We start from the raw sequence: 1,143,790 nt of genomic DNA on the forward strand, positions 1-1,143,790 counted from the left end.
AGGTTTAAGTGACTTGCCCAGGGTGAAACAGCCAGTTATAGTTTTTGGAAACAATTTAATTTTACAGGTGAGGAAACTGAGGCTAATTGGCTAGCACAAAGCCACACAGCTAACAACAGCATAAAGAAATCTAAACCCAGGTCCTCAATGAAGCGAGGTGGCACTGTGGATAGAATACTGAGCCTGGAGTCAGAAAAATCTAAATTCAAATCTGACCTCAGACACATACTAGTTATGTGATCTTGGGCAAGTCACAACCTCCCAACCATTGTTGTGAGCATCAAAGAAGACAATATTCATAAAGCACTTGGAACATAGCAGGTGCTATATAAATGTTAGCTATGAGGATGATGCCAGTTCTGTTACTTGCTCTTTAACTTAAGGTGAATCATTTAATCCCTTTAGCTTTCAGTTGCCTTAACTGTAAAATAAGGCAGTCGTCTAAGATGACCTCTAATGCCCCTTCTATCTCTTAAGAGGCAACATGGTATAATATGAAAACAGGACCACAGATTTATAGCTGGAAGGGACCTTAGAGGTCATCATTTATTGCCCTCTCTTTATACAGGTAAGGAAACTGAGCCCAGTGACATTAGGTGATTTGCCCACCATATATCAACAATTGTAACAAAATTGGAATTTGAATTAAGGTCCTTTATCTCAAAATCCAGTGCTCTTTTCATTGTATTGTATTAGAATGAACATTGAATTTTTAGTTGTGCTACATAAAATCCATGTGACTTTGGGCAGGCTACAACCTCTCTGGGCCTGTTTCTTCCTCTGTAAAACGATTTTGGTTACAAGATGATTTCAGTCAAATCAGCTGTAAAAACTTTTTACTAAATAAAAAAATTACCTATTTTAACTTAGTTGTTTTTGAAAGCTGTATTCCTCATCTGTTGCACAGATCAACCTCTCCTTTTAAATCAATACTAAATAGTATTGTTTTATAGTCCAATTTGAGGTCTTGTGCTGTTAAAACCCTTTCCTTCTTACTTTTTATTACTTTTGAGATTCTTGACCTTTTATTCTTCCCTGTGAATTTCATTATAATTTTTCTAACTCTATACACATTCCTTTGGTAGTCTTATTGGTATGACATTGAATAAATAAATAAAATTATGTAGTAGAGTAGCCATTTTGGATCAACTAACCCAAAAGCAATCTATGTTTCTCCAATTACTTAATTCTATTTATATTTCTTTTTAAAACCTTTACCGTACCATTTTAGAATTAGTACTGTATATTGGTTCCAAGGCAGAAGAGCTGTAAGGGTTAGGCAATGCCCAGGGTCACACAGCTAGGAAGTATCTGAGGCCAGATTTGAACCTAGCACCTCCTGTTTCTAGGCCTGGCCCTCAATCCACTGAGCCACCCAGATGCCCTCTCTGTCTATGTTCCTGCTGATTGTATTATAATCATTTTCATAAAGTTCATGAGTAAATCTTGATAGATGCCTTCTCAAACATATTATAGTCTCTGTACTTTTTAATGAATTTATCTTCCTCTTTTTTTCCATCTGTTTTAGAGGTAGTATCCAGGAATGTTGATAATTTATGCAGATTTATTTTATATCCTACACATTTTATAAGTTATTATTTCAGTTTATTTTTGTTGACTTTCTAGAATTCTCTAAATGCATCATCAGAACATCCACGAAGTGCTAGTTTTTTTCTTCTTTGTCTATGTTTATCTGCTCAATTTATTTTTGTCTCAATGCTATAGCGAGTATTTCTAGCATTAAATAGTAGTGATGATAATGGATATCCTTGTTTTAACCCTGATCTTATTGGAAAATACTCTTACTTTTCTTCATTATATATAATGTTTTCTCTTACACTTGGAGGGATATTATTTACTACATTAAAGGAAGGGTCATTTATTCCTATAATTTTGGGAGTTAACCAAAACAGATTAAGCCATGTCTCAATTGATAAATGGTCAAAGGATATGAATGGATAGTTTTTGAATGAAAAAAAATCAAAGCCATCCATATAAAATGCTCTAAATCATTATTGATTTAAGAAATGCAAATTAAAACAACTCTGAAATATCATCTTACACCTATCAGTTTGGCTAGATAGAAGGGGGAAATGACAAAAGTTGGAGAGAATGGGGAAATGGTGACATAATACACTCTCAGTGGAACTGTGATCTGACTTAACCATTTTAGAGAACAATTTGAAATTATGCCCAAAGAGTTAGGAAACTGTACATACCCCTTGACCCAGCAATACTATTCTAAAATATTTATAGCTGCTTTGTTTTTAAACCCTTACTCTCCATCTTAGTACTGGTTCCAAGGCAGAAGAGTGGTAAGGACTGGGCAATGGGGAACAAGGGACTTGTCCAGGGGTCATATAGCAAAGAAATATCTGAGGCCAGATTTGAACACAGGACCTCCCATCTCTAGGCCTAGTTCTCAATCCACTGACTCACCTAACTTCCCCTGCTCGCTTTATGGTGGCAAAGAACTAGAAATTGAGGGATGTCCATCAGTTGGGGAATGACTGGACAAGTTATGGTACATGATAGTTATGGACTACTATTGTGCTCTAAGAAATGATAAGGATGATTTCAGAAAAATCTGGGAAGATTTACATGAACTGAAGCAAAGTGAAGTGAGCAGAACCAGAATATTGTACACAGTAACATCAATATCTTTTGATTATCAACTGTGAATTCTCAGCAATGCAGTAATCCAAGACAGTCTCAGAGACTCATGTTAAAGAATGCCATCTGCTCTCTGAGAAAGAACTGATGGAGTCTAAATGCAGTTTTCAACATAATATATTTCAATTTCTTTCTTTTTTTCTTTCTTTCCTTTTTTCATTCTTCTTCCTTCTCTTCCCCAAAATGACTAATATGGAAAAAATGTTTTATATGATTGCACATTTAAAATATATATCTGATTGCTTACCATCTCAGGAAGGGGGTAGGGGTAGGAGGGAATGAGGGTGAAAAGGAGGGAGAAAACTTGGAATTCAAAACTTTAAAAAATGAATTTTTAAAAACTGTTTTTATATATAATTGGGGAAATAATATTATTTAAGACAATATTTATAGCACACAAAGTGTGGAAGTGTGTGTTGACTTTTCTGATTAGAATAATTTATATTATATTGGAATTAATTGTCTTTGGTGTTTGATAGAATTTATTTGTGAGGGGGCAGCTGGGTAGCTCAGTGGACTGAGAGCCAGGCCTAGAGACAGGAGGTCCTAGGTTCAAATCTGGAGCTAGATACTTCCCAGCTGTGTGGCCCTGGGCAAGTCACTTGACCCCCATTGCCTAGCCCTTACTACTCTTCTGCCTTGGAGCCAACACACAGTATTGACTCCAAGATGGAAGGTAAGGGTTTAAAAAAAAAATAATTTATTTGTGAACCCATTGGCTCCTAGAAAACAAGTAAAAGAGAGATAATTTAAGGATTATAGGACTATATGAAAATTATGAATAAAAAAGTCTGGACACCATATTTTAAGTAGAAGCAACTGTTATATAAGTGATTATGTGTGGAAGAGGACTAGTGGAAAGGAAAGGATTACTGTTAACAAGAAAGTGAAGCCCTTGGAAAGATTATGCCACTTATAATTTTCTCAGACTGTTCTTAGTGGAAGTAAAATATGAAATGGTTAATTAGAAATCCTAGAAAAACATACAAATAACTAAACTATGTTTCAGTGAGGCTTGAATGTTAATTAACCTCTCAACTAATTGTACTAGTAGTGAGTGATAAGTTAGAGGTTTCTGTTCTAATCATTTTTTATTGATTAACACTCCATTTTTTTTTTGGGGGGGGGAATAAAATTACTATTCCATATCTTTAAAAAAGACTGTTTTCTGTCTATATACTGTGAATGTGAAATCCCCTACTCCCTCTATGATTACATCATTAGTAGATGTAATTTTATCTGAAGTATTTTCTCAATCATATATGATTCTATCTGAAGCATTTTAGTAGTTTTGGCCTGTTGGAATTAAATAAGTATTCCATTGCAAGTATTAAATATTTCTAAAAAATAATCACTTAATTCTGAAAAATAATAATTCCTAAGAAAATCACTCAGCAGGCATAAAGTTTTCTGATACTTCTGTCCATTCCCTGCTATATTATATGAAGCTGTTGTTCAACATACCCAGGCATTATCTGATTTTTTTCTTCACTTCCTCTTTATTATATGATTCTGCTGATTTTACTTGATTCTTGGGTAACTATAAATATATCTGGAAAATTATTGTATCTTTAGTATGGGTTTTGGCTATATAAAAGGGCCACTCAAGAGGCTCATGGTCTCTGGCTGATAAGCCATAGTCCAGCTTTATTCTGAGACTGGTCCTTTCTCAATAAACCCATTTCTTTTTGGCTCGGAGGCTTTGTTTTATTTTTTGGTGTCTTGGCTAATAAATTTTCATGACAATACTCTCAACTGATAATTTATTTAATGAGAAATCATATGGCACAAATTTCAACTTCTAAGTCTTCATACATTAAACAAGATGATTTTTCCCCAGTCATTTTAAGTGACCAACTTAGTTTCTTGTATTAGTTTTACATATAGCTCAATATTTATCAAAAATGTTTGTTCTTATCATAAAGAATGTCCATTAATGGGGTCCAAAAGTCCTACTTTCATGCCATAGTGTAAAGAGGGTATGGTCCTTGAGTGCTCAAAGGCTACACCAGCAAAATGAAAACTCTGCTAGGTTCTAAGTAAGTTAGAAAGATTTCCTATATTATCCCAATTACATGGTTACTTTTGTTGCTCTCAGGGACATAGGTTTAGGAAATGAGTAAGTAAAGACTTACAGAAAGGACAGACTACAGTGCAGATTACAATATGAGACTCAACACCAGTTTATTGGCTCTAGTTGACAAATTATTTGATCATGTAAACCCTTTTATTTAATATTGTGTTTTAAAGTCATTTTCAAATTTGTAAAACTCTTCTGAATGTTTGTGTGTGTGTGTGTGTGTGTGTGTGTGTGTGTGTGTGTGTGTGTGTGTGTGTGTGCTAAATACCAGCCTTGTTTCTATTTCTCAGTTTCCGGATTAAGCTTCCTTCTACACCAGTGGTTCTCAACCTCTCAATTTGTAGCAATGAGAATACATAATGCATATCAGGTATTTACATTCAGAATCATAACTGTAGCAAAATTACAGTTTTGAAGTAGCCACCAAAATAATTTTTTGGTTTGGGGTCACTGCAACATGAGGAACTGTATTGCAGGGTCACGGCATTAGAAAGGTTGAGAACCACTGTTCTACACCAATCTGGTTATTTCCTTCTTTATTATCCCAATAGAATTTATGGAATGAAGTACTAATTCATTTAAGGTCTGCAACAATCTGATAGTATCCTGTCTTTCCAATATTATCTTATATTATTCCCCAACATATATCCTATATTTTAGCCAAACAGAATAACTCTGTTTTCCTGTTTCTGTGCTTTGGTTCACACTACTCCTAAAATAATTTTCCTCAACCAGTTCACTTCTGTTCTTCTAAAACTCAACTCAAATAATAATTCTCCACAAACCCTTTCCTATTCATCTTGTTGGTAATTACCTTTTGGCATTTGGAACTTATAGTTTGGGGAACATCATGTAAAATCTCATGTAAAAAGTTCATGGCTCAGAGACACTCTGCCTCAGTTCTCTATTCAGACAGACTAGGTTCATACCTAGGGAAGCCTGGACTCAAAGAAAGGAGTTATGTTATTCTAGAATTCTCTGGCTTTAGTACACCACAATCCAAGAGTACAATCCTGGAGACAATCACGTAAGCAAAAGCTAGGTTTGCTTCATGGCTAGGGTCTTTTCCTAAAGGAATTAACAGAGTCTCTTCTGGAAAGTTATTCAATGTATAAAATATACGAGGCATAGGAGAGCTATTATTTCTTCTACCACTAAAATAACACTTAAAAAATAAAAGACTCATAAATATGCACTGACAATCACTTAAAGCATGATATAAATATTTAAAGCACAGATGGGAATTTCATTTTCCACCTCAAGTCTACTTTCTGAGTAGCTCACTCCAGGTTCATGTTTTGGCCAGTCTGGAAAGGATTGGCTTTCCCTCATTACCTCAACCTCCTGATTTCTCTAGCTCTTGTGGCTCTATGCAAGCAGCTAAGGACTCTTTATGCCTTCTGGGGTTAGGAAATTTCTTCCACCTCCATCCCAACATGGAGTGTCCAAGGGAGGGACTCAAAGACATAACCATTCTATTAAAATCTGATGAGTGGGCTCCTCCTGGTTAGGTGTTAAATTCTCTTTGACTCAGTCTCCACTTGAATTATGTAAAAGAGAATTCTTTTTCTCTGAGTTTTCACCTGTGAAAGAGAATCCTTTATTCCCTTTGTCTATTTTGAGTTAACACTTTGGTTGGTTGGTAGTAGTCTCTCGGTAACCGAGAATGACGATTGTCTTTGTGCATTTTGCACAAAGACACTTGTGCATAAAAGAGATTTAAGTGGAAGAGTCGATGCACAGAGACAGTCCCACTCTCTTGGTGTTGGAAGCCTGGATCCAGAGGTACGAAAGGTCGTTACACCTGGAGACTTCCTCAGCTGCATTGGATGGCCATGTTGTCTTTTGTACTCCAACATGCCCTGAGCACTCCACAGTGCCTTGCTACATCGCCATCTCAGCCGTTGAACCTTCTTGTTGGTTTCTTCCCTCTGTTCAGCCAAAGCAGTCTTCACATGCTGGGTGAGCAAAGCCCTACTTCACCAGGGGTCGATGACCTGATGGCTACCCTCACAAGGTTTAGCTGGCCTGTCGAAGCTGTTGCTCGGGGTGTGGCCGCTGCTGCATGCTAGCAGTTACTAGGAGCCACAAGTGAGAGCTGGGTGTCAGGTGGGGGTCAGCAGCTGGAGAGCTGCTCTAGAAGGGCATGATAAGCCCTCCATATCAGAGATATTACCCTTCTCTGAACACCCCATACACCCCAACACTTTGGTTAATAATAACTTAAGTACTCCTTCTTAGTACCTCACCAGATTGTGAAGACAGGATTAACTCTCCTTTGTCTACTTTTGAATTGAACCAACAAAACTTTGAACACCCTACTTAGTACTAGGTGGAGGAGCTCTCCACTTTTCAACTCAATCATCCAGGAAATGAGAATTCACACCTTAATCAGCCAGGAATCCCTGAACTCTTTTGCTGAATATACCTCTCCAGAAGGTAAGAAGCAGTTCCCACAAACATTGCCAGAAGTGTTGGGCAATTTGGAAGCTGTGATTGGTCCTTGTGAAAAGAGAAAGGGACAAGAAGCCACTATAAAAGACCCTGATCTTCTGGGGTTGGGGGAAGTTAACTCCAAGAAGGAAGTCAGCTTCAAGAAGGTCGGCTCAAGAAAGAAAGTCAGCCTCAGGAATCACCTTCTACTTGAGTCATCATCTTGACCTGCCTCTTGGAGGGAACTTTGGTGAGTGGATAGCTGGCTTTCCCTTTCTGCCTTCTGGAGAGAGTTTAATTCAGGTTGAAGGTCAACAAGTCCAGGCTGAGTCCAGCACCAAAGCAATATTTAGTTAGATAAGCTAATATCTTCTCTATCCTTTTGTATTTCTCTGCTTTCATTCATTCCACCTCTTTTGTAAATAAAAGCTATTAAAGTCATTTAGATTTTGAGCAATAATACTTTGAATTGGCAACTACCATATTATTTATAATTTTCATATATTTTAGTCAAACCATTTAAAATTTAATTCCTACAGTTAGGAGCAAAGAAGGGAGCCAACCAAATGCTTATGGTTGTTTGTCATTTATCAAGGGGTCTACTAGAAAGGGACAGATGGGCCTGAGGTCCAGGGATGGCACATTCACCAGAGGAGATCCAGGGCACACATGGCACAAGGATGCCTAACCCCTGGCATGCTCCCAAGGAGGCAGGACCACTGCTATAAGCAGATTGCCCACTAGAACTATCAGCACCACAAGGATTGGCACTATCTTATCTAAGCTTTTATTACTCCCGACAACTAACAGTATTCTGAACACAAAACTGAAAATATTTCTGCTGTGGGTGTGAGGTAGGTCCTTTAAATGATGAATCAGATAACAAATGAAATCTGAAGTAATATGGGTATCCTTTCCACCTTGTGAATGTTAGGGATATAGCACCCCTGAGATGTAGAAAATCTGAGTAAAATTTTTTGGCTCTCCCTTCATACCAGAGAAGAAGTCTTAATTTTTTCTTTTATGAGGTGTTTACAGTAAAAGAAATTGGGCATATTTATGGTATTAAAAGATAAAATGCTGATATCATATACTATATTATATATGTACATATATATTTTATGCATTTCTGAATTTCTAAAACTTTTTCTGTGTCATCTATGGTTTCTGCAAACTGCCCCCCCCCAAATTCCCATTTAATTTCGTAAGCCAATTCAGTGATATATCAAAACCCTGATGGGAAAGTCATGAAGTAGAAGGGATACCTGTACTTTAGTCTCTTTTCAAGGAACTATATGCCTTATATTTATAACATATTTGCTTAGAAGTCAGAGGTTCATAATATCTGTAAGTGAAATGCATTTTAAAGATATTATAGTTTAACTCCCTAATTTTATAACTATTGGCAGTCAACTAGGGAGTTCCAAGAATGTCTAGACTTATTCATTGAGGTGGATAATACTGAACTACCTGATCACAGGGACTTAACAATACCTACCATATATGGAGGCTCTTGGCACCCGGCTTAGATTCCCAGAGGATAAACTGAAACCAAACCCAGGAATTAGAGATTCCAGATTTTAGTTTAGAAAATGGAACTATAAGCAGTAGGAGTAGAATGTTTCCTGTACTAGTTGGTTTGACATTTTTGTTTTTGCAATGACTATAAAGCTGACATGCCAGCAAAGATCTTCTACATATTTTGTTTTAACTTATTTTTTATTTTTTATTTTATTTTATTCATTATGAACTTAATATTCACCCCCAACGCACATTTCCATATAAAAATTGGAATGGAAAAAGAGAATTCATGTCTCAAATATTTTTATTTGAGTACCTATTATGTGTCAGGTACTTACTAAACACCAAAAATACAAATCCAGTCAGTTCTGCTGTAACAGGACATAAACGTTCTCTGAAAACATTCTGATATACAAAACTGTACAATAAAAATCTAAAGGCTAATGGAGAAGATAATAATAGCTAATATTTATAAAGTGCTTACTATGTGCTGACTTCACAATTGTTTTCTCCTTTGATTCTCACAACTATAGATGCAGAAACTGAGGCAAAAAGAGGTTAAGAGACTTACCCAGTGTCATCCAGATAGAGTGTCAGGCCAGATTTGAACTTGGGTATTCCTGCCTAAAGGCTTGATACATTTAAAAGGTGATAGGAACCTAATAAAAACCAGGAGTATAGTTTTATACTATATATATATGTAGACATACATATATATATATATATATACACATACATACATACATCTTACTCTATCCTTTACATAAGTAGGAAACATAATCAATCTCCACCAAGCAGTAGAGTGAAATTTGAACCAGTAGTTGCTTATATTTCAGTATTTTTAGGCTTTTAATAATTAGGCAATTTATGTGTGGCATATACTGAACTGGGAGTCAGGAAACGTATCCTATGTGACCTTTAGTAATTCCAAGATGATGGAATCAAATATCTAGAGCTGGGGCTTCAAAGAAGAGATTTAAACTTTGGTCTTTTGTCTTCCAAACTCTTGTTCTTTCTCTATTAGAGGCAGTTAGGATGTGTAGTAGGGGAGAGAGGGGCAGGGCTGGTATCAGAACAAACCTAGACTTGGACACTTACTGTTTTGCCCTTGGTCACTCACTTAACTTGTTTAACTCAGTTTCCTCAACTGTAAAACACTGTAGGATTGTTGTGAAGATCAAGAGTGATACCTGGTACTATATAAATGCTATTATTATTTTGGCAGGTAGTGTAGTCTAGTGGACAGAGCCCTGAAGACCTAAATTCAAATCTGCTCTCAGATACTTACTAGCTTTAAGTTAGTTGCTCTGGGCAAATCACTTCCCCTGTCTGACTCAGTCTCTCCAAGTTTACAGTGGAGAAAATAAAAATAGCATCTACTTCCCTTTTCACTGTCAGTTTTCTCATTTGTAAACAATAACTCCCACTTTCATGGTATTATAAAACTTACCGAATTAAGTAGTAAAAATCTCTATTTTGTAGAAAAGGAACCAGAGGTTTAAAAGTAAATAAGTCATTTTGTATTATCATTCACCTAACTGGAATTGATATTTGAACTTCCTAATTAACAAGACCAGGGCTCATACCCTGTTGTCAAATGTGGTTTCTCAGAGTTCTAATATTTTCTGATTCTGCTTTAGATTAAGATTTTTTGTAGAAAAAGGGCACAAATTACATGCAAAAGTTGGTGAGAAAAAACAGCTGAAGAAACCTCACAAGGTCAGGCAGAGCAAGGCCCCTCCCTAATTTGGTCCCAGGCGCGTGCCCTGACCCGGACCCCTGGGAGAGCGCGCGCGTACGCACGCACGCACGCGGCGCTGAGGAGATCTCGGAAAGGCAAGCGGCCACGGCGCTGCGAAGCGGGGACGCGCGTGACCAATGGAGTTGGTGCTTGCCCAAGCGCTACTCTCTCAGAGCCCGGACCCCCGCGCCCTGCTCGGGGCGTTCTGTGTGTGGGAGTCCCCAATCCCTGCAGAGCGCGTGGAGACGCTACGGTTTCTTCTCCAGCGGCTCGAAGAGGAGCAGGAGCTTGGCAGCAACACAAGCACGCGTCCTGCGACGCTGCTGTTGCAGGAGGCTGTGCGCGAGGTCGCGACGGGCCACCTCGTGCCCTTGCTTCGGGGCCTGCGGGCCAACCTGGTCGGGGTGCCGGCCGAGGAGCCCTCGACTCCTCGCGACCGCCGGCGCCGCGTGCTGAGGGCTGCGGGTGGGGCCCTGCGCTCGTGTGCCCGCCTATCCGGGGGTCCCCAGCTGGCGGCCGGACTGGTGCATGAAGCGCTTTGCGACCTGCTCTCCCTGAGGCCTGCTGTAGGCCTGGAGGAGGCAGAGACCCGAGCAGCCTCAGTGGAATGCGGCCGGCTGGGCGCCGAGGAGGCAGTCGAGGTTCTGGTGGCCTTGGGCCCCTGCTTGCGGCCCCACGAGGACCGAGCGCTGCTGGAACGGCTGGCGCGGGCGGCTTTGGCCGTGGCGCTGGGGAACGAGGAGGAAGAGGAATCCGGTGGCGAAGATGGGGCTGCGACGCTGGTGGCGGCACGGCTGCTGCCAGCAATGGGTAGGAGCAGCGCGGCCGCGCTCCAAGCGCTGTGGGACGGGCTCCTGCCAGAGGAGGAGGAGCCGGAGAAGCTGGACTCTGCGCCACCGGCTTTCCGCGTCAACCGGCGGCTGCTGGTGCTGAGCAACCTGGCAGAGAGGCTGCTGCCCACCCCAGGCGTGGGCGGAGCTTGGGATGCCCTGGAGGAGGAGATACCCGATGCGCGGCGGTGCTCGCGCTTCTGGAGAGCTGTGCAGGACGGCTTGGTGCAAGCTGATGGGCTGACCCGCAAGAGAGCCCGCTATCTGCTCCAGAGGGCAGTGGAGGCTTCTGCCGGGTTGGGGGCCGAATGCAGCAGCGGGGCCACTGATGCAAACGGTATATGGTTCTCATCTCAAGGACTCAGACGTCAAACTGACCCAGGTTGGAGGGGTCTTCTTGGATTTAGGCTATTCCCCTCCCATTTCGTTTTGGATTTCCCCGATTTTCTTCTCCCAGTGAAGATCAACATCTAAGGATCTTAAGCAGATGTTGGGGTAGGGTCACTGAGAAGTGACTTGCCCAGGGTAACACAGTTTATGTATAAGAGACCGCCAAGCTGGTCCTTTATAGACTAAGTAGTAACATACTTTAACAAGTTAAAATTAGTTAACTAAAGTTAGTAAGTTAACATACTTTAAGTAGTAACATACTTAAAAGATGTATTAACGTTGCACATCAGTTTTATGATGCATTTCCAGTTGAAATGGCTAGTTTGTGTCAGGTGGCTCTATATGCCAAGCTGCCCTCCAAAACCTGAGCCCTTACTCTCCCTCCCCTACCCCCCTTCTTAAGACCTGAACCCTTAGACCTATTTTCCCTTTCTGTATTTGACCTCACAAATCAATGACTTTACAATGGGAACACCAATGTGTTGCTTACAGATTTTCTGGAAATCAGTAGTTCATAGGATTCTGTTCTGTGCCAAATAAAATAACGGTGCATAAAGGTGTGTATAACAAAATCCGCATAATATAACACAATAGAACCTTTATTGCAATGCTGAAGTTAAAATTTAAGATATTAAATTAGATAGGCCTTTTGGGGCAATTATTTTCTTTGGTCTGTTTAGGACTCCATCACATTAAAGGATTTCTGCCTTTTTAATTTCTTTTGATAATGGAACATTATTATCTATAGATTTAAAGAATGTGAGAGGCTTCTAGACAATACTATCACTTCATAGACATGTTTAAGGTAACAATTTAATAAAAAGAGAATCATTGAGTTAAGAATGATTCTTTTTTTTTCCAGATCTTATGCTTCTATCTTATAATGAAATTGCTATGATAAGAGCATATTAAATATCAAGGTCTCTAATTTTTATTTCCATTATGTTAGACTTTTGTTTTCCAAGTATTGAAGAGAACACTTGACTAGACCCTTTTTTAGAATTCTATCAAAGTTTACAATAACTTTGTATTTGTTCAGTTCTCTTTGAATTAGAATTTCTACCCCTTAGGTGGCATTTGGAAAGTTATTGTGAGCAATGTGCTTCCCCCACTTTTTGAAAGGAATGAATGAAAGTCATAGGAGAAACAGACCAAAGAGGAATAACTTCCTAGATTTTATCATAGATAGTAAAAAAAAATTGCCTGGTCATAAACATACTATAAAGTACAGAGTTTTTGAAAAATAAGAATTGGATATTTGGATGGAGCTTTGCAGCAATTGTGAATGTATTAAATCAGTTCTCTTTTACTGGTAGGATTAAAAACCTCTATTATAAAACTTTTATCAGTCAATTCTTTTTAACAACTGTTCATATATTTAACAAGGACAAGATTATTAATCAACTGATGAAAGTAATCATCAGTTCTTAAGACAACTTATAGTGCTGGAAATCTTTATTCAATTTATTAGTTATTAATTTCTTTTTAGAAAGGCCTGCTGTGTTACTAAACTTTTGCACATGGGCTTGCATTAGATTTTTGTAGACTAGAAAAACATTTTCATAATGCTAATAATAACATTGTTATATGAGGTACCATGATTATTGAATATTTTGAAGTTAGTAATAGGTAAAAATGACTTTTTTTTTTTAAACCTCAGAACCGAGTCTGTTTTGGTGGTCAGAGAAGAAAAAAGAAGAACTCTTGAAATTTTGGGAAAACTATATTTTAATAATGGAAACACTTGAAGGAAATCAGGTAAATCATTTAATGATTTTAACACCATTGCCTTTTCAGGATAAATTCATAATGTAGCAAAATGAAATCTGAAGATTTTCAATATTCAAGATTTGAAAGATAAAAATCTTTTGTTGGCTTTGGTTTAGCAGGATAAAGTACAAGTAGGTGTGTCTCACTTTTTGATAAAATGTGTCCCCAAAAAGTTGAATACAAATCACATTTTTATAGATGAAATTATCTTCTTTTGTATTAATATTATAATTACTTGGATGCACAGTGGGTTTTTTTTTTATTGTTGTTGCAATTAAACATCAATTTCCAGTAATTCCTTAAAATTTAGTTGTTAGATTCCTGGCCTCTCCATAGGAATGATCAGTAAATAAATAAATGTACCAGGAGAGTACTTATGTCAAAGAACCCAATCATGACTTGAAATTTCCACATATGTTTTCCAAAGTTATATGATCCAAATTGTCCCTCTCTTCTTCCCTCCTGGACCTGACAAGCAATTCAATTTGGGTTATACATATATTATCATGCAAAACATATTTCCATCTTATTTATTTTTGTAAGTGAATAATGTCATAAAATCAAAACCCCAAAACATATACGCAAATAAACAAGTAAATCATATGTTTTCATCTGCATTCCTACTCCAACAGTTCTTTCTCTGGAGGTAGAGAGCATTCTTTTTCATAAGACCCTCAGAATTGTTCTGGATCATTATATTGCTTTTAGTAGCAAAGTCTTATCACATTTGATCATTCTACAATATTGCTGTTACAGTTTTCCTGGTTCTGCTTATTTCACTGCATCAGTTCATGTTTGTCTTTCCAGTTCTTTCTGAAATCATCTTGTTCATCATTCCTTCGAGCACAAAAGTATTCTATCGCCATCATATACCACTGTTTGTTCTGCTGTTCCCCAATTGAGGGACATCCCATTAGTTTCCAATTTTTTTGTCACCACAAAAAGTGCAGCTATAAATATTTTTGTACAAACAGGTCCTTTCCCTTTTTTTAAAAATCTCTTTGGGATACAGACCCAGTAATGTTATTACTAGATCAAAGGTTATACATTGTTTTATAGCCTTTTTGGCATAATTCCAAATTGCCCTGCAGAATTATTGAATCAGTTTACAATTCCATCAGCCATGCATTAGTGCTTGACTTGAATTATTTTAATTTATGTTTTGTAAATTTGGATTTTTTAATATTGAAATTTATTAGAAGCAAGGTATGTCAATATTATTGTCTTATAAACATAATTTATAATGCTGTTGAAAGGCTCAGTTCTATAGACCATTTAAAACACCAGAAGTTAGTTTATAGTTGGCTTTGAAATGTATTTTAAAAAATATGTGTACATGTGTGTATGTGTGTGTGAGTATATATATATATATATATATATATATATATATATATATATATATATATATGGAATTAGGAAATACTACTGCAGTGGAAAGAACACTGGACTTAAAATCTGGGTTCCAGCCCTTGTTTTCCACCTTACAACTCATTTACTCTTGGGTATGTGGCTTAACTTCTGGGCCTCAGTTTCCTCAAATGTAAAATGAACTAAGGTTTCTTCTAGTTCTAACATCACATGATTTTTAGAAATGCCCAGCAAAGTCAAATAATGATTCAAGGAGCTTGATCTTCTCATCTTTATGAGGCAGAGGGGTTGTGGAGATACTGAAAATCATGTAGTCAAGAAACTGTACTAAATATCAGGGTGTTAGTTCTGATTTTGCTGCTTGCAGTATTCCTGTGAAAACTCAGAAATTTGTGCCTCAGTTTTCTGTCTTTAAAATAAGGGAATATACTTGCTCTCTCATCAGTTGCCTGTGTAATCTTGAACATATCACTTGATGTTGCTGGGTCTGTTTTCTCATCTCTGAAATGAAGGTCTTTGTCTAGATGACCAACTGTAAGGGCCCTTCCATTTCTAAATTTGTTTCTCTAATGCCTATATATATGTGTGTGTATATATATATATATATATACACACACACACACACATGGCATTACTGGGGATTAAAGATCAAATTAGAACTGAAAGTACTACATGTAAAAGGACATTGAAAAATCACAAAATGGCATATGAAATAGGCATTTTGCACCTATTCTGAGGAACTAATCACCTTTGTTCTTCACAATTCTAGTTCTCTGACTGAACCTATGTACTATTTAAAAGAAGAAATATGTTTAAAATCAATTTTTTAATAATTTGTTCTTAAAATGAATCTAGATCTAAATGTTTTTAGAAGTGTTTGTCATTAATTATAGAAGCTTTTGTTTTTATATTTCAGATACATGTTATAAAACCTGTCTTACCAAAGCTCAACAGTTTATTTGACTGGGCAGTGTCAGAGGAAAAAGGTAATGTTTGCCTTTTCAAAAAGTTGATTTATTCCCAAGCTTTAGAAAAAAATGTCTTTTATGGGAGCTTTACTTTTGCTGCAGCCCTTCATTATTACTTTCAAACATCTGGTTGTTCCTCAGCCATTTCAAGAATTGCCTTTTAGGACCTTTAGAGACAGTTTACTTGAACAAATATCTTAAAGGTATATTGGCATACTAAGTAAGAGTGGTGGTGACTACAAATAAGAATGAATCAGAGTACCCGATTTTATTGAGTATAGATAATAACTTCTAATTGCTACATATCTGGTATTTCTTAGTCAGGAATAGAGAATTCCAGAGTAAATAAAAAATATAGGTCTTGGGGCTTAATCACTACAATATTATGGATGCTTTTCAGTGGAGAATGCATAGAAACTATTTAGGTAATTCTTACTGATGTCTTACAAGACAGTTTTATGAAATTGAAGTACACATCAATGTAATAAGCAAACAAGGTTAACAGTATTTTGTATTCATGTGAATGATTAAGTACTATATTATAATGTTTACATATGAGAATTAACTTGGGTTAGATGGGTTTTAGTACCTGTCTCAGATAATTACAATTTTAATAGGTTGACCCTTTAGGAATTGAGCCTTATTCAGCTTATTGCAGTAATCTTCTGATGCACTGGGATTTTCACAGACCATAAGAATCTTTGGTCCCACCTGGGGCTAGAATTTAATTGAATCCTGGTGTGACTTCACTTAACTATCTAGTATTAAAACGATGCACTTATTATTATGCTTTGCCCATAGCTCTTGGAATATGAAATCAAATGGGAGTGAATGATTTTTAAAAGTTACTGCTGCCAAAGAATTTTAAAACTGTCTTCATGTAGATTTTAGATAATGAACTAATTTACTTATAATATGATGTGAATTGTTCTTGAAAAATCATTTTTATAAAAGAATTAAAGGATAAAAATGTTCATTTCTGAAGAGCCAGAAACATGTACAGTGAATAGAAGAAAGCCAAGACAAGTTTCCATTCCAATTTCCTCATCTAGGAGAATTGGGAGAAATAAATTTTAAACAACGACTTCACAGGGCTATTGTGTGGAATGTAAAACTTAAAATAGTCTGAGTTATTGAATATTGAAAATTTTTATCTCTAATTCTAAATTTATTCCCCTTCAGAATAGAGAATTTCTCTGGTTGAGAGTCTCCAAATGTTGTATGTTGCCTCTATACTATAAGAATGGTTGACACAAATTAATAATGAAATTTGTGAAGTGAATGAAATTTGAGGAGTATTCAATAATTATGCTTCTTTGGATAGAATTCAATACTAACCCACTTCCTACGGAATTCTGCTCTTTAGCGATTAGTAAAATTCATGTACAGTTTTAGATTGTTTGATAACTCAGACCAAAGGCAAATTGGACTTTTGTTTTCACAGCATGTTGGCTCTTCCATCCATCCTGGCATATGTGTATTTATAAAAGAATGTTTGAAAGTGAAAGCAAAACCCTGACCAAAGAAGGCATTATACACTTTTTGGAGCTCTATGAAACAAAGGGTCTTCCAGGTGCACCAGGATTTTCTGAGGTAATGGTAGTGCCTACTCTGTTCCCCATTAGCAGAAGACCAAAAGACATCTGTTGTAGTTTTTTATCCTTAAAGAATTAATAGAACAACCATGGCTATAAGGAAAACAAATTCTATCTCTAAACATAGCTACTATATATATGAAAAACCAATTAATAGCAACATTAACTTATAATATAAATGATAGTCTTGTCTACCCTCATAAGAAGTTTTCATTGTGTTAGTAATATAAAACACATAAATACATCAATGTACGCAAATTATGATTTTAAATAAGGCCTGTTATGTTATGCCTATGATTCAGAACATCTGTATCATGACTATACTTTTTTAAAAATGCAACTCTTTGGGCCATGGTTATCCTAATTATGCTTTTCAGTAATTGCATATAACAAATGCTTATAGAGACTTCCACATAGCATTAAAACTACGTTTGGAAACTATCATTTTATAATAATTTATTGCTTATGGAAAAATACTGATTTTCTGCTTTAAAAAAGGTTTGCTTTACCCTTTTATTATTTTAACACTAACATGATATTTCTAGAAATGCCATATTACTAATTTTATATATATATAATCTTGTTTGTGAGTTTACCATCTTAACCAATGTCCAGCAAAATTCCAGAAATATAATTTAACATTTTTTTTCCTTTAACTTCCAGGTAAGGGGCTTGAATCTTCTCTTGAGCACCTTATTCTCTCTTTCTGTCACTGCCTTTATTCCAGCATGTTACTGCTTCAGGTTCCTTTCCTGCTCCTTGAACCAGCACATGAACCCTCTTCTCAGTATCCCAAACTTTAATATCAGGTGGGCAAATAGCTCTACTGGCTTTATCATTCTGGAAGAATTTATCTGCTTAAAAAATACAACATTGTGTTCCAGCTTCTGTTAACCTTGGAGTCAAGCTTTAGTGTGAGAGAGGTCTGTTTTGTTTATAGCAATCCTTCCTTCTCCCTCTTTAGGATGAATACAAATCAAAGCAGACCTAGTTATTTAACTGTATTTCAGAATTATAATCTCAAGTTAATATAAACCATATGACTTTCTTTTTCAGTTTATTATTGGACCACTAATGGAAGCCCTTTCAGAAAGTTCTTTATATAGCAGGTAAATAATCTAATAATTATAACGCATAACAATAAGTTAAAGAATATGTGTGTCAGATGTTGATATATTGCCAAAATCTTGTGGGATGGATGCCCAACTTTATTTTTTTAAAGCCTTTACCTTCTGTCTTAGAATCAATACTGTGTATTGGTTCCAAGGCAGAAGAGTGGTAAGGTCTAGGCAATGGGGGTTAAGTGACTTACCCGGGGTCACACAGCTAGAAAGGGTCTGAAGCCAGATTTGAACCCAAGGCCTCCCGTCTCTGGCCTGACTCTCAATCCACTGAGCCACCTAGCTTCTCCCTGGGATGCCCAACTTTAAATTAAGAATTTCTCATAATATGGCTGTTAATCTTTTACATTGGTTGTTTTCATATTTCTTACTTTTTTCCCACTTTTTTTCCTTTATCACATTTTTCTTTTCCCTCATTAATAAAAAAAAGACAAATCACCTCTTCTCTCCTTTATTTCTCTTCTTTTTTTCCCCCATTCTTTTCCCACCTCTAGTATGCTTTCCCCTCCAACTTTTGATTTTTCAGAAAGTACATCATCATCAGCATCACACTCCACTCCCCCCAAGTGTCAGTGGCTTTGGAGGCTCTGGCCAGTGTCCTACTATTAGTGAGGACTACCACTGATCTGGAATAAGAGGAGAGAGATTGTGAATAGTTTCTACATTTTTTGTATTCCTGAACTGTATTTTCAAGAAATTTCCACAGCTTTTAAAAGTAATTATCTTTGTAAATATTGATAATATGAAATAGAAGTTAACATTCCTGTGTTCAGCATGCCTTTGTTTGATACTTGTAGAAAGTTCATATTTTCAATATTTTAATAATTCTATTAAATTTATTAGTTATTTGAGGATTTTGTGTTATGTTAATATTTAGCCTAATTTAATCACCGTATAAAGAGCATAGCAATGCTTGATGTGCCAATTATTTTGCAATTTTCAAATAACTCATTACTCTTGAATAGTTTGCTGTAGCAATTAGACAGCTGGAGAGCAGTAAAACCAATGAAGACACTTAATGTTTTCTATAAGGTTTGGAAAACATTTATTATGGCATGCTTTTAGATTCTAGTGGTCTAATGTGTTCAATTAACAGATAATTTTCATGGTATAACCATAAGGAAAAAAGATTGGTAAATGTTAACAACTAAATGCTATAGCAGAAATAATTTATTGCCAATATCTGTCTTAGCCACAAAGATTATTTTTTTATCTAGCAAGACAAAATAAAAATTAATTTTTGGTAATGTCATTTTGGCAACAAAATTTCTCCCTCTCCCTCTCCCTCTCCCTCTCCCTCTCCCTCTCCCTCTCCCTCTCCCTCTCCCTCTCCCTCTCCCTCTCCCTCTCCCTCTCCCTCTCCCTCTCCCTCTCCCTCTCCCTCTCCCTCTCCCTCTCCCTCTCCCTCTCCCTCTCCCTCTCCCTCTCCCTCTCCCTCTCCTCCCTCTCCCTCTCCCCCCCTCCCTCTCCCTCCACAGTACCTGGTACATTTACTTTATTGGATTAGATTGATCTAATTGGTGCAGGTACTTTTCCAAGTATGAAAATACTAATTTATAGTTAATATTAATTCATACTTCCTCATACTCTGTGACTTTTTCCATAGGGAAAAAAGATAGATCTTCCATAAGGGACTACCCAGGATGCCATGGGGCCTTTCTTCTCAGGTCTTTTACCATTCTGTAGGTAGAATATCATAACTGGTTTGTCTATGTGCTGCCTTTTACTTCTACTACATTGCTAATCTACCTTCTTTTCCAAATTTTAACATTTGCAGGATATCTTCTATACATACACATTTTTATGTATTCTGAATTTTAAAAAATAATCAAAATATTATGTAATATCATGTTATGCATAGCCAGTCTCAAAAGGTAAAACATAAGATCCTAAGTTTTAATAATCAGAAAATCCTGATCCATCTTCTAAATGTATTACAGAATAGGATATGGAGTTAAGAAATAAACTTTCAACTTGGTTTAATCATTAAAGACTTCTGGGCCATATAATATTTCATAAAGAGAGCTTATTACTGTTTTTTTTTCTCCTCTGTTATAGGTCCCCAGGTCACAAGATAGGAAGCTGTTCCCCTTTGGGAATGAAATTACAGACATTTTTAGTCACTTATGTTTCCCTCCTTTCAGAAGACATAAAGAGTAGGTTTTAATAGCATATTTTATATTTTTATTCTATATTTTATATGTATATATTTTATTCTATGATTATATCTTTCCTAATTTTTTTCTCAGCATGTGAATCATTTTCATTCTTAAAGTAATTAAACAAGAATTCAACAAACATTTATTAACATCTACTATATATGAGACACTAGCTGTTCGGCATAGTGCTGTTGAATATATGCTGGCTATTGGGCGGTAGAAGGAGACGGGAGTAGTGTGACAACATGTACATAGATAAGTAAATACAAATGAGTTTCAGGATCATTCAGCTAAAAGATCAGAAAAGCACTCATTGATGAGGTAGCACCTTAGCTCAGCGTTGAAGAAGCTAAGGATGCTAAATGTTACAGATGAGTAAAGAGTACATTGTAGGTATGTGGGACAAATTACATGAAAGACATGGAGATGGGAAATAGAACACTGAATTCTGAGAGTTAGCTAGTAGTTCAGTTTGGCTAGAACATGGCTTCTGTGAAGGGAGTAAGTAATATGAAATGAGGCTTAGGCAGACTGGAACCAAATTGTGAAGGTTTTTTAAGTGCTAGGCTAAATTTTATTTTGGGGACAGGTAGTCACCAAAGACTTTTGCCAAAGGAATAACATGGTTAGACTTCTCATTTTAGGAAAATTAGTTTGGCAGTTGGATTAATGGATTGAAGGGGACAAAGTTGGAAGTAGCTCAACTAGTTAGGAGGCTTTTTCAGTAATTGAGGTGAAAAGAGCTTGTATGTAATAGGGTAATAGATATTTTAGTCTAGAAAAGGATATGGGGCAGAGGAATAATTGATTATATGTATACAAATATATCAGTATAGGGAGAGAGAGAGGAAAAAGTAAGGGATAGCCACAAAATTGCAAATCTAGTGACAGGAAAGAAGATAGTTGCCTTAAGTTTTGGAGGATGGGAAATTTTAGTAGGAAAATAATTAGATAATACTATTTCAAGACTGAAAAATTCCTCTCTTGCTTTTTCTGGATGTTCTTTTTCTGTCAGAATTACAGAACTATCTCTTATTATGATTCACTAAGGATGACCACTGTTGTACATGATACATTAGTGTATTAATGCAGGACTCCTAAAGCTAGCTAGTTAGTTTTTTTAGGCCATCTGCTATTTTAATTTTTAGAATGAAAGAGGCTAAAGAAAGAAAATCTGAGCTTAGAAAAGTTTTGAAACTAAAATTCTCAAGTTGACTAACTACAAGAGCCCTTTTTATTTATAGTGTCTTTCTTATTGGCATGTGAGACATACCTTAATTCTTATTTCCAATAAATTTAATCATTGGTGTTGTAGCTCCTTTATGATTTAGATAGACTTGCTTTATATAACAACTTATGAACCAGAAATGTCCAAGATCACTTTCAGTCCAAGAGATTAGGAAGATGAGGTTTACTGATTTGGCATGCAAAGCTGAGATGTCATCCTGTCATACATTATCCTGTTAATAGTAGATGGGACCTAAACATTAGGATACTTTGATTTATTTTCACTTCCCTTTGTAATTAAAATGAATTATTGTGAGGATTAAATGAGATATTTGTAAAGCTATTTGCAAACCTTAAAGCATTGTGTAAATGCTAACAATTTATTAGATTAATATTAATAACAATATTTAAATGGCCTTGGTCATCTATAACCTTTCTATTTCATAATAATTGAATTTACATTGGGATGTTAATATGATCTCTGATAATATATGTTTAGAACTTAGAAAATATTAAAAGGAAGGTGCTTTATGAATATTTTTATTCATTAAGTAATTATACTGTCATTCAAGTTTCTTTTCTTTCCCTTCTTCATTCTCTTTCCTTTATATAAAGATCTTGCCAGGAAAATGGAGCAGAAAGGTCAGTGGGGAGAAATTGAGATATCTGGCATTGAGATGTGGTGTTTGGTAATTGAATCTAGTAGCACTTTGTGGCATGAACTTTTGATCAAAAGATAGAATTTTATCTTGGTTTTCTAAGAGAATCATAATAGAGTATCTTTGGGTTGGGGGGAGTAGGCAAAGATAAAATCAGTGACTAAGCTTTTATTAACTAAAATAAGTACTTAAAAGTGTAACTGGATAATATTGTATTTATTATCTGTCTAGATAGAAGAGAATCACCACAGAAAGAGACTTTCAAACAATTAGTAGCTATTTTCAGTGACATTTTTTGCATAAAGAAAAAAATTCAGGTGTCTTAATGAAATTCTGAATTAAGTAATTATTCAGCAAATATTTATTAAGTGCCTTAAGTATCAGAGCTTTGTGATTGGCACTGGGAATATATAAGATTTAAAGAAGAATCTTTACTCTCATAGAGCTTTATAGCTTAGCAAGAGGATAGAGAACAAAAAATAACCGTAATACAAAACAATGCACAACTACCAAAGAGAAGTGTGAAATATTTAGTATGTGAGGCCAAAGGGGGGAAAACATCATTATCATGCAGGAGGATCAGGTACAAGTTTAAGGTGGGCTTTAAATGATTAGATTGAGAAGAAATATGTTATCTCCACAAGATTAATGAAAAAAGTGAAAAGTAATAAAACTATGAATATTAAATGATGTCATTGTTTAGTAATTATGTAGTAACACACACACACACACACACACACACAGATTTCAGTCCTTGTTCCAGAAATCAAAGAGGAATGTAAATGTAATAATATACAAAAAATTCTAAGTTAACTTGATCAAAAAGAAGTGTTTTTCCCAGTTAATTTTTTTTGTCTCTGCATAAAGGAAGGGTAGATGCTACATTATTTTTTTTCTTAACTCTTTCTACATTTTCATGTCAAACTTCAAAACATGCTATTGAAGTTAATCAGGCCAGTGTAACAACATATTTTCAATATTTTTATTGGGTATATAGTGTACATCAGCATGGTCACTGGGTAATGATGTGTGAGGAATATAATTAAGAGTACTTTAAAAAATTTCTAACTGATATAAATATCTATTTTGATTTTATTATACAGTTTAGTAGAGTGGAATACTTAATTCAGCTAATGAAGGGGAAAAGTAAATTAGAAACATTATTTTCCTATTGACTTTTTTAGGTAGTTTCCTATTGAAATTTATTAAGAAGATGACAAGTAGGCACTGGTGTGCTGTTCCCATTTTATTCCTGTCCCGGGCTCTGGCACATATCCCAAGATGTAAAGTGCTTGGGGTGGAAGGCCTTCTTGCTCTCAGGTAACCAATTATATTCAGTAAGTATGTAGAGCCATGTAATGATAACTGCTAGAACATTGTGAAGGTCTCCTTCCCTGTGTTGCATTTTCTTCACAAATTAAACATTCTGATTTTCTGTTGGGAAGTTGGATCTCCTGGTACCACTGCCATTTGTTTTCATATCTAGACTTTACTTGACCTTGGGGTAAGGGGCAGGGGACTCTAATGTAAAGCTGAGTATTCTGAGTATTCTTTCTTTTATGTATAAATAATATAAAAGGCATAGATTTTTAGGTTTCTGAAACATTTTATATAGCACTTAGTAACATTTGAACATATTAGTGTTTAATTGAGTAAAGATAGAATAATAGCTTGATTTATATGATATAGTATATAATAAAAGGTCTATAGAGTGCCTTACATACATTATCTCATTTTATCCTCATAACAGTCTCCTGAAGTAGATACTACAAATGTTGATCCTGAGACTTTTAAGAGCTGTTAAGTGATTTAGGTTTCTTTTCTCATTCCTTCAATCTTCTGCCCTCAGTGTAACCTGGAGCCTTCCAGATAATGCCATTTCTTTGACTAGACTTTTTTCTCTCATACTGCCCAACTGACTAGTAGCAAAGGAGCTGAGGGGAATTAAAATTCTCCTTGCTCCCTATTGGCACTTCTAGACTTTCCTTCTGTCACTTTCAACAAGTAATCTCTCTACCTTTTGAGTTTCACCCTCATTACATTTTATTCCCTTCTGCAGAACCTGGTGATTGCTAATTGTAATGACCCTCCCAGGAAAGTCTTCTTTTTGTAAATTTAATTGTCTTTCTTTAAAAAAAAGAAAAAGAAAAAAAGAGAGAGAGAATCCTTACCTTTCTGTCTTAAAATTTATATTAAGTATTGATTCTCAGGCAGAAGAGTGGTAAATGGGCTAGGCAATTGTGGTTAAATGACTTGCCCAGGATGACACAGCTAGGGAGTGTCTAAGGTTAGATCTAAATTTAGCACTTCCCATCTCCAGGCCTGACTATCACTTGAACCACTTAGCTTCTTCTAGGCTTTCTGAGAAATGTCCTGCTGTCAATTATACCTCAAATAACCAAATTTCCTAGGCCTCAAACTACTTAGTTTCCATGACCTATTCCATCTTAACTACATGCAGAAAAGAGTTATGTACTTAATCTTTCAATCACCCACAAATGTTCTGCTTCCTTATTCATAAACTCTTAAAATCCCTTTATCTGATCATATCTTTATCATTTTCTCTTTCCTTTTTTTGGATAACCTCTAACCCTTTTTTATGGCTCATCATATCCTCCATTCTCCAGGTAATGACCTCTGCACTAGCTATATTTTCCTCCCTTTCCTGTCTTAAATTTTTGTGAATCAACTGAACTCAAAATTATTTATTCTCAAATTCCTTGCCCCTTGCCCTGTCATTAAAACAAATTTTTTTTAACATTTAAAACATTTTTTTGAGTTTTAAATTCTCTCCCTCTTTTCATTCCATCCTCACCTATTAAGATCAGCAAGTTGTATGATATTATATCTGTGAAATACCCCCTGCCCTGCCATTTTACATTTTGTTAAACCTCAGCATTGGGTTATTCCTACTATCTGCCTTTTCCTACTTAAGTGCCACTGAACAGAGTTGAGGGACATCATGAAACTACTGATTGTTCACAACAAATATATCTAATCTTAACTGGGCTCTCACAGCAGCAAGAAAAGCATTCTATTATTCCCTAATTGATTTACTGTCAATGGATATCTCCAAAGACTCTGTCCTGGACTTCTTTTGGCTCTATATTATCTTGATGATCATATTAGCACCTCTGAGTTCAATGGTCTCTCTGTAGTGTCTTTTCTTGGTCTAGTCTCATATCACAAATTGTTCTTTGGACATTCTGATTTTGATGTTCCTTGGCATCTCAAACTCACCAAGTCAAAAAAAAATTAATTTATTTCCCCCACCCTCTACCCATCATTTCTCTTATTGCCAAAGGGAACCACAGTCCTTCTAGTTATTGGCACATTAATTTGATGTTGGGACTTAGCTCTTTGCTTCGAGGCCAGTATTCCTTTTATAGCATCTTACTGCAACTTTGGATCAAATAATTCTAAAATTTTAAATTAAATATGAAGATAAGGAAGGTAACAGTAATGTTACCAATGAATGCTGCCAGTGGTGGCCAGCAGTAGATCTATGGTCAGAGGATCTGGTTTCAAGTCCTCCCTCTTTTATTTACTAAATATTTGACCTTGGAGAAATCTCTTAACCTCACCAGACCTGAATTTCTTCATCTGTAAAATAAAGAGGTTGGATTAGATCATCTCTAACTAAATAACTATAAAACTTATGGTCTGTGAAATTACTAGATAATTTTGCTTATATAAACATCAGTTTCTAAGTATTAAAGAATACAATTTTTAGGTTGAAATTAAACTTTGGTGGTAGAAGTTTTAATTAAAAATCATAGGAATAGAAAGTCTTACTGATTGCGTTTTCTACCAGAAGAAGTGATAGATACTACATAAATTTTAAATTTATCAGTGCACAGGCATTATTTATGAGACATCATTTAAAGGTCTGTTGTACATTTCTACATTTATGTAATTATATTAAAAGAATGTTTGGTTGTAGGGATGTTCTTCAGTGTACTATGATCACACATCAGATTCTTTTAAGGGGAGCAGCTCAGTGCTATCTTCTTCAAACAGCTATGAATTTGATTGATGTGGTAAGTTCTTTACTTCTCTAGTGTTTCAGTTTATAAGACATTTAGAATCCACTTGTTCATGAATGCATGGATTTAAAAACAAAATGACAAAGGCCCTTTCATTTGAGGGTTTCTTATGGTTCTGAGTTTGAATTTTCCCTTAATTTGTTTTTTACCTCTAAAGCAGGGATATGGTTGCCTATGGTGCAGTAGAAAGATCCAAAGAGAAATCAATTTGGAGGCAGAACTACTTCAGTAATAGTGATATTTTTACCACTTCTCTATCATTTAAAGGAGTAATTGGAATACCTAGAAGAACATTTTCTTTATTATTTAACTTAAGATAAGTTTTTAGAACTTGGAATGGACATAGTTAACAGAAAAGAACAACACTTCTTTGATTAAAAGTGATAGGTTTATAGGATTGGCATCCTTAGTTAAAGTTAAGCTTTGAGTATGATATTTTATATATGATAACTTTTTATTTTTAAGGGAAATAGGTGAGTATAAAGCCTCCTATTGTATTTGTAAATATGTTGACTTTTCCTAATAACATATGAACATGATAGCTTAGATTGAAATGTGAAATTATATAATTTTTTTAAATAGGTTGCCTATTTTAGATTTTACTAGAAATAATGCTATGTTTAATTCTGTGAAATATTTTTTTTTAACTTTTGATTTTTTTTGGCTAAAGACTTTTTTTCATATTTCTTCAGGAAAAGGTGTCATTTTCAGATGTCTCAAATTTCCTCATGTCCTTGAGACAAGAGGAATCCTTAGGCAGAGGTACTGCACTGTGGACAGAGGTGAGATTTGACAATAGTTGATTAGACAATTTAGAATTGTATAAAAATTCCTACCAGCTAGTTTTACAAAAATAATGAGGGAGGGAGATACCTAAGAACTTTGATGTAACAAAGAAAAAAATTTAATAAAATTATTATTTTGTTAATATAAACAGAGGAGAACTCTGTTCCAGTATTCATAATCTTTCCTAAGTAGTTAAAGCTCTGCAGATGATTATGGGGAAACAGAGGAGAATATTTGATAGGTATGTTTACAAGGAGAAGTACCGATGGTGAGTAGATTCCTGATTGGTGTTCGATTATTTGCTTAGGCATAGCCTAGAGATGATTGAAAATGTTAGCCTCAAGGAAAGATGGAAATTAAAGAGAGAAAATTCCCTTTATGAAGACTCAGGGGAATATGTATTTACTTAAGGGAAAAATTCATCCATGATTTTACTATAGTTCAGGACTTTTAAAAGGGTATGGGAAGGGGCAGCTAGGTAGCCCAGTGGATTGAGAGCTAGGCCTAGAGCAGGGAGGTCCTGGGTTCAAATTTGGTCTCAGACATTTCCTAGCTGTGATCCTGTGTAAATCACTTAATCGCTATTACTTAGCCTTTACCATTCTTCTACCTTAGAACCAATACACAGTATTGATTCTAAGATGAAGGTAAAGGTTTAAAAGAAAAGAAATAGGATTATCTTAGGTTTTTTAGCTGTTTTTAAATTCTGTTTTCTCTTTGCTATTTTAATTTAATTGAACAAATATTTATTAAGCATCTCCATAGATGCCACTCTCAAGGAACTTGCTTCCAGTTTAATTAGGAGTTTGTGCCGAATTATATGTCTTAAATACATTTTTGGGATATGTTTTTAATTTGCCTGAATTTAACATGCCAAGTAGTTATTTGGTAGAAAATGAGAGATCCATAAAACTGAAGATAAAAAATGTTGAACAAAATATTCATAGAAAAGTTGACTTTTGAGGAGCTTAAAAGAAAAAGTTTGGTACTTATCCCACCTTTATATTCAGATAACAGTGGAACTTATTTGAGGACCAACTCCCAGGAGAACATGAAGCATGAGACCCTTCTAGTCATCTGTTCCTAAGATATAATATAAATTCCACATTTTTTGTTGAGTTCCTATTCTGTGTTGTGCTTTTTAGTATGTAGGATACAGAAGAAATGTTGAGGATACTATAATTGAGTTGAGGAAACTACCCAAGGTATGAAAGAGTAACAGCGTACTGTAGGATAGTCTTCAAGTGATAAATGATATAACATAAACTGTAAATGTAATAGGAATTAAGAGAAGAGGGGGCCATTGGTTTTAGGTTAATAAGCATTCTGGAGAAAATTGAGATTTTAATAGAATGTGGATATGTAGAAAGGAAGGAGGAAGGTCTTCTTAGCAACCAGAGTAGCATGAACAAAGATGGAGTCAGGTAGAAGTGAACCAAGTATAAAAGGAGCAGTTAAGGGAATAGGTTTCCCTTTAGGACATTTCAACTCCTGCCTCAGATACTTACTAGCCTTGTGACCTTGAGCAAGTCACTTCCAGTTTGTTTCAGTAAAATGGGAATAATGATAGCCCCTACCTCACATCAAATGGAGTAACGTGTAAAGCACATTGCAAACATTAAATAAAGTGCTATGAAAATGCTAGCTAGTGATGGCCTTATCGATGGGAGGAGGCCACAATATTGAAGGCTTAAGAGCCAGGATTAAAAGTTTATATTTGACAAGCAAGCCAGTAGTTAGAACCTGAGTGTGTGACAAAACACTTGACCTAGGGCCTGCATGCTACCCACAACACTCCTGAGTGTGTCCAAACCATATTAAAAGTAATTGGGAAATACCTAACAAAAGAAATAAAAATACAATAAAGCAAAGGCAATATTAATATGTGGTTTTTTAAGTCAATATGTAGCTTGCAGGGATACTTCTCTGCAGTATCATGGCCCATGTTTCTGTTTGAGTGTGACACCACTTGTATACATGGTAGATTAGAAGAATGGAGAGACATGTTTCAGAGAATGTAGCCAGTTCACCTTGAGAGTAAATAATTTCATTCCATTGTAGAATGACCAGAGGCTGCCTGTGGAAGAGACGTAAAGAAGATAATCTAAACACTAATGCAAGAGGTATAGATTAATTTAGTTAAGAGGCTTACTAGTTAGGAAAGCAATGTGACTATTAGAAGACCACCTTCTGGTTGATCTCATCATTTCAGCTGGTGGCCAGAATGTGTTGCTCTAGCTTTATATGTTTTCCTCAGAAGCTTCCCACAGGCAGATTTGAGACATCCTGTTTTTTCACTGCTGCAGGTTTTGCCAATCAGTTCATTCTGGGGTGCTTGAAAGCATTTTATTTTCTATTGACTCATTTACTCATTCATCAGTAGCAGCATCTGAATCATGGATTGTAGCATTTTGCTGTACCAGTTCTGGGTTGCCATCTAGTGATGAAAACACTCAGTTGCAGATGGTGGTTTGACTTCCTAGTGGCCTGAAGGAACAAGAGTCTTTTTTACTGTTGGGCTTTCAAATGTAATTTTTCAGGCACTCAAAATCCCTAAGAATCCACATAAGTGAAATTTCTAAATAATCAAAATTTAGCTCTTAAAGAGCTAAAAATGTATTATATGCTTTCTTATCATAAGACTAGATTGCTGATTCAAGATCATCATTAAGAATTTAGTTATTATACTTTTTTTTTAACCCTTACCTTCTGCCTTAGAATCAATACTGTGTATTGCTTCCAAGGCAGAAGAGTGGTAGAGGCTACCCAGTGTCATATAGCTGGGAAGTCTCTTAGGTCATATTTGAACCCATCACTTCCCCTCTCTAGGCCTTGCTCTCAATACACTGAACTACCCAGTTGTCCCCTATTATATAGTTTTTTAATATTATATTTATATAGTTTTTTAGTAGTGATGACCTTAGGAGTCTAAAAATGTTTACCTTACATTAAGTGGCCCAGATTGCTATTTTGTTTTTTACTTCCTGGTATTTAAAATTTTTTTTTTCTGTTTATTCTTTCAAAGTGAGTTTTCAGTTATTAATTCCTAATGTTGGTATGCCTGCTTATAAAGCATCTTTCCTTCATTTGTTCACTCTGTTCTTTATGATCTGTTGATGATATGCTATATATGACAGCAGATACTAAATTTGTTGAAACTGCATATAAAATATAAATATATTTTTAGGAAGTAAAGAGGAAAAAGGAAGACCTTAGGGAAAGAAAAAGAAAGCCAACAAATAAGGTTGATTCTAAAGAGTAAAATACAGAAGACCTGGGAATGCCAAAGGAAGTGACTGAAGAGACCCTTGAGACTTTGTGAAATTTCTCTTTTTAAAAAAAAAAATTTTTTTTGCTGTAGTTTCCTATAGGGTTTTTGTAGTAAATCCCTTTTAAAGAACATTTGAGGTTTTATAGTACTTCAAAGGAAAAAGAAGAAAGGCAGAAAAAAAAAGGAAATTACATTCTCTCCCCTCAGGAGAACTAGATATTGGGAGGCTAGGAAAAGAAGAGGCAATGGTAGCAATGAAAAAGCAATTGAGGATACCACAGGCCTATAGCCAAGACTTCTTCTGGTTGGGAATGTTATTATGTTATTGATAACATATAGATTATATTGTCAAAAAAAACTGATGTTAGATTAGTATTCATTTCCACAAATTTTCTAAAAGTTATTAAAGAAATAAGTGCTTCCATTTTTAAAAAGTGAATATATATGGAATATATTTGACAAGCAGAGGGAGATGGTAGCCAAAAGAAGGATCAGTTTACAAAATAACAGTACTTCAGATGAGCAATGAGTTGGTTCAAGAAGTGAACCAAAGGAGGGAGAGCAGACTGAATTATTATCTTCTTGAAAATTTAAAGTTTCTTTAAATATCCCAAGCTTTCTTTGAAACAACCTTTTTAATACCAGTGCCCTCTTATTGTCAGTAAGAAACAAAACACATCAGTCTCCATAGAAAATGAATTTCATGCAGAAGGCAGTGGAGAGATTTATAGTGGTTGTATACAGTCTGCTGCTTATAATTAGCAAGAAACTGAAGAAGAATAAAATCTACCAACAAGGAATTACATAAGGTGTCCCAAAAGTTTTTGTGAAGTTTTAAGCTTTAACGGCATAAGATTGCACTAAGACTTTTGGTACCTGTTTTAAGGTCTAGTTGGTGAGGGAGTATTTGTAGTAGTATATGCAAAGCCCCATACCCATAATTCATCACTTATGCAAAGAAGGGAGAAAAGTATATTTTCTCTTCTGTTTTTCCAGGCCAACACTGATCATTATAATTACATAATATTCTATTACATTTTGGTGTTTGTTGTTTCTATTTACATTGTTGCAGTCACCATATGTGTTGTTTTCCTCATGCTGCTTACTTTGTATTAATTCAAATCAGTCTTCTCATATTTATCTGTATTCTTTATGTTCATTGTTTTTTCCCAATGTAATAATATTTGACTATATTCATATTTCACAATTCATTTAACCCTTCCTTAATTAGTGGACATCTACTTTACTTATAGCGTTTTGCTACTACAAAAAAAAGTACCGCTATAAATATTTTGGTGTATATGGGATCTTTCTTTTCTGTTTTTTACCTCATTTGGGTATATGCCCAACAGTGGGATTTCTGTGTCAACAGATTGAAATATTTTAGTTACTCTTTTAGTCTAATTCCAATTTGCTTTCCAGATTGGTTGAATTATTTCATAGCTACATCAAAGTTTCTAGAATTCTTCCAATGGATATTCCTCCAGATGGATATTCCCATCTTTAGCCATCTTTACAAATTTACTGTATGTGAAGTGACACCTTATTGTATTTTGATATGTTTCTCACTAAGTGATTTGGAGCATTATTTTATAACATTTAGCTACTTTGTGTGTGTGTATATATATATATGTATATATATACACACATATATATATTTATTAAATTTATATTTATGCCATGTATATATGCTGTATATTTTTTATATGTACTTGTCTCCTCAATCCAGATATAAGGAAAGGCTTTGGTTATGGATTAGTGATGTGCATTTGTTTGTCATCTGAGTAAGAGCTGAGCTTAGTTCTGAGAAGCTCATCTCATTCCTGAGAAGCCACTTGTAACACTGGATAAATATTTTTGGGTATGGCAACTCAGTAACACCATTTACTAAAGTATTTTGAAGTTCTTGTTCTGCATTAAAGGAAGGAGGTCCCATATTAGTGAACCCCAGATTCATGGAGACCTTAATGGGTCATATCTTTTTAGGTATTTATGACTAGATGAAGTAATTAATATATTTTTTTCATGTCTTAGCTCTGTGACTGGTTGCGGGTTAATGAGAACTACTTTGGAGAAATCCGCAATTGCATTGACTTTTCTGGCAGGAGTTCCTTAAATGTGTATGTACAGAGCCTAGTGCAAGACTATATTAAATCACCTACCTTGGAAAGTAAGTTGGAAATGATTTTTTTGTTGTTGATGAATAAAATAGAAATATTTTCAGGAGGTATTAAATCATCTCTGCAAGTGAAATCTGGTCATAAACAATTGCTAGTTTATTTCAGCAGTAACTTATTTCAATCCATTATGAAAATCATGTCAGTACTGGACTGATCTTTGGGTGACTGCATCATGGTTCCCATCACTGCTAGTGTCTACATTTTCAAAAAGACATTTTCCGAGAACTAGGCAGCACTGTGTTTCTGGTTACCACTGTGGTCATTTTTATGAATAATTAAATGTCCTTAAATGTCTGAAGAAAGAGGTGTCTGTTAAAAGGAGCTCTCCTATGCTTTCCATTGTGTATGTTAAAGGATATTTAAAAGTGACTTGATACATCTGAATACAAAAATGGATTTAAGAAATACAATTTTTGGGGGGTAATACCAACTTTTTTATTTGTGAAGATTATCTCTTGTACATCAAAGTGTTAACAGATTTTTTTCATAGACTTTAAGAGTCAGAATTATTTTTCTTTTCTTTAATCCCTCTTGAGCAAATGTTCACAAAAGAACAATTGGCAAATTCACTATTATTAATTATTGTTAATTATTATGTTTATAATAATTCATTATAATTAATTTAACCTAAAAGAAGAGAAGGAACATTATTAACCATATAATTAGAGGACTATTGTTACATATGATGAAATATTGGGCTTATTGATATGTCTTCAGAGGTCATGACTGGGACCAATCTGATGGGGCGGGACAGATTTTTCTCTTGGGATAAAGAACTTCCTAATAGTCAGAACTGCTCAAAAATGACATGAGCTGCCTCATGAGATAATGCATCTTTCATTACTGAGAGATTGAAACAGCCTGAATTCTTATTTTCTTGAGATGTTGTAGAACAGGGGTCCTTCCTCTTTTTTTTGTGTCATGGCCCCTTTGGAAATCTGGTGAAGTCTATGGATTTCTTCTTAGAAAATACATAGAATAATGGGATTACAAATGAAACCAAATATTAGTAAAAAGAAAGGTAATTTTTTTCCCCCATTCTCAAGTTCATAGACCCTCTGAAATCTATCCACATATCTATGAATCTCAGGTTAAAAGCCGCTGTTATAGAGGTAGTATGCAGAAGATAGGGAGGAGATTGGTTTAGGTGGGCTAGGATTCCTTCTGACTTTCAGGAGTCTTTGGCTCCTGTTTGCTTTTTTGCTTTCATTTGTTTTAAATAAATTTTTCATTAAGGTTCTCTCCATTGGTATCTTAAATAAGTAATCATTTGCATAAAATTTAAGTTTTTATTTTTTACCTCTTGTATTTGCCAACACTGTCATAGACCAAGTTATAGTTTTATTTATAGATATTACCAATCAAAGACATGTTTTTTGGTAACAGATGATTACTTCTTGTGAGGAGAACCATGAATTTTATTTTCTGCTAGAATACTTGTACAGTATTCCATATGTTATACCAGTTCTTTGTATCCATTAATTTAGGAAAATTGTAAGAGTTTAAATGGTTGGAAGATTTAAATTGTAGTAGATATAAGAGTGGATGAGTAAATTGTGACCGCAGAAAATATGTTTTCACTACAGTGTCTTATTTTTAAATTAATATATAAGGTGGTCGCCTGGGAAAAATTCCCAATAATGAATATACCCAAGTCAACTGGGTTTTATAGAGATTTTAATTCATACAAATGAGGAATTAAAGAGAGAAAGAGAGGAAAAGGAAATAATGAGAAAAGGATAGGCCGGCCCAGGGTAGCCCTGGCCAACCCAGGCCTAAGCCCTAAAAGAAAGATCAGTCAGTCCTTAATCAGTCACCACAAGATCTGTTCAAGCAAGGATTCTAGTGACACCAGGCCTGCTTCATCTCAGCTGACTCCACTCTGAATGAATCTGAGCTCCTATTTAAAGGGAATTTTCTCCTATGTCACCTCCCCTAAGTTCTCACATCTACCAATCACAGTAGCAGTTTTTCAAAGGACAGACTATTCTTAGTTCACACCTGAGTAGACTAATCTTTTGAGTAATTCACACAGAGTAGACTAGAATCTCTGAGTAAGTTTTCACCTCTTTGCTCCTTGTAAGTTCACAAGTTGCCTGACCTTTATAGGTACTTAGCACCCCTTTGTATTATATCCCAAAATAGGCATAGCTTAAGAACTTTTTGTCTTACTATAAGTATGTGTTTAAGTACTTTTCATTGTTCAGCAAAGAGTTTACAACTTTATCTTCCCCTAAGGCATGCTTAAGTATGGTGATGTAGAGTTCTCACATTCCTGATCTAAGTAGCTTCACTGCCCAAATGGGGAATGGTCCCAATGGGGAATGGTCCCAATGGGGAATGGTCCCAATGGGGAATGGTCTTAACCCAACCTTATGAAGTGGGGTCTGGGAATTTTTAACATTCACAAGTCTGAGAAATTTCAAGATTCACAAAATGTTTTCTTTGTTTTATAGTAAATGAATTTTAGTATGTATTCTACTTAACATAGCTTAAACAATCTAAATTTATATATAGGGAGACTATTTCATTATCTTGTAATGTGTATCATACATTTTCAAGTCTAATTAAATATGTAGAGTTAGTATATGTGATTTCTGTTAGGCACAAAATTTGTTCCTTAAAAATTCAAGGAGTTAAGATCTTGATGTATGACTAATGAGAAATGGAAATTAATAATTTAAACTCAGTGGCTTGAAGGGGAAAGAAAAGAAATGTCATCAGTGTGTTATGAAAACTGAGAAGCAGTGTTGCATAGGCAATAGAGAGCTAGGCTTGGTACCGGTGAGACCCAGGTTCAAGTCCTACTCCTGATTGTGTGACCTTAGGTAAGACACCTAACCTTGCAGATAACAAACAGTATAAGTTGCCAGAAAAGTGCTGACTTGTGATTGTAGAGGGAGTTTCCTTGTTTGTTAACTTCCTGTACAAATAAAATCACAGGACTAGTCTCTGTCTTCTATGTTGGCAAGTATACCTGGGCCAGAACTTGATTGCTTTTGACTAAAAATGCTTATAAAAACCTGGAAGTACAAAAATTGAATGTAGGTCAAACAGCTCAGAGCAGAGTTAAATTGAGGTGTTGAAAATTAAAACATGTACTATTCCAAGTTGATTTTGACTTGAGAGTATCATCAAACCAAAGTATCACTATGCTAATTGTTTTCTCTGAAATAATTTTTGTTCTGATTTCTCAAAGCTGCCTATTGCAGAAAAAGGTAACTTTTTAAGTTAAGAATTTTTTTTTGTATTGGGCAGTAAGTGATGGACCTTTTTCTATACCAGATGCTTCATCTATCTTTTTTTTTTCTATTCGGAATTTAATGAAAACTAAGAAAGACATTTCTATATACAGAGTAGAACAAAAGTGAATAATTTATGAAACTGATTATTCAAAGCTTGCTTTGAAAAAGGATATAACAAATTCTACATGAGTATACCTTATACCAAAATTGTTCTTGAGGGCAGTTAGTCACAATACCCCTAGAAAACTTATGTTATACTTCTTGCTACATAGATCAAAATGGATGCTGTTTTTGAAGATCCTTTTCTTCCACTTTAGAAATAAAATGAAGAAGGCCTTTGACATCTGCCTTCAATCATAACAGACAGAATACTCTGGAGATGAATAGATAATAAAGGTTTTTATCTGAGCTTGGAAAAGTAGGATTAACTAGGTATAGAGATGTTTTGTAATTACTTTTTTTTATTACTATTAATTTATTTTTTAACTATTTTTCCATGGTTATTACATGATTCATGTTCTCTCCCTCTCCTCTTCCTTCTCCCCACCCAGAGCTGATAGCAATTCCATTGAGTTATACATGTATTATTTTGAGTAGCCTATTTTATTCAAAATACAGTCAACATATCAGACAAAACATTTTGATCAAACACCACATTGTATATACTTGAAAAGGGATTGATAATCCAAAGAAATAGATTAACAGTGCAGTATATTATGGCAGTGATAAACCTAGTTCGTAAGATTCTGTAATTAGGCATAATACATTCTTGAAGTATGACTCATCAGAGTTTAAAATCCTATCGTAGAGTACTCTGGATTTTCCCCCTCCTCCATTCTCTTGACTTCTAGCTCTCCCTCAATCCCCAGGGCACGTTAGGGTTTAAATTATTGGGCTAAAAGCCCAGTTCTTTATTTTTCACTATTTTTTATCTTTGGGAAAAGTAATCAAGTATTTTAAGAATTTATTATTTCTACAGTCTATATTAAAAAAAAAAAACTTCTATTGATTCTAGACTAGTTTCTTAATCTATACAAAATAATTGGAACCCCACTGTTTTTAGAGATGGGACTCCTTATCTCCTTCATGAATTTTTCATTATTTAGATATAGTGTAGAAAAACAGGATTCAAAACTGGGGGCCCTCATTTTATAGATGAGGAAATAGATGGGTATGTTAAGTATTTGTGTAAAGTTACCTAGGTAATATTAGGATCAGAAACAAATTTGAATCTAAATCCAATGTTCTTTCCTTCTGTGAATGATTGAAAAAATGAGAATGATTTTTAAAAAATTTAATAACATGTTCCAAATGCTAGAAATTAATGAAGAAAAATGAGATGACTTGCTTTTTAGGAGTTCATTCTAATAGGGAGAGACATTATACACATAAAGGAAGGTTCTTCAGGACAGATGGATAGAAAGGCCTTATGGTCTTGGCAGGGCAAATGGCAATTCCTTTAATGTCATTTCCATCAATGAAAATATATCTTCTGATGTTGAACCATTTAACAAAGCTAAGAACCTATACTTCTAAGTGTGATTTTATACTTTGCTCCTTTTATAATTTTTATCACTGTCTCTTTTGTACCATAATTTACTTTTGTTATTTCATTTGATATAAATGTGGGGTAAGTAATAAAATGGTTATAATCATTCTAACTGTTGAGGAAACAATTGGAGAGGTTAATTTATTTTCTGGAATGGAGGAGGTATCTTCCCATTTCCTTTTTGGAGCCACAATTATTCTTTATTTTCAAAACAGGTTATTCTCTTCATTTACATTATTATAGTTGTGTATATTATTTTTTTCTAGGTGTGCTTGCTTCATTTTGTGTCAATTCATTTATCTTTGCTTCCTTTATTCATTATATTCATTATTTTTTATAGTCTGTAAGAAATTAAAAAAATATAAACCATCATCCTGAGTTGAAAATCCAACTTTAATTGTAAGAATATAGAGCTGGAGGTCTCACAATGCCCAGCCTGTGGCAAAGACCTCATTTAGCTATACAAAAGTTTGTTTTATATGCTTTTGACAGCTATTTAACATAAGTTATGAACAAGACAAAATATTGAGAGTATATTAAAAACATGTTATAACATTCTTTGGTAACAATTTGGTAACATGATGAGAATTAATAAGTTCTAGTACAAGGTTAAGATAAGATACATTATAAACATCTTCATTAATCTTATAACTACCAGTCCAGAACTACCATACTAACTCTGGGAGATTAATCAGAGGATCCTGTCTTTAGTCATAAGACTCTGTGAAACCTGAAACATGCCAAGGTTGTTTTCCTTTTATCTCATTTGGACAACAACTCTAGCTATGCACTCACCATTCCAATTGAGCACAATTTCCTGCTGCATGAGTTTCAGCTTCTCTAGATAAATACCCAGGACCTGAAGTTTTTATTCCTTCAACAGAATCTCTTAATCTAATTAGTTGTTATAATATTCTAATATACCAAACTATAGCTTTTCTAATATTATGGTTACTATTCTGTTATTATATTTGGTATATACAGTTTAATAACTGGATCTAACTTTCTAAAAATCATAGTTGGAGTTACCTACCTAAAGGATTATATGTGATTTCTTGGTTACCTTTAAAATTAAAAAGTATTTATTATGTGTCTACTATGTGCTGGGCTCTATGCTAAGTTCTGGAGATACAAAGAAAGGTCTCCTTTCCCCTCAAAAAATGACAAATTAATCCCTACCCTCAGGGAGCTCACAGAAGAGACAAAATGCAAAGAATTGCATGTAATTTCAAATTACCTTCCAGGATTATTGTGTTAATTGTAGTGTTTTTGATTAACTCCTTAAAAACAGGGGCTGGCTTACTTTGTACTTGTACTAAGTGCCTTGCATATCTGATATGAAATATTATTTTTAATTAAATTATAGGCTAACCAGTTATATTATCATCTGCATTTGATATATTTAGTAGAACATTTACTTGAACCCATAATTTATTCATATTTCTTTAAATATGAGCTTTTATAATGGAGATTCTGCTATATTCAATTTCAGTTACCTTTAAATTATTTTCTAGTCTAAAATAAGTTTTATAGTTTTACCTAGTACTGTGGTACTTGCAATTTATAAAGAATTGTCACATTTGAGATGTAAGTAAATTAACCAAACAATCAAATGATAATTGATGTGATTCACATATGAACTTGATTCTAGGGCTTTACTAGCTTTAAATATTATTGTTTAAGCAGGAGGAAATTGCTTTATGCCTGATTGGTACGAAGCTAAACTTGTTGCTCTGATGATCCTGCTTGCTGCAGATGTGGAGGAAATGAAAAATAAATATAGGTAAATATGTTGCTTTAAAAAGAAAGCTAATCAGATCTGTGGTTCCATTCAGATGATTGGATGATGGGATACAGGGTTTACTCATTAAGTTTGCTAATGGTATCATGGGTGGGTTACTAGCATCTTGGTCTGCCTATTAAGAAAATGTTAAAAAATAATCAGTGATTTTGAAGAATAGCAAATTAGTCAATTTATGGAAGTAAAAAGGTGCATACTAGAACAGCTGATTTTGTATAGTAAGAGCTAAATTCATACTTTGTTTACCAAGTACAGAATTAATGGCTGCAAATCCCAGAAGTATTATTACAGTTGAATTTTTTTGAAAGTTTCCCCTCCTGAAAATTTTATATTAAAAATTTTTTGACTCTGAAACAAGTAGAGAGATATATCTTATAATTTACATGCATTTTGGAGAACATAAATAGACCAAATTCATTGCTTTGAAATTGCAACATTTTTTCAAGGTGATTTTAAAGGCAGAGGCATGTAAAAATAAGAGTGTTTTTAAAAATGTAAAAATTGGGAGCAGCTGGATGGTTCAGTGGATTAAGAGCCAGGCCTAGAGATGGGAGGTCCTAGGTTCAAATGTGGCCTCAGACACTTCCTACCTGCCTGACCTGGGCAAGTCACTTGACCCCTGTTGCCTAGCCCTTACTGCTCTTCTGGCTTAGAACCTGTACACAGTATTTATTGATTCTAAGATGGAAGGTAAGGATTTTTTTAAAAATGTGAAAATTATTCTCAGCTTATGGGCTATACAGAAATAGGTGGCAGGCCAAAGTTTGTTAGTCCCCTGGTATAAAGTATTTTAGTTAAGCATTTTTTGTTAGAAGAAGTTTAAGTTAGCAAACATTTAATGTATGTGTGACTTCTGATCCATGGTGTTATTTTGACTAAAGTGCTTTTTAACCTTTGATAAAATACAAAGTAAATTCAAATTTTTATGATATTTATATCGACTATAGGTTCTTTTGAGTAATAGTGAAGTAGATATATTTAAGATCCTTTGTTCTGTCTCAGATTTAATTAATATGCCTAATTTATTATTAACATTCTAGCTACAAAAATTTTTCTTTATGGGGAGAAACCATATATAAAATGGAAACTTTATTTTTTAAAATAAAATTAGTTATAGGGTTTCTTACATATTTATTCTTATTTGGAAATGAGTATAGGATGTACTTAACTACATTTTCCTTCTGTAGTGAATATTACTAAACTCAAGGGGAAAGTATGATTTAATTGAGAAATTAGGAAGACCAGAGCTAAAGATTTGCCCAGGTATGAAGTAAACATTCACAAGTTAAACTCTGATGCTAGTTTACAATATAGATTAATATTTAGTAATTTTGGAGAGGCATTTCCTTCAGTTGTAGGTTAAATGGGATTTGTCTTAGCTTGAAATGTTTATTTTGTGATTTTGTTTTTAATGTATAGTGAAAGGAAGAAAACACAAAATGAATTAAAGGTTTTCTTGCATCCTCTTATGGATTCCCTTATGAAGCTTGGTACAAATGCTTATATACCCTTGCTGAAAACAGACAAATGCTTACAGTTGTTGTTGAAATTATTACACACTTCTTCACTGAAAAATCCCCAAACACAAGATGGTAAGTGATGTATTCTGTTACATTTATGTTTGGGCTATTTATTGTTTGGGGTGAAGGGCTGAGAGGAAATTAAAATGACTATCTTTAAATAGTTTTTAGTTTTTGATTTTTTAGTATTTGATTTTATGAGAATACACAATTTGTTATTGTGGGGAAATGCGTGTATAAATAGGTAAGTTTTAGATGTTTAAATAAGAAAAGCAAACAAAAGAAATAAGCATTTTTTTAAGCATTTGCTATGATGTGCCCTATGCTAAGCTTGGGAGATACAAAAACAAGTAGGATACTTTGGCCATCCTGGAGTTTACATTTTGATGAGGAAGACAACACAAAGAAGAGCTGGGGTTGGGAATAGGAATTGTGTGGTGGCCTTGTTTTAGACAAGGTAAAGGAGAGCTTCTTTATCAGAGCCCATGGCCCCAGGGGTAGTGAGTTCAGTGGGAGCAAGAGGAGGCCTAGAGTACAAGTGGCATATTTGGGGAGAAAAAGAATGATATGGATACTATATTTCACCCAGGGTCACATAACTAGCAGGTGTTTTGAGATGTTAGTTGAATCCAGGTTTCTTGTGTTCATTTTATCTACATATCCCTCTTACCTCAGTTTCCCATCCTGTTATCACAATAAACCCCTTACCAGAGAAAGAAAATTAGAGTATTTTATAGTCCACTCAAAAGGGGGTGGGAGGTGGGGGGAGGAAGCCAAAGGCTTCCAGAAGAGGGTGTTTAAGGGAGAGGGTGAGGAGGGAAGGAGGTTAGGAAATAGATTTGTCCATTAGCCATCAGTAGCAGTTCCCCTGTGTACCAGCAACCCTGTACGGCAGCATCCCTCAGCATTTCTCATTCCTACCTCCGTTACAAATGAGCAGTTTCAGGTTCCCTTAGCAGCCCTCTCTAGTCACAAGCCTTCCAGAGCAGTCATTGCAAAAAGAAATAGTTCCCTTCAGTTTACCTTCTCATTTCAATAAGAAATAGTTTCCCTCAATTTACTTATTCTATTTCACTATACTGCAGTTCCTCTTATTTTAGCTAGCAAAACTTTTGTGTATCTTTGATTCCTTTTCCAAATAATTGAAATATCATCATTTACAAAATTGTTAAGCATTACTTACTTTGGTATGAAATAGTGCTAGGTGTTTTTCAAAACAAATTAAAACCACATTAGGTTTTATTTTTGTAATTATTGGCACAAATTTAAATAGTATGTTTCATAGAGGAGGAGGTGATGGTTTTAATTTATTTTTCTAGCAATTATATAATTTAACATGATAAGTCACATATAGATAAAAATCTATAGGTATTATTTAAACTTTAAATACATGCACAAATTAAAGTATTTATACTGTTCATAAACAATGATGAAATTGTTTTTCTTAGAGTAATGAAAAGAGATGGTTATGAGAGTGACTTTTCCAGACAGTATTGTGATTAAGGGAAATTATCATTTAATAATAAAAATAGCTTATTATTAAAGACATAATGAAAATATGAAATAGAAACAGGCAAATTGTGTCTTATTGTAGACCACATCATTGCAGTCATCTAGCTGACTCAAGATCAGAGAATATAAGGTCCTCCTCTGCTCATTGTTTCCTAATTATTAAAAGATACAGGTTTGGTAGAAAAAAAATGTCACTCTTCAGGCTAGTTTCCAACAAAGTTTCTCCCATGCATATATTAAAATTCTAAGATATTCTTTGAAAGATGGGGTAGCAGAGAGAATTTTGTTTGACATGAAGATGTATGGTTACCAAAGGTATTACTTCTGCTGTTATGGATGATGTGCAGTATGGAGTCCAAATGGAAGCAGGATTCCCTATAGCTGGTGAGATCTTAAAGTTCTTTTGTTTGTGGATACCATTGGGCTGATTATATCAGGACTTAGAACATTGAAGAGACACTTGTCACTTAGAAGAGTCTGACCCATCCCCAAAGTAAAACTTCTTTATGAAACAAAATTCCAACTTTTTTGATACCATGACTATTCTAGTGATTCTGTTTAGTTGCAAGTCATAGAATTGCACAGTCTCCAAAGAATCAAAATTGCAGATCATCTGGAGGGCAATAGACAAATGCATAGTGGGTATGAATAGGTTGTAGTATATTGCCAATAAAATTCTATATACAGGAAGTGGCACAAAGATGCTTCATTGATGCACATGACTGGAAAATGACATGGTCTGGCCATGTAGTAAAAGGAAGGGGATAACAGATGGATATCCCATATGCTGTGATGTAGCTATGTGATGTCTGGAGATTTACAGGAGAGCTCCTAGTGTGTTAGGTGGATCTCTGTAGAGAATATGACAAACATTATAAAGACAAGGGCTTCATAGGATAAGAAAGCACAGATGGATTCAGTCTACATTATAGGAGGGAGTTAGATTGATAGGGCACATTGATTGGGTCACAGATCCATTACAGATATAGAATGTTAATAGCTTCTGTTTATATTTTGATTTATATTTTTCTTCTTTAATTCTCACACAACTTTATGATGTTAGTGATCTATATTTGCCAGATGAAGAAAATGACAGGTTAAGTGTTTTTGCCCAGTTCATACAGCTTATAAATGGCAGAGTGGGAACTTTTAATCTACAGGCCTACACTTGAAATGTTTAAATGCACTAATTCACCTTCATGACCTACTTTGTCTCTTGACCTTTCTGGAGTCACTGATGAATAATAAGGGTCATAGAGGAGGGAGGTGAGTGTGGTCTTATAGTTGATTACTTAATCCCAGATCAAACTATTCAAATCACAATAGACCTCTTAAATTAACATTATCCTAATAATTACTATTTTGGGGGATTGATCATTTAATTCATTTTTTAAAAAACCTTTACTTTCTGGCTTAGGAACAATTCTAAGATGAAAAGGCAAGAGCCAGGCATGTGGACTGAAGTGACTTGCCCAGGTTCACACAAGTAGGAAGTGTCAGAGACCAGGTTTAAACCCAGGTCCTCCTGACTCCTGGCTTAGTTCTCTATCCACTGTACCACCTAGCTGCTAATCAAACAATTTTGAATACACTTCATTGTCTACTTAGACCATAAGCTCTTTGTCTTATCTAGATAGTGGTAGCATTAGTGTGCAGAAGAGTGAAATTATAAGAAAATGCAGCAAGACAAGAAGCTGGAGATTGATCAGCTGTCACTCAAATGAAGGTTCCGTTTGGAATGTTACCGGGAAAAGCAGTTTGGAGCCAAGTCAATAGTGACTGATTTTCTGAGACTTGGCTAAGGGCTTTTGGCTGATGGTGGTGACTCTGAAAGAAGAAGCTGGGTTTATCTCTGGGACTTGGGATAATCAAGTTGGAGGTGGCCTGGCTGATTTGAAGGCAGAAGAAAGGCAATAGTCCATATATCTCTCTCTGACTTGCTCTGTTTCATGGTAGTGACTGAATTGCCATTTCTCTCAATATCCTCCAACCTAAGACTCACTGTAGATAATAGGGAAACCTCCAACCCTCTGAAAACATCATAGCTCACTCTGAGTGACTTAGAAGGAGGCTGAAGAAGAAGAGGGAAGGGGAAACTCAAGGGAAGAAGAGGGGAGGAAGGGAGGTATAAAAGGGAGGAGGGTAGGCAAAAGAAGATAACTACCTGATCCATTAGTTATCAGTATCCATCAAATATACCCTCTAATATTATCTATTACAATTAGAGACTGTCAAATGCTTTGCTGACATAGATATATTTATATTATTCCCTTAATTCTTCCTGAACTGTTACATAGCCAAAAGAAACTCAATATAGTATGACCTGTTTTAGCTATTGCTGATTCCAGTTCTAAATGCTTTTAAGACATTCCTTTAATAATGGGCTCTAGAATCTAGGAAAGTTCACTGGCCTATAATTTACAGATTATATTCCCCCTCCCCACCCTTTTTTCAAAGGGATAACACTTGCCTTTCTCTAATGTTACATCAGCTCTCATTATCACCAATGTTACGTCAGCAGCCATATATGCCAGTTCTTCAAATACTCTAGAAGGTAATTTAGCTGGGCCTGGATCTATCAAGGACATAGGTAACATATCATGGATTTAGAGCTGGAAGGTACCTTAAAAGTCATTTAGGCCAATTTCATCATTTTACAAGTGAAGACATTTAGACCAGTAGAGGTTAAGTGACTTGCCTAAGGTCTTATAGGCATTAAAAAACAGACCTACATTGGACCTAGGGGGTTTGACTCCAAACCCAGTAACTCTTTCCATGACTCTGTTGTGTCATCTTATTATATTCCTATTTATTTTGAGTTTCCATTCCATATAAGCTATTTTTGTTCTGTCTTTTCAAGTTCAGACATTGTTCTACTTGGGAAAAGAAACAAACAAAATGAGAGTTTACTTAACTATTGTTGATTAGCATTCTATGTATCCCAAAGCAAAGCATAATCCCTGTCCCTTTTTTGATTCTCCTCTTTAGCCTAATATATTAAAAAAAAAATCCAAACCAAAACAAGAAGTTTTTTCTCTTAGCATTTTTATCAGCATATTCTGACATTTAACTTCTGATAGTCTTTAAAAGATCACACTAGGTTGTATTCTTCTCTCATCTGTTCTTATGTCCATTTTCTATTCATATTTAAATTTTTTTTTATTTAGATAATTTTTCCTTTTCCTCATCACTAGAATTTTTTCTTTCTTGGGCTTTCAAAATTTTATTCTCAAGAGAGAATTCCTCTAGGTGTTAGTTGTTAGTGATTGTAATATCCTAAAATGTTTAATTGTTTTATTCTTCCAGTGGAATATATGTTCCTTGAAGGGAGAAGGAGCACAGGATTTCCTCAGGGATTTGCACATAGTAAATGCTTGCTTAATTAAATGTTTATTGCATTTGGTTGACTTCCGTTCAAATGCTCCTACTTTTGTTCTCCTTTTGAATCCTTGAAAACTCTTCTTCCAAAATCTAGGATACATTTTAAAATTGCTTTGCTTTCTTCCACTTTAGTATAAATTCTCTAAATGGAAGGGGTCACTTCCACTTAAATATCTCTTCTTTCACATTTCAGCATTTTCTCTGACTGTCCCTCATGACTGGGATTTTTACCTTCCTTAACTACTGTCTTGCTTCTTTTCAAGTCCTTTATAAAATCCCACCTATAGGAAGCCTTTCTTTCTTTGTTTTCTCTACTTTTCGAAGGATGGAATTCTCATTGAGGAAAGTTAGGAAACTATTAGTCCTGCTTTTAGCAGAGAAAAGTCCAGCAGATAACTGAATAATTGAAGTGTCTCCATCTCTCCTACATCATGTTTCCTTATAAGAATTGTAATTGTTGCCTGAATTTAGGCATTTCTTTTTTGTCCTGATGAATTGTGATATAATCTTATGACAGTGTTCTTTTATCCCATCCTTTCATTGGTCTTGCTCCAGAATTTATTTTGAGAAATTATTTTAAAGCTCTTTGGAGGGGAATTTGAAAGAGCTCAGGTAAGTCTCTGCCTGTACTTCATCATTTTGAGGAAAATCTATGTATCTTTCTTAATATACTATGCTGTGCACTTTCTACTTCTGACACTTTTACTTGTCTTGTTCCTTTTGAATAAGATTTATAATTGATAGAACTATCTATCTATCATTAGTCTCTTAGTGATACTTGAAGACAAATCTTGTTTCCTTGTGTTAGGATCTCTTAGTTTATTTTACTTATTGCCTATACTTTGTATATTTGAGATCAGGAATTTTATTGGTTATTTGTTTCTTAGATTTGGGACAGGTACAATATACCCCTTTATAATCTAGTACTATTGGGGAAAGGACCTATATCTTTGTTCAATCATACTTTAACCACATGCAATATATTTTAGGATCTGATAATCTGACTTGTATTCAATTCTGGTTAATAAGAACCCTTGTTAAATATTTATAATAGCATTTATAGTAACAAAGAACTAAGGAAAGTAGGTGCTCATTGATTGTGGAATTGTTGAATAAATCATGATATATGATTACAGTGGTTGTACCACCAAAAAAAATTATGAATGTGAATAATTTAGAGACATTTGGGAAGATTTGTGTGAATTGAATCATAGTGAAAGTAGAGCAGGACAGCATTATACATGATAGCCACAGTAATGTAAATGTAAAGAAAAACAGTATCAGAAAGGTTCAGAATTCTGATCAGTGCAGTGACTAGTTGTGACATCAGCATACTAAAGTATCCCTCCTGCCTCAATAGAGGGTTTGGGGAATAGAACTATAGAATGGGTCATATGTTGGTTAATGGCCAATGTTTTGACTTATTTTGCTTAATTAAACATCATAATAAAGTGGTTATATTGTTGTGGGGATGATGTGAATGGGAATTCTAGTGCTATAAGAAGAGTTATCAGTGAGGCAAACCAACAAAAACACTTTTTCAGAAGAGGTATCTTCTATTAGAAAATACCACAATTTTAAGAAAGCATGTGTTGGTACTTTGGAGCATTACAAACCCTCTTAATTCTTTTAATGTTTAAAATAAAAAGTTCTATGGCAGTCTATAGGTTGAAGTAATGGGCCCAATATAGCCCTTTTACTGCTCATAACCTCTTACTACCATTCTATATACCTTGATAGTCTCAGTTTGTTGCTGAATTTGGCAAGATGAAGGTGTGAACTTGTTTCAGGTACTCTTTTCTCTCTTAGGTTGTTCGCCTGAATTCTCAGTTGTAGTCTTTATCTCTTTTGGCATATGATTTTAAGACCTGACCCAAATAAACTTGTCTTATATTTAGTTTGAAAAGGACATTACACACTTTTTTTGTATTTACTAATAACCAACACATTTGACTGCTGCTATTACAGAGAAATTTTTTAGGCATGCAAGTTATGACTATTAAAGAATGAGCATGAGCCTGTGAGCCTATCACAAAATTCAAACTTCTTTATAGTCATTCCCTATAAATGTCTTTATTTAAATGATGTTTCTCTGTATATTTCCATTTCTCTCTCTCCTCTTCTCTTGGGCACTGTGGAGAATACAAAGGCCTTTCTTTACTTTTGTTTGAAAACAATTATTAAGCTGTATATATACAGATACACACACAAGTGAAGGAAAATTGTATTTTGTTCCTCAAACACAAGGCTGTCTTACAAAGGGATTTAGGAGGGTTGCAAAAAATCTTATGTTTTTGCATTCTAAATCTTTCAGTTTTTCTAACTATAAAAAATCTGTATTGTTTTTGCATTTTAAATCTTACAGTTTTTCTAACTAAAGCAGAGTTATTTGCTAAAGAGTTAACTTTTTAAATGCCTATTATAGGAAAGCTACTATTTCTAAGGTTCAGTAGTATAGAGAAAATGTCAGTAAGTAGCTTTTTGTTGAAAAGTGTAAAAATTAGAAGAGCCCAATGCTAACATTTCACCTTATGTAGGAAGCCTTTCCCACTCTTTCTTTTAGTTATTTCCCTCTCTGATGCTATTTCTCATTTATCTTATGTATCCTGTTGATATATAATTATTTGCATATTATTTTTCTTCTGTGTGAGCTTGTTGAGAGTAGGGACTTTTTTTTAGTCTTTCTTTTATATCCCGAGTACAGTGCCTGGCCCACAGTAGGTGTTAAATGTATGCTTTTTGTCTTGGCATGACTACTTCTTAAATGTCTTATGTTTCTGGAATAATGTATTTTTTCTTTTGGTACAGATGGGGTGTTAACTCTTCTTCAGAATTCTGTCATGTGTACTACAGAAAGTATTTTTGAATTTATTGTCAGAAGACTGACAGCCAGTGAACTGAAAACTGTAAGTATTTAATGAAACTTGACAGTTTATGCAGTTGTGTTCTTAAATTGAAATATTTATTATATAACATTTTCCTCCTTGGTTAAATTTACTAAAAGCAAGTCTATTTACATTTAGAAATTTTAATACACAACTTAAAAAAATTAACTGATCCATTTTGGTAGAAATAGGGAAGGTTATTAGAGACTATTTAGGTTTCTAGGCTTTAAAATTTGAGGTTTCTTTTTGGTAAAGCTTCTGTTAGAATGGAATAGTCATAGAATTCTAGAATTGGTAGGGTTGAAATCTGGTGTTTTCGTTTTAAAGATAAGGAAATTTTGGCCCAGAGAGACTGGGTAATTTACCTAAGATCTCATTGGTATTTAATTGATAATAGAATTAATGTCCGAGTCTCCTGATTTATATAGGGCCCTTTTAGTCCTACCATGAATGTTTCTCCATTTACACACTTAAATACATATTTTTTTCATTCATATAAAGGCTTAATTTGAAAAATTCTATATTAGATCAATTGCTATATTATATTAATAAGGGAAAGAAATTTAAAATAGCAACTTTGTATAGTGAATTACTTATATTCAGTCATTTTTAGTTCAGATTTAGTAATCTCTATTATAGCATATCTTAGTGGAATTGAATTGTTATGATTGCCTGCAGGGGAAAAGTGAATTCAAGAGCTTTCTACTTGTTAGGAATGTTAAGTTATGAATGAACTAAATAAAGGGGAAAATATTTGTTGTAGATTTCTTATATGATCCAGAGATAAGTTTTAAAAATGGAATTCATGCATAATAACTTCAAATTTTTTGTTGAAATATCTTTACATACTTTGTAAATATGATTCCTTACTCAGCCATTAGATTTTTGGCTATAGTAATTTTAATTAAACTAATTTACTGTCACCTCTTAAGCTTTTGCAGGTCTTTCTGCATATCATGTCAGACTACCCTGTATTTTATTTTACATTTTGTATTCAGGTAAACTTTTAAAATGTATGAGAAATAAAAAGAAGTGCTGAAGAGCAAGGTAGTATAATAGTAATTGCCAATGAGATTCTATAGGCAGGTGGTAATGAAATCAAATAACTTCTGCTTAATTTTCCATCTCAATGTTCTTTTGAATGGGAAATAATTACCTTAAGTTCTCCATGATAATTTGTGTTTGAAACCAATAGTAAGAGGATCCTAAATAGAAACAGCTAAGAAGCTGATAATTAACTTCAGCATTGTATTTATATACAGAGGCCAAACAAACTTTCTCTATTGAGAGGGGGAAAGAATTACAAAATATTCTTATAAGAGAGGAAAAATAAATGGAAAAAATGCATATTTATGATTAAAGGGTGGGATTTTTAATTGCTTAAGAAATGGATTAAAAATGGTTTGTCTTTTTAAAATCAAAGACAAAATCAGTTTGTTTACAGGAAAGAAGGCTACAGTTTGTAGGTAACACTAACTAATTGGACAAAACAAAGACCTCAGTTTCTTTAACTATATATTGAGGTTGGACTGCATGATCATGAATGTCTGTCTAGCTCTAACATTGTATAAATCTGTAAATTAGTTCCTTTTTTGATTAATTCACAAGCAGGGATTTGGAGAGAGAAGATGAATTTTAATCATAAAGTTAATAGCTGAAGTAAAAACTATTGGAGTGTTTTGAAACCAAGTTATCAAAGTTAATATTTCATGTAGAGGGGGCAGCTGGGTAGCTCAGTGGATTGAGAGCCAGGCCTAGAGACGGGAGGTCCTAGGTTCAAATCTGGCCTCAGACACTTCCCAGCTGTGTGACCCTGGGCAAGTCACTTAACCCCCATTGCCTAGCCCTTACCACTCTTCTGCCTTGGAACCAATACACAGTATTGATTCCAAGATGGAAGGTAAGGGTTTAAAATATATATATATATAAAATATATATATACATATATATATATATGTATATATATATATATATATATTTAATGTAGAAAGATTAAGGATAGTTTTAGTTTTATTAGACCTGTAAGGATTATAGATACTTCATATAAAGTTGTCATGATTAATATCAGTTAAAAATAACTTGTTCATTTATTAAGTTTTTTAAAATTTAGGTGATAAGCCCTCTCTGAATGGAGTCTCATAGGGAGATTAGACTCGACGAATAATAATTATTATGCACAATATTACCACATAAAACAGATGCCAAATGAAGTGATTTTATAAGGTTAGAGAAAATGGATTTCATGGAAGATTTTGGAAAGGAGTTGAGTTTTTAGTTAGTCTTTTTCCCCCTCCAGTTTTTAAAGATGTATATTTAGCAATCACGGCCACCAACAAAAATATTTAAATAAACAGATGCATAAATATGCAAAATCACAAACACCACTGTTTTCAATTTGTTTAAAATATGCAAATTATATTTGTGTGCTAATATAAACGTTCTCTGCTTTTGATGTTCCCTTTGGATTTGTTTTACTTTTATACTTTTTTTCTTTTGACTTTGTGACTATTTTTTTTAATGTAATCATAGTATCTATTCTTTTCTCTTTTAATTTCTAAATGTATTTCCCTTATTTCCTTCATATTTCCAATATTTGACATTTCTAATAACAATATAATCTATGGCATTCAGATATCACAATCTATTCAGCCATTTCTCTCATTCATTGCATTTGTGCTATTTTCAGTCATTTTTTCATTACAACATGCTTCCATGAATATTCTGATATATACACAGCTTTTTATCCTTTCAATAATACCTTTGGTTGGGGGGGCAAATCCTAGTAATGGGATCTCTAGGTCAGTGAGCATAAACAGTTTTACAATTCTTTTTTTTTTTAAACCCTTACCTTCCATTTTGAAATCAATACTGGGTATTGATTTCAAAGCAGAAGAGTGGTAAGGACTAGGCAATGGGGGTTAAGTGACTTGCTCTTCAGCTCACTATTTTACTTCCGCCAGAATGATTTCTAGATTTCTTGATGATGTTCTAAACGTAACATGAGTTTTACTTTGTTTAAAAATATGTTTATTACCAAGGTTGAAAGATTTGCTACATTTGTAAAAACTTGTGACAAATATCCATCAATTCATAGGTTTTTTAAAATGCCATACAGCAACTTATGTGAAATATGATAGTGTGTTTATTTGCTATTGTAATTAATTAGGCTATTAAGAATTTTGGGGATATTGATATCTACATATTTGTACTACTGTTCTTTAAAAATGAAAAATGTTACCTTGTTCAATTCATTTGCTCATACTTACAGTGGATCATGGTCAGATATGAAGAGGAAATGGATCTCATTTTTGGTGAGAAAGCCTTGTATTCTCCATTTCCTCAGCTGACACAGCGTGTCAATGACTATAAGCTACATTTTTGAATTTTTTAAAACTCTTATTATATTTTTCTCACATGTGCAATGCACTTTTTCAGTTTTTTTTTAATTTTTCTCTCCTTTTTATATTTGAAGCACATGTCACTAGTATTAAGATTTTTCTTTAACTTTTTGATTTTGCAGTAATATAAGTTTAAGATACATTTGTTAATGCATGCTCCGAAAGCTTGGGACTATAAAAATGATGCCACTAATTATTTAAAAAATATTATGGGACTTTGCTTAATAATTCTGTCTGATTCCAGGACAAGATACACACAAAAGAGCCATTGCACAGGGCCAAAGAAAACCCAATCCAGGATGGATTGATGCACTTCTAGGCCAATGCAAAGATTTTGAACCTAGTGTGAAGACTCAAGGTTACTGTGTTTAACTTTGTTAGACATAGTCTTTCCTTGTGTCCACACTCACTCTTAAAATACTCACAGACGAGTATCCCCAAACCTTGGCTCCTATAATCTGGTCCCCTTTTCTGTCTTTTCATAGTGTGATACATTTCTGTAGTCTTGGCTATTGACTGGGTAAATGCATCATTGCTTAGATCATTTTAATTGGGCCTTGATTCAAGGACCTGTTATAGATTTATTTTTCTTTTTACTTGGAGTTTTTACACATAAGACTTTGATAGTCTATATTTTCATCCAGAAATTTTCTTTTTTATTTACATTTTTCTGATATCTTTTTAATTTCTCTTGCCAATTGATTCATATACCTCATGCCTTAGCCATGCATCCTTAAGTGATCCTGTATTTTTCAATCACCCTCTTAATGGGGGAATGTAAAAATATCATTATTTTAAATTGCAAAGTTTAAGTTCCTTTTGAGAAGAATTTTAGGTAAAGAAAGATGGTACCTCTCTGAATCCAGAAACTGAACTATTGGAGAAGACACCATGAAGAAGCCTCCAGACCACAAGCTGCACAAAAATGAACTTTGGGTGTAGTTCATTGAACATTTATTTGTATGTATACTTTCATGCCAAAGGGAACTGCCCTCTAACTGGCTTTTTGTCAATGTGTCCAGCAGTTATTGGTTTTGTTCTTTTTTTTCTCTTATCCTCAAATTATTGTAATCTTTAAATTGATTATGTTTTTATGATCCTTTGGGGAAGTCCTTCTTCCCAGAGGATCAAATGGAATATTGTAAAAATGGAGACTTGAATCCAGGACTTCAATCCCCAGAAGTCCTTGCTCCACTTCCCCAGAATGCTTTGTAATATCACTGAATTCTCACCTGGGCCGAGATCAAGATGGGGTATTTAACCTGAGTGGAAAGGCTTCTGGGCCTCTCTTCTCTTCCTGTCTCTGCTGGCAAGCAGACGCATCTCATGATGTGAGTGAATTGGGCCTCTCGGCCCACCTGGCATGTGCCTTTCTTACTTGTATTTTTCTTAAATTCTCAACCTTTAATAAACCTCTAAAACTATCATACTCCTTGCAGAGAGAAACTAATTTCTACCCTGCCTCAGTTTCCCTAAATTTCAGCTGTTACAAGGGTCACACAGGGAGGGAGTGTCTGAGGCCAGATTTGAACTTAGGATCTCCAATCTCTGGGCCTGCCTCTCAATCCACTGAGCCACCCAACTGCCCCCCAGTTTTATAATTTTTTTTTACACCTTTTAAACATTATTTTATTTGGTCATTTTCAAACATTATTAATTGGAAACAAAGATCATTTTCTCCCCCCCCCCCCCCATAGCCGACGTGCTATTCCACTGGGTATTACGTGTGTCCTTGATTCAAACCCATTTCCATGTTATTGGTATTTGCATTAGGGTGTTCATTTACAGTCTCTCCTCAATCATATCCCCTCAACCCCTGTAGTCAAGCAGTTGCTTTTCATTGGTGTTTTTACTCCCACAGTTTGTCCTCTGCTTATGGATAGTGTTTTTTCTCCTAGATCACTGGAGATTGTTCAGGGATATTACATTGACACTAATGGAGAAGTCCATTACCTTCGATTGTACCACAGTGTATCAGTCTTTGTGTACAATGTTTTCCTGGTTCTGCTCCTTTTGCTCTGCATCACTTCCTGGAGGTTGTTCCAGTCTCCATGTGTAAACTTTAAAATTTCTTAGACTTATGAATGTTGGAAATTTCCCCATTTCCAACATTAGGTAGGGAGGGTCCTTCTCCTCCCTACCTAAGACTACTTTAGGACAGAAACCTTTTGCTGAACAATGGAAAGGGCTTTGACCTATGCTTAAGCATAGAACAGGAAGTTCTTTGAGTCATGACTGATTTTAGAATTGATACAATAGAGATACTTGGAATGACAGAACCAGGTCTTGGAACTTACAATCTCCACCCTACTCAGTCCTAACAGGATTTAGGAAGGGCTGTAGCATAGATCAAAATTTAATTATTTGAGAATATGACCTTCAACAGACATGTGCAAAGGGGCAGACCTCTGGGCGGTTCTGGGTTAAGCTAGAGCCACCATTGGCACAGGGAAGACATGGACAGTGATTGGTAGATGTGAGAACTGAGGGGAGGGAACTTAGATGGTTTCCTTAAAGATAGAGGGGGCTGAGGACTGGAAGAGAGTTGGAGAGGTTTTGCTCTGAGAGGTGGTGCTCTGAAGGAGGCTGGAGGTGGAGGCCCCTGAGACTGTTTTTCCATTTTGGTCACGTGAGTGATAGGGACTGATCTCTTTTCTTTGCCTCAGCTATCTAAGGGCTTGGGCCTTTTGGCCCAGCCTAAACAGAGGGGGTATTTAAGCCCTATTCCCTTCTCTCCCCTTTCTCTCTCTCTCTCTCTCTCTCTCTCTCTCTCTAATACCTTTCTTCCTCCTGTTTGTAATTAAACTCCATAAAAGGTTGACTGCTGACTTGAGTTTTCATTTAGGAATTACATAGCTGAATTCCTTTGCGACCTTAAATTAATATATATCAGTTTTTTAAAGTGATTTCCTTGTCACATTGTGGCTGACCACACGGGAGTCTAAAGAATTCTCTCAATAAACTTCTGAAATTCCTTGCCTTTTTACTCTACCGTCTCACCACTTAGTCCCTTTTAACAGCAAACTTGGCTTAAAGACACAGCTGCTAGAACACCTGAGTATAAAAATCTTTTTCTCTCTTCTCTTTTCTCCTTAAGTTAAATTGGAATCAGCAGTTTTTCTTTTTCTTCCCTTTAATCTTAAGGGAGAGCTGGGTAGCTCAGTGGATTGAGAGCCAGACCTAGAGACAGAAGGTCCTGGGTTCAAATCAGACCTCAGATACTTCCTAGCTGTGTGACTCTGATAGATAGAAAACAGCTGTTTTAAATCTCAGCAACAGGACCCTAAAGTCCTGGCTGGAAGAGCTGTTTCTAAATATCCTTTCCCTTAAGGAACAACGTCCTAGATTAGAAAAAAAAACAAACCTGTGGAAAGTTTGTTGCTTTGCCCTGCTCCCCACGTGTTTTATGAAGACTGTTAGAGAAATAATTACAAAATATATATATAAAAATGAGTACTACATTCTTTGACATTTATATGGCAGCTGAAGAATTAGGGGCATTGAGAAATGCAGGATACCTCCAAATTTTTATATTAATAGGTACTGTCATTTTTGTACTCCTCAATACTATATTTAGAGATGCTAAAATAAAAAATATTGAGGAAAAAATAGAAAATATTGAGGATAAAATAGAAAAAATTGAGGATAAAATGCAAGCCCAATTAGAAGATCTAAAATGTTTCTTACAGGATCAATTGGCAAACACTGACTCTAGCAGAAACAGACCTGTTTCTGAACCTTTGAATGAGGAAATTTCCTTCCCTGAAATAGAGATGGAAAACACCTTCCCTAAAGCCCAGTTTACAGACTGCTTCTCTCGTGCAGTGCAAATCTTGACTGAATTTAATCCCCAAAACCCTTCCCCTGCAATCCCAGTTTCTCATGTTCCCTCTCCTACAGAAAACCAAATTCCAATGCAAAGGAGATCTTGTCCTCCTAGAGAAACCTGTCCTTGTCAAACTGACCCACAGGTACAAAATTCAACTAGAGGCCTGTTTCCTCTAAGAGAAGTACCTGAAATAGGACGGAATGGGGATGTGGTGACTTTAAGACACAGGATACCGTTTACTCCCCAAGAAATAAATGAATTTACATGAAATATCCCCACATATGAACAAGATCCTTTTCTAGTAACAAAAAAGATGGGAGACATATTTTTTCAGTATAATCCGTCTTACAAGAACGTTGAGAACTTACTACAGGCTTTTTTAAGTGAACGTGAAAAAAATAAAATAATTGCTCATGTCAACAAAAAACCCTGGGGCGTAATGCAGCACATTGGCCATCTCAGGATCCCGAATGGGACTATAACAATCCTGAGGATTATCTACAACTATATCGTTGTAGAGAAGCCATCCTCACGGCAATGAAGGAATGTGCAGACAGTACAGATAAGTGGATGGACTTGAAAAAATTAAGCAAAAGGAAGAAGAATCATCCTCCAGATTTATGGATAGAATAATCGAGTTTGGGGACAGATACTTAGATTGGGATCTAACTAAAGAGAGTAGCTTAAGACAAGTTAGAAGGATCTTTGTAAATAACTCTTGCAAAGCAATTAAGAATTATTTTAGAACACAATGCCCAAGATGGTCAGATATGGACCTTGAAGAATTGCGAAAAACAGCTATATATGTTTTAAAGGGAAACAAAGAAAAGGAGAAAGAAAATAATGATGACATGGAGGAAATGAAGAAAAAAATGAGATATTTAATAGATAGGATAACTAAATTAGAAAGTGGGCATGATAATGAACCAACGACAATTGCCCCTCTCCAGAAATCCAATTATCAATCCATTACTTGCCACTTCTGTGAGAAGAAGGGCCACAAAATGATGTAATGTAGAACCTTTCTTAAGATGATTGGAAGGAATACACAGTTTAATAATAGCTTTAGAAATAATAACTATAGAAATGATGATAATGGTTATAGAAACCAGACTTCTAGAAATTATAATAATGACTATGGAAATAAGTATAATGAATATAGAAATAAGAACTTTAGAAACCAGAATTATAGAAATAGAAATTGGGAAAATAATGACAATGCTCCAAATGAAGAAAATGATAATACCTAACAACAAAATATAAGAAATGGAGCTCGTCCAAAACATGCTCGAGGTGATAATGAACCTCAGTGAGGTGCCCTTCAGGAGGGTGCCCAAGGAACTTCCCAATATAATGAAGATGATTCTTCTTAGATTGTATTGATTTTGTTGATGTTAATTAACCTTTTTCAGTTTTTTCTCCACTCTAAATAGCAGGAAAGAATGAACAAAGAACTTAAAAACTATGATTGGAAAATTATGCATTGAGACCCATTTAAAATGGCCTGAAATTCTCCCTCTGGCCTCTTTTATCTTAGAAGCAGGCCTAGAGGAGACTTATATATTTCACCATTTGAGATGCTTTTTGGACATCCGCCTATACAGGCTAAGCCTTTCTCCCCGGCTTATACATCGCTATTAGGAGGAGATATTACTATTGCTTCCTATATACAGGAGTTACAGCACAAACTACGTGAACTTCATGAATCCGGAGCTTCTTCCACTTTATTACTCCTTTGAGCACAATAGTATTCCATCACCAACATATACCACAATTTGTTCAGCCATTCCCCAATTGAAGGGCACCCCCTAATTTTCCAATTTTTGACCACCACAAAGAGCACAGCTATGAATATTCTTGTACAAGTCTTTTTCCTTATTATATCTTTGGGGTACAGACCCAGCAGTGCTATGGCTGGATCAAAGGGTAGACAGTTTTTTAGTGCCCTTTGGGAGTAGTTCCAAATTGCCCTCCAGAATGGTTGGATCAGTTCACAACTCCACCAGCAATGAATTAATGTCCCTACTTTGCCACATCCCCTCCAGCATTCATTACTTTCCATAGCTGTCATGTTAGCCAATCTGCTAGGTGTGAGGTGATACCTCAGAGTTGTTTTGATTTGCATCTCTCTGATTATAAGAGATTTAGAACACTTTTTCATGTGCTTATTAAGAGTTTTGATTTCTTTATCTGAAAACTGCCTATTCATGTCCTTTGCCCATTTATCAATTGGAGAATGGCTTGATTTTTTGTACAATTGATTTAGCTCTTTGTAAATTTGAGTAATTAAACCTTTGTCAGAGGTTTTTATGAAGATTGTTTCCCAATTTGTTGCTTCCCTTCTGATTTTAGTTACATTGGTTTTGTTTGTACAAAAACTTTTTAATTTGATGTAGTCAAAATTATTTATTTTACATTTTGTGACTCTTTCTAAGTCTTGCTTGGTTTTAAAATCTTTCCCTTCCCAAAGGTCTGACAGGTATACTATTCTGTGTTCTCCTAATTTACTTATAATTTCCTTCTTTATGTTCAAGTCATTCACCCATTCTGAATTTATCTTGGTGTAGGGTGTGAGGTGTTGATCTAAACCTAATCCCTCCCACACTGTCTTCCAATTTTCCCAGCAGTTTTTATCAAATAGTGGATTTTTGTCCCAAAAGCTGGGGTCTTTGTGTATGTCATAGACTTTCTGAGGTCATTTACCCCAAGTCTATTCCACTGATCCTCCTTTTTGTCTCTTAACCAGTACCAAATTGTGTTGATGACCACTGCTTTATAGTATAGTTTGAGATCTGGACTGCAAGTCCTCCTTCCTTTGCAGTTTTTTTTTCATGATTTCCCTGGATATCCTTAATCTTTTGTTCTTCCAAATGAACTTAGTTATGTTTTTTTCTAATTCAGTAAAGAAGTTTTTTGGTAGTTCAATGGGTATGACACTAAAGAAGTAAATTAATTTGGGTAAGATTGTCATTTTTATTATGTTAGCTCATCCCACCCATGAGCAATCAATGTTTTTCCAATTGTTTAGATCTTGTTTTAACTGTGGAGAGAGTTTTGTAGTTGTGTTTATATCGTTCCTGTGTTTGTCTCGGCAGATAGATTACTAAGTATTTTATATTGTCTAGGGTGATTTTAAATGGTATTTCTCTTTCTAATTCTTGCTGCTGAAATGAGTTAGAGATATATAGAAATGCTGATGACTTATGCGGGTTTATTTTGTATCCTGCAACTTTGCTAAAGTTGTTGATTATTTCGACTAGCTTTTTCGTTGATTCTCTAGGATTCTTTAAGTAGACCATCATATCATCCACAAAGAGTGATAGCTTGGTCTCCTCCTTGCCTATTTTGATGCCTTCAATTTCTTCTTCTTCTCTAATGCTACTGCTAGTGTTTCTAGTACAGTGTTAAATAATAGAGGTGATAATGAGCATCATTATTTTACTCCTGAAGGCTTCTAGTTTATCCCTATTGCAGATGATGTTTGCTGATGGTTTTAGATATATACTGTTTATTATTTTTAGGAAAGGCCCTTCTATTCCTATACTTTCTAGTGTTTTTAATAGGAATGGGTATTGTATTTGATCAAAGGCTTTTTCTGCATATATTGAGATAATCATGTGATTTTGTCAGTTTGATTGTTAATATGGTCAATTATGTGGATGGCTTTTCTAATATTGAACCATCCTTGCATTTCTGGTATGAATCCTGCCTGGTCATAGTGGATAACCCTTGTGATGACTTGATGGAGTCTTTTTGCTAGTATCCTATTTAAGATTTTTGCATCTATATTCATTGGGGAGATTGGTCTTTAGTTTTCTTTCTCAGTTTTTGACCTGCCTGATTTTGGGATCAGTACCATGTTTGTGTCGTAAAAGGAATTTTGTAGAACTCCTTCTTGGCTTACTCTGTCAAATAGTTTGTTTATTATTGGTATTAGTTGTTCTTTGAATGTTTGATAGAATTCATTTCTGAATCCATCGGGACCTGGGGATTTTTTCTTAGGGAGTTCTTTGAGGCTTGTTCAATTTCTATTTCTGATATGGGGTTGTTTAGGTAATTTATTTCTTCCTCTTTTAGTCTAGGCAATTTATATTTTTGTAAGTATTCATCTATATCACCTAGATTGCCATATTTGTTGCCATATAATTGGGCATAGTAGTTTATAATGATTGCCTTAATTTCCTCTTCATTAGAGGTGAGGTCTCCTTTTTCATCTTGAATATTGTCAATTTGGTTTTTTCTTTCCTTTTTTTAATTAGACTGACTAGTACTTTGTCTATTTTATTTGTTTTTTCAAAGTACCAGCTTCTAGTCTTATTAAATCAATAGTTCTTTGACTTTCAATTTTATTAATTTCTCCTTTGAGTTTTAGGATCTCTAATTTAGTCTTCATCTGAAGATTTTTAATTTGTTTGCTTCCTAATTTTTTAATTTGCCTGCCCAATTCATTGATCTCTGCCCTTCTTAATTTGTTAATATAGGAACTCAAGGGTATAAATTTCCCCCTGAATATTGCTTTGGCTGCATCCCATAAGTTTTGAAAGGATGTCTCATCATTGTCATTTTCTTCAATGAAGTTATTAATTGTTTCTACAATTTGTTCTTTAACTGGTTTTGTAGAATCATTGTTTAATTTCCAATTAATTTTTGATTTATCTGTCCATGTTCCCTTACTAATTATTATTTTCATTGCATTGTGATCTGAGAAAGTTGCATTTATTATTTCTGCTCTTTTTCACTTGTTTGCAATGTTTTTATGCCCTAATACATGGTCAATTTTTGTGAATGTACTATATGCTGCTGAAAAGAAGGTATATTCCTTTTTGTCCCTATTCCTTTTTCTCCACATGTCTACTAACTCTAATTTTTCTAAGATTTCATTCACTTCTCTTCCCTCTTATTTATTTTTTGGTTTGATTTATCTAGTTCGGATAGAGGAAGGTTCACGTCTCCCACTAGTATAGTTTTTCTATCTATTTCATCCTTGAGCTCCTCTCGTTTCTCCTTTAGAAATTTGGATGCTATGCCATTTGGTGCATACATGTTGAGTACAGATATTTCCTCATTGTCTATACTGCCTTTTATCAGGATATAATTAACTTCCCTATCTCTTTTAACTAGATTTCTTTTTACTTTGGCTTTGTCTGATATCATGATTGCGACTCTTGTCTTCTTTTTATCAGTTGATGCCCAGTAGATTTGGCTCCACCCTCTTTTACCGTATGCGTATCTACCTTCCTCACTTGTGTTTCTTGTAGATAGCTTATGGTAGGGTTTTAGATTCTAATCCACTCCGCTATTCGCTTGCATTTTATGGGTGAGTTCATTCCATTCACTTTCAGAGTTATGATTACTAGCTGTGTATTACCCAGCATTTTGATTTCTACTCCTATTCCTGCCTTTTCTTCTTTCACTATTTCTTTCTACACCAATGTTTGTTTTTAATCAGTCCCCCTAGTTCCCACCCTTATTTTACTTCCCTTTCTACCCTCCTCCCTTCTTATCTCTCCCCCCTTATTTTCCCTGTAGTCTTTCTAAAATTAACTCCCTGCCCCCTCCCTCCCTTATACTGCTTCCTTCCCCACCAGTCCTTTTGTTACCCTTCTACTCCCCTATAGGGCACAAAGCTATTCTCTGCTCCAATGGTTTAGATTGTTCTTTCCTCTTTGGGTCAATTACAAAGCAGGTAAGAGTTGAGTATTTCCTGTCTCTCAGACCTCTTTATCCTTCCAGTGTATTGATGTTCTCCCCCCCTCCCACCATGAGCTTCTTTGTGACACACAAATTTATCCCCATTTGCTTCTTTTCCCATTTCTTTTAAGATTAACCTATTTTTTTAGCTCTAGTTACATATATATATATATATATATATATACACACAAACATGCATACACAGGTGTATGTATTTATGCATATAGATATGCATATATCTATATACCTATTTATGTCTTGTCCTTTCATCCTATACAGTTTGTCTCTGTTCTTTCTAAGTGTACTTCTTTTTCCTGCCCAGGTAATAATAACAGTTTTTAAGAGTTACTAATGACCTCTTTTCTTATAGGGATACTTATCATTTTAACTTATTGTGTCTCTTAAAAATTTTTTTTGTTTTGTTTTTCTTTTTTCTCTCATTTTTAATTACCTTTTGATGATTCTCTTGAGTTCTGTGCTTAGACATCAAATTTTTTGTTCAGGTCTAGTCTTTTCTTTACGAATTCTTGGAATTCTTCTATTTTGTTGAATGACCATACTTTCCCCTATAAGAATATAGTTAGGTTTGCTGGGTAGTTGATTCTTTGTTGTAGACCTAGTTCTCTTGCTTTCCGGAATATCATGTTTCATACCTTTCGGTTTTTCAGTGTGGATGCAGCCAGATCCTGCATTATCCTCATTGTGGTTCCGTAGTATCTAAATGACTTCTTGGCAGCTTGTAATATCTTTTCTTTGGTCTGATAGTTCTTGAATTTGGCTATAACATTCCTGGGTGTTGTCAGTTGGGGATTAAGTACAGGAGGTGATCTGTGGATTCTATCAATCTCCACTTTTTCCTCTTGTTCTAGGATCTCGGGGCATTTTTCTTTAATAATTTCCTGTAGTATGATGTCGAGGCCTTTACTTTTGTCATGGTCTTCTGGTAGACCAACGATCCTTAAATTGTCTCTCCTTGAACAATTTTCTAAATCCTCTGTTTTGTGAGTGAGATGCTTCATATTTTCCTCAATTTTTTCATTCTTTTGGTTTTGTTTTATAGTGTCTTGCTGCCTTGTGAGGTCACTTAATCCTAGTTGCTGTATTCTGGTTTTTAAAGACTGGATTTCATCCCTGGCTTTTTGGTCATCCTTTTTCTTCTGGTCTGATTTTCTTTGGAGGTCATCTTTCATCTTCTTTACCTCGTCTTTCATCTCCTTTTTTTCATCTTTCATCTTCTTCACCTCATCTTTCATCTCCTCTGCCTAATTTTCCAGCTGGTTGATTTTGGCTTTCAAGACACTTCTGTTTCCAAATGATTTATCTTAGTTTTTAAGTTGTTTTCCCAATTGTCTTCAGCCTCACTTAATTGTGTTTTGAATTGCATTTTGAGTTCTTCCAAAGCCTGTATCCAATTCGCTGGGATTTCTGATTTTTCCTTTGCTCATCCCTCTCCCTCTGTTTTGTTTGCTCTTTGCTCGTTACTTGTACAGAAGCTGTCTATTGTAATTTCTTTCTTCTTTTTCTGTTATTTGTTCGTGTTTACCCCTTCTTTGCTTTCCGCATTTGTCTGTGCTCTTGTTCCTCTCATTTCTTTTGTTTTGTTTTGGGGCTGTCAGTCTCCCCTCTTGGAGCTTTGTCAGATCTCTTTGTACAATCTCTGGGGGAGGAATGTTGGCTTCCTTGTCCTCTGGAGGCTTTTGATCAGATTAATTTCAACTGGGTTGGGCTGTATATTCTCTGATGCCGAAGATTCCTGGAAGGCTGGAGCCAAATGGAAGGTCTCAGCCACCCAGGCTCTCCAATTCTCCAGCTGCTTCTCCGCTGCCTGCATTCCATGCTCTGAGTCTGGCACAGTACTGTCCATAAGGTACACCAGTGCCTTTGCCCGCCTAAAGGTTCCTGTCCTTGAGGGAGGCCCTACACTCTAGGGGGATAGGGGTCCTGGCTTCCCTGAGCTCTGAGGACTCCTGATGGGATTAGGTTCAACTGGGTTTGTCTGGATGTGCCTCGAGGCAAAAAACTCCAGTGAGACTGGAGCCAGATGGAGGGACCCAGCCACGGCACTGCAGGCTCTTTGGTCTCTCTCTGGCTGATTCCCTGCAGCCTGTGTTGGACGCTCTGAGCCTGGCTGAGGTTGCTCTCAAGGTACAGCCTCCAAACCAGCACCTTTGCCTTCCCAGAAGTTCCTGCTGCCACCCTGGGACCTTCTTTCTGCCTTCCCCTAAGATCCGAGTGTTCTTGGATTTTGGCTTTTTGGGGGTGTGTACCTTTTGAATTGAGTCCAGAAGGAGGGTTCCCCGATTCTGCCCTCTTGTTAAGTTTGAATTTCAGTCCCCTAGGAGCATTCAGTTTGTGATCGGTAAGGAAGGGTTTTCAGAGGTCTGAACTTTTGCTGCTTCTAAGTCGTCATCTTGACTCCGCCTCTAAAAAATTCCACTTTTATAATTCTTAGTGGATATTTGCATCTTGTTTTCTAAAAAACAATTCCCAGATGCTCTAGCAATGTAAGTTTAGGCCTTTTTCTCCACATTCTTATCAGCATTTAATTTGACCAACTTAACCAGACTGGTTCTCAGTTAACATGGGCCATATTTAAATAGTTTGGTCCTTAGGCAGCAGACACAATCTGTTGCCAAGACCATACTCTTCAAAAGTCGGTGGAGTGTTTATTCTAAATCTGCAACCCCTTAGGAATATAGGGTTACCTCCATAGTATTATGAATGTTTAACTAAGAATTTTGCAGAATATTTGTTCTCTAAACCATTGTTGTCCCATCAGAAGCTATGTTTATTTTTTGTGTATGCTCAGACTTAGCTCCACTCTAATCTCATACAGGTGTTTGGGTGGGGGCACTCCAGATATATATCATATTTAAGCTTATCTAAGTATATATATATATATATACTTAGCTTATCTAAGGTTCTTTTCATCTCCTTAACTTCTTACTTATTGGTTAAATTCATCCAATTTTGAGAGGAGAAAATTAAAGGCCCCTACTATTATTATTTTGTTATTTTTTCCCATCTAAATTGCCTTTATTTTTTCCTTTAACAATCTGGATGCTATAACTTGGTGCATACAGGTCCAATATGGGTAATGTTTTGTAGGGGATAAAATTGTTTGTTGATTGAATATATTATTTTAGTTGTCGCCAGCGATTAAAATTCAATCCCAATGAAATACTCAAGTCAGTTTGGGATTTTTATGGTGGTTTAATTACAATAATGGGAAGAAATTAAGAAGAAAGAGAGAGGAAAGGGAATTGGATTGCTCTGGCAAGCCAGATAGGAGTTCAGAGGCCTAGGCCAAGGGGCTTTCTCAATCTAGCTTGGCTTCCAGCCATGAGACCTCCTCCAAGATGAGGGACCTCCTAGGAGGATAGCGCTTTAGGAGGTATAGGAAAAGAGGAATCAGCCTAAACCATTTACCAAGCACGCTAAGAACTCTGCCACGAGCTCCCAACGCTGAAAGAGCCCAACATCTCTGCGAGAGAGATGAGAGTGAGAGAGGCGGGAGAGAGGAAGTGACGCGAAATATATAGACTGTTCTTTACATCACTTCCTGCATCTCTCATGTACCAATGGTAGCTTAAGCTTGACTTAGGATGGCCCAGGAGGGTCTGTCAATTGTTTCTTATTTGTCACTTGCTAGCACATGTCGGTCATAAGCCATCCTCCTGAACACTTTATCCTTAAGTTGGGATGTATACATTCCTGGTTGCTAGAATTCTAAGACTAAGCAAAATGGAGAAAATCTAAAATTCACAGCTTCCTTATCCATATTACCCTCCAACATAATATAATTACCCTATTCATCACTTTCAATTCATTTTAGCCCCAACTGTTGCCAAGAGATCATGATTACTACTCTTGTTTCCTCTGGATCATCTGAAGCATAGTATATCCTGCTCCAACCCATAGCAAAGATGAAAGGTTTGAGCACTCCAGAAATGTGTAGAACCTTTTTCTCATGAATGCTTTTGAGGTGAATAGTAGGTAATCCACAAGTATTTGAAGCCCATTTTTCTGCCTCTGTTCTCCATGAACAGGTGCTATTAGCGTCATTGAGCTGAATATATATAAATCTAAGAAAGTTCATTAGGGTTTAACTTAAGTGTAATTGAGTCTAAACAATTTTCCTGAATTTTTTTGGCAAGTAGGAAATCTCTTTGTTGATAAGGAAAAATACTTGTACAAAAATATTCATGGGGGCAGCTGGGTAGCTCAGTGGATTGAGAGCCAGACTTAGAGATGGGAGGTCCTAGGTTCAAATGTGGCCTCAGCCACTTACCAGCTGTGTGACCCTGGGCAAGTCACTTGACCCCCATTGCCTAGCCCTTACCACTCTTCTGCTTTGGAGCCAATACACAGTATTGACTCCAAGACAGAAGGTAAAGGTTTAAAAAATATATATATTCATAGCCGTACTCTTTGTACGGCTTTTTGCCACCACTTTGTGGTGGCAAAAAATTGGAAAATGGGAGGTGGGGTGTCTCTCAACTGGAGAATGGCTGAACAAATTGTGGTGTCTGATGGTGATGGAATATTATTATGCTGAAAGGAATAATGAACTGAAGGAATTCCATGTGAACTGGAAAGATCTCCAGGAATTGATGCAGAGGAAAGGAGCAGAACCAGTAGAACATTGTATGCAGAGACTGATACACTGTGGAATAATCTAATGTAATGGACTTTGCTATTAGTAGCAATGCAACAAGCCAGGACACTCTTGAAGGACTTATGTAAAAGAATGCTATCCACAATGAGAGAAAGAACTATAGGAGTAGAAATGCAAAAGCAAAACATAAGCTTTAAAAAATTGCTCTATAGAAAAAATGAATAATATAGAAATAAGTATCAAGTGATAACATTTGTACAACCCAATGGAATTGCTTGTTGACTCTGAGAAGGGGAAAGGAAAAGGAGAGGGAAAGAAATGAAAACATGGAAAAATATTTTAAAATAAAAATAAACTTAAAATAAATTATAAATTATTTTTTAATAAAAGGAAATCCCTTTGGGTATATGTGTATGTACATGGGCACATTTATGTCATCCCCATTATCATAATCAAACTGGAAAGAACCTCAGAGTCAATCTTGTACAATTTCCATTTTACATATTCGGAAACTAAGACCTAGAAATGCTTAAGGGACTTGTCCAAAGTCACATAGGCATTAAGTTACAGGGATGGAATTTGAATGAGGAGAGTTAAACCAAAATTCTCTGATTCAAAATCCATTATTCCTTCAACTATACCACATTGTCCTCCAGATATGTGGTTAAGTTCACTATTCTTTGGTGCCAACAATGCATTACCATTAACCTGGTTGTTACTTTAAGAATCTTGTTATTGATAATGCAAGAACTTGTATGATGCCTACCATCCAACACCTTTGCCAAATAATTCTTGGTGCTCTTGTGCTTTTCCAGTGATATGTGTGTATTTGTAACAATCAGATGTTTTATCTTTGATTGTGATTTCTAGGTTCCAATATGTACTCCATTTGTGAAAGGGCATTGAATCTTCATTTTTTTTTAACTTGTATTTTTTTCTTTGAGATATCTTATTTTAATACCAATTATGCATATCTTTTTTTATCTTAGGTTTCAGATCTAGAACGTTGTCACTTATACTTAACAATATTAAATGAACTTGTGAATTTACATGGAAAGGTTGGTTGGAAAAACAATAACTCCATTTGGAGATTCATCTCTCTTTTAAAAAATGCATCCATTCTACATCTTCAGGATGTCAATAATGAAAAGGTAATTTTTCTAATTATGTAATTTTTTTGTGAAACTACTGTAGTTTACATGAAATATTACTAAAGCTAACTGCAATAAGCATCAACTATGTGTTAGGCACTGTGCTAAATTTTTAGGACATAGAGAGAAATATCAAATAATCCTTGCCCCCAAAATCTTTCATTTAAGGTAGACATGTACATAAATAAGCAAAATACATAAAAATTAAATACAAGGGAAATTTTCTTTTGTGGAGGAGAAGCACTAGCACTTGTGAAGATCAAGAAAGATGTTGCATAGAAAGCAATACTTGAATTTAATTTTGGAAGAAACAAGGAATTTTTAGAAGTAGCAGTTAGGTGGGAGTTAGTCCATTCTGGAAATGAAATTTCCAGATCAATACAAAGATTATTACAGATAATACAAAGATGGAAAAGGAAGATGTAGGGTTATGTGAGAGGCAGAATAAAAAGATCAGTTTTGATGAACTGTAAAATACAGAAAGGGTGGTAGTGTATAATAAGTTTAGAAAGATAATTTGGAGCCAGGTTGTGAAGGACTTTAAAAGCTAAATTGCAGAGCCTACTTTTGATTCTGGAGGAAATAAGGAGCCATTGGCATTTATTAAGTATAGTAGTGACATGATCTGACATGTATTTTAGGAAAATCACTTTGAGAACTGAGGCATGACTACAAAATGATAAGACCACAGGTACAAATCACCTATGATGACTAATTTTATTATGTGAAACATTAGTTTCCTCAATTGTAAAATAGGATTATACTATATAATTTTATCTCTTCCATCTCTAAATATAGGATCTTTGACCCTACTTTATAGTCACATAAGAATGTAAGTGGCCATATTTTTTTTTTTTAAAAGAGCATGACTGAGTTAGAAGGCGAATGAAGATGTTTCATGACCCCCAATTTTAAATCTAGGTAGGCTGAGTTAAGTGGCATAGTAGATAGAACTCAGACCAACCATGTGATCCTGGGGTCACTTAACCTCTATGTGCCTCACTTACTCCTCTTTAAAATGAGGATATAATACCTCTCTCCCAGAGTTGATATGAAGATCAAATGAGATAACATAAATGCTTTGCAAACCTTGAATTGCTATGTAAATCCTGCTGCTGCTATTATTATTATCATTATTATTTCTTCTAGTAATCAGCTCTATAACTTTAGGATCAATACTTCATTGTGCCTGTTTCTCACATGTCAAACGAGGACAGTGCTTTTAGTCTGACTTCCCAGGTCAATAAGGGTGAAATGACAGCAGATGTGATCTGCTATGAATAGCCCCAAAGACTTGTAAGGCAGAAAAGGGGTTAATTTTAAAAGGGTTGAACTTGATTATTTAAGAGTGTGGTCTCCAGGAATTTAATTTATTCCAAAGATATTTATTTACAATTCATTTACAAAATGTATAAAGACTGAAGAAAGAAAATCAGAGAGGATGAGGTAAGATATCTAAGTCTCTCTCAAGAGGTAAGTCTCTCCTGAGGTTAGTTTTTTTTTTCCTAAAATCCAACAGTTAAGAGGTAGCTTTTCAATCACCATGTGTCAGTTCAAAGGAAGAGATTTTAGAACAGCCTCTCCAGGAACAGGGTCTTGGGTCCAGCCTCCACTCCAAAAGATGAAGAATTGTCTCCAATCTCCACTCCCAAAGAATGAAGAACTGCCTCTCACAGGAAGTGACAGCTCCTTTTAAAGATGCTTCTTTTGTGTCCCTTCCTGTGTCTTCCCCTAATTTTACATCTGCCAATCACAGTTGAAGCTTTGCTTTAAGACTGCCCAGGGGCAGTTAGTTTAATTCTGATTTGTTACCCACTGTTGCACACATGGGTCACAGACCTCCCACTTAATGAGTAAGTGAGATGTTTATACTTTTGGTGATTAGATCTAAAAATGGGCAGGTTTCCATACTCAACTTTTAAGTAGGGTATTTACACTGTTGGTGATTAAATCTAAAAATAGGCAGGGGTTACAATTTTAATCTTCACAATCAGGAGAGAGTTAATTTTCATCTTCACAGCCTATAATGAAAGTGTTGTTCTTATTTAAAGTTGGCCCTTGTCCAGTGTTCTCACTTGGAAATAGTGGCATCAAGAACTTGTGTGTGATGGAGAGTTTTGAAAGTACCTTCTAAGAAATGGAGTTATGCTTCAAGAATCCTTTATGTATTCTCAGTAACTTGTATGGATCCATTATCTATGGACTTCTCTAGATCTGTAAGATAAAAGAATCATAGAAAGAGAGGAAGAGAGGCCTTTGAATGTTACCATGTCCAAACCCTCACATTTTATAGACTATATGACTTGTAGTCATACAAGTAGTAAGTAAAAAAAAAAACCTGGGAATCAAACCTGGGTCTTGTATCACCAAATGTAGCATTCTTTCTAGTTTTTCACTTTTTATTTTGATGATGAGGGAAAATTTTTAAATAATTGCATTCCATGAAAAAATTACATTTTGTTTCCATCTAAGGAGTATAACTATGAAACAAAGTCTTCATAGTTATATAATGGAAATGGCAACTGCATGAAAATTATTATAATTTTATAAATGTAGGCATGCATTTTTTGCAAAATTTAATGTTGAGACTTAATATATATATTCAAAAATATATCAGTTAAGTTTTTGTTCTTACTGGAAAAGGTGGCAATTGTAAATAAAGCTTCCATCTATACCGATAAAAGAGAGCTCATGAGTAATTTTCTAAGTTATTACTAAGAATATGGGTTAAAGAAAATGGTATTTATGGAACAAAATAATTACGTTAAACTATTCTATCTGTCATTAATTATGAAAGCTCTGAAATATTAAGAAAGAAATTTTAGATTATAAGTATACTAAAAAATTTAAGAAATACTACTATAGTAATATTTTAACCAGAAAAATAAGTTAATTTGTTACAAAGTGAAAGTGAAGTTAACAGCCTTAGCAGTGTACTGCTATCTATTAAATATTAATAAAAGAAACAGAGGAAAACTTACAGGGCATTTAATATATTCTCTGAAAAATTTTTGGGAAGATGGACAAAATTGCACAGGACAGGAAAGTGTAGAGTATTTGCAATAGGTGCCAGTGGGTGGGAGTAACCATAATGTTGAGGAGAGCTCTTTCAATCATATAGTTGTAAAGATTAAAATTTAGGGGAGAGAGGGTGACTGAGGCATCTGAGGCAGGTAGAAATTAGTTTCTCTCTGCAAGGAGTATTATATCTTTTTGAGGTTTATTAAAGGCTAAAGATTAAAGAATATACAAGTAAGAAACATGTGCCTAGGCCAGAGGCCTAGACAAAATAACCTTACATCACGGAAGAGACGCCTCTGCTCCAAAACGGAAGTCCCAAAAGAGCTCAAAAGACCTTCAAAAGCCTTTGCTTAAATATCTTCTCGATCTCGGCCCAGGTGAGATTACAAGGCATTCTGGGGAAGTGGAGCAAAGGCTCATGGGGATTGTAGTCCTGGATTCGAGTCTATTTTTTACATAGTTTAGTCTCTAAACTTTAGAGCCTAAGGAATTCCCAAGACATCATCTAATACAGCCTTCTTATTTATATAAATGAAGAAATTGGAACTGAGGGAAATAACACAGGGCTACCCAGGTAGAAGCATCAAAGCTGAGATTTGAATCTAGATTCTTTTGATGCTAGATTGACTGCTCTTTCTTTTCTTAAACCTTCACCTTCCTTCTTAGAATCAATACTGTGTATTGTTTCCAAGGCAGAACAGTGGTAAAGGTTAGGCATTAGAGGTTAAGTGACTTGGCCAGGGACACAACATATAGGAAGTGTCTGAGGCCAGATTTGAATCTAGGATCTCCTGTCTCTGGGTCTGGCTCTTAATCCATTGAGCCACCCAGCTGCCCCTGAGTGTTCTTTCTAATGTACCATAGACACCATTAAAATATTTAATTTTTAAGGATCCTTTTTTATTTTACTTTTTGATATGCTTTGAACTTCTTTAAGGTTATCAAAGGTACATATAAATGTTTTAAATTCTTCACTGCAGAAATGTAATAAATTTAAAACCATCTGCACAGGAATTGATTATTTCTCCTTGCCTCTTTTGGATAGGGAAAAATTAAACAATATTTCCTCTGAGCACTATGACCAATTTGCAGCTTGTGAGATGCTTAGGGTCCTAGGAGTCTTATGCAAAGTTCTGAGAATACCAAGAAAGACAAGAACACTGTCTGTACTTAGGTGCTCATGCTGTAAAGGAAGGGAAACATTTAAATAACTATGCACACAAATAACTTTGTACATTGAATATGCACATGTAGATGACATACATAAGATTAGCTGGAAGGTAATCTAGGAAGAAACAGGAATCACAGTTGACTGAGAATGTGAATGATGGAGTAGGCAGATGTGAAAGAGTTTCTTATTAACACATTGGAAGCTTAGTAGTGTTATACAGGATGTATATACACTTGTATGTAGTATAATGATATCAAATGGGCAGCCAGATGGCATAGAAGGCTGAGCACTGGACTTAAGAGTCAAGATGACTCTATTTCAGATCCTGCTTCAGATGCTTACTAGCCCTGAGCAAGTCATTTAAATTTTAAGCCTTAATTTCCTCATTGGTAAAGTAAGGATGATAATAATAACACTTGAAAAGGATGATATGTGGATCAAATGAGATAGTATTTGTGAAGTGCTTTGTAAACCTTAAGACACTATATGGATATTAGCTAATGTTAAGATTAAATAGCATTATTTAGATTACTCTTGGCATTTTTTATTGTCATGCAAAACACACTTCCATATTGGTCATTGTAAGAGCAAAGTCATACACAGCCACAACCCCAAAATAAGACCAAAGATACACTGATATGAAAGATGACACTGATATGAAAGTTCTTTCTCTGGAAGTGGAGAGCCTTCCTTGTCATAAATCTTTTAAGATTGTCCCAGATCATTGCATTGCTCAGAACTGCCAAGTTTTCACAGGTAATCATCATCCAATATTGCTGTTATTATGTATGTTTTTCCAGTTCTCCTTGTTTTACTCTGCATCTGTTCCTACAGATCTTTCCAGCTTTTTCTGAAATCATCTTGCTTATCTTTTGTTAGGGCATGTAGCACTTGTTAAGTAACTTTGGGTTATATGGGTAAGGCATTATGCATTGGTTTATACAGTACAAGGCATGCTTGTCAGTGAGTCATCTTCTGAAGTCAAGAAGGTTGACCTTTCTTTTACTTTTTTTCTCAGCAAGCAGTAGTAGGAGAAGTGTAATGATTAAAATAGTTGGTTGTCATAAACTGTAGTGATTAAAATAGTGGAAGACATAAATTGTAGTAGATAAAGAGTGGATGAGTAAATTGTGACTGCAGAAAATATGTTTTTCAAGACAGTGTCTTATTTAAATCAGATATAAGGTGGTCGCCAGGGAAGAATTCCCAATTATTAAATATACCCAAGTCAGCTGGGTTTTATAGAGATTTTAATTAATACAAATGTGGAATCAAAGAAAAGGAGAGAAAGAGAGAAAAGGGGAATAATGAGAAAAGGATAGGCCGGGCCAGGGCAGCCCTGGCCAACCCAGGCCTAAGCCCTAAAAGAAAGATCAGTCAGTTCTTAATCACTCACCACAAGATCTGTTCAAGCAAGGATTCTAGTGACACCAGGCCAGCTTCATCTCAGCTGACTCCACCAGCTCAATCCTGAATCTGAATCTGAATCTGCCTCTGAATGAATCTGAGCTCCTATTTAAAGGGAATTTTCTCATATGTCACCTCCCCTAAGTTCTTCCATCTACCAATCACAGTAGACATTTTTCAAAGGACAGACCATTCTTAATTCACACCTAAGTAGTCTAAACTTTTGAGTAATTCACGCCTGAGTAACTTCTCACCTCTTTGCCTTTTGCAAGTTCACAAGTTGCCTGACTTTTATAGGTACTTAGCACCCTTTTGTATTAGTCCTAAAATAGGCATAGCTTAAGAACTTTTTGTCTTACTATAAGTATGGGTTTAAGTACTTTTCATTGTTCAGCAAAGAATTTACAACTTTATCTTCCCCTAAGGCATGTATGGTGAAGTAGAGTTCTCACATTCCTGATCTAAGTAGAGTTCTCACATTCCTGATCTAAGTTCCTTCACTGCCCAAATGGGGAATGGTCCCAATGGGGAATGGTCTTAACCCAACCTTATGAAGTAGGGTCTGGGAATTTTTTAAGGTTTATAATCCTAACCTTATGAAGTAGGGTCTGAGAATTTTTAAGGTTCACAGAAGTTGGTGAAAATTATAGATAGTCAGATTTAGTATTGATTTAAAGACATAATGGACAGTAAGAAGAATTGAGAATTTACTTTATATTAAACAAACATTTTCTTGCTTTTCCTCATCAGGAACCAATACTTGGTAAACAGATTCAGAAAGTAGTTAGTATGGAATGTTTGGCAATGGTCTGTGGGATCCTCACCCAGAAGTCAGGTCTGCATCTTGATTCCCTAGATATTGGAATTCTGGAAAGATTCATTTCTTCTTTTCACCTCAACCAGATAGTAAGAAAGCCACATGCTGAGGAACAAAACAGGTTTGTTCATCCTTTCTAACTTAAGTGTTTTTGAACTGTTTCTTTTATTGCTATTAAATTTTTAAAAAATAAAAAATCCATCCTTGCATTTTATGAACAGAATTAAATACTCATATTACCCAGCCTTGCTTATGTCATATTTGGTTTGACCATGTGTAGTTGTATTTGTCTTTGATTGCAGTAGTGTTAGTAGATTTTCTTCCTGCTAGCCAACTTTATGGTGAATGGACTTCTCTCATTTAGTTGATTCTCTTTTAGGCAGAGGGACTTGATTGTAGTGATGTTTAATTTGCCTCTGTAAGAACATTGTGCCAAATATACAAACTTTGCCACAAATAAGCATAGATAGTAATGATATTATATGTACATATATATATATATATTTTTTTAATTGCAGTTTGTTTGAAGAATCATCTTCTTCCCAGGGATGGGGGAGAATAGTTGCACAATATGTTCATGATCAGTGGCTCTGCCTCTCATTCCTATTAAACAAATATCATACTTTTATACCAAACATGGAGGGAGAGATGCTGGAACCCTTTCTGCATGTTGTTTCAAAGCCAGTAAGCACTTTGCAGTCTGCGTTAGAAGCCCTCACAATTCTTCCTTCTGATCAAGTTTTACCAGTGTTTCATTGCATGAAAATACTGGTTCCTAAAGTAAGTGATAGAGTTGTGAATTTAAGTCTAGTTATACAAATAAGTGTGTCAGTTGTTTTGAAGTTAAGCAATAGTTATATCTTTTTTTTTTTTAGCTTCTTTGCTCCTCTGAATCACTCTGCATTGAGTCTTTTGATATGGCTTGGAAAATTATTTATTCTTTGAGCAACACACAACTGATATTCTGGTCTAATTTAAAAGCTTTTGTCCAGTTTGTCTTTGATATCAGAGTTCTTACTGTGGCTGCCAGAACCAAGGGCCGGGCATATTCAAAAATAAAGGAGGTAATTTTAAAAAAAGCATACCCTTTATGATTATCATTTGTAGGTAAGAAATTTTAATTTGTAGCTAAATTTATTATATTACTCTTTAAACTTCTGAATATAAGAAATATAACTAACCAGCAAAGAGAAATGGACTTTGTATAATTAAAACAGGAGATCCAAACCTAAGTATACCATAAAATTTCCAATTTAAGGGAGAGTGGTGGGGTTATTTTATTCATTTTTTCCTATTATTTGTGGAGAATTTGTTCTTTTGGAGATTTTAGATTATTATCACTACATTAAAAAACTATGAAAATTAGGAAACTAAAGTGATCTTTCTTGTTAGTGTTGTGATTTTTTGGTGGGAACTGTCTCTAGGCATTGAATAGATTTGTTTACAGACCTGATACAGTTTTTACTGTTGGTTATGCTGCAACTTCTGTTAGAGAGCTTTAAAGGTTGTTCACCTGATAATTTATAGAATCATAGATTTCCTTGAAAGTAAACATGCAAGTAAGCAAATTGACTTCTATTTTATTTTCATTTCAGATTATACATAAGATAATTGAAATGTCTACAACAAAGACTGGGGTTTTCAATATACTCATAAATTATTGCTGTCAATCTTGGATAGTTCCTACTTCAGATGATTTGACTCTGTCCCAAGATCACTTCTTCAATGCTAGAGATTATATTGAACTTATTATTGAGGGTTGCATCTTTGGAAACGTGTTTAGGCGAGATCAGAGGTAAAAAACCACTTGGTTTAATATTATTATGTTTACATTAAATACCTGTGTGGGTGGATTATAAGTGCCAACTATTTTACATTGCTTTTCTTAGTTTTGAAACTTTTAATTAAGAAAAATAACTGTTAGATTTGGAATTATTTTGTACTTTAATCTTTTATTATGTTTTTATGTGAAGGCTTATACAGGATGTACAAGCCTTCATAGAAAATCTTGGACATGAATGTGCAGCAAATATTGTCACAGAAAAGTAAGTATGTTTAATGTTTTTTTCATATCCAATATAAATGGGAAATTATTTACTATTAAAAGACATCTTTGTTAAATGGGAGAATATTTGTTAGTTAGAAAGAAATAAAATTTAATTCACTTAACTTTTATTAAGGACTTGTTATGTTCCCTATTGAGTTGCTTGCCAGCTCCTGTAGGGGGGCTGACAGGGAAGAAGGAAGGGAGACAATTCAGATCATATAACTTTGGAAAATTTATGGGGAATTTTGTTATTAAAATAAAGAAAAATTTAATAGTCCTTCAAAGCAAAAAAAAAAGAACTTATGTGCAGAGAACAATGTTATTTAAGCTAGTTTAAAAAAAAAACACAGTTAATTGTGCTATTCTTTGAAAACTATTTTTCTTGGAACTATTGCCAATTATGTAAAATTTCAGGACTAAAACCCTTGCACTTCCCAAAAGAAAGCCAAGTTTGTGAAAAACCAACCAACCAACCACAAAGGGTTTTTGGCTCAGTTAAAATATACTAAAATTATTTAGTTTTTTTATTATTAAGATTTATAGATGCATAGCTAACTGGCTAATTTATCAAACAAACAAAATATAGTTATTCTGAAACATTCCAAAACTTTTTAAATCTTTGATTAGGACTGATTTATCCATCTTATGAAAGTTTCAGGATAGTAATGTTATGACTAATTATTCCCTTACATCTATGACACATCTTTTTTATATATAGTTTTTGAAATTTAATTTATCTCCCAAAGAGAGCAATATTTATTGTATTAATCTCTTTAGTTATTGTTTGTGACAGTTAATTGAGTTATTTTTCCCTTTTCTTTTTAAAACCAAGTTATATCCATTAAAATATGTAAGCTTAAATGGGGGAAAATCCATCTTTATTTTAATAATCTCTAACTGATATTTAGAATTTCCTTCAAATATGAATTTTTAAAAAAAAGTGTTTTTTTTTCCTGAGAAGAGGTTGATAGGCTTCCTTAGCCTGCCAAAAGAGATCCAAGGCTCAAAACAGATTAAGAATCATTGTGGTATAATAACAGCATATGTAAAATTAAAAAAAAATGTACAATTAAAATTGTATCCTGATTCATATTAGAATAGGTTTAAGAATATAGTCTCCTGGGGGGCAGCTGGGTAGCTCAGTGGATTGAGAGCCAGGCATTGAGATGGGAGGTCTTATGTTCAAATCTGGCCTCAGACACTTCCCAGCTGTGTGACCCTGGGCAAGTCACTTGACCCCCATTGCCTAGCCCTTACCACTCTTCTGCCTTGGAACCAATACACAGTATTGACTCCAAGACAGAAGGTAAGGGTTTAAAAAAAAAAAAGAATATAGTCTACTTTTCCCAGAGGTACCCTGTATTTTTTATACAAAAAAGTACTTGTCATTGTGATACTTGATATTTATTCCAGTTGTCAGTTGGGGAAAAAGAAGTATTTGTGATCTTGTATACAATCTGCTTTTATAATAAAGGTTTTATTACTTGGCTGTGATATCAGATGTGCTCTCCTTACTGCATGATGGTGATACTACTCACCCAATATCAATAGAATGTTGAATAAGACCAGAAATTAAGGTGTATTTGTGTTGATCCATTCATTTTCTTTGGAGAGTTGACAGAACTGTGATTCTTTTTATTTTCTATGCTAAGCACTAATAACAAATTACTTTCATTAGTATGGGACTTTAACACAAAATTTTGTTTCAAAAAAAAAGGTTTTTAAACTATTTTTTTAATAAAAGTTTTATTTGTTTATGGAACTTTCAATATACATTGATTATTATTTAATACATGTGTTTTCCAGTACCAACAGAGATGACCATTATGTGAGAATTTGTGCTATCAAATTTCTTTGTTTATTGGATGGATCAAATATTTCACACAAGATGTTTATAGAAGATCTTGCAGTCAAGCTACTAGATAAAGTAAAGACTTTATTTTGCATTTATATTGCTTTAAAATAATCTTTGTTTTTATTAAAAGTAATAATATAGTGGCATATTATTAGCCCATCAGGTTCAGTTTGCAAGTGCAATATTCTTTTTGCATAAGCAGAAAGTACATTTTCATATTTTGAAAGAAAACTCAAAATCCAGAAAAAATGAGCATTAGTGTTTATTTCTGAACATTTAGAATCAATATTTGTATATTTACTGAATTAAGCAAAATTTATTGAACCTAGTTTTTAACACCTAAAATATAGACAGCAGAAAAATAAAGATAACCTTTGCTTGTGGATCTTTAGAAAGCTATATCAGGATTTGCTTCTGCATAAATTCTCCCTGATATAATGCATGATGTTAATTTCCTATGTCTATTAAAACAACCATTGTAGGTAAGAAGACAAATTTCTTAAATCTTTATGCTCAGCTCTGAATACTTTGGTAGTAAGTATAAGATATGAAAGAAGAGGTAGTGAAGAAGCACCAAGTTAGCTTCCATTTTCACCTTTTAAATGTTTTTTTGGACAGAAAAGCATTAATAGTAACCTTTGGGTTCTGTGGTTTTGAATTCCCCATTGCTTAGAGAGGTAAATTTCACTAATGACTTTGGTTCTGGCACTGACTTATTTTATGAAGGGAGAAGAATTCAACTTTAATGTTCTATAATCTTGACATTATAGAAATTTGGAATGACCAAGGATTTGCATAAATTGAATCCTCTTTAGGTAGAATTTCCAAAAGTAATAAAAGATGCACAGTAATGCAGCTCAATAGGATTAAGTTTTTCCCATATATCAGTGATGGTGAACCTATGGGACACATGCCAAAGATGGCACACAAAGTGCTCTCTGTGGGCATGCATGCCACCCTTCCCATCCCCCCCCCCAAGAGTTTATTACTAGTAAGGGTGAGGGACTCAGGCTTGCTGCACCCCTCCCTCCTTCCCCCTCCCCCATACCTGATGACATTTTTTCACATCCCCTGTCCCTCTGCCTAGTCCAATGGGATTGCTTCCTCCCTCTCTTGTGTGGGATGAGGGACTGCACAGCACACAGTCTCTAAAAGGTTTGCCATCACTGCTATATACCAATCACTGGGCTAGATGTTGAGAATGCATGTATAAAAATGAATAGTCTTTAACTTCAATGAGCTTATTTATATATATACCATAGGGAAGCAGGAAATGTCAAATACATGGATAAAGAAAAATAAAATATACAGAAAGTAAATGCAAAGTAATTTCTAGTTTGGGGAATAAGTATACTAATGACTGAAGGTTTTAGGAAAGGCCTCTTATAGGAAATGGGACTTAATCTGAGCCCTAGAAGGAGCAACATGGGAGTCTTAACAGGTGGTGTTTAGAAGGAAGAGCATTCTGGCTATAGAGAAAAATCTGAGGAAAGACAAGAGTTGGAATATTGTCTATGGGGAAAAAGTAGGCAAGTTGTCTAGAACATGGTATAAATGGTAAGAGAAAACTTTATATCATGGATCCATCATTGTTTTTCACTACTCCAATAGTTAACACCATGGTTTAGGTCTTTACTCTTATAGTGGTCTCTTACTTGGTCTTTCTACCTCAAGTAAATTTAGGCTTGATGACAGTTAGAGCTATGCATATATGGAATAAGCTACTTTGAGAATTAACGAAAAGTCTTAAAACAGAGCCTGGATAGTCACTTGTTAGACCTGTTGGGCATTTCTCTTACATACTGGTTGGAGTAACTCTTAAATTCTTTGAAGTATCTCTTTACTCCAATCCATCTTCCACAAAGTTGCCAAAGTTATTTTGCTAAAGTGCAGATCTGATCATGTTACTTCCCTGCCCAGTAAACTACAGTGGCTCCCTTTTAATGCCAAGATAAAATGGGAATTCCTTTGTTTGGCTTTTAAAGCCATTCATAGTTTGGCTCTTAATGGTTTTTCTAGCCTTGTTATATATTATTCTTCCCTACATTTCTAGTACAGCCAGACTGACTCTCTTGTTCATTATTACACTCCCTACTGTCTTCTGTCTCTCTGTTTTTGTATTGGTTGTCCCCAGTATATAGAGTGTACTCCTTCACCTCTGTCTCAGAGAATCCTTTATTTCTTTCAAGACAGGCTAAACATCAGCTTCTGTAAAAAACTTATCCTGATACCCTATTCCTAGTGCCGTTTCTCCATAAACTCTCTTCTACTACCCTAAACCCCCACCCCACTCCCAAAATCATCATAGTAACAGTGTTCAGAGACAGAAAACCCAAAGCTCATCCGTGTGGGTTTCTTTTCCCTCCTTTTGCTCTTTGACTCAGGAAATCACAGACTTTTTGTACCAAACCTGAAGAGCTTTGTAAGCTTTGTAGAGTGTTTCATTTTTGACTTTATATCTCCTTTCAGAGTATCTGGCACTCAGTCTGCACTTAATAAATACTGATTTATTGATTAATATAAAATTTGTCTAAAAAGACTAGAATAATTAATACTATGAAGGACTTTATTTTATTTTTTAGACCTAATATATTGAATAAATTGTATATTTAAAAAATTTTTATTTCTTTTTGTTTAAAAAATAGAAATTTTATCTTTATTTTTATTCCCGTAACAAAAATACATATAAGTTTTCCAAAGTTACATGATTCATTTTGTCTCCCTTCCCTTTTTTTCCCCTGGAATTGACAGGTAATTCCAACTGGGTTATACATGTATTATCACTCAAAACTTATTTCCATGTTATCATTTTTGTAAGAGACTAATCTTATAAAACCAAAACCTCAAATCATATACCCAAATAAATGTGATAAATCATATGTTTTCATCTGCATTTCTACTGCAACAGTTCTTTCTCTAGATGTGGGTTGCATTCTTTTTCATAAGTCCCCCAGACAATTCTGTGGGATCATTGCATAGTTATTAGTAGTGAAGTTGATTCACATTTGATTGTCCCACAATGTTTCAGTTACTGAGTATAATGTTCTCCTGGTTGGGAAGACCTTAGGTGTCAAAGGAATTTCTATTTGATCCTATAAACATTAGTGAACCATTAAAGTTTCTTTATCAAGTGAGTAATGTGGCCAGATCTGTTCTAGGATTATCATTTTGACAGTTATATACAGAATGAATTGGAGAGGGGAAATGTTGGAGGAAAGGTGGCTAATTATATGGCTTTCTTGGTAGCCAAGGTAAGAAGTGTTAAGGGCCTGAACTAGAGCCGTGGCCATGTGAGTCGAGAGGAAAAGATGATATAGAGTTAGAATTAATAGGAGTTTGGCATCTGATTGAATACAGGAGTGAGAGAGAGGGAAGAATCAAGGATGGTTACATAGTTGCTAACCTGAAAGAATGGGAAGATAGTGGCACCTCAGCAAATAGAGAGAAGTTACAGGGTTCAATTTTGTCAGAAATAAAGGATTATACTTTTGGGCTTTTGTTTTCATAAGATTTTTTTTTAAACCCTGAGAGCAACAGAATAAAGAATGTTTTTTATTTGGGGGTTTGGTAGGAATCTACCCATCAGCCATTGTCTGGATAGGTGAATGTGGGTGGAATAGGGAAGTTGAAATTAAACAGTAAGCCATCCCTTCCTTCTTTTATTCCTCCTGTGATTCCCACCTTGCTTATCTTGTCAAATTAGAAGGGCATAGTTCTTTATAATGTGCTTATTTGAAAGATATGGAGAAAGATAGCAAACTTCCAGAATTATTGTGTATATTTCTTTTGAAAACACAAATCTTCAAATACCTCTTATATAGAGCACCTTGTAATGAAGTATAAAATAGAGTTTCTGCCCTCAAAGAATTTTCTGTTAAATTTAATCAATCAACAAATAAGCATTGCAATAATTATTTGGTAGGCATTGTCCTCAACCCTGGAGATACAATGTAAGACAAAATCCTAGACCCTGCCCTCATGGAACTTGCTTTTTTTTTTTTTAACCCTTACCTTCTGTCTTGGAACCAATGCATAGTATTGGCTCCAAGGCAGAAGAGTAGTAAGGGCTAGGCAATGGGGGTCAAGTGACTTGCCCAGGGTCACACAGTTGGGAAGTGTCTGAGGCCAGATTTGAACATAGGACCTCCCATCTCAATGCCTGGCTCTCAATCCACTGAGCCACCCAGCTGCCTCCAAGGAACTTGATTTCTAATAGAAGAGACATGTAAATAAAATAACTGCACCTACAAGATATATAGTGGGTAAAAGGGAGAAAAATCTCAGAGGGATTTTACTAGGAGTGAGGGGAAGGGATGGGAAAGAAAAAGGCCTCCTGTATATGGTGGATTTTAGGTGAAGGAAGATTAGAATTCAATAATAAGATTTGAAAGGGCATTGTAACCTGGTGACAATAAGAATAATTTATATTCTTAAGCAAAAGACTCATATGAAAGAGCCATATGCCATAAAGAGTGTGAAGTTCTAACTATCTAAATCTCTTCCCTTCTCTATACATGTCTTATCCCTTTTTCTTCTGTGTCTCTTCCATGTTTGTTCTTCCTTTGTATCTTATTTTTTTAAAAGTTTTATTTTTTTTTTGGTCTTTTATATCACACTCTGTGTTTTTCCTTCATTTCTCTCTCGAACCCCTTCCCTGTCAGCCTTGTGTGTGTACTTTTTTCCCTCTTCTTTCTCTTCTCCATCTGCATACCTTAGATCATTCCATGTCTTAGACTAGGGTGGTAAAGTTTAAAAAAAAAAATCACTAGACTGAGAGGAGAGTTGGAATTTGCCACAAATTAGCTTTTGTGATCTTTATAAAATTTTGTTGTTTTAAAAAAAAAAAAAACTTTTGGGGGCTCTTGTTTTCACCAATAAAATGAAATTTGATTAAATGGTCCCTAATGGTCTTTTTATTTTGTTCTCTTTAGTTGTTGATAATATGGATTTAAGGCATACTTTAAAGGCATTTATTTCATTTAACAAATGAAGTTTCATTCTTTCTCTGAATTTTAGAAGCAGAGAAGTTGAACTTTGTTGACCTGTTTAAATAATGAAAAAAAGTCTTAAATTTAGTTGCCACTACTTTTTATTCCCCTATCCCCTGTCTTTTGGCTTTCATTTGATTTCTTTCTCCTCCCTTCCCCTTCTGGGGTGGGTACATTTATTTTTCAAAAAATTGGTGGTAGTCAGGATGGGTTTTGAGGTTCCATTGTTAACGACTTAAGCTCTGGCAAATTCTATTAATAACTTGTTGTTGCTTTGGTCACAAGCCATGTAAATACTTTTAAAATGAAGTGTTATAACATGAAAAATCAATTTTTTTTTTCAGGATGTTCTGGTATCCAGGTCTAAAGCGCGTTACTATGTGAATTCTTTGCAACATAGAGTAAAAAATAGAGTATGGCAGGCTCTGCTTGTACTCTTTCCCAAATTTGACCAGGTAAAACTTCTATCTTGTTTATAATTAAGAATAATTTACCATTTTAAGTAAGATAATGTTCTGTTAAAAAAAAAACAACTTCTTGATACTTTTAAATGAGATTAGGCTGAGGAATACATATTTATATCAAGCTCCATGATTAAAATTAAGTAGAAGATGTATTTTTATGAAGACAGTGACTAGCTTAATTTCTTCTTACTAGGATGATTTAATAGAAATAAACTAATACCCTTTTTATATTTTATTAACTCGTAATAGCTTCACCTTTACTAAAGTCTTCCTCTAGTCTAGAGCATTATTATGGAACAGATTTTTCTCCTTGGTTAGTTAGTTCTCCTTCCAGTGTAGGGTAAGCTTTGACAAATCCTATCAGAGTAGAAAGGATTCAAGTACAGGTATATGAGGATCAGGCTGTTTAAATCCAGCTACACTAATAAAGATAAATTTGACCACAAGCTGATTTTTATTTTTCAAGTAAATGATCAACACATTTGTTACTGAATTCTTTTGTACCTTATTTTTGTAATGAAGCAATCTCAGGAAATAATCAGGGAATAACTTCATAGTGAACTCCTGACTCCTCTGCCTGAGGTTTTCTTTATTCTCTTAACAGGAACACATCTACATACTTTAGGAGTGTGTGTCTCTGTCTGTCTGTCTGTCTGAGGCTGTTTCCTTTTCAATGCTATCAGACCTGCTCTTGTCTTTATAGTACTTATGTTGCTCCATCTTTTTGACTCAAGTCTTAAAGGACTTTGGTAACAGTTGTGGGTAAAAGAAAATAATTTAAAAGTATATTTTGGAACTGCTTTATGTATCTATTGAAGTATTATTGATTATAAATTTAGTAACTATAAAAATCCTTTAGATACCAAATAGAAATTTTTTAGTTATACAAAATTTATGTTGTACAAAAAAACATAAACTATTTCTTTTTTTAATTATTTGCTTAGGAAACTATATTTCTCTCTATTAAAAAGATAGCACTAAAGTTGTCTTGTTTGTTTCTATGTTCCCTTATTAACTTTACTCTTTGTATTATTCTGTTTTTTGTGGTGGTTATTGTTAATATTTATATAGCTGCAATCAGTCTGTATATTCTTTTAATTTTGTTTTCTTCACTGTGCTTCAAATAAGTTCATGTCATTTTAAATTCCTTTATTTATCCTTGTCATTTATTGTGGCTTATAATAATTGGTTGATTGTTAATATGAATAAAGCTGCAAGGACTTTTGGAAAGGTAATAGAGTGAGTGGTTGTGAGAGAGTCCATCCCCTTTTCATCACTTTAAAAACAGCAATGAATATACCAAAGTAAAGTAATCAGCAGAAGGAATCCTCATTTTTAAAAAGTAGTTTTGTAAAACAGGAAAATCAGTTAAAGAAATGAACGAACCAAAAAGCCCAATATGAACAATAAATTTTGGAGAGGAAAAATTATGGAGTATAAAAAAATTAAAAGACAGCACCAGAATGAAAAATAGCCAAGTAACATTAACAGTGTCTCCACAAACCAAAAGGAAAAAAACAGGCAATTTGATGTTTCATGAAGTATCTTAGTAAAACTTGATTCTCTAATTGTTCTGATGAAGAACAAAGTTATACAAACAGAACAAATAACTAAATAAAAATCAGAAACCATCACAACTATAAATGGAAATAACATAACCAAGAGATCTTAAGATCTGAGTGAAGACCTGGAAATTATATGTGTCCTGGGGGAAATTTATTATTTGTCCTTTATTTTTTGAAGAGTGATATAGAGTAGATGGGAGTGAATTGCTTCTGAGTTGTAGTCAGAGTTGTACAGAATTGTCAGCCTCACTCTTTTGGAGTCATCAAAATCTAGTGGCAAGCCAAAAATCAGGAAGATTGGTGATGGCTTGGGATGGCAGTGGATGGCCTTGGCTTCTCTAATGAGAGACCAAACTCTCAGGTCTTCACAGCATATGCTTCAGCTGCCTTCATGACTGTTGGAACAAATTGTTCTCATCCACTCATTCGTATGGGGATGTTTCGATATATTTGGAGTAGATTTCCCCCTAATTCCCTGATGGGTTTGAGGCCTTTCAGTTACCATCTCCCTCGTTTAGTTTATCTGCTTGAGAGCTTTACTGGGTTGTAGCCAAAAAACAGTTTAGTCAAACAATAGTAAATTTCAGTACTACACTGATGAAAGAGACTTGAGTAGAATGTTGAATAAACTAGAGTTGATAGACATGTGGAATTAGAAAATTTAGATTTGTAATTGACCTATGCCACTCAGTACCTGAAAGATTTTGGACAAATTATCTAACCCTTCTGAGCCTGAACTTTTAAAAAACTCTTACCTTTTGTCTTAGAAAAGTGGTATGGGCTGGGCCCATGTTGGCAAAAGCATGGCACGTGTGCTATTTGGCATGCTGGAGGGAGCTGTTCCCCTCCCCCTCTCCATAGCGCCTGAGGATGATGTTCACATGCCCTGTCCCTCTGCCCTGTAGGTTTCCGGGGTAATGCAGGAGGCCGACAGGCAGCTTGAAGGTGCAGTTTGGGTACACAGTCTAAAAGGTTCTTTAAAGCTGAGCTAGGCAATTGGGGCTAAGTGACTTGCCCAGGGTCACACAGCTAGGGAAGTATCTCATGCTAGATCTGAGCCCAACTCTTAATATATAAAATGAAGGGATAGACTACATTGTTTCCAGAGTCCTTTTTTGTTCCAAATCTGTGATCCTATGACTGTGATACAACTGTGAGTACATAAGAAAATAAAAAATTACGTTGGAAAATAGGGGTTAGATTTGAAACACCAAAAAAGGAAAAGGCTATATATAGATTACTTGGAAGCCTGTCTCCTGTTTATCATGAATACTTTATTAAGAGTATTGGAAGGCATGGGACATATGGATTTGGCAAGTACTGAATTAAATTACTCTCCACTCCTCCACCAATAATATTTCTTAACAGACAGGAAGTCAGTTATTGATAATGGGAGTCATCTCAGAATTGGTTGTCATTGTCTATTAATTGTTGAAAGAATGAGATGATATAAAAAATTATAATAGGTTTATGCTGAAATTTTCAAAACACTTATCAGTTATGGGTAATAGGGGAAGGAAAATGCAAAAAGGCAGTAATAATGACCCTAATTATTATTCTTCCCTGTAAAAATGTAGCGACAGTGGTCTCCTAACAGAAATCACTTGAGCCAGTATAGCCTTCAACTCTTTGCCAAGCATTTAATCAGTAGTAATGGTAGTTTAGGATACAGATTCATTTGTAAACCTTAGGAAGGAGGATGTAGAATATTATGAATAGTATTTTTGCCTCATAATACTAGAAAGCTGTCAAAGCAAAAACATCTATAGAAAATTTGGCGTGAGATCTAGTTTAGTTTCAGAAATATTCTCTCTGGAGGACACAAATAGAAAGTGTAACACTTTTTGTGTTTCTATAGTTGTAAACATCAGTAATAGGATTCAAATATGATAGTTCATCATAACACTTTTGAGTACTCAATGTGCTATAGATGGTTTTTAAGATGGCACTTAAAAAGAAGTTTGAAAGAGCAGCTGGTTCAAACACACTGAGTCAATCTGTGCTAGAGGCAATGCGATCTTGAAGGCGTTGAGGGATTCTTTCCCAGAATGATTTAGGGAAGGGAAAATTACAGACAAAACAATGGGAAAAATTATAATATATTATCAGTCTTTTTTAGGTATCAATAACTGCTAATCTATATGCCTATTTTCTCATTTTATAAAATCATTTTGAGAGTGATCTAAAAATATGCTGAGGCTATCATAGTTAAAGTATCAGAAGGAAACAACCAGGCTTTCAAAATCAGTTTTCTTTAGCAAACCGTCAGCAAAATTTTCAGTCACAAAATTCACTGAAAAGTACAAATACCACTGTATTTATATAAAAGCTATTCTACATCAAATAACTTGTCATACATATTCTGATATCATACAAACTTTATTAATTAAATGAGCCAGGAAAATTTCTGCATTCAAGGATCTTTTAGCATCAAGTAAGAAATAAAATGGGTAGATATGCTTTCCCAGGACAAATGAAAATCAAGAGCAGGCTTTATTTAATTTGGTAGTCACTGCTTTATAGTACGTTTCAGATCTGGTACTGGTATCCCTCCCTTATTTGATTTGGGAAATTATGTAGTTGTTGCAACAATTCCAAACTCCCTCTAGCACAAAAAGCCAGCTCAAAAAAAAAAAAGCCCCACAAATGATTTTATATAACCCACTAGTGATTTTATAGGATTGTGAACTATTAAATATTACAATTTTGAAGAGCCAAAGTTGCCAGTGACTCAGAGTTCAACTAAACTTTTCCATATTGGGCACAGGTTGATTACGGTATATTTCTCTCTCTCTCTCTCTCTCTCACACACACACACACACACACACACACACACACACACACACACACACACACACACCATTGTGGAAATATATACTCAGAAAAATATGTGAATTGGTAGGGCCAGTTATATCAAAGTGCTGGGGATAAGAGATGGATAACCTAAGCACTATATCATATCCACAAAATGTAGAGAGACTGAGAGTAAGGTTCCTAGTATTTTGATTTAAGTTCTTTGTGGAGAGGCTCTGGGAGGAAATGAAAAAAAGTCCTACATAATAAGAAGTTATAAATGAATTGCTATCTTATGGATAGAGAAAATAGCTACATTGGTAAGACCCCAGAGTCATTTAGCTAAACATTCATGCATTCTTGCAGCAATTTAATAAAAATTCAGTTGAGCAAATTATTTAATGAACTGTGAGATACCATGAAGTAGACTTCCAGGTCATGTAACTAGCAAGATGTAGGACTTAGATACTTTAATAGTCTTTATGACCACTCTAAAATAGGAATTATATTCAAGAGAGAAAGCAATTTCAGATTTTTTCCAGAGGCTAAGACACTAAGAACTCTAATTTGGTGTACTGACCCTTGTCAGTATTCAAGTCAATATTCAAGAGAATAAGGATTTTCTAAGGTTTGTCTTTAAGCTTTAACTTCTGCCTCCACCAGGGACCATAATCTGGTAGGGCTACATAAGCTGATCTTTGGGCTTGCAACAGAGCTAAACTCTATATCCCTCATGCCCGTCCCTTCTTGCCATGGACAATCAAAAAAGCAGAAATTTGCTCAAGTAGGAATGGCAATATGTGCTACAACAAAGCTAGTCGAGAACTGAAGAACAGAGGGGGGAACTGAAGCAAAGCCCTTGTAAGGGAGAAAAGGAGTTAATTTTAAAAGGGTTGGACTTGATTATTTAAGAATGTGGTTGCCAGGAATTTAATTTATTCCAAAGAGATTTATTTACAATTTATTTACAAAATGTAGAAAGAGTGAAGTAAGAAAATCAGAGAGGATAAGGTAAGATATCCAAGTCTCTCCCAATAGGTAAGTCTCTCCTGAGGTTAGTGTTTTTCCTAAAATCCAGCAGTTAAGAGGCAGTTTTTCACTCACCAGGTGTCAGTTCAAAGGAAGAGATTTTAGAACAGCCTCACCAGGAACAGGGTCTCAGGTCCAGCCTCCACTCCAAAGGATGAAGAATTGTCTCCAATCTCCACTCCCAAAGAATGAAGAACTGCCTCTCACAGGAAGTGACAGCTCCTTTTAAAGATGCTTCTTTTGTGTCCCTTCCTGTGTCTTCCCCTAATTTTATGTCTACCAATCACAGTTTAAATTTTGCTTTAAGACTGCCCAGGGGCAGTTAGGTTAATTCTGATTTGTCACCCACTATTGCACACGTGGGTCACAGACCTCCCACTTAATGATTAAATGAGATGTTTATACTTTTGGTGATTAGATCTAAAAATGGGCAGGTTTCCATACTCAACTTTTAAGTAGGGTATTTACACTGTTGGTGATTAAATCTAAAAATAGGCAGGGGTTACAATTTTAATCTTCACAATCAGGGGAGCGTTAATTTTAATTTTAACACCCTACATGTGTGGCATTCCACTTAGCCTGAGGGAAATGATCTAGCATTCAGCTGGGGCCAGCTCAGTCCCTCCAGAAGTCACTTGGGGAAGAAAATGAGGCCAACAAACATAAATTGCCTAGAGAGTATAAGAAGACAATTTGAAGGCATATCCTTTCCAGTAATTGTTATCAAAGAAGAAGAGTCAAAAAATAAGAAATGACAAAATATAGATATTACCAAAGATTTCAAACATGAGCAGATAGAGAGGAATAAAACCTCCAAATCAGATAACTGAGACTAAACTTCTTTGAATAAATATTGCCATTCAAAGGAAAAATAAATTAACACTTAATGAGGAAGAGAACCCTGTGGATTCTGAAGGGAACATGGAATTATAGTGGCATGTTCCCAGTTTTATAAAAGAGAAATAAGAATTGTAAAAGCAGAATTTGTAGCCTGCACAACAGAAATAATTGACAGAATGGAAAAACTTAAATACTCAGCAGAAAACCTTTCTAAAGAATAAGAGAACAACTAGGAATACAAATACAGGTGAAAGACAGTCTTGAGAAGAAGCAATAACTCCAATAACCTCACAAAGTGTGTAAATAGAATCCATTCCCTTTCCTGCAGCTCGTCCCACCTTGCTGCATGGTTGGATGTCACGTGAAGAGCCCTATGAGCATAACCTGGAACTAAAGATTATGGTCTGGGTCAAGAGAAAGAATAAAGGTGTGATGTGAAACATGCCTGCTCTCTCTATTCCCTTGGAGGTGGCAGTGGACACCATGCCTGAGTCAGCCAGCCATGTGGAGAACCATGTGATCAGGGTTAGGTTAGATTAGGCTTAAATCTATATATAGCTGCTTTCTCTATTTCAAGTGATTAATAATAAACTCTATGGAAAATAAGAACCTGAAGTTAACAATTTAAATGTAACAAAAGGAATGAACAAACATGAGACACTCTGTGATATGAGGGATCTGATTAGTGGGTGGTATCATAAATCACTGAACTTGATTACTTTATAAAAGTCAGCTCTTAGTATGTAGTTAATTTAAATTATTTAGTAACTTGTAAAATTATTGACATAGGAGCCAAGGTGCTAAGTCAACTATATGAAAACTTGAGCCAAAACAATAAAAAAAATTTAATTAAAGTACTTATGATGGTGGTTGTTAGGATTGTTGAGTTTATTTTTCCAGGGTTTAGCCTTGTTTGCTGAACACTTCAGAAAAATTCATGATAAGTTTTTTTTTTTTACTTAAATGTTTAATCTGTAAGAAATGCTTTTTCCTCAGCAATAATTCATATTGTGAATTTTTTTTTCTTACTTAGATCTTCTTGGATAAGATTATTGGCAAGATTTTTGAAGCAGGATTTGTCAATAACCAAGCATCCATAAAATATTTAGTAGAATGGATTATTATATTGATTCTTCATAAATTTCCCCAGTTTCTTCCAAAATTCTGGAATTGTTTTTGTTATGTAAGTAAATTACATTTTTCATGTTTTGTTTTTTGTTAGTGGGCCCATGTTTTATATACCAATGTAAAATTTTCTTTGAATTCAATTTCGAATCTGATGTACTATTTCATGAATAAGTGAATGGAAGGTGTAATGAGAGAATAATCAGAGTTTTACTTACTATCGATTAGGAGCTATTTTACTAAAACAACAAAAACCTGAAATTTCTTTTGTGAATATGAACTAGAAATCAAATCAAAATGGATTAGATATTGTATACAAATACTTAGATACACACACATCAGACAAGCCCTTTGTTTCATTATCATATTTAAACTATTGAAGGCATTTATATAAAGACTAGAGAGGTAATGTCCCAGCCATCCTCAGAGTTATGAAACCTGTGTCCCAAGTCCTGCCTCTGAGTTGTGCCAGCTCTAGTGCCTCAATTTCTCATTGCATTTATACTTACTTTCTATGTCTCTTAAGTTGTAAGACTTGCTAATTGGCACTGTTGTAGTTAAATTTCCACATGGCACTGTTGTAGTTAAATTTCCACATTTTGAATGCCCTCTACTGATGAACTCACTTCAGATGAAAAAATCAGTTCTAGAATTTATGACTGAAGAACACTTAGAAAAATAGTGAAAAATATTTCTAAAATATCTTTTTATGACTTTTTAATACTTTTATGAATTTTGTTTAATTCTATTCTGCCTTTTAACTACCTAATTTGTTCACCTGTCTATAGACATCTCCCTCCAATCCATCTTACATACCACCACTACTACTTCATCTTTTTATAAAAGAAATCTTTATATCTTTTTAGTGTCCCCAAACCTTTAATAACTATCCCCTCCACTGTGCTCCATAAAGTTCATATAGCATAAAAGAACAATCAAGTCCCTCTGTAGCTATGCTGTTAAACCTATGATATGAATGCCAGAGGGACTGCTCTTTTCCTCCTCTCTCCATACATGCCTGAGGACATTTCTCTCATCACTCACCCTTCTGCACAGCAGCCCAATGGGAGTGCTTCCTCCCTCCCCTGACTGGGGTAAGGCTCACATGCCACATGAGGGTTGCAGTTTGGGTACTCAGACTCTAAAAGTTTTGCCATCACTGCTCTACAGTCTCACTCAAATAGAACTTTATATCTTTGTTTTCACTGGAATTCTCCTACTGGTTTCTTCTTTTTTGTGGAAACTGTAAAGGGTGAAATTATGGTTGAAACTGAAAAATCTAAATTTAAGTAGTAACCAAGGGAAATCCCAAATAATAAAATATCCAAGTCAGCTGCCAAACAGGAGGAAGAAAATATTAGAGGAAGAGAGAGAGAGAGGGAGAAAAGGAAAGGAGTTTAACTCAAAAACCGCTCTGGCTCAGGCTGAGCCAAAGCGGGAGTTAAAGGCCCTGGAGAGCCAAGGCAGAGAAAGGGGTCAGTCCTTATCACTCATGGGACGGGTCTGAAGGAAAGCTGTCTGTGGGGCTCCTCCAAGCTTGAGCTCCAGGTTCGAACTGAATTCTCACCCTCTCCACAGGAAGTCACAAGAACTCCAGAGGCTGTTCTCTACCTCACTTCCTGCATCTTGCATGTGCCAATGGTGGCTCAAGCTTGACTTAGGACAGCCCAGAGGTCTGTCCTTTTTTTGCACATGTCTGTTGAAGGCCATTTTCTCAGATAATTAAATCTTGAGTTTGATGCAGTGCTTCCTAATCTTGTTAAACTAAGAACAGAGGAGAAATATAGTTTCCAAGACCTGATTCTGTTATTCCAAGTATCTCTATTGTTATTGATTAGGAAATAGCTAAATCAGATCTTCTAAAGAATGGTCTGATTAGGGTGGAATAGTTTTGAAATTCACAATACGGTCCATGCTTTCCCATGTTGGTGTTTAATCTCTTCCAGTCTCTTCTTCTAGAATAGTCAACTCTGCCCTTTGCCTTTAAGCCAAAGTCTACCTTTGTCTCATTGCATGATTCAAGTTACTTTTCTTCTGTGAAGCTTTCTCAGGCCGTTTTAGTTCATAGTGATTTAGTATTTTCTTCTTGACAACTTATTTGGCAGCTTTCATTTGTATATTACTTATATTATAACTCTTGTATTATTATTTTTAACTTCCCATGATTTTATAACCATGTCTCCATAGTTAGAATATAAAACTCCTCAGGGTTAGGGGTCATGTCATATACTGAATTATATGTATTCTTCACAGTGCCTTGGACTGTACTCAATGCTTATTGATTGGTTTCTTTTTCCATAGGGTGAAGAAAAGCTCAAAATGAGTATCTGCACATTTTTATCAGTTTTGTCACATTTGGATATCATTATTCAGAATATACCTGATATGGTAAGTTTAAAATGCTTAAAGTAAAAAAAAAATTTTTTTTTACATGTCCATCAATTTCCAAAATTCTGTAGTAATTTCTTTGAAATGTAGACTACTTGGTATTCTCTTAATTTTACCACTTTCCCTACTGCAAAAAAAAAAAAAACACAAAACAAGAACTATAACTTCCCTCCCTTTTCAAGAAAAAGACAAAAATCTGTATTTATAAATAAAGTTAGATTACTTGTATATTACAAATTAAAAATTTTTTATTTTTATTTTCATTTTCAAATTCTCTTATCCACTCCCCAAACCATTGAGGAGGCATAAAATATGATACTCATTATACATATAAAGTGATACAAAATAGATCTACAAATTAACCATCCCCTTCACCAAAAATACAAGAAACTTAAAGGAGAAAAAAAAATAAAGCACTATTATGCATCTTGAGTTAATAATTTTTCTATCTGTGGGTGGATATTATTTTCATCACGAGTTCTTTAAAGTTGTAGTGGTTCATTTAGTTGATCAGTTACAAAGTCTTTTGTAGTCATTATCTTTTAAATTACTGTTACTATGTAGAGATTTCTCCTAGTTCTGCTCATTTTTCTTTGCATCAGTTGATGTAAGTTCCTGGAATTTCCCTGAAACAATCTCCCTTATCACTTCTTAGAGCACAATGTATTCAATCACATTCATAGATGATGATTTGCTTCGCCATTTTCCAATTGATGGACATCCTCTTAGTTTCCACTTCTTTGTTTCCACAAAAAGAACTGCTATAAATATTTTTGTTCAAATGAGTCTTTTTAAATTTTTCTTTAACCTCCTTGTGATATATAGATATAATAATAGCAGTATTCAGGTATCAAAGGGTACACACACCGTTTTATGGAAATTTTGGACAATTCCAAATTGTTCTCCAAAATGGTTGGACCAGTTCAGAACTCCACCAACAGTTCTTTAGTGTACCTATTTTCTCATATTCCCACTAGCCTTTGTCATTTTCTTTTTCTGTCATTTTAGCCAATCTGATGAATATAAAGTGATACCTCAGAATTGTTCTAATTTGCATTTTTCTAATAGTGATTTAGATAATGTTTAATGACTATTGGTAGCTTTGATTTTTTTATCTGAAAACTGTCTCTTAATTTTTGGTTATCTCCTAGTTTATTAATTTGCCTCTGTTCTCTGTATAATTAAGGAATTACATGAAATGGTGGAGAGAAATGAGCAGAACCAAGAGAGATATACAATAATATTATTCAAAGACTAATTGTGAATCACTAAGTTATTCTGAGTTATATGAATTTTCAAATCAATTACAAGGGATATATGAAGAAAGATGTTCTCTATCTCTAGACAACAAACTGATAGATGGAACTATGTATCTTCTGAATTCACACATATATCTGTGTCAGTGTTGGCTTTTGTTATTGCAGAGTTGGGAGGGAGGGAGAGAAACAACTTGGAATCAAATGTGACAAAGAAAAGATAAAAGGGAAACAAAAAAGAAATGAAACCAAAACAGAGAAACTTTCTATAAAATTCCCCTCCCCCCCAGTTTCCTTATTTTCTTCTTATTTTGGCTGTGTTGGTTTTATTTGTACAAAAATTTTATAATTTGATGTAATCAAAATTAGCCACTTTACCTTTCTATCTCTTGTTTATTTGTGAAATCTTTCCCTATCCATAGATCTGACAGGTAATTTCTTCCATGCTTCCCCACTGTTATTTTGAGATCACATATCCATTTTGAGCTTATCTTGGTGAAAAATAGTGTGAGATATTGGTATGTGCCTAGATTCTGCCAGCCTGTTTTCCAATTTTCCGAACAGTTTTTGTCATAGTGAATTTCTTGTCCCTATAACCTGGACCTTTTTCAAACACTAAACAATTGTGTACAATTATTTCTGTATGTTGTGTGCTTAATCTGTTCCATTGATCTACTACTGTTTCTTATCCAGTATCTCATTCTTTTGATTTTCACTGTGTAATATAGTTTTAGCTCTATTACGACTAAATTCCCTTCTTTCACCTTTTTCTTCATTGATTTCTTTGATAATTCTTGACCTTTTATTCCTCCAGATGAATTTTATTTTTTTCTAGCACTATAAAGCAATCCATATATTGATTATATATAATATTATATACATATAGCACAGAATAAATAAATTATTTTAGGTAATACTGTCATTTTTTATTATATTGACTCAAGTATATTCATGAGTGATCAAAATTTTATCATTTATTTGGATCTATTAGATTGAAAATTGATTCTGAATTTAACACAAGTTTTTACCTAGGATTTCTTTAAACATAACTTTCCATAGCGTTGTTCCATTTAATTTTTCCTTTTCACATAGCTATTTGACAAATAGTTTCAGAGACACTTAAAGGAGAGCATTAGGATCTATTATTCAGTAAGAAACAAAGAAAAAAACTTCATGGAGAATTATTGGAGTCTGAAAATGAGTTCTGTCCTAACTGGGCTAATTAAAGAAAAAAAAATCCCCCTCCCCCCGATTACATGTTGATAGAATTTTTAATATTTGTTTTTTAACATTTTGTAATCCGTGTTCTCTCCTTCCCTCCCACCCTTCCCCCAAAAGCAGGTAATATGAAATAGGTTGAATATATATTATCATATAATATGTATTTTCATGTTCATCACATTGTGGAACAAGACACATTGCTTACACTAGAGAAAACTCACAGAGGGAATAAAGTGAAGAATGGTATGTTTCAGTCAGCCTATGGACTCTATATACTCCTTTCATTGTGGTAGATATCTTTTTTCATCCATCATGAGTCCCTTGGAATTGTCCTGAATTCTTGCTTTGTTGATAATAGTTGTCATTCACTATTGATCATCATACATCATATCTGTTCTGTACAATGTTCTGGTTCCGCTCACTTCCCTTTGTATCATTTCATATAAGTCTTTCCAGTTTTTGTCATCTTCTTGTTTGTCATTTCTTATGATACAATAGTTTTCCATTTCAGGCATATACTACAACTTGTTCAGCCATTCTCAATTGATGGACATCTCTTTAGGTACCAGTTCTTCACCACCATAAAAAGAGCTACTATAAATATTTTTGTACAGCTAGTCTCTTTTATCTTTGTATAGTATATCTCTTTTATCCTAAAGATCTTATGTCCATGAAGCCTTCAGCCACTCATAAATTTTATTTAGAATTGTTTTTGGTAAATGTCTGTGTATGTGTATGGTATGTATTGTATGTATGTAATGTATGTAATGATTCTTGTTATATATTGATGGCTGTATAAGGGGGAAAGAATGAAGAATCCTAATACCATTCAAATGCCTTACAGCTGTGTTGACCAGATGATTTAATTCCTCAATTATCTTGTCAATGCTGATTCCCCTCTCCCCCCAAACTAATTACATACAATTTATGTTTGGCCTTTAAGATGGATCTAGATTGGTAAAGATTTCCACCTGGCAATAGCATCTGAGTAACTGTGAACCTTAAAAATTCTCAGACCCTACTTCATAAGGTTTGGTTAAGACCATTCCCCATTTAAACAATGAAGGGACTTAGATCAGGAATGTGAGACCTCTACTCCACCCCTACTTAAGCCTGCGTTAGGGGAAGAAACTCCTTGCTGAACAATGAAAAATACTTAACCCCATACTTATAGTAAGGCAAAAGTTCTTAAGCTGTGCCTATTTTTAGATCTAATACAAAAGGGTGCTAAGTACCTATAAAGGTCAGGCAACTTGTGAATTTACAAGGAGCAAAGAGGTGAGAAACTTACTCAGAGGTTTTTCAGGTGTGAACTTAATCAAAAGTTCAAGCCTTCTTAGGCGTGAATTAAGAATGGTCTGTCCTTTGGAAACCGTCTACTGTGATTGGTAGATGTGAGAACTTAGGGGAGGTGACATAGGAGAAAATTCCCTTTAAAAGGACAGGAGAAACTGAGAGCAGAGGTCTCTTGCTGGAACTCCCTCTGAGGAGACTCTGAGTCTCAGAGGAGATCTCTCTGGAGATGGCAGCTGGCCAAAGCTGAACTGGTATCTCTCTGAACTCTAGAATCCTTGCTTGGAAAAATCTTGTGGTGAGTGGATAAAAAACTGACTGATCTCTTTCTTAGGTTTTGGGCCTGGCTGGCCTGGGCCGGCCTGTCTTTTTCTCATTATTTCCTTTTCCTCTCTCTCTCCCTTTAATTCCTCATTTGTATTAATTAAAATCTCTATAAAACCCAGCTGACTTGGGTATATTTAATAATTGGGAAATTTTCCCTGGCGACCACCTTATATTTAATTTAAAAACAAGACACTATCTTGAAACCATGTTTTCTGCGGTCACAATTTAAGGCAACCACTCTATTAACTGCCACAATTTATGTCTTCCACTATTTTAATCACTACAGTTTATGACAACCAACTATTTTAATCATTGCATAACTAATTTAATAAGTAACAACAACAGCAAAAAGATATACTTTTATTTAAAAGTTTGGCAATATGCCAGAAAAGGATAGTGGTAAATGTTGAAGGGCATGTGGCAAAATTGGGATACTAATGCATTGTTAGTGGAGTTGTGAAATGATCCAACCATTCTGGAGGCCAATTTGGAATTATACCCCAAGGACTATAAAACTGTGCATACCCTTTAATCTGATAATACCACTACTGGGTCTGTATCCCAAAAAAGGGAAAAGGACCTACTTGTATAAAAATATTTATAGCTGTTCTTTTTGTAGTGGCAAAGAAATGGAAATTGAGGGGATTTCTATCAATTGAAGAATGGCTAAAAAAATTGTGGTACATTTTATTGGTAATAGAATACTCATTTTGCTATAAGAAATGATAAGTAAGATGATTTCAGAAAAAGCTGGAAAAGTAACTGATGCAGAGTGAAATAAGCAAAACTGGGACATCATTTCATGTACTAATAACAATATTGGACAATAATTATCTGTGAAAATTTGGCTACTCTCAACAATGTAATGATGTGGGACAATCCTGAAAGACTTATAATGGGGAATGCTATTCACCTCCAGAGAAAGAACTATTGGAATCATATTTCACATCAGTGTATTTATGGTTTTATTTTGGGGTTTGGGGTACATAGGAGTATTCTTTTACAACAGTGACCAATATGGAAGTGTGCTTTGCATGATAATAACAAAAAAATTAAAAAAAATAGTTTGGCCCTTGTTTCCACATTTACACAAAGCAGCTCTGTTTAAGTAGCTAACTCCTTTAAGGCAAGTTTCTCTGATAAAGGCCTCATTTCTCAAATATATAGAGAAGTGAGTAAAATTTATAAGAATATATGCCATTTCCCAAATTGATTATCAAAGAATATGAACAGGTAATTTTCAGGTAAAGAAATCAAGGCTATCTATAGTCATTTAAAAATGTCCTAAATCACTATAGATTAGAGAAATGTAAATTAAAACAACTCTGAGGCCCAATACCTCTCTGATTTACTAATATGACGGAAAAAGAAAATGATAAATGTTGGAGGAAAAGTGGGAAATTTGAGGCACTAATGCAGTCTCTGGAGTTGTGAACTAACTCAACCATTTTGGGGGTATTTGAATCTGTGCCCAAGGGGCTAAAAACTATGCATTCCCTTTGACCCAGCAATACCATTACTAGGTCTGTATCCCCAAGATATTAAAAAAGGACCTATATTTACAAAAAATATAAGGGTTTTTTTTTTTGTGATGGCAAAGAATTGGAAATTAAAGGATGCCCATTCATTTGGGGAATAGCTAAATAAGTTGTCATATGATTGTGATGTAATACTATTTTGCTATAAGAAATAATGAATAGGATGCTCTCTGAAAAGCCTGGAAAGACCTACATGAACTGTTGAAAAGTGAAGTGAGCAGAACCAGGAAAACATTGTATACACTAAGAGCAGTACTATATGATGATCAACTGCGATTGACTTATCTATTCTCAGCAATGATCCAAGACATTTATGAAGGAATTGGGATTTTTAAAAATGCTATCCATATCCTGAGAAACAACTGATGGAGACTGAGTTCAGGCCAAAGCTTACTTTCAAAAATTTATTTTTCTTGTTTCTATGTGTGTGTGTGTGTGTGTGTGTGTGTGTATGTACATGCACATTTTCTTTCACAACATGACTAATGTGGACTGTTTTGCACAACTATATATGTATAATCAATATATAACAGTGCTTGCTTTCTCAAAAATAGGAAAGAAAGGAGATAATTTGGAATTCAACATTTTTAAGAATGTTTTTTATATGTAATTGGGAAAAAATAAAATAATTTTTAAAAAGAATTGCTCATTCTGCCTAACAATATTCCTCTTACTATTCTAAAAGTAAACCTTGTGATTTTAAAATGAGAAAAAGTCAATTCGTATCTTAATGGGGATTTTTTACTTTATGTAGGAAAGTGAATACAACCTAGTGGATAGGATACCTTATCTAACATGCACATCTCCTCTGCGTTAAAATCTGTGATCCAGATAAATTGGCCTTCTCACTCTTCTTCACATATGGTTCTTCCTATTTCTTGGTCTCTCCATTGCTTTTCCATATTTCTGGGATACTTTCCCTCCTTACTTCTATTTGTATCTCTATATCTTAACTAGTTCTACATTACTTGTCTTCTCCGTTAGAATAACTTCCTTTTGAGTAGGTATTGCTTCATTCTTTGTAGTAGAATTCCTAAAACTTAGTGCTGTGCTTGATTTATTGTAGGCACAAATGCTTATTGGCTGATTTATCAAGATTCTGATATTCCATTATCATTTTCCCCACTGAGTCACCATGTAATCTATAAAAGACAGTTAGCTTTTTACATTTCAGTTCTTTATCCATACTCTACTGACCTCATAGGGATATTAAGATATAAATACAAAAAAAGTTAAGCACTTTATGTGTGAAAAGTACACTGTACCAGATATAAGGAATTTAGACAAAACAGGCCCTACTTTTTGGCAATCTAGTATTTAAATGCTCTTAATTTATCAGGCATATGATGTATATAAAGCCTGTGATTGTAGTATTATTGTAAAAGAAAAATTGCCTGGGTATGAAGTCTCAACTAGGGTTTAGAATACATAGTGTATGTAGGGCTTAGAGATTTATCTTGAAATTTAGTTCATCTAATGGTTATTTTGCTTTTTCTTACAAATTGTCATAATTTTATAAGATTAGTAGGCAGTAGTGTCAGTTTCTGTGAAAGGAAAATAGTCTTTTGAGTTTATAGAAATAGAATATGAGAAAGCTAAATTGCCTTGTTATTTTTCTTTATATAGTTTAGCTTCCTACTATGTTCTTAGTGCTAAGTCCTAGGCCATTCAAGAAGACAAGTAAAAAAAATCAATAATGATGGAATTTCCATAATTTTTTACCCCTCTTGCTTAGGTAGTTATATATAATGGTTTGTGTCTAAACCTAAAGATTCTTTTTTTTGTCCTTTTTTCTAGAAACCAGTTCTAAAACAGGCTCTTACTGTTGTACTGCAGTGGTGTTTCAACCATAATTTTAGTGTTCGACTTTATGCTTTATTAGCTCTTAAGAAAATCTGGGCTTTGTGCAAAACTTTGCATGTAGAGGAGTTTGATGCTTTGACTGCTGTTATAGAATCCAGCCTTCATCAAGTGGAAAACATGCATGGAGCAGGGTATGTAGAATTTAATAATTATTGCTTTCAGTTTATTTCTGCTATGATTAAGATATAAAATCATATTGGTCCCTTAATATTTTTGCCTGATTTTAGATTTTAGATTTTTCTTTATTTTAATCTTGTATCAGACTATGGAGATACCTAAAGGCCCTTAGTAAATTTTAATTTGTCCAGTTAAATTATAATTATATTTACAATGGAATTATAATTATATTTACAATGAGCTTGACCTTTAACTTTTGTTAACTTTATATTTCTAAACCTTTTATTCTTTGTATTTTTTAAAATATATTTTCAGCAAAAAATACCTGTGAGATTCATAAAAAAATAATAATTAATTTCAGGGTTGTTTTTGTTTTTCTTTGCAAAAACTATAGGTCTAAAACAAAGGGTTCTAAAGAAGTTAGGTTTATTTAGATTATATATGTTGGTCTTTCCTTCATTAAATTATAAGCTTACTTGGGGTGCTGCTAAATGCTTATTGATTGGATATAGAAATAAAAATTCTAGGAAATTTTATTATCACATTATGGCATTTAGTGCTAAATATGGAGAGATCATCTAATCTAACCTACTAATTTTACAGAAGAGGAAACTAAGACTAAAATAGATGAAACAGTTTTCCCAGAGTCGATTTAATAAGAAATGGCAGAGTGTGCATTTGGACCTGGGTCTTCTGACTGATACCTCAGTCCTGCTTTCCTTAGGCTTGTTTCTCTCTCTTCCTCAGTGGAGTGATTAGGCTTCCCAAATCTATTTAGAGTTAACTTGAGAATGTGGAAGGGCTTGTTAAATTTCCAGAGGCCTGGAAAACAAATGTAGTCTATTATTTAAAATGTTGATTATTTATAGTTAAATGGCTTGGCATAGTAGATAGAGCTACTCTTGGAGCCCAGTATCTCAAATATCTTTGGTGTGTAAAACCCATAAGTCTTGTAAGCAGCTAAGACTAAGTTATAAAAAAGGTGCTAATCTGTATTTGTGAAGTTCCATATCTAGATTTCCTTATACCAATGAATTCAGATCCAAGGAAAAAGAAATTCACTCATGTGTGTTTAGCATATGTACATATAAATATTTCATAGGGGATATAAAGAAAGCCAAAAGAAAGTCCCTACTCTCAAAGAGCTTACATTATAATGGGAGGGACAGTAAGGAACCATATGTAATGGCCTATATGCAGAATAAATATGAAATAATTAAGAAAGATAAAGCACCAGAATTGAGAGGTGGGGAAAGGCTTCCTGTAGAAGATGAGATTTTACTAGAACTTAATAGAAGCCAGAGAAGACAGTATGTGGAGATGATTGCAAGCATAAGAGACAAGCAGAGAAAATGCTCAGAGCTGAGAAATGGAGTGTCTTTGCAAGGAACAGCAAGTCATTGTGATATTGAAGAGTGCATGGAGGGCAGAGTTCTATAAGGTATGAGAAGGCTGGAAAGACTGGGGAAGAGGTACCAATTGTGAAATGCTTTGAACACCAAACAGGATATATATATTCTTGGAAATGATTGGGAGCCACTGAAATGTTAGTGATGTCAGAACTAAACTTTAGGAAGATAACTTTAATAGCCGAGTGAAGGATGGACTAGAGTAGAGAGAGACTTGTGACAGTCCAGTGAAGCTGAATGCTACTACAGTAGGCCACATATGAGGTGGTTAGGGTTAGGCTCTGCATAAGAAGAGGTGGTAACAGTGTCAGCGTAAAGAAGGGGGCTTATGTAGGACTTGCTAAGAAGACAAATTCAACAGGGCTTGACAACAGTGGGGTAAAGAGAGTAAGGAGTAAAGGATGACATGTAGGTGGTAAGCCTGAGTAATTGAGAGGTGCATGGAACCCTTAGTAGTAATAGGAAAGTTAGAAAGAATGGAGAGTTTGTGAAGGAAATTATAAAGAGTTCTGTTTTGGACAATTCTGAATTTAAGAATTTGAGAAGTCTCTAAGACATCTAATTTGGGATGTCCAATAGACAGAGATGTGAGACTGGAAGTCTGCAGAGAATTTAGAGTTGTGTAAATAGATTTGAGAATCATCTGTATATAAATGATAATAGAATTCATAGGAAATCTGATAACACTAAGTGAAATGGTATAGAGGGAGAAGGGAAGAGATAGAGCCCTGTGTGACACCTATTCCCCAAGATTAGTGGCTATGACTTAGATGAAGTACTAGCAAAAGAAACCGAGGAGAATCAGTCCAGGAAGTCTCAGAAGAAGAACTAGTAGTGCCAATGAAAACTTAGGGTAGAATTAAGATGGCAGAGAAGGTATGTGGACCCATCTGATCTCTTCCAAATTATCCACCTAAAAACACGCTATAATGCTTCAGAACAAATTCTGGAGTAGCATAATCCACAAAAAGAGGGGGTGAAGTAATTTGTTGGCCCCAAACATTCAAGAACGCCAGGAAGAGGGATCTAACAATGCACTGAGGTCAAGATGGAGTGCAAAGAAGACTGCCTGGGCAGGCCCCACCACAGCAACAGGCCCTGGGCACAGCCAAAGCAGCAGCCAAGGCTTCCGGAGCTCTCAGCTGCACACAATAAAGGGAGTCAGTCTGAGCAGGGGTCCCTTTGCTGGCTCTAGGTTCAAGATTCTTGTTATATTACTCATATGCAGGTCCAGGTAGCAGTTCTGGGGCGAAGTTTCAGAGTGAGGACAAACACTAGCAGACACCAGTGCTTGTGGCCACAGGGAAGCAGGGGGCCCTGGTCACAGTTCCAAGAGGTAAAAGAATGCTTGGGGCTACACAAACAGAATTAAATGACTTGCCCAGGGTCACACAGCTAATAAGATGAGTCTTCCTGACTCCAAGCGTAGTGTTCTGTCCACTTCACCATGTAGCTGTTCCACTAGCACATAGTAGGTGCTTAGTGTATTAACTGTGTGTATTAACTAAACAGTATTAACTAACAGTATTAACTGAGCCACTAATAATTTATAGTTTTGGTGATGGTGTGTTTTTTCCCTGTTAGAATTATGGAACTATAAAATATAGAGATGTTAGGAACCTTCAAAATTATATAGTCTTATATTATTTTTAAATAGCGGAGCAAAATGAAACCTTGAAAGGGTATCCATGGTGTCCCAAGACCTTTGGTGGCTAGGTGATACAGTGAATAGAGTGCCCCAGCTTGTAGTCAGGAACATTGTCTTGAGTTTAAATTCGGCCTCAGACAATTACTAGCTATGTGACCCTGGGTAAGCCACTTAACCCTGCTTGCCTCAGTTTCCTTATCTATCAAATGAGCTGGAGAAGGAAACAGTGAAACTCTAGATTGTCTCTGCCAAGAAAACCCAAATGGGTCAAGGAAGAGTCAGACATGACTGAAACAACTGAACAACAGCAGTATAATGTATAAACTTGAAGGTTTGGAAAGCAATTTACATATAAATCATCACTTGAAATGTGATGAGACCCCAGGTCTTCTGACTCAGTCTTCCCACTAGGGCATGTGACCTCTCTGCTTTTGAGGAGGTTTCTTGGATTTGATAGCTCCATCCAAACTGAACTGATTCTATTTTGTCCCACTGGGTTGTAGTTAAAGTTGTCATTGGAATACCCAAAGGTTCTCCTCGTGAATGTCTCATAAATTAAACATTCTGTATATAGAAACAGCAAAAACAATATTTTAGTTGCTGCCCAGCTAAGGAAGTGTAGCCACAGATCATACTCTATAGAGATCTCATGAATGAAACCCAACATCAAGGAGATGTGGGTTCAAATCTTGTTTCATCCATTTACTAGCTTGTGTGACCCTGTACAAATCACTTAATTTCTTTGTGCTTCAGGAAACTCTCTATGATTTATCTACTAAATTACAGATATTATAGTCAGTTATATTCTACTGCCCGGTGTTGAGTGAGTTTCTAGTCACTGGTTGGGAAATATTCCTGTAATGAAGAAAGAAATGGATGAATTTTAAACATTTTTGTTGGAGAACTCTGACCACAAAACTAAGACTTGGTAAGGTAGATTTTTTTTTTCCTCAGCAGCTATGATGGTTTGGTTTTTTTTCCTATAAACTTCCTCTGGTCCTGCTTTAACCATGGCAGCTTTTGGTGAGTGCCACCCATAAATCAGAACCCAGTCTGGGAAAGTATTAAATACAACTTTCCTTACATTATATCGTCTTGGAAGAACTGAAAGCAGATTAATTTCTCCAGTCTGACGGCAACTGCACAAAGGACCTGAAGCTTGCAACACTGTTTCCTTTACCACAGTTATAGAACCTAATTGAAAGTTTTTTAAATTAAAAGAAAAGAAAAGATCTAGAAAATGAACAAACAACAAAAATAGAAGACAGTCATAATAAGCGTTACCAACCTTTAAAGCCATGTGAGGTTCATCACTATGGGGGGGGGGGGTCAGTGAATAGGAATAACAGGTAGTAAGACATCAGGGTCTGGAAAATCAAAGGTTAAATCCTTTGATTCCTGTGTCTCAATCTCCCCCCCCCCCAAATACCCCTTCATAATCTTTGGGTATTTCCTTGGGCTCCCCCCAGGGGCATTGGCACCCTGATTAGTTTGGGGACAAGCTCCACTTAAAATATACTGTTGAGGGGTCATCTGGTTTGAGTTATTAGTTATTTGATTTAAATTTCCAGAAAAGCTATCAGTTTTAAATTTGGGATTTCTAAATTCATTATTGTAATTATAATTTCTATATTATTTCATTGATTATTGTTTCTAATTGCTTGGAAGAAATTTCTACAATTTATCATTACGTGGCCCTTCTTTCCACAGAAGTGGTCGGTAAGCAGGGGCAGCTGGGTAGCTCAGTGGATTGAGAGCCAGGCCTAGAGAACAGGAATCCTAGGTTCAAATGTGGCCTCATTCTCAGCTTTGTGACCTGTTACAAGGGAATCACTTTAAAAGACTGATATATATTAATTTAAGGTCGCCAAGGAATTCAGCTATGTAATTCCTAAATGAAAACTCAAGTCAGCCGTCAGCCTTTTTTAGAGTTTAATTACAATAGGAGGAAGAAAGGAATTAGAGATAGAGAGAGAGAAAAAGGGAGAGAAGGGAGGAGGGGGAAGGGGAAAGGGAAAATAGAAAAAAAATTATTTTATAAAAGAGATTTTTTTAAATAAAAAATCATTATAGATGCATCTGCCAAGATGGGGGACCATATGGGGATAAATATTCTTTTTACCCAATTCAAAGTTGGGACATGGGGTCCCTGAGTCCCCCACCTTCCCATCCAGAACTCCTGAGTTGATCCCCAAAAGGCATCCTGAGCCACAGTGGGAATTGGGGCAGCTCCCTTCTCTAAGAGACTTTTCTTGCCTCAGTTTCCCCCTCCCTTGAATGTGTTGGGGAAAGAAGGGGAAATGTCAAACAGGGTCTCTGAATAAATATGTTAAAAATCTCTGTCTTCCTCAAATCTTGAGAGAGAGAGAGATCCAGGGAAAGACTGAAAAAGCTTTTACAGTACAAGGGAAGATGGTAGATGTGGGGAGGAGAGCATGTGAACCTTACTCACATCAGAATTGGCTCAATGAGGGGGAGAACATAAATAATCAGTTGAGTATAGAAATCTGCCTTACTCTACTGGAAACTAGGAGTGGAAGAGGAGATAAGAGAAATGGGGAGTTATTTTTTAAATTGGGGGAGATGGTGGTCAGAAACTAAATGGGGGAAATAAGATGGAGAGTAATACACATCAATGATAATGGAACAATTTTTTTTACAAGTCTCTAATAAAGGTCTTATTTCTTAAATACTTAGAGAAATGAGTCAAATATATGAGAATACAAATCATTCTCCAGTTGATAGGTGGTCAAAAGATATGAACAGGCAGTTCTCCTATAAACTCTTTATAGTCATGCAAAAAATACTCAAAATCATAGAGAAATGAAAATTAAAATAATTCTAAAGTACAACTCCACACCTATCAGACTGGCTATTATGACAGGAAAAAAATGACAAAATTTTGAGATTATGTGGGAAAATTAAAACAATAATGCTTTGTATTGGGAACTTGGTCATTCTAGAGAGGAACTATGCCTAAAGAATTATAAAACAGTACATTCTCTTTTCCCCAGCAATACCATTGCTAGGCTTATATCCTGAAGAGATAAAAAAAAAAGGGGGGGGGAAGGACATATGTGTACAAAAATATTTTAAGCAGCTCTTTTTGTAGAGGCAAAGAATTACAAAGTATGGGGATACCCACCAATTGGGAATCACTAAGTTATAGTAAGTATAGGGTTGTAATGGAGTACTATTGTACTGTAAGAAATGACAAACAGAAAAACCTGGAAAGACTTAGATTGAACTATAGCAGGGTGGAATAAGCAGAATCAGGAGAATGTTGTACATAGTGACAGGAATACTATACAGTGAATAACTTGGCTATTCTCAGAAATACAATGATCCAAAACTATTCCAAAGGACTCATGATAAAAGATGCCATCAGCTTCTTTTTCTTTGGATCAGATATCAGTTTCTGTTGAATAATTAAGTCAGAGGACAGACTGTAGAGAGTTAAGAAGAGAGTGAGATGAAAGGAACTAGAGACACCCAGTGTAGGCAGTTTTCGCAAGGAGTTAGCTACAAATGGGAGAAGAAATCTAGGGATGAAGGCTAACAAGAATAGATAAATCAAGGGAGGATTTTTTGAGGGTAAAGAAGACATGTGCACCTTTATAAACAGTAAGGAAGCATCTAGTAGATGTAGAGATTTAAAATATTTGCAACAGTGGCAAGTCTGCTGGAGATGCTGATTTGGAATGGGATCACTTGAGCATGCTTAGGGGGTTGGCTTTGGTATGGGGAAGGGCCAGGTCTTTAGATGAGATAGTGGTGAAGAATTAGCAGAAGGCATTTTGGGTGATATGTGAGATGAGGAGACCTTTTTACTTTTTAATAGGAAGATCTTTCTTCTCTCCTCAACAAAAAAGGTGAATGCTTTAGTTTTTCAGTAAAATGTGAAGGAAGTTTCTCAGCCAAAAAAGTTGGGGAGGAGTGAATCTTGAGAGATTTTTTTTATTTTTATTTTTTTAATTTTTATTTTGTGTAGTCAATTTAGAACATTATTCCTGGGTTACAAGAATCATATTCTTTCCCTCCCTCTCTCTCCCCCCCCCCTTTCTGTAGCCAATGCATAATTCCACTGGGTATTATATGTCTCCTTGATCAGAACCTATTTCCATGTTGTTGATGTTTGCACTAGGATGTTCATTTAGAGTCTATATCCCCAATCATATCCCCCTTGACCCATGTAATCAAGCAGTTGTTTTTCTTCTGTGTTTCTACTCCCACAGTGTTTCCTCTGAATGTTGATAGTGTTCTTTCTCGTAGATCCCTCTGGTTTGTTCAGGAACACTGCATTGCCACTAATGGAGAAGTCCATTACATTCAATTGTACCACAGTGTATCAGTCTCTGTGTACAATGTTCTCCTGGTTCTGCTCCTCTCATTCTGCATCAATTCCTGGAGGTCCTTCCAGTTCCCATGGAATTCCTCCAGCTTATTATTCCTTTGAGCACAATAGTATTTCATCACCAACATTTACCACAATTTGTTCAGCCATTCCCCAATTGAAGGGCATCCCCTTATTTTCCAATTTTTTGCCACCACAAAGAGTGCTGCTATGAATATTCTTGTACAAGTCTTTTTCCTTATTATCTCTTTGGGGTACAAACCCAGCAGTGCTGTGGCTGGATCAAAGGGCAGATAGTCTTTTAGTGCCCTTTGAGCATAGTTCCAAATTGCTCCCCAGAATGGTTGGATCAGTTCACAACTCCACCAGTTATGCATTCATGTCCCAACTTTGCCACATCCCCTCCAGCATTCATTACTTTCCTTTGCTGTCATGTTAGCCAATCTGCTAGGTGTGAGGTGATACCTCAGAGTTGTTTTGATTTGCATCTCTGATTATAAGAGATTTAGAACACTTGTTCATGTGCTTATTAATAGTTTTGATTTCTTTGGCTGTGAACTGGCTGTTCATGTCCCTTGCCCATTTATCAATTGGAGAATGGCTTGATTTTTGTACAATTGATTTAGCTCTTTGTAAATTTGAGTAATGAAACCTTTGTCAGAGGTTTTTATGAAGATTGCTTCCCAATTTGTTGCTTTCCTTCTGGTTTTAGTTACATTGGTTTTGTTAAACTTTTTAATTTGATGTATTCCAAATTATTTACTTTGCATTTTGTGACTCTTTCTAACTCTTGCTTTGTTTTAAAATCTTTCCTTTCCCAAAGATCTGACATGTATACTATTCTGTGTTCATCTAATTTACTTATAGTTTCCTTCTTTATATTCAAGTCATTCACCCATTCTGAGTTTATCTTGGTATAGGGTGTGAGATGTTGACCCAAACCTAATCTCTTCCATACTGTCTTCCAATTTTCTCAGCAGTTTTTATCAAATAGTGGACTTTTGATCCCAAAAGCTGGGATCTTTGGACTTATCATAGACTATCTTGCTGAGGTTATTTACCCCAAGTCTATTCCTCTGATCGTTCTTTCTGTCTCTTAGCCAGTACCATGTTGTTTTGATGACCACTGCTTTATAGTATAGTTTGAGATCTGGGACTGCAAGGCCAACTTCCTTTGCATTTTTTTCATTATTTCCTTAGATATCCTTGATCTTTTGTTTTTCCAAATGAACTTTGTTATGGTTTTTTCTAATTCAGTAAAAAAGTTTCTTGGAAGTTCAATGGGTATGACACTAAATAAATAAATTAGTTTAGGTAGGATTGTCATTTTTATTATGTTAGCTTGTCTTACCAATGAGCAATCAATGTTTTTCCAATTGTTTAGATCTAGTTTTAATTGTGTGGAGAGTGTTTGTAGTTGTGTTCATATAGTTCCTGTGCTTGTCTTGGCAGATATATTCCTAAGCATTTTATGTTGTCTAGGGTGATTTTAAATGGTATTTCTCTTTCTAATTCTTGCTGCTGAGATGTGTTGGAAATATATAGAAATGTTAATGACTTATGTGAGTTTATTTTCTATCCTGCAATTTTGCTAAAGTTGTTGATTATTTCTACTAGCTTTTTAGTTGATTCTCTAGGATTCTTTAAATAGACCATCATAGTATCTGCAAAGACTGATAGCTTGTTCTCCTCATTGCCTATTTCAATACCTTCAATTTCTTTTTCTTCTCTAATTGCTACTGCTAGTGTTTCTAGTACAATGTTAAATAATAGAGGTGATAATGGGCATCCTTGTTTCACTCCTGATCTTATTGGGAAGGGTTCTAGTTTATCCCCATTGCAGATGGTGTTTGCTGATGGTTTTAGATATGTACTATTTATTATTTTTAGGAAAGGCCTTTCTATTCCTATACTTCCTATTGTTTTCAATAGGAATGAGTGTTGTCTTTTGTCAAAGGCTTTTTCTGCATCTATTGAGATAATCATGTGATTTTTGTCAGTTTGCTTGTTAATATGGTCAGTTATCTGGATAGTTTTCTTAATATTGAACCATCTTTGCATTCCTTGTCTAAATCCTACCTGGTCATAATGAATAACCCTCATGATCACTTGTTGGAGTATTTTTGCTGATAATTTAAGATTTTTGCATCTATGCTCATTAAGGAGATTGGTCTGTAGTTTTCTTTCTCTGTTTTTGACCTACCTGGATTTAGAATCAATACTGTATTTGTGTTGTAAAAGGAATTTAGTAGAACTCCTTATTTACTTATTCTGTCAAACAGTTTTTATAGTATTGGGATTAGTTGTTCTTTGAATGTTTGATAGAATTCATTTGTGAATCCATCTCATCCTGGGGATTTTTTCTTAGGAAGTTCTTTGATGGCTTTTTCCAGTTTCTTTTTCTGATATGGAGTTGTTTAGGTATTCTATTTCTTCCTCTGTTTGTCTAGGCAATTTATATTTTTGTAAATATTCACCCATATCACCTAGATTGCCATATTTATTGCCATATAATTGGGCAAATTGGTTTTCTTCTTTCCTTTTTTTAAATTAGATTGACCAGTACTTTGTCTATTTTTTTCAAAGTACCAGCTTCTAGTCTTATTTATTAAATCAATAGTTCTTTGACTTCCAATTTTATTAATTTCTCCTTTGATTTTTAGGATTTTTAATTTAATCTTCATCCGAGGATTTTTAATTTGTTCACTTTCTAGCTTTTTAATTTGCATGCCCAACTCATTGACCTCTTCCTTCCCTAATTTGTTTATATAAGAACTCAAGAATATAAATTTCCCCCCCTCAATACTGCTTTGGCTGTATCCCCTAGATTTTTGAAAGGATGTTTCATCATTGTCATTTTCTAAAGTGAAATTATTAATTATTTCTATGATTTGTTCTTTAACCGATTTTGGAGAATTGTATTGTTTAATTTCAAATTAATTTTTTATTTGCCTCTCCTTGTACCCTTACTAATTATTACTTTCATTGCTTTGTAGTCTGAAAAGGTTGCATTTATTATTTCTGCTCTTTTGCACTTGTTTGCAATGTTTTTATGCACTAGGACATGGTCAATCTTTGTGAACATAACATGTGCTGCTGAAAAGAAGGTGTATTCCTTTTTGTCCCTATTTATTTTTCTCCACATATATGTACTAACTCTTAATTTTTTTTCTAAGATTTCATTCACTTCTCTTACCTCTTTGTTATATATTTTTTGGTTTGATTTATCTAGTTTGGATAGAGGAAGGTTCAGGTCTCCCACTAGAATAGTTTCTCTATTTCATCCTTGAGCTCCACTAGTTTCTTCTTTAGAAATTTGGATGCTATGCCATTTGGTGCATATATGTTGAGTACTGATATTTCCTCATTGTCTATACTGCCTTTTATCAGAATCTAATTACCTTCCTTATCTCTTTTGATTAGATCTATTTTTACTTTGGCTTTGTCAGATATCATGATTGGGACTCCGACTTTCTTTTTCTCACTTGATGCCCAATAGATTTGACTCCATCCTCTTACTTTTACCCCATTTGTGTCTACCTTCCTCATGTATGTTTCTTGTAGACAGCATATGGTAGGGTTTTGGTTTCTAATCCACTCTGCTATTTGCATGCATTTTATGGGTGAGTTCATTCCATTCATATTCAGAGTTATGATTACCATCTGTGTATTTCCCAGCATTTTGATTTCCACTCCTGGTCCTGCCCTTTTTTCTTTCCGTTTTTCTTTCACTATTTCCTTGTACTCCAGTGTCTTGTTTTTAATTGGTCCCCCTAATTCCCACCCTTATTTTACTTCCCATTTAACCCCCCCCCTTCTTATTCACGTCTTATTTTATTTATGGTCTTTTTAAATTACCCTCCACCTCTCCCTCCCTTTTATTGTTTTCCTCTCCACCAGTCCATTTGTTACCCTTCTTCTTCCCTATAGGGTGCAAATCAGTTTACTGCCCCCAATGTATTTGATTGTTTTTCCCTCTTTGAGTTAATTTCAATGCACATAAGAATTGAGTATTTCCTATCTCCAAGCTCTTTACCCTTCCAGTACGTTGATGTTCTCCCCCCTCCCACCTTGCGCTTCTTTGTGACATATAAATTTACCTCATTTTGTTTCTTTTCCCATTTCTCTTAATATTAATCTCTTTTTAAAACTCTCATTGTGTGTATGTGTGTGTATCTATACATATATACATATGTATACACACACATATATATTTATGCATACATATATCCATATACATATTCATGTCTTGGCACATTTCGTCCTATTCAGTTTGTCACTGTTCCCTCTAAATATAATTCTTCTAGCTACCCAGGTGATAATAACAATTTTTCAGAGTTACCTATGTCCTCTTTTCTTATAGGGATACATATCATTTTAACTTATTGGGTCCCTTATTAAAAGTTTGTTAGTTTTTTGTTTTGTTTTTTCCCCCCTTTGTTAATTACCTTTTGATGATTCTCTTGAGTTCTGTGTTTGGGCATCAGATTTTCTGTTCAGGTCCGGTCATTTCTTTACAAATGCTTGGAATTCTTCTATTTTGTTAAATGATCATAGTTTCCCTTGTAAGAATATAGTCAGTTTTGCTAGGTAATTGATTCTTGGTTGTAGTCCTAGTTCCCTCGCTTTCTGGAATATCATATTCTATGCCTTTCAGTCAGTGTAAATGCAGCCAGATCCAGTGTTATCCTTCCTTGGTGTCTAAATGACTTCTCCTTAGCAGCTTGTAATATTTTTTTCTTGGTCTGTTAGTTCTCGAATTTGGCTATAACATTCCTGGGTATTGTCATTTGAGTATTAAGTACGGGAGGTGATCTGTGGATTCTTTCAATCTCCACTTTTCCTGCTTGTTCTAGAATGTTGGGGCAGTTTTCTTGGATGATTTCCTGTAGGATGATGTCCAGGATTTTTCTTTTGTCATGGTCTCCTGGTAGACCAATGGTTCTTAAGTTGTCTGTCCTGGAACAACTTTCTAAATATTCTGTTTTGTGAATGCTTCATATTTCCTCAATTTTTTTAATTCTTTTGATTTTGTTTTATAGTTTCCTGCTGCCTTGTGAAGTCGCTTTCTTTTAATTGTTGTATTCTGGTTTTTAAAGACTGGATTTCATCATTGGCTTTTTGGTCATCCTTCTCCTTCGGGTTTGGTTTTCTTTGGAGGTCATCTTTCATCTTTTCTGCCTCATCTTTAATTTTCTTGTCTCATCCTTCATTTTCTTTGCCTCATCTTTCATCTCCTGTGCCTCTTTTTCATGCTGATTAATTTTGGCTTCCAAGACATTATTTTGTTTCCAGATGACTTAACTTGCTTTTTTAGTTCTTTTCCCACTTGTCTTTAGCCACTCTTAATTGTGTTTTGAATTACATTTTGAGTTCTTCCAAAGCCTGTGTCCAATTTTATGTAGTTTCTGTGTTTTTGCTTGGTGTTCCTTCATCCTTCTCTGTTGCATTTGCTCTTTGTTCATTGCCTGGCTAGAGGCTGTTGAATGTAATTTCTTTTTTCTTTTTCTGTTGTTTGCTCATATTTGCCCCTTGTTGTTGCCTGCACTCTTGCTCCTCTCATTGTATGTTGGATCTGTGGTTTTGGACTTTTCTGTCAGCCTTCCCCTTGGAGTTTAGTCTGCAAATCCCTCAGCACAGTCTGGGGGTGGGGGATGGAGAGTTGGAGCTTGAGGTTCCCTGCCCTTTGAAGGGTTTGATGAGATTAAGCCCAGGCCGGTTTGAACTTGCAGAGCTGGATGTGCCCTGAGGCCCTGAAGCTTGGGAGGGGTGGGGGGGCAATATAGAGTGTCTCAGCTGTTGCAACTAGGCTGTCCACTCAGTGCTTCTCCAACTGATTCCCCACCACTGTGAATCTTAAAAATTTCTCAGACTTGTGAATCTTAAAAATTCTCAGACTCTACCTTAGAACATTTGGTTAAGACCATTCCCCATTTTAAATAATGAAGGTACTTGATCAGGAATGTGAGAACTCTAGCATTACTCCATCCATACTTAAGCATAATTTAGGGGAAGATAAAGTTGTAAACTCCTTACTGAACAATGAAAAGTACTTAACCGACACTTAAAGTAAAGCTAAAAAACCTTAAGCTGGGTCTATTTTTAGATCTAATACAAAAAGGTGCTAAGTACCTATGAAGGTCGGCAACTTGCAAACTTGCAAGGGACAGGCTTAACAAAAGAGGTATGAAGTTTTAGTCTACTCAGGTGTGAATTACTCAAGTTTAGTCTACTCAGGTGTGAATTAAGAATGGTCAGTCCTGTGAAAACGTCTACTGTGATTGGTAGATATGAGAACTTAGGGGAGGTGACATATGAGAAAATTCTCTTTAAAAGAAGGTCAGAAAGGCCTCTTAAGGGTCAGCTTGCAAAAGCTGAATTGAAGGGCCCGGTGGCTGAACTTAGTTGAGCTGAGGAGCTAAACTGGTGGGTGTCCCTGAACACTAGAATCTTGCTTGGGACAAATCTTGTGTGAGTGGATTAAAGACTGACTGGTCTCTCTTAAGGCTTAAGCCTAGGCTGGCCTAGGCTCTTTCCTACTGTTCCATCTTACTTTGTCTCTCTCCCTTTCTTTAATTCCTTTATTTGTATTCATTAAAATCTCCATAAAACCCAGCTGACTTGGGTATATTTGGGGATTTTCCTATGGCGACCACTTAATTTTAATTTAACTCAAGACACTGTTTTGAAACCATATTTTCTCGGTCACAGTTTATGCCAACCACTCTTTTGCCTGTAACACCACCTGTGTTTGACACTCTGAGCCGCTTTGCCTGCAAGGTACTCCCTCCAGACCAGCACCCTTGCCCTCCCAGAGGTTTCAGCCACCACTGGAGGCTCAACGCTCTAAGTGGGGTAGGGATCCTGGAACCTTCCTTCTTCCTTCCCCTTAAACCTGAGGAGTCTCAAATTCATGTTTTTTGGGGGGTGTACCTTTTAAGTTGAGTCCAGCAGGAGGGTTCCTTAGCACTGTCCTGTTGTTAGATTTGGTTTTTAGTCCCCTATGAGCATTTGGTTTTTATTTGGTGAGGAAGGGTTTTCAGAGGTCTGAACTTTCGCTGCCTCTATGTGGCCATCTTGACTCCACCCCTGAATCTTGAGAGATTTGTGAAGGGATGAAAAGATTTGGAAGAGCTGTTGTAATGAGTAGAATAGTAATTTAATTAAGCAAGTGTAAAAGAATTTACTTGCTGCAATGAGGGCCTTAATTTATGTAACTTAAATTTGTAGTGGAAGAAGTCTTCCCAGTTTAATCTTTCTCCAGCTTTACTTAGCAGCACATTCATGGGAACAAAGGCAACAGAGGATGAGAGTGATTTTTAAGGAATCATTCATTGCCTCTTACTGAATTCATTGTACTTGGACAGTATTATCTTAGTATCCTATAGAAATGCTTTTGCTGAGTGAGAACTTAATTTTTTGGGGAAAAAATGGCTGAATAATATTTCTGTCTTTTATAAAACCATGGTTGAAGAGGATATCCATTGGTAGCTTTTTTTTTTTTAATCATAAATACCTGATTTATTTTGGTACCATGAAAATTTTGTTCTTTTAGACAAACTTCTTTGCTTACCTTATCATATAGGATTTTATAAATTACTTCCCTTAGCGAACAGGGAAGTTTTTCACTTAAGTGTAGTAATTTATCATTTGTGTTTACTGAAAAAGATTTTTTTTCTTTGCACCTTTCCTTTGCATTTGTTTAATTTTCCTTTTAATTGGCTTATTTTATATTTTGTTAAGTTTTCTTAGATCTTTTTTGGAAGTAAGACTTGTGAATTCTAAATAAGTGATTTGCTTAATCCCTTTAATGAGCAGATTTAAGAACTAGGGCAAGTCTCTTGCAAATATTTTATTTCTTGCAAAAAATTTTCAGCATTTTTTATTACATTGGCCAGCCCATATTTAGAAGTCAAAAGGAATTGATATACATTTACTTCATGTAATTTCAGTATTTCTTAGTAAGACACGTATGGTGGACAATTAAAGTAATCTTAATGTACAGAAGACATAAGTATCTAAGATTCTTGGTTTTCCAAGTATGATGAATTAAAGTCAAGATCTCATTTAAAAAAAGGATTTTTGCTGTTTTTTTGACATTTAAAAAAATATGTAATTAGTTATTTACTTTGAAACTATCTGATGTAGTGCAAAGAAAGGCACTGAATTCAGAACCAGAGGATTTTAGATATAAAATTGTGTTCTGTCCTATAGAGTACTATTGTCTTACATGACTTTGGGAAGTCACTTCACTAAACTTTCCAGAAATATTTGCCTAAGTGTCCCCTAAATCCTTTCTAGTTTGAAAATCTGTGATCCATTTTCTTTTTTTTCCCACTCCCATCTATGTTGTATTTTGTAAAAACTTTTGGTGAGTTTATATTCCACATGTAGATTTAGATAAACTTTATGATATAGTTAAATAGGCATGATAAATAGATTAGGATAGAAGTTGGACTAATAAAAATATTTGTTCCAAAATTTCCACACTTTCTTTCTCTTTAGTGGTCATGATAAAGAAAAGCTAAATTAAGAGTATTTGAGGTAGCTGTACCTTTCCATATTGAATCATAGGGATAAAAAAGTGTTATTGATGTAACAGAATTTGTAATTCTGTATTTTCTAGTTTTCTTTTTTCTTTTTTTAAACCCTTACCTTCCATCTTAAAGTCTATACAATATTGTGTATTGGCTCCAAGGCAGAAGAGTGGTAAGGGCTAGGCAATGGGAGTCAAGTGACTTGCCCAGGGTCACACAGCTGGGAAGTGTCTGAGGCCAGATTTGAACCTAGGACCTCCTGTCTCTAGGCCTGGCTCTCAATCCACTAAGCTAACCAGCTGCCCCCTCTAGTTTTCAATAATATTAGAAATATTCAAATTACTATAGTAAAATATTATTAATATAAAAATTTAATTGGTCATGAAGCTCATAGTAAATTTCTAGCTCTCTATTTTGACTTCACAAAACTAACATTTTTACTTAGATTTTTAATTTTAAGAAACAAGGTATACTTACCCATCTGACAGCTATCTGGAATAAGTGTTCATATATTCTTTTCAAATATGTAATATTGAATTCTCAAAAACAAACATTTTCTGGGGCATCTGGGTGGCTCAGTGGATTGAGAGTCAGGCCCAGAAGCGGAAGGTCCTGGGTTCAAATCTCACCTCAGACACTTCCCAGCTGTGTGACCCTGGGCAAGTCACTTAACCCCCATCGCCTAGCCCTTACCACTCTTTTGCCATGGAGCCAATACACAGTATTGACTCCAAGATGGAAGGTAAGGGTTTAAAAAAAAAACAAAAACAAACATTTTCAATATATTCCTTCTAGATCTGTCAGCTATACATATTTCCTAACTATTCTTTAAAAATGATATTATCTAGTCTTGTTTAATTATTTGTAGCAGTAAAGTTTTTCCACCCTTTTTTGATTCTTACCAGTTTTGGTTGGAAATAGACCTGAGGTTGATTGCCACATGAAAAGTGGGCAACCTAGATTTTTTTTTCTTAACATAATTACTTACTCATCCAAACCTTGAAAATGAAATTCTATTTTCTTTGTCTTATTTCCTTTTTGGAGGTGTTGTAAGGTTGTATAAGATGTATTTAAAGGATTTTTAATTGTCTTAGAGAGAAATATACTATATAACTCTTAAATTAGAATGCCATAGTTTCAGTTTCCTTCTGAAATATGTAGTAGCTCTTTAAGGTTTCTAATTGATTTTTCCCACAAGAGTTATAAAACTCGGTCATCTCTCACAGAATTATATGTATTTTTTTTAAATTCCCAGGAATGCCAAAAAGAATTGGCAAAGAATTCAAGAGCATTTCTTTTTTGCAAAGTTCCATCCACTTAAGGATTATAGCCTAGAGGTAAGCATAGAATATCTTTCTAAAATTTTATTTGCTATGCCCTTAACACTCACATTTTCTTCTTTTCTTGTCATAGTTATTTAAGGGAGATAATTAGGTTAAAATGGTTTTTTCCTGTTTACAAGCATCATTTTAGATTTTAAAAGTTCTGTTAATTTTATTTCTTGTCATTTTGTAGATGACTTGCTTGCACTTCACTCTATAGTAGTGAAAATTGGCTAGTCATTTTCACTTTCTGTTTCTTAGGCAGTGTCTGGCTTGTAAACACTGGAAGGGAATATTTAACTCTAAACAGAAATCTGTTCTGACATTAAAAGGAAATGAGTGAAAACATTTGTGCAGGTGAGACTTTGTTGTGATGAAGCCCATTACGATGAAAGAACATAGAGTTCAGTCTTTTTTTAAAAACTAAACTTCTCTGTTTCTAGTTGGCTGAAATTCTAAAAGCAAATAGTATACTCCTTTATTTGTTGTAGTAGACGACTTTTTCTTGTCATTTTAGATAGGAAACAAACCCTCTGACATTTTTCTTGAAAACCAACTAAAAATTACACCACCATACTAAACACCAGAAAATGATATAAATGATATGTCTCAATATGACTCAAAAGAACTATAATGGTAAATCTCCAGTTTGGGATTTTAAAACTTTGATTTTTGTGTTTTCCTTTATATAGTTTAAAATTACCTATAATTGTTGTGTATATATAATATACTAGTTATTGAATAAGTTTTTAGATTTACATTATCTGTTGTTTGCCCATAGTTTTGAATTCACTGATATATGCTATGGTATGCACTTCAGATTTTAATTACTAGAAATATTGGCCCAGTCAGTTTTTTATTAAAAGTAGAAATGATTTATTAAAAAATACTCTAACATTCTTTGCTCTATGTTCTTTCAAGTCCACAATGCATTGGCATCTTTCTGATGGATTTACTTTATCATTATGTAAGTTGTCTTTTGTCAACATTCTTCTGCCAGGAATAGATTAACTCCCATTTTTTTCTTTGACCTTTTTCTTCTATAGTCCCATGTTTTTTCTCTTTTCATTTCATTCTTCATATGAATTCTGTGAGTTAAATTTCTATATGATGAATGTGATTAGATGTCAAAGTAAAAATTATTTTCTTCACACCTCCCCACTCCCTAAAGAGAAGGAAATAATGTTGGGAAAATGAAACTAGTTTTTACTAAATGTTTTTCTGTATTTGTATATGTGTTAGAATATTCTAAATCTAAGCCCTTTGAAGTCAGGGACTGTGTGTGTGTGTGTGTGTGTGTGTGTGTGTGCCTGGTTAGTACTTTGAGTGCTTTAAATGGTCAATAATAATAATTATACCAACTAGAACTTCTATAAGTTCAGTGCCTGTGAATAATGACATGTTAAAGCATATGAAGGCTTAAATAGTTTGTATATTAGTCATATACTCTTAAGGCAAATGAGAATTGTATTTGCTAAGTCAGTATTTTCATATAATACAAAAGAATGTTATTAAGAAAATTATGATTTTTTACTTTTTTTTTCTTTCTCTGGTAGATACCAAGAGAACTACCATTAATTTTCAATTATTCAAGAACTTATTGTTTAATTTATGTATTATCCAACACCTTTCTCTGCTTCTCATTATGCCATTTCATGACTTACTTCAACTTCCTTCTAAAGGGGAAAAAAGGAGGGAAAACTAACATTTTTAATATTATTTGTTGTGGTAAAAATCTTGAAACTAATAGCTTAACTGAGGTTTTTATATTTATCACATTAGGGACTTTTAGAGATGAAAAAAGAAGTTTGAAGACACAGTCTCTATCCTCAAGTAATTTATGATATTCTTATAGGGCATGGGATACATGCACAGAAAATATCTAGAGAATAAATAAGGCTAAGGCAGTATATTATGTGTGCGTGTGCGTGTATATGTATAAAATATGCTTATAGTCTGGCATACTACATAGTACTAATAATTGAGCTTTCTATACAGAAATTCATAGGGCTGTTAATGCCTTTCATTTGCTTATGGAAGGAAATTAAAATGAGTGAATGATTTTCTTTTCAGACCATATTTTATACCCTTCCACGCCTTTCAGAACTTGTTGAAGATGAGTGGATCACTATTGGTAAATTTATAAAATTCACTGACATTCCGATAGATTCAGCATTTCAGTGGTACCTTTCTCAAACTGAACTTTGTGAACTAAAACCAAGTGACTGGTCTCAGCAAGATATAGGTAAAATATGGTTATTTTTGTCTTCTTTTAACTGTGATTATGGCTTTATCTTAGTGATTTGTTAATTAATAAATGTATTTGGATATTTTTACTTCACTTTGCCAATGAATTTTGATCTTCTTAAGGAAAAGAGGTCTAATGTATTGCTGTGAATTTAAGTCAACAAGATATCTGCAAAGAGATAACTTATAAGTAGAACCCTTCAATGTTAAGTCAAATCCATTGGCTTTTGTTTAAAAATTGGTTGTAAGTTGACATTGAGGACCTATATTGTGATATAGTATAAAAAGTAGATTTTTAGGGATAATTCCTGCCATGCAGTCTAAATTAGAGCAGTAAAGGTGTAAGCCAAAACAGAAAGTCAACAGGAATGTGCTAAGAGAGAATATATTATGACAGACATGGATGTGTATATACATATATAGATATATAACTTTGTAATCATAAAAATACTACATGAATGTAAGTTGTATTCACGAAAGTTCATTTGTCAGCTCCTGTATGAAAGAAGGGACAAACTAAACAAATTACCTCCTGAAGATTTTTTCAATTCTGTTTCTAATTTTGCAAAGGGTAGAATATTATAACAGGACAGATTAAAGACAATAGATATGGCCTGCTTTAATAAAATCCATATGCAAGACAATGGGTGATTTCCATTTCAAAGGATTCTTCAGTGAGCAAAAGGATCTTTTGCAAGTTTCCTTTAAGTGGCGGGTGAACTAAGTACACATAAAATGATTTATGACAACCTTTGTACAACTCTGATAGACTCTTAAGGGAAACATTTGAATGGGTTAGTATCATAAAATCTCTTTCTTTCTAAAGAACTGACTCAATTATTTTTCAGAATATTATATTTTATAATAAGCTTTTCCCAGTGTGTCCCTTCTCTTTTCCCCTTCCCAGATATGTATCTCTTAAAATGAAGAATTTTTTATAAAAAGGGAAAATGTTAAATTTTGACTTAAAAATAAACTCAAAATTTTTTGAATATTTTTTACTTTTTCAATTACATGTAAATTTTTTTTTTAATTTGCGTTCCAAATTGTCCCCCTTCCTTGAAAAGGCAAGCAATTGGATAGATTACACATGTGAAGCCATGCAAAACATATTTCCTTGGTAACTATGTTGCAATAGAAAACACAGACCAAAAGAACAAAAACCTCAAGAAAAATAAAGTGAAAAGGTGTGCTCAAATTTGCAGTTTATCAGTTCTCTTTCTGGATATGAATATTTTTCTCATGAGTCCTTTGGAATTGTCTTGGATTCTTGTCTTGATCAGAGTGGCTAAGTCATTCACAGTTAATCATCCTTAAAATAGTGCCATTAGTGTGTATATTTTTCTGGTTTTGCTTACTTCACTATGTATCAGTTCATATAAGTCTTTCAGGTTTTTCCAAAAGCACCCTACTTTTCATTTCTTATACACAACTGTATTCCATTATAATCATAGAAAAGAGCTTATTCAGCCATTCCTCAGTTGATGGACACCCCCTCAATTTCCAATTCTTTGTTAGCACAAAAAGAGCTGCCCTAATTTTTTTTTTAAATAAGATTGTTTTTCTTTCTTTGTTCTCTTATTCTACACTAGTGTGTAGACCTAGTAGTGGTAGTACTGAGTCGAAGGGTATGCACAGTTTTGTAGCTTTTTAGTTATAATGCAAGTTATTCTCCAGAATTCATATCCATATTCCCTCCATCCTTGTCTGGAAGAGAGGTAGTTGGCTTCTCTTTCATTTTAAAATTTTCATTTAATAATATTAAAGATATTGTTTCAAAAAAGTATTTTGAATCATCTTGGGATTTTTTTTCTCTTCAGGTTCCAATTCAGTTGATGAAGACAATCAGTCAGAGTGGATTGATGTTCAAAAGAAAATGATCCCTTGGAAAAATAATGTTCCTGATTTAGAACTCGAATTGATATTTCCAGATCGTGCTGCCAAACTTGGAAAATCCATTAGTAGATTGATTGTAGTAGCTTCACTCATTGATAAACCAACCAATTTAGGAGGTAATTTCATAGTTTTGTAGACTGGTTTCTTTACTTTCTCATTCTTGGTAATTTTTATTAACTTATGAAATTTTTACTGGCTCTTGTCACATTTACCAGTATTATAAGATGATACATTTGATGTCTTTGTAATATACTGATGATAACTGCCCCTTGGGAGAAAGGAAAAGATCTAGAATCACTCTTTAATTCAATTATTGTAGTAGTATTTTATATTGTTTATATTAAAATATTTATCCTATTTTAGCATTTTTAAAGTCAGATCATAATGTCTTCACATGAAAAATGAGACCACCCCACTGTCCCTTGTTATATGATGCAAAGAACTCCTTGTAAAATATTAAAACGATGCAAATATTAAGTAAATATTTAAACTACACACAGAAAAAAAGGAGTCAAGTCAGCAATTATAAAAACAAGAAGCCTTTATTTGGCATGGTCAAACCGAATATAAGGAAAAGTTTGAGACTTTTAATAGAAACACATATTGATACAGAGTGGTTGCTGGATGTCATGGCAGGAAGGAAGAGGGAATTTTAAGGATAGGTCTGTGAAGAAGCTGTTTCACAGTCTTGATAATCAAAATTTCAGCTAGTTAACTCATTAATGTAGGAAGTGGTTATTGGCATCTCATTTCCTCACTCATGATAGTACTATTACTTCTTGCCCTTTCTTCCCCTTATCATTGAGCTCCCACCGCAAAACAGCTACTTCTATGGTTGCTGCTGCTACTTCAACAAATAGTGCCTCCAAGACTAGAGCAGCACATTGACATGGAAGCTGGAAGCCAGCATCTCAACAGAGGTCATATGCTGACAGCTCACATGCTATGGTGACCTAGTGCAGATGGACTATTGGAGTGGCAGTTTTGTGGTCATTGGCAAGAACAAGGTTTTCTACTAATTGTGTTTCCCACCTCTGATGTGGCAGCTAGGGAGGTACCATTTACCAGGGTTGCATGGGAGAAGGAAGTTTCTATATGCAATTTCTATTACAAGTAGCAGGAGAGGATTAACTGAGGCATACTACCTGTTATACTGTGGTAGCCCAAAACACCCACCTAACCCTCTCTATTTTTCAGCCATAATACATTTAAGTGCCTACTATATATGCACCGGCTACTCTGGTAAATGCTGGAATACACACAGGAAAAGCAAAACAGCTCCTGCCCTCAAGGAGTTCACATTCAATTGGGGAAAACAAGGAGTTGAGTATAGATTATATAGCAAACAACCACTCTGGAATGGAGGGGTTGGGGAGAAACTAACAACTGGGAGATCATAAAAGAACTGACAGAGGTGCATGTGTAGTGTGAGGAAGAGATCTATGGGTTCAATGCGGCAAAGTTAAGGAAAAAAGAGCTTTCTAGGCATGGATCTAGCCCAGGCAAAGGCATTTTAAAGACAAGATATGAGATCTCATGTGTAGGGAATAATCAACAAGATAATGTGGCTCAAGTTTAAAAACGATTTCTTCCCCATTTTAATCCTTATTTACACATGGAGAGTTTTGTCACAGATTTAAAAATATTTGTGAAAATTGCCCTAGGTTCTCAAGTACTATACAGGTCTCACCAAGCTTGAGGGGCTTCAGATAGATCTATGCTAGGCACTAGGGATACAAGTGAAAAGAATAAGACTCCCTATTCACAATGAGCTTACCCTCTAATATGGAAATTAGTTCATATAAAAATAGATAATGGTGCAAACAAAACCAATGCAACTAGAATTAGAAGGAAAGCAACAAATTGGAAACAATATTCATAACAAAAAACTGACAAGGGTCTAATTACTCAAATTTATAAAGAGCTAAATCAATTGTACAAAATAATCAAGCCATTCCCCAATTGATAAATGGGCAAGGGGCATGAATAGGCAATTTTCAGATAAAGAAATCAAAATTATCAATAAACGTATGAAAAGGGGGCAGCTGGGTAGCTCAGAGGATTGAGAGCCAGGCCTAGAGACAGGAGGTCCTTGGTTCAAATCTGGCCTCAAGATGCTTCCCAGCTGTGTGACCCTAAGCAAGTCACTCAAACCCCATTGCCTAACCCTTACCACTCTTCTGCCTTGGAGACAATGCACAGTATTGACTCCAAGATGGAAGTTAAGGGTTTTTTAAAAAATAAAATAAAAATAAACACATGAAAAAAATGTTCTAAATTTCTTGTAATCAGAGAAATGCAAATCAAAACAACTCTGAGGTATCACTACACACCTAGCAGACTGGCTAACATGACAGCAAACGAAAGTAATAAATGTTGGAGGGGATGTGGCAAAACTGGGATATTAATGCAGTGCTGGTGGAGTTGTGAATTGATCTAGCCATAGCACTGCTGGGTTTGTGTCCCAAAGAGATAATATGGAAAAAAGACCTTGTACAAGAATATTTGTAGCCATGTTTTTTTGTGGTGGCAAAAAATTGGAAAATGAGTGGATGCCCTTCGATTGGGGAATGGCTGAACAAATTGTGGTATATGTTGGTGATGGAATACTATTGTGCTCAAAGGAATAATGAACTGGAGGAATTCCATGGGGACTGGGATGACATTCAGGAATTGATGCAGAAGTCAAAGGAGCAGAACCAGGAGAACATTATACTCAGATACTGTGGTACAATCAAATGTAATGGACTTCTCTACTAGCAGCAATGCAATGATCCAAGACATTTTTAAAGAACTTATGGGAAAGAACACTGTCCATATACAGAGGAAAATCTGTAGGAGCAGAAACACAGAAGAAAAACAACTGCTTGATCACATGTGTCAATGGGGTTATGATTGGGGTTATAAACCCTAAATGATCACTCTAATGTAAATATCAATAATATGGAAATAGGTCTTGACCAAAGACACATGTAAAACCCAATGGAATTGTGCATCGAATATGGTAGGGGGAGGGGAAAAGAAAGAACATGATTTTTGTAATCCTAGGGAAAAAATCAACTATAAGGTAGTTTGGGAGGGAGGATCCTAGCAGTTGAAATCAGGAAAAGCTTCATGAAGAAAATGGTATCTGAGCTGTATTTTAAAGAAAACGAAGAGTAACTCTATGAGGTGGCGGTAGAAAAGTATATAGTCCAGGAATGAGGGTATCGGTGCAAAGGCAAGGAAATGAGAGATGGAGTATATCAAATGAAGAACAGAGAGAAGGCCAGTTTGACTAGATTGAAGAGTATCGGGGGAAGAGTAATGTCCATTGAGGCTGGAAAGATAGCTAACAGTTTATACTTTATACTGGATGCAATAAGAAGCCACTGGAGTTGATTGAATAAGAGAATATCACATGGTCACATCTATGCTTAACTAAAATCACTTTTTCAGCAGTGAATAGGATGACCTGGAAAGATTTAAGGCTTGGAGAACAGTTAGAAAGCTTAAGGTGAGAGATGATGAGGGTCTGAAAAAAGTTAATAACTGTGTGAATGGAGAGAAGGGTTTGGATGCAAGTAAAGGTAGAACTGAGACCTGGTAACTAATTGGTTATGAGGGGTGATGGAAGGAGTAGGCCTGATTAATGCTGAGATGAATCTGAGGCTCTAGAAGGATGGTGATTGATGCTTTTGACAGAAATAGCTGTGAAGATTTTAAAGGGGAAACAGCATTCAATTTTTAGCATGTTGATTTGAACGATTTTTGCTGAGGTTTAAGAAGCTCATCACCAGCTTGACTGCTTTCACCACAAAGTCTCAAAAGACAAATTTCTAACAGTTACAGTTGAGTAACTATCTGCATTGTTAAGAGGGAGCACCTATATGGACAAATTACAAATTAAGAAAGCATTAAATAAGCCATTCTGAGTAAGCTTAATATTATAAAAGGAAATACATAATTTTTGACAGTTACATATTTGGTTTTGTAGGTTTGTGCCGGACCTGTGAAATATTTGGGGCCTCAGCTCTAGTAGTAGGTAGTCTTCACTGTATCAATGATAAGCAATTTCAACATCTCAGTGTTTCTGCAGAACAGTGGCTTCCTCTGGTGGAGGTGAGTAAAAAGTAATAAACTATGTAATTATCTTATTTGGAAATGTTTTGTAGAGTTCTTTTCTTTTTAAAATAGCATTCCTATGGAAATTTTATAGTAAGCCAACCTTAAAAGATACCCTATAGCAGGTAGTCACCACTTAGTTCTTCCTCTCTCATTTACTATTGTGTTTTTGTTAATCATATTATAGATTTGCTAAAGGGAATCAATTATTTCATTACCTTATTTTTTTACCTCTTAGTAAATTTAATAAACAAAATATGGCTTATATATCGTATTCTTCTAGTGTATTCTAGTTGACTTTTTATTTTGAGAATTTTTTATGTACTAAAACTTGTTTCTTGAAACTGTTATGGTACTTATTTTTCTCTAAGAAAGATTATAAATGAAATTTTCTAATGTTTGAATTCTTTACTCATTTATTTAGGTAAAACCACTTCAGCTTGTTGATTACTTACAAAAGAAAAAAACAGAAGGCTATACTACCATAGGTGTAGAACAAACTGCCAAAAGTTCAGACTTAACAGAATATTGTTTTCCTGAGAAATCTCTGCTCTTATTGGGGTAATTACCTTTTCTTTAGTACTTTTTTATGTCAGTAACTTGAATAAATTACTATTTACCTAAAGGATAGAGACATCCAAGTTAGCTTTTCTGGGTTTATCAAAGGCCATTTATTTAGATCTGCCTCATGATAAGAAGTCTCATCCATTGGTCAATAGTTAATATTCCTATAAGGGTTTTCCATTATCTTCCTAATTTTTGACTTCACACAGAACAATTATATAAGCATTTTTGTGTCCTTTTGTTACTTGCCTTGCATGCCCATGTTAAAATGTAGGAGTCTATCTAATTTCATTATATAAAAGCTGCCTTTGTTTCCTTTTCTCCTCATCAGAAATGAACGTGAGGGAATTCCAGCAAACCTAATTCAGCATTTGGATGTATGTGTGGAAATTCCTCAGCATGGCATCATACGTTCCCTTAATGTTCATGTGAGTGGAGCTCTGCTGATTTGGGAGTATACAAGGCAACAGATAATCAAGCAAAGAGATATAAAGTGATTACAAGAAGAGAAAGTTTTGTGCCTTATCGAAACTAAATGGTGCTTTTCAGATATATTTTAAATCTCTGTATCACATATGGAATAGGCTAAACTTTTATTGAGAATAATTTTGTATTGAGTTTTTTGACATAATATATTTATTTTAATGCTTTAAAATATTAAATATAAGTTCATAAAAAGCAACCCTGGGTACTGTATGTTCATTCTTTAAATATTAGTTGTTGGCCACAACTATGAATCATAGCTATTTCATCATTCAGATTTCAACAATTATTAAGCTCTTCCGAGCCCAGCATTAGGCAAGTGGGTGTTAACAAACTTTAGATAGGACACAGTTCTTGCCCTAAGCCCAAAGTTTACTACCTGAATAGATTGAAATCATTTATGCCAATAGTTAAATAAATATTATACAAAATATATGATGCCTGTATGAGATTTGAAAAGTGCTGTATAAAGTTGTGAGGGTACTCATCAGTCATTACTAGGTTGGTTTTAGGGAGGAGATACTATTTAAATCACACTTAGAAGAGTAAAGGACACCACGATTTTGAACATGGAGGGTAGAGTTGAATTTCAGTACAATTGACAAGAAGTCTTGTCTTATCTTTTTAACTTGTTTCACATATATCGATTCTGTGAGGTTGGCTAGATTGAGAGTCAAGGGTTCAAATTCTACCTCTGGTCTCCATTTCTTCATCTGCAAAATTAAGAGTTTAGATTAGATTACTTCTAAAGTCCCTTTAGCCTCTAAATATTTGATCATTTGATTTTCATAATAGTTCTGTGAGGTAGGCAGGGTAGAGGATCTCTCAATTTTCTAGATAAAGAAGTTCAGAGAAGAAAATGAACCTCTAAAAGTCATTAAAATCTTAGCCTTTGGGGGGCAGCTGGGTGGCTCAGTGAATTGAGAGTCAGGCTCAGAGGCAGGAGGTCCTGGGTTCAAATATGACTTCAGATACTTCCTAGCTATGTGAGGCTGGACAAGTCACTTAACCCCCATTGCCTAGCCCTTACTCCTCTTCTGCCTTAGACACAATACCCAGTATTTATTCTAAGACAGAAGGTAAGGGTTTATTTAAAAAAAAAAATCTTAGCCTTTTGTTGCCCATGTTTTCTGTCATGCCTTGAAAGGATATTATATTCAAAGGATATAATTTCATTAATTTATTAGTCTCTGTGTCCAGTTAGCCCTTTATCAGCTGCTTCTAAAAACAAAGAGGTAAGAGTTAGAATAGAGGTATATAAATGAATGGAAATTAGTTTGTTATCTTTTTCCCTTTAGTTTATTATTACAGTGATCAAACATCTGTTTTTACAAATGCAGAAACATGGCAATCATGATTATAAATAAAGCAGTATGTCCCCAGGTTATGACCTCTTGATTTCTGTTTTATCAAGAGACAACATTATTTGCAAATTAACTATTTATTAACCATCACACATAGCAGAACCCTCAAGTTTGACTCTAAACTTGGTGCCCTTGAAATTTTACATTATCTTACAGTGTTTAATTTCAAGATTTTTTATTCATTTAAAATTCTGAGGAGATATATAAACACTTAAAAGAATCATTCCCAAACTTCAAATGTAGGTCTTCTAAAAAAGAAAATCACTTCTACATTTACTTTGTGTTATGAAAATTACAACAAAACCCACTTCAACTGTATAAATTTAAGTGTTCCATACCACTTTATTCAAGTTGTTCCCTGAATGAAATATTCTAATTGTTGGCTTCTTTGATCATTTCCAGTACTATTAAGAACAGAAGGGTCGTGCCGACAATGAGGCCAATCTGTCAAATTCCACCAATTCTGGCAATCTGGTATTCAAAGGAATATTTACTGACGTCCACAAAGAATAGTTCCAGTATTTGTAAAAAAAAAAAAATTTCTCTTTTACAAAAAGCTATGATGTTGCTGTTCTTTCTGAAGGCTCAAATTGTCCTGCTTCAAACTTTTCTTTGAACTTTAAATAATCTCTTCTTTTATCAAAATATTTAATCTATTAAAAAGAGAACACAATTAGGGGAGATAAAGAAAAAGAACATCATGTAGCATGGCAAAACAGCAAAGATTTAAAACAGTCAATAAATCATTATATGAACACTTTTCAACAGCATGCACATTCATATAATCTCATGATTTAAAGCTAGAAGTAAGCTTAATAATTATGTTAAATAAGTATGAGTTGATAGAAAAATTTTCCTAAACAAAAATGTTACAATTTCATTATAAAAGACAAATATGGTTTAACTTTTAAAATTTTCATCAGCCTAAATAAAGCAGCTATTAAATACAACTTTAAAAAGTTAAGTAAACATAAAGTTAATAACCAAGATGCAATCACCTACAAGGCATGCAGATACTAATAAAGTACTTATTTCTACCCACTTAGATAGAAGATAGAAAACATGACTAGATACAGATGTATCATAATTAATTCTAAGTTACTAATGTGTCCAAATAAAATCCAATTTTATATACACTATCTTCTGACAAAATGGAGATGCATAGATGTCCTTACAACTTAATACTTGCTGTTGCTATTAAAATTTTAGTTTAAAAATGTGTCAGTTTTTGAGTTGCTTTCTTTTATGCTAAAGTTGACTAAGTTCATCATTAGTATATGAACTTCATTTTGTATAAACTTAATCATGATGTAGGAGTGATTGTGGGCCCTTGAAGTTTATACTAATAGTAAAGATTTGGCAGTGCTTGCCAAACTAGGGGAAATAAAGGCCTCTTATTATGTAAAGGCTTCAAATGTGAGTGGAGGGAAGGGACTTGAGAAGGAAGCATCTCATCTACCATTACCCTCACCCCACTCTCCCTATACTACAGATGGAGAAATTGAGGCCCAATGAGGTTAAGTGCTTGAAAGTTGCAAAGTCAGCAGAACTAGCTTTTGAACCCAAATCCTCTGTTGCTCATTTCAGTGATTTTTTCCTACTACACCAGTGCTGCTCACAGCACTTTCATGGACACTTCACAAAACAGTACCTTGTTTGCAAGATGTTTATACAACCTGCCACTTTAAAAACTTTCTTCAAAAGACTAAATTTATTTGCATCTTAAATATTATATTATCAGAAATATAACAATCCCATTATGCAGGGGCAGCTGGGTGGCTCAGTGGATTGAGAGCCAGACCAAGAGACAGGAGGTCCTAGATTCTAATCTGGCCTCAGACACTTCCTGGCTGTGTGACCCTGGGCAAGTCACTTAACCCCCATTGCCTAGCCCTTACCACTCTTTTGCCTTAGAACCAATACCCAGTATTGATTCTAAGATGGAAGGTAAGGGTTTAATCAAAAAACAAGCCTACTATGCCATTAAGAAATGAGAAATAAATAGGTTTTGAACAATGATACATGTATAACTCAGTGGATTGCTTGTCATCTCTAGGAGGGAGGGAGGGAAGAGGGGGAATCATGAATCATGTAACCATGGAAAAATATTCTAAATAAATATTTTTCAAAAAAGGAAAAAACTTAGAAAAAAATAATTAAAAAATAAAATAATTTTTTTTCAAATGAGAAATAACAATTCAGAGAAATATAACAAACCAAAACAATAAACACAATGATTACAATGACAGAAATAAAACCAAACTGGTGAAACAAATTGATTAACTACAATCACCAATCTTGGTCCTAGAGAACAGAGGATGAAGCCCAGTTTCTACAGACTAAGTGAAATAAAGAGACCATAGAGAACAGAATGCTGCATATGTCATACTTGGGCTGTCAACTGTTTTTTTACTGTTTTTTTTAACTGCTTTCCTTAAATACAAAGGAGGGTTTTTTGGGAAATGACTGGAATAATAAATTTATATAGTATTTTAGGGTTTGCAAAACACTTGGCAAATATTTTATCTTTACAACAGATCTGAAAGGTAGAGGCAGACAGGTGAAATGATTTCTCTAGTCACATACCTAGTAAATTTAAACTTGGGTTTTCTTGTCTCCAGGCCCAGTCAGTGTTTGCTCTATTCACTGGGTCATTTTGCTACCTATATCAGAACTTTTAAAAAATGTACTGCTAACAGCTGTTATTCAATATGATATAGTTGAAAGATCACTGGATTGGGAACTAGGATATATAATATATCCTTATAAGATCACCATGAAGTCAACAAGATTTTGGATTAACTCTTCAGCCCTGTGAACCTGAGCTGCACTATGCTTAAAATAAGGGGGCTGCATTCATGGCTCACTAAAGTCTCTTCTAAAAGTAAAATAACAGTTTTTCTAAGAAATGCTTTTATAAGTCATCGAGACTGAAGTTATTATTTAACTGATATTTTGCCTTAGATTAAGAAGCATTTTAAATTAAAAAACAAAACAAAACAAGAAATGGCAATTTCTATTTTAAAATAGGCTTAAAAAATAACTCATTGATTTTTATCCATCCTGACAAAAATATAGCCAGAGCTGAAGAGGACTCTACTAATAAGTATATAGTTTTTTCAACAGGAAATCTGTAAGAAATTGTACATATATAAGTATGACACTGCTTTGATCATAACCTATAGTTCCAACTCTCCCTATGCCTCATCTTCTCACCTATACTTTGCCTACAATATTATCTCTAATTTCCCACTCACCCCATTTTTTATCTTCCTTCTCAATTTGAACACATAGTTAACTAAGTTCTATTCCATATCGTACTGAGCTTTTAAGGTCCCTCATTCCCAACTCTTGCTAAATGTTTATCCTGAATTACCCCTACCATTTGATTCCTTTCCTCCTGCTTACATGCAGCAGAACAGAATTGGAAGAAGCCTCATAACTAAGCTGACTAGGTATACTACAAATTGATGTCACCTAATTTTAGCTGCATCCTCTCTGAAGCAGGACATTTCCTTACTCCTTTTAATTGATTCCCTTTACAACTCCTTATAGGGTTGTTTCAAACTTTCTCTTCTTTCCTCAAGAATCCGACATCTATGCACACCCTCTCAGCTGAGGACCTGACCTTTTAATTTCCTGAGAAAACTGACCAAGCCCTATCTTTTCTTCATCTCAAAACCCCTTAATGAAATCCCCCTCTTTCGTCCTTCCCCACAATCTCTAATAATAAGGTGAATCTCCATGTTCTCTTTTTATTTATTTATTCTACTCAGAAACCTTTAACATTGTAAGATGCAGAAAAGATCTACATTGGTAGAGGAAGCTCATCACTGGGAGCTCCTTATATACTGAGAAGAGGAGCTCCAGGTGGAGGTTTGTGAGAATAAAGTAGTAATTCATTTCTATCCAAGTTCACAGACACCCCACTCCCCAATATCATCAGACCCTTGTGGGGAGTGGGGGGCAGTCAATAGCCTCAAGGTTAAGAACATTTGTTTTATGTACTTTTCTAGGATTTTATGACTCTTGGTTCTCCTTTACTGTCCAATCACTTCCCTGGCCTCATTTTAAATTTGTTCCTTTCTCATTACACATACAGTCACCAATCTTAATTGAAACACTTAACAGCTTCCCTCTGGGCTCTTGCAATGGCTCCTCATTTTTTTCTCTGCCTCAAGTCTCTCCCTACTATACTCCATCCTCTATACAGTAAGGGTCTTACCATGTTATTCCCCTATTTGTACTCTAATAGCTATCTATTGCCTCTAGGATCACATTGAAACTCCTTTGTTGAACTTCTGAAGCTCTTCATAACCTCCCTCCAACCTACTTTCTAAATCTTAAAATGTATTTCCCCTTCCACAAAGTGAGTGATCCACCTAAACTGACATTATCTCTGTTGCTCACGTGCCATAGACCTCTTTTCTGTATTAGCACTTGTCATTCCTCCATGCCTATAGAAATTACTCTTTCCTCTCTTTCTCTCGTAGCTGCTAGCCTTGATACCTTTTCTGATTACCCTAAGTACTAGTGTACTCCACTCCTCTATCTTGTAGTTACTCAGTATTTACTCTACATATAATTAAATGTGTACACACTGTCTCTCTCAACAAATGTAACCTCCTTGAAAATTGTGTCCCCACCATCACAGTACATGGCACATAGTAGGCATTTAACAAACTTCAGTCAAAAGTCAAATGAAACTGTCACTGGCCTCCAGTTTGCACTAACCTTGAATTCTTCACCTCTGCTATACTAATATCTATCAAAACAGGGGAGGGGGGACACACATAGATCCCCACATACATTTAGTTGGCATTTAATAAATGTTGATTATATGCAGATGAATAGAAAACAAGTAAAAGTTAGTTTAGAGAGGGAAGACACTAAGGTTTGGGTTTTTTTTTGGGGGGGGGGGTGGAAATCAGGAAAGGCTCTGTGCAGAAAATGAATTGATCTAAGGGATTCTAAGAGTGGAGGTAAGAAGGGAGATGCTTGCTACAGGGATGGCAAGTACAGCAGAGGTACAAAAGGGAGACAAAGTATCCTGTGGGAAGGATAGCAATAAGGATTTTTTGGCTAGACTATATGAAAACATATATGTGAAAAGGAAAGCACTGAAGCTAAAGGGCTTCAAAGGTCAAGTAGGGGAGATTCTACGTTATTCTACAGGCAATAAGAGGGCCAGCTATGTTGATTTAAGAAGGGTCATATCTTTAAGGAAAATCACTTGGCAACTAGGAAGTGGGAAGAGGCCAGTATCAGGGGCAATTATCAATTGGTGGTAGCAAGATAAACTGTTAATCAACTCAATTATCAAGAAAGGATAACTTTCAATAACAATAATTAAGATTTAAAATTAGTCAGGCAAATTTCAATGTTGACATTCATTGTTCCACTTTTCCACTTTCAACCTGGAACCTTTAACTTTTTGGCCTCAATTTCTTCATATGCAAAATGAACCTATTTGACTACCTTACTTTAACTTTCTGCTTAGCTTTTAACATGAAGTAAAGCTAGGAAAGCACACTAAAACTTACATGTGCTTATCCTATTTAACATAATTAAACCAAGAATAAATAACATGGCAAAGATGTTAGCCAACAAGCATTTAATAATTTCCTACTACCCAGTGGGAATAAAAAGATAAAAATAAAACTATTACAAGGAAGTTTACTTTCTATTGAGGGAAGACAATGTGTACATGTATTAGTATCTCTAAAATATATAAAATATGTAAATATTAATACAAGATAAAATATATAAACAATGTAAAATATATTCATTTTGTGTCATATATAAATATAAAAAACAAATACAAAGTAATTTTTAGAGGAAGGCACTAAGACCTGTGGAATAGGGAGGATCAGAAATGGCCTTAGGTAGTATTTGAGCTTGGCACTGAAGAAAACTTGAGATATTAAGAGGCAAAAGTAAGCAGGGTAGAACATTCCATGCAAGGAATGGAAGGGGGATGCAGCTTATACAAAGTTAAGTAGTTCAGGAATGCAATATCATTTTTGTGAATGATAAGAATGCCAGATGGACTAGTCTAAAAGATCAGATAAATAATAAGGCCAGAAAAGTTGATTGGAGCCAGGTTGGAAAGGGCTTTAAATGTCAGAGAGACAAGACTTGTATTTGTTTCCAAAGACATGGAGAAACCACTGTGGCAGTGGAGTGACTAGTTCACACCTGAATTTTAGGAGTAATACTTCGATAGCTGTGTGGAGCTTAGCCTGGGAAAGGGAATTATTTGAGGGAGGGGGATCAGTTAATTAGAAGGCTATTGCAATAGTCCAAGCGAAAGATGATAAAGGCCTATAGCCCCGGAGAGTTAGGGACAGATGGGAGGGTTTTACATAAGGCACGATCAAGTACCTCTTGATATCACATTCCCCAATATCATGTGCTTGCTATTTTTTCAACCTCCTGCTTTCTCTTTCTTATCCTTCCTCCTCTTCCCCCACAGCCATCCCTCCCAGTCCAGTGGTAAGGATAATGTTTAGCACCAATAGTGACACTAAAGAATTGATAATTTCCTGTGATACACTATACAACCCTTAAGAAAATTCTGGAGAAAACCATTTATTTTTAAAAGATAAAACACCCGTTTTGTTCATAGCATTTGCTTAAGTGTTGTACCGATTTGAAACTAGAACCAAATAAAAATATTTATAATATGCTCTGTAAGCTTCATAGTACTATAAACCCCAGCTATTAAACCCTTACCTTCTGTCTTAGAAGCAATACTGTGTATTGATTCTGAGGCAGAAGAGTGGTAAAGGCAAAGCAATGGAGGTTAAGTAACTCACCTAGGGTCACACAGCTAGGATGTATCTGAGGCCAGATTTGAACCTGGGTCCTCCCATCTTTAGGCCTAATTCTCAGGCTTCTGAACAACCTAACTGACCCTCCAATGTCAGCTATTGTTAAGTAGGAATCAAGAACTAAGGAGAACATCATCCTGTTAATAGAATCACAAATTTAAAGCTGACAGGAATCTCAGAAGTGATCTAATTCAATTCTCTTATTTTATGGATAAGGCACTAAAATATTGAGAAGTGAAGTGACTGGTCCAGAGTCACAAAGCAGCAGGGTTGGGATATGAATCCAAGTCTTTAGAAACCTAGCCAGCTTCCCCTTCTACCACAAAATGCTTTATTTCAGAAACACAACTATAATATATTTAGTCATTTTCCATAAAGTTAATAAGCATTTAAGGAATACTTACTATGTGAATAAGGTAGCATAGGAAAGTTAGCATAATATCTTGTAACAGTTTAGCGTTAAGGCTTAGTGTAGTGAATTGATAGGTAATTAAGTTTATTAGCTTAAAATTTAAATTATAGTAGCAGAACTGTTTACTTTGAAGAAGTTTTTTGTAACAGCATTAGCTAGAAATTGTGTTAATGGAAGAATTTATAGTTAAGATAGTTTTGCAAGTTGATAAGCATAGAGAATTATTGAATTAGTTTAGAATGGTAAAGACAGAAGTACTAATAGTAAGTTTATTGATTTTTGTTTTGCATAATATTGTGTTGCAACATTTGCGTTTACTTTCTGTATTCATTTTGTAAACCCCAATATTCCTAACCCAAACCTTTCCTGGAAAATGTCTTAGTTCAGGGATAGTTAGTTAGGAACTTAGCATTAGCATAGTATAAGAAAGGTTTTTTTATTAGGGAGTAGATTAGAAAATAGCATAAGTTAACTCAATGGTAAGTATAAATATTTATGACAACAACCTTAGGAAGGTTGTCTCCAGAAAGGGGAGGAATGTAGGAGGAGATTTGAACACAGTGGAAATGGAACACAGCAAGAAGCAAGAGTGACAGGGAAGGGCAGGTGGAATGTGGAGACGAGGGGCTGCTGGGTAATTTACTGCTGGGAGTTCACTCTTGAACCCAGAAGAGAAAGGAGGTCCCTGTCTATCTCTGAATTGATAAAAGAACATATCCTGAAGATTTTCCAATCAAATCCATTACCCATTTAGACTGTATTGGTTCCTGACTTCTTTGCTATCACAAGATCTTGTGAACTGACAGGATTTTCAACTGTCTGAAGGGGTTTTACCCTGGAGGGCAGTTTGAATCAGTACTGAAGAAAGAAACATCTTCCTAGGTGTCATCTATCCCTACAAACAGTGGGGGTTTCCTTAACATTAGATTAAGGAAGCCAGCATAGGGAACTCAAGAAAACTGAGAAAGCTTACAAGACAGCCTAGGCTGGAAGGCCCTTTCATCATCATCATCTATGTTTAGCTTAAGGAAATCCCTTTTACCTCTTCCCTAATCCCATCATAGCTTTCCTATCACAAATAAGAGTTTGTTTATTTGATAGCAGTCAGATCTTTAAACAAGGATAAGAGGGTTGGTGGGTGGAGGTTGGTCTGTGAGGAAGCTCTATAAGAGAATCAGGCATAAAGTCCTGATTCCACTTACATTGGTCTTCCTCCAGCAGGGGTTTTTATCAAAGTGGCATTTCCCAGGAAGATTAGGTCTTGTAAGACTTCCTAATCACCAGATATTCTTTCCTGTGGTGTTCCAAATCTGGTAAAGCCCTCTGCTTACCTGTGTCATCATCATATCTGAAAGGGAACCAAAGGCAGCTATCAGCTCTCTCTTCAGTCAGGGAGGAAAACCCTTAGGGGATTTAGTTCACCAACACAATCATAGTAACCTCAAACCATCATCCCAGGGGTTCTTCTCATTTCCCTTTTAACATGCATTGTGCTAAATTTAATAAATATTAATGTAATTTATTAAAAATGAGGTTAGACTATGTAAAAAGATGGATAAATGCCAGCATTACTTACCCACTGTTGGGGACAGCTTGATTCAAAAATAGTTCTTAACTTTTTACACTTAGAGGCATCATCAATATTTTCATCCAAGCATTTCCAATAGTCATCCCGAGCTCCCCAGCAAACTTGCCTTTCTTTCATGGAAGGTGCTGTCATTTTTACTTCTATCACAGAAAAAAAGGACCATTGCTTGAAGAGACCCCATTCATTTATTAAGGAACTCTTACTATAGAAGAAGAGAATTTCTACTAGAATCTTTACTGCCTACAAATTGTCCCAAGGAGCTAGTGAGCACTAAGTTGGCTTTAAGTTCAACTGATAGCTCCACCAATAGTTTATAAGTCGATTTCTTTCCACAACTTCATAATTGGTTGTTTCCTTCATTATTTTTGAAAATTTGCTTAATGTAAAGTGAAACCTCAAATTTGTTTTGGTTTACGTTTTTACTATTAGTAATTTGGTTCAATCTTTAATGTATTTGCTTATAGTGTACAGTTCTTTTGGGAATTGTTTGTTCATATTTTTTGTCCATTTATCTATTAGGGAATTACTTTATCCTACAAATTAGTACTGAGGACAGTGTATAATTGAACTTGGTTAACCATGTGATCAAAACTGGGCAGTGAAATACATGAAATTATTGAAGTGAAAGGATTAGAGATAAGGCAAACTATAATGAGGCAAAGGGAGCTAAAATGGAAAGTTATCAACAGAAAAAAATCTTATCCCCATCATCAATTCTTTCCAAACCTCAATCAGGGAGGAACAAAGTATTCCTGAGGAAGCTAACTAAACTGAAAGATGCCAGGCCTCTATCTCTAGTCCAGTTTGGAGAAGCTTCTCAAAAGAAGACACCTACTACTCACCTTCCTGCTCACTGAGCCCTAAGCCTGATCCTGAATCCTTACTCCACCAGGCAAGTAGCTCAGGACTAATACTAGTACTAGTACCACCAACAACATGGTCACTTAACATTTATATAGCATTTACTATGTGCCAGGTATTTTGCAATTATTATCTCATTTAATCCTCTCAATAACCTTGGGAGGTGGGTGCCATTATTCCCATTTTACAGATAAGTAAACTCGGGTAAATAGGTTAAGTGATTTGCTAGTGGTCACACAGTCAGTTAAGTATCTAAGGTCGAATTTCAACTCAGGATCTTTTGACTCCAGGTCCTGCACTCTATTCATTGAGTTACCTACCTGCCTCGACAATAAGTCAGCAATTTATATGTATTTATACAGCTCTTATATATATATATATATATAGGTACGTATATGTGATCTCATTTGAGCCTCACAATCCTCCGAGTTAAGACTATTGGTATATCGATTTTATAGATGAGGAAACTGAGTCAAACAAGTTAAATGACCTGTCCAGGGTCGCAGAGCGTGACTCAAGCCCAAGCGCTCTAATAACTGACATTTATACAATGCCTTAAAGTTTGTAAAACTTTTAGACATTTTCCCTGACGCTTTGGATAACCCTGGGGGGCAGGAAGGACCCGGTCGCCTCCCGCCTCCTGCTTCCGCCCGCTAGCCCCGCCCCGGCAGGGATAGCAGAGCAGGGCCCTGGAAAGCGGTCTTAGCAGCCAGAGATACGGCTTCAAGAAGGGGCCCAACTCAGCTGGCCAGGAGATGGCTGCAACCCAGCCGTTTCCCTAGGGGAAGAAAGCTTTATCTTTAGCGACAGATTCTGTGCAGCCCTGGGGAGTACCGCCGCAATCAGGAAATCATCCCAAGGACAGCGGCTTACCTGCTTGGAAGCGAATACCCGGCTCTTATGGTGTGACTCCTCCCAGCCACCGTCTCCGCTACACGTGAGAGGGTGGGATTTCCTATCGGTGCCTCCCTTCTACCCTGCGTTGTGACTGACTTCTGGTAGTAGCCGGAAGTCTCTGGTCTGAATGGGTAGTTCTCTGGCATCTTCGGGGGAAGCCACTGTCTCTGTGATCACCTTGTGCCCGGTAGCGCATACCTTAAGTATGCTTCCCCTCCAAATCCCTGTAGTGATTTACTTTCCCCCCTCACTTCCGCTTTAGGTAGGACATCTCACCTGGCTACCACAACCTAGGTTCCCTCCCAGCTCAACTGCTAGGACATGGGTCTGACCTCCCGGCCAAGGGAGGGGTAATGGATGACTGCTGGAAAAAGTTTTGCGTAAGGTGGGCGTATTTTAGGAAACCCAAGTCATAAAATACTGCCTGGGAAAGGTTTGTGTTTTCCTACATCTGTGGAAAGTCTTATTAGTGATTCTGTTTCTAGCGCTGCTTCTCAGTAACAAGAGTGACCTTGACAAAGGCACTTAACACGTGAACTGTCATTTATTTTATAAAAGGAAGGGGTCCAATTGGATTACTGTGAAGGCCCTTCCAGATTCAAACTTGTCACCTATAAAAGGATAATAATGAGAACGGACCTCTGATTTACTTTATACAGTAAACTCCCTCTACCATTTCAGTTTGGCACCTTCTCTGTAATTTATAATCTTAAACATCTAGAGAACTAAGGTTAAATACCTTACTAAAGTCATACAGCTTGTATATGCCAAAGGCGGACTTAAGCTATGATCCTACTGGCTTTGAGACCATCTTTCTACCTACCCCTTTCCACCTTCCTGTCTCTGAGGACCTATATAAGCCCTTAAGTATTATTTCAAGAAGCCTTCGCTGAATCTCAGGATTACTATGACCTCCCTTAGAACTCTGATATATAACCTTCAGATACAAATAATAGGTAATGTGCGTTTTCTTGATTCCAATTACACTCATCACCTACCAGACTATAATTCCCTAGGGGTCAGGGAATGTCTTTTCTAAATTGTATAGCTCCTCCAGAGCCTATTATAGTACACTGAATATAGAGGCACTTAGTTCAGTAAATGAATTTGTTTAATATATTTATCAGTTTTTGTCCTTTTTCAATCCCTACCCCTCTCTGCCAGTCTGAAAAACACTTCTCCAATTCTTTTGAAAAGATGCAGATAATTTTATGAGAGTAAAATGGCCAGGGTCAGTTTTTGCTATTAAAATTTATGAATTAAAGGTCAATCCTTCACAATCTGCTTCTGAAACAAATTCCATCTGTTGAGAACTCTAGTCCTATAGTGTATTCTGAAGGTTTTTGAAACACAAACATTATTCAGTTTAGTTCTTTAGGCCTCATTTATGGTCCTTTATATTCAACAGAGGCAGGTTTTCGGGTTGTTTATGTGATGCTAACCACCACCACCCTTATGTTCTTTTTTCAGTATGGAAAATGTCATCAATTCTGTTTAATAACACAGATGGATTCTTGACTGTGTGGTGTTATTAGAGCCACTTGCTAATTTTCTTTTATACCATGTCCAAAGGTGGCAGTAAGTGTCAATGTGTTGTAAATTTAATTGCTATTTTGAGTGTTTCTTTTATTTTAGTTGCTAAGAAGATACAATCTAGTTTTAATATGTTGTATGTTTTTATGGACTAAATTCAATAACAAACATTAAGCATGTACTATGTGAGACATTAGATAATGATGATATAAAAACAAAAATAAGATCGTTTGCTTCAAAGAATCTAACATTTTTCTGGCATTGGAGACTTTTTGTTTTGATATCTCATTTATTTCTGAATATGTCCTACCCTTCTCTAATTCATGTTATTTCTTATAACAAAAATTTTAAATTGAGGGGAAGCAGTTGAACAAAAACATCCAACATAGCAATAGAGACTGACATGTAATATTCCATACTTATATTTACATACACACACACACACACACACACACATACACTTCAAAAAACGGCAAGTTCATTTTCTTAAATCTTTTCTGAGGCCAAACTTAGTCATTAATAGGTATACAGAATACAATTTCTTTTGTGTCTTTTCAGTTTACAGTGCTTTGGTAATTGTGTAGATTGTGCTCTTGGTTCTTCTTTACATCAATTCATGTATTCCCATACTTCTCTGAGTTACTTATATTTATCATTTCTTTGGACACAATAATATCTCATTACATCCATATAGAACAGTTTGTTTAACCACTCTTTCAGTCAATAGGTTCATATTTTGCTTCCACTACTTTGGAAGCACACCCATACCCACACATACATACACACACATTTGATCAACATTTTGGTGTCTATTGGACATTTATATCTGATATCTTTAGAGGAAGAACAATGAGTTCTCTGCAACAAAAGTTATGGGCATTTTCTTTTGAGATAATTTTTATTATTAATATCAAAAATTCTCCTGGTATCCCTCCTCTCAGATAGTCATCCTATATAACAAATAATATGTTCTAAAGCAGAAGTGAAAGAACTCAGCAAAATTAAACAAAACAAAAAAGTCTGAAAATATGAGCAATCAATTACACTATCTTCCTCTACAGAACAGTTGGGTGGGGCTATTTTTTCATAACTTTTATTTGTAGACACATTTATATTTTGTCATTTTGAAACATTCCTTTGTGATTGTTTTATGGTTGCCTTTTCTATTTATGTTATTGCAGTCATGTATACAATTTTCTTGGCTCTTGGTTTATTTTGCCTTGTGTCAGGTTGTGTAAATATTTCTTTGCTTCTCTGTATTCATCATATTCAGCTTTTTTTACAGCATACTAAGTTCCATTATATTCATTTGCTACAATTTAGCATTTCCTCAGCTGATGTGCATCTATTTTGATTCCAGTTCTTTGCTATCACCAAAAAAAAAAAAATCCTACTATTTAATGGTTTGATATATATATGAAGACAATTTGTCAATAAATTCCTTGGGTTATAAGCCTAATAGTGGAATTGCTTTGTCAAAGAGCATGTACATTTTAGTAGTTTTCATGTGTTTGAGCATCATTCCATATTGCTTTCAAGAATACGTAGACTAATTATAGTTCTATTGTTACGAACAAAAGAGTGGTTGCCATAAACTGTGACCATAAAAATATGGGTTTCAAGACTGTGAATTGCCCAAACTGTAAAAATAATTTTTGGTGTCTTGATTTAAATCAAAAATAAGTGGTCGCCATGGGGAAAATTCCCAAATATTAAATACCCAAGTCAGCTGGGTTTTATGGAGATTTTAATTAATACAAATTAAGGAATTAAGGAAAGGGAGAGAGAGTAAGAGGAAATAAGGCCTAGGCCAATGGCCTAGGTCTTTCTCCATGAGAGAGAAAACTAAGTCAGTCTTTAATCACTCACCACAAGATTGTCCCAAGCAAAACTCTAGTGTTCAGAGAGACCCTCCAGTTCAGTTCCCAAGCTCAACTAAGTTTAGCTACCGAGAAACCTCCAATTCAGCTTCCTAAGCTGAACTAAGTCCAGAGGCCTCTGACCTCCTTTTAAAGAGAATTTTCTCCTATGTCACCTCCCCTAAATTTTCACATCTACCAATCACAGTAGACGTTTTCCAAAGGACTGACCATTCTTAATTCATATCTTGTTATCACCTTCTTAATTCACATCTTGTTATCACCTTCTCTGGGTAGACTAAAACTTATGAGTATTTCACACCTCTTTGCTAAGGTTGTTCCTTGCAAGTTGCCTGACCTTTTAGTGATTAATTTGACCTTCATGGGTACTTAGCAACCTTTTGTATTAGATCTAAAAATAGACCAAGCTTAAGGGCTTTTGCCTCACTATAAGTATGAGTTTAAGTACTTTTTCATTGTTCAGTAAGCAGTTTACAACTTTATCTTGCCCTAAAGTATGCCTAAGTATGGGTGGAGTAATTTTAAAGTTCCCAATACATTCCTGACCAAGTACCTGCATTGTTTAAATGGGGGATAACCTAACCAAATCTTCTAAGGTTAGAGTCTGAGAAATTTTAAGATTCACACCACCTGTAGTGTATTATAGTGTCTCTTTCTACAACTCCTGTCTTTTGTCATCTCTAACAAGTAAAATCTCAGAGTTGTTTTGATTTGCATTTTTCTTATTTGTATTTTGAAGCAATCTTTCATGGACTTGCTAATAGTTCTTTTGAGAACTGATTGTTCATTTTCTTTGACCACTTATTAATTAGAGAATTGACTCTATATTCTATTTTGCATTGATTCTCTTTTTATTTTAAATATCAGATCCTCATCAGAGATGTTTGGCATCAAAATTTCTCCAAGTTGGTAGGTAGTGTTCCTTATTTTAGTTGCACTGATTTTATTTGTACAAAAGCTTTTTTGTTTTCATGTGATTGAATCATATATTTAATTGTCTGTGTTCTTCTCTGTTCCTTTTTCTTGCTTAAGAATTCTTCTAGCATAGCTATGAAAGGTATGCACTTAATTTTAATTTCTTTTAAAAATATTTTTATTGATATCTTTTGTTTTTATGTCACCTAAATTTTCCCTGTGTCTCCTCTCCACCTTAACTTCATTTATATCCCACCTCTTCCAGAGTCACCCCATAACAAAGACATTTTTAAACAACTTATTAAATGTGTTTAGTAAATTGTAAATCACACATCATAATTAGGCAGAAAAGACACTGTCAATCTTGAAAAACATAGGACCACCAAAGTAGTTAGAAAGAACAAGTCTTTAATCAGGACAAGGAAGACAGTGCTCTAATAGCCACCACAAAGAGTCTTGTGAAAGATACCACACAGCAACAAGCTCTGGGACTCTGGGAATAGTATCTCTGTGAAAATGCTCCTTGAAAGGGGATTTTCCAATGAACTGAAGAACTTGGGGTCCTATATAGCTTTGGGGGAATAAAGGACAGGAAGGACAATTGGTTGGCTTACATGGAGACCAGAGAAAGAATATTCTATTCAGGGACTGGACTACCTGGGAGAGACCTAGATACAATGGGAGAAACTTCTAAGCCAAAAGGATACTTAAGATTTGATTATAGCTACTAATTATATCTAGGCTGAGATCTTTGAGTACTTTAAGGTTTATTGTTCAGTCTAAGACAAAGGTCAGTCTGGGACTTCTCTAAAGGCAAGTTCCCAAGGAACAAAGGTAAATTTGGGGGTTCCATAAAAAAAAGGCCACCATCACACAGAAGTTGATATAAAGAGACCAAGGTTATTGGAAGGGAAAGATACACATACATAGAATGTTGAAAATAAGAGTGGAAACTTGCAGTGAAAATACCTCCAGAAAAATAGGAGAGAGCAATAATGATATATTTTCATTAATAGGAACCTTTTCATAGAGTAGAAGTGGCTTTTGGTAGGCTTGATCTCTACACTTCATAAAAAGAAATAATGAGAGAAAAAATATTGTTTCTAGTTTGTTTGTTTTTTAATTTTCAAACTGAATTCTCAGTTATCAGTTGTCACCATGTATTTTTCCTGTGCTACAAATACATTTCAGTTTGACTGGCACTTGCAAACTTATTGCTTCTTTACATTAAAAAAAAACCCAACAACAACAACAACAACAAAAAACAAACCAAATGATCAATATGAAGCAGAGAGGAACTTTTAAAAAGATGAATTGTTGATGTCTATTTCCTAAACTGACCTAAGTCAACAAACATATATTAATACCCTAGGCACTAGGCTAAGTGCTAAGGATCCAAATTCCCATACACACACATACACATAGACACACGCACAGACACAGCAAAGTGCTGAGGATCCAAACACACAGACACACACAGCATAAAACCAACCTCTATTGCCAAGGACCTCACAGTCTAAAGAGGAAGAGAATATACAAACATTTATGCACAAACAACATTCATAAAGGATAAATTAGAAATAATTAACAAATTGAAGGTGTTAGCATTAAAAGGGACTGGGAAAACTTTTTGCAGAAGTGATGAGACTTGAAGGAAGGCAGGGAAGCCAGGAGGCATAGATGATGAAAGAATAATTTCCAGGCATGAGTGACAAGTAAAAATGCATATAGGAGATGAACCATCTTATGCAAAAAGCAGCAAGGAGGACAGTGCTACTGGATCACAGAGTATGATGTGAAGAGTGAAGTATAAGAAGATTAGAAAAGTGGGAAAGGGTCACATTAGGAAGGGCTCTAAGCCAGAGGATTTTATATTTGATCCTGGTGGGGATTTGGAACCACTGGAGTATTTTGAGTAGGGAGTGATAGGACTGAATACTTATTTGATAATTTCCTTCCAGGTTCTTTCTGCCATTTTATTCTCTTCACCCATTACACATGATGAAATGACTTTATTCCTTACCAAGGTTAACCCCTCTACTTGTTCATGTGATCTTATTCCATTCCATTTCCGCTAATACATTTTCCCTTTATTACCCTCACTCACTTATTTTCAATCTCTCACTCTACTGGTGTCACTTCCTATTGTTAACCCACTACCCTCTCAGGTGTCTGCCCCCACAGACCAGAATCAAACTGAGTGAGAGAGAGACACCAGGAATAAGAGAGAGAGGCATAGGCATTATGTTTATTTATATTCTTCTCAGCAAAATAGCATGCATGTGGGAACTCCTCTTCTAAGCAATAAGAGCCTATTTGATAAAGGATTAGCTGAGAAGGAACCTACCAGATAAGGAACTAGCTAGCTTTTATTGCTCAAAGAAGACCATTATAGCACATGAAGAAGAGTGTTGATGTGGCCAGTGAAATTAGGGCCTTACTCAAAGAATTGACAGCTCAGGCAATCTCCATGGTGAGGGAACAAGCTTTATTTATTGAGAGAGAGGGAAAGGTGGTAGAATTAAGTGGCTTTGGAGATGGAAAGGCCCCAAGAAGTTTTCAGGAATGCTTTTTGTCTTGCTTGGTAGTCAGGGAAGGTATCAGTTGTTTGGGTAGTTATAACCTTGCCATACCCAATGAACTGATGTCACTTTTCTCATAGTTTACCTTGTTTTTAATGGACTTCTCCATGGTTCACCTTGTTTCCCCATCCAGGAGGAGCAAACCAATGCAAATGTCATGCTAAAGATATGCTACCCAGGGGTAACTTCAGATTACTTTTGCTTGATTCTAGGTAGACTCCAAAGAAGGGGAAGTCCCTAGTTTGCTGGGCCTATGCTGATTGGTCACTTCCAGAGCTCTTGTCTACGTCCTTAGAGCATCAACATCTGTACACCAGCCTCTCTCTGCATTGCAACCCACATCAGGGTGACAGTAAATTTTTGGACTGAGCTTAGAGATTCCAGGAGAAACAGACTATTAATAGTTGTTTTATCTGGAAAATCTGAGGTTGCTCTTAGCTGAGATAATTGCTTTATCTGGAAAAGTTACTAAAGTTGTTCTGTGGTCCAAATTCAGTTGGAACAGTCTGGTCAGGATTCAGTTGCTGGTCTGTGTTTCTCAAACTTAGCTTACACTTGCAAAACATTGTTATGTATCAGAAACTCCTGGAAAAAACAGAGGCTTGAACAAATCCAACTAATTATTCTGATCAATATTCCTTTCACTTTCACACAACTGTCTACATACATGTTCAGTTCTCCTTTCTGTTGAAAACAAACAAACAAAAAAAAAACCCTCACTTGATTCTTTCATCTCCACTACCATCCTATATCTCTTCTATCCTTTGTAGATAAACTCCTTGAAAAAGACTATAACACATGCCTTAACCCCATCTAGTCTGACTTTAACCATGTCATTATGCTGAACCTGATCTCTCCAAAGCTGCTAATGATCTCTTAGTTGTCAAATCCAAAGGTGTTTTTTCAGTCCTTGTTCTTTTTGATCTCTCTGCAGCCTTTGCCACTGTTGACTCACTCTCCATTTAATATTCTCTTCTCTCTAGGTCTTTGGGGTACCACTCCTGGTTTTTATCCTGCATTCAATCTGATCTTGGGACTTCCAGTAAACTACGGAATGCAATGTGCTTATGCTTATATAGATTTTGGAGAGGAGGAAGGGTCTATGTCCTGCCACCCTCTTTAGAATAGCATAGCCACAGTCTAAAATGTGACTAAAATGGAGAGACCCAGATGCAATATAGTTAGAGGCTATTTGGGGGCAGCCTAGATACAAAAGGAGAAACTATGAAGGCAAAAAGTATATTTAAGATTTGATTATATCTGTTAATCTTATTTAGAGTGATCTAAGGGTGCTTGAGAATTTATTGTTCAGACTGGAACAAGGGTGAGTCCTTGGTGGGGTTTCTTAAAGGCAGATTATCAAGGACAAGGGTCAATCTGGGGTTTTATAAAAAAAGGTTGTCACAACCTATTTGACCTCCTTTTCTGGCTGTCTCTTTTGTTGAATACTTTTCTATATCATACCCTCTAGATGTCTTTCAGGGTTCATAATAATATCTGGCCTTTATATAGTGCTTCAAGCTTTATAAAGCATATTACAAATATTATTTTATTTTCACAACAATCTTGAGAGGAAGACACTACTATTATCCCTGTTTTGCAGATGACAATAATGAGGCAGATATTAAACAACTTCTCTAGAGTCACACAGACAGGAAGTGTCTGAGGTCAAATTTGAACTCAAGTCTTCCTGCCTCCCTCAGTGCTCTATCCATCACATCACTTAGTTGTTTTATTATGGAAGGTTTTTGTAGAATTTTTTTACTTCTTCATACTCTGCAATGGTTTTGGGTGGTTTCACGCCCCCCCCCCCCCAATACCATGTGTTTCAAATGTCTTAGTGCAGATTAAACTTCACTAAGGCTTTCGGGTATGAGCATTAGAACGCAAGATAACCAAATATTCTATGAAATGATTGTTCTTATTGCCTTTGTATACACAATAAAACCAATTCCATTATGAGCCTATCCAAAGCAATGTGAGCTATCTTTCCATTTCACTACAATATCCTTCTTGTTTTATTTGTAATGAGAATGCCAAGATTTATAAGAATCAGTTGTTACAGTGGTATGTCTATCTGGTCATTGGACAAGGATCTCACATTTAGAGTACCAAGTGCTAAATTAAACTTTATAGGTGGTTCAGCAATATATTGAACCTCTAATATTCTCATCTTTATTTGTATTAGTTTGTTATATATCTTGGATAGCAGACTTTTATCAGAGACATTTTATGTGAAAGTTGTTTCTCAAACTGATCATTTTCCTTTTTGTCCTAATTATATTGCTTGCATTAATACAAATCTTTAGTGCTTTCCACTATACCATCCATGTCTTATACTCAAGAAAGTAGTGATTTTAACAAATGGGTGTTATTTTGAATGTATCATCTACCAGAGAAAGTAGAAAGATTAATAGCTTTACTTTATTGATCTTTTCAATTGTATTGTAATTATTGTAACTATTGTTTCCTAATTTGACTCACTTCATAGTGCCTCAGTTTATATGTCTTCTCATGTTTTTCCGAATTCCTCATATTTATTGATTCTTATGGTACATTAATATTCCATTACATTCTTACACCACAATTTGCTTTGCCAATCTCCTATCTATCCATTTTATTTCTAATTCTTTGCTACTACAAAAATTACCACCATGACTATCATGATGAAATGGGACCTTTTTGTCATTAACCTCCTTTGAATATGTGCCTAGCACTTGAGTCCCTGTATCAAAGGACATGAACATTTTAATCACTTTTTTCTTTACATAATTCCAAATTATTTTCCAGAATGGTTGAACCAATTCATAGTTCTTAAGTTTGTAAAACATATACACTATCTCATTTAACTGCTAACTTGATAGAATAAACAACTTATGGTTTCATATCTAGGGTTTCTAAGTGTACTGTTTTAGGAGTTTTCATCTCTATTTATGTGGTAGTCTAAAAAAAATCTCTTTTTATTTGAGGGGATTCCCAAGGATTATGTGTGACACTAATCTCTTTTGGATACACATACCTATCTTACTATACACTCTTATTTCATTCCTTTTTTGGTAAGCTTCTATGCTGAAAACCCTCAGCCCCACAATTTATTCAATTGGTCTTCTATAGCCAGTTTCTGGTATCTTCCTAAGCGTGGCATTAGAGATAGAGCAAATACTCCTACTAGATACCCTACCCTCTCTCTGTAAAATTTACGGCCCTCAACCACATTACCAAGTGGCCATGGCATAGAGAAGAGAACCATATGTTCCCATATCAAACTGGGAGAATAGATAAGACCTTTGAATAGCCTAGGTGTGCCAGGTCTGAAAGGTGGCCTCTCCTAACTCCATGATCATCTTTCTTCTTTTTATAATCTAAATATTCCTGCAATAATTGAAGCTGTATCCAGTTCCCTGAGGGGACAGAAAGTCAGATATATCCTTTACCCTGAAACTCTCTTTCTTTGCCCCTCTTCCTTGATGCTATTGAGAGTCTTCTTTACTTAGACTTTATGTTCTCTTGTAGGAGTTAAGATATACAGGTAATAAAGACTTATTCTTAGGGTAACCTAGTGTTCAAGCATGGATCATTTGTGTAAAACTCATTTGTGGAGAGAATGCTGACTCAAGCTATATGCCCATGGTAAGCAATAGAATTGGCATGACAGCTTGGGAAAGGAGAGACATTCTTTTTCATCCCCCTTTCTTTCAGAGAGATTCCCAGGAAAGACCCCTGATTCTCTATAGCCATTTTTCTTGACGCTGGAACTGTGACCAAGTCCTTTGCTCTCCTGCAGCCACAAGAACAAGTACTCCTTTTTTCACTGGAACTGAGACCAGAGCCCTTGTAACAAACCACAGAAGCTCCTATTCAACCTGAAATGGGAATCCAGAAATGCATATCTAACTGGCACCAGCTGTACTCAGTGCCATCAGTGTCCCTTGTAATCTTCTTCTGTCAAATTATCTGACCTCCTTACCATTTCTGGGCTGAGAACTTCTGGGTCTGAGACTGCTCCTGCCTCTATGCACATACACTCTGGATAGGCTTCCAACCTAGTGCCAGACCTCTCCTGCTCACCTAAGTTTTCTTAGGCTGGAAAAATGTCTCACCCTGACCTTTTGTTAGCTCTGCTGCTTCAAAATTTCATTTGAAATATTTTTTAAAAGTTTTTTTGGAATGAAATATGGAGAGAGTTCAGCTGTGTTGCTGTCTCTAATCTACCATCTTGTTTCTGTCCCATCCCCCCAACTTATTTGCCTTTGTCTTATGTTAGTCTCATTGGTTGGTCTTCCATTTTTTGTCAAAACAACAAAACAACTGTAATAAACCAGGGTGATTTGTTTCCTAAATGTCTTTCTTTTGTCCTTTATTTAATATTTCCAAGTTGCAACAATTTATTATATTGAAGACATGATCTTTGTCCACATAGGGTTTGAGTTAAAAAAAAAAGAATCAGAACAAATGTATCTTTAACAAAACAGTTCCTTATTGCCTAAATGTTTGAGTATTACAACCCCTGACAACGTACCTTGGCCAAGAGTTAGTGACCTTTCAGAGGTGAGATGAACTTGGTAAAGTTTCAAAAAGAATTTATTTTTCTCAAGCTTGGGCATGACCATTACTGGAAAACTCATTTTCCTTCTCCAGAAGCTGTTTTGGAGTGCATGTGAAGTGGTACTCTTCATAAAGTGAGTCCTGACACCCAGAAGTTCAATTAATGGAACCACTATTATTTATTAGTAATACATACCTACTGGCCAGGGCAACCTTCCTAGTGAAAGCTGCACAGGACTGAAGTTACAATGCAGTTTTTATAGGTCACAAGATACAAAGCAAACAATGTTCATTATGAGACATAACCTTGATGGAGCGAGCAACCTTATTGCCTAGAAGCTAAATTGGTCAGTGGCGTGGGGTGCAAGTCATTCAATACATATCTCATCCCTGGATTCTAACTTCTGAGCTGGCTGACCTTCATAGGAAAGCTCAGTTCTGATTTCTACTTTTCCAGGGGAAAAAGAGATTCTTCTGGTCAATGACTTAGTTTACCTCACTTCAATCCCTCCTTTTCTTTTGTGTGGGATATAGGACATGAACCAATTAATTAATTAAACAGGGGCCATTGAGGAGGCCCAGAATCAGCAACACGATAGGGCCTGTGATGGCTGTAATCAAATTTGTCAGCCAGGGAGACCAGGCGAAAAGAGTGGAGTACCAATTAGTGGCTTGTTGGCTGATATGCTCTTGGTCATGAATTCTACCTTGGAACATAGCTAGGGAGTTTTGTACAACACCGGAGTGATTTGCATAGAAGCAGCATGATTCTCCCAGTGCCACACAAAGTTCTCTCTGCTTGAGGAATAGGAGGTCCAGCCCTCTTCTATTTTGAATCACCATCTCAGCCAGGGAGGACAATAATTTTTCCAAGAAATTAACAGACGTTTCTAACTCACTGAGGTCTAGGTCAATTTGCTGTGAGAGAGACCAAAAACTTTGACTGCCTTGAACCAGGACAGTAGTGCCCAGGGCTGCACTACCTCCTACCCCCAGTCCTATCAGAATTGGGATAAGAATGGGTACCCGACAGCACCAAAACAAACTAAGTGGGCATTTTTTCCAAGTATGCTCTACTCTTTCCACCAGAAGAATAGTAAACCTGGAGAATAATATGGACTAGGATGCATAGTATAGGCATACGAGCAGCATCCAGGATTGCAATTGTCTTAGGGGAAAGGCAAGGTAATGCCTATAGTACAAGCAAACCATGTCCCCGGGAGGGCTTTCCAGTACCAGGCCTCTAGGGGATCTGCGGGAGATCGTGAGCGCAGGGCAAGGGGGAGAAGCTTGGAGCAGTAGCTGCGCTGCCAATGCAGCCCTCTTTGAGGCCAAGCAGTTTTGTCCTGTAAAACAAGGTTCATCAGGGTGCCCTGGTTTCCCGTATGTCATTCCCTGGACCTCATGAGCCACTGAGAGGTCTATGAGGGAAGCCTCCGGCCCCCCTTCTCTGCAGCGTGACCTCGGGGTTTGTCTGGCTCCACAGGGCAGGGGTCTCCCATCCCCAGGCTGTACAGTGAGTTACCAGGCACGTTGCAGGGAGTGGGTCCTGCTGATAGACAAACATATACGTGATCTTTAACCAACATCAGTTCCCCATGTATGCCCCCAACCAGCTCCCATAAGAGCCGAGCGTGCAGGATCCTCCCACCCATTCTAGGAGGCTTCATTGTCTCATTCCCCCTCTACTGGTAATGGGGTCAAACCTTTGACTCGGTGGCAGGTAAGGGTATATAGTGAGAGCAAAAGACTTTTTCTGCCTATGGTCTGCCTGAAAAACTTCTACACTCTGGGGATACAATGTCTCATGCCATCCTCCTCCAAATATCTAAGGGAACAGGGGCGAGGGTTCCAGTCTTCTGTAGGTTCTTGGGAGCTGATAAGCGGCATAGAATCCCTGGGAGGAGGGGGGAGGGGCACAGGGTCTCCAGGGGCGTGTCTGCAGCGAGTGCTCAGGTCCTGAAGGATGCATCCAAGTGACTGATACCCTTGACCGGCAGACAGCTCATGAGGGGGAGAGTCAGTCCCTAAAAGCAGACCTATAGAAACCAGGATCTGGCCCAAACTAGAGCAACAGATATAGACAGAGAGAATTAGTACAATAGAAATTGATATTAAACATTAACATTTGGGTATCGTAGCCAACAGACTTCATCTCTAGAAAACATCCTCTGACAGGAGCTGATTCCCAAGTTTCATTTGCAGAATTGACGTGTGATGTTTCTGTTAAAGAGTATTCCTTTGCAAAACCCACATTTACATAGCAGCGAAAACCACCTGAGTAACAAGATTTCAAAGATGTATTTCTTTCCCCATGTGATAGAGGAATGATCCAGAGACTTTGAAGGACAGAGCCGGGAAGACATGCAGAGGTTTCCATCCACAGCAGGGGATGGTTGAGGAGGCTTGGAAGCTTGAGGGAAGAGGAGATTCCAAGGAAAGGCAGATGATCTCTATCTTGAGACAGCCAAGGTGACTGTCTGATCAAAGATTTCTCTCTTGAGCTATTCAAATCCCTCATTGAACCTAATCACCCCCCCCCCCCCAAGAATTGTGACAAAACCTGAGAAGAATAAGAACAGCATAAGATCTCACACAGCTCCCATGACACCCTGGGTCTGAACATTGGCTCTGCTGTAATAGACCAGGGGTCACAAACTCTGAACCTCTCAGAGACCAAGCTGGCAAGCCTAAGCCTCTCAACTTTGGAGGGAGAGAAAAAGATACTTTAGACAGACAGGGACTTCCTTTACCCTCTTTCCTATAAATTCCAACCTACAGATATCTTGCTCATCTTTACCCCTAATCACAATTTGTTAGAATAAAGTTGTCAGTTATCCTAAATTGACTTCTTTGTCGTATTGGAAGAGGGAAATCGCTGATTTCTCTCTGTCCCCAAGGGAAGAGGTTCACCCATTAAATCAGTTATTAGAGGGGAGTAAAGACAGGGTTAGTGGAGAGACATATTTGAAGAAGACTGAAGGGGGAATCCATCTCACCCTCTTCTATCTTCTGGGCATTTATCATCTACTTTTCCTCCATTATACCCAAAGAAAGCTTTGGGTTATTTCTTTTTCCAAGCACAAAATCCAAACTTTAATTGTGGTAAATAAAGGCCACACATACAAGCCATTTATTAATAACTCTACCTAGTTCTCAAAGTATGTTCCCTAACAATTTGATAATTTTCAATTAAACTAATAGATAGTTTGGGGAAATGGAAACTTTTATTTCTACAATTTGCATTATGTGCTGATTATGAGAACTTGTCACTAAAGAGAAGTCAGACAGGGAAAACATCCTCACATCCCAAGGGACACATAGTGAGGGGCTTCATGTATAGGCCAAAGCTGTCACTGGCTCATGCCATGTTGTGTCACTGAAGGATTAACAGCCTAGATGGTTAGAAAAGGTCATGAGCCTTGAATTGCCTCCCTAACCATCCCAGGGTGTTCTCTGTCCTTTGTGTACTTTTGTCACCATTAGATCCCAGAAGTCTTCTTTCCCTTAAAAGACAAGTCTTACCCATTACAGCTCAGAGAAATTCTGCTTATCAGCAGTCCTGAAACAAATTTCCATACCCTCAAACAAAGGCTGATCACTCAGCTATTTTTACATATTTTGGCAATAAGGAACAGGAGTGCTGAATTGAGTAGCAAAATGATTAATATAAATAGTAAATATACATCAGGGATGGATCATCTCCTGGACCCAGGCCATCTCTTTTTTTTCTTTTTTTTTCTTTTTCTTTTTTTTTTAAATATATTTTATTTGATCATTTCCAAGCATTATTCGTTAAAGACATAGATCATTTTCTTTTCCTCCCCCCCACCCCCCATAGCCGACGCGTAAGTCCACTGGGCATTAGATGTTTTCTTGATTTGAACCCATTGCTTTGTTGATAGTATTTGCATTAGAGTGTTCATTTGAAGTCTATCCTCTGTCATGTCCCCTCAACCTCTGTATTCAGGCAGTTGCTTTTTCTCGGTGTTTCCACTCCCATAGTTTATCCTTTGCTTATGAATGGTGTTTTTTTTCTCCAGGCCATCTCTTAAGTCTAAGACAAGGCCATACAGGAATCTCTTTCCAGAGAAATTCCAGAATCATTTGTGATTTACCAACGCCACATACATTAATTTTAGAAATTATCCCTAGGTCAGGGATCCAATTATAAGAGTAGAACATCTGTTTGCTTTCATGCTTTCACCTTCCACTCTCTCTTTTCTATTCCTTCCTTCTCTATAAATCTGCATTTTCAAGTTTTATGGACTCCAGGGCAAAGCCCCTCTACTTCCATATTCAACATACCTCTGCACCTTCTCTGAGTTGCTTTTTACCATTATAAAAATAGCATTCCATTTGGCATCCCTGCAAGTGCTAATCAAAAACTCTAAAGAATCCTTATATTAAGGATTATATTGTTGAAACACTATATCTTTAGCATAGTGCTCATCAGTTATACATTTTAGGTCATGTTAGCATCAATTCATGGCATAGTCATAAAATTGTGAGCAAGCACATATACCATTTTCAATATCCTGCCTGTCCCTTGGCTATTATACAGGTCAATAATTAATCAAAACATCAACTAACATCTGGGGGTTTCTCAAGTTATTTTAACAAAGTTCGTGTGATATTTGGGAGTGAAATGATTCACAGGGCCATAAAATCAATTGTAGCCACAATGATTCAAGGTGAATAAAAGGAGAGAAGTGAGTGTAATCTCTTGTCAATGTTTGTGAAAAGGATCACACCTTTATCAGTTAACTTGTTAGGGACAAGAATTACAAGTATACAGCATTTGAGAGCCAAAAAGTGCCTTGGAAAAAGTTGAACTACAGGAAGAGACATTAAAATGGAGGATGGGTGAGCAGCAAAAGCTAACTATCACAGGGTTGTCTAATGTTTGCTAAATCAGTAAAGAGTGAAAAATGTTTCTGTGTTGTTCATGTTCACCTTAAGAGATCTTGCAGAAGGTTGATGGGTAAAAGAATGTGGGTCCTCTAGGGTAATTAAAAACATACTGTGTTTTTATGCACTGGAGATGTATTCTCCTTCCCAGACTATGTTTGGAGAAGAGAGGAGGTGAGGAGAAGTCAGTGTGAAGAATAGAAAACATTCTGTACTGGCTGTTGCTACCCAAAGGAGGTATGCTGTGGGGGTGTTCTCTGGACTGAACTATGCAGCTCTAAGAACTGTGGTGGTAGGCTGGGCCAGACACCCATTAGCAATTAAAACTGATGTGTTGTTGTTTTTCTGTTGCTGCCCACAGACTGTGCTATTTATAATATGTGCAATATTACAAGGCAGTTGTCATAGACACCTACATAAGGACTCAAATAGGAAAAAGAATCCTTTGACTTGCATTATACCGCACATTCCTGGCTTTCCCCCTACATCCCTGAGTACTCCTTTTTTGGTCTGTTTCTAGATTACCAAATGATAAAATGGGAAGGGATTTCAGAGGTCATCTTGTGAGACCAATATGTGAAAAGGAATTTACAATATTTCTGACAAGTCATCATCCAGTTGTACTTGTCAGAAATCTTATCAAATATTTCATTATCCCTGCCACTTTGTAGTTGGCATCGGCTATTCTAGGTTCTAACCTCTAGGCCAGTCTGAACAAATCTAATCTCTGCTAAGAGTGTTTTTTTTTTTAATTTTTATTTAATTAGTTAGAATATTTTCCCATGGTTCCAAGAGTCATGTTCTTTTCCAGCCTTTCACTGGCTCTCCCCTTCCCCCCTCCCCCAGCCCCTCCAGTCTAAGAGTATTTTTAAGAGGTACAATGGATACAATGCTAAGTCTAGAGTCAGGAAGATCTGAGTTCCAATACAAACCTGAGGTTTTTAGCAGATTTGTGATCCTTAACAAGCCACTTAACGTGTCTGCTTCAGTTTTCCTGTCCGTGAAATAGAGAATAGCAGCACTGGATCCTTCACAAGGTTGTTGTGAGAACCAAAAAGGTAATATTTGTAAAGTGCTTAGGACATAGCCTGGTTCATAGTAGATGCTATGTAAATTATTTCCCTCTTTTGTTCCCTTCCAATCTTAAGTAATATGGCATGATCATCAAATTTGAAGATGATAAAAACTTGGTAGGGTCAGCTAATAAATTAAAAAATAGATTTGAGATTCAAAAAGATCTCAGCAATCCAAAACACTAGACTGAATCAAGTAATATTAAATATCATAAAGATATATATCTTATATTTGCATTGCCCAAATCAGCTAAACAAGAATAGGAGATGAAGATAAGAGTGGTCTAAAAAGATCTGATATTGAAGGTTAGGAGAGAGATGGGATTAAAATTTGAGGAGGTAGGGTTTTGTTTTGTTATTGTTTTTTAGGATAGGAGAGACCTGAGGATGTTTGTAGGTTGAGGGGAAGGAGCTAGAAAAGAGAGTGGGAGGGAAGAAAAAGGGAAGAGACACAGAGACAAATAGAAATAGGGAAAATATTAGAGGAGTTATGAGAGGAATGCTTTTGAATTTTATGTGACCAGTGCAGAATAGTATATGACCATTATTTCCTCTGATACGGGCACTCATTAATACAGGCTAAGATTTCTTTACCTTTTTTTGTGTGTGTAGTGCCTTCACAGTATTAGCTCAGATTTAGCACCTTTAGGCCTAAAATCTTGTGACTTGCTCTTTAGTTGACTTCCTTAATTTATCCTCCACACAACCACCAAAGTGAATTTTCTAAAGCAGAGGTCTGATCATTCACTTCCCTATTTGATAAACAACAGGAGATCAAATATAAATAACTCTGGTTGGCATTTAGCCCTTCACAACCTGCCCAAATATTACCTTTCCAGTCTCATTTTGCATTTTTCTGTTCCATGAACTCTTCAGTTCAGCCAAACTGGCCTTCTTGCTATTTCTTATATTGCATTGGCTCTCTTCCATGCTGGCATTACACTCCTTTCTCCCATCTCCCTTTTGGAATCCCTGTTTTCCCTAAAGACTTGACCACATGCCATATGATACATGAAGTTTTTCCTGGTTGCCACAGTTGCCAGTGCTCCCCACTCCTCTCCACATTATTTAGTATTTGTTTTGTATATATTGTTTCCTCTGTTGTATGGTAAACTTCTTGATGTAGGCACTATTTCACCACTGATTTTGTTTCTCTCGCATCTAATAGTGCCTGGAACATAATGGCTAATTAATAAAAGCTTTAAAGAAAAATGCTTATATTTTGAAAGCCTTTCTAAAGACTTTCTTATTAAATACAGTGTTGAAAACACACCTGAGACTTTCTTGGTTGATTAGGACCTTGAACTATTTCCAGATTATTCAAGAGACTAGTCATTATAGTAAAATACTATGGATGTAAAAAAACAGAAAAACAAACAAAAAAAAAACCCTCTATATTTACTGCAAGCTATAATTTGGAAATTATCTTTCTTAATAAAATGTTGATATGATAAAAAAAAACCCAAACAAACAAAAACCCAGAACCTGCCTTCATAGTAATGCATTATCAACTTTAAAGTACTATACAATATTATGATAATGATAATTATCTTTATAACCTAAATGCAGAAGTTAAAATTTATTCCTGGTAGATTTTGTATATTTTTGTTTTATTGCCTCTTTTATTTATTATTATTATCTTTTATTTTGCTTTTTTCTAATTTGGTATTTTGATTCTATCATCTAACTGTAAGTCATGCCACAAAAGGCCAATATCATATCAGGGAGATGTTCGATTTAAGTCAAGCTTCATCTAATATTGTATTTTAAAACCAAAAAATCTATTGTTCTCTATGAAAATTAATTAAACTTTTATTTTAGGCTTCTAGGTCTTGATGATTGAATGTTTCTCTTTATTGTATTCAGAGGAATGATTTTCAGAATTTTGGGGAAACTATTTTATCAAACTACTTGACCATAAATGCTCCACGCAAGTATGACAACTTTAATCCTTGGTCATAACACTGAACTGCAAGATTTTTTAATGAAAGAGTTCTATTAGTTAGTTTTTTTTCCATTAAATAAAAGGAATAAAGGGAAAGAGTTCCTCTACCTAGTTAAGTATCATGATGTTTTTTTTCCCTGAGGAGACCTCAAATTGAAAAAAAAATCTAATATTTTGTAACCTAATGGTGCCAGCATGAGCCCTCAGTTGCCTAGGCAATAGGTCTGGTTTCCATAGAAACCCATAGGGATGAAGCACTGAAGAACCTTAGATTTTAATAGTATAAAAGAGAGTCATCTAAGAGATGCTGAAGCTTGATTTAAAGTGAACATTCCCCTGGTGTGATATTTGGCTGTTTCTAGTCATATTTGTATGTCTCTTTACCTCTTCTTTCATCCATGCAAAAAGGCCAGAACACTAAATGCTGTATTAATGCATCAATCTGTCTTCTATTCCTTGTGCTGTGCAGAATTCCAATGTCTTTTAGATTGACTGACCTATTTCCTACTGCACAAAAAGGAAAGCTTATTTTAAAAAATAATTGTGTGGTTCTTTATTCTTTGATAAATCTAATTATATTGAGTTCTTTTGCAATTTCTTACCAAACATGTCAGGATTACAACCTGGTATGAAGATAACTAATATTATCATGATTCTCAGCACTTGGATCAACAATATAATGAGGAATTTGGGTCCCAGTTTCAGCACATTTTCATGGTTTTTTTTGTTGTTGTTTTTTTAATTTTTTTTTTTTTGCTAAGCACTCTCCAAACCTCCCTGGAAGCCTAATAGAGTGCTTATGCTCCCTCTGAGTGCTCAAGAATATATTTGTTGACTACAATATTGGTGAATTGTACCGTGTAATGATAACTATTCCAATTTGATTCAGTTCAATTTACTTCCATTTGATAAGCATTTAGTAAATACTTATATGTACCAGGTGCTTCGCTAGGTAGATATTTGGGTAAGCAAAGATAAAACAAATCATGGAAAAAAAGGGTTCCTGGATTAAGGGGCTTATATTCCATGATTATATTTGACTAGCTAGTGAAAATAAAGATGTATTTATTTCCCTTCCAGTTTCATGGATCTCATTGAAGTCTATCCATGGTTCTTTTGGGTCTGGGCATCTGTATTTTAATCAATAGTAATTGAAAGAAATTTACAGATATTTTCTCAGTTGAGGTTTTCTTTTTTAAGTTTTATTGATATATTTATTTTTATATTACATTTATAGACTATTAACATTCTGTGAGAATAGCAAAGTAAAATAATTAAAAATTATAATATAGTTAACTTATTTGAAAGTATATGCTACATTCCATATCTGTAGCATTCTCCTCACCTATTAAATCTTTTTAAATGAGAAACCTATTTTCTCTCTCTCTCACACGCCATCCTATTAAAAAAAGAGAAAAGAAAACAAATTCCTTGTAACAAATCTACATAGTCAACCAAAACATGTGTTTATATGTGTGTGTGTGTGTGTGTGTGTGTGTGTGTGTGTGTGTGTGTATTCTGCACTCTAAATCTATTTCCTTTGTATAAGCTAATAGAAATCGATCAAGACCTGTAATTTTATTACTTATGGGAGTTCCCAGTATAGAAATTTCTTCTACTTATACAGATCAGCAACTTGTCACTAAAGCAACTTGTCTGTGGTCATATTAACAGCAGAACTTAAACAAAGCTCTGTATTGCCCTACATTTTAAAATATAGCTGAAAGGAGCAATCATCAACAATGAGGAAATTAAAATAGCTTCATTTGCAGATGAAATATAGTTTGTCTACCTAGAAAACCTGTAGGCCAACACTGACAGAATTAAGAGGTAAGACATTATTTTAGTGAAAAAGCAGGATATCGTACTAACCTCCCATCTGCATTTCTATATATTGCTACCAAAAAACAAAAGAAGCCATTAGAAAAATATCACATGACAAAATGATACATTATAATAAATATTTGGGCATTTATTTACTTATTAGACGTATACAAAAAACCAATACAAAGATTGCCTCAAAATAATTTTGATAAAAGTCTTCAAATAAATAGAAGGATATTCCCATCCTCCTGGAAATATTGAGGAAATATTGTAAAAAAGTCAGTATTTTACAAGTTAACTTATGATTTCAATATAATATTAATCAAACCCCCAAAATGCAACTTCATAGAATTTAAGGAAAAAGTTAAAACAAAATTCATATAGAAAAGTAAAAACAAAAATATCAAATTATGAAAAATAAAACTGAGAAAAGATATAGCACTACTATATCTTATGAGTTTAAAATCTGATTTCTAGAAAAAGAGTAGTGAAACTGATCAATGGGAGAAATGTAGTATACATAAATGAAAGTATATAAAAAATTTGTACTTGATAAACCTACTCTTCAAAAACACTGGGATAGAATCACTATTCATAAAAACTTCTAATAAAATTGGACAATTGTATTGCAAAAATGGGTTTGGATCCATGTCTTACAGCACACATCACAATAAACTATAATGTGAACAATGTTGTAACAATTTTTTTAAAATACAAAAACTAAGACAAAGAAATAATGCATTTTTCTCATCTATAAATAGGAGGAACTTTTGAAATTGCTTGAAAACAAAATTTGGTAAACACTACTAATCTCCTTGCCAAAGGAAACATCAGTATAAAATGTAAATTTATATGTAAAATATTACACAGGAAAAATAGTAGAAGATTCTGCTCAACATCATCTGAGCAGGAAGAAACTAAGAGGGAGAAACAAGTTTGAAGAAAACGTGTAAAAGAATGAAACTAAGTGATACCAAAGGCACTTATGGATGAAATATAAAAGAAGGCAATGAAGAGATGAGAAAAGGAAACAATTCGATAATATTTTTATAACAAACTTTTCATCATTAAGGATAATAGCGACCTACCACATTTGAGTTCTAACTCATTTCTTATATGAGGACATGGGAATGTTTCAGAGGAAAACACAGACAGAAGGGACAGTTGGCATATTCAGCAAGGAAGTCTGCAACACAATTTTGATGGCATTAAAAGATTAGTTCTCAAAGTATATAAGATATTTGGAGGAGGATGTGAAAGATTTCAAAAAATGAATCTTTTTACCACGGAAAAAGATGACTTGAAGAGTATTAAAAACTACTAGTTCATTTGCTTTTTTGCCTTTCCCTTTCCTCTCTTTTCTTTACAAAATTTTTATGAAAATAATCTAGGACATGGAGATCATCCTTCATAAAGATTTGAGAAGGCAACACACATGTTTTGGAAAATAATGTTCCAAAATAGATTATGTTTCTACAGTCATACAATTGTCTGAAAGGTGTAGAAATTGCAAGATTCCATATTGTTTACTATTTGTAGACTATATATCCTAAAATGGACATAATTGAGAAAAATAGTGTCTTAAAATGCTTCCCTCCAACAAGGGGTCACTGCTACACATGTCAAAATCATGAATGATTATTTTAAACTTGTAATGAATGAAATAACTTTGATGACCTTCTGATTGTTCATATATTTTAAAAAATTTATTCTAAAAGTTACATACTTAATAATCATCACCACAAACAAGAACCATTTAACTAAACAAGTGTATAAAAATTATGTGCAAAACCACATCTCCAAATTGTTTGCAACCTTCTTTGGATTTGTTTTCCTTGGATACTTTTTCTCTTGTCCTTCAGGACTGCAAGATGACTTCCATTGTATGAGAGTTAAAGCAATACTTTTGCAGAATATTTGTGCTCTCAATCATTGTTCCACCAGAAACTTTGGATTATGTGTATGCTTAGGTTCAGATCTACTATGAGACTCATTCAGGTGTGTGTGGGCTCTTCAGATATCTATCATATTTATCTTATCTAAGGTTCTATTCACCTCCTTAACTTACTTATTTTTTGGTTAGCTTTTTCTTGTTCAGGGAAGGGAAAATTAAAATACCTCTTCTATTATTATTTTGTTATCTATCACCATCTATCTCATTTTGTTTATCCTGAAACAATCTGAATTCTATAACACTTGCTGCATATAGGTCCAATACTGACAATGTGTAGTACATATAACATAGTAACACCCCCTGCCCCAACATAATAGTTACTCCATTCATCTCTTCAAATTATATCCATTTTAGTCTCAAATCTGTCAGTGAACATGAATGCTACCACTGCCTTCTCTGGATCAGCTGAGGCATAATATATTTTGCTCTAAGTGCTTATACTTTCACTCTTAAGTGTGTTTCTTGTAAACAACACATTGTCAAGTCCTGTTTTTTTGTTTTTTTTTTTATCCTTTCTGCTATCCGTTTTCTTCCCATGGGTGAATTTATCCCGTTACACTCAATGCCATAGTTATTTTCTGTACATTTCCATTTATTCCCTTCCTCCTCACTATTTGTCTCCCTCTTCCTTTTTTTCTACTGTATTCCTCCTCAGGTGTCCAATTTCCTTTCATCAGTACCTCTCTAATTCACACTCCTTCCCCAAAATCCTTTCTTATCTTCTCCCTTTTTTCTTCCTAGTTCCAAATTGGTCCATCTTTCCAAAGGCCCTCCCTTGTCCCTTTCCCCTTACCTTTTAATTCTTATTCTATCCACCTTTCCAAAAAATCCTTTCATTATCCCCACAACTGTATCCTCCTACTTCTTACTGAGTTTGATTCTAAAATTCTCCCCTATTTTGTTCTAAAAGCCCATTCCTATTCCCCCACCTTACCTCCTTTACCTCTTGATATGTACTCCCCTTCTCAGTCCCTCTCTTATCCTATCCACCTTCCCTGATGTTTCTCTGTACATTAAGAAAATTTTTACCCTTCTAATTGTGTCTGTTGTTCTCTTTATCCCAGGACTAATGAGAATAGGTTCTAGTACTACCAGCCCTCCACCTTCTCATCCCCTTCTCCATGGCAGTTCCTCTACTCATTTCTCCTCCATATGAGATAAACATTTGAATACAGTACCTGTCTACCCTCTTAATATCTTTATTTGTACCATCATACTTGTCACATTGCAAAGTGGTCCATCAACCTGTACGTGAACTTTGGAGACTTAATTGATTTTGAGGGGTTCTCACAGCCCCACTACCTCTTACTGCTTGCTTTTGATTTGCATATAATAAGATATGTGTCCATTTGGTAACTGAAGCAAAGTGCTGTAGCAATATTTGTATTCCCCACTTCTACTTTTGTAGAAATATGATGGATGAGACATATAGGGTGTCAGTCTCATATCAGCGGAGGAGCAATATCCTAGGGGGTATGATACCCCAGAATGAATCCCAAGAGGGAGCATTCTCATGAAGTCTGCTGGCTTCTGGATGATATTTTGGACCCAAAAGAGTATTTTTTTTCAGCAGTACAGAGTTTTGTGTTTTGGAATTTGTTGAAACCTATCTCCTCCAAGGTTGCAAGATTTGCTAGATATAAAAGAACTTGTAGCATGTATTTGTCACACAGCAAGTCATGTGACTGATTGTACCTCCTGTTGATGATGAATAATTGACTGTATTGATTGTATTTGTCTATTGATCGTAATAAGACTTCCTTATTGCTGTCCAAAAGCCTTAGACTGTGGGAAACTGCCATTGGCTCTAAATTTTATGGGACTTTGCTTTGTGAATAGGTCTGATTAAGGAAATGGGATAAACAAAAAGGAGCACAGACTTCATCTACACAGTGCCACAGAAGCACGGACTTAACCTGAATAGTGCCAAAAGAGCACATAGGTCAAAAAGAAACCAATCCAGGTGGGATTGATTAACTCCTACACCAATACAAAAGGACTTGAACCTAGTGTGAAACTCAATTACGGCGCTTGACATATGTTAAGATGCAGGACTCCTTGTACCACACTCCTTGTGAAATATTTTCTATTAAGTATCTAAAAATTGGCTGTTCTGGGGGCAGCTGGGGGGCTCAGTGGATTGAGAGTCAGGCCTAGAGATGGGAGGTCCTAGGTTCAAATCCGGCCTCAGCCACTTCCCAGCTGGGTGACCCTGGGCAAGTCACTTGACCCCCCATTGCCTAGCCCTTACCACTCTTCTGCCTTGGAGTCAATACACAGTATTGACTCCAAGATGGAAGATAAGGGTTTTTAAAAAAAAAAATTGGCTGTTCTAGCCCCCTTCTTCTTGAGAAATGATTAAAGGTCAGACCAAGGAATAAAAATTTAGTCCATTTTCCATCTTTTATAGTGTGGCAGTTTACTGTGGTCCTGGCTGCTGAGTGGGTAAGTGCATGATTGTTATTATGGACTTATAGAATATAAATTGCTTTAATCAGACCATTATTCAAAGACCTGTTGTTATTTTGTTTTCCCTTGTTTAGATTTTTTATATATCAAATTTGAAATCTAATGTTTGGAGTTATTTGATTTTTTATGCTATTTTTTCTGATGTTTTTAATTGGTAATGATTTATATGCCTCAGACCTCAGCCATATATCCCTGAGTGATTTGCATATTTCTTTATATCCTCCTCATGGGGGAATGTGCTTTTTTTTTTTTTATATGAAAAATTTAAGTTATTTTAGTGTAAGAAATTTGCTACCTACCATAATCCAGAGACTGAACTCCTTGTGGAGGGTACCATGGAGATGTCCACAGAGAGAATATGCTGCTCTAGGAGATTCTGACCAAACCGGATGTACAGAATTGAACTTGGGGGGGGGGGGTTGGTAAATTCATTTGTTCTGTTAAATTTATTTGTTTTGTTTAAATGCATTTGTTTTATATATACTTTGTTGTTAAAAGGGGACTGCACTGTTTTTTGTAGTTGTGTGTGTGTGTGAGAGAGAGAGAGAGAAAGAGAGTAAAAAGCTCCAAGTATTTGGTTTTCTTTTGTTGTTTCTTTTGTCCTAAAAATTATTGCCATTTCCCCCTTGCATTAATGTATATACCCTTTATTTTGATTGTGATTATAATTTATTTATGTTTGTTATGATCCATTAGGGAGACTTGTCTCCCAAAGGATCACAGAGGGGATTTGTGCATCTTGCAATGAATCTAAGCCCTGGGAGACTACATCACCCAGGACTCTCTACTGCAACTTCCTTGGACACATCCCACTTCCTTTGTGGGAGATGTCGGAGAATAAAAGAAGAGAAAAGTGTGGGGTTTGGGCCTTCCCCCCTCCCCAACAGAAGTGGATAGCTTTGGTCCCTGTGTAGCTGCCAGAGATCAAACTTCCCCTTACTGTCCCAAAACTTTCTTTTCCTAGCCCAAATAAACCTATCTAATTATCCCCAGAGTCTGGCTTTGATTTAATTTAATTCCCTAGCCTGCCGACAAGAAGAAGACCTTGGTCAATTTCCCTACCATTCAGGAGGACCCCCCAGCTACCTTCCTACCCTTCTTTTCCTTACCTTTTCCCCCTTTTCCCCCAACTATACATTTCCTTCTGGTGTATTTCTCGACCATTTTGGCTCATTTTACATTCATCTTGACCTCAAATCTTCAATGCACACATGCTCCTTCAAATTACCCAAGCAACAATGCCATTCCCAGGGGCCATAGATGATATTTCCACATATAATAATCAAAACAATTTAATGTTTTGGGTTGCTAATGATTCATCTTTCATTAGCATTATATGTTTCTTATAGATCAAATTTTCTGCTCAATTCTTGATTTCCCCCCAGGAATAGTTGAAAGTCATTTAGTTCATTAAATATCCATTTTTACCTTTTATAATTATATTCAAGGTTGTTAATATCAAACAGCATAAAATAGAGATATTTGTATTTGCTAAAGATGTTGTACAATGTCATGGAAGATAATATATACAACACAGAGTTCAAGATCAAGACAAGATTGTTAATTAATGGTGATATTGCATTTATTGCACTAAGACTAGAACAATGAAAAACCTCTTAAATGAGCCTCATGATCTGACTCAAAGAGTTTGGACTAACTATTAACAGGAGATTTTCAGAGCAACTAGTCTTAGTGCAATAAATGCAATATCACCATTAATTAACAATCTTGTCTTGATCTTGAACTCTGTGTTGTTCAACTATTACCTCTGATTACTGCTTTGGCTGCATCCCAAAAGGTTTGAAAGGATGTCTCGCCATTGTCATTTTCCTCGATGAAATTATTAATTGTTTCTATGATTTCTTCTCTAACTAAATGATTTTGGAGTATCATATTGTTTAATTTCCAATTAGTTTTTTATTTGGTTTTCCATGTACCATTACTGATCATTATTTTTATTGCCTTGTGGTCTGAAAAGGCTGCATTTATTATTTCTGCTTTTCTGCATTTGTGTGCCATGTTTCTGTGACCTAATGTATGGTCAATCTTTGTGAATGTGCCATGCGGTGCTGAGAAGAAGGTGTATTCCTTTTTATCCCTATTTATTTTTCTCCATATGTCTATTAATTCTATTTTTTCTAAGATTTCATTCACTTCTTTTACCTCTTTCTTATTTATTTTTTTATTTGATTTATCTAAATTTAATAATGGTTGGTTTAAGTCTCCCACTAATATGGTTTTACTGTCTATTTCTTCCTTCAATTCTCCTAGTTTCTCCATTAGAAATTTGGTTGCTATATTATTTGGTGCATACATGTTGATTAGTGATATTTCCTCATTATCTAAAGTCCCTTTTAACAAAATATAATTACCTTTCCTATCCCTTTTGATCAGGTCTATTTTTGCTTTGGCTTTATCAAATATCATGATTGCCACTCCTGCCTTCTTTCTGTCAGTTGAGGCCCAGAAGGTCTTACTCCATCCTTTAATTCTGACCTTGTGGGTGTCTACCCGCCTCATGTGTGTTTCTTGAAGACAACATATGGTAGAGTTTTGGATTCTAATCCATTCTGCTATTCGTCTACGTTTTATGGGTGAGTTCATCCCATTCATGTTCAAAGTTATGACTGTCACTTGTGGACTCCCTGGCATTTTGATATCCTTCTCTAATTCTAACCTTTCTTCTTCAGCTCTACGTTTTAGTCCAGTGATTTACTTTAAATCAGTCCCCCTTGTACTTCCCTTTCTACCCCTATTCCTTCTTCCCTTATTTTCCCCTGTAGTCTTTTTAAAATTTCCCCCCCACCCTCTCCCTCCCTTGTACTGCTTCCCTCCCCACCAGTCTGTTTTTTACCCTTCTACTCCCCTATAGGACGCAAATCTATTCTCTTCCCCAATGGATTGGATTGTTCTTCCCTCTTTGGGTCAGTTTCAAAGTATGTAAGAGTTGAGTATTTCTTATTTCCAACCTCTTTACCCTTCCAGTGTATCGATGTTCTCCCCCCTCCCGCCATGAGCTTCTTTGTGACATAAGTTTACCCCCATTTGCTTCTTTTCCCATTTCTTTTAGTCATAACCTCTTTTCTTTTTTAGCTTTAGTCATGTATATATATATATGTATATATATACATACACATGTATATGTATTTATGCATGCATATATCTATATACCTATTTATGTCTTGTCCTTTCATCCTATACAGTTCTGTCACTGTTCCCTCTGAGTGTAGTTCTTCTAGCTGCTCAGGTGATAGCAACAGTTTTTAAGAGTTGCCAATGACCTCTTTTCTTATAGGGATACATATCATTTTAACTTATTGAGTCTCTTAAACATTTTTTTGTTGTTGTTTTGTTTTGTTTTTCTTTTCCCCCTCTTTTTTAATTACCTTTTGATGATTCTCTTGAGTTCTGTGGTTGGACTTCAAATTTTCTGTTCAGGTCTGGTCTTTTATTTATGAATGCTTGGAACTCTTCTGTTGTGTTAAATGACCATACTTTCCCCTGTAAGAATATAGTCAGTTTTGATGGGTATTTTATTCTTGGCTGTAGACCTAGTTCCCTTGCTTTCTAGAATATCGTATTCCATGCCTTTCGGTCCTTCAGTGTGGATGCAGACAGATCCTGTGTTATCCTCACCGTGTTTACATGGTATCTGAATGGCTTCTTCTTGGCAGCTTGTAATATCTGTTCTTTCATCTGATTGTTTTTGAATTTGGCTATAACATTTCTTGGTGTTGTCAGTTGGGGATTAAATATAGGGGGTGATCTGTGGATTCTTTCAATCTCCACTTTTCCCTCTTGTTCTAGGATCTCGGGACAGTTTTCCTGGATAATTTCCTCTAGTATTATGTCCAGGCTTTTTCTTTTGTCGTGGTCTTCTGGTAGTCCAATTGTTCTTAAATTGTCTCTTCTTGAACAATTTTCTAAATCGTCTGTTTTGTGAATGAGATGCTTCACATTTAACTCAATTTTTTCATTCTTTTTGTTTTGTTTTAGAGTGTCCTGCTGCCTTGTGAGGTCACTTGATTCTAGTTGTTTTACTCTGGTTCTTAAAGATTGGATTTTATCTCTGGCTTTTTGGTCGTCTTTTTCTTTCTGGTCTGATTTTCTTTGAAGATCGTCTTTCATCCTCTTTACCTCATCTTTCATCTCCTTTGCCTCATCTTTCATCTCCTTTGCCTCATTTTCCAGCTGGATGATTTTGGCTTTCAGGACACTATTTTCTTGTTTTAGTTCAAGTGCCTCTGTTTCCAGATGACTTATCTTAATTTTTAAGTTCTTTTCCCAATTGTCTTCAGCCTCTCTTAGTTGTGTTTTGAGTTCTTCCACAGCCTGTATCCAATTCGCTGGGATTGCTGGTTTATCATTTGCTGATCTCTCCCCCTCTGTTCCATTTGCAGAGTAGTAGCTGTCTATTGTAGTTTCTTTCTTCTGTTTCTGTTGTTTGTTCAAATTCACCCCTTCTTTCCTCCCTGTATTTGTCTGTGCTCTTGTTCCTCTCATTTTTTTGTTTTTTGGGGACTTCTATCGGTCTCCCCTCTTGGAGCTTTAACAGAAGATCTCTTGGTGTGATCTCTGGGGGAGGGATGTTGGAGGTTTGAGCTTTCCTGTCCTCTGGAGGTTTTTGATTGGCTTAAAGTCCAGCCGTCAGTGAGGATGGATGGGGAGCCTGGGCTTCCCTGCATTCTGGAGACTTTTGATGGGATTGAGTTCAGCATAGTTGGGCTGGGTTTACTCTGAGTTTTAAACTTCCTGGATGGCTGGGGCAAATATGAAGGATCTCCAAAGCTCTGGCCAGGCTGCCAGGTCTATGCTCCTTCTAGGCTGCCATCTTGACTTCATCTCTAGGTTTCTGTTTTTTCAGAAGACCCTGCTCTCTAAGGGGAGAGGGGTCGTGGCTTGCCTGGGCTCTGAGAGCTCCTGATGGGATTAGGTTCACCTGGTTTGGGCCGAATGAGCCCTGAAGCAAAAAACCTCCTCCTCCACAATCTGTGTTGAATGCCTAGAGACTGGCCCGGGTTGTTTTCAAGGTAAGCCCTTCACCAGCACTGAGGTTTTTGTTCTTTCAGAAGCTCCGAGGGCTCCTGATGGGATTAGGTTCAGGTGGTGTGGGCCTAATGATCCCCGAGCCAAAAAAAGGAAGAAAAAAAAAACTCCTCCTCCACAGTCTGTGTTGAATTCCCGGAGACTGGCCTGGGTTACTTTCAAGGTAAGCTCTTAGGAGCAACCCCTTTTCCAGCCCTGAGTTTTCTGTCCTTTCAGTAGCTCTGAGGGCTCCTGATGGGATTGGGTTGAGCTGGTGCCCTAAAGCTGGGACCTCCCTTGAGACTCAGATGGAAGGACCCAGCCAGGGGGCTACAGGCTTCCCCCTTCTCTCTATGTTTCCCTGCCGTCTATGTTGGGTGCCCCGGAGACTGGCTCAGGTTGCTTTCAAGGTGAGTCCTCAGAGCCCTGAGGTTCCTGCTGCTGCCATGGGCTCAGCACTCTGGGTTGGGGGGGATGGGTCCTGGGACCTTCCTTCTGCCTACCCCTTAGATCCAAGTGATCTAGGGTTCTGGCTTTTGGGGTATGGTACCTTTTGATCCTGGTCCAGGAGGAGAGTTCCCCAGATCTATCCTGTTGTTCAGCTTGAATTTCGGTGTCCTAGGAGCACTCTGTTTGCGATCTGTAAGGAAGGGTTTCTGAGGTCTGAACTTTCGCTGCTTCTACGCCACCATCTTGACCGGAAATCTGTTGCAAATGTTGTATAGTGAAAATGCCAACATACAATTGGTCAATAATATATCACAGCTCTTTTTTTTTTTTTTTAAATTTGTCAATTTAGAACATTATTCCTTGGTTATAAGAATCAAATTCTTTTCTTCCCCTCCCCTCACCCCTTTCCCTAGCTGATGCACAAATACATTGGGTTTACTGATCCCTTGATCAGAACCTGCTGATGTGTGCACTAGGATGATCATTTAGAGTCTATATCCCCAATCATATCCCTCTTGACCCATGTAATCAAGCAGTTGTTTTTCTTCTGTGTTTCTATTCCCAGTTTTTCCTTTGAATGTGGATAGTGTTCTTTCCCATAGATCCCTCAAAGTTGTTCAGGATCATTGCATTGCAACTAATGGAAAAGTTCATTACATTTGATCATACCACAGTGTATCAGTCTCTGTATATAATGTTCTCCTGGTTCTGCTCCTTTCACTCTGCATCAATTCCTGGAGGTCATTCCAATTCAAATGGAATTCCCTCAGTTCGTTGTTCCTTTGAGCACAATAGTATTCCATCACCAACAGATACCACAGTTTGTTCAGCCATTCCCCAATCAAAGGGAATCCCCTCATTTTCCAATTATTTGCCACCACCAAGCGCAGCTATGAATATTCTTGTGCAGGTCTTTTTTCTTATTATCTCTGAGGTATAAACCCAGCAGTGCTATTGCTAGAACAAAGGGCAGACAGTCTTTTAGCACCCTTTGGGCATAGTTCTAAATTGCCCTCCAGAATGGTTGGATCAATTCACATCTCCACCAGCAATGCATTAATATCCCAACTTTTCCACATCCCCTCCAGCATTCATTATTCCTTTGCTGTCATGTTAGCCAGTCTGCTAGGTGTGAGATAATACCTCAGAGTTGTTTTGATTTGCATCTCTCTGATTATAAGAGATTTAGAACATTTTTTCATGTGCTTATTAATAGTTTTGATTTCTTTATCTGAAAATTATCTATTCATGTCCTTTGGCCATTTATCAATTGGAGAATGGCTTAATTTTTTGTACAATTGATTTAGCTCTTTATAAACTTGAGTAACTAGACCTTTATCAGAAGTTTTTGTTATGAAGATTGTTTCCCCCAATTTGTTGCTTCCCTTTTAATTTTGGTTGCATTTGGTTTGTTTGTAAAAAAATCTTTTTAATTTAATGTAATCAAAATTATTTATTTTACATTTTGTGATATTTTCTAACTCTTACTTGGTCTAAAAATCTTTCCTTTCCCAAAGTTCTGACATGTATACTATTCTGTGTTCACCTAATTTGCTTGTAGTTTCCTTCTTTATATTCAAGTCATTCACCCATTCTGAGTTTATCTTGGTGTAGAGTGTGAGATGTTGATCCAACCCCAATCTCTCCAGTTTTCCCAGCAGTTTTTATCAAATAGTGGATTTTGGTCCCAAAAGCCTGGATCTTTGGGCTTATCATAGGATGTCTTGCTGAAGTCACTTACCCCAAATCTATTCCACTGATTCTCCTTTCTGTCTCTTAGCCAGTACCATATTGTTTTGATGACCAGTACTTTATATATAGTATAGTTGAGATCTGGGACTGCAAGGCCACCTTCCTTCATATTTTTATTCATGATTTTCCTGGATATATTTGATCTTTTGTTCTTCCAAATGAATTTTGTTATGTTTTTTTCTAATTCAGTCAAAAAAAATTTTTGGTAGTTCAATGGGTATGGCACTAAATAAGTAAATTAGTTTGGGTAGGATTGTCATTTTTATTATGTTAGCTCATCCTACCCATAAGCAATTGATGTTTTTTCCAATTGTTTAGATCTAGTTTTAATTGTGTGGAAAGAGTTTTGTAATTGTGTTCATATAGTTCCTGTGTTTGTCTTGGTAGATAGATTCCTAAGTATTTTATATTGTTTAAGGTGATTTTAAATGGAATTTCTCTTTCTAATTCTTGCTGCAAAGGCGAGTTGGAAATAAATAGAAATGCTGATGACTTATGTGAGTTTATTTTCTATCCTGCAATTTTGCTAAATTTGTTGATTATTTCCACTAGCTTTTTAGTTGATTCTCTAGGATTCTTTAAGTAGACCATCATATCATCTGCAAAGATGATATCTTGGTCTCTTCCTTGCCTATTTTAATATCTTCAATTTCTTTTTCTTCTCTAATTGTTACTGCTAGTGTTTCTAGTACAATGTTAAATAATAGAGGTGATAATGGGCATCCTTGTTTCACTCCTTATCTTATTGGGAAGGCTTTGCAGATGATGTTTGCTGATGGTTTTAGATACATATTCTTTCTTTCTTTTTTTTTTAGGAAAGGCCCTTCTATTCCTATGCTTTCTAGTGTTTTCAGTAGGAATGAGTGTTGTATTTTGTCAAAGGCTTTTTATGCATCTATTCAGATAATCATGTGATTTTTGTTGGTTTGCTTGTTAATATGGTCAATTATGTGGGTGGTTTTCCTAATATTGAGCCATCCTTGCATTTCTGGCATAAATCCCATAATAAATAACCCTCATAGTCACTTGCTGGAGTCTTTTTGCTAGTATTCTATTTAAGATTTTTGCATCTATATTCATTAAGGAGATTGGTCTATAGTTTTCTTTCTCTGTTTTTGACCTGCCTGGTTTTGGCATCAGTACCATATTTGTATCATAAAAGGAATTTGGTAGAACTCCTTCTTTGCTTATTCTGTCAAATAGTTTGTATAATATTGGGATGAGTTGTTCTTTGAATGTTTTCTAGAATTCAATTGTGAATCCATCAGGCCCTGGAGATTTTTTCTTAGGAAGTTCTTTGATGACTTGTTCAATTTCTTTTTCTGATATGGGGTTATTTAGGTATTCTATTTCTTCTTCTGATAACCTAGGCAATTTATATTTTTGTAAATATTCATCCATATCACCTAGATTGCTGTATTTATTGGCATATTATTGGGTATAATAGTTTTTAATGATTGCCTTAATTTTCTCTTCATTAGAGTTGAGGTCTCCCTTTTCATCTTTGATACTGTTGATTTGGTTTTCTTCTTTCCTTTTTTAAATTAGATTGACCAGTACTTTGTCTATTTTATTTGTTTTTTTCAAAGTACAAGCTTCTACTCTCATTTATTAAATCAATATTTCTTTGACTTTCAATTTTATTAATTTATTCTTTGATTTTTAGGATCTCTAATTTAGTTTTCATCTGAGGATTTTTAAATTGTTCCCTTTCATGCTTTTTTGATTTGCATGCCCAGTTCCTTGACCTCTGCCCTCCATGATTAGTTAATATATTAACTCAAGGATATAGATTTCCCCCTAAGTACTACTTTGACTGCATCCCATAGATTTTGAAAGGATGTCTCATCATTGTAATTTTCTTCAGTGAAATTATTAATTGTTCCTATGATTTCTTCTTTAACCGATTTTGAAGAATCATATTATTTAATTTCCAATTAATTTTTGATTTGCCTCTCCATGTACCCTTACTAATTATTACTTTCATTGCATTGTTATCTGAAAAGGTTGCATTTATTATTTCTGCTCTTTTGCACTTGTTTGCAATGTTTTTATGCTTTAGTGCATGGTCAATTTTTGTGAACGTACCATGTGCTGCTGAAAAGAAGGTGTATTCCTTTTTGTCCCTATTTATTATTCTCCACATATCTACTAACTCTAATTTTCCTAAGATTTCATTCACTTCTCTTACCTCTTTCTTATTTATTTTTTGGTTTGATTTATCTAGTTCTGATAGAGGAAGTTTCAGGTCTCCCAGTAGTATAGCTTTTCTATCTATTTCATCCTTGAGCTCCACTTGCTTCTCCTTTAGAAATTTGGATGCTATGCCTTTTGGTGCACAAATGTTAAGTACTGATAATTCTTTATTGTCTATACTGCCTTTTATCAGGACATAATTGCCTTCCCTGTCTCTTTTGACTAGATATGTTTTTACTTTGGCTTTGTCAAATATCATGATTGGACTCCTGCCTTCTTTTTCTCAGTTGATGCCCAATAGATTTGGCTCCATCCTCTTACTTTTACCCTATGTGTGTCTACCTTCCTCATGTGTGTTTCTTGTACATATGGTAGGATTTTGGTTTCTATTTTACTCTGCCATTTGCTTGGGTTTTATGGGTGAGTTCATTCCATTCACATTCAGTTACAATTACCAGCTGTGTATATCCCAACATTTTGATTTCCATTTATAGTCCTACCATTTCTTCTTTAACTGTTTCCTTCTACTCCAGTGTTTTATTTTTAATCAGCACCCTTAATTCCCATCCGTATTTTAATTCCCTTTTTATCCCCCCCCCTTCTTATTCCCCTCTTATTTTCTTTATGGTCTTTTTAAACTACCCTCTCCCCCTCTCCCTCTCTTGTGTTGTTTCCCTTCCCACCAGTCTGTTTGTTACCCTTCTATTTCTCTTTAGGGTGTAATTAATTTTCTGCTCCAATGCATTTGATTGTTCTTCCCTCTTTGAGTCAATTTCAATGCACATAAAAATTGAGTATTTCCTATCTCCAACCTCCCTACCCTTCCAGTGTATTGGTGTTCTCCCTCACTCCCACCATGTGATTCTTTATGACATATAAATTTACCCCATTTTGTTTCTTTTCCCATTTCTCTTAGTATTAACCTCTTCTTTTTTTACATGTATATTTATGTATACATATATCTATATGCATATTTATGTCTTTCCATTTCATCCTATACAATTTGTCACTGTTCCCTCTAAGTATAATTCTTCTAGCTACCCAGGTGATAATAACAATTTATAAGAGTTACCAAAATCCTCTTTTCTTATAGGTATACATATCATTTTAACTTATTGGGCCCCTTAAAAAAGTTGTTTGTTTTTGTCCCTTTGTTAATTACCATTTGATGATTTTCTTGAGCTCTGTGCTTGGACATCAAATTTTCTGTCCAGGTCTGGTCTTTTCTTTACAAATTCTTGAAAGTCTTCTATTTTATTAAATGGCCATACTTTCCCCTGCAAGAATATAGTCAGTTTTGCTGGGGAGTTTATTCTAGGTTCTAGACCTAGTTCCCTTGCTTTCTGGAATATCATATTCCATGCCTTTTGGTCCTTCAGTGTAGATGCAGCCTGATCTTGTGTTATCCTCACTGTAGTCCCATGGTATCTGAATGACTTCTTCTTAGCAGCTTGTAATATTTTTTTCCTTGGTCTGTTAGTTCTTGAATTTGGCTATAACATTCCTAGGTGTTGTCAGTTGGGGATTAAGTACAGGGGTGATCTGTGTATTCTTTTAATCTCCACTTTTCCCTCTTGCTCTAATATTTTGGGGCAGTTTTCTTGGATAACTTTCTGTAGTATGATGTCCAGACTTTTTCTTTTGTCATGATCTTCTGGTAGACCAATGATTCTCAAATTGTCTCTTCTGGACCTTTGTTCTAAATCTTCTGTTTTGTGGATGAGGTGTTTCATATTTTCCTCAATTTTTTCATTCTTTTGATTTTGTTTTATAGTTTCCTGCAGCCTTGTGAAGTCGATTGCTTCTAGTTGTATTCTAGTTTTTAACGTCTCAATTCCATCTCTGGCTTTTTTGGTCATCTTTCTCCTTCTCTTCTGATTTTCTTTGGAGGCCATCTTTCATTTCCTTCACCTCATTTTCAAGCTAATTAATTTTGGCTTTCAAGACACTATTTTCTCATTTTAGTTCAAGTGCCTCTATTTCCATATGATTTATCTTGCTTTTTAAGTTCTTTTCCCACTTGGATTCAGCCTCTCTTAATTGCTTTTTGAATTGTATTTTGTGTTCTTCCAAAGCCTGTGTCCAATTCGCTGGAGTGTCTGTGCTTTTGCTTGGTGTTCCTTGATCTTCTTCTGTTTCATTGGCTTTTTGCTCATTGCCTGGATAGAAGCTGTCAAATGTAATTTTTTTTCTTTTTCTGTTGTTTGTTTCTGTAGTTGACTGTAGTCTTGCCCCCTCTCAGTGGGGGAGGGGTGTTTGAGCTTGAGCTTCCCTGTCCTCTGAATGCTTCTTATCTGCACTATTGATAAGATTAAGCCAGGGTGGTGTTGATCTTTCAGAGCAGGATATGCCCTGAGGCCAAAACCTTGAGAAGGAGGTGGGGGGAATACGGAGTGTCTATGATTGGGCTGCCTTCTCTGAACTTCTCCTCCAGCTGCTTCTCCACAGCTTGTGTTCAAATCCCTGAGCCAGGCACAGCTTTGCCTGCAAGATACTTCCTCTGGGCTAGTGCCCTTGCCAGCCCAGAGATTCCAGCCACCACTGGAGGCTCAGTACTGTAGATGGGTGAGGGGTCCTGGGATCTTCATTTTTCTTCCCCTTAAACCTGAGTATTTTAGAATTCAGGGTTTTGGGGGTGTACCTTTTTAGTTGAGTCCAGCAGGAGGGTTCCTTAGCTCTGTCCTGTTGTTAGATTTGGTTTTCAGTCCCCTAGAAGCATTTTGTTTTTAATTGGTGAGGAAGGGTTTTCAGAGGTCTAAACTTTCACTGCCTCTATGCCTCCATCTTCAAATTATCACAGCTCTTGACCTAGCAATACCTTTGATCGGACTTCATCCCCCATGTAAGATTAAAAAGAATAATAGTCCTTAGCTTTACAAACATATTCATACTTTATTAGTAATAACAAAAATTCAAAATCATTGCTATGGCCAACATGTGGAGAAGGGCTAAATTATAGTATGTTAAAGTAATAGAACAATAGAATGTAAAAATGATAATATCTTTATGAGGTATTAGATAATTAAATCTGAAGAACCAAAACTGTATATATGTTGATTACAGTGTCATATCATATAATAGAACAAAACTCTTAAATGGCAAGGACTATTTGAATTTTATTTTTGAAATCCCAATTGTTGACCCAATGTCTGGAATAGAGCATACATTAAACAATATTTGTTAATTGGCCTTTTCAAGAGAATGAAAAATAAAGGGAAAGGCAGAGGTCAAAGCAATATTTCAGACATGCTTGTAAGGGGATGTAGAAAAAAGTATGCTTTTTGCATATTTTAAAGTTAATATTATTGTTTCTGCCTTGTTAAATGGTAGGGGTTTTGTGTAAGCTTTTACTTTTTATTTTTCTGTTTATTATTTTTTGGGGGTCAGTTATTAATATTGATAACAAAATTGTGAAGTGAGCATTGTTCAAATGTGGCAATTTACTCATTGTTCCTTGTGCTTGACCTATTTAAATAAAGAGCTATTGTTTTGATAAATGTAGTAAAAAAAAAAGTCATGGCTATAGATCTGTGATAGATCTTGAGCAAATAGTTCCATTTAGATTAGATCACATAATCAAAGCACCACCATCTGGTGGCAGCATATTCAAATTGTTATGGTTTTGTAAAGGATCAAACTATAAACCCAAAGTTATAAAATATCAACAAATGCCATTTTCTTGTTCCTTTATTAATAAGACAATTGGGGATCATTATTCTTAGCCATTTAACTTCTTTTAGATAATTTTGTTTTGGCAGCAAATGTTTGCAACATGAAGTCCATAATAACATTTTAAGACTATTGAATAGTTTCAAATTTATTTTCTAATTCTTACTTTCAGTGACTTAATTTTATGCTTCTACCATGGAAAAATTTGCCATGTTTTCAACAAATAATTTCATTATAACAATAACTCTATCTTTTGAAAATATTTCCTGTCTACCAGAGACAGTTGCCATGGTGATAAGGATGCAGAAAGTAACTAGGGCAAATGAATAGACTTTTACTCAGAGGTCACAGAAACTGTGATATTGGAATGTGATGTTGAGAACCCTGGGAGGAGAACAACACAGATGCACAGTCTGCTTGATCAAGCAATTAGAAATGTTGATCAAAATTAAAAATTAAAATCAAGTTGTTGAGAGCAGCTAGGTGTCCAAGTGGATAGAGAGCCAGACCTGGAGATGGGAGGTCCTGGGTTCAAATGTGGCCTCAGACACTTCCTATCTGTGTAACCTTGGGCAAGTAACTTAACCCTGATTGTTTTACCCTTCTTCTTCTGCCTTGGAATTAATACTGAGTATCAGTTCTAAGAGAAGGTAAGTATTTTAAAAATAAGTAATTGGATTCCAGTGCTCTTTCCACTGAAGAATTTATACGAACCAAAATTTTTGAGGACCTTTTACATGCAAAGCATAACTTGGAAGCTATGCCACTGATGGGGATATTTTAATTACTTTAAAAGACATTAAAACAACCTATAATTAATTATCTGCCTGTGGGAGGCTCTTTGTGGTGTTCGATGTTTAGGCTTTTGGGGTCTGTTTCAATTCCTGTAGTTTGAATGCTGCAGTAATTTAGGATGGCATTAATAGTTTCACAACAATAAAGAACAGTTATTTTGAAAGTCTGTTGGCTATTGTTGTTTTTACTGCTTTCCCATATTATTGGTCATGAAAAAGAGTTGTAGTCCATGTATTTGTGCTCTGGGGAATCCCCATTCCATTTCACATTCTTATTATTCATATTTATATTCAATTTACAATTGGATATCTAGAACTTGGCTTCATTTTCCCCTCAGAATTCTAGGAGTACCCATGAAGAGTCAGGGGTGATTCTCTATTGCCTATGGCTCTTGCGTGGATTGTTGTGCTACCCCAAGATTATGATTTGAGAATAATTTGGTCATTCAGCCTTAAGTAACTTTTAAAAAGGGATATTAATTAATTAATTAAAAAGGGATAGATAATTAATTTAAAAAGGGAATTAATTAATATATATTAATATAAATAGCCCAGGTGAAAGTGGAGAGCACATATGACCAAGAGCACATATGTCCAACAATTCCTTTTTTTCCATTTGCAGAATACTCAAGAAGTTCTCCTTATGCATAACTCACAACTACCTATATTTAGAACCTCAAAGGGAAAAAATATCATCCACAAGAATAATTAGAATTATTTGAAGAAATGATATAAGAATTTTTAAAAAACCAAAGAAATGAGACTTGGTAAGGGATCAATATATTAACAGGTCTAAAATCTTATCATAATATCAATGACCTAAAAGTTAGAATGGAGCAAATAGAAATGACTCTGGGAGATAGCAAGAATGAGAAAATAGAGGAAATAGAGAATATAGAGAAATAAAGGAAATAGAGAAATAAAGAGAATAGAGATAATAAAAATGAGAAAATAAAGGAAAATATAAGATATATTTTTAAAAAAACAACCTAGAAAAAAACACAAGTAGAGATAATTTAAGAAACAGGATTATTTGAAATCTACAACTGAAAAAAGAACCTAGATATCACATTTCATTAATCCATCATCTGTATTTTATGCTAGAGGCCATAGAGAGACTCTGGCATATTGACAGTGTGGAAACAGCATATGATACTATATTCATCATCCCATCACTAATCCCATTCTAGGAAGGATTGTGTGTATGCATTTAGTCATCTTTTCCTTAAGGCAAAACTTTGTAGTAACTACTAGAATTCAGTTTCGTTTTATCTCTCTACCCCTTTATGTTGCTGTGAATAATATTTTCCTGGTTCTTTTTCATTTTTTGTTAATTGCTTTTATGACTGATTTTTTTGACCTAGTCATTATTCAGAATGTCATTGTCTACTTTTGGATTTATCAATTATTTTATTATGTTGTGGTTTATACAGGATGTGTTTAATATCTCTGCTTCTTATATTTATCATTTTTTCTGTGCCTTAAGTACAATGTCTATTTTTAAAGGTACCAAGAACTGTCAAGAAATATGTACATTCTTTTATCACTCCATTTTGAAAACACCACAAATCTTTCAAATATAATTTCTTCAGCGATCTGTTCATTTTGCTTCCTTGTTTATCTTTCTGTCTTTAGCTATAAGAGTGTCATATTAAAATTAAATTCTAATTAAGCTAAATTAGAATTTCTTAAAATTATTTTTTTAAAAAGGCATCTTGTAGTCTTTTTTCTGAGCTTCTTGTAGAACAGTGAATTCAGTCTATCATTGGCTCCTGATAAGGTAGACTTTTCCTCCATTTGATCTTAGAAATGCCATTTGGGACACTGATTGAAGTTGGGAAAGTCCACCATTTTTTGGACTTTCAAAAATGAAAGATCCTCTTTTACTAAAAGTGGGAGTGTGTATGGAAGTGGTATAGCTGAACTTGAGTCCTCTAGCCAACATGGTTCCTTTTTGGGTTCGTGGCAGAAATTCACACACTCCCATTTCTGGAAAGCTCCCTTCCTTAACTCAATTGGTAACTTATAGACAATGCATGAGACATGATCAAAGTTCTTTGACATCCAAATATGATTTTTGTGCAACATTAATCTAGTTGTGAATCCTTTCTCCAGAGTTCCAAGACCTTTTGACTGTGTATGATTGAGACTCTTTCTCAGTAAATATTTGTTAAATGCCTACTCTATTCCAAGCAATGTGCTAAGTGATAGAGATGCAAAAAGAGGCTAAAGACAGTAACTTCTTTCAAATAAAGGAATGAGATGAGAACTTGCACTAGAGTAGTAGCCATGTCAGAGAGAGAAAGGGACAGATTCAGGCTATAATGAAAACGTGAAACCAGCAGGCCTTGGCCAATAGCTTGGATGGTGAGAGATTGGGAGGAATCCAGGATGGCTCTCAGGTGGAGTGCCTGAAGGTCTGTGAGTTGACTTTATACTAACTGGGAAGATAGGAATAAGGGAAGGTTTAGGGGAAAGATAATGAGTTCTGTTATGGACATACTAAGTGTAAGAAATATAAGAGTTAAAAAAGGGCTGGCCACGGGTCAGATTATGGCCCTAACCTTATATATATATAGTTACTAAACAAACTGAGTATTAATAGTTATAGGAAATGGTGCGCAGCAAATCAAAGTGAGTAGCCTTTGGGCTAGTCCTTGGCAATGGTCAACAACAACAACAACAAAAAATCGTCAGCATCAAATTTAGAACCAGTTGTACAGATAATAACAAAAAATATGAGAAAAGGGACTGAATTTGTAATTTCATTAGCATATTGAACTCCTAGATAGGGAGACTCCCTCATCAGTGCAGGTTGGCAGATTCTCTGAAACTTAGCTCTTTGGAGCACTAAAAATTTGGGTAACTTGCCCAGAGTCACATAGTTAGTTTGTGCTAGAAGCCTTTAAACCCACATTTTTCTTTTTCCATGGCCATTTCTCCACCTTCTCATATCAATCTCTTATTTTAATGTCTCATGTTATAATGGGGCAGTTAAATGACACAGTGGATAGAGTTAGGAAAACTCATTTTTCTGAGTTTAAATTTGGCTTTAGACATTTATTTAGCTGTGTGACACTGGGCAAGTCACTAAACCCTGTTTGCCTCACTTTCTTCATCTGTAAAATGAGCAGGAGAAGGAATGGCAAACCACTCTAGTATCTTTGCCAAGAAAACTCCAAATAGGGTCACAAAGAGTCAGACACAAATGAACAACAACAAAGTGATTTGCCCATGGTCCCATATTAGTGTCTGTGAACTCGGATGATCTTAATATCTGTGGCCTTTATCTCTCTCCTCTCTCTCTCTCTCTCTCTCTCTCTCTCTCTCTCTCTCTCTCTCTCTCTCTCTCTCTCTCTCTCTCTCTCTCTTTCTCTCTCCTCTCTCTCTCTCTCTCTCTCTCTCTCTCTCTCTCTCTCTCTCTCTCTCTCTTTCTCTCTCCTCTCTCTCTCTCTCTCTCTCTCTCTCTCTCTCTCTCTCTCTCTCTCTCTCTGTGTGTGTGTGTGTGTGTGTGTGTGTGTGTGTGTGTGTGTGTGTGAAATAAGGAGTTAAAGATAACCTCAAAGTGCTCTTCCAGTCTTAAATCCTATGATTCTACCCTCAAGTATGAAATGATCAGGTTAAGTAAAGGTATGTAGATTTATCTGGGATTTTAGCTGGCATTTAAGTCAGTCTTCACTCTTGGTCCAGGCAGCTCACATGGGAAAGAAAGAACATTCAATTTAGCTGAAGTTAAATATTTGTCCTAGGTGGATGTGATCTGAGCTGCAGTTATGATGAACACATTGTCCATCAGGGGGCATACACAGACTAGTAACAAACCCAGAATCCCGAGCTTCAGAGTCACGATGCTGATCTCATGCTGCTTCTTTAGCAGGGAAGTCCTTTTTCACACCTTATTCCTATGATCACAAAACAGGCTAACCTTTTGAACTGTACTACAGTATCTCTGTCACTTGGCTTCTCAATATTGGGCAAATTCAGTTTTGTGTAATCAGGTTGGACCAAACCTTGGTAAATTTGTCAAGTAAGCCTTTCCCCAAGCATTTAGTGCTGCCACACTTATCTGCTCTAGTTCTCCTAGTCTGGTGGCCCATTTGGGCATACCATCTCTGAGAGAACAACATGGCTCCATGAGCTTATTTCCCCTAACTTCTCAGACTGCTTTTCTCTCTTAAGGTCTTCCTAGGTGGCTGGCTGGCCAATTTGATAAGCTAATTCTGGTTAATGTATTAATGTAGTGATAATGGTTTAATATTTTATGCTTTTCAAGAAAAAGTCTTGGTATTTTAAAGCAGTCTAGTGGAAAAATATCCCCGATTACTAACGAGAAAACCTGTACTGTGCCATTATGTGTTTGTTTGTTTGTTTTTAAAACCCTTACCTTCCATCTTGGAGTCAATACTGTGTATTGGCTACAAGGTGTAAGAGTGGTAAGGGCTAGGCAATGGGGGTCAGGTGACTTGCCCAGGATCACACAGCTAGGAAGTGTCCGAGGTCAGATTTGAACCTAGGACCTCCTGTCTATAGGCCTGGCTCTCAATCCACTGAGCTACCCAGCTGCCCCCCACCCCCACCCCCACCCCCATCTTGACCAAGTTATTTCACCTTCTTTCAAGTACAAAAGAAGGAGGCTGGACTAGATCAGGGGTTCTTAATCTTTGTTGTTGTTGTTGTTGTGGACTTGTTGGTGAGTCTGACATTGAAACCTATAGTTCTTGTTTCTGAATAATGAGGAAATGCTAAGTTTCAGTTAGAGGTTAGTGAAAAGGAATATCTAATTTCCTTCCCCTCCAAGTTCATAGATCCCCTAAATTCTCTCCGTAGTCTTTTCAGGTATACTCAGAGCAAAGGTTAAGAATTCCTGCACTAGATTTTCCCTGATGTCTCTTTTAGCTCTGAAACTATTACTCTAGTGGTATTTTGTTTAAACAAATGTGTGTCTCATGTCAGTAATTTCAAGTACCTTCATAGGCTAAAGTTAGACTGTATTGAGGCCCAGAGAAACTTTGGTTCACAGCCCCATGTTGGCTATCCGTTCTCTCAGGCTGCACCTGTGAAGTAAAAGAAAGAGCATGTGCCAAAATTATATCCATCATTGTCATGTTCTTGTTGCTACCTTTAGAATTCTAAGGGCACATATATCTTCCACTGAATCATTTCATTTGGTTAAAGATACTCAGAACTGATTACATCCAACAAGATAAGGAAATAATCAAGTTTACTGAAGTCTGTTTGGAAAAATTCCAAAGACATTCCTAGAATGGGACAGAAAAATACCAAGAAAACTTTCAGGGATAAACCTTTATCCCTATCTACCTCTCTCCCCCGAAATCTTTCTTAATACATATTGGAATCTTTAGAATTAATTTCTTGTCATCCATGAAGTTAAAAAGAACCTGGTTAACAGCCATCACAATCCCTGTATGCTTCTTTTGGAGCATGATTTCAGAATATTCAATATTTCCTGCCAACATCCATTATGAGTTCTCATGTTCATAAAGTCATCAATACAATAAAACATTCCCCTAGTTTCCCTAAAGAAAGATCCTATTTCTGGTTTTGATTTCTCCACCTCCACCCTATCCCTGCCTTTTCAACAGAAATCCACTCTGTTATTACTGCCAGGTGCTGAACTCTGAACAGAGGTGACCTCCTAATTGATCTTTCTGTGTTTGCTCTGTCTTGTAAAAAATAGACTCGAATACAGGACTACAATCCCCACAAGCCTTTGCTCCACTTCCCCAAAATGCTTTGTAATCTCACTCAATTCTGAGGTGGGCTGAGATTGAGGAAGGATTTAAACTGTTGGCAAAGGTTTTTGGCACTCTTGTCGCTTTTTGGACTTCCGTTTTGGAGCAGAGGCGTCTCTTCCATGATGTGAGGTTATTTTGTCTAGGCCTCTGGCCTAGGCACATGTTTCTTATTTGTATATTCTTTAATCCTTAATAAACCTCTAAAAAATATAATACTCCTTGCAGAGAGAAACTAATTTCTACCTGCCTCAGTCTCCCCATCTCCCTAAATTTTAACTGTTACAGTCTGTTCCTTGCTTGATCGATTGGATAACATTTCCAAATTTAAAGTTTCTTGGTTCCAATTCCATTAGCTAATTGTACATCTCTGATGGGATCTATGTACAGTTCTTGAGGGATTATGACTAAAAATGACTTCCTACTTGCTAAAGGATCATAGATTGACTTAGAAAATACCTCGGATGTGAGAGAGTTTAAGCCCTTCATTTTAAAGATGAAGAAACTAAAGCTCAGAAAGGTTACGGGGCTTGAGCTCAGTCATTCATCCAGGGAGGATCAGAAATGGGATCTGAGTCATATCTTCTTTACTTTGGGTCTAGCTCTTAATCCACTGCATCAAACTGCCAAGGCTCCGGGACTCTGCTCTCTGTCCCCCTCCACTAATGTGTCCTCTTTAGTCCAGTACTGTTTGTGTTCTATTACCCTTCTGGGAAGGGTTAAGGGTTCTCTAATTTCCCCATGTTTGATAACGTTGAACATATTTTTTCCCATTGTTGTCTATTATGGGGACTCATTGTTAGAGGAGCCATTTTGTATATATATAAACATATATGTATAGATACACATTATATTGTGGATACATGTATGCATAATATACAAATATAAACACACCTTTCACATATGTGTATATATATTATAGGTGGTATTGTAAAGATAATTTATAGTAAAATGTTATTATTTAAGAAGATACTGAACAAGTGAAAAGATTATGTTAAAGAATAAGCAGTTATAGCTGAAAAGGAACCTTTTGCCCAGATTGCCCAGTATAACTGCCTCAATACACAAATGAAAAAACTAAGACCAAGAAAAGTGAAGTGATTGCCTAAAATAGCTCCTTAGTAACAGATACTAGACCAGAACTATAGAGTTGAACCCGGGTATCTGGGAAGATGGGAGGATGGTAAATAACAACATCAATGAATGAATGGGAGAGAAGAATGCTAATATGGAGATGAAGAGGATCAACGCCTGAAATGTTAGGATTCAGGGACTCGGGGGAAATCAGAGTAGAAGAACATTCTACCTGTGACTAAACACAGTTATCTATCTGCTTCTTCACTTGTCATAAGAGTTAGGTAGAACTCTAGCTTTGGCTGGGTAAAGAAATGCTAAGGAGCTACATTGATTTTAGCTCACATTACTCTAATTCTCTATGGTTCATCAAGCACTTTCTTTTGAATATCCCTGTAAGGGAGGTAGTAGTAAAGGAGTATGCTAGGGTAGGGCATCTGGACCTTTCCCCTAGTGTGTAGAACTTAGAGAACATTTGCATTTCTTTAGCAGAACAGGAAAATTTGAACATAGGCAGTTGCAAGAATAATTAATTAGAATGAGAAGGCATCAGACAGTGATCCGAAGTGTGTTATTCTCCCATAGTGCATTTATCCTTCATCAGCTTTGACCACTGCTTTCTTAGCAATGACTTGATACCAGTCTTCTGCTGTCTGTCTTCCCTGTCATAGTGTTCAGTCCTGTGTCCCAAGTGTTCTCTCAGATGAAGATATTTGTCCAAATTCATAGATACCAGTTTTTCTCCTTCTTGTTTGACTGCTTTTTCTCAGTCACCTTTGCATTTCTAGATTTATAAGCATGGGATTTTTTTCAAAGCTATCTTCTCTTCTTTCTCTATACTTTTTTCTCAGTGATTTTATCCCAAAGATTCTTCATAGAACTGATTATTTTCCTTTAAAAACCGTACTAGAGGGGGCAGCTGGTTAGCTCAGTGGATTGAGAGCCATGCCTAGAGATGGGAGGTCCTAGGTTCAAATTTGGCCTCAGACACTTCCCAGCTGTGTGGCCCTGGGCAAGTCACTTAACACACATTGCCTAGCCCTTACCATTCTTCTTTCTTGGAACCAATAATCACTATTGATTCCAAGATGGAAGGTAAGGGTTTAAAAAAACAAACAAACCAACAACCCACTAGTCATCCAAAGCTCCCTATTTCTGTTGAAGACCCACCACCATCCATTTTAACTAATTTGTCACCTTAAATCATCTTTGAACTTTCACTCTCCCTCACTCACTAAATCCACTCACTTATCAAGTCATGCAATTTCTACCTCCACCCATATATAAGAATATAACTCCTTTTCTCCATGAATTGTTCATCACTTTAGTGCAAGCTCCTAACTGATTTCCCTTCTTCCACTATCTTACCATCTCCACTTCACAGAGCACATAGATACCAAAATAATCTTCTTAGGGCACAAATCTGATCATGTCACTCCCCTGCCACAAAACTACACTAGTTCCCTATTATACCTAGAATAAAATATAAACCAAAGCTCTTGATAATCTGCATCCCATCCAGTTTTCTAGCCATATATCACATTACATCCCTTCATATACTTATGTTTTAGGCAACCTGGACCACCAATTGCACCCATAATAAGTAATATAGTGTTCTATCTCTGCCTTTATGCATTTGTATGCACTGAATATTTTCCTCCCTTCAAGGCTTAACTCAGGAACCAACATCTTTTGTTGCCTTCCTTGACCCCTTTGCTAGTGCACTCTCCTGTCCATAAATACCTTTTATTTACTTATCTTTATATGTGCTATTTCTTCCAAATAAAACATAGGTTCCTAAGGCAGGAAATTGTTTAGTTTTTGTCTTTAGACCTTGAAAATAGTAGATGTTTTGTAAACATTTGAGGAACTGATTTGAAGTGAGAAAATTAGAATGTGAATCAGTACCTTAATTCCAAGTTCCATTATCTTTCCATTTAAACAACTTTATTCCTTAATAGGTGGGCTGGGAAGGACCAAGGCCACACAGTATAAGTTTGGGACACAGGGCAAAGAAATCTTTGAAGACATCTGAATTTGATAGGATTGAACTCTGTAGCTGTGCTGTGCACCCGTATTTTATTTATGTCTGTAGCTTGGACCCTGAAATTTCTCCAACTACTATGGTTTCTTGTACTTTAAATGACTAGCTAGTTTATTGTGGCTGATTGATGTGCTATTTCCTTGCTTTTTCCATTATGTCATTTTGTTGGAGCATTGCGGCACCTGCTGTTTGTAATCCCAACCACATTAACTCTCATCATCCTTCATCTTGGAAAGATTGGAAAACAATCACATTGCCTTTCTTTGTAGCGAACTGTGTGTGTGTGTGTGTGTGTGTGTCTGTGTGTGTGTGTGTGTGTTTGTGTCTGTGTGTGTGGTTGCTATCCCCAAAGGAAAACACAATAAAGCTGGAATAGATACAGAGATGAGCAACTAAAATGATCTAGGGGGTTAAGGGATTGAGGGGTCATCATATGACAATAAACCCAAAAGAGGAGGAGTGTTCTGTCTTCAAAGATATTCAGAAGAGATGTTTTCAGCCTATAGCTTCATGAAAGGGATGGAAAATGTGAAGAAACATCTCTGTGTTGCTGTCTTATCTGTCAAGTATATCCTATGTTAACTTCTTGTTCCTCAGCCCTTAAACATCCACTGATCTCACTGGCCTTTTCTATTCAGACCATGAGCATCAGATTTAGAAGGGAATTCTCTTTTCATCTGAAAAATGGTGATAATAATATTGGGTCTATGTACTACATAGAAGGTGTTGTGAGGAAGTGCAAACTTCAAAGTGCTATAGAAATATGAGTTGTACAAAAATATTTATAGCAGCTCTTTTTGTGGTGGTAAAGAATTGGAAATTGCCTATCAATTGGGGAATGGCTGAACAAAAGGTGGTATATGATGATGATGGAATACTATTGTGCTATAAGGAATGATGAACAGGATAATTTCAGAGAGAACTGGAAAGATGCAAATGAACTGATGCAGAGTGAAATAATCAGATGCAGGAGAACATTATACACAGTAACTGCAATATTGTGGAATGATCAACCATGAAAGACTTAGTTATTCTCAGTCATACAATAAAATGATCCAGGACAATTTTGAGGGACTTATGACAAAGATTTCTATCTACCATCAGAGAAAAAAACTTTTGGAGTCAGAATGCAGATCAAAACATATGATTTTGCACTTTAGCTTATTTGGATTTTTGGTTGTATATGAATATTCTCTTGCAAAAATGAGCAATATGGAAGTATGTTTTGCATGATAATATATGTGTAGCCTGGTTCAAATTGCTTACCAGCTCCAGCAAGGTTGAGGGAAAGGAGGAAGGGGGACAATTTAGATCATATAACTTCAGAAAACTTATGTGGGAAATTGTTGTTACATGTAATTGGTAAAATAAAACATCATTACAAAAATAAGATAAAATACCAAGAAATTAAAAAAATAATAAAATATGGAAATCTAATGGAAAAATCAAAATCATGTGAGAACATAATGAAACATACTCTCTCTCTCCATCTTGTTTCTTATGGGAGTTGTCCTAAAGATTTTTCAGTAATTCTACAAAAACTATCCACATGTGAAATATTCTGCAGAACATTAAATATAAGAGTAAAGACCAAAACTGTTTCTATTTGACCAACAAAAAATATGAGAAGAAAATGATGATGATGATATGACGCAGTCATTTATGTAACATTTTAAGACTTGTAAAGCATTTTCCAAACATTATCTCATTTCAGCCTCATAACTACACTGAGAGGGTGTATTATTATATATAATACAGTATAATACTATAGTGGTAGTCTCTTGGTGATTGAGAATGACTATTGTCTTTGTGCATTATCATCTATGGTGTACCCTCATGTGGCTTTGGAGTCCAAAGGCTGAGGCGCAGAGTTTGTGGCACATGGGGCCTGGGACGCCAGTTGTTATGGGAGGTGCGGCTGTGGCCTGGTGTCAGTGTTCATGCGCAGCGGCAAGACGTCGACGTCGCTCATCTTCAAAGGTGGTGGCGGCATGGTTAATGTGGGTTCGCCAGCTGCTTCTGTCAGAGGCAGCGAGTTCTAGTTGCTTTGGTGTCATGCCAGCCCACTTCAAGTTTGACTTTAGCTGATCCTTGTATCTTTTCTTTGGTTGGCCTTGTTTCCTGAGTCCAGCTGACAGTCCACCATAGAATACCTGTCTTGGTATTGGCTGTAGGTCCATGCAGATGACGTGTCCAGACCATCGTAGCTGGGTTTTGAGGTTTTGCTGAGGCTGATAGTCAGGCCAAACAGTTTTGTTGCGGTAGAGAACCTGTCCACAATGGTTTGGAGATGATTTTCTTGGTGGGCCATGAGAGCACAGTCATCTGCAAAGAGAGCTTCCAGGATGAGTCTCTCTGTTGTCTTTGTTTTTGCAGTCAGGTGGCGAAGGTTGAATAGTGAGCTATCCAGTCGGTATTTGATGTAGATGCCCAGGTCTAGATCTATCACAGCATGTCGTAATACTTGGGTGAAAAATAGGTCGAATAGTACCGGAGCGAGGACACAGCCTTGTTTCATGCCATTGGAGATGTTGAAGTGATCAGAAGTCTCTCCACCAGATAGGACTTCCCCTGTCATTTCGACATGAAAGAGCTGGATCAGTTTGACGAATTTTGCTGGGCAAATGAGCTTGCTGAGGATCACCCACAATGCGTCCCTGTTCACTGTGTCGAATGCCTTTGTCAGGTCTATGAAGACAATGTAGAGACTCAGGTTCTGCTCAAGGCATTTTTCGTGCATTTGCCTCACCGTGAAGACCATGTCGATGGTGCTGCCATCTGGTCGGAAGCCACATTGTGATTCAGGCAGGTTCTGCTCTGAAACAGATGACAGGAATCTGTTGAGTATAACACGGGCGAGGATCTGTCCAGCAGTGGAGAGTAGTGAGATGCCTCTGTAGTTGTCACAGGCTGCTCGTGAGCCTTTGTTCTTGTATAGGGCTACAATGGAGGCATCTCTGAGTTCTGGGGGCATGTCTTCCTCTTCTCATATGCTGGTCAGCACTATGTGGAATGCCTGGAGCGCCTTTCCATTTAAGGCCTTGTACACCTCGGTTGGGATCCCGTCTTTACCGGGTGCCTTGCCTGCACTCATTTGTTTAATGGCTTTTTGGACTTTCTCTATTGAAGGAGGGACATCAAGTTGTTCAATGGAGCGGCTTTGGGGGATCTGGTCAAGGGTGCTTTGGTCGACTGAAGAGGGTCGGTTGAGAAGCTGACTGAAGTGTTCTTTCCACCTGTTGCTGATGCCTTCTTTATCTTTTATGAGAGTGTCACCGTCAGAGGATAGCAAGGGAGTGGTGGTGGGTTTTAATGGCCCATAGACAGTTTTGAGGGCACTGAAAAATTGTTTGTAGTTTTTCATATCAGCAAACCATTGCATTTCTTCTGCCTTTTTTTCCCACCATTGGTCTTGCATCTTCCTGATCTCACACTGCGCCGTGGCTTGGTGAGACTTGAATTTGTCCTTTTTAGGAGCAGAGTTTGGGTTGTTTTGCCACTCCATAAAGGCTTTGTTCTTCTTGCTCAATAGGTCTTCAATAGCAGTGTTGTTCTTGTCAAACCAGTCCTGGTGATTGCGTTGTTTTGGGCCTAGGACTGCCTTTGATGTTTCCTTCACTGCATCTCTGAACTGGTTCCATTTCTCGGTTGAGCTTCCAGTGAGTGGTCCCTTGGCAGACAGCTTGTTGTCCAGGCAGGACAGTATAATACTATATATATATATATATATATATATATATATATATATATAAGCTATAATAAGTATAATACAGATGTATTATTATCCTCATTTTGCATATGAATAAAGCGAGGATGGCTTTCCTATTGTCACATACCTACCAAGTATCAGGATTTAGGAGGAGGTGAAGTGGGGCTTGAATTCAAGTCTTCTCAACTTCAGTGCTCAATCTCCACCCAGGTTTTTAGTATTTACATGCTATATTTCAAAAGGTTTATAGATAATAGAACAGCTTATAACAAGGTCATAATGTTACTGACTCATATTTGACTTTCATTAATCTTTGAACCCTAGAGGTATTCCCTAAAAATTTTTGTGGGCTGCTTTTGTTTCTTTTTGTATTTTGGTTTGATCATCAAAGAAGGTCAAATTTTAGGAACAGTCACAGAAACATGAGCAGTACAAGAGCTTCTGTGCATGTCAAGATCATTGTTATTTATTAAATATTGAATTGAATGCATTTTACAAGTTATATTATATTATTATTTATTTCAGGTATGTTTTTCTTGTTCCTTCAATATGATGGTAACTCTTTGAGATCAAAGTTCCCTTACTCTTCCTTTTAATCTTCTACAGTAAACACCCCATATAATTGAAAAAAAAATTTTTTAAATACATTTTCAAAGAACAAATGATTTTTTATTTTAATAATATATACAAATAATATATAAATATTATTTTATTTATCATAATAAATTACGATTTATTAATAAAATTATAATGAATAAATATAAATATAAAAAATAAATAAAATTATTTATTTTATATTCTTCCTATCCACCTCATTGAGGAGAGAAAAAGAAAAGCAAAAATCTTGTAAAAAATATGTGGTTATACAAGAAATATTCCTACTCTGACCATGGTCAGAAATGTCTTATCATCCCCCTTGAGTGCATCACCTCTGTCTAGAGTGGGGCAGAATGCTTTACCATTGGTCTTCTAGAATTATAGTACACTGATTTTTGTTAAATCTAATTGAGAAATGCTGAATTGACTTTCTTTTCTTTTTAAAAAAATTCTTACTTTCTGTTTTATAATTGATACTAAGCATGAGTTCTAAGGCAAAAGAGTGGTAAGGTATAGGCAATTGGACTTAAGTGACTTGCCCAGGATTACACAGCTAGAAAGTGTCTGAGGCCAGATATGAACCCAGGAGCTCTTGACTCCATATCTGGGTCTTATGGATGAGAAAAATGGGGAAAAAAGCCTGCAGCAGAGTCAAAGGAACAAGTTCTGCAGAACTGTCAATCAAGAAAAGCATTCTGAATGGAACCATGACCCGGAAAGATAGTTGAAGCAAGGAACAGCCAAAATGAGAGAGTTGGTCTCTTGCTCTTGGGACAAGAAGGAGTAAGGACTGAAAAGATCCTGCTCTCACTGATTTCTCCCTACAAGACTCAAGTGACTAAAATCCTCAAACTTGTTAGCCATCTTTCCAATTCAAAGATTCTATTCCTCTCTCCTTCAATTTATGAGTTTTGTAGGATTAGGAAAACCCAAACCCTCTCTCTCATCAGCTTCATTAACTTTCTCCTTCTCCTAAATAAAACCCCTTGTTTAAAATTATCAAAAAGAGCGTCATCTGTCTGGTATATCAAGATACTCAGAGCTGATTTCCAGTGATACCAACTGAAGAACCAATTAATGGAGGAAGGGAGGAGGGAGGAAGGAAAGGGAGGGGGAAGGAGGGAGAGGAAGTTGGCTGATTTGATCTTTCCCTCAAGTTAATTCCCTAATACAGTCTCCATCCTTTGAGTCACTTAGCTGCCCCTAATGAACTGATTTTCAACTTTCCAAATAATACTAAAATTGTTGTTGGTGGTGGTGGTGGTGGTGGGGAGTGTGTGAGAGAGAGAGTGGGGGGAGAAGGAAGAAAGAGAGAGAGAGAGAGAGAGAGAGAGAGAGAGAGAGAGAGAGAGAGAGAGAGAGAGAGAGAGAGAGAGATGATCCACCAACATTCTTTAATTTGAAGTTTGAGGAGAGAATCATCTAAAAAGTCAGGATTTGTAAATATGTGCTGCTTTTGAGGAGGTAATTTTTATTTCCAATAAATAAGTCCTAAAACTGTTTTAAGAAGCAGATCTGTTTCTTAGACCTTTCCTTTCTTTTTCCAGCAATTTAAAACCAACTAAATAAATATGATACTGCGGCTGATGATTAGATTTCTACTAAGAAATCAGAGGTGTAACGACTGGGAAAGGAACACTTCAGACCCCCCCTGCCCCCCAAATACCTAATAAGTTTCAATACAATGCAAATTACTTGCCTCGCTCACCTCAGGTTCCAGCACCATGATAAAATAAACTCAAGTCCTCGCCTGCTCAAAGAACTTGGCTGGGTTATGTACAAAGCAAATTTAATAAAGAACAGGATCTTGTTCTAGTTGAGACAAACTAAAATAGCATAGACTGAGTCAGTTAATGAGGAAACAAAGTATTTGCCTAAACAGCTAGAGAAGAGAATAAATAAACAAAAAAATAAAAAGATAAATGAGATGTGGAGGTTCAAATAGATTCAATTTAACAAATGTTTATTAAACACCTACTATGTGTAAAGGCCCTGTTGTAGGAGATCACTTTACTTTGTATCTGCTGTCCTGGCTGGTTTTGGCTTCATAGAATATGATGTATCTCCCAGGACAAACTAGTTTATCATTTCTAAAGTCACTGTCACGCTGCTAACTCAAACCCTGATTGATGCCACTTTCCTCAGTTCTTTCCCTTCTGATTCAAGGGCTCTAGAGTGGAATCTTTCAATATTTTCTTGTATAGAGGACAGAAATTGGACTCACCTCACCATACTTTGTATTTGCTACTCTGCTAGGTTTTAATTTCTCAGAACAAGATGCCTCCCCGCCCTTCAAGATAAGTGTGTCACTTCTAAATTCACCCCCTGCTGCTAACTTGAGCCCTATTTGACACCACCTCCTTCACCTTCCTTTCCCCAGCAAGCAGAACATCCAACTTCTCCTAATGCCTTCGTTTGTAGGGGGAAAAACAGACTCATCTCATTCCATTTTGCATTTGCTACTCTGTCTGGTTTCAGCTACTCAGAACTGGCCTCCCTAGTCTTCCATCTCTCCCTCCCTGCTGCTTGCTTTCCTGTCTTCTTTCGTGTGTCATCTCCTCTTTTAGACTGAAGTTCTTTAAGGGCAGAAACTGTCTTGCTTTTTATTAATTGTATCCGTAGTGCTTAGCATTATGCCTGCCTACTCTAAAGAAATTTTCATTGGATTGGATTGGAAAATGACCCTTCTCTTATTGGCAATGGGAGCTGTCTGTTATTATTACTTCTGATATGATTTTTTTTTCTTTGTGAAAAAGCATTCTAGAATGGAATAATCCTTAAAAGTAGAATAATTTCAGGGAGGAGAAAGGATCATTTGGACTGAAAGTGTTTGGGGTGGGGAGAATAAACCTAATGTATCCTTCTACTGCTGTAATTGCAAACAGCTAAATGTGTGGGAGTCCTACTCATAGAGTACTCCCCACACCTTAACCCTACTCTTCTCTTTGCTAGGCTAGAGTGTTTGTCATAAAAAGAATATTACACGAGTATGGGAGAAACTTTCAATAAAGGAGTGATGTTTGAAAGATCCAATTGGACGTTATTTTGAAGGGGTTCTTTGGGAGTTGCTGTGTCCTCCTCCAGGAGGCCAATCAGAACTCATTTCTCCAATGGCCCAATGCATTATTTAGTTTGTAATCACTGCCCTTATGTACTGCCTGGCCTAAAAAAGTATCTACTTCACAATGTCACAGAAGCCATAAACTCTTGACTGATATTCATGTTTTACACAAGCCTGTTCCTTTTGCTTTGGTAGCTTTCCAACACCACACAAGCAATTTCAACACACCTGTGAGATAGACACATACATGTACATGTTTCTCCTTTCTGAGTTCCTAAAAATATTTTTAAAATTCATGGAGAAGTCTTCCAGCTACTTTGGATATCAGAAACTTAAATAAAAATTCAACTAATTAAGACAACAAGCTATTTCAGAGAGAGGAGAGTAAAGGAATTGAGAATTGAATTTTGCCTTTCTTTCTCCGTTGCACATGATGTTCTGCAGAAGCTAGTTGACTTGACTTCTCTGATGGCCACATCATTTGTTAGGAAGCTAGAAACTGGAGATATTTGGTTAATGGTATGTTACTGAGGTCCAAACAACCAATCAAGCATTTGCCCAGAAATCTTTGTGTGGTAGGCACTGTTCAGCAAGATGACGAGGAAATCCTAGGATTTGTAGATATATAAAGCATTTAAAGGGGAAGGAAAGTTTGGTATTATGGCTGCCATTATAGAGAATAAACATGAGGACCCCTTATTTTATGCTTTTATAACATGTTGTAATTATAAGTTGATATGTTTATTGTAGTGTTAGATATTTGTATATGCAAATATGACATTGATTAGAGTACTAGCCTTGGATGATGGGAAACCTGGGTTTGAATTGTGAATAGCCTTGGATACTAGTTGTATGCCCATAGGCAAATTATTAACCTAGGTGATCCTCTGTTTCCTCATCTATACAACGGAGATAATGTTTATAATTTATGTAATCTATAATATTCCAGGCACTGTCCTAAGAGCTTTATGAATATTATTTCATTTGATCCTCACAATAACCTTGGGAGGTAGGTACTATTATTATCTTCATGTTTTAGCTGAGGAAACTTAGGTAAGAGGTTAAGTAACTCACCCAAGGTCACACAGATAGTAAGTATCTGAGGCTGAGTTTGAACTCAGTTTCTGCAGTCTATTCTCTTGCCATTAGCTGAACCTGAATAATAATACCCTTAGAGTTTAGTAAATAGGGTTTTAATATGCTAAGCAAACTTTAATATATTCTTTGTTAGTTGTCATTATTATTCCCTTTTTACTATATTGTGAACATCAGGAAGATTCACAAGATAATTAATTATCTTTGTATTTCATTTTCTAGCATAGTGCTTTGACCATAGAAAATGCTTAACAGATGATTATTAAGTAAAATGAATGAATGAACCTAATATAAAAAATATGATGATAAGGGGACAGTTACTAGCTCAGTGGACTGAGATCAGGCCTAGAGATGGGAAGCCCTGGGTTCAAATTCAAATCTGGCCTCAGACACTTCCTAGCTGTGTGATCCTGGGCAAGTCACTTAACCTCCATTGCCTAGCCCTTACTGCTCTTCTGCCTTGGAACCCATACACAGTATTGATTCTGAGATAGAAGATATGGATTAAAAAAATGATTGAAGTGAGGTAAACTAAGTCATTGACCTGAAAACTTGTTTTTCCCTGGGGAAAGTAGAAATCAGAAATGAGCTTTACAACATAATAGTCAGGATCCATGAGAAAGTATCTCCCTTGCTAACAAGCAGCCAGGCTAGGATAAGATATACAGTGGAATGTCCTGTACCTCATGCCATTGACCAATTTAGTTTCTAGACGATAAGGCTGCTGGCTCCATCAAGGTTATGTCTCATAATGAACCTTGTTTGCTTTGTATCTTGTGACCTATAAAAACTGCATTGTAACTTCAGCCCTGTGCAGCCTTCACTAGGAAGGTTGCCCTGGCCAGTAGGTATGTTTATTAATCAACAGATTAATAAATAAATAGATATTGGTTCCATTAATTTGATCTTCTGGGTGTCCAGGCTCGCTTCATGAAGCGCACCACTTCAGCTGAACTGGGTCCCTTGATATCACCACGACGATGGAACTGGGATGGCAGGAGCCATCGAGTTTATCGAGTGCAGAAGGAAGGCATCCTAGGTGGTTTGGTGGCTAGAGCACTGGACGTGAAATCCGAAAAGCCTTGGGCTTCAATGCCGTCCCTCCACCGCCAGGATCTCTGAGACTTAGTTTCCTCACCTGGAACATAAAGGATACTTCACTCTGCTCCACTTTTTACACTCCCCTCGCTTTTACTGAATCCGAGATTTAGCGCTGGAAGGGAATTTAGAGTTCCTCAGGTTCAGCTCCTTCATTTTACAAAGGAAGAAATTGTAGCCCAGAGAGGGAAAGTCACGTGCCTCGGGCCACATAGTAAGTGTTTCAAGGGTTTCAACCCGGGTTTTCCTGTCGGGGTGGGCTGGCAAATGTTTGCCAGTCGTGTTTGGGGCTAAAATATGCTCAGTACATTTTGGGGCTCACGTAGTATTGTTAATACCCTCCTAAACTGAGACAACCAACAAAAAAAAACAGAGCTCTAGTCGGTAGTTTGCTGATTTCTGAGGTTTAAATGCTCTCTCTAGCATCTAACAACTGACGCTCCCCAGTCAGTTTTAAGTTGCCCTGCTCTGCCTCCAGGACTCTATTCACGACAAGCTCTTTTCAGATTACTTTGCATACAGCTATATTTTTCAATGGCTATACGTTGTGTACTTCCCTAAGAGTCTGTAATCTCCTTGAAGGCAGGGCAGGTTTCCATTTTTATCTCTAGCACCCAACACAATTCCTGGCATATAGATGAATTGAACAGGGATGGATCACGATTGGGGGAAAGAGGTGGTGAGGTCAGTACTAAGGCAGAGCTAGGCTTTACTATGGTACCTTAGGCAACTCTTTTCAATTTTCTGGGTCTCAATTTCCTCAGCTGTAAAAAGAGGGAGCTGTTGACATATCTCTATGGTCATTTGCAGCTTAAATATTCAGTGATTCTAACACAGAAGAAAAACATGTGATCGATCATGTGATTCAATGGGGATATGACTGGGGATGTAGACTCTAAATGACCACCCTATTATCAATGAACAATAATATGGAAATAGGTCTTGGTCAATGACACAAGTAAAACCCAGTGGAACTGCATGTCAGCTACGGGAGGAGAAGGAGGGGAGGGAAAGAACATGAATCATGTAACCATGGAAAAATATTCTAAATTAATTAATTAAATAAAAAAATTAAATTAAAAATATTCAGTGATTCTAAATTAGTTTAATCTTTGTGGGCCACACTTTTCTACCTACATCTGTTCTAGAAAGTCCTATTCTAATCATCATGGCATGGTGGTGATCTCCAGTTTTCTTTCTTTGTTTTTAAAAAATATCCTTACTTTTGTCTTAGAACTGAAAACTAAGTAGTGGTTCCAAGGCAGAAGAGTAGTAAGGCCTAGGCAATGGGGGTTAAGTGACTTATCCAGGGTCACACAGCTGGGAAGTATCTGAGACCAGATTTGAATGCAGCACCTCCAGACTCCAGTTCCAGCTCTCTAGCCATTGAGCCATTGAACTGCTTGTGATCCTCAATTTTCAAAGGCTATGTGCCAAGTGCACAAGTGCTGGCATTTTATAATGGAAAGACTCAGAGTACATGCTAGAAAGCTCAACCTTTCCCACGGCTCCATACGAGCCTTTGGTCATAGTATGTCAGAAAGACTGCACGTTTTTTGGAGGAGATATGATGGGTGGGAGTACCTGGATGAAATCAAGGCCCTTTGCATATACTGAAATAATTGACTCATGTGGCCCCTTTTGAGGGAAGTGACTGATCATTTCAGAGCTGCCATAGGGAACAGTGCCTCATCCAGAGGTATTTTATTTAGGCAAAACCATCCTTAGCGTTAAAACCCAAGTTCTAATTGTGTAATGAGAAGTACATCCCAGACCTTTAATTAACACAGTGGTAAAAGTTTAAACATCCCCTACTTTCAACATAGATGGTAGAAATAGTTAACATTGGCTTTGTTGTAGAATGTGTCCTTGAAAGGTAGACTGAAAGAAAAGCCACCCAAAGCAAATATGCTAAAATTCCCATTAAATTCAGGCTTGACTAATTCAAAACTACACTAATTTTGAACAAGTGTTGGGCTAATTTGTCTTTGCTTTCTTTTTGAAAATGGGTTTACAAAGCAAAGAAAATGTGTTATCAAGGATGGGAAAGAGGACTATTTACTTTGCTGAAAGAACAAGCCATTTCCAAGCTCTGAGCTTTTTAAGTTTATCATTAAATTTAAATGATAAATGCACAGTAAAGGGCTGGTGTCTGGATCTAGTACAGCACACCCCTTGACCCATAGTTCCCTACCCTACCTTGCTTAGGAACTCAGCTCATACTGGTTCCTGATCCCAAAGGGTTGGTTTCTCTCTCTGACTTATTGCCCCAATGAGGAGTTCTTCAAGAAAATCTATAAAATAAAGCTTATGTATATCTTATGTTAAGATTTCCTCAAATGTGTGTGTGATGATCTCCAATTCCCACAAGGGCATTCAGTATACAATATTGGTATTGGGGATGAAGCAATCTTTGTTTCACTCATCAAATAGAATTCATTAGTTTGTGTCAGGTTCCTCAACTGAATAATGGGGCTAATAACAATATCTACCTCGCAGGGTTGTTGTGAGGATCAAATGAGATAATATTTGTAAAAAGTGCTTTTACCACAGTGGCACATAGTTGGTGTCATATAAATGCTCATATTCTTCCACCATTTTAACCTCTTCTCTTATAGGATCATAGATTTAGAAAAGTGTGAAATCATAGAAATCCTAGAGTTCAACTCTTTCCTTTTATAGATATAGAAAATAAGAATCCAGGGAGACTGACATACCTAGTGTCACCCAGCTATTAAGTATGTGAGGTAGGATTTGAACCTGATCTTCTTGACTCCAAGTCTATTGCCTTATCCATGAAGTCTTGCTGATGGGATATTGAGAAAGATAAGATTGGAAAAGTAGGTTAGTTATAGATTGTGGACAGTCTTGAATGCCAGAGTAATAAACAGACTCATCTTTTAGCAGGCAGTGGAGAACCACTGAATATTTTAGAGGAGGCAATAGATATTAGACTGATTGATCATAGAATCTTAGAACTGGGAGAGTTCTTGGTGGTCATTAAGTCCATTTTCAAGATGAACAGGAATTCCCCTCTATAATTTCAACAAAAATAACCCTTTACAACCTATCCCCTTCATACTTTTTCGAGCATATACACAACCACAAACTATAGAAATTTAGATAAACTGTTGTTATTGTTCAATTGGGTCTTATTTTTCCTTGACTCCCTCCCCTCTCCCCTACCATTTGGGTTTTCTTGGCAGAGACACTGGAATGGTTTGCCATTTACTTTTACAGCTCATTTTACAGATGAGGAATTGAGGCAAACAAGGTGAAATGACTTATTCAAGATCAGGCAAACTAAATAAGTGCCGAGGACAGATTTGAACTTAGGAAGACAGGCCTTCCTATCTTCAGGTCCAGGTCTCTATTCACTGTGCTACCTAACTGCCTTAGATACACGGACTAATTCAGCCTAACCCATGTGCAGATTCCATTAGTTGGCTTGGAGCATGCAACTGTAAAAATTAAAATTAATCTCAATAATACAAATATATTTCAAGAGATTTATTAAATGCTCATTAAAAGTAAAGGAATAAAAATGTAACCACATGCCCATGGCTAATCAGCCTCTTTAAAATCCCTTCTTACCACCATCACCATGCTGACAGGAAGCCAAAGAGCCCAGGACCCTCCAAGTTACTGCCTAATATCCCCTGTCTACAGGAAGTATGTAATGACAGTAAGTCAATGGGCTCCTGGGAAATGTAGTTCTTTTTTTTAGGGTAACAGATTTTCAATTATATACAACCTATGTGGAAGGATGTTGGGGAGCTTGTCTCTGAGAATCTTTTCAATACCTAAAGGAAGAGACTTACAGAGATGGTGGAGTGTTTTTTGTTTGTTTGTTTTGTTTTTGTTTTTGTAACTGGTTCTGAGGAAGCCAACTATAGGGTGAGCAAGAGACCCTTTGATTGGCACCTGGGTGATTAAAAAGTCTCTTCAACTTCACCTAATTCCTCTTTGCCTCATTTGTTCACAACTTTTTTGAGCGACTCACAGCATTTGGTAAGCTGCTCTTAAGCCATAAGGCCTAGAGAAAAACACTTTGGCCCTTAACCCTTTATTTTATTTTTTGTTCTGAGTTAGGAAGTAGAACGTAGGTGGTGGTTGTTCAGGCATTTCAGTCATGTCTCACTCTTCCTGACCCCTTTGGAGGGTTTCTTGGCCAAGATACTAGAGTGGCTTGCCATTTCTTTTTCCAGCTCATTTTGCAGATAAGGAAACTGAGGCAAATAGGGCTAAGTGACTTGTCCAGAGTCACACAGCTAGTAAGTGTCTGAGACTGGATTTAAAATGAGTTCTTCCTGACTCCATTTGGTGCTCTTTCCACTGTTATCTAGCCAGTCAATACCTGCCAAAGTTTGAAAAACTATCAAGAAAGCACCCTAGCACATCAGGATTCCAGAGTCTGGTTCTAAAGCCAATACAGCATCAGTGTCTTGAGGATGAGGGAGACTCTTTAGGAATGATATCTGGGACCCCTGCCAGCAGAAAAACTAATCAGCAGCAGTGCCAACTTTAGATGTAAACTAAATAGCTCAGTAGGCTAGTGAATAGTGCTGGGTCTGGAATAAGAAAGACCTGCACTCAAATTTGGCTTCAGATACTTAAAGAAATCATTTAACCTTAGGGATAATAAGAGCATCTAATTTCCAAGATTATTATAAAGATGAAATGAGATCATATCTGTAAAGCACTTAACATGGCACACCCCAGCACACAGTAGGTGCTATGTAAATGTTAGCTACTATCCAAGGGAAATGGGGATTTCCATTTGTGACATCTCCAACCAAATTCCATTGGGTCACATCTTTTCTGCTCTTCAAACATCAACCTTGATCCCTTAGCTAAACAAGAAGGGCCCTATGATCAAAACTCTGGTCCAAGAAGAGTGAACCTAGTAGAAAACAAGTTTAGTTAGTTCTGTGTCAGAGCCCAGATTTTCAACAAAATGACCAAGGTGTAGAGAAAGACCATATAAGGAAAGAGGACTCTCACTAGGAAAGATTATTAAGGGTGAGGGCTAACATGGGCTAGCTTCTTCAGACAGATCAGTGATGGCAAACCTTTTAGAGACCACATATTGTGCCCTGCCCCTTCCTCCACAGTGTGCAGTCTCCCCCCCCACCCCCGCCCCCCTTGGAGAGGGCAGGGGTCAGGCTCCCAGACAGCTCCCACAGGGGGAAGCCACTTCCTGCTGCTGCATCCAGCTGTGCTGAGGGCCTAGCAAGGAGGTTGCTGTTGGGCTGCTGCTGCTGGGCTTTGCTTGGGCAGACACTAGTAGGATCCTAAAGGTGGGGGAAGTCTAAGGAGGAATGTGGCTTCTTATTACAAGGCAGGATGCATGTCCTTGAGGAGTCTGATTCAAATGCAGCCCCATACAGCTTCTTCTATGCTCTGTCCTATAGATGCAACCTAGGTGCCTTTTAGGCTGCTTATGTTTGCATCACAATGGTGCACTTGTAATGGAGTAAGCCCCAAGGGGTGGAGAGGGGGAGGAGAGCAGCTCCTCCTCCACCCCCCCCCCCCCATCCCATTTCCCCCTCCCCAGTCCCTCTGCCTTTCTAGTAACTAACTCTACTGGGTATGGTGCTTGTGACCACAGAGAGGTTTCTGTGTGCCATCTTTGGCACATGTGCCATAGGTTCACCATCATGGGGATAGATTATAACTTCTGATTTTTCTCAGCCATTGTGGAAACAGGAGAGAACTTGCCACACTAGGCTTAGGAAATATATCCTATTGTGCCTGCCCTCTAGGTGTACCTGTTACCAAATTCCTAGTTGGGCACCTGCTCTTGCAAAGATGTGAATAAAGGGCTTTTCTACTTCACAATTGAGAATTTTCTTTTTTAGGTAAGGCCCCTTTTCTTATATTATCATCCTTCCCTATGCTTGTCATCTTCCTTTTGTGTGTTGTCTTCCCTACTTAGATTGCTTTTCTAAGGTAAGGAATGTTCTTCTTTTTCTTATTTGAAACTGTAGCACTTAGTATAGTGCTTGGCACACAGTGGGTGCTTAATATTATATATATATATATATATATATATATATATATATATAGATAGATAGATATAGAATTGATTTGTATTGATGGAACCAATGATATAAAGGAATTTAATTAAATTTTAAGTCTACCTCCTTGGAGATAATAATATTGGTATAGGGGAGATTATACCTTAGAGATAGTGCGAGAAATATGTTTATATTTGTTCTTGCTATATCCTTGAAGTAAATATTCCACTGTAAAATTCCTTGCTTTTCAGCAGTTAAATGGAATTGGAAGGTTAGTCATTGATCCCTAATGAGGGGGAGAACACAGCCAGTTGGGGTTTGAGCTGATACCATTAGAGAAGAGAAATAGTGTGACATTTCAAGTTCTCCTAAGTCCTGTGGGGAGATGTAGCCAGATTGGTTCTGAGAGTGGAGTCAGGATTGCACATCCTATACCTATGTCCTTAGTCTCTCCATTTACACTAGCTATTCTCATGGCGTGAAATGTTCTCCCTCCTTACTTTTTTTTGGTGCCCTTCCCCAAGTCCCTTCCCTTTGAGACTCTTGAGAGGCAGTATTTATTCATTTTAAAATTATTTATTAATTGACCAAGATATCCTAACTTGGTCAATTGACTCTCTCCTCAAGATACTGGGTGAAAAAAAGAGCTTTTAATTCTTTTATTCTTAACAAAGACAGAAGACTAAAGATCCCAACCCATTTTGATGGCCTGGGAGGAAAATCTGGGTATAGCCACCAGTTTAAGAAGCAAACTGTTTCCTCTGATCCTGAGGGGGGTGCTAAGGAGAAAAATGACTTCACAGTTCAATATTCATTTTCCACAGAGTATCTTGCATTTACACTTCTATTTGTGTGTAAATTGTGATTTCAATATCATCTCCCCAACTAGGATATGAGCTCCTCTAAGGGAGATACTTTGCTTTTTGGGGTATTTCTAGCACTTAGCACAGATTCCCACACATAGTAGTAAGTCCTTAAATGTTTTGTTAATTGTTTCCCAACCTGTGGGTGCAGGACATCTGAAGATGCGGGGTCCATTTGGAGAGTACTCAAAAGTAGTTGGGAACCCTATGTGCACCAAGTATTGCCAGGTTAATTTTTATTTAGGTCCAACAAAATATGTATTGTGACTGAGTGACTAATCAGCAAAGATACTTTCTGTAGACTAAACAAGTAATGTGTGGCACATATATGTATTACAATTTTTCAAGTATTTATAGATGCTAAAATAAAGGATAAATTACAAAATCATTTAAAAGTGACCTTTCTAAAATCAGTGGGGATACTGATAGCCCAATTCTATTTTGTGGCATTCTGTGAAAATTTTTGACATAAAAAGTAGTCTTCATTCAGTGGGTTCCCTGGGACTTAGATGAATGAAGGTAATTTCTATGTTCATATACTACATTACATTTTATTTATTACATGAGAAAACAGCATCAATCTTAGTTCTTTTAGAGACATTTATCTACAAGTGGTTCCCTTTTTTCAGTTTCTGGAGGAAGTATGGTACAATGGAAAGAATGATGGATTTAGAGATGAAAGCCTGAGTTTAGATCCTAACTCTGATACTGATTGGTTGTGAGACTGTAGGCAAGTCACTTAACATTTCTAGATATCAATTGCCTTATCTTTAAAATGAGAGTTTTGGACTAGATGACCTCTAAGATCTCTTCTAGCTCTAAATCTCTGATACCTACCATAGTTATTCATTCCTCAACATGACAGATGGCAGTTTTCCTGGGCCGGATATTTCCAGTTAGTAACTAGTACTCTAAAGCCACGAAGGTTATGTATGCCTTGGTTTATATCATGATCTGAAGGAATAAAGAGGTACTGCCATCTTGATTTGGGGTGTTCCCACTTTCATGCACTTTGCCAAAGGTATCTAAGGAACCTGAGTAGGTGGTATAGCAAAGTAGGTGAAATGAGCCAATATTTCTATGTGCAGAAATAGTTTCTCTTGCCAGCTCATAAATAGAGACATTTCTTCCTCTACCTCTAATGAACTCTGAAGATCACTTCCACCTGCAGAGAATTCTGCTAAGTACAGATCATGGGAGATAAGAGAATTTTCAGAAACTTATGGGATCAGGGTGAGAATTTGAGATGTTCAGAGCTTGCTGATGGAGGCTCAGGAAAGTTAATCCCTCCACTTGTTCAGGGATATCTGTGAAAGTGGGGACTGTCTTATGGATTATGTACCAGCATGTGGTCTATTTCTAGAGCCTGAAAGTGGCAAAAGAATATACCACACAGGTACCCCTTTGTTTTTGAAAGGGAAACACACTGTTTCTTTCTTATACATCATATTGATAGCAGAACATCAAACAATAACCGTTTCCTAACAATCTTGGATAACTTCTTTGGCAAATATTACCCAGATACCTTGGAAATGGGTTGGATTGATATGGGTGGGTAATGGTAAATAGTGTTTTGAACTTCTTGTTTAAACGGTGCTTTTAGATCTTGTGCTTTTTACTGGTTAGCAGATACTGTAAATTAGCATATAGAAAAGTATATGTGACTCTGTGCTTTCTCTGTGTCCTTCTTACCAGTTGATGAGGGTTTGCTTGCCATTCCAAGCTGTTATATTTAAAATAGTTGGAGACATAAACTGTAAGAGTTAAAATAGTTGAGGTTGTAAACTGTAGTGAGTAAAATAGTGGAAGACTTAAATTATAGTAGATATAAGAGTGGGTGAGTAAATTTGTGACCGTGGAAAATATGTTTTCACTACAGTGTCTTGTTTTAAATCAAAATATAAGGTGGTCGCCAGGGAAATATTCCCAATTATGAATATACCCAAGTCAACTGGGTTTTATAGAGAATTTAATTAATACAAATGAGAAATTAAAGAAAAGAGAGAAAGAGAGAAAAAGGAAATAAGTATGAAGGGCCTTAAGCCAACATGGCCTAGACCCGAGTCTTAAGAGAGAGAGATCAGTCAGTCAGTCTTTTATCACTCACCACAAGGTCTGTCTAAGCAAGGATTCTAGTGACAGAGTCTCCTCAGAGAGAGTTCCAGCCAGAGTCCTCCTCAAAGAGCCTTCCAGCCAGAGACTGTTTCAAAGGGCCTCTCTCAAGAGCCTCCAGAGGGACAGAGTCCCCTCAGAAGAGCTCCAGCGAGACCTCCTTAGAGATTGTCCTCCAAGAGCTTCCCTTCTCCAGAGCCTCTCCCAAGAGCTTCTCCAAAAGGATTCCCATAAGATATTTCTGCTTTTTCTTATATAGGGGGTTTTCTCATATGTCACCTCTCCTAAGTTCTTCCATCTTTCCATCTACCAATCACAGTAGACGTTTTCCAAAGGACAGCCCATTCTGAATTCACTGCTGGGTTGACTAATCCCTTTAGTAAGTTTGAATCAGAAAAAACATTGCTGGGTCGACTAATCCCTTTAGTAAGTTTGAACCAGAAAAAAACTTCTGAATAAGTTTTTACCTCTTTGCTCCTGGCAAGTTTACAAGTTGCCTGACCTTTAATAGGTACTTAGCACCCCTTTGTATTACTTCTAAAAATAGGCATGGCTTAAAGAACTTTTTGCCTCATTATAAGTATGGGCCCAAGTACCCTCATTGTTTAGCAAGGAGTTCTCTCCCCCAAAGCAGTCCCAAGTATGGGTGGAGCAGAGGTCCTCCCATTTCTGATCCAAGTAGAGTTCTCACATTTTAGATGGGGAATGGTCCCTAATAGGGAATTGTTCCAATTGAGAATTCTCCGATGGGGAAATTTTTAACATTCACAAGTCTGAGAAATTTTAAGATTTACAAAGCCTGAAGGGAGGGGGGAGCACCTGAATTAACTTGAGGATGTTATGACTTTATGTCCTTTGTTAAGTTTGCAAGGCTGAGAAAGGACACCCAAGCACCCAAACAATCTTTTATGTCTGACAAATAGGACATGGGAGGGAACCTTGCATAGCATTGAGGATCCTGTGACCCTTCTCCCCTCTTCAGTCTGGAATGCCCCCTAGAACACTTATAGGAGGAAAGGGAAGGCAGAGAATTCCCTGAATGGGAGGAGGGTAATACCCCAGCCCCGACAATAAATCTAGCACCTTGAACCCTCCCCCCCTTTGACTTTTCCATCACCCTGACTACATACACTCTGTGTAATATCCTTGAATAAACACTTTCAGGTCTTAAGATAAAGGGGTCTGAGCTGCAATTCTCTGGGTAAGAACCAGCATTTGTTCTCCCACAGCAAAATTCATTCTCCCACAACAACATGAGCAATTCAAGAATTTAATTAAAAAAAAAACAAACATTTGTTAAGCAGCTACTATGTGCAAACCACAGTATGGTCTGGGAAGAAGAGAGCTGGTGAAAAAATTAGGAATTTGAGTCCCTTAAGCTCTCTAAGACTTTGACTTGCAGATCTAAGACCAATCTGAATTGGTAGAAGTTTTCTCATTGGCAGTTCTCTATAGTGAAAATGTGCAAGACTGTGGTAGATTCTGGGGGATACAAAGAGAAAAAAAGTTCTTGCTCTCAAGGAGTTTACATTCTACTCATGATGGTGGGTCAGGATACAATACACTTATAAGTTTATTTAGAATATATACAAAATTAATATTAAGAAATTTGGGAGTGGGTAGTAGGATAAAGATCTGTGTAGGAAATGGCATGTGAGCTCAGTCTTAAAGTATGCTAACAGATCTAAGAGGAAGAAGGGAGAAGAAAGCATTCTAGCCAAAGAGGAGCAGCCAGAACAAAGGCATGGAGTTGGGATTTGTTTAGGGAGTGTCAGGTAAGCCAGTTTGGCTAGAATCCTAGGGAACATGACTAAAAAGGTAAGCTTTTGTACTAAATTGTGAAGACCTTAAATGCCAGAAAAAAGTGTTTATTTTTCTGTAGAGATAACTAGGGCCATGGTGCTTCTTCAACAGAATTAACATAGTCAGATATGTGATTTTAAAAATTATGAGAGGAAGGGATTAGAGAGAAGGTATAAAATATAATCTAATTAATTTAATCAATTTAATTTAATAACTCATTTAATCAATTTATAATTCAATTTTATGGCTTTTTAGAAGTATATCCTTTGCATGTAATCCTATTAGATATACAGTATTATAATGATAAACTGTAAGAATGTATTGACTATTAAGAAAAAATCCCAATTGATGATTGAATAATTGTGTATGAGAATTAGTTATCAATAATCACATTGTGCGTAAAATATCAAAGAAAATTCTCTGAAATGCCTTTGCAAGATATTCTTGCTAAGGGGAGTTGTGTGCATACCTTTAGGCTTCTGAAATATATCCAGATGCTCCTAAGATTGGAAATTTATTACATCTCATGTGATTTTTGTTATAACTGAATTAAACTCTGGTCCATAATTTCCATAAAATTTATTAATATTAAACAGGCGAAGGCAGACAGATAGATAGAGAAAAGCCTAAATTCATCCTGCCATGTGGCCAGTCTCCCAAAGAACCCCTTAGCCACCTTCCTTTGGCTGCACACCAGAGAGAATAGAGAGTGCCTACTTCCTGGACATGGGAGAGTAGAAGAGGCAATGGACTAGAATTCAGAAAAATTGAATTTTGGTTCCAGCTTTGTTATCATTGTAGTTCTCCATCAGAAGAATAATAGAAATGAGTGATTTCAAAGAAATTATTTGGTTAAATCTAATAAGAAAGAGGAAAATTTTATTTCTCTACTGTCTTCCTTCTAAGTCTCAGAACCAAGCACTCCTTGCATTGATTCCATGTATTTTTGTTTCAAATTGTTGAAACCACTTTTGCTTTTAATTGTAACTAAAAGCTTGTAAAGCTTGTTGATCCATTTGGGAAAGACCCATTGCTGAAGATCTTATGGATTTCTAGATTTTGGAACCTAGAAGGAACCTTAGAGACCATCTATTTCAAGCTTCTTATGTTTTTTCTTTTTTAAAATAAAAATTTTTTTCAGACTGTATGTCTATACAGTTTTTAATACCTGTTTTTTCTCTTCCTCCTATTCCACCCCACAACAGAGGGCAGAAAATATGATTTAGGTTGTGATTATCATACAATACATATTTCCTTATTTGTCATGTTGGCAAATAAGACACATGTTGCTTATTCTAGAGAATTCATGGAGAAAATAAAGTGAAGAATAGTATGTTTCATCTACATTCAGACTGATCCTTCAATGGCAATGGATATCCATTTTTGTTGGGTCCCTTGAAATTGTTCTGGATCTTTGCATTGCTGATAATAGTTGTTATTCACGATTGATATATGTTATTGTTGTTACTATGTACAATGTTCTCTTGGTTCTGCTCACTTCACTCTGCAACAGTTCATGGAGGTTCTTCCAATTCATGTAGAAAACCTCCAAGTTCATCATTCCTTACAGCACAGTATTCCATCTCCATCAGATACCACGATTTGTTCAGTCATTCCCCAATCTAGGGAGACCTGTCATTCCCTTCCCCTTCCCCTTCCCCTTTCCTTTTTCCTTCCCCTTCCCCTTCCCTTCCCTTCCCTTCCCTTCCCTTCCCTTCCCTTCCCTTCCCTTCCCTTCCCTTCCCTTCCCTTTCCTTTCCTTTCCTTTCCTTTCCTTTCCTTTCCTTTCCTTTCCTTTCCTTTCCTTTCCTTTCCTTTCCTTTCCTTTCCTTTCCTTTCCTTTCCTTTCCTTTCCTTTCCTTTCCTTTCCTTTCCTTTCCTTTCCTTTCCTTTCCTTTCCTTTCCTTTCCTTTCCTTTCCTATAGATCTGACAGGTATACTATTCTATGTTCACCTAACTTACTTATAATTTCCCTCTTTATATTTAAGTCATTTACCCATTTTGAATTTATCTTGGTATAGGATGTGAGATGTTGATCTAAACCTAATTTTTCCCATACTGCTAATTTTCCCAGAGAATTTTGTTAAATAGTGGATTCTTGTCCCAAAAGTTAGGATCTTTTTATTGGTGAAGGGAAAGAGTTTGATAGAGGTGGAGAGAGGTTTTAGCTTTTCTAACTTAAGTAAGATCAGGTCCTGGATTTCAGTCCAGTTCAGTCCCCCAAGCACCAGCCAAGGTCTGTTCAAAAGCAGAAGTTAAGAGGACCCATATTCTTCCTGTGCTTGCCTTTTAAACCCCATTAGCTCCTTCCTCCCTGGCAACATTGTGCATCGACACTGAAGCTAATACCAGAGGATGCCAGGGCTAGACTCTGTACTCAGGATGAATGTTGCCCAAATAATTTACTTCACACACATCCCTTCAGTTTCCAGTTCTTTGCCACTACAAAAAGAGCTGCTCTAAATATTTTAGAACAGATAAGTTTCTTTTTAAGCTTCTTATTTTCAACAGCAGAGAGCCTGACTGATTTGTGTACTTTACTACTTACCTAATTTGGCTCCAAGACAAAGCCTTTTCTCCCCCTCATCTTCTGCCCCATTCCTGAAAAAAAATTATTTTATAAAAAAAAATCCTATTTCTTCATTGACAAGCTGTTTTAATGTCATTTCTGAACTCATGGCATGACTTCTAACAGGTAAACTTCATTCCTGTCCCATACTCTTTTAGTCAAATAATTATCTAAAAGCAAATATTTAAATTCACCAGGGGATCTGGTAGCCAAGGAAATTTGGAGGAGAATCCTTTTGTAAATTGCACAATTACTCTCTAAGTGTTTTGTTTTGTAAATTCCCATTTTAATGGATTTAATTTTCTTAAATAAGGTCCAGTATCTTTTTTTAAAAACTTGTCTTAGAAGTTCATGTTTAGGAAGCCTCCCATATTCTTGGTGGCCTATTTTAATATTTTCCACTCTTCTTAAGCTCATGAGTTCTTGACAAGCAAAATATTTTTAAGTGACTTCCTGGCACCTGAATTTCCCATAATTCTTGGCCTAAAAGCAAAGGGATTACAGAAAGTAAAGTATTTTTTTAAACTTCTGGAATAGCAAGCAAGATCTCCTGAAATAAGTAATGCCTAAAATTCTCCAGATCCTAATCTTATGGAATGAAGGCAATTATAAAAATGCACTGAATGGTCTGTGATATTTTAGGTAATGCTGAAATGCTTAGCTTTAATTGAGGGTACAGAGTTTATCAGGGTCACAGAGGATGACCACATATAAAAGAAACCTGTTGTGTTTCTAAGTGTTTCTAGGCATGAGGAGAAACTAATAAATTACCTATGCTTAAAACATGTATCATATTCAATTTGAATGGGTTTTAAAAAATTAAGTTGATAGGGCAGATGAAAGTCAAGAAAGACAATTACTACTAAAAGTGGGAAATAAATTTTAAAAATGGATAGGTTATGAAAAAAAACCTTAGTGTTGATTTTAAGTTACTTTTTGGAAGAAGAATTTAGCAGCCTCCATGTTAAAGGAGAGGAGGAGTTAGAACATATTATTTTGGAAGGCAAAGGAGCTAGGATCACAAACAAGAATAACCTAGTCAGTAAAAATGAATATAATGTGTCAGGGGGAAAATGGATATTTCATGAAATTGAGGATGTTCTGGCATTACTGAAGAAGAAACCAGAGCTGAATAGAAAATTTGACATTCAAACTTAAGACTTAAGATAAATATGAAAGGGTAAACATGAGAGAAATATTAAGGGACTTATGGTTAAACTGTTTACATTTCTAAATGGGAATGATACTTATAACTCCTATGAACTTCATCATTATTAGGGCAATTATTAGAAGTTTACTATGGCTGAGAATACTGAGTATTGTGTTTGAGAGCCTGTGTGGTACCATGCAGAAGCATATTGTATTTGGAGCCAGAGCCCTGGGTTCAAATCTCAGCTGTGCCACATACAACTTATTCTATTGAGTATGTCATTTACCTACTTTGAGTCTCATTTTCCCATCTGTAAGATGAGGAGATTGACCAGATTATTCTTTAAAATTCATTCCAGCTCTAAATCTACCACTTCACCTTATTTGCAAATAACCCAAAAGAAATGATGATCAAGGGAATTGCAGGCATGGTGGTGGAGCTACTTAGTCTGAACAATCCAAACTACCAAGTATCAACAAATATCCCAGAGTCAGGCAGTTGAAAATTGCCATTATATCTTGCTCTCCCAAAGGCAGTGTGAAAAGGATGCACCAATTTGCAAATTTAAAAACTTACTGTTCTCTCGAGGAGTGGTGTGTGCCCTTCTACCATTCAGAGAGTCTTCATATATTATTAAGTGAATCAGTAAACTGAGTGTGCCTAGTAATGTGTTAAAATGCAGTCTAATAATAATGATGCTGATTGTTACTATATCTATATACCAAGGACTATGCTAAATGCTTTAGCACCATCTCATTTTTAAATTTAAAAGTTTTAAAAATTTATTTTTTTTCAATTACAAAATAAAACAATGTATACATTCATTCAAAATGTTTTAAGTTCCAAATTCTTTTTCTCCCTCCTTCCTCACCCCTTTCTATGAGTAGGCAAGCAATTTGATAAAGGTTATACATGTATAGTCATGTAAAACATATATTAGTCATGTTATGAAAGAAAACAAGAAAATGCAGACCAAAAAAAATTCAACAAGAAAATTTTTAAAAGGCAAAAAAAAGTATGCTTTGATCTGCAATCAGACTCTATCAGTTCTTTTTCTGGAGGTATATAGCATTTTTCATCATAAGTACTTCAGAACTGCCTTGTGTTATTGTATTGCTGAGAATAGTTAAATCATTCACAGCTGAAAAATCATCTCACAACAATCCTGGGAAATAGGTGCAATTATCTCAAATTACAAATGAGGAAACAGAGGTTGAATGACTTACCCAAGGTCATATAGCAAGTGAATATTTAATGCCCAATTTGAATTCAAGTCTTCCTGACTCTAGGGCAGGAGTCTAGGGCAGTCTATTAGCATTGATCATGATCAAGGATACTATGATGAATTTTTTCAAAAAAGGAAGCTTTGAATTTTTCTTCCTATCTGGAGATATATGGATAGACAACACAGATAAGGGAAAGTTGGGAAAGATATGGTTTAAAAAAAACTATTTGACTTTTACAGATTTATTATATATCATTAAGACTTTGGGAAATGTACCTGAAGAGTATTGTTATAGATCAGAAAAATGAAGGAGAAAATAAAGAAACAATAGAAAACCTAGACCCAACCCAAAATGTTTTATTTTGACTTTTAAAGTTTTCTTTGAAGAACAAAGGAGTATTTATACAGGTCCCTGGCTGGACTCTTCTGCAAACTGGGGATTAAAACAGTGGAATTTTTCCCAGAATCCTTTCTTTGGAGGCTGACTAATTTTAAGCTACTGCCAAAGCATGACTTATTTGGTTCTTAAGGAGAGCTGTTTCTTCAGGGCTGCTTCTGAAGGAACCTATGAGGGCAATGAGCTTGCCACAGAAAAGTAGCTAAATGCTACTTTTCCTGATTGACACTCACTTTGCAAGTGATGGAGAGGACAATTAACACATTCTGAGGGTGACAACATGAGCTAAAACCGCAAGACCTCTCAAGTCTCATCCTAACTGGATGAATCTACCTACCTACCTACCTACCTACCATAAGGAGAGGAAGTGTAAAGAGCATTGGACTTATGATTAAGAGATCCTGGTTTGAGACTTGGCTCTGCCACTTGCTGGCTGCAAGTCCATGGGGGGAACTGCTTAGATTCCTGTATGACATGGGTGTAATGGTACTTGCACTACTCACCTTTTCTGTGACATGGCTACATTAGGCTATATGTATCTAAAGGGAAGTGGTAGGGGGTGAAAGAGTTTCACAAATGGTAATTAATGTAGTTCACAATTTCTTTACTATGCCATGGTTTTAATATATTTTACCTTTCCCTCTACTCAGCAGTTAGTCCAACCTCTAGGGGTCACTGTGGAATGTCTGCCTTCTCCAACCAGAAAGGGTAGGAGCCAAAGACTCTAATTCTACCAATCAGGGTCAACTGGATATGGATCTTCCCTCTTACCCACCTCCCACTTCTTCCTTCTACCTTCCCCTCCCCCTGCTTCTCTAGTATCAGGGAAGACATGGACTCTACCTTAATTTGAGATCAAATCCATCATTAGATACTCACTAATTCTGTGATCCTGGGCAAGCTGCTCAATCTTTGCCTGCCTCAATTTCCTCACCTGTAAAATGTAAATACTACTACTGCCTATCTTCCAGGGTTATCCTGAGGATCAAATGAGATATGTAAAAGCACTTAGTGTAATGCTTAGCACATAATAGGCATCTAAAAATATCCTTCCTTTTCTTTCTCCTTCCCTGTCCTTCTCTCCCTCCCTCCCTCCCCCCCCCTTCCTTCCTTCCTTCCTTCCTTCCTTCCTTCCTTCCTTCCTTCCTTCCTTCCTTCCTTCCTTCCTTCCTTCCTTCCTTCCTTCCTTCCTTCCTTCCTTCCTTCCTTCCTTCCTTCCTTCCTTCCTTCCTTCCTTCCTTCCTTCCTTCTTTTCTTTCCCAGGCAAATAAGTCTAGGAAAGGAGAAACTCTCAATCTGCATACTCCAAGAGAAGAAGAAAACATTTCCTGGCCATCCCTCATGGCACATTGCTTTTAAATGATCAACAAAATAAATGCTTCTGTCTGACGACATGATTTAAGTAGGAAAACAACCAGAGTAAAATGACAGACAAAATATAATTAGGAACAGATCATAAAGGTTTCTTTGACACAGCAAACAGAGAAGGTGAAAGAGAAAGGGAGGTTGGATGGAGACAGTTCAGTTCATTCATATACTCTACCACATCTATCATTTGACCCTCAGAGCTTTAGCCAGACATAGGTGAGCTATCAGTCTCTGCTCACCATTGATTTCCTTTCTCTTCTATATGGGCCTAGAAAAGTCTATTGCTGTGCTGCTCCCTGTTTCAAATACCCTCAACACTCTCTTTTCCTCTCTATCTTCCCCACCTGGGCCTTGTACAGATCTGAGATAGGAAATTACTTCTCCCAGAGGGCTTTGCAATTAGTTCCTGGAAGCTTGCCTACATAATTGTAATTTATGCAACTTGTCTAATAATTTCTCCCTTATTTTAGTAAGGTTTCAACACATCTGAATTTTGCTTTTACATCATGGGGGTCTACATTTATGTTATCGACTATAGTCATGTCCCACATTTGAATCTATCCCTGGGTTCCTTAAGTCACTGAAAACAAAGCACTCTATTCTTTGGTAGAAGATATCTCCTTTGCAATTGGCATGAATTCTGACTCATGTTTCTGGAAAACATTAAAATATACTTTATTTAGTGAAGGACACAAGAAAGGTACAAGAAAATTGACTTTGGATTAGAGAAAAAAATCCCATAGAAACCCTGAAAATTACTTCCAACATCAGTGATCTAAAATTGTTCTAAAATCACACCAGTTTGAACTAAAGACCAGAATATACAGTGATTATAATTTTTTAAAATATCACGAATTAAGAATTTTTTGTAACTTGGACAAGGGATTCATAGTTGATGAAGAAAGGGTTGGAGGTATATAATTAACAAGAATTCTTTTTTGAAAGAATGACAACTATAGGAATAATTTTAGTTTTTAAAATTAAGAAAATATCCTTTTCTAGCACCTTGAAGTACTTACAACCCTTTTCTTTAGAAATAATTAATTTCCTGATTATGAACGGCTTTCCCAAGAAACTCTGCTAAAACTACATTATTTGAATTTTATTACTTGAGAGTTCTGGAACATCATTTCTTCCTAAAAATATTCTATAGTCTGGACTTTTTCTAGTTCATATGGGCTCTCTTTCAGTGCAGTTTCATTAAGGGAAGCTGCCATTGTTTTTCACTTGAACACTAAGAATTCCAATAGAGGAAGACCCCAAGGGTTAGATTTACTAACTCATCAGGTCAGTGGTTCTGGTGAATCTCAGATTTGTTCTCTATTTTGTTTCCTGGTTTTACTACTTTCTTCTGAAAAGACTTAAGCAGAATACAAGCTTAGGGTCCAGATATCAAGGATGGTCCCTAAAGATAGCAGCGAGTGAATGTAGTGGAACCAACCATCAATTATCTTTATCATTAATAACAACAAACATTTATTAGGAGACTACTAACTGCGCTTAGGAACGTGTAATACAAAACCAAAATGACTGTCCTTGCCCTCTAGGAGCTTACATTCTATTAAGAAGACAACATTTACACAAATAAGTCTATACAAAGTAAATACAAGTTAATTTTGGCAGGGAGGCAGTAGCAGCAAAGGGCATCAGGCAAGGCTCTTATGGAAGGTAGTGCTTGAATTAAATTTTGAAGAAAACCAGGGATTTTCAAAGGCAGTACTGAGAAGAAAGGGCATTTCAGGTATGGGGGCCAGACTTTGCAAAGGCATAATGATGAGAGATGGAGAGTGATGTATGAGGAACAGTAATGAGGTCAGAGTGGCTCAATTATATAACGAAGGAGGTAACGTACTATTAAAGGGGATAAATCAGGCAGGGATGGCAAGTTGAAGCCAAGTTGCAGTGGGCTGTAAATTCCCAAAAGAGGAGTTTCTTTTTTCATCAGAAGAGAAATGAGGAGCCACTGAAGCATACTGAGCAGGGGAGTCACAGAGTTAAAATCTGAGCTTTAGTCATTTTGTTTTGGCAGCTGTGTGGAAAAGGGGGAGCCTGAAGGCAGGGGTAGTCTACAGTAGTCTAGGTGAGATGGAATGGTGACAAAAAGACTTTTTATTCCCAATAAATGTGTCACTCCCATCCATCCTTTCCAGATCCAACTGACCTGGTTACATTGTGAAGAAAAAGAACAGAAAGGGGGTTTCCAATTAAGCTAGAAGTGGTATTCTACATCGTGGTAAAATTTTTATTCTAGTAGACTAATAATATACATGCTATAGAATATCAGCTGGCTCTTCACTGCTCCTTAACAGTCCTTTTACTCAAATTAAATTTCCAATAAGATTTCAAGCATTTCTGATTCTCTTCAACTCAGAGAATTTTAATCTCTTTCTATCTAGAGTTAATGTTCTTTAAGAAATGCTAAGTCTCACACTCTTACCTTCTCTCCTCCCCTCATAGTCAGTAGAAGACTTCATGTTCAACTGAGAATCCCGGAACTAGAGGTAAGTATCCTCAGTTTCCCTCCTCTGTATTTCAAAGCATCTCTACATCTTCATACATGTTTCTCCTTTGCCTTTGTCTTCAGCAGTGCTCAGGGGCCAAGGCCTTCATTTAGTGCTCATATGCCTAGGAATTGTTTGGCTCTTAAAATGCAATGGGACCACCTCAAACATTTCTTCAGTTATAAAGGGATTTGAACTTCCTTTTCCTCAACATTCACTCCATGGTTTAGTCAAGAGATGATCAAGGCCTGCTTGTGCCCACTATCTATGACTTGTCTAAAATCACAATGGGTTTTGGAGATTAAGTTGTGTCTTGAAGGACAAAGGCACATTTAACTTGTCTATGTCCTCTCTTTACAGACATTTCCACCAAAGTTCTTATGAAAAGCATAGATTCATGATATCTGAAAGGGGTTTAGAGTTTTATGCACTTAAAATTTTCAACTTCTTCATCTTTCACAATTTCTTGGCTTAAAGGGAACATAAAAGTTCAAAGATTGTGGTCTAGAAATCTTGAATGACTTGATTTAGAGAATTAGATCCTGCAAACTGGTGCATGGTAGGCTACTTTTGATCCATGGGATATCTTTTTGATCTCTAATGTATGTGAAATGAAGGGAGAGTTCTGAATGGTAGGGATGTGTGTGTGTGTGTGTGTGTATACCTGCACATGTTTATGTATGTATGTACGTAGATGAAATTATGAGAGGGAGTTAAGAAAAATTTTAAGCTCAGATCACACAAAAAAAGAAACTTTACAAATGGAATGACGAATAAAAAGAATGGGTCACTAACTTTGTCCAATTTTTCTTTTATTCATCTGTTTAACCAAACAGGTAATGGATTTGGAGAATATTAATTTGCTAAAAAGTTCAATTCATGAATGCCCCTTTTCCCATGAAACAAAGAACTCCATGGTTACAGAATGCACCATTGGGTTATGACAACATTTCAAAATAATGTTTCCATTTCATATGTAACAATGTAAACTTCAAAAATAGTAAACTATAACCCCACCCCTTTTCCTCTTTACAGATCTATCACAGATAGAATTTTCTGGTAGACCTAGATTACATAAGTAACAGCCTGTTGCTTAAAAGTTTCATAAAAAGGTTTACATTTTCTGTAAATCATTTTTAAAAGATCTGACCATGAAGTCGAAGCAACCAGACATTCATTTTCGCTTAGTCTACCTTTTTTTAAATCATATTATACATCACAAACTGTGTTCTTATATTTATATATTTACATATATAACTTCATCAGCTTTGTGGTTTTTTTAAATATTTATATATGTATTTATAATAGAATTTGTTTTTAAAGATCCCTACATCTACATTATAAGATGGTGCTGGTGACTTATAATGTCACCTCGCTGCACAAAGGTAAAGATGAAAATTCTTTAGAAGGCACTGTAATTTCTCTTGCATGATCTTAAATGGACACATGCAGAAAAAAGACCAACTGGGGCTCTGATATTTTCCTTTCACAATTTCCCTCATGCAGAGCCTCTCTCTCTTTAACAGATTTCTCTTTCCAGGTCAGTCACAGCAGATTGCCCAACACTTTAATTCTTTCTATTTTCTCTTCCCCTTACCCTATATTCCAACCAAAATAAACCTTCAATTTTCTTTTGGTTCATTGAAACTCCATAAAATTAAGAGTAGAGCTCTGGTATAAAACAAAGTATGACTTAGTCTAGCTTAAAAAAAAGTCACAGTGTGTAATGTTATATATTCAGTTGCTAAGATTCAAAATGGCTGTCCCGGCTTGTTGTGAAAACCAGTTGCCTGGGCTTGTCCTGAAAAATCTGCCTCCCAAACAATCGATGCAATGATTATTTTAATGTTACATTCATTTAAAAAGAGCTGAGAGGTTGTTTTTCTTTCTTTTTATCCTCCGTATGCAAGTGGTATTCTTAAGTGAAAGGTCTGATGTGAAAAAAGTGCAAGCAAATTGGACATGCCCATAAATACCGGGTGACTTACTGTAAAATACCAAAACTGTACACTTATGTACACCACATCGGACATGCGCGTCCCTTTGCGAGTTAAGACCTTTGAAACTTGATTAAGACGTCTGTTACCACTACCTCTGAGGGAGCGCCATTAGCGCGCAAAGGATGGGCGGGTCCTTCTGCTTTTGGTCTGAAGTCCAGAGCCAATGTCTCCATTGCCTTCAGCCGTCTCCTCCTTCTTCCTCACTTTCAGGCGCATGAGCAGTTTGATCAACCAGACGTCCCACTCTTCCGGTAATAACAGGAGGAGAAAGCCCAGGCCGATGATGATGATAGCGATGACCCGAACGCCATTGAAGACAATATTGCTTGTGTAGTGATCTACCACTGCGCAAAACAGTGAACTACAGTTAGTTACAAAGTAATAGGAGCGACAAAGACAGTGTATGGAGGAGGGTTTTTAACCTTTCTTTCCCGTTTAGTAGGGAAAAGGTGGTGAGTTATGATGGTAGAGGATTCTTATCTTTTAAGCCCATGCCCTCCTTTGACTTAATTAACATTGACCAGAAGTTCAATACTGTAGATCAGGGGTTTTCAAACATTCCAGTCTCAGTTCCTTATAGTCATAAAATTTATTGAGTACCCCAGACAACTTTAGTTTATGTGGGTTATGCCCAGTGATGTTTCCCATATTGGAAATGAAACAGATTCATTTAAAATATTTATTAATCCATTGGAAACAATTTTATATTTACTATATTAGAAATTAAAGGGATGCATTTAAAATATTTATTAATCCACTGAAAACAATAAAACCTGTTACACATAAACGTAAATAACATTTTTAATGAAAAACAGCTTTTTCTGAAAGAAATATTAGAGAAGAATTGCATTGTTTTGTATATTTTTACTAATTATATATAATATATGATAAATATATAACAAATACAATAAATATAATGACTTATATAATAAATATATAGTAATATATAATAAATAGTAAACATTTATTTATTTAGCTTATTAGAAGATGGTTGTATTCTCATATCTGCTTCTATATTCAATACATTGTGATATATTATTTTTGGTGAAGTATACGAAGAAAATCCAGTCTCATACAAATAGGTAGTTGGAAAAGGGAAGAGTATTTTAACAGGTAAATAATGTCTTAGTTTAATTATGAAAATAATTTGATCTCATGGACTCTCAAAAAGATCTTGGGGATACTTAGAGCACTGCACTTAGAGAACCACTTCCTTAGAGAACTTTTTTAAATAGATATTTTCTTAGAGTGCATTAAGACAATCACTGCTGGACAATAAACAGCAAACTTTCTTTTGTCATAAGCCCTTACATTTATGTGTTCATAATATTACTCACAAAAAAGAATATCTCAATCTAAGTCAAAGTAGTTATTTATTTGGAAAAGAAGCAAGGCCTAGGAAGCTTGGATTTAATTAATTCAGTTTTTAATAACAATTTTTTAAGACTTGGAAGAGATTTTGAAAAGTCCTCTTTAAAAATAAATAAAACAGGTTCATTTTTGGTCTTAGTGCATTGGTTAATTCTAATATATTACATGTCATTTTTATCAGTTAACTTTATTGAAAATCACAAGGAATACAGTTCACATTGAAGGTAAGTAGTCCAAAGTGAGAAATACGATTTAATAGCCTATCTAAGGTGCACATTTTTTTTAACAAGCCAATGATTAAATTTCTAGGGTATACAGTTCACCTCACCCCCAAATTAATTGAGAGTATTTATTATTCCACATGATATTAGAAATATACTAGTCTAACTTTGTGACCTTGGGCAAGTCACTTGATCTCTCCCTGATTCAGTTTCCTCATCTATAAAATGGGCATAATAATAGCACCTACTTCCCAGGGGTGTTGTGAGGTCAAATGAGATAATAATTATGAAGTGCTTAGTATAGTGCTTGGCATACAGTAAGAACTATATGTTATTTATTATTATTATTATTATTTGTTACTTCACAATTCTCTTACTTGAGCAGCTCTCATTTACTCCCTGTCAAATGTGCCCCCATAACTATTCTAAACATTTTCCACTTTGCACAAACGTTTAACCTTTGCCTACTTCCTGCAGCTCTCACCTATTTTACTATGACTTGTGAGGCCACAGTAGGTAAGTTTCCTAAATTCCACTCCTAGTCACTTAAATACCTTTTGAAATCTTTACTCCCTTCTCCCCTTTTGTGTCATTTCAGAGGGTGACTCCATGCTTCTCTAGGATCTTCCTATTATACATTCTCTATTCTAGCCAAAATGACCTTCTTGGTATTTCCTATACATGATATTAACTGTTTCCCATGCCTGGAATTTTCTTCCTCAAGTAAGAGAATTGTGTTCCTCATAATAAAAGTGCCCTCTACCCTTAAGATTTCCCCTTCTAATAGGCTGGTTCTTCCCAGAACCTCTGTTTTAAGGAGGACTGCCAAGCCAGCAATGTCTTCATTCCTCTCCAGGCTGTTTCCCACTCACTGGAATTTCTCTACCATAATGGAAACCTTCACTACATCATCCTTTCTGCCTTTTCAGTTTCCTTTTATGCGTTGTCTTTCCCCTTTAGAATGGAAGCTTCTTGAGAGCCAGGACTGTTCCTCTGACAGGTTACATTTTCCTCATCTGTAAAACTGAGTCATGAACTTGATGATCTCAACATTCCTTCCTATTCCTATATTATTATGGCTATGATGCATAGATGATTCAAAGAATATAGATGTAGAAAGGAATATTGAAATCATCTCAGCAGAAACCTTTGTATCCTATTTGCCCAAGAGAGTAGAGCTTAACCCATCCTGAAGTCTCTGTTCCCTTTATTCCACATTTCAAAATGTTTCTATGAAATTCTCATACTCTCTGGTTTTGCTCTAGGCTCTGAGGACAAAGTGGTCCTTCCCCTTCCTAAAACCAATTTCCTAACTTCTTATTATGATTCCATCTCCTTTTATTTCCTCTGTAAATTTGCTCCCTTTCTCTCATATTCAATCTCTTATTCACTGGCTCCTTTCTCAGGGCCCACATCACCCTCAAACGACAAAAATTGCTTTTTTTGACTGCCATAGTTCAACTTATTTTCCTATATATCTCTTTCCTTTCATGTCCAAATTCCCAGAGAGGCTATGTTCTTTTAATTTATTTCTTCACTTTCCACTCCTCAGTCAGGCTTCTGAAGCTACCACTCAACTCAAACTATTTTCTAGGGTTCCCAACTATTCAGTCATGGCCTTTATTTAATTGTTCTTCTACTTGACTTATCTCTCTTCCTCTTGAATTCTTTTTCTTCCTTATCTAAAATGATACTATTCTCCCCCTATGTGTCTGACTTCCCTTTCCCATCAGCTAATTAAATCCAGCTATCTTCCAAGACTGAACTTTATTTCCTATCTCAAACTCTCTCTCCTCCAAACTTCCCTTATTTTGTTGAGGGCAAAGACATCCACTTTACTGCTCAGGTTCTCAGCCTCAGTTATCTTTAACTTTTCCCACTCCCTCACTTCGTATATCCAGTCATTTTCTAAATCTTGTCAATTCCTCCTCCATGTTATTGCTTGAATAATTATTTGAGCCAATCACAACTTTCCTGAGCCTTAGGTTATCCATCTGAAAAATGATGATGATAAAAATTGTACAAACTATTGCAGATAGTTTGGGGGAGGAAAATGCCTTATAAAACTTAAAACTGTTATATAAAGCTGAGATATTAGTCGACATTTGGGCATTCCAGAAAAGCCAACAAGATGGGAGGCTTTATATGAAGAAGACATATTTGAGGGGTTGGAAATTGTATAGGACAAAACATGGCAAAATACTGATTCCCAAGAGTTGTTTTGAATATAATTCCAGACATGTTTTATGAGGCATTTGGTGGGATAAGAACTTGCTAACCTCAGGGAGATTAATCCTCTAATGATCCCTAGGATTTGGAGAAATTCCAGGGCTGACTGAGAAGATCCAGGCGCCTTGCCTGGGTAGAAGAAAGACTTTCTTTTGCTGGGAGGCAGGGAGGGTAAGTATGCCAAGAGAACTTGGGGACAAACTCATCCCAGAATTATTCTGATGCAAGTGCTGACGTGATCTGCTTTATCTTGTTAGCCTTCTTTTCTGCAGACCCTTAAAACTGGGAATAGACAGGAGACCAGGTGATACGGAGAAGTCAGAGGTAAGGCAGGAAAACCCCTTCAAATCAGGTGGAAAAATAGCAGCCAGTTGGGCCCAAAGGGGAAATTCAATTAGCTGTTGGCATTTGAATCAAGAAGCAGTGTGTTATAGTGGATAGAGAGCTCACTTTAGAGTCAGGAAGACCTGGGTTCAAGTCTTTCCTTGGATACATAATATATAATGTTTACATGCTTCTCAGGAAAGTTCCTTAGCCTCTTAAGTGGCTCAGGCAATCATCTGTTTATTTCTCTGTGTACATGCTATATCTCTCCAGGAGAATGTACCTGTTTTTAGGGCAAGGACTATTTTCTTCTGACTTTTAGAACCTCAGTGCTTAGCATATAGTATGTACTTAATAAATGTTGTTGTTGTTTTTTTGAATTAAATTGTAAATAAAATGAATGGAAAATTGTAGGCTCCTTGAAGACAGAGACAGGATCTTATTTCAGCTTCACATCTCCAACTCCATAACAGTGCCTGGAGAATAAGTAGTACTTAATACATTTTTTAAAATTTAGAGTTCATTTAACAATGGGAAAGAGGGCTTTAAAAATATTTCAGTTTGTTAATCAACTCTCTACCATGCTCATATGCCATGTTGGAAATATATATGTGTATATATAAAATATATACATATATATATATTTAATTTTCTACCCCCACCCCCAAAGCATCAATCTACCTAGAGAACTTAGAAAATATTCATGGTGTTTCCTCCAGTTCCTCCAGTAATGAAAAGTTTGAGATTAGATTCTACCTTTTACTAGCTGTGTAATCTTGGACTAATCATGGACCTATCTGAGTCTCAATTTCTCCTTAACAGAATAATATTTTTCACATTTATCTTAAGAATCAGGGGAAGGGGAAAGAAGTAAGCATTTATTAAGCACCTTTTATGTACTAGGCACTATGAAAAACACTTTATAATTATCTGCCTATTTGGTCATCATAACCACCTTGGAAGGTAAGTAGTAGTATCTCTATTTTAGTAGAGGAAACTGAGACAGAAAAAGATTAAATAATTTACCCAAGGTCACACAGCTAGTAAGTGTTTAAGGCCAGATCTGAATTCAAACCTTCCTCACTCTGGGTTCAGAGTTCTGGGTATTGTCCTTACTAGCTCTTCTAGTAGAATATAACCTTCTTCAACACAGACATTGCCATATTTTATCTTTGTATTGCTTGGACTTAGCACACATGAGGTGCTTAATACATTTTTATTGAATTGAACTTAAACTCAAATATAAATGCTCGTTTCAGGAATATGAAAAATTTGAGTTTTGATGCACAAATCTTGTATTTTAGAAAGGTAGATGACGTTAACTGTTGGTTTGCATAGCATAGTTATTATTAGAAATCTCTAAAATAATGTGTTCCAGTTGCCAGGTGCTTTAACTCTCATTCCTACTTTGGGAAATCAAACAAAGTGACAGCAGAAAAGTGAAAATTGTTCATTTCTGATTAAAATATTGAATGTGCAATAAACATAGATTTAACAAAACTCCAAATCTTCTTACTCTTCAATGGGAAAAAGACGCAGTCTATTAGCAGATATAGTAGAGATTTTTTAAAATGAAGAATTGTATAGAAAACAATGTAATCTTACCTGCATTCACAGGCACACTTAGTACAACTCCAAGTGACATCAAAGTTGGATATGTAACAGCAATTCCAAAATTTAATACAATATTGAATGCTGCAATAAAGAATAGGAAGCCATTCAAATTCCACAGACTGATGGCTTTTGGATAATAATGATGACAATGATGCTGAGACCAGATTTTGTTGATGCTTCCTTCTATCAGCTTTATTGGCAAATACAGTACGGGAGTTGGGGGAAGGCTGGGCCTACTCTTTTTCTTCTGGCCTATAGGATAAGGGCAGAGAATATCAGGCATTTGGGTCTCTATGGATATAATTATCCTGCCCTGCTATTGCTGTTGCTCTTTTCCTCCTGAATGAGTGACTGGATTTACTTATAGATGTCAAATAGGTCTTTGTCATCCACTTCTGGAAGATACAAAATTTAGGGCAAATCAAATGATATATTTATCCTTTTTTTCTTATAATCCTTCTTCTCTCCTTTTCCCTAACCTACTGCTTCCACTTTAACAGTTAAATAATCACATTCCAACCTGTAACCATCATTAAGGTAACTTTGAAGGGGAAAATAAATCATACACGGGTAGTCTCAAGGGTAGTTTTATTCACTTTGCTTCAATGTAGATTAGGTTGACTCAAATATTTTTATATTTTAGCACCAGCTGATAAATATACATTGTTCATCACTAGTGTGTCTGCCTGAGTTATTTCCAACTCACCATATTGTGGGCCTCAGGGGTGGTAGGACCTAGGATAATCATCTTGATTATCCATGTTGTAGAAATGGCTTTGAATTGTTTAATTGTTGGACATTAGTTCACATTGCTGTAGTGGCTATTTTATTTTGAGAGTTCTCTGCTTTAGGCTGCTTGACTATAGGTGGAGATCAGAGTTCAAGATTATCTTTTTCTTGTTGTTGATCACATTTTTACTGAAACATTGTGGGAGATGTGAGGGTACCTATAAAGAGCATTTTTTCCCCCTTACTGAGGCTACAGTATTTAAAAAGACTTCTTTGTATGGCATTTATACTGTCTGTTATTCTTTTCATGAGATCCAATATGATCATAGTCACTTACTCAATAAGAGAACTGAGAATCCACAAAGGTTTCCCCATGGAATGTCGTCGAAAGAGTTCCAGTATTCCACTTTGGTGAAGTAAAGAATGATAGGAATACAGGTGATGAAAAGAATATTGAATACACCCAATATGGACAAAAATAGTGCTGCTTCTCCAAATTTAGCACTGCCAAGGAGAAGTTTGAACAAAACCTGCAAGACAAAAACATGGTGAGTAAAAGATGACTGTTCTCAAATAAGCATTTATTTATGATGAGCAAAGTCCTTTGTGAAGTTGGTATAAGATGACTGCACTAACCACTCTGGTAAAGGCTTGCCATTCCATTAGGCTTTTTGTTTTTTTAATAACAGTATGTTTTGGAGGACTTGACTTGACTCATGGTATTTGAACTCATTTAGGTCTCTGAAGAGCCACATCATAGGAGAGTTCTGCTGCCAATGTTACCTCTGTCTACTGGCTTCTCTGGGTATTCTTCAAGACTCAGTTAAAATACTACTTTATTTAGGAGATTTTTCCTAGTCTCCTCACTCTCAGTGCCTTCCTGTAGAAATCAGTATCCATCTACTTTATATTTAATTTGTATATGCATAGTTGTTTCTATATGGTCTCCCCCATTAGAATCTGAGCTCCTTGAGGGCAAAAACCATGTTCTTGCTTTTCTTTGTATGCCTAGCTCTTAGGACAGTGCTTGGTACATAATAAATTCTTCATAAATGATTCTTCATGGACTTGGTGTCTGTGTATTATAGCTCTCAAGGACAAGTGGTTTTCAGTGTTTGAAATTATAGAAGAAGAATCCTTCTGAGTTATTTTTTCATGGTTTAGTGAGCCAACCTTGATTGGTGATAGAATTGACAGAGATGATAAATCAATCATATCTCCTTTATTTCAAAGGAACTCCTATAGAAGGAACATACCTTGAAAACAAATGCCATGGCTGGAAAGTCCTTTGTCTAGAAAGCACAAGGGTGTGCCATTTATCTCTAGATCATCTCTAGATCATGGTTTTGAGAGCTCATCCCTTTCTCCCCTGCCTAGGATTGAGCCTCCTTGTAGCATTTTGAAGAAAGGCATGGTGGGTCTCGTCTCTTATAACTGTTCATTCTTCCCAACCCCTCTCCATCATTTAGGTTACTAGCAGGACAGCACCTTGGAATAGTATAGTGTTGATTATTCTAGGATAATTTGAATCCTTACTTTGGGGGTATGGGCTCTTGCTTCTTTTTTCTCATCCTGTTGCCCTTTTAGGCTATCTCACCCATTGCTTCTTTATGCCTCTTGTGTGTGTGTGGAGGAGACAGGAGTGAAAGTGACATTTACACATTTGAATTTTGCCTCCTTTTGGCCATTCTTGTCAAAGAAATGGTTGGAGAGGGGGCAGAAACTGAAGACTAAAACCAAATTTGTAGCCTCATTATGGATTCCATTTCCCAGTGCTCTGTTTTTGTGATTTTTACTAACACATAGAGAAAATTGAATTTAGCTTATTAATAAAAGCTTTCTGATTTTTCTTCATCTTATTAGTTATTCTGAAGAATCTGTTTAAATTTTAGAGAATTTTGAGGAGGGAATGTATGTGTGTATTGGAGGGTGTGAGTGATTGGACATGGAGGTAAGAAAAAGGAAGAAATGATATCCAGGCCCAGATCTCCAACAACCTGCTAGACATCATCATGTGAATGTCTCACTAGCACCTTCAACTCAACATGTATAACACTGAACTCATCACCATGAGTGAATGAATTTAAAAGCATTTATTAATCATTTCATATACCAATCAATGACATCTAGACATCCTTCCAACTTCTTTACTTCTGTTGATGACCTCTCACCACACTGCTAGTCACTTAGCTTTGAAAACTAAGAGTGATATTTGTTTTTTCTTTCCCTAATCCCCTACCCCTATCCAATTATTTGCTAATTCCATTGATTCTTCACAATTTCTCCCATATTTACCTCCTCCTCTCTTCACTTATATCATCACAACTCAAGTTTATGTTTTAATCACTTCTTGCTGGAACTAGTTTGATAACTGCCCCAAAGCCCACCTGATGAGTCCATCCCCCTCTCCAATCTATATTTCAAACTATCGAACAAATAAAATTCTCAGTGTATAAGTCTGATTTTGTTACTCCTTGACTCAAATAATGTCAGTGTTTCCTTGTTCCTAAGAGAATAAAATACAAATTCCTTTATTCTCCCTAATTTGCCTCTAACCAATCTTTTCAGATCCATTTCATGTTATTTACCTACACAAGTTCTACATTCCAGTCAAAATGGACTATTGTCCTCAAATTTTACCTTGCACATTCCCATTTCTGTGTATGTTCCCATCCCTAGAACATGTTATTTTTTCATCTCCCCCCTCAGTCTTTAACAAAGAGCTAGTTCACAGTTCATAGCTGGATGACCCAGAGGATTGAGAGCTAGGCCTAGAGATAGGAGGCCCTAGGTTTCAATCTGACCTCAGATACTTCCTAGGTGTGTGACCCTGGGCAAGTCACTTAACCCCTATTGCCAAACTATTATCTCACTCTTGCCTGGGAATCAATAGACGGTATTGCTTCTAAGAAAGAAGGTAAGGGTTTAAAAAAAAAACAGGCAGCTCTCTTCCTCAAGACAAATTTCTCTGTGGGCAGCTGGGTAGCTCAGTAGATTGAGAGCCAGGCCTAGAGATAGGAGGTCCTCGGTTCAAATCTGAACTCAGACACTTCCCAGCTGTGTGACCCTGGGCAAGTCACTTAACCCCCATTGTCTAGCCCTTACCACTCTTCTGCCTTGGAACCAATAAACACTATTGATTCCAAGATGGAAGGTAAGGGTTAAAAAAAAAAAGACAAATTTCTCTATTTGTGACCAAGATCCAATCATTTCCTGTCTCTTCTGGGAACTCATCCTATTTATTCTTTTGTATTTTTCATATTTGAACTTTCCTGATTGTTTACTTGTTTCTTTATGCTGCCTAAAACATGATGAATTATATCCTTTCCTAATAAAATGAAACAACCTTTACTTGATCTAGCTATTCCCCTAAACCAGTGATGGCAAACCTATAGCATGGGTGCCAAAGATGGCACACAGAGTGCTCTCTATGGGCATGCTGCCACCCTTCCCCTCCCCATCCCCACAACTCATTACTAGAAAGGCAGAAGGACTGGGCAGAGCTGCTCCCCTCCCTGTCTCTGCTGTGCCAGATGACGTTTTTCCCATCCCCTACCCCTCTACCCAACAGCTAATGGGAGTGCACAGGGGGAAAGGTGGGTGGCTCACAAATGGCAGAACCTGGAGGGGAGCAGAGAACTCAGGCCACTTCCCTTCCCCTCTTTACTCTTGCTAAGGACATTCCTCACTTCACCCACTCTTCTGCCCAGCAGCCCAATGGGAGTGCTTTTTCCCTCCCCTGTGTGGGATAAGGAGGGGGAGGGGTGCACCTGGTACTAAGTGGGGGGGGGACATGGCACATGATCTCTGAGGGGGACAGGCCCAGCACTCAGTCTAGGGGGTGGAGGCAGGGCCTGGCACTCCATCTCTAAAAGGTTCACCATCACTGCCCTAAACTATCCTTTTATATTTGTTATTTCTTTCATTGCCAAACCCCTAGAAGGAACCATCTATGTTCACTTATTTACCTTCTTCAAAACCCACTAATTTCACTTTTTGTTTAGTCATTTCAATCCTATCTAACTCTTTGAAAACCATTTTGGGATTTTCTTGGCAAAGGTATTGAAATGGTTTGTCATTTCCATCTCATTTTACAGTTGAGGAAACTGAGGCAAATAGGGCTAAGTGACTTGTCCAGGGTCACACAGCTAGTAGCCATCTGGGGCCAGATTTAAACTTGTGAAGATGAGTCTTCCTGACTCTTGGCCCGGTATTCTATCTATTAGGCCATTTAGCTACCTGACTCACTTCACAACACCTTGTAATCTAGTTTCTGACTACTACTCAGCTGAAAGCAGTCCATCCATTGTTACTAATGATCTCACAGATACCCACCGGATAACTCACTATTTGACCTTATCATGCATGATCTTTCTGTCCCTTCTGCCATTGCCGACTATCCTTTCTTCCGATAGATGCTTTCGTTTCTTGACTCCACTGACATGGCTCTTTTGTCTCCTACCCTTGTGATGACTTCTTCCTGCTCCTTCTTGCGACTCTTGCTTAGCCCCTCATCACCTCTCATATGGAGTTTTGGAATAAACTCCTAACTGATCTCCCCATCTCCATTCTTTCCTTCCTCTACACAACTGCCAAAACATCTCAGGTCCAGGGGTGGTCACTGTCCTCTTGCCAGTTAAGACCTTTGGCGGTTTCCTTTGGTCACCAGGATGAAACACAAATGCTTCGGCATAATGTCTGGGAGTCTACAGTCTGGCACTAGCTTTGTTTTCTGTTCGTTTCCTTCTCAGACTCTATATTCTAATCAAATTGGATGACTAGCTATGCATTCCACCTGACATTCAATCTCATACCATTATGCATTTACCGAGGCTCGCCTCCCCTGGCTCTAATGCTCTCCCTCTTCATTTCTGCTTTTCAGGATCAAGGCTAAGCCCAAATACCAACTCCTCCGTGAAGGCTTTCCTGATTCTTCCCGAGTCTTAGTCCTCTCTTGTTCCTCAGATTACACTGAAAAAATTTGTATGCTCCCTCCCTCTACCTCTGCCCCGCCACTCCCTCCCCAATGTAAGCTTTTTGACCTTAGGAGCTATTTTGTTTTGTCCCCATTATATTCCTAGTACTCAGCACAGTGTCTCATATGTGGCAGGTACTCACATAGTATTTGTTGAATCAAATGTCTGTTGAAATGAAATCTTTCTGCAAGGTTAATCAATCAATCAACAAACACTAAGAATTTATTTTCAAGGCAGCTAACTGGTTCAACTAAGAGCCATGTCTAGAGACAGGAGGTCCTGGGTTCAAATGTGGCCTCAGACACTTCCTAGCTGTGTGACCCTGGGCAAGTCACTTAACCACCCTTGCCTATCCTTGACTACTCTTCTACCTTGGAATCGATACACAGTATTGATTTCAAGACAGAAGGTAAAGGCTTTTAAAAAAAACCCAAACTTTCTCTGTACTTATTTACTGTGCTAAGTACCGGAGATACAGTGAAGGGCATGCAAACATTACTATGGATATCAAAGCTACATAAAGAGAAGATGCAAAGTAATCTCAGAGGGAAGTTATTGGAGAGAAGAGGGGGACACTGGGAAATAATTCCTGCAGGAGGTAGGATTTTGAGCAGTCTTGAAGAAAGCCAGAGAAGCCAATAGGAGAAGATGACTTCTGTGATTCCTTCTCTAATTGCTATTTCTTCCCTTTCCCAGATAAAAGGACTCTCCTCCATCACATTCTCCTTTGTAACTCTCATATACTTTTTGTTAAAAAAAACCCTTAATTTCCATCTTTGAATTAATACTATGTATTGGATCTAAATCAGAAGAGTATAAGGGCTGGGCAATGGAGGTTAAGTGACTTATTCATGGTCACCCAACTAGGAAGTATCAAAATCCAGATTTGGACCAAGTCCTCCTTTTTCTAGTGCTGGCTCTCAATCCATTGGGCCACTTTGCTGCCTCCTCTCCTTTTCTCTTATATTATGTTGCTTTCCTTTTATGGGGGGGAGGCAGGATTTGTGTGGATATTGAATCCTCCAATCCCCAATAGACTATAATTAGACTGTTTTGTCTCTCCTTTAAAGCATGACCAATATCATTTTCATCTTATTATCTGTAGTGTCTAACCTAGCCTTTTGCTTATAAGACACGTAGTTAATAATTATTAAATTTAAACAAATTAAATTTTTACTTTTACAATCAATAAGGTAACAACTGCAGACCTGAGGTTTAAATTCAGTTTTTTTGTACTCCCTATGAAGAATGAACTGTTTTAATCCACCAAGGGTCAATAATTTTCAATTCTAATGTCAATTGCCCCTACCCAGACCCCATGGGCAATAATAAGCCTTTGCCACTAGGAAAAGCAAGAGCCAAGAATAATATTTATAGTGTGTGCTGAATACCAGTGGTAGCGAATGTCATGTAAGGAAGAATTTAAAAGATATTGCATCAGATACTCATTTTCACTTGTGTTAGGATGGAAAAATCCAACATAATCACACACTGAACCACTTTAGTCTCCGAGTCTTCTGCCATCTCTTTGGCAAATTAATCTGACTCAGCTACTTCTGGGTATCAACCATTTTGTCTTATTTTCTGCAAACCCAATGCTTAATTTGAAGAAAACATTCAGAGCAAAAGCATAGCCATGAACCCTGATGCTGACTATGTTGAGAGCATATTTTTGCAACATGAGTGCTCATCATCCAGGGCCATCCAATGCAAGATCATCTTGCTTTGTGGTCGGCTTTCAAGAGGAATAGATGCTCTTGCAATGTCCTTTGCACCACTGAGATCCATGAAGGGTAAAGAATGAGTTAAAGCTTTATCATCTAAGCTGCAGTTATTTGTTTCAGGGACCTCTGGAATAAACCTCAGAAATTATGCTCTGTATGCATTTACCTTATAAAGAGCAGACATTGAGGCTGACCCCACCACCAACGCTATGCCGATCACAGAGTGGTTGTGGAATCCATCGGCATAAGTCATCATCACGATCCCGGCAATTGCAAGAATGGCAGCCACAATCTGGATGGGAGGAAGTAAACTAGTGGTCAGAGCGGCACCATGGAATCACAGGGGTCAATTCAGGAATGACAATGGTAGCAGAGAATGTGCATGGTGTACTGGAAAAGGCACCAAAATAGGGAGTTACAGGATGTAAGTTCTAGTCCTCATCCTGCCAGCTCTAGCCAGGTAATCTTTCACAGATTCCTTAACATCTCTGAGCCTCAATTTCTTCATCTGTAAAATGGGGATAATGATATTTGTTTTATTTACTTCACAGGGTTATTCTGAGGATGAAGTGAGATGACAGATTTCAAAGAACTTGGAAAACAAAAGCAATGTACAAATGCAAGATGTTGCTTTTGTTATTGTTATTATTCTTTAAATAGCAAAGGAGAAATTTGAACTTCAATTCAAGACTTACTATGTGGAGGCAATTCCCAGAAAATTCACTTCCTTCATTATTAAACTCCAAATCAGGCTTTAATGGGTTTTTAAAATCCAAGAGAAACCAAAGGTCTGTCTTTTACAGCTTTTGAGAATGGATTAGGAGGTATGTGTTACTTGACAAATAACTCATTTCATCATGATAAAATCTGCCTGGTAATCATAGCATTTTGCAATTACTTCATACCTCTCTCCTAAAGTTTTCAACTTACTTTAGGGGACTTCATTTATTCTCCTCATATTTCAGAGATGAGATGAAGAAGAATTAGGGTTATGTATGGTTTCCTTTTTACAGATGGGACCCTGAGGCCCAGAGCATAGGGTTGCCTTGTTGTACCAACTAATCAGTGCTGCATCCAGGTCTCTGGTTCTGGATCCAGTGCTTTCTGTTTCCCCCTTCTGTTATGATGTGATTACAGGATTCCCAGAATAAAAATGATATTCCATGGAGAAGAAAGTCCTCTCGTTAAAACCCAAGAAGAAGGTCAACTGGTTGGTAAGAACATTTCTTGGTAGAAGATGGCCAAATCTCATAATGATAAAGCAAATAATAAAGGAGAGTACTCTATAGCTGTGTATATGCAGAACTATGCAAATCTGATCTAATAATTTTGGTAGTAAGGATGTATTTAACTGGTGTGAGATTTTTTTTTTTTGCTGTTTGGATTTTTCTAATTGTCTTCCCCTTTTATTGATATAAGTCCATACTTTTTGGGGCTAATACATTTGGGCAAATGTAAAAATTTAGAAATACAAAATAAACACAGAAAGAACTCTTACTCAATGAATTTGAATGAGTCACTATTACACTTCTATTGTCAACACAATCATTGTTTAAACAGAAGTCAATTTTAGAGTGTTATTAAACTTTTGATGTCATTGATCTTTGTCAGAATTTGTGAATTACACATTTTTCTCCAGAAGAAGGAGAAAGTCACTCAATATTTTCACATGCTCAGAGTTTCCGTGAATTACCGAGCCTTAAATCTACAAATAGTTATTTTGAACATCAGAAGACTAATAGATTTCTAATTAGTGACTATTCTAATTGTAAGTCCTGGTTTAGTAATTTTTCCCTTAGTGAGAGACACTGCTTCATATATATCACAGATTAGAAAGCTGAATATCTTGTCTGTCTGTCTATCTATTTCTATATACTTACATCTCTTTAGGTGTTGCAGTGGATAGAATGTCAGGCCTTGAATTAGGAAGACCTGAGTTCAAATTTGGCCTCAGATATGAGCTGTGTGACCCTGGGCAAATCATTTAAACCTGTTTGTATCAATTTCCTCATCTGTAAAATGAGTTGGAAGAGGAAAATGGTAAATTACTCAAGTCTCTTTGCCAAGAAAATCTCAAAATGGGGTCCTGAAGAGTTGAACACATCTCAAAATGACTAAACAACAAGAACCTATTTTCTACCTACCTACCTATCTATCTACCTATCTACCTATCTATCTATGATCTATGTATCTATGTATCTATGTATCTATGTATCTATGTATCTATCTATCTATCTATCTATCTATCTATCTATCTATCTGTCTGTCTATCTGTCTATCTTTCTGTCTGTCTAACCACGCAGAGAGAAATAGAGACAATATAGCAGCAAGATCTTGCTTGGAAAGAGAGTGTGTATGCTTAATAGGTGCTGAGTTTTGCAAATGATTAAGTGAACAGAACAGACTAGAGGATATCTTGGTTGTCTGGTAGTTCCTTCCCTAGAGAATACAAGATACTCAGGAATCATGGGATCAGGTTAGGAATCAGTGGCAAAAACACTTGTAAAGACTAAAGGAAATTAAAAATCCCCCAAGTTTTAGGTAGTTTGGTTTATGTCAAATTTTTTCTAGCTCCTTCCAAACTTGTAGCAGAAGATAGATGAAATGAGGTAATTCCATTGCATGGATGCCTCATTTAAAGGCTGTTGAGGGCTTTGGAGGCCATTGAGTTTATACTTTGCTAGAACCAGTGTCCTTCTCCAATATTTCATCAGGGGGTATATGTAGATCTAGGTTCTTGAGGCTCTGCCCATTGAGAATGAAGTCCTTTAGTTTTTCCCAAGCTAGAAAGGCTTCAAGTTTGGTCCTAATTATTTACTGTGTCTAGCATCTTAGGACCAACCTATATAAGGTCAAGACATACCTCAACAGGTTGGCTGCCACAAGGTAATGAATTATTTTAGCTATGGCAACTCAGAGAGAGCATCTCCTAAAGCCTCGCTCTACTGGAGAGAGTACACACAGTGAAATAGGATATCTTTGAAGTATAGACTTTAAGCATAAGTCTTTCCAGGCAGATTTCCAAGAGCTGCCTCTCCTATTTTTTTTTTCAATTAAATATTAAAGTTTTAAAAGTTTATGCCTGTGCTGGGTAGAGAGATGAGTGCTAGTGAAAAGGTGTTGGATGGATGGCCAAGGAGGATGTTGTCCTTTTATGTGGGCCAAGGAAAAGCAGCTCCATAAAACAACTTTATGATACCCTCTTAACTCAGGCCCCCTGGGTAGGGGCTGGCAAGACATTCTCCCAGGAGAGAGATGATAATTCACTCTTTGGACATTTCAGGTTTTCCCACCAGTTGCAAAGGCCATCGACCATGGGCCAAAGAGTAATTGATTGGGACATATGCCACTTGCTGAATATTCCATCTCCTCCCATCTGTACTTCAAATTAACCTTTTTAGGCCATTCAGTCAGCAGTGTTGTGTTTACACACAAGTTTAAGAATTCAACTTGGCAACTGAAATGGAAACTTTGGGAGATAACATAGCCTAGCACAGTGGAACTCTCTCTTCTGTTTCTTTTTTCTTTTTCAATGATGCCTTTTTTTCTTAAGCCTCCTCCCTCACCCCCAGTTGAGCATTTCCCATCAAGGTGAACCAGATATCTATATGCACAGCCTTCTAACTTTCAACTTTGCCTCCCCCCTCCTCTCCCCACCACCCCAACTCCATTACCCTCATTGTACATCACTGAACTATTCCAAAGCAAGGTTTTCGGGAGATGTGGTGATTTAGCTTTCCAGCTCCATGCTTCCATGTAACAATGGTACCTAAATCAAGAGAGATGAGAGCTGTCATCTGTACTCTGACTAGGAAAGAATTAGCTTGCAACATGAGGAAAGACCAAGGAATGAGAGGCCAGTCAGGGGAAGCCATTAATCCTTTCTTATTATCTCACCTAATAGCAGTGACCTGCTGGGTGATTGACAAAACCTTCAAGCTCTCAGCACTAGCCCTCTACAATTCTAATCATGTACTAATGTAAGAAAACTCTCAAAGGGGTTGGAAAAGGAAGACATGCATCACAAAATGTAATAGTCCAAAGCAGCTCAGTCTTGCTAAAAGAATTCTGCTTGGAATCTGAAAATTTAGGATGAACTCTTGACTCTGTGACTTAGTGATTGGGGTAGATTGCTTAACGCGTTTGAGGCTCAGTTTCCTCATCTATAAAATAGGAATGAATACACTTATTCTGCTTTCCTCATAGAATGCTGTGTCAATAAAAGATCACATGCTGACATTACTTTGTAAAGTCTTCAATAACTGAATTATTATTAGTCATTTCGTTAGGGCTCTGAGATTCCTCATCATTCATAGTTCACAGGATCAAAGGTATTAAGAGTTGGAAGGAAACTTAGAAGTGGCCATCAAGTAGAATGTCCTTAATGTAAGGATAGTCAAACCGAGGCCCAGTCTGAATAAGGGACTTGTCCAGTGCAAATGTACATATTTTGTAAGTGAGAGTATTTGAATCTAGGTCCTCTGATGCTAAATTCATAGAGTAGCTTGTGACTCTGATCTGTCCTTCCCTACATATTTAGACTGCTCCTCTAAGCCATGTGTGGGATTGGCCTTAGATTTATTTTTTTTTAGCAATACTAAACTACTTTTGAATGGGAAGGCTGAGGTCAAGTTGCCTTTAAAATCCTACTCTCTCTGACTTTTATTTTGTTTCCCTGAAGATGTTTGAAATAATATAAATGCACATTTTTAGAGCTAGGTTTTATGTAGAAAGGAAACTGAGTGTGGAGTAAGAAGTCCAGGATTCCAGTTCTTGCTCTGCCATTGACTATATTTGTGATGCTGAATCAGTCACTTAGTTTCTAGGAGCTCCATTTCCCTGTGCTTCCTATCTTGAAAGATTGTTGTGAATCTAAGCTTATTGAAAGAAGAGGATATTTAATTTTTGTCATTAGAGCTCTAGTGCCTAGCATAGTGTCTGGAACATAGTAAGTTTTCTTTCTTGCTTTGTTCATTTCTTGCTTTGTTCGTTTCTTTCTTTCTTCGTTTCTTTCTTTCTTCGTTTCTTTCTTTCTTCGTTTCTTTCTTTCTTCGTTTCTTCCTTCCTTCCTTCCTTCCTTCCTTCCTTCCTTCCTTCCTTCCTTCCTTCCTTCCTTCCTTCCTTCCTTCCTTCCTTCCTTCCTTCCTTCCTTCCTTCCTTCCTCCCTCCCTCCCTCCCTCCCTCCCTCCCTCCCTCCCTCTTCTTTCTTTCTTTCTTTCTTTCTTTCTTTCTTTCTTTCTTTCTTTCTTTCTTTCTTTCTTTCTTTCTTTCTTTCTTTCTTTCTTTCTTTCTTTCTTTCTTTCTTTCTTTCTTTCTTTCTTTCTTTCTTTCTTTCTTCCTTCCTTCCTTCCTTCCTTCCTTCCTTCCTTCCTTCCTTCCTTCCTTCCTTCCTTCCTTCCTTCCTTCCTTCCTTCCTTCCTTCCTTCCTTCCTTCCTTCCTTCCTTCCTTTCTTCCTTTCTTCCTTTCTTTCTTTCTTTCTTTCTTTCTTTCTTTCTTTCTTTCTTTCTTTCTTTCTTTCTTTCTTTCTTTCTTTCTTTCTTTCTTTCTTTCTTTCTTTCTTTCTTTCTTTCTTTCTTTCTTTCTTTCTTTCTTTCTTTCTTTCTTTCTTTCTTTCTTTCTTCTCACCTTCCATCTTAGAATCAATACTAAGTATTGGTTTCAAGGCAGAAGAGTGAGGTCTAGACAATGGGGGGTCAAGTGACTTGCCCAGGGTCACATAGCTAGGCAGTATTTAAAGTCAGATTTGGACCTTGGTCTTCCCATTGCCAAGTCTGACTTGTTATCCACTGAGCCACTAGCTGCTCCCAACAGTAGGCTTTCAATCGAGGCTTTTTGAACTGAATTAAAGAAAAAATAGGATAATATATGCAAAGTGCTTAGGAGGGTCTTTTTATATTTCAATTACTATCATGAGTTAGTTTAATTCCTCATTTTGGAGGTAATGAAAATGAGGTCTGGAGAAGTTAGATACATTATCTGAAGTCACCTGAGTGGTAATTCTGGGAACAGAACCTGGATACTCCTGATTCCTATCTTACCAGTATATCACAACATTGTCCATTCTTAGCTTTAAATTTCCAACATTAGCAACTATCTGACTCATCAAATTTCTTCCAGGCAAAAGGAACCCTCCACAAATCCCAAAGGTCAGAATAACACAGACATAGACCTGAAAACCAAACTAACAGTAGTGATGGATTCAAATGCTAAAAGGAAAAGAGAAATTTAGGGGTTCTTTTTTTGGCCTGGATTCTTTTACAAAGATATCCTGGCAACTTGTCACTCTGATGCCATAAGTAACTTGGACTCCTCAAGAAATTTTAAGATAAACTTGCTGCCTTTTTGTGGTTTAGAAGGTTTAGGAGAAGTGTTATGGAAAGCACAGTGAACTGGTGTCATAAGACCTGGCTTAAAATTCTCACTCTACTATTTAATATTTGAGTGACCTTAGAAAATTCAGTCTCTGCGTCTCAGATTTGTCTTATGCAAAATGAGTGGATAAAAAGTCTCAAGGGGCCCTTGTTGCTCTCTTTTTGGAATAAAATTCTTAATACTCTTTGTAGTATATATGGGTAATTTTTAAAATAACACAGGACAAAGCATGTTATTGATAATCTATTCAAACATCTCTCCCATTAGATTGTGAGGAGAGGATTGTTTTTAGTATCCCCATAGCTTAATACTGTGCCTGGCACATAGTAGGTATTCATAAATTTTATTGATTGCCTGAAACGGAAAATTTAGATTTCTAGCATATTCTCTAGCTCCTCCTTTCCAAATGTTCCAGCCTTGTGTGGTCAATATTCTTGGGGGGCAGGGAAGGAGTGGGAAGTAAGAACAGTTTACCTCAGTTTTCTGAAATGCCATGATGAGAAAAATGCAAATCATTAGCTTAGTTAGATAACTTTGCTGCCAACATTGAGAGGTTCCCACTTGCTTGTTAAGTCTGTCAGAAGCATAAGGAACAGTTCTGGATTTAATTTTCAGGCCAAATATCTTTTGGAGAAAAAAAACAAAACCTAGTTGACTTGCAACTCATTAACTATGGTTATGGGTGCTTTCTGTTTTTTGATTGTGCCTTTCCTCTGACTATGCTATGCTTTGTACATACACAGCCCAGAGAAGGTACTATATAAATGCTTATTTCTTTCCTTTCCTCCCTCCCTAGGAACTAGACAGAAATGCTTTACCAGCAGTAGTGGAAACCATAGAGATAGCCTGCCCTATAAACCGGAGCGGATGATAATAGTGGCTGAGCTGGAGATCATCGTTGGTTAGTTTAGTTTCATGGTCTCTTGACACACTTCTAAAACATAGCCATATCTGGCAGGCAATGGCTATTACAGAAACTATGTATTCCGGTCTAGTATGGGCTGGAAAAAAAAAATCCTTTGCCCATTTAGAGAAATAGCAAAAAGAAAAATAAGAGGAAATACTACATTGGACTGGATGTGTGTGTGTGTGTGTGTGTGTGTGTGTGTGTGTGTGTGTGTGTTTTCCCCTTCCCTCCCTTCCTACTGTCCTTTTATCTCCAACAATTTTGGAAGATTACCTTTTTATGTTTATGTATAAAAACAGATTCTGCTTTCTTCAAAGTAAGAAAATAGGCAGTCAAAGTGTAATGGGAAGCCCACTGGACTTGGTCTTGGAGCCAGGAGCCCAGGAATTCTGATTCAGCCTCTTCCTAATATAACCTAAGACAAATTACTTCACAGGCTTCATGGTATGGTAATTAGAACCTTCAGTCTTTGAATTCAATGGATTTTGAAACTCATTGGGACCTTTATTAAGGCACGTAATATACAGTACTATGGATAAAATGGTAGGCTTGGAGTTACGAAGACCTTATTCAAATATTGCCTCAGACCCTTACTAGCTATGGGGCTACCTAATTTTCCATACCTCAGGTTTCTTATATCCAAAATGGATGAAGTAAGAATCCATGACCCCTAAGATTCCTTCTGGCTCCGAGTCTATAATCCTTGGATCTCCCTCAAATGAGGCATTGCTTTCACTCTGTCTCTTGTGCTAATTATCAAAAAAGAGACACTCAGATTCAGACACATTCTAAATTTCCTTGGGCCCCCGAGCTCAGTACCTAAATGGTATTAGAATGGTCAGTGGGCTCTTTTAGTAGATACCTTAAGACAAGCCTTGAAAAAGAGGCGTCCTTGACAACAACATCAGCTTATAAGACTTCGGTATCAAATTAGGCAGTTGGATGGATTACAAACTTTAAATGTACACATCTTTTGCTGGCATGTTTTGTATATTAACAAGTCTTTAAAAAGCTTTCTGTATAGAAGCACTGGGGGTAAGCTTAAATTCCAAAATTAACATCAAGTCTCTTCACATATTGTGGATTAAAAACAAATTTTCCCCCCACTGAAAGCTAAAAATACCCCACAGTGGTTGACTCATGTCCCCACTGCGGTTAGCATAACCAGGTGGGTGTGAATCACTGATTAGAGTGATGTAATTTGTTCAGAGTACCAGGAGAGAAGGGCAGCCCAGGGCTTGCAAGCTGCCCTACCAGGGTTATTTCCTTAGGAGTTGCTTCAAGGTCACTAGGTGCCCATTAGTAATCTCTTAACTACCCAGAATGCCACTGTGACCAGTGGGAACTCTGCAATAACTGTAAAATGGATTGAGTGCAGTGGAGGAATGCCAAAATGAAGAGTATGAAAATTCAGTTAGCAGCTGATAGCTACTAAATAGTGTAGCTGGGTCAGATTCCCAGACAAGGGAACTCACTGCATCTCTCTGTCTCTGTCTCCTTCTCTCTCTCTCTTTGTCTCTGTCTCTCTCATCTGTCTCCCTCTCCTCTCTGTCTCTGTATCTGTTTCTATCTCTCCATTTCTTGTCTCTCTTTCCCTCTGTATCCCTCCTTCCTTCTCTCTCTGCCTCTGTCTGTCTCTTTCTCTCCCTCTCTGTCTGTCTGTATCTGTCTGTCTCTCTGTTTCTTTCTGTCTCTCTGTTTCCGTCTCTATTTGTTTCTCTGTCTCTGTCTTTCTGTCTGTCTCTGTCTCTGTCTCTGGCTGTCTCTCTTTCCCTCTGTCTCTCTCTGTCTCTCCATCTTTCTGTCTCTCTGTCTCTCTCTGTCTCTGTCTCTTTCTCTGTCTCTGTCTCTCTTTCTCTCTTTCTCTCTCTCTGTCTCTCAGCCCTCCCCTCCCCCCAATTGTTGCTTGGGGTGAGGCAGTGATATTTCATGACACATTACTAGAATACACCACGTTGGAAGCTACCATTTCTCTCTTCCACCAGAAAGTCTATAGTACTGTCTTTTCTACTGAGAGAAGATATAAAACATCTTAAAATTAAAATCTTGGATTCTTACATTTGTAAAGGACCTTAGAGCTCATTCAGTCCAACTCCTGGGCTCATTCAGGATTCCCCTCTATGTTATCTCTGACAGCTGGCTATTGAGCCTCTGCATGAAGACATAGTGTCACAGCAAACTCACTACCTTAGGAGTAGCTGGTTCTATTTTTGGATAGCTCTAACTGCTAATAAAGTCTCTCCTATATTAAGCCTGGATCTACCTCCTTATAATTTCTATCTCTTGATCTTAGTTTAGGGGTCCTTCATTTGGGGATTGTGATCTTTTAAAATATTTTGATAATTACATTCAGTGTAATCGGTTTTCTTTGTAATCATATATATTTTATTTTATGCATTAAAAAATTAAGAGGTAAGTGTCCCATTGGGCAAAGTGGCTAAAAGCATCAGTCAGGAGAAACTGAGCTTAAATTCTGCCTCAGATATTTCTCGCAGTAGTGTGACCTTGTGTGACCCTGTGTAGCCTCTCTCAGTCTCAGGCTCAGTCTCCTCCATTGTAAAATGGGGATAATAACAGCACCTCTCTCACAGAGCTGCTGTAAGGAACAAGTGAGATAAGATATGTACAGTGCGTTGTAAACCTTAAAGTGCATGTAAATGCTTATTATTATTATAAGGAGTAACAGACCAACACAACATGCTGATGACACAAAAAGGTTAAGAGCCCCTATCTTAGTTTTAACTCTTGGGGCTAAGCATAATCTCAAATACTTCAGTCTGGAGAGATCTTTCATGTCTCCCTCAAGTCTTCTCTTTTCCAGATTCTACATCTATCCCTAATGAATTCAGCCAATGTTCAGCCAATGTTTTTTATCAAGTCTCCTCACACTACTCATGATCAACCCTGAATATGGTCCAGTTTATTAAGGTTGCTCATAAATGAACAAAATAGTCCCGATGTCATCTGACTAATTAAAAGCAACTGGGACACAATATATCCATCAATGTACCTTATGCTTGAATTAGTTTTGGGGGGGTTTGGGGCTGGCTACCTCACATTGATGATTGTTATCAAATTTTCATTCCATAAAATACGTATTCTTTTTCACACCAAGAGATCTCCATTTCTGCTGATACTTAACTGCACCTTAATTATATTTCATATAACCATTTTTTAGGATTTTTTTTGCCAAAGACCAGTTGTATATGTGCTTTTTGGAATCCTGGCTATGAGAATATACAATTATTTTAGGGACTTGATTTCTCCATTGGGTTTGATGGGAGGAATGGGAAAGTGGAGGATCAGAAACAGACTTCCATGAAGATAACCACCTTTGGGGTTTTATCTGACACCTCTTAGGACCTGTAGACACAATGCAGGTTACATGGAATATGAGCTTAAAAGGCCTCAATGTATGTGCAAAAAGGTTGGTTTTCATGGAGACATAGTCCAGTGATTCCTAATCAAAAATGAATAGGTCAAGGTTGATCAATAGCCTTGCAGGGCACAGAGATGCAGGGCATTGATTGGGCCAGCCAGCGCCTGTAAAGTAGGCAAGTGAGCAATAATGGTGACAATTGTTCCCCGCCCGGCACTGGTGTAGCGCTGGGCACAGTTAGCACTTAATGGTTGAAATGCTTGAAATGACATGCTTGTCTATATGGTTTGCAAGCGAAGAAGTTTGCAAGGCACTCAGGCGTTCTATTCTTTGCCTTTCATTCTTAACAGAAAAAGTGGTTAGTAGCCCATGCTTGTGGTCCGGCCATGGGAGCGAGGCAAGGCAGTTGGTAGGTTTTGGCTGGCACTGACAAATAAGGGAGGGAGACAGAGAATGATGAACTTACCCTCACTCCCATGAACCTGTCCCTGAGAACGATCCACGAGAGCAAGAATACAAAGGCTTTGTTGCAGCAGAACAACACGGAGACATCCGTAGTATTTATTTTCTTTATTGCATGTAAGTATAGGTAGTTTGTGAGTGTCCAAAGAACGCCAAAGGGTGCTGCCTTGGTAAAAAACACCTTCACGGTCAAGCCATTGTCTCCAAAAAATCGACAGCATTCCCTAAAACAATTGAAGAGAGGTAGAGAATTATTATGTGCCTGGATTGAAAACCAACCCAATTCTCTCCCCACCTGAATACTCTTCCATTTGCAGGGCACCTTTCTTTTGAAGCTGGTTGATTTACTGTGTTAGTCCTTGGCAAATTACTGCCACATTAATATACTTGAGCCACTTTTTATTTATTTTTTTGCTAACAGAAAGTCCTGAATGCATAGTTTGAAATAGAAGGGAATTATATCATGTTGGGACTGCAAGACAATCTTGGAGATCATCTTGCTCAACCCCTTCTCATTTTCCCTGAGGAAGCCGAAGGTAACTTGCCTGAGATCACAGCTAGTAGTGACAGAGCTGGGAGTCAAAACCAAATTTGCTGACAGGGTCCTATTCTCCTTCCAATATATAGTCCTGAATACTGGTATTATCTGAACCAATTGCCCAAGCCAAAATAATAATAACAATAATAGTAAGAAGATATATTTACTTAATTTACGTTGTAGACTTTGCTTACATATTTTCTGACAGGCAGTTGGATGCTGTCATGGATAGAGCACTGGGTCTGGAGTTAGGGAAACCTGAGCTTAAATATAACTTCAGACACTTACTAGCTGTGTGAGCCCAAGCAAAGCAAACCTCCATCTGCCTCAGTTTGCTCATCTGCAAAATGGGGGTGATAACAGCACCTATCTTCCACAGTTGTTGTGAGGATCAAATGAGAAAACACATACAAGATCCTTTCCTCAGAGGGCTATGTAAACACTAGCTGTTATTATGATTGTTATTTCTTGCTCGAATCTCATAATCCTATCATATAGATGTCCCCCATTTTATAGAAGAAGAAACTGAAGCATAAAGTGGTTAAATCATTTGCCCAAAGTTATATCTGAAGCCGACAGTAATCTCAGCTGCTCCTGACTCCAACTTCAGTATGTTATCCATTATTCTGCTCTGCCTCTAGTGAGAGCATGAAGCGTGGCCAGAAATTCTAGTGTGAGTACTTGGCAAAATGCTTGACTTCTTTCTCACAAGAGATACCAAATCTCCAGCTCCTGTTTGAAACCACATCTCTCTGGAATGTCTGTCTCCTCAAGGCTTGCCTTTTTTTTTGACATTATTTTTTTATTTGGTCAATTTCAAACATTATTCCTTGGTTACAAAAATCATTTTCTATTCCTCCCACCCCTCTCCCCACCCCTCCCATAACCAATGCACAATTCCACTGGGTATTACATGTGTCCTTGATCAGGACCTATTTCCATGCTGTTGATGTTTGCACTAGGATGTCCATTTAGGTCCACATCCCCAATCATATCCCCTTTGACCCATGTAGTCAAGTAGTTGTTTTTCTTGGGTGTTTTTACTCCTCCAGTTTTTCCTCTGTGTTTTTTCTCATTGATCCCTCTGGGTTGTTCAGGATCCACTCTATTGCCACTAATGGAGGAGTCCATCACCTTCGATTGTACCACAGTGTATCAGTCTCTGTGTACAATGTTCTCCTGGTTCTGCTCCTTTCGCTCTGCATCACTTCCTGGAGGTTGTTCCAGTCTCCATGGAATTCCTCCAGTTCATTATTCCTTTGAGCACAATAGTATTCCATCACCAACATATACCACAATTTGTTCAGCCATCCCCCAGTTGAAGGGCATCCCCTCATTTTCCAATTTTTGGCCACCACAAAGAGCGCAGCTTTGAATCTTCTTGTACATGAAGCTTGCCTTTGTGATGAGGCAAGGCTCTGTCTCATGAAGTTCTGTTTCGCTCCGTGAAATTACAGGCGAGTTTTATCCTGCTGCAGCTGATCAGGTAAAGGGGCAGCCATTTCAGAGGATGCTTCTCCATACCTCCATCACCTTCATAGCAAAAGAGTTTGTGCAGAATGATGGGGAGGCACAGAAATAAATAGCGTCAGAGTAGGACATAAAGAAAGGGTGATGTAAGCGGGTGCTGGTGTTCCATTTTATAGGAAAGAATGATTTAAATTTGGAGAAGTGAAACCTAATGATGTTGGAGAGCAAACTTCCATGAACCGGATAAGGATTTTTGCAGGAGGGCTTGGTGATATTAGCCTCAGATATGAAGACTCAGCAGGGAAAGGCTTGGCCCAGGGAATGCCTGCTGATTGGATTGCCCTTGGGGAAATGAGGGCTGAGTTTTCTGGATGGGAAGGGGAATGAACAAGGTCACAAATGGTGAATGGAGGGCCAGAAGTTCATCCATATCATGCTGATGGATCTGACCAAAGGAGTGCAAGAGCTAGTGGCTAATGGTGCCTTCCAGACACTGAACTGAATGGCTATATCATGGAGGAGCAGATAAAGGAAGAGGGCACTGGAGGACCCATTCCTCGAGAAGATCAAACATACTCTGGGGCTGTGTGCAGCTTGTGATATTATATAAGAATGCAGTAAAGGGGAAAATGGAAAGATGAGTCAAAACCAAAGCCTTGGGGAACTCAGTTGGTGTCAAACAAATCTTTGTTTGTAGCTGCTGTCAATCTAAAATGCCATCTGCCTCCCTTCATTACTCAGCTATGGGTAACTGGCAAGAGAAACACAAAATGCATTAAATTGAAGTGAGAAAGAGTACAGAGGGTTTTGTTTAGCTGCGCATCGTGAGATGCTCTTTATTCAATATTTACAGGCAGATTCCAGGCTCTTAGCTTATTTCTGATCACTTACATAGTCACAGTCCTTCAATGTGGGACACAAAGCACTTTAAACACCATTCACTCATTTGAGGCTCACAATGACCCTGTGGGATGTAGCAGGATAGGTGTTACACCATTTTACAGATGGGAAAGAGGACTTTGAGAGGCTAAATAACTTGTGGAATCTAGTAAGCGACGGAGGAAGGACTTTAATGCATTCAGTCCAGGGATATGTCCATTACTCTATGTTTGAATTATTTGGAATAGTCTCCAAATTGGTCTCTTTGCATCAAGGCCCTTCCCCCCCACCCCCACCCCCCATCTGCCTTGTGGAGTAAAGGATAGAGTTTTGGGCCTGGAGTCAAGAAGGCCCAAATTCAAGACTGGCCTCAGATCCTAATTTGCTATGTGATCATAAGTAAGTCCTTTAACCTGTCTGCCTGAGTTCTTCAATTGTAAAATGGGAATAAAATAGCAACTATCTCCCAAGGCTGTCGTTGGGATCAAATGAGATGATGTATGCATAGTACTTGGCATATAGTAGATCCTTAAAATATTAATAATAAATAAATTTTCCCTTTGTTCCTTCCTTTTTTCCTACTGTAGTTCATCTTTAGATCAATTAATAGGGATTTATTTAGTATCTACTATGGAACAGGCTTTGTGCTACCTACTGAGGAAGCAAAAAAAGGCTAAAGACAATTCCTCCTCTCCAGGAGCTCCAAGTCTAGTATAATCAGTCTTCTACACTGCTGCCAAAGAGCTTTTCCTGAAAGACAAAGCTTGATAGTGGCCATGACACTCCTGATTCAGTCAATTCCAGTGGTTCCCTCTTGCTTCTAGGATGAAATAAAAACTCCTTAGTCCAGCTTCTGTAACCCTTCATGATCTGGTCCAACTTTATTTTCCAACTCTTCTTCCAACTCCAAGTCTTCTAGCCAAACTCACCAAACTTATTCCTTACGTATGACATTCCATTTCCTGCTCCATGCCACATTCTGCAATGCATTTCCTGCTTACTCCTTAATTTCCTGTAAGATGTAGCTCAAGAACCATCTTCTACCTGAAGTTGTAGAGTCCCATCCTATCACCTCTGAAGTCTTATTAACTTTCTTGCATTAGGAACCACATAGTCTATTTGGTTTGTCAAACTACCCCATTTAATTTGCTAAGAGCTAAGGTCCAGGTAAATCAGTGCATCAACAGAAATAATCAGATGTTGCTAAACCAAGTAATTCTTCATTAAAAGTGGTGCTCCTTGGGTTAAATTCACAGCATACATGACTAGATAGCTCAGGACCTTTGTACTAGGATTTTCCCTCCCTCATTTCATTTTTAAAAAAGTAGCAGGTTACAAAATAAACTTCCATAAATCAGTAGCATTCTTACGTAGCAATAACAAAACAAGGAAGAAATAAGGAAGAAAGGGTAGTCCTATTCAAAAGGTTAAAAATGTATAAAATAGCTGAGAATTAGTGTAACAAGTTACACTCAGGAGCTGTATAGATACTATTATAAAATATCCTTAAAAGAAATAAATAAGATCTTAATAACTGGAGGAATATTTAGAGTGTATGGCTAAACTGCTTCAATAGAAAAGTTTATGCTACCTATAATTTATAGGCTTAGTATTGCAAATTAAACTACGTAAGGGGATATTTTATAGAACTAGGAAAAATATGACAAAAGTCAGGACTGGTTATGTCAGTAATGGTGAGGCCAAATGCCCAAACTGCAACCCCTCATGCCACATGTGAGCCACCCACCTTACCCCAGACATGGGAGGAAGGAAGAGCTCCCATTGGGCTGCTGGGCAGAAGGGTGGGTGATGTGAGAAATATCCTCAGGTATGCATGGAGAGGGGGAAGGCAGCACATGTGCCATAGATTTGCCAACATCAGGCTTTATGGTATGGAATGCAATGGATGATCTTGGCATTTTTTGATTTCTGACCAAGCTCTAAATTTTCCAGGGCCTCAGTTTCTCCTTTAGTATTATGCACTGAAAAGGTCTGGATTCAGAGTCATAGAATCTGGGTTCATATCCTGCCTCTAATATATACTTCCTGCATGACATTTTAAAGTCAAGGCAGATTGATTTGCCTAGTTTCCTCATCTGTCAAATAATGAGGCTGGACCAGATGGCCTCTGAGGTCCTTTCAAGATCTAAATTTATGGTATAATCTTTTGATTCTACTTGAGTTTACTACCTTATGGAGTTGTTGGGAAGAAAGAAATTTGATAAAAAATCTCAAGTGCTCCATAAATATGAGTTATTGTTATTCATAGTTATTCCAAATCTTCCTTTCCCCTTCTGAAACCCCCCTAAAATAAATCTCCAGTGGGGAAGAAAATATCATTTGATTATATAAGGTCTTCTACTTCATATCCATGACTTTGTAATCCCTAGAGAGGCTTTCTATACTCCTTCTGGAAATATCATTTGTTCCTAGACATTAGTCACCAGAAGTAAATATTGGTTGTCAGTCTTGGAAGCTGTCATGTCTTGGATATAGAGCTTGGGAAGATAGCCTAATTCCTGATTGTTCAGATCTGAGTGACATATGGTTCTTTTGCTACCTCTCAGCAGGGAGGTGCCTTCCCCATAGGATTTTTCTCTTCTTTTCATGACTCTGCTGACAGCCTATATGCATAGTTATCCTTCCTATGGCATCATTGAATTCCCCCTGCCAGTGAGTCAGCTATAAAAATGTCAAAAGACAATGTAACCTAGTTATTTATTATGGTCATCCAGGACAACAAGCATCAGATCAAACTGTATGACACAGAAGTTGTATAATGCGGATGTGGCCAAGGTCAACATACTAATATGGCCTCAAAGAGAGAAGAGCTCCTACATTTGACTTATACCAGATTATAGTGCCCAAAACAATTGACAATTTAAAAAAATCAAAGTTCTATTCAACTAGTTTAACTCATAAACATGTATTTCCTGCTTCCTGTAGGACCAGGGATGGGAACAAGATGCATGCTTTACCATGCCCACTGCTTCACCATTGGTTTTGAGTCAGCATCCTCTATCACAATGGGGTTCATGGGGATACTTGACAAACCTTGGCTTTCAGCATACTTATAAGTCATCTGCCTGATGAGATGCTAACTCTCAAAAAGATTTGGAGAAACTTTAAAACTTGCATGCTTCCAAATTAGCCCTGGAAAACAGAGAGAGTCTATCAGGACTATTCACCATAATCATATTATGACCATAGGAGAACTGATTGAATTTTTTGATTTATCAGTACAAAGAACAAAGACCAAAAGTCCACCTGCTGAACACTTTCTTAATCAATTATGGACTGTGAAGGAGACTATATATACTATTATAGGACATTGAACACAGAGATAATTTCCTAAAATTTCTAGAGAAATTTCTGATAAACAGATGAAACCCAAAGAGCACACACATAGAGCACAACAGATAAATTGATCCTTTTGCCAGTCCAGGGGGAGAAAACAAGCCCATAATGATCCTGATGGTCACTCCATTTTATCTACTAGCTTAGTTATAATTGCAGAGAGTTCCATTTTCAAGGAAACTAGGGAACTAGGGTGATTAAGTGGCAAAGTAGATAGAACACTAGTACTAAAGTCAGAATGATTTGGGTTCAAATGAAGTATTAAATACTTGCTGCCTCTGTGATATTGGGAAATCTTTTAACCTTTGCCTGCCTTGTTTCTTCATTTGAAAAATGGGAATAATGATAGCACCCACTTCCTAGGGGTATTGTTAGGATATGATGAGATGCATGTAAGGGTGCTTTGCAAACCTCAGAGTGTTATAGAATTCTTCTTCGTCTTCTTAGACCAGTTACTGAGCTAAGTTAAGATGCTACAAGTGAAACTGAAGAGATAGTTACCCACATATGTGGGAGACAATACTAGAGGTTGTCCATGTGAAGTATCCATTGCATATAATTGCATATGTTTATTATGGCCCATGGGAAATACTGCTTCTTACTTACATTGCTGTTATGGTCATTTGACTATGTTTTGGGTTCATACTCTAGCAATGCTTTTATGTTAATTATTTTATATATTTAATAACGCTTACAGTTAAACTGCACTTTTAGGTAGATCTATTAATGGTATTATTGCAGTGATCTAGTTTTGTCTTGTTCGTTATCTACAATTCACTTTGTAAATTTGATTGATTGTCATGTTTTATATGTATGTGTGTATATATATATATATATACACATAAATATACTTTTTAGTGCTATATGCATTAGGTCCTACATGTATTTAGCAATACTATCACTGCAGTATCTTATCAAATGATACTAGGAATAGTGCAATGTCAATTGCATTAATGGGCATTTGTTTTATTTTAGTTTCAGTGAAATCATAAATTGGTAGTCTGGGTCACCAGAAAAATTACCCCTGTTTTAAAGTATTGATGTTTATATTTAAACTCTATAGTTATAAATTTCAAGGTTGCCCCTCAAGGTTGCCCTGGCTGCTTTTTAAGGGTTTGAAAAGTTTTAGGCCAAGAGAGGAATGTAACCCAGTTTCTGTAGCATTTTTTTCATAAGGCTCTTCTAATTGATGGAGAAAATGCTTATGTGACATTGAGAGAGAGAGAGAGAGAGGGAGAGTTGGTAAAAGAACTTTGGAGATGAGAGACATTATATATCTCTTGAGAGAGGACATTCATGGTTCTAAATTCTATTTGGGACCAACTCTAGGGAAGAAAAAGAGAGACTTTCTTGAAAACATTTAAGACAAAGCCAATATCTCAATATGACTGTGATTTCAAGTTATTACCCTTAAGTCTTTGAAGAATTTCTCCTTGGGTGAGATCTCAGCTCTTTTATTTAAAGATCTCATTCATTCTTGTATATTTGCTGGTTTATTATAATCTGTAGAACTTTTCTAATTTTTTTTTTTTTGCATTTAGAGGTGAGGCAGCAACCTAGCCAAATTCTCTCAACATTTCCCTTTAAGTCACTTTAAAATAGTACCTCAAACTGAATTTTATAATGGCAGAGCCAACAAAAGGTCAGGATGAGACATTTTTCCAGCCCAAGACAACTCAGGAAATCACCAAGAGAGGTCTGTGACACCAGGGATGGGGCTGACCTGGAGTGCATGGTGAAGCAGCACCACTGTTGACCTTGGAGGTAGCTGTGACTGACAGCAGGATCCAGAGCTCTCAGCCCAGAAGCAGTAAGGAGGTTGGACAACTGAAAAGACAGAGATCAAAGGGGACCTTTCCTGTTACTAGGAGCAGAAATTTTCTGTTTTTGCTACTCTATTGCTACCCATACAATTCTGAGTTGAAGTTCCAGGGTCACTGAAATGCTACAATTTGTGGCTGTAGAGGAGAAGAGGTTTTCTCTTGGTAAATATCAGAGCACAGAGCAGGAGAGCAGTAACAATACCTCTTCTCAGGGTTCTGAAACAAACTTTTCAGGAGAATAAGGGTAAAAACAGAGAGATAGAAGAATAAACAGAAGAAAATAGGATAGAAAGAAATTCATAGTTAGTATTCATACTGTGAATGTTAATGGGATGAATTTCCCCATAAAATCGAAGCAGTAGAATAGAAGAGAAATAAGAATCCAACAATATATTTATGAGACACAGTTGAAACATAAAACCAGACAAAGATTTAAAATAAGATAGAGCAGAATCTGTTATGCTTTGACTGAAGTAAAAAAAGGCAAAGGTAACAATCATGATCTCATACAAAGCAAAAACAAAATAGACCTAATTAAACAGATAGGGAACATACATTTTGTTAAAAGGTACCATACTGATAGAATACTATTGTGCTCAAAGGAATAATGATCTGGTGGAATTCCATGGGAACTGGAATGACCTCCAGGAATTGATGCAGAGTGAAAGGAGCAGAACCAGGAGAACATTATACACAGAGACTGATACACTGTGGTACAATCGAATGTAATGGACTTCTCCATTAGTGGCAATGCAGTGATCCTGAACAACTCAGAGGGATATACAAGAAAGAACACTATCCACATTCAGAGGAAAAATTGTGGAAATAGAAACACAGAAGAAAAACAACTGCTTGATTACATGGGTCAAGGGGGATATGATTGGGGAAGTAGACTCTAAATTATCATCCTAGAACAAACATTAACAACATGAAAATCGGTTCATGTAAAACCCAGTGGAATTGTGCATTGCCTATGGGAAGGGGTGGGGAGAGGAGAGGAAAGAATATGACTCTTGTAACTAAGGAATAATGTTCTAAATTGACTAATTAAATAAAATTAAAAAAAAATAAAAGGTACCATAAACAATGAAGTAACATCAAAAAATTTACAGCAAGTTTCTCTGATAAAGTCTGGGGATTGAGTAAAACAAAAATTAGAGCTATTTTCCAATTGATAAATGATCAAAGAATATGAATAGGCAGTTTTCAGAAGAATAAATCAAAGCTGTTATGAAAAAATGCTCTAAATCACTATTGATTAGGGAAATGTATTAAAAACAATTCTGAGGTACCACCTCTCATCTATCAGAACCATTGTTGGAGTTATGAACTGGTCCAGGCATTCTGGAGAACAATTGTAACTGCCCAAAGGGCTATAGAAACTGTGCATACCCTTTGACCTAGCAATACCACTACTGGATCTCTATTCCAAAAACATAGAACAAAAAAGAAAATATTTACAACAACCTTTTTTTTGTGGTGATAAAGAATTCAAAATTGAGGGGATGTCCATCAATTGGGGAATGGCTGAAGAAGTTGTATATGATTATGCTGAAATACTATTGTGGTATAAGAAATGATGAAGGGAATACTTCAGATAAACCTGGGAAGACCGATGCAAAGTGAAGTGAGCAGAACTAGGAGATCATTGTGTACAGTAACAGCAATATTATACTGATGATCAAATGAAAAATTTAGCTACTTTGATACAATAATCCAAAACAGTTCTAAATGACTAAATGATGAAAAATGCAACCTATGCTCAGAAAGAGAACTGATGAAATTAATGCAAATTGAAGTATATTTTTTCACTTTGCTTTTATTACTTTTTTGCAACATGATTACTATAGAATTATATTTTGCATGACTTCACATGTGTAATTCATATCGTATTGCTTGTTTTGTCAGGGAATGGGGGAGATTTTGGAGGGAGAGAATTTGGATCTCAAAATAAAAAAAGTTAAAATAAATTTTAAAAATTTTAAAAAGAATATCTCTAATTGTTCAAACAGTGTTTCCAGGAAGATGAGACTCAATCTTTAGAGAAGAATAGGGACAGGAGTTCTGTTTATATATGTATGTATATACATATATGTATATGGAAAAAATCTAGCAATAGCATAGGGAAAGAAGCAAATTTGGATGTAAGGGTAAGGGATAGAGCCACCCAAGACCATTTATGAGTAAACAATAGTACTGATACCAAAACCAGGCAAGGATAAAGTACAAAAGTAGAACTATGGACCTATATAATCAACCAATATCAGTTAAAAATTTTGAAATAAAATCATGTCAAACAGACTACAGCTATTCATTTAAGAAATTATTCATTACGATCAAGTTGGATTTATACTAGGGATGTAAAGATCGTCCACTATTAGAAAGATAATCAAAATTATTCATCATGTTAAAAACAAATTCAGACACCTAGGGAGCAATATGTTGGGTATGAGTATCAAAAGAGATATTTTTCAAGATTAAATTTTATAAATATGCATATAAATTCTGTTTTCTGTTGTACATAGGTATTTATTTTGTTTTATGATGAAGATAGCCAAGTCTCCTGTGGATGATAATATATAGGATCATAGATCTAGAAATGAAAGGGACCTTGAAAGACATTTGGTTCAATACCCTTGTTTTATATTTGTGGAAACTGAGGAATGTGAAGTTTAATTGTCTTCCCAAAGTCACACAGAAATGAGACTCAGTATTTGAACAGAAGTCCTCTGTTCAGAGGTAATATATATGGTATGATGGGGCAGAATTTTCAAACCTTTAATAGGGAGAACTAAGTTTGCCTCCATTGAAAGGAAAACAGTCTTGCTTTCTTATTTCTCCAGAGCTCTGAATTTTGTGCTCTAACTCAAGACCTGTTTGGTGCCTGTGGCTTAAATCTCTCTGCTAAGGTATAGTTACATTTAAGCAAAGTTAAAGGTCTACAAATCACTAGGTTACTAAATCAGTCAATGAATATTTATTGGATGCTGATTAATTATGTACAAAAATCCTAGGTGCTTTGGTATCTCTCCACAGAAATCATATAATCTAATATACTTATGTTCATACTAATGTGTATAGATAACAACAGACTGGAATTTTTTATCAGGCATGAGCTGGATTAAATGATTTCTGTGGTCCAGGCCAATTTCTAATTGAAATTCTGAGGTTTACATTCTTATAAATGGAGACTAGTAGAGCAATGTATAAAGAAAGTAGTAAAACAAATTTAGAAATAACTATTTTTAGATTAGACTTCCCCTTGGGCAAAAACATAAATTGCATTTATGAAAAACATCATGATCTAGAAATAACAGTATAATGACAATAATTCACAGTAATGATTTAGAATTGATAAGCCTTTTTTCTCAACTTTTGAGGTAGGTAGTACAAGTATTATTTTTATCAGCATAAGAGATAAAATTAAAGACATAAATTATATTTATGCTTTCTTTTGATTTTTTTTAAGAACCCAAACTACTTGTCATAAAATATAGCAGAAATATATACTTTGATATTGAAAAGAATAAAATGAAATTTGTACGTTCTGGCTCAAAAGCCATTAAGAAGAATGAGAAAATGGAAGAAGCCATAAAAGGGCTATTTAAAGATAAATAAATCAACTAGAAGCGGTGATAAGAAAGAAATGGAAGTCTGAATAATCAAAGCAAGAAGAACTATTGTCTGAAGGTAGAGGAAGGAAATCAGTCTGAGTAGGGAAGCAGAGCTCTGCCAGCAATGACATTAAGTAGTCTTCTTTGGTATTCTTTCAGATCAGATGAGGAGGCAGAATTTTATTTAAAAGTCAAAATGAACATCCTAAGAAATGTAGATTCTCTGGGGGGATTTGGAAGACTGAACAATCCTAAGAGTTAGGGATAGAAGTAGATATGATTTATAAAATGAATTCTTCAGCTGCAGCACCACCACCACCACATCAATCAATCACTTCATCAATCAATAAGAATTTGATTAAGCACATAATACTAAGATTTAGTGTCAGGCATGGTGCCAAATGCAGAATGTAAAGAAAGGCAAAAACAATTCTTGTCCTCTAATAGTTTATATTCTAGTTTTAGACACTATATGTAAATATAATTCGCATCATAAAGATACATATAGAGTAACTATATGTAGAAGGGAAGACTCTACCATCATTTAAAAGCAATATTTTTCAATGAACAAAAACTTGTTTTCTTTCCCTATTTTTCCCATTGGAAAACCATTTATGCATAGTCAAGCAAACAACAACAACAAAAAACCCAAACAAAACCAACCAACCAAACAAAAAATCCAAACCCCACAACAATTGGTTATATCTTTTTTAAAAAAGCCTCAATTTGAATCTCAAATTCTTCACTTTGGTCAGAAATAGATAGAATGCCTTATTTTGGGTCTTCTGGAATTGTGGTTGGTTATTGTGTTGATCAGATTTCTTAAGCCTTTCTAAGTTATTTGCCTTTAAAATGTTATGGTATAAATTATTTTCCTTGTTCTGATAACTTACTCTTCACAAGGTTTTTCTGAAATAATTCTTTTCATTATTTCTTACAAACTAATAGAATTCCATTAAACTCATATGCCATAATTTATTTAGTCATTTCCTAATTTGATGGGCAGGCAACTTCTTAGATTTTTGTCAACACACAAAAAATAGCTGCTATAAATATTTTGGTACATATGGTTTCTTTTCCTCTTCAAATTCTTTTGGGTGTAGGCCTGGTAGCAGTAGTACTGGCTCAGAGGATATGGAAACTTTAATGAATTTTTGAGCATAGTTATAAATTCCTATATGGAATGGTTGGACCAGTGATCAGCTCTATAGTGACTTAGTCTTCATGCTTAGTTCTTCAGGATATTATGGCAAGCTAACTTCAAGGCTATTCAGTAAGATCACAAGGATCAGTAGGGATTCAGAATTGAAGGGAACCTCACAAGTCACCTAATCTAATCTTCTTAATTAATAGATGATAATAAGGAGTCCAGATGAGGTAGATGACTTGCCCAAAGTCACATAGGTAAAGCAGAGGAAAAGCCTAGATTCAAATCCAGGTTTTTCTTACTCTAAATCCAATGTTATTTCTAGTGTAGCATATTTGCTTTCACTTCTTGGTGCATTTGTTCTGAAATGCAACACAATTGGACTTACATAAATTTAACTCCTACAGCAAGACTTAGCATGAAGCATAGAGGGAGCTAAATGGATATTGGTCTTTACTGAAGTCCTTTAAAAGTCAACATCCCAAATGTATATTGTCATGGAAGTTTGTTAGTTACAGGGGAAGATGGCTAGGTTTTGGTTTTGATAGCTGCTTATGGAAGTGTAGAATCTAAGTCTCATAGTTCTAACAAATGTATTTATATATATTTGCTTAGAGGTTGAGCATGTCCCCAGTAGGTTTTTAATTTTTTAAAATTATTTAATTAATTTTTAATGGTTGCATAGATAGTACATAGAGAAGACAGTTTTCAAGCCTAGGTTTCCAGAGCATATCCACAATGCTACTCTGTTTCATAATAAAATTTTATAAGCACATAGACCAATTCAGAAAGGGGAGTAAGACAAATAAATCCCTACTGTTATTATTCTGTTAAAATTTGTATTTTATTGTTATGTCCCCTAATGTAAAAATAAGTAGCTTATTTAATCTTTTACTTGGAGATTTTGGCATATTTTTATAAAATCACAGAATTGGTGAATTTCTGTTAGAAAGGACCCTAGTAGTTATCTAGTTCAGAGTATGGTTTATTTGTTGCCCATTCTCCTCATATGTTCCTCCATTTTTTTATATTCTTCTTCTCATATACCTTAGTAATGAGAAAAAAACAAGTTCTACCCACTTCATCTTCCTTTCTATACTAATATATTCTTCCTTCCATCCTCTCTTCTTTTCTTTTCTTAAAACTTTCATAACAGAGCTAATCCATAGTCAGAGACTCTGTTTTTCCTATTTAACCTCCTCAATACCCATTGAACACATGTAATTTCTGATGGGATACTTATTTCTTCTCCTCTTATTAGAATGCTAGCACTACTTCATCATCATCAGCACCTGGAACTCCTTCCACTTGCTCAAATAAATTTACCTTTCTAGGTTTGTTTTTCAGATTTTTTGTATTTCAAATTTCCCATGTTTGGGAGACAGTCACCTCATTTTATACAGTAGGAACTGGGGCCCAGAGAGGTTAAATAACTTGCCCAGCAAAATATAGTTAGCAAGTGTCAGGCAGAATTTGAAACCAAGTCTTCTTGAGTCCAAGTTCTATTTTCCTTTACTGGCCTCCTTGATGACCTTTTTTTTTTTCCTGAAGGAGAATTCTATTGACTAAATTTATTTCATGTTGATGTGCTCATTTTGCACACGTTAGGGAATACAGACAGAAAGCCCACATGCAAATCGTCAGATGGGACCTACCCACAGACAAAGAAAGGCTCAATTTATGAGTCAATTAAGAAAAAAAACCAGCATGATTTTATTAACTTGAAAAACAATTCAATACTTATATGGTTTCTTTTATTGTTAATGAAAGTGTCTGGGGTTTAATTCTTTCTTTTTAAAACCTCTGTTGTTCAATAAAAGAGATTTTATAAACTAACTTAATTAATCAAGTTTTCCTCTGGAATTTGGCAGGTCCCACAATTTATGCAGATGAACTTCACCTTTTATATGATTTCCTACCTGTGAGCATAATTAGATGTTTCATCTTATTGGAATAAAAATACATAATAACTCTTGATCTGGTTAAGTGGAACCCATCAAGCACCAGCCCTGCAGACCAAAGTAAAGTGAGGAAATGAAGAAGCAGTCAGACTGCTTTAGGTTCACTAATTTGTCAGAGATGCCCCACATAGAGAACTGAGGAGGTAGATAAATCTCCTAGTCCAAGATGATCCTCAAAGGGGAAAGGGCATTTGAATATAGGGGAGATCCTTCAAATAATCATTAGCAGCAATGTGACATAGTGAATAGTGGAATAGAGGGCAATACTAGGATATTTGTGGTAATAAGCACAGGGACACAGGAAGCCAGCTAAGGTAAAGGCTGGATCTTACACTCCCTGCCTCATACCACTTCCTGTCCCTTCCTCAACTGAATCTAATGGCTTTTCTCAGAATGGTAAGCTTTAAGGGTTTTCTCAATAACTAATCTCACAATTTAGATCTTTTAACTACAGGGGTTTATTCTTTAAAGGAAAAGAGGTCAGGAGAGGGAGGGGGAAAAAGGAATAGGTTTCCCTAACTTTCCTATCATTTCCTGTCCATTGAAGATTTTCACAAGGTATTCAAAGTTAATTTCTCTGAAGGGGAATATTGACAGGAAAAAGGTTTGACTAAGTTCCTTCTCAGTTAGGCTTCAAAAGTCCTCTCAGTACTCAGTCAGGGGGACAATCGATGACCAAGAAAATTGGTTTCACCTTCCTCCCTAACAGGCAGAGAGAAAAGACCCAGGTCCAAGCAGCTGGGCTCCTCAATGCCCCCTGTCCAGATTCTATTGGAATCTTGCCTTGATCTGGTTGATTGGTGGTTCACCAAAATTCCAATCTCTTGCTTTTTCTTGTAAATCCACCTTGTGTTGCAAATCTCTTCGTCACAATAGAGCCAAACTGGAAGCTATGAAGACCTGAGCTAAAGTATCACCTTTGCCACAAACTGGCTGGGTGACCTTTAAAAGTCACTTAATTTCTAACTGTTCTAGGCAACTCTTTAAGGTGATATAATGTAGAGAAGGGGCTGCCCTATATTGGTAGAGGGAGTTTCCTTAACTGAAAAATTTCTCTACTAATAAAACAAGTCTAATTCCCATCCTGTCTCTGCTACTAATCATGTAGATTTACGGGAAGCATTTTTCATTAGTAAAATCAACTACTGTTTTGAACCCAGCAAGATGGGGACTTAGAAAGAATGTTGCAGCCAGCCATTTCTTTGACTTAGTAGTAACAGTGCTTCTAATGCTACTAATAATATTGGTATTTATATAAGCTATTTATATTTATATATAAATGTATCCATATATTTATTTTTATATAAGCTAGTATTTATATAACACTTCACGTTTTACAAAACACTATAAATGTTATGTCATTTTATTCTCCTAACAACCTAGAGGGAGTCGATGCTATTATTATCTCCATTTTACTCATGAGGAAGCTGAGGCACAGAGAGATTAAGTAAATTACCCAGGGTCACAAGATTGTAAGTGTCTGAGGCCAAATTTGAATGTATGACTTCCTGATTCCAAATTCAATGCTTTATCCACTGAAATACATAGCTTCCTGAGGTCTAGGGACATGTGGATTTTCTTTTATCTATGTTGGGCTTTAGTTTGTTTGCAGATGTTGATAATTAATAGACCTCATTTCACTTAATTCTACACTACTTCAGAGGCTTCTTCTTTAAGAAATTCTCAGGAAGTGAACCGTCATTTATTGAGGTATCTATATCAGCCCCTGTGTCAGGTAATGGGAATATAAGTACAAAGAATGAAAAAATCTTTACTTACAAGTAGCTTTTGTTTTTTTAAATTGAATTGAATTTAAAATAATTTTTATAATTAAAATTATATGCAATTATATAGTTTATTTTTTAATGAAAAAATCTATCCTATTCCTTTTCTCTTATACCTGTCCACTCCCTGCAAAACCTTATAACAAATATGCATAGTCAAGGAAAACAAATTCCTGTTTTGGCTGTGTCCAAAATATATATGTTACTCTACACCCTGAGTCCATCACCTCTCTCTCAGGAGGCAAGTTGGTCCTTTGAAATCATAGTTTTGTTACTGGGTTGACCAGAGCTCTCAAGTTTATCTTTATCAAAGTTGTTTATCTTTCCAATATTATTGTTATTATATAAATTATTCTCAGTATCAGTTCATAAAAGTCTTCTAAGGTTTCTCTGAAATCAGCCATTTAACGATTTCTTACAACATGATAGTATTCCATCACATTTCTATGGCATTATTTGGTTATCCATTTCCCTTTTGATAGATACTCTCTTAATTACTAGTTCTTTGTCACGACAAAAAGATATAATTTTATTATAAATATTTTTGTATACATGGGTCCTTTTCCTTTTAGTGAAGTATAGTCCTATAAATGGTATCATTGGGTCAAATAATATAGACAAGGGAGCAGCTAGGTAGCTCAGTGGATTGAGAGCCAGTTCTAGAGACAGGAGGTCCTAGGTTCAAATCTGGCCTCAAACACTTCCCAGCTGTGTGACCCTGGGCATGTCACTTGACCCCCATTGCTTAGCCATTACCACTCTTCTGCCTTGGAACCAATACACAGTATTGACTCCAAGACAGAAGGTAAGGGTTTAAAAAAATATAGACAGTTCATTAACTTTTTTGCTATCAATCCAAATTGCCTTCCAGAATAATTGGATCCAATTTCATCATCTAGCTTACATTCTAATGTTGGTAAGACATTATCTGGACTTGGAGGCCTGGGAGCCTCCATTCTGGCTAAACAGCTTTGCTATCACCTTAAATCAATTCTTCCAGCCACTTTTGTAATTTTCTCTCATCCTTTGGCTTCATTCTTCATCTAAATTCATTCTCTTAGTTTGGGGGAAACTTTTTTAGAAATATTTCTCTGATAAAGATCTCATTTCACAAATACATAAAGAACTAAATCAAATTCATAAGAATACAAATCACTCTCTATTTGACAAATTGTCAAAAGATATGAAAAAGTAGTCCAGATAAAGAAATCAAAGCTATCAATAATCATATAAAAATGTTCTAAATCCCTCTTGATTAGAGAAATGCAAATTAAAACAACTCTGAGGTACCACCTCTCACCTATCAGATTGGCCAGTATGACAGTAAAGGAAAATGATAAATGTTGGAGGGGATGTGGCAAAATTAGGAAACTACTTGTTGATGGAGTTGTGAAATGATCCAACCATTCTGGATTCAATTTGGAATTATGCCCAAAGGGTTATAAAACAATGCATACCCTTTGACCCAGTAATACCACTGCTAGGTCTGTATCCTGAAGAGATAAAAAAGGAGGAAAGCACCTACTTGCACAAAAATATTTATAGCTGTTCTTTGTGTGGTGGCAAAGAATTGGAAATTAAGGGGATGTTCATCAGTTGGAGAATGGCTGAACAAGTTGTGGTATATATGATGGTGATGGAATACTATTGTGCTGTAAGAAATGATGAACAGGATGATTTCAGAAAGAGCTAGAAAGACCTACATGAACTGATTCAGAGTGAAATAAGTAGAATCAGGAAAATAATATACATAGTAACAGCAATATTATGGAATGATCAACTGTGATAGACTTAAGTACTCTCAACAATATAATGTTCCAGGAAAATGCTGAGGGACTTATGACAAAGAATGCTATCCACCTCGATAGAAAGAACTGTTGAAGTCAGAATGTATATGAAAGAATAGGATTTTTCAATTGTTTCTTTGGGTTTATATTTTTGGTTTTGGGTTTGATAAGATGATTTCACAAAAATGAACAATATGGAAATAAAATTAAAAAATATTCTCTGAGTTTTCAATGGTTGTGTTATGTTATGTTTCAGTGTTTATGTTATGGCCTTCTTTTGTGGATCTCTTTCCTATGCTTAATATTTCTGATGTCTTTTTTTTTGTTTACATTCAGAGTGCTGCCTATGTGTAGCTTTAGACAATTCCAGTTGTGAGACAGTTGTATAAGTTACATAGTTCTATGTCATTTTATTGATGCAAAAATATATTTTCATCTGTATGAGATGCCTTGCCTAAAAAGCAGTGGGTATGGTCTACTAGATGATGCATCTGGGTGGCCCAGTAGATAGAAAGATGGACCTGGAGTCAGGAAGAGCCATCTTCCTCAGTTCAAATTTCACCTCAGACTCTTTCTAGCTGTGTGACCCTGGGCAAGTCACTAAGCCCTGTTTTCTTCAGTTCCCTCATCTGTAAAAACGAGCTAGAGAAGGAAATGGCAAACCACCCCATTATCTTTGCCAAGAAAACCTCAAATGGAGTCACAATAAGTCAGATCCAACTAAATGGCCCATATATCTTCTGAGGAATTCATATCTTTCTGGAGAAACTAGGATCCAAAGTGTAATAGCCAAATTGTATTGATCAGCTTGCCAAATTATCATTAACACTCCTGGACTTGGGTTGAGAAGTCAGTGCCAGGCAAAAGAAAAATATTTCCTCTAACTACCCTGGCCTGGATTGGAGATACATTATCTACATTTGGTTCTTCTTTGATTGATGGAATGAACAGGAGGAAAAGACAGATATGGTTTGTTTTGTAGTCTTAGTATTTGTTGGCAATGGAATGAAATGCTGTACTTTAGAAATATGACCACCCCAGACAGAAGTTCACATTTCATCTAAGAATACTGAGAGCATTGGACACAACAGGCACTTAAGAAATATTTGCTGTCCCCTCAATCTCGCAGTATGAGTTATCAGCGTTTTCTTGTTGTTTCCGGTCCTTTCACTCTGGTTGTAGGAGACAGGACCTCTGCACTATTATATTAGTCCATTGTTTTCTGTGAGGAAGGCATTCTCTTCTAAATATCATTCTACCCTTTCTAGCAAACTTTCTCTCCTTGACTTGTAATTCCCTAAGCATCACAATTATTGGTTGCATATCTCATGAGGAAGGCTGTTTTGGAATGAATGCTTCCTTGCTCTTCTTCTGTAAGTATCCCCAATAGCAAGATACAACAGAGGCTCTCACATAGATCAGGTGACATCTCCCACACAGAAGCTTTCGGGTTTCTGAGATGACTCAGATAGATTCTGGAAGAGCTGGATCCTTTTAAATTGTATTATAGAGGAGGCATCTAGGTGGTTCAGTAGAAAGTCAAGTCCACAGATGGGAGGTCCTGAGTTCAAATTTGATCTTCCTAGCTGTGTGATTCTGGGTGAGTCACATAACCTCATTCGCTTACTCCTGATTGCCCTTCTGCCTTAGAACCAATATACTCTATTGATTTTAAGACAGATGGCAAGAATTTTAAAAATGAATTATATTAGGGAAGCAGTAGAAAGTGCACTTGATATGGAGGCATAGGATTTGGGTTTTAACTTCTATTTTTTCACTATCTGACTTTGGGTCTCAGTTTCCTCATCTGTGAAATATTTGTATTAAATCATGAATCAGTTCAGCAAATATTTATTGAGATCCTACTATGTGTAAGAGAGAGAGAGTATTGTGTAGTGGATAAAGAGCTGGCCCTAGACTCAAAAGGATTAGGTTCAAATCTTGCCTCTGATTCATGTCGGCTATGTGCCCACAGGCAACTTTCTTAACTTTTCACTACTCTAGGCAAGTCTCTAACTGAGACTTCTAGTTTCACAAGAATTGTCAACATGCATTGGTAGAGGGAGGTTCATCATTCAGAGCTCCCTACACTGAGGAAATCAAAGGTCTCTCACACACATACACAAGAAACAATACTATCCTTACCCTCAAGGATCTCACATTATAAGAATAAAGACAAAATATAAAAATATACAATTCAATATAAAGTATATACAAAGTCATTTTGAGAGTGAGAAAATGCTAATAACTGTAAGAATGGGGAAAACCATTGGGTAAATGGTGGTACTTAAGCTGTACTTTGAAGGAAATGAGTCTATGAAGTACAAGTGAGAAAGGAGTGTATTTCAGTAACAGAATATCACTCATGCAAAAGCATAGAAATAGTAAATGGAGTGTTGAATAGAGGGAATAACTTGCAGGGCAGTTTGACTGCAGTGGAGAGTGTGTAAAGATGCCTGGAAAGGGATGTGGGAGCCATATTGTAATGTGATTTTACTCTCTGGAGTATTGTATTTTACTCTAGTGGCATTTGGGACCCATTAATGATTTTTGAATGGGAAGATGGTGATGAGGTCAGGTATTTGTTTTAGGAATTTTTTTTGGTAGCTGTGTGTGAGTTGCATTGGACAGACTGGAGGACCCACGAGAACTCACTAGCAATGATTCAGGCAAGACATGATAAAGTACTGAACTAGAGTAGAAATTATATGTACAGAGAAGAAGGGATGGATGCTAGAGATGTTGTAGAGGAAGGATAGACAAGACTTGACAAATGGATTGACTACAGGGACTGGGGAAGCAGAAAGAATTGAGGATAATTAAAAAAAACATCTTGGTGATTAGAAGAATGGTAATGTTAACAATGAAAGATTTGGAAAAGGGATGAATTTTGTGGAAAATATGAGTTCCATTTAGGCTGAGTTGAGTTTCAGTCACTTCTACCATGCTCATGTAGAGTAAGTAGTCCAATAGGACTGGAGGTCAGGAGACAGACCAGATGTATAGATCTAGGAGGCATCTTCATAGAATTGATTTTTGAATTAATTAGAGCTGATAAGAACACCCAGGGACATAGTGAGGAGATACATCCACTTAAAATTTTTTTTATTTTTGCCTCAATTACATATAAAACCAATTTTCAACCTTGATTTTAAAATCTGAGTCAAATTCTCCCCCTCCATTCCTTCCTTTAAGTAATCTGACATAAATATTAAACATGCAATAAAACACATTCATTTTTCAAATATCTTTCCACTGGGCCAATGAGAGATCAAGATTTCATAGTTGTCATGTAAGATTCTTCCATTAACCTTTCTCTTTTTTAATGGTCAGAAGACCCAAAGGGTTCTGAACTTTTTGTAGTGTAAAGAACATCATGCTTTAAAACTCAATATGGGCCACTGCCCTCCACCCCACCTTCACTTCCAATGAGGAAAGAAGACTTTAATAAAAAGAAAAGAATTTAAGACCAGAATAGAGTTTCTCTGTGTTGCCAGTGGATACAAAGTTAAAACTCATTTAGAATTTTACACTGAAGCATTCTGAGCATAGCTAATCGACTGGTGGCAGTTTGGCAACTTTTATTAATAGTCTCTGAACCACAAGAGTCATAAGGGGTTTTTGAGAAGTACTAAATACATAATGATTTATGTCTGGAACGTTTAATTAAAGCTCTACAAATTCTAGACTGTATACAGCAATCTCAATTTTTTAATAACTGTAATTTTCCAAAAGAGATTAATCCTCTTTGGAACTGTATGTTTTTACTTTATCCTAAATTTTATTCAAGGCAACATTATGAATGGTGGGGAAGGGGTCAGCCTACATTGTCATGAGCAATTGAGAATCCAAAATTCAGGATAACAGATTTAGAAGTGGAAGGGGCCTTAGGGTTCATTTGATCCAATTCTCTCATTAACAGCCAACAAAACAGAGACTTACCCAAGGATACATGCTAATAAATAACAGGGTTGGAATTAAAATTTGATTTTTCTGCTCTAGAGTCAATGTCCATTCCATTAAATCACACTGATCCTCATTTGTGCAGCATAAAAGACTTGTTATACATGTGAAGTTGTATGTAATCAGTTGAGGGCACTATTATTCTTTTGGCAAACAAGGTACTTAATTTTAGTCATTCTTTACTTTTTATTTTTCCTCCCCATGCGGGCCCTTCCTATCATTTGTTCAATACATCTTCTGTTTCCAAATCGATTTCATCTAATTCTTCTCCCTTCATGCAACCACCAAACTAAGCTCAGGTCCCCAAGACTGGTGTTGTTGAGAGCCAAGGCTAAAGACAGCAGGTCCTGCATTCTAAAGTGGCCTCAGACACTTTCTAACTGTGTGACACTGGGCAAGTCACTCAACCCCCATTGCCTAGCACTTATTGCTCTTCTGTGTGGGAACCAATACATAGTGATGATTCCAAGATGGAAGGTAAGAGTTTTTTAAAAAACCCTTTAATGTTGCAATGGCCTCCTAATTAGTTCTCCTGGTAAACTGCTAATCAGTTTTCCATACCTGCCTGATGTACTTTGTTTATTTGCAGTATTTGTCAGAAAAGATAGAGAAACATGAAAATCAAAGTGTTGAGTGACAGCACCTATATAGTGATAGCATTTATAGAGATGGCTAATTAGATGAGAAGAGAAGGCACCCAAGACATGTCATGGAACTGTAGGAAATAGATTTAGCCCCTCATTTCAGAGATAAAGACATTGAGTCTTGGAAAGATAAGATAACTTGCTTAAGGTCACAGTAATGATCAGTGACCTGGTGATAGTTTGACACCAAAATGTCTGACTCTTCATGGCTTTTGATGAAAAAACAGAATCCTGACTGTCTAAGGCTACGGACAAGTACAGGTAGCCGTACTGAAAAAATACTGCAACAAGTATAGATAATAACTCTGATAACATGCATAAATTTGATATATTTCCCTCCCCTTTAGCCGAGCAGGTAAAACCCATGTTTTTGGTTCTCATCACCTCCATAGCCTTGACTAATTTGTGGGCTCCTGGGAAACTATGGTCAGGGGCCAGTTGGGGAGATGATAGTGAGTTTGATAGTACTTTATCTTTTCTATGTCTTTAGTTCATTATATTTTCTATTATAACAACGGAGTAGTATAGTATATGAACTTATTTCAGAGTCAGAAAGGACTGGTTTCAAGTCTTACATTTATCTTATACAGCTGTGTGGCTTTGGGCAAATTTTAACCTCTCAGTGCCACAGGCAATTCTCTAAAACCATAAATTGCAGAACAATTGCTGATTTGCACTGGTAGAGAAAATTTAATTACCAGGAGTTCACCAATAAAACTTCAAGTACTATATAAAATATTCTATATCTCTTATTTAATTGTAAGGGCAGGGATCACACCTTATTCACTTTTGTATTCCCCACTGGTAGAACATTATAGGTATTTAAGAACTAGATTTTGAGTTGGATTGCTTTTAGGACCTTTCCTGAAGTGTGCTATTCCTGAGGTAGATTCCTGGAATTGGATCCAAATAAGGGAAGTCAGCCTGGAAAAGATGGGATCCTCTCAAGGACAAAGTTCTGAAGATCAAAATATAAATAACTTAAAAGAGAGAAAATGGGGATTTATTGAAGGAGACATATATGGATACATGGGAAACTCATGACCAAATTAAAAACTTTAAAGACATGCATAGAGGATGGATTCTTCTGGGATTACTACCTTGTTGTGTCAAATAGGCTTGTGTAGCTCAATGAAACTATGAGCTATGCTCTGTGGAGTTACCCGAGATGGACTAGTCTTAGTAGAGAGTTCTGACAAGAGCTTATCCAGTGGAGAAAGAAATGACAAACCACTTCAATATTTTTGCCAAGAAAACCCTATGGACAAAATTCACAGGGTCATGAAGAGTTGGATGAAACTAAACAATCAAATATGGAAGCAAGACTAGGTAATAAAGGATGGATTACAATACTTGCTGTAATCCTTTAAGAATGAGTTGAGGTCACTTTCTTGGTAACAGCAAAATTTTCCCAGGATAACAATAAGGAAGGTTTTTTTTTTTCATTTATGTAGGAGAAAAGAGAAGGGGTCAGAGATAGCAACAGACTACTTGTGGGAGGTTAGGACAATGATATCAGACAATGGAGAGAAGGTGAAACTGTTCAACTTACATTATAGTTCTGATTTCTCAGCCAAGGATAATGATCTCTGGACTGAAAAGAGGAAAAGAAAGATGATAGGGAAGAGAAATCCAAGATAAGTGAGGAGATGGTAATGAAGCAACTATTCACCCTATATGAGTCATTCCCAGGCTCAGTTAAAGGCATCTTGGGGTAACTGAAATAGTGGATATTTTCATTAAGTAACTATTAGTGATATGTGAAAACTCATGGAGAATAGGAGAGAAGTCAGGTCTAGAAAAAGGAAAATATCTTCATGTTAACTATTTAATAACAGTTTTCAAACCACAGCCTGCTGATCTTAACTTTGCTGGCGAAATTGTAAAATGTGTTATAAAAGGGGTGTCTTGTGAATGTTTAGAAAGGAAAGCAGTGATCATAAAAAGCCAACATAGCTTCATCAAGAACAGGTTATATCAGACCAACTTTAGTTAATTTGGATAACTATTTTAGACTGGTAGATCAGAATTCTTTAAATATGAAATCACAGATTCAGAGCTGGAAACGACTTTGGAGGCATCTGCTCCATTTTACATTTTACATTTTACAATTGAGGAAGCTGAGGCCCAACATAAAGTTAAGTGACTTCTCCAAGGTCAGCAAAGTAGTAAATGGCAGAGTCAGTATTTGAATGTAGCTCTTCTTACTCCAAGCCTAGCATGTCTTCAATTGCATCATGCTGACTAGTTTACTTAGATTTTAACAAGGAATTTGAGAAAGCCATTTATGTGATTCTTTTGGAAAGAGAAGCATAGATTAAACAATAGTGCATTAAAGCAGATGGAGAACTGCTGAATTGAAACAGCAGACATTAAATTTAATTTGGAAAGAGATCTTTAGTGAAGCATTCCAGGGGTTTGTACTTTTTGCCTTGCGCTATTAACATTTCAATTAATAAATTATAAAGGAAAGGCTTATCAAATTTTTAGATAATACAGAGCTGGGAGAGATTGGTAACACTTTTTCAGAGGTGTCAAAACTTGTAGTCCCAGTCCCCCAACCACATAACAGTTTAACTGGAAAATGTTTAATAAAATAAATAAAATATAATACAACATAGATAATGTTAATTTGTGGTTTTCTAAGTCATTACCCAACTGTAGGAATCCTTCACCTTTGAGACTGACACCACTGTACTAGATGATGGAATGATCCAAATAATCCCCCCTCCAAATCTGACATGTTAGAATACAGGACTGTATCTAATTATATTTAATATAAATTTAAGAGATAGGTGTAAAGTCTTGATTTCTGGTAAATGAAGATGTAGGTCCTAATCCTGAAGGTCATATTCTGGTTACCTTGAAAACTATTGCCATTCAAAGGTTCTGGTGTTATTTTTTTGTTGCTTCAAGTCACACAACCTATGTAAGCTCACTATGGTTAACATTATTTAGAACAAAAGGATCAATTTAAACTCACTTTTAAACTCTAAATGCTACATTACAGTCCTCTGTGCCCTCTAGACAGTGACAGATGCACCTTAAATATACTAATTAGCAAGTTAGCAATGGGATGCCTTACTGTTTGTTTTTAATTATTCATGGAAAAATTCCATTAGATGGACACAATAACACCAGTCCTTGGTGCTTTTAAATGACTTCTCTTGGCTATATTAGGGGTAATGTAATTTAAGGAGCATGGTTTGTTCAAATCAGGAATCACCTAATTTGGGTTTTGTCTATGTTCAGAGACTTCTATTCAACAGCATACAAGAATTAAATTCCTCTCAAGGAGATTTAGATGGCTGGTTGACACAGTGATCTCACTCCTTTGTGAACTGTGCATTTAGGAATATCAATTAAATATTGAAGCACTGCTACTCAATATGTCTTCAGACCTGAAGATGGAGGTAGCAAGATGAAAAATCAATGAATTAGGATGCAGCCTAAAAGCCTGTAAAAATAAAGCCATATAGTATTTCTGGATGGCAGAAAGCCTTTTCTTCACCTTTTATTCTTTTGAAGAAGCAGCTGGAAATGGTTTTGAATGGATCTTAAAAGACTCTCTATTCTAGCCTCTACCTGGTAATCTATTCTAGACAAATAGGCGGCCATCATATTCTCTTAGAGCCCCAGGGAAAAGGTTTCTGACATGCTGGATATAATTTGGAAAGCTGGATTTCAAAGAATGGTTCAAAGAATAGTTCAGAGAAATGGGGAGGAGAGTAGGTTCCTATGCTCAAAATTTGATTGATGAAAGTCAAATCAAAACAGATGGGATGATCTCAAGTATAAAAATCTGATGAAACAAATATAAAGGTTTACAAAAAGGATGAAAAAAGTAAGGCTGTCTAGAAAGACAAATGTGGATGTACAAGGTATTCATCAACCATAATGGTTGATTTTTAAATTTTAAATTTAAATTTAAATTTTAAATTTAAATTTAAAAAATGGAGATTTTTAAAAGATATGTAGATAAGATAGAGGCATTGGAAAGAAATGGGATGAACATGAATGTGTGGTATGGTGTTATTAAAATTTTGTCAATAATTTAAATTGAATTTAAATTCAGGAAGAGATGAATCTGGTGATACTTTTCCTCCTCGAATTTTATCTTAATTTATTGATGCTTTTTGTTTTCATAGTATGGGGAGAGGAAAGGGAATAAGCATTTACATAAAATGTGTACTATGTCCCAGGTATTTTGCTAAGTCCTTTACAAATGTCTTAGATCCTCACAACAACCTTGCAATGTGAGAGCCATTATTTTCCCATTTTTATCACAATGCCATAATAATAATAATAGTTCCATTATTATTTCCATTTTGCCCTTGAGGAAATTGAGGCAAACTGGTCCAGGGTCACATAACTGATCAGTTTCCATGGCCATATTTGAATTCAGATCTTCCTTATTCCAAGCCCAACACTTTATTCACCTTACCAACTAATATAGAATAGGTCTCTTCCAATATGGCACCAATATGTCCCACTTGAGGGAAGGTAGCTGACAAAGGTCCATATTCTGTAATCCCATCAGGTAGATTGGAGTGCCCCCAAAACTGATTGGTTGTTCTTCTGGTCATTCCTGCAATGCCTACATCACTTCAATTTGAAAGGGCAAAAATTGGAATTTTTATTAGCAGGTCTCCTCCATCAGAGTACATAAGCATGTAATATTAGCACTTTAGTTTAATCACTCTAAAAACCAATCTATCCATAGAGGCTGTAACAAGTTGTAATGTCAGGGAGAGTATGTTTGTTGAACAATCCTGAATGTATCTATTTCAGCATTCTAAGAGTCAGTTCTACCTCTCAATTGTAATCCTCAGGCTATTGAACATTCTCTTTAATCTAGTTATATACTAACCATTATCTGGTTCCATCTCTTTTCCCTTTTTTCAGAAGTGGTGAGTTTCTTTAGTTCAGTTATGATTTTTAGATTTCGAGAGCATTATTTGCTATTCTTTCCTCCATTGGCTTCCCCATAAGCACACTGGCACATGGGGTGCATTCATTTAATGACTCCATAGAAAAGCTAAAAGGGAGCAATTTGTTACTTTAATTATAGTCCCTTATCTACATTGCTAATGTGCTTAGGCATCTGAAATTGAAGAGAGAAAGGACAATGTGCAGATGAAGTCGTGGCTGTCTGCAAAAAAAGTCCATTTGTTAGCTAATGTAGCAGTGAGCATCCCCATAATTGAAAATAAAATTGACTCAGTGGAAGGAAGCAGATGAAGAACTTTTGCAATTGAAATTTCAGTGAATTCATGTTAGGAAAGGAAACTAAAGATGATAGCTATAGGTGGGCATGTGAGGTAAATTACATATATACTCTGGTATGTTCAGAATAAAGACTGAAAAGCGGGCACAATTAGAGGCTTGGGAAATACAGTTGGAGAAGTGTTGAATTGGGCTCATAATAACTCCTATAGTAAAGGCTAATCTTTGTTAATTAAAGCAAGACTCTGGGTTATCTAGTGCTGTGAAAATAGACAATTTAGTCCTTCTTGTTGAAAGTAAAGGAAATGCAAATATATCTAAGAAACTTAAGCACACTTTGCCAATGAACTTTCTGAAGACAGAAAGCTAGTGGTAAAGTAAATAGAACTCTTGGCTGGGAGTCTGGAAGAGGAGTTAAAATCCCACCTCTGAAATTTACTAGCTGTGTGAACCTGGGCAAGCCAATTAGTCTATCTTTGTCTCATTTTCCTCTAAAATAAGGATAATGCTTGTACCTACCTTGCAATATTTTTGTGAGGATTAAATAAGATAACATTTATAAAAAGTACTTAATATAGTGCATGGCATGTGGTAGCCACTACCATAAATACCTATTCCCTTTCTTCCTCTTTGAAGACAAAGCATCTCAAAGAACCAATAGTTCACCTGGAAATATGAACAGGGACCAAATTTATGAATTAATTTCTTGTTCATCACTGCTGTTTGATGACCTCTGGTCATAATACAACAAAAACTTCTGGGGTGAACAAATTGTAGGTCCTGTTTTCCTCTATTCCCTTGTTCTTTCTCCATTTTCCCCCCATGCAAGACCAATTTGAAGCTACGTCAGCCCCTGCTGAATGACCTCATAAAACAACCACTAACAAAATAACAACCAGAAGATGGAAGTATAACTCAATTCTTTCTTCTCTCAAATAATGAATACTTAGGCTAAATTAGTTTTTGGTCTCTCCTCCACTGCAGTGTTTGCTGGTGAAAGCCTCATGGCACTCTGGAGGTAACCTTAGTTATTCCAGAAGTGTCAACCTATCCAATTGGACAGGCTTCAAGTTTCGGTGGCTCAAGAGATCTGCCATAAGGACTAGCTTAATTAATTTTAGAGGGGTTGACTTATTGCTGGTATGTGGGGTACTAAGTGATAAATAAGAGGTAATCTTTGGCACAGTAGACCTATGTGTTGGACCCAACTGGAGTCAGAAAGATGTGCTCAAAAGCTGCCCCTGTTCCATGCTAACTCTGAGATTCTGGGCAAGTCAATTAATTTCTCTATATTTCTATTCTATTTTCTTATCCCCAAAATGAAAGTAATAAGACCTGTTTCATATATTTATCTTAAGCAAAATACATTAAACAGCTTAATGTTCACTGGAGATGTGAGCAGTTATTGTATTCGAGAAGGCTTGACAGGTAAACCATATCCCCATGTAGTTTATTGGCTTCCAACTTCTATTGATGCTTTTGCTTTTTATATAATAGTTATTTCCCCATACACCCCACCCGTACTGATCCCTCCATGTAACAAAGTTAAAAGGCAAACCCAAAAAACCAAGAAACCATTTCTGATAACATAAGCAATATCACATTTCTATAGTCCCCCATCTTTCTAACAAAATGATAGAAGTAGATTTCATCATTTGTTTCCCAGAACTGAGATTAGTTATTACAATTATTTGGAAAGCGACAATCTGCTAGTGTTGCTTTCCTTATATTACTATAGTTACTAGCTATATTGGTCTCCTGGTTCTGCTTGCTACTCTGCATCAATTCACGTCTTCTGTTTCTCTGAATTCTTTAGGCATCATCCCTTCTTAATTTAACTGAATTTAACAAATTTCAGTTTGTTTTGGTATCTCCCAAAAGAAAGACATCCATTCTATTTCCAGCATTTTGTTGTTATAAATAGTGACCCTAGGAATATGCTGGTATATATGGATCCTTACTTGGGGTTTGTGACAAGGTTATTTCTGCCAATACAATGATACCAGCACAAGAGTCTCCAATGAGAATTTGGGTCAACAAGATGAATGCTGTTGAAGGAAGCCAGTTTGAGAAGAGAATACCACAGCATATGTGATTCCAATCTTACAAGGGAGTTGGAACAAGAGTTCTTAACTTTTATTTTGTGACATTCTAGTACTGTCTATGAATCTACTCTCAGAACAATGTTTTTAAATTCATAAACTAAAATTCACCAATAAACCAAAAATAAACCAAAGGTTAGTGAAAATAAAGATGCATTTTTCCCCATTCAAGAACACCAGTGCTCACAAATCTTTCCAACCACCTTTTGAGTCTGCACCCCAACTTGGGATATATCAAGCAATACAAATGTCATTCAGATTTTTAAAGTCACAGAAACATGAATTTAGAGCTAAAAGTCACATTAGACATTAAATACAACTTTTCCATTTTACAAATGAGGAAACTGGTGCACAGAGAAATTAAAATCTTGCAGAGTCACACAACAAATTGTCTGAGGCAGAATTTGAACTCATACTATCTCCGTTCCAAGTCTGATGTTCTTTCTATTATATCCTGTCACCTAACTCATTCTGATATATTGACTTCCACTTGTAAAAAGAGTAGTTTGGTAACAAATACACCCTTTCATTCAAAGACAAATCTGCTGAACATTTATTACATGCAAGGAACTATGGGGAATTTCTTAAAGTTATATTCTTTCTAGAGAATACTCCTTTACTGGCTGATTGAAACTACTATTATTCAAGATATTGAATAAGAAGTAAGCTAAAAAACAATAACAACTTATTTATTTTGTTCCTTCAGAGATGAAAAAGCACTTTCTCCATGACTCTGTGAGGTAGATAATTCAAGTATAATTGACCTTAATTTAAAGGTAAGGAAACTGAGGCACAGAGAGTTTTGGTGGATGTGCTTTGGGAAGACTACTTGCTAAGTATGTGAACTTATTTAATTAAGAAAAGTTATTTTGACCTCATTATTTGAGATGAAAGATCAGCTTCAATATCAAATTATTGGCCATTTCATAGAAAATCAACTACCTAATTATTCTAGAAATACACAGAGGCTTTAAGTCAGAGAGAGAAAAACCCCAGAATTTCTGCTACATAATTTAATAGTATTTTTTTCTATACTGCAGAGAATTAAATCTCCACATTAACAAATTTAACTTGGAAAATTGGACAAATTACTCACTTTAGTCAAATTAAGTGACTAAGTGTCAAATCCCAAACTAAAGGAATACAATATCTAAGAATGTTCATGGATTTAAAGGTCAAGACCTCTAGTATGGTTGTGGTTCAGTTGTTTTTCACTTATCTGACTTTTTGTGTGATCCCACTGGGGTTTTCTTGGCAAAGATACTAGAGTGGTTGGTCATTTTATTCTCCAGTTCATTTTACAGATGAGGAAATTGAGGTAAACAGGGTAAAGAGACTTGCCTAGGGTTACACATCTAGTAAATGTCTGCAGCCTGATTTGAACTCAGTTAGATGAGTCTTCTTAACTCTAAGCCATACCTGCTTCCCCACCTAGCTGCTCTTTAATGTAGTTAGAGGGATTTTAATGTAGCTGCCTAAAAGAAACCTGATATAAAAATATGGACTAAAACAACCCCAATTGTTTATTTACTGTTTCATTTGGATTCAAAGATCCACGAGAGACATGAGACTTCATCTAGTTTAACTCTCTTATTTTATAGAAGAAACAGAGATGAAGAAAAGTTAGACAATTTGCCCAAGGTCATAGAGGGAATAAGTTAAAGTAGCAAATTTAAATTCCAGTCATCTGATTTCCAGTTCAATCTAAATCCTTTCTATAGTAAGTTCCCTAGTGTATTTTAAATGATTTAGCTCCTGAAAATTACTTTTCCTTTAATTAAAAAAAAAACGAAACACATGCAACACAAAATGAGGTATGTCTGTAATATCTGTTGCTTCTGGGGACAGAAAGGTCCTCCTTTGTTAAGTCCTCACTTTTCAAGTGAAGTAATTCCAAGAGCCAAAACATCACTAGGTCAGTGTTTCCAAGGGCTAAGTCCAAGACAAGTCTCCTTAGAAGTGAGAAAATCAAGGCTGTGGTTCTATGGGAGGGTTGTTGTGGATGTGCCAAGGTACTGGTTGTTGTTTCATGACCATTGTTTCATACTGAGATCACTGGACTCAGAATCAGGGAGACCTGGGTTCATAAAGAGCCACAAATACTGATTAATTGTGTGTGACCCCAATAAGCTTTCATTGGCTCAAATTTAGTTCTGTTTAATTTCTTCCTTTTCTTCCTCTTGTTCAGACATTTTCCGAGTGTTTGCTGTGCACATCACAGTATTTGAGGTGCTACAATAATGCCCTCTTTAATTTCTCACATCCCCAGCCATATCAGCTCCGGCTGTTACATCCCTTTTTCTGGTATTTATTTGAATGCCTTGTCAAGGGTTTCTTGGAGAGCTAAATGGAGTAACACAGATCTTTTTCTTCTAGTCTCTCAGAGATGGAACATCTTGTCCCCAAAGATGGCTGGAAAACTCTTTTCAGTTCAATGAATTTCACAACAAAAGAAGACACCCCCCCTTTTACTTCTTATTCAATAGGTGAGAAATTGCTGTGTTCAATAACAGATGTTCAGCTGGGATGGAAGGTAGGGTGAGGAATAAACTGAATCTCCCACAGCCTTGCTGCATCTACATTTATGTGTTACTGTACTAGGGCAGCTAGGTGGATCAATGGCTAGTTCAACAGATCTGGAATTATGAAGACCTGACTTCAAATCCGATGTCAGTAGGCAAGTCACCTTACCTCTGTTTGCCAGTTTCTACAACTGTAAAATGGGGATAATAATAGCACCTATCACCCAGGGTTGTTGTAGTGATTAAATGATATTTTAATCATATTTTATTATATAGTATTACATTATACATATTATATATACTATTCATATATAATATATTTTATTATTTACTAAATTATATTTATTTGTATATATTAAAAGATATATATATATATAAATGAGAAATAATATTTGTAAAATACCAGGCACATAGTAGGAATTATTATTATTATTCCTACCTATGATAGAAGGTCAAATGGAAGGAAGATACTGTATGATTAGAATCTGCTCCCCAGGACTCTAAATCCCAGCATCCCACTTTCGTTTTCACATTATGTCCTTACATTTTATAGATAAAATTTGTGTGTGACCCCGCCCCTCTCTCTTTTCCTTCAAACACGGCTGGGAAAACTTTTCTTTATTCAGGTTTTTACTTTTATTCTTGTATTTTTTCTACTTCAAGTGATTATTAATAAATCTTATAAAATATAATACTTGGAGTTATTGGATATTAATTTTATCTTATAATATTAAGTTTCTACCAGCATTTTCTCCTGTGATCTAATGTGTAACATTTGACAATAGGAAGAGTTTACTTTTTCTCCAACTCTCCTTAAGTCCAGACACAGAAGTTTAGACAATCAACAAAATAACAAATCAAGCTCTGATTTACAGCTTGGATTTCCAAGGTTTAAATGCTCACACTGAAAATCTGACAACTGAGTCAGGTAGAATATGGTTCCACCATACCCATCTGGAAGATATACACCTAGCAAGCTTTTTCATTACAAAATATAAAACTGAGGCATATGCTAGTTAAATAATGTTTCCAATTGGATTGTAAACTCTTCAGTGGTAAAAATTGTGCCTAATTTTTTAAAAAATATTTTTCCACGCTTCCATGATTTATTTTCATTCCCTCTCCTCTTCCTTTCCCACTCCCAGAGTCGACAAGTAATTCCACTGGGTTGTAGAAATGTTGCCACTTGATACCTGTTTCCATATTATTCATTTTTGCTATAGAGTGATTTTTTAAAGCCTTAACCCCAAATCACATACCCATATATACATTTGATAAGTGATGTCATATGTTCTTTTTTTTTTGCATTTCTACTCCCATAGTTGTTTCTCTCAATGTGGTTAACATTCTATCCCATACTAATTTCTTTTTTTTTTTAATCCCAGTGCCTAGCACAGTAGACTATCCCTAGTAGTTGCCTAATTAATTGTTTATTGAATTGAATTTCTAAGATCAACAGACTTCATGAAAGATTAACAGATTCAGAGTTAGAAGGGGCCTTAGAGATCATCTAATCCAGGCCCTCCATTCTACAGATTAGATAATTGATACTAAGAGATTAAGTGTTCAATCCATACAAATAGATGGTAGAATTAAAGGTTACCAGGGAACCTGATTGTTGATAATTCCTATAAAAACAACAGAAATGTTACAAAGAAATGAAATTGCCAAAAATTTTCATAAGAAGGCAAGGAGCAAAAATATAAGAGTATGTAGAATAAGGGAAGAGAGATTTTGCATTTAGGAGAGAGACCAGTCTCTTGGAGGGAGGAGCTGAAGAAAGTGGAGGAGGGGTGAAGAAAACTTGAGAATTCTAAGGAAGAATCAGAAGCTTGGTATCCAACTGGCAGATCACTTCCAGCCTGGGAGGTGGAGGAGAAGAGGTGGATTTTGGGAAAACTGAGAAGAAGCCCATTTCATTTGAGAGGTACTGTCCCTTCTGAAACACTGAAACATCTCCACTAGGGCTTTTGATTACAGCTGTTTAAAATCCTCAAGAGGGATTGTAGATTTGGACTTTTGAACAGAGCCATCCATACCCTTTTCTGAGATATTCTTCTTTCTCCCTCCCTCCTTCCCTCCCTCCCTCCCTCCCTCTCTCTCTCTCTCTCTCTCTCTCTCTCTCTCTCTCTCTCTCTCTCTCTCTCTCTCTCTCTCTCTCTCTCTCTCTCTCCTTCACCCCCTTTCCCCCCTCTCTCTTTCTCTCCCTCTCTCTCCCTTTCTCTCTCTCTCCCTCTCTGTCCCCCTCTCCCTCCCCCCTCCCCCCCTCTCTTTTTTACTTGTCCCTGGACTTATTTATACTTTCAAGATCTAGTTAGTTTCCCACTTTCCTGTCTCACACCCCTGCCTTTCCCTTCCTACTTTAACCTCAAGAAATTATTTGACATTTAGGATTTGGGGTTTGGACCTGTCTCTAAATAACATAACAAACGGGATCAAAGATTTGGGAGGGTCACACTTACAACCAAGAGAGGATTTGACTTCCAGACCCCAGGGATATCAAGACCATCTGACCAAGGAAACTGACATCTTTCCTTGGCAGCTGACCACTTCTAAGCCCCTGAAAAGGCTGACAGTTAATGTCCCTTTGAGAAGCAGAAGTATGAGATCATCTTGCCTCTCAAAGACAGATCTGATCTCAGGAGCCCTGGGCTCCTCTGAGGGAGGCTTCTTGTCATCTCATCCGGGAATCCCACTTTAGTCTTCTGTCCTCCATCTCTCAGATAAAATCTCTGTGGAGAAATACTCCTTTTCCAAGGGGACAGGACCTGGTTTATTACCACCCCCAATCCCCACATAAGTAAAGGAGGAGAGAAACAATCCCTTCATTCTCTCTCATCCCCTTTTCCCTCCTCCCCATTTCTTCTCCTTCTTTAGAAGTGCTGATGCAATTAAAAAAATAAGGAATAAGACTCAGAGAGGAAGTTAAAGCTTTAAGAAAAGCAAGAGAAAAATCACAAAAGAAAGGCATACTAAGGCAATAACAAACAAGAAGCACCGGAATCAAGATAAGAAGTTAAGAAAATCCAACACATATGATTACATGAATGATATACATGACAATTAAGAGATGACCTAATATCTACAAAAAGTGAAGAGGAATAAAAATAACTGAATATTACTTTAAAAAGCCTGAAAAAGAGCACTTCCAGGTTAACATGGCTGCAATCTAGATGCAAATCACTTCCACTCTCCAGCACCGAATGAAATAGACTACCTCAAAAGAGCATAAAAACCACCTTTGGAAGAACAGAGGGACTCTCCAGTACCCCACAGAAATGAAAGTATGTGGGGCTTGAACATTTCCACACTATAAGGAGGAGGAAAAGCTTGCACAAAAACGTGAACTGAGCCACCCCTCCCTCCCCCCCCCAAACCAGAGTAAGGTATCAGAGTGCTCACTGGGACAGCGAGTGAGTGAGGAGCGTCTCTGTCTGGGGGGGGGGGCACACCAGGGTCCTTGGGATCTAAAGACTGCAAGGAAACTACCTCTCAGGGTGGTTTTACGGGAAAATCCTGGGCTGAGCAAAGGGGCAGTGGCACTGAGAGGCTGCACTCAGCAAAGGGGAGGCCGCTCTGAGAGGCTGTGCTGAGCAAAGGGGCGGCTGAGAGGCTGGGCTGAGCAAAGGGGCTGCTGCGCTGAGCATGGGGGCCTGTGCTCTAAGAAACCTTGGAGGCTGGGAAGAACTAGTCTGAGGCAACCTAAATTCACAGAAAACCTGCCCATGACACCAGACCAAAAAGGAAAGGGGAATAAAACCACCAAAAGGATGGCTCACATGGCCCAAAATCAAGCCTCCAGGAAGAAAGGGAAAAAGGTGACTATTGAAAACTTTTATGGCGGGAGTACCCAAGGAAAAGAAGAGAAAGAGGATGAAACCCAAACAAAATCAAAACATGCCTCACAAAATGGAAATTATCCACAAGCTCTGGAAGAACTCAAATTGGAGCTTACCCAAAAGATGGAAACCTTCTGGAAAGAAAAATGGGAGAAAGAGATCAGCAGTCTGATAGACAAGACTTCACAATTGGAGAAAGAGCTGGAAGCATCTAATAGAAGGGCAGACAAAGCTGAAAAGCAAAACCAGTCCCTAATGACCAGAATTAAGCAACTGGAAGACAGTGAGCATGCAAAACAGCAAGAATTGATAAAGCAAAGCCAAAAAATTAATGAATTAGAAGAAAACACAAAATATCTCACTGAAAAGGTCACACTGGAAAACAGAGGAAGAAGAGACAACGTGCAAATTATTGGTCTGCCAAAAAACCAGAGATAAGCAAAAACCTCAATGATATACTACAGGAGATTATAGAAGAAAATTGCCACATGTTCTGGAGCAAGGGGGCAAAATAGAAATAGAAAGGGTTCATAGAACACCCTCTATACTAAATTCCCGAAAGACAACCCCCAGGAATGTAATCACCAAATTCAAGAGCTTCCAAGAAAAGGAGAAAATCCTACAAGAAGCCAAGAAGAGGAGCTTCAGATATAGGGGGACTCCCATAAGGATCGCACATGACTTAGCGGCTAACACACTAAGAGACCGCAAAGCATGGAACACGATATTTAGAAAGGCAAGAGAGCTGGGTCTCCAACCAAGAATCAACTACCCAGAAAAACTGACTATATATTTCCAGGGGAAAGTATGAGCATTCAACAAAATAGAAGATTTCCAAGCATTTGCTAAGAAAAGACCAGAACTTAGTGGAAAATTTGATATCCAATCACAGAAAGCAAGAGAAACATGAAAAGGTAAATATGAAAGAAAGGGAAAAGGAGATAAATCTTATCTTTTTCTTTAAGTCAAACTCTCTTCTATAAGGACTACATTTACACCAAATTATATATATTAATATGTGGGGAAAATGTATTGTGTAACTCTCAAAAATTGTATGCATCATAAGAGTAGTTAGAAGAATCATGCATAGGGAAAGATTAGGGCATCAAGAAGATTTGGTGAAAGGGGTGGCAAAGAAAGAAAAAGGGAGGGGGAGGAATCATTGATAATACTAACATTTACTTCAAGAAATTGGGGGGGGGGACTAAATAGAATAATCTTTCCCATACAAAGATACACATGGGAAGGGGAGGGGAAGAATTCTCATATGAGAAGGAGAGGAAGAGAGCGTGAAGTGGAATTACTTAAACCTTACTCTCAGTGAAATAAAATCTGAGAGGGAAGAACATCTAGATCCAGTGGAATCCCGAATTCTATCTTATCCAACAAGGTAAGAAAGAAAGGAAAATCAAGGAGGGGGAGGGGGGAAGGAGTATATAAAAAGGGAGGGAAGGAGAGGGGGGAGGGGAGCATAAAAATGGAGGGGCTAGAAAGGGAACCATAGCAAGGGAGGAGACTAAGGGGACTGACCTAAAGTAAATCACTGGTTCAAAAGGATATAGCTAAAGAAGAAAGGTCAGAACTAGGGGAAGATATCAAAATGCCAGGGAATCCACAAGTGACAATCATAACTTTGAATGTGAATGGGATGAACTCACCCATAAAACGTAGACAAATAGCAGATTGGATTAGAACCCCAAACCCTACCATTTGTTGTCTTCAAGAAACACATATGAGGTGGTTTGATACTCACAAGGTTAGAATTAAAGGATGGAGTAAGACCTTTTGGGCCTCAACTGATAGAAAGAAGGCAGGAGTAGCAATCATGATATCTGACAAAACCAAAGCAAAAATAGACCTGATCAAAAGGGATAGGGAAGATAAATATATTCTGTTAAAGGGGAGTATAGACAATGAGGAAATATCACTAATCAACATGTATGCACCAAATGGTATGGCATTCAAGTTTCTAATGGAGAAACTAGGAGAATTGAAGGAGGAAATAGACAGTAAAACCATATTAGTGGGAGACTTGAACCAACCACTATCAAATTTAGATAAATCAAACCAAAAAATAAACAAGAAAGAGGTAAAAGAGGTGAATGAAATCTTAGAAAAATTAGAGTTGATAGACATATGGAGAAAAATAAATAGGGACAAAAAAGAATATACCTTTTCAGCATCACATGGCATATTCACAAAAATAGACATACACTAGGTCACAGAAACATGGCACTCAAATGCAGAAAGGCAGAAATAATAAATGCGACCTTTTGAGATCACAAAGCAATAAAAATATTGATTAGAAAGGGTACATGGAGAGCCAAATCAAAAATTAATTGGAAATTAAATAATATGATATTCCAAAATCGGTTAGTTGGAGAAGAAATCATAGAAACAATTAATAATTTCATTGAGGAAAATGACAATGGTGAGACATCCTTTCAAGCCTTATGGGATGCAGCCAAAGCAGTACTTAGAGGAAAATTCATATCCCTGAGTGCATATATTAACAAATTAGGGAGGGCAGAGATCAATGAATTGGAAATTCAAATAAAAAAACTTGAAAACGAACAAATTATAAACCCCCAGAAGAAAACCAAACTAGAGATCCTAAAAATTAAGGGAGAAATTAATAAAATCAAAAGTGATAGAACTATTGAGCTAATAAACAAGACTAGAAGCTGGTACTTTGAAAAAACAGACAAAATAGACAAAGTACTGGTCAATCTAATTAAAAAAAGGAAAGAAGAAAGGCAAATTAACAGCATCAAGGATGAAAAGGGGGACCTCACCTCCAACGAAGAGGAAATTAAGGCAATCATTAAAAACTACTTTGCCCAACTGTATGACAATAAATATACCAACCTAGGTGATATGGATGAATATTTACAAAAATATAAATTGCCTAGACTAACAGAAGAAGAAATAGATTTCTTAAATAATCCCATATCAGAAAAAGAAATCCAAGAGGCCATCAAAGAACTTCCTAAGAAAAAATGCCCAGGGCCTGATGGATTCACCAGTGAATTCTATCAAACACTCAAAGAACAACTAACCCCAATATTATACAAACTATTTGACATAAGCAAAGATGGAGTTCTACCAAATTCCTTTTATGACACAAACATGGTACTAATTCCAAAGCCAGGCAGGCCAAAAACAGAGAAAGAAAATTATAGACCAATCTCCCTAATGAATATAGATGCAAAAATTTTAAATAGGATACCAGCAAAAAGACTCCAGCAAGTGATCAGAAGAATCATTCACCATGATCAAGTAGGATTTATACCAGGTATGCAGGGCTGGTTCAATATTAGGAAAACCATCCACATAACCACATTGGCCACATCAACAAGCAAACCAACAAAAATCACATGATTATTTCAATAGACGCAGAAAAAGCCTTTGATAAAATACAACACCCATTCCTATTAAAAACACTAGAAAGCATAGGAATAGAAGGGTCGTTGCTAAAAATAAACAGTATATATATATATATAACCATCAACTAATATCATCTGCAATGGGGTTAAACTAGATGCATTCCCATTAAGATCAGGAGTGAAACGAGGATGCCCATTATCACCTCTACTATTTGACATTGTACTAGAAACACTAGCAGTAGCAATTAGAGAAGAAAAAGAAATTGAAGGCATCAAAATAGGCAAGGAGGAGACCAAGTTATCATTCTTTGCGGATGACATGATGGTCTATTTAAAGAATCCTAGAGATTCAACCAAAAAGCTAATCGAAATAATCAACTTTAGCAAAGTTGCAGGATACAAAATAAACCCACATAAGTTATCAGCATTTCTATATATTTCCAACACAGCTCAGCAGCAAGAACTAGAAAGAGAAATCCCATTCAAAATCACCTTAGACAAAATAAAATACTTAGGAATCTATCTCCCGAGACAAACACAGGAACTTTATGAACACAACTACAAAACACTCTCCACACAACTAAAACTAGACTTGAACAATTGGAAAAACATTAACTACTCATGGGTTGATGAGCCAATATAATAAAAATGACCATCCTACCCAAACTCATCTATTTAGTGCCATACCCATGGAACTTCCAAAAACATTTTTACTGATCTAGAAAAAACCATAACAAAGTTCATTTGGAAGAACAAAGGATCAAGGATATCCAGGGAAATAATGAAAAAAAATACAAAGAAAGGGGGCCTTGCAGTCCCAGATCTCAGACTATATTATAAAGCAGCAGTCATCAAAACAATTTGGTACTGGCTAAGAAACAGAAAGGAGGATCAGTGGAATAGATTCGGGGTAAGTGACCTCAGCAAGACAATATATGACAAACCCAAAGATCCCAGCTTTTGGGACAAAAATCCACTATTTCATAAAAACTGCTGGGAAAATTGGAGGACAGTGTGGGAAAGATTAGGCTTAGATCAACACCTCACACCCTACACCAAGATAAATTCAAAATGGGTGAATGACTTGAACATGAAGGAAACTAAGAAAATTAGGCGAACACAGAATAGTATACATGTCAGACCTTTGGGAAGGGAGAGGCTTTAAAACCAAGCAAGACTTAGAAAGAGTCACAAAATGCAAAATAAATTTGACTACATCAAATTAAAAAGCTTTTGTACAAACAAAACCAATGTAACTAAAATCAGAAGGGAAGCAACAAATTGGGAAACAATCTTCATAAAAACCTCTGACAAAGGTTTAATTACTCAAATTTACAAAGAGCTAAATCAATTGTACAAAAAAATCAAGCCATTCTCCAATTGATAAATGGGCAAGGGACATGAATAGATAGTTCTCAGCCAAAGAAATCAAAACTATTAATAAGCACATGAAAAAGTGCTCTACATCTCTTATAATCAGAGAGATGCAAATCAAAACAACTCTGAGGTATCACCTCACACCTAGCAGATTGGCTAACATGACAGCAAAGGAAAGTAATGAATGCTGGAGGGGATGTGGCAAAGTAGGGACATTAATTCATTGCTGGTGGAGTTGTGAATTGATCCAACCATTCTGGAGGGCAATTTGGAACTATGCCCAAAGGGTGATTAAAGACTGTCTGCCCTTTGATCCAGCCATAGCACTGCTGGGTTTATACCCCAAAGAGAATAAGTAAAAAGCCTTGTCCAAGAATATTCATAGCTGCACTCTTTGTGGTGACCAAAAATTGGAAAATGAGGGGATGCCCTTCAATTGGGGAATGGCTGAACAAATTGTGGTATATGTTGGTGATGGAATACTATTGTCCTAAAAGGAATAATAAAGTGGAAGAATTCCATGGAGTCTGGAACAACCTTCAGGAAGTGATGCAGAGCGAAAGGAGCAGAACCAGGAAAACATTGTACACAGAGACTGATACACTGTGGTACAATCGAAGGTGATGGACTTCTCCATTAGGGACAATGCAATGTCCCTGAACAAGCTACAGGGATCTAAAAAACACTATCCACAAGCAGAGGATAAACAGAGTAAAAACATCAAAGAAAAGCAACTGCTTGACTAAAGGGGTGGAGGGGATATGACTGAGGAGAGACTCTAAATGAACACTCTAATGCAAATACCAACAACACAGAAATGGGTTTGAGTCAAGAACACATGTGATACCCAGTGGAATCATTCGCCGGCTATGGGAGAAGTGGTGGGAGGGGGGGAAGAAAAGAAAATGATTTTTGTTTCCAATGAATAATGTTTGGAAATGACCAAATAAAATAATTTTTAAAAAAAGCCTGAAAAAGAGTTAAAAGAAATAATAGTTTAAAAAAAATACCAGGAAGAAACAATGACATGATATGTATATACATACATATGTAAAGAACCTAGTAAAATAGGATCATAAAGTTTTTCTTCAAAACCAGCTATGGCTCAAAATAGGGTATGTAGCATATAATAAAATATAAAAAACATGGGGTCTGGATCCAAGACCCAGTTTCCCATCAAATCTAAGCATTGTATCTGAGACCAAAAGATGGACATTTGAAAGTCTCTAAGAACTCAGAGAATAGAGGGGGGGAAAACCCATATTTCAAAAGGGCTCCTGGAATTGAGCTATATATATTTCAAGAGTGATGAGGACTTGGAAAGACATACATACATACACACGATTAACTAGTTATCTTAATGTATCCCATTCTCACAGATGAGAAAACAGGGTCAGAGAAATTAAGTGATTTGCCCAAAGTCATTATTCAATGAATGCTTGAAGTGGCATTCAAATCTAGGTCTTAGGATCATAGAGTTACAGTTTAAAATGGGTCTTAGAAATCATCTAGACCAACTTTCATTTTACAGCTGGAGAAAATGAGGCCCAGAGAAGTTAATTTGTCCAAAATTTTACAGGTAGTAAGTGGCAGAATTAGGATTCAAATTTATTCTTCCTGATTCCACATATTGTACTCTACCTTGCTACTAATGAGAAGCCTGGCTGAGTAAGAATTTAGGCTAAATAAATAGGACTTTAAAATATCAATATTTTACAAAGAAATTTATCATTTTAATGCAATATAAATTGTATCACCACTGAACTACTTTATAGAAAGAGATGAAAGAAGTATAAAATTTACATATAAAATGAAATGAATAAGAAATAAAGAAATTACAAAATGAAATCTTCCCTTCCAATTTTATAAATATATTTTATTCAACACATGTACCTTGGTAATTATTAAAACTATATAGTGCAGGTTTTTTAAAAAATTAGAAAAAGGATAATGAAAGAGAACAAGAGCCAAAATATATTGGAAACTAACATCTGATAAACTGAATTTGGAAAGTATTGAATGAAGAAATAATTATCTAATACAATTTGCTAGGAAAACTAGATAACAGCATGGATCAAATGAATTGAGACATGCTTCATACCTGTTAGTACAAAAATTAATAAAATTAATTAATGACTAAGTGAATTTAAATGATAATTAATGATTAAATATTAAACAAACTTAAAATATTTGAGAAATAAGGAATACTATATTTATTTTATGAAATGAAAGAAAAATGATCTATGAAAGTAAGAGTTATTAGTGACAAATAGACTTGATTATATATATCTATATATATCAATTATTTTCCACAACAAAACTCAATGAAACAAAATAATAAAAAGATAAATCCATTGGAAAAATGTGAAAAATTTAATCTGACAAAAATACAACATATAGAACCCATAGGGAACTGATGTCAATTTATAAGGTTATTATTGATTTTTCAGTGAATAGTTTGATGTACTTTAATTTTTGAAGGAGAAAAGCAAATTAAAACATTTTAGAGATAAGATATTTTAATTTGCATTTCTCCTTTTTGAAGGAAGTAGAAAACAAACATCATAAACTTCTATGTTGGATATGCTATGAGAAAGCAGGAACTATTACATTATTGGTGTTACTATCATGGTATAGACACCTTCCTGCACTTTTTCTTTAAATGTATTATAAAATAAAAGTTAAAAAAATTTATCAGACTGTTTGATCCAATGATATTACTACCAGAATTTTTTCTAGCATCCTTAGGATTAAGAGGGGAAAGGATCTATCTCTATATAAATACCTTTGTAATGATGAAATAACTAGAAATAACATGTCCAAAGATTGAAAAATGGCTGACATAACAATATGATGAAATTCTATTTTCAATAAGAAATGAAAAATATGAAGAATACAAAGAAATATAGAAAGTCTACAGAAATTAATAACAAAAATAATAGCTGGCATTCTTTAGTACTTTTAAGGTTTGCAGTGTTTTTTTTAAACCCTTACCTTTTGTTTTGGAGTCAATACTGTGTATTGGCTTTAAGGCAGAAGAGTGGTAAGGGCTAGGCAATGGGGGTCAAGTGACTTGCCCAGGGTCACACAGCTAGGAAGTGTCTGAGGCCAGATTTGAACCTAGGACCTCCCATCTCTAGGCCTGGCTCTCAATCCACTGAGCCACCCAGCTCCCCCAGGTTTGCAGTGTTTTACCTACATCATCTCATATAAATCTCACATTGTGAGGGGTAATACTAGTATCATTATCTCCAGCTTACATAGGAGGAACCAAACCCACAGAGATTAGGTAAAAGCTGGATTTGAATAAAATATACATACTAATTACAACAATCTAAGTATAAATGGCAACATAACTTCATAAAAGTATGAGTAGGAAAAAAGTTTGAAAGGGAATTTCAGGCAAACAAATTATCAATATTTTAAAAATAATTATAAATATTTTCTTTAAGCAAAATGTAAATAGTTTTAATTTAATGGCCTTATTTGTTCTGGTACTTCTCTTTTTTAGAGGTTGTGTGGAACAGTATCTAAATATCTGGATTTGGAGGCAGGATGCCCTGGATTCAAGCACTAATTCCCACATTCTGACTGTGTGATCCTAGTCAAATCACTTATTGTCTCAGTATACCAGGCAGCTAAGCCTATAAATGACAGAGATGATGCTCTTCTATTAGGGGATATGTCTCATAGGAAGCTTCTTACACTGATTAAAACACGAGTCTAGTTAAGAAAATTATTAGAGGCATTATATCATAATAGATAGAGAACTCATCTTAGAGTTGGGAGGACCAGCACTCAAGTTCTACCTCTCCTATATACTGAGAGAATGGTTGCAGGCAAGTCACTTGACCTCTCAGTATCCCCAGTATTCTTATGAGTTACATTCAAGTTTCTTATCTACACCAGTGAAGGGAATTTGCAGATGGGGAATTCCCTATATGGATGAAATAAAAAATCTGGACTAAAGAAGAAACTTCTACTCATATTTGTTGAGATTATTACTTGGCTTATTACTATTAAACCTCACAATTTTTCTTTGAAACAGTGTATAGCTTAATAATTAGTTTCACTTAATTACTTGCTCATTTAACAGACCTTTATAGCTGGCTCTTATATAGATTCTGAGGGGGATCCAATGCTAATTAAGATGTATTCCTTGTCCACAAGGAATTTACAATGTAATATGGGAAATAAAGTATTTTAAACCAATAAATCTATACCAAAAAAAAGAATATCATAAGTTACACAAGATTTACAAACAAGGGACTCTGAGAAATCAGATAAGGTAGAAATTTGTTATTGTTGAGGAATCAGGGAAAGTATGGAGAAAGCAGCATGGTGGGACACAGGGGGTGCACCTTTGAGGAATGTGTAGGACTGATGGATTGAGTAGTGTGCCTGTTTTTGTAGGATAAGGTCTCAATTTCATATATGACCAATAAGAGTCCATTAAGCATAGCAAAATAACCTCATATCAATACCACATCACCATATCAGAGTAGAAACTAGCTTTTTGTCATGACAAATTATTGTGGTTGTGTGATGCCTGTGAAATTATACCAACCAAAGCAATTAACTGCCTAATTGCAAGAGTCTTATGACCAGAGTTACAACTAGGGTAGGGTGACTAGAGAACTTACCAAGGTGCTGAAATTTAGAGGGCTCATGACAGAAATTTCAGGCCCTTAGCAGCATAGAACAACAGAGCTTAGTATCTAGTTAGGAAGAATAATTTATTAAAATAAGAAGCTACCCAATAGCAGCTTTTCCCCTTCAGAGTCTGTACTGTACTGTGTTCTTCCAAAGCCCAGATCCTATTATTTTCCTCCACCCATCAGTGAAAAATCCTCTCCAGAAGTAAATTTAGTGTATAAGAGTCTCCTTTATTCCCCTTTACTACAACTTAATTGATACTGTTTCATACTGCTTGCCCCAAGCACAAAATTGCTTCATATTACACCATGCCAGCTATATACTAGGTGATGGTAGCACTGGGCACCTTTCTATCTCCAAGATCTTGAATTAAAAATTAAAAACATCAATTTAATGAAGATTTATTATTGTATTTTTCATCTTTGTTTAGGAATAGAAAGAGTGTAAAAAGAAGGCTTATCTAGACACTAAAGATTTAAGGTTTTAAAATGCGACTTTCTCAAGTGTATATGAAAGTATTTTTCTCTGAAGTTTAAAAATCCTAAAAGATCCAAAATGAGAATGAATGAGATATGATAAATGACAGGAAGAAAAAAGACTAGTGAAAAAGTCTCAAGGTCATTTTTCTTTCTATTAACTCAATTTACACAATGAAATTATCCTAGGTTTGGATGATTTTTAAAAAGTGAACTACTGAGAGGTATATCATTGTCATTTCTGGAATATATGTGTCATATATTTTCCTACACTTCAGCCCACTCCGATCTCTCTCCTTTCTGAAGTCAGCGCATTTATTGTTTATACCATTCTTTCAGTAATTGTTCAGACACTACCTTGTAACACCTCTTGGATAGTTTTCTAATTTATGCATTCTTACTTAGCATTGCATAAATTTCTGAATTGTCTCCCTAGTTCCCTATAAATTCCCTTAAATCACGGCCATTTTCATTCTTTGTAGTTACCATTACACTTATATGATGAGGAATAAGGTCACAAAAACAAAGGGAGGAAAGAATATGGAGGAGAGACTGGTTGACTGTGTCAAATGAAATGGGGAGTTGGAAAAGGATGAGGCTAAGGAAAAATCATCAGTCATGACAATGAAGACATTATTGATAAGTTTGGACAGAGCAATTTTAGTTTAGGTATGGTATTAAGCCAGAATATAAAGCGCTGGAGGATGTATGAAAGTAGAGGAAATAAAGGGAATGAATACAGGCAGTTTTTTCTTCTTCTAGGAGTATGGCTGAGAAAAGAAGGAGTGAAATGAAATAATATCTTCCTCTCTTCTCCCCTCCCCACCTCTCACTTTCCTCTTCTCACTTCCCCCCTGCTTCTCTCCTCTTTTTTCCTCTCCTCATCTCTTCTCCTCTCTTTTCCTCTTCAGCTCTTCCCTCCTCTCCCATCCCCTTCTCTCCCTTTCTCTTGTGCTCTCTTTTCTTCCTCCCTTTCTTCCTTTCACATTATTGATGCCAAATTAATGCCAGAGACTGGGGTAAACAAAATAGAGTGGGAGATGATTTCAAGGGACTTTGAGACGAAGAAAATGGGAGAAGAGGGTCTCAGTTTCCAAACTAAAGTAAGAAGCAAGGTATCCAGCTGAGGGGAACATGAGATAGGAAAGTGTGGGAGGCTTGAGAAAAGAAGATTCTCCTTCACTTGAAGAACCCTGCTCCAAAGACAATATGGGAAAGAATGAAAAGGACAATTTTTTTTTCTGAAACTAAATGTACTTTTTTAAATTTTCATTTATTCATTCATTCATTCACTAACCATTTAAAAAGTAGTTGCTATCTAAAAAGCTTTGTATTAGGCATTGAGGGAAGATAATTAAGATATGGTCCCTGACCTTATAGACTTTTCTAGAGGCATCAAAGGTACAAGGCAATTATATTTTTAAAGGAATAATTACCAATTAAAGTTATTTGCCTTGCCAAGTTTTAATTTGCTTTGCCAAACTTTAATACCAAAATGTACTTCCTTGAAAGTAACAAGAAGCTAGACTGCATGCCAGTCATAGTACAAACCTTAGGTTGAGGGATCTTTTTGGTCATTAAATTAAATCGTTTCCTACAGTATCTATCATTCATGTTATGGGCATGCTAATCATTTGATTCTATTAAGACTATTTAGCATGGTAGCATGGCATAGAGGGGGAGAGAGAAGTTCAACAAGCATGTAGTTTGTGTCTAAGAAGTACCAAGTATTGTGTTAGGTACTGAAAATACAAAGATGAAAATAAAATAGTTGCTGCCTTCAAGGAGTTTATATTCTCTTGGGTGCAGTAGGGGGAACAACATGAACAAAATAAGTACGACAATATGCAAGATAAATACAAGAGAACATCAGGAGTGAGGTATTACTAGCAGTGGGGAGGCAATTCAGAAAAGTCTATTACTTATACGTATTATACTTATACAGATTAATCAAGAATATCAACAAAAAAACTCCCACCATACTCTGAGGTTATAATATATAAGAAATCTCAAAAGGCTACAGTAATCTATTTCCCTCTAATAAATAAATATCACTTCTAATCTTTGTCCATTCACTGATTCATCACTCTTAGTTCTTCTGGGAGATAGCCAGGCCTAGCTACTAAAATTTCTCATTTTAGTCTAAGAACTTCTTGTCCTTTTGCTATGTGAGAGCCAATTCAGTCTTTGGGAAACTCCCAAGTGACCTTCCTTATCTGTTATCTTCTTGTTTCTCACCTGAGAGTCAACCCACAATATCCATGACAAATGCCAAGTCACATTGCTAGCCAGATGCTGGGAAAACATGAGAAATCTAAGCTGAGAAATGTGTCTTTGCTATTTATTGTTTTTAGATTCAAGACTTTGGGTTACAGAAACAGAAATAGTACTCTCTTTGGTCAGGATCCTGTGTTCCCTGGGTTCAACTAGTAAAGAGTCAATGGGAGACAACCAAATTAAGAGAAAGAGTTTGGCAGAAGGAGAGTAAAGCTACCACTCAATCAGCTCAATCCATTCGTCACTGAGCATTTATCAAGTGTGTCTGACACTGTGCTTGGTGCTGGGGATGCAAAGGTAAAAATAAAATAGTCCTTGTTCTCAAAAAGCTTGTATTCTATTGTAGGAGATCACACACACACATACACATATATATATATGCAAAACACATAGAAAGCACATACAAGGTAATTTGAAGGCAGGACCATAATAATATTTGAGGGTGGGGATGGATGGGATCCATAAAGGGATCTTGGAGGATGTAGCTCTGGAGTTGAGCTTTGAAGGAAGCTGGAAATTCTACAAGGCAGAGAAGAAAACAAAGTGCTTTCTGGGGATGGGAGATGATGCAAAAACAGGAGATGGATGATCATGTGTGAGAACATGAAAAAGGCCAAATTTGACTAACCTGAAGAGTGTATGAGGGGAGTGATTTATGGTACATATGAAATGTAAGTTGTAGCCAACTTGTGAAAGGTTTTAAATGATAGAGGAGTTTGCATTTGATTCTAGATATAACAGGGAGTTTCTGGGGCTTCTTGAGCAAGGTAATGATATAAGACTTGTGCTTTTTGAAGAACACTCTGGCATCTTTGTGGAGGATGACATGGAAGAGGGAGAGATTATTAGGAGGCTTAGAACAAATCTAAAGAAAAGCTTGTAGGTTGGAGAGAGAAACAAAAGGGAGATGGGTAGCTTGTCCAGAAGAAAACAAAGATGAACCAAAAATAGATTTTTCTTTTGGAAGGTCAAATTATTCTTGAATCCAGGTTCAAAGGCACAACAATCCCTTCAAGAGAGATGAACAGTCCTGATGAGCCCTACTCTTAAGCAGATTACTATGTTATTCTATGACACTTATAATTGCTCTTTTATTTCGAGAAGATATAAAAACACTGTAGCAGTCCACCCCTAGCTATGGGCAAGGGGAATGGTTGGTATGTGCAGATTGCCTTAAAAGAGAGCATGCTCAGTCTTGAGCATGCTCAGTATTGCTCATGGCTGGGAAGGCCTCTGACCCTTGACCCCAGCTTCCCCCAGGTTAGGCGGGAAAACAGGTTTCTTTGTTCTTCCCTGGTTAAGAGAAACCACACCTATGCCTTGTCATTAACCAATGAGGGTCATCCCTATGTACTGTGTATCAAAGGGTATAAGTAGCCCAGCAAGCTCCGCCTTTCTCGCTTTTCTCTTTCAAGCTAGCTGAAGCCAAGCTCCATCTTTAATCTTTCTCTATCTCCTCTCTGACCTGTGTGGTATTAAATGTGGATCTCTGGACTGGTAAAAGCCTTCGGAAGGGTCCTTTGATCAGAGCTTAGCTGTGGCTCATTGATAATTAATAAAGACTCATTCTGGCCACCTCATATCTCTAATTTGACTCCGTCATCCCCCTCGTGGTATCTAAAACTTCTATCCTGTCTCTATCTTCCTACCTTAAAGCTCCTCACCCCTCTGAGAGAGCTTCAAACACTCTACTTTGAAAAGCAGAATGTCTAAGCTAGATAGCATAGAGGTAGGTAAAATGGTAGGTGTTAAAAAATTCACAAGAGACAACATGGCAACAAGAGGGACAATGACCATACTTATGGTTTCTTGTATGTAATAAAATGCAGAATATAGGTAATAAAAATTGTGCCAGAGACCTTAATGTGGGGAGATCAATATGATCTCACTGAGAATTAGTGTGAGATGATAAATTATCTGAAAATAATCATGGAATGTTATATATGCTTCAAAGTAAATGGGTTACATAAAAAAGGTAGTAGAGGAATATTGTATATGAAGAAGATAAATTCATATGTGGAAATCTGAAAACATGAAAAGAGGGGTAGCATGGAAAAGGGAATTTGGGTGAAGATGAAGGAAGAAGAAATAGAAGAAACATTGTGGAAGAAACTGGAGATGTTTAGTGTAGATAAAAGAAGATTTAGAGATGGATATGATTGTCAGAGAGGCAAGATGATAGGGTAAATAGAGAACCAGTTATGGAGTATGGATGACCTGGGTTCAAGTTCTAACACAAAGTAGCTCAGTGATCCTGGTTGAGTTGCTTAAGAGTGCCCAAGGCAATTCTTCATGATTATAAGTTGAAGAAGAGATGCCAAACTAATTTGGTAAAAAAGTTTCCTTGCAGGGGACTACCTATACCAATAGAATTACAGAACCAAATTCCTTCAAAATGACAGCCATCCTTCAATATTTGAAAGGTTGTTATATGAAGATATGAGACCTATTTCAATTGGCCTTAGATGGTAGAACTAGGATCAATGGGTTGAAGTCAATTTAACTAATATGGGCCCTTCTGAAATCTATGAATCTATTAGATTCTGTGGCATGGATGAATAGAATTCACTGTGAGAAAGTGTTCTGCCATTTATATTTATATAAAGAAGAATATCCAAAAATTAGAGTTGGGTATAAGTGGACTGGGCTACTTTGAGTTCATAAGTTTCAGAGCACCAGAAATCTTCAACATGATGACTATGTTGTAGGAGAGATTCTTGATTAAAACATGGATTGGAGTAGATAGTACTTCTTTCCAATTCTAAGACAATCTGATTCTCTGAAGGGAAAACCAGACATGTGTTTAAAAATAAGAATTCGTCTCCTCTCTTCTCTCTCCCTTTACTTTTAGGACCATCCTGATCAAGGAATCTTAGAGTTGTAGAATAGAGGATATTGTTTTAGAAGAAACACAGAAGCAAACTGTGTGGTAGCACACTGATGCTTTCTGAAAAATGCTGCGCATATCCAGGCTTTTTTTCTCTTCTAGGCAGGTCAGGATGTTTGGAAATCAGCCAAGGCCCATGTGATGGATAGGATGGATGCTGCTCAGCCTGCAGGATGTGGAGGAACATTTCAGTGCCAAGGACAGCTGCCATATTCTTTCAGTTCAATTTAAGCTATTAGAGGAAGTCAATAGTAATGAATGCTTCAAAGGAAATTGATTATTGGGATTCAGAAGGTGCTGTACTCATTTAAGAAGAGCATAGCGTGCTCTGATCCAAATGAAAAGCTACACTAGAGAAACTGGTGAGGTTCTCTTAAAGGAAAACAAGCAGGGAATAACAAAATGACCCAATGTTTATGCTCTGTGTAGCTAGAAATCATTGATTGTTCTGACCAAATTATTCATTGCAAAAGGCTAGGAAAATAGAATGAAATGGCAAAAGAAGAGTGGGAAGGACATTGGACTATAGAAACCAGGAGGTCTGGGTCCTAGTTCCATTTTGTCACTTGTTATGTGACAGTAGCTCAGTAGCGAGTCAGGCAGGTTGTACCACATGATTTCAGTAATAACACTTTTGATTCCATAAAGAAGTTGTAATAACAATCAGAGTATGAACTCTAGGTGCAAATATCATCCCTTGAGCGTGAGGATTTGCAAACTATACTAGACTCAGAACTTTAGAGCTGGGAGGGACCTTAGAAATTATGTCATCTAACACCATTGTATAACTACAACAATAAGAGCAGTAGTAGTGGTGGTGGTGGTGGTAGTAGTAGTAAAAGCTTATAGTTGTGTGTAGAGTTTTTAAATTTGCAAAAACTTTAAATGTTTTAAATTTGATGCTCACAACAACCCTGCCAAACAGGTGCTATCATTTTCCATTTTTTTTCTGGAAGTAAAAACTGAGGCTGAGAGGTTAAATTACTACTTTTCAGGGGTTGTATGGCTAGAAAGCATCTAAAGCAGAATTAGAACTCAGGTATTCCTAACTAAAACTTTTACAGACAAGGTAAATGAGGTGCAAGGCATTTCAATAACTCACTCCAGGCCATAGAACTGGTTAGAATCATAAAGTAATAATTGAAATCTAAAGAGTCCCTTAATGTTTGCAAAGTGCTTCACCCATGCAGGGTGTTGAGAAGGGGAAATCTCTGAGCTCAATCTGATGGGGGGGGGTCTTTAATTAGGATTTTGATTGCAAAATTCTTAACAAAAGTTTATCCTGGAACTGGTATGGACATTTATAGCTCATAAGAGTGGTTAGAGTACCAGGTCTGAAGTCAGGAAAACCCAAGTTCAAATCTGGCATCATATATTTACTCATTGTATGACCTTGGGTAAGTCACTTAATCTCTTTCTGCCTCAGTTTCCTCATCTGAAAAATGAAGCACCTCCTTCCTAGGGTTGTTGTGAAGTTCAAGGGAGATAATAATGAAAACTATTTAGCATAGTGCCTAGTCAGTGCTATGTAAATAATGACTATTATTATTATCAGCAGCTGAGTGGTACAGTGGATAAAGTGCTCAGCCTGGAGGAAAGAAGACTCATCTTCTTCAGTTCAAATCTAGCCTTATACTCTTACTATCTGTTTGACCCTGGGCACAAATCTTCTTTAACTCAGTTTCCTCATATGTAAAATCTTTCTTAGAGAAGAAAATGGCACACTACCCCAGTACCATTGCCAAGGAAACTTCAAACAGGGTCAGAAAGAGTCAGATATGAATGAAATGACTAAACAATAGCAACATATTATTATTATTATTATTATAGTTATAGGATAAGAGGTCATGGTAACATAGATTCAGGGCTACAAGGTAACTTAGAGGCCAAGGACTCTTAACTCCTTCCTTTTATAGATGAAGAATGAAGAAATGGAGAAAAAATGAGCTCAGGGTCATACAGCTGATGAAAATTTATATCAGGATTTTAACTCAGGTCTTCCTGACTAGAGGTCCAGTGACCTATCCACTTTTATAAGCTAGTTCTCATTGATAAAGGGTGACTTAGCTAGCTCAGGCTGTTTTAAGAGGAACTAGCATTCGGGGTTGGACTATGAAAGAGAATCTTCATCATATGTTTGGGCTTTAATCTTTTTGCTGGTCCGAGCACAGACCAGATAGCAGAAGAGCTAAAGAATAGACTCAGGCCCTTGAGGTTCCCTCCCACCCTAGAGACTGACTCCTTAAAGGCATAAAGCCATGAGAGCAACACATACTGCCATTTAGGCAGCCCAAGAATTCTTGGACTCTGGTTGCAAAGAGGCAGACAAGAGAGGAGGCACACATGCTCCTACCCACACAGCCTCAGAAGAGGGCAGCCACACAGCCAGGAAGAGTTCCTGAACTTCAGGATAGGGAGTTTTTCTGATCAAGGGCTCATTTCTCAAATATATGAAAAATGGAACCAAATTTATAAGCATACAAGTCCTTCCCCAATGAATAAATGGTCACAGGATAGAAGCAGTTTTCAGAAAAATGCTCTAAATGACTATTGATTACAGAATTGCAAATGAAAACAACTCAAAGGTCCATTCCATACCTATCAGATTAGCTAATATGACAGAAAAGGAAAATGGCAAATGTTTGAGAAAATATGTGAAAACGAGGACACTAATGCACTGTTGCAGGAGTTGTGAACTGATTCAGCCATACTGGAGAGCAATTTGGAACTCTGCACAAAGGACTATAAAACTGGATATCTTTAATCCAGCCATACTACTAATTTGTCTCTATCATAAAGAGATAAAAAGACAAAAAAGGGAAAAGGATCTATAGCTATATGTATAAAATATTCATAGCAGTTCTTTTTCTAGCAGGAAAGAATTGGAAATTGAGGGTATGTCCATCAATTGGGGAATGGCCAAACAAGTTATAGTATATGATTTTGATGGAATTGTGCTGTTAGAAATGACTAGCAGGACGCATTCAGAAAAAAATGGAAAGTTTTGGAAATGGAAAAATGGAAAAATTAATGGAATTGATACAAAGTAAAATAAGCAGAACCAGGAGAATATTGTACATAGCATTAGCAATATTGTGTGATGATCCAGTGTGAATGACAATTATTCTTATAATGCAATGATCCAAGGCAATTCCAAAGGACTTAAAAGGAAAAATGCCATCTACCTCCAGAGAAAGAATGGATAGAGTTTAAATGTTGATTAAAACATACTTCTAAAACTTTATTTTTCTTGTTTTATTTCATTTTTTTGGTTTGTATTTTCTTGTACAATATGACTAATATGGAAATATCTTTTGCTTGACTGTGTATGTATAACCCAAATCAAATTGCTTACTATCCCAGAATTCAGAAATAAAAAAAATTTTTTTACATGTAATTGGGGAGAAAAAAAAACAAATCAAAAGAAACTCCTACATTTGAGATTTTCAGGACCTAGCCTTTTTGCAGTATGATATTGGAGGGCAGTCCCAAGATTTGGGCCTGGTCTATGTAACTCAGACCAAAAATTGTATCAGGTAATATAAGCATTATCCCTATATTATAGATAAAGAAATAGGTTTTTTAGAGTTAACAATTCCCTTTGCCCATTTTCAGGTAGCTAGTAAATGTCAGAGGCAAGATTTCATCCCAGACTTTCCTGATGTCAAATCCAGATATTAGTCAGCTTGATGTCATGTTCTTTCTCCCAAGAGGGACTTTTAGAGATTTAGTCTAACTCCTTATTTAATAAAAGAAAAAACTGGATGACAGTCATGTATCAATGCTGATCTCATAGAAGTGACTCACCTCTCAGAAAGGCCCCCAGAGAGTCTCTGTTGCCTAAAATGAGGCAAGAATGGAAGGGAGATAAAAGTAGGCATTGGAGAAAAGGGGAAGTGAATGTGGAAAGAGCAGCTAGGATTACCATTTAAATCAAAACTGGTAAATTTTTCACTTGGAAAGCAACAAAATCTTTAAGTCCTGTCATCAGGGCAGTTGAGTGGCACAGTGGATAGAGTGCCCAGGGTCACACAGCTAAGAAGTGTACAAGGGAATATTTGAACCCATGACCTCCTGTTGCTAAGCCTGGCACTCTATCCACTGAGCCACTTAACCAACCCACCCATCCCCTGGATCTTGAAGCTCTTTTCACATAATCAGAAACTCTTCTATTGTCTACTTAAATGGTGATGCTAGGTGATACAGTGGGGATAGAATTCTGCCTCTGGAGTCAGGAAGATACATTTTCTTGAGGTAAAATCTAGCCTAGATATTTACTAGTTATGTTATCTTAGACAAGTGATCTAATCCTGTTTACCTCAGATTCCTCATCTGTAAAATGAACTAGAGAAGGAAAAGGCAAGCCACTCAAGTCTCTATTCAAAGTAAAACTGAAATGGGGTTTTGAGTCCTGAGACTAATAGCATGACTATGGATGAGTTACTTGGATTCTTTGAGCCTTGGTTTCCTAATCTATACAAGGAGGGATGATATTATTTGTACTATTTACTTTAGAGTGTTATTGTTAGAAAAGAGCTATAGAAGTGAGCTGTTAAGATCAATGGATAGGCAGAAACTATTCTTTCCATTTATCAGAAGGGAAAATTGGGAACGAGAAAAAGTCAATAACTTTTTTAAAGTCCTTCAGCTAGTTAGGTATCTGTGGGCCTGTCCCAGTTAATCAAGAGACTGTGGAACTTCCCCAATTTCTCTTCCACAAGACCCACTTCATCTGATTTCTAGTCTTTAAGCTTTCTGGAAAAATATATTGTACAATGTAGACATTTAATAAATGTTTGTGGAATCTATGTTGAATCAATGAAAATTGCACAAACTTTTTTTAGTTTCATAAGCCTGATTTCTTAGATCTCCATTGTAACAAGATCATAACAATTATGGACACAGGTGATAGAAAAGAAATGGAAAAAGCAAGACTTGAAGTTGGAAGATGTAGGTTCAAAATGAGTAACTTGATGACTTATCCCTTATATCAGACTTTGTCCCTTTTTGTGGTTCAGTTGTTTTCAGTCATGTCTGACTCTTTGTGACCCCATTTGGGGTTTTCTTGGCAACAACACTAAATGGTTTGCCATTTCCTTCTCCAACTCAAGTAGGGGGTTGAATGATTTGTCCAGGTTCACACAGCTAGTAAATGTCTTTAATTGGATTTGAACGGAGGCTTTCTTGACTCCAGGTCTGGACCCCTATCCATTGAAGTTAGTCACCTAGCATGTCTTTGAAGGCTATTCAAGGACAGACATAAAGAGATATAAGAATGAGTTCCTTTCAGATATGATTGAATTATGCATCTTACTAAAGATGTGAGATTTTGAAAAGTTCATTATTGAATGGGAGAAGCTTTTGCCAATTGTAAGCTAAATGTCTCTATTCTTTCTGAAAAAGCACTACAGTATCTTTCCTCAGGACTGAACTTGACTGGAAAGCTAAAGGAAGTAGGGAACACAGCTTTCCATCGAGGAGGAAGATGAGAGTGTTTGGTGCATCCACTCATCTAATAGAGACACTATATACTGGGAGAAACAATTCTGCAGCAGAACAATGAAGCCTAAAGGCTGTGTAGTCTAGCAACTGAGCAATCTATCCACAGCTTGAAAGGCATGCCCAGTAGTGAATTCGGGACGGGACATGCTTTTGAAGAGAGAAAGGAATTGCAGTCCACTTGGTACAAGAAGATGTGAATTATCCTTTGTCACATATGTAGCCTATATATTTATCTCACTACCAATGTACTTTGAGTTTGTGCTCACTCTCTCTATGGATACTGTGTGTATTTGCAGGATAGTGTAGCCCAGGTCTATGGGGAGAATGTTTAGTTAATAGTATTCTTACTATGTCATTTAAGCGAGTGCCTTCAATGAAAGCTTGACCAATCTTTTGGTGGCTTATTAATAGTATGCACACTGGTTGGGGCTCACAAACTGGAGTAGTAGTAGGAGGAGTTATGTACAGGATTATCAGTAAAACCAGAGACAGCATTCCACTCTTCTGGGGACCCAATCTGCAATTGTGAACCTAAGTTTAGGGGAATAGACCAGAGTGATGTGACTTTGAGCAAGTCACTTCACCTTTTTAGTTTCCTTATCTATAAAATGAGGTGGTTGGACCAGAAGACCTCTATAATCCCTTCTAACTCTGAAATCTACAATTCTTTTTTCTAATGCCATTGGGTCAGGAAATAGAATAACCTGGGGGAATAAAAGCTAAGACTTAATTTATTAACTGTGCCTGTCAGAAATCTGAGCTGATCTTGCTCTCTCTTACTCACAGAAAGAGGGGGCTGACATCATCAGCCACATCAAAATGACTAATAAAATCATTTTATGATCTAGCTTTCACCTGCTTGGCAACCAATTTGATGCCAACTTTTCAACAACTAAAACACCTACTCCTGGCTGAGGTATTCATTATAAGTATTAACAACTCAATATTTAAGTGTTATCTAAAGTTTTTGTGGTGCTATAAAAATCAATCCTGAAAAAGTATTTTAGAGATTCTGAGATCTTCCTTTCGTAAGCACCACATGATTTCAGGAATTGGTATTTGACATTGGAAGGCTAAAATGCATTAAGTCATTATCTCAAAAAAAAAAAAGAAAGAAAGAAAACCTTGATCTTTCAGTTTTCCCTTGAATCAAGAACACACATCACCATGGTAAAAGTATGGGTATAATTTGGGATGACCATATTAGGAATGATTTAGATTGTACCCATTAGGGCCAATCAATGAATTGTTACTCTATATTCTCTCCTCTTCACTCTTTCTCTTCCCTATCCTTAAAATTCACAATTTTCTCTTTATTTTTTGGGATGGCTACTGTACTTAAAAACTTTCCCCCAAATAATCATCATAACTAGCAATTATATTGTGCTTTAAAGTTTGCCAGTACTTTACACATATTATCTCATTTGATCCTCACAAGAACTCTGAGAGGTAGATGCTATTATTATCCCTACTTTCTTTTTAAGCCCTTATCTTCTATCTCAGAATTGCTATTTAGTATTCACTCCAAGGCAGAAGGTATATATAATTGGGATTAAGTGACTTGTCCAGGGTCACAAAGCTAGGAAGCTATCCTCCCTTTAGAGATGAGGAAACTAAAGCAAAGAGGCTTGCCTAGGGTCACACAGGTAGTAAATGCCTGAAGCAGCATTTGAACCCTCATCTTCCAAACTCCAAGTCCAGCACTCTATGCATTGTGTCAACTTGATGCCTTTGATAAAATTCTTCAAGGAAAAATATAAAAGACCCAGGAGTCAACATGTATGCCACTGTTCATGATGAATCTTGTTGCCTTGAATATCTGAATTGCTGGAGAAAAAAATCCTTTCCATGGAGGAAAAGACCAAATTGTCAGTCTTAGAATTGCCAGACAGAAAAGGAGTGAACATGGAACCAGGGAGAGTGTAAATCAACCTATGATGCCTTCATTTGTATGCGATCCCACCAGCCCAAGCTCCGCTTACAAATGCAAGCCCAGAGTAGACTAAGCAGTTGATTTTTGCCTTTAGTGTTATTTTGTTGCACGAGTTTCAGAGAGAAAATCAGAAACCATTTCTTTAACTCCTTTGCCAGATTATTCTTTCTTTTTGCTTTGGTTAGGAATGGCCATTAATCACGATTAGAATGCTTGGGCACTGCATGCTTGTGCGGAATGTTCAATGAGCTTTGTAGGCTTTATTACTACTTCCTCCATGAGCTCTGCAGAATTGGGGTGAAATGAATGTCATTCATACTGGAGGCAGTTAGAGCCTGGAAGTGTTTTGCTTTCATAGAGCATCACCATGAAACATCTGAGGAAGCTAATACTTATTTATTTTTATTAGTAGGTCACATGGTGCCCAAAGCCATTATGCACAAAGTAAACTACCTGGTAATGTAATTATTCACGTGCCAGGAATGTAAGCTTGCCCTGGGAGATCTCTATAAAGCCTGTGTAGTCTGAATTATAATTCTAGGAGTGATGGTGTGATATGAAGGACACCCAAACAGAACCTGACCCCAAATACCCTTTCCCCAAGCTGAAGTGCCTAAAATCCACAGCATTAACAGGTGCTCTTGTAAGAATTAAGAGACACAGAATCAATTTAGGGAAAGAAGGGAACTTAAAGATCACTTTGTCCAGCCCCATCATTTTACAGATGACAAGTCTTGGCAGCTAACTATTGGCCCTGCTGATAGTCATTAAAAACCACATCTCCCTTCCCATATCAGTATTCTATGGGTTTAGTTTATCTGACTAATTCAGTAAGGGCCATTGTGAAATGAGAAGAGGCCCATAGTGATGAAGTGCTTCACATTTTTGTCCTGCCCATTGTTCTGCTCACATTACCTGTGGGGCGGAAACCTGGTGCTCAGCTGCATAGAACCAAAGGGCCAGCAGAGGCTCACTTTGGGATTTGGGATAATTGTATGTTGTTTAGTTGTGTTCGGCTCTTTGTGACTCCATTTGGAGTTTTCTTGGTAAAGATACTGGAGTGGTTTGCCCTTTATTCTCCAGTTCACTTTACAGATGAGAAACTGAGGCCAACAGTGTGAAGTGACTTGCTCAGGGTCACACAACTAGTAAGTGTCTAACTCAGGAAGATAAGTCTTCCTGACTTGAAGCCCAGCTTTCTATCCACTGTGCCACCTAGCTGCTCTGGGAATAATTTTGATAGAAAGAAATGAATGTCCTGTAAAGATTTTTTTAGCATTAATTCTGGAAACATTCATCGAGTGCAGCCATAGATCTAATTCAACTACTAGCTAGAATTACAGTAGAAGAAGATAGAAAATAAGATTCTTTATAATGCTGGTTGGAAAGCCAATGGATCAGGGGAATGTTGCTCTCAGGAACCAAATGACCACTAAGTGATGAATGCCACATGATCTCCCTATGTGCTATATAATGGTCTTGTCATTAGGATGATGAGTGTGTCAGATATTACTCCAGACTGGAGAATTGTAGGGTGACACAGAATCCTTCATCCTTCATCCTTCATTTTTGCACATTGTCACTGAAGGGCATTGACCCTCTAACTTGCCATTTTGATGGTAGACATTTTGCTTTGTTTTTCTATAGATCTCTTCTTTATTGAGTTGAGCAGTATGTTTTGTAAGTTTGCATCAAATATAGTAAGAGTATACCTAGTAGGAGAGATGTCACCTTTATACATTGGCTTATAGAGCCTGATTTTTCCCAATTCTTGTGTCTAACTAATAATAAATTCAGCATTTATAGACGTGAAGAAATTCTGTGCTAGTGGTAAGGACTCCCTGGTAGTAAATACAAAGCAGTTAGTTGTAATGCACTGAATGGTATTCACACATACCCAGTGGTGATGTGAGACTCAAATGAGAAAATAGATGTAAACCTTAAAGCATTTGATAAATACAAGTTATCAGTATTATTATTAGCCTGCAATCATCAGAGCTCCAGTCTGATAGTGATTTTATTTCCTGAGGCTTCTACTGTCCTACTGCTGAGCTCAAGCAATGCTGATAGAGTAATGTAGAAGTGTACTAATTTAACAACAGAGTTCTCAAAAAAAATAAAGTAGCATCTATCTAAATCGAAGAGTAAGTGTTTTCTGCAATGGGGATAAATTAGACCATTTCCCAGTCAGATCAGGGGGGAAGTAAGGATATCCATTATCACTATTATTATTCAATATTGCATTAGAAATGTTAGCTGTTGCAATAGGACAAGAAAAAGAAACAGAAGAAATAAAAACAGGCATTGAAGATACAAAACTATTGCTCTTTGCAGATATGATGGCATATATATGTATATATATATACATATACATATATATATATAGAAAGAGAGAGAGAGAGAGAGAGAGAGAGAGAAGAGAAGAGAGAGAGAGAGAGAGAGAGAGAGAGAGAGAGAGAGAGAGAGAGAGAGAGAGAGAGAAGGAAAATGACAAGTGCAAGAGGGGATGTAGGAAAATAGGTACACTTAATGCACTGTTAGAGTTTTGAACTGGTCCAACCATTCCAGAGAACAATGTAACTATGCCCAAAGGGTTATAAAAATAAGGCATACCCTTTGACCACTACTAGGTCTGTATCCCTGAGAGATCAAAGAAAAAGGAGAAGGACCTATTTGTACAAAAACATTTATGGTAGCTTTTTTTGTGGTGGCAAAGATTTGAAAATTGAGGAGATGCCCATCAATTGGGGAATGGCTAAATAAGTTGTGATTTGTGATTGTCATGGAATATTGTTGGCCTATAAAGAATGATGATGGGGGAGGTTTCAGAAAAACTGGGGAACACTCATGTGAACTGAAGCAAAGTGAAGTGAGCAAAACCAGGAGACAATTGTTCACAGAAACAGCATAAAGATGATCAGATGTGAAAGACTTAGCTACCCTGATCAAAATAATTTTGTTGTTGTTCAGTGATTTTTCAATCATGCCTGACTCTTGATGATCCCATTTGGGATTTTCTTGGCAAAGATACTAGAGTGGTTTGTCTTTTCTTTCTCCAGCTCATTGGACATATGAAAAATTGAGGGTTAAATGATTTTCCCAGGACGACATAGCTAGAAATGTTTGAGGCTGAATTTCCCAACTCAATACTCTAACCAATGTACTACCTAGCATGGTCAAGACAATGATCAAAGACAAATAGCAAAGGACCTGTTGTGGAAAATGCCTCTTGCCTTGAGAGAGAACTGATGAGTTTTTTTTAAACCCTTGCCTTCTGCCTTAGAATCAATAGTATGTATTGGTTCCAAGGCAGAAGAATTGTAAGGGGTAGGCAAAGGGGGGCTATGTGACTTACTCAGGTTCACACAGCTAGGAAGTACCTGAGGCTAGATTTGAACCGAGGACTTCCTGTCTCTAAGCCTGGATCTCAATCCACTGAGTTACCCAGTTGCCCCCAGAACTGATGAATTTTAAGTGCAAAAATGTTTTTGGTTTTGTTTTACTTGTTGTTGTTTTTTTTTTTTTGTAACATGGCCCTTATGAAATGTGTTTTATATGACTTCACAGGTCTAACTGTTATATTACTCACCTTCTCAAGGGGTGAAACAGGGACTCATGAGAGGAAGAGAATTTGGCACTCAAAATGTAAAAAAGAGAATGCTAAAAAAATAAATAAATGGGAAAATTATAGAAACATACTTTTAAGTTTAATCAGCATTATTAACATTTTCTCCAGGCTAGACATTAATGAAACAATATATTGACACTAAAATGTCAATTGCTGATTTCTGAGGTGTACATGTTCACATTGAAAATTTAACACTTGGTTGTCCTAAGCTTAGAGTTCTCTCAAGAACAGCCAACATGTACCTCTCTATATTCTCATGGCTCAAGAGCATAATAACTTCATTGTCCTTAAGTGTTAAATTCATCAGGGGTTGATTTACTGGGAGAGATTTTATGATGTAGCAAATAGAGTGCTAGACAGAGTCAGGAACTCTTGAGTCTCTAATTGTCACCTTATGACTTTGGGCAAAACACTCAAATTCTCTGAGCCTTAGTTTCTTCCTTATAAAATGGAAATGCTATCTCTAGCATGTATAACAGAGGATTGTATGGATGAGATGATGCAGTTAAAGTAATTCACAAATTTTAAAGCACTGCTCCTGTTCAGTTGTTGAGTTGTGTCTGACTCTTTGTGACCCTGTGGACCTCAGGATGGCAGTGCTGCTGCCCATGGGCTTTTCTTGGCAAGGATTCTGGAGTAGTTTGCCATTTCCTTCCCCAGTGAATTAAGGCAAACAGAAGTTAATTGACTTGCTCAGGGTCACACAGATTGTAAGCATCTGATGTTGGATTTGAAGTCAGCTCTTCCCAACTCCAGACTCAACAACTTTATTCACTGAACTGTCTAGTTGCCTCTTAGGTTAAGAATCTTATCCAAATGAGTGAGTTGGTAGTAAGTGTCTGAGTTTGGACTTGAACTTAGCTCTACATGTCTGCAGAACCAGGGCTCTACCCACTGAGCCATGTAGCTGCTCTTTTAAAACACTACATAGATTTTAATTATAGGGGAGATGCACACTTAAATTGGGACCAGCTAGGTGATAGATACAGTGGATAAAGTGCTTGTCCTGGAGTCAAGAAGATTCCTCTCTCTGATTTTAAATCTGGTCTCTGACACTTATTAGATGTCTGACACTGGACAAGCCACATAACCCTTTTAGCCTCAGTTTTCTCATCTGTAAAATAAACTGGAGAAGGAAATGGTGAATCACTTTGGTCTCTTTGCCAAGAAAACTCCAAATGGGGTCATAAAGAGTTGGACATGCCTGAAAAATGACTAAACAAATCAATGCCTTAAAGTATTCACCACAGTTAAGGGGAGATTCAGTAAAGGTTTCAAATTAAAAAGTAATTCCAAACAGATGATAAGATTCTCTACATGTTCTAGTTTGTAGATTAAACTCTGTTGTTTGAATCAGGCCCTGAAATATCACTGAGCCTTCTGGTGAGATATATCATCTAACCATCCACTCAGAAAACACTAAATGGATGAACAGTGCCTTTTCCCCAGAATATGACCAAAAATCCATATGGGAAACAAGTGATAGAGCTTAGTTACCAGTATATGCATACATACACACAAATATGTAAATAAATATTATTATGCAAGTATTTATTAGAGGGACACTGTAAATAGATAATGAGACAGATCAAGAACTAAATAAAAGAAAACAGTGATAGGCTATTTTGGGGGAACTTCAATTACTTTAGTTACCCCCCCCCATTCTCCTTGAAACAAAGCTGCATTCTTTTAATAGAAATATACTACTGGTGTTGTAAGCTTCAAATTGGAATAATTAGTCAATGGAAAAATTGAATTAAAATAAGTATCATTTAGTGGGCAATAGAGAAGCAGTTTTCTCCTTTTTGGTTTTTTTCTCTTTTCATTTTCTCTAGTTTCAAAAGTTAACAGCTGAGTTCCATAGGAGGCAGCCATAGCTGCTGCCAATGTTTCTGTGATCTATTGGTCTAGATGGTGTGGTATTATCCAAGTAGTCTCAATATTTCCAGACATTCAGAAGATGTATACAGGCTCTAAAATGGTAGTCTGAACTTCCATGGTGTCTCAATCAAATAGCTATAGCATCCTCCCATCCCACTTAAGATCATATTCTTTTTAATAGAATTTCACATATTATTTCACTTAATATTTTTAAAAAAACACTTTACTTTTTATTTGAGAATAGATCCTAGGTATATACTTTTTATATAAAATTTACATATTATTTCACTTAATATATTTTTTTAAAAAAACCTTTACTTTTCATTTGAGGATAGATACTAGGTATAGGTTCCAGAGCAAAACAGTAAGGGCTACTCAATTGGAGATGTGACCTGCTCAGGGTCACACAGTTCAGAAGTGTCTGAGGCCTCATTTGAACCTAGGACTTCCTACCTCCAGGCTTGGCTCTCTCTCCAGTGGACCATGTAGCTTCCTTTGTTTCATTTATTTTGACTTCTATTTTTCCCCCCTTCTTTTCATATCAGAATTCCTTTTAGGTTTTCCACACAACAAACTCCCTTTCAGAGGATACATTATTATTATTATTATTATAAATAATGAAAAGCTGGGCTCATGAGTTTATTAGTATAGGGAACTTGTCTATCAATGAAGACTAGTATTTGCCCTGCAATTTATAGTCTCAGAGAATGAGCTGACTGTGACATGGCTGCTTGCCCAGGGGACATATAGTGATGTTGAGTAGGTATTGAAGAGGAAAGACCCCAAGGAACCCAAATACTCCTGACTGAGCTAAGCTAGGTCTTCCTGCTTTTGAGGTAGCTCTACATTTGTTGTGTTATCAGGAATTTCACAGAGTATGTATAATGGGAAAATATTAAAATTTATAAAACCTTCCATCTGGAGGGATTTCACCAATGTTATCAATAGAGGTAATAATCTAAGAAGGAAAAGCAAAATGGTCTGCTCCGATGAGTCAATCAAGTAACAAGTATTAGGGATACAAATACAAAGCACACAATTCTTACTCTCAACTAGTTTACTGTCAATCTGTTGGTGGTGACATACATATCTCAGTCTATAGATATTAAACATATAGATACAGATGGGGGTGAAATCTGAAACTTGATTTTGCCTCATCAGCTTAGTATCATGCTCCCCAAACCACATTGCCATTTGCCTAAAGTCAAAGACCTAATCCTGTCCATACATGCTCTGTGAGATTTGTAGGACACCACTAAAATCTTTTGAAATTGCTTTCTTCCTTTATTTTATGTGTCACTAGACAAAACGTCTATACCAATGAAATCATGTCATCAATCAAATGTATCCTTAAATTATTGAGATATGAGTATGTGGCCTTCACTAAAGATTATTTTTATTAGCAATCATGAATTCCTTTTTCAAGTTTGTAAGAAAAAAGGAAAAACTTCACTAATTTATGCCAATTTCTTGGTGTGGGGGGCTCCTTTTTCACAAAGAGTGTGAACTACAGCAACATCTGGAAAAATGTAATTTGATTATTGAGGGAAGCATTTCCTAGTACCGACCCATGTAGAAATTGCTTTAATAAAGATATATATTTTTAAAATGAGCATGCCATTATTTCTTCTACTGAAACCTTTCTTTAATGTCCTAGCATGCTGAGAAGGTGATCTTGAAGGCCATGCCAATGAAGCATAAGCTCTGGAAAGCTCTGAAAAGGCTTAGAACATTGTCCTGAACGATGGACTGGAGAGCTATATCGCCAGAGGACCAGATCAAGTTAATTGCCAAGTTGGTCAAAGGGAGACTAACTTTCTGGTCAAAACCATTAAATACCAGTTAGTTGGTGATGGATAGCTTTGCAGATCTTTGAGGCAATCAAGTATACAGTGTCACTAAGGTCTAACTCTATCCCTCATTGTGAGGCAAATGTGACTTTGGAGTTTCTAAGACCCTTCCAGTGGAACTCAGACTTTGGTAAAGGCTTTGATTAAGGCCTTGTGACAGGCTCATTAAGATAGGTTCATCACTAGAAAATCAATTTTGGGTGATTTTAGTTTTGGGGGGAAAAGAGGACACAGAAATTGAAGATAAACACATTGATAGAGTTTATCATTAGACAACATGGTAAAAGGTGCTGCATGTTATATGTGGAGTCAGAAAATGAGGGTTCAAATCCTGGCTCTGCTATCTATTATTTACACTCTTCCTTGAGCCTTAGTTTTCTCATTTGTGAAATGGGGATAATATTCTACTTCTTGCTTTTCAGGCTTAGGTGAAAAAAACCATACTGTGTTATTAAATGGTTGAAACCCCAATTATAAACAAAAGGGCACTTCAAAGGTGCTCAAAATATAATTCTTCACTATTTTTAATTTTTTTGAAATGGACCTTTTTTTAGAAAATTGTATTTGAATTTGAATTGAACTGGATCCATACTAAATATTGTTTCCAAGGCAGAAGTGTGGTGAGGGCTAGGCAATTGGGGTTAAGTGACTTGCTCGGGGTCACAAACCTAGGAAATGATTTGAGGGTATAGGAAATGATGATGAATGTCCCTATATCAAAGTTAGGTTTCTCTTTTCCAATCCTCCTCATTATCCAGATGCATAACCTGATTTACATTCTCTCAACTTCTCACTTACTTTCACCCCACGTATCTAATCTGATGCCAAGTTCTATAATTTCTAACCACACCATTTCTTGTCTTTATCCTTCTCATTCACACTGCAACCACCCTAATGCAGGTCCTTATCACTTCAGGTTTGGATCATTAAAATAGTCTTTCCATCTGTCTCAAGTCTTTCCCCACTTCAGTTTTATCTTCCGCTTGGCTGTCAAAAAGATCCTCCTAAAGAACATGTCTCCCTACTTGCTTAATAAACACTACTGGCTCCTTTTTTGTCACAGAGATGAAATACAAAATTCCATTTGACTTAAAGCCCTTCAAAACATGGCCTCTTTCTACTGTTAAGCTTTCTTTTATACTTTATTCTTCTCCATATACTCTGCCATTTAGTGACATTCTTTTTCCTGTTGTTCTTTGTACACTGTTCCTTGTCATTGGCCATCCTGTATGCCTGCAGTGTTGTCCTTCATCCCCACTTTCTGGATTTCATTAAGACTTAGCTCAAATCCTACCTTCTGTAAGCCTCCCACCCTGCTCACTACCCCAGGCTAGTGCCTTTCTTCTGAGATTACTTTCCACTTCCACTAATATTTGATTGGCACATATGTGTAGGAATGTAAGTTTACTGAGGGCAGAGTCCTCTTTTTTTTTTGTTTGGTCTTTCTTTGTATATCCCCAGGGCTTATCAGGTACTTACTGGGAGGGGAAGAAAAGGGAAGGAATAAACATTTATACAGGAGCTATATGTGCCAGGTTAAGCATGTTAAGTACTTTTTACAAATATTATCTCATTTGATCATCATAACAATCCCACAAGGTAGGTGCTATTACAATCCCCTAAAGAGAAGTTAAATGATTTGTCTAGAAGCAAATATTAATTGTCTGAGGCTGACTTTGAACTCTGGTGTTCCTGACTCCAAGTTTAGCACTCTGTCTACTGCCTGCCTCTACCACACAGTCAGTGCTTCATAAATGTTTGCTTTTGGTCAATTGTTGTCCTTTTAAATTGAAGAGGACCAGAATGACATCACTAGTCATATCTTTTGACTTGTGCATAAATTAGATTTAAGTGTGGCAGAGTCATCAGACTCATTCTTTCTTCCAGAGTCATTGAAGTCACAAAAGGCTGGTGACGGCTGGGGATGCAGTGAATGATCTTGGCATCTTCAATGTCTAATCAAGCTCTAAGCACTCTACAATTACTGCTTCTACCAACTTCATGGCCATTGAAACAAACTGTTCTTATTTGCCCCTTCACCAGGGGAAGTTTTACATGCTTGGGATAGACATCCCCCTCAACTCACCAATGGGTTTGAAGCCCATCTTTTAAGATGGTTTACCAGGGTGTGGCCATTTTGCATGCTACAACTTCTTGAAGTCACAAGTGAGAGCTGGGTGGCAGGTAGAAAAAAAAGGAGGATGAGCTCCCTTGAAAAGCACACAGCAAAACTTGCTACTAGATGTATTCATCTTCCCCAAACCCTTGTAGATCCCATATATGTTTGCTGATTCACTGAATGACTGACTAGAGCTGTGTTGGTAAACCTATGGCACGAATGCTGCAGGGGGCTGCTCCCTTCCCCCTCTCCACCACACCTGAGGGCATTTTTTCACATCATCCACCCCTCAACCCAGCAGCCCAATGGGAACACTTCCTCTCTCTCCTGTCTGGGATAAGGGAGTGGCTCACATGCAATGTGAGAGTGCAGTTTGGGTACTCGGTCTCTAAAAGGTTTATCATCACTGGACTAGAGAATTGCCTATGGCAATAGAATTAATACAATCTATAGGTACCAAGAGACAAGACTTGAATTCAGGCCTGCCTGCCTGATTCTAATGTTACCTTTCATTTTATATTTCAATAGTTAACCCTCCCCCCCCCAACTCTTCTGGTTTTTACTGATCATAGATATGAAGAAATAAACTTCAACCATTTTCTGCCAACATCATTTCAAATTCCCAGTTAATGGAATTTGAATGAATAAGGTCTAACTGTATTAAAATTCTGTTTTCGTTTTTCTAGGTAAAGGCATTAGAAATAAAACGAAGCTTCATCTACATGGTATAGTGTAATATAGAATTAGTATCCATGATTGTAAATAGTGTACTGAAACAGATACTGTGAAAGGCACAGAGAGGAGCAGCTTGCAGATCAGCACCAACAGAAAATAACTACATCTGATGACATTTTGATACTGTACTTAGCTAAGTTATATGTTTGGCAGAATGGACTGAATAAATACTCACTTCTGTTCTCTCTCATTAAAGTTGATTTCAATTAGCTGATGGGAGTTAGGAAGTGATTAGCTCATTACCAAACTGTGCAGGGAAATACTGTTGTTTAAGGCTTAATACACTACACTGGAGAAAACAGGTTTGTTTATTTCTTTTTTAAAATGGAACTTAAATTCTACTCTGAATCATAAAATCTTAGAGGTTGAAAGGAACATGCAGGTCACTTAGTTGAATTTCATACCCATTGTGGAAACTTGTTCACAACATCAAGCAATCAAGAAACTTTTAATAAGCATCTACTGTGTGCCAAGCACTCTGAGAGATATACCACAAGCACAAATAAAATAAACCCTATCTTTAAGAAATTATCCCTGACAGATCCAATCTCTTCTCTTACACTTTCAGTGACAGGGACCTCATTCCTTGAGGAAGAAGTTTGCCACATTGTCAGCTCTAATTGCTAGATAGTTTTGCCATATATTGAGCCCAAATCTTTAAACCCATTTTCCCTCCTCTTTTACATGACAGTCTTTCAAGTATTTGTAACACCTGTCATGTCTTGAAGTCTTTTTTTTCTCACCAGCAAAATAAATACTTAGTTCAAGCAAACAAACATTCTTTGTAGGCCGTGATCTCAAGGATTCTTGCCATCCCAGTTACCCTCTTCTAGATGCTTTCCCTCTTATCTATGTTCCTCTTAAAATAGAATTGGATCCAGTTTTTTATGTGGTGGTTTTTTTAAAATATGTGATCTGGAAAATGTAGATTATTATTGTTAATATTCAGACTCTAGCTAGCTAGACTTTAAAAAGCTAAGTTCATATGTTTGGCATGATAGTACAAGTATACCCCCAATTTAACTGCTTGCCAGCTCTTGGAGGGAGGAGGGAGATAATTAGGATCATGGAACTTTGGAAAACTTATGTGGATTGGAAAGTTTGGAAAACTTATGTAATTGGCAAAAAAGGCAAGTTCATCACCGAGCTTCTTGTGAAACAAAATTGGTTTTTTAGTCATCTCTCCTTTTCAATTCAGAGCAAGTATTTATGAAATGCTTCTTTTGGACCAAATACTAAGGACAGGAAGACAAAGATCTTACAGGGATGGAAGAAACCATGTGTATAGATTATTTACAACTGAATGATCAGACTTCCACATTTTAAAGCTCTCTATCCCTTTTGTGTAGGGCAGCTAAGTTGCACAGTGGATAGAATGTCAGGTCTGGAGTCAGGAAGGCTCATCTTCCTGAGTTCAAATCTAGCCTCAGACACTTATAAATTGTGTGACCCTGGGCAAGTCACTTAATCCTGTTTGTCTCAGTTTTCTCATCTATAAAATGAACTGGAGGAAGTAATGGCAAACCACTCCAGTATCTCTGCCTCGAAAACCCTAAATAGGGTCATAAAGAGTTGGACACAACTGAAACAACTCAACAACATCCCTGCTATGCCAAACTTTCTTTCAAAATCTCTAGCTTTATTGTGTTCTGCTCTTTTTAAAAATCTGCTTTTGTAAAATTTCAGGATTATATTTATTGCACAGCATTCTCTTCACCATCACAAATTATAAGTGAACACTGAAACTTCTTCCTAAGGTTTTCTTGTCATGAGTTCTTACTTTTTGATCAGAATGAGATCCAAAATGGCAGCTACCTTTATTTCTTCCTCTCCTTTTGGATGATGTGGTCAAGAAAGCAGGTCATTAATTTGTTATATTCTCTACTTTTAGAGGAAGGATATTGTGAGCAGCTGTTTGGTTGGTCCTTGATTGCCCCTATAGCTTCCCTTCTGTAATAACCTGGATGAGGAAAACATCCAAGTCTTTGTTTCAGTTTGTAGATTTCTGCTATACTTTTCTCATTTTTGTTTTCTTTTACATTCAATACAAATTTTCATTACTATGCATGTGACTTCTGCATCGTGGATTATTGTGCAGACATATACTTTACTAATATAATGCTACTATTTAATTTCCCCTCCTGTACTATGTTTCTTTTTCATAGAGATACTCTTCTATGGACATTTTTTCAATATGAATTTCATTCTACCCATTCCTAGTGAACCCTGTGGAATTCATTGTATACACATAGAATCTTTTATGTTAAAATTCCAAGTCCATTTTACTTATTACCCATTATCTATACTGTATGACAGTGACAGATGGAATATCTTTGTCTCTAAAGAATTAAGAACAAAATTACAAAGTGAGTAATGGAGCAGCATGTGGAGTTGGTGTGCAAGCAACTTGCAATGCATAATCAATGAGGAGTTCTGGAGAAAAGTAGGAGTTAAAGATGTTATCAAGGAGAAGAGTGATAGGAAGAAAAGATGAGCTAGCCATGTGATGAGTTTGGGGGATGATAGATGAACAACTAGAGTGCTCCATTGGTATCCTGGCAATGTCTTAAGAAGGTAAAGAAGGCCAAACAAAAAACCAAATGTTATCTTACTTGAGCCTCAAAACAACCATGAAAGGAAGGTGCTTTTATTACGCTATTTTACAGATGTGGAAACTGAGGCAAACATGTGCCTTGCCCAGGGTCACAAAGATAGGAAGTATATGAGATCAAATTTGAACTCAGGTCTTCTTGACTTTAAACTATGTGTATTTAAGAGGTATACAGGATAAAATGGAGGCAAAGATATTGATCTCTCTATGTCTTTCTTTTAAAAAAATCATTAATTTTCATTATAGAATCAATAGAGAGTATTGGTTTCAAGGCAGAAGAGTGATGAGGGCTAGGCAGTAGGGGTTAAGTGAATTTTCCAGGGTCATAGAGCAAGGAAATGCCTGAGGTCAAATCTGAACCTAGGACCTTCCATTTCTAGGCTTGGCTTTCAATCAGATGAGCCACCAATCTGTTCTGTATCTTTCTCTACTGCTGACCACTCCCCTCTTACTGGATATTTTCCTCTCTGTTTTTAACAGAGATTTTTGATTTGATTTTTGAACCTACTTCTCCATGTACCCCTTCCTTATCCCCTTTATTGGCTTATCTTCTTCCTGATCCCTTAATTTGGGTGTTCTGAAAGGATCTATCCCTAACCTTATTCTTTTTTTCTTTACACTCTTCCATGGTGGTTTCATTCACTATCGTTGCTTCAATTCTGATCTTTATAGATAATTTTAAAATTAAAATGTCCAATCTTTACTTCCCTTTGGAGCTCTAAATTGGCACCTCTAACTGTTTTCAGTTATCTCTTTGCAAAAAACAACACAGCTGATAAATTATTGCCTTGCCTTAATAATTTCATGCTTGAAAAGGTAGAAGAAATGACAAAATCTGTTATTCTGGACCTGATTCTGTGAACAAAAAGGAATTTGCTGCCAAAATAGAAATGATAATAATTTGGGAGGAAAGTGACCTCTCCATCTTAGTAATCATCATAAAAAAAGAGAGGGAAACTGGGCATAGTTTGATGTGTGCAGTCGATTTGAGGTGGCAACCTGCAAAAGTTCAGAGAGTTCTATAGCAGAAGTCATCCAAAGTGGGATAGAAAGCACTAAGGAATGAAATTCTGTAGACACAAATGCAAATGACTCTGATGAGGAGAAAAAGGAGAATTCTTCTATAATGACTAATAGTAATACACTGAAAATTATGAGCCAAGTTGATTTTAAAGACACGTGTAGAAAAGGAAAATAAAGATAAGGAACAATATATGAGTCACATGAAAGCTCAGAAGGACAACAAAAAGTTCCTGTTTAGCAATGTTTGGGGCAAGAAGAATTGGGGCAAAGAAATTAAGAGACCACTGTGGGGACAGTGTGAGGACAGCAGGGACTTCCATTGAGCAAGGCTCTGGAATGCCTAAAAGACCCTTCCCCAGTTTTCAAAGGCTGTGGGGCAGCCATAGTACAGCTAAAGTCAGACATGTAGTTCACTCCTCACCTGAAGCTTCAACCTCTCCCTCTCCTCCTTTTTTGCTAAAACTAGATATTCCAACCAAGAACTACTGATGTATGTATCCTCTGGGAATCTGGGTTAGATGGCTACATATTTACCTGTTGATTTATTAGCCTATAGAAAACTCTTTCTAGATTCGAAGAGGTAAACTTAGTCCTTTGTGCCGATCTTGTAAACCATGACCAACCATTATTTATGTGAAAAGCTTACTTAATCCCTTAGCCTGTACCAAAAATATCTAAATAACAACAGCTGTTATGAAATAAACTTCACCATGATTCACCATCAGTGTCTTGTGGTCCTCCTGATCCCAGCAAACCTATTCATCTTTCCCACCCCATGTCCTGAATCCAAAATAACCTCCCTATCTTGCTTAGCAGACCACTACTTCGCTGGGAAGGATGTGATAATGGTCTATACTGAGAAGGGAAAACTACTCAACTCTTAATGTGCTTCTGATTCTTTTTTGCAGGGCAGTGATCTTTTGCCTTGGAAGGATAGCATAGCAATGCTTAGCCGGAAAAGGAACTAAGATAGGTCAGACGGTGATAATGAGTGCACCTAATTCAAGGAGTTCAAGACAGGAGGTCCGATAAAGTGCATCTCAGGATATTCAAAGAACTGGCAGATGTGAATCCTGGGCTAATATTGGTGGTTTTTAAAAGGCTAGAGAGAGAAGAAGTGGGGAAAACTTCAAGTCATGTGACTAGCAAGATGGTAAATTAATCAATTTCTTCAAACCACTTCAGTCTTCCACAAAAAGGAATTATGTGCCAGATGTATAGTAATTATAGCTAAATCCACAAGAGAAGGAAGCCAGAACCCTGACAAGGTAAAATCTTTATGAATTAACACAAGAATTCCATTTGTTAAAGCACTCACTCAGCAATTTCTCTCCCAACCTCTATCACCCAATAAGTATACAGGACAATATTCTCACTCCCAGGCTTGCTCAGGGGCTCTTAGGATCCCTGATATTGCAGATAGTCAGATATAAATTTCTCTTCTCCCTTGACCCAGTAAAAAGCTGCAGGCACTTTTCCAGTCACATGAAGCTCAAGTGGAGGAGGAAGAAGGTATAGAAAGTTGCATTTTGACTCGTCTGGCCTTTCTAAGGCTACAGAGACTCTACCTTGAATCCCTCCACCACCTTCTTGTACCCTAAGAATGTTAACTTTACCCAGATATGAGAGGAAAAGGAGGAGGGATGGAGGGAAGGAAGGAGGGAGGGAGGATTCAGAAAGGGGTGTTAGTGTTGGTAGCTATACTGGACCTGGAGGAAAGCAGGCTTAAACCCAAATGAGGTCAGTTTTGTACTCCTAGAAAATAGTCAGAGAAGGGATCAGGGTTATGAACCCAATAGTTTTCATGTTGAGGAGGTTGAGGAAACTTTACAATCCCGCCCCAGAAGTCTATATACCACAAGAGGGTAAAGGGACAGAAAGTGAATGACAAAGGAATACAAAAAAGACTGAAAGACCAAAAGAAAATAAATCCATCTATAAGCCCACCACATATATTAATAAAAACCAACATAAAATATCTTAAAACTAGAAGAAAGAATGAGTAAATCACATGACAAACAAGATAGTAGATTAATTATTCCCCATCCCTCCCACTACTTCAACCCTTTGAAAAAGAATTATGGTTGTACTTGGATGGAGTAAATCCTCACAGAGAATACAAAGCTCTCTTAACAAATATTACAAGATAAATGCAAGTGAATCAATGCCGGATAAAACTCAGAATCTGTAGAATTTGAGGGCACCATGGAAAAACAATAAGAAGCTCCAGAATGATTTGAGATACAACATTCAAAATAGAAATTATGAATGAATACAAGGTCATAGTTTAGATGTCTCAATGAAAAGTTTTTAAAACTCAATTTTCAGAGTAGGAAAAATTGAACTGCTAATGGGAAAAAATCTCTCTAAAAAAAGTAAAAAGAGATGAATTGATTTGAGACATAAAATGACTGAAACGGAGGAAAATCTGTCAGTTTGCCTCTCCAGATGGACAATTGACATTTCATCAAGCCAGCAAAACCATTGATGGTATTCTTAAGGATAAGATGGAGAAGTGCATGCTTAACAGTAGTGTTGTACAGGCTAATGAGTGGAAGCAAAAATAAGTCATTAAGGAATCAATGTGAACTTTGGAGTGCCCTAGTGATTAATCTTTAGCTTTGTACTATTCAATATTTTTACCAATTACTTTGTTGTTGTTCAATCATTTCAGTTGTGTGCAACTCTTTGTGACCCCATTCTTGTTAAATATATTGACATGGTTTGCCATTTTCTTCTCCAGCTCATTTTACAGATGAAGAAATGGAGGCATATGGGGTTAAATGACCTGCTCAGAATAACACAGCTAGTCATTTTTTGAAGTTGGATTTGAACTCAAGTCTTTATGATACCAGGCCTGACATTCTATCCATTGTGCCACCTAGCTGCCTTGTATCAATGATTTAGATGAAGGCATAGATGGTAGATTACCCTAAGCAAAGAGATAGTCAGGATCCAAAAAGATCTCAACAGGATACAAAGTAGGTCAAATCCAATAAGGTTTAACTGAATTGGGATGAATGCAAAATTATTTACCTGTATTCAAAAAATCAACTTGAGAAGTGTAGATTGGAAAAGCATGGCTAGGAACAAAGGTATTGGGCAAGGACTCTTGAACTGGGTTCTACAGACTTTTGTTTTATTTTTTTATTTTTTAGGCAAACAGAATTAAGTGGCTTGCCCAGGTTACATATCTGAGGTTGGATGTGGACTCATAAAGATAAGTATTATTGATTCTAATCCCAGTATGCTATCTAGTACACCACCTCATTGTTCCATTTTTATTTATTTTATTTTTCCTACTTTTAAATAAGTTTAGTAAACATATTTGAATATAATTGGTTTACTTTGTAATCCTAGGTATTTTATTTTATGCATTTAAAACATTATTCTGAGAAGGTGACCACATTTAGCAGATAGGCAACAGGGTCCATGACACATAAAAAGTTAAGAACTCTGATTTAGGGGACAGCTAGGTTGCTCAGTGGATAGAGAGCCAGACCTGGAGACAGGAGGTCCTGGGTTCAAAATGGACTAGTTCAGTTGGACTAGATGACTTCTGAGATATTGTGATTCTGATGACTCCACATAATTTCTTCAATCAGTTTTCACACAGTATGATTTCATATCCTCTCTCCTAGGTTGAAGGATCATGGCTGTAGAGCTGAAAGAGACCTCAGAGTCCAGCTAGTCTAACTTCCTAATTTTACTGATGAAACGTGATGTTCAACAAGGTCAAGCAACTTGCATGAGATCACATAGGTAGCAAGGTAAGATGTGCTCTTCTAACTGTATTGAAGTCCTCTCATTATACCCTATGTTAGTGCTGGTGTCAAATTCAAATAGAATCAGGGGCCACTAAACCATAATGAGGATCCCTGCAGTACATATATTGACTTAATGAGGATCCCTGCAGTACATATATTGACTTAGAAAACAATATGTCAATATTATCTAGTATTGCTTGACCTCCTTCTCTTACATTTAAAAAATTAATTCTTTTGATATTCTTGACCTTTTGTTCTTCAAAATGAATTTTATTTTTTTCTAGTTCAATAAATTTTTTGGGGGGTAATTTCATTGGGTTGGCATTGAAAAAGTAGACTGGTATTGGTAGGCTGCCCTCTATAGTGTGTGGAGTGAAGGAGGGAGATGGCTGGGAACTTTAATGCAATCATGTTCTATTGTATTTTTATTTATTTTGTTAAATATATCTCAATTATATTTAAAGTTGATTTAGATACCTCTTGGCAGCAGCAGTACAGCTATGTGTTTGTCCATATCTGCTCCCAGATGCCACATTCCTACTGAGGCATGCCTTGAGTGTTGTGTTTTCTCTCTCTCTCCCTTTCTTTCTTTCTTTCTTTCTCTCCCTTTCTTTCTTTTTCTTTCCTTCCTTCCTTCCTTCCTTCCTTCCTTCCTTCCTTCCTTCCTTCCTTCCTTCCTTCCTTCCTTCCTTCCTTCCTTCCTTCCTTCCTTCCTTCCTTCCTTCCTTCCTTCCTTCCTTCCTTCCTTCCTTCCTCCCTCTCTTCCTCCCTCTCTTTCTTTCTTTCTTTCTTTCTTTCTTTCTTTCTTTCTTTCTTTCTTTCTTTCTTTCTTTCTTTCTTTCTTTCTTTCTTTCTTTCTTTCTTTCTTTCTTTCTTTCTTTCTTTCTTTCTTTCTTTCTTTCTTTCTTTCTTTCTTTCTTTCTTTCTTTCTTTCTTTCTTTCTTTCTTTCTTTCTTTCTTTCTTTCTTTCTTTCTTTCTTTCTTTCTTTCTTTCTTTCTCTTCTTCTCTAACATGAAGAATAGTTTACATTTGCATCATATCTAACTGGGTCTCAATCTAGGAGATTGAGTATGAGGCACACACTCAGCAAGTCATGGATATCTAGCCCTCATTCTTCAAACTTCGTGGGCATGAAGATAAGCATTTGATAGATGTTTCTTAAATTGAATTGAACCACAGTTCTTTTGGGTTGCCTTTGTTCTACACCCCTCCCTCCTGTGATGGAATTTCATAGAATTAACCTACTATCCCTAGGACTATATCTGCCTTTGGGAAGTATATATTTAGAAGCAATGCAGTGGTGGAAGGAGTGCTGGATTCTGGGACTTAGGTTCAAATGTTAACTCTCTAAGACTGATTTTCATATCAATAAAATAAGGGTGTCTTCCCAGCTCTATATCTAATTTCTTATGACAAGTTTGGCTCAAGTTAAGCTAATGTGAGATATTAGTAATTAGTAAACCCTTCATTTAAGGCAACTAAGTGGTAGAGGGGATAAACTGCTGGGCTTGAAGTCAAGAAGATTTGAGTTCTAATCTGGATTCAGATACTAGCCGTGTGACCCTGAGAAAGTCACTTCACCCTTGACTGTCTCAATTTCCTCAACTGTAAAATGGAATAACAATAGCACCTACTTCAAGGCATTGTGAAGTTCAAATGAGATAATATTTATAAAGCACTGGGTCTGACACATAGTTGGTACCATATTAGTGGTTTCTCTTATTATTGCTATTATGTAATCATACAGTAAGGATTACAAAGAACCCGGAAAAAGCATTTCTTAATAGAATCTCTCAGAGGTATCTATAATTCTCTGACTTTCTGACCTAATTTAATAAATAGTATCTTGCTGATCAGCCTTTTAATATTATCTATTATGCCATTTCTAAGGAAGTAGTTTACTATTTGTAATTTAAATGATCACTTATGTTGACCTTTTATGAATGATGCATTCAGTGCCTATTCTATGCTTGAAAGTACATGGTTATGAATCACTGGGGGGCAGTAGCCTCAAATATGACTGTATTGAGGGGCCATTTGGATGATAGTAATTAGCATATCAAGAAAAGGAATAATCAGCAGGAGGAAAGATACTAAGACACCAAGTAAAAGCTTGGCTGATTTTCTTAATAGTAGGTATTTACAACAGTTTTTTTCCTTCAGCTCTAAATGACTTATTATCAATTTTATTATATATTTCTCCTAAGCTTTGTGAATATTATTTTTTCCTTTTTTTAAGATTTGGGACATAAAAACACAGAGAAAGAATGCCCTGTATCATACCTAGAAATGGTTACAATAACAACAGTCCAACATTTCTACACTGAATATTAAGCAATCATCTTAGTATGAGCTGGCTCCAGGACACTTCTATCTCCCTCTGACAAGTCTGTGGTCCCAGCCACTATTTAAATCAGAAAAATCTCACCCCTGTAGAAGCCAACCCATGACAAAGTCATCTGGTACATGCCCTTGCAAGTTTCTATCTTTAGGATGAAATGAAAAAGCAAGGAATAACTTCTTTTGAGTATTCAGGATCCCAAAGCAAGCTCGAATACATATAAGACTTTAATGATTTTAAATCCACAAACCAAACCAAAACAAACTCCTCCTTTCCCATGACAGATATGTGATGCAGTTCTAGAACCTGATGATTAACCAATATGAAATCTGAATGGACATTTCTTGAGGTTTTGCCTTGGCATCCCTTTTCAACTGGCTGCATCCTTACCACTAAACCTTCCTAATGTCAGATGAAACTGTCCATGTATGTCCCCAAAAGACAAAGGCAATGCAACTATAAAGTAATATCTTAAAGTAAATCCATTTTCTAGGGGGAAAAACTTTATATTTTTTCCTATCCATTTAATGAGTCCTTAAAAATATGATTTGCTTGTGGGCAAGATGCTCCTCCACTCACCTCCCTGGACAATTAGAAAGGAATTGCCAATCTGCCACCCTGGTCATTAAAAAAAAAACAACAGACTTTCAGTTATCTGGAATGATTTAGGAGTACTCTCATTTGAATTTTGGCATTCCTGACTTCAGATTCAGTGTGCTATCCATCACCCACTTTTATTGCTGATGGGGTCTTTATTTCTGGTGGATGGGAGCTTAATATTTTACAGTATAATTCATAGCACTGTTATGAAAGAGGTGACTGGGACTATTTTCAATGAAGATAGGAAATCATAATTTCTGATTACAAAGACCTAGAGGGAAGATCAGAAAGTGAGGCTGCCCTTTTTGTCAGTTTTGCTTCTGTCTGTTCTGCCACACTCGAGAAATATTTTTTGTCTTTCATGCTCATATATGTTTTCTAATACAGTAAAATGTTATAAGACATACTTTTGCCCATATGATACAAAAGAAAGACTAGTTCAGATCTCTCAAGCAGGTGTCTAGAATCACTCATTTCCCTTGAAAACTTTTATCAGACTTTAAAAGTCAGTGACTTATAAAAATAACCAATCAGTAAGTAACAATAAATTATTAATACCATCTTTTCAACCTTGCAACTGGAATATTTAAACCAATTCTCTCATCAATTCACTTCTATCTTTTCCCTGGAGGAACTTAGAACAAAATAATACAGCTCTAATTGTGCTTTTCCTTCAATGAGGGAGCTTTCATTTCCCAGTGCTTTTAATTTATTTTAGGTTCGGAATTAATAATACGTGCATGATTGAGAGTAACTCATTAAACTTAAGTGTCATGTAGTAAGCCACTTAGAGGAGAAAAGTGCGAAGTGATCCTGGATGTACTTCTGAATGTTACATTAGGCTTATAAATCATATTTGTTATCTCTCCGCTTATAGCAGAAAATAGCTGAGAAGGTAAACTTAATTACTATAATTCTATTTCAACAAAGGCCAGTCTCCTCCAGGAAGCCTAAGAATAGAATGTTCCACAAACAAATCAAACCTGACAGCTTAGTCTGACCAATCAGAACTTTTTGTGTGGTTCTACTGGAAAGCACAAGGCTTGACCATTAGAATCAATAATTTTTATATATAACTGAGTTGCTTCTAGGGCAATAATGTAGATTTGGAGTCTCAGAAATCCATCGACAGTGCCTGATTTTTTTTTAGAGAACAGTCACCCAGGTTAAAGGGAGCAGGACTCACATCCCTAGAGACTTTGATCTGGAGCTTCACCAAGGTTTGTTAGTTAAAGCATCATGCCCTTGTTGGTGTCAGAGAACCAGGAGGGTACTGGGGGGCTTGTGGGAAGAAGAGCTTCAAAATTATACTTAGGTGAGAAAAGTACATTATAAAATACAAAGAATTCTAGAAATGGGTTAATTATCATTATTTCCTCTGGTAACATTACTATGAATGATCTTTGAAAACAAGTGATGAAAGTGTAAAAAACATTTATTAAAAACTAAGTGGGGCAACTAGATGGCACAGTGGAGAAAGTACTAGAACTGGAAGCATGAAGACTCATCTTCTTGAGTTTAAATGGCCCAGACACTTACTAGCTGTGTGACCCTGGGCAAGTCACTTAAATCCTGTTTACCTCAGGTTCCTCCCATCTGTTAAATGAGCTGGAGAAGGAAATGGCAAAACGCTCCAGTATCCTTGCCAGGAAAACTACAAATCAGGTCAAGGAGAGTTGAACATGAGTGAAAACTGACTGAATAACAATAATGACAAGGAATTATGTGTCAATTAGAGAGAAAAATACAAAAATTAAACAATGGGGAAATGAAATGTACATACATATAAGTATATGCAAAACGTGCAGAAGAAAATACAGGGTAATTCTGGTGGGATTTAGGGGAGGGATCAGAATTGACAATTGAACAAAGGTAGAGATTCTAAGGTATCAGAGTGAGGAAGAAGGGCACTCTAGGTAGGGAGGACCAACTGTACAAAGGCACAAGAGCCTGGAGAGGAAGTGCTATGTGTGAAGTTTGGCTGGACAGTAGTCTATTAAAGGGAATAAAGTAAATCAGAGTGGAAATGGAGTTTGGAGCCAGGTGGTAAAAGGCTTTAAAAGCTTTGCTTCAGGTGATCATGGTGGATATGAGACATACTGGATCAAAGAGGGGGCATTTGTCCCAATTTTGTTTAAAAAATAAGGCTTAGTACCAACCATGATTCCACCCAACTGATGATAGACTATGCCAGCCACCTCCTTTTGGACAGCTGATTGAATTCAAGATGCAGAATGAGACATACATTTCTGGAAATGTTCAATGTGGGCATTTGTTTAACAATGCATTTTTGTTATAACAGTTTTCTTTTCTTTTCAGTGGAGGAGGTAAGAAGGAAAGAAAATAAATGCTCATCAATTGAAAAGTAAAAAAAAATTAAGAAAATACAAAAAAAATTAAGTAAGGTACAAAACGTCTAGGAATTTCTATATTTCACTGAATCAGAAACCCAGAAAGAGGTACTGAGCGCACAGATGAACAAACAAACATAGTTCACAAATATTCTCAGTTATTTTTCAGACAAACTTCTGTGAAGTTGATTTTCTTAACTATAGTACTATATAGAACTTTATATTTATTTCTATTAAGTTTGGTACTATGAGATCTGGACAAATGTGTGCTTGGTTAATATCATAGGCTCATAGGTGGCTCAGTAGGTAGAGAGCCAGGCTTGGAGACAGGGGGTCCTGGGTTTAAATCTGGCTTCAGAAACATCCCAGCTGTGTGACCTTGGGCAAGTCCTGTAACCCCAGTTGCCTAGCCCTTACCATTTTTCTGCCTTGGAAGTAACACTTAGTATTGATTCTAAAACAAAATGTAAGAATTAAAAAAAACAGAATCTTAGAATCATGGATTCAGAGCAAGGAAAGATCTCAGAAATCATCTAGTCCAAAAGCTTCATTTTATAGATTAAAAAAAGCTAACGCCCAGATAGATTGTGTTCTTTCCATGTGGTACCACACTGCCTCCTGCCTGGTATAAACCGGATACTCCTAACTTTGAAGAAATGGATTATGCTGATTTTAACCATTGCTGTTGTTTCAGTTATGTGGGGCTCTGTGATCCCATCTGAGATTTTCTTGGCAAAAATCCTGGAGTGGGTTCCCATTTTTTCTCCAACTCATTTACAAAGGAAATGGAGGGTCATACAACTAGTTAGTATCTGAGGTTGGATTCAAACTCAGGAAGGGGACCCCTTCTAACTTCAGACCCAGCATTCTAACTGCTGCGCCACCTAGCTGCTTCAAAATTAGTTGGCATAAAGCTAAAGTCATAGAATGTTAAAGCTTGAAATGACATTAGAAGCCATCTAAGGCAACCCTGTCATGAGACAAAGGAGGAAACTGAGGTTCCGAGAGGCACGGAAGTTACAGAGCTAGAAGGAAAAGCCCCATCTTCTGATTTCTAGCTCTCACTAGATCACCCAGCTTCAAGTGAGAAAAGTCATGATAATGCAGATTAGAAGAAATAGGAGTCCTGATCCACAAGAGGGTTCTCTGAAACAAAGGACAAGAAGAAAACCCTGCTGCTTGGGCAGTATGCTCTGGCCTTCTGGAAAGATCAACTTTTAAAAAACTGCTGTTTTAATTTTCAAAAATAGACATATAGGGTGTTTGACAGCACATTGGTTTCAACATAAATGAGTCATCTCATATTCTTGTCTAGCTTTCAGCTCCACTTCTAGAATAAAATGACAGTGGTATGTACCACACCACCTCCCTGCCCTCCTCCCCTCTGTCAAAACTTGCCTTAATTCTCACCTCTTCCAAGAAATCTACCCTGATTAATGGTTATGGAAAGAATTCAATACAAGGAAGGGTTTTATCTCTTTTTACTGGGGGGAGAGAAGCACAGAGGGGGGTGGTATGAAGAAAAAATGCTTGATAACTGAAAAAAATTAAGGAAGTTGTCTTTAACCTGGGACCAGCACCATTCCGAACAAACATCTTATTTCTAGGAAAACTTAAAACAAAAGGAGAAAGCTGTTTGATGTTTGACTTGTTTATTTACCTTTAGGCATAGCCAAAAAGGGGGTGGGGAACCCCAACCATTTCCTTTAAAGGGCAGGCATGGTCGGTTTTGAGCATTCTTCACAGAGAGCCTGTCACAGTTTATGCACTTATATTCTGGCTCCTCGAAGTATGTGTATGAAGTTCTCTCTACCATTACACATCTTTTATTCTGGTCTCAAGTAGTCACCCAGCCTCTGCTTGAAAATCACTCTAGAGAGGGAAGCCATCTTATTTTAAGGTAACCTGTTCTATTTTTGGTTATCTCTAAGTATTAGAAAAAATTTCTGGGTGTCTAACCTAAATCTATTTTTAGCTTTTACCCATTGTTCCTAATTTAGCTCTATGGAATCAATTAGAATAAGACCAATAACTTCTTTTATATATATGTTTATTTATATATATATATATATATATGTGTGTGTGTGTGTAAGTCAAATATATATAAAGATGTAAAAGTCAAAAACATGAATGCTGATACATGGAGCTTATGGGAATTAGGAAGTTATGTCCTCATAAGTACCAAAAAACTATAATCTTTTGCTATAAATTGCTGTAAATATATATTTCTGCATGCAATTCTTTATAATGAAACATTGATTCTGATAATATGTACTTTTCCTAACATAGTAACCATGAAATAATCCATAAAATTCAGTACATAAAATAAAATTGGTAACATGCAAAACATTTTTCTTGCAAGTAACTCCCTAGAATTTTGTGATCTTTTCTGCTAACATCTCAATTAAAAACACCACATGAATTTCAGACATAATTCACTTTTTATAACATATGAAATCTATGGTATCATAGGCACCTCTCTGCCTTGGCTACCCTCTGAAAACTGAGGGAGAGGTTGCTGGGATTTTAATCACTGATATTGGAAGATGCCAAGATTGCTGAGGGCTTGCCATCATCTCTGACACTCAGTTCTTCTCAGCTGACATTGGGTATCTTTAAGGATGGACTAGCTTGAAATAATCCATCAGGAACAGCTGCTTCATGCCCTGTTTAGGATCCTTAAAAGTCTCAGAGTATGGGACCATAGCAGAGGTGAACTGATGTTTACTTTTGAGGCTTGGATCAATGATGGGATAGACAGCCTTAAAATGTGTCTAGCTAACTAGTCAATTAGGACACAGTGGCTAAAGATATTTTGAATAGAAGTTTACCTAATGTCTTTATTTTCTCACTAAGACACATTGCTGACTGCATCCTTGGACTTAGAGCCCAAAGGTCTTGACTAAGCTCTGCAGGCACAATTGCAACACAAAACTTGAGTTTTAAAGGCAAACAATGAAACTTTGCAATGAGTGCATGAGGAGTTCTTTATAACAGTAGGGTGGACAAGACCAGTGAAGCACTAGTGGGATACCAGCTGTTCCACAAACTTGCACACATGGTGTTTTTCATTTCATTTTTTCTACAGTGCATAGCCACAAATATGAAATTTTCAGAAGGCAACCAAGATAGAGAGGTTTACGGAAGTATAGTATTCAGTACAACACCTTCACCCTGCCATCTGGCACAGGGGAATGAGTGTGAGATCCAGGTTTAAAAAATTGTTTTAGTTTTAAAAATTCTATTTGCTGCACAATACCAAATGGCACTGACAATTTCAAATGTTATGAAAAGTGAATAAACTTCTTAAACTGTAGTGCCCTAAATTGAATATAATACACCATATAAATTGAGGGCAGAAGTCAGAGATATTATGACCTCTTTATTCCTAGAAATAACACAGCCCAGAAATATTTTTTCATGTGTGAATCAGGCTAGATAGCAGCTGAGGTCCCTTCTAACTTGGAAATTTGGAGACCTTTGCATGGCATTTGGTCACTTTCTGTATTTTAGTTTTCTTATCTGAATATAGACTGTTTCCTCTTGAATATTTTATTTATTGAAATGAGCAAAAACAATGGCAGTTGTGTGAGAAATATTAAGTATAGCAATCTTCAGAAAAAAGGACTTACTGAAGGTTGAGATAGCTGAAAAGTTTTGTTTTCTCCTAACTAATTTGCATAAGAGTATTTTGAGGACTTTAAGGTTGATAGCTGGGAAATGCTAATAACTAGAATTTTTTAGCAAATATGGGACACTTGCATTTTGTCTCTCTGGGTTGTTTCTAACAGAAATGTGAATTTCAGTTTCTTACCCAAAGGCCAAGGTGAGTCACTTCCTAAAAGAAAACTCTGCTTGGAGTAGGAGTCAATGAAAAACTGAAGGGAGAAGACAGAAAAAGCAGAGCCAGGGAGAAGAAATTAAGCCTATTCTTTTTTGATTGAAAGAAGCCAAGCCCATCTGAGTCCAGTTGAATGGATGGCTCAAGAAAGGCAGCTGAACTGAGAAAAGAGCTGGGAATCCACAATGCCTCCCTATAAAAGCTTTGCTGCCAAAAGCTGATTGGAGAAATGAAGAATCTTCAGCTGCTTAACAAAGCTGGTTGGAGAAAAGAGAATCTGCTTTTTTTTCCCCCAGCTAACAAGACTTTTTATTTATTTGTTTGTATACTCAAATGGATCTTTGATTTTATTGTTTTGCAAATTTCCTTCAGTAATGTAGATTGAAACACATCTATCATCAACGTGTAAGACTTCTTCATGCCTTTCCAAAAGTTTGCCATAGTAGAACTCAGTGGAATACTCTAGCCATGTACCTATCCTTCTTCACTCCAGGAACATGGACCCATCTGCTTTGGTACTATAATTCTTTGATGACATCCTTTACTCTTGTATTTCTTCAGAATTTCTTTGATAATATGTTGCTTTTGACTAAAAGAGCATCATTCTGTCTTACAGCATAGTTAATGAACAGTTTAACGGACAAACCAGCTGAGAAGAGGTAACCTTTAATGCCAACTGCTCCTTCACAAGACTGAGGGCATGGTCTGTAGGCCAGGGTCATTAGTCATCCCTGTATGCATAGGCTTCCTTATTCAAATACCTTCCTTTGACATTTTTATAAGTTCGTGCTTATCCCACTGGTAGGAAAGGATGACCCAGATTTATGAGTGGACTCCAATGTTATGATTAGTCTTTATACTATGTTTAGGAAATGTATTTCTGCATTAAGACTAAGTGATGAGAGAGGCAGCAAGGTGGTTCAGCAGATAGAGATCCAAGCCTAAAGACAGGAGGTTCTGGATTCAGATCTAGCCTTAGATAACTCTTTGCTGTATGACCCTGGTCAGGTCACTTACCCTCAATTACCCAGACCATACTGGTCTTCTGCCTTAGAACCAATACTTAGCATTGATTCTATGAAACAAGGTAAAAAAAGACTAAATGATATCATAACTGATTGATTCAAGTGAAAATCATAACTGTAGATCTCAGGAGACATAGTTGTAAGTATTAGTGTAAAATTTAAATTAATATCCAATTATATTTTATAAGGTTTATTAATAATCACTTGAAGTAGAAGAAAATAAAAAGAACAAAGGTAAAAACCTGAGTAAAAAACACCTAAGTAAAATTCTCCTGCCTCTCAACTCACCCCACCTCCACATCTTCTTTTCCGGGAGAAAGTGAGGGCAGAGCTACACAAAACTTATCTCCTCCCTATGTTAGCATGTAAAGTAAGAAGGAACATGGGAAGTTGGGAGAGAGAATTCTGGGGGTCAAAATTCTAATTATCCAATAGATATATAGTTCTCTCATGTCACATTTACAACTAGGATTCTAAAACTGAGTGGTGCTAGTGAATGATCTTCCTCTTCTGGGAAAATACCCATCTTACTATCATTTTAGCACATGAGGATCTGATGAATCAATAATGCTATCCTTAAAGATGGGTGAGAGAGAAGGGTGGGGGAAAAGGAATGGAGGGAGAGAAAGAGTGTGTGACAAAGACAGAAACAGAGAGAGAGACAGAGACAGAGAGAAAGAAAGAAAGAAAGAAAGAGAGGAGAGAGAGAAAGAAAAAGAGAGAGACAGAGAGGGAGGGGAGAGAGAGAGAGAGAGAGAGAGAAAGAGAGAGAGAGAGAGAGAGAGAGAGAGAGAGAGAGAGAGAGAGAGAGAGAGAGAGAGTAGCAATCCACCCCTAGCTATGGGCAAGGGAAACAGTATGTACAGAGTGGCTTAGAAGAGAGCATGCTCAGTCTTGTGCATGGCTAGGAAAGCCTCTGACCCTTGACCCCAGCTTCCCCCAGGTTAAGTGGGAAAACAGGTTTCTTTGTGCTCACCTAGCTAAGATAAACCACACCTATACCTTGTCGTTAACCAATGATAATCATCCCTATGTATTGTGTATATTTGCATATCAAAGAGATTAAAAGGGGGCCACAGCAATCTCCTCCTCTCTTGGATCTCAGCTCTCACTGATGCCTGTCCTTGCTGGAGCTTGGCCTCTGGCCCAGCTCCATCTTTAATTCCTCTCCTTCTCTATCTCTCTCACCTGGGACCTGGCTTTCGGCCAGGCACTTTCTTTTCTCTATCATGTCTCCCGACCTGTGTGGTATTAAATTTGGATCACTGGATGGGATTAGCCTTTCAGAAAGAGGTCCAGACTGATCGGGGTTCTGCTGTGGCTCCAATATAATCAATAAGGCCTGGTTTCTGACTCATTTCTGCAAACTCATATCTCTAACTTGGCTCTGCCACGCCCCTCGTGGTATCCAAAATTCTATCCTTCCTCTATCTTTCTACCTTGTGGCTTCTTGCAGGTTTGGGAAGCCTCAGAGAGAGAGAGAGAGAGAGAGAGAGAGAGAGAGAGAGAGAGAGAGAGAGAGAGAGAGAGAGAGAGAGACAGAGAGAGAGAGAGAGAGAGAGAGAGAGAGACAGAGAGAGAGAGAGACAGAGAGAGAGAGAGAGAGACAGAGAGAGAGAGAGAGAGAGAGAGAGAGACAGAGGCAGAGACAGAGACAGAGAGACAGAGAGACAGAGAGAGACAGAGAGAGAGAGACAGAGAGAGAGACAGAGAGACAGAGAGACAGAGAGAGACAGAGACAGAGAGAGAAAGAGACAGAGAGAGAGACAGAGACAGAGAGAGAGAGAGAGAGAGACAGAGACAGAGACAGAGACAGAGAGAGAGAGAGAGAGAGAGAGAGAGAGAGACAGAGACAGAGAGAGAGACAGAGAGAGAGACAGAGAGACAGAGAGAGAGCCTAAGGAGATAGGAAATGAGTATCCCTCCATGCCCGTATAAAATAAAGCAATTGTATTAGGCATCTTCAATGATTCCTTCCACTCTGAATATTCTAGATTTCATCAATTTCTTTAAAGGTAGTCTTTGATGACTTAGGTATCTTATAGTATCTGGGGATGGAAATCAGTCAATAAGCACTTATTAAACCAGATACTGGTTAAACCTTGGAGATCCAAAGAAAGGCAAAGGAGGTCCCTGCTCTCAAAGAGCTCACATTCTTAAAAACAAAAACAAAAACAAAAAATCAAACCCTTACTTTCCATCTTAGAATCAATACTAAGTATTGGTTCTAAGGCAGAAGAGCAGTAAGGGGTAGGCAATGGGGGGTAAGTAACCTGGTCAGTATCACACAGCCAGGAAGTATCTGAGTTCACATTTCAAACAGGATCTCCCATCTGGCTCTTAAACCACTGAACCACTGTAGAAGCCCCAAGGAGTTCATATGCTAATGGGGAAATCATATATGAATAGCTATGCTCGTAAAGATATATGTGTATATGTATGTATTTATATATAATATACATAGACATTACAATGAGAGAAAAGGGACTTGAGGGGGTGGACTGGATAGGAGAACTAGGAAAGTCCTGTTGCAAAGGGTAAGATTTGAGCTGAGTTTTGAAGAAAGCCAGGAAAGCTGAGGTGGATGTGAGGAAGAAGAACATTCATGTTAGGCACAGCCAATATAAATAAATGCATGGAACTAGGAAATGGAATGGAATCTGTGAAGAACAGCCAATAGGTCATTCTAGATGGATCCTAGAGTGCATGGAAGGAAGTAGTAAGATTGGAAAGATAAAAAGGGTCCATTGTGAAGGGTTTCAAATGCTAAACAGAAAATGATTTAATCCTGGATGTAACAGGGAGCCACTGCAGTTTAATAAGGGAGAGGGTAACATGTTCACTTGGGGGAAATTACTTTGGCAACTGAGTGGAGGACGGAGTAAAGTGGGGAAAGTTTTGAGACATGGAGATGTAGTAGAAAGTTATTGCAATGTTTCAAGCAAGAGGTGATAAGGACCTATCCTGGAGTAGTGGGTGAGTAGATAGAAGGGGTTATATGGGAGAGGCATGAAGTTAAAAATGGTAAGACCTGGCAAGGGGTTGGCTATGTGGGGTGGTTGTCAAAGAGGAATCGAGGATGACAGTGAGGTTGTGAGTCTGGGTGATTAGGAGGAGATGGTGCTTTTGACACCATCATTGTGAAAACTCTATGGGAAAGATGAGTTCTCTTTTAGATATGTTGGTTTTGAGATGACTAGGGAACATCCCATTTGTGACATTCAGGAAGCACAAAGAGATATATTTCTGGAGCTCAGGAAAGGGATTATGGCTGGATATGTAGAGCTGGAAATAATTTCCACAGATTTGAACTTAAGAAGGAAAGAACAAAGCAGTTTGAAGATGCTATGCAAAAGGGACTCTTGGCTTTTTCACTCATTTCAGTTCTCTGGAGAAGTAATCAGGTTTAGAAAGCAAATACTTTAAAGCAAGACTTTGAAACTGGCCAGGTTCTCCATTATGGCACTTCATTCATTAGATAAACGCTTATGAAGGACTTCCTGTAAATGGAACACTGTAATGGGTAAAGAGAGGACAGCAGAGCATCCTGGATACAACAAGAGAGTTTAAACTCTCTTCAACAGGTGATGGGGAACCCCAATTTTTTTAAAGCAGGAAATGAGAAGATCCATACCTAAGAAAGATTATTCAGAGAGTACTATGAAAGGTTGATTGGAGGGGGCTGGGGAAGTTTCTGCTTCTTATAAAAGACAAGGGAACCGTACTCTGAGTTAAAGTAGAGAATGAGGTGCTGATACTTTTGTACAGTAGGAAAAGTACTAGAAATGGAACAAGTGGGCACAGCATCTAGTCTTGATTGTGCTTGCTACCTTTGTGAATTTAGGTGAATCATTCAGTCTCTCAGTTTCCTCATCTGTAAAATGAAGGAAAGGCTGGGTGTTGTGGCACATACCTGGAGTCCCTCATCCTGGGGGAAACTGAAACTAGTAGTTTTTTTGAACTAGGGAATTCTGATCCACGGTGGGTGAGACAGTTTTGGTGCCTACATGGAGTCTAGCACTTAAACCTCCAGAAGCAGAAGTGTGGGTGTATAGGGAGGGCGGGCACAAATAAGACCAGGCTAAGGAGGGACAAACTGACTCAGGTTGGAAATGGAACAGGTCAAAGCTTCCATGATGATTAGTATCTGCTGCACATTCAGCTTGGACAAGATAGGGTGTCCTGGGCCCTACAATAAAATAAAATGCTGGAGTAGGTGGCTTCTAGGGGTACTCCCAACTCCAAATATATGGACCTGTAAAAAGTGGCTCGTGAAGTTTCAGTGTAAAGTGACTGAGTTATTTTTAACTCCCTGGAAGCTGTATAAAATCTCAAGCATAAAACTCTAATGGCTGGAAGTAGAGGGGTGGGGAGTGTTTTCATTTGGCTTCTAATTACTTTACCCTTCCCTCTCCCTCAATAAATATACCCCCCCCACACACACACATTCCCACATGCCTGTTTTCTTTGTTCATATCATTATTCCTAGGTAGAATGGTTTTGTCTTCTGTGCCTACCTAAAACACATGCATCTTTCAAGCTAAGCTTATGTCTCTGTGAAGGCTTCAAGGACAAATCTGGTCTATACTCAACACTTCTTCCTTGAAACTCCTCTTGCACAGATTTAATTTTTTTAAACCCTTATCTTCTGTTTTGGTATCAATTCTAAGACAGAAGAGTGGCTAGGCAATTGAGGTTAAGTGACTTGCCCAGAGTCACACAGCTTGGAAGTGTCTCAAGCCAAATTTGAGCATGTCTTCCCATCTTCAGGCCTGGCACTCTGTCCACTGTGCTCCCTACTGCCCCTGTTGTACATATTTGATGACCTATTGATAAGTCATCTTGTTTGGGGACCTGAAAATGTCCCCAGAAGTGTCCGGCTGCACATGTGACTAACTCTCTTGGACTGAAGCTCAAAACCAAAGCCCTCAGCAGCAAAGCTGATCCTGACTATGATTAGTTGAATAGCTATTACTATTACTGCCAGCATCATTAATGTAATCAAATTTGAAGAAACTACACAAAACAATATAACAAAGCTATAGCAGAAGCTTTACATAATCTGAAATCATCAGATTAAACATGGTCATTTGTTTCCTCTTTCCCTAGAGGCCAGACCTTCAGAGTTAGAATCATCTGTGGATGGAGCTTATAAAGACTCCAAATAACTTGCTGGCCTATGGAGATGGTTCAAGTAAACAATCACTGAAGTTGAGACTATGTGATGATGAATAATTCTGCCTTGTTTCAGAGAAAATCTAAACTTAGTTACTTGGGGAGTATTCTGGGGGAGTCTGTGGGGGTGTGTGGCTTTTATTCTATTTCAATGCATCAAATCAGCAGCTGTCTACTGGGTTTTGAGGAAAAAACACTCACAAGTGATATTTACTATTAATACCAACACAGACCAACAGCACTGAAGACAGTACCATGCAGGCACCTGGAGGGCATTTGATAAGTGTATGCTGATGACACAGCATCTCAGAATAAGTAAATAATGTTCTCTGGGCTTGATTTCTTAACTGAAATATCAGTTTGTGTTTCAAATGGAATCTTAAGAAAGACTAGAATTTCCAAAGGAACTATCAAAACTCCCCCCACATAGCACTTGCATTGCATCTCGTCTCTCCTCCATCCCTTTGGTTGGAGAGCTGAGCACCGTTGTAATTTCCTACATTTCAGACTTAAGGCATTGACTGGATGTTGTACTGCATCTGTGCTAATTGCTTGATGCTCATATGTGTTTGTTTTCTCCTGAAATAGAATGCAAATTCCATGAGAGCAATGATTGATTATTATTATTATTTTCTTTCTCTCCCTAATGTAACATAAAGAATAAGAGAACTGACCTTAGAGGAGGAACTAGGTTTAAATTCTACTTCTTATGTCTACTGGCTGTAGGACCCTCGGTAAGTCATTTAATCCAGTACTTTCTAAGACCATAAGTTAGTTGTAGAGAAGATGTCAAAATGCATTGGTAGAAGTTCTCTATCCCAGTGAAATCAGAAGTCTAGAGTTCTATCCCTATTATACTAGCCTAGGGTCTGTATGACAAGAAGCTTAGTATGCCTTAAGAGAGGTGAAGGGAAGAGAAATGTCACGTCACCACTTCTTTGGGCTAATTGACATTTTGTCGTTTGGACTAAAATGCACAAAAAGGACCTAAGGAGTAGGTCCTAAAAAAGTTGTTTGATTGCTTGCTTGAAGGAGTCAGGATATACACCTGTCCTTTTCTAAGCCCTGAACTTGGCCAATTGCTTCTAGAATAAGAATATTTCTGTGTCATCACCATCATTTACCCCATGAAGGGAACCTGGCCCAAATTTGAGATCCTTGAAAACTTTAGCTCCCAAGTGGAGAATGTGACCCATTTTTCTCAATCATTTGCTAAAGAGAACCATGATCATCATATTGATGCATGAGATGATCAAAAATGACCAATGCAAGAGATGAAGCTGCAAACTAGCAGCTCATTTTGCCTGTTGCCTTGGAAGATGCTTAAAATCAAGTCATCCTGGGCCCCATTTCTCATTTTCTGAGACTTCTGTGTCATGAGCCAAAAGATCAACTTAAGAATAAAAGATGAACTGAGTGTTGGAAATTCTCCAGAAATGCCTGAGCTCAGCATTTTCACTGCAGAGAAAGCCATAGTCCATTATAATGGCTCTGAAATGAGTTCAGTAACCTGGGCATTGATCTTCTTCCCTTATCTCTAGATTCAAGGTCCCCTTGGGCCATCTCAGTGGTTTGGAGAAGCACCATGGGCTAGTGGAAGGGTCAATGGATTTGTAGTAAGAAGACAGGGTTTTAATTCTGCCATTGTTAGTGACTACCTTTGAAATTGCCTAGCCTCATTTCCTCATGGGTAAAAACAACAGGGTCAGATTAGAGAATTTCTAGTTTGCATTACTACTTTAAATCTAAGTTTCTGTTTGGTACTGGGGACTATTGAGGGGTTTGATCACAGAGAGGCAGGTAGATTCACATTCTGGGGGGAATCTCTTGGACTCAAAGTTAATATGATGAAGAATTCTGCTCTTTCGGCCAAGGTAACCTCTTAATTTTAGGAGGAGCTCTTGTATAGAAGTAGATCTTTGGGCAATGTTCTAGAATAGGTTTTAGGAAATCACTGGTGAAATTACACATCCTAGGATTCAGGGTGAAGAGTTTGAAGTTTATTGGTTCCAAACCAGCCTGGGGTCTGTATGACAAGAAGCCTAGTATGCCTTCTGGGAGGTGAAGGGAAGAGAAATGTCACGTCACCACCTTTGGGCTAATTGAATTGTAATTTGCCATTTGTCATAGTGTCTGGACTAACATGCACCAAAATTTTCCCAGAATATTTTCTTACATTTTGGGGAGAGAAAGAAGAGAAATGAAATATTTCATTTATACAAGGGATTGCTGCAGGCTGGGAATCAAGTATGTTGACAGTTTAAAGAAAGAAACTTGACATCAGTAACATTTCACATTTTTGCCCAAAAACTTACTTGATAGTTTAGTGAACTAAGAAATTATCAAGAATTTCTCAAATTGCTGTGAGTTACCACCACCACCACCACCACCACCACCACCACCACCACCACCACCACCACCACCACCACCACCACCACTACTACTACTACTACTACTACTACTACTACTACTACTACTACTACTACTACTACTACTACTACTACTACTACTACTACGTTTTATTCTTCTTTTTTTGATCTGGACCTGTGATCTTATCAGTGTCTATGTGGAACCTTACCTCAAAAAGATGTAGATCAACAACTCATCTAAAATTTATAATTTTAGAGAATTATCTGAGGATACTCTGAAGGTAAGTGACTTGCCCATAGTCACACAACAAGTATGTGTCAAAGGTAAGACATGAATCCACATCTTTCTGACCCCAAGGATGGTCCTCAATATATTGCATCCAGTTGCCTATCATCATCATTATTATTACTCAAAATCATAGATGTCATGGTTTTGGTCTGCATTCAAAGATTTTTGGTTCAGACTTGTATTTTCAAAGCTTATGACACTGAATATTGTTTTTAGCTTTGTCAGTAAACATGGTAGGTGCTTCAGTGTGTCCCACTTCATAGAGCCAGCTCTTATTATCCATGAAAAGAAAGTGAAATAAAGTCATTTTATCTCCTTTTCCATCTTCAAATTCTTCTATGGATTCTTAAACCTAGAATTAGTTAACTAGCTTAAAAAAAAGGCTACATATTCAAAGATGAGAGGAAAACAACTGTCACTATTGCGTTCTTCATTGTCTGACTGTAACAGTATACCAGAAAGTCTCAACTTTTGCTTCTGAAAACAGGTCCTTGTCAGCAGCAATTTCTGATAGACCTTTGCCTAAGGACCAACATCTGACTGAATTATCCCTCTTGTTATGCTGTAAGATGCTAAGGAAGCTCCTGGCCTTGAAAGACCAGGGTGTTCCATGACTCACTTGGGACAGTTGTTGGGACATCGTTGGGACAGTATTGGTGTTAAGAGAATGAGTTTTTAAAATGGAAGCAAGCAATCTGACATCATTAAAAGCACTCCACTTTTGTGTCTGAGTATATAAACATACACACATGCACTGGAAAGGGGCTCTAGATAATAATAGTTTGCATTTATGTAGTACTCTAAGGTTTGCAAACTGTTATTTCATTTTGTTTTCTTAACAACTTTGTAAGATAGATGCTGTCATTATCCATATTTTACTGGTGAGAAAATTGACAATGATGGAAGTTAAGTGATTTGTCAAAGTTAACAAGAATCTGAGGAAGGATTTGAACTTGGGTCTTTCTGACTCTAAGTGCTCTCTGCATTACATTGTCAGTAGGAAATAGATAATGACCTGGGTCCAGGACTTAGTAGTGGGAGGAGATTGGCTCAGATACAGTTGGGAAATGTTATATGTTCTCAATGATCTCAAACATTGTGCTACCGAAGGCCATTTTTTAAAAACACCAATACTTCTCTAGTGATGACACATGGCTATAAAACATGGAATATACAGGTCTTGGAAAAAAGAAATTACAAATAGCTCCAAAGGCAACAGAAGGTTGCAGGCTGAGCATAGATGGCACCATTATGTCATTGGTAACTTGCAGGAGAAAATTGCTATTACAACCCAAATATACAAGACCAGAAAAGAAGCTGGTTGGGCAGGTAGCAAGAGTGAGAGGCAGAAATGGACAATGCAGGTGGCATGTGGGTATCCTTGAGATATTAGAAGAATGAGGAAGGGTTTTCTACCAATAGACCTTCTATTTGGGATTAATGAAAAAGTAGAGACACGAGTCATGTGGACTGGGAGAAGTCACAATCTATATCAGCTGAGAAATAGCTTCCCTCATAAAATCACAGCTCCATCAAGGAATCAAAACATCTCTTGCATTGTTTTGCAAATATGAATTACTGAATAAATGGTTGATCAATTGAATTATAGGTGATAGACATAAAATAAATAAGCTATAAATATTCTTCTTGTTATTTTCAGGAGCCACGAAGATGCATAAAACCTTCCAAGTCCCAATCTATTATATATATTTTGTTTCTATTATTGCTCAATTCAATTCAATTCAATAGAAATTTGTTAAATGTCTACTAAGTAGAAGGCAAAAGTCTTTGATCACATGGAATTTAGAAAATATCAGGGAGACATATGCAAAAGTTAATAACAAAATGATAATGATGTTAACTAGCACTGATATCAAAGTGCTTTTTGCAAGTATTATCTCATTTGATCCTGACAATAATCCTATAAAATAACTGCTATTAGTATCCTTTTATAGATGAGGAAACTGAGGCATAAAGAAGTTAAAGGACTTGCCCAGGGTCAACACAGCTAATTAGTGCTAATGGCTAGATTTTAACTAAGGCCTTTTTGATTAGAAATTGATTCACTAGCTATTATACCATCTACCCATCTTGAATACAAAACATAAAGGAGTAATACAAGGTAATTTTAAAAGAAACTGAGCTTTGACAGTGCAGCATCAGCAAAGGACTATTGTAGGTTGCATCTGAGCTGGGTTCTGGACAAAGTTCAGGAAATACTGATTTAAGTTAAAAATTAGTTATTTTAAAAAGGAGCAGTGATCTCAGTGTTGTCTGGGGCCATTATTAGAAGCACTTAGAATCCACTTTCACCATTTCTTTTTTCAGGTCTAGTGCTAGGCGGGGAAACTAGATAGCTCAGTGGATCAAGTGGTGGATTTGATATCAGGAAGCCCTGAGTTCAAATTCAGCCTCAGGCACAGGACAAGTCACCTCTCTTTGCTTCAGTTTCCCCATGTAAAATGGGGACAATAACAGCACTTAATTTGCAGGGTTGCTGTGATTCAATGCTATCATATTTGTAAAGAGTTCTGCATAGTACCTGGCACATATCCATGCTCATTATTATCAGTATTATTCTAAAATTTTAAAGAATTAAAGAATCACCAGTTCATGGATTGAATGGATGTAGAGCAAGTGCCACAGATTGACAGACTGGCAAAACTCACATTAAGAGAAAAAAGTTCCGGATGATACAATGTGTTAAGCAATGGGCTGGGTAATCTTGGCATTTTCAATTGTCTTCAGGATATCTTGGGAATAAATAATTCAATTCCTTTGCACCTGTTCCCTTATCTATGATAAACCATTCACAACCTACTTTTCTAACCATATATTTTACTACTAGCTCATATAAATAGGGAGCCTTCAGGTTTGTAGCATTTTTTCTTTATAGCCTTCCCAAGAGGTAATTGTGCATATATCATTTTCCTCAGTTTACCTTAAGAGAGGTGACTGGCCCAGAATCACATAGCAAGGACGTGTTGAAGTAGGGATTTGAATTTGTCTTCTGCCTTCGATTCTAGTATGGTTTTCATTCTTCTACACTGCCTCTCACGAAGTGAGAATGATGGAGTCTCTTTGGTTGTCAAAGTAATAAGGTGGAAGAGGCAATATAAAAGCTATCTAACAGTGTGGATCTAGGTGGTTACATCATGACATCATCCATGGTTTCTAAAGAAGCAAGTGAACATGTAGCCAGCTTCTGACCCTTTATTTCACCTATTTTGCCCCAATCTGGCCACTATGGAATGATGTTTAGAAAGAGGGACGTAAGTTGTAGAAAGTGAGAGAACTGGGAAAATGCTTGGGGTATGAGATGCCCCATGAGATAGAAATAGAATATTGCACACCAGTTATTCTGTAAATTTTCTTCTTTTGGCCAGAGGATGTCCTTCCCTTAACCTGGTCATCAGGACCACCCTCAATACCCTACAGAGAACAGAGGTCTACATATGTCTAGGATAATCAGCACTGTCACCACCGCTTCTGTCCTAGAGAAAGGGTCCCCAACCACCATTGAGATTTTTGAAATCTTACATGGTACATCTCCAAGCTAAATGCCCCTACCGTCCCTCATGTTTTGAAGGGATTCTCTATAGACAAAAGAGAAGTACTACTGATAACAGGCCTTCTTTACTTATATTCAGCAATCTCAAAACTGCAAAAAATAAAAAGAAGTTTCTCTTTATGAGAAAAATTGGGAAATATGTCTCAAAGTCTGTTTTGGAGAAGTAAAAAAAAACATTTCACACTCAACTTCAATGATTTTTTTTCCTCAAAATATCCCTCTCAGCAATAGTAATATGATCAAATTAACCATAATTGTGTTTGGTGAATGTGAACATTGAATTGTGGGAATCCTAAAAATGTCAAAAATCAGAGTTTACTATGGTATCATACAAGTCACAAAAGTGGCATGTTAATCTATGATAGAGTTTCAGATTGGGTCTTAAAGGGATTAAGAGTAATAAATGCTAGCACTTTTCTCTCATTTAAGATTTGCAAAGTGCTCTATAAATGTTTTCTCATTTCATACTCACAATAACCCTGGGAGATAGGCACTATTATTATACCCCCATTTTATAGATGAGGAAACTGAGACAAGCAAAAATTATGTTATTAGGAAGCATGTGAGGTAACATCTGAATTCAAATCTTCCTGTCTCCAGGTCCAGCACTTTATCCACTGTGCTACCTAGTCACAGTTAAAGAGGTTTAATTCAACTCTTTAAATATTATTCATAAAATTTAAGTAATGCTGTCACTGAGAGATGAGAATCACAGTTGCACATGATCTGAACTACAGAGCATTTATGATAGTAATCAGAGATTTAATGTCTTTTTTCCCATTCACCAACTAAAGTTTTCATTTAAATAGATCCTTCTTTCTCAGGGATCGAAGTTGCTAATCGATGTAGCTTTTTAGATTTTCACTGTTGGCTCCAGAAGTTACTTGGAAGAAAATTTTTTATGTCATGTGTTGATGATGTATGTAAAATTAATGATACAACCACTCAAAAGATCGAAAATAAGAGGTCCCAGGTTTAAATCTGACCTCAGATACTTCCTGGCTGTGTGACCCTGGGCAAGTCACTTAACACTACTTGCCTAGACCTTACCACTCTTCTGCCTTAGAACCAATACTTAGTATTGATTTTAAGATGGAAAGTAAGGGATTAAAAAAAGATGGAAAATGATAATGTGATGAAGAAAGAAATTCATGCATGATGTAAAGACCTGTCAGTCCCCTTTGGTATAATAAATGAATTAGTCATTAAAATTTTGAAAAAAAAATTCTGACCTCATTATTATAGTACTAGAAAATTCTGGCTCCCATCTTTGGTCACACAGATTAGCCTACTTCTAAACTTTATAATTTATACTTAATCATCAATTGGTGTCCAAAAACACTTTAGGCAATTTGTCCTTAGCTCTTTAGTTACAGCTTATTTCTTTAGTTAGGAAGAGACCTGCCTATTCGATAGCATTTAGAGCTAATAAAAGGAGAAGGTATTTAATTTGCTTCACTAACTTTCCCTCGTGGCTAAAAATGTTCCTGTCTCTCTTCCTAGCTCCTGGTTAAAACTTTCTCTTTCAACACAAAGGATTTATTTCCTCAGCTGACTCTGAATCTTTTTCACTAATAAAAAAAAAGATGTGAAGAAGGAATACTTGGGATTAGTTTATTTTTATTTCTGAAAGCTTCAAACCCAGTGTTGAAATTTTCTCAGTCAGACCTGTCATTCTTTTAATGTTGCCCTTGTTTTCAGTGGAAGGAACACAGGCTGCACACAGAGGTGTTTGAGTTCAAATCCCACCTCTGGTACTAATTATCTTGGGATATCATCGTTATTCTTGTATAACAATTTCACCATCATTTAGTAGTGATCCAAAGCACAACTTCATTTCATGGTACACTGGACTGAAATTCAAGTTAGGCATTCACCCTCCCACAAATAATCCTTTCCTCTCTATTCCTCTCTCTCTCTCTCTCTCTCTCTCTCTCTCTCTCTCTCTCTCTCTCTCTCTCACACACACACACACACACACACACACACACACACACACACACACACACCATTTTCTTTCCTTCTCCTTATGGTTTCTGTCAGACAGATGAACAGAAGCTCTACATATTTTATTTCCATAGTACTTGCTTTTCATCCTTTCGCCTATTTAAGTGATAGAAAGCACCAAACAAATGGCAATGCTCCTTTAGGGTACCTTAAATCCCAAAGAGTATACTTTCTTTAATTATACAATTTAGAATAGTGAGGAATATCATATGGAGTCTACTTTTCTAATAGTTCTTTATTAAGAAAACATCACTTTCTTGAAAACAAACTTATGAATATGATGGGATGCTTCTGTGCCAAAAGAAATGATAAAAGCCGTTTCAGAGAAACCTAGGAAATATTGTATGAACTGATGCAAAGTGTGCAGAACCATAAGAATAATTTATATAGTAACAACAATATTATAAAAACAACTTTGAAAGACTTAAGAACTCTGATCAATGAAATGACTAACCCTGATTCCAGAATAAAATGATACCTAAATGAAAAAAAAAGACAATAGACTCAGGGTGCAGAGAGATAAATTTCTGGACATGGACAAAGTGGGAATTTGTCTTCCATATTTGTTATAAAGGTTTTATTTCATTCTTGTTTTTTTTTCTCAGTTGCAAACGAGGTTCAATAAAGAGAAATCAAATGCTTTTTAATTGAAAAATAAAATTTGATTTTAAAAAATGGCTACAATTTAAAAATCAACATGCCAACCAGATTAGTGATTAAAAGAAATATAAACTCCCAAGTACAAGTATAGGACCACTGTTAATACCTACCTGTTATAAACTATATTTGTCTAAACACTAATTTTCCTTTCAATCTAGAATAAAGTCATTATATTATTTTCCCATCTTGGGCTGCATTAGAATCTTTTCACAATGCCTAGAGGAGTCTATTCTGATTTGTCCTACTCTCTTGGTTATTGCCATCCAAAGGAGAATTACTCTACTAGCACCTTACTTTGGACCATGAATTACTATTAATTCATCTCCAACATAAACAATTATGGCTTTTTTCCTCAAACTTAGACAACCCACACACACCTGTTTTCTTCCCATTGCTTCTCTAAACTCTCTTTTCAAAATGGTGGCAAAGAACGTCTTGCATCCTTGTCACAATTATCTAACTTACTCACTCTGAGCCTCTTTCTTTAGATAAGTGATTCTTTCATTTTATAATAGGATTTCTTAAAGAAACCAGCACCCTTCTCCTTTCATCCCCCAAATATTTTTTAAACTACCAAAAAAGCAAAATGTGTTTTAAACAAGGTAATGCAAGCTACTTTGTAACTCAACTGCATTTCAAGAGGTTAATGATGACAAGTAGTTCACTGAGAATTACTTTCTTGACTTTTGCTCCTGGTTTTAATCTTTGATTGAGATCTTTGATGCAGGGGAAGGAATGCTTCTGGTCTCTAATGTCTGATTTCTTTAGACCACAGACGTTTGAGAAATTATTACAATTAACTCAAAATGGAGGAAAAATCAAAGAAATTTAGAATTTGGATTTAGTTCTGATAGTACTAGAACAATTTAATATATCTTCAGTTGGTCAAAAAAATTTAAATTCCTGCCCTGAAAATACCATTCAAACCTTATGGAAAGGAAATATATTCCTGAAATAGTGTAAATACACCCATTACCAAAGGTCAATAATAAGCAAGACATGATGTTTTCCCCCCTTTTCTTGGCTCTTTGTAGGATTCAGCCAAGCTGAGTTCTGGAAGAAGTTCATAACTTCCACTAAAGTAGCCTCTGAGTCTGATTTTAGAACCTGAAGCAAAGTAGGGCTAGAGTACACACAGTGGAAAGAAAATTCTGATTCTCCACAGCCTGGGTTCTTTCATCCCAACATTTCAAACCAGTTTCATACCCTTCCTTGAATTATGCTATCCCAAAAGAGAACCTAGATGAAGGACAAGTTATGGCAAGTCTATCATACAAGGGAATTTGATGTATGATCCTGAAAAACCATAAACTCAGACCTTTAGAGCTATCAGGGACTTTAGAGACTATCTTAACCCATCCTTCCTCATGGGGAGTTTATATGATCTGACCAAGACCACAGAGATTGTAAGTTTCAAAGTCAGAATTTGAACCCAGAACCTCTGTCTCCAGAGCAGATAATCAGGATAATGAACTAGATTTAGATTAAGAAAGTCCTAAGCTTGAATCATGATTGAGACACTTATAAACTGGGTAGCTTTGGGAAAATTATTTAACCTTTTTTAACCTTTGCAAGGTGGGGATAATAATAGAACTAATCCACAGGATCTTATGAGGATCAAATCAGACATATTATCTATATGAGATATGAAATAGATGAACACATAAATATGTACATATCCACAGATATATGTATATATAACATTTTGTAAAAATAAAATGTTTTTATCATTAACAAGTGTTATTATTAAACATTAACAAGCCTAGATCTTTTCTCTTTTATGCAATCCTTATGAAGGTTAAGTGAGATACTCTATGTACTTTTGCTCACTCATTTAGTTGTGTTTGGAATTTGGAAACCCTATTTGGAATTTTCTTGGCAAAGACACTGGAATGAGGAGCAGCTAGGCAGCTCAGGGGAATGAAAGTCAAGCTAAGAGATGGAAGGCTCTGGGTTCAAATTTGGTTGTAGACACTTCCTAGCTGTGCAGTCCTGCCCCAGTCACTTAACCCCAATTGCCTAGGTCTTAAGCTCTTTTGCCTTAGAACTAATACTTTGTATTGATTCTAAGATGGGAGGTAAGAGTGTTTTTTTAAAAAAAAATTAAGAGATACTGGAATGATTTGCCATTTCCTTCTCCAGCTCATTTTACAGATGAGGCAACTAAGGCAAACAGGGTTAAGCAACTTACCCAGAGTCACATAGCTAGTAAGTGTCTGAGACCAGATTTGAACTCAGAAAGCTGAGGCTTCTTGCCTTCAAGCCTAGTACTCTATCCAATGCATCACCTAGATGCCCTCTATATGTAAAGCACTTTCCCAACCTTGAAGGGCTCTATAAATACTAGTTATTGTTATTATCATTATCATTGTTATTCATTATAATTAACAAACCCAAAGCTTTCCCTCTTGTGCAGCCAAGGTAACAAGCTCCAATGCTGCTAGAACAAAGAGAAAATGATTCATCCATCAATTCTTAAAAATGAATGCCAGCTTTCTTCCAGACCCCTAAAAGAGTAAGATCACAGAAAAGGTTTGAATATTGAAGGTCTTCTTACCTGTATCTTTGCTTTAGCGACTGTTTCTCAGTGGATTTGCAAACATGCCCAACGTAATACAAAGGAAAGAATAAAAAGTTCCAGTTGGTGGCAAACCATGTCAAAGTAAAAGGGGCATCAAATTTCTTGAAGGTCAGCTTGGCGAGTTGTGTGGAGCCTGCCCACGAGGAACAGATGCATAAAACCACTGCAACACCCCAGAAAAATTTCTTGAGTTGCTCTCTGGAGCATTTCCAACAGCAATGGCTGGCTCTTCCTCCAGCCTCCACCCCAGCTGGCATTTGAGTCTCTGTTGGGGCTGGAGAGTCCCGAGGGCGCTCATCCCCTGGAGAGAGAGAGAGAGAGAGAGAGAGAGAGAGAGAGAGAGAGAGAGAGAGAGAGAGACAGACAGACAGACAGACAGACAGACAGACAGACAGAGACAGACAGAGACAGACAGAGACAGAGACAGAGACAGAGAGACAGAGTCAGCAAGGGAGGAGAAGAGAGGAGAACAGAAGAGACAGACAGATAGAGAGAGGAGAGCAGGAGAAAGAGAGAGAGAGAGACAGAGAGAGAGATGGAGAGAGAGAGAGACAGAGACAGAGAGACAGAGAGACAGAGAGAGAGAAAGAGACAGAGAGAGAGACAGAGAGAGAGAGAGAGACAGAGAGAGAGAGAGAGAGAGAGAGAGAGAGAGAGAGAGAGAGAGAGAGAGAGAGAGAGAGAGAGAGAGAGGGAGAAAGTAAAGGTTAACTGGAATTCGTTCATTACACCTGAGGACCTCCCTCAAGATTTTCTATCTCCGTAAAGTGGTGAATAGAATGGATAGGGGACTGGACAGAATTAAAATGTAGGTCATTCATTTTCAAGTGAAGAGGGTATTGCTTAGGGCTCCTATGAGAAGAAAATAAGTACCTGGCTCAGGGCATTCTGCCATTCTTAGAGAGAAGTATGATACACATGCTTCTAGATTCAGAACACACACACACATTAGATTTCAATCTGTTGACCCATTTACCTTTATGTATATGTTATTTAAGGGAGCTAAAATAATGATGCATATTTTGCTTTGTGCCAAAATAAGTTACCCCTCTCCAGTTGATTTAATGAATAAGTCCTACAGTACCCCAGAAGTTCCTCTTATTGAATCTTTTCCTTGAGACCACTGTCTTACATAAGCTAATCAACTTTTTTTTAGATTACAAATTCTTAATCATTTTTTTCATGGATTCTTTCTGCAGTTTGGTGAAGTCTGTGGAACTCTTTTTTAGAACGATGTTTTTGAATTAATAAAATAAGATATATAGTATTACAAGTGAATTCTATATATTGAAGTAAAGATGTAATTTTCCTCATCCAAGTTCAGAGAACTTCTGACATCTATTCAAGAAGTCCTCAGCTTAAGAACCCTTGTTTAGAGGGATTCTTCCTTCCAAGAATGAGGATAACGGTTAATCCATTGGGTTAGGCTTGCTCCCAAAGTTTGGCATTAATTCATGTATCACTCACTCAGGCCACAAAAGTGGAAACTTGCACAATTTCCCCATGGCTACTTTCTATTCATATTTATACATGTAATTTGAAAGTTGGGGATTGAAACAGAGCCATTGCTTTATTCATTGTGAAATTGTTTATTCATTCATCACCCCTTTTTGCCTCCCAAGCTCATAACTTAAGTATGTATTATCCTGAATTTTTTGCTTTCTCTGGTCCCCCAAAATCTAATCAGTTGACAATGTATGACATTTTTAAGTACACAAGATATTTCCCATTGGACTTCTTTTCTCCATTCACAGTCACTACTTTTGTTCAGCCCCTCATCACTGCTACTCCAGTTCATTCTACCATCTCTGCCAAAGTGATCTTTCTTAAGTATAGAGTTGACCTACTTAATTCCTCTATTCAGTAAACTCTAATGGTTCTCCATTGCCTCTGGAATAAAATGTAAAATAATCTCATTTAGCTTTACAACCTGGCCCCAAACTATATCTCCAGCCACAATGGATACCTCCCATACTGTGCAATAGGGCAAGATTGCCTTTCTTCCTATTCCTTACGCAGAATACTCCATTTCAGTACTTAGCACAGTGTCTGGCACATAGTAGGCACTTAATAAGTGTTTACTGACTAATTAACTACACTCTGTCTGTGCATTAGTCATCCTACATACCTAGAATGTCCTCCCTCAACTGTCCGAGTCCTCTTCCTTTAAATTACAATCCAAGCACCATCTTCTTCATGAAATATTTGCTGATTTTCTTACCTGTTACTTCTCATCCTCTCTACCAAATGACTATGTATTCAACTGTGTATATGTTTTAATTTATTCACTTTTTGTTTATGCTGTATATATTTTTATACATACTTGTCTCTGCCCATCTGAATATACATGCCTCACAAGTAAGGATTATTGAATTCTTTGTAGTTGTGCCCAGCACTGTGGCTAGCACATTGTGGGCACTTTATCTATATTCATTGGTTGAGAGGATGAATTGAGTACACGAAACCTTTATTAAGTGTGTATTATATGCCAGACATTTTATTAGGTGCTGAAGATACAAGGGTTAAAAAACTACATAATGAAATAGTCCCTCACTTTAAAGAACTCATATTCTAGGCAATTTTCAGATAAAGAAATCAAAACTATTAATAAGCACACGAAAAAGTTTTCTAAATCTCTTCTAATCAGAGAGATACAAATCAAAACAACTCTGAGGTATCACCTCACACCTAGGAGATTGGCTAACATAACAGCAAAGGAAAGTAATGAATGCTGGAGGGGATGTGGCAAAGTTGGGACATTAATGCATTGCTGGTGGAGTTGTGAACTGATCCAACCATTCTGGAGGGCAATTTGGAACAATGCCCAAAGGGTGCTAAAAGATTGTCTACCCTTTGATCCAGCCATAGCACTGCTGGGTTTGTACCCCAAAGACATAATAAGGAAAAAGACATGTACAAGAATATTCATAGCTGCGCTCTTTGTGGTGGCCAAAAATTGGAAAATGAGGGGATGCCCTTCAATTGGGGAATGACTGAACAAATTGTGGTATATGTTGGTGATGGAATACTATTGTGCTAAAAGGAATAATAAAGTGGAGGAATTCCATGGAGACTGGAACAACCTCCAGGAACTGATGCAGAGTGAGAGGAGTAGAACCAGGAGAACATTGTACACAGAGACTGATACACTGTGGTACAATTGAATGTAATGGACTTCTCTACTAGCATCAATGCAATGCTCCGGGACAATTCTGAGGGACTTATGAGAAAGAACACTATCCACATCCAGAGAAAGAACTATGGGAGTAGAAAATGGAAGGAAACAAATGCTCAATCACAAGGGTTGATGGGGGTATAATTGGGGATCTAGACTCTAAATGATCACCCTAGTGCAAATTTCAATGGTATGGAAATAGGTCTTAATGCCACATGTATATCCCAGAGTAATTGCACTTTGGCTACAAGGGGTGGAGTTGGAGGAGGGCAAGGAAAAGAATATGAATTTTGTAACCATGGAAAAATATTCTAAATTAATTAATTAAATAAAATTAAAAAATAAAGAACTCATATTCTACTTGGAGAACAAAGTGGCCAAAGATAAGTTAATATAAAATACATGCCAAATAAATACAAAATAAATCTGGGGAATTGGGAACATCAGCACATGAGAGAATCAAAAAATCCTCAAAAGTTGAGACTTAAAAAGTAACTAGAGAATTGAAAAAGTGGCACAAAACCTTGTTTAAGTCATTTAGTCTTTGCTTACTTTACTTTGCTTATCTATAAAATGGGGTTAAAAATTGCATCTATCTCCCAGTGTTCTTGTGAGGATAAAACAAGTTAATCTTTAGAAATGATTGTGTAAACCTTAAACAAATGATGTTTTATTTTCAAAGCTTTATGGAGTAGTTAAAAAAACACTGGGTTCAAATTTTGATTCATCCTCTTAAAATCTATGAGACTTTAAGAAAGCTATTTAACATGCCTGGGCCTCGATTTGCTCATTTGTAAAGCAAGGAGGTTTACTTAGTGAGTTCTGAGGTCCCAGCTAGGTGGGGCAGTGTATAGAGTGTCCGGCCTGAAGTCAGGAAGATTCATCATCCTGAGTTCAAATCTGGCCTCAAACACTTAGTAGCTGGGGAACCCTGGGCAAGTCACTTAGCCCTGTTTACCTCAGTTTCCTCATCTGTAAAATGATCTGGAGAAGGAAATGGCAAACCAATCCAGTATCTTTGCCAAGAAAATCCCAGATAGGGTCAAGAACAGTTGGATATGACTGAAAAGTGATGGAATATAAGTGGTCCCATTATGTATAAGATTTTATTGTAGGGTGTTAGTCTATGGGAAGGTATGGAGGGGTGACTATATTCTACTTCCAGTAAAGCATCAAGTAAAAAAAGTACAGCATCAAAATTCAGTTTTACAAATCCTGTTTTCAGGCTTACTTGCATTACTCAAGGGTTTTATTTTTTCACGACTGATCTACTTATTTGCTTTTAGGCTAAATACCCTTCTAAATCCACCTGTTTAACCAGTCCACCAACTTTAGCAAAAGGCTAAGAAAATGCAGTATGATGAACAACTCACATTGGTGTTTCACACCGATCTGAGAAATGAATTTGTCTCTTCCAACATGGAGTGGATGACAGGCTAAGGAAACAAAAGACCCCTTCTAGGTCCTCCTGAGTTAAGCCTTCACTGCATGAGATTTGCATTGAAACAAATGATTAGATTCTAAGACACAGCTACTTTCAGTTGCAAACTCAAAACACAGCATAGTTTACACATGGATTATCTAACACTTTGGATTAAGTATTCTCCATTCCCTTCAGTATAAATAAATAAAAGCATTGTGATTTAGTTGGATAAAAACACCTTATGTTTTTGTGCATAGGGAAAGTGAATATTTTTACACACTTAGTTTTGTTGTTAAAAATCCATACTTTGAGCCACAACTAGAAGGAGAAAAAAATCAATGTATAAATGAAAGACTTTTACAGTATAAACATGTATAAGTATGCATTATTTTTTGCCATGATTGAATAAATCTGTGGCTAGAGGAAGTGTGTGTCTTGGCTTAACTGCCTTACATTTTCAGAAGTAAAATGCATGGACAATTTCTATTATGGTCTAATAAATTTATAAAAACAGAAATGATTGATTCTGTGGGGGCATCAATGAAGCAAGCAAGCATTAAATAATTTAAAGTACTGTTGCTAAAATGTTTGGATTAAAGAAGTTATTCTCTAGTGAGCACTTTCCGGACCATTTTGCCAAAAGAAATATTAAAAATACACAAATGTGAAATGTAAAGCATTCATAGCAAAAATGAACATGCTATCCTTTTAAATAATAATTAGTGGGTAAGATAGATACTTATGGAAAGAGTCAAAGGAAAACAAGCAAGTACTGCCCACCCCAAACCATTCTCCAGTGATGGAATTTAACTCCACTCCTAGGTACTTATTATCAGATTTATAGATGGCAGGAAACTGGAAGCAGTGGCTAAAAATCTGGATGAGAAAATAGGAATTGTGTTCAGTTGTGGGTACCACATCTTTGGAAAGATAATAACAAGCTGGAGGGTGTCCAGAGGAGGGTGACCAGATAGTAAAGGGCATGAAGATAATTTCATATGAGGATCAAAGAAAAGAAAGGAAAAGAAAAGGAAGAAAAAGAAGAGAAGAGAAAAGAAAACTGTATGTTTATCCCGGAGAATATAAGACTTCAGGGCCAGATGGGAAGATTATTACTATCTTCAAGCAGTTGATGGACTATCATATGAAAGAGGGATTAGATTCAGACAGTAGAAACAGATGTATTGGGTGGACATTAAAGAGTGGTATATTTGGACTTAGTATAAGAGAAAACTAAATTATAAATTATATAGTGTATATGTAAATTTACTATGACAGCTTGGTGGCACAATGAAGAGAAATACATATACATTTTATATATACATATATATTATATATATAATTATATACATAATTATAAATATATATACTTCTCCAGCTCATTTTACAGATGAAGAAACTGAAACAGACAAGGTTAAGTGACTTTGCCCAGGCTCATACAGCTAGGAAGTCTCTGAGGCCAGAAGAAGAAAGTCTTCCTGACTCCAAGCCCAAGAGAAGGAAATGGCAAACCACTCGAATCTCTTTGCCACAAAAACCTCAAATGGGGTTGAAAAGAGTTGGACATTATTAAAACAATTGAACAAGTAATATATAATAAAATACATAAATGATAAATCTTAATAATTAGAGCAATTCAACAGTAGAATGGACTGCTTTGGGAAGTTGTGGAGCTCCTTCACTATAGGTGTTCAGGTTGGATTCTTGTTCAGATATGAGCTGTATTAGAAGGACTCTAGTTTTTGTCTCTGCGACACAGAGTTTCTATGAGTCCCCCCACCAAATTTCAACAGACTGTATGGATAGTCAAACTAAAGGCCCTACCATTTAATAGATATATGATGAGATTCAGATAATCAACTACACAAGTACAGAATTGGAGAGGGGATAGAGGTGCTTGATCAGTATCCTTCACATAGAGGAGGAAGGGTGACAGAGCTGGAGACAGCTAGAGTGGCTCCTGAATATCATGTGGAGTCCCTGGCTGCAAAGGGATTTCATTAGCTCCTTCATTCAGCTTTATCTGGTGTACTCATGAAAGGACTATACAGAGGCACCTAAGGTTCTTTGACCTTAGCTAGCATTGAATATTCAGCTCCTTTTTCCATCTCAGTATAAAATCCCATAGCATTACAACATCTCTGAGCCCTCCAGAATTATTGAGTTTCCTGAGCTGAATTAGTTGCCTGGTATTCAGCTATACTGAATTCAATTGCCCAGATCCAATCAAACTGGGGAACTTCAAATGGCAGTGAAGATGGTGGTGGTGGTGTACCTGTCTTATTTCGTCCTTATAAATGATTATGTCCATGTATATTACAGAGAATTCTATAAACTTTGTAATTATTTTAAAATGAGACAAACATTTTCTTTTTTTCATTGAAATGCCAACCCTGATCAACACAGGTTAGATAATAATTTATGTGAAAAGAATCATTTATTGGATTGTTCAGTTGAAGTCATAGATATAATATGGCAGCCAGAAAATCTAATGAGATCTTAGGTTTTATGAAGTAGAAAGTGAAAGAAGAGGAGGGTAGAATCCTGTTGTGGTCTACTTGGTTAGACTGCATTTTGCATACTATGTTCATTACTGGAGGCTATATTTTATGAAGGTCTTTGGCAAACTGGAATATATTAAGGGAAGGGAAACAAAGATGGCTTGTCTAGACCAAATGGAAATTCTATAGACTGGAAGTTAATGAAGATTGGTTAAAGGAAGTAGAGGTTTAACTTAGAGAAAGGAAGACTTGAAGGGTGGGATGGGAAAGGATATAAAATGACAGCCCTTTTCAGATTTTTGAAGGGCTGTAGTGTGGAAGAGGAACTGGAATTGTTTTCTTGTTTGCAGAAGACCCAACTCTGAATAAGAAGTGGAGAATATAGAGAATCAGATTTGAACTTGGTGGCAGGAAAAAGAAAACCTGACAATTAGTGTTGTCTCTAGGCAGGATGGATATACAGATGTCTTTGGGCAAAGGTTGGAAGACAATTTTTCAGGATAGCTTTTCCAGGTACATATTGTAATAGATCAGGAATGTCAAACTCAAATAGAAATGGGGGTTACTAAACTACATGTAAGGATTTCTCTAGGCTCATATTGCCTAAGAAGATCATATATTAACATTATCTATATTTGACTGTATTTTTATTTATTTTGTTAAATGTTTCCCAATTACAATTTAATTTGGTTAGAGCCCTGGTTGGCTGCATATTTGACACTTCTGCCCTAAATGATGTTTGAAGGTCTTTCTGAAGATTTTACAAACTCTGAGATTTTATGAAACTATTTTTCTCCTCAATAGACTGTAAATTCTTTGAGAGCAGAGATTAACCCTATTATAAATGATATGGGTATGATATAAATGAGTGATTATTCTGGGTTAATATTTATTTCATGCTATATTATAGGCCATATATGTAATATAATTATATAATATTACATAATATATGATATGTGATGCATTATTATACATTAGATAATATATTCTAATGCTTATTAATCAATTAGGAATCTTATCCTATTCTAGGATAAATATCAATAATATAATGCATATAATTGATACATATATAATTATATATACACCAAACATACATGCACATGTAGAATATGCACTTGAAAGTATTTTTAAAATTAATGAGCATTTATTAAGCTTTTATATATGCTCAGAAGTGTGGAGTACATAGAAAAAGCCCACAACAAATGAAAAAAAAATAAATTGGTTTGGAAAAGGGAGAAGAAATAGAATGTTTGTCCCTGGGGGGAAGGTTTTAGAGAAGATGAGACTTTAACTGAAACTCTTAAAGGATTTGTGGAATTGAGAGAAATGTAGGGAGAGAGAAAGTTTTGTGATAGTGGGAACAAAATGAACAGAGACTTATGTGAATATGAACTGTAAAGAATAGGAAAAGTCTAAAGGACTCCGATACCCATTGCATGGTCCTTGCAACTGTGGAAGAATGATGAGTTTTAGGCAGATCTGGGAGGCAAAATGAGACATCACTGTTGGCAGCAAAAGATGAAGCATCTTTAGATATGAACCTGTCTTACTCAACAAGGAAAAGCTCCCGAGTCTAGATCCTAGTACAATCCAGTCCTATTGCCCATAACACTAAACCATTTGCTGACTAGAGAATAAAAGATTGAACCAATATGCTAAGTAGTTAGCAGAAGTATTTATTTTCTGTTGTTGGAAATGAAGGAAGATTTCCAACACAAGGTTGGAATGGGTCCCAATGCAGAGACACCTGTACAACAGGTCATTCTTCCAAACATGCCTCGTCACCTTTACCATCAGTGGGGTCCCAGCTCTTTCCAAACTCCTGCTTTGACCATTAGACAAAAATGGGACATTTACTTCTTTGTCACTCTTCCTTCTTCCCTCATTTCCATCCCTTTGTCAAGGTTATCTTTGTTACTGTGCTGGGATTGACAATCTACTGACCTATGACTCCTCAGTATCCCTGTATTTTTTAGTTGTAATCTGATTAGATCATAGTTTCTTTCCTGGATCACTACTCTGAGATACCTCAAACCCAACTACATTAGCCTCATATGAGTAATGTTCTTGTTCTCCCATTCTCTTCCCTGATATTATGCCTGCTAAACCTCCTATTCCATTTTTAATAAGTTGTCCTACATGTTAGATGTGTATCCCCTTCCCCTTGGAAATTACTGTATATGTATGTGTGTGTTTATTATTTACCCTCATTAGAATGTAAGCTTTGTGTGGGCCAGGACTGCTTCATTTGGTGTTTTCATCCCCAGCCCCTAGAACAGTGCCTGGCACAAAGGAGGCATTTCATGCCTATGGAATAGAATTGAATTAGACAAAAAAAATTATTTAAGTATTTACTCACTACTAGGTACTAAAGTTTTTGTTTTATAGGGAGGAAAACTGTGATTTCAACAGTATAGGAATCTCCCAGTATGGAAACTCTCCTCTACCAACATATATCAGCAAGTTATTTATTCCTTGTAGTATTAGAGAACATCCTGGGGCCACTGACAGGTTAAATGGCTTGTCTGTGGTCACAGTCTGTGTCAGAAGCAGGACTGGGTCCCTGATCTTCCCCAGTATAATTTCTTTACTGTATTATGTTGCTGCTCAGTGCAAAGACACAAAACATGAATACAAAGTCATTCTATTGGGGAAGGGGGACAGGGGATAAAAAAAAAGGTAAATATATAAGCAAAACCAGATAATTTAAGGAGGAAAAGGGAAGACAGCTTAAAGGAGGTGGTATTTCAGGTGAGCCTTGAAGGAAGATGAGGATTTTCAGCCAAGCAAAAAACATTTATTAAGCACCTACAATGTACTATGCGCTGAGCTAAGAGTGGGGGATACAAACAAAAGCAAAAGACAGTTCCTGTCCTCAGAGACCTTACAATTTAATGGGGAATCAACAGTCAAAGAAAGAAAAGGGAAGGCATTGGAATTGGGAGGGATTGGGGAAGACATCCTATGGAAGGTGAAACTTTAGCTTGGACTTGAGCTTGGGGAAGCCAGTATTGAAGTGGAGGAGAAGAGTGTTCCAGTTAGAGAGAATGCCATGGAGCTGAAAGATGTAGATTTTGTTTATGAAACAACCAAGAGACTAGTGTTACAAGGTCTAAGAGTACACGAGGGGAGTAAGGTATAAAAATACTGGAAAGGGAGGAGGGGAGTAGGTTATAAAGGGTACTTCATTTTGTATTTGCTCCAAGAAGCAATAAAGACCCACTGGAGTTTATTGTCTGGTAGTTTATAAAGAGGCAGAGATACAGAATGAGTTCATTATAGGAATGGAACTTGGCTGGAAAGTCAAGGAAACAGTGAAGAATGGGCACATGTGCACTAGACTCAGGGAAATCCCCATAACCCTTCCTGCTCCTACCCTCTAAATGTTGGCAGTGGGTAGGAAGGGCACCTTTTAAGAAGGTTGGATTAAGGAGAAGAGGCTATACTCTGATCCTTCTGTTTCTAGAAGCTGGTTTCTGTTGGAGGACTTCCATGTTCCTGGGCTGTGGCCTCAAACAAACATTTTAGACTGAAACCCAATTGTTAAACAGAAGCAAGAGTTGCATTGCAGATTGCAATGGGATTTGACTTCTTTTTTCATTTGGAAAATGGTTTCTAAATAGCTATGAAAAAGAAATGAAACACCATGGATTACTTTCAAATATTATGTATCTTACTTTTTAGTAAGATGGTAATATGAGGTATCACCTCACACCTAGCAGATTGGCTAACATGCCAGCAAAGGAAAGTAATGAATGCTGGAGGGGATGTGGCAAAGTTGGGACATTAATGCATTGCTGGTGGAGTTGTGAATTGAACCAACCATTCTGGAGGGCAATTTGGAACTATGCCCAAAGGGTGATAAAAGACTGTCTGCCCTTTGATCCAGCCATAGCACTGCTGGATTTGTATCCCAAAGACATAATACGGGAAAAAGACTTGTACAAAAATATTCATAGCTGTGCTTTTTGTGGTGACAAAAAATTGGAAAATGAGGGGATGTCCTTCAACTGGGGAATGGCTGAACAAATTGTGGTATATGTTGGTGATGGAATACTATTGTGCTCAAAGAAACAATGAACTGGAGAAACTCCATGTGAACTGGAATGACCTCCAGGAATTGATGCAGAGTGAGAGGAGCAGAACCAGGAGAACATTGTACACAGAGACTGATGATACACTGTGGTACAATCCAATGTAATGGACTTCTCCATTAGTGGCAAAACAGTGTTCCTGAACAACCCAGAGGGTTCTATGAGAAAGAACACTATCCACATTCAGAGGAAACACTGTGGGAGTAGAAACACCGAAGAAAAACAACTGCTTGATTACATGGGTCGAGGGGGATATGATTGGGGATGTAGTCTCTAAATGAACATCCTAGTGCAAACATCAACAACATGGAAATAGGTCCTGATCAATGATACACGTAAAACCCAGTGGAATTGTGCATGAGCTACGGGAAGGGTGGGGAGAGGGGAGGAAGGGAAAGAATATGATTCTTATAATCAAGGAATAATGTTCTAAACTGACTAAATAATAAAAAATTTTTAAAAGATGGTAATAGTTGGGCTAGACCACTACATTGGGTATATCACAGGCTTTGCTCACCTAGCTCTTTGGAAACTCAATTTCTTCATCTTTAAAGAGAAGAACTGGGATTAGACGAGTTCCAAACTCCTTTCTAGCTCCCCAATGTTTTCTTTTGTGCCAGCTTCTATAAAGTTGCATAATGCTTTTGCTACGAAGTGCTTCTCTAAAATATTGAGTAGAGGTAGGGAGAAAAAGAGAACCTGTACATTATGAAGCATTTCCTATTTATGAAGTTCTCTGAGTCCCTGATGGAGTGGGGAGACTCTGTAGAACATGTCTCTAAAGGAAGAAAAAGATACTTGACTTGCTTTTGCATGGAGACCACCAAGCTTTGTCTGAGATTCCTCAATGTGCCAAGTTTAGAGCTAGAATTAAAATTCAGAATTCTGGCCTAGAAGCCTCAGTTAAGTGTTCTGGCTTCCACTGCATCAGCAAAAAGCCACTTTAGTATTGTTCTTTCTTCTTTTTTTAATTCTGAAGGGGATACCTGAATGACTTCCAAATGTTCAAAGAGCATGCTTTCATTTACTGAGATTAAGACAACTTTTGTGTAGCACATGTTGAAAGACATGGATTATTGGCCCATGAAAAACTGAATAAATGTGGATTAAACTTTAAATAATGCCAAAAGAGTCAGGGGACCATTTCTTGCGAGAAAGAGTTGAATTCTGTATCCTGATCCCTGGCCTGAATAATAAATTTAAACTAAACTAAAGGAATTTGTTTTAAACCTGCTTGCATTGCACACAGCAGGTATCCAATAAATGTTGTTTGGTGTTTTAATGTCTTTAGGGGCTATAAACACACACCACAGTACATGTCACAGTGCATACACACATGCGTGCACACACATGCACACACAGAATCCCCATTTCCCAGGTTAAGTTTCAAAGCCAGAATTGACCTAAAGATCTGACCTATGGATCAGAGTCTGGGCTCTTGGTAACCCAAAGGGATTTGGATAAAAAGGGGCATTTCATAGGAGTAATATATTTATAGAGAAGAGGGAGAGCATATAAGGATTTCCTATGAGGAGAGCAGGTTTAGCATACTTCATTTCTACCACTGGCAAGTGTCTAATGGCTTGAGAGGTTGGCTATTCCTCTCAGGACAGATGTGCTCTAACCAGGATCTTTTCACAAAGCAGTAGTGAACATACTCAGCAAGAATATATGGGCTGTTAGTCAGTCACAGCTCAGTGATCTATTCAAACTGGGGAGACTTTCCAGTTAGAATTAGAGCAAAGGATCTGAGAAAAATAAACTTGGAATAAAAATAGGAATTCTTAAAATAAGAATACCAGAGTTCAAATCCTACCCTCAAATGTTTACTAGCTGTATAACTCTGAGTAAAAGTTACTTAACTTCTCTGAACTTGTTTCTCCATCTGCAAATAATGGGACTGAACTCAATGACCTCTAAGATCCCATTCAACTCAAAGTCTATAGAGGTGGCACAGTGGATACACTTTTGGATCTTGAGTCAAGATCTGAATTCAAATCTTACCTCAGCTATTTAATAGTTCTGTGACCCTGGGCAAGGCAAAATTAACATTTATCTGCTTCAGTTTCCTCACTGGTAAAATGAGGATAATAATAGTATTACCTCCCATGGTTGTTGTGATAAAAATTCTGTCTTCAAAAACATTCTCTGCGCCCCCTCCATTCCCTCTACCTCAAACTGATACTAGAACTGAGTGTCAATAAGCTTGTAATTGAACTCACATTTCTTAAAAAGGGGTTGTTTTTTATCTTTTATGGCCAACTTGCCATATTGCCATCTTGCATTTCATAATAAAGATGTATTTTGGAGTTAGTGTTGAGCTTAGTTTTACTATAAAACATTCATAACCAGGACAAATCAAAATAAAACCATTTAGTAGGAAAGGTTTGTGGCTGGCAAAAAATCTTTCCTGGTCCCAATCTTTTTTTGTGTATCTGTTTTAATCAATCAAGAAATATTTATTAGACACCTACGGTGTGCTGAGTGTACTAGGGTAGGTGTCAGGAATACAAAGATAAAAAAAAGAAAGAAATAGTCCTCGTTCTAAAATAACTTGCATTCTATTGGGAGAAATAATGTGCACATGGAGGCAGACAGGTGCCTCAGTAGATAGAACACTGGGCTTGGAATCAAGAAAACTCATCTTCCTGAGTTCAAATATGACCTCAGATACTTACTGTGTGACCTAGGCAAGTCACACAGTTTGTCTGTTTCCTTATCTCTAAAATGAGCTGGAGAAGGAAATGGCAAACTACTCTAGGATCTTTGCCAAGAAAATCCCAAATGGGTCATAAAAAGTCAGTCAGACACAACTGAAAAGATGATTAAACAACAACATGCCCATAGGTAAAGATAAACAAAATAAAAACAAAAGGTTAAGATTTTTAGCATAGAGCGGTAAGAGTAAGTGAGCATTATGAGGAAAGTCTATATATAGAAGCTAGTACATGAGTTGCATTTGGAAAGAAACTAGTTATTCCAAGAGGAAGAGGAGGTGAGGAGGGAATATATTATAGATTGGGGAGCAGCCTTGTGCAAAAAACACCAGAGATGGGAGAAGTGTCAATTTGGTTAGACACGAAGACAAATTCCATATAATAAAGCTGGAAAGGTAGTTTGGGATCTGTCATGAAAGGACTTATATGCCAAATATCTCAAGTGCTCAATGATTTCATCTGTCTCAATGCTGCTTAAGTAATCCTTGGCATTGCTCTAAAAGGTAGCATCAGACATGAGTTTGAGTATCGCCCCATATACTTGGTCTTGAATAACTCATTTTCCATAGCTGGGTGGCACAGTGAATAGAGCATGAGGTCTCTAGTCAGGAAGAACCATGTCTTCAATCTGAATTCAAATCTAGCCTCAGATACTTACTAGCTAAATGATTCTGATCAAGTCACTTAATTTCTGCTTGCCTCAGTTTCCTCAGCTATAAGATGGATACAATAACAGCACTACCTGCAGGAGATTTTGAGTATCATATGAGATAATAATTATAAATAGTTTAGTACAGTGTCTGATACATAGGAGGCAATAAATAAATGTTAGTCATTATTATTATTATAAAACTTTTCCATTTTATATCCTATCACCTCACTACCCTGCTCTCAGATGTAGGACAATGGGTTCTAATAAGGCAAACTAATCTTGGCAAATAGGGCAAAGAAAAAACATCCTAATTTTTTTCTTTCTAATCCAAAGCAGGGTCCTTTCTTCAAGGATCTTTTTCTATGTCCAAACAAAGATGGTTACAAATTTAAGATGTTATGAAATCTGCAACTTGGTAAGCCCAATACACATGCAGATTTCTCTGTTCTCTGCCTCCTTTCCTTGTGTTTTCTTCACTAGCTAGTTTTATTATATATACATGTACATATATATATTATATATATAATATAATTATTACATTTTCCCTCCCAAGTACCTAAAGAGTGAATATAATGGTGGGAACTCCAAATTTGGCAGCAAATCAGTTGGAGAGATACGTTAAACCATAAGAGCTTTTAAGGCGTGGTTCTAAAATTATTATAAAGCACAGCAAATAGGGAGCTTGGTCTCAAGGCTTGAAAAACCTAGGTTTAAGTCTTGCCTCTGAAACATGTCATTGGTCCATCACCACACCACCACCTCTACCAATAACAACAACAACACGACCACTAACTGGCTGTGTGACCTTCAACAAGCTGCTCAACTTCTCAGTGCTGTAGGTGACTCTCTAAGACTGTTTCAATGAAGGTACCGACTTTTATTAGAGAAAGTTTTCATACTCAGATGTTGCCTATACCAATGAGATTTATGGGTCCAGGTCCTGTCCTTAAAATCTTATGGCATGTCAAGTAGGGCTGGCTCTGTTGATAATACAGGAAGGAAAAGAAGGCAGTAGCATCAAGATAGGGTATGTTCACAAGAGCAACAATAGCAGACAGACTACCCTCACTTGGAGCTGAGACAGAGCAGTCCTGCTGGAGCAAAAGCTACAGGAGGAGTCTAAGAAGCACTTGCAAATAGTAATAAACCCTTCAAAGTGTTTACCATCCTGAACAAATGGCCAACCTTTCCCTGAGTATGATTGGTAGTCATTTTTATTACCTATCATTATTACTTAACACAAGAATGACCTTTGATGGGAACAGGGGGAGGTATGTCATATTTCTGTTCATATTGGTAGAGGCAGCTAGGATAGTGGATAGAGTACTGGCCTGAAGCCAGGAAGACCTGAGTTCAAATTCAGACTCAGACCCTTACTAATTGTATGCCACTGGACAAGTCACTTAACCACAGTTTCCTCAACTATAAAAGAGAATAATAATAGCACTGACTTTGCAGGTTTGTTGAGAGTATCAAATGGAATATTTGTAAAAAGTGCAAAGTGCCTGGTACATAGTAAGAGCTAAATAAATGCATATTCCTTTCTCCTATAGGAACTACCAAATGCATTACAGCATTAGAGAGTTGTCAAGGGCACTGAGAGATTAAGGGTCATGCTTAGAGTTAAATAACCAGTGTATGTTTGAATAATAGGACTTGAGCCTAGATATTCCTGATTAGAAGGCTATGTTCCCTCATTATTTGGATTTTGTTTGAATATGAATGAGAGATGTTAAACATGAATGATCTAGGTACCTATTGGTTTTGTAAAAGCCTTATTCCCTCCCTGCCAGGGGATCACAGAGAATCCCTGAAATGGAAGCCAGAGGTGAGAGGATAATAATCACCTCATCCATTCTCCTTTGATTCATTCAGGGCTTCACTCTGATGTTCCACTGTTTAAAGTAAATGAAGATTTAGTTTCTAAATTTGGTTTCGTATGTCCACATGATGGTGCCTTCATGACGTACAATGGGAGAGTCAGTGCCGTCTGATAAATAGTCCCTGTGAGCTGAATTCCCTCACTATGGCCTTGTCTCTCATCCAAACAGAAACATCACAATATGGGGACTACCTCACATCAAGCATCCAAGGCAAAACAAAATGATTCACTGCTTCCAAAACAAGTGCATAAAATGCAAATTATTTTTTAAAAAAAGAACAAAAGCCAAACTCAACATGAAACAGCAAGAAGAAAGAGTCAGAGATAAAGAATGTACGTGGGCACTGGGTTTACCACTGGAAGAGTAGATAGGACCTAAAATCCACTTCTCCCTCCTCTTCCCCCTCTCACATTATAGGCTTGAGATATTGGAAAATGGGTCTTGGACTACTATAAGAAAAGGGGATTAGACCTCTTTGCTTTCACACTAAAAGAAAGGAAGGAAAATAAATATTTATTAAGCACTACTATAGGCTAAATGCTTTACAGTATTATTTCATTTGATCCTCACAAAAACCCTGAGAAGTAGGTGATCTTTATTTTACAGTTGAGGAAACTGAGGTTGAGAACTGTTGAGTGACTTATCCAATATCTCACAGCTAATAAGTATCTGATACCGTATCTGAACTCATGTCTTCCTGACTCCAGATCCAGTTTTCTATCCACTGCACTCCCTAGCTGCTCATAAGCAACACTCTGAGTGTGTGCAGAAGCATACCCAGCCCAAATTGATACCTCATTTGCGTCATCTTTGAGTATGAAGCAGAATTTGGTAAGACAGATACTGTGTTGAAATATGATTCAAGATATCAGTTTTTCAATCCAATGTAATGGACTTTACCACTACAAGACAATCTGGAAGGACTTATGAAAAAGAATGCTATCCATATCAAGGGAAAAACTGTGGGAGTAGAAACAAGAAAAATATATGATTGATCACTTCTTTATGTGGGTGTATTATTTGGGGCTTTTGTTTTAAAAGATTGCTTTATTATAAAAATGAATAATATAGAAATAGGTACAAGTCATAACACATTATAACCAAATAGAAGGGCTTATTGACTCTGGGAGGGGGGAGGGAACAGAAGAGGGAAAGAAAATAAATCAAGTAAACATGGAAAAATCTTTTTATTATTTTAAAAATATTTAAATATTTAAAAATTTTAAATATTTACATATTTTAAATATTTACATATTTTAAAAAATAATTTATAAAAGAAATCAGTTCTTACATAGGATTCCTGGTGAACTACAGGTTTATTGGCCATAATGGGAATTATAATAGAAATCTAGACATAGCTATGTTAAGATTATTTAGAAACATACATGGGGGTGGGGGGTGGACAGCTGGGTCGCTCAGTGGATTGAGAGCCAGGCCTAGAGATGGGAGGTCTTATGTTCAAATCTGGCTTCAGACACTTCCCAGCTGTGTGACCCTGGGTAAGTCACTTAACCCCCATTGTCTAGCCCTTCCCACTCTTCTGCCTTGGAGCCAATACACAGTATTGATTCCAAGATGGAAGGTAAGGGTTTAAAAAAATAAGAAAAAGAAACATACATTGGAGGTAGAGCATAATAACCAATGGAATATGAATGATGCAGAACTGATAGCTCCCTCCTTCACTTTCAGGGATACACGTACTTAGAAAGAATGGATTTGGGGATCATGAAGGCATTCCTTGGTCCCCATGATTAGGCTAGAGATGGGGCAGAAGGGTTTCATTAAAAAGAAATCACCATTATGCCAAGGAAAGCCACCTATTCTTTGGCTTAAAAGAGAGAGATGACACCTGCTCTTGCTTTCTTCTCATTTCCTGAATGTGTGGCTTGGAATTCTCTCTGGAGCGATCAGTGAGGAAAGGGTACCTCTTCACAACCCTAGGCTGAGAACCATGACAACTGCTTGTACATGGCACTAACCATATGTGCAGGCTTGAAGAACATAAGGACTGAATAAGACTCTGGATGCCTCTTCTGCTTTGTATTTCTTTTCCTGATGTTAAGGAAGAGGATGGATTCAAGCCATAAACTGGTTTATACAAAAACATGAGCCTTAAGGGAGTTTTTTAGAGTGCAGGCTTGAGGAGAAGGTGAAGTGGTTATTCAGCTGTTCTATAAAATATTGCATATTTTTATGTTTTAAGTGTTGGCTCTCTAGAAGCATATAATAGGAGTTATGGGTTACTGTTTCATGTTTTAAATCTTTTTTAATACATGCTTTTGAATTTTTGTGTTTTAAGCATTTCTGTTGTAGTTGAGGGAATAAATAACTGCCCTATACCAAACCTACTCTGTATGATGAGTACCTTCCTAATCCCTTTTGGGGAGGCCATTTTGCATGAGCCAAACCTAAGCTTTATTTAAGCCATTGTCTTCATAGTTCTGCTCTGGGCTGGGGGTCTGATGAGCCAGAAACAATGAGAAACCATCTAACCTCTGTCCTTATGAGGTTAGCTTCTCCCATATCTGAACCCGGTCTGTATGTGAGCTCAGAGATTGGGCACTTTACTGGGAGAGGTTCCCCAGCCCCCCAAGTCATCAATGGGCCTTTACAGAAACATTTTAATTAATTACCACTTGAAGGACCAGGCACATCAATTGACATACAAATTTCATTATCATTTTGCTTTGAAATAATCATTTTCATTTTTATTCCTTTTCTTTGCCATATGGATATTTTTTAAAAGTTCACTCTGTCAATGGACAAAGCTTGCTCCTTCAAGGTATTCCTAAATTCCAGAACTTCTAGTAAGGGAGAGCTTCAGGATGTGCCCAAATGGAAGCAACTCCACTGTTGGTACCTCACTCACCACTCAAGCGCTTGTCACACGGCACATCTACGGCCACACTGCTCAGCTCAGGCCTGTTTAACAACTCCATGTCCAGCCTCATTCCCTGCTTGTCTCAGGATTTGAAGCACCTGTTCACAAAGTGAGGGAGAGGAGGCCACATTTCATAACCTCAGGCCTTAGATGGGTCTAAGCATTAGAGCAGGGGGATGATGGCAATAGCTGACATTTATGGCATACTGTAAGGTCTGGTAAGTATGATATGGACATTGTCTCCTTGGAACATCACAATCACCTTGTGAAGGACCTCCAGGTATTATTATCCCCATTTTACAAATTAGGAAATTGAGGCCTGGAAAAGGTTAACTAAATTACCAATAGTCACAGAACTAAGAAGTGGCAGAAGCAAGATTCAAGGCCAGATCTTCCTGACTCCAAGTCTAGTACTCTACCCTGTAGGTTAGGGGTTCTTAACCAGGTTTAGGTCATGGACCCCTTTGGTGGCAGTCTGGTGAAGCCTATAAATTCCTCCTCTAAATCTCGCTTTCAAATACAAAAATAAAATATACAGAATTAGAAGTCAAACCAATTATGTTTAAATATAGTTATATAGAGAGATATATAAAAACTATATTGTTAGATCAATAATTTATATAAATACAGATTTGTCTATATAATGATTACAGCATATATAAGTATTATAAAACATGTCTATAGAACTATTATAACATATAATTGTTATAATACAACACATATGTCTATATAACCATTATAGTTTTATTATATTGTATTATTATATAGTATATTATGTAAGATTAAAATGAATATCCAATAACTCCAAGTATTATATTTTATAAGATTTATTAATAATCACTTGAAATAGAGGAAATAAGAAGAACAAAAGTAAAAGCCTGAGTAAAGAGAAGTTTTCCCAACCCCATTAGCAGAAGAGCAAGAGAGAGTGGGGTTACAGAAACTTTATCTCCAAAATGCAAGGATGTAGCATGGGGACAAAAGTGGGATTCTGGGAAATGGAGTCCTGGGGTACAAAATTCTAATTACACATATATTATATGTATAATATAGCATATATTATAATGTATATAATATATATCTATATAATTATTATAACACATATCTCTCTGGTCTCACATATGGGGCAAGGTAGAGGGTTCTTTATAGGGTATAATTTTGGGAGTCCCTCCCCTCCACTCTCTTCCTCATTTATTCCCTGAGTCTTAAAATTACTTTAGCAAAGTGATCTATGAAAGGTAATGAACTAATTAATTTGCATTCAAATGCAAATGGCAGCTATCAGATTCTTTCAAAGTTCCAATTTTGATAGGGGCAGATGGTGATAGATAAAGAAAGCTTTGGGCATCTAGAATGATACAGGGTGGGGATGGGGAGTAGGAAAATGGTCATAAAAGGCAAACTTCACTTACTTCATAACTTTACCTAGTGCTGGCCTTGCAGAGTAGACTCCATACATATTCTTTACAGGGGTGAGGAAGAGAAGGTTGGCCACCAGTGTCGGCAGTTCTAAGCTCTTCCCCTTAGGCCAGGGTCACTGCCACATAGAATTTCAATTCAGTTTAATTCAACAAATATTTATAGAGCACTACTGTGTGCAGAGCAACCTCTGCCATAGACATCATGTGTCTCCTGTGGCTGCCTATGTTCCTCTGCCTTTCTATCATCATCATCATCATCATCATTGTCGTTGTCATCGTCATCAATAATCATCAAATTGAAACTACCACTGTTTCTGGAATGGGCATGAATTACCCGATCTATAGGAACATTCACCAACTCCACTCCTTAGGCACAGAGTCAATTCCTCAGCCATCATTTTTATTGATTTTTAGCCTCCTGTCCTGGCAAGAAGATAAGATCCTTAGGAGCATAAACTGTATTTTATATTTGCATCTCAAGTACCCAGCATAGCATTTGACATAATAGTACTTAGTGAAAGGCTGGTTCATTCCTGGGATGGAGTCTCTACTATCATAAAGCTTACAGCCTAGTAGGATGGATTCAGATATAAATGTTTTGTTCCCTACAAGTCACAAAATGGCTAACCCATCATAGATAAAATCCAAATTGCATGGGCATGTGCACCTTTGTTTCAGATATCACAATTCACATCTTTCCTTATTCCTGTGTGACTAAAGGTTAGGTGCTTGCTCCCTAAGTCAATTTCTCAAGGACAGAAAATTATCAGGAATAGGAAAGGGGCTTCCATTGCACATGAGCAAGACTCTGAGTACTAGGTACCATGAGTAAGCTAATGAGGAACATTTATTTCCAGCTAGGTTTGGGAGATGGATAGATGATTGAGTTGTCTGTAAAAACTCAGTTGTCATAAATTCAGTGAATGCATATTAAAGAATCAAAAATTCTTGGGAGTGGCAAACTTCTGACTGAAAGCCAAGCAGATAAGATGTAGGCAGAGAGGAGATTCCTGAAGCATATATATAGTTGCTATATAGCCTTCATTTTGAAGAAGACCAATGATATCATGGGGTAATGTCTTGACTTGTGCATGAATTGGTAGTTGGGATTGAGAGCATGTAGGAACTTGGAGTGGCCAGGAAGTGGTGTATCTACTGCAGACTATGTACCTTCATTGTCCAACATCCCCTAGAGAGGGGTATCTCTGCTTTGTTACCATAAAACAGATATATTTTGGAAATAAAATGGTTTTTCCTCATCAGCAGCAATAATCTACAAAGATAGGAAGTTGGGCTAATTAGAAGTTGTGTTCATTCTACACAATCTTAATGAATTAATTTGGATCTTGGGTGGCAATGGAAAAAAGAAGGGCATAGACAAGCTGTAACATACCTAGAAGAAGCCCATCAGGATACTGAGGGGACTATAGACCATGCTACTCTCAATAAGCATTTATTGATATGAGGATCATTTAGGGGAGCTAGAGATGTTTAGAATGAAGACAAGAAGACTTAGGATGGTCATAATGCCTCTTTTGAAAAAAATTTTTTCAAAAGTATTTTAAGTGCTGTCATGTGGAAGAGGAATTAGACTGGCTTTCTTTGGCCCCAGAGGGAAGAATTAGGAGTAAATGAATAGAATCTGTAGAAAAGCCAACTTAGGCTCAATGTAAGGGAAAATTTCCTAACAATTACAGCTGTCAAAAAATGGATTAGAAAGTCTTGGAAAGAACCAGCTTCCTCTTCACTGGAATTATTTAAGCATAGGTTGGATGATGACTCTTCAGAGATATTATAGAGGGGGAAGTTAGGTGGCTCAGAGAATAGAGAGTCAGGCTCAGAGGTGGGAGGCCTTGAGTTTGAATCTGACTCCAGATATTTTCTAGCTGTGTGACCCTGGACAAATTACTTAGCCTACATTGCCTAGCCCATACTGATCTTCTGCTTTAGAACCAATACATGGTATTGATTCTAAGACAGAAGACCAGGGTTAAAAACAAAATAGATATTATAGAGATTTTTGTTCAGGTACACATTGGATAGATTGCCTCTAAAGTCCCTTCCATTCCCAAGACTGATTTTTTTTTTCTGAATAGTTTCATCCCAAGTTTTTGTTGGGAGCCTATAGCAACTTTTTCTACAAATGCTCATCCTGAACTTGACTCGGGACTGATTTGCTTTCAAGGCTCTTTGGAGGGGGTTGGGGTAGCAATTTACTAGCTTCTTGGCTACTGATTTGCAAATATCATGAATACCAAAGCTTCTAAAGGAGGTTTCCTCTCTAGGCCTACTTACAGGAAACTATCCTTCCTGGAGTAGATGGCAGAGGATGAGGGAAATCTCTGTGCAAATGGTGCCCACAACTAATACAGGGATAAAAACTGGATTGTTGCTTACAGGACAAAGAAAGGATACCTGCCAATCTTCCTATGTGAATGAGTTCTGAACCATGAAGAGCTAATTATAGTTGTGTCTTGTAGGAGACAGCCCATTTCCTTGTAAGACCATAGGGTGGAAAGAGTTAAAGAAAACTGGTATTTGACCACTTTTAGTCTCCTGAATGCAATTGCTCCCCTTGCTTTAGCAAGATGAGAGAGGAATCTGAGTGAGACAAAACTCTTCAGGGATTCAGAGGATGCTTTCGTGCTCTCCCTTCCTCTTTTCCCTCATGTACACATGCCCAACGCTGCGAAGAACGGCTGCATTCCATACATGAAGGCCAACACTGCTGACAGAGTCACATAACAAAGGGTAGGTACCCTGTCAGCCCCTATGCACACAGAGGATGCTGAGAAGGTGGGGGGGAGGCAGAGTTCAGAAGAAGAAAGGGGCCATAAAGGCAGATTAGCCTCAAAGATGCCAAATAAAATCCAACTTGGAGGGAAGCCAATTACTCTCATTGCCTTGCCTATTCCTGCAGAGTTTAGCATCTGTTGGGAATGACACCAGTGTAGACAAAAATTCCCAACCATCTGATTCCACTGCAGTATCTCTGACACCCCAGCCCCCAGTGCTTTCTGACAAATGTTTCCTGGTCTACCATAGTGTGGATGTTTCAAACTTAATGGCAACTTAAAGGGGGAACTTCTCTGAGTGATTACCTGCTCTTCCGAAGGCTGGTAGCACAGGGCAAGCAGGGGGCAGGTCAGCCTACCAGAGGGGCGCAAGAACATTTGTAAAGACATGGAGTAGAATGGGCTAGTTCTAAAGCAAAGGCTCCCTTTTCCGAATCCCAGGAGAAAGTCAAGGAACTGCAGTTTAGTGTGCACCCCAGAAGCTAACACTTCTCCCAAATCACTGCAGCAAATTCATTCGGCTGATCCTGAAGTCTGAGTGCGGGGGAGCCTTGGGGCGGCAGCAGCAACAGCAGCAGCTGGTGCCAACTGATCCACCCCACACGGTCCCACGCATTGCACTGCAGACTCGGATCTCCGTCAATGGAGCAGATTTTATATTCCCAGCCCCAGCCACCCACCTGCTCCCAGAGGACCCAAGGAAGGCATGGCTCAGGCCACAGCGGGTCAGGTCTAGCTGAGTGAGATATAGCAGCTCCCCACTGGAGACTCCCCTAAATATCTGCGGAGAGCGTGAGGATTTCCATCTATCTGAACTCTTCCCTCATCCTCCCCCTCCCCCCCAGCAGTGGGATACATGCATTACCTTCCACTTTGGTTAGAGTAAGGACCGGACTGTTGCAAGCGCTGAGAGGGGCTACCCTGGCTGAATGTTTCTTCATGATGAGCCCGTCTGCCTGCAGGAGCTCTTCTGCTGATTGCCTACATCCTGGAGCCGGCTGAAGCAGGAGTCCCTCTCCTTTCCCTATTTTCAACACAACCACTCCTTCTTGTAGAAGTGTGAGTGTGGGAGCTTCTCGCGTCTCTCTCTCTCTCTCTCTCTCTCTCTCTCTCTCTCTCTCTCTCTCTCTCTCTCTCTCTCTCTCTCTCTCTCTCTCTCTCTCTCTCTCTCTCTCTCTCTCTCTCTCTCTCCCTCCCTCCCTCTTCTCTCTCAGCTCTCTTATTCTTCTCTCCTCTCTCTTCTCTTTTCTCTCCTCTCTTCTTTCCTCTCTCTTCTTTTTTCTCTCCTCTCTTCTTTCCTCTCTCCTCTCTTCCGTCCCTCCGCTGCCTGTTTTGGATACCCTGACACTGTTCTTGCTGCAGCAACAGCACAGCAGCTCCTCCTTGGGCTCTCACACACGTACACACTCACACTCACACAATCTTCTACTTTAAGGTTGCTGGAAACCAAAACGTCACTGGCAGATTCACTCCTTACTCCGACCCCACAGCTTCACCTGCTCCACCCCAGGCATCTAGGAGCAAAGCTCCCTCCAGCCCAGTGACCCTGAGGCTCTGGGTTTTGTGGATGGAGGAGGAAGCAACCTTACAGGGGCGGGAGCGTTCCCCACCCCACCCCAGTCTCCATCTCTGTACATTAGAGTGGCATCTTCTCAAGAGCTCACAGACTAATTTTCAAAGGGGATCAGTTCATCAATGGGGGAGGGGCGGTGGATACCCACGATTTAAAATATTTAAGCTAGGTGGCTGCGCCTACTGATAGAGATTTAACTCAGAATTTGCATGGCGAGCAATACTTTAAGCAAATTCCTGAAATCATATCTCATTGGGGGAATACAAACGAAATGAGAATGTAGGCTTACAGGACCTTCTTTAGCACCAAGGGTGGCATAATTTCTTTGTATAAAGTTCTCTTTCAGAAAGGCAAGAGAAATAAGAAATGCTAGAAACTCGGAAATCAGAGAAGCAGAGAGAAGGTCTGAGTTGAAAGCTCTTCTGCTTTCCTTAGACCTTCCCAAGGAGTGGTGTTCTCCTTGTGGAGTCTCCTCAAGTCTTAGTTTCTAGTTACAATTGTTTGCCAAGGGGTAAGAGAGATTTTGGGCTTTTGTGGTGCAGACACTGTGACCAAATACATCCATTCAGAGGTCTTCAAGCTGTTAGGGTATGAAGATTTATAGGCTCTTGGGCCCTGTGGTGGATAGATCATGGGACTTGGAGTCAAGAAGTCCTTTCTCAGACACTTACTAGCTATGTGACTCTTAGCAAATCACATAACCCCTCAGTGTCTCAGTTTCCTTATCTTTAAAATAGAGATAAAATAACAACCAGAGTTGTGAGGAACAAATGAGTTCAACTGAATACTTTAAAGTACTATATAAATGCTAGCTATTCTAGGTCAAGAGAACCAAAGACATAAAAAAAGGAAAAGGGCATATTTGTACAACAGTATTTACTGGAGCTCTCTTTGTGATGGCAAAGAACTGGAAATTGAGAGGTTATCTCTTAATTGGAGAATGGCTGAAAAAATTATGAATGTGATAATGCTATAAGAAATGAGGAGCAAGAAGATTTTGGGAAAACCTAGAAAGACTTACATGAACTTATGCAAAATGAAATGAACAGAGCCAGAACGTTGTACACAGTAACAGCAATAATTTTTTGAAGAACAACTGTGAATAATCTAGTCATTCTCAGCAATACAGTGATCCAAGACAATCCTAGAGTCTCACAATGAAAAATGCCATCCACCTCCAGAGAAAGAATTGATGGAGTCTGAATAAGACCAAAACATATCACATTTCACTTTATTTTTCTTCTTTTTTTATTTGACATCTCTTCTACAAAATGGCTAATATGGAAAAATGTTTTACATGATTGCACATGTAAACTCGATTTTATTTTGCTTATTGAATCAAGGAGGGAGGAAGAGAGGAAGAAAAAAAGGAGAAAATTTGGAACTCGTAATATAAAGAAACATACTTTATAATGAAATATAAATTAAAAAATAAATGCTAGCTATTAGTAAATGCTAATGACTTTATTATTATATCACTATCCAAAGGTAAGGACCGTATACTAAGATTAAGATTAGTACATGTATACAGGGTGTCCCAAAAGTCTTAGAACAGTTGAAAACTCTAAAAACTTAAAGCTGAAAAGTCCAACTTGAGTCACCTGGACTCACTTTTAAGGTGTTAAAGCTTAAACCTACTCCAATATTCCTGGGACACTCAAATTGCACAGTGCTTTGCTATCATCCCAGCATGTTAGAAGGAGAGCAAGAGATGCTTGTGTGACCCATGTTCTCCAAGTGTTATTTCATTCAATCTTATGTCTGGGGAGGCTGTAGAAAGCTTAGGCATTTGGGAACTTATTAAATAAATTAAATAAAATTAAATTAAAGATGCAGTTACTGGCTATGAAAGTTTGGCCAAGGTCAGGTAGTGAGGACTGTGGCAGAGACAGGAATGGGAATGATGACTCCATATCTTGCCCCCAGAAGCTTTACTGTTTTTCCGAGCCTTTCATTTCAGGACCTAAAGGAAGCAATCTTTTACCAAAAGAAGATGCTTTTCAGGCCCTCTTTCCACTCAGAGCCTTCAAACTATTCCTTTGTAGACCTTACCCAAAATTCACCTGAAGTTTTGTTTTGCCTTACAATTTCCATAGCTACACTCCTTAGCATGTGCCAACATTTCCATTAAAACCATTCAGGATTTTTAACTTGGTTGTCACTTTGAAGTACATTTCAATCTGATTCTAACCGAAATCACTAATGTGTATGTAAACATATTGAAATGACAAATCATTTTTTTTTCTAAAAAGAGGTCATATTTTCAGGTTGGCCATGCAAGTCTTTTTTTAAATTCCAAGAATGTAAAAACAGCTTTTAATTTTCATGCAATACGGTTGTCAAGCTATTTTCTTCTTTTTAAAAATTAATTCCAAAGAAAAAATTAAATAAAAACAAACTTGATATCAAATACATGGAAACTTTTTAATGGGAGCATTTTATTTCCAATTATATTTAATATAATAATTTATTTAACATTTAATAATACCTCTTAATCTAATCTAATAATATACATATATATATTTTATTGCTGAATAAACTTCCCTTCAAATACTGCCTTCTCCTTGGAGTATGACATTTCTAATGCCTTTTGACTAAAAAGTCTAATGACTTTTTATCCACAACAAGAAATATTCCTTGAGTATGGTATGGTGTACAGGACACTGTATTAAATAATAGGCAATTAGGTTGTGTGAATTTTAAAACTATTCCACCCTAATCAAACCATTCTTTTGAAGATCTGATTTAGCTATTTCCTGATCAATAACAGTGTAAGTATTTGGAATAACAGAATCAGGTCTTGGAAACTCCACATTTTCCACCCTACTCAATTTAACAAGATATTGAAAGGTCTGCATCAAACTCAAGATTTAATTATCTGAGGAAATGGCCTTCAACAGACATGCGCAAAAAAAGGACAGACCTCTGGGCTATCCTAAGTCAAGCTAAGTCCTCATTGGTACAGATGACACGCAGAAAAGTGATGTAAAAACATCTATATGAGGCACGTCAGTATCTGCCTCTTTCTCTTTCCCTGGAGAGACAACTCTGGCTGGCAATGTGCTAAGCGTTCCGACATCTTGGAGTGTTGGGTAGTAAGTTTTGCCCTGGAGCTGATTTCAGGTTTGGGCATCTTAGCTAAGCCTCTTTGGAGGTCAGGTTGATTCTTTCCTCCACACTCAAAACCTTACTTTCTAGATCTCCTATCTTCCTGCCCAGTACTAGCCCTTTCCTTCCTCCTTCTTAAAATCTTCTCTACTATATCAATTAAATCACCATAAAGTTTGGCAGCTGACTTGGGTATTTTATTATTTGGGATTTCCCTTGATGAACACTTAAATTTAAAATTTTTTCAGTCTTAACCATAATTTCACCCTTTACAGTTGCCAATCTTCCCCTCTACTTTGATGGTTACCAAATCTCATCAGTATTAATACTTTGAGCAGATAGCAACTTCTTCAAGCCTTTCCATGGTATGTGATTCTCACCTACTTCTTTCTATAAATTCTGTACAGAGTATCTACCAGATGTATTGATCTTATTCATGAAGTGTGGGTAACAGTGCAACACTGGGGCTGTCCATCTCTTATTCCTCATTCTTGTTACATAGCTAGATCACGTTTTCTATTCATACCTGTCCTTGATTATATAAATGATTACTTATAATAAACAAAGAACTTTATGTACTTCTATTTTGTGATATTTATGTGCCTTCCTTTTGCTTCTGGTTCTGTGAAAAAAGCCAACTGGAAACAATCCAAAGATGTGAGTTCAGATCCAGAATTTGCTATGTGTGGGACTTTTTGGATGATGTTGACCTCTAGGAGGCTTGACTTCTTTGCCTGAGAGATGAGGATTGAATGAAATGATCTCTAATGTCCCATTCAGCCTTAAATGAACAGTAAGGTGACACAAGAAATAGAGCATTGAATCCAGAGTGAGGAAGTCCAGAATTCAAAGGCAACCTCAGAAACTAACTCACTCTTTGGCTGTGGATATGACACTTAACTTATGTTGCCTCAGTTCCCTCAACTGTAACATGGGAATAATAATAGCACCATCCTCCTAGGGTTGTTGGGAGGATCAAATGAGATAATATTTATAAAGTACTTATCACCATGCCTATAATATGTTAATAAATGCTTATGTCCTGCCTTAACTCTTATGATCCATTATATCGACAGGGAAACTACTGCTGATCTAATGTCCCCTACTAAAATGTGAATATTTTCCTCTATTGTATATATCAAGTCATTTATATCCTATTTTCTGGATCCTATTGCGACAGGTTCAATAAGCATCTATATTTACTAGATAATTAGCCAGAGTAAGAGATGTAGTTGGAGGCCATGGAACAAAAAAAATTTTTTTTTTAATTTCATGGAGGAAACTAACTTACCCATTTAGGGTTTGAACTCATAATCTTGACCACAATAGAAAAGTTCACTAACCAACTGAACCAATCAGCTACAAGGTCCTGGAAAATGCCAGGCTAGCAATACTGTAGCAACATGCCTGCAGGAACACTGTTGGACTGAATGTGAATGGAGATGAGAAGACAGCTGGGTACTCAAAGAGATGGTAAGCTGAAAACATGCCACTATGGGGAAGATGGATTGAAGGAATGCTTTTGAGCACCCTGTGACACAGTTTCAACTATTATCACACAAGGGTAGGCAGCTGGGAAATTGTACCAGGCAGAGACACCAGGCTTGCTTGTAGCAGCACTAGGTAGGGCGGAAATTTTCAAGCCAGTCTCTCGTGAGAACATGCTACTTTCAAGGAAAATTTGACACAATGCTTAAAAATTCTGCCTGTTTAATACAGTTTCTTAAGTATCATGGACAATATCACACTTTTAAAATAGTCAACATAAATAGAAAACAAAAGGCAGCTTTGTAGGGGTATAGCATCAAGCAAGATTGATGATCCCACTGTGATACATTAAACTACAATTATACCCCCAAATGGTAACTATTGGGTTTAATTTAATGCTTCCAAACTAACAACAATCTACTAGCTACATAGAATTACTAAGAGAAAATATTTCTGAGAATCTTGGGGTTTATAAATGATAACAATGTAATTGTTTTTTAAATTTGTTTGTTACATAAAAAGTTCCCAGGTATCTCTCTCCTTCCCTGGAGGCAGACATACACAAGTTATTTTTCAAACCATAATTCTGTTGCTATATATGATGTTCTGTTGGTTCTGATTGTTTCCTTCTTCATAATTTCATGTAAGTTCTTCCATTAAAAACAAACAAGCAAATAAACTTATCTTCTGTCTTAGAAGTAACAATAAATCCAAGGTAGAAGAATAGTAAGGGCTAAGCAATTGGTGTTAAGTGACTTGAACCCAGATCCTCCAGCATGGGCTCTCTATCTAGTGAGGCATTTATCTACCTCCTTTTCCATGTTTTTTTTTAACTAACCTGCTCATCATTTCTTATGGCACAGTAGTATTTTATCACCCTTATATGCCACAGCTTGTTTATAATATATATAATTATGAAAACAAGCTTTTTTCAAACAATAGGTTGAACACTGAAACCAATGAAGAGAAGCAGTAGATGATATCATCAAATAGAGACCATATTTCATACCTTGGAGTGAAAAACAAACACACACAAAAATATATAATTTCAATGCTTTTTAGATTGGAAAGGGAAGGGGGGACATCACTATTTTGTTGATAAAGATTCAGAAGTTGAGACACAGGAAGCTAAATGATAAGTTAAGGAAGAATAGTGATAGAGTAGGAAAGAAAGTTTATATTTCTAGTCCTATACTCCCTTTCAACTGCTGGGTTACAAGTCTTATAAGCTTCTTTTCCCAGGTTTGCCATTAAATGACTGTAAAACATGGAGTCACTAACTTGACTATACTGTCATAATTTTCTTGTATGCACAAAGACTGGGTCAGATCTTCACCTTATGCAATTTGTCGCATGCAATTCTTCAAGTTAAAAAAAATATGAGTGTCATTGGGCTACTGGAGAAAGACCATTGTATTTTAGATGAAAAGATCCAGGTTCTAGGTTCTAATCCTGTCTCTGCTATTCATTAGGCAGATGAACCTTTTCATGCTAAGCATGGGGGATGCAAATAAATGCTTGCTAAGTGAATAGTTAATTGGTCTATAAAATGAGAGTTAGACTAGAAGATTTCCAAACTGTCCTTTAGCTCTGATATTCAGTGGTTCTGTGAATCTGATAATATAAAAGCAATATGTAATGATCATAAAGAAAAGCTGAGGGAACATAGTACATTGTTGGTGGAACTGCAAACTAATTCAACTATTTTGGAAAGGAAAATGGAACTGAGCCCAGAGTATTATAAAACTGTGTGTACCCTTAGAAATACCACTGTTAGGTCAATTTTCAAGGAGATCAGAGGAAAAGGAAAAGAACCTATATGATACAAAATATTTTTAGCAGCTCTCTTTGTAGTGTCAAAGGACTAGAAATCAAGGGGTTATTTATCAATTAGGGAATGGCTGAACATGGTCTATGATTGTGATGAGATACTATTGCACTGTAAGAAATAATGAGCAGATTAATTTTTTTTAAGTTTTGGAACGACCTTCATGAAATAATGAACAGTAAAATTAGTAGAACTAAGAAAACATTAGTCACAACCACAGAATTTAATATTTGAAGAATAACTTGTGAATGTCCACTTCCAGAGAAAAAAACTGGCAAATAGATCCAGAAAGACATAATTTATATATGCATTCCCACCCCCATACCCCAAGTGATGCTTTCTATGGGGCAGGGAGATTAAGGAAGGGGTGAGATGCAATGTAAAAAAGAAACAAATAAATTAATAATGAAAAAAAAGAAAAGTTGACTGTAACTAATTCTTGATGTTCCTTACCCCCTTGGCTCTCTTGGTTCTCCCTTGGTTCTCCTACTACCCCTCTGACTACTCAGGCTTTGTTAGATCATTATCCCTTAATTATGGGTGTTTCCTAAGGTCCTGTCCTGGATCCTCTTTTCTCCTTTTTCTTTACACTCATCTCTCTTATTAAACTCCCAAAGATTCAATTATCTTCTTTATATAGGTACCTCCCAAACCTATATATTTAACTTTAATATAACCTCTGAATGGATATCTCTATCTATATTTCCCATAGGCAACTTGAACTCAACATTTGTAAAACTAGAACTCAGTGCTTCAACTACGAAACCAAAAGTCTTGGTTTTCTTTTAATTCAATTCAGTTGTCTATAAAACATGTGTCATCTAAATGATTAAATGTGGCTCCCAGACAACATGGATAGAGAGATTGGGATTTCTGACAGGAAAGGAACGGGACAGCTGAGTCTTGGCTCCTCCTCTGAAAGTCATTTGATCTCACTAAGCCTCAGTTTTCTCATTGTAAATTAGGGTATGTGTGCACTTTAGTTTTTAAAGATTTCAGTTTCAGTTGAGAAAAGGGAGTAGAATTCAGATTTAAGCATGCCTCAGGCCTGAATAACTGAGACATATGAATTATGATATGAATTACATTAATGACATTCTCTAAAATTTAAATTATTAATGCATTAATAATAATCAAAACTACTGACATATACCTAATGCTTTAAGATTTTCAATGTGCTTTGCATACATTATCTTATACTCTCTTCCCTAAGATTTGAAATGCTGCCTCAGGTGCTCATTATCTATGTGCACTGGGCAATGAGACTGCTCCCTAGGTCTCAGTTTCCTCATCTATAAAATATTGGATTTATACTAGATGATATCTATGTTAAATAGAAAACATCTCCCAGTTCTACATTTATGATTATCTTGCCCTAATAGAAATTTCCCCTTAAGACATGGCATGCCATTCCCTTTCCTAGGGAGCCTCCTTTTCCCCACCTGTCTTCCTCAGTGACCACTTATTTCCTCTTTAAAGTCTAATTCTCCTCCCTCTTTTTAATTGAAACTATTCCATTAAATGTCAACAATGACTTCCTAATTGCCAAAGTCAATGGGTTTTTCTGTCTTTCTTTATATTTTTACCTCTCTGAGTCATCTGAAACTGTTGACTTCCCCCTCTTTCTTGAGATCCTCTCTTCCAACTTTTAGGACGGCAAACCATCCAAATTTTCAACTTCTCCATCTCCTTTGATAGCAAATATTCCTTTTTCAACTTAAATGTAGGAGTTCCTTAAGTCTTAATCTTTAGACATCTTCTCTTTTTTCTGTTCTTTTTCCTAGAGAAACCATGTACTCTCATAGTTTTGACGATTACTTCTATGTGAATTACTCTCAGGACCGCTTTTATGGTTCTGATATTATATTCTGCATTTCAAAATGCTGGATTTTCCACTTGTATATGCCACTATTATTTGGAGTCTGGCACATCTAAAAGTGAAGAAAATAAATGTTGGTGATTTGATTTTTAATTTTAAACCCTCATTTCTACTTACTAATAATATAATACACACAATAGAGCAAAGCTAAAAGTAACCCCAGAACCTATATCACTAAATATTGCTGTTATCAAACAGAGCTTTTCTACATTTCTGACTCATCTACGTGACTTTCCCAGTATTTAGCTTTAGTTATTGACTGATATAATTTCCCCAATATTCTTCCTAACTAAAACATTAAAGATAGCTGTTATCTCAATATTCTTTTCTAATGTTAGAGAAGTCTCCTAACTCTGGAGTCAAGATAGATGGTTTTAAATTTCTCTCAGGAAATGCCTATTGGTTAGAGCTCTCGCCTTTTGCCTGCTTACTCTTTATGGCTTTTCCAAAGGACACCTCAGATGGAAATAAAAATTGTCTTTGTGTTACAGAATTTATATGCCAGGAGTTTTCTCTCTATCCTACAATTTAGGCCCTGGATAATCTTATATTGTTTCTTTACACTAAATTTCTTAAAGATGACTGCTGACCTCAAAACAAACAAAATCAGAAAAAAATCTAGCTAGCTAGATCAATGAATGGCTATTTAATGGCTATTTAATTTTTTTTACCATGGTATATTAGATATTCTGGTATTTCAAAGTAAATAGTTAAATATTACTATAAAGAACCAAGCTGAGAGCATTCAGAAGTCAATTACCCTTCTTAATATACTTAACTTTCAGGATTAAGGGAAGAAAGAGATTTTATAGGTCATATAGCCCAACTCCACTCATTTTACTAATGAGAAAGATGAGGCCTGGGCACGTGAACAGATTTGCCCAATTGGCACACAGGGAGTGAGTAGAACAGAGCTAAAATTCAGCTCTTCTGGCAGCAAATCCAAATGTTCTGCCCAATGTTCTATCTAGCCTTCCCAGGTCCCAGTTACAAAAACAAACAAACAAAGAAAAATATTTCAGAATAAACTCATCTTCCCAACTCAATGAGCCATGCTATTGCTGTTTTGCTGTACTTTCCGTACCAGACCTAACCTTTTTGCTACCAGTATTCATGTCCATAAGTCTCTGGGGGAGTCAGTTCATTCATTTCTGGTGCTCTAGTCCTAGAGCCCCAACCCAGCTTATTGGTGACTGAGTGTAAACTAGATCGATAAGGACATTTACCTACTATTTGTCTTAGAACTGGACCATGCTTCACCTTTTTATCTTATCTAGCTATCTAGCCATCTACCTTGAACATTTTATGTGTCTGCCATAGCTACCTTGCTTTTCTTCATCTAAGTCAGCACCGTTAATACCAGACTTTGACCATCTCTTGCTACTGGCACATTAATCAAATCAGATATATCATTATTCTGGATTTTGTGTGTTAAATGATTACCTTATGCATCAATTTTTATCCCTGTGACTCTCAGGATCAAGGCTATCTCTCTTGGCCACTACATCGTAATGTGTTTTCTTAACCTCTAAGAATGTGAGCCCTTTTAAGACCAGGACCATGTTTTTAAAAATTTATATCTCTAGCTCTTAGTACAGTGCTTGACCTATAGAAAGTACTTAAAAATATTTTTCATTCATTCACAAGGGCAGATCATGTCCCAAAGTGTTAATGTTAATATCTTGCTGTAAAACGGATGGGTCACTATGACAGGTTTTCACTTTATGTTTTTATTTATAGGTGAATAGGCTAAGGATCACTTGGTGCCATCACATATATAGTCATTAGGCTCATAGCCTTCAAAGAAACTATTAAAATAATTCATGTCAAAAGAGGATTGAGGTGACTAAGTTCATGGTCACCAAATCAATTTTTCATGTTTTCTATAAATTATACTGCAACTTCTATAAGGTGACCTAAAGCCAAAAAGCTTAGAAATTTTATGTTGGCATCATTTCTGATAATACTTTATTACTCATCATGAATTCCTCTTAATTTCTGCATTCATGGATTAGTTGTGGTTAGAGAATAGACAGAGATATTTAATTAATACTCCATGACATATAAAAGTAGATTATGATGAATGGGAGGATTTGCCTTCCTGGCATTATATTCTGCAACAAAAAATGAGATCAAGTGAAGAAAATAAATAGCAGAAGGCACACAATGCATTGTATGAATAGATAAAAATGAAATGAAGAAGACCTAGGGGTCAATTCTTTAGGACTGTAAATTCAATGCAAGTCATTATTGAAAGCCTACTGATATGATAATGCCATCTTACTCTCCATTAAGAGAGGCAAAATACCAACACCTAAGATGATGAGGATAATCCTACTATACATTGTACTTCTTATATCATGGATATCGGGACAAGCTGGAGAGCAGAAAGTCATAGTGTTTAAGAATGTACCACATGACAAATCTGGCCTCAGACACTTCCCAGCTGTGTGACCCTGGGCAAATCACTTGACCCCCCATTGCCTAGCCCTTTCCACTCTTCTGCACAGTATTGGCTCCAAGACAGAAGGTAAGGGTTTAAGAAAAAAAGAATGTAGCACATGAGTTGAGATAACAAATCATTGCTTGGAAAAAACAATGGGATACCTGGAAACTAGTTTGGCAGAAACTAGGTATAGACCAATATCTTACACCATTTCCTAAGAAAAGATCAAAACAGATACATGATATAGCTATAAAAGAAGATACCATAAGTAAGATCGAATATCAGGGAGCAAACCTATAAGATTTATGAAGAGGAGATGAATTTATGAGTCAATAAGAGATGGAGATCATTGTGAAATGTAAAATAGATAATTTTGAATACATTAAATTGAAAAGTTTTTGTACTAATAAAATAAATGTTGCCAAGATTAGAAGGAAAGCAGAAAAGTAGGAAATTTTTTTATAGTTAGCCCCTCAGATAAAGGTCTCATATCTAGAATATATAGTGAATTTTCTCAAATTCATAAGGATAAGAGCCATCCCTTCAATGGATAAATGGGTAAAAGATATGGAAAGATAATTTTCAGATGAAGAAATCAAAGTCATATTTAGGAATATTAAGAAATACTTTAGATCACTACTTATTAGAGAAATGCAAATCAAGAAAATTCTAAGATATGACCTTAGACCACTAGACTGGCTAGAATGACTAAATAACAAAGTGACAAATATTGGAGGGGATGTGGGAAAATGGGACACTAATGTATTGTTGGTGGAGCTTTGAACTGATCCAACCATTTTGGAGAGCAATTTGAATTATACCTAGAGAATTATAAAACTGTGTATACCCTTTGATATTGTTGGGTCTGTTTCCCAAGGAGATTAGGGTAAGAGGAAAACAACCCATATATTCCAAAATATTCACAGCAGCTCTCTTTGTGGTGGCAAAGAATTGGAAACTGAGAAGATATTCATCAATTGGGGAATGGCTAAAAATTGTGATATATGATTGTGATGGAATATTCCTATGCCATAAGAAGTGATGAAGAGATGTTTTGAAAACCTGGAAAGAACTATACCAGATAATGAAGAGTGAATGAGTAGAACCAGGAAAATATTATACATAGCCAGAGAACTAATCCTAGAAGAATAATCTGAGAGTGTTACCTCCAAAAAAATGAACAGAAAGATAAAACATGAAAGACTTAATTTATATGAACATACTGGCTTCCATGACAATATCCTATGTGATATGTGGAGGGTGGGGAAGGGTTGGGACACTAGTGAATGGATCTGATATGAAGAATAGTAAGTTAAATATAGAGGAAATCTATGATTTCATTTGTATATCTTCTTTTTCTTTACGAAAATACTTGTTTTGTTTGGGATTGTAAATATTAGGAATAATAAGAAAAAAATAAAGAACATACTACATGAAGCCTGGCTGAAGGAATCAGTGATGTTAAACCTGAAGAAGAGATAGCTCAGGAAACATATGATAACTATTCTCAAGTATGTGAAGGATTATAATGGGGAGGAGGAATTAAATTTATTTTTTGGCCCAAGAGGACAAAAAAGAAAGATATGTGGCAGAGGGCAAATTATAGGTTACATATGCATAAAAAGTTCTTAAGCACTAAAATTACCCCAAAAGAGAATGTGCTATGTGAAGATTAAATTAACTCGACCCTGCCCATTTTTAGATTTAATCACCAGAAGGGTATACACCCCACTTACACTTGAGTGGGGGAGGTCTGTGACCTACATGTGTTATAGTGAGTGACAAATCAGAATCAACTGATGGTCCCCCCCCCCAGCAGTCCTAAGCAAAGCTTTAGCTGTAATTGGTACACGTAAAATAGAAGAAAGTCACAGGAAGTGATGAAAAGGAATGATCTTTAAAAAAGTCAAGAACTTCCTGTAAGAATCTTTTTTCAGTCTTTTGTCTTCAAATTGACTTTGGAGGAGCTCTGACTGAGGATCTCTGACTACTTCTCCTTTCCTTAAAACTACCACATGGGGTGAGTGAAAAAGGCTGACTCCTTTCCTGAATTTTCTGAAGGGACTAGCCTCAGGAGAGACCTACCCTCTTGAGAGAGGCTCCCTGCATCCTCAGGTCCTCAGCTAAAGGCTGAGGTCCCTCCAGCTAAGGGCTAATTAGCCTTGCCTAAGTTGAGCCTGAGACCAGAGCAAAATACTTAGTGTGTAGGCTATTTTCGCTCAGATTTTCTTACTTTCACTCTTTCCATATTTTATAAATAAATTGTTAAAATAAATCTCATTAGAATTTGACTAAATTACTGATGACCCTACTCCTAAATAATGTAGTCCAACCTTTTATAATGAACCCTTACATTTTTTGGGGGGCAGGGGGCAAAAGTTGTGGCAGGAGAAATGTGGTTTAAATTTTTTTCTAGGATATCTTAAAAAATGATTTCCTTCTCCAAGTGGTTGCCATCAATGTAAAAATTAAAATTAATGTCAAATAATAAAAATATTATATTTTAAGGGATTTATTAATGATCATTAGAAATAAAGGAATAAAAGGGATACAAAATAAAATCATGTGTCCATGGTTAATCAAACTTTTCAAAGATCCCCATGCTTACCACCAGTATGCTTTCAGACAAAAAGCCAAAAAGGGCAGAGCAAGAATGCCCACTGAATTTGTCCCCTGTCTACAGGAATTATGTAAGACAGGAAATCAGTGGGCTCCCAGAAAATATCGTTTTTTTAGTGTAACAGATTTTCAATTATACAGCTACTTAAGGAGGTATTAGTCTCCCCATCACTTTGAGTAAAGTCTAGATGACCATTGTTAAGTATGTTGCACAAAAAAAGGGGTTCTTTTTTTAAAACCCTTACCTCCCATTTTAGAATCAAAATTATGTATTGGTTCTAAGGCAAAAGAGTGGGAAGGGCTAGGCAATGGGGGAAAAGTGACTTGTCCAGGGTCACACAGTCAAGAAGTGTCTGAGGCCACATTTGAACTTAAGAGCTCCCATCTCTAGGCCTGGTTCTCAATCCACTGAGCCACCCAGAAGACATCTATTGAAGGGGTGCTTATGTGTGTGTCATAGATTGTTTGGGCATTCTGATAAAATCTACAGACCTCTTCTGAAATCTACAGGGATTTCAAAGGAAACTAACATAATTATTGACATATTTTTTAAAAAGCAGGGTTCTCCCTCTCCTTTCCACTGACTGAGATACGGTGCCTCAAAAGAACAAAACCAAAGTCAGATGAGTGAAGGAGATCCACAGTAGACCGCAGCATGGAAGGTAGGTGAGCATTTTCACACTAAAAGGGGAAGAAATTATTCCCACTAAGGGGCGAGCTCATCATCCCTTCCCCCACTCCACCTAAGGAGCCAGAGTTGGAGACAGTGCAGGACAACTACTAGGTTCTTGGAAGGTGACTGGCTGAGATCAACACAGACTTACCCCCAAAAAGAAATGAGACTTGGGACCCCAAAAGGCTGAGGAAACTCAGAGATTGGGCAGAGAGGGGGCAGAAGCTTCCAAGCTAAAGAGAAAAATATTACAAGAAGCCAGAAAGAGACAACTCAGATGACAAGGATCACCAATCAGGATTACACAGAATCTGGCAGCCTCCTCACTAAAGGACTGCAAGGCTTATACTATGATATCCAGAAAGGCAAGAGAATTGGGTCTACAACCAAGAATCACCTTCCCATCAAAATTGACTATATACTTCCAGGCAAAAGTATGGACTTTCAACAAAATAGAAGACTTCCAAATATTTGTAAAGAAAAGACCAGAACTAGATGGAAAGTTTGATATCCAAATACAAAACTAAGAGAAACATGAAAAGGTAAACAAGAAAGAGAGGGGAAAATGTTTTCCTTTTATTTCCTTCTTTAAGGGCTTCAAAAAAGGTCAAATTATTTATATTCCTACATGAAAAAAATGTTATTTGTAACTCTCAAAAATTTTATTCAGAATAAGAGTCAAGGTGGCGGCATAGATGCTGTGAAAGTTCAAACCTCTGAAAACCTTTACTGATTAAAAACCAAATGCTCCTAGGGAACTGAAAACCAAACCTAACAACAGGACAGAGCCAAGGAACCCTCCTGTTGGGCTCAACTTAAAAGGTATGCTCCCTAAAAGCCTGAATTCAAGAACACTTGGGTTTAAGGGGAAAGAAGAAGGAAGGTCCCAGGACCCCTCCCCCACCTACAATACTGAGCCTCCATCAGTGGCTGGAATCTCTGGGTAGGCAAGGGAACTACTCTGGAGGGAATACCTTGCAGGCAAAGCTGTGGCATGCTCAGGGCTTTGAACACAGGCAGTGGGGAAACAGTTGGAGAAGAAGCTCAGAGCAGGCAGCCTAGTCACAGCTGAGACACTTCATATTGCCTCCCACTTCCTGAGGTTTTGGTCTCAGGGTACATCCAGCTCTGCAAATTCAACTCCACTGGGCTTAATCTGATCAAGGCTTCAGAGGGCAGGGAAGCTCAAGCTCCAACACCCCTTCCCCACAGACTGCTCTGAGAGACTTCCTAAGCTCCAAGATTGAAGGTTGACAAAAAAACCCAAACCCACAGATCCAACACATAATGAAAGGCGCAAGAATGCAGGCAACTACAGGGGGGGGGGAGGGGGCAAATATGAGCAAATAACAGAAAAATAAAAGAGAAATTACAATTGACAGCTTCTAACCACACAATAAACAAAGAGCAAATGTAACAGAGGAGGAACAAGGAATACCAAGCAAAAAGAGAGAAACTCTAGCAAAAAAGACACAGGCTTTGGAAGAACTCAAAATACAATTGAAAACACAATTAAGAGAGGCTAAAGACAACTGGGAAAGAACTTAAAAAGCAAGATACTTCATCTAGAAACAGAAAATAGTGTCTCGAAAGCCAAAATTAATCAGCTTGAAAATGAGGCAAAGGAGATGAAAGATGAGGCAAAGAAGATGAAAGATGACCTCCAAAGAAAATCAGAGCAGAAGGAGAAGGATGGCCAAAAAGCCAGGGATAAAATTCAGTCTTTAAAAACCAGAATACAACATTTAGAAGAAAGCAACTTCACAAGACATAAGGAAGCTATAAAACAAAATCAAAAGAATGAAAAAATTGAGGAAAATATGAAACACTTCATTCACAAAACAAAAGATTTAGAAAATTGTTCCAGGAGAGACAACATAAGAATCATTGGTCTACCAGAAGACTATGATAAAAGAAAAATCCTGGACATAATTCTACAGGAAATTATCCAAGAAAACTTCCCCAACATTCTAGAACAAGAGGGAAAAGTGGAGACTTAAAGAATCCACAGATTGCCTCCTGTACTTAATCCCCAACTGACAACACCTAGTAATGTTATAGCCAAATTCAAGAACTATCAGACTAAGGAAAAATATTATAAGCTGCTAAGAAGAAGTCATTCAGATACCATGGAACTACAGTGAGGATAACAAAAGATCTGGTTGCATCTACACTGAAGGACTAAAAGGCATGGAATATGATATTCTAGAAAGCAAGGGAATTAGGTTTACAACCAAGAATCAATTACCCAGAAAAACTGACTATATTCTTACAGCAGAAAGTATGGTCATTTAATAAAATAGAAGAATTCCAAGCATTTGTAAAGAAAAGACCAGACCTGAACAGAAAATTTGATGCCCAAACACAGACCCCAAGAGAATCATCAAAAGTTAATTAAGAAAGGGGTTTTTGTTTTTAACAAAACAAAACCCAAACATTTTTAAAAGGATCAAATAAGTTAAAATGATATGTATCCCTATAAGAAAAGAGGATATTGGTAATATTATTATCACCTGGGTAGCTAGGAGAATTATACTTAGAAGGGAATAGTGACAAACTGTATAGGATAAAATGCCAAGACATAAATATGTAAATTGATATATCTATGCATAAATATATATATGTATATGCAATTAGAGCTAAAAAAGAGACTAATACTAAGAGAAATGGGAAAAGAAACAAAATGGGGTAAATTTATATGTCACAAAGAAGTGCAAGAAAAGAAAGAGTTCTACCAAATTCCTTTTATGACACAAATATGATACTCAGTCCAAAGCCAGGCAAGTCATAAACAGAGAAAGAAAACTATAGACCAATCTTCTTAATGAATATAGATGCAAAAATCTTAAATAGGATACTAGCAAAAAGACTCCAGCAAGTCATCACAAGGATTATTCATTATGACCAGGTAGCATTTATACCAGGAATGCAAGGATGGTTCAATATCAGGAAAACCATCCACATAATTGACCATATCAACAAGCAAACCAACAAGAACCACATGATTATCTCAATAGATGCAGAAAAAAACCTTTGACAAAATACAACACTCATTCCTACTAAAAAGACTAGAAAACATAGGAATATAAGGGCCTTTCCTAAAAATAATAAACAGTATATATCTAAAACTATCAGCAAACATCATCTGCAATGGGGATAAACTAGAAGCCTTCCCAATAAGATCAGGAGTGAAACAAGGATGCCCATTATCACCTTTATTATTTAACATTGTACTAGAAACATTAGCAGAAGCAATTAGTGAAGAAAAAGAAATTGAAGTATTCAAATAGGCAATGAGGAGACCAAGCTATCACTCTTTGCAGATGACATGATGGTCTATTTAAATAATCCTAGAGACTAAAAAGCTAGTAGAAATAATCAACAATGGAAAGTAATGAATGATGGAGGGGAATGTGGCAAAGTTCAGATATTAATGCATTGCTGATGGAGTTGTGAATTGATCCAAACATTCTGGAGAGCAATTTGGAACTATGTCCAAAGGGCGCTAAAAGACTATCTGCCCTTTGATCCAGCCATAGCACTGTTGGGTTTGTACCCCAAAGAGATAATAAGGAAAAAGATACATATAAGAATATTCATAACTGCACTCTTTGTGGTGGCAAAAAATTGGAAAGTTAGGGGATGCCCTTCAATTGGGGAATGGCTGAATAAATTGTGGTATATGTTGGGGATGGAATACTATTGTGCTCAAAGAAATAATAAACTGGAGGAATTCCATATGAACTGGAATGACCTCCAGGAATTGATGTAGAGTGAAAGGAGCAAAACCAGGAGAATGTTGTACACTGAGACTGATACACTGTGTTACAATCAAATGTAGTGGACTTCTCCATTAGTGGCAATGCAGTGATCTTGAACAACTCAGAGGGTTTTATGAGAAAGAACACTATCCACATAAAAGAGTAAAAACTGTGGGAGTAGAAACACAGAAGGAAAACAACTGCTTGATCACATGGGTCAAGGGGAATATGATTGGGGATAGACTCTAAATGAACATCCTAGTGCAAACATCAACAACATGGAAATAGGTTCTGATCAAGGACACATGTAATACCCAATGGAATTGTGCATTGGCTATGGGAATGGTTGGGGGAGGGGAGTGAGGGAAAGAATATGATTCTTGTAACCAAGGAATAATGTTCTAAATTGACTCAATAATTTTTTTTAAAAAAAAATGAAGCTCCTCTGGGAAAAAACTGTATTTATTATTATAGTAGTTAGAAGAATTATAGGTAAAGATTGGGGTACTAAGTGGTTCAAAATGATATGCAAAAAAGGAAGGAATATGAGATGACACCAAGAGAAACTTGAAGGAATAAGAAAATTAGGATAATCCATACCACACAAAGAGGCACATGGGAGGGAGAGGAGAAGAATACTATTATAAGAAGGAGAGGAAGAGAGTGTGAGAAAGAGGAATTGGAAAAGCATGCAAAAGGAAGAAGCAGTGGCTGAGTGGTGACCTGTCAGTCAAACCAAGGTTCCATGTGAAATGTTACCGGGAAACAGTTGAAGACAAAAGCCAATTGTGGCTGAACTCTGAGGAGCTGCTTCTGCTGGTTGTCATATACCAGGGAAGGAGGAGATGATTTATCTTTTGGACTTGGATAATCTTTTTGGCTTGCTTTGTTTATGATAGTGACTGAGCTGCCAGACCTAGCAATCATTCCTTTCAAGTTGAACTCTATCCTAATATCCTCCAATTGGAGGCCAGCCTGTAGTCTTCGGAAATCCTTAACCCTCTTACCTCCATTCTCCATCTTTTCCTGTCTTCCCCAAGAAAACCCTTACTTAAGATAAAGAAGAGAAAAGTAGTTTCATTGAACATCATATATTCATCTTGATTGATTTAGAGAACCAAAAGGGGGGAGGCAAGAGTGAGGTTGAAGGGAGGAAGGGAGGTATAGAGGGAGGAGGAAAGACAGGAGAAATAGGATAACTGCCTGATCTATTAATTATCAATTAACAACCAAAAATACTCCCTTATTATTATCTATTACAAGTCCTAATAGATAATACTCAAACCTTACTCTCAGTGGAATCAGTTCCTAAGAGGAAAGAGCATCTAGATCCATTGGGGTATTGAATTCTATGTTACCATATAGGGAAGTTGAGAAAGGAAAGTAAGGTGGGGTAGGGAGAAAAATGGGAGGGAAAGAGAGGGGGGAGGAAATTTAATAGATCCTAAAAAAATAAAAGGGGAATAAAAAGGGTGGGGATGGAAAGGGAAGGTGGGAAGAGAAGTAATACTAGGAAGGGAGAGTGTGAGGGGTAGCTTAAAAAAACCCTAAAGAAAAATAAGAGGAGAATAAGAAGGGAGGTAGGAAAAGGGAATTAAATAAGGCTGAGGATTAGAGGAACTGATTAAAAACAAAATACTGGTGTAGAAGGAAATAGCGAAAAGGGCAGGACAAGGAGAGGAAATCAAAATGTTGGTGAATACACAGGTGGCAATCATAATTCTGAATGTGAATGGGATGAACTCACCCATAAATGGAAGCAAATAGCAGAGTGGACATAAAAAATTAAAATTAATGTCAAATATACAAAATATATTTTAAGAGATTTATTAATGATCACTAGAAGTAAAGGATTAAAAAGGTAACAAAATTAAAAAAACAAACAAGCACGTGTCCATGGCTAATCAGTCTGTTCAAAATCCCAGCTTACCACTATAGTGGCCAACAGAACGTAAAGAGGCCAGAGCAGGAATGCCCACTGAATTTATCCCCTATCTATAGGAAGTACGTAACAATGGGAAGTCAGTCAGCTACCAGGAAATGTAGTTTTTAGGTTAACAGATTTTCAATTATACATTCCTCCTTAATAACCATTTTGGGAGACTAGTCTCCCCAATTGATCATTTAGTTGATCATTCAATTGATCATCTCCCCAATTGATCTAAAAATTTATAACCTTGAGTGCACATATTAACAAATTAGGGAGGGCAGAGGTCAATGAAATAGGCATGCAAATTAAAAAAACAACTAGAAATTGAACAAATTTAAAATTCCCAGATGAAAACTAAATTTGAGATCCTAAAAATTAAAGGAGAAATTAGTAAAACTGATAGTAAAAAACTATTAAATTAATAAATGAGACTAGAAGCTGGTACTTTGAAAAAAGCAAATAAAGTAGATGAAGTACTGATCAATTTAATAAAAAAGGAAAGAATAAAACCAAATCAACAGTATCAGAGATAAAAAGGGAGATCTCACCTCTAATGAAGAGGAAATTAAGACAATCATTAAAATTATTTTGCCCAATTAAATGATAATAAATATGGCAATCTAGGTGATATGGATGAATATTTACAAAAATATAAATTGCCTAGATTAACAGAAGGAGAAATATAATACTTAAATAATCCCATATCAGAAAAAGAATTTGAACAAGTCATCAAAGAACTCTTTAAGAAAAAATCCCCAGGGCCTGATGGATTCACAAGTGAATTCTATCAAACATTCAAAGAACAACTAATCCTAATATGATACAAACTATTTAACATAATAAGCAAAGAAGGAATTCTACAAAATTCCTTTTATGACACAAATATGCTACTCATTCCAAAGCCAGGCAGACCAAAAACAGAGAAAGAAAACTATAGATCAATCTCCTTAATGAACATAGGTGCAAAAATCCTAAATAGAATACTAACAAAAAGACTCCAGCAAGTGACCATGAGGGTTATTTACTAGGATTAGGTGGGATTTATACCAGGAATGCAAAGTTGGTTCAATATTAGGAAATCCATTCACATAATTGACCACACAACTAGTAAACCCACAAAAATCACATGATTATCTCAATAGATGCAGAAAAAGCCTTTGACAAAACACAACACTCATTCCTATTGAAAACATGAGAAAGCATAGGCATAGAAGGGCCTTTCCTATAAATAATAAACAGTATATATCTTAAACCATCAGCAAGCATCATCTGCAATGGGGGTAAATTAGAGGTATTCTCAATAAGATCAGGAGTGAAACAAGGATGCCCATTATCACCTCTATTATTTAACATTGTACTAGAAACACTAGCAGTAGCAATTGGAGCAGAAAAATAAATTGAAGTTATTAAAATAAACAATGAGGAGACCAAGCTATCATTCTTTGCAGATGATATGATGGTCTACTTAAAGAATCCAAGAGAAAAAACTAAAAAGCTAGTAGAAATAATCAACAACTTTAGACTTGTACACAAATATTTATAGCCTCACTCTTTGTGGAGGCAAAAAATTGGAAAGTTAGGGGATGCCCTTCAATTTGAGAATGGTTGAACAAATTGTGGTATCTGTTGGAGATGGAATACTATTGTACTATAAGGAATAATGAATTGAAGGAATTCCATGTGAACTAGAACGAGCTCCAGGAAGTATTTCAGAGTTAACACAGGAGAACCTTATACACTGAGATGGATACACTGTGGCACAATCCAATGTAATGGACTTCTCTATTAGCAGTAATGCAATAATCCAGGACAATTTTGAGGGATTTATGAAAAGGAATGCTATTCACATCCAGAGAAAGAACTGTAGGAGTAGAAACACAGAAGAAAAACAACTACTTGATCACATGGGTTGATGGGGATATGATTGGGATGTAGACTCTAAGAGATCATCCTAATGTAAATATTAATAATATGGAAATAGGTCTTCATTAATGACATATGTAAAACCCAGTAGAATTACTTGTTGGCTATGGGGGATGGTGGAGGAGTGGAAGAAAAGAACTTGAAACATGTAACCATGAAAAAATATTCTAAATCAATTATTTAAATAAAACTTTTCAATTCTAAAAAAAAGTCCATAGACTGGGGCAGAGTCAAAATGGCAGAGTAAAGGAAAGGACTCCCTTGAGCTTTTTCAAATTTCCCTCTAAAATATTTATTATGACATTTCAAAATGCATTATGGAGTAGCAGAACCAACAAAAGACCAGGGTAATACCATTTTCCATCCCAAGACAACTTAGAAGTTAAGGAGGTAAATAAAACTTTAGAAAAGTTGGATATGATAGACCTCTGGAGAAAACCAAATAGAAATAGAAAGGAATTTACCATTTTTTCTCAGCAGAACCTGGTGCCTTCTCAAAAACTGACCATACATTTGGGCATAAAAACATCACATCCTAATGTAGACAAGCAGAAATAATGAATGTCTACTTTTTAAACTATAATTAAAAAATTACACTCAAAAAAGGGCAGCAAAAAGGCCACATATTAATTGGAAACTAAATAATCTCATTCTAAAGAATGATTGTGTCAAAGTACATATAAATCATAGAATGAAATGATAATGAGGAGACAATATATTAAAATTCATATGATGTAGCTAAAGTGGTACTTAGGGGAAAATTGATATCTATAAATGCTTACATTAATAACATAGAGAAAGAACAAATAAATGAATTGATATGCAACTAAAAAAATTAGAATAACAAATTTTAAATCCCCAATTACATATCAGATTGGAAATCTTGAAAATTAAGGAATAGAATAATAACATTGAAAATAAGAAAGCTTTTGTACTAATAAATAAGGCAAGGTCTTAGTTTTATGAAAAAAAGATAAGTCATTAGTTAACTTGATTAAGAAAAGAAAGAAGAAAACCAAATTACCAGTATCAAACTTTAAAAAGGCAAAATCAAAACCAATGAAGTTGTCATTAAAGCAATTATTAGAAGTCATTTTGCCTTACTACATGCCAATAAATTTGACAATCTAAGTGAAGTAAGTGAATACTTTAAAAAATATAATCTATCCAGATCAGCAAAAGAGGAAATAGAATACTTAACTCCATGAAAGAAAAAAAAATGAACAAACCATCAAATAATTTCAAGAGAAAAAGGCCCCAGGTCCAGATGAATTCACAAGTGAATTCTACCAAAATTCAAAGAACAATACTGCATAATCCATTTAGAAAAACAGAGTAAGAGGGAATCTTTCTGAACTCTTTTTATAACACAAATATGATATTGATACCTAAAGAAGAAAGAGCTAAAAGTGAAGGAAAACTATAGGCCAATCTCTCTAATTAACATTGATGTAGAATTTTAAAACAAAATACTAACAAGAAGATTACAAAATTAGATCACAAGAATCATATATCACTTTTAGATAGGTTTTATACTAGGAATTCAGAGGTGCTGGTTATAATTGAAATTAATATCTGTACCAGTTATTATTTTTCATAAAGTTTATTAATAGAAAAGGTAGATAAACATAGATTTAAATCTCTTCCCTACTCTAAGTTCTCAGACCATATGTCTCTATTCTACCAGCATCTTTTTCTCTCCCCTTGCCTCTCTCTCCTGCCCTGTGTCTGTGCAGGAAGGCCCTGTGAGTTCCTGCCCCCTTTCTTTTATTGACATACAGGAAGTTCATGAATGTTCAAGTATGAAAACGCTAGTATGTGAAGAATGTTGACGGACAGGTCAGCAACCCAGGAGGGGAAGGGGATGAACTTCCCTTGCCACAATTTTCTCCCTGTGATCCTTTGGGAGACCAGTCTCCCCAATATACCATTTAAAATCACTATTTTAAACCTCTCAATACTTTCAAGGTAAAAGTACATACAATATTACACTTTCTAAGAAGAAGTTACAATAGTTAGAGATGAGAGGTAAGTATGAGGAGAAAAATACAAAAACTGATTGATAGATGTATTGACAAAATGACAATTAGAGGGCAGTCCCCTTTGACATAAGAGTTTACATTCAGAATAAGTACATTCAACCACATTCAGTTCAGTTCATTATATCCTAAAGTTCATTTTGGATCTTTTGATGCAGTGTGTGGCTTCTTCAGGCATGTTTATAACACCTTCTCCAAAAGGATCCTCTTTCTTGATTTGGGATGTTGGGAAGTTTCTTTTCCTGAAATTTCTCCAAAAAATTTTAAACCTCAGAATTTAGGATAATTACACAATCACCCCCCTGACGAAGGTATTGACCAACATCTGAATCATCCTGGGATACATGGCTGAGTTATGAGATTATGAAGATTAAATTTAACTCTCCCCTGATTGTAAAAATGAAATTAATTAAGTCTCCCTTGATTGGGAAGATTAAATTGTAACTCCTGCCTATTTTTAGAATACCCTACTTAAAAGTTGAGTAGGAAGATCTGCCCATTTTTAGATTTAGATTTAGATTTAATCACCAAAGGTGTAAACACCCCATTCACACTTGAGTGGAAGAGGTCTGTGACCCATTTGTGTAATAGTGGGTTGACTGACTGCCTCCTTGGCAGTCCTACAGCAGGACTTCAACTGTGATTGGTAGATATAGAATTAGGGGCAGGCATAGGAAGTGATGTAAGAGAAAGTGTTTTTAAAAGGGAGTTAAGACTTCCTGAAGGGGCACTACTGGTAGTTCTTCATTCTTTGAAGTGAAGGCTGGTAAAGAATGTACTGACTGGACCTGAGATACTGTTTCCTGGTGAGGCTATTCTAAAATCTCTTCCTTTGAACTGATACGCAGTGAGTGAAAAAGCAGACTCTTAACTGCTGGATTTTTCTGAAAAGACTTCCCAAGGTCCTAGGCTTTTGCTGAGGCCTAAAGACTAACTCTCCCTGCTTGGGGCTATGAGTAAATTACTTAGTGCTTAAGCTAGATATATTACCCTATCCTCTCTCTGATTTTCTTACTTCACTTTTCCTACATTTTGTAAATAAATTATAAATAAATCTCTTTGGAATTAATATAAATTCCTGGTGACCACACTTTTAAATAATTGAGTCCAACCCTTTTAAAATCAACCCCTTTTCCTTATTACAAGTTATATGAAAGAATTTTCCAAAGAAAAAAACAAATCCCCTCAAATCTCAACTAAAAAGAGCAAAAATTCTGTATGAAAATAATTATAAGTAGAGAAACGATAAAATTAAAACTCTTATGTGTATAAAATCCTGAGTAAAAAGCAGATCTGTAATAGGACCTTGAATCAGTAGCAAAGCCCTATTAAAGTGATTTATTTCCCACAAGCCTGTAAGACAATTGCAGTGATAAAGCACTTTATCCATTTTCAGCCAGGACTACAGAAAATTGCCAAACTATAAGGGGGAAAGAACTAGATTTTAGCAGCAAGTGGGAAGAAATCATTCCCTGGTCTGATTGTACCTTCACTGTCAGAGATAGGGAGAGCCAGGTTCCCAAACAGAGGTACTTGTCTGAGAATATTATTACACAAGGAGTGTGCTACAAGGAGTCCTGCATCTTAACATATGTCAAGCACTGCAACATCGAGTCTCACTCTAGGTTCACGTCTTTTTTCATTGGTATAGAAGTTCAACAATCCTCCCTGGATTGGCTTGGTACTTTTTGATCTTGTGCTACTTGGCACTGTACAGTGGCTCTTTTGTTCCCTTCTCTTGAAATCAGGCACAATCATTAAACACAGTACCATAACATTTATCAATAAATGGCAGGTTTCTATGGTCTAAAGATTTTGGGTATGCCTAATTAGGGCTAACAGATACTGTAAACTTATACTGTAAACTTTATCCTTCAAATTAAAAAAAAACATTAATACTGATTTCATGTACTTCAAATACTACCAAGGATAGGAAAAAAGAAAGAGAAAATAATCAAATATCCTATTGCAATATAAAGAAAGAAAAAGCAATAAAAATAATACTAGCAATAAAAAAATCACACATTTATAGTTCACATCCCATGTGATAATGTGTTAGCCAAGCAGAGTTACAACACAAAGTTTGCTCAGTCAAAAATGAGATCTAATTCTCTTTTAACTTGGCCAGGATTCACAGTGTGAGTATACATGATGTTTTCACCAGGTAAAAGTCTTTTAAAAACAGTAGTACACCAACTAATAAGGATTCTAAGAAGTACCAAAATTCACAAAATTATAAGAGCCCACATTAGGACAAATGCAAACAAACTTCTTCCTTGCAGCCATGAGAGGTTCCACCAGCTATCATTAGTATTCACATGAGTCTCTACAGCTACTTGCTGTGTATCATTTAAAAGCCTTTTAAGCTCATGGATATTTGTCACAAATTCTCCAGACTTATTTACATAAGAATAACAAGATTGATTAATAAATGCACAACCACCTCCCAATGTGGCTGTGAGCATGTTGATGTGTATATGGAAGATAAAGGCTTAGCCTGCATTAGTGGATGTCCAAAAAGCATCTCAAATGGTGAGATATGTAAATCTCCCCTAGGTGTGCTATGAAGATAAAACAAAGCTAAGGGGAGGACTTCAGGTCATTTTAAGTGAGTAAGACTCCTTTTGCTAAGGAGTCAATCTACTCCTGTAGATAAAAGATTGCTTTAGTAGTTTGTGAGATGGCTTGAGCTGTGTCTTGAGCCAATCTTTCAAGCTCAGCTGAGATATTCCTAACAGAGTCTATTACTGCCATCATTCCAAAATCTAGAGGACTATCAAAAAGGTTAAACATCTCAGGACCCTAGGGGGGTCATTGGGTGTTTCTAAGTTCAGAGTCATGAGGATGCAAAGGCAAGGGAGCTTCCCTGATAATAGTTTGCCTGGGGTTCTGGGGTGTACAGTGCCCATGTCATCTCACCCCAGTCCTAATATATAAGAGAAAAGGGATGATGGTCTCAGAGTCTTCTGAAACTTCTTCAGAGCTGAGAATGGGCATAAAGTTGTCCCTGCCTAACATTAGGAGAGAGAGAGGTATTGACTATAGACCATGTCCAGAGATGTCAGGCTGGGATAAAACAACTGTCCTGCTGATGAAGAGGCTACAGAATTTGGGCTTGAATTCTTGGGTCTAGAAGGCCAGCCAGAACCTAGAATCCTGCCTGTTGATTTGTCTATCCAGTCAACATCTTGATCATGTATGAATATAGGTGAAATAACAGGCCAAACCTCAAGTACCATATCATTCTGTTGTAAGTGTAGAGTAATCTAGGAGTGACAAATAAAGAACTGTCCAGGGGTGACCAAACCCCATGTGAAATCCTCCCTCCTCTTGGATGAGATTGTAATAGCTGTAAAAGGCAAGTATTTAAATGTCTCATTCGTTTAATTTTTAAGCTGTATTCTAGCACAGTTAATGTGGAGGTAGGGAATGCAATAGTATATTGGCACTGCACCTTGTCTCCCATGTACTTACTACTACTCAATGAACCCTTACCTTTTCTTACACATAAGTCAAAGGTGATCAAATGATCAGTCACAGGTAGTTGTGCTCCTAGATATCTGAAAATTACTTCTGAAGACCCATTAAAATTAATTGAGATTTTTAACTCATCAAAATTTTTAAATGTCACTGACATAGGTCATAACTATTTTGATGGTGTCCACCCATCATCATTAATGTGACAGTTATCAAAAGAAAAAGGAGCAAAAGGCCATGTGTTGCAAATTGTTGTAATGTCTCATTACTATGGACTGGAATGGTTGCCCATGACACAACATAGCTCTGATGGATCTGGTGATACACCCAGCTCCTGTGAAGATCAATGGCTTTTCCCCGGAAAAGAGTTTTTTCAACTTATCTATGGAGTTTTATAGTAGTTTCATCACCAGTCCAGTCACAAGGGGGAGGTTACAAAAAAAAGACAACATAAAAGAATACATAGCTAATAACCAAAACAAAGTAATTGAGGGTAACATAGTAAAATGAAGTATGATATACTAGATTAACATGTGAGTTTAAAAACAAAAATAAATCTTAAAATAATCAGTAAATACAATAAATGTGACGGGCTACAATCATTTAATATCAATAGAAGGTACCCATTTTATATGGAATCAATGAATCTAGGAGTCCTTTTCTCCAATTTTAATAGCTGTAGGAGTGGATAACAGTACCTGAAATGGACCTTCCCAGGCAGGTTGAGTCACTCCAGCAGGCTAGAAGTTCTTTATGTACACTTTGTCTCCTGGATGTAAGTTATGGAGCAAGAAATCTAGAGGTCCTGCTTGTACTAAAGCTCCAGATTCATGGAGTTCTCACAATCAGACCTGTAAATCCTGTATATAAGAAGCAATGGAAGTGTCCTCACTTAGTAATGATGTGTATACAGGAGATAAAGGTTTAGCCTGCATTAGTGGATGTCCAAAAAGCATCTCAAATGGTGAGATATGTAAATCTCCCCTAGGTCTGCTATGAAGATAAAACAAAGCTAAGGGGAGGACTTCAGGCCATTTTAAGTGAATATCCATGCACAATTTTCCAATCATGGTCTTAATTTCTCTATTCATTCTCTCAACTTGGCCTGAGCTCTGGGGGTGACATGGTACATGGAATTGGGGAGTGATCCCCAGACAAAAATAAATCTGGGACAAAATAGAATCAGTAAAATGGGTTCCCCTGTCTGAATCAATTCATGCTGGCATGCCAAAGTGAGGGATAATTTCTCTTAAAAGTACTTTTAGCAATAAAAGCTGCTGTGGCTTGGGCCTAGGAAAAACCTCTGGCCATCTGGTCAGATGATCCAGTATGACCAGGCAAACTTTGTAATGTCCAGCTTTAGGCATTGTAATAAAGTCGATTTGTAGATGCTCAAAAGGTGTGTAAGCCAAAGAATGCCCACCAAAAGCCTTGCCTCAAAAAGCATGTTTGTTCTATGCCTTGCAAGTGAAACAGGCTGCACACATGTTAGAGGCTATGGTAGTTATACCAAAGGCTATCCATACCTTCTTAACAGAGTCTACAATATCCTGAGTGCCAAAGTGACTGCTCTTATAATAAATAAGCACATTTGGTGATAAAACCTTCTAGGGAGCAGGGGTTTTCCTTCAGAGGACACTCATATTCCATTTATCGGTTTTATCTTAAATTGTTGCTTCCATTTTCCACTTCCTTTTCATTATAGGAAAGTGACAAATCTGATTCATTATTTGTTGTTAATGTTAAAATTAATTCAGGTCCTTCTACAGCTGCTAACTTTGCAGCGGCATCTGCCTGGTTATTTCCCTTAGAGATAGGAGCAATTCCACCTTTATGGGCAGAGCAATGAACACCAGCTAGGGCTTCAGGTAGCTGTACAGCAAAAAGAACTTCATTAATAATTTCTGCATTTGCTATGGTTTTTCCAGCTGAGTTTAAAAATCCTCTCTGAAGCTATAACACACTGCATGAAAAATTCCAAATGCATATCTCAAGTCAGTATAAATTGTTGCTTCCTTACCCTTGTCAATTATACAGGCATGTTTTAGGGCTATTAGTTCTGTACCTTAAGCACTTAAGTTTGAGGGCAGTGAAGCTGACCACACAGTAACAAATTATGTGACTATAGCAGCTCCAGTGTAATGTATGCCATCCTTTATGAAAGAAGAACCATCAGTAAATAAGGCTAGAACTGGAATGTCTAAAGGAATGTCCAGGAGATCTTCCTAAGGTTTTTTAGCCATGGACACTAAAGTTTCACAGCTATGTAATAGTTCTTATGAGACTGGCAAATCAGGAAGCAAGGTGGCAGGGTTAAGAGTGTGTTGCTTTTTAAAATTATATTTTTGTTGTTTAATAAGGTTATTCCATATCTCATGAGTCTTTGATCAGAGAATGCCTATGTCTTATGTCTGAGCAACAATGCTTCTACTTGATATGGACACATAATTGTTAATGGACATCCCAATACTAAGTCAGTCACCTTAGTTGCCAATAAAGCTGTGGAAGCTACATCTCTAAGGCATGGTGGTGCTCCCAAAGCTACTGGGTTCAGCTGGGCCAATTAATAAGCAACCAGACACTGAGCCGGTCCTAGATTTTGGGTTAAAACACATGAAGCTGCCCCTTTATGTTCATACTCATATAAAGTGAATGGTTTATCATAATGTGGGATACTTAGACTAGGGGCAGATAAGATAGCTTGTTTTAAACCTGATAGGGCTGACAAGTATTCTGAGTCCAATCAAAGAGGTTCAGCGACCGAATCTTTTGTTAGCACTATAAAGGGTTTTGTGATTTCCCCATAGCAAGGAATCATTGTCTACAAAACCCTGTTGCCCATAATATTGCTCTCAAAAGTTTCTTAGTAGTGGGAGTACTTAATTTTTTAATATCTTCAATGCACTTAGGAGAAATAGAAAAGGAAGCAGCAGTTAAAATGAACACTAAATATTCTACTTTGGGGAGACACCATTGAACCTTTGCCTTTGAGAGTTTGTGGTCTCTCTTATATAGTTCTAACAGAAGATGTTTTCTATCTTCTTGGCATGCTGCCACATTTGATGAAGCCAAGAGTAAATCATCTATGTATTTAATTAAGCAATTATGTTTAAATTGAATTGAATTGAATTAAATTGAATATCATCTGTAATCTTGTACCAAAATTTGTGCAAAGAGGGTGGGACATTCCATGTGCCCTTAGGGGCAGATGACACCATATCCCCTGAGAATCTTTTCAGGTAAAAGCAAATATATGCCTGGAATCTGCATGAATTGGTATCGAGAAAAAACTGAGCACAAATCCACTACAGTAAAGTATGTGGCTGTGCTGGGACTAGAAGAAATTATTATGTTTGGGTTTGCAAGCACAGGATATCTTTTTATGACATGATTATTCACAGTCCTCAAATCTTGTACAAATCTATATACACATTTTCCATCAGGGCATAGTTTTGGCTTTTTCATAGTGAAAATAGGTGTATCATATTCAGATTTGTATGGGATTATTATTCCTTATTTTATTAATGATTCTATCATTAGGGAATTACCCTCAATTGCCTCTTTTGAGAGGGATGGGGAATTTTTCATCTTAATCTGAATGGGATCAGCTGACTTAAGTAGGCCAACATCAGAAGAAGATGTAGCCTATAGACACTCAGGTATATCATCTGGGATTTCAAAGGTGAAGTGTTCTCCCACATCCTGATTGTCTGAAAGAAGTACAGAAAATAATTTTAAGCATTCCTCAGGCAATTCTAGTTTCACAGCACCATATAGAGATCATGTTATTGTGGCTCTAAGTTTGCATAAAAGATCTCTCTGTAGCAAATTTGTAGGGGAATCTGGCTTTAAAAGGGAAGAATGTTCCACTGAGGGGGTCCCACAGACACCATTCAAGGGGAAAACTTTTGAAACTTTAGAGGTACTCTCGATACACCTATTACATTCAAAGAGCTGATAAGATAACATACAGAATCAGGCTTACTCATTAAAACTGACCTTGATGCTCCAGTGTCTAACAGGCAATCATAATACATGTTCTCAACGTTCAGGGTCACATGAGGTTCTTTATTTTGGAGAGAGGAATGCATGGGGATAATAGGCATTAACACATCAGGGTGTGGGGAGTCGAAGGTTTCAACCTCTAACTCTAGAGCATTCCCTCTCCCCTCACAACATCAGAAAGATTCCTGGCTATTTCTCTGGGTTCCTCTACACTGAATACAGGGGTTGTGGTGTGAGTTATGAGTTGCCTCATTCGTATTGCTATTTCTCCTATTATTTACATTATTCCTGAAGCTTCTATTTCTATTTACCTGATTTCTCTTTCTGCACTCCATAATTACATGATCAATATTTCCACAAAAATAACGTGTTAGTAGTTGTTTTGTGTATTCTTGTAAGGGATCTATTATCTCTCCTTGCTTTGCATTTCCAACTGTTTCAGGTAATTCTTTTATTTCCTTCCTTAATGACTCCAGTAAAGTAGCTTTGTCTTTAACCTCCTCTCCTTGTTTAGCAGTTAATTCCTTTATTTCATTCTTTAATGTTTCCATTAAATCAGTGTTCTATTTCTCCTTTTCCTTATGTCCCTCAAAAGCATAAATTACAATTCTTTTCAATTCTTTGAGGTCCATATTAGGCCAATTTGGGCAGTTAGTCATAAAATAATTCTTAAATACTTTACAACTGTTTGTTTGTTTGTTTGTTTTTTTGCAAATTGTATTCAAATTTGTCTCATATCCCTTTCCCTATCAAGATCCAGTTTTATGTACCTTCCTTTCAGCTCAATAAGCCTATCCATAAATTGAGAGGGGTTTTCATTGTCTTCTTGTTTAAGATATTTGAATTTAGTCCATTTACCAGGGCTATCAGAACAAACTCTCATAGTTTTTAGTAATGCATTTCTATCCTGGCATATTTGTAAGTAGCCTTGCGTTGAATTTGGGTCCAATTTGTGATCTTCAGATGGCCAATGAGTTGTTCCCTCTCCCTGGGCCTGATTAACAAGATAAAGGATCTTATTCCTTTCCCTTTTTGTTGGCAAGGTCTGGAGCAAATCTTCCACATCAATCCATGTGGGATTATATGTACAGAAAATATTTTCAACATTATTTATAATCAGTGTAGGCTCAGATTCAAAGGAAGGTGTTTTTTCTTTGAATCTCTCAATGTTTTATGGAGAGAAAGGTGTATGGTGTCTAATATTTATTAATCTCTATGTCTTTTATAAGTAGGAACATCTCTGAGAGGGAAAAGGACTTTATTTGAATTATCTGTAGTAACTGTTGCTTGGTCTGTTTTCTGGATTTCAATGGAATAGGTAGTAGTGAAGTTAGTAGGGAAGGGGTAGTGGGTGAATGGAATGGGAAGGGTTGGTCAGGGGGTGGGGAGGCAGGGTGAAAAGATTGAGGATAGGATTGGGGCCAGGGAGGAGAGGAATGGGGATGGGGATGGGGGAGGGGAAGAGAAGAAAGTGGGTGGGGCTGAGGGCTGGGTGGAGAGGAATGGAGGTGGGGTTGGGGAGGAGAGGATTATGATGGGTGAGGTCTAGAGGAGGAGTCATGGTAAGGTGGGTGGGATCGGTCAAGGGAAGGAGGGGAGGGAAAAGGATGGCCAAGAAAATAAGGATAGGAATTGTTCAGGTAGCTATAGGGAAAATGGGTGGCAACTGGGTAGTGAGAAGGAGGAAATTCTTAAGGGTTTGAGTAATGGGATAGTAAATAAGGGTAGAGAGGTAGATTTGGAGGAAAGGAGAAGGGAGGAGTGAGAAATGAGCAAGGTCTGATAGGGAGAGGAACTGAAGGGTTCAAGTCCTGATTTGAGTTATAATGAGGAGAAACATCCTCACAGTCCAGGTGGGATGATAGGGTGTGTTTCTTGCTAGTTCTAATCAAGGGTTCAAGAGGAGGAAGTGAACGAGTTAAGCCAGAATAGTCTGGTTCCAAAGAAAGAATTGTTTCCTCACTGGAGGGGATGGTTGATTTATCAGCATTATATTCCCACAAGAGCCAGTATTTATTATCTTTTCTATCTTTATATTTTATGGATAACTTCAAATACTTTAAGAGCTTGAAGTCAAAGGATCAATATTTTGGCCATATAAAAGATTTTTTTCATCCAGGCCTTGCAAAAATTTTTTGCTTCCTTTTTTTGTAATCCAATTCTCCTTAGGAAGATTAGGATCACCCCCAACAATTAAAAAGTTTGTGCAGGGGTGATTCTGAAAGAATATTTCCTGATTTCCCTTGATTTGTTGGAATATTTCCCATTGTGGCTAGTCTGTCTGACTTAATCTGCCTATTTAATCTAGTCTGAGTATTGCTAAATGGTCAGTTTATACAATAAAAAGTTCCTAAAACACAAAAAAATGGAGACACAAATTTCTTCAGTGTTATTGTGGAAGGCAATGACAGTATGTTTAAATAATAAGCTAATGGAAGGAAGTAAATAATTGTTGAGCAGCAACAGTACTAATAATGAATGTGTATTTTGTATAATTATTGTTGTTATTAATATTTATTATAATTGTTATTAATATTTATTATAATTGTTGTTATTAATAATTATTAATAGCAAATAAGCGTAATAACAAGTATAATTTATCAATAATAATAATTATTAATAATAATAGTTGGTAGTGACAAATAATTGTTTTGGGAAACTAATAATTATTGTCATTGATAATATTATTAATACTATTATGTCCTGAAATCATTCCTTAATATTTCATTTAATTAATTTATTTTAATTTTTGGCTTTGTTCAATTTTAGAAATTTTGTTTTAATTTTAATTCAATATTATTAATAATCCTTGTATTCAAATGTATTCAATTTAATGTTATTATTTTGGATCACTAGGAGGATTAGTAGTAGGAAAGGAATTTTCTTTTAAATTTCCTGCAGTTTTACTTCTCACCACAGGGCGGCACTATAACTGCATATAGAGGGTAAGATACTTGAGGGTTTAGGTCTTATCTAAAAAACAAGAAGATAAAGGAAGAGATAAAAAACAATGTGTCTTTTGATAAGCTTAGCAGTCTGAAGGAATGTTCCAGGGGGGAAGGGAGGAAAGAAAATTCAAAAGAGAACTTCCTTGTGAAAGTGCAGTCTTTTCCCCACTCCCAGACTTGAAGCCATGTATTTTCATAGTTGTGGGCACTGGGTAGGGAGCTCCTATCTGCTGGTGACTCACTTAATCAGTACCAGATTTTTAACCCAGGATCTCCCATATACAGGTCTGGATGTTAATCCACTAAGTCACCTCACTCCCCCTAAATGAAAACAGGGTTTAAAATGCAGCACAGGCATCACCAACATCTCAGCCAGTGCTCCATCCCCTCACTTTCAAGTTGAAAAGTGGTGGGGTGGGGGTGCTGGGTCTTAGGGCCTCCCTTCTCCAATCCACTCTCCACTTATGCTCATAGCCCCCCATGCACTGTGCTCGTGGCAGTTAGAAGCCAGTGTTTTTGTGCCAGGGAAAGTCAGGCAGACACTGGGCTGGGCTGGGTCCCATCTGCGCAAAACACTTGGTCTTCTTTCTTAACTGCCCCACCCATATTTAAGCCAAAAGAAATGTGGGGGAGGGTGGCAGGGAAAGCCATGTGGGAGGGAAGGTCTCACTGATATGATCCAGGAAAACAGGCATGAAAAGGAAAACTACTGTTTCTCTGTCTTGGCCAAAGTGTGTCCAGCATAGGGGAGCAGACGAGATAAAATTCCCTAAGCTATTCCAAGCACTAAGTCTCAGAAGGAAATTAAGGATACTTTTAAAACTGAAGAGGTTAGCCAACTGTTATAATTAAAATTAATATCTCTACCAGTTATTATTTTTCATAAAGGTTATTAATAGAAAAGGTAGATAAGCATAGATTTAAATCTCTTCCCTACTTTAAGTTCTCAGACTACATGTCTCTATTTTACCAGCATCTTTTCCTCTCTCTCTTCACCTCTCTCTCCAGCCCTGTGTCTGTGCAGGAAGGCCCCATGACCTTTGTTGTCTTTTTTTCTAGCTCTATGAAATAATTTCTGGTTAGTTTGATTGGTATGGCATTGAGTAGGTAAATTAATTTAGGAAGGATTTCATTTTCATTATTTTGGCTAAGTCTATCCATGAGCAATTAATTTTTCCCATTTGTTTAAATCTGATATTTTATTTGTGTGAAGAGTGTTTTGCAATTGTGTTCATATAGTTGCTGAGTTTGTTTTAGTAGGTATACCCCAATTATTTGAATGATGAAATATATCCCTAATGAATGAGTAGGTCAAAGTTCAAATCATAGAAATAATCAATAATTTAATTCAAGAGAATGACAATAATGAGACCACATGCCAAAATTTATGGGATGCAACCCAAACTATATTTAAGGGCAAATCAATAAAATCAAGAAATAATATATAAATAAATTGGGAATGCAATTAAAAAACCTAGAAAAGAGCAATTTTTTAAAATCTCCTATTGTAAACCTTAAAATTTCACAGACTTATGAATGTTAAAAATTTTACTCCACATTGAGGAATCCTCCAATTCCCTACTTGAAATAATTCCCTACCAGATAGTGAGAACTCTACTTGAATGTGAAAACTCCTTGCTATGGGAGGATCTCTACCCCATCCCTACTTGGGACTGCTTTAGGGGAGAAAACTCCTTGCTATGGGAGGACCTCTATTCCACCCATACTTAAGAAATGCTTTAGGGCAGAAAACTCCTTGCTAAACAATGAAATTACTTGAAAACCATACATATAAAGGAAAGGAGTTCTTTGAGCCATGCCTGTTTTTGGAATTGATACAATGGGATGCTAGGTGCCTCTAAAGGTGGGGCAACTTGTAAACTACTTAGACCTAAAAGGTGAAAACTTACTCAGAGGTTTTCTCTTAATGAAATTAGTCGACATAGCAGCATTTTTTTTCTGACTTACTAAAGAGATTAATCTACTCAGCTGTGAATTCAAAATGGGCTGTCTTTTGGAAAACATCTACAGTGATTGGTAGATGGAAGAACTTAGGGGAGGTGACATAGGAGATTTTGCCCTTAAAAATAACAGCTCAGAGAAGAGCTGAAAAGTCATTCTGAAACATTCAGATTGAGGAGGACTCATTCTGAATCATTCAGATTGAGGAAGGACTGATTCTGAAACATTAGATGGAGGAGGGAGCTGGTGAAAGCAGCTGAGATGATGCTGGCCTGGTGTCACTAGAATCCTTGCTTAGGCAGACCTTGTGGTGAGTGTTAAAAGACTGACTGACTGATCTCTCTCTCTCTCTCTTAAGACTCAGGTCTAGGTCATGTTGGCTTAAGGCCCTTCATACTTAGTTCCTTTTTCTCTCTTTCTCTCTTTTCTTTAATTCCACATTTGTATTAATTAAAATCTCTATAAAACCCAGTTGACTTGGGTATTTGAATAATTGGGAATATTTCCCTGGCGACCACATTATATTTGATTTAAAACCAAGACACTGTAGTGAAACATATTTTCTGCAGTCAAATTTACTCACCTTCTCTTATATCTATCACAATTTATATCTTCCACTATTTTAATCACTACAGTTTAAGACCTTCACTATTTTAAATCTCACACTATTAAACATAAAATTGGAAATCCTGAATATCAAAGGAGATGTTAATGAAATCAGAAGTAATAAAAAAATTGAACTGATTAAAACTAAGAGCTTTCTTTGTTGGAAAGACAATAAAACAGATAAACCATTGGATAATTTGATTAAAGAAAAGAAGAAAACCAATTTACTGTATCAAAAATGAAAAGAGTAATTCAGCACCAATGAAAAGGAAGTTAAAGTAATTATCAGGAGCTTAATCTGATAATCTAAGTGAAATGGATGAGCATTTACAAAAATTTTAAATTGCATAGATTAACAGAAGAAACATAATATTTTAATAATCCTACCTTAGAAAAAGAAATTGAACAAGCCATTTATAAACTCCCTAAGAAAAAATTCCCAGGGCCAGATTAATTCAGAAGTTAATTCTACAAAACTTTTAAAGAATAATTAATCCCAATAGTATATAAACTATTTGGAAATATTTGAGGAGCCTTACCAAATTCATTTTATGACACAAATATGGTACTGATAACTAAATCAAGATAAACAGAAGCACAGAAAGAAAACTATAGACCAATTTCCATAATGACTATTGATGCAAAAATTTTAAATAAAATCCTAGTAAGGAGACAATACCAATATGTCACAAAGATCATACATTATAACCAGGTAGGATTTGTACTGGAAAGGCATGGCTGGATCAATATTAGGAAATCTATTAGCATAATTGATTATATCAATAAAAACAAAAAAGTCATATGATTTATCTAAGTAGATGCAGAAAATTTTTTTTTTATGAAATGCAACACTTATTCCCATTGAAAACACTAGAAGGAATAGGAATACATGGAAGCTTCCTTAAAAGGATGAGCAGTATCTATCTGAAGGCTTCAGCAAATGTTATCTATAATGCAGATAAGCTAGAAAGTTTTAAAATAAGGTTAGGGGTGAAGCAAGGATGTCCATTATCACCACTATTATTCAATATTGTGCTAGAAATGTTAGCTATAGCAATAAGAGAAGAAAGAGAAATTGAAGGAATTAGAATTGGCAATGAAGAACCAAAACTATCATTTTGCAGAAAATATGATGGTATACTTATATAATCAACTAAAACTAGCTGAAATAATTAATAACTTTAACAAAGTTGTAGGATATTAGATAAATCCACATAAATAATAAACATTTGTATATATTACCAACAATGTCCAACAGTAAGAGATAGGAAGATACATTTCATTCAGAACAACTATAGACGATATAAAATACTTGGGAGTCCACTTGCCAAGAGAAACCCAGGAATCATGTACATAATTACAAAATACTTCACAAAAATTAAGTCAGATCTGAATAACTGGAACAATATTAATTGCTTGTGGGTAGGCTGAAACAACATAATAAAAATGACAATTCTACCTGAATTAATCATTGCCCTACCAATCAAACCACTAAAAATAATTTCATAGAGCTAGAAAGAATAATAAAATTGAACTAGAAGAACAAAAGGTCAAGAATATTGAGAATTAGTGGGAAAATGTGATAGAAAGTATCCTAGTCATACCAGATTTCAAACTGTATTAAAAAGTGGTAATTATAAAACAATCTAGTACTAAGAAACAGAATGGCAGATCAATAGAATAGACTGGATACATAATACACAGTAAATAATTATCATAGTATCTACTGCATAATGCAAAGATCCCAGCTTATGGGACAAGAACTATAAATAAGAAGATGACCAAGAGCAAAGAGAAATATGAAGTTTGAAGAGATGCTTCAGAAGAAGAGCCAATGGAACCTTCACAAGACCCGTGGGGGATGGGAGAATTCCATCAAGGTTCAGTTAGCAGTTAGAGCCAGAGAGAAAACCTTCTTATCTTGGACTCTGTGGAGCTAGGTGGGAGAAGTACCAATCTCAAAATCCTTTGCTTGAATTAATTGAATGAAGGTCTCAATTATCTACGGAAGCTAATTTTGGGATAATGACTCTTTTTTCCCTTAGGGGAATCCAGAGCTTAGCCCTGAAGAATTCTCCTTGATCAAATCCTCAAGAGTTATATTATGAAAGGAATTATTAGGGACCTTCCTCTTTCCCTCTGCCTTTTCCTTCCTTTCCTCTTCTTTCAACAACCCTATACTCCAATAAATTAGACACCTTGAGTTATACCAGAGATTGATTCAGAGTTTATGTAGTCAGAGGGGAATTTCAATCTATCAGTTAAGAAGGAGGCTGTGGGAGAGAACAGACTTACCCTGTAGTCTAAACTGCCTGATTCCATTGATAACAACCCAGCTCAGTGAAAGAAAGAGGAAGCACCACATAATATCAGTTCCCAAATAGCTGTTCAGTGGTTCCTTCCCTCTTCTAAGTCCCCCTTGCTATTAAAATTTGGCACCCCAGGAAAAAAGCCAGAATCCATCCCAGGCAATTGAAAGGATAAATGCAAAGATCCCAGCTTGACAAGAACTTACTAATTGACAAAAATTGTTGGGAAAACTAGAAAGGAGTTTGGCAGAAACAAGGTATAGATAAATATTTCACACTGTATCTCAAGACTAGATTAGACATAAAGGGTAATACTATAAGCAAATTAGGAGATCATAAAATAGTTTACCTATCAGATCTATGGGAAGAATTAAATTAAATTAAAAAAAAAAGATTTTGAACAAGTAATACCAATATAGCTAAGATCAGAAGGAAAACAGAAAATTGGGGAAAACGTTTTTAATAGAAAGTTTCTCTGATAAAGTCCTCATTTTTCAAATAGATAGAGAACTGAGTCAAATTTATAAAATAAAACTTATTCCCCAAATGATACATAGTGAAAGGATATGAGCAGGCAGTTATCAGATGAAGAAATCAAAGCCATCTAAGTCATATTAAAATACCTTAAGTCAATACTGATTACAGACAAATTAAAACTCTGGGTTACAACCTCACACCTGTTAGATTGGTCAATATGACAGAAAAAGAAAATCACAAATGTTGTAGGGGATGTGGAAAAATTGATACACTAATGAACTGTTGTTGGAATTGCAAACTGAATCAACCATTCTGGAGAACAATTTAGAACTATGCCCAAAGGATTATTAAATTGTGCATATCCTTTGACCCAGTAATACTACTACTAAGTCTATATTCCAAAGAGATTAAAAAAAGTTAAAGGATATATGTGTACAAAAATATTTGTGTCAGCTCTTTTACTGGTGTCAAAGAATTAGAAACTGAAAGGATATTTGGGGAATGACTGAACAAGTTGTGGCATATGGTTGTGATGGAATACTTTTGGGCTATAAGAAATAATGAATAGGATACTTTCAGAAAAACCTGGTAATGTTTATATGAACTGATATAAAAATTAAGTGAACAGAACTGGGAAACATTGTACATAGTAATAGCAATATTGTAATGATGATCTACTGTGAATGACTTAGCTATGATCCAAGACGATTTCAAAGGAGTTATGCTGAAAAATCCAATCCAGTTTCCTAGAGTCTGAATGCAGATTGAATCATACATTATTTTACTTTATTTTTTCATGTTTTTCTTTTTTTCTGGTCTTAATTTTATTTCACAACATGACTAATCTAGAAATATGTTTTATATAATTGTACATATAAAAGCCCTATGAAATTGCTTGCCATTTTCAGGGCCAATGGAGTGAAGGGAAGAATGGAGAGTTTTGGGACCTCAAAATTTTTAGAAAGTTCACAGACATGAGGTTAAGAGCACCAGGATATCAATTCTTTTATCACAATCAATTTTGACCACTTGTCAGTGTGTCTAATTATATATGTATATATAATATACAAATGGGAGGAGAATGAAAGCAGAATCATAGTTGAGGAAGAAGAAATGGGTATGCTACTAACCCCGTGGATGTTTTTAGCTAATAATAAGAAAGGATATCATTATGAATTTTGCTGGTTAATGAAAGCGAGAGTGAGAATAAGAGCAAGAGCAAGAAAAAAGTAAAAGAGCAAGATAATGTGAAAGAGACAGAGATACCTAGAGAGACAAAGAAAGACAGATACAGAAAGATAGACAGAAAACAGAAACAGACAACCTCAAATCAGTATACATCTATCAGGAAGGGGGTTATAAAGATCTGTAAGAATGTCAGAACTCTTGTTCCTGTGTTTAACACTGTCTAACATGCTGAATTAACCTCCACCCATAAACTCCCTACAGAGGTTGTCAAACTTGAGGAATGATTCTGCCCTTAGGCAATTAAATTTAGAAACTATCTATTATGAGCCCCCTACTCCCAAGGCATCATATTAAATGGAAGAATACAAAAATGAAAAAAACAAAACCAACCCATACAGTTCCTGCCCTTCGGGAGCTTACAATTTATTTAGAAGATAGACTCCACAATAATGTGAGGAAGAAGAGAATGAGGAAAGGGGATTAGATATGAAAACCTTACCGCAGTAACTGCAAAGTTCAACAATCAGTAAAAGTTTCTGCTCTATGGTAAACCAATGTGGAAAGAAAGATAGATAAATAAATAGAGAGAGAATAGATTAGACAGAGCATTAATTAAGCATTTATGTGTCTAGAATTGGACTAAATGTTGTTTCATTTTTTTTAATATTTTTTATATAAAGTTTTATATAAAGTTTTATAAAAGCTCTTGCCATCCTTGTCCCCCATCTCCAGTGTCTGAATTTTCCATTCATGAACCCCAGAGACTGGGTTTCTAACATTTGCTGCTAAATGTTACAGATGTTTAAGTGCTTATCTCCTCTGTTCCTCCACCACTTGCACATTATTTGTACCTTTCCTCATCATCTGTCTTGTCTTTGTACCCTTAGATATCCTCAGAGTAGCTCTTTGATTGTGCTTGGTACTCACTTGGCTCAAGTGACCCATCTCTCACTTTGCCTTTGTCTTTGAACTGATCTCCTAGCATAAGATTCATATTTTGGACTGCTGCATACCTAGAATATGCAAAAATCATCTGGCTTTTCTCCTGTGTTTAGAATTGCAGTCTCTGCCCTACCCTCTGAGGCTGACTAAAATCAAGTCTCTGAACTTTCCCACCTTCATTGCCGCCTGTGCTCCAGATATGATAGGACATTCTGACAAAGATCTAGAAAAGAACATGAGCTCAACAGGCTGATACACAAATAGTGATAGGATCTTGTCAGGGACAAGTGGTGGGTGAGTCTTAATAGAAGTCTTGGGAAGAAAATATAGTAGCTCCCATGAATTGCAAATTAGTTGAATTCCTTTGCAAATTTGAGCTCTTAGTAAATAAACTATTTCTCCTTTTTTAGGCTTCTGTTCCTACATCTGTAAAATGAAGATTACCTTAGATAAAGCACTTATTTAGCATTTACTATATACCAGGCACTACTCTAAACTCTGGAAATATGAATATAAACAAAAAGATAGTCCCTTTTCTTAAAGAGCTCAAATTTTGATAGGGAAGATAATAAAAAAGGAAAACAATCAGATAATCAAGGGATGAACCAAGTTAGAAGTGAGAATGGATGGATGGGTATCACCTTAAATGGAAATTTGAAAGTGTAACTAACCAATCAGAGAATAAAACCTCCAGAATGGAGGCATCTCTTTTTGGGTAGAGGTAGCAAAGCAGTCTGGTGAATTAGGAGCTGAGCTGAGTTAGAGGAGAGGGTTACAAATGGATGATTTGTAAGACCCAATCCAACTTTAATTTTCTTGTCTATGAAATTTTAAACCCTTATGAGTATTGCCACTGACTCACAGGAGATACTGTGAGAACCTAACCTTTCACGAATATATTCTGCTCAAGTTCCTGGCAAGATCCTATTTTAATTTAAGGCACAATCAGAGCAAAAATGAAGAGACCTTTCCTGAATCCATTCAACTAAAGACAAAACACCTAAAAGGAACCCAAAGTTTTGAATATTCAAAGCATGGACAACTTCAGTTTATTCACTTGCTCAATATCAATTTGACTTAGTCCTACAGTTCACAGGAATAAATAGTAAAAAAACAAAAACAAAAACAAAAACAAAAGCAGTCCCAAATCCAGCACATTGTTTTGGTGGTTAGCAGTATATGAAAAGACCACAAGTCACTTAAAATCAGTTCCAGGAACCAACAAATGGACTTTAAACCAATAAAAAGGGCTTCATCATCCTGCAGCTTTTACCATGGTACAGCATTTGTATTTTCAATAAGATAAAATGTTCTAAAATGAACATAATGATCTCAAAGAAATTGGTTTTCAGGCACTAGACAGCTCACCTTCTACATCTGGAAAGAATAATTCATAGACTCCTCACACACTTTCAAGTACCAATAACTGCATAAGATAACAAAATAACTCTTTTGGTAGTCTTCCCCAAGTTTTATATGACTAGTCTCTTCTTTTATTATGCTACTATTTGAAACTTCTGTTTTGTCTAGATGTGTCTCCTCTCACTATGTCTGGAACAAATGAGTGAGTAAATCAAGAGAGTGTCAAGGTGGGTTCGGAAAGCCTAGAAGCAGATATCCAATTCGACGTCAGCTAATTAGACTCCAGGAGATGTGTAGATGTGTCTCCCTCTCTAACATGGGACCTCCACAGACCCCCAAGCCATAGGGCCTGGACAGCTGCTAGAAACTGCATCCTATTAGAGCACAGAAGCACATGTGCTCAGAGTGAAGTTTTGCCAAGAACACAAAAGCTGAGGGTGGGGATGCTGCCTTCAACATTCCTGTCGTTGTGGTAGGGGATGCCGAACATGTACAGGCTGCTAACTTTTTGCATCCTGAGCCATTCTTGTGCCTAGCAACAAATGAATGGGGGTGAGTTGTAGAAACATCTGCCAAAGTAAATGCCACTTGCACTCAAGTAGCTCTGTGAGAGCTAGGTGTCGGGGTTGACTTGGTATTGGAGTAACTGGTTGAGGGAGTAGAGAGAATGTATAGAGTAGAGAGGGCAGACCTACAGCCAAGGTGCACTAGGTCAGATGTATCAAACTTGGTGCCTCCAATAAGATTAAGATGCAATTAGGAAATGTTATAGATAATGCTAATTTGTAGTTTTCCAAATCAAACATTTTAACCCCACAGGGATCCACATCGATGCATTAGGAGGCTCAAATGAGGTAAAAGAAATTAAGCACTCTAAAAACCTTAAAGCATATCCTTATTATTATTATTAGTAGTAGTAGTAGGAGGAGGAGGAAGAAGAGGAGGAGGAGGAGGAGTAGACTATACTATATATATACTATAGACCAGATGTCCAGTTTGTTGATGACTTCATTCTCTGAGCTTCTATTGCACTCCTGCTGAACTTAATGTTTATAGAAAAGTATGAGAGTATGTTGGGAAATTTTTGACAACCTTGGTCCTACAGGAAAAAAGTATAGATATGTACTTTTAAATTTAATCTGAAATTTTTAACCTTTCTTAAGTTTATACACCAACCACAATAAATCAAAACTTAATTTATTGTGATGATCCTTTTCTGATGTGTAAATGTTCCCAATGAAAACAGAATAGTATAAGCCTTTTAGAGCTGGCTCAATCTAGTACACCCTTGGTCTTGTCCAACCTGTATTCAAAATAACTAAGCAACTTACTAAAGTTCCTTTCATCTTTGTCATTAGGGATTCTATGGGATGTTTCTTTTATTTTAAGAGATGGACTAATTGACTAGTCATGCCTCTGAATACTAATTTTGTTATGAGTTTGTCCTAAAACTTTAGATAATGTTTTTAAAATCATAATTTTAAAAAGGATTTCAAAAGACTCAGTATTTCCTGAGGCAGTACCATTTAATTTTTTGATGGCTCCCATTCTCTTATTATGAAGGATTTTTTTTAAGTTGAGCTTACATATAACTCTTTGCAACCATGACTCATCACCTTTTTGTACCACAAGGGCATATAACTAACAAATAAGATTTTGAAGCCCATTACAAATATAATCAGGTAGGGGAAGCTAAATATCTCAGTGGACAGAGAGCCAGACCTGGAAATGAGAGGTCCTGGGTTCAAACTTGACCTTGGGCATGTCTTATCTGTAGAACCCTGGCAAGTCACCTAATATCCCTACCACCTAGCCCTTGCCATTCTTCTACCTTAGAAGTGTGAAGATTAAATTTAACACTCCCCTGATTATAACAATGAAAATACTTAACTTTCCCTTAATTGTGAAGATTAAATTGTAATCCCTGGCTATTTTTAGAGCATGATACTTAAAGTTGAGTAGGAGATCTGCCCATTTTTAGATTTAATCACCAAAGATGCAAACACCCCATTTCACACATTGAGTGGTGTAAAAATGGAGACTTGCATCCAGGACTCCATTCCCCAGAAGTCCTTGCTCACTTCCCAAAATGCCTTGTAACCTCACCTGGGCCAAGAGCGAGATGAGTTATTTAACCTCATTGTAAAGGCTACGTGCGCTCTTTCCTATTTCCGCTTCAGAGCAGACAGGTCTTTTCATGATGTAGGTGAGGTTGTCTAGGCCTCTCTGGGCCTAGACATGTGCTTTCTTATTCTGTATTTTTCTTTAATCCTTAACCTTTAATAAACCTCTAAAAATATAATACTCCTTGCAGAGAGAAACAAATTTCTACCTTGCTCCAGCTTCCCCCCAAATTTTAATCTTTACAGTTATGGTGACCACTAGATTGGATGAGAACTTCTCAAAAAAATTTTTTTAAAGGAAAGATAGCCTAGATAATGATTTCTAAGCCACGTTTCTCCAAGATGCTTTTTAAGAAAACCATCTTGATGAGCTCCTGCCGGCAGCCATCTGCTTCAGACTTTCTTGATTCAATATTGCTCACCTGGTCCCAGCCCTGCCCACCCTGGCTGACCGCTCCAGCTCTGGCTCCTGCTCCTGGCCTTTCTCCATTCTCACCTGGTGCTCTGGCTCCCTGCCCTGCTGCCTGCAATCCTGACCCAGATGGACCTCCTGCCCCAGCAATCCTGACTCAGGCCCAGGACTCATTTCTACCAGCTGGTAAAGATGGGGTAATTTTCCCTTAGGCTAAGATTAGCCACATGGACTGGGGCAGGAGGTGGTATCAGAGGGGAGAGAGAAAAAGGGAGAGAAGAGACACGAACAGGAACTTAAAAACATGACTACTTTACAAGGATATCTTTTAATTGCATTGATCCTTTTATTGACTTCACCTGAAGAAAATTCAGCTTCCTATAACCCTTTAGCTAACTCTGGGGAGGCAGCTGGGTGTCTCAGTGGACTGAGAGCCAGGCCTAGAGATGGAGGTCCTGGGTTCAAATCTGTCCTCAGATACTTCCCAGCTGTGTGGCCCTGGATGGGCCCCTTAACCCCCATTGCCTACCCCTTACCACTTTGCCTTGGGACAATAGACATCTAAATGGATAATTTAAAAAAAAAACCTAAAGAACTTTAAAGAGACTGGAGGTTATATATTTTAGGGCATTTCAGACTCCAATGGTTTATACAAATCTCTGTATTTCTATTCCATTTTACTGTTTGCTTTGTTTAAGGTTTAATTTTGTGATTTTAAGTTCATATATTACTGCATTCAATATTATTTTGTTACACTGAATCATTTTAATGTACTGAGTTTAACTGTTATATTCTGTTGCTTTTCCCCTATAACCATATTGAACAAATATCATTGTAATTAAGCCCATTATGAAAAACAGCTTTCCTATTTTGACTTTGTAAATTGTCACATAGAGGATAGATGGACTTCATCAGAACTGGTTACAATTGCTATACAACCTTTGGAAAATTTAGTGTGCTAAATATCTCAACTGATTGTAAGGATTTTTTTAAACATGATTTTTGGAATTTTTTTTAACAATCTCTGGTTATTTTGCCTGCCTAGTAGCTGAAGTGAAATACATTTTATAACCCCCAAACTTTCCGCATTTCTACATATGTAAATGGAAATTGGGGCAGTTAATCTCAGGGCATTTGTATCCCTAAAAAGCCTCCAAAAAAGGAGCATCCCTCATTTATACTCTTCAGCTCACTACTTTACTTCCACTAGAATGATATCTATATTTCTTGATTATGTTCTTAATCCAAGATGAGTTTTACTTTGTTTAAAAGTGTTTATTACCAAGGTGGAAAGATTTGCTACATTTGTAAAAAATTATGACAAATATCCATCAATTCATAGGCTCCATAATGTCATACAGCAACTTATGTGAAATATGATAGTGTGTTTGTTTGCTATTGTAATTAACTGGGCTATTGAGAATTTTGGGGATATTGATATCTACATATTTATAATACTGTTCTTTAAAAATGAAAAATGTCACCTTGTTCAATTCATTTGCTCATACTTACAGTGGATCATGGCCAGATATGAAGAGGAAATGGATCTCATTTTTGGTGAGAAAGGTTTGCATTATATATTTTCTTAGCTGACACAGTGTCAATGATGATAAGCTATATTTTTATTTTTAAAACTTTTATTATATTTTTCTTCCATGTGCAATATACTTTTTCAGTTTATTTTATTTTTCTCTCCTTTTTATATTTGAAGCATGTCACCAGCATTTTGATTTATGCCCCTTATGTTAACATATTTAATTAATACAAATATCTCATCCACATCATAGGGCGGGTTTAGGGATGTGGTACCCTAGTGATCTGAAAAATCCATGTAAATTTTTTGGGCCTTATTTAGTACCAGAGAAGAAATCTGAGTTTTTTTCCTTTTCTTTCATGGGGTGTTTATAGTATCTTAAATACATTTATGAGTTATTAAACTTTTAAAGATCTCTTTACATTTCTAGTCTTTGTGTTCATCTGCTCACTTTTGTGCTCTTTTCATAAACTAACTTTTTACTTATTTTAACTATATAAAATTATTTTATGGCATTAAAAGGTAAAATATGTTGATATTATACAATACTATCCATAAATTTTATACATTTTGGAGTTCTCATTTTGGGATCTCTTCCAGGATGTGATCAGTGGATTCTTTCAATTTCTATTTTTCCTTCTGGTTCTAGGATATCAGGGATATTTTCCTTAATAATTTCTTAGAATCTGTTGTCTAAGCTCTATTTTTTTTTATCCTGGCTTTGAGGCAGTCCAATAATACTCAATTGATTCCTGTATCAGTTGTTTTCCAAAAGAGATATTTCAATTTTTTCTACTTTTTCATTCTTTTAATATTGTTTTATTATTTCCTGGTGTTTCATGAGGTCATTAGTTTTCACTTGCCCACTTCTAATTTTTAAGGAATTATTTTCTTCAGTAAGGTTTTCTATAGCTTTTTCCATTTGGCCATTTTTTAAAAGGAGTTCTTTCCTAGAGTGAATTTTTGTATCTCCTTTTCTGTTTGACTAAATCTATTTTTAAGGACTTTTTTCCTTTGGATAAATGTTGTGCCTCATTTACCATTTAGCCTGTGCTTTAAAGTTTATTTTCTTCAATATTTTTTGTATCTCTTTTACCTGGTTGTTAATTCTCTTTGAATAATTTTTTAGCATCACTTTCATTTCTTTCCTAGATTTTTCTTCTACTACTTTTATATCTTTCTTTAGCTCAACTAGGAATTCTTGTTTGGTTTGAACTTGGATGACTTGAACATGAATGTGATTAGATAGAATTAAACTGCTCCCCATCTTTGTGTAAAGCAATTAGAAGGATTTTCACTAATCCTTTTCTTGGGTGAAAAGATAGACTGGATCTGTATGAGTTGGAGTGAACTAGGCCTAGATTGACTTGCTGAGGGCAGGGATCAAATTTAGCATCTGTCACTTGAACCATCTTAAATCACTGTAAACCCAGTTTGGATGTCAAGCCAACTAATTAGAAGCCCAGTTGTCAATGGGAACTTAATATGTCCCGTCATAGGATATTCATCAGTAGGAAGATTCTGATTCTCTGTGGTTAACTCCTGAGACATGAAGATGACTATACCTTAAAAAACTATATCAATTAATTTCCTATCCAGTATTTACAAAACCTTTTACCTCATTGACAGACTCAGAAGCATTATATGGATCACTAATAAGCTATCAAAAAGTAATACACAGAGGAGTCAAATGAATAGAATTTGTAATTGTTTGGAGACAGTTGAAAAAGAATCACCAACCAGGCAACATATTAATTCATCTGCTACACTTTTCAGAAATTATAACACCTAATAGATTGTCTCATATTTGCTATCTTCTCAATAAATATTTATTGATATATCCATTAATATAAACATTTTAATTAGTAGATAACTTCCATGGGATTTTTAACAGTGTAAGAGACACATCCAAAGTAAAGACTGCATTTGCTATGTCTTCAAGTTTCAAGGATGGGTCAGAAAGAAGTGCCCTGGTTTTTAGTTCCTATAAAATCATGTGCCTATGGTGCAGGGCGAAGGTTTTAGGAAACTAATGAAGGTGTCTGAGAAGGGGAAGTCATGAAAAGAAAGAGTCATGGAGATAACTGGCATAGCAGCAGTTTAAGTATTTGGCAGCAGCAAGTACAATCTGTAATGTGCTTATAAATTGCCAAGAATCAGCTGAATAAAGGAAAGGAGTTTAAGGATTTAAATTCTACTTCTAGAAATTCAATTAAATCTGGTATTTATTAAGTGTCTATTATGTGCCAGAGAAGGATATAAAATTCCAAATGAACCTAGTCGATGTCCTCAAGGAGCTTACATTCTATAGATAGTAGTCAAATAGTGAGCAATCGTTGTCAGCCTTGATATTCATCCTCACTACCTTCTAGATAAGACTTTACATAATCAGCTTTCTGGAAATGAGTCAATTCTTCAAAAAGAATACGTGAATACTAATAATTAATGTAATAATTACCAAATATCTTTTATGTCTTTAATTTTTCCTTTTTGAGCAAAAAGACTGGAGGAATCAGCCTGAATATGTAAATAACTAGTGTCAAGAAACACTCAGACACACAGCTTGTGGCAGACATGAGAAAATTGTCTTCTTCCTTCTCAGAAAGCATTCAGGCAGCTCAAATTGGGATTCATCAGTTTAACCATCTGGCAAAAATCTCACATTGTGCCCCTGGGGATGTCACTTAACTTTTCATCTGCAAATATATCTTTCCTGTGTGTATATTTACAGTAGACACAGGTGAGGAGGAGTCAATGCCAGGAAGAGGTTCTAGCCATTAAATGGTAATTATATTCATTTTTCTATAGTTTATCAAATGAGGAAATCTATATGATCTTTGTCAAGAACCAAGAATTAAAAAAAAAACACAGCTGCTCTTGTTTTCCTATATCATCTTTCAACAGGACAGATGGATTATTGCTGTAAACATCCCCACCTTACAACCTGAAACATTTCTTTTCAAATGTATTTTTCCTCCAGCAAATGATATTGACTCAATGTCAATAAAGGTCCTTTGGCTCTCACTGCAAAAGTCAATGATATGAGTCTGAATCAACAGGGGGAAACCACTTGTTCAATGCTCCTATGCACAGGGCACTATATGAAGGACTGAGTGGATGGGAATATTGGAAGCTGGAAGATTGTAGGATCAAAGATTTATAGCTGGGAAGTATTTTAGAAGTCATTTTGTTCAACTCCCTCACTTTACAAATGAGAAAACTGAGACCCAGAGAGGTTGTGACTTTTCCAAGGTCACATAGATGGAAAGTAAAAGAACTGGACTTTGAACACAAATTATGGGACTCCATCTCCAGCATTTTTTCTATGCAGATAACCTGAAGAAGACTTATTAAATTGGCAGAGAGAAGCTTTCCTTGTCGTCACTTCTGGGTTCTTATTGGTCTCTGTTCTTCTCCTCTTCCCCATACAGTGAAATGTTCAAGGGAAGGATTTATCTCTCTTTTTAGTTGTTATTCCAGTCTTATGCTCTTAGGGGAAAACATGAAGATGAATAAAGGACATTTGGAACCAGCCCGCTGGAAGCAGTAATGAGGTCCAGGCAAAATTACATGGGGAGAAGCCAGTGTGAAGGAGTGTGAATAACATTGTATGGCTGAGGGGCTTAGAAAAGGAGGGAGGGAAGAAGGAAAGAGAATAAGCATGTATATAGCCTGAACACTGTACTAAGTGCTTTACAAATATTCTCTCATTTGATCCTCACAACAACCCTGTGAAATAGGTGCTGATATTATACATATGCTACAATTGAAGAAACTGAGGCAAGCAGAGATTGATATTTGCTCAGGATCCCACATCTAGTAAGTATTTCAGATTGAATTGAAATTCAGGTGCCCCTCACTACAGGCCCAGCATTCTATTTACTCTAGTAGCCTAGGAGTCAATGGAGTGATCTATAGAAGGATTGATGAGGGAGCCGCTAGGTGGCTCAGTGGATAAAGAGCCAGGATTGGAGGCAGATCCTTTAGGGTTCATATCTGGCCTCAAATATTTCCTAGCTGTGTGACTCTGAGCAAGTCACTTAACTCCAATTGCCTGGTCTTTGCTGATCTTCTACCTTGGAACCAACATTTAGTATAGATTCTAAGATAAGAGTTTTAAAAGAAAAGGATTGATGAAATCCTGAAGCTTCATTTAGAATGGTTAGGAGGAGTCATAAAGGAGGAATAGCCGAGAAGGAAAAGAACATGTTCAGGTCAAATTCATACTTGGGTTATAACATTTCACTTGCTTAACTTACCTGATCTTACATTTCTCTTTTTCAAAGCTTCAGTATGACTGGATATCTTTTTTTTTGCCAAGAATAAAGTATCTATATGAATATTGTAGATTAAATAACCACAATATGTATTATGTGGTATGAAGAAAATTTGGAGGAGGTTATAAAAATGTGTGTACTCTTTAAAAAATTTAATTTTTCCTCTATTATGTAAAAACAACTTCTTAACATTCTTTTTTTTTTAAGTTTGGAGCTCCAAATTCTCTCTTTTCTTCTAACTCTCCATCCCTCATTCCCTTCCTGTCTTCCCCTTTTCCTGAGATAGTAAGCAATTTGATATAGATTTTACATGTGTAATCATGTAAAACATTTTTAATATTAGTTGTTTTGTGGAGATCTCAAAAGAGAAGAAAAAGAAGAAATAAAATGAAATAGATAAGTCTGCCTTCAGACTTTCTCAGAGGGCAGATGGCATCTTTCATTATGAGTCTCTGGGACTGTGTTGGATCACTACATTGTTGAAAATAACTAGTTCATTCACAGTTTTTCATCAAGAAATATTGCTGTCACCATGTAAAATGTTGTTCTGGTTCTGCTCACTTTACTTTGCATCAGTTCATGTAAGTTTTCCCAGATTTTTTTGAAATCATCCCGTTTTCCATTTCTTATAGCATAAGTATTCCATCACTATATATTACCACTTGTTCACCATTCCCCCATTGATGAACAACCCCTCAAAAGTGTGTGTAATGTTCATGTATGGCAAAGACAGGTGTCACTTGGAGTCATTTGGATACAGAAGACCTTGGGTTTGAGTTCTGGCTCTAATATTTATTTTCTTCAATGCTGTGGGTGAGTCTTAGACTTCTCTGGATATTAGTTCCCCTATCTTCAAATTGGAAATAATACCTATATTGTGTACCTCATAAATTTAAGTTTTCAGTGAAATAATTCAAACTTTAAAACACTATATAAATTCTTTTTACTCCTCCTCATAGGCCATTTTAAAATTTGAGGCAGATTTTTATTAATATCCTTTATTTTTACATCACATTCTTTCCCAGTCTAGCCCTCTCTTTTTTCTTCCCAGAAGCCAATGCTTTATAACAAAGAATAAGACAGGGAAAAAGAACCCCAAAACAAAACATTTCAGCAAAATTTCAGGATGATTAACCAATATATAAAAACAACTGACATTAGTTCTAATATTCCATATCTATAGTCTTCTACTTCTGCAAAGAAGTGAGGTTAGGGGTCTCCTTATACTCATAATTTTTTAAATAAGGAATTTCCCCTCTCAAGTATCTTCTACTCAGCTTGGAAGCTTCCTTCTACTCAGGAAGACCTGAATTGAAATCTGGTTTCAGACATATACTAACTGTGTGACCCTAGACAAGACACTGAACCACTATTTGTCTCAGTTACCCCAGCTGTAAAATGGGGATAATAATAGCACATCCTTCACATGATTGTAGTGAAGCTAAAATTAGATAACATTTGTAAAGTGCACAACATAGTTTCTGGCTCAGATTAGTAGCTTAATAAATATTTGTTCTCTTCTGTCCCCTTTTACCAAAGTTTTACTCTGATTCTCCATTATGTCATAGGGGTCACCCTAGATTCTCAAAGCCTTTGCCAGGGGGACTTCAAACTCAAACAGTTCTTTGCCTGTAACCATAGAACTAAAAGATCTAAGACCAGAGAGGCTCATTAACAGACTCATTAATTGGTCAAAAGTTGATGAAATTCCCTGCCATAGAGACTATTTAGTAGAATGAGGAGGTGTTATGATCTGGATCTGTGGAGGCAGTAGCCATTCTGATGGAAAACATGGAGTCCCAAGTAGACTAAAAGCTAGGGCAGAAAAGGTGTTATTTTTTCCATTAATGTGTTCCCTATAATTAGTAATTTGGCAGCTAGGTGGCTCCAAGTCAAGAACTCATCTTGCTGAGTTCAAATCTGGCCTCAGACATTAATAAGCTATGTGACTGGGGCTGGGGATTAATAAATTGGGGATGAAATGAGGTAACAAGTAAAACTCAGCATAATGAGAAGAACTAGGAAAATTGGAACATGCAGAGGTCAGGATGTGCCGAGGCAAAGAAGATGAGTCATCTACCCTAAAGGAAAGAGAGAACTGCAGGTGTTGGAGAAGTGGTCAGAGATTCTTTTCTTTGGCTCTCATGCATCTTCCTGTATTGAGGGGTTGGGCTCCATAAGGGAGACATGTGAGCACTTGTATCAAGATAATGTTCTTCTTTTTGTTCTGCTGCTTCTCTTCTTCACCATGACTCCCTATTCAAGTCCTTTCTTGACAACCTTTATACCATGGTGGGGCCAGATTACAGGATTTCCTTCTTGCCTGGATGTTGGAGAGCATTAGACTAGGGATCTGATTCAATATCATGTATGTGTGTATGTATATATATATATAAAATCTTCAGTTCCTAAAATAGTACTAGGCACAAAGTAGGTGATTAATTGAATGCTGTTGACTGATTCATCACCAGACAATTGATCTAAATGAGAAGGGGATCTTAGAAGTCATCTCATCAAATCCCCTCATTTTATATACAAGGAACCTGGAGCCCAGTGGAATTAAGTGACTCATCCAAAGTCACACATATAGTAATAATCAGATATGGGATTTGAACCTAGATCCTTTGATTACAGAGCCAGGGCTCTTTCCACAATGCCAAATTGCCTGATAGATTGATGAGGCCAGTTGAAATCCTGCCAATGCTCTGTTCCCTCTTAGGGCAGTCAAACATTCAGTTAGGGCCCAAGAAATGACTTGATACCTGGTAGTCATCAAATCCTACCTCTAATCTTCTAGCTTACATTAAAAATCTATAAGAAAAACTTGATTTAAAAAGAAAAAAAGCAACACACATTCCTTTGACCTCATAGTATTTTGTGATAGAAATGGAAAAAAAAATGGAGATCTAATTTTAATTAAAATATTTTCTATTTTCTAGTAAAATATAATCTCCATGAGTGCAGGTCTTTCTTTACCCTTGTCTTTGTATACCTGAAAACTGGTGGGGTGCCTTTCACATTGTTGGTATTTAGTAAATGTTTCTTGAATTTAATTAACTCTCTATTTCCTCTTGGGTTATATAGTGTGCTTGTACTTTGTTAAGAATGCCTTTGCCATTAGTCTGTGAACTCCTGAAAGTCATGAATTGTTTTTGCCTGTCTATTGCTCTGGCATTTAGCATAATGCCTGGCACAAAGTAAATGTTTGATGAATGTTTGTTTTACTGACTGATTTGAAGGACTGACATGTGCATCCATGTCACAGTGTCAAGACAAAACCCGGATGCCAGCAGAGAAAGATCTCCAATAGGTAACTGATTGATAGAAAAGATTTGTGCTATGATTAGTCTGGGAGAAAAGAGCTTTCAGATGCCACTGGAGGGCAGATCTGACTCCTAGACCAGACAGAGAAGCTTTATGTAACATGCTAAAAGAAAGAAAGAGGTTTTTGTTGGATTGGTTTGCTGAGAGATATCTTAACTGTTTGATTTCAGCTTGTACTTAAAACAGTACTACAGGACTGACTCAAGTGACATTTCTCACTTAGATTATGCTAATGGTTCAATTTTATGTATTGATTAGGCCCTGGGACTTGGTTTTACACCATGAAGGTGCAGGTCAGGCTGTATTAAGGCTGCTGAAAGGTTTCTTCTAAGAATTCATAGTAAGAGTAGAATTCTCCCTTTCTAGGTTTGGATGTGGTACTAAACATTTGCATACTTTTGTAGCTGAAGACTGACCAGCACTTGGCTGGATTGCAGGACAGGAGTGGGATGGAACTGGCAAGTAGATAGTGGTGAATGTGCCCAGAGATCATCTTGTAAATTGTTGCTACCTCTGTGTTATCTTCATACTGGTTTAAGGGGATAATTCTTTGCTTAATCTGGGTATAATCTTCTTTTTCTCTTGAAAATACAGAAGGGCTTATGATAAGAATAATATTTCTCATGGCCTGTAGGCTGGGCTAACTCTTCCTAAAGCTCTATCCAAGAGGGGAAAATTAGTTCTTTTCTTAAAGTGGTTTTGAAATTGTCTCTGAAATTTGATTGACTAAGGAGATAGGCTCAAGTTGTTGATGAGATTTCCTTGTCAGCTAATTAGAAAAACTCACTAAGATATTCAGATCTTTGAGGCCAAGGAATGACTAATGTTGAAAAGCTGTGCTCTGTTGAATCAATATGATGTCTTCACTAAATATCATTGTTGAATGCCCTTTCTGGGTTATGGCTAGGTAACTATATTCCAGTACAAGATCTAAACTAGTAGGGGATGGTATTAGGTCCAATCCACAATGATATGCAGAATAGGATAAAAGCTCCACACTGCTTGAATTATTTTAAGAGTAGAAGAGAAAAGGTTATTTTGCCATGCTAAGTATCCAGAAAATCTTGGAACCAATGCCGAATCCCTATTTTTTTACTTTTTTTGACCAAGAGTGATACTTAAAAAAAATACATGCAATGATTGTTGTTCAGTCCTTTCAGTCAAGGCTGGCTCTTTGTAACCCTATTTGGGGTTTTCCTGGCAAAGATACTGGAGTAGCTTGTCATTTCTTTCCCTAATATACAATGATGATAATGCTGTAAATAAAAATATCACTAAAAGACAGTTAAACTGTGCTTAATTTTAATGACCAATATGAATTCCAGAGAGCTGATGATGAAACACACCTTCTTTCTCTCAGTATAGAGGTGGGAGATTGCAGATGTGGAACATGATATTTGCTGATCAGTCTAAGCATCGCACCAGTTAGTTTTGCTTAAGTCTTTTTCTTTGTTTGCAGGTTCAATCCAGAAGTGGGTGGGGATGATTAGGGGGGTAGCATAAGGGAAAATGACTGTGGTATAAAAACAAAGACATCAATAAAACAATGCTCTTTTTAAAAAAAGGATTACCTATATACACACAACTAAAATGCTGGTATGTTTTTCAAAATCACTGGGCTCTGTCAACCAATTTTAGGACCAGTGTACAAAAGTGTTGGGCCAATATCATTGGGAATATCTCTTTTAAAGAATGTATTATTGATGGAAAAATGGCCTAAAGCAAGTCACAACAGGAATTCTGACCACAAGCAATTAATTGGTTGGCCAACTTGCCAGCTCTGTGAAGTCTGCATTGAACAGTTACATAGGAAAGCATTAGCAGTGGTCAATGGCCCCTGAAGAACAGCTAGCTATGGACACCCCTACTGTGCTTCTTTTAATCTCCCCCTCCATCTGTGATAACCTCCTGTCAAGTGGTGCCCTCTGTGGAACTGTCCACACAGCACCCGGCCTGGGTGAAAAATAGATCACTTTGTGAAAAGGTTGCTCTTCTCTGGCTGTGGTAATCAGAATCAGCATGGACTCTATGTGTTACACAAAATGCCATAATGGAGTTGAAAAGACCAATGCTGGGTTCTAAATAGAGCAATCTCACCTCAATATAGCAACAATATGGCAAATACCTTTTAAGAAACCCACTCAGTATTTCAGTACTTCTGAAATTCAATAGCCACTCAAATACTGTGGTGACTAATCATCATCCAAGTAGGGAAAATGTTTAGAATAATGCTGTCAATAAATTAGATTCTTGTTTCTATGCTCTTAAATTGTCTACACCTAAGCCCCTATGAGGGAAAATTACAAAGCATGCATTTCTTTATCAAAGGCTCTAAGTGGAGAGAAGTTAAGACTCCAGCAGAAAAGCAGACTTTAGTACCACTATGAACATACACAGGACACAAAGGAGATGATTATGCTGGCATGAACACGACCAGCTTTGGATCAGTTACCCAGTAGGGCTAGGAACAAGGCTAAAGAAGATAATGGAAACACCGAATCATAGAATAACAGAATAGATGGGGCCAGCTAGTATAACTTCTTATTCAATATAGAAATACCTTTTTCAATATCCCCAAGAGATTGTTACTTAATCTCTGCTTTTGTACCTCCAATGATGGTGCCTGCTTCTACAAGAAATAGCATTTTCCATTTTTAGACAGTTATAATTAATGGGAAGTTTTATTTTGATTCAATGGAAATATATCTCTTTGTTCAATTCAGTCATTTTTCAGTTGTGTCTGATACACTGTGACTCTATTTAGAGTTTTCTTGGCAGAGATACTGGAGTGGTTACCTTCTCTGGCTCATTTTACAAATGAGGAAACTGAGGTAATCAGTGGTAAGTGACTTGCCCAGGGTGACACAGATAGTAAATGTCAGAGGCCAGATTAGAACTCAGGAAGATGAGATTTCTTGGCTCCAAGCTAGGCACTCCTTACACTGTGCCACCTAGTTATCTTATCTCTTTGTATTATCTATTTTTTCTAATTCTGATGAAGTACAGATTACATCCTCTTGCATATGACTACCTTTCAAATATCCCTTGTAAAAGAGAAGATTTCAATATTTCTTGTGAATAAGATGGAGACATAGAAGCTGAGAAGAGTACTACTAGGTAGAATTGGAATTGGCTAAATGATAAGAAACCATAAGTTAATTAATGGATTGATATTGACTTGGGGGAAAGTTTCTAGTATAATGCCCAAGAAATCTGTATTTGGTCTATTTTTATTCTAGGTTGGTGGCATAGTGTTGGATTTGAAGTCGAAAAGACCTATGTTCAGGGTGGCAGCTGAATTGAGAACCAGGTCTAGAGATGGTAGGTCCTCGATTCAAATCTAACCCCAGATACTTCCTAGCTGTGTGACCCTGGGCAAGTCACTTGACCTCCATTGCCTAGCCCTTACCACTCTTCTGCCTCGGAACTAACACATAGTATTTATTCTAAGGCAGAAGGTAAAGATTTAAAAAAATAAAAATAAAAATTTTAAAAGACCCAAGTTCTAATCCGATTGCAGCTAACTCTATATTCCTTCCCAAATATTATTCGGTTATCATGTCCCACTTAAGTTGTTATGGTGGCTAAGGAATCAAAATTGATCAAAGTCTAGTGACAAGAAAAGAACTTAGAAGAAGACTAATCCAATGCCAGGGTGGAAAGGAAGGAGAAGTGTTCCTCAATTGAATGTACCCCTAGCTAGTTACATGTTTACAATGTGTAACCTTGAAATATGCCATCTTTGAAATATAAGAATTGAGATGACAAGAAAAACTGGGCCTTTTTCTTAGAAATAGAGATATCAGACACCTGAAGCCACAGCACTGGAGAGTGGCCTGAATCATATAAAATGCAGAATTGAGAAATATTTGACAAAATAAATAAAAATACAATAGGATATACAAAATGTTAATATGTGTTTTTCTAAGTCAGTATAGCCACCCAGAGATCCCCAGGAATGGTTTAGTGGCTTCTGTTTCTGATTTTGATGCCTTTAAAAATGACAACAAGCAAACATTTTACTTTACTGCCAGGCACTATGCTAAGAAATTGGAATACAAGTACAAGTAGAAAAACAGTCCCTGCCCTGGAGAGACTTGCATTCTAATGGAGGAAGACAATACATAAAAAGAAACTGAAAAGAAAGGTGGGTATTGAATAGATCATCTGAAGACAGTCCAGAAGTAGAGCCTGGAAAGGAATGAGGTCTGACTCATGTCTCCTTAAATGGAGGTTCTAGGAAGAGATATCCAATCAGAGGGAGAGCCACATAGAAGAATGCTACTTCCAATGTATGAATTACAAGGCAAAATGAGCTTATGGTTTGTGGAGCAATGTGGAAAAGGTCAGGAGTACAGTCTGAAAAGGAATGAACTTTCAATGGTTTGGACATTAGGTGATATGTATTTTTTAGCCATGTCAAAAAAGAAACAATGAAAAATATTGAATGATCTCTAGTTTTCTGAGGTATCTTTACAATTCTGCAGTAGGAAAGTGGCAAAAAAAAGAGGGTAGAGGACTCTAAGAATCAAACTGGTTTTAAACATGCCATAAACATTAATTTAGCAGTTGGAACTATAAATGTGAAATCATTGTCTAGCATCCAATTAGTGGGCATGCTACTGGTGGAACTGAATCATATACATCTTGACAGTTTTGCTATAAATGAAATCTGAAGGTATAAGGAAGTTGCAGTAAATGAATATATGACTCACAGGTTCTCCATGGAAAGGCACACAAAGGATTTGGCAAAGGTGGTTTTTATCATTTGTCCAAAAACATCAAGAAGCATTTGGACACTTTATTGTGTCCTGTGCTATGGTGCTCAGGATTAAGTACTTGCTGAAAAAGACTACCATGAAGATAATTACAACTTATGTGTGAAAATCTTTTGCAGAGAACAAGAAAGTAGAGAAATTCCACAAAGAATCAATAGGACTCTCCAAATTCAATCAACATATACTTTAACAAGCTTAGTGCAAAGGTAAGCATGGGGAAGGATGTGAAAAAAATTTGAAAACATAGTTTATGTGTTAAAAAAATGAGAAATGCAAAGATTATAAATTATCAGTAAGAATTATACTTATATATTATGAAGACTTTTTTTCAAGAAGACATCAGGAGTACCATCTAGGGTGAGCATTTCAGAACATCACAGAAAATGAGTGTCTATATTCTTGCAGGAAATGACTAGTTAGCATGAGAGTCATTTCTGAATCATTTGTGAAATCAGACTACCAACTTTTGTGTGTAAAGATAAAAAGCAGGAAGTAACTTAGAATAAAAATGAAAAGACATGTTGTGTAATCAAGGCAGCTCCAACTGGATCTATTTTAAAAAGCTGGGAAGTGGGGAATGGAGGGAAAAAATTCATACAGATTATGATAATTTCCTCAGGTAGTTTAACCAATGTAGATCAGCTACCACAATGAGGAGGCCAAAAGAACCTAGAAAATATTACAGTCCATAGACATTTGCCAAACAGTGAGAAATGGTATCAAAGGTCAACAACACCACTTTTAAAAAAATGAACTTATTTACAATATTTTAATGAGAGTGTTGATAGGAGATGATAATTAGTGGAAGGAAAAACAAACTTATAGAAAGATTTTTAAGATATCCAACAAAACAAAAATCGCAACAAAGGCATTTAAGGAAGAAGTTATTAGGAAGTCAATAGTTAGATGAAAAGAGGAAATTATTTATCAAGATTTCTTTTTTTCTCAACCTGGGAAGACTTCAATGACTGATACAAAGTGAAATAAGCAGAACCAGAACATATACACAGAGATAGCAATATTATAAAGATGATCAACTATGAAAGACTTAGCTACTCTGATCAATACAATGATCCAAGACAATTCCAAAGCTCTTTTATTTTTTTTAAAAACCTTTACCTTCTATCTTGATATCAATATTGTGTATTGGTTCCAAGGCAGAAGAGTGGTAAGTACTAAGCAATGGGGGTTAAGGGACTTGCCAGGGTTACACAGCTAGGAAGTGTCTGAGGCCAGATTTGAACCTAGGACCTCCCATCTCTTGGCCTGGCTCTCAATCCACTGAGCTATCCAGCTGCCCCCAATTCCAAAGCTCTTTGATGAAAAAATGCTATTGATTTCCAGAGAGAGAGCTAATGAACTCAGAATATACTTTTTAAAATTTATTTTTCTTACACTAACCTAATATGGAAATATGTTTTGCATGACTTCACATGCATAAATTCTATTATATTGGTTGCTTTCTCAATGAGTGGGAGAGGGCTGGAGTGAAGGATAGTATTTGGAACTCAAAATTTTAAAATGGTAGAAATAAATGAACAAACTTTTAAGATGTCTATTTTCCTCCATTAATAAGAGCAGAGTCAATACATTTTGACTGTAACCCGTTAGTCTCAAATATGATGAAGGAGAAAGTTAAAATGATAGTAACAAAAATTAAGATCAGAAAAACAGCTGACTATGTTAATGGTGTTTTATGTTAGAGATGATGGAATTTTGAGATCACTGGGCAATTAATTCTCCAGATATTTGAAAGAAAAGAAGATACAAATTCTTGAGAAATGTAATGAAGTTTATTTTTACTAAAGGCAACCTAAGGAAATAACAGTAACTATAGATCCGTGATGGTGAACCTATGGCATGGGTGCCAAAGATGACATGCAGAGTGCTCTCTGTGGACACATGGCCACCCCCTCCCCCCAATTCATTGCTAGAAAGGCAGAGAGACATCGGCGGAGCTGCTCCCCTCCCCCTCTCCACTGTGTCTGATGACATTTATTCATATCACCCACCCCTCTGCACAGCAGCCCAATGAGAATGCAAAGGGGTTAAGGTGGATGGCTCACAGGTAGCAGAGCTAGAGGGGATTGGAGCACTTGGGCTACTCTCCTCCTCCTCTTCACCTGTGCTGAAGACATTTTTTTTTCATATCACTTGCCCTTCCACCCAGCAGGCTAATGGGATCACTCTCTTCCTCCCCTGTGTGGGCTAAAGGAGGATAGGAGGTAGGTGTGCCTGGCGCTTAATGGGAGGGAAGGGGCATGGCACTCAGCATTCAGTCTGGGGGGGGGCATAGGGTGGAGGGAGGGCCCGGCACTCTGTCTCTAAAATGTTCCCCATCACTGCTATAGATCCCCATATTTGTAATTCCATTATTCTAAAATTTTTATGAGAATAACCTACATTAATATCTATAGCATTCTTTTTGATGGAAATAGGCAGAGTTTGGCAAATAGTATTCAATAGCTGACCACATATTTAGAGACAAATAATTGACTGAAAAGTATTAAGAATATACTCTAGTTACTATTTGTTGACTAAAACATAGTCCAATTTAGTAGGCTAAAAGGCCACAATAAGCGCTCTCCTCTAATAATCTCTCCCATGCATATGTCAAATCATAGGATTCCTTGAAAGATGTAACTAAGAACAATACCTTTTGTTTGAAAAATCTGATTATTAACATTGAATAGGTATAAAACAAGGATACATCTACGATCACTGGACATCTCTGCTACTATCATGAAGGATATCTAATACTATAGCCAAATGGAAGAGGAATTTATTTTAGATAGATTTTCCTATTGATGTTGTAGAACATTGTACCTCAAATCCACAATCATTCAAAAGAATTTTGCTTATCTATTCCTTAGAGACAAACTAGTAGAGCAAGTATGCCTACCATCCAGAAAACAATGTGTAATTGAATGAAAAAAAAAAACAATAGAAGTATTCAATCAATCAGTATGTTTAGCTAAGACAAATACAGCAAATGGAAAATGAGCTGGGTCTAGAATTGATAGTAGGAAATTAATTAGAATGACTTAAAAATTGATCAAGGTTTTTAATGACATTAATTTTCTTTCAGAAAAAAGATTATTTTTTAAACACTGACATTTTTTTAAACACTGATATTCTTCCAGTGATGGAGTATGACTGTGAGTGATACAATTATGATTATGAATTACATTACACAAAAGTAATTATCAAAACTATCTGGTACCCTCTAGGAAATAGGTAGATCAGTAGAAAAGGACATAAACAAAAACCAGTGAAAGACTATAGTAACTTTGTATTTGTGTGGAAATCTGTGGAGCTGAGGCTACAGCTATCACAGCAATTCCCTGAGTTCTCTGCCTATTGACTTGCCTTGTATCTGCCACTGGGATGCAAGTGCCCAGGTCCAGAAGACAAGGTGGGGTTGCTGGTCAGGCCCCCAGGACTTGCTGCTTGTTGATTCTGCTGCTATTTGCTTCAGCATTTGTGCAGTCTTATGAGACCAAGGCTAGAGAAGTCAGAGATCTTCTTCCCTAGCTGTCCTTGGCTACTCAGTTTCACTCCTAACTCTTATCTGTTTTTGCTACTTTTAGCATTGATTCTGTCCAGTTGTTTTTGATTGTTTGTGGGAGGGTTAGTAGAGCAAGGAAGTTTCATACCCTACTCTGCCATCTTCTTCCATCTCTTTTTTGGATTGGTCCAATTAGAATGTGTTTTGGATTTTTCATCAATGGTTAGGAATTCTACAGGCAGAGTATGAGAAGCCAGCCCAGGATGCTTTGGCTGAAATTAGATGGCAGTACAGTTATTTGCTACAACTCTGCCCCCACCCTCTTACTCCCAATTATCAAGGGAGGAATGTGAATCTAGAATGTTTATATGGGTCACTGTGACCATAATAATAGAGAGAAGAGGGGTAGAGGTATTGCTTAAGAAATAGAAAATAAAACACAGCAATGACATACTGAGTATTCAGAAATACAGGCAAGCTGGTGGTGTTTTTTTTTTTTAATAAACATGAGTTGCTTGCTTTTTATCTTTTCATGTAAGCCCATAGAAGATCAATGTAGCCACAAGTCCTTAACATTTTAGATTTCAGTGCTGAAAATAAAATGAGAGAAATCTTTCTGTTAATTTTTGGTTGTTTTTGCTTATTAAAAATCATTAATCTCTAAAATCCCTGAGCTTTTTAAAAATTGTTGTGTGAAATAATGTTGTACTACTTCATTTAGCTTTATTTTATTGGATGTGCTATAATATGAATCGTTTCTTTTTTAGAACATTTTGCTTAGAAGAGTTTAGTAAACTATGGAGGTCAGATCAATCCTAACAGTGGCCCCTTCTGGAAGGCAATACCTAAATTAATGAAGCCATAAAGAAATTAATGTTGTCCATCAGATTACACCACCTGGGGACTGGTCAGGCATACATAAGATCTCTTTTCAACATTACATTCTGGAAGGTTCACTCCTTTATACCAGCCACAGAAGGAGCATAAGTACTATTAAGTAAGATGTTCTCTTTAATCCAGAAGTCCTGCTTTAATTGTAAGGAAGACAAGTGGATTATGAAGTTAAGATTCAATAATATATATGAAACTTATCTCTACAGACCATATAGTGCTTCAGAAAACCATAAATTAACATTATTTATTTTTATTGCATTTTTATTTTCTAATATATCCCAATTATCATTCAGTCTGTTTTAGGTTGTTCTCTGTAGTGTTGTTGGTTGTTTGCAGGGAAGTTTTTTGAGTATAACAACTGCCCTAGGCAGCTAGTTAAGTCTATAAATTACAGTTCAATTAGTCATCTGAGTTTACTCCTGCTGAACTCCACTGAAATCAGAGGTCCACATTTCTCCTATTCTTCCCACCTTCCCCAAAAGAAAAACAAAATTGCCAAGGACAGCCCAAGTACAAGGTATTAGTGATTATAATTATTATTTAATTTTCTAAACATGTATCTTAAAAACCACAGGTATACTAGAATTTACAAAAATTGGATACATAGTAAATTAAAACAAACAAACCACAAATGATTCATTTTGAAAAAAGGAAATATTACAATCTAGGCTTGACTCAGACTGATCTGGTGCATCAGAGAGAATTAGAACAAAGTAATACAATAATATACCATCTAATATTTAACAAATAGAGGATGAAAAGGATATCCAGCAAAGATACAGCACTGATTCAGCTGAATATAACTTTCCTGCTTCTATATTGGCTACATTGGTATGCTGGTCAAACCTGAGTGAGATCCCCTCCTGCCTCTTCATGGTCTTTTGTAGTATTTTCCAGAGAGTCAGATGAACAACCCTAGACTTAGTTCCCTAAGTAAATTAAAACTCAAGAACAGTTTCAGTTCCTTTTGTAATAATTAAAATGGATTTTAAAATATAAGAATTTTAAAAAATTATTGTGGTGGTCACCATTTATAAAATTATATCTTATGTCACGAGGATGTTAGTAGATTTAATAGCTTTATTTACCACAAGGTGGAGATATTAAAATGGGAAATATAGGAAAGAGGTAGAAAAAAAAATTACCTAGCTACAAATATCCTAACTCCTAATCCTAGTACCTCCAGACTGCAAATGTGAATCCAAGAGTGAATCTCACCAGAATCCAAAGTCCTAATCAGGAAGCCAAAATCCAAAGAGCCAGGAATAGCCGAGAGAGAGACAGAGACAGAGACAGAGACAGAGACAGAGATAGAGACAGAGACACAGAGACAGAGAAAGAGAGAGAGAGACAGAGACAGAGACACAGAGACAGAGAGAGACAGAGACACAGACACAGACACAGACACAGAGACAGAGAAAGAGAGAGACAGAGACAGAGACACAGAGACAGAGAGAGACAGACAGAGAAAGAGACAGAGTCCTCACCAAAGAGGAAAGAAAGGAATGCCTTCTTTTCTTCCGTGTTGCCTTTTATATCCCTTTTCCTACATCACTTCTTATCTCTCCCCACTTCACAAGAACCAATCACACCCTCTCAATTTGCCTAGCGCTGCCCAAGTGGGGGAAGTGCTTGTGGCTTTTGGTGGTGTGAACTATTTTTTTTCCTAGTAAGTGACTTGTAAACTCTCTTACTTAGTGACTAACTAAGTGTAAAGTAGGGATACTTCAAATTCTTGATTGATTAAATTCAAGGTTGCTGATTGATAACATTAAAATAAACAAAGAATTTAATTCTTTCTTCACACTTTCAAGGAAAAATTAGCAGAGCTTATATCACAAATATCGCTATTACCTCAAGAATGTACCATAGAAAGAACAGGTTCCAGTTCTGGCTTTGCCAGTCATTATCTGTGTGTCCTTAGAAAAATCATTTAAACTCTCCAGTTCTCTGTTTGAAAACCATAAAATTTCTATGAAACTGAAGTTTTAGAACAGGTGATCCTTATAGTCCCTTTCAACTTCAAATCATATTTTTATGTTTCCTGGATTCCAGAATACCTAGCCCTAATTTAATTATGATCTTTTTCTAGGTAAAATGGATTGATCAGGCCACCTTACTGACACCACCTCAGTAATGCTGTACTCTCCTTCAAAGAGCCTCCATGAAAAAAAAGATCTACCTTCACCTTTATAGCATCTGGCAGAAATTATCTGCCACATTTTAAGGAGGGAGAAATAAAATAGATAACAGTCATATCCTTACTCTAGGTCATAACTTGAGTTAATATTAGCCCTGGGAATAAACAGCCTAGCTCAAAGTCTTTTAAGAAAATCGACTCTCTAAAGATTCTAGGAGAGAGTGCGATTGGCATCGCAGATGAACTGATTAATCTTTCTAATACTTTTGTACTCAAATTAAGTGAGATGACCAAGGTTATAGGGATCCCAGTGAACAGATGGAAATGCAGGTAAGAAGCCACATACATCCTGGTTTCTTAGGGTATATCCCTATTATTTCATGTTAAGGAAATGTCATTAATTTCATGTCTAAAATCAAAGGGAAAGTTCTAATCAGCTTTACCTAATGACTGTTAAATGACTCCTGCATGGGACATTTTCCCTAACCTCTCTTAATTCTGGTGCTTTTCCTCTGTTAATGAATTCCAATTTATCCTGTATATAGCTTGTCTTGTATATATTCATTCACATGCTGTTTTCCTTAAGGGAAAGGAGAGCCCTAGGAGGGTAGGGATTGTCTTCTGCCTCCTTTTTAATCCTTAGACCTTAACACAGTTCCTGGCACATTGGAGATGTTTACTGAACTGAATTAGTGTTATTCTTAGAAAAAATACAATCTTTAATGAAATTTGTACCAAAAAATCTAACAAACATGTTGTGGAGAGCAAATATTGCTTTGGGGGGAAATATGCTTCAACTTAGTAATAATGTGATTCTTATAAAATGTAAAAACTCACATGTCATAGTATTGATAGATTTAGAATTGTAAGGGAAATCGGAGGCTATCTAGTCCAATCCTCCCTATATATATGCTTTAAGATTTACAAAGGACTTTACAAACATTCTCTCATTTGATTCTTATATTCAGCCTGATTGCTTGAGTTCACGTGACTGTTGTGTGGATATGGTTTTGTTCTGCCCTTGTGTAACAATAATAATGATAATAATCCATAATTGAGATCCTCCCATTCCAAACTGATTAAAAAGCCAATAACTTGGCCCCCAGTGCTAGAAACACTATCAGGAAACCAAATACCAGCAGCAGTTATTGGTTCAAAGAATGAAAATTCTTAGCTCAATTAGAAGATTCATCAATAGCATTTTCCTTCAATTACTGAAGCTATTGAGGTAGGTCCTGGTATTGGCTTGAAATTGCCAGGATTTAATGATGAAATGAACATGATATTTGAAAAAACCTCATATTGTTGCAATTGACTTTATAGTCAATTATATATAGCTACAAGAGCACTAAGGAAGGTTGAATGGAATGGTAGTGACTCCTAATACCCAGGATAAGGATCTCATGAGATTTTATGTGGCTAAAATGAATCCAACTTTATCATAAGTGAATAAATACTTAGAATGAAACCCTGTGTGCACTGTGCAATCACAAAACAATTTGACTGATTATGCATAAAACTCACTATGAGTAATATGAGGGCTGCCCTTCCAAGTTGTCACCTTGAGAGCCTCTCTATATATTGCAATGATGCTGTCACTGACCAGGATACTTTTGGAACATGATTTTAGCAATTCCTTCTAGAATCTGCAGGACAATATTTTGACTATTGGCAATGAAGGGAAGTTTTCATTGTTTGATGTTGATTTGAATATGATGGGTAATACTGCTCCTGGGGAAAAGAAAGCATGTAGTGAATACAGTCAGCCTCAGAATTATGGAGATCTGGGTTCAAATCCCACCTCTGACATATCCTGTCTCTAACCTCTGGAAATTCACTAAATCTCTCAGTGCCCCAGGAAATTTACTTGGACTATACATTATAGAGAAGGTACTGATCTGTATTGCCAGAGGGAGTTTCTTTGTTTCAACTTCCTTGTACTACTGAAATCATAGATCTGGGCTATAAAACAAAACAAAATGATAAAGTAATTTCCTGAGTATCTCATAATCCACTTTCTCCCAGTTTCATCACCCTCTTCCTTCCCTTGACACCTTTCCTTCCACCAACTTCAGGGGCCAAATCTACATTTCATTCCTATAGTCATATAGTTATTATATTCCCCAATGTGGAGCCCAGCTGATATAACTGAAGGGTTTTCCACCTCCTAAAAGTGTTTCCATCTCTTAAAAGTTTCCACCTTCCAAAAGTGGCCCTGGAAGGCAAGAAGATGGAAAGTTCACTGAAAAACGTCTCTACCTTTAAATAATAACAACATACATTTCTATCTTAAAGCAAGAGTTTTAAGGTTTGCTAAAAAAATTCTTCAGAAGAAATCCCTGAAGGAGGCAGTATAAATATTATTTTCCCAATATTTCAGATTAGCTATAATATATTTAGCCCAACTCAATTGCTAAATATTTGAAGTGGGATTGAAATTCTAATTTTCTCATTTTTCTCATTACTAATATGGTATTTTCTCTACCATGCAACACTACCATTGAGCTTTTAAGACCCCAAAGAATCTCTAAGGTTGGAATTTTAAGCAGTGATGGGTGAAGAGGAAGGCATTTGATAATAGGAGAGCTTTTTATAATCTAGAATTCACATCCTCTGGAAAATATGAGGCTTTCTCTTATTTGTTAGCCATTTATTGTGTAGGCATATCGACTTTTACTGCAGTATTGAGATATTAATAATTACTTTAAACCCCTAAACCTATTTCAAACAAACTTCTTACCAAAAAAGCAAAAACAAAATAACACAAAGGAACTCTGATTTTTCAATAGGACTTTTCAAAGAAAGCAGAATATAGGTTCTATTCTTTCTCCACTTTAGGGAGAAAAAAATCTGCATTTCTTTGGTTTTTACACTTAAATGAAAAAAAAACCCATGTATTTCTAAGCAGAAAAGTCATTAATGAGTATTAGTAATAACATTATTTTATTTATTGGCTCTAAAACAACCAATTTTAAAGTATTTGAATGCTCTGAAGATCATAGCAACCAATATCAAGTTCTTTGTCCTTGGTAAAGACAAGGTTGTCACTCCAAGAGAAATGTAGGCGTTAGTTCTTTGGGTACTGCTTGTGGTCAGCACAATTTTGTCATGCAGAACTACAACATATGGCACCAAATCACTAATATCTTTGAAAAAAAAGTTTATGCTTTGCCTTTGAACTTTTTCCAATCTACTCCATGGGATGTGAAAAAAGTGCTGGATTGCTTGTTATAGAGAAATGGTTTCTAAGGAATTGAAACAAATCAATCAACTTAGTCCATTGAAATATACAAGCAAATAGTGACCAGATTTGCAATCATTTGCTATCTAGACTGGATCAGTGTTTGCAAGGAAAACACATATGGCCAGTCCAAACCAGGCAGAACTTTTTAGCTATCAGTAGCCAAAATCTAACATATTGTTAATTATTAAAGAGTTCTGGGGACATAAAAATGAATACACATTTGAGGGAAGGGAAAAGAGCAATTGTTCATCTATGGTATGGACACTACCTGGTATTTTTGTTTTTTGTTTTCCTTATAAAGCACCACTCCCAGTTCCCTTTGGCTTCTAGCCTTTGTCTATGCTAAATAGGAAACATAAATCCAAGATAGAGGAGACAGTCTCTGCCCCTCAGCTCACTATCTTGTTGCTGGTGCTTTTCCTGTTGATACCACTTGTCCATCCCTATTTAAATTGTATTCAGGACCTCTAGTCCTTCAGGGCCTGGATTCTTGACTCTAGTTGGTCAGTCTGTATGAATATGGCTTCTGATCCCTCTTACCCACTCTTGGTGTCTCCATGCCTCTATAAATGTTCCTCAGGTCCTTGGCGTGAATTACATTTTTTCATTGCCTGATCTCTCTGTCTTTCTTCCTACCATCACCCCTTTGGACTGCTTTGTGTTGGGGTCATCTAGTCTCAACTTAAATATTATCCGTGAAAAGAGAATCAGTAAAGATCAAGGAAAGCAAATTGACTTTTGAACAGCTCGAACTGTTAAGAGTATTTTCCTGTTATAGCAAAGTTATCAGTCTCCCATATTCAACTTGCCAATCACCTTAAAGCTTGAAAATGATTCATTACTGTATTCATGTTCATCTGCTAAATTCCAAAGTAATCTGAGGGATATGTTAGCTATTTTCTCACTGATTAATAAAATTGAAACTTCTTTCTTACCAATTAATGAATTTGTTCATAGATTAAACTCGGGCTTATTAGATATTTTTTTTAATAGATGAGAGAAACCTTCTTTCCTGGTAACACCTGAAATCGTTTTTCTTTTTCTTTTTCTTTTTTTTTATCTTCTGTCTTGGACTTGATACTAAGTATAGCTTCCAAGGCAGAAGAAATGTAAGAGGTGGGCAACTGAGGTTAAGTGAAGCAGCTGGAATTTTAACCAATAAATAAAATGAGACCATTCTCTGAGTATAACACCATTTATTAATAGGCATATATGATCTATTAATAAAGGACAGGTCAACAGAGTGCTTCCATTTGCATTAAAAAGCTAGAGTGAGGGCTGACAGCATCTTTTATATGTAGACACATCTTCCTTCTGATTGGCCTGTCAGTGCATTATTTGGACTTCCAGGGCAGTCTTGATTGGTAGATATTTTAATGAGGAGGTGGGCTTGGAGATGCCTGCTTCTCCTCCTTTACTTCATCTTTGCCAAGGAAAGGACTATTGCTTAGGACAATGCATCCCTAAGAAAAATGGCTGACCAGCTCCTCTATGGCACTTAAGAAATACAACACTAGTTGGCTTATAAAATAGCTTCCTCTAGAAATCTTTAACTAGAAAAACCATAAGCTATCTTAATCAGGTTTTCACTGGCTAATTCCCCCTATTGCAGAACAGGCCACCCCAAATCTTGATAAGGGGAATAGAAAGGACAAAAAGACTGTGTGCTAGGGAAAGCTTTGTTCCTGCTGGTTTTTGTTTATAGGACAAATAAAAAGCAAAGGTCTCTGTTCCAGTAGATGCCTTGGAGGGCTGGGAGTAATTACCTTAGTTACACCAAGCCTGACCTTCAGAGGTTGGAGTCTGAGAAAATGGAAGGATTCACATGGAAATATTTTTAATAAATAATACAATCCAACATTAATTTTTCTCATCCCATAAACAGTTGCTACTATTTCTGTATCAGAACTTCTAATCTTTGAGGATTAACGATATTAAAATTATAGACTATATAACTTATAAGTAACAATACAAAATTATAAATGATTTATAGTTTTTTAGCTAGGAAAGAGATAATATCCAGATGCCCCTCTAACCAACTCTGTAACTGTAGATTGATTGACAATTATTTCTGAAAAGTCTCCTACTACTTAGTTCATTTAACATATCAAGTAAAATCTGTTTTCAAAATTCTCTTTATCCACTTTACAAGATACAATTTACACAGTTCTTTTAAAAATGACCTCTCCATCATAGTTCTCTTTGCTTTATCCAGCTTCTTTCCAAGCACAAGAAGAATGTCTTTTCAGCTTCTCTCAAGTTATCATTCTTAACATTCTCTCCAAACTGATAATGAAAAGTGTCATTTCTATAACATTCTAACTGTTTCTTACAGCTGCAGTAATAGTAACTATATTTTTTTCAGAAGAGGCTTTTGAAATAGATGTTGCACTTATATTGAGCCTAATTCTAGCTCTATATCTTTTGTTTCTAATTCTGTCACAGACTATTCCATCGTCTACATGATGTCTTCTCAAATATTTTAAGACTTTTATGTTTCTCCTGTCTCTTCTTATCCATACTAACCATTTCCATTTCTGGCAAATAATTCCTATATGGAACAGGTTCCAAATCCCTCACCATAGTTGTTGCTTTCCTCTAGGAACTTCACCTGTAGGTATCCTTCTTTGTCTTTTTGACCCCCAAGATGCAGTATAACAAGAAAAGGTTGGGAAGTATGCTTGTGAATTCTAATTGGTCTAGTCTTCATTCTCCACTAAAACTATGCTTCCAGTCTCTGTACTCACAAAGGGTATATAATTCTTTTCCTTGCTCAGAGCCAGCATGTTGCTGATACTCCAGTAATAATTTATTAGAATTTTGAAAAGTGATGAAAATTGTTGTATTTATTCTGAAGAGGAGGGAAAGTGAATGAAAATCATGTAATCTGACCAAATGAACATTTTTCCTAAAGGCATATTGTTAGGGTATCCTTGATTAAACAGGGATCTCAAAAAATAGATCAGGGCAAAGGACATTCAATGGACAAGTTTGTTATCAACTGAAACCATGGTGACCTCTCCAAAAGAGACCTAATTCTGTCTCTGAGAAAATGCTATTTCTCTATGGAGACCTTTGAATAACAGTGGCTAAGTTAGAGATAAAACTATTTTGTTAACTTATTTTAGGGGACTGGAGCTTGCAGGAGACAAAGATAAAATGAATCTGATTTCATTGGTGTAGAGAACTTCAGTGGAAGGAAATTCTCCCACCAATGAAGATAATCACCTACCTGTGCTCCTGCTTATACCTTATTGAGTTTCCTGGAGGAGAATTACTAAGATATTAAGATATTAAGTGACTTGTGCAGGGTTACACAGCTAGTATGTGTTAGCAGTAGGTCTAAGGACCAGCTTATCCTGGCTGAGGGATCAATTCATTATCTACTATGCCATACCACCAGCTCTGGGGTCCTATGAATAATGCTGGACTTGGAATCAGGAAGACCTGTGTTCAAATGTAGTCTTAGAAACTTATTAGCTATATGGCCCTGAGCAAGTCACTTAACCATCCTGCCTTAGTTTGCTCATTTGTAAAATAAGAACAATAACAGAACCTAATTCTTCCAGTTATTTTAAGGATAAAATGAGATAATTTTAATGCATTTTGCAAATCTTCAAGTTCTACACAAATGTTATTATTATCATCATTATTACTTCTCAAGAATCATTATCAACTTTCAAAAGAAGTCAAAGTTGCAAACATTTTTCTCTATCTTCCATAAGGTTTAAATCATTTGTTGGCCCAAAATAGGCTTTTTATTTATACCGATCATCTCCTATAAAACATTGAAGAATACTGATTTGTAAAATCTCATTTTGGTAAAATGCTTTTAATGTAGTTAATAAGAAGGATATGATCTTCAGTTGAATCGATTATGTTGTTCACCTTAATTAATTTTATTAGAAGTCTTACTCATCAAACTTGAAATAAGAACTCCTAAAAAAATGTCTTTCTGGTTATTCATTTGCCTGCTAGCTAGAACATCTTAATCATGTATTCCTCCATTAGAGGCAGGTTTCAGATCCTTTAGCTGGGAGGATTGTTCATATATATATATATATATATATATATGAACATATATATATATGTATGTATGTATATATACATATAACAAATGCATTATCTTATTTAATGCTCACAACAATTCAGTAATATACTTACTATTAATAGCATTTTTAGCATGAATATTAGGTGTTTTATTATCCTTACTTTACTGGTAATTGAGTAATTTCAAATTTTGGGCATGAGAAAAGTATAATCTATAGTGGAGAAAGGATAATTTTCTTGTCACTATTATAGCTTAGATAAAGATTCCTCAAGACTATATAGCCTAATGAAGTAATGTAATCTTTGAACCTTAGTTGCCTTTCCTGTAAATTTTTTTGAAGATAATATGATGGTATATTTAGAGAACTCTAAAGAGTTAAATAAAAGTTAGTTGAAATAATTAATATTTGAGCAAAGTTGGAGGATATAATATATCTATATCCATAAGATTTATATAGATGTATATATATATATTTACATGAGGATATGTATGTATATACCTAGAAAAATCCAGAAAGATGAGCTTGAAAGAGAAATTCTCTTTAAAATAACTACCAAAGGTAAAATATATTTCAGTGTCTGTTTCCCAAGGTTGACTCAGAGAACACATGAATGTATAAAACATTATAGAAATCAAGACAGACCTAAATATTTGGAAAAATATAAACTATTTATGGGTAAGATGAGTAAACAGAACAAAAATGAGTGTTATCTAAATTAGCTTATTCAGTGCTGTATCAAACTCTCAAAAGAATTTTCATAGAGATAAAACAATAATAATGAAATTCATATGGGGAAAAAGTCAAGAATCTTGAGAAGGAAGAAGTCTGTAAGTTTATAAGTACCTTGTTATGAGAGAGAGAGAGAGAGAGAGAGAGAGAGAGAGAGAGAGAGAGAGAGAGAGAGAGAGAGAGAGAGAGAGAGAGAGAGAGAGAGAGAGAGAGAGAGAGAGAGAGAGAGAGAGAGAGAGAGAGAGAGAGTAGATACCATAATATAGGGAGGTGAACAAACACTCAGTGTTGGGTAAAATATTTTGAGAAAACTAGACAGCAGTGTGACAGAAAAATTAGGTTTAGGCCAACACCTCTCACTGTATACCAAGATAAGCACCAAAAAGATATGTGCCTTAAATATAAAATATCATATCACAAATTAGAGGAGTAAGTATAAGGAAAGAGTTCATAGATCATTTGATATCTAGATAGTAGGAGAGTTAATGCCTAAACAAATAATAGTACCACATAAGATAAAATGATAATTTGGATTCTATGAAATTTAAAAGTTTTTGCACAAATTGAATTTTTGTTTACTTTTACAAATGGAATTTAATGTAGAAAGAAGTGACTGAAAGTTTTTTCAACAAACTTCTTGGATAAAGATCTCATTTCTCATCTATGTAAAGAATTAATTTAAATAAGGATATGAACAGGCAGTCTTCAAGGGAAGAAATACAAGTTATCAACAGCCATATGACAAAATTCTCCAAATCTCTAATTATTAGAGAAATGCAAATTAAAGCAATTTTGAGGTTTCTTCTTACACCTGTTAGTCTGGCAGAGATGACAAAAACAGAATAGACAAATGTTGAAGCATCTGTGAGTAAACAGGCATAATAATGCATGGTTAGTGGAGCTGTGATTTATTCTGGAAAGCAGTTTGAAACTATGCCTCAGAAATTTACTAAATTCTATATAAACATTGATCCAGATATCCTTCCACTAGACCTACACTCCAAAGATGTCAAAGCAGGAGAGAAAACAACTACAAGTAGACAAGTATTTTCTAGCATTTCTTTCCTATGATAACCCCAAAAGTAAGAGATTCTCTTCCCACTGAGAATGATGACAAATTGTGGTAGATGAATATAATGGAATATTATTGTTCTATTAGATATGATGAAATGGATTATTTATAAGGCAAAGGGGAAGATCTCTATTAATTGAAGCAGAGCAAAATAGGCAGAACTTGGAGAATAGTTTGTACAATGATAATAACATCATAGAGAAAAATAGCCTTGAAAAACTTTAGAATTTTGAACAACTCAATGATAAGCTGTGAATCCAAAAGAATGAGAATAAAACATAGCACTCACCTTCTGAGAGTTAGTGAGCTTCAGATGCAGAAAGAGACATTCATTTTTGGACATTGCTAATGTGAGATTTTTTTTTTGCAGGACTGAAGATATGTATGTAAGAATTTGTTTTCCATTTTCATTTTTAAAAATCTGTTCAATGGTATTTGGGGGGCTTTGGTTTTATAAAATTATTCACTTATAAAAATGAATGATATAGAAATGATTTGCATGATAATACATGTATAACCTAGACTGAATTGCTTGTCAGCTTTGGAAGTGAGGAAGAAAGAAGGAAGAAAGACAATATGGATCATATAACTTCAGAAAACTTATGTGGAAATTTGTTATTAAAATTAAAAATTCAAATGGAGAAATATTAAAATTAAAGTGAAAAATCTGTTTAATGGGGAAGGAAGTATAAATGACAACTTAATAAAAATACAAATTACTTGAAAACAGCAATAATTAACAAAGCTTACTGGATGAAGAAATGAAAGAATTGGACTATATGATCAGTAATGTTTCTTCAAACTCTTAAATCCTATGATGAGAAACTAGCCAGTTTCTCAGAGTTTGATCTCATGCTCATGATGTAGTTTCTTAATTTGTATTTTATTTTCCAAAATGTCTTGATATCACAAAGGCAGTGTCATTAACCAGAGAAATGAAGGCCTGATCACTGGAAAGGTATTTATTTCCCACTGTAAAATTAACACGCTGCTTTTCTGATTTCTGAATCAGTCTCATGGGTTTGTTTAATGTGAACTAGTTCACCAGATTCTGAGTAAATGACAACAGATTTTCAGAAACTGCAAAGCTCTGGACCAGATCCTGGACTGTGCTATTTTTTTCCACAAAGGAACAGTTTTGTGAGATCAAATCTGAAATACTCCTATGGTCTTATCTATTTTTTCATTCTTATACTACAGAATGGATGGTCTCATTTGTGCCAATACATAAAATCCAGATCAGGACTGACTGACCTCATAAAGAGAATTCCTTGTTTCAGAAGGATTGGAATTTTTAAAAATCAATAAATAATTGTAAGCTCCTAAGTATGCTTTGTGGGGTGATGGTCATGGCAGACACGTGCAAACAGCTGGTGTTCTTAAAAATCTGTTAAATATATTTAAAATAATAAGAATAGCTAACATTTACATAGAGCCAATAGGTACTACTTAACATATATTATCTCATTTCATCTTCACAATAACCCTGGGAGAAGGTTCTGTGATTATCCCCATTTTACAGTTGAGGAAATAGAGGCAAAAAGAGGCTAAGTGACTTGCCCAGGGTCACATAGCTAGTAAATATCTGAGGTTGTATTTCAGCTGCTGAAATCCTTTTAGAATGTGGGAATATTCCCTAAAGGACTATAATAAACCCTTCTGTGGTACCTATGTCAAGAGAATGAGAAGTACCACTCTTCCTTTAGCACACATGGACTTCCTATGGAGGATTTCCAGGAAGATATTGACAAGGGTTTAACAAGATGGGCATTCATGGGTGATAATCAGGATGGGTTATAATTTATGAGTTCCGTGCATCCCTAGAGAGGTGAGATACAATCACAAATATGCTTTATAATTGAGTAGTGGGGTTCTGTGTACAGTGCAAAGTATTTAGGGATAGGGAAGATTAAAAAAATGCCTAAGACATGGTCTGCTGTCATAGAACTTATAGTATATTAATGAGGATATGACACATGCCCTATATGCATCTATGATAAAAGAAGATACATGGTCAGAATCAAAACTTATTTGAATCATGCTTTGTTTGGGCCATCAGCCAACCTGACATACTGCACTGTTCTCTTACATCATCTCCTATGAAGTCACCTGGCATGCTTGATGTCCTGCAGAGCAAAAGAATAGAATCAAATAGACCTCTTCTTTGACCTGTCTTATATCACTACAGCAAGGTACTTTTATCTCTCATTTAATGTCCTTTGGCTATGAAGCCACAAAATTAATCCCCTGAAGAGTCTAGATAGTACTTGGACAGTTGCCCACCAGCTTTGCCTTTTGAAGGTCACAGTGGATGAGATCTGCTCCCTTTCACTTGCCTTGAACAAAATCTTTAAATCTGGTTATAGGGACTTTTGCTGGGGAACTCAAAGCTGTTTGGTAGATATACTCCTACTATGTAGCATCCCTAGGAGGACCTAAAATTATGGCAAGGAAGAGAGGATCTAGTGTTGTTCTATATAGGAGTTGAGTTTTAATTAAATGGATATGTGCTAATTTAAATGTCCCAATAGGATCACAGGGAGAAATGTATAGCTAGAAAATCTTGAACTCCTAAAACTACATTACCCAAAATTCCTTTCTGTATTACCTAGAATCCTTTTCCCGTTTTCTGGTGCCTCCATGTTTGCTGTGGTCATGATTGTATTTAAGTTTGCTGTAACTCCTCCCTTGCTCTCTTCTCTCATGAGTGGGCTGTGTGGTTTAGTTCTTTAACTTTAGTTATTATTAATAAAACTTTTAAAATATAATACTTAGTTATTGAATATTAATTTTTAAAACCACAAACTGAAGAGGCCAAGTGTAATTTTCCTCTGAAATTTCTATGTCAAGAAGTCACTTATAAGCCATTAAGTCAATAAACATTTATTAAGCACCTATTTTGTACCAGGCGCTGTGCTAAGTGTTCGGGATACAAAGCAAATGACAATCTTTGCTCTCAAGGAGCTCTCAGGCTAATGGGGGAGACAACATATAAACAACTATGTGCAAACAAGATATATACAGGATAAATGGGAGATAATCAACAGAAGACACTAGAATTGAGGGCTTAGGAAATACTTCTCATTCTTTTTTATTTCCTCTTCAGAATTATAAGAATTGAAAGTTTTGGAATCTCAGGGTTGGAAGGTATGCCAGAAGTCAATTAGCTCAATCTCCCACCTCATACACCAATCTCCTTTAGGAATCTTCAACAAATGGCTATCACGTCTTTGAACAGCCAAAGTGATGGGAAATTGATTCTCTCATAAAAGCAGACTATTCTCTTTTTGTACAGCTCTGATTTTGGGGATATTCTTATAAGACCTGGAGAAGCCTCCATTGAGACAGCAAAAAATGAATTTATAAATTACATAGAAGTCTCTCATTGTACTCTTGGTCAACAAGGACCATTTTAATTTGCGTATAAACCAAGAGTAAAAATTCTCCTCCAGAGGAAGCCACATGAAAATAATTTGATATGACAGAGGTGATGGAAAATTTCTACTTAGTATAATCTCTGCACAAATACTTGCTGCAAATGGCTTTGTTGAAGCAGGTAAATGTTTCCCTAGATGTTTTCTGAACACACAGCTGTGCCCATTCAGGTGATCTAGTGTCCTGGTCTACTATTTGCAGAGCCCAAGTAGGCTCTGTTTTAGTTAGTATGGTACTAGGGAGGTTATATTGTTGTGTTTCTATACAGGTTTAAGCAGAGTTCCAAGGTGGGTGACCAGGGCTTGTGAAATGACTAGGATTCAGGAAATGCTGAAAAGGGAGGAGAGGAAGCATTGAAGTCTCTGGTAGGTATTGGCAGAGTATTTGAATAGTTCAAAAAGTGTTAATTGGCCTTTTTTCTAACAGTGGAAGTGAGTAAAAAGTTACTGACATATGTAGAGAAAACTGGGCAATTCTAAGGGACATTATGAGACCCTTCCTTAAAGAGTACAATAGATTTCTAAGGGCTAGTGCTTAATGACGTTGCTTAGGATGCAAACTGTCAAGAAACCTCATAAAGAGGCATAACCCAAAGTTGTTTATTAAACACCAATCCAGAAGACAAGTTACTTAACCTTGTTTGCCTCAGTTTACTCATCTGCAAAATGAGCTGAAGAAGGAAATGGCAAATCACTCTAATACCTCTGTCAAGAAAACCCTAAATGGAGTAGAAACACAGAAGAAAAACAACTGCTTGATCACATGGTTCCTTGGGGATAGGATTGGGGATGTAGACTCTAAACAATCACCCTAGTGCAAATATTAATAATATGGAAATAGGTCTTGATCAACGACACATGTAAAACCCAATGGAATTGTACATTGGCTATTAGAGGAGGGGAGGGTGAGAACATGATTCATGTAACCATGAAAAAATTATTCTAAATTGATTAAATAAATAAACTTAAAAAAAGAAAAGAAAAACCCAAATAGAATCATGGGTGAATTAGACTAAAGTCAGACTATTGTAAAACAACCAGAAGGGAAAGAAACAGGGGTACAAGCAGGTATTAGGAGAGGAAAATGCTACAAGAAAATATCTAGAGTAGATTAATATGCAAGCTGGATTATGATTCTATTCAAGGAATATATTGGAAGAAGTAGGGTGAAATGCCAGCTTCAAAGTCTCTGTTCTTATCAGGGTTTTTATCTCCTTACATTCTTCAGGGTGAACAATGCAGTGATTCAGATAAGGTTGGTATTAGAGGAGGTATCCAATCATGTACCTCCATGAGGGCAAAGTTGCACAGAGGGGATGTGGAGTGGTCTATGGACAATATTAGACAGTAGGGCAATGCCCTCTTCTAGCCTACTAAGCACCACATAAAGTTAGAATGGAAAGAGTCTATAGAGAGTCAGCTGTGTGACCCTGAGAGGGTCCCCCAAGTTCTCTTAGTTTCCTCATCAGTAAAATGGGGATGATGATAATGTTTGCATGACCTGTTTCAATGGTTAAAGTATAGTTATACATATACATATATAATTTATATGTATATATACAAATATATTTATATAATATATATAATTAAAAATAAATATAAAAATATAGTAAAGTATAAAGTACTTTGTGAACCTTAGAGTGATAATGGGGAAGAGAACGAGTAACTAAATCAAGCACCTACTGTGTGCAAGGCACTGTGCTGAGTAGGTCCTTTACAAATATTATTTCATTTGATTCTCATAACAACCATATCCGGAGGGGTGTTCTTATTATCTTTCTTTTACAATTGAGGAAATAGAGGCAGACAAAGGTTACAAAACTTGCCCTAGGTCACACAACTTGTTAAGTGTCTGAGGCCACATTTGAACTGGGGTCTTCTGGACTCCATACCCAGCTCTCTATGCATGATGTCATCCAGCTGCAATGTGTGTGTATGTATGTATCTATACATATGTGCACATATGCATACATAGATTTATCTATACATGTATGTATAGATGCATCTCTTGATGCATAAATATGTATCTATATGCATAAAATACATACATGCACATTTCTACATATGAGTAGACGTGTGTATATATGTACATAAATTCATGATTCAATATATGTGTATATGGAAAATCTGTATGCATTTTTTCCCTCTAGACTCCTGATTTTATCAATGTAGAGAGCCTGACCATAGCTCTCTCAGAATTTAAGGCCAGCTCTCTAACCACATTTTGTCATGCTCTCTCCAACTGCTCTGTGGTGTCTGCTGCCCTTACTATCTCACTGTACAGATGAAGATCGAGGTCTTGAGAGGTTAAGTAATTTGCCCAGAATGCCCAGTAGGTAAGAGATGTGCCTAGATGTGTCGTTCTTGGCCCCGGCCTCTTTCCACTGTATCATGGCATATTCGCCTGCTTCCCCCTGGCCGGCTGGGCTGGTAAGCAGAAAGCCGGGGAGGCAGTGTTTATGCCCGGTCGGGGTGGCCGCGCCACTTCAGGAGGGGCTGAGCTAATCAACGCCAAATCCCTTCAGAGGTGAGCCTGACAAGGTAGCCTATTTTCTTGGGAACAGGAAAAAATGTGTCCACGAGACCCGGAGCCTTCAGAACTATAGAGAAACTGGTGTGCGGCTGAACTGTCAGCCCAGAGACTGTACGTGCCTGCTTCTTCTTACACTTCCCAGCTCCGCTCCTCCCCCAACCATGATTCCTGGCAGTCGGTCAGCGGACAGTTCAATGGTATTTGTGTCCACTTTGCCAACAGCCATTAACAGTCTCTGCTGTAAATAACATTGACTTCTCTGGCAAGTCTTCCAGTCCATCTCAGAACACCTACTCAGAGAAGCTCTGCTGCTGAATTAGGGCTGCCACAGCCACGGCATATTTAATGGAAGGGTTGGAGTTTGGACCCTATTCCACTCCCCCACCCCTTAAATTAATCACGGGAAGACAGGTTGAAGGGCTCCAGAGGTTAATGGAGAGGTGACTGCACCCACACACTAGAGCATGGCATGACCTGCCTTGGTCAGCATAGAGCTGAAGGGCACATCTGTCATCACAGCCCACTGGATAAAATGCCTGCGGGAGAGCAAGAACTCTATAAGCAAGATGGATGTGATTTGGAGGAATATGGAAAGAAATTAACTAAGTCCTAAATCCTTAACTGAATCCATTGGACTGGTATGGAGATGATAACAGTCCCTTTCTGTTACTGTTCTTGAGACTTGGTTTATGAGTACTCTGGTTGGTTTCTTTACAAGTGTGAGTGGGATAAATGAAATTTCTACCTTCGCAAATGAAAATCTGGCCTTGGGCAAATAATATTCCAGTGTATTCAATGTTGATAGAGAGAAAAAGGGATTTGAGTTCTTATTTTTCTGATATTAACCATAACCATTGCCTGACTTCTCTGCCTCAGTTTTTTCATCTATGAATAATATACTTGTTCTGATGGTCTTATAATATGGATTTTGGAAAATGAGAAAATAAACATGAAGATCCCTTGAAAAGTAAAAATTCTGATGTGTTCTGCTTCTTTGAGGTTTATTTCTTTCAAATTTGTCATTTTCTAAACAAGTTTGTAGTAGCAGTTGTCTGGTAAACCCCAAAACATTCTAGCACAGTCTGGCATATAGTAAGCACTATATAAATGTTAGCTATTGTTATTGTTGTTATCCCTCTCTTTTCAAGGAGTTCAATAACTGGATTCTGAATTTCTCCATCCTAATATCTGGACCTTATACTAGAAGACCTCCACATACATGATGATGATGTCCCCTCAAATATTCTGTCCTCCCAATTTCTAAGCTCTTCAAATCTCATGACCCTATCCTTCATCCCACTTCAGCAAAATACAGGGATGGTCATGGATTTGATTTTACCATTACTTTCAAGTGTTCCATTTCAATGATTAATGCTCTGAAAAACCTTTATAAATCACAATATCTTATTATTCCATTTCTCCCTACGCCTCAGCTTTCCCGAACCTATTATTTTTTCTCAAAGGGATTTTCAATACCATGATATTTCAGTATTCTCCCAGATCATCACCCCTATTCTAACCTTACTTTCCTTCCTTCCCAATCTTAAGCCAATAGTTAAACAATTCAACAAATGGATTATTTCAAATTGGTTGTCCTATGGGTATCTTAAACTTAACATATCCAAAACAAAACTTTTTCTATTTCTTTCCATACTCATCTCTTTTTGAATTCCCTCTTTCGGTAGAGAGTACCATCAATCAGCCATGCAACCAAGATCCTCACTTTGGTATTATTCTTGATTTCTCATTATTTTTCTCCTCACACTTCTAACCAGATATCAAATCTTATCTCACAACACTCAGCACAGCACAGTACCTGGAACAGAGGAAGCACTTAAAAACCATTTATTGACTTACTAGTGAGGTATATCTTCCCTTTTCTCTTTACTCATAGGAACAACCTGAATTCATGCCCTTACCACCTCTTGACTGGACTCCTGCAAAAATTTCCCAGTAGTCTCTCTGATTCAAGTCTCTTCCCTCTTCAGCCTATTCTAGATGCTAGTGCCAAGAGGATTTTACTAAAGGACAGGCTTCATCATTTCAGTCCTCTACTCAATAAATTCCAATGGATCTTAAGGCTTCTAGAATTGAATATAAGCTCCTTCATTTGGTTGACTCTAATGATCAAAATTATTCAAATATCATTGTCAAAAATACATTCCATGTTTCATCTCTGTATTTTTCCCACATCTCAAATGAGAGATCCTTCCTCATCTTTGCCTTGTACAGTTCCTTATTTACTTTACACTTCTCAGTTGCTAGCTTCTAATTCTTTCCATTCATAACTATATATTCATTTGTGACCCATTTCCCATTAACTCATGTACATGTTTCTTTTCCCATTAGAGGGTAAGCTTCATGGGGGCAGGGCCTCTTTTTGCTCTTGTCTTTGTATTTCCAGTACATAGTGCATAATAAGTGCTTATTGAGTGATTATTAATTATCATGGTAACTATTTATATAGTTCTTTTTTTGGTTTTCAAAGGCTTATATATATATATGTATATATATATATATATATATATATATAATCTCTTTTGATCATCACAAGAGACCTTATCTAAAGTATTATCTCCAATTCACAAATGAGAAACCTGAAGCTGACAGAGGTAAACTGTCCATGAAAAGATGACTATTAAGTATGGGTGGTGGGATTTGAACCTTTGTCTTCCTAACCTTAATTTTATTAATATCTATTATACCATGCTGAATCTTAAAAATTACAATAGAAAAATAGAGAAAGATAAAATTATAAGCATGGGATATGAAGAAAGGAGAATGCAACTGGAGACCATTTTGCTTCTTAATATTCATTTCTAGTCATCCTGCTTAGTCTATTGCTTAGTGCCATAAACATTTCTAATTTTAACTAAACTTAATTTTTATTTGTACTTTTCAATTGCCTGGGCATCCCATTGTAGATATTTTTCCTGACTGCAAATGAAAAAAAATATATGTGTGACTATGCCCACTCAGCCTCTTTCTGTAGGGGCAAGAAACCAGGAAGTACATCAGTTATTTACAAAATAGGTAAATAGCCCAGACTGAGTCTGAGCAGAGTTTTTTTTTTTTAATTGCTTATTTCTTCCATTGTAAATAGTCTTAATAATAATCATCATAATTACTAGCATTTATATGGGGCAGGTAGGTGATAAAGTAGATAGAGTGCCAGGCTTGGAATCAGGAAGACTCATCTTTCTGAATTCAAATCTGGCCTTAGATACTTTCTAGCTGTGTGACCCTGTACAAGTAACTTAACCTTGTTTGCCTCAGTTACCTCATCTGTAAAATGACCCAGAGAAGGAATGACAAAGTACTTCAGTATCTTTTCCAGAGAACATGAAGTGTTAAACCTAAACAAACAAACAAACAAAAAGGCTGAGTACACATACACACACTGCATTTATATAACACTTACTATGTATCACATTTTTTCTTCACAACCCTGTGACGTTGGTGTTATTATATTTTCCCCAATTTACAGATAAAGAACTTGAGGCAAATAGAGGTAAAGTGACTTGCCCATGGTCATACAGCTAGTAAGGATCTGAGGTGGGATTTGAACTCCTCGTGCTCTATCCACTGTACCACCTAGCTGTTGCCTCTTTTAAAGAGGCAATCCTCAACATTCATGAAGTTAACTTTCCTAACTTCAAGCATTTACATGATTTTATTAGTAGCTTCATTTTCACTTTCTTGTTGGTAATCAGCATGTTTCGGGTTATGTGTAGAAGAGACAAAAATGAGAGACTCTATGTGCACAAGCTTGTGGAGCAGCAGCTGTTATCCTAAGACGCTGGTATTCTACTGGTCTGGTATTCTACTGGATATTTCACTGGTCTTGTTTACTCTATGAATTGTAAAGTACTCCCCAGGCATTCATTGCATTTTATCATTGTTTGCCTTTAAAACTCAAGTATTGTGTTGCAATTATGCTTAAAATGCTTAGCAAGTCCTTTGGGCTTTAAATTCAATTTAGTGAGAAAATAAAAAGGTTAGTGGGGCAGCTATGTGGTTCAGTGGATAGTGAGTCAGGCCTGAAGATGAGAGGTCCTGGGTTCAAATGTGACCTGAGACCCTTTCTACCTGAATGACCCTGTGCAATTCACTCAATCCTAATTGCCTAACCCTTACTGCTTTTCTATCAACAATACTAAGTATGGTTTCTAAGACCGAAGGTAAGATTTAAAAAAAATAAAATAAAGGTGTTCAATAAACTTCATGCCGAAATGTCTGCTGTTTCTATTGGTCACAAGTTTGGCATTAACAAATCTATATATATATATATATATATATATCTGCAAAAAGAAGGAAAGTATATGTTACTATAGATTTCATATGTCAAAAAAAGTGAATGTTGTATGAAAAAAGTTTTTTTAATTGAGATGTTAGCACATAAAGTCTCAGAATTATAGGGAACTGCAAATGAGAAAAGATGTTTTGCATGTTACCAATTTTATTTTGTGTATAGCATTTTATGGGTCATTTCATGGTGCTATGTGAGGAAAAGTGCATGTTATAAGAATTAATGTTTTATTATAAAGAATTGCTTGGAGAAAAGTGGATTTTCAGCAATCTCTAGGGAATTATTATATTTTTTGGTATTTGTGGGATGCTAATCTCCTATTTCCCATGGGTTCATTATATCAACATTCAAATTTTTAACTGCCCCACAGGTTTCAAGGAACTGTCCCCACAAAAGCTATGTTGAAGTTGCTGTTGTAATAAGTTATCACTTGCTTTGACTGCTCCCCAAAGATATATCATTTTAGAGATTATTTCAATGAATCTTTTGTCTACAATATTGTGGTGACACATGACTTCTTCCTTCTTTTCTCCTGGAAGTTACCAATTGTACCTACTAACAAAATAGTTGACAAAATACCTACTCTTTCATGTTGTAACCATTAGCCCTAGTGCCTTTACAGTCAATTCTTGATTATCCAAGTGTAAATTTTTTACTTTATGGATTATGTGTGTAAAAAAATTAATTCTAGTTGGCTTACTCTTGGTGTCTAGCAGACTTCAAAGCCTTTGGGTCCTTAGAGAATGACAAACTAATTTGGACAGTAGCTTCAGCAAAACATACCTATGAAAATATTTTTCTCCTAGTAATAAGAATTGAAGTTTTTTCCCTATTTAGTTATTTCATCAATCTATCAACAAATATTTATTGAGGCTAATGTATCAGACACTGTGCTAGGTGCTAATGGCAAAATTAAAAATAATCCTTGTTTTCTAGAAGTTTGCTGGCTAGCTAAGAGAGACATTTACATGTGTAGGAGATGGATAGAGTCTGGACTTGTGATTTCATGAAACATCTAGTGAGGAAATGCTCTCTACCAATGTAGGTCAGTACATTCTCTTCAATTTGTAGTCTGAGAGAGTTCTCTAGATTTTAATTCATAATTAGAGGTTCAAAGAATTTTCCAGAGTCACAAAGCCAGCAGGTGTCACAAATGGCACCTGAACTCAGGTCTTTCTGTCTCTAAGGCCAACCCACTGTCCACTATGCTCTTTGTCCTCTCATATGTCTATAAGTATACAAAAATCTATGCAAATACATGTAAAATAGTTTGTAAAGGAGAGGTATTACCAGTAAGGAGAACCAGGAGGAGTGCTGTCTCATGTAAGAAGCAATACTTGAGCTGAGTTCTGAAGGAAAATTAAGGTTTCTAAAAGTTGGAAGGGAGGAGAGATTTCATTCCAGGCACAATGGGTAGCCTATGTATATGTGAAGAAATGGACACAAGAGATGGAATGTATGTGTGAGGAATAGAAAGAAGGTAAATTTGGTTGGACTAAAGCATAAATGGAGTAATAAATAAATATATATTATATATATGCATTATACACATATGCTTTTATCTATAGCTACATAGATGTAGGTTATATATGTACATAGTATTCTAAAAGTCTTCATTAAGTTTTTGGCATTGAAGAAAAAGCATATGAAGGCTTTTGGAACACCCTGTTTCAATTAATCACTAACTATTTATTGCCAGGCACTGTACTATGTTCCACTAAAAAGCTGGAAAGATAGGTTGGAGTCAGCTTGTGAAGGACTTTAAATGATACAGTTTATTTTTAATCTGAGGGGCAACAGGGAGCCATTTGAGTTTATGGAGCAGGGGAATAACATGGTCAGAGCAGTATTAGGAATATTACATTAGCGGCATTGAGTTGGAAAGACTGGAGAGGAGAGAGTAGAAGAAGCAGGGAGAATGCCTACATTAAGGCTATAATTGATTGTATCCACAAACATACACACATATACTGAGAACAAAGTTACTTTCCTATTGGGTGGGATAGCATGGGATCGAGCAGAGGTTCCTAATGTTTTTGTGTGTCACAAACTCCTTGGCAGGTGAGTCCCAGGAAACCTAAGTTTTTTTAATGCATAAAATAAAACATATAAGACTGCAAAGGAAATCAGTTATACTGAATATACTCATCAAAATATTTTTAGAAAATAAATGTACAGACCCTAGGTTAAAAATTTCTAGATAGAAGAGAAAGGTATAGCCTTGTAGGGCTGGACCTGGGTTGTGGCTCTGGGCAAGTGTGAACTGGACAAGTGATTTCATTTTCTTGAGACTCAGTTTCCTCTTCTGTAAATTGAGGGTGGATTGTACTAGAGGTTCTACTTCCGGATACATGATCCTCATTCACTTATCCTTTTGTTACTCCCAGGCAACCCTACAAGCTAAAAATTGTCAAAGAGAATTTCCAATCTGCATTGGTAGAGGAAGTTTACCTACTAGGAACTTCTCAAACTCACAGTCTTTTCTCCCCACCCCCCTAAAAGGGTTTCCATTATTACTGCTTTTAGGCTTGCTATGAGAGCTCCTGGCTATAATATATTCTTCAGGGATGTTAATGAATGTATGAACTCAGGTTGCTAAAAACAGTTTGCTTTGAGCTTAATCTGTACAAGCATAATCAGTATGATCCTTAATTACTATATTTGCTCAATAGAATGTCTCAGAATGCATTGAACCGAAATTTAGAAATAAACTCAATTGGAAATCTGTCCAGCTATATTCAGATTTACGAACATTTTGGAATTTACTCCAACCTTTTCATTTCTTCCCTACAAAGAGTCTATATCTTAAAAATTTTATAAAAGGAGATATGTCTAGAGTAGCTGGATATATAGCGATTAAAGGCCTGAAGTGAAACTTAGTAGGGCATTTTGGGTTTGAGAAGAAAAGCATTTCTTTTAGTGATGTGGTGGGTAGAGAATTGCCTTAGGAGTCAAGAAGAAAGGAAAACGTTGGCTCTAGTGCTCTCTCCCTTTGACAAACATTAGCTTTGGGACCTTGAGCAAGCCACCTAATCTTTCATTATTCTCAGGCAACTGACTCTCTAAGCCTTGAAGTACAAGAAGAGTTGGCAATCTGCATTGATAGAGGACATTTCTGGGTGCCATGAAATCAAAGACTGGACCAAAAACTAAAGCCGACCAAAAAGATGTGAAGGTTGGAGATGTGAATCCCAGAGAGAAGAGTATTGGGATTCTTTATGAGAAGTCAAAAGCACCAAGGTTTTGACTAAGTAGATTTTGGACTCTGAGACACATAGGTGATGAGAAACAGAAGGTTTTTAGATGAAATGTAAACTCCCAAATGGAGAGAGAAAAAGAAAAAAGAGATCTGGGGGAAATCAGGAAGACTGTTTTGAGAATGCAGGTTCAGATAAAGGGAGTTGAGGTAGTAGGTATTATAGCACTCAAGAAAACAAACAAAACTTAAAGCAGCCATTGAATTTTAGTAGTCTGTGTCCAGGGGATCCCTGTTCTGTCTGGGTTTGAAGAACCCAACTGTTTGAGAAAATACTTCACTTGAAGGCAAATGGGGTATATTTGAAACTTAAAGACCCTTTGACCTTGCCTCTCTCTCTCTATACCATTATATATATATATATATATATATATATATATATATACACCATATATACACTCTCACTATATATACCATTAGAATTTCTAGGTCTTTTCATCAACTAACTCTAAAGCCAAATTTTCCTGCATGGTTTATTTCCCTAATTAGAGCATGACCTTCTTGAGAGCGAAGACCACTTCACATTTTCTTTTTGTTTTCTTAGCACTTACCACAGTGTTCAGCACATAATAAATGCCTAATAAATATTTCTATTTGGAACTTAAGAATTGAGAGAAAGAGAAAACTCAAGTCTGTGGACTGAGGTAGGGTAAATAGCAGAAAAGGACAGGACACTAAAAGTTAGGGCATGTAGCATCTCTTTGAGAAAGCCTGCTGGTTTCAAAATGGGAATACTCTCCTAGAAGAGAAACCATTAGTGCTCTAAATTAGTTGAGTAACATGAGAGATTATATCCCTATAAATTCTCTTTTCTATAGTTTGTATATGCCATGTTTTATATACTTTCAAAGTATCACAACATATTTGTACTCTGAGATTTGGTCACAGTGGAGCAAAAATAGTCAGGTTCTTGAATGGATGGTGCATGTGCAATAAAAATAGAGGGAAAATGATATTGCCTGGAAAGAAAAGGAAGAAAGACTATTGTGTATTTCTAGGATTCATTCTTTGGAGCAGAAATACATTCTCTTCTGAAATCTGCTTGTAGACTCCAGATTGTGATAGTAGAGAATTACTTGAGCCAATTTAAGGGTGCCTTCTGTTTGGGGGATGCCCAAGAGGTATCTATTTCATCTCAGAGACTTTCAGTTTCTCTTAGTAGTCTTACTAGGTAGAATGGCAAATGAGATAATAATATAAGGCATTCTGAAAATTCTGAAGTATTACACAGTCAGTGATGATGATGATGTATTAATTTCATTGTGAAGTTGGGCTAAATCACTTACAGATCCATTTTCATTTCCCAAAGATCCAAATAGCAGAGCTGGCCTTAGAACATTCTTCCTATATGGCTTAATTCATACAAACTCAAGGAAATCATATTTTGCCCTGGAGCAGCTTTGGAAAACCAGACCCAGAATGGAAAGGGTCTACTTTTGGCAAGGACCCATTGGAGGGCAGCTAAGAACCAGGGGAAGGTTGGTCTCAATTAATGCTGAGCTTAGTTGAATCTATCTGGGGTCATTTTTTTGAAGTATAGGAAGGAGTTCTGATAGGCTCAGTGAGGGGGCACAGTGGATAGAAGGTTGAACTTGGAATCTGGACTATCTGGGTTTGAATCCTACCTCAGACACTTGGCAGTTATATGATCCTGGTCATTTCATTTTTCTCAACCTCAGATTCCTCATCAGTAGAATGGAGATAATAAGAACAGCACCTACCTCCCAGGGTTGTTGAGAAGATCAAATGAGATAACATATGGAGGGCTATATAAATGATAGCTATGATGATGGTGATGATTGACGATGATGATGATTGATGATGATGATACTGTCCCCAAAAGCCAAAGAATGGCATTGAGAGATAACCTAAAGGGACAAAGTAAGAGTTTAAACTACTGGAAACTACTGAGAAGGGTAGGAGTTGACTAGGAAACACTATTGAATGTTTTATTTAAATCTTCCTGCCTATATATAGGCTATAGTTCATTCTTTATACTAGTGTCAAAATAATATTCCTGATGGACAAGTCACTTTTCTGCTCACAAAGCTTCAGTGGTAGCTCCTCATGACTTATCAAACAAAATACAAACTCTTTAGCTTGACATTCAAGGCTTTACACAATCTCCAAATTACATTTCTTGTCTTATTTTCCTCTGTCCCTCTTCATAGACTCCACAATATAATCATACTGAAATACCTCATGGTTTCTTCAGTTTTACCCTGTACTTTTTCTTGTCACCATTTGAACACCTAATGCTCCAGGCCTAGAGTGTACCCTGCTTATATCTCAGCCTGTTTAAATCCATCTCTTCCTTCAAGGTCCAGTTCATATGCAAATCTCTGTAAAGCCTTCCTTGGGCTTTCAAATTAGAATTGATACCTCCATGCAAAATCTCTAATACCATTTCTCGGTTGCACACAGTAACCATATTTCTCAGAGTACTTTGTCTAGACCTCTTCTTTGCTCTCATCCCTTCTTTTTTGGGGATTATAATCATTGATACACATCTTTTTTTACTTTAGATGGGCAAGTTTTTTTGAATCAGGGTCTGAATGGTACCTGCTTTTGTATTCCTTGCACCCAACATAGTGCCATGCATATAATGAGGTGTTTGATGTCAATCAATTAATCAATATTTATTAAGTTCTACTCTGTGCCAAGCACTGTGCTAAATGCTAGTGTTTGGAGTGGAAATATAAATATATTAATTACGAAATAAATATAATTATGTATAATTATAAATATAAAATATAATAAAACAAATTTTAATAAATAATATAATAAAAATAATAAAAAATATAAAGGGGCAAAAGACACTGTCTTCGAAGACTTTATAATCTAATGGAGGAGACAACATGCAAACATATAAAAAGCAAGATATATACAGTATAAAAAGGGGATACTTAATAGAGGGAAGGCACTGGCATTAAGAGGGGTTGGGGAGTCTTTTCAATAATTTGAATACCATGCTGTAACTTGCCTTTTATTTGATTGTGTCAATATCTCTTCCTTAATCCAATCACTTAATCAAGCAGACACATTTATTAAATCTACTCTAGATTATTTGTAGATTTGTAAGCTCCTTTAGGACAGGGCTCAAGTCATTTTTCTATCTTTGTATTCTCAATACTTTTAGCAGTACCCTGCAAATAGCCAGTACTTCATTAATGTTTGAGCTGGATTGAATTACGAATTTAGGAAGCCCAAGATCCAAACCACAAAGAGAAAGGTAGAAAATTGGAGGTAGATAGTGTGAGTTGGGAGTCCAAGTTTCAAACAAAGTTGAACATGGCCAATATGCTTTTCAGGTCCAAGATAACAGAAGGGAAATTAGCCCTGGCAAATTGCTTTGCTAAAGTTGGAACTGACTTTCCCCCATTTTGGAAATACCTTTGGTTGTGTGAGACTTGGAATTAAAGCGCCTTTCTTCAGGAGAGATGTGTTGATGTAAAAGCTCCTCAGTAACCAGGTAAGGCTAGGCATTGGTCTTGCAATTTTAGTGAAATGGGGAACTCCTGGTGAGCAAATCTCCTTTATGAAAGCACTTACTCTCTAACTTAGATCTATAGTTGTCAAGTGCTTTGAGAAGATAATTGACTTACCTAGGGCTACACATCCAGAAGCAGGGAATGAATGAACATCTTCCTGCCTCTGTGGCCAGCTCTCTATCCAGGATTATCTCTTTTAGCTACATATCACAAGAACAAAATGAATGGCTAACCCATTGACATCTATGAGGTTTTTGGGGACTTTTCATTGATCCTTTCATGACTCATTTTCTATGAATGCTGGGTCACCAATGATGATATTATACCACCCTCTTTCTCCTTATTCTTCCTTGTTTCCTGCTTCTATCATGGAATCTTTGGGGTACATGCCACTAAAGTTCCTTTCTCCCTCTCATGGTTATGCCTTTTGCTGCAGTGGCATTCCACCTGACAATAAAACTGAACCACACAGAACATCCTGGAATATTTCTTCCCCTCCTTCTTAGCCATTTGAACAGAGAAAGCCTTTAGTTTTCCTCTCTCTCCTAGCCCAGTGCACTGGGAAATGCTGTCAGTTTATATTCCTTAATGCCCACCCATCAGATAAAGACATGCCAATTTTTGTGGGAGTCAGAGTTCTCCCTCCCTTGTCACCTATTACTGTTGGTTTACAGGGTGCATTGTTAGTTTGCAGATCTGAACACGCACAAGCCCTGCAGCCTGAAGGAGGGAGTAAAAGGTATAGCTAGTAGGTGTCATGCTGAGATGAAGGTAACACTGGGACAGCGTAGGCAGATGGGGGCTGGAATGGGAGTTTGTCTAGACTGAAGGAGCTTGGCACATAACAGTGGGTAAGCACAGTGGGTGAAATGATTAATATGGTGGGTGATGGGAAGCAAAGGCTAAATTCTGAGGTCAGTGAAAGTCTCAACAAGAGTTAAGCAGCAGAGATTAGGGAATTTGGTTGAGACTGGCAAAGGCATGCTCTGGGTAGGGCCACCAGCATGACTGGGGTACCAGTTAGCCAATCAGTTAATAAACATATACTGAATTCCTATTCTGCTTCCCACATTGTGCCAAGTGCTGAGGATACAAAAAAGGAAGAAAAGACAGTTCTTGCCCTCAAGGATCTCAAAGTCTAAAGAAACCCCAGACCTTGATTGTAAGCAAGGGGTTTGGAGTAACAAGGGCCAGCAGAAGTAAGAATAAAGCAAGATCTTTTAGCCAAAACTTTTGGAGGCTTTTATACTTTCTCATTGGTTTTAGGATTGATCTTAGGGTGTGAGAAGCCCCATGATTACCAATGGAAGCAAGTAGATATATTGGCTAGAATAGGAAAGTAGAAGCCCAGGGAAATATGGATGAACAAATCTGCTGCTAGTTAGTCAATAAGCCATTTATTAAGTGACTATTTTCCTAGGACTATAATAAGCATCATCATAGATATAGAAAGAAGTAAAATAGTGTCCCAGCCCTTCAGAGGCTTGTCAGTTTGAGTTTGTGGAAAAATTAGAAAAAAAACAGTCAATTACTACCTTGAGTGACAATGTAAATGCAATAAAAGTCTGAGGAAAGGAGAGAGCTTTGCAACTGCCAAACCAAAAACATACCCAGTGTTCATTTTCAAGGAGCTTTCAGACTAATGGTAGAGAAAATACACAAATCTGAATATCTGGGATCTCTTCCTCCTCTGAAAGGCTATTAATCTATGAAAACCTCTAAAGAATATATATAGGGGAAGCTAGGTGGCTCAGTGAATAGAGAGGAAGGTCTAGAGACAGGAGGTCCTGGGTTCAAATGAAGCCTTGGAATCCATACTTAGTATTGATTCTAAGACAGAAGGTAAGGGGTTTAATAATAAAAAAAAAAGAATGTATATGATCTCAATTTTAGTGAAATTTGGTCTGTATCTCTAGTGTATATCTAATGATAATATACTTTATGCCTATAGTGCTATCTAAACTTAAGGTGCTTCATACCTTGAGGAAGTCAGCATTATTTTCTCCCCAGTTTGTCCAAAATGATTTCCATTGAAATACTCAGCTACCTAAAATTTATCTGTGTTTTCCTCTATGTTGGTATTCTCTACAGTGACGCAGGGCTGCAACCCATCCATATCTATCCTTGGTGATTCTTGTGTATGTCTACTTAAAAGTTCCCATTTAGGACGTAAAAGGTGGCCTAAATTCTATTTAATTTTGGCTTGTTTTTCTTTTGCTTCAAGCTAAAGAATTTAAAAAGGGTTCTTTTTCTTCTGTTCCTTAGGTGATATCAAGATAAATTCTGTTCAAAGTTTCCCCAAAGGATCAAATCTCTATCAGAGAGAGGACCCATTAAATGGAAGAGCTGCCTTCTCACCTATGCATCTCAGGCACTCTTCCTGCTCTCTTGTTGGTAGGGACAGAAACAATATTACAGGTCTCTTTTCCTAACTAGAAAGCTGAGGAACTCTAAGCAATAAGCTGGCCTATCTAAGAATACCATGTATGGCAGTGATAGAGCTCATACCCTCACCTGATCCTTTCTCTTGGCTTGGGGACAGGCTCTTTTTCTAGACCACATTGCTTTCCAATTTGTTTTTGCTAAGAAGCAATATCAGTGTCTCTCTCAGTGCTCAGTTCTACCTTGGTAGGTGCTGAAATTGGGAGTACAGATTTATTATCCTATATCTCATTTCACCATAGTTTTGGCTGAGAAAAACCTTATGATTAGTAGGAAGTCAGTTCAGAGACCCAAGAAACAGATTTGTTGGCCCTAATTAAAATGATGGACCAGGTATCCTTAGAATAACAAAACAAAAACTTTCAGGTATCTGTTCTAAATGCAATTTCCTTAATGGATTTGCCTTTCCTTTCTGAGTTTAGGATGTTTTATGCCTAAAAAAAATTGAACTTTGATTTCAGTGGCATAAGGAACTTCTAATGTGCAAACTCTTTTCACCAATGCAGATGGAGACATGTTCTGCAATTTGTAGTCATAAAGAGCTACTTAGAGCACAAAGTGGTTAATTGACTTGCCCAGGGTCACATAGGCAATATTTCTCAAAAGTGGGACTTGCATCCATTTCTTCCTAACCTGAATGCCAGCTCCCCATCCATCATGTCATAGCATATATCATGATGAAAACACTGTTTCCTCTGTATTGTACTTAAATCATTTAAATTGATTTAAGGAATAATAACTCTGAAATCCCTGGATGTCTGGGATCCTTCTTGCTTTGCATAAATGGAGAAAGGAGACCAAGCAGAGACCTGTTTCTAAGGTCGTCTTAACATTTTCTGTTTCTACTTACTATGGAAATACAAGAGCATCTGAAGCTGAAAATCCATAGAATGATGAGGAAAGTAAGTCAACTTTGAAAAGAGGAGGGACAGGAAACATCTTTGAGAAGGACTTCCTCAGTGTTTACATCTTACTCAACTGGTTTACTTGCCCCTAATTTAATACTTCTTTGTGTGACCCAAAAGTCAATTCTACTTTCAGCCTCCACAAATACAATCTTTCTAATGAATTTCAAAGAGTCTGAGAATTTCCAGCATCAGGGAGATTTAGTTTATTCCTTTTGCTTTTCCTTCCCAAGTCACGATCCTAGTCCTACAGGGTATACTATTGGCACAAATAGTATTTGCAGTGGAGTGAAAACACTCAATTGCTAAGTCCCCCTACTTTAGACAGACACAGCATGAAATATACATAACAGTAGTGTCTCTTATCTGCATGAGGAAGAGACTATTTCAGATGTAGTTTGATTTTCAGAAAATAATTCTCGGGATTTTGTTTGTGTGCCTAAACTAAAGCTCTGGATAACCAGCACTGCAAAATCTGACGAGTGTCTCTCCCAGCAACCAATTAGAGCAACCCCCAATCAAAGGCAGAACCAACTAGTACATTTGCGGACACTGTTCTTTATGACAGAAACTTGATCAATAGCCGGGTCCCTGTCCGATTTGCCATTAACATGACTGAGCAGGATTTATCATCATCACCATCATCACTATTTCTTTCAGAAACCTGGTTCGGCCATTGTTACTTCTGCAGTTAATTTCTGGAAAAAGAAGATGAAATATATATCTATATCTCTATATATCGAAACCACAATATTTTCTCACAGCTTCTTAGGGGGAAAATGTTTCCCCCCATTGTGTACAATCACAAATGCCCTTGGCTGTGACAGAAGTATAAACAATAACCGGATACAATATTTTTACAGAGAGCAATGAGAAACCTCCCTACCTGATGCTCCATTCAGATTGGAGAGTTCTTTCTTCATCCCTGCTAACTGTGATTTGTCAGCAATAGTTAGGCAACCCTGTACTCTTTCTGTACTCTGCCAAACAAGAAGGAAAAAAACAACAACAACAACAGAAAGCCTTGACATCTATATTTAAGGATTGCGCTCTGCAGAAGCAGCGGAGCTTCTGATTCTAATTACTACGCCTGGGATGACTACAAGGTGGAAAATAGCATACCGCTTGGCTGCAGCTCACCAAAGTAGCACACCGGGAGTACATTTCTATGGTTGGGATCTCTTCCCCACAATCTCTACTGCAGGGCAAATTCTTCTGGCGTGCTTGGCTGCATTCTAATTAGCCTTATGCATTAGGAGGGGGGAGCTCTAGTCATTTTTTTAAAAGGGGGGAAATATTACTCTTATTCTTGGGATTGGGAGAAGAAAGCTGGCAGAGTTTCCGAAAGAGCCCTTTCCTCCCGAGAATGGCACAGACGGAGAGAGCGAGTGGCAACTGGCTTAATCATTCTCTGGGAAAGGTGGTGAGTGCTGCTGCGAAAGGGAAATTCACTGGTGTGGGGGAAGGTAGAACCGAGCTGGCAGGAAATCAAAGTTTAGTTTGAGGGGTTGTTCGGGGGAAGCTGGGAGAACCCTGCCCAATTCTGATGATGAGGTTAAAAATTAGCTCGCTAGTTAGAAGGGGCTACAGGAATGAGTGGGAGGGCGAGAGAGATCGCGCTAGATTGCCTGGGGAAAATTATGCAGTACTTTCACTGATCCCGAGCCCTTTGCTACTGCAAGAGGCAAAATTACTTTAACACCAGCATCTTCACAGTGATGCTTATGCCTGGGAATCTCAGAAAAATCAAAATTACAATGAACCCAAGGTGAGATGAAAAGAGGCGCGGTAGGTATAAGGAAGGGGCTCCCAATCACTGACTTTCACTTGCGAAGCGACTTAAAAAAAAAAAAAAGAGGTCAGTTAGAAAATATATGGTCTGAAGTGGTGTATGTTGTCATGCTTCAAAACAGAGAGTGGGCTTCCTCACTCCTCCCTCTCACCAACCCCCTCCCCCCACAAAGTATATCAAAAGAGCAAGAGGAAGCATTTCAGTCCATTTGGTAGAACCCCTGGTGAGGGTTTATGGAAAAGCATGAACGAGGAACTCCGGGGATGAGGCATCGCAACAAGAATTATAACTGTTTTCTACAATCAACAACAATGATGAAATGATAAAAACTTAAGGACAAAGTTATTGAGAAATGTCACTATGACAAATACTCATTCTCTCCAAACTCTATACATCTAAAAGCTGTCCAAATAGAGAGGGCTGGCAGAGGAGATTAAAAAAAAAATCACATGGGAACAAAAGGAGGTACATATAATCCATCTTGTCCTGCCTGCACCTAGGTGTACCAAGGATTTTTTCTGCATGCCTACAGACCTTACATCCCAGAAATCTTATTCAATTACCAAAAACCTCAGTTGTTTTATCCACCTGAGCAACAATAATCTGGAGAATATTGAATATAAAAAATAATAGCAGGATAGTGACTTTCCCCAGATCCATTTTTATCCAAAACCTATTTAAAAAGAGAAGATAAAAATATTTTACTAACAGTCCTACCATATAATTATTTACTAATTATAATAACACTAGTTAACATTTATATGGTACTTTTAAGGGCTGGAAAATTCTCTACTTATGCCCATTCCACAGATGAGGAAATGAAATATCCAAAAAGTTAAATGAGCTGCTCATTGTCATAGAGCTAATAAATATCTGAAGTGATTTGCATCAATGGAGAGAGTGCCCAATGAAATCATATATCTATCACAGTGGAATGGGAATTAAAAATTCTAGTGAGTGATATTTTCCTCTAATGTAAGGAAGGATTTGTTCCTAGAACAAATGAAAATAACTTAATCCCTAAGGGATGAAGTGTTTTGCTTCCAAGTCTAGGTTCCAATCGGTCCAAATACATTTTTCTCTCTGACCTTCCTCCACAAATCCTGCCATTGATTCCTCATATTCAAAATTTTACACTAGGTTTCAAAATTCTTAATTAGATCAATATATCACATTTCCTTGGTGTTTCATTAATCTTCTCCACCCTAGTCCAAGTGGTTTTCCTTCTTCCTTCCTTTTTTTCATTTTCTCCCTCCCTCTCTTCCACCTTCCTTCCTCTTTCCTCTGTCTCTTTCCTTCTTTTCCTTTCCCTTCCTTCCTTCCTTCCTTCCTTCCTTCCTTCCTTCCTTCCTTCCTTCCTTCCTTCCATCCTTCCCTCTTTTAAATTTCCTTTCTCCCATTCCTATTTTTGTACCTCCTACCTTTGGAGCTTCCATTCCTTTACCACAATCCTCCATTCTATCCTCAAATGTCAATTTCCTGTCAACACAGAGTGATGTGGTTGGGATGAGATAGAATTCTGTTGGTAAAGAACAGCTGGAAAATAATTCAGAAATAGGAGTATTCCTTATAAATACTGGGAAGCCTAAGAGGTGGAGTTATATCCAAAGGGTAAAGAATTGTTACAGTTGGAAACCAGAGGCATTTCTTCAGATGTATACATTATGGAATGGAGTACTAGTCAGTAGTAATACTCACTGAATCAGCACTTAGAACAGAGCACTGGGTTTGGCACCATGGAGAGACAGAATACAGAATACAAATACAGAAACTTTCAATAGTTACAGTTTGTTTTTTGCAGTTTTGCAAATTCATGCTTTGTAGTGCCAACTCACAATCAATCTTTATAGAAATCATTGGCTTTCTTAAGGAAAACATAGCTAAAGTTATACCCCATGATTATTGAGTACCTTCTTTTATGCACTCTCTGGCCTCTGAGAGCACAAATATGAGTAATTTGTCAATGCCAAAGTTAATGATAACTTTATAGTTGGGGATAGAAGCATTGACAGGAACCTAAAATAAATTGTGACCAGAGCTTGGGTACATTTAATCAAGGAGCTTCAAGGATGAAGTTTGTTTTAAGTAGTCATGAGGAAAATTATGACTGTATTTTGGGGACAAAGAAGGCACAATTGTGGGAGGTGGGGAGAAACTTTTAAAGCACATGGAAAGACATAGATTGCTCAATGTTTCAGCCTGGATACAGGCATCTTAATGTGGCCAGAACTGAATTCATTTCCCCCTCATCCCTTCCTTTCTTCTGAACTTCCTTTTTACTGTTGAGGCCACACCATCTTTCTAGTCACCTAGCTATGCAACCTCACTCCAAGTGTCCTCTCTCTCATTAATTCCACCTATCCACTCAGTTGCCAAATCTTGTAATTTCTTACACAACTTTGACCCCAATTTTGCTGGTCTGTACCTCTTGCCTGGACTATTTCAATAGTCACTTAATTGGTCTCTGCCTGAAGTCTCTCTCTACTCAAATCCATTCTCTGCATAGCTTTCAAAGAGATTTTCATAAAGTACATCTGGACATACTTTTCATCTATTTTACATTCTGTATTTATTTAGTATACATCTAGTATTTATCAAGTATATTGTCTTTCCCATTAGCTTATAAGCTCCTTTAGAATAGGGACTGTTTTGCTTTTATCTTTTATCCTCAAGGTTTAGCACTGCACTTAGCATACATACTTATTGACTTGTCTACTGATTGATTAGATATAAGAAATTATATAGAGAGAATGGATATCAGTTTTCATAAAATGTACTGACATGCAATCAAAAAGACAGCAGGGCATAGTGAGAAAAACTGTTCCCCTTTGCTTCTAGTGTTCTTTGTCCCCAAATTTGCATCTACTTCGCATCTATTTTGTACTTATGTATCTATATATTGTCTCCTCTATTAGAATACAGACTCTACTTTTGTTTTTGTAAGTCCAGAACTTAGCATGGGGCCTGACACACAGTAGGTATCTAATAATGTTTTTTAATTTGAAAAATTTTATAATTAATTTAGAGTATTTTCCCATGGTTACATGATTCATATTCTTTCCCTTCCCTTCTCCCACCCCCCTCCCATAGCCAACAAGCAACTCTGTTGGGTTTTACATGTGTCATCTAATAATGCTTTTTGACAGATTTGTTGATTGATCTAGAGTCACAGGTTTTGAGTTCAAGTCCTGACTTTACCCCTTACTACCTATATGATTTTGGACATGTCACACCAACTCTCTGGGTCTCATCTGTAAAATGAAGGGGTTAGATTAGATGATCTCTTGGGTTCTTACCAGTTCCAGATAAAGGGCAAGGAAAGAGAGGAAGGAAGGGAAGAATAATTTACTAATGTACTAATTTACTACTATGTACTAGGCACTACACTAACTTATTATCTCATTTAAGTCTCACAACAATCCTGCAAGGTCAGTGTTATCATTATTTCCATTTTGCAGTTGAGGAAACTAAGCAAGAAAGAAGTCAAGGGACTTGTCCAAGGTCACATAGTAAATATCTGAGGTTAGATATGAACTCAGGTCTTCCTGACTCTAGGCCAGGTGCTTTCTCTAGTAAGGTTCACAGATTTTTCTAGATAAGAATCAGTTTAAGTTTCTTATGAGTTGGTTGTTGTTCAGTGATTTCAGTCATGTTTGACCCTTCATAACCACATTTGGGGTTTTCCTTGCGAAGATACTGTAATGATTTGCCATTTCCTACTCCAGTTCATTTTACATACGAGGAAACTGAGGCAAATAGGGTTAAGTGACTTGCCCAGACCAGTAAGTGTCTGTGGTCATACTTGAACTGAGGTCATCCTGACCCTAAGTCTTGTGCTGTATCCATTGTGTCAACTGGCTGCCCTTCCTATGAATGAATTAACCTTCAGTTCAGTTCAAACAACATTTATTAAAAAATCTATTAATGGGCATAAAGCATTGTGCTGGGTTCTGGGGATAAAAGATGAAAAGGATGAAAAGCCACCTTTCTGAAGATGTTTATAAATTTAGAAATCAGTCAGTTAATAAGCATTCACAAAGTTTTTACAGTTTGCTAGACATTGTGCTAATTGCTTGAGATACAAAGGAAGGCAAAATTATGGTCCTTGCCCTCAAGGAGTTCACGTTCTAATCACAGAGACAATATGTAAAGAATATCTTACATAAAATGTATCTATCTATCCATCTCTTTATCTCTCTTTATAGCTAATCTATTTTATCTATCTATCTATCCATCTACCCATCTATCTGTTTATCTGTTATCTATCCATCCATCTGTCTATCCATTTCTCTCTCTCTCTGTCTCTGTCTGTCTCTATCTCTCTGTCTCTCTGTCTCTCTCTGTCTCTCTGTCTGTCTCTCTTTCTCTGCTCCTCTCTTTCTCTGTCTCTCTCTCTGTCTCTGTCTCTCTGTCTCTCTCTGTCTCTCTCTCTCTCCAGTAAGTAGAAGGTGATATTATAGGAAAGACCTTGGGGAGGAGGGTTAGGGTGGCGTGGTCAGTGAGAGAGATGTTGAAAGACTACTTATAGGAGGTGAAGTTTGAGATGAGACTGGAAGCCAGGGAAGCCAGGAAACAGAAGTGATGACATGATATGTACACACATATAAGCTAGCACAAGATAAAGGAAAAATAAAAATCTAGACAAAGGACTCTAAGAAAATATGAGGAAGGATAGTTCACCTCTATTGAGGAGGTTGGAAGGGAGAAAAATCAGGGAAAACTTCATGGAAGAGTTGGGGCCTTCTCTGTGTCTTCTTTAAAAAGAAGATAGAGACATCAGAGGCTAGAGATGTGAAGGGAGGCCATTCCAGGCAAGCAGGATATGCAGGGGACAGTACAAGATGAAATTAGGAACAAGTTAGTGGTCCAGCTTGGCAGGAACATGGAATATATAGAGGAAAATAATGTGAAAAAGGCAGATCTGAGCCAAATTGCATAGTGCCATAAATGCCAGCCTAAGGAGTTTGTATTTTATTCAATCAGCTATAAAGAGCCCCTAGAGTATTGCTTCACACATCAGTATTTCTTTTAATATGGTAGTTTGGTATATGACATTGTACTAGCTGTATCAAGCCCCAGAGCAGCACAAAACCTCCCTTGTGAAATCCACAGCAATTGAAGACAGAAGACAGAGTTCTAACCACCCACAAGGAAAAAAAAATGCAGTGACCAAATATGAAAAAACACATACTGTCTAGACTGTGACATGAAACTGGATAGGCAGCCCATTGAGTTAGTCAATCAAAACATATCTCTTGGGCACCAACTTGCCTATTGGATATTTCCAACTGGCTGTCCTAGAGACAAAAACTGTAACATGCCCCAAATTGAACTTATCTATCCTTCTAAGCTTTCCCCTTTATGAAATTTATATATTTGTCAAAATCATCAGCATCCTTATCTGAGTTTGTAATTTCAGCTTTGTCTTGGATTCCTCACTTTCCTCCATCCCACCTGTCTAATGATCAATGACCAAATATTGTTTTTTCCTTCATAATGTCCCTTGTATTTGAACTCTTTTCTCTACTCACATACATTCCTCCAACCTTTATTACCTCTTACCTAGATTTGCTTCAATGTCCTCCTAATTAGTCTTTGTGGGTCCAAACTCTCCCTGTTCTAGTGGATCCTTTAAAAAAAAAAGAAGTCTAGATTTTCCCATTTTGCTCAGGCTGGAAGAGTAGCAGTCCCTTATAGAGCCACCTCCATTGCCACTGGTGTCTGGCATAGAAACCTTGACCTTTATTTCAAATCCAAGCTATTTTATCCTTCCTTAGGTGGCTTGGTAACCCCTTTGCCCCTCAACCTTTCTGGCTCATGATATTGATGACAGTGAAATGGGCTTTAGTCACATTATCTTTCAGAACTTCCAGAATTGAGTCCTCCATCAGCCTCAGCCTCTCTACCAATAGCTGTTATGGACATGCGCCCCCATGCCTGGCCACTTTAGTCCATCTCGTTCGCTGCTATCAGAGTAATTTTCCTTAAAGACAGATGTGACCAAGGGACTCCTGCTCTCAATCAACAACACTGGCTTCCTGTTGCTCCTAAGATAAAAATAAACTCTGTTGCTTTAGCTTTTTCAAATCCTCTAGAACTGGGTCCCAAACTAGTTTTCTAGCTCATTGGATATTACTCCCACATCTACATTCTATGATCCAGCCACACGGGCCTCCTCTCTTTCTGTAAGATGTAGCTCAAGCATCATATCTTCTATGAAGACTTTCCTGATTTCCTCTCATCCCCAACCATCCAGACTAGCTTATATATAAGTACCTTGTATATATTTGTATTTATTCACTTTATATTTACACTACATATATTTCATTTCATTTTTTGCCTTTTTTTGAAAAAATTATTTAGTCAATTTAGAACATTATTCCTTGGTTACAAAAATCATAGTCTTTCCCTCCCTCTTCTCCCCCCACCCTTCCTATAGCCAATGCACAATTCCATGGGGTTTTACATGTGTCCTTGATCAGAACCTATTTCCATGTTGTTGGTGTTTGCATTAGGATGATCAGTTAGAGTCTACATCCCTAGTCATATCCCCCTCGACTCATATATATATGCATATATTTTAAACAAGATTTTCCTCAATTATGTTTAAGAACAATTTTAACATTTATTTTTGCATGCATTTCTATATGTACTTTTTGTCTCCCTTATCAGAATACAAATTCCTTCCAAATACATATTGGTATGTCCTTTGCATTTATATCCCTCGCTTCTCATAGAATGACTAGAAGAGAATCGGCTAGGTATAGTGTGAGGAACTGCAATGCTGATAATACTTGCTTACAGATCCAAAGAGCTGGCTGCCACAAGCACTTATTCCTTCAATCTGAATATTCTGCCAGGGATAGTAGGTACGAGGCTACAGACTGCAGAGCATGATACTTTAGAAGACTAAAACCAGAAGTAAAGCAGATGGTAATGGGCATATGCATGGTAAGTATAACCGGTATATAATATATTTCTTATTATGATTTGTAAATAACAACAACAATAACAAAGCTAAAATTTATTTTATTTAATTTTTAAAAATCTTTACCTTTCATCTTAGAATCCTTAGTAAGCATTGGTTCGAAGGCAGAAGGACAATAAATGGCTTTTCCATTGGGATTAAGTGACTTGACCATGGTCACACAGCTAGGGAAGGTCTGAGTTCAGACTTGAACCCAGAATCCAGAACCCAGAATCCATCTCCAGATCTGGCTCTCTATTCATTGAGTTACTGAAGTGTCCCAATAACTAGTGTTTATACAGCAACTAATATGTTGTCGAGTGCTTTAAAAATATTATCTCTTTCAATCCTCAAAACACTCTTGGGAGGTAGATGCCATTATTATTATCCCCATTTTATAGGTGAGGAAATGGAGGCAAATAGATGTTGTGTCTTGACTAGGGTCATGTAGCTTAATTTAAAGTTCATAATGAAGTTTAAATAAAAGTTTAAAATTAAATTAAATTAAAGTTTACAAGTAAATATCTTGAGGTTGCAGTTCAATTCAGATCTATCCTGACTACTACTATTACTTCCCAGTGCATTCACTACACCAACTCATTGCCAAAATGAAATATGGCAAAAAGATGACACCAAGGACTAGAAAATAAGGCAGCCCAGTTATATATGCAGCAAGAATGAGAGACAAGCAAGACATAGTTTTGCTTTTGTTAAATGATGCCTTCTCTAGTATGGGGAGAGAAGGGAGGATGGGAGATACCTGGTAATTTTATTGTAACAAACTAATAAATTAAAATAATAAAAAATCAGGGACCACAGGACAGCCCCAGTGCTCCTTCCTTAGCATCCCTGATATATTAAAAGAACTAGAGGAAAGCTTCCAGCACATTGAATAAATATTCTGGGAAAGAGTTATGTAAAGGCATGGATAAGAACTGCAGAGTCTTCTGGGGGCACAGAGGATGTTCAATCTGTATCACTGGATCATGGACATCATGGACCAACAGGGAACACCTCATCCGTCCTCCTTGTCATACTGATGAGGGAGCTGAGACCTCGGGAGGTGACTTGTTCACAGGCAAACAAGGAGTAAACTTCAGAGGTAGGATTTAAATGCAGGTTCTCTGACTGGAGAATGAAAACCGTTCAGCTTTCCACTGTGCTGCCGAATCACTTTATCAATGGAGGAAGAAGCTATTCACTAGAAAAATACAGATCTTTTGAAATATTCAAAATAATTTTGTGTAATTATTTTTAATAAATATCTGTCTCTGTCTCTTTTTCTGTTCATCTCTGTCTCTATATCTTAAGTGTTCTAAAAAGTCTTAGTGAAGTTTTAAGCCAGTAAAGCTGTGTGCCTGTATGTATATGTGTATATAGATATATAAACACACACATTTATGTATATATATATATGCATATGCCAAGGGGCAGGAGAAGGAGAGAGAGCACATATAACTTGCCTCCGCAGGTGTTTGCTTATATCCAGGGTTTTAGCCATCTGTGGTATACCTTAGAATATATCCCTCGTGGATAAGGGGATACATACAGTATAGACAGTAGAGCCCCTTTTATTTATATGATACATTTATAATGTACTTATGTATATGTCTATATGTATTTATAAATACATAGATTTATGTGTATGCATGTCCAGTAACTGCTTCCTCACCTTTTACTGGAAGTAAAACACTAGAAAACTTTTACATGAAATTCTCAGCTTCTCTAGTGGCTCAGGTATTTTTAAAATAAATAATATTTTAAATATATTATCTATATATAAATAAATATAATATATAGTAAACATATTTAATAAATAATAAACTTTAATTTAATTTAACTTTTATTTAAACTTTATTATAAACTTTTCCTTAAAAGTTTACTAAATAAGTACATTTGTTCTTAAGAATATAACGTGATATACCACTGGGTATACAGATAGTTTAATAGGCTAGTACTTGGAAAGTTCTGTTTTACTAGCATGTATAGACTGTTTATAGAACCCACATGGATATCTTGGTATGAGCAGATATGCTTAGTGAGAAAAAAGTTATTAAATTAATTTATTATTATTATTAAATTAAATTAAAAAAATTATCAAAATAAACTTCACAATTTATGCAATGACTCAATTATGGTGGAGAAGCTCTGTGGAATAGTAGATAAAGGACAGGATTTAGAGACATGGGTTCCAGGAATATCTGGGTTTAAGTCCTGTCTCTGAAACATCCTGTCTGTGTAATGCTGAACAAGTCATCCCACATCACAATGCTTTCCCCAAGTCTCTAAACTGTGTCAGAACAGCTGCATTAGTCAAGGGAGCTTCCTTACTATGAGTTTCCTTCAGCAGAGAAATTACAGATCCTGAACACCATTAATAACCACAAAAGCAAATAATAACACTAAGCAGTAGTCAAATTCTGATGCATTTTGATAAATGATTTTAGTCCTGGAGAAGTGATAAGGAAACACAGGTTTCTTCTTTCCGTAGAGAGTCAGGGATTACTGACATGGCATGGGGCACATACACAATTGCTATGATGACTGGCTTGGTCTAATTGTTTCCCTTTTCTACCAGGAAGGGATCAATAGGCACAGATGAGTGATATTAAGGGGGGAAATGGTGAGTGTCTGAAAACAAAAGGCAACAATGATCTTTTTAATAAAAATGAACTATTTACTACTCCAAGAAGTCTTTTTCTTTCCCATCAGAAAAAAATTAAAACAGCTTTCAGAGGATATCAGACATGAAATGACTGAAAGGCTGCATCATATCTCTTTATCTTTTACGTATTCAAGATAAGGAACGCATTCTTTATTTAGGATTCAGAAACAATATATACAGTGAAGAATTTGAGACTCTTTGTTATTTTCATTTTGGTATTTATAACTGCCTTTCTTTGGCTGATCCTGACCTTGACTTTGCACAGAATTTATTACTTTGGAAATTTGGGAATGTTGCCAAAACTCACAAGTAGAAGGAAGGAAATAGGCAATTATTAAATGCTGGTCATATGGCAGGGACTGTGCTAAGCACTTTACAAATATTATACTATTTATTCCATACAATAAACTCTGGGAAGTACTATATATCTTAGAGTGATACACACACTGCTGTGTCATATATATATACATATATATATTCATATATATTATGGATATAATTTTAGAGTTGAAGAAACTGAGGCAGAGGCTAAGTGATTTACCCAGGATCACATAGTTAGTATCTGAGGTCACATTTGAACTCCAGTCTTTCTGACTTCATCTTTTTATCCATTGCATTACTTAGCTGACCTCTATTTCTGCTTAGTGTTAAAGTATGCTTTTAAAAGCATGCTTTTTCTTGCTGGAGAGTGTCCTCAGAGCCTTACCATGATCTTAGAGAACATGTCATTAGTTCTTTAAATGCTTCCTTCCTCCTTAAACCTACCTGACCCTTTCAGCTCTGACTCCATTTCCTTGATGTCATTAAAAGTGGCTCACTGAACCTTCTTCTCTTTCACCCTTCCGAAAAGAAGTAGCCAAGAGTAAGTTGAAGAAGGCTAGACATCTAGTCTACAAGATTAGATTCTCCTCACCTTTGATGGGGGATAGGGAGGAGGGGGTTCCTTGAAATACACTGTGATGAAGGGATTTTCTTAGTGGTTTCCTTGGAAATGATAAGGTAGAGGAAACTGGCCCATTTTCCTGACATTTCTTCAGAACTTTGGGCCACTGAAGGTTTTCCAGCAAGGGAGTACACTATGTATCAGGAAGATGAGAAGGAAGAGAATGGAAGCAAGGAGGCCATTTAGGAAGTTATCAGAACAGTCAAAGTGAGAGGTGATATGGCCCTGATCTAATATAAAGGTAAGATGATTCTTACTTTGTTGTGTGGATTATATTGGACAAGGTAGTGTTTAGAGGTACTTGTAGGCAAACCAATCAACTTTCTCTTCTACCCATAAAAATGGTGAGAAAGGGGCAAATCTAAGATCTTCGGAAGAATTCAGTCATTAGGCAATTAGCATTATTTAAAAGGGGAATTGATTGATTCAGGACTAGGCAATGGCTTAATTTCAAGAAGAACTTAGATGGCCATTTGTTGCAGATATTGTTAAACTATATGACCCAAGGTAAGTCACTTAACCCTATTAGCTCAGTTTCTCATATGTAAAATGAACTGGAGAAGGGAATGGCAAACCATTCCAGTGTCTCTGCCAAGAAAACCCCAAATTGGGTCTCAAAGAGTCAGATATGACTGAAATGACTGAACAACAAAAAGAAGTAATTTCTATTTAAGTCTGTCTTGGACTAGATGACTTCTGAGGTCTCTTCCAAGTCTTAGATTGTGTAAATAATCTTGATATGGAATAAGCCTCCATGCAGATCTAGAAACTGAGTCCTAGTCAAAGAACATACTCACTGCAAGAATCCTTTTCATAACATTCCTTAAAAATGGTTTTATAGGGACTTCCAGTCAAGATGGCGGCTTAGAGAAAGCTAAAGTTCAGATCTCCGGAAATCCTTCCTTACCAATCTCAAAAAAGTTTTATAGCTTCTGCTCCAACACTTTCAGCAGTAGATAATTAACATTTGCATGTGGTTTTAAGGTTTACAAAGGACTTTTCCTATATGATCTCTTTTCATCCTTATAACAATTCTGGGAGGTAAGTACTACAATATTAGGATAATCTCCATCAGGAGATCTCCATTAGGAAAATGAGGTTGAGAGTGGTTGCCCAGAGACACAGAGCCAAGGATCACAAGTAGGATTCGAATAAAGATTTTCCTGACTCTAAGTCTGCTCTATCCATTACCTCAAGTATATAAGTAGACACTGGATGACCATCTATGAGGCTGCATGGAAGGGAATCCTTTTTGAGTAACAGGTTGACATAGATGACTTCTAGTATCTCTTACAATTTTTAAGAACTTATGATCCTCATTCACAAGGCTTAACCATAGTACACCTCTCCCTACCTTCCAGGGTGAAAGGAGGTATGCAATCTGGGTTGCCCTGCCTGTCTTTATATCGATTTGTCCATTGGCTTCCGCTCCAGATATATTACACTGTGCTCTGTGGTTGTCCTTGTTTGTGGGGCAGAAGTGGGCCAGCTCTGTTGTCAGTAAACTTACCAGTCATGGTCTTCCTTTAGTCCTTCACTGATTGCTCTAGGACATATAGATTTGTGTCCCAAATAGCATCTTTACTGATTCTACTTAATACTAATGCTGATTTAGAATTAAGATTTTTTTTTCCTCCAGAAGTGGAGGAAAAATGGGAAGATGCAGCAATCTGAAATTCCGTTTTATAGTCTTTAATTAGGAAATGGTTTATTCTTCTATTATGAAGGATAATCCTTTATTAGTTAAAAAAATTCTTAGTTATCATGAGAAATATCTTCATATAAAATATTAAATATAGCTTATGTCCTGCTGAGAAATACAAAGTATACTTAAATTTATCAAGTCTATGAGATAATCTTAACTACTCTCATTGTTGTTGTTCAGTCATTTTCAGTTGCGTCTGACTCTTCATGATCCCGTCTGAAGCTTTCTTGGCAAAGATACTAGTTTACCATTTCCTTCTCTAACTCATTTTACAGAAGCAAACAGGATTAAGTGACCTGTCTTGGATCACACATCTAGTAAGTATCTGAAACTAGACTTGAACTCAGAAAGATGAGTTTTCCTGACTGGTATTCTGTGCTACCTAGCTGCCCTTAACTCATTATTATGTAGTAATTATTGTCTAGGAGATGCCTATTTAAAAAAAAAATCATGGCTGACAATAGAAATGTTAACAGTAACCTAACTGATGAATTTGCTATGCCTCCTTTTATTTCCAATATCAATATGTTTCTGGTGGCATAATATATTTATAAAAATTACATTTATATTATAAATTAATGCATAATACATTAATTTACCAAAGTTTAAACTTTAGCTGTTATATTTTCATACACATAACCACAGTGAATATTTAGATTAATTCAGAATAAATATATACTAGTTTTCCATTTTGAGGAATATTGGAACTGAAGCAAGAATTTGACAAGGAGATGAAAAGGAGAGTAAACAATTTTGAAATTCTGAATGGGAAAAAGTGATATAACCCAGGAAATTTTAGGACTAGTTATGTAAAGGGTATAAAACTGTAAAAGGTTAAGTAATTATTACGTTTTGGGCTTTCATACTCAAAACATTTTCATCTGTGTTGTCTCATAAAAAAGTTTGGCTTTATCAATGTATTTCTTTTTCTTTTTTCCAGTCAAACTAGGCTTGCCCAGAGATGAGAAGTCTCCCAGATGAGAAGCTTTTTATTTATGTATTATGCAGTATATGAACATATTTCCTTCCTGGGATCTCTGTTATTCCCATCATTTTAGCTTTATATTTGAGCTTTGAGATAATAGTTAACATTACAAATATATTTCATACCATGAGTGCAGCGATCAAATCTTATTCTTCTTTAGTAAGTCATTCTTCCCACAACAGCACATAGAATTGACATGATAGGTACTCAATAAATATTTGTGGAGTTGAACGGAAGCTATATAAAATTCTTGTTATATAATTAAAATGAAATACTATTCTAATATTAGCTAGAAATATAATCTTGAAGTATCCCTTTGTAACAAACATTCTGACATTAAAATTGAAATATGAAAGCAATAAGCCTAGTTTTCCCTAAAAATATAGTGAAACAGACCAATGATTCAAATAAGGAAAAATCTACCACATTCTTTCCTTTAAAATAAGATGGTACTTTTGTACTTGTCACTTTCCCCTTTCTTGGTTTTAATTTCCTATTTGTAAAATGAGTGAGCTATACTGGATGATCACTAAGAACACCTATCCACCCATCTCTATAGCTATTTCTGTTTCTCTGTATCCAGGTGTCTGTCTGTCTGTCTCTCTTTGTTTCTCTGTTTGTCTGTCTGTCTCTCTAATTTTGGAAGTCACAATCTCACATTGACCTATGCAACTCTCTAAAGCTTTAAGTTGCTGAACTATATTGTTAAAAGTAGTTTCTTCACTGATATTTCTTTATGTTAACAAAATTATAGTTCTAGAACCAAGTATAGAAAAAAAAGATTAAGTTAACACCTTTGTTCATTATATTTAAAGATTTTATTAATGGTAAATGGTGGAATGAAAGAAAAAAAACTAATAGTATAAAAGAACTATAATCTTTTCCCCCAACCTACCTATTTAAAGAAAAAATTAGATTTAATAAAGCAGATTAAGTTATTTTCTCTGCTAGCATCATTTCACATTGCCTTTGACATAATACTCTGAAATTATGATGACTGGTTGAAATTAGAAGCCATTATTTCCCATGCCACTCTAGAAATAAATAGAAATCCAGGAGTTCAACCATCTGATTTATTGGAGATGAGATCCATGTAACAGTGCCAAATGAATTAGCTGTGTTGCCTGAGAGATGACTTCAAATCAAGAAAGTTGCAACAGGGAAAGAAAGTTGAAAATGTCATTTCATTGTGTTGTGTATTGCAAGTCATAAAATAATGGGGAGTGAACCAAAAAAGTCAACAAAATATGTCCTTTGAAAGCAATTACTTTTTGGTTTGGTGAGGGTGGGTGGGTAGATGGGTGGCTTTCTTAGTTTTGTTTTATTTTGCAATAGTAGTTATTTCCTATGATGAAATCTAATCAGTAGATCTCTTCATGTTTAAAAAATGAAAATAAAAGAGCTTACTCCTTCATCATGAAGTCAGGGCCTGGTACAGGATTTCCCTGACCCCATTGAAGGGTGGAAAAATTAGACAAAGAAGAGAAAAAAGAATGGTAGGATAAACTCTTCCCAAAGAGTTGAAATAATATAGAAAGGAGAATAGTAGAAAATATACTCAGAAATGCATGAGACAAAAGTCAAAGAAAGTCAAAGAAAATCCAAGGCTTCAGATATCAATGCAGAAGTGGAGAAAGTATTTGTAATAAGTAATGACAACTGGAGATTGAATGCATGTGGTAACTTGATGGAGAAATATCAATTCTCTGATGAAGAATAAAGCTGGTCATCATTGGCTATGCAGACAAGAATTTTTAAAAATTTAGTTTTTTTAAACCCTTACCCTCTCTGTCTTAGACTTGATACTAAGTATTGGTTGCAAGGCAGAAGGGGGGCAAGGACTAAACAAATGAGGTTAAATGACTTGTCCAGAGTCACATAGCTAGGAAATGTCTGAGGCTAGACTTGAATCCAGGATTTTTTGAATTTAGGCCATCGAGTTGTCCCCAATGTAGTATTTAGGAGAAAAAATTATTAAGCAGTCAGAGAAAGGAGAGGAAGGATCCTGTGGCTTAAATATATATATATATATATATATATATATATATATATATATATATATATATATATATATATATATATAAAGTCAATTTCGGTGAGATTGGCCAGTTTTAAATGATATAAAGAGAAATGATTCCAATGAGGAAGAAAAGAAGTGAATTATCTAAAAAGGTTAATGTAGAGCCATAGGGAACAACTCATAATCAACTTAGATTAAAAAAAAAAGACATTTGCAGAAGAAGCAAGGGTAAGCAATGGTAAAGAAGATGAAAACAAAAGGTTTATAAGAATAGTGGTAGAGGTTCTGAGGATCAGAGTGGGCTGAAGCTGACATAGAAATCCAAGAACAACAAAAAGTTTTGTTTTATTTTAATATGTGCATTGCTGCTTAATGTTATTAAGGAAAAATTACCTTGATATGCCAAGTAAATCCATTAAAAATGACTGTTATCTGATCTTAAATGAATAAGTCCCTTCCATACATAATCTTTTTTATATTTTTGGACCTAGGGAACAACTATTTCTCTAGTTATTCAAATTCATAAACTCAGGATTATATTGTATTTTTAATTTTTTATCACCCTCACATCAAATCAATTGTCAAATCTTATCAATTCTACTTTCCACAACATTTGCTGCATGCATATTGTTTTCTCCACTCACATATCACTATCACTTCTCTCCTGGTCTATTACAATAGTCTCTCAATTGGTCTGATCTCCCTGTTAGCAGGTTCTCCTCGAATTATTTTATCTCTCAGAGATGCCAAGTTAACATTCTTCTAAGACACAGGTCTGACCACATTCTTCCCTGCTCAAATGTCTTTTGTGGCTACCAATTATCTTGGAGAAATATATAAACTCAACAGTCTGAAATTTGGAACTAGATCCTCAGCAAATCAGAAGAACAAAGATCTGGACATTTCAAACTAGATATAAAACCAATAGTGTCAGTTAAATATAAATTAGTAGTATAATACAGCAACCACAAAAGTCAATGTGATCCTAAGCTGTATTAAGGAGGTACAGAATTGAGGATGAGAACTTCAGGATGAGGATGAGCTCCACTATGGCAGGTCTCAGCTGGAATATTTTGCACAATTTCTGATTTATGAAGGATAGTGATGAGCTCAAGAAAAGGGTAGCAGGGATGGTCAAGGAACTGGAGCTATTACCATGGGAGGACCACTTGAAGAAAATGGAAATGGATAGCTTGGAAAAGAGAAATCTGGGAGAAGCCATGACAGCCATCATCAAGTATTTAAAGAGCTGTCATTTTAAAGAGGACGAACATAGACTTCCTTTACTTGGTCCAGAGATCCATCCTGGGAGCACTGAATTGGAAGCTATTAATTTAGACTTGATGGAAAGAAAAACTGAACAAGAGACTGATCCCCAGGTACAGGGGCCACCTCAGGAAGCACTGGGTCCTCGCCCATTGGAGGTCTTTGAGCAAAGGATAGATGGAGGCTCGTTGTGTATGTTGTAGAAGCCACTCTTGCCCAGGTATGTATTGAATAAGATTATTGCCAAGGACCCTTTAGTGCTTCAGATGATGAGACTAAGGAACTGAAGCAATACCCTAGACACTTGAACATGTGGAAACTACTCAGTTAGAATTCAAGAAGCTTGACCTAGAGTTAACCCAACAAAAGACTGTTTCCTTAGCTGATATTTTGGCCTTTGAAGCTACATAACTTTGGCAATTCCAGGCAGATAGCAACAATCCTGTTTCCAATAAGCCATTCCCAGGAGAAAACTTTCAAGCTAACCCTGGAACCATTAGATCCATCCTTCTAAAGAGGATTTAGGTCAGACTTCAGTTGCCATTAGATTCAAAATTTTCTTTCATTTGTGTCTTACACAGCTTGCCATTAAAACCAAGACTGGCAACTATAAAGGATGATACTCCTGAGAAAAAGAAATTTCACTGTGTGGCTTTTAAGGCTCTTTCCAGCCTTGCGGTTCCCTACAGGACTCAGGAACATTAGCGATAGCTAAAGGCAAGGGCTAAAGGAACTCCAGATGAGTTAATTCAGAGGAATCTTGACATTTTAAACTGTTGGCTACTCTGAAATGAGAAAGCATACAACATGAGGTTTTGAGGAGGCGGAAGCAAAACGCATTTCCTTGGGAAAAGCAGTTAGGGGCACAGTGAATAGGGCTCTAGGGATGGAGGCAGGAAAGACCTTAATTCAAATCCAACCTCAGATACTGATGATTTGCATGACCCTGGGCAAGTCATTTAGCCTTAGCCAGCTAGCCTCAGTTTCTTTAAATAGAAAATGTGGATACTAATAGTACCTACTTTGCAGGAATGTCAGAAGAATCAAATGAGATAACTGATAAAAAGTGCTTAGCATAGTGCTGGGCATGGAGTAGGTGCTCTATAAATGCTTATTCCCATTGCCCTCACCTTCCTCCATTGAGGGGAAATCAGGGAAGGATTTGTCATGGTAAAAGGATCAGGTTATGCAAATTTAGAGTAAATATCAGGTAGAAAAGTGGTATTATTATTGATGTGTCACAGTAGGGAGAGATCAGCTCACTGACAGCTTTCCTCTGCCAATCAATTGAATTTTGAATACAAATAATCTCATAAATTTAGCCAAGTAGGGGGCAGCTGGGTAGCTCAGTGGATTGAGAGCCAGGCCTAGAGATGGGAGGTCCTAGGTTCAAATCTGGCCTCAGACACTTTCCAGCTGTGTGACCCTGGGCAAGTCACTTGACCCCCAATGCCTAGCCCTTACCACTCTTCTGCCTTGGAACCAATACACAGTGTTGATTCTAAGACGGAAGGTAAGGGTTTAAAAAAAATTTAGCCAAGGAAACAGAACAAAATGGAGGACGATTGGTTTGGACATTCAGACCACTGAATATGCTTGGAAATATGCTTAGGAGGAGGAAAGAGAAGGGTATCTTTTCTCTGTGGCTAATGAAGTATAGGAACTGGGAAAGAGCAGAAACAGAAACATGAGCTAAGGTGTGTGGAAATGACACAGCCATTATCAAATTATTCTATGGAGTGTTCAGGAATTATGAAAGAAACAAGCAAGAGAGTTCTAAAAGAATGATGGGCTCGGGGGCAGCATGGGGGCACAGTCAATGGAGCAGTAGGTTTACTGTGGAGAGAACCTGGGTTCAAATCTCATCTCAGATACTTCTTAACTGTGTGATCCTGGGCAAGTCACTTAACTCTCATTTGTCTAGCCCTTGCCCTGTAGTCTTAGAGTTGTTGCTAAGACAGAAAGTTAAGTATTTAAAAAAAATAAAGAAAGAATAATAGCTTAGGAACTAGAGACCTCTTGAAGCAACATGGATAGTGGAAGACTGATTTGACATGAAGGAATTCATGGAGTCCCTCTGATGGTCTCTGGAGTTGAATGACCTGACCCCAACATGTACAATCTGTGTGACTTGGAACAAATCACCTTATCTTTCTGTGCCTCCTTTTCCTTCTCTGTAAAAGGACGGGTTTGGGCTACATGGCCATTGAGGTCTCTTCCAAATCTATAATCCCATGATGTCCAGACAAGAAATTGTGGGAGCCATTTTTGAAGGCAGAGGAGGTCCTCTTATGACCCCCCTCTTCCCCTACCAAAGACCAGCTCAGTCTAAGAAGAAAATTCCAGTCTTTCAATTCATTTGCTATGAATAATAAACCTGCCTTTTGACTCCATCAAACAAATGAAAATTCTAATCATTAACTTATGACTACTTGAATGAATATTTACTTACAATTTATCAAGGAAGGAGGTCAATCAAGCATTTTATTTTAACAGAATCAAATGACAATCAGGCAAACAAAAGAGTTCACTCAAAAGGAGAAGGTGAAACCAATGCTCTCTTTCATAACAGAGTGAAAAAGAATTTGTCCCAAGGAAAATTGTTAATTCCCTTGCCCCATAGTTACTTTGCCCTCTTGTATCTCATTCGAAAGTGAAGCCATGTTCTGTATTTTTGAAATAAGATGACCATTTTTATGTTCCAAAGGGAATTCTGTGTTTATCTGTATATTTCTCCCCCGGTGGGCTACTTCAGTTGTTCATAATAGCAGAATCCCTTCTAAAAGGATGTCAGAATAGTTAAAGATATGAGGTAAAGAGGTAAGAATATCCTAATTTTCTGAAGTGTATCTAAAGATGCTTTGGTTAAGTGTTTTGACTAAGCCTTGAGAAGAACTATGAGGAAGGAAATTACTTTTCTGGTTATAGCAGCTCCAGTCTTTAAATTCTGTCTGGTTCACCATTTCAGGATTAAAATAGCTGCCAAAGAGCATGGCAAAACAGGGCAAAGAGAAAGAGAGGGAAGCATTTATCAAATATCTATTATGCACTAAGCATTTTACAAATATTATTTCATTTGATTCTTACACCAACCCTGTGATGTAGGTGTATTATTATCCCTATTTTACAGTTGAGGAAAAAGGCAGACAGAGGTTAAGTGACTTGCCCAGGGTCATGCAGCTAGTGTCTGAGGCTGAAAGCATCCAAGGTGTTTCTTATTACAGGTCTAATGCTCTATTCATTCACTGTTCTGAATCTTAAAATTTCTCAGACTTGTGAATATAAAAAATTCTCAGACTCTACCTTAGAACATTTGGTTAAGACCATTCCCCATTTTAAACAATGAAGGTACTTGATCAGGAATGTGAGAACTCTAACATTACTCCACCCATATGTAAGCATACTTTAGGGGAAAATAAAGTTGTAAACTCCTTACTGAACAATGAAAAAGTACTTAACTCATAGTTATAGTGAGGCAAAAGCCCTTAAGCTAAGTCTATTTTTAGATCTAATACAAAAAAGGTCCTAAGTATCTATAAAAGGTCAAATTAATCACTAAAAGGTCAGGCAACTTGCAAACTTGCAAGGGACAAGCTTAACAAAGAGGTGTGAAGTTTTAGTCTACCCAGAGAAGTTGGGAACTAAAGAAGGTGTGAATTAAGAATGGTCACTCCTGTGAAAACGTCTACTCTGATTGGTAGATGTGAAAACAGGGGAGGTGACATAGGAGAAAATTCTCTTTAAAAGGAGGCCAGAAGGCCTCTGAATGGGAATGCAGCCTTGGAAGCTGAAGTGGAGCTTCCTGAGCTAAACTGGAGGGTCTCTCTGTATACTAGAGTTTTGTTTGGAAAGATCTTGTGGTGAGTGATTAAAAGACTGACTGGTCTCTCTTAAGGCGTAAAGCCTAGGCTTTTTCCTACTATTCCCTCTTACTCTGTTTCTCTCCCTTTCCTTAATTCCTTTATTTGTATTAATTAAAATCTCCATAAAACCCAGCTGACTTGGGTGTTTCATATTTGGGAATTTTTCCCATGGCAACGACTTTATTTTTGATTTAATGCAAGACAGTGTCTTGAAACCATATTTTTGCGGTAACAGTTTAAGGCAACCACTCTTTTGTATGTAACACTGTACCACCCAACTTTGCCTTCTTCTTAGGGAAGGATAAAAATTATATATGTAAATGTGATCTTTAAAAATTAGATCAATTGAAAGCAACTAAAATGCTATCAGGTTTCCTGAGGAAAAACACTTAGGTATTTCTATAACATCAGCATAATTCTTAGCATACTTTTCTCTACAACACTTTAAAAAAATCTTCCAGGAAGTTGTAGACCACTTACTGAATACAAACAGAAATGAATGGAGTAGGTAGATGAATTTTTTTTTAACATTTTGCTACTTTATATATATATATATATATATATATATATATATAACATATTTGGTACTTTAAAAATCAGTGCATATGTGGTATATTCTAATTATTTATTTGTTTGCTTTAAAAAAAACACCTTACTTTCTGTCTTGGAATCAATGCTGTGTATTGGTTCCAAGGCAGAAGAGCAGTAAGGGCTAGGCAATGGGGATTAAGTGACTTGTCCAGGGTCACACAGCCGAGAAGTGTCTGAGGCCAGATCTGAATCTAGGACCTCCTGTCTCTAGCCCTGGCTCTCAATCCACTGAGCTACCCAGCTGCCCCATATTCTATTTATTTTAACTGTTTTCCCACGAGAAATTTATTTTGTAGATAGGAAAACTAAGAAATTTGTATATACAATCATCCTCTTTTTAGTAGAGGTCTTTGCCTCCTACTTGACTGAGAATGTGAAGCCAGATCACAGTGAGTTTCCTCTTTGTCCCTACCCCACATCTCAAATCTCCCAACAGCAATCCTCATTCTCTTTTCCCTTCCTCTATTCTCTGAGGAAGAAGTGGAACTTCTGGTCAAGGTCAGTCTATCTAATTGTGCCTTTGATCCCATCCCCTTGAGAAGCTGCTTCTTTCATCATGATTATATTTTCTCTCTGTGTCTCTGTGTTTCTATCTCTTAATATCTCCCAACACCCAACTCCTCTATATTCATATCTAGTCTTTCCCTAACATTTTTTTTCCTTCTGATGATGTGTGCCTGAGTTTCCTCCATAAAAATAAAGAAAAATCCTTCTCTTGTCCCTGTGTCTCCTTCCTCTTTGAAAATCAAACTTTTGGGGAATGGAGAGAAAATCCTCATCATACACACACACACACACACACACACACACACACACACACACACACACACACACACACATATATACACTTGGTGCTTCCACTGCCTCACAACTTATTCCCTTCTTCATCCACTAGAATATGGCTTCTGAGTTTACCATTTAGGTGGTCCCCTTAATATCTTCTAATATCTTCTTCTTAAAAATTTTTTTTCTATGGTTACATGATTCTTGTTGTCTCCCGCCATTCTTCCCTCCCCCTCTCCATTTAGAAGCAATTTCACTGGGTTATACATATATTTTCACTTAGATCCTATTTCTATATTATTCATTTTATAATAGAATAATCTTTTAAAACCAAAACCCCACATCCTATACCCATATAAACAAGTGATATTATAAAAATGAATAATATAGAAATAGGATCTAAGTGATAATATATGTTTTCTTCTACATTTCAGCTCCCACAGTTCTTTCTCCAGATAAGGATAACATTCTTTCTCATTAATCCCTCAGAATTGTCCTGGATCATTGCATTTCTTTTAGTAGCAGAGTCAATAACATTTGACCACAATGTTTCAGGTCCTGTATATAATCTTCTCCAGGATCTGCTCATCTAACTTCTTAAATATTCAATCTAATAACATTTTCTCCATTCTCATAATCCTTGATCATCTCTGATATTGTTGATCACTCCTATCTTTTGGATTCTCTCTCCTCCTTTGACTTCTCTGATCCTATGTTTTTTAAAGTTAAAATGTATTATTTGTTATCCTTGGATCACCTCCTACTTGCCTGATGGTAACTTTTTGGTCTCTTTTGTTGCATTGTCAGCACAGAGGTTGGCACAGTGCCTGACATATTGTAGATGCTTACTACATGATTACTGATTAATCGTCACACAGTTCACACTCCCTAAGCATGAGTGTTCCCTAACGTTCTGTCCTACTCCTCTTCTCTCTGTATTGTCTCTCTTGGTCATCTTATCCTTTCTTATGGATGCAATTATTATCTCAATGCAGGCGATGACCAACTCTTCATGAAAGGCAGTATAGTATCTCTTCCACATTGAGACTTTCCCTATCACAATTTCCATATATCATAGGTCAGTATTAAGAAATTAAATGGGAAATTTTGGGAAGTTTTGTGGAAGTCACATATAACAAGTAAAGGCTAGTAGATGGCATAAAAAAGTTTAGAAACTCAAATGATAAAATATATGGATAGTATGATATAGTATCAACATATTTTATCTTTTAATACCACAAATATACTCAATTTCTTTTTTAAAGTTAAAATAAGTAAAAAAGTTAAAGTTTATGAAAAGGATGAAAAAGCTCCAAAATTTTTTGTGGGTTTTCCAGATCGTGGTGGCATTGAGTCCCTACCCCTGCGATATAGAAGGGTATGGTGGATAAAGGGCCAGGCTTGGGGTCAAGAGGACCTGGGTTCCTGTCTCAAGCTGGTTGTATGACCTTAGGTCTCTCTTAGAGAGAACTTTGGCACACTTCCTAAGTTTCAAGTCATCTATGGATGACAGTACAATTAGGTTGGAAATTGGTTAAATAGCCTGATTGAGTAATCATTGCATTTCCTTGGCCTCATAAGCCACGAAATAATTTAAGATGTTTATTATATTCCTCTTTGTTTTTTTCTTTTATAGGATATACTGAACAAAATAATCGAGATATGATTTAATAGGGCACAGTAGAGCAGAACTATCAGCATGTTATTCCTGGAAGCTCTGAATGCAGGGCAACATTACATTTTCTCTTTTGCCTTTCATATCATTCTGCTGACTCACATTTTGTTCCAAACCCATGAAAACTCCCCAGATCATAAGATCAAAGCTTTAAAGATAGACTGAGTTGCCCACGGTCCCACAGCTAGTGATTGCCAGAGGCAGGATTTCAATCCAGCTTTTCTTGACTGCCAGTCCCTCATCCATAATGATTTTTTTTTTCAGACAAATTTTTGGTCTTCCTAAAATGTGGTACCCAGAATAGACAACTCTCCAGATGTGGCCTGACCATGGCAGATGATGCATCTGAATGACACTTTCCAGAGCAGAAGGAAATGTTGCCAAGCAGAGGGCTAGATTGCCAACACAAAGAATTATAAGGAGCTTCAGTCAGTGTCTCTCCCCAAGAAGTCATCCTTTCATGTTCCTCCTATTGCCACATCCAAGAGGAGAGGAGTGGAGTGGAGGGGTGGGACATGCCATCATTGATAAGAACTGGGACATTATGCTAAGAACTCTGCTCAAATAAGAGATTATTGTACTAAAAGACTAAAAAGACTCGCTTGCATCCCAGTTCTACCATGTATTGACTGATTAAGTTGAAGACAAATTAAACTTTTCTAATTTCAATTTCCTTATTTCCAATTTCCTTTTATCCTTTATAAGGATAATAAAACAAATATTTATCCTGCCTCTCTTAGAGGGTTATTCAGAGGATTAAAGGTGATTTGAAAATTTTGACTTGTTATATAGCAAGATAAAGGAGCACCATAAACTCAGACTTTGAAGGGAACTCAGAAGCTATCTAGTCCAACACCCTTCATTATACACATGAAAAATTGAGGAACTCAGAGGTGAAGTGACTTGTCAAGGTCACAAAGGTAACAAATGAAAGAGCCGAGATACAAACCTACGTCCTCTTGCACTTTTGAAGCTGAATTATTGGACCAAATTAGAAGACTTAATAGTCATCCCTATTTAATTCCATATTATTATAATTGGTCTGGTGTATTAGCTAGTCAAGATATTTTTTTTTGAATCTTGACTGTCAGTCAATATTTTAACTTTTTCCCTGCCCTCCTGTTATCTGAAAATTTTTATGCCTGCCATTTTTGTCTTTATTCAAGGCATTGATAAAAATATTAAAGACAGAAAAGTACATATGCCTGGGGCATGCCACTCTAGACTTATTCTAAAGTGACATTGAACAATTATGCAACTGGGCCATTTAACCAATTTCCAATCTGTCTAATTGCACTATCATCTCCGTTAGATGACTTGGAACTTATGAAGAGTAGCTAGTTTCTCTCTTATTATCTCCTTTTTTATCTTGGGGAACCTCATCACCATTAGTCACTTTTGTTCTATATTTTCCATCCCAAAGGTCACTGAACTTGAAAGAGAAAAGCAAAATAAAATAAGAATGGAGAAGTTCTGCTTGTTCTTAGATGTCAATCACTATTGTCTTATCCAACTCTTGTCTTATCATTGTCTTTTCCAAAACGCCATACATTTCTTTCCCCCAACAAAAGTTTGTACTGAGATATCTGAAATCAAGACAGGCTTGAGGAATGTGAGACATTAAAGTGTTTTTAGAAACTAGGTAACTCTGGGGTTGAGGAATAACCAAAGAACAATGAAACAGTGCCTATCTTCAAGGAGGGTGAGATGGAACATATCCACAAGGAAAGATTTACAGCATTAGAATTCAATTCAATGAAAAAATATTTATTCATTGCCTAGGATACATGAGGCATTCTACCAAGGATGGGGATTTTTTTTTTTGACAATGCACTTTGATTTAATTGGTGTGGAGAAATCTCCATGTGCAGAAATCTCAGTGGGGAAATTTCATGTATTGATGCAGGTAGATGACTTATCTTTATTTAAAATCTCAGAGTATCCTGCGGCTCAGAGATTTAAATGATTTACTATAATCATACACCTAGTATGTATTGGAAGCAGGTCTTGAATCCAGTTATTTCTTCCTGGCTCCAAGGCCAAGTCTCTAGCTGTTCCCTCTCATTCTTAAAATGAGAACTATAAAATTATGGCTAACTACATCTGGCTGTGGAGCAATATTTAACATTGACTTAGTAGCTCATCCAGGAAAGAATAATTCCCAGACTTGCTACTTAAATCTCTAGGTTTCTAGGCTTTGTCTTTTTAAGTTATCCTTTTTTTTTTTTGGTGAGGAGAAAACTCCAGTGGGACATTTTTATTTACAAATCATATCAAACTTAATTACAACCAGAGCTGATCAAAGACAGGCTATAATTTAATTAATCTGCTGTTCCCAGGCTCTTTAGTAGCAAAAGTTCTTTCTGCCTCCCTGGATGAATCAACACTAATTCTTTCTTGAGATAAGATATAGAGCTACATTTAAGACGCATTTATTCTAGAAATGCTTAAGAGTGTTTGGTTTCCATTTACCATTCTGTCTGCTTAGGTGGTGACATTCTTGCTTCATCCTTGAGCTCTTCTAGGCACGTACTACACATGTTAAAAGGGAAGAGGGAGAAAATTTATTTATCTATTTAGTTAAGTAGTTCTCTATTGGTTTGTTTTCCCTACCAATGAACTTTCAAAAACACATACAGATGAAGGATGTTTTTAATCGTTAGCCAGCTTGGAAAATGGAGCTTTAGTAAGATAATGTTTTCCCTTGAGCCCTCCGTCATACACAACTCAGTAACATAGGCCACAGTAATACTATCCAGGGAGAAGAAAGCATAAATACTAATCTGTGACCTAAAGTGCCCCAGAATTCTAATTAAAAAATTTAATTTATTTTTTTGTGCTGCTTTTTTTTTGCCCCAGAATTCTTGGAATAATTAATAGAGCATTTTTATTCTAACCAAAAAAGTCATCTGGGGATGATCTGATGGATGGGTGTGCAAATGTTTGGATATTCTTGGGGACCAAATTACTATGTTTTAAACTGTTAATCCAAATGTCACAGTTATACCACTGCAGACACTTGAAATATCCCCAAACAGCAGGGAGGCACACTACCATGCTCTGATGCTATTAATAATCTTTAATGGCACAGAGAAATGAAAATGTCAGTGTTATATAGACACAGGGTCCATACTAGACCTCTGAGGAGTATCAGCTCAATTCAACCCACATTTATTAAGTGTCTTTTATTTACAAGGTGCAAAACAAGAACTCAGAAAACAAAGAAAAAAACAAATAGACCAAATTCTTTACCTCAGAATCTTTAGCTTCTTCAAAGATTCAACTAATGTATCACCTACTTCCCCTATTACTAATACTCTTTCATCCCTCAAATGAGCTTACCTTTATTTATGTGTGTCCCCAGATGAATGGAATCTTAAAAAAAAACACTTTAAGTATCAATTCCAAGGCAGAAGAGTAGTAAAGGGTAGGTAATTGGGGTTAAGTGACTTGCCCAGGGTCACATAGCTAGAAAATGTCTGAGGCTAAATTTGAACCTCTTGATTCTCTATCTACTGTGCTATCTAGCTGCCCCCCAAGTGTAGTCTCAATAATTATAATTCATGCTTATACTGTAGTTTAAGGTTTGCAAAGCACTTAACATTATGTTAGCTCATGTGATCTTCACAACTTTGTGAACTGGGTGTTATTATTCTCATTTTTAGAGAAGCAAGTTTAGGTTGAGAAAAGTTAGTTGACTTGTCTGTGATTACACCAGTAGTAAGTGTCTGGATTTGAACCCCTGTCTTCTTAAAGCCAAGTAAAGAGCTCTATCCGTTCTGACATCTCATTGTTTTCTTCTTGAGCACAAGAACTCTTTTTCTTTTTTGACTGTATGCTCAGTGCCTAGTCTAGTGCCTTTCACATAGCAAATATCACAGATATTTATTCAGTTATCAGCAATAAGAAGGACCACATTATTCAATGTTCTCACTCTTAGCCTTGGACCTCCAAGATGACATCATAATGGTATTCCACTGTGGGTATCTATTGTCAGTCAGCCAATAAAAATATTAAACCCTTTTACTATGTACTAGACATTGTCCTAAACATTGAGAACATAAGGAAAGACAAAAACTCCACCAATCTCTGCCCCTGGGGGACCTCAGAGAAAATCTCACGGGTCAAGAATGATCCTAAAGTCGTCCTGGCACTGAGGCTGTTTATTTATTTTTTTATGAGTGATCTGTGTGGGGAAATAGAAACACTAAGGTCCAGATAACATTTATGTCAATCTTTCCTCAATAATATCTATTTCAGGAAGGACACAGGTAACACCAAACTGTGTAGGTGAGAGAGCATTGCTAATGACACACTCAGAATTCAGGACTATGTTGCAGTTTGGGTAAGCTCTTAGGGATGCATACATTTTACTTGGTATAGGCAAGTCTCCTCAGGTGGGAAGGCTGCATTCTGAGACTGCTAGTGCCCTGAACTTTTATCTCCTCCTGGGCACAGGATGTCCTTTGAGGAAAGGTTGCTAGGGGCCACGCTAGATATCTTCCATCTGCCCCAAACCATCTGTACCAGGATGAAGCATCTTCCACCTCCTGCTGCTAGTACAACCCCCCAAATGGCATGAGGAGAACCTTCAGTGCAAAGAAGAAGAACCCTCTCTTTGACTCCAAGACTCTCATCATCTCCTGCTATAACTGTCATTTGTGGGGAAAGGAGTGGCACCATACCTGTCACATCCTTCACACCCCAGTGACTTAGAACCTCTGTAGGTCAGCATCCAAATTGCATTCCACACTCTTTATTCCTGATTACTTATTTACATTCCCTTAACCCTTGCAATCCAAAGATTCAGCCAAATTTTACCCAGCCCTTCCACTGTGCCCTCTGGAATGCTTATTTCACAATCAACAAACTTCCCTTCATTTTAAATCTTAAATCTTTTCCTCTCTATTCCTTCTTTCTACTATCTTTTATTGAAACCTAGAATCCCTTTGATGACACAACTCCCCTGGCTACTCTTTCCAATAAGGGCTACACTTTCACTTATTCTTCTGGACTCGCTGGTCAAGGTAAGGGAGTTACAATACTCCTTGTTTCCCATTTGCCACTTCCAGGTGCTCTTTTGGTGTTTCTTTTGTCTCCCTCGTCACTCAGTAACCCTTCCTTCTTTGGGGTTCATGCTATCATATTTATTACCCAAATCAAACTCATAATTACTCTTATCTATGCATCCCCAGATCATTTCTCTTTATTCTCCAATGAGTTTGACTGGCTTTTCACCTTTCACTCTGTGTTCCTTTCTATAATCCTACACTTCACCTTCAATCGTCTGACCCCTCAGTTTTTTCCTTGACCATCTCTCCTGCACTAGCCTCTCTCACCTTCAGGGTCTCTCACCCTGTCTTGACTTTTTGGTGAACCAATTTAATTCTACACTTTGTTTCACTTTTAAATATCTAGCTTCCTTATTGTCAACTACACCCAGGCAAGCCTCTGCCTTGGATTACTTCCACCATTTGTCACCTTTGGTGCTCAACAAAGGTAAAGAAAATCATGTGCCCATTTTGACTAGATCTGCTACTAATTATGTTACAAAACTTCAACTGGTTTTTTTTACTGAGGTTAGGCAATCCTTCTGAACTTCCATTATCCACTTACTTATCCCACTCTCCACAGTGACTCTTCCAAGCCTTTTCAAACCTCTTATGTCTCTACCTTTCCCCACTCTCAGCTGAAAACCTTGCATCATATTTTCCAAAAAAAAAAAATTGGGGTCATTCACTATGAACTCTCTCTTCTCTCCTCTTCCTCATCTATTTCTCATATGGTCTTCTACTCTTTCTTCCTTCTCCTCTCATATGATGAAAAGACCTTACTCCTCGGCTTTTTTTGAGTGATTCCATTCCATCTTACCTCATTCAACAGATTGCCCACACTGTTATCCTTATTCTTTCACTTATTTTCAGACTCTATCTCTCTACTGACTCATTTCCTACTGTCTACAATCTTCCATCCTTGCTAATTATGGCCTTATATATCTTCTGACCTTTGTAGCTAAACTCCAAAAGGCTGTCTAAAGTAGATGCCTCCAATTCTCCCCACCCCTTTATTGAATTCTTAATCACTGACACTCTGGCTTCTGACCTTATTATTCCACCAAAATTCCTCTATCCCAAATTACTAATGATGTATTAGTTGTTATATCTAATTACCCTTTTAAAGTTCTTATTGATTATTATTATTATCTCCTTGACCTTTCTATAGCCTTTGACACTTGATTATTTTCTCCTTGATATTTTTTTCCTACTAGGATTTTAGGATATTATTCTCTCCTAGATTTCCTCCTATCTATTTAACTGCTCCTTTTCTGTCCCCTGTGCTGAATTCTTTTCCAGATCATGCCCTCTAAGGAAAGTTGGCTCAGAGTTTTCTGTTCTTAGCTGTCTTCTGTTCTGTTCTGTTCTCAATATTATTTCACTTGGTGAAATCATCAATTCTAATGGACTTAATTATAGACTTAACTGTGCTAATGATTCTCACATCTCCCTACACTGCCCCAATCTCTCTGATGATTTCCAGTCTTAGATCTCCAATTGCCTTTCAGATATCTTGAACTGAATGTGAAATAGATATCTTTTTTCTACCATATTTTTTACTTATTTATTTGTTACATTAAAGTTTCCCCAGGTATTTCCCTCCCTTCCTTTCCATCCCACACCAGAAAAGGTATCATTTGACCAAAAAAATGATATATAAAACTTTTTGTTTGTTTTTATTTCTCATTTCTTTCTCTGGAGCTGTACACAAAAGTTATTATTAAAAATATTTCTATTGCTATTTATAGTATTCTCTTGGTTCTGCTCATTTTGTTCTTCATAATTTCATGTAGAAATTTCTCTGTTTTTTTAATTAACCTGCTATTAATTTCTTATGACACTGTAGTATTTCATCACAATCCTAATTAAAGACTCAAGTTTTGGAGATAAGAATTTAGTAGTTATTAAATTTTTTGGGGAAAACTGGAAAGCAATCTGGCAGAAAATATGTATAGACCAATATCTTACACAATTCGCCAAGAAAAGATCAAATGGATGAATTTCATAGACATAAAGAGAGCTATCATAAACAAATTAGAAGAATAGGGAACATAGCACCTATCAGATTGATGCATAGGAGAAAAAATATAAATAAGAGGTAGAAAGCATTGTGAGATTCAACATTGATAATTTTGATCATATTAAATTAAAGACTTTTTGTACAAATAAAATTAATGAAGCCAGTAGACATCTTAAATGCAATATGTCCAAACTGAAGTCATTATTTCCCTCGTTCACACCCAACCACAGCCACAGAACCAAAGTATAAATTTAATACTTCTGTCAAACCATAAGAATGGCCATAGTGAGGCAATTAGGTGGCATACTGTTTAGAGCACTGGACTTAAGAGTCAGGAAGACCTGAGTTTCGAATCTTATTTTGATGTTTATTAGCTGTTTGACCCTGGGAAAGTCACTTAACCTCTCTCAAATTCAGTTTCCTTATCCATGAAATGTTGATAGAAATAGTATCTATCTCATATGGTTTCTGTGAGGCTCAAGTAATATAATATATGTCCTTTGCAAACTTTGAAGTTCTCTATAAATATTATTTGTTATTGATGATCATGGCCATTTGAGAGAATGGAATCAGATCAGAGTTGGAAGGGACCTGACACCACCTAGTTCAACTCCTATTTGAATAAGAATCTCTTCTACAAAATCTTTCTGAAGTGGTTTTACCCAGAAGCATGAGCTTAAAGTTATCCACTAACAGGGACCTAGTATAATAACTTACACTTGTACAATGGTTACTTCACCGAAATTCCGTGAGGCAGATTGTCCAAATATAATTATTCTTATTTTACATATAAGGAAACAGAGGCTGAAAGGTTAAGTGGCTTGTCCATTGTCATATTGATATTAAGTGGATGAGACAGAGTTTGAACAAGTTCTCCTGACTCCAAGACTATTGCTCTATCCATTATGCCACACTGCTGTCTAGGAGGCAAATTGTTCCACTTTTAGACACTTCTAATTATAAGATAACAGGCAGTATGGGAGAGTGAATAGGTGTATAGCCTAGGAGTCAAATTCTAATTCTAACACATCCTGGGTGAGGGATGTAGGTAAATTGCTCAGCTTCTTTGCATTCTAGGAAATTCATTAAGACAACAATAATAGCTAGAGAATAGTTTTCAGTCTATATCCATGCAAGTAGTTTCTAGACAGAGTTCCCAACAATGACAAAATCACAAAGTTCAACCAAAAACATTATTAGGCAGTTTCCCCCCTCCTTATTCTGAATTGTAGTCTATCTTTCTAAAATTTACATCCATTGTTTTACCCTAAGGGGCCAAGTAGGAGTTTAACTACCCTCTTCCACGTGGAACTATCCAAATGCTTAAGAAAAGTACAGTCTGTCTTCCCTAACTTTTTCAGGGGTTTCAGCAGTTCCTAATATAGTGTCCAGTCTTTGCATCATCCTTTTGTGTACCTCAGTGTACTACAGTTTGTCACTCATTTCCTTTAAGTATTGTCTTTAGCCTCCCCTTATCTCTCCTTTGCCCAGAGCCGAGGTCCTATTTATCACCTCCCTCATTCTGTATACCAACTTTCCATTAAAGCAGCCAAAGATGATGCTAGCTTTCTCATTTCCTTTATATAACTGACTCATATCAAGTCTCGGATTCACTAAAACTTCCATGTTGTTTCTCCTCCCCCACAAGAATACTTATCTAGTCATGCTTTCCCCATCCTATATACACTTAGTCAATTGATTTTTAAACTCAAGCAAAGGAACTCAATTTTGCTTAATTAGATTAAGCTCTTTATTTCAGATCTTTCCCGAAATTGATTCTAACATCCAACAACTACACTCCACCCCAAGCACAGTGCCTCCTGAAAATGTGCAACTAATGGCTAGCAGTTGCTGGAGGAACTCCAAGGCTGGAAACAATTACCTATGTGACATTTTAAAACATGGCCTAAAACAAAAGCAAAAAGCAAAAAGCCTTCTAACTTGTAATTCTTGTACCTTGTGGTAGAGACATGAAGAGAGAGAGGTTTTGCAGGACAAGGCAAGATGCAAGGACCAAGGCTGGGGGCCTGTCTGTCAATCAAGAAGAAGGTTCCAAATGTAATGTTCCCAGGAGAGGCAGTTGGGGAGCCTGATGAGAGGAGAGGAATTGAGACTTTGATTTCTGCTCTCTCTGAGATTTGACTGACCAAGAGTTGGAGAAAAGCCAGGCTGAAGGAGAGACTTTTCTTGGTGGCTAACTGAGGAGGAAGAAGCCCTGAACTGCTTTGTCCCAGGCTGAAGGACCCTTGAGAGGGGGCTTCTGAAATTAGGCTGAGAGACCTTGGTGGCTTTGTGAAGATGGAAGAAGATTTTAAACAGTTGTCCTCCATCTGTCTAACTGTCCCTCTGTCACAGTTGTTACTGGACTGATTTCTCAAACCTTCAAATTCTTATTTTAGATTAGGGACATCCTCATCCTCTTCACCTCAATCCCCATCCTGTTTATTCCCAATAAACACTTTACCTGAGAAAGGAAAAGGAGTATCTTTATAGTTCACTGGGGGGGGGGGGGGGGAGGGAGGAAGCCAAAAGGCTTCCAGAAGAGGGTGATTAAGGGAGAGAAAAGGGGGAGGAAGAGAGGAGGAAAGCATTGATATATTAGCCATTAGGGAACAATAGGCAGTCCAGAGCATTCCCCTGTGTCAACATCCCTCTATCTGCAGCAGCATCTCTCAGTATCTCTCTCTATCTCTGTAGCAAGTGTCCCCATACTTGCAGCTCTCTCTAGTCTCAAGCCAGAATCAGTCAGTACGACTAGTAATAGTGTCACACAGATTAACACTTCTATTTCAACCTTGAGTATTTGAGTTAGAATGGGTGGGTAGGGAGAGGAAGAGAGGGCAGGACACAGAGGACAGTACAAACATGGATGCAGCCCCATGAGTAAATTAGTTAGGTCTTATTATATGCTAGCAAATACCCTAAACTCTGGGGATATTAAAAAAGAGAAAAAAAAGTCCCAAAGATCTTGATATCAATTAGTTTATATTCTAGTCAGGGATACAAGATGTAAATAAGTAGAAACATGAAAGACATATTCAATATAAATGGAAGAAAATATCAGAGTGAAGGCATTAGTAGTGGGATAAGGATAGTCCTATAGGAAGAGCAGGGATTTAAGTTGAACCTTGAAGGAAGCCAAGGAAACCAGGAAGAAAGGAAGGATGTAACATTTTAGGAATGGGGGAAAGCAAGTGAAAAGGCACAGAGAAATGAGATGGAGTGTCATGTTGGAGGAGCAGCAAGAAGACCAGGGAAGCTGGATCAGAGAATGGGATAGGAGTAAAGACATAGACTGGAAAGATGGCAAGAAGGGAGGTTATTAAGGGCTTTAAATGCCAAAGAAATTTCTGTTGGATTCTGAAGAAAAATGAGAGTCACTAGAATTTACTGAGTTGAGGTATGGGAGAATGACTCATTCCTCTCTGGGCTATGCTTCTGACTTCTTCAGACTTCTTTCTCCATCATCATCCAAGAGTCGGGAGCCATGATTCCATCACCCTGGAAAATGCCCCTGCCTCTGTGTACCTCTCCTTTAATTGGCCAATTCTTTCCAGAACTTTCGTTTGAAAGAAAGTGCCCCTGCTGGCGATGTGCACCCTTTTATTCTTCCTTGGGCTTTGTATCACTTAGCATAATGTCTAGACATCGAGTAAATGAATGGCACCAAGGCTATAGTAACCTGGGGCCTTAAAATAATTCCTATTCCACAGCAAATAGTGCAAAGCCATGATTAGGCTGGGGATAGTGATGTCTGGGGAGGGAGGGGGCAAATGTTCCCTTCTTCATCCCTCTACCACCATGTGAAAAGACTGGTTGCTCTAAGCTGATTATACTTTTGACTTAATACTTTTAAGTCAAAATATGGCATATACTTTTCCACCCTGGATACCTAGGTTCTAGAAATATCTAATTGGAAAAAGGGGCATATTTGAGCCAACGCAATGACAAAATTCTTCAGTAGAAGTCAAGAACAAAATATTCCAAATGAAAATGAATAGAACAGAATGTAGCATTAATTTTCATTTTTGGGAAGGACAAAAACAAATCAAAATTTAAAGGCCATTTTCTTTTATATAACTCTTGAGTTGCAGTTTGTTTCTCAGAAGTGCCAAAGATGCTGACATCCATAATGAAATTGATACTATTACTAATATCAATACTCATGAAAGCTGGCACATAAAATGCATTAAGGCTCTAAAAGTACTTTATATGTAGTACTTGATCCTCACAAAATTCCAATGAAGTAAATACATTTCAATAGATGAAAAAGTCTAATGATACAGGCACTCACTTTAATGTGCTACAGTTTGCTAGAGTGGATCATAATCTACCCATGCTTTTTCATTCTATATGACTCATCCACACCCTTTCATATCTCTTCCACATGGATTTTAAACCTTAAATTCTTTCTCTTGATCTTATATTATGAAAATATCAACCTATTTTAAAAGGGGGGAATATACTGAACAAATGGGAAAATATCACACAAAAAATATCAATGTAGCACACAGACATCCACTGACTAACCCTAGTGCTTGTTACACAACAAATTCATCCCTACTTCAGCTAAATAAGTCTTTGATAATATCTTTAATCCTATTTCATGAATATAATTTGTTGGTGACAATACACTGCCATCTTTCTTTTAGTCCTACCATATGTGGTTTCATTGCCATTTGGGTGAAATTTGATTCTTTGGAAATTGTGGCATTCTATAACTCATAGCCATACAATATTGATGGAAAAATATTGGTGTTAAAAGATGGAATTTTGTTTCAGAGAAAAGCTTGAGAGCATTGTATGATTTCCCAAGTGAAACTGAAACTTCTCTCAACGATTAGCCCAGGCCTTTGCAGAACTAATTAGCATGTTCTATTGTCCAACTGCATATCATAATCTTTGCAATAGTCATTTTGCATCAACTTAATTTTTCCTAGCAGATCATAGATTAATAGGTACCTCAAAAGTTATCTGGTTCACCTCCCTTCCCTTCAATACCTTAATTTTATTGATAAGGAAGTTAAAGCCAAGAGATCCAGTGATATCCTGAAGATGATAGTAGGTCACATAACCATAGTTAAGTCAACCAAATCCCAAATCAGTGCTCTTTTCACTTCTTCATTTTACCTCATAAGTAGGCTTAAATCTATTGAAGAATTATTTCATTTTAAAGGATATGTAATGTGGGGTTTTATGTAAAGGCAATGACAGTATTGTCCATAAATAGGGGCATCAGGAATACTTCTTATCTACAGAGAATCTCTCTTCTATTTGGACTTTATATAAAACATCTTCCATATCTATGGAAAATATAGTTGATGAGCATATACCTCTCTGTTTTATTCTTTGATTTTTATTTATGAACAGAGGGCTATAGAACAAAATTATTTCTATACCTGAATTTTTAAAATACTTTTGTACAATCTTAACATGCAATGAGTGTTAGAGGAGAGCTATTATAGTAGTATTTTGCATTACCAAATCAAATCTTTTTTATAGTTAACAAAAAATAAACACAGTGGAATCTTGTTTTATTTGAATATTTAAGTAAATCATATGCAGTGTGGCCTGTGGAAGCCTGACTATTTCCTTGAGAAGGAATATATATATATATATATATATATATATATATATATATATATGTAAATTATTTTCATAAAGATTTTATAGAGATTGAAAAGTAGGCATATGTTGCTTCTAATGTCTCACATCTTTTTTTCATTATTATCATCTGTGTTTTTTTCCCCATTTGTTCAGTATCTTCCCCTCTTTCAAATACATTGAGAATATCCCTTTATGCTCTGTTATTGTTAAGTTATTTCAGTAATGTTTTACTCCTTGTGACTCCTTTTGGGATTTTCTTGGCAAAGATACTGTAGTGGTTTGGCATTTCCTTTTCCAGTTCTTCCTGCTGATGAGAAAATGGAGACACACGGGGTTAAGTGCCTTGCCTGTAGTCACATAGTAAATGTCTGAGGCCAAATTTGAACTCAGTTCTTCTTCAATTCAGGCCTGGAGTTCTGCCCACCATGCAACCTAGATGCACTTTATGGTCTAAAAACTATTTCCTTCACATGCCTCCTTAGTATAGATCTGTTTTGGTGCAGCTTTGTCCTCTTAAGCTTGAGGTATGCTTCTTTATGCAGCACATCGGCTACTGAATCCAAATGGGGTGGCTCCACTACAGTAAATTAAACAATTTACTGGAAAAATCTTGACAGATCCTTCCCATATTTTGCCTGTTGTTCTCCCTCCAATTTTATGCTTAAGCGAACTATATTAATTGGTTTTCCTGCCAAGTTTTCTTAAATTTATTTTCCCTCCATCACTTTTTGCTGTCTTCTGTCTTATCTTTTAGTAATCTTCTGATTTTTTGTCCAGTGTTATTTTTCAAATAAATCTCTTTTTAAAAACTAATGTTTCTCTTGCCTCTTCCTTCTATCAAAGAGAACACGTTTGTTAGTTGAGGCATTTTCTGGATCTTTTGGATTCTTGATTGTACACATAACAATATAGGCTATCATTACTGTGATGTTAGAATTCTATAGCCACTGGTGATAGTTCATGGTTAATGAATACTCCTTTATCTATTAACATTTTTCCTCAGCATCAATAGCTCATCTAAACAGGTAAATACTGAATTGAATAATTGCATGCTGTGTCTTCTCATTTCTTCCTTCTAAGTTGAATTGATCTTTATTTTTTCCTTAACAAATCAATGGTCTGGATCTATATAGATAGTTGATTTGGAAATGACTTCTACAGAGGTGAGCATTTATTTCCTATCTGTCAAGATATAGTCAATTCTAATTTATTTTAAGTGAAATTATTTTGTGTTTCTTATGTGCAATGCCTCTTGACTTGTCGATAAGAAAGATTTCTTGATATATAGGTGCAAACCTTCTAAGTGGTCTATAAGGCTTCAGTAATTTTCAGATTTTGAATCCTCTGAACTACATTTTCTGTGATTTTTCTCTGTCATTCCTTGATTCAACTTTCATTAAAGTCAGTGGGTATTTGATTATGTTTTGATTTAATTTGGAAGGTCAGCAGTCCATTACTGCAATGCAGACCTACCTCTGTATATAATGCTTTTCTGGAGAATTTATATGACTTCCTTTCAGGTCTCTAACAGCATTGTTTTATATATATATATATATATATAAATAAAAAATATAAGCATATATGTTTATAAGCATATACATACGTAAATAGAAATGTGTACACATCTGTATATGTGTATATATTATATTTCATAATATACATCCATATACACATGAATATGTGCACATGTGTATGTGTATATAATTATATGTTAGGTATATGTTTAGATATTTTATGAGTTATATCTAGATCATACTGAGAACCTGTTATATGTCCATCATGGAGACTAGGAGAGTAGTATAAGACATAGTCTCCCCCTGGATCACTGATGAAATAAAAATTGCTGGGAGAAATATCAACAATCTCAGATATGTGAACTATACTGCTCAGATGGCAGAAAATGAAGAAAAATTAAGAAACACCTTGACAAGGGTAAAAGAAGAGAGTGTAAAAGCTGATGGGCAGTTTAACATTGAAAAAAACCAAGATCATGGCCAAGAAATGAAAGCATTGTCAGATTTTATTTCTCAGGCTCCAAGATCTTGACATATCATGATTACAGCCATAAAATTTACAGATGCTCATTTCTTACAAGGAAAGCTATGACAAATCTGGACAGTTTCTAAAAAAGCAGAGACATCACCTTGTCAACAAAGCATTGTTTTGTCCAATAGTAATGATCCATTAGGAAAGCTGAGCACCACGCATGGACACTCTCAAACTGCGGTGCTGGAGAAGACTTTTAAGAGTTCTTAGGCCAGCAAGATCAAATCAGTCAATATTAGAAGATATTAATTCATACGATTCATTGGAAGGACAAATACCGAAGCTAAAATTTAAATTCTTTGGCCACATATTGAGAAGATGGGACTTGTCATTATTTGGTTAGTAACTAAGTGAATTAATCAGTTTTGTAAAATTTGGATTCGATTTGGTAATCATCATTTGGGAGATGATAAAATAATATAGGGAAATACAATAATAATTGGTAAGGTTGTAATACCTTTAATTGTTGGTGTGATGAATGGGACAAATAAATTTTCATTCATTTTATTTCTCAAGGTAAAGTAGTTTTTATAGTTTTTGTTTGTTCTGTTGAGGGTGTGATTTGGATTAATGTTTGATTTATTATTTTTAGTTGGTAAATGCAAAATAATGAAATAATTATTAATAGCATTGTTAAGGATCAAGTGGAAGTATCAAATTGTGGCATTTTATTTTAAGGAGGGTGTTCTATCTCATTTATACCAATAACTATAAGGTTAATTACTTAAAAATGATTTAATTATGGAGGATCATTTTTCAAAATACTTAAGTGAGGTGATTTCTAGGACAATAGGTATAAAGCTACAGTTTGACCCACAAATTTCTGAACATTGTCCATAAAATACGCCAAGTTGAGATGAAGTTAAGGTGACTTATTTTAGTCATCCTGCGATAGCATCTGCTTTTAGGCCTAATGATAGGACTGCTCATGAGTATAAAACATCTTCTGAAGAAATTCATTGAATGGTAGAAGGCAAAAGGAGAAGGGGATGGCGGAGGATGAGATGGGGAGAGTGACCGGGAAGTCACAAACATGAGCTTGGAAGGACTATAAGAGGTAATGCAGGATAGAAGGGGCTGGAATTCTGGGGTCCATGGATGGGGTCATGAAGAGTTGGTTGTGACTGAAGGACTGAACAATGACATAAGATATAGTTCTTGCCTTCAAAGAACTTACACTACTGTAACTCGTATGTTAGGAGAATCATCTGCCTGGGACAGACAGGACTAGGTCTTTGCTCTTGTCATGGCTTCCCATAGTCTGAATCTCCATTTCTGTCTTGCCTCCTTCATCCCGGTGTTCACTTGGTTGCTTCATTATTGGCTATGGGATTGTCACCCTAGGCCACCCCACCTTCTCCCCATTTTCTCAGTGGTAAGATATTGCTGTCCTTGTGCTCTCTGCAGGTGTTGTCATTTTTCTGGGGAGTATAGGTCTCTAATTTTATATTCAGGATAGACATTTCTATCTTATTTATTATTTTTAAAACCAGATTTATTCTTCTGCAACAGCAGACTCTTCCATGAGTTATAATATTCAGGTTCAGTCCTTGTGGTAACAATTATTCAAGTATCCCCTGGTATTATGTTCTTGTACCTAATGCCTTAGAAAAAGCAAAGTTTCTAATATTCCTGGATTCCACTGACTTTCTCTCACATAAAATCTTTTCAATATACCCATGAAAGGTTTACTTTTTTTTTTTGGGACCCCAAATTCCCTTTTCCAGACAAGATTTTTTTTTTCTTGCTCATGGCCAAATGCTACAAATCTTTTCGGGCTTATAGTTGGGAATCTCATTTGCAGTATTTCCTGGGACACCTCTGGACTCAGAAATCCTCCTCTCAAATGCCACATAAGTCTTCTTTGTCTGCTCTGTGGTAGAGGATCAAAGATCACAGTGCTTACTCACTAAAGACTGCCTCAGGCTCCTCAGCCTCTAGGGAATAAGCTCCTTTCTTATAGTACATTTTAAGCCTAGAAACTTTGAGCCCAAGATTTGTACTTCCCTACAAAGTTTAGATACAGGTAATTAGTTCCCTGGACCAACTACTTCTATTTTGCTGGATCTGTTGGTTTGATTTTTCTCTCCATTTTATGCCCTCTGGTAATTCATGCCCTAGATCCCCAAATGAAGTCCTAAGAACAAAACTGGTAAATTTGTGCGAGGTTATGATATATCTGCCAGTTTTACTGCTTTCTGTGACCCAGAAAAGGAATAACAAATTTCAGTTATTAGCCTAAAATCATCTCCTCATCAAGACACACTTCCCTGATTACTAACCACTATGGTACTTTCTGTAATGGGAAACACACCAACTGAAATAACAGTGGATAGAGTAGGGAGAACTCTGGACTTGGAGTTAGGAAGACCTGAATTCAGTGACTATACCCTAGTACCATGATGGCGAACCTATGACACATGTGTCAGCACTGGCATATATAGCCATTTTAGATGACAGGAGGCCGCATGAGGGTTCAGCACACCTCGGGGCCTGGGAGTCACCCAGGGAATCAAGCATCTGCAGCTATGGCCATGGCTATGCCCAGGTCTGGCTCAGGGGGGGAGGGCTGCTCTATGAGCTGGTTGAGGGAGCAGGGGGGATGTGTGTGAGCTGAGGTGGTGTGAGCCAGGTGGCTGGGGTACATGGGGCTCCCACGGAAGCTGAGAGGAGGAGCACACGGAAGGCAGGCTGGCGGGGAGCTGGCAGCTGCTTTTCTGGAGTCCCTGGGCTAGCCAGCTGGCGAGGAGCAGGGAGGAGTGGGATGAGTGGAAGACTGGTTTGGGGTCCAATCCATATGCAATGGAGGAGTGCCTGGAACTGATTACCAGACACTTTTAGCACCCTGAAAAATATAGCAATGGCTTTACTCACAATTTTTTCCTCTATGTACTTTTGTAAGACCTTATTCTCAGTGTTAAATAATATTATAACCAACAACAACAACAAAAAACCAACAGATTGACAGATGAAGTTAGTAGCATTTGCTTGGGCTTGAAGTGTACAAAATATCAACTTTCACTTGAAGATTTAGTCAATGAAATTCAGCATCAAAACAGTCACTAATAGGTTAGTTAAAGAATTCCCCCTCCTCCTCACTTATCTTAGTTCAGGGTACTCCACACAAGTTAAATAATATTAAGACCAACAAAAGAAACTGACTGACAGATGAACAAAGAGGTAAGTTAAATAATTAGTTTTTGGTTTATTAAATGTAGTAATATAGTAATTATACATTTTTGTTATTTAAACTATAAATATTGCAAAATTATGGGTTTTTTTCTCATAGTGACATACCACCTGAGTTGTGCTTGTTTGTTTGACAAATTTTGACACACTAAACTCAAAAGGTTGCCTATCACTGCCCTAGTAAAATTATCTCAGAAGGCATGCTAGATCAGGTTGTGAGTACCTAACAGGTCTTAAACCCATCAGTGACTTAAGGGGATGTCTAGCTCAAGAACGAAGACTTCCTCCTCCAGAATGGATGGACAAGAAATTTCTTCCAACAGTCATGAAGGATACTGAAGGAGATTCTGTGGAGCACTTAGAGCTTGTTCAGACATCAAAAGTCATCCACTGCATCCTGGGCCATCACCATTCATCTTGACTTTTGTCCTGTGGATTTTGATGACTCTGGAAGTGAAGCTAATGACTTTGTACAATACTGCCTTGCCCAAATCCAATTCTGGTACAAGTCAAAACATTATCCCATGATGCCAATGATCTTTTTCAAAAAAACAAAGGTCAAACAACTTAGAAATTTTTTTTTTAATAAATGGTGTCCAAGTATTTGACACCTAGATAAGTATATAATCTCAATAAATTCATGACAAACAAAAACAAAGAATTTCTACATTAGAAAGCTAATCACTTAATTAATATTATTTGAAATTACAGACTTAAGAGTAAAATTCCCCATATGGGGTCAGCATATAAGAAACAAGATTTCTCCTGCCTACTTTTTTTTAGAATGTTACACAGGTTATTTCATCAAGAAGCTAGTTCTTCCCCTATTTCTATTACCCAGCTCAGTAGGCTTGCTATATCAATGCATTTGAAATGAGGGAGGATTATTTTACCTTATATTTTGGATACTCTTCACTCTGCCACTCATTCCTTCCTTCCTTCCTTCCTTCCTTCCTTCCTTCCTTCCTTCCTTCCTTCCTTCCTTCCTTCCTTCCTTCCTCCCTCCCTCCCTCCCTCCCTCCCTTCCTTCCTTCCTTCCTTCCTTCCTTCCTTCCTTCCTTCCTTCCTTCCTTCCTTCCTTCCTTCCTTCCTTCCTTCCTTCCTTCCTTCCTTCCTTCCTTTCTGTTTTGAAAATTGCTTTTTTAATGCATCATTTTAATAAAATATTCTATTTTCACCAATTACACATAAAAACAATTTAACATTCATTAAAAATTTCTTTTGAAAATTTTTTTCTAGAGGCATTCACAGAATTGACAACTAAAGTTTTTTTTTCTAAAATAATGAATTTAATAACAAAATGGGAGCCAATGAGAGACAGTTAACTTTTAAAGAATATATGCATTGCATTTATATAAGAAAAACAAAAATATCACTTTGCATTTTCTAGTGCTTTGTATTTCTCAATTTACTTCTCCATTATAGTGAGCTCCTTGAGAGCAGGGACTTCTTTCTTTTTTCCTTTTCTTTGTACCCCTCCCTAATGCTTAGTACAGTGCCTTGCACATAGTAGGTAGTTAATAAATGCTTGTTGTCTTAACTTGACCTTTGCCTCTTTTTATCCTCATAATACTCTCATCAGATAGATTAAGTAGTTATTATTCTCATTTTATAAATAAGGAAATGGAAACAGAGAGGAGAAATGAGAAAAGAACTCTGGACTCTGTGACAGAGGCTAGCACTAAACTTTTTCTTCAGTGCCAGCCTCTATCACAACTGAGTCAGAAGATCTGGGTTCAAATCATGTTACTAAGTGACTTTGGGTACTAGTTTTCCTTCATCTGTAAAATGAAAAGGTTGGACTAAATGATTTTTAAGGATCCTTCTGGCTTTTAACCCTATGATTCTATAATCTGTCAATGTCAGATCTAGGAAAAGAAGCTAGGGCTAACTCCTAATTCAAACTTCTTTTTACTATACTTTGACTCTTTCTATAGAGACAGATCTGAAGAATCTCAGAGGGGACATAACTTATTCCTTGCCACTTTTTAATTTGTTCAAATTTTAGTTTTTCCGTGTTTCATAGTGTTGATTTTAATAATGCATTACTCAATTAAAAAATTCAGAAAAGACTGTCAACATTCCAAATAAGAAATTGCTGACTTTTTCTCTGTCAAGAATGAAAAATTATCCTTTCAAATAGGCCAAATGTTAGCAATATAATTAAACCAATATTTCATGCAGATAATATATTTAATCTATTCCAACTTAAAAAAGGCACACCAGTTGCCATTCTGTACCCTTTAAGGTTTTCTCCTGCACTCATCAAAATTTCCATTGGAGCCCATTTGTTGTGGTATAACATCAGGGCATTAGTGACATTTTGGCATTTGGTGACTTTAAATGAAACTGTCCTCTGTGGAGGTCTGTAATAGATTACCATCAGTAAAGCCTGCCAGTTTCCCTCTCATACCACTGTCATGGATTCCTACCATATGTATGTAGACTATTTTCATAACAATTTTGAAGAGATGGAAAATTGGGTTTATGGTTACATAGGCATTAATATTTTCTTGGTTGCTTTTTTGGGGGGAGAGGACTAGACTTAGGAATTAATCAGTGAACTCAGTGTATAGATTATCTTCACTGATACAGATGAGCTACTCATCTGCAACTCATCTCAGGAGCAATGAGAGATCAGTTGTCTTGCTCAGGATCACTTCAGCTAGTAGGTGTCAGGGACACGTCTTCTTGAAGCTCAGGCCAGTTCTCTACCCATCATGCTATTGTTACTGTTGTTATTGAAGAGTTTTTTAGTTGTATCTGCCTCTTCATGACCTCATTTACAATTTTCTTCACAAACATAATGGAGTGGTTTGGCGTTTCCTTCTCCAGCTCATTTTACAGATGATGAAACTGAAGCAAACCAGGTTGAGAGGCTTGCCCAGGGTCACATAGCTTGTAAGTATCTGACGTCACATTTGAGCTCAGGAAAATGAGTCTTCCTGACTTGGGGCTTGGTACTCTATCCACTATCACCTATCATGCCTCTATTGTACTAGGTAGGCTCCTAAAATTCCCAAAGGTTAAAATAAAATTATTTTAAAAAGTAAAATTTTGAACCTCCTGTTAATAATAAACTCTGCCATTCAACAATTTGATCCAACAATTTCGTTTATTAAATACTTACCAAAATGTGTTTGAGTCTGGGAAATTAAAAAAATATATATATATATATATATAAACAGTCCCTACCCTCAAGGAGCTTTTGTACTACACTCTTCATGCCTGTGCCACTGTGGAAACCACCATTACTGGTAATGGAAAATGTATCTGTCCGATAGCACTGATTCTAGGTCAGATTTCCCTGTGTCAGTAAGGAACACTTTAGCTGAAACTAGACCTTTCTTGGAATGAAGAATTTAACTTCAACAACACAAAGATAATAGGTTCACAGATTTAGAGCTAGACCTTAGATGCTATTGAATGACTTCCCTCTTTATAGGTGGAGAAACTGAGGCACAGACAGGTTAAATAACTGCTCATAGATATTAAGTGTCTCGGCAAGATCTCAACCTATATCTTCTTTACTTTAGATATAATGGTTTAAATACTATCCCAGGCACATTCTCAAGGTTTATAATCAGTAGTTCCATACTAGAAGTCTTAAATAAAGGAAAGCAAAATAAGCTTAGAAGACTTTTGTTTTAAATTTTTGTAGATTTCTGAAAAATATATATTATTTATGTTTATGGGCAGAATTTTTCTTCCTTTTAACAAGATTTTGGAGTCTTGCTCATTTATATCCAAATGACCCTGACACACTGTGAAAGGTTTTAAATAAGTGAACAACAATGACAAAATAATAGACCACATTCTAAGTCCAACTGAAGGACTCAACAGAAAGGAAACTAGATCTGAGGACATGTAAGACTCAATTTCACGTGCTCATACAGAATTCTTATGAGAAGAAGCATGTTTTCTGCTATATTTTCCTCAAACTACATCCTCTCCCTCCCCCCTACTCCCCCAAACCCATTTCCAGGGATAGATAATATACTGGTAAGTTTTTGGTTCTCAGCTGCTTCTAGGGAGAACTCTACATCCCTCTCTCTCACCCTACTCCCCCAACCCAGTTTATGCATAGTCTAGAATAAACATACATTCTGTTTTCACAAGAGAACCTTATTATTATTACTTATTATTTGTTGAGCATCAACAGCACACTTATAAAAAGGAACAAGGACCTCATTCTAATTTGGGCTGACTAATAAGTGCCTGGCTCCCAGGAACCCACAGGCATCTGCCAAGTGTCTTCTAGCTTTGCATCTATTAAAAGCCATTATCTCCCCCACCCTCTCCACCCCAGACTCCTCTCCAAAATGAGAAAGAGATTAGGAGGGTGATGTCATAGTGTTTCACAGGATCATAGAATCATAGCTTAGAGCTGAGAGGGAACCTAAGAGGTCTTCTAGTCCAATCCTCGCATTTAATAGATGAGGAAATGGAGACCCAGAAAGGTAAAGGACTTGTCCAAGGCCACAAATAAGTGACAAAACTTGGATTTGAGCCCAAATCTTCTGATTTCCAATTTACAATATGTGCAATATTTCCATAGGATTCAAAGATTTAAATCTTGAGGTGAATTCATAAGTTATTTAGTCAAATGTCTACACATTAGAAAACTGAGACCTAGAAAAGTAACTCACCTAAGTTCACATAGGGGCTAAGTGCCAGAGACAGCGTTTGAACTCAGGTCCTCTGCCTCCAAAGCTTGAGTTCTTTCCATTATACTGTACTGCCTCAAATACATATTGTTACTTTGGTTGAAATATAAGTACCTGGCACATAATAGGTGCTTATTAATAAATGCTTATTAACTTACTGAATAAATATATTCTCTTCCAAAGAGAAATCAAGTGGTAAGTCAAATTGGTTTTAAGAACTTCAAGTTCAATTAATAGATAATTCTTCTTACTGAGCAAATTATATCTTGTCTGCTCTGATGGATGATCCTTAAGCATGTAGAGGAAGGAAGGAATTGGGAAAAAGAAGTAAGGAAGGGCCAGATCTAAGTCAGGGATGGGGTAAGTAGCAGAAGGTAAGAAAAAGAATGGGATTACCCCTTTATTAGATAATCCTAGACAATATTTTAATGGTCCTGAACTTCTTCTAATATACCATAGGTCTTTTTATAATCTTTGCATTGAGATGCACAGCAGTGATAGTTTGGACCTGATTTAGAGGTTAATATTAAATATTAAGTATTTTATTTCATTTAAATTTATATTAAATTAAATTAAAATTATACAAATTACACTAAAAAATTAAAATAAGTTAGATGAAACTTGGACACATTTCCATGATCACCCAGGCTGGGTAAAAATAGATGGCTTTGTTCCTACAGTTTTCTATATATGTAGACCCAGGTCCTGGAAAGTTGGGACCAAGTCATGGTTGTTTTCAAAAGTGTGCTATGAAAAGAATGGACAGTTCTAAACCAAGTTGCAAAGTAGGAATAAGGGATCAATTTCTTTTACATCCAGAATTTCTAAAGACCCAGTTCTATATTTTTTATTTATCTATTTAAAAAAACCCTTACCTTCCATCTTAGAGTCAATATTGTGTATTGATTCTAAGGCAGAAGAGTGGTAAGGGCTAGGCAATGGGGGTTAAGTGATTTGCCCAGGGTCACACAGCTGGGAAGTGTCTGAGGGCAGATTTGAATCCAGGACCTCCTTTCTTTAGGCCTGGCTCTCAATCTACTGAGCTTTCCAGCTGTCCCCTCCCCAAACCCCAGTTCTTTAGTTATTTCCAAAATGACTAGAGAAAGGAGGATGAAAGGAAACTTCAAGATCAGTTTCAAAATACTGTCCTTGGGAGGGGATTGTGGTTGCCATACTGAGGAATGACTAGACAGGCCATCTCCTCCAGCCCTACCTATGGAAATTGTGAGTTGGTAGCCCCTATGGCAGGGGTCCCCAAACTACAGCCTTTGGGCCACCTGCGGCCCCCTGAGGCCATTTATCTAGCCCCCACTATACTTCTGGAAGGGGCACCTCTTTCATTGGTGGTCAGTGAGAGGAGCACCATATGTGGTGTTGCTGCAAAGTGCAGCATCACTCATGTACAGTACCATTTCCGGTGACATAATCCTTTGTGTGGCAACTTGTTCTGAGAGTAACTGAATGAGAACAAGGTGCCTTGCAAAGGATTATGTGGCTACACAATGGAAGACGTCAGCATGGTGAGCGGCGATCTGGGGGAAGAGAACTCCGCACTGTGTATACTGCTGCCTGGGGATTTGTTCATAGTTTTTTTTTTTAATAGTCCGTCCCTCCAATGGTCTGAGGGACGGTGAACTGGCCCACTGTGTAAAAAGTTTGGGGACCCCTGCCCTACAGTATAAGAGTGGGCTGAGGCCCATTTGGTATGGAATTTACTAAGCGATTTCTTCCAGAAACAGACAACTCAAGTCTTCCTTTCCCTTCAGCAAAGAAAGGGTTTTTAAAAAGCACTTGGGAAACTCCTCCTCAATCCCGATAGTGGCTGGGCACAGAGAGTGGAGTCCAGTTGCCTTCAAGGCCATAACCAAATTCCTGAAGTTTGGAGAGGACATAAAAATGGCCAGAACATGGAAGATCTGATGTGACCGAAACTATATATCACATTTGTTGGGAAAGAAGAGGTCAGGGATTTGGGTAGCATACAGCCCAGCTCCAGTGATACACATCACAGACATGAAAAGGAAACACCCCATTTGGCCCACTTTAGTAGCTGTCTGCAATAGTGAAGTGCATGCTGGGCACAATCCCACTCAAATAAAGTCCCAAGAACACCCCTGCTCTTGTTTGCCTATGTTTGGGTGTGCATCTCTCCTTCCTCTGAACATGTGTAACACTTAAGAAATGCTCTCTACAGCATCACCAACAAGTTCTTAGTTGCTTCACCTTGGCTAGGAGAGTTACTATGATGGATAATTCATTAAGATAAGTCATTACCTTATAAAATAACATTTAATTTTTGGACAGCTTTTGTTATTTGGATTTTATTTCTTATATTGTAAAAAATCACTCACATTTTGGGTAGGGCTTTGATCATCTTGAAAGTGTGTTTAGGAAAGAATGAAGATGATGAAGGCCCTTGAAATCATGTCATATTAAAAAGGAACATAAGATATTTAACCAGGAGAAGAGATTCCTGGTGGGGAAGAGTAACAATATAACTGTCATTAGGGTTTTGAAGGGTTGTCATCTTGGAAGGGAAATTAGAGAGGTCATTATCATCTTTCTAGTCATAATCTTGTTTTTAAGATGAAAATTTCTTTTTAAAAAATTTAATAGCAATCTATTTTTTCTTCCTCCCACTCCCCACTTCATTGGGGGAAAATATGCATAATTAAGCAAGACAAATTCTCTCACTGATCAAATTTAGAGGATTTTAGGAATGTATATGTAAATAGATATATGTATATAAATATGAATATGTATGTAAATAAATATATAATAGGAATATATTATAATCAGTTGCTAAATCTTGCCACTTCTATTTCCACATCTCTTACATATAGCTCCTCTCCATTAATATATCCATAAAGGAATGGAGGACATTCGGATAGCAAATGATTAATTGTGGCAATTGAGTGAACCACATTGACACCATCTTAGGATGGAATTCTGGAACTAGCTCTTTCTATTCAATTATGGGTCTAATTCAACTTCTGTTGTGGGAAAAAATGTCATTGCATTGTTTGAATTTGCCCTGCATGGTTGAGATATTGGACCACTTCTGGGTGATGTTTAGAGACCCTTAACCAAGGTTATGCCAACCAGAAACTTAATTCAATCCAAAGACTGATGCAAGCAGTTTTCTCACAATTATACATCTCAAGTAATCCATATATCTTATCTTAAAACTGGTCCAGTACTGATAAGTCACTTATTGTTTCCATATTCCTTTGATTGCTTATACACAATTTGGGGAATAGGACACCTCTTTTTCTGATTTCAGAGAATCTTACCAGTTTACTCTCCTCCTCCCAAATTGGAAAGTTCCTAATCTTTTCTCCAATCAAAAATAAAATTATCTACAGTTGTATTGCTTCCTTTTAATTATTCAGCCTTATTTGATTGTTTTTAATGTATGAATGTATAAAATTCGGTCTCCCAACGAGGTTTAGGGTCCAGTCCTAAGCTGAGGAAAGGTCTTAGTATCCATTTTTTTGGCAGTTGTCATGCATTGCTTAATAAATAGATATGGTGGGGGCCCTAATCACATCTTACCAGTATTATTACTATAGTTTCTTATTTTTTCTTGCTTCCTCAAGTCTCTCCTCCCTCCAACCCACCCTCTACACAGCTAACAATGTGATTTTCTTTAAAACACAGGTCTGCCCAGGTCATTCCCCCTGGCATAAATTCCAATAGTTCTCTCTTGGCTCCAAGCAAAAAATATAAACTCGTCTGGCATTTAAATCTCTTTCAGCCAGCCCTCTTTTGCCTTTCCAGTCTTCTTATATATTACCTTTCCCTTGCCCACTCCTGCTCTCCCTCTGCACCCACCACATCTTGTATAGGACTGCCACACTGGCTTATTTGCTGTTCTGCACACAAGAACTCCATCTCTTCTCTTTGTGTCTTTAGCCTAGCTGTATTCCATACCTTGAATTCCCTTATTCCTCACCTACACTGGCTGAAATTCCTGTTTCTTTTTGGCTCAGCTCAGGCACCACCTTCTGTAAAAAATCATGCCTAATGAAGTTGCATCTACGAAGATAGGAGAAATAGAAGCAACCAAATTATTCCATACCATGTTAAAGACTAACAAAACAAATAAACACATTTGTAAACTAGGCGCCTATTTATGTTTCTGTCAAGACTGATATTCATGTGATAACAATGACCTGGGAGATAAGAGATTTAGATTCTCATTCTTAGTTCATCTTGGGTTGTCAAATGGAAAGACATGTTATGGTGGCAAGAACACTGGATTTGGGATCAGATTATCAAGGTCTCCTTGTTGGCTCCAACCTATTCCAGGACTTTGGGCAATTCAATTTGACTGTCTCTATTTCACTTTTATCATCTGAAAAATGAAGAGCTAAATAGGTATACCATATTTAAGTTCTAGATTTGTTGACTTTGGGAAACAAGTGTTTTGATCATCACCTTACCTCTGCTTCTTGCCTGGCTTCCTTCAATCCTACTCTCTGCGTGAGGGTTTTTCTGATTCCCCTACCTGCTAATCTCTTAACTTTTCATATTTCCTTGGCTCTATCATTTTTTAAAAAATGCTTATTATATGCCAGGCACTGTCCTAACAACTGAGGATACAAAGAAAGGGGGGGGGGAAAGCCATTCCTCAAACCTAGTCCCTGTTCTCGTGGAGCTTACATTCTAATGGAGGAGATATTTCAGATATAAGTATCTAGGCATATATATGATAGAGTTTATATTAAGAAATTATGAAAAGTTAAGGGATATTTTCCTGGTTCTATCATTTCCCTAAAATGCTTATTATGTGCCAGGCACTGTCCTAACAATTGAGGATACAAAGAAAGGGGAAAAAAAGCCATTCCTCAAACCTAGTTCCTTTTCTCATGGAACTTACAGTCTAATGAAGGAGATAATTCTGATGTAAGTATCTAGGCATATACATGATAGATAGAGTTTATATTAAGGAAATATGAAAGGGTAAGGGATTAGCAGCTGGGAAAATCAGAAAAACCCTCCTGCAGAGAGTAGGATTGAAGGAAGCCAGACAAGAAGTGGAGGTGAGGTGATGGTCAAAACAAAGGCTCAGTGATGGTGATCGACTGACATATTTGAGGAACTTGAAGTAGTCCAGTATAGCTGGATTGTTATGAAAGAAAATAATGTGTAAGAATGCTGGAAAAGTAAGAACGCTTTAGGTAGGAAGGTTTTAAGTAAGGTAGGAAGAGCTTTAGATCCTCAAAGAGAAGCATGTAGATTTGTTTCTGGAGGTGATCAGGTAAATACCTTGAACAGGGGGTGGGACATCACACAATCAGACCTATACTTTGGGGAAATTGTCTTGGCACCCGAGCAGAGGATGAGAAGAGGAGTGTAACAGAGACACCAGTTAAAAATCTATCCCAGCATTTCAAGCTGGAGGGATGAGGGTTGAACTAGGGTATGTATGGCTCTATGGAGGGAGAGAAGGAGATTATACAAGGGATGCTATGAAGGGGAAAATGGCAAGATTGGAATCACTGGGTGGAGTGAGAGTGAGGAGTCAATGACGACACTGAGGTCCAAAGTTCGAGTGACTAGGAGGCAAAAAGGAGTGATAATACTCATCTTAAGGAACTCATGGAATCATTGTAGGATAAAATCACAGAATGTCTATGAGAATGTTTTTGGAAAATACTCAACATGTAGTTTTAGCTAATTTATAAGAGTAAATTATAGCAGCAGCTGAGTGACTCAGTGAATAGAGGACGAGGCTTGGAGATGGGAAGTCCTAGGTTCAAATCCAGTCTCAGACACTTCCTAGTTGTGTGATTCTGGGCAAGTCATTTAACCCCAAATTGCCTAGCTCTTACCTCTCTTCTGTTTTGGAAGGAATACTTTGTATAAAATCTAAGACAGAAGGTAAAGGCTTCAAAAAAGCATATTATATTTACCCTTTAAAAAGTCTACATTTAAGACCTAGTTTCTGCCAATTTAAAAATATTTGAGACTCATAAGAATTGCATTTGATTCTTGTGTTACTAGTCAGGCAATTGAATAAATAGCTTTTAAACTCAATTTCCTTATGTATAAAATGGAATGATAATACAATTATTTCCTACCTCTCAGGTATGTGGTTTAAATAAGATAAGGAATGTAAAAGTTCATTTTAACCATTAATTATTATGTACTCTAAGGGAAAAGAGGGTGGAATGCTTTGCTGATAAAAAGGAGTTTGGTGGATTATTTTTGTTTATACTGGAAGCTGTAATCAAGTAGGATATTAATATAGAAAAAGTGATGTAATAATCATAAGTCTGTGAGCACAGGTCAATTGAATATGAATAGAAAAGAGATAGATAGGAACCTTATTGAAGTAAGGAAGTGATGATTACAGTTCCCAGTGGTCTGCCTTTTTTTTTTCTTTGAAGAATGTGCTCTACTGGTGTGCCAACCCTTGTGGACATATTCAGGAAAGTAGAAAAGGTCTGTGTTTCCTCCTCAGGTATCTTCTCTGTCTGGGGTTAGCTTAGTACACTGACTCAGAGTCCTGGCACAGGAGAATTCTGCAATGAATAGAATCCTTCAGATTGAATAGATGATGAATACTTATTAAGCCCTGACTGAGGGCTTCTTGCCATCAGGTTGTGCCTGGCTGGGACTCTCAGATGTATAACTTGAAATAGATGCAAACAGAATTTTAATTCATGTTCCTTCTCTTTTTAGCTGCATTATAAAATTAGATTTCACTAACTATCTGGATTATCTTGACATTAACTAACTGATTTATTAATGTGTAAAAAAATGAACTGGATTATTTTAAACATTGAAGGATTTTGGTGTTAAGTAGCAATGACCAACTTCTTGAGTATATATCTGACACCTGTCCATATACTGGTCTAATATGAAGTTGGAGAGTTAATGTAAACATCAGCAATGATTTGGATTTCCATCATCAATATTACATATAAGTGACTTTTAAGAAATTTTTTTTTGTGAAATAGCTAATATATTCTTTACAAAAGTGTAATCTCTTTCTTTATTGGTACTACATATATTTTCCTTCATAAAGATCCATTTTCATAAATCCATCCTTATTATAACCTGTATTAAAATGATGCCTTTAAGGAAATTCTAAAATCTCAACATTTTCAATGTTAAATTTTTATTCTGGTAATAATTGTGTGCCATAGTACCCTTTTTTATCATCCTTTTAAATTCAGCCTTGAATTGGCCTATTTAAATAATCTTGTATTCATTTGATTCCTGGGGTGTCTACAAGTACTTTTCATTTCTCTTTTGAAAAAATTCAGTTAGCTCCTCATCTCCACAAAATTAATAGGATTATTCTGTGTACTAGAACCATTAAGAAGAAATGATTTTACTTACAAATATGTTTGGTGAAATAATCCCGGATTAGAAAAACTACAATAACAATCCTGAGATAGGGTCTTGTCTTTAGGTATTGGACCAAAGCCAAGAAGTAAGTTTTCGTAAAAGTTTGAATTTATTTCCCTTTGTCCTATGCCCTGTGCCACCCAAACGTTCTGCTCCTTTGAAGGCTTCTGACAGTGAACCCAACCGCCAGAAGAAGATGCTTACCATTAAAGAAAAGATGGAACTTCTTAACATGTTAAGGGAAGGCAAAAGCTACACGGCTGTAGGCTGCCATTATGGGATAAAAGAAAGACGAGAAGAATATGATGTCTATGGCAACAATGACTTTTAACAAGACTGCAAAGAGGGCGGTCACTTCCTGCAATAAAGCCATCATGAGGATGGAGCCTGCACTAGCCCTGTGGATAAATGACTGCAGGAAGGAGAATATCTCCCTGGAAACCAACACCATCCAGATGAAGGCCAAGAAACTTCAGGATAGTTTTGCAAAAAGCATGGACGTTCACAACACTGAGGAGGATGACCACACAGAAGCAGGATTGTTGAGGGTTTTTCCCACCAGACCAACCCCATTCAGTGCCAGCAAGGGCTGATTTGATAAATTTCAGAAATGCTTTGGACTCAAGAACGTTTCTCTGCATGGAGAAGCTGCCTCTGGGGATAAAGCCGAGGCTGAGAAGCATGTGAACAACATGTTCAAATCCATCATTAAGGAAGGGGATGATATGCCTGAATGGTGTAACATGGATGAAACAGGCTTATTTTGGAAAAAAGATGCTGTCTCATGCTTTTATTATAAAGTATGAAGCCAAAGTCCCTGGTTTTAAGGTCCAAAAAGATCAAGTAATTGATTACATGGGGGAATGCTGCAGGCTTTATTATCAAGCCAGGGTTTATTTATAAGTAAAAAACAAAAACAAAAACAAAAACAACAACAAAAAAACAAACCAAGGGCCCCAAGAAACAAACTATGTTCATCACTTGGAGGAAGACTAGTTATGCCTGCATCTTTAGAGGAAACAGAAGTTACCACCTGATGAAGTGCCTGATGAAGTGGTGCCTTCAGAAGAGCTATAATGTTCTTCTTGGCTGTGCAGTACATTTACCTTTCCATTGTCATCTTTATCACCATCAGTACTATTTCACAGCTACATAATTTATGATCTTCACCATTCAAGTTCTGGTATAGTACTTCACTGGTGAGTACCCATATAGAATTTTATATGTTGTTAAAATGAAGTAGGTATAAGAGTGTAGGAAGTGTTTAAGAACATATGAAGTGTTTATAAGAGTGTGGAAAAAATTAATAAGAGTGTAGAAAAGGTTTATAGGAGAGTGGGAAGGGTTTAGAAAGTCTTAAAATAGATATTAAAAATAAAATAAATATAATGTTTAAAAAAAAGACAATAGAGAGATATCCAAGACACAAATTCAGGAAAAGGAAAAGATTCCAAAGCAGCTACAAACAAAACTTCAAATAAAAATACTGTCTAGAAAAAAAATATAATGCCGCTACTTCACAGATTTTCATCTATCATGGGAGTCTCTGGAACAGAACACCCAAGATAGGTAGGGGATCACTGTATAAAGGATACTCCAATGGATATAAAGTCTGAAAGCATATGCAATGTTTTATACCCAAGAATCTCCCACCTTTGCAAAGGAGGTAAAGGTGGGAATATGTGTCTTCTCTAAATCAGGCTTCTTTGTAATTCTACAAAATTCACTTTCAATGGTTTTGTAGTTTGTTTGTTTTTTATCTATTTACATGATTGGGCATATTGCTTTCTTGGCTTTGTTTACTTCATTATGCATCAATTCCTATAAGTTTTTCTATGCTTCTCTGAATGAATCATATTTATTGTTTCTCACAGTATAGTATATTCATGTGCCATCATTTGTTTCACCATTTTCCTTGTTGATAGACATTCACTTTTTCTAGTTCTTAACTACCACAAAAATGCTCCTTTTATTTTAACAAATTTATTTATTTATTTTAACAAAATAAGTATTTTGTTAGATATGGATGGGAACATATACTAGTGAACTCTCTACATCAAAGGGTATGGATATTTTAGGCAATTCATTTGCATAATCCCAAATGATTATGCTGATTCATAGTTCTACCAACAATACACTAGTGTGCGTGTCTTCAACATATTTCCACCAACACTGACTATCCCATCTCTTCCTCTTTGTCAATTTTATGGGTACAAAGTGAAACCTTGGGATTGTTTTGATTTTTAAAATTTCTTTCAATATCAGTGACATCTTTTTTCACATGGTTGTTAATAGTTTGCAATTCTCCTTTTGAGAACTGTTCGTAGATATTCTTTTGCCACTTATCTATTAGGGAATGACTTTTTGTAATAAATATATGTATGTGTATGTCTGTATATATTTATATCTGCATATGTGTGCCATCTATATATCTTGGATATCAAAATATTTTCTGTGGAATATGATACTAAAATTTTCCCCATTCAGTCACTTCCTTTCTTATCCTATTTGCATTAATTTTCTTAGTGCAGAACTTTCAATCCCAGATAATCAAAATTATATGCTTTATCTTTTGCAATTATCTATATCCCTTGTTTGGGTAATAATATATTTCCTACTCAGGCAGCTAGGTAAAGCAGGGAATAGGGCACCAGGCCTGGAGTCAGGAAGACCTGAGTTTGAATCTGGTCTCAGATATTTATTAACTGTTTAATTCTGGGCAAGTATCTTAACCCTGTTTGCCTCAGTTTCCTCATCTATAAGATGATCTGGAGAAGGAAATGGAAAGCCACTGTAGTATCTTTGCCAAGAAAAGCTTAAATAGGCTAAAGAGTCAAACATGACTGACCCTACTAAACAACATATATTTCATACTTATAGCTGTGAAAGGCATATGATTTGCTTCTCCTCTAATTTTGTATCATTATTATCTATTTTATTAAGGGATATAGCCTAGGATTTTGATCTTTTCATTGGCATTCATATATTGCCATATGTAAATTGACTTGGTTATTTTTGCTTGAATTCTTGATTCTATCTTCCACTTTTGTACATTTGCACAGGCAGTCCCCATCTCTAGAGTTCAGCCCTTTCTCACCTCTGTTTCTTGTCATTATTCACCAGGCTCAATTTAGATGCCTATTCCCCATTAAGTCTTCTTCCCTTGTTCTTTCCTTCCTCAAATCTGCTTTCATATGCCATTACCTACAGTAGAAACTTATCTCCTTCGGTAAAGCCCTTCCTTTGCTCCCCGGTAGGCTCGGGAAGCCAGAAGAGGGAGGAGAAAGCAAGAGAGGAAGATAGCCTCCACACCAGCAGGTGCTCCCTCGCGCTGAGCCCCATCGCCATCCCCCACCCTCCTTGTCGTTGCCATCGTCATGTTCCGATGCCTCAGGGAAGTGCTGCAGTTGTTCCCGGCCTCGGCCACCAACGCCTGGGCCTCAGCCTTGGTCACTGCTGCCCCGGTGTACCCTGCTGCTTCCACTCCGATCTTGCGGGACTGGGGTCAGCCTGCAGTCTCACCACCCACCTCTTGGCGCCACTTTAGCAAGGAGGCCAGATCCCAGGACGACAATCCCAACTTCTTCAAGATGGTGGAGGGCTTCTTCGACCGCGGTGCCAGCATCATGGAGGACAAGTTGGTGGAGGACTTGAAGACTCAGGAGAGTGAAGATCAGAAGCGCAACCGGGTTCGAGGAATCCTGCGCATCATCAAACCCTGCAACCATGTGTTGAGCGTCACCTTCCCCATCAAGAGGGATGACGGCTCCTGGGAGGTAATAGAAGGCTACCGGGCACAGCACAGCCAGCACCGCACCCCCTGCAAGGGAGGTATCCGTTACAGTACAGATGTTTGCGTGGATGAAATAAAGGCTCTGGCATCTCTGATGACTTACAAATGTGCTGTGGTTGATGTGCCATTTGGAGGAGCCAAAGCTGGTGTTAAAATCAATCCCAGGCATTATACAGACAATGAGTTGGAAAAGATTACAAGAAGGTTCACCATAGAGCTAGCAAAAAAGGGCTTTATTGGACCTGGTATTGATGTCCCTGCTCCTGACATGAGCACAGGTGAAAGAGAGATGTCTTGGATTGCAGATACCTACGCCAGTACCATAGGGCACTACGACATTAATGCATATGCCTGTGTCACGGGGAAACCCATCAGTCAAGGTGGTATCCATGGGCGTATCTCTGCCACTGGTCGAGGTATCTTCCATGGAATTGAAAACTTCATCAATGAGGCTTCTTACACAGACCTTTTGGGAATGACTACAGGATTTGGAGATAAAACCTTTGTTGTTCAGGGATTTGGTAATGTTGGCTTTCACTCAATGAGATATTTACATCGTTTTGGTGCTAAATGTGTTGGTGTTGGTGAAATCAATGGAAGCATCTGGAATTCAGATGGCATTGACCCGAAGGATCTAGTGAATTATAAATTGCAACATGGAACAATTGTTGGCTTCCCCAAGGCAAAGCCCTATGAAGGAAATATTTTGGAAGCTGATTGTGACATACTTATCCCTGCTGCTGGTGAGAAACAGTTGACGAAGTTCAATGCTTCCAGAATCAAAGCAAAGATTATTGCAGAAGGTGCCAACGGACCCACAACCCCAGAGGCTGACAAGATTTTCCTGGAGAAGAATATCCTGGTTTTGCCTGATCTCTATTTGAATGCTGGAGGTGTGACAGTGTCTTACTTTGAGTGGCTGAAAAATCTCAACCATGTTAGCTTTGGCCGACTGACATTCAAATATGAAAGGGATTCTAACTACCACTTGCTCATGTCTGTTCAAGAAAGTTTAGAAAGAATGTTTGGCAAGCATGGTGGTGCTATCCCAGTTGTACCTACAGCAGAATTCCAAGACAGGATATCAGGAGCATCTGAGAAGGACATCGTACACTCCGGGTTAGCATATACTATGGAGCGTTCTGCCCGGCAAATTATGCGCACTGCTATGAAGTATAACCTGGGGCTGGACTTAAGAACTGCTGCCTATGTCAATGCAATCGAGAAAATCTTCAAAGTGTATAACGAAGCTGGGGTAGCCTTCACCTAGACGAGTGAACCTTCCTGGCCAGCAGAGGCATCCTTTCTTCACCACTCCCTCTTCTGTTCCTTCTTCCAGGCTGTCACAAGTTTACATGTAACCCCAGAAATGCCTTTTCCCTCATGACTTACTCTAGTAGATGCTTCCCAATCAGTTTCAGTCCAAATTAGTCTTTAATTAAAAAAAAGACAAAAACCCTCAGGCAAGGCATGTGCAGGCTCCTGGGTCTAACAGTAACTAGTTTGCACACTCGAGGGCCATGTGGGGTATTTTGCTGCTCAGGGTACAGCCTCCTCCTTCTGGGCATGCAACCTTGCTCCTGGAGCTGCCTCCCCATGTCACACTGCACTGACTGAGCACCCAGTGATCTGGGTTATCGGTCAGCTCCCTCCCTCCCTCTCCTGGACTCTTTGCATTTTGGGTGGATGCTAGAACTTGCTTTGAGACTTTGAAGATGGCCTTCTTACCACTAGTGTTTTGTCACTGTCACAAGATAGAATGGCCATCCTGCAGGGAGCTAGAGTGTTATTTTACATAAGCAAAATAGCTCCATTTGACTTGTTGCAGAATTATAGACTGTTTTCTCTTTGATGGACTTTTTCCTCTATTTTTTTCTTAAGGAAAAAATAATCCATGCTGCTGTAATAGAATTACCTTTAATCACTTACCAAACCAAATCTTGATTTAAGTATAGTGAAATGCCTATAAACATGGAAGAAAAAGCTAGTATTTTTTACAACCTGAAAAGAACTATATCATTTATAGTTTATCGCCTGCATATAGTCATCCAGCAAAAATTAAAATCTAGTTTCTAAGAAGAAAGGATTTTCATCTTTATAACTCAAAGAAAAAAAAAACCCACCTCCTTGAAAGCTGAAAATACTTTCATGACTTGCTTTCTTTGTCCTCATTTTTAGTAAAATGCCTGGTACCAAGTACTCTATTAAGTCCTATGTATTTAATAAATGTTCAATTGAACTAATCTGAATTATATTATTAGGCATCTTTCCATGTGAATATGTTAAATCTTTGTTAGCAGATCAGAACTCCCCCATGGCTAGGCATTGGATTTTATACCTTTTTTGTACACTGCTTCATAATATTTAGTATAGTGCTTGTTCTATGATAGACATGTGAACCAGTGAAGACTGTGAACACATGAGAAGAATAGAAATAAAACTCATATAGCAATCATATATGGACTTGCTCATAAACAATGCATTTGCACGTTTTTATATGCATGCATGCATATGTACCCATAAGTAGTACACATGCCTAGGCTACTAAGAGCTTAATGATCACATAGCTAATATGTGGCAGAGGTGGGACTTGAATTCATACTTTCTGATTTCAAGGTCAGACTCCCAGCCAGTAAGCTCATCCGTCTCTGTGTTAATGATAGGCATAGTTCTTATTCTGTATCAACTACAAATGATTAAGTATTTCTCATAAATGACTATAATTAGTGTTAATTTTATTCAGCAAAACTAAGCTTTTAGTTATTTTCTGCTCTCTTTGTTAGTTCTATGATAGCTATAAACAGCAATTTCCCCTGATACTACATTCAAGTGGAGATCTAATCAGGAAAACTGAAACAAATTCATGAAAAGATGAGGGTTCGGAATCTAGCTAGCTCTCTAATAGCCAGGGCCTTCTTTGTCCTCTCTTCCATCCATTCAGGTCACCCAGTACTTCTCAGATGGAATACTTTAAAATTTCCTTTTTATGTCTCAGAGAGCTTTGCCTTTGTCACCAGAGTTGTATCTACTCAGAGGTCCTACTCTGTCCAAGATCATTATCTCTTTCTTGAATTTATTGAGTGTGTATTTATGTGTCTCTGTGTGTTGTCTCTTGCTTGAACATAATGTCACCCAATACTGGCTTATTTTTATCTCTCAAGGAATGGGGTGTCAGTATAGGGGTAAAAGGATATAGAAAGAATAGTTTGGGGACCCAAAAGACATTCTTCATAAATTTGCCTATGATGACTTCATTTGCATGCAAGTTTTAAAGCAAATATGCTGGAAGAAAAAAAAAGCAATGGACAGTATTTTTGCCTTTCATAATAAATAACACCGTACCCACTTTTGTACACCACTGCAGGATATATTTAAGAAGTATGAGTGGTAGGTAAACAATGAGTACTAGCATAAAAAATAAGATGCTGGGAAAGACCCTTCTGGGTAAAGATCTGACTTTATTGTGACAGAGAAATCACATGGCCAGAGGTCTGTAGGTTTCCTTCCAGTTCAAAACCTAAGATCCTGTCTTGAAAACACATAAGCTATTACAGTTTTCTGTCTGTTCCCAACACCCCCACTCTCCATGCAAAAGATCTACAAGTTTCAGAGACTTTTTCTGAAGCTCCAAGGTTTATTCTAGAGCTCCGCAACTTCTTTCTGGAGCTCCAAAGTCTCCTCTGGAGCTCATCTAGAGCTCTGGAACCTCTTCTGGAGCCTGAGAGTTTCTTTCAGAGCTCTGAGGTCTCTTTTGGAGCTCTGAGAATTCTGGGTGACCTTCTACTTCCTGTATGAGCTAGTTTGCTCAGAGGACATTGTCTAATGAATTGACACACTTTTGATAATACACTTGAATTTATTCTAACAATATACACACTTTAAATTATAACTCAGGTATCATCCTGTGTTTCCAAGGAAATTTTATCCCCTCCCCCTCCTGAGTAGCCTGTCCATCAAACATTCCTGAGATAACACAGCTGTGCCAGGTTTGAGTGTGTCTACATGCCCTACATCAGGTTACTTATAGGAATGATTGTCTACCATTCCAATAAACTTTATAAAATATATATCTGGGTAGAAATATTATTTCCAATTCTTACACCTGGGCTACATTCTTAATCTGGTTACATACACACATTTTTGCCTAGGATTAAATTCTTACTTTAAATTACACTGTTACATTTTTTTTTAATTCTAAAATTCCACACTCCAAGCATGGATTAAATTATTCATGACTGATTTTCTGGTTACACCACTTTCTTGACTAAACCAAGGGACAAGCTAGATACCACAATGGATTGTGAGCCATGCTTAAAGTTGGGAGTACTTGGGTTTAAATCTGGTCTCAGACACTTCCTAATTATGCAATCTTGAGCAAATCATTTAACTTTGGTTGTCTAGCCCTTGCTGCTCTTCTGCCTTAGAACTCATATCAAGATAGAAGGTTTTGGTCTAGATCTCTTTGTAGACCATATCTAGAACTTAACCTTATACAGAAATTGAGGTTCTGTTGCTTGGATAAAGTGATGCAATTCCTCTGCTTAAATATTGTTGGTGTGTCCCAATTGCCTGCTAAGACTAGTTCAAACTCTTGTTTTCAGAGCCCTCCACAATTTGAGATCATCTGACCTCAGCCTCATCTTTTTCAACTTCCCACCTTATGTTTTATATTCCAGCCAAATTGTACAATGTTTTATTCCCTGAATGCTTTCTCTGTCTCTCACCTCTATACTTTTATTTACAATGTTCCCTAGGCTTAAAATCTTCACCTTTCCCATTTTCACCTTTTGAATTCTCACAAATTCATTAAGCCCAAATCAAATGCCACCTTCTCCTTTGATGCTTTCCCAGTTTCCTCCAAGATAGTAAGGTCCTCTCCGTCCTTCAGCCTCACAAAGTACATGAAATTTAGAGGATTAAGTATGATAAATGATATTCTATTATTTCTAAACTTAGCTATATCATCGTCATCAATAACAACAACAAAAACAACATCAACAAGCGTTTATTAAGCACTTAATATATGCCAGAAACAGTGTTAAATCCTGAGGAAAAAGGCAAATGTATTATTCCTTTTCTCAGGAACTCATATTTTAGTGGAGGAGATAACATGTAAACACCATACACATATAATATAATATAAGCTGATATATACACATACCCCCATCTCTGTGTGTATATATGTATATATATATATATATACATATATATATATATATGTATGTATGTATACACACACACACACACAACAAAGTGGGATATACTCACAGAGGAAAGAAACTATATCCACTATGGTATGGTGTTAGTTTTGGGTTATCATAGGTCATGCCAATAGAATGCCAAACCCTGGCCCCAAGGGATACAGGCTTGGCAGTGGACTATCCATCTGTCATTTGAGGACTAGTTATGTTCAGAGAGATCCACCCCAGGGTGGGATGTAGAGTGACTTTTTTGCTTATAAAAATTCTCAAAAGACTATGTACCTAGTTTAAAGGGGTTATACTATGTGGCAGTGGATACTTAAATTAAATTATGTGCTCTTAATATGTTGAAGAACAGTATATTCACATATTTCTTAGTATCCTACTAATTACAAGTTTCATGAAGAAAGGAATTCTGTCTTACTTATTTTTGTTTTATTTAACATGATTCATTTCAATAAGCAAAAATTTGTTTTTCTCCCATCCACCCCCACTAAGATAAAAAGAGAACAAACACTTAGAATAAATATGTTTGGTCAAATTCACCTAATTCCCACTCTGGCCATTTCAGAATTATTTGTCTTGCTCTATCTCTGCCTTTGCATTTCTCTCTATATATCTCTAACTCTATATCTACAATTCTTCACATCATTCAGGCAAGAATTGACTGGCAGGTTTCATCATCTTAGTCATCTGGTATCTTGGTTAGTCATTGCATTGATCAACTTTTAGCCTTTCAAAGTTGTTTTTACAGTGTTATTTCACAAATTATTCCCCTGGTTCTGCTCACTTCATTCTGCATCATTTCATATGTCTCCCAAGGTTTCTCCAAAACTCTTTTCACCATTTATTATAGAATAACTGTTTTGTATAATTTTCATATGTTGTTACATAATAGATGCCATTTTATTCATGTACTATAGTTTGCTTTAACATTCGAAATTGAAGTACACCCTTAGTTTCCAATTCTTTACCATGAAAAATAGAGTTGTTATAAATATTTTTTACATAAAGTTATTTTATCTCTTTACTACATTGACCTATTAGTGATTTCAGTACATAAAAATGTGTACAAAGTTTAGTAACTTTGAGGGCATAATTTCAATTTGCTTTCCTGAATTTGTGGACTAGTTCACAAGTTCAACAATGCATTGATCTCTCTCTTTTCTCATAGCTCTTCTAAAATTTGTAATATTCCTTTTTTTTCCCTACCAAATTGCCAACCTGAAAAGATGTTCCTTTAATTTATATTTTTCTAATTATTAGTGACTTGGGGCATTTTTATATGGTAACAGACTGCTTAGATATTTTTCCCTTAAGCATGTCTGTCCAACTAATGCATTGCTGGGGGAGCTGTGAACTGATCAAACCATTCAGGGGAGCAATTTGGAATTATGGGGGGGAAGGACTTACTTGTACAAAATATTTATAGCTTCTCTTTTTGTTATGGCAAAGAATTAGAAATTAAAGGGATGTCCATCAATTGGGAAATGGCCGCACAAATTGTAGTAGAGGATGGTGATGGAATACTGTTATACTGTAAGGAATAATGAACAGGGTGATTTCAGAAAGAGATGGAAAGACTTTAATGGACTAATAGAGAGTGAAATAAGCAGAACCAAGAAAACAGTGTATACAGTAACAACAATATTGTGGAATAATCAACTGTGAAAGACTTGGATATTTTTGGCAATGCAATGATGTAGGACAATTCTGAGGGACTATGAGAAAGAATGTACTCCACCTTCAGAGAAAGAAATGTCAGAATGTAGATGAAAGCATATGATTTTTCAATTGTTTAATTGGGCTTATGTTTTGGAGTTTTGATTCCATAAGATTACTCATTTACAAAAATGAACAATATGGAAATATGTGTTGCATGATAATACATGTAAAACCTAGATTGAATCACTTGCCAACACCAGGAGGGAGAAGGGAAGAGAGGCAGGGAGATAAGTCTAGTTATATAACTTAGGAAAACTTGTGTGGAAATTTGTTATTACCTGTAATTGGTAAAAAATAAAAAATACAAATGCAAAAATATGCTTGTCTATATCCTTTCACCATGTTCACCATGTTCTCATTTCTTATAAATCTTATATATCTTATAAATCTGAATTTATTCCTTATATATCATAGAAACACATTTTGAAGATTCTTTCTCAGCCCTAGTTAGCTGTTACCTTCCTAATTTTAATTGTATTGTTTGTGCAAAACCTTTTAAAATTTATATAGATAAAACTGTCCATTTTTAACTTTTATTATCATCCCTCTTCCTTTGTTTGATGAAGAACTCTACCACAATACATAGATCAGAAAGGTCATTTATTCCTTGCTCCTCTCATTTGTTTATGATGTTACCCTTTATGTCTAAATCATGTTCCCATTTGGAGCTTAGCTTGATGTATGGCTTGAGAGGTAGGTCTATACATGGATACTGTCAGACTGCTTTCCAATTTTCCTGGTAGTTTTGTGGAACAGTGAATTCTTCTTCCAAGTAGCTGGAGGTTATCATGCTATTGCTTCTATATGTTGTGTATCTAGTCTGTTCCACAGATAGATTTCCCTGTTTCTTAAATAGTGTTGCAATGCAATGCTTAGTGTATAAACATAATTGACAGGCAGAGAATCTTCAGAGCTGGCAGGGGAAAGATTCCAAATGGTTGGAGAGACAGTTTATTGGTCTCTCTTGCGAGTTGGCAGCTATCAAAGAAGCTGGAGGTGGCTGATCTGTGCTCCTGTGGACATCTTTGGATAATCCTACAAGCAGCCCTCTGAAGCAGGAGTAGATAGGGAGTTTTTTCAATACCCTTAGGTGGACTAAATGACAATATTGGGAACTCCAGCCATTCTCTGGACCACCTAGGACTCCTCATGTGAACTCCAGCCTCTTCTTGCCCAAACACTCTATATATAAGATCTCTGAACTTTCATTGGACTGTCCCTTAGGATTTAGGATAAGATAAGATAGGATTATTAGTGAGGGGTATTAAACTAAAGGGTTAAACTGTAAGACCTCCTTCTCTCCCTCCCTCCTTTCCCAAACCTCTAATCTCAGTGGAATAAAAACATAATATATGTCAATCCCTATGTGTTTTCCATCCTAAACCCCTCAACATTAATAGTTATTTCATTTGGTGAGCCAGTTAGGTTGTAAAAACTAAAATTTATGGTTTTTTGTATAATTGTATAATATTACTTTGTATAAGGGGGGGTGTAGGAGAGAAAAGGCAGTTGAGTAGAACATTCCATTTTCACTTTGAGAAGTGGTACAGCCCAAGGGTGGGGGCCAGTGGAATTCTCAGACTCCAGCTGAGCTGCTAGGGGTATTTAAATATTAAAGGGCTATTGCCACTTGCTCTAAGTGGCCATCTTGGGTGGCCATATTGGGAAATTATTTTTCTTTCCAAATTTTTCCTGTTAGAAAGTGTTTGTGAAAAAACTATTCAACATGGATTATTATATAACACCAATTCACTTGTATACACTGTATTATCCACAAATGTAAATATGTCTGGAGATGTAATAATGGATGTTTTAATGATATTGTGGGAGTGCATTCTGCATATCCCTTACATTTTGTTTGTACTGTTCTGTAGTGTATGTTCATTAGGTTTGGAATATCAATGGATGAAACTGGTTATGGAAATTAAGATGAAAACTGTCTTGTCATATATCCCCATATGTTGTATCTGTTTGTATGTTGTGTACAAGTTTTGACTCGCATTCATTCTAATTGGCAAATTTTTAAAGGCTATGGTCATCTGGGTAACTAAGGTGTCTGAGCTTAAATTGATGGTCATACAAATGAAATACCAACTTGATCAGATGGAATAATATATATATATATACATATATATATATAAATATATATATATGTGAGCATGTTTTGAGATACAGTAATGGAAGACCTGCCCTTGTTTCTTCTTAATTTTCCTCATTATTTCTTTTGATCTTCTTTGTGCCAGGCATTGGTTGATATGATATTAAGTAAATTAAGGAATTACCTCAATTTTAATTATATTGACTTGACCTAATCATGAGCAATGAATATTTCTGTAATTAATTAGGTATGCCTTTATCAGTATGAACAAAACATATTTTGTGTTACCCGTTCCTTTTCCCCAGCACCTAAGAAAGTGTTTTGAACTGAATAGGAACTTACTAGATATTTGTAATTGAATGAATTTATCAATTTAAATTATGAAGTGGTCATTTAATGTTTAAAGACTGGCAAAATCTCTTATTGAAACCTACTTTTGCCTTTTATGAATTTCTTTCCTTTTAGTATTTGTATGAAAACTTGTAGAGTTGCCTTGATTACACTCCTGAATCTCTACACATTAACTATTGTGTAATTGGAAATCTGTTACTCTAAAAAACTACATTTCCCAGGAGCCCACTGATTTCCTCTCATTACATGCTTCCTGTAGACAAGGAATATTAGCCATTGAGTTGGTGGGCCTCAATCTCTGTTTTTTTTTGTATTTTTTTGGCATGATGACAGTGAGCTTGTTGGCAGTAAGATGGGTGTTTTGAAATGGCTAATTAACCATGGGCACATGATTTTTTATTTTGTAACCCTTTTATTCCTTTATTTCTAATGATCATTAATAAATCTCCTAAAATATAATTTTATTATTGAGATTTAATTTTCATTTTTTTATTTTGGTGACCAAGAGTTGGAGAAAAAAACTCTCAATTTTTTAAGATAGCCTAGATAAAAAATTTTAAGCCAGGTTTCTCCTGCCAAGGCTTTTCACATATCCCACCCCCCAAACATTGAGAGAACTCCAAACTCTCTTCATAGCTGCTGCTTTACTTCTGCCATCCCCACCTTTTGCCTGGCTGCCCTCCCTAATGGCCAGGCCATTTTTAGCTGGGGGACTAAGAGGCTTCTCTTACTCATCTGCTTGAGCCCATGTTCCTAAATTCCTCGCTGTTGCCTCTGGCGTTGCTGATACTGCTTGCTCCTGCTCATACCCTGGCCCTGGCCCCAGCTGCAGACCCAGCCCCAGCCCCAACTGCTGTTGATTCTGCTGAGCTGCTGATTGCTGCCACCAAGAAGCTAGGAGTCCTTGGAGCCACTCTCAGGGCAGCTGGTAAAAAACAGGGTGTATTTTCCTTAGGCAATAATTAGCCTCCATGTGGCAGGGGACCTCAGGTGGGGAAGGGGAAAGAAGTTTACTCTTCCAAACAGGAAGCAAAAATTGCAAGCATGGCACATTCTGTGAAAGAGCAATACCTTGCCTATTTCAAAGAGCTTCCAGTTTTAGAATGTTTTCTACCATTTATGGGTGTACTGAGCCTTTCAATTATTTTGCTTGAGATTCAGGGGAGAAATTCATCTCCCTACAACCCTTTGCCATTTGGGTCTGCCCAGTATCTAAGGTTCATTCAGTTTGAGATTTCCCCAAACCCATGTTCTCCCCTACTATGGGAAATACCAGAGTTCTGACAAAAGGAATCTGAATGGATAGAGAAAGGAACTTTAAAGAGACTGGAGGTGAAGATTTTTAAACCTTTTCAGATTCCATTGTTTTATAAAAGTCTCTGTATTTTATTGTATTTTGCTGCTTGTCTCCTTATGATTTAATTTTGTTATTTTAAATTTACATATTAATCTGATCAATACTATTGTGCTACAATGAATCAGTTTAATCTACTCTATTTTAACTACTGCTATATTTTGTTACCTTTCCCCTATAACTATACTGAACAAATATTATTGAATAAGCCTGGAAAAACAAACAAATAAAAAACCAGCTTTTTCTTCCATTTTGGCTTTATTAATTGTCACATAGATGATGGATGTACTTCATCAAAACTGGTTACAATTTTATAACAACCTTTGGAAAATTTAATGAGCTAAGTATCTCAAATTGATTTTAAGAGGTCTTTAGAATTATTTTAAAATTTTTTTTCAACTTTGACTGATCATTTTCCCTGTCTCTGAGTTATTTGTAACAAGAGCTAAATAATCCATTTTAGTAGCTGAAGTGAAACACTATCATGATCCCCACCTCCGTATTTGTAAAAATGTGAATGGATGAGATATAACAGTCTCATACCACAGGAGTTAGGAATTTGATCCTAGGGCATGGTAAGCCCGGATGACTCCCAAGAGGAAACATCTCTCATTTGTAACTCTTCAGCTTACTCTACCCTTCCACGAGAATGATACAGATTCTTGGTGACATTTTTAGACTCAATATCAACGGTACAGAGGTTTGGTTTTTTCTAGACTCCTCTGACACAGTTTTGAAATGTTGGCAGTAATACATCTAAAAAATATATCTCAGCCAAGGTTTAAAGATTGCTACACCTGAAAAACTTGTGACAAGTATCCATTAGTTTTAAAATGTCATATACTATATTCATGTAAAATATGATAGTGGGTTTGTTTGCTATTGTCAAAATAGGTTATTATAACTTTGGGGATTTTGATACTTCATGAATGTGCATTACATGCTGTGTTATTTTTCTTTATAAAAAACTGTTAGTGGATCATGGCCAAGTTTTAAAAGGAAATGGATCTCATTTTTGGGTGAGAAACCTTTGTATTCTCCCTTTCCTTAGCTGACACAGTGTGTAAATAATTGTAAGCTACATATTTTTAATTTTTAAAACTTTTTTATTATTGTTTTTCCTAACATGTGCAATATAGTATTTCAGTTTTATTTGTTCTCTCCTTTTTGTATTTGAAACACATGTCAACAGTATTGAGAAGATTTTTCTTTAATTTTTTTTTATTTTGCTGTAATATAAGTTTAAAATACATTTGGCTTAGTGTCAATGCATATCCCAAAAAGTTTTAGACTATAAAAATGATGCTATTGATTGTTTAAAAAAATTATGAGACTTTGCTTAATGATTCTGTCTGATTCCAGCAGAAGGGAATACAAAAAGAGCCACTGCACAGTGCCAAAGAAGCACAAAGCTACTTGCGTAGTGCCAATCAAGCACAAGGTCAAAAACACCAAACAAATCCTACACAGATTGATGACATTCTGTGCAAAGAGCACAAGAACTTGATCATGTGTGAGACTCGAGGATGAGGCTGTTTAACATGTTAAATGCAGGACTTCCTTGTAACACACTCTATATCAAGTATATGACATCAATTGTTCTGACTCCAGTATCCCTGAGAAAAATACGTAAAATCAGACCAAGTCATGTTGTTTCCAATTTGCTGCAAAAATCTAGTCCCTTTTCTGTCCTTCATAATGTGTCAACTTTCTGTAGTCCTGGCTACTGATTGGGTAAGTGCATAGTTACATAAATCACTTTAATTGGGCCCTGATTCAAGAACCTGTTATAAATTTATTTTTCTTTTACTTAGAATTTTTACACATAAAGACTTTGATAGTCTATATTTCATCCAGAACTTATCCTTTCTCTTTGATTTGGATTTTTTTTTGATGTTTTTGATTTCTCTTACCAATTGATTCATACACCTCATAACTAAGCCATGCATCCCTATGTGATCCCCGTGTTTTTCAACACGCTGTTCAGTGGGAATGTATTATTATTCTAAAATACAAAGTTTAAATTCTTTTGAGAGTAATTTTAGGTTAAGAAACATGTTACCTCTTCAAATCCAGAAAGTGAACTGTTTGGAGAAGGCACCATGAAGGTGCTTCCACAGACCACACACTGCACCAGAAGATCCATAGCGAACTTTGGGATGTGGTGATTTGAACTGTGTGGGGTTGAATACAATTGTTTTGTATATACTCTTATGCCAAAGGAGACTGCCCCCTAACTGTTTTTTTTTTTTGTAAATGCACCTAGCAATCATAGGTTTGTTCTTTTACCTTTTATCCCCAAATTATTGTAATTTAAAAGTTGATTATGTTAAGTGATCAACTGGGGAGATTAGTCTCCCAATCACCATTGGGGGGATGTGTAATTGGAAATCTGTTACCTTAAAAACTACATTTCCCAGAAGCCCACTGACTTCCTGTCATTACATACTTCCTGCAGACAGGGAATATTAGTCAGTGAGTTGGCAGGGCTTAATTTATTTTTTTGGCATGACAGCGAGCTTGGTGGTGGTAAGGTGGGCATTTTGAAATGACTAATTAGCTATGGTCACATTGTTTTTATTTTGTATCCCTTTTATTCCTTTATTTCTAATGATCATTAATAAATTTCTTAAAAATACAATATTTTTATTACTGAGATTTAATTTGAACTTTTATGCTATCACTCAATTCATTGATAGGATCAATACTCTTAAAAATCTCACCTTCATGGGGCAGCTGGGTAGCTCAGTGGATTGAGAGCCAGGCCTAAAGATGGGAGGTCCTAGGTTCAAATCTGGCCTCAGCCACTTCCTAGCTGTGTGACCCTGGGCAAGTCACTTGACCCCCATTGCCTATGCCTTACCACTCTTCTGACTTGGAGCCAATACACAGTATTGACTCCAAGACGGAAGGTAAGGGTTAAAAAAAAATCTCACCTTCAAAAGCCTTATATCCAGAAATCCCACAAAACATCCTAGAATTCCTTTTACTGATGGTTCAACATTTAGGTGTGAAGTTTGACTTAAACACAGGGAAAAATGAATGCTTGAGTATTTTGAAGCTATATAATTTCTCTTCCTCCTTTAAGCTAAAGTCACACTTCAGCAATTATTATCCCACTGCATAAGTTGGTCATTCTTGCAGTTGGAAGGCTATCTAATAAGAGAATTTCACTTATTATTATCAGAGTGATTTCCCTTATTCCCACCCAATTAGAAAGGAATTGCAATTTAAAGAGACACTAGACTAGAAAGCAATGATGTCTACTATTTTGGGGGCCACAAAATCGTAAAAGCAGAAATACTACCCTTCTATACTAGAGAAAATGAGACCTGGTTCCTCCTAAAGCAGAACTACTTAGCTTCATTACTAAAACATTAGGGCAACTAATACTGACTAAAGAAGTTTGTCTGTGAACTTAAATAATGCTTATTATTACATGGTCCAGAATTCATAAGGATGATGGTAGACATGCTAAGAAGGGTAAGGAGGAACATCTTTTGCTGTAAGCAAAGGCTCAGGTATTAAGAAACGTAATTTCCAAATGCTGAGCCTGAGATTGTGATTATCCCACAAAGTGCTTTGCTTAATTTTAGGGATGCTGGTAATAGTATGATCATTCTCACATGACCTGATTACTCTTCAGGTTAATATATTTAGACATGTTCTGGAGCATGCCATTCAAGTAAAAATGATAACAATAATAATGACAGTATTATTGATGATGGCATGCAATTCTGTAGCACAAAACACATTAGAAAGGAAGGACATAAGCATTTGCTAAGTATGTCCCAGGCATTGTGCTAAGTGCTTAACAAATAGTGTCCCATTTAATCTTCACGAAACCTCTGAGAAGTAGGTGCTATTATTACCCCCATTTAATAGCTGAGGAAATTGAGACAGATAGAGTTTAAGTAACTTGCTCAGGATAATAGGGCTACCTCCTGACTGGATATGATAGGTTTCATAGTTCCAGACTCGGCATGCTATCCACTGAGACACCTAGCTACCTATGATATGCATTTTTTAATTTCATGAATACAAGATGACAAAGAAGCTAAATTAAAACTATCCTAGGATTTGTATTCTTTGACCTAAGTTAGCAATGCTTTTGGTTGCTACTTTTCATACAATGAAAGCAAAATTCTTGATTTTGTCAGTATCATACAAAGCCATAACAGAATTTCAGAGAACAGACAATAGAGGACATTTAGTCCAACCCACACACGAAGAGACTCTTTTTGACAACAAATATACTAAGCTATCATATAGATTTTGTTTCAAGGCTTCCCATAAAGCAGAATTCATAACCTCCTGAGGAATCCCAGCACACTTTTAGACAGTTCTAATGATTGGGGCAGCTAGATAGGGTGACCTGGAGGCAGGAAGACCTGAATTCAAATCTGACCTCAGATACTTACTAGCTGTATGATCCTGTGCAAGCCACTTCATCCTATTTGCCTCAGTTCCTCATTTGTAAAATGAGCTGGAGAAGGAAATGGCAAACTATTCTAGTATCTTTGTCAAGAAACCCCAAATGCAATTGAAATGCCTGAACATCAAATAACTTTAAAGGTTAGGTAGCTTTTCCTTAGATCAGGGCTACACTTACCTCTTCACAACTTCCACACATAGCTTCTGATTTCTGCTGTCTTGGGCTAACCTGATAGAAAGTCTATTTCCACTTCTAGCTGTTAGCCCTCTAAATACTTGAGCATAGCTATCATTTCTCACCCAAATCTTTTTTTCTTAGCTAACTATGTCCATTTCCTTTAAATGACTCTTATATGCCATGGAATTAAGGCAGTTTGGATGTTGCAATGTATGGAGTGATACTTAATAGTTGTGTAACCATGGGCAAGTCACTTCATTGTTCTCTGCCTTGTATTCCTCATCTGTAAAGTGGGGATGATAATAATAGCACATAGCTCCCAAAGTTGTCATGAGAATCAGATGATTGTGCCAAAGAATAAATCATGGAAGAAATCAATAATTTCATTAAAGATAATGACAATAGTTAGTCAAAATATTAAAATTTGTGGGATGCAGCCAAAGAAGGATTTGGGGAAAATTTATATCTTTCCAAATGCCTACAGAAAAATGAGAAAGAGTCAATTGGTGAATAAGATATCAAACAAAAAAATTAAAATCCTCAATTAAATACAAAAATAGAAATTCTGAAAATCAAAGGAGAGATGAATAGAACTGAAAGTAAAAAAAGATTTAAAAAAACATTGCACTAATGAGTAGAATTAGGAGCTGTTTTGTGAAAAATAAAATAAAATAGAGAAACTATTGATTAATTTGATTTAAAAAAGAAAACCAAATTCCTTATATTAAAAATGATAAAAGGTGAATATACAAATGAAGGGGCTGAAAGAAAAGCTATCTGACTGATCTTTTTAAATCTTTATTAAAAGAAAAAACCCACTGGTGTTCCCTACCTGAAATTAACTAGAGCCCCCCTGCTACTCTGAATTTTGTCAAATTCAAAGGTCCCTCCCAGGTGCAGGATTGGTCTTTATATAGACCAAATCCTTACCTAGAAGTAGGAGGGGGTGGCCCCTTCTTAACACAGGATTGGTCCAATTCAAGACCAATCCCATGCCAGGAAGTAGGGAGCATGGTCCCCTCCACATCAGGAAGTAGTAGTGAGGGACCCCTGAGGCCCACTGGGGGATGCAGTTCTCACCCTCCCCCTCCCCAGTCACAACAGTTTGAAACTCATATCATCAATGAAGAAGAAATTTTAAAAAACCTATTTATTATGCCAAATTTTATGAAATTATATGCCAATATAACTAACAATTTCAGTGAATATGATGAACGTTTACAAAAATCTAAAGTACCCAGATTAAAAGAAGCAATAAGAGAATACTTAAATAACCCTTTATTAGAAAAAAAAGTAATTGAATGAGCCATAAAGGCATTTCCTAAGAAAAAAGTCCAGGGGACCAGATAGATTTACAGTTGAATTCTATCAAACATTTAAAGAATAATTAATTTAAGTTTACTATGTAAACTATTTTTCAAAAATAGGTAAATAATAGACCTACAAAATTCTATGACAGTTTCATACTTTAGGCAGGGAAAGCAAAAATAGAAATCTATAGATCATTTTTTTAGTGAATATTGAGGTAAAAAATTAAAATAAAATACTAGTAAGGAGATTAGAACCATATATCACAAAGATCATACAATGATGCAAAGTGAAATTAGCAAAACCTGAAGAAAATTGTACATTAAAACAGCAATATTGTAGTGATAATCAACTGTCAAAAGCCTAGATATTTTGATTAATTCCATGGCCCAAGTACAAAAGGCATATGATGAAAAATGCTATCCAATGCCAGAGAGAAAACTGATGGACTCTGAATTCAAATTGAAGCATGTTTTTTCACTTTCTTTACTTTCCTTTTGGGGAAACATGTTTAATATGGAAATATGTTTTGCATGTTTCTCATATATAATTGCTATAATATTGGTTGTCTTTCCAAAGGGTGAGGAAGAGAAATTGGAACTCAAATTTTAAAAATGGATAATTTTTAAAAGGCTCAGCATCAACATTATGATCCTATCATCCAAAGGAATCGTTACATCTCATAGCTTTTCTCTTGTCTAGTCTGTTAAAACTATTTTTGGATCCTGATTCCATCCAGTGTGTATCCTTTCTTCACTATTTTTGAGTCATCTATAAATTTAATAAGGATAACACCCATGCTTTTATTCAAATAATTGATAAAGATATTAAATAGTGACACAGGTCACTGGGGGATCTCCTACCAAGCTGATTATATATCATTAATATGGTACAATGAGTAGACTGCTGGACCTGGATTCAAGAAGACCTGAGTTCAAATTTTGTCTCAGGCTCTTAGTAGATTTATGGCTCTGGGAAAGTCACTTAATCTTTGTTTGCTTCCATGTCCTAATCTGTAAAAATAATAATAGCACCTATCTCCTAGGGTTGTTTAGAAAATCTAAAGAGATAATAATTGTTAAATGCTTATCTCAGTGCCTGACACATAGTAAGTAAATGTTAGCTATAATAAATATATCTATTTCACTTTGAGCATTAAACTCTTTCCCAAGCATCTTATTTTTCTGTCACCTAATCTCTATTTCCTTAAATTTTCTACAAAAATAGCAGACAGACTATCACTTACACTGAGAAAATCTAGATAAACTATAGCTAGTAGATCTTATCAGTTTGGTGGCATGTCAAAAAAGGAAGTGAGGTTAATATAGCATGATCTATTCTTTTTTTTTATACCTTTCAACTTATTATCACTATCAAATATTGGCTCCAAGGCAAAAGAGTAGTAAGGGCTAGGCAGCAGGGGTCAAGTTACTTGCCCAGAGTCACACTGCTAGGAAATATAGGAGGCCAGATTTAATGTAGGACCTCCTATCTCTAGGGCTGGCTTTCTACCCACTGAGCCCTTATGATCTGTTCTTGATCGAGCCTTTCTGGCTCCATTATGGTCCATTCTTTTTCTAGAAGTTCATTAACTAACCATCTTAACATTTTATCCTAGAATTTTTGCCAGAAATTTAAGGCTCATTGGGTTATAAAATACGTAGAATCCATCCATCTCCTCCTCCTCCTCCTCCTCTCTCTCTCCCTCTCTCTCTCTCTCTCTCTCTCTCTCTCTCTCTCTCTCTCTCTCTCTCTCTCTCTCTCTCTCTCTCTCTCTCTCTCTCTCTCTCTCTCTCTCTCTTTCTCTCTCTGAAAATCAGGATAATATTTGTCTTTTTTTGGTGCCACTTCTGGTTTTTATGAGCTTTCAAAGGTCACTGATAATGTCTTAGCAGGCATATCTCCAAGCACTCTCAGTACTTAAGGATGTTTTTGTTCAAGCTAGTTGAATTGACTCACCAGTGTCAGTTAGATGATCTCCTACTAAGTCTATGTTTATCTTGTGTATCAGACAACATGAACAATTTTTATTTTGTCTTTTTCAGTCTAAATACTATTAACTTTCACAAAGAAAATAGGAAAAAATAAAAATTAATCAGTTCTGACTTTTCTCTGTGATGAGAATTGCTCCATCATAAGCAGATTCTATCTTTTCTTTAATTCTCCTTCATTTTTCTGACATAGTTGCACATGTCACCAAACTCTATTTCTTACCGTTACCTATCCTAATCAACCTCAGCTTATTCTGAGTTTTAGTACTACTAACATTAGTCTATATATTACTACACCAAGTTACTGTATTAATCTTTTGTTATCTGCTCTTACTGTGTTCACAAATACTAAGATGAGACAATCATTTCCTTCTGCATTGTTAAGATTAAAATGTGTTTCTCTGCTAAAAGTATTATATTTTTAGAGGTTTATTAAAGAAATAAAGAAAATACAAAATAAGAAAGCACGTGCAACCTACATCTTGCCAGCTAGGTAGAGAGCTGCATGTCCCTAGGAGCGGAAGCTGAGAGAGCGGGTAGGCGAGTACAGTTAGTTTAAATACCCCTTTTGCTCTTGGCCCAGGTGAGGACCTCTAGTGAGATTTCAGGGAATTCTGGGAACTATCAAGGACTTCTGGGAATTGAAGTCTGGGGTTCAAATCTCCATTTTACAGCATTCACCTAAAGTTTCCATCATTTTCAGTACAACAGCAGTTTTCTCTGGTGAGAAACAAATTGAGATTAAGCTTTCCCCCTCATTAATTCCTTCACTAATAAAATTAGCATTAAGGCAAGTCAAAAAATTATCAGTTTCCCCAATTTTGGCTGGATAAGTGAAGTCACTCATTACACCTTTATCGTGTCTCTGTCTTCATCTTTTGATTTATTTCCCAAGTTTCATGTGGACTCTATAGTATATTTTACTGACAACAAAACTTTTGTTTCTCCTTCTGTTGATCTGAATCCAAATAATTTTCTAACATACGCCCTGCCTAAGGCTCCTGGACTTACTCATATTTGCATAAATTCCTAATACCCAGTGTTACTATATATATATTTACCTCCTCTTCCTTTTACCTAGTCTATTGAATTTGAACAAAGTATACTCTTCCAAGGCTATAGTTCAACCATGGGTTTCATCATAACAAATCTGAGTGACATGTACCTGCTCAAGTTTGCTTTTTAATTATATTCGGATCTCAACTGTGTGTTTATTTACAGATTTTTGAAGCTGAGTCTTACTAATGACTCCTTTCTTGGATTTTATGTTTTGTGAAATTTGGTTTGTCTCAATTGTTATTCTTTTGATAGTGTTGCTATTTTTATGATATCTATCTTAGTGGATATACTATATCAAGATGCTTTTCTCTTTTCTTTCCTTTTCAGTTTAAATACTTTCAATAGCAAGAGCCCCTTGTCACTTGGGTGGCCTGAATCTGATCCTTGGACACTTCCTAGTTTATGAAATTTCATGAAGTAATGAATGGATCTAGAGATACTGCTTCTATTAAGTGTCAGTGTCTGCTGTTTTGGATTTTAAGAATCTTTGCTTCAGTCCAAACTTTTGTTTCCTACCTAAACCATGGAACTATTCATACAATAAAATCTCAATAAATTAGATCCAACTAATTTGTGATGATGTGGCCATGGAGAGACTGAAAACCTATCTACAAAAAAAAATCTGTAAATTTGACAGCTAGATATGGCACAGTGGTTAGAGGACTGGGTTTAGAGTTAGGAAGACTTATCTTCCTGAGTTCTAATCTGGCCTCAGACACCTATAACTGCTCAAGTCCCTGTTTGCTCATCTGTAAAATGAGCTGGAGAAGCAAATGGCCAACTACTTTAGTATCTTTGTCAAGAAAATTCTAAATAGGTGTCACAAGAGTCAAACATGACTAAGAGGACTAAACAACAACAAACATGCAGAAGTTGGAAATATCTTCAACTATGAAGCAGAAGTAACTGTTGGGTTGGATGGTATAATTGCTGGCCTCAGGGTTTGGAAGACCTGAATTCAAGTTCTGTCACTAACACATATTGGCTTAGTGACTGGCAAACTACCTATTTCTCTTAGTGCCCTAGGAAATTCTCTAAGGTTATAAATTGGAGAGAAAGTGCCAGATTGCATTGATAATTTCTTCATGCAGGAATTTCTTTCACCAACTCACAGGTCTGTTTTCTCCTAAAATTGAGGAAATTAGGGTTCAAGGATCCAGTATGGATATGCATGCAATATTCATTACATTTTTCAGTTCTCACACTAAGGCCCTTCTACTCTTCCTAATTGCTCATTTGGCATCTTGCCATTAATTTTTGTTGTATTCTGTTCTCATTTGTAAACAAAATGCCAACTAGATCAGGCATTTGAGACACAACAAGGATAGCAAATGTCTTGAAGAAAAGTCTTGAAGAAAATGTCTTGAAGAAAAGAAAAAAAAAGAAGAAGAGGATTGAACCTACTCATAGGTAATAGATTTTTCATTTAATGGTAATAAATTTCAACTAAGAATTATTAGGACTCATATGTTTAGTTTAATACAGGATTGCTGAATGAATTTACTGCCTCAACAAATTCAAATCAATAAAAGTTCATTAGTCATGTATTGCATGCGTGATACTATTCTAGGCACTGGGGAATATATAAAACTTTAGATAAGACTTAGTCCCTTAACAATGAGTGATTTTATACAGATATTATTCAAAATGACATAGTAAATGCATTTGAGAAGTAAAAAAAAATAAAGAAAAAAAGAGAAAAGAATAAAGCTTCATGTGAATCTGGAGGAAGAAAGCATCATTATTGGTAAAGAATGTTAGGGTAGCCTTCCTGGGTGGTAGCAATATTTGAGTTAATATTGCTGAAAGTAATTCAGCAGTTGAATATGGGATGGGAAGGTATGATATTCCAGATGGAATGAACAACATTAGTGAAAGCACAGAGATGGGAAATAACAGGGTAGATTTGAGGAGAATTAAGTAGTTCAAATTCTTTAGAGTTCAGTGAATAAGAAAGAGAAGCAGGAGATAAGACTAGAGAAACAGCACAGTACTAGGTTTAATAAATGTGTTCAAATGTCAAGCAAAGAAATTAGCACTTTACTTGAAAGCTATCTGGGAGTCACCAAATATTTTGATTTAGTGGCTCCACAGAGGACAAATTGATGAGGGAGAGAATGGAGGCAGGGAGGTCTATTAGGAGGCTACCGAATAGACTCAGGTTGTCACTAATTAATGCCTGTACTAGGGTGGTGGCTGCTGGAAGACAGAGAAGATGAAATTGAGATATGTAGAAATAGAATTGTTATGATTTGATAACTGATTATGTGTGAGAAGTGAATCAGTCAGTCAACAAGCATTTATAAACATTTAATATATATCAATCACAGTGATAAAAACTAGGGATACAAGGAAAGACAGAAGGCAGAATCAATCTTCAAAGAGGTCACAATGTAATGGAGATGAGAAAGATGGAAGGCTCAAAGAGGATAACAAATGTTTTAAACTTGTGAAAAAAGGTCAATAGTAGTTCCAAAGATAGAGAATAAAGCAGAAGCTGGAGAAAGTTGAGGAAGGATGGGAAACAGAATGAGTTTTTATATTGGATACTGAGTTGTACTTACTGGGAGGACTTCCAAATGGATATGTCAGTCCATGGCTTAATTGTTGCTCACATTTAAAGAACACTTTATGGTTCTCAAAACATTTTTCCAATAAAAACTTTGTGAAGTAGGTGGTGTAAGTATTGGTATATTCTTCTTGCAAAGATAAGTTTTAGCTAGATTATATGAGTTGTCCAAGGCTTCCTAGTTAAAAGGTCAGATGTTCTTAAAGATAAAGAACTGGAATTTTTGGAAAAAACCTCAAAGGTTTTAAATAAACTTGTTTTTGTAATTCTTCAGGATAAATGGAAACTCCATAACTCACTGTCCCTATCCAAGTTCCTAAAACCTAAAAAAATTGTCCCATTTTCAATTCCCTGTTTTCACCCAATGAGGAGATTTGGCTTGTTTGTTGTTGTTTTTTTTGTCACCACAAACCAAATGTTTTCATTGCTTTTATTTTCTGTTTCATAAGCAAATTTAGTTTTCCATAGTTATTATAATGGTAGACATTTATATAATATGTATGCATATTATCTTATTTAATTAATGCAATCTGAGAATTAGGCCATGCTTGCTTCCATTTTACAAATGAGCTACCTAAGTATTGGTCATGACCACAGAATTCATAAGGATAATAACCAAAATTAGAACTTAGATCTTCTGAGTTCTGCTTCAAAGTCCAGTCCTCTTTCAACTATATATCTCAATTGACTATGTGAATTAGAAAAAGCCATTTTTCTTTTGTTTCTCGATGCATAAATGTATCTTTAATCTCATCAATGTAAGTATTCCTTCCATCAGAGTAGGACATGATCCATCCATAACTTCTGTTTAATTCTTGTCCATGGCCTTGATAGATCCTACACAAAGGAGCTACGATTGGATAGTAAGATATATTGGTGTTGTTTCTCCAGAGATTTTTAAATTTTGTGGATATCACTCAGGCTATCCATCCACACAACAGTGAGCTAATATTTGAGCTAGTGTTGTAAGCAGCACTCACAACAACATTTAGAATACATGGTGAAGCTATTATTATTTTTATTTTATAGATGAGGAGATTGAGACTTAAGAAGGCCAAGTGAGATGCCCAGGATATATCTGTCAAGTATCTTAGGCAGGATTCAAATCCAGGTCTTCCTAACTTTAACAACACTCTATTGTGGTTCATTTCATTATCCAATCATACATTCCCTAAATGATATCCTTTAGTTTCTTCTTAACATCATTGGAAATATGCTATAACCAGATTGGACCCAGGATGAGCCTCTCCATTTAGCTATGGGTCAATGATAGTTTTATTCCCTAGATATTTTAATATTCCAACATTTGCAATCATACAGCATTATTATGAAAACATCTGAACTAAAAAAACTTTCTCTGTATTATGGGAAACAAATTGGCATAATTAAATATACTATACAATTTCCCAAATGCAACTAATCTCTTCTAATTAAATTCTGGGTTCAAACCAGCATCTATCTAGATTGGTACACATATATATTGGCTTGATGAACTTGCCATTCAATGGTATGCAATAATTTGGATTTGGGAAGTTTTTCATCATTTTTGTTTGATTCCAGCATCAAAATATAATTTGCTATCAAGAACATCTGGAGGAGCTCAAAAATGATAGGGAATCCCTCTTCCATCTGGCCTTTGGGTAGTGTGAACTCTTTTGCTGGGTCTGTTGTTTAGTTGTTTTTCAACTGGGTCTGACTTTTCATGATCCCATTTAGGGTTATCTTGGCAAAGATATTGAAGTAGTTTGCTGTTTCCTTCTCCAGTTCATTTTACAGATGAGGAAACTGAGGAAAATAGGGTTAAGCAACTTGCCTAGGGTCATAAAACAAATATCTGAACTGGATTTGAACACAGATCTTCCTGACTCTAGACCTAGTACTTTATCCACTGTAACACCTAACTGTCCTAGCTGATTATATGTGTAAGACTGTTTTGGATATAGCTTGACTTGTTGTTCAGTCATTTAGTCATGCCTAACTCTATGTGTCCCCATGGACATTGTCCATGTTCATCTGGCTGCTGTTGTAAAGGATTAGCTTTGCAAAAAAGCAAGAAGCAAAGAGATCCCACGGGGCAATGACAGGGCCAACATTCCAAAGCTCTCAGGAGGAGTTGTGGGCAGTTGGTGGACTCTGGAGGAGTGAGAGCCTGCTTTTCCTCTAACTATCAGGATAAACCAGGAGCGTAGCTGTCTGGTTTTCTGGGGTGGACCCAGTGAGCCACTGGTTTCCTCTCTCTTTGGCTGTCCTGATCTTCTGTCTTTTTCTACTGCTGCTAGTACAGAGAAAGTGAATTTCTGCTGTTTCTGATGACATATTACTGGTTTGCTGTTTGGATCAAAGAAAGAATTCCTTGGTTGTGAGATTTCTTTGGGCCATTTGTTCTTGCCTCTACCAATCCTTCCCTAACTTTAACTAATTAGTTAGTTTAGTATAATTATGGAAAGTTTAGGATTTTAATATCTGGTGTGGGTTAGAAGTTAGTCCCTGATTCCCTTCCCTTCCTTTCTCCCTTTAGTTAAATAAATTATATATATATTTGAACCCTTCTTTTAACCCACCATATAACACTACCCAAGCCTGACAGGTGAAAGCTAACTTGTCTGATAGGCTAGGATTATTAGCAATTAGGGTGTCACTGATACTTATATGATCTTAACAAACCCAGGCTTCTCCCCATGCTTATGAATCCTTCATTCTGTTTTTAAAGTGCTTATTCTAAAACATAGGAATGATCTTTCACTTGTTCACCCAAACCTATTTAGGCTCCCTATTACCTCTAGATTTTAAACATTATTTTATTTGGTCAATTTCAAACATTATTCCTTGGATAAAAATATAATTTTCTTTTCCTCCCTCCCCTCCTGCCACCCCTCCTTTAGCTGATGTGCAATTCCACTGGGTATTACATGTATCCTTGATCCAAACCCATTTCCATGTTGTTGGTATTTGTACTAGGATGTTCATTTAGAGTCTATATCCCCAATCATATCCCCTCGACCCCTGTAGTCAAGCAGTTGCTTTTCTTTGGTGTTTTTACTCTCACAGGTTTTCCTCTGCATGTGTATATTGCTTTTTTCTCATAGATCCCTCCAGCTTATTCGGGGACGTTGCATTACCACTAATGGAGAAGTCCATTATGTTCGATTGTACCACAGGGTATCAGTCTCTGTGTACAATGTTCTCATGGTTCTGCTCCTTTTGCTCTGCATCACTTCTGGGAGGTCGTTCCAGTTCCCATGGAATTCCTCCACTTTATTATTCCTTTTAGCACAATAGTATTCTATCACCAACAGATACCACAATTTATTCAGCCATTCCCCAATTAAAGGGCATCCCCTCGTTTTCCAATTTTTTGCCACCACAAAGAGCACAGCTATGAATATTCTTGTACAAGTCTTTTTCCTTATTATCTCTTTGGGGTACAAACCTAGCAGTGCTATCACTGGGTCAAAAGGTAGGCAGTCTTTTAGCACCCTTTGGGTATACTTCCAAATTGTCCTCCAGAATGGTTGGATCAGTTCATAATTCTACCAGCAGTGCATTAATGTCCCCACTTTGCCACATCCCCTCCAGCATTCATTACTTTTCATAGCTGTCATGTTAGCCAATCTGCTAGGTGTGAGGTGATACCTCAGAGTTGTTTTGATTTGCATCTCTCTGGTTATAAGAGATGTAGAGCACTTTTTCATGTGCTTATTAATAGTTTTGATTTCTTTGGCTGAGAACTGCCTATCCATGTCCCTTGCCCATTTATCAATTGGAGAATGGCTTGATTTTTTGTACAATTGATTTAGCTCTTTGTAAATTTGAGTAATTAAACCTTTGTCAGAGGTTTTATGAAGATTGTTTCCCATTTTGTTGCTTCCCTTCTGATTTTAGTTACATTGGTTTTGTTTGTACAAAAACTTTTTAATTTGATGTAGTCAAAATTATTTATTTTACATGTTGTGATTCTTTCTAAGTCTTGCTTGCTTTTAAAATCTTTCCCTTCCCAAAGGTCTGAGATGTATACTATTCTGTGTTCACCTAATTTACTTATTGTTTCCTTCTTTATGTTCAAGTCTTTCACCCATTCTGAGTTTATCATGATGTAGGGTGTGAGGTGTTGATCCAAGCCTAATCTCTCCCACACTGTCTTCCAATTTTCCCAGCAGTTTTTATCAAATAGCGGATTTTTGTCCCCAAAACTGGGATCTTTGGGCTTGTCATAGACTGTCTTGCTGACGTCAATTACTCTAAGTCTATTCCACTGATCCTTCTTTATGTCTCTTAGCCTGTATCAAATTGTTTTGATGACCACTGCTTTATAATATAGTTTGAGATCTGGTACTGCAAGGCCACCATTCTTTGTATTTTTTTTTCATTATTTCCCTCGATATCCTTGATCTTTTGATCTTTGTTATGTTTTTTTTCTAATTCAGTAAAAAAGTTTTTTGGAAGTTCAATGGGTATGGCACTAAATAAGTAAATTAATTTGGGTAGGATGGTCATTTTTATTATGTTAGCTCATCCTACCCATGAGCAGTTAATGTTTTTCCAATTGCTCAGATCTAGTTTTAGTTGTGTAGAGAGTGTTTTGTAATTGTGTTCATATAGTTCCTGTGTTTGTCTCGGCAGATAGATTCTTAAGTATTACATTTCCATAGCTGTTCAATGTTTAATAAGCTAATATGGCTCATAATCTTCCCTGTAAATGTTTTAGAAATGAGTGTGTATTCCACTCATATTTCCTTAGCTACTATGTCTTTCCACTTTGCAGAAAGATCACATATTTGCTTGTTAAGGTAATTTCTGGGTGTTTTGGCCACTATTTAATTAACTATTAATATTAGCCAAGTTTTTGTATTTTCCAGTGTTGGGCATCAATAGCCTATTTGGAAAGGACAAGTTGTAGCCATTTCAATTGCTTATGGTGTTTTATTTTTAGACTTTTTTTTTTTCTAATTTGAGGTTAGTTTGACCTTGTTCTGCTGAGACAGCGGATACTGATAGAGTTTCCATATATGTAACAAATCGTTTCCTGCCCATTAAAATATAGTCGGTTTCCTCTTTGTTGTGATGCTTTTTGATGCCTTATATGCCCAATGCTTTCTGTCTTCTAGCAAATAGTATTCATGACATACAAGTATAAGAATTAGCTAAAAGGCACAGTGGATAGTGTTGAATCTGCAATTAGGAAGATTGAGTTTAAATTTTGCTTCTAATTCAGTAGCAGTATAAACCTAGTCAAGTTGCTTAACCACTGCCTGCCTCAGTTTCCTTATTTGAAAACTTTTCTGTGAGGATAGTATATATGTAAGGTACTTTGCAAACATTTAAAAGAATATATATGTAATTTCTTATCACTATTATTATTAGTATTGTTAATATTAATTATGCTTCTAATTACTTCCTTCTCCATATTAGCATAAATATATTAAATCCCAGGAAGTTATCACATATTCTTGAATTTGTACTCTGACTGCTGATCTCCACAGCTTTCATTAAGTTCCAACTGAAATCCCACCTTCTTCAGGAAGCCTTCCCCAAATATTCAAAATTCTAATACCTTTTTCCTTTGATTATTTCCTATTTATCCTGTATATAACTTATATTGTATATATTTGTCTGCATGTTAGTCTACTCCATTAAATTTTGAGCTCCTTGAAGACAAAACCCGTCTTTTCCCCCTTTTTGTATCCCCTGCGCTTAGCCTAGTACTTGGCATATAGTAGGCATTTAATAAATGGTTTTAATATTTTGATTGATGTAAAAATATGGTAATTTGTTCCTACCCAATGGAAATTCACAGTGTGTATTTGAGTAATGAAGCCACTTCACATGATGGATTGTTAACACTAATCTGAATCTTGTTGTGGCCTTTAAACTTTTAGTTTATTATTATTATTTTTTATCATTGTCATCATCTTGATGCTTCTAAGTAGTTCATTCCCTTGAGGTTTTTTTTTATATTTTCCAGTATAATTTTGGCAGTTCTTCCTTGTGCTCACTTTTGAGTTGATTCACCCACCAATCATCAGTGTATCAGTTGACAGTTCAGAGAGTGCCAAGTTCTTTATAAAAATTCTTTATAATAGAAGAAGTGGTCACATATATGAGGTTGATACACTAGCTGCAATAATATTTTTTCTTACACTTGTGATGCTTTTTTTTCATTTTTTCTTTTTATTTAAATGTATATACTTATTTTAAACATTACTTTAAAAAATGAGTTTTAAATTCTCTTCTTCCCTTCAGTCCCTTCCCTCCTCAGTGAGAATGCAAGCAATATGGTAATAATTATAAATGTGGAACCATATAGAACATATTTCCATATTATACATGTTACCTAAAAATAAAGAAAACAATTTAAGGATTTAAAAATATATTTGAATTTACACTTAGAACCATCAGTTTTCTCTCTTGAATTGGATATTATTTTTTTTATCATAAGTCCTTTGGAACTGCCTTGGATCACTGTAATGATCAGAATAATGAAATCTTTCACATTTGATCACCGTTAGAATATCAATGTTAATATGTATGAAATTTGCATGTTTTTGTTCACTTTATATAAGTTCATATGAATTTCCTAGATTTTTCTGAAACCATCCTGCTGACATTTCTTATAGCACAATGGTATTCCATCACAATCATATACTATAACATGTTCAGCCATTCCTTAATGGATAGACATTTCCTCTATTTATAATTCTTTACTATCACACAAAGAGCTGCTGTAAACATTTTTGGATATAGAGGTCCCTTTCCTTTGACTTTTTTGGGACACAGATCTATTAATGGTATTGCTGGGCAAAGAGTATGCATAGTTTTATAGTCCATTGGTCATAGTTCCAAAGTGTTCTCCAGAACAATTGGATCTTTCATAATGGTGAATTAGCATCCCTATTTTTGACATCCTCTTTAGCATATCATTTTCCTTTTCTATCATATAGAAGGTGTAAGGTGGTGTTTAAGATTTGTTTTAATTTGCATTATTGTAATTAATACTGATTTAGATGTATCTTTCACAGGACTATTGATAGCTTTGATTTCTCCTTCTGAAAACTGTCTGTTCATATCTTTTGACATTTATTAACTGGGGAATGGCTCTTACTTTTATAAACTTGACTCAGTTGCCTATATATTTGAAAAAAGAGGCCTTTATCAGAGAAGCTTTCTGTAGATTCTCCACCCCACCCCACCCCACCTCATTCCAGTTTCCTCCTTTCTTTTTAATTTTGGGTGCATTATTTTTCTTTATGCAAAACTTTTATAATGTAATCAAAATTATCCATTTTACTTCCTATGATGCTCTCTATTTTTGCTCAGTCATAAATTCTTACATTGTCCATATGTAAGACAAGTAAAATTTCCCATACTCTTCTAATTTGTTTATATCACTCTTTATGCTTAAATCATATACCCATTTTAACCTTATTTTGGCATTTGATAGGGAATTTTGGTCTATATCTAGTTTCTGCCAAACTGCTTTTCTTTCTTCCAGCCATTATTGTCATATAGTGAGTCCTTGCCCCCAAAGCTTGGATCTTTGGATTTATCAAATAGCATATTACTATGACCATTTCCTATTGGGGTACTGTGTATCTAATTTATTCCATTGATCCACCACTCTTGCCAGAGCATTTTGATGATTACTGCTAGGCCACCTTCCTTTACTATACTCTGTATATATATATCACTATGCCTGTGATGTACACTGCAATATAACCAATCATCTTTAAAAAATGATGCTTCTTTATTGGGTATTCTGTGAATCCAACACAACCAACTTTTTACCTCTCTGAGTAAAACCTCTGAGTTACCCTTACACTGAGCTAAAACTTGCTTTTTGCCTGCTGGTTTTATTTGTATTGAGAATGTCAATATTAATATAAATTAGGGCTCACATAATGCCATTATGTTCATTGTTGTTGAACAAAGGTCATTTTAATATTTAGCTCACCTTCATTTGTTAATATTTATAAATTGTATGATTGTTATCACTCTAAAAACAAACATCTTATTTCTGTTACCATAGAAAGAAGTGGGGGTCCAAAAGATTAAAGCACATTTAAAAAATTGTCTTTGTTTCATGGATGGCTATGGTAAAATAATTCATCACCTAATATCTGATATAATAAAGCTAATTTTCTCAGTCATAAAATATAAGTATATTTTATAAATATATAAACTATAGCACATAACTATATCACAGTTGTATATTACATATATGTATATATGTATGATATATATTATATATTTATACAATATATAACAGTCTTGATTGAGAAGCAACATGATATGACTAAAAAACACCACTTCTGGCATTGATAACGTGTGTCCTAAGTAGAGTTGAATATTTCTTTAAAAAATTAGGAATTTTAACTGATCTCAAAAATAATTTCTAAAACTTATATTTTACATCAATCTAATTTATAATTTACATTTGCATTATCAATTTAAGGTTTATAAAATATTGTCCTCCCAATGATATTGTGAGATAGTATTATATATTATTATTATATTATATATTATATATATAATTTTATATATTGCAAATTTTATAATTTTATAGATTACAAAAAACTTAGAACCATAGTTTCCTTAATTTCTTTTTGGTCCCACAGGTAGTAATTGGATCAAGGTTTCAACTCAGGTCCATTGGCTGTAATTCCATCATGCTTTTCACTAAATCCTGCCATTTCTCCTGTTTTTTATCAGTCAACCTTTAGTACAGTGGGGGAGATTGGACTTATTAAGTATATTATAACTTCATTCAATTTAACTCAACCCCCCCCAAATAAATCTACTCAACACCTACTATTTGCAAATCATTGTATTGTCACTGGGATATCAACACAAAAAAGAGAGACTTTCAAACAGAATGTAGCTACATCCCCTATCTTTTTGTTAGGCATTCATTGAAATATGTATTGGTCCCATTTAGACACAGCACAAGAAAAACTAGGTCATTTTCAGCTATTAAGCATAAAGGATGTATTCAGTGACTTTCATCACTGAGAAAATATGACACTCTGGTGGCAAAAAAAAAAAAACTGGCCAGGAGCCTCAATAGAACACGGTATTTCAGGCAATGTGGAATTCTTACGTTCCATCAAAATTAACTGTAAATCTCTACAAAACAAATTCTATTTCCCCACTGTTTTCCCAGCATAAAACCAGAGCTAAATTCCCCAATAAAAATCTCCCAGTAAACCCAAGTGGAAAATGAAGAACAAAAAACATTAATATGGTGACCAAACAGTCCACTCTAGGAGTTGTGCTCAGGGAGCTCTAGAATCATGTTCAGAGCTTTATACATCTTTCTTAATATTCTTATTTCTGCTATGCTGTCATAAACTTTCTGAATTCCTGCCTTTGCTTGATAAGAGTAATTTCTTCCATGCAAACTGCCCTCCTCGCCCTTGACTCCACATTTGTAGCTTCTAATACTGAGCTCTCTTTTCTCTGGCAAAGTGTTAGAGCGAGCTCAGCTACAATATCACCATTTCATCAATACTTGTCCTGATTTCCCCAATGGATCACAGAGAGCTGCAACATGATATATTCCTGACTGAAGAGCTCTTGAATTTGAGGCTTTGTATTTCACAGAGAAAATCACTACCTTCAATTATCAGTTCTATTAAGTTTGAAATACTTCCTAGCAGCATGGAGTAATGAAAAGAGCCCTGTGTATGTTTGGCTCATCTATATGTATTGGTTACAAAGGAGGTCTTTTCTTTGTGTGTATGTGGGAAGGGGGTTAAGGGGGGAGGGTTTATAGGGTTTACCAGAGACCCATTCTAGTGATGTTGAAAACAAAAAAAGAAACAAAATGGCTTCAATAAAATATTTTAAAATTAAATTAAAAATTTAAATTAAAAAAAGATTTTTAAATTAAAATAAAATATTTTTAAAAATACAGTTAAAAATAGAAAAAATGAAGAGATCAGAAAGAATTTAAGGAGGATTATATACAAAAAGGGAAGCATCAGTACTACTATGTTTAATTTAATACATACAAAAACCTTCATTATATGTAAAAAAATCATCATTTCATAATCATCTTTCCTGTATTTTTGACATGGAAATGTTTATTATTTTTATTGATGATTATGAAGTTCATTATATGTATACACACACACACACACATAAATAAAAAAAAAGAACATGTATTTAGTGTCAGACCTGGCTTTGAATCTTGGATCTGGTTCCTATTATCTGGTGATTTGGAGAAATTGCTTTTTTTTTGGCCTCACTTATTTTCATTGAAAAATGTTGCTGGGGACAGCTAAGGGGCTCAGTGGATTGAGAACCAAACACCCAGAGACAGGTCTTGGGTCAAATCTGGCCTCAGGCACTTCCTCACAGTGTGACCTTGGGCAAGTCACTTAATCCCCATTGCCTAGCCCTAAGCACTCTTCTGCCTAGGAAGCAATTCACAGTGTTGTTTCTAAGACAGAAGGCAAGAATTTTAAAAAATTATGCTATTTAAGCTCCCTTCTAATTTAAAAACCTATATCTCTGTAACGGTACCTTTGCTCCCAGTGAGGAATATTGAATGCCCACTTTGCATTCCCAATGATAAAACAAGTGCATGTCTTTCTTATCTGCTATATTTTGGGGTTACTTCAGGAATGCTAGGAGGGAGGCAGGGGACTATTTTACTAGAAGAACTTGTGCTAAAAGATAAAAAATGAGATCTATACTTAGTGATATCCCAAATCTACCTATGGGAAGACTAGAATTGGATTACACACACAAACACCAAAAGTCCAGATATGGTATTTTTCTTGATAAAATGGAAGAGCTTTTTTGACCCTGAATTTCACAGACTGTAGATTTGGAGCTAGACTGTACCTTTCAAGTTCACTTATTCCAACCCCCCTCTTTTTATATATGAGGAAACCGAGGACCACAGAGATGACTTGCTCCATAATTACAAAAAAAAAAACAAAACTAAGCAGTAGAGATAAGATTCAAAACCAAGTTCAACACTCTTTTTTCCAAAAAGCAAAATAAATTTCCTTCCTTCCTAGAAGGTAAAGTGAGGTATTAAATAGGGTCTTAGTTTTAGTTTGGTTTTAAGCTACTGCAGTAAATCTTTTGGGTGTAGAAGCAATGCCTCTTTGTGAAATGTACCATTTTTTGTTGATGAAGTTCTTCCGAACTTCAAAGAATTAAGGGATATTTGGCTGTCACCATATCTATCAACCTATTATAGTCCTGTAGTTGACTGCTTCTTAAGAGCGGAATCGTCTCATATTTATATCAGCGTCTAGCATATATTGTGTCTGGCACTTGGTGGGTGTGTAATAAATACTTCTTGAGTGATTCCCTTTTGCTTTCAGGACCTGTAACTATACCAGGAGCTCACACAGGTAGGAGTGAAGAACAGAAGATAAGTGAAAGAACGGGTCTGACCCAGGAGAGTCAGGAAGTCTAGAATATAGTGATTAACAGGGCATAGACTAAAAGCCAGAACAAAACTATGAGTCAAAAAGAGGAAGATAAAATATGAATTGTGGACTAGAAGTATATTATGGCTTATGATAAGCAGTGGGAAGCCTTGGAGTCAGAAAAAACATAAAGGAACTCAGAGGGCACAGATACCAAAGACAAGGTGGAGAACCAGATATCTGGGGAGATAACTGGGGACTGATTCCATTGGAACAAAAGGATGATAGGAAACAAGGGAATGGATATGAGTTGTCAGCACTAAAAAAACCTTGAACATGGTGATAAGGCTTGGCTCAACCAGCATCTCCTTAGTGTCTTGTATAGACTTGGGTATTGGTGACATTCCCACAGGTAAGAACAGGAGAGGAATTCACCTGGTTGGAAAGAAGAGTGAGGGGAAGGTCTAATTTCATATTTTTTTGTCTCACTCTTAATTTTCCTTCCTTCCATTCATTTTATGGGCCTTTGGCAAATGTTTATTTGTATATTATATAAAATAGCACTTTCTCCTTTTAAAATTCCTATACACATACATATATATATACACAAATACTATATATATATTCAGACACACACATTTATACATGCTTAAATTGCACATGTATACATGCATGTAAATCACACATGTATACATACATGTATAGTTAACCATTATATTGCATAATATACATGTATATGCATATGTATACATACATGGACTATACATATATATATATATGTATATATATATATAAATTTCAGTCTAAACTATACAAATCAGGTCACTACAACATGCTTCAAAGAATTACCATGAAATAAAGGAGACTATGTTCAGAATGCATTCCTCTGGCGCCATCTTGTGTCTTGTATTATACACCATTATCACTACAATCTACATTAATTCCTTCCACCAATCTAATCCCTAACCTTTCCCCCCTTCTATTCCTCCAAGGAAATGACATTTTGCTATGGTCTTTTCTCTAATGTTCTAAAGCTCTAAGACTTTTCAAATATATTAAGTCTGTCCTATCTACACCCCAGGAAAATATGCACACAAGCTGTTTCAATTATTTAGTACAGATAAACCCAATGAAATTTATAATCTTCCCCAAATCAAAATAATGGGAAAAATTAAACCAGGCGTGAAGCTTAAGCATACTATCGAGAAATGTTAACTAATTATACTCCTTAAGCCGTTAGTACTACTTGCCAGATGGATATCTTGCAAACTCGTCAATTTTTTTAAAGACCTCTCAGGGTCATGTATATTATGTAGCCTAAATTGCTTCCTTTCATGACAATTGAAAAACAAAGGAATCTTTAAAAAAAAAAACTCTACAATTTAGTAAGCCCTCACAAAAATTCAAGTATACATTTTTTAATTTTGTTTTCCTTTTGGAACTTAAGAAAAATCTTATTTTATTTGAACAATAAGTAGGCATTATGGAAACTTTTAAATAATAATAGAAGTCCACTGTAAGACCTGGATAATTCCTGCATAATAACCCACTGTACTGATAATAAGAGATAAGCCACCCCTTAATACATTCATAGGGAATATGATAATGCAAAGCATCTACTATTAAATTGTGCATAATTTTTGACCAAACAACACTGCTATTAGGTCTGTATTCCAAAGTTATTTAAAAAATAAATAGAAGGACCTACAGGTAGAAAAAAATATGTATAGCTGCTTCTTTTGTGGTAATAAGGAATTGGAAACTGGAGAGATGCCCATCATTTGGGGAATGGCTGAACTAGTTTTGGAATATGATTGACATGGAATACTATTGTACTGTAAGAAATTATGAAGGGTTTGGATTCAAAAAAACTTGAAAAGACTATCATGAACTGGTACAAAGTCTAGTGAGCAAAACTAGGAGAATATTGAACTCAATAACATTAATATTATAATAAGCAACTATGAAAAATTTAGCTATTCTGAGCAACAAAGTAATCCATAATACCAGAGGACTCATAATGAAAAATGCTATCTTCCTGCAGAGGGAGAACTACTGAACTCTGAGTGTAGATTTAATTATATTTTGTTCACTTTTTTTTCTTGCTTTTTTTTCCACAACATGATCAATGAGGAAATATTCTGAATGATTTAATATTTATAATGGGTATTATATTTCTTGCCTTTTAAGTGGATGGAGGGAGAGAATATGGACATGAAAATAAAAATGTAATAGAAATAAATAAATGAAAGAGAAAATAGTGCAAAGCACCACTACTTCTGGGGAAAATTGAAATACTTGATTGAAAGTGATTTCAGGAAAGTGTCTCACTACAGTTTCTTTTGTTGATATTTCTTTGTTGGCTTTTTAGTTTTTTAAAGAAAATTATGAGTTAAGAACATATATGTTTAGAGACCATAATCACCAATAAAGAATACATAGAAAGTATATGTGTCTATATACATATGCATATACTTATGTGTATAGAAATATATATGTTAGTATATATGTATATATATCTTACATCATGTGTATGCATATATATACATATACAGAGAGAGAGAAAGAGAGAGAGTACAAAGTATAGTGAGGGTAGTATTAATTTAAAAAATAAAATATCTGGATTTGGTTTCAGCACTCCTATCTACTCATTTCTATATTTTAGGTGAGAAAAAAAGGGGGGAAATTTCTTAGACTTCTTTATACTCTTCTAAGTTTTTATGCTGCTTATCTAATGAACTAAAACAAACTAAATAACAAAAAAAGTTAGTTTCTATTCCAAAGATACATATCCTACCTGTAGTACTGCCTAAAGTCAGCAGAGGGAGCACAAATCATTGTTTGAGTAGTACATGCTTTTCTGAAATCCTTGTAGAATTTTGTGTGTATATATGTATATGTACATACAGGTGTACACATGTGTGTATTTTTACATGTGTATCATTCCTTGTGACTCACCACAACACAGATTTGTAAAAGAACAACAACAAAGTCCCAATTTTACATTATATCATATGATATATGAAAATAAGCACAAAATGCATATAAAACAGAACGAGACAATGGAGGACTCTTGGAAATGGACTACAGTGGAGGGGATATTTTGCAGGTGCACAATGCTTACTTGAATCCCTAGTAGAAGTCATTTAGAAGATTGCTTAACTTGCTTAGATTCCCCATTTTTAACCCTTGTGAAGATCAGTTGCAAGATGACCCCATCTCTTCAGAGGATTATAGATTCAGAGCTCAAAGTGATTTTAGAGATCATTCATTTTATAAATCAAGAAAATGAGGCCAGAATTTGAACACAGATAGCACTTACTCTCCTGTACCTTCTAACCTCCCTCATTTAGTTGATATTTATAAGGTAAATACTATGTAAATAGGCTACTATGAAAAGATAATAGGGTGAAAAAGTGCATATAAGACATAATCCTTACCCTCAGGGGATGGTCCAGTAATTCCACCAACCCTTCTTTACACAATACTGACAAATGTTTAATTTTTCCATGAAATACTTGAATAAGATGTGCTACTGATTCCTTATTAGATGGGAGACAGTATAGATTGGTGTAGTTTAACTCCTGGAGCTTAGAACATAAATTTCAGGAAGGGAATTATTTTAATGGAAGTTCCATGATGTAAGATTTCCTAAAGAGCTGCATTTTGTCAGAAAACTTGCTCTTCCCCACACTTTCTGCTGGTGAATCTAGCATTTACTTAGCCTCCAATACCCCAAACTTTCCCTCTCCTCTCCTCTCCTTTCCTTCACCTCTCAGTTGTCAAATTCTATCATTTCTATCACTGTAAAATCTTTTAAATCTGTCTTCATTCCCATTGCTACACCGGTCTGAACTACGGAAGTAGTCTTTTAACAGAACTCTCCCTTTTCTGGTTCATCCTTCATAACACAAGTAGACATTTGTCTTCTGCATAGAGGGGGTCACATTTGACTCTCTGTGGCCTCATTTGGGGATTTCTTAGCAAAGATACTGGAGCGGTTTGCCATTTCCTTCTCCATTTTACAGATGAGGAATTGAGACAAGCAGAATTAAGTGACTTGTCCAGAGTCCTATAGCTAAGAAGTGTCTGAGGCTGGATTTGAACTCATGAAGGTGAGTCTTCTGGATACCACGTCCAGTGCTTTATTCACTGCACCACCTAGCTGCCTCTAATGCTTCCTTACTACCTGTTAAATAAAGATTAAACTGTTTGGTTAGCATTCAAGGATATTCACAATCCGATGCCACAATAACCCTTCAAAAACTCTATCATGAGCTTAACAAACATCAACAAAGATGACTATTTCAATAGGCTAAGAACAAAAGAAAAAAACAGAACTAGGTATGAAATGGTTGAGTGTATGCAGTTTGCCTTTTGAAAATGTATATTACATTTAACCTAGTTATAACTAAACTGCCTTGTTTTTCTGTACCTCCTCAATTTCCTTTTGCTTTTTTGGGGGGGTATCATTGAAATGTTTCATTGATTCTTTTATCTATCACTATGCACTTACTAATTTCTACAAGCAGAAACCTTGAAATAAATAAATCAAGCAACATGAATGAATACATGGCTCATGTTTGATTCTGGACCCATCCCCTTTTTGCCATGAGATAGATGCCATGATAACAAGAACAATAATGATACCATTTACACAGCAATTTAAGGTTTTAAAAGTAATTTACATATATTATCTCATTTGATCCTCACAACATTGTCTGGGAAATGCTGTTATCTCTATCATACAGTGAGAAATCTCAGTGAGACAGAGGTTAAGTGACTTGCCCAGGGTTATCGAGTATGTTCCTGAAGCTGAACTTGAACTCAGCTCTTTCTGATTCCTATTCCAAAACTCTGTTCTTTGTGCCACACAGCTCCCTCCTTCTGAAGTCATGACTGTTCACTGCATTGATTTGAGTTCTGAAGCCTTTCAAAGTTTTTTCATTTATATAATTACAGCAATGGTATATTTTTACTGACTTCATACATCAGTCTACAAGCTTCTCTAAATTTTTCTAATTCACCATTTCTTACTGCAGAGATTTCATTTATATACCACATTTATTGGAAAGCACTCTATCTGTCTCTGTCTCTGTATGTCTCTCTGTCTCTGTTTCTCTCTATCTCTCTGTCTCTGTCTCTGTGCTTCTGTCTCTGTCTCTGTGTCTCTGTCTCTGTGTCTCTGTCTCTGTCTCTCTCTGTCTCTCTCTCTGTCTCTGTCTCTCTGTGTCTCTCTGTCTCTGTCTGTCTGCCTGTCTGTCTGTCTGTCTGTCTGTCTGTCTGTCTCTCTTCCCCTCTCTCTCCTTACCTTTCATCTTAGAACTGATATTAAGTTTTGGCTTCAAGGCAGAATAGCGGTGAGGGCTAGGCAACTGGGATTAAGTGACTTTCTCAGGGTCACACAGCTAGGAAGTATCTGAGTCCATATTTGAATCTAGGACCTCCTGTTTCCAACTTTGTTTTCTATCCACTGAGCCACCTACCTGCCCCATGACAATTTTTTTCTACAATAAAAAGAAATTCTATAATTTTTTTTTTTACTCAGGAGTCCCTTTTAACTCTTTCTTTGACTCTTTTAGGATATATGTATGCCTAGTAGAAGTATCTCTGGGTAAAAGACACAAGTTAGTGACTTTCTGATTAGTTACCCTACATTCCTACTCTTACACTTCCCTTCCTTGTACTCTATATTCCAGATAAACTGGACTATCTGATGTCCATCACAATTATCTTATACTTTCCTACTTCCATAACTGTTTCTTGAGCCCGAATGATTCTCTCCCCTTCATAACCTGTTGAATTACTGAGGTAAAGTCATTTTTCAGTTATGTCAACTCTCGGTGACCCCCTTGTATTGGCAAAAATACTGGAGTGGTTTGTCATTTCCTTCTCCAACTCATTTTACAGATGAGAAACTGAGGCAAATGGGGTTAAGTGACTTCCTCAAGGTCACACAGCTAGCAAGTGGCTGAGGTCAGATTTGAACTCAACAACATGAGTCTTCCTGACTTAAGCCCCAGTGCTCTATCAACTGTGACACTTAGATGTCCTTGTTTTACTATCTACCCTTTAAAATTCAGCTCAGACAGAACCAGGAGAACATTGTACACAGAGTTGGATACACTATGGCACAATCGAATGTAATGGACTTCTCTACTAGCAGCAATGCAACAATCCAGGACAGTCCTGAGGGATTTATGAGAAAAAAACCGCTATCCACATTCAGAGGAAGATCTGTTGGGAAAGAAACACAGAAGAAAACCAATTGCTTGATCACATGGATTGATGGGGATATGATTGGGCATGTAGACTTTAAAAGATCACTCTAGTGCAAATATTAACAATATGGAAATAGGTCTTGAACCCAGTGGAATTGAGCATTGAGTATAGCAGACGGGGGGGGGTAGAGGGGAGGAAGGGAGGGAAAGTACATGAATCATGTAATCATAGAAAAATATTCTTAATTAATTAATTATTTTTTTCAATTAAAAAAATAAAATAAAATTCAGCTCAGAATCTAGTCCTTCCCTATGTACACAGTCAATAGTAATCCTTAAACCATCATTTTGTAACTTTTATGTATTCAATATTTATTCATTTGCATTATAATTATTTGTGTATCATATTCCTTGATTAGACTGCAAGCTACATGGGGAAAAGGATAATTTCTTATCTAAACTTGTCTTTCTCAGTCTACAGCACAGTGCTCAGCACACAGGACATGCTTAGTAAGTTTCTTGATTGAATTTAATTATTTTGTTAACTGTCTGCCACAACGTTATAGCCTTTTAAAAACCAGAAGGGGCCTTAGAGATCATTCATGTCAATCCTTTCATTTTACTGTTTCTCCATCTGTAAAATGAGGGGATTAGATTAAATGATTTTAAAGGTCCTTTCCAGCTCTCAGAATTCTATGATTCTAAACAAATAGCCCTCTAGCAAAGAGGGCTCCCCTCTCCTGCCAAAGGAAGGGAGGCTCTATCTTAACTGTTCTCAGAATGGTTTGATTTATTTGTACATAAAGAAAGAAACTAGCTGCAATTTTATATCCATACAGAAGCTATACTTTGGCTGCTATCATTTTCTTGTTGCGGACAGAATAGAATTACTTTCAACAAGGCGAATATTTCCTTCTTCCTCTTGAGATTTTTGACAGACATTTCAAATCTTGCCACAGACAATCAGTGAGTTGTGAAGTTATCTGTCTCATAACAATAAAAGTCAGGAAAGGACTAGAATAACTTAAGTTTTCATAAGTCTGGCAGTCACTAGTAACAATCACTTCAGGGAGATTTATAACTGGACTGTGAAACTGAGCTTCTAATTGGAAAAATCAATGACCAGGATCTTAAAGGGTGGCTTGGGACTGCACTCTCTTTCTACTTTGCTAAAAAAAGGAATTGATTCCCCACCCACCCACATAAACATGTGGCATTTTATTAGAGGAGATCAGACTTTTTAATTAAAGTATAAGGAGGGTAGAAATATAATTTCCAGTAACTTGTTTCAGTAAATAATATCAATTTAAACCTTTTTCCACCGGTGAGTTTGTTTGTCATCCACACCATTTATGCCTCAAAGATGAGAGTGCCCCAGAAACTACTGATCACAAATAGTTCAGTCAAGCAAGCAACCAAGTAATTAATCAGATTTTCAGATTTTCAAGGAAAAGACAGAAAATGACCTAGTGGATCTGGTTTTATTTTAAAAGACACAAACCCAGGTTGTTATGCTGTATGAAATATATGTTATGCTGTATGAAATAAGTCTCACAGAGACTTATCCCTCGACCTAAATTGTTGGACACTGATACAAGAACTTTAGTGGTATGTCCCAGAGTTCTTGTAAACATAAAAAAATAATTGATTTGAATAAAAACATAACTGGCAGGTTTATAAAATATTTGCATTACATAGGTTTATTCACAACAAAATGACAGAAATGGGATCTAAAAAGAGCTTTCTAAACTAGAATTATAGGATTTAATAGGGATATAATATAAAGTCAACACCTGAGTTGATATACTAAGGAGATGATATTACTAAATGATGGTTTATGGGGGAAAGATCCAGAGATTTTAGTGACCTACAAGCTCAACAATATTCAGTAGATAAAACTAAATATTTTCCTGTGGAGGGTCCACATCTATTATTTAGTATAGGGAACTACTTGTGTGAATATGCCCTGCGCTAAAGATGGGCAACTCTTCTGCAACTAAGAGCTATGGGCAATTGCCTGGGACAATGTGAATTGAACCATAGGATCCCATAGTCCTGTGGTCAGCTGGTCAATACATATCAACGCCAGTCTCCCAAACTCCAAAGCCAGTCCTCTCTCAATTGTAACACTTTCCAGGATCACTCGTAGGCAGTATAAATTAGAAACATAGTGTCCAGAGTCAGGGAAATTGTACTTGGGTTATATTCTTTTCTGGGAAGGCTGTATTCAGAATATTGTGGTCAGTTTTGGGTAGCACATTTTAGGAAATACATTGGTAACTAGCACAGAAGCAGCTAGTAGGTAGGCACAGGAAAACGAGTTCAAATGTAACCTCAGACATTTGCCAGCTGGGTGATTCTAGTCTCTTAGGCTCTGTCTGCTTCAAGCTCTCTCATATAAAATGGGGATAATGATAACACCTACCTCTCATGGTTGTCTTGAGGATAAAATGAAACACTATTTGTAAGGGGCTTTGCAAGCTTTCTATATAAATGCTAGGCTATTACTAATCTTGTTGTTATCATTATTACATGGAAAATTGAAGTTCACTCAGAATGGGATAAACATCCCAAAGCATGTTTAGGGATCATTAAGTCATACTGAAATTCCATACTATTCCATTCCATATGAGGAATTGAAAGAATTGTTAACGTTTAGCCTGGGAAAAAAAAGACTTTATGGGATAATAATATCTAAACTCATGTATTTAAAGGACTATTATGTGCAATTGACTTACTTTGCTTGATTCTAAAAGGCAGAATTAGAATCAATAAGGAAAAGTTGCAAATGGAAAAGTTTGACCTTGATATAAGTAAGGCAAAATACCTTAGCATTTACATCTAGCCAAGATTCATGATTCATTACCTTGTAAGTTAAAAAAGTTCCTCATTACAGGAAACTGAACAAGAACTTGTAAGAAAGTCGTGTCCTATTCTTGGTGATCCCAATTGGGATTTTCCTGGCAAAGATATGGAGTAGTTTATCATTTTCTTCTCTAGTTCATTTTATAGACAAGGAAACTGAGGCAAACAGGGTTAAGTGATTTACCTAGCTAGTAAGAGTCTGAGGTCATATTTGAACTCAGGAAAATGATTCTTCCTGACTTCAGGACCAGCACTCTATTCTATGAGCCACCTAGTTGTCACAACAAACAACAACAACAACAACAACAACAGATAATTACTTGTAAGAATATCATGAAAGGGATTCTGGTTTAGGTAAAGAACTGGACTAGATGGCCTCTATAGACTCTACTAACTTCAGAGTTTATTTTCCAAGATTATATATACACCTTAGGTCCATACTTAAGCTCACAGTAGCTATGCTTGATTGCAAAGAAAGAATTGTATTAGACAGAAACAATTAAGAATTTTTGCTCTTGCATAGCTCCCATGACCTAACCATGACTCATCTCCACCCGTGGCTTTTGCACTCCTAGTTACTAAGGGAAGACCTTTGGGTTGGATGAAATTGTTATTGGAATAAAGTCATCAGAAACGTATTACATTTATTCTGTGGATAATAATAGAATTGCCAAGGCAACATTAAGGAAGCATTATTTCTCAGTTGTGGTGGGAAATGATCAAAGCTGACTGACAGAATGAGGTGATATTTGTTTTCTAAAAACTTCAATTAATTTGTTTATTTGTTACATTAAAATTCCCAGGCAACTCCCTCCCTTTCTTCTCTCCTCACACTAGAGAAGGCATCATTTGACAAAAAGATATATATATATATATATGTATGTATATCTTGCTTATTTCTATTTATTAGTTCTTCCTCTGGAGGTGGACCCATATAAATCATGCTTCGAATATTTCTTGTGCTGTATATGAGGTTCTCTTGGTTCTGCTTATTTTATTCTTCATAATTTCATGTTCATAATTTCAATCTTTTCATTTTTAAAAAAATTAACCTGCTCATCATTTCTCTAGAGTTTGTTATTAGAAAGACAGAGGGATGCAGGGGAGAAGCTTCCTTCCCCCTTTCCACCACAGGGAAGATATTTTTTTCACTTCACTTACCCCTCTACCCAGCAGCCCAGTGGGAGTGCTTCACTCACTTGGGCCACTTTCCTCTCCCTCTCCACACATGTTCTCATTTCACCCACCCCTATGCCCAGCAGTCCAATGGGAGCACTTCTTTCCCTGTCTGGGGAAAGGGGCGGGTTCAGTGGGTGGGGTTGGGGTTTAACAGGCAGAGGCATGGGGTCTTGGGGAGGGGCAGGGAATGGCACAGTCTCTAAAAGGTTCACTATCACTGTCCTAGAAGTCTAAAGGCCAAGATCTTTTAAAAGTAATTTTAGGAAAAGATAATTGTCAGTACTCTGGACTAGGAAAGCAGATCTTCTGGTGAAGATACTATAAGGATGCTTGCAGAAACCAAACGCTGCATTAGAAGATTCAGAATGAACTTTTGTATATAATAAACTGAACTGAGGAGGGGTTGAGCCCTCCATTTATCCTGATTGTAGGGGGAATTCCCCCTAAATGGCTCTTTGTTAATGCCCCTATGAATTCTTTTTTCTTTTTTCTCCTCTTTTTATTAATTCCCTAAATTATAGTAACTTTATCTATGAAATATACAAAATCTTTTGTGCTCTCATGCCCATGGTAAATAAGTTCTAAATGTATATCCATATATAGAATGATTCATTGGGGAGACCACCATGATAATCTTCTGGAAAACCAAGGGTGAGGAGACTAAACATGCTGGTCTCTCAAAGAATCAGATGGAGGATAGTGTGTGGTAAATATTTTGGGGATCTCCATCCCATGCACCCCAGGGACTCAAAGTAGTAGGAAGCAGTCATGTGTTTCCTAACATCCAACATGCATGGTGGGTCTCCAGGTGTGAGGGCTTCATGGAGAGCTAGCTGTGGGTCAATGGAAGGATGGGGGTTGGGGAGAAGGGAGAGTTTTGAAAAAGCCAGTAGGAGAAGCTGAACTGGTCTCTTGAACTAACTGGCTCTCTGGATTGGCTCCCTCTCTTTCTCTGAGTGTTTATCTGCACTCTGATCTCTAACAAGCTCCAGCCTCAGCTTGATGCAATGGAAGATCACATTTTTACCTAATGTTAGAAAGGTCAAAACCCTTTTCTCTCTTTACTAATATATGCTTATAAAGCTGGAAATAAGCCTCCAGAGTAATTTTTATTTAGAAAAAAGTTTATGAAATGCTTTTTAATATTATCTAATTTGGCTTTCTCAAAATCCCTAAGAGGTAGGTACTATTATTATATCATTTTTCATATAAGGAAACTGAGGCAAACAGTTTAAGTTACTTGCCTAAGGCCACAAAGCAGTCTGAGGTCAGATTTTAACCCAGTTCTTCTTTATTCCATGTCAAATACTCCCTTCACTGAGTAAACTAGCTGCATGTCCTGAATAATGTGGTGGGTGAAATTCTGACTCAATGCCAAAGTTATGCTTGCCTTTTATATTCAAGTCTAACATTTTATTGTATTTTAATGCATTTTCCCAGGATTCCTGAATGATTTTACATTTTATTTCAATTATATGAATGTAATTGGCAGAGCATATTGATCTCTCACAATTTTCTATGAATCTAGTGTACTTATTTGTATTTCTTCTCCATTTCCACACTGCTCCCTGCCTCCATCTCATCCCTCTGTAGCTTTTATTTTAGCCATAAGATGATCTATTAGCTTGTTTGGCCATCTGCATATGTTTCCTGCCAAGTATTTTTTTTTCAGACAACTAGATTTAGCCATTGTTGTTTTGGAAATTTTGTAGAAGAAAGCCAGCATTTGCTTCAGCAGTTTGACCCATGTGCTTGTTTAATGGGTCTTTAAGTATATAAAGAATGAGAGACAATAGCAAGATGCTGTGACATAATTAATGGCAATGAGCTATTGGGCTAGGATAGCATTCTGGATTGCCAAGGCTCTGTTTCTCCAGTTTTATCACCAGTTGTTGGGCAATGTGTTACAGTGTTCATGTTAACATATCTTTCTTCCCATTCCTGATATTAATATTGTTCATGTTTCACAGATTATAGAACCATAGGATTTAGGGACATAAGCAGCACAGTGAATTGGGCACTGGACCTGGAACCAGGAGGACCTTTGTTCTGATAGGATTCCTGACACTGACTAGTTGTTACTTTGCCAAGTCACTAAACCTATGTTTGCCTCAGTTTCTTTATCTGTAAAATAAGGATAATAATAAAGTACCTATCTTATTGTGTTGTTTGTTGTGAGTATGAAAACAAGGACTTTGCAAAACTTAAAGTGCTATAATAATTATGATTATTTAAAATACTAACTATTGCTGATATTATTGTTTATATTGATTTGCTAAAAGGGACCTTGAAGATTACGTAGTACAATCCCCTCATTATATGTATAAAGAAAATGGAACTCAAACTGGTTAAGTGTCTTGCCCCAAGTCTGACTTACAGAATCTGAACTCCATGAACCTCAGTCCCTTGGCTTTAGACCTCTGAGGATTTTCTAGCTCTAAATTCTAAAAATATTATCTTTCCTCCTAAAACTTATTAAGGACAATTTTCTCAATTTTTTTTCACAGAACTGAAACAAGTCTCAATGTAGGCCACAGATAGGATTTGGTCTGATTTCCAGCCTAGTTAAATGGATTTCATGAGGTCAGGCAAAGATGTTGCAGATGCTGAAAAATGCTAGGTACTTCTTGGCAGAAAGGGGATGGACTTCATACGTAGAACAAGACATACATTTCTTTGTTTTTTTTTTAGTCAGGTGAGTTGGAGGGAGGGAAAAGAAATATGCATTGGTAAAAATAAAAATAATTTGATATTCACTATTTAATATTCTCCTTATAGATTAGGAAGAGAGGAACGGATGAGAAAGAGATCCTCTCATCCTCATCATATAACCCAACATGTAGAAGAAATAAGACCCACATCTATCTCTACATAACCACTGGAACTGGTAGAACTTCCTAAGTGCGTATAAAGAATATCCAAGAATGTTCCCTCCTAGTTAGGCATCCTGGAAAATGAAATATGGCAGCCATATACATCTTTATGTTTCACCCAATCAGAGAGAAAAATATTTTCACTTGACCCTAAAAACAAGCCTTTCTAGAATCATATTTAAGGTGTTCTTGAGTGTGAGGCTTCAGAATTGAATTTCATCCCTAAGCAAGACCACACATAATCTGGTCTTTCTGTGCTGTGCTGGAATAGATTTATTATTCTGTCCATAACTAATCAATTCTTAAGAATGAAGAATATTGGTTTCAGTTTCTCTCCTTACTATGGCTCGACATATCTATCTTTCTGATCTATTTCTTGTTCTGACGGTATAGAATGTGTTTGCACTATCAATCAGTGCTTGGTTAGCATACTTTTATCCAAAACCACAATCCAGGCTGAGGTCAGAGCTCTACCATTTCCCATCCATTAAGCCTAGTGTTGCTGCCATTTAACATTATTTTAGGGAAGCACATTTCCAATTCTTGGCTCAAGCAATTCCTTCTATGGGCCAGTAAGTATCTGGGGATAAATATATCTGGCCTCAATTATCTCCTTCCTGTCTGGCAGGCTAGTAAAACGTGTCTTCTGGGCCCCCAAGAAGCTTCCCTTTTTCCTCTTCACTTTTCAGTTAAGTAATACCAAATGTGAGGGACAAGTGTTTTAGGCCTGATACTATGGCAAGAAGACAGTTCCCAAAGTTGCTTACTACTTGGAAATCTCCACAGCTCTTCTCCCCATCCCAACCAACTTACATCATGGTGTACATATGGTGGGAATTAGTAGAAAATACAAGCAAAAAAGCAGTTCCTGCTCTCAAGGCACTTACATTCTAATGAGAGACAATAACACATATAAGGGTTCTAGAAAGGGATGAGGGAAAGATATTTGGTTGGGGTTAAGGTAGCAAAGTCCAGAAAATGAAGGATAGCTAATCTGAGGCCTTTCACCCATGGAAGTTTTGGAAGGAACTCATGAAGTAGCAATAAATCAGTCAATTTGTTTTCATTGCTCCTCATCAATCAGGTTTTGTTTTTATTGATCATATGCCTGATATATTTCCTTTGTATAATTCCCTTGTTGAAATAGTGTTTCTTACCACCAATCCTTTCTGTTGTGATGGCTCAGCATTGTTGGGTCTACCTCCCAGGGTTTGCTGTCTGAATTCTGTTTTCTGAAAGTACTGAGAATGGACAAGAGCTATTCCTTTTCTTTTTTTTTTCCGACCCTTACTTTCTATCTTAGTATCAGTTCCAAATCAGAAGAGTGGCAGTGTCTAGGCAATTGAAGTTAAGTGAGGGCCACACAGCTAGGAAATGTCTGAATCCATATTTGAACCCATGTCCCCCTGATTCCAAGCCTAGCACTCTACCAACTGTGCTGCCTAGCTGCCCCCAAGATATTTTACTTTCAAGGCATGAGTGTGATTAGCTATATGGTACCACCACAGGGATAGGTTATTATTTTTTGTGTGTTTCCTCCTTTAAAGCATTAAGTAGCTGTAATTAATGTGGTATTAATAATCAAAGAAGTTTGAAGTCACCAGTCCAATTATATCTAGGCTTCACATTCTTCTGAACTTTTCTCCTCAGCATTTCACATTCCAGGAGAACTAAACATCTTTCCTTCTTCTTGTGTCTCAAGGCTGGTATGGTTCAGAATTCAATCAGGTTTGAAATGAGGTTCTTAGCTACAAAATTGGCTATCGATTGGGCACAGGACTAGCCAACCTTCCCAGATATGGGGTGTGGGAGAAGGGTGTAGTATCAATAGGAGTTCTATGGTCTGGGAAATGTACACTTAATTGAAAAAACCAGAAGCAGGAATTGTGTCTACCATGAAGGACACAGAAGATTCCTGGACTTGGGCAGTGGGAGAGTACAGGAGGTGGGGAAAGGACTTGCAGAAGAAATGAGCTTAAGAATCCACCATGTGTCAAGCACTGTGCTAAGCTCTAATGATACAAAGAAAGGCAAAACAAAACAAAACAAAAAAATAATTCCTGCTATAAAGGAGTTTATACTTTACTGGGGGAGATAACATGCAAACAATTATGAACAAACAAGATCAAGACTATACATTAGAGATAATTATTGGGATAAGACATTACAAATGACATTTTCTTAGGGAAACTTTTCCTGGTCCTCTCCCTCTCCCTCCCCAACTCACGAACCTTCCTTACAAGGTTACCTTACATTGACTTTATATGCATCTGTATATTGGAGAGGTGAAAGAAAACAATCTGACTTTGATTTTTTTAAACTTTATTAAAAGAAAACACATACTGGAGTTCCCTAACTGAAATCAACTACCCCCACTCTGAATCTTCTAAGATGTAAAGTTTCCTCCTAGGCACGGGATTGGACCTTATATAAACCAATCCTGTGCCTGGAAGTGGGGATGGCCCCTCCCTATCACAGGATTGGTTCAATTCAAGACCAATCCCACACCAGCAAGTATTGGGGAGGGACCCCTGAGACACACTGAGGGATGCAGTTCTCCCCAACCACAATATTTTAAAACCCACAATACACACTTATATGGATACAAAAGTGGGAAAGGGAGGATAAATGGACATATTGTCCTCTCTTCCTTGCCTTTATATATAGAGACAATATATCCAAATACATACATACATACATACATACACAGATATATGGATAGATTGTCCTTTTCCACTTGTGTGTGTGTGTGTGTGTGTGTATAATGTAGAAATATGTACATATCATCCTCCCCTCCCAACCTTGGTATCTCCAGCTCCTAAGATAGTTTCTGGCACATAGTTGGTATTTAATAAATGCTTACTTATTGATTGAGGGATTGTTGGATCATAAGATATCTATATTTCACATTTAACAAAATGGAGAAACAAGAAAGAAGAACAAATCTAGGTCACTTGGAAAACCTACGAAAGAGTTGTTATTTTGCTTCTTTGTCTCACTGTTAGGCTAAGGTAGTTCACTGGTCACTCTTGCTTATTTTATACAGAACGTAAAAAATAATAACACCATTTGACATTTCAGAACTATGACAAAAAAAGATCGAGGGAGGGAAGGTTGGTTTTTCTTTCTGAGTATTTGACTTAGTCGTCTATGAATAGCACTTATTATGATTTATATTTACTTGATCAAGGACTGTGGTTTCCAAAGCCCTGAATATTAAGGGCATTCTAGGAGGCAGTGGCCTCTACTTTGTTTTTACTAGTAATAGTGACCATGCATTACACTGAGTAATTTTTATCCACATGGACCCCCAAGCACTTTACTTGCCTCTACATAGAATTTTAATGTTATATATAGAGCTGTGCACTTAGCAAACATTATGCTCACTAAGTGGTTTCCACATTCACAATGACTAGCACATAACAACCTCAGGGTTTAGAATGCTTCTATTTTACATTTTGCCCACCTCTATTCCTTCCCATGTGACGGAGATATTATTTATGAATGTAGGCATGGCTGAAAAGACTGACTAATACTTGATCAACAATGTATGCACACATCAAGCATTCTCTTTGACTTGCTGCCATAATGCTTCTTTGAAAAATCTTCTGCTGTTTGTGTTTCAGCATCTCAGATTCTGCCATGCCATGTTTTTCTCCAGGAGAATCCTCCATTGCTTTCTACCAGAATGTTTCCCTACTCCCTTTCTGGGATTAGGATTGCCACTGTGTCTGTTTCAGCTTCATTGTAGGAATGCTGTTGGTTTATACTGTTTTCCCCTGTACTTACTACAACAGCTCACCATATAGAAATCTAGAGCACCGGGCTTCAAATTCAGTTCAAAATGAGTTCAGATTCAGCCCCAGATACTTTATCAGATGTGTGATCTCGAATCAGTCACTTTACCCTCTTTGCCTTAGTTCCTTATCTGAAAAAAAAAACGAGCTGGAGAAGAAGTCAAATCATACCAATATCTCTAAAAAAGAAGAAAAGAAATCTGGTTATGTTTTCAGGGAATTTGATCTTAACATGTGTGAAGATTATGACCCTGATGATTTTTAAGAGTAGATGTGGTCATAAAAGTCATAACTCTTCACTCTACTTAAGGTTATGGTTTCTGTGAACTCTCAACATAGACATGATAATTGCATTTTGTGTTAATTCATGCTTTGGAATCTTCCTAATAGAAAACTATAACCCATGAAGGGATGGATGAAAGTGAACAAGAACAAATGTGTAGCACAAGAGAGAGATCAGGGTTTGGATCTGGTCTTTTGTAACTCGTATGTTTATAGGACACCCAGCACTAATGAGGTCCAAGTCATGGGTTTGAACTGCATGGTTTGTATGCTTTCCATAGCCACTTCTCTTCTAACCTCTAGTCATATTGAGAATAATATCATCCTTCTAGTTACCCAGGTTATTAACCTTGGTGTCATCCTTTAATTCTCATCCTCAGTTGTCCCACTTATGTCCCCACAAAGTGTTGTCATTTACTGTCATCTGTGTCCAAAATATTGCTAAAATCCACTCCCTTTTTAGTTCAAACCATCTGATCTTCCTGTCTCAAGGATTTCCCCACTCCAATCTATCCCATACATAATCGCCAATGTAATTTTCCTGGAGCATAGATCTTTCCAGGTCACTCAACCTACTCAATAAATTCTAGACTTCCTATTTCCTCTTGGATCATACATAAATGTCTCTGTTTGGCATTCAAAGTTCTTCACAACCTCGCTTCTCCTTACCTTTACAATCCCCTTACATATTTCTTGGTCCCACTCTCTCTATGTTCTAGTCACATTGGCTTATTTGCTCTTTCTCCTCCATGATGATTTATCTCCCTTCTTCATGCCTTGAGCCTTGACTATTTTTCATTTCTGAAATGCTCTCTCTTCTCATTACTACTTCCTGGGGTCCTTCAAGATTTAACTCAAACACCAGACATGGAAAGAGACTTTTCTTGCTCTGCCCTGCTGCTAGTGCCTTCCCTGATTTATATGTCTTATACAAAACTATATAGGGTCATGATTTTCTCCCTCATTAAAATATTAGATCATTGAGGGCAGGAATTCTCTCTGTCTCTGTCTCTGTCTGTCTCTCTGCCTTCTACTCTCTCTCTCATGTATTCATTAATATCCCTTAGTTTTAGCAAAGCATTTAGTAAAAATAGTAAATGATTTATAGAACTCAGGAGTTGAAGGCTACATCACTCAAAGTGAAAACAAGAAGTAATACTCAGTGATAAAATGGAAATAGCCCCATATATGGAGTTAGAAGACTTGGGTTCAGATTTTTCCTTCAAAGTTTACTACCTATGTTGTAAGCCTATAAGGGCCATTCCGGTGACAAAAAGTGGATGGAAAGCCTGTCCTGAAAACAGAATTCTCATCTTTCTGAATTAAAATTTGACTTCAGATACTTATTCGATGTGTGAGCCTGGTCAAAGTCACTTAACACTGTTTGCCTTAGTTTACTTATCTATAAAATGAGTTAGAGAATAAAATGGCAAATTACTCTGCCAAGAAAAACCCAAAAAGGGTCATGAAGAGTTGGATATGACTGAAACGATGCAATAATAACATGAAAATAGTAAGCTAGGCAAGTTACAACCTCCTTGGATTTCAATTTCCTCACCTGTAAGGCAAAATAATTCACCTCAATGATCTCTGAACTCTTTTCCAGCTGTGATGCTTTGCTCTATGTTTCTAAGGCATGTCAGGAGGAAATTCAAATCCTCCAATGCCTCTTATATATGACCATAAAGCTTGAGCTAGAAGGTACCTCAGGGGTCAACTAGTCCAATGACCATCTTTGAAAGACAACATTTTGCTGTGATTCAATTATTTTCTGTTGTGTCTGACTCCTTGTGACCCTATTTTGGGTTTTCTTGGCACAGATCCTGGAGTGATTTGCCATTTCCTTCCCCAGGTCATTATGCGGAGATGGAATTGAGACAAAGAGGTTTAAGGGACTTGCCCAGTAGATCTGAATTCAGCAAGTGGAGTTTTACTGCCTCCAGGCTCAGTACTCCATCCACTGTGCCACATAGCTGCCTGAGACAGTTTACACAGGTAGCAAGTATCAGTGGTTAGATTTGAATTTGAGCCTAGAACTCCAGAGACAGTGTTTTCTAAATACCTTTCTGTGTCACGTCTGGTAATTATAGACCTCCATGCTTTTAAGTTGCATATTTAAAATATTCAAATTCTAAGTGACAGATAAACCAGCCGAGGTACTGAAATTAGATAAAACAATATGGCAACTTCTGTGGTACAATTAAAGCTGCAGAAGTGTTATTTTGAATTCATTACCAACTATAGAATTAGAAAAAATATTTAACATCATTAAAAGAAAAAAATAAGCTAGTTGTTTCCTGGTTGAGTAGAGGATAGATATTCAGGCGTCCACAGCGATGTTTTCTGATCTCGCAAGAGACAAGTTAGTGAAAGAAGAACTAAAATAGGAATGAATATGGATGAAAGACCGAGTTGGAGGAAGGAAACATAAATAATATGTGGAATATTAGTGAACAAGAAGTAAGAAGGTGCTAAAAGTGTGGTTGCTTAAATATAAGCCATATGTTATGCCTATAGCAAATCAAATTTTGGCCAGACACAAGTTTTTCTCTTCTATTTCAGTTTCCCAAAGGCAAGGAAAACAGTGAATTTTAGAAAAAAAAAACAGACTAACATTCAAGATGGAAATGGAAGTGGTGTTATTTGAGTTCGAGTTTAGTCTTGATTCAATGGTAAACATTTTTTTCCTAGAACTGAGAAAAATTGTTCAATAAAGTGGCCTTGTTTTACCAAGAAAGGTTAAAAAACAAAACCTTTCTGAAAAGTATCCCAGATATATGTGGAAACAGTGGCTCGTCTAAAGCTAACCAAAATTAGGCTGACACAAACTCAAGAAACCATCTTGGACTTACAATAGTCTTATTATCCCATATTCAGTCTCAAACATTCAATTTCCTAGAGCAAATGTTTGAAGCTTAACCTTTTATATATACCTTTTGTCAATCTTGGGCTCTTAAGATAAATCTTATTTGGTTGGTTTTGGTTTAGAAATTGATATAGAACAACAATTCTGCATTCCTTCATCTGCCTTCAGGAAAATGTACTTAAGAATCTATTATATGAAGGCTCTCAGCAGCTGGGGGAAACTGTGCAAAGTGCTATAATTAATAAGACCTGCCTCATACACATGCTGGCGTTGCAAACTTGGGCAAGTCATTTAACTTCTTCATGACTCAGCCTCCTTCTCTGTAAAACTGGAAAATTAAGTGCCTACTTTTTAGAGTTTTTGCAAGGATCAAATGAGATAGAGTATATGTAAAGTGTTTTGTAAACCTTAACAAAGTGCTCTGCAAATACTATTATTATTACTAGAAATTGAGGATAATGACAGATTCATAGAGGAAAAGGCAACTTTTATTTCATATGTTGTAAAAAAAAGCATATGAGATATTGGTTTTACTCTACCCTCTAAGCTACTCATAGCTTTCCCTTGAGTGCCAATAATTTCAGGTTGTGGTTATAACAATACTCTTTTGTTTTTTCACTTTCTGGGTGGTCTGTCTCCCAGTTGGTCCTGGCTAAAGAATATTATCATTAGCCAACATCTTGTGTTTGGCAAAAACATCCTAACAGCTGTAGCTCTACTTCCCTCTTCCTCTATCCTTATTCAAGCTTTATTCTTCACCTATCCTTATTCAAGCTTTATTTGCTAGTCCCAATACTTAATTTTTATCATCATGCCACTATGTGCATTGCAGAAAATCTGGTGTTTTATAGGTCTTTTTGTTGCTATTGTTTTTGACTTGTGTTCTCCCATCAGAATATTTTAAGGGAGGGCATTGGCTCACTGGCTTTCAAAGTCTCTTTCAGTTCTCAATCTATAATCCTATGCTATCTTATGAACTCATGACAGTCTCAGTCAAATTGGCTTACCCTTTTGAGCTTGGTAAACTGTGAAATTTCTTCTAGGATATATAAGAAAGGAGTATCATCCTAGATTGTGGTTTCTAAGTCTTGGTAAGTTCACAACAAATCAGTGAAACCAATGTCTTTGCAGCCCAGTTCCATAGAGGGATCACCTACAAATAATTATTTATTGAACACATGTTGATTGCTCAAAAGGGAATGGATATCTTAAGGATACAACAGAAATATTTGATGATCCATGCCCAGAGAATTTATTCTCTAATGGGTGATGGAAAGGTATACAAATAGAAGAAGAGTCAAGAAGACTTAAACAAAGGGAACAATTGAAGAAAAAGCAATGAAGAATAAGAAGAAAGTACCATGAAACTAGGTAAAGCCAAATATAAATGAGATGCTGACTTAGGATCATAAATCCAGGCTGGAATAGACCTTTGAACTAATTTATTACAGAGGTTTTTAATCATTTTTGTACACAAACTCTTTGACAGTAGTTTGATGGAGCCTTTGGACCATTTTTTCAGTATTTTTTAAATACATAAAATAAAACTCCCAAGATTATAAAGGAGAGTAATTATAGTGAAATGCAGCTATCAAAACATTTTAAAAGCTCCAGTTTTCTATTCCTTCCCTCTCAAATGAACTTATCCATCTTCCAATGTACCAATTACTCAATGTACTGAGCACAGGCTATTGCCACAGACAACTAGTTTCTGTTCTCAGATTCTTTTCCTTCTAATTTCTCCTATAATATCACCATCAGACTACCTTTACTCAGACAGACCTTTGAGCCTGTGTTTTCCTGCTTGAAATCCTTTGAAGAGTTTCCATGGTTAGGCATTCAAGGCCCTTCACAAGCTGTCCTTAGCTTCCCTACCTAACTTTATCTCATATACTTCTCTCCCTCAATTCTGGTAGGCAGGCCTGCCTTCCAAACTTTATGCCTTTGTTTAAGCTGTTTTTGCCCCCATGTATTATATACCTTTTCATCTCAACCTATCTTTGTTCAGCATTCCTGGGCTATCATGAAAATCTCTTTTTCTCTTCTGCACTGGAAATTATTTGATACCTAGCATGCCTTGTCTTTGCATTGTTATTGAACTGATGTCTATTTTTGTATCCCCGGCACTTATTAGAGAGCCTGGAACAAGGGAGGCGCTTAGTAAATACTTATTGATTAACTGACTAACTAATGCATTTCTCATGTGTGTGTCTTATCTCCTCATTGAGACTGTTAGCTCTTTGAGCATGGCAGAGTGGGGTCATGTTGGATGTGTTCCTTTAGTATCTCCCACAACTCACAGAACTTTGCTAAGTAAATGACAGGTCCTCAATAGATGACTGTTGAACTGAAAAACTGACTAGGGTCTCATTAGTTATGCCTTCTTTGTTGTAACTACACATTGCAAAAATACAGAGCTGCCATGGAACTGAAGAATGATATTCTAAGACAACTAAAAAAAAGAACTGATTGCCTAGAATTTAATCACATCTATAACATCCATCAAAATTAAATTAATTCAGCAGGTAGTTATTATATATTAGACATTGTAGGAAGCATTGGGGACATAAAGCCTTGGTCCTCCCTAGCCTCTGTGTCTTCCCTCATTTATTTATTTATCCTCTATATATCTTAGTTTGTGCATAGTTGTTTGTATATTCTCCCCTGCTAGACTGTAAACTCCATGAAAACAGAGACTGCTTTTTGCTTTTCTTTATATCTTCAAGACGTACTTGATGCCTGGCACATAGTAGATGCTTAATAAATGCCAGCTGACTGAGACAAATATTTTGTCACTTACTAGAAACTGAGAAAACCAGGGAACCCAAGAGTAGGTCCAGAAGATATCATTAGTTTTGCATGACCAGAGAATATATTCAGTTCTTAGTCTCAGAGTGGTAGCTGGAAATCTTTAAGACTGGTGAAGGATTCTTTCTTTCTCAGTGATTTGAGAGACCCTGAATAATATCTATCACAAATATATTACAGTGCCAATCCCCTCTCCTTTCCATAATAACATCTAAGTGCCTGGCACATAGTACGTGCTTAATGACTGTTGACTGATTGAGAGTACAGCTAATTACTCTTTATCTCAGATGAGTATATGTAACCTGGACAAGACCACTGTTGCCCACAAATGCAAACTTAGCTAAGAGTAACTAGTAATCAGGCACTCTGCAATCACCACCCAAATGTAATTAAGCTAAAAACTGTACAATTAAAAAAATCATATGTTCACATGAGAACCCGCCCTTTAGAGTAAAGAAAATTCTCTTTGGCTATCCATTCTGACAGAGTAATAACAATACATTTGTCAACTGGTCCTATATCTTAGTTTTGTTTTTTTTCTGTTTCTGTTCTTCCCTTTTATTGCCTTTTCTCTATTGATCCCTCTAGTGATGAGACTACAAAATTGAGAATCAGAATTGTCTCAATAAAAGCTAGTCTGAAGTCAATACTCATCAGTGGCTTAGAGTTGAGGACAGATTGAGATCCATCTTACTCTGGCCTCACAGCATAATGGAGTATCAGTTTGATACAATAAAAACAACCCTTGATAAAAACCAAAGTACAGGTATAATGTAGGTACTTAATAACTGTTTCTAAAGTTGAGTTGAGCTACGACAGATGGATAATAGTCCTTGGTATATCACTAATTCACTTATGACATAAGCTACTCTTCTGAAGCCACCTCACCTGAAATGGCCATAGCTGTAATGTGTTGGCACTGCATTTATAGGTTCTACATTTGACTCTCAGTAGCTGAAGAATGGCTCGGCACTACCTTGTTAGGTTCAGAACAATAGACAGCTCCTGCTGGCATGTCTTACATATCAATTACCAAAGAATGGGAACAGAGCAGTTGGCAGCTAGGCTCCTAGTCTATAGAATCATTGAACTCCAGTTTAAACTGAAAGAACATGCTGGAGTCCTAGTGTTGAGCTTTCTATTTGATTCTGAGTCCTAGATATAACAACAATAACAATAGCAACAACTAACTTGTATTTATAGAGTTTTAAAAGATCTGTGAATTGCTTTACACATATTATCTCATATTTAATCTGTGAGGCAAGTGCTACAGATATTATTATCTCACATTCCCAGAAAAAGAAACTGAAACTCAGTGGTGTTAATTGATTTGTTCAGAATCACATCACTAGGGTACTTGAAGGAGGATTTGAACCCAGATCTTCCTGACTTCCTATCCTAGGTAATATTATTTCTAAACTGTGTATCAGTAGAACTTTATGAGAATCCCATGTGAGTCATCCCTAATATTAAATTGCAAGACAAGGTTATCCTCATTATAATCCTTCCCACCAACACCAGTGTTCATAGTTTTATAAGATGAGTGCTAATGGAAAATGAGGGGATGTCCTCCAATTGGGGAATGGCTGAACAAATTGTGATATCTGTTGGTGATGGAACACTATTGTGCTCAAAGGAATAATAAAGTGGAGGAATTCCATGGGAACTGGACAGACCTCCAGTAATTGATGCAGAGGGAAAGGAGCAGAGCCAGGAGAACACTGTACACAGATACACCGTGACACAATCAAATGTAATGGACTTCTCCATTAGTGGCAATGAACAAATCAGAGGGATCTCCAAGAAAGAACACTATCCACACTCAGAGGAAAAACTGTGGGAGTAGAAACACAAGAAAAACAACTGCTTGATTACATGGGTCGATGCGGATATGAATGAGGATGTAGACTCTAAATGATTACCCCACTACAAATCTCAATAATATGGAAATAGTTCTTGATCAAGGACACACATAAAACCCAGTGGAATTGCACATCGGCTACAGGATGGAGTGGTAGGGGAGGGGAGGGAAAGAATATAATTCTTGTAACCAAGGAAAAATGTTCTAAATGGACTAATTAAATAAAATATTCAAAAATAGTTGAGTGCTAATAATGAGACAGCTCACTTGCTGAAGATGAGTATGTAAGCTTTGGAGAAAGAGATGCATATACATTTGCTGCTTCAAACCAATACAGACAACATCATTTTTCAAAGCTAAAGCTGAGTAAGTTTTGAATATCAGGGTTTAAGAAGGACATTGATAAAGTGGAGAGCATACATAGAAGGGCAATGAGGAAAATGAGAGGCCTTGAGAATATGCCATGAGTATTGATTGAAGGAACTGGGGATGTTTAGCCAGGAGAAGAGAATGTGGAAGAGGGGACATTTATTATAGCTGCCTTCAAGTATTTGAAAAAATCATGAAAGAGAAAATTAACTTGTTCTGTTTACCCCACATAAAAAGTAGGAACAAGGGGTGTTAATTGACAAGAAACAAATTTAGGCTTGATGTTGGGAAAACTTCTTAATGTCTGGAGTAATCTAAAAGAAGAACATGCTACCCAAAGAGGTGGTGGGTTTCTCCTCAATGGATGAAATGGATTATACTGAATTATCAGAAATGAAAATAGAATCTCCTGGTAGTGTAAACTCATCACAACCTTACATATGAGGAAATACTAGGTAAAGCAATATGTTGATTGGTTTTAATGATAATATAATCCTGGAGAATATGATGCCTGGCTATTGCAACCATGAAGTCAATATTAGCCTATGTTGCCATACTTAAGTGGTTAAATGAGTGCACAAAAGTCCTGGCCTTGGTGAGTTTTGAAAAAAACCTATCAAACACAAGAAAGTCTCCAGAGTTCATTAGAAATTACATTTGAGTTTAGTTTTAAACATTCAGGTGCTCTCTATTTATACTCTGTTTTTTGTCTGTCTTAAGTTAACTCATGTGAGTTGCTTAGGTACAGATATGCTTTAATTGGCCATCCTCCATTTGAGTCACCATTTTTTGAGTTGGTGAGTTAGTTCTGTAGTCAATTTATTATTTCACTCCTCTGAGGATTTCCATCAAAGGACTGAGTTTAAGGTGGAAGGGACCTCTAAGTTCCTCTTCTTCTTTAATTATCAAGCTAACAGTTGATAGAGCATTACTCTTAGAGTCAAGGAAAATCTGAGTTCAAATCCTGCTGCAGACACTTACAAGTTATGTGACACTGGACAAGTGCCTTCATTTTTCTGTGCTCTGTTTGTTCTCCACTAAAATGGCTATAGTAGCTACTTCTTAAGGTTGTTGGAAGAATCAAATTAAATAAAATATAAAGTGCTTTGAAAAAATATATTAAATTAGATAAACTTATGTTATCTGTTAGCTATTATTTAATCACCCATTTTAGAGATTAAAAAAACTAAAGCCCAACAAGGTTAAATAACTTGTCCAATGTTACATAACTAAAAGATGTCTGAGCTGTGATTAAAATCCAGGTTATGCATTACATTTCTAAAGATGACATATCACTCTGGGTGACAAAGAAATCAAATCAACTTGGGTCCTGAAATTATACAATAACTAGTACATTGTTCATTGTATATTAATTGCTGAATTTTATAGTTTTTTTAGTTTTTATCCTTCTTTTCTTTTTTGTAATTCTCAACAATGTTAACCACTCATTTTCTCTCTGTGTTCTTTCCTCGCTTGGCTTTGATGGCACAGTTCTTTCCTGGTTCCTCTCTTACCTAACTGACTATTCCTTAAATCTTATTTGCTAGATTCCCATCCATCTCCAAACACCTAACTATATGTAGGTCTTCTTTTGGTTCTATCCTGAGCCATCATTTCTTCTTTCTCAGACCTCTCATGTCATTATTACATGTCATATTAGCAAATATAGGTTCAGATATCATGTTGCCTAAAAGACCGATATAGACTGATAGGGAAAGCAAAATTTAGATTTTACAGAAGTATGTATAGAATATAAAGCAAGGGTGGATAGTTGAGAATAAATATAAGAGCATGGCTAGGTTCTGGGAAAACTTATCAGCAATGCAAACCCTCAAAATGAAATGAGGCTGGCAAGGGAAATTAAAAACCTAAAAGTAGCCTAAAAAACCCTTTATTAGAGAAAATGGAGGACAAAAGAAGGGATAGGACTATTGCTTGAAGTTGTTGGAATGATGATACAAGGCAATAGAGAGAAAGAAAAGTTGCTGAAATCTTACTTGATCTTCATTTTATCTATGAAAGGCATTGACTTTTAGAATGGTAACAACAGAAATAAAAATGGCAAATGGAATTAATCAGCAAGATATATAAATAGAGAATTAAGAAGTGCCTCACTATTCTTGATGAATTCAAGGCTGATGGTCAATATTAATTGCATCCTTAAGGACTGAAGAATTGACAGATAGCATTGCTGAACCACTTATTAATGAAAAAAAAAGAGTTTCCTCAAAGCCAGAGAAAAGTCAATATTGTTTCAAACATGAGAAGATAACAGACTAAAAATCATAGCACAGTCAATGACTTCCATTCCAGGGAAAATTCTAGCCCAGATCTTTAAATAAGTGGTTAGTGAACATCTAGATAATGAAACAATGAGGGGCAGCTAAGTAGCACAGTGGATAAAACCTGAGAATGCCTTTGTGTGAAACTGTCCACACTAGATTGGTCTTATTTCATTTTTTAACACTCAGCTAGTCAATAAGGATTTTAAAGTGTCTCATATGCATAACTGAGCTAAGCAAGACGGGATACAAAGAAAGACTAAAACAGCTCCTGCTCTCAAGAAGCTCAGAGTCAATCAAGGAAACTCTTATGTACAGATAAAATAACAGTTACTAAACTGGTAGTTCAGAGGAAATTTTTTTAGGTGGAGATAACATAAGCTTTAGTAAAATATCTGAATATTGTGTCTCATACAATTCTTGTAGAAAGGATGGAAAGATGTGAACTGGACAATAATACAATGTGCAAGATTCAGAATCAACTGTGCTTGTACAAAGCTGTCACAGATGGTTCCATGTCAACTTAGCAGTAGGTCTCCAAAGGAGAACCTTAGAGATCCGTTTGTCCCTATGGCATTTAACAGTGCCTAAGATGAGGACCTAAATGGCATATTTATCACATTTTCAGATGACACAAAGCAAGATGGAATAGCAATACTCTGACCGTCAGGGTTCAAATAGATTTTGACATGCTAGAACATTGGTTCTTAAAGTGAGGTCCATATACTTGTTTTTGTTTTTTTAATTGAACATTTTGGTAACTATATTTCATTAGAATTGATTTATTTACTAATCCTATGCATTATATTTTATGCATTTGAAAGCCTTATTTTTAGGTTTCACTGGAACTGCCAAATGGGTAAAAAAAAACCCACAAACCACAAAAAATATTTTAAGAATCCCTGAGCCAAACTGAATAAAATGAAATTCAGTAGGGGTAAATAAAGTCCTCTACTTGGGCTTAGATTCAAAAAATCAACTTTATAAAGTACAGGTTTGGGGAGACATTCTTCAATGAGAGTGTGTTTAAAAAAGAAAGGGGTATGAGTGGACTTCAAGCTTAATATGAATCAGCAGTGAGACATGGCACCAGAACTGTCCCCCCTCCCCCCGCCCAACAAAATAATGCAAATTCCGCTTTCTTTAAGAATGTCATTGGTATGATCGGAGATATAGACTCTAAATGAACATCTTAGTACAAACATCAACAACATGGAAATAAGTTTTAATCAAGGACACATGTAAAATCCAGTGGAATTGCTTGTCGGCTATGGGAACGGGTGGGGGGAGTGGAGGGAGGGAAATAATGTAACTCTTGTAACCAAGGAATACTGTTATAAATTGACTAAATAAAATTTTTTTAAAAGTATGTTATTGGGAGACAGATAGGTAGCTCAGTGGATTTAGATCCAGGCTTAGAGACAGGAAGTCCTAGGTTCAAATTTGCCTCAGATACTTTCTAACTGTGTGACCCTGGGCAAGTCACTTAACTCCCATTGCCTAGTCTTCTGCCTTGAAACCAATACTGAGTGTTGATTCTAAGATGAGAGGTAAGGCTTTAATTAAAAAAAATTAAAAATAATGTCATTGGTTCTAAGCAGGGGTGTGCTACAAAATGTTTAATAACTGGCACATAAGCATAATAGATTTTAGAATTTAACCTGCACTATTAACATTTTCTCTAGAACTTTCTGAAGCCAAGATAATCAACAAAACAATAAATCAAGTCCTAATTTGTAGTGTTTAGCAATTGGTGAAAGCACAATGACTAGGAACTAACAGAACCATTTTGGGGCACAGTTTGGAACTGTACCCAAAGGGTCATAAAACTACGCATACCCTTCAACCCAGAAATACCCCCACTAGGTTTATAACCCAAAGAGATAAGAGCTAGGGTAAAAAGATCTACTTATACAAAAACATTTTTAGTAGCTCTTTCTGTGGTAGTAAAGAATTGGAAACTGAGTTAATTCTATCCGTTGGGGAATTGCTAAATAAATTACGGTATGTGATTATAATGGAATACCATTGTGTCAAAAGAAATAATGAGTAGGATGATTTCAGAAAAACCTGGAAAGATTTATATGAACTAATGCAAAGTGAAATGAGAACCAGGAGAACACTGTGCTCAGAGACATCTATACTGTGTGATGATCAACTGTGAGTAACTTAACTATCAGCCACAATGTAAGGATCCAAGACAATCCTAAGAGATCCATGATGAAAAAGTGAAGCTTTTTTTCCTGAACTTGAAGCTTGTTTAAGATGGGCTCCCACATACTCCTAATTCTTGGAATAAGGTGGTGATTTTCTCCCAATACTCTGCCCTAGTCAGACCATATGGTGACTATTATGTCCAATTCTGGGCACCACAGTTTAAAACAGACATTGATAACCTGGAGAGAAATCAAAGAAAGAAAAACAAAAAGATAAATCTGTCATATTAGGATTAAATGAGGAAATAAGGGATATGTAGTTTGGAGAAGAGAAGACTAAAAGAGGCAATTACAGTTGTATTTACCTATTTGAAGAGCTGTCAAGAGGAAGAGGGCAGAACCAGGAATGATGGGTGGAAGTTGCACAGAAACAAATTTTAATTAGATGTCTGGAAAAGTTTTCTAACATTTAGAATGATCCAGTTGAGTTACTTGACTCAGGATGAGATGGTCTACCTTTCATCAGTTCTTCAAGCAGAGGCTATTACAGTGGGGATTCTGTTTGCAGATGAGTTAGACTGGATTGGCAAGGAGGCCCCTTCTAACTCTAAAATTCTGTTATCCTGTGATTTCTACATAGATGAATTTAGACTTGATGTGGTCATTCTTCATCTTCTTCCTGAACATCAGGCATCACCTGTTAACTTACCTGCTGAACAACTCCATCATTGTGTGACATTTCAAGTGTCCAAGAAAACTCTGATTTTTATTTTTATCCCCATAAATAGCCACTTTTATTTAATCTTCTTAATGTCTGCCGAGGGCACCATCATCCTTCTAGCCATTCATATTTACAACTTTAGTCATTCTTGACTCTTCTCATTACCTTATCTTTTTCTTATCCAAACAGTTGCAAAGTTAAGCTAATTCCACCTCTAAAATTTTATATCCATTCCTTTCCACTCATCATACCTACTATCTTAGTTCAAGTTTTCATCCCTTTTTCCCTGGACTATTTACATATCCTTCTAACTGCTTTCTCTTAAATCTGTCCTTTATAAAGCTGTGAAAAGAATCTTAAAGGACAGGCTTCATTATTTCATTCCTCTGCATATCAAAGATATTCAGTGTCTCCCCATTGCCTATAGGGAAAAAATATAAACCTCTCAGTTACTCAATATGTTAAAAACCCTCAGTAGATTGATTCTAACATACCTTTCAAGACTTATTTAATACTACTCCCTTCATGTGACCTATATCACAGATATATTGGTTTGGCTACTTCCTGAACTGAGTCTCTCATCTCTTAACACACATACCTTTCTTTAAGCTGCCACTTCTAATCCTTGTTCCCTACCTGAAATGTACTACTTTTTTACCACCATCTCCAGCAGAAAACCTGTTTTCCTTCAAGGCTCAGTTTAAGTGGTAACTTTTTTTCCATGCATGTTGTTAGGGACCCCCTCCTCAAATTATCTTATATTACTCATTTATGTGTTAAATTAAGCCTACAGCTGTTTGAGGGCAGGGCCTTTTTTTCCTCTTTGTATCCATAACATAGTGACTTGTATATGTCTTCTTCAGTTGTTTTTCAGTCATGACTGACTCTTTGTGACCCCATTTGAAATTTTCTTGGAAAAGATACTGGAGTGGTTTGCCATTTCTTTCTCAGCTCAGTTTACATGTGAAGAAATTGAGGCAAATAGGGTTAAGAGCCCTGGGTCACATAGCTAGAAAGGCTAGACTTGTACTCAGGAAGATAATTCTTCCTGACTCCAAGGTTGGCACTCTACCCACTGTGCCATCTAGCTGTCTTCCACACAGTAGAAATTTAATAAATAGTGAAGTAAATTTCTGTTTCTTTAGAATAACTCATTTGGGCATATGCCAAAATATCCTGATGATTATCTTTTAAAATCCATCATTCTCAAAAAAGGAAAAAGAAAAAAGAACAACTTCATACCACATTTCTTAGATGGCAAATGCTAGTCAATTCCAGGAATGAAAATTGTTTCATTTTTCCCAGTACTGGCTGTATTTTTGGGATGGTTCCATCCACTGAGGGCTGAAGAACCTGATGTCTAATTGGCAATTTTGATATAAGTGGCTGGGACTAAGCAGTAGGACAAGGTGCATAGGTGCATTCAAACCTTCAAAGACAAAAACTATATTGTGTACACTCTGTTCTCTTCTCTGCCCACACATTCCTTTCTGCTTTTCTTCTGAAACAACTATAGCCAATATTTTTAAAATAGTCTATAACACTAATCACTTCCTTCTGAGATATTAGATGCACCTGCCCATAAAGCTATTTCAGTTATTTGTTCCATCTTTATTGTCCATTTTCTTCCTACTCAAAATTTATTTTTAAGCTTTTGCCTACATGTATTTATACCAAGGTCAGCTAGTCAGCCTTGGCTAAGATGGATCAAAAATGCAACAGTTGATTTTGGAACAAAAGATAACATGAGCGCAAGGTTCCTAAATAGATTCCAGTGTTTATTTAATTGTTTATAATTCAAATGTTTGAATCCAGTTGTTACTTCTGACTCACACACTGTCAAAAGGGAGATTTTATCACTAGAAGCCAGCACGTATTCATTAAGAATAGATTGAGCCAAGCATTTCCCTTTTTATTGCATTACTATGATGGTAGATAAGGGAAAATTCAACAAACATGGATAACCTATATTTAAGAAGTGCTCATCTCATGATAGAAAGGCATCATAGTCTGGTGGATAGAGTGCTGGACTTAGAAGACCAGGGTTTGAATTATCCCTCAAATAGGGCAGTTCTGTGAACCTGCCCATGTTAGCTAACTTGTACAAGTCTCAGTTTCATCATTTGTAAAATAATGGAGTTGGTTGGACTCATTGACCTCTAATGTTCTTTCTAGCTCTGAATCTATGGTATTATGGTTTTTCTGAAAAAAAAATTCATTCTGTAGTATGTATACAGTAGTGTAACTGGATAGGTTTGGAGCTGGGTGGTTAAATTAACCTAGAGAATAGATTTAGGGAAAGGGGAAAGACCTGGAATTGCATTGGCATAGGGAATTTCTTAGATGAGAAACTCATCTATGTGTATTCATTCCATTAATTCAGGTTGGTGTTTTGTCTGGAACTTATAGTCTTTGTGATTTGTCTACTGCACTAGGAGATTGAGTGACTTGCCCAAAGACACTTAGTGCATGTCAAATGTGAAACTTGTATCCAGGATGCTCTCACTCTGAGGCTGAATCTCTTTCTACTATGCCACACTGATCATCAGAGAATATTGATTAATAAAGAGGTCATGATCAACCTGGAGAGTTGTTTCTATCTGTGTGAAGTAGTGCTCTGCATTTGGTTTGGTTCTATCCAACATTTTTATCAACAACAATACTTACAGATTAAATAAGGCTAGAAAAGAGAGCTAATACAATACATAAGAGAATGGCAATCCAAAAAGATCTCCACAGGTTGGAAAGTAGACTAAAGTTAATAAAACTATACTTAATAGACAACATCTTTCACTGGGAGTTAAAAAAGTGAACTTTTCAAAATATAAGTTAGAGAAGGGCCATGATCGGAAATGAATAAATGTGAAAAAGACATAAGAGTCTTCAAAAACTTGAGACTCAAGATGAATAAGTAATGTGTTCTGGCAGTCGGAAGAGTTGATGGTAACTTGAGATTTCATAAAAGAAATACAATGCCCAGTGAAATAGAGATAATATTTCTCCCATACCCTATACTGGGGTATCATATTTGAAGTATCTGCATTCACTTTTGTGAAATTCATTTTTAGAAGAAGCATTGATATGTTAGAACATACCCACTGGGGAGGGGTAACCCACATGGTGAAAGGTCTTGAAACCTTCAATGGCTCCCCTATAGTCTTAAAGATCCACTTTTCAGCCTTTGCAGTCTGATTCTATTTGCCTTTCTAGACTAGCACTTCTTATCACTTGTCTCTTCATATCTACTTTCTAGACTTACTGGACTCTTTAGCTATTGCTAGAAATCCCAAACTACATCTATTATATCTGTATTAACAAAGGCCATCTCCAATGCCTCCTTCCTCTTCTCTGCTTTTAAGAATTCCTGTCCTCTTTCTATTTAGGCTACCTTTTTCATGAATCTTTATTGTTTATTCCAATTTACTTTCTATCATACTTATATGGGTAGATGTATTATACTCCCATTTCCCTATCACTTAGGCAAATGTAAGTTCTTTGAGGAACTCTTGTTTTTGTCCTTCTAACCTAAGTGACTAGCAGTACCGTGTTTTGCCCTCAAGTTTAATGTCTATTTTTATGAATGGAACTTGTGTCATACTGTATGATAAGATCTTAAAATAAAAAGTCAGAAGGAAAGGATTAGTGGGAACATGATAATTATCTTCAAATATTTGAAGGACTACCAGAGTAAAAAGGAATCCTATCTACTTTGCTTGATCCTAGAAAGTATAAATAAGAACAATGTATAGAAATTGCAGGGGCTGAATTAAGGTAAAATTAAAGATAAGTTTTCTAGCAATTAGAATGATACAATAATGTAATATTAGTAAAATGCTTAGCACAGTAACAGTACATGGTAAGCACTTAATAAATGCTTCTCCCCTTTCCCTTTTCCCTTCCTTATCTCAAAAAAAAAAGGGATATCTTGAAAGGTAATGAGTTCTCTTTCAGTGGAAAGACTCTGGTGGAGACTGGATTTGTAAAGGATGTTTACTTTTGATTCATGCTTTGGATACAAGGTGAATTAGGATACTTCTAAAGTGCCATGATATTCTGGGTTTCAAGGGTTTTTTGAAAGAAAATAGGAAGAAAAAGGGGACCATTTGGTGAAGAAGGTAGTAGAATGACTATGGCACAGCTAACTTAGTTCTCCTAAAAAAGTCTACAGAAGAGACTTACAAAATACATACTATTGATGGAAAAGAAATGTAGATTTATTAATTCAACAAATGTTTGAGTATTTGATTTATGTAAGGAAGAGTGATAGATATTATGGGGGGATACACAGATATAAATAATCTGTCTCTCAAATAGTTGATAGTCTAGGTGGAAAGGAAACTGGCATTGAGGAAACACTTTGGTATGTTGGAAGGAGGGAAGAGTGGCAGTTGGTGGAGAAAAGAGGCTTCTGGGATATAGAGCTTTGGTGCGGGTCTTTTACCTTGTGGACTCATGAGAGACAGGAACAAAGGATGTGAGCTCAGGACCCCAAACTGTGGTGCCAGAACATTGCCTCCATTTTTCCCTTGCCCTGTAAGACAGAAGATTCCTGGCATATCTGGAACATTAATTAAATAAGCAAAGAGAACAACCAACTGCTGCTGAGGGACTCTATACCTCTCAACTTCACAGTGGTCACCCCGGAGACCTGTCTCATCCCATTGCCTTCCCAAGAAGGACACTAGTGGACTGTTTAGAGTAGGATAGTGAAGTGATTAGAGAGAAAGGAGGAGAAGAGATGCTGAAGCTTCAGCCCTTTGTCTAGGCTGAAGAAGCAGTGACAAACTGGATAGTACATAGGGTTTCCTATTCTCACTGACCTAATCCCTCCTTTGTTTTTTGAACTATTAAACCACTTTGTTCTGAAGAAAATTGTAGTCAGATCTGAGTTGTTAAGGAAATTAAGGAATAGAGTTAGAAAGAGAGAAAGAGGGAATGGGGGCAGGCTGCCTATATTAGCTTTGGCAGAGCAAAGTCCAGAGGAACTGACATTCAGCCTATCGGACAGGACTGTGTGTCCAGAGGAGATTCCTGGGGTCTCAGTCATAGCAAAGTGCTGAGGAAAAGTCTAAAGCACAACCCATTGAAATCTATTCACTGGGACACGGTCCCTGTCCATCTCTGTCAATACATCTTCACAGACTTCCGGATAAACATGGCAGTAGTGTAGATGTAGGACTCCTCTTCTCCTCATCGCCTACCTACATATACTACCTCAAAAGGTAAAAAAACCCAAATTAATATGAATGAAGGGACTCCAACGTAGGGTGCAGCATTGAAGGTACAGATTTGTGCATTTCCACACTCTAAGGGGGTGAAATATCTTCCACCAAAACACAAGCTGATCAACCCCCCCCACTCCCCTCCCACATGAAGACAGTGCACTGGAGTCAGAGCCAGCGCTCTAGAAACAGTGAGCAAGTGAGGGGCACCTCTAGAGTGAGTGAGGGGCAGCTCTAGGGTCTTGGCAGCTGACTAAGACCACCAAAGACCTACCGCTGAGAGCAGCTAGACTTGAGATCCCAGCAGGCTGAAAAGCATAGACCTTGGGTGCAGAAATAGTACAGACAAGGGCAGCAAACAGTAGAAACTGTGGAGGCTTGAGAGGTGGCCTCAGGCAAAAACTGTGCTCCTTAGCTCCTTACACAGAGAGCCTGCCCTCCTCACTCAGACTTCTGACTGGAAAGGGAAGGAAAAACCAGCATAGTGACGGCCAGCAATGTCCATAAAAACCAACTTCCCAACACCAAGAAGAACAAGACGGCATTGACCGTGAATAGTTTTTATGGAGGAAAAATCCAGATTAGAAAGGAAATAGCAGAAAAGTAAATACAAATAAATGCATCCAAACCTTCCAGAAAAATGGAAATTAGTCACAATCTCTTGAAGAATTTAAATTGGAGCTTATAAAAAAAATGGAAGAATCTTGGCAAGAAAAGTGGGAAACAGTTCCAAAAGAAAATACAGTTTAAAGGACAGGAACTCCCAATTAGAGACAAAAATTAAACAACTGGAATCCATGAAAAGCAGGATAGACCAAACCAAAAAGGGAAAATCAAAAGATTGTAGTAGAAAATCAAAAGTTTATAGCAGAAAACCAGTCCTTAAAGACCAAAATTGGGCAATTGGAAGCCAATGGTTTTTCAAGACAGCAAGAATTAATAAAACAAAGTCAAAAGACTGACAAAATAGAAGAAAACATAAAATATCTCACTGACAAGATGATAGACTTATATTATAAATGGAGGTTAATTTGTATACCAATGAGTTAAGTCTTTCAGCACAGAGAAGAGGAAAGAGTGGATACATCCCTCCTCAAAACAGGGTTCAGGGGAGACAGATGATGTTTAGGGTTGGCTCAGAGAGAGGAGAGGGAGTTTGAAGGTTTACCCGCTTCTGCCTTCCCTCCTTAGCTAAAGCTGCTCTCCCAATTCACTCTTGTCCCGCTTGTCTCCCCCTCCACTACTCAAGACTTGTCTCCCCTTGATTTGTTCAATCACATTCAGTTTGGGGAACAGATAACTTTTAATGTCAACTTGATCAGGTAATACAAACGTAATAATGGGCAGGGAAGAATGGGAAAAGGAAAGTGGGGAAAGGAGGTTCCTGTCTCTATCTAAACCCTTTCCCCTCCCTCCTTGAGTTTTGGGGGAACTCAGGCCTTAGCCTAAGCCCCTGAGAGAAGTCAGGTTGACTCGCCCCTGGGGAAGAGGAGCTGAGGTAAAATCTGCTCAGGTTTCTCTTCAGAAAGTCCCTTCAACTGGGAAGTGTTTGAGGAAAAGATTTCCAGTCACCAGCAGGAAAAGTGGGTAACCCTCAGGAGAAAGTCTTTTTTTTTTCACCCTCTCCCTTTGGCTTCTAAAGACTGAGAGACTGAGAGCCCAACTCCTGTACCAGTCAGTATCTTCTCCTCAAGATTCCAAACCCTTGGGGCCCCTCCCCTGTCAAGATGATCAATTTAACACACTCTTCAGCCTGGCACTTTTTCTTTAGTGCCAGTCTCTGTCACAGACCATGAGAACTGGTCGTAAAGAGACAATTTGAGAATCATTGGTCTACCTGAAAACCCAAAATTAAATAGAAATCTTGACATTGTACTACAAGAAATTATTCAAGAAAACTGCCCTGATGTTTTTGAACAAGAGGGCAAAATAGACATTGAAAGAGTTCATAGAGCATCCTCTATACTAAATCCTCAAAAGACAACCCCCAGGAATGTAATTGCCAAATTCAAGAGCTTCCAAGCTAAGGAGAAAAATGTTACAAGAAGCCAAAAAGAGACAATTCAGATATCAAGGAGCACCTATCAGTATTACATAAGATCTTGCAGTTTTCACACTAAAGACTGCAAGACTTGGAATATGATATTCAGAAAGGAAAGATAATTAGGTCTTCAACCAAGGATCACCTACCCATCAAAACCAACTATATACTTTGAAGGGAAAGTATGGACACTCAACAAAAATAGAAGATTTCCAAGTATTTGTAAATAAAAGACCAGAACTAAGTGGAAAGTTGGTATCCAAACACAAAAATCAAAAGAAACATGAAAATGTAAATAAGAGAGGGGAAAAGGAAAAATGTTTTTTAATTAAATTTTCTTCCTTAAAGGCTTTAATAAGATCAAATTGATATATTAATATATGGAAAAATGTTCTTTGTAACTCTCAAAAATTATATTCACTATTATAGTGTAGCAGTCCACACCTATCTATGGACAAGGGAAACAGTTAGAATGTAAAGATTGTCTTAGAAGAGAGCATGCTCAGTCTTGCACATGGCAAGTAAAGCCTTTGACGCTTGATCCCAGCGTCCCCCAGTTTAGGTGCGAAATCAGGTTTATTTGTGCTCACCTGGCTGAGACAAACTATACCTATGCCGTGTTGTTAACCAATGGTAATACACTATGTACTCATCCCTATGTATTGTGCACATTTGCATCTCAATGGAAATAAATAGGAGCTCCACAGGCCAGGGCTCTTACTGCATCACCTCTCACCTATCTCTGTCTTTCCTGGAACTTAGCTTCTGGCTAAGCTCACTCTTTAACTTCCTCTCTCTATCTTTCCTTTTCTCTCTAAAGACACTTCCTTATTATCATCCTAATTCTCTAACTGGAGCAGTCTGGGTTTAGAGTATTCACTCTAAAAGACTGGGTTTTCCTTTCAGCTAATCTCTATACTCCTATATCCACGTGTTGTTGATTTAGGGCTGCTTAGCGGTATCATGTCCTCATGATAGCTAAGTAGTGGGGGGCTTTTCTGTGGAGCTCCATTGTTAAATATTACGTGTGTATCTGCCTGCTTCTTGTCCATCTCTTTGGCTTCAGTCCTTCTCCAAGGTCAACTTTCTATCTTTCCTTTCGTGGGAAGGCTGCGGGCCGGCCTTCCTGCTTTATATAGTAATTAGAAGAATCATTTATAGGTAGAGATTGGGGTAATAAGTGGTCTAAGATGATATGCAAAAAAATAAAAAGGGAGGGGGGAATAGAAGATGGCACCAAGAGAAACTTGAAGGAAAAAGTAAAATAGGATAATCTATATCACACAAAGAGGCACATGGGAAGGGGATGTGAATAATACTATTAAAAGAAGGAGAGGAAGAGAGTGCTAATAGGTAATACTTAAAACTTACTCTTAGTGAAATCAATCCTGAGAGGGAAGAGCATCTAGATCCACTGGGGTATCAAATTCTATCTTACCCTACATGGAAAGTGAAAAGGGAAAAACCAAGGGAAGGGGGCACGGACTATGAAAAGGGAGGGAAAGAGAGGGGGCAGGGAACATAACAGGTCCTAAAACAATAAGAAGTGAACAAAAGACAGGGGGCTGAAAGGGGGGTATAATAGGGGTGGGGATTAGGGGGATTGATTAAAAGTAAAACACTTGTTTAAAAGGATATAGCAAAAGAAGAAAGGGCAGAACTAGAGAAGGATATAACAATGTTGTGGAATACAAAAGTGGCAATCATAACTCTGAATGTGAATGGGATGAATTCACATATAAAGTGGAAGAAAATAGCAGAATGGGTTAGAAACCAAAATCCTACCATATGCTGTCTATAAGAAATACACATGAGGCAGGTAGACACTCACAGGCTAAGGATTAAAGGCTGGAGCAAAATCTATTGGCCCTCAACTGAGAAAAAGAAGGCAGGAGTTGCAATAATGATATCTGACAAAGCCAAAGTAAAACTAAATCTGATTAAAAAGATAGGGAAGGTAATTACATCTTGGCAAAAGGCAGTATAGACAATGAGGGAATATCAGTAATCAACATTTATGCACCAAATGGTATAGCATCCAAATTTCTAAAGGAGAAACTAGTGGAGTTAAAGGAGGAAATAGATAGTGAAACTATACCAGTGGGAGACCTAAACTTTCCTCTATCAAATCTAGATAAATGAAAGCAAAAAATAAATAAGAAAGAGGTAAGAGATGTGAATTAAATCTTAGAAAAATTAGAGTTAATAGATTTGTGGAGAAAATTAAATGGGGACAAAAAGGAATATAACTTATCAGCAGCACATGGTACATTTACAAAGATTGACCATGTTACTAGGGCATATAAACATGGCAAACAAGTGCAAAAAACAGAAATAATTAATGTAACCTTTTCAGATCATAATGCAATAAAAATAATAATTAGTAAGGGTAAATGGAGAGCCAAATCAAAAATTAATTGGAAATTAAATAATATGATTCTCCAGAATTGGTTAGTTAAAGAACAAATCAAAGAAAAAATTAATAATTTGAAGAAAATGACAATGCGGAGACATTCTTTCAAAATTTATGGGATGCAGCCAAAGCATTACTCAGGGGGAAATCTATATCCTTGAATTCATATATTAACAAATTAGGGAGGGCAGAGGTCAAGGAACTGGGCATGCAAATCAAAAAACATGAAATGGAACAATTTGAAAATCTTAGATGAAAACTAAATTATAGATCCTAAAAATTAAAGGAGAAATTAATAAAATTGAAAGTGAAAGAATTATTGAATTAATAAATAAGCCTAGAAGCTGGTACTCTGAATAAACAAATAAAATAGACAAAGTACTGGTCAATCTAATTTAAAAAAGGAAAGAAGAAAACTAAATTACTAGTATCAAAGATGAAAAGGAAGACCTCACTTCTAATGAAGATGAAATCAAGATAATCATTAAAAATGATTTTGTCTAATTGTATGGCAACAAATATGGCAATCTAGGTGATATGGATCAATATTTACAAAAAATATAAATTGCTCAGATTAACAAAGAAATAGAATACTTAAATAATAGCATGTTAGGAAAAGAAATTGAACAAGCCATCAAAGAATTCCCTAAGAAAAAATCCTTAGGGCCTGATGGATTCACAAGTGAATTTTATTAAACATTCAAAGAACACCTAATCCTAATATTATACAAACTATTTGACAGAATAAGTAAAGAAGGAGTTCTACCAAGTTCCTTTTATGACACAAATATGGTACTGATTCCAAAGCCAGGCAGGTCAAAAACAGAGAAAGAAAAATATAGACCAATCTCCTTAATGAACATAGATGCAAAAATCTTAAATAGAATATTAGCAAAAAGACTCCAGCAAGTGATCAGGAAGGTTATTCACTATGATCAGGTGGGATTTATACCAGGAATACAAGGATGGTTTGATATTAGGCAAACCATGCACATAACTGACCATATCAATAAGCAAGCCAACAAAAATCACATGATTATCTCAACAGATGCAGAAAAAGCCCTTGACAAAATACCCACTCCTATTGAAAACATTAGAAAGTATAAGAATAAAAGGATCTATCCTAAAAATAAACAGTATCTATCTAAAACCATCAGCCAGCATCATCTGCAATGGGGATGAATTAGAGTTATTCCCAATAAGATCAGGAGTGAAACAAGAATGCCCATAATCACCTCCATTATTTAGCATTGTACAAGAAACACTAGCTTAGCAATTAGAGAAGAAAAAGAAATTGAAGAGATTAAAATAGCTTAAGGAGGAGACAAAGTTATCACTCTTTGCAGTTGATGTGATGGTCTAAAAACTAAAAAGCTAGTCAATATAATCAACAACTTTAGCAAAGTTGCAGGATACAAAATAAACCCACATAAGTCATCAGCATTTCTATATATTTCCAACACATTTCAGCAGCAAGAATTAGAAAGAGAAATTCCATTAAAATCACCCTAGACAATATGAAATACTTAGGATGCTATCTGTCAAGACAAACACAGGAACTATATGAACACAACTACAAAACACTTTCCACACAATTAAAACTAGATCTAAATAATTGGAAAAACATCAATTGCTTGTGGGTAGTAGGATGAGCTAACATAATAAAAATGACAATCCTACCCAAACTTATTTACTTATTTGGTGCCTTACCCATCCAATTAACAAGCAACTTTTTTTCTGAATTAGAAAAAAACCATAACAAAGTTCTTTTGGAAGAATAAAAGATCAAAGATATTCAGGGAAATAATGAAAAAAAATGTAAAGGAAGTTGGCCTAGCAGTACCAGATCTCAAACTATATTATAAAGCAGTGGTCATCAAAACAGTATGGTACTAGCTAAGAGACAGAATCAGTGGAATAGACTTGGAGTAAATGACCTAAGCAAGATAGTCTATGATAAACCCAAAGATCTCAGTTTTTGAGACAAAAATACACTATTTGATAAAAACTGCTGGGAAAATTGGAAGACAGTATGAGAGAGATTGGGTTTGGATCAACATCTCATACCCTACACCAAGATAAACTCAGAATGAGTGAATGAATTGAATATAAAGAAGGAAATATAAGTATATTAGGTGAACAAAGAATAGTATAATTGTCAGATCTTTGGGAAAGGAAAGATTTTAAGACCATGCAAAAGTTAGAAAAAATTACCACAGGTAAAACAAATAATTTTGATTACATTAAATTAAAAAGTTTTGCACAAACAAAACCAATGCAACCAAAATAAGAAGGGAAATAACAAATTGGGGGAAAAAATCTTCATGACAAAAAACTCTGACACAGGTCTAATTACTCAAATTTATGAAGAGCTAAATCAATTGTACAAAAAAATCAAGCCTTCCCCAGTTGATAAATGGGCAAGGGACATGAATAGGCAATTATCAGATAAAGAAATCAAAACTATTAATAAGCACATGAAAAAATATTCTAAATCTCTTATAATTGGAGAAATACAAATCAAAACAACTCTGAGGTATCACCTCACACCTAGCAGATTGGGTAACATAACAGGAAAAGGAAATTAATGAATGTTGGAGGGAATGGGGCAAAGTTGGGACATTAATGCATTGCTTGTGGAGTTGGAAATTGATCCAACCATTCTGGAGGGAAATTTGGAACTATGCTCAAAGGGCATGCCCTTTGATCCAGCCATAGCACTGCTGGGTTTATACCCCAAAGAGATAATAATATAACTCCACCAGCAGTGCACTAGTGTCTCAATATTACCACATCCCCTTCAACATTTATCACTTTTCTTTGCTACCATATTGGCCAATCTGCTAGGTGTAAGGTGGCACCTCAGAGTTGTTTTTATTTCCATTTCTCTAATCAGAAGGGATTTTGAACACTTTTTTTCATGTGATTATTGATAGTTTTGATTTCTTCATCTGAGAACTGCCTATCCATATCTCTTGACCATCTATCAATTGGGGAATGGCTTCATTTTTTCTTGTAAATTTGACTTAGTTCCTTATATGTGTGGGAAATTAAACCTTTGTAAGAGAGTTTTGTTATAAAGATTTTTCCTAATTTTTTGCTTTCCTTCTAATTTTGGTTTTGTTTGAACAAAACATTTTTAATTTGATGTAATCAAAATAATTCATTTTACATTTTGTAATGTTCTCTATATCTCTTGCTTGGTCTTAAATTCCTTTCTTACAGGTATACTATTCTTTGTTCACTTAATTTATTCATGATTGCATTCCTTATTTTTATGTCATATTCATCTTGAATTTATCTTGGTATAGGGTATGAGATGTTGATCTAGACTTAATCTCTCCCATACTTTTTTTCCCCATTTTTCACAGCAGTGTTTGTCAAATAGTATATTTTTGTCCAAAAGCTGGGGTCTTAGGTTTTATCATACACTGTCTTACTGAGGTCATTTATCCCGTCTATTCCACTGATCCTCCCTTCTGTCTCTTAACTAGTATCATGTTGTTTTGATGACCACTGCTTTATAGTGCAGTTTAAGATCTATTACTGTTAGACCCCCTTCCTTCACATTTTTTATTATTTCCATTGATATTCTTTATCTTTTGTTCTTCCAAATGAACTTTGTTATAGTTTTTCTAATTCAGTAAAAAAGTTTCTAGGCAGTTTGATATAGATATGACACTGAATAAGTAAATTAATTTGGGTGGGATTGTCATTTTTATTATGTTAGCTCATTCTACTCATGAGCAATTATTGTTTTTCCAATTATTTATATGTAGTCTTAATTGTATGACAAATGTTTTTTAGTTGTGATCATATGATTCCTGTATTCATCTTGGTAGATAGATTCCTAAATATTTTATATTGGCTAGAGTGATTTTTAAATGGAGTTTCTCTTTCTAACTCCTGTTGCCGAATTTTGTTTTAAATATGTAAAAATGCTGGTGATTTATGTGGGTTTATTTTGTATCCTGCAACTTTGCTAAAGTTGTTAACTATTTCCACTAACATTTTAGATGATTTTCTAGGATTCTTTAAGTATACTGTCACGACATCTGCAAAGAGTGATAGTTTAGTTTCATTACCTACTTTAATACTTTAAATTTCTTTTTCTTCTCTAATTGCTACTGCTAGCATTTCTAGTACAACATTAAATAATAGAGGTGATAGTGGGCATCCTTGTTTCACTACTGATATTATTGGGAAGGCTTCTAATTTGTTCCCATTGCATAGGATACTTGCTGATGGTTTTAGATATAGTCTGTTTATTATTTTGAGGAAGGGCTCTTCTATTCCTATGCTTTCTAGTATTTTCAATAGGAATTAGTGCTGCATTTTGTCAAAGACTTTTTTGGCATCTATTGAAATTAACATCTGATTTCTGTTGGTTTGATTATTAGTAAATTTGATTATGTGGATAGTTTTCCTAATATTAAACCATTTTTGCATTCCTGATATAAATCCTACCTAGTCATAATGAATAATCCTTGAGATAAATTGCTGAAGTCTTTTTGCTAGTATTTTATTTAAGATATTTGCAACTAAGTTCATTAAAGAAATTATTATGTAGTTTTCTTTCTCTGCTTTTGGTCTGCCTGGCTTTGGAATCAGTACCTTATTTGTGTCATAAAAAAGTGTTTGGTAAGATTCTTTCTTTGCTTATTTTGTCAAATAATTTTTATAGTATTGGGATTAGTTGTTCTTTGAATTTTTGATAGAATTCATTTGTGAATCCATCAGGCTTTGGGGATTTTCTCTTAGGAAGTTCTTTGAAGGATTGTTCAATTTCTTTTTCTGAGATGAAATTATTTAAGTATTCTTTTTCCTTCTTGTTAATCTGGGTAATTTATGGGACTTCCAGTCAAGATGGCGGCTTAGAGAAAGCTAAAGTTCAGATCTCCGGAAACCCTTCCCTACTGATCTCAAACTATATGCTCCTAGGGCACCAAAATTCAAAATGATCAACAGCATAGACCCTGGGAATCCTCCTCCTGGACCTGGACCTGGATCAAAATGTACGGCCCCCCTCAAAAGCCAGAACCCTAGATCACTCGGATCTAAGGGGTAGGAGCTCAGAGTCCAAGGCTTCGGGAAGCTGCGGCCCCTCCCTCCTCAGAGAGCAGGGTCATCTGAAACAACAGTAATCCTCAGGGCTGGCAAGACAGCCTCACGGGCCGGATCCTTCTATCCGAGTCTCAGTGAAAGTCACTGCCCTCTGAGCTCCAGGAAGCTGCAGCCCCTACCCCCTCAGAGAGCAGGGTCCTCTGAAACAACAGTAACCCTCAGGATGGACAAGACAGCCTCACAGCCAGCTATTCTGAAGGCAACTTCCAGAAAGTAACCTGACCCAGTGGAGGGGGCACCCAAACAGCAGGGAAACAGAGAGAGCCGGGGGCGAGTGTAACCCCCTGGCCGGTTCCTTCCATTCCATTTCCAGTGAAAGTCACTGCCTTAAGGCATACCCAGTTCAACTCAGGGAAAGCTCATAGAACGGACAATCTGCCCAGGACTAAAACCTCTGAACACCAGACAGAGATAAGAAAAGCTAATCTTCCCCATTCAGAGATGGCAAACTCCACAGAAGCACAAAAGCCCCAAAATCCCAAGAAAAATAAGAAGAAAGGGGCGACTTTGGACACATTCTATGGAGCCAAAATACAAAATACAGAGGAGATAGAAGACAATACACAAGAAAATGCTCCAAAACCTTCCAAAGGAAATGGAAACTCTCCACAAACCCATGAAGAATTTGACTCAGAAATGACCAAAAAGATGGAAGCCTTCTGGGAGGAAAAGTGGGAAATAATGCAATAGAAATTCATGCATCTACAAAACCAGTGTGACCAAACTGAAAAGGAAAACCAGGCTTTAAAGGTCAGAATCAGGCAACTGGAAGACAACGATCATGTAAAAGAGCAAGAATTAATAAAGCAAAGCCAAAATACCAAGAAATTAGAAGAGAACATAAAATATCTCACCGACAAGGTGACAGATCTGGAAAATAGAGGGAGAAGACATAATTTAAGAATAATTGGACTTCCAGAAAAGCCAGAAATAAACACCAAACTCGACATTGTGAAACAAGATATAATCAAAGAAAATTGCCCAGAGATTCTAGAACAAGGGGGTAATACAGCCACTGACAGAGCTCACAGAACACCTTCTACACTAAACCCCCAAAAGACAACTCCCAGGAATGTAATTGCCAAATTCCAAAGCTCTCAAACAAAAGAAAAAATCCTACAGGAAGCTAGAAAAAGACAATTTAGATATAAAGGAATGCCAATCAGGGTCACACAAGACCTTGCAAGTTCTACTCTGAATGATTGTAAGGCATGGAACATGATCTTCAGAAAGGCAAGAGAGCTGGGTCTTCAACCAAGAATCAGCTACCCAGCAAAACTGACTATATACTTCCAAGGGAAAGTATGGGCATTCAACAAAATAGAAGATTTCCAACTTTTTGCAAAGAAAAGACCAGAGCTCTGTGGAAAGTTTGATACCAAAAAACAAAGAGCAAGGAATACCTGAAAAGGTAAATATTAAGGAAAGGGGAAAGGAGAAAAATGTTATCTTCTTCTTTTATTCAAACTCTCTTCTATAAGGACTACATTTCTATCAATCTATGTATACTAACATGTGGGGAAAATGTAATGTATAAATAGGGGGTAAAGAAAGACCAAATAGAATAATCTTTCTCACACAAAGATTCACATGGGAAGGGGAGGGGAAGAAAACTCCTATAAGAAGGAGAGGAAGAGAGGGGTTTTTTTTTACTTAAACCTTAATCTCAGGGAAATCAACTCTGAGAGGGAAAAACATCCAGATCCATTGGGATCTTGAATTCTATCTTACCCAACAAGGGTAGGGAGAAGGAAAAACCAAGGGGGGAAGAGGGGAAGGAAAACAAAAGGGGAGAGAAAGAGAGAGGAGAGGGGGAGGGAACAAAAAGGGAGGGACTAAAAAAGGATACATATCAAGGGAGGGGACAAGGGGGACAGATTCAAAGTAAATCACTGGACTAAAAGGTAGAGCCGAAGAAGAAAAGGTTAGAATTAGGGAAGGCTATCAAAATGCCAGGGAGTCCACAAATGACAATCATAACTTTGAACGTAAATGGGATGAACTCACCCATAAAACGTAGACGAATAGCAGAATGGATTAGAATCCAAAACCCTACCATATGTTGTCTTCAAAAAACACACATGAGGCGGGTTGACACCCACAAGGTCAGAATTAAAGAATGGAGTAAGACCTTCTGGGCCTCAACTGATAGAAAGAAGGCAGGAGTGCTAATCATGATATCTGATAAAGCCAAAGCAAAAATAGATCTGATCAAAAGGGACAGGGAAGGTAATTATATTTTGTTAAAAGGGACTTTAGACAATGAGGAAATATCATTAATCAACATGTATGCACCAAATAATATAGCACCCAAATTTCTAATGGAGAAACTAGGAGAATTGAAGGAAGAAATAGACAGTAAAACCATATTAGTGGGAGACTTAAACCAACCATTATCAAATTTAGATAAATCAAATCAAAAAATAAATAAGAAAGAGGTAAAAGAAGTGAATGAAATCTTAGAAAAATTAGAATTAATAGAAATATGGAGAAAAATAAATAGAGATAAAAAGGAATACACCTTCTTCTCAGCACCACAAGGCACATTCACAAAAATTGACCATACATTAGGTCACAGAAACATAGCACACAAATGCAGAAAAGCAGAAATAATGAATGCAGCCTTCTCAGATCACAAGGCAATAAAAATAATGATTAGTAATGGTACATGGAAAACCAAATCAAAAACTAATTGGAAATTAAACAATAAGATACTCCAAAATCATTTAGTTAAAGAAGAAATCATAGAAACAATTAATAATTTCATCGAGGAAAATGACAATGGCGAGACATCCTTTCAAACCTTTTGGGATGCAGCCAAAGCAGTAATCAGAGGTAAATTCATATCCCTGAATGCTTATATTAACAAACTAGGGAGAGCAGAGATCAATCAATTGGAAATGCAAATGAAAAAACTCGAAAGCGATCAAATTAAAACCCCCCAGCAGAAAACCAAACTAGAAATCCTAAAAATTAAGGGAGAAATTAATAAAATCGAAAGTGATAGAACTATTGATTTAATAAATAAGACAAGAAGTTGGTACTTTGAAAAAACAAACAAAATAGACAAAGTACTGGTCAATCTAATTTAAAAAAGGAAGGAAGGAAAGCAAAGTAACAGCATCAAAGATGAAAAGGGAGACAGCACCTCCGATGAAGAGGAAATTAAGGCAATCATTAAAAATTTCTTTGCCCAATTATATGGCAATAAATACACCAATTTAGGTGACATGGATGAATATATACAAAAATACAAACTGCCTAGACTAACAGAAGAAGAAATAGAATTCTTAAATAATCCTATATCAGAAAATGAAATCCAACAAGCCATCAAAGAACTTCCTAAGAAAAAATCCCCAGGGCCTGATGGATTCACCAGTGAATTCTATCAAACATTCAGAGAACAGTTAATCCCAATACTATACAATCTATTTGACATAATAAGCAAAGAGGGAGTTCTACCAAACTCCTTTTATGACACAAACATGGTACTGATTCCAAAACCAGGCAGGTCAAAAACAGAAAAAGAAAACTATAGACCAATCTCCCTAATGAATATAGATGCAAAAATCTTAAATAGGATACTAGCAAAAAGACTCCAGCAAGTGATCAGAAGGATCATCCACCATGATCAAGTAGGATTTATACCAGGGATGCAGGGCTGGTTCAATATTAGGAAAACAATCCACATAATTGACCACATCAACAAGCAAACCAACAAGAACCACATGATTATCTCAATAGACGCAGAAAAAGCATTTGATAAAATACAACACCCATTTCTATTCAAAACACTAGAAAGCATAAGAATAGAAGGGTCGTTCCTAAAAATAATAAACAGTATATATCTAAAACCATCGGCTAATATCATCTGCAATGGGGATAAAGTAGACGCATTCCCAATAAGATCAAGAGTGAAACAAGGATTCCCATTATCACCTCTATTATTTGACAATGTACTAGAAACTCTAGCAGTAGCAATTAGAGAAGAAAAAGAAATTGAAGGCATCAAAATAGGCAAGGAGGAGACCAAGGATTCAACCAAAAAGCTAATTGAAATAATCAACAACTTTAGCAAAGTTGCAAGATACAAAATAAACCCACATAAGTCATCAGCTTTTCGATATATCTCCAACACAGCTCAGCAGCAAAAACTAGAAAGAGAAATCCCATTCAAAATCACCTTAGACAAAATAAAATACCTAGGAATCTACCTCCTGAGACAAACACAGGAACTATATGAACACAACTACAAAACACTCTCCACACAACTAAAACTAGACTTGAGCAATTGGAAAAACATTAACTGCTCATGGATAGGATGAGCCAATATAATAAAAATGACCATCCTACCCAAACTTATTTATCTATTTAGTGCCATACCCATTGAACTACCAAAATACTTCTTCACTGATTTAGAAAAAACCATAACAAAATTCATTTGGAACAACAAAAGATCAAGGATATCCAGGGAAATAATGAAAAAAACACATATGATGGGGGCCTTGCAGTCCCTGACCTTAAACTATATTACAGTGCAGCCGTCATCAAAACAATTTGGTACTGGCTAAGAAACAGAAAGGAAGGTCAGTGGAATAGACTGGGGAAAAGTGACCTCAGCAAGACAGTACACGATAAACCCAAAGATCCCAGCTTTTGGGACAAAAATCCACTATTCGATAAAAACTGCTGGGAAAATTGGAAGACAGTGTGGGAGAGACTAGGAATAGATCAACACCTCACACCCTACACCAAGATAAATTCAAAATGGGTGAGTGACTTAAACATATAGAAGGAAACCATAAGTAAGTTGGGTAAACACAGAATAGTATACATGTCAGACCTTTGGGAGGGGAAAGACTTTAAAACCAAGCAAGACATAGAAAGAATCCAAAATGTAAAATAAATAATTTTGACTACATCAAATTAAAAAGCTTTTGCACAAACAAAACCAATGTAACTAAAATCAGAAGGGAAACAACAAACTGGGAAAAAATCTTCATAGAAACCTCTGACAAAGGTTTAATTACTCAAATTTATAAAGAGCTAAATCAACTGTACAAAAAAATCAAGCCATTCTCCGATTGATAAATGGGCAAGGGACATGGATAGGCAGTTCTCAGATAAAGAAATCAAAACTATTAATAAGCACATGAAGAAGTGTTCTAAATCTCTTATAATCAGAGAGATGCAAATCAAAACAACTCTGAGGTATCACCTCACACCTAGCAGATTGGCTAACGTAACAGCAAAGGAAAGTAATGAATGCTGGAGGGGATGTGGCAAAGTAGGGACATTAATTCATTGCTGGTGGAGTTGTGAACTGATCCAACCATTCTGGAGGGCAATTTGGAACTATGCCCAAAGGGCGACAAAAGAATATCTACCCTTTGATCCAGCCATAGCACTGCTGGGTCTGTACCCCAAAGAGATAATGGACAAAAAGACTTGTACAAAAATATTCATAGCTGTGCTCTTTGTGGTGGCCAAAAACTGGAAAACGAGGGGATGCCCATCAATTGGGGAATGGCTTTGCAAATTGTGGTATATGTTGGTGATGGAATATTATTGTGCTAAAAGGAATAATAAAGTGGAGGAGTTCCATGGAGACTGGAACAACCTCCAGGAAGTGATGCAGAGCAAGAGGAGCAGAACCAGGAGAACATTGCTCACAGAGACTAATACACTGTGGTATAATCGAACGTAATGGACTTCTCCATTAGGGGCAGTGTAATGTCCCTGAACAACTTGCAGGGATCTAGGAGAAAAAAACACCATTCATAAGCAGAGGATAAACTGTGGGAGTAGAAACACTGAGGAAAAGCAACTGCCTGAAAACACCGGTTGAGGGGACATGGCAGTGGAGAGACTCTAAATGAACACTCTAATGCAAATATTATCAACATAGCAATGGGTGCAAATCAAGAAAACATGTAATGCCCAGTGGATTTACGCGTCGGCTATGGGGGGTGGAGGGAGGAAAAGAAAATGATCTATGTCTTTAATGAATAATGCTTGGAAATGATCAAATAAAATATAAAAAATAAATAAATTAAATTAAATTAAAATCTGGGTAATTTATGTTTTTTTTAATATTCAACCATTTCACCTAGATTGTCTTATTTATTGCCATCTAATTAAGCAAAATAATCCTAATAATTATCTTCATTTCCCTTTCATTAGAGGTGAGATCATACTTTTCATCTTTGATACTGTTAATTTGATCCTCTTCTCTCTTTTTAAAATTAGATTACCTAGTACTTTATCTATTTTATTTGTTTTTTTCAAAGTGCTAGCTCCTCATCTTATTTACAAGTTCAATAGTTCTTTTACTTTCAATTTTATTAATTTTTCCTTTAATTTTTAGGATTTCCAATTTAGTTTTTATCACGGGATTTACAATTTGTTCTTTTCCTATTTTTTTAAGTTGCAAACTGTGAGATTGGATTTGGCTCTCCCCTGATTATAACAATGAAGGTGCTCTTCCTTGATTGTAAAGCTGTAATTGTAATCTCCTGTCTAATTTTGGATTTAATTCCCAAAGTATAAGCATGGGACTTAAAGTTGATTATAGAGATCTGTCTGTTTTTAGATTTCAATCCCCAAAAGCATAAGCACAGTACTTAAAGTTGAGTATAGAGATATGCCCATTTTGGATTTAATCAAAAAAGGTATGAACACCCATCTCATACACTGAGTGGGAGGTCTGTGTCCCATGTTTGAAAGAGTGGGTGACAAATCAGAATTGACTGACTACCTTCTGAGTGGTCCTAGAGCAGAGTGTTGGCTGTGATTGGTAGACATAAACATTAAAATGGCACAAGAAAAATGGTCTTAAAAAGAGAGTGACAAGGGACTAAACAGAGTTCTGAGAGTTCTTCTGGAAGTTCAACTTGGACTTCCACTTCTGCTGGAGTTCTACTGGCAGTTCTCCTGAAGTGGAGAGTAATTCTTCATTCAGAAGAGTGCTGACTGGACCTGTAGTTCCTGGTGATCCTGTTCCTTTGAACTGACAAGTGGTGCATATAAAGGCTGACTCCCTTTTCCTTGGTCTTTCTGGAGGCACCAGCCTTTGGAGAGGACCATCTTGAGACTCTTTTCCCTTGGCTGGGGCCTCTGAATTCCTGCTTGGCTCAGAGGAGGCTGGAGCAGTTATCTCTCTCCTTTTCTTCTCTTTCTCTCTTCCTTAATAACTTCCTTCTTTATTGTAAAATAAACTACCACAAATTCCATTCTGATTTTAGTAATTCATTTGGGATTTAGTAATTAAATCCCTGGCAACCAACTAAAATATTATTCAGTCCAACCATAAATTTAACAAAACCCAATTCATTGATCTCCTCCCTCCTGATTTTTTGCTGTAGGCACTCAGAAATAGAAATTTTCCACAGAGTGCTGCTTTGGATATATCCCATAGATTTTGATATGTTGTCTTCTCATTGTCATTTTCTTTAATGAAGTCCATAATCGTTCCTGTTATTTCTGTTTTGACCCACAAGTTTTGAAGAATTAGATTATTTAATTTCCAATTAATTTTCAATTTACCTTTCCATGGACCCATGTTAAGTATAATTTTTATTGCAATATGATCTGAAAAATTTACATTTTTTATTCCTGCTTTTTTTCATTTGTTTACATTTTATGCCCTAGTACATGTTCAATCTTTGTATATGTACCATGTACTGCTAAGAAGGTATATTCCTGTTTATCCTAGTTCAATTTTCTCCAGATATCTATTAACTCTATTTTTTCTAACATTTCATTCACTTCCCTTACATCTTTCTAATTTATTTTTTTTTTTGGTTTGACTTATCTAGTTCTGAAAGGGGTAGGTTGAGATTCCCCACTAGTATGATCTTACTATCTGTTTCCTCCTTAAGCTCCTTTAATTTCTCCTTTAGAAATATAGATACAATACCATTTGGTGCATAAATGTTTAGTAATGACATTACTTCATTGTTTATAATACATTTTAGCTAAATGTAATTTCCTTCCTCTTAACTTTTAATCAGATCAGTTTCTACTTTGGATTTGTCTGGCATCATCATTGCTACTCCTGCTTTTTTTACATTAGATGATGCATAATAAATTATGCTCCAGCCTTTTACCTTGAATCTCTGTGTGTGTATCACCCTGTCTCAAATGTGTTTCTTTTGTAAACAACATATACTAAGATTCTGGTTTTTAATTTACTCTGCTATCTGCTTCCATTTTATGGGTGAATTCATCCCATTCACATTCAGCATTATGGTTGCTATCTGCTTATTGCACTTCATCATTTTATCCCCTTTAGATACTGCTCTTTTCCCTTTCTCTTTGTTCCTCCTCACCAGTATTTTGGTTTTTGTCACTCTCCCCCGACTTCCCCCTCCCTCAAATTACCTCCTTTCCCCCTTGTCTTATTTCTCTTCTACTTCTTTCCAGGATAAGATAGAATTCTATACCCCACTGAGTAGGGTAAGATAGAATTCTATATCCCACTGAGTATACTTATTTTTCCCTTTCTAAACCAGCTAAGATGAGAGTAAAGTTCAAGCACCAGCTGTTACCACACTTATCCTCCCCTCTTATAATGATTTTTCATGCCTCTTTATGTTATATAATTTATCCCATTCTATCTCTCCATTTCCTTTTCTTTCAGTATAACCTCCTCTTTTAGTCCTTGATTGATTTTTTATATATCATTCATATGCATACATATTATATCATATATATATATATCCTTCCATATTATCACATTTACATATTCATCATATTGTCATATCTCATCATATACATCATATCTTAATCAGTTTACTTCTATACCCTCTTTCTGAATAAATTTCTTCTATATTCTCTACTATTGAGAGTAATTTTTGAGAATTACAGAAATCCTCTTTATATGTAGACATATAAATATTTTGACCTTAATGAATCCCTTAAATTATCTCTTTCTCATTTACCTTTTTGGGCTTCTCTTGTGTCTTGTGTTTGGACTTCAAATTTTTTGTTTAGATCTGATTATTCCTTAGGAATACTTGGAAATCTTCTATCTAATTGAATGTACATTTTCCCCCATAAAAGAATACACTCAGTTTTGCTGGATAGGTGATTCTGGGTTGTAAACCCAAATCTTTTGCCTTGGAATATCATTTTCCAAGCCTTTCAATCCTTTAATGTAGAACCTGTTATGAACAGCAGCTAGGTGTCACAATAGATAGAATACTGGCCCTGGTTCAGACAGTTGGAATAGATGAACATCAACATAGCAAGCATGAAGAAGTTGTGATTTGCATCACTGGAAGGAATTCAAATATGAATGAGATCAAAGATCTAATAGAGTACTGAAAAACTGAGAAATATGCAGCTCTGAAACATGGTAGCACAGAGAGGTCAAAGAGGCCATCTTTAATGTAATCTACTTAAAGTCAAGTAGGAATAGAAGGCAATATGGGGTACTGGAAAGTGTTTTAGGATTGGGTTTATCACTTAGGGTTAGGGTAATCTGGGGCAAGTAATTTTAACCTTTCTTGACCTAAGTTTCCTCATGGGTAAAATGAGGGATCTGGGATAGATGACCTTGAATTTCTCTTCTAGCTTTAAATCAATTACCCTATTTGTTTTAACATATTGGCTATGTGGCAATGACTTCCATATTGATAAGTCAACAATTTATACACAAATGAATATAAAATTTTGAGGATTAAAAATTTCCCCTCAAGCATAGGATATATAAAAGGAAGCAATGGAAGATAAAACCTGGACCTCTCCTCTTCCTCTTTTTCCTTTCTTCCTTCCTTCCTCCCTAGAAGTGCAGGGGATACTCACAGGTCTAATCCTACTTTGATGCTCATGTGAGCTTTATGGTCTACTCTATTTCCTAACCTGGGTTACTTCACTATGCCTAGTGGCATCCCATTCCCAGGGGCTTACTATATTAATCCCAAATTAATGACTAGTGGTCAGAATTCCTGAACTAAAAATATCACCTTGAAATTCATTTTGTATGAGATAGGCAGTATAGTAAAGAAAAAAAAGGGGTATTGAACTAGATGAATTAGTAAGATCTGAGTTTACATCCCAGTTCTTCCACTAACCATGATCAAGTCACTTAACCTTCTAGAAGCTCAGTTTCCTCATCTATAAAATTAGATATACAAAAGCATCTGTGAGTTTTCCAACTCTGACATTCACTAAGATAAATTTGAATTAGTGAGATGAAACTTTTTAAAGGTTTTATAGGCTTTAAAGGAGTGGGAATTTTTGTACATTTTTAATAGTATCATACAGTTTAGAGTTAGTTTGCTTTTTTTTAAGACTCATTGGAACATGACTCTTTACAGTGACCATTGCTATATGCCCTCCAGGATTCCACCTGCAATAATCTCAGTCAGAAACAAAATCAAATCCTACTCACCCTAGGTGGTTATAATGCAGTCATAGAAGAATAAAAATAAAACCAAACAAACACAAAATTTCACAGTTATAAATTCATGGGCTTAGTCTTCACAAGTTAAAAAGAAATTGAGATTGACATTTTCTTTAAAGATCTGAATCATTTTATTCAGATTATATTTCTTCCTCTTTTTATGTAGATCTGGGATTTCCTTCTTTGAATTCCCTTTACTAATACTGACATACAACCTATCCATAACTTATAATCTCTGGGTTGCTTAGAACACTGAAAGGTTACATAATTAAGATTTGGCCTGGGACACAAAGACAGTATATCTCAGAATTGGGTTTGGACGCTATTCACATCCAGAGAAAGGACTGTGGAAGTAGAAACACAGAAGAAAAACAACTACTTGATCACATGGATTGATGGGTATATGATTGGGGATGTAGACTCTAAGCTCTCACCCTAATGCAAATATTATTAATAATATGGAAATATGTCTTGATCAGTGATACATGTAAAACCCAGAGGAATTATGCATTGGCTAAGGGAGGGGGGTGGGAAGAAAGGAAGGAAAGAAAATGAATCATGTAACCCTGGAAAATATCCTAAATAAATCAATTAAATAAAAATTTTCAAATTAAAAAAAGAAGAAATGCAGAAGAAAACACATGATTTATCACTTGTTTATATGATTTTGGGTTTTGATTTTAAAATATTACTCTATTACAAAAATGAGTAACATGGAAATAGATATTGAGTGATAACACATGTATAAACCAATAGACTTCCTTGTCAGCTCTGGGAGGGGGGAGAGAAGAGGGGGAAGAAATAACATGAATGATATGGCCATGGAAAATATTTGTTGAAGATAAAATGAAATTATATTAAAAAAAGAATTGGGTTTGAAAACAATACCCTCCTGAATCTGCTCAATATGCCATTCTTCTTCTCCTAGCCATATTGTTTCATGATACATGAGGAGCATTTTGAATTTTAAAAGTCCTTTTAAAATTCCATGCAAGCTATGTAGACACACACAATTTGAAACAGCCAAAGAAAAAGTAACTGATTTGTGTCTTTGCCCTAGGAAAGTAACAATTCTTGTGAGTGAGTAGATTTAAGACTGTGTTCATTTTATGGCAAAATAGTTTTATTGTAATTTGGGAAAGGAAAAAGGAGAGGATAAGATGGGAAAAAGTAAGAGGGTTGATAAAATAATGTATGGGCTAGGCAATAATTAGTATCAATGATTTACGAAGTCTTTTAGACATAGTTTTACCAATTACCTGTGATTGTAATGATTTGGAGACACCAAAAAGCAACATATACATACATATATATATATATATATATATATATATGTATACTACCATGTTTAGGACCTAGTATCATGACTGTATTCCAAATCTAGGATGACATTATTGCCTTTGTAGTTCCACATATTCCTGGTTGTGATCACTATCCTGTAGCAGTCATCTTTTATAAATGATGAGGTCATCAAGGTCCTGCAAATACTTGATATCATCTTTGCCATGCTCTCTCCACTTGGCTATTATAGATCCTTGAGTAATTATTGTCGTGGAAGTCTCCATGAAAAAAGTAGCAGCTGGTTCCTTAGTTGATATAGTACTGGGTCTGAAGTCAGCAAAATCTGAGTTCAAATCCTGCCTCAAATACTTACCAGCTGTGTGACTCTGGGCTAGTCACATACCCTCTCTCAGTTTCTGCTTTCTAATATGTAAAATAGGGATATTAATAGTTCCTGTCTTCCAGGGTTATTCTGAGTGCAAATGAATAAATATATTTAAAGTTCTTTGTAAATATTAAAATACTATTAAAATGCTAGTTATTATCAAGAAAGGATTTCTTTGATTTCACTTTTACTTCAAGACAAAGGGGTTGCTAGGTATTCCTATACTCCCCTAAAGACTTTCCTACCCAGGTGTGGTTTGTTTTTTTTTCTTTCTCATTATTTCAGAATTTAACTAGACTTGCAGAATATCAGATTTGGAAGAGAAGACAGGTCTTATAATCAAACTATTTAATTTTACAGTTGAAGAAACTGAGGTCCAAAGAAGTAAGGTCATTTGTCCAAGATCATACAGGAGGTCAATGGCAATCTAATACTAGAACCCTGATTTCCTGAATCCTAAATTCTAATACTACTTGGGTTAAGGGCAGGAGAAACTTGGAAAGTGGGTATTTAGGAATAAGAATTGGCTTCAATTCAAGGAAACTTCCTTGGAGAAACCACAAATACCCATGAAGAATGGAGTTTCTATCACTTTGGAAGGAACTGGCTGTGCAAGAGATTAAATACTCTGGGCAAGTTGCCAGGTTCTTCTAAAGAAAGGAGAAATGTCTTTGTTTTAAAGGCAGTCCTGGCAGTCCTTACTCAGTGATAGGATATTAATGTACTAACAATGAATATTTACTTTGTGCTTTAAGATTTGTAGCTAGTAGACAGAGAATCAGATCTGCAATCAGGATAACCTGAGTTTGCTTCTTTTTCCTCATATATAAATTGAGCTGAGGAAGGAAATAACAAACTAAGAAAACCCTAAGTGGGGTCACAAAGAGTTGGACAGGACTGAAATGACATAATAATAAATTAAGGTTTGTAAAGTAACTTAATATACATTATCTCATTGGAGCTTCACAAAAACTCAGGAGGTAAACGTGTACTCTAGCACGTAGTTGAGATAAGACCCTCTGATTGGTCTCCATTAACTGTGGCTGCCCCCAAGATATTTGGTGACTAAGAGTTATGGGGCAGGCAGACTCTTGTAAGAAAAGCTGCCCTTTTCCAGTGGTTCTATAAGGGGAGTTATGAAATAACTCAATCCCCATTTTAAAAATTAATTCTCCCAGGCTTTTACTCCTAGATTTCTCATTGGAATTCAACAAGAGAGAGGAATGGAAAATGACAAGTTATAGTGTGTGAACAGACTGACAGGGGGAGTTCCTGGCCATTTTCTTCCCCTTATACCCACCTTCATGTTTTTTCCATGCAATTTTTGATCCCAAATGATTAGGAATCCTTGAATTAAGTGTTTGGACACCAGCCTCTTAGAGAATCTTCCCTAAACAATATGCACTTTGGAGATGCAAGACTACTAGTAATGTGGTTTCCAAAATGGAGTTGTGTCATGAAAGTCCTGGGAGATGTGGATCTTGCCAGCTCTATGACGTAGGTGGGAGATGAATGGAGATTATTTGTTAAGCATCCCTCAAGGTCTCTATTCTTTTCAAAGGGAATCAAATGAACTTTTTAGATGCTTTGATTTGTTCCTAGGCTCCTTTCACTCATTCACACTCAATGAAATTTCTGTTGCAAGTGAAATAAATGATATTCAATATTCATATTTATATATTGGGCATTAGTATGGGGCTCAAAGACCCTGTTACATACTATACTTGAAGCAATCTAGAAAAAACCTAAACTTTATTTAAAAGATCAAAGAGAGGAAGAGATATTTTGAATTTATTCCCTTAGAACTTGTATTATAAAAGGATTAAGACTTTCAGTATAGAGAGGGGGAAACAATAATAGTTGACCAAAACAGTGATGAAGAACAAGAACCCTATGAGTTCATCAAGCTCTATGGTAAAGTTCACAAAGATTTAGATGAGTGGGACACAAATTGGCATAGTGAACACCTGAATTCAGAACAAACAATCTTTTCTGAATCTGATTCTGATGAACCAATTGAAGACATAGGAAACTCTTTATCAGTAGAGGAAATACTGTATATTACAGGAGTCAGTAATTATGAAGAATTTTGTAACAAATATGACTTAGGGGACACTGACACTGAATTGGATGTAATTGATAGAGAACAAAGTAAAAAAAGAGATGAACAATGAAATGCTATTATCATATCTGCTTTATCCAACCTTGAGCATGCCATAACACAACAGATACCATCTATTGAGAAGACTTGGTACCAAGACTGGCTTGAGTTCTATAGGGTAGTAAACAACACAAAACCTTATAAAAACCCAGACTAGTACTAGGCATAAGATATGACACATGATACATGAGGAAACTTTAATCAAATCTGCAAAACCCCTAAACCCATAATGACAATCCCTGGCTGGAAAAACAAACAAACAACAACAAAAAAAAAACCCAACAAAAAATACTAAGACAAGTCCACAAACCCCAGGAATTGTAGATGAGAAACATCCAAGATGCTTTTGGAGTATCTTACCCAAACAAAAATTATTTCATGAAACCAAAATAGAATAATGCCCAAGACAGATAGTATAAATTTGGGTTAGTTAGATCAGGGAGGATTAGTGTAGTCTGTGAAACACAGGAGAAGTGGTTCATTGTGGAACCTGGGAGTTTATTTGGGTGGATTTAGCATCCCTTAGAATTAGTAAACCTATAAACAAAATCTCAATCTCAAGCCTAGACTAAAATATCATTCTCTACAATCAACCACATAGGAATAGAATAATTGCCTTACAATCACACATTAATAAAGATACCTACATTCATTACATTAAAAAAAATCTTGCTTACACACATGAAGATGGCACAAACATCCTGTATAAAGTTTTGCTCACATGCATCAACATATTCACTCTTACATGCATGCATGTTAATATTACACACATGCATTATCCTGGAGTTCTGGACACCTGAGATCATCTTTCAAGGTGAGATGACAGGCAAGTATGTATCCTGTAAAAGAGAAGGTATAGGACTGGTGACAAGCTTCAAGCAACACCAAAGGATGGAAGACACACTGACAACTGTAAAGAACTTTGAATCAAAGACATTATGAGGAATGAACTTAAGGAAAGTGGGTCATGTAAGATTAATTGCCAATCATATTAACTTCACATATAGGGAAGTACATTCACATGCACATTGAAATAAATATGAATCCACCACGATATATCTAGAACATGAACAAATTTCACACTGACAGGGGCTATGCCATAAATAAGGACAACCCATAAACTGTATATGTGTAAATAAATCTCTACTATCAGAGGATATATATATATATACACACACATACATATATATGTCTACAAATAACATGTGACATATGTAAATGTGTACAAATAACAGACATGTATATATGTACAATAACAACCTAATCCACTAATATAGAAAGGAGAGAGTTAAAATACTAACCATTAATTGACAAGGACAAAATATTTTAGGGTGGGAAAGGGAATGTTGTAACTAAAGAGGTAACATAGGGAAAGAATAAATCAGATTTCATTAGATACAAGTTAATAAATATATATATATACATATAATTGTTACATTGGAATTAGTATTACATAAGGCATAGGATAGCTCAATTTTACTTGAGTTAAATTTTATATTGATTGCAATAGGAATAACCTTTGTATGAAGAAATTGTTATATTGTAAAACTTTGTTGGCACATAATCCTAACCCTCTTCCCACAACTCAGTCTTAGCATAAAATAGGAACCTAGATTAGCAAATAGACAGATTAGGATAAGATTTATTATTTTGGGAGGGGGAGGTTAGATGGGAACAATAAGTAACATAGATAGATTAGAATAGAAATAGAAGGTAAGTAACTGGCATGGGCTAGGTGGCACCACACAAACAACAGGAAATGGAGGATATGTGACAGAGGTTGGCATTAAAGAAAAAGTGCCAGGCTGAAGAGTGTGTTAAATTGATCACCTTGATGGGGGACAGGCCCCAATTGGTTGGGAATCTTGAGGAGGAGAAGACTCTGGCTGGTAGAGGAGTTGGTCGCTCTCAGTCTTGAGAAACCAAAAGGAAGATGGTGAAAAAAAGACTTTCTCCTGAAGGTTACCCACTTTTCTTGCTGGAGACTGGGAATCTTTCCCCCCAACACTATCCAATTGAAGGGACTTTCTGAAGAGAAACCTGAGCTGACTTTACCTCAGCTCCTCTTCCCCAGGGGTGAGTCAACCTGACTTCTCTCAGGGAGCTTAGGCTGTCAAGGCCTGAGTTCTCCCCGAACTCAAGGAGGGAGGAAAAGGGTTTAGATAGAGACATGGACCCTTTTTTTCCACATTCCTTTCCCATTCTTCCCTGCCCTTTATTCCTTTTGTATTACCTGATTGAGTAGAAATTAAAAGTTATTTGTTCCCCAAGCTGAGTGTGAGTGAACAGATCAAGGGGAGACCCTTTGGTCTCAATTAGTGGAGGGGGGACAAGAGGGACAAGAGCAAATTGGGGAGAGGAAGGGGAAAAATCTTCAAACTCCCTCTCCTCTCTCTGAGCCAACCCTAAACATCATCTGTCTCCCCTGTACCCTGCTTTGAGAAGAGGGGAGGGGGGTCTCTCCTCTTTCCCTCTCTCTATACTGAAATTCTTAATCCTTTTATAATACAGACTGAACCTAAGCTCAGTCAAGCCTTTGGTGGGGGGAGGAAGGCTGAACCACATTAAAAAACATGGGAAGATCTACATAAGCTAATATAGAATGAATTAAGCACATCCACTCTAACAATATAGACAATGAATGGGCAAACACATCTCTTCCTCTTAGTGGATGTCTGAACCTAATAGGATAGAATTTTGTATGAGCTATCATAAGTGGTCATCTTATCAGCTGATTTGGTTTCACTATTTTTCTCTGTTACAAGGTAGACTTCCTTGTGGGCAGGAGATAAGCTGGGAAATGATTGCATTATAAGAACCAGAAAGGAATGAAATAAGACTTTAAAAAATAGATTTATTGCCCATGGGCAGTCTCACTCCATGAATAAATAGCTTTCAGCACCGAGTCTCTGCTTCTCTTTTTATCAAAGACAGATTCCTAGTAACACTTCTAACTATTTCATACTATATGCAACCACTTCATTTTATATCCCCCACAGGATTCATCATTGTTAGCAGCTCCAACACTATAGGCAGCATATTTAATTAGTAGAAGAAGACTCCTAAACCATTATTATTTTTTTACCTATGTGAGAGTTCTCTCAGCTTCCAACCTTCCGGACTAACTTAATGATTCTATCACCTTGAAAATAAATTAAAAGTGCAGGGTGCCACTTGGAGATAAATGTCATGTATCACTGTGATTCTTAGCTTTTCATTTTTTCTCCAAAACAGAAATCCAACAGGGAATTATTAGAATCATTACCTTCCTACTCTGCCTCCTACACTCCAAATTCTGCCCACTGGCACACATTGTTAAAGGAAGTCTCTTTTTCACCATACTATCATAGAAGGGTGTTTAGCTTTCCATTTGATTTTAAATGTCCCCAAATGTGTCCATTCAATAAAAGACCGGTTTAAGGGATCTCAGTTATACTGCCTATTTCATACAGGAGTCTTTATGAGACAGCTCCCTCCTGATTGCAATACACCATTCTTTATCTCAGTGATCTAGTGATTGATTCTATTGCCATGTATTGATACTTCTTTATAAGTACTTCATTATATTTTATTGTCTGCCACCAACTATGTATATGACTTTGTAAAAGTCATCCTTACCTGGGGGTAGTATTGAACCAGTTGACTCTCTAAAGGATATATTTCTTTCCAATGTTGTCTATTTACCAATTATTAATTGAAACACAAGAATGTGAAGCTCTCTTTCTCACATGGTCAACACATACTAGACATTTTACCTGGTCCTAATAAGCTCTTAAAACTCTCCAAAATAAAAAAAGTTGTCTGGAAGAAAAAAATGATTTCAGTCATCTCCATAGGCTATGACACTAAGGAGACTAAGATAAGCTGATAAATTAATAACTGAAAAGGCTAATCCCTAATCCATAACAGTTTTATTTAATGCCATAGCCTTTCCTCTAACCCCCATCAGCCCTCACACTTGTCAAGATGATACAACCTGACTCATGGGCTTATTTTATGCTATGGGATCTACTCTACAATTCTGTAACAAGTTCCTTCAGTCTCTGCCAGCATGTCCTTCACCCTCATCCTGCTCACTGAAGGAGCAGCAAATAATCTGTTTGGGGTAAACATTACATTATACCAGCCCTTGGCCATGGAAGAAAAGAACAATGGGAGCACAGTAGTATTGAGGTGGGTGCGGTGCTACCTCAGATTATAAGGAAAGGAGGATAGGATTCAGTTGGAGCCACCTCTGGAGCTCAAGAAGTCACTTGGGGCAGCAAAGTGAAATGTGAACCATCAGCATAGAGGGAATAGAGAAGAGGGACCAGGATAGAGCTTATGAGGGACACTCACAGTGAGCCTAAATATCTCTAAACAAATATTGTGACAAAGGAAATTGAGCCAACATCTGATGAGAGAGGAGACTCTGTCTATCCTCAAGAGAGCATAGGGTCATAGAAGCACATTCCTGAATGTTTTAAAGACAAATAAGAATTGTGAAAACAGAATTTAAGGTATGCACATCAGAAATAATTGGTAGAACAGAAAAAAAACACAACTTTAACTTACAGAGATGAATCTTCAAAAAGAAGTTAAAAGAGAGAATGATTAATTGGGAATACAAATATCCTGAAGTGAAGGACAGTCCAAAGAAGAGAATAAAAAAGGAAACAGTAATAAAATAATGCATGATCTCTATATAAATAAAACAATTGATCTCAAAGGCAGTTGGCAGAGAGACTATTTGGGGATTATGGGTTTCCCAAAAGAACAAAACAATTCATAAAACTTGAAACTATCATAGAGAAACTACACGAAAGCTGCCTAGAACTTTAGAGCACAGAAAACTGAGCACAAGAGAATCCACAGATCATTATATACAGGGTTAAGAAAGATGAATAGCACAGAAGGAAGAGAAATAATTATCTATGTGGAGGAGAGTTCTGTGTGTGTAGAGAGGAGAAATGATTATATATGGATTTGAGATATTCTGTAAAGGGAAAGGAAGGTTATGATGGGGGAAAGAAATGATGGTGGAGAAATTATGTAGGGTAGTATTAAAGAGATGATCAGGTTGGATGTGAGAGATGACAAGTAGGGGAAAAGAGAGATCACTTTAGGTGAAAGGAGAAGAGAGAGATGGCCCTAGACAATTTAAAGGTGATAATATTCAAGAATAGCACCAGTAATAAACCCTCAAATGCTGAAAAACACAATGTAAGTACTATGGAAGCTAAACTAGAGATCTTTTGGAAAGTGGTTTGGAAATTTGGAAAATTTCACCTCAATGGTACCACTTGAAACTTTATCGGATGGGATAAGACTCATGGCCAGAATATGGTTAGAGAAGAATATACCTTATTTAGGGGAAAATAATGGGGATCCATAAAGTTCCACACTTTAGATAGTGTGGTGTTATGGACAGATATCTAGTCTTAAAGTCAGGAAGAACTGAGTTCGAAATCTTCCTCTGAAAAAAAACTGAGCTTCCACAAATCACTTAACCTTTTAATGCCTCTGACAATTCTCTAAAAGAGTAAATTGTAGAACAGTAACTTATCTGCATTGATAAGGGGAATTTGTTTCATCATCTGGAATGTGCTGTGCCAATTAAATCACAGGTGTCTACAAAAAAAATAGTCCTAAATTTAGGTTAAAGCTATATAGTTAAGGGTGAGAGAGATAAAACTAGGTAGTAGTTTGGGTTAAAAAAATCTTGAGATTTGAGGAAACTGCAAGTTTAATATCAGTAAAAAGTGTGACTTGGCAGCCAAAGAAAAGCTAACTCAGTCTTTTTTTTTTAAATACACTTACCTTTTGTCTTAGAATTAATGCTAATTTCCAAGGCAGAAGAGCATTAAGGGTGAGGTAATTGAGTTTAAGTGACTTGACCAAGGTCTCACAGGTAGGAAGTGTATGAGGCCAGATTTCAACCCAGGGCTTCCCAGCTCCAGGACTGGTTCTCTATCCACTCAGAGAGCCACCTAGCTGCCCCTTAACCCAGTTTTAATAGAGAATCATATCTGGAGTAGCACATTCATTTCTGGATATCATGTTTTGTAAGGAGAATATTGTAAATTGGAGTGTATGAAAAGCAGTTCTTTGACAAGACAATAAAAGGATTAGAGACAGGCACATAGAAAGCTTGAAGGAAGTGGAGATGTTTAACCTAGACAAAAGTAGGCTTATACTATAGGGTAAGTGATAGTTATCTAAGAGAATTTAAAGGGCTATTCTAAGGAAGAAGGATCAGATTTTTTCACTTTGGCTCCAGAGGGCAGAACTAAGTACTACAGGATAGAAGTTTTATAGGTAGATTTAGGCTGGATTTATGGAAAATTTCCTCATAAGCATTGCGGAGGCAAGTAGGTGGTGCAGTGGATCAAACCCTGTTGAAAGCTAACCTTCAACAATTAATGGCTGTGTGACCCTGGGCAAGTTATTAGAATTCCATATGCCTCAGTTTCCTCACCTGTAAAATGGGGATGATAAGGGTACTTACCTCTCAGGGTTGTTATGAACATGAAATGAGATAGTAGTATAAAGTGTTTAGTACAAATGCCTGGCACATAGTAGGTATTTAAAAATTCTTATTAAAAATTCAAAAATTTCTGCTTGTTTCATAGAAAAATATACTGGTGAAAGAAATTTCAAGGCTTTGAGGTAAAAGAAGGAAATTTAACCAAAATTATATAGCTTCTTCTGTTGTGTGGTTTAGACTTCATAATAGTAAGCATGTATCCAATATTTGTTAAATTGAACTGATGTGAATTGAACTTAATTGCAAAAGTTGGTGGTAAGGAAGATGCTGGAATTTGACTATAGTTTGAAATTATTCTGGCTATAGGAAAAGTAGAAAGCACACTGAAACAAAATCCCAGAAATTCAGTTAGCAGGTGGGATTCATGAAAATTGTGATAACCACATTCAAATAGGCAAGCTCGTCCATTCTAATGATGAAGAAATTGGGGTAGTTGTCAATGCCCAAGCAACATTCCTTGAATCAAGTAGTACATTGAGTTAGAGTAGAAGCCCAAAACTCTGGCCTACCAATTCCAAATCCTAGGGCAACTCTTTGATCATTATTTGTTGTCTATGAGAGAGCAACTTTTCCTTACTTCTACCTAGACCTTCGATAGCACTCAAAAATGAAATAGAAACATATATTTATACTACAAATAGAAGTGAAATTAATTCAATTTTGAGAACTTTTAAGTAAGTCATCAGTACCTCAATTCCATTTAAGCAAGAATTCAAAAATTCCTATTGTGAACAAAGTTCTGTGTTAGACTAAAGGAATTATAAATGTAAATATGCTGTGTTTTCATATTTCTGGGATTTCTATTTGAGAAGAGGCAGGGGACCAAAAGGACTGCTTGAAAAGAGTTAGAAGAACTCAATTAAAATCTTGGCATTGTAATTAATGCATGTGTGGCTTTGGATAAGTCACTTAAACTCTTTGGACTTCAATTTCCCTGATGAGGGGTTAAATAAACTAAATGACCTTTGATGTCCCTTTCTTTATATTTATGATTCTATGGACTTTTCTCTATATAAACATTGACTCAAATAAACACATGCAAATACTGACTATCTTTTGTGGTCTCTTGTGGCAAAGTTTAACTTGCCCTATTAATTCAAGATCCCTGGGAATTAGCAGCCACATAAAACTTTTGACAGAGTTGAATTAATTTCAGTGGAGTCCTTCACATAAATCTGAGCCTAAAAACAATTATTTCCACTCAGATACATTGTCATAAGCATTCTTATTCATAATTCAAGCAACTGCTCTCTCATTAGTCTCCCAATTCTTTTTCTGTGGGATGCCATAAATTTAGCCTTTCAGAAAATAATGAAACTTTATTGACTAAAGATAGAGGAGTCTTTTAATTTCCATAAATTATATGGCTCTTCTAGAATTTTAAAAAGGTAAAAGGATAGCCAAGGCCACTTCTAAAATCTTAATGAGTAATATATACTGGGGAGGTGTGGAATCACGAAGAGACTGTTTGGGAGAAAATCAGAAGTCATGCAATTTCAAGATTCACTAATATCTTTTATTCAGAAGTTTAAATATTTTAAATTAGCCAATCCTGACTCCCCCAAGAAGGCTGCCTTGTCAGTGAAAAATGGTTGGAACTGTCTCAGAGCCTATTATGTGCCTAGCACATAATGACAATTAGCTATTCCTAAGATGAATGTTTATCACCTTCTATCATAATTGGTGTCTTGGCTTTAGTTCTATTAGTAAACTGATTACTTCATTTTGTCCCAAGAATGCTGTATTACCTCTATAGGTTGGAGAAAACATCAAAAAAAAAAGCTGAAAAAGTCAAGTTAGTTTCCAGAATCAAATAAAAAAAATGCTCTGTTGTCTTTCAAAGCCCCTTTTAACTTAGCCCTCTCTGACCTTTCTAGTCTTCTTATACCTAATCCCCTGACTCTGTACTCTTCGATCCAAAGGCATTAGCCTTATGGCTGTTCCATGAACTAGATGCTACTTTATCTCTAGCTCCAGACATTCTCTCTGGGGATTGTCCATACCTGAAGGGCTTTCCCTTCTCATCTCTGCCAACTGATTTCTCTGGTTCCAGTTAAAATTCCATTTTTTTTAAGGAAGTCTTTCCCAACCATTCTTATTTTTAGTGCTTTCCTTCTTTTAATTACTTCCTATTTATCCTGTACATAGCTTGTTTGTATATATACATATATATATGTATATATATATATATATTTGTTTGTTTGTTCTCTCCCCCTTTTGACTGTCAGTTCCTTGAGGAAAGGGATTGTCTGTTGCTTTTTGTATCCCTAGAACTTTGCATGATGCCTGGTACATAGTAAGCACTTAAAAACATTAATAGGTTGATATCAAGAATTTATTAAGGGTTTACTATATACCAGGCACTAGGCTAAGTTTTGGGAAGACAAATATAGTCAAAAAGAAAGATGTGAACTTAGCCCCTAATAATCTAAGAAAAAAAGTCAATGACACAATTTCCATGAAAGCATTGATTAAGAAGGTAATCAGATTTTGAAACGTGGGTGGCTATTATCTTGTGTTGCTGTTTGGGTCTGGTGTTAAACTGGTAGAGAAAATGATGTGACTGAAGAAAAGATTTTTTTTCCATTTCTTCTTCAAGAGAGATATACAGTGTTTCACACTCTTCTACAATTCCAACAAGATCAAAGAGAAAGTGTCTTCCCTTTCAAATCTCTCATGCCAATTTCTACCTTCAGGCAGGCCATTAGCATAGAGTCATAAGTCTCTCCAGCAAACAGGATTCATGACTAAGAAAGAGCTTGCAAGACACACACTCAAAATCTAGAAACAACAACCAGGTAGTAAAAACCCCAAAGAGATCTGCCATCTCCTCTAAAAAGGTATTGTCTTCAGGGATCATGATCACAACAGATTTATAATTGTCCATCATGTAAAATGCTTATTTTCCCCAAATTAATATTTTATTGCTGTTATACAGCAGTAAGACAAAGAACTTCACTGAAATACTGAACCAAGAGAGTTATGGAAAGGCATTTGGTGGGTACAAACAGGTTGCAACAGAAAACAATAGAAGGATATTTTGTTACATTGCTCTATCCTGGTTTTCTTCCTATTCAAGAAATCTTGAAGTAGCTAGGTAAAACAGTAAAAGACTTCTTTTATCTTCCCTGTTAAATAACTCCTATTTATCCTGTATTTCGTTTGTATAGATTTGTTTGCTCATTATCACACCCATTAGACTGTACACCTCAAGAGCAGGGGTTGTCTTTTGCTTCTTTGTATGCTCCGTGTTTAGCACAGTGCCTGGCTCATCACAGGCATGTAATAAAGATTTATCAATTGATTGATTGAGCATCAAATAACTGGAAGACCTCAGCTTTTGGGGGGAATTTCTCCTCAACTTGGTCTCTACTCTGGATCTCCTCTGTGATTGGGGTTGCACTTTTGGCAAGTACATAACTTCTCCTTTATGCTACTTTATGTTAATAGTTCAATTAATTCAATTCAACAAGCACCTGTTACTAACTTGAAATTTTTCTACAGTATATAGGTAATGTAAAATTTAAAAATGAGACTATAAATTAAAAAAAGGAAACTAAGAGGTTCTGTCCTCAAAAAATTTATATTCTACTGAGAAGAACATATATACAAAATATATTTAGAGTAAATGCAAAGTAATTTTGGGGTTGGGGAAGTGTTAAGAACTGAAGAGTTTAAGAAAGACTTTCCACAGGAGCTAGTTCCTAAACTGAGCTTTAAAGAAAAGCTAGACTAAGAAAAACAACCATAATTACATAGTGCTGTGAAGTATGCAAAGAATTTGAAAATTATATTTTATTTATTCTCATAACAATGTTAGGAGGTAGGTGTATTTGTTCTCTCTATTTTACAGGTGAGGAAACTGAGGTAGATAATGGTTAAATGATTTCCTTTGCCCAAGATCACATAGCCAGTAAGTTTCTGAGACTGTATTTTAAATCAAGTTTTCTGAATTCCGGATTTAGCCAAAAGGAAAGCTTTCCAGTCATGGAGATTCTATTCAAAGACATGGAGATGGGACCTTAAATGACCTTAAATGCCAGAGTCATTTGTATTTTATCATAGAATCTTCTTGAGCTAGAGTATGACAGGAGCAGATTTATAATTCAGGAATATCAATCTGGAAGTTCTGTGAATTGCAACTAATGAGGAAAAACTGTAGGCAGGGAATATAATTGGAAGGGAATTGTGTAAGTGGAAAAAGGAGTGGAAGTGGATGTGAGAGATGTGTGAAAATAGAAGTAATCAAAGTACTTGGTAATTGACTGGATTTGGGGTTGAAGGAGTTGAGGAACTGTTTTTAGACATGACGAATTTGTGGTGCTTATGGAACAATCCAGGTAAAAGCCCAAAACAGTTATGCAAGATTGTAGCTCAGATAAAAAAGGGGGACTGGTAACATGCAACTAGATTTGGGATTCATATCTGTAGAAGCGATACTTTGACATATGGGAACTGATAAGATCACCCGGAAGAATTTACCAAATAGAAGAAAGCCAAGATATAATCCTAAAGTGCATCCATACAAAGGAGTAAAATGATTTAACAAAGGATCTTGAGAAGGAGTCAATTGGGCTTTTAAGAGGAGAGACAGAAGTATAGAGTATTATAAAAACATAGATAGGAAATCTTAAGGGAAAGGAATAATTTCCCCAAAAGATTAAAGATAGGGGGAAAAGACCTACTTGAACAATATCTATAGTAGCTATTTTTGTGGTGGCAAAGAACTGGAAACTGAAGGGATATCCATTAACTGGGGAATGGTTGAACAAGCCATGGTATCTGACTGTTATGGAATACTATTGTGCCTTAAGAAATGATAAACAAGATAATCACAAAAAACCTGAAAGACTTATATGAATTGATACAAAGTGAGGTGATCAGAATTGGGAGAACTTATAAACAGTAACAACAATAATGTATGATGATCAACTGTGAATTACTTAACTCTTATCAACAATATAAGGATCCAGGATAATTCCAAGGAACTCATGAAGGAAAAGTCAATCTAGAAGGAACTGATGTAGTCTGAATGCACATTGAAGCATACCATTCTTCACTATTTCCTTCATGATGTTTTCTTTAGTGTATGTGATATGTCTTATACAATATGATGTTCTTGGAAATATGTATTGTTTGATAACACACACAAAAGCTATATCATATTACCTACTGTCTTGGAGAGCAGTGGGAAGAAGAAAACATGGATTGAAAAATGTCAGAAAACAATTATTTAAAACTGTATTGATATAATCTGGAAAAAAGAGAAAGAAGTCAATAGTGTCAAAAGTCACAAAGAAGTGAAAGCAGACTGAAGGAAGTACTATTGAATTTGTAAGCTAGAAGCCCACTGGAAATCTTGGATGAAATAGTTTTGAGTTGAATTTGGGGGTGTGAACCCAGATTTAAAGAGGATTGAGAAGTGAGTGAGAGTAATAGACAAGGAGACAATGGAAAATGGTTCTATCTAGGAGATGACCAATGAAATGGAGATGAGTAAGGGGATAGTTTGAGGGGATATTTGGGTAAAGTGTAGAGTTTGTTTTGCTTTTCCAAAAATAGGGAAAAACTGGAAATATTTTCATGTAGAAAGTAAGGAATAAGTGAGGTACATAGTGATTAAGTGGCTTGCCCAAGGTCTCATAGTTAGTTAGTGTCTGAGACCAGATTTGAATCCACTTCTTCTTGGCTTCAGGTCCAATAGTGCAACCACTGTGCCTCTAGTATTCAAGATGCACAGACCTAAAGAATTGTGGGTAGGTACAAGCCTGTGAGTTCCTTCTTCTAGAAGCACATTTTCCAACTTATTTTTCATCACTTTCACCTATTTCCATGAAGGTATTTAAGTCACTGAACATCAAAGTATATTCAGCTTTCATCTGAAGGGTGTAATAGAGTTCTTCATAGAAATTCTTATATCTTTATCATCTGTAATAGACATTAATGCATAAACTGAAATTATTTTCATGTTAGTCTTTAAAAAAAACTAACCTGAGGATTGCAATATAAAATGAACAGGTAACCCATGAAATGACGTTTCTTATTGCCTTTGGACAAATGATAAAACGGATTCTCTGAATTCTTTAATTTATCACTCTGAGGGAAACCTGTGAACTATATTTCCACTTAGCTGCAATTTCCTTCTCTCTATTGATTGGATTTATGATGAGAATGCCAAGATTGATTCAATTCCATTCAGCCTCTTTGGTCAATGAACAAGGATTCAGTCCTTCTCCTTTAGAGTAGTATTACCTAAGTTAATGTATATACTCAATATAATATATTCAGATATTGGGTCTCATGTACCTAACCTGTGTGACTCTGAAGCACCCTTTCTCTGGTCCTGGTTTTAGAAGGAGACCACAGAGGGAAAAGGAATCATTTTTTGTTTTTCTTTGGTTGTGGACAAGGAATTTATCACTAAGTGGCTAGACTACCAGTATGGGCTGATGTCTCTTTCTTAGCTCGGCTGGGTCTAGGAAAGTAGGTAAAATAGTCTGTCATATGGAATGCATTCAAGTTCTTTGCAACATGGTAAAATCTGATAGAATCTACATTCCACTGCCATAAACTCCCCAAACCCAGGTTTACCTCCACGCCATGCTGAAGTTCAAATGAGGCTTTTGTTATAGTTTTTCCGTCTCTGATTCTGTCATATTAACCACATACTTTATTTGTGCCTCTCATCTCTAAAATACTACCACACAGGGCCCTGGGAAATCCTATTAGGAGCATCCCAGAATATGCTAACATAGTGTAATTAGCTAAAAGAAGTCAGAGTGACTAGGATTTTAAGCTATTTCTTTCGAATTTCTTTCCTCCACTTTGGAAGAAAGCATATTACCTCTTTTAGCTATTAAACAATTCTATAGAAAGAGTTCTTAATTTAGAATACAAAGGGTTCATTAATCTGGATGAGAAGAATCTACATTTTTTTCTATCCTCCACCTCTAACTGAAATTTAGCATTTCCCCCAATTATTTAAGGGGCAGCTGAGTGACAAAAGATATTGGGGTGGTTTCCGTTTAATTCTCCAGTGGATAAAGGCAAACAGAAATTAAGTGACTTGCCCAGGGTCACATAGCTAGTAAATATCTGAAGTCAGATTTGAACTCAGGGAGGTGAGTCTTCCTGACTCCAGGCCTGGCACTCAATCCACTACATTGTCTAGCTTCCTTCCACTCACAGATTGTCTAAAGCATCATTCAAAGTCAGGTCTTCCTGATTTCAAGTCCTATTCTCTATCCACTATGCAACCTCTTTTATAGATACTGTTTATTATCTAATGAAAAATAGTTTGGTTAGATTACAAATAAACTGCAAAAAAAGAATAGTTAAATAAAATATTAATTATTCTCCAAAATAGAATTTTATGGTACAGTCAATTTTCAATTTTTATATTTATAAGAGGTAGAAATCATGACTCAGTGCATTAGTACACAGAAGAAATAAAAATCATTTTCACTCTCATCTAAGAAATAAATCAGGAAAGGAATGTAATTTTTATTTTAATATGTTTCACTTATATATAAATATCTGTATGAACATGGGCTAGTAGCATGGTATCATAGAGAAAAAATTTATTTTAGAGCCAGAGCACCTTGTTTAATTTTGAACACATTTCTTGACCTTTCTTGGCCTCAGTTTCTTTACTGTGAATTTAGGAGGTTGCATTAGATGGTCTTGAAGGTTCCTTCTAGCTTCAGAGCCCACTTTGGTTTCATGCCATACCATTACTTTGCTCAATGGCATTGGGGGCAGATGAGTAGATGAGGAGGAGCAAGGAAAAATGGAGACACACAAAAAAGAAGATGTAAGACAGAGAAGAAAAATGGAGAATATTTGAATTTTTCATCCTTAGCCCTTAGTTGTTAGCAGTCTAAAACTGCTAAGCAATTGAAAATTATCCTGAGCATGTGCATAGCAATAGTTCTGAAATGCCTCTGGTTGTTTCTCATTTTATTTCATTCTCTCCTACAGTGACTTTTTGATGGAAATTTCAATTTACATCCCTTAATGCCTCACACCTCAAGTAGTTCAAAATAAAATTAGCCATCATCTAAACCAACCAGTTTGCCATGTTAACTTACTCTTGGAGAAGGAGGAATTCTAGAGGAGGAACTTTTAAAAAAGATCTGCCCCCTTAATAACATTCAAAACAATTTTTAACCTTTGTTTTTTTTTTAATGAACCAAATTCTCTACTTCTCTCCCCCAAACCCCCTGGAGCTGGCAAACAATCTAATATAGATTTTATGTGAAACGTTTTTCTAAATTAGTCATTTTGTGGAAGAAATCTCAAGTAAAAATAAAACAAAACAAAATGAAGAAGGTGAAATATAGTATATTTTGGTCTGTATTCAGACCCCATCAGTTGTTTCTCTAGAAGTAGATGTTTTTTTCATCATGAATTTTTGGAGATTGTCTTGGATTACTATATTGTTATAAAGAACTAAGTCATTCACAATTGTTCACCATACAATATTGTTGCTATTATATTATTGTGCTATTGTTTCTGCTCACTTCACTTTTCATCAGTTTATGTAAGTTTTCCCAGATTTTTCTGACATTATCCTGCTCATTTGTTATGATACAATAGTATTCCGTCATAATTCTACATCACAATTTGTTCAGCCCTTCCCCAATTCATAGCTATCAACTCAGTTTTCAAATATTTGCTACTCCAAAAAGAGCTGCTATAAATTTTTTGTACATATAGCTACTTTCCTTCACCCCTCACCCAACTCTTTTTTACCTCTTTGGGATATAAAACTAATAGTGGAATTGCTAGATCAAAGGGTATGCACAGTTTTAAAGCCCATTGGGCATAGTTACTAATGAGTATTCTGTGCCAGGAAATTCTTTGGCAGTCTGGTGAAGCCTATGAACCTCTCCTCAGAACTATGTTTTTAAGTGAATAAAATAAAATACAAAGGATTAAAAAGGAAGGCAATGATGTTGAAATATGGATTTCAAAATAATTTAAAAAAACAAATATATTCACAGACTCAAGTTTAAGATACTATGCTGTAGAGCAAAGTGAGATTGGTCTAGATAACATGATAGGTTCACCAAAAATCTTCTGGATCTTCAGATCTCTTGAGACTCATCTACCTGAGTTCAAATTTGAACTCAGATATTTACTAGCTATGTGATCCTGAGCAAGTCACTTCACTTCTGTTTGCCTTAATCCACAGGAGAAGGAAATACATCTAGACCTCAATGACCACATTATTCCTTTTCATTCTTTCTCCCTACAATATTAATATAAAATATTTATATAAATATATATATACATATATAATGATGTAATCCACATATAATTCAGATACAGCTTAACATATGTATTTTATATGTATATACATATATAAACACACTGATACAGCTATCTATATACAGATAGATACAATTATATTTGTATCTGCATATATCCAAATACTATATAGCTAGAAGCACTATAGCAAGGAAGAACTCTGATGAAATAAAAAAGCTTTAATGATAGTAAGCCGATATTCTCAAATGTTGAAGTCTCTAATGTGCATAACTGAGGCTGGAATTTGTTTTGGCATGAGCTACTGAGGTAGCTAAATTAAACCAATATTATGTTTGGTTTTACTAAATAGCATGTACTAAAAGTCCAGCATAATTAATTGTTAAGAAAATAAAGACAATTAATCACAGTGTGGCTATTAGGAGGAAGGAAATTGTTTTATATGATTGAGTATAGCCCAAGTGCTGTAAATCCTTGTAAACTCAAGGATATGGGACTTGGATTAAGGGGCTGCCCAAAATCTAGGTGATAAAAATCATAGGTACCTGCTCAAGTCTCTAGAACTAATAACTATTCATCAATTTAATAAATGTTTATTAAGTATGGAGGAGTGTATGAGATGATCCAGAGAAACTAGCATCTCTGATGAGGGAGTTTGCCAAGTCCATTTCAAGGCTGTTCATCCACTTTTGGTGTCCACCTTTCACCCAACTCACATCTGTGGCTATAAAAAGCTGTAGTATTTACAATAGTAAAACCATCTCATCAGTCAGTGTAGCATTCCAGGTATATTATCATCTTGAAAGTATTATTGATGTATTGATGTTGTAACCTATGTGTTCCTATGCCAGACTCATGGTCATGTTAATTTTTGATTATTGTATTTCCAAATCTTCAGTCCAAAGGACAAAAGAATTCCTAAGCAGGACATTAGTTGCCACAGGGTCCTGGCTCCCACTTTGTTAGACTACTTTCCATACCAAGTCACATGTTTGTTTAACTAACCTCCTCCTTTTTGATCATGTGGTTGTCAATTGAGCCAATGTCAAATCCTATGTCATGTCACATGTTCATTAGCTACCTCCTACTCCACATTCCTGAATTCTTCAATAAAAAGTTTGGGAACACCTGCAACTCATTCAATACCATCAGAGGAGCACACTGGAGCCCATGTGTTTTAACTCTTTGTCTCTGACTGTTCCTTTCTTATGTTCCCTCTCTCTCTCTCAAGTCCTTCACCCATTTTCCCCTCAGTCTCCTTTCTCCTTCTCAGGTGTCCACCTACAAAGATATTAATAAGGAACTGCAGGCAGCTCCTACCTATCTGTTGGGCACCTGCCCAACAGATTATAAATCACCTGAGATGTATTGGGTTCAAGATTGGAGATGGAGTAGAAGACCTGCACATTGGCCAGTGAGGTGAATTGCTCTTCCTTTCTGGAATATGGGTCAAAAACTATCTTCTCATACCTGTTATATTATTGAAGTCTTTAATACAAAAGAGGGGAATTAAAATATCAGAGACTACTCTCCAAGCATTAATTAAGAGTAGCCTAAAATTTTATCCTGACTTTCCATCCAAAGGGTAGTTACTACAAAAGAATGGGACCAAATAGGTCAAATAATGAAACAAAGTTAGGAAGAGGGACAAAAACTATCCCAAGATATATGGAACACATGGAATATTGTATGAATGGCATTAGCAGCAGAGCCATCACAAGATTCCATGGATCAATCTGAAACATCTTTAGAATTTCCGGAATCTCATTACTCCCCATCACTTCTTTCTCTCCTCTGCCTTCATGCACATTCCTCTACCCCACCCTTTAGTCCTACAACAGATCCTTCCTTTTCAACTCCACCCCCTCCACCAACAGTGCCAGGGAAAGACAAAGCCTCATCTCAGTCAGCATTTTACCCTAACTTATTTCCACTAACCCATCCAATCTTAAAGAATCACTCAAATACTGTCCCATCTGAGACTGCATTTATTACTCTTCCCCCACCCTACTCCAATAAGATTCTTCTTTTCAAATTCAACCTGCTCCTCCCCACCTACCTCTATACCCAGAAGCTACCAGAATTGTCTCAGTCTGAAAGGCAATACAAAGAGCCCTCCTGGAGGAAAGAGCAGAATTCTTAGCATGCCCCAAAGTACTGAGAGACAATCTGCAAAATCCTAATGAACAGCTCGCAGAATGGAGGATTTTTGAATTCCAAACCCTTAAAGTTCTCACAGACAGTGCAGTACCAAACAGAAACACAGCTCCATTCACTACAGTGCTGATTAGGAATATTAGTCAGCAGTTTCTTACACCAGATTGGCCTGTCTTAGCAGAATCTATACTTAATGGTGGTGACTATTTAAATTGGAAATTAAAATTTCAAGACTCATGCCAAGATCAGGCCAAAGCAAACAGACAAGCTAGATTAAATATTTCTTATGATCAATTGGTAGGACAATGAGAATTTGCAGTCTTTGATAGGCAAATATTATATACAAAACAGACATATGGTCAAATTGCCCTAATGGCAAAAAGGGCATGACAATCGTTACCAGGAAAAGAAAAGGTGATGAATTTATATACAGAAACTATACAAAAGCCCTCAGAAAATTTTGCAGATTTTGTAGACAGATTGTCCACTGCCATTAAACACCAAATTCCTCATGAAGGAGCCTCAGAATTTTTTTTTAAAAGATCTTGCCTATAGAAATTCTAATTTGGACTCAAATAGGGCTTTGGCTCCTATTAAGGTGACTGGTTCATTAACAGATTTCATAAGGGCTTGCCAGGACATAGGCACCTTTGAACACAAGACTAATCTGATAGCACAACTTAAAAGAACTAAAGGTCCCTGTTTTGCATGTGGCCAAACAGGTCATTTTCAAAAGTCTTGCCATAAATTGTAATCAAAATCCCCTCCCAGTTTATGCCCAAAGTGTCATAAAGGATATCACTGGACATCTCTATGAAGAAACCAGGCCCCATATAATTAAAACCACAAAAATCGTATACACATTCCAAAAAAACTGATCTCTGGGAAGGTCTTAGGCCCAGGTCAAACTTGAGAGAGAAAACAGACCACCCTTCCAAGAAACTTTGAAATGGCCATAAATTCTTCTCCAAAGCAAAAACAGACCAGGTTTTCTGTCAAGGCAGATTCAGATTTAGTGATTACAGTCCACATGGGAATCTGCCCCATTTCTACAAACTTTAACTTCAGTGTTTCTCAAGAATCCATAGGCATATTAATAGGTAAACACAATGTACTTTCACCAGGCCTGGAAGTCCTGCCCCAGGTAATTGATCAGCAAATTGGAGAAAGAGTGAATATCACAAAAAGAGCTGTCTCAGCATTTACCATCACAAAAGGTTTGGAGATAGCCACATTGCTTTTGCTACCTAAGACTCCTCTACTTGAAACAGACAATGAGGGAACAGAACACTCTGAATCACACATTCTGGATTTATATTGGACACAAAAAATTACTGAGGACAGATTAATCATGTTCCTTTATGTAGAAAATAAAATGATGACAGGTATTTTAGAGTCTGGAGTCAACATATCAGTAATCTCTACAAGAGATTGACCAGCATTTTGGGCAGCAATTACACCTCAGCCGCAGTTAATTGGTATTGGGGTGCCCAAAAATATGCTACAATCTACCAGAGATTTATCTTGGTCTGATGACGAAGGACACAAGGGAATATTTCAATCTTATATCCTAGACATTCCACCGTCTCTTTGGGACAGAGAAGTTATGGCTGAAATGAATATAACCCTAACCACATCCAATATGGCACACACAGCATTTTTTGGATATGTTATGAACTTCAAAACTAAATTTGCTGATCCATTAATTTGAATTAATTCTAAGCCTGTGTAGGTCAATCAGTGGCCTATATCTAGAGAGAAACTCCTTCATTTAAATGAATTAATACAAGAACAACTAAACTTAGGGCATATCTAAGAGTCCAATAGTTCATAGAACACAACTATTTTCCTAGTCTCTAAAAAGTCAGGTACATGGAGACTGGTTAATGATTTAAGAAAGGTAAATGAACAAATGCTTGACATGGGAACACACCAACCAGGCATTCCCTCCCCTAGCCTTATTACCATAAATTGGAATCTTATAGTGATTGATTTAAAAGATTTTTTTTTCCACATTCCTTTATCCCCAGAGGACTGCCATAGATTTGCTTTTTCAGTTCCATTCATAAATTTTAAAGCATCTTTTAAAAGGCATGAATGGCAAGTAGCACCTCAAGGGATGAAAAACAGCACCACCTTGTGTCAAAAATTTGTTGCCCAACAATTTGGAACTCTGCCCCAAAGGGTGCTAAAAGATTGCCTACCCTTTGATACAGCCATAGCACTGCTGGGTTTGTACTCCAAAGAGATAATAAGGAAAAAGACTTGTACAAGAATATTCATAGCTGCACTGTTTGTGGTGGCCAAAAATTGAAAAATGAGGGGATGCCCATCAATTGGGGAATGGCTGAACAAATTGTGGTACATGTTGGTGACAGAATACTATTGTGCTAAAAGGAATAATAAAGTAGAGGAATTCCATGGGAACTGGAATGACCTCCAGGAATTGATACAGAGTGAAAGGAACAGAACCAGGAGAACATTGTAAATAGAGACTGATTCACTGTAGTACAATCAAATGCAATGGAACTCTCTACTAGCAGCAATGCAGTGATCCAGGACAATTCTGAGGGACTTATGAGAAAGAATACTGTCCTCATTCAGAGGAAAAACTGTGGGAGTAGAAACACAGAAGAAAAACAACTGCTTGATCACATGTGTCAATGGGGATGTGATTGGGGGTTATAAACCCTAAATGATCACCCTGGTGCAAAAATCAATAATATGGAAATAGGTCTTGACCAAAGACACATGTAAAACCCAGTGGAATTGTGTGTCGGATATGGGAGGGGATTGGGGAGGGAAGGGAAAGAACATGATTTTTGTAATCCTGGAAAAAGGCTCTAAATTAATCAATTAAATAAAATAAAAAAAAATTTGAGTGCCCAAGCACTCAAAGAAGTAAGGGAAAAGTATAAAGAACAATATATCTGGCAATATATTTAGATGATCTAATACTAGTAGCACCATATAATAACATAGTTCAGGACATGCTAGCAGACACCAAAGCAGCTTTAACCGAAGAAAAACTAGAAATATCCCTTGAGAAGATTCAAATTAAACCTCCTTATAAATGACTAGGCACAATTGTGTGTGAACAGGAGATTAGGCCACAAAAAAATAGAAATTCATAGGGATTGCCTAAAAACTAAATGATTTTAAAAAATTAATGGGTGAAATAAATTGGCTTAGGTCTTTTCTAAAAATTACAACAGGACAGTTAGAAAACTCATTTGCCACTATAAGGGGAGACCCTTTGCTTTCCTCACCCAGAGTACTTTCAACCTAGGTTGAGGTTGAATTACAAAAAGTGGAAGCTGCTTTGTCAGCAGCCAGATCATACAGAATTGATCCTTCTCTACCTTTAGCAGCTTCAGTCATAAGTACAAGGTACACACCCACTGGTGCATTACATCAAGGAAATCATATAATTGAATGGTTACATTTAGCTAATCAACAAACTAAATCACTCACTAGTTATTTAGAACTTATGGTATTAGTAATCACTCAAATCAGAAAAAGATCTCAACAACTAATTGGTTGTGATCCTGATAGCATTTATCTCCCTATCACACAAGAACAAATTCAAAATTTATTTGCACAGTTCCTACCATGGCAACTTGCTCTTACAGATTTTTCAGGAAAGATTGATAATCATATTCCTAGTAACAAAATATTACAATTTATAAAATTACCTCCTATTATTATTCCAAAAATAACATCTATGCATCCTATTATCAATGCTATAAATATCTTCATTGATGCATCAAAAATGGTAAAGCAGGAGCAGCTGTAAACAATCGTGTGATGTTAATGCACACATAATACAATTCACCAAAAAAAGTTGAATTGGCAGCAGTCAGGAATGTATTTAAAGATGTAACAGAACCTTGCAAAATCATATGTGATTCATTGTATGTTGTGAATTTGGTTAACTCCTTAAAAACAGCAAAAATTAAATACTTCTATGATAGAATGGTCAGATGAGAACAATTTGTTCCAATGGCCATGAAGACAGTGGAAGCAATGCTTAGAGCTGGGTTAGATATTGAAGATACCAAGGTCATTGCTCTTCATCCTGACTTTTGTCTTGCCTCTGGACTTTGCTAACTCTAAAAGAGAGAGTGAGGCTGGTGACTCTGTGCACCTCTGTCTGCCTCACTTAAATCCAATTCATTAATAAGTAAAAACATTATTCATGATGTTATTGGACCTCTTCTAAAATGAATGAAGAAGAAGAAGAATTTAGTATGCACTAAGGTTCATATGTTCAATGTACTGAATATGAGATATGAAAGTAAATACATGGTTTCTACTTTTTAAAAGCTCATCATCTTTCAGAGAAAACATAAGAATCAGTCAGCTAAAAGCTAGAAAGGATCTTACTGTCTACTTAGTCATAAGGTAAAACATTTAGAGCTGGAAGGGATTTCAAAGGCCATTTAATCTCACCTCCTCATTTTTGAGATGAAATAAATGTGGTTATTCTACCCTTGGACACTCTTCATTGGAAGTTTCCCAATACCCATGTGGCTTCTCTCTCTGACTGGCTGGTTCCATTCAGAGATTCCATCTTAAGGTGGCTTCTCAGGAAAGCCATGTCTTAATTCCTCTCTAAGGTGCACGCTTAATTCTCTCTAGATTTTCTTTACAATTTCTGCCCCCATCTTTTTTTAGCTTCCTTTTGAATTGTGTCTTCTTCCATTACAATCCTTCCTTGATAGAAAGGACTGTCTATCTGCATGTACTTTATTTGTATTCCCAGAACTAAACAAGGTGCCTGACACATTGTTAGCTGTGATCAAATGTTTGTTGACTTGATTTGGCTATTTGCATGCACTATTCAAATACCAGACAGCCCAAAAGAGAATGAGACATGAGGAGAAAGCACCAAGGTCCAGATAATCTGCAGACTCCTCTCTAAGTATAGAATTAGTCTGAGGATTCATAGCTTGGCATTAAAGTGATAGTTAGCCTTTACTTTAAACCAAACCTTTGGATAGCTGTGTCAAATCTCCAGGTTATGCACCAGACCTCAACTACCATTTCTAGATTTCTATTCAAGTTCTTTACAAACTACAGATTTAAAAGAATTTTGAAGCCCACAGAAGTGTTTACATTTAAAAAATCCAGAATATGTGAAAAGAAATCTTAAAATACACTTATTTTTTTTGAAGAAGAAATCAACTTTGATTGCCATCCAGATTTACTTTATGGCTCTTCTTTTGGCTCCTTTTCCACCCCAGCTTGTTGACCATTATATTACCTGAAAGTCTATGATCATTGACAGTGTTCTTATCATAGCAATTTCCCTTGAGAGTACTATTAACTCCTTAAATAACATAAGATTGGAACCATACAAAATAATACATCTAGACTTCAATAACCATACTATTTCTTTTGATGTTTTCTCCCTACATTGTTAATATAAAATATTTAGACTAATATATGTGTGCATGTATATACATATATATCATGAATCCATATAGAGTTAAGATACAGATGAACATGTGGTTTTATACATATATACACATATAAAGATATATATCCATATACAGTTTTCTTTATCTGCATATATTCATAACTGTATATATCTTTATACATATAAATGTATGTATATGTATATAGATAACTATAGATATAGATAGATGTATTTATATTTGTGTCTATATATGTATGTATACATGTATACCTATGTATATATTTATATGTTTATGTGGGCATATACATATATGTTATATACATGTGTGCATATAAATTTACAGACATACATATATCTATTTGTATGTATATAAATATCGGTATCTATCTATACACATAGATGCATTTTTATATAGATACTGATATTTATCGACTGTGTTGATATTTGAATCTAGAGGTGGAGTCAAGATGGCAGAGTAGAAGCACAGAAAGATAGAACCTCTCTAAGGATTCTTTCAAACTAACCTTAAAACAGCACTACAGAACAAATACAGGAGTCACAGAAACAACAAGGGGATGAAATGAAGTGATTCTCTTACAGAAAACAACTTGAAAGGTAGTCAGTGAGGATCTATTTCACTGGGAAGAGAGGGGATCTGGAAGCAAAACCACACACAGTGGAGTACAAGCCACCCACCACCCACCTAATGTGCCAGATTCTGAACCTGGCCACATGACAATTTCAAAATCTCAGGATCCTGCCTAAGCCAACAGTAGAACACTCTATGTCCAACCCTAGAATTCCCAAGCCCTGGCAGAAGTCTGTAGTGAGGCTCTAAGTCCATGGTGCTTGGACCATTCAAGCTTACAGTAAGGTCTCAAGCTCCTACATACAGCAATCTACAGTGTATTAATCTTGAGTAAGTTCATAGCCAGGCTCAGAGCTTCTATCCAAGCAAGTGGTGAAAATCCAAACCCTAGAGCAAGGTAGTCCTTGCCTGACTGTGGCTAACTTAAGAGGAGGCTCAGAGCCCTGCTCAAGCCTGTACTGAGCCCCCAATACCAAGGGCAAGGTAGCCCGCAGTATTCTGAGCCTGCAAGCAATCAGAAATTTCTAGAAGAGATTGAAGCAGTAGTGGGAGGTGGCTTCCAGAGCTCCCAGCCAACAGGCCATCATACCACCTTAGAAGAACTAAAAGTTGGAGAAAATCAGAACTTGAGCTGATAGTAACAAGGAAAAACTGAAATTTAAGGGAGTGTATTCTCTAATTTGAGAAAAGAGCCTACCATTAAGATAAAAGTAAGAGCAAAAAAAAAATAAAAGTCTAGGAAAATGAGCAAATAGCAAAAACAAAATTAAAAAGACTATAACTATAGAAAATTTTATGGTGACCAAGAAGAACAAAGAACAAACTCAGCAGGAGACAGTGAGGTCAAAGCTGCTACATATAAAAATGAAAAGAAAAATGGAAATTGGTCTCGGGCTCTGGAAGAGTTTAAAAGAATTCCAAAATTAAATAAGAGAGCCAGAAGATAAATGGGGAAAGAAATGAAAGTAATGCAAAAAGAAAATACCAGCTAAAAAAAAGCAGACTTGTCAAAGGAAAAAAGGCATAAAAATTCATTGAAGAAAAGAGTTTCTTAAAAAGCAGAATTGACCATTTAGAAAAGGAGGTTAAAAAGTTCACGGAAGAAAATCATTCTTTAAAAATTATACCTGAGTAAATAGAAACTACTGACTTAATGAAATATCAAGAAAAAGATAAAACAAAACAAAAAATGAAAAATAGAAGAAAATATGGAATATCTTATTGAAAAAAACAACTGACCTGAAACCAAATTCAAGACAGATAATCTAACAATTATTGGACTATCTGAAAGTCATAATAAACATTAAAAAAACCTAGACATATAACAAGAAATTAACAAAGAAAATTGCCCTGATATTCTTGAAAAAGATGGTAAAATAGAAATTAAAAGAATCCACCTATCACCTCCTGGAATAAATCCGTAGATGACAATTCATTGATATTATAGACAAATTTAAGAGCTTCTAGGTCAAGGAGAAAATACTATAAGCAGCCCGAAAGAAGAAAATAAAATATCATAGAGACACAGTCAAGATTACATAGTTTTTTTTTTTTTTAGCAGCTTGTACATTAGAGGCTCAGAAAGCTTGGAATATGATATTCTAGAACCTAAAGGAATTAGGTTTACAACCAAGAATCATCTACTTTTCAGAACTGATTATATGATCCCAAGGGGAAAAAATGGTCATTTAGTAAAATAAATATTTTCAAGCATACTTGATGAAAAATTTCTTTTTACATCTGGACCTAAACAGAAAATTTGACATTCAAATATAAGATTCAAGAGAAGCATACAAAGATATATAAGAAAGAGGAAATTTAATGGTTTCAATAAAGTTGAAGTGTTTACATTCCAAAGATATTTTTAATTCAATTATTTTTTTATAATTATTTAAGATGACAAGATATGAAAAAAGGGGGTGAAAAAGAGGATTGCACTGAGAGAAAAGGGAAGAGAGGTAAAATGGAGCAAATTATATCATCTAAAGATGTGCAAAGAAAACTATTACAGTGGAAGGGAGAATGAGGGTGGTGACAGACAATGTTTTAACCTTATTCTCATTAGAATTGGCTCAGAAAAGAAATAACAACCAGACTCATTGGGGTATAGAATCATGTCTTACTATACAGAGAGATAGGAAGGGAATAAGAAAGAAGGGAGGGGGTGAAGTAAAGATGCCCATTATTATCATTATTATTTAACATTGCACTAGAAATGTTACTACATTTAATTATCTGTGAAATATGCAAAGAAAAGTATGTGAAGGAAAATAAGTAATGACATGGACCATTACATGCTTGGCCTTGACAGGGAACAGGCTGCTAATGCTTTCATCATAGGACAATTATTTCAATTTTGTTTGACTGATTAATTTGACAAGGATTCTGTGAATGGTCATGTCTCATGGCAATATGATCAATGCTGTACCCCAAAAATGGAATGAAGCCTTCAATTTATGATAATTTACACTTAAAGGTATGCCATTATACAATTTTGTTTAAGCACAAATGAATAATAAAATACAGCAATATTCCTTTCTATGCCTTCCATCCCATTTTTAAAAAAGTAAACTGAAAACTTAATCAAGAACCTTGGGAGAGGAAGTTAATATCTAAGGTGGATTGCCGAGATTGTACTTTATTACCTCAGAGTATCAGAGTTGTGTTAAATTAATTTATTGAAAATCTTCCATTTAAATTTGCAATACATCTGGATTTCAATCTCAGAGCAATGTGTGGGAATCTCAAAATAATAGGTAATGCAATCTGTAAAATTTAAAATAAAGTATAACATAATGATGGCTTAATAGTGTTGCTCAGTAATACTATTATATAAAATAAAATAAAAAATTTTATAATGGCAGTGTTATGCTAATACAAAAGAGTTCAAAACAAATACAGGGTATCCCAAAGGTCTTAGGCCATGACATAGAAAATGATGGATTGTAACCATACTCTGCTAAAGCAATTTATGAGGCAGAATGGCATAGTAGGGTGATAAACTGAGTCAGGCAGATGTACCCAAATCTCACCTCAGATGTTATCTGTGACCCTGAGCAAGTCATTTTAACCCTCTATGCCTCAGTTTTCTTATCTGTAAAATAGGAAATTAGACTCAATGGCCACTAAGATCCTTTCTAATCCTATCTATATCTATTATCCAAGGAAGTTGACTGGCACCCATTCTCAAAACTGGGGGTAATCCAAGCTATAGAAAAATTTTTCTAAGACTGATGCCACAGAGAGAAAAAATTAATCAGTCACAATGGGTACACAGACTGTGGTGAATCATTAAGACATATTAGGAGATTTGGAGTATGCATTGGGATACTAATGTCCTATTGATAGAGTTGTGAAATGATCAAACCATTTTAGAAAACAATTTGGAGCCACGCCCAAAGGGCTGCAAAACAGCACATACTGTTTTACTTAGCAACACCATTAGTAGGTATATAACTGAAAGAAATCAAAGGAAAAAAAAGGAAAAAAAATCCTATATGTACATAATATTCATAGCAGCTCTATGGTTGCAAAAAATGATAATTTGAGAGGATGTCCACCAATTAGGGAATGGTTGAACAAATTGTAGTATGTGATAATGATGAACTATTACTGTGTTATAAGAAATGATGAACAGGATGGTTTTAGGGGAACATAAACCTGGGAAGACATACCAACTGATGCAAAGAGAAATGAGCAGAACCAGGAGAACATTGTATACAGTGATAGCAATATTGTATAACGATCAACAGTGAATGATTTAGCTAATATGAAAATGTTTTGCATTATTTGTAGAATTGAAAGCAGGTTTATTGCTTTCTGATTGCATAGGAGAGGAGCTGAAGAGAGGGAGAGAATTCCAAACTCAAAAAAAAATTTTTTAAATGGTAAAAATAAATAACAAAATTTAAAAAAACATTGGGGACCCTAAGAGCCAAAGCAATGCAGAGGACAAAAGGGAGAAATAAGGCAGGAAAGTATTGGGCTGACCTTAAGAAACATTTGGAAGTTGTTCAAAATAGGAATAGTCATGATATGGAAGGATGCCTATAAATATTCAGAGACAGTCATGAAAGAGACCATGTGGAATGGTAATAAAAGTATTGTTTTATTATGGATACCATCTGGTAGCAGAAGGTGTGTGTGGGGGGATTATAAGGCAGGGATTATGAAGAACCAAAAATGTTTGGTAAGAAAGATCACCTATCTGTGATTTTTTTAGGCTAAATTGATACAAGTTTGGGACAGAATGTTCTATCACTAAAGTCTTTTCTTTCTTTTCTTGTTGTACCAATAATATGTCTAAATGATAGTATCAATTTGTGAGGGTTGGTAGAACACTTCAATCAAAATCAGCAATTATCTGAGCAATAAGGCTTAGGTTCTCCTCCTTGATTTTTATTGAACTTGGAAGCACAAGACACAATGTAAAGCACAGAATGGTTCTTTAAAAAGCAATATAATTAAGTAGTGAGTGATTGTTAGACCCTATTCATCACACCTTATATACTTTCTTTTAAAAATAAACCATTCCAGTATTCAAAATGTTTCTTATGAATCAAAAGGCCCATTTGCTACTTCTCAACCTGCATTCTGACCTTTCTATATCTTTCTGTTTCTATAAGTCAGGAACAATTCCTCACTTGAAGTTATGCTACATAATTTTAATAGTTTCATTTACTAACAACAAATACTTAAGTGCTTACTGTATGCAAGGCACTGTGATAAATTCTGGGTATTAAAATATAAAAATAAAACAATACGTTCTTTCAATAACTTTTTATTCAACTTAAGAGATGATTATAAGAATACTGATAGGGAGGGAGGGTTGGGGAAACAGAAGATTCAGACATAGAGCTTGGCGAAAATTTGAAGGACAGAATGATGTTCTCATCCATAGGAATTGAGAAGGAAGTGGGACCTGAGGGGTATGTTCAATGAGTATATGAATTCTGAAGAGTTAAGATGAGGAGGGAGGAAGCACATGTTAGGGAGGAGAGACAACCTGCTCAAAAGTGAAGAGGAAGGCAATGGCTTGCTGTGCATTAATAGTACAGTTTGCCTGGAACATAGAATGCGAGGAGGAGTAATATGAAACAAGGCTGGAAACAGATGAGAGTTAGATAATGAAGAACTTTAAATTCCAGGAAGAAAAGTTTGAGTTTTACTCTAAAATAGAGGCAGAAGGAAGCTAATGAATATTGAGTAGGATAATTATATAAGCAAGTCTGTGACTTACAAGTATTGATTTAGTAAATGTGTGAAGAATGGATCATAGAGGGAAGATACAAGAAATAGGGAAAGTAATAAAGATAATCTTGCAATAGTCCAAACAAGAGAAGATGATAACTGAATTAGTGTAGTGGCTATGTGAGTGTAGCAAAGAGGATCATTCATTATGGAGATAGAATGAATATATGACAATTAATTGGTTGGGAGGGGTGATAGAGAATAAAGAGTTAAGAAAGATTTCAAGATATTGACTAAGTGACAGGAAGAATGGTTCAGCAAATCAGTGATATTTTGAGTAAAGTTTCAGGGGGAAGATATTGGGTTCTCTTTTGAACATACTGAATTTAAGATGCCTAAAGGACAACCCAATGGAAATGTTTAACAGGTATCTGGAGAGTGTGGGCAGGAGTTCAGAAGAGTAGAAATGAAAGTTGACTAAGTAACTAAGGGAGATAGCAAGGAAGAGAATGGTCAGGACAGAGCTGTGAGAGAGACCTCTTAGAAGGGAGGAAGAGAAGAATGAAACAGTAAAAGAAATTGAAGAGTGATCAAAAGTTAAGGAAGATAATTAGAAAAGAGCAGAAGTCAAGGGAGGAGAGGGTATTCAGAAACAGAGGCTACATGCAGGTTAAGTATGATGAAGAATGAGTCAAAATCCCAGGACTGAAAAATTACAAGGTCATTGGCAACCTTTGAGAAAACAGTTTTAGTAGAATGGTGGAGTCAGAAGCTAGACTGAAAAGGATTAAGAAATGTGTTAGTAAAGAAGTGGAGACAATGAGTATCCTTGCCACAAAATCACAGTTTCTACTTACAATAACTTCTTTCTCTGTAAGCTGATGGAAATGGTTGAAGAAATAGCCTATGTGCCAAGGAAGTCCATGATGTACCATGGTAAATGGATCCAGAGGCAAAATGTCCCAGCAGTGTTAGATGCTTATAAGAACATGATCTTTGCTCTACCATCTGCATCACTGCTCGCCTCTTCTCTCAGTACTCCTGCAGGGACAGCTGTCTCCAGTGACAGTAACTGCATAATAGGAATGGCTTTAGCCAAATGCAGATGGGTTTATTTAATTCCTAATGGGTTTCTGTATTCTGAAGCCCAATGGCATTTCTGTTGCTCCATGGAAACATTTTTGCAGCTGATATTGGAAACACGAGGCAAAATGTAAGCTTTAGCAGATCAGTTGTACCTATTTAATACCCAGGACCTGTTTCCCTTAAAGCAAGGGATGAATATAGTTGAGGACAGTAGTAGTTTCCCTGGGAAAAAATGGATTTTTGCTAGGATGGTACTAGGGTAAAAGATGCTGTTAATGGCAATCATTTCAGTCACTGTTAAGTGTATTTCCAAAGAAAGTTGGTTATTGTAACATAGAGGGCATTCTAATTTACCTTAGACTTTTCTTTTCTAACAAGCAAAATGATGTTTGGCTATTCACATTGGGGGAAGATTTGAATCCCTTTATAAGGGAATGAAAATGGAAGAGACTAGAGAATGGAAAGAGTAGAAACTGATCATGGAATAAAGGGGATAGCACAGGGGAAAACTAGAAACCAAGGGAAATAATACATCTTTAGGCATATTTTTTGTGTCAATTGTCACTAATGATCCTCTATTTATAAACTCCTTGTTAAATGGTGAAATTTATCTTTCACAATGATAATAAACACATGGGATTTCAGGCTTCTGCATTATCTTTGCAACATAGCCAAAAACAATATTGTTTGAGGCACGAGTTATACATGTGTTCCTTAAACATAACTTTACTGCATAGAAGAAAAATAATTCTACTGAGATTTTAGTATCATCAAAAGTCCTAAATTAATGACAAATTATTCTTTACAAAGGAGGATGCATGGTGAGGACAGGAGCCATTTGTGTTTTAGCAATTTGGGAATACAATGATAAAATAAAGCACAACATATGAATATATAAATTCAGTATCTCATTTATTTCACTCTCTGCACCCCAGGTAAATCGGGGCATAATTATTAACTTTACAGAAGTTTTATTTTATAAATTCTTCAAATATTAGCACTTGTTAGGTATGTTATAGTGAGGAATTCCTATGAATTAGAATACATAAGGTCCCTTCCCATTAAAAAACAAACAAACTGTGATTCTGTGAGCCATAAGAGATCTTAGCAATAATCTAAGTCCAAACTCGTCAATCTACCAGTGATGAAAAGAAAGTTCAAGGAGGTTAATTGATTTACTAAGAAAAAGTAATACTTATAGGCAATGGTGGATCAGGGTCTAGAACCCAGGAACTCCTGATTCCCATTCTCCTTTTTCACTGCCTTCATTTAGGAAAGTATTTTCTACAAGGTTCCCTCTGGAATATAGTATACATTTGAAATATTGGGCTTGAGTATTTGAAATGAACTCATTTTTCTACCCTCTTCTTCATCTTGATGCACCTTGACATCATCCCTCATTATCTCCTCTTTACTTCCATATATGAAGAAAAGGTAATCCCCTTGCCATCGTCACACACCATATATCTGTGTAGCACCTCTCCTATTAGAATATGAGAACTTTAAAAAAAAACCTTTACTTTTATATATGCCCAACACCCAGCATGTTACCTGTCACATAGTAGCATTGTGTAAACTCTTGTTGATTATTAACAATTTACAAAATATTAATTTTCATAGAACTTTTTAGGATTATATCTATTATATAGAACAAGATATACCTATAATTATTAATATCATTATCATCATTATTATTACTAACCATACTATCCTTTGTGCATTAGAGTCTGAGTTAATAAATCCTATTAGGAAAATATTTTGGATTAGTAACCTGACAGTTTGTGAAGGTCAAATCACTGTCATCTCTCAAAAACACTTCAGCAAAGCAAAGATCACTGAGGTCATACAAATTGTATAATGAGGAGCCCATTCTATAAACAGAGATATCCCTAGGGGGCTACAGGTCTAAAACAAGTCACCATTCCCCAATGTTCATTTTTATATGATGACTAACTATGGTCCCAGAGGACCAATGATCAAGATTGCTACTCACTTCCTGACAGTGGTGATGGACTTTACATGCAGAATGAGATATATTTGTGATCATGGCCAGTATGAGAATGTATTTTTTTTTGTCTGCATATTTATTGCAAAAGTTTCATTTTTCTTTTCTTTTTTCCTTCTCAGTGGCATGAGGTGAATGAGGTGAGAGAGAGACTAAATAAATGCGAGTTAACTATTAAAAATTAATTTAAAAAACCATCTGGTTAGAATGGGCATCAAGGACAGACATTCCTTAATAGGAAGAGGAGTGATCAATCAGCAACTTACTGGGTTATTGTAAAAAGGGGGAAAATAACAAGGTCACAGAGCTTGAGTTGGAAGGCCATCTTGTCCAATCCTCTCATTTTACAAATATGAAAACTGAGGTTGAGAGGTAAAGTAATTTATCTGAGGTTATGGGTAAGCTTCAGGGACTCTTAGCCACCAGCTGAGCATCCTCCTTTGGTACCTATATTCTTGATTCACTGCTGGTTCTCAGGAGTTGTTATTGCTCTTTGTAATCATTTGGGATTTTCTTAGCAAAGATATTGGGGTGGCTTGCTTCTAGCTCATTTTACAGAAGAGGAAATTAAGGCAAATAGGGTAAAAATTAGCCTGCCCATGGTCACACAGGAGTATCTGAGACCAGAAGTGAACTCATGAAGATGAAGCTTCTGACTCTAGTTCTGGCCACTCTCATTGTACCACTGAGTTGTTGCTTGTACAAACCCCTAAAAGCAACAGCCCCTGTGAAAATGATCCTGTTACAAATAGTCTTTCTCTATAGAGAGTTCATGTTTCCCAGATCCTCTGCTGGTTATTCTGATCCATCCTTTGATGACTAAAGAGCACTTGTGAAATGGTACCCTAGAATAGTGAAGTACAAAGCAATCCTTTTTAGCAACACAATGTAGATTGCTCAGTTCATAGCCTTAGTTCAGTACTAACTAAATTTATTCCATTGAAAAGGAAAGAAATTACCCCATAAGTTCCTATGTAACTAAAAAGAATGCTATTAATTTTAGAGAGCTTTAAGAGTTCAGTGATAGAGAGGTAACTAACATCTAAAAAAGAATCTTATTCAAACAAGCTTTCCCCAGCCTAACCCCTGTGCCTTCATCTCCAACCATCGTAAAAAGCAATTTTAAAAGAGAACTGTGCCAAATTTTCCAGGGACATTTCACTTCCAGAATGTTAAAGTCTTTAGAATAATAACCTAGCTCTGCCAGAGATTTTTATCTAGATTCTCAAGACCAAAGAGAGCATTCTGTTACAATGAAAACAGAAAAGACAACATAATGGAGAGCTCTTCAGAGAAGAAATAACCATCAGTATATTAAATTCGTCAAAGTCAACAACCTTTAGGAAGCCCAACTTCATATGCTGAATATTAAAGATTATACTACTTATCTACTATGTATCAGGCACTGTGCCACAAAATATTTTCTCTACAATGCCAGTCCCGTCATGTCAACTTCCCATCTTCCCAGATCAATAAATTCCAGGAGCTCCCTATTCCAGCATCAAATACAAAATACTTTGTTTAGCATTTAAAGCCCTTCATAATATAACCCTCAGTGTTCTAATATCTTACTACCCCCTACATACTATTTAATCCAGTATCACAGACCTCTTGGCTGTTCTATAAACATGATACTTCATCTCTCAGCTCTGTGCTTTTTTTTTTTCGGGCTATTTCCTGTTCCTAGAAACACCTCTGCCTCCCCAATTCTGCCTACTCACTTACCTGGCATCTGTTAAAGTCCCAACCCAAGCTCTGTTTTTTACAGGAAGAATTTCCCAACCCTCTTAACTCTAATGCTTTCCCTCTCCTAATTATTTCTTATTCATATTATATATAGCTTATTTGTACATATTTGTTTTATGCCTGCCCCATTAGAAGGGGAGTCAGGAAGATATAAGTTCAAAACTTGTCTCAGATCCTTACTAGTTTTATGACTCTTGTAAATCACTTAATCTCCATCTACCTCGGTTTTCTCATTAGTAAAATGGGGAGAATAATAGGATCAAAGTCACAAGGCTATTGTGAGGATCAAATTAGATAACCAATATAAATCACTTTGTAAATGTAAAATTACTATGTAAATGCTAGATATTATTTTTAACTTTGCTTCATATTTCTATAGCTTTTTAAAACTTCTAGGATAGGATTAGTAAGATTTATAGCAATTGACTTGTTTTTGATAGAGAGAGCATTTTGACTAGAAAACAATTTATACTTAGGTATTCTGAGAATTTTTTCTCAGTACTATTTTTTTACATGAACCTGATTATAAAGGGTTGCAGAATGTACCACATTTAATTCAGCTAGTTGTTGGCATTACATGAAAAAAATTTAAAATAATTTGTCTAGGTCTTTGATTCCTGCCACTACAAACTGCAAGAGCAGTAAGCATTTCAAATACGACTAGACTTCTGTATTCCCCAAAGACACAACAAAGATCCAATAATAATAAAAATTCACATTTATATGATTCTTTATAGTTATTAAGTAGTCTATATTCATTCTCTCATTTTAGACTCCAGTAAAAGAATGTATGGAAAGGGATCCTTTAACCTTAACATCTTACATTTGTTGCTATTGTTTAGTCATGTTAGCTGTGTCCAACTCTGTGAACCTATTTGGGGTTTTTGGGGTGGAGGGTGGAGCCAAGATGGCAGCTTAGTACCAGTGAAAGCTGAAAACACCCTGACCATCCTTCCAAACCAATCGTTAAGAAAGCTCCTCCAAATGACAGGAGTCAAAAAACAACAGCAAGACAGAGAGAGGGGGCTCTCCAACTGAAAACAACTTGAAAGATAAGAAGAGAGAGAATATCTATTTTCACAGGAAAAGGGGTAACTAGAAGCAAAACAACACACAGAGGAATGTGGCTGACTACTCTCCTCCTACCCATCCCCCCTATTGTGCTAGTGCTAGTCATGTGCCCATGACTGGGCACAGGATAACTTTGGGATCCTGGGTCCTGGTTTACACCAATGAAAGAGCAACTCAGATCTACCCCGTGAAGTCAAAGCGCAACAGGCCTGGAAGTCCATAGCACTGGGCCCTTTCGAACCTGCTCTGCTGTGGAGATAAATCTTTAGACTTATCTGTTATCTCACAGCACCAAACCCTGCAAGCCAGCAGCAAAGAAGACAGAATCATTGACTTTCAGAATTCCCACTCCACAAGCAAAAAAAAAAAGGCTGGGAAAATGAGCAAACAGCAAAAAAATCACTTAACCCTCAAAAATGTCTATGGGGACAAAGAGCAAAGCACTGAACCAACAGGGATTGGTGAGATCCAAGCAACCACATATAAAACTTAAAAGAAAAACAGAAATTTGTTTCAAACTCTGGAAGAACTAAAAAAGGAATTCAAAAATCAAATAAGACGGGTCAAAGAAAAATGGAAAAAAGAAAGGAAAATAATGCAAAAAGAAAATAACAGCTAAAAAAGAAAAATTGGTCAACTGGAAAAAGAGGCACAAAAATCCAATAACGAAAAGAGTGCAGCAAAAAGCAGAATGGACCAAATGGAAAAGGAGGATCAAAAGCTCATGGAAGAAATTCATTCTTAAAAATTAGAATTGGGCAAATAGACGCTAATGACTTCACAAGACATCAAGAAACAATAAAACAAAATCAAAAGAATGAAAAATAGAAGAAAATATGAACTGTATCATTTTAAAAAACTGACCTGGAAAATAGATGCAGGAGAAACAATTTAAGAATTATTGGACTACTTGAAAATCATGACCAAAAAAAATGCCTAGACATCATATTACAAAAAATTATTCAAGAAAACAATTTGGGATTTTTCTTGGCAAAGGTATTAGAATGGTTTGTCATTTTCTTCTCCAGCTCATTTTATAGATAAAGAACAGGGGCAGATAAAGGTTAATTGATTTGCCCACAGCCACACTAGAACACACAGTGTCTGAGGTCACATTCAAACTCAAGTCTTTCTGACTCTAGGCCACCATTTTATCCATTGAGCCACCTGGTTGCCTTAATATCTTTTTTTCCTCAAAGAAATACATTGTTGTTTTTTCATCAAAATTAGCATACCTTAGCTTATGATTTAAGTTAAATATAAATATACACATAAGCATTTTTTCTAATGTCTTATTTTATATGAAGGGCATATTTAATTCACAAAACAGGTAATTTCAACATTATAAAATTTCACAAGTGTTTACCCAAAGTGATAGAAGTAAATTTGGTAGAAACAAGTTCTTGTAAACAAGTTAGTAATCATTAGTTCTTCAAACAATCCTGTGAGGCTGGCCAGATACATGTTATATCTGTTTTATAGATAGGAAAATAGAGATTTACAGAAACTTAAATGAGCACAGGACTTCTGACTCTAAAACTGATATTCCTTTTACTATATTACAATAGAGACCATGAGGAGAAGAAGGAAAGGCAAGCGGTTGACTGCTTTATGAAGTTTAGAAGAAAGTGGTTGGAATACAATTGAATGAAATAACATATAAAAGTGCTTTATAAGTCTTAAATTGACATAGAAATATCAGCAACTGCTGATGCTACTATGATTACTGTGAATTTATTTTTTTAAACCTTTACCTTTTGTCTTAGAGTCAATAATTTGTGTTGCTTCCAAGGTAGAAGAATGGTAAGGGCTAATCAGTGGAGATTAAGTGACTTGCTCAAGGATCACATAGCTAGGAAGTGTCTGAGGACAGAATTGAATCCAGGACTTCTAGTTTCTAGGCCTGGCTCTCAATCCATTGAGTCACCTATCTGCCCCCTTGAATTTTTTTTAAGAAGATGGAATATAAAGTCACAAATGCAACAGGAATGATTGTCTTTTTTATTATTATTTCTTGAAAACTTTTCAATCATTTTTTTAGTCATGACCAACCCTTTGTGACCCTATTTGGTTATTTTTTTTGGCAAAAATGCTGAAATAATTTGTCATTTCCTCCTCTACCTTATTATATAGATGAGGAAATTGAGGTAAACAGGGTTAAGTGAATTACCTAGGCCTGAAAAACCTGGGGTCAAATATAGTCACTGATAGCTATATTATCATATATGAGTGTCATTATTTCTCTGAGTCTCAGTTTCCTTATCTGTTATATGGTGAAAATTACATCTGTAGCACTTATATCACAGGGTCATTGGGGACTTAAATGTAAATGTTTATAAAGCATTTCACAAATATAAAAGTTATTATGATTATCATTATTATTGTAGGAACCCTCTTGAAGACATCCCTGGTAGATGACTACGCGGTTTCTGCTTGAAAATAACCAGTTGCAGGAAGCACAAAACTTCATAAATACATTTTTGAAAAACTGTAGTTGTTAGGCAGTTTTTTTCTTATGTTAAACAGAAATCTACTTTTCCTAGAGCTTCCTCCCAGTTTCATGCTCTACAACTGCACAGAATAAGTCTACTTTACTCTTTCTATGTGGAAAGCCTTTAGCTTTTTGAAGACAACTACAATGTGCCCTTGGTATATTGTTTCCTATATTAACTATACTCAGGTGTTTCAGTCACTCCTCATATGACATGATTTCCAAACCCTCAATATCCTGATTATATAAAATCTGATAATTATTATCCTTCCTCCTGAGTGTCAAGGATCCTTGGAATGTGAAAATAGCACCAGGTTTCTCTTGTGATATTCTTGGCTCCATTGTGATTAATAACACAGTAGAAGGGAGATGAAAGAAATAGGTATGGATGAATGGGGACTTCGAGTACAAGTAAGATAAGAGAAGGGAAGTAAAGATTATGATAAATCAACCATGATCATATGGGGAAATGCTCTAAATTACTATTAATTAGAGAAATGCAAATTAAAACAACTCCAATTATCATATTGGCTAATATGTCAAAAATGGAAAAGGATAAATGTTGGAAATGGTATGGGGAAATTGGGACATTAATACACTTGATGGAGCTATGAACTGATAACAACCAATCTGGAGAACAATATGGAATTTTATCCAAAGGGCTTTAAAAACTGTGTTTGCCTTTTGAACTAGCAATAACATTACTACATATGTATCCTAAAGAGATCAAAGGAATGGGAAAAGGACCTAATTGTATAAAAATATTTGTAGTGGCTTTTTTGTGGTGGCAAAGAATTGGAAAGTATGGATATACTTTTGGGGAATGACTGAACAAGTGGTGGTGTATGACTGTAATGGAATAATGCTTTAAGAAATGATGAACAGGACAATTTTAGAAAAACCTATTTAGACTTGTATAAACTGATGCAAAGTGAGCAGAACCAGAAGAACATTGTATACAGTAACAGCAATATTGAATGATGATTAAATACCACCAGCAAAATAAGGATCCAAGACAAATTCAACAGATTCTTGATGAAAAATGCAATTCACTGCCATGGAAGGAACTGATGGATGGAGTCTGAATGCATGTTGAAATATACCATTTTCTACTTTATTTCCTTCATTAGTTTTTTTCTTATATATGTGATGTTTCTTTCATAATATGATGAATATGGAAATGTGCATTTCATGATTGCACATGTATAACCTTTATGCTTATTTCCCATCTCTGGGAGGGAGGAGGCAAGGAGAGAGGGAATTTGTATTGCAAAAATGTCAAAAAAAATGTTAAAAATTATTTCTACATATAATTGAGGAAAAGTATAATAAAATTATTTTATTGTAAAGTATAATAAAAAGATTATTGTAAATCTACTTATAATTATAATTGAGCTATTTTTATGGGCCTAAATAAGATAGACAAAAAGATGTCTGCTATAATAGATGTGTTGTGTATCTAAAATATAATTAATCTTTACATTCAACCTAAGAGGAAGTTGGTCTAGGCTAAAGACAGATTTTTCAAATCTGGATTATTTTTTGTTTTTAAAATGAAGCCTCTCTTTTCCATGCTCTGAGGACCACAATCCTCTTTTAGCATTAGGGTAGTGCTAAACTCTCGGGTATGCCCTGCGGAAAAGGCAGATATGTTTATACAAACACAAACCACTATTAAACCTGCTCATCCCTGGACATTCGTCAAACTTAAGCCTTTTGGAATCATCCATCTTCAGACATCTAGTTGCCATCTCTTGGATTATAGACATAAATGACATAAACAGCATATAGTCAGCACAGACAACTGTCAGGAAATTAATTTTTAAGAGGAAAAAAGAAGTCTAACCTAGCGAGATAAAACATACCAATATGAATTATATGAGTAGGAAATTTATAAGAAAATGGTTGAAGGGAGTCAATCAGAAAGATCAGCTCTATAAACACTCAACTCTGATAGCTATGGATTGTAATATTCAGGACATATAGAAAGGCAGCAAAGATCTGAAATAATGTTAGATTTAAAGTCAGTAGGACATAGGTTTGAATTCTGATCTTGAGCAAAGTTATTTGGGGCAGCTAAGTGCTACAGTGAATAGAATGTAGTTCTTGGAGTCAGGAAGATTCATCTTCCTGAATTCAAATCCAGACTCACTTTCTAGTTGTGTGACTTTGGGCAAGATCCTTAATTTTGCCTCAGTTTCCTCATCTGTAAAATGAACTGGAGAAGGAAATGGAAAACTACTCCAGTATCTTTGCTAAGAAAATCCCAAATGGGATCATGAAGAGTCTGAAATGACTGAACAATTACAAGGCTATTCCGCTTCCCAAAGTCTTCATCCTCATCTATAAAATGGCGATATTGCCTTTAGTACCTATCACATAAGAGCACAGTGAGAATTAAATAAGAGCAAGTAGCTTGTAAAGTATCATATAAATGCCAGTTATTATTAATGACATATTGTCTTATATGGTAAGTATTTGGCATACAAGTTTATCCTCCCTGATAGATTGCAAACTCTTTTATAGGTGGAAGTATATTTCATTCACCTTTGTATCTTGTACTATTCCTTGTAACAGTACATAATAAAGTACTTAACAAATATTGGCTAAATTCAATTTGATACAATCCAAATAAACTACATTCAAAGGACTGAATTGGAGAGGTACTCTTCCCCACTTGAATCCCAGTTTATTGTGAGTCGGGATGGTTTCATTCTTTGTACTTGTATCATCAGTGTCTAGCAGAATGCCTGACACATAGCATTTCAGGCATAGGGGAGAGCCAGAAGGAATGCCTGGAATCAAGAAATGGAATTTTTTGTACTTGGAACAGCTAAGAGACCAGTGTCAGTGGATCAGAGTACATGTTGTGGAGGAAGGTGGAAGAAAACTGGAAAGGTAGGAAGGGATTAGTTTATGAAAGGCTTGGAAGGCCAAACAGAACATTTTGTATTTACTCCTGGAGGCAATAGGAAACTGGAGTTTACTGAATGGTGACAAGATTCGATTTGGGGTTTAAGAAAATCACTTTAGTGGCTGAATGGAGAATGAATTGGAGTGGAGAGAAATTTGAAACAGGGAGACCCACCAGCAGTCTATCACAGTAATTAAGGCATGGTCCCATCAGTACCTGCATAATGGATGTGATTTCTATTATCCTTCCCAATTTGGAGATTTATCATAAAGTTTTCAGTGTCTCTAGTACACTGTGTCAACCTGTACTGACCTCCTTTGACTTCTTTTAAGTCCCATTTAAGATCCCACTTTTTTTTATAGGAAGCTTTCTATGTTATTCAGTAATTTTTCAGTCATGTCTAATTCTTCATGACCCCATTTGGATTTCTTAGTAAAGATACTGGAGTGGTTTATCATTCCTTCTCCAGTTCATTTTACAGATAAGTAAACAGAGGCAAACAGAGTTGACTTGCTCAGAGTCACATAGCTAGTAAGTTTCTGAGGTCAGATTTGAACTCAGGAAGATAAGTCTTTCTGACTCCAGGCACAGCCCTCTACCCACTATGTTACCTAGTTGCCCTAACTCCTCTTGATTCTGGTGCTTTTCCACTTTTAATTTTTCCTATTCTTCCTCTAAATAGTTTGTTTTATACATACTTTTTTTGCTTGTTTCTTCAATTAGACTGCTAGCTCTTTTAGGGCAGGGACTATGTTTTACCTTTATTTATATCCTCAGTGCTTAGAATATTGCCTGGTCCATAATACGTAATAAATATTAATACTTTTTTGTTTGAATGAGTCAGAAAGGTCTACCCCCTTCTTTACCTGGAAGAATGGTGCAATGGAAAAGAATGCTGAGTTTGGAGCTATAAGACCATATTTTTGAATTTCAGTTCTGATACTTGCATGACCCAGGGCAAGTTACTTAATCTGCAGGGGCCTCAGTTTCCTCAGGTGTAAAATAAGGAGGTCGGACTATGTGATCTCTCAGGTCCAGGTCAACAATGAGAGGGATCAACAGAATAATACTGGTACTGAATCTTCCGACCTTGTTTCATTTCCCTATGCCTGAAGAGGGAAATGCATATGCTAGAAGAGTAACATCCATGCTAATAAAAGGTCACTTGTGAACAGTACCTGACCAGCTGAGTCTGTTGCCTAGAGCAAGCATTAATATTGCTTAGGAGTTGTGCCACCCACTGAACTTGAGGGTCTAAGCTTTCTGGGGAGCACTGAATCAATGAACCTTGTTCCAAGATGATGAGCTACAGTTCTACTGCCCTCTTCAAGGTAGATGAAAAAGGCTTCAGGATATTTCCAGAACACAGATAATCCACAGAGCTAAAGAGTCATGCTTACAAAATTATAAGCATTAAAAAATGCTACTGAAGGTATCAGCCAGCCACAATTAACTTCAATTTTAATGGATATCTTACCATTGCCATCCATTTAGATTGATAGCAAATTTAAAAGGATCAATATTTGGGGAGAGGGAGGAGGTAGTATATATTCTTAAGCCTTAAAAAATAACAATAAATTGATTTAGATGGTATTAAATGACCCAGACACTTTTGTCTATTTTGACCCTGGAAATGGGAGAAAATTCTGTATGTTCAGTCTTACAACATTTAGTCTCTAATCTTGGCTATTTTTATTACTGACAAGAAGCCTAACAGAATTGGGTATGAGTACGATATTCCTGGGACACACATTAAATGCTCCCCTGAGGCCTAGACAGGATATGAGTTCTGATTTACTTGGACTGGTCAAAAAGGCAAGCCACAGTTTTAGACTGACGTAAGCAAAACAAAAGAAAGTTTGGGTTCATAAGAGGCCTGTGTCATTCAAATTAAATCTGTCAGCCAATTTTGTAGCAGTCACAAATTTAATAAAAACATAAGATTTGCCTCTGCATTAATTTGGATATGAAACAAATATCTAGTAATTGTGGAAAATTAAGTCTTATAAGCAATTACATCGTGACTTTGGGTAGGAGGTAATAAAACACTGGAATTATTCAGACAGAATAACTCAAATACGGGGAAAACTCATTGATGTCAACTTTTAGCTACAAAATCCTTTTTCCATTTGTGGACCCCTTTCAGGCTACAAACGGCTTTACCTGCCTTATCTCATCCCAGACTCACGACAATCCAGTAAAATGTTTTCTTCTTTGTTTTTGAAGGGGCTCAAGGGCATCATGAGTTATGTCTTCCTCATGAAATTGGATTTGTTAGGCAGAGTTGCACAAAGTCATCAGTCTCTCTCTTCCACAATCATTCAAGTCCAGTGGCAAGACAAAAGTCAGGTGATATCCTCAGATGAAGCGGAGGACCTTAACATAGTTGATGTCTGGCCAAGCTCTAAGCACTCTGCCAGTGCCTGCCTCAATCACCTTTGTGGCTATTGGAATAAATTGTACTCATCCATCCATTCACATGCTTGAGGTAGATACTATCCTAACTCATCAATAGGCTTGAGACCATTTGGTTACCCTCAACATGGTTTAACCCATCTACTGAGACAGTGTATCGGGGTGTGCATGCTACAGTTTCTTGGATCCACAGGTGAGAGAGTTGAGTGCCAGGTGGGACTAAAGGTGGATATGTAGTCCTGAAAAGGACTCAAAAAGTTCCCTCACCAGAAATACAAGTCCTCCTTGAACAGAAATACCTATTACAGGTATTGTTAGCTCCGTTTGATAGATGAGGAAACTGAAGATTCAGAGAAGATAAATTACTTGCTCAGGGTGGCACAAATAGTAACTAGCAGAAGCAGAATTCAAACTTGAGTTTCTCCTTACTCTAGGAACAGCAAACTTCGCATTATATTATACTATCTCTTTTTGATGTTCCCACTCATAGAATCACATAATCATAGATAAAGCAGCTAGGTGGCATAGTGGATAGATCACTGGACCTGGAGTCAAAAAATCAGAATTAAAATTCTACCTCAGACTCTTACTGGATGGCATTGAGCAAGTCACTTCAACGTTGTCTGATTCAGTTTCCTCATACATAAAATGGCCAGGATTCTTGTGAGGATAAACTGAGATATTTGTAAAGTACTTTGCAAACCTTAAAGTACTATATAAATGCTATCTATTATTATTTAGAGGTGAAAGGGAAGCCATTGAGTTCAATCCTCATTTTACAGATCAGGAAACTGTGGCTCCTTTAGGTAAGGGTCAGAGGCAAGATCTGAAGATAGACTTTCCTGCAACCTCTGTTAAGAATTGTGCTACCATTGCTCACCCACTGAATGATCTCGCTAGAACATATATACAGCTGAGGAACCACTAACAAGAATAATCAAAATATAGTGTTATCTTAGAACCAAGAAAACAACATAGATATCTATGGACAAGCAAGCATTCAAAGGTCTGATCATTTGCCTCATTCATATATGAAGCACAACGGGTCTATGAAGACCCAAGCAAGCCTTTTGTCCTGCTCACAGATACCAAGAAGACTAGTCAACAATTCTGTATTGAGACTGATGGTTGAATTGTTGCATTTGCTACCAGTGGCTTGGCAACGGTGAAACCTATTCATTTACCTGTTCATATACAGGAATTGTTCCTGGTTTTGAAATGAGTGGTTGCTAAGAAATCTACAAGTGTATATGGATACCCCATAGTCTGAACCTACTTCTTCTTCTTTTTTGGTTATACATGGAATGAATTCAAAGCTTGGTAAAAGTAAGCAAAAATAAGGTAAAGAGCAAAGATTTTTCTCTATAGTTTTTACTACAAAAGTATGTATCTACAATAAACAATGTTGGTGAATTCTAAGTGTAATATATTCTTGAATTTTGACCTTCTCCATACACTAGATTTAAGATCCAGTCTAAATTCTAAAGAAAAATTGTACTTTAAGCCCTCCATTGCATAGCACCAATATCCATCTTTTGAGCACCAATATTCTTCTGATGCAAACCACAATCTCTAAAGAATCAAAATTTCAGGCAACCCAAAGAGGGACATATAAAAGGCTACAGAACATTACCAGTAATGATGTGAGCAAGGAGCCAAGTAAAAGATATTATCCATGAAATACATGAAAAGAAAGAGGTGGGCTGATCAAAACCAAATATAATATTGGAATAACCCTTAAAAGCCATCTATTCTAATTCTTCCTTTTAATAACCAAGGAACTGGGAACTAGAGAGGTTAAAAAATTTTCTGAAGCTCACACATGTAGTAACAGAACTGTTATTTTGGTATCTTTGACTCTAAATCTAGAGTAAGAGTTATGGAGTGAGCCACCCAGATGCTTCACTGATATCCATGGAATGTTAAATGACCTGGAAGAATGTTTCCAGTGGCTTGCTTAGATATATTATGAAAGATATAATGGAAGGCGAGGGTACAAGAAAGGTACATTTTTTCTCATTATCATTGCCAGATAATTGACGAAAGGTGCTCAATAATGACTTGATATTTTTGTTGATCACAGTATCTCTGGTAGCATTTGAAAACCAGGTCCACACTTTGGGCAAATTGAAGAGAGGAGGTGATGGAGAGGCTTCTTGTGTATGACACTCCCTCCTGACTCACTTTATTAACTTTATTAATTATCTGCATCATTGTTAAAATGTTATCTTGTCCAGAAAGCTTATCTCAGTTTATTTTTGTTGTATTTTTTATTTGACACAAATGACCAGGTATATAATATAAATTCACTCTCTTCCCTCCTAAATTGACTCTTCCTATAAATTTATTCTTTTCCTTAGAAGTAGAAACTTTTACTTACTGAAATGCTTAATTCCAGTGCCATCTCCTACAGGAAGCCACTTCTAATCTCCATAGTTGTTAGTATTCTCTTCCTCTTCACATTATTTTCATGTAGTTATCTATTGTTATGTTATATTATACAGAATAATGTCATCTCCTTAAAGACCTATTTTTCTGTTTTTCATTTTGTCTATGCATTTCTAGTATCAGCATAATGCCTTGCGTCTACTAAGTTCTTCATAAAAGCTTGTTAGATTGGATTAAAAGTAATGTCCATTTACAAAAATAGATATGAAACCAACAAAAAATGTATAAGTACAATCTAGGCTTGCAAATAAACATAAGAAATGTTTCATCTATTGGGATCCAACCCACAACTGTTATTTTGAAATGTACATGATAGGAGGAAGGTTGAAATCACAAAAAGACTTTATGGAAATAATGGAATTGCTTGAGACCTTTGGAAAATTGAAAGGTGGGGTTTTAGGAATGATAGCATGGTATAGTGGAAAGAGCACCACAATTTGGGGTAGAAGAGATAAAGGTTCATGCCCTTTCTTTTACATACATTAACTTTGTGACACTGAATATTCAGAACCTCAAAAAAATGAATACACATAGTATCTAGGTTACACAGTATATAATTGAAAATCTGTTACCCTAAAAAAGAACTACATTTCCCGGGAGCCCTCTGACTTCCTCTCATTACATACTTCTTGCAGACAAGGGATTTTAGGTGGGGATGTGAAGGGTCCCGGGATCTTGGGCTTGAAGGCAAGGATGGTAAGTGCAGAGGTTTGAACTGGCTAATAAGCTATGGGCACGTGGTCTTTATTTTTGTATCCCTTTTTTCCTTTATTTCTAAAGATCATTTAAAAAATCTCTTAAAATATAATATTTTTATTATTGAGATTAATTTTAATTTTCACAACAGTTGTGAGGAATGTGTAAAATAATGTATGCAAAATACTTAGTTAATCTCAAAGTCCTACATAGAATGGTAGAGAATGGTAGAATGGTAGAGAGAGGGAGAAATGTCATGAAGAAGCAAAGATAGAGTGTTACAAACTAACAAATACCTAAAAAATTAAATTTCCAAAGTAACTAAACAGAGAGAATCATTAGTGGTACTTGTTCATGGAATTCTAAAATAATGTCTAATATATCTAAAAGATGAAGAAAAGAAAGGTATTCATTCTTTTTTTCTTTCTATTCTTTTTTAATTTTTATTTTTTGTTCTACATTCTCTGCCTCCCTCTTCCTTTCCCCCATACACTGAGAAGCAAAGAAATATGCCTATTATCCATATGAAGTCATGCAAAACATTTCCAGATTATCCACATTATGTATAAAAAGCAAGCAAGAAAAAAAATATATGATTCATTCTGCATTCAAAGTCCCTCAGTTCTTCGTTTGGAGGCAGGTAACATCTTTCATCTCAGACCTTTGGAACTGTAGAGGATCTTTGTATCAGAGTGGCCAAGTCCTTCATATTTGATTATTGTTACAATATTGCTATTATTGTTCACAATATTCTCCTAGTACTACTCACTTCATTTTGCATCAGTTTATAAAAGTCTTTCAAGGATTTTATTAAATTATTCTATTCATAATTTCTTATTGCCTTACTATAGTATTCCATCATAATCAGATGCCTCAACTTGTTTAGCCATCCCCCCAAAAGTAGGCATCTTCTTAATTTCCAAGTCTTTGCCACCACAGAAAGAGCTGCTATAAGTATTTTTATACATATTGGTCCATCTTCTTTTTAAAAAATCTACAGACATAGTTATCATTATTGCTGAGTCAAACAGTATACAGTTTTATAGTCCTTTGGGCATAGTTCCAAATTGTTCTCCAAAATGGTTCAACCAATTCAGATCTACCAATAGTGAATTAGTACAGTGATCCCTCACCTATCATGGGAGTTATATTCCAGAGACGCCCTTGATAGGTGAAAATCTGTGAAGTGGAGGTGTTATATTTATTTAATTATTTACATATATTTTAAGGTTTTATAAACCCTTCCTACTCTCCTATAAACCCTTTCCACACTTAACCCATAGTCACTGAGTCAATCAGTGCCCAGGATACAGAATACAATGCTGTGATTGGTCGCCTTTCATTCCATTAGCAAATAGTGTGCTGCGATAAATGTAACTGCACAGAATTACATACATAATACATGTATATGTATACATATATTTTTATATATACATATATATGTATATATATATATATATTTTAAAGCTGCGATACTGCAAAGTCAGGATAAGTGAACCAAAATATAGCAAGGGATGAATGTATACCTATTCTTTCCACATCAATCCCTGTATTTATCATTTTCCTTTGTGGGCGGTATCTCACAGCTGTTTTAATTTGGATTTCTCATTAGTGATTTAGAAAAATTTTATATGAGATCCCTTTGTGAAAACTGTTCATATCCTTTGACTTTATATAAGATGTCCATTTTTAACTTAACAGCAATAAAACTGTTGGATGAAATGTTGGACTCTGCTCAAATGCTAGTACTATATTACTTTATTTAAGCTAGTGAGTTTAAAAAGGTAGGTGACAATAGTGGAATCACAATCTACATCAATAATCCTTGAGCCTGGTTAGAAGATCCGACAAATTTCAGGATTCCACAGTATGGTGGCCACTAAGTGTCACTCTTCAAGTCCTATATAGAAGCAAGAAAATCTACAGTCTATTCCCATATTCCTCAAGGAACTCAGTTCAGAAATAAGAGTAGAACATTTTCCCCTAATTCAGAATTGTGGAAATAGAAAGAGATCTCTGAATCCAAACCTCAAAAAGCAGATGTTTATGCCTTCTATAGGTTTCTGGCAGCTTGGACAACATGTTGGAGGAAGGACAACACTGTTAGGGAGTATATCCAAATTCCCTCAAGTCTTTAGGGACAATATCAAATTACCTAATTATAAAGAGATATAGACATGTTTTCATTTTATTTTTACATAATTAGAGAAGATAAATCAATAGGACATTATGAGAGAAGGGATAGGACAAAGGAAAGAAACATGGAAGGTTAAGCAAGCCACCAATGATGGTTTGTATGCAAGCCATTGAGTGTGCAAGTTTTGTAAGTTTATGGAAAGGGAACAAATATTTGTTAAGTATCTACTATGTGCCAGGCACTATGCCAAGCACTTGAACTTTTTTTGTCAGTAAAGGTAGGTGATATCACAGACTTATCTAAGCACAGAGAGAGTGGTAGGGGATACCAAGAAAATAGGTTTTTTTTTTTATTTGGTCGTTTTCATACATTATTCACTGGAAACAAAGATCGTTTTCTTTTCCTCCCCTCCCCCCCCCCCCCCCCCCCCCGCCTTTCCCTCTCCCATAGCCGACGCATGATTCCACTGGTTATCACATGTGTTCTTGACTCGAACCCATTTCCCTGTTGTTGGAGTTTGCATTATAGTGTTCATTTAGAGTCTCTCCTCAGTCTTATCTCCTCCAACCCTGTAGTCAAGCAGTTGCTTTTCAGCGGTGTTTTTACTCCCACAGTTTATCCTCTGCTTGTGGGTAGTATTTTTTTTTTAGATCCCTGCAGATTGTTCAGGGATTGCATTGATACTAATGGAGAAGTCCATCACCTTCGATTGTACCACAATGTATCAGTCTCTGTGTACAATGTTTTCCTGGTTCTGCTCCTCTCGCTCTGCATTACTTCCTGGAGGTTGTTCCAGTCTCCATGGAACTTCTCCACTTTATTATTCCTTTTAGCACAATAGTATTCCATCACCAACATATACCACAATTTGTTCAGCCATTCCCCAATTGAGGGGCATCCCCTCATTTTCCAATTTTTGGCCACCACAAAGAGCGCAGCTATGAATATTTTTGTACAAGTCTTTATGTCCATTATCTCTTTGGGGTACAAGCCCAGCAGTGCTATGGCTGGATCAAAGGGCAGACAGTCTTTTATCGCCCTTTGGAAGAAAATAGGTTTTTATAGAATCCTGAAAAAAAATCACTGAAATTCAGGAGGAAGTTGATGGACCACTTTTAAGGAGTACTATAGATAATATTCTTGGATTAGGTGAAAATTTGGGCTAGGTGAGTTCTATGGTCATTTCTATGCTTAACATCTTAAGTTATCCACATCATTGAGCACCAGAGGCCCTACAATGAAATACTATGCTTTTTTTCTGCTGTGGTAGTTTATAGGGAAAATTTTGCAGTAGCAAACTACATTCACTTTGAAGGTTGGCTAGTTCCTGACTACTAATCGTACCCCACACAAAGGAATATGACACATAAATTTCATAGCAAATATTGCTTCAGATATGTTCTTGTTAATCAGAACTCAAGAAAATCATACCAATAGCTATAAGAAACACTTAAGTTAGAAATAATGAAGAAATTATTTCTTCCTTAAGAACTCTAATTAAACTCTATAATAGGCTATTGTAAGAAATATAATTCATTTCTTCACTGACTTTTTGGGTTCCTCCCTTCCCCTCTACCAGCCCCAGGAGTTGAGAATTCTTCCAGAAGGGTCAAGAGAGGAAAAATATATGATAAGATTTATTTGCCAAGCTTCTAATGGAAAAGAAAGCTTGTTTTTAAAAAATTTTTATCTTTGCACTTTCCCCTTCTTTCCAGTAACATAAGCCATGAATACTCTTGCCTTCCAAGAGAGAAACTAATAGATTTATTTCTTTAGCATCTTTTAAATAAATTCTTTATTATTTAATGATTTAATTAATAGATTTTCTTTTTAAAGCACATTGAAAATGTTTTAGATCTACAATATGTGAAAAAGTTAAGAACTTGGGGAAAGAAAACAGGTAAAGAAAGAGAAGAAATTGATGCTGTCTAGTCTCATAAAGTAAGTATATAAAACAAGTACATAATAAAAATATATATACAAATATATTTTTAATCAAATACATAGACCTTTATTACACAAATGGCAACCCTTAGGGGTGGGTCAAAGTCACTCAGAAATTATTTTCTCCCTGATAACAAACTCTAGCAATTTAGGGAGAGCTTAAATATGATTTACTTTCTCCCCATTTTCCAATAATCTTTCCATGCACTATACTGAGGAGATTTAAACTAATTCTTTGCAGTTGTTTTTCCTTATGTCATACTGAACACATAAATAAGGCATTAGAATAAAAATGTAATTCTTTTCTTTACTTATCTATGAGAATATACATATATCCTGCTTTTAGAATGTAAGGTCCTTGAGAGCAGAAACTACATTTCTTTTGATCTTCATAACTGAGGACCCAGAACAATAATGTGCATTTAATAGATACTTACTGGATATTTGCTGAATTAAATTAAATTGAGTTATGTGTTTAGAAATTGTAGTTGAAGTCTTGGGAATGAATAATGTCACTGGGAGAAAATATAAAGAAAAGAGAAGAGGAATAAATATAAAACCTTGGGAAACATGAACATTAAAGAATGGAGAAAGGAAAACAGAAAACATAAAATAAGGAAGGGTTAGATAATAATAAGAAAATTTCTGAGTCATGTGACCAAGATGGTACTAATCACTTCTCTGCTTCTCATGATCTCTCAAACCTCTATAAAATCAGAATTATGCATAAGAGATGAATCAGTTTAAACTGCTTTCACATTCTAGGACATCAAAACCCCTAAGGGTATTAAAAACAAACAAAAAATAAACTCACAGTAAAGAAGGTAAATCTATAACCCTTAATGTTCTTGCCCTGTATTCTGCCACCTACATGACTGGCAGAACTGCACAAGCCACAATTTGTTGTGTTTACAACAAAACTCAACTCTCAACTCAACTCAAATCTCCTTATCATTTCCTCATGCCCCAGAAAACCAACAGAGGTTTGTTCTCTCTAGGACTCTAGCACTCTGATGAAGTATTATTTAACTAGTAAACAGTCACAGAAAATAGTGTAGCAGGATGCTACCATGTGCATGGATCCATGTGGACTACCTGATTGAAGCAAAGGGTCAAGTGTCCAGTTCTGGCAATTTTGTATCCCCAGTACTCACCTGAGACAAAGACTTGCTGGTGAAATGTAAATTGCCTTAAAGGGGGAAAACTGAGATCTAGCCCACAGGAAAATCAATATGAAAGGAAGAGTCAGAAAATGAATAATAAGGGAATATAAGGGGGGAAAAGACTGGAATTACTAAAGATCTCTGGGGGAAGAAGACTGAAATACCTTGAGCATAAGCAGATAAATCTCCAAGGAAGATATTACAAAAGGGCATATGACCTCTAGCTCAAGTAAAAGGTTCTAGACATTTCTGAATCAAAATTGAAAGATAGAGACAGAAGACCCTAAGGATTCCCAAGAGAACTCAGACTCATGCACGGTGTTCCTAAATGGCTTAAAAGATGTATAAGAATTATGAAAATATTTATGACCTTCACAACAAAAGTTATTTGAAGAAGTGAAAAACTTGAATCCATATCTGCAAGACTAATCAAATAAACAAAAAGAGAATGATTAATAAGGAATTCAAATAAAGAAGAAGGTAGAACAACCTGGAAGAAAAGTAAAAAGGCCATCAAGGTAAAAGAAGATATGATCACCATACAATCTAAACTCAACAAAATCAGACAGGATTCATAGAGACAATTTAAGAGTTATCTCTCCTAGAACACTCTAACAAGTTAAAAAAAATTGACCAAGACAAGAAATAATACAATAAACCTTTCTAGAATGTCTGGATCCAAGACACATAGGGTTTAAATTTAATAATTCCAATGATGAAAAACAGTAAAAGAAAGATCTTCAAATGTTAAAGAAAGGAAATGCAAATAATATCAGACTAGTCTAGCATTGGTGAACCTTTTAGAGATTGCATGCCCAAATTGCACCTTCAAGATGCCTGTGAGCCCACCACATTACCCCAGACAGTAGAGGGAGGAAGTGCTCACATTGGGCTGCTGGACAGAGAGGAGGGGCTTGTGAAAATTGTCCTCAAGTGTTGTGGAGAGGAGGAACAGAACAACCCCCTCTAGCATGCTGCAACATGAGTGCCATGCCCTTGCCAACACAGGACTAGTCTGTATCCATCATAAATGTAGGATGGAAAGGGATACTCTAAAGAGCAAAGAATCCTAAGATGAAAACCAAGGTGCCTTCAAATTTGAACCTAGTTATCAATGGAAATATGTAGTATAAATGAAGATTTTGAGAAGTGACCAATGCATCTACAAAAAAGGAAAAGATTTGAGAACTTGTGAAATGCCAATCAACTGAGATGAGGAGAAAGTTCCAAGGAACCTTGGGAAAGAGCAGTTAAGCAGCTTGTGCTGGCTGAAAGGATTCCTTCTCTGGCTGTTGAACCAGAAGGTGGAAGATAGACATACACTCTAGCTATTGCTTTATCCCTAAGACTGTGTGCTGAAAAAGACTTTGGGGTTTTAGCCTAGAAGAAAACTGTCAGCATTGCTGTCACATCTCCCCTTAGGGAAAGATAACTTTGTTTCCTGAATTTGAATATATCTTGAAATCTTCAACAGGATAACTTAGAACCCCTCCCCTCTCCTTACCTCCTTTACCCAAAGGAATAAAAGCCCTCTTAGTTAAAAATTTGATTGTGGGATTTGGTTATTAGGGGATAAATATATAAGTTATTCAAGCTTAGCATCTCTGAGAAGAATATTTTAAGAAGGGAAGGGAACAGGAAGTAGTGCAAGGGGAAGGGATCAAGATCCAGTCTTTCCCTGGCTTGCTTCCTGGTGTTACTTCTCTAACATTTCCCCATTACCATAATTTCCCTAGTATCAATATCTACTACAGTGGGCATTTAATTTTTTTAAGTAATTGAAGTATTCCTAGAAAAAAATCAAATCTGAATAGATATTTTCTTTATAAATATGCCAAACAATAGAAAGACAAGAAAAGTAAACAAATACAGTAACCAAGAAAACAACAAAATAACAACAGAGACCATTAAGAGATTTCTTTCTAAAAGTATACAAGCAGACAAAAATAAAATGCATAAGTCAAATAGAATTGATGGTAGATAAAGACCCTGAAATTTTATGACTTTAAACCTCATAACATTCCACTCATTGGCAAATATATATTTTTGTGTGACTAAACTATAGAATGGACATAAAGGAGAGAGAGGAGGAAGATAGAGAAGAATATATGATATATTTCAATCAAGTCAAAGGTAAGCAATGAAGGGAAATTAATTCTGTCTCTCAGGAAATACAGAATCAATAGGACAATGGCAAGGAGGCAAAAGCAAGGACTGAACCAAGCAGAAAGAAAGGATAAAATTTGGTTTCTGTTATAGAAGGGGTTCAGACTGATGAATGATTCCATGGAAAAAGAGAGATAGTTTCTAAAGGGAGATGGGGAACTTCCAGTGGCATTATCTACACAGATTTGTTGCTTAGAAAGTCTACTCAAACCTGCCCAAGGAATAGAGATCATATTATCTGACAAAGCAAAAGCATTAAAAACATAAGAGATAAGAAGGAAGCTGTATTATTCTGAAAAGAATCATGGGACAGGAAATCAATATCAATATAAAACGTAAATGCTTCATATTGTTTAACATCTATCCAGTGTATACTTTTGCCCCCTCATAACCTCTAGTTCTGGAACCATTAAGTATGATCAAATCAGTCTGGTTGTTCTTGGGTAGCATGTGGTATTCTACTTCCCTATGACTCTATTCATCATTCCTCTAATTTTCTGGACCAAAGTGCTCCTCTGTGGACAGCACTCCCTCTATGTGTGTTTTTCCTCATATATATGTAAATATATATATATATATATATATATACATATATATATATATGAGGTAAAAAGCCATACACACACACACACACACACACACACACACACATATATATATATATATTATTTATGTATATATATACACATAAATAATCTCCTTGGAGGCAGGGACTGTCTTTGTTTTGGTTTTTGTGTCCCTTATGCTTTTGCACATAATTAGTACTTAATAAATGCCTTTTAACTTATTGATACTTTCTCTTCCATAGATTAATGAATTCAATTGAACCCCTTACAGAAAGTGAAATTGAAGACAGTTTTGAAACATACATTTTAAGGTGTTGTCATAATAAGAAAGGTATTCTATTCATCACTTTAAACATAAATAATGCCATTTGACACCTAATATAATGAAAGCTTCAGAAATCCAATTAGCTAGACCCTTATAGTATAGGTTAGTTTTAGTCTTTGCACACATCCTTGGTCCAGTAGGTCAGTAACTAGGAGTCCCCTTGGAAGGAAAACTATTTTATCCCCAAATCTGAACTATTACTGCATGAATTACTTGGCCAAATCCTTGTTTGGGCTTTCATTTTCAGCAAGCTGAGGTATACAGTTATCTTTTTATTGCCTCATCTCCCAGGTTAAGGCTGTTTTCTTCCCTCTTCCTTTCATACATTAAAGGATAAGCCCTTGGGGGGAATAATTTCACAGTTACCATCTAGCAGAAACAAAACATCCACAGTAGATGCCAATTACAAGAACAATAGCCTGAGGTGACACATTTCACCCTAAATAAAGGAATTATCTCCTACAAACAGTACATTTATTCTGGCCTGCCCAGCTAGCTTCTAAACAGGTTTAGAAACTAGGATACATCTTCAAACTTGATAACTCACTAGATCATTTTCTCCAAATAAAAATAAAAATCACCTTGACCCTTCCCCTAACACTTGTTACCCACTACCTGGGAACTCAACGCATTCCGAGCTCCTGTTTTATTAGCATTTTCCAGCACAGAATAGCACTTAACAGTTGCTTTTACAGGCAAAAACAGCAAAAAAAGTGTCATCTCCTGTACAAAACAATGGCCTTTTAAAATGATCTCTCTGTCTAATTTGATAAGCATAACCCTGTTTTTCTGATTAATTCTGTAAAGCAGCTATTACAGGGCCATGCACCTCAGGGTGCTCAATAAATAAGGGATTGATTTTTGATTTGTCTGGTCTAAGCAGCTCTACTTTGCCTATCACCTTCCCACAACTAGAAACAAAGAAAGCTTCAGGGATTATGTTGTTAGCATTTCCAAAGGCCGGCTAGGTTATTATAAATATTAGAATTAAAACCAGAACAGTTTGAGTGGGAGCTAAATATATCTACTTAGATACTCTAATGTATTTCTAAGTTGGTCTGAAATCCTAATAATCTTAAATAACTTTGCTAAACTGTGACATGGAGGATGTTTTTCAAAGAAAAAATAAAAAATTCTCTTTTTTTTCCTTCTTTCAGAATCCTTGTCAGAATTAAGATACACTGTAGTTGCAGATAATGGTTCTTCAGATTAATGAAGAATATTCTTGTTACCTACAGGCTATGGTCGGTATTCTGAGATTATAAAATTAGAGCTGTAGAAGAGTTTAGATGTCATCTAGGCCCACCTCATTTTATGGATGATGGCGCTAAGACCCAAAGTGATTAAATGATTTACCCAAGATCACATAGATAATATGTTTAAGGTTATTTTTATCATATCAATAAATGAGAATATAAATGAAAAACAAATTCAACTATATAAAACAATTAAGAGGTATGATGGTATATTGGAAAAATCGCAGATTAAAAAACATTATTAACCAAATATATATTCATATATATTATATTTTTATTAAATTATACATTTATATTATAGTATTTTATTATATAAACATATTTATATATAAACCAAATGTATTTATAGATTTATATTATATGTTATATCTATTTATATTATATATGTTATATAATATATACATATATTATATCTATTTACATATAAACCAAATGTGCATATATTTATTATATATTATTATATAAATGTATATTTATATAAGCCAAATGTGTTTATATATTTGTATCTATTATATAAATATGTATATATAAACCAAATGTGTATATATTTAGATATTTATTATTCATATAAATATGTATTTATATATAACCAAATATATATTTATATTTATATTATATAAATGTATTTAAGTCAAATGTGTATATATTTAGATATTTCTATTTATTATTTTATATAAACATGTATTTTGATATAACCAAATATATATTATATTACATAAATGTATATTTATATAAGCCAAATGTGTATATTTATACATTTATATCTCTTGTATATTATTTTTATATAAATGTATATCTCTATATATAAACCAAGTGTATATATATTTATATATACATCTATATAAAGGGGGTGAGATAAAAGTTATAAATTGCCCAGTGTTTGGCACATAGAGAGCACTATAGAAATGTGAGTTACATATATTATACATGTATGTATATTTATATGCATATATATGTGTGTTTCATGTAACGAAGGGACTCGCTAATGGGGGCACCATCCTTGGAATGTATGTAGTGTGCTCTAGTATAAGCACACATGGAGACCTGGTGAGCTGGTTCTTGAAGTACATAGTGTGATGGAAGGACCTTCCCAGATTTGGAGCCTGCCTGGCTCTTCTTTCATTTTTCCTTTTTGTCACAAAATGCACCTGGTGGCAAGGGATACAAGTATTGCTCCTGGACTAGAGAAAGAGGTATCAGCTAGCACTGCCAGGTGACTGTCTCCCATCTGGGACTCCTTTGTGGCTGCAGACACATGTATATTTCTTGATCTTCCATCCTTGCGTTCTTTCTTTCCCATTTTGAGGGACTGAATGTGAGGGGACAAATTGACCAGATTATAAGCTTTGAAATGTCAGAAGAAGCAATCAGACAGAGGTTCACCAGCTGGAGTGCAGAGTGGAGTTGGCAGGTGGCTGCAGTAGCTGAATTTGGTCAGACGCCAGTCCTGAGGAATGACCTACTTGACCCAGCCTCGCAATGAATCTACTGGTAACAGATATGCTGTATCCTTCAAGCAAAGGAGTGACTCATGAGTTGGCTATGCCCCAATGAGAAGAGAACTGAGTAGAGGGAATACTTTGTAAATAATTGCTTTAAGTTTAGTCCCATTCTCTTGGGGACTTAGTAGAGATGTAGGAAAGAGTGGAAGAGGGGGAAATGTGTGTACTTCAGTTCTTACTATATTTTCTCAATAAATATCTCTTTATAATAATTAATTGATATTAATTGATTCATTGTTATTGATTCAGTAATCATTTGTTAGATGATTTTGGGAGGTGAGTGGGTGGAGATGTGTCAGATGGAGATTATTGAGAAAAAAGCTTTTCACGTTTATAAATCTGAGGAATCTGATCCACTTGTTTGAGTGTGGGTTGGAGAATAAATCCCCAGCCTTTAAGGTCTCCCTTTGTCTTCACATCACCTACATTTCCCAGTGTGTTCTTTCTCTTTCCCTATTCCTCAAAGCCACCCTTTATAACGAAGAATAAGATAGAGGAAAAAAGAAAAACCCTACATGCTGAAACTGTCACACCTAATATATAATATTCCACAGCCATAGAGGCAGCTGGGGGGTGCAGTGGAGTAACTACCTTCCAGGGTTGTGTGAGGATCAAATGAGATAATAATTGTAAAGTGCTTAGTATAGTGCCTGGCACCTAGTAGTTAAGATTATTTATTATATTATGATTATGTTTTTATATATAACAAATTGCTTATCCGTATCAGTATCAAAGGAAATCTACCTGGTTCTACTTCTTTGCTGCTTCAAAAAGCACTTTTTTGGGGTATGTCCCCATATTTTGGGGTATATAAGAGTTCTTTCCTTTTGTCATTGTCCTTCCTGGGGTACGTGGTTAGGAGTGAAACCTCTGGTATGTTCATTTTAGTTACTCTCCTCATTTATTTTCAAATTGCTTTCCAAAATTTGCAGGTTACAAAATTTTCCACCAACAACGTATTGTAGGCTCTTGTTTCCACAACTCCTCCAACACTGACTATTTCCATCTCTTGCTAATTTCTTTTTCCAATTTGTCTGAGCTTTTTAGCAGCTTTACAGTATCAGGTTTGTGGCCGGTAACAAGTGTTAGTGAGCAATATTTGAACACAGGTTTTCAGACTCCAGACTAATGCTAGCTTTTCTATGTCACATGGTCAGACTTGCACTTGAGGAATACTATCACTTTAACAGCTGATTGACAAAAAGAGAGTCTGGAGAAGGGAAACCAATTAGGAGATGATGTAAATAGTTTAGGATCAGTTTCCTCATCTGGAAAATGAGAATGTTAGACTACACTCTTTCTAAGGTCTCCAGCTTCAGAATACTGCATGGTACAGTGGGCAAAAAGTGCTGTCAGAAGAGCTGGGTTCAAATGTTGGTCCTGCCACTTATTTTTGTGACCTTAGATAAAGTACTTCACCTCTCGGTGCTGTTCAGTTCCTCATCCAAAAGATGAGGGTTTGCTTTATTCAAGTCGTACTAAATCTAAAATCTAGTCTCCAAATGAATTTGAATTCCTGAATATTTGCAAATAAAGGTATAATCCCTTTTGATCATGCTAGAGACAAGTAAAATTTAATACATCAGAACATTCCTGGGAACATTTAAAGTTACAGGAAAATATCATTAGTTATCCATGACATTACTTCTGTCTACTGGGATTGCCTTGATAATAATAATAGTAGCTATATTATTTAGCACTTTAAGGTTTGCTAAGTGCTTTACATATGTAATGCCACAACAACCTCACAATAATTTCACAGCAACCCTGTGAGCTACATAAATTATAACTATCTCCATTTCACAGATGAAGGAACCAAGACTGAGAAAAATTAACTAATTTTCCTAGGGTCACATAGTTTGTGTCTGAGGCAAGATCTGAATCCAGATCTTTTTGATTCCAAATCACTGTCCTACCCAGAGAGTCACTTATCTGTCTGAATGAAACCAGGACTGCTTCCCCAGAGAAGAGTTTAGAGAAAGGAATATATTCATTGTATTGGAAGGGATGCACATACATATGTGTATACACATATACATATATATAATACCACATGTGCATATTATATAATACATATATGTATATATGTACACATACATGTGTATATACAAAGTTACATACACATATGTATATAGCAATACATTTCTAGACATGTATACATGCATATACATATAAGCACACATGTGGATACACAAAGTGATGGGCACATATATGATATATGTGTGCATGCATAGATTCATATGCATGCCCATTTACATGCACACGTGTGCACATGTCTAAACACACATGCATGGGTGTGTTATAAATTTACACACATGCATGCCTAGTCCCACATGTCTATTTGCATGCACATTTATATGCTTTACATGTATGTGTGTACATATATGCATGGACACACATGCATACACATACTTGCATACAGTACACATATGACATACACATAATACATGCATGCATACATGCACACATAAATGCATACATACACACATACATACAGCTCAAAGGGAAATGCTTTTAACTAGGCAACCAGAAACAGCTGGGAGTGTCAGAAGCCCATTTTCCCCAGCATCTGTCCCCACATTGAAGGGCCTCTGGCTGCAGCTTCCCAAAAGCCTCCAGAGTTCCCTCACAGCTTTAGTCTGCAGAGCAGCTGCGAGCCTGATAACCCCAGAGCAGATGGAAGGAGGAAAGGAAGACCTAATGAGATCACAGTTCACAGCAATTGTCACTGTAAAGAGAGACAAAGAGAGATGATGAAAGGGATTCAATTAGGCAGGCATGAAAATAGCATCCTTGGTTATTTATGCAGGGTTTTTTCTCCTCCACAAACATTAAGTGCTCTGAGTAGTGCAGATTTTTATTTTTTCTAAATCCTAAGTTATCCTTTAGAGTGTCTAAATGGAGTGATTAGGAAGTTACCCATCAGTGGAGCACTCACAGGGGCCGTGGTGACTTGAATGAGTGACAGCAGCCTCCCTAAAGAGTTGGAAAATAAAGCTGTGGAGAAGGAAAGTGATTGAACACCATCACCTGCTGATCAGGAGCAAACCAGGCCTCAGAAGAACACTCTAAGCTAGACTTGAATGTCTTCAGATAAGAAGGGAAACTGCAGGTCTAGTTAAGATGATTTTGGAGGGCCAAATCACTCACCATATGAGCGTCAGGTGCTTTGCTGCTGCAGATTTCAAAAGGGAGATTTTTTTTCCCATCTAAAAGCGTTTGACAATCTCATTACTCAGGATTTCCCCCTACCTGACTTCCAGGTCTTCATAGTGGCCATCTTGGTCCTTGGTCAATATCTGGTTAATATCTTGATACTGATTTTATATCATTATTTTGATCAATATCAGCAATATATGGGTTCTGGGTTCATTGATTTGCTGTAAGCAAGTGAATCTAGTCTCTGGACCTTAGATTATTTATCCATAAAATGGATAGGGTCTCATCTAGTTCTATACATCCTGAATCTGAGTTTATTGCCATCGGAACTGTTTTGCCTTCTGATGTGTCACTTTATGGCTTGATAAATGAATAAGAATTTAATGAATGATCACTTTAAAACACTGGGCTTTTAACAACAAATATGATAGAGACCCTGCACTCAAGGAACTCACTTTCCGGTGGGAGGAGACAATATTGATATTTTTGTATCTATCTATCTATGTATCTATCTATATCTATGTATCTATCTAACTATCTATATACATATCTATGAGTATATACATATATATATATATATACATATATAGAAGTAGTTATAGTTTGATTTGGCAAGCAGAGCCATTAGGTAAGTAGCAATAGCAGTGTTGAATTGATTATGGTTTCAGAATTGTAAAAGACGGGGAGAACATAATGAATGCCAATTATGACAAGATAGCTTGTCAGGAGCTAACTAGAGAGTGAAGTAAAACATGGCTGAGTCCTACCTAGATAGAACAGGACATGTTATCATCATGGCCTTATCAATCAGGGCTCAGGATGGGAGTTCCAAGAGTGAAAGATAAGTTCTTCAGGGCCCGATGTCTGGTGCCATTGGCAAAGAGCTGGGGAGGAGATGGTAGCTGAGAGAAGAATTTTACATTTCTTTTCTTAAAGATAGAATGGTTTTTTGTTTTTGTTTTTGTTGTTGTTTTTTGTTGTTTGTTTTATTTTGTTTTTTACTGTGGAAACTCCTCCTTGATAGTCAAAATATCCCCAATATTGATAAGTAAAAGTCTATTGGAAACATCCTTTCCAGCCTGATGGCACATAATTCAGTCACTCAGAAGTGCCTGGAAAATAAGAAAAGAAACGATGCCTTTCATGAGGCTGCAGACAATTGATTTAAAAAAAATGTAAAAAAGGCCAGATATACGGTCATTTTTGGTGTCTTGTGGATACTGAAGTCCTGCCTTTATGTAAGGAATGGATTAGATGAGCTCTCAAGGTAGCCTCAGTTCTAAGCCTTGTGTTAGAATACTGAAAAGGTAAGTGAATGGACTGCAAATCAGCTCTGAGTTAGTTATTTACTATTCTAGAGATAAGTAGGAAATCTTGAAGTCATTCTCTTCCAGTGCTAGAAAAAATATTTTTTTAAGGAAAGAATATTCTAGTCATTAAGGAGTTTTGAAAATGATTCACAAATGGTGACTATTTGACTGACTCTATATCATAGATTAAAGCCGTCTCCCCAGATCAAAGATTGCCATTAGTCTTTTCTCAAATGGAGGCTAGACGCATATCTGGCACTTCAATGATAATAAATGGCTTTCTGCGGAATATATAGAAAGGAACAGTGTTCTGCCTAAGCAAAAATTGACCAATCTCATCACAATTTACTCACTCCAGTATCAAAACTTTCTCTGGTTCTTCCTGACTGAGCTTGTCCTTTTAGTGTCATTTACCTGCACTTCCTCCATGAAGCATCCATAAATAAATTCTATTTGATTCTAGTTAGACAAGTAATTGTGTGGAACAATGATTGATGAAATATGATTTTTTAGAAGTAGCATATTGTACTCAGGAGAGAGCTCCCTTCGAGTCTGGAAGAGCTGGCTTAAAATCTCTGACAAATACTGACTCAGAGACCCTAGACAAGTCACTTGATCTCTCAGCCCCAGAGCAAGTGAATATTTGCACTGGGAGAGGAACTTCCTTATCTTATACCAAGTTTTCCACACTACTATAATGACAAATCTGGTTTTAATGCATTTTCATTATTCTCTTTGATCTTTTAAAAATGGATTCTACTTATTGTTAAACTATCAACATCTCTATGTCAGGAACTAGGTCATCTAATGCTTGCTAAATTCTGTTGAGAGACTTGGAGAGGACAGGTTTTAGATGAATGTATGGGTATTTAGAAAGTTTCTGCCTGAGCAAAAAGGAAGAGCTAGGGATGAAGGATTAGCAAACTCTGTTTTTTGTTGCTTTATTATGAGAAGTCAGCCACTGTTCTCATCCCTGCCAAAGGGATATCCTATACACACTCAGCATTAGAGGAAAAAAGGACAAAGGGTCCTTTATGCCTCATTAGACACTGTTATATCCCCTCCCTTTGTTTTGGCTACTATCTGTTGCTATCTTGGAGAAGAAAAGTAGTGTGGTGAACTTCAAGGAGTTCTGGAGTCAGGACAAAGCAATGAATTATAAAGACCTTCCCAGCTGGAAGAAGCAAGTCAGAGCTTCTCAAATAACTCAGCTTGGTACAGTCTACTCTTCTCAGCCATATTTTCTGCTCATGTGCCTTCCAGGCCTTTGTTCTTCCTTCCATCATCCTGTGTTTCCAAAGAATCCTCTTCCTAAAGAGAAGCTAGCTCAAAGCTTGCATCCATCAAATGGCTCCCCATCTAAAATAGATTACACAATGGATAAGTATTTTTGAAATGCTTGAAGTGACCAATGGTGTGAATTATAATGGAATAATAAGTCTAGGGTTGAAAGGGACATCACATGTCATTAGTCTAACCTCCAGTTTTACAGATGAGGAAACTGAGGTCAAGGAAAGTTAAGTGACTTGCTGATATTTTTATTGGTAGTATCAAAGTTCTTTGACACCAGAGAGTAAGGTATAAATACTACCTAATTCTTTCCACTGTATTTAGACCTTGCCTTCAATATGCTTGCAATGTACATGGATTGACAACACCATGTAGAGAGAGTATTAGGAATAGTGTCAGACAGTTTGATTTAAATTTTATCTTTTTCCATTTAATTTCTGTGTGACCATGGGCAAGTCATTTAAGCTCTCTGTGCCTCAGTTTTTTAATCTGCAAAATGGGGGTTGTACAAATTACCTTTAAGTTTCCATCCAACTCTATGTCTTTGAATCTATGAGAGACAGTTAGGTCACAAAGGGGAAGGAGTAGTAGACCTAAAATCATGGAGGCTCAGATACTTATTAACTGTGTGATCCTGGGCAAATTATTTAACATTTATCTGCCTCAGTTCCACAGCTGTAAAATGGGTATGATAATAACCCCTCTGTGAGGATCAAATGAGATAATATTTGTAAATTACTTAGCATAGTGTTTGGCACATAGTTGGTTCTTAATAAATGCTTGTATCTTTCCTTTCCTTTTCTACCTTCCTAATACAAATGAAACAATTAGAAAGATGCATGTGAAAGTAAATTATGAAGTATTAATTGGTACTATAAGAGCATAAGGGCAGCTAGGTGGCACAGTGGATAGAGTTCTTGGGGCCTGGAGTCAGAGAGATTCGTTTTCATGCTTTTAAATCTGACCTCAGATATTTATGAACTGTGTGACCCTGGGCAAGTCATTTAACCCTGTTTACCTGAACACCTCAACTGTAAAATGAGCTGGAGAACAAAAAAGCAAACCACTCTAGTATCTTTGTTAAGAAAAATCCTAGGAGTCATAAAGAATTAGTCAAGAGGAAGGTTTCACTGGAAAGTGATTAAACAACAAGAGCAACATAAGAGGCTAAATAATACAGAAGTTCAGAAAAAAGGAAAAGTTGGGGTGGCATAAGAGTTCTTTTCTTATGTCTCCCACCTTAGACCCATCCACAGGGGTCAGCATTTCATATCAGGTCAGGATTTGAACAAAAGAGCAACATGATTGTCATTGTCAAAGCTTCATTGTGATAATTATGTATTAACAATATCCATCTAGAAGTACCATTGTATTTACCTTCTTCACTGTGGTCACTAGGCAACTGGAAGAATGTTTGAGTGATGTAAATGCTTGGTGTATTTCAGACTGATTCATTGGGGGGGGGCAGCCTGAAAAGCTGGATCATCTTAAGAGGTTCAATTAGAGCCTGAGTAAGTAGCTTCAACTACTAAGTGTTCAATTGTCATCTTGCTGAAATGACAACAGATGCAGTAGCAGAGATGTAGATTAACTCACACATTGGTCTGGCAGGCTAGCTGTAGCTGGAGACTTGTGGAAGGCAACCACCTTACCTTTCAAACCTACTTTATCCATCAGATCCTTTACTCCTTTCAATCCATACTATTTGCCATCCCTGGAATCATTATGTCCAGCTAACTCATTCTTCCCCAACTTCTACTCGTGCTGCTCCTTACCCTTGGAATTCCTTCCTCCTCCATCTTTACTTCTTAATGTGATGGTCATTTTAGTCATGCCTGACTCTCCAGTGGGGCTCTTCTTGGCAAAGAAACTGGAGTGGCTTGCCATTTCCTTCTTCAATTCATTTAATGGATGAGGAACTTTGACAAACAAGGAGAAGTGATTTATCCAGGGTCACACAGCTAGTAAGGGTCTGTGACCATATTTGAACTCAAATCTTCCTGACTCCAGGTCTGGTGTTCTATCCACTGTACCACCCTACTAATTGATATATGAATCCCTTTAAGACATGCTTCATATACCATGCTACCTCTTTCATGATTCCCCTAGTCACACTCCATCTTTCTCTGCTCAGTCCTTAGAGAGCACTTTGTTTATGAGCATGTGATTTGAGGCTGAAAGGAACCTTAGATATTATCTAGTTCCTTCCCTGTCTACCATCAATGTAGGAACAGGCCATGAAGGTGATATACCTTGTCCATGGTAATACAGGTAGTGAATCCTAAAACTAGAGTTCAAATTCAAATCATCTAACTCCAGATCCAATATTCTTTCCTTGAGACTACGTTAAACTTATTGTCCATTTTTTGATATTTGAATTTTTCATATAGTCTTTATATAAATATCAAGTACATTTATATACTACATTCTAGATATTTTATAAATGTTCTACTCTGCTATAAATTGTGAGCTCATTGAACATGCATTTCCCAGGTCTTAATACAATGCTTTGCCCATATTAAACATTTAATAAATGTCTGACAGCTTGAATTTATTAGGTGGGAAGTGCTTCCTTTTTAATAATATCTAGCATTTGGGGTTTGCAGACCATTTTACCTATTTATTTCATTTAATTCTCCAAACTACTTCCAGGGGTAGATATTATCTTAATTTTATGGATGAGAAAACCAAGATAGAATTTAAGTGATTTGCCCAGGATTGTATATTTAGTAAGTGTCTGGGGCAGAATTTGAACTCATGTCTTACTAACACCAGGTCCAGCACTCTGTCCACTGTGGTACCTTTTCATGTCTGTTTAACTCTTTTGAGCCATACTGCTAAAATGATACACAATGACAATCATTACTGTTATTCCCTAACATAGCACTTCTCCTCCTCTTCCTAGGAAATCATTCCAGTTCTTTCCTTAGTAGAGATAATAGTATCATTATAGATGTATGCAATGTCCAAACCACAACTGCAGAAATCCTTAAAATGTTGAAAAAAGAGCATACTGTAGATATATCTATCTATTGTCTACCACTCCCCAGGAAAGAACATTAAAATGTATCCAATTGCTTTAAGGTCTCTTCAGAAAACACATTGCTAAAATCCTGCTAAGAGAAAGAAAAAAGTAAAGTCTACTTATGTCATTCTTTGATATGTCAAAGTTTCTGTCAGAGATGATCGATCACATCCTTAGACAATGTCAGCTATGGTGTGGCTTTTACCTCCAAAGGATATATTTGGAGATGGAAAAGTTTCAAAATTGTTTGCCTCCTGAACATCTCATCTCTAACAACAACTCTGTATCCTGTCATGAGAGAAATAACTTCTTCTTGAGTTTGTATGGTAAGTAACTGCTGCCAAAATAAATTTACCAAAATATAGGAATTATAGAGTCCATAATCTAAGTTTTATTATACATAAACACAGGTTCCAGATTCAAAAAAATAGGAATTGGATTTTCTGATAAGTTTATATAAGCAAAATTATATTAGAATGACCAAGAAATAAATTCTTTTATATATTGCAATCTCATATATTATTTTAGGCTATAAAATTTAAAAAGAAGGATTCCTAATTCTATGCTTCCATCAATGTCATAAAAGTTGAACAAACTTTTACCTAAGTAGAATCATAGTCTCATGTAAGGAAAGAAACTGAATTAAACAGACTTTATTGGCAAACTAAATCAGGTTGCAAATTAAACGACATTTAGAGGGTTCACAACCAGCTGATAGAGAGGAAGGCAGTTACATGTTGCCAAGATAACCATGAAGTTGAGGACAGTTGGGATTCTTCTTCAAATAACATATATTGTAAAGTTCACATTCCCATTTGGCCTCTTTTTGAAGCCATGAGTCAAACATTCTTTCCTTAAGAACAGTTTGACTTTGAAATACACTCTCCAAAAAGTCTAGGATGCATATCTAGGATGCAGGTTTCCTCTCCTCTAAAACAAATTTTAAGATGGCATGGTCATGCTCCCCCACCAAAATGGTTCCTATAATTTGCACTCCAACTCACTCATAATAGCACTAGAGCTACAGTTCTAATTGGTTCTTCTACATTTTGAATAGTAAAAGTATAATTAAGGAAAATGAGGAAATTATTAGCCATTCATTTGGGGCAGAGAACTCCAGCAACTATTGGAATAATTAAATTTCCCACCCATCCCCCATTCACTAGTGCATCTGTGTCAGATTTGTGAATTATTTCCTGAACTTATCTATTTTTTTCCTTTTATCCAGATGACCTTTGACATATTCTAAAGAAATATCACTTCTATTGATCTTTACTCAAATGCTTTCTATCAAATCTCTTTTCCCCCATTCTTGCATTTACTAACAAGATAACATCTGGTTAATATATACTGTAGGTAACTCTAACATATAAATATGAATATATGAAACCTATTTTGCTTATCCTGGTTCTTTATTTAATCCATCAAAGTCTCTGTGATGCTTATGGAACAAAGTTTGTCTCCTGTATAAAATACAAGGTTAACTAAGTTGTTAATTGCACTTTTTTACATTTACATATTGACATATCTGCTTCTATTAGTAAATCTTTTATTGAGCTTTGAATCCTGTAAAAAATTATGTGTTCCCATAGTTATTCATCTATTCCTACTATTAATGTTTCTTTTTATTCATTTCCTCCAAGTGTCTCGGTGTAAATATAAGAGAGTAGATATAATGTTAAGGAATTTGTTAGAATGGTCTCACTCGTATTACTAAAGTTTCAAAGTAAGTGCATATTTGTAATTTTTTAAAATACAAATTCAGTTTTTATAGGATCTTCATATAAAAGCCTAAGTAACTAAATAATTCATGTGCTATCTTAGATTTCCTAAATATTCAACTCCTTGCAATACAAACAGATGCTAAAAGCAAATGATACACAGTTAATGGACAGACACCACATGGAATCTTCGTATAGTTTGTTTTTCTTTTTAACATGACATGAAAAGCCTTTTAGAATCCCATTATATGTGGTATGGTAAGTTTTTATTAATTGAAAAGGAGAGTAGACAGCCCATCTAAACTCTAGAGATATCTACTGTAAATGTTACTGTATTTCTTAAGGAAAGATATTCTGTGAATCACTTTACTTTCTTTTGGAATTTCTGATGTTATTACGTGAACTTGACCTGGGAATAATTCCCACCCAAACCACCAGTCATAAGGAATTTTACATTTTTTGAAGGATCCATTGGTAATTCTGGTTGCACTACATGATTCTACAGGAGGAAAGTTGGGCCAGCAAAGCTTACAGTGGAAAAATGAGTCAGAGGACTTAGGTCTGAATTCTGACTTTACCTTTAATTAGCCATACTATTTTGAGCAAGTTCACTGACTTTGTTTTTTCCTATGTAAAATGAGAGAGCTGGATTAAATTATCTTGATGGTTCCTTCTAACACTCAATCTATGATCCTAATTAAAGAAGTGTGCCCTCCCTCTCTATCTCTCATTCTTTGTCTCTGTCTCTCATAAACACACACACATACACACACACACATTATTTTTCTCCCAGACCTTCTAAATATCCAAAATCAATCACTAATTGTTGTCATTTAGGATGTTTTGAAAAACAAAACCAAAAAAAATGTTACAACTATTTAGATCAAATTTCTTTTCTCATGGTGTTCTGGTTATATGAAAAATGAAACTATTATTTTAAGAGTGGGTAGTCAAAATTTGGAATTTCAGATTATATATGCTAATACTACTACTATATTAAGAAGGATATCTAAATAGTTATAGATGGTAGATCTGAAATGTTGAAAAGCAGTGTGGTTTAGTGGTTAGAAAGCTGACCTTTAAGTCAGGAAAACTTGGTTTCAAGTCTGGCCTCTGATACTATATTAGCTGTAGGACCATGGACAAGTCACTAAGTCTCTGAGTGGCACAGGGAACTTTCTGAGTGGGGAAGGGGATAGTTTTCACCCTGAGAGTTCTATTCTCAAGAAATAATAGGTAGAGATGTCAGAGAAGAAGAAGAAGAAGAAGAAGAAGAAGAAGAAGAAGAAGAAGAAGAAGAACAACAACAACAACAACAACAACAACAACAACAACAACAACAACACCCAAAGTAGCAACAGCAAAAGAAAGCTAAGTCAAGCAATCATCCTTAAATAGACATATAGTTTAAAACAAGTTTGGAAGTTATTTACCAGCTGTGGCATTGGCAAATTGATTTAAAATGAGCAATTTTCCAATTTAGAGATTTCTTTGACCTTTGTAGACTTAACGCTAAAGTACATTGTTCTTAAAGTGAAAAATTAGTTCAATCTTCACTGATAAAAAGAAGTTTCAGAACTCATACAATCACAATTAAAGACAGAAGGGTCCTCAGCTACCACTTAATGCAACCTACGTGTGACAAGTATTTTCTCATTGATACATTGCTTCTCGTTGACAAGGGGAAGTACAGTGGAGGAAGATTATTTTACTCTGATACAGTTCTAATGTTAGGATGTTTGTCCTTTTATCAGGTTGAAACCTGTTTCTCTGCAACTGGATAATCTCTAAAGTCCTTTCCAGCTTTATATTCTACTTATGCTGTTCTAGGTGCTTTAGAGGGCAGAAAGAGGAATAATATGCGTATACATAGCATCTCAAGTTAATGATCAGTATGGCATTGGGTAGGGGAAAAGGTGATGACTTTAGAGTCAAGAACTATTGAACCTGGCTTTAGAAACTTAATTAGCTATATGTCCCTGGGTAAGTCACATAACTTCCTTGTGTCTCAGTTTCCAGTTATGCATAATGGAGGGTTGGACTTGATGACATCTAAGGTCCTTGAATATAACTGATTTCATCTAGCATGATTAACTGAGGGGGCAGCTAGTGGATTGAGAGAAAGCCCTAGAGACAGGAGTTCCAAGGTTCAAATCTGGCCTTTGACACTTCTTAGCTGTGTGATCCTGGGCAAATCACTTAACGCCCATTGTCTAGCCCTTACCACTTTTCTGTCTTGGAACCAATACACAGAATACTGATTCTAAGATGGAAGAAAAGTGTCTATTTAAGTGGTTAAGTGAGATTATGCCCTTTAATTAAAATATTAAACATGTATAAAGTAAAAAAAAGAACTTACAAATATACAACTTATTTTTATGACTCCAGGAGGTAGGTAGTGCCAGTATGATTGCCTCTTTTTATATATGAAGAAATGTATATATCACAGGGTCGTAGATTAAGGGCTAGAAGGACCTTAGATGCCATTAAGTCCAACCCTCAATTATGCATATCTGGAAACTGAGGCACAAGGAAGTTATGTGACTTGCCCAGGGACATATAGCTAATTAAGTGTCTTAAAGCCAGGTTCAATAGTTCTTGACTCTAAAGTCAGCACCTTTTCCCCTACCCTATGCTATACTGATCGTCAACTTGAGATACTATGTGCATGTCTATTATTATACTTCTATGTCATATACACCAATATGCCTATCTGCAGATCTATATTTATCTATGCAGCATAAAATAGAGAGAGATTTTACGTCTTGGGGGCAAGCAGTGAAAGTGGGATTGGGGTTGGGAAGGAACCAAGAAAAGGTCTCCCACAGAAGGTGGGCTTTAAGCTAACTCCTGAAAGAAGCCAGGGAAATGAGGAGGAGAAGAGGAAGAGGGAGAGTATTCCAGGCTTGGGGGACAGCCACTAAAAGGGAGCAGCGTTGGGAAATGGAGCACATATTTAAGGAACAGCAAAAAGACCAATGTCGTTGCATCATATAGTACATGGAAGGGAATGAAGTATAAAAAGACCAGAAAGGTAGGAGAGGTGTCCGGTTTTAAAGGACACTAAAAGCCAAACAAAATTTTATATTCAGTCCTAGAGATAATTAGGATTCACTGGTGCTTGTGTAGAGGGTAACAAAGTCAAACCTATAGCCCTAGCACGATGCCTTGCATGGAGAAGATGCTTATTTAATGTTGTTGAATCAAATTACAACCCGTCCATGCCTTCTTGCCTTCTGCACTTCTTTTCCAAATTTCTCTCCAAATCCTTTATAGGTCATCCTGGGATCACGAATTTAGTTTGTAGAGACTTAGAGGTTATCTAAATCAAACTTGTCATTTTACAAGTAAGGAAACTGAGAATGAGGACATAACTTATACAAGTCAGAAGTGGTGGGTTCAAATTCTGAACTCAGATACCTTGACTCCAAAGGTAACATTCTCTCTATTGAAATACATCTACCCAATGTATTGAGACCTCCACAAGTCTCACTTCAATTCCTCAGCATTCAGTGTAGATGGTCGTGGGTTCTCAAGGGTTATTTCAGTGAATTCTAACCTCTGACAGGTTCCACCAAGTTGAAAAGGCTTTGATTGTGGTCCTGATACAGCTGTACCTGTCTAAGGTCATCACAAATAGATTAGTCATCAGATGACGGTTTCTTTGGCCATAACCAACCAGAGAACATTTTATCACACTAAAAGTAGCATTGCTTGGCACAGCTTTTTGCCTTTTTAAATATAGTTTCTGGGATTACAAAGAATACAATTGACTCTAAAGAAATGGAGCAGTGTTTATTATAGAAGTCTTGAAAGAAAATCTGTTTCCTAAAGCCACCTTGACAACAAAAAAGTTATCAAGTTAGCATAAGTAAGAGGTGCGCAGGCATCCCTTCCACACTGAAACTCCCCCTTCCCAAGCAATTTTGATATATCTCAGGTTGGTCTAAGAGATTAATGTCAAATTTTGGGGGAATTTGGCAGAAGCTGCAGATGACAGACAAAGGCCAGCAGATGACACAGAAAATATTTCAAAATGGTATACACTATGACCAAGTACTTAAGCCAAATTTTACAATAAGGTACTGTAAATACCCCATAAAAAAAGAAAAAAATCATACTTCTCTGGTATGAAGGGAGAACCAAAAATATTTTACATGGATTTTCCAGAGTGGAGGCTGCCATGCTCTTGACACGCCAATGTGTAAGGAAAACCTGTATTTTGCAAAGCTCTATAAATATTCCTCAGTTTCCCAGGGCCATGATTTTAGACTTTGTTGCCTGAGGACAGCCAGAAGTAAAAGCTGGTTGGTGTGGGTGGATTGAAAAGGATGCTGTGTTGAAGTTGCCAGAGTGAGCAGAAGCTGGAGCATGCCAACATTTTAACCTATAAAGGAGATGATATCAAGCAGATTTTTATATTCATAAGTTAAAGGGAAAGTACAAGCCAGAATTAAACAATCTAACTTTGATTGATATTTGATCTCCAGGCTATCTTGCCCAGCTGGGTTGTTGGCTAGAAAATTCCTTGGTTGTCTTCCAATTTCTTAGTTTTAAATGTGCTTTCTGTGTCTTTTCTGACTTGTGTGAGAAAAACAATTAATATTCTAGTAGTACTGAGTGATTGATTCTAAGAACTACTGGAAAGCACAAGACCTCACCAAGCTATGATGGCACACTGGAGGGGAAATGCCTGTCAAGTTGAGATTGCCAGGATAATAGTGATACTAGTAGCTAAACTTTATATAGTACTTTCAAGTTTGCAAAGTGCTTTTTTATTTTTTTACTTATGTTTATTCTCTCATTAATTGTTTTCATAACAACCCAATGAGTTAAGTGATATCATTATCCCTATTTTTTGTTATTGTTCAATTGTTTTCAGTCATGGCTGACTCTTTGTGATCCCAATCAGGGTTTTCATGACAAAGAACTAGAGTAGTTTGTCATTTCTCTCTCCAGCTTATTTTACAGAGGAGGAAACTGAGACAAATAGTATTAAGTGACTTGCCCAGGGCCACACAGCTAGGAAGTGTCTGAGGCTGAATTTGAATTCAGATTTTCCTGACTCCAGGTGCAGCACTGTTCCCCATTTTACATATAAGAAAATTAAGGATGAGAGAGGTTGAGAAACTTCTTCAAGATCACAAAGCTAGTAAGAGTGTGAAACAGGATTTAAATTCAGTTTTTAACTCTTATTCTACCATGTATCTACTGTACTACCTAGACTATCACTTTCAGAAAAGAGATAAACTAGTGGTAAATAGATGAGTGAGAATAGAAGTGGTCCTTTGGAAAGCCAAATAAAAGTTTTCAAAGAGAAAAGAAACAAAAATCAAAGCAGTTGAGACTCAAGGAGGAAATATATATACTTGTCTTATTTAATGTCTATTCACATTAAAAAATATCAAAAAATAAAGGAAGGTATAATGACACTACTCTTACTCATTTAAATCTGCCTTGGACAGCAAAATTTGAAGTTGATCTTAAGCTGATTATAGAGGTCATCAAACCTTAGTCATCCTAGAAATATGGATCTTTTTTGGACCCTGGGATAGGCTTATTGTTCATGTTGTTATTATATATTTTTCTGTTTTAAAATAAAATTTGAAGTTATTCCTTAACTATTTAATATGGATGGATACCCTTCATTTTTTTTTTACTGAAGAGAGTGAAGGTGTCCCTAAAGTCAAACAATGAATCATTGGTAAGGCTGAAAGAGGCCGTGGGAGTCCCCAAGTCCTCAGTTCATTGCTTGCCTTTAGCAACAGAGACACAATTTGTTTAAACTGGAAAAATACTTCCTAACTAAATATTCAAGTGCATTTGATATCCCAAAGGATCTACTTCGTGAAGAAAAATTGGACTCAGTACTGTTGGGTTTTCTCAAGGACAGCCCTTTAGCCATTTATATATCCTTCAGTTGTTTTTATTGCTTTGCAAAGATAAGGAGAGACCAGCTTTTTCTAGCATCTCTAATGTAAATAGAGATTTTGATTTGTGTGAAACATTCCATGTAATTGCTGTGGAACAGGACCAACTGAATCTCCTTTAGCAAGCTTTCTTTGAAGGGGGAGGAAATGGTAATCTCTATACTGGTAAATGAGTTGCTACTTACAAAACTTAACACACACTGCAAGGTTGATACAAGACTTATATAATGGTGGGAATCAAACAAAAAATAGCTGATAAGAACATTAAGTTCTAAGAATATTGAGGCAGTTTGTTGGTACAGTGGATAGAGTGTCAGGCCTGGAGTCATGAAAACTCGAGTTTGAATTTGACCTCAGACTGTGTGACCCTGGGCAAGTCATTTACCCCCTGCATGTGTCAGCTACAAAATGTGGATAATAATAGTACTTACCTCGCAGGATTGTTGTGAAGATCAAATGAGATTATTTATAAAGTGTTTAGCATAGTGTTTGGCACATAATAGGTGCTATATAAATGGTTATTCTCCTTCCCTTTCCTTATCGTAATTCAATCTGCCATCCTGAATGCTACTAAAAAAAATAGTAGCCTCTTCATTGGTGAATGATGTGCTGGTTATGAAACTACCACCCATGACAATGTCAAAGCAAATCTTATAATGTTGACAATCAAATGGACAGCGCTTAAAAAGAAAGTCAGGGCAATTCATTCCATTCAATCTACCATTGTGACTACCACTAAAATGGCAGGTCCACATTCTACATTCATGGTCATGGAGGAATGGCTGGAAGATGCATGAGATATCATCAATACCCTTATTTTCTATATAATGAAATGAACCTTAAAAAGGTTTTTTTTTTACCTAAAAGTAAAACAACTAGTAAGAAGAGCAAGGATTTCAATCAGATCCACTGACTCTAAAGCCAGAATTCTTTCTTCCATACCCACATGGATCTTTCTGGATTCCTTTCTTTCCCTAATAGGCAAGAAGTCATCAAACCCAAGTCTTCTTGGGTTCTTGGCATTCATCACTCTCCTATACCCTGACCATCACATTCAAGTTTTAGAGTCCTAATTATACAATCTTTATGGCCAGACAAAACCATCTATCCTGGGTCTCTATCTCCTTTCTAGTTTTCATGAACTAGGCTAATTATCCTAAAAGAAAAGCTAATGATCCATTATTACTTCTCACCCCTGAACCTACAGCCTAGATCAAACCCAAAAAGTCACCCTCATTCCTGTTGGTCCCTATTCTAATGTTCTATTTCTCCAGAGTCAAAGGCATCTTCTGATAAAAAAAAAAGAGCCACCAAACAAAGAAATCACAAGTTCTTGAATTCGTGTTTTTCTATTTTTTAGTCCTTTTAGTCAAAACATCTGATGAAGCCTTGCTGTCATGCAGCAGCTAAGGAGTTAAAGTAATTAAGAATGGGAGTGAGGCATGAGCAGAGCCTACTTTGGATTCCTGGAATTTAAAGGAGAAAGACCTGCCTCCCCCACAATGTTATTTAAACAACTTTGCTAGTTTTGTTTAAAGAATTTATTATTATAGACATGTTATCTGTTATCTCAAGGATATTGGAGGGGGTATAAAAGTGGAAAGGTCTTCTTGGATGCAACATTGGGATTTTACCAGGGGGAGGAGAAAGCCACCTGAACACCAAAGGGATATGGGATGAGAGAAGACCAGGGAAGACTGACTGATGGAAGGTGAACCAAAACTCTAATAAATAAATGCAACAAGAATATGATTAGCAGTCATTTGGAGTCTGGGTGGAGGGGTAGCATGAAATAATGAATAATACACTCAATTTGGAGTAGGGAAGACTTGGATTCAAAGAAACCTTCTTCAAACACTACCTCTATATGACCTGGGCAAACCATATGACTTTTTAGCCTCCATGGTCTCCATATTCCATTCCAGCTCTAAATATATGATGCTGTATCCAGGAATTTTCAAATTCATGTTACTGATATGAATAATAAGATAAATAAAAGGAACCATCCACTTAGGAATGATGTTTGAGCTCTACTTGAGAAAGGATGAGGGAGAAGTGATGCTAGTGAGTGTCATTGAGATGGAAAAAAAATTAGGACTTTAGTTTGCTCAAATGTCATTGTATCAAAAGTCTTGGGCTGTGCATGGGTAGCAAACCCATTTCTCATTAATTTTAACTGGAAATACATTGCCTCAATTAAAATGATTAGATAAACCTGGGTTTTCTATAAAAGGTTTTGGGACCAACAGTTTGTACCTAAGATTGGACTTTGACATATTGATCAAACTGTCAAAATGGGTCTTTGCTTTGCTGCCATCAGGTGGTGATAGAAAGTACTAAAAGTGTGGTCTAAGTGAGTCAATGTGAGCTAAGATAAGGCAGAAGCAAGGATCTTTTGAACCTACTAAGAATGTTATCTAACTGCATGTGATTTATAAATAAGTGGTCAATAAATGCGTTTAGAATTATGTATACAGAATGTTTTGCACAATTGAAGTGCCATATAAATATTAGTTATTATCATTCTCATTTTTCTCATTTCATATTTGATGAGGTTCAACTAGAAATGATTCTATAATCTTTCTGGCTTAATGTTTGGTAAACCTTTTGAGTAGGTGAATAAAATGATTTTTAAAAATAATTTAATAAAAATATCAGAGTGTTTTTATAGATTCACTGAAAGTAACTTTAAGATAACTCTAGTAGCAGAAAAACTTATTTTATTTTAATTTCATTTAATTATTATTTTTAAAAATCCTTACCTTCTGTATTACAATAAATACTAAGAATCACTTCCAAAACAGAAGAAAAGTAAGGGCTAGCCAATTAGGGTTAGTGATTTGCCCAGGGTCACACAGCAAGGAAGTGTCTGAGGCCAGATTTGAACCCATGAACTTCCATCTCCAGGCCTGGATCTGTAAAAAATAGACTCGAATACAGGACTACAATCCCCACAAGCCTTTGCTCCACTTCCCCAAAATGCTTTGTAATCTCACGGGAATTCTGAGGTGGGCCGAGATCGAGGAAAGATTTAAGCTGGTGGCAAAGGTTTTTGGGGGCTCTTTTGGACTTCCGTTTTGGAGCAGGTGCGTCTCTTGCGTGATGTGAGGTTATTTTGTCTAGCCCTCTGGCCTAGGCACATGTTTCTTACTTGTATATTCTTTAATCTTTAACCTTTAATAAACCTCTAAAAATATAATACTTCTTGCAGAGAGAAACTAATTTCTACCTGCCTCAGTCTCCCCATATTCCTAAATTTTAATCTTTACAGATCTCTATCTACTTAGCCACCTGGTAGCCTCTTCATTTTCATTTTAGATATATGGAGAGAAAAATGGTTCTAGGAGAAACCATGATCTTTCTCTTATTCTTTTATTGTTCTCTAGACTACTCTCTACGCTTGTGAGTAAAATAGTTGCTTTTCATTATTGAATAAAAGAATTATTTGTAGGCTCATTGAAATCATCTTCAAGACATCTCCAGTTTCAGGGAAGGTGAGAGAAATGAGATTTGTCTCATCTTGCTCCTCTAGGAGTTTGATTCCTCCCCTGGATCTTCATATTTTGAAAGATGGTCATTTCATAGAGTTTGCGGGTAATAATGAGGATGGTGATAATGATGAAGTCAGTATGGAATTCCTCCAGGCCATCAAGGAGAAAATATAAGTGATTAGTATTTTAGAATGGCCACAATCCACTTTGAATAAAGGCAGAAAGAGATGCACATGGGGTAATAATGGGTGATCTGTTTAGATTGATATGGAATTGTGTGTAAAAGGTAGAGATTAAGAAAGTAGAAAACATTTGTTATAGTTCCTCAAGGTGGGATCCTTGAGCATTAGAAAAACAAATAGCTTCTATTTACATAATGCTTTAAAATTTCAAAGCAATTTATATATGTAAACTCTTGATGCTCATAAGAACCCTGTGAAGTAGATGTTACTATTATCCCATATTAGACACAGAGAGGTTAAGTAATTTGTGCAAAGTCTCATAACAAAATAACTACCCAAGCATGGATTTGAACTCGTGTCTTCCTTATCTCAGATCCAGTGCCCTATCCTCTATGTGTAAGAGAGTTGGGATGACTAGGACAGCAAGTAGATTAATTATGGGAATTAAGTGGATCACATTGACCCCATCTTGTGAATCAGTTCTGGAGCTTGCTTAGTTTCTTTTTATTCAGTTATAGACATATTCCAAATTCTGTCTTATGATTAACATTTATTTGTGCGAATTGGGGGAAAATCTTATTGTGTTGTTTTAACCTAGCCCTGTGTGGCTATGAAACTGAACCATCTGCTGTCTAGAGACCCTTAACCAAGGACATAGGTCTAGTTGAGAAGAAATGCAGACTGATGTAAGGAGTGTTCTCATAATTGTATATCTCAAGAAAGCTATATATCTTATCTGAAAATTGGCACCATACTGATCAATCAGTTACTGTTTCCATGTTCCTTCAATTGTTTGAAATACTTGGGGAAGACTGGGGCACCTCTTTTCCTGAATTCAGGAAATTAAACCTATTTACTCCCCCCCCTCCACCAGCTTGGAAAGTTCCAAATCTTTTCTCTAATTAAAAACCTAATTTTGTATTGCTTCCTTTTAATTAAATTTTAATTGTTTAAGGCATAAAATCTGTCTCCACCTGTATTTGGGGTTCAACTCTAATAGAGGACAGGGCTTGGTCAGCAATTGTCATGCATTGCTTAATAAATCAATGTAATTAGAAAATCAAACCTTTGTTTCCTCAGTCATTTTATCTTTCTGCCTGTTACAAAAGAAAAAGGAAATCATAAGAGAGCACTTAACTACTTTTGATAAATTGAAGTCTCTTGACTAGATAAACTTCATTCTTGATTATAGACCTGCCAGATATGGTTGTTGAACTGTTGTCATTAGTATCTGAAAAGATCAATGCAAATGAGAGAAGTTGAACAAAGTTGGATGAAGACAAATGTCTCAATTTTCTTTAAAAAATGAAGGGAAGAGAATAGTCTGAAAACTGTAGACCAATGAGTGGGATTTCAATATTCCTAGGATAATTCTAGAAAAGATCATTTTAAAGATAGTTGGCAAACATAGAAATGGAAGCTGTGATTACAAAGATCTGGTCTGGCTCATTTAGAAGAGGTGATGACATACTAACCTCATGTTTGTTTTTAGAAAGGATTAATAAGCTAGTAGATGAGGAGAATGCTGTGGATAGAATTTACCTAGATTTTAGCTAAGCTTTTGAGAGAGTATCTCATACTATTCTTGTGGAAGAGATTGAGAGATAGGGAATTAACAATAATAAATCAAATGGATTATAAATTGGATGGATAGCTGGACTGCTGAGGTTTCTAGTTCAATGTCAATGTGGCAGGAAGTGTCCTGGATCTCTCTTCTTGATGTGATATTTAATATTTTGCTGATGATTTGAGTAAAACCATTGATGGTGGATATGCAGCAAATGCAAATATGGCTCCTATTTCTGCACCAGGGCAAACACACAAACCAACCCAAATCTACTTACTTTTCTACATGACAGTCTGTCAAATATTTGAAGACATTGATCATGGCCATATTGAGTCTTCTCTTCTCCGGGTTAAATATCTCAAGTTGGTTTTAGTGACTCTCTTTACCTCATTTTCTTCATCTGTAAAAATGAGCTGGAGAAGGAAATGGCAAACCACTCCAGTTTCTCTGCCAAGAAAACCCCAAATGGGGTCTGATGAGTCAGACCAGACTGGAACTACTGAACAGTGACAAAATTTTCAAGAATTTAATCCAACTCTATTATTTTACAGAAGAGGAAACTGGATCTCATAGAGGATAAGTGACTTGTTCAAGGTGATAAATGAAATAAGTGACAGAAATAGGAAATAACTCTTAACTTCTGGAAATTGACCCAGCAATTTCCGAACTTTATCATAGTGATCATTTAGGTCAATCTCTCCAATTTTTTTTAGGTAATGAAAGTGAAGTCCCATGAGGCTGAGGGATTTTCCCAAAGTCACACAGTTTATTCATAGGATATATCTAGAGTTGGAAGAATCATATAGGCCAGCTAGTCCAACTCTCTTATTTTAAAGACAAAAAACCCTAAGGACTAGGAAGATCAAATAATTAAAGATGGGATTGGAACCTAGAATCTCTGACACCAAAGTTGGTTTCCTTTCCTTTTTATCACACCAGTAATAAGTAGTCAGGTTTAGAACATAATTCACTTGTAATGCTCTTTCTATTATGCCTCAGTTCCTCTAGGTATTGCCCTCCAAAAGAGATATGTATGAGAATAAGTCACCAGCAGTGACAAACCAGGCTAAACTTGGCACTAAATGTTCACAAGGAGTCTTGAAAGTGTGTATTCTTGGGGAAGGAGGTGTTAAAAAAGAATGAAAGATTTTGGGGCATAACTAAATTGGTTCTCTTGGATAAACATATTATTATCATTTTTACACATTTATAACAAATTGTATATATCTTATTATTGTCATGCAACATATTATATCATATGTAAAAACTGACAAAAAAGAGAAATATATATATATATACATATATATATATTGATATCAGCATTAGACATAGTGGCTGTCTTCTGAAAAACTCACCTCCCCCCAAATTTCTTCAGGCTTCATCACATGACATCCTAACTAAGTTCCTTGATGACAAGTAATACTTGTTTTTAGATATCTAGGTAAAGGAAGAGTAGAGCTCACCAACTTATTCTCAGCTTCCTTGCAAGACACAGGCAGAAAAAGGAACTAAGGCTTCCTGAGTCTGAGCACTGGCTCAGTGCCATATAACATATTTATTATTTAAGAAGTTGTGGGTTTTCAGTAGCAGCTTTTCCTTGAAAAACTCTGGGAGCTACCCTGCAAAGTTTCCAACCATAAACATTCCTCCTACAGATAAACAGGGGAAGTAGAGCAACAGGACAGAAAACAGGAGGCACAAACAGCTGGTCAGCCACATAATACAGAGCAAATCAGACTTGACTAAAGTCCATGCTGCATTTCTGTGCATGTGTGTGTGTGTGTGTGTGTGTGAGAGAGAGAGAGAGAGAGACAGAGACAGAGACAGACACAGAGACAGACACAGAGACAGAGACAGACACAGAGACAGAGACAGAGAGAGGGAGGGGAAGAGGAAGAGAGACACAGAGAAAAACAGATGGTGAGGGAAGTAGGAATTGGGGGAGGAAGGAGAGAGAAGAAGTAAACTTTTTGTCCAAATGGGTTAATATTATTTATATACAAACTCATGGAGAACTCAGTAGTGGGGAACTTCAGGGAGGAAAAAAAATAGATCTCGAAATACAATTTTATAAACTTTGCTCTTGCAGTATCTTGTTTCAGATAACTCCCAAGAAAGTTGTATTTAGCAATGGACTGTGGGTTTTCTTGTTTTTTGTTTGTTTGTTTGTTTGTTTTTGGTTCTAAGTGAATTTTGTTTACCAAGTTGTTGTTTTTTTTTTAAGCGAAGTGGGCAAAAATATTCATAATGAAAATACTATAGGACTCAGTCTGTGAAACTGTAATTAAGCCTTTCGTAAATCTCAGAGTTACCCAGATGAAACTTTTATTAAAGTACTAGCCATTCATACCCCATTTCAATTTGATCTACTTCTTTATACCAGTGAGATTACAGATCTGGACACTCTTGCCTTCCTTAAAAATGAAAAGAAACTTTTTAAATGAAAAGCCACATATTTTTCTGTGATAATATTCTTTTTTAAAATATATAAATCTATGCTTTGGGGGCAGCTAGGTGACTCCGTGGATTGAGAGTCAAGCCTAGAGATGGGAGATCCTAGTTCAAATCTGGCCTTAAACACTTCCTGTTGTGAAAGAGAATTCTTTACTGTCTATCCTGAGGTAGCACTAACTTAAGTACCTCACTAGATTGTGAAGACAGGATTAACTCTCTTTTATCTACCTTTTGATTGAATCAACACAAGTTTGAACTACTGAATTCACACCCTACTTAGTGCTAGGTGAGAAGTCAGAAAGATACTTGGAGAGCTCCATCCTTTTTTTAACTCAATCAGTCAGAAACTTGTAGGAGTTCACAGCCTCAGAAACTATTCAATCAGGAAACTGTGAACCCCCTGGGCAGTGCTAGACAATTTTGGAAACTGATTGGTCCTTGTGAAAGGGGGAAGGGACAAGGAGCCACTATAAAAGGCTCTGAATTTCTGAGGCTAGGGAAGTCAACTCCAAGAAGGACGTTGGCTTCAAGAAGAAGGTCAGCTCAAGGAAGAAAGTTGGTCTCAGGATTACCTTCAGCTAGAGTCTTGACCTGCCTCTTGGAGGGAACTTGGGTGAGTGGATAGCTGGCTTTCCCTTCCTATCTTCTGGAGAGAGTTTAATTCTACTTGAAGATCAACAAGTCCCAGCTGAGTAGGTTAATGCCTTCTTTACCCTTTTGTTTTTCTCTACTTTTACTCTTTTCACCTCTTTTGTAAATAAAAGCTATTAAAGGTCATTTTGACTTTGAGCAATAATATTTTGAATCATATATTTTAGTCAAACCCTTCATTTTAATCCTTATACTGTGTGACCCTGGGCAAGACACAACCTCCATTGCGTAGCCCTTACATTCTTCTGTCTTGGAACCAATATACAGTATTGATTTGAAGATAGAAGGGAGAGGTTTAAAAAAAAACCTATACTGTATTTTACTTATTTGTGAAACACTTCCCAGTTACATATTAATGCAGTTGTGGCCACTCTAAGTAGGTGAGTTTGACACCTATGACATAGATAATGATGTTCTATTTTTCATTTTTTTCTTTTTTTTTAAGTATTCCCTCTCCTTCCCACCCTTCTCCCCTCTCCAGGAAGGCAGATAATATGTGTACATATATTAAAATATAAAATTTATTTCCCTGTTTTTCATTTTGTGAAAGAAGATATGTATTACTTACAGAAGAAATAAAGTGAAGAATGGTATGTAATATTCTTTCTAACTGAACATCATACTAGCTGCAATACCATCTAATTCAATTAAATGGTTTGACTGAATAAAAAATCATTCCTTCCTTTAAAGTTTTAGCTTAGCTATTACCTTTGCCATCAGTCTTTCCACAGCTGTTATTTCTTTCTAATTTCTCATTTCTTTCTATTGAATAATTTAATTCAACCAGCTTTCATTAAGTATATGGTAAATGCAAAGCACCATATTTAATAAGTACCTAGTGCCATAATATTCTTGAATAAATAAAAGCTAATGGTTAAAAATTTTCTGCATTCTATTTACATGAAGAACAAATGCATATTTCTATCAAACATTTCAAAATCAACTTTACCTTTCTTTTATAACCTACATATTCAGGAATTACTGAAAAGATATTACCTGCTACTCATATCATTCACCAGATCCTGCTGGTCTTGACAAATATTAATTTGTACTTGTTAATAGCTGGTTTCTTACTTATTCAGCATGATAAATGATACATAGCAATTAACTAAAAATAATCATCAAGCATGTATTGAGTGCCTACTATGTGTCTGTCACTATGTTAGGTCCAATGAATACAACGAGAAAAATGAAACAATCCCTGCTTCAAAGAGGTTATAATCTATCAGGTAAGACAAAGTGTCCACATAGAATACAGAATAAATATGCAATCAATTTAAGATAGTTATGTATTTGTACATAGTATTTAGAGAGACTAGAGTCTCTGCCTACTCTTAGCTAAACACACATGCAAAACATTTCAGTAAATAGGCTGATAAAAGTAGGTATATTTCTCCCTTCTTTCCTACACTCTTTTCTTCTCCAATTTCTCTCCTTATGTTGTCTTTTATAAGTGGGTTATAGTTCTTAATTTCTTTCCATCTACATACAAAAATTCTCTGGTCTCCTTAATTCTTTTTTAAAAAAAAAGTTCCTTCAGACACTTTACTTTGTCCAATTATTATCTCTTCTATTTTGCCACCATGTTTCTTGGGAAAAAGTTGCCTACAAAGAATTAGAGAATTTTAGTGTTGGGAAGGACCTCAGAGACCCTCTAGCCCAAGCCATACCTGACCAATAACAAGCTTCTTTTACAACATCGCTAACACGTGGATTCATTTTCATTGAAGCTGCTATCGAGGAAGAATTCTAAGGTGCTTCATTCTGCTTTTGCACAGGTCTAACATCCATCCAACCATGGCTGGCATCTCTCTTCTGGAGCCAAGTTGAACTCCCCCATAGGATATCTCTTCAGGTACCTGAAGATGATTTTTGCGAAGTCACCAAGTCTTCTTTTCTTCAAGCCACAATTCCACAGATGCTACAACTGATCAAGTATTATATTGTTCAGTCCTATTCTGATTATACTTTTTTGGATGTACTCCCACTTATCTGTGCCTTTTCTAAAATGAAATATCCAAGAATAAAGACAATATTCCAGATAAAGAGTAACAAGAATATGGTGGGGCTGCACCTGATGTCTTTTTGTTCATATTACCAGATACCTAGGTGACTGAGTAAATAAAGTGCTGGGCTTGGAGTCAGGAAGTCTTGTGTGCAAATTTGGCTTTAATCACTTACTACCAATGTGACCCTGGGCAAGTCACCTAAATGCAATTTCTTCATCTGTAAAATGGAGCTAATAATTGCACAAACCTCCTAGGATTGTTGTGAGGATCAAATAAGCTGATAATTTTTATTTATCATAATTGATATGATTGATATCATATTTGATAATTGACATGGCCACCAAATAAATGTATGCTAAACTAAACTCAAAATCTGTTGCTTCTTGCAATGTTTCTTGGAGACACCATAACAGCAGGGTTTATAACTGCATTTGAAGATCTATATTTTTTTCTCTTCCTTGTCAATGTAGTTAGTTCCTGATTATTAAGTTCTAGTGGAGTATTTATATAAGTAAATTGATAGATTTGGGCATGGAGTTTACTCTCTAACACACACATCTGTATACACATACCCACAAATGTGAAAAGACTTCAGTAAAGTCTGCCTTAAGGGATTCATTTTGTACTGTGTATTTGACCAACTCTGTTTGTGCCTCCTGTTCTCTGTCCTGTTGCTCTATTCTCCCTCTTTATCTGTAGGAGGAATGTTTATGGTTGGAAATTTCTCAGGGTAGCTCCCTGAGTTTTTCAAGGAAAATCTGCTACAGAAAACCCACAACAACTTTAATAATAAATATGTTATGTGGCACTGGGCCAAATGCTCAGTCAGGAAACCTTAGTTCCTTTTTCTGCCTGTCACTTGCAAGGATGCCGAGGACAAATTGGTGAGTTCCACTCTTTCCCTCTCTTTCTAATGCAGAAATTTATTACCAAGGGACTTAGCTAGGATGTGATATGATGAAGCCTGAAAAGGTTTGGAGGTGAGGTGAGTTTTTCAGAAGACGGTCACCATGTCTATATCAATCCGTGTACATTTTTGCTATGCCATGTGAACTTTTAGATCCAAGTTTAGCCTGCTTTGTTATCCAAGATTTACATATTGCCATTGGTGACTTTGAATAGGGTTCAGGAGAAATAAGGTCAGAATTCATTTTGATTATTACTGTCCTACGCATAAGGCAGGAACTATTTTTATTCCCATTTTGTAGGTGAACAAACTAAGTCTAAGGGAGGTTATGTGACTTGCCCAAGGTCACATATCTTTTAAGTTATTTAAATAGAATTTAAAGTTGTCTTCTTAACTCTAAGTCCAGCCACTTAATTGTCTTAATTAAAATCTAGAAAAGGAAGTGATGATCCTAAAGAATGATTCTGTCTTTGTCAAGAACTGAACATACCAAACTTAGCTAATTTCCTTTTTTTTAAAAAATAGAGTTATTGGGGGCAGCTGGGTGACTCAGTAAATTGAGAGCCAGGCCTAGAGATGGGAGGTCCTAGGTTCAAATCTGGCCTCAGACACTTCCTAGCTATATGACCCTGGGCAAGTCACTTGACCCCCATTGCCTAGCTTTTACCACTCTTCTGCCTTGGAATCAATACTGGCTCCAGGGTGGAAGGTAAGGGTTTAAAAAAATAGAGTTATTAAACTGGTATATCAAGAGAATGTTGTGGATATAATTTAGCAGAGCTTTTGACCAAGTCCTTCATTGCTTTTACTGTGACAAAGATGGGGACGTGTGTAGTAGATGAAAATACAATAAGAAGTTCTGAGTCTGGTTGAATATGTAGACCCCCAAAATAGTAATTAATGGCTCAATGTTAACTTAGAAGGAAATGGCCAACAGAATGAATACAGACCCCATGATATACTAAATATCAGTCATGCAAAGTTTATGCTAAGTTTGGAGAGGATAATCAAAGGGGATGAATATGTTTAGCTGCAAAAACTCATAAAGGCCAAGTATTCAGGGAAGGTGAGGGTACCAACCGACCTCAATGGAGGAGGGAATGATACTGATGGAAATATTGATCTTTGAAATATTGTTAGATTTATGTGAATATGTTTCATATCATACGTATTGAAAATATACAATATTCAGTCAGTACAGATTTTCTTTGGATTACTTAGTTTTAAGAATACAATTATAAAGTGAACATTTAATTTGGTAAAAAACAGAAATGTAGCCTTTTTAAGACTATTGATGTTCCCTCCCATAAAAGGCACCACTACAGTGACAAGCAAAACAGCAAGGGACTAGGGAAAGCTGGCGCCAATTTTACTGCCTGATAAAAATCTTGGCAGGCAGATTGATTTATTTTAGCTCTCCTGCAAGGTTGGTTTGCTCTGCCTGACACTATACTGTATTTTCCAAAGTTTATAATGACCTTGAGAAAGAACAAGAACTTTCTTTCCATGGCTGTCACTAAACCTTGGCTGGGTGAATAAATGAATGAATGAATGAATGAATGAATGAATGAACAAGCATTTATTAAGCACTTATATTGTGCAAAGCACTCTGCTAAATAAGACCTGAGGGTACAACAGAAGAAAGCAAGATTTTTTTTAACTCTCTAAAAGCTCTTGCATTTTAATAGGAGCAAACGTATATAGGAAATTTCAATTTAAAAAAAAAATCACAAGATCTTTAGGGAATAGAAGAAAAGTGAGAAAAAATAGTTCATTTGGAAAGGCAAGAGACAGCACCCAATGTAAACACTAAAAGGTTAACCTAAGTGGTGCAGTGGATAGAGTGCCAGGCTTGGAGCCGAGAAGACTCATCTTCCTGAGCTCAAATCTAGTCTCAGACACTTACTATGTGACCCTGGATAAGTCATTTTACCTTGTTTACTTCAGTTTCCCCATCTATAAAAAAATCTGGAGAAGAAAATGGCAAATCTCTTCAGTATTTTTTTCCAAGAAAACTACAAATGGGGTCACAAAGAGTTGGTCATGACTGAAAAACAATTGAACAATGGAAAATCATTTAAAATGTTCAGGAGTTTGATGATGTTCATCAGTTTGATGAAACAATACAAATACAATCCCTAGATGGGTGCAGCACACTTAAGAATTTGCATTAGGTCACAGATCACCTTCGTTTTGTTCCTTGATTCCTGTTCTTGGTGAGATAATGATGTCATTGTTTAGTTGTGTCTAACTGTTCATAACCCCATTTTGTGGTTTTCTTGGCAGAGATACTATAGTAATGTGCTTCTCCACCTATTTTATGGATGAGGAAACCGAGGCAAACAGGGCTAAGTGATTTGCTCAAGGCCATATCGCTAGTAATTGTATTAGTTCAGATTTGAAATCAGGTCTCCCTGACTCCAAGCCTGGAACTCTATCCACTGTGTCACCTAGCTGTCCCTGTTGAAATAACCTTACTCAATGTATTAAACATTTAGTAAGTCCTCCTTCCAAGCACAAGGTCCTGGACAAACACTGAGTGTATAAAGATAAAAACAAAACACTTCCTATTTTCAAGGATCTTAAATTCTGCAATGAGGGAGAAAACATCACAGACTCATACTTGGAGCTAGAAGGGACCTTGAGTTCCACCCTTTTATTTTTTTAATTTAAATTCATTTACTTATTACTTTGTTACTTTAAAATACCTAGGCAACTCCTTCCCTCCTTCCCTTCCCTTGCCCCATTAGAGAAGGCATCACTTGACAACAAGATCTCTTTCTTTCTTTCTTTCTTTCTTTCTTTCTTTCTTTCTTTCTTTCTTTCTTTCTTTCTTTCTTTCTTTCTTTCTTTCTTTCTTTCTTTCTTTCTTTCTTTCTTTCTTTCTTTCTTTCTTTCTTTCTTTCTTTCTTTCTTTCTTCCTTTCTTCCTTTCTTCCTTTCTTCCTTTCTTCCTTTCTTCCTTTCTTCCTTTCTTCCTTTCTTCCTTTCTTCCTTTCTTCCTTTCTTCCTTTCTTTCTGTTGCTGTATAGAATATTTTCTAGATAGAACTATATGAAATTTTGAAGCATGAAACCAACCCTCTTATTTACAGTTGAGGAAACAAGTTCAGTGACTTTTCCAAGGTCACAAAGCTAGTAGGTGTCTAAAGCCCAATTTGAATCTTCCTTTCTGATTCCAAGTTCAGTTACCTGTCCACTAAAGCACATTCTCAAATAACATCACTAAGTAAACACAAGATACATAAAATTAATTTCAAGGGGGAAAGATATTATCAGGGGTCTGGAGTTTGAAGGGATTAAGAAGGACCTATGCCATGTTTTAAAGGAACAATTATTTATACATGCTGTTTATCCTTATGCTACATTTCATTCTCTAAATCAGTTTCTCTCCAGAGTGATTAGAGAATTTCTACTTGAAGGGACTAGAACCATCCTTTTTACCTTTAATTGACACAAAAAAGCAACCACTAACAAAAACAATAATGAGTGGTTTTCCTATAGCTGGAAAGTATTAGGGAGATTTGCTTTGCTTAAACAAAAACCAATATTAATTTCATACTTTTTCAATGGAAATGTTGTTGGGAGACTTTGGCCAGACCTCACAATTTCTCTATAGAGTAGGTTTCTGAAGAGATGCCATGGTAGTGTTTTGGGTTTTTTTTTTGTTTGTTTGGTTGGTTGGATTTTTGCCCACTCACCAACACATGTAAATTGTATTACAATCTCAAAGCCCAATACCAAATATCATAGTGGCTCAGATAAAAAGCCAATGGAGAAAATCTAAGCTTTCCTGAGCAAATGTTCCCTAACTGGCTAGAGTCCACACACTTCCTAATGTGTCTTCCTTGTTCTCAGGGAATAATTTAGACTGTGAAGATTGGATTGAATTATTTTAGGCAACATCTCACTGATGCATCCAATACTTCATGAAATCAGAATACTGAAGAAATACCAATAATGGTAAAGCAAAGTCAAGAGACCTAGAGAGAAGTCAGACCTGAAATGGCCTGACTTGGATAGTGAGACTGGTCTGCCATCAGTCCCAAATAAAGGCACTTTGCAAAAGATCTAGGACAACATCCTCATCACTATTTAAAATAGAAGTTCATCACTATGTATAAGTACAAGGTCCACTCAGATTTTCCAAATGCAAAGCATACTGTGGTGCAAATCACAGGCTGTTCCATTAAGAGGATTAGTGAGGGAGGCAGCTGGGTGGCTCAGTGGAGAGAATCTGGACCTGGAGACTGGAGCTCCTTGGTTTAATCCTGGCCTTAGACATTTCTTAGCTGTGTGATCCTGGACAAGTCACTTAATTGTCTAGCCCTTGCCACTGCTTTGTCTTGGAACCAATACAATGTTGATTCTAACATGGAAGAGAAGGGTTTAAAAAAGGAGGACTAGTGAAGGGATAGCTAGGTTGCTAAATGGGTAGAGAGCCAGTCCCTAGGTATGGGAGTATCCTGGGTTCAAATCTGTCCTCACATATTTCTTAGCTGTAAGATCCTGGGCAAGTCACTTCATCCCAACTGCCTAGCCCTTATTGCTCTTCTGCCTTGGAATGAATACTTAGTATCAATTCTAATATGGAAAGTAAGGATTTTTGTTTGTTTTAAAGAGGACTAGTGAGTTCAGGGGAACTCTTCCATTGCTTCCTGTTGAAACTCTTCTCAATAACCAAATTGCATAGTAGAGAAAATAAGAAATGCTCTGGATTAGTGGTATCGAACTACTACAAAGTATCTTAGAAAATCAAAGTGAACATTGCCTATTATTAACATTATCTTTATGTTGTGCTTTTTATTTATTTTATTAAACATTTCCCAATTAGATTTTATTCTGATTCTGGCTCCACTGGGGGAGATTTGTGGGCAGCCAAGACTTTGAACCAGTGTTCCCTAACTATTGATTCTACTAGCTGATTTTAGAATGCTGGAAAATTTCATCAATCTGTGAAAGTTTAATGACCACGGGGTCCTTGCATCTAGTAACCTATAAGCTTAAAAACTCCCTCCTGCTTTTCCTCCTCCTCTATGTATTCTATCGATCCAAGAGCTGGCTTTGTCCTTCTCCCCACTCCCAGGCTCAGGAATTACAAGTTTGAAATTGTGGAGTCCACAGAATGGTTTTCAGACTTCAAGCCATGAGAAAACATTTAACTACCTCACCAGTCCACAGCAGAGGTTAGTGTGGGAAACTCCGCTCAGGTGATCTGGGAACACTGTGCAAACAGAACATTTGTCCACGTACCTTTTTGTGCAAGATGTTCAGTCTTACATGGACAATGATTAATTACTGGCTTCTGCCTAATTATCCAACGTGGTATCGCTGCTAAAATGTTTAATGACTTTACCCATTCAAAGTAAGACACAGCCAATATACACAGAATAAAAAGTTATAACATGGACTCTGAGATTGCCCAAGTGATTAAAGAACCCAATTTATCATTTTGCTAACTAAGGGTCAACCCTAAACAGAAGGAGCTTTCCTATATGACTGCAACGATGAGTCTGCTGTACCTTTGTTGGTCCTTTCTCTAGGTAGTGTGATTAAGAGGTACCGTGATGTTCCATTTACCAGAAACTATGATCCAAGAGGCTGGACGCAGTCCAGAAATTCTCACCTTCATTACTTCTTTGGGGTCAGGTAAATACATTATCTCTGGAAGGTCAATGTTAAAATATACAGCTGTTACCTGAGAGGGTGAAGAAAGTAGCACATTATCATTTATTAGCACAAATTGGTTTATCAGAGGTTAGTTATGACCCAGTAAAAGGCAGAGACCTTATAGATTGGGGTGCTGGATGGGTAAATTTTCATAGGACAATGAAATGCTCTCTAGATTCAGTTAGCCTGGGAGAGACACAAACATGGGAGACTTGGGCAGTCTATGGGAAGCATGAGGGCACTGGACCCCAAGAGTAATCTTACAGAAGGAGGAAGGAGATACCAAAGGGGAAAAGAAAAAGTCACTAGTGATAAACTCAACCTATTTCACAGTTTTGCTTAGAGCCAGCCATTCCTATGCCCCATTTCTATAAAATCACTTAATTTACTGTAACTGATGTCTGTATAAGTCCTCTGACCATCGTCTCGCCACATTTATTTTACTTCCTGCTCACTGCCAATACCAAATAATGCTGCTGTGAGACTGGATATCTTAACAAACACTGAGCTTTCAGATGAAAGATTGGATTTAAGGTTTTCTGAAACTGCCTTTTGAATCTTTCAGTTCTCATTATGACCATCCCTTTCCCTGGTTTATTGATCTGGCCAATTTGCTGATGCTTAAGGAGATGAGCAATTTTTGACGATTTTAAAAATCGAGGCAACATATACCCTTTTCCTACACTGCTTTATCTTTTCCATTCTCAGCAATCTTTCATATATCAGAGAAGTTGCCTCTTCAGCCATAGCTGCCAATATTTTTTCATCCCCTGACAATATCGTTCAATTGAGCTGAGTGACTTGAATTCACCAAGAGAAGTTAGGTGCTACTATTAGTGTCATTCTGCATAGGTAACACTATTAGCCAGTTTTTTGTTCTGTCCTTTCCTGTCCCAGAGGTCAGTAGCCTTCCTTGGTAGAGAAATCAGAAATAGAATGGGAAGCAAGCAGCTCTGCCTTCTCTTTGTTTTCAGTGTCACTCCTCCTGCTCTGAGCAACAGGTCTATCCCTCCTCTGACCCTCTTCTTTCCCCCAGGATAGCTTTAAAGAAACAGTCCTTTTGGTTATTTTTAGCTTTCCTCAATAGCATCAGTTTTCTTTGAGTATTAGCAATTCGCCTTATAATACTGTGCCATGTATTTATAGGCATTCTTTGTTACACTTTCCATTTTCTGTCCATATCTTTTTAAAACCTAAGTTTTAAATAAGTCTCTGGTATATCTATGTTGCCCTTTTGAGTCAAAGAATTATTTCCTTTTTGTTTTCAAAATTTCATTCTTGAGTGTCTTTATCTAATGACCTAATTTCATATGTAGAATTTATGTCAGTGGCAACTAATGAAGCCCTTGAAATCTGCTCTCTCCAAATCTAGGGTACATATCAGACCATTCCCAGCTTTCATTTCCTCTATCACAAACTCTAGGAGGGAGTGGTCACTTTCCCCCTGGGTTCTCATGATTTCCATCTAAGCAACCAGTAATTTCCCAGCTAATGAGAATCAGAAAGAGAATACAATTTCTCCTTGTTGGTTCCTCTACCTTTTTGAGAGAAAATTATCATTAAGACAAGGCAAGAAAAGAATTGTCATTAAGACAAAGAAAGAAATTGGTAGCTATTCTATTTTTGTTAGGAGAGCCGGAAGGAAACAAGCATTTATTAAGTACCTCCTATGTCTCAGGCACTATGATAATTGCTTTACAAATCTCTCATTTGATCCTTACAACAATTCTGAGAGGTAAATGCTATTATTATCTCCATTCATTATACATTTGAGTAAAATGAGACAAACAAAGGTTAAGTGAATTGCTCAGAGTCACACAGTTAGTACACTGAGGACAGATTTTAATTCAGGTCCTCCTGAGTGCTATATCCACTGTGACACCTAGTTAACTCTTTGGGCAGGAAAAAGCTCCAAGTACATTTCTAGATAATTTAAGTTCCCTCTCACTACCGATAGTATACTTTACTAAAGGAAAAAAAGGAAATAACTTTTGTGGCTCCCTCCTTTGATCTTCCAAATTCCTTTCTATCATGCTTACTTCTTATGTTTCTTGAATTTCTTTTTTTAAACCCTTACCTTCTATCTTATAATGAATATGAAGTTTAGGTTTCAAAGCATGAGTATAAGGGCTAGGCAAATGGGGATAAGTGACTTGCCCAGGGTCACAAAGCTGAGAAGTGTCAGATACCAATTTAAACCCAGAGCCTCCTGTCTCTATGGCTGCCTGCCTATCCACAGAGCTACCTAACTAGGTGCCCTTTGGATTCTTTTATGAATATATGATATAATCCCATTTAACTATCCTATTTATTTTGAGTAAGGTAGACATATTTAGAATCATATTTTAGTCAGATTTTTCATCCCAGCAAATCTCAATGATTCCTACAAAATCAAATCTGCCTTTTTTGCATCAAGACCTCTAGTCTGTCTTGCATGTTGCCTAAACTTTGGAGATTTCTGAATGACTATGTATTTTACTATTAGCAACTGTCCCATTGAGAAAGTTGCCAAAACTTGCTAAGTTATAATTTCCTCATTTGTAAAATATGAGGACTGAATTGGATGAACTCTGAGGTCTGCCAGCTCTAAATCCCAAAAGCCAAGGATCTTGTCTTAGATTTTGTCTCCTGTGAATCTCTGGGTATCTCTCATATTCAGGAATCATGATTTTAAATCCACTATTTGTTCCTTTCTAACATGGTGCTTCACAGTATCCATCTATCCAGCAAACATATATTAAGTTCTTTCCATGTGCAGATCACTGTTCTAGGTCTTGGTTGAGGTATAAATTTTAACTGAAGTACATTCTCCACCTTCATGGAGTTTACAATCTAGTAGGGAATAATGAAACAAACACACATAACCGTAAAATTCACACTATACCTGGGTAAATGCTTCTGAGAGCTCTAAAATAAGATGCAACTTAACTCAACCTAAAACTAGAATTTATAGGTGGAAAGAGGGTTAAATTTTAACTTCAACTTGTGGAGTACAAAAATATACACATAAAATAAGCAAGTTCAGTCAACAAAAACTAAGTTTTTACTTGATCTCTCACCCTTTTTTGCCAGAAAAATAAATAAATAAAGGAGGAAAGAAGGAAGGTTTTGACTTGGAAAAACACAGAACCACTAAAGTAGTCAGCAAAACCAAATATTCAATCAGGAAAGAGACTGGTCCTTAAATATCTGTGCCACACAGAGCCCAGCACTAAATACCACACGGTCAAACCCTGGGGGCTCTGGGGACAGGGTTTCTGAGAAAATCAGTATTGCTAGATGATTCTCAGAAAGAACAATAGAACTAGGGGACTTATATGCCTTTTGGAAGAATGATTGATTGCCTTTACAATGACTATAAGGAAATCAGAAGTCCAAGACAGGATTATCAAGGAGAGGCTGATACATTAAGGTCTATAGTTCAGCCTGAAACAAGGTCTGTCTGGGACCTCCCTTAAGGTTTTTTTCCTAAGGAACAGGGGCAAACTTGGGGTTCCCAAATTTCACATTGACAAAGGGAAGAAGGAAGGGAGAGAGGGAAAAAGGTATAGTGAAAGAAAGATAGGAAGGAAAGAGAGAAGGCAGAAAGGAAGGAAAAAAGGGAGTGAAGGAGGAAGGAAGGAAGGAGAAAAGGAAAGGAGGATGAAGAAGAAAAAGGAAAGAAAAATTATTTCAACTTACTGCTTAGGTTTCTTTTAGAGTTTTAAATGTGGCTGTGACCAGAATGCAAAAGCATCATTGGCAGGTCTTTGGTCCAGAAAGAAAGTAGCTAACTTTTCATTTGTTAACCACCCTTAGAGACCATTATGCAACAATCCCAGGTGAGCTTCTAGACAGATAATTTTATGGCAGAGAGTGAGTGAGTGAGGCTGGTTTTTATTTTGTAATCACTTAATTCATTCCAGGTATAAAGTGGTGCACAAAGTAGTCATGCATTACAGTTACTTATCATTGATTTAGGCATTTTTTTTTCAAAAGTCAGCTTAGTCTTATCTAATGTCCCAGCAGTGAATAGTTTGACAGCCAGATATTTCAAAATACTTAAATGCCCTTAACTACATTTGCTAGAGAAAGGGAAAAAGTAATAAGAAAGCATAATGGGAAAAATACTTTACTTTTTTTCACTACCTACATCATCACAGTCAACTTTTATGAGGGGGTAGTAGAGCATGGGAGGAGGGGTGAGGATGAGGAAGAAGGGAAAAAAGATTCTGATTTTTCTAAGACTGCTTCACAATTAGAGTTCTCTTGCTTCAACTACAGTGAATATCAAATCTAAGAGGATAAAAAGCTTTTCAATAAAATTTTGAAAATTGCATAGAATTGTAGACTTTTGAGAACTGAAATGGGGATTATTAAAATAATCTAGACTAGCAGAAAGAATTTAGAACCCAAAGACCTAAGCCCAAATCCCAATGGATAGAGGACCATGGAAAGCTGACTTTACCACTAAATTCCTGTGTGAGCTAGGGCAAGTGGCTTCATCTCTCTAAGCCTCCATCTACTTATGAGTAAAATAAGAAGTTTGGGTTAGAGGATCCCTAAGGTCCTTTGCAGCAATAAAACTGTCTAATTCTAGGGCCAAATGCTGAAATTTACCAGGCATATGTTCTGGAGCAAGTTATCTAATTTCTTTGTTTTCTTCAGCAAAATGAGGATGTCAACACCAGTAGTAGTTACTCTATAGGGTTATTGTGAATAGAAAATGGGATAATGTGTGGAGAGTACTATGAAAACATTAAGCAGCTCCATACACTTAAAAAAAAAAAGCAACAAAGCCTTACATTCATTCTTAGAACCAATACTCTGTATTGGTTCCAAGACAGAGGAGAGGTAAAAGCTAGGCAATGGGAGTTAAGTGACTTGCCCAGGGTCACACAACTAGGAAGTATCTGAGGCCATATTTGAACTTAGGACCTCCCATTTCTAGACCTGATTCTCAGTCCACTGAGCCATCTAGATGCTCCTGATTCACATCCTTTTGTTATTATAATTATTTTATAAATTATATGTATACATATATAGTGAGTTGTATAATATATATTTTAAAATTATATATAAAACAAAATATATTAAAATTATTTTACAAATTATATTATATATGTGTATATATATATAAACACATATATTCTATAAATGCTAGACATTGTCCTAGCTGTTAAGACCTTGTATCATCAGACTGTAACTCACCTATAAGAGTCAATTGTGTGCAGAAGAAAGAGCATTGAAGTTGTAATCAGAAGATCTAGATTCAAATCCAACTTTGCTACTTGTTGACTGTGTTTATCTTTGACTGGTTGGCCCAGCAGATATAACACTGGATCTAAAATCAAGATAAACTTGAATTTAAACCCAGTCTTAGGTCTTTCCTGCTGTGACACTGGACAAGTCATTTAACCTCTATTTCAGTTTCCTCATCTGAAAAATGGGGATAATGATATTACCTATCTCCCAGAGGATCGAAATATTTATAAAGCACTTCATGAACCTTAAAACACTGTCCAAATACTACACATTATTATTATTCAGCCCTTTATGCAGTGCCCAGAACACAGGACATAGAATGTGCTAGGTGAATGCTAGGTAAATGACTAGGTGAGGCTGGTTTGGGGTTTTTGTATCTTTAACATGAAGACTTCATATTAGATCAAATTTAAGATTCCTTTGAATTCTAAACTTAAGATCAACTCCTTCTAGCAGTAATACATGAAGGAAATGATCTTCAGGGACTTCAGGGTCACAAAGTTAGTGATGGAGTTGGGACCAGCTTTCCTGTCTCTGATCCCACTGATGTTTCTACTTTCCCTCAAAGTTGGAATATATCTTGAATGATAATTTCAAAATCTTTCCATAGTGCCACACTGTCAGGGGATTGTCCAGATATGTGAAGAAGGTTGTATTTTTTAATGTCAATCATGATGTACTTATAAATTAGCAGAACTCTGATGGGAATCTGCCCTCCAATTCACCTTTTTCTCCTTACACGAATAGAAATGACCTTTTCTCTTCTTTTCTTCCCCTCCCTGAATGGTCCCTTGACTGTCATCTCATTCACCTCATCCATTTCCTTGTCAAGAGATGACAAAATAATAAATGTTCCTTTTCAGTCTACCTGGGGAGTTAATTAAACATAGTTATCTGTTCTTACTGTATCCATCAATACAAGTGAGTGTTCATTTCCACGGAGCTAACAACGAATGGTTATGCATTCTAGATTTTGAAGTTGGAAGGAACTTTAAAGGTCATCAGCCTACCTTCTCATATAGTATTGAATTCATTTCTCTAACTTACCTGACTCATGAAAGATTTTCTGCTGGAATACTTTTGGTAATGGAAAGCTTACTTCTTCCTGAAACAACTCCTTTCTTTTATTAGAGAGCTCTAGCTGTTAGAAAATTAATTCTTTTGTTGAGAATTAATCTGCTGCCTCAAACAATAAGTCTTGTTTGTGATACATAGCAGATTGTTTAAAATGAGAAAAGTATATCAGGGCAGGGGAAGGAGGTATATTACTCTGATTTTCAACAAAAGGGATAGAAGTATAATCTGTAAACTAGGCTTCTTTAAGATTCCAGATAGATTGGTCTACTCACTCATTTTCCACCCACACACCTTTCCTATTCCCTTGCTGAAGGCTGCCCAGCCACAAACTCTATGAATATCTGTAAGACTGGCTGTCTGTGCTGGTCACTTGCACTTATTACACACATATGTGGGTGTGCATATATATATGTGTGTGTATTTTGTCTCCTTTAAAATCCTTGAATGCAGAAGTCTTATTTTATATTTCTTTGAATTCCTCATAGCATCCAACAGAAGACAGAACATTCAGGCTAGGTAGAAATATTTTTATAGGCAGTTGACACTGAAGGAATAGTATTCAGGAGAGACATTAAGGATAGTTATAGATCTAAACATCATCTGCATGGAAATGGTAATTCAATCCAAGAGAGCTGATGAGATAAACAAGAAAGACTATAGCAAAAGAACAGAGTCCAAGAGAGAGCTTTGGTGAACATCATGATGTTAGGAGATGGTGGAAACTCAAAATGGGAGCCTGAAGAAGAGAGGAAAGGTAGGTATAAGGAGAATTAGGATAGGATAGTATCATGAAAAATAAGGGAGATAACAGCATCCAGAAAAAAAAAGGTAACAGCATCCAGAAAAAAAAAGGAGTGCTTTAAAGCTACAAAGAGATTACATAAAAGGAAAACTGAGAAATAGTCCTTAGATTTCACAGATAAGAGAATATCGGTCACACACACACAGAGTCAGAGAATATTTTAATAATTTATAGGATAAATTACCTCTGAAAGAGTTTCAATTGAGTAGTAGTAGGGTCAGAATCCAGAATGCAAGAGATGGTGAAGCAAATGGAAGGTAAGGTGATGGTTCAATGGATAGACAAAACTGAACAAGGAAACATTTCCTATGTGTAGTGTCTCTTCTATTAAAATGTGAACTTTTATGAATGGAGAATGTCTTGCTTTTCTATCTGCATCCTCAATTCTTATCATGTGCTTTGTCTTTAATAAATGCTTTTTCATTTTTGTTCATCAGTAAAAAGGGGAAGTTAGACTAGATTGTCTCTAATGTCCCTTTCAGGCTTATGATTCTCTGATTAGGAATATAATAGGTAATTAAATATTGATTATATTTTAAACTATATGTTTCATTGAGATCTTACTTATTGTTTCTAAGGATCAGACATCCCAGGGCACATGAGTGCCCCTCACTTGGCATTAAAGTTATAGCTAAGGGGACAGATAGGTGGTTCAAGGGATTCCAAGTCAGATCCAGAGATGGGAGGTCCTGCGTTCAAGTCTGTTCTCAGACACTTTCTAGGTTGTGTGTGTAACCCCAAGTGAGTCACTTCACCCCATTGCCCAGCCCATATCATTCTTCCTTGAATTGATTCTAAGAAGGAAGTTAAGGGTTTTTAAAAAAAGGCATAACTAAGTGGAAAATGAAAGGTGTGTCTCATGTCATTTCCATTTCACTTTAAGCTCTTCCTTGCTTCTCTGGAGTGCCATAATAAGTGTTCCTACAATATTTCTTAAACCAATAAAATACCTTCCTTGTCCTTTGTGTTTTCCCTCAAGCTGTGCAGAGACACCACAAGACTGATGTACACTTACCCAGAGGGAGAACAGAAAAGTGCATTATCCCATATTGCGTATCTCTGTCATTAAAAAGGATTGTGACTAACTGTTCTGTCACACAGTTTCATACTCCTCCCTCTGGAGGAGAGAAATGTGTCACTTGGAATTCCTTTTAGTCTTCATCTTCCTGGCTGGAGGTGTTAGTTCACGACACGGTAGGATTTTTGAGCTATTGTGCTCTCCACAGTACTATTTCTAATAGATTCACATTTACCTTTTTAGAGCATGACTCCCTGGAAACTCACAGAGCAGACAGAAGAAATGTTGTTGGGATTCCAAAACTTCGTGAATGACAGAAAAAACATGGTAACAGGATAAGTGAATCCACCAGATGAATCCCATGCTAGAGGGAACAGTAAAACTGCCAAACGAACCTTTCAAGGACTAAAAGACCAGAAGCATAAAGCTGGGGGCCAGCATCTTCTTGTTGTTCAGTCGTTTCAGTAGTGTCGGACTCTTTGTGACCCCATTTGGAGTTTTCTTGGCAAAGATACTGGAGTGGTTTGCTATTTCCTTCTCCAGTGCATTTTATAGATGAGGAAACTGAGGCAAAGAAGGAGAAGTGATTTACCCAGGGTCCCATAGCTCGTAAAAGTCTGAGACCAGATTTGAACTCGTCTTTCTGAATCCAGTCCAGGCCCGGCACCTCAGTACCCCTAGAATATTCTTAGATCCTAGCAATTTAAAGGATGCCAAATCAGATTAAGTGCCTAGACAAAGATTATTTACTTCTATCTTATTAGTCCAGGGCAAGTAAAGCCCAAGACATGTCAGGAGCCTAGTCAGAAATCTAAAACTTGTGGGAGGCAGAGAAAAAGGAATAAACAGAAATCTAGGAACTTGCCTCCTGTCCCATCCCTGACAATTTGAGAGCCTGCAGAATGTTTCTCCTATTCACTCACTTCCCTAACCCTTATATGGTAACACTCTAATCTAGAATAGAAAATCCTTTCAGTCTCAGGAGACCTCTGTAAGTACAATTCTTTACATATTGGACTCACATTGGATTTTGAAAGTAGTTTTCTAGCAAATGGCTCATGCATCAGGAGTAGGAACTGTGCAACGAGTGTGATTAAAGCACTCTGACATCTCTCAGCAGTAGCATATGACTCCCCTACAAGCCTTGTGTGACATACATTCAGTTTCTCCATGTTAGGAACACATTTCAAAAATAAGCCAAGATGAAAATTTGCTCCCATTCCCCATATAATTAACTTACAACTTTCACAATGACATTTAATTATACCAGTGTCTAAACCAATTAGTCACCAATGAATATTTATTTAACTGGATTGTCTCAACAACTATCATTTTTAGGTTTCCTTGGCTTCAATGAAAACCTATTATGATGGAAGAGAATTAGAGAGATGAGTTAGTCCTCTTGTGACCCCAGACCCCAAAGTGAACAGTGGAGTTATGTACTAACCCCCTGGCACAGTGATTGAGGGGGGCTAAATTCTAGGTAGAGCAAGACAACCTGGATAATAATTCCTATCCATAAAGAATTTACAATGTGTGCATGTAAACAGATTTACAATGTGTGCATGTAAACAGATGAAGATACAAATTATAATTAAAGGAGGGATCAGATAACAGCAAGACAACAGAGGAGCTATTGCCTCTAACTCCACAATAACAATATATAAATTTGGGAGTCATCTTCATCGACATGATAATTGAACCCATGGCAACTGACAAGATCATAGAACCTTGGATTATAATCATAATTAGAAGATAGGATATAGTTGAGGAAAGAAGAACATTGATGAAATCAATAAATTAATAAAATATTAACAGAAGCCACCAGGCAGATTTTTTAAAAACCCTTATCTTCTATTTTAGAATGGATATTAGGTATTGGTTCCCAGGCAAAAGAGTGATAAGGACTAAGCAGTGGGGGTTAAGTGACTTGCCCAGGGTCACACAGCTAGGAAGTGTCTGAGGCCAGATTTGAAACCAGAATTTCCCATCTCCAACTTTGGCTTCCCTAGATGTCCCTATCAGATAGATTTTTATAAAATAGTAGAGCTTGCTTTTTTTTTCCTTAAGGGGGTAGAACTTTTAAATTCTTAAAAGAGAAAGAAAAAGGACAAAAATGGCTGCTCATGGACAATGATATGGACAGGTAGGGTTTAGGAAAAGGAATTTACAATGAGTGGAAAAGTCTGGTTGTATGATTCAAAGGAACAAAAAAACTGGTTCTGGGTTCAAGTGACAGAAGAAAATACAATTTCAGCTGGAATCAACTCGATGTATCAGATGTGAAATATAATTGGTCAGTTCACATGTTAAAACTAAAAAAAAAATCATTTTTATGCATTAAGCTGTACCAAACTGAATTCATTAAATAGGACAACTCTCATTTATTTAGTTGTATTTCGTGTATCCTAAAACTCTTTTATATTAAATATTTGGTTTTCTAAAATCAGGCTAAATATGTAAAATGCTGATGACTCACAGCAAGAAGGTGAATTGGGGGAAGAGAGGAACATCAGTTATAGCAATGTGGGACTAGAATATAATCTTAGGACTGTATTTTAAAGAAATCACTCCTATTTTCTTGAGTGACAATAGCAGAAATCATCATGAACAAACATAAGAGCTTTTGCTATAGTGTGCCCTGGGCAGTTTGATCACAGAGATTTTTTTTCTTCTTGACTAAAGATTATCAGAGACAAAAAATAATACTATGGAGAATTAGCACAAAAATCCACTTCAAACTATCAAGTAAATCTAATTTATTCTTAAGGAAAACCCATATTTCCATCCTTACTCACACTAAGGTCATATTCAAATATATCCCCAGACAGTTTGGCCATTGTAAAGGAAGGCAGTAATTGTGGTATTTATGAGAATTTCTCAAATGAACAGCCAAGAACGATCAAACCAAGGGCCATGGCTTTCTTAGGTTAATTGAAAATTCCTTTTTGCAGAGAATCTTGAAGATGTAAGAAATAAATCACTAATGAAATGTTTTCTGTTTAAAATAATGTGCTCTAGATCTAAACTAAAAGGACAAGTTAAAACATGGGTAATATATATCATATAACATATTTTTCACTCACTATATACTCTGCAGTAGATTCCATGAGTCATACAACTGACTGAAAGACATAGAGAACACAAAATATATTTATTATTTTGTGATGACTAAAAAAATTTGATTTGGCATAGCAAAATACACCTTCTTAAAGGCTTTCTTCCAACATAATGTCCACCATGTATATATCAAAATCATACAGAATTTCTTAGAAGATGTAACAGCAGAAAAAACTTAACCTCATAACCTTCCAATTATCAATCTGAAGGAAATTAGGGGCAGCTAGGTGATATAATGGATAGAGCACTGAATCTAGAGTTAGGAAGACTCATCTTCATGAATTCAAATGTAGCTTCACATACTAGCTGGGTAACCCTGTGCAAGTCATTGAACCCCTTTGCCTCAGTTTACTCATCTATAAATTGAACTGAAGAAGAAAATGGCAAACCACTTCAATATCTCTGTCAAGAAAACCTAGGTCAAAAAGAGTCAGATATGACTAAAATATGCTTGAAATAACACCAACGATATAAATTAGTCACAAAACAGAGAGCTGTATGCTTATCAAAGTTGTTTGCCAGTAAGGCCCAACCATGTAGTGTTGAGTCTAAACAGAAGAGGCATTATCCTATAGATGGTGAGACCTTTCAGATGTTCAAATCCATCTCTTGATACCATTTGTTTTACACTGGATGAGTCACTTAAACTTTCTGAGCCTCAATTTCCTAATTCATAAAATAGGGGTAATTATACCTCTAGAGGTTGATGGAAGGATTTGTGAATTTTAGATTTTACTCCACCCTGCTTAGTCTTTAGAATTTTAGCAACCAGGAATGTATACACCCCTACTTAAGGATTAAATGTGGGGGAGGAAGGTCTATGACCTGTGTGTGCTAACAAGTGACAAATAAAAAGCAACTGACTGACCCCCTGGACCATCCAAATCCAAGTTTAAGCCACCATTGGTACATGTGAGACACAGGAAGTGATGTAAAGAACTGCCTTTATATTTCATGTCACTTCATGTGAGAAGGTCTTGGTGGTGGAACTTGACTGTGGAAGAGCTCAAGAATGAGACCTCAGACTGCTTCCCTTAGACTATCATGTGGTGAGTGCAAGGTTTACTCCCATTTCCTTGGTTTTTCTGGAGGCACAATCCTCTGGAGAGGCCCATCTCTTGGGACTCCCTTTCCCTTGGCTTTCTAAGGGCATCAGTCTCTGAGGAGGTCCCTCATCTTGAAGGAGGCCTCCTGACTGGAATCCTCTGCCTCCCCCCACCCCCCTTGGCTGGGGCCTCTGAACTCCTGCCTGGTATCTCTCTCTTTTTCCTCTCTTTCTTCCTTAAAATCTTTACTCTATTGTAAATAAACCACCATAAAATTCCATTCTGACTTGAGTATTTCATTGGGATTTAGAATTTAAATCCCTAGTGACCAACTAAAAATATATTCAGTCCAACCATAAGTTTTACCCCTAACAGTTTCCAGGAGATAATGTTAGCTATTGCTATTATGTCATATTAAATGCTTTTTGAACCACATTGAGGAATTTTGTAGTGTCCAAGAATTTCTGTGGTGATTGATTTTTGAGGAATATTTTGAAGTGAATTTAAATAGGGCTCCAACCTTCTTTTTTTTTGCTTTTTGCCATTAATAATTGACCCTAGATCATTGTTAATAGAAGCCTTCCATACAGAAATATTGTCTGTTGAGTAAGTCTCTCTATAATTCATGTGCCATAAGGTTGAGTCTGTTGTGAACCATGAGGTAAAACTGGAGCAATCATGGATCAGCATTTGTCTAATGTCTTAATGTTAAGAGAAACTAAGGTGAATACCATATTTTAAAATTATGTTGATGCAACATTCATTTTAAAAGATATAAAAATAATAAGCAATGAATTGATTATGGATATAAACTGATTAGATACTCTGCCTGCTGTGCATACAAAGTATCTTCAGTTTATATAAGTGAAATGAAGATCATAAGTGAACTTCTCTTCAGGGCCAGGTACAAGGACGCTAAGGAGACTCTTGTTATACAAAAATAAACTATTTATCGAGAAATAAGGATATAAAAGGATTTCTAACTCTAAGGGATTCTAACTCCACACAAATAAAACTCCCTTGTTCCTCAAGTAACCACTTCTGCTGTTTCCAGAGGCTACACTAATCCTTCCTGATCTGACCAACCCAAATTTCCTCTATTCTACAATAAACTAACACTATTATCCTTATAAGAAGTATATAATTCTTAACTTTGTCTCCAAGTTATAAAAATAACAAAGGCCAGCTGGCTGAGCCTCAGCAAGAACCAAGTTAGGACTCTGAGCCTTTGCAGACTAAACCAAAGACCAGGTCTTTCTTTGGTTTTCTCAGAGTTAAAACAATTTATGTAATAGCAATAGACACTCACTAGTGTTTCCCAAGTTGGAAAAGGAAATCACTTAGCTCCTTCAGGTTTTTTCCTCCTTTCCTTCTGCCTCAGATAGTGAGGAGAGAGAGAAAAGATGTCACATGCTCACAGCACTCAGAGAGATCCCAACTGACAACTCCTTCAGACTAACAGACACACCCAGAGAGAGTAATTGCCTCAGAAAAACTTTACACCTACCCCACACACTGTCAGCATTTGAAACTGACACTCTGACTCAGCTCTGTTTCAAACTCCAATTCTTTCTCAAGCCAGCTTCTCCACTTCTTATCTCTAAACAGTATAACAAGAGTTAATTTCTAATATCATCCTTATAAAAGAAACATTTTTTTACTAAAACCAAGAAACTTTGCTTTTCTCTCTGTTTACAGACATTTCTTTCTTCATTTATTGTTTATAGCCATAACCCAAGTCAGTCACACACTCTGTTCTTAGTCCATGACACAAGTAGAGAGAAATCTAAAACCGTTTTATTCTGACCAGAGCAACTTTCCAATCTTTCTCTAAGAAAGTACATTGATCTTCTGTACTTATCCTGGGAATTTTATGAAATGGCCTAAATACTGCAAGGATGCCCATAGGACAACTTGAGAAGGGAGAGAGGTCTCCAATGATTCAAGCATAAAATCTAGGATTCCATTCTGTGTCCTACTCCAGAAATACCATACTACTGTCATATTTAAGATTATTTTAAAACTTACAAGTTTCTTTCTGAATAAAAGCAGCATAAAATGTTTTTTTCTAACTCCTTACAAAATGATTTTAGGAATAAATGGGCTAATATCTGCAAAGTGCTTTGTGTTCTTTGGATGAAAGATGTGGAATCCAATTATTCTGAATAAAATCAGTTGAAAATAGAGTGTGTCTTCTCCTTTAATCCTATGTTTTCTATTCTCCTTTATTAGTTCTATAGAAAGGTCTGTTTTATGATAAAATGTGTCATCCATCCTTCTTACTCCCCACCTACGCAACTTAAACATATTCACTTATTTTTCCCCTCAAACAAAAACTGAAAATTCAAATTCAACTCGTTCTTTTTACTTATCACTTCTTTCTCTGACCTGATGCTTACTTTATTCTGAAACTAATCAATTATTCTTCCTCTATTTGCAGAATTCTTTATCATTCATACACTGCCTCTTTTTTCTTTCTCTTCCACTCTCCTTATTTTAATTCTGAAGAAGTATCTCTTCTTCTACATAACAAAGGAGATATTTTCCATTACAATAGTATATGGCCTCCAATTTGTTTTCATTTGTACTTTGTGGGAAAAATATTCATAGTCTATTATTGAACTACTACAGGCGCCTTGAAGAAGTCTGTACGCCATTCTATGCCTCAGTTTCTCTAGCTGCAAAAAAGGAATAATAATGCCTTCACGGAGAGGCTTTGAGATAAATACTGCTGTCGGGTTTAAAAAAATACCTGATAGCTTGAAGTTAAAAGCACAAAGAATCCAAAAGCCAATATGGTTTTTCTACCCATACTATTAACTCCCCCCTTTGCCAGACACTCACATTGGAGAAATATCCTGGCATGACCACAAGTGTCAATTTGAGGGATCTAAGGATGCCCTGCAGATTGATCCATTAAGAAGAAAAGTGGACTTTCCTATGAAGGTTGGTCCTGAGGGGAACATAAACAGGGAACTCACTACAAAGGAAAGGTTTAGATCAAAAGAAATCAGAGTAGGCCAGAAAGTAAGGTTTTAAGAGGACCTCAAGGACCTAATAGTTCAACCAGCTCTTTTTCCAATCCTTACTTTCTGTCTGTATAACAAGTTTAGGATAGAAGGGGAAGAGCTAGGCAGATGGGGTTAAATGACTTGCCCAAGGTCATAAAGCTAGGAAGTCATTTTGCTCTTGATCAAGATTCTTTGTCACATATTCAGACAGTTGGGGTTGGGGAGAGGCATGGAAGTTAATCATGACTATGATCCAACAATATGACAATTTGCCATCCAGAATTCTGAGGGCTGACAAAATTTAGATAAGAGTAAAAGAGACCTTAGGCATCCTTAACCCAGGCTCATTGGACTCTGTAGATAGATTTTATAGGGTGTGTGAAATTGGATGAGAAAAAATATTTATTTTTTCTGATTTCTAACTTAAATGTATAATTTTCTTCAATTATTAAAATACATTATTCTGAGAAGGGGCATATAGACTTTGCCAGATGGCTAAAGAGTTCCATGATGAAAAATGTAAACCATTCCTGGTGTAATAATCTCAACTAAGTGAGACTCAAAGAAAATAAACAACTTTTCCAACTTGGCAGAGAATAGAGTTGGTTCAGAGCAATGACCCCAAACCCAATGCTCTTTTTTGTTTTTTGGAAGGGGGTACCTATATCCTAGTGAAAATCCTCAAATAAGATTTAAGAAGTTAAAAAAAGTTTAAAAGGGTTAAATTTTGCACTAACTCTCTCCTTCCCTTTTGTGGACCTTTCTTTTTCCTCCCAGGAACTTAAGGTTCTCCCTGATGGGGTCCTGAACAATAAGTGGAAAAGAAGTCACTGGACCCCAAAACCCAGTGTAGCAAAGAAAGCTGGAGTGTGCCTTTGGTCTAAAACTGTTTCTTTCTATCAAACTCCCAGTTCTTCATTGATAGCCTCAAAAGAACTTTCCTTAAAATGTCCTATTCTATCTACCCTTTGACCCAGCCATAGCACTGCTGGGTCTGTACCCCAAAGAGATAATGGACACAAAGACTTGTACAAAAATATTCATAGCTGCGCTCTTTGTGGTGGCCCAAAACTGGAAAACGAGGGGATGCCCATCAATTGGGGAATGGCTGAACAAACTGTGGTATATGTTGGTGATGGAATACTATTGTGCTCAAAGGAATAATAAAGTGGAGAAGTTCCATGGAGACTGGAACAACCTCCAGGAAGTGATGCAGAGCGAGAGGAGCAGAACCAGGAGAACATTGTACACAGAGACTAATACACTGTGGTATAATCGAACGTAATGGACTTCTCCATTAGGGGCGGTGTAATGTCCCTGAACAACTTTCAGGGATCCAGGAGAAAAAAAACACCATTCATAAGCAAAGGATAAACTATGGGAGTGGAAACACCGAGAAAAAGCAACTGCCTGAATACAGAGGTTGAGGGGACATGACAGAGGATAGACTTTAAATGAACACTCTAATGCAAATACTATCAACAAAGTAATGGGTTCAAATCAAGAAAACATCTAATGCCCAGTGGACTTACGCGTCGGCTATGGGGGGTGGGGGGGAGGAAAAGAAAATGATCTATGTCTTTAACGAATAATGCTTGGAAATGATCAAATAAAATATATTAAAAAAAATGTCCTATTCTCAGAATACTTGTCTTCATTTTACCACATCCTCATATAGAACCTAAAAATCTTGACATGTAAGAGAGTGCCTCTAGTGCTAAGATGACAGTTGCTTTAAGAAAGTAATAGCCAAATCAATCCCATTATCATACCCATTTTCTCTATAACCGTCAGCCTCTTTCTAATTACTGGCTCCTCTATTACCTAAAAACATGCCTATGTCTCACAAAACAAACAAATAAATAAAAATCTCATTTGGTCTAATGGGTCCCACAATCATCCTGAATTCCTTTCCTTCTTGGCTATCTATACCCTTTAAGAAAGGTGTCTGCACTAGTTGCCTCTACTTCTCTTACTCTATTTTAATCCCCCTAAAACATTCATTGCATGTATGAAAGTTTCTGGATGGCACTTTCTATGACAGGTGGATCAGCAGAGGAGGTCCTCTTGCTTGGCCACCTTGGATTTTATCTTCATTTGAACTTTACTTTTGGGGTCATATTAGAACTGTCACGTGTTTATCAAAACCTCTTTCTCTGAATGAAGTTGATAGTGAAAAACAGTTAAAATAGTTAAATATTCTGGAGAAGATAAAAAAGGATGTTTGGATGCAAAAATGTATATAGTGTGGTTGGCCTTGGCAAGGAAAAAGACCACTTCATCTTCTGCGATAAGGTGAAAGAAGAGATAGTAGGGGAAGATGTTTGAGTGATAGAGGAGGAAGAGAATCAAGGGAATTATTGGTGAATGGTTTCAGTTTCTTCAGTAAAGCATGAGGGTAGTTTTTCAGCTGAAAAGATGGCAAGAGTTGATGACATGGGAAGCTGGAAGAGAGAAGAGATTTAGCATAGTCATTGTGGAGAGTGGGAGGGCAAATTGATTTAGGGAGGAGCAGAAAGATTGCCTTGATGTAGTGAAAATCCATACAAAATTAAATATCATAAATTTGTAGTGGATCAAATCAGTATGATTTCACAATTTTCACCAGATCCATTTAATCAAGACATGAAGGAGGTGGATGGTGTTAAACCAGGGTTGGGCTTTTTGGTAAGTTGTAATCTGAACAAGAGAGCAAAGTATTTGAAAGTGGACAATGGTATACAGTTGAACTAGTTCACCAGAAGATCAAGATAGAGAAGGTAAAACATAAAGCCAGTGTATAAGGGCACCTAGGAAAGAACTGGAGGGTTAGAGGAATAGAAGTCAAAGTGAAGAGAAGGAATAGGGTTAGAGGTCCCAAGGCACAGGGAAAGATGGTATGATCAGAGTATACTATGAATATGAGAGTTGACCAGGTATGCATTTAAAAAAGTTTCATAGCACTGCTTTTGTTGCTTCTTGCAAGGTTTGTAAATATTTGTTGTTCTGTCATTTCAATTATTTCTGACTCTTCATGGCTCCATTTGAGATTTTCTTGGCAAAGATACCAGAGTGGTTGGACATTTTCTTCTCCAGCTCATGTTACAGAGGTGGAACTGAATAAAAAACAGGGAAAAGAGATTCACCCAGGAGCACATAGCTAGTAAATAAATGTTTAAGGCTGGACTTGGAATTAGGTCTTTCTGATTCCAGGCCTGGTGCTCTGTCGACTACACTACTTAGCTGCCCTGTTTATAAATGTTCTCTTCCTCAGTAAATTTATAAATGCACTTTTCCTCAATAAATTCGTAAATGCACTCTTCCTCAATATAAACATTCCTGCTTAAAAATAAAAAATACATAGCCTTGATATGGGAAAGATGCTGTTAGGATAGAAGGGTACCAGGAAGCAGGACATGATAGTGATCTTGGGGCTGGAAAAAGAAATAAATGAGGAAGACATAGTCTAGAAATGAAAGGGCTAATTGAGATTAGCTCCCAACTCATGGGACAGGGTCTCTTGAAGGCCTGGAGTCATGACAAGACATTTACAAACCCATATGCACACCAAGGCTTGTGATTTTAAATCTTACTTTTTTTTTTTAAGAGGCATCATGGCATAATGCAGAGAGAGCTGAACTTGGAGCCAGAAAGATATGCATTTAAGAAGCCCCTTGGACATCTATTGCTTGTGTGCCTGGGGCAAAACACAACTGAGTTGGCAACCCTCTAAAATTACAAATTGCAGGGAAGGTGCTGACTTGCACTGCTAGAAAGAGTTTCTTCACCAGGAGTTTCTTTCACCTACAGCAGTGAAATCACAGATCTGATCCTTCTCCTTATCTCCTACTTTTAGTGCCAAAGAAAATAGACAATGTGAATAATGGGGCGTGTGTCCAGTTCTATACTATCATTCTAAGATATAGGACCATATATTAGGTTGGAACTTTCATCAATTTAAGCTGCAAAGCAGCAACAGTCATTATCTCAATGATTCAGCATCATAAATAAGCAATTGTGCCTTTAGTAGGTCGAAGAATGTCTTTTGTATACATAGTCTACAATTAAATATATATACATATATATATTCATTGGGATTTACAAGAGATTAATTTAGAAATGTTATTGAATTTGTTTTATCTTCATGAAAATGGTTGACATTTTATAGAGATTTAGATATCTTTAAATTGGCAAATGATTAAAAAAAATCTCGTACCTTCAATTTTAGAATCAATACTGCTAAAAATCAGTTTTAAGGCAGAAGAGCAGTAAGGGCAAGGCATTTAGGTCTAAGTGACTTGCCCAGAGTCACACTGTCTTTGAGGCCACATTTGAATCTAGGACTTCCTGTCTTTAGGCCTGACTATCCACTGAGCCAATCATTTTGAAACAAATTTTCTCCCCTCCTTTCCTTCCCTCCAACTAATAGACACCAAGTAGCACAATTACTATGATGTGAGGGGCTAGGGAAATTGTCACATTAAAAAAAACGGTCTTTATATTTGAAATTTCAGTCTGTCTTCTAACCTCATTTGTCAAATGAATCTGTCTCTTTTAGGTTACTAAAGATCTCTTAATTGTGAAATACAATGGCCTTTTCTCAGTATTCATTCTACTTGAATTCTCTGGGACTTCTGGAAATACCCGTATCACTACTCTTCTCTTGCATGCTAATTTATCCCTTAGCCTATACTTTTTGACTTCTTTTACTTGCCGGACTCTTCTTTCTCAGTCTTTGTAGATAAATCATCATCTGACTCCTGTCTCTTAGTGGTGGGTATCTCCCAAATCTCTGCCTTGGTCTCCTTTCTCTTTTCTTTTTCCTTTCTTGGTCCTCTCATTAATTCAATAATTAATTTAATTATTGTTTTTATGAAGATAATTTCAAATTTTATCTGTCAAGTTCCAATCTTTCTCCTGAAACCAGATTTATATTCCCAGGTGCTTGATGGACTTCTCTTACCTGTAGGTTCCATACAAAATTCAAATTTAATGTGTCTAAAAAAGAACTCTTTATGTTTTTCCCCCAAACCATCTCTCCCCATCCTTCTCTATTTTTGATGATAGTACCACCAGCTCCTCAATCACTAAGGCTTGCAACCTTGGAATCATCTCTGACTTTTCCTTCTCCTTCCTACCTCTGCTTTTTTTTTTATTTTATTTTATTTTTTTCTTTAGAATATTTTCCATGGTTCCATGATTCATTTTTCCCACCCCTCTTCCCTTCAACTCTTGGAACTGACAAGCAGTTCCACTGGGTTATACATTTATCATTGTTCAAAACCTATTTCTATGTTATTCATATTTGCAATAGAATGATCTTTTAACCTCAAAACCCTAATCATATCCCCATCAAACTACATGATTGATCATATGTTTTTCTTCTACATTTCTGTTCCCACAATTCTTTCTCTGGATATGGATTGGCTATATCTTCATAACTTCTCTGTAATGCATTTCATATTCTCCACTCACTCAATTTCTAAGCTAGTAGAGACCTTCATTCCATTTCACTTGTATTCACTCAAAAGTCTCTTAATTCCCTGCCTCCAGTTTATCCCCTCTTCCATCTATTTTACACAGCCTTCAACTGATCATCTAAAACACAGATTTGACCATGTCATTCTCTCACTCAAAAATCTTAAATGGCTCACTGCTATCTCTAGGAAAACATACAAACATCTTCTCCTAGCATTTAAAGTATTCTATGTATTCTAAAGTATTCTATATATTCTAGTCTACAATTTCTTTTCCAGTTTTGTTTTATATCACTCCTTTGTATGCATTGGCTGTTTAAGACAAATTGGCTTGATAACTGTTTTCTATAAATGACTTTTCCATCTACCATCAGATAACTATAAAAGTAGTTCCCCTCACTGGAATGTTCTTTCTCCTATCTTTGACTTTCAGACATCTGAGTTTCCTTCAAAGTACTGCCTCCATGACACTTCCTGCATGATGCCTTTCCTGAGACCCAAGATGATAGCATTCTTATTCTCTTGAAAATATTTTTCATATATTAAATTTTTATGTGTATGTTTTTTTCTCTTCTCCTCCCAACCCCCCAGGAAAAGGGAAAGGATTATTTCATTTTTGTCTTTGCATCTCAAGTCCAAAAACAGTACTTTTCACCCTGCAGACATTTAAGAAATGTTGGCCAAATTGAATAAATGTCCTTAGATCTCTCAGTAGCAGAGTTAGGATTTATATGCAGGTCCTTTTAATGCCAGATCTAGTGGGTTGAACCAATGACCTCTAAGATCCCTTACAGCTAAAAATTTTTGGTTGTATTGCTCTTTTCCCATTCTACGGCATTATCACCTATAAATTAGGTTGGTATATGCTACTCGTAGCTTATGCAACTTATGTAACGTAATCAATGTAACTTCATTTCACAGTTTTTTTAACTGTAAAATGAAGGAGTTGAGCAATCTATTTTAATAAGCTCTCTTCCAATTCTATTTGTCTTATTTTATGCTATAGATAAGTAGAGAGGTTTTTCTTTCTATGGCTGCTTCATCCATACCACTTCTGCTTCCATTATCTTGGGTAAAAACAGCAATTACTCATATTTATATAGAATTTTTAGATATGTAAAGCACTCTCCTTGTGGTAACCTAGGAGGGAAGAGCATTACAATTTTACAGATGAAACAAATGAGATTTGGTGTGTCACATAAAGTATCACAGCTAGGATTTGAACCAAGATCTCTCCTGACTACAGTTACAGTGTTATTTTGTTCAGCAGGATTATAGGACAATTTTTCAAGCCCTGTCAAAGCACTGAGTAGAGATTCTTGTGCCCAGGGCAAGTACCATAAATACTACTTGGTACCAGTAGAAGGAGGTGGTAAGGAGACTGGAATGCTAAACTGGTGGGTGGCATAGGTATTCATTATCTTACTACCAGGAGGTTCTTCTCATTCCCTGGGAGAGGGAAGGGAAAAAAAATCACCCATTTAAAATATAGTAGCCTCCTAATTTAATTCATTCTTGTTAAAACAAATGAGCTAAACTATAACTGTTTGGTCACTGAAAGACTAAAAGTGTTCTCAATGCCCTCTAAATTTGAGTCCCTAAGGAACAGCCCCATATACCCCATTCTGGCTATCTTCTGTAAACAGTACATAATCAGTCCTTTAGATCAGTCCCATACTTTTCCTGCATGGATATTTTTCCTTTTGCTAATTCTCATGCATCCTTCCACTCCCAGAATATTAAAATTGTACCCATCTTATTGTTGGTTGGTTGTTATTTTTCATACCCAAAGAGGACCAAAATGACATCAGGTAATGTCTTTTGACTTGAGCATAAAATTGATTAAGTGAGGCAGAGTTTCACCAAGTCATTAGCTTCACTCTCTCTTCTAGAGAAGTTCAGTGGCAATGCAAAAGTCAGAGGTTTGGAGATGGGTCAAGATACCATGGATGACCTTGGCTTCTTTGATGTCTAACCAAGCTCAAAGTGCTCTATAATGTTTTATCCACCTCTTGGGGGGGGGGGGCATCTTCACATGCCATCACTGATGGTTTGTGGCTTCTTGGTTACCCTTGAGCTAGTTCAGCTTGTCTACTGAGATGGCTGGCTTACTGTGGTGTGAACTCTGTGCATGCTATGGCTTCTTGGAGTAATAGAGGAAACTGGAGAATTTTACTGGGTGTTCAAGGAAGACTTGTACAAGGACTTGCCAAGCCATTTTCCTCCTTTGCAGTCTACCTGACACCCAGATCTCATTCATCTTGTAAAGGCCACTAAAATGGGAACTCTCCAAAGGAGCCTTTTCTCATACTCCAGTTGGTGAGTATTTCCCTTTAGACCTTCTGCAGCACTGTAGAGCTCTCCTTTGCACATTTCACATATCATAGAAACTTGTGACTCTCACAATCCCTTCATCATACTATAAGTCCCTGGAAGGCAAAGATTGTATCTCATCTGGTTCTTTTTTTTCCCTTCTTGAGTCTTATCATAGCTTTTTAATAAAATATTTTAATACATTTTACACATTTTAATAAATATTTGGGGATGTGAAGTAGTGAAGAGAGATGGTTTGGCAGCCCAGATGGCTGCAAAGTGTACAACAGGCAGATGGTGCTTCTTTGGAGAGGACTTAAAAGGTAGAAGTGGATTCTGAGAACAAAGAGGGCTTTGAATTACCACCATTGGCACAGCTGGAGGGAGCTGGTGGAGACCTAGCAGCTTCCAAAGGCAGAATGGGGAAACTAAAAGGAGAGTGACTATGTAAAAGATAAAATCTTGGCCTTCATTGGCCTAATAATGAGAAGTCCCCAAAGCACCTTAACAAGGACAGAGTGAGACTGCTCTATGATTGTTTAAATTATACAGTGCGTTGTGATTTCCTCAAACCATGAGAGTTGCACATTTATTAAGGATTATTTTACCCATTTCGTAGATGCTAAAATAGAAACTTGGAGCAATTACGTGGCTTGTCCAAGCCAGGATTTGGAACTCAGGTCCTCTGATTCTGAGTCTAACTCTCATGTTCTACTATATAAGTATTGGTGGGGATGGGAATAAGGGGAGAAGGCAAGCATAATTATGGCACTAAAAGTACCTGGAGGCAGAGTGTTTTATGAAATTCAAGATGGAAGATTGAAAATGCTTAGATTCTAAATAGGCAGCAACAAAAAGGAAGGGGGTACATGTGGGGATTTTTTCATATAAAAATGGCCAGCTTCAGCAGCCAGCTGAGCATGCACCAACTATAAATCTATCTTCCTATGATTCTATAAGAGGTTGGAGCACAAATCTGGAAACACAAGACCCTGAGCTATTGATGTCAGATTTATTGAGCTCAGATAGAAAGCAAGATGTAATGGGGAACCTTCATCCTGTTCCTTACACTGTCTCACTGCAGTGAGGGCAGAGTAGAATCTGGGATAAATCATTCCATTGACAATAGTCATTTTCCCTCTTTTTGCAAATCAATGGCAAGACTATAAGAAAGTGAAATTGGTTGTACAAAATGTTTTCACTGCTTATGAAATAACCCAAATTTCAAACATAAACAATGGCATAATTAGTAACAGAAAGAGATATGAATGTAGAATTTTAGCTCATGTTTGAGCTAACTTTTTTTTTATATTTCAGGAAGGCATTTGTCTAACAGATCCCTGAAATGCCTTCCAACTCTAAATGGTCATGAAAAGCAACACTTTCTTCTGGGTCTCTGATCTTTCCCATATAAGTGGTCACTGAGTCAATTGCTCAACTAACTACTTCATCCAATTTAAAGTAAGAAATACCTTAATGATATGAAAATTGTTCTCAATCAAAGAATTTAGGTTAAGTTTGAAAAAAGTCCTTGATCATCTGAAGTGGCATTGCACAGGGATCCTATCTGGATTCCTGAGGAAATTTAATTATGCCCTGAGGGTCAGTTATAAAATATGAAACCAGGTGCAGCCTTCAAGTCAAACAAGTGGAAATGGTAAATCCCTAAAAAATAATGACTTAGGAAGGAGGAACGTAGCCTTAATCTTGTTTTATATCCATCATCCTTGACCTGAGAAGGATATTTGGAACTTCAGTGGTTTACCAGACTGGCCACTTTCTCATGGAGCTAGCAGTATACTTGGACCATCTGACAATATCTACACTGGAAGCCATGCATAGTTTAGACACAGATTCAAAGCTCAGCAAAGAGCCCCAAAGTCAAGCTACATAACAAAAGGAATTCCAACAATCAGGGACTATGAACTACCCTTTTGTCAGTGGGTTCTAAGCTTGAGTCCACTTTCCCTTGGACTTTATGTGCAATTATGGGAGAGTGTATTAAAGACGTTTTGGGGGAGACTTGTATCAACTGTTATTACACTACTCTAAACTAATTGAGGGTGTTGATTGATTGATTTCAACCGGTAATCATTCCAGGAAGCACATCCGTGGGCCCTTGCGAGCTAAAGCAGTAAACAATTTCTTAACCACTCAAGACTAAACCTAGAGCCCTGAAGGGAGGTGTAGCCATCCTTGCTCTAGGGATGTGACTCATCAGTGCATGTGGGAGCTAGGAGAATTGCCTCAGAGCATGTGTCACATCTGGATGTAACAGAGGCACCATAATATACTGCACGAAATTCTTCCTAATAGCTAAGTCAATCCTTAATCAGCAAGCATTATTAAGTACTTTGTCTCACCCATGATACTAGTTATATGAAAATTAGGTGTTCGTGAGCCCCAAGTTTTCTCATTTAATGAATGTAAATAAGACTAACACTATCTAAATCATATGTTTTTATAGAATAACATTAACTTTAAAATGCTATATGAATGTGAATTTTCATTATTATTGTTATCAATCAATCAATCAATAATTATTTATTAAGGACTTCATTAAAACACTGGGAATACAACATTGAGAGAAAGAACTGTGGGAGTAGAAATGCAGAAGAAGAACAAATGGCTTGTCATCTGTTTATATGGGTACATGATTTAGGGTTTTGGTTTCAAAAGATTGCTCTGTTGTAAAAATGAATAATATGAAAATAATCAAGTTATAACATTTGTATAACCCAGTGGAATTGCTTGTTGGCTCCAGGAAGGGGGGGTGGGGAAGAGGACAGGGAAAGAAAATGTATCGTGTAAACATGGAAAAATATTTTAAAAATTAAAAAAATTAAATTTAAAAAATTGGGAATGCAAAAGAAAAACAAAACCAGATTCCAACCTCAAGGAGCTTATGTTTTAAAATACAAGAACAAATATTAAAATGACTACATATAAAAACACACATACACACACACACACACACACACACATATATATATATATATATATGCATATATATATATATATATATATATATATATATATATAGAGAGAGAGAGAGAGAGAGAGAGAGAGAGCAAGGGAGAATGAGGAGGAGATGGAGGAAGAACAAAGAGTATATGAAGGGTAACACCAGAGGGGAAAGCATCAGAAGCTGAGAAAAACTAAAAATGACTCTTGTAGAAGGTAACTTTTGAGCTATCTTGAAGGAAGCCAGATTTTCTCAGAGCTCTTGAGAAGAGGAAGTATTACAAACATGATGGATATTTTTCTTATTTAGGGAGGTTTTTTTTTTACTCTTTAGGCATCTTAAAAAGTCACTGAATGTCTTACAGTGAAATACTAAAGCACTGAATAGTCCCTAATGCAAAAATGAAAAGAATCAATATGTTCCTTAAAAAAACACCAATATTTTTCTGGTGATGCTATCTTGGTGTTGGTAATAGAACACTACAATCTCCAAATAATAAAACTTTAAGATGGTCCAAAGGGCAGTGGAGAGGCATAGGGCAGATTATTAGCCCTAATAATTATTAGCTGTAGTCAAGAGTGTGTTGGTAAATGGTTAACAACCAGTTCTCTGAACAAGAAAATGCATGCATGGCACACTTTTAAGTCTACTCTGCATTAATTTTTCTCCATCAGTTTAAGTCTAAACAATCAATAATTACAATAAACAACCATAACAAATCAAGCTCTGATATATATATATATATATATGTATGTATATCAGTTGCCAGTTTTCAAGATATAAATGCTCACATGGAAAATTTAACAATTGACTGAGGCTGGTAGAAGTAAGTTCTAATACCCCTCTACCCCAGCTGGGGCTTATTATGAATATTGACTTTTGTGCAAGAAATGATATAAAATTTATCATCAGTCATCTGTAAAATGGAATAGGTGTGGATCATTCATCATAGTGTGAGGAATAAAAGTGAGGAATAAAAGATAGGCAGCTTGAATGCCATGGCTAGTAACCAGAGAATGTGAAGAAACTGAGGGCAGTTCAGTGGTTAGAGAGCTAGGCCTGGAGACAAGAGGTCCTGGGTTCAAATTTGGTCTCAGACACTTCCTAGCAGTGTGACTCTGGGCAAGTCACTTAACCCCCATTTCCTAGCCCTTATTGTTCTTTTGTGTTAGAGCCAATATACAGTATTGATTCTAAGATGGAAAGTAAAGGGTAAAAAAATGTTAAGAAACCTAGAAAAAGGTTTAGAGTGACTTAGATAGAACTTCTGCAAAGGATTTATGAGAGAACATGGAACAAAAGAGGCAATTTGGTTTTGTTCTTCAGCATTAGAGGTAGGGACTACATTGAGGAGATTGCAACTACAATGAAGCATTGAAATATAAATGCTTTCCACTTATAAAGTTGAATGTTTGACAGGTCTTCACAGAGACAAAGCAAGTTAGAGATCAAGAACTGTAATATAGTCACCACCATCCTCAAAATAAGGGCAGCTATATATAGTAGAAGGTGGCACAGTGGATAAAGCACTGGTCTTGAAGTTGGGAAGACTTATCTTTCTGAGTTCAAATCCAGCTTCAGATACTTATGATTTGTGTGAGTCTGGACAAGTCAATTAACCCTTTTGCCTCAGTTTCTCATCTGTAAAATGAACTGGGGAAGGAAATGCCAAATGGCTCCATAATCCTTGCCAAGAAAACCCTAAATGTGGTCATTAAGAATTGTGCACAACCAACAAGTTCCCAAAAGAAGGCAGACTTTTCCTGAATGTCTAATTCATTGTTAGAGTTTTGTACCCAGTTGAGTTAGGGAATATGTTTCACCTCACATTCATGGAAAAGGAATTCCAATAAAGTTGATTTGATGAAGCTGAGTATAGATTCTAAGCCCACATATCCACCTACCATAGATCTGTGAACTCCCGAGACATCAAACAAATGGCAAAAGTCATAGGGAAAGAGTCAGGATTTCCATAAAACTGACTTAAATAGACCCAACAAGTGTCACTGTTCCACTTTGCACAAGATGCTATGGAGGGACTTACCAGCTTAGCTTTATAATGATCCAATATGGAAAAGGGAAATTGGAAATAATTGAGAGATGATAAATAGTTTTGAAAAGAGAATTTCTGAAAAATTATTAAATAAACTGGGCTTCTAACACAAGGTAGGACTACACTTAAAACTGATACAGATGAGAAATTATTGTTTTTGAAGACCTAAGGGAAAAAAAGAGATTCCTTAACTTCTCAGTCATCTATTCTAAAAATCAAAGACCTTCATTAAAGCTAAATTTTCATATCAATTTTGCTCCTTGAGAAAAGAAAAAGGGGAAATGAAAATAAATTTAACAAAAAAAGATTTAGTTTTAAAACTATAAAGATGGAAGGAATTAGAAAGGATTACATAAGATCAAACAATTAGAGCTAGATAGACTTCTTTGCCTATTTAGTCCAACCCCATAATTTTTAGATGTAGAAACTGAGGGCCAGAGAATTTAAGAGACATCCTCAAAGTGACATAGGTAGTTAGCATTCAACAAATTTGAACTTAAGTCCTTTGACATCAGATTCAATGGTCTTTCCATTGTACTGACAAATGTCCTTTTTTAAAGAAATTTTTATGATAATACCAACAAGTTATTGTCTAGTCTTCACTTGAAGACCCCCATTGAAGAGATCTAGATCCAGAGAAAATCTATGCTACTTTGGAATCACTAATTGTAAAAAAAAAAAAAACAAAAACAAAAAAAAACTCCCACTCTCCCCAACATTAACTCTAAATTTGTTTCTAGGCTTCAACCCATTTTTTCTGGTCATGTGCTCTGGAAACAAAACATTTATCTTTATTAATATTTGACCTTATGGTTAGCTATCAGGATATTTTTGGATTCTGATTCTAATGTACAACATGATGCTTGTTCCTCCTAACTGTTCTCTTCAATTTTGACATTATATTATTAATGCCTTTAGCCAAGTCATTGTTAAAAATGTTTTTTTAAAAGCACCAGGTCAAACATAGATCCTTGATGGAAACTTATTCCAAGTTGAAAGTAAATCATTTATCACTCTTCCTTAGGTCTAGTCATTCAACCAGCTTCAAATCTATCTAATTATATAGTCATTCTTCCCAATATCTCTTCTTCCTTTTCACTAAAGATGCATGAAAAAATTATTGAATGTTTTATTTAAATTTAGCTATGCAATATGTAGAGGTGGGTAAGTGATGCAGTGGATAGAATGCTGACCTTGGAGTCAGGAAAATTCTGGCCTCATTTACTAGTTGTGGGACCTTGGATAAGTTACTTATTCTCCATCTCAATTTCCTCAACTGTGAAAGAGGCATAATAATAGAACCTATTCCAGGGCTGTTCTGAGGAGCAAATGAAATAATATTTGCAAAGCATGTTTCACACTGGCACATAGTACATAGTATATAAATGCTATTATTATCATCATCATTACTGTTATTTTTATTATGGCTCTTAGAACATTATCTTGTCCTACTAATTTCATCATCTAATATTTTCTACAAAAATAAAGCATTTCTCCTCAAGGTCTAAAAGAAAGATGTTTGCTTAAGGATTTCTGACACCCTGACGTACCAGAAAGTATTGCTGCTCCCATTTTCTCTTCTCCCCCGCAGCCTCAATTTCTCCCCCCTTCAAACCTTATTTCTCACGTACCAAGTTTCATTCTAAAATAAACTTTTACAACCAAATTATAAATCTCTTGCAACTAGGTCATCTTTGAATTGCTGACCTGACCTCTACTATTTCAGGAGAATCAAAAAGAAATCACTCTCCATGAATTCGGTGACGCCATTAGCCACTGATCCAGTCAGAACTAGCATCCTCATCAGAGGTCTACATTTGTAGTTTAATCTGGAATCACAAAAAGGATAGTAAGATCTGTTTTCTCTTCCCCAAGTATTCCCTTCTAAAAGTATTACCAGAGTGATTATAATTGGAAGCATCTTGAAGATCTAATTTCTTGGTTGCTTTCTGTGCTATTGAATTTCATACAATTTCTCCCTTTGGACCATAAACTTCAACCTCTAGTTGTTTTCCCTTTAGGCATATACTAGGTGATGTTTATATATATATATATATATATATATATATATATATATATATATATATATCAGTGGTGAAATGGAATGGGTTAGGAATGGAAGTTGCAGGAATATTCAATATTCAAAATGTGGTATACTGCAAGGATTGCTAGGCTAGGTCTAGATTCACGTTTCAATTCTGTTCCTTACTCTTGTGTGACCTGTGTAATAGGCGAGTTATTTAATTTCTCTCGGTCTTGGTTTCCTCAAAGGTAGGACTGGACCAGATCAGAGTTTGGCACAACTACAGGTTAAGGTGCATGTCCTATCTGCTGCCTATTTTTGTGCAGTCCACAAGCTGAGAATGGTTTTTACATTTTAAAATAATATTTAATCAAGCATAGATAGTGAGCCAGGCAAAAAGCTGTCTCTTACCACTCAATAAAATGTGTATGTAAACACTTGGAGAACTTGAAATGGTCTGATAGGATGTCATCTAATATCACTGACATGATGACTTTAATAAATCACGATTTCATTAGACTAGGGTGCCCCATGCTACTGATGCAGATCAAAAACTCTATCCAAGTTTGAGAGTTACTAAGGTCAAAAAAAACAATCAAACAAGTCATCAATCTACTTCTCCTACTTTATATAGGTTGTTCTACAAGGACAATCCTGCTGGTTTGTATTTGAAATCCTTTCAACCTGTTAGGTCCTATTATACTCTGCAGAATAGCCTTGCCAGTCCTGAGTCACCATATCATCATAACAACAAAAACACTTCTGCTCAATTTCAAAAAACAAACAAAAAAACTAGTCACTTTATCCTGCTGTTTAATCATCCAAATATTAAACTTAAATGAATCACAGTGGAGGAGTATCTTGTCTCAGGTCTATTTCTCTCAGCTTCATCAAACAAGATGGGGAAAATGTAATAATTACAGGATAGGGACTAGACTATGTGATTTCATTGAAAATATAAATAGATGACATATATCTCAACTTTCTAAGTGGTAGGTGCTACATTGGTAGCTGGGAACATGAAGACAAAAATGAAATATCCTTTCATTCAAGGAGTTTTCATTCAGAAAGGGGAGACAAAATGATCTCTTATTTGTCAAATATAATGGCCTTTATCTCAGTACTCATTATTCTTTATTCCTTTCTAGCCACTGATAGAGTCAATCATCACTCAGTGGATTGAGTTCTGGGCTTGCCCATCAAGAAAATGTGGCTTCAAATGTGGTCTCAAACACTTATAAGCTGTATAACCCTGGGCAAGTCACTTAACTTTTATTGCCTCACTTTCTTCATATGTAAAATGGAGAAAGCAACACAAGGTTGTTATGAAGTTCAAAGGAGATATTATTTCTAAAGCATCTGGCCCATACTAGGTGCTTAATAAATGTTTGTTCTCTTCTCCCCTCTTTTCTTGGATATTGTCGCTTCTCTAAGTTTTTCTGACATCACTCTCTCTTAATTCTCTCCCTTTCCAACTGTTACTCAGTCTCTATTGCTGGAGCTTCCTCCAGGTCATATCCACTAACCATAAGGGTCCTTCAAGGCTCTGTCTTGGACCCTCTTTTCCCCTCTACACTATCTCACCTGGTGGTCTCATCCATTTCCTTTGGGGTCAATTATTTCATGCAGATAGCTAGAATTTTGTGGCATGTTAAGGTTTATGAGGCTCTTTATAATATCATTTCATTTTTAATCCTCACAAGAAACCTGGGAAACTGATGCAATTATCATTCCCATTTTACAGATGAAGAAGCTAAGGAAGACAAAAGATAAATGACCCACCTAGGGTCACACAGTTGAGGTGTGTCTGAGCTGGATTTGGACTCTGGTCTTCCAGACTCCACATCCACTGTGCTATCTAGATTTATATGACCAGCCCTAGTTGCTTTGCTGATCTATAGTCCTAAATTACCAAATGTCTATTGAACAGCTTAGCCTAAATGTCCTCTGTTGATGTCTCAAATGAAACATTTCTGGAACAGAACTCATTATCTTTTCCCTGTAACCTTCCTATTTACCCAATTTTCCTATTATACTCAAAGGCATTACCATCTTCCTGGTCAGGAAGGTTCAAAACCTAGGCATTATCCTCAGTCCCTTGTTCTCCTGCACCCTACATAGCTAATCATAATCATTTCTACCTTCAAATAATTTTTGATATACAATCTTTTCTTTCCCCTTACAAAGTCACCACCCTGATGCAGGTCTTCATCACTCCATGCCTACTGGTCAATCTCTATACATCATCTTTCCTCATTGGTCATCCACTCTGTCCTTAGAGTGATCTCAAAGTAAAGGTCTGATCACATCACATTCTGTATTCCATTCAAGAGTATGTTGACATGTGTGTACAAAAGTGTGTATTTCTAGGACCACTGAGTCACCTTTTCTAGGATTTCACCATCATTATCCAAGTCAATCAGCGCATTGTATGGAAAAGTGTTGCCTTTTAGAAATTTTGGGAGTGAGTTCTAAATGAGGTTGAATTCTGAATTTTCAGGTGATAGGCATCTTGATATATTTACCCATTTATTTCTCCTTAGTTTTCCCTTGAGGGAAAAGGAAAGGAGAATTTAGTTAGAGAACTGATTATACAGATGGAGCACCTAAAACCTCACTTGACATCAGGGGACTCTTCTTGATTGACCAAAGCTCTTCGTTTCTATAATATAGCTTTGGATTCTGTCTAGAATGTCCATGAATAAATTAAACTCCCCCAAAATGCTCTGGCATTTTCTCTGGCTATTCCCAATGCCTGCCATTTTCTCCTTTCTCAACTCTACCCATTCATTTCTCTGGCTTTAAGTTCCATTTAAATCCATTTTACCAGAAGCCTTTTCCCAATACCTCTTATTTCTAGTGCTTTCCTTCTTTTAATTATTTCCTATTCGTCCAGTATATGCCTTGCTTTGTACTCATTTGCTTGCATGTTTTCTTCTCCCCAGTAGATTAGGAGGGTAGGGAATATCTCGCCTCTTTTTGTATCCCAGTGTTTAGCACAGTTTGTGATGTAGTCAAGTCCTAATAAATATTTATTGATATACTTATTGAATCAGGTGGAGGTGTTGTAGAAGGAAAGACAGCACAGTGTCCTGAGAATACGAGGACACTATGTACAGTACTATAGGGTTTCAAATGAAAATAAGGATGGGCAGGATTTGACAAATTTATTTAAAGATTAGGTAAGAAATCTAAGGTGCCACTGAGCTTGAGAGATGGTAGGTTTTATTTTTATATAATTCTAATTATCGTATCCTTTAATATTATTTCTAAATTTGTAATCTGGAGTGGGTGGACACAGTAGACATACAGGGGAAAAGTGGATGTTAAACACCACGACACTAGAGCAGTGGTAAAATAAGAGGGAGCCATAATTGGGGTTCGCATATGGCATATCTTTGAATCCAATGGGTCAAATAGACTCAGAGACCCTAAAAAAGGTTTTCAGTTACTTAAAATAGAATTCAGTGTTCAAGGAAGTTTAAAAGACAGTGAGGGTTAAAAATTATTTGTCTGAAGATAGTATCTCTTTTTTCAGATCAAAGTGGAGAATCTGGTACCATGGGATAAATTGAATAGCCTTAAAGCCTAGGCCTTGGTGATCTCTGTATAGACCAGCAGTAGGAAAAATGTATATACTTTAAGACACATATAATCTAACTTTATGTTCTAGGTTTCTGAAAAAATGTGTATGAATAAAATCATACTATAAAATATTTTAATTATTTTTAAAAATTATAAAATTTTAAACATAAATATAAAATATTTAGTTCATTATTTAAAGTACCTCTTCCCCCACCCCAAGTACAATGTCTTTTGGAAACCAAAGAATCCTTCATTAAATATTGACCTCCTAATTAATTCAATTTAGATAGTTAGATTTGGAGTTTTTGTTTTTTGTTTTTAAATTAGAGCATATACATACTGCATGATTTATCACACAATTTAAAACTAGAAGTATCCTAGAGTACCAGTTCATTCCTTCATTTTCTAAGTGAGAAAATAGACTGAGAGAAGATAAGGGGCTTTCCCAAAGTGATATAAATAGTAAGTCAATAAACATTTATTAAGCACCTATTATGTGCCAGGCCCCAAATTAAGCAATGGGGATAAAAGTACAAGTAAGATGAAATAAGATCCCTATCTTCAAGTACTTTATAGTCTGACAGAATAACAGAACAGTCTCATAAAGAACAGAATTGGAATCTAGACCCAGACCTTCTGACTTCAAATCCAGTGTTCCTTCTGCTAAAATATGCTATTTCAACTATGTCAATATAATTTTATTTTATTTATTTGTATTTTTATTGATGTCTTTTATCTTGACATGGTTAATACCATTCATATAAAGATTAGAAAAAACCCTGGGCCCTTTAAGAAATAATCCAAAGCATCCAGAGAGTCAATACCCACTCAACTTTAATTTTTGTGCATTATACATATGCATATATACATATATACTCTTCCATTTATATTTTCCCCCTTATGACTACCTTTTTTGGTCATTGCATTAACTATCAATATTCTTACTAGAGGTCAGAGAAAGAAAAAAGGAAAGAAGGAAATCAAAGCTCAGTCATTACTTTTGTTATATATTTTGTTAAAATAAAGAGATCTGGTAAAATAATATTTATATAATGCCTACTATGTGCCAGGCACTGTACTAAGGACTTTGCAAATATTATCTCATTTGATCTCTGTGATATGAGGAAACTGAGTCAAATAGAGGTTAGGAGATTTGCCCAGGATCACACAATTAGTAAGGTTCTCAGTATATATTTCAACTCAGGTCTATCTTGATTATATTCCTTGAATTTTATCCACTGAGCCACCTAACTGCCCCTAGTGAAAGAAGGGAAATGGTAGGTGGGAAAATAAGAAATTGCTCAAATAGTCTCCAAAACCAAGCACTTCCTGATTCTAAAATATTCTTGCTACAATGAAAGCTAATAATGGCAAATTAGCCTCCCCTCACCCCCCTTTTTTAATTTAAAAGTAGCAATTTGGGGCTGGGTTAGTAATTAAGAGGGACAAAGGAAAGTGTTTCAAGCACCAAGTCTGGTGGTCCACCATTAATGGGCAGGAGCAATGAGAAAAGATCTTTGGCAGAAGTAAATTCAGACTAAGGCAGGTCAGGACCATTGGGTTCCTTCTGAATAATATCTAACAATTACCTAGTCCTTTGGGGTTTATAAAATCCTGTCCACTGCAGTTTAATCACTGGTCCAGTGACCTGGGCTGTGTAAATCTTTTTAAATCAGATTATATTCTAGGACTTTTTACTATAATTCTTACAAAGCTATCACTTATTTGTATGGATTGATTGAAGAATACTAAGAGAGAAACCTGTCTTTTGGCCTGTTTGTGAATGCTCTATTTAACTATGAGTCATCTAATATAAGAAACTAAGAGTACAAGTACACATAATTTCTCATGTAAGTGGCATTTGGGTAATTTTTGTCCTACAAAAAGCAGTTGATTTGCACCTATCAAATAGAGCCTAGAAACTGTTACTTGGCAACTTCTTGAGTTGGGAAAGAGATAAAGAATTCTGAAAGATGAATGTCATGAAGTATAAATTATTACTGTATCTTGGAGTGACAAGCTTATTTTAAGGGAAAGACTTCAAGCTTCCTCTAATTTACTCAGGGCATGATAAGATTAGCAGTTTTAAAAAAATAGTCCAAATCTATGTTTTAAAACATACCCAAAAAGACACAAAGAACAGCAACAATCAAAGTAAACAGCAGAAAACAAGAAATTTATAAGCCTTTCCACATACTTAATTAGAAATGGCAGCAAGCAAGAATGGTATCCTAAAACCTCTGTGGGCATATTAATATCATGCCCTGCCATTTTAAAGGAAAAAAAATATCATTAATTCACTCAAAATTTCATCTGTTGCCCAAAGCATTTTTATAAAAATAAAATATCTTGCAATAAATAATCATTCCCTCAAGGGAAAGAGAGAGTAGAATAAACTGGGTTTATTTATAAAGCAACAATCACTACAGCCTAATCTGTTAATGAATGCTTTGTCAGTTTGGAAAGTGTGAGTGAAATCATGGACATGGGGAGCTCCAGGGCATCACTTTCCTACCAATGTAGATAATGCTTTCTTTGCAACTTATACATTTGATTCTTGAAGAGGTTAAACGATTTTTCCAGGGTCACCCAGTTGTTATATATCAGAAGCAAGTAGAACTAAAATCTAGGTCTTCCTGACTCATGGGTCACAGCCCTCCATCTACTATGTCAGGCTGCCTCTATCTGTCAATAATATCTCAAATTAGTGGGGGAGTAGAATTCCATTTAAGAATAACTTTAATAGTACAGGACAAGACTGACTTAATTATTAAATGTATTTGAACAAAAGCAGTAGTTTCATTTCAATAAGGGATATCTTTTATATCTAAAGTCACAACCTTGGTATATAGGCTATTCTTTTCCCAATGAGCAAATGATGACTGTTACTGAAAGAAGTAGAAAGGTAAAAATATTATTATGATTTCAAGGAAAGAGTAGATAAATCCTGAAGGCCTGCACTCTTTTAAAGCCCCCTTCAGTAATTAAAAAAGTAGAAAGAAAAGCATAGGCTATGTCACAAAGGGGAAAAAGAAAACAAACACATTTTTAAAAATTGTTTATAATGTATCTCAATTTTTTCCCACCCTGTTCTGACTTTTTATAGGAAAAAAAGAAAAGTAAAGATAAGGGAAGGAAAGGAAGGAAATTTTGCTTCCTTACCTCTCTTCGGTACAATATAAAGTCCATATACCCAGGAAAGTTTTAGCATAGGTAGACAGAAGATGAAAGAGAATAATATAAGACTTATTTTGACCCAGATGGAATCATAATGGTTCTTGTTTTAAAAAAAAAATAATATTCAAATTCATTTTTTTCTTCCTATAAATGACTTATTACATAGACAACTGCCAGGATAGAGGGACATTATAAATGACATAAGGACAGAAATATTTTTAGATTGATAATCGATAGAAGCAAATGCCTGAGTTTTTCTCCTAGGAACTAACAGAACATGTACCTAACCCAAGCAATGAACATGAATAAAGCCTGTAGAAATCTTCAAACTCTTAGACATCATCCCAAAGCAATTCTGTATCACTTCCTTATATTAGGGAGGCAGGTACCAGACTCCTTTTTGCTGTATCATATTGTATCAAGAGGGAATGAACAGATTTATAACATTTGTTTTCCGTCATTATCTTCCACACAGTAGTGGTAGGACATGTCAGCTACTTAAACTTGATTGTTCAGTGAATTTGGTTTGGTAAATTAAAGTATTCACAAAGATATCAGGTGAGGTACCCACAAAAGAAAGTTTCAACTCTTCCAGTGCTTAGCATTTGCCATTCATCTTGCAGAGACCACAGGCCAACAACTAGAACCAGTAAAATATCATTTCAGCAGAAGAATGAGCATAGAAGACAAAGGAAAGGGTAGGTGTAAATTGTCACTCTTAAATTCACCCTGCATAAACATGCCCTAAGGGAAAGCAAGAGGAGCAAGAATCTGGCTAAATGCCAAAAGTTGCCAATAACAAAGTGAGTTGGTAACCATCCTGGGTAAACCTTGAGATGCACATGGAAGCTACTAGGTCCACCGTACTTTGAATTCTGAACTAATTAATTATTTAGTTATTCCCCAAACCCTAGTTTCCTTTCACTTTTTGGAGCCTGGGGTGGGTTATAGATGAGCAAATAGACACAGAAGTTGAGGGATTTAGGATAGTTGGATATTAGAGGTCAAAAAGTCCTCACCCACAACCCTTTCTAAAGCTGCTAACCTTGGACACAGAGAAGTTAGATAGGGGAGCTGAGTCTGCAGTTGCTGCCTGTGTCTGGGAGAAACGATGGGAAAATCGTGGAAAGAGCCTTACTTTTGTAGCTGGCTGCCCAGGGCTGGTAGCCGTAGTAGCCAGTGATGCGCAGAATCCGCTCCTCGATAGACGTGAGCCCTACAGATGCGCTGGTGAGATCCTCCACAGATCGAGACCATTTCAAATCCTCTTTAATCGCTTCGTCTACCACCAAGTACTTGAGCTGCCTGAGCTGAGGGCTGATGTCCGACAGCCTCCGGGGGCTGACGTCGGGTGACCTCCTCATGCCACTGAAGCCAGCAGGGATTTCCAAGCAAGGGAGTCGAGGATGAGGAAGAGAAGAAAGGAAATAAATAAATCCTATAAGCCGATCTGAAGGAAGAAGTAACAGAGAGAGAGAGAGAGAGAGAGAGAGAGAGAGAGAGAGAGAGAGAGAGAGAGAGAGAGAGAGAGCGAGAGAGAGCAGTCCCTAAATCTCCAACATGCAGGTAGAGGCTGAAGGACCACCCGTTCCTCCTCCCTCCCTTTCCTTCCTTTCCCCTATCTCTTTCCCCTCTCCACTCCTGCAAGCACCAGGTTCAAGTCCCTTCTGTTGCTTTGCCAGGGGAGTATGAGTTGGGTGGGATTGGAGGACATCAGGTCTCAGGGTATTGTGATCTCAGAAAGGAAAAAACCAAATAAAATGGGAAAATAAATAAAATGCAACTTCTCTAGCTGCTCCCTCCTTCAACCTTTTCCCTTAGCTCGTTGTCCCTGACCCACAGGCAGGTGGGAACCGGGTCACTCTTGGCGTAAGAGTGGCAAAAAGGAGAAACCATTGGTGGCCTTCTGTCCAACCCTACCCCAGGGTCGATTCCTCGATTTGTACTCCCCAGGCTCCTGTCCACTTGCACTACTCACATCGCGATGGTTTTGCCCCTGGGTGCGCCGTTTGGAAACTCTCGGATCCCCATAGGGAAGAGCAGAGAGGGGCTGGGCGCTCCCAGACTTCAGGCAGATGGGTGCTGCCGGCGGGGGCTCTCACCGGCCGCAGGGGTAAGGGGGGAAAGCGGAGATGCGCTTCTCTAGCGGGCAGGGTTGTCAGCCAAGAGCCGCAGAAGAGAAGACTCTGCGGGTCCCCGCGCCTCCTTTGCCCCTTCCTCCTCGTGGGTCCCCTTTCCTTGCTCCAAACCGGAGGACTTAAGAACCGTCTGGAGAGATCCAGGCAGCTCTAGGGTGCTAAGTCCTCAGCCCGCGCGCTTCTCCTGGGAACTGTAGGAGGCTGAGTCCAGCCAGCGGCTGCCCTGCTAGGGATGCTGCTGCCCCAGACGTCCCAGATCCCGCCTCCTAGCCCACAGCCCCGAGCAGGAGGCAGAGAGCACCGGAGAAAAGCTGGCGCTCCAGCGGCACCTGGGGCCAGGCGGTTACTGTACCCTTCTCTGTCGGCAGAGGGAACCAGGCGGGGGCGCTGCTGCCCTCCCCCTCCCATTTGCGTCCTCTACTTCTCTGCTGAACCCAGCCCAGATGAGCTCAACCTAGCCCTGCCCAGCCCATCATCCCAACCTTTGCAGTGGACCCAACTCTCATCCCTCATTTTGCAACCAGCTAAATCATGCAATATTTAACTTGGTAATATTTGTCATCTGCCTATAAAAAAGGCTTGATCTTTTGGTTGCTGCGAGTTATAAAAATGACCACTACAACAATCCATTCCTGCATTCATAAAACCAAACTCGGAATGCCCACAGATTGTGGAATATATAAGAGCATTATCAATGCAAGAGCGGAAGATGATGTCTTTGCCTAAATCTTCTGGCTATCCTATGACCAGCCTGGTAGTAATCCCTAAACCAGCATTTGTTCTCAGGCAGCTCACATTCTAACCAGATACCTACCACAAATGCTATTTTCTTTTCGCCTCACTTTTCAGTTTGCATTTACTCAGCTCCCTTTAAGCATCGATTTTCTCCTTAAGAAGTAATGTCAATGTGCTTAAGCAAATATTGTCAACAGTCAACAACAAACAAGCATTTATTAAGCACTTACTATGGACTAGGCACTAGGACTACAGGACCAAGAAGTAAAGATACTGCCTCAAGGAGCTTACATTCTAACAAAGGAAGATAACATATAGAATAGTTGAAAAGTGGGAGGAAGAGTTGGTACCTGAGTGTGTGTGCAAGATGGGTATGTCTGGAGTATGAAGGATAGCTAATCTGAACCCTTTCTCAAAATGGAGGTTCTAGGAAAAATCCATGAATGGGAGTTTGCAATATTCACAGCAAGGTTCTACAGACTTTATCCTACACCTAAGACAATCTTTCCACTTCTTTGCAATAAATGTTTGCTGATTGCATTGACATTTTCAATCATTTTGCCTATCTACCTCTCAAGTTCCCCATTTCACATCATTTGGTAGATGTTAGGAATAAAGACTGGGCATGTGATTTTAGTTTATTGAGAACTGGGAGGGGGGGGGAATTGGATGGGTAGGGAAATTCTCTTCCTGATGGATATCAACACCTTCTTGAAACTCATAGTCTTAGAGAGTTTTCTAGAACACAGAGGGTCAGCTCCACTTAGTGAGTATGTCAGAGATGGGACTTGAACTTAAATCTTCCTGACACCAAGGGCAATTTTCTATCCACTAGATCATGATGGTGATTATGGAGAATAAGTAGATTAATTATAAATAGGTACAATTATTTAAGTTCTTGAGAGTTTACCAAGTGAATCATATTGTTAAATGTTGACACTTTGTTTTTACACATACACCCAAAAGACACTCACAAAGGGAGTGCCAGGCAGAGCAAGGGAAAGAATCCATGGTTCCTTCCTTAAAACCATTCACCCAAGAAACCTACCTCAGACATCAACTAGGACATTCCCTACCAAAGAAGAGTTTCCATCAATTCTTTTTAAAATACCCATGAAGACTTCCAGAGACTGAACACTTACTGCCTAATGAGGCAACATATTATGCATTTGAACAATTATAATTGTTGGGAAGAGTTTTTTGTTTAAGTTCCAACTAAAATCCCACATTCTACATGGAAACTTCCATAATCACACTTAATTATCACCTCTGTTAATTATTTCCTATTTTTTTCTGTATACAGTTTGCTTTGTATTTGTTTGAATGTTGTTTACCCTATTACAAGGCAAGCTCCTTGAGGGCAGAGGCTGTCTTTTGCCTCTTTTTGTATCCTCAGCACATAACACAGTACCTGCCATGTAGTAGGTACTTAATCAATGTTTATTGATCATTTAATTGATTTTTAGTTGTTTCTAATATTCAGCTAAAATCTGTCTCTTCATAGCTTGCATGTAATTCTGCCCTCCCTCCTAAACAGAACAATATAAATATGTGGAATGGAAAAGAATCAAGGATTCTTCTAAAACCCTTTAGATTGTAAAGATGAAAATCATGACTGCCTCCTAAGTCTTATCCAAACCTTCTCTAAGCATCTTCATTGGTTGAATAACCTTAGATAATCTTCACATGGTATGGCTTCTATAATCTTCAGTAACCTGATCATTTTCCTCTGTTGTCATCCAGCTTAGTAATGTCCCTTCTTAAATATGGTGCCCTGAATTGAGCCCAATAGTGGGCTTGCAATCCACTAAAATCTAGAGACCTTCTTCAGACAAACTTGTTATGGCTATGTTTCTTCCTTCTTATGATGCCAAAATGAAATCAGTAAACCCCAATGTAAGAACTAAAAAGATTACATCCTTATTAAGTTTCATCTTATTAAAGTCATTTCAGTGCTCTAGTCTATCAAGATTTTTAGTGATCCAAACTTCCTTATCCCTTTCAACTCTTAGTTATATGAAAATTTGACCTGTATCCCATTTATACCTTTATCCTAATCATTAATATAAATGTTGAATGGGAAAAGATCAAAGACCAGAACTCTAGTCACTTCACAGAGGAGATCCCCCTGACCACTTTGATCTATTAACCAATAACTTTTGAGAATGGTCAGGCAATGGGATCTGAAGTGACCTCATTCACCATCTATGTCTATCTTGTCCATTGGTATATTATGAGACCCTTAGTCAAGTGCTTTGCTCTAATCTAGATATAGTATCCAGATCTACAATTCTCTTTCTAGAGCTATATATCTGGAAACCCTGTTCAAAAAGGAAGTGATGCTAGTTAGGCATGGTTTGCTCTTAATGAATACATACTGGTTTATTATGAGAACTACTTTTATATCTAAGTCCCTGCAAACTGATCTTTTGGCAGTTTTTTATAGAATTCTACTAGAACCTTTTGAGTTATCCAGACTATTATTTGAAGTGTCTACCACCTTCCTTTTTTTGAAAATGGCAACATCTACCACTTCCAGTTCAGTAGCATCTTTCCTTTTTGCCACAATTTCTCAGAGATCACTAACATTGTATGTATACCGGTCACATACCAATTTTCTGCCTACCATTCTTTCTTTTTTTTTAGAAAAGAATTGGAACTAGAGAGAGAGGGAAAAAAGTTTACGAGACAAGACTTATTTCAAAAACATCACCAAAAGGGACAATTATATTTTGAGGGATTTTTTTCACTTGCTTGACTAAGAGTACAAAAATGGGAATACAGAGAATCTGTGAATAGCTCCTCTTCTCTCCCTCCCCATGCTCAGGTACACTGAAGACTCACCTAGGTCATAATATGACAGATAAGATAGAAACTGGACCTGTGATATCACTAGTGTAGGTAACTCTCAGATGAGAGAAATTTCTTCACTAAATTAGGTTAGCATCACCTCTGTAATTTATAATCTTAGAGAGTGCTAGATTAGGCAGTTTGCTCAGGGTCACACAGCCAGTATACCATGGAAGATGGATTGGAATCCATCTCTTCTGGCTTCGAGATTTGCTCTCTATTCACTAAGTTACACTGCCTCTTAATGCTACACAATAAATTAAAACAAACAAATAAGAATCAAATTGAGCAGATATCATTGAATGAGCCCATGAAAATAAAGGTGAACAGTGATGTCCCAATGAATCATCTAGTCTCAGGTACTTGAAGGCATAGCTAAGCAGGATTCCCAGCAGATATTGCCCCACTGCAGTTACAGTCTCACGGGTAATTCTCTATACTGGCTCCTCCTTCATAAATATTAGCAGCAAACTAGTTCAGGCAATACTCCCTATCATGGAGTATTTTGCATCTTTGCATTGGACCTCACTGGTAGTATTTCTGTACCTCTCAGGCACTGCAAAAACAGATACACCCCTTGTTGAGACTGATTTTTTCTCTGTTGTTGAATACAGTCTTCACTCATTTATCTGCTAGTTGTCCTCCCTCTCTCCTCCCTCCACAACCCTCCTAAAGCTCATTTGACAAATGAGAAAATGGAGGCAAACAAGGTGAAATGACTTACCCAATCACATAGGTATTGAAGATCTAAGGCCAGATTTGAAGTCAGGAAGATCATTATTCCTGACTTCAGGCCTGGCACTTTATCTCCTGCACCAACTCACTGCCTTTCTGAATTGTGTTTGTCCTAACTATAAAAGATGTATTAGTTTCTGGTGTGAGAATGATGGGAATCACAGTGGGAATTTGTGATAGAGGGGGACATAAAAGCTGGACATAGTCTGAAAATCACTGTACATTTTAGTAAGGTTCAGAGAAAGAATATGTAGGATTCTGTGTGCTTAAATTCCATAGAAGTAGTTAGCCAAAAAAGGATGGGAAGTTTTGAATCCCAAAATTTTGGATACAGGAAAGAAACAAATCTTATGAGGAAGATAGGGGACAATTGTCTGAATATACTAATTTGGAAATACAAGGAACTTATCAACCAATTTAGATTTGAAAAATTATATATATATATACATATTCAAGATGGGAGCAAGATCATAGACTAAATGCAAATATATAGCATGATGCTGTAAGAGTACTGGCCAGAATGCCAGAGCCTAGAATGATCTAGTAAATGCTATGAAGAAGATAAAAACCATTAAGTTTCTCCCCTTTTTGTTAAATTTTTTTTAAAAAGGGAGTTGAATAGAGATTTTTGAGCCAATATATATTGATATAACAATTTTACACTTTTATATTCTATCTGAGATAATTGGGTTAATTTTTAGGTTCAGGTATAATATTTTAGAGCCAGTAATCTGGTTTGGGAAGGGTAGACAAGCCCAAGGCAGGCAGAGGCAGACCCTGAGCTAATAAACACAGCCAATATTTAATCACAGGACAGTTTGAGTGTAATAAATAAGGGAAAGGTGAAAAGGGGATTTGGGATTATCTAAACTAATTTTAATCTATCCCCACCAGATCTAATAATCCCTTCACAGGAATTTCTTCATAGATAACTTCCTACTCTACTTCTCCCTAATCTAAACTAAAGTCCCTATAGTCCCTAATCTTAACTAAAACCCTCAACTATACTCCCCTTTTTTAGAATTAAGGAAAGGGTCTGTGTAAGGCTTTGCTAAGGCCAGGGAAGGTCTTAGATCCAAAAGGACCCAGACTTAATCTCACAGTCTCTGTAGCTGGATCAGGTTTACATTGCCTTGATGGAAAAACAGCAAACAGGAATAAGAAAAAGAATAGCCATCAAGAAATCTGCAGATAGCTCCTCCAGAGATTCTCCAGAGAGTCCACTAACTGCCTTGATCTCAGCCTAAACCCCTTCCAAAGTTCCAGAATCTTCTTGCTGGTCTCATGCCACTTTTCTGCAAATGTCGAAACTTTCCTTACAACAATATATATTGAGGTGGATAAATGATGACAAAGTGGAAGAGCACTGACTAGAACACAAATTTCTTTGATGTTTCTTCTGTCAAGGAAAGGAACTTTGTGTGAAAAAGAGCAGGACAAAACTGACTGTAGAATCAATATTCAAGATAAATAGGAAAGTAGATTTAGAAAGGTAACATTGCATTGTGGATAGAATGTTGGAATTAAATTAAGGAAAACAATAGGAATTAGAAACAAGAGAAATTACCTTTGGCATTTGTTAGCTCTAAGTTCATAGGCAAGTCACTTAACTTCTCTGAGTTTTGGTTTCCTATTCTTTATGTAGCAACTACTCCAGGAATACTTCTCCCAAGTCACATTCACACACAAAGAATGAGTTCACCAGAATTATACCCGGGGTACTAGACATAAGACTTCTAGTATGATAACTCTCATATGAGCTCTTCCTTCTGTGTTTTATGTAAACAATTGGACAATTGACTTAATTATCTTTTTAGGAAAGGTATTTATTTACTAAAATAGTATAGTAAGAACAGTTACTCTTCGAGAAGTATACACAGAGTATTGGGAAGAGTGAATTTAAATAAAGAGTATGATGGTTGTGAGGCATCTGTAAAGAGAATAAATGTAGTCAAAGGATAAATTCAGAGCTCTTGGCCATTAGAAGCCTTTATATATCTTGTTAGACTCTTCTTGAAGTTTCCTTTAGTAGTAACTCTCTATTGGGCTCTAAGGGCTTCATAGAATTCACAGTTGACACTTCTTTTTCATGAGAGTCATTCTCCCTAAGGCTGGTTCCTCCCTAGCATTGCTGTATTTCTGCATTTCTGTTTGTTGTCTGTGTGCCTTTCTCAATGCTGATCTGTATGTGTTGTTTCCTACTTGTCTTATTCCCCACATGAAATTGCTTCTTGTGGGATACAGAGACAGAAAGAAAGAAGCTCTTCCTCCTCCCCTCACCAAAGATGATTGTGTTCCTCATCTCCCAACCTAGAATTCCATTAGACTGTTTCATGCCTGATTAAGCAACTCTTGAAATGTCTCATCATTTAAAGCTCCAGGGGTGCATTTAACTAATTTGTTTAGCCAATGGTGCTATTCTGTTCTTGACCCAAATAAGGAGGAATTTGTACCTGATGAAGAGATTATAGGATGTAGAAATCTTGTTTCTCCATTGAAAAAAAACTTATGTTTATCACGTGATTAATACAGGGATGTCAAATTTCTAACGTTACATTTAAACTGGCAATAATGGAGGCAGAATCAGAGACTCACCTGAGCTTTACCAAATTACCCTCCAAACAACTTGAAAAAAAACTCACCTCAAATAGGATTCTGGAGCATCAGTCAACAAAAGTTTAGAATGAAACAATTTTCCATTCCAGGACAATTTAGGAGGTTGGCAAGAAAGGTCTGTCTTAGTGGGATAGTGGTTGAACTTGGAGCCCAGTGCAGACTGTAGGCTTTAGCAACAAGTTTTGCAGGAAGTTCATCAATGGAAGTAGCAGCTTTGGGAGCTCTTGATCTACAAAAGATCAGACAACTGGTCAGAAGGAGATTACAGGAGACTCTGCTGGTATTAGGTACAAGATTCTGTTGATTTGTCCACATACAGTCCCAAGAAGCAATCTTAGAGCTAAAATGAATACTAGCTCACTTGTGCTTGCAGAAGCAGGAGTCCAGAGGCCCTTGCATCAATTTTAGGGAAGAGCACTGACTAGAACACAAACCAAGAAGGCAGTGACCACATATCTCTTTAGGTCATACCACCTCTGAAAACCCCCAAACCTATAGATTCTCAAAGGTAGTTTTGAGACCAACAGTAAGAAGCAATTAAAGCTTGGGACAGTGTCTTCTTCACTCCGAGAGCAGAGCCCAAATCTTACATAAAGTCTTAAGTAAAGAAATAGGCTGGGAAAAACAAGCAAACAACAAAGACCTTGACCACAAAAATGTTACTATGATTACAGAGAAAAACAAGACACAAACCAAGAAGAAGACAATAAAGTCAAAACAACTATTTACAAAACTTCAAAGAAAAAAAATAATGTGAAATTGGTCAAATGCCCAAAACTAGTTCCAGGAAGAGTTCAAAAGAAATTTTTAAAAATCAAATAAACTAAATAGAGAAAAAATTGGGGAAAGAAATGAAAGTGGTAAAAGAAAATTATGAAAAGAGAGCCAGCAGCTTGGTAAAGGAGGCACAAAAACTACTGAAGAAATAGCATTTTAAAAAACAGAATTAGGGGGCAGCTGGGTAGCTCAGTGGATTGAGAGTCAGGCCTAGAGAAGGGAGGTCCTAGGTTCAAATCTGGCCTCAGACACTTCCCAGCTGTGTGACCCTGGGCAAGTCACTTGACCCCCATTGCCTAGCCTTTACCACTCTTTCTGCCTTGGAGCCAATACACAGTATTGACTCCAAGACGGAAGGTAAGGGTTTAAAAAAAAAACAAAACAAAACAGAATTGACCAAATGGAAAAGGAGGCACAGAAGTGTGCTGAAGAAAATAATATCTTGAAAATTATAATTGGGAAAGTGAAAGACAATGATTCCATAACATTTCAGGAAATGATAAAATAAAATGACTAATAATACCCATCATATCTACCTCATAGATTAGCTGAAAAGGTTCAATGTGATAATGCATATAATATCCTTTGCTTTTAAGGACTACATAAGTACAAGCTGTCATTTTCATCACAGTAAGAGAGAACCTAGCCCTCACAATGATTCCTAATCTCCAGATGATACTGAAAGAATTGGGAGATATCGTTACTGTTAAAATGTATTGGTTGGGTTGAATAGATTTAATTGGTGGTCTCCGGGGATTTAATTACTAAATCCCAAAACGAATTACTAAAGTAAAATGGAATTTATGGTAATTTATTTTATAATAGAGGGGAAAACATTAAGGGAGGGAGAGAGAGAGAGAGAGAGAGAGAGAGAGAGAGAGAGAGAGAGAGAGAGAGAGAGAGAGAGAGAGAGAGAGAGAGAGAGAGAGATCTGCCTTCCTCTGAACCAGTTAGAAATTCTAAGGTACTAGTCAGGGGAAAGGCGTCTCAAGTCCATGGGCCTTTCTCAGAGGTTCACACCTCCAGAAAGGGCAAGGAAGAAAGTCAGCCTTTACACTCACCACGGTAACCATCCAAAAAGAAAGCAGTCTGATGTCTCTTGCATGAGATCCTCCAGGGGTCCAGTTCCACAGCCAAGTGTCTTCACTCCAAGTCTGAGTGTCTGTCTTCCAGTCTCTCCTCAAGTGTCTGTCTTCCCTCCAGTTCCAAGTGATTGTTTTTCACTCCAAGCCCGAGTGACTGTCCTCCAGTCCAACTCTGAGTGACTGAATATCCAACTTCGAGTGACAGATTGATCATCCTCCCTGTGTCTCTGTTTCCACTATTTAAAGACCCTTTTGTCTTGTGTCACCTCCCCTAAATTTTATGTCTACCAATCACAGTAGATGCTCCTCTCTAGGACTTCTCACTCTTTCACAAGTGGGTCACAGACCTCCCACTCAATGTATGAAATGGGTGTTAATACCTTTTTTGATTAGTTCACACTTTTTTTGTAGTTAGTTCATACCTTCTTGTGGTTAAAATGGGTAGATGTACTTTAAGTACTGGGTTTACACCTTGGGGATTAAAATCTAAAAATAAACAGGGGATTATAATTTAATCTTCACAATAAAGGAAGAGCTAAGTACCTTCACTGTTACAATCAGGGAAGAGCCAAATCCAATCTTCACATTACTGATCTCTGACTGATCTTAAAGGAGAGAAATGCTACATATCTGGAGAAGGGTAATTACAGTAATTTTAACAACTAACCAGGAGACACTGAAGTCACTGATTTCTGATGTGAATATATTATTTGACACCCTACTGTGAAGGTTGAATTTAGCTATCTCCTGATTGTAACAATGAAGATACTTAGTCTAGCAAAATCAGGAATGTCTACACCCATACTTAAGGATTAAGTATCTAGGAGGATGGCCTTTGATAGACATGTACAGAAACAGCTGACAGACCCCTGGGCTGTCCTAAGTCAAGCTTAAGCTACCATTGGTTCAGATGAGATGCAGAAAAGTGATGTAAAATTGTTTATATATTTGGCGTCACTTCCTTTCTTTGGGCTCTTTCCCAGGAGAGGTGGCTCTGGCTGGTGACTTCCTGTGAGCAGGCCTGGGTACCAGTTCAATCCTGAAACTCAAGCCTGGAGGAACTCCAACAGAAAGCTTCCTTAAGATGGTCACATGGTAAGTGATAAGACTGACTCCCTTTTCCCTTGGCTCTCAGGGGAGGCCCTCTTGGCCAAGGCCTTGAACTCCTTCCTGGCTCAGCCTGAGCCAGAGTAGTTTAAATTAACTCTTTCCTCTCTCTCTCTCTCTCTCTCTCTCTCTCTCTCTCTCTCTCTCTCTCTCTCTCTCTCTCTCTCTCTCTCTTTTTCCTCTCTTCTCTTAATTTCTTTCCTCTATATTAATTAAAATCACCATAAACTTCCAGCTAACTTGGGTATTTTATTATGGGATTTCCTTGGAGACCAAATTAAATCTAGATTTTTAAGTCACAATTCTAAAATTATCATTATACTACATAGGATGGTTAGGCAAGCAAGCATTTAGAGAATAAGCGGCAATAACAAAACTTCAATATGACTGTACAAAGAACAAATCCCACTAGTCGAATCTTATTTCCTTTTTTAAACATCATTGTTATATTTGTGAGCCAGGGAAATACTTTATATATAGTTTATCTAGATTTTGTGATATAATTCAGAGGACTCTAAGGAAATAAATCTGAATGCTGCACAATTGATGCTTTTGAATTGTGATACTGGAGAAGACTTTTGAGAGTTTCTTGGACAACAAGATTGAATTAATCAATACAAAAAGAAATCAATTTCAACCATTCACTGGAAGGTCAAATATAGAAGACAAAACTTAAATAAATACTTTGGCCTTATGATGAGAAATCAAGACTCAATGGCAATGTGTCTGATGTTTGGAAAGATTGAAGCAAAAGGAAAAGGGGATGGCAGAGGATGAGATAGGTAATATCATGGAAATAATAAACATGAACTAGAATAGACTTCAAGAGATTGTGGAGGATCAGCTACATGGCTCAGTGGATAGACAACCAAGCATAGAGATAGAAGATTCTGGGTTCAAATTTGTTCTCTGACACTTCCTAATTATGTGATGCGGGGCTAGTCACTTGATCCCAAATGCTTACTGCTCTTTTGCCTCTGAACCAATACACAGTATTAATTTTGAGACAGAAAGTAAAGGTTTAAAAAAGAGAGATAATGGAGGTTAGGAGGGTCTGGCATGCTATGGTGCATGGGGGCATGAAGAATCAGTCACAACTGAACAATAACAAGCACCTAATATATGCCAGTCACTATGCTAGGTCCAAAGAATTTTAAGAAGAAAAAACAAAATGAAATAAAAATGTCCTCTTTTAGGAACTTTTGGTAGACAAAAAATACACATATAAGTATTATGAAATATTTCCAAAAAATGCAAAGTAATTTTGCAGGGGCAGGAATGTGGCACTCACAATCACCAGAATAAGGAAAGGTTTCATGTAGGAGGTCATTCTTGAACCAATTGTTGAAAGGAGCTAGAAATTATAGGAGGCAGAAAAAATGGGGGAGAATTATGAATGTGAAATCAGTTAGATTTTTTTTTAATTGTAGTGGCATTGGGAAACCACTAAAACTTCTTCAGAAATGGACTGACATGGTCTGAGCTGGGATTTAGCATTTTGGAAGTGTTTTGGTGGATAGATTAGAAAAAGGTGAGGAGGCAGCTAGATGGACACTTCCTAACTGTGCAGCTTTGGGCAAGTCACTTAACTCCAATTGCTTAGCCCTTCCATCTCTTCTGCCTTGGAACCTATGCTTAATATTAATTCTAAAAGAGAAGGTAAAGGTTTAAAGCAAAAAGAAAGGCATTGATTAGAGATATGGAGATCAATTAGGAAGCTACTGATGTAGTTCAGGAGAGAGGGGATAAGAGTTTAACTAAAATAGTTGTCTGGTGAATGGAGAGGTGAGAGATGGAAGAGATGTTGTAGAGGTCAAGTTGACAGCATTTTGGTAACTGATTGGATATGGGGGGTCATGAGTAAGAGTTGAACAGGAACAAAAAGGAGGCTATTACTATATTCTAGGTGAGAGGTGATGAAGGTCAAAAGTAGTGTGGTGAGTGAGTGAAGAGAAGGGGACAGATGTGAGATGTGGATGTGGAAGTGACAATATTTGCTATTGATTAAATATGTGGGATGAGTGAAAATATGGAGTAGATGATACCAATGTTGTAAACCTAACAACTTAGTTGAGCAACTAACAACTTAGTTGAAAAGACAGTGGTAGCCTTCTTTAGCAATGGAAAATTTTAAAACCCTTAACCTTCTGTCTTAGAGTCAATACTAAGTATTGGTTCCAAGGCAGAAGAGCAGTAAGGGCTAGGCAATGGAGGTTAAGTGACTTGCCCAGGATCACAGAGTTAGGAAGAATCTGGGGTCAGATTTTAGTCCAAGCCCTCCAGTCTCTAATTTTGGCTTTTTATCCACTGAGTCATCTAGCTGCCTCTGCAATGCGGATTTTAAAAGAGGGATGGGTTTGGGGGAAAGATTATTACTTCTGTTTTGGACATTTTGAGTTTAAGATGCCTGTGAGACATCCATAGTGAAATAAACACTTGGTGTTGTGCAAGTAGAGCTCATGAGAGAGACTAAGGCTATATATATATATATATATATATATCCTTATAAGGATATATCCATATAAGGATATATATATATAGGGGTGTAATGGGGTGTTCAGGGAGGGGTAGTATCTCTGGTATGGAGGGCTTGTTGTGCCCTCCTAGGGCAGCTCTCCAGCCTCTGACCGTCACCTGACACCCAGCTCTCACTTGTGGCTCCCAGTAGCTGCTAGCATGTGGCAGCAGCCACACCCCGGGCAATGGCTTTGACAGTCTGGCCAAACCTTGTGAGGGTAGCCATCAGATCATAGACCCCTGGTGAACCAGGGCTTTGCTCACCCAGCATGTGAAGACTGCTTCGGCTGAACAGACAGAAGAAACCAATAAGAAGGTTCAACGGCTGAGAGGGTGATGCAGCAAAGCACTGTGGAGTGCTTAGGGCGTGTTGGAGCACAAAAGACAACATGGCCATCCAATGCAGCTGAGGAAGTCTCCAGGTGTAACGACTTTTCGTGCCACTGGACCCAGGCTTCCAACGCCGAGAGAGTGGGACTGTCTATGTGCATCGACTTTTCCACTTAAATCTCTTTCACACACAAGTGTCTTTGTGCACACTCATCTATTCTAACCCCGTCCACCCTCTTCAAGACCTGCAGCGATGGGGGAGTGATGACGCAACAGGTGGAGGTGACCATTGGCAGTTGTATATTTTTATTGTCATTCTCCGTCACTGAGAGACTACCACTATATATATATATATATATATATATATATATATATATATAAGCTTGGGAATGATATGCATAGATATATTAATAGAGCACAAGAAAGCTGATGAGGTCACTGAGTGAGAGTCTTGAGAGAAAAGAGAAATGAGAAATGGTGTGGGAATGTCAATGAGCCAAGAAAAGACACTGAGAAGTAATGTTCAGGAGTATGAATAGAATGAGAACCAAGAGAGTATTTTCATGAAAATCTAAAAAGAGAGAATATCTAGGAAGAGAGAGGAATCGTCTTTATTAAATGTGCTAGAGTTCAAGTATGAAGATTGAGAAAAGCAATGAGATTCAAACATGATGAGATCATTAGTGGCTTTAGAGCAGGCTTTTTTTTTTGGTTGTTTTTTTTTGTTTGTTTTTGGTATAAAATTGGGGAGGAAAGGAAGCTTTAGACTACAGCCTCAGTTTTTTGATAAAGTATGACACAAGGTCCTCTACTGAGAGATGGGGGAAAGGGTTGTTAAAGGTGGCTGGCATGAGATAAGAAGAAAATATCTGGAACAGACCCTGTGGGGAGTATGATACAGAGTCAATCAGGGAAGGGTAAAAGGATTAACATGCTGCATTTGAGATTCTGTAATATAAATTTGCAGTGGGCCAACTCAGCATACTTGTGTGATTTCATTGGTAAAGGCAATTTCTGATGAGGAAATTCTAACTATGCAGGTCAGATAATGTTCTGCAATTTATATAGTTTTAGAGAGTTGGGGCAAAAAGAACTTAACTGACTTCCCTAGGATTGCTCAGTCAGTATGTCAGTGGTTGGAAATGAACCTCTGACTAGCCCTTTCACTATTCATCAAGTTAGTATATTCTTGTTGAGAGAATGAACTAGTATAACATTTCAAATAATTAGGAACTATTCCTAGGAGTGGGTTAGGGGGTTGGGAATTTCCACATTTGAGAGGAAAGAAACTGAGATGGAAAAAGGAAGAGACATATGTAGAATTTTGTAATAAAAAAAAGATGATGAAATTCTTTTTGTGAAATTTCTTTAATGCTCTCCTCATAGACAGTTGGTGGTGTAGAATTGAAAAGATGAGTCCAAATTTCACATTTACTAGCCCTGTGTCCCTGGATAAGTCACTTAATTTCTGTTTGCCTCAGTTTCCTCAATTGTTAAATGGGGAAATTGTTAGCACATCCCTTGCAGGGTTATTGTGCTGATCTAATGAGGTAATCATTGTAAAAAGCCCTTAGACAAATGCCAAGCACCTAGTAGGTATTATATACATGCCCCCCTCCCCATCCTTTCCTCTGTGATTCAGCAAACCATAGAGAAGGGCTTTCCCTTTTTGTGATCATCTAACTCTGGATCAATTACACATTCCTGGCATAGGCTGGGATGGTATTTTCTTCCCACTGAAAGAATAAGCCACTTGCTTTGTATCAAAGTCATCTCTAAATGCTGCCTCTGTATTGTTGTAAACTATCTTGTTTTATGTTTGTTTCTATTATTAGAGCTTAAATGCATATCATTTGTATTTATGGTGGTTGAGGGGGTGCAAATTCGCATGGGTGAGTCCTGATCAATTGATTCTACCCCATTTTAGCCTATTTGTTGACATTTTAGAACCTAAGGACCAGGCAACTAACTGATACAAGGGGTTGTTAAGCTCTAAAAGGAAGGTTTAAGGAAGTGTTTATACTTGGATAATTTTTTTTTGTGAGGTAGAGAATTCTTCCATCAACCTTGATGGAATTAAAATGCATCTAGCCCTTTGCAAATGAAAACACTTTCTTTTGAGGCAAGACATGGCTCTGAGGAATGTGAGCTCTGACAGCTGAGGTAGCTGTGGAAGAATAAGAGAGAATTGTTTCTAATCTCACAAGGAAGGGAATATTTCTCTCTTCTCATCTCCATTGGCCTTGGTTCTGCAGCAGATATACTTGCCAATAGGTGACATCTTATAGTCATTCCTAGACTGGAGGAGTTTTGCAACTTGAGAAGAATAGTAACGTTGGATAATAGGAATTTAATTAGAAAAAGGGGTAGGCCTTACTTGGGAGCCCAACTAATACATTCTGCTCAGCAGAGACACTGCACCTAGGTGGAGTCACATATGAACAACAGAAGGTCAAAGATAATCACAACTTGGAAAAGTTAGAGGTGTGGATTGCCAGTGTCACGTGTTTTCTCCATGAACACAATATATTATCATATTCTTATGTGCATGCCAATTTTTCTGACTGAAACTGTGAAGCTGTGGGAGAATATATCTCAGCTTTGTGGAGGAGAATAAGCTTGTAGCCATTATTCTTATAATGCCATCTCAACAAATCCCTTTATTTTGAATTAATTGGATACTCTGACTGACTTGTAAAGGAGAGCTTATGAGCTAAAGTTCCAGGAGTGCGGACTCATGGAGTGTCTTAAATGTGTCATAGTTGTCTTCTTTATGGACTGAAACAGAGAGCAATTTGTTGGATAGGGGAGATTGATAAGTTCCCAAAATTAATACCACATTTTCTCATCCACTCGATTGTAAGCTCTTATAAGACAGAAGGATTTTGTCTATCTCCTTAACTCTTCCAACCAGTTAATACATTGACCAATACCAAGAAAGCAGAAGAATTGAATTTTTGTCTTTGAACACAAGACATGTCAATTGTTTTCCATGCAAAATCCTCCAACCAAAATATTAGTTTCTACAAATGCTTTCTTTAAATATTGTTCAGAGGATAATTAAAAAATGACATATTTCCTCACTTTTTACTTATTCTTCTTCAGCAGACTTCTAGTGAATAGGATTCTTTTTGATTCTATAATGTATTGATAGAAATAGCTAGAAAGCATAAGGATAATTTTAGGGTTGTGACCTAAACTAAATTAATTTGGTCACCAAGGAATATCTCAAATCAAATACCCAAGTCAGTTTGGAAATTTATGGTGGTTTAATCAATATAGGAAGAATAAATCAAGGAGAAGAGAGAGGGAAAAGGTATAGGATTTCTCCCACCTGGCCTCTGCCAGGGGGAATTCAAAGTCCTCTGCCACGAGGACTTCGAGGAGTAGAGGCTTTCTCTAAGCGGATAGTGTTTGGAAGGTAAAGGAGAAAGGAATCAGCCTAAACTCCAAGAGAGCTCAGCTAAGATGTCTCACCTGAACTAGGCTACTCAGCTTCTCCCAGGATAGTATCAAGGAAAACTCACCACCAAACCAGACAATAGCTGCCGCCATGCCAAGATGCCGAAATGCTCAACACGCTGCCAGCCAGAGACCTCTTTGCTGCCAAAGAGGCTGGAGAGAGGAAGTGACACGAAATATATAGATCGTTTTTATATCACTTTCCTGTGTCACACATGTACCAATGGTAGCTTAAGCTTGACTTACGACAGCCCAGGAGTCTTTCAGTTGTTTCTGATTTGTCATTTGCTAGCACATGTCTATCATAGATCATCCTCCTAAATACTTAATCCTTAAGTATGGGTGTAGACATTCCTGTTTTTGTTAGACTAAGTAGGGTGGTAAGTAAGGTAAGACTAAGTAAAGTTCACAATCCCCCCTGATGATGATTGGGAGACTAGACTCCCCAATTGATCACCAAACATAATCATCCTGAACCTCCAAATTTTCTAACTGCAGGTGTTTACAGAGTTTAACCTTCTAAGAGGAAATTACAAGAGTTATATAGAAGAAGGAAATAGAAGAAATACAGACAGCAAAACAAATGTTTGCTTGGCACATTGACAAAAACCAATTAGGGGGCAGTCCCCTTTTGGCAAAAGAGTATATATTCAAATAAATGTTCAATCAAACTTCAGTTTAATCAATCACACCCAAAGTTCATTCTGGATCTTCTTGATGTAGTGTAGGTTTTCTGGCATCTTTCTGCAACAGTTCCTTCTCAGGATTTAGGAGTTAGCAAGCTTTTTTCCTTGAAGATCTTTTCTTGAACAAAAATTCAAAATCTTGGATTTTTATTAAAATACAACCCTCACCCCTGAAGTGGGTGTTAAGAAACATCCAGTTCAGCTCAGGATGAATGAGTGTGGGGGTGTATGAGTCAATTATCAAAAGAAGAGAAAAACAAAAAATAAAAAACATAAAGAAGAGAAAAAAATGGAAGAAAGTTAAACTTTTGAGGGAAAGGAAAAAAAATTTCAAAATAGACACTTATTTGGATTTAATACACTTCTAACAGGCCCTTGTATTAGGGTGCAATTAAAGTAATTTCTAATCCCACAAGTCTGTAGGACAGAATGCAGTAATATTAAACTTACCCTTTTGCAGCCAAGACTACAGAAAGTTGCCATACTATAAGAAAGAAAAAGAACTAGAATTTTATTTTGATAGGGAAGTGTCATTCCCTGGTCTGATTTTTGTCATTCTCAGGGATATGGGGAACCAGGATGATAGTCAAACTTTGGTACTTATCTGAGTACTTCACAAAGAGTGTAGATACAAGGAAGTCCTACAACTTAACATATGTCAAGCGCCGCAATCTCGAGTCTCACACTAGTTTTTTTTTTTTTCCTGTGTGCTCTTTTTTGCTCTATTCAGGTTAAGTCTATGCTCCTTGTTTTTATCCCATTTCCTAGAATCAGACACAAATATTAATCACAGTCCCAAAGCATTTTATCAATGAATAGCAGGTTCCCACAGTTTAAACCTTTTGGGTATGCATTGATATTACTTGCTATAATATCAATGCATACCCAAAAGCTGTATATATATATATATAAAACTTATATTACTGCAGAAAAAATAATATTAATTATATGTACCTTTAGTACAAGAAATGAGAAAAAAGGGAAAAAAATAAAATATTCTAATCAAAATAAAAGAAAAGCTCTTAGGGGGGATCCAGCCTCACTCGTGACTCCAGGGTTTTCCAACAGGTAGAGAATGATCAGTTAACAAAAATAACAAACAGAAGACAGCTTAATCATTATGGCCATGGGGCTGCTTCGCATCTGATAGCTGCTCCACCATCCCCATGCCTGGTTTTTATTTTATACCCATTTTTTGGCATGCAGATATAAATAATCAAAAAGAGGTAATTGGAAAAGTGATGCATTAACTTTTAAAAAATCACTTGATTAACATTCTATATTCTAATATTGTAATTAAAGACAGCATACAAGATAAAAAAGATTTCATCACAGGTGGCTTAATTTTCTCATTACCCTGTGAGAAGTTTTAAGCTTACAAACAATGAAGGAAAATTACTTATTGCTTTTAATAAAATGAAATAATTAATCAACAGTTCTTAAAAGACAATTCAACTATCATATCATTGAGGTTGAGAGGTACGGGGAACACAATTCAGATTTAATATTAGACTGACAATTTCTCAGGGTTTACTAGGGAGTTTCTTAAGGGGAAGAATCAAGTCACTGAGGCATGAAGAGACTTGGTGTACCTGCACATTTTGTGGGATTGGGTTTAAGGGTCTGATCTTTTTGTAATGTTTAAGATAATTAGGGTACAGGTGTTTTGCTCTTGCATTATTTCTTTTGAGACTAGGGGGAATAATAATCATGTAAATTCATAGGTAATGGGCATTGATGAAAGAGGTCATGCAAAGGGGCACTGGGTGGGCAATCATATCTCACCAAGGACCACTCTGTGGTCTCCTCAGCTACCACACATGACTCTGTCAAGGTGTCATGGACTGATGTCTCCCAGCAAAAAGTAATGATAAAAATAAGGGGGAAAAGAAAAAAAATCAGGAATTCAATGTGTTCTTGAAAAACAGCATCCACAACAGTATATCTCTAAAACCATCAGCTAATATCATCTGCAATGGGGATAAACTAGATGCATTCCAAATAAGATCAGGAGTGAAACAAGGATGCCCATTATCACCTCTATTATTTGACATTGTACTAGAAACACTAGCAGTAGCAATTAGAGAAGAAAAAGAAATTGAAGGCATTAAAATAGGCAAGGAGGAGACCAAATTATCACTCTTTGCAGATGACATGATGGTCTACTTAAAGAATCCTAGAGATTCAACCAAAAAGCTAATCGAAATAATCAACAACTTTAGCAAAGTTGCAGAATACAAAATAAACCCACATAAGTCATCAGCATTTCTATATATTTCCAACACAGCTCAGCAGCAAGAACTAGAAAGAGAAATCCCATTCAAAATCACCTTAGACAAAATAAAATACTTAGGAATCTGTCTCCTGAGACAAACACAGGAACTATATGAATACAACTACAAAACACTCTTCACACAACTAAAACTAGACTTCAGCAATTGGAAAAAACATTAACTGCTCATGGGTAGGACAAGCCAATATAATAAAAATAACTATCCTACCCAAACTTATTTATCTATTTAGTGCCATACCCATTGAACTTCCAAAAATTTTTTTTTACTGATTTAGAAAAAACCATAACAAAGTTCATTTGGAAGAACAAAGGATCAAGGATATCCAGGGAAATAATGGAAAAAAAAATACAAAGGAAGAGGGCCTTGCAGTCCCAGATCTCAAACTATATTATAAAACAACATTCATCAAAACAATTTGGTACCAGCTAAGAGACAGAAAGGAGGATCAGTGGAATAGACTCGGGGCAAGTGACCTCATCAAGACAGTATATGATAAACCCAAAGATCCCAGCTTCGGGGACAAAAATCCACTATTTGATAAAAACTGCTGGGAAAATTGGGAGACAGTGTGGGAGAGATTAGGTTTGGATCAACACCTCACACTCTACACCAAGATAAATTCAAAATGGGTGAATGACTTAAACATAAAGAAGGAAACTATAAGTAAATTAGGTGAACACAGAATAGTATACATGTCAGACCTTTGGGAAGGGAAAGATTTTAAAACCAAGCAAGACTTAGAAAGAGTCACAAAATGTAAAATAAATAATTTTGATTACATCAAATTAAAAAAATTTTTGTACAAACAAAACCAATGTAACCAAAGTCAGAAGGGAAGCAACAAATTGGGAAATAATCTTCATAAAAACCTCTGACAAAGGTTTAATTACTCAAATTTACAAAGAGCTAAGTCAATTGTACAAGAAATCAAGCCATTCTCCAATTGATAAATAGGCAAGGGATATGAATAGGCAGTTTTTAGATAAAGAAATCAAAACTATTAATAGGCACATGAAAAAGTGTTCTAAATCTCTCATACTCAGAGAGATGCAAATCAAAACAACTCTGAGGTATCATCTCACACATAGCAGATTGGCTAACATGACAGCAAAGGAAAGTAATGAATGCTGGAGGGGATGTGGCAAAGCCAGGACATTAATGCATTGCTGGTAGAGTTGTTAACTGATCCAACCATTCCGGAGGGCAATTTGGAACTATGCCCAAAGGGCGCTAAAAGACTGCCTGCCCTTTGATCCAGCCATAGCACTGCTGGATTTGTACCCCAAAGAGATAATAAGGAAAAAGACTTGTACAAGAATATTCATAGCTGCACTCTTTGTGGTGGCCAAAAATTGGAAAATGAGGGGATGCCCTTCAATTGGAGAATGGCTGAACAAATTGTGGTATCTGTTGGTGATGGAATACTATTGTGCTAAAAGGAATAATAAAGAGGAGGAATTCCTTGGGATCTAGAACAACCTCCAGGAAGTGATGCAGAGCAAAAGGAGCAGAACCAGGAAAACATTGTACACAGAGACTGATACACTGTGGTACAATTGAACGTAATGGAATTCTGCATTAGTTTCAATGCAATGTTCCTGAACAATCTGCAGGGATCTAGGAGAGAAAACACTATCCATAAGCAAAGGACAAACTGTGGGAGTAAAAACACTGAGGCAAAGCAACTGCTTGACTACAGTGGTTGAGGGGACATGTCTGAGGAGAGACTCTAAATGACACTCTAATGCAAATACCCACAACATGGAAATGGGTTCAAATCAAGAACACATGTGATATCCAGTGGAATCGCGTGTCGGCTATGGGATAGGTGATGGGGGGGGGGAGAAAAGAAAATTATCTTTGTCTCCAATGAATAATGTTTGAAAATGACCAAATAAAATAACGTTTTAAAAAAAAGAAAAAGAAAAACAGCATCCACTTGTCTATGGATTATTATCTCCAATGCATGTGATAGGATACAGTAAATCAGTCTCAACAGAAAATGCTCTCTTTACATGTGAGCAATGAATCCAAGAGTCCTTCTCTCCAATCTTTATAGATGTTGGAGTAGTTAACAATATTTGGAATGGCCCTTCCCAGGAAGGCTGAGTTGCTCCAGCACGCTGGAAGTTCTTAATATACACCTTGTTTCCTGGGTTCAGGTCATGAAGTGAAAAGTCTAGTGGTCCAGCTTGTACTGTATCTCCACATTCATGGGGTTCATGCAGTTTGTGCTGTAATTCCTGCATATAGGAAGCAATAGTAGTATCTCCCCCTAATAGTGATGTATATGCAGGGGAGAAAGGTTTAGCCTGTATAGGTGGATGTCCAAAGAGCATCTCAAATGGTGAGATGTGTAGGTCTCCTCTAGGCCTGCTTCTAAGATAAAATATGGCCAGAGGGAGAATTTCAGGCCATTTTAAATGGGTCCTATTGCATAATTTTCCAATCATAGTTTTAAGTTCTCTGTTCATTCTTTCAACTTGACCTGAGCTCTGGGGATGATATGGTACATGAAATTTGGGAGTTATCCCTAACCAAGAATATATTTGATTTAGGACAGAATCAGTAAAATGACCTCCTCTATCTGAATCAATATGTGCTGGCAGGCCAAAGCGAGGAATAATTTCTTTTAAAAGCACCTTAGCAACAAAAGCCACTGTGGCTTGGGTTGCAGGAAGTGCTTTCAGCCATCTGGTCAGTTGATCTACTATTTCTAGACAAAATTTATAATGTCCAACCTTTGACATTGTTATGAAATCTATCTGTAGGTGCTCAAAAGGTAGGTAAGCCAGAGGATGCCCACCAAAGTCTTTGCCACAAAAGGTGTGTTGGTTATATGCTTGGCAGGTAGTGCAGGCTAAACACACTTTAGAGACTATAGTAGTTATACTAGGGGCTATCCAGACTCTCTTAACAGAGTCCATGATGCCCTGGATACCAAAAAGACCATTTTTATGAATAGATTGGCAAATTTGGTGATAGAAACTTCTAGGGAGCAGGAGTTTTCCTTCAGAGGACACCCATACTCTATTAATCTGTTTTGCTTTGAATTTTTGCTTCCATTTTTCCACTAACTTTCCATTATAGGAAAGTGATAAATTTAAGTCATCAGTGGTTGTTAATGTTAAAACTGTCTCAGCAGACAGGATAAACCATGTTGAGGGTAACCAACGTGTCTCAGACCCATTGGTCAGTTAGAGGAGTGTCTATGCATGCAAAGATGGACAGATGAGAACAATTTGTTTCAATGGCCACGAAGGTAGCAGAATCAGGTGCTGTGGCATGCATGGGGCTTTGTCACACATGGAAAATGCCAAGGTTTTCATTGCATCCTTGACTATCATCAATCATCATGACTTGTGTCTTGCCATTGGACTTTGATGATTCTAGAAAAGAGAGTGAGGCTGATGACTTTGTGTAGCCCTGCCTCACTGAAATCCAATTCACTGGCAAGTCAAGACATCATCTCATGATGCCACTGGTCCTATTCCAAAAATAAAGGAAAAATGGGGGCAGCCAGCTGGCTCAGTGGTTTGAGAACCAGGTCTAGAGACTAGAGGTCCTAGATCCAAATCTGGTTCTAGACACATCCTAGCTGTGTGACTTTGGGCAAGTCACTTAGGCCTCACACCTAACTCTTACTATTCTTCTGGTAAAGGTTAAAAAAAAAAGAAAGAAAGAAAATTAAGGAAAAACAACAATGCTTCTGTCTCTTGTCAATACTGCTATAAGTTCTTGCGTGAAATAGCAAGGTAGCAAAAAACATAGAATGCTGAATCTGAAGTTAGGAAGACCTCAGTTCATATCCTGCCTCAGGCATTTATTAGCTAGATGACCCTGAGCAAGTCATATAACCTATGCCTGCCTCAGTTTCATCATCTGTAAAATGGGGATAATACCTCCCATGGTTGATATAAGAATCAAACATGATTAGGTATATTTGCAACTCTTAAAACACTATAGAAATGCTATATGTTATGAAATTCAAGCTGTTTTTTATATTTACCTAAACAAACAATTAAATAATTGAAAGAAAAATCAAATACAATGGAGGTGTATTCCAAAGCTAAAAATTTTTTTTAAATTATCTGACCTATGGTCCCCCTTAGATTTTGTTGAAAACAAAGAGGTGATATACTGTGTTTCAGTTATACTAGAAAGAATATCAATTCTTGTTTCAGGGGATCTGGTTTCAAAACCTTTGTTTGATGTTTATTGCTTGTGTGAACTTGGGTGAGTCACTTAAATTACCTACCTGGATATCACTTTCTCCCAATGTAAAATGAGGGGTTGGACAAGATGACCTCTGAAGAGACTTTCAGGACTTGAGCTATTATAGCATAGTCAGAACTAGTGCTCTGAGTTCCTTCATCAGGGCTGGACTGAAACAACTGCTTGGGGTGCAACATATATGGATGATATCAAGTTTCATTATTAGCTGTAATTTATCTAGCTTATTCTCATTGTTGGGGCATCTAGGTGGTACCCTGAATTCAGACCTCCTGCCTAGAGTACAGAAAGATTCATCTTCCTGAATTCAACCTCATAAACTTACTAGCTGTGTGACCCTCAGCAAGTCCCTTTGTCCAGTTTGCCTCAGTTTCTTCAGATGTTAAATGAGCTGGAGAAGGAAATGAAAACCGCGTCCAGTATCATTGCCAAAAAATCTCAAATGGGGTCCCACAGAGTTGGACATGATTGAAAATGACTAAAAAAATTCCTATTGCAACTTTGGTAGCAACTGCTAGTTTTCAATCTTTATGAATTGATTCTGTTTAGATAATTTTCCCTTCCCCAACAAATTGCTTTTTCTTGGATTTTTGTCTAGAGTTTTTAATCTAACACTAAGATTTAATCTTGTCATAATTCATAACTAGCTTGGTTCTGGTACTCCTTTCATTTTGATTCTAATCTCTCCCACCTTCAAATGCCTCAAAAAGATTACTCATTTATTTGGACTTTAAATGAACTTTTTACTGCAGGGAAAACAAAATTCGTGTCAGCTTTAAAACTCTGAAGCTCACAGTAGTGAGGTCTGGAATATCAACTCTTCTCATTCAATCTTTTAAATGGGGTGTTTTTGAGACGTGTCTCCAGGTCATATTGTCATGCTTTCCTATCCTCTCCCTAAAAACTTTATTTAAAAGGTAATTAATTGGGTTGTCTGTCTTAGTTTTAACACATTTACCACCCCACCATTTGGCTAGGCCTACAAAAATCTCTACTTGCCACCTTCATGGTCATTCAATGATCTTTTAGTCAATCATCCAATAAATATTTATTGAGGGACTATGATAGATCAGATATTCTGCCAGCACCTGAGTATCCAAAAGGAGGCAAAAAGAGAGTTCTTACCCTCAAGGAGCTCATAATCTATTGGGGGGAGATAATAAATAAACAATTATGTATAAACAAGCTATATACAAGATAAACAGGAAAATAAATAGACTCTAGAATTAAAAGGGGTTAGAAAAACGCTACCTAAAGAAAGTAGGGTTTTCATTAAGTATTTCCCAGTTTCATTTTTTGAAATAGCTAGATGATGCAGTGGATAGTTCCAGGCCTGCAGTCAGGAAGATGAATCTCCCTGAGGTCAAATCTGGCCGTAGACATTAGCTGGGTGACCCTGGGTAAGTTGCTTAACCTTATTTACCTCAGTTTCCTCTTCTGTAAAATGACCTGCAGAAGGAAATGGCAAACCACTTCAGTAGTTTTGCCATGAAAATTGCAAAAGGGGTCATGAAGAGTCAGATACAAGTAAAATAATTCGACAGCAATAGCAATTTTATTTTTATCTAATTTGGAATTCACTCTGGAGTTTTAAGGGGAAGGGGTATGTTTGACATTTCTGCACTACACAAAACCACCTCTCAGTCTGACCTCTCCACTACAACCCTGCCTGTCAATTTCCCTCAGGACCCTGCGTTTCAGGTCTTTTCTTGTTGTCTAATCTGTTTTATTCTCACTTCTATTTCAAATCCTGCTGTCCAGACTTCCAGCTCAATTATAGTAAGCCTTATAGTTCTGCCCTTGTAGAACAAGTAATGATGGAAGAAATGGTAACCATCTAGTCCCATCTCCTGAAGCAAAGAGGAATTCCTAATGCCTATTAAAGCTGGCCAAATATGTTACTTAAGTCCTTGCTGTAAATACCTTCAGGGATAATAAGGAAATATTTATTTCCTGGCTGAATAGCCATTTCTTAGTCTTAGTTTTACCAAAGTTATAAACTTGCTATAAAACTAAATGAGCTAAATTTGAAGCCTTCCCAATAAGATCAGGAGTGAAGCAAGGATATCTATTATCACCTCTTTTTTTTAACATTGTACTAGAAACACTAGCAGTAGCAATTAGAGAAGAAAAATGAATTTAAGGGATTAAGACAGGCAATGAGGAGACTAAACTATCACTCTTTGCAGATGATATGATGATCTATTTAAAGAATCCTAGAGAATCAACTAAAAAGCTAGTAGAAATAATCAACAACTTTAGCAAAGTTGCAGGATACAAAATAAACCCACATAGATTATCAGCATTTCTATATATTTCCAACACATCCCAGCAGCAAGAGTTATAAAGAGACATTCCATTTAAAATCACTCTAGATAATATAAAATATTTTGGAATCTATTTGCCAAGACAAACATGGGAATTATATGAACCCAACTATAAAACATTTCCCACACAATTAAAACTAGATCTAAATAACTGGAAAAACATTAATTCATTAATTGCTCATGGGTAGGACGAGCTAACATAATAAAAATGATCATCTGACCCAAATTAATTTACTTATTCAGTGCTATACCTATCAAAATACCAAGAAACTTTTTTACTGAATTAGAACAAATTATAGCAAAGTTCATTTGAAGAAAAAAAAAGATTAAGAATATCAATGAAATAATGAAAAAAATGTGAAAGATGGGGGCTTAGCAGTACCAGATCTTAAACTGTACTATAAAGCAGTGGTTATCAAAACAATATGGTACTGGCTAAATGATAGAAGGGAGGATCAATGGAATAGACTTGGGGTAAATGACCTCATCAAGAAAGTATATGATAAACCCAAAGATCCTAGCTTTTGGGACAAGAGCCCATTGTTTGACAAAAACTGCTGGGAAAATTGGAAAACAGTATGGGAGAGTATTAGGTCCAGATCAACATCTCATACCTATACCAAGATAAATCCAGAATGGGTAAATGACTTAAATATAAAGAAAGAAACTCTAAGTAAATTAGGTGAACATAGAATAGTATACTTGTCAGATCTATGGGAAAGGAAAGAATTTAAGACCAAGCAAGAAATAGAGAATATTACAAAATGTAAAATGAATAATTTTGATTACATTAAATTAAAAAGGTTTTTGTACAAACAAAACCAATGCAACCAAAATTAGAAAGGAAGCAACAAATAAGGGGGGGGGGAATCTTTATAACAATAACCTCTGACAAAGGTCTAATTTCTCAAATTTATAAGAAACTAAATCAATTGTACCAAAAAATCAAGCCATTCCCTAATTGATAAATGGGCAAGGAACATGAATAGGCAATTTTCAGATAAAGAAATCAAAACTATCAATAAGCACATGAAAAAGTATTCTAGATCTCTTATAATCAGAGAGATGCAAATCAAAGCAACTCTGAGGTATCACCTCACACATAGCAGATTGGCTAACATGACAGCAAAGGAAAGTAATGAATGCAGGAGGGGATGTGGCAAAGCCAGGACATTAATGCATTGCTGGTAGAGTTGTGAACTGATCCAACCATTCTAGAGGGCAATGTGGAACTATGCCCAAAGGGCGCTAAAAGACTGTCTGCCTTTTGATCCAGCCATAGCACTGCTGGGTTTGTACCCTAAAGAGATAATAAGGAAAAAGACTTGTACAAGAATATTCATAGCTTTGCTCTTTGTGGTGGCCAAAAATTGGAAAATGAGGGGATGCCCATCAATTGGGGAATAACTGAACAAATTTCAGTATCTGTTGGTGATGGAATACTATTATGCTCAAAGGAATAATAAACTGGAGGAATTCCATGGGAACTGGGATGATCTTCAAGAATTGATGCAGAGCAAAAGGAGCAGAACCAGGAGCATAATGTACACAGAGACTGATACACTGTGGTATAATCGATTGCAATGGACTTCTCCATTAGTGGCAATGCAGTGATCCTGAACAACTTGGAGGGATCTATGAGAAAGAATGCTATCCACATTCAGAGGAAAAACTGTGGGAGTAGAAACACAGAAGAAAAACAACTTCTTGATTATGGGTCAAGGGGATATGATTGGGGATGTAGACTCTAAATGAACATCCTAGTGCAAGCATCAACAACATGGAAATAGGTTTTGATCAAGGACACTTGTAATACCCAGTGGAATTGTGCATCAGCTACGGGAAGTGTAAAAAATGGAGATTTGAACCCTGGACGCCACTTCCCAGAATGCTTTGTAATCTCACTGAGATCCTCACCTGGGCGAGATCAAAATTTCTATTTAACTGGCTGTAAAAGCCTATTGAGGGTTCTTCCTACTTCCGCTTCCAAGCAGACGGTTTCTCATGATGTAAGTGAAATTGAATGAGCCTTTCGGCCCTCCTAGGCACATGCTTTCTTACTTGTATTTTCTTAAATTCTTAATCTTTAATAAACCTCTAAAAATATAATACTTTTAGAAGAGAAACTAAAATTTTACCTGCCACAGAAGGGTGGTTGGAGAGAAGGGAGGGAAGCAATATGATTCTTGTAACTAAAAAATGATGTTCTAAATTGACTAAAATTAATTAATTAAAAAATAAATCTCTGATAATCAGAGAAATGCAAATTAAACAACTCTGAGATACCACCTCACACCTAGCAGATTGGCTAACATGACAGCAAAGGAAAATAATAAATGTTGGAGAATGTGGCAAAATTGGGACACTAATGCATTGTTGGTGGAGTTGTGAATTGATCCAACCATTCTGGAAGGCAATTTGAAATTATGTCCAAAGGGCTTTAAATGACTGTTTGCCCTTTGATCCATCCATACCCCTGCTGGGTTTGTACACCAAAGAGATAATAAGGAAAAATACATGTACAAAGATATTCATAGCTGCATTCTTTGTGGTAGCAAAAAATTGGAAAACAAGGGGTTGCCCTCTAATTGGGGGATGGCTAAACAAATTATGGTATCTATTGCTAGTGGAATACTTTTGTGCTGAAAGGAATAATGAACTGGAGGAATTCCATGTCAACTGGAACGATCTCCAGGAATTGATGCAGAATGAAAGGAGCAGAACCAGGAGAACATTATACACAGAGATGGGTACACTGTGGCACAATAAAATATAATGGACTTCTCTACTAGCAGCAATGCAATGATCTAGGACAATTCTGAGGGACTTATGAGAAAGAATGCTATCCACATCCAGAGAAAGAACTGTAGGAGAAGAAAAACAGAAGAAAAACAACTGCTTGATCACATGGGTCAATGGGGATATGATTGGGGATGTAGACTCTAAATGATCACCCCAATGCAAATACTAATAATATGGAAATAGGTCTTGATCAATGACACATGTTGTAAGAAAGGAACCGGACTTAACTTGCCAGCAGGAAAGAGAAAAGCAGATCTGGCAAGCTGGAGAATTCTGTAGGAATGGGGGAAGGGCAGAAAGGAGAGAGGATTCTGAGAAAAAAGAGAGGAAGTGAGCCCATCTGGACAGTTGGAAAGATTCTTCTCTCTGAGAAACTACCAGGAAGGTGGACTGGATGGATCTCTGAACCAGATCTACTCCTGTGAAAGCTTGACCAGATGCCCCAAGAAGACAATTAAGGGAATAGGACTTCAATTGGAAGCTGTTCACTAGAAGAAAGATTTCCTCCAGATCCCCTAAAGTCTTAGACTGGTTACAGTTGCCAAAGCAGTTAGAGGCAGAACTTCTTCACTAAGTGAGCCCACGGGGTCAGATCAACAAATCCTGATCTTCCAGACTTTTGGGAGAAGGGGTTTCATTTATTCTAGGGACCCCCTGCTCCCTCTTCCCTTCTGTCTAATTCCTAAACTTATCTGCCCTATCCCTTGCCTTGTTCCCTTAGAATAAAATAGTTTGATAAGAACAAGTGACTGACTCCATCACATCTAGAGAGAGACTTGAAGTTGGGGGGAGGGAAGTGATGTTCCTCTCCCCAGGAGGAAAGAAGCTAACTGTATCAAGCCTGTTTAGCCAAGGTCTCTGAAGGAACGGAAGTTAAGGTCTTAAAAGGAAACCAGAATGGGATTGGTCAGGGAGAGCTGAGAGGGAAGACAATCCATCCTCTCTCTTTACTTGACTCTACTCCATCTTTATCTCTATCTGATCCTGACCCAGCAGGGAAGGAAGACTCCATCCTCTCCCTACCCTCATATTACAGTTATAATACAATGTAAATGGAATTGCCCGTTGGCTATGGGAGGGAGGTGGGAGCAGGGGAGGGAAAGAACATGAATCAGGTAACCATGGAAAAATATTCTAACTCAATTAAATAAAAAATAATTAAAAAACATAAATTAGAATCATTCTTAAAAAAAACAAACAACTAAATCTTTGCCAGTTTTGATATTCTTTTTCTAAGTATTATTTCCTTCATTATTGGTATAATTTGCAGTTCTATGGGAAAAATAATATCTCTCTGCTGGGAAATTGGGCAGATGGCACAAAATCATCATACCTTGTTCTTTGGCAGGACAATGTGTCCATATCCGACCACTCAGAAATGCAGTTGGACAGACAAGATATCCCTGAGATCAAAACAAATATACTAGTAAACACAAAAGGGAAGACACCCAGGACTACCTGATCCTTGTATCCCCTCTGCTCTGATGGAGTGATGTCCTATATGTCTTCTTTTTGCAAGTGCTATCTGAATTTTTGAATGCAAAAATTTATAAATATCAAGAGATCGTGCTTGTCTCTGCTTAGATAAGTTGATTGAAGGCAGATTCATAAACAGCAGGTGGCTGGTGTGCTCCACAGAGATATTGACAGCAGCTGTTCCTTTCTTATCTCTGTGGCCCAGATTCTCTGCCTTTCCTGCTGTGCTAACAGCAGGCAAGAAAAAGAAAAAAATAGATCTTTATAACATGCAAAGAGAATAATCAGTTTTTGAATAAGTAAGATTTTTTTTGCAAACAGCCTATTTAATTATCCTTTTATGATAGAGATAAGGAAATTGAAACACAGGTTGCAGAGATTTAGTTAGAACTTACTACTGACAAGTTAATTTCTTAACCATATCCACTGATTGATAAGTACTGTATGACTATGATGCAATTTTGTATCTTACTGTAATTTCATCAGTATAGGGAAATACTAGAACTGGAATTTCCCTTTACCAATGCATATTGGCACTTGTTCTGCAATTAGTAATTTTAAAAGACACAAAAGTTAAATGATTTGACCAAGTTCACAAAGTAGATGTGTTAAAGATGGAACTTAAGCAGAAGTCTCCCTGAATCTGAGGCAAGAGGTATTAGCTTCCTTTTAATGAGTAGGCATAATTATAACCACTTAAAGACAGGAAAGTAGAGTCAGAAATATTTATCTGTTTAACACAAGTCTGTATATTGTAATTGTTTTATTACAGGTTAGAATTTAGCTATCTCAAGATTTATCTTAATTAATACTGCAATATAATTGAAAGTCTACTTTGTTCTTCTGGATAGTGGTACCTGAGCTAAGGCTTGAAGGAAGCTGGGAAGTTTAAGAGGCAGTTGTGACATGGATATACAACAATGGATATTCTATTCAGAATGATTATAATAGCTAGCAAGATGACAGCTTAAAAAAGGGAACAATTTATTTTGATGAGAACTTAAAAGCTGTTGATCTACAATAAAGAGAAAAGTAAGTTTTGGCACCTAAGTAGTTTTACCCCAAATAAGTGAAAAATAATAATCAAAAAGCTTCTAGTACACAATATAGAGTTGTGTTATTTATTATTATATAAATTTGTTACTTATAATTAAATTAAATCATAGCAAAACAAACTACTATCCAAGTCTTTTCTAATTTTTCCAATTTTTCTAATACATAGCACAATTTATGCACAAAGTTTCTTCAAAGCTTCATAGTATTTCACTTTTGGAAAGAACTTTTGATAGCATTAAGTCCAGTTCCCATGTTTTGTTTTGTTTTTTAAGTAAAACTAGAGGCTCAGGGAGATTTAAGTTATTTTTTTCAAAGTCTTATTCTAGGTTGCAGCTAAACCACAACAAAAACTCAGGTGTAACTAGGTTTATGATAACCAAATCTTGCAGAAGATTTATGAGAAATCTTGGTCTTGTGCCCAGTTGGTTACTTGTCTTCATTTAAGTCATCTGATCTAATCAGATTCCATAGACCAACAAAAAAAAATGGCTCCTTTGACTCATCAACTTAAATTAAGCCTGAGGTTTTTTGTTATTTGCTTACTTTAATATACTGAAAAGCTTTTCTATATCTTCAACTATTTTTGTTTGGAGCAGGTAGGTAGTGCAGTGGATAAAGCATTAGGCTTTAAAATCAGCAAGACTCATCTTCCTAAGTTCAAATCTGACCCCAGATACTAGCTGTGTGACCCTGAGTAAATCACTTAATCTTGTTTGCCTCAGTTCCTCATTTATAAAATGAACTGGAAAAGGAAATGGCAAACCATTGCAGTATCTTTGCCAAGAAAACCCAATATGGGCTCAAAAAGTTGAAAATGATGAAATAACAGAATGAAAACAGCCACAATTAAAACCTAAATTAAGCAAATGAATAGAATATATTCAAGAGTGAAAGGCCCAATTAAGTGCCATCATACCTTGTGGATATGCCTTGAAAATAACCAGTAGGAAGCAATGCTCTAGTCCCCTGATGCTGCCATGGACATTTGTACTCCAGTCCAGCCTCATTCCCTTAGCAGAGCTCATGTTATAAAGCATCTATGGAATAGCTCTAGGGCTCATCACACAAGTCAGAGATGTCAATTAGCTGAGCCTTCTTTTGCTGACTACAAAACCGAAGCAGATAATGAAAACCTTTCAATGTGACCCCTTTTTTCTGGGTTATGGTCAAGCAAATTCTATTTTCTCTTTCCCCTAGTTAAATTCCTCCTGCTGAGCCTCTCTCTTCCTCCCCCTACCTCCTGGCCCCAAAGCTAGGCATCTTAGGAATCAATGTCTGTAGATCTGATAGAAAGGACTGAAATTTTATTGTCCTTATATTCAGATATCTTTAGGCAAAGCAGCTGAGAAAGAGGAGAGAAAAAAATGCTGATATCAAGGGAGTTTATGTCACTTTTCTAGAATCCTTAAAATATGCATGTGGAATTTTCTGTCTTGAATTATCAGAGAAAAGGATGAGGAATAGGGAGTCAGATCCATCTGTTAATTGAAATGGAAGAGTTTGGGACATTCAGGAAAAAGTAATTAACATTTATGAATCTGAAGAATTACTTTGGAAAAAGGATTTTAACTTGAGATTTTAAAGACTAGATGCATGAATATCATTAAAAAAAACTATTTTAAAATGCAGTTCCTGGGGAATATAAAGAAATGGCAGCCTTAAGAGTTTCTGAACCTCAGTTTCTTTTTTTTTTAATGGGATAATATTTGCTCTTTTTATTTCTCAGAGTTGTAGCAAACTCTCAAGAGTCAAATACTTTGGGACAATGGAGAGGGGTCTGGATCTAATATCCCAGGACCTTAGTTTGAATTCTAATTTTGTCATATATAGTCTGTGTGACTTTGGACAAGTTAAAGCTTTTCCTGGCTTTGTTTCATCTGGAGCATGAAGGGGTTAGACTAACTGACCTCTAAAGTCCTTTCCATTTCTAAATCCATGATCTCATATCTGAGAGGATAGTTTTTCTTCATCTCTGGTAGAGCAATGGAATTCCTAGATAATCGGTGCCTGCTATTTTGTACTTGTTACTCAAATCTGGTCTATTTATCCTCAATTTTTCTTTCTGTCAAGCTATTCTAGAGTCCCTAAATAGATAGCAATTAACTCTCTCTATTGTTGTGTGTAATGTGCCTCTTTGGAGAGCCATTTTGTCTAATTTTTCCATCTTCCACACATTCTTTTGCTCAAGAGTGTGCTGGAGTCAGCTCGAACTGACTTAGAGATCCAATTTAAAATTTTTCAAGGTAAATCTACTTCAGAAATAAGCAAAAGCTACTAATTAAGGCTTGATTTATTGTTTTGTTGTTTGTCAATATTTAAGAAAACGATAGAAAAATTTAGGTGCAACTTGAAAATAAATCCTGTATACATTTTTTCTTTTTCAGAGATCTAATTATTAAAATATTTACCCAGATCACCAGCACTTTCCTCTCTGAGCCTTGGTTTCTTCTATAAAATAGGGCTAGTAATCTCTACCAATCTATATTACAGAGATGCTATGAGGGTGAAATTTGAAAATGATAAAACCCTATATACATATGAATGGTTAGCATTATAAATGATAAATAGCATTAATTTAAAGTTTTAAAAATTGGATGTGTCCAAATTTTTTTTTAATTTACATTTAAAAATTTTGTTCCAATATTTTGCTTTTTGTAAAAGATACAAAACCTTCCAAATAGTTCTGGAAGAATTAATAATCTGCTCCTAGACTTTGGTTAAAAAAAAGTATCCCTTTCTCATAAAGAGTCACAATTTCATTAGCATGGCCCTTTGATAGTTTTGTAAATAGAATAACAAAAAATGTCACCTTCCAGGCAGATTCTCTGAAATTGGCAAAGCCAGGTTTCAAATGACAGTCTATTGGTAAACCTGTACTTATCTACTCTTCTGAATCACACAATCACTCCTTCCTTATCCCCTTTCCTGTCATCTCAAGTTACTAAAACATCTGGTACTCCTGAGGGACTAGAAAAGGATATGTTGAGGACATAGATGGCATTGACTTTATGAGATTCATTATAATTATTGCCCAAGCCTTTTTGATGGATGCCCAATCTCCTTCCAAAGACCTTTCTTCTACCACGATGATTCACTTTATGGTGATAATCCTCCAGAATGTCAGTATAGTATTGGACTGTATTAGAGTCAGAGGCCTGGGGTTCAAATTCCAGCTCAACCACACATCACCTGTGTAACCATGGACAAGTCACTTCATCTTACTGGGCCTCAGTTTCCTCATATGTAAAGTGAGAGGAGGGGATTATAAAACTTCTGTGGCCTTTCCTGCTCTAAATGCAGAATCTTAAGACCCAACTTCATCTTGAAACTCCTGAAAATAGGACATTTGAAGCTACAGAAAGCATGAAAATATCCACTACTTTCTTGCCCCTTGCTGCAAGTAAATATAGCTAAAAGCTCAATGAAAGGGAAAGAGCCTTTTCCATATTCCTAGGATTTATTTCCTTTTGTTTGCAAAGAAATAAGTTAGAATATATGTCCCTTACAATTAGTAATTATCTCATTTATTATATTTGTATCCCCAGGGCCTAATTCAGTGCCTACTCAGTGCTAATTAACCTACTAACACATAGTAGGTACTTAAGAAATGCTTGCTGATTGATTAATTTCTTGATTGACTGACAAGACTCTTCCATTCAGCTGCTTGCTATATTCCTTCTTTTTCCATGAGGACTACCACCTCTGGTGTGGTTGTGAGCCCCTTTAAGGGTTGCTCATGCACCTTTGGTGCCCAATGGTGCTCACCTATGGCTCCGAGAATCTGTAGCATACACAGCAGCCACATCCCAATAAACTATCTCAAAAGATGGGCTAAACTGTGTATGTTGAGCATAACTGGTGGGTCATAAACCTATTGGTTAGAGATGTGCCTACTCCAAGAATATAAAGACTTCTCCTGATGAAATGGGAAGTTAAGAACAATTTGCTCCAACAGCCATGAAAGCAGTTGAAGCACTGCTGTGGAGCACTTATTGCTTGGTCAGTCACAGAAGATGCCAAAGCCATCCACTACGTCCTGGGCTATCACCAGTTGTCCTGACTTATGTCTTGCCACTGGACTTAGATGACTGAGAGAGTAAGGCTGACAACTTTATGCAACTCCATCTCACTAAAATCCAATTCATAAACAAATCAAAACATAACCTTGTGATGTCATTGGTCCTCTTTGAAAATGAAGGACAAATAACAATACTTCTATCACTGCTGTTCAATCAGCAGAAATGCCATCATGACCAGAGCACTGGTGGAGCCTTCCCCATCATCTGTATTCCATTCTTGCTGTATTTCAAGCCAAGAAATTACCCAGCCACTGTAATTTGTTTACTATTCCCTCAGACTTCTATTAGACAATAGGGAGAACAGAGGAACTCCATTAAGAAAAGAATTGCCAAAGGGTTCTATCAATCAACCAATCAAGTATTACTTAACTTCCTTCCATGTGTTAGAAATTGAATTATGCAATGAAGTTTTTTTAATGAAGATAAAAGTGGGATAGTCCCAGTCTTTAGGGAGTTTATATTCTATTAGGAGAGATTTTAAAGATAGCCAGCTAGCTAAATACAGATATCTATGTATATATATATATATATATATATATATATATATATATATATATATATATATATATATATATATATATATATAATTAGAGGTGTGTGTGTGTCATATAAATAAGTCAATACAAAATACATACCAAACAAATACAAAGTAGTTTTGATGAAGAGACACACTAGGGCCTGAGGAGGAGGGCAGGGGTAGGGAGAGGTTGACCATGAAAGATTTCATATATAAAGAGGTATTTGAAATGAACTTATACAAAATAGAGGTTCTATAGATGCAGAAGTGAGGAAGGAGAACATTCTAGGCATGGGGATGGGGGAAAGCATAGCCTGTGCAAAGGCATAGAGAAAAGAGGTGGAATATTATGTGAGCAAAAGTAAGAAGGTGAGTTTATTTTTTCTATATTTTTAAAAATTAAAAAAAATTAAAATATGTTTCCATAGTTACATGATTCATTTTCAAGAAGGCAAGTTTAACTGAACTCCAGTGTGTTCAAAGAGGAGTAACATATTAATAAGACTGGAGAGGTAGACTGGGGACAGGTTGTAGACTCATTTGAATGCCAACCAAAGGAACTTATATATGATTTGAGAGGTAATAGGTATGTTGTTTAGGGTGATAGTGACATAGACTGTGCTTTTAAGAGTATCACTGGCAGCTAGGTAGAGAGAAGAGTGGTAAAGGGGAGACATTTGAGGCAGGAATGGGGGAGGTTATTACATTATTTCTTACATTGGAAAAAAATAACTTTCTGATTGTGAAAAATAAGTGTAAAGTATAATGCGTTTTCTTATTGTTTTTTCCCCCCCTGGAAACCCTTTAGCTTTTGTCTTAGAATCAATACCAAGTATTAGTTCCAAGGCAGAAGAGCTGTAAGGGCTGGCAATTAGGGGTAAGTGATTTTCATAGAGTCACACAGCTAGAAAGTGTCTGAGGCCATATCTGAACCCAGGACCTCCCATCTCTATGCTTGGTTCCCTATCCACTGAGCTACCCAGCTGTCTCTATGCATTCTTCATATATGGAAAAGGAATTAAGTTCTCCCCTTCTGCCATATTTCTTTTTTCAACATTATAGGAAAGATGATAAAGAGTTAGGAGTAGGACACTCTAGGAGAATGAATGCCTTTGTTTTCCCTTAGTAGTCTTCTTTTGATAGAGGACAAAGGGATGTGTGTTTGTATCAGGGTGGGGAGGACTTAGAAAAATGATTACCAGGAAACACAAGCATTCTTGTTCAATAAAAATTATCAAAATATATGCATAAATCAAATTCTAATAGAAGTTTTACACAAATAAAATAAATAGTTGTTATGAGAAAACAATAGATGCATATAAGAAAGTGTAAATGAAGATATTGGGCAATGATAAATGGATCTGCAGAAAAAGGTGTAAATGAAGATATTGAGCAATGACAAATATATCTGCAAGGGAAAAAAAAAGCAAGGAGCTCAGAACTTTGGAACACCAATGGAACCTTGAAGTTAGCAGTTAAGCAGCTTGAGCTGACTGAGAATTCATCCTCTGGCTGTTTGACCAGAAGGTGGAAGACAGACCTCTTCATCTCCTCTCTAATCATTGCCTTCTACATAGACTGTGAACTGCAGAGAAATTTGGTTTAGCCCAAAGAGACTTGTCAGCAGTGCTGTGAATATCTATTCTTAGGGGAAAATAATTCTGTTTCTGACCTGACTATATTTCAAATCTTTAATCAACAAGATAACTTAGAGATTAGGGAGAACCTAATTTCCCTCTTCCCTTCCCCTAACCTCTTCTTACCCCTTCTCCCCAAAGAATAAAAATCCCTTTAGTTCAAGGACTGGTTGTGGGATTTGATTATTAGGGGGAAAATATTTTAAACCTTATCATTTGTGAGAAGACCATTTCCCAGACAGCTGAAAAGGAACAGGAAGTAGTGTAGGGGAGGGGCTCAAGATTCATTCTTTTCCCTAGTTTGCTTCCTGGTGCAACCTCTCAAAAAATTCCCCCCTACTATCATTCACCAAGTTTCACTATCTACTACAAAAGGAACCAGTTACAGCCCCATTTTGATGATTAAGATGAGGGTAACAAGGAAGCCACGGATATTTGAAAGATATCTAGTCCCCAAACTTTATTTGTAAGTTTCAACTTCTTTTATGCAGTCTCTCACCTAATAAACAACAAAATGGACCATTTCATGTCTTGTCTAATGAACTCTCTGATTGTGTTTCTCAGGAACAGGGTGATGACTAATAGGTTTCCAGAAGAAAGAGAAGCTAGACAGATGGATAATCTGTACCTTAGATAATCAGCTCATGAATTATTAAGAAATGACTATATTTGCTTTGTGAGGCAGAGAGATGGAAACAAAAAAGTTAAAAGGAAATGATTGACAACAGACAAGAGAAACTCTATCAGTATGCTACTTAAATGCAAATAAATGAAAATCTATGACAAATCTACAAAGGAAATGACATTGGGGAACAGCATAAGCAAGATTTACCAAGCTCTAGTTTCTTATTGTAGCCGAAGGGGCTATGCCAATGTGCCACACTGTAAGGGCAGGGTAGGCAAGCTTCCTAGAAAACTCCTTATCTAGAATAAGTCTGGCTGGAAGGGACAATATATTGATTGATAATTCCTAACAGTTCTAAGTCATATTGTGAGTTTAGAATTTAACCCCGCTTGCTATGATTTTAATTTAATTGTACCATGGCAAATATGAGAGGAATAACCAGTCATATTATATCAGAATAATCAGAGCAATGTTACATTTGCTACCCACCGTGTCATACTTATCTTTAAAGGTAGTATACACCAGGATATACAGGCATTACATAATGTTATATTGTTACAGTATTTTCCCAAGTCTGAGAGGCTCATTCTTATACAGTTGGGGAAAGATATAGAATAGATATGGCTATCCTAGGTATAATATCAAAAGCAGAAGCATTGAATGGATAATTAGTATTATTATGTATTCTTGAGTCAACAGGTCCCCTTTAGAACAGGGCTTCTTAACCTTTTTTGTGGTATATGCATCTTTTATGGTTTGGGGCATATATGTGACTCAATGGATAGAGTGCTAGGCCTAGAGTTAGGAAGATCTGAATTCAAATCTAGCCTCAGATACTAGCTGCATGACCCTGGGAAGCCATTTAACCTGTGTTTGCCTTAAACCATTGGAAAAGGAAAAGGCAAACCACTCAAGTATATTTGCCAAGAAAACCTCATGAATAGAATTGGCCTGCTATTGTCCACAAGGTCAGAGAGAGTTGAATGTGATGAATGACTAGGCAAAAACAATAAATGAAATCTAAGAGTCCAGGGACTCCAGGCTAAAAACTCTTGTTTTAGAAGAATCATAGAAATCTATGATACATTTATTCACACATAGTGCCAGAGTCCCTCTTTAGTCAAGGTTCTTATTCTAGGGACCATGGACCCATAGGTTTTAGGGAAACCATAATGGTCACTGTATGGACCCCTTTGAGCAGTGTGACAGAGGGTGGCACTAAAGAAAAAGTGCCAGTCTGAAGAGTGTGTGGATCCAATCACCTTGGCAGGGGAGGGGCCCTAGGAGGCTGGAATCTTGAAGAGCAGAAAGTTCCCTCTGAAGAGCAGTTGGTCTCTCAGTCTGGAGAAGCTGAAGAGAGAGGGGTGGATAAGATTTTCTCCTGAGGGTTACCCAACTTTTTCCTGCTTGTGACTGGAAATCCTTCCCCTCAACATTTCCCAACTAAAAAGTCTATTGAAGAGAAACCTGAGAAAGTCATTTTGAATCTCTATCAGACTTTACCTAAGCTTCTGGTGCCCTGGGTCTGAACTGTGGCCAAGGGGCCAAACTCAAGGTCAGTCAACTCTTTGCTATCTCTCAGGGGGCTCAGGCTGCCAAAGCCTGAGTTCCCCCCAAACTCAAGGAGGGAGGAAAAAAGGTTTAGATAGAGACAAGGACTCCCTTTCCTCCCCCCCCCCCCACTATCCTTTCCCATTCTTTCCCTGCTATCCATTCCTTTGTATTACCCTGTTTGAGTTAATTAACATTAAAGTAGTTATCTTTTCCCCAAGCTTTGAATCATATGTGAGTGAACAGCTTCAAGGGGAAGAGACATCTTCTTAAGAAGAAATATTTAAGTCTCTAGTAGTGGAGGGGGGACAAGAGGCACAAGAGCAAATCTGGGAGAGCAGCCATAGCTAAGGAGTGAATGGTGAAGGGGAAAAATCTTCAAACGCCCTCTCTTCTCTCTGAGCCAACCCTAAACGTCAGCTGTCTCTGTCTCCTAGATCCTATTTCCTTTACCAACCCCACAAACCATTCCTCAATTACAGTAGAATGGAAAAAAAACACAAAATTACATTTTCACTAGAACTGGTTTCCTTTGTAATAATATTTATTTTATGTATTTAAAAATATTAATCTGAGAAGGGGTCCAAAGGTGACATCAGACTTCCAAAAGAGCCTATGATACAGAAAAGTCAGAACATTCACTCTACTATCATTAGAAAGGTAGGCTGTCCTATTATGCAAATTGATGTAGCTTCCATGTCATTGCAAGGCAGTGTTAAGAATGTGTAGTAGAGCTAAGGGGATCTAAGTTGAAGTTCCAATTTAGATACTTACTAGCTATGGACAAATGACTGATTTGCTTAAAGCCTGAGTTTCATTATTTATAATATGAGGATAATGATCAACATCTCTCTCTCTCTCTCTCTCTCTCTCTCTCTCTCTCTCTCTCTCTCTCTCTCTCTCTCTCTCTCTCTCTCTCTTTCTCTCTCTCTCTCTCTTTCTCTCTCTCTCTCTTTTCTCTCTTCCCCCTCCTTCTCCCTCTCCCTCTCACTTCCTTTCCCTCTTCCTCTCTCTCTTAGGGCTATTATAAGGAAAGAGTTTGACAAACCTTAATGGTTTATATAAATGTGAATTCTTATTTTGTATCTTTATTTTGTAAAAGGGCTTTATTTAACCTTTTTCTAGTGACTAGTTCAGCATCTTACATATAGTGACTACTCAAGAAATTGCTGGTGATGAAGAGGAAAGGATGGTCACTGTATAGACCCCCTTGAGTAGGATGCCACATTTCTCAAAACAATTTGTGCCATGTATGGGTTAATGCCCCATGAGTAGTCCTGAAATTCTCCAAATATCTCTAATAAGTTGCCTGATGATTCTCATGTTATATAGAAAGCCTGAGGATGTGTTTACATTGAAACTTGGTTAGTGTACAACAACGAAGTCAAAAACGTGTTTATGTAGAGAGTAGATTTTTATGTTCTTTCGGGTTATTTGGAGGAGTTGTTGGAATAATTTTTCATTTCTTCAAATCTTGACTCTACAGAGCAGTCAAGAAGTTAAATGGGGTATGTTGCATAGTCCTAGATACTCAAGAGGTCAGTATAAGATGTATATCTGATTTTGCTGCTTTACACCTATTTTTTTTTTAATTTGGTCAATTTCAAACATTATTCCTTGGTTACAAAAATTATTTTCTATTCCACCTTCCCCTGACTCCACCCCTCCCATAGCCGACGTGCAGTTCCACTGGGTATTGCATGTGTCCTTGATCAGAAGCCATTTCCATGTTGTTGGTATTTGCATTAGGATATTCATTTAGAGTCTACATCCCCAATCATATCCCTTTGGCCCCTGCAGTCAAGCAGTTGTTTTTCTTTGGTGTTTTTACTCCCACAGTTTTTCCTCTGAATGTGGATAGTGTTTTTTCTCCTATAACCCTTTGGGTTGTTCAGGATCACTGCATTGCCACTAATGGAGTAGTCCATTACATTTGATTGTACCTCAGTGTATCAGTCTCTGTGTACAATGTTCTCCTGGTTCTGCTCCTCTCACTCTGCATCAATTCCTGGAGGTTGTTCCAGTCTCCATGGAATTCCTCCACTTTATTATTCCTTTGAACACAATAGTATTCCATCATCAACATATACCACAATTTGTTCAGCCATTCCCCAACTGAAGGGCATCCCCTCATTTTCCAATTTTTTGACACCACAAAGAGCACAGCTATGAATATTCTTGTACATGTCTTTTTCCTTATCTCTTTGGGGTACAAACCCAGCAGTGCTATGGCTGGGTCATACAGACAGACAGTATTTTAGCGCCCTTTGGGCATAGTTCCAAATTGCCCTCCAGGATGGTTGGATCCATTCACAATTCCACCAGCAATGAATTAATGTCCCAACTTTACCACATCCCCTCCAGCATTCATTACTTTCCTTTGCTGTCATGTTGGCCAATCTTCTAGGTGTGAGGTGATACCTCAGAGTTGTTTTCATTTGCATCTTTCTGATTATCAGAGATTTAGAACACTTTTTTCATGTGCTTATAATTGGTTTTGATTTCTTTGACTGAGAATTGCCTATTAATGTCCCTTGCCCTTTTATCAATTGGGGAATGGCTTGATTTTTTTGTACAATTGATTTAGCTCTTTGTAAATTTGAATAATTAGACACTTGTCAGAGGTTTTTGTTATGAAGATTGTTTCCCAGTTAATTTCCCTTCTGATTTTGGTTACATTGATTTTGTTTGTACAAAACCTTTTTAATTTGATGTAGTCGAAATTATTTATTTTACATTTTGTGGCTCTTTCTAGGTCTTGCTTGGTTTTAAAATCTTTCCCTTCCCAAAGATCTGACATGTATACTATTCTGTGTTCACCTAATTTGCTTATAGTTTCCTTCTTTATGTTCAAGTCATTTACCCATTCTGAGTTTATAGGGTGTAAGGTGTTGATCCAAGCCTAATCTCTCCCACACCATCTTCTAATTTTCCCAGCAGTTTTTGTTGAATAGTGGATTTTTGACCCAAAAGCTGGGATCTTTGGGTTTGTCATAGGACTGTTTTGCTGAGATCCCTTACCCCAAGTCTATTCTACTGATCCTCCTTTCAGTCTCTTAGCCAATACCAAATTGTTTTGATGACCACTGCTTTATACTATAGTTTGAGATCTGGGACTGCAAGGCCACTTTCCTTTGTATTTCTTTTTTTCATTATTTCCCTGGATATACTTGATCTTTTGTTCTCCCAAATGTACTTTGTTATGTTTTTTTTTTCTAATTCAGTAAAAAAGTTTTTGGAAGTTCAATGGGTATGGCACTAAATAAATAGATAAGTTTTGGTAGGATGATAATTTTTATTATGTTAGCTCATCCCACCTATGAGCAGTTAATTTTTTTCCAATTGCTCAAGTCTAGTTTTTGTAGTCATGTTCATATAGTTCCTGTGTTTGTCTCAGTAGATAGATTCCTAAGTATTTTATGTTGTCTAAGGTGATTTTGAATGGAATTTCTCTTTAATTCCTGCTGCTGCGATGTGTTGGAGATATAAAGAAATGCTGATGACTTATGTGGGTTTATTTTGTATCCTGCAACTTTGCTAAAGTTGTTGGTTATTTCTACTAGCTTTTTGGTTGATTCTCTAGGATTCTTTACGTAGACCATCATATCATCCTCAAAGAGTGATAGCTTGGTCTCTTCATTGCCAATTTTAATACCTTCAATTTCTTTTTCTTCTCTAATTGGTACTGGCTTTACACCTATTTTATTGAATGCTATAATGATCTCTTCTAAGCAGATGTTATTACTAATATTTCTATTCCCAAAATGGATCACATTCTTTATCCAAAATCAAACGTGGTTTATCTTGCTTTTGGTATCAACTAAAGTCTGTTTAATTGTTTAAGCAGCAAAAACAAAAATTCTTACTGAGCTGACCAAAGATGGCTCCATAATTTTAAAGTTTAATAAGCTATTAAAAGCATCTATTCCCGTTTCTGAGGATTTTCTGTGCTGAATATCAAGGGAACTTAGGAAAAAAACAATTGTGAGCAGCTCATGACCTGAGAAGACAAATATTTCTTTCCTCTAGATACACCAGTTATTAATATTTCATTGTTTTCCTGTTGCTATCTGTAGACATGCTAGGAATTTGGGGACTAGTAGTACATTCTTTCTGCATTCTGCAAATCTATCCAGATGCACTGTTATTTTGAGTGAACAAGGACTGAGTGGTAAAATAATGAAACCAATTGGAGAAAAATACTATCTTTAGTGGAATTACCAGAGAACTAGAAAAAGCAATCTTGAGGCCTGAAAACTCTCCTCTCTCAGCTTTTATATCTAAGTTACAATTTACTTGCCCTTGTGGATTCATTCTATACATGGCTTTTCCAGCAATGCTTTAAAAAAAGCTTTCTATGGAGAAAAAAAATGAAGTAAATAATTTTGACTCAGAACAGGTTCATGAGTTGGCAACAAGATGTTGGATGAGCCAGATAAATCAGAATGTTGCCTTTAATGGTCTTTATAATATGGCTATAATATGGGGAAAAGATGAAGAGAAAGAATGTAAAGCATCCTAATCTGAAGAACCTTTAAATATGTTCCAGGAACAGCTGTGTTTACATTCATTTCTAGTGTGGTAAATGAAGGGGAAGAAAGAAGTCAAACTTTTTAATTAAAAAAAAATTCTCTTACAAAATAAATAGGGAGTTTCTAGCCAACACTTCAAATGCTACAAGACAAAGAAGCAAAGTACACCAGTTACTATTTCTGTGAAAACAAAACAAAGATGTAAGAATGTTTCCCACCATATAGAAATATTCACATTTTAATGGAAAATTCTCTCCCCCACCCTCTCCCTAAATATGGAAAGAAATTTTTCTCAGGTTACTATCACTAAAAATAAAAATACTCAAATCTGTAAACAAATGTCTAGTTACTCATCTGAAAATAAATGGGACTTCTCTAGTGTGCTCTCAGGTGCTATTCATGCATGTACACACTTATACACAGATCATTTCAAATATGCAAGACAATGAAACTTTCACCATGTGAACATGGGGATGACCAGGAGCAAAGAGAAATCTGAAGTTTGAAGAGATGCATCAGAAGAAGGACCAATGGAACCTTCACAAGACCTGGGGGGATGGGATGGAATGCCATCCAGGCTCAAAAGCATTTGGAGTCAAAGACCAAACTTCTTATCTAGGACTCTATGGAGCTGGGTGGAAGAAATACAAATCTCAAAATCCTTTTGCTTGAACTGAATGAAGGTCTCAATGCTCAAGTGAAGACAATCTTTGGGATAGGCTTTGGGATTGGGAGGGCTTAGCCCTGTAAACATTTTCCTTGATCAAATCCTCAAGAGTTACATTAGGAAAGAAATCTTAGGGACTTCCCTCTTCCCTCTGCCCTTTCCTTTTCTCATTCTTTCAACAACCCTATACCTGAATAAATTAGACACCTTGAATTATACTAGAAATTGATTCAGAATCTATGTATTAGGAGAGAAATTTCAATCTATCAGTTAAGAAGGAGACTGTGGGGAACAGACTTACGCTTTAGTCAATTCTGACTGACTCCATTGGTAATAGCTCAGCTCAGTGAAAGAAAGAAGAAGTACCACATAGAATTCATTCCCCTAAAAGTTGTTCAGTGGTTCCTTCCCTTTCCAAGTCCCCTGCACTATTACAACTGTCAAGATGAAACTCTCAAATTGGTTTCTTTTCCTCTCTCCCTAGCTAGGTGTTTTATCTGTTTAGACCCTAGACTCCTTGTATGAAAAATTAAAGTCAATCAACCAATAAACATTGTTAACATTTTTAAAATATAAAGTAAAACATTTATTAGCAAATATTTATTAAGGCACAGTTTGTTACTTTCCTTCACATTTTTCCATAAAGCACTCTGCCTAGGTCTCTTCTTTGCTGCAATAAAACTATACTTTTTGTCTTAAACATCTGAATGAATATAAAGGCATTTGTTAGCCTCTGTATTTGCAGAGCACTTTTAAGCTCTGAGGATACAGAAAATTAAGACAGTATCTGCTCTCAAAAAGCTCACTTTCTGAAAAGAGGAACAACACATAGGAAAGTTTCATTATAAGCCTTTTGGAAAGATCCAGAGTTCTTAGTGCTTAGCAGCAAAGTAGATGGTAATGTATCCTCTTTAATGCTATTCCCACGGACAAAACCATATCAACTTCTGATGTTGAACCATTTGACAGTGCTGAGGACTTTTAGGGAGAAAATGTTTTCTGCAGTGAAATTATATGTATACTTCTCACACCCTCCATTATATCGTAAACACCTCAGAGAAAAGGATGACCATATTTCTCATCCTTCACATTCCCAATGCCTAGCAGAGAATTTTACATATAATATTTGCTTACACACTCATATCAAGCTAAAATTTGTTTAGCATCTTAAAATTTCTAAAGCACTTTACAAATATTTCATATTCCCTTCACAACAAAGCAATGACAATATACCACCTAGCTAGTGAGCTACTTGTCCTCATAAGACCCATAGATTGTATTACAACATGGTCAGAGACTCATGAATAAGAATTTTGGAACAGATAATGCTACCAGGGGTATAGGAAATCCTTGCATAGATGAAAATCAAGTTGAATTGAGAGAAATAATCCCATTCTAGTGCTTACGAACATCAACTCCTCAATGTCTCACATATCTATTTTACCTGTAACTAGAGGAATGAGAAAGAAGCAGTCAAAACAACCTAATCGCTTCTACAGCTAAAGTACTTGAGAATTCAGGACAAAAATTGATCTTAAGAAATTAGGTTGTTTTGTAGCCAGGTCACATAAAATCCAAACCAATTGAAGCCAACACACATTTATTAAACACCTATTTTATGGTGCCGTGTTAGGAATACAACAGCAAAATTAAAACAGTAGGAAGAAATATTAGCCCCTTTCCATATTCTGCATATGGTTTAAAGCTTTTAGTTGGAGGAATAGATCACTCAAGTCAATAAACATTTATTAATCACCTATAGCCAGAAGGAAGAATTTTCAAACCTATAGCAAAGGGGAAGCAGGCAAGAGGACTTAGATTCCTTAATGGAACACTAATATTTTTATGCCATTCAAGGACTGATTATTGATAAGGAGGAGAAGTGGGATGATAGACAGAAATATGCCTCAGGATGAGATCACTATTTCAAGTTATAAAGGAAGTTCTTCTCTAGAGAGAACTGTCCTACAACTTATTCTGGAAAAAAAAAAGTATGACATAGGAATTTACCAATTGTCAACTGCTAACTCTGTAGTCAACTGGGGAAAAATTCCCCTGGGGGGTGTGGTCAACATGGCAGTATACCTCAAGAAGGTGGTATTAGAACCTTGGTGAAGAATCCTAACCACCCTAACCTAGTAGAAGAGGCTAAGAGCTGCAGTGGATAAGAGTACTAGACCTAGGGTTAGGAAAAGGTAAGTTCAAATACAGCCTGAGACACTTATTACTTCTACAATCTTGGGCAAGTGACTTAATCTCCATTCACTTTCATTTTTGTTGTTGTTTGGTCATTCAGTCATATATAATGCTTCATGAGCCCATATTGTCCATAAAGTTTTCTTGGTAAAGATACTGGTGTGGCTTTTGATTTCTTCCTCTAATGGATTAAGGCAAAGAGAGGTTAAGTGGCTTACCAAGGGACACACAGCTAGAGTCTGAGGTCAAATTTGAACTCAGGCATTGCTAACTTCAGATCTAGTGCTCTATCCATTGAGCTACTTAATTGTCTCTTTTGCTTTAGTTTACTCATAAGTAAAATGAGGATAATAGTAGCATCTACCTCATAGAGTTGTAAGGACCAAACAAGATACCATATATAAAGTACTTTGCAAATCTTAAAGCATTACTTTAATATGGCTTATAAAATAAGGGGAAAGACAGAGCTCTTAGTTTTATGATTCATGAAAGCCTGAGTCTTGAACCTGGTTCGGTCTTTGGGTAGAAATAGAATCTTGAGTCAGTAAATTCCTTAACCACTAGTAAAGAAAAGATATAAATGTTGGAGGGGATGTGGCAAAATTATGACACATACCTTGTCAGTGTAGTTATGAACTGATCCAATCATTCTGGAGGGCAATTTGGAATTATGGCCAAAGGGCTATAAAACTGTGCATTGCTCCTGTAATACCACTAAAAAAGAGGAAAGGACCTACTTGTACAAAAATATTTATAGCAGCTCTTTTTGTGGTGGCAAAGAATTGAAATTGAGGGGATGTCTATCAGTTGGGGAATGGCTGAACAAATTGTGGTATAGTATGGTGCTGGAATAATATTTATTCTTTAGGAAACAATGAATAGGAGGGTTTCAGAAAAAGCTGGAAAGACCTACATGAACTTATATATAAAGTGAAATAGTGAAGTGAACATTGTACACATTATCAGCAACATTGTACAATGATCAACTATGAAAGACAACCACTTTCAGCAATACAATGACCCAAGGACTTATGACAAAGAAAGTTATCCACCTCCAGAGAAAGAACTGTGGGAGTCAGAATACAGATAAAAGCATTCTATTTTTCACATTAGTATATGTATGTGTTTATTTGGGGGTTTTGGTTTTATATGAGTGATTAGTTATGTGAGTATTCTTTTTACAACAAGGACCAATGTGTGTTTTGCATGATAATATGCATATAACCAAGATCAAATTGTTTACCATTTCCAAGAGGAGAGGGAAGGGAGAGATGGAGACAATCTGCATCTTATTATTTTGGGAAATGTATGTTGAAAATCGTTAATACATGTAATTGGGAAAATTAAAAAAAATGTATATTTTAAAATCCCTTATTTACTCAATTTCTTCATCTGCACAAGGAGCAATACCGTTGCTTATTTACTTAGAGCAGAGGATAAGGAAGCATGCCCAAATCAACTTTAAAGCTGCTGAGGACTAATAAATATCATCATTTTCTCTACCACCCAATATGCCATGTCCTTATCAGTCCCTTTGTGTAAAATCAGCCAACTTACTAACCAATATCCAAATGCCATAGTGGCACCCTCCAGTAAATATATAGCAAATGCTTTTCAGAGAGATATGAAGACTATTCAATGGCTGCTTAATTACTACAATTGTTTTTGTTTCATTAATTAAGCATTAGTAATGTTTAGGTGATTGCAGACACTAGATAGATTTGATCTTGTGAGTTAAAACATAAGATATGAAATCTCTCTGGGTCAAAGACATGCTCATCTCTCCCTCATCACATCAGCCCCATGGCCTTTGGATGGACAGTAACAATGGAGTCATACTATAGATAATATTATTACTTTGCCTATGACTACAAGCAGGTCTTCTCCTTCAGGAGGAAGCTTCGGGTCACTACTGCTCTAAACATCAGCAATGCCAGCTGCTGTCCTGTAGGGGCGAACTAGCTTGTAGAAGACTCTTGTGCCTCAATATGGAGGTTACCACAGGAGGAGGAAGGGATACTTAGAGAGGGAGAGACTAAAAATTGGCTGGGCATCATCCTGATGTGTTCATCAACCTCTTCACTGAGACAAGTTGACAACAGTGTCTATGATGGTCTCAAAGATTTTAGAGATCCAAGATCTGGGCTATAGTTTTCCCTTCTGTTGTTTTGCAGGATTTTTTGAGTATTAAAGAGTGAAACAGGGCAAAGATTTTGAGTTCTTCAGAGGAATGGGACTAATATTTTAATTTCAAACAGTGGTCACCATTGTTATTAAAGAATGCTTGGGATTCAAAGGCAAACTCCTGGTATTTTCCTAGTTGCCAGGTCTCAAAATCTCAGTCATTATTTACCTCTCTCTTCTTCCTGTTCTGATCCAACTGGTCACATGGATTATGCATTCTTCATTCTTTTTTTTTTTAAACCCTTACCTTCTGTCTTGGAATTAATACTGTGTATTGGCTCCAAGGCAGAAGAGTGGTAAGAGCTAGGCAATGGAGGTTAAGTGACTTGCCAGGGTCACACAGCTGGGAAGTATCTGAGGCCAGATTTGAGCCTAGGACCTCCCATCTTTAGACCTGGCTCTCAATCCACTGAGCTACCCAGCTGCCCCCAGCATTCTTCAGTCTTAATACTACCATCCTTATTAACTTATATGTGGACTGTGCTATGAAAACCTCTTGACTTCTTGCTTCATCTTTAGTCTCTTTCTTATGGAATCTTGTTCATAGTAGCTGAATCAGTCCTACTTACATACTATTTCCATTGTGTCATTCCCTGTAAAAAACATTTTCAATGTCTCTTCCCTGTCTATTGTTTGATATCTAAACTCATTAGCTTGCCCATTAAGTCCATCAAAATTCATCTCCAATTCAGCTTTTCAACCAAAATTCCAACAGGCAACCTCCATACAAATAATAATGATCTATTTGCTCCTGCTATTGTGGCTTTGCTTACACTGCTCTTTATGTCTGAAATGACTTTCACCCTCACTTTAGTCTATGTAAACCATTCTTCAGGATTCAGTTCGAGTCTTATTTTCTTCATGACACATTCCTATTCCCATTTGGTGCATTTTTAATCAGAAGGTAGTTTCAAAGGCTGATATTGCCACTTATTAAATGTATGATCTTGAGCAAATGACTGAATCTTTATAAGCTTCACTTTTCCCATTGGTAAAAAAGAAGGTCAGACTGGTTCATCTTTAAAGTCTGATGCAGGTCTAAATCCTGTAGTTCTACAAGCACATCCCTGCCAGTTCCTCTTGCAAATTGCATAGCACTCAACATCTATCTCACTAACTTAGCACATCACATACCGGTATTGTTAGTTAACCTTAGACTTGTATATTGAACCTCCAACCAGTCTTACACTTTCTTCAGACCCTCATAGCTTCTGACCTAGGACCTTTCACATAGTAAGTGTTCAGTAAGTATTTCTTAATTGATTAATCTATACATATCCTTGGATACACAGTCCCAAATGCCCCCATTTTGCAGAAATTGATCTACCTCTAGATCATTGCTGTTTCTAGCAATGTACAATTGTGACTCATCCATACTCCACTTTTTGTTTGTCCTTGAGTTGCAAGGACAAACAATGTTAAATGTGTAGTCAATCAAAGTGTCAATACTAGGTTTCTTCAATTTGATGTAGGCACTGCCTTCTAACATCCCTCAGACTGATTGGAGAATTCACTCTCCAGGACTAGAGAGACCTCAGGACCAAGCAAAATACATCTCCATTTGCACCTATTCTTCTCTCCCTAATAATTTTTCTTTTTATACCTTCAGTCCAATATGTGAGGCTCTGTGTTGAAAATCTTGCCCCCTAATTCCAGATACATGATCAGACTGTAGAACAATGCATTGAGTCCAATCAATGTTTTCCTTCTCAAATTCTCCAGTTCTTTCCCAGCTGGCCACAAGTCTGTCTCCCTGGACTTCTGACACATTCAATTCTTTATGTCTCCTAAAAAGTTCTATAACAAACACACACACACACACACACACACACACACACACACACACAATTTGTTTAATTCCACTTTTTTCCCCTCTGTGTTTAGAAGGAAAGCAGCAAATATTTTATTTCATCAGCTGACATTTGTTGTTTGAGATGATCTGCTTTCAACATTTTATGGATTCATGTTGTTTTTCAAGAGGGAATGATAGATTCTCACAAAGTCATCATCTATCCCATAAAGCCTTTTATATAGACTATTTCATGCAATAATATTAAAAAAGCAAGATGTAAAGAAAAATATCCTATATGCATTTTCTTGGGTATTTGCATATGCTATTGGCAGCTTAGTGACATAGTTGATAAGAGTTGGACACAGGAGCAGAAGGACCTGATTAAAATCCTAGCTGCATGACCCTGAAAAAGGAAACAACCTTTCTAAGTCTCAGTTCTCTCATATGTAAAATGGAGATAATTAGGGTATCTACTTATATAGAATTGTTTGGAAGCTCAAATGAGATGGCCTATTAAAATGCCTTGCAAATCTTAAAGCATTGTGTGATTATTATCTATTATTTTTAATTCCTTCATACTTTACTCTTTCTTTTTTTTTATTTTTCTTACCCTAGAAGTTAAGCTTTTCCTCAAATGCTGCTATAGAAATTCAGGATGGAAAAGAGTACATGAGGCTACAATTTTCTCTAGATTTCTTTTATCTGCTGACCTCAAGGAGAAATGCAGACCTTAATTATAACAGATTAAATGCTTTAGATGTCAACTTGGCAAAGTTTATCAACTTAAGTAATGATAAAATCTTTGAAAATAGCATAAGTTTCTTATCCTATTCTTATAGTTTGGGAAATCTTTTCTTCTCTTCTCATCTTCTTAACCACAAGCTTGGCACCAATCCCATCAGCTGTTTAATGAAAGTGATGCTACACACACAAACCCATATTTTGAACAGAAGAAAAGAGTGAGGAAAGGGAAGACTTCTGAGTCTTCAGAGACAGGTGGCATGAGCTGGGTGCAATGTTTCCATAGTCCTGGAAAAGAGAGAGAGAGAAAGAGAGAGAGAGAGAGAGAGAGAGAGAGAGAGAGAGAGAGAGAGAGAGAGAGAGAGAGAGAGAGAGAGAGAGAGAGTTAAAAGGGCTTGGGAGAACCCCCATGGCAGGGAAACTCCTGTGACAGGCTTCTCCTGAGAAGGGAAATTTTTTTTTCTAGACTAGGAGCAATATTTTCTAGTTTGCTACACCAGGACATACCTCATAATGATGTTCCTGAAGCATTTCATCAGCATCTACCATTTATAATCTGGAAGAATTTGCACTAGGAGTGAACTCTGTTCCTTCTCTTTCATCTTGTGCTACCCTCTATTGCCCATTCTTGTGTTCCCTCCTAGAACCTTCTCCTTCTTAACTGCAGAATTTCAGCTAGAGGAGAATCATAAGTCAAGAGAGGCTTTTTGGGCTGCTAAAGGGAGAAAGTCAATCCTATATCCAACTAAAAAGTATTCCTCTAATATGTCAGTTCCTCTGCCCAAGTCCTGGATTCCCTAACTTAACCTGCTTCAAGAGCCTTTTAAACACTAATAAAATTCTAGATATTATTCAATAGAAAATTTGGGTTAGATACAAATAATGCTTTAATGGCAATATATGCCATTCTCACAAATTATCTCTGGGAAGTAAATATAGAACACTAAATACCAATACAAGAAGCACACACATGTATATATGACAAATACTACATGTGTATATAATATATAACAAATGTATAAAATTAATATGTAACATGAAAATGGGACATTTAGTCAATCAGCATTTACTATGTGCTTACTCTACATCAGGTACTATACTAAGTGCAAACACATCTAAACACATTTCTACTATATATTTGTTTTATCCCATTTTTCAAAATAGCTAAGATAGCTGAGAAACAATCAAAGTAAGTGCCTAGTATCATATAAGGTTAAAGTCAGTACTAAAAGACACCTACCTCTTTATTCTTTTAGGATAGAGATCTTTCTACCTTATAATGTTCTTCTTTTTGTCTTTTAAACCTGAAAAAAATGAAATTGTATTTATTGCTTTTATACCATTTATTGTAGAATCAAATCATCTCATATAAATATTTAGGTCATTTCTGTAACTAGGATGCTAGAAAGGATAGCCCACGATCATATGTAATCCACTTTGCTACTGATAGCAATGCAATGAGCCAGGACAATCCCAGGGGATTTAGGAGGAGTGATGCTATCCACATCGAGAAAGAGAACTGTGGGAGTAGAAACGCAGAAGGAAAACATTTGATTTTTCACTTGTTATATGGATATTGGATGTAGGGTTTGGCTTTTTAGAAGATTATTACAAAGATGATTAATATGGAAATTGGTTTTGAGTAATAATACATGTATAACCCAGTGGAATTGCTTGTTGGCTCTGGGAGGGGGAGGGGAAAAGGGGAGGGAAAGTACATAAATCGTGTAACCATGGAAACATACTTAAATAAAATGTTAAATAAAATAAAATGAAAAAAAGAAAGGTACTCCCAGTTGTTAATTAACTATGTATAAGCAGTGATAAGAATCAGTTTAAGAACTGTTAACAAGCTTGGAATGTTAAGTACACAGCTTGACTAAATTCTGATTCTGGATAAAGATAACAGGAGAAATCATAGTCCGTTGGAAATATAGGAATTTGTTAATGGTATTTGCCTTTCTAGGAATTTATGTTATTAATAGGGTACTCAGATATTATGACTCAGAGAGATGATTGTTTATGACTCTTCTGAAAATTTATTGTCTGAGGATGTTTATATGTATCCTGACTCCAGACCTGGATCTCTTTTCACTGAGCCACCTAGGTGCCCCGACTAATTTTCTAATTAAGATCAATCAGACAAAGATATTAGCATATAAAGATAGTTTTTAGCATGCTTTTATTTCCATCACTGTTAATTTTTGGTTTTGTGATTGAGAACAAATTATTAACTTACTTGCCTTTATCTTTTTATCCATAAAAACAATACTCTTGAAAAACTCTTGACTGCTTTAGGTAAAGTGATTTCAAAATATCTAATAAAAAAAGTTGCTATATCGGGTGAAATATACTCTATCTTGGTTTTGTTATCAACAATAAATAATTATTTGTGCTAAAATAAAAGATCTAAGTTCTACCACGAACACAATCAGATCTGAATATTATACACTCAGTATCCTGTATATGTACAGTAAGAGAACAAGGAAATAGGTTAGGGAAATCCTATTAATTGTCATAATTCTTGTCTTTTTTCCAACAGCTGGGGAGCTATTCAAATTTTTAAAAAATCAGGCAGAACCATAATGTCTTTTCTATAATCTATTTATGGTATTAAATCAAAAGGTATTTGGTGGATGCTATATTATAAATTTGTAAAATTGGGTCTTTAATGAATGGATCTCTACTGAAGCCATTACAAACAAAACATTGCAGGAGTAAATTTTTATGTCATGCTTCCCATTGATTGGAGGGATTTCCTTTCATATTTAATATTTTACCCCAAAGTTAAAAGAAATGTCACTCATGAGCACTAGGCCATTCATCTTTCAGTTAGGATGGGTGTGATTTCATATACAAGGTATGACAGTCTAATAGAGCCAGATATGATTCAGGGTATGTCAAGAACAGGGAAGAGCTTTTACTTCGCCCAGTCTCTACCTTGTATAGGGGAGGGTTGTTCAGGGAAGGACATGACTGTAAAAATTTTTGATGGGTTGTTAAAGTTTGGGTGTTTATTTGCCAGGTTTTTAATACATGCACTTGGGATTAAGGGTAGGTAATTTTTTATAGTCATATTCAAAATGAAAAAAAATTTTGTTATACTCACAATTTCTTGACCATAATAATCAGGCCTAGAAATTCTACAGAGCAATTTTATCCTGGTGTATGACTTCTCTTTTTTAATAGTTTTCATTTATCAATCCTTAATAAAGCTGGCTCTTTGGTTTACAGAACCTGCTAGTACCTCCAGCCCCAAATATCTCAAAGATTACATGCAAGGAAGATAACTTTCTAGGAGGTTTACAGAAAGGGTAGGACAATATTATCACATTAAACATTTAATGCAATGCTTGTATTATCAGCATAAAAGAAGTGCTCAGTGGGGAGTTTTTTTAAAAATAGAAATCCAAGGTTTTCTTGCCTTCTGGAATCTCTGGATTATCAAAAATACCCATGTCTGTACATTTTGTTGTTCAGGAATTCTAACAGAATACACAGAGAGAATACTGATAACATGTGCCATTTGTTTTTAAAATACCTTTGTGTCAGGAATGATCCCAATTTTATGTAAAAACCCAAACAAAATAAAATACCCCAAGGTTGAGAATAATTAAGAGAGTAAACAAAGAGTGCTGATTAAACTCATGTTTGTGATTGGTGCTCTGCCATGTATAATACAAATGCAGTTGAATTTATGCCATTCTAGTCTCCAAGTAGCTTAATATGCAAGACCATAAGCATTAGCACTGAGAAGCAAAAGGTCCACAAGACTGAGGGTAAACACTAAACAAGTTCAAGTACACTTTCTGGGACCCTGGTCAAAGGAGGAGGGAGTTAGTTCAGTATAATGTAATAATGTCTACCAGGACCTCTTGGCACTGGGGTAGGAATTGGGAAGAAAAAAGAAATGGAAAAAAAGAGTCACCAAATGACACAATCATAAAGTATATCAGGTCTTAAACTGCATTCACTGTAAAATGAATAAGCTAATCAAAGTGGTCTGGAGCCTCCGGAAAACTGGTCTTCTGAGAGAAGAGCTACCCCTCCCCCCCCCCCCCCCCCCCGTAAGGTCAAAGTTTATTAGGGTTGAGATGAAATATAGGTTTCTTTGAGTAGTGTCAGAATCAGTGGTCCCTAATCACTAGGAGAAATCCTAGACTAAGAATTTGAGAGATGGAAGGGACCTCAGTAGTCACATAGAAAAATCCAGTCTAAAAGAATCCTACTATAATGTAAGAGAAGCTTGAAAGGATAGGACAATGGTGGGACTGATAAGCACCAAAGTAATTTCTAGTGGGGGGGGGGCGGTTGTATCACTACTCCCTCCCTCCCTTCCTTCCTCCCTCCCTTCCTTCCTTCCTCCCTTCCTTCCTTCCTTCCTTCCTTCCTTCCTTCCTTCCTTCCTTCCTTCCTTCCTTCCTTCCTTCCTTCCTTCCTTCCTTCCTTCCTTCCTTCCTTCCTTCCTTCCTTCCTTCCTTCCTTCCTCCCTTCCTTCCTCCTTCCCTTCCTCCCTCCCTTCCTCCCTTCATTATCCAAGTCCAATTCTATTAATTTTTTTAAACTACAAGCCTTTGATTTCTTATCCTTTACTTATCTGGGCATGGCATCCTAGAATGGACTGTGCCATTCTAAATTTACTGGGAATGGAGGAGGGAAAGGGCTCAATAATGCATTGTTGACTTTATAAGATCATAGATTTAGAATTCAAAGGCATTAATACATTTTTGCATAATTTATTTAAAAGGGAAAAGGAAGAATGTTTGTATTTAAAAATCAAACCAAAAAGAACATCTATATGGCCCAGAGGAGTCAGAAAGACTTGTACTTAAATCTAGACTCAGAAATCTATTAGCCGCATGACCCCAGGCAAGTCACTTAACCTTGCTATACCTCCCTTTCTTCATGTTTAAAATGAGGATAACAACAGCACCTATCTTATAGAGCTTTTGTGAAAATTAAGTGAAATACCATTTGTAAGTTGTGCATTTTAAAATGGATCTGAACCCTGGGAGACTACATCTCCCAGGACTCTCTACCCAAACTTCCTCAGACACCTCCCACTTCCTTTGTGGGAGGTGTCTGAGAAGATGTAAAACAAGAGAGAAGGGCGGGTTTTCAAGCCTTTTCTAGAGAATGAGAGGAGAACCCCTGCATTGCTGCTAGAGGTGTAATTTTCTCCAGATTTCCCAAACCTTGATTTTCCTGGCCCAAATAAACCTATCTAACTATCCCTAGAATCTAGCTTGATTTAATTTAATTCTCTAGCATAATTATACTAGTAAAGAAAAGCCTGGTCAATTTCCCTACCAGAGCAACGGGGGACCCCGGGCTACCTTCCTTTCCTTTCCTTTCCCTACCTTTCTCCTTTTCCCCATCAACAAAGTGCTTAGTACAGTGCCTCTTACATAGTAGGCATTATACTAATACTTACTTCCATTTCTCTTCTCCTTCTATTTTAATATATTTCTCCCATTTTATTAGGGTAATAGAAAGTAATACTCTGAAGGGGAAAAAAAAAGACTCACCCAAGGTCACTCAATGTTATACAATTCTTTTCTTCCTATCAGACCCTGTATTTCATTTGTCTACTCCATCCTATTTTTCCTTATTTAATTACATAAAAGTACACTAGAACACTAGAATTTAGAATGTTTTATTCTCTAGTTTATAGGGTAGATACTTATATATTCTCTCTTTATATTGCTTAGCTTACATACATTATGAAATCATAAATGTTAAAACAATTTGACAATCTTAAAATGTTATATACATGGCACATATTTTACTGTTTTTGTCATCTAAATAATGACAATGAAAGAGGGGAGATTCAAGATCATGTAGGATCAGGATGAAGGATATCTCATCCCTGTTGTCCTATTTGCTATTCGAATTGTACCAATGATGCTTTCATTTTGCCTCTAGGGGTCAATTTATATCCTAATATATTTCTTCATCCACAAAAAGCAATTCTTTATCCACCTGTGCAAGTCTGTAGAATATTAAATATAAAAGTATAATAGGACAGCAGCATGTCCCAAGATTGTTAAGGGAATTCTTTTGAATGAGAAGAATGATATAATACCAAATAAAGGAAAATATTAGCATTTATATAACATTTTATAATTGTTATTTCATTTAATTAACACAACAATCCTAAGAGGTGCTAATTCCATTTTGCAGATGAAGATATTAAATCAGACAAAGGTGAAGTGACTTGCCAAGGACGAGTGCGAGAGACTAGATTTGAACTCAGGCCTTCTTGTCTCCAAGTCCAACTCTATCCACTGTGCTACCTAACTGCTTAGATTATTAATGACATTCATAACAACAGCAACAACAATAAAAACCATATGCCTCAAAGTGCTTGAATTTCTCAAATATAATGAGAATTGGAACAAAATATAATAAAATATGGACAAAATGTTGTTCTATGATGAAGTTTTTGAACTACACATTTATTTCAGTACTTAAATGGATCAATAATCAATGAATGATGTATGTACTTTCTTTAACAATGTGCTGGTATAAGATTAACAATCAGGTCTCTGATAAAAAGTGCTCATGGTAACATTTAAATTTACTTTGCATTATTACTCCCCTTTACTTTTTTAAATGCAGGCAATTAACAAAACGACAAGTCAAGCCCTGATTTATACAATTTGCCAATTTCCAAATGCCCACTCTGAAAACTGAAGAACTGGTTCTCTCACTGGCATAAGCTGGCTTTGGCAAATCCCTAAAGATTTTCTCTAACATGGCAAATGGCATCCTGTCTATGCATTTGCTTGTACAGTCCTAGTTATGAACCTTTCAGATGATCTGCCCGTGGTGCAAGAGGTCTTTAAAGATTTTATGTTTTCCAGACTATTAGTTAGGCTGTCTCTTATCTATTTCTGAATCATACTACCTGAGTGGCCTTCCAATAATGCATTTCCTCGATAATATATTTTTTTGCTATTGCTTACACATGTCATTGTTGATAAAAGCTGCAGCTTACTTTTGGCCACATTATATTTCTTCTATGACCTTTTGGTCCAATTTAATTTTGTTGCTTCAAGGATTATAGTATGTCATGATTTATAATCATATAACATTAACCAAAGAAAACTGATGTTAAAAAAAGATGTGGTTTTGTGTCAAGGAGCCACTTGGGAGCTTTGAAAGTGCTGCTTATTTTCCCAAATGTAATTGAAAATGGTTCATCTTCCTATTCAATTTTGCTTCTAATTTATTTTCTATGTGTAGTGTCTATGAACAATTTATGAATTGTCCCAATAAATGAATGATCAATGGATATAGTTTTAAAAATAAGAAGTGTAAATGACAAGCAATATGAAAACTACTTCAAATTATTGATAATTTGAGAAATACAAATAAAAAATCTGGGGTTTGACATCATATTTATCAATTGGCAGAGATGATATGGGATAGGAATATGCTATCTTTGAAGGCTTTGAAGGGCTATGAAAAGACAAGTATACTAATAGACTATTGGCAGAATTATGAATTGTTCTATCTTGGAAAATAATCTTGAATTGTACAAGAAAAGTTACTAAACTGTTGATGCTCTTTGGCCAATAAATCCTACTGCTAAATTTATATTACATCAAAGAAGGGGTAAAGGAAAGGTCTCATATATGCTAAAACATGAATTACTTTGTAGGAACAAACGAATTGAGACAAGCTAGGTAATCATCACCTGAGGAACAGATGGAGAAATTATGTTACATGAATGTAATGGAACTTCATAGTACACTATAAGAAATGAGGAATATGAAGAATTCAGGAAAAATAGGGATATATGAAATGGTACCTAGTGTAGAGAGCAGAACCTGGAGAACAAAATATACATAATGGGTATAATAATATTCAAAAAACAATACTAAAAATTAGCTGAGCTTAGATTAAGTATATTAATTAATCTTGGTCCTAGAGAATGGATACAGAATGAGGCACTATCATATGTGATCACTTAAATGGTATAAATAAAACTATTAAAAAATCCATGGTGGAGATGATATAATTTGAAAGTATTGAGGAGTCCATAAATAATTACAATAACTTTTTGTGGTAGTAAAGAACTTGAATATAGGGGTGCTTAAGGAGCTGAATGACTGAACAAATGATTAAATATTAATGTAATAGAACAATGGTATGCCATAAGAAACAACAAAGGGTTCAGTTTAGAGAACTCTTCTGTGAACTGATGCAATGTAAAGTGAACAATGCCAGGAGAATAATTTGTAAGACTACAACATTTTAAAAACAAATGTTTTTAAAGACTTCTGATCAAATACACTGAGCAACTGTGATTCGAAAACACCAGTGATCAACAATGCTTTCTATCCCCTGTCAGAGAAGGCTAAGCTAAATATGCAGAATATCCATTATTAAGATTTTAAATAAAGAAGAAAAAATTTAGAAAAAAAATTTTATAACTTTTTTTAGAACAATTCCAATATTTTTCTAGACTGGGAAAATTCAATAGGACCAACTCATAGTTCCACCAAAATTGTATTTGTAGTAGTACCTAGAATTTATCTAAGACTGTAAAGTTTTGCAAAGTTTTTTACAAATATTATTTCATTTTATCCTCACAAAACCCTGGGAGGTAGGTGCTATTATTATCCTAATTTCACAGATGTAGAAACTAAGACAGACAGAAGTTAAGTGATGTGCCACAGGGTCACCCAGATAGAAAGTGTCTGAGCCTGAATTTGAACTCGGGTTTTCCTGACTGCATCTCCAACACTCTATGAATTGTTTTGTCTGATCTGCTTGTCTCTCCAGAGCCTCTTTAACCTTAACTTTGGTCATCTTTGTCAGTTTTCTATGAGTGAAAATCTTCAGGTTGTCTCAATTTGGATTTGTTTATTACTTTTGATTTGGAGCAATCTTTTACATGTTTATTATATTTGCCATTATTTTTGAGAATTGTTCATTCATAATACTTGACTTATCACTGGGGAATATCTTCCTGTTTTATAGGTTTGTTTTAATTAAGACAAATTTATTAAGCCAAAGTTTTCAAAACTATTTTTCTTCTGATGATGTCATATGACTTTGAGTCATTTGAGATTTGAAACTGAAGGATAAGAGTATATCATAGAGGAAATGTGTAATAGGAAAAGGAGGTGGGCTGGATCCATGGCAACAGTGAAGAGTACCAGATGGACAGTCTGATCACTGTACCCATTAAATGCAAGAGGAAAGTTTCCAGAACATTTAGTAGGTTCTCTATGAAAAGCTTATGAGAGAACATGGATAAGAAATAAATACTATGGGCAGGTGTAGCTGGGTACAAATCCACACCAGCTGTGACAATATTCTCATCAGTGATATCACAGATCTCCTGAAGTTTTAAATTTAGAAGAGAATATGTGTATATTGTTTAGAGAACAAGCTAAGTTCCAGGAATTGTACTAAGTGCTTTACAAACGGCATCTCATTTGATCCTTAAAACTCTGTCAGGAATGACTATGATTCCCATTTTATAGTTGAGGAAACTGGAGTAGAAAGAAGTTCAGTGACTTTCCCAGGGTCATATTGCTAGTAAGTGTCTGAGGCTGGTTTTAATCTCATGTCTTCCTGCCTCCAGATTCAGAACTCTATTCAGTGTGCCAGTCAGCCAGGATTTACGGATGCCATATTTATCACTGCTTCTTGGTAATAATGCCATCCATGATTTTCCTTAATCATTTGATTGAATCGAGGCTGCAATCTGAATGACAGAAAGAAGAGTAGGGATCTCAAAAGTGTTGTTATTCATACTTCATTTTCTTTCTTTTAATTTTTTAGAGGTAGAAACAAAATTTAACCATTGTTTTCTGACATTTCACAATTTTAAATTCTCCCCTTTCCTTCCTCTTCCCTCTATGCGGTAATAAATAGTCTGATATAGCTTATATTGATGTTTTTATGCAATACATATTTCCATCTTCTCCACACTGGGACAGTAGACCCATATCAAATATATAATAAAAAACTCATGAAGAAATTAAAGTGAAAGATGTCACACTTCAATCTGTATTCATATTCCAGCAATTCCTTCTTTGGCTGTGGTTAGCTTTTTTGTTTGTTTGGTTTTTTATCATGGATTCCTTGGAATTATCTTGGAACCTTATTTTGCTGATAACAGTTTAGTCCTTCACAGTTGATATCTACTATTGTATACATTGTTCTGCTTCTCATTTCACTTTGCAACCATTCTTAGAAGTCTTTCCAGGTTTTTCTGAACTTACCTTGGTTTTTTTTCCCCTTATTTATCCTTCATTTTCAAGGAGGAGCAATAACAGCATGGACGGATATCTTGACTTGCTCATGAACTGGATTTAAGTGAGGCAGTGGCACAAACTCATCAGTTTCACTGTCTCTTCCAAAATTATCCAAGTCCAGTGGCAAGACAAAGCTTAGAATGATTGGCAATGACCCAGGAGGCAGTAAATGATGGGCATTTTTGACGTCTGATCAAACTCTAAGCATTTTACAGCATCCACTTCAGTCACTTTCATGGCTGTGGGAAGAAATTGTCTCATCTGTCCATCCTTCTAGGGGAAGTCTCCACATGCTTGGGGTAGACATCTCCTAAATCGTCAAAGCGTCTGGGGGTTCTTGGTTACCCTTAACCTGGTTTAGCTTGTTCATAGAGATGGTTTACTGGGGTGTGACTGCTGAGCATGTTCCAGCTTCTAGGAGACACGGGTGAGAGTTCGGTGACAACTAGACACCAAAGGTGGATGAGCAGTCCTGAAAAGGGCTTAGCAAGCTCTCACACCAGTTTCTAGTCATTGCTGCATGCCCCATCCATCAATGGAGATGGCAAAGTCTGGAGGATATGTGGCTTTGGGGTCACAAAAGATTTAATAATTCTTAATGATCTAAAAGTTGCTTGGTCTTTATTTTTTTTAATCACTATGAAAGAAGTTTTCAAATTCCTTGCTAGAGTAGTTTTGTGTATTGGAAAGAACACCTCTGATCAGAGAACATGGTTGTAATCCCAAATATAATATTTATTGTCTGAGTGGCCTTGGATAAGGTACTCTCTAGAAATTGCTGTATGTCTGAAGTCAAACAAGGCTTAATTTGAAGCTCCTTCTTTGGATCTTAGTTTCTTCATCTGTAAAATGAGAAGACTGGGTCTACATGACCTCTTAAGGTTCCTTCTAACTCAAAATACTACATTTCTTTTAAATTATTCTTCTTAAGTAACTCTTTGCCAATGTTCTATATAAAACCCAATAGAAGGGAATAAGGTTTGGCATATCTACCTTTTTTCTTCCATTTAACTGAACTATTTTATTATTGTCACAAATTCAAGAGGAAGAGGCTTCTGAGATATTGAGAAAGAGGCAATATGTTTGCATCTTAAATTCTTTTTGAATTATATTTTTATAATTTTAATATATTATTTCTGTATTAAAACATATTTAATATCCTGACCTTCTTATGCAAAGATAACAATATCCTTATCCTTAACAGTATTAATGGGATATGTCCTTTGAAGTATTTTTCTAGTCATGAGAATGTATTTACACAGTGTTTACACAATCACACACTCTCTAGAGCCTAGATGCTAGAGAGATAAATTGAACTCATCTTCCTAACTTCAAATTCAGCTTCAGATGCTTAGACACTTAGCTTTGTGACCCTGGGTAAACCACTTAACCCTGTTTGCCTCAGTTTCCCAATCTAGAAAATGAGCTGAAAAAGGAAATGACAAACCATTCCAGTATTTTTGCCCAGAAAACCCCAGATGGGGTCACAGAGAACTGGACACACAACTGAAAAACAACTGGACAACAACAACATGGTTGAGGTCAGAGATCAAGCTGGAATCAGAGATCTACTTCTACCCGAGAGAGGGTAGAGATCTGATCTTTATAGGGAATGGAACTTCTGGTCTTGGATTGATTAAAAAAGAACATGTGCTAACAAGCTATTGACCCATCTGTATCATTTTTCTCTGCCACTAGCATGGATGGAGAAGAGCTAATATTTAGATTTTTTTACAGCTAGTGTCTATCAATTCTTACTGAGTTTTTTTCTGTCTTCCAGGCACTGGGATAGTGACATGCATATTGTACTCCTTCAAGAAACTTTTAAAAGAAGGCTTAGGAAACAACTAGAAAAGTAGAAAATACAAAATAAAATGCCAGACTGGAGATTATGTATGAGTGAAACAGGATTTTAGAGGAGTAAAACAGAGATTAATATGAGGTAGAGTTTAAATGAATGATTCTAACCGTGCTATGCACCTCTAGAAGGAGCTTCAGTGGTTCCCTATTGTTTCTAGTATTAAAATGCAAACTCTGTTTAGCCTTTAAAGCATTTCACAAGCTCATTATAGCCTTCCTTTCCAGATCAATTTTATATTATCCCTCATATACTCTACTACCCAATTTTGGCCAACTAGATGTTTTTTGTACTTAATATTCCATCTGGTCACCTCCATATCCATGCCTGCAATGCTTTTTCTTTTTTTCTCACTTCTGCCTTCCAGAATCCTTAACTCCCTCAGATCCTTAATTCAAAGGCTAAATCCTAGATAAGGTGTTTTCTGTTTCCTCCTATTGTTTGTTTTCCCCTGAAATTATTTTGTAACATACATGTCCCATAAGTCTTTTATTATTATTATTTTAATAACCCTTATCTTCTGTCTTAGAATTGGTGCTAAGAATCAGTTCCAAGGCAGAAGAGAGGTAAGGACTAGGTGGTTGGCTTTAAGTGACTTGCCTAGGGCCACAAAGTGTAAACCTCAAAATTCCTTAGACTTATAAATGTTGGAAATTTCACCATTGGGATATTTCATACTTGGAAAATTTCTTACTGATAGTCTATTGGAATGGGAACCCCATTGGCATGGGAGGTTCCTTCTCTTCCCTTCTTCAGATTACTTTAGGACAGAAACCTTTTGCTGAACAATGGAAAGGACTTTGACCTATGCTTAAGCATAGAACAGCAATTTCTTTGAGTCATGATTGATTTTAGAATTGATACAATGGAGATACTTGGAATCAATCTCCACCCTATTCAGTCCTAACAGGATTGAGTAAGGGCTGCAGCCTAGATCAAAATTTAATTATTCCAATCTCTACCCTACTCAAGTTAACAGGATTAGAAAGGGCTGTAGCAAAGGAGCAAAGATTTAATCATTTGAAAATATGACCTTCAACAGACATGTGCAAAGCCTCTGGGCGGTCCTGGGTTAAGCTAGAGCCTCCATTGGCACAGGGAAATTGATGGACAGTGATTGGTAGATGTGAGAACTGAGGGGAGGCAACTTGGATGGTTTCCTTAAAGATCAGGGGGGTCTGAAGACTCCTGGTGGTGGTTGAGGAGTTTGGTCGGAGTGATTGCAGTGGACTCGGAGAAGCTTGCTCTGAAGGAAGCTGAAGGTGGGGGCCTCTGAGACTGTTTCTCCATTTTGGTCACGTGAGTGATAGGGACTGATCTCTTTTCTTTGCCCCAGCTATCTAAGGGCTTGGGCCTTTTGGCCCAGCCTAAACAGAAGGGGTATTTAAGCCCTATTCCTTTCTCTCCCTTTTTCTCTCTCTCTATCTCTAATTCCTTTCTTCCTCCTATTGTAATTAAACTCCATAAAAGATTGACTGCAAACTTGAGTTTTCATTTAGGAATTACATAGCTGAATTCCTTGGCGACCTTAAATTAATATATATCAGTCTTTTAAAGTGATTCCCTTGTAACAAAAGTTAGGAAATGTCCCAGGACAGATTTGACCCCAGGACTTCCTGACTCCAGTCCTGGCTCTCTCCACTGAGCTCCCAAGCTACCCTATCCCCCAAATCTTAATGTATTTTAAAGCCTTAATAGCATAAAAATGCACTAAGACTTTTGGGAGTATCCCTTTGATATGGGTATTTGTATCTATATGTATTTATTTACATACCTAAGTGTAGAGAGATAGATATTCTTTGTTTATTTATATAGGAAACACAGTAGAGAGTATTGGATTTGCTGTCAGGAAGATCAGAATTCACATCTGTCCTCAGATACTTCCTAGATTTGTGACCCTGGGAAAGTCACTTAATTCCTGTTTGCCTCAGTCTTTTCATCTATAAAATAGAGATAAAGACAACTCCTACCTCCCAGGGATTTTGTGAGAATCTAATGAGAGAATAATTATAAAATTCTTAATAGTTCCCGGCACATAGTAAGCACTATATAAATGAAAATTGTTATTATTATTATTATTATTATTATTATAGCTAGGTGGAGCAGTGGATAGGGCACTGGACCAATAGTCAGGAAGATCTGAGTTCAAATCATATCTCAGACACTTATCCATCTCTGTGTGTCTAGGCAAGCCATTTAACCCTTATTTGCCTTAGTCCACTCAAGAATGAAATATTTCTTTGCCAAGTATCTTTGCCAAGAAAACTGTATAGACATTTTCCATGGGGCCAGGTAGAGTTTGATGTGATTGAATGATTGAACAGAAATGACAATTATTATTATCAATAGTAGTAAATGTATATATATAATAAATATATGTATATAATAAATATATATCTATATATACTTGATAGTTATTTAAAAGAATCAGCTTAAGGTTGAGGAGAGAAGAAAAATGCATGTATGAGGAGAATAGTGCTCAGGCTATTTTAGGTAGTATATGTACTGTGTAGTGTATGTATTGGGTATATATGCATACACATAATCATACCTCTATATTTCAATAGTGTATTGGCTTGTTGGGGTATATATTGCCTCCCCTCAATAGAAAATGAACTCTCTAAGAGCAGAGATTTTCGCTTTTGTCTCTGTATACTCACCACCTAGTACAGTATGTGGAGACTATATAAGACTAAAATTAATATATATCTCCAAGTATTATATTTTATAAGATTTATTAATAATAAATTTAAGTAGAGGAAAGTGATAGCTTTAGTGGAAGCACTAGAGAGAGACATGGAGACAGAGAGAAAGAGTGAGAGAGAGTGAGAGAGAGTGAGAGAGAGCAGGAGTGGAATTCCACACTTTATCGATAAAACATAAGCATGTAATGTGGGGACAAAGGGAAAAGGATTCTGGGAGATGAAGTACAAGGTATTCTATTTACACATTACATTGTAGGTGCTTCATAAATGCTTGTTGAAAGTGATTCCTAGTCATATATGTTTTATGTTGGTCTTTCAAAAATTGCATCATAGATAGCTATTGAGCTGGAAGAGAATTGAGGGGTGATTTGGTCCAGCCCCTTCATCTTAAAGATGAGGAAACTCAGGTTCAGAGAGTGATTTATCCTGGGTAAGTGGAAGAACTGGAATTCTCACTCCTGTTCTGTGACTGCAAATCCAATATTCTCTCCCATATAACCAGGCTTTTATATTTGTTGTTGCTGTTCAGTCATGTCTACCTCTTTTGTGTCATCTCTTTATTATTTAGTGCAGAGCTCTGCACACAATGGGCACTCCTTAAGCTCCTGGAATGACTGATGGAATTCCCTCTTCCCTTCTCAAACAAACCACAAACTCCTCTCCAAATTTACATCTCTATGGAGACAGACAGGATTCACAGTCTGTGGTCCTTGGCAGGAAATAGAGGCAGATGGGATGCACTTGGTACATCACTTGAGAGAGATATTATAGAGACTCTGAGTGCTCATCAAGCAAAGCTGAAAGATTGGATCATTTCAGAAATGACCTTTAAAGAATCAGAGAAGAATATTGTGTGTATGGAAGGACTGGGGAAAGATGGTGCTCAGACTATTTCAGGCAGGTGAAAAGATCAGGTGGCTTGTAAAGGCTTGTTTGTCTGTTGCTTTTCGTTTCTGTCTGGCTCTTTGTGGCCCCACTTTGTAGCATCCCAAGCATATTCACATCTATGAAATATAAATGACTGTATGGCGACTGTGTCTCCAAGCATAAGGTTATACCAATGAGGCTTGTGAATGTAACCTTGAACTGGCCATGCGGCCCTTGGCTAAGACAAACTCATTAACATGCTCGGACTCAATTCCCCGGGAAAGCGCGGTTTGCAATCTACACGCCCAAAGGTGTTCCCTCTACCTTGCCACCCAATCTTAATTGTCTATACTTGGTGATGTGGTTACTACGTCCTTGGGAGTACCGCCCAAGCAGGACAGGAATAAATTCAGAGGCAATCCCATGAACTTCCTCTTGGCTTTTCTCCCCTTCCATGGAGCTCCACTGGGCTCCTCAATGACTATGTCTCTCTCTCCTCTTGACCTTCTCCTTCCCCGAGGCTGTAACCATCTCGGCCTGCATTTCCTATCTTAATCTCCTCATCCACCTCGTGTTCCTTTGTACTCATACTCTCCTACCAAAAGGAGTATCATAGGGATTGCCTGCCCTATCCAACCACTGACTTGTCCCTGTCTTTCATTTCCACCCTGGTTCTCGGTTCCTACCTCTCCTCGGGTCCCATCACAAAGGTGAGCCCCTCCCCTTGTGGGACCCTGCTGGTCAGGGAAGTCCATTAAGGAAAACCCCACACACTTGGAGTTTTCTTGGCAAAGATCCTGGACTGATTTGCCATTTCATTCTCCTGCTCATTTTATAGATGAGGAAAGGGAAGCAAACAAGATTAAGTGACTTGCCTAGGGTCACTTAGCTAGAAAGTGGTCGAGGTCAAATTTGAACTCAGGAAGATGAGTCTTCCTAATTCCAGGTCTGATCCACTTCTATCTGGGCCATCTAGCTGTCATATGTATATTTGTTGTTCAGCTGTTTTAGTTGTGTCAACTAATGACCCTGTTTTGGTTTTCTTGGCAAAAACAAACAAACAAACAAACAAACAAATCCTGGAGTAGTCATTTACCACTTCCTTCAGGTCCTGTAAACATGAAGAAGCAGAGGAAAAAGGGGATTAAGTGATTTGCCCCTGGTCACACAGTTAGTAAGTATTTGAGGACATATTTGAATTCAAGAAGATGAGTCTTCCTGAATCTAGGCCTGGCACTCTGTCCATTGTACCACCTAGCTGCCCCATCACAGAGGCACAAATGGATCCATTTCTTGGAGACCAGGCAGGATCAGTCAGTCAGTCAATGATCAATCAATACGCAATGATCCATCTTCTGTTTCCATGCCTTTTGCCTGCCCCCATGTTTGGAATCTTCCAAATTCCCGCCTCATCTCCACTCTTAGGATACTTGTTTTCCAGTTTCTGTTTTTTTCCAAGATTCAGCTTTACACAGAGTCTTTTCTGTTCATCCAGCTGCTAGTACTCTCCCTTCCAAAACTTGGTTTCACTTTGTTCATATTCTCCATGTACTTATATTTGTCCAGGTTGTCTTTCTTGTTTGAATGTAAATGCCTTGAGGGCAGGAACTGTTTCACTTTTGTCTTTATATCCCCAGGCCCTCATTTAGTACATAAAATATGTGCTTATTCATTGATTGATTGAACAACATTTATTAAACATTTATTAAATGCCTACTCTATGCCAGCCCCTGGACTGAGCCCTAATGATAAATACAAAGAAATCAAACAGGCTGTGTCCTGAAGAAGCTTATTTTATATCAGGGAATCTAAATATATATATCTATGTGTATATACACTAAATATTATATATATATAATTTGCACATGTATATAATTTATATTGACACACATGATAATATCAATACAGAACCATTCATTTAGGTGCCAGCTCACATGATGCCCAATATATAACATATTTATACCTACTATATTATAAAAATATGTATAATTTGTAAAGAACATATAGATATATATCATATATAAGCATACATATAAAATATATTTATGTGTGCACATATCTATATATATAGAGAGATGGACAACACAAATATCAGAAATATATAGATACTGTGAAGATTAAATATAAACACAATATCAACATGAATGTAGATATAACTCAGACTCGTAATGGAACCAGCCCATATCAGCTCAAGAAAGCCCATTGTTAAATATTCAGTGTGATCATTTATACCTCAGAATTTGTAGCAAATGCTACAAATCAAGGCTCGATTTATTGCTCCTCTAGACTTAAAAAAGTGATGAAGAAGAAAATGTCAATAAAGCAAATTCAACTTAAAAAGTGTTGTGTTTTTCACAGAGCCAACTGTTAAATATCTGAGTATACCCCTATAAATGTATGTACACATACATGAACACACATATACACATAATGATTTTGGGAGGTGGGTTTGGAGGGGGAAGTTACTGCCAGCCAGGAGGATCCATGAAGTGATGCTAGACTGACAGTATTCTGCTTTAATAGTTTCTCCAGCCCCTTCCCCAAATTGCTGAAAATAATAACTTTTATGTTTTTAACTTAGAAAACAGAAAGGTCAAAAAAGCATCATCCCAGAAATAAATGCCTTTTTCAAACATCTGTGCAAGTGACTTCCTACTCATTTCAAAAAGATAGATGTGTGGTGGCAGACAGGATTAGTTCATGCTTGATAGAGGGCAGGAAGATACAGCTGCTCACTTGATTGACTCATTTTTATTGAAAATGCCACTGAAATCAGTAACATCTGGCTTGGGGAACCTTGCTCTAATGAAGAGGAATTTGCTTAAATCTGAAGAAAGGGGAAAAAAATGAAAGCAAAGTCATGCTGGATAAGGACTTAACAAGGGAGCCACCTCTCTAAAACAGTGTACCTTGCACCATGCATTATCAGTCCTTTTCTTTGTTCTGCTCTCCTGTGAAAGAAGTGTGAAGGCTATTTATTTAATCTAAAAGAACCACTCCAATTGCCATTATCCATTCTGACCCTCTAGAAACTAAATGTGCCATTTTAAGACACCTTAGTTCTTTGGGCTTTGGATAGTGTGATCCCATTTGGTCCTATCTCACTTCAAAGGAATTTTCTGCAGTGAGTAGTTATCATTTTACTTTCTCTTCAAGAGATCCTTCTCTTCTTCCTACCCATCTTACACTGCATGAGGGGAAATTACTGAACAAGGGCCAAGATCCCATCTTCTGAGCTACCTTTGAACTCCAAAGCATATCTCAATATACATGGGGGTTTGAAAGGAGGCGATGGTTTTGGTTACCCCTATTAACATGTTCCTTTCTCCCTACATGACAGCAAGTTAAATTTTGGAGTCTTTGCTAGAGAAGGTCATTACTGAGATATCAAAAAGGAACAGTGGCCTGGGGCTGATGTGGTATGTTAGAGGGTGACCCCAAGAATGGAATCAACTTCACCTAGAATTCCCTGGGATGCTCTTCATTTATTAGCAAGCCTTCTATCAAGCTGTCAGCCGAGATAAGCTGAGTGAGCAGACAGGACTTAGTTCCGTGGGGAGAAAAATCCCAAATAGGCCAGAGCCGCTGCCATCATTGATACTGACAACGTGCCCTGAGGTTTGCTACCGGGGAATTAAAAAAAATCATTTCTGAAAGCTGGTCTGTGTGAAAGGAAAATTCCTTAGCAGAAGAACAGACAAGCTGATAGACAATGAATTTCTGCTCTCCAGGACAAATTATAGTGTATGCATTCATGGTATCTAATAAAGTACAGGCATCATCTTGGAAATATGTCTTGATGATGGAAAAAAATAAAATCCCTCTTATTTGATTAGGAATTTCTCCAGAATGAACTGTCAATCTTAGTTGTTGTTGAGTCATATCTGATTCTTCAGGACCCTATACGCAGTTTTCTCAGCAAAGATACCGGAGTGGTTTGCCATTTTCTTCTCCAGCTTATTTTACAGATGAGTAATCTGAGGCAAGCTGAGTTAAGGGACATACCCAAGATCACACAACTAATAAGTATCTAAGACTGGATTTGAACTCAGGTCTTCCCAATTTCAGACCTGGAGTTCTATCTACTATGTCACCTAATACCTTAACATCTTTCAGTAAACTTTTAAAAAAAAATAAGTATAATTTTTTTTAAGTTAGGGCATAACCTTGGATAGGAAGTGAGAGCAACAGATCTTGGTCCATCATTTGTGCTGTCTCACATTAAGTATTCACATTGGTAGCCTGGATTTGGACCCAAGGAGCATCATTTGTGAAAACTCAACAAATGAGCTCCACTTTGGCTTTAGGATCATTGAATCTTGTACCTCTCTATTGCCTTGATTTCTGAAATTTCAAAATAAAATTTTCATAGCTTTTTGCTTTAAACATACAACTAGATTTTTTAAACTTTTTATACCCAAATAGTACATCTAAGATAATAGCATTTCATTTTTTATTATTGTTGTCCACTTTTGTTATTTCACTTGTTGTGCATAACATGGTTTTCTTAGAAAGCTTTTGATGACATTGAAAGGTTGCGTGACTCTTCTAGAGTCACACAGACAGTATGTGTGAGGGGTAAGGCTTGAACCTTTGTTTTCTAAAGCCTGGAGCCAAAGCTCTCTCCACTATGCCATACTGCTTCTGATTCAATGAATAATACAATAGTTCTTCCTTGCTCATTGTGCTAGAAGTTTCCCATCCATCAGCCAAGAGTCATTTTAGTTCATCTAAAAGGAATTATTTTCCTTCAGATAGGAAGAAAATTCATGAATAAAGATTAAAATTTTCTTCCCCATATTCCCTTGGGATCTTACAAGACATCAGCATCCAGACAGGTACATGCCTTATTTAGCCTGAAAGGATCCACTCTGGGAAAGATTGTTCCCTTTACTAGTCTTCATTTATATTTTGTCAGTCCATATCAATTATAGTGTCTTTTCAGATGTGCTTGTGCCAGGTTTAAATTTTTTGCCAGGTTTAAATTTAAACCCTTCTTTAAGAGGTAGCGCAGAGCAAGCAGTAGGGTGTATGGGTGTTCAAGGAGGACTAGCACCTCTGGTGTGAGTTGCTAAACCATATTGGCAGATGGGCTAAATCAGGTAGATTTGTTGTAACCAACAGCCTCATATACCCAATGGTGAGTTAATGAGATGTCTACTCTAAGCACATGAAGACTTCTTCTGGCAGAATGAGCTGATGAGAAAAATTTATTCCAATAGTCATGGAGGTAGTTGAAGCAGGTGCTGTGTAGTGCTTAGAGCTTGGTCAGATATAGAAGATACCAAAAGTCATCTACTTGCATCTTGGGCCATTAACAGTCATCTTGACTTTTATCTTGGACTTAGATGACTCTGGAAGAGAGAGAATGAGCCTGATGACTTCATGCAATTCTGCCTCACTTGAATCCAATTCATGTAGGTGTCAAGACAACACTCCATGATATCATTGGCTGTCTTCAGAAATGAAAAACAAACACCACAATAATACAGAGTAATAGTTTAGTTAAAAGGTTAGTTTGGGGGTCAAGAAAAAGCCAGGTTCTACTCCTTACTCTAACCCCTGCTGACCCTATACTCCTGGGCTAGTCTTAGCTTCTCAAGAACCTAAGCAATTTAAGTTGGTAAATAACAGAGTTGCAATTCTGCTTTGGTTGAGGGACTTCCACACATTGACAAAATCACATGCTTAAAAGAGGACAAAGCAAAAATCTCTCCATTTGTAAGTTATTTTGACTATGAAGAAATCAGATTATATGGTATACAACGGTAAGTTTACTTGAAATCATAGAACTACCTATCATTAGAGTTCATCTAAGACTCATTCCAGATAACTTGATAAAAGTGAAATGAGTTGACTTCTATAGTAAAATGCAGCTGGAAGCCAGAAACTCCTGGACTCGTAGGTGACCACTCCTGGGGAATCCACCTCTCATGATCACTGTTTAGTTACCTATGCTCAGGGATTATAAAGTATGTGACAAAAAAGACATCCAAGATTCAAGACCTGATCTCAGACTAGACTTGGAGTCCATGTGCCTCCTGTTATGTGTGAGGATAGATGGAAGGAAGGAAGGGGGGAAGGTGAAAAGGAAGGAAGGAAGGAAGGAAGGAAGGAAGGAAGGAAGGAAGGAAGGAAGGAAGGGAGGAAAGAAGGGAGGAAGGGAGGAAGGAAGGAAGGAAGGAAGGAAGGAAGGAAGGAAGGAAGGAAGGAAGGAAGGAAGGAAGGAAGGAAGGAAGGAAGGAAGGAAGGAAAGGAGGAAGGGAGGAAGGGAGGAAAGAAGGGAGGAAGGAAGGAAAGAAGGAAGGAAGGGAGGAAGGAAGGAAAGAAGGAAGGAAGGGAGGAAGGGAGGAAGGAAGGAAGGGAGGAAGGAAGGAAGGAAGAAAGGAAGGAAGGAAGGAAGGAAGGAGGAAGGGAGGGAGGAAGGAAAGGAGGAAGGGAGGGAGGGAGGAAGGAAAGGAGGAAAGGAAGGAGGGAGGAAGGAAGGAAGAAAGGAAGGAAGGAGGGAAGGAAAGGAGGAAGGAAGGAAGGGAGGAAGGAAAGAAGGAAGAAAGGAGGGAAGGAAGGAAGGGAGGAAGGAAGGGAGAAAGGTAAGAAGGAAGGAAGGAGGGAAAGAAGGGAGGAAGGAAAGGAGGAAGGAAAGGAGGAAGGGAAGGAAGGAAGGAAGGAAGGAAGGAAGGAAGGAAGGAAGGAAGGAAGGAAGGAAGGAAGGAAGGAAGGAAGGAAGGAAGGAAGGAAGGAAGGAAGGAAGGAAAGAAGGAAGGAAGGAAGGAAGGAAGGAAAGCTTTTCATAAGAACCCTCGCAGAAAATTTGTTCCATAACATGATCCAGAGAAGGCAGAAGAAGTTATATCTTATTTTAAATTGATATAGATTTATCTGCCTCTGGCCCCAGGGTAGGAGTGGGTGGGTAGAGAAACAAAACTAAAGTTTGATCAAGGGTTTGCTTTGACATCCAGAAGCAGCAAGCTCTTTAGTATCCATGCTCCACTGGAAGTGGTCCAAGGTCCCACAGTTCAAAGTAAGGCTCACCAATTTGTCCACCATTAATAGATACTCTTATCTTTCATACATTCTCCACAGTAATAATATTAATTATAATAATAGCTAATATTTATACAGCATTTATCATGTTCCAGGCACTATGTATTTATCATATCATTTGATCCTCATAACAACTCTGCAAGGTAGGTGCTATTATTATCATCCTCATTTTTCAGGTAAGGTAACTGAGAAAAACAGAGGTTAAGTAACTTTCCCAGGATCACACAGTCTGGATTCAAACCCAGATCTTCCTCAGCATTTCAGGACCAGTGCTCTACCTACTGTACCATTCAGCTGCCCCAACTACTAGGCACAAAAGGAACATTCAAATACATCTCAAACTGAATAAAATTAACTTTGGACTAACTGATAGGAAGGCCAATTAAAATTTCTAAAGGAACTAAGTTACAAAATATTTGATAAAAAAATTTTAACTTTATTTCTCTTAGGTACACACAATAACAAGAATTATAAAGCATTATTATGTAGAAAGCCTTCTAAGCCTCCTTTAGTGAATATTCAATTATCATGATCATTGCTGGAGAAATGGTTGTTTCTAAAGTTCTTAAAAACTAAGGGTCCTCTAGTTAGATAAGTGCATCAGCTCATCACTCAAATTGTGTCTAATTTGCATTTGTTTAGGCATTTTTTTTTTAAAGCTAGGAAACTCAATGGAGAAAACATTGGGCTAGAGTCATGAAGACCTGAATTTTAATTCAGCCTCAGATTCTGGGTAAATTACTTAATAACTCTTGGCCTCAGTTTTTTCAACTATAAAATCAGGTTTGGTATGAGAATAAAATGAAAGAATATTTTTAAAACACTTGGCACATACTTGAAACACTGTAAATGCTATATAAAAGCTAGCTATTGTCCCCATCAGATTGATATAGAGTTAAAATTTCAGTCTAGCTCTTTGAGTGGTTATAAATCCTATTTGTTTTAAGGAATCAAAATAGTTTGGCCTTGCAGAGTTATTCACTTTAGGCTCAAAAAATTTCCCCCCTCATTATTAGAATAGCAAACCCAGATGCCTCATCAATCAATCAATCAATCAATCAAATCAAGCATACAGCAAATAGTTATCAAGAACCTACTCTAGATTAGGCTCTGTTAAGTAACAAGGATAAAAAAAGAAAAAAAATTAAATCATTCTTACCCTCAATGAGTTTATATTCTATTGAACTAGTGACCATGTACATAAACACAAACAAAAATCTTCCCTGGCAACAGGGGAGGAAAGTTACCAATGAAATGTTGTCCAAAGCTTACTTTGGAAAAATGCATTAATGTATATCAATTATAGAAAATTATATTAAGAAAGCCAATGTGTCATATCAGGAAGACTCATCCCAATATAGTGCCATTTGAAAAAGAATTAAGGGAAATCATAATGATCTTTTATTTATTTATTTTTTGACACTGGGTCTTCCTATTCCTCCCTAGAAAGAAAGTGTAGTGGCTGCACACTGGCCCAGTTTTGATTGATATAGAAATTTTGACCTTGTTCATTTCTCCAATCTACATTGTTTTGCCTCTCCCTTTCATGGTATTCTTTCACCACCCTTATCCTTTTCTGATCCAAAAGCCTTAGCTTCCCCAATAGCAGGGATTACAGGCATGTAGAAACAAGCATGCTTTAAAAAAAAGCAATTTTAGTAAATAAAAAGAGGACAGAATACTTAGAACATGTCATCTATACCTAGAATGATTTTCCTCATTATCTCTCCCTCCCTTCTTGTCTATATCTTCTTGCTTCCTTCAAGTCCCAACTAAAACTATACCTCCAGGAAGCCTTTCCTGATTCCTCCTAATTCTAATGGCTATCCTCTATTGATTATTTCCAATTTATACTAAATATAACTTATTTATAGATATTTGCTTGTGGTTGACTCACCCATTAGATTGTGAACTCTGTGAAGATAGATACTGCCTTTTGCCTGTCTTTTTATTCTCAAGTATACTTACACACACACACACACATGTACAGTTGACAGGTCTGAGAGATACTGAGAAGGTTGAATTGATAAGACTCATTGATTGAATATTAAAGGTTGAAGATGACTCATAGGTTACAAACTTGGAAGAATGAAAGAGGTGATACCCTTCAAAGAAATAGTAAACTTTAGAGGTTTCGGTTTCACAGAAAATATGAGTTCTATTTTGACTATATTGAATATCTAGAAATGGATATGGAGTATCCAGGTGTAGATATCCATCTATCAACTGAATATGTGGTACTGGAGAACTCAGGAGAGAGCTGAGTGTATAAATATGGGAGTCATCTGCATAGAGAGAATAGTTGTACCCTCAGGAGATGATCATATCACTAAGAGAGGATATAAAGAAAGAGAAAGAGCACTTAGGGCAGAAACTTGAAGTATATACCCAAACTCATGGAGTGGGATATAGATAATGACCCAGAAAAGGAGACTGAGAAATATCAATTATAATAAAAAAGAACCACAACAAAGCAGTGCCAAGAAAAGTTAGATATCAAAATGAAAAGTAGTAGAGGATTTCAGCTTTTTCCATATTTAGTTCAGCAAAGATCTAAAAAAAAAAGACACCAAACAGAATTATAATCAAAAGAGAAACAAAAGTAAATTACTCTATCCACTCTGAACTTCACAAAAACTTTGCCAGAAATCAGTGGAAACAGGAGAGGAGCCCCAATATAGAAACTTGTGAGATCTGGTGACAGTATGAAGCATACTTATATTCTTTCTATGGTTGTCTAAGGAAGAAAGAACCTAATGCCTTGAACATTCTAGCAGACTTTCTAGTAGAGGTGGAAGACAGCAGGAAGAGCCTCAGAGTGAAAGGACCAATTAGAAAACATGGGAAGGAATGAAAGCTGGCCTTAACAGATTGCCCTCTCTGTTATCCTCACTCTTGCATATTTTTAATCTTGCCTTGTCTACTCACTACCTAAGTTACTGCCTTCAAACATTCTTATATCTCCCTTTCTTCAAAAAACTCTCACTTAATCCATCTATTCCTCCTATATCTTTTACCCCATTTCTAGATGAACTCCTTGAGATGGCAGTCAACAAATTCTTCTTTAACTCTTTGCAGTCTGACTTTTGACTTCAACTTAAATGGCTTTTCCTAATGCTACTAAAGATGCTTAATTCTCAGATCCTTTCTCAATCTTTATTTTTGTTTGCTGGTAGGTGACATCTCTAAGATGAGCCTATGTCAGATTCCCAATAATGGAAAGACATTTTTAAAGATAACAGGGAAGAATGTATTTCCAGAAGGAGAGAGTGAACAACAATATCTAACTCTTCAGAGAAATAAAAAAGGATGAAGACTAGAAAAGGTCCTTGGATTTGGCGATAAGGAGATCATTGCTAATCTTAAAGAGAGCAGTTTCTGTCATTAGTCAGCAGAGACAGAAGCTTATAGTTAAGAAGGGAGTAAGAAGTAAAAAAGTGCAAATAATATTGAAGATATCAGAATATAAAATATTTGGGGCAGGGGATTTGAGAACCCCATTTTCATTTCTCATTGGACAGTCTTGCCATGAAGCAACTTTCTTGGCTGGTGCATAAAATAATCATTCAATAAATTCTGGTTGGATGATTGCTAGTCAATTGGCTGGAAAAGTAAATTTTACTAATTCAAACAACCTTGAAAACTGAGCATGTTGAATAACTGATTAGAAATATTTAAACCAGACAGCTAAATACAAATAGACTTAAAATGATTTATTCATTATAAAAAGGGCAGTGCTATATCCCCAAACTAATCTATGACATTGAATATACTACCTATGGCAATATGGAACCCATACATGTAATATAAAGACAAACACATATAAACATATAGACTAGAATTGTAGCAGTTTGGAACATATTATTATCTGCAGAGAGCCAAATTGGGTCCCTTAATGATAGCAGGCATGGGCTTTTTGTGGTGGCAAAAATTGGAAAATAAGGGGATGTCCCTTGATTGGGGAATAGCTGAACAAATTGTGGTATATGATGGTGATGGAATACTATTGTGCTTTAAGTAATGATGAACAGGATGATTTCAGAAAGAGCTGGAAAGACCTACAAGAACTTATGCAATGAAATAAGCAGAAACAGTAGAACATTATGCACAGAGACTGTAACACTGTGAGATGATCAAATGGGATAGACTTTGCTATTAACAGCAATACAATGATCCAGGAAAGTTTGAGGGATTTATGAAAAAGAAAGCCATCCACCTCAAGAAAGAACTGTTGGAGTAGAAATGCAGAAGAAAACATACGGTTTATAACTTGTTTATTTGGGTATGTAATTTAGGGTTTGGGTCTTATAATATTATTCTCTTACAAAACGAATAATATAGAAATATTATTAATAGGTTTGTGGAATTGCTTGTCAACTCTGGGGGGGGAGAAGAGTGAAGGGAGACAATATGAATTATGTAGTCTTGGAAAATGTGTGTGTAAATTTGTTACTGGAATAAAAATTTAAAAATAAATTATAAGCTCAGAAAATTTAAAAATAATATCAGTAATAGTAGGCATAGGCCAAAACCCTTGTGGTTTGACTGCATTCATATCCTGAGGTTTTTGTCACTTAAAATCTGTGTGTCTCTCTGGGCTTCTGTTTCCTCATTTGAAAAACGAAGGAGTTGGACTAGATAATCCCTAAGGTCCCTCCAGATTCTAAATCTATGATTCCCTGATAACACCCCAAAAAACAACTATAACATATTTATCAGTGGTCATTCTGCATCTTCTTGAAGATCTCCACTGAAGGGAAACCCCTCCCCAACTCAGTTTATGGGAAGGGTATGCCTTCTTGAGGTAGAAAGGAGATGAATAATAAAACTTGAGCACAGAGCTGGTGGGGCATGTTTTCTGTTTTTACTGGGATTTGTGCCCTCAGTATGATTCACTTTAAGCCTCCTCTCATGTTTTTTTTTTAAGATCTTGGGGCTATGGGCCAATTTCAGCTTTGCTAGCTGCAATAAATCCATCCATAAACATAAATGCTGGTTTAATAGGACCCAAGGTACCTTTTTTCCAAAACATTCCAAACATTTTGTTAGCCAGATCCCATTAATACAATCCTACTGAGGGGGAAAAATCTAGGAAACAGATATTATTATTTCCATTTGTCACTCAGAAAACAGTAGTCCAGTAGTTTAGAAAAGGATTTCAATTAAATTAGGGTCCCTGGTTCATAGGCTGTTGCTGAAACCCCCCAGATCCTCTTTTGTCTTCCCAACACCATGGAGATATCTTCCAATAAGGTAAACCAGCAATCTCTCTATAATTTATATTTAGAGAGTTTTAGAGAGTTATCTGTGACACTAAGAGTTTATAAGACATGCCCAGGGTCACTATGTTCATCAGTATCAGAATGAAAAACAGAGCCCAAGTGTTTTTTGACTCTAAGTCTGGCACTATCTACTTCCATGCTGTTTCACTGATTTTTCTTGCTAGAAAGACCTATTGCTTGTTGACAGAAGTATTAGAATGAGTTCTCTGACTTCAAAAGGAATGAATAGCCTTTGAAACAGAAAGTCAGCGCAGAGAGCAGTTGTGTGTTCTTCCTGAACATCCTGGTGCCCAGAAGTAATGAGGAGGATGAGCCATGATGCTGATGATTGGGAGCCAGAAAGAACATCTTCAGAGAATCAACTTTTCCCTGAACAGATAATGAGATACAGAGTATTGGGTTCAAACAGAGTCAGATCATTGACTACTTGGACAAAGATGGAAACAATAAGCATGATACTGTCAGTCTTGGTGTCCAGTCAAGCTGGGCTTGCATCATGATGAATACTGGCAGATTTGAATATGAATAAGTTCAAGCACAATGATTCTGAGTCTCTTCAATCACCATGTGAGATGCTCAAGGGTAGGGTGGCCATCCAGAGATCTGAGAAATGTTTTCATCTCCATGACAACCAATTCCCTACCCAAGCAAGGAGCCACACACACCATTCACAAACACAAACTGGAGCTTAATTTGTATGTGCACCCTCAGCAAGTAATACAGCTTCAGAGCTAGGTCAATGAGTATATTGTACATAACAACTAGCTCAGGAAAAGTAACTGGTGGGAATAACTGTATAACATCTATTTACCTCTGAAATGTGCACATAGCTGAAGATCACTGTGGGGGAGATGAGAATAAAGTGGCTTCGTATGGGAGCTCAATTACTATAGTTCAGTTTTTTTCTCCCCCATCCTGGAAACATTTCTATTGACTAGAGGTATTTCATGGTGGCAAGCCAATGGATTGTTTTTATACACCCCGAGAAGTTTAAAATTTTTTTCCTTTGAGAAAACTATATTCTGCATTTTGAAAAGAGTACATCACATTATAAGGTATCTTGACTAAATATACCACAGCAAGAACTCTGTGCATACAAATATATAAAGATATTTTTGAAAGAAGTCAGCTTAGTGGGGCATATTATGGGATTGTTAAAGGGTCAACTATGTGAAGGAACACTGGATTTGTTTTACTTGGTCCCAGAGGAAGAAAGACGGAATATTTGGTGGAAGTGGGAGAGAGACTAATGTGGGCTTAAACTGAAGCAAATTTTCCATCCTAACCTTGTCTCTTCTTACCTTTCCAGTCTTCTTAAATGTATAAATGACAATCTTGAACCCCAGGACTATGTTCCCCAGAATTCCTTTTGTATTTTCCAGCATCCTTTTCCCTTCATTTACATGCATCTTTACATTATGGTTTATAACTTTCTGTGACTTCTCCCTCTTTCTCTTCTTTATTGAGATTGCAGCTTGAGTTAGCTCCTTTTTAACTCTAGTTTTTATTTTAATAAATTTTAGAAATATAATACTTCAGTTATTGTATATTAATTTTTATTCTCACACATACCTTATTCCCTTCTTTGCGCTCTATGATCCAATGACACTGGTCGTCTTTGAACAAGACACTCCCATCCCAAATTCCAGGCATCTTCATTGACTATTTCCCATACCTGGAATTTTCTCAAAGGAAAAATGTTTAAGCTTCTCAGGGTATATAAAAACAATTCTCCTTCCTTATTTTCATCTTCTGGCTACCTTGATTTCTTTCAGATTCCAGCTATAGTAATCCCACCTTCTGCAAGAAGCTTTTTCCTGATCTTCCTTAATGCCATTTTCCTCCCACAAATATCATCTTCAATTAATCCTTCTGTACATAATTTTAATTGCTTTTTCCTTTATTAGAGTGGCTTGAGAGTGATTATTTCTTTATATCACCAGCATTTAGCACAGTGCCTGGAACATGGTGGGCTCTCAATAAACATTTTTTTGACTTGACTTACTGACTAGAGCTATCCTAAAGTAAAACAGACTGCGTGAGAGTGTGTCTTCTTCACTTGAGCTATTTCAGCATAGGCAAAAAGAACTTTTCACTGCTTGGCACATTTTAGAAGGATTCTTATTGAGATATCAGTTGGACTAGATAATCTCTGAGGTCCTTCTCATTCTTGGATCCTATAATTCGAGAAGACAAAGATTTATGGGCTATAAAAAAATACAAAAAGATAATAGATAACCTTCCAATTAGACTCTAATTTTAGAATCTAATTTAGAATCTAAAAAATAGAATCTAATTTATTGCTCTAATTATTAAATCAATAAAATAATTAGGCAAAATACTAGATAATACTGAAAGATAATATCTCACATTTTTCTGTAGGAACATATATATATATATGTATATATATATGTAATTTGTTCTGAGGGGAGGGAGATGCATCTGGACTCCATCTATGATTTAATTGTCATACAGAACTTTTGGTGAGGAATTTCTCCTACTAATGCATATTGACACCTTCCTTACAATTTGTAGTCCTAGTGTTGAAAGAGGTTAAATGACTTGCAGGGACACCCAGTCAGGAAATGTACTAAAGGTACTTTTTATTCCTTAAAAATCAGTGAATTTTCATCATTTTACTGAAACAGGAGTTCTATTTCTTTGAAAATAGAGAACATGGATAGAGTGATGAGCCTGGAGTTAAGAAGACCTTAGAGCAAATTCCACTTATGACCCCTTATTAGCTTTGTGATAAAATGTCAGTAACTAAAACTCACTGAATCTCAATTTTCTCATCTGTAAAATGAGGTTAACAATGCCCATTTTATTCAACTTATAGGTCTATCTTGAAGCTCAAGTAAAGTTATTGTTAGATTTAAATTAATAACTCCAGGTTCTTATTTTCCATAATTTATTAATAATCACTTGAAATAGAGAAAGCAGATATATAGAGATTTAAACCTAATCTAACCTAACTCTGACTGTTTCTCCACATGGCTTCCTTGCTCAGCTGTGGTCCTTCCCCATCACCTCAAAAGGAATAGAAAGCTTGGATGTGTCTTGCCCCACCCATTATCCTTTCTTTTGAAATTGAACCCATAATTGTTAGTTCCAGGTCATGTTCCTAGGGCTCATCACCTGTGATCTGTTCACGTGACATCCAGCCACACAGCAAGGTGGGTGGAGCAGATTCTATCTACACATTATAAATGAAAAAAATTGAAAAACATTTCACAAACTATTATAGAGAGTGGATTAATGGAACTGACTGAGGAAACAAAGGTTTGAGATTCTGAGCATATAAATTTATTAAGCAATGCATGCCAATTGCATAATGAATTGGGACCAGGACTCCTCAGGCTTAGCACTAGATCTTGAATATAGGGGAAGACCTATTTTTATGCATTAGAAGACAATTAACAGGATATAAACCAGGATATGATATTCAATAATCTGATTTCTAATTAGAGCAGTGGTTCTCAACCTTTCTAATGCCGTGACCCCGCAATACAGTTCTTCATGTTGCGGTGACCCCAAACCAAAAAATTATTTTGGTGGCCACTTCAAAACTGTAATTTTTCTACAGTTATGATTTGGAAGTTAAATACCTGATATGCATTATGTATTCTCATTGCTACAAATCAAACATAATTTAAACATAGTGATTAATCACAAAAACAGTATTTAATTATATGTTGAGAAATATTAATCCAGCAGGAGGCAGCCTGAGCACTGGGGCGAGAGGTAAGTCCTGCCTGGGGAGGGGGTCCGCAGATGCTGCCTTCTTCTTCCTGTCTTCTCCCTCCAGCTCGAGGTGAGGCTTCACTTTGTTGGGGTTACTCGACTCCATTATCCACTCCCGGTGTTATCCGCTCCAGGACTCGTTCTTAACCCCTCCAGAGCCAGCGCCTGGGTGCTCTCTCTGGGTCTCTGTTTGAGTCAGATCTCCAGGCAACAGGGTAAATCCATCGCCCCTCATATGGGGAGGGCTGCTGATAGGTAACTAATATTAGTACAATGTGCGGGCAGCAGGGTCTCCATTCTTTCCGAGATCTTGCTGTAAAGTAGCGTGATTTCTCAGTGTCTAAAGCCATCGGAAATGTGTATTTTCCGATGGCTTTAGGCGACTCCTATGTTTTGGTCATTCGACCCCCCACCGGGGTCTCGACCCACAGGTTGAGAACTGCTGAATTAGATTAACAATTAGGGGTTTCCTGAGTTGGGAAGGAGATGAATGAGTTTTGAGAATTAGGAGGGGGAAGAGTGAGGAGGCCCAATTCCCTGAAATCAGAAAAAGATGCATCCCACTCCTCCCAAGTTTCTTGTTGTAATAAATGAAAGTAAAATTTTTAAATGTAATAATAAAAAAGTATGAAGTCATCATTTATAAAACTAACTCATGTCAGGAGTCTGTTAGTAGCTCTTCAAAATTTAATTTTAATAAAAATGGAGATACAGAAAAAAAGGGAAATGTAGGAAAGATAAAGAAAATTTCAGCTAGCTAAAAACCTAAATTGAATCAGGAAGCCCGCCAAAGGTCTACAAAACCCCACAAGCACACAACAGTCACTAGAGCTCCCACTCAAGACTGTCTTCAACCTCTGTGCCAACCCAAAGAGATAGCCCCCCCCCATACACCACACCTTTTTACTTCTGTCCCCCTCCATTACACAAAGTATACATGTAAAATGGAATGCAGGGTAGGACAAACTTAGGGAGCAATTTCTATCTACATAGTATTCAATCAAAGGAACATGGAAACAGCAAATCTTGACCAATATGGAGCCAGTTTTCAGGTAAGATATATGAGTTGCTTGAGATGTAGAATGGTGAGAAAACGCCTTGCATCAATCTTGAGATCTAACTGGGTCAGCATAACCTAGGTCCTTCATTAAGAACTAAGCAGTGGTTCAGTTTCCCAGTCATGCAGGGCTGGGTTCAAACAATGCAAAAAAGTTTTCTCATGATTTTCATAATTGAATAAAGTTTTCTTGTAAGTCAGAAATTGAACTTAGATCCATGATTAAATACAAAGAGAACTGTGCAAGATTCTGAATTGAGTCATCACTCAATTCCCACAAATCTCACTAAAGACATATAGATTATTATTATTCAGCTAGGTTATTTAACCAGAGTATATGCGATACTAAAGCCACAGTTTAAAATATTGGATCTGTGGCTAACATATCATGTGATTCCATCAGATAGTGTTAGTAGAGGAAAAGAGAATAAGAATGTATATAATGCTTGCTATGTGCCAGGTACTATGTTAAGTGTTTTTGTTGTTGCTGTTTGTGTGTGTTGTATAATTGAAAATCTGTTACCCTAAAAAAGAACCACATTTCCCAGGAGCCCACTGACTTCATGTCATTTCCGTTCTTCCTGTAGACAGAGGATATTAGCAAGTGGGAGGTCCTCTTGGGCCTCTTTCTTGGGCTTTGCACCCAGCATGGTGGCAGTGGTAAGCTAAGTGCAGGGATTTTAAATGGGCTAATCAGCCATGGGCATGTGGTCTTTATTTTGTATCCTCTTTATTCCTTGATTTCTAATGACCATTAATAAATCCCCTAAAATATAACATTTTATTATTTAAGATTTAATTTTAACTTTTACATTTATGGCAACCAGAAGGGATAAGAAAAAAACTCTCAATTTTTTTACAGATAACCTAGATAATTTTTTTAAGGTACATTTCTCCTGCCAAGGCTTTTCGCCTGCCCCACCCACCCACTCACTCTCACAGACTCTGAGAGACCTATGAACTCTCTTTGGAAGTGCTTCCTTTTTTTCCCCCTACTTTTTGCCTAGTTGCTCTCCAGGCTATTTTTAGCTGGGGGACTCTGCTTTAGCCCAAGGTCCTTAGTTCCTCGCTGCTGCCTCTGGCAATCCTCCTCTTGATCTCCAGCCTGCTCCTACTCCTGCTCCTGAATCAGCCTCTGCCCCAACCCCAACTCCAACTGCTGTTGCTGGTCCTGATGGACTGCTGATAGCTGCCTATGTGTCTTTGGAACTCACAAATTTGGAGCAGACCTCCATGAAACTGGTAAAAACTGGGACATATTTTCCTTAGGTAAGGATTAGCCTCCTAACTCCCTCTCCACATGCCTGGGGAAACTAGAGTTTTACCTCAGGAGGGAAGGGAAGAAGGAAGTTACTCTTCCAAACAGGAAGTAAATTACAAGCAAGGCATACTCTCTAAAAGAGCAGTACCTTGCCTATTTCAAACAGCTTCTACCATTCATGACTTCACTGATCTTTTCACTTATCTTATCTGAGATTCAGGGGAGAAATTCATCTCCCTACAATCCTTTGCCATTTGGGCCTGCCCAGTCTCTAAGATTCATCCAGTTTGACATTCCTCAAACCCATCTTCTCCCTTGCTATGGGAAATCCCACAGCCCTGACAAAAGTAATCTCAATGGCTAGAGAAAGGAACTTTAAAGAGTCTGGAGGTGATAATTTTAGGCCTTTTCAGACTCTATTGTATTACAAAACTCTGTATTTTATTGTATTTTGTTGATTGTTTTGCTTTAAGATTTAATTTTGTTGTTTTAAGTTCATGTATTAATCTGATCAATACTATATTGTTTTACTGAATCATATCAATCCACTGTGTTTTAACTACTATTATATTCTGTTACCTTTCCCCTATGAGTATTGAACAAAATATTGTAAACATAAACAGCTTTTTTTTCCATTTTGCATGTGTTAATTTTCACATAGATGATGGATGGACTCAACCTGGTGTTAATGACGATTTTGAGAAGTGATGAAATGGATCTTCAGAAAAGCAAGAGGCTTGGAACTTGGTAAAATGCCAATCAACTGAGATGGAGACAGAGTTCCAAAGGAATCTTGAAGGGAGCAATTAGGGAAACTTAGCTGCCTGAACTTCACTTCCTTCTCTGACTGTTGGAAAGAGAAGGTGGAAGAAAATCTCTCTCTTTGGTCATTGATTATCTATATGACTGAGCTCTGAGAAGACTTTTACATTTAGCTCAGAAAAAACCCATCAGCCTTTGCTATTACCATCTCCCCTTAGGGAAAGAAAACGTTATTTCCTGGATTTGAATACATCTTGAACTCTTCAATCAATAGGGATAGCCTAGAAAATATAGGGAGACCCATTTTCCTCTGACCCCTACCCTCTCCCATCCTCCTCTATTTAAAAGAATAAAAAAGACCTCTTAGTTGAAAGATTATTTTGTGAGAGTTAATTATTAGAAGAAACCTTCAAACTTACCATTTCTGAGAAGACCATTCAAGACAGTCAAAGGGGAACAAGAAGTAGGGGAGGGGGAGGAGCGCAAGATTCAGTCTTTCCCTTAGTTAGCTTCTATGTGCATAGAAGCCTCTGAGAATACAAATAGAGACTACAAACAGAAAAGTAAAATCTGATTTCAAAGAGTTCTTATTCTAAAGGTGTAGCTAGCACATACAGAAAGTTTCAGCAACAAGAAAGATGGAAAGATCCTTTGGTCCTTAGATTATGGCAGTAAAGCAATTGGTAATGCTTCTTCTTTACTGCCATTTCCACTGATCAAATTATATCAACTTTTGATGATGAGTCACTTAACGATGCTAAGTACTTTTGTGGCATGAATGATTTTTTTTCTCCTATGTCTTAAATAGAATGGCTGTAACACCTCACACCTAGCAGATTGGCTAAAATGACAGCAAAGGAAAGTAATGAATGCTGGAGGGGATGTGGCAAAATTGGGACATTAATGCATTGTTGGTGGAGTTGTGAATTAATCCAACCATTCTGGAGAGCAATTTGGAACTATACCCAAAGTATGCTAAAAGACTGTCTGCCTTTTGATCCAGCCAAAGCACTGCTGGGTTTATACCCCAAAGAGATAATAAGGGAAAATGAGGGGATGCCCTTCGATTGGGGAATGGTTGAACAAATTGTGGTATCTGTTGGTGATGGAATACTATTGTGTTGAAAGGAATAATGAACTGGAGGAATTCCATGTGAACTGGAATGACCTCTAGGAATTGAAGCAGAGTGAAAGGAGCAGAATCAGGAGAACAACATACACAGAGATGGATACACTGTCGAATGTAATGGACTTCTCTACAAGCATCAATGCAATGATTGAGGCCAATTCTGAGGGATTTATGAAAAAGAAAGCTATTCATATCCAGAGAAAGAACTGTGGAAGAAACACAGAAGAAAAACAACTGCTTGATCACAAGGGTCGATGGGGATATGATTGGGGATGTAGACTCTAAACGTTCACTCTAGGACAAATATTAATAATATGGAAATAGATCTTGATCAATGATACATGTAAAACCCAGTGGAACTGCTCATTGGTTATGGGAGGGGGATTGGAGGAGGGGAAGGAAAGAACATGAATCATGGAACCATGGAAAAATATTCAAAATTAATTAATTAAATAAAAAATTTCAAACAAACAAAAAATAGAATGGCTATAGCCGCTACAAAAGCAATTGACAGCTGCACTTCCATCAGCATAGCCCACAAGGATGATGGCTACAGGCTGGAATCATGGCTATTTCAAAGATTCTTGGGTTTAGGTTTCTGGTCTATCTTCATCAGAATATGAGGAGAGATGGTGGTCAAGGTAGTGGTGGTGATTCAACTTGACTAGCACATTTGCCTTCTGTCTCTTCCTTAGGGTATCCTGCTGTTTCAACTAGGTTGGTTTGCCTTCCTTGGGTACTGGATGGTGGATATGGCTGGCACTCTTTCTAAAGGAGTTACTTCCAAAGACAATGGCCAGGAAACATATATTGGAAGTAGGACCAGTGATCTAGGAACTGCTGCCTCTCCTAGGGTTCTTGTACTTATCTGTCTACTTACAGTTAGGACTTAGTAAGCAGTTATATCTGGTGGTGATAAGGAAGGCAGTAATGGATATAGGGAACTCATTAGAAAGTCTAATGGCACTGAAGAAACTATTTCCAAGGCACTAGGTGAATAAACATATCTTCAAGAGACAAAGGCCAGAAAATATGTAGCTTGTTCATTGCATAGAAGCCTTGGCAATTTATTGTCACTGGCATGAGGGATATATAATTGGTCTACTTGAAAAGCAAGTTGCATTTAACCATAAGGGAACTAGGAAGTATATGGAACACATGAATGAATACCAGCACTTACTGAATAAAGCCCGATTTCTCTATTTATTTACTCAATGTACAACATAGAGCACAGCTAAGAATCCATCAGGTCTGTGTGCTTTGTTTCTTCCCTGCATGATCTCATCAATCTTAGGTGCATACTATAGAAGAAAATAAAAAAATAATGAGAATTTTCCTATTTCATAGACATTATTAACCTCTAAACTAAACAATAACATATGTTCCTTGTGTCTGAGTTTATAATACTCACAATATTTGAAATATAGATGATTATATTTTTGTTCATATCCTAATGTAATGCCTCACTGCAGCATAGAGGCAGCTATGGGTTCCCAAAGACTATATCAGCAGAGTTCAAGATCTGGAATGCCATTGTCTCCATTCATTTATTATTCATTCATTCATTCATTCAATAATGATACATTAAGTACCTATTTGTGCTAGACATTAGGTATCTAAAGACAAAAATGATGTCCCTGAACTTGGGGAATTCACATTCTATTGAGAGGAAGAGGAAAGGGGATACAGATAAGTGATTAAATATGATAACGCCACATTCTGTCTCCATAGTCCCACACTTTTCTACCAAGAGAGTGAAAAGGAATTTTGTCATCTATAGGACCAAAATTAGTTAATAAACTTAATCAAAACTTAGCTGATTTTCAGTATTGTTTTTTGGTTATTATCATACCCATTATGTATATTTTGTTCTCCCGATTCTGTTCTCTATACTAGGTATCATTTCATATAACTCTTCCTATTGTCCCTGAATTCTTCATATTCCTCATTTCTTATAGTGTATTATGGAGTTCCATTATATTCATGTAACATAATTTGTCCACCTGTTCCTCAGGTGATGACTACCCAATTTGTCTCTAGTCATTTGTTCCCATCAAGCAATGATAGATAATGTTTTTAGAATATGTGAGACGTTTCCTTTTGTCTTTTATATTCTTTTTTGATGTAATATAATACATATTTAACAGTAGGATTGCTTACAAAGGGCATGGACAATTTAGTGAAGTTTAATGAACAGTTTAGTGTAGGGGTTGGATTCAAAGGCTTCTAAGATGCTTTTCTACAGCAGATTTGTGAACTTAGACAAGGTCTTACTAAGCCAGAAAGACTGATTACAATTCTGATAACAAACTGATTATTGGTTATGTCTATTATATTGTAGGACCATTGAGACTCAACACTTTGTTGGCCATGTGGTGATGAATTTTTTTTGACCACTGTTATTTCATATAGACCATCTTCTTATGAGTTGACGACATTTTAAAATGAAGAGGGATGAAATGCACAAATATAATAATGGACTCTTTTTTTGTTTGGTTTATTTTTTTTCTTCATATTCCCAGATCAACACAATTTCTGGTACAGAGTATTTAAACATGTTTATTGACTTAAAAATAATTATTATGCAATTATTTCAATATAGAAAAGGCACATCTTTCCCCACCCAAATTTCATTTTTATTTTATTTTTAAATTGAAATTTTTTTATTTAATTAACTATTTTAGAATATTTTTCCATGGTTATATGATTCATGTTCTTTCCCTCCATTCCTCCTTCCATAGCCAATTCACAATTCCACTGGGTTGTACATGTGTCATTGATCAATTTTCCATATGATATTTCCATATCATAATCCATATTATTGATAATTGTAGTAGGGTGATCATTTAGAGTCTACATCCCCAATCATATTCCCATCAACCCATGTGATCAAGCAGTTGTTTTTCTTCTGTGTTTCTACTCCCATAATTCTTCTTCTGAATATGGAATAATCATGGATTCTTGAAGTACTAAATAATCTAAAACTGAGCCTAAATTCACCTCAGTTATTCAGTTCCCCACAACTTAGGAGCAATAGGACATTTGTAGTTCATGGGACATATGGAAGTAGAGTTCTTAAAATAGATTTATAAATAATGAACATTCATAATTATTTACATCTAATCAGGTGATTTAAGTATAAAATTTTTTTAATTAATTTGAAAGATTTCTTAATAGGATCTATGATTTTATTAGCATAGACACCTTCTGGTTAGGGACCTCTGTCTATCAATTCATAACTATATTTGCTCTGTAATTTACAATATTGGAACATTTCCTTGGAAAAGGAGCAATTAAATGACTTTCCCAAAGTCACCAAATCAGTATTTGTCAGAAGCATAACATAACCCAACATCTTCCTGCCCTGGAAGATAGGTTTCAAACCACTAAAAGGGTGTTAAATAGATGAAATTCCAAACTTGACAAGATTTTGACATTGTTTTTAAAGTTGAAATTTTCATGCAAGCACCCCTTACATTTTACTTAATTTATGGGTTTCCCATGAAATTTGGATCAAGGGAAGAGAAAAGAACCTTATTGTTAATGAACCAGATAGACCTTTGGGAATGTGCTCTTGCAAAGCCACTAGAGGGAGCAGAAGTTAACTAACAAATGATGTCCTAAAGCCTTGCCACCATTTATAATGCTCCTAATCAAATTTGGAAATACATGACATACAGCCATCTTGTTGCCTATCCCACAAGAAAGTGAGGGAATTTTAAAAAATAACTGCACTAATGAGGCTAAAACAACCAAGTTTCATTTACATGGTATCCTTTGTTCCTGGAATAATTTAGAGGAAGCCATTTTGTGCTTACCCTTGCTTAGGAAGTTTTGGGGACAAAAAAATCACAAACTTGAAACTCTGGAGAAAGTGTAATGTAGTTCCAGGTTCCTTTCCATGATGTAGAATGCAGATAACTATAAAAGGGATAGGAGACAAAGAAGAACAACAGATAGCTAGTCCAATTAGACAGATTCTGTATGAAATCTCTCATCAAATCAAGGAACTTATATGGAGGGCCAAAACTTCTGACGGGCAGGAAATTTTCAGTTTGAAAAATAAGGAAGTCTTTTTATTAACAAGTTGTAGAAATTGATTTATTTACCTCAGTGATTTCCTTTTTGGTGACAGACTTTATATGATCTGAGGGAGAAAGTAGAATGCTCCTGGTCAATTTTTTTTTCATTTCCCTGCTCCTGTGGAATGAAATTTTCTATCAGATCTTAAAATTAAGTTATAGAATCATCGTAGATTAAGGATCTCTAAAGAGATGGAAGAAAATAAGGAATTGATTGTTAAAAAAGCAATAAACATTGACCACATTGTCTCAAAAAGCTATAAAGGACCCCCCCCCAAAAAAAAAGTTCAAGAAGGATTTATCTGAAGTAATGGATGCAACATATACAACAGGTTTTTAAAGAAGGGTTAAAGTTACTTTATGGGCACAATATTAAAATGAAAATTACCATGAACTTTCCAAAAACACTCCTTGATGCCACTGCAAGAGACTAAGCTGTATAGAGAGCCCATTGATCACATTGTGGTAAGCAGAACAACTAGTCCACATAGATGAAAACCTTCCCCTCTACTAAATATCTGAGACTAAACCTTTCTTAGAATGTGAAAGTCTTAAAGTGGAACATAACTATATATTATTGTAATTAAGTTCTATAAATATTTTCCAATACTGAAATCCAAAACAGTAAAGAGATATAGCATAGTGGGAATAAATGAATTCAAGCTCTCAAGTATAAGTAAATTATTTTCCATGTTCTTCATTTCCAAATGTGAGTATTGAAAGAGTCCTAACTGGCCAGCTAGGTCAAATAGAAAGGTCCAGGCAACTGAAGGGTCTAGCATCAAGACAGGTGGGACCTTAGAATATAGCTACAAGGGAAATACTGGCCCTCTATCTTATAACTAGCGATTCCCAGTGCATCTCAGCAGAGGGAGGAGTGAAGATGCTTTCCCCACTTGGTTGCCCCAGTTAGGATTGTGGGTGGGTAGTAGGGGGGATTTTTCTGACCTACTTTTTGCCCCTCTCTCATTTCATGTTTTTAAGTTTTTTCTTACAAGGTCTGACTCTATGAACAGGAAGGAGGGAGGGCATATAAGTAAATGATATTGACATAACATTAAAAAATGTATTTAAAAAAATAAATGAGTACCTGTGGATAGCTAGGTGGCTCAGTGGATTAAGAATCAGTCCTAGAGACGTGAGGTTCTGGATTCAATTCTGACCTCAGATACTTTCTAACTGTCTGACTCTGGGCACATCACTTAATCCCCATTGCCTAGCCCTTACTGTTCTTCTGTCTTGGAAACAATACATAGTATTGAATCTAAGATGATTTACAGGTTGTTGGTTTTTTTTTAAGGAAATGAGTGCAGATCTACATTTTAGAAATTATATTTTTTAGTGAGGCCTGGAAACCCTAACCCCAAGAATCAGTAGTGATAATAGGAGATCAAACTTTCCCAATGAATAGTTACAATGGCAATAGGATGTCATCAATACAAAGAGAGGAGGAAGGAAGTGTAATTGGAGCTCTACTAGGATCACAAAGGGGTGGTAATGGGTCACAGAATCAACTGAAAACAGAGCCAAGGACATGACTTAGAAAAGCAAGTTTTCCAGCCCATCTATAAGGGAGAAAACTAGCCAAGCTATAATTATTAGAGTTTACTGTAGAAAAAATGTGGAAAAAATAAAGATCTCCTAACCAAGAACTATGAGTAGCAGATGCTCAAGGCTACCAATGTCTCATAACTTTCCTAATTTGCTTGTGGAAGTGAGGCAGAAGCATTTCTTGAACTATGCTTGGGAAAATGACTGTAGGGCTATATGAGAAATTTGTATTGAGAATATTTCTAATTTGGGATAGGATTGTCCTCTTAGATTCTAATTAAATAATTTGACTGCTACTTTGAGGTTTGCTTAGGTCAGAGGACAAGAGATTTAGAGATAGAAGAGACTTCAGAAGCAATCAAGTTCAATTCCCTTATTTTGAAGATGGTAACACTGAGGAACATTGAGGTTCATTGACTTGATAAGGGTTACATAGCATCTTGGGTAGGATTTGAACCCAGATATCTCAATCTAATGCTTTATCCCACACACTACACTGACACTCTATTAACATGATAATAACTGAATATATAGATATACTTTGACTTTGCTGTTCCCCAATTTTGCACTGAAAAAAAGCCATTTTATCACAAAATACTCCTCCCAAACATGAACCTAGGTCCATAAAGGACAGGTACTAGCTGGCACACAAGCAACATACATATTTCTACATACATTCATAAACATTTGCTAAATCTACTGACAGTGTATATATGGATTTTAATAGGCTACAGAACTCTGTAGAATAACTCATAACATCACCATCCTCGAGAAGGAAAAATTGCAGGTATATACCACCATACTGAGAAGGCTGGATATTTGGGTACATAGACAACTCAGAGTTAGAGCAGGGAGCTTGGATGGACAGTTCTTGCAAGACTATGTAGTATATAGGAGATATAGAAGTTCAGAAAACCTACCCAGCCTTAGTTATTTTTTAAACATTTACTTATAAAAGCCAGTGAATGCTCCAAATGATGCTATTTAATACTCTTGTAGATCTGAATGACTTAGCATGATTAGATTCTTTAGAATACTATGACTCTAGCATAGCAGTATCAAATTCAAATAGAAATAGGGCCACTAAGCTGTGTATAAGGACCTTTTCGGACCACAAATTGACTTAGAAAACTACATATTAACATTATCTGTGTTCCATTTTTATTTATTTTGTTAAACTTTTCACAATTGCATTTTAATCTGGTGGCCCTCTGTGTACTTGAGCCCTTCTGCTCAGATGAAAGAGAGAGAGAGAAAGTTGATAGGATTTCCTCAAACATAAGACACTGCTTCTATATTTGTGAGTTATGTTTTCTCTCTTACTGTATATTATAAATTCATATGCTCTGCTTCAGACCAGTATCATTGTATGAATTTCTAGAGGATCTGGATTTTATTATTGCGCTCTGTTGGTTTTCATGTGTTATCAGGAGTTAGGGATTTCTGTGTGCTAATTCTGTTAAAGAACATATCATATGGTTCTTGAGGAGGAGAGTTAATTTATAGACCCAGAAGCAGTGATCTGTCAATCTACCTTCAGACATGGCTTTTTAGGAAGAGGACAGGAAACCCAGGAAGGTCTGGGCTCAAATTTGACTCAATCATTTATTAGCTATTGTGATGTTGTGTAAGTAAGAAAATGGAAAAGTCTGCAACAGAGATGCAATATCTGAGACTGATGAGCTGTCACTCAAACGAGAACATTATATTTGGAATGATATCCAGAAAAGACTGCTGAGAAGAATCAGAACAAATTGAAAATTGGGTCTCTTTGCTTTTGAGACAGAAAGGAGAAGGTTCTCTTTGCCTTTGAGACAGAAGGAAGAAGGAGTCTCTTGGCTTGGGGACAGAAAGAAAGAAGGACAAAGTCCAGCTCTCTCTGATTTCTCTGCTGTGTTACAGTGACTGAATTCCCAGACCTGTTAACCCATTTTCCCAATCTGAACTATATTTCACCATCCTCCAACCTAGGAAATATTCTAGTATTAGGGAAACCCCAAACCCTCTTTCCTTCCATTTCCCTATCTTTCACTTTCTCTCCCAATAAACCCCTTACTTAATCTTAAAGAAGAGATAGGAGTGATTTAATTGATATATCATAATACTTACTCTGCATTGATTTAAAGAGACCAACCAAAGAAGCAAGTGGAAAGGGAGGGAAGAAGAGAGGAGAAGGAAGAAGGAGGGAGGTGAACCAGTGAGGGTATAGGGAGGAAGGGAGTAGATTGGCAAATCTGATTTTTAGTTATCATTTATCATTCAAATAATCCCTTATTACACTATATGATATAAAAATTAGTTTTCCATCTATTTGATCCTCAGAGTTTCTTTATTTGTAAAATGAGGGAGTTGGACTTGACCTTTAAGGTCTTTTCAACTTCTAAATTTATGATTGCATGTGTTTAAGAGTTCCACAAACTATAACATGTGTAGAAGATTAGGAGATCTAAAAGCTGTTATCTTATTAGGAAGTGAATATTTAATAGGAAGGGAAAAGAGTGTACATGATGTATGTGGGTGGGTAAGGAGTTGGAGAAATTTATAAGATGTGCTAACTGGTTTCTAATGTATGAAGAGCTATCATGTGAAAATGAGCTTCAAAGGACAGTTAGGATTGATGAGTACAAATTAGGGGGAGGAAAAATTTGTTCAGCTTAGTTTAAAGAAGATCCTTTTAATGAATAGAGCTGTGCCAAAGTTATTATCCTCAACTCCTTACAATCTTTTGCAAAGCTGGAGGATTTCACCTTTGTAACATCTCTCAACTATGTCCCATTTTCTGACATTACTGCCACTCTGTTGCTGACTTTCATCACCTAATACCTGATTTATTACAATAGCCTGCTGGTGAGTCTGCCTCCCTCAAATCTCTCCCCACTCTAATCCATCTTCCATTTAGCCCCCAAAGTAATTTTCCTAAAGCACAGATCTGGTCATGTCATCCTTTCCTCCCCCTCAATAAACTCTAGTGGCTCCCCATCATCTTCAGAATTCAATACAAGATCCTTTGTTAGGATTTAAAGTCCTTCATAATCTAGCCTTCTCTTGCCTACCTTTTCAATTTTACATCTTACTCCTTGATACATGCTTTTTGATCCAGTGATACTGGTATCCTTGATATACTACAAATAAGACATTCCACCTCTCAGCTCTCAGCATAATCTCTGATTATCACATTTCTGGTATTCTCTCTCTCTCCCCATTTCTGCCTATTTCCTTCCCTGGATTCCTTCAATCCTAACTAAAATTCTATCTTCTACCAAAAATCTTTCCTAACCCTGCTTAATTCTAATGTCAACCTTCTTTTATTTTCCATTTCCCTGAATGTAGCTTGTTTTTATATGTTTGTTTGCTTTTCTTTCTCATTAGATTGTAAATTCCTTGAGGACAAGAAGTGTCTTTTGCTCCTTTTTATACTCCATAATTTAGCAAAGTGTCTGACACATAGAAAGAAGGTGACTAAAGCTGATTATTGACTAACTAGTTGTTTTTTGAGACAGTGAGTGTCCTGTCTTTGGAAATACTAGATACTAGATGGATGACCTAGATGAGAAAATTCTGAGATTGATCAAAAGGCTGACTTACAGACCTAGTGGATAGAGCACTGGGTCTAGGGTGAGGAAGACTCAAGCTCAAAATGGCTTCAGACACTTTGCTAAATTGTGTGACCCTGTATAAGGCATTTAGCTTCTGTTTTCTCAGTTTCCTTTGTATAAATTGGAATTCAGAATGGTATCTATCTCCTAGGATTGTTGTGAGGATGAAATGAGATAATATTTGTAAAGCATTTAGCAAAGTGCCAGGCACAAAGTAGGTGTTTAATAAAAGCTTGTTTCCTTCAATTCTACAGGAACTGTAAGGTCTTTTTTTTCTCTTCAAGATTTTCACAAAGTCACAGAATTTGAGATATGGAAGGGACTTCAGCAGTCATCCATTCTAAACTATATACAAAAGAATTCCCCAAGGTAATACTTCTGACCCCTGGTCATCTTGTGCATCAATCATTTTATTATTATTCATATAAACTTGATAGACTAAAGCTACTCAAATCTCTATGGATAGAAGAAACCTCCTGACCCAGATTCTCTGCTGTTAAAAGTTACTAGGTTTTTGTATCCAGGTAGCATTAACACTGAGAGAATAATGCACCCATATAAGCCATTAGAAATCTTTTTTTTTCCTTCTCTTACTTTTCCTGTTGACTCTCTGTCACACTTTTTATTAAGAATGGAATTTATAACTGAGATCTTATAAATCCTTAAGCAATTTAAAAATGTTAATTAAATAAAGCTTTGAAAAAGCTTTACTTTTTGCCTTTGCTTTGGGGTTTATTAACATAATAGGTCAGTTCCTCAAAAATGGCAGCTTATAGTGACATAACATTTAAAGATACCATCTCTAGCAGCTACCTCATGGAATAGCTTGTCTTTTTGAGCTTTTATTTTTACATTGGCTTTATGTTGGCTCACCCAGCCTAGAAATACCGATATCCTCAATTAAAAGAACAAAATGAAAAAATACCCAACCGCTGGAACTAAACAGAGATAAGTCTGAAGAGCATTTTATCCTGAAGAAGCAATTAAAAAATAAAGTCACATACACTCACTCAGAGGCCTTGGGTAATAAATCACTCACAAATGAGTATCTTTCACAAAGGGATTCAGTGGATAAATTTACTATCTCAAGATTGAGTCCCTGCAGAGAAGGGGAAAAGTTTCCTTGATTAAACTGTCAGTTTTCTTTCCCCTTTTGGTTAACTCCAGCCATATAAAAATCTGTACATCATTTTAAAGAGAAAATGAAACTCTCCAGTAGACTAAGGTATAGGTCAGCAAATTCCAGTGTCATGCCTGGGATAAAGTAATGCTCATAAATACCATTGTCAGGCTTAAGGAATATATAGGAGACAAAGGTGAAAGGAGTAGAAATTAGGAAGGGACAAAGTGATAAATCGTTTTATCTTCTGTATTTCTTGAATGCTTATTTTATGCAAGAAATATTGGCAAAAATTAATTTGACTTCACTATTTCTCTTAGTCTAGCAACATGAATTTTGTTCTTAAATTGTTCATATGCAAAATGATGTTTTTCTCTTTTATAATCAGTCCTATCCCTTTTTGGTTAAGAATTTGCTCCCCTTGCCTTGGTTGTGAAAGGCATGAGAAAGAGAGAAGGAAGGAAAAAAAATAGAGAGAAAAAGAAAGATATATATATATATATAATAGAAAATGGTAGTGTTCTCTCCAAAAAGAAATAATAACTTACACTTATATAGCACTTTAAAATAATTTATAAGCATCCTTTAAGTTGTATACAACAACTTCTTGTGAGGTAAACAATACAAATATTCTTATCTCAGTTTTACAGGTGAAGAAGCTGCTGATCTGAGAAGTTAGATGATATACCCATGATCATTCGCCAGAAATTAGCTGAGATTGGATTCAAATATACTTTTCCTGACTTGAAACCCAGAGGCATATCTACTGTATCAGGATTCTTTGCAGGTAGCCCAGTGTGGTATCTCTGATACAGCCTTAAGGCTATATTATATTATTATATAAATTAGGCACTTACTCACCAATTATCCTCCTTAGTTATCATTCCATGAATTTCACTTATTCTACCAGTTACCCATAATGCTAATTATTTGCATATCTAGTGCATGAGATGTGACTATAAAATAAGCAAGCTGTAATCAGAATTTATATTCTTAAGTTATTATATAGTTAATCAAAATGATCATTTTGGGAGACTGGGCATTTATTCCAGCTTTGTAGCCCTTCCTTCTAACTTTCCTTTTGGACCAATTTATGAGTCAAATAAGAAATTCAGTCTTAATTTAAAGGCCATATCTCATTAATTGTAGTAGTAGTAGTGGTAGTGGTGATGGTGGTAGAAGTAGTAACTGTAGTCATAATTGTTATCATCTTTGTAGTAGTAGTAGTAGTAGTAGTAGTAGTAGTAGTAGTAGTAGTAGTAGTAGTAATTTCCCCCAAATGGAGTTGATCAACTTATTTAGTCACTTAGCCTCAAATGACTTTTATCTATTTCCCAAAAATAAAATGCACTTTCAAAGTGTATTTGACACTGCTAATGATATTCCAAAGAATGAGATTTGGTTGCCAAAGGAAAATTCCATTAATCTTTTTTAGCAACAGCAGAATGATAAAACTTCCCAAAATGATTTCTTTTGAGGGGACACCACTCATTTACGTGCTGAGCCTGATATGTGGCAAAAGTGGAAAAAGTGAAAAGAGATGGATTTGGAGTTAGGGGACCTAGGCTTGGATCCTGGTTCTGACATTTATTAAGCTGGGTGACTGTCTCTGTAACAAGTTATGTGGGGATAATAGCATTGGTATTACTGACCATTGCTGTGAAAAGAAGAGTATAGGATTAGGAACTATAATTATGATTTTTAAAAACGATCATTCACAAAATGCCTATACACTCCAAGCCAGACATCACAGTACTTACCATATAACACAAGGAGGTCAAAGATAGAAAAAAGACCATATGGACCAGGTGTTCTTATCCTGGAGTTTGTCATCTTATTATAGATACATAGATAAATAGATATAGAGGTATATTATATATATATGCACATATGTGTACATATTCACTTCAATATAGTCACTTTTGTAATCCTGTGTATTTTATTTTGTTTATTTAAAATTATTATTCTATGAAGGGGTTCATAGATTTGTTCAGATTTCTTTTTTTTTTTTTGGTGCCAATTTCAAATATTTATTCTCCAGGAGAAGAATCGCATTTCCACTTGTTTTTATACAGTACCGATAAAGTGCAATGTTGTTCACTTCTCCCTCTGCACACATTCAAGTATTCAGAATGCCCAGATTTACACAGTAGCTTAAATGTTAACTTTAAACCTCTACTGCCTTGGTTACAAATTTGAGTCCTTCAATTTTTGGAAAGCTGTGTAGAATGCTTTTTCTTCTGGCACATTTAGTCAATCTCTTCAATAGTAGGTCCAGAAGAAGCACCTCCAGATGGGGCTGCTCCACCTCCTGGGAACCCACTAGGCATGCCCCCTGCACTCTGGTACAGCTTGGTGATGATGGGGTTACAGACTTTTTCCAATTCTTTCTGCTGATGCTCAAATTCTTCCTTTTCTGCAGTCTGGTTCTTATCCAGGCAGTTGATTATTTCATTGCATTTGTCAAGAATCTTCTGTTTGTCTTCATCACCAATTTTGCTTTGCAGTTTCTCATCCTCAACAGTTGCCTTCATGTTGAAAGCATAAGACTCAAGAGAATTCTTGGAAGACACCTTGTCTCTATGATTCTCATCTTCAGTCTTGTACTTTTCAGCCTCCTGGACCATGCGCTCAATTTCTTCTTTGCTCAGACGACCTTTGTCATTGGTGATGGTGATCTTTTTCTCCTTGCCTGTGCTCTTATCCATAGCAGACACATTCAGGATGCCATTAGCATCAATGTCAAATGTAACTTCAATCTGAGGGACACCACTTGGGGCAGGAGGGATTCCTGTGAGCTCAAACTTGCCAAGTAAGTTGTTATCCTTGGTCATTGTTTTCTCACCTTCATAAACCTGAATAAGCACACCAGGCTGATTGTCAGAGTAGGTAGTAAAGGTCTGAGTTTGCTTGGTGGGAATGGTGGTATTGCATTTGATCAGAACTGTCATGACTCCACCATCAGTTTCAATTCCAAGGGAAAGAGGAGTGACATCTAGCAGCAGCAGCAAGTCCTGCACATTCTCAGATTTATCCCCAGACAAGATGGCAGCCTGGACAGCTGCACCATAGGTAACAGTTTCATCAGGATTGATAGTCTTGTTGAGCTTCTTGCCATTGAAGAAGTCCTGCAGAAGATTCTGGATTTTGGGGATATGAGTGGAACCACCCACTAAGATGATGTCAAGAATCTGTGATTTGTCTAGCTTGGCATCTCTGAGGGCCTTTTCCACAGGGTCCATTGTGCCATGGAAGAAGTCAGCTTTCAGCTCTTCAAAACAAGCCTGGGTAATAGAGGTATAGAAGTCGATACCTTCATAGAGGGAATTGATCTCAATACTGGCCTGTGTACTGGAAGAGAGGGTTTTCTTTGCATGTTCACAAGCAGTGCGCAAATGGCGGACAGCCCTCTTGTTCTCACTGATGTCCTTCTTGTGCTTTCGCTGGAGCTCAGCAATGAAATGGTTGACCATGCAGTTGTCAAAGTCCTCACCACCCAAGTGGGTGTCCCCAGCTGTGAACTTGACTTCAAAGATACCATCTTCAATGGTAAGGATGGAGACATCAAAGGTACCACCTCCAAGGTCAAAGATCAACACATTTCTCTCAGCACCAACTTTTTTGTCCAAGTCATAAGCAATAGCAGAAGCAGTTGGCTCGTTGATGATTCAGAGCACATGGAGACCAGCAATGGTTCCAGCATCTTTGGTGGCCTGTTGTTGGGAATTGTTGAAGTAGGCTGGTACTGTGACAACAGCATTTGTGACAGTCTTCCCAAGGTAAGCTTCAGCAATTTCTTTCATCTTGGTCAAGACCACAGATGATATTTCTTCTGGATAGAAACATTTGGTCTCCCCTTTGTACTCCACTTGGACCTTAGGCCTGCCTGCGTCATTCAGCACCATTAAAGGCCAATGCTTCATGTCTGACTGTATAACTGCATCATCAAATCTGTGACCAATCAGACATTTGGCATCAAAGACTGTGTTGGTGGGGTTCATTGCAACTTGATTCTTTGCAGCATCACTGATTAAACGTTCTGCATCTGTGAAGGCGACATGGCTGGGGGTGGTCCTGTTTCCTTGGTCATTAGCAATGATCTCCACTTTCCCATGTTGGAAGACTCCTACATAAGAGTAAGTGGTGCCAAGATCAATGCCAACTGTGGGTCCCTTCGACATGTTTGCTGGGGCGTCAGAGGTTGTAGATGACCTCTGTGGAGAGAGAAGGGCTGGTGCTGCGCTGAGTAGGGTTTGTTCAGATTTCTAAAGGAGGCTATGGCAAAAAAAAAATGAGTTAGGAATCCTTTTTATAGACCAAAATATTTATACCAGGCCTTTGCTTAGTTGTAAAGAATTTGAAAGGAAGTAGATGACTATTGATTGAGAAATGACTAAATAAATTGTGGTGGCTGAATATAGTTGAATATTTACTGCACTATAGAATAAGTAGAACCAAGACAATAATATCTATATGTAATGGCTACAATGATATAAATGGAAAGAAGAAAAAGATTAAAACTGAATACTATGTAATTATAAGTGGCCGTGTGGAATAGTGAATAAAGCACTGACCTCGGAGTACAAAAGATCTGAGTTTAAATTCTGTCTTAGACACTTACTAGTGGTGTAACCCTAAACATGTCATTTAACCTCACCCTCTAGTTCCTCATCTGTAAAATGAAAATACTGATAGCATTATCTCATTGGGCTATTATGATCATCAAATGAGACAATTTATATAAAGTTCTTTCTAAATCCTAAAGTATTAGCTAAATGTTAGCTATAATCAAACTTAGTCCAAAAGGAAAAGTTAGGGAACTATGGATTATTGCATATATTGTCAGACTCAGTTGATGTGTGAACAGGTAGTTTTACAAAACTTCTCTCTCTTTCTCTCTCTCTTTCTCTCTCTCTTTCTCTCTCTTCTCCTCTCTCTTCATCTCTTTCTATCCTGATTCTCTCTTTCTTTCTTCATTTTTCTCTTTCTTCTCCTTCCATACCTGTGTCACTCTTTCACTCCCCCTCCTCCTTCCCTTTTTTCTCTCAGCCTCTGTTCCTCTCGTTCTCTCTTTACTACATAGATTGACTTCCCACATAGAGAAAGGAGCGTAATATATTTGAAAATGAAGGGGACTTAAAAAGAAAGATATGGAGTGAGTGTGTGTGTGCGTGTGTGTGTGTGTGTGTGTGTGTGTGTGTGTGTGTGTGTGTGTGTGTGTAGGGATTGGCCTGTGAGGGCCAGGACTCTATGAGCATTCCAAGAGGGCTCTGCCTACTGCCACATCATGTAGTCGTGTTTGGTGAGCCTGCTTGGAATCAATGCTTAATACTGATTCTAAGATGGAAAGAGAGGGTTAAAAAAAATCATTCGCTTGACTCTGTTCTGTGCGATGTTTAATTATCTATAACCTCACTGTATAGATTGTCTTTTATGTCTAATAAAGCTGTGATGCATAACATTTGTATATTATGACTTGTTTTTGAATAACAACTATGAATGCAAATATGCCTCATTATCCAGGGAGACTGGACTGCTATTGCATTAAAGGAAAAAGTTTCAACAAAGATTAGGGAATTTTTCTGTTAACAAAAAATGAAAATATTTAGGATTTTTAAAAAATAGGTAAGGAAATGCTCTGCGTTGTTATCACAAGATGATTGAGAAATAGGAGTAATTGTATCCTTCTGAGGGGAAATATAGGTGCCTGCATATGCTCCCCCCCACCTCCAACCACCCAGGCTATACAGCTGAACTAGTAATAATAATTGTGAATGATATTTGTTTGTTCAGAACGCACCACTTTCAAGCAGAGTTTTAGCCAGCCTCTACTATGGACTTTTACTAATATTAAACAAATCCAGGTTTCTGCTTATTGGTGCTTTCTTATGCTTTCTAGCTGCCAGCAGTCCTTCTAGCTCCCTGAGATCACTTACGCCCCAGGACTTCTACAGGAAAAAGGACAGAGGAGATTCTTCCTGGCCCCTTTTCCCCTAATCCTTGGCTCCCAGGTGTTTCAAAGAGCTTTGACCACAAATGACAGCAAGGGAAATTTCAATGGGATTGGAGGTAGAAGAGGTCTTGGCAGGGATGGAGAGGTGAGGTACTCAGTGGTACACGAAAGGGGTAATAATAACATGTTACAAAGATCTTATGATTTATTTTTGGTTCCACAAACCAAGTGTGGAACTCTTAACCTAATCTGTGTAGGCTATCTCCATTGTAGGCATTTAGGTGGCATGTTGGATAGAGTGTCAGACCTGTGGTCAGGAAGATTTAGGTATCAGTTCAGTCTTAGACACTTCATAGCTATGTGATCTGGGATAAATTACCTCTTTCTGCCTTAGTTTTTCATCAGTAAAACTGGCTAGAGCGCTGGGCCTGGAGTCAGGATGATTTGAGTACAAATGTGACCTCAGACACTTACTGGCTATGGTATTCTAGGAAGGTCACTTAACCTTGTTTTCCTAGTTTCCTCATAGGTAAAATGAGCTAGAAAAGGAGATGGCAAACCATTCCAGTCTCTTTGCCAAAAAAAAAAAAAAAAAAACTTATGTGGGACCAAAAAGTTCAACATAACTGAAACGACTGAGTAGTAACACCAATATACCTAGAGGGAAGGGGATAGGAAAAAGTATTTATATAGTGCCTATCATATACCAGGTCCTTTCAACTAATACCTCATGTGATTCTCAAAACAGCCCTTCAAGACTATCATCTATTTCATCTATGTAATATATCTATTATCTATTATTATCCTAATTTAACAGTTATAGAAACTGAGACAGGCAGAAGTTAAATGACTTGTCCAAGTTCAGACTGCTAGGAAGGTGTCAGAGGCTAGATGTGATCCAGTGTCCTATTCACTGCCCCAGCATTTACTTTTCAGGGTTGTCATGAAGATCAAGTGAAGTATCATTTGCTACATGCCTTATAAACGTTAAAGGTTCTGTATAAATCCTAAAAATATTAATTATATGAGAGAATATGGAACCAAAACTCCCCTTCCTTCAATCCCTATCTAAACTCACAGCACCCCCCACCCCAGCACCTGCCAGCCCCAACACCTGCAAGACTGTTCATTCCTTAGCCCATTCTGCATGCCTGACCATCAAGTCTGAGAACCTCCCAGAGACTGAAGTTCCACAATCCCTCAGGATTATCTGATGAACCAGACCCAAGTAGCTCACCCAAACCAATAGAGGCAATCCAGGTTGCCTCATCCCTACAATCCCAGTTTTTCCAATCCTATAAGAGGTTGCACCCTTCTCCACTCATGTAGAGACTCAGCAGCCATCTTTGCTGGTGCTGATCCCCCCTCCCCCCCACTGCCCCTTTCTCCCATTCCCCTCCCCCACTCAGACAAGACTCCACAGCCTCCACTTCTGGCATCCGGTCTTTCTTCTTCACCGTTCCTTCCCTCCCTTCCTCTCTTGTCCCTCCTTTCCTCCAATAAAACTTCATTATACTACCCCCATTCTTGTCTCATTAGTGTCTTGGTTGAACCCCTATTCATCAGGACTGATATTATTCTACTTTCTTCTGGACCATTTTTATTTTAATTTTAACTTTATTCATAAGATAATAGATTTAGAGATAGAGGGGATTTCACAAGTCTTCCAGTCCAATTCCCTCATTTTTAGAGATGAAGAAACTAATGAGAAAGGATGGTTTTCTGACAATCACACAGGGTAAGATAGAGCAGAAGTGGGATTTGAAGCCAGCGTTTTCAGATGCCAAGATCCAGTAGCTTTTCCACTGTACCATGTCTCTCTTTTTATATATTAATTGTCTAGCCCTGCTTTGTATTGACCCTCTAGAATATTTTATTTTAATTCTTGGTTACAAGGTCCTGGAGTCTAGGGGTTATACAAATCTCTTCTAAGTTCTGCCCTCTTGTTTGATCACTCCGTTCCATAACAACCAGTGGGCATGAAAAGACTCCTTTTATGAGATCCCTAACTTCCTCCCAGAGCACACAAATCCAGAGCCTGGGCAGGTTTACAGTTTTCCACACCCAGAAGATAATTCTAGAGACTGCCTGCCTATCTCTTCTCCTCCTTTTCATGAGATCTCTATATTCTCGTCCCTTCACAAGTTGCTCACTCCCTTGTTTTGTCTGTCTGTGGTCTGTTTCTGATTGTTCCTCTGAAGTAAATTCTGTTCACAGGATTTTTTCAGCCATCTCATTTTTGTTAGTACTCTAATTAGGGAAGCCCTGCAGAGATGCAAGGACTAGGTTAACTACCTCACAAGCCATTGTGTTCTTGTTCCAGTTATGGAGTTCCAGTTAGGGAGTTCCAGTTATGGAGTAGGAAGGATTTTTTTCCCCAATTGCTATTGCATAATTAGGTTGACTGCAAACTGATTGCGGATATAGGGAGATTTGGTTATTTGGTTTTTTGAGCGGTCTCCCAGGAAAAAGCATAACTGTGTCAACTTCTTGGAAGTTGGAAGCATAACTAATGGGGAGGAAATTGGCAAAGTATCATGTTGGGTGTATTTCCCTCTCTTGGGTGAGTATCCTTGATACCTTCCTGGGAGTAAAGGAGTTCCAATTTTAGTTACGATTAAGTCTGTGATGTGGTCATTTAGGAGCACTAGTTCACAGATATTCATGGAGCCGGAGTGCCAGAATACCCTGGCACAAGCACTATCAGGAGTCTTTCCTCCTTTGCCTCAGGAGAAATTAGAAATGAATTGTTTCCCTGGTAGGAGAGAGAACCAGTTGTGAAAACAGTACCAATAGTTCAGGGTGAGTAGCATTCTAATCATTTGGGGTTTTTCTCTCCATTGGATATGGCATGCAGAGTGAATATAGTTTAGGTTCTAGAATGGTTTCTGAAATGTACCCATTTCCAAAGTTGAAACAACAGCATTATGAATACCTATCTGGAATTAGTCAAGGCTGTTTAGATAATTAGCATATATAAAAAGAGTGATAATACTTATGGAGGCTTCTAGTTCATGTTTCTTTCTCACTTTGCCCAGGATTTCTGCCTGCATTTTAAGGAAAGGAACAGTAAAAACCTCAAAAGTGAAGAAGGCCAGGAAGAACTAAATGAGACCACAGAGTGGGTAGGGTGGAGAAATCATTGGATCTAGAATTAGGAAGACATGAGTTCAAATCCAGACTTAGATAATTACTATCTGTGTGACCCTGAGGAAGTCACTTAATTTTGTTGGCTTCAGTTTCCTCATCTATAAAATGAGCTAAAGAAGGAAATGGCAAACCACTTAAGTATCTTTGCCAAGAAAATCCAAAATGGGGACCCAAAGACCCTAAAATGACTCAAGAACAACAAATGGGACCTTAGATGTCATGCAGTAATAAGGAGTAACACTTTAAATTTTGCCAAGTGCTCTATATTTTCTTATTTGACTCTCACAACAACCATATAAAGTGGAATACTATTAATGGTCCTATTTTGCCAAAAAGAAAACTGAGTTTGAAGGTTAAGGGTCTAATGGTCAGACAGCTAGTGGGTGCTTGAGGTAGGATTTGAATTCAATCCCCTCCTTTTGCTGTTGAGGAAACTGGGGCTCAGGGAAGTTTAGGTTTTCTTTCCTGGGTCATTTTCTCTTTCCATTGCTGCCTCCCCTTCATCTCCTACTCCTTATTTACCTTAAAGTTCCAAGCCCCAGCCCAAACCTGAAGTGAGGTCCCAAGCTCTAGTGCAGGACAGTCCGTGGCATGCCTGGTTGTTACAGGCCAAGAAGAAGGATCTGAACCCTCCCCAAGTGCAATCTAAGGTCCCAAGCTCCAGCACTAGGCAGCTGGCAAGAACCCCAAGAACCCTCCCCTAAGCCTGCAGTGAAGACCTGAACCTCAGGGCAAGTCAGTCCACAACACCTGGCCTGTTTAAGCCCAGAGTGAGGCCCAGAGTCTCTATCCAAGCTTAAGGTGACTTGGGCAAAGCAGTCTACAGAGTTCCTGACCTGAGGAAGCCCAGAGTGAGGTCCAAAGCCCCTACCTAAGCCTGAGGCTAGAGCTTGAGCCTCAACAAAGGGTAGCACACAGTGTTCTGAGCCCCCTTCCCCCCCCCCCCAAGCAATCAGCATTCCCAGGGGATGATTGAATCATCAGTGGGAGGTGGCTTCCAGACTTCCTAGCCCACTGGTATAAAAGTAAGATGCTGAGAGACCCTTCTGAGTAAATATCTGGCTTTATTATTTTTTTTTACCATTATAAAGATACATTATTTACCAATTACATGTGTTTTCTGAAATACAAATTTCCATGTTTTCTGAAGTTATATCATCCAAATTGTCTCCCTTCCTTCTTTCCCTACTCCCTTCCTAGAGCTAGCAAGCAATTCAGTCTGGGTTATACATGTATTATTATGCAAAATATATTTTCACATTTTTGTAAGAGAATAATTATATAAAACAAATAAACAAGTGAAAAATAACACATTTTTTATTTGATTTCTAATTCCAATGGCTCTTTCAAGATGTAGCTTTATTGTGACAGACAAATCACAGGGCCATAGTAACTCACTCATGATTAATATGATAAGACACACTTTAAATTATTATAAAAATACACATATTTAAAATTATGTCTCAGGGATTACCTTGGAATAATATTCTTAATCTGGTTACATATACAGACTTGTATTTAGAACTATATTCTTATTACAAATCATACACTTACAAGAGATCAAACCAAAGGGATTCTTAAGCTAATACCAATGAGGGAAAGTTTAATTAAGTTTCCATATTACACAGGCCATTGGAACTTTGGAATTTGGAACTTTGGAAAAAACTGAAATTTGCAGAAACCTAGAAGAAAAGCAAAGGATAGTAGCAAGGAAAAGTCAATGTTTAAGAGAGTGACTTCTCTGTCCAAAGAACAGAGCATACTTTTAAGATAAAAGTAAAAGTCTGGGAAAATGAGCAAACACTAAAAAACAGACGTAAGTGTAGAAAAATGTTATAGAGGGGAGAAAAAATGTAAGGCACAGACTCAGAAAGGAACAGTAAAAACTTCACAATGCAAAACTTAAAAAAAAATGAATTGGCCCCAGGCTCTGGAAAAACTCAAAAAGGATTTTAAAAATCAATTAAGAGAGGCAGAGGGAAAATGGGGAGGGAAAGGAAAGCAATGTAAGAAGAAAATAACAGCTTAAAAAGCAGAATTGACCAAATGATAAAATAAATAAATAAATAAAAGCTCACAGAAGTAAATAATTTCTTAAAAATTAGAATTGGGCAAATAAAAATGAATGACTTTATGAGATATCAAGAAATAATAAAACACAGTCAAAAGAGTTAAAAACCAGAAGAAAACATGAAATATCTAAAAAAACTGACCTGGAAATAGATCCAAAGAGAGAAAATTAAAGAATTATTGGGTACTAGAAACACTAGCTGTAGCAATTAGAGAAGAAAAAGAAATTGAAGGTGTTAAAATAGGCAATGAGGAGACCAAGCTATCACTCTTTGCAGATGATATGATGGTCTACTTAAAGAACCCCAGTGAATCAACCAAAAAGCTAGTTGAAATAATCAACAACTTTAGCAAAGTTGCAGGATACAAAATAAACCCGCATAAGTCATCAGCATTTCTATACATCTCCAACATAGTTCAGCAGCAAAAACTAGAAAGAGAAATCCCATTCAAAATCACCTTAGACAAAATAAAATACCTAGGAATCTATCTACCGAGACAAACACAGGAACTATATGAACACAACTACAAAACACTTTTCACACATTTAAAACTAGATCTAAACAATTGGATAAACATTGATTGCTCATGGGTAGGACAAGCTAACACAATAAAAATGACCATCCTACCCAAATTAATTTACTTATTTAGTGCCATACCCATTGAACTACCAAAAAACTTTTTTACTGAATTAGAAGAAACCATAACAAAGTTCATTTGGAAGAACAAAAGGTCAAGAATATCCAGGGAAATCATGAAAAAAAATTCGAAGGAAGGAGGACTTGCAGTCCCAAATCTCAAACTATACTATAAAGCAGTGGTCATCAAAGCAATTTGGTACTGGCTAAGAGACAGAAAGGAGGATCAGTGGAATAGACTTGGGGTAAATGACCTCAGCAAGATAGTTTATGATAAGCCCAAAAGATCCCAGCTTTTGGGACCATAATCCACTATTTGATAAAAAAAACTGCTGGCAAAATTGGAAGATAGTGTGGGAGAGATTAGGTTTGGATCAACATCTCACACTCTACACCAAGATAAACTCAGAATGGGTGAATAACCTAAATATAAACAAGGAAACTATAAGCAAATTAGGTGAACACAGAATATATACATGTCAGATCTTTGGGAAAGGAAAGGCTTTAAAACCAAGCAAGAGCTAGAAAAAAACACAAAACGTAAAATCAATAATTTTGATTACATCAAATTAAAAAGTTTTTGTACAAACAAAACGAATGCATCCAAAATTAGAGGGGAAGCAACCAATTGGGAAACAATCTTCATAACAAAAGCCTCTGACAAAGGTCTAATTACCCAAATTTATAAAGAGCTAAATCAATTGTACAAAAAATCAAGCCATTCTCCAATTGATAAAGGCAAGGGACCATGAATAGGCAATTTTCAGTTAAAGAAATCAAAACCATTAATAAGTACATGCAAAAGTGTTCTAAATCTTTTATAATCAGAGAGATGCAGATCAAAACACCTCTGAGGTATCACTTCACACCTAGCAGATTGGCTAACATGACAGCAACAGAAAGTAATGAGTGCTGGAGGGGATGTAGCAAAGTTGGGACATTAATTTATTGCTGGTGGAGTTGTGAATTGATCCAACCATTTTGGAGGGCAATTTTAAACAATTTGGGCCCCAAAGAGGTAATAAGGGAAAAAAACCATGTACAAAAATATTCATAGTTGTGCTCTTTGTGGTGGCAAAAATTTGGAAAATGAGGGGAGGCCCTTCAATTGGGGAATGGCTGAACAAATTGTGGTATATGTTGGTAATGGAATACTATTGTGCTCAAAGGAATAATAAAGTGGAGGAATTCCTTGGGAACTGAAACAGCCTCCAGGAATTGATGCAGAGTGAGAAGAGAAGAACCAGGAGAACATTGTACACAGAGACTGATATACTCTGGTACAGTCGAATGTAATGGACTTCTCCATTAGTGGCAATGCAGTGATCCTGAACAACTTTGAGAAATCTATGAGAAAAAGCACTATCCACATTCAGAGGAAAAACTGTGGGAGTAGAAACACAGAGAAAAACAACTGCTTGAATACATGAGTCTAGGGGATATGGCTGGGGAGGTAGACTCTAAATGAACATCCTAGTACAAACACAAATAACATGGAAATAGGTTCTGATCAAGGACACAAGTAATACCCAGTGAAATCGCGCATTGGCTGTGGGAAGGGTGGGTGCAGGGGAGGGAGGGAAGTAATGTGATTCTTGTAACCAAGAAATAATGCTCTAAATTGATTTAATTAATTAATTAATAAGGTTGGAGTCTTTCTCAGCTTTTGAGCTGAGGCCAGGCCTCATAGACTGGTGGAGAGTTTCTCCTGTTCCTTTCTATGCTATATTTGTGCTAGATTTCTCAATTTTAGAATCTTAGCAGCAGACAGCAAGCAACAAGAACAGTTCTCATCTTCAGAGCTGATTGGACCCATATTTTCTGGCTGAAGCAAGTAAAGGTACCTCAAACCAGAGACTCGGAACACAAGCCAAGCTCCTCCCACTTCCAATGCCAGGCAGAAAGTGGTCTTCCTCACAAGACCAACTGCCACTCCTAGTTGCCCCTTCCCCCACCAACTGTCAGTCTTGTCAATTTCTTCTCTATGGATATTCCCACTGTTCCTTGTTCCAACACAGTGGCAGAAAGTTCATAACTTGTTCTTGCTTCCTTTCTACAGTAGGGATAAAGGTTCAACCTGTGTGAAGGAAGGGAAGGAACTCTTCAAGCTTGAGTCTATCTTGGGATTATCCAATCAAGAATCTGCTTTGTAGCTATTGGAGAGAAGTTGAAAGAGGCCCACTCCACTCCAGGTCACTGAAAGAAAAGAATTAGGGAAGACAGGAATGGGCGGTGTTCATCTTGTCCCTATTCCTGATTTGTTACTCTAGAAACTTTGGGGAAGTTCCCATAGGAGAATTTAAGGGCACTCTCTTGGTTGATCTTTTATCTTACTGTCAAAAGGGACTGAGAATTCATTTTGTATGATATGCTATGTATCAATGATGGCAAACCTTTAAGTAATGGGGTGCCAGGCCCCACCCCCACGTCACCCCCCAGACTATTACATGTCTGCCTCCCCCCAGACCTTGTTCCATATTCCTCTCCCCCCATCGAGTGCAGATGCACCCTGCCCTTTCTTATCCCACAAAGGGGAGGGAGGGAGCACTCCTGTTGGGCTGCTGGGCAGAGGTGTGGGTCAGGCATGGTGGTGAAGGAGAAGGGAGTAGCTCCATCCAAGTCCCTCTGCCTTTTTAGTAATGAACTCTGGAGTGGGGGGAAGGGTGGACATGTGCCCACAGAGAGCATTCTGCATGCCATCTTTGACATCCATGCCATAGATTCACCATCACTGCTGTATATGGTCCTATTAATAAATCCCCCAGTTTTCTGTTGTGCTAAAATTTGTAACAGTGGGTTTCTTTTGCTATTTTCTATATGTATTCATCATGGAATTGGTATTAGGTGGGAAAGTGGTCAAATTTTAGATATAGAGCTTGGGATATTCCCTTTCTCCCAAAATAATAAGTATGAACAAAAGTTAGATGGAACCCATTCATATCTCCTTGATTATCAATATTTCAAGGAGAAAATAGATATAATTCTATCCCAGTACACTAAACAATCTATATTACTGCATATTTTAATATATTTTGGTCTGCACTGAGGAGTGTCAGACCACATGCATCCAGGAAACGACATGTTTGACATCTTTGTTCTAGAATAAGTGTGCACTTGATTATGTCTTCTAATTCCTAGGAATCTCATCACTATTATGACTTCTATGCCTCTTGAAATATTCCAGTTACCAATTGGTAGGCTCCTGGAACAGGCAGTACAGAAAATTTAGTAACAATGATTTAGTTTAACTCCTTTGGTGGTTATAATACCTGGGCAATTGGCTAAAATAAAAAATTATCTAACACCCTGAAAAGATAGAGTACTCCTGTCAAAATCTGATGAAAGGATTAATGCTTGTTTGATGGGACTAATGCTTTACCAACTAAAACTAAAGCAATTGAGGCATCATGGTCTAGTTTCAAGAGCGATGCCCTGGGAGTCAGAAAGACTCAGACTTGAAGAAGCATGCATCCTACCCTTTGATGTTTTCTTGCAGTGTCTCTGCCTTGATTTCCTCATTCATTAGAGAAGCTGACTAGTATAGGGGATAGAGAGCTGATTTTGAAGTTAGGAAGATCCAATTTAAAGCTCTCTGTCTCACATAACAAACTTTGTCATCATGGACAAGTCATTGAATTTTTCAGTTGCTCAGGCACTAACTTTCTAAGATCCTAAAAGAGGTGCCAATCTGCCTCATGAAGGGAGCTTTCAAACTAGGGAATTCCTCAAGCCAATGAAATCACAGTCCTGGAAAGATAACTAAAAAAAAGGAGTGGAGAGTTAGAAGTACAATAACTTACAAGTTTGTTTTAAGATTCAGATGAAAAAATAATGTACATGAAAGTGTCTTTGAAGGCATTAAGACAATTTATAAATGACAGGTATAATTATATTGCTGCAAATATTAATGCTTGTTTACAAGCCACCCAGACTCTGTTCATAACTATCAGGTTTTAATGAGATCAAGGTCTTAGATTTGATTAGCATTCAGTTTTTCTCTGTTCCAAGGCTTCTTTCTGCATCTCTAAGTGGGGTCAGCTGCCTCTCAAATACAGATGAGAGGTGGAATGAGAGAATGGAGACATCTGCACACATCCACTCCCCCCACCCCCCGGAAAAACAATTGAATAGACATGCTATCCCGCTAGGGATTTCATAGCTACCAGAAGGACAGAACAGTTTGACTTTATGAGGTTTAGAATAGAAACCTTGACTGTTTGTATACCTAGTGAAGGAGGCCCCAAATTTGGAGCTATAAATTATTTTTATTGTGAACCTAATATAAGAAATCCGAATGTTAAGAGTAGATTCTAATAGTGAGAGATTTTATTTTCAGAGTTTTGTTTGGACCAAATAATCATTTAATTCAGTACCCATTAATTTCCCCAATTATATGATTCTTTAGCATCTTGTCCAAGTGTTGGCCTTAATGTTCACCATTGATCAAAAGGATGATCAGAATCTATTTAGTACAACAAAATTTAGGGGATTGACCAGTTAATGTCTTTTTGTTTTGTTGTTCGGTTCTTTTTTCAATTGTGTCCAATTCTTCATGATCCTTTTTTGGAGTTTTCTTGGCAAAGATTTAGGAATGGGTTTGCCATTTCTTTCTTCAGTTGGGTTGACAGATGGGAAACTGAGACAAACAGGGTTAAGTGACTTACCAGAGTTAAACAGCTAGTAAGTATTTGAGGGCAGATTTGAATTCATATCTTCCTAACTCCAGATCCAACACTATCCATTGTACCACCTAGCTCTTAATGTCTATTTAGCACTTTTCTTTAATAATAAATTGAAAGGTCAAACAATCTTACATAGTTATTAAAATTATTTTTTCATGTCAAGGTTATAAGAGGTCTAAGCCTACTAATATGTTCCCTGTTTTGTCTAAACAACTTTCTTTGGACCACTCTCACACTGTAATTCATTTACATTCTTCCTTGTAGTTATCTGCATGTCTTAGCCTTCAGTACTTATCTGTAAGTTCCATAAGTCTAGAGACTATAACTTATACTAGTAGAGATTTATGTATAGAACTAGACAGAATCATTGGGGTCATCTGACCTAACTCTCCTCATTTAACAAATGAAGAAATTAAGATTCTTTGGCAATAGGTCACAGTGCTGGGATGTGAACCCAATTTCTTTAGCTCTAAAATTTATCCCTCTTTCCACCATGACATGATATTTACCATTTTTTTCTTTTTTATTCCTAGAGTGTCTAAATCAGTGCCTTATGAGCACTATATAAATTATTTAAATTTCAATATAATTGTATTTAGTTGAATGAATTTTTAAAACTCAAGATAAAGAAAACCTGCATCAATTGATAGGAAAAATAATGAAGACTGAAGGGGAAATTCAGAGATAAGAGGAAATAGACTATTCAGAATTTTCTCATCTTGCATTTCCCAACACATAATGTACCAAAATTTTGGTGGGCTATGTAATTATAGGCCTGATGAAAAAGAAGCACATTGATTGAGCTTGGGTTGTGAGTGGAAGAGTTAGTTAATCTGAGGTTGAAGCAAAGTTCTTGAAAAACACTTGTGAGCTTATTTCTTCCACTTCAATCACTTGGCATTTTCAGCATTCAATCCTTAAAGAGTAAAACCACAGTCTCATTTATAACATGATCCATCGTGGGGTTGAGATGCTGAAAGTTAAATGCCCTTTGGCCTAGAAATCAATTAAGAAGAGATTTTTTTTAATTACCAGTCATTGTCTCCTTAAGATTCCCCATACGTGGTAATTCATTTCCCACTTCCATGTCTTTGCATAAGCTATGACCTTGAAAAAACAAACAAACCCTGAGACACTTTTGCTGAAGTGTATCATTTGCCTGCTCAATATGATAAAGGAAACTGGGCATCAGGGAAAGAACATAAGTCAGAGTTAGATCTAAATCTCAGACTTAACAGAGGTATTTGAGTCCCATAAGATGCAATTGTTATACTCATTTCTCCCTAGTTTTGAAAAATAAGTTAATGAATTTTTTTACATATAACTTTTCTGCTGTATTCCTCCCCAAGATGTCTCCCCAAAATTCATTCTTTATTATAAAGAATTAAAAAAAGAAAAAAAATCTGCAGAACTAGCCAAAATACTGAAAAACTTAGGTTTTATATAACAACCTTCTATATCTGTAGTTCAATATCTCCTCAAATAAATGAGGGAAATGCTATTTCATCTTGTCTTTGGGGCCAGGTTAGGACATAATTTTGCTCAATATAGTTTTGCATGTTTTATTGTTATTTTACTTTACATTGTAGTTATTGTTTATATTATTTTTCTTGGTCCTCTGACTCCATTTTGTATCAGTTCAAATAAATTTCTCCATGCTCCTCTAGATTCATAATCTTCTTTTTTTTAATAGCACATTTGTTTTGCTTTGTTTTCATATACTGAAATCTGTTTAGTCATTACTCAGTTGATAGTCATTGACTTTGCTGCCCGTTCAGTGCTTAGCACATAATAAATAATAGATAAATGTTATTCTTATTATTATTACCATAAAAAGATGTTTCTATAAATATTTTCATATCTAAAAGGGTCTTATTTTTGTCATTGACATCCTTGGAGTATCTCCTTAGCAGCGAAACATCTGGTTGAAAGAGTTTAGACCATTTGAATACTTTCAAATTTCTTTCCAGAATGGTTGAACTAATTCACACCTCTACCAACAATGTATTCATGTACCTATCTTTCCTTAATCATTCTAACATTATATTTTTAAAATCTTACATTTTGTAGGTTTTTAAAAATATAAAGAAGTGTTGTACTTTATCAAAGACTTTTTCTGCATTCATTGAAATGATTATTTATAATGTTTTTATTTTTAATATGATTATGTTAATTTTACCCTAATGTTGACTTATCTCTGTATTCCTGATATAAATTCAAATTTATCTTAGTAGATGACTTTTTTTGTACTGGGAGTTAGAATAAAAACACATAGTAATATATATATATATATGTATATATATATATATATATATATATATATATATATATATATAAAGAGGACAAAAAAGAAGGAAGCACCTTTGAGGAACAGAAAACTTGGTAGCAGAGAAGAAAATTGGACATGGGAAGGGGAAGACACTAGGAATTCTATTGAATAATATGCTTAACAGAGATATTAGTAGATGACTTTTTAAATGACTTGCTAAAATCTTTTTTTGCCAGAATTTTTTAAATGTTAAATTAAAATTTAGTAATAATATTGCTATACAGTTTTCTCCTCTTTTTCCTTCTCCATTTTTTGTATCATAGCCACATTATTCTCAAAAAAAGAAATTTGATCGAAGTTATTTTCTCATTTTTTGAGAAACTTTGTAGGTACTAATTATTCATGAAAAGATTGATAGAAATTTCCTATAAATGCATATGGAATGGTTTGTTGTTTTTTGTTTGTTTTTTGGTGAGGGGGAAAGGTCATTTCTTTTAGAGTTCAGAGACTGGATTATGTGAAATCTATATTAAGTGTTTTATTAGTCAGAGTATTTAGTACTTTGTATATAATATTCTATTTTTCTATGAATTCTTAGTTTTGTTGTAATACAATAATATCTAATAGCTTCTGAAAGTTGTTTTAATTTCTTCTTTCTTGTAATTTTACTTTATTTTTATTTTGATAATTGGATTTTTCCCATTTATTCTAAAAATAAATTTATTATTTATTTTTTAAGCCTTTATCTTTTATCTTAGAATCAATTGTGTATTAGTTCTAAAGCAGAAGAGCAGAAATGGCTAGATAATAGGGATTAAATGACTTGTCTAGAGTCAAATAGCTAGGAAGTATCTGAGGCCAGATTTGAACCTAGTATCTCCTGTCTCTAGGCCTGACTCCCAATCCACTGAGACACCTAGCCGCCCCTTATTATTTATTTTTAACATTCTTTTTTTTAAAGATATGAATTCTGAATTCTCTCCCTCCTACCCACCCCTCCCCTCCCCATTGAGAAGAAGAGAAATGTGATATCAGATATACACGTAAAATCATGCAAATCATATTTCTATATTAGCCACATTTCAAAAAAGAAAAGAGAAAAGAAAAGAAAAGAAAAGAGAAAAGAAAAGAAAAGAGAAAAGAAAAGAAAAGAAAAGAAAAGAAAAGAAAAGAAAAGAAAAGAAAAGAAAAGAAAAGAAAAGAAAAGAAAAGAAAAGAAAAGAAAAGAAAAGAAAAGAAAAGAAAAGAAAAGAAAAATGTTTCGATCTGCACTTGGGCTCTATCAGTTTTCTTTCTAGAGAGATGTAGCATTTTTTGAACTTTGTCCTTCAGATTTATCTTGGCTCATTGCTTTGATCAGAAAAACTAAATCATTCATGGTTGATCATTGTTCAATATTGCTGTCATTATGTTGCCCTCAGGGGTAAGTCTGTGGTGCTCTCACCCAGCCCTCAAGAACCTAGAGATTGCCCCAGTACTCACTCTGACTCTGGCTTGGTAGGTGGAGTGGGGAGGAGCTTGAGCTTCTGTAGGTGTAATTCCCTTATATGGTGGAAATGCCCAAACCCTGCCTACCTTCAAGGCCATGTCTGAGGTAGAGTCCTTTTCATGTCTGATTTTTATTTTTTATCATCTTGAGGCACTTTATAATAATAGGTTGTAAGAAGAAGAACCTTGCTTCTACTCTATGGTCATCTTAGCCCAGAAAGTCCCAGAAAGGATTTTAAAAATAAAATAAGAAAGGGAGCTGAAAATTGGAAAAAGAGATGAAAATGATACCAGAAAATTATGAAAACAGAATCAACTTGGGAAAAGAGATACCAAAATTCACTGAATACATTGACAAACAATTTTTTTTTAAAGTCCAAAAACACTGAAGAAAATAATTCCTTAAAAATTAGAACTAGGCAAGTGGAAGCTAATGACTCCATGAGACATCTAGAAACAAAATCAAATCAAAAGAATGGCGGGAAATAGAAGAAAATTAGAAATATGTTATCAGAAAGTCAACTAACTTATAAAATAGATAATAGAAAGATCACTTTAGAATTAGTGGACTACTTGAAAATCATGGCCAAAAAGGAGCCTAGAAATCATATTTCAAGAAATTCTTTAGGAACACTGCCATGATATCCTAGAACCAAAGGGTAAAATAAAAATTGAAAGAATCCGCTGATAACCTCCTGATGTCCCTAAATGAAAATTTCCAGGAATATTATAGCCAAACTCCACAGTGCCCTGGTCTAGGAGAAAATCCTATAAGCAGTTATATTGAAAAAAAAATTGGATATTATAGAGTTACTGTAAAGATCAAACAGAACTTAACAGCTTCCATGCTAAATCTGGATCATTTGGAATATAATATTCTAGGAGGTAAAAGAGCTAGGATTACAACCATGAATAATTACTCAGCAAAACTGAGTATTAAAAAAAGGGGGGGATGCATATTTAGTGAAATAGAGGATTTTCAAGCATTCCTAATTAAAAAAAAACAGAAATGAATAGAAAATTTGACTTTTAAATGCCAGACTTATGAGAAACACAAAAAGGTAAACATAAAAGATGAATTTTTCCCTTTTATATTCCATTCTTGATCTCTAGGGACAAATGGAATTAATCTAATATATTTTTTCATTGAGAGCCCTTCAAATATTTGAAAGTATCATTCATATGTCTTTTCACCAGCTAAAATATATGTAGTTCCTTCAACATATAGCATGACTCCCCTTCATTATCCTAGACAACCTTTTCTGGATATTCTATTTATCAAAGTTTCACTAAATAAAATTTGATGTCTCAGACTAAATACAATTCTCTAAATATTGGTTGTCTTAGGCAGAGTGTTGGGGACAATATACCTCTGTAATTATTGAACTTGATTTGTTGACAGACACTAGTTTTGTATATGGTGACTTTGTTGTTATGATTTGAAAAGCACTTACAGGGCTCATTTGTACAAAAAATTAACTGGCAAAGGCATCTGAAATCCACAACATTTTAATAACTTTGACAAAAGGTTGAAAGATCTGCCCACTAAAGGTCAAAGAGCTGAAACCCATAAAAGAGTTTTCTAATAGTCCAGACCATTATACCCATAGAGCCCTAAGAAGCAATCTTTTTGACCCAGCTCGGAAATATGACTGATAAGTGACATGCTATGTCTTAGAAGCAAGCTAGTGATTGTCCATGTACTATGCTGCATTCAGAAACAGATTTATTGGGGTAAATTCTTTGCCACAGTCATTTTAAGTTGATGCCCACTCTTCCTGGGAACTGAAGTGCAGAGAAGTGTGTGCCCACATCTAGGAATTTTCATGTATTTTTGACTTGCTGTATTTTTCAGTAAATCTCTTTGTAAAACTAACTGATGTTATTGGGGCAGCTAGGTGGCACCATGGATAGAATCCTGGGTTTAGTGTCAGAAATACATGAATTCAAATCTGGTCTCAGTCACTTATTACCTATGTAATCCTACAGAAGTCATTTAACCTCTATTTGGCTCAGTGTCTTTATCTCTAAAATGGAGATTAAAATAGTATATCCTTCCCAGGATTGTTGTAAGAATCAAATGGGATGATAAATTGTAAAGCATTTAGCACCTAGTAAGCATTATATAAATGTTAGCTATCATTATTATTACATGTTACTAGGATAGGGGGGTTAATTATTGGGACAATCAATGATATAGGAGAGATGCTAATTGTAACTGGTAATTGATATTGGAGAAACATACCAAAATGAGGGCTTGAGAGCATAGCAGTAGAAGTAATTCTTCAAGGGTACACCTATAATCCTGGAGAGGGAAGATATAACTACCCTTTAGGGATATGGACTGCTAGTGTGTCTTCCAAAGTAAATACAGCTTCAAATGTTTTGCAAGATAGCACTTAATAAACGTTTATTAAATTTACTTCAATTCAATTCAATTGACATGGAAATAGGAAAGGTGTAAATAGGGAAGAGCTCAGAATATAAGCTACTATCTAGAAACATTTTCACAAATTCATTGAATCTCAGTTTTAACGAACCTCAGAGGTCATCTAATCCAACTCATACCTAAAACAAGCAAATCAAAACATGGCCAATAAGCAGTCTCTGAGAGGAACTGGCAGAACTGGTATTTGCATTTATGTCCTTTGTCACAAACCCAGGGTCCAGATCAAATATTGATTGAGAGAACAGAGTCCCTGAGGGCAGAATTAGGAAGGAGAAAGAGAATGAGCTGTTAAAGTGTATGAGATCCAGTGGTGCTAAAAGACAAAGGATTAGAAGTAGCAGAGACAAATTCTTTCTTCTTCAAAGCTTTGCCAAGGGTATGATCTAGTTGCAAATATGCTAGCTTATTATTTGCATATATGTGTCTAATTATAGCTATTTTGATACTGATATATGTAAAAGCACTGGATTTGGAAATAGGAAGACCTAAGTTCAAATTCTGCCTCAAAGACATACCATCTGGAAGACCTTTAACAAACCACTTAGCCACTATCTTCTTCAGTTTCTTCATTTGTGAAATGAGGATAAGCACCTACTTTCTAGAATTGTTGTGAGGAACAAATGAAACAATAGATGTATGGTACTTAGAAAATCTTAAAGTTTTATAAAAATGGTAACTATTTTAATCTATATGCCAGTATCTATATGTATTTCTATAGTTAGTTACACATCCATATCTATAACCATTACCAGTCATATCTATTTGTCAAGCATAGCTATATTTTCTAACAATATTCTCTTTTCAGTTTTCAGATTATTTTATAGCACTACTTCACATTCAGCATGTCTGCATGATACATAGACCCTCATATATTGAGAAATATTTTGATATGTATTATACTCTTGATTGTGTTGTTATCAAACCATAAAATTAAAATTTTCCAGATGATTGCTAATCTTCTTTTAAGAGAGAAAAGCTGTGGTAGGAAGAAAAGAGAATTGCATTGGAAATTAATGAAAACATTCAGTTGACACCAAATAAAAATTTTTAATTGCTTTTTGAGAAAGCATTTTGGGATTTATTTGTGACTTAAATTAATTCCAGATTTTCTAATTAATATACAAAATAGGAGGCAGTAATGATTAAGTCAGTAAATATTTGAGTACTATGTTTCATCATGGAGCTTTACTGAGAGATACAATGTCATGTGATACCATTTTGGGTTGTGGATATCTATGGGATATAGGGCAAGGAAAGAAAAAAAGAGAGTATTAAGTTAATATGATCAAGAAGCAAGCAAAAATTAACAGTACTGTGGGAGAGATGATATGCTTGGGATGTTGGTTTTAGTGAATGGTCTAAACAAACAGAAACAAAGCAGAAATCTGTGCTGAAATAAAATCAAGGCGACCACAAAGTCAAGTAGTCCAGAATTCTAAGGAGGAAGGTTAGGTTTATTTCCCAAAGTGATTACAGGAAAAGGAAACGAATCTATATGTTCCAAAATATTTATAGCAACTCTTTTTGTGGTAGCAAAGAACTGGAAATTGAGGGGATGCCCATGGATTGGGAAGGGCTAAACAAGTTGTGGCATATGAATATGATGGAATTCTATTGTACCATAAGAAATGACAAGTAGGTTAATTAAAAACAAAACAAAAAGATGGAAAGACCTTCATGAAATTATGAAGAGTGAAAGAGTAGAACCAAGAGTGCCTTATTTATATAACTCCAGAGAAAGAACTGATAAACAGAAATAAGCAAGACATAGTTATATATATATATATATATATATATATATACATATTTTTTGTCTTATGACACCTTCTCTTAATATGAGGAGGGAAGAGAAGGAGGGAGTTACCTGGGAAGTTAAGGTAACAAACAATTAATTTAAAATTTAAAAAATGAAAGAAATCTGGGAGCAAAAGTTCTAAAGCCGCATCAAAGTCAGGAAAACATCATGAAGAGGTAGGGAGCAATGGTATTGGTAAATGATATTTTATGTCCTACAAGGAATCAGTATCCTTTTGTGGTGGTGGTAGTAGGCTGTATTCTTGCCCCATTGCATATTGCATATTTTCCCCCATTCAATGTTAACAATGAATCTATGGATCTCTGTCTTTAAGGATCTTACATGCAAATGGAGGAAATAAGACAAACACAAATAAGCACAATGGAAGGCAGCATTTGATAAGAGCTGCATGGGTGGCACAAGCTAAGTACAAAAGGAGTACCAAAGAGAATGAAATCACATGAAGTTGAAATGATCAGGAACAATATTGTAGAAATAAAGACATTTGAGCTATGGTTCAAAGGATCCACAGGGTTTTGATTGGTGAAGATGGAATAGAAAGAGATTCCAAGAAGAGGGAATTGTATAAATAAAGCCATAAAGGAAGTATTGATCATAATGCATTCTTAGGAAAGAGTGAGTAATTTACATGGGCTAAAGCAAAGCGTTTATGTTGGAAAGTAGAGAAAGATAATGTCAGAAAAAGAGAATTGGAGTAAGATTACAGAAGATCTTAAATTATAGGCTTGATATTTATACTTTACTAACACCCTGCAATTTTTTCCTCTGCCCTTAAATCATATGAAACCTCAGAACCATTTATAGGCTTCAATCAGAATAGCTGGTATTTTTTTTTCTCCTAAATAATAAGCAAGCATTATTTTTTCTTTTTACTACTCCTTCGACACATTCATGCTCACACACATATGCATTTAAAAAAGAAAAACAAAACCTTAGTAACAAATATGTATTATTAAGCAAAACAAATTTCCTAAAAATGTAGATATTCTTTGACTGGTGATATCATGATTATGCCACCAGGATGTTTTTTGAGTCAGTTTGTACCCTTTAAAGAAAGCCAATTGTTAAATATTCAGTGTGACTGTTTATACCTCAGAAATTGGCTAATGCTATCAATCAATAGGCGATTTGTTGTTTTGTTGATTGTCTAGACTTAAGATAGTTAAAGAGAAAAAGTTAATGTAGATTAATAAAAGTATGTTATGTCTATATATTTTTTCATTCCCTAGAAAGCTGATTGTTAAAACAATCACCAACATGCCTTTGTCTATATGTCCAAAGAGGTCAAAAATTGAGAAAAAGAATCTATGTGTGCAAAAATATTAATAGCAGCTTTTTGTAGTGGCAAAGAACTGGAAACTAAGTTGATGTTCATCAATTGAGGAATGACTGAACAAATTATGGTTTATTAATATAATTGAGTATCATTGTTTTGTAGGAAATTATGAAAGTCTCAGTTTCAGAGAAACCTGGAAAAAAACTTGTATGACCTGATTTCTTTTATTTATTAAGCAAATATCATTAATCACTGACTGTGTGCAAATCCTTGCACTTCAATTCCAGGCCCATTACAAAATTCTTCTAACACCCATGTACATACAGACAGGTTCAAGGCACCTACTATGTGTTGATGCTCTCTAGTAACAGAGGACAATATTTCTCCCCTCATTCAGTACCAAGGGAGCTTACCCAGTAGGAAACAAAGCTAACATATAAGGAAAATTTAAAACAATGTATCAAATGCTTTAAAGGCATTTAAAATCTCCAGATATAAATTAAGTTTCTTGCTCAGAGACACACTGCTCTGGAAATTCCCAGGAAATCTTTGAAGCATTCATCATTGATGTATCCAATAATCAAGCAGAAGAGGACCACTGAGCTGGGTTTTACATTTTCAGCATCATCATCAAATCTGGACAGGACAGGAGATATTCTCTGGTGGCATGACAGAAACTAAAAACTATGGGGCATAGATTCCTGGTTACAAATTCTGTTATTTTATCCGAGGCTCTTCAGATTCACTTGCTGCCAGGGATTCCCCAGCAGCAACTTTGACAACTCTGAGTTGCTATCAGTATTAGATAGAAAGCTCTCAAGTGCCTAAGGGGTTCTGGCAGGCGGTGGCTATTTTAGGTCTTTGTTTCTAGCCTCTTAATTATCCATCTTCATAATATAATATTATTACCACTTTAACAAAAAGATAGTGAGCCATAAAGGAGCATTGTAAAATATCCACAGGACACATTTTTATGATTTCTGTCACAACACTAGCTACCGTTCAGACTGTCCCTAGCTTATCTAAACCACCTGGCTCTAAATTTGACTTTCTCTCTTATATTCCACCAGATGTCATCTAAGTACCTGTTCACACAGTCTATCTCCCCCTAACAAAACTGTCTGTCCTCCTGGCCTTAAGGGGAAGACAGCATATTTCCCTTTTATTGGTCCCTCTCCACTTAGGAGAAGAAACATACAAGGCAGGAATTTTAGGGGTGACAGAGGTGCTCTTCCCCCATTCCTAGCCTACCTCCCTAGTATGGAAATGTACAAGAAGTACAAGTTACCTAGAAGTCATCATATATATTCTCAGTTCCTGACAGAGATATGAGATAGTGGTGGATGATCATCAAAAAAGAGAATGTAAATTTCTAGACTATATATTTTCTTTTTTTGTTGTTGTTATTTGCTCTTTAATAAGGTTAAAGATTTTAGTAAGCACACAATGAAACATAATTGTCAAGAAAGGTCTTGGAATGTTTATGCATCCCAATTGTCTGGCCAATTATTTAATTATTCGGGGCAAATAATCTAGTGTTGTTATGCATTTGAAAAAAAACATTCCCATACTTTAAAAAAGGTCCAATTCTGCCATCTTTCAAGAAATTTGAGAGCTTCATCAATTTACCATGATAATTCACATTTATATAGTTCAATAATGTAAGTGTTTACAAAGGACTTTTCCTACTATCATTCTGTAAGCAGCATAAATATTATTTATCTCCTTTTTACAGATAAGAAAACTGAGGCTCAGAGAAACTAAGTGACTTGCCTATAGTTACACAGCCATTAAATGTTATAATCACAATTCAAATTCAAGTTTCACAGAAGCATCAGGCATATGACCCATCTGCAGAATGCAATCCTTTCCTCCACCCCATGCCACTAGCAACACTTTTGAATGTAGCCTTAACCAAGTTAAAATGTAATGGGGAAATATTTAACCAAATAAATAAAATACAATAAAATATAGATAATGTTGTTATTTGTCTTTCTATATCAATATGCAACATACAGGAATCCTAATATATGGGTTTAATGTTTCCATTTGTGTTTGACACCACTGCTTTGGCACTCCTTGCCTTTTGTGTATTTCCTGTCCCTTTATTATATTTCTGTTCTGTTCACTTTTCAGGAAGGTATGTTACAAAAACAAAAATAAAACCCATGTGTATACATTGCAATAAAATTAGCTTGCACAACTGTAGACTTTCACTGACTGGAGGGCCCATTGTAGAGTGATCAAACATCATTATTAGATGCTCTCAGCCTGCTTCCTTTGAGCCAACAATATGTTCTAGTGAGCTAAGCTAAGAACAAGTGAGCTATAATTCCAGAGAAGAGACCTGGATTTTTGTCTTCTTAGTAGGGAACGAGTACTAAAAGAACTAAGAGAAAAGAAAATTTGTTTACAAAGACAAAGGGGAAGAAACAGATAGAACAGATAGAAATAGAACTTGAGGCAGACAATGGGCAATGTCTCTGGCAATGATTTCATTCATAAAGATTTAAAGCTTCCTTGGCTGGCTCTGTATGATCATTGATCCTATTCCCATATGGAATCAGAGGTCCTATATTCCTTGTTTATATAATTACATATTCTTTTCTCCTTAAAGTTTAACTATATTCTCTTTCCCTAGTTTTCAATTCTACCTGTTTTTTTTTAGTCATTCTTATTCAGTCTTATTTACTGAATTATTTCATGGCCTGTTCTTTAAACATAGGTGAATCCTAAAGTTCTTTCATCTCTCTTAGGCAGATTCATGGTACAGTTGATAGAGTATTGAACAATGAGTCAGGAATACTTAAATTCAAGTCCAATTTCACTTACTTCCTAACTGGGAAAGTCACTTTCAACTCTCCTGCTTTTTCTCTGCCTTGAGCAACAACCCAACCCTATCAACTTCTAGACAGCATCCTTTATCAAGATTTCCCACAGACATCTGAAATTCAACCTGGCCAAAACGGAATTCATTATCTTTGCTCCAAAAACACATGGGTCTTCCTAACTTCACTGTTCCTGTTAGGGTCATACTCATTCTTTTAGTCACCTAAGTTAGCAAACTAGGAGCCATCTTCAATGATTCTTTTTTATTTACTTCTTCTCCCTCATATCCAGTCATCAAGTCTTATCAATTCTATCTCTACAACAACTTTCCAATGTGTCTCCTTTTCTGTACTCACACAGCCACTATCCTAGTCTAGTCTTTATCACTTCTCAAATAAATAACTACAATAGCTCTCTCACTGGTCTCCCTGACTTCAGTGTTTTCCTCTCTCATTAATCACCTATCCCTCAATCTATCTTCCCAGATGATATTAGTAAATCACAAGTCTGACCATGTCACTCCTCTGTTCAAAAAAGCATCCATGACTCTTTATTAAACTCTCCTTTTTGTTATTTTAAACTTTTGATCATCTGCTCTAATTTATCTTTCCAGCTTTATTTCATTTAATTCTTTTTTACATTCTACATTCCAGCAAAACTGTATTGCTTGCTATTCCCCCTACATGACATATAATTTCCTTCCTCTGTGTCTTAGGAAAGGCTGACCTATGCCTTGAATGCGCTCTCCCTTTTAGAATTCTTAGCTCTCCTCAAGGTTCAGTTCAAATCAATGTTGACTCTACTATATTTCCTAATCCCTCCATTATTAGTGTCTTCTCCCCAAATTGTTTTGCATTTGCTTAGCATATATTTTATATTCACTCATCTGTGTGTTCTTTTCTTCCTATCTACCTCAGTCATCCCTATATAACTTTGAGTCAAGCATGCTGTTTTTGTATCCCTAGCCCCTAACATGGTACCTGGAACAAATGCTGTGATTAATAATTTTTTTTCAAAAATTGAATTTCTTGCATTCAACCCAAATAATGCTTTCTTAAAAGGGTTTGGAGAATCCTAGAATAGGGACTCTGTCACTTCTTAGTTCTTAAACTCTACCGGCTCAACTAATTTTCTGCATAGAGCATTCCTAAAAGGCTGGCTTTTCTTCTGATTTTATTTTCTGTCCTTCTGTTTTTTTCTTTTAATATACCACCAGATCCATGTCTCTAGCTATTATGTGCCCTGATACAAACCAGAGAAATTGCTTTGAGATTTTCAGCTGAAAGCCACTTAAATGAGGAGACCTCCTTTCCCACAACATTAAGTCTATTATTTTAAATTAGTGCCAGACGACAGATGGACATCCTGAGTGCTACATCAAAAACTCTTGAGATATTAAAAGAACCAGAGGAAGCCTCCAGCATATTGCATAAGATTCTCTATGGAGAAAGGTATGGACAAAAGTGTCACAAGATGAGGGAGCTTGTGGGTGTGAAATGGATATTACCTTTCCTCCTTTCATTCCTTCCTTCCTTCTTTCCCACTATCTTCCATAGCTTGTGAGTCATTGAAACAGTCAGAAAAATCAGTCTTGCTAGAAACTGCAAAGACTAACAGTCTATGAAGAATGACTTCATGGAGATTCAAACTTGAATGGAGTCAAAAATGTTGGGCCAGAGACCAGAATGAAGATTCTCCCCTATTCCATGAGATTATTAAAGTCCAGGCAGAATTTTAAATTTAGTATTGGGCCCATAGAAATAATAATTTTTAGCATTTATATAGCCCATTAAAGTTTGCAAAGTGCTATACATATGTTAGTTCATTCAATCCTCACGACTCTGGGAAGCAGGTTGCTATAATTATCCTCATTATGAGAAAAGTGAGGCTGAGAGATGGAAAGTGTGACTTGCCTAGGGTCACACAAGCTAAATATACAAGGCAGAAACTGAACTTGTGTCTTCCTTACTCCAGATCCAACCCTCTGTCTAGTGTATCATCTAGTTGCTTTTAAAAATTCATTCATTCATTTTTTAAAAAAAATTAACTTTTTCAAAATCAAATTGAACTGCTCTGCATCTAGGACTCTAAAAGAGGGCATTAAAAACTGCCTAGCATGCAAAATATCTCTATGATATTTGTAAAAAAAAAAGTATAGCCAGTATATGATTAGCTTCTGGAGATGCATGTGGTAGAGACAAAGTTCCTGGTTCAAAAGGGTCATAATTGCTTTTTATCTTTTCTTCATGAATCATAAGTCTCCTTGGTGTTTGATCAGAGCAAAGATTGTAAGCCAGCATGGTGTACTAAAAAGAATCTATAGACTTCTGGTCAGAAGTCCTGGGTATGCTTGTTAGGCTGAGGCTTACTTATTGGGTAACCTTGAGTAAGTCGCTTTACCTATCTGTGGTTTGAGGAGGATAAAATCCTTCTTCTCTCAACCTTACATAAGTGCTCTATCTACCTTAAAGGATCATGTCAAATGAGCTAGCATGTCTATAATCTGAGTATCTGAGTTCAGCCTTGGCATTGAGTCTACATGAATAAATACATGATTTGTCAGGATTAGGATATCTAGATTTATATTGCTTTGACAGCTAGATACATTGGTTCTCTTACCCATGATGCTGAGCCCCAGGCTGAAATGTGCAGATGGCACAAACAGCTGTCAGAATCAAAGATCATCTTTCATTATCATTCAGTTACTTGTGCCTCCATTCAGCTTAACAACCTGCCCACATCTAAAGAATGTCCTGAAGTTTTCTGATGATTTCCTTGCCCTTTCCTTAATACCTACCAACATCTGCTTCTTCTGACAACTGTTTCATTAATAAATTTACCAGCTAAAAAAATGTTGCTAGTCCATAGATCTTTGATTGTTTTTTTTTTTTTGGAAGCAACATTAGCCATTTTCAGTGACAAAGATCTTTAAACTTTACTTGGCACTTTCCTCATGTATTAGTTTTGATGATTTATTTATTTTATTTTTCATTTATAAATATGTTTTACTGTTGTCCTTTATCTTTACTTAATAGTCATCCCCTCCACCTCTACCAACACACATACCTACAGTGAAATCTTGACTTTGAAAAAGGAAAAAACAATTTAGAAAAAACAAGACCTGATACAGTGACTTCATTTGATATTGTATGGAGTAGTCTGTTGCAGTAGTGGTCTAATTCTTTTCAGTGAAGATAATTTTCTGCCTCCAAGACATTCTTTGGTTTTTCATTTGTGATTTATTTGTCGGTATTCCCTTTATATATAAGAATGTTTAAAGTCATTTATTTAGTTAAGACTGTCTGCCACATGAATACTTTTCTAGTGTTTCTAGATGCTAATGCCTTTTTCCATTTAAAAATTATCTTTCATTTATTTCACATACATTTTGTATATGTGGCATATGCAAATATTATATAAATGTATATATAAATACATTAATTTTACATACATATTTATATGCACATACATAAATACATATACATGCATATATACATAGTCTCTCAAACATACATGCACATATGTTTTTGTGGTCTTTCCTAGCCAGCTCTAGATTTATGAAGGACTAGCTCATTTTATCTTTTTATACCCAACGATTGGCATAGAGCCTGACAAAAAAGCAAGTACACAATAAATGCTTGTTGACTGGATCCTTACATCCAGGACTGTAAGCAAGAATTTAGTACTAATAATTCTCTAGAAATACTTATATGGCATGTAAAAGCGGAGATATTGGGAACCAAATCTATTTATTTCCCGCTTTCACTGTCCATCAGACAGAGGCAGCCAGTTAACAGCAGTCTTAATTGGTTAATATACCATGTGTACTGGCCTGGTGCTCATTATCAGAGTTCTAAGAAATGAAATCCTGCCAGTCTCAGCCCTTTGTGGCATAAAGCACATTTAGAACCCAGGCAGAACCTCTGACAGACCTGGGGGTGGCAGTGCTGTGGTAAATGGTGATACCTATTTTGAGGCTCTAAAACTGAAAGGGTATCAGAAAGACCATTGGTATTCAGCTGTTGCCTTCCAAGTGTTACCCTTAGAAGGTTAGAGACCAGGCAGCCAAAATACCAACAAAAGCCAGACCAATTCAGTTCATTCGGGCTTACTTAAGGCTGTTAAATTAGCTGTCTAAGGAGAAGAGTAAAGAGTGGGTAAAGGAATCAGAAGGGAAGAAACCAACAATTCTTTGGGTAATTACCAACCTTACGTAGACATTTGAATTAATTAAGAGTTGTGTTATTTCTCATACTGTTGATTTAATATCATTTTGCTTTTCATTATGAATGTCTTGCCAACCCCAAAACACTACTTTTCAAGCTCCTGTAGGGGCAGGACAATGTCTTTTATTTGGGGGGACCCTTCCCAACATCTAGTATAGCAACTTGTCCACTATGGGCACTCCAAAAACATTGGTTAATTGGATTCTATAGTTGAATTAGAAAACCCTAGATTTGGGGAAAACATCTGAAGGTAGTTGGTCCAAGCCATAGAGCCGATGCCAACAATAGTTTTTCTTGCCTCTGCCTCTGCCTCTGCCTGACTTACAGCTGGAGCAAAGTCACTTAATAAGGGAGTTAGCGTGGAATAGTAGAAAGCCACGTGGACTCAAAGTTAAGAACCTGGGATTCTACATTCAATTCTGCAATGCACAGGCTGAGTGACTTTGAACAACTTAAGTAACTTTTTAGATTCTTCTTCAACATCTTTGACAGTCTGAAAGAAATCTTCCCCTAATGGGGACTGATATGTAGAATCAGCAGAGGCAAGATCACTGGCTATGGAGTCAGGGCTCTGAAACATTCCTCAAGCCACTTCACCATTTTCAGCCTCAGTTGCCTCATTTGTAAATAAGGATACTAATACTGTGCATTACTCTTTTGTGCCACCAAACATCACTGAAATACTGTGACACTGACTGAATGAGATAATGTATGTGAAGTGCTGTGGAAACTGTCAAATGTAGATGAACTATGGTGATTATTACTAGAAGCAAGATGTTTAGCAAAGAGATTAACAAACAATTGTTGAAGTTTTCAGGAAACTTTGTGGAGGAGTTATGGATTAAATAAACATTGATGTTCTAACAGCCTGGAGAACAACAGAAATGGTTAGATTGAGAATAAAAGTATAATAGCATGATAGCTAAATAATTCTTATTTACTGAACATAATTGGCAGATATTGACTTTGATACATACATGCATAGTTAGGAGTGGTAAATCTAACAAAATAACTCCATACCATACTATTATGGCTTTTCAAAAATCTTAAAGTATATTTGAATAATTTTAATAGGTGACACCAATTTCTTGAACAAACAAGAACAGGCTTGAGCCCTAGCATTAAAATTTGGTGAAGGCAATTAGTGATTTATATTCTTGCACAGCTAAAAAGATCACAATTTTCCTACTCTATGAGGATTTGCTCTGCCTAAGGAGAGAGAGCTAGACCTGGATAGCTTGTTGCTATTTCTTTCTCATTCTTGAACCTGTAAGAGCATGATTTACATTTTTTTTTTCAACTAGGAGCCAATTGGAATGGTTGCCAAAGGGAACCAATTTAAAATTCACTTCACACAAAACTGACCAGTGATCCTTAATTCTTAGCTGAGAACCTTACCCAGTGTGCAGATTTGGGTGCATGGACAAGAAATCTTGGCTCAGACCTGGCCCCACATTAGAGATAACAAATTTTCTGTAGATGGGTAAATGATGAAGTGAAACCATATTTTAAAAAAAGGTGCTGCAAAAGGCAAGCAAAGCCCAAGAAAACTCTGTTTATCTGTTTAGAGTTTCAATTTCCCCCCTTCATGATACGAACAGCTGATGCTCCTCTCTGAGTACCATTTTTCATGCCAGGTTCTGGTCCCTTCCTACTGGATTCTATCTTTAAAGAACTCAAGGAAATATGGTCATATCAAACTCCCAGCTGCTTTCTAGGTGCTCAAGATATTTGTTTCCTTAGCTATCTTGTTACTCATATCAATCAATAAGATAAAATAAAGATATTCACTGTATTGACTATGATATAGGGATTTTGTTAAGCTGGATTACATTTTCTAGGTTAAAATAAAAAGTCTTGGGGGAAAGTCTTGGATATCTGAGACTCCCAAATAAGAAAGAATGTAAAGTATGGAGAGTGATTCAAAGCATGCTATTTCTTATGATAAGAATGCATTCTCCCAAAGAAAATAAGCAATATATGTAGTCCCATTATTAGCTGCAATGGCTACTTATAGTGATATTTGAAAGCAGATTGGTATAAACATTGCTGTTAATAAACCGTGTCCATTCATGGGCTTGAAAGAAATGAAATCTATCCCATTGTAGCTTCAGTTTTTAGTATAGAGTTCAATGCTACTTAGCATAATTATGGAGTCCTTCACCTTTGCTTGCTCTACCCTTCAAGCTCCATTGTCTTGGCATTCTGTTCTTGGCATTGCACAAGCCTCAGGGATGAGAGGCAAGCTTAGATTTTTTCTATTTCCTGGTGCCTTGTCTCCCTTGCCTCCCAGGAGATCAGCTTCTTTGTATTTGCCTCTGGCTACAAATCCTCCTTCTCTGCAATGCCACAGCCCGTTCTACCCAATCTCTAAGTAGAAAATTAGGTTAGACTTGAATGACCTATTCTTGGATAAGACCATGTATTTTAAGACTCTGTATTTTGATGAGTACTTATTTCATCAAAAAGTGGTGATGTCCGAAAGATGATTGCAAGTCGTCATTTCAAAATGAAGGAAGACCACCAGGTTTTACCCTGGCCAAAGAGATTTTGCTGTTAGATAGAAAGGATAAACTATAGAAATTCCTAACTTGAAGCCTTTTGGACTTGACTATTATCAAGTCAAGGATCCAGGACAACTCCAAGGGACTCATGACAAAAAAGGGATATTCATTCCCAAAGAAGGAACAGGGCCCAAATAAAGACTGAAACATACCATCCTCCACTTGATTTCCTCCATAAAGTTTTCTCTAGGGTAAGTAACATGGATCTGCTTTTAACACAATGAACAAGGCAATATGTGTTATATGATAATATATGTACAACCTATATCATATTATCTTCCTTCTTGAGGAAGGAGGAGGGGAGAGGGGTGGGAGGGAGGGAGAAAATTTCAGGATTTCAAAATATAGGGAAATGGATATTAAAATTATAGAGATATAATTTGGAAAAAAATTTTAAAGCATTTTAATAAATATATCAATATTATTGCATTTATCTCTAATTCTATGAATTTTACTTTATAAATTTAAAAACATTATATGAGAAGGGATTTATGGATTTCATCAGATTGCCAAAGGTCCATAACATACAACTAAATTTCAGAACCCTATGATAAAAAAAAGAATATGGGTCAGGAATAAGGAGAGCAATGATTTGAATTGAATTAGCCCTCTCCAATTTAACTTTCCCAGGGAAGTTACCTAGTTTTGTTTTCTCTCTAGAGGGTGGCATACAAATCTGGGACCTCCTATCTAACAGGTTCATCTACCTACAGGTATCTGGAACTAACATTGCCTGATCACCAGGGTATCAGCTTAAGTCAGGGAAATGTCTTCCTCAAGATTAGACCCTGAAAGAGAGGAGTGGAGTAGGGGAAGCAAAAATGTAGCCAACTCTTTTCTGCATGGGGCAGGAGTATGGGGACCATACTTTGCCCTTTGCTATTGGTAGTCTTCAGGATTATTCATTTTCCCAGAGATGCTTCGTTTTGCTATGAACTGCAAGTAATTTCTGCAGTTTACTTTTTTGGCCTAAATGTGGTGAATCACAATAGTCCACAGACATTCTAGTACAGGTGCTAAGTTTCACGTATATGGACTATGATGTCCCTGAAAATCCTTCAGGCTCATCTTCCTTCAGATTTCCTATCCATATTATTCATTATGGCATACTTCTGCACAAAAGCCTCTGAACAGTTCCTATTTTCTACCACATCCTGAGTCTGTCCAAACTCTTTAGAATAAAATTTGAGGCCTTTCTGTAACCATAATTATCCTTACTTTTCCAGCCTTCTCTTCTACTTTATATTCAGTGTTCTAGGGATTACTTGGCCTTTGTATATATCCTGTGATTTTCCACTTCCATATGTCATTCCCTGTATCTGGAATGGCCAGTGCTTTCCAGTCTTCCATCCTTATCTTAATTTCTGACTTGGAATTCAGACCCCTCCTTCCTGACCCTGATCTTTTGTTACCTTCTCCTTAAAGATATCCCTGATCCTCATATGCCAAAGTTTATTCTTTCTTCTTATGATATTGAGCTCTTTGTAACTTATGCTTTTATTCCATTAAGAAGTAGTTATTACACAGTATTAAATATTTTGATATGATATATATATATATATACACCACTAGATTATAAACTCCATGACAATAGGAACCATATTTTAATTTCTGTTACAACTCCCCCATCATTTAATCCAATACTTTGTATATAAACAGCAAATTAATAAATTATTTTTGAATGATATCATTATACATAATAAGTTATTTTGAAAAGTACTTTATCCTACAACAACCTCAAAGATAAGTAAAATACATATCATTTCTCCTACTTTTTGGTTAGTGTCTTACCATACATTGTTAAACACCACCTTAGATTCAAATCAAATACAGGGCTCATGTCCTCTAGTCACTGATGCATGTCAATAATATGTATCAGATTCACTTGATTGTTTCATTTGATTATAATACAACATTGTATTCACATAGAATTATCATAATACAGTGGGAACAGTTCTAGCTCAAGAGCCAGAGGAAAAGAGTCAAATATCACCTCTGATACTGCCAATATAATCCTGGGCTAGTCATTTGGTCACCATGAGTTTCCAGTTCTTCATTCTCCATTTCATTGCAAAATGAGAGGGGTGGCTTAGATAGTCTGTGAGATCTCTTTCAGTTACAGATGGTTAAGACTAATATACTTAGTTTTCATGAATTTGGTCAAATAACATGGTAATTCACTCACAATTTGAAATCATTAGGGCAAATATTACTTGAAAGGTAAAATCCTGAAAACTCCTGTGTTTGCTACTGTGAAGACTAAATTTAACTCTCCATTGATTATAACAATGAAAATATTTAACTCTCCCCTGATTGTGAAGATTAAATTATAACCCTTGTCTATTTTTAGATTTAACCCCCATAAGTATAAAGATGGTAGTTAAAAGTTAAGTATGAAGATCTGCCCATTTAGATCTAATCACCAAAAGTACAAATATCCCACTTAATCACGAAGAGGGAGGTCTGTGACCCATGTGTGCAATAGTGGGTAACAAATCAGAATCAACTAACTGCCTTCTAGGCAGTCCTAGAACAGGACTTTAACTGTGATTTGTAGACAAAGAATTAGGGGAAGACACAGGAAGTGATGCAAGAGAAAATGTCTTTAAAGGAGCTGATACTTCCTGTGAGAAGACAATTCTTCATGCTTTAGAGTTGAGGCTGGTGAAGATGAGGCTGATAAAGAATCTGCTGACTGGACTGACATGTGGTGAGTGAAAGGCTGATTCTTAACTGCTGAATTTTTCTGAAAAAACCTATCCTCTGGAGAGACCTACTCTTGAGAGACACTTCCAGGGTCCTCAGCTTTGCCAAAGATGGCTGAAACTAATTCTCCCTGCCTGTATGGGCTGGGAGTAAATAACTTGGTGCTCAGGCTAAATATCTTACCTTATCCTTGCTCTGATTTACTGCTTCATTCTTTAAATAAATTGTAAATAAAATCTCTTTGGAATTAATTAAATTCCTGGTGACCACACTCTTAAATAATCAAGTCCAACATTTTAAAAATTAACCCCATTTCCCCCTTATACTACAAATGTTTTCCTTACTTCTGTTACCTTCATCTGCACAGATATCATTAGAATCCATATAAGTGGTGTTGTCATTTAAAAAGTGTCTATTTGCCAGTATTAATTTAACACAGATTCAAAATGGAAAGTGTTGGAAAGTAGAGATGACTTAGAGTAATAATTCCATCCAAGGAGGGCTTGCTGTGAAAAGGCATCATAGAACTTGGAAATCTGTATGGTAATCTCAAAACTCCTATTGTTTTGTTGTGTATTCCTAGACAAATTACTTCTTAGAAGATAAGAGAAAAGATGAACTTAAAACTACAGGAGTAGTCAGTAATGAGGAAGAACAAGGAACAAAGTACTCTTGAATTCAAAATTATTGTCATCTTGATCATGTAAATAAATAGAAATAATATGATCTTATCTCTCTCTGTCTCTCTTTCCAGCTATCATGAGCTTTTGAGTTATTTTTTTAATTTTTCAAATCTATAATTAATTTGCTTATACCTAGGCTTCTGCATTCAAGTTCACTTTAGACATTTACTAACTTTATAACTGGGTGAAATTGGCTTCTTTATTGTTCTTTATGCATGAAACTCTATCTTCCAAGTCAAGGAATTTTCATTGACTGCAACTTATACTTTTTTATTTTATTATCATTATTTTTTTTCATGGTTACATGATTCATGTTGTCTCTCTCCCTTCTTTCTTTTCCCCTATGGGGGATGACAATCAGTTCCATTGGATTATAAATGCATTGTCACTCAAGACATATTTCCACATTATTCATTTTTGTAATAGAGTAATCTTTTAAAACCGAAACCCCAAATCATATAGCCATATAAACAAGTGATGAATCATATGTTTTTTTTTTCTGCATTTAGACTACAACAGTTCTTTCCCTAGATATGGATAGCATTCTTTCTTATAAGTCCCTCAGAATTGTCCTGGATAATTGCATTGCTATTAGTAGCAGAGTCTATTACCTCTGATCATCCCTCAATGTTTCATTTACTATGTATAATGTTTCCCTGATTCTGCTTATTTCACTTTGCACCAGTTCATGTAGGTCTTCCCAGGTCTTAAAGAAATCATCATATAAAATCAATACTTTTGATTACATCAAATTAAAAAGTTCCTGTACAAACAAAACCAATGCAACCAAAATTAGAAGGGAAGCAACAAATTGGGAAACAATCTTCATTACAAAAACCTCTGACAAAGGTTTAATTACTCAAATTTACAAAGAACTAAACCAATTGTACAAAAAAATCAAGCCATTCTCCAATTAATAAATGGGCAAGGGACATGAATAGGCAATTTTCAGTTAAAGAAATCAAAAATATTAATAAGCACATGAAAAATGTTCTATATCTCTTATAATCAGAGAAATTCAAATCAAAACAACTCTGAGGTATCATCTCACACCTAGCAGATTGGCTAACATGACAGTAATGGAAAGTAATGAGTACTGGAGGGGATGTGGCAAAGTTGAGGCATTAATGCATTGCTGGTGGAGTTGTGAATTAATCCAGCCCTTCTGGAGGGCAATTTGGAGCATGCCCAAAGAGCACTAAAAGATTGTGTGCCCTTTGATCCAGCCATAGCACTTCTGGGTTTGTACCCCAAAGAGATAATAAGGAAAAAAACTTCTACAAGAATATACATAGCTGTGCTCTTTGTGGTGGCAAAAAATTGGAAAATGAGGGGATGCCCTCCAGTTGGGGAATGGCTGAACAAACTGTGGTATCTGTTGGTGATGGAATACTATTGTGCTCAAAGGAATAATGAATTGGAGGAATTCCATGTGAACTGGAATGACGTCCGGGAATTGATGCAGAGTGAAAGGAGCAGAACCAGGAGAACATTGTACACAGAGACTGATACACTGTGGTACATTCGAATATAATGGACTCTCCATTAGTGGCAATGCAGTGATCCTGAACAACTTGGAGGGATCTATGAGAAAAAACACTGTCCACATTCAGAGGAAAAACTGTGGGAGTAGAAACAGAAGAAAAACAACTGCTTGACTACATGGGTTGAGGGGATATGATTGGGGATATAGACTCTAAATGAACATCTTAATGCAAACACCAACAACATGGAAATAGGTTTTGATCAAGGACACATGTAATACTCAATGAAATTGCACACCGGCTGCAGGAAGGGTGGGGGTAGGGGAGGGAAAAGTAGGATTCTTGTAACCAAGAAATGATGTTCTAAATTGACTAAATAAATTAATTTAAATTAAAAAAAGAAATCATCATTCCTTATAGCACAATAGTATTCCATCACCATCATTTACCACAATTTGTTAAATCATTCCTCAATGCCGGGACATCCCCTCATTTTCCAATTTTTTGCCACCACAAAAAGTGCAGCTATAAATGTGTTTTGTATCTCATGCTTGGAATTTTCTCCTTCCTCGTCTTTAACTCTTGGCTTCCCTGTGTGAGAATTTATTTTTATCAGAGAAGTCTTGGGATGTTCAAGGGAGGGGCTAAATAATGAGCTACTAAAACTCTGTTTATTAAGCTACCTGACCAAGCTTTAGGATCCCTAGTCATTTGAGAGGGATATTGACCTTCATATGTCACTTTAATGGTTATGATGCTGGCCTAACCAATAAACTGATAATAGCCAAACAACTGATATGCTTATCCCAGAATAAATCTTTTGAGAAAATTTTAAAGAAAACACCTGCCTACTTTCATGTCCCAGATAAAATCGTACCCTCTGAGTGAAATTTCTCCTTGATTCCCTAAAGACTAAGGCCTTTCTTATAAGATAATCTCCAATTTGTCCTGTGTATATTTTGTTTGACCATATTTGTTTGTATGTTATCTCCCCCATTAATATGAGTTTCTTAGAAGAAGGTCCTTTTTTTGTTTGTTAGTTGGTTTGTCTTTGTATCCCCAGCATTTATAGTAGCTAGCTCATAGTAGGTGCTTATAAAAGCTTACTGACTTGACTATTTGAGACTTCTTAAGGCATTCAATTTCTCTAGGTTTTACTTATTGTATAAGGTAATGAGAGAGTTGGACTGAATCACTCTTTAAGGTCCTTTTTTGATCTAACTCTATGCTCCTATCTCCCTTGCCAAGTAACCTGAAGTTCTCAAAAGTTTTATCAGTGTATGTCAAGCTGTGGCAATGCCTATCAATCTGAAAAGACTTTGACCATGGGACTAGAGACCAGCTCTATGTCTATTATCTGAGGCACAAATAGCCAAATTCAGAGAAACTCAACATCAGTATACTGGGCTACAGGGGGAATAATTTCATAGATTATTCATAAAACCATGAAACCACCAAGAAATTGCAGGTTCTGCCAACAGAAGAAGAATTCAACAAAATCAGAAATATTTTAAGGTACAGGTGTAAGGAAAATGGCTGTCTTCATTTTGTTGCTTCTAATGAACACGAATTTCATAGAGATTTAAATTAAGGTTACACAGCTAGTTAGTGACAAAGATAGAACTAAAATATTATCTTTTGACTTCTGGCCCAGAATATGTTATAGTAGCTCACATTTTCTCCTAGAGAAATGAATTTAATCTTCCTTTGCATGTAGTATACATGTGTAACATTACCCTACTCAGTAAGTTGGGTAACATATATTTATTAAGAACTTACTAGATGGAGGGAAAAGAAAATATGAGACTTATGGTCAAGATCACTGTCTAAACAGAAAGCAGATTGATATATACCTACTCTAGCAAAAGGCTAAAATTTTCAATATGCTGAATAATACTCAAGAGATCTAATGAGAAACTATAGTAATTGACTTGTTTCATACTAGAATTATAGAAGAAATTTGAATGTCGTCTAGAAGCTTGACAAGTGACAGTACAGGAGCACATAGAGTCTGTATTGGTGTCTAGTGGCAGCAAGAGTGACTGGATCTCCAGAGAAAGCCCCGGAAAGGGTACCTAGAGAGCATCAAAGGTTGTACCAGCTTCATACCATAGCACCCAGACTTGGTCACCTCAGGCTTTTGAGAGAGGGAAGAGAAGGGAAAACAAGAAAAATACACCAGAGTAGAAAGGAGGAGGAAAGGGAGTGGGACTTTCTATTTCTCTTTATTGGGATATGTGACTACCCAACATGAAGGAAGGGGTATATGTGCATGGGGGATGTGGAAGAGGCATGAAGGAAGTGAGTACTTCATGCATGCAAGACAGAAAGCTGGTGACATCATCTGTCAATCAAGAGAGAACATTTCAAATGGAATGTTTCCAGGAAAGTCAGTTGGAGAGTCAAGCCAGGCTGAAGAGGACAAGTATTATATAAATCTACTTATTTGAAGTGGACCAAGGAGAGTTGAACACACACACACACACACACACACAAATACACACATACATACACACAGAATGTGGTTTAGAAATACATTAAACTCGGGCAGTTAGGTGGCTCAGTGGATAGAGAGCCAGACCTCAAGATAGGAGGTACTGGGTTAAAATTTGACCTCTGGTACTTCTTAGCTGTGTGACCTTGGGCAAGTTACTTAACACCATTTGCCTAGCCATTACTGCTCTTCTACCTTGGAACCAATACTTCGTATTAATTGTAAGACAGAAGATAATGGATAAAAAAAAGAAGAAAAACTTCAAACTCAACAGGGAAACTAGCAAGGATGAAGGGAGTGCATAGATAATACCAAAGAGGGAATAATCACAAACAAAATACCCTTCCTGTTCCTGATAGGAAGGAAGGAAGGAAGCCAAGATCTACAATTTATGTTAGTGTCTTTGATTATCTTAGAAAATTGGAGAATGATTGAATAGATTGTGGTATGTGAACATAATGCAGTTCCATGTCTTAAATGCTATCTCTTCTTAGCTCTGTCTCTTGGGTTTCCTGATTTCCTTCAAGTCCCAGATAAAATCCTATTTTCTATAAGAAGTGTCTCCCAACCATCTTAATTCTAGTGCCTTCCCTTTGTTGACTATTTCCAACTTATCTTATATGTAATTTGTACAAAGGTCCTTGTGCGTGTTGTCTCCCCAATTAGACTGTGATTTCCTTCAGAGCTGGTCTGTATTTTCCTATCTTTGTATACCTTAATACAGTACATGGTATAGAGTAGAAGCCTAATAAATGTTTATTAACTGAGCGACTGAAAAAATATTGTTCCATGAGATCTTCTTTCAGAGAATCCTGGGTAGTATGAATTAATACAAAGTGAAATGAGTAGAATCAGAACCTTTTATACAATTTATCACAGAATCATAATTTTGGACTGCTTAGAGATCATCTAGTCCAACCTCTGTCCTTCTCCACTATTATATAGATGAGGAAATATCCAGTGAGACTATGTCTTGCTCAAAGTTGCAGAGTTAGCAAATGACAGAACAGATACTCAAAACAGAATCCTGTGATTCTTTATTCAGGATCCCTCTCACAATACCATGCTGCTTACTGAAAGGATGTGAAGGAATTTGAAAAGTGAAGGTAGGAGAAAGGATTTTCTAGATGGATAGAAAAGGATGATCAAACTTTGAGGAATGGAAAACCAGTCCACTTTTAGAGAACAGCAAGTATTTAAGTTTAGTTAGAACATAAAATGATAAACTTATGTGAGATAAGGCTGGGAAAATGTCAGTCAAATCATAGAGAGCCTTGAATGTCAGGCAAGGAAGCTTGAAGGTTATTGACTAATGAGTAACTGCTGAGCATTTGATGAGAGAGCTAAACTTAGGGAAAATCATCCAGAAGGGTTGTGTATGCAGAGGATGGTTTGGAGAGAGCTATGGAAACCAGTAAGAAGTTATTTAATAGTTGTTAAGAGAAAATGAAGTTTTGAAATAGGGTGATGATGGTGAGAATGAGAACATTATTGGGTAGGAAAATAATATGTCAGTGACTGATTGGTTGTGGAAGAAGAGGGTGAGGAAGGAGTTAGAGATGAATGAATGGGAAGACAGCCATGCCATTGACAAGAAGATGGAAGACAGATGGATCCACATGTTTGAGGGGATGATAAGTTTAGTTTTGAACATACTGAATTTGAAGGTTCATTGAGACAACCAGGGGGAAATGTCTAGGAAGCAGTGGGAGGGAAATACAGGATGTCCCAAAAGTCTTAGTGCAATTTTAAGTTTTAGTAGTTATTAAAACACCCTGTATGGGACACCTTATATTGGTCTGGAATATTATATGCTGGAAGAAATTTTCCCAGAAAATTGGTTTCAATCATCTTTGCTTTTCATGTATCTGAACACAAACTAGAAGTTCAGAAATGTATTTCTACCTGATTATGTTCTAAAATATTATTACATTTTGTGCCTTCCATTGAGAGTTTTAAAAAAAATTCTGACTATCAACCATTTTGGCTCTGGTGTTATGTATTTTTAATGTCAAGATTTATTGTACCCTTTAGTTAAGACTAAATAGGGGGAGAAACATCTGAAGTTAGATGAAATGGGGGGGGGGAAGCTACTCAACCATTAAGTACATTGAAAAGAATTTTATTTCTCAAAAGGTAAAAGTGACAGTAAAAACTGCTGACTACTTGATCTCTAGGGTCCTATCATCAAACAGATTTTTTTTAAAAAGTCATTCCTGAAAGGTTTCAAACACATCACTGTAGAGATGAATTCAATTTAGCATTGCTTGCCTTTCATGAAGATTTTTAGAGGCAATGCCAACTACCTCTAAAAATCTTTCCTAATGTGTGATATCTAGAAAAGTACATAATATTCTGGAAGTGGTCTGATCACCTGGATTCTGAATTTTATATTTCTCATAAGACTTTATGTAATTTCATTAGTTCTCTGTGAAATAAATTATTTAAGCAACGTTGATCCTTAGTACAGAGTCTGGGTGAGCGTCAACTTGCAATATCACCACAGACAGAGGAGCTAGAATGGTTTAGAAGACAAGCACAGGATGAAAAAGCCTTTTTACTTCCATTCTTAAATAGACTGTGATACCTTTGGCAGGCACTTGGCTAGCAGCGGTGAAGCATGGAGGAGACCACCACGCTGGGCTGAAATCTGGGGTCTGATCTTACCTGAAGTTAGAAAGATTGAGATCCCCTCTCTTCCTCAGGCAAGCCCTCACTCTTTTAGTGCTGAGCCTCTTGACCACCTTTTATTTGGTACAGTTCTTTTGGTTTTCATATGATAGGACTAACTCATTTTGGGTTCACAGATGCTACAACCTTATGGAATTTTTTTTCTTTTTATACACAGATCACTGTTTGCCCATATAGCCTTTATTCTGTATTTGTACAGATTATTTTAGCCTAGAAGCAGAATTTTACATTTGTATATGTTAAATTTCATACTGTCAGCCTTAACTAACAATTACAGCCATCTTTTTGGATTCTCCTATTATTCACTGTATTAAATACCCCTTCTGCATTTGTGTCATTTGCAAATCTGAAAATCATCATTTAAATGATTTCATCCAAGTGTAAAAGGAAGGGGGATTTGATGCTCTTCCTGCCCTCCCTCCCCTCAGTTGATATAGTGACAAGATGAAAGTTTAATGTATTAAAGAAGGTATAATACCTTGTGATCTCCTCATGAAGTGTGAAGACTTCTCTTTGTGAATCAATACGAGAACTGATCCATTACCTGAGCAAACAAATTACCCATGCCTCAGAGTGCTTTAAATAGCTAAAATCTGGGTGAATTTAAGCAGTTTAAGAACAACTGAACCAGTAGCAAACATTGCAATAATGGTAGGCATAGATTTATCCAGACAGCTATAGAGAAACAAAGGAAGTCGTTTCATGGAATATGATCGACAGCAAAGGAGAAAGGAGTCAGACGTGAAGAGGAGCAGACCTTGGGATCCCATCTGGTAGCCCCCTCACCAGAGAAAACCAAACATGAGGACTTGAATAAAGAAAGAAGTGCCAGTCCCTACACTGTAAGGAGCTGGGAGTTATCTTTGCCATATCCTACATGTGTGCCTTAGTGCTATCTACTCTGGGTTTGTACTCACTTCACTTTTAACCTCTATTTGCTTCAACTTCTTCATCTGTTGAATAGCAATAATAATAATACCTCCCTCTGAAGGTTATTGCAAGGATCAGGTGAGATAATGTATAAAGATTTTTGGTAAACCTTAAAGCACTATATAAATGTTATTTTGTTATTTATTATTATAGAAAATGGAAGAAAATAGTAAAATAGTTCTAATTTCTTTTTTCATTATCATATTTCTATTCCTTGAAATTTTTGACTCATGTCTTCCTTAATATTCCTTTTGCTCCTAGCATGAAACAGCCCTTTTTATTGCTTTGAATATTTATTGCCAGACTTAGCTCAAAGTTCATCTTTCTAAAGCTGTTCTTTGCCACTGACAAGTTTACTTACAGAATTGCATAGGAATAAGGGATATGATTAAACTGTATTTGGAAAACAATGTAGTAATCTCAGAGATACCAAGCTTCATGCTCTTCCCTCCCTCAAAAATAGTTTTTAACACTAATGTAGAACCCCACGATTTCAGAAGAATCAAAATTATAAGGGTTGCAAGGCAAATGGGAAAGAGCAATGCAGCTATGTATGCTGCTAATGACTTGCATTGAAAAAATCACAAAAATCATTAGTGACATGTATGATTGAAAAAGGAGCTGAAACAGATGTATAATGAGAATGAGAAATAATTGGATAGATATTATCTTCATTCAACAATTTGTTAAATCCTAAAAAGGAGATAGAGTATGAACATCAAACAAAGCAAAAAAAAAAAATATATATATATATATATTTCAAAGGTGTTCACCACCATCATAGAGGATTTCAAATCTATGAGGAATATATCAGGGATAAGTTGTTTTGTTGGCAGATGATGTTGGGCTAATAATTGTTAAAGCTCTTGTCTTCTCAGTGAGATCCATGTCACTCAAAATCAATCTAGTCATCTGAATTGTAAGAATAAGGTAAATAACAATATATGTACCCTAGATTATGATATATGATTATATGAGTCACCCATCAAATTAATCAATGGATATAACTTGGATAGATGTAAGGATGGACAGATAAGAGATCTGGGATCAGATTCTAATATGAGAAAGAGAATGGACTGGATCATATTTGGAAAACTGTATATTGTTTTTAATTCACCCAAGCTATTAGTTACCATACAGGTATTTAATGCCAGTATCCCGCTGATGGTGCTATAATTATTGCAAATCATGAAACATCATAGTCACTAGGCACTCAGAATTATAGCTGACTAAGAGGTAATGTTGGAGTTAAGTAGGCTGTAGCATGTTACCTACTGACAGGCTGTGAGAACAAATATCCCCCTGGCCCCAACACCTACCAGCTCCAGCAACCCTTGCTTCTCCTTTCCCCCATTCCTTGGGCTTCCTCTCCTCCAATAAATCCTTGCTATATCACTTCACTCTATTCTCATTTGTTTCTTTTGTCAAATCCTCGCCAATCAGATTGACACAGATGATGATTCCTATGTGAACTTTGCAAAAGACTTTTTCAAAGAAACTTTAAGAGAACATTGAACTGTCATCATATGGCAAGAATTGAATAATGGTCAATTTTACCATGACAAATGACAGATGCATAGCTATAATATGTAATTATATTCACAAAATATTTTAAATAAAGAACAATAAATGGATATTCCATGAATGATTTATAGAAAAAAAAAAACATGGACAAGAACTGTGAATAAGCCATGACCTACATGAGGAGGAATATAGTACCCATTCTCAGAAGAAGTAAACTGTTCTTCTCAGCATCCATTGAGAATGATGGCATTATTTCCTATTTATGTATGTATAGATTTAGACCAATTGCATTTTTCTAACTCAAAGAATCAGAAGTTGTAAAAACATGAGTAACATTTAAGATAGTTGCAATACTCTTTTTATGCTCACAAAATGATATCCCTGACTCAACTCACGAGTTGTCCATGGAGGGTTCTGAGTCTCTTTTTGCAGTTGCTGCCTCTTCTGATATAATTATATTACCACATCTGGACTTAAGAAGTTCTAAGGAAAGTATCTCTAAGGAGCCAACAGTAACTCAAGAAAAAATACTTTGATTTTTTTCGCTGGATGCTGTTTATTTCTCATTCCTATATCCATCTTCTATGCCAAGAAAGATCAGATTGCACTGAATAACTCTGAGGCTTATCCTGTGAGATAGGCATGGCCTATTGTCATAGCTCACTGGTCTTAAAATCAGAAAATGTGGCCTCAAATCCTGGTGATGACACATTAATTCAGTAACAAGAGCAAATTATTTAATCTCTCTAAGATTCCATTTTATCACCTATAAAATGGGAATAACAGCACTTGAAATTGCCTACTTCACAGAATTGCTGTATATGCTAAAGTACTATATGAATAAATTGCTATTATGCTTACTATCATATCTTCATTACCCTGAAGAAAAAATATGTGCTGTAATGACTGTAGGGGAGAAGATTATCAGACTTTCCCACTATAATCCTAAAACTTCTTTTAGGGATTTACATTCCTGAATGAAAATGTGATTTCACTATCATTGTCTCACTGATAATTTCAGTTCCCTTAGGTCTATGTATTAGATGCTTATTTTGAATTAATTCAAAATATACTTTTCTGAAAAGGGATTCAATTTGGGCCAAAACCAATTACAGTGTGATAATTTGGTGAAGCCATTTGCAAGAAATTTGTGCATCAAAAAGTTCCACTTAATTTTGTAGGGTTCTCATTTGCTTTTGGCAGATTATAATGGTAAAAATTAAGTAACTTCTAAGATGTTCAATTTCCTCCTCTGTAGAATGGAATGATCATACTTATACTATTTACCTCACACAGTCTTTGTGAAGCAAGTAGTTTGCAAGACTTAAAAGGGCGTATTGATGGATTATTTTCATCATATCATCACTATTATTATTATAATGATATATAAAGATTGTCCTAGGAAATATTGTGAAGTGCACAAGTTTGTGTTTACATTCAGTTCAGTTCAATTCAACAAACAATAAGCACATTATATCTGTAGATACCTATATATGCAGAACTGCATTATTATTAGGGAGATAAAAAGTTTAAATCACACAAGAATTGCTACCTTCATGTATCTCAAAGCCTCAAATGAGAATAGGGTAGATAGATAAATAATTCCAATAAAAGTAATACAGTCTAACTGAAACTAAAGAACTATGTGATGCTAGAGGGCAGATAATGTCACTTATCAGACTGTGTGGATGTGGGACCATAAGGAGAATAAAGAAGGTTTCTTTGATGAGGAAATAAAATTTGAGTTCAGATTTGAATGATGCATAAGAATTCAAGAAGGTGGAAGGAGGAGGGTAGTCTAGGAGTTAGAAACAACATAAGCAAAGGTATGGAAGTAGGAAATAATGGGGCATGTACCAGAGTCAGCAATTGTTCTATGTGTTGTAACCATGAAAATGTGGTTTTGCCAGACTGTGAATTGCCAAAAAACTGTAAAGGTATATTATATCTTCTGAGTATTTCACATCTCTTTTGCTAAGCCTGCCTTTTGTAAGTTGCTTGACCTTTTGGTGATTAATTTAACCTTTATAGGTACTTAGCACCCTTTTGTATTAGATCTAAAAATAGACCACCTAGCTTAGGGTTTTTGTTTCACTATAAGTATGAGTTGGGGACTTTTCATTGTTCAATCAGGAATTTGCAACTTTATCTTTCCCTAAGGCATTGTCTGAGCAGGGTGGAGTAATTTTAAAATTCTCAATACATTCCTGACGAAGTACCTCCATTAATACAATAGGGGAATAGCTTAACCAAATCTTCTAAGGTATAGTCTGAGCAATTTTAAGATTCACAGTGTGTGGATCATATAGAATATTAGTTGCCCTAATAAGTGCTTGAATGAAAATACACACACATGTGCAGGCACATGTGCCTTTTAAGATCAATATTATTCTGTGGTGCCATATAGTTTTGAATTAAGGACAAACACATTTTACAAAAAAATTACATTGTGTATGTTCCAAAAGGTAGCAGAGTTACATAGGAGCCATTATTAGTAGGCTATGATACCCATGATCTGTATGTAAGAAATGGCATAAAATACACTCTCAGAGGCATGTGTGACTGGAAAAGGAGGATCCATTCCATTAATGGAATAAAGAATAATCCAAGTACTAACTGGTGCCCACAAATGCACAAGATAAGAAGAGATAGATCAATAAGTTGTGATTTACCTTAATGGAGTGAACATTCACATTGATGGGATTATGGATCCATAAAAATATTATAATAATGTCTTGATGGCACAATGGATAAAAGGCTAGAGTTGGAATTAGGTAACCTGAGTTTGAATCTTGCCTAAGACATTTAATGGATTGTGACCCTCAGTTTTTTTTAAAATACATAATGAGAAAATAATAGTAGCTACCTCACATGGTTATTCGGAAGATCATCTGAGATAATAGAAATAAACTAAATGGTTTGCAAACCATAAATGGGTTGGACTAGATGATTTCAAAGTGCCATCCAATTCTGAATTGTACAATGTTATTGAAAGATAGATTGGTGTCAATTTGAGAAAGTTTTGGGTTAGATTTAGCATAGGTTTTCATGACTCAACCTTCAGTTTCTGCTTTACTCCACAGTAGAGGAGATATTGTTGTTCAGTGTTGATCTGAAAGGAACATTGTAGAAATGCATTGTGTATCTCCAACTGGGCATTGAGCAGATTTATTTTTAATATAATGAATTATTTCTATATCTGGGTTTTGAATTAAAGGCTCAAATTAATCCCTCAACCTCTGCACTTATTCCTTTGATCCTAGGAATTTAGAGAATGCCTCACCTTGGAAAATTTCCCATTGCAGTCTGGATGAAGACCTGCCCCTTCTTTATCTATAATCAAGAACTCTCTGAAGCATTTAAAATAATAAGCCTTCTTTGTCCTTGCTAAATATTTCATCTAGATTTAGGGTGACTAGGTTCCCAAATAGGGGAAAGCCCCTGAAAAATGTGCTTGAGTCAACAAAAACATTTCTAGCCAAAGATTGCTAGAAGAAGCTGAGCTTTATAAGCTCCATTGCATTCAGTTTTTTAACCTGCCAGGGAAGTGACCAGGTGTTTTAGCTGGTGAACTTTCATCTATTTGAAATTAATGTGAGTTAACCATGTCTCCCTGAACAGTAAAAGCCGAGTATGTCAGCATTTCAGCATTTCCTTTATTTGGGTAAAGACCCATATCCCCTGTGAAGAAGAAATAAGGGAGCAGTTCAGGTCTCTAACTCTACCTCCTCCTTCAAAATATCCATCAATGGGATTTGTCAGGAGAGGCCCAAAGGATGAATTGTCAGGCCAATCAGAAAGACTACACGGCTTCTTATAAAAACAGGAGGGAGCATTTATAAAACATCTTTTACTTAAGGAAGATATTGGTGAAAGATCCATTATTTGTTAATGGGCTTGCCTGCCCCCATAATAAACAATGTTATTCTAATGGAAATGGCTTCATATCCTTCATTGGTTAAATTCCTCATACTACAGCATGCTAGCCATGACCACTTTGAGGGTAGAACATGGGTGGGTGGGGGAACAGGGGTGGCAAGAGGTATGAATAGCAGTGGGTATGGAGTAGCACTTTGTGTTCATCCTAACTCAGGGATTTGTGCTAATATGAAAATTCAAAAATAGGGTTCCCGACTGGTGGCAAATGATCAGTCAAAATAAATAACAAACAGAAGACAGTTTAATCATTACTGCCATGGGACTGCTTTGCATCTAACAGCTGCTCCGCCATTCCCAGGCTTGATTTTTATTTTTATACCCATTTTCTTGGCATGCAGATTGCATTACTTAACACACATGTTCAAAGAGAGATAATTGGAAAAGTGATACATTAACTTTTAACAAGTCACTTGATTAACATTCTATATTTTTGTATTGTGATTACAGACAGAATACAAGATAAATTATTTCATCACAGATGGCTTAATTTTCTCATTACCCTGTGAGAAGTTTTGAGCTTACAAACAATCAAGGAAAATTACTTATTGCTTTTAATAAAATGGAATAATTAATCAGCAGTTCTTAGAAGACAATTCAACAATCATATCATTGAGGCTGAGGGGTACTGGGAACATAATTCAAATTTAGACTGGTCATTTCTCAGGGTTCTTACTAGGGAGTTTCCCACTGGCAAGTTACTGGTTTGTGAAGTCGAGTCACTGAGGCATATTGAAGCTTGATGTACTTGTACTTACTGTATGAGCCTCTATGATTGATTTGTGTGCTGGCTTCATGAGAATAGGTTTCTATGAGTGGGGAAGTTATGGGCTTGACTTGTAGCTGCAGTTTTACTGGGAATTATGTACCTAAGTAAAAGTTAACCCATGATAGTCTTTTTGGGATTGGGTTTAAGGGTCTGATCTTTAGGTGATGTTTTGGGGAATTAGGGTACAGGTGTTTTGCTCTTGCATTATTTCTTTTGAGACTAGGGGGAATAATAATCATGCCAATTCATAGGAAAGGGGCATTGATGAAAAAGGTCATGTAAAAGGGGGACTGGTGGGCAATCACATCTCACCAAGGACCACTCTGTGGTCTCCCCAGCTATCACGTATGACTCTGTCAAGGCATCATGGCCTGATGGCTCCCAGCAGTAGGTCATGGAGAAGACTAGTAAAAATACAGTAATTTTGATTTCTTTACAAAGCTACAAGTTGTAAAGGGAAGGTTACAAATACTTTTCTCCCTTAAGAAAAGAGTACAAGACAAAAATAGCAACTCAATTTTCCTCCACATCTTTTCAAAAAACAATTTCGAGGATAATTTGAATAACTTGCTGGAAGAAGATTCAAATAGAAAGTGAAAGTGCCCATTTTCAAGAGAGTTAAAGGCCCTGATATTGGTTAGAAGCTCACTACTTGGCAGTTGGGAAAGAAAAGATACAGACACTACTGACTTGCTATAAATGGGAATTTATATATTTATGTATAGGTTGTTGAAAAAAGAAACATTTTCAAGTGTTTCAAGGAGCAATTTATTCCAAAGTTTCTCAGTCACTTAAACTTTTGTTAAAATTTGTTACCAGGTGCATTACTAAGGGCTGGGAATGCAAAGACAGGCAAAGGACAGTCCCTCTCATCAAGGAGCTCACTGTCCAATGAGTCCTTTGGTGTGTGTGAGAAGGAGGAGGGACTTGGAAACCTGAGCATATTGACAGAATATTTCAAAAGAAAGAATCTTTCTGGCCTGAGGATATGTCTTTGGTGTTAGGGGATCTGGAAGGAGATAACTCCTTAGAGGCCATAGATTTAGAGAGCTGATCCCCTGGGGAAAGTGACAATTACCACCTGGTGGTGAATATCAGAATTGTGAAAACTAGCATGGAGCTGAGGCAAATAAAGTAGAACTATAGAAGACCTGGTATAGCAGGAACTAAGATTTGGAGGATAGTGAACAATTAGGAATTTTCTTATAGCTGAGGGGAGCTACATAAGGCAGAAAGCAATAAAGGACATTGACTGATAATGCTTAATAATGCCATTTACCAATGCAATTTGGATAAAAGTGCTCCAGAATGGGACACCAATATTGATGAACAAATCCTGTTCTCTCTCATGCAGAAGCTGTACTCCACATTACAAAAAACGTGTTTGTCAGTTCTGGCATGCTAAAACTCAAACCCAAACACTAATATGGTCTACCAGACTAATATATCCATAGTCTTATAGCTAATAAATGGCATAGCCAAAACTAAGGCTTCTCCTGTCTTCAATGAAGGGGAAAGAAAACTTAAAAAGGAAGGGGGTGATTAGTAGAATTAATAATTTTCCCAAATGAAGAAGAGAATTGTAGTTTACCTTCACTCTAGACACTACAAGATTGCATACTGTTAGAGACTCAGCTCTATCCAGCTCAGATCCATTCAGGCCCGACATCTGTTCAGGGCTTTCTGAATCCTCCATATAGAAACTTTTATGAAAATATTTTGGGCACTTGCTGAGACCTTATAGAATAATACTAGATGTTCTTCCCATTCCTTTCTTGTACAATTCTCTTGATGATCGAGTTATTCTAGGTTCTTCACGTAGTGGAAATCAATATCTCTCTGAATTACCATTACTTTGTATATGAAGGTGAACTTTTTAAGTACAAAGGGAAAGTGGAAGCCATGTATATTTTGTGGTGCTAAACATAGAATGACATTTAAAAAATGCCATCATGCATATATTTATGGAAGGGGAGGTATTAAAATGGTACTTGTAGCTCTGGTGATCAATCAAGAGGACCCATGATTTGTTAGACTGGATCTCCTGCCAGAGAAGTGGACTTGCCCTCTGGTTCCTTCTTTAGGACTTATACTTTGCTGAGATAATATAGCAATTCCTGGTTGGTCCCAGTGACTGGGGGATGAGGCTTTTTCAAAAATGATTGGAAACAGTAAAATGATGGAATAAGTTTGTCTGGTCATAGTTTCTATACCCTTCTTTTGAAGAATTTCTCTCTCCTTTGGACTATGGTTAGGAGCAGAGGAAGGATAGGAAGCATAGGAAGGAAGGAAGGAAGGAAGGAAGGAAGGAAGGAAGGAAGGAAGGAAGGAAGGAAGGAAGGAAGGAAGGAAGGAAGGAAGGAAAGAAGGAAGGATAGCAGGAAGAAAAAAACATTTATTAAATGCTTATTATGTGACAGGTATTGCTAAGTGACTAAGAGTTGGTGATACAAATAAAAGCTCATAGAAAGTATCTGCCCTCAAGGAGCTTGCATTCTAATGTGAGAATATTAATAACTAGTATTAATATAGTATTTTAAGGTTTGCAAAGGACTTTATGAATATTATCTCAGAGGATCCTCACAACAACCCTGGGAGATTTTACAAATGAAGAAAGAGAGACAAATGGCATTCAAGGTCATATAGCTAGTATCTGGGGTTTGATTGGAACTCAGGTATTCCAGATTTCAAGTCCAAGGATCTAGCCATTGAGGCACTGAAGTACCTGATAATATTCACTAGTGATTTAGGGACTGACTGAACTTCTGCCTCCTCCCTCTTCACTTTCCCCCAATCAGAGAGGAAGATCATATCTCTTAGAGCAACCATTTGGCCATTATCTAGTTTTGGATTGAGGAACTTTTGTTCTCTGGGCCTTGCTTCCCTTATCTTTAATATTATTAAGTAATTCTCCTTCATCCTTTCCTAGGAAGTGTCAGCTGTGGATCCTCCACCATAGAAGTGCAAGAGTGATGATGAATTCCCTATACACATTAATACTCTCCCAACAAACTCCCCACATCAGACCACCACCATGACTATGACTACTACTATCCTAGTCATCTCTGTCCTGACTTCCCTGTAAACAAAATGAATAACTCTCTGCCACATTAGCCTCATTCCTACTTATGCTCCCATTTAAAAGCAGCAATTAATAAGAAAACTAGAGAAAGCTATCAGTAGAGTTGGAGTTATTTGCTCTGCTTAATTATAGAATCTCCAGAGATTCTTTTAATAATCAAAAAAGTCTGAGCAAATGGGCAAAAGGGAAACAAATGAATAATTTTTTGGCCAGATCCATGGCTCATCTAAGACTGTGAATTCACAAAGTTCAGATCTAATCATAAGGATTTCCCCCCAAAGGTCATTATTTGCCTTTCACTTGTTTCTACCATACAGTGACTACTCTGCAAATTGGGGAAACTCGCCAAATATTGAGATGAGTGACTGCATGAAACAATGGAGAGAATGTTGAGTTTGTAGTTGGGAAGACTCATCTTACTGCTTCACAAGGAAGCAAAATAAAAAAAAAATCAAAAAAAATGAAAAAAATTGAGGAAAATATAAAATACCTTACTGACAAATCCACAGGCATGGAAAATAGGTCTAGGAGAGACAATTTAAGAATTATTGGACTACCAGAAAATCATGATGAATGAAAAAGTCTGGACATAATTCTACAGGAAATTATCCAAGAAAACTGCCCCCAAATTCTTAAACAAGATAATAATAAACCAAGTGTAAACAAGAAAAAAGCTTTATGTAGCATGGTAGAAAAGTTCAGAGAATTAAAACTCCCGGTATAGCTTGACCCTTTAAGTCCCTTTAAGTCAGGTTGGAGATATTGCCTGGGTCAGCACCTTTTCATTACTATATCTAGGAGCTCCTTGTCAATGTAGTTTATGCTTAACATGTTCAAATAACATTAATTCAATGCAAAGAGCACTTAATTAAAATGGAATAAAATATTAAATAACAAAGGAAAAGATCCTATATGCAAACAGTTATGATTTCCCAGAGATTCTCTATGTTGTCAGAGGGAAAGAAACATTTCCTGAACATTTCACCCTATGCTCCCAACTCTAAGATCATTCCTCATTGCAGTTCAATTGTTTCTAACACTTGTTTTCTGGAGGGTTTTCTTTTTGGATGGCATATATGACTAAGTTGCCTTTCTGCTGAGTTATTGTCCTCTACCAAAGGGATTCTTCTCTTACTTGGGCTACTTCTTCAAAGGGAGTATTATTACATTTGGGGAAGACTACTATTCCTACAGCCATCTGAGGTCTTTTGTTAACTAGGTCCATAGATACACTCATCCAGTAAAGAAAAGAATATTTAAATTCAACATTTTCTTTTTGGACAGACTCCCTCCACTATCAGGATTTACTCCAGTCCTGCTTAATGTGTGGATTGTGGTGAATGCCAATTCTTTTTAAACTTCTATAATTTTTTCTCCATTCACCAGCCAATATTCTAGTTAAGTCCATGATTCTCTCTCACCTGCACTATTGAAATAGCCTCCCATTTGTTTTCTAAACATCCAGTTTCTCTCCTCATCAATCTATCTTTCATTTAGTTGCCATGAGTTCATACTAAAGGATGCCAGGTCATGTCACTTCTCTACTTCGTAAACTCTTAGTGTCTCTCTCTCTTGCCTCTACACTTAAAAATCTCAAGTGCCTTCTTATTGCCTGCAGGACAAAATAGAAATACATCATCCTGTCCTTCAAAGCTATTAATAACCAGACTTCAACATAAACTTCCAGATTTATTTCATATACTCCCCTATATGCACTCTAAAAATTTCAATCGAACTGGACAGCTATCTTTTCTTAGACCTTCACATTTAACCTGTTATCTCTGCATTCGTGTGTCGGTCATCTTTTATGCTTAAAATGCAACCTCATCTCACTTCCTCCATTCTGCAGAATATTTTGTTATTGTTAATGTTCTCTCTCTCTCTTTACATTGCCATGTATTTATTTCTCTATGCATGTACTGTAACCCAAAGTAAGAGATAAGCTCTTTGAGAACAGGGAACATTTTCGTTTTGTTTTTGTCTTGCCTTTTAATGCTGAATTGATTGAATTGTGGAGAACATAAGTTGAAATAATAATTCTCTCTCTCTCTCTCTCTCTCTCTCTCTCTCTCTCTCTCTCACTCTCTCTCCCTCTCTCTCTCTCTCTCTCTCTCTCTCTCTCTCTCTCTCTCTCTCTCTCTCTCTCACTCTCTCTCCCTCTCTCTCTCTCTCTCTCTCTCTCTCTCTCTCTCTCTCTCTCTCTCTCTCTCTCTCTCTCTCTCTCTCTCTCTCTCTCTCCCTCTCTCTCTCTCTCTCCCTCTCTCTTCTTTACTTTCTGCCTTAGGATTGTTCTATGAGTATTGGTTTTAAGGCAGAAGAGTGGTGTAAGGGCTAGACAACTGTACTCAGGGTCCCACAGCAAGAAAGTGTCTGAGACCAGATTTATATATTTTGTAAACTTTGAAGTGCTATGCAAATTTAAGCTATTATTCCATGAACTTAATTATATCCCTGTGTTCCAAACCCTGACTTGAGCCTTTTAGAAACAGAGAAATCTTATATAATGTTCTCCCTACAGTTTTCCATTAGAACTATGCCTGGATTTAATAAATGCTAATTTCAAAGAAATTTTTGATATTTTAAGATAAATACTTTTACCAAATGTTTAAAAAAAAGAAGAAGCTGTATGGCCAACACTCTCTAAACTGCTGAAATCTACAGAGAATACAGAGACCAGTTCAGTGTCTGAGAGTTCTAGGAAATCTACTTTCAGTTCTTTGATTAGGTAAAAGACTGTAGAAAATACAACATAGTTTAAAATTAAATGTTCAACTCATTTCCAACTGGAATGATCCTAAAGATACAGGAACTCTGGACTCCAGTTTTAGGATTCTTCCTTTGGCAGAAGGCCATGGATTTGGGAGAAAATAGATGCTTCCCCAGGCAACATTTATCTTGTTCTGGCTACACTGTTGCAGGTAAGGATTTCTAACTGTTTCTCACTTCATCATTCATGAAGTAAGGTGAATGGACTTAATGTCTCATTCCAACAAGGAAAAGCTTGCAACTGCTTTGTTACCTTGCCATCATTCCCTGACCTGAGCATGAAACCCCTATCTTGTAGCTATGAGACTCATTATTTCTCATCATCTTTCTTGCTTGCTCATCCAACCAAAATTCTTAACACTAAGCAATAGAGACTTTGTGTGTGGAGATGGATAGAAACACTGAGGCTGCAATTAAATTTTTATTTAATAGCACATAGTTATTAAATTCTGATTATGAAATGCATGGCTTTGTGCTAAGTGCTTTGGAATATAAACATATAATAAGGCAAATCCAGTTATAGGATTCCTTTAAGCCCTCAACAAGGTGATAACTTATTCTGAGAGTTTAGACATAGGCAATAGCTTGGTGCAGTTGATAAAGCAGTGGACAGAGAGACTCATCTTCCTGAGTTCAAATCTAGTCTCAGACACTAACTAGCTATGTGATCCTAGACAAGTCATTTAATCCTATTTGTCTCAGTTTTCTCAACTATAAAATAAGCTGGAGGAGGAAATAGAAAACTGCAATATCTTTGCCAAGAAAACCCCAAAAGGGGTCATGGAGAATTAGACTACTAAAAATGACTAGACAACACCAAATTAAGAGGTAAGAAGTTTGCAGAAGAGATCCAAATAAAACATGATAAGAAATTTGAGAGAACTTAAAGATTGGGAAGAAGGATGAGGATTTGGCAAATAAGGTACACTGGAGCCAGACTTTGGATCCTGATGGGCAACAGAGGATTCTGAACTCTTCTCCTTTTTTTAGAGTAGTTCCAATGAAAATCACCACAGTAGAATTCTGCCTCATTTGAGCATCTTTCCTAACCATGGAGCCTCAGGCAGCAGATTTCTTTTAAAGTAAAGGCAGAAGGTGGAAACTAGTACGGGAGCTCTCTTTTAGCAATATATAGTGTTTAAACCCCGTTCTGCCAGACCATTTCTAACAGAATAGTCAGCATAAATTGACTGCAGGGTCAGATTCAAGGTGGTGAGCTCTCTCTGAGGTTTCAGGAGGTCAGACAGCTGCATCCAGAAATGAGATCCACAGTCAATTATTAAGCACAGCCACACAGCAGTCTATTATCCAATCATTTTTTCCCTTACCAAGATAAGCAAGAGTTACTTATCCTGAAAAAGTATTTATTAAATGTTTTTCTGCATGTAGCTTCGTGTTATCAAACAAAGACTTCATGGGAAAATAGTCTAGCATTTGAAAGCTAAGACAATTCTAGTTAGATCGTAGGACTATGGTTTAACATGGACTTCATAGAGAGATGGTGAAAAAGCATTACTGGTGGGTAGGCAGGCACATGTGGGTGAATGGGGCAGAGATAAAGACAGTGACAGAAAGAGATATAGACAGAGATGCAGACTGGCAGGTAGGCATATTCCCACACAGGTGCCAATTCCCCACATGAGAGTGGGCAGGCAGAAATTCCAGTCACTCACTAGGACACTAAGGGCATCCCAGCTATACATAGAAGTTCTCTCCTCTCTCCACCACATTCAGATTCTCATGTAGTACCTTTGCTTGGTAAAGACTTGCATCTTGTATTGAACAGAGCCTGTTATCTCATTTATTCATCTATTACCTGCCATCGATCCAATTTCTTCTCACCTATGGAGAGCACTTTAAAGTCCAACCAAGAGACAAATTGGAAGAATTGCAGCTTTGCTCTTCTCTGATTCACATTATGAGATTTTTAGTGTCTAAACTGTTAGTGTGATAGATCTGGACAGGTGCCAGACAGGCATCTGGCTGTGGAACAGATATGAAGACAATTTTAATAAAGGGACATTGATAAAATCCTGAAGCCAAGGCCAGAGCTCTTCTCTAATCCCTTCCTGATGGATACTTCTTAGGAGCACTTAGGGATAGAATGCTGGGTATGAAATCAGGAAGCCTCCAGTTTATGGATTCAAATCTAGCCTCAAGCACTAACTAGCTGTATGACCCTGGGCAAATCACTTAACCATGCTTGCCTCACTTTCCTCATTTGTTCAATGAACTGGGGAAGAAAATGGCAAACCATTCCAGTAGCTTTGCCAAGAAAACCCTAAATGGGGTCATGAAGAGTCAGACACGACTGAAACAACCAAACAACAACAGGGAGGCTTCTTAGGGTAATAATAGTGCAGCATGAACAAACATACTTGACTTATATTTTCCAATGTACTCTGAAGTACACTGAAATATGTGTCTCATGCAGTATACGTAGTGGTCTCTGGCAGGTTTTAAGGGTTAGATTTTTGTCTTCTGTTCAATCTCTTTTCAGAAGAAAAGGTACAACAAATAAGACTATTAATGATTTGTTTTTCTTGGCAGAGAGGACTTTTCTTTACTAAGAAGCAGCATTTGTGAAGACGAGATAAGAAGCCTTTAGCTCTGTTCTCAACTGAATTGAAAATTCACAAATTGCTCAGGATATTTATTCATTTATCCTTCAATGATCCTAAAATTGAGTCAGTCATTCTTTTAACCAGCATTTATTGAGCATCAACCAAGTACAAGACAATGTGTTACATTTGAAGGAATATGGAATTCTCTTTGGTGAGGTAGTGCCCATCTTCAGGGTCACCATTGTAGGCAGAGTTATCAAACAATCCCTTTAATTTACTATCTTTAATTTAATCATCATAAATCTTATATTACAATTAAAAGATCTTATCAATGGCAAAATGTTTCAGACTAAAGCAAACACAATGAGATTTTAATTTAAAATAGTCTAATCTTAGCTGTCCCTTTATTAGCCATTTGATTTTAGAATTTATTCTGTGCCAAGCAGTTTATAAATATTATCTCATTTATATCCCTAGAAGGTAAATGCTATTAACGTCTCCATTTTTTATTTAAGGTTTCAAAATAGAGGTTAAGTAACTTGTCCAGGATCACACAACTAGTAAGTGTCTGAGGCTGGATTTGAACTCAGATCTGGTGTTCTCTCCACTGTGCCACCTAACTACCAATGTAGATTTGTAGATGACCTAACGGGCAATGCTGAAATATATGGTGTTTGTAGACTGACACATGTCCAGTAAAGACTTCCAAATAAGTGGCTTAAGAGATAATATTAGGGAAAATGTCAGTTATGTGAGAAGAATAGTGAATAACAGATAACTATAGAATACAGAAAGACCTGGAAGGAAATGGAGAAGAATCAGCCTGGATGAGAAGATATGGACAGATTGCACTGACTATCTCTGTTAATAAGAACATCCCTTATAGAATGGGAGTAGTTTTTCATTTGCTTCAATTAAAAACTACTTGGGTCAAAAGGTTCATAATCTTTGCATAGAATGTCATGTTTAGAACATAATTTGAAGCAAGATTAAAAAAAACAACAACTTATCTTCCATCTAAGAATCAATACTTTGAATTGGTTCCAAGGCAAAAGAGTGGTAAGGGCTAGGCAATGGGGGTTAAATGACTTGCCCAGGGTCACACAGCTGGGAAGTGTCTGAGGCCAGATTTGAACCTAGGACCTCCCATCTCTTGGCCTGACTCTCAATCCAGGGAACCACCCTGCTGTCCCCCAACCAAGATTTTAAAAATTAAACCTTATTTTACTTGATTAGAAATAATGATAGGGGTAGCCAGGAGGCACAATGGATAGAGCACTGAACCTGGAGTCAGAAAGCCTCATCTTCATGAGTTAAAATCTTCCCTCAGACCCTGACTAATTGAGGGACCCTGGGCAAGTCACTTCACTCTGTTTGCCTCTGTTTCCCCATATGTAAAAAGAGCTGGAGAAGGAAATAACAAACCATTCCAGTATTTTTTATAAGAAAACCCCAAATGGGGTCACATAGAGTCAGACATGACTGAAATGACTGAACAAAAAACAAAACAACAAAAGAAATAATAATGATGACAATGACAGCTAGAATTGATATACTGCCTAGTACACACCAGACACTATGCTAAGAGCTTCGGAAATATTATCTCATTTGTTCCTCATAATAACCCTGGGAGGCAGGTGTTATTGTTGCCCCCATTTTATAGTCAAGTAAACTGAGGCAAAAAGATAAGTGACTTGCCCATGGTCACATAGCTGTGCAGATATAGACAGTAGGTGTCCGAGATCAACTTTGCGCTGAGCTTTTCCTGAATTTGGGTCCATTGTTAATACTTAGCTGTCTAAAAAGAAAAAAGTCCATGACATGCCCAGCAATAGTGTATTATAAATATGTGATATTATACTGTATTTTAAGCCATTCTCATTGGGACCTGACAGAGTTTGAGACTCTTCTTAAACTCAGGGTCATCGTTTTCTTGCTTCTTTGTTCCAAGCTGGTCCATCCTCTTTTCCATCAGTGCCTGTGTGTCATCACTCATCAATGATTACCTATCAGACCTGCTGCTCTATCAGACCCTGTTAAGCATTTGAACTTGTGCTAGCTGCTAGGCATCTTAAGCACTTCTCAGCCAATTTGCCTAATGGCATTGCTTTTGTTCTTCTTAGTTCTTTTGTACCTCGGTTTCCCAGCCCCTTCCCTGGTGCCTGGACAAATACTGAGGTCTCTTAGACTTTGATGCGACTTCCCCACAGGAGGGCTTCGCTTTCACTGCCAACGTTACATCATTTTCTTTTCTTTCCTCTTTTTTGGGGGGTTTTAGACCCTTACCTTCCATCTTAGAATCAATTCCGTGTATTCGTTCCAAAGCAAAAGAGTGGCAAAGGCTAGGCAGTGGGGGCTAACTTGAACCCAAGATTTCCTGTCTCTGGCCCTGGCTTTCAATCCACTACACTGGTCTATTAGCCTTTCTCAGAACTTGACTCCATACATTTAAACAGACTGGTATGAGATCTCTCCTCATCCCTTCTTTAAATCGTTATTTTTCTTCACAGCTTCTGAAAGGGGAAGAGAACTATTCAAAGAAATTGTCAGTTATTTCCCCTTTAGGATGAATGAAGCATCCATGAATAGGTTTTATTTTGACATGAGAAACAGTAAGAATGTCAGGAACTGGAAAATACTCACTTAGGGGAAAAAAGGACAGTCAAAGGATGTCAAGAATAAAATTCACGCATTTTACATTTGTTTCCCCTAAGGCCAGCTATGTGGCATAGGCTAATGAATGTGTACTGAATTAGAACAAAATCTGCATTAGTCACTCTATGCCCTTTAAAAACAAACAACAAGCCAGTAATTAAAATATGACCTGGTATTTGTCTTTTAAAAATCCCTCAAAATATAATATTGTTCTTAACTTTATCCTTGTCAAATATAAACAACATTTGTTCCATTTAATTTTGCTCAATGATTCCATGGTTTATGAGTATGGAGCATAATTTGAATATTATATGCTTATGGACATTCTAAGAAATCATCTTTCCATAACAAGAACCCTCTGGCCTTTCATTCTAGCTCCTTGAGTTTGGGAGACAGTAGGATACATCAGAGGAGAGTATTGGCTTGGGAATCAGAGAACCTGGAATTAAGACCTGCCTTTGTCACTTATTACCTGTGTGACCTCAGAAAAGTCACTTAATCTCTCTATACTTCAGTATGCTCATCTGTAAAATGGAGTTGGACTACATAGCCTTTATTGACCCTTCCAGCTTTAAAGTTATGATCCTATGACTTTTTCTAACACCCTCCCCCTTATTCCACTAAAACATTCCTTTCTGAGTCAAATTCTCTCAGAGTCCTGGTTTGAAGAATGAGAGCATTTCCTGGTTAGAAGGGATGCCAGAGGTTATATAGTCCAATCCACAAATGAAAAGGAATCTTCTCTAAGGCATAACAAATAAGTAGCAATCTAGGCTTTTTTTCTGAAGACCCCCCCTCCAGAAGGGAGTTTTTGTTTTTACTTCCCAAAGAATCCCATTCCGTTTTCAGATAGTTCTAATTGTTAGGAGGTTTCATGTTCTGTTGAGTCTAAATCAGCCCCTTTCAAATTTGCCCAGGAACCAAATCCAAAAAATTTAATTCCTTTGGGATTCCTCTTGGGCCCAATGGAGGAAAATTTAATCTTTTTTCCAAAGGATGACTTTTCAAAAAGTTTTAGTTAGCTACAATGTTCCCCTTCTTCAGACCAAAAATTGCTAGTTTTATCAATAGATCCTTATATGTAATAACCTCAAGAGCCCCTCACCATCCTGATTTCCCTCCTAGGAACACTCACCTATTTATCAATATATTTTCTAAAATGTGGGTCAAAAATGAAACACCCTAGATGTGGTCTTGACTAACTTTAGTAAAATATCATGTATTATTTACCTTTCTCATCCTGAATCCTAAGCCTCTCAATATAATCTAAGATGCTATTCATGTTCTTGGCTTATATTGAGCTGATGGGCAACTTTCTAAAACTGTGCTCATCAGAACTAGATGAAAAGTTTAAAAAACAAATCACAAATCTGACAGAGGCACAATTTTATGTAGATGAACTTAAGTTATCTGAATGTCTATGGGATCTTTCTCTCTACAAAAAGCAAAATAACAGATTTTTCAACTTAATTTAATGATAGTTTCGTCTTTCAAGAGGTAGGAGGAGTGAACAATGGAAATTATTCTTCTGGACCTAATTCTGACCAACAAGGAGGGAATATAAAATGGAAATGGAATGATTCTTAGAGTAAGTGATCACATTTTTAGTGAATTCATGCTTGAAGAGAGAAAATTTGAGTGGGGCCTAATATGCAGCTTAGATTGTAGGGGAACTGGTTTTAAAGAGTTCAGAGAAAGAAAAAATTGGACCTAATTTCATCATCAATTATTTCCATAACATGGGAGGTAGTTCAAGTGGGCCAGATGCCTTGACCTTATCTACAGCAATTAGAGAATATCTTACTATCTCCTTACTTTTCTTGGGTATTAAATTCATATTTGCTAATTTAGTCTTGTTTTCCATCTAACAGACATGAGTTTCAAACTTCTACTTTTGCTTTAGCATTTTTTTCTGGACAGAGAAAGCAGAAAGAAAATAAGATTTGAGTAGTTCTGCCTTCTTTTCATTTTCTGCTCTCATCTTTGCTCTATTCTGAGCAGTAGTCTTAATTTCTTTTTTTTTTTGATCCTCTATCTTTTACTAATATGATTTTTTAAAAAGCCCCAACATTTTGTAGCATGGTCTTATGAAAAGAAACACAGCAGAGTTGAAGACTAGAATCAGCTGAGACTCATTGCAGGGTAAGAATGCAGAGTAGTGGTGAATGTGAAGTAGAATTGAATCCCATTATAAATAAACAAATGAACAAATAAATAAAGAAATGAATGAATGAATAAATAAGTCATTTTCCCTCCCCTGTCCCAGCCCTTTGTCTAAGTCCTAAAACCATTCAATACCAATGTTCTAATCTAGAGCACAAATTCTTAACCTTTTTGTGTCATGGTGTATAAATGGAGATTTTGAGTCTTTGGACTTCATCCCCCAGAAGTCCCTTAGTATTTACCAAAATTCCATTTTCCTGTGTCCCCACATTTTGTGTGATTGTATTTAAGTGGTGGTAACACCTCCCTCTTCCTCTCTTGGACCTACAACCTGATTGAAGTCAGGCAGTTCTTTTGTTTTAGTTATTATTAATAAAGCTTTATAAAATATAATATTTAGTATAGATTATTAAATAAAAAACCCACACTTTGACTTACCATGAAGCGATTAAGAATTCTCAAAAAATTTTGAGCAGATAGCTTTACAGTAAAGATAGTAAGTTTGCCTGGTCGCTGCCCATCACAAGGGTCTGGTGGAGGGATGTGCCTGTTCTCCTGTCCCACCTTGCCGACTGCTACTGCCTGCTGTTTCTCCTGTCCATCTGCTTGGCCAGCATTCCTCACCACTCTCCACCCAGCTTGGAGCCTCCTCTTGCTGAGACCAGACCCATCACAAGAGTCTGCCAATCCCAGCCATTTTTTTTCCACAGAGGGTGATATATAAAAATCTCTGCTCCAATCCCTTTTCACACTCCACTTGTGTGTTTCTAGCCGGCCATAGCCATTTTTCACATAGAAAAAAGAACACCACACCTTCTAATTTTCAAACAGATTTTTTAAAATCTGATCCTGGACTCCAAGTTTAGAAGGCTGTTACTAAAGGTTTTTCACAGGGAGGGCAGTTAGTTCCAAATCAGTAGATTTAAAGTCAGATTTGGGTAATAAGCCTGATTTTTCCCCTTCTTTCTCTTGTGATAATTAAAATGTTTTGGGAGCAAGGGAAATATATAACAATTATGACCGCTGAAATATGTTTTCTACTCTGTCTTGGGTTTATATAAATATAAGATGGTCGCCAGGGAATATATTCCCAATTTATGAGTATTCCCAAGCCAACTGGGTTTTATAGAGAAATTTAATTTATAATACACTGGTTAATCAATAGAAAAAGAGAGAAAGTAAGAAAGGAATAAGAATGAATAAATCAGTCTGTTGGTTTTATCACTCACCCAAGATCTCTCTATGTAAGGCTTCTCATGCCAACCTGAGGCTCCACCTTAAAGAGAGCCTCCTTTCAAGAAATGTTTCCAGAGAATTCTCCTCCTTCAGAGCCAACCTTCTCTCCTGGTCCTCCAACAGAGCAACCTCCTCAATCCTCCTTCAGAGTCACCTCGCTCAGAGCAAAACCTCTCAGAGCAAAAAAACTCTCCTCCTCTCTCTATCTTCAGACCCCACTATCTTTAAGGAAACCATCTAAGTTCCCTCCCCTCAGTTCTCACATCTACCAATCACTGTCGATGTCTCCCCGGTGCCAATGGTGGCTCTAGTTTAACCCAGGACCGCCCAGAGGTCTGTGGCTTTGCACATGTCTGTTGAAGGTCATATTTTCAAATAATTAAATCTTGATCTTTGCTGCAGCCCTTCCTAAATCCTGTTACTCTAAGTAGGGTGGAGATTGTATTTTCCAAGACCTGGTTTTGTCATTCCAAGTATCTCTATTGCATCAATTCTAAAATCAATCATGACTCAAAGAACTTCCTGTTCTATGCTTAAGCATAGGTCAAAACCCTTTCCATTGTTTAGCAAAAGGTTTCTGTCCTAAAGTACTCTTAAGTAGGGAGGAGAAGGATCCTCCCATGCTAAGGGGTTTCACATTCCAATAGAGTTCTTACTATCAGTAGGAAATTTTTCCCAAGTATGAAATTTCCCAATGGTGAAATTTCCAACATTCATAAGTCTAAGAAATTTTAAGGTTTACACTCTTGACCCAAAACACCAAGGAGAAACATTTTTCTCTCATATGCAAATATGCTATTGTTTTCCCTCAAAGTTTTGCTTCTTTCTGTTTACTCTTTAAACAAACCCCATTCAGTGTCTTTCAGGAAAAATGCTATTGCAAAGCATGCTTGAAACTCTGAAACAATAGTTTGAGTTGGTAGAGCTAAAAAGGGCAGTTTGGATCTGCTTAATTCTTTTCCTGGGACTTTTTTATTTTCTTTGGAGATTTCCTACTTTATTTCCTTCTCCTCAAGAATATGCCACAAGCTCATATGCTCATACTACCAACCAACCTAAAAATATTTTGACAACATTCTAAAAATCCTAACTGCTCTCAACATTCAGAGTGGAGATTCTGCCATGTGCTTCTATGAGGAAATTCAGACTTCTGACAAATGAAATCTAAATGGATAATAAATATAATGGGAAGGGAAAGAAACTTTAAAAGAGATCTGGAAGATTCTTGCTATTTTGAGTTTATTCTCCTCCCATAATAGTGAATAAGTACATTGGAATTGGTGAAAAGAATTTTTACTCACTGCCTACCTATACCTTTGTTTATGTTATTGTATTTACTGACTGCTTTAAGGTTTAATTTTTTTTTGTTCATTTGTATTAATCTAGTCAATACCTTTCTTTAATACTGAATCATTTTAAGCAACTATGTTTTGCCTGTATTGATCTCTAAGAACAAAATATCACTGTATAAGGCCATGAACATCTTACCTAAAACCCTTGTCACTAGATCCATTGAAGGTCACATGTTGCCTTTGTTAATTGTCACATAGATGATGATGAGTGGATTTCAACAAAACTGGTTAAATTGTGTGCAACTTTTAGAGAATTTAAAAAGCTAAGAATTTAATTGTAATTTTGAGGTGTCTTCAGAAATAATTTTACATAACTAGTGGTTTCTGAATGGATGGTATTTTATATTTATATTTATAGTTTAAAGAATGTTGTATTAAAGGTAGAGAAAAAAAGATGTTCCTACCAAGGTGTGTCTATGTAGCAGGAAGACGAAAAAAAAAAACTCCTGCAAAACTCATTTTAATTTACTTTCACCAGAACAATCTAGATTTCTTGATGATGTCCTAGACCCAAATAAGTTTTACTTTGTTTAAAATTATATTTACCAAGGTTGAAATAATTTCAACGTCTATAAAAATTGTGACAAATATCCATCAGTTCATAAGTTTTTTCATGTTATACAGCAACTTATGTGAAATATGATAGTGGGTTTGTTTGCTATTGTAATTAACTGGGATATTGTGAATTTTGGGGTCTTTGGTACTTTGAATGTGCATTATCTACTGTGTTACTGTTTTATTCTGAAAATCATTTTGTACTCACACATGACTGACACAGTGTGTCACTGATTTTAAGCTATATATTTTTTAATTTTTACACTTAAAAAACCCTTTGATTTTTTTATTGCATGTGCAGTATAGTATCTGAGTTTTATTTTTTTCTCCTTTTTGTATTTGAAGCACATGTCATCAGTATTGAGAATATTTTTCTTTTCTTTTTTTTTTGCAGTAATATAAGTTTAAAATACATTTGTTCTCATATTAATGCATGCCCAAAAACCTTTCGACTATAAAAATGATGCCATTGATTGCTTAAAAGAATCATAGGACTTTGCTTCATGATTCTGTCTGATTCCAGAAGAAGGGAATATGCAAAAGAGCCACTGTATAGTGCTAAAGAAACATAGAGCACCTGCATAGTGCCTATGGAGCACAAAGTCAAAGAGACCAGATCCCAGTGGGATTGATTTAATTTTGAGCCAAGACAAGAGGACTTGAACTTGTTTGGGGTTCAAGATTGTGGCTGTTTTGACATATGTTAGAGGCTGGATTTCCTCTGAACTTCATTCTATCAAGCACCTACTTTCGCTGCCATCCTGGCTCCCATTTGCTGCTGAAATCTAGTCCCTTTTCTGTCTTTCACAGTGTGGTAAACTTTCTATAGTTCTGACTACTGATTAGGTAGTGCTGAAGGCACTGTCTTGGACTGGATCTTCATGTGAACCGAGTGGGGTGTGTGTGTGTGTGTGTGTGTGTGTGTGTGTGTGTGTGTGTGTGGTGACCGAAAGTGTATAGGGGAGAGGAGGACTCTTGTTGGACATATGGCTTAGTGGATGGGAAGATTCCATGCCTCGCGGGTCATACAAGGACATCCTATGCCAAGTTTCAAGGCCTATCCCATTCTGGGGTGAGGGGTTCACCCCGCGGCATCTGTCCAAACCTCCTACCTGTTTCTGAGAGTGAGCCCTGCTGTACCGTAGTTTTTGTCAACCATGAGGAAGCCAGTCAGGAACTAGGGAAAAAGCTTGAGATCTATCTGAGGGGTGGTGAAGGATTATGGTCCAGAGTACGTACAGACCTTGGAACTTTCAGGGGTTCAAGTCTCCCGAGGCGGAGTTTGAGTCTCCTTCAGGTTGGGATTATTCTCAACTAAATTAAAGGGAAGGGGGTTCGAGTCCCCCTTGGGAAGATATTGCACCCATAAGAGAGACCGGGGGATGCATCTCTAGGTGACTCTTATAGCCCTAGGTGACCCTTATAGCCCTAGGTGACTCTCATAGACACACTGGGTCTTTTTGGCCACACGGGAGGGCCTCTGACAAGCAGTTGCCAGTATCAGGATTCTTTGACCTCTCCAGCATCACCCCTCTCCTCGTCCTTCTCTCTCTAATCTATCTCCTCATCCTCTCCTTGTCCTCTGGACCCAATATGGGCCAAAACCAGTCTACCCCCCTAGATTTGGTCCTCCAACATTATTCTGACTTTAAGTCAAGAGCCGCAAACCTAAGCCTGACAGTCCATAAGGGAAAGTTGCAGACTCTCTGTAACATGGAAGGGCCCACCTTTGGATGCAGGTGGCCCCAAGGAGGTAATTGTCAAAACAGTGTCATCTCTGCCATCTGGGGGTAGGTCCTCCTCCCCGGAACAGAAGGACACCCAGACCAGGTCCCCTACATCCTGACCTGGCAAGACTTAGCCTTAGACACCCCACTCTGGTTGAAACCTTATACTGAGGCTGTCCGCGTCCTAGTGGCTTCACTAGATTATAAGACCAAGTCCAGGGGCCTGCCTGAGAAACCTAACCTTGAAGAGTCCCTTCTGCCTCAGGTCCTCCCATCACCTGAGAAACCCCTCCCTGACCTTCCTCTACCACTCCCTCCCTATAGCCCTGAGTCAAACCCTCCCCTTCCTCTTGGTAGAAACGAGGCAACAGCAGTACAGGAAGCTTACTTACCCAGCCCCCCTCTGGCTCATCACACCAGAGGCCGAGGGCCTTTGATGCAGCTTCCACTTCCCATTCCAGCGGAAGCCCTCTCCTCTACCACCATCCTATTGGTCCGCACTATTGGACCAATGGTGGAGGGTGGTCCCCTCGTTTTCCAGTACTGGCCTTTCACTTCATCTGACCTCTATAATTGGAAACATCAAAAACCCCCTTTCTCTGAGCAGCCCCAGAAGCTAATAGACCTGGTCGAGTCTATTTTTCTCACCCATAGTCCCACCTGGGATGACTATCAGCAATTACTCCGCATGCTCTTCACCAATGAGAAGCGCCATCAAATCATCGCTGAAAGTAAAAAATTGGTTCTTGGGGATGATGGGAGACCCAACACCGACTCTGCATGCCTTGCCGCGGTGTTCCCCACCGAGTGGCCTGACAGGAACTTTGCCACTGATCAAGGTAGGGAGCTTCTTCAGTCCTACTGCCAGACTCTCCTCACTGGGTTTCGGGCAGCAGCCCGCAAGCCCACTAATTTGCTTAAAATTGATTCTGTTAAGCAGGGCCCTGAAGAGACCCCCGCCATATTTCTTGAGCGGCTGCAGGAAGCTTTCCACATCTATTCCCCAGTGGACCCAACAGTGCCCAATAGCCAGACAGCCATTCTTGCTTTTGTCAATCAGTCGGCCCCTGATATTCACAGGAAGCTCCAGAGGGCTGATGCATTTACAGCCCAATCTCTAACTGAATTACTTAAGGTAGCAGAGAAAGTTTTTAACTCCCGCAAAACCCCTGAGGAACGAGCTGACCAACTAAAGCAGGAGGACATTGCTAGTCAGGAACAAAGACAGAAGGAGGCCAAAAAACGAGAACTCAAGCATTTGCAGGACCTCCAGTCTAGGGAAGAGAAGGCTAGGAAGCAATTGATCTGGACCCAACAGCAGACAACCCGAATAGTCATGGCAGCCTTAACCCAGCCCCCTCTCCCTGGTGGGCAACCGCCTGATCAGCGCCCATGGGGCCCCTGTTTCCTTTGTGGAAAAAATTGGCCACTGGCAGCATCACTGCCCCCAGAAAATACAAGGCAGATTGAGGCAAGGCCGGCAGGTCCCCCTTCCCCCAAGGCGCTGGGATAGCCCCTCCAACACAGACTGGGGACTGCCCAAAGGAATGTTATTGCCCTTACTGAGGATGACTGAGGGGGACAGGTCTCAGGCCCCCTCTCTGAGTCCTGGGTAATGGCTTACATTGAGGGGAAACCCCTTCCCATGCTTGTGGACAACAGGGCTGAACACTTGGTCCTCCTGTCACCCTTGGGGAAGACCAGCTCCAAAACCTCCTTGGTCCAAGGAGTGACAGGGTCCAACTGATACCCCTGGACCACAGCACAGACTGTCAACCTGGGAACTGGCCAAGTTTCCCATTCCTTCCTCATCATCTCTGAGAGCCCTGCTCCCCTTATCGGGGGGGACCTCCTCCACAAGATCAGGGCCCATATTCACTTTTCCCGCGGGATCGTGTCCCTTACAGATGATTCAGGGGTCCCCATCACAGTCCTGACTCTGGCCCTCCAGGATGAACACCTTCTTTATTCCAACTCTGCCCCTCTGGACATTTCCCCTCCCCCCCACCCCCATGTGTGGTCATGGGTGGACTCCATTCCTAAGGTCTGGGCTGAACTTTCTGGGGTCAGGCTGGCCATAAACCAACCACCCATTATCATCCCCCTCAAGAGTGGGGCCACCCCTATACAGGTTAAACAATACCTGAAGTCAGCCGAGGCCAGAGATGGCATCCAACCCCACATTAAGCGCCTTCTGGCCTTTGGGATCCTCGTGCCTTGCAAATCTCCATGGAACACCCCATTCCTCCCTGTCCATAAACCAGACACGGGGGATTATAGACCCATTCAGGACTTGCATGAAATTAACAAGTGTGTGGAGGATGTCCACCCCTTCACCCAAAACCCATATACTCTCCTTAGCAATCTACACCCCTCCCTGACCTGGTACACTACTCTGGACCTGAAGGATGCCTTTTTCACTCTCCCACTGGCCACTGTTAGGCAGCCTATTTTCGCTTTTGTGTGGTTCTCCCCTGAAACCCACTCAACCATTCAACTCACATGGACTCGGCTACCCCAAAGACTGAAACTGAGCCCGATCATCTTTAGCAACGCATTGGCAGAGGACCTGAAACCCTTTCACCAACTCCACCCTACCGTGACTCTCTTACAATATGTAGACGACTCACTGATCGCCTCTCCCACAGAGGAATCCTGCAAGGAGGCTACAAGGGACCTCTTGCTCTGCCTCGAGGCCGCTGGCTATCGTGTCAATGCCAAGAAAGCACACATAGCCTGCTGAGAGGTCACCTTCCTTGGCTATCACCTGCAGGATAGTCTCCGCTGGCTCACTCCGGTCATGACCCAGACCATCCTCTTCATCCCCACCCCCTCATCGCTCCAGCAAGTACAGGAATTCCTGAGATCTGTGGGATACTGTCGTCTTTGGGTACCCAATTTTGCAGAGACGGCAAAGCCCCTCTATGCTGCCACCCAGGAAACCTCACACTGGGTCTGGACTGAGAACATGGAAATCGCCTTCCAGGGTCTCCGAAAGGCTATGCTGCAAGCGCCGGCCCTAGCCCTTCCTGACCCAGAGAAACCTTACCAGCTGTTTGTTGACAAACGTCAGGGGGTGGCGAAAGGGGTCCTCACTCAGAAACTGGGACCCTGGGACCAGCTGGTGGCCTACCTTTCCAAATGGCTCGACCCAGTCTCGGCGGGATGGCCTTCCTGTCTCCGCATCATCACAGCAGTGGCCCTCCTGGTCAAGGATGCTGACAAACTCACACATGGCCAGCCACTGCTCATTGCCACCTCATATGCCGAACGTCCTCCGCCAGCCTCCGGCGCGCTGGCTGTCCCATGCTCGGCTGACCCACTACCAATCACTCCTCCTGAATGAGGCTTGGCTGTCCTTCCGGGTAGTGTCCACCCTTAACCCTGCCACACTTCTCCCTGCCGGGGATGACGACACCGAGACGCACTCCTGCCAAGAGATCCTTGTGGAACCGATATCTGCACGACCTGACCTCAAGGACATCCCTCTGGCCAATCCGGACCTCATCCTTTTCACCGATGGCAGCAGTTTTATGTCCCCACAAGGTAGGAGAGCCGGAGCCGCGGTAGTAGATCACACTGGCCAGGTCATTTGGGACGCCTCCCTCCCCGAGGGGCGTCGGCACAGAAAGCTGAACTGATTGCCTTGGCAGCAGCCTTGCGGGTGGTGAAGGACAAGAGGGTCACCATTTATACAGACAGTCTACGCCTTTGCAACCCTGCATGTGCATGCACCGATATACCAGGAAAGGGGGTTTGTCACTTCAACTGGGAAGCTGGTGGCCCACCTCGAGGACATCCAGGATCTCCTCACAGCACTATGGGAGCCCCGTGCGGTTGCCGTTGTCCACACCCCTGGACACCAAAGTGGCTCATCTCTTCCTGCCATGGGAAACCACTGGGCAGACAAGGTGGCTAAGGCAGCTGCAATGCGGGACCAGGCCCATACCCTAGTGCTGCCCATCCAGACCAACCCGGAGCCACCGGGTGCCCCATATCTCATCCTGAACCCCCCACCAGACCCTCCACAATATTTGGACAGTGACCTCAAATGGATAAAAGGGAAGGAAGGACTGCCGGTTGGGTCTTTCTTCCAGGATCCTGCTGATAACTTGCTTTTACGTAGCATCACTGGCCAACTTTTGACCACCCACCTCCACCATCTCACACATCTGGGTGCCAACAAACTCTGTGAACTGCTCCGGAAAGGACAAATTCGCTTTCAAGTCTCTCGGGCCTTCTCAACAGAGTTGGTCGGCAAAGCTGACCTGGCCGGCAAACCCGAACTTGCACCCCGGGACCCGCCTCCACAGCACCCGACCCTGTGAGCATTGGGAACTTGATTTCACTGAAGTGCACCCTGGAAAATTTGGATTCCGGTACCTCCTACTTGTGTAGACACCTTCACGGAGTGGCCTGAGGCTTTGGAACGAAAACTGAAACTGCCGATGCAGTTGGTAAAATCTTGCTGGAAGAAATAATCCCCTGGTTCGGGGTGCCCTCCTCTCTAGGCTCTGACAATGGCCCTGCATTTGTGGCCAAGACTCTACAGGCACTGGCAGGGTGTCTCAGGGTCAAATGGAAATCATGCTGTGAGTATAACCCCCCGAGTTCAGGGCAGGTAGAAAGATTGAATCGGACCCTAAAAGAGATTCTTACTAAACTCTCTTTGGAGACTGGCCGGGACTGGGTGACGCTCCTTCCCCCTTTTTAAGGCCCCCTGGGCCCCTCTCCCTCACCCCTTATGAGATCCTTTATGGTTCCATCCCCACCCCCGTCCTCTCTGCTTTCCCAAATGCGACCCCCAATAGCCCCTCAATGAGAGACTTTGTTCTCTCCCTCTCTCAGATCCAGTCTGACCTCTGGCCAAGGCTCCAGGCGCAGTTCCAACTTTCTCCCCATGACCCTCACCCTTTTAAAACCGGGGATTGGGTCTGGGTTAAGTGACACAGCAAGGCAAACCTTCAGTCATGGTAGAAGGGACCCTATGTAACCCTCTTTGTTACCCCTTCAGCTCTTAAGGTTGACGGAATCGGCCCTTGCATCCACCACTCCCACATGAGAGCCGCAGACCCGCCAAAGGCTACCGAAGTCTGGACATCCACTTCTCATCCCGACACTCCTCTGAAGCTTAAACTTCACCAAACATCATGACCCTCTCCTTCCTTGCTTTCTCTCACTTGTTTTCTCTCCATTCTACAGGCAGGGTCCTCCCACCAGCCATGGAAATGGACCCTCAGTAGCTGGGAACAGGACAGAACCCTATGCTCAATGATCACCTCTATGGCCCCAACTTTTCTCATCTACCCCTATGACTTGGTCCCATCCGGACCATGTGCCCCGGACCAGGAACACCAACCCCCATCCCAGCTCCCTGAGAAGCTTGCCCCGTATATCTTTGCCCCGCCTCCAACCCTGGGAAATCTTACTGCAACTCTCTGGGTCATTATTCCTGTGCATATTGGGGATGTGAGACTTACGCTTCCTCATGGACAGCTTCCCACCCCGATGGATGGATCTTAGTCCGCAGAGTCTCCAGCCAGGATCAGATACAGTGCACAAAGCCCCCATCGTACCCAGAATCCATCCTTCCTCCAGCATGGCCCTCTTACTGCTCTAAACTAAAAATCACAGTGATGTCCCCCGATCACGATGGCTGGGTCCTAGGACGAACCTGGGGCATGAGGTTCTGGGAAGATGGGGTTGATAGAGGCAGACATTTTCTCATCAAAAAGGAACTCTATAATCCCCCAGTGGCCTTGGGGCCCAATCTCATACTCAACCCAAACTCCCCTGTGGTCCCCCCTACCCAACAGCCCCAGTAACCCGAACCCCCCTGCACCGCACTTACCTAACAGCCCCCGTCCCACGAGCTGGACCACCCCCAGACCCCTCGACCCTGATCACCCTGTTGCAATCAACCCCTATCTTCCCTTGTTGCAAGCCTCCTTTTCAGCCCTTAATCACTCCTCCCCTAATCTCAACAAGTGCTGGTGGCTCTGCCTAGTCTCATTCCCGCCCTATTATGAGGTTTTCAGCCCAAATGCCTCTTACAACATCTCACAGGAAGAAAACCCACCGCAGTGCCGCTGGAGTGACTTGGATCCTGGAAACCCGTGCCATGGCTTAACCCTTTCTGCAGTGATCAGGCATGGCAACTGCGTAGCGGGAAAATCCAGCTGCCCCGACCTTTGCTGAAAAACGACTTATCCCTTAACCGGAAAATACCTTATCCCTCCCGCAGGGGCGCACTGGCTATGTTCCCATTCCGGCCTACAGCCCTGTGTCTCCCCTAACTCCTTCACTGACCATCGTGAGTTCTGCACCCCTGTCACAATAGTACCCCAAGTGACCTACTATGCTGAGCAGGGCCTCCTTCGAACATGGGACCATATTTCGTCCCCACGTTGGAAGAGAGAACCTGTCACTATTGCCATCACTGTAGCCACCCTCTTAGCAGCAACAGGGCCAGGGGTGGGCATCACCACCCTCGCCACACAGGCTCAGGGGTACCACCACCTCCGCAAGGCAGACGATGAGGATATAGCTAGGCTAGAATCCTCTATTACCTTCCTTGAGAAGTCCCATGCCTCTTTAGCTGAGGTTTCCCTCCAAAACAGACGAGGCTTGGACCTCCTCTTCCTTAAGGAAGGAGGCCTCTGTGCAGCTTTGGGTGAACAATGCTGCTTCTATGTTAACCATTCGGGGATTATCAGGGACTCCCTGAGCAAGCTGCAAGAAGGCCTAGAAGCCTGGCGGAGGGAGAGAGAAACTGCTAACCCCTGGTACACCCACCTTTTTAACTCTTCTCCCTGACTCACTACCCTAGTCACGTCCCTTATAGGGCCCTTTCCCATCCTAATCCTACTCTTGACATTTGGCCCCTGCATTCTCAATCACCTTGTTTGGTTCATGAAAGACCGTCTGGATGCCATCCAGGTGTTGGCCCTCCAACAACAGTACCAACCCCTAGCCACCATCAAGCCCCATGAGCCGTCTCAGCAGTCGGGCCTTCCTTCTGTCCCCTAAGAGAAAAAGAAGTAGGGAATGAAAGAGACCCAAGCAGGAGACTGCTCGGTCATGGCAGCACATATCACTGCAAAACATCTGGCACATTAAGTGGCTGTAATTCTTCCTTCTTCCTCTCTTGGACCTGTGACCAGGCTGAAGTCAGGCAGTTCTTTTGTTTTAGTTATTATTAATAAAACTTTATAAAATATAATATTTAGTTATTGATTATTAATTTTAAAACCCAGAATGGTACCCTATGGAAATCTGATTAAATCTATGAATTCCTCAAATTAATGTTTTTAAATACATAAATTACACAGAATTACAAAGGAAATTAATTATATTGAAATAAAGATGTTATTTCTTCCATCCAAGTTCATGAACCTCCTGAAATCTATAAACAAAATAGGTTAAGAAACCCAACTTTGTAGCTTTTATGGAGCATTTCTCACGTGGAGAGTACAGTCCTATGTGCCAGCATAGATATTATAATCGACAACAACCTTCCTTTCTGATCCAGGAAGAATATGACCATAGCATTGTATGGGGATCATAATCATGATGACAAGACAAACCAAGTATTTAAATGGTAGAGACTGTGAAAGGTTGAGAGATTTGATATTTGCCTTTGAGTTTCTTCTGTTTATACTGTATTTGTGGTGCAGGAGGCTTATAGTTGTATGAGTTTGGTCCAGGCTATAATTCAAGTTGCTTCCACATCTATCTTTGCCACCCTACCCCCAGGGAACACATTGGAGAAGCCAGTGACTGTCCGAGCTATGACCAGATCTAATTCAGCATACCCCTTATTAATCATAATAGTTGAGCTTGCTTCTGAGATGAATACTGTGGGGCTCTGGACAACCACTCTGTTGGAAGTAGGGAAGAGACTGGAGAGTCGGAGTATTTACCTGCGTTATGACAAAACCAACAGCAAGCTGGAAGCCAGAGTTGACTTTGGTAGAGAGCAAGAATAAATAAGTAGTTGTGCCTGATATCTCTTCCCCATGCATGCAAATTTCCTAGTAGAGTTCCCTTCCTTTCCTTTCAGACACTTCTATCTTTCTGGACCACAGTCCTGAGTCTCCATCCCTCCACTACTTCTAATCTTTTATATCTACATATACAGGATTGGAATAGGGAAAGGCAGGCCATTTGAAGTTGTTGCCATTACTGGGACTCTTCCATGACCCCTCTGAATTCCAATGTCTTACTTCTGTGACATTTCCTATTTATTCTTGTTTGTATATAATTGTTTGCAAATATTAGATGATAAGCTCCTTGAGAGCAAGGATTGTCTTTTGCCTCTTTTTGTGTCCCTAGTATTTAGCACAATGTCTAGCATGTAGTAGACACTTAATAAATGTTTATGAATTAAATATAATATTTCAAATGATGTTCTCTTAGGGAGACAGCCACTCCCACCTCCCCGGCTCACTGCACAGACTTACCAGGAAAATGTAATGTTCTCCTGAAATTGCTCAATTAGAATTGAGAGTGCATTGATATACAGACCAAAAAATATTTGTACCAAATCATATCAGCTTCAATTGTATCCTCCATAAATCAAGGGTAATTTCTATGGTAATGATTTTAGGGAATATTCAGGGTTTATTGTGACCATTTAGAATATGAATTACTTTTTGAAAGTAGAATATAGAATTTTGACTGACTTCAGATCATTGCAAATGAGAGAGAAAGAAACATCAGGGAATCAGGCAGCAAAGGAACATGGAGAAAGCAGGGCCTTCATGAACATTAGAGTTAAATATATAATGAATTCCAAAGGAGCAACCTTCAACACAATTCTAAGACTTTTAGGTATGTAGTGTTTGAAGGAAAGGCAAGATTCTGCTAAGACAACCTTACTAGTAGTAGTTCATTAGAGCCACATTCTGAATTATCACAAATAAAATGCCAATGTTGTCCTGTGGTAGGTAAAAGATGAAATGATTGAGGAACCAAAGGTTTGAGCTTCCAAGTATATTAATTCATTGAGCAACTCATGCCAATTGCCTAACAATTTAAGACCAGGCTCAGTTCCCACTGCCATTTGTTACTCCAGGCTCCTCAATTTCCTCAATGCTACTGTTGTTACTAAGTAGGGTGCAGTAGCAGATAGAGGTCAGACCTATGAGTCAGGAAGACCAGAGTTTAAGTTCTTCCCCTGCCTCATGCTAGTTGTATGATCCTAGACAAATCATTTAACCTCCTGGTGCCCTAAGCAGATCTCTCATACAAGAAGTTTCAGATATGTTGAAGAGCTATATCAGGGAAGGGAGTCACCACACAAGAAGTCCCTCCACTAGAGAAATAACAGGTCAAGACCACTTTTAAAATAATTATTATCCATACAGGAACAACCTTATAATCCTGATGGAAGAATCAAAGAACAATGTCTAAAAATGATGAAGATGTAGTAACAGTGGAAAACAGGAAGTCTCTGGCATCCAGAGTTCAGATCCATCATTTATATTTATTGCCCATGTGGCTTCAGGTGAGTCAGATAAATTACTGGTTCTCATTTATACTGGCCCTCATAAACATTGTGAAAGAGTTGGATTAGGTGACCTCGGAGGGCCCTTGCATCTCTAAAGCTATGGTCCTATGAAAATCAAAGTAAAATGGGTTAGAATTTTGGTAACTTGGGTAATTTCTTATATAGTAATTGGACATCTTGCAGACATTGGGATAATAATAACTCATTTCTGCAGCACCTCCTATGTACTAGATACTAGGCTGAGAGCACCACATAAAAATTATCTCATTTCAATGACAACAAATGACAACAATGACAACAAATAGCCTTTATATAGTACCTCCTATGTACCAGATATTATACTGAGCACTGTATAGATATTATCTCATTTAATAAAAATAATAATTGGAATTTATGAATTACCTACTATGTTTTAGACACTATGCTAAGCACTTTAGAAACATTATCTCATTTATTCCTTAAAACAACTCTGAGAGATAGATGTTGTTATAATTGTCACTTTGTTATAATTGTCACTTTACAGCTAAGGAAACTAAGACAAACAGAAGATGAATGACTTGCCCATAATACACTAAACATATTTATTTATTAACTACTATGTGATAGGCAGTGTACTAAGCATTGGGTCATACAGTTAGAAAATACCTGTGGCTAGATTTGAACTCAGAAATTCATGGCTCCAGCCCTAGGGCTCTATTCAGTCTGCTATTTACCAACTACAGAAACTAGGTCAGAAGAGAATATGTGCTAGAATCTCTCAAAGTTGCCCATCCTGACCACAGAATATCACAATGTACCAAGACGCATATTATTTGAAAATATCAAGACCAAAATAAAATAATGAAGGTGATGATAATAGCAATGGTATTAATAGCACTTTCACTTACATGCTAAATTTTTACTCTTGAAAGTATTTTCTATACTACCAAATTGTATCCACATTTCCTTCATTGCTGTGAGGCACAAAGGCAGGCTAGGGGAATCAGGAGCACAGAATAAGATAGCCAAGGATCACAAAATTCTTTCATATCTGAGCCAAGTTTTGACTCCAATGGGTATTATAAAAAGAATGCTTTTCTTGGAGTGAGGAAAATGTGTTTAAATATGGCCTCAGATTTATTAGCTGTGTGACTACAGGCAAGTCACTTAAATTGTTTAAACCTCAGTTTCCTCATTTGGAAAATGAAGAGGTTAGAATAGATGGCTTTTCAAGTCTTTTCTAACTCTAAAGTTATGATCTAGAATTCTGATTCCAATCTGCATTGGATTTTGTTGCCCTGAGTTATTTTAAAATTTATTTATTTTAAAACTTCATGCTACCTCAGAAATTTAACTTGCCATTAAAATTGAAATACCTGAAGCAGAGCATCTTGTCTGTACTTCTGTTGCCAAGAGGATAGTAACTTATTCTTACCTACTTCCAGAGACAACTGAATTTGTCTGAGTGGTCTCTAGTTACTGAGAGAGCAGGAAGTTCAATTACAAAATCCCTTCTTTTGCACATTTTAAAAACCTATGAAAAGAATGTTCATCTGTAAAAGATAATTTTAGTTTTGTGACTTAAACTATATAAATTATTGGCTGCCATGGATATCCAAAATAACAACAAAAAAAATTTACCCAAGTCAGTCTGGAAATTTATGGTGATTTAATTAATATAGTGGAAAGAAATTTAAGAAGTGAGAAGGAAAGGGGTATAGAATTTCTCCTGCCTGGCTTGTACCAGGCAGATTAGAGATTAGAGACTCTAGAAGGTAAGGTTTTGGAGAAAAAAAAGAAGGAATCAGCCTGAACTCCAAGAGGGCTCAGCCAAGATGCCTGAAGCTGAATTAGCTGAAGGATAAACTCACCGCCAAAACCCAGACAAATAGCTGCCACCACGCCAAGATGTCAGAACGCTTAGCACGCTGCCAGCCAGAGATATCTCTCTGGGAAAAGAGGCCAAAGAGAGAAAGTGACTTGCCCTATATAGATTATATAGATGGTTTTACGTCACTTTCCTGCATCTCATCTGTACCAATGTTAGCTTAGCTTGACTTAGGACAGCCCAGGGGTCTGTCCACTATTTCTCTACATGTCTGTTGAAGGACATTTTCTCAAATACTTAATCCTTGAGTATGGTGCAGACATCCCTGACCTTGTTAAATTAAGTAGGGTTAGAGAAATATAGAGTTCCCAAGACTTGATTCTGCTAAACCAAGTATCTCCATTATTACTAATCAGGAGATAGCTAAATCAGATCTTCTAAAGTAAAGTCTAAGTAGGGTGGAATAGTTTTGAAAATCACAATTTACATAGTGAATAAAAGTATCATAATGGAGTAAGCCACATGTACACACTGAAAAAAGTAAAGGAAATTGGGAAACATGAAAATTTCAGTCCAATAATTCAATATAATTCCATTTGATTCAATAAACATTACTCAAAAGTCTACTATATGTAGGACCCTATCTCAGGTGCTGGGGTAGAGAACAAGTATTAGAAATTATATAGTCTAGTTCATCACCATCACAAGATTAGCAAGAAGAGGCACAGGGTAAGGATGTTGTGGCTGACATTCATACATCTGCCAATTTGCAGACTGTAGTGCCCATCTCTGATCACCAAAAGGCCCCAAACCAAGTTGAAGAATCACTTTTATGGGGCAGCTGGGTATCTCAGTGGATTGAGAGCCAGGCATAGAGATGGGAGATCCTGAGTTCAAATTTGACCTCAGATATTTCCCACCAGTGTGGCCCTAGGCAAGTCATTTAACCCCCATTGTCTGGCCCTTACCACTCTTCTGCCTTGGAAGAAATACACAGTATTGATTCTAAGAAGGTAAGGGTTTTAAAAAATAAACAAAGAATTTTAAAAAAGAATCACTTGGAGATATTTCAAATCAATGGAAATACTTCCATATTCTGAGAGAAGCAAATGCCAAATAGCTTCCAACTTCCAAGTTTTCTTCAAAGATCAGCTAAAATTTCTCCTTCTTAAAGAAGCCTTTCTTAGTCCTCCTTAATGCTAGTTTCATTCTGATAAAATTCCACTTTATCTTTTATATATCTTGTTTGTACATAGTTGTTTACATATCTTTCTTATTAGAATGTGAGTTTTTTGAGAGCAGGAATTATTTTTGCTTTTCTTTTGTATTTTTAGTGTTTAGCACACTGCCTGGCACATCTTTAGTTCATTTGTTTCAGTTGTGTCTGACTCTTCATGACCCTATTTCTCAGTGAAGATACTGGAGTGGTTTGCCATTACCTTCTCCACCTCATTTACAGATGAGGAAACTGAGGCAACAGGGTTAAGTGACTTGTCCAGGGTCACATAGATAGTAAGTGTCTGAGGTCACAGAATTCAGGTCTTCCTGACTTCAGGCACAGTGTTTAATAGATATTGATTATGGACAAGTTGCTTTGAGTCTCTGTTTCCTCATCTCTAAAATGGGGATATCAATACCTAGAGAATGTATTTCATTGGTATATTTGGCAGTTAGATTGCATAGAGTTGGCAGTACAAGACTTGGAATCAGGGAGATATTAGCTTGAATCCTATCTGTTTCACTTATTACCTGTGCAAGCTTGGGCATGCCACTTAGACTCTTTCAATCTCATTTTCCTCATCTCTAAAATGGGGACAATAATAGCCCTATTTCACTAAGATGTAAAAATCAAGTGCAATATCATATAAGACTTTACAAAGCTTCCAATGCTAAATATTTGCTATCTATCATTGATTATTATCAGAGTAAAATAAAATAATATGAGCAAAATGATTTGTTGAACTTGTAGACTACATAAATGCCATTATCACGTCATAAGCAATTTATGAAACAAGAAGGCTTTGAGAAATTTCTTTTGGTTTTCTTTCTTACAATAGCATAAAAAAGAGTTGAAATGGTTCTCTCTTGGACAGGGATTTGTTTATTTCTGCTTCTTCAAAATGGAGCCAAAGACCCTTGTATTCTGTATGAGGACTTGGCTCATTTGACTATTTACAAATAAGCACACCCACTGGGGGCTCTAATAGTCTTTTAGCCTGACTCAAAGAGCACCTACTTCTTGAAGTCTTCACTTTTATTCCACTGCAAAATGCATTCTCATTCCTCTAGGCTCATAAATCATTTACCCCTCTATACCCTTATCCAGGATGTATCCTGCCTGGTATTGTTTTTGAACCAATTCAGTGCAATACAACATACAATAAGTGCTACATTCTAGGCACTACTGATACAAAGACAAAAAATGGAAGCATCCCATTCTACGTATACATATATCCAAGCCTTTAAAAAAAAATCTTCACTTGAATCTGTTATTCCCTCCCAAACTATTGTCATACACACACACACACACACACACACACATGCACACAAATACACCATTTATTGATTATTTGATTGATTGACTGATACCTTTTCACAGCAAAACTAAAGAGAGTTGTATACACTGATTGGTTCTGCTTCTTCTCTTATTCATTTATTTACATCTTAACAATCTACTTTCTGATCTCATCATTCAAGGAAAATTGCCCCTTCCAAGATTACCAATGACTGCTAAATCTGATGAACTTTTATCAATCCATCTCCTCTCTGAAATTTCTGCAGCATTCCACACTCCTGTTCATCCTCTTCTCCTGCCTGCTCTGGGTTTTAATAATAAAGCCCTCCTTCAGTTTTCTGCTGTCCTTTGGTTCTCTTCCTATCAGCATCCAGGCAGCACAGTGTGTAGAGCTCTGGGACTAGTGTCAGGAAAGCCTGATGGTAAATATGGCCTCCCACACTAGCTAAATGTGTACCCCCAGGCAAGTTATTTAACCTTTGTCTGTCTCAGTTTACTCAACTGAAATATGGTGTATAACAATGGTACCTGTGTCCTAGAGTTATTGTGAGAATCAATTAAGATAATATTTATAAAGAACTGAGCACGCGCTCTTTGTGGTGGCCAAAAATTGGAAAACGAGGGGATGCCCATCAATTGGGGAATGGCTGAACAAATTGTGGTATATGTTGGTGATGGAATACTATTGTGCAAAAAAGTAATAATAAAGTGGAGGAATTCCATGGAGACTGGAACGACCTCCAGGAAGTGATGCAGAGCGAGAGGAGCAGAACCAGGAGAACATTGTACACAGAGACTAATACACTCTGTATAATCGAACATAATGGACTTCTCCATTAGTAGTGGTGTAATGTCCCTGAACAATCTGCAGGGATCTAGGAGAAAAAACACTATTCATAAGCAGAGGACAAACTGTGGTAATAGAAACACCGAAGAAAAACAACTGCCTGACAACAGCGGTTGAGGGGACATGACAGAGAAGAGACTCTAAACGAACACTCTAATGAAAATACTAACAACATGACAATGGGTTTGAATCAAGAACACATGTGATACCAAGTGGAATCACGCATCGGCTATGGGGGGGGGTGGTAAAGAAAAGAAAATGATCTTTGTCTTTAATGAATAATGCTTGGAAATGATCAAATAAAATATTATAAAATTTAAAAAAAAAGAACTGAGCACATAGTGTTTAATTAATGCTCTTGTTTCCTTCCTTCCTGTCTGGCACTCTTCAGTCTTTGATTGGTGCATTGTTCATGTTCCTCACCCAACTTAGGCATCAATATGATTTCAACCTCTTTTCTCTCTCCACAAACCTTTTCATAATGTTCTCTTAAATTGTCGTGTGTTCAATTATCTTTATATTGACAATTCTCTAATCTATATATCTAGCCTTAGTCTTTCTTCTTTCCTACAGTCCCATACCAGCAACTGACAGAAATTTCCAACTTGATATCCTGTAGGTATCTCAAACTCAGGATATCCAAACAAGAGCCATTATCTTTCCTTATAATCCCATATCTCTCCCCATAATCCTTTTCTCTGACAAGAGAACTTCTATCCCTATAGTTTTACAGTCTTGGAGTTACCCATGACTCTTCATTCTTCCCCATTTCCCTTCTCATCTCTACTCTGTTGCCAAATCTTCTTAATTCTACCTATACCCTATGTGGGGTATATGGAGTGTTCAGGAAGGACCAGCATCTTTGATGAGGGCTTTCCAAGTCTGTTTTAGGGGTGCTCATCCACTTTTGGTGTCCACCTGTCATACGAGTTCTCTCCAAGAAATTGTAGCCTGTGCAGTGGCCACAATCCAGTAAAACCATCTTGACAGATGGGCAAAATGAAATTGAGGGTACCTGATGGGTCTCAAACCAACTGAATTAGGAGGATGTCTTTCTCAGGTAAGTAAAGATTTCCTTTGGTGGAATGGGCAAATAAGAACCATTTGCTCCAATAGCAATGAAGATAGCTAAGGCAGATGCTATGGTGTGCTTAAAACTTGGTCATACATTGAAGACACCCAGGTCATCCACTGCATTCTGGACCATTGCCAGTCATTCTGACTTTTTCTTGCCACTGGACTTGAATGCCTGGAAAAGAGTGTGAAGCTAATGACTTTGTGTTACTCTGCCTTACTTTAATCCAGTTCACACATGTTAAGACATTACTCTCATATCATTGAGTCTCTTAAAAAATGAAGGGTCAATAACAACAACAACAACATCTACATACATCCCTTACTTTTATTCCCTTCTTTGTTTGTGTGGCTACCATTGGTATTCAGACTATCATCATCTGAATTAATGCCTTATAAGTGGACTTCCTATTAAAGATAAATTCCCCCCATGTAGTGCCCTTTTTATCCCTGTCAAATTGATATTCCTAAATCAAAGACCTAATTATGTCACCCTTTTGTTTTAGAAGCCCAATGACTATCTCTTTACTCAATGGCAAAACACAAAGTCCGCAGCATTCATGACCTTTTATAATCTAGCTTCAACCAACTCTTCTAGGATTATTGTTCACAAATTCCCTTCATGATATATACATTCCAGGCATACTACTTGATGATTCTTTTATACACTCTTCTATTTCCCATCTCCAAGCTTTTTCATAGGCTGTTCCCTATGCTTGTGATGCATCTTTTCTATGCCTATGTCTCTCAGAATCCAAAGTTTCCTTCAAAGATCAACTCAGGGGCCATCTCTTACAGGAAGCATATCTTGAACCTCCCAGTTGCTAATGTTTTCCCTTCCTAGAAATTACTTTGTATGTATTTTGTATTATGTTGTTTCCCCCTAAAAATGACATAGTTTCCTTGAAGTGTTTTATTTCTATCTTTGTATTCTCAGCATTAAGCATAGTGCCTAACACACTGTAGATACTTAATAAATACTTTTCAAATTGAATGGAACCCAGTTTCTTTCACTTTCCTGGCAAACTCTCAAAGTCCCTGGACGAGTGAGCAGCTGACCTTGATTTTAAAAGAAGTTTTCTGGCCAGAACCATTGAATTTAATCAATACTTAGATTTTTCTTGAAAGAAAGTCAGTGCTGAGAAAATGTCAGTTAAGTTTTAGTTACCATTTAGCTTTTTAATTTGTTATTTGGAAATAGGCATTGACAGTAGAGAAGTTTCTTCTCATAAATCACAGTTCTTTCATTGTCCATTACTAGTGTGATATTTACTGCTTTGACATATGATTTTTTATGTTCCATAAGCAAAATGAAAGCGAAGAGTCTCTGGAAATGGACAGATTTAAAACATTCATTTGTTTAGGTGATAATACATCACCTAAGGAGTATATTACAGTGAAGCAAACTAGAAATCTAGAAGTCAGGATTAGTACAGAAAGGCTCATTGTGAAGGGGGAAAGTTTGCTTATTTGTAATGAAAGAACAGATTATCATAAGAACTGGGACATAGTTGTCATCTTTTCTCCAAAGTGTGTGTGTATAAAGGTGGGAGAGAGAAATCAGTTACTTCCAGTGTATCTATCTTTTTGGTAATTTAATTTAATTGCATAGCTCATTTTCCCCCTCAAGATATAATAAACATACTTCTTTTTAATAACTTTTTTCACTATATAAAATTTTCTTTCTTCTTTTCACCTTCCCAAACTTTACCAAATGCAAATGTCTATCATGGCATTAGACTTCTCAAATTTGAAGGGACTTCAGAGGCCACTTAATAGAACTTTTTCATTTTACATATTAAGAAATGAGTCAATCACTGTTTTCCTAGCCATTGCCCTTCTATTTTAGAGTTGCTACTAAAATAGAAAGGAAGAATACATTTTTTTAAAAAAAGAAATTCAGGTGAGGACCAAGGTTATACACCCTGACTGCCTTACAGATATAGTAAAGATGTGAGCAGTTTCCAAACATAAGATAATATCATGGGTAAGGGAAGAAGGAACTAGAATTTTTACTTACATTTATTTTTAGTCTAAAAATAATGTTTTCCAAAATTTTAATATACAGCTTTACATTGGTGCCTTCATTTGGTTTGTTTGTCAATCAGTCATATTTTTGTACAGCACAAGATGCATCCTGAAGGAGTGTCGGGTTTCACAACATGGAGGCATTGAGAGTGCAATTCTCATCCAATACTGTACAATCATCAACTGAAAAACTTAGCTACTCTCAGAAATATAATGATCTGGGAAAATTCTGAGGATTTATGACAAAGAATACTACCTACTTCTAGAGAAAAAAACATTGGACTAAGATGCAGATCAAAGCATACTATCTTTAACATTAGTTTAATTATTGTTTTACTTTGGGGTTTTGGTTTTATATGAGTATTCCTAGATCAATGACCTATATGGAAGTATATTTTACATGATGATACATGTATAATCTAGGTCAAATTTCTTACCATCTCTGGGTGGGGGAAGGAGGGAAGGTAGGGAAGAAGACAATTTGTATGTTATAATTTCAGAAAACTTAAATTAAAAGTTGATATTATATGTTACTTGGAAAACAAAATATCTTTAAATTAAAAAAAAAGATTTTCTGCAAAAAGAACAAAGGAAAGAAAAAGAAAAAAATAATGAAGAAAAGAAATGCCATAAAAAACTGATTGGTCCAAGGTGTAGTATTAATTTATATTTCTCATGTACCTTTTTGTTGGAGTGTTTGTTTCTCTGAAATTGTGAATTGAAATTATAAAACTTAACCACCACATTCCTTGAATGATTGGGAGTAGAGTTTTCCTCTGTTGATAATCCATGAATTTGATCAATTGGTACTTTGTATTTGTATCCCAAAACTCTGATGATTATTTACTTCAGTGTGATGTTCTATGAAAAAAATTATTATGTGTGTCTAGTGAAATAGGTAGGTAGAATCATAGGCACTTACATAAATAACATAACTAATTAACTATTTATTCAACTAAAGGAAGGAAAGGAAGGGAATTAGAGAGGTCTAAACCTAAACCCCCAAAAGTCAGTTTTCTAGCCCACTAACAACTTTCTATGCTAATCTAATTCCTTAATTATTACTACTTAAGATTAGGGAGGGGCTGTAGGAACAAGGACAAGGGCCAAACTAGTCTCACAAACTGGAGTCTTCTTTGGGTCAGGCAGAAGTCCCAGTAGGAAGAGCAGCACTACAGAAATCAGGAAGGAGAGAAATGGTTTCATTCACTCAATCCACCTTAGTGGAGTGATAAACATTATCTTTAGCATTTCCTTAAGATGAATTGATTAAAGAAAGGTCCCAGTCTTCTGTCAGCTTCAAAGTCTCCTTCTTCAGAGAGCCCAACTCCACTCATTCTCTGACTCCTCCTCCAGAGAAGAAACTGCCAGTCTGAACTGTCTCTCTGCTCCTGAGAGTTCCAGAATGTTGGCCTGTAGGATCTCCTGCTTTGTAGCAAAGCTAATATTATAATCTTATAATCCTTACAACACTAGGAAATCTTTGATGTTTAAGTTATCTCTGTGTATTCTGTCTTCAAAGAATTGATTCTGCAGTTATAGAATTCATTTTTTATTTTAATCTTTTTCCTGTTGCTTCTTTTCTCTCAAGTTTTCTTTCATTTAGGCATTTTTTTTGTTCCACATCTATTATTTCCTCTCTTAGAGCCTCTACTTCTTTGGAACAAAATAAAAATATAAATAAATGGAATGATACATTAAAGCATTTATTATCAGAAATAACAGAGCTACATGATAGAATAAAGATACCTTGAGAATTATTGGATTTTGTGAAAATCATGATGAAACAAGAAAGCAAGCAAAGAAACAAAAAATCTGAATACAATGCATCAGGAGATCACAAAGAAAAATATAACACTGGAATGACAGGTTAAAATGAAATATCAAAAATGGTATCGATAAACTTCAGCAACAACTTCCATGATAAATCAAGAAGAAAGAAGATCATATACCAAAGAATCATGGCCAGGATCAAATAAAATTATATATTTTAGATAGAAAAAGGGAAATGTTATAATATGATATTCCAATAGAAAAAGTCTATAACCTATAGTCAAGAATAACATCTTGTAAATCTGAGAAATGTTCCATAGGGGGGAGGAGAACTACAATATTATAGAAAACTTATAAGTGTTGATGATGCAAAAACACTAGTTAGTTAATGAGTAGTATATAGTAGCTAGGTAGAATTTTGAATGACAAAAGAAATGTAAGCAATTTTGAGCCATTTGAAGGGATTAAATGGTTTTGTGTTTCAATCAAAGATCTATTCAATCATTTCTATATCAATCAAAGAAAGATTGATTATGTCAGACAGTGTGCTAATCATAGAGGGTACAAATATAAAAAATAAAAGAACTCCTGCCCTAAAGGAATCTGCATTTTATATACTAAAAATGGAGAAGAGTTTTTCTGACTCTAGGCAAGACTGTATCCAGTTTGCCATTTAGGTTCCCTCCTTCAGTAAAGAATAGTCACAAGGAAAATAAACTTCAAATACAGAATTATGATTCTGAAAGACAGAGGAAAGAATGAGAAATGGAAAAGTTTAGTAATTTTGTGTCTAAGCTGTGGAGAAAAGTAAAGGGATGAAATTTAGGAATAAAGAGTTCCAACTGTAGCTTATTAGATTTGATTTCATTTCCCTTTGCTCTGTCTTATTTTTCTTTGAGCATTAAGTCAGCAAAGAGGCAAGTAGAGAAGGCAAAGGAGGGAAAAGCAAACCTAAAAATTAAAGCTTTGAGTTGTATATATTCACTCACAAAACTGAGGACTGGCAGAATGGATCAAAAAGGAAAACTCAATAGTATTTTGGCTATAAAAAATATATTTAAAATATGAGTATTCACAGTTAAAATGAAGGGCTAAGGTAGAAGCTATTCTGTCTTATTTAAATACTTGAATCAATAAAAATCAAGGGTATCCATTATATTTTCACAGTGAGAAGATTAAAATTTATCCTATATAATTTTCTTATTGATCATCGTTATATACAATTAATTTTATCTTATAAATGCTTTTGTCCTGTACTTCTTAAACCATGGCCCTTTGTCTTTGAACTTGGTTCAGAGATTCAGGGGGTCTGTAATAAATTTAAAGTAGATATTGATTTGGCATTGTATATTCAAATCTATTATTCAATTCTATATTTTATCTTTTATTCCACTGTAACCATAGTCTGTATTTTATGTGTAGCTCATAAATTTAAAAATCTCTATTTCTGTTTCTCTCTCCCCCACTCTCTCTCTCTCTCTCTGGCTGGCTGTAATATAGCTCTCACATGAACACTGCTATTTAAAGATACTCCTTAAAGATGTACCTATGTAACCAGTCATAATTTAATCTTAAATTTATAAGGCTACCAATCTCATTATCAGTGATGTGATCTTTATTCCGTTCTTTTTTCTATATTTATAACAGTGTATTGCACCTCCTATTCAAGATCTTTTGGTTACTTGAAGGGCCAAGAGATCTGGCTTATTGGTAGGAAGTATCCCCATTAACAAACGTGACTTTGCTCAGTGAAACTTGTCTCAACTTTAAGTTTGTTGTAAATCCAATTGAAACAATAGGTAATGGTAAAAATGGATAGATTGAAAAGGTAAGCAGTGGAATTATATTTTATTTGAAGACATCATGGATAAGAAAGCAATAGTAATACTAATATATTTATGTATATACACACATACATATTTATAAGAAATGGCAAAGCATTTCAATACTTAGTTAACCAGGAAAAATTATATGATAAAACAATTCTGGATAACAACATGCTACTTTCAGATCTAGATCAGTCTAAAAAAGAGATTAATAGGAAAGAAGCTAAGGAACTAATCATAATAAGATGCATATTTTAAATGTTAAATATTGCCTTAAAATTGACTGTATATTAGGAAAATAAACTAAAATATATAAAAATAGAAATATTGAGATATTTAATGTATTCTTAGTAGATAGCAACAAAATAAAAATTATAATTAGTAAAATTTAGAGAATAGGTGAAGACAAATAGAGAGTACTGTGCAGAGATACTGGAATGGTTTGTCATTACTTTCTCCAGCTCATTTTACAAATGAGGAACTAAAGCAAAGAGGGTTAAATGACTTACATAATATCACAAAGCTAGTAAGAGTCTGAAGCCAGATTTGAATTAATGAAGATGAAATGCCTGGTTCCAGGTGTGCATTCTATTCACTATGCTACCACCTAGCTGCACCAGTGTATAAATAATACAAAAAATAAATACACTTTTATCAAAGAAAATGATAATAATGATACAACTGGCTAAAAATTAGAATGCATCTAAAGCATCCTTTAGGGGAAACTTATATCCTAAGCATTTCCACCAATAAGCAAGGACAAAAATGCAAAATTACTTGAGCATATAACTAAAAAAAACAGAAAATTTTAAAAATTTAAAATTAAGTATACAGGAGCAACTAGGTGGCTCAGTGGATTGAAAGCCAGGCAGAGAGATGGGAGGCCCTAAGTTGAAATATGACCTCAGTCACTTCCTAGCTATGTGACCCTGGGCAAGTCACTTGACCCCCATTGCCTAGCCTTTACTATTCTTCTTTCTGCCTTGGAACCAATATACAGTATTGATTCCAAGACAGAAGGTAAGGGTCTTTATTTTTTTAAAATAAAAAATTAAAAAAATTAAATATACAACTAGAATTCATAATATTGAAGAAATAATCTACAAAATTCCAAACAAATGTGACAAAATTATTCAGTTAAGAAAAAATCCAACAACAAGTATGAGATCTATCAAACAAAGACAATTATAATTTGCAAAAGTAGAACTAAGAGGCACTTAAAAAATTTCTATGGGTCAAAGAAAGTATTGTCATGTTAATTAAGGAGTAATAATTTGAAGAAAATTATTTATGAAAACCATTACTGAATGCAGAACCATAATAATATATTCAAAAATTACTTACTGTGGCTAGGTTAATATTTATTATATTGGGAATTACAGATAGTTTATTCAAAAGATAGTCTATTCAAATATGTTTAGTATATACATAACAGAACTTAATAGCAAAAAAGAATAGCAACCACTATTTTATGTAAATAGGTGAAAAATTTTTGGAAAATACAGCAGTCATGTTTAAAACATGGAAAGTCATATAAGAATAAACTACTTTAATTAACACAATAAAATCAAAAGCTAATATTATTCATAGCAGAGAAATATTAGGTGTCTTTCCAGTAAGGTCAGTGGTAATATAAAGATGCACACTGCAACTAACTAATATGATAACAATAAGATGATAAAAGGTAATTAAGTTAAGGAGTTTAGTAAAGAGTAAGGAAAATATACTCATTTGCAGATATGATTATTTTTAAAAGAGAATATTAGAGATTTAATTAAAATTCAATGAACTAATTATTCAAATTAGTTAAATTAAAGGACATAAAGTAATCTGCAACCCTGTAAATCATCTATTCTGTTCTGTCACTTAAGTTGTATATATGTACACATATATAACAGAAGGAAATATAAAGAAAATTTTCAGCCAAAATAACTACAAGGTGCATTAAAAAAACTAATTAACTTTCGAAGAAATAGTCAGCCTTTAAATGACTATAAGTATAAAATATTTATTGTATAAATATAGAGACAAATGATTGAAGATATTTATTTTCATGATAGTTGAATCTCATCAACATAATAAAAATGATTATATTTATATTATTTTACAGATTTAAGCAATTCTGTATCAATAAAAATACCAAGAGATTATTTTACATAATGACAAAATAATAACTCATTTATAAATATCAAAGACCAAAAATTGAACAATATATTATGAAAAAAATACAAAGTTTGAAGAACTCAACATGTCAAGATAATTTTAGGGTTGTGACTTAAAATCTAGACTTAATTGGTTGCTGGGGGAAATCCCAAATAAAATATCCAAGTCAGACTGGAAATTTATGGTAATTTAATTAATACAGAGGGAAGGAATTTAAGGAGGAGGGAAGAGGATATAGGATTCCTCCTGCCTGGTCTGTGCCAGGGGGATTTTAAAATTCCTGCCTCTAGGTCTCTAAAGAAGATTAGAGGATCCCTAAGGGGATAAAGTTGGAAAAGTAAAGGAGGAAACTGAGCCAGAAACTCCCCACCAAACCAGAGAAATAGCTTGTAGCCATGCTAAGATGCCGGAAGGCTCAGCACGCTGCTCTCAGCTAACTCTCCACTGCCAATAAGGTGCCAGAGAGAGCAAAAATCCAAAATATATAGACCTTTCACCCTTGTGTCTCCTCCTCTAAATTTTCAAGTCTACCAATCATATCAAATGCTTTTCTCCAGAACTTGCCATACTTTTAGTTCTCAGCTCCTTTGATTTGATTATATCTTTAGAGTTATTTAACACTTCTTTATTAAATTCACCTTTTGTGAGTTTCTTGACCTTTTTGTGATTAATTTAACCTTTATAGTTACTTAACACCTTTTTGTATTAAGATCTAAAAATATACTTAGCTTAAAGTTCTAGCTTCACTATAAGGTGAGAACTAAGTACCTTCATTGTTCAATCAGGAGATTACACCTTATCTTCCCCTAAAGTATGGTTTAAGTAGGATGGAGTAATTTAGAGTTCCCAAGACATTCCTGATTTTATTAAACTAAGTATCTTCATTGTTAAAAACAGGAAATAGCTAAATCCAATCCTCACAAACCTTTGCCAATCTCAGACTATTCTATAATGTAAAAATCATCAAAATTATTTGGTACTGTCTCAAATATAGAGAACTGAGTCAAATCTTTAAGAAATGTTTCAAAAAACTTTCCCAATTGAAAAATGGTCAAAGTATATAAATAGGCATTCCTCGGATTAAGAAATGAAAACTATTGACATGAAAAAAATGTTTTAAGTGACTCTTTATCAGAATAAAGCAAATTAAAATAGCTCTGAGGTGTACCATCTTATACTCATTAAACTGACTAACATGACAGATAAATAAATAAAAACTGGAGGAAATGCAGAATGGGACACTAAAACACTGCCAGTGTAGTTGTAATAAACCAACCTGGAGAATAATTTAGAACAATGACCAAAGGGTTATAAAATTGTTCATACCCTTTGACCCAATAATAGCACTACTAGGTCTGTATTGTGAACCTTAAAAATTCTCAGACCCTACTTCATAAGGTTAGGGTTAAGACCATTCCCCATTTTAGACAATGAAGGAACTTAGATCAGGAATGTGAGACTTCTACTTAGATCAGGAATGTGAAGACCTCTACTCCACCCCTAATTAAGCATACTTTAGGGGAAGATAAAGTTGTAAACTCTTTGCTGAACAATGAAAAGTACTTAAACCCATACTTATAATAAGGCAAAAAGTTCTTAAGCCATGCCTATTTTAGGACTAATACAAAAGGGTGCTAAGTACCTATAAAAGTCAGGCAACTTGTGAACTTGCAAAAGGCAAAGAGGTGAGAACTTACTCAGGCGTGAATTACTCAAAAGTTTAGACTTCTTAGGTGTGAATTAAGAATGGTCTGTCCTTTGGAAAACGTCTACTGTGATTAGGAGATGTAAGAATTTAGGGGAGGTGACATAGGAGAAAATTCCCTTTAAAAGGAACTCAGAAAGGGAGCTGAAGACATTCGGATTCAGAATTGAGTTGGTGGAATCAGCTGAGATGAAGCTGGCCTGGTGTCACTAGAATCCTTGCTTGGACAGATCTTGTGGTGAGTGATTAAGGACTGACTGATCTTTCTCTTAGGGCTTAGGCCTGGGTTGGCCAGGACTTCCCTGGGCCGGCCTATCCTTTTCTCATTATTCCCCTTTTCTCTCTTTCTCTCCTCTTCTTTAATTCCTCATTTGTATGAATTAAAATCTCTATAAAACCCAGTTGACTTGGGTATATTTCATAATTGGGAATATTTCCCTGGTGACCACCTTATATTTGATTTAAAATAAGACACTGTCTTGAAACCATATTTTCTGCTGTCACAATTTACTCATCCACTCTTTTATCTACTACAATTAATGTCTTCCACTATTTTAATTATTACAGTATCCCAAAGAGTTTAAAGACAGTGAAAAAGAATCTAACTGTACAAAAAAATTCATAGCAGCTCTTTTTGTGATGGCAGAGAACTAAAAACTGAAGGGATGTGCATCAATTGGGGAATGGCTAAACAAGGTATGGTATATGCTTGTAATGGAACAATATTGTATCATAATCAATGACAAACAAGATAATCACATAAAAAACAACCTAGAAAGACTTATATAAAAATGATGTAGTATGGAGTAAAACCAGCAGAAGGTTGTACATAGTAACAACAATAACATGTGCTGAGCAACTATGAATTACTCAACTATTTTTATTTATGCAAGGATCAATGATAATTCCAAAGGAGTTCTGTTGAAAATGGAAATCTACCACCATGGAAGGAACAGAGTTCTAATACAGATGGAAACTCACCTTTCTTAACTTTATTCTCTCCATGAATTTTTAATATATATGTGTGTATATATATATATAAGCTATATCATATTATCTGCATTTTGGGTGGACATGGAGCACACAGTAGCACATCAAGGCAGATGCTACCATAGGAATAGGGCTTAGAGGTCAGCAGTAAATGGTTCTGGAGATATCAGTCATGGGGGGGGTGGCTCAGACAACTGCTCAGAAGATTGTAATGGTACCTTTGCTGCTTCTGGGTGCAAGATTCTTGTCAGACTGCCCATATGCAAATCCATGTCACATTCCTGGATTGAGGTCTCAAGGTAAGGTGGTACAGTAGCACACACAGCAGTACTTGCAACCACACAGGAGCAGGGGACACTGGTCATAGTTCCAAGGCAGAAAAGAATATTTATGGTTAATTATAGACTACAATACAGGGAAGAAGAGTTTTAAACACACTTTTCCTTATATCATTCCACCATAGAAGAATTGAAAGCTCAAAAATCCCCAGAGCTATCTCTGAAGGTAGTTACACAAGGAAGTTGAAACTTAGAACAGTGTTCTCCTCACCATAACTACAGAGCCCAATATTAAAAAATGTTTTTTTTTTAATTAAAAGAAAATAAAAAGACTGGGAAATGATCAACCAATTTTAAAAAAGACTCAATATATGGAAAGTTATTTTGGTGGCAGAAAAGACCAAAACACAAACTCAAAAGAAGATCACAAAGTCAATACTGCTGCATCCAAAGCCTCCAAGAAAGATATGAATTGCTCTCAAACCCCAAAAGAATCAATAGAGGAGCTCAAAAAGGATTTTAAAATCAGATTCTAGAGACAGAAGAAACACTGAGTAAAAGTTAGAGTGGTACAGAAAAAATCATGAAAAAAGAGTCAATATAGTTTGGTAAAGGAGGCACATGAAGAAATTAAGGTCTTAAAAACCAGAAGAGGCCAATTGTTAAAAGAAACACAAAAATCCACTAAAGATAAGAATTTTTTTAAAAAAAAGCAGAATTGGTCATATGGAAAAAGAGATACAAAAATTCACTGAGGAAAAGAACTTTTTTAAAAATAAAATTGACCAAATGGAAAAGAAGGTAAAAAAAGTTCACTCAATAAAAAAATTTCTTGAAAATCAGAACTGGGAAAGTAGAAACTAATGACTCCACAAGACTTCAAGAAATAATCAAACTAAATCAAAATAATAAAAAAAGAAAAAAATGAAAAAATGAAATATAAATCCAGAAGAGATAGGCTCAGAATTACTGTACTACCTGAAAACTATGATAAAAAAAAAATAGCTTAAACATCACTGCAAGAAATTTTCAAGGAAAACTTCCCTGACATTCTAGAATAAGAGGGTAAAATAGAAAGGGAAAGAATTCATAGATCAACTCCTAAAAGAGATCCCAAAATAATAACTACCAAGAATTATTATAGCCAAATTTCGGGACTCCCAGGTCATGGAGAAAAATATTGCAAACAGTCAAAAAGAAACAATTCAAATATCATGGAGCCACACTCAGGATAACACAAGTTTTAGTGGTTTATATATTAAAGGATTGGAGGGCCTAGAAAATGACATTACAGAGGTCAAAGTAGTGAAGATTTCAACTAGGAATCACCCAGCAAAATTGAGCATAATCCTTTAGGGGGAAAAATGGGTATTCAGTAGAATGAAATGATGACTTTCAAACATTACTGATGCAAATACCAGAGCTTAATGGGAAATTTGTCTCTCAAGTAATACAAGACTCAAGAGAAACATAAAAAAATAAAAAGGAAAGAGAAATCAAAATATATTCAATAAGGTTTAATTGTTTTCATATCTGCATGAGAAAATGATTCTTTTAACTCCTAAGAACTTTATCATCACTAGGGAAATTAGTAGTGTACATAGACATAAAATTTAGAAATGAAAAAGAATATTACTTTAGGAGAAAGGGGAAGAGAAAAATAGAATGGGGTAAATTATCTCACATAAAAGAGGCTTTTACACTGGAGGAAAAGATAGTGGAGTTGGGAAGGGAGCACATGAACCTTATCAGAATTTGCTCAATGAGGGAAGAACATACAAAATCAATTGGTGATAGAAATCTATTTTACCCTACAGGAAAGTATGAGGGGAAGGGTATAAGAAAAGAGGGTGAGGCTGATAGAAAAAGAGGGAAAAATCAGAGGGCAGCTAGGTTTCTCAGTGAATTGAGAGCCAGACCTAGAGATGGGAGGTCCTAGTTTTGAATCTGGTCTCAGACACTTCCTAGCTGTGTGACCCTCGTCAAGTCATTTAACCCCCATTGCCTAGCTCTTATTGCTCTTCTGCTTTAGAAACAATACACAGTACTGAGTCTAAGACAGAAAGTAAGGATTTTAAAAAAAAGAAAAAAAAGAGGGAAAATCAGAGGATATGGTGTTCAGAAACTAAATAAAGATAAATAGGATGGAGAGTAATACACAGTAATTATAAAGGTGCAAAAAAAATTTTTACAAGAAATGTTTCTAATAAAGGCCTCATTTCTCAAAAATATAGAAAAATGAGTCAACTGTGGAAGAATACATCATTTCCCAATTGATTAAAGATCAAAGAATATGAACAGACAGTTCTCAAAGTAATTAAAGCTCTATAGAAATGCAAAAAAGTTCTAAATCACTACTTATTAAAGAAATGCAAATTAAAACATCTTTAAGATATTACCCCACATCTATCAGATTGGATATTATGAGATAAAAGGAAAATGCCAAAACTTAGAGGAGATGTGGGAAAATTGAGACACTAATAGATGGTTAGGGAAGTTGTGCACTAATTCAACCAATTTGGGGAACAATTTGGACCTATGCCCAAAGGGCTATAAAATAATACATACCCTCTTATCCAACAATACCATTACTAAGTTTCTATCCCAAAGAGATAAACCTAAAAGAGGAAGGATCTGAATATAAAAAAAAAAAACATTTAAAGCAGCTCTTTTTGTGGGAGCAAAGAGTTGGAAAGTGAGGGGATATCCAACAATTGGAGAATGACTAAATTATATAGTATATGATTGTAATGGAATAGGAATATTATTTTACTATAAGGTATGATGAACAGGAGTAGCTCAGAAAAACCTTGAAGAACTTATGTGAACGGAAGCAGTGAGGTAAGCAGAACCAGGGAAACATTGTACATGGTAACAGGAATATTGTTTGATGAAAAGCTGTGAATAATATAGCTATTGTCAGTAATACAATAATCTAAAATGATCCCAAAGGATTCATGATAAAAAAAAATTCTACCTGTTTTGAGAGAAAGAACGGATGGAGCCTCAATCCAAACCAAAGAAAACTTTTTTTTTACTTTCTCTGTTAATTTTTGTTTGTTTGTTTGAGTTTTCTTTCACAAAAGTCTTACTACAGGAAAATGTTTTATACAATTGAACATTTAAAAAAAATAAATGAGAAAGTTGTATGATAGCTTAGGTCCCTTTCCATTATAAAATTCTGTAACTATGTGTCAGAAAATGATAGTGAGGTGGGAAGGAAGAGTTAAGAAGAGAAGGCACTCTGTTGACATTTTTAGATGGCCAGAATGTAACAACATGGCACTGAGTGGTATTAACAGGACTTCTGTGGAAAATTTCACAGGCTTCTCTGCCTTCTTCCCATCTCTAACTACAATCCTCCTTCTGCTTACAGGCAGAGTGCATTTCCTGAAATGAAACTGTATTACATAGAGTGACATTTCATCCTTTGATCAGTCTTTCATAAAAATTTTTCATTAGTCCATAGGAGCAGACTATGCTGAACAAAATAGGGGAGTCTTTATAACATGGGACTACTAACCATACTTGGCATAGTACTCATGTGGAAGAGACAGGTGAATTTTCTTTTCCCCCTAAAAACTGAACTAGTACCAATGGGTAAAAATTCCAGGAAGGCAGATTTTGTCTGAATTTAAGGAAAAAATTCCAAGTAATTAAACCTGTCTAAAAAAATGGAATGGCATTCTGGATCCCTCACCTTCAAGTGGTGACTACATAATTTATTGTCATAGATGTAGAAGGGATTTGCATTCTTATGAAAAACTACAATATGTAGTTTTTAAGGTAACTTTCAAATATAAGATATTCTGCTTCTATAACTCATATATCAATAACTTTGCTTGGATCAGACCAATTAGAGAAAGGTATCATATAGGAAGGTGACAAAGAAAATATATTGAATTTTACAATGAAAAGCCAATATGCATTCAAGGTGCTTCTGGACATCAGAAATTGTGGAGTACTACAATTTTAAGGGAATTATCCTATTAAGAAAAATGCTTTTCCCTTTCTATTCCTCCTACAAGACCCTAAGTCACTTCCTCGGAGTCAGTCTTTATTTTCCCAATCTGTATTTCTTGGTTCACAATATTCCCTGCATCCAGAATACTTCTCCATACCACCTCCCATTCTCCAGTCATTGAATATTATCTCACACATGTTACAGAGAAATGAGTACTATATTTGGAATCATTGGAAAAGGGTTCAAAACTCAACTCTACTACTTATTACTCTATCACCTTTGGCAAGTTATTTGATTCTCCCTTGGTCTCTATTTCATATGTAAAATTAGGTGGTTGAACTAGGATATCTCAAAGATCTATTTCAAGTATAAATTGATAATTCCATGAGTTTAAAATAATAGTTTACAATTCACAAAACACTTTTGCACAAAATATTTCATACCATGCCACCTCCCATAGCTTATGTTACTAAGAAATAACCTCTTTTAGACCTCATAGAATATCCTAAGCTTTATTAACTGAAGACTAATTTAATTTCCTTTTTGACAGCATAACTTGACAGGTATTAGAAGAGTTATTTAGGTGTAGCTTACCTAGATTCAGAAGAGTGGCAAAATTTTCCTGTTTTTCTCATAGATATGATAAACAGATTTTGACATGATAATAATAGTTGGTTTTTTTGGAACTGGTTGAATAACTGAACCAAAATGCAACCCATAGACATTCATACATTGTGTACTGAGATTGCCCTGTCATGGCCTAATGTCTCAGAATATTAAATAGTGTTTTCTGTTTCATTTTTAAAGTTTTTATTCATTAAAAATGTGGGTTTTGAGAAAAACACTGTATGCTAAGGAACCAAATTCCCCAGCATTATCTAAAACTTTAAAAAAAAAATTGTATGCTGGGGAACTACAATGCCCAGCGTGCCTTGCATCTCCCAAGTTTCCTGCCCCCTACTTCTTGGCATGTGATTGGTCTATAAATGGACCAGTCCCATGCCAGGGAGTGACTTAAAAGGAGACTTGGAGCACAGGAGCAGCAGATGAGAGAGTAAGAGCTAGCTTGCTGGAATAAAGAACCCTTTTCTGTTATCTCTTTTTTCTACTGTTATTATTTTTTTACACATTACAAAACCATGAATGGCTGATAATATATTTTTTAAACTTATTTAAATTTTAGTCTTCATTGGAATCATAAATCTTGGTTTCAAATTATATCTCTGATGATTATATTACCTGTAAGTCTCTTCCTCTTCATCTCTGCCTCTTGGATCTCCAAACTTCTTCAAATTCCAAGCTAGAATCTCTCCTTCTACAAGAAACGTTTCCCTGTCTTCTTCAATGCCAGTATTTACCTCTGAAATTACCTCCAATTTCTCAAGTATTTCTCTTTATTGTACAAAAACATTTGCATGGTGTCTCCCCAAAATGGTCTTCAAGGCCCTTGAAAGCAAAACCATTTTTTTTGCCTTCCTTTATATCTCTAATGCTTAGCACAATTCCTGGCATATGGTAGATGGGTAATAAATGCTTGCTGACTTGACCTGTGTGACTTTAGGCAACTCATTCAACTTTTCCCCAGTCTTAGTTTTCTTATCTGTATAATGAATAGCTTGAACTAGGTAACTTCTAAGGCCCCTTCCAGCTCCAGATCTATATTCCTGTGGGGAAGGAAAAGAGGAGAGTAACCATTTATATAGTGCCTGCTATGTGCCAGGCATGTGTTAAGTGCTTTTAGTATTCAACAAATATTCAACTACATTAATTCAATCCACTGGGTGTACACCCCAATGAAAGATGCTACGCATGCCTAACAGGTGAATTCAGTTTGGAGGGAGGTATCCAAAGGAGTATTTGGGGGAGCCTGCCCTTGTTTTGTGTAATTCAATTATTTTTTCTTCTTTATCAATGACTTAGGTCAATGATATATTTGTTCGATTAGCAGAAAACTTGAAGTTGATCAGAATAACTGACACACTGGATAACAGAGTAGAAATTAAAAACAAATAAAAGAAAAACTCAACAGGTTAGAATGGGCAAAAACTATTAAGTTGAAATGTATGAAACAAAATTAAATGTAATAGATCAAAATGAAAAGTTCCATATATATTTAAATAACAAATTTCATGGGTAAAGGAAAGAAGAAATACTGTTGTTGTTTTTTTATTTGAAAAGGTCTCAGAGTTTTAGGATTACAAGCTCAACATGAATTAACAGTGTGACTGAGCCACCAAAAAAAACACAATGAAACAAAACACCTAATACTGTCCTGTGGTGCTTTGAAAAATAGACTGACCTGATCCAGTGGGTAATAATCCCTTTTGAGTTTGAGAAATATTTTAGGAAGGATACTGATGAGCTATAGTATTCAAAGGGAAATGACCTCTTCCCCATTAGACAGAGTTCCCTGAGTACAGGAACTTATTACTTTATTTTCCTTTATAACCTCAGAACATAACATAATAACTGGATCCATAGTAGTTAGATCCCTAGTAGATACATAGTTTAATAAATACCCAATGATACAATGACTAGGATAATAAGGTGGAATGGACATTATTCTTTATTTTTTAAATTTTCTCTCCTTCCCTTCCTCCAGGCCTTTTGAGAAGGTAAACAATACAATACCCACTATCCATGAAAAGCAATGTAAAACATTTTCATACTAGCTATGAAAATGGGCATAATTCCAAATGAAGATAGTTTGAAGTAATTTCACTTTGAAGATTTTGAAAGGGCAGCAGAGGAGGTAAAGTGGAGAATGGTACCTATCTTCTTCAAGTATTTGAAGAGTTGGCATGTGGAAGAAGAATCAGCTTTGTTCTGCTGACATCAGATGATAGAAACAAGAGCAATGCTTAAAAGTTTCAGATTTCTATTCAGTGTAAGAAACTTTTTAGCAATTAGAGCTGAACTAAATTAGGCTGCTCCAAGAAGTGGTCATTTCACAGTCACCAGAGGCTTTCAAGCACAAGACAGATAATTAATTTCAGAGCTATTATAGATTCTTATTGGCATATAGGTTGAACTCTATGACTTTTGAGATCCCTTTTACTTCTGACATGCAATGATTCTAGTTTGTATCATAATTATTTGTCCATGTGACCGCTTCTGATAATTTTTTTATATCATGAAGATGACTCTGGATTCCTGAAGACTCCCAGTAGATTATAAGCTCTGCTAGATCCTAGAGAGATTTTGCATATAAGTTCATAGTATATGTTAGTTGTATGATGACCAAATTAACCAAATTCTGAGAGGCTGGTCATCTGAAGTTGAAGTTTTGAAAGCAAAAATACCCATGAAATTAACTGCTAAGCACTGAGGAGAGATATGATATGGATGAATTAACCAACTAATAAATAAACTTTCATTAAATTATCTGCTATGTTCCAGGCATGGTGCTAGGTACTCTATTCTACTTTTTAATAAAAAATGAATTGATGTAAAACATTTCCATATTAGTCATGAAAATGGACATAATTCCAAATGAAGATAGTTTGAAGAAATTTAGTCTGGAGAAGACATGAAAAGGGCAAGAGAAAAGGCAGAGTAGAGAATGGTACCTGACAAATATTTGAAGAGTTGGCATGTGGAAGAATTAGCTTTGTCCATTTGACATCAGAAGGTACAACTAGGAATAATGATTGAAAACTTTAGAGGGGAAGATTTGGGGGGGGGGTATTTAAATGAGTTTACTTTAATAAAAAAAATTAGGAGGAAAATAATGTCTAATGATTATATATATATGTGTGTGTGTGTGTAATTTTTTTTGAAAATTTTATTTAGTCAATTTAGAACATTATTCCTGGGTTACAAGAATCATATTCTTCCCCTCCCTCCCCTCACCCCACCCTTTCCTGTAGCCAATGCACAATTCCACTGGGTCTTACTTGTGTCCTTCATCAGAACCTATTTCCATGTTGTTGATGTTTGCACTTGGTTGATAATTTAGAGTCTACATCCCCAATCATATCCCCCACAACCCATGTAATAAAGCAATTGTTTTTCTTCGGTGTTTCTGCTCCCACAGTTTATCCTCTGGATGTGGATAGTGTTCTTTCTCATAGATCCCTCCAAGTTGTTCAGGATCACTGCATTGCCACTAAAGAAGTTCATTACATTTGATTGTACCACAGTGTATCAGTCTCTGTGTATAATGTTCTCCTGGTTCTGCTCGTCTCACTCTGCATCAATTCCTGAAGGTCGTTCCAGTTCAAATGGAATTTCTCCAGATTATTATTCCTTTGAGCACAGTAATATTCCATCATCAACATATACCACAATTTATTTAGCCATTCCCCAATTGGAGGACATTCCCTCATTTTCCAATTTTTTGCCACCACAAAGAGCACAGCTATGAATATTCTTATACAGGTCTTTTTCCTTATTATCTCTTTGGGGTATAAACCCAGCAGTGCTATGACTGGATCATCTTTTATAAGATTAAAAAGATAGTCTTTTAGCACCTTTTGAGCATAGTTCCAAGTTGCCCTCCAGAATGGCTGGATCAATTCACAACTCCACCAGCAATGCATTAATATCCCAACTTTGCCACATCCCCTCCAGCATTCATTACTTTCCATTGCTGTCATGTTAGCCAATCTGCTAGGTGTGAGGTGATACCTCAGAGCTGTTTTGATTTGCATTTCTCTGATTATAAGAGATTTAGAACATTTTTCATGTGCTTATTAATAGTTTTGATTTATTTATATGAAAATTACCTATTCATGTCCCTTGCCCATTTATCAATTGGAGAATGGCTTGATTTTTTGTACAATTGCTTTAGCTCCTTATATATTTGAGTAATTAGACCTTTGTCAGAGGTTTTTGTTATGAAGATTTTTTTCCCAATTTGTTACTTCCCTTGTAATTTTGTTTGCATTGGTTTTGTTTGTACAAAAACTTTTTTTAATTTGATGTAATCAAAATTATTTATTTTACATTTTGTGATTTTTTCTAACTCTTGCTTGGTTTTAAAATCTTTCCCAAAGATCTGACATGTATACTATTCTGTGTTCACCTAATTTACTTATAGTTTCCTTCTTTAAAGTCAAGTCATTCACCCATTCTGAGTTTATTTTGGTGTAGGGTATGAGATGTTGATCCAAACCCAATCTCTCCCATACTGCCTTCCAATTTTCCCAGCAGCTTTTATCAAATAGTGGATTTTTATCTCCAAAGCTGGGATCTTTGGGTTTATCATAGAATGTCTTGCTGAGGTCACTTACCCCAATTCTATTCCACTGATCCTCCTTTCTATCTCTTAGCCAGTACCATATTGTTTTGATGACCACTGCTTTATAGTATAGTTTGAGATCTGGGACTGCAAGGGCACCTTCCTTCATATTTTTTTCATGATTTCCCTGGATACCCTTAATTTTTTTGCTTCCAAATGAACTTTGTTATGTTTTTTCTAATGTAGTAAAAAAGTTTTTTGGTAGTTCAGTGGGTATGGCACTAAATAAGTAAATTAATTTGGGTAGAATTATCATTTTTATTATGTTAGCTCATCCTACCCATGAGTAATTATTGTTTTTCCAATTGTTTAGATCTAGTTTTAATTGTGTGGAGAGTGTTTTGTAGTTGTGTTCATATAGCTCTTTGTTTGTCTCATCAGATAGATTCCCAAATATTTTATATTGTCTAGGGTGATTTTTAAATGGAATTTCTGTAATTCTTCCTGCTGAGATGTTTTGGAGATATATAGAAATGATGATGACATGTGGGTTTATTTTGTATCCTGGAACTTTGCTAAAGTTGTTGATTATTTTGACTAGTTTTTTAGTTGATTCTTTAGGATTCTTTAAGTAGACCATCATGTCACCTGCAAACAATGATAGCTTGGTCTCCTCATTGCCTATTGTAATGCCTTCAATTTCTTTTCCTTCTCTAATTGCTACAACTAGTGTTTCTAATACAATGTTAAATAATAGAGGTGATAATAACCATATCCTTGTTTCACTCTTGATCTTATTGGGAAGGCTTCTAGTTTATCCCCATTGCAGATGATGTTTGCTGATGGTTTTAGATATATACTTTTTATTATTTTTAGGAAAGGTCCTTCTATTGCTATTCTTTCTAGTGTTTTCAATAGGAATGAGTGTTGTATTTTGTCAAAGGCTTTTTCTGCATCTATTGAAATAATCATTTGATTTTTGTTGGTTTGCTTGTTAATAAGGTCAATTATGTGGATGGTTTCCCTAATATTGAACTATCCTTGCATTCCTGGTATAAATCCCACCTGATCATAGTGAATAACCCTTGTGATCACTTGCTGGAGTCTTTTTGCTAGTATTCTATTTAAACTTTTTTCTATCTGTGCATTAAGGAGATTGGTCTATAGTTTTCTTTCTCTATTTTTGACCTATCTGGCTCTATACCATATTTGTGTCATATAGGAATTTGGTAGAACTCCTTCTTTGCTTATTCTATCAAATAGTTTGTATAATATTGGGATTAGTTGTTCTTTGAATGTTTGATAGAATTCATTTGTGAATTCTGGTCCTGGGGATTTTTTTCTTAGGAGTTCTTTGATGACTTGTTCAATTTCTTTTTCTATATGGGATTGTTTTGGTATTCTATTTCTTCTGTTAATCTAAGCAATTTATATTTTTGTAAATATTTGTCCATATCACCTAGATTGCCATATTTATTGCCATATAATTGGGCATAATAGTTCTTAATGATTGACTTAATTTCCTCTTTATAGGTGAAGTCTCCCTTTTCGTCTTTGAGAATATTGATTTGGTTTTCTCAGAGTAACATATTTATACTTATTAATCTCCAGATTAAACTCTAATGGAGAATACAGTAAGTGCATGTATGTGTATGGGTACACACATAAGTGTGGTAAATAAAATTCAATTTTTAGGAGGAATGCATTGAACCTACAGTTTAAGGAAAGGCTTCATGAAATATGTTGTATCTGAGCTGAGTATGAAAGATAACTATGGATTCTATTAGATTAGAAGTGGATGAAGTACATTCTGAATATGAGAGGCAGTCATTGCAAAAGCATAGAGATAGAAGATGAAATATAAAATATGAGAAATATTAAAAGGGCCTGCTTGAATGATAGAGAGTATGAAGTACAATAATGCCTAATAAGGCTGAAAAGGTAAATTGAGGACAGGTTTTAAAGCGTTTTGAATGCCAAATAGAATTTACATAATATTCTAGAGATGAGAGGGATCCTTGTTGTTGTTCAGTTGTTTCAGTCATGTCTTACTCTTTGTGCCCCCAATTTGGATTTTCTTGGGAAAAATGCTAGAGATATTTGCCTTTTCTTTCTCTAGCTCATTTTTTATAGATGAGAAAATGAAGCACATAGGGTTAAGTGATTTGCATAGGGTCATACAGTTAGTAAGTATCTGAGGCCAGATCCTGAAGATGAATCTTCCTGACTTCAGATCTGACACTCTATTCAATTTGCCACTTAACTGCTGGAGGGATTCACTAAAGATTATTGAAAAAGTGAGGGAGGGTAAATAATATGGATTTATATAGTACCTACTATGTGCTAAGCAATTTCTACTACATATCCATCATTTGAAGTCTAGCATTTTTATTTTTTTGTAGTTCAGAATAATGACCAGCTTTTTTCTGCTTGCTTTACTTTGGCAACCTTTGTCAAGTGTGGTACTGAGAGGTGACTTGGGCCAGTGTGGGAGATGGGGGGCATGAAAGTGGGGTGGAAGGGAAGAAATGAATTATTTTCATATCCTGAAGGATCAAGTTTAGTTTAATCTTAACTATTTTAGCTTATTCTCCAACCTTACATTTATTAGATAAAAGCAGACATCTTGTTCTAAGTAACTAAGTTCTAAGTAAGTATAGTAATGGGGAAAGCTATACAGATTAGTTTAGGTTTTGGAAAATTTAATCCTTAGGGATTTTATGACCGGGGAGTGAGATAAAATCTTAGCCCATTTGGGGAAAGAATGTTATCATTTAGTGCTGGGAGCCATCAGGCCACAATGTCTTGACAAAGTCACTCGGCCCTTGGCAAGATGTGACATCCCACTTTATCCCCCTTACATGACCTCTCTCATTAATATCCCTTGCCTATGGAATTGACATGATTACTATTCCCTCTAACCTCAAAAGGAATAATGCAAGAGCAAAATACCTGCACCCTAATTCTCTAAAATGTCACCAAAAGATCAGACCCTCAAACCCAATCCCAAAAGACTACCATGGGTTAACTTTTACTTAGGTACATAATTCCCACTAAAATCACAGCTATAAGCCAAGCCCAGAACGTTCCCACTTACAGAAACTTATTCTCATGAAGCCAGCATACAAATCAATCATGAAGGCCCATACAAAATGTGCAGGTACACCAAGCTCATCATGCCTCAGTGACTTGATTCTTCCCCTTAAGAAACTCCCTAGTAAAACCTGAGAAATGATAAGTCTAATATTAAATCTGAATTGTGTTTCCAGTACCTCTCAACCTCAATGATATGATTGTTGAATTGTCTTTAAGAACTTTTGATTGATTATTTCTTTTTATTAAAACTAATAAGTAAATTTCCTTGATTGTTTGTAAGCTCAAAACTTCACACAGGGTAATGAGAAAATTAAGCCACCTGTGACAAAATCATTTATCTTGTGTGAAACCTTTATTCTGTCAAGAATCTGTAATCATAATACAAGAATATAGAATGTTAATTAAGTGATTTGTTAAAAGTTAATGTATCACTTTTCCAATTATCTCTATTTGGACATGTGTGTTAAGTAATGTATCTGTGTGCCAAAAAAAAAAATGGATATAAAAATAAACACCAAGCCTGGGGATGGCGGAGCAGCTATCAGTTGCAAAGCATGCCCATGGCCATAAATATAAGCTGTCTTCCATTTGTTATTTTCTTGACTGATTGTTCACCACCTGTTGGGAACTCCTGGAGTCATGAGTGAGGCTAGACCTTGCCCGTGGTAATTTAGGAAGTTCACTCTTATAGTTCCTGGGGATTTAGATTCAAGTTAGGTCATCAAGTCCTCCCCACATTTCTGTGGCAGGAGGTATCATGTTTGTTATGGTCTTCTGTCTGCTTTTTCTTCTTTCTCTGTCTTTCTCTATCTTCTCCCCACCAATTGGGGCAGCAGGAATCACATCTACTCCATGTCTCTAAATGTTGGAAGATTCAGAGGGTCTGATTTTGAAGGGACCATCTGGTCCACCTGAGGGGACTTTTAAATGTAGTATACAACATAACATATAATATTATATTTAAATAATAATTATTGCTACAATAATGATTGTTGATTGACTAATCTCCTTTTTCTTTTTAAAGATTTATTTTATTTTTATCTCTATATTATTTATTCTTATAAGTGAACAGTCCCATAAAACCAAATCCCCAAAACATATACCCAAATAAACGAGTGGTGTATCATTTGTTTTCTTTTCTATTTCTACTCCAGCATTTCTTTCAGTGGTGGATAGCATTCTTTTTCATAAGACCTTCAGAATTGTCCTGAATCATTGTATTGCTGTTAGTAGCAAAGTATATCACATTCAAGCATCCCAAAATATTGCAGTTTCTATGTATAATGTTTCTCTGGTTCTGCTTATTTTACTCTGCATTAATTCACGTAGGTCTTTTCAGCTCCTTCTAAAATCCTCCTGTTCATCATTCCTTATAGCACAAGAGTATTCCAACACCCTCATGAACACAATTTTTTCAGCCATCCTCCAATTGAGGACTATCCCTTCAGTTTCCAATTCTTTGCCACCACAAAATGAGCAGCTATAATTTTTTTTTTTTTGCAAAGAGATCTTTTCCCATTTTTGACTGACTAATTTTCAACAAACAAACAGAATATGGGTTCTATGTAAAGCATGAAATCCAGGATTAGTGGCAAAGAAAGCAGAAAAGCCACAAATCAACAGTGACAAACCAAATTTCAACACAATTCTCTCTTATTATTTTGAAGAACATACAGGTGCAAATCAATGTAGTTTTGTAGCACCAAAACATTTTCACACTAAACATTTTCATCTAGAATAGACTTGTGATTTGTGTAAGTTATGTGTGTGTGAGTGTGTGTGCATGTGTGTGAGATGTTCTTTAGGATGAGATAGTTTTATGCCTCCATCAAGATAAAATAGGATTTGGTTTCCTTAAGTATGTCTAATTAAAGTAAAATTCAATTGAATTTGTAATAAAGAAGGAAAAATAGCCATGTTGAATCTAAACAAGCCTGTAAATCATGTTATTTGGCTAACTGAATTATGAAGTGAGGCTTGTGCTTATCAATAGAGCCCTTCTGTCTCTGTCCTCTAAAGCAACTTATTTGAAGAGTGCCTTATTAACAAAAACTGTGCTTCAAAATCATGGAGGCAGCTCACCTCTCTCTTCCTTGTCCTTATAGAAAAAAAAAAAATCACTCAGTGGACCAGTATCTAAATGCAATTGACCCAGGCCCATGATGATTTTGTTAAATAATAAGACCCCCTGAGAAATAAACTAAGTCACAAGTGATCATTTACTGGCTTTTCCAGATCTGAAACCCTAATTAGTCGTTGTTCCAGGTTGCTTTCAGATACCACAATAGAAACTTTAAAGTCAAATTAACTGCTAAGAAAAATAAAATGAAATAAAGTCTCTCTCACCCTAGGTAACTACAGCAGTGTTCAATGTCCAACTAATGAAGAACAGAGTTTATATGAGAGAATCAATTCCATTTCCCACATGCTATTCAATCAAGGATTTCCATATAACCACCCTGTCAGTGGTCAAGGCAGGAGGCCTGAACACAGGCATACATAAGATACTTTTTACTTTTCTTATACATTAATTTATTTAGTCAATTTAGAACATTATTCCTTGGGTACAAGAGTCACATTATTTCCCTCCCTTGCCTCCACCCACCCTTCCTGCAGCCAATGCCCAATTTCATTGGGTATTACATGTGTCCTTGTTCAGATCCTATTTCCATGTTGTTGGTGTTTTCATTAGGATGTTCATTTAGAGTCTGCATCCCCAATCATATCCCCTCGACCAATATTTTAAAGCACTTGTTTTTCTTCTGTGTTTCTACTCCCACAGTTTTTCCTCTGAATGTGGATAATGTTTTTCCTCATAGATCCCCCCAAGTTGTTCAGAATCACTGCATTGCCACTAATGGAGAAGTCCATCACCTTTGATTATACCACAATGTGTCAGTCTCTGTGTACAATGTTCTCCTGGTTCTGCTCCTCTCACTCTGCATCAATTCCTGGAGGTTGTTCCAGTTCACATGGAATTCCTCCTCTTTATTATTCCTTTGAGCACAATAGTGTTCCATCATCAACATATACCACAATTTGTTCAGTCATTCCCCAATTGAAGGGCATCCCTTCATTTTCCAATTTTTTGCCACAACAAAGAGTGCAACTATGAATATTTTTGGACAAGTCTTTTTCCTTATTATCTCTTTGGGGTACAAACCCAGCAGTGCTATGGCTGGATCAAAGGGCAGACAGTCTTTTAGCTTCCTTTGGGTATATTTCCAAATTTCCCTCTAGAATGGTTGGATCAATTCACAACTCCACCAGCAATGCATTAATGTCCCCACTTTGCCACATCCCCTCCAGCATTCATTACTTTCCTTTGCTGTCATGTTAGCCAATCTGCTAGGTGTGAGGTGATACCTCAGAGTTGTTTTGATTTGCATCTCTCTGATTATAAGAGATGTAGAACACTTTTTCATGTGCTTATTAATAGTTTTGATTACTTTATCTGAAAATTGCCTATTCGTGTCCCTTGCCCATTTATCAATTGGAGAATGGTTTGATTTTTAGAACAATTGGTATAGCTCTTTATAAATTTGAGTAATTAGACCTTTGTCAGAGGTTTTTGTTATGAAGATTGTTTCCCAATTTTTTGCTTCCATTCTAATTTTGTTTGCATTGGTTTTGTTTATACAAAAACTTTTTAATTTGATGTAATCAAAATTATTTTACATTTTGTGATTTTTTCTAGCTCTTGCTTGGATTTAAATTCTTTCCTTTCCCAAAGTTCTGACATGTATACTATTCTGTGTTCATCTAATTTGCTTATAGTTTCCTTCTTTATATTCAGGTCATTCACCCATTCTGAGTTTATTTTGGTGTAGGGTGTGAGATGTTGATCCAAACCTAATCTCTCCCATACTATCTTCCAATGTTCCCAGCAGTTTTTTTTTGTTTTGTTTTTTTTTTTATTATCAAATAGTGGGTTTTGGTCCCAAAAGCTGGGAACTTTGGGCTTATCATAGACTGTCTTGCTGAGGTCACTTAACCGAATTCTGTTCCACTAATCCTCCTTTCTGTCTCTTAGCCAGTAACAAATTGTTTTGATGACCACTGCTTTATAGTATAGTTTGACATCTGGGACTACAAGGCCTCCTTCCTTCACATTTTTTTTTCATGATTTCCACGGATACCCTTGATCTTTTGTTCTTCCTAATGAACTTTGTTATATTTTTTTCTAATCTAGTAAAAAAGTTTTTTGGTAGTTCAGTAGGTATGGCACTAAATAAGTAAATTAATTTGGGTAGAATTGTCATTTTTATTATGTTAGCTCATCCTACCCATGAGCAATTATTATTTTTCCAATTGTTTAGATCTAGTTTTAATTGTGTGGAGTGTTTTGTAGTTGTGTTCATATAGTGCCTGTGTTTGTCTCAGCAGATAGATTCCCAAGTATTTTATATTGTCTAGGGTGATTTTAAATGGAATTTGTCTTTCTAATTCTTGCTGCTTAGATGTGTTATGTAAACCTTGAAATTTCTCAGACTAGTGAATGTTAAAAATTTCCACATTGAGGAATCCTCCATTGGAACAAATTCCCTACTGGAAACATTCCCCATTTTGATGTGAAAACTCTCCAGGATCAGAAATGAGAGGACCTCTACTCCACCCGTACTTAAGACTGCTTTAGGGGAGAAAACTCCTTGCTAAACAATGAAAGTACTTGGACCCAGGCTTATAATAAGGCAAGGAGTTCTTTGAGCCATGCCTGTTTTTAGAATTGATACAATGGGATGCTAGGTACCTATAAAGGTCGGGCAGGTTTTCTCTTTGACTCAGCTGTATTTTCTCTGGTTCAGACTTACTGAGGAGATTAGTCAACTTAGCAGGAATTCAGATGGGCTTTCCTTTCCGAAACATCTACGGTGATTGGTAGATGGAAGAACTTAGGGGAGGTGACATAGGAAAAAAAACCCTATATAAGAAAAGGTATCTCTTGAGCAAAAGATCCTTGGATCCTTGGAGATAGATCCTTGAGGCTTAGAGATAAATCCTTTTGGAGGAGGCCCTTTGAAGGTTTCTTGAGAAGAAGTCCCTTGGGAGGCTGACTCTGGCTGGAACTCCCTCTGGGGAGACTCTGTTCCCCAGACATCCTTGCTTAAGACAGACCTTGTGGTGAGTGATAAAAGACTTACTAACTGATCTCTCTCTCTTAAAACTCAGGTCTAGGCCATGTTGGCTTAAGGCCCTTCATACTTATTTCCTTTTTCTCTCTTTCCTTTAATTACTCATTGTATTATTAATTAAAATTCTCTATAAACCAAGTTGACTTGGGCATATTCATGATTGGGAATATATTCCCTGGCGACCACCTTATATTTGATTTAAAAACCAAGACACTGTAGTGAAACATATTTTCAGCAGTCACAAATTTACTCACCCATTCTTATATCTAGCACAATTTAGTTCTTCCACCATTTTAACTCACTACAGTTTACAACATCAACCATTTTAATTATAATAATTTATGCCATACACTATTTTAATTACAACAGTTAGAGATATATAGAAATGCTGATGACTTATGTGGGTTTGTTTTGTATCCTGGAACTTTGCTAAAGTTGTTGATTATTTCAACTAGCTTTTTGGTTGATTCTCTAGGATTCCTTAAGTAGACCATCATATCATCTGCAAAGAGTGATAGCTTGGTCTCCTCATTGCCTATTTTAATACTGTCAATTTCTTTTTCTTCTCTAATTGCTACAACTAGTGTTTCTAATACAATGTTAAATAATAGAGGTGATAATGGGCATCCTTGTTTCATTCCTGATCTTATTGGGAAGGCTTCTAGTTTGTCCCCATTGCAGATGATGTATGCTGATGGTTTTAAATATATACTTTTTATTATTTTTAGGAAGGCCCTTCTATTCCTATGCTTTCTAATGTTTTCAATAGGAATGAGTATTTTATTTTGTCAAAGACTTTTATCTGCATCTATTGAGATAATCATGTGATTTTAGTTGGTTTGCTTGTTAATATGGTCAATTATGTGGATAATTTTCCTAATATTGAACCATTCGTGCATTCCTGGTATGAATCGTACCTGGTCATAGTGAATAACCCTCTTGATCACTTGCTGGAGTCTTTTTGCTAGTATCCTATTTAAGATTTTTTTATCTATATTCATTAAGGAGATTGGTCTATAGATTTCTTTCTTTTTTTTTTTTTGACATGCCTGGCTCAGTACTATATGTGTCATGAAATGAATTTGGTAGAACTCCTTCTTTGCTATTCTGTCAAAAAGTTTGTATAATATTGGGATTAGTTGTTCTTTGAATGTTTGATAGAATTCATTTGTTAATCCATCTGGACCTGGGGATTTTTTCTTAGGGAGTTCTTTGATGACTTGTTCAATTTCTTTTTCTGATATGGGGTTGTTTTGGTATTCTATTTCTTCTTCTGTTAATCTAAGCAATTTATATTTTTGTAAATATTCATCCATATCACCTAGATTGGCATATTTATTGCATATAATTGGGCATAATAATTTTTAATGTTTGCCTTAATTTCTTCTTCATTAGAGGTGAGGTCTCCCTTTTCAATTTGGTTTTCTTCTTTCCTTTTTCTTTTTTTTTAATTAGATTGACCAGTACTTTATCTATTTTATTTATTTTTTCAAAGTACCAGCTTCTAGTCGTATTTATTAAATCAATAGTTCTTTGACTTTCAATTTTATTAATTTCTCCTTTGATTTTTAGGATCTCTAATTTAGTCTTCAGCTAAGGATTTTTAATTTCTTCACTTTCTGGTTTTTTAATTTGCATGCCCAATTCATTGACCACTGCCCTCTCTAATTTGTTAATAAATGAACTCAAGGATAGGAATTTCCCCCTGAGTACTGCTTTGGCTGCGTCCCATAGATTTTGAAAGGGTGTCTCATCATTGTCATTTTCTTCAGTGAAGTTATTAATTGTTTCTATGATTTGTTCTTTAACCAATTTTGGAGAATCGTATTGCTTAATTTCCAATTAATTTTTGATTTTCCTCTCCATGTACCCTTACCAATTATTATTTTCCTTGCATTGTGATCTGAGAAGTTTGCATTTATTATTTCTGCTCTTGTTTACAACGTTTTAATGCCCTAATACATGGTCAATCTTTGTGAATGTACCATATGCTGCTGAATAGAAGGTGTATTCCTTTTTGTCCCTATTATTTTTCTCCACATATCAACTAACTGTAATTTTTCTAAGATTCTATTCACTTTTCTTATGTCTTTCTTATATATATATTTTTGTTTTGATTTATCTAGATGTGATAGAGGAAGGTTCAGGTCTCCCACTTGTATAGTTTTTCTATCTATTTTGTCCTTGAACTCCACTAGTTTCCTCTTTAGAAATTTGGATGCTATGCCATTTGGTGCCTACATGTTGAGTACTGATATTTCCTCATTGTCTATACTGCCTTTTATCAGGATTTAATTACCTTCCCTATCTCTTTTAAGTAGATCTATTTTTACTTTGGCTTTGTCAGATATCATGATTGAGACTCCTGCCTTCTTTTTATCAGTTGATGTCCATTAGATTTGGCTCCATTCTCTTACTTTTACCCTATGCTTATCTACCTTTCTCATATGTATTTCTTTTAGACAGCATTTGGTAGCTACTCAGCTATTTGCTTGCATTTTATGGGTGAGTTCATTCCATTCACATTTAGGGTTATGATTACTAGCTGTTTATTTCCCAGCATTTTGGTTTCTACTCCTAGTCCTGCCTTTTCTTCTTTCACTATTTCCTTCTACACCAATGTTTGTTTTTAATCATTCCCCCTACTTACCACCCTTATTTGACTTCCCTTTATCCCCCCTCCCTTCTTATTCCCCTCTTATTTTCTTTACAGTCTTTTTAAACTACTCCCCACCCTCTTCCTCCCTTGTACTGCTTCCCTCCCCACCAGTCTGTTTGTTACCCTTCTACTTCCCTATAGGGCACAAATCAATTCTCTGTCTTGGATTGTTCTTCCCTCTTTGAGTCAATTTCAATGCATGTAAGAGTTGAGTATTTCCTATCTCCAACCTCTTTACCCTTCCAGTGTATTAATGTTCTCCCCCCTCCCACCATGAACTTCTTTGTGACATATAAATTTACCCCTTTTTGTTTCTTTTTCCCATTTCTTTTAGTATTAACCTCTTTTTTAGCTTTAGTTATATATATATATATATATATATATATATATATACACACATATATGTATTGATGCTACATATATCTATATACATATTTATGTCTTGTCATTTCATCCTATACAGTTTGTCATTGTTCCCTCTAAGTGTACGTCTTCTAGCTGTCTGGGTGATAATAACAATTTATAAGAATTACCAATGACCTCTTTTCTTATAGGGATAGATATCATTTTAACTTATTGGGTCTTTTAAAAAAAGTTTTATTGCTTTTTTTGTTTGTTTTGTTTTTCTTTTCTCCCTCTTTTTTAATTACCTTTTGATGATTCTCTTGCATTTTGTGCTTGGGCATCAAATTTTCTGTTCAGGTCTGGTCTTTTCTTTACAAATGCTTAGAATTCTTCTATTTTGTTAAATGATCATACTTTCCTCTATATTCCTATAGGAATATAGAGGAAAGTATGATCCTGTATATAGGAATATAGTTAGTTTTTCTGGGTAATTGATTCTTGATTTTAGATGTAGTTCCCTTGCTTTCTGGAATATCATATTCCATGCCTTTTGGTCCTTCAGTGTAGATGCAGCCAGATCCTGTGTTATCCTCACTATGGTTCCATGGCATCTGAATGACTTCTTCTTAGCAGCTTGTAATATTTTTTCCTTTGTCTGATAGTTCTTGAATTTGGCTATAACATTCTTGGGTGTTATCCAGGTTTTTTCTTTTGTCATGGTCTTCCTGTAGACTGATGATTTTTAAGTTGTCTCTCCTGGAACAATTTGCTAAATCTTCTGTTTTGTGAGTGAGATGCTTCATATTTTACTCAACTTTTTCATTCTTTTGATTTTCTTTTATAGTGTCCTTCTGCCTTGTGAGGTCACTTGATTCTAGTTGTTGTATTCTGGTCCTTAAAGACTGTATTTTTCATTCCTGGCTTTTTGGTCATCCTTCTCCTTCTGGTCTGATTTTCTTAGGAGGTCATCTTTCATCTCCTTTGCCTCATTTTTCAAGCTGGTTGATTTTGGCTTTCAAGACACTATTTTCTTATTTTAGTTCAAGTGCCTCCATTTCCAGATGACTTATCTTGGTTTTTAAGTTCTTTACCCAGTTGTCTTCAGCCTCTCTTAATTGTGTTTTGAATTGTATTTTGAGTTCTTCCATAGCCTGTATCCAATGTGCTGGGTTTTCTGTTTTTTTTTTTTGGTTTGGTATTCCCTCATCCTTCTCTGTTCCATTTGTTCTTTGTTCATTGCCTGTATAGAAGCTGTTGATTGTAATTTCTTTATTCTTTTTCTGTTGTTTGCTCATATTTACTCTTTCTTTACTCCTTGCCGTTGCCTAAGCTCTTGCTCCTCTCATTTTTTGTGTGGTTATGAGCTTTTCTTTCTGCCTTCACCCTTGGAGTTTTGTCAGTAAATCTCTCAGTGCAGTCTGTGGTGAAGGGGTGTTGGAGCTTGAGCTTCCCTGTCCTCTTAAGGCTTTGATGGGATTAAGGCCAGAAGGGTTGCTGGATGTGTCCTGAGGCCAAAACCTTGGGAAGGGGGGTGGGGGGATTATGGAGTGTCTCTGCTGCTGCAACTATGCCTCCTGCTCTGCACTCTGCATTTCTCCTCTATCTGCCTCCCAACTGCCTTTGTTGGACACTCTGAGCCTGGCACAGCTTTTCCCTCAAGGTACTCCCTCCAGACCAGCACCTTTGCCGACCCAGAGGTTCCAGATGCTGCTGGAGGCTTAGTGCTCTAGGTGGGGGAGTGGTCCTGGGACCTTCCTTATTCCTTCCCCTTAAACTGGAGTGTTCTCAAATTCTGGCTTTTGAGGATGTACCTTTTAAGTTAAAGTCCAGCAGGAGGGTTCCTTAGCTCTTTCTTGTTGTTAGGTTTGATTTTCTGTCCCCTAAGAGCATTTAGTTTGTAACTGGTAAGGAAGGGTTTTCAGAGGTCTGAACTTTCACTGCCTCTATGCCGCCATCTTGATTCCACCTCCCAATGCTTTTTACTTTTACAAACTGTGTTAAGAAATATTTTTAAGCCTTCTTGTATCAAGAAAAGAGTGAATCAGGAAACGTAAATGCCTTATTGTATATCATAAGATTATGCCTAGAACAGGAAAAAATGGGAACAAAATTATGAAGTAGGTAAAGTTTGGTGTTGGTGCTAAATAATGTTTAATATAGTAGTTAGATGCTACATTTTCCTAATATCCCTAAAAAATAGAAAAACAAAAAACTAAAATAAGAAGTGATAAAAAAAATCCTCAAAAGATAATTTAAAATCAATTAGTAAATCAAAGAAAAAAAGACCCAAGCGAAAATATTAATGGATTAGTAAATGGACCTTTAAAAGGCATATATAAAAAGTTTAGAAGGAACATGTACCAGAACATCAACAGAAATATTGGACTCAAAACTAAAAATTTATCAAGATTCAACAAGGTCTATTAAATTCCCTTCCCCCTTCCTTTCCCTCCCTTTTGATACTCCCAGTCCCTCTTGTTAAAGTAATGGATTTGGGGAATGGTTTTAGGGAAGGGTAACAGAAGATAATAATAATAAATATTTAATAGGGTATATTTAATTTAAAAGGGAATTAGGAAGGGATTAGGAGAGTCTACTACTAATAATTCACCTAGTTAATAAATATGAAATAAACTTAACTAAATTAAACTAAACTACAAATTACTAAGAGGTTATCAATGTCCACAGGGCCAGCTTCTCATAAACTCCAGATGGTAGGGTTAGACAGCAGGATCAAGCTGTAGTGTCCTCACAAGGTCCAAAAAGGGAGAAAGTTATCATTCACAATGTCCACCACTGTGAAGGGGAACACTCACTCAACCTTTTGATAATCCCAAAGTCCTTGGCAGCTCCTCAATTGGTTCTTCAGAGAAAACACGAGGCATACCTTCAAGTCTGACTAGCTCAGGGAGAGAGAGATTTCCAACTACCCTAGAATCTTGACCCAGCCAAGTATGTGGAATTTTGATCTTGCAAGCTACTAGCATGCATTGCTATATCCTGCTATAAATCCTTTCCTACCCTCTCCCACCCTTGGTTTTGCCCTCTCAACCTCCCTGTAGGATAAGATAGAATTGTATGCCCCATTAGATCTAGCTCCTCTTCCCTCTCAGAACTGATTCCACTAAGAGCAAAGTTTAGGCATTACCTATTACCACTCACTTCCACTCCTTCTTATAATAGTATTCTTCCCCTCTCCCCTCCCATGTGCCTCTTTATATGGCATAATTTATCCTATTTTTCTTCATCCTTCAAGTTTCTCTTAGTATTATCTTCTATTGCCATCCTCCCCCTTTTTTACATATCATCTTAAACCACTTAGTACCCTAACCTCTATCTATGAATAAATCTTCTATCTACTATGATAGTGAACACAGTTTTTGAGAGTTACATATAGTTATATAAAAATACATATATTTTTCCATATAGGAATATAAACAATTTGATCTTACAGAAGCCCTTAAAAATCCCCCCTCCTCTTTCTTATTTATCTTTTCATGTTTCTCTTGAATTTTATATTTGGATATCAAATTTTCCATTTAGTGCTGGTCTTTTCTTTAGGAATACTTGGAAATCCTGTTTTTTTTAATGCCCATACAGTCAGTTTTGATGGGTAGGTGATCCTTGGTTGTAGATCCAATTCTCTCACCCTTCTGAATATCATACTTCATTCATCTTAGCCTAGAAGTCTCAAGATGCAACAAAATGGACAATAAACACAACGAAGGAATTAAATGAAGAAACTGTCACAAAAGAGAGTTTGGATAAAGACTAGACCTGTGATATTTTTACTATAACAAATTCTCAAATAAGGAAATTTCCTCTACCAGTGCAGGTCATCACCTTCTCTGAAACTCAAATGTTTCAGAAGAGAGTTAGGGAGAAAAAAAAAACTACCAGAAAACAAATAAAAACAGTCATGAGAAGAAATCAACCTACTGTTACTAAATGATTAATTTTAGCTGTTTAGAAACTTGTGAAAAATACAAATATGCCAGTGGAATCAATAAAAAGCATAATAAATGCCTGAAGTGACTTTGGAAAAGGAAAAAAATAAATGCAGAAAGAGTCAGCTGTATAAAGTTCAGAGGTAATTAGACAAAATGATCAGTGTAGAGTCGTCATCAAAAAGAGGAAATCTATGAATTGAAAGATTTACTGAGAATTATGAAGAAAAAACCCAACTTCTTTATTTCAGGAAATCATCTGAGAAAAACTAAAATATTGCCAATAAAGGGCAAAGTACAGATGGATAGAATTCACATGTTACATATAGAGGAAGACCCTAAATTCAATTCCTCTAGACCCATCATTGTCACATCTCAATATTACAATGCAAAGGTATAAATGAATGAAGGAATGAATTAAAAGTATTCATTATATCCTCACAGTTCAAAGAAAAATTCAGTAATGTGCCAATCTTCCTAGCACTCCTAAATTCAGAGAGAATTTTTAGGCCACTGCTGCATATTAGCTACTTGATTTTGCTTCATCTGACCATATCTTCTTTTACTGATCTCTAGGAGGCAGCATTTATAGCAGAAAAAGTTCTAAGAGAGAAAAAAAGGGTCTTGAATCTTGCACCAGGCAATTCTTTTAAGGCTATAAATTGCAGAGAAGCTACCAATATACCTTGGTAGAGGGAAATCATCAGCAGGTGCTCCCCTGACATGGATGAAATTATAAATCCTATCAGGAAAAAAAAAAGAAAAGAAAAAGGAATAGCTTTCTGAAATTCTTAAGTTTAGCCCTGGTGAAAGATTGAAGAGTAGATTAGTTGAGCCTTTTACATAGAGAGAACATCTCTAAGTAACTAAAATAAGTGTGGCTGAGCAAGTACTGTCACTCACTTATGAATTCTACCAATGGGTCCCCTCCTGCCTATATTCTGTAATCTCCATGCTCCCATCTTCACCCTCCACAGGGTGAAGTTGCATTTGAGGGTTGACTTAGCCATGAAAAAGAGATAATACTTACTATGAGCTCTATACTTTTGCATTGTAGTTAAACACCTCTAGCGAAGCCTCTATTCCTTTCTCTTTACATGACTGCAGACATATTTTCTTTTTTACTCTGATTTTATTGATGTTTTATTTATACAACATTCTCTATTTCCAAATACAACCTCCTCAGGGAACTATTCCCCAAGAGGAGATTAAAAAGAGAAAAAAGCAACTTGGAAAAAACCAATGGAATCCTCTCTTTTTGTACTCAACTTCACTTCTGCTGCCCTGCTCAGAACACAATGCTCCTCCCAGGATAAGCTCATCACTTCTCATCTCATCAGTGTGTTGATAATTCAAGCCTAGGCTTCCCTGAGCCTCCTCTCATTCTGATTGAATCAAACTCTTCCCAGTGCATTTATTTTTTGTTGTTTTTGCTGTTGAATCCAATTCTTTGGACCTCATTTGGGGTTTTCTTGAAAAATATACTGGAATATACTGGAGTATTTCCTTTTCCTTCGCCCATTTTATAGAGGAGAAAACCAAGGCTAACAAAGTTAAATGACTTGCCCAGGATCACTCTTTCTAAATGAAAAAAATTGAAAATTGAAATATTGTGGACCCCTCAGAGAAACACTTAAAATGTGATAAAATTGATTTATCTTTATCTAGAGATAAAACCTATTTAAAAAGAAGAGGGGGAAAGAAAGAAAATAAGTATTTCCATAACAATTACTATGTGCTAGACCCTATGCCAAGTGTTTTGTTTTGTTTTGTTTTGTTTTTTACTGACAGTAAATAAACCAGATTTAAAAGAAAGCCATGGGGGCTGCTAGATAGTTCAGTGGATAGAGAGCCAGGCCTGGACTCAGGAGAACCTGGGTTCATAGACATTATTTCCTTTTTCTTTTAAAGAAAAAAAATACTTATCTTTCTATTGTAGTCTTCTCCCCTTTTCCATGTTCTGCAAAGTTCATTGATAGTGACTCCACAGTGATATTTGTGGGTTCTTTCATTAATCAAATGTAAAGCATCATTCAAATCAAAAGTTTGTTTTTGAGGATCTAACAGGATTCTATTCTACTTCCTACTCTTTGAGATTTTCTGAAGGTCAATAACTGCCAACATTTGATTTTCTTTAGAGAAGAAGACCATTTCAATATACGCTATAATTCTGTTCCAATTAGTCACCAAAAATGAACTGTGCTGTTTTGCTATGGTTATGGAAAGTACCAGTTCACAATCAAAAACAAGGAAATGATAACAGAACTTGACTTTGATAAAGGAAATGAAAGTCATACCCACATATCCAACCATATGTAAAATTATTAAAAATTATTAAAAAGTGACAAACCTGGACACCACTGTTCATCTAATGGAGGAAGACAACACATAAAAAAGGCAGTTTTAAAGGTGGGGTTGGGGGACACTGGGGATACCACAGGGATATTAAAAAGGGACAAAATCCCCATGTCCCCTTTTGTTTAAAGATCAATCAATAATCAAACATCAACTATTATTAAGTATCTATTATATGCCAAGCATTGTACACCCACTGCTAAGTAGGTATCTCATGGACAATGATAGAAAGACTCTCCACATTTACTAAACTAACTATAGCAGTCACTTTCATATGTCCATTAATTAGGGAATTGCTAAATAAGATGTTATACATCAATGTATAAAATATAGCAATATATAGGGAATAGAGAGAAGCATGGAAAGGCATAATCCATTACAGAGGCAAGTTAGCAAAAATAACATACAGAATTGCTGCAGAAATATGACTAGGAAAAAAACAACAACAAAAACAAGCCAATTGAAATCAAATTCTATGAAATTATAATGACTGGAATCAAAGAAAATATTCAAGAAGGCATCTCCATCCCTTTGCAGAGATATAGGGTGTAGAACCCTTCATAATTTGTTAGATGTATTTGATGTATTACTTAGTTTTTCTGCACTAAAATTCCACACACCCTCTTTTTACTCTTTATAATGAGGAATGGCTTTTTGAGAGGGAGGGAGAAGGATAAAGCTACCACCCTGGTGCAGACTTAAAATAATACATTGTGCCTAGATTATTATGATAGCCTGCTGGCCAGTCCCCCTGCCTTGCGTCTCACCCTATTCCAATCTAACCTTTAGTCTACTGCCAGAGTACCTTCATTAAAGCCACGGTCTGACTCTGTTAACCTATTGCCCAACTGAATTATCTTTAGCAATCCCTATTAGCTCTAGGATCTGTGCCTTTTTACTGAATGGCCCCCATGCCAGAAATATTCTTTGATTTCCTCTGCTACCTGGTTTTCCCAGGTTCCTTCAATTTCACATCAAATCCAACTTTCTTCAAGGGGCCTCTCTTGTGCCACTCTCTTCCTCCTTCCTCTATAACTGCTATTATCCTTCCCCTGAGATTACCTTCTACTACTCTGTATATGTCCAAAATGTTCAAAAGGACCATTTGTGTCTGACCTGTGGTGGAGCCTTCTGAGTTTTTATAGGGCTAATCAGCCAAAATCAAAGACACTGTACCTTGACAGGCAACAACAACACGAATATACCTAGTTGTTTGCATATTTTCACCTCCCTTAAAATGGAAGCTCCTTGAGGGCAGGGTCTGTTTGTATCCCTAGTGTTTGGCACCATGTTTTGACACAAAGTTAAGTACTAAATAAACCTTTTTCAACAGATTAATTAAAATGTTGATTATATAAAAACAAAAAACATTAGCAAATATACATAAATTCCCTTATGTATGGATTTTTCCATTCCATTAACGACTCTATATTTTTCTTCTGTCAATGTGAATTTTTGGATGACTTGGTTTACCTTTACTTTTGAGAAACCCCAGTACTAAGCACACCTATTTTGATTTAAATGTTAAACACCTTTTTGTTATGGAGGCTTCTCTATTGGTTGAAAGTTTCCTCTCAGGAAGCGCAGCTCCTGAGTTTGACCTTTATCTTTGTTACAGGTGATCATTTTCTAATGGCATAGCTGTTGAGTGTTTAGAGGTTTATGCTCCTATTTGTAGTTAGTCTTTGTAGGCTTCCCAAAGTTCTAAGAGACTCTCAGGTTCAGTATCTCTTTGGAGTTGGCATTAAGGGCTGTGTCTTCTCCCAAGGATATGGTTCCCAGAGTCTCAAAGCCTTTGGTTCTGTATGGAATTTGATTTATGACTCTGGGTGGTGCCCAAATTAATGAGCCTATCCCTTAATTTGATTAAAAAGTCGGCTTTCTGACTACTTGGAAGTTTCGTATTTATTTCCAAATTAACGCGTCTGATGGTAATTGTAAGGTCTATGCTGAAATGTAAGAAAAAAATAGGAGGGAGGAAATAATGAAACTATTTTGAGTCATAAAAAGATAATAAGGTGTTCTCTTTGAAAAAATCTCCATTAAGTATGTCTCCCCTAGAATATACAAATATACCTTTTGTAAGATAATGTAAACCAAACTCCTGCAAGAGAGGAAATTTAGCAAAAGACTTTAATTTACAGCTTGAATGCAGTTTGGTGTGTCAATTGCCCAGTCAATTACTATGTACTCAAAGAGTTCCTAATGTATTCCTTCCTAAAGTATCTTTGCATTGAAGTGCTAGGCTGAAAATAGATTTTATAATGACACTTGCTCCATTCAGCTCATAGAATTCTCAGAAAAGTTTCTATTCCAAATTAATAGATTTATGGGTCAAATCTTCATTGGCTCCCTATTGCTAAGCAAATAAACTATAATCCCTTTGGTTTAGCCTTTAAGGTTCTCTACATTGTAATTTCAACTTTTCTTTGTAGCCTTATTTCATCTTTTTTCTCTTTGATGTAACATATTCAAGACAACTTGGACTCTTCCTTATTCTTCTATCTTATCCAGACTTCTATGTCTTGTGTCTCTGTGTTAATTATTCCTAATGCCAGGGATGAATCTGACTCCCAATGTCCTCTTTTTTATTACCAAGTTCATTTGCTCCCCCCCCAACCATGAAATCTCTGAAGAAAATCAAGTTTATGGCCTTTGCTTAACTTCTCTTAAACATTTAATCATTTAACTTAACTGACAATTATTGGTGTTTGGACCATATTGGCCACTAAGACTATTTTCTCCTTATGGGCAGAATATATCCAGTCTAGCATAATGCATCAAACATAGAGTATAATTAATAAAAATTTGTTGTGTGAAACATAAGAATCTAGTTCAATATGAGGCTAATGCCTATTGTGTATGATGAAAGGAAAATAAGAGACACTCCATCAGTGATAGATGGAAAAGGATATCATTAAAAATACTTTACATTTTCCTGGTACTTACCAATAATCAAGCATTTTAACAGTTAATAACACTTAATTCTCCCTTATAATAACACTTTGGAATGAGAGGTTGAAGGAGTGTGAGAGATAGAGGAATAAGGTCAGGATCAGAAAGATGGGGTCAAGAACTATTTCTTGTGCATACTGGCTATGAGACCACGCAAATACCTGGGATGAAATCATGAATCCCAATAAATGAACAAAAACTACAACTCTATCAACTATTTAGCACGTGTCATTGATCTTGATTTTCAAATTGACAAACCAAAGATCAGAGAGGTTAAATATATTGCCCAATGAAGCATATGTTGACTAAACTCAAACTCAGTATAGTTTACTTCAAATCCAATGTTTTTTCCCTACTTCATAACACTACTAACTCACACACTGAAATACTTGAAGAAAAAAGCAGAGTAATCTGCAAAAAACACAAAACAAAGCAGGTTAATATTTTTAACATTCAGTCATTTATACTAACACAGAGGAATAGGAGACTACTCAAGACAAGATTCTTAGGAGGGAAAATGTGAAGAGGGGCATCTTGTTCTGTGGAATTCCAACTAAGATGCAGAAATGGAGAGTAGCACTAGTCACTGGAGGGCTCAAGATAGATCTCACATATGACATGGCACTTGAGCTCAGTCTTGAGAAAACTAGAGATTCTAAGAGGATAATAAGGAAGGGAATATGGAATCCTCTAGAAGGGGATTAGCAAGTAGCTCTTTTTGGTTAGAATGCAGAGTATTTGAAGGCAAACACATTAATGTAGAATGTGCAATAAAATTGGAAATGTAGCCTGGAGACAGAATGTAAAAAGTTTTCTAAGTCAAATAGGAATTTGCTTTCTCTCCTAGAAGAGAACCTGGGAACCATCAGAGCTTCTTGAAGGAGGAAATAAGACAGTCAGACTTGTGCTTTAGGGATATTCATTTAGAAGTTGTGTGAAGGATGTTTTAGAGAGGGGAGAGACGAGGCACAAGACTAACTAGTTCATTATAATATTCTAGGTGAGAGATGATGATGGATAAACTAGATATTGAGTTTGAGAACAAGATGCCAGAAAAGTCATTGACCTTGGATACCAAACTGGACTGAAGTCATACCAGTATTGTTCTGGAAAGAGCCTGATTTCAAAATAGGAATGCAATATCTTTTGATCCAATAACATCACTACTCGTGTGCTTCAGTAATACCCATTTATCTTTCAAATTGGAACACAAAAGGCAATGTGAAAATATTTAAAACAAAGGCAAGGTGAGAATTGTAAACATTGATATAGGAACCTAGGAATTGGAGTGTCCTGAGATTTCTCTTCTTGTTTCTTTGTGGTTTATATGCTTCCCTGATACTCCACACAGAGAGAAAAACACACACAAAAACGCACCCACATTAGGAAATCTTCTAAACCCAGATGAGTTCACCTACATCAGTTTAACTTGGACCAAACTAGATTACCCAGACAAGCAAACACGGACCGGCTGAAATCAATTTACAGGCTCCCCTCTGGGTCCCAGTAGCACTCTCCCGTAGTTCAGTGAGTAATATAATCCAGGGGCTCTATTGATATTAGAACTCACATTTATATAGCAATTTAAGGCTTACAAAGTGTTTTGCATACATTATATCATTTGATTCTAACATTTCTGAGATTTATAGGCGAAGTAACTGAGGCTTGGTTAGAGATATTGTTTGGACACATAAATAGTAAATATTTCTGAGGCAGAATTCTCTCCAAGGTCTTCCTCTTGTTAGCTCAGAGCTCTAATCACTGCACCAGGGTCATCAAACATGCAATCTGCTTCCATGCAATCCACAAAACTTTTAAGTAAAACCCTAATCAGATTAAAATATAGTTCTCATCTGATTTTATGTGTTGATAAACAATACAAAATACATATAGTTATAATAATAATTCAAAGTATATTTACATTATATTATATAGGTATATATACACAGATGAGGCAACTAGGTAGCACAGTAGATAGAGTGTCAGGCCTTAGACAGGAAGACCATCTTCCTGAGTTCAAATCCAGCCTCCGACACTTACTAGCTATGTGACCCCTGGGCAAGTCACTTAACCTTGTTTGCCTCAGTTCCTCATCTGCAAAATGAGCTGGAGAAGGAAATGGCAAACCACTCCAGTATCTCTGCCAAGAAAACCCCAAGTGGGGCCACAAGGAGTTGGACACGACATAAATAACTGAACAACAACAAATGTATATGTATGTGTGTATGTTTTTTTTTTTCCTAAGCCAATATGTGACTCAAAGGGATCCTTATGCATGGTTTAGTGGTCCCAGTTTTTATCTGGGTTTGACATCACCACACTATATACATCACACTCCCTTTGAGAAAGCTTGAATAACTATCTCTTGGAGGTGATTGAATGATGCATGCCAAAAATGGAATTTAAGGGAGAATGAGCTGTGCTTCCAATTCAGCCTATGAACTATGTGTCTGAATGCACAAGGCGAATTTGCTCCCCCTGCACCTGATAAAGTATATCTGACCACAGGCACCTCAGTCTAACAACAGTGATTTATAAATAATAAAGGTACCAAATTGTATCTACATGTTCATTTCTTCAAATCTTATTCTCTTTGGTTATCATTTTAATACTAATTAGGTATTTTTTAAGAATGAATAGAAAATGTATTGATCTCTCTCTCTTTCTCGCTCTCTCTCTTTCCCTCTCTGTACTTAAATTCATCTATTAAACTATAAACAAGACACAACTATTCACCTATTGTCAGATTAAAGTACTTGCAAGCAAACTACCAAAGAGAAACTAAGGAGACCACTAATTGCAAAAATCTATAAACTCAGGGACCAGGAACATATCTAATACATGTTTAAGAAGCCAGACATTACATTTTAAAATGTCATCTTCATAAGTATATTATTTCTATCTCATCTATCACCTACAGATAAAATTCAAGTCATAAGAACTGATGAAGTTCATTTGCTTTTTTGTGGACTCTGGGTGCAGATGGTAAGTACTAAAGCAAGCCTTTACCAATCATTAATTTTTCATTATAAAAAAATTCCATGAACAGAGAATTTATATTTAGGTTCAGCTATTAAGAATTAAGACCAGAGATCAGGCCCCAATAGCAGGCAATTCTTGGTCAGCAAACATGCCTTTCATGTGTCAGTGTTGCTTCCATAATGGTCCCCAGAAACTCCTATAAAGAAGGTAGGCATGATTAGTAGATATTTAACTCAATTTTCCCTTTTATTGGAAGATTTCTGCATTAGGGAGTCTAAAAGTGGGAGAGGAAATGTTTCTTGATCCCCTTTCTGACTTTAGAATAAAAGACTTGGTCAGGGGCAGCTAGATGTCTCAGTGAATAGAGAGCCAGGGTCCAAGATTGGAGGTCCTGGGTTCAAATTTAGTCACAGGCACTCCCTAGCTGTCTGACCCCAGGAAAGTCACTTAACTTTCATTGACTAGCCCTTATTGCTCTTCTGCCTTGGAACCAATACACAGTATTGATTCTAAGACAGAAGGTAAAGGTAAAAAAACCAAAAGAATAGACCTGGTTACCTGATACCCTAATCTTCTACAGTTGCCAGCCATATTGCCTATGTCACCCTAAAAATAGTGCAGGAAAATATTAGGATAGAAATTCAGTGGCAGCAACAATTGCCTAGCCCAGAGAATACCTGGTTGTATGTACTAATTGCCTTTCCTCTGGACCAATTTGCTTCCAGTCATGATGGGAGCAGAGACAATTTTATGAATCCTAGAATCCAGACCTTCATTCCATAGAATGACACAGCTAGAAGAGATTTGATCCACTTTACCTCATTCATCAATGCACTGTACTGTCCTGGTACCTGAAGCAAGGTGCCCTGCATGGGGGAGGGAATGAACTCACTGGGAGGAAGCAAACCCATAGCTCAAAGGATAAATTGACAACATAGCCACCTTGCCCTCCTTTCATACAAATCCTGTGGCTGGACAGATTTGTGCTTTCGATCTCTTCCCCCCAAGCAAGAGGCAGTCAAATTTTATCAGAGAACCCGAGTTACTTATTTTTTGGTCATGGCAGATTGATGAAGCCTCTGTGCCACTTCTCAGAATAATATTGGCAAAGGTACAAAATAAAATATATAAGATTACAAAGGAAGCTAATTATATTGAAAAGCATTTATCAAACTACTTTTAAAATTAAGTTCACAGAGGCCAAGCTAAGAACCTTTGCCCTGGAGGCTTCTCTAACCTTGTCTAAAGTTATGTAGTAGAACCAAGACTAAACATGGGTGTCCCAATCTAGTGCCTTTTCTAGAACTTCATACTGTTATGTACATACAGATTGAGAGCTAGATACAAGAGACACATCTGCCTGACTCAGACGTCCAGTCATCTCTTACATCTTGTACATTAGCTGCCCAGATAAAAGCCGTGAATAAAATGATGGTGGCTACTGAACCGTTGACTAACACGCGAGGGAAAAGATGGGAACAGATAGCACGGGAAACATTTATCCAGGTGAATCTAAGGCTTTTTCAGAAAAGCCGCTCTAATTTATGGTGGGGTTAGTTTTGCTGACAGTGGAAGTTTTCCTCAGGAGATTTAGTGATTTGAATTCATCTGAACGTAAAGGATGGTGACTCATAAGGGTAGTCATTGATTTCCCTCCCTTTTATAGTATTATAAATTCAGAAAGGGATGTTGAAATAGAAACTACTAAAGGCAACGGGAGAAAAAAAGATCTGTAGGTCAATTCCATAGTCTTGGAGGGTTCACATTATCGAAAGCAGTTGAGGAGACCCTAAAGCAGAAAGACTGATACAATGCATGGAATGATCTCTTTGGATAGGAGGTAGCCAAAAGATCTAAGAACCCTTATCTGTTTTCCACATGGGGAGCAAGCCCATATGCCTTTCCAGGTGTTCTATTTATGAAGCTAATGCATGTGGAGAGGACACATTACCTTTGTGGATAACAACCACCACAAAAAGACTAGTCTTAGCACATCCACTCGCTCTCTCTATCAACTAAAGCTTCCAGTGGAAAACGAGGATGTGGGAGTTAGCAAACAAGCAACCTAAATGAAGAAGTCTGGTTGCATTGCTGGAATAGCAGGACAAAGAACTTTGTGCTCTAGCTTATTCATCCACCACTCCAAGATAGTGGAATTATTTTCTAGGGGATTCCATCTTGTTTCTGACCAATCATATTTGTGCTGAGGAAAGCAATTACTTTCAGACAGGATGGCATTTAGTTTTTAGGGCATGTTATGTTTTAGTCATGAGTGGTTAAGTTGAGATAAGGACTTTGAGATATTTTGTAGTCGTTATTAATTCTCATTTCCCCCAACCTCCTCAATGAGAGTCAGCTCCTTCCCTCTGCACGCCATCCATTTTTACCCATTAAATATGCTCCCTTCTTATGTATGCCTTTACTTTTTAAAAAAGTTGACTGGACCACTAAGTGTCTCATTGGATAGAGAGCCACGCCTGGAGCTCTCAAGTTCAAATCAGATTGAATTGAAAAACTTATTTGAACCCTGGTTCAAATCTGACCTCTCCCCATACTTGAGTCAGTAGGACTTTACATGGAACTCTCTCTCCATTACACATATCACCTTAATGATGATAAGAGTTTGCTTATATTTACATAGTTCATTATATGAATTATTTCATTTTTATATATTATATACTTGACTGTAGGTATACAGGTATATATATATAAAATATATACATATATATTTTACACTATATAGAGAGTTTTTTATGCATCATGTGTGGGAAAGTTTTAAAGAAAGTTTTATAATAGCAGGTGCATTAGTTATCTCTGATAAGAGTCTAGCATTATATTATACTTGACTGTGTGTAAAAGAATATGTGTTTAAACTCACATGTGAAATTAATGAAATGTTCAAGGAGGACTAACACCTCTGTCCTACCAGCTCTGGCATAAGGGCTTGCTGAGCCCTTTTCAGGGCTGTTCATCTGCCTTTAGCATCCAACTCTTACCTGTAACTCCAAGAAACTGTAGCATGAACAACAGCTGTAAAACTTTCTTGCCAGATGCACTAAATCAGGTTTGAGGATAACCAACAGACCTCAAACCTCTCAGTGAGTTAAGGGGATGCCTACCCCAAGTATGTGAAGATTTGCTCCAGTGGAATGGGCAAATGAGAACAATTTGTTCCAAAAGCAAGGAAGGCAGCTGAGGCAGGGAGCTTGATCAGACTTCAAAAAAACCAAAGCCATCTACTACATTTGTCAGTCATCCTGAATAATGAATATGAAGAATTTAGAGACACATAGGAAGACATGAAGAACTGATGCAGAGTGGAATAGGAAACATGGATATAAATAGGAAAACAATCCCTAAACATTTTAAGTATTATGACCAATCTTGGCACTGAGTAAGAAGAGTAGGCATATTTCTTTCCCAGCTTTGCAAAGGTAGTGGGCCTTCAGAGTGGAACATTGCATATATTGTTAGATTCAGTTTTGTTTTGGTTAGTTTGATGAAATTTTTTTCTGATTCTGCTATATTCTTTAATATAACAAATAGTTCATTGGGTGGACAGGGAACACATTTGTAAATAAAAGTAATATAAAAATAAACAAAATTTAAAGGACAGTTCTCCACTGGGAATATAGTTAAATGGTTATACCATGGAATTCTGGTGTTGCCTTATTAGACTGCCAGGCTTTGTGTTTGACCATCTCCAATTCAATATTTTTGTTAGAGACCCAGATAAAGATATTGACAACAAACTTCTCAGAATTGTAAAAGATACAAATCTGGGAGGGCTAGCTAAATTGTGTGATGATAGAACATGAACCCCTCAAAGATTGTCAAATTATAATAAATGGGCTTGAGTTAAGAAGATGAACTGTAATATGAATAATTAAATTTTACACTCATATAGGAAAAAATAATTAAACAAATCTGGATTGGGGAGAAATTACTACAGGACTAAAAGTTTAGAATGAACTTAGAGAGTGATATAGTAGCCCATAATCTGACAATTAGGTAGTATTAATAGAAAGCTGGCATCTGGAAAGAATGGCATTACAGTCCCACAATATTCTGCTATGGTCTGACCCCGTTTGTAGCATGCCAGTAAAAGCTCCTACTATCTGTCATCCACCCAAGAAAAGGAGTGACCTCAAAGGTCAGTAATTAGGTACAAAGCTTGCATTGAGCCAGTGTACATGGAATTGTTCATCAGAAGCCACTACCTATGGGGTTAGCTGTGTCTGTATTGTATTGGAGAGTTCCTGCAAATGGGAACCAGCTGTTTGCAGAAGCTTTAGGGAACACAGCTGCTCACAGTTGTCATTTTTGCATCTTCATGCCCTTCATGTTTGTGTTAATGATGATACATGAAAAATTCACTCCTGTGTGTGGAATTTGCAAGATGAAAATATGAGTCCAGACTCTATAGCAAGAGAAGTGTTATCTAGAAAGGGAAATCCCATCAATCTGTCCTTCAGTTCATCACTTAACCTTCTTTTAAATATTATATTTTTTCTGTCCAAGAAATCACTGAGATAAAGTCACAAAAGACTTCTCCTAGAGAATAACCCCACTACTGACTAATTATGATGGAGGTTCTCTCATATCTATGGAATATCTTGCAGATAACAGTAATTTAATCTTAAATCACTGATAATTCTCCAAGAGTTATCAAGGAATGGCCCACTATGGGACATTCTTCTAAATAAAAATATTTACCTCAACCTGGACTGTTACAAAAGAATATGGTTTATTCTTAAATGTCAACTTTCACAAGTTCAGGAAGGCCACTGTTTGTTCTTTCTTCATTTGAACCTGGTAAAGGAGGTGCTGGCAGATTATGATGACAACAAAGCTATTAAAGCTTGAGGCAATGGTAGAATTGTCATTGTCATATGCACTGAACACTCCTGTCATGTCACAGATACCATCCCCTGTAATTCTTGTAATTTCTATATTTAACTCAGTCTTGTATCAACTGGACCCATCTAGGTTTAGGATAAGGAAAAGGGAAGAAGCCTCACTCTGCTGGTGTTTCTGCAAAATGCTGAACTCTATCTGCATCTGGAAAAAGTAGAAATTAACTCAGAATATAGATTGTTTTGTTATACAGTTTAAATGCACAGATTCGTTACAAGCATGTTTCAATCAGAACAAATTAGGCTATGAAATGTCAGAGGGGTTAACCCTCCAGTCCTAAGGAGTGACCTGTCTGATCTTGTCTAGCAAAGGATGTGACTGGCAGCTGGGACAATGTGCCCTATAAGCAGGGGAGCAACTCACCCATTGATTATACTCTGCATAGCATAGGAGAGAAATTAGTGATGGGGACATTGGCATCAATTGCTTTGAGTCCATTCTCCTAAGGGAATGAAGTGGTAGAGAGGTGACTGTATCCTGGCTCCAGAAGCAGATGATTGTACGTCAGACCTTGCTATGTCTTTTTGCTAGATACCTTTCTTTAAAAAGCAGTGGATATTATCAATGGATTAAATGATATTGGATAGTATAGTAGATAATAACTGGTACTTACTAATAACATTAGGGCAGAAATCACTGGTAATTGATATCAGAGAGAAAACAGTAGAATGGGGACTCAAGCTGATATCATTGGAGAGATTTCTTGAGGTCAACTTCTAGATCCTGAGGAAGAAAGATTAATTCAGTTATGCTCTCCAAAGCTCTGCTAGTGCATGTGTGGGTTAGGATACTAATATAAGAGTTTTAATACATATGGTATGTGTTTAGTAAATGCTAGTTGATTAGATTGGCAAAGGAGGCTGCCTATCAGGACACAGGAAAGAAGTAGTTTAGTGTAGTGGAAGACTAATGGTCATGGAGTTTCATTTTGCTAACAATCATTCATGAGAACTTGGGAAATTAATTTAGTCTGTGTGGACCTTAGTTTCTTCAACTTGTGACTCTAAAGCTACTTTGAGCTCTGCATCCTATGAGCCTGTGCATGTAAATAGAAAAACTATCTCATCAATGTAAATATTCCCTCCAATGATGTGTTTCTCTTGTCCATATCCATAAGTTCAGCACTATGGACCTACCAAATCCAATACTATGCATTCTTGACATCTTAAGGATTTAGGGAAGCACATGGTCCCTTCAGCTGTTATCCTTGATTCTCACTGGTTGATCATCTCATTTTCTTTTTCTATCATATTTTGGGTTTATTTTATCCTTTACTCCTGTTCTTTGTGATGTTTTTATTTTTATTTTTAATTAATACATTTTTATTTCAAATTTTATTTAAACATTTTTTCATGGTTGCATGATTCATGTTGTCTTCTTCCTCCTTTTCCTCCCCCATCCCAGAGTTGAGAAGCAATTCCATTGGGTTATACATATATTATCACTCAATATCTAGTTCTATATTATTCAATTTTGTATGAGAATTATCTTTTAAAGCCAAAACCCCAAATCATATGCCCATATAAACAAGTGATTAGTCACATGTTTTCTTCTGGATTTCTACTCCCATAGTTCTTTCTCTAGCTGTAGATAGCATTCTTTCTCCTAAGTCCCCCAGAATTGTCCTGGATCATTGCATTGCTATTAGTAGCAAAGTCAATGATATTTGATCATCCCACAATGCTTTTTTGTAATTTTTTAGAAGTCATATGTTGCAGCCTGCTTATGCTTACCATCCATTACCCGAGACTTTTATTTTAATTCTTTAGCCATTATAGGGATTCATTATTCATAGTCACACAACTCTACCAGCAGAATATGAGTATTAAAAAGATGGACCATTAGTAGCTACAGAAGATGTTCTCAGAAATCAGACAGCAGCATGAGAATCTGATCCCCATGATGGACCAAATAGTGTGGGGGTGGGGTGGCCCATCTCCTTCATTTCTTCCCCATAGGCTGTTATTTTGTTTGTGTGTAAGACCCACTTGTCAGAGGAGACTACTCCTAAATGGCTCTTTGTGAATGTGTCAACAAATCATTTTTGAACACCATGTTAAAAAACATCTAAGCTTCATAGTTAAACTCTCCATGAAATGTATGGTACCTTCCAAAAAAAAAAAAGGAAGAAGTTATCCATCCCTACAGACTTCTCCCTTCTCTTGTTGGCCATATTACTACCAAGGAGAACCTTGGGGTCCTCATTGAACCCTTCCCTCTAGAACATCATTTTAAGAAGGACCTTAGCCATATTTCACCTAACTCATGCCTGGACTGTTTTTCCTGTCTTCTTTCTTGTTGCTCTCTCTTCCTTCTTCCTCTTTTCTCTTTCTAGGCCCCCTTTATGAAGCTCCAGGAACAAGACACAAGAAATCATGCTTCGAGGCATCTAGGTCGTGAAGTATATAAAGCACTGGACTTGTAGTAAGGAAGACCTGAATTCAAATTCATCATCTGGAACTTATTATATGTGTGACCATAAAGTCACTTAACCTCTGTCTTCTTCAGTTTCAGATGATATTATTATAATATTATATTATATGATATTTATTTAATAGATGCAATATTTTGTAAAGCACTTAGCACAGTGCTTGCCACATAGTTGGCATCTTAAAAAGTACTTGTTCTCTTCCTTTCATACTACCTGAAATTCATTTCTGATATATTAAATTATTTCTATTTTGGAGTTTTGAACTGAGGCTGTTTTGTCCTTCAAACCTCTTTACTCATTCCTTTGTTCCTATAAAATTCAAGGAATGCTACTTACATTTCTCACCCTAGAAAATCTTCTATTATAGAGTAATTGAAAAATGAGATTATGGGCTCTATCCTACCAAATCCATAAAAACCAGCTTAGGCCAGGTGTGTCTGCAAACAGTAGGAAAGAGTCTTTGAATTTCACATTGGAGTGAATGGAAAACATTCCTCTTAATTGGATAGGACCTGATCATAGGACTGAGGCATGTGATTTTCCATCATCAATCAGGGAATTGGGAGGGGCTGAGACAATGATGGACTACATCATTCACACTTCACCAATTAGCTGAAAAAATAGTAAAATTAAAAAGTCATGATGTGGGAAATAGGAATCTGAACTCTATTTCCAATTTTAATATGAATTACTCAGATGTTGTGGCTCTCAGGGAAGGGAGCCACCTTTTGAGCAACACCAAGTATGTTCCCCTTCTTGGGGAGTCTAAATACTCAGAATAGTACCATAATATGAGATGCCTAAATGGGATGAATTTGGAACTCGAGGATATTTCCCTTCCAATGGGAGTCCAAGCCACAGGATGGTGCTATGAGTCTGGAAGACTTCATGTATCTTAGTGGAAAATGTAACTTATTGGAATGTTGAAAAGTTGCCTCATTAGCAACCCCAACTTCATTTCTTGTTCTGAGAGGACTCAAAACTAGAATGTAGAGCCGTAAGTATGGAGGTCTTTAGAAACCTCTGCAAAGTGGGACTTAATGGAGAGGGAGAACTATGCTTATTGTTTATGAACTACTATGAGTTCTTGTATATCACTGTATTGTTTATGGACTATATGAGTTTTGTTGTGTTTTGCATTTTCTATCTGGTGGAAAAAAGGCAATCATATACCTGATTCATGCATTTCTACTCTAAGTACTTTTTTTTATCCTCTTTAAAACCCTTACCTTTTGTCTTAGAATCACTACTATATTGGGTTAAGGGCAGAAGAATGGTAAGGGCTAGGCAGTGGAGGTTAAGTAACTTGCCCAGGGTCCCACAGTTAGAAAGTATTTAAGGTTAGATTTGAACCCAGGACTTCTTATCTCTAGGCCTAGCTCTCAATCCACTGAGCCACCTTGCTGCTCCATAACTTAAATATTTCTTGCATAATATATGGAAACTTTGAGATCTAGACACAAGTTTTAGTATATTCTGAGATTTCTCAGAAAAAAAAATTTAGTTGGAGGCATAGGAACAAAATAAAGAATGAACCCTTACCTTTCATCTTGGAATCAATATTGATTCCAAGGCAGATGAGTGGTAAGGGATAGAGAATGGGGATTAAGTGATTTGCCCAGGTTCACACAGCTAGGAAGTGTCTGAGGTCAGATTTGAACCTAGACCCTCCAGTCGCTAGGCCTGGCTCTCAATCCACTGAACCACCCAGCTGCCCAATGTGCATTTTTTTATGGCTGAACAACTTTGGAGAATTCTAAGCCTTCCCCTATTCTCACGCTTACTGCCTCCAATTTGAAATTTACTAGAATTTTTAAAGTAATTTCCTTTACTTTAAAAAATTATGGTATATTTTTATGAGTTTTTTTTTCATTGACTCATTGGGGTCAGCATTAAAAATAGAACTGGTTACCCTTTGAGATCAACCTGAAATTCTTACTAATGATGAGATTCAAAGGAGTTGAAACAAAATCTTCATAGCTCAGTTGTAAGGACTTACTACTTTATTAATATGGTTAGAGATTTAGGACTGTAAAGAACTTTAAAAGTTTAACCCCTGACTGTCTGTCCTTTGATCCAGCCATAGCACGGCTGGGTTCATACCCCAAAGAGATAATAAGGAAAAAGACCTGTCCAAAAATATTTATAGCTGTGCTCTTTGTGGGAGTGAAAAATTGGAAAATGAGCTATCCATTGATTGGGGAATAACTCAATAAATTGTGGTACATGTTGGTGATGGAATATTATTGTGCTGAAAGGAATAAAGAAATGGAGGAATTCCATGTGAACTGGAACAACCTCCAGGAATTGATGCAGAGTGAGAGGAGCAGAACCAAGAGAACATTGTACATAGAGACTGATACACTGTGGTACAATCGAATATAATGGATTTCTCTACTAGCAGCAATGCAGTGATCCAGGACAATTCTGAGGGACTTATGAGAAAGAACACTCTCCACATTCACACTCACAAACTGAGCCATCTCATTGTCTCTTGATGCAAAATGTGTACTTAATAAATGTTTAATTGTATTATTCCACATATAGTGTTTAAGGCAGGATTTGAACCTAAATCTTCTGGAATCTAAGAATAATGCTCTACCTAATACTGCCTATTATAGTTATTTGTCTGAAAGAGCAAAGCTGAGATAAGATACTCAAGAAAAGCAATTCTCAGAGATTAAGCCCAACCCATGTTGAAATTTTTGAGACATAATAGATTTCTACTCTGAACCTAATTTTTGCTGGGTAGGCCTAAATGTCATAGAATAGAGGTTGGAGTGAGGAAGGAAACCACTAGGGGTAGAAATATGATTCAGAATATTTGGGATGTGAAGTAATTCTGTCACCAACTAAAAATCATTCCACCCTTTTCTTAGAGTTCACAGGCTTGAGTCTACTTTTCTCCTTTACCTAGAGAGAACAATGTTGGCATTTTTTATTGGCATGTAGTTTTATTAGGAAAACTTCTTCAAGCAGAGAGTTCCTAAAGCTAGGACATCCAGAGAATGAATAGTCAAAACTCTCAGTGCCAGCATCCCTAGGACAGTGTGTGCCTTGACTCATTAACAGACTCATAAGCAAAGGATGTAAAAGCTTCTTATTGGATTGTCTAGGGTGGGGAGTCAATCATTTGTCTCACACATCTCTATTTCCCACCTCACTTTTCTTTTAAACATAAGATTTGTTCACATTTCACAGAATCCAAGGCTGAGTCAGAGAAAAATGTGTTTCTGAGGAAAAGAGAAATACATGCATCCACCCACTTCTTTAAGGCATTCAGCATTTGAATTTGGAGATGACCAATTCTTGAAGTTCTGGGGTGCCACCAAGCTGTACTATCAAGTAATTGGCATCAGAAATCCATACTAGGAAAAATATAGAGTTCAAAAAAAAGGAAAAGAACGATAGAAAGTTGGGCTTTATGTCCAAATTCAAGGGGAACCCCTTACTGATTTTACTTTTGAGAAGGGAAGAGACTTGACTATACATCCTTGGTAACAAGAATACCCATGGTATCATCCTCTTATCTTTGATTCAATTGGTCACACAAATTAGAAAACGAATAGATTGATTAATAAAGGATGTTTATTTCTAGTACTGAGATTCACTCTGCCTTGTAGTTGAGCATATGTGCTGCCTCTGATATTGCCTTCTTTTCTAATTTTCCCTAATTAATTCTAGGTCTAGCCTTCCTCTGGGGAATTTGCCTATTAATCCAGACTCCCCTCACACCACCCCTCCTTATTTAGCTTATTTGTTTCTCTTGAGGAATCTCTTCATTGAAAATAAGACAAAACATTACAACAGTCCTCCCTTAAGACTTGAGACACAAAACTCTTTCAGAACTGTTGGTTTTCTCATCTAAAGATCCTACAAGGCATCTCTCTCTAAAGGCTGAACCCCATCTGTCTATTATAGTTGCTTCTAAATTCTGCACCTGCATCAATCAAACATTCCCCAAACAAAAGCTACCTGGATAAAACTGGTGCTTTCCTCTTTTAAATAAACCGTCTCAAGGACTGCAAATCATCACACACCAAAGATACATAGAGAGATTCTAATGAATTAGATCGTCCAACTCAGGAACTGTGATCTTTCTGTCCCTCCACAGAAACTCTTTCCAAATGATGTGATTTATTATATAATATTTTCCCCATGGAAATCTGACAGTCCCTAGAGCTCACTTTGTTTTTCATTATAATCCTGGTGCTCTTGATTGGCAGCAGATAGAAACACACTCATCTGTATTAGAACCCTAGAAAGGGGATAGGAGAAAAGAAGGAAAGGGCCTTAGGTAAGGGGAAGAAATCACTCTCTTTAACACTGCACCAATGAGAACAGACTTGTAGGCAAGAGCTACCTGGGTCTGGTATCAAAGATTTCCTTAATGCTTTCAGGACATGACTGACACATTGTAAGTAAATAATAAATGTTTTTATCTATCTGGCTTAGATATTCTTAAGCTTTTTCTGTCAAGGACTTCATTTAACAATTTGGTGAAGCCTGTGAACCCTTCCCAGAATAATATTTTATATGCATAAAGTAAAATTAGAATTACAAAGGAAACCACAGTCATTCATAACCCACCTCCCATCAAATTTTCAGGTTTCTCACACATTGTATTCTCCCACATATTCTTTGTTCCAATGGCATTAGCCCCTTGTTTGTTTTCTCAAGCATGACACTTCATTCCTTGACTCCAGGAATTTTCATTGACTATCTTTTCTGGAATGTTCTCCATCTTCATCTCTGCCTCCTGGCTTCCCTGACTTTCTTCAATTTCCAACTAACATCTCATTGTCTCCATGAAAGCTTTTCTTGATCCCTCCTAATTTTAGTGTCTTTCTTCTGTTGATTATTTCCCATTCATGCTGTAAAACAGCTTGTTCGAATCTAGTTATTTGCCTGTTGTCATAGATTATGAACAATTTGAGAGCAGAGGTTGCCCTTTATCTTTCTTTCATCCCCCATGCTTAGCAGAATGCCTGGCACATAGCAGACACTTAACAAATGTTTATTAGTTGAAAAAAAGGTTAATGAAAATAAAGGTTTTTTTCAGGACCCAGGTTCTCTGATCCTTTGAAATCTACTAGTTGACCCTTTAGAGGGTCCACAAACCCAAGCTTAAAATTCTCTAAGTAAAAGAAGTAGACTGGAACAACCTCCAGGAAGTGATGCAGAGCGAGAGGAGCAGAACCAGGAGAACATTGTACACAGAGACTAATACACTGTGGTATAATCGAACGTAATGGACTTCTCCATTAGTGGCGATGTAATGTCCCTGAACAACTTGCAGGGATCCAGGAGAAAAAAAACACCATTCATAAGCAAAGGATAAACTATGGGAGTGGAAACACCGAGAAAAAGCAACTGCCAGAATACAGAGGTTGAGGGGACATGACAGAGGATAGACTCTAAATGAACACTCTAATGCAAATACTATCAACAAATCAATGGGTTCAAATCAAGAAAACATCTAATGCCCAGTGGACTTATGCGTCGGCTATGGGGGGTGGGGGGGAGGAAAAGAAAATGATCTATGTCTTTAACGAATAATGCTTGGAAATGATCAAATAAAATATATTAAAAAAAAAGTAGAGCAAAAAAATATGTTTAAGAATGGTTTTGAACTCAGGCATCAGAGCAACTCTTTGCTCAGACTCTGGCAGAAAACCCAGAGCATTTAGTATAGAGACAGCCACAGAAATTTGATTAAAAGGAGCTAAAATGACTTGTCACTTATAAAAACATTTCTATGTCCTTGCACACCTCAAGGCCAGATTCAGGGAGTTGATAAAATGCCAGCAGATTCTTCAGCAATATTTTTTACCCAATAGGAAGCAGATGGCATTGACACTTCAACCAGAGAGCCAAGTTTGGCAAGATCTACACTGATTTCATAGTCCTAAAGTACTCAAACTTTCCATGAATGCTGATGGTTGAGAAATGTAATCACATTTATAGAGACTTTTTATTTTGAATTTCTATCCTATATTCCATTTATTGTCACAACATTCCTAAGAAAAAGAAAGGGGGAGATACTACTATTCCATTTGAATAGATCGGGAAATTATTGGCCACAGCTTAGTGACTTATTATTCAAGAAAAATGGCAAAGAGGCAAGACTAGAACCAACGTTTAACAGGTTCTCTAGGAGAAAAATATATACACTACACACTGTAAATTTTGATTGACATTATTAATGTTTCCCCCCACAATTTTCTTAAGTCTAAACAGTCACCAAAACAGTAAATTCAGTCCTGATTTGTGTTTGCTCCTTTGTGAGATATAAGTGATCACAATGAAAATTTAACAGCTGGTTCTCAGGAACTAGTTCCAGATGTAGATCCCTCATTATTACTGAAGATTAAAAGTAGTTTGTAGTTACCGCAGAACATATTTTAAAATTCCTGATTATTCTCATTTTAAAATATTTATTTATTTTATAATATATTTTTTTTATATTTTGAGTCCCAAATTCTCCCTCTCTCTTTAGCCCCTCCCCAACCAATGAGCAGGAAAATTTACATGTTATCAATTTTGCATGTGAAATTAGTCTATTTCTATATTAGCCACTTTGAAAAGAAAAGTGAGGAAAATAAGATGAAAAGAAGTATGCTTCAAAGTCATAGTTCATAAATTCTCTCTCTGGAAGTGGCTAGCATTTTTTTTTATTATGGGTTCTTTAGGATTATCTTTAATCACTATGTTGATGAGAGTATATGTTTTTAAAAGTTGATCCTTACAGTATTGTTACTGTGTACAATGTTCTTCTAGTTTTGCTTACTTTAGTTTGCAGCATTTCATATAAGTCTTCCAGGTTTTTCCAAAATTAGCATGCTTGGTATTCATTTAATCACAACCCAATGCCAAAACCTGTTCAGCAATTCCCCAATTGATGGGCATCTTCTCATTTTCCAATTCATAGCCAATATTTTTTAAAAAGTTATTATAAATATTTTTGTCCACACTTTTTTCCTTTTATCTTTTTTGAGATACAGACTTGATGGTGGTATTGATGAGTCAAAAGTTATACAGTTTTATATCCTTTTGGGCACAGCTTCAAATTGTTCTCCAGAATGGTTGGCTCAGTTCACAACTCCATCAAAGTGCATTAGTGTCCCTTTATTTCCACATCTCCAGTATTTGTAGTTTTCATTTTCTGTCATGTTTGCCAGTCTGATAGGTACTTCAGAGTTGTTTTAACATGCTTTTCTCTAATCAATAGTAATTTAGAGAATTTTAGGTGACAATTAATAACTTTGATATCTTCTCCCGAAAACTACCTGTTCATATCCTTTGACCATTTATCACTTAAGGAATGGTTCTTATTTTTTATACATTTGATTGTTATCTATATATTTGAGTAATTCATTCTTTATCAGATAAATTTGCTATAAAATATCACCCCACCCCAGTTTCCTGTTTCTCTTCCCTTTTTGGTTGCCTTTATTTTGTTTGTACAGAAACTTTCTAATTTCATGTAATCCAAATTATCCATATTATTTCCCATAATCCTTTCTATCTCTTATTTGGTCATAAATTCTTCCCTTCTCCAGAAATCTGACAGATTCCTTTTTTTCTATGCCATCTTAATTTACTTATATCACATATAATATTTAAATCATGTACCCAATGTGACCTTATATTGGCATATAGTGTGAGATACTGCTCTGTGTCTCATTTCTGTCAAAATGTTTTTCAATTTCCCCAGAAACTTTTGTCAGATAAGTTCTTGCCCTGAAGGCTCAAATCTTTGGACTTATCAAATACTACATTACTAAAGTCCTTTACTGCTATATATTGTGTACCTAATTGATTCCACTGATCCATGACTTTATTTCTTCACCAGTATCAGATTATCTTAATGATTAATACTTTATAATATAGTTTGAAATCTAATGTTGCTTCCTGCACATTTTTCATTGATTCCCTTGAAATTCTTGAGCTTTTGTTCTTTTTCTGGTTGTTCATGTATTTTTCAGACTTGTCTTGACCCTTCATGACTCCATTTGGAGTTTTCTTGGCTAAGATACTAGAGTGGTTTGACATTTCCTTCTTTAGCTCATTTTATAAATGAAGAGAATTAGGCAAACTGTGTTAAGTGATTTGTCTAAGGTCACACAGTAAGTGTCTAAGGCCAGAATAATTCTTTGTTGTTTGTTTGGTATGGCACAAAAAAAGGTAAATTAACTTAGGTAGAATTACTATTTTTATTATTTTGACTTGACTTACCCACAAAAAATGAATATTTCTCCAATTTTTCAGATCTGCCTTTATTTGTGTGAAAAACATTTTATAATTTTGTTCATATAGTCTTTGGGTTTGTCTTGGCAAATACACTCATCAGTGTTTTAAATTGTCTGCTCTTACTTTAAATGGAATTTGTCTTTCTACATCTTCCTACCAGGTTTTGGTGGTAATATAGAGAGATTCTAATTATTTATGTGGGCTTATTGTATATATTGATATTTTGCTAAAGTTAATTGCTTCAATTAGTTTTTTATTTGGTTTTTTAGGATTCACTATGTATACCATCATATCTGCAAAGAGTTTTGTTTCCTTATTGCCTTTTTTTATTCATTCAATTTATATTTCTTGTCTTATTGCTATAGCTAGCATTTTCTAGAACAGTATTGAATAATCGTGGTGATAATGGACATCCTTTCTTCACCACTGATTTTATTGGGAAGAATTCTAGCTTCTGTCCATTATAGATAATGCTTATTGATGTTTATATATATATATATATATATATATTATTTATCATTTTAAGGCAATTACTATGAATTCCCAAGTTTCCTTGTGTTTTAAATAGGAATTGATGTTGCATTTTAAAAAACTTTTTTCTGCATCTATTGATATAATCATATAATTTTTGTTATTGACATAATCAAATATGCTTGTGGTTTTCCTAATATTGAACCAGCCTACATTCCTGGCATAAATTTCCCCTGATCATAGCATATGACTTTGGTGCTATATCACTATAATCTCCTTGATAGTATTTTACTTGAGTTTTCAGCATCAGTACTCATTAGGGAAATTGTCTCTGATCTTGTCAAATTAGGAGTCAAAACCATACTTGTGTCATAAAAGGTTTTTGGTAGAACTCATTTACTTATTTTTTCAAATAGTTTATATGGTATTGGAATTAATTATTCCCTAAATATTTGGTAGAATTCATTTGTGAACCCACAGGATTTCTTCTTAACAAGTTCATTTATGGCTTGGCCAATTTTTTTTGTCTAAGATAGTATCAAATATTATACTTCCTACTCTCCTAATATAGGCAATTAAAGTTTTGTAAATATTCATCCATTGTTACACAGTTTTACTGACATAATTGGGCAGAATAGCCCCGAATAATTGCTTTAATTCCATTCTCACTGGTGGTCCATTCTCTTTTTTCATTTTTGATACTGGTAATTTGGTTTTCTTTTTAAAATTTTTTTAAATCAAATTAACCAATAATTTCTATCTATTTATTTGGGTTCCTCCTCACCATAAAACCAGCTCCTCATTTTATTTTATTAGCTCAATGCTTTTCTTATTTTCAACTTTATTAATTTCTCCTTTTATTTTCAGTATTTACATTTTGATATTTAATTGTTCTTGTTTAATTTATATTTTTCTATTTTTAATTATATAACCAATTTATTGATCTGCTCTTTTTATTGATGAATGCATTTAGAGATATGAATTTCCCCATAAGTATTGCTTTGGTTGCATCTAACAAATTGTGGTATACTGTCTTATTGTTGTAAATCTCTTCAATGAAATTAACTTTTTAATGATATTCTTTGAGCCACTCATTCTTTGTTGTTGGTTTTTTCCCAATTATTCTGTTGTGCCCAACTCTTTGGACAATAGCATGCTAGACCCTTCCAATCTCCACTATTTCCTGAAGTCTTTCCAAGTTCATTTTCATTGCTTTTATGATATTATACATCTTATCTTTTGCTGTCCTTTTCTCTTTTTACCTTCAATCTTTCCCAGTAATAACATCTTTTCTGAGTCTTGGCTTCTCAGTATGTGGCCAAAACATTTGTTTCAGTATTTTTCCTTCAAATGAATAATCAAAGTTAATTTCAAATATTGATTCCTTAATATCCAAGAACTCTCAAAAGTTTTCTCTAGCACTACAATTCAAAAGTGTCAATTCTGCAGCCCTTTACTTTCCTTATTAATCCAATCCTCACAGTCATGCATTATCACTGGAAAGATCATCCTTTTGATTATGCAGATCTTGGTTGACAAGATGATATCTCTGCTTTTTAGTATGCCATCCAGATTTGTCATAGCTTTCCTTCCTAGAAGCAAATGTCTTTTAATTTCATGCCTATAATCACTATCTGCAGTGATCTTTGAGCCCAAATATATGTAATCTTACATTGCTTCTATTATTTTCTCTCTATTTGCCAATAAATAATAGGACCAAATGCCATGATCTTAATTCTTTTTCTTTAATGTTAAGTTTCAGGCCAGCTTTTACCCTCTCCTCTTTGACCTTCATCAAAATACTTCTTAAAACTTCCTCATTTTCAGTCACCTAAATGGTATGATCTACATATCTGAGAGTTGATTTTTCTCCCAGTGATCTTAATTTTGGCTTTGGATTCATTTAGCCTAGCATTTTGTGTGATGTTTTCTACATGTAAGTTAAATAAGGTGAGGATATACAACCTTGTATGAATATGATTCTGAATATGACTCAAAGTCCAATGGATCTTTATATAATCATGTTTCTGATGGTTCTGTGATATTCAGAATTGCCTTAATTTCTAGATCTTGATAAGGAACAGCAGACTTAACCTGATACAACAATGATGCATGCCCTGGAAGTAAGCCTACAAATGTTTCTGCATAAGAACACTTCAGACCAACCCTGATGAGTCCTTGAGTCCACATAGTTAACTCCAAGCCTGTCTTCTTTCACTATACTGGTCTGCATTCCAAACTGCTGATGAACATCTCCTGTTGCTAGGCAGAAGTTTCTCTCTAGCTTTCCAATCTTAGAGAACCTCTTTCCTTTTTCTTAGAATGCTACCATGTTGGAATATTATTGTGCTTAAAGGAATAATGAACTAGAGGAATTCCTTGTGAACTGGAATGACCTCCAAGAATTGATGCAGAGGGAAAGGAGCAGAATCAGGAAAACATTGTACATAGAGACTGATACATTATGGCACAATTGAATGTAATGGACTTTTCTACTAGCAGCAATGCAATGACCCAGGACAATCCAGGAACAGGTAAAGGAGAGAGAAATCCCAAGGAAGGATGTGGTTGGTTCTGGCCAGATTGAGTCCAATCTAAATCCCTCTTGAGAATTCAGGTAGCTGTTGTTGAATTTTAATGTAACCAAAATTATTTATTTTACATTTTGTACTATTTTCTAACTCTTGCTTGGTCTTAAAATATTTCCTTCCCATAGATCTGGCAAGTATACTATTCTGTGTTCACCTAATTTATTTATAGTTTCCTTCTTTATATTCAAGTCATTGACCCATTCTGAATTTATCTTAGCTTAGGGTGTGAGATGTTGATCTAAACCTAATCTCTCCCATACTGTTTTCCAATTTTCTGAGTGGTTTTTGTCAAATCATGTATTTTTTGTCCCAAAAGCTGGGCTCCTTGGGTTTAACATTTACTGTTTTGCTGAGGTAATTTGCCCCAAGTATATGCCACTGATCTTCCCTTCTCTTTCTTAACCAGTACCAAATTATTTTGATGACCACTGCTTTATAGTACACTTTAAGATGGGGTACTGATAGGCCCCCCTATCCTTCAGATTTTTTTCATTATTTCCCTTCAGATTCTTGATCTTTTCTTCTTCCAAATGAACTTTGTAATCATTTTTTTCCACTTCAATAAAAAAAAAAGTTTCTTGGAAGTTTGATAGGTATGGCACTGAATAAGTAAATTAATTTGGCTATGATTGTCATTTTTATTATGTTAGCTCATTCTACCCATGAGCAATTATTGTTTTTCCAATTGTTTAGATCTAGTTTAAATTGTGTGGAGAGTGCTTTGTAGTTGTGTCCATATAATTCCTGTGTTTGTCTTGGCAGATAGATTCCTAAGTATTTTATATTGTTTAGGGTGATTTTAAATGGAATTTCTCTTTCTAATTCTTGCTGCTGGGATGTGTTGGAAATATATAGAAATGCTGATGACTTATGTGGGTTTATTTTGTATCCTGCAACTTTGCTAAAGTTGTTGATTATTTCCACTAGCTTTTTAGTTGATTCTCCAGGATTCTTTAAGTAGACCATCATATCATCTGCAAAGAGTGATAGCTTGGTCTTCTCATTGCCTATTTTAATACCTTCAATTTCTTTTTCTTCTCTAATTGCTACTGGTAGTGTTTCTATTACAATGTTAAATGATAGAGGTGAAAATGGACATCCTTGTTTCACTCCTGATCTTATTGTGAAGGCTTCTAATTTATCCCCATTGCAGATGATGTTTGCTGATGGTTTTAGATATATACTGTTTATTATTTTTAGGAAAGGCCCTTCTATTCCTATACTTTCTTGTTTTTTCAATAGGAATGAATGTTGTATTTTGTCAAAAGCTTTTGCTTTTCTTTTTTTCTTTTTCTTTTTAATTTTACTTAGTCAATTTAGAACATTATTCTTTGGTTACAAGAATCATATTCTATCCCTACCTCACCTACCCCCACCATTACCATAGCCAACACGCAACTCCACTAGGTATTACATGTGTCCTTGATCAGAACCTATTTCCATGTCATTAATGTTTGCATTAGGATGTTCATTTAGTGTCTACATCCCAAATCATATCCCCTTCGACCCATGTAGTCAAGCAGTTGTTTTTCTTTGATGTTTCTACTCCCACAGTTTTTCCTCTGAATGTGGATAGTGTTCTTTCTCCTACATTGCTCTGGATTGTTCAGGATCACTGCAATGCAACTAATGGAGAACTCCATTACATTCGATTGTACCACAGTGTGTCAGTCTCTAGGTACAATGTTTTCTTGGTTCTGCTCCTTTCATTCTTCATCAATTCCTAAAAGTCATTAAAGTTCACATGGAATTCTTCTAGTTTATTATTCCATTGAGCACAATAATATTCCATCACCAACATATACCACAATTTGTTCAGCCACTCCCAATTGAAGGACATTCCCCCATTTTTCCAATCTTTTGTAACTACAAAGAGTGCACAACTATGAATATTCTTGTACATGTCTTTTTCCTTATCATCTCTTTGGGGTACGAAACTAGCAGTGCTGTGATTTGATTAAAGGGCAGACAGTCTTTTAGTGCCTTTTGGGCATAGTTCCAAATTGCCCTCCAGAATTGGTGGATCAATTCACAACTCCATCAGCAATGCATTAATGTCCCGACTTTGCCACATGCCCTCCAGCATTCATGACTTTCCATTGCTGTCATGTTAGCCAATCTTCTAGGTGTGAGGTGATACCACAGAGTTGTTTTGATTTACATCTCTCTGATTATAAGAGATTTAGAACACTTTTTCACGTGCTTATTAATAGTTTTGATTTCTTTAACTGAAAATTGCCTATTCGTGTCCCTCAAAGGCTTTTTCTGCATCTATTGAGATAATCATATAATTTGTGTTGGTTTGCTTGTTGATATGGTCAATTTTGTGGATGGTTTTCCTAATATTGAACCATCCCTGCATTCCTAGTATAAATCCCACCTGATTATAATGAATAACCCTTGTGATCACTTACTGGAGTCTTTTTTGCTAGTATTCTATTTAAGATTTTTTGCATCTATGTTCATTAAGGAGATTGGTCTATAGTTTTCTTTCTCTCTTTTTGACCTGCCTAGCTTTGGAATCAGTACCATATTTGCATCATAAAAGGAATTTAGTAGAACTCCTTCTTTGTTTATTGTTTCAAATAGTTTGTAAAGTATTGGGATTAGTTGTTCTTTAAATGTTTGATAGAATTCATTTGTTAATTCATCACGTCCTGGGGAATTTTTTCTTAGGAAGTTTCTTAGGGAGTTCTTTGAGGACTTCTTCATTTTCTATTTCTGATATGGGATTATTTAAATATTCTATTTTTTCTCCTGTTAATCTAGGCAATTTATATTTTTGTAAATATTCAAATCATCTAGATTGCCATATAATTGGGCATAATAATTTTTAATGATTACCTTAATTTCCTCTTCATTAGAAGTGATGTCTCTCTTTTCATCATTGATACTGTTAATTTGTTTTTTTTTTCCTTTTTTTATTAGAATGACCAGTACTTTGTTTTATTTGCTTTTTTCAAAGTACCACCTTCTTGTCTTATTTGTTCATTCAATAGATCTTTTACGTTGATTTTATTAATTTCTCCTTTAATTTTTAGGATCTCTAATTTGGTTTTCTTCAGGGGATTTTTAATTTGTTCACTTCCTAGTTTTTTAATTTGCATGCACAATTCATTGACCTATGACCTCCCTATTCAAGGATACATATTTCCCCCTGAGTACTGATTTGGCTGCATCCCATAGATTTGGATAGCATGTCTCATCATTGTCATTTTTTTAATGAAATTATGGTTTCTATGATTTGTTCTTTAACTAACCTATTTTAGGAAATCATATTATTTAATTTCCAATTAATTTTTAATTTGCTTCTCCATGTGCCCTTACTAATTATTATTTTTATAGCATTATGATCCAAAAAGTTTGCATTTACTATTTCTGCACTTTTGCACTTGTTTGACATGATTTTATGCCCTAGTACATTGTCAATCTTTGTGGATGTACCATGTGTTGCTGAAAAGAAGGTGTATACCTTTTTGTCCCTATTTATTTTTCTCCACATATCTATTAATTCTAATTTTACTAAGATTTCATTCACATCTCTTATGTCTTTCTTATTTATTTTTTGTTTTGATTTATCTAGATCTGATAGAGGAAGGTTCAAGTCTCCCACTAGAATAGTTTTACTATTTCCTCCTTGAACTCCACTGGTTTCTTCTTTAGAAATTTGGATGCTATACCATTTTGTGCATACATGCTGAGTACTGATATTTCCTCATTGTCTATATTGCCTTTTATCAGGATGTAATTACCTTCCCTATCTCTTTTGACTAGACCTATTTTTACTTTGGTTTTGTCATATATCATGATTGTGACTCTTGCCTTCTTTTTCTCCATTGATGCCCAATAGATTTTGCTCCTGCCTTTTACCTTTACCCTGTGTGTGTCTACTTGCCTCATGTGTGTTTCTTATAGACAACACATGGCAGGATTTTGTTTTCTAATCCACTCTGCTATTTGTTTCCATTTTATGGGTGAGTTCATCCCATTCACATTCAGAGTTATGATTATCACCTGTGTATTCACCAACATTTTGATTCCCTCTCCTAGTCCTACCCTTTCTTCTTTCACTATTTCCTTCTATACCAGTGTTTTGTTTTTAATCAGTCCCCCTAATCCCTACCCTTATTTTACTTCCATTTCTCTCCTATCCCTTCTGATTCTCCTCTTATTTTTCTTCATTGTCTTTTTAAACTACCCCCCACACTCTCCTTCCCTTGTTTTGCTTCCCTCCCCATCAGTCTGTTTATTACCCTTATACCTCTCTATAGGGCATGAATCAATTCTCTGCCCCAATGGATCTGAGATCTGATTGTTCTTCCCTCTTTGAAGCAATTGTAATGCACTTAAAATTATTATTTTTTAAAAAACCCTTACCTTCTATCTTGGAGTCAATACTGTGTATTGGCTCCAAGGCAGAAGAGTGGTAAGGGCTAGGCAATGGGGTTCAAGTGACTTGCCCAGGGTCACACACCTGGGAAGTGTCTGAAGCCAGATTTGAACCTAGGACCTCCCATCTCTAGGCCTGACTCTTAATCGACTGAGCCACTCAGCTGCCCCCTTAAAAATTATTTCCAGTCTCCAACCTCTTTGCCCTTCCAGTGTATTCATGTTCTCCCCTGCTCCCCACCCCCATGCATTTCTTTATGCAATATATATTTACCCCCATTTTATCTCTTTTCCCATTTCTCTTAGTATTATCCTCTTTTTATACCTCTAGCTTTAAATATATTTATACATATGTATATATGTGTGTGTGTGTATATATATATATATATATATATATATATATATATATATATATATATATCTTAACATTTCATCCTATACAGTTTGTCACTGTTCCTTCTAAGTATACTTCTTCTAGCTACCCTGATGACAATAACAATTTTTAAGAGTTATCAATGTCATCTTTTCTTATAGGAATACAAATCATTTGAATTTATTAAGTCCTTTTAAAAAAGGGTTTTGTTTTTCCCCCCTTTCTTTTGGTGATTTTCTTGAGTTCTGTGTTTGTGTATCAAGTTTTCTGTTTAAATCTGGTCTTTTCATTATGAATGCTTGGAAGCCTTCTATTTTGTTGAATGACCATACTTTCTCCTGTAAGAATATAGTCAATTTTAGTTGGGTAATTGATTCTTGGTTGTAGACCCAGTTCCCTTGCTTTCTGTAATATAATATTCCATTCTTTCTGGTCCTTTAATGTAGATGCAGTCAGATTCTGTGTTATCCTAACTGTGGTTCCATGGTATCTGAATTACTTCTTCTTGGTAGCTTATAATACTTTTTCCTTGATCTGGTAGTCTTGAATTTGTCTATAACATTCCTGGGTGTTGCCATTTGGGGATTAAATGCAGGAGGTGATCTGTGGATTCTTTCAATCTCCACTTTTCCTTCTTTTTCAAGAATGTTGGGGTAGTTTTCTTGTATAATTTCCTATAGGATGATGTCCAGCCTTTTTCTTTTGTCATGATTTTCCAGTAGTCCAATAATTCTTAAACTGTTTCTCCTCAATCTGTTTTCAAGGTCTGTCATTTTGTCAATAAGTTGTTTTATATTTTCCTCAATTTTTTCATTATTTTGATTTTGTTTTATAGATTCTCACTGCCTTTTGAAGTCATTTGATTCTAGTTGTTGGATTCTAATTTTTACAAACTGAATTTCATCCTTGGCTTTTTTGTCATCCTTCTCATTCTGGTCTGATTTTCTTTGTAGGCCATCTTTCACCTTCTTTGTTTCATTTTCAAGCTGGTCAATTCTGGCTTTCAAGACATTATTTTCTCTTTCCAGATTACTTCTTTTGCTTTTTAAATTCTTTTCCCAATTGTCTTCAGCCTCTCTTAATTGTTTTTTGAATTGTGTTTTGATTTCTTCCAAAGCCTGTGTCCAATTCACTGGAATTTCTGTGTTTATGCTTGGTGTTCCTTGGCCCTTCTCTGTTCCATTTGCTCTTTGTTCATTACCTGGATAGTGTAAGGATGATATTAGAAAATAAGTGTTTTTTTTATTAGTTTAGGGATAAGAAATAAAGTGATTGGCTTGAGAAAGGAATTGGAGTTTGATACAGAGTTGAGAGCATGTTAATTTCAATTGCTGACAGTTAAAACTGATTTTCTATGTCAATTTCTCTCTCTGGAAATTGGGAGTTGCTCTCTTGCAGTTGGCAGAGACACATTTTTGGAGACTCTCTATCAGGGCTGGAGGAGGTAACATCTTTGACTATCTCTCTGTCTGAGGGAAAGATATGAAGGAGCTTAGTGTTTTCCTTTCCCAACTTGGGAAACACTATTGACTATCTATTGTGATTTTATAGATTGTTTAACTCTGAGAAGACCAAAGAAAAATCTGGTTTTTGGTTTGGACTCTGAGTCTTTTAAGACTCAGAGTCATAACTGGATTCTTGTTGAGACTCAACCAGCTAGCCTTTGCTATTTTATAATTTGAAGGCAAAGTTAAGATTTATAAAGATAATAGTGGTAGTTTTTATTTAGATAGTATAATTTTGTGTTAGTCAGATCAGGGAGGATTAGTGTAGCCTGTGAAACACAGGACAAGTGGTTCCTTGTGGAACCTGGAAGTTTATTTGGGTGGATTTAGAATCCCTTAAAATTAGAAATCCTTTATTTATCCTTATATATTCCAATAAATACTTTATTTTATAATAAAAGTCTCTTTAGCATCCTTGTACCTGAGCCTGAAGACAAGTTCACATTTGAGCTTCAATTCATCATTGAGGATATTTTTGATTACCTCTATCAAAAGTATGTAAAAGTATCCAAACAGTTTGAACCTGATTGGTGAGTTAAGCAGTTTTGAACCTATATTGGAACAGTTTTTTCATCTAAATATTTTATTTTATGTAAATCGCCAAATTTATTTTTACCGTTTGGCGAGCTAAATAGGACAAAAAACCTGTCTGATTTTAAGGGTCCAATTGTCAATTTTGGCAGTTGGAACCATTGTCTCAGCAGGGGGTCTGTGGTAGCAGCTAGAGTTGAGAGTTTCACTGTGCCCTGTGGTAACAGTGAGCTGGATTCTAGTTGGCTACAGTCAACTTGATACAATGAATCTCTACTCTCAGAAAACCTGGTGAATAAAAATCACCATGGCATTTTCTCTATTAGATAGGGCTTCTCTCATTTTCACTATTGTACCAGAATTCATACAAAATGTAATTACATACCTGGATAGAAACTGTCATTTGTAATTTCTTTTTCCTTTTTCTGTTATTTTATCATATTTTCCCCTTCTTTCCCCTGTAACTGGCTGTAAACTGACTCCTCTGATTATTTACTGGATCTGTGAGTTTGGTCTATTCTGTTCTGAAGGGGCTTCTTCTCTTCTCTGCTGGTTGAATAGGTTAGGCTGGTGGTATTAATGAGCCCTGAGGTGAAATCTTCCCTAGCTGGCAGCAGAAGCTGAAGGTGAATGTGAAGGTGTGGAGGCTAAAGGGAGCTTGGCTTCCCACCCTGTTATCAGGTTATTCTCTAGTAGTTGCAGCCTTTCACCCTCAGAGTTTAGTTAGCAAGGCTCTCAGTGGAGTTAGTGGGGGAGGGGTGTTGAAGATTAAACTTTCCTGGCCTCTGAAGGCTTCTTATCTGCTCTATTGATAAGATTAAGCCAGGGAGGACTTGATCTACAGAGCTGGATGTGTCCTGAGGCTAAAACCCACCAGAGGAAGGGCAGGGAAAGAGGGAGTGTTTTGGCTGCAACTAGGCTGTCCTCTCTGTGCTTCTCCTCCAGCTGCCTCCCTGCCACCTGTGTTCAATGCCCTGAGCCTGGAACTGCTACTCCAGCAAGTCCCTCCCTCCAGACTAGGGCCCTTGCCCACCCTGAGATTCCAGAGACCACTGGAGACTCAGCATCTTGGTGGGGGTAGGGTTCTGGGACCTTCCTTCTTGCTTTCCTTTGAACCTGAGAGTTCAAGAATTCAGATTTGTCAAACCTTTTCAGTTGAATCCAGCAGAAGTTTCTGCCAGCTCTGTCCTGTTGTTAGATTTGGTTTTCTGTCCCCTCGAAGCACTTAGTTTTTGATTGGTGTGGGAGGAATTTTCAGAAAGGACCTTTGCTGCCTCTAAGCCACCATCTTCCATACACACACACACACACACACACACACACACACACACACATGCATAAGCTGTTCCTTCTTGAATCATATACAATAAAAGAACCTTCTTGAGCCATGGTAAAAACTAAATTTGGTTCTGAGAAGACATGAGAAATTTCCTCTCCATACTTCCTTTCCAGAGATTGGGAGACAAGGGTATAGAATTGCAAATATTGTTGGACTTGGTTAGTTTTGCTGAACTCTTCCCTTTGCATTCTTTGGTACAAGCAATGGCCATCTGGTTAAAAAATGAGGGAGGGTGCATATTGGCAAATGATATAATTTTTAAAATCAATAAAAAGGTAAATGAAACCCTCAAAATAGGTCTATTCTAAGGTGGTAGCAGTGAGTGTAAAGAGGAAGGATTTGATTGAGGAAATATAATATGGGTTGAATCAATAAGACTATCTAACTGGTTGGATATGAGGTGATAAGAAAGGAAGCTTTAAAGTTAACCTTAAGGTTTATTTTTTAATAAGAAAAGGGTAAATAGTAGTGCTATAAACAGAAACAGAAGTCAAAAGAAAGAGAAAACTTAAAGAGTAAGAAAATCAGCTCTGTTTGAGATGTATTGAGCTTCAAAATAGTAGTGATGCAAAGATAAAGAGATGAGTCCTCAGGTCATTTAAATATATGGATTTGTTCTAGAGCTCTAAAGAGAAGTGAAGACTATAGACTTTTATTGGTGAATCATATTGTAAACGTGGCAGTTGAAGTCATGGGAGTGATTGAAAAAGCCAAGGAAGGATGGAAACAAGTATTTATTATAGACCATGCACCAGACACTGTGCTAAGCACTTTACAAATATTACTTCACTGAAGCCTCACCAAAGCCCTGGGAGATGAGTACTTTTATTAGTCTCAGTTTATAGTTGAGGAGACTCAGGCTATCAGAGGTTGTAATTTGCTTTGGGTACTACAAAGTTAGGAAGTTCCTAGGCCAGATTAATCAATCAATCATTTAAGAGTCTACTGCCAATACCAGGCACCATGCTAAGCTAGCTATCCATTGGGTCGTCTAGCTACCTCTAAAGGAAAGAGCATAGAAAGAGAAGAGGGCCAAGCAGAGAACCAGGAAAAAAAAAGAACCAGTGGAGATCAAGAAAGAAATTTCTGACATAGCTGCACTACTCTGGGATTTCTCTGACTTCTCCACATGTCCCCACAAAGTTCATTAAGGAAAATCTTATCATCTTACAAGGGGCAAGTAGGTGGCATAGTGGATAGAACAGGCTGAGATTTAGGAAAAGCCAAGTTCAAATCCATCCTCAGACACGTATTAGCTGTATGACCCAGATAAGTTACTTAACTCTGTTTGCCTCAGTTTCCTCTGAAAAATGAGCTAGAAATGGAAATGACAAGTCACTCCAGTATCTTTGCCAAGAAAACCTTAAATGAGGTCATGAAGAGTTGGATATGGCTGAAAAAAATGACTAAACAACAGCAAAAAAAAAAAAATAGAACCATTTCTACTTGTTCAAATTTCTTGGACTCTTTGTAGTTTCAGATAAATCCCTCAGGGCATAACTAAGTTTTCCTCAGAAAACAGAAACAGGATTTTTTACATCACTAACTGATCAAAGGCTTTTTTCTAAACTTAGCCTAAAATCTTTGATTGATAAAAATTCTTACATTATTAAAGTATTTTTTACTTGAAGTTAGATTAAGTAATTGATCAATTGACTCAATGACCACTTCCCCTTACATGGGAAAGAACAGAAACCCTGAAGAAAGTGTTTCTTTTTAATGGATTTAGAGGTCATGAAGCAAGATGAATTCCATCAGATATGAGATAAAAATTCACCTTTATCTGTATTATATGTTACAAAATAACTTGAATATGTTCAAAATGTGGGTATTGCTTAAGCAGGGAAAACATTTTGGACAACCATTTGCTGTTTCTGGTAGGTTTATTTTCTCATTTACAAAAAGAGGAAAACGTCTATTGTCCATGGGATGATTGATTTATCTACAACACTGTTACTGGCAAGATCCCCTCAGCTTAGGTATTCTACCCCTTCATTAGGATCTATTTATTCCAGGGTTTGAATTCGGATTGTATTTTCAGGTTCTTAGGGCTGCAATGGACAAAATTGTCCCTGAAGTCCCTTCCAGCTTTGAAAATCTGTGATTCTCTGCTAGACAGGAGAACAAAGCTACCCTTCTTATACCTCATTCCTTTCTGAGCCCTGCCAATCCAGCTACAATGACCTCTTTGCAGGCCCTGCTACATAACATTCCATATTCTATCTCTGAGTCTTTGCATTGATTGTCTCCCATGCCTGGAATGCTTTGTGCCCTTGGTTTCTGGTTCTTAGTCTCCTTCAACACAGCTGAAGTCCCACCTTCCACAGTAAGCCCTATGGTGGGAGAAACCACTAAATTTCCCTTGCACCTTACCTTTATGTGCTCTGTTGTTGCTGAATTGTTTCAGTCACATTCAATTCTTCATGACCACATTTTGGGGTTTATCTTGGAAAAAAATGCTAGAGTGATTTCCTATTTCCTCATTTTAGAGATGAGGAATAGGGGCAAACAGGGTAAAGTGATTTACCTGAGGTCACAGAGCTAGTAAGTGTCTGAGGCCAGATTTGAACTCACAAAGATGAGTCTTCATGATTTCATGCCCAGCACTCCATCCACTGCACTATCCAGCTGTCCCTCAAGTGCTCTATATGTCTCTTATATGTACCCAGATATTTATTTCTCCCTTCCCTCCATGATATTTCCCTTGAGAACATGGGAGTCTCTTGTGCATATCTCCAAGCCTGAGAGCATTACCTAGCTGGCACATGGTAAATTTAGTAAATATTTAGCAACTGACTGACTAAATAGGGAAGATTCCTACCCAATGAAATGATAATATCAGTTTGTATAACAAAGTAATAAAATAAATTCAGGGTCCGAAGAGAGAGTATGTGATGTGGCAAAATTCTGCGGCAAAGCGAGGGGTACAAGAAAATATCTGATTGAAAAGCATTCATCAATGCTGTTGCATTGGAACAAAGGAAGAAATATCTAGAAATGCTAGAAATGAATGTTGTGCTAGTATGTAGCAGATGGCAGGGAGGCGGGGAGAAGAAAAAGAAAATTAGAAACAGAGGGGACAGAGCTCTCACTGGCATCCAAGCAGACACCAAAATGAAAACTGGCACTGGAACAGGATCAGGTTATTAGAATACCAGCTGATCACAAACAGGACAAAAAATCACTGAATTGAGTGCCAATCTAGGCAGTAAATCTGAGAAGCAAAACAGGAAACAAGTGAGTGTCACCTTGGTACCCTCAGCAGGAGAAGGAATAAATATCTGATAGATGAAAATGTAGTCCTAAGCTGAGCATGTCATGGGGAAATAAATGCCCTAACATTCAGTCAATCTCTGTGGAGAATAAAGGGCAAAGGGGTCATGAGGCATAAGGAAGAAGTGAAAAAATTCAACTTAATAAACATTTATTAGATATCTATTATATAAAGAATACACTGAGCTAAGTATTGCATACCTGAAGACAAATGTGAACCAAACTCTCCCCACAAGAAATTGATATTCTACTGTAGGACACAAAACATGGGGATCTGTCTTTCTTCAAGATAGGTCCTCTGCCCATCTTTATTGCTGAGCTGTTATTTTTATTTTCATTTTTTTATTATTTACATATTATATTATTATTTTATTGCTGAGGTTTTAATTTCTATCCATCTTTATTGCTGTTTTATTTTTATATTAATATTGTTTTATGACTTATTATTTTATTGCTGAGGTTTTATTTTATTCTGTCAATCTTTGTTGCTGAAGCTTATTCTACTTTCTATTAAGATGAACCTTTTTCTAGAAATCAGGCAGCTATCTTTCAATGAGGATTGGAATGATGGATTTCAGGTCATCTGGAATATCTGATATCTGAAAAACATCTAAAGTGACACCAAATGCTAAATTAGGGTAACCTAAAGCTATAACATTTAGGAATAAAAGTAACACAAAATAGTTGTTTCAGTTGTGTCTGACTCTTTGTAATGCCATTTGGGGTTTTCTTGGCAGACACTGTCTTTTCTTCTCCAGCTCATTTAACAGATGAGGGAACTAAGACAGACTGTTAAATAACTTGCTCAGGATCTAACTACACCTAGTAGGTGTCTCAGGTCACATTTGAACTCAGGTCTTCCTGACCCCAGTACCAGTGCTCTATTCACTGTGACACCTAGCTGCCTTACAGAGAATAGGGGGGGGAAAGCAATAGGTCTGGTTCTGATCTCAACTCTCATGCTTACTCCCTGTATGACCTTGAGAAAATCACTTGATCTTCCTAGGCCTCAGTTTCCTTAATTGTAAAATGAAGAGTTTGGACCATATGTTCTCTAAATATATCTTCTAGTTTTTAGATCTATGGCCTGCAATCCTGTGATAATACCTTCCTTAGTAACATTATGAGCTAATCAGTTAATAAGTACTTCCTCTCCCTTCCATCTTGGAGTCCGTACTTATCAGAATCTTAAAGTTGATAGCCATCTATAAATGATACTAACTTTAATAAACATTTCCCCCTCAAGAAGAATTAGCTGTATCAATTCCCTCTATTCTAACTCAATTTCAAGATATAGGAAATGTAGATGAAGATAGCCCACTTTTTTATTGCTCATGTTTCTGTTTCTTTCCCCCCGCCTTTTAATCTATCCCCCATTTTAAAGATACATTTAGAAAAAATGTTTAACAATTGTTTTTTGGTCTTTTGCGATATAAATTCTTTCCCTCCTTCCCCCTTACCTGAGACAGTAAATAATCTGATATTGGTTATTCCAATATCGTCATGCAATAAATATTTCTATATTCCTATTGTCATAGAAGACACATATTGCACATGAAAGAAAATGGTGAAAATAAGGTGAAAAACAGGATGTCATTCCTCTGACAGTTCCTTCTGTATCTGTGAATAGCATTTTTCATTCTAAGTCCTTTGAAGTTGTCTTGTATCCCTAATAGTATAACAGTTTAGTTCCTCACTACTGATAATGATACAATATTTCTGTTACTGTATAGAATGCTTTCCTAGTTCTGCTCAGTTCACTTTGTATCAGTTAATGAGTCTTTCCAAGTTTTTCTGAAATCATTCTATTTTTTTCATTTGTACAATGTTTTTTGTTTCTGAACAAAATAATATTGCTTTCTGTTAATACAAGATTTTTCTCTACAAGTCAGGCAGATATCAAGACTTATTGCATGCACACCGTATGCAGAGTCTGGGGAAACATTTACAAGGTAGATAAGCCAACTATGCCTACTCTCAAGGAACTTGAGACATACAAAGAAAAATGAAACAAAACAGGAAATACACATAAACACATGTATCAAAAATGACAAGAACAAAATGTCTATGTAATCAATCATAATTTTTATTTATTGTTTATATTATTTAAATTTATTATAAATTAATTTATTATTACATGTATTGGGTTATATAGAACAAGAATAATATATGTAACAGGATATGTTTTGTATTATGAATTACTATAAATTTATTGTAAATTGATGTCTTGTTATTTATTATTCTTATTTATCATAATTAAGTACTGGTTTATCTGCTACTTACTAGACTCTAAGCTCTCAAATAATTAGTTCTTGCAAACAGAAACAGTGACCATTTTATTTGGATTTTCACAAGCATTCTCCAAAGTCTGTCATTTCAGCTGAAGCCTAGAATTTGTAGAGGCCAGTTGGAACAATTGAAAAGAACAAAGTCATTTCTTCAATTTTAGCTAGCTTGCTGTTCTCCCCAGCCAGGCTTTTTATAAAACACCCTAAATTACTAGCTAATCTAGCCTAAATAGAACAGGCTCATTTGCTTTCCAACCCCAAAGTTAGTCCAGTGGATGGTTTGGAATAAGTGAGCCAATTTTAACCTCCTCACAGAAATATAATAATAGTCTCCAGAGATATCAGGGCAACCATCTGTGTTGGACCAAAAAATTAATTGCATTGTTAATTTGCATGAGAGTCCATTCTTTTTCTGTATTTGGCTAAATCATATTGGGTCTCTACCGTTGGAAAGAGCTCTGGATTTAGAACTGGGTTTGGATCCCTGCTATGTCCCTGGCTATCTACATGACTTTGGGCAAGTAATTTCACCTCTGTGAACCTAAATTTCCTTCTCTTCTTTTTTCTACTTCTCTTATTTCCCGTGCTCTTCCTCTACTTCCTTGCCTTCGCTTCTTCCTCATCTTCAAAGATTCTTAGATTTCTTTTGATGATTTTCTGAGAATGATTAGACTGAAAATGGTGAATAGTGTCCCCTGCTTCTTACCTTATAATTAAATCTGCAAATGGAATAGACTCCATTTTTACTTTTAACTTGAGGTTCCACTCCTATTTGGGCTGTGACTTTGCTTTGATTATGGTCAAGATATCTTGATAATGCACTTCAAGTTATAGGATTATAGATTTAGAGCTAGAAATGTCCTTGGAACCCATCTAGTCCAATCTCTTCATTTTAAAGCTGAAGAAATTGAGGTCCAGAGGTATAAGTGACTTGCCCAAAGTCTATAGATACATCTTCTGGAGATGTCTAAACTATGGCTTCTTTGTTTGCTATAAGAAACTTGGATAAGGAAACTCTCTTTAATAAAGCAGATTGGCACTGGCTCTGCAATGTATTGACTTAGATGCTGTTGACATAGAAAAGTGAAGTGATTTGTCCAGGATTACACAGCCCATATTGCCAGAAGTAGGATTTGAACTCGTCTGTCTCTCATATGCCTTTAGAAAAATATGTTTTATTGTTTGCCTTCTCAATGGATGGGGCAGGACCTCAAGGGAATTTGGAAATCCAAATTTTTTTAAAAGAATGATAAAATAAAAAAAAAACAAAAAAGAAATGTTTGCTGCCTACAACACAGCCATATCTAGATCAAGAAACTGGGAACAATTTTCTCTATAATAAATAAGATAATATTTAACGAAAGTGCTTTGTAAATCTTAAAGCAATATATAAATGCAGTTGTTGATGATGATGTTTTGAAAATAAAAAAGATGATGAGAATGGGAACGATTGATGAGAATGAATTTCAGAAAAAGGCTAGGGTAAACTAGACCGGAGAAAACCTGGAAGGATATAAGTTCAGGTTTACCTATAGACTTAATCAAATTTGGGGTGACAGGACATTCAAAGAAAGCCAGGGCATACCTATTTGAAAAATGGCACAGAGTGGGAATGAATTTAAAACTCTGGTTTGAAGCCAGGAGACAAGGCTAGGTATGTGTGTTTGAGGGGTGGGGACGTGGTGAAGGAAAAGAACAGATGAAACCAAGGTACCATTAGTGAGAGTTCAATGTAGTTTATTATCCAAGGTAAGTTTTTGAATATTAGTAGGGCAAGTTACTGACTGGTATTCTAGTAAGGAGGTAATATTAGGGGATTGAAGCAGTAGGTGTCAGGGATTGTCCAGTGGACACAATGTATTCTTATTTTTTTAATGTTTCACTTTTGTTATTAAAAACTTGACAAACACCAACAAGCAGAACATTTTCTTATGTAGAGAAGAGAAAGGGAAGAGAGAGAACAGAAAGGGAACCTTATATATGAAACTATAAATCTCTTTAATACAGGTTTTTCATTTTGTTTTGGTGAGGGAATACATACTAAATTCACCGCTTGTGTTCTAGTGCTGTCTCGCTGAATCTTCTCCTTCTGTTCTGTGCATTTTCAAAAATGCTTCATTGAAATCCCCAATCCTTTTTCAGTTGATTTTCATGTGGAAAAAGAATTAAACTTGCTCATTTTGGCCCCAAATGGCAGAACTCTGAATGATAGGTAAAACTTACAGGGAAAGAGATTAGGGCACAAAGAGTTAACTTCTAATAATGGAATAATGGAGTTATCCCAAAATGGAAAGAGTTGCCTTTCCATCACTGGTCTTCAAGGAGACATTGGATGACTATTCATCAGGAATATTACACACAAGGATTCCTGCTTCAAGGTAGAGGTGTGATTATATGGTCTCTCAGGTCTCTTTCAATTTCAGAATTCTAAGATTCTATGATCCTAAATGCACTTTTGAAGTCAGTAAATGACAGGCTGCAGGCACTTTAACATTTGCGGAAATGAAACCTAGAATATTATGAAAGAACCAAAGATTGTTATAGCTGCAGGTTACCTTAGCAATCATCTAGTTCAATCAAATAATTTTACAAGTGAGAAAACTGAAACTCACAAAGATGTCCAAAGGCACCACTTGATACTCACAAAGACATGAAGAGAATTAAGTTCTCTTGGGACTAGTCCCTGGAAGACTGTGTGCTTCATTTTCCATTCTAAATTAATATTTTAGTGTTACTGTGCCTTCTCAATATATGGTAAGTCATTCTAAACTCTAGAGAAAGGAAGGTCACATGAAGAAACTTTGAAGAAGTGAGGTACTAAATGGGATCCATCCATTTGTAAGAGGATTAATTCACAAAAGTATCATAAGAAATGATGAGTAGGTTAATTAAAACAACAACAAAACAAAACATGGACAGACCTCCATGAAGTTAACAAGAGTGAAACAAGCAGAACCAAGAGAATGTTATATACAGCATCAAAAATATTATTTGAAGAATGACTTGTGTATGTCTACTTCCAAAGAAAGAATTAATAAATAGAAAAGTCAAGACAGTTTTATATTTACATATATCTTTTTGTTAAATGATCAAATGATGCCTTCTCTAATGGGGGAAGGAAAAGGAATTTCCTGGGAGTTTTAATGTAATATTAAAAAAATAAATTAAAATTAAAAAACAAACAATATGTAATAGGAATGACCAGTGATAGAAGAAATCAGAACTAGTAAGCATTCCAGAAGCTAGAAAAATTTTTTATGCCTCAATGATCTTTTTGATGATGTTTCCCATGACCTGGCATGCAAGTCTTTGCCTTTAATATATAGATCCATGGACTCACAGATTTGTAGATCTGAAATCTGAAACAGATCAGAGCTCATATAGCCCAAACCCTTCCCTTTGAGATTTATTACTAATATTGAATTATTTCTATTTCTGGGTTTTGAATGGAGTTTTAGGTTTTTCCTTCAAGCCTCTTTACTCATTCATTTGTTCCTAGCAAATTCAAGAATACTCTCACCCTAGAACAGCTTGGTATATATATGTACAGGGCTGGCAGGGGCCGGGTTGTATGGGGAGAACAGGGAGGAAACTGATCCATTCCCCCTCTTCCCAGTACCTGAGGACTTTTTTTTTTTTTTGCATGCTCCACCCCTCTGTCCAGTGGCCCATAGTGAGCTCTGCTCTCTGGGGTAATGCAGGCTGGGGGTGGGAGTGGTTAAAAGGCAGCTTGAAGTTGTCGTTTGGGCACTTGAACTTGAAAATATTCACCAACACTGTCTTCCATTGTAGGGTGATTATAAAAAGTGAGATTCTGGGTTCTATCTTGCACACTAAATAAAAAACAGCTTAGACCAAGTGTGTCTGCAAGTAGCAGGAAAAAGTCCTTGAGTCTCACATTGGAATGATTGGAAAATGTCACTCCTAACCTGATAGAACCTGATCATAGGACCAGGACATATGAATCTCCATTATCAACCAAGGAATGCAGAATGGACTGAGAATGATGGACCACTTCCTTATTGGCTCTTTGCTAATCAGAGATATTATTAGTAAAGATAAATAAAGCATTTTTTTGTCCTCAGAGAATTTATAATCTAGTTGGGGGACTAGGAGTGGTTGGACTAGATAGCCTCTAGTCTCTTTTAACTGATTCTGTGAGCCATACAAGAATAGTTATAATACAAATTAATACTTAATAAGTATAAAATATAGGAAGGAAACAAACATTTATTAAGTTGACCTATTATGTACCAGACATTGGACTAAAAACTTTCTAATTATTATTCCAATTTGAGATCCATGCAATTGCTCTAGAATGTAGGTACTTTTGTTTCCCCCATTTTACAGTTGAAGAAACTGAGACAGACAAATGTTAAGTGACTTGTCAAGGGTCACCCAGCCAGAGTTGTCTGAGGCTGGATTTGATCTCAAGTCTTCCTAACTGCAAGCTCTATGGTTGCCATCTACCTGCTAGTAATAAAGATGAATACCAAGCACTAATAAATGCCAAAGAGAAAAGGCAATTATTGTCTGAAGTTGGAAGATCATCGATTCCTTAGGAGAAATCTAAAGGCCTCTACTTCTCTCAGATTTTATAGTGCAGGCAATCACTCTAATACTTTGATGTGATATTGTGAATTTTAAAATCTCCATCTTGGTCTAGCACCCAAAATTGTGCACGCCCACACTACATGGGAATGTGCTAGTCAATGGCAAATCAGAAATAACTAACTGCCCACCTGGGCTGTCCTAAGCCAAGCTTGAGCCACCATTGGCACTTGTGAGGCACAGGAAGTGGCCATGTAGGTGAGGTCTTGCCTAAGCCAGAGGCCTAGACAAGACCTCACCTACATTATGGAAAGAGCCTCGTCTGCTCCAAAACGGAAGTCCAAAAAGAGCCTCAAAAACCTTTGCCACCAGCTTAAATCCCTTCTCGTTCTCGGCCCAGATGAGATTACAAAGCATTCTGGGGAAGTGGAGCAAGGAATTGTGGGGATTGTAGTCCTGTATTCGAGTCTATTTTTTACAATTTATGCTGAAGGCCCATAGTCTCCATGCAGAGCTGCAGAGATGTTTAGAAAAAGAAGGCATGACCAGAATAATCCTCCTTCCTCTTCTAAATAAATGAATGAACAAATAGCCAGTAGAAGATGTCAATCAAAGAATAAGGGCTTGAGGCCAGAGGACCATTTTAGCTAATAATCATAATAGCTAACATTTATATTAGACTTACAGTTTATAAATGCCAAAATTTGATCACAAATTGGCAACATGAGTTGGCAGTGAGGAGCTGAGGTCACTCACTGAGGTGGAGAAATAACAAAATTTGTAAGAGATGAAAATGTAAATTCTGTTTTGAATATAGTAAGTTTGAAATACTTAATGTAACAACTAATTAAAATGTTCAAAAAGCATCTGGACTTTAATACTGCAAGGTCTATATCTGAAAAAGAAGATAGATAGGGGAAAAGAACCTACTTGTACAAAAATATTTATAGTAGTTTGTTTTGTTGTGGCAAAGAACTCAAAGGGATGTCCATCAATTGGAGAATGGATGAACAATATGCTTGTAATGGAATACTTTTTCATAAGAAATGCAAAATGAGATGATCACCAAAAATTCCTGGAAAGATTTAGATGAAGTGATGCAAATTGAAGTGAATAGAATGAGGTGACCATTATACACAGTAAAAACAATAATGTATGATCAGCTGCGAATTACTTAAGGATCATCCACAAAGCAAGAATCTAGGACAACTCCAAGACTCATGGCAAAAAACAGATATTCACTGCTATAGAAGGAACATATGGAATCCAAATGCAAATTAAAACATACCATTATTTCCTCAATGAACTTTTCTCATGGGTAAGCAATATATATCTTGTTTCACAACATGAAAAACATGGAAATATGTATAAGATGGTAATATATGTACATGCTATGTCATATTACTTGGTGCTTCTTGGGGAGTTGGGAGAATTGAGAGGAAAAGAAAACATGGATTGCAAAATTCAGAAAATGAATAATAAAAATCATTTTGACATGAAATCTGTAGAAAAATAAATAGGCAATTGAATTTGTAAATGGAGATCTTTGGAGAGTTGGTATGTATATATAAATCCTGGAGTCATTTTCATAGAGTTAGTAATTGAAACTATAAGAACTGATGAAGTTATCAAGTAAAATACTTTGGAAAAGGTCCTTGAGGAAAAGGAGGTAGAAGGAAGGGGAATCATAATAAACATGGTGAAAAATCAAAAGAATTTGGGGAGTAATCAGACAGGTAGGAAGGGAACTCAGAGCACAAAGTTACAAATAGTATTCAAGAGAAGGTGGTCAATAGAGGCAAAAGACACAGAAAGGTCAAGATTGAGGGTTGACGTCAAGATTGAGAAGTCATTACACTTGGCAATTATGAGATCACCTGTAACTTTAAAGAGTAATTTTAGTTGAATTATGGTCAAGAGACAAATGTCAAGGGGTTTAGAAGATACTGAGAAGAGAGGAAACAATATAAATTTTTTTTGAGTTTGTCAAGGGAGAAGAGAAAGAGAACAAGACTTAGTGGGCTAATAAAAAGTGATAAAGAGACTTTTTTATGGATGAGGGAAAACATTGGTATGATTGTAGGCAGAAAAAATTAACTAGACCACAGATTGCTCAAAAGTCAATCAATAAACATTTTAAATCCAGAACTAAGCCCTGTACAAATTATTTGAGATTAAAGGGAAGATTATGACCAGTGCAGGAGTGATGGGTTTGACAGGTACGGATGAGTGGCATATGTGGGCCTACCTGTTTACTTTCTTTGAGTGGAAGGTGAACCCCAAAGGCAATTTAGATTGAAGGGTGAACCAGCATGACCTTGATTTCAATAGAATATACCATACTTCCTAGCAGCCCGGCTAATTTTTAAGATGGCTGAATCAGCTATTACCAGAGTCAGAAATATAGATTTTTGAGAAGAAGCATATAAATGACTAATCATGTGGCTGGGGAGAGAAAGTGTTTATCTGTATTTAAGAGGGTAAAACCCTCTTAATCCAAAACTGGACTGTCTTTTCAACTAAAATCACTGCTTATTAGATAAAACATATTAAAAAGAACATAGGGCAAATTCAGGCAGCCACTTCCTCTTTCTTCTAGGTAGCTGGTTTTTATTTTTTTAATTCAATTGGGGATATTTAAGAAAACAGATGCTTTTGGTGGCTATCGTCAGACCTGTAATCCTCTTGGGTACTGGCTTCAATGACACCCATAGCTCTCTTCTCTTCCCCTTCCTTTAGCACACTCATGATCCAAAATTTCTAGACCTGACATCTGGCATTGAGATTTTAGCTAGAGACAATTTAGTATAAGCCTTCAGTGTGAATGCATTTGTCTTATATCTTGTGAGTGAACGCCAAAAATTATATTTACCATCTATATGTTATTCTTTATAGAGTCTAGGTTTTATTTTCCCCCTTCTTGGTGGGTTGGTGTGACTGGAAGGGGAAAACTGTTCCTGTCTGAAGGAATGTATCATGTTGGATGTGGCTACTTACAGAGACTAAAGAAGAAAAAAGTTGAAGAAAGAAGGGTAGGTTGGCAAAGGAGGAGGCAAAGAACAATGGAGGTTTAACCTTCAGCTTGCATAGAGGAGTTGGTATTAAAAGATAATAGAACTTGAGACAGCCCATTTTTCCTGAGAAACTGATGTATCAGGTTACCATGATATAAGAACAGGGGAGTACCACATGGAACGAGGGCTGGAGAAAGAAAAAAGACATACAATCTTGCCTCCCACTTCAATCAGCATGGCATAATGGGCCAAGACAAAGTTGCTGGGAAAGTGCTTATATAAAGGCAGGAGTGGAAGCTTCAGTGGAGTCTGTTTATAATATCTTAACATCTTAATTTGACGTTGGTTAGGGCAATATTTAACAGGAAATATCTATATTTGGAGGGTCACAGAATCATCTGGGAGTGATATATATGGACATACATTATAATATAGAAAATCTGTTTCTATAGTCTTAACTAAAAGTGTCCTTGCTGTGGATAACTGATTTTACACTCCCAGCAATGCCATCTATTTGCTCAGAGAGGCCATGAATCACAGTTGTATTTGTCATGTCAGAACACTTATTTTGAATCTTTGCTTCTTATAAATCTCCCTAAAATTTGTGTTTCCAAGCAAACTCAAGATTTAAGGTACATGAGATAGGCCAAATTGGATTTATTAAACTTGTTCTCTAAAAATATTTTAGGTTTATAACTTACCCAGCCTGCTCACTGATCCTTACCCCTAATGCTTTCTTTTTTATCTCCCAACTTCAACACTATAGGACATAATTTCCAAGAATGTAATTTTCACATTTAACTTTTGTCAATAGAATTAGTTTTCTGTTATTGAAATTTGGGGCACTTACCTCTACCAATGTTATATTCAGGCAATGAAGCAAGGGATATAAGAATAATTTTATTATGTTGCACCTTATATAACAAAGTACTTTATAATCAGTTCAACACTCAATTATTTCATACAACATTCTTATTAAGTAGCTCTCACCTATTGCCGTCCTTGTATGCAGGTGATGCAATTTAGGTAATTAAACTTTTATCTAGTCATATAGGTGATAAATTGGTAGGGCAAGGATGCCAACCCCGGCTCTCCTTTACATTATGCTTATTGTCCTGGCTCATTTTGTCTCTCTTGAGGTGGGGGAAAGAATCTCCAATAATTCAGCATTTTAAATATGCTTAATGGCATCATCAAGGTTATGACCTTGACTTGTTCTACATGTATCAATAAAGCTAAACTAAGCTAAACATCCTTCTTTTGCTTATTCCACTATCATACTGAAGGAGACACCACAGTAGGCTTTTTTGTCCTAATGACTTTGTAGTTACCTCAGTTTTCTGCTTTTGTTTAGTCATGGAAACATGGTAGAAGGATATTTAAAACAGCCTAAGCAATCTTCTCAGCTTTCCAAATTCTGGAGGGAAAAGGTACATAAATCTATTGCATGACAGAATTAAAGCATACCATTCTGAAAGCCCACTATGAACTGTTTTGTTCTTTATCAATACCTTGGTTTAGAATAACCAAGAGGACCAGGGATTTATGCAGTGCACTCAGAGGAAACTGCAGTGACCTTTAAAGTCGACCATGGTCACTGCTGAATTTGTAATAATAATAGGCATGGTTCCAGTTTTAAGGTCACAGTGTTCTAAATTGTGATGCATAACACAATGTACCTGGTTATTGACAACAGCAAAAGGGAACTTTAGTTTTCATAATGGAGGTAGACATATCAAAGACAGGTATCCCAAGCTAATTTAAGTACTTGAAACAAAGTGTTTTGACATCATCTATCTATGGAGAGGTGAATAATGAAACAATGTAAAAAATCTGGGCCAAATGTGCTGTTGTCTTGGACCATGACAACTTCATGGTTAAGGTCTAAATTTCTGGTGCCCGATAGATTTGCTATGTTATTAGTACTTAGGGGGAAAAAAAGTTTAATTGCACTGATACCATGGTGAAAACACTTTCCATATCATGCTTTTTAGAGAATCAGGGAGCTAGAAGTGACCTCTGAAAAACATCTAATTCATTCAACTGTATATACATCATTCTAATTTACTTATTAAAAAATTATTAAGCATAGCATCATCTTCAAGGAAAAAGGACTGTTAAGGTCTAAATAACTTACTTATCTGATATCATTGGGGAATAAGTGGTTCCATATAATTGGGTTCTCCAGATAATTTGTCCCTGTTAAGTACCCAAACTTCCCCTCAATTTAAAATTTTTTCAATGAAAATCGTTGCCTATTTGCTTTATTAAAAAGAATTTAAGGGGGCAGCTGGGTAGCACAGTGGATTAAGAACCAGCCCTAGAGACGGGAGGTCCTAGGTTCAAATTTGGCTTTAGCCACTTCCCAGCTGTGTGACCCTGGGCAAGTCACTTGACCCCCATTGCCTAGCCCTTACCACTCTTCTGCCTTGGAGCCAATACACAGTATTGACTCCAAGACGGAAGGTAAGGGTTTAAAAAAAAAAAAAGAATTTAAACTTTCCTTGACAACTAAGGCTCATCACTATGAACATCAATGCTGAATTATATTAAATAGTGATGTATGCCTTCAACAGTTAAAGAGTAATTTATACACACACTAAAAGGTGCTAGACCTAGACCACTGATTTCTACGTTCTTATGCCTATTAGTTTTATTTTATTTTTAATTGGTTTTCTGTCTTTTCTTACTCTCAGTGGTCACTTCTTCTTGCCTCTTGTATTTTCTATCTTTTAGAAATCTGCTCCAAGAAGAGGAATCAGATAATCAAACTTGTCAGCAATATGGCTAGGATAAGAATGAATACCTATAACTGAGTGACCAATGGACTTTTATATGAGTAAAGAATATAAAGTTTATGCATGGACTATATGACATTTATTTTGGTTGTTCAGAATTTTGTTGTTTGCTTCCTCCTGGGTTCTTGGCTGAGTTTCTGAAAGCTGAGGTTGCTAGAAAGGAAGAAAAGTACTCCTATACTAGACATTTGAAAAATAAGTAATAAACAACAAAATAGCTTTTTTTGCTAGCAAATATACAATTTCATGTTTTCCTCCTCAAATGATAGAGGTATGTGTGTCCAATTTTGATTTAAAAAAAAGCCCGTGTGAAATATTAACAAATCTCTGCAAGAGAAGACAAAAATATATATCACATGGCAGTTTAGTTTCACTAAATATACAGTAGGCATCTAATTATCAATGATAATGCTTTTATTACATCAGTTTTTTAATTATAACCAATTTTTTTTTACTAAGTTATAAACACATTTCCTAATGTGAAATCAAAATTAATTATTTCACTTAAAGGTAGAAATCAACATTTACCAAATCTCTTCTTAGCATGAATGCTCTACAGAAAAGAGTGAATTACAGCACAAATTGAATATACCACACAATCAGGAAAGAATGTTCACAGAAACCTAAATTCTGAACAATTAATTGCTACTGGCTCCTTGATGCTAATTTCTACTAATATAAGTGTTTTGAATAATCTGGATGACCATAAAGGATAAAAAAAATGGTGATTTACATTTGCTGGTTTTTCCTTTACCTCAGGGTCTGAAGGTCCAAAATAGTTTTGGTGTGGTCTCAATCATTCACAAAAGGCACATGAGGGTGGTATATGGAAAAATGGCTGTGTTTTCTTTTAGAGGGGAGAATACACTGCCCTTCACTTTAGTTGTTCATCCAAAACAACTTTTTCCTGAACCATATTATCTCAAAGACAACTCCCAATCTAGAACTATCTCTTTCCTCTGAGACTTTAATATAGCCTATGGTATTATTCAGAGATCCGTATACCTACACTCAAAAGGACATTTTCTTTCATTCTCAGAACATTTCCTATAGGTTTTGTCCTCTCTATCAGAGCCAACTTTTCAAATCATCTTTTTTTTTCATAGTTTCCCTCTTCTTTTCAAAGGACAGCCATCTTTGCTATTCTGTTTAAGTGAAAATGTCTGGTGATTCAAAGAAATCTTTGAGCAGAATATCCATCTTTTCATCTAGAATGCCTTTCTTTAGAATCCACACCATCCTGCAGGTCATTAAACATTGTACACTTTTTGTTTCCCATATGAAAGGGCTTCAAAATGTCAATCGGTGGGCACAATTCCATGTTTTTATACTCCAGCACACTATCAAAATCTGTAATTCAATTTCATTCCTGCACAATGATATAGGCAGCAGAAGGGCAGCATTTTCCAATATCCCATCCCACTTCCATTTATATAAAGATAATTAGAACTTTATTGATTATTGATAAAGTAAACAATTGTAAAAGAAATCTTTCCCTTAATTTCCCATTTGAACAAGAAAAAGAATGGTTTGCTTTTTTTCCTCACTTTCCATATGTGTAAAGAAATAAATCAGACCATAATTGTTAGAGAATTAATGAATGTGTTGAGAAAAAAGGAACATGAAATACTCTATTAATGCCATTTTGATACATAGTAACCTTTGCAAGCTCTTTTCCTCCCTCTACTCCTCCTCCTCTTTCATCATATTTATAAACTCCTTTCTCTTTTGTATTAAAGCCAGACAGCTGTGGCTAATAAAAGCCATTTGCTGCATCTAATAAAATGTCAGTACACTACCCAAGTGTCACTTATCATTACTTTGATTTATACTCTCCATCACCACCAGTCTTCCTTTTGTGCCAATCAACGATGGACTGTCAACTATCCCATCCCTTTCATATCCAAAATGTGTTTCTCCTCTTTCTCCCTTTGTCACCTAGCCAATAACTTTCCTTGTTTCTCCTCTGCAAAGGTGAGGTGACTATGTAACAGAACACCAGGAAATGTAATAAGCCTATGAGGGCAGTGGGATTAGGTTTCAAGGAGATCTGGCAAGTCTTTGGGTTTGAGCCTTGAACAAGAAATTCTGCTGATAAAACACAGTCCACCAAGATAGGAACTGACTACTGGAAATCTACCACAGACTCAGCAGAATACCTTTAAATGATTTTATTTCTATTTGACAAAAATGTGTGTTTTTTATGAGTGATAAAGGTGTTATGGAAACAAAAAGACCCCATTTTCAGAGACTGCCATAAGTGATCAAACAAGAATTGGCTTGGCTTACTGTTGCATGTAACTGAATATTGATTTTTTTAAAAATGTTAGCCCTTTCATAAAGAGGCCAAATTGTAACAACTAGCTTGAACTGAATAACCTAAAGTGCTAACTTTTTCTAACAGTCAAATCCATGACCATTCTAGTATCAGCCTCCCTTTATGACATAACATACAAAAATGTAAAAATTACTTACCCTGTTACTGAGTATTAGTTAGCCTACATAGTTCTACTTATTTTTCCTACTTGAAACTTTTAGTATTTTCCCGTAGGCATCATTGAAAAATGCTAGTTTTATGATTTCTACAAAGGAGTGAACAGAGTCCATACAGATACTGCTAAAGTTTTCCCTTACATAAAGACCACTAAGTGAAGCCAAATGCCATACACTTTTGCTTATTCTGTCTTATGAATTTTAAACACTCTACTGAATTAGTTTAATTGGACCTTTTTAAAAAATATTTTCTTGATTAAAAGTTCTGTGCTTTAAAAAAAAATTAAATGGCTGCAAATCACGAAAACCTCACGAAACTATCTTTAACTCTCTTGACTTCTGTACAAATGACACTCTTCACTCCTTAGTCAGAAAAAAGACTCTTTTACAAATGTTTCGATCATATCACAAAATACCACTGTATGACAAACTTTTTTCTTGCTGCCCTTAACTCTCTCTAGTCAGTCCTAAACATAATTCTATTATATTGACTCATCAAATGCAGCACTTGAGTTTCTTCTTTTATAAAGAGAGAAAATAAAATCTATCTACAATTCTGTTCTAAGAAGTTAATTGAATTCTAGGGACGCACCATATATATACACACATATATATATATATATTTACACACACATATATGTATTTCTATATACACAGGATATAAACATATTTATACTTCATATGTACACATGTTATTAGTTAAACGTTCATTATAAATAGTAGGTCTTAACTTACATTCTACAAAAATAATCACTTTGGATGGGTACATGCAAATAGTACACAGGAACTTAATTATAAAACACTTTGCTAAGCCTCTCTGTTAAATATAAAGTTTTACTATACAGCTGCTAAATGATTCAAAGACAAACCCAAAATTTCTCAATTAAAAGTAGAAAACCTACTTCTTGCCAAGCATTGCTAACCTTTCCACAGTAGCATTGTTTGCAACATTTCTTGCCTATTTGCAAAGCCCAAGCTCATTTGTTAGATATTGCCTTACAGATAGAGGTTCCCTCTACCCAGACACCACATTTTCCAACTGAGTCCATGTTTGCCATTTTGTTTGTTTTTAATACCTCAAATAATGGATATTTGTTTGGGTGGCAATATCAGCTTGGCTTTTATATTTCCATAAAAATGAACAAAAGCTTTTTCTATTTCTGACTTGCAGGGACATAAGTGTGCTATGACAAAGGGACTGAGGAATCCTACTTTTTAATTGTTTGCTGAGCCCTCAGTGTATGTTGATGACTGAGCTGTCACAAAAGGTTCATTTTGCTTCTGATCCTCTTTCAGGCCAGCAGCTTGATCTGTGATGGAAGAGAACGAGAGCTGGTCATGTTCCATGATGTGGACTTGGTCTTCATCCTTATCCTTCTTCACGTAGAACATTTTTCTAAACTTTTTGAGCTCATGGAGTTCACAGAATGTTTCCAAAACTACTAGCATGGCAATGAGGCCCAACAACAGGTAACCTGGGAGAGAAAAAAAATTTCTAAGAACATCCACTATGGTTTTAGAAAGTACCCAGCCATAACAATGGTCAAAAACTACATCTTGAGGAGTTAAATATATTGACAGTATTTTCATTCTTATTAAAAAAAGCTTCATTACAATTTTGGAAATCATAATGTGAAATCAGAATGACTAAACAGATCACTAAAGAAGAGAGAAGAGAATTCCCTTCCATGTCCTCTTTGCAGAGGTGGGGGATTCTGTGTGTAGAACATTGCAAATACAGTCAGGACCAGCTGTGTTGGCTGGTCTTGCTGAAATACTTTCTTTTTTATTTTCCATTACAAGGGATGATTTTCAGTACAGGTGATTAGAGAAAGAACATTTATAGAAATGAAGTTGATGTAAAAACGAAAGAAAACAATAACTGAAATTTTCTTTAAAATTTCAAGTTCTAAAAGAAGTATTCTTTTGAAAAGATTTTTTTAAAAATGGCTTGATGTATTACGTGCTCAGCCACAGTTTCTGGTTTTACTAGTACCAGTTTATCCCATTGCCATTTCCAAAGAAGCATATTTATCAGTATTTACTGGATTATATGGAATCTAATAGACTGTAAACTCCTTGAAGGGAAGGGTTGTTTTTCCTTTTTCTTTGTAACTGCAACACTTGACAACATGCCTGGTATGTAGTAAATACTTAATAAATGCATTATTTGTATAAGAATTATCCATCATAGGGCTCTTCATTTCTGATATAAAAAGAGAAACATTTTTAAACCCTTACCTTCTGTCTTAGAATCAGTACTGTATATTGGTTCCAAGGCAGAAGAGTAGTAAAAGCTAGGTAATGGGGCTTAAGTGACTTGCCCAGAATCACATAGCTAGGAAGTGTCTGAGGCCAGATTTGAACCTAGGACTTTCTGTCTCTAGATCTGACTCTCAATCCACTGAGCCACCACCCAGCTGTCCTCCAAAAGAGAAACATTTTATAAGAAATTTAATGAAGCAGATTAAACCTCTATAATCCTTCACCTAGCTATTTTAAGACAATTAGATGCTTTAGTAGGATATGGAATCCTTGATCCATATTTTCCCCATGGAATAGAGGTTCAATAATAGTAATTATAGTTTAAGCCAATGGAAAACTTCTTCAACAGTGATGCTAGAAATGAAGCTGGCTTCCCTGTAGCTGCTTACATTTCCTCATAGTTCATGAACAGGCCTAATTTTTTTCATTATTCTTCAGTAATACATTTGGCATATCATTGTTCAATTTGGCAATAGAATGATTCACACTACTTATTACATATTTTTTAAACTATAGTCAAAGAAAATCTTCAAATGGTCACAAACATTGCTCCAAAAATATTTTTTTGGAAGGCTGAGGGAAGGACATTTACCTTCAAAGGCTAAAATAAAAATTCATTTTCAATGAAAAATTCTTTACTAAAATTAAAAGTCAGAAAGAAATAAAAATCTACCCATCCTCCTCTTTGACTTCTCCCTTTAAAATTCTAAGACTTGAGAAGAATATTTTCAGACAGGCCCTGAGGTCTATGAGTTAGCCTTTGGAATAAATAGGCACTCAACAAAAAGAGAGAGGGAATGTTGCATTTGCTTTTATCAAGTAGCTTTTCCCCTAAAGACTTCCAACAGATGCAGAGAATTTCATGACTTCCTCTAGTGATGACACAGTTTGGCTCTCTCAACCAAAATCTTAGCTGCAAATTTGGTATGTGAAGCATAAGAACTGTGTGGGAACTCTTTTCCAAAATAGCAGTGATGTGCACAAACAATCACAGAGCAAATAGCATCTGTTAAGATTGTTCACAAAAAATGCTACATTAAGACACATCCACCCAACCACAGTATAGTCAAGTGCCAACATGGGCATCTTTCTCCTTTATTTTTCCCTTTCAACTTCATGCTCCACATGCAAACAAGATCTGACCCTGAGGACAATAAAAATATGCTTCAGTCTCTAATCTGTTCTCAACCTTCTCAGCACATTTACTTCATGTGAAACTCAGAGCATAATGTGTGGTTTTTTTTTTTGGTGCTGAAATGTAAGCCCAAGTCAAAACACTAAATATCTAACTAACATTTTTATAGCACTTACTAGTGTCAGACATTATGCTAAGCCCTTGACAAATATTATTTCATCTGATCCTCACAACAGCCCTGAGAGTAAGTGCTATTATTATCCCCATTTGATAATTGAGGAAATCAAAAGTTTAATGATTTGCCCAGGATCACATAGCTAGCAAGTGTCTGAAACTGGATTCGAATTTAGATCTTCCTGATTTTAGGCCTGGCAAACTATCCACTGAGCCTTTTAGTTGCCTCATTTCCTATTTCAGAACTAAATACAAAAATGAAGATATTTGGGTAGGATGAGTTAAAGGAGAAAAATCTCCTAACTTAAAAAAATTGACATCTATGACTAACTGAAGCTGTTTTAAATTATAATTTCTGGTCATTGAAATTTTAGCTCCCAAGAGGCAATTCTTTGCCAGGGACTTTCTGTGTAGTTTTTCAGTCTTAAGGAGTTTCTGATATTTATTCATTTTCTTGTTCACAAAGAGTTGCTGTCTAGATAAATCAGATATCCTAGGTTTATTAAAGTACATGACAGCATTTATAGACTCCATTATGAATTTTAGAATTTAAGATTATTTTGTATAGTATTTTATATAAATAGTTCAGTTTTTTTTGTGTTTAAATATACCTTTTTAAAAAAACTAAATAAATAAATAATGCATGGCACTGGTAAACTGTAAGTCTATCTGTAATCCCTAGAACACTTATCCATCAGTCTGGATGTATTATATCAGGACAGAGGGAAGGCCTTGAAATCTGGAAGACTGGGTTCAAATTTTGACTCTGCTACTCATTACCTTTGTGAGCTTATGAGTCTCTGCTTCCCATTTGAACTAGACAGCTTTCCTTTCAGGTTCGAATCTATGATCCTGTCTGTGATACATACTGACCTTGATGATCTCTCAAATAAATATATATATTGATGACCTCTCAAATATTCTAAGGAGAACCTTAACTTTCAGTAAGAATGACAATTTCTTTTGGTTTAATGAGTTTGCCAGATATGGTAGGAAAGTGGAAAAATGGGAAGAAATAGAATTTTTGGTATTGACCAACTCTGGAAGTGATCAAGGGCAGCTAGGAAGCACAGGGAATAGAGTACCAGACCTAGAGTCAGCAGGACCTGAATTCAAATCTAGCCTCAGACTCCCTAGTTATATGACCCTGGGAAATTAACTTAACTTCAATTGTCTAGCACTGGACCCAGGCTTCCAACGCCAAGAGAGTGGGACTGTCTCTGTGCATCGACTTTTCCACTTAAATCTCCTTCACGCACAATTGCTTTTTGTGCACACTCATCTACATCACAGATGAAAGCACACAAAGACAATCATCATCCTCGGTTGCCGAGAGACTACTACTATAATTGTCTAGCCCTTGCCACTCATCTGTCTTAGAATTGATGCTAAGACAAGGTAAGAATTAAAAAAAAGTGACCAAATATTTTAAAACTGGTCAATCATCAATAGATGGAGTAGAATTTGGGGTACAAGGATAGGGAAAGAGGGGATGGAATTAGGTCAGGATTCAAGCAACATTTGGGTTATATGTCCTCTGCTGGCTTTTATGAATTTTTGAGATACTTACATGTGATACCTATCTTATACAACTCCCTGAATTTCTGATTGTAGCCTTCTCCAGGAACATAATCCCCTAAGCCAATGGTGCTCAAGGAAATGAAACAAAAATAAAAGGATTCCAAAAAGTTCCAGTCGTCTTCCAAGATAGAAAACACTGCTGCTGGGATGAAGAAGAAACAGGACACAGTCACAAACCCAAGCAAAACTGCATGGATGATGGCAACCAACTGTTTGGAGAATCCCCAGCGGATGTGGAAGTAGAGCACAGGCCTCCGAGTGACATGAACGGTGATACGCTGGACCACTGCAGTCAGGAACAGGAGGGTGAAGGGGATGCCAATGACAGAATAGATGATGCAGAAGGCCTTACCACCATCTGATAACGGTACTGTGTGTCCATAACCTGAAGGAATAAAAATCAAACTAAGATAAGAATAAGAAAGAACATAAAACATATTTAGGACAAGGGTGAGATCATTCTGCAGGGGGAGAAAAATCATGTTGCTCCAAAGCAAAATTAAGGAAAGGGTGTCCTAGGTCTTGGAAAGTTCACTGCTTCCTCTGTAGAACGAATAATCACTTCAGCCTTTCCAGGTATAATTTGGTTTTGAAATCAAAGGTAGTTTGAGATGAAAGCTATGTTTGTTTCAGCAAATATGCTCACTTATTAACATCTAATGCTAATAGGTCTCCTGGGTGGGTAAGAGAACCTACCTTGGGATAGTCTACCTGGGTTGTCTATGCCAGTGGAGACACTTGCTCCCAAAAAGGAAAGCCACATCAATTTGTATGCAATACCACTATAGGAAGTTTTCCACTAGGGATGACCTGCACATCCATTTCACTTATAACATAATGTGCCTTAAGCACTTTGCGATCATTACCTTATTTCAGCCTTATATAAATCCTGTGAGGTAGGTACAAATATTTTGTACTACCTACAAACCATTTTGTACACTGGGAAACTAAGGTACAAGATGACTAAAAGCCTCTCCAAAAATTAGGTAATAAATGTTGGAAGCAACATTACAAGACCAACATTTTTTCCCGCTATACCATGTTGCCTAATTTCATCTGATATCCACAGTTCTCCAAAGCCAGTTCTTTCAATATTAAGGTAGGTAATACTTAGCAACTTATTGATATACTGTTCTCATACTTCAAAAGGTGAAGGACTTCATTGGCCAGGGTGGTATTCCCTCCACTAACTCCCTCCTCCACCAAAAAATAATTACCTTATAACTAAGACATTCTAGACTTAGCAAAGGTGGTTCATGGATGTCAGCTCTATATCAACTGAGCTTTTTAGCTCTGACTAGGATGATATTCCACTAGAAAAACCTTGAAGAACTCATAATATCACATTCATACAACTGTAATATATAAGAAAAGGACTTTATTGAAGGAATGAAAAGTATCACCACCACCACCACCACCACCACCACCACCACCATTATCATTTTAATTCAAATCCTACCTCAAACAATTACTAGCAATGTGACTCTGGGCAAAACCTTAAACCTCTGTCTCAATTTCCTCATCTATAAAAAGGAGATAATAATAGTACCTACCCTGTAGGGTTATTATGAGGCTCAAATGAAATACTGCTTGCCACTTCCCCCTCCTGGGAAACTTAATCCTCTCAGATCTAGAATTCTTTCTCTAGAGACTATGTCAACCTAATATGTATGCCCCATAGCTCATTCTATCTAGTCAGACCCAGCCATGCTTCATATTTCACTCCTTTCAGGTTACCCACTATTTAATTTGTATGTATCTTATGTTACTTGGTCTTCTACATGTTGTCTTCACAAATAGAGTGAAAGCTCTTTGAGGTCAGGGACTGTTTTTGCCTTTCTTGTATTTTTAGCACTTAACACATTGCATGGTACCAAGTAAGTACTTAATAAATGCTTATTGAATGACTGATCCCAACTATTTATTTTCTTGCCTTCTACAATAAGGCATATAATACAAATATAATTATTTCCATATTGCACTGAAGGAAATTGAGAATGGAAATTAAATGATGTGACCAAGATTCTACTGGGATTTGAACCTAGACCTTCTGACTATTTAGTACAGTGCAGTTTCTACTTCTCCACACTGCCTCCATTCACTGAGCATGTTTTTATGACCTCAAATGCTGGCAAATTATGATTACTATATTTTAACCCACTTATTTGATTAATATTTGTTAATATTCAAGCAAATTGAAATCAATATTTAAGAAATTAGTAGTATATTGAGCATACTTTTATTTTTTAAAAGACTACAGAACTGTGAATTTTTTCTCAGCAATAATACATTTCTGAATGAAGGAATTAATGAAGTATTAAGCCCTTGCTATGTGCCATCACCATACATACTAAATAGTGTTTTCCACCAACAGATTAAAAAGGCAACAGTCTGCAGATCTTTGGGAAAGCCATTTGCTTCTCCTGGGGTCTATATAAACAATTTTAGTTAATGGAAAACAAAATTCAAAATTTACATCTCATTTGAATTTGCTGCAAATTTAAAGCACAGCATATTGGAAGAATTGTCTTATGCAATGAATCTACAGCAATTTCTCCATATTAGACAACTTAATGCATCGGATGGAAACCTTCAGGCTTGCTTGAATTTTAATGAAATAATGAATAATTTATCCAAGTTCAATCAATTGAACCTCTAGATAAATCATGCTACAGAGTTCTTTTCTCTCTTTTTTAAAATTTATAATCCTGTTGGAAGCAATTACCAAGCATGAAGACTTTTAAATAACACAATAAAATGTTATTTGGTGACCTTTACCTTTGGTCACACTGTTCATATAATTTTTGGCCCAACATGTTGGTCAGGAAAAAAAAGACTTGGAAATTGATTAAACAAATCTCCATATAACCTAGCCCATGACTATACTGAATTCTCAGTTGAAAGGGACTTCAAAGATCACCTAATTTAGGAGTTCTTAAAATTTTGGAATGTGTCATAAACCCCTCTGATAGAATAGTGAATTTTATGGATACTTCTCAGAATAACATTTTATGATATCCATAATTGAGAGAAATGCTAAAATGTTAGATTAGGAAAAATAGGTTTAAAATTTTTTTTTAATTCAAGACCCTCTGAAATTCCTAAAATCCATGGACACCAGTATAAGAATTCCTAATTTAATCTAACCTAAATAAATAGAAATTCATCCCCTTTATAACATCATGAAATAATTGATCATTTAGCCATTGTCTGAAAGATTTTAATGAAGAGGTACCCACAGCTACCTTTGGCATCTCATTCTACTTTTGGACAATTCTAAGGATTAGGAAATTTTTCTTCATATCCAGTCAAAATCTTCCTTTCTACAACTTGATTTCATTCTTCTTTCTGTCAGGAGGACTTCTTTTTGTCCTCCTCTCCAAGATTTTGTTGCTTGGTGCTTTTTTCAGTTGTGTCTGACTCTTTAGAGCCCTATTTGGGGTTCTCTTGGCAAGTGATTTGCCATTTCCTCCTCTGGCTCATTTTACAGATGAGGAAACTGAGGAAAAAAGATTTAAGTGAGTTGCCCAGGGTCACACAGCTAGTAAATGTCCAGAGCCAAATTTGAACTTAGGAGGTTTGAATCTTCCTGATTTTAGGTCCTGCATTCTTTCCACTGTACCACTTGGCTTCCCTCTCAGATTACCTTCCATCTATACTTTACTCTGTATGTTCGTAGTTACTTTCATTTGTCTCATACATTCAAATACAACCTCTTTATGAGCAGGGAACATATTTTTTGCCCTTCTTTGTACCCCATGCTTACTGGCTTCCTCATCTTATTTCTGCCCTTTGGATCAAGCAAAACAAATCTAATGCTCTTCAATCTAGGAATTGTAGGCTGGAGAAGAAAAGGCTTCAGGGAGAGTGGCTGAGGTGGACGGGTTATGGGTTATGAGCAGTCTTCAAATATTTATAGGCCTGTCTTGTGGCAAAAGGGTAAGACTTCCTTTTGTCCCCTAAGGGGTTAGAATCGGGAGCAGTAGATAATAATTTCCAAGAAGCAATTTCAGTTTGATTTTAGGGAAAAAAAATCAATGATTAGAGCTATTCAAGAATGTAATAAGGTAAACCAAGTTGGGGGCTTAGCGGCAGTGCAAGCTGAAATTGTGCTGAAAATCCTTCCAATTCAATCTTTAAAGAGTGGCTTAAAACAACAGGAGTTAAAAACCAATAGCAAGGCAGAGTGGGGGGATTCTCCTGCTGAACAAAACTTGAAAGGTAGGCAGAGAGAGTTGGTTTTCACAGGATAAGTGGGAACCAGAAGCAAAATTGCCACAGAGGAGTACTGGCTTGGCCATTCCCCACCCCTACCTATTGTGCCTGGTTCTGAGTTTGGGCAAAGGGAAAATCCCAGGATCCCAGGACCCTGGCTACAACAACAACAAAAAAACCTACATTCCAGATCTACACCCATGAAGTCTCACGCCCTGGCACCACCCCACAGTGAGTCCCAGAAGTCCATAGTGCTTGGTCCTTTCAAGCCTTCACTTTGGTGAAGACCTAGCCCCAGGGCAAAATAGTTCACTGTGCTGAATCCTGTAAATCATCAGGAGAGGAAACAATCATTAGTTTTCAAAATTCACAGTCCCTAGGCTGGGACTGTGAGCTTAAAAAAGGCTGGGAAAATGAGCTAACAGCAAAAGAAACACCTAAGGCCTGAACATTTTTATGGAGACAAAGAGGAAAGCAGAGTCATTAGAGGTCTGTGAGATCCAAGCAACCACATGCAAAACTTAAAAAAAAAAATGGAAACTGGTCTCAAGGCCTGGAAGAACTAAAAAAGGAATTCAAAACTTAAATAAGACAAGCCAAAGAAAAATGGGAAAAAGAAATTAAATACAAAAACAAAATTACAGCTTAAAAAGCAAAATTTGTCAACTGGAAAAAGAGGCATAAAAATGCAATGAAGAAAAAGTTTCACAAAAAGCAAAATGGACCAAATGGAAAAGGATGATCAAAAGGTCATGGAAGAAATTCAGTCTTTAAAACTTAGAATTGGGCAAATAGAAGGTAATGACTTCACCAGACATCAGAAAATAAAACAAAATCAAAAGAATGAAAAAATAGAAGAAAATATTAAGTATCTCATTGAAAAAACAAATGACCTGGAAAATAGACATTTTAAGAATTATTGTACTATATGAAAGCCATGATCAGAAAAAAAGTCTAGACATCATATTATAAGAACTTATCAAAGAAAACTGCCCTGATATTTTTGAACAAGAGATTAAAATAGAAATTTAAAGAATTCACAGATCACCTCTTGCAATAAATCCCCAAATGACAACTCCCAATGTTACAGCCAAGTTCAAGAGCTCCCAAACCAAGGAGAAAATACTTCAAACAGCTAGAAAAGAAATATTTAAATATTGCGAAGCCAGTCAGGATTACACAGGATGTGACAGCTTCCATGTTGAAGGAATGGGAAGACTTGGAATATACTCTGGAAGGCAAGTAAACTGATTTACAATAAAAAATCACCTACCCACCAAAAGTGACTATAGTCTTTCAGAGGAAACTATGGTTATTTAACAAAACAGAAGATTTCCAAGTATTCCTGAAGACCAGACTTTAAATAGAAAATCTGATGTCCATATACAAAATTCAAGAGAAGCACAAAAAGGCAAATAAGAAAGATAAAAAATGTAAGGGCTTCATAAAGATCAAATTGTTTATATTCCTACATGGAAATATGATATCTATAACTTAAAAATTGTTATCATTATCATATTAGTTAGAAGATGTATACATACAGAGGATGTGGTAGCAAACTGTTAAATTGTTTAGAATGTTATGTAAAAAAAAATAAAAAGTAATAAGCTACCATAAGAGTTAATGAGTTTCTCTTCATTGAAGATGTTCAATGTCAGATTGGTCAGATTGATGACTACTTGCTAAATATGTTATAGTAGGGAATCTTTTCAGTTTTAGATTTGTCTAGATAGCAGTTGGTCTATTCCAATTCATATTCTATGATTCTGAAGACAACTATGTTCAAAGTTCCTGTTTTCTTCTCTTCATTCTCTTTCCCTCCCCACCTACTTAAACAAAAAAACACTTCTTTTCTTTAGGATAAATATTACTTCAATCATTCTTCCTATGGTATCCTTTCACTATCCAAGGGATACACTATAAATATATATATATATATATATATATATATATATATTTACACACACACACACACACACACACACACACACACACACACACACACACACACACAATTATCGGCTACCTTTCCAATCTGCTAGAAGGCTGAATTGAAAAAAAATACTCCAGGGGCATGTAGGTGGCCCAGTGAATAGAGATGCAAGTCTGAGATGGGAAAGTTTGGGTTCAAATCTTACATCAGATACTTCCTAGCTGTGTGACCCTGGGCAAGTCAGTTAACCTCTACTACCTAGCCTTTACCACTTTCCCGCCATAGAATCAGTATATAGTATGGATTCTAACACAGAAGATAAAGGTTTTAAAAAAAAGAATAGTTTGTTGAGCACTGTTTAGTCAATTAACAAGCATTTAATAAATCTATTTTATGCCAGGTACTAAGCAAAAACTGAGTTGGCCCACTCAATAGAATTGTACAAAAAACAAGCAACAGATAACCCTGAACAAGAGAAGTTGTGAGCTTGACACAGATGCATAGTGCCTCCCTTAATAATTAAGGTTTCTTCCCTCCTCAAACTATCTTGTATTTAATTATAAAATTACATGTTGTATTATCTCATCAGAATGCAAATTCCTTGATGGTTGAATTTATTTTGTTTTTATCTCTATATCTCTAGCACCTACCACAGTGTTTTGCATGTAACAAGTGATACAACTATTAAATCATATGGTAATTCTATACAAAAGTCAGGGAGAATTTCTTTGGACTGTAAGGAATTCTCACACTATTGTGACTTTTTTCTTCCCTACATAACCTTGAGGGGAAAATGTTTTTTTTATATATATAAAAACTTTAGGCTCCTTATAAAATCCTTTCCTTTTTTTGGCCTATATTAAATGTAACTATATGTATGTATATATACATATATATGTTCATTTAATTTATTTGATTTGTATACCAAAAAGATGTCTTTAGAATCTCATTCCAACTGGGGAAAAAAAAATCTATTTTCTTTGTTTTCTCTTCTGTAACCCAGACTGGAAAATTGTAATCCAAAGTTTAATTAAAATTTCCTAATCCACCTCTTTATTTCAAAATCACGGGTAACAGTAATTAACTAACAGCTAGGCAAAGAGTCTGATTGAGGGAAGATTGGAATAGGCTCCATACTTGAGATCACATTGTCTTACACCATTTCTCTACTATTCAGTGTATGATTCCACTTTAAGCACAAACTGCCAGTTAATACATACTCTGTCCCTTACAAAGGGGTTCCACCATCCTTAAGTTTTAAATTCTCAAATCTAAATACTTTGCATAAATTCAATTGCTTGTTCCTGACATTCCCATCTCACTAGCTTTGGCAACTTTTGCCAGTCAGAGGAGATATGCTTATTGAGAGAAGAGTCCAGCTACAATTAGAATAATTTAAGGAAGGCAGGAGTGAGCAAGTTTACTCAAAAGGTGGCTAAAAGGGGGGGGGGGGTGGAAAAAATGAGATCCATAATGTTGTCATTTTTTCTCTTTGCAATTCACTGTTCTATATATCTAATGGCATCTCAAAGATCAATTTTCCACCCTTTTTACTTTTATGGTTTTTGCTGATATCTAGAACAGAAGGCGAACAAGATTTTTTCTTTAATCAATTAACAATAAGATAATCTCTAAGAATTCTGCTTCTTAAAACAGGAAAAAACTTGGGACATGGAGTGATCTTTAAACAACTATGAAGAGGTTAAAAATATTAACTCTGATTTATGGACAGTTGGCTTTCAGAAATGTGAACACAAGAGTCACACTTAGGCAGTACCACTGAGCATTAACTGCAGAGGGGGATGATACTGAAGGACATGTAAAAAGAAAGAAAGTATAGTATGCAAAGGAAAGAGAATTGACACTTGGGCTAATAAAATTGTTATAAGGAATTAAGATTAAGAAATGGCTTCTTAAGATACAGTAAAAATAAAGGTAAAAGGATATGGCCATGGAAAAGGCCCATCTGAAACACAAAGGACAATGAGATGAATTAAAATGAGCTCCAAGTCCCTAGTGATTCTTATTTGGGAAATCCTGGTGAAAACATTGGTACTGCTCATTTTGATGTAAAAGTCAGGCAGGAGAAGATCATTGAAAGATAATTAATTCTCTTTGCCATGTTTAGAGTACAGACATGGGTTTCATTTGAGATGGTATATCCCTGGACTGAACAGAAACAGATGGGTCCCCAGGATACACAGAAGGATATGTGTCAATTGCACAAAAAAGATATTAAGCCCTAAGAAAGGAACTAGGATTAAAGCCCAATAGGGAACTATTTGAAAAAAGATTTTTGTAGCAATTATTGCATCAGTGAGGGGAATTAGACAAAGACCAGGTGACAGTTAAGAAAACAAGAATAGAGAAGGTGTTGAAAAATTACTAGTGAAACCATCATCTCAATAGAAAGTGTAAATAGGATAAAAATACTTTTTGTAATGAAGTTGCAAATGACTCTGGAAAGTGAGGCTTCTAGGGCAATCACTGGCATAAGTAAAATGGTGTAGTTATAAGGCTCAGAAAGAAAAAAGGACTTTGCAGAACATCTAAGTGTTAAATGGCTCCAATAGTAGAATATTAGTCATATTGCCAGCCCTTTTCCTTTTCTACTCCCACATAAATGTACTGGGAGCCTTCATGAAAGTTCTGCTTAAATGCCTCATTTTGACATGAAGGTGAAGCAGGATTCTTAAGGTATTCAAAGTAATCAAGTTAAAGTAATCAAGAGATAGTCAAGATCTAGGAGAATGAATTAGACAAACTATAAAGATACTTTTTAGGCTCCAAATGGTGAAAAGAAAAAAAAAATTCAGTTCAATAGTATAAGTAGCTAAGGTTTTCAGCATTAAATAGGATTGGCGATTTCACTGTTATCTAATAACTGAGAAAGAACATTCAGACTTGCAAATTATATTAGCTCATCCTGTAGCTGCTGGTGGGCACATGTAAGTCAGTGTTTGGTGAAAATCTGAATGGACCAGTCCCCAGATATAGATTGTTGATCTACAACTCTAGTTCCCATGACTTTAGCCAGCAACCCGCAGCACAAAGTTGAATAGATGTGGTACCCACCATCATGGTAACTTCCAGCAACATAGATGATAATGTCTCTACCTTAGACAATTATTTTAAGAAGTTCTGGAAAAAACCCCAAATCTTGCAGCTAACCTAGTAATGAGTTGTAAAGAACTTTGCTGGACTGATTTTTCAGTAATAGATCTTTTGTTACTAGGTCCATAGTAGAAACCTTTTCATATCCCTAGGCTAGAGGCTAGTGCTCTGTTGGCACTGTCTTCAGAATCCCAGGGTCACCTCCACAGTCACAAAGAAGCTTCCGGGGACTGTAAAGGATAAAAATAGAAGCTACAAAACCAAACAACAGCTTCTATAAATGTAACAATCAATTTCGCTGGTCAGCAAGGGCCCTCCCTAAAACCTTAAATACACAGTACCTTATTCAGGGAGTTTTGAATTTTACTTTACTTACAATTGGCATTAAATTTTTCTAACTGGCTTTTATTTTTACTTAATCACTAGCATTTTTCCATCACATATTTTCCTTTTTTTCCTAGTAGGCACCTTTCTCCCTGTTCCATAGAATGTTATTCACAAAAATGTGAATGGTCTTTTGTCTTCTTGTTTTCTTCATTAGAAGACTAAGTTTTATAATTTCTTCTGTTTGGCTTATTTGGGGCAAAAGCAAAACTCATTTTCCTCTATTTCTGATTGGGGAAGAAGCATCATAAAGTATGTGAGGGAAGCAGGGTGGGATGGTGATTGCTCTGGATAGCAAGTTGGCACAGTGAGTAGATAGTTGGCCTTGGAGTCAGGAGGACCCAAGTTTGAATCCTGCCTCAGTTCTTATTAGCTGACTAGCTATGTGATTCTAGACTACTTAGTAAACTTCTTTGATTCTCAGTTTTCTCACCTATGAATTCGGAATAATAAGAGCAACTTGCTCATAGGGTTTTTATAGCTTATATGAAGTGCTTTGCAAACCTTAAGTGCTATGTAAATGCTAGGTATATTATTATCATTATTACTAAAAAGGTGATCAGGATGATATTAATAACTACTCACTTTTATGCCTATTTTCCTATTTTTATAAAATACAGGAGACTGGGTAGAATAATGGATAGAGAGACTAAGCAGGAAGCCAGGATTACCTAGGTTAAAGACCTCAGTAAGGAATTCCCTTTACTGATGTAGACTGGCACCTGCTATATAATTTATAGTCTAAGAGAGCTGTCTGGGATAATGAGAGTCAAAAGACTTGCCCTTGTCTCACAGCCAGGGTCAAGGTGGGACTTCAATTGAGATCTTCCTGAAAGCTGTCTACTTCTCCACATGCAAAACCTCTTTCTTTCTCAGAAGTACATATATATTAGTGGGTTGTACATATATAAGCACTATATATTTATCTCTACATGTATGTTTATAGATTTACATACATTTCTGTTATGCTATCTATATGAGCAGTGCATATGTATATGCATAAACAGATATATACCATATATGTGCGTATCCTCATGAATATACATATAGCTGTTGTCCATGTATACAATCAACTAATCATATCTATGTGCACAAAGATATACACACATGGGCATGAGTATAAATGTGTATACTTATGTATAAAGTATAAATATATATGTGTACATAGAGAGAAATATAAGTTTATATGCACACATAAATGTTTATGAAAATGAAATAAAATTGTTTTTTGATGGATTCTAGAGGCTATGAATATTTTCAAAGAATAATATTTAAATCTGGAAGGGACTGTGCAGATAACCCACAGCAAACTCTTCATTTTACAGATAAGAAAACTGAAGCCAATAAAAGATTCATTGGCTTGTCCAGAGTTTTAGAGGTCTTAAGTAATAGGCTTGGGATTAGAACCTTAACTCCTAGTTCAGTCCTTACCCTCTCTACCACACTATATTTTCTCCATATATCAAGGGGTTCCTACAACACAGTGTTATTTCCTAAATACACTGTATCAATAAGATTGCCTGACATTTAATTTCCCAAGTACTTTACCTTTTTTTGTCCTCCTGCCTTGGGGGCACACAGAAGACTGACGCTACCTGCCTCTTTCATTTTGTTCCTTCTCAGACCATTGAAGGCCAAACTGGCATGCCAGCAAGAATTGTTGTTGCCAAGTGCTCTAGGCTACAAAAAAATGAGGGGATCATTTATAGGGAAACAATATTAGCTCCAACTTCATTAAATCTGAACATAGCATGAGGCAGCTTGTGGTGGGCATCCTTTCCAAATACATATTTTCTATCTATTCTCTATAAGGCGAATCAGGTTGATAGGACTTTTATCATGAACACAAAAAGGTTCTGCCCAGGTATGAAATCTACTGAACATGGCCCCTTTCACTCCTGAAAGCTATAAAAGTAATGAAAAGTTCTGGGAAAAGGTCAATACGCAGGACAAATGCTAAGCATTTTTATTGTTTTCTTAGAATTCTAAGTACTCATATAATTATAAAAATATTAATATCCCTCTTGAAACATTGTAATTATGTCATAATCCCCTTGTATATTGCTATTGCCAAGGACAGAGTAAGACGGGAAATTAAAAAAATAGCTAGCATGAGAAATGTTGACTTAATTTCTTTTCATCAGAGCTGAACTAAATTCATTAGTTGCAAAACCTGCCTATTCAGCTTCACCAATCTAAATGCATACAAATAGGTGACTTAATCACATTCTCAGTTAGAGTTCCAATTTTATAGACCTAATATTTTGCCTGAGTTCTGTGGCATGGGGAAAAGGATTGTGTTTGATTTTTTTAAGCTAAAAAAAAGATTATAGAAAAGGGAAATAGGAAAAGAACTAAAATGGTATATTTCCCAATGCTACTTACTTGTCTTGCTCTATTGTGAATTTGGTTATGTATCAGGAAAATGCTATTAATTCATCATCTGAAATTTCATTCTTTTTTGTTATTGTTTCCAAAACTATAACTTGTAAAACCTTCCCTATGGGCTTTAACTCACTAGAATGTTATTAATTATGACTTATTAGACTGACAGAATATAAATGTCTCTTGGAAAATAGATTAGAGAAACAGATCAGATATTATCAAGAAGAGTTGACACAACAGGTCAGAGACTAGTATGATACCCAAAACATGTCATCATGCATAAATATCAACTCTGACTTAGACAAATGTTTGAATTTCAGGCATTTTTTTCCTTCGTAAAAACAATGAAAACTGAATTTACAAATATATAATTTGGGGGCTAAATAGTCACATAACAAAAGAAATGATGAAGGATCTCTTTAAATAGCATACTCATCAGGAGTACTTAATATGAACTCCCAACTTTTGGACAGTAGATCTACTGAATAAAAGAAGATACAGTTCCATATATTCTATCAAAAGCCAAGAATCGAAAGGAATCATTTTCTCCTCTAGTAAAAGACTAAACAGTTCAGTCCATTGTGCTTAGAGCACAGAGGGAGGGAGACAAGCACATTTTAAATAATTTCTTTTCAAATTGAATCAGTAAAAATCCATTACGTTTACTAATTAAACTACCTTGAAGCCTTGAAAGAATAATAGCCTCTCTTTTTGGTAACAGGGAAAAATACATTACTGTATGTTGAAAACACTACAAAACAGAAATCTATTTGAAAAGTTCAGCTGGTTTTTGTTTGTTTAAGTACTGAAAAAGAAGGGATGCCTGTATAAATAACCCCTTAACAATGAATGTGGTAAATAGATGAACTCCACCGTAGGAAACAATGAGGATTCCCAGAATGTAATAACTGCAAAGAAATCAAAATTTTGATTCTTTTAGTTTTCTCTAGAATACAACTTGAAAAATTACATAAAGACAAAAGCTGGAGAAAATAACATTCATTTGAATACTTGCATTAAAAAAATGTTTTTACAAGGCAAAAATCAAAGAGATCAGTATCTGTCCTCACCTTCTCTCTCACTTCCTATGTGAGTTATGTTATCTCCTTGATTTGTGTCATCTTTGTCACATTTATATGCCATTTATAAGTATTTTCCTCATGATAACAATGTGAGTGAAGTAGTATAGATATAGTTCATTTTACAGATGAATATATTAAGGCTTCAAGAGAAAACAATTTACCCACAGACACATAGGTATTGTCAGAGTCAAAATTTGAACTCAGATCCCTTTGGCTCAAAGTTCAAAATTTTTCTACTTATAAGCTGACTAACTAGTGCTGGGCACATAGCTATTGTTGTTAAGTAATTTTCAGTTGTGTCCAACTCTTTGTGACCGCATTTGGGGTTTTCTTGGCAAAGATGCTGGAGTGATTTGCTATTTCCTTCTCCAGCTCATTTTGCAGATGAAAAAAATGGAAGCAACTGGGTTAAGTGACTTTCCCAGGTTAACACACTTAGTAAGTATCTGAGGCCAAATTTAATTCCCAAAGATGTAACTCTAGGCATAGCACTCTATCCACTGTGCCACCTAGTATTTTTAAAATGCTTGTTGATTATCCATTAAAAATTTTTTTTTAAGTTGTAACAGGTTGTGGTCAAACTCATTCACAGAACTAGTTATTTCACACTAGTTACTCTCTTTCAAGGCATCTTCTCACTTCTGCTCTGATCACCATGGGCTTGTGCCCTGACATCTGTTTGCCTACTGCTTTGCCTACCATGCACTGCTATAAAAATATTGTTTTATATTCTTCTATGGTCTTGACCCTTGATCATTAGATGGCTATGAATCTATGCCTAGGCCACTGGTTTCCTTGCTACAGCATTCTAGGTCCTATTTTAAATCTGACATTAAACTGAAAAGTGTCTAAAAATTTCCTCCTTCTCAAATTCTAGGCTACCTGTTGCTGACAAAGACAGAAGTAATATTTTAAAACAAAGTTCATTCAATGAAGTTAACCAATAGAGGTAACCAGATAGTGTAATATGTAGCACATAATTGGAATATATGACTTGGAGACAGGAAGATATGAGTCTGAATCCTGTCTTTGACATTTACTAGCTGTGTGACCCTGGGAAAGTCATTTAAGCTCTGTCTCAGTTTCTTCATCTGTAAAATGGAGGTTAATAATAGTAATTATTTCCCAGGGTTGTTGTGAGGAACAAGTGGAAATCATGTATAAAGAATTTTACAAACCTAAAGTACCATATCAATGCTAGCTATTATTATATTGAATACCAATAATAATTTGTGTCTAGTACTTCAAAGAATACAAAATACTCTATACATATAACCTCATTTGCTACATAATAACACTGTATTATATACATAAATATAACAATTTATATTATCATCCTTTTACCAAAGAGTGTGGAAAGTTTGGAAGGCAAGAGTCTCCAGCTGAACTGCAAGGCATATGCAAAAAAGATACAAAACAACTTTTTGAGGAAGAATGTACTAGTAGCTGGGTGTGGCTGTCTAAGTAAAAAGGGGACAGATATAAGAGATATAGTGGAAGTAGAAGTGACAGTGGTAAGAGTCAAGAGTCTAGGATGACACTAAGGTTGTGAACTTTGATGGTTTCTTCAATAATAATAGGAAATTTCAGAAAAGGGTGGATTTAGGAGAGAGGAGCAAAGATAATAAAATTTGTTCTGGATATGCTGAGCCCAAGGCTAAGGGACACTTAGTTTAAATATTTATTGGGTGGCAACAACAACAATAATAGCATTTATATAGCACTTTAAGTTTGCAAAACGTTTTACAAATATCAGCTCATTTGATTTTCACAACAAAATGTGTTGTTTTTAACCCTATTTTAGAGATGAGGAAAATAAATTGTCACTTATCCAGGGTTGCAGCTTTTAAATATCTGAACCAAGGTCTTTCTGACTTCCAAATTCAATATTTTATAGTCTACCATGCCACCTAGTTCACTAAGTAGTTGATGCTATGGGACTGGAGTTCTGGGGAAAGACAAGAGCATACTACATATAGTATGCACATACATATACATACAGATCTGCAATAGAGGTAACAATTGAATCCATAGGAGGTGAAGAAATCACCACATGATAGAAAATAGAAGGAAAAGAGAAAAGGGCTTAGGACAAAACCTTTGGGTACATCCACAATTAGGGTTATGATAACTGTTTATCTTGTTTATACATAATCTTGTATCTTGTTTATACATATTTTCTTTATACATATCTTGTTTATACATAATTATTTGCAAGTTGCTTTCCCCAGTAGACTAAGAGCTCCTTGAGAAAAGGGATGGGGGTCTTTTGTCTTTTTTTTTCCTATCCTTGATGCTCTCAGCACAGTACCTGACATAGTGAATACTTAATAAATGTTTGTTAACTTGACTTAACTTGAAATGAATGATGATTCATGATTTATTTACATGAAAAGTCTTGTAAATAAAGGAGAACTGAAAGAAGACAGTGTTATGAAAACCCAGAGAGGAGGGGGAGCTCCAGAAGGAGAGGGCTCAATAATGTCAAATGCTAAGGAGACCAAGAAGCAAGATGATTCAGAAAAGGCCATTTACCATATGCAAAAATAACTATTTTATAACAAAAGTCATCAACAGGCACAAGGCTTATTGTTTTCTCTTCATGAAAGCTAGTTACCTATTCATATTTCTATCTCCTGGTACCCCAGAGGGAACAAGCATACCTTTTCAAAAAATGGCTGACCTAGAAAAAGCTACATTCTCTGTCCCAGAGCCCAACAAGCCTACAGCATCTTAAAGAAGTAGCCATTACCTGAGGCTGAATTATGCATTGGATTTCTAGATGTTAATGCTGACCTGTGGCTTGCACATTTCAACATACAAGGTAATTGAGGGAAGGCAGGTCACAGTGTCAGAAAGTACCACCCCAGTGGAACAGCAGATCCTGTCTTCAAGTTTCAATGTCTTTACATGGCACTGCTCCCACCTTTGACTCCTCTTAGGGGCTGCTTTGGGTTTGACATCATCATCTGGCAGACACTGTCACAGAAGGTTTAAAGTTGTTATATTTTAAAGGCTTCCTAATAATGTCCTTTTAAAAAAGGGTTTAAATTCATGCTGTTGGCATTTTACCCCAGGCTTGAATGCTGTGCAGACAACAGAGTACTTAAATTGTCATTCCCCAGGGATAGCCTGGAACAGTGCCCAGTGGAAAAGATTGCCATCGTGTGCAAGGATGATGACAAGCAGCAGTTACTCTCTTTACAAAAAATCTTCCTCCTATAGGTCAATCCAATTCCACCTCAGTCTGGAGATGTAGCACTGGGCAGATGGAGCTGGATAAGTGTTAAAACCCTCAGGTAAAGAGGCCTAAAGGTTCTGATTTAAACCAACTCCCCTGCCCACCTTAAAGTGGACTACAAATCATAACAGTGTTCCAGGGGCTGCTACTCATTTTGGACAGGAACTAGTACTTACTGTAGAGTCAAGAAAAGTCATAGCAAGGTAAACTTGAATTCATTTTCCTGATCAAGATTCCAGTGCAGAAACATGTGGTGTCACAAAAATCACAGAATTTAAGCACTGGAGAGGGTCTCTGCAGTCCAAACTATCCATGAAAGGAATTCTCCCTAGGACATAACACAACAACAAGGAGTCAGCCAGCCTCTACAAGGCAGCCCATGCCTCTACTATACAATACTAGTTGTTAGGAAGTTTGTTTTTTTTTTTGTTATTAAACCTTAATTGGACTCTGAAACTTGCAACCAGTTCTCTCTTGGGCTCTTTGCTCTGATACCTGGGATCAAATAGAACAAGTAATCTGGCAGTTCTTAAAATATCTGACAATAGCTATTAGATGTCATTTATTCTCTGAATTAAAGATTTTCATTTCCTTCACTCTATTCTATATAAAGTCAGAGACTCAAGACCTTTCACCATCTTTTTTGCTCTTCTCTGGATACTCTTCTAGTTTATAAATGTCCTTAAACTGTGATACTTGGAAATTTAAAAAAAATGCTTCAGATGCAATCTGATTTGGGCAGAGTACAGGGGGGACAATCATCTCCCTATTTCTAAAAACTATGCCTCTCATAATACCCAAGATCTTGGGGCAGAGGTCCCCAAACTGCAGCCCCCCCGAGACCATTTATCTGGTCCCCACCGCATTTCTGGAAGGAGCACCTCTTTCATTGGTGATAAGTGAGAGGAGCACTGTATGTGGCAGAGCCTCAAAGCATGAGTGACCCCACACTTTGCAGCACTGCCACATACAGTACAGAAGGTACTACTTCCAGTGACATAATCCTTTGCATGGAACCTTGTTCCGAGAAGGAGGCACCACACGAAGGCTTATGTGGCTGCACAATGAAAGACATCAACAAGGTGAACAGTGATCTGGGGGAGGGGATACTGCTCCCCAGTATAGTGATGGCAGTGATGGGCCTGTGCAAGGTGTGACAGGCCCATCACAGCCAGCGCTGCAGCCTCCGCTATCCCAGACAGCGGTATACAGATTTGTTTATAGTTTGTTTCTTTATAGTCTGGCCCTTCAACCATCCGAGGGACAGTGAGCTGGCCCCCTGTGTAAAAAGTTTGGGGACCCCTGTCTTAGGGGTTTTTTTTGACTGTCACTTCACATTGTCGATTCATTTTAATTTTATATTTCACTAAAAATTACCAATCTTTTTCAAAACAATACTATCTAATTATGACTCCTTAATTTTCCACATGTGAGGCTAATTTTTTTTTTTGGTACTAAAGTTTAAATCAGAATCTCCAGGCCCCTCTTCTTAATTCTAGGACTGCTGAGCCTCAGTTCAGTGCTACATCTCCAGACCTGGTAGGCATTAGAGTGAACTACAGGAGGAAAAACAATAGCAAAAAGAGTAGCTGTTACTTGCTGTGATCGAGCTATTCTTTCCTCACACACTAAGATATTTTTTACATCTATTTGTGTTGATTTTCCCCTTATCAAATTCTACACAGCGCTCTAGCCTGTCAGTCTTTTTAGATCCAGACTTTGTCATCTACTACATTAGTGATACCTACTAGCTTTCTGTCCTCTGCCAATATCTTTTATCCAAGTCACTAATAAAAAGGTTGAACAGAACAGGGTCATGAAACAGATTCTAGAGATTCCCAGGTCCCTCTCCTGGAGATCTCTTGCCACACCAACATAGAACCATTTTATTACTCACAAGAAGGAAATATGTAATATTACAGATATATTTGTCCATGAAAAGAATAATTGATTGGATTATGTAGAAATTTCATAAACTTATAGATTCTCAGAACTGGAAAAGCCAAACTAATTTATTTTCCTTTGTTACCTAGAGACTCTTGTATAGAGTCCCTTCTGCCTTATCCCTTACATAATCATCCAAGTACTACTATTTGAACACTTGTAGAATTGGTAAACTCAAAAAGTCTGAATTCTTTACCTGTGGCCTGTTTGTGTGTAAGCAGGAATGGAGATAGAACTGGGAAAAATTTTCAGTACTTCTTTGCCACTATTGGAAGTCTTTTCTTGATATTGCAGTCCTAAAATTAAAAATTATCAAGGAGGCAATCTCTGAGTAAATAAAGTGATTTATGGAATTTAAAGGATAGTCTTATTTATTAGTCACCATTTTGTGGTCAATCTACATATTCTGGTATTAGAAGAGTTTGAATGCAAGTGTTTAGATTAGATCCTGTCTGCTTAGGTTTCAATGACAACACTGCTCTAATCAATACATACTTTTTTACCTTCTATAGGGAGTAGCAAAATTATACAGCTTCTCTTCCCCTTTGAAGCCAAAATAATTGCTCTGAATGAACCAAGCACCTAACTACAGGATAAGCAGATTATGAAAGCAATTATGTATTCAAAATTTATCTCAGTATAATATAACCTTATGGGATAGACTGATTATCTTTAATATCCACAGCAGCCAACACATATCTTATACAAAGCAGATACCTAATAATTATTGGTTCAAATGAATTTATTGAATGGCCAAGATACTGACAAATCTCCTCTTTGGTTATTATGGGTAATACAAAACTTTTATAATGATGAGGGGCTGAAGGACTCTCTAGTCCTTTTGATTTCAATAATGTTTAGAACTGATGAAGAAGACACTCCTTTTACTCAATGCAGACTGATGTCAGCTCTGCAATTTAGAATTTTCCCTGGAGAAATTAAGAATTTAAGTGACTTGCTCAGTTTATACAGCTAGTATGTGTCAGAGGCTGGGTTCAAGGCTGTCTTTCTGAAGTTTATACTCTACTTTTTGTTACTACACTGCCTTTCAGCCCCTGTACTTAGACTAAGTTTGATTTAGAATGGAATGTGGAAGTACAAGTCTCTTCTAAGCCTCCACATTAAAGGTCCTTAATTTGGAATATTTGATGACTGTTTATTTGTTAGGATAGTTGTATGTCTATATAATTAGTTTCCTTTGTAACCCCATGAACTTTATTTCATGCATTTAAAAATATTATTCTGAGAAGGGGCCCATAAGCTTCACTAGACTGCCAAAGGGGTTCTTTAATTCAATAGGGATTCAATAATCCTTGCTCTAGAAGCCAAAGGATAGCAATGGCAGGCCCTAAAAAACAAAAGGGAATTGATGAGGAAAAACACATGAAATGCTTCTTCATGAGATCATGTTATCTTAATATAAAGGACTAGCACAAATCAAATTAATTATATATAATCAAAATAAGATCTATCCAGGGGATTTTATACCATGCAACAGAAGTATGTGAACAACAGACTGGTTTAATTGAAAGTAACAGATGGTGTTCTATTTCTAAAATTGATCTGTCATGAAATTATGCACAAAGGACTTTAAAAGAATGCATAACCTTTGATCCAGCAATACCACTACTAGGTTTGAACACCAAAGAGATAAGAAAAAGTATTTGTGCAAAAATATTCATAGCTGTGCACTTTGTGGTGGCAAAAAAAAATTGGAAAATGAGGGGGTGTCTTCATTGGGGAATGGCTGAACAAATTGTGGTATCTGATGGTGATGGAATACTATTGTGCTGTAATGAGTGATGATCTGAAGGATTTCTGTATGAACTGGGAGAACCTCAATGAACTGATGCAGAATGAAATGAGCAGAACCAGGAAAACATTGTATACTGAAAGTGAAACGTTGTGGAACTATCCTATGTAATGGACTTTACTACTATGAGCAATACAATAATCCAGGACAATTCTGAAGGACTTATGAGAAAGAACTATGGGACTAGAAATGTAAAAGAAAAACTTATCACTTATCACTTGTTTATATGCATATAAGATTTGGGGTTTCAGTTCTATGGTAAAATGAATAATATGGAAATAGGTATCAAGTGATAACATTTGTACAGCCTAGTGGAACTGCTTATCGGCTCTGGGAGGGGAGAGGGAAAGAAAATGAGTAAACATGGAAAAATCATTTTAAAACTAAAATTTAAATAAAAACAATTCTAATGGCTTTAAAAATAAAATAAAATAGACCTGTTAATAATTGGCTTTAGACTGGATGTATGTTTACATATGAGTGTATAATATTTTGTTAAATTAGGTCACTTTTAAATAATCTCACTGTCCATGGAATCGACTTAAAAAAACAAACATACCACCCCTTACTGTCTGTGTTAGAATAGATAAAAACTATCAATTCTAAGGCAGAAGAATGGTAAGGACTAGGCAATTGGGGTTAAGTGACTTGCCCAAGGTCACACAATTAGGAAGCGTTGGGGGTGAAATTTGAATCCAGATCCTCCCGACTCCAGGCCTGGCACTCTATTCACTGTTATCTAGAAGCCCCCAGAACCAGTGACTTTTAAAAGGAAAAAATCAACTACTTAATAATTCATATTTGCTAGTTATATTCATACCCCGAGTAAGTTTCAGAGCCAAAGTCTGAATTCAAGTTTCTCTAGCTCTAAGTCCAGTTTTCCTTCTATAGAGAATAGTGTAGTTGATAGAACATTAGATTTGAAGTAATGAAATTATGGGTTCAAATCCTATCTCAGACATTATGTGACATTTGACAACTCAGTTAACCTCTTTGGGTTAAAAAGAACCTAAAATAGTTTGAAACAAAATCCTTTCAGTACCTCAGTTAATAAGTACCTATTTATTAAGTACTTGCTAAATAGTGTTATATTTAGTACTTTATAAGAAATGGCCACATAAGTCATGTTTTAAAAGGGAAAATCTTGTGTTTTAGGAAGGAAATTATTTCTATAATTATGTCTAGATTCTAGTTAATGCTTGAATCCCCTAAAAGCAAGAGACTTGTTCTGGCAAAGACCTCAAAAAGATGTCAAAGTAAGAAGTGGGAATCATAAGATTAAAGAATACATATGACATAGAAGAGTTTACAGTAAATATACTCCAAAAGGATTCATTTTGTAGTGAGATCATGGTACCTTCTGACATGTAATCAATGAAAAGTCATCTAACTTTGAAACTATGATTTTGTAGTAAAATGGGTTGACATGACAAAGGTGCATTGTGTCATATGCAAACACAAGGATGCCAGCCCTCATGCAATAAGGAAAAACAGAGCTACAGACAAAGGAATGTACACATTTAACTGACACTAAATATCAAAAGAGAAAGATATCTATATTTGGCTGACTGATCCCCACCCCCCAAAAAAAGGTGTTCTTTGTATTAGAGTAAGGTAGCTCTTTAGTATCCACTACAAGGAAGAAGAAACTACCTATCTTCATCAAGCAGCTTTCTATTTATGATTTTCTGGGTACTTCAGCACTGGGAAGACAAGTTTCCTAAATAGCAAAAGATGAGTATTCCAGTCTTTATAAAGCATTATTCATATGAATTCAAATTAATAAATTGACATTTTGAATATAAATTAGTCTTTCACAAATTTTGTTAACATATAAATCATTTCTCCATAACTTCTGAATCTGCAAAGTAAAAGACAAAAACATGGGTCCCTATGAATTGGAGCTCAACCTATGAAGCTAGATGACTAGGTAGCCTTACTTTACTTTATTATATGGAATCTTTATACTATATACAAGAATCAACAATCATTAACAAAAAATTTCAAGTATATTATTTGCTAGGAACTGTAATAAGTGCTATTTTGTATCCCTAGTGTGTGGCATATAGTAGGCACTTAGATAAATGTTTTTTGATTGACTAAGAAACAAAATTTTATTGGCTAGAAATCAGTTAATGTGAGCCATAAAGAAGGCAACAATGCCCAGTAGTCCTTGGCTTTGGAGTCAGAGGACCTGGGTTCAAATTCCATCATGACATCTAACTGTGTGACTTATAAAAATCCAGTCAACCATCCTGATCCTTAATATGTAAAATGAGAAGGATTGTACTAGATGGATTCTGAGGTACTTTGTAGTTTTAGAGCAGTGGTACTAATTTAAAAAATCATTTCCTGGATTTTTTCCCTTTTTGTCTCTACCCTAAATAAAACAATTCTAGAATTAAAACACACACAGAGACACAATTATTGAACTTCTAAAAGGCAAATGCAGAAACAACAAGCAGGGATGGGACTTCAATATTATCAAATTTTAAAAATGAGGATGCCCTTCCCATTAGGAATCCCCCTTTGTACCTCTAGAACCCAGTGGTACACACTGCTGTCGTCCCTGCTTCTCAGAAAGTTTGAGCAGAGGTCTTTTCTCTCCCTGGCCATACTGAGGGATTGTAAAGGGGTAGTTGCAATCATTAGGGAGCTCAAGACTTCATTAAAGCTTAGAAGGGTGAGCCTAGAAGGTATAAGATTATGAAATCACTAGTTGGAAACCTAATAAGAAGGGATTATTATTCACACCAAGTTTTGCCTTTAAAAACACTATTAAAAGTTTTAAAACTATGCAGAAGAAACACGTTAAATTTAATTTCTCTAAGCAAAAGGAAGAAGCACCACATTAAAAAAAAGCCTTTTGGGTTGAGATCACTAGGTTTTGCATAGAATAAAGAGAGCAAAAAAAATTGGGATCAGAGGACTTGAATTTAAATCTTGGCTTTGTAATTTACTTTTTAAGTGACCTTCTGTAGGTCAATTAACTTCTTTTTTTTTTATTTTATCAGTTCCAAGGCAGAAGAGCATCAAAGGCTAGGCAAACAGGGTTAAGTGACTTGCCCAGGGTCACAACAGTTAGGAAATATCTGAGGCCAAGTTTGAACCCAAGATCACTCATCTCCAGACCTGGGGCTCTCTATCCTCTCAGCCATCTAACTGCTCCTGCTCAATTTTAACTTCTTAGGGACTCTTTTACATATGATCTTTAAGTCTCCCTCCAATTCTAAATTTTATGAATATGTGTTCTCAAACAAAATAAATAACTCAGAAATCTCTATTGGTTTTGTCAGTAAAAAGTAAATTTCATTTATTTTCCAAAATTTTTGGAAGGTTTTGGTGCATTTATTTGAATTTCCTCTTCTCTTTCCTCTGTAGCCTGGGTTTTTCCTCTGTAAAAATTTTCCAAGGTCAGTGCCTTCTTGTTTTCTTGCTGGAGGGAGGTTGTTGTTCCTGGGCACTATTTGCCATCACTGTGGAGGTTTATCCTTCCCTTCAGAAATCTGAGTGAGATGGGGCAGCTCTCTGTGTATGGAGTTAAAGAGCAAGGATTTTGCCAGAAGCAAGCTCTCCAGTCTCCCTAGTTTCTGCTGTTTGCTGCCTTTCTCTGTGCTATCTTCCCACAGTCTGTGCTCTTCAGTCTGCTGGGGGTTTCAATTGTAGCTGCTCTCAGGGGTAGGTCTTTGGTGGTCTTAAGTCAGCTCCCAAGGACCTAGATGTGCCCCTCACTCACTCTAGAGGTGCCCCTTGCTCACTCACTGATTCTGGCATGTGCTGGCTCTGACTCTGGCTCCGTAGGTGGGGTGGGGGAGGGTAGATCAGCTCACGTTTTGGTGGGAGCTTTTTCACCCCTTATACTGTGGCAATGCCCAAATCCCACATACTTTCCGTGCTGCACCCTACAGTAGACTCCCTTCGTTCAACTGAATTTGGGTTTTTTGGTCTTTTAAGGGAGTCTATATCAGTGGGTGCTGAGGAGAGGAAGCATCCTGCGTCTAGACTGCTGCCATGTTTACCTGGAAGTCCCTTTTTTTTTTTAAAATAATTAATGATAGTTTTGAAGAAATCCAAGACATTCAATTAGAAGGCAAAGCCAAGGAGTTCCTTGGTTTTGTCAGTGTTCAGTTATTTGTCATGTGCTTTGTATGTCTGCAGTTCAACTAATAAGAAAAGTGGGTTGATTAAAAAAAAAAACTATCAAAACCAAATAGGTAATGGCATCTGGTGTACTTCTTAAAATACTCTATACTGTATTTTGTATCTTAAGACTTTAGGTACATCACTAAACAAGAGAACATAAGGATATAGCTAGAGAACAAACAGGTTAAAGAAGTCACTAGGTCACCACTTTGCATCAGTTCATGTAAGTTTCTGATGAAATACTATTGTAGTATTCAGAAATGATGTGCAGTAAGATTTTGGAAAAATCTGGAAAGACTTACATGAACTAAAGTGAACAGAAGCAGAAGAATACCATACATAGGGACAGCAATATGTTTTTGAAGAACAACTCTGAGAGACCTAGTTATTTATAACAATGCAGTGATCTAAGACAATCCCAGACTCGTGATGAAAAATACCATCTGCCCTCTGAGAAAGAATTAATAGAGTATGAATGTAGACCAAAACATACTGTATTTCACTTCTTTTTTTGTTATCTGTTTCACAAAATTACTAATTTAGAAAAATGTTTTACATGCTTGTCTAAAATCAATTATATTAAAATGCTTATTATCTCAGGGAGAGGGAAGGGGTGGAAGTAAGGGAGGCTAGAAAGGGGAAACAGAATTTAGAATTCAAAATTTTAAAAAAATCAAAAGTTAAAATAATTTTATCTGTAACTTGGGGAAAATATATTATTTTTTTAATAATGAATATGAAGTCAGAGAAACTTAGACAGATTTGGATAAACTGATAAAATGAAGAGAAGAATTATTTCTTTTTTTTCCTTAATATTCCTAGTTGCTAAAATAGTCCCTGGAACATACTAGGTTGTTCATTAACTTAAGAAAGCAGAGCCTAACAATTTGGATAATGCCATAGTTGCTCAAAGGAAAGAAACACCAAAAGATTTCTGAATCCTTATTATTGTCATGATAATGATGGGGAACTTGACTCCTGATATTCTGTTTCAAAGATATGTAGCATGTGGCATATATTGTCAGACAAGATCAGTAGATTGATCTGTTTAACTTAATTGCACATCTTTGTTACAAAAGAGACTTCTTCTGGATGTTAGGAAGAAAAGTTTCTGTGAAGTGAGAGCAATCTAAAAATATTTTTAAAGTAATTGTTCTCTCTCTGTGGTTATAGGTATAATTGATCAGAATATTTTCCATTAGACATATTTAAATGTTTTCTAAATAATATCTAAATTAAAATATTAATTGGGAATCATTTATACCCACAAATTATGAACATGTAACGGAAGAATAACTTATAGGAATCTCTCAGAGCTTTGGTTACCTTAGTTATAAAAGGGTTGACTAGGTCAGATATAGCATCCAGCTATGTAATTCTATGACTAACTCAACCAAATTAAAGTACAATGGAACCCTACGTTTGTAAAGAGAATGGACTAGGTACATAGCCACACTTAACTCTACATAATGTGACTTAGGCTAAATGTTTATTATATAAAGGACTACCTACTATAAAGTAGCTTTGAGGAACTCTTTCACCTCAATTCTCAAATTTTTTTTTTTGCTAATAATGAGAACTGGTCTAATTTCTGATCACCTCCTGGTTCCCAGCTATATTCCAGACAGTTGACCAAACTTGTGACTTTGGAGTACAGTGAGCGATCTCTATATATGAAATTAGATGTTAGATTATTAATTGCCATCAGTCAAGTGAGTAGCTAGATAGCATTTCCCTAGATGCTTGAAGATATTTTTACCTCCAATACTTCATATGTTTTTTCACAATTCAGACTCACCCTTTAGAAATACATCTCAGATGTATCTGCATAAAAGTTCCAAAGGGAAATGCATAAAATACGGTACCAGATTTCCATCACCAGGAAAATCCTTGTCATTTTTCCCTGGACAAAAATGTCACTTTCTGACACCTTTTCCAGTTTTCTAAAGTTATTTTTTTCTCACCCTTAGCTTCACCTTTCAATAGATATTAAGAGCCAGGATGAGTCAGCTGAATTCAAGCTAAGCACCAGGTGGAAGGCAAGGTCAAGTTTCCTAAGGGTTGCTTTGAGAATTGAGCAGTGAGAACTTCAAGTGCTTCTTTCTTCACCTGCCTGCTAGGCAGCAAATGAAATCCATCTTTGTTAGAGTTAAAACTTTACTGTTGTAATATACCCCTGCTACTGTTCTCAAAAGTAATAATTTAAACATGATGAGAATTACAAATGAAGTAGAAGAGAGGCAGGGGAAGAGCAGGCTGGGGCAGTAGGAATTAGAAATCAATTTTATTAGATGGTCATTATTTCTACTTGACCCAAACATCTCTGAAGAATATTTTCCTTCCTAAATTATAACTTCTGCATATTTCCTTCCATATTACTAGTTCTCTCTTATTCCTGGCTTGGGCATCTAACCCCATACTTCTAAAATCAGAATCTCTCTATTCCAGAGAGATCTTGTCACTGTGATTCAAGGAATTGGAATATCTCGAAAATTCATTGTATAGTCAATGTCAAAGTCCTTTTTCTAGATTAGGTTAGTCACTTAAATTCTTGGAGTCTCAATTTTCTTAAGGGCAAAAAGGGAATACCTCTAGTTATACACTATATACTAGCTATGTCTCCTTCTCTCCTAAAAGGCAACTAACTCACTAAGATGAAAAGTTACAGGGAAGCCACTCTGCATCAGTGGAAGGAATTTCCATACTAGGAATTTCCAGTTTATAAAAAAATTGCAATACATATACTATAACTTATTCTAGTTATTTAAGTGCATTACGATAACTGTATCTAGGTTCAAGAAGGGATAGATTGCTTGACCCCTTTGGCAATTTGATGAAGTCTTTGCTCACATCTCAAATCTGAGCTGTGTGACCCTGGACAAATTATTTAAACCCAGTTGCCTAGCCCTCACTTCTCTTCTGCCTTGGAATATATGCTGAGTATTTGTTTTAGACAGAAGGTAAGAGTTAAAAAAAAAAGTCATTATGGGGCAGTTAGGTGGTTCAAGGGATAAAGAGCCAGGCCTAAGCACAGGAGGTCCTAGGTTTAAAACTGAACTCGGATACTTTTAGCTTTGGGCAAGTCATTTACTCCAGTTGCTTAGCCCTTATCATTCTTCTGCCTTGGAGACAATACTAAGTATCAATTCTAAGACAAATGGAGAGGAGGAGAAGGAAGGAAAAGGAGGAGGAAGCAGCAGTAACAGTAGTAGCAGCAATGGGGATTGTTGAGGTGAGAGATAAGGGCCTAAAATAGAATGGTGGCAGTCAGGGTGGAAAATCTTTTGCAGCTAATTCTGTCTTTCTACATTTAAGAAAATAACATTTATTATAGGATTTCAAAGTTTACAAAGCACTTTATATATACCGCATATATATATATATATTTTTCTTGTTTGAATCTCCCAATAAGTCGGTAAATAGGTATCAAATATTATCTCCATATTACTGATGAAGAAACATTCAAAAATGGAGTGACTTAAATTAATGTGTTTACACTATATAAATACTATTAGAGATACTATCCCATGGAGATTGTAAGTATAGGAGGTAAGATTTTAATCCCTAACTTCTTGATTTCTTGTCCATCACTTTTTCTATCATAGTATATTGCTCTCCATGACAAAATATAATAAACTACTATATTTTCAGGAAGAAAATATTTAAAAATGAAAAAATGATAAACTCGACAGGAGCTAATTAATCACTTTTTTATTAGAAAGGCAGGGAAAAAAGAAATCAGTATGTAATAAATTATTCCTTAAAAGAAACTTTTAATTGTTTTTTGGTAAAAATTAAGTCATGAGCCAGATTCTTTTGGTTTTCAGTATCATCAATTTACTCCTGGTATCATTATCCAGGTGCCCACATTTATTCATTCTGGGAAGTCAAAAGTTGTAGAGACCAAGCTATTTAGCTGGATCATGTGAATTCTTCCCTTTCTAAAAATATTTTCTGCCTTGGAATACTTTCCTGAGTGTATCTCAATTTAGTCATCTACCCCCATGGAAGAGCCACAGTACATTTCTCCTACTCTACTAAAGTCACCAGCTGGTACCCCCAAGCCCAGCACCTGTGTAATAAGGCAACTCAGGCTGAAAGGGAAGAAGTCAGGTGCTCTTCCTCAAGAGCAGGCAGCCAACAAGAGAGCTAAAAGGTCTGCTGCCATACTATTTCTAGATCTTTCAATGTGTTCTGCAGTGTAGGAGCCTGAGGCAGTTTACTGCAGTGCTCTGTCCCACTCCTGTTTTAGACAGGGATGGTTTTTTTTTTCCCATTTTGCTAAGAAGTTCTCTTGTTTTGTTTTGCTTCTAAGCAACTAGAAAAGTTATCAAGCAACAAAACAGATGAAAATGGTAGTATCTTCCTTGCCCCCAAAACCTCAAACACAATGTGAAACCACAAAGAATTAATAAGTGAGGTCACTAATTGAGACCACAGGTACTAGTACCAAGAGGAAAAGCAGCATACAATTTTTTTTTCCTTCTGAGTTTCTCTTCAGGAACATTAATCATAGAACATTAGTCATGAGGAATTTAAAGATCAGCTAGCCTAACCTTCTGAAATTTCAGATGAAGAAACTGAGGTTCAGTGAGATTAAATATGATCAGAGATTTTAGAAGGAACATTAAACAGGGATATCCAAAGCCAGCTTGGACCTGAGCTGATTGTTAAAATAGTCAGTAAATTTGTTGTTGGTCATTCATATCTGACTCTTTGTGACCCCATTTGAGGTTCCCTCGGCAAAGATACTGAAATAGTTTGCCATTTCTTTCTCTAGTTCATTTTATAGGTGAGGAAAGCAAGGCAAACAGATTTAAGTGACTTGTCCAGGGTCACATAGCTAGTAAATTTGTCCTAGGCCAGATATGAACTCAGGTCTTCTTGACTCCAGACCCAGAGCTCTATCTACTGTTCTACATAGCTGCCAATCAGTAAACTGGCAAACATGAAAAATCTAAACAACTTTTTTTTTTTGGTCTGGATTTCAGAAAGAAGGAACAATGTCAATAGTGCAGATTCAGATTATTTTAAATTAATTATGTATTTTGGGAGAGCATATACCTGACCACTATACAAAGGAGGAAATCAAGGTTGAGAAAGGTCAAGTGACTTCCCAATGTCAAACAAGTGGTAAGAAACAAAACCAAGATTCAAAACCAGGTGTCTCTCCTCCAGATCCATGGATCTTCCCATTTTATCCCATAGTTTTTTTTTTCCTTAACTTGCCCTAAAAGTCTTATCCTTAGTCAGTCGCTAACCAGGACCAGAAATCAAGTCTCCAGAGAAAATGATTCTAGTGGTCTTTCCATCATACTCACTGTTATGGGCGGGAAGGATACCCTTGGGGGTTCGGGAAGGATACCTTTGCAAGAATGCAAGACTCCAAAACTTAGCTTAAAAAGAAAAAAGAGATTTATTAATTTTGAAAGTAATGTTGAGAGTGGCCAGGAGGATAGCAAGGTGGAACAGCAAGATGGGGAGCAGTTCCTTGGGAGGACAGCGTTCCCCCACGGGGATAGCAGGGATGGAGAAACATCAGTTCTGGGGTTTATATACTCTTTAGATGCTATGTCCAGGTGTGGATGTGACCTAGAGTACTAGTCCCTCAGGCGTTTGGTGGGGTGAGGTGGTCATCTGACTGGGGTCTGCCTGGAGGCATAAAGATTCATCTCTTGTCCATCTTAAATCTAGAGGACAAAAGAGGATAAACATCTCAGGACCCTGGGTGGGGTCATTGGGTATTTCTAGGTTAAGAGTCACAAGGATGCAAAGGTAAGGGAGTTTCCCTGATAATAGTTGGCCTGGGTTTCTGGGGTACAGTGCCCATGTCACTCACTATTTTTTTAACCCCATTGAAGGTCTTAAAATGAACAAACTAATTGTCTAAAAGCCTTTAAAAATTGGTTACTGTCACCTTGAAATCCTATACTTTTCTTATAATATAGATTTTTTTAAAACAGAGATTAATAATACTTTAACTTCTAAGGTAAATCATAGTGATTCCAGACAGTCTACTTATGTAAAATTTCTACTAGCTATAAACCCCTTTGCTCTACTTTGGTGGGACAATCCACTCAGATTAGAAGATTGGATTTCTGCTTTAAGAGAAGCCTAGTACAAAAGGTACCTTGGCTTTGCAGAGGATCAAAGTTCAAAGGTGTCACTTTCAATCTGTGTGACCTTGGACAAGTTACTTCATCTGTAAAATGTGGGGGACTGACTTACCCAGAGGGTATCAATAAACGATTATTAAGCGCCTATTATACACCAGGCCCTGATCATAGGTATATGAACTTTAAGTGGCCCAAGGGAAGGTTCATCAAGTCTCTGTTGAGCTGAAAAATGCTGTCTTTAGAAAAAAATTAACCACTCAGATTTTCTGAAGAAACCAGAAAATCTGGCTTGAAAGGAATGAGGGAAAAGATGATGGAGAGGAAAATTTTAACACTATAGGTAAATAAAATAATATGCAAGAAGAATTTTTAAAAGAATTCTTTCATTTTATCTTAACATACTCATCATTTTATTTAAACATTTCAAACCAGCAGACTAAGCTACCCATATCATTCATATTTTATATTAACCTGACTCATAGACTATTTACCCATAACCCTGTTGCACAAAATTGACCAACTGAGCAATTAACTTCTTATTGTTATATACAAGTTGTGATTTTTCAGGTAGGTATATAAACAGATCTCTATTTCTATATCTATTTAAAAAGATAAATATCTAAGATGCTTTACTATCCCCAGGCCCAATATTTTATTTTTGCATTGAATATGCCAACTTGGAAAAACACAGAACCATTAGACTGCCTAGCACTAAATACCACACAGAGTTAAAACTCTAGGGCTCTGAGGACAGTGTCTCTGAGGCAATCCCGGCCAAAGAATAATAGAACTTGGGAACTTACATACCTTTTGGGGAATTAAGTACAGCAAACATATACTAATAGGTTGCAAGCAGGCTTGGGAAAGAGACTGGGATATCAGGGAATGGTCTACTTTCTACAGGAGACACAAAAAGGATGGTACCTGCATAGGTGTTGGTCTTCTTGGGAATAAACCTCTGATACAATGGGGGAAACTTCTAAGACAAAAAGGGTGATTGAGAATTTGAGCATTTCTATCACTCCTATTCAGGACACTTAATGAACACCTGATGGGCCCTGTTCAGTCAAAGTCAAGGTCAGATTAGGATTTCAACTAAAGGCAAATTCTCAAGGGATGGAGGCAAATTTAAGAGTTTCCAGAATTCAAGTTGACAAATATAAGGTATGTCAAAAAAAGTCATGACTTGACCTCTGTTCTCTATATGCCACAAATAAAATCCTGTCTCACTGCTTTAGAGGTATTCATTGTGCTTTTTGCCTTTGAACTGGAGTGGAGGATGGAATACAGATAGCACACAATAATCCCAATCCCAATGCTTTCTCATTCTGTAGAAATTTCTTCCCCAAGCCGGGAATCAATTCATTCAAGACTCATTTCCTGATTCTCCTCACCTACTGCCCTTTCCCAGATCATTCCCAGGTCCACTTTAAGTGCTGCCTTCTTCCCTTAGAATATAAACTCCTTTAGAGTGGGGACAGCCTTGCTATCTTAGTATACTGCCTGGCATATTACATTCTTATTGTTTTTGAGTCACATTTGGCTCTTTGTGACCACATTTGGGGTTTTCCTGGCAAACATACTGGAGTTGTTGGCCGTTTCCTTCTCCAACTCATTGGACAATTGAAGAAACTGAGGCAAACAAGGTTAAGTGACTTGCCCAGGGTCAAATAGCTAGCAAGTGTCTAAGGTTAGCTTTGAACATTGAACAAGTCCAGAACTATATCCATTGTGTCACCTACCTGCCATATGTGTCTGAAATAATGCTAACTCTAGTTAGGGAGAAAGAAGTGTCAACATGGGATCTAGAAACCCCAAATTTGTGGCCTAGTGGGATCAGGTGCACCCCAGGTTTCAAGACTAGCTTGTAGGTTTCAGACCCCAAAGTTTGTATTTGTTCCCTTTTCCCATGGGAATCCACCCTGAAGGGAATCCCAGGCTAGCAGTTTTCAGACTGAAAAGTGGACCCACAGGTGAATAACAATCCTAGTTGGGTAGGACTAAGAATATGCTAAGGACCCTCTTTGTCTTAGGTAGTCTCTCCTACAGTAACAAAGATCCTTTCCCAATAAGATCCACACCTGGGCAGGAAACATCCTTTAGTATCCATTTTAGGCAGCCTCTAGCTGCTTACACCCTAGCCTCTAGCTATGATTCCTTTCCCAAGCTAGAATGCATCCCTTCAGTGTAGGTTGAACACTCCCATTTCCTTTGTAGCTATAGTAAGGTCAATCATCTTTCCCTGCCCCTGGATTTCCACCAAATGGTATATAAGTTCCACAGATTCTTTTGTTCCTTGGAATTGTCCAATCTAGCAAGGTTGGCTTTCCCAGGGGTCAGTGTCCAGAATGGCCAGAGTTCAATCCTCGGACTCTGTGCAGTATTGTGGTGCGCAGCTCTGTGTCCAGGCCTACTATTGCATTGAACTCCCTTTCCCTTGATTAAAGAGTGATTTTTGACTATTTAATAGTTCTGTGTTTTTCCCAGTCAACAGAAGGAAGGAAGGAAGAAGGGAGGAAGGAGAAAAAAGGGGAAGTAAGTTAGAAAGATTTTTTTTTTTAATAATGAGACTTGTACTCCCACAAATTAAAATTCCTAATTAATAGAATGTTGATGTGGTCATTTAAAAGGAGTAAAAGGTTGCTTGTTGACTAAGTAAAATAGCTACGACTATTTTTTTTTCTCTTCAGTCTTTTCTCAGTCATGTTTGACTCTTCATTACTCCATTTCGGATATATTTGGCAAAGATATTGGCATAGTCCAGTTTATTTTACAGATAAGGAAAAGTGATTTGTCCAGGGTCACATAGCTAGTAAGTGTTTGAGGCCACATTTGAACTCACATCTCCCTCAGTCTAAGCCCAACTCTCTATCCATTGCACCACACCTGCAATCACTTCTACAACAGGAGTCAATCTTTTATTGTGAGGCAGACCCCTTTTGATAGTTTAGTGAATGAAATCCATAGGCTTCTCCAGATAATAGTCCATAGTCCTGATATCAGAATAATGTTTTATAAAGATGAATTTAGAGCTGTGACTTTAAATCTAGATTTAAATGGTCGCCAAATATAATTCCCAAGTCAGTCTGGAAATTTATGGTAATTTAATTAATATAGAGGGAAGGAATTTAAGGAGAAGAGAGAGGGAAAGGAAAAAGAGTTAATTTAAACTGCTCTGGCTCAGGCTGAGCTAGGCAGGAGGTAAAGGCCTTGGCCAAAGGGGGCCTCCCTGAGCCTAAGGGAAAAGGAAGTCAGTCTTATCACTCACCATGAGACCAGCCCAAGGAAGGTGTCTGAGTGAGCTCCTCCAGGCTGAGTTTGAGGATCAAACTGGCGCCCAGGCTGCTCACAGAAAGTGATCAGCCAGATCCAACTTTCCAGGGAAAGAGTTTTTGAGAGATGAAAAAATTCCAAATATACAGACCTTTCACTCTTGTGTCTCCACCTCTAAATTTTCACATCTACCAAACACATCAAAGGCTTTTTCCAGGACTGCCCATACTTTTAGTTCTCATCTTCTTCGATTAATTTATATTTTTTGAGCTACTTCACACTTCTTTGTTAAGTTCACCTTTTGTTAGTTACTTGACCTTTTTGTGATTAATTTAACCTTCATAGTTACTTAACACCTTTTTGTATTAAGGACTAAAAATAGTCTTAAAGTTCCAGCTTCACTATAAGGTGAAAACTAAGTACCTTCATTATTCAATTAGGAGATCACAACTTTATCTTCCCCTAAAATATGTCTAAGTAGGGTGGAGTAATGTAAAGTACTACAAGACATTCCTGATTCTGTTAAAGAGAGTGTCTTCATTGTTACAATCAGGAGGTAGTTGGGGGCAGCTGGGTAGCTCAGTGGATTGAGAACCAGGCCCAGAGATGGGAGGTCCTAGGTAGGTTCAAATCTGGCCTCAGCCACTTCCCAGCTGTGTGACCCTGGGCAAGTCACTTGACCCCTATTGCCTAGCCCTTACCATTCTTCTGCCTTGGAGCCAATACACAATATTGACTCCAAGCCGGAAGATATGGGTTTAAAAAAAAAAATCAAGAGATAGCTAAATCAAATCTTCTAAAGTATGGTCTGAGTAGGGTGAAGTAGTTCTAAAATTCACAGTTGTTAAATGTATAAAATAAAATACAGAGCAGTAACAAAGAAAACCATCTTTAAAATGGAATTATATGTATATATGTATGTATAGAATATATTGGATTATATATGCATTTATGCTATTCATTCAGCCACAAATCCACAGACCCACTAGATGAAAAAACCCTGCTCTAAAAGAACTGCCTACCTAAGGAGTATGCAGGATCAATGCTTTATCTGCATTCATTCACCAGCTTCTCCCTTTTCTATGGAACTGGGCCAGATGGCAGAAGCCTGGAGCACAATGTTGCAATAGATCATTTTAACTTGAGAAAAATCAGTCATTTCTTTGATAAACTGATTCATTTGGACAAAATGATAAACTCTTCCCCTCTTATCCATTCATAATAGTGTAGACCAGATATGGTGACATCCTGAAAAACATAATCAGGTCTAATATCAGGAGTTCCCCTGAATTTGACCTTCAGCTTTCCACTGTTAATTCCTGTAAGGAAGTTTAAGGGCCAGGGATCCCCATCTATCAACAGCAGAAGGGTTGAGGTTGGCTGTATTAACAGTGATAAGGTATATCAGGCTTTCTCTGAACTCAATTCTTCCCTCCCCCCTCCCCAAAAAAGAAACTCAGGCTGTTAATAAGAGAAGCCTACCCTCCAGATTAGAGAAATGCAAATTAAAACAATTCTGAGGAACCACCACACACCTAGCAGACTGGCCAATATGGCAGTAAAGGAAAGTGATAGATGTTGATGGGGATGTGGCAAAATTGGGACACTAATACACTGCTGATGGAGTTGTGAATTGGTCCAACCATTCTGTAGGGCAATTTGGAACTATGCGTAAAGGGCTTTAAAAGAATGCCTACCTTTTGATCCAGCCATACCACTGCTGCTTTGTGCCCGAAAAAGATAATAAGGAAAAAGACTTGCACAAAAATATTTATGGTGCTCTTTGTGGTGGCAAAAAGATGTAAAATGAGGGGGTCTCCATTGATTGGGGAATGGCTGACTAAATTGTGTATCTGTTGGTGATGGAATACTATTGTGCTCAAAGGAATAATGAACTGGAGGAATTCCATGTGAACTGGAACAACCTCCAGGAATTGATGCAGAGTGAAAGGAGCAGAACCAGGTGAACATTATACACAGAGATTGATACACTATGACACAATTGAATGTAACTAACTTTTCTACTAGCAGCAATGCAATGACCCAGGATAATCAAGAGGAACTTATGAGAAAGGACACTATCCATATCCAGAGAAAGAACTATGGGAGCAGAAACACAGAAGAAAAACATGATCTATGATGTGGTTTCATGGGGAGATGATTAGGGTTTTGATGGTAAAAGATCACTCTACTGCAACTATGAATAATATAGATGATAATACAATAATACAATGATAGATGTATAACCCAGTAGAATTACTACTTGTCAGCTCCTGTAGAGGGGAGGGAAGGAAGGGGGGAGGAAGGAATCATGAATCATGTAACCATGGAAAAACATTCTAAAAATAAAAAATAAATAAGTGAAGCCTAGTTTGTGGTTGAAACTCAAAAATCACATTGGCCGTGTTTCCAGTCCATTAATTTGTACTACCTCTCCCAGAGGGAGCCTGACAGTCTTTATTTACATTGTACCTGTGTCAGTCCCTCAACTTCTTTGTTTCCAAATTTCTTTTAATACTAATACTTCTAGCAAAAGATGGAAAAGTCAGATCCTGAATTTTGTCAAATAATTTAACATTATTTACCAATTCATTTCCTATAATGGCTTGTCTACTTGGTTGACAAAATAAAGGAAAAGGAATAACAAACAATAAGAAAACTTGGGCAGATCTTGACCGGAAAACACACAAAAAAAATGCACTTCTGATGTCATTTTCTTTTTAAAAAGCTCTTTATTTTCTCCTAAATCAAATGCTAACTACTATGTTCTATAACTAAAACCTTCCTTATTCTGGTTTCCTTCCCTCTCTTTCTGGACATTCTTCCTCCCCATCCCCATTGCACCCCTTCATTCAGCTCTGCTGAATAGTCAAAGAGGGATAAATCTGGTTCCTCTTAAAATGGACTACTTAACCCCTCAAATTTTTTTGTGCAGAGTCAATATTATGTGATCTCCCCTGTAGCAGGGGCTTAATGAAAGTTTGTCATTCTTCAATCATTTTTCAGTTGTGACCCTAACTTGGGTTTTCCTGATAAAAATACTGGAATGTTTTGCCAGGTCCTTCTCCAAATCATTTTACAGATGAGGAAACTGAAGGGAAAAGGGTTAGCAAAAAAGGGTTAGCCCAGGGTCACATATCTGAAGCTAGATTTGAACTCAGGAAGATAAGTCTTTCTGATTCCAGAAGATATCCAATCTAATGTGCCTCCTATCTGACTTACAGTAAACAAAAGATGACTGACTAAAAATGAAGCTATTCAAATACTACTAATAATAGATAACATTTACTTAGTGTTTTTTTTTAATTTTGCAAAAATCTTTACAAATATATCTCATTTTATCATCACATTAATGGTGGGAGGTAGGTGCTAGTATAAGCTCCATTTTACAGGTGAGAAAACAGAAGCAGATAATTTAAATGATTCATCCAGAGCCACATAGAGGTAGTATGAGGTATAAGCTCACATAAGAGCTGAATTAAAATCTTCCTGATTCCAGATCCCCATGTTCTTTCCATTTACTGTGCCGTCCAGTTGTATTTTGAATGGAGCCTACCTTAAGAAAGAACAAATTAAAGAATTCTAACCGATACTATCTTAAATACGTGTCCTTTTTAAATTATCTTATTTAGGATTGCCATTATAAATTTGTACTTCTAAAAATTTAATTGGACATTCGCTAACTAAAAATTTTCTTTATTGGAATATAATATTTAAAGAAATTAAATTTTATTGGTTATTAGTTATATAGAACTGAAATCTATAGGCATTTAACATTATTTTTAAGAATATAGTTTTATTATCTTGAATTAAAATTAATTTGGTAATTATTTTCATAGAACACTAGGCTTATTGCTACCAAATTAAACTTTTTTAGCCTAGCCATTAAGACCAAATAACTGAAAAGTAAAATGTCATTTTAAGTCAGTTTTCAAGTAAGCAAACATTTTTAAAAGACTTCTATAGGCAGAGTATGGAGAGAATATAGAACTCCTGGTTAAGTTAAAATCCCTGACCTTAAAAAGCCTCCACTTTAGTAGACTACAGTATTCAGATTTTTGTTTGCCTAAATTGATTAACTTTGCCTTACAAATGGTTTTCAGAAACCTAAAGGAAGAAATGAGGCAACTATGGCCAGCTAAAAGTGAGAAAATATTATAGAATGCATTAGTGCAAAGACATTAGATCCAGTAGTAGACTTCAGGAAAGTGAAATGGTATTTTACCAGAATTGAGTACACATAGTCCTTATTCAACAATAAAATGTAATCATACCAAAATGCTATACCCCATATCAGCCTGATTTCAGGGCAAGAAGTTTGTTTTTTACCTTTTTTATTTCTGTGGTAAAGGGAGGGAGAAAAAGCTAGCAAAAACATACCTACTCATAATTGGGGGCATTTATGGTAGCAAATCATCCAAAGCACTAGCACCTGAGGAGCACGCTCTCAAAGACCCTGTTATAGAGCTTGTTATTCCCTTAAAATGTTATGGGTCAAAATCCTACACTTGGGATTTTGTATGCAGATTGCCCGGTGAACAAAACCTCACTAAATAAACATATACTTTCAGTCAAAGAAAAGATCATAAGCTATATGGACTATCAGGAAAAATTCCTAGCTAAGTTCAAACATGCATATTTATCAAAAATGTCTCCTACAAAATGCAGAAAAAAATTTCTTTTTGGATCTCTCATAGATATGGGGCTTTCCATTGAAGAAACAACTGCTACCAATGCAGATCTGCAAATTATATTCTTAGAACCTACTCTTCTGAACGTCTTTCTTTCTCAAGTGTTAGCTAGAAATGGATGTTTTAGTCTCATATTTCTAGGTATCCAGATTTTATATATATATTACATATATATATACACACACACACACACACATACACACACACCATTATTGATGCTTCAATTCCCACTCATGCTAATGTACCTATTTTGATGCCCAAAAAAGTGGTGATTGTTTCTGCTTCTATAGCATCTCTCAAATATAGTCCTTTTTTCCACTCAGGCTCTTATCTACTTCTCACCTGAATTACTACAATAGTCTCTCTTTCTCTACTCCAAGCCATCCTCCTAGATATAAAGGGAGATATTATAAGTAAATTAGAAGAACATGGAACATATTACTTATTAAATTTATGGATAGAAGAATTTATGACAAGAAATGGAGAACATCATGAGATAGAAAATGTATGATTTTATTACATTAAATTTAGAAAGTTTTTGTATAAATAAAAATCAATGTAGCCATCTCCAAACTAAATTCATGCTAATTATTTGTGCCTAACCTGTGGTAGACTTCTGAGTTCATTTGATGTTTTCTAGAAGTTTCTCAAATAAAGGCCTCATATCTCAAATCATAAGAATCTGAGCCATTCTTCAGTTAATAAATGCTGAAAGGATATCTATCAACAGGCATATGGAAGAAGAAATCAAAACTCTAGTCATGTGAAAAAAAATGCTGTAAATCATTGTGATCAGAGAAATGCAAATTATAACAACTTTGAGATACTATATCATACCTAGCAGACTGGCTAAAATGATAGAGGAGGAAAATGACAAATGTTGAAAGATGTGGGAAAATTGTGACACTAACACAGTGTTGGTGAAACTGTGAACTAATCCAAACGTTTTGTGTAACAATATGGAATAATGCCCAAAGAGACATAAAACTATATCTCCTTTGACCCAGCAGTAAAACTATTATTAGGTCGGTTTCCAAAGGTGCTCTGGAAAAAGGAAAAGAGCCTATGTCTTCTATAATTTTAATAGCAGCTCTCTGTGGTGATGAAGAACTAGAAATTGAATGTTCTTCAACTGGGGAATGGATTAATTAGTAGTGATATATGGCTATTATAGAATACTACTGTGCTATAAGAAATGATAAGCAGGTTGATTTTAGAAAAACAAATGGAAAATCTTTCATGAAATAATGAAGAGTGAAAGGAGTAAAACCAAGAAAATGTAAAGAGTAATAGCAATATTCTTTGAAAAGTAACTATGAAAAAATAAGCTATTTTGTGTAATACGAATATTCAACCTGACTATTTTAAAAGACCTATCAAGGAAGATATCTACCTTAAAGCTTCCTCAGAGGGGAGAGAGAAGCTTTAAGGTAGGAAGATAGAGAAAGGATAGAAGTTTTAGATACCACGAGGGGGATGACGGAGTCGAAGTAGAGATATGAGGTGGTAGGAATGAGTCTTTATTAATTATCAATAAGCCACAGCCAAGCTCTGATCAAAGGACCCTTCCAAAGGCTTTTACCAGTCCAGAGATCCAAATTCAATACCACACAGGTCGGAGAGATGATAGAGAAAGATTAAAGATGGAGCCTGGCCAAACCGGCAAGGACAGCCATCAGTGCGAGCTGGAAGGGAGCAAGAGCAGAAGAGAGAAAGGCGGAGCTGGCTGGGCCCTATTTATATGCGAATATACACAGTACATAGGGATGATTACCATTGGTTAATGACAAGGTATAGGTGTGGTTTCTCTTAACCAGGTGAGCACAAAGAAACCAGTGTTCCCCCCTAACCTGGGGAAGCTGGGGTCAAAGGTCAGAGTCTTTCCCAGCCATGTGCAATACTGAGCATGTTCAAGACTGAGCATGCTCTCTTCTAAGACAATCTGTACATACCAACTGTTCCCCTTGCCCATAGCTAGGGGTGGACTGCTACAAAGCTACTCAGAGAGAAGTCATATTGAAGTATGTATTATATCATTTCTCATATATATCTATACAAATGTTGACCTCTAATGCAGGGTTGGGAGAGGGAGATAGTTCAAAAACAAAAACTTATAAAAAAAATAAATACCAGGTATTGAGGCTAGGCTGAGAAGTAGGGGGGTGGCTGATGAATATAGGAATGATAATGCATAACCAACCAAAAATACAACAATTTCAACACCACAATGACAGGGAGAAAGTAATAGAAGTAGTATCTTTCCATGAAATGAGAGGTACATCTGTTTAATTTTGTCTGTGGGTGAGATGCTATTTTTCTGAAATGGCTACTGTCAGAACATAGGGTGGTGGGTGGGAAATGATGTGGGCTTCATTTTCTTGCCTAGCATTTTAACAAAACAATGGAAATGTTATCATCCACCCCAAATGAAAATGACTCAGTTTGAAATGTAGGCAGCTGTAGAACAGTCTCTCAAAGTTCCATAATTAAGGTAATCCACTTAAACATAGTTCTTAAATAGAGTGCCTTGATAACTAAACAGTAGAATTCTAGTTGTTAAAATGTTTTAACCTTTATAATTTTCAGCTGGTAGTATAGATATAGGTTTTATGAAAAAGCACTGACTCAAATGAGAGAACCTAGATTCAAATCACACATCTCATGCTGCCCCTATTGACCTTGTACAAGCTTCTTAAACTTCCTTGGGGCTCAGTTTCCTTAACTGTAAAATGAGGAGTTTAAGGGGCCACTAGGTGGCTCAGTGAATAGAGAGCCAGACATGGAAATGAGAGGTGTTGGGTTTGAATCAGAACTCAGATACTTCCGAGCTATGTGATCATGGGAAGTCATTTAATGCCTAGCTTTTACTGCTCTTCTGCCTTAGAATCGATACTTGGTATCATTTTAACACAAAAGGTAAGGGTTTAAAAAAAATGAGAGGTTTATACCAATGACCTGGCTTACAACTCTATAACTCAACTATAACTACTTATCAATGATCTCTTAATCACCAAATCTAAAGGCTTTTTCTCAGTCTTTATCCTTTCTCATCTCTTCTCAGCCTTATTGTCAGATCAAACTCTTCTTATTTTCTTCCAATCTGTCTTCCCACTCCTTCTCAAGCTCCTTTGCTGGGTCTTCATCTAACATTTACCCACTAACAGTGAATGTGTCTTATTCAAGAAACATCCAAGAGACTAGTGTTACTGGTCTACAATGTTGGAGAGTAAGGCAGGTTATGAAGGGTTTTTAATGCCAAATGGCAGTTTGTATTTCCTCCTAGAACCAGCAGGAAGTCAATGGAGTATATTGAATATTTTTCTGAAAAACTGACATGATCAGATCTGTGCTTTAGGAAAATCACTAATGACTGAATAAAAAATGGATTGGGTGGGGAGAGCAGGCAGATCCACTAGCATTATATTGCAGTAAGTGAGGCTTGAGGTGAGGGAGGGTCTTCCCTAGAACTGTAGAAGTTTCTTTTTTTTTTTATTTAGTCAATTTACTGTAGCGGTTTCATAGAAGATAAAGGGGCATTCAGGAGATGTTACAGAGGTGACATCATCTGGCCTTTGAAACACCTTGGATTTGGGGAGGAGGTAAGAAATCCAGGATGACTCATAAATTGTAAGACTGGGAGAATGGTGTTCTCTGCAGTAATAGGGGAAATGTGTGTATGGTAATGGATTTAGAGGAAAAGATAATGAGTTTTGTTTTGGATATATTGAGTTTAAACACATCTACTAGCAATGCAGTTTGAGATGACTGAAAGGCAGCTGGAGATGCAAGAATGGAGATCAGCAAGGAAAACAGGGCTGAAAAGGTAGATTGGAGAATCATTCATCAGCATAAAGATGACAAATAAATCCATAAGAGCTTATATCATCAAAAGAAGTAGTATAGAAGGAGAAGATGACCAGAAAGAACTCTGACGAATATCCTACTGTTAGAGGGAGTGATCTGGAGGGGGATCCAGCAAAGGAGACATAGAAGGAGCAGTCAAATAAATAGGAGAACCAAGAGAGAGTTATCTCTCAAAAAGCTTGAAAGAAGAGAATATCAAGGAGTAATCAACAGTGTGCAAGTCTGCAGAGAGATCAAGGAGAATGAGAATGGAGAAAAGGTCTTTGGATATGGTGACTAAAACATTATTAATTTTGGAGAGTTTCAGTGGAAGGAAGCCTCGTGTAGCATCCAAATCAGTGTCTCAGTTTCCTGATTTGTGAAATGAAAATAATATGTAATGAAAATAATAATAAGCATCTACCTACCTCTCAGGGAGAATATGAGGATAAAATGAAACTTAATGTTTAAGTTTCCATCTTTTCTCCCTACACAGTGACAACCATTATTGTTATATTAGACCTTGATAAAATTTTAACAAAATGAGAAGAAATCTATCTCAGAAACCATTAGTAATTTGTTCTCATATATATTATTTCCACTTCAAACATTAGATCAGTAGTTTAGAAAATCTGGAAGAACTCAAATTGCTTTTTATTTTTCCCCTCTGAAAGTGATGGCAATATTAAAATTTTTAAGGAAGCAGAATACTACTCAAATGTTCAGGCCTCCAGGGCAGAAAATCTGTGTCAGTCTTACTTTGCTTTCTAAATATGGAAATCTTCTATATCTATTCCTAGGTAACAGGGGAAACATTGAATATTATAATGGTGACTTTAACATATTTTAGGCATTGCCATTTTTAATTTTTAAAATTTCAGTTAACCTTTTTATCCAAATGGATTTTTAAGGATAAATATTTGCATTAAATTTAAGTCAAGATGCATTTATTAAGCTTATATATGCCAAGTATATTGCCACATATATAAAAAATATATATCCCAAGAAAATGGTGTTAAAGAATATATGTGGAATTAACATTTGGATCTCACAAACTCCTATTTATAATATACAGTATTGTTGTTTAATTACAGTTAGTAAGATCAAAACCAAAATAATTTTATTAAGGATACTAGGTTTTAAAGCTAAAAAAAACCCTAGAACCTGTCTAATTCAATTCCTTCATTTTATAAATCAGGGACCCGAGGCCCAGATAGATTCGGTGATTGTTCAAGGTTTTAGAGCTAATAAATGGAAGGGATAGAATAAGCCCAAGGTCATCTGATTCCTAGTGAAATTCTCCTATTTTCAATTTTGCAGTTCAAAAAACTTCACATTCTTTATGATTTTTATTGCTTTTTCTCCTCTGACTCCATCTCCTCCTAATAATGATCATACAATTCTACATCACCTAGATCTTCCTCTTTACCAATAAAATCTTCACTGGATGACAAACAGGTCATCCTGTATAGTCTACATGCTGGAGACCATTCCCTTGAGGGACATATGAGGCCTTTGTCATTCAGACTATTACTTGAATCTGGATAGATGACATTGAAACCTCTTACCAGGGTCAAATGTTTTCTAGATTGGTTTTTAGCCCAGTGAGTTTTGTCCCCATGACAGAACAGTCCCAAGAATATTTACAAACTGCTTCATCTCTATTTCTTGCATAAATCATACTTTTCCTTTTTTAAATTGAAGATTACCAGTAGAAGTCATCTCCTAGCTTTCAAATGGAAGTAATCTTTTGAAGAGTGGAGATTACCCACAAAATAATTGGAAAAAAGGGAAATATTGTCACTTCCAAATCACTTCTTTGTAAAACTATCTTAAGCAAGTGAAAAAAGAAGTTGGAGGGGAAAACGGCATTTCCCCTATAATGGAAAATATGCCTCTTGCTAAACTAAAGCCCTTACTTTCTTCAAAGAAGTCAGGATGAGTCACAACAGTCAACACAAAATAGTCAGAATCTGACATGTGATCAAGCAGATATTAGCAAATTGGAAAACGAAGCCTATGACTAAAAATTATACTAATTAATCTCTTCATTATGTAATCAATTCACTTGAAAAAATTAAGGAAGCATAAATATAGATAAGAATCATCAATCAGTTACCCATATAGGAATATAGCACAGTGCTTGGTTCACAGTAAGTACTTAATAAGTGATTCTTCATAAATTCATCCATTCATCCTTCTACCCATTCACTAAGGAAGAACAGTTTTTTCTTACTTTATGTATTCCTTCTCTTTTTGTCCTTCCACATTCTCCATTGTCCCTTCATGTGAGTTGTTAAGTATCATGTCTCCAAGTAGCATGCTGCCACATTTGAAAATGCAATACACATTTATTGGTCAGTCAAAAAACATTTATTAAACACCTTCTATGTACCAGGCACTGTGCCAAGTGGCAGGGATATAAAAAAGAGGTAAAAGACAATCCCTGGCCTTAGGAAGATAAAACTCTAATGAGGAAGATAAAATGCAAGCAAATATGTACCAAAAATCAATATCCAAGATGAATTGGACATAATATACAAAAAAATTAATAATAATAGTATTTACAAAGCACTTATATATCATGCACTACACTAAATACTTGATCCTCAAAACATCCTTGCAAGGTAATTACTATCTCCATTTTACATTTGAGGAAACTGAGACAGAGAAGATAAGTGACTTGCCTAGGGTCACACATCTGGTAAGTGTCTGAGGCCAAATTTGAACTCATGGCTTCTTGATAGCAGGCCCATTGCTCTAACTACTGGGAAACTTTGCTGCCTCATTAGAATTAAAAAGGAATCAAGAAAGAATTCCTTTAGATAGACTATCAAATATAGGAGCCTTCAATATTCCTGAATGCTGCCTAAACCAAATCAAAACATAATTGGGAAATAATTAACAAAATAAAAATATAATAAAAATATATCATATTACACTAAAAATTGTCAATATGTGGACTAAAGGGTTTCTATTGGAGTTTGACACGACTCATAGCAAATTAAATTTTTATTGGGACTTAAAGGAAGCCAGGAAGGTTAGTAAGTGGAAATGAAGAAGGAGAGCATTCCAGGAATGGGGGACAATGAGAGAAAAAAAGGGTCCCATACAAAGGAGGTACTGTGTTAAGTAATGTCTAGCCCATAACAAGGAGCTTAATAAATGCTTGTTTGTTTGCCAGTTAACAAAGTCCCTGAGAGTTTACAATAAAATAGCTGAGGTGTGGTAAGAGCTCTGAAGATAAAGAACTTCAAAGCCGGACGATCTGAGTTAAAATTGTGCCTCTATTCACTTTTGTTTGCAAGCAACTTTTCAAGTCAGTATGTTTCCGGAATATATGATGTCAGTATTTTCTCAACAGAAATAAGGAAATCACATGTGATTGCTTTTCTTGTTATCTCAAACCAGTCTTACATCATATTTCTACTGTACTTTTGCCTACAGCGTTACTGCAGACTTCAAACAGATAGTATTTTCTCATTGAATTAGTGTCACCTTTGGGGTTTTCATTCATAATAGATTCATAGCCTAGATGAATGTCCGGGTTTTGTCCTATTTTATTTCTTTCCCTGTATTTCTTTTTTGGTGATATCATCAGTTCTTATGGGCTTATTTATCAGGTAATGGATAAAGGATTAGACTTGGAGTCAGAAAGAACTAAATACAAATCTAATCTAAAACAATTACTAGTTGTATAACCCTGAACAAGTCACTTAACTTCTTTTTGCCTAGGTTTCCCTCATCTTTAAAACAATTCTTCAGAATTAAAGTGGATAAAATGAGAAAATATGTGTATAGTGCTTTGCAAACTTTAAAGTTCCATATAAATGTTAACCATTATCAAGTTATAAAAGCAAAGATAAAACAATTAAAAGCACTTAAATTTTTAAACAGTAAAAGTGTCCACCAAGTTCTATAAAATAAGGATAAATGTGGAGTAAATTATGACTATTTGAAACTTTTGGGATGAAACATTTTGAATAGTATATATTTTCCAGACAAAATAAGATTTGTTCTTTAAGCAACGATTTCAAGATATTTGTTTTTTTGTTGTTTAGTCATTTTTCAGTCATGTCCAATGCTTCATGAACTCATTTTGGGTTTTCTTGGCAGAGAAACTTAAGAGTAATTTGCTATTTCCTTTTCTAGCTCATTTTGCAGATGAGAAAACTGAGGTAAAATGGGGCTGATGTCACACACAGATAGTTATGTCTAAGGCCAAATTTGATTTAAGATGAGTATGACCCTAGGGCTAGTACTCTATCTACTGGACCACCTCAGTAGCCTTAAAATATTTAAACATTTGAAAAGATGTAATGTCTTTTCTATAGTGTACTGCAAATTTTCCTGGATTCTTAAGCTAAATATGATGATTCAAGGTCATTATTAGGGGAACATCAATTAATATACTACACAGAAATACTACGGTACCCTTAGCTAAGGCTTGCTGAGTTACACAGGATGACTGACTATTAAAAGTGGAAGTACCATTCATTACAGTTGATCTAACCCAGTCCCTTCATCTCCAAATAAGGAAAGAAGACTCAGAGAAGCAACTTGTTCAAGATTATAAAGATAATGCACACCTCTGTAGCAAACCCACTTCTTTCTCACTACCTTATCTGCTATTTTAAAATCTATGAACCAGGAAAGCAGATGATATAGCTTGTTATAATTACATCTTATATAAAAGTACTTAAGACTATGAATGGGGATTGTCAGGGTCTTCTGTGAGTAAAAGACTTCAATGGCTGTGTAGAGGATTTTTTTTTGTTTTATTTTTTTTTTTGGATACTTAGACAAAAGAATATAACCTCTTCTTGATACTATAACCATGTGGAATGGTCCCTTCCCCAACTCTGAGATCACCTTCACTTTACACTGTACATTTCCTATTCATGACTATTTACATGTCAATGTCCCAGTTTGAACATGAACTCCTTGAGGGCATAGATCATTTTGTTTTTCTCCTTTCCTTGTATCTCTACTATATAGCACATCACATGGCTCCTAGGAAACACTTAAATATTCATGGACAAAGACTTTATCATTGAAGGTAGACTTACTATCGGACCAAATAAAGATGATCAGAAAACGAGTGGTATTTTATTTTACTTAATTTTACTTACTTACTTAGTTACTTTTACTTACTTACTTAGTTATTTTACTTAATGTTTTGTTGATAACTATCAGTGCCCTTCACAGGAAAAGCAGAAAAAATATTTAGCAGGACATTAATTGGACTTTAAATAACTCACAGGATTGCTAAGATATGTATATAAAGTATTTTAATAACAGCCAATATTGCCTTCTGAAGGAAAACAAGAATGATAAAACGAGATAAACTAGTTACACTGCATTGTCTAGTAGGTACTTCATATATGTTAAATTGAATTGACTGGAAATGAGTAGGTACATAAGGACTTTAAGAGTTCCTTATTTTACAGAGATAAGAGAGGGGGAAATAGCTAATCCTGGTCACACACAGTAACAAGAGTCAAGATTTAAACACAGGTCCTCTTATCGCCTAGTGTAGTTCTCTTTCCACTATATTACATTAATTGATTGTAGGAAATGAATGGAACAACGGCAAGGAATTTGCCTGTATTTGGACTTTGGATACACATTTAATTATAATGATTCATTCATGCCCAGAAAGTTGGCTCAGTTTTAGAAAGTTAATGAAAGCATCAAATCTACTATAAAATTATTTCAGTCTCTATTTGGGGCTAAAAAAGAAACATTGCTTAAAGATTTACAATGCAATCAAAGTATCATTTGGAAAGAGGGGTGCAGTAATTTTCTTCTCGTATGTTACCTTCACTCAACATGATCTCCTTAATTTTCTGAGAAATCCCTGTGTAAAAACTATGTGGGAATTACTCTAATTTGTAAATCACCCATCATTTATACAACATCGTTTTGTTTTGTTTTTTAAATCCTTACCTTCCATCTTAGAATCAATATTGTGTATTTGTTCTAAGGCAGTATTTGTTCTAAGGCAGAAGAGTGGTTGGGGCTAGGCAATGGGGGTTAAGTGACTTGTCCAGGGTCACACAGCTAGGAAGTGTTTTAGGCCACATTTGAACCCAGGACCTCCCATCTCTAAGCCTGGCTCTCAATCCACTGAGCCACCCAGCTGCCCCCTATATAACATCTCTTTCAAAAACACCAAGTAGTTTTGCCCTGTTCTCCTTCATATAACTGCTTATTGGGGAGGTCAAATGTTTTCTAGCTTTTCTAATCTGAAATCCAGAGTTCTTTTCCTTTAGAACAGCAGCCTATAAAAATTAAGAATTACAACCTTGAACCATCAATGAAGAGCTTGTTCCAAGGAAACCACATGGTCTTTCAGGTTCCTTCCTGAAATGCAGCCTTGTTCTTTTAAAGGTAGAACACATTGTGATAAATGTTTACACTTTGGTCTTGAAAATGATAAATGCCAACAATACTATCTTTTTAATTACTATATAATTACTGTTTGGAATGACAGTCTGAAATTCCTTATGTTCCATCCCCACCCCAACCCCAAATATTCCAAATCCATTTTGGATTTTTTTTCTCATATTCTTCAGGAATGTAATGCCAACTTATACTGAATTTCCTCAAGGAATAAACTGATTCCTTTGTCACAAAATGATGTGCTTAGTTAGCACATCAAGTATTCAATGATGTTAATAGAATTCAAATGAAAAAAGTATTCTTCTAGGTACCATGGTTAGGACAAATTGAATTGGACTGGGATTTGGGAGGCCATTCAGTAATTTGCTCTGCTCTTCAGTAATTATATATCCTTGGGCAAATCACTTAACCCACCTTCAATACTTTTATCTATACCTAGCTCAAATGTTAATTTCTCCATAAAGGCTTCCCTGATTTCTGTTGGTAACATCTCCAAACTCCATATTTCATTTTCACTTTGTTATAAACCATTCTAAATCCACTCATCTTTTAGTACTTCATGTCATAGTTATCTGGGTATGTATGAATGCATGAAAAAGTATTTATTACAGCTGGGAATACAAATAGAAAAAAACAAAATTGTCCCTCCTTTAAAGGAGATCGCATTCCAAGAGTAAGTGATGAAACATAATCGCTTCAGAACAGTAAGTCACACACACACACACACACACACACACACACACACACACACACACACACACACATTCCTACTTTAGACCAGAAGTAAACTCTTATAAGAACAGAAACTCTTCACTGCCCCACCCTACCACTTACAACCCCCAGGGTACTTAACAATGTTTGATGAATTGGATTGCTTAAGGTCCTTTCCATTGATAAATATTTTATGATTCTATAGTAGTTACATACATAAAAGAAGTTAATTGCCCAAAGACTCAGTGTGAATAAATTGTTATTGTTAGCTACTGGTGAGGGCAGTGTTATATTTAAATTTTAACAAAAGTCACATCCACTATCTAAAGCAAGGGTTCTGAATCTTAGGTTAATAGATGCCCCTTTAACCAAGATTTCATGAATAGATTACAGCTGGGGAAGTCTTGAATTCAGATCTGGAAATTTTTTTAAAACATTATTCAGAGAAGGGATTCTTAGGCTTCATCAAACTACTAAAGGGTCTATTAAAAAACAACAAAAAAAAGGGAAAGGGAAAAAAGTTAATAGCCCCTGAATTAAAGGTTTATAGCCAAACAATAAAAAAAAAAAAAAACACAACATTTCATCACCAAAGTTTCTTTCCTAATGAAACACAAAATGAGTCTAAATACTTAAAGTTGTTACTATGGGCCATCTAGAAATGTTCCCTTGGACAAACCCTTATATTGTAATTAACATCAACCATTCTGACTTCTAACATTTAGGGGAACAAAAGACAACGAAGTTTATAATCCATATGGAATTATTACTCCTAGTCATTTAGTCATAAACAAAGTGCCCTATTTTTCTAGGTTGAAGATTTCAGAATGTTAAGATTCCTGAAGTGGAAAAAGCTCTGGTGTCATATTCAGGGCCCAGCATAGACTCTAGGGAACCGCTATGATTAAAATATGGTAGTTGCCCTCCATGCTGCTGGCCTAAGAAGTTAGGGAAGTAGCCCAACTATTCCCTAAAGTCCCTGTTAATCATTTTAGTCATCTATCATGTAATAATTTATCTAAATTATTCCTGAAATTCTATGAAAAGTATTCCCCAGAATATCTGAGGGCAATTTCAAGGGCAGAGTGGCTTATATGAACCACAAGATACAGTATATGTATCTTTTGATTTTATATCATATATATAATCATACACATATATGGAGTAATATATAACACCTAGGCATATTTTAACATTCCTTTCCTTATTCATGATATACTTTGACCCTATCTGCATAGCTTTGGACAAAAAAGACACTATGACAGGGATGCTTAACTGTAGATTCATGAACTTTTAAAAAAATAGCATTTTGGATAACTGTTCAATATAATTGCTTTCCTTTGTAATCCTGTGTTTTGTTTTATGCATTATTTAAAACATTACTCTGAGAAGGGCTTATAGGCTTCACCAGATTGCCAGAGGTCCAGAACATAATAAAAGGTTAAGAACTCTTTCTCTAGGATACTATCTATTCTGACTAAGAGAAAATAAATATTTTTTAATCTTGCAATCATTTTCATTACTCAAGAAATTTCTGTTAGTCTGATTCCTTCAGCTAAACTCTATGACCCTCCTTTCTTTTCACTATGAAGGTTTGAGGAAAGTTGTACTTTCAAAGTTTGTATTTCAATGATCAAAAATATCAAAACCAGCAACCATGTATGGATGAGTTTTGTTTTATAAATGGTGTAGTTTCAGTTTGAAATTTTTTTTAAATCCTCTAAATGTCTGTGAAACAATTTTTTGAAGTATTCCCTTATTTTAAGCTTGTATTGGTAATGCCACTATTATAAGAAACTATTACACTAGTTAAGTTTATCTTTAAGTGCTCCCTATAACTATTTCTGAAATATATATATCTGTATATATACACATATATACACTGGAAAACTCAATCTATTTTGAGACCTTACAAAAGGAATTTCCTTTAAAAAAAGAATTGGAGACAAAATTAGCTACTAACAAATTGAGCATTTCCAAGTTCAGGAAAAGTATCTCCAAGTTTGGGGAAATACTACTCTATTAAAATCTTTAAAATGTAATTTTTTTTAGTATCTAATTAGATGTAGAAAATTGTGTCAAATCCATGGAAGTAATAGATCAGTCATATAAAATCTCACATTTAAGAAGAGAAACTGCAAACAGAACAAACTAGCTCCTTCCAAAGGAAGACAGTAAGAGAGATGTTTGCATACTATAAACCTGAAATTCTTTTTTTATTAGCCAAATTTGAAATGCTAATGGTACTATCAAAATGCTGGAAGTAATAATTACCAGCACTGTTTCTTTATAAACTAGCTGGACTGAAACATTCTAGTTCATTTGTAGGCCTCCAGAAGGCCCACAGAAACAAACATTTCCACAAGGAAGCTTTTCATTGATAATTTGTAATGAATGTATCCAAATGGAAAAGGATGCTATTTTTCAAGGGGACAAGGGAGTAAGGTCAGATAAGGATAATGACAACATCAAGTTACCTAAATGAAAGGCATGGGAGGAGAAAGGAATTCAGTTCCTTAGATACCAAGCCTTCTTGCTTTGGATTAGATGTAACAGTTTTTTAAAGGCTTATAAAGAGAAAAAAAAATTGACTCTACTTGCTGCAGGATAACTGGTAAAGTCACTCTAGAGTTCTCATATCACTTCTTCACATTGTAAAAATTATTCATTAGCACATCTAAAATTATCCAAGACTTATGCTCATCTCTAAAACCAGGTTATACTTTAGGGGGAAAAAATAAAAAACAACCTCAAATCTCTCCAAAATGACAAGATTTGGGTTGGACTAGGTGACCTCTGACACCTTTTCTAACCCTAAAACTATGATTCTCTTTTAAGTTCAAAGCCTCTGAGGACAGAGATTTGAGAAAGGGGGAGGCAGGTGTTAAGGAAGATAGAAATATTAATAATATGTCAAATACTGGACTGAAGAGTTTCAACACTAATTTGAGATTCAATAGACCTAAGTTCAGATGCTAACTGGGCCATTAACTTACTTTGTGTCCTTAGATAAGTCATATTCCCTCTTTCCTTCAGTTACCTTATCTCAAAAGAAGAGATTAAATGAGATGCCCTCTAAAGTCCCTTGCAGCTCTGGTGTTTTGATTCTGTAGTAAACTCTGGCTCTGGGTAATTGCAGCATTCTTCATTCATTCAACAGCAGTCCAGCCCAACAGTTCTAGGGTCATGTCCAGTCTATATTTTTCACCTAATGAAGCATCTCCACTTATGAGCCACTGGCCTAGTTGTGCAGTGCAGAGGATAGTTCAGAGTTTAAGAATAACCCAGAATATCCAAAGCTAAAAATTGCTGAATCAGTTATGTGCCCTCATTTCGACAGTTCATGAGCAATTAGATAATTCCTCTCCTACACGCAACTTTGAAAAGAAATCAGTCTCTGTAAACCCCGTCTCCAGTCAACTATAAAGGCAAAGCCTGTGTCATCCAAGAAAACTCTCACCCATAAAATAATAATAAATATTCTAGACTTCATGCAACATCAAAATGTTTTTTGTATCGTTAAGGATCATCAAATACTGCCCCCCTCCCGCCCCCCATAATGGGCGTCTTGGCTTTCTGTGTTGGGATAGAAAAGATGAGATCACTCCCACTTTCTAAATTTCAGTGAGTCTATGGTTCTGAGTCTGTCTTTCCTAGGTTCAGGAAGCTGTAGTTTTTCACCCAACCGTCTGGCGTATGCAACCCTAAAAGAATGCAGCAAGCAGAAAGAAGCCCCAACAACCACCACCCAGGCAAAACATTTGTCTAGTTTTCCCCACAGTGGAGAAGCATCGGCACCAAACGCCAGCTAATAAAGCTCTTGGACAGAGCCGTCAGATACCAAGCTTTCCGGTGGTTTTTCGTGACCACTCAAGAGTCACCAAAGCTGAAATCGGAGCACGGCCAAGAAGCCTGAATATGGGGGAGGGAGGATGCAGGGAAAGAGTGGAGAGCTCCGGACAGAAGGAGGAGGGGGGAGGGAGGAGTGGTGTGGATGAGGAGGGATGTCCACAAAGTGGGAGGGGGTCAGAGGAGCCTGGGGAGTAGGTAGAGGGGGGGCTATGTAAGAAGAGGCCCCAAGGCCTCTTACAAGGGGACCATTGCTTGAGGCTCACCCGCTGGGAAGGCGGTAGGTGGCCCAGGCCTCCCTACCTGTGGTGGAGAGCACCGTGCTGGCGAAGAAGAGGGCGGAGGTGAAGTCCCAGTTCCAATTTCCCGAGGCGTTGCTGAGAACAGAAACGCCGTAGTTGCTGGCCTCCAGCACCCGCACCAGGAATTGTTCCAGCTGCTGCTCCGATAGACACTTGTGCTCCTCCAGGAAGCGCTGCTTCAGCTTGCGCAGCTCTTGGCGCAGCAGGTCCTCGTAGGGCAACTCCACCGAGGAGAAGACCACAGCGCCGAACACCAGGTAGAGCAGGTAGCCCAGCACCAAGAATGCGAAGCACCAGGCAGAGCGGTGTCTCTCCACCAGCCGCACACAGGAGCTGCCGGCCAGGGACTGCAGCATCTTCCCCGCGCGCCGCCGCCGCAGCCGCCGCAGACCCCAGGAGAGCGCGAGCCGGCCGTTTGGGAGCCCAGCACACAACCCAACACACACACACACACACACACACGACCGCGCGCGTACACAAACACACACAAGCACACTCCCTCTCTCACGCGTGCACAGCTACCGACACTCTGGCACGCGGGTCGTGAGGAACTGTGGTGGGAGGGGGTGAATCCCTCAATGAACTCCGAGGCAGCCCGGAGTCCGCCCCGGACGCTCGCGGTCTCCTCTAGGGCGGCCCCTCTCCACTGCCACCCACACAGCCGGCCTCTCTCAGCCCCCGCCTCCCGTTTGCAAAGACAGCGCCCAAAGTTTGAGAGGCTTAAATGAAGGTCCTCTCTCTCCTTGCTCCCCTTTCTTCACCCTCCCCCTTCCACTCCCGGCTCTTGCTCCCTTTGTGCACTTGAGTTCTCCTTGTGATTGGCTGGCTAGTGTTTCTTTTTTCTCTTACTCGCTCGTTCTCTCGCTAGCTCTCCTTTTCCTGTTTCCTTTCAGTATAAAAAGCCCGAAATGATGTGGCGCTGACGTGGTTCCCCGGCTCAGGTAACCAGCAAGTCGAATGAGTCTGTAGGTCTGGAATTGAACTTCGCCAAAGCTATAGCTCAAGCTGTTCCCTGAAAAGAGAAAGTACAAGCTCTCTCCGTCCTCCTTTCCTCCGCCCTGTTAATTGCTCACATACTAAGTCCCTGCCAGCTTACCTTTTCTGGTTCTCCACCCTGTCTTTGGGACAAATAAAAAACTCTCTATTTGATAAACAGTAGGAAAGGAAGGGACTTTGCCAAAAGCAATAGCATCACACTTCAAGGGAAACGCTCTACCTTCTTTGACAGAGCACCCTGTGTTCTGTAACCTACTCTTTTGTTTCCAAAGTAATTTACTTCAAAATATTGATTGAACTAAACGTAGAAATTCTGTTTCTGCTGCTTGGGGGAGGGGGGGAGGATGTCTGTATCTGTGTCATTTTAACCTACTTATAGTAGAGCTGGAAAAGATCTTCGAGATCCTTTACAGATGATGAGGAAATTCAGTGTAAAAGGAAAGGTTTTGAAAGTTCACCTTTCTTAATTCTAACACTTAAAAAAAAAAACCCTTTGCATTCAGTTGGAATATAAGCTCCTTGGGAACAGGGACTTTTTTGGTTTTTGTTTTCTTTCTGACATCCTGCTCCACATCAGCAGTGATTGATATGTGTTGAAAGCCTGGCCTCAGAGGAGCTATGAGAAAACATGTCCCTTAACTCCTTAGTAGAGTTGGGAAGCCCACAGGTGTGGAACATTACATTTATTTTCAGATTTTTTCAATTTATTGATGGATTATTTCCCCCCTGTTCTTCCTCTTTTTCCCTAAAAAATGTTATCTAATTTGACTCTTAAGAAGAGGAAGGGAGATTTAGGTCATACAAAACCTAAAGACATCAATTAAATTATATTTTAAAAGTTAATGAATGACTTATCAAAAATACAGGTTTACATTAAATTAAAATTGTAGTGTTTGGAGGGGACAAACGTTTTAAACTTGAAAACAACTTGTAAACATTTCATTTATCTCAACAATTTATGAAATACTAACCTTTCAGTGCTTCAGAGAGCATGTGCAGACTTAGCTGAAGATGTGACAGTTATAGTATTTTTTATGTTTATACTGAGCACTCTCATCAAAGGGTATAATATAGTTTTCAATTATCTGTCATCCTATTCTGTCAAGTTGCTGGTGATTGCCAGCTGTTATGCACAGAAATAGCCATAAGAGAACTAAAAGGAAAAAATTTCAACAAAAAAAAAGAGAAAGGAAAAGAAAAACATTGAAAGATCTATACTGCACTGAAGTTTCATGATTACCCAAGTTAAATGGTCTATTATTTTGCTGTGTTTTACTTTTCCTTCCAACTTAAAGGTATTATCCTTATGAAAGAAACCAAAGCTTTGTTCCATTAAGCACCTAAAGCATTAACAATATCCATACTACATCAGTAAAGGTACTTGAAGCAAGGGGAAATCATGTGACCTTAATTAGCAGAGAAGTCTGTTTGGTAGAGAAGCCAGTTTGTCTGCATATACGATAGACAAACACTTGCCACATTTTAGTTATTTTTTTCCTACTAGAGCGATAGCAATGTGTTTAAAATCTAGAGAATGAATTTCTCTCCAAAGCTGCCTTTCCTTCCAATGTATTTCACTAAAATGAGAGAAACCAGCCTTGCAGCATTTCCGGTGAGGGTCTCTGAACAGATAGAAGTATCATCCATGAAGCTAGAGGTCTGCCAATTTCCCAGTCCTCAAAGGCTAAATTAGTCATTTAAAGTTTTTATAGGGGCCCAGAATTTCTACATATACCAATTGGCTCCCAGAGTTTGCCTGAACCAATAAAACTAGAATTAAGTTGTCTCTGCTTCTCTTAGTTTCATCAGTTCCCCAGAGGTCTGACTTTAGGTATTTTAGAATCAGTATCACTGTAGATCTTTATGCCTGATGATAAAAACTTTTGTTGTCTACTTTTCTCCAATGTCTCACCCAGTCCTGACCCTTCAATGTCTATACTATCCCATGTAAAGATACCGTTCAAAGTGTCTTCTGGTAAGACTGGATCTAGTTCTTATTCTTGAGCTCTATCAATCCCATAGCACTAATTAAGAAAGGAAAGGGGAAAGAGAAGAAAACCAGGAATGTTTGGAGATACACAAATTAAAAGCTTTAGAGAAATAAAACTATGTATGAGTTGACCCGTCAACATGGAAAATGAGAGGATAATTAACTTCCAATCCCCAACTTAAACTTGACCCTAATATAATAGATCATGGACAAACTGCCCCTTTCTGATTCTGTCTGGCTGTGTGTGCTTGCTCAGTGCCTAGGCATTTTAGGGATAATAAACTTCTTAGCTGCTTCTGGCTGGTTATGGTAACTCAGTGCTAAAGGGCTTTTGAGTATGATGAAGCAGCCCCTAGAACCACCAGTCCTCATCGAGGTAAGCCAAAAGACAGAAACTTTGACATAGATGGTGCCAAGTTAAGATGAAATGCAACAATGACTATTAAGCAGTCCCACAATCTGCTTTATCTTCTAACAAGGTTTAAGTAGAAACCTCCTCCATAAAGAATAGCTATAAATTGTTACTGAATCCTATTATAAGTCTTTCTGTATTTAAAGTGTTTTCTGTTTAGCATTCCTTTTGTCTGTGTAGTAAATAGATACCTGCCCCATATCTAATTCATACTGTACACTAAATACTTGACTACTCTTGATTTTAAAAGAGAACCTAGACATGAACCAAAACATAAGATTTAAGTAAATTATTCCCACATCACTTAGATTGGGATAAAATAAGCCAAAGTCTGTGATAAAGAAACTGAGACAGAGATGTTAAGTGACTTTCTCACAGCTGCACAGCTAATAATTGTTAGAACTTTTCTCCAATTCCAGTCAAATTTTCTTTCCATCATAACACTACTTCCCATAACTCAGGTCCTTTTCAGTTGAAAAACTTACTCCCTAAAGCATAGACATTTGGGCCTTCACTTGAGGGTAGGGGAATTCCATTGTATTTTGTTGTTGAAGTTGAGCCAATTCATTTTTTCAAAACAATGCAAAATTATAAAGATCTCACTGAGAAATTACTTAATAGAAAGCTAGTAGGTAAAGGCAAAGGAAACAATGACCATCTCCCTTCATCAGGGAAAGGTGCTGAGATCTGTAAATCCCTTTTTCTTGTTCCTTAATCCCTTTCCAAGCATAATAAAATGAAGGAAATAAAGTGTGATTTCTAATTGTGTCCCCCCTCCTCAAAAATTCACCAGTAAGAAATAAGTTTAAGTCAATAAGTAAATGTCACTAGGAAAGTTAAGGGGAAGCTATCAGTCATTCCCATCATGGTAGAAGTTAGTTTAATGGACTTGCCTTCCTAACATCTACCTGAAAGGGCAAAGAAAGAAGAATTTTGATGGTAGGGAGGAAAGAGCATCAAAAAGTCATCTTGGAGCATGATATTGTTAACGGAGGTTTAGGCAGCCATAACTTCGGCAGTGGCTGGCTCGCCTTATGTTAACTTGGAAATAACACAGAACTATTACATAGTCAGAAAAACCAAGTCTTTAATCAGGATAGGGATAAGTCCAATTTGGCCCTTTACTCAGAGTCGGCGCCACAACCTTTTCAGGGTGCAAACCCTGGATTCTGGGGATGTTATCCCTAGGGAGCACCAAAACGTTAGATGACAACTCCGAGGAACAAAAGAATTTGGGGAACCTATATATCCTTTAGGAAATCCAGGGGCAGGGAAAGATGATTGACATCACTATGGCTACAAGGAAAATGGGAGTGTTCAAACTACACTGACATACAATCAAGCTAGGGAAAAGAATCATAGCTAGAAGCTAGGGTGCAAGAGAAGGGGGCTGCTTACAAAGGTTGCTAAAGGATGGTTCATGCCCACTTCTGACCTTCCTGAGAGAGGTTTTAATACAATAGGGGACACTACCTAAAACAAAGAATGTCCTTAGCATATGCTTATCTCACCCAACCAGAATTATCATTTCTCTTCAGGGTAGATTCCATGGGAACAGGGAACAAGGGCAAGCTTTTGGGGTCTCCAATCTACAAGCTAAATCTAAAATTGGGGTTCATCAGATCCCACTAGGCCACAAGTTTGGGATTGCTAAATTCCATGTTGACAATATGTAAGAAGGTCAGACCTAGGAGGGAATGATAAAGTAGAAAAACTGAGGGATCAATGACACATGTAAAACCCAGTGGAATTGCTTGTAACCATGGAAAAATGTTCTAAGTCATCTAATTAAATAAAATTAAAAAGAAAAAAAAAAGAAAGACTGAGGGAGGCAGGATGAAAGCATTGACTGGCCATGGGTCACAGGAAAGGGAGCAGGAAAGAGATTCAGAAATATATATGATATTTTTAGAGAGAAACACAGATATGGATATATAAGAGATAGAAGCACAGAGAGGGAAATAGGAATTAGGGCAAAGATCAGTACTGAGAAATACCAATATGAGATGGTGCTAGATAACAAGTATGCCCAGAGGCATCCTAGGATGTGCAGTTAAACAAAGTGAAAATTGGGCTCTTCTCACTCTTCATTGCTAGATTCCCAAAAGTTGCCTTATAGGTTGACTTTGGGCATACAACTGCTAGGTAATCTGAATTGTGGTGAGCTGAAATAGAACAAATTAGACAGCTGGGGCTCATCGTTACTTCTGCTGCCTCTTATTCATTTTTGATATCATGTTATTTGTGTTAGAGGCTTGGAAAGAATTGCTGGGAATCTCCAGGAAAGAAGCCAGGATAATTACTATGATGTCCAACCATTCATTTAATTCAATTTGACAAACATTTATTATGTGATATGGTAGGAGTAATACCTACCAGTTTCTACCACATAGGTTATGCTAGATTTTTTTTGTTTTTCTTTTTTTTCCCCTAAAAGACAAATAATACTTGATTAGCCCAGGGGCATAAGGCTATTGAGGCAGCTTCCCAGTGATCTAAGGTTATAACACAGGACAGCTCAATGTAAGCCACTCAGATTTGGTAGAAGTCCCACTGCCTTGAGAGATACCATTTCATACTGACCAGACTTTTTTTTTAATATTGAGTTAAAGGGCCTCTGTCCACCTAAGCCAATGCTATATCTTTACTGAGTGTCATTTCCAAGATATGGCAACTAAACCCTTTCGTTAAATAGTCTTTGAGTATCTCATTTCATTCCAATCTCAAATCTGAATTGCCAAGTCAGCCTAAATAAGGCCAGGCCTACAATAAATACCTACTGTGTGCAGAGCTCAGCTAGTGAGATCATCAAGTTCAATCTCATTTTTATTAGTGAAAAAATGCACATAGAGGTTATCAAGGGACTTGCTTATAGTTATAGAGCTAGTGTCTAAGACAGGATTTGAACCTTTCTTCTTGGTTTCAAGTTCAGTGATCTATCTACTCTATGCCCCATATCTTATAGTAGTATAGTAAGTTGGGGAAGAGATGGAAGAAAGGATTTAAGGAGAGGTAAAACACAAATATAATTAACTTTAATATATTTATATGTAATATATACTTATTAGATGTATTAAGGTATAAAACAAAGTACTATATGACATCCAAAGGGGAAGATCAGTAATGAGCTAGAAAATCAAGGAAGGCTTTGAGGAAGTCAGAGCATTTGAGATAAGATATTAAGAATAAGTAGGAATTCAATAGGTGAGGAAGGTGAGGAGGTACAACCGTAGAAGAATTAATGTCACTATTGACTCATGCTGTACCAGTTCTACCTATTCAATCTGGGGAAAGGGCACATTGACCTAAGAGGCACTCATTCATTAACTTTTTCAACTTTATCCATCCATGTAGAAAACCACCCTTTTGGGGACAGGCTATTTGTGTACAAAGCACAACAATATTTCATAAGTGAGTATGTATTGTATACACATCAGCAGAAAAGGCAATAAAATACAGTGTCATGCTTCTGATTTTTGCTGCAGTCCACTAAATTCAGTTGAGATTACAACTCCTGCTTTAGGCAAAAGGCCAGTGCTTTTGCCCCTCTAAATCAGGTTAATTGTGCAAGGGTTAGTGATTTCTTGTCTACTAATGTAGGAACACTGAGCTTTACCCCCAATTAAGTTAAATTGAATGAATGAGGCAAGACTTCAATTATAGTCTAACAAATGTCCTTCAGTTATCAATATTTTGCTTATTTTATCCTCTCCAGAATGAATGATACTTTAATCATGCCCCCAATTTGTGGATATTCACTTTTACCTACATCCTTCAAGGTCCAGCTCAAAGTGTACATCCTCAATAATTTATCTCTATCCCCAACTTGAAAGGACATACCTACCAGAACCTTTTCACTATGTATTTTAATTTAATTTGTATATTTTTAATAGTTGTTTTCTGATATTTTACAATCTATGTTCTCTCCTTTCATCTCCCTCCTACCTCCCCAAGAAGGCAGGTTGTATAGATTGTACATGTGTTGTCATATAGTGCATATTGCTGTGCTCAACATGTGAAAGAAGACACATGCTACACTAGAGAAAAAATTTTGGAGGAAATATAGTGAAGAAGTATATACTTCAATCTGCTTTCAATCTGTTAGTTCCTTCTGTGGTACTGTATAGCCTTTTTTGTCATGAGTCCTTTGGAGCTGTCCTTGATCATTGCCTGGCTGATGACAATGATATGATTGGGGTATTGGCATTAAAAGATCACACTATTGCAAATATGAATAATATGTAAATGAGTTTTGAGCAATGAAATATATATATATTCCAGTGAAATTGCTTGTCAGCTCTGGGAGGGGGGGAGGAAGAGGAGTGGGAAAAAATAATAAATCATCTAACCATGGAAAAATCTTCTAAACAAATAATTAAATTTAAAAAAACCTAACATATTGCATGGTCTAGGCATCCTTGAACTATATACTAATACCAAGCAGAGGCACTCAAGGTCATAACTCCAGAGATGGAAGGCACAACAGAAACCATTTAGCCCTACCTCTTTATTTTATAGAAAACAAAACTGAGACTCAGGAAGCTTCTGCAATCTGCCCATTAAGAGGATGAAGACATTAAGTTTCAGAGGTGGAATGTGAAACCAGGTCCTTTGACTCCAGAGCCAGTACTCTCTCTACCATGTTTCTTCCCTTTGTGGCCCTATTTTATACACTCAAATATATGAGATATTATGAGAGAAGACTTTAATGGAGCTGCTGGTATCAAGTGAACATAATTTAATAGATTTAAGATAGCAAATACATTAACTTGGAAAAAATATTACATTATTCTATAGAGTGGAGACCTCTAGGCAAATGGATCCTTGGCTGAAGTTTCCATATACTTCTTCACATATTGAGGCTGGTCTCATTAGAAAGCAAATGAAATTCGATTCAATTAATACTTATTAAGTTCTTGCCATGTACAAAGAAGTGTCTAAGGCTGCTGCCAATACAATGACAAAATCAGAACAATCCTAGCCCCCAAGGAGCTTATATTATGTGGACTATCTTACTCCCACTTACTCAGTGTGAGTAACCCCTACATTCCCTTTGTGAAGATGGAGGACTGAAGATTTCGTTTTCTTAGATAAAAAATGGTAGACAGTCAGGCATTGAAGCATGGTGGACTAGGTTTCACCTAAATACATGACAGCAATCTAGGGAATCTAGGAATCTAGGGAAGAAGTCAGTCCCTGGATGCTATTAGATTCTCTACATATCCTGATTCATCAATGGTGGAGAGCAGAGTAAGTGTTGGGGCAAGGACATGGTGACATACATTTTGCATTTCACAAAGACTTTGGCAACGAGGATTGGAATAGTCCCATATTTAATATGTGAGTAGATTTCCACATCCCATGCTTATCTCTGAGTATGATATCTCACATTTATTTATACAGGCATTTATTTTCCAGACAGACCTGTGAGACATGTAGAGTGAAGATTATTATCCTTACTTTATAGGCTCAGAGAGGTTAAGGGAGTTGCCCAAACTGGCATGACTAGTATCAGAATCTAAGGCTCAGAGAGTTTAAGGGAGTTGTCCAAACTGGCATGACTAATATAATATCATAATCTAAGGCTCAGAGAGGTTAAGGGACTTGCCCAAATTGGCATGACTGGTATCAGAATCTAAACTAGAACCCAACTTCATAACTCTCAATCCAATGTTCTTTCTCCCATACAAGATTGTCTTACTTTGATCAAGGGCTAGGAACCCCAATAAGAACAATTATGTAAAGAAATATAGTTTAAGAACAGAATACAATCAATCCCTGAAGTCCACATGCACAAAAAAAAAAAAAATCAAATCCTGAATCGCTGAAGAATACTGGCTAAGGTCAATTTACTTTTACACATGTCAAAGTAATATTGCCCATTTGTGTGGTCATGGTTTTATTTCATAAGATTTCGTGCTAACTTGAAATAAAAATATCCTCTATAAATAAATATTTAATTCAGGCTGATGCTTTTACTTGTACCTTTGGCTTTTTCTATGCAATTTGTATGTTTGTGCATATTTAATTCTGTAGTTAGAGACAGATCAATAAAAGGGCTTAAAGATCACCAAGTCTCTCTCAATGGATTATATAAGAGCCACTTAAGTTCTCTGAACCTCTAATAACCAAAGCTTATTGATACTTTCTCTACAATTTAGAATAATGGAGAATTGTCTGGAGCATGAGAGCTTAAGTGATTTTTCTAGTCATATCAGTCAGAGAATGCCAGGGGTGGGACTTGAACTCAGGTCTTCCAGAATCCAAGACAATTCTAATCATTTTTGTTTAATGGACTCTTCTGTTTCTTAGATTAAATGATCTCTAAGGTCCCTTCCAACTCTAAATCTATGACCCTCTGAGCTTAACTTCTGGCAGTGAACAGCCAACAATTTAATAACAGAAGAATCCAGTTGACCTGGAAAATCATGTTTAGTCATTTTTCAGTCTCATACAACTCTTTCTGATCCCATTTTTTTATGGGGGTGGCAAAGATACTGAAGTGATTCCTCATTTTTTTTTCTACAGTTCATTTTACAGATGGAGAACTTAAGTTAACAGGATTAAGTGACTTGACCAGGGTCACATAGCTTTTAAGTGTCAGAGGCTAGATTTGTACTCAGATCTTCCTGATTCTAGCTCCAGTGCTCTATCCACTGTGCTACCTAGCTTCCCTCTAAGATTACAATCTATTTTACTTTATATAACTTGTATATTAATTGTTCCTGTGAATTGACCATAAAGGGCTGTCATGTGAAAGAAATATTTTCTTCTGTAGCCAGTACTACAGAAAGTTGCTACATTATGAAAGACAGAATAGGGCCTAGATTATAGGAGCCAGATAGGAGCCAAATTTGAGATACTCATCTGTAAGTATTTTCAAGAAGAGTGTGGATACAAGGAAGGCCTACGTCTTAATGTTAAGCGTCGCAACCTCGAATCTTCACACTAGGTTCAAGTCCTTTGTATTGACTTAGAAGTGCATCAATCCTTCCTGGATTGGTTTCTTTTTCTTTCTTTTTTTTTTGACCTGTGTGCTCTTTTGGCTCAATTCAGGCTTAGCTTTGTGCTTCTTTGGCCCTGTTCAATGGCTCTTTTTGTATTATCTTGTCCTGGAATCAGACAGAATCATTAAGCAAAGTCCCATAATTTTTTAAAACAATTAGTGCCTTCATTTTTATAGTCTTAAGCTTTGGGGGCATACATTGACATTATAGCAAATGTATTTTAAACTTATATTACTGTAAAATCAAAAAAAAAATTTAAAAATCTTAATACTGGTGAAATGTGCTTCAAATACAAAAAGGAGAAAAAAAACTGAAATAGTATATTGCACATGCAAGCAAAATATAATAATAAAATAGTTTTAAAAATTCAAAAATGTAGTTTATAATCATTGACACACTGTGTCAGCTAAGAAAATATAGAATACAAGGCTTTCTCACCAAAAATGAGATCCATTTCCTTTTCATATCTGGCCATGATCCACTGTGAGTACAAGCAAATGAATTTTACAAGGTAACAGTTTTTTTTATAAAGAACAGTAGTACAAATATGTAGGTATCAATATCCCCAAAATTCTCAATAGCCCAATTAATTACAATAGCAAACAAACCCACTATCATATTTTACATGAGTCTGCTGTATGACATTTAAAGAAAATGGATACTTGTCACAAGTTTTTCAGGTGTAGCAATGTTCAACCTTGGCTAACATATTTTTAAACAAAGTAAAACTTATTTGGGTCTAGAACATCATAAAGAAATCTAGATATCATTACAATATGTGGCAGAGGAGTCTAGGAAAAACTCAATTCTCTATACTGTTGATGTTGGGTAAAGTGAGCTGAAGAGTTATAAATGAGAGATGCTCCTCTTTGGGGAGTCATCCAGAGGGGTACAATGCTCTGGGATTAACTTCCCAGCTCCTTTGGTATGAGACTGTGATGTCTCATCCACTCACATTTTTATAAATGTGGGAGATGGGGATCAGAATTGTGTTTCACTTCAGCTACTAATATGGACCTTATTTCATGTTAGAAAAAGGTAAAATGACCAGAGTTGTTGGAAAAAATATATAAAAATCATGTCTAAAAGACCCCTTAAATCAATTTGAGATACTTAGTTCATTAAATTTTCCAAAAGTTGTTATACAATTGTAACCAGTTCTGATGAAGTCCATCTATCCTCTTTGTGACAATTTACAAAGTCAAAACGGAAAAAGGACTGTTTTTATATAGGCTTATTCAACAATATTTGTTCAGTATAGTTATAAGGGAAAAGCAACAGAATATAACAGTAGTTAAAACCCAGTATATTAAAATGATTCAGTGTAACAAAATAGTATTGAATGTATTCATATATGAACTTAAAACCAACAAAATTAAACCTTAAACAAAACAATCAGCAAAATGCAATAAAATACAGAGATTTTTATAAAACATTGGTGTCTGAAAAGTCTTAAAAATATAACCTCCAGTCTCTTTAGAGTTCATTTTTTAGTTAATTATCTATTTATATGCCTATTGTCAGAAGGCAGAAGATTGGTAAGGGGTAGGCAATGAGGTTCAAGTGACCTGCCCAAGGTCACACAGCCAGAAAGTGATCGAGGCCAGATTCTAACCCAGGACCTCCCATCTCTAGGCCTGGCTCTCATTCCACTGAGCCACTGAGCTGCTCCCCCATAGTGAGGGTGGGTTTTAGGAATCTCAAATTGGGCCAAAGAGTTGGAGGGAGCTGAATTTCTCCGCTGAATCTCAGGTGAGATAAGTAAAAGAATCAGTGCACTCAAAAGATATCCTGTGAAATATGCCATGCTTGTAACTTCCTGTTTGGAAAAGTCTCTTCCTTCTCCTCTTTCTCCCCCCCTGTGGTCCTCTGCCCCCTGCCTTGTGGAGGCTAATTGTAGCCTAAGGAAAGATAACCCCCATTTTTACCAGGTGGTGTTTGATTCCAAAGACACAGCAACTACCAGCAGCCTGGGTCCTGAGGCTGGGCCTGGGGCGATGAGCCATCTGGGTCAGAGGCTAGAGTTGCTGGGGCCAGGGCTGGGGCTGGGGCTGGGGCTGGGGCTGGGAGACTGATCTGGGTCAGGCAGGTCCGGAGAAGCAATTGGGGATAGCAGGAAGCAAGAGCAGGCAGCAGGAGCAAGCTGATCAAGAGGCTTTTCTGAAAATCCTTGGAGAAACATGGCTTAAAAAAATCTAGGCAGTAGCTATTGAAAGCTGAACTTAGTCACAATAGAGAAAAGATTTAGGAAAGTTAGGAAGATTGAGGGTATTTTGTCACAACCGATGTGGTCAGTCAAACCGTAAGGGTTAAATTATTCTCTACTGATAAAAATATTATATTTTATGAGGTTTATTAAAGATTATTAGAAATCAAGGATACAAAATAATAATCACGTGCCTAGGGCTGATTAGACCATTCACATTTTACTCACTACACATTGCAATCGCTGAGTAGAGGAAGAGAGAGCCGTGTGTGTGAGCAAAGAAGAGGAAGAAGAGGCTGTTGGGAGGCAGAGAGCCCTTTAAATACTAAATTGTGATCTTGCGTAGGTGGAGACTCATGTGAGATTATAGGGAATTCTGGGAAGTACAAAGGACTTCTGGGGATTGAAGTCCAGGGTTCAAATCTCCATTTTACATTCAATGGATATCCCCTCGATGTCTAGTTCTTTGCTACCACAAAGAGAGTTGCTATTTTGGAACATATAGGTTCTTTTCCTTTTTCACTGATCTTGGGAGATAGACCAAGCAATAATATTTCTATGTCTAAGGGTATACACATTTTCATAGTTCTCTGGGCATAATTACAAACTGCTATCCAAAATGATTGGATCAATTCTCAATTCCACCAACAGTGTATTAGTGGCTTCACTTTTCCATGTCATCTTCAACATTTATTATTTTACCCTTTTGTCATTTAAGTCAGTCTGATGGGTGTGAGATGATTCCTTATAATTTTTTTGGTTTGTATTTCTCTAATCAGAAGTGATTTAGAGCATTTTTTCATAGACCTCTATATGGCCTTGATTTCTTCATCTGAAAAATGCCTATTCATACCTTTTGCTCATTTATTAGAGAATAGCTATTATTCACATAAGTTTGACATAGTTCTCTATGTATTTTAGGTATAAAACCTCTACCTGAGAAACAAGCTAAGAACATCTTCTCCCTTCCATTTTTTGCCTTCTAACTTTTGGCAAAATTTGTTTTATTTGTACAAAACCTTTTCAACTTAATATAATCAGAATTATCCATTTACATTTCACACTCTTCTCTCTTGTTTACTCATAAATTCCTCAATTATCCATAAATTTCATAGGTATTACATTCCCTGTTCATCTAATTTGCTTATATTATCTCCTTTTATATTGTAAACACCAAAACTGTAAAGATAATTTTTAGGGTTTTGACTTAAAGTCTAAAATTAGAGGTCACCATGGGAAATTCCCAAATATGAAAATACCCAAGTCAGCTGGGATTTATGGAGATTTTAATTAATAAAGAAAGAAGGAATTAAGGGAAGGAGAGAAAGAGAGAGAGAGAATTAATTTAAACTGCTCTGGCTCAGGCTGAGCCAAGCAATAAAAAAAGGCCTAGGCCAAAGTGGCCTCCCTGAGCCTAAGGAAGAGTGAGTCACTCTTATTACTCACCACAAAACCATCTCCAATCAAGCTCCAGTCTTCCACTGAATCTGAACTGAGTTCGGCTGTTTTTCCTCAATTCAACTGACCTCCTTTTAAAGAGAATTTTCTCTTATGTCACCTCCCCTAATATTTCACGTCTACCAATCACAGTACATGCTTTTTTTCCAGGACTGCCCATTCTTAGTTCTCACCTTCTTTGTTTTTCACCTTCTCTAGTTAGATTAAATCTTTTGAGTACTTCACACCTCTTTGTTAAGCTTGCCTTTTGTAAGTTACTTGACCCTTTTGTGATTAATTTAACCTTTACAGGTACTTAATACCTTTTTGTATTAGATCTAAAAATAGACCTATCTTAAGGTTCTAGTTTTACTATAAGGTATGAGTTAGGGACTTTCATTGTTCAATCAGGAGTTTACAACTTTATCCTCCCCTAAGGCACTGTCTGAGTAGGGTGGAGTAATTTTAAAAGTTCCCAATACATTCTTGATTTTTGTTAGACCAAGTATATCCATTGTTACAATAAGGGAATAGCTAAATCAAATCTTCTAAAATAGAGTCTGAGTAGTTTTTAAGATTCACAATATCTAGATCACGCATCCATTTTGATCTCATCTTGGTGAATGGTATAAGATATTGGTCTATACCTAGTTTCTGCCAAACTACTATCAATTGTCCCAGTAATTTTTACTAAATAATGAATTCTTACCCAATAACCTAGATCTATACTTTTGTCAAATACAAGGTTACCATAATCTTTTACTATTATTTGTTGTATGTCTTTTCTATTTCACTCATCTACCTTTCTACTTTTTAGCCAGTACCAAATAGTTTTGATAATTTTTGCTTTGTAATAAATGTAAAATCTGGTACTACTAAACCTCCTTCTATAATTTTTCATTAATTCTTTTGATCTTTTTGATCTTTTTTTTCTTCCAAATGATTTTCCCTCTAGTTCAATAAAATAATTTTTTGGTGACTTTGATTGGGATGGTATTGAATAAGTGGATTATTTTAGGTTTGATTTGTAATTATAATTATATTAGCTCTGACCATCCATGAATAGTTAATATTTCCCTAATTATTTAGATCTGACTTTATTTGTGTAAAGAATATTTTATAATTATGTTCATATAGTTCCTGGAGTATCTCTATTCCTTCTTTCAGGATCATATTAAATGCTTATGATGTAGGTAGTTTCATTTTATATCTTACTATTCATTAAAATTAGTGATAGGTTCAACTAACTTTTTAATTGTAGAATTTTCTACATATAATATATTGTCTACAAAAAGAGAGTTTTATGACCTCTGTCCATTTTGATTCCATCAATTTCTTTTTCTTCTCTTATTGCTATCATTAGAATTTCTAATACTATGTTAAATAATATTGATGATAATGGGCATCCTTATTTAATTCCTAATCTTTTTGGAAAGGCTTCTAGCTTATCCCCATTGCAAATAATTCTTGATAATAATTTTAGGTTGATGTTTCATATCATTTTAAACAGAACTCTATACCTATGTTTTCCAATGTTTTTAATAGGAATAAGTATTGTATATTATCACAGGCTTTTTGTGCATCTATTCATATAATAATATAATTTTTATTACTTTTGTTATTAACATATGAATTATATTGATTTTTTAAAATATTAAACTATCCATGCATTCCTGTTATAAATCCTGTTTGGTTACAGTGTATAATCTTGTGATGTTTCATGTAATCTCCTAGCTAGTATTTTATTTAGAGTTTCTACATTCATATTCATTAATGAATAGTCTCTATGGCTCTCATTTTTAAGTGTGTTTCTTTAAAACAACAAATTGTTAGGTTTTGTTTTTTTAATCCATTCTGTTATCCATTTCCATTTTATGGATGAATTTATCCCATTCTCATTGAAAGTTATAATTACTAGAATATTTTTCTCCAATTTCTTCTGTCTACTTTTCTGATTTTTGCCTTCTTAGAATGATTGTCCCTTGTCCCCACTTATTTCCTACTTCTTATTATATCCCCCTTTCCTAAAGTACCTTCCAGATCTCTTACCCTGCCTTTTTATTTCTTGATATGAATTCCCTTCTAAATGCCCTTTTTTTCTTGTCCCAACAGATAATCCTTTATTCCCTTTCCTTGCCCTCCTATTTCTTGATGTGTATTCACTTCTAGGAATCCCCTTTTTCTTATCCCCTTGTCCTCTTAACTATTATCTACACTACCTTCTCTTAGTTCCTTAGTCCCTTGAGGTGACTCTTGTTCCTCCCTTATCCTATTCCCTTACTCTGCCTATTTACTTTTCCCATTTAGTTGTGTATATTCCTGCTTTAACCCAGATCCATTGAGAATTTAGTTCTAGTACTTCTAACTCTCTTCTCCTTATTCCCCTTCTCTGTGACAGTTCTTCCACACATGCCTCTTTCATATAAAATAATTGTTCTATTTTACCTCTTCCTACCCCATTTTATTTTTATTTTAGCTCATTCCATTACATTCAACTTAGTTTCAAGTTTTATATCTATACATGTTCTTTCAAACTACCCAAGAAATTCATACCCAAGAAAGTCATTCTTAAGGATTATAGATAACATTTTCTCATATAAGAAGTAAACAATTTGACCATATCATGTTCCTCATAATAGTTCTTTCATATTTACCTTCTTATGATCTTTATAGATCATATTTTCTCCTGAGTTCTGATTTTTACCCAAGAATAGTTTGAAATTCCTTTAGTTCATTACATTTCCTTTTTTTCCTTGTGTAATTATGCTCAGTTTTGCTGGGTATGTCATCCTTAGTGGGAAACCCAGTACTTTGCTTGAACTTCTACATTTTCCAAGTGTGCTTATAGTTCAAAACATACCTCTGGACCAGAATACCTCTGTTTTTTAGAAACCCTTTTTCGTACACAAAAAGTATCTCTCAGGGGCATCATAGAATGTTCTTTTTTTTTTTTTTTGTAAAACCTTTACCTTCTTTCTTGGAAGTATTGGCTCCAGGGCAGAAGAGTGGTAAAGGCTAGGCAATGGGGGTTAAGTGACTTGCCCATGGTCACATAGCTATAGCTAGGAAGTATCTGAGGTCTGATTTGAACTCAGGATCTCCAATCTCTAGGTCTGGCTCTCAATCCACTGAGCCACCCAGCTGCCCCCAGAATGTTTTCTTTTTGAACTGCTCAAAAATTTTTATTTTCAGTGTCACATTGATTTATGGTAAATCAGTCCAATTTGCCTTTTCTTTCTTAGTGTCCAAGTCTCCTTGTATGTCTCTTTCATATATCTGTACCACACTTTGATCCACTGGATTTGGAGGGACACCATCAATTTCTTCCCCACTTTCCTGCTCTTTCTGTTCCTTTTCATATTCCATGGCAGCTGGAAGCAGTTATTTACATTATTCCCAAGCTGCTTGTAAATGAGATCCAAAAAATAGGAAGGTGGGATGAGAAGACCTGACTATAGAAAAAAAGCCTGTGCTGAGGAAGCGGAAGTTTTTATGGCCCCTGCTGTACTTTAATATAAGGCATAAGAGAGGAAGCAGTTAAAGTTGAATAAAGTTTTAAGCCTTGCTCTAGACTGAGAGAAAGATAGTGCTGTTGTGGAGGTGAAGAGGTGCACCCCTGGGGTTTGGGAAGGATACCTTTTGCAAGAATGCAAGACTCCAAAACTTAGCTTAAAAATAAAAAGAGAAATTTATTAATTTAAAGAGTAATGTTGAGAATGGCCAGGAGGATAGCAAGGTGGAACAGCAAGATGGTAGGCTGTTCCTTGGGAGGACACCATGGATGGAAAAGCTATCCCCCAGATGAGATCAGTTCTGGGGATTTTATACTCTTTACAACAGATGCTGTGTCATGGTGTGGACATGACTCTAGAGTGGTAAACCCTCAGGCATTCAGTTAGGGGTTTGGTTATCTGACTAGGGTCTGCCTGGAGACATAGGGAATGACCCTCATAAAAGAGCCCTTAGTTTTAGGGAACAGACAGATGTCTGAGATGTAGCCTGATAGGATCGAGGTGTAGCCTGGAGGTGCATATCTCCGTCCATCTTAAATCTAAAGGAGTATCGAGGAGGACAATCCTCTCAGGTTCCTATAAGAGTCATTAGATGTTTTAGGCTAGGAGTCATGAGGATGTAAGCGAGCAAAGGAATTTCACTGATAATAGTTTGCCTGAGCTTCTGGGGGTACAATGCCCATGTCAGTGCCATCGACAAACAAGGAAATTAGGAAAGGGAGTTATTTGCCAGGATTTAGAGGGATGAATGAGAAGAGTGGGACTGAAAATGAATTTGTTTTTAGACATGTGGCATTGGCTACTTAAAAAAACATTCTTACAGCTATGTTGAGTCTAAGAAAGACCAAAAAAAAAAACCCACTTATTTATGTACTTAAAAGATAAATCTATGGCACAATAGGGATTTGTAAGGGGTATACCAGTGAATTCAATGATATAACTGCAGTAGGAAATAGTGCCGTTTTCTAGTGTTTCTGGACAGAAGTTTGAAATTTGATAATTCCACTTCTGATAATATTTCTAAGAAAGTTCATATATAAAGGAATGCACAAAATAAGAAGATAATAGTGTAATACCCTGAAGCCATACTGCTCATGCCTTTTCTTGGTCAGACTCCCCATAATATTACATATTTCTGTTATTAGTTAAAGATAACCTTGAAGAAATTAGTAACTTCAGTACCAAAGAATCTTAACTTGAACTTTTTTTTTTTAATTCTGGGCTGGCTTTATGGGCAATGAATGAGAATGATAAGTAATCTCTTTATGTTCTCCTTTTTCCATTCAGAAACATGTGATTGTGTTTCCCAGATGAAGATGTAAAGGATCTCCTACTACTGAGACAGAAGGAATGGTTGGGAAATCAGTCAAGAGCCAATGCTTGGCTGGAACCCACTGACCAGACATGCAAATGCTATGAGTTTCATCATCCCAGATAATTTATTGAGTTGCATGCTCACTTCACAGTTTATTATTAAAGGTATCAGAATTGGACTAGTGTTAATTGAAGGTCTGCTGCCATACTAGAATCAAACACAGAATTATAAAAATCTCTGAATGTTGGAAGTTGAGGAGTCGGAAGGGACTTTAACAATATTGTAGACTGATCTGTACACTAAAATAATCCCCATAGCCAACAAGTGGTCATCCAGCCTCTTTTTGGAAACCTCCAATGAAGGGAAATACACTATTACCTAGAGGCAGTCAATTGTTCTTTTGGACAATTCTAATTGTTAAACAGTTTTTTCTTCACTTCAAACTCAGACTTTCTCCCTTTTGATTTTTCTTCATTATTCCTGGCTCTTCTCTTTGAGAAAAAATGGAATAAATCCAATCTCTCTTCCCACAAGACATTTTTCAAATAGTTGAAGACAGTTAACATGTCCCTCTTGAGTATTCTCCAGGCTAAGTGGAATTTCCTCAAACATGGTAATATGGATTCAAGCCCTTTACCATTTTGTTTGCCTTCCTCTGGATTCTTTCTAGCTTATCAATATTCTCTTGTGATGCCAAGAACTGAATATCACATGCTGATTGTTCAGAGAAGAATAACTGAGACTATTGCTATCACCTCCTAATTCCTGGAAGATATTTTAATTCAGTTCAATGTTTTATTTGATATCAGGACTATGATATTACATCCTTGCCTCCTGACTTATACCTGTGTGAGTACAACTTCTTTGGACCTTATTTTTCTCTAGACATTGCATTTAGCTCTACCCAGATTCATTTTCTTAGCTTCAGCCCAAAGTTCTGAAATGTTCAAACTTTTTTGAATTTTGTGACAGGTGAAAGATAAAATGATTCATGAAACAAAGGTTTGATCTTCTGAGCATATATATTTATTAAGCAGTACCTGGCAATTGCCTAACAAATCGGTATCATGCCCCTTACTAAGCTTAAGGATGGACTTCAAATATAAGGGGAATCAGACATTTTTACATTAAAAACAATCAAATAAGAATAATTAGCTAAAAAGAAACAATACAACATTAGGTAATCGGATTTCCAATTGGATAAAAGATTAGGGACTTTATAAGTTAGACATGGGAGAGCAATTCCCTGAATTCAGAAAAAGAGATATCTCGCTCCTTTCAAGTACCTCCAAACAATAAAAGGAACATAGAACCAATAACTGATTGATCCGTTTTCAGATAAGAAATATGGGTTGTTCAAAATGCATAATTGTGAGAAAATCCTCTTTGGGTAAGTTTAGGCTTCTGGTCAGCATTATTTAGTTTCTTAGTTAAGGGTCTCTAAGCTCCAACATAGGGGTGATCCAGCTTCCCAGCCACAGAAGACTAGGATCAAACAATGTAATGAAATTTTCTCTCAATCCCCATAACTGAATAAATTTTCTCACAAGACAGAATTTGACCTAGAAACATAATTGAGTAGAAAAGGAACTGAGCTAGATCTAGAATTGAGTCACAAGATGGAATCAATGTGGTTCACTCAGTTCCTACAATTAATCACTAGCTCTTCCAAATCCCATGTCATTCAGTTTGTTAGCTATCTCTTCCAGTTTCAATGAGTGTACCATCTCTTATTATCCAAGTCATTAATGAAAAATGTTATTTAGTCCAGAGCCAAGCCCAGATTCATGGGGTACTCCAATGAAAACCTTCTTTTAAGGTGACATCAGACTGTCATCTGACTGATTATTCTCTGGAGCCAGTCACTCAACTGCTTTGGAATTTATCTAATTGTATTATGGTCTAGCCCACATATTTTCCATAAAAACAGCTTGATATACTTTGGGGAAAACTTAACTAAAATAATTTTGTTTCTTAAAATTCAAATAAAAGAAGGCTGCTTTGGTGAAGATCCAGTATTAAATACTTCACTCTTTGATAATAAATACATTTCACAGTTTCTGATAATATCATTCATTTTTGCCTTCTTTGGTAGAGGCATGGAGAGAGAGAGAGAGAGAGAGAGAGAGAGAGGACTTGTAAGCCAAGATGCAAGAAACTGGGGACCTGACCTACCTGTCAATCAAGGAGAAGGTTCCAAAGGGAATGTTCCCAGAGAGGAAGTTGAAGGTGTGGCCACAGAGAGAGGAGAAGAAGCAGGATCTTAAAAACTTCTGACTGTCTCTCTGGCTCTGGAAGTTGAACCTGACTGAAGGGGAAGAAGCTGAGATCTGATCCTGGTTAGCTTCTGTCCATGAGTAAAGTACGCTTGTAGGGCTGGCTTGACTTTGGGCTTTCTGATCAAGGGGAAACCTCTGCTCTCTCTGAGATTTGACTGACCAAGACTTGGAGGAAAGCCAAGCTGAAGGAGAGATTTTTCTTGGTGGCTTTGTGAAAAGAAAGAAGATTTTAAACAGTTGTCCTCCATCCATCTCTCTGTCTCTCTGTCACTGTTTGTGACAAGACTGATTATTTTCATAACCCTCCTAAATTCTCCTTATAGTTTAGGGAAACCCTCATTCCTCTTACCTCAGTTTCCCATCCTGTTATCACAATAAACCCCCTGACTTGAAAAGAAAAAGAAGAGTATCTTTATAGTTCACTCGGGAGGTTGGTGGGGGAAGAAGCTAAAGGCTTCAAGAAGAACTGGGAGGTTAGGGAGGCAGGGAAGAGAGGTGCAGGAGGGAGGGAGAGTGGGTAGGAGGAGATTAGGAGAAATATTGATCCACTAGTCATCAGTAGGGATCATTAGGCAAACCCCATAATAATCCCCTGCATCAGCATTCCCCTGTAGCAGTATCCCTGTGGCAGCATTCCCCTGTAACAGCATCTTTGTAGCAAGTATCCCATACTAGCAGCAGCTCTCTCTAGTCTGTCAGAGTACCATTGCAACAACAGGAATAGTTTACCACAGATTACCATTTCTATTTCACTTCTCACTCAAAACTTGCCTACTTGTACTAAAAATCTATATAATATACAAGCAAAATAGTACAAATTTATGTTATGTGTCAAGGAAATTTTCAACTAAATATTCAAAAGCTTCCAACTATGTGTTTGAAGTGAAGTACATTTAAAAAAAGTAAATTCATAAGATAAATAAATGGCCAGGCTAATAAAATTCTATTTTCTATGTATTACACAAGAACACATGGTATAATGGAAAACATGCTAATTTCTTAGAGAACCAGAAGTTGAATCTTGACCCTCCCACTGATTACCCATGTTATCATTTAATCTCTCTGGGCCTCAATATTTTCACCCATATTATTAGGGTGGTACGAAATAAGCTCTGAGGTGCCTTGCAGCTCTAAACCTTTGATCCAAAAGAACAGATAGTTTTTTTCATATGGATGTGTATGTGTGACCATCCTTTCTAGAACCAGTTATTATTTCTCTCAGGCTTCTTGACATAGTCTTAAATCAAGAACAGATACTAGCCAGATCAGAAGGAATGTGGCAGGGCAACCAATGCCAAAAGGAAAAGGATAGGAGCCAATAATCAAGAAATTAGAAGTTGGAAAGACTACAAGTTACTTGTAGCAGCAATTACTTCTGTGTAGCTTCTTTTTGCTGGAAGGAAATACACTGACCATTCTCCATCACTACTCTCATTATCTTAAAGGGAAATTAAAGGGAATTAGGCTCAGGATTACATAAGAGGAGGAGATAGTACTAGATTAACTTTAAAAAGTTGCAAAACTCCTTTAATAAAATTCATCCTAGAAAAAAAAAAATTCTTGACATAGTTGGCTCAGAGTCACCATAGTCTTTGTTCCCCATTGTCATTTTTTAATCTTCCACATGTCACCATCAATCAACAACTTCTTTATAGTTACATCTGTCCAGATATATCACTCAATCCATATCCTGATGGCAGACATTTACCTGGGACAAGATTATTCTCCCTCATTTTTTAGGAATTCAATACCTGGCTCAGAGTCTTTCTTAATATCCCAATCTCTGCCTTTAAACTAGGGACTTTCATATGGATGTTTTCTTAAATGCCTCTGGTACTCATCATACTCATCTCCCATGACCCACTTGTTTACTCAACCATAGAGATGGTTACCCTTCATTTCACCATCATCTACAAATATTCCACTTTCATGAACAAGAATTTTGATATTTCAACTAAATCACACCCTGCTCTCCCCAACCCCAATAATTCTAGCAATTCCTTATATTCTCTAGGATCAAATATAAAATTATTTAGTCATTCATAACTTATATTTTTACTCCCTCTTATCTTTTTACTCCATCCCCCTCAAATAATACTAACTTCCTTGATGTTCCTTTAACAAGACACTTCATCTCTTGACTGAACATTTTTACCATCTATTCCCCTGTCTTAAATTCTCTCCTTTCTCCTCTTTACCCTTGACTTCCCTTTTTCTCTTCAAGTCTCAGCTACAATTGCACCTTCTGTAAGAAGTCTTTCCTGGTCCCTGTTAATGCTAGTGCTTTCCTTCTAAGATTCACTCTCATTTATATTGTAAATAACTTATTCATACATGGTTGTTAGCATGTTATCTTCATTAGACTGTAAGCTCCTTGACAGGTACAATAGGTACTTCTATGCCCCTTTTTTGCATACAAAGCATTTAGAACATAACGGGTGTTCAATGAATGCTTTTTGACTTGATTTTATCCATGACCTCTTATCCCTCCACCTCATTCTAAAAATTAATTTGCATCTTAACTGCAATTTCTTATCCTTTCAGCCATTACTGTTCTCCCAGGCCATTATTTCTGTTCTAACTTGATTTTCCTTTCTTCTAGATCTTAATGTTTTAGCCAACATATTACACTGCTCTCTTCTTTGTTCTTAATCTCCCCTTAGCCCTTACTTCTGTTTCTTCTAATGGCTTGCACTGATTATTGACACCATCTAATTTTTAATTTCCTAGTCAACTAGGACCTCCTTACAGCAAGGAAAACCTTCTACTCCTTCCACATTGAATGTCTTTTGGAAAACTCACAACCTTCCATTAGCTTTTCCAAAATTTTACCATTCTTATCATCCTTTTTGGGATGTTTACCTAGCAGTCATTGCTGCTTCTTAGGATCCCCAGTTTCTTTAACATCTTAGCTCTTAGTGCTACCTTTTACATGAGACCGTTCCTTATGCCCACTGGTACTAGTACCTCTACCTGCTCCCAATCACTTTTTTTTTTTTTTTAAATATATTTTATTTGGTCATTTCCAAGCATTATTCGTTAAAGACATAGATCATTTTCTTTTCCTCCCCCCCCCCCAACCCCCCATAGCCGACGCGTAAGTCCACTGGGCATTAGATGTTTTCTTGATTTGAACCCATTGCTTTGTTGATAGTATTTGCATTAGAGTGTTCATTTAGAGTCTATCCTCTGTCATGTCCCCTCAATCTTTGTATTCAGGCAGTTGCTTTTTCTCGGTGTTTCCACTCCCATAGTTTATCCTTTGCTTATGAATGGTGTTTTTTTCTCCTGGGTCCCTGCAAGTTGTTCAAGGACATTACACCACCACTAATGGAGAAGTCCATTACGTTCGATGATACCACAGTGTGTTTGTCTCTGTGTACAATGTTCTCCTGGTTCTGCTCCTCTCGCTCTGCATCACTTCCTGGAGGTTGTTCCAGTCTCCATGGAACTTCTCCACTTTATTATTCCTTTTAGCGCAATAGTACTCCATCACCAACATATACCACAGTTTGTTCAGCCATTCCCCAATTGATGGGCATCCCCTCATTTTCCAGTTTTGGGCCACCACAAAGAGCGCAGCTATGAATATTTTTGTACAAGTCTTTGTGTCCATTATCTCTTTGGGGTACAGACCCAGCAGTGCTATGGCTGGGTCAAAGGGTAGATATTCTTTTGTCGCCCTTTGGGCATAGTTCCAAATTGCCCTCCAGAATGGTTGGATCAGTTCACAGCTCCACCAGCAATGAATTAATGTCCCTACTTTGCCACATCCCCTCCAGCATTCATTACTTTCCTTTGCTGTTATGTTAGCCAATCTGCTAGGTGTGAGGTGATACCTCAGAGTTGTTTTGATTTGCATCTCTCTGATTATAAGAGATGTAGAACACTTCTTCATGTGCTTGTTAATAGTTTTGATTTCTTTATCTGAGAACTGCCTATCCATTTCCCTTGCCCATTTATCAATTGGAGAATGGCTTGATTTTGTGTACAATTGATTTAGCTCTTTATAAATATGAGTAATTAAACCTTTGTCAGAGGTTTCTATGAAGATTTTTTCCCAATTTGTTGTTTCCCTTCTGATTTTAGTTATATTGGTTTTGTTTGTACAAAAGCTTTTTAGTTTGATGTAGTCAAAATTATTTATTTTACATTTTGTGATTCTTTCTATATCTTGCTTGGTTTTAAAGCCTTTCCCCTCCCAAAGGTCTGACATGTATACTATTCTGTGTTTACCCAATTTACTTATGGTTTCCTTCTTTATGTTTAAGTCACTCACCCATTTTGAATTTATCTTGGTGTAGGGTGTGAGGTGTTGATCTATTCCTAGTCTCTCCCACACTGTCTTCCAATTTTCCCAGCAGTTTTTATGAAATAGTGGATTTTTGTCCCAAAAGCTGGGATCTTTGGGTTTATCGTATACTGTCTTGCTGAGGTCGCTTTCCCCCAGTCTATTCCACTGATCTTCCTTTCTATTTCTTAGCCAGTACCAAATTGTTTTGATGACTGCTGCTTTGTAATATAGTTTTAGGTCAGGGACTGCAAGGCCCCCATCATATGTGTTTTTTTTCATTATTTCCCTGGATATCCTTGATCTTTTGTTCTTCCAAATGAACTTTGTTATGGTTTTTTCTAAATCAGTGAAGAAGTATTTTGGTAGTTCAATGGGTATGGCACTAAATAGATAAATAAGTTTGGGTAGGATGGTCATTTTTATTATATTGGCTCGTCCTATCCATGAGCAGTTAATGTTTTTCCATTTGTTCAAGTCTAGTTTTAGTTGTGTGGCGAGTGTTTTGTAGTTGTGTTCATATAGTTCCTGTGTTTGTCTTGGGAGGTAGATTCCTAGGTATTTTATTTTGTCTAAGGTGATTTTGAATGGGATTTCTCTTTCTAGTTCTTGCTGCTGAGCTGTGTTGGAGATATATAGAAAAGCTGATGATTTATGTGGGTTTATTTTGTATCCTGCAACTTTGCTAAAGTTGTTGATTATTTCAATTAGCTTTTTGGTTGAATCTCTAGGATTCTTTAAGTAGACCATCATGTCATCCGCAAAGAGTGATAACTTGGTCTCCTCCTTGCCTATTTTGATGCCTTCAATTCCTTTATCTTCTCTAATTGCTACTGCTAGTGTTTCTAGTACAATGTCAAATAATAGAGGTGATAATGGGCATCCTTGTTTCACTCCTGATCTTATTGGGAATGCATCTAGTTTATCCCCATTGCAGATGATATTAGCTGTTGGTTTTAGATATATACTGTTTATTATTTTTAGGAATGACCCTTCTATTCCTATGCTTTCTAGTGTTTTTAATAGGAATGGGTGTTGTATTTTATCAAAGGCTTTTTCTGCATCTATTGAGATAATCATGTGATTCTTGCTAGTTTGCTTGTTGATGTGGTCAATTATGTGGATGGTTTTCCTAATGTTGAACCAGCCCTGCATCCCTGGTATGAATCCTACTTGATCATGGTGAATGATCCTTCTGATCACTTGCTGGAGTCTTTTTGCTAGTATCCTATTTAAGATTTTTGCATCTATATTCATTAGGGAGATTGGCCTATAGTTTTCTTTCTCTGTTTTTGACCTGCCTGGTTTTGGAATCAGTACCATGTTTGTGTCGTAAAAGGAGTTTGGTAGAACTCCCTCTTTGCTTATTATGTCAAATAGTTTGTATAGTATTGGGATTAACTGTTCTCTGAATGTTTGATAGAATTCACAGGTGAATCCATCAGGCCCTGGGGACTTTTTCTTTGGAAGTTCTTTGATGACTTGTTGGATTTCAATTTCTGATATGGGATTATTTAGGAATTCTATTTCCTCTTCTGTTAGTCTAGGCAGTTTGTATTTTTGTATATATTCATCCATTTCTCCTAAATTAGTGTATTTATTGCCATATAATTGGGCAAAGTAATTTCTAATGATTGCCTTAATTTCCTCCTCATTGGAGGTGCTGTCCCCCTTTTCATCTTTAATGCTGTGAATTTGCTTTTCTTCCTTCCTTTTTTTAACTAGATTGACCAGTACCTTGTCTATTTTGTTTGTTTTTTCAAAGTACCAGCTTCTTGTCTCATTTATTAAATCAATAGTTCTATCACTTTCGATTTTATTAATTTCTCCCTTAATTTTTAGGATTTCTAATTTGGTTTTCTGCTGGGGGTTTTTAATTTGATCGCTTTCCAGTTTTTTCATTTGCATTTCCAATTGATTGATCTCTGCTCTCCCTTGTTTGTTAATATAAGCATTCAGGGATATGAATTTACCTCTGATTACCGCTTTGGCTGCATCCCAAAAGGTTTGGAAGGATGTTTCGCCATTGTCATTTTCCTCGATGAAATTATTAATTGTTTCTATGATTTCTTCTTTAACTAAACGGTTTTGGAGTATCATATTGTTTAATTTCCAATTGGTTTTAGATTTGGTTTTCCATGTACCATTACTAATCATTATTTTTATTGCCTTGTGATCTGAGAAGGCTGCATTCATTATTTCTGCTTTTCTGCATTTGTGTGCTATGTTTCTGTGACCTAATGTATGGTCAATTTTTGTGAATGTGCCATGTGGTGCTGAGAAGAAGGTGTATTCCTTTTTATCCCTATTTATTTTTCTCCATATGTCTATTAATTCTAATTTTTCTAAGATTTCATTCACTTCTTTTACCTCTTTCTTATTTATTTTTTGATTTGATTTATCTAAATTTGATAATGGTTGGTTTAAGTCTCCCACTAGTATGGTTTTATTGTTCCCAATCACTTTTACTTAATTTGTATTTTTTTTTGTATATAATCATATATGTATACCATATCTTCCTAAATATAATGTAAGTTTTCTGAAGTTAAGGATTTTTTTTTCATTTTTGTCTTTGTATCTTTAGTACCTAGCATTCTCTCTGGCACAGATCAGATTAATAAATACTGATTGATTAATATGACGTGGCTTGTGACATTTTCGGGGGAGGGCTTTATGCAAAATCAATTTGTAACTTCTTATTCCTAACTAAACAAAGGTGTTATAATCATAGTCATCCTATGACATCAGCTAAGATCACAGATCAATAGTTTAGTCAAGTTTAGAGAGTCTGTTCTCAGAATTTGTTGCTAGGAAAATCATATTTCTGATACTACAATTAAATGATCACTTGCTTTGATTGTAGCTTGCCTTAGAAGGACTTATGTGGACTGATGCAGGTTGACGTCAGCAAAATCAAGAAAACAATTTGTATACTTAACATAAAAGAAGGGAAAACAACTATGAAAGACTTGAAGCTATCATTAATGGAATGACCAATCATGACTCCAAAAGACTGATGATGAGCCAGAATTCCCATATCTTGTTAAAGAGGTGATAGACGAGATGTGCAAAATAATACATACATTACCAGACCCAATCAATCTGTAGGTTTGTTTTACATGAATATATTTGTTATTACAAAGGAGGGTTTTGGAGGGGAGAGGAAGATATAGTTGTAGGGAAGTGAGGACATTTTCTGTGATACTAAAAAAACCCCAAAAGAACAAAAAGTATCAATAAACCATTAAGGAACTGAACAGAAAAGAGCAAACAGGGCAATTAGAACTACCATTTTAGATTTAAAATCTGAATTTTAAAAACATAATTATATATAGTGGAGATTCATAATTTCATATGCAGTCATCTTTTTCTGTTTTCCTTGATATAGTGTTCATTATATAGGTTCATATTTGTTTATACTTCTCAAAATCATGATATATCTTCCTCTCCAGAGAAAGAACTTATTAATAGAAACAAGTAAGACATAGTTATATATATATACATATATATGTATATATACACATATATATCTTTTTGTCAAATGATGTTTTCTCTAATGAGGGATGGAGAAACCTGGGTATTTAAATGTAATAAATAAATAGGTAAATTAAAAAAGAAAGTTATAGCTTTGAAACCATTGCTTATCAATGAATGTGTGAAATTTTATGTAATCAAGATATTTTCTCCTTTAAAAGATGAATCAGATATTAAATATAACCAATTAATGATAAACTATATTTTCTGCAGAGTGTAAAAGTAATAAGCAATGAATTGATTATGGCTTTATAAACTGATTTGATACTCTACTTGCTGTGGTTACAAAGTATCTTCAGTTTATATAAGTGAAGTGAAGCTCATAAGAGAACTTCTCTTCAGGGCCAGGTGCAAGGACTCTAAGGAGACTCTTGTTATATAAAAATAAACTATTTATTGATAACATAAGGATAAAAAGGCATTTCTAACTCTAAGGAATTCTAACTCCACCCAAATAAAACTCTCTGGTTCCACAAGGAACCACTTCTCCTTTTTCCGCAGGCTACGCTCATCCTTTCTGATATGACTAACCCAAATTTTCACTATTCTACAATAAGCTAAACACTATTATCCTTACACAAAATATATAATTCTTAACTTTGTCTCCAAGTTATAAAAATAACAAAGCCCAGCTGGCTGAGCCTCAGCAAGAACCAAGTTAGGACTCTGAGCCTTAGCAGATTCAGATTCCAAACCAAAGACCAGGTCTTTTTTTGGTCTTCTCAAATATAAAAACAATTTATGTAACAGCAATAGACAGTCACAAGTGTTTCCCAAGTTGGAAAAGCAAAATCACTTAGCTCCTTCAGGTTTTTCCCTCCTTTCTTTCTACCTCAGACAGTGAGGAGAGAGAGAAAAGATGCCACCTGCTCCCAGCACTCTGAGAGAGCCCAACTGCCACTCACAGAGACCAATTGCCACAGAAAAACTGTTACCCCTCCCCCACACCATCAATATTTGAAACTGACACTGTCTCAAATCTACTTCAAACTCCAATTCTTTCTCAAGCCAGCTTCTTTACTTCTTATCTCTAAACTAATGTAACAATACTTAATTTCTAATATCATCCTTATAATAGTGAAATTGCATTGATAGATTTAAATAACAAACCTAAAAACATAAGACCTAAGGAATAAATACAAAGTAATTGATAAGGCTCAAAATGGACACTAGATAGCCTTGTGTTGGCTTTATAGCTTGAGCTCATTGTCATTTTTTGTAGTTGGCTATATTGCATCCATGTTTTTGTAAAGTAGAAATCATTAAAATTTCTAAATCCTTTTTGATAATGCCCTTCATATTAGTAAAGAACAGAAATAAACACTGTTCAAAATAATCTTAAATGACATCTTTTATGTTACTGGCATTTGATTTTGGTGAGCTAAGTGTGTAAGATGATATATTTTTATATTCCATTATTTAAGTAGGTCTAACTCTAACTTGCATTAAACTTTTTTATAAGTGTCCTTAGAAAAGTTTTATGACTGGAAAATGATTGAACTTGGATTCTGGGGGGGGTGGGATATGACACATATAAAGATGACTAGAATATATAATTATTTTGCTAATTGCTTTAGACAGATACAAACAGAGTGAGGCCAAATCCAAGAAAGATCATTACTGATGGGTGGGGAGACAGGTCATGGAAGGCTTCATAGAAGAGAGCATACCTGGTGTAAACCTTGAAGAAAGGGAAGTTGTTGAGCAGATGAAATGGGAAGGGAGGACATTGCATACATAGGAAATAGGATGAGCAGACATAAAGACTGGGAAATGTAGGACAGAGAATAGTATACGAGACTATACAAGATAAGACAGGAAAAAATAGAGTGGTTCCAGATTGTCAGAGGCTTTGCATCCCATGGAGAGCAGCATGAACATTAATTATGAAGCAATAGAGAGTCCGTGAAGATTATTTTAGCAGAGAAATGACGTGATTACATCTTTTAAATGTACAATGAGCCACTTGAGTGCTAACCATTTCTTTAAAAACAATAACATCTTACCTGTGATTTCATTTGTGTAGCAAATTCCTTTTGAAGAAACTCTTTACTAGTGTAGATCAACCACTATCACCCAACTTTATGGTCTTTCTAAGAATTTTTTTTCTGGGACATCTCGAGATTAAGTGTTTGGGGGTTACAGCTAATAAAATGTGCCAGAAGCAGATTTTATTTCTACCTCTCTCTCTTCTGGGTCGGGATAAGTCTACCAGTGGAAACCTGTGAAGGATGAGAAGGGTCCTATGAACAGTGCTGGATGAAGCATGGAATTGTCATAGAGATATCATACAGGATGCATCAGTCAGTAATGTCTTCTGGAAAGAGATTGACATAATTTAGAGAGAAAGATGTAGGAAACAGTAGAATAATAAGCAAGTTAAGAGTTTGGCAGCATCCTTCATGGCATTGTATGAGGAGATGCCCAACATTCATATGTTTTGTCTCTCCAGCTATTTCCAAGAGCATTTAGCATGAATTGCTGAAATGTAGCCACTGTGGCTGGTGGAAGTGTTTACTGCATTTAGGGGGACAATGATTGATGGGTTCTGTGAGTACTTCTTAGAGACATAATCCCCTCCCTTGCCTCCAAGTCAGAGAAATAGTTTTAACTATTCTGAGGTCTATCGCTTTCTTCTTCCCTTGAAAAAGAAAGAATCTAAGAAGAAAAGTCATTTCTCTTCCTGTAGTCAGAGGCATTTGAGGGTAGGCCCTATATGCTATACATACATATATACATATATATATATATGTATATATGCAGATGTTAGGGATGAAGAGTAAGTAAGATGTGATGAATGAAGGGTTCAGGAGCATCATTCACTCTAAAAATAAACTTACCCACTAGAAAGATGCTGAAAGGAGAAGTAGCTATAGAAAAGCAGCAATATATACAATGACAAAGGAATGAACAAAAAAAAAACTCATTTATTTACTCAGTGTATTCTAAAGATAAATTCTTCTCCCCCACCCTTTAAGTTGAGTTGGCCTACATCTTTCCTGAGGGGTTTCTCTTCTCTAAGAGTTTTTTTCTATTTGCTTCATATTATTATACTTTTTCTGTTTATATATCCATACAAACCTACTTTGAGCTGTCTAATGAAAATATTTTGAATGAACAAAAATGTACATAATCCCGAGGGGGAGAAATAGTTATTCTGCAACCTCTTATGCCTCTGGCTTGACACTAGAACCCAGAATGACCAGTTTGTCCAACCTCACAAGGGTTAGTGGCCACTAATTTATTATATATGAAATAGAACAAAAACATGGATAGATCAGTTCATTGGATATAACAAAAGCAGAACCAGGCATTTTTGATCCCAGGAGTTAAAGAGGTAGCATATTTCCATGACTCCCTGGAAAAGCAGAAGTATAATGTCTCTGAAAGATCCTTAGGATACCTCACTACTATTTTTATCAGTATAGCAAACTTTCTCATCAGATTTAGTGACTGAAATTCATCAATTCATTTTATTCTCTCTAAAAAGGAATAGCTGGGGAAACACTCCAGGTAACTCCCCACATGTGACTAAGGCAGAGGATACCATCTTTGAACTTGTTCCTTTGCTCTCCTCTTTCTGATGTCCATCAAAATTCTCTATGGAATTCTTCTCAACAGTCCCAGTTCCAACATGTCACTGGTTGATGGATGCTGAGTGGCATTTCCATGGCAACACTGCAGAACATGGAGAAGCCCTACTATTAGAACTATGAAGTTGTCAAGGACATTTAGTCATTTGTCTGGGTCACAATAACCATCCAAAGAAACCTATTGAGTCTTGCCTCATGTTGGAAGGACAGCACATACCTACCAGTCCCCCATCCACCTATTTAAAAAAGATAACTTCAAACTACTTCAGGGGACAGATCATTTCAGAATTTGAAATTACCTTATACCACAGTGATGTTTTCTTCCATTAGATACTAACATATTGGTCCTGGTCTCTGTCCAGGTTTTGTTTTCTGCCCCTTTCTCACCTGGTTTGATCTTTTCCTAATTATTCATACTCTTCCACAGTCTGGTTCTCTAAATTCTTACATTGGCCAATTGCTTTGGTTTTGCCAGACTCCCTAGACCTAGATTTTTTGCTTTATCTTCTGAATTTCATTTTTTGTGCCTCTCCTTTCTAAGACAACTTATCCCAACCAACTATTCTCTTGCCTATATAGCACAGCACTATCTGTGGCCTTTTGTTCTGCCTTAGCTATTGTTTTTTTTTTTCTGTAGCCTCCTAGCATTGGCATATGACACATATGTGTTACTATGTGTACATACATATGCATGTGCACACACCCATTCTCAGGGACCCAGATTCTATGGTACAGAAGCTCTGCCTATCCTTCCAAATATATGAACTAGAATGACAGCTTATCCCACTCATTCCCTAAGGAAAATAGGAAAGGAATACAAGGAAGGCCTAAAACATTATATTTGGATTTTGTGATTCTTCCTTGGAAACTTAATAAAGTCATCTTTTTGGATTTACCTTTGACTTCCTTGCCTTCAATCCTTTCAATGTCCTTAGCCTCAGTTTCCCTAATCCTTTCACTTCTTTTAGCATCCTTTCTATTCCTTTAGTCTATTCTTTCTATTTTTCCCTCTATGCTTCTGATCCCCATCTAAACTCCTTGCTTCTCCAGAATGACCAGGGACCTTTACTCTGTTTGAAAGTCTTCTTTTCCATTACGAATTGGATAGTTTCTGCAGCTTCTAGTAAATTTAGGACAAGAAGGAAGAATTGAGCATTAATGTCAAGGTCATAAACATGGGTAAGTTAATTGATGGGTCAAAAGGGTAGTACTAAGACCTCTGGTGCAAACAGCTGAAAGGGACCTTAAAGGACATCAAATCCAACCACATAATTTTACAGGTGAGGAAATTCAAGAGATAAGAGTCTATGTGTAATTAGTAATTAGTTAAAATGACTGAATAGAAGTTCCATTTGGGGTCTGATGTATAGCACAACTTGCATCATGTTGACCATGTGAAGGCATCATAGACAAACAAAAGAGCATATATAGAGACTGTAAATCTTTTGTGTAAAAAAAAAAAGCAAACCTCAAGCTTCTGCCAGTATTAGAAAGGTAATTGCAGGATAATGACATAACACCATAAGAATGAAGGGACAAAAGACATGCATGTCCTACTTTTTCAACATATTTTAATCTGACTCATCCATCACATCTGAGATGAAGTCCACATTAACAATCAATGCTGCATTGCTACCTAATTAGGATCTATCTAGAGGCTCTAGAAGAAAATTTGCATTAAAAATAAAGGGAAAACATTTTTGAATTCTTAAATAACTTAGCCTTCTTAAGTTTTACGCCACTTCACAAACTACAATCTGTCCACATTGCCTATTTGCTGTCCCTTGAGCATTATGCTCCATCTCCTCCACACATTTTTTTAACGACTGTCTCCATTCCTGGAATACTCAGGTGTCTTCCCTCCCCTTCAGTTTTCCCAGATTCTTTCAAGGCTCATCTAGAATTCTGTCTTTTACAGAAGACCTTTCTCAATCTTCCCAGCCATCAATGACTTTCTCTTCCAGACTGCCTTCATCTGTTCTACATACATGTGGAATGTGCCTAGTTATTTAGGTACGCGTACTAAGTAGTAGTGATAGCATTGTTCAGTTGTTTCAATCATGTCTGACTCTTTGTGATCTCATTTAAGGTTTTCCTTTGCAAAGATTTTGCTATTTCCATCTCCTGTCCATTTTGCAGATGAGGAAACTGAGGCAAATGGGGTTACATGATTTGTCCCCAGCTAGGAAATGTTTGAACTCAGGAAGATGAGTCTTCCTCACTCCAGGTCCAACAATCTATATACTTTAGTACCCAAATAATAATGACTAAGACAAAAATGAAACAGTTCCTACCCTCTGTGAAGATTAAATTAATTCCTCTGCCCATTTTTAGATTTAATCACCAAAAGTGTAATTACCCTACTCACAAATGAGTGGGGTGAGTCTGTGACTCACATGTGCCATAGTGGGTGATGAATCAGTATTGGCTGACTGTCCTCTGGGCCGACCTAAGCAAAGCTTTAGCTGTAATTGACAAATGCAAAAGTGGAGGGAGGCACAGGAAGTGACACAAAAGAAGTGTCTTTAAAAAGGGAGTTACAGCTTTCTGTGAGGACTTCTGGAGTTCTTGAGTTCTTCGTGCTTAGGACTTCTGACTGCTCTCATTCTTTTGGAGTTCTGAGTTTGAGTTGGAGGCTGGTAAAGAAGCTGACTGGACCTGAGACCTTTCCTGGTGAGTCTGTCCTTGAATCTCTCCCTTTGGACTGACACATGGTGAGTGAAAAGAGCTGACTCCTTCCCTGGATTTTCTGAAGGGACTAGCCTCCGGAGAGACCTACTCTCTTGAGAGAGGCTTCCTGCATCCTCAGGTCTTCAGCTCAAGGCCGAAGCTTCTCTGGCTAAGCCCTGGCTGGGTTAAGCCAGGGGTTGGAGCAAATATTTAGTGTGTAGACTAGATGTCTTACCCAATCCTCTCTCTGATTTCTTACTTCAATCTTTCTATATTTTGTAAATATTGTATAAATGAATCTCTTGGAATTAATTAAATTCCTGGCGACCCCTTTCTTAAATAATCCAGGCTAACTTTTTATAAACAAACCCCTTTTCTCCCCTTTGTACCTCAATGATCTACCATTCTATTGGGAGAGATAATAAGCCCTTACACATTTTCATATATATTTATATATGTGACCTATATTATATTATATAATGTGTGTTATATAGAATATGCATGTATAAGACATATGTTTTCTCCCCCATTACTCTGTATACTTCTTGAGAGCAAGGCCCTAATGCTTTATCAGTTTTTTTTCCCTTTCTTTATACCCTCGCCCCTTGATCTGACATGTGGTAAGTAATGACTAAGCATTTCCTGAGTGACTGATCAAATGTTTTATCATTTTTTTTTTATATCTTGGTAAAAAATTTGTGGAACAGTTATTCTGTATTTAAGATAACATATAAAATATAGGCTTTACAAAGTAATCAGACTACAATGTTTGTCTCTGCTCCCTTCTGTACATTATTCCTATATTTTTGAAGAAAGCTTTAAAAAAAGCTTTAAAAAGATGTCAAATTCTTTTCTACAACATTTTTTTTTCTTACTCGTAGGTTATCTTGGTTTTGTACATTGTAATGTAAGACTATTTTGTGAGAGGGGGAAGGGATTGGACACACAATTTTATCAGCATAAGGAACTCCTAATGTGGGAATTCCCTCCACCAATGTAGGTCAATTATCAACCAATCAGTCAATCCTAAGTGCCACCAGGAGGCACTATGCTGGGTGCTGTTCGAGTTGTTCAGGCCCATCCAACTCTTCATGACCTTGTTTTTGCATTTTCTTGGCAAAGATACTGGAGTGGTTTGCCATTTCCTTCTCTTGCTCATTTCATAGAGGAAAAATTGAGGCAAACAGAGTTGTGATTTGTCCTGGGTCACATAGCACATTTACAATGTCTGAGACCAAATTTGAACTCAGGAAAATGAGGTCCATGCTGTGTCCGCTGCACCGCCAAGATACCTCTGCTAGGCACCAGGATGCAAAGAAGAAAATAAAATGGAACCATCCTTATTCTCAGGAAGCTTGAATCCTGTTGGAAGAGACAATATGAACATATATGAATGCATACATATTTATGTATTATATATCATATTTATAAATAAATATGCTGAAGTCACTAGCAGCTGAGGTGAGGGGAGATCATGAAGGACATAATATAGGAGAATATTTTTTAATTTAATTTTTTAAAATTAATTTTTATTTTATTAATTTTTATTAATTTTTAAAAATTTTATTTAATTAGTAGATTTAAAATATTTTTCCATGGTTACAAGATTCATACTCATTCCTTCCCCTCACCCTATATAGGAGAAAATTTTTGACAAGCTTTGAAGAAAGCTAGGGATTCTAAGACATATGGAGTAAGAAGCGGGGGCAGGCTAGACATGCTTGTCCAGAGGCATGGAGATAGGAACTTGTATATAGCATTTTCTCAAAAACAAATATTTATTGGGTGCCAACTGATGGGCCAGAGATTGTACTAGGGATACAAATATAAAGTAAGAATTCACACACATAAGTATATAGTTGGTACAGAGCATTGGGCTTGGAGTCAGGAAGACCTGAGTTCAAATCCAGACACACACTTATTAGCTGAATAAGCAAGTTATTTAACCCTCTTTGCCCTAGTTTCCTTATCTATAAAATGAACTGAAGAAGGAATTTAGTAAACTACTCTAGTTTCTTTGCCAAGAAAACCCATACTGGGATCATGAAGAGTTCGACACAACTAAAAATAAATAAAGAAGAAGAAAGTATTTGTGGAATAGAAATAAAGCAAATAAAGACAGGTAAATACAAAATAGTTAATATATGATAGAGATCACTAAGACTAAGAGGTCAAATGACTTGTCCAAACATCATGTAGAGAGCATGTGTTAGAGGCATTTGAACCTAGATTTTTTCCTTGACAATCTTCTGTTTTCCTTTCTATGGAAGTACTATGACTAAAAACTAAGTATTGTACCATCTAATGTCCAGAGTGAAAGAAAAATTAGTGAATTTTTTTTTTCTGTTTAATCTGATTTTGACAAAACTGTCTTTTTGACAAAATAAAATCTTCTCATGTAGCTACTGGTAAATGATAACGTGTGAAATTCAAACACATTTAGTCCAGTGCCTAGTTTTATACCAGAAAGCTAGGCATAGCTATCACTTTAGGTGTTTAGGTTCATATCGAAGGAGAAAACTCTATTTAAATGATTAGTGAAGTATAGGGAAGGGAGGACTGATATGTGTGTGTGTGAGGTGGGGGAGTTTGAAATACAGTTAAAAGACCCCAGAATTTGGTTTCTTCTTTCCTAAATGAGCTTGAACAAGGCTTCTGATTTCTTTGTGTCTAAGTGGCTTCTTCTATAAAATGAGGGGATAAATATGCATCTAAGTGGCACAATTTGTAAAATTGCTAGACTTGGAGATTGAAATATTTGAATCAAAATCTTACCTCAGACCCTTACTAATTGTGTGACCCTTAGCAAGTTACTCAACCTCTTTCAGCCTCAATTTCCTCATCTGAAAATGTGGATAATAATAACACCTACTTCATAGGGTTGCTGTGATCAAATGAGATCAAAATATTTTAAAGTTCTCTATATAAATGCTAACTTTTATTAGATAATTACATAAGTATAAATACTCCAGTCCTAAATCCCATGAGTTTGATGTTAGTGATATAAAGATTGATTTACACAAATGAGGGATATAATCCTAGAATAAGATATTTTTGCAAGGAAAAAGTGCACTGAAAAAATAACACTGATTTGAGTTACCCTCAGGTTTTGTAAAAGTTAGTTTTAGAGAGAAACATCAGATCTGTGCTTGTAATGCTATGCTGGATTAGTCAATAGAAGGCTATTTCTGAATTATGATTCATAAGTTGGTCTAAAGTTTAACATTTTAATAACTGTAGGAAGAGACTTGCCTAGCAAATAAGTTTGAAGAATATTTAATCTACATAAAGAACAAATTGTTCAAGTCCTTAGCAATACCTATTTGCATATAAGCCATATGCTAATTACAAATGAAACTTCTCCAACTGAATATGTCTAACTTTCCACAGCATTTTGAAGAACTCTGTTACTCTGTGAACATGAAACAAAATTTAAATATAGTGAAGAAATATCCCAATTGACTTTTCAATAATCAAAACAATTTTCACTCAAAATTAGAATGGCTTAGTAGAAATTTAATTCCTATCCAAAAATAATTGTATAACTCATAGAAAACCAAAATTAGGTGTGCTCAAAGCATAAATTTTTACCACATTTCAGTTTTAATTTTGTTTCTTTAATCTTTTACCTCTTTATTTTTCTCAATCTACTTTTCCTTGACATTTTCTCTTCCCTGTTAACCAATGTCAAACTCAAATAGAAATGGATGACTGCATATTGATTTATAAAACCATAGATTAATATTCTTTTATATTGTACTTATATTTATTTTCTTAAGCTTTTCCCAATTGCAGTTTTATCTGGTTCTGGCCTACACATTAGTTTGATACTTGTGCTATATACACAATTGCAGCATTTATCCTTGAACCTTTGCACTATACAAGACTCAGGAAAGGTATCCTTAAAAAGTTTGGTTGCTCCTACTACATGATTATTTCTTTAGTGCTGGTCTTGTGGAAAGATCTTTAGGTCATGAGAACTGTCATTAAATTACTTTGTGGTTTGGAGCAATTAATTTTTTCTCTTTGGTTTTGTTTTTCGCCTATTTTGTATAAAATGTGATATTTGGATTAAATGAGTTTTAAAATTCCTTCCAAATCTATGATGGTTTTCTCTGGGAAAGAAAGAAGATGAGGTAAGCATAAAAGTAAGGAAAATAAAAGAAGAGAATACTATATTGACAAAGAAGATCAATGTTTTCTATTAACTCCACACTGTAATACTTTAAAAAAATTGTTATTAGGAAAAAAAAAAACAGTACATAGGTTACAGAATCCGGATTCAGGAGATGCATTTTTCTATATATATCATATTCAAAATATTGTTCTACAGTATAAGATATTGAATGAGAGATTTATTTTTCCAGCATTTAATGATTCTTTTATTCAGTCACTTCTGAACTATGCTGTCTGCACTCCAGTCATAGTTCTCTCCCTCACTTAGACTTTGGTCTTTCTCTATGAGATCACTCATTTCTAGTAGAAAAGGTGTTTTTTGTTTTGTTTTTACCTCAAATTACCCAGAATCAGGCCTCTATTTTACTTTCTGCCAGTTGGAAATCATACTCTTCAAGCTCTCTCTCATGTGTTTACTTCCTCTATTAGACTATAACCTCCTTGAGATAGGAACTGCCATTTTTGTTCCTATTTGTATCACTAGTGCTTAGCACAATGCCAAGAGTATAGTATCTACTTAATTATTGCTTTGACATTCATTATTCATTCATTCTGTGCTTAAGTATTTAGAATGTAAGGTCAGGAATGTCATAAAGCCCATTAGACCTACACTTCCTGATCAGAACAATTTCCAGAAAAGCACACAAATCGCAAATTTTAGACTGAATATTATCACTTGCATTTTACAATGAAGTCAAGAAATAAAATAGCATTTCCACCTTTTTCATATCTTCTTATATCATATCTTGAAATAAGAGATCATATTATGTAATGATAGCAAACATATTCTGGTCCACTATTCCAGGGCTAGTGTATATTTTGTCCACTCTTCATTGTTCTAGTTTCTCTGAAGGTTCTTAGGATGTTTCTTCTCTACTTTCTTCCTTATAATGTGTCATTAACTAGTGCTCTGATTCCATTTAACCATTTTCTTTCAATTATCCTTTACAAAAAAGATATTTACTCTAATGATAGAGCAAGAATAAATAGGTGATCATTGCCCTCCAAGTTTTGAGGCACACACTTTCTTCAACCACCTTGGTCTCTGTAGAGAGCAGGCTTTCTCTTGGCATAGTTCTTATAGAACATTAGTCCTACCAATTTCACCTCCAGATGCAGTCTGATTCCTGGATGAGTCTTTGTCTCAGCTCTTGTTGACCTGGGTCCAGGAGGTCATTTCTTTTCAGTAGCATCAATGTTGAGCTTCCTTCACTTGGTCTTGAGTTTGACTCCCAAATTCCTGTGGATCATTTTCTTGATCTTTTTTTCATTTAAAATTAATTAATTAATTAATTTTATTTTTAATGTTTTTCCGTGATTCCATGATTCATGTTCTTTCCCTCTCCTTCTTCCATCCCCTTCTTGTAGCCAATGAGCAAGATCAATTCTGCTGGGTTTTACGTGTGTCATTGATCAAGACCTATTTCAATATTATTATTTGCACTAGGGTGATCATTAGAGTCTTCATCCCCAATCATGTCCCCATAGACCCATGTGATCAAGTATTTTCTTGATCTTTTAAAATGGAAAAGGTCAGAGGCCCCACTCCCATCATGTAGAACAGAAAAGAACAAATGCAAAGACTTACATTCAGGGCTCATTATTTGGGGTTGCATAACCTCAACAAGGAGAAGACTCCAGTACTTTCATCCTTACAGGTTGGAGTCTCACAAGATACTATGATCAAAAATCAAGCTATGAATTGAGCAGTGGAAAGATTTGGGGCAAGAGAGATGGTGAAAGCTAACTTAGGACTTTTGAATGCCTCCATAGATAAAGATCTTTCCATTTACCACAAAGCTAATTCACTGGAACTAGTCACAAAATGTTTACATGCTCTATACAAGTCTCCCAAGGCACATATCTTATATAGCTTATATATTATCATAAATTTCCCAGAAACCATTTAGCCTTTTCTAGTAGGTAAAAACATATCTCTAGTGGCCACATAAGACATACCACATATGTTCTAGATTTCTATATAACAAAACTAAGTTAACAAAAAAATAATATATAATATGCTACTCAGAAAGAAAGGAATTAAGGAAAAAAAGAAGGTGGTAAAAGAATGGAAGATCTTCCCAAGAGGTTACTGTCATCTCATAATTCTGAACTTCAGTAAATCTGCTCTGTCACTGATATGGATACTCCTTCCAATGATGCTGATGTCACCCTATCCACAAATTCTCCTTTTATCTGACTCTTGCTTGTGTCTTACTAAAGTTGTTAATTATTTCCACTAGTTTTTTAGTTGATTCTCTAGGATACTATAATTGCTTGTGCCTTACCATAAATCACAAAGTTTATTAAATTTGCTTTTGATTCTTCCTTTTAATCTAATTAGAGGAGGTAGGCAGCCAAAAGACCAAGTATCATGGGAAAGGAAAAGCAAAAAAGGCTAGGGTTGCCCAAACACAGAGGAGGGTAAGGTGTAAGAGACTAGAAAGATTGTAAAGGGCCAGATAGTGAAGAGATTTTAAAGATGGGGGATTTTATATTTGATCCTGAAGGTAATCAGTAACCACTGGAGTTTATTGATCAGGAAGATAACATGGTCAAGCCTGTATTTTTGTAAGATCATGTTGTTAGCTGAATGAAGGCTGGACTGGAGTGGGAAGGGACTTAAGACATGAAAACCAACCAGCAAGCTGCTCCTATAATCCAGGCCTGAGATTATGAGGGTCTGAACCAGGGTGGTAGCAGTGACAGAGGAGAAAAGGGGATTTATATGAGTGATATTGGGAAGGTAGAGATAATAAGGGTTGACAACAGATTGGATATTTTGAGTGTGGGAGAGAAGTCAGGGAAGAAGGTTGTATCAGTGAAAGGAATAGGAAAGTTGGGAAGAGAGGATGGTTTTGAGGAAAAGGTGATATTTGTTAAGGATGACCCCTTGCCTTTCAGGGGTTCCAGGTTGGTAATAAACAGAGAAACAAGGTAGTGTCTGGTACTTCTCTTTCCAGATCCATACATCTTTGGGATAGTTGAGAAATACAATAACAATTACAATAGCTAGCATTTCTATAGAGCCAACTATATGCCAGGTACTGTGCTAAGTGGCTTACAAATATCTCATAACAACCCTATTTTAACCCCATATATATATATATATATATATATATATATATATTATGTATATTCCACAAATATATATATTTGTGGAAACTGAAGCAGGCAAAAGTTCTACAACTTGCCTAGGGTAGCACAAGTAGTTAGTGGCTCAGGCCAAATTTGAACTCAGATCTTTCTGACTACAGGTCTAGCATTCTACTTAGTCTAGCACCTTGTTTGTCTAGAGCAATTTGTTGAGGAAGGGATGGTCATATGATTGGAATATACTCCTATGCAAAATATTATCCAAGATCATGCATTTGTATCCAGTTGAATACTTGCTTACAAATTTATAATTGAGAACTTAGGAGACTTTATTTATTGTCTGTGTTTTAGGAGTAAATATAAAAGATTGCAAGAAATAGTCTTGAATACCAGATGGTAGGCAGTTAGTGTGGGCTTGAGTATTACAAGGGAGTCCTTTGTCTAAGTTTCCTGACGACTCCCTGGGAGATAGCCTTGAGTTATTGTAGGTGAAAAATCAAAGGCCTTTTGGCACAAGTGTTTTTGTCCTTTCCCTTAGGGTTCTACATAAGACTAGTGACATATTCTAAAGGGTAGAGGGGAACAAATGTTCAATGAACAAGGATTCTAATGTTTGTGTGTGTGTGTGTATTTGTGTGTATGTAAGTCTTAGATATCAACATGACTACATATAAATGTATATAGGCATCTATAAATTCTCTAATATACATTATCATTTTATTTAGTTTGAGAGATCTTTAAAGGCAGGTATTTTTTTTTGCCTTTCTCTGAATCTATTCCTACTGCTTAGCACTTTGTCTGACACAAAAGTTGGTACTTAATAAATGCTTATTACTGATTAATTTATATTCTTGGAGAGAGAAAGGCACTAAAAATTGGAAAAAATGAAAAGAGTAAACCTAGAACTATATACATAATAAAAATCATGACAACCTCAGATTCTACCAAAAAAGTAGACTGCAGCAGTTATGGTTTAATAGATGCCACAACAGTGATTCACAACCATAGTGCAGCACTATAAGAATTTTGGTGTTTAAAAAGATTAGATTTTGCTTCAAAGAAAAGCTTGGAATCATGAAAGCATTGATCAATTTCCCAAAGGCAATCAATCTATCCTTCTCTTTTCATTTTAGTCAGTCCTAGATCTCATTATTTGCCCATATTCGTTACTTTTTTTGATATATGTAATGGTGGACAAATTCCAATTGTTGTCCATCTAAATAGATAGTAAAAGAAATCATTCACTTTATTTTACCAAACCACTATGGTAGATCACACTCTTGAATGATTTCAAATTTTATTTAAAGATTCTAGAACATTCCAAGACTTGGCAGAATTGGTACAAAAAAAGAAGATTTTTTTTTTGTTGTTGTTCACAGGAAATTCCACTTCCACTTAAACTCTATATTTTATTATGTAACTTTACCCATGTAAATTCTATAGTTCTTCCTGAGAGTACACAAGCAGATTATGTAGGAGTTCACTTTTAACGTCCTGTACCATGTAAATATCTCAGGCTTTCTTTAATCAAAATAAGGTCCATTTGTTATATGTGAAACCTATTCATTATCCCCACACTCTTTTGGATAAATACAAGCTAAGTACTTCTGGCTATGATGTGTATAACAGAATAATTCAATGAAGCACAAGTAATTGCTAAAGATTAACTTCATTTATGGAATCTGGATTATAGCACAGTAGCTTGAAATTCACTAAGCTTAAATGATCCTAAAGGGAGATCTATCAATGCTACTTTTCTCTTAATAGCTAAGTGTTAGTGTTCAGCAAAGAGTAAGACTTTGAGATCTTGAAAATCAGAAGAAAGTGACCAACTTTATAATTACATATGCCTAACACTGTTATCATCAGGAAGTATGCCTTCCTTTTAGGCATCAGTGCCAAATACCTTACTCAGTTCAGAAGAAAGGGAACATTAAGACTTCCTGACTAATTTTATTGAACCTTTAATTTTTCATTTTCTTTCCATTAACAATCCTTAAACTTTCCCTAATGTCAATTACTTGGCAATGTAGTCTTTTCAGAATGCTGTGATTATTTTAAATTAGGTTGCTTATTGATAAACCTTTATTATTATTATTATGCACAGTGTTAAAATGTAAAGTTTTTTTTTCCTTCTGATAGTTTCATGTTGAATTGGAAATTGCTACAGTTGCGGGATTAACATGACTACATATAAATACATATATACATTCATAAATTCTCCAATATACATTATCAGTTCATTTAGGAACCCTTTGAGGGCAAGGATTGTCTTTTGCCTTTCTATTCTGTAAAAATAAATTGGTGAGTTATACAAAATAGATAGAAAAACTGTTCAATATAGGTTCAAAACTGTTCATATACTTTTGATAGATGCAATCAAAAAAGTATACTCAGTGATGAAGTGAAGCTCAAATATGAACTTCCCTTCAGGGCCAGGCGAAAGGACACTAAAAAGACTCATTATAAAAATAAGGTATTTATTGAAATATATGAGGATAAATAAAGGATTTCTAATTCTAATGGGTTCTAAGTCTACCCAAATAAGCTCCCAGGTTGCGCAAGGAACTGCTTCTTCTGTGTTTCACAAGCTACACTAATCCTCCCTGATCTGACTAACCCAAATTTATACTATATAAATAAAAGCTACCATTATTATCCTTATAAATCTTAACTTCGCCTTCAATTTATAAAATAGCAAAGGCTAGCTGGTTGAGTGTCAACAAGAATCAAGTTAAGACTGTCTTAACAGACTCAGAGTCCAAACCAAAGACCAGGTTTTTCTTTGGTCTTCTCAGAGTTAAGCAATCTATAAAACCACAATAGATAGTCACTAGTATTTCCCAGGTTGGGAAAGGAAAAAACTGAGCTCCTTCAGATCTTTCCCTCAGACAGAGAGGCAAAGATGTTACCTCCTCTAGCTCTGAGAGAGAGTCTCAGAGTGTGTGTCTCTGCCAGCTGCCAGAGACCAACTCCCAACTGCCAGAGAGAGTAATTGACATAGAAAAATGGTTATAACTGTCATATTTGAAATTAACATGCTCTCTCAGCTCTGTTTCAACCTCCAATTCTTTTCTCAAGCAGCCACTTTACTTCTTGTCCCTAAACTAATAAAACAATACTTATTTTCTAATACCATCCTTACAATTTCCTGTGCTCAGCACTTAGTCTGGCTCAAAGCAAATACTTAATAAATGCTTACTGACTGACTGATTTATATTCTCTGAGAAAGGAAGACATTTACAGCTAGAAAAAATGTAAAGAGCCCACAGAGAACTACAAAAATAATGAAGAAAGTTCATAACAACTTCAAATCAGACACTACAAAAAATGAACCACAGCAATCATAGATTCATGGGTGCTACAGCAGTAATTCACAACCATATTGCAGCACTGTAATAATTTTCTTAAGATATAGAGAATGCAAACTAAAGGAGCAATTATAGCAAATCTCAAATAATAATGGTAATTTATTTTATGTAGCATATCTTACAGAACCTCATTTAAAAAAAAGCAAATAATAATCATGTGAGGTAATTCTGGTACTTTTACCCCTGTTTATATCACAGGTTTGTCATGAAGATCAAATGAGATAATGTTGGCAAAGTACTTAGCACAGTTATTGGAATATAGTAAGTATTTAATAAATGCTTCTCTTCCCTCTCTTTCCCTACCTCATTTTACATACAAGAAGGAGATAGATGTTAAGAGTTAGCAAACAATTGGTTCAGGGTTGTACAGTTTGTGAGAGACATAATAGACTGAGAGTCATTTCTCCTGCCTTCAAATTCATTGACCTTTCCACTGTGCCAGTTATTTTAGGTAACTATGTTCAACAGAAGAGTTCAAATGAAAATGGTAGGATTGAATTGGCATGTGATCACAAGCTTTACTAGGGCAGATCAACCCGACACACAACCTGATACCTGGGATATTCACCTCCAAGTACAAGTTGGGAGATAACCCATAGGGGTACTTCATATTTGTAAGCATTTAGCTATAGTGCTAGGTGATCATAGTAAAAGGATCCTTTTTTAAAGATATAGATTTTCTGTTACTAATAAAAGATCCTCCTTTAAATATAATAAAATAACAATAATATGATGAATATATAATATATGACATAATGTAGTATATTTAATAAATATAGTAAAATAACAAAAGACACTCTTTCAAAGTAATATTGATTTTTAAAGAAGCATTAAAGAAACTTTGAATTGAAATAGTACTTGTCACAGAAGTTTAAAAGGAAAATGTGTCCTTTGACCTTTAATCATGACTACTTTATATCCTCAATAGGCTGTATATCTCTACTAATTATAGATTTGGAATATGAAGATGAAAAAAGAGAAAATTCTATTTAAAATTATTTTTGATCCTCTGCAATGATACAAGAATTTATTTTGAAATGCTTCCCTTTTTTCTTGATAGAACAGACCTTTTGTTGAATCCAAATATCATTATTATCAATAAGAGGAGTAAAAATTATGAATGTTTTCCTAATAGAATGTTAATGAAAATTTGATTCATTTCCTCATAATCATTTGCTAAAATGATTTGTATACTGGTATCAGTCATGAGGACTGGAACCAGGATTCATGGACTTTCTTTTAGATTCTGCTCAATTTTCAAATGAGAACAAAGGAATGGGGTAAGCAAGGAGAATTCTTTTCCTTTTTTTATAATTTGCAAAATTAGAAGGATAGAATGTGTGAAGGTGGTACTCACTCAACCTTGGAAATATAACTTATCAGTTGCCACCTAGTTACCTGCGAGTCGTTTAAAATGGAGAATGAAATAATTTGATCACTCCCTATTTGATACGCACAGTGTGCAAACTTGATTAGATAATGAAGCAGTAGAAAAAATAATAAATCTGAAGTCACAAAACTTGAGCTCAAATCTTGAATGTTACTACCTAGAGCATTCAACTTTGGACAAGCAACAATCCTCTGGCTTTCAGTTTCCTCATTTGTAAAATGTTGGGGCTAGAATAGATATCATGAAATATTCCTTTTAGCTTTGGATCTATGATCTTGTGATCTTTTAATAGAGAGAGAATTTTTTCTTTAATAACAAAGTGATATCCCCTTGATTAAAAACTGATCTGCCCTTTAAAAGAGAACACCTCCACTGACTGCTAGCTTTGGCAAAACTTGTAATGCTAAAAATAAGATATTGCCTCTCATTCTTAAGAATGGAGAGCTAATTGTCAAAGAATATTAACAGACTTTTCAAAAGGAGAATTGCAAACTATTAGTAAATGAATGAAAAAAAATGATTCATACCACTAATAAGATAAATGAAAATTAAAATAACTGTAATGCTATATTCCATATCTAGAAAATTAGCAAACATGACAAAAGATAAAAATAATCAATGTTGGAAGGAATGTGGAAATATAGGTAAAACTAATGCATTGCCAGTAGAGCTATATATCAAATTAACCATTTTGGAAGGCAATTGGGATTAGAAAAATAAGTGACTAAAGTGCACATGCTTTTGACTCAAAGAATCCCCAGATATGAGGAAAGGAGATCATTGATATGAAGTCCTTATATATGCCAAAATATTAATAGCAATTATTTTGTATCATCAAAGAACTGGAAATAAAGTAGATATTGCTAATTGGAGGATAAAGAAACAAACTATGGTACATGTTTATAACAGAAGATTGTTATTATTTGGTTATTTCAGTCTTGTGAGATTTTTTTACTCCATTGAAGATCTTCTTGGCAAAGATACTAGGATGGTTTGCAATTTCATTCTCTGTCTCATTTTATACAAGAGGAAAATGACTTAAACAAGGTTAAGTAACTTGCTCATAGTCACACAGCTGTTAACTCCTTGAGACCAGATTTAAACTCAGGAAGATGAGTTTTCCTTACTTCAGATCTGATAATATATCCATTCTTCTACCTAACTGTCCAACAGAATACTACTCTTCTGTAATAAATGATAAACATGATGAATAATAAGAAGCATGAAAAGACAATTGAACTCATATATATTTGGACATTAAAAAAAGTTTTATATACCTCCTTCAGTATATAAATACCATGATAATATCTCCCTTTCTAAAGAAGCTTTCTCTTCTATAGTTTGGACATCTCTGCTTCCTTTAAATGGTCTTCCTATTATAGTTTGCCCCTGAGAACTTTACTCTGTGAGTTATCCACTTATGGATACTTGCCAACTTATTAAAGTCTTTCCCAATTTGTATAATCAAGAAGTGAAGACATACCTCTTCCTAGTCTTTGAAATTAAGCCTCTACTAATATAGCTCAAGACTGCATCTTCTTTTTAGACATATAATATAATTGATTCATATTGAACTAGTAAAATCCAACTTCCCCATATCCTATCTAGAGAAACTGCTATCTAGTCATGCCTCCTACATCTTGCCTTGAGGAAGTTGATTTTTCAGCCTAAGTGCAAGCATAATATTTATCCTTATCAAGATTAATTTTATTGAATTAGGCTCAATATTCTAGACTTGCAAAAACTTTGTGCAACTTGGCCATTGCAGTTAAAAGTTTCTGGTGCTGCAACATTCCATAACCAGAATCAGAATCAAATCCCCAAACCATAACCCACTCTCAATGCCATATATGTAGGAGCCAAGGAGAGTTTATTGATTTCACCAGCCAGGAAATTCTAATCACAAGGTGAAGACTCCTTGAAGGAACAAAAGGACAAAGTTTATATAGGTTTCAATTTAAATAAGAGGTGAATTGGTACCTTAGTATTGGACAGAGCTATTGTTAAGGATTTGCAGAGTAGGAATAGGGGAGGTGGTATCTTTTGATTGTATGGGCTTATTGTTGGGCTAACAACTGGAAAGTCTGTTCTTCAGATTAGCTATGTCTTCTAACCCCACTCAAACAGAAAGAACTATTCTTGCTTTTTCAGTAGTAAGGAAGGGAGTTGAGGGCTGTAATACAAATAGGGTCAGAGGCAAGATAGAGGAACTCCAACAAAATGGATTTGCTTTAGTTTTTCTGTTATTACACTGTTATACAACATGTGAGCCATCCCTGATAGTTTGTGTCAATTTGACAAGTACAATAACTAGGATTTTAGCCAATAATTGATTAAAAAATATCAAACAGCACTAGGTCAAATACAGATCTCAAGAGCATTTTGATAAAGCCTTCCTTCCACATTATCACTGAATCATTAATCACTACTCTTTGGGTTTAACCATTTAACCAGTCCAAATCCTTCTTACTATACTGTTGAGTAGCCCACATCTTTTTATCTTATTTACAATAATAGCATGAGATTTTTTTCAAATTATTTGCTTAAATCTAAGCAAAACTATATAATACTTCCCTGAACTATTGGTCAGGTAACCTTGTGATGCACACACAGATACACACTCACACACACACACACACATATACCCACATACGCATGGGAAAAACAGAGTAGTCAGTAATTATTCCTTCTTAATAAAGCCATCCTTGTCCCTTATGATTACTACTTCCTGGATATTCCTTAACCACTCCATGGTTAATAACATCATGAAATAGTTCCAAGAAACAAGGCTTATAGTTACAGATTTCGTTGTCTTCTCTTTATTTAAAATTTGAAAAACATTGACTTTTCTCCAGTCTGACAGTACCTCTTCCATTGTGATTGAATGTGATTGAATACTATTGTGCTCTAAGAAAGACTTGCAAAGACATATGAACTGATACAAAGTGAAGTAAGCAGAACCAAGAGAACAATTCTATCCATTTGCATAAAAATATTTATGGTAGTTCTTTTTGTGGTGGCAAAGAATTGGAAATTAAGGGGATATCCATCAACCGGAGAATGGCTGAACAACTTACAATATGAGAATATCATAGAATACTATTACACTTACGAAATGATGAAGGAAATTATTTCAGAAAGACCTCAGAAGATGTACATGAACTCATGCAACATGTAGTGAACAGAACCAGGAGAACACTTTGTACTGTATAACAATTTTGTAAAGATAATAGACTATGAAAGAATTAATAATTCTGATCAACACAGTTGTCTACCATAGGTTAAAAAGACTCATGATAAAACATAATCCACCTCCATAGAGAGAGAGCTAATGAAGCCAGAGTACAGGTTGAAACATATTTTTTCTACCATTGTTAAAAAAATGACTGATTTTGGTTTAGTAATCCCATCAGCTTATACATTCAGTACCTTCAGATATACTTCATCTGAGTTTGCTGACTTGTTTTCTCTGTGGACAGTTAGGTTGTCTACTACATTTGGGTTATAAACTCATTATTTTTGTTATGTCCCTTACTGTTTAAGAGTCATTCTCCTTGACAGATAAAATGGAAGTGAAATTAGAGTTGAACTGTTTTATCTTGTCTCCATACTCTTACCCAATTTAGTCCAATATTCAATCCTGCTGAGATTTTCTTAGAACTGGATTTGTCAGACAACATATTAGATAGGTTTTCCAGCTTTGTGTTCCCTACTGTCAGAAGTTGCCTGCAAATTTTGTAAGCTTGTCATCTATTCCATTCTCTAAGGCTTTGATAAGAATATCAAACAGCACAGGACCCAACACACAGAAGAAATGTGGGTCACACCAGTGATTACTGCTTTCCTAGTTGAACATGGCTAGGTGTCCCAGTTTTTGAATAAAGGTAAGATAATGGAGTCTTCAAACTACAAACCAGTGGATATGACTTTGATTTCTACAAATATTTTTGAACTTATTATTAAAGGGATCCTTAGTGAACATCAAGAAAATGAAATTGTATTTACAATGAACCAACATGGTGATAGTAAGAGTACATGCCAGACTATCTTTATTTCTTTTATAAACAGCTTTACCAGATTAAATAAATTTAGAGAATGCTACTAAATATGTAGTAGCTCTAATGCAGATGTCATCTAAATTTAGTCAAATAACAATAACCAATAAAAATAACCAATAATATAACATCAGTTATGTATGAGGCCAAGAATATTAGCTAACAATAGAGGAAATGGATAAAGATATAATTAGTATGCTTTTCAAATTTATTGATGTCACAAATTCAAAAGGAGTAACTGACACACTGGATGACAGTCAGGTTTCTCAAAGACCTTGACCAACTAAATCATTAGAATTTTTAAATAAATCATCTCCTTTTATTCTTACAAATGGAACTAACTAGTTTTCAACTTTACTCAGAGTAGAGAACGACCAGTGTTAAAAATTCTTCTGATGGAAACCATGGATCACAAGTAGCCTTTCACTTGGGAGGTAAAATCCTAAGCAGTTACTTGAGAAATACAAAGGTTAAGATCTTCTTGACTCCCAAGAATAGCCCTTCATCTTTATGCCATATTGCACCTTTTGATCTTCATGGAAAAACCATTTTATAGATGAAAAACTGAAGTTGAAAGAGGTTCAATAACCTATTTGGGTCCATTCAGCTGCTGAGTGCCAGAGTGAGATCTCAGGTCTTCTAATTCCAAATCAGTGTTATTTTTATTAGTCTATGCTGCATCTGTTATTGTTTGTCCTTGGGTTTTAAAGAGGATTGGTGGCATCATAGGGTAAAATCTTGAATTTAAGTGAGACAGAATTGCACAAAGTTATCTGCCTCACTCTTTCTTCAAGTCATTGAAATCCAGTGGCAAGACAAAAGTCAAGAAAACTGTTGATGGCCCTGGATGCAGTGGATGACCTTGGCATTTTCAATAACCGAGGAGGCTTTAAGCCCTCCACAGAACCTGCTTTAGCCTCCTTCATGACCATTGGAACAAATTATTCTTAGACACTCATTTCATAAGGGGAAGTCCTCAGATGATTGAAGTAGATATTCCCCTAATTCATCAACAGATTTGAAGCCTGTTGACTATCCTCAATCTGGTTTAGCTATCTGCATGATGGTTTTATCAGGATGTGACTGCTGCAAATGCTATAGCTTCTTGGACATACAGGTTAGAGACATGACAGGTAGATACCAGAGCTGGATATGCAGCCCTGAAATGGGCTGAAAAGCCCTCACACCAAAGGTGCAGTTCTCCCTGAACACCTCATATACCCCAGGCATGTTGCCTTTATAGACAGAACAAAATTTTTGGATTCTTCAGCTGCCCCAGGACCAGAGCAAAAGCTCACTTCCATACATGGACCCCCAAGATAGTTCTTAATTCATCATCCTTCAATTTAGAAATGTGGGCCAAAAGTATTCTAGAACCAAAATAGCCATGATATCAGATATCTAACTTCCAAGATTGGGAGATATCAGTACCTTCAAGGAAATAGGAATGACTTAAAGCTAGGGAAACCTCTTCAGAATAAGAAGACTGATAAGATAATATACTTTAAAGAGATTAGTACTTTCTCAAAGAAATATATAAAGGCAAAGCATTATGGATCTGTATTGATCTGAGGTTTCCCTCTTCCACCCCAACCTGTGAAAGTCAGGATGTAAGTATACATGGATAACAATGACAATGCTTTGTTTATAAAATATTATTCATCCATTGCCTTTTATCTGAAGGACAAGGCAGAGTTGTGCAGTAGAAAGAATGATGGATCTGCATTTGGATTCTGACACTGCTACTTGCTATTGATACAACTAGAGGCAAAACATTTTCCTTTCTGAACCTCAATTCCTTCATCTGTTGAAGTTGAACAAATGTCGTTGGACTGGACAACCTTTGAGATCCCTTCCAGTTCTAATTCTAAGATCTTTTGGTCCTACTTTATATGAAGAAATAGGGCTAATTCTAATAGTGCGTGACTGCTTGGGGAGCTATTGCTGAAGGCACTGTTACACTCCATACACTAGGGCATGACTCTCACTCTGCAACATACTCAGGATTTAAAAAAATATTTTCATTACTGTGTTTCAATATAATTTGATTCCTTTGTAATTCTGTGTATATTATTTTATTTATTTGGCAGAAAGAATGTTTTTCTTTTCCCTCTCTTTTGATTTACTATTAAAAATCCTATATATTTTTAAATACTAGGAGTATTTATTAATTTTTACTCCTGCAAAGATAAGTATATAGTGCTAGGCCTGGAGTCAGGAAGAGGGGAGTTCAAATCAAGCCTACAATATTTACTGGCTATATTTTGTTGTTGTTGTATCATTTTTCAATCGTGTCCAACTCTTTGTGACCCTATTTGAGGTTTTCTTAGCAAAGATAATGGAATGGTTTGTCATTTTTTCCCTTCAGCTCATTTTTGGGTGAGGAACTGAGAAAAATGGGGTCCAGTGACTTGCCCACGGTCACACAGCTAAAGAGGTGTCCAATGTCAAATTTGAATTTGGGGAGATAAATTTTCTTGACTCCAGATCCAGCACTATAGCCACTATACCACGTAGCTGCCCTACTGGCTTCATGATCCTGAGTAAATCACTTAATCTCTGCCTGTTTCAGTTTACTCAACTATAAATATGTATAATAATCACTCCTCCCTCACAGGGTTATGGTGAGGATCAAAAGAACTAATATTTGCAAAAGCTCTTAGCCTAGTACCTGGTATATAGTTGGTGCTTAATAAATACTTCTTCCTTTTCCCCATTTGCCAATAATGATTATTGTAAGACAAACTTAAAACAGAAAGAGCCCTCAAAGTTACATAGTCCAACTCTTTCATTTGAGGAAGGTGGGTGACACAGTAGATAGAATGCTGTTTCGAGTGGGGAAAACCTGAGTTCAAATGTTACCTCAGAAACTATTTGTATAATTGTTTAATTGTATGTATATATATATATATAATTGTATAATTTTTCTAATTGTATAATTTGTCTAATTGTATAACTGGACAAATCATCTGTTTGCCTCAGTTTCCTCAAGTGTTGAATGAGGATAATAATAGCATCCTACCCTACAGGTTATTGTGAGGATCAAATGAAATATTGGTAAAGTGTTTAGCATAGTAACTGGCACAGAGTAGGCACTATATGAATTCTTATTCCTCTTTTCTTAAATGAATAATATTTACTTAAGAATATTATTCTGAAAAAGTATCCATAGACTTCCTCAGACTCCCCATCCCTGAGAAAACTGTCCCAGGCAGTGTTTCACGGATCCAGGTCATTGGCAATTGAGTAAGAGTGAGTAAGAGGAAATTATCAAGTGGTGCTTGTGAGTCTATAATAAGCCCATTAAACAGGGGAGGAAAAGTACAAGTCCAATTCTTCTTTTTAAATCAATTTCAGCCTAGCAAAGGGATTTATAGAGAGAAAAGATATATTTAAATGAACTGAACAGAGTAGCCCCCGAGATCCCAACTTTCAAGACCACCAAAGCAAAGAAATATCACTGTCGTTTCCCCACGTCAAACATCTTTTCTGATAACATTATAGTATCCAGAAAATATCAACCAGTGTGATGAAGGATCTCAACATCATGCCATATAAGGATCAGCTGAAGGAACTGAAAAGCTTTGACCTGTGAAGAATACCTTCTAGCATGTCAATGTTTCTAAAATATGAAGACATCATCTAGGCAATCTATATCGCCCTCATCACTTATTTAAATATCCTGGGTATTTGAAGTAGAATTTGATTTAGAGAATGTAGCTAAGATAAAAAATACCTTCCCATTTTAAAATGACAAATATCTGCGTATTTCAGGCAGCTTTGAAAGAGACTCTTCTTAACAAAGCTGTCAAAAGGAGCATAGACTAAGTATCAAAAGAATAAGAATATTAATACCATACCAATTCATAACACTTGATAACTTAGAAAATTTCCTGTCTTCTGAGTAAATTTGTGGAGCAAAGTAGAAAGTTATTAGCATATCAATTTACAGATGAGGAAACTGAAACTCAAACAAAAAAAGTGACTTGCCTAAAGTTATGTGAAAAATTAGAGGCAAAACAAAGACTTAAACACATGCCTTCTAAGTTGAGGTTGAATGCTCTGTCCATCACATCAGGTTACCTCTTTAAATTGAACTGCCTTAATAGCATGATAATCAATATATAGGTCAATCTATAATATTTACAATCTCCAGATTTCTATCCCAAAAAGGATATGCCTTCTACATCATAGAGATTAGGAGCACAGTGACTCCACAATCTAGAAAATCCATGTAAAAATTTTTTTTTGCCGTCCTTTTATAACAGAGAAGTCTGCATTTCTTCTCTTTTCTTTCACGCAGTGTTTATAGAACCTTATTGTAAAATTTGGGTTAAGATTTGGTCATAGGTTATATATAGATCAATGGTAATATGTCTAGATTTTGTGTGGCATCTGCTGGCTTTCATGTTCTTTTCACAGAATTTAATTTTTTACTTATTTTAATTTAAACTAAGATAGTGTGTATATTTATTGTAACAAAATACAAATATGTTGACCTTAAATCTATATTTTATGCCTTTCTGAGTTTCTAATCTTTTTCTGTGTCATCTGCTGGCTTTGGCATGATGTCTGTAGTTTTCACAAAACTCCCACAGAATTCTGATTTAATTTCTTATGTTGACCTGTCGTTTATTGAAACTGTGATGGGGAAAGTCATGAGGTAGAAAGGATATCTATACTTGTTGATAGCTCAACATTTTTCAAACTGTAGAAAACAGAATGAAAATATATCAAGAATCTATGTGTTGGCAGACCACTAATTTGTTAAAGCAATAATAATAATAATTTGCAAAAAGCTAAAAGTAAAAATAATGAATAAAAGATATTATGGACAATTTAAAAAACTTAGTTTTGAACTATTTTAATAAGTAATTGAATAATTAAAAATGACTAATAGGAGGCAGCTAGATAGCACAGGGAATAGAACACCAGCCCTAGAGTTGGGAGTGCCTGGATTCAAATCTGATCTCAGATACTTCTAGCTGTGTGACCCTGAACAAGTCACTTTACCTTAGTAGCCTAGCCTTTGCCATTCTTTTGCTTTAGATAAATATTTATTATCAATTCTAAGACAGAAGATAAGAGTTATTTTTTTAAAAAAATAAATGATAATTAGTAGAAATGACATTGATAGTGATAATATTTTTAAATGAAAATTTATCTGATTTAAATAAGTTGCCATAGCAGGGCAATTTAAAGTTTTTTATTGATTGAGTTTAAATTTTTTATGTTAAATATTGGTATTTACTGGAATGTTTGCATAGAAAATTAGACTCAGGGGCATAGGCATGGGAATTATGCTATTTAAAAACATATTCATACACCCCTCCCCTCAACAAAATACTCTTGCCAAATACCCAAATACTCTTGCCAAAACAAGTCAAGCAAAATCTCAGAACCAAGTGGTTTTTAATAGCAACAAGGCTCATCTTCAAACATGAAAATACAAACCAACTGAAGGATAAAGGAAAAATCATCACTTTGGAATCAAACAAGGAAACAGAGGAAACCCAACTAAAGAACTTAAAAAATATCTGTATCATTGAATACTTGATTCACTTGGCAAGTAGAGTGAAAGGATCTAAAGCTCATTTAAAAATTTTTATGAAGAAGAATGATGGATGATTACAAGTAATATCACTTACTAAAACAGAGGTAGTGGAGAGTACAGCATAACTTGACAAGAAATCCATCTAAGTGAAGACATCCCATGGGCCTTTAAGGATGAAAAGGGGAATACAATAAAGGAAAGAAAAATGGGAAAAGATGTATAGGTTTTTTATTTTTTTTAAACCTACTATTATCAGAATCAAGAAGAATCGAGCTAACATACATAGATTCCAACATCATTGATCCCCATATCTGTTCACAGAAGAGATACAAATGGTACTAAAGAGAATAATGCAGGGACATTAGCCAGAGTGTACCAATGGTACATAGTTTAGATCACAGCAAGAAGTGACATAAATGTGAAAGCACAGAGGAACCATTTCATGAGGAATGTAAGGAAGACAAATATACTAAACATGCTGAAAAAAATCTTGGACCCTTATTAAAAAAGACCAAAAGAACATCTTTATGTCAGCTTTCCCACATATACAGCATTTTTACAAGAGTTATTTATGCATATTGGGAGAATTCTTATTGAGGGTTTTAGTAAAGAACAGTCAAGCTTTTGAAATCAGTATTCTACAAAGGATCATATTTTTACTACTGTGAAACTTATAGAAAGATGTAGAGAATGTAAGATCTCACTATGCTTATTATATGTTGATTAGGAAAAAGAATTTGATTCAGGGGAGTAAATGCTGCCTTTCAGGTGTTATTCCCAAAAGCTATCTCAGAATTTGTCAAAATCATGAAGGATTACTTGAAAGCTCTAATAATGGGAATAGCTGTATTCAGTAACCCTCTGATCAAAAATATCAGGTGAAGCATGAAAAATGAAGATGTATGATTGCCAGATTTGTTCAGCACAGTGATGAGGATATTATTCATCAGTGTCCAAGATGAAAAATAACTCCTTATAGATGATTAAGTCCCTAAGATGCTTCTAATTTCAATGGACATTGTATTGATTCCATCAAGTCTTAAAAAAACTGCATAGCTTCTTAGAAGAAATCCTCTAACCACTGAAAATTATTTATACATTTAAAAAGGCAAAGTATAAGATGGTCTACTGCAAGACATGGGATATAATGGTCTTCAAAGAACTGAAAATGAATATATTCCAGAGGAAAATGGAGAGGTAGGTGGTGAGCGTGAGCAAGTTGCAACATATAACAATGAAGAACTGTGAAAAAGAAAAGGAGTAAAAGATGTCATAAGGAAAATGTATGATAGGAAGAGAAGGAGGTCTGCTAAAATGGTGAGTGTAAGGAGACACATGTATATGTATATGTATATATATATATATATATATATATATATATATATATATATATATATATATATATATATGAGAACATGAATGAGTTCCTCATGGTGGCCAGACATGTATGGATTGCAGCCTGTATCATTGGAAGAAATATCCAAATCAAAGAATACTGTACAATCTGCAAAACGGAAGAGTAAAGATTTTACAAAGGTATAGCAGAAATTAGGACAGCTACGTGGCTCGGTAGATAAGAGTGCCAGGCTTAGAGTCAGGAAGACATCTCCCTGAGTTCAAATTTGGCTTCAGACATATATAAATTGTGACCCTGGTCAAGTCACTTAATCTCATGTGCCTCAGTTTCCTCAAATGTAAACTAAGCTGGTGAAGAAAATGGCAAACCACTTCAATATCTGCCAAGAATACCCCATATTGGGTCAAGAAGAATTAGTCATGACTGAAAAATGAGTAATAAACAAGAGCAGAAATATAGTTTCTTTGTCAATTGTTTAGGTTTTGCTGGATGCAGGTATTTAGCTGGTGCAGAGACTTGGGGCTGAAATCACAGGATGGAAAACAGCTTTTTATCCATAAAGAAACATTCACTAGAGACACAAAATAATTAACTTAATAATATATGACACATAGATTATTGTTAGTCTCGCTCTGTAATGTCTATGAAATAACAGGTGTCCATTTATATTGGTATCATAGGACTCAGAAACTATCTAGTCCAACCAGTTTTGTAGATGAAGAAACAGCTTCAGATAATGATTTTTCTCAAGGCTGCATAGGGAAATGAGGATGTGGGCAAAGAATTGAACTCAAGCTTTCTGACTCCACATTCAGTGTACCTTTTAGCCTCTTTGTTTTAAAGATTTTTGTGTGTTTCCCCTCCAATATAAATATGTTTATTCTTTAGGATATTAACTTATTTGCAAACTTTGCAAAGGCTGATGATACAAGATCAAAAAGCAGTGGCATCATATAAAACAAGGAGAATTAGTCAAGGATAAAATGAATGATTTTTATAGTTTGGTCTGAGGCAAAAATAAGAGCGATGGAGCTTTAATCAAGCACTTGCTATGTGCCAGGCATTGTAGTAAGTAACAGGGATACAAATGCCAGTGGGCAAGATGGTCTCTGCACTTAAGGAGTTTACATTCTAAAAAGAGAAGACCACAAGGCAGGCTACCTGAGTTGAAACAACATAAGGAGACTTTAGAAAGTTCTATGAAAATCTGAGCCCTGGCAAGAAAAGACAAAAACTCACCTCTTAGAGTCAAGTGAATAATACATATAGTCTAAGTTTCTGGTAGAGTTGAAGAAGTAAGGCAATAGAACCAGATAGAGCAGTCTGTCAGTCAGTCAGTTTATAAACTTTTATTAAACACAAGTACCAGTCTCCGTGCCAATTGCTGGGGATACAAAAATAGGCAAAAGAGTATAAATGGGGGAATTGGCATGCCATCAGAAAATAAACAGAAAGAAATGGAACAGATCTATCTGCATGTCTACAAGAATTTTCTTTACTAAAAACATCTGGTCTAACTTTCAATCCTTAAAATATACTTTATGTGGAAGTAGAAATGTCACCAAGCCAGAACAAGTATACAAAGTAAAACCATTCTAGAAACAACACAGTTTTAAGGGAATTGAGGGATCAATTGTCATAAATCTAAAAGAGAAGACAGTAATAACTTTCTTTTTAAAAAGAGTAAAATTAAATAGAAGACAACAAAAACTACCCAGCCATGTTTATATTCTAATATCAACATAAGTTTTATGAGAATTAGCTGCATATTTATAAAGAATATACTACATGAAAATATTAGAAAGAAACAGTTGAGCTTTTTTAGATGATATTCTTTTTTTTAAAAACATTACTCTCTTAGAATCAATATTGAATATCAGTTTCAAGGCAGAAGAGTGGTAAGAACCAGGCAATTGGGATTAAGTGACTTTCCCAAGCTCACATAGGTAAAAAGTACCTGAATTTAGATTTGAATCCAAGCCCTCAGTCTCCAGGGCTGACTCTATATCCACTGAACCACTTATGACATTCTAATGAGACCTTTGTTTTTAGATTCACACAATTGGCTTAAACATATAAAGAAGAAAAGATACCACTGTGCTTATCATTTGTTGAGTATAAAACTTAAATTCAAATATGACCTTAGACACTTATTAGCTGTGTGACTGCATGCTACTTAAGCTCTTTTTACCTTAGTTTCCTCATCTGTAAAATTAAGGTAATAATAGTACTACCCAAGGCTGCTACGAGAATTTGTAACATTCTTAGTGCATTGCCTGGCACATAGTATAGACCTACTATAAATATTAGATATCTGTATTGTTGTTTTAGTACAACAAAACAAAACCTTATAGGCTTTCTTTCAAACAGATGGCTCCTATATATATACATATATATATATATATATATATATATATATATATATATATATATATATATATATATATATATATATAAACATAAACGGGCAACGGACATGAATAGGCAACTTTCAGATAAAGAAATCAAAACCATTAATAAGCACATGAAAAAGTGTTCTAAATCTCTGATAGTCAGAGAAATGCAAATCAAAACAACTCTGAGGTATCACCTCACACCTAGCAGATTGGCTAACATGACAGCAAAGGAAAATAATGAATGCTGGAGGGGATGTGGCAAAGTTGGGACATTAATTCATTGTTTGTGGAGTTCTGAATTGATCCAACCATTCTAGAGGGCAATTTGGAACTATGCCCAAAAGGCTCTAAAAGACTGTCTGCCCTTTGATCCAGTCATAGTACTGCTGGGTTTGTACCCCAAAGAGATAATAAGGAAAAAAGACCTGTACAAGAATAGTCATAGCTGCGCTCTTTGTGGTGGCAAAAAATTGGAAAATGAGGGGATGCCCATCAATTGGGGAATGGCTGAACAAATTGTGGTATCTGTTAGTGATGGAATACTATTGTGCTCAAAGGAATAATAAAGTGGAGTAATTTCATGGGAACTGGAACAACCTCCAGGAAGTAATGCAGAGTGAAAGGAGCAGAACCAGGAGAACATTGTACACAGAGACTGATACACTGTGGTACAATCAAATGTAATGGACTTCTCCATTAGTGGCAATGCAGCAATCCTGAACAACTTGGAGGAATGTATGAGACAAACCACTATCCACATTCAGAGGAAACACTGTGGGAGTGAAAACACCAAAGAAAAACAACTGCTTGAATACATGGGTTGAATACATGGGTCGAAGGGATATGGTTGGGGATGTAGACTCTAAATGAACATCCTAGTGCAAACATCAACAACATGGAAATAGGTTCTGATCAAGGACACAAGTAATACACAATGAAATTGCGCATTGGTTGTGGGAAGAGTGGATAGAGGGGAGGGAGGGAACTTTCCATGCACTAAAAATTTGGCCCCTACATTGTTATACCCAGATGAACAAAGAAATTAAAAGTATAATCTCACTATAAGCAGGCATAGCCCAACAAAACAAATTCTGATATCGACCACATTTGAAAATGTCACATTCTCTCTGGATTTTAAAATCATCACTTCGCTGGCAGGAGGTGAGTGGCATGTTTCCTCTTCAGTCTTCTGAACATATGCCTTTTCCACCAATGCTTATGTCAAGATTATACAAAATTCTTGGATAGATGTAGTAGTGAAGATAACTTTGGTAATCTCTTTCTTCATATCCAAATAGTCAGCACTATGTTTGATATTTAGTATCTACTTCATCAATGTATGTTGACTGACTGATTGTTCTCTCATCAGTATCCAAAAGGAGTATGTATGCTCACCATAAGTGTCTGCCACTCTCATGGAAAATGCCTGCAATAGAGAACAAAATGGAATAGGGATTGCCTATAAGTAGTGAGGTCATTCAGTGCTCTTGTTTATTGATGACTGTATCAGGAAAAATAAAATATTAGTCTCCAAAATATAAATAATCTAAGGTCAAACTTAACAATTCATGCAGTAAAAACAACAACAACAAAGAAGTAGAAGAAGAATGTGTATTGCCCAACTGTCTAAATGAAGTTGAAGGAGAACAATGTTGGGTTGGTTCACCAATTCATTCATCTCAGATAGTCTTTATAGATATACTATGTACTAAACCCAGAATGGAATGGGAAGAAGAGAGCAAGCTACAGTCTGTCTAAGAATTGGAATTTTACTTTCAATGATCTCAAACTGGACCCTGAAACAAAAGCCTGTCTTTTTAGTATAACCCAAAAGACTTAAAGGAAAACCTGCAGAATATTTGTTGGACCCCTTATGGAACATTTGTGGGAGGACTTGGACAAGTAAAAGAAGAATGAAGAAGATGGAGAACAACCTTTTGAATCACTAATCTATTGGAATAATTAAGTAATTCTTGGGAAAATACCAGTAAGTAGGCACAAAACAAGGATAGTGTAGTGACAGAGGACTCTGGCAATCCAGACATCTGCTATAGTCACCTTCCTGTTCAAAGCAGAACAAAATGTGTTACTTTCTGTAATAGTAATATAAACTTTCAAAAAATATAAGAAGGGGTAAAGAAATTTGTTATTGTGGACCTTATTTTGTCCCCCAAAATTGAACCTGCTGTTGAAGCTGAAACAACAGGCAACTCAAGAGCAAGTGACCCATCCAGAGGGGAAAATTTCAGTGTGGTATTGCATGTATGCTAGATTTGGAGTGAGAAAATTTCACAAGTTCCTAGAAAATATTTTTGGGAAATGCTGGTCTAATATTTTGAAGTAGTTGACCCTAAGAGTAATCAGAATCTTTCAGTAAGAAAATTCTAATGACACAGTCAGAAAATAGAAAAAGAGGATCAAAACATCAAGGAAAAAAGTCAGTCTTTAAAAATTAGAATTGGTCAAGTAGAAGCCAATGACTTCATGAGACATCAAGAAACAATAAAACAAAATCAAAAGAATGGAAAAAAAAATAGAAGAAAATATGAAATATTTGATTGAAAAAACACTGACCTGGAAAGTAGATCCAGGAGAGACAATTTAAGAATTATCGGACTACATGAAAGCCATGACCAAAAAACCAAACCAACCTAGACATCATATTGAAAG

At 36.4% G+C, this 1,143,790-nt stretch overlaps 7 protein-coding genes and 2 long non-coding RNA genes across 16 annotated transcripts; 4 read left to right on the forward strand and 5 right to left on the reverse strand.

The window, feature by feature from the left end:
* The first annotated feature begins 8,999 nt into the window (after positions 1-8,999).
* On the forward strand, positions 9,000-127,286 carry TARBP1 (TAR (HIV-1) RNA binding protein 1). 5 transcript variants are annotated; one of them, XM_007481595.3, is made up of 30 exons: positions 9,000-11,660; positions 13,329-13,426; positions 15,723-15,792; positions 17,219-17,367; positions 18,426-18,478; positions 20,549-20,646; positions 23,720-23,855; positions 26,479-26,575; positions 27,274-27,363; positions 32,673-32,808; positions 39,296-39,395; positions 40,833-41,005; positions 48,635-48,732; positions 67,237-67,398; positions 73,748-73,935; positions 74,333-74,594; positions 74,690-74,878; positions 75,410-75,609; positions 75,788-75,859; positions 77,668-77,788; positions 83,049-83,159; positions 90,429-90,578; positions 92,822-92,908; positions 100,341-100,537; positions 117,727-117,808; positions 119,867-120,038; positions 121,861-122,052; positions 125,913-126,037; positions 126,465-126,601; positions 126,936-127,286. In XM_007481595.3, exons 1-30 carry the CDS (start codon positions 10,586-10,588, stop codon positions 127,099-127,101), a joined length of 4,986 nt encoding a protein of 1,661 aa, XP_007481657.2. In that variant the 5' UTR covers positions 9,000-10,585; the 3' UTR covers positions 127,102-127,286. The 5 variants fall into 5 exon arrangements, 4 of the variants coding, with proteins under 4 accessions (XP_007481657.2, XP_016285732.2, XP_007481659.2 ...); XM_016430246.2 differs by having other exon boundaries at positions 39,299-39,395; XM_007481597.3 differs by having other exon boundaries at positions 9,000-11,615.
* Positions 127,287-128,363: 1,077 nt separating this feature from the next.
* Positions 128,364-139,162, reverse strand: LOC100028802 (cytochrome c oxidase assembly factor 6 homolog). Its single transcript, XM_001378698.3, has 3 exons — positions 139,019-139,162; positions 137,273-137,424; positions 128,364-129,104 (listed from the first exon to the last, which is right to left on the reverse strand). Exons 2-3 carry the CDS (start codon positions 137,414-137,416, stop codon positions 129,009-129,011), a joined length of 240 nt encoding a protein of 79 aa, XP_001378735.1. The 5' UTR covers positions 137,417-137,424; positions 139,019-139,162; the 3' UTR covers positions 128,364-129,008.
* A 78,632-nt stretch (positions 139,163-217,794) lies between these two features.
* SLC35F3 (solute carrier family 35 member F3) lies at positions 217,795-749,307 on the reverse strand. 4 transcript variants are annotated; one of them, XM_001368913.3, is made up of 8 exons: positions 748,703-749,307; positions 747,863-748,092; positions 346,860-347,184; positions 243,313-243,532; positions 232,354-232,479; positions 225,825-226,017; positions 224,750-224,839; positions 217,795-219,343 (listed from the first exon to the last, which is right to left on the reverse strand). In XM_001368913.3, the coding sequence occupies exons 1-8, from the start codon at positions 748,753-748,755 to the stop codon at positions 219,108-219,110; spliced, it is 1,473 nt and encodes a 490-aa protein (XP_001368950.1). In that variant the 5' UTR covers positions 748,756-749,307; the 3' UTR covers positions 217,795-219,107. The 4 variants fall into 4 exon arrangements, with proteins under 4 accessions (XP_001368950.1, XP_056672102.1, XP_007481661.1 ...); XM_056816124.1 differs by lacking the exons at positions 747,863-748,092; positions 748,703-749,307 and adding exons at positions 462,309-462,455; positions 468,312-468,456; XM_007481599.3 differs by lacking the exons at positions 747,863-748,092; positions 748,703-749,307 and adding an exon at positions 468,312-468,847.
* On the forward strand, positions 277,963-285,695 carry LOC130457167 (uncharacterized). The gene is made up of 3 exons (XR_008916261.1): positions 277,963-278,052; positions 279,003-280,878; positions 285,225-285,695. It is a non-coding gene; the product is annotated as an uncharacterized LOC130457167 (long non-coding RNA).
* LOC103101311 (glutamate dehydrogenase, mitochondrial) lies at positions 525,963-528,667 on the forward strand. The gene has a single exon (XM_016430248.2). The coding sequence runs from the start codon at positions 526,003-526,005 to the stop codon at positions 527,686-527,688; it is 1,686 nt and encodes a 561-aa protein (XP_016285734.1). The 5' UTR covers positions 525,963-526,002; the 3' UTR covers positions 527,689-528,667.
* LOC130457166 (uncharacterized) lies at positions 683,637-703,664 on the forward strand. The gene is made up of 4 exons (XR_008916260.1): positions 683,637-683,740; positions 685,314-685,580; positions 702,417-702,479; positions 703,029-703,664. It is a non-coding gene; the product is annotated as an uncharacterized LOC130457166 (long non-coding RNA).
* A 99,516-nt stretch (positions 749,308-848,823) lies between the features above and the next one.
* LOC100021525 (heat shock cognate 71 kDa protein-like) lies at positions 848,824-850,279 on the reverse strand. The gene has a single exon (XM_056816125.1). It carries the CDS (start codon positions 850,277-850,279, stop codon positions 849,056-849,058), a length of 1,224 nt encoding a protein of 407 aa, XP_056672103.1. The 3' UTR covers positions 848,824-849,055.
* A 20-nt stretch (positions 850,280-850,299) lies between these two features.
* LOC130457168 (heat shock cognate 71 kDa protein-like) lies at positions 850,300-850,987 on the reverse strand. Its single transcript, XM_056816126.1, has one exon. The coding sequence runs from the start codon at positions 850,985-850,987 to the stop codon at positions 850,475-850,477; it is 513 nt and encodes a 170-aa protein (XP_056672104.1). The 3' UTR covers positions 850,300-850,474.
* A 168,787-nt stretch (positions 850,988-1,019,774) lies between these two features.
* On the reverse strand, positions 1,019,775-1,081,610 carry KCNK1 (potassium two pore domain channel subfamily K member 1). Its single transcript, XM_001368981.4, has 3 exons — positions 1,080,485-1,081,610; positions 1,027,029-1,027,424; positions 1,019,775-1,023,359 (listed from the first exon to the last, which is right to left on the reverse strand). Exons 1-3 carry the CDS (start codon positions 1,080,837-1,080,839, stop codon positions 1,023,100-1,023,102), a joined length of 1,011 nt encoding a protein of 336 aa, XP_001369018.1. The 5' UTR covers positions 1,080,840-1,081,610; the 3' UTR covers positions 1,019,775-1,023,099.
* Between the last annotated feature and the right edge of the window lie 62,180 nt (positions 1,081,611-1,143,790).

The sequence above is a fragment of the Monodelphis domestica genome, chromosome 2, assembly GCF_027887165.1.
Source record: "Monodelphis domestica isolate mMonDom1 chromosome 2, mMonDom1.pri, whole genome shotgun sequence".
Lineage (NCBI taxonomy): Eukaryota > Metazoa > Chordata > Mammalia > Didelphimorphia > Didelphidae > Monodelphis > Monodelphis domestica.

Bases quoted from the DNA above. Each gene is read 5' to 3' on its own strand.
- LOC100021525 (XM_056816125.1), bottom strand. From the start codon at position 850,279: ATGGTCAACCATTTCATTGCTGAGCTCCAGCGAAAGCACAAGAAGGAC.
- SLC35F3 (XM_056816124.1), bottom strand. From the start codon at position 468,456: ATGTCAAGGCTTTCTGTTGTTGTTGTTGTTTTTTTCCTTCTTGTTTGG. The intron at 347,185-462,308 runs GTAGGTGCTGTT...CTCTCTCTCCAG, and splicing joins CTTCTCAACAACCCTGGGAG to GGGATGAGCGCCCTCGGGAC. The intron at 226,018-232,353 runs GTAAATGCATAC...TTTGTCTTGCAG, and splicing joins CAATGTCTGCTCTTTATAAG to GTTTTGTTCAAACTTCTCCT.
- TARBP1 (XM_007481595.3), top strand. From the start codon at position 10,586: ATGGAGTTGGTGCTTGCCCAAGCGCTACTCTCTCAGAGCCCGGACCCC. The intron at 20,647-23,719 runs GTAGGTTTTAAT...TGACTTTTTTAG, and splicing joins CCTTTCAGAAGACATAAAGA to GTAGTTTCCTATTGAAATTT. The intron at 75,860-77,667 runs GTAAGTATGTTT...TGTGTTTTCCAG, and splicing joins GCAAATATTGTCACAGAAAA to TACCAACAGAGATGACCATT.
- LOC100028802 (XM_001378698.3), bottom strand. From the start codon at position 137,416: ATGACAGCACCTTCCATGAAAGAAAGGCAAGTTTGCTGGGGAGCTCGG. The intron at 129,105-137,272 runs GTAAGTAATGCT...TCTTTTTAATAG, and splicing joins CAAGCTGTCCCCAACAGTGG to ATTAAATATTTTGATAAAAG.
- LOC103101311 (XM_016430248.2), top strand. From the start codon at position 526,003: ATGTTCCGATGCCTCAGGGAAGTGCTGCAGTTGTTCCCGGCCTCGGCC.
- KCNK1 (XM_001368981.4), bottom strand. From the start codon at position 1,080,839: ATGCTGCAGTCCCTGGCCGGCAGCTCCTGTGTGCGGCTGGTGGAGAGA. The intron at 1,027,425-1,080,484 runs GTAGGGAGGCCT...TTATTCCTTCAG, and splicing joins CACGGTGCTCTCCACCACAG to GTTATGGACACACAGTACCG. The intron at 1,023,360-1,027,028 runs GTAAGTATCTCA...TTTCTCTCCCAG, and splicing joins GTATAAGATAGGTATCACAT to GTTACCTGTTGTTGGGCCTC.
- LOC130457168 (XM_056816126.1), bottom strand. From the start codon at position 850,987: ATGTCGAAGGGACCCACAGTTGGCATTGATCTTGGCACCACTTACTCT.